The sequence below is a fragment of the Balaenoptera musculus genome, chromosome 11 (assembly GCF_009873245.2).
Source record: "Balaenoptera musculus isolate JJ_BM4_2016_0621 chromosome 11, mBalMus1.pri.v3, whole genome shotgun sequence".
NCBI lineage: Eukaryota > Metazoa > Chordata > Mammalia > Artiodactyla > Balaenopteridae > Balaenoptera > Balaenoptera musculus.
In genome coordinates this window covers 43,376,530-44,529,962 of record NC_045795.1, presented here as the reverse complement: position 1 = coordinate 44,529,962, position 1,153,433 = coordinate 43,376,530, and the positions used below count along the sequence as shown (strand labels likewise).

At 39.4% G+C, this 1,153,433-nt stretch overlaps 8 protein-coding genes, 2 non-coding genes and 1 pseudogene across 15 annotated transcripts; 5 read left to right on the top strand and 6 right to left on the bottom strand.

Moving 5' to 3' along the window:
- The first annotated feature begins 27,865 nt into the window (after positions 1-27,865).
- RAB23 (RAB23, member RAS oncogene family) lies at positions 27,866-50,650 on the top strand. 3 transcript variants are annotated; one of them, XM_036870492.1, is made up of 8 exons: positions 27,866-28,111; positions 28,692-28,786; positions 33,630-33,849; positions 36,449-36,534; positions 42,456-42,612; positions 44,392-44,474; positions 45,278-45,370; positions 47,309-50,650. In XM_036870492.1, exons 2-8 carry the CDS (start codon positions 28,762-28,764, stop codon positions 47,446-47,448), a joined length of 804 nt encoding a protein of 267 aa, XP_036726387.1. In that variant the 5' UTR covers positions 27,866-28,111; positions 28,692-28,761; the 3' UTR covers positions 47,449-50,650. The 3 variants fall into 3 exon arrangements, with proteins under 3 accessions (XP_036726387.1, XP_036726388.1, XP_036726389.1); XM_036870493.1 differs by lacking the exon at positions 28,692-28,786; XM_036870494.1 differs by lacking the exons at positions 27,866-28,111; positions 28,692-28,786 and adding an exon at positions 28,613-28,691.
- A 306-nt stretch (positions 50,651-50,956) lies between these two features.
- Positions 50,957-66,079, bottom strand: BAG2 (BAG cochaperone 2). The gene is made up of 4 exons (XM_036870158.1): positions 65,992-66,079; positions 63,215-63,668; positions 53,860-53,969; positions 50,957-52,403 (listed from the first exon to the last, which is right to left on the bottom strand). The coding sequence occupies exons 1-4, from the start codon at positions 66,077-66,079 to the stop codon at positions 51,991-51,993; spliced, it is 1,065 nt and encodes a 354-aa protein (XP_036726053.1). The 3' UTR covers positions 50,957-51,990.
- On the bottom strand, positions 65,452-151,767 carry ZNF451 (zinc finger protein 451). 2 transcript variants are annotated; one of them, XM_036867733.1, is made up of 15 exons: positions 151,461-151,761; positions 151,022-151,105; positions 144,476-144,556; positions 124,771-124,896; positions 114,593-114,704; positions 110,979-111,129; positions 109,695-109,821; positions 102,897-103,050; positions 102,258-102,405; positions 97,980-99,586; positions 96,014-96,157; positions 91,329-91,459; positions 90,242-90,428; positions 81,853-81,921; positions 65,452-67,543 (listed from the first exon to the last, which is right to left on the bottom strand). In XM_036867733.1, exons 1-15 carry the CDS (start codon positions 151,479-151,481, stop codon positions 67,497-67,499), a joined length of 3,189 nt encoding a protein of 1,062 aa, XP_036723628.1. In that variant the 5' UTR covers positions 151,482-151,761; the 3' UTR covers positions 65,452-67,496. The 2 variants fall into 2 exon arrangements, with proteins under 2 accessions (XP_036723628.1, XP_036723629.1); XM_036867734.1 differs by lacking the exons at positions 65,452-67,543; positions 81,853-81,921; positions 90,242-90,428; ... (7 more) ...; positions 114,593-114,704; positions 124,771-124,896 and adding an exon at positions 132,766-143,015 and having other exon boundaries at positions 151,461-151,767.
- LOC118904627 lies at positions 76,101-76,207 on the bottom strand. The gene has a single exon (XR_005022075.1). It is a non-coding gene; the product is annotated as a U6 spliceosomal RNA (small nuclear RNA).
- A 28,846-nt stretch (positions 151,768-180,613) lies between the features above and the next one.
- KIAA1586 (KIAA1586 ortholog) lies at positions 180,614-189,222 on the bottom strand. The gene is given in 7 exon segments (XM_036867735.1): positions 180,614-181,575; positions 181,577-181,607; positions 181,609-181,924; positions 181,927-183,700; positions 185,034-185,114; positions 188,496-188,579; positions 189,101-189,222. Coding segments are annotated over 7 exon segments (2,358 nt in total). The 5' UTR covers positions 189,122-189,222; the 3' UTR covers positions 180,614-181,524.
- Positions 189,223-195,404: 6,182 nt separating this feature from the next.
- BEND6 (BEN domain containing 6) lies at positions 195,405-245,796 on the bottom strand. Of its 3 annotated transcripts, XM_036867743.1 has the most exons (7): positions 245,720-245,796; positions 227,501-227,646; positions 221,563-221,740; positions 208,278-208,498; positions 206,557-206,749; positions 205,241-205,377; positions 195,405-196,596 (listed from the first exon to the last, which is right to left on the bottom strand). In XM_036867743.1, exons 2-6 carry the CDS (start codon positions 227,618-227,620, stop codon positions 205,250-205,252), a joined length of 840 nt encoding a protein of 279 aa, XP_036723638.1. In that variant the 5' UTR covers positions 227,621-227,646; positions 245,720-245,796; the 3' UTR covers positions 195,405-196,596; positions 205,241-205,249. The 3 variants fall into 3 exon arrangements, with proteins under 3 accessions (XP_036723638.1, XP_036723640.1, XP_036723639.1); XM_036867744.1 differs by lacking the exons at positions 195,405-196,596; positions 205,241-205,377; positions 206,557-206,749 and adding an exon at positions 209,060-209,123 and having other exon boundaries at positions 208,410-208,498; XM_036867745.1 differs by lacking the exons at positions 195,405-196,596; positions 205,241-205,377; positions 208,278-208,498 and having other exon boundaries at positions 206,657-206,749.
- On the bottom strand, positions 242,458-242,588 carry LOC118904595. The gene has a single exon (XR_005022047.1). It is a non-coding gene; the product is annotated as a small nucleolar RNA SNORA18 (small nucleolar RNA).
- A 639-nt stretch (positions 245,797-246,435) lies between the features above and the next one.
- Positions 246,436-737,773, top strand: LOC118903071 (dystonin-like). Its single transcript, XM_036867747.1, is given in 105 exon segments — positions 246,436-246,749; positions 247,317-247,351; positions 295,284-295,484; positions 346,444-346,651; positions 460,611-460,672; positions 496,125-496,214; positions 498,467-498,544; positions 500,230-500,322; positions 525,203-525,369; positions 547,693-547,805; positions 547,901-548,007; positions 555,507-555,626; positions 557,717-557,812; positions 558,306-558,433; positions 561,495-561,588; positions 561,880-562,034; positions 563,081-563,543; positions 563,624-563,752; positions 563,906-563,983; positions 564,063-564,224; positions 564,314-564,418; positions 567,053-567,148; positions 567,988-568,113; positions 568,717-568,869; positions 569,059-569,213; positions 569,420-569,546; positions 570,017-570,200; positions 571,133-571,290; positions 572,198-572,376; positions 573,630-573,768; positions 574,587-574,780; positions 575,938-576,100; positions 576,942-577,025; positions 577,730-577,837; positions 578,357-578,455; positions 588,480-588,608; positions 590,839-590,927; positions 591,937-592,072; positions 593,171-598,627; positions 598,748-598,897; positions 599,038-599,253; positions 599,427-599,576; positions 600,962-601,195; positions 602,413-602,565; positions 604,647-604,880; positions 605,557-605,823; positions 608,889-609,437; positions 611,487-611,663; positions 616,483-616,606; positions 621,994-622,202; positions 623,428-623,745; positions 624,522-624,688; positions 626,318-626,474; positions 627,364-627,490; positions 629,539-629,601; positions 630,195-630,436; positions 631,316-631,445; positions 634,149-634,348; positions 635,772-636,267; positions 638,131-639,602; positions 655,298-655,459; positions 656,965-657,135; positions 659,528-659,694; positions 662,131-662,290; positions 662,491-662,817; positions 663,596-663,680; positions 664,791-665,032; positions 665,943-666,149; positions 676,765-676,884; positions 677,054-677,161; positions 678,854-679,072; positions 682,486-682,572; positions 682,575-682,631; positions 682,633-682,722; positions 683,992-684,223; positions 685,030-685,256; positions 686,695-686,817; positions 686,950-687,051; positions 689,103-689,204; positions 691,556-691,729; positions 692,038-692,193; positions 698,278-698,475; positions 698,822-698,950; positions 701,560-701,730; positions 702,571-702,726; positions 702,930-703,136; positions 706,528-706,647; positions 709,300-709,469; positions 710,777-710,936; positions 713,292-713,486; positions 713,999-714,127; positions 718,651-718,794; positions 719,457-719,645; positions 721,298-721,424; positions 723,401-723,564; positions 724,564-724,726; positions 726,063-726,217; positions 726,389-726,463; positions 727,365-727,382; positions 730,182-730,299; positions 731,207-731,278; positions 732,204-732,403; positions 732,813-732,923; positions 735,828-735,951; positions 736,754-737,773. Coding segments are annotated over 105 exon segments (23,352 nt in total). The 5' UTR covers positions 246,436-246,568; the 3' UTR covers positions 737,017-737,773.
- On the top strand, positions 581,236-588,360 carry LOC118903069 (plectin-like). Its single transcript, XM_036867742.1, has 3 exons — positions 581,236-581,927; positions 582,013-584,667; positions 585,233-588,360. Exons 1-3 carry the CDS (start codon positions 581,874-581,876, stop codon positions 587,132-587,134), a joined length of 4,611 nt encoding a protein of 1,536 aa, XP_036723637.1. The 5' UTR covers positions 581,236-581,873; the 3' UTR covers positions 587,135-588,360.
- Positions 737,774-933,223: 195,450 nt separating the features above from the next.
- LOC118904244 lies at positions 933,224-933,650 on the top strand (annotated as a pseudogene).
- Positions 933,651-962,441: 28,791 nt separating this feature from the next.
- On the top strand, positions 962,442-1,145,881 carry COL21A1 (collagen type XXI alpha 1 chain). The gene is given in 31 exon segments (XM_036870157.1): positions 962,442-962,765; positions 1,011,957-1,012,082; positions 1,017,189-1,017,740; positions 1,032,504-1,032,672; positions 1,032,764-1,032,980; positions 1,035,998-1,036,171; positions 1,037,253-1,037,330; positions 1,039,093-1,039,101; positions 1,039,402-1,039,485; positions 1,046,608-1,046,670; positions 1,060,103-1,060,156; positions 1,060,248-1,060,301; positions 1,070,865-1,070,918; positions 1,071,415-1,071,468; positions 1,072,047-1,072,100; positions 1,072,225-1,072,278; positions 1,090,098-1,090,151; positions 1,125,364-1,125,408; positions 1,127,605-1,127,658; positions 1,129,272-1,129,325; positions 1,132,199-1,132,252; positions 1,133,877-1,133,948; positions 1,135,630-1,135,665; positions 1,138,402-1,138,446; positions 1,140,881-1,140,958; positions 1,141,498-1,141,644; positions 1,141,734-1,141,788; positions 1,142,305-1,142,355; positions 1,142,358-1,142,504; positions 1,143,315-1,143,392; positions 1,144,720-1,145,881. Coding segments are annotated over 30 exon segments (2,916 nt in total). The 5' UTR covers positions 962,442-962,765; positions 1,011,957-1,011,994; the 3' UTR covers positions 1,144,908-1,145,881.
- Positions 1,145,882-1,153,433: the final 7,552 nt, after the last annotated feature.

The following is a 1,153,433-nucleotide window of genomic DNA, read 5'->3' as shown; positions in this document are numbered from 1 at the left end:
CCCAGTACAACATGATCTAGTTCAGGATGACAGACAGTTTAGCTTCCTTACATGTGAACCAATGGCACTAATTCAGCTCGTGTGTCAATAGATGGACTCTAAATATTACTTTGTCACAGTTTAAAATTTGATACTTTTAAACATCTAGACAAATAAGATATAGTTTTGATCAAAGACAATATTTTCCTCCAAGGTTTTAAGCATGACTGATTTAAAATAATGTTACTATTTACAGTGTTTGGTATATGGAAGGCACTCAATAACTATATGATAAACGAATAGACTCTTCAGGTCAGGAAATCAATGTAACTAGCCCAAGGATGGCAAACTGTGGGTATGTTCTAAAAATGGTCATGGTCAAAATCTCAGATACATAGTGAGAAGGTGAGCTTTGGGGACCCTGAATGCTAGGCTGAGACATTTGGATGTTATGGAGAGATTTGTTTATAATCAGATATCTCCTTTAAGAAAGATAATTCTGAAACTTTCCATTTCAGGGCTGTGATTTTCACCCTTTCAAATGCCATTGAAATAACCAGTGTAATATAAAAATAGGAATAATTCTGTTTCAGGGACAGAAAAAGAGGAGGTATAGGACAGAGCAAGTTCTAAAAGACAAAGTGCAAACAGGATCAGATTGGGGGGGAAATTGAGCAGTCTGTAATTTAATAAATGGAAAAGAAGAAACCTGCTTGGGAAATGAGTAAATGGTGTCCATTACTGAACCCAAATCCCCACGCGATGAGCGGAAGTAGCAGAGCTCAGGGCTGGCAGAGGAGGCCCCGCCAGGAGAACAGCGCTCCCCACGCCTGCCCCTGTGCAATGAGCAGGAAGGAGACTGATGCTGTGGACTCCACCATGGGCACTGGGGCCTGTTGCCAGGTGGGCACGGGAAGGCAGGGTGGGACCAGCGCCAAAGAATAAGACTTGCAGAAGCAACCAGTTGGCACATCAGTGAATTTCTCAGATAGCTTCCGCAATACCTCAAACAGGCTATTTATACTCGAAATCTTGCCAAATCACCACAGAAAAAATAAAATTTTACCCCTTCATTTTTGGGGACCAAAAGAATTGCCCAAGGACTCAGATAATCTCCAACACAAGCCATCTCAAATCCCAATACTGGACCAATAAAGATACTCTTTGTTTGGATGAATAAACAGAAAAGTTAACAAATTTCAAAAAGTTTATTGACAAACACACACACCCACGCACATGCACACACACAAAGACTTGAACATATAAAGTGTTGCTATAACAGGAATATGAATAGGAAGACCCAATATGACAAAGAAGAGAGTTTGCCCCAAATTCATCTCGAGTGTTTGTTCATGCAATCCCAACTAAAACCCGAAAGGGATTGTATGGAGCATTTTACCAGAATTTCCTCTGCTCTGAGGAATTCATTCCTCAGGAAAGGAATTATGAGCAGGCACTACACATCTTCCTTTGATCTGATTCCACATATACTGAGAGAAATTCCTCGACATTTGTGGCGTGTAGGCGGTATTTTTCTTCATATTCCAGTACTAATGCAAGTTGTTTTGATTATCAATTGCTATGTAACACACAACCCCAAAATTTAGTAATTTAAAACAACAATCATTTATTTGCTTGTGATTTTGCAATCTGGGCCGGCTCCATGGGCAGCTCCTCTCTGCTCCACATGGCACTGGCGAGGCTGGTGGGACTGAGGCTGGGGGTTCATTTCTTTTTTTTTTTTTTTTTTTTTTTTTTTTTAATATTTATTTATTTATTTATTTATTTATGGCTGTGTTAGGTCTTCGTTTCTGTGCGAGGGCTTTCTCTAGTTGCAGCAAGTGGGGGCTACTCTTCATCACGGTGCGCGGGCCTCTCACTATCGCGGCCTCTTTTGTTGTGGAGCACAGGCTCCAGACGCGCAGGCTCAGTAGTTGTGGCTCACGGGTCTAGTTGCTCCGCGGCATGTGGGATCTTCCCAGACCAGGGCTCGAACCCGTGTCCCCTCCATTGGCAGGCAGATTCTCAACCACTGCGCCACCAGGGAAGCCCCTGGGGGTTCATTTCTAAGGCAGCTCCAGGCTGTCATGTGGGAGCTCAGCAGGGCCTGCGGAGGCCTTTATTCTTGGCCACGTGGCCTTCCCACTGGATTGCTGACATTTCTCACAGTATGGCTACTGGGTTTCAGAGAAAAGAAGCAGAGGTTCACTAATGCCTGGGCTCAGAGATCCCAGAATGTCACTTCTCTGCATTCACCTGGACAAAGCAGCTCCAGGCCCAGGTCAAACTCAAGAGGAGATGTAAGATCTCCCACCTGATGGAAGGACCTGCATACACGGACAGGGACGGGCGGAATCACATGGGGGCCATCTTTATAGAGTATTTACTACTTAGGTTGCTCCTCAATTTTATATTTCATTGACCATTTTGATCAGTTTCCATAAAAGATATCCAAATGTCAGCACTTAAGCCATCTCTCTTCTTAGAAGTAGTCTCAACGAATTATTAATGAAATTACAACTCATATTAACTAAAGTGGTGTTTCCCAGAAAAGAAGCACAACATTGCTATTCTAATTTTTTATTGAGGTATAATTTACATTCAGTGACATAAACGGTCTTAAGTGTAATAATTCAGTGAGTTTTGGTGCATGCATACAGCTGTGTAACACATACCCGTATCAAGGTATAGAATATGTCCCTCACCTCAGAACATTCCCTTGTGCCTTTTCCTTGTCAAGGCATGTTCCCAGAGGGAACCAATGTTTTGATTTTTTTCATCTTAAATTAGATTCGCCTACTCCAGAACTTCATATAAATGAAATTATAAACACCTACTCTTATGTGCTAGACTTCTTTTGTTCAGCATAAAATTTTTTAGATTCATTCATGTTGCTTTGTATATTTTGTTCCTTTTAATTATGAGTAGTATTTCATTTTATGAATATAATATAGTTTAATAACTATTCATCTGTTAGTGGTTGTTTGGATCGTTTCCAGCTTTGGATTAGCACAAACAAAGCTGCTTTGAACATTCTTATATAACTCATACACATAAGATTTTATTTCTCTTGGGTTAGGGTTAGGAATTCACATGGAAGTGAACTGCTGAGTCATAGAGAGGATATCTCATTAATTGTACAAGAAATTGTCAAACACTTTTCCAAAGTGGTTGGACTAGAGTCCCAGTTGCTTTGCATCTATGCAAGTATTTGGTGTTGTCAGTCATTAATTGTGGGCATTCTAGAGGTGTGAAGGTATCTCATTGTTGTATTAATTTGCATTTCTCTGATGACTAATGATGTTGAGCACATTTTCATGCACTTATTGCCTATTCATATACCTTTCCTTGTGAAGTGGCCATTAAAGTATTTTGCGCATTTCTACTTGTGTTGTTTGCCTTTCTATAAATGAGTTTTACATGTTTTTAATATAAGTTATTTTTCTGATATAAGTCCTTCATCAGATGTGATTATTACAAAACATTTTCTCCCACTCTGTGACTTGTCTATTCATTTTCTTAACCTTGTCTTTTGATGAGTAGAAGTTTTAAATTTTTACTATGTCCAACTTATCAGTATTTTCTTTTACAGTAAGTACTTTCTGGGTTCTAAGAAATATTTGCTTACCCTAAGGACATGAAGCTATTCTTCTTTGCTTTCTTCTAGAAGCCTTAGACTTTTAGCTTTTACACCTAGGTTAATAGTCCATCACCGATGACTTTTTGACTACAGTGTGAGGTAGGGACTGAAATTTTTTAAAAATATAGATATCCGGTTATTCCAGCACCATTTTCTCTTTCTCCAGAGAATTTTTTTGGAGTTTATGTTAAAAATCAATCGAACAGGGTCTTCCCTGGTGGCACAGTGGTTAGGAATCCGCCTGCCAATGCAGGGGACACGGGTTCAAGCCCTGGTCAGGGAAGATCCCACATGCCATGGAGCAACTAAGCCCATGTGCCACAACTACTGAGCCTGCACTCTAGAGCTCATAAGCCACAACTACTGAGCCCATGTGCCACAACTACTGAAGCCCATGTGCCTAGGGCCCATGCTCCACAACAGAGAAGCCACCGCAATGAGAAGCCCACGCACCACAATGAAGAGTAACCCCCACTCGCCACAACCAGAGAAAGCCTGTGTGCAGCAACGAAGACACAATGCAGCCAAAAATAAATAAATTAAATAAATAATTTTTTTTTGAAGTTTTTTTTTAAAGTAGAAAAAAAATCAATTGACTATATTCGTGTGGGTCTATTTTTGGATTCTATTCTGTTTCAATGGTCTATGTATCTTGTTTATTGTACTTTTATTGAAAGTCTTAAAATCAGAGAGTCTCAGTTCTTAAATTTTGTGTTTTTTCAAAATTGTTTTGGCTATCTTAGTTTCTTTGCATAATTTTTAGATCAGCATGAAATTTTCAGCCCAAAAGTCTGCTGGATTTTGCTTGGAACTGCCCTGAATCTATAAATCAATTGGAGAGAAATGACAACTAAACAGTATTGAGTTCCAATCATGTACATAATATATCTCTCCAGTTATTTAAGTCTTCTTTAATTTATCTCAGCAATAAGTATCACATATTTTAATTTAAAACGTTTGTTTATAATTTGCTCTAATTACTGTAATTTGTAATCTGTGTAAAAGCCATAATGGAAAATTTCAAGATGGTATGACATATTTTTGCCCACAATCTAATAAAGGAGCAAAGTAGCTTCATTGCTGTTTTAGAAGTAGAAAAATTTGAATAAAATTTTTAATTGAAGAGATGAAATATGCACACATTTAATAATAGCACAAAGATAGAATTTGATAAGAGTTATAAAAGAGTTACACACTGTACAATACAAAAGCCAAGGAGAAAGCCAATTCAGCCTTTGATTTCTCTTAACTAGTTAAAAATAATAAAAACATACTTAAGTGAATCTGTCACTTAAATATATGAAAAACTGAATTCTGAAAGACCTAAGAATTGGAAAAATAAAAAAGCTTTTTATACAACTTCTACATCCAAGTTGGCATTCAGCATGGATAACAATCTATTTTTTTAATTTAATATTTTCCTTTATAGAGACTGCTCATCTTTACTTCATTAGACATTTCAGCATTTAATAATCAACATAACCAAGCTAAGTCCTTCAAATTTGATGTTTTACTTTAATTAAAAGTAGCTGGTCAATGATCAAGTGGGATTTATCCCAGGGATGCAAGCGTTCTTCAATATACACAATTAACAAATTGAAGAATAAAAACCACATGATCATCTCAAAAGATGAAGAAAAACTTTTGACAAAATTCAACACCCATTTATGATAAAAAACTCTCCAGAAAGTGGGCATAGAAGGAACATACCTCAACATAATAAAGGCCATATATGACAAACCCACAGCAAACATCATTCTCAATGGTGAAAAACTGAAATCATTTCCTCTAAGATCAGGAGCAAGACAAGGATGTCCACTCTCACCACTATTATTCAACATAGTTTTGGAAGTCCTAGCCATGGCAATCAGAGAAGAAAAAGAAATAAAAGGAATACAAATTGGAAAAGAAGAAGAAAAATTGTCACTGTTTGCAGATGACATGACACTATACATAGAGAATCCTAAAGATGCCACCAGAAAACTACTAGAGCTAATCAATGAATTTGGTAAAGTTGCAGGATAAAAAATTAATGCAGAGAAATCTCTCGCATTCTTATACACTAACAACAAAAGATCAGAAAGAGAAATGAAGGAAACAATCCCATTCACCATTGCAACAAAAAGAATAAAATACCTAGCAATAAACCTACCTAAAAAGGTAAAAGACCTGTACTCAGAAAACTATAAGACACTGATGAAAGAAATCAAAGATGACACAGACAGATGGAGAGATATACCATGTTCTTGGATTGGAAGAATCAATATTGTGAAAATGTCTATAATACCCAAAACAATCTACAGATTCAATGCAATCCTTATCAAATTATCAGTGGCATCTTTTACAGAGCTAGAACAAAAAATCTTAAAATTTGTATGGAGACACAAAAGACCCCGAATAGCCAAAGTAGTCCTGAGGGAAAAACACAGAGCTGGAGGAATCAGACTCCCTGACTTCAGATGATACTACAAAGCTACAGTAATCAAGACAATATGGTACTGGCACAAAAACAGAAATATAGATCTGTGGAACAGGATAGACAGTCCAGAGATATACCCATGCACCTATGGTCAACTAATCTATGACAAAGGAGGCAAGGATATAGAATGGAGAAAAGACAGTCTCTTCAGTAAGTAGTGCTGGGAAAACTGGAAAAACAACTACATGTAAAAGAATGAAATTAGAACACTCCCTAACACCATACACAAAAATAAACTCAAAATGGATTAAAGGCTTAAATGTAAGACCGGACACTATAAAATGCTTAGAGGAAAACATAGGAGGAACACTCTGACATAAACCACAGCAAGGTCTTTTTTTTATCCACCTCCTAGAGTAATGGAAATAAAACCAAAAATAAACAAATGGGACCTAATGAAACTTAAAAGCTTTTGCACAGCAAAGGAAACTATAAACAAGATGAAAAGACAACCCTCAGAATGAGAGAAAACACTTGGAAATGAATCAACGGAAAAAGGATTAATCTCCAAATTATATAAACAGCTCATGCAGCTCAATATTAAAAAAACAAACAGCCCAGTCAAAAATGGGTAGAAGACTTAAATAGACATTTTTCCAAAGAAGACATTACAGATGGCGAATAGGCACATGAAAAGCTACTCAACGTCACTAATTATTAGAGAAGTGCAAATCAAAACTACAATGAGGCATCACCTCACACCAGTTAGAATGGGCATCATCAGAAAATCTACAAACAACAAATGCTGGAGAGGGTGTGGAGAAAAGGGAACACTCTTGCACTGTTTGTGGGAAGGTAAACTGATACAGCCACTATGGAGAACAGTATGGAGGTTCCTTAAAAAACTAAAAATAGAATTACCATATCACCCAGCAATCCCACTACTGGGTATATACCCAGAGAAAACCATAATTCAAAAAGACACACGCACCCCCATGTTCATTGCAGCACTATTTACAATAGCCAGGTCATTGAAGCAACCTGAATGCCCATCGACAGATGATTGGATAAAGAAGATGTGGCACATATATGCAATGGAATATTACTCAGCCATAAAAAGGAACAAAATTGGGTCATTTGTAGAGACGTGGATGGACCTAGAGACTATCATACAGAGTGAAGTAAGTCAGAAAGAGAAAAACAAATATCGTATATTAACACACATATGTGGAATCTGGAAAAATGGTACAGATGAACCGGTTTGCAAGGCAGAAATAGAGACAGAGATGTAGCGAACAAACATATGGACACCAAAGGGGGAAAGTGGTGGGGGGGGTGGGATGAACTGGGAGGTGGGGATTGACATATATACACTTACATGTATAAAATTGATAACTAATAAGAACGTGCTGTATAAAAAAATAAAAATAAATAAAATTCAAAAAAAAGAAAATAAATTTTAAAAAAAACAGTATCTTTCTCTGTAATAACCTATATGGGAAAAGAATCTGAAAAAGAATAGACATGTGTAAAAACTAAACTAACTAAACAGCAAACTAAATCACTTTGCTAAATCACCTGAAACTAACACAACATTGTAAATCAACTATACTCCAATGTAAACTAAAAAATTAAAACAAAACAAAACAAAGTAGCTGGTCAGTAAGTAGACATTTCTTCAAAGAAGACATAGAGAGGCCAACAGACATATGAAAAGATGCTCATCATCACTAATTATTAGAGAAATGCAAATCAAAACTCCAATGAGGTACCACCTCACACCAGTCAGAATGGCCATCATTAAAAAAACAAATCTCTGCTGTTTCCTTGGGTACAGACTTGAGTCAAATAAAAGGTGGACTTAATTGCACTGAAAATGTCCAACAATCCCATGGAAGTGAAAAGCAGGGTGGGGGTGGAGGAGAAAAAGAATGATTTGGGGAGGATTCCCTTCAAGATGTTTTACTAAAAAGAAGTTTCTCTCAAATTTTAATCAGCAGATTTATTCTCTGAGACCCACTAGGATTTTTTCTTTTCCCCTTTAATAAAAATTGTGGTAAAATACACTTAACATAAAATTTACCATTTTTCCCATTTTTAAGTGTACAGTTCAGGGGCATTAAGTACATTCACTTTGTTGCACAACCACCACCACTATCCATCCCCAGAACTTTTTTCATCTTACAAAACTGAAACTGTACTCATTGAACACTAACTCCCTATTCTCACCTCCCCTCTGTCAATGGCAACCACCATTCTACTTTGTGTCTCTATGAATTTGATTGCTTTAGGTACCTTATATAAGTGGAATCATACAGCATTTGTCCTATTATGACTCAGCATAATGTCTTCAAGGTTCATACATGGTGTAGCATGTGTAAGAATTTCCTTCCTTTTTAAGACTGAATAATAGTCCATTGTATGTCTGTATCACATTTTCCTCATCATTTCATCTATAGATGGACACTTGGGTCACTGCCACTTTTTGGCTTTTGTGAATAATGTTGCTGTGGACATGGTTGTGCAAAGATCTGTCTGAGTTCTTGCTTTCAATTCCTTTCACCACACACCCAGAAGTGGAATTTCTGGATCATATGATAAATTCTATTTTTAATTTTTTTTTTACGAACTGCCATAATGTTTTCCATAGTGGCTGCCCCATTTTACATTCCTACCATCAAGCAGTGCATAAGGGTTATAATTTCTCAACATCCTTGCCAACACTTGTTATTTTCTGGTTTTTGTTTGTTTTGTAATAGCCATCCTAATGAGTGTGAAGTGGTATCTCACTGTGGTTTTGATTTGCATTTCACTAATGATTAGTGATATTGAGCCTCTTTTCATGTAATTATTAGACATTTGTGTATCTTCTTTGGAGAAATGTCTATTCAAGTCTTTTGTCCATTTCTTAATCGGGGTTTTTTTTTTAAAGGGTGTCACTACATTACTCAAGTTTAAGAGACAATACTAAACAAATCCTAGAGATAAGGTAGCTATCTGACATTAAATTTCTTGCAAAATAATCACTATGCTTACATTTACAAAGCTATATCGAAATTATAGGTAAAACAATTTCTAAATTTTTAAATTAAATTAATTTTTTAAATTACTGCAAGTGAAGTATAATTCACATACGTAAAAGTGTCCATAAGGGTACAGTTTGGTGGATTTTCATGAATGGGACACACCTGTGTAACTAGCACCAAGATCAACAAATAGAGCCCATTGGAACCCCCCTCCCATTCACTATCCACCCCCCAACAAAGGTAACCACTAACCTAACTTTTAGCAGATTATTTTTCCTGTTTTTATGCTTTACAGAAATGGACTTACTCATATGTCCTTTTGAGACAGGCTGGGACCTGGGACCCTTTGCTGGGACCTGGGACCCTTTGCTGCAGTGCTTGCACATGGACACACCTCTCCTCGAGCAACAAAATACAAAGAAACTGTATGGGACTAAAAATAACTGCGTGCATGTGCAGTTGGGGCAAATTCTGGACCCAAAACATACAAGGAGACCAAAAAACCCAACTGCCACTTTTGAAGAGCCTGGAGCAAAAACAGGACGTCAGAAGCAAAAACAGGGTACCGCGCATGCCCCCTGCACACACCACCAACCAAGGAGTAGGCAAACCACCTAAGCCCCACCTCTGGCCCAACACCTGGATACACCCCTCCCCTTACCCCATATAAGGAACCAGCTCACCCCCTCTTGGGGAGTGAGCAAGGAAACCTATTACTTATTTTCACTCCTCCCTGCTGCAGCAGGGGTCCCAATAAAGCCTTGCCTGAATTTCTTGTCTGGCCTCTAGTCAATTTCTATTGATTGGGGAAGGCCAAGAACCCTGGTCGGTAACATATTTGTGGCACCCAACGTGGGGCACTTGTTCCCTTCTGGGGAGAGGATCTGGGCACCTCTGGGACCACTGAACTCAGCTTCCCCACGGGTGACAAGCGGCCACTTGAACCTCTTGCTTCAAAGTCACCGCATTTGGTAAGTCTGCCTTCCTGGCCCCTGAGGGCCCCAGTACCTTCATTCAGGCAACACTTTCCCCCTCCCCTTTGTCCTTTTTCCCTTACCACTTTCCCTTTCCCCTTTGTCCCTTTCCCTCTCCTGAAATCTCTCTACTTCTTTTTCTGTCCTCTCCTCTCTGTGTCCTCTCCTACTTCCGTCCCCTCCTTCCAAGAGAGTGGACGTCAGGCAGCTACAGCCTCATTCCTCTCAGCTTGTGAGACCTGCTTCCTCTGGCCAGCAATGGCTCACCTTGATGGGTGACAAGCAGAGGTGGGAGAGACTCGCTTCACACTGTGCAGACCTTGGTCCAGCAGGCTCTCCCTGACTGGAGATTTATGAGAGTGATAGGGGTTCAAACCTCATATCATGTAGTGGCTAGAAGTCTGATCATCCCAGTATTCTCACCTTTATTTTCCTGACACCAAGAGAAGTCCCGTACGGAACAGGCTGAAGAGGCAGATTTCTACATACTGGTGTACGTGTGGGTAAGAGTCCCACCTGTGGGTTGGGGACCCACAGATGAAGTACAAATTGTATGCATGGGTGAGAGTCCCAACTGTGGGTTGCAGTCCCACAGACAACGTACAACTGGCTGGTTTCCGGGCTTGATCACCCTGGTGGGCAGTAGACAGGGTGCTCCCTCCTTCACTGGCCCTTTCTGGAAGCATGCAGGTTGGTGCCTGAATAGACACCCACAGGGGGCGGGTTGAAACAGCAATCTCTCTCTCTCTTTCTGTCTCTTTCTCTTTTTCAGTCTTTTCTGTCCCTCCTCCCTTTACTTCTCCCTTGGTCCTCACCCCTGCACTCCTGTCCCCTTTATCCTGAAAAGTTCTTGTATGTGTCTTCAAGTTTTGTGATTGGTATTTTTGTTTGTGATGCAGTTTTGTCTGTCCAGCTGCTCCTGCAAGTCTTTGCCGACATTGTGGGTACGGTGTAGCACTTAAGCCTTGAAATACAAACAGCTGGGCTTCCCTGGTGGTGCAGTGGTTAAGAATCTGCCTGCCAATGCAGGGGACACAGGTTCAAGCCCTGGTCCAAGAAGATCCCACATGCCACAGAGCAACTAAGCCTGTGGGCCACAACTACTGAGCCTGTGCTCTAGAGCCCATGAGCCACAACTACTGAGCCCATGTGCCACAGCTACTGAAGCCCATGTGCCTAGAGCCTGTGCTCCACAACAAGAGAAGCCACCACAATAAGAAGCCTGTGCACTGCAATAAAGACCCAACACAGCCAAAAATAAAAATTAATTAATTAATTAATTAAAAATAAATAAATAAATACAAACAGCCCACATTGCCTGAGATTCCAGCCCTGGGTTACCTGGTGGGATTTTAGAGAACAAAAAGAAAAGAAAGGAGCTTGCATTTTTCTCTCCTCTCCCTTTGCAACGTAACTACTCTGCCTGGGCTCTCAGGAACTACTTGTTTCATCTGTAGTCCTCCAGACTGAGGCAAAAAAAAAGGGCCATTTTAAATTCAAGCAGGAAAACTATGAGATCTCTGGCTCTGTAGAAATTGGCTTGTCTAGCGTAAGCTTGTGGGTTTAGTTAATACAGACCTGTCTTCAGAGTTATCAACACTAAGTATAATACTTTTATTGTACCTAGGGTTACTGGAAGTCCATAAGTGCACGTGTTTCTGTTATAAAATCTGTCAACAGGGAAGACAACCTAATATGATTAAATTTTTAAGTAGATGTAACCGGGATAAGAGCTTTTTGGTAAAGTCTATAGGAATGGTTGTGTTTTGGAAATATCCATCTAAAACAGTCTCTCCAAATTTTGGTAAATTTGAAACTAAATTAAGTTAAATGATAGGAATTCACTGAATATCCAGGCCATTTCAAATAAGGTAAAATATTGGGAACATTAATTGCTAAACAGGTCTAAATTTATCTACTTTTGTCTTCTTGTGAGAGAGAAACTAAAGATGTTTGGTACCACCTTGAGATGTTCTTTACCAATCTATGGAACACTAATGTAAATGACAGTTCATGGTTGCTTAAGGAAAAGTGTTTGTTTTCAGAAAAGAAGGTATGAGGAATGGAAATATATTTGGTTAAAGAAAAAAGGGTGATTTTATCCTAAAGCTTGTTATTTCTGAATGGGGAAAGAATAAGGGACAAGTATGGCTACAGAAATTTATAGACAGTTTGCAGAAGAGGAACACTGAGAAAAGAATTTTGTATGTGGTCAGGGTCTTCTAAGGTTGGATTAACTTTGATTAGGTAAATGGATTTTATTAAGAATAGACTAATGCAGGACTGGATTTGGTTTGTCTCTCTCATAAGAGAACAAAGTTTTCCTGGAATACTCCTTTTGATATCAGATTGTGTGAGTTTCTGTGCCTTCAAGTGATCTGTATTTACTTTTGATTTTTTTCCCACCTTAGCTCAAGGAATAAGTATTGTTTCACAGCAACCTATGATCCTATCTGACCGGGTGTTTTAAAACTTTTTAAAATTTTTGATAGACTTCCCAAATACATCATGGTTATTCTGGCCCACTGTTGCACCCTGGATGAAAAGGAGCATATATTGAGAAAGGCCAGGGAACACACAGAGGGCCTACTGGTCACCAATCCACACCACCAAATTTATCAGGTGGGTGGGGATGCAATCCCAGAACACAACCCATGCTGGGACTATGAAGATCATGGGATTCAAGATGGCGGATGAGTAGGAGGACGTGGAGTTCATCTCTCTCCACGGTTGCATCAGGAATACATCTATAGGTGCAACAATTCTCACAGAACACCAGCTGAAAACTAGCAGAAGACCATGGACACCAGAAAGGACTATAAAGATCCCTGCATAACTGGGTAGGACAGAGAAAAGAAGGGAGAAGGAGGAGGAGAGGAAGCAGGGCAGGACCTGCACCCCAGGGCAGGGGAGCTGAGATTCCTGAATTTGGGGAAACCCCCTCTCTGATGGTGAAATAGACTGGGACAGAAGGGAAGCAGTTGAGGCTATTGGATGAGGGTGAAGCAGCCAATCTGTGGCAGATGGGACAGAGTGAGAAATACACAGATGGCCCATACCGCAGCCCTACGTGCCCTGGACTGGGACGTGTGTTTCACAGGTGTGCAAGGGGGCTGGGAGCTGGAGCGTGGGGATTGGAAAACAGGCCCGGAGTGAGAACTGCTGTTGGCTGTGGGGAGACGGACTGAGGGGACAGGAGGGAGGAAATCCATAGCAGGGAATGCCTATGGAGGAAGACCGGACTGCCATGGAAGCAGGGTGCTACTGCTGAGTCACACGCAGGGGGAGGAGCCACTATTGTAGCCTCTCTCTCCCCACATGCCAGCGCCAGCCTATGGACAATACAAAAAAGCCCCCTCAGAGCTGGACTTTGAGCACCTGCTACAGGGCACCAGAAAAAGCATGGTCAGGGCCGGCCCTCATGTGCCTTATGCTGGGCACCACAAAAGGCCCTTGCTAGGGCCATATCTCTTGCACCCATGGCCACCGGCTTCCCTGCACATTTGGCACTGCTGGGGATCCCACCGTCCAAGCAGTCATACCACCTCTGCACCCTGTCCTCACAGGGCCAGACCCAAGAGCTCCAAGGCAGCCTCAGGACCAGACTCCTGTGGGTGGACCATATGCAGAGGTGGCGATAAAACCTAAAGCTGAACCCCAGGGACGGGGTGACTAAGGAAGAAGATCAAAAATCTTTCCATCGGCTGTACAAGCTGCAGATTAAATCCCATGACCAGCTAGGTAGACCCTGCGTCTATGGAATATCTGAGCAGACAATGGAGTGTTCCCACAAATGAAAATGGTCTAGGTCTAGCTGCTTTGGGGGCAAGCAAAGGAATTGGGCCAGATCAGAGTCTGAGTGGTCCCCCAGGGCCCAGAGCAGGTCCAGACACCAGCCCAGAGACAGAGAAGGGTCTCTTGGGGAGGCGAAGGTGGGCTGTGGCTCACAGTGTGTGCAAAGACACTTACAGAGGAGACCCCAGGGAAACATAATTATTACTATTAATTTTATTATGTTTTGATTCATTCTGTTGTTGGTTCTGGCTTTTGTTTGCTTGTTTCTTTTTCTTTCTTTCTTTTATTTGTTTGTTTGTTTGTTATTTTAGTATATTTTATTTAGTCTTTTGGGATCTCCATGTTTTATAACATATTTCTTATTTTTTATATTTATTTTTAAAATATATTTCTAGTTTTACTTTGCATTTCTGTTGTTGTGTTCTTTTCCCTTATTTTTTCTTCTTTATCTTTAATATATATTTTTTAATATCTCCATTTCTACTTTTCTTTTCTGTTGTCCTGTGTTTTTTCCCATTTTATTTTCTTTTTTTTTTTTAATCATTTTTATCAGTTTGTTCTGTTTCCTTACTTTATTCTTCATTGGCACACTGCTTTGGTTTTATTTTTAGGTTAGGTGTTTTTGTTAGTTTTAATCCAAATTGTTTGATTTCGTTTTTGAGTTCTTCTATTTGTCTGGTTGTTCTCTTGCTTTTTGTTTTATTTGGTTCTGTTTTTGGTTCTTCTATGTGTGCATTTCCTTGTTTCTGTTTTTGTTTGCTTGATTTTGTTTTTACCACTTCTCTGGGATTTTGTTTGCCTTTTTTTTTCTTTAATATATTTTCTATTTTAATTTTTTTATATTTCTATTTCTACATTGCTTTTCTGTTGTTCTGTCTTTTTTCCCCTTTCTCTTCTTCTTCTTTTTCAATCATTTTTTTCTGTTTGCTTCATTCTTCACTTGGCACTCTGCTTTCGTTTTGTTCTTTGGTTTTGTGTTTTTAATTGTTTGATTTCATTCTTGAGTTCTTTTGCTTGTCTGGCTGTTCTCTTGCTTTTTGATTTATTTGGTTCTGTTTTTGTTTCTTTTGTGGGTGTGCATGTTTCCTTGTTTCTGTTTTTGTTTGTTTGATTTTACTTTTTACCATTTGTCTGGGTTCTCTTAGTCTTTTTTTTTAAATCCCCTTTATTGCTGGGATGAGCGAAATTGTCGGCTCTTGGTTCCTCGACCAGAAGTCGGGCCTGAGGCTCTGGGGTAGGAGCACTGAGTCCAGGATGCTGGACCACTAGAGACTTCCTGGCCCCAGGGAAGATTAATCGCTGAGAGCTCTCACAGAGGCCTATATCTGAATCCAAGACCTGGCTCCACCCAACTGCCAGCAGCTCCCAGCACTGGATACCTCACACCAAACAACAAACAAGACAGGAACACAAACCCACCCATAAGCACACAGACTACCTAAAGTCATACTAAGCTCACAGACACCCCAAAACACACCACCTGATACGGCCCTGCTCATCAGAGGGAAAAAACTCAGCTCCACCCACAAGAACGCAGGCACCAGTTCCTCCCATCAGGAAGCCTACACAAGCCACTGAACAAACCTCACCACCGGGGGCAGAGAAAAGAAGCAAGAGGAACTACGACCCTGCAGCCTGGGGAAAGGAGACCTCAAATACTGTAAATTAGACAAAATGAGAATACAGAGAACTATCTTGCAGGTGAAGGAGCAAGATTAAAACCCACAAGAACAAATAAATGAAGAGGAAATAGGCAAACTACCTGAAAAAGAATTCAGAGTAATGATAGTAAAGATGATCCAAAATCTCAGAAATAGAATAAATACAAGAAACATTTAACAAGGACCTAGAAGAACTAAAGAGCAAACAAACAGTAATGAACAACAGAATAACTGAAATTAAAAATACTCTAGAAGGAATCAACAGTAGAATAAATGAGGCAGAAGAACGGATAAGAGCTGGAAGAGAGAATGGTGGAAATAACTGCCACAGAGCAAAGTAAAGAAAAAAGAATGAAAAGAATGGAGGACAGTCTCAGAGACCACTGGGACAACAATAAGCACACCAAAATTCAAATTATAGGCATCCCAGAAGAAGAAGAAAAAAAGAAATGGGTGAGAAAATATTTGAAGAGATTATAGTCAAAAACTTTCCCAACATGGGAAGGGAAATGGTCAATCAAGTCCAGGAAGCACAGAGAGTCCCATACAGGGTAAACCCAAGGAGAAACACAGCAAGACACATATTAATCAAACTAACAAAAATTAAACACAAAGAAAAAATATTAAAAGCAGCAAGGGAAAAAGCAACAAATAATATACAAAGGAATCCCCATAAGGTTAACAGCTGATCTTTCAGCAGAAACTCTACAGGCCAGAAGGGAGTGGCAGGATATATTTAAAGTGACAAAAGGGGAAAACCTACAACCAAGATTCCTCTACCCAGCAAGAATCTCATTCAGATTCGACAGAGAAATCAAAAGCTTTACAGACAAGCAAAAGTTAAGAGAATTCAGCACCACCAAACCAGTTTTACAACAAATGCTAAAGGAACTTCTCTAGGTGGGAAACACAAGAGAAAGAAAAGACCTACAAAAACAAACCCAAAACAATTAAGAAAATGATAATAGGAACATAACATATCTATAATAACTTTGAATGTAAATGGATTAAATGACCGAACCAAAAGACATAGGCTGGCTGAATGGATACAAAAACAGGACCTGTATATATGCTGTCTACAAGAGACCCACTTCAGACCTAGGGACACATACAGACTGAAAGTGAGGGGATGGAAAAAGATATTCCATGAAAATGGAAGTCAGAAGAAAGCTGGAGTAGCAGTACTCATATCAGACAAAAGAGACTTTAAAATAAAGACTATTACAAGAGACAAGGAAGAACACTATGTAATGATCAAAGGGCCAATCTAAGAAGAAGATATAACAATTGTAAATATCTATGCACCCAACATAGGAGCACCTCAATACATAAGGCAAATGCTAACAGCCATAAAAAGGGAAATAGACAGTAACACAATAATAGTAAGGGACTTTAACACCCCACTTACACCAATGGACAAATCATCCAAACAGAAAATAAATAAGGAAACACAAGCTTTAAATGACACATTAGAACAGATGGACCTAATTGATATTTATAGGACATTCCATCCAAAAAAAATAGAATACACTTTCTTCTCAAGTGCATACAGAACATTCTCCAGGATAGATCACATCTCGGGTCACAAATCAAGCCTCAGTAAATTTAAGAAAATTGAAATCATATCACCCATCTTTTCTGACCACAATTCCATGAGACTAGTGTCAATTACAGGAAACAAATTGTAAAAAATATAGACACGTGGAGGCTAAACAATACTCTACTAAACAACCAACAGATCACTGAGGAAATCAAAGAGGAAATCAAAAAATACCTAGAAACAAATGACAATGAAAACCTGACGACCCAAAACCTATGGGATGCAGCCAAAGGAGTTCTAAGAGGGAAGTTTATAGCAATATAATCCTATCTCAAGAAACAAGAAAAATCTCAAATAAACAACTTAACCTTACACCTAAAGCAATTAGAGAAAGAAGAACAAAAAAACCCCAAAGTTAGCAGAAGGAAAGAAATCATAAAGATCAGCTCAGAAATAAATGAAAAAGATACGAAGGAAACAATAGCAAAGATCAATAAAACTAACAGCTGGTTCTTTAAGAGGATAAAAAAAATTGATAAACCATTAGCCAGAGTCACCAGGCAAAAAAGGGAGAAGATTCAAATCAAAAGAATTAGAAATGAAAAAGGAGAAGTAACAACTGATACCACAGAAATACAAAGGATCAAGAGAGATTACTACAAGCAATTATATGCTAATAAAATGGACAACCAAGAAGAAATGGACAAATTCTTAGAAAAGTACAACCTTCCAAGACTGAACCTGGAAGAAATAGAAAATGTGAACAGACAAATCACAAGCACTGATATTGAAACTGTGATTAAAAATCTTCCAACAAACAAAAGCCCAGGGCCAGATGGCTTCACAGGAGAATTCTATCAGACATTTAGAGAAGAGCTAACACCTATCCTTCTCAAACTCTTCCAAACTATAGCAGAGGGAGGAATACGCCAAAACTCATTCTATGAGGCCACCATCACCCTGATACCAAAACCAGACAAAGATGTCACAAAAAAAGAAAATAACAGGCCAATGTCACTGATGAACATAGATGCAAAAATCCTCAACAAAATACTAGCAAACAGAATTCAACAGCAAATTAAACGGATCGTACATTATGATCAAGTGGGGCTTATCCCAGGAATGCAAGGATTCTTTAATATATGCAAATCAATCACTGTGACACACCATATTAACAAATTTAAGGATAAAATCCATATGATCATCTCAACAGATGAAGAAAACTTTTGACAAAATTCAACACCCATTTATGATAAAAACTCTCCAGAAAGTGGGCATGGAGGGAACCTACCTCAACATAATAAAAGCCATATATGACAAACGCACAGCCAACATCATTCTCAATGGTGAAAAACTGAAAACATTTCCTCTAAGATCAGGAACAAGACAAGGGTACCCACTCTCACCACTATTATTTAACATAGATTTGGAAGTTTTAGCCATGGCAATCAGAAATGAAAAAGAAATAAAGGGAATACAAATTGGAAAAAAAGAAGTAAAACTGTCACTGTTTGCAGATGACATGATACTATACATAGAAAATCCTAAAGATGCCACCAGAAAGCTACTAGAGTTAATCAATGAATTTGGTAAAGTAGCAGGATAGAAAATTAATGCACAGAAATCTCTTGCATTCCTATACGCTAACAATGAAAAATCAGAAAGAGAAATTAAGAAAACACTCCCATTTACCATTGCAACAAAAAGAATAAAATACCTAGGAATAAACCTACCTAAGGAGGCAAAGACCTGTATGCAGAAAAGTATAAGAAACTGATGAAAGAAATCAAAGATGACACAAACAGATGGAAAGATATGCCATGTTCTTGGATTGGAAGAATAAACATTGTGAAAATGACTGTATTTCCCAAAACAATTGACAGATTCAATGCAATCCCTATCAAATTACCAATGGCATTTTTCACAGAACTAGAACAAAAATTTTTACAATTTGTATGGAAACACAAAAGACTCTGAATAGCCAAAGCAATCTTGAGAAAGAAAAACAGAGCTGGAGGAATCAGGCTCCCTGACTTCAAACTATACTACAAAGCTACAGTAATCAAGACAGTATGGTACTGGCACAAAAATAGAAATATAGATCAATGGAACAGGATAGAAAGCCCAGAGATAAACCCATGAACATATGGTCATCTTATCTTTGACAAAGGAGGCAAGAATATACAATGGAGAAAAGACAGCCTTTTCAATAAATGATGCTGGGAAAACTGGACAGCTACATGTAAAGGAATGAAATTAGAACACTTCCTGACACCATACACAAAAATAAACTCAAAATAGATTAAAGACCTAAATGTCAGGCCAGACACTATAAAACTCTTAGAGGAAAACATAGGCAGAACACTATATGACATAAATCACAGCAAGATCTTTTTTGACCCACCTCCTAGAGTGATGGAAATAAAAATAAATAAATAAACAAATAGGACCTAATGAAACTTAAATGCTTTTGCACAACAAAGGAAAACGTAAACAAGACAAAAAGACAACCCTCAGAATGGGAGAAAATATTTGCAAATGAAGCAACTGACAAAGGATTAATCTCCAAAATATACAAGCAGTTCATGCAGCTTAACATAAAAAAAAAAAAAAACCAATCCAAAAATGGGCAGAAGACCTAAACAGACATTTCTCCAAAGAAGACATACAGATTGCCAACAAACACATGAAAAGATGCTCAACATCACTAATCATTAGAGAAATGCAAATCAAAACCACAATGTGGTATCATCTCACACCGGTCAGAATGGCCATCATCAAAAAATCTACAAACAATAAATGCTGGAGAGGGTGTGGAAAAAAGGGAACCCTCCTGCAGTGTTGGTGGGAATGTAAATTGATACAGTCACTATGGAGAACAGTATGGAGGTTCCTTAAAAAACTAAAAATAGGGACTTCCCTGGTTGTGCAGTCGTTAGGAATCTGCTTGCCAATGCAGGGGACACAGGTTCGAGCCCTGGTCCAGGAAGATCCCACATGCCGCAGAGCAACTAAGCCCATGTGCCACAACTACTTAGCCTGCCCTCTAGAGCCTGAGAGCCACAGCTACTGAGCCCGCGTGCTGCAGCTACTGAGCCCGCGTGTTGCAACTACTGAAGCCCACGCATCTAGAGCCTGTGCTCCACAACAAGAGAAGCCACCGCAATGAGAAACCCGCACACCACAACAAAGAGTAGCCCCCGCTCACCGCAACTAGAGAAAGCCCATGCGCAGCAACAAAGACCCAACACAACCAAAACTAACTAAATAAATAAATGTTTATATTTTTTTAAAAAAAACTAAAAATAGAACTACCATAAGACCCAGCAATCCCACTACTGGCATATATATACCCTGAGAAAACCATAATTCAAAAAGATACATGTACCACAATGTTCATTGCAGTACTATTTACAATAGCCAGGATATGGAAGTAACCTAAATGTCCACTGACAGATGAATGGATAAAGACGACATGGCACATATACACAATGGAATATTATTCAGCCATAAAATGGAATGGAATTGAGTTATTTGTAATGAGGTGGATGGACCTAGAGTCTGTCATACAGGGTGAAGTAAGTCAGAAAGAGAAAAACATACTATATGCTAACGCACATATATGGAATCTAAAAAAACGGTACTGATGAACATAGTGGCAAGGCAGGAATAAAGACACAGACGTAGAGAATGGCCTTGAGGACACAGGGGTGGAAGGGGAAGCTGGGAAGAAGTGAGAGAGTAGCACTGACATATATACACCACCAAATGTAAAATGGATGGTTAGTGGGAAGCTGCTGCAGAGCACAGGGAGATCAGCTCGATGCTTTGTGATGACCTAGAGGGGTGGGATAGGGAGCGTGGGAGGGAGACACAAGAGGGAGGGGATATGGGGATATATGTATACATATAGCCGATTCACTTTGTTATACAGCAGAAATTAACACAACATTATAATGCAATTATACTCCAATAAAGATATTTTTAAAAAAGAAAAATGACGATCACGTAGGCCAGACTAGGATGAGACATTATATTACTTGTCTATCAGGAGAAATGAAAAGGTATATGGTGAAGCCTGTAAATTATGATAAGGTCCGAGAGGTTACACAGGAAAAAGATGAAAACCCGGCAGTCTTTCTGAGCCAGGTGACAGAGGCATTCAGGAAGTACACCAATACAGACCCTGAGTCTGCAGAAGGGAGGACACTATTAGCCATGCATTTTATCACCCAGGCTACTCCTGATATCCAAAGAAAATTACAAAAGCTTGAGGCTGGGCCCCAAACCCCATTATCAACCTTGGTAGAGGAGGCCCTCAAGGTCTATAACAACAGAGACTTAACGGAGGAGGCCAATAAGAATAAGAGGCTAATAAAGAAAACGCAGCTTTTGGCTGCTCTGATTCACCCACCACCTCACGTGGACCCTGGAGGGCCAAGGAGGCTGGACAGACCACCAAGAAGCTGCCTGGGCCGGAACCAGTGTGCCTTTTGTCGGTAAGGGGGGCACTGGAAGGGGGAATGTCCTGAGCGCCCTCCTGTGGGATGCCCAAAGGGCAAACCCGACCCACTCCAGTTCCTTGAGAATCTCTCAGATGAGAGATTCCCACACACCGACTGATGGGCCTGAGCACCTTCCCAGCTCCAGATCCCACTTGATCCATCCTCATTACTCCAGCAGAGCCTCGGGTCACCCTCAATGTGGCAGGTAGGAGAACTGAATTTCTTGTAGACACTGGAGCCGCCTGCTCTGTTCTGACTTGGGCAGCCGTCCCCCTCTCCAACTGTGACTGTGCTGTGACAGGAGTTGATAGACATCCAAAGGTAAGGCGATTTACATCTCCCCTTGCCTGCAGAATCGGGTCCATTATTATTACTCACTCCTTTTTGTATATGTCAGAATGCCCTGTCCCCCTCCTCGGAAGAGATTTGCTAAATAAGTTAGGAGCTAGTATATTCTTAGGACAGGGTGAAGTCCAAGGAGGTAAAGAATCTGAACAGAGAATGCATCTATTAGTAGCCCCAGATGACCCACCTGTTGGGCATCAAAATATTCCCCAAGACATCCCACAAGAAATTAGAGAACAGGTAGATCCTGCAGTTTGGGATACTTTGGTACCAGGAAGGGCAAAATGTGTTCCCCCAATAAAAAGAAGGTTAAGGCCTGGGGATGAATACCCCTGGAAGAGACAATATCCTTTAAAGCCTGAAGGTGAATCCAACCACTGCTGAGGCGAATCCAACCGCTGCTCAGCAAATTCCTAAAACACGGACTCATTAGGCCCTGCCAATCCCCTTGCAACACCCCGATCCTCCCTGTTCAGAAACCTAACGGGGAGTATTGGTTTGTGTAAGACTTACGAGCAGTGAATGAGGCCATCATGCCTATTCACCCACTAGTGCCAAACCCATCTACACTCCTCACCCAAGTGCCAGGAAGCACTCAGTATTTCTGTGTTTTGGACCTCAAAGATGCACTTTTCTGTATTCCTCTACATCTAGACTCTCAATACCTTTTTGAGAGGCTGGGCCCCAGCCCAGCCTTTTGAGAGGCTGGGACCCAGCCTTTGAATGGAGGGACGCTGACACCCTGGAAGCTACCCAATATACATGGACAGTGCTTCCCCAGGGTTTTGGGACAGCCCCCATCTTTTTGGCAATGCATTAGCAAGGGAACTGAGGGAACAGAGCCTTGAGAAGGGAACTTTGCTACAATATGTTGATGATTTATTGACAAGTAGTGAGACCAAACAAGATTCAGATCAAAATACCATTAGGGTCCTAAATTTTCTGGCAAAAAGGGGTTATAAAGTCTCTCCAACCAAGGCTCAAAACTCACAGCAATGGGTTCAATATTGAGGATTTGTTTTGACCCCAGGGGCACAAGCCCTGGCCATAGATCAAAAAATAGCAACTAGTGCATTACCATCTCCAACCACAAAGAGACAACTCCAAGGCTTTCTCAGGATGGCTGGGTTCTGTCGTATTTGGATTCCAAATTATGGCCTTATTGCCAAACCCCTGTATGAGGCTCCAGAGGGAGAGAAAAAGGAACCCGTTTAATGGACTAGGGACCACAGCGGGCCTTTGAGACTCTAAAGACAGAGTTGAGCAGAGCACCAGCACTAGGGCTTCCAAATTTTGACAAGCCTATACATTCACGAGAGGTCAGGGATAGCTCTAGGGGCCCTGACCCAAAAGCTGGGACCAGATCAGAGACCAGTGGCTTACTTTTCAAAACAACTGGACTCAGTGGCCCTGTGATGGCCAAGCTGCCTTTGGGCAGTAGCAGCCACAGCCCTGTTGGTTAATGAGACTTCCAAGCTCACCCTGGGACAACTCTTAGATGTGTTAACCCCTCATCAGGTACAATCTGTGCTGGAAGTCAAAGGACATCATTGGTTGACTGGAGGAAGGTTAACAAGTTATCAGGCCCTTCTAACGGACACCCCCGACATCCCCTTAAAGGTGTGCCAAACACTGAACCCAGCAACTCTGCTTCCAAGTGGTTGAGAGTGGAGACCTACTGCATCAGTGTATAGAGACCATAGAACAAACTTACTCCAGCAGGCCTGATCTTCTAGATGAGCCTCTTGACAGCCCTGAGGTCGAATGGTTTACAGATGGGAGCAGTTTTGTGGAAATGGGAACCCAAAAGGCAGGGTGTGCCATAGTTAGTCTAGATCAGGGGTGCCCAATCCCCCAGCCACAGACAAGTAGCCGTCCGTGGCCCGCTAGGTACCGGGTTGCACAGCAAGAGGTGAGCGGCGGGCGAGCGAGCGAAGCTTCATCTGTATTTACAGTTGCTCCCCATCGTCACATTACCACCTGAGCTCCGCCTCCTGTCAGATCAGAGACCGCATTAGATTCTCATAGGAGCGTGAAACCTACTGTGAACTGCGCATGCGAGGGATCTAGGTTGCGCGCTCCTTATGAGAATCTAATGCCTGATGATCTGAGGTGGAGCTGAGGCCGTGATGCTAGCGCTGGGGAGCAGCTGCAAATACAGATCATCATTAGCAGAGAGGTTGGACTGCACAGAGACCATAATAAATCAGTTGCTTGCAGACTCATATCAAAACCCTATCAGTGAGTGGCAAGTGAAAACAAGCTCAGGGCTCCCACTGATTCTGCGTTATGGTGAGGTGTATAATTATTTCATTATATATTACAATGTAATAATAATAGAAATAAAGTGCACAATAAATGTAATGCACTTGAGTCATCCCAATCCCACCCCCCTCCCCTGCCCCAGTCTATGGAAAAATTGTGTTCCACGAAACTGGTGCCTGGTGCCAAAAAGGTTGGGGACCGCTGGTCTAGATGAAGTCATAGAAGCCAAGGCTCTGCCACCCCAGACATCAGCCCAGAAGGCTGAACTAACTGCATTAATGAGTGCTTTGCAATTAGGGAAGGATAAGAAATTAAATATTTTTACTAACTCTAAATATGGGTTCCACGTGCTACATGCTCATGCTGCCATTTGGAAAAAAAGAGGAATGTTAACTGCTAAAAATTCCCCCATAAGACATAAAGATTTGATTCTGGCTCTTTTAGAAGCAGTGCAGCTTCCAACACAGGTAGCAGTAATCCTCTGCAAGGGCCATCAGAAGGATGGCTCTTTTGTGAGCTAAGGGAACAGCAAAGCTGATCAAATTGCAAAACAGGCAGCTTGGCTGCAGGAACCCAAACAAGTTATGGCTCTAGTGATTGGCCCCCCTGAACTCTCTAGCCTTCCCCAGTATCCCCCACAGGAACATGAAAATGCTGAGAAGTGGGGCTATGAGAAGGGAAGCACAGGCTGGTATAAAAAGGGATAAGGTTCTAATCCCTGAGGCCCAACAATGGAAACTCACTAAGAGCTTACATGATGCCACCCACTATGGGAGGGATGCACTATGGGACTTGGTGCAAAAGGCTTTTTCAGGGAAGGGGCTTAAAAGAACAGTAAAACAAGTAACACTTGCCTGTGATTTATGAGCCCATAATAACCCACAGACCCATCCAATTCCCCCTTCGTTACTCAGGCCAATCCAACGCCAAGGGACATATCCAGGGGTAGACTGGCAGTTAGATTTCACCCAAATGCCCCCATGATCAGGATATAAATATCTTCTGGTGTTTGTTGATATTTTCACAGGATGGGTTGAAGCCTTCCCCACCTGATCTGAAAAGGCTATGGACGTCTGTAAGTCCCTTTTAAAGGAAGTAATTCCTTGGTTTGAACTTCCAAAGTCCCTCCAGAGTGATAACGGGCCCTCTTTTATAGCCAAAATCACACAGAGACTCACAACGGCCCTAGGGATAGACTACAAGCTACACACCTCTTGGCACCCCCGGTCCTCAGGGAAGGTAGAGAAAATGAACCATACTTTAAAGAAAACCTAGCAAAGCTCTGCCAAAAAACTCATGCACCCTGGACCAACTTGCTTCCTATTGCCCTCCTCAGGGTCCATGTAGCCCCCAGGAGTGGTCTGAGGCTTAGCCCATTTGAAATGACCGATGGGAGGCCTTTTCTTACTACTGACATTCTACTAGATGAGGAAGTGAACCAGGCCCTGAGATACATTATTAATGCAGGACAAGTTCAGAAGGCAATTCAGGACTAGGCCCACAAGGCACTGCCGACTCCCACTAAAATTACAGAGGAAGGAGCAGTTCCTTCACAAATAAACCCTGGGGACCAAGTTCTTCTTAAAACCTGGAAAGAGGGGTCCCCCCAAGACCAACTAATGCCAAAATGGAAGGGCCTCTATAAAGTAATTTTAGCCACCCCCACTGCTGTCAAACTTCAAGGGATATCTAGTTAGGTACATTTGTCCAGACTAAAGCTTTTACCTCCAGAAACCCCGCAGGTCACAACAGAAGAACAATACACCTGTGAGCCAGTGGACAATCCGAGATACCTATTCAAAAGACAGGCACCATCAACAGATAAGTAAAAATGATGTAGTGGGTTGGCTCCTATTTGAACCCTTAACAGGACTTGGGACCTCTCTTCTTTCCTTGGCTGATGTGGTTCTTGACAATTTTCTGGCCCTTGATTACCTTCTGGCAGAACAAGGCAGAGTGGCTTCATAATTTTGGCAGGGACGATATTGCCTCCCTTGTCTGGTCAACAGTTAAGGAAGCCCAAAGTTAACCCTGGTTCCTTCCCTTACTAGGCCCTTTAATGGCTATCATTGTTCTTCTCCTTTTTAGCCCTTGTTTGTTTAACCTTTTGGTTAAGTTTGTGCCTTTCAGGCTCCAAGGGTTTGAAGTAAGCCTCATGATGGCTCAAGGAATTCAGCCCATTCCAGCGGAAAGTGGCCCAGGTCCCTACAGGTCGTTGAAACAGTCAGTGAGAGACATCTAGGGCAGGCTAGGGTCTGCGGCCCCTGTCCAGCAGGAAGAAGTTTAAGAAGAAGAGACCTTCGGCCCCTTACCCTTAAGAATAAGGGTGTAGAGTCTCTAGGGGGGAATGAGACAGGCTGGGACCAGGGTCCCTTTGCTGCAGTGCTTGCACATGGACACACTTCTCCTAGAGCAATAAAATACAAAGAAACTGTATGGGACTAAAAATAACTGCGTGTATGCGACGTTGGGGCAAATTCTGGACCCAAAAAATACAAAGAGACCAAAAAACCCAACTGCCACTTTTGAAGAGCCTGGAGCAAAAGCAGGGTACTGCGCATGCCCCCTGCACACAACACCACCTAAGGGGTGGGCAGACCACCTAAGCCACCCCTCCGGCCCAACCCTTGGATACACCCCTACCCTCACCCCGTACAAGGAACAAGCTTGCTCCCCGCCACCCACCCCCCCGCCCCGGGCGAGCAAGCCAGCAAGCAAGGGAACATGTTGCTTGTTCTCTCCCCCATGCTACAGCAGGGGTCTCAATAAAGCCTTGCCTGAATTTCTTATCTGGCCTCTAGTCAATTTCTATTGATTAGGGAAGGCCAAGAACCCTGGTCAGTAACACTTTCGTGTCTGACTTTTTACGCTCAACTTTATGTTTCTGCAGTTCATCCATGTTGTCGCCTGTAGTTGCAGGTCACTCTTCTCATTGCTGAGTAGTATTCCAGTATATGAGCACTGTGAATGTATTAATTTATTCTATTGTTGATGGTCTTTTGCGATATTTCCATTTGGGATTATTAAAACAAATGCTCCTGTGAACATTCTGATAATTGTTGGTGCCCCCGTAAGCACACGCTTCTCTTGGCTGAACACATAGACATGGAACTACTAGGTCATAGGGTATGCTTCTTTACTAGCACGCCAAATTGTTTTTTAAAGTTATTCTAGTTTACATTCCAGCAGCAGGACGGAAGAATTCAGCTACTCCACAACCTCGCCAACACTTGGTATTTTCCTTTTTTTTTTTATTCTATTTTACAGTATTAAAACAACTTTAGCAAAGTTTAGGTTGCTTTGGGGGCCAACTTTTGGATTTCTGTTTGGTTCTCTGAATTATTAAGCATCGCAGACTTGCACTTGGTCCAGTCACAGAGTACGGACCGAGTGCGTTTTCGACTTTGCTCCAGTTTTGCTCACTCCGCCACTTGGATGTCCTCCGGTCAAGACTATAAGGTGTGCATCCAGGGCGGGCACGTCCTGTGAGGACTCTGAAAGCTGACCACTGGGTAAGCGAAGAGTTTGTGGCCCTTCCTCGGCAGCGTCCTCTCCCGCCACCTCCTGGAACCCCACCAGCCCCAGCTGCCTCACAGGGAACGCCGCGCCCCTCAGCCTCAGCCAGCTCGGGGGCGGGGCAGTGGGGCGAGGCCGGCGGCGCGCGCGTGCGCACTGAAAGTCCGGCGCATGCTCAGAGTGCCCGGCGTCCGCAGCTGAGGGGAGGCGAGTCTCCCGCGCCCTACCCTCCGCGGCGGGGCCGCTGCGATCTGCTGGTTCCGATTCCTTCTGCCAATAAAGTTCCTGAAAAAAAATCACAGTCATTCTTAAAAGAGCAAAAGAGGGCGCGAGCCGGCCGGAGGCCCTGCCGGGGGGCTGGCGCACCGGGCGGCGGAGACAGCGGTTACACCGCGACCAGGACGAGCGGTCGCGCCGGGCGGCGGGCGGCGGGCGGCGCGGGGACGGTGAGTAGCGGCTCGCGCCCGGGGCGGCTGGCCGCACTCATCGCCCTCGACCGGGTCTGGCTGCGGAGGACCCGCCCGTCCCCGCGGCCCGGGATGTGCCCACCGGGGGCCGGACAGGGTCTCGGCGGGGGCATCCAGGCCGGGCGCCCCTCCCCGGCCCGGCCGCCGCGCGCGCACTTCGAGTGCGGGGCCCGGGTCCCCGCGGCAGGCGGTGGGCGCAACCCCCGGCGCCCCCTCCCCTCCCCGCACCCCCGCCTCCCTGGGGTGGCCCTCGGGCGGGGAGATGCAGCGGGGCGGTGGGGACGGGGCATTAGGTGTGGGTTGGGGCTGGCGGGGAAAGGGCCCAAGCCCCACCCTGGCTTCCAGACCCCGTCCTAGGCGGCGGGCCCCTTCTCTGCCTGCGGCCCCACCCAGCCCCGGTGTTGCTCGGGTTCCGCTCGAATATGAATGAGCCTGACTACCGCGGTTTCCTTGACACTGGCTACCGCAGAGTCACTTCACTCGGGGATCCCAGTGGCAGTACAGTCAGAAAAGGGCTGTCTACTTCTCCAGGTTTTATGTAACTCCTTACATCTTCTAGGTAACTTCATTGAACTTGAGAAGTTTTTCAGTGTTTTTATAATCATACCTGTGCTGAAGTACAGGCTGTGATGAAAAAAGCCACGCTTTTGATCAGTGAGTTAACTCATCCTTTACTTTTCTAATGTATTGGACGGCTGTTGGTTGGCAAAATCTTTAACATTAAACTTGGAAAAAGAACACATGTAAAGTGTTACCGTCAAGCTTTTAAAGTATTGTACTCAGAATTATGCTTACTTTCTAAGAATTTAATTGTTTTGGTATTGTTTAAGGCTGTAGAGTAGTGGCTGATAATCACAGGAGTCAGACTGCCTGTGTTAAAATCTGATTCCACTTACTTTTCTTTACATTTTATTATTTTAAAAATTATTATATGGTAAAATTGACTTTGTTGGGGGGTGTGCAGTTCTGTGAATTTTAGATATATGTAACCACCATAACAGTTAGAATTTAGAACAGTTCTGTCACCTCCAAAACATTCATGCTATCCTCTCCCTTACCCCAACCCCTAGCAATTACTGATCTTTTCCAGAATGTCATAGAAATGGGATCATGCAACATGTAGCCTTCTTTCACTCAGCATAATGCCTTTGAGATTCCTTCGAGTTGTCGGATGTATCAACAGTTTATTCTTTTTTATTGCTGAGTAGTATTCTATTAGATGGATGTGCTCCCAGTGAAGGACATTTGGATCGCTTCCAGTTTTTGGTGATTATGACTATAGCTACTATAAACATTGCTATACAGGTTTTTGTGTGAACATAGGTTTTCATTTCTCTAGGGTACTGCTAAGATTGGGATTACATGATCATATAAAGTATGTTTAACTTTGTAAGACACCGTCACACTGATTTCCAGAGTGGGTCTATCATTTTGCATTCTCACCAGCAACATGTGAGAGTTGCAGTTGCTCCACCTCCTCTCTTAGCACTTTGTATTGTCGGATTTTTTAATTTAGCCATTCTAATAGGCATGTAGTGGTATCTCGTGGTCTTAATGTGTCTTTAACTAATGGCTAAAGATGTTGAATATCTTTTCATGTACTTAATTGGCATATATAATCTTGGGTGAGTATCTGGCCAAGACTTTTGCCTATTTTTAAATTCAGTAGTTTCTTTGTTATGTTGAGTTTTGAGGGTTCTCTATATGTTCTGGATACAAGTTGTTAGATATGTGTTTTGCAAAAGTTTCTTGCAGTCTATAGCTTCTTTTCATTGTTTTAACAGTGTCTTTCACAGAGCTAATGTTTTTAATTTTGATGAAATCTAATTTATCCATATTTCCTTTTGTACATCTTTTGGTAGCATGTCTAAGAACTTTGCCTAATCCCAGGTCAAGAAGATTTTCATCTTCTAGATATTATAGTTTTATATTTAGATCTATAATCTATTTAAAATTATTTATATAAGGTGTAAGATTTAGGGGAAGGTTTACTTTTTTGCATATGAATGTCCAGTTGTTCCATCACCATTTGTTGAAAAGACTGTCTTTTCTCCATTTAATAGTTTTGCACCTTTGTCAAAAATCAATTGGCTGTATTTGTGTGGCTCTGTTTTGGCCCTCTGTTGTGTTCCATTGATTTCTGTATCTTTCTCTTTGCCAGTATCAAACTTTCTTGATGGATGTAGTTTTATAGTGTCTTAAAATTGGGTAGCATGATCTTCTCCAACTTTATTCTTTTTCAAAATTGTTTTAGCTATGCTAGTTCATTTGCCTTTCCATAAGAAGTTTAGAATCAGCTTGTCTCTAACTACGAAATATTCTGCTGGTACTTTGGAATTATATCAAACCGTAGATCAATTTGGGGAGAATTGCTATTTTTACTTTGTTGAATCTTTCAATCTATGAACATGATATATCTTTCCATTTATTTCTTTGTTTCATTAGTGTTTTGTAGTTTTCAGTATACAGATCCTGTACATGTTTTGTTAGATTTATGCCAAAGTATTTCATTTTGGGAGGAAACTATTGTAAATATCATTTAAAAAATTTTTGGCTTCAAATTGTACATTGTTAGGATATTAGAAATACAGTTGAGTGTTGTGTGTTGCTCTTGTATCCTGTGTCCTTGCTAAACTCACTTATTAGTTGCAGGATTGTTTGTTTGAGTCCTTGGAGTTTTCTAGATAGACAATCATGTCATCTGTGAATAGAGATAGTTTTTTCCCTAATCTATAAGCGTTTTATGTATTTTAGTTGCCCGTTTCTCTGGCTAGGCCTAATGATAAACAGGAGTAATGAGAGTGGACATCCTTACCTTGTTCTCAGTCTAAGGGGGAATTCAATCTGTCTTTCAGAATTAAGTGTGATGTTAGCTGTAGATTTTTTTTTTTTAATAGATGCCCTTTATCAGGTTGAAGAAGTCCTCTTCTGTTTCTAGTTTGCTGAGAGTTTTTTTCACAAATGGATGTTGATGTGGTTTTTCTTCTTTACCCTGTTAATATGGTGGATTACACTGATTGATTTTTGAGTATTGAACCAGCCTTGCATTCCCAAATAAAGCCCATTTGGTCCCGGTTATTCTTTTTATATATTGCTGGATGCGATTTACTAATATTTTGTTGAGGATTTTTGCATTTGTGTTCATGAGGGGTTATTTGTCTAGTTTTCTTTTTTGTATTGTCTTGGTGTGGTGCTGGTATCAAGATAATGCTGGCTTTATAAAATAAGTTAGGGAGTGTTTTCTCCTCTTCTGTATTCTGGGGGAGAGTATGTATCATTCTTGAAAAGTTTGTTAGAATTCTCCAGTGAAATCACCTGAGCCTGGAGAGTTCTTTTTGAGTTTTTAAAGTTATAAATTCAATTTTCCTAATGGTTATATCAATTTCATTGATTTCTGCTCTTTATTATTCCCATCCTTTTGCTTGCTTTGGGTTTATTTTGCGATTCTTTTTCTAGTTTTTTGAGGTGGGGGCTTAGATTATTGATTTGAGACTTTTCTTCTTTTCTAAGGTAAGCATTTAGTGCCGTAAATTTTCCCTCTCAGCAGTATGTTAGCTGTGTCCCATAAATTTTGACATATTATATTTTCATTTTAATTCAATTCACTTATTTTTAAAATTTCTCTTGAGCGTCTTCTTTGGCCCATGGGTTGTTGAGAAATCTGTGTTTTTAATTTCCAAATGTTTGGAGATTTTCCTGTTATCTTTCCATTACTGATTTCTAGTTTGATTTCATTGTGGTCCCTTTATTTTGCTTTTGTTGAGGGTTGTTTGATGGCCTAGAATATGTTCTATCTTGGTATATGTTCAGTGGGTGCTTGAAGTATATTCTGCTGTTGTTGCATGGACAGCTCTATAAATGTTGATTGGATTCTGATAGTTTTCTGTTTTTAGAATTTCGTTTTGTTTTATTGTGTTTTATAGTGTTTTTGAGTATCTCTTTGTGTAACTTGTTTAGCTGCATAGGTAATTATCACAGTCTGTTGGTGTCAACATTTTACCAGTTCAAGTGAAGTAAAGAAACCTTACCTCCCTTTTGTCCTCTTCCATGTATAATTTTTTTTTTTTTTTTTGGCTGTGCCAGGTCTTAGTTGCAGCATGTGGGATCTTTGTTGCAGCATGCAGGATCTTTTTTTAGTTGCAGCATGCGGGCTCGTGGCATGCAGGATCTAGTTCCCTGACCAGGGATAGAACCCGGGCCCCCTGCATTGGGAGCACAGAGTCTTAACCACTAGACCACCAGGGAAGTCCCCTCTTCCACATATAATTACTTGTCTTAAATGTTTTTTCTACATATATTGAAAACCGTATTGAACAGTATTATAATTTTTCTTTCAACTGTCAAATGTAACGTAGAACATTTAAGAGAAGTCTGCTATATTTACCCATATTTTTGCTTCTGTCATCTTCTTTCTCTTGTTCCAATACTTTTTGTTGTTTTAATCATTTAATTATGTCTGAAGTGGAGACCTAAAACCTGTACTTTAACAAGTGCTCCTAGATGCTTCTTATAATCGTGCAAGTTTGTGAAGCATTAGGGACAATTACTGAGACTCCATTAGGGGCAAAGAAAGGAATGTTCTTCACATTTCAGACATGTTTTGTGTAGTGGTTGTATAAATGGATTTTTGGTTAAGGTAGCTGGAATATAATAGCTAAGTAGGCAGGAACTTAACTAGTAATTTTAAGAAGAAATATGAAGTTGGCTTTCTGTTCTTTTCAGTCTAAAATGCAGACAGTACACATTCTGTTACTTTCATTATATGAGTAACTGTAACTAGTCTGAAACTAATGAAAACAATGCATGGTATAAGATGATGTGTAGAGGATCCATTGTAATCTAAACACTAAAGCACTGTAACTAAGAGCCCGATGCTATCACGTGGTTGCATTATACAAAACCCTTCCTTAGGGTGCTGTTCTAGGGACATTAATTATTACCTGTGAGGATGAAGAGCAGTTTCCTTAGATTTTGTATTTGTTGCCCATTTGGTGGTAACTATCCATGGAGGATTTATTATGGTATAGGAAACTACCATTTTTTTGAACGCTTAACTTTCACTGTGCTAAGTGCTTTGTATCTATCACTGATCAACAATCCTGTGAGGTAAATATCCTCAGGAAACTGAAGCTTCAAGAGGTTAAGCAATAACTTCACTAAGAGCACAGAACCAGTAGTAAATAGCAACTAGTAAGTCAGGTCTCGACTCTTAACGCCCATACTCTAGCCTCAGTGAAAGGCGGAACTATGTAATCTAGGCATTTATTGGTACCTGGAAGTCATACATTCTGCTGTTGTTAAGGATGCAAAAGTGAATGGTATTATTGCCTCTCTTTTCAAAGAATTTACATTATCTGAACAGGGTGGGGAGAGGGCCTTCATCACGGAAAAAAATTCTTGCAATTCATTATGATTATTTCTTGATAAAACAATTATAGCTTATTTTATTTTATATAGTTTTTATGTCATGAAAAAATAATTTCATTTTAAACCACAGATTTGAGAGAGAAGATCGGATCACCTGGAATTAAATTTGGCACAGAAACCTTTTCAACTCCAAAAATGTTGGAGGAAGATATGGAAGTGGCCATAAAGATGGTGGTTGTAGGGAATGGCGCAGTTGGAAAATCAAGTATGATTCAGCGGTATTGCAAAGGCATTTTTACAAAAGACTACAAGAAAACCATCGGAGTTGATTTTTTGGAGCGACAGATACAGTATGTACTTGGCCCTTTTATCCTCTCAGTTTTGATTTGTGACCTGTGTCCAAGAGTTTGCTCAGAATAATAGTAACTGAGTACAATACAATCCAAGGCTAGGCGTCTAGTGGCAGCGGGTTTTCAGTTATTCACTCCTTTGTGTGTCTTTGCCTTCTTTTTTCCCCCCTCCCCCATCTCTTCCCTTCCTGTCTCATTTTTTATTCTTTTTTTCCTACACTTCTCCCTTCTCTCTTTTTCTATCTTACATCTGTTTTATATTTATTGGTGGCACCCTGGGTACTTCTTAAACACAAACTGACGCTTGATTCTACTGAGATTTCTGTCCACTATTGTATGTGGAAGGAAAGTTACCTGTCTCGCAGAATAATTTTCATCTCTTATATTATGGGATCTGTTTGTGTAAAATGTCTCTTCTCTTTTTAAAACTGGGCATATAGAAGTTAGAGAATTAATAATTTGTTTTTACTTTAAAGAAATAAGAGAAAGATTTGAGAGGATTAAATACTCCTGGGAAAAGGAAATCCAATTGAATTCTAAAACACTTCAAAGTAACACTTTTTGTCATTAGTCCTGAGAACTTTTAAGGATGTTTTAAATTGTAGGAGACAAGCTCAAATGTATCACAAAGAAATAAGAAACATTAAACAAGTCTGATTTAACTATCCCAGACACTAGCATCAAAGATAATTGTGTTCATTGTTTTAAAGATTGTTGAATTTATAACCTGTATTCTGTTACCCTCTTTTTAAAAATACTTCTCTATTTGCTTCCTTTCTTAGATATTTTAAGGGGATTCATTTTAAATCTTGATGATGTTTATTTTTTGCACTTGCTATCTGGACCAAATTAATATTTTAAGTATACAGTTGACCCTTATTATTCATAGATTCCATATTTATAGTTTAAGTGTGCAGTTACTTCTCATTATTTGTGGATTTCATATTTGCAAATTCACTGCTTGCTAAAATTTATTTGTAACCCCAGACTCAGTACTCCCAGTACTCTGGTGGTCATTTGTGGACATGCACAGAGCAGCAAAAAATTTGAGTCATTTATACAGACACGTCCGGCTGAGGTTGAACAAGGCGACCCTCTGCGTTTTTGTTTCATCTCTCATACCGTACATGAGTGGCCTTTTCATGTTCTGTTTTTGTGCCACATTTTTGTGCTTTTTGTTGGTAGTTTCGCTGTTTAAAATGGCCCCAAGCCTAGAGCTGAAGTGCCCTCTGGTGAGCCGTGACGTGCCTTATGGAGAAAACACATGTATTAGATAAGCTTCGTTCAGGCACCAGTTATAGTACTGTTGGCCATGGGTTCAATGTTAGTGAATCAACAGTGTATATTAAATAAGGTGTGTTTAAACAGAACAATGCAAAAAACCAGGTTATATATTGATCAGTTGATGAAATTGTAACCAGGGGCTCACAAGCACCTCGCCCACCTGCTATTTTCCCTCAGAGGAATGGTTCAGGATTTGCTAATTCATTGTTGGCAGTGACTCTGTAGAACAGAACCACTGGCTGCGAATAAGGCAACAGGTGTGACAGAACAGAGTTAATTTGGGGGTTAAAGGACAACCAAGTGGTAAGCTGCTTCTTTACTTTCTTACTATTCTACCCCCATTAGAATAAGGTAGCAGGAGGAGGGCAAGCACTGACCTAAGGGAACCCTTTCCCAGGACAGCTGACCCTGGGTGTCCAGGATCCCACAGGCACTCAGTCCCTTGTATAAAATGGCATAGTATTTGCATTTAACCTACACACGTGCTCCCATAGACTTTCAGTCATCTCCAGATTACTTATACTATCTAATATAATGTAAATACTGTGTAAATAGTTGCCAGGCACACAGTAAATTCAAGTTCTGCTTTTTGGAACTTTCTAGAATTTTTTTCCCAAATATTTTCTATCTTCAGTTGGTTGAATCCTCAGGCGTGGACCCCTCGGATGCTAGTCTTAGAGCCACCACTATCTGTGACTGTGGTTGAAGGAAAAAACATGACAGATGAATCCAAATCGTGTAAAATTACAGCTTTAGGGGAGTGTCTTTCACCCTTTACTCGCACTGTTGGTAATGGTATCAGCATTTAAAAGCACTCAGACTTTTTCAGAGTGAAACCAGAAATGTAGTTGTTTTTTAAAAATAAATAAATAAATTTATTTATTTATTTATTTGTTTGTTTATTTTTAGCTGCGTTGGTTCTTTGTTGCTGTACACGGGTTTTCTCTAGTTGTGGCGAGCAGGGGCTACTCTTTGTTGCGGTGCGCGGGCTTCTCATTGCGGTCACTTCTCCTGTTGCGGAGCACGGACTCTAGGTGCACGGGCTTCAGTAGTTGTGGCACATGGGCTCAGTAGTTGTGGCTCACAGGCTCTAGAGCGCAGTCTCAGTAGTTGTGGCACACGGGCTTAGTTGTTCTGCGGCATGTGGGATCTTCCCGGATCAGGACTCGAACCCGTGTCCCCTGCATAGGCAAGTGGATTCTTAATCACTGCACCACCAGGGAAGCCCAACAATGTAATTTTAATACCTCCAGATTTGAAAAATAAAATACAGACATTTCCTTTGCATATGAAATACATTCATCTCTTGTTTCAGAGTTAATGATGAAGACGTCAGGCTCATGTTATGGGATACAGCAGGTCAAGAGGAGTTTGATGCAATAACAAAGGCCTACTATCGAGGTAAATCATGGGTGTCTTTAGTTTGTTTTGACATGTTCTTTTAGCTGAACAAAGAACTTTGCTTTTCTTGTTTCCCATAGAAGGATTTCTCTTTAAGAATATTTAAATTAATTCCAAAGTATTTTTTAAAACCCCAGGCTATTATTCTTCTAAAGATCTTGTTGGGTGGTAAATAATACTCTGTGCTATAGACTGTTTATCTCTGCCTTAGAATTACATGACTCATATAGGCATTCCCAGACCTAATAAGTCAGAAGTTGTGAAAAGTTACCTCTGACTACAGGGAAATGACTACATAGTCTGAGTGGAAACTAACATAAGAAAAAGTAAAGCCCTGGCAGACAAGATGGCATTTTGTTATGATATTTAATGTGGGTAAAGCCTTCTCTAGGCTATACGAGTTCAGGGAAGTATGACATACATGTGAAAGGGAAGAGCTACAATGATAGGATCTAAGACTTAAATAAACTGGGGGAAATGCCTCTTTTTACCTACCTAGCTTTCTTCTCTAAATTCTCAGCATAAAATATATGTTCTTTTTGTGTGGAAAAAAATAGGTTGGGTTATTTCTTTTTAAGCTTTTGACAATGTGATGTGGCAGTATTACTTTTTAACTAATATGGTTCTTTTTGGAGAAAATATTATCATTATGTCTCTCTAACTTAAAAGGACAAAACTGTGTGAGTCTACAATTATCTCAAAATAAAGTTTAACTTAAAAAAAGACAAAACTGGTCAAATGTCAAAATGATTTGATTCGTATATGAATAAAAAGGAGAAAACGTTGGAACTGTACAGTTAAGTAGCTCATTTGGGTCCCTAATTTAAAGAAAAAAACCAGGTAGCTAAACCTATTTTAATACCCACTGCCATAAGACTTTGTTCAACATTATTGTCTTCTAATTTTTTTAACTTGACTCATCCAGTTTGTTGCAGACTTCTTGTTTTAACTTGTTAGATGTCCATGAATCATACCGTTTCTCTTTCATATGTTTACAAAAAACATTCTTTGCCAGAAACTAAAAAGAGAGCCCATAATTGTTAGTATTTACATCTTAATTTATATGGGTGATGTTCAAATTTCTTTTCACTTTGTTTCATTTGGACTAAAAGGCTTTAAACAGCATTGAGTTCCCTGTGTTTAACATTTTAACTTAAAGCAATCTTAAGTGTATAAATAGATCTGTTAAAAGTTTTTCTTAAAATGTAACGTTTTTTAGCCAACTATGTTAAAATGGCAAAGAGGGTGGATACTTAGGTCTTCAGCTTCAGCTTTTCCCCTCACATCCCTATTTGAATTAAGGAACAAACAGTGGCAATGTTACATGAATTTGAGAAATGGCATATTGGACTTAATATGCTTTTTTTTTTTGAGGTTCTATCAGAGTGCTTTTGGTTGCTGACAGCAGAAAAGCAATTTCAAACCGACTTATTTAGCGTCTGTTGACTTGTTACTGGGAGTAGCTTTCATTTGTGGTTTGTTGGGACTCTAACCTTGCTGATTCTCCTGGCTGCCTGCCTCCCCGTGTGGGGTTCGTCCTCATGCCGATTTTCCTCTTGTCTGCAAGTTTGCTACCATCGGCAGTGCTTTTTGTTCACATTCTTGGGGACCGAGGGTTACTTCCCACAACAGTGGACCAGAAGTCCAGAGCTTTTATCTGATTAGACCACCTTTGACCAGATTACAGTGAGTAGTCAGAGGAAGGTGATTGCCCTAATGGGCTTGGCGCACTTGGGGCTCCCCCAAGGCAGAGGGAAGTTTAGCTGCCTAAACCATAGGCTACCGTACAGAGGGGGAGAGGTGTTCTTGGGGACGGGGCACTGGATGGCGGCTAGGCACCAGGTAATATCTGCTAGTAGTATAGATTCAGATGACAATATAATTAAATAAAGAGTAGGAAGAAAAGGTAAGGTGGGCAGAATGAGTTGAGATAGAGATTTAGTGATAGAAACACTATGCCTTATAAAATTATGACCTACTGACTTATGTCCTAAAAATGTGTTATTCAAGATGCATAAAAAATATATTTAAAAAAGAAAAAATTTATTGTAATTCATTTAAAAGACCTATTATAGCAAGACCATTGCTCCAAGGCATCATTATGTTCTTAGAATGCTGGCTTCATTGTACAGTGAGACATGTGGAAACATGATCTCCTTATTAGTAGGTTAGAACAGAGCACAGATCATATTAGGAAGCCTTTGGGAGCCCAGATGACTCCTGTTAAACCCTTAAGAAAGTCCATCCTAGGCAGCAGAAACCGTACTTAGTACAGAAAGTTACATACAACATGAAGTAGATTTTTATTACAGTTTTTTACTGTGACTTGGTTCTCAGAAAAAAAATGCTTCTAAGTATATGTAAATTAGGTTATAGACTTGAGACCTATTATTTGAGATCATGCACATAAGTAGAAGGAAACCCTTATTTTCTTAAAAAATAATTTTTTTTCACAAATATAAATGAATATAAATTGTTGGAAATGAAATAGCTCTGGACAAGAAGCTAGTTATAAGTTATAATTATAAATGCAAGAATTAAGGAACAACAGAATTAGACTATGCAAGTCTGTGGTTTGTTTTGAAATTATGTGAGCATGGAATCTGTGACAGATTGGTTCATTGAATAATTTATGTGCTTTAGACTGTATAGAATGTCAAAAAGAATAAGGAACAGCATTTTAAATCCTGAGTAGTATCTATAATAGTATTTTTAAAGCCTTTGCCAGTGTACGCTAGAGCAGTGTTTCTTAAACTTGGCTGTGCACAGGAATCCCCTGGGGAGCTCATTAAAATGCAAACTGAATTCTGTAGATCTGTGGGTGGCTCTGAGAGTCTGCATTTCTACAGCCTCCCAGGTGACACTGATGCTGCTGTCAGCCACACTCAGGACCAGCCTACAGACGATCTTGTAGGATCTGTCAGTGATTTGAGGATAGAATTACTCTCTGCACATTATGTGTCTTAGAGAGTATTTTCTGAATTGCATTAAAATATAGTGACTTTTTGGGAATGATCTTATTAAGGAGGAATAAATACTTGCTATTGGTGATCTTATCATTGACACCAAAAATTTATTCAGAGCTCTGTATTTCTGATGCATGGACAAGTGAGGTAGTTTATTAACTGTTAGAAGTGATCCATTTATGGGTGACTTACTGTTATCTATGATAATGAAGAAACTTTTCCAATGGTGCAATTTTTAGGGTAGGTAGTATTGAAGGAAGATTGAATAGTAGGAAAATAAAGGTCTTTGTAAAATATATGGGTAGAAAACACTAGCTGCCTTTCAATATTAACAACAGAGAAATTAAAACAACTTTCCCAAAGATGGCTGGTACTAACACAGAGCTAGAGGTCCAAGGAAGAAAAAGAAGGGAGAGCAGTGTGGGGTCATTTTAATTTATTTTATTATTTTTTTAGGGTCATTTTACACCTCCCCCACACGCACACACACGCAGCTGGGTGGGTGTGGGATGTAGAAGTGAGAGGCCAGGGAAAGAAGGGAGAACCGTGCATAAAGAGTGCAGTAATGAGCCAGTTACTACTGCCGGTGGGGAGACGCGCCTCAGGGTGACCCCACCCCAGGGAAGCTGAGGTTTTTATCCCCCCTCACCCCTCCCCAGGCATCCAGTCCCCTTAGGGGGTGTGCTAGACCACCCCTGGCAGAAGAGCAGAGCGCCCCCTGCAGCCCGTGCTGGAGGGTCGGGGCAGGGAACACACAGGGCACCTCTGGGGAGGGGGCACCATGCTCACCTCCCTGGTGGCTTAACTGAATCCAGGTCCCTCCTCCTCCTCCTCAGAGGGCACTACGGCCCATCCCACCCAGTGTGGTCTCTCCACCCAGTCCCCCACTAAATAATTTTGGGTTTTGTGGACAGACTTTTTCTTTTATCCTTTGATCCTTGATTTTTCAAACAAAATTGTACTTCTCTTAGTTAATCATTCTTACTGCCCATATGTCTGGCACCATCTGCTTAGTTTTTTTTGTTGTTTGTTAGTTGTTTTTGTTTTGTTTTTTTTAACGTCTTCTCTAATAAGTGTTTTTTTTGTGTGTCTGAGACCTTGTATACTTGGAAATACCTTATTGGACCCTCAAATTTAAATGACACTTGACTGATATAAAATTCTAGGTTTAAAGCTAACAATTTTATAACAAAAAAGTTTTTTTTTTTTTTTAAGATTTTTGTTTGTTTTGATGTGGACCATGTTTTAAAGCCTTTATTGAATTTGTTACAATAGTGCTTCTGTTTTATGTTTTTGGTTTTTTGGCCCCGAGGTATGTGGGATTACTTAGCTCCCCGACCAGGGATCGAATCCACACCCCCTGCATTGGAAGGCGGAGTCTTAACCACTGGACCGCCAGGGAGGTCCCCAAAAAACAGTTTCTTAAAGTATGATTAAGTAATGTTTTATTTGTAGTTTAAGTAAATGTTAGAGTTCAAGTAAATATAAATTTGTTGTCCAATATGCTAGTGTGATCTCTTCAGTTTTACTTCTCCTTCAATTCTGAGCAAGTCTCAGGCTGTGTCTGTCAATCTGCCTGTCCCCCACCCCTCAGTTTTGCATAATTAATTTATTCTTTGGTCCAAAGCCTGCTCTAGAGGAGAGAAGCCTCTGCTTTTACAGTCATAGTGAACTGCTGGTTTTTTCCTTCAGTAATTGTTCTTTGGGTTTCTGCCATATTCCCTCAGGTGATAAACAAACCGTTTTTGGCCCTAGAGTGTCTTAGGTAGCCCAGGTATGTGTGTCTTGAGTCTTACTAGGAAGCTCTTACACCTGGGGTATCTGTAAGGAAGGAGTAGCAGTGAGGAACCCTCTTGACTCCAGGATGATTTTCTCTTCTCACCTGTTTTTGTCACTCTGCTGCCTGATTCAACAGCAAATCATTGGTAAAAACCCTCTTACAGAAGGTTGATGCTTATTTTTAAAATGAGATATTATCAACCTAATGTGAGAGTTGAGAGTTAAAATATTGTCAGTGAGTATGGTATGGGAATTATGCAGTTAAAGAGAATGAAAAACTAAATTAAACTCTTTTCCTCTCTACTATATATAAATATTTTACTCTTGGCACTGGTTCCTAAATTACATTCTTTAGCATTGCTGGTATTCTGCTACTAAAATAAAATAATATAGATTTTTTTTAAAAAGTAAATAGAATGAGAAAATTATGATTTTTTTTCTCATAGACTTTTCTTAAATCTGTGCCAAAAGAAATTAAGAAGCAGGTGACAGATATTAACGAGAAGAACTCAGCAACTCTGTCATTCATGCCTAGTTTACTGTTCTCTCTGGCTTTTACAGTGTTATTAAATATATCAGTATTTTGTGGTGTTCCACAAGGAATGTGTATAATTTTGAGGGTACTTTGGCACTTGCACAAATTTGAGAACCACTGTTCTTGGTAAAAATTGGTTCTTTGAATTAGAAAATAGAGTTTATATGTTAAAAAATAGGGCTTCCCTGGTGGCACAGTGGTTAAGAATCCACCTGCCAATGCAGGAGACACGGGTTCGAGTCCTGGTCTGGGAAGATCCCACATGCCACGGAGCAACTAAGCCCCTGTGCCACAACTACTGAGCCTGAGCTCTAGAGGCCGCCAGCCACGGCTACTGAGCCCGCGTGCCACAACTACTAAGCCTAGAGCCCATGCTCTGCAACAAGAGAAGCCACTGAAATGAGAAGTCCGTGCACCACAATGAAGAGTAGCCCCTGCACACTGCAACTAGGGAAAAGCCCGCGCAACAACGAACACTCAACACATCCAAAAATAAAATAAACTTAAAAAAAAAAAGTGCTACAAAGATGAGTTCAACATTTATTTACATAAAAATTGTTTTGAATACGTAAAAGTTTCCTTCACCCTGCATAGGATTGTTTCATTAATGTAAATAACATTTTTATTTTGTGAACTTACAGGAGCCCAGGCTTGTGTGCTTGTATTTTCCACCACAGACAGGGAATCTTTTGAAGCGATTTCCAGTTGGAGAGAGAAGGTGGTGGCTGAAGTTGGAGATATACCAACTGTACTTGTACAAAACAAGATCGATCTCCTTGATGACTCTTGTATAAAGAAGTAAGGTGGCTGCTGTTGAGGGGGTGGCTGTAATTCTGTAAAGCTAAAACCTATTTTAGTTTTTGCATACACTTAAAAAATTTAGGAAAGTTTTTAAAAAGACTGCCTTATACTTAAAAATTTCTGTGAGCTATTGTGTGATTGGTTTGGGTTAAAAAACGTTCACACTGAATCAGAAGTAAAGAAAATTAAAGGAGTACATTTTGAAAGCCCTTTTAGAATTCCAGGTCCTTGCAGCTCAAATCCAACTCCTCATGTGAAGTCAAATCTAGACAGAGTAAGAATGTTAAGAGAAACATCCCGGAACTTCCCTGATGGCACAGTGGTTAAGAATCCACCTGCCAGTGCAGGGGACATGCATTCAATCCCTGGTCCGGGAAGATCCCACATGCTGCGGAACAGCTAAGCCCGTGCGCCACAACTACTGAGCCTGCGCTCTAGGGCCCACGAGCCACAACTACTGAAGCCCGCATGTCTAGAGCCCATGCTCTGCAGCAAAGAGAAGCCACCTCAATGAGAAGCCCGCGCACCGCAACGAAGAGTAGCCCCCGCTCACCTCAACTAGAGAAAGCTCTCATGCAGCAACAAAGACCCAACGCAGCCAAAAATAAATAAATGAGTAAATTTAAAAAGGAAGACATCCCTAGATGTTTTAATATCTAGCATAAGTATGTTGATGAGTTTAAATAGGTAAGCAGTTCAGATTCATATTGTTTTATATACCCAGAACCATTATGCTCATATTTGTGAACAGGGTTTGGCATCCAGATAATTTCTCTGTATAAGTATTTGTTTACTGCATTATTAACGTTTTGCTGGCTTTGAAAATACTTACTTGGTTTTTACCTTATTTTTTTATAAGTTCTTGTATTAGTTGTCTGTTGCCGTATAACAGATTAGCCCAAAACTTAGTAGTTTAAAACAACAGACATTTATTATGTCACAGTTTTTGTGGGTCAGGAATTTGGGAGTGGCTTAGCTGGGTGGCTTGGTTCTGGGTTTTCATGAGGTTGCTGTCAATATGTTGCCGGGGCCTGTGGTCACAGGAAGGCTTTTGACTGGGGCTGGGGGGGGTCTGCTTCCGGGCTGGCACCCTCTCTTGGCCATGGGCAGGTGGCCTCTCCTTCAGGCTGTGAGTGTCCTCAGCGTGTGGCAGCCGCTTCCCCAGGCACGTGATCCCAGAGGGGGCAAGGCGGAAACCTCAGTGCCTCTTATAGGAGTCTCAAAGTCACACGCCATCACTTACGTATGTCATTGATGACAGAGACCAACTTGATTACAGTTGGGGGGGGGGGAGGCGTGTGGTAGAATCATTGGGAAATATTTTAGAGAATTGGGAGTCATAATGAAACTAAAATTAGGAGTCCACTGTTCTAGACACATCAATATACTAACTTTGGCTTTGGCAGCAAAATAGTTTTGTAGCCAATAAGAGTAAAATAGGTAATGCAGTATAAGACTTTCAGAGTGTAATTAAATTCAAGTGTTTTTAATAACCAAAGAGAGAAAATTAAAGTATTATATAAAGAAAAGTGACATTTAGTCATTTTAAGGCTAGAGTAAGTGACTTTACAGAAAAGTGTCTTGCAGTTACAGTGAGATGGCTGGTGTTTACCCCACCAAGAGCAGTGACGACTGAAAACCCTGCTCAAGCACTGAGTGTAGCTCTCAACGGTTCTGGAAGGGCTGACCGCCGTCCTCAGGCTGTATGCAGTAAATGTAATAAAACAAGCTCTCGGAAAGTACCTTTACATGCATTTTTTTCAAATTGATGTGTAGTGAGGAAGCTGAGGCACTGGCAAAAAAGTTGAAGCTGAGATTCTACAGGACTTCAGTGAAGGAGGATCTGAACGTGACGGAAGGTAAAGTGCCTTCTTAACAGTTAACAGCAGGAAGTTTGTTTATTCTTCTTATGCCTTTTCTTTTTGTTGTTTAGAAATCGTATTTGTAACGAGAATAGAATTTTCTCTTTGCCATGTATCATTAAGTAAAGTTTAAAGGCTGATGCTGCTCTGAGTTTGAGTCCTTGATTATTTACTAATGTCTTTGAACAGCTGTTACTCTACAGCAAAACTCCGGTGGGCTTTTGTTTTGTTTTTTATCTTTAAAAATACAACTGGCTATGTGTGTGCGTGTATGTGTGTGTGTTTTTCAAGCGTACCTTCTGAAATTGCTGCGTTAGAACCCCACAGCGGTGGACATCCCACTGGGTAGCTACAGTGACCCTAACTTGTTTAATAGTGTTTCCTAGTTTAAGAAAGTGAGATTAGAGAAAGAGGTGGTTATTCTTCTCATTCCAGAATTGCTGCTCATTTTACTAGATTGCAGCTCAGCTGTTGCTCCAGTGTCCCCTGAATAGTGCTTTACAGCTAAAGAAAGAGTCTTTTTAAGACTGAGTCAGTTTAGTGTTGCTGAATATTAGTCTACAAGTAATATTTTATTTCTTGACTAATAAAATGCCGCTATATATTTATTAGTATTACCATTGTAATTAGGTATTACTCAGATAATTTTTAGAAGTTGAATTTTTTCAACTAGATTGTATACTTCTAATTTTAAATTTGTTTTGTAAGTATAAATATTATAGTAAGTGATGTGAAAGAACAGGTTTTACGTGCATAATTACACTGACCTGGCAAGGTTTTTGGTTCTGTTTTCATTCCAGTTTTTAAATATTTGGCTGAAAAATATCTTCAAAAGCTTAAACAACAAATAGCTGAGGATCCTGAATCAATGCATTCAAGTAGTAACAAAATTGGTAAGTACCCAGGAAGTTTTAGCCCCATGTTTACCTGGTAAATTTATTTTCCATTCATTATTATCATATTTACTGGGTTTTTTTTAAAATACAGTATGCTTATTTCTTTAAGAAATGTGACTGGAAAGCGTGAGATGAGTGATTATTAAATTTAGTAGTATCTGCTCTCATTAAAAGGTATATTGAGTTAAAAGATTTTTTAACTGATGAATTTTCTAAAGGTCTGTCCTTTTTGAACACTTGTTTCTCTGACACTTGCACCATCTCCACACCTTTCCCCTTTCCTGCCACCTTGCTGAGCACCCATCCTGATTTTTAACGTGAGATGCCAGCAGAGTTTAGTATTTCCTGGAGAACAGGAAGCACCTGTCCGTGTCTTACTTTTGGCCATGGCTTCTGGGAGGATGGGCACCGGTCCTTTGTCCTAAGGACCTCCTGCCTGCACCCCACTCCTCACTACACACACAAACACACACACACACACACACAGCATTTTCATGGCCTGTTTTAACTTTTCTTACTTTGCCCTTTTTATTGCATATGTTCCTACTGTCAGACACCTCACATGCTCTGAGAAACGACAGGGCAGTTGTGATAAGCCGCTGTCTGGTCTGGTCTCCTGGGCCCACCCTGTCTCCTTCCAGTCTGCTGATTAAAGCCCTTTGATAGATTCCGGTTGTGGAACACATTCAATGCAGGCTCTCTTCATCCCAGCATTTAAAGACAGTTTGGTCCATCCTTCCTGTGTGGCCTCATGCCCCACTTTTGTAATGTACCCTGTTTACGGTTCCACCACAGGGCCCGCTGTTTCTTGAGCCTGCCTAGGGCTGTCTTACTTATCCCTTTGCTCATTTTGGCTCTTCCATTAAGAATGGCCTCCCCTTCCCACCTTCCGTTGAGAACTGTGCATCCCTCAAGGTCTATGGAGAAGGCTCTCGGCTATCTGTCTGGCTGAAGCACAGCCTTCACTTCTCTTAAATGAACAGAGACCTGAGTGCAGGGCATTGCCAGGGGTCCAGTCCCTCCATGTAGTTTGTCCTTTCTTATGAATTAGATGTGGTTGACCCTTCCTATACCATCTGTGGGATCTTGTCTCTTTTGTGACACTGAACATAGAGTGTCCTGTAGCATCACTGCCTGTTTGTAGTGCCTCACCTCACTCATCAGATTGTAAGCTTCTTGGGGGCAGGAATCAGTCTTAGTAGTCTTTGTGTCGCTCATAGTGTCTCTGGCCCAGAGTCTTGTGTATCGTGGACGATAAATAGCCCATAAACTGGAGATTACATTTTAGAACCAACATTGTTCAAAATGAAAACTCTAACAGTTGAAAGTTTTTCTTTAGTTCATCCCTTTTGTCTGCTCACCACTTTGAGTATCTGCAGACCATTTTGCTGTTGTTTTAGCCTGGATAGGAACATCTGACATCACTACTGGCTCTTACATACGCAGTATCTTTATCAACATGACATATCACAAATTCTGTTGTTAACTACAGGCAGGTACTGTTGAGGAAGTTCTATGATGTAAAATTAGTAAATGAAGTTATTCAAATTATCATATTTACAGATTCCAAATTTCAAAAATAGATTGTTAGTGAAAAGAGTGTGTAGAGAAGCACACAAAGGGAGGAAGGAAGACCATATGTGCACTTCAGCCTACATGTGTGTACAACATCACTGCAGGGATGCGTGGGAACTCTAAACACGTGTGCCTTAGGCGAGGGGCTGGGGTGAGTGAGAGACTTCACTGTGACCCCTTTGGTTCCCTTTGAACTTTGAACCCTGTGTATTGGCTATTAAATGAAATGAAAACAAAAGCTTAAAATTGTAAATACTTGCATATGTTGCTGATTTACTAAGAAGCTGGGTGCACAGTCTGCAGTAGGTGACCCTGAGGCCCGTTAGTGTTAACCTCTGTGTTTTCCCTCAACTTATCCAGGTGTCTTTAGCACGTCTGCTGGGAGTCACTTGGGTCAGAATTCAAGTACCCTTAATGGTGGAGATGTCATCAACCTCAGGCCCAACAGACAGAGGACCAAGAAAAACCGAAATCCTTTTAGCAGCTGTAGCATACCCTAAAATGCTTCAGGGAGGAAGAAATGAATTATATTGTGCAGTAAGATACATCCAGCTGTCACGGTATGTTACACAGTTTTTTCGCAGACTTTGCACCTAATGGCTCTCTGAAAGCTGACAGACTTAAACAGATAGCACTGTTCTGCAGTGCTTTTCAGAATGGAGCAAGATCTCTGGTGGAAAAATTACTGCCCTCTGGACTTATTTTAATTTTTTTACATTAGACGAAGCTTCTCCTGTTTTTGAAGGAATGCTATAAGAAACATCAAAAACAGGTTTTGCTGAATTTGAAATGCTGGAAAACGTAAATGAAATGCCTAAATATACTGGTACAGATTTTAATATTATGGGTCAAGGAAAGGTAGCCAACCGTTCTTTCTCTGAAATTGGTCATCTGGCTTTTCTAGGAAGTAGTATTGAATCTGAATACTGAAAAGAATAATATTGAAAGGCGAACCCTAATCTTGCCAGACTGCATTAGTGTGTACTTTGGCAATGTTACTTGTGCAATATCTGTAGATGTGGAATGTGGAGGTACGTGCGCACGCAGATCCCTGGTTCTGGAGTAAACAGAAGGTGTGTGCAGTGTTTAAGGAAACAGACTCTAACTCATTCATTCATGAAACCATTTACACATTTATGTGTATGTTATAAGTTTCTATTTTCAAATGAGAAATTCTAGACAGATATTTTGCAAAATGAGCTCAGATTTAAAAATTGCTTTTGTGCCAAAAATACCATACCTAATTTTCAGTGCTTTACCAGAATTTATACTGTTGATAATCTCTTTTAAAAGCAGTTTTCCTCTCTGACAGGGTAGATGAAAGAGTGTCTTAGTGCTAGAGCCCCTCCCAGGTGGCACTGGTTGCGTGCGGAATCTTTTCGTGTCCCTGCACATGCGTGGTGGGCTCGAGCTGGCGGCTGCAGGACCCCCACCCTGTGCAGCGTGGCCGCCCTGTACCCAGTGCCTTTTGCTGTTGACAACACGATTCTGAACTTTTAGGATTATGCTAACAATTTTTTTAAATACACAAGAGGTGATCTTTTGTCTTAAACCACATTACGGATTTTATAATGTCCTGCAACTCTAAAGCATCTTTTTGTTTACACATTTTTGTATGGTATTTTGAGATTATCATTTAAAAATTTCTGTAAACTTCAGTTTGTATAGCACTTTCTCAAGAGCTCTGTCAGCACCAAATACAAAATAATTTCTTTTAATAAGTGATTTTAACATGTAATCATGTGGCAGAGCATACATTTTGTGACTTGGGACAGTAGCTTTCCAACTCAGATAATTAATTGCATGAACTCTGGTAAAACTGATTATCGTTCATCAATGACTTGTTTTTAACCCCTTGCAATACCTGGTTTTTACAGGATTTAAATATATGTAAAAATAACTTTTCTTGGAAAATGTGTCACAAAGTCATTTTTCATTATTTCTACTAAATGCATAATGTTTTATATATTCCTTTTGTATGTTTTCTCTCTCTCTCGTTCTTTTTTTTTTAAGTCTTCCATCTGCACCACCCTCATCCCCTGTCCAGATTAATGTTGAAAACATAATAGAATTTTGTAGGGCATGTCTTTTAAGTGGTCAGGAGTGAAGATTTGCTTTTCATAATATTGAAATAATCTGGCATTATCTATTTCAAAGTAATATGTTTATTTTTATGTCACCAGTTGTCACCACTCCCATTGCTGGCAGTGGGATAGGTGTTGGGGAAAAACTCTGTTCCTAACAATGGGTACCCGCTAGTGATTCCCTTTTCTACTCTCTGGAAATACAGTCCCTTTAATTTTTGCACAAAATATATTTTGCATCAAATAGTCTTTAGTAGCAGAAAAACCACGTTATATAAAATGTTGTAGTTCTATTTCACATGAATTAAATGTGTGTGGGTGAAAGTTTGTTATTTTTCTATATTAAAAAAAATCTGATGATGGTTGCAGTTCCCCTGATATTTGTAATATAATTTTATGTACTTAGTTTTGTCCTTTTTTTTTAAAACAAGAACTGAAGAGAGATCTTTGTTACACATTTGAATTTTTAATTTGCAATTCTGTATTTTACCTAACCATAATTAGTCATTTTAAATAATTAAGTAGGCCTGAAAATCAGCCACAAGTGATATGTTAAATACTTTCTCAATTCTAAAAACCTTCAAAATTGACATTATATTCTTTCACCTTGAGGCCTTTAATTCTTTTAAATAACTTAACTACTAATTTCTAATGAACCGTGGATGCTGAAGAAATACTAAGACCCCGGGACGTTGTGCATTTGTGCAGTAATAGCTTTCCTATGTCGTGGCTCATTTTTGGCTGTGGCGTGGCTGCCGTGTCTCAGAGTCCTCAGGATTCCTTTTCCTCTTTCAGTCTGCCTCTCAAATTGATAGCGCACAGAATAGGCTACATAGGCGATATAATTAAATAAAACCAGGCTAAATGGTTTCCTTTTTATCTGCCCAGAGTTGACAGCACTCATGTACTTCTTCAAAATAAAGTAAAACTAACACTATCAGAAGAGCCCCTCCCCATTGTGGCCGCAGTCCTGTGCTGTCTGGGTGCCTCAGACGCTGGCAGCGCAGTGCTTGGGAAGAACTCACTGATGGGCTCCACCGTGTCCAGGGCTCCAGGGCTGGGGTCTCCTCTGGAGATCCTGGGATGGGGAAGTGGCCTCAGGACCTGACATCCCAACTTAAAGGGAACTACTTTAATGTAAAATATTGTTAATTTTTCCCCTCCTTTTTAAAACCTTTGAAATAGTTACTGGTAACTTGCTAAAGTGCTCTCGTTACTGTATCACTGGGGTATCTGTTTCTCTGAAAACAAAATGAACTGACAGGTGAAAATCTGTCCCACACTGCAGTCATCTAATGAACAGAGAAAGTCTGGGCTGACGTGGAGTGAACAGGAGGGGGAGGATTTCCAGATGCTGACAGTCTTTGGGAACGTGAGAAAAACTTGGTTGTCTGCTGAATTTTCAAAAAGCTGATAAAGAAAAAGATGGCACAAAAAGAAAATCTTCTATCTCACAGTGAACCTAATGATAGCAAATTAGTCTGACAAATCAAGAGGCTTTTGCCAGTTATCAGTGAGAATTAATGTTTCCCATGAAAGAATAGATTTAAATAAGGTGAACTTGGGCTGGCATCAAAACTATCATGAATGTCCTCAGATTGTAATTGCTTTTTATGAAGAGACATATAAAAATATAAAACCAATCTGCAGCTTGACTTGTTTTTTTTCTTGCAGTGTGAAAGAATACCTATCTTTTAATGAAAATTGAATCTGATATATTCATACTGAAGTAGTATTTGGGGAAGCTGAAGTTTTTGTGTATCAGTAGCACTAGCTATTTTGAACAAATAAAAGTGTTCTATAGTTGCTGCATTTATCACAGATAAAAGAATAATCAATCAATACACTGGTCAACCTTGTTAGTGAACAAAATGCAATCTAAATTAAGGTATTTCATATTTAATATTAGAAAAAAATGCTCAATGCTGAAAAGCTCTCAGTGAAACAGCTACTTTTTAATTATTTAAGACGGTATAAATTGATATAACTCTTATACAAAAAAACTTTGGAAACATATCAGGCCATGAAAATGTATATACCCTTTGACCCAGTAAAACCCATTGCTGGGAATTATTTATACAAAGAAAATCAAAAACAAAGGAAAGAAGGAAAAAGCTCTACGTACACAAGTATGTTGCAGTAATAAGCAACAAACTGGAAACAACCTAAATGTCCAGTAAGGGGAATGGGTAAATTGTACAACTACATGGAATAGAGGTTCTTAAGTTGAGAATTAAAAGCAGACTTTAAAACAGTATTTAATTTTTCCTTTTAAAGGCAAGTTACAACATTGTATTTCTGTAATGATTAAAAATTTAAAGAAATGATGCATTTGGAAAAAGATGAAGTGGATATACCGTATACAGTTCAGAGTGGTAAAATTAGAGGTGAAGTTTCTCACATTTTATGTCATGTTTTCACGTGTTATCAAGAAATAACATTCGGATTATGAGATGCATAAATGTTTAAGTTCAAAATAATTTGATATAGATGTCTAAAAAACCTGCTGAATGAAAGAGAAGACACAGGGAAGGTTCCCTTCCATAATTCCAAACTCACTGCTTGGCTCACAGCAGATGCGTGGTCAGTGTGTGCCCGTGTGTCTTTGCAGACAAAGCCCAGGAGAGAACCGTGATGCTTTTACCCCTAGCCGAGCACTTATTTCCCCCACATACTAAGTGTTCATCCACAGAATAGTAAAATATAGATATATATATATATGAGGTGCTAGATCCTAGTACAAGACAAGAATTCAATCTAAAAACTTCTTGAAAGGTAATCAAAATATTTCTAGTTTTAATTGTTATTCACAAACTAACAACACAGATATTTTCCTCATCGGAAACAACTATCAGTATCAAATGAGTTGTTATGTCTAACAAACAGAACTAGTTATCACTTAAGATAGTACGTTATCATTTTTATGTGATTATTTATAAGGGCTCTTCGGTTGGAACACTAGTTGAATCTGCTTTCAGTGTTTTGTAGCAGGGTTTTGGAAGCAGCCCCTTTAGAATGCTCCAGCAGCTTGATGGCCTTGTCAGAGTTTTCAATGTTCCTAAGCAGGGTCTCTAGTCTTCTCTTAATTTTCTTCTGATCCTCGAGAGCACAGCCAATCACGATGGACTGGAACTTCTGATCCACCGGCCCCGCAGGCACCTCGGAGGAACACGCGCTGTACAGCGACATCAGGTGACTCTTGGCGTTTCCCAGATCATCCAGAAACTTACTGACCACCTCGTCAATGACCCTGGTGGCGTGCTTGAGGGACTCCTGCTGCTGGGGGTTCCTAATTGTTTCTACTGAAACTTCCACAGTCAGGGTTCGTCCCATCAGACGGTTTGCAGTCAGATTTAATTCTTCTCTTTCTCCTAATCATGAAAAGTTTGAAATATCAGTCAATATGAGACATACACGCATCTATGTCAAGAACACTAAGGCATTTTTGTGTGGCTGAATCTATTCTGTGAGCACCTATGAATTTCTTAAAGAAAAAAGTTAAAACTACAGCAGTAAGATTAATTTATAAAGAGTATCAGATTGGACACCAGATGACTCTGCGGTTGTCATGTCTGCAGAAGCTGGGGCAGGTGTGCGTCTGTAACTGGGGCTTTGTGCTGGTTAGAGCAGGAGATTGGATGTCCTGGATCTACATGAGGATGTGCATTAGAGGAGGGAGATAACTTTCCCTTTACCTTTCTGAGCTTTTGGCTGAGACCCTCCTGTAATAAGACAGATTAACAAGAAAAAAACCCAGAAGCTTATTGACATGTATACCCCATGTATACATGGGAGATCCCCAGGGAAACTGAGTAACTCCCTGAGATGGCCCAGCCTCCACCCAAAATACCCTCAGCTAGAGAAGGTGAGGAGGGAGGGAGGCAAGTTCTGGAGGTTCCCAGAAAAGGCACAATAGACAAAGGTAAGGTTCTTATGTAGATTCAGTAGGTGCCTTCTCCACTGGTGAAGGTTTCTTGTAATTTAGTCATCCTCCTCTTCCTGGTAGAGAGGGAGACACCCTTACAAATGATTTCCTTTACAAAATGTAAATGTAAATTTCCCTTACAAAACGGTGACTTCTTTTGTTTTCAGAGCTCCTCCTCCTGTGTCTGCAGTTTCTCAAAAATAGTCAGTTCGGAATAATCCTTAGGCCAGAGAGGCATATTTTGGGGCCTCACATTCTGTGTGTGTATCAGAATACAATGCCCCGATTCTGGCTGAAAAAAAGCCATGACACTGGAGGAAAAGCTGGCCTCAAAATGAGGCACTGACTTCATCCCCTCCAGACTAATTCAGGCCAGTAATTCAGTCTGAGTCTTGGCCAGCATGAAGAGGGTGCTGGGTTATCATTTCACTATTTATATGGAAATCAGCAACCTGTCCTGCTCTGTAACCTCCTTCCCAATTCACTGCTCTATGGCCAGGACAGTGAAGAGACAGACTAGATCTTGACCCCTCTGAGGATGTGTGAGTGTGGGTCTGGGCCTGGATGCACACTTGACCGCACCAGCTGCTCGGCCCACAGGCCGGTCCTGTGCGGCCCCAGGGGAGCCCGGTTAGCAGGAGCACCGCCCGCTGGTGCAGAGCATCAGGCCACCCGGCCCTCCTGTGGAACCGGGTTTAGTGGGTCCATGATCTGTGTTCTCTGCCTTTCTCCCCTTCCCCTCTTTACGTTACACCTCCATTCATCTCCTTTTGTCTTCTCTGCTGCCGACCTTGTGCCCGTTTCCTCTGCTGTCACATCCTGCCTGGCCCGTCTCTGCTGGGCTGGAGGAGCGGCTCTGCGGCACCCCCGCCGCCCCCCTCGGCCCCGGGAGGGGCCCTCACCGTCGCTGATCTGCCGCATGTCCTGGCTGTTCTGGATGCTGTGGATCATCTCCAGGAGGACCTCCTTCTCCTGCTCCACAGCCGTGGCCGCTTCCCGAAGAGCCTCCACCCTGCGGAGTGCGGGGGACAGGACAGTTACTGGAGGGAAGCTGCATCTTCCTCATCTCTCCACTGCTCAGTCCAGCTCAAGTGTAACGACGATTAGGAAGGAACACTTTCCGAAAACGTATTCCTTTTTATTTTTTATTCTGTAATTTTTTTCTTTTTAATCCACTTGCTCTGTGGCTTCCAGTTTCCTCCCCACTCACAGGGCAATCATTCTATTTAGTGTCTATCTATTTGTATTCATTTTTACAAAAAAAATCTGTACTCATGTACTTGTCTATTTTCAATTTATTTATATCTCACTGTTTCTTTCTTCACTCAGCAGCATACTTTATTATGAATCACCAGGTTCCCGTGTCCCTCACCTGATCTGCCCTCCCTGGCCTAGCGGAGACATGCTCTGTCCCCCAGCTTCCGCTCACAACGCGTCCACGAGTACCCTTCCCCTTATGGCCCTGATAAGAGGATCCATCCCAGCGTGGAACGGCTGAGACACAGGGTGTGTGGACTGTCATCTGACTCCACCCTGGATTGTTCTCCAGAATGGCTGGACCAGGAGTCCCTGTGTCCCAACAGCCCTACGAGCACTCAGCATCTCCCAACTTTCTAACCATCTCTTGCCAGGCTAACAAGTGATATGTCAGTACTTAATCTGCACTTCTTTCATTGCTAATAATTTTGGACATCTCTTTGTATCCTTGTGAGCTTGTTCACGACCTTTGCCTATTTTTTCTTTTTTAAACTGGGGTTACTGTCCTCTTGGTGATTTGGTGACAGACACTGTGACCATCTTCTCCCATCCTATCCTATATGATCTGTGTCTGGGAGGTCCTTCACTGAACAGAGAGCCTTATTTTGAAGTGAAAAGTAAAAAGATCCATCTTTTCTTGGTTTTGTTTTACCTTGACTCATGCTGTGAAGTTTTGTTTCAGGGTCCTCCCATCCCTAGGTCAGGACATACTTTCCTACATCTCCTTCTATTAACTTGATTGTTTCACTTTTCTCATACTTATGTCGTAATTCATCTAGAATCCACCTCTGTATATGGTTAGGTAAGGATTTAACCATTTTCCCCAACATTATGCACCCCAAATCCATCTTTCCCTCAATGATTTGTAGATTGCCTCTGAAATCTCTATTCCATCCAGTAGTATTTTGACTGTTCTTACACCAACACCCATTTCTTAAAAATAGCACCAGCTTTGTTTGTGATATGCCTTAGTATCTGGTAGACCAGTCCTCTAATCTTTTTTTTTTTATTTTTGGCTGCGTTGGGTCTTCATTGCTGAGCGTGGGCTTTCTCTAGTTGTGGTGAGCGGGGGCTACTCTTGGTTGCAGTGCGCAGGCTTCTCACTGCGGTGGCTTCTCTTGTTGCGGAGCACAGGCTGTAGGCGCGCGGGCTTCAGTAGTTGTGGCACATGGGCTCAGTAGTTGTGGCTCGTGGGCTCTAGAGCGCAGGCTCAGTAGTTGTGGCGCACGGGCTTAGTTGCTCCGTGGCACATGGGATCTTCCCGGGCTAGGGCTCGAACCCATGTCCCCTGCATTGGCAGGCAGATTCTTAACCACTGCACCACCAGGGAAGTCCCCAGTCCTCTAACCTTTAAAAATAACATAGCTATTTCGACTTTTATCCCTCCATAAACTCTAAAGTAAGTTTATTGGGTTTCTCAAAAAACTGGAATAAATTAGACACCTTTAGAACATTGTCAGTTCCTCCAAGGGTGTCTCCTTCATCCAGACCCTCCTCTACATTCTTTATTAGAGTTTTGAAGTATTCTTGATGGTAGTCTTACAGACTCTTTTAAGTGTTTTGAATATTTTGGATATTGTTACTATTGTGAATAATATATTTACATATATACTACATTTTATAGTTGGCTATTGTTAATTAGAGAAATGCTGTTTTTGGTAGGTTCATGTCATAACTGGCAACCTTCATTTACACTTATTCATTTTTAATGGTTTTTTAATTTCTATTAGTTCTTCTGGATTGATGATCATTTCATCTACAAAAAATGAAAATTCTCATCTCTTCCTTTTCAATCCTATCAGCTCCTATTTTTCTTTCTTTATAGCACTGACTAAAGTCCTCCTGTGCTATATTAAACAGTGGCGCTAAGAGAGGGCATCTTTGTCTTTTCCCGAATTTAAAGAGAACGCTTCTGTAGGTTTTTGGTGTAAAGCCCTGATAACCCCGCAACTATACACACATGCACTTACTACACACGCACGAACACAACCAGTGACTAAAGAACGAGGCTGTGTAATTATGAGAGTGAAAGAAAACAAAATCCTGTGTGTTTAAAGTGCTGTTTCCAGGGCACTTTCTTGGGTTTTTTTTTGTTTTTTTTTTTTAAATGTAGCATCCAGTCTTGAATTTTTTTTTTTTTAAAACATTTATTTATTTATTTATTTTTTGGCTGTGTTGGGTCTTCATTGCTGCCCGGGTTTTCTGTAGTTGCAGCGAGCGGGGGCTACTCTTCGTTGCAGTGTGGGCTTCTCATTGCGGTGGCTTCTCTTGTTGTGGAGCACGGGCTCTAGGTGCGTGGGCTTCAGTAGTTGTGGCACGTGGGCTCAGTAGTTGTGGCTCACGGGCTCTAGAGCGCAGGCTCAGCAATTGTGGCACACAGGCTTAGTTGCTTCGCGGCATGTGGGATCTTCCCGGATTAGGGCTCGAACCCATGTCCCCTGCATTGGCAGGTGGATTCTTAACCACTGCGCCACCAGGGAAGCCCCTCTTGTTTTATTACACCACAACTAGATAAGTTGCCAACTGTTGCAAAATAAATAGTGACAGACCTACCTCCAGTACTCAGATGCTCTTGGAAACACAGATCACAAGGAGATCTAATCCCTTCTCTCTTCCTGGGCATGTGTTCTAGCATGTGTTCCTGCCACAGGAGGAGGCCCTCACCCCAACCACACACGCGCCTTTTCCCCTACAGGCACCCACCTGTTATCCCCCAAAATAGCACCGACACACTGTACAGTCACAGGGTCTCGATTCTCAAGATACTAAATACATTGTTGGACTCTGTGTTTATAAGAGCCAGTAGAAGCAAAGAGCTCGTAAGAATCTTATGTGACAAATTTGGCTGGAAAACACAATCAAAACCAATATTCTATAAAATAGTAAACACACAGCATCAGGCTGCCTTCCAGCCCCATTCATTATGTGCTTACACATTTCACACAAGCAGACTCTCAGGGCCCGGGACACATGAAAGTGGTCAGGTTGTCACTAACAAGAAACATTTGTGCAAAAACACAAACGTGACTCTAGTATTTAAATGGCACAGATGAGTCATTTGATTGGTAAATGAGATGATGCTGAAAGAAGAGATTAATTTTCCAGCACTCCTGAGTTTATATTCAAATGTAAGATGATAAAGAGAGAATTGTTACTCTAAAGAAGAACACTCCATTTATGATAATAAGTTATACTAGTAAGTTCATGAAGTTGTTAACAAGAAAATGGTTTGAAAGGAGACCCTCTAGAAAAAAATATAATAAATCTGTCATATAAAGAAGATATTTTTTCATTAAATGAGACCAAATATAGAGGCAATTAGATGGAACTTTTATTTTTTGTCCCACAAGGCTAGAAACTGCCAGGGCATTTTCCCTGTGAAAAACAGATTTCATCTTTTATAGAACTTCTTATATATGATTTTATGTAAACCTTTTTCATTTCATAGCAAAGGTAAAATTTCATCCTTCAGGATGTAAAGATTCCCAGGGGTTTTTTGGCATCTTGGCCCTTTCATCTTCTGTCCCCCGCTTCCTGAACATTCCTTATCCCTGGCCCACGTCTACTGAGTGATCCTTTTTCAAAACCCAATCCTTCTGGCAGGAACTGTCTCCTTAGCAACTTCCTCCTTCCCCTCCCTTGAGGTCATCAATACTGTACATCTGTCTAGTGTATGGACATCACATGCTTAGTTTTTTCTTTTAAAAAGCTGAACCTACTTCTCTACTTAGTTTGCTTAAGTCATATTTATCAGCTATTGGTCTCCTTAAATTCAATTCATATACACATCTTTTTGTCTACATTAGTTCTAGAAAACTGTTAGCCATTAAACCTTCAAATATTTTCCACCTGCCCTTCTGTGATTTCTCCTGGAACTCTGTTCAGAGGCGTGTTGGACCATCTCACTTTATCCTTCACATTCTTAACACATCGCTTGACAACACTCCTTGGCAGAGGGGGGCAGCTCTGTTTTTACCAGCAGATCCTGCAAGAGCTACATGTCCAAATTGGGAAAGAACTGATCCTCACGGTAAGGCTGGCCCGGGCTGTGCTCCTGGAAAACTCTCTGCATGAAATCACAGCTAAGCTTTAACAGAACCTGTGCTCAGAATGTTCCTGCGAGGACAAATGTGGAGCGCACGCATCCTTGGCTGGTCCCCGGGGCCCGGAGATGGCAGCCTGGGACCAAGGGACATGGTGCTGGGAGGTGGTCTCCCAGGCCAGCCACCCCGGCACGTGCTCTGTGCCATGTGCAGGGACTGCAAGGGCCTCAGTCCTGCCACTCAAGCCAGAGCTGCTGCCACTTACTAGCTGAGTGACCTCGAGTAGTTACTTACATTCTCTTTGCCTCAGTTTCCTCATTTACAAAATGGGGATAATGAGACGGTGGGTGTGACTGAATGAAGTAAAGCAGGTAGAGTTTAACACAGTGACTGACAGCGTTGACTAAACAAGCTATGAGTTAATAGAGATGCAGTACCCATGGATATGGATGGCCAACTCCTACACCATTTTATAGAAAAGATTTGAGCATCTGTGGCTTCTGGTACCCCACGGACCCTGGAACCAATCCCTGCAGACACTGAGGGACCACTGCATGCAGTCCATGCCCAGAACTGGTGCCTTGAATGCTAGCTTCCTGGTCGTTATTACATGCTTACCATTATGAACTCAGGCTTGTAAATAACAAGAAATTGTGCTTTCATCAAAAGGGGAAATGGCAAATGGACTTATTTCAAAGAAATTACTTCTAAAACAGGTTCTTAAAATCATAGTCCTGTTTCTTATTCAAAATTCTTGTATCAAAAGAATACTACAGGGACTTCCCTGGTGGCACAGTGGTCTCCAATGCAGAAGACACGGGTTCGAGCCCTGGTCCGGGAAGATCCCACATGCCGCGGAACAATTAAGCCCGGGCGCCACAACTACTGAGCCTGCGCGCCAGAGCCCGCAAGCCACAACTATTGAGCCCGCGCGCCTAGAGCCTGTGCTCCGCAACTAGAGAAGCCACCGCAACAAGAAGCCCGCGCACAGCAACAAAGAGTAGACCCTGCTCGCTGCAACCAGAGAAATCCCACGCATGGCAACGAAGACCCAACATGGAGAGGAGAGGGGAGGGGACGGGAGGGGAGGAGAGGGGAGGGGAGGGCAGGGGAGGGCAGGGGAGGGCAGGAGAGGGGAGGGGAAGAAGAAAGAATACTACAAAGATCACTTATATTTTAGGCAAGGTTAAGATTTTGAAGGGCTCCCTAATCATCACCAAAATGATAAATTACATTCACTACTGAGACACTCTGGTGTAAAAAAGGGTCTAGGCTTTAGTGTCAGGAGCTACTCATGAGCAGGATGGCCTCAGACCGGCCACTCAGTCCCTCTGGACTGGATTCGCTCGCTTCTAAAGGAGGGAACATACGTCCTCCTCCTGCCTCAGAGGGTTTTGGAAGATTCACATGACAATGTCTACAAGCAGTGATCTTTTAAAATACAGGCTCTTATACAATATTAACTATGGCGCCATCTTGTCTTGTGGCTCCTGGGACGTTGGTGCAGTGAAACTGTCAGCTAAATGACCACATCCGCCCTTGCCCCATCCTTCATTCCTTGGCTGCCATGGAAGCCATGGTGACTGGCTGATGGCGGGGGAGGGAGCCACAATAGGACGAGTTTGGGGACATCTGTGAACAGCTAGTCTCCCAGTCCTCTCATTCCCCTCGGCTGTTCTCCACACCCCACGTCCCAAGCATCTTCACCACCACCCAGAGCCTTCAGGGGCCACTCAACACACTGCACAGAGCAGGTGTTCAATAGTCCCTGAGATCAGGGACTCAGGGACACCAATCTAAGTGGAATTTTCACCTCTTTCAGTAAAATCATATACTATTCCTACATTTTTGAAATATGACATACTTTAAGAAAATTCAGGCATAAAGTATTAAGCTCTACAGCCAGTCTTCCTGGGTTCCAGCTGTGTGACCTTGGACGGGTCATTTAACTTCTCAAGCCTCAATTTCCTGCCTGAAGAACAGAGGTGACGGTAATTTCCACAAAGGCACAGGGCCTGCAGGGTCAGCGCTCATTAACTAAATAACTGTTAGTGGGTATCATTTATGAATTATGATCACTGTTAAATTAGTTAACAATCATAAGCAAAGTGTTTAGAGCCACTGACGAATGGAAAAATCAGACACCATTTGAACTGGTCATGAAAACCGGGAGAAAGGCATCACCTTTTAGGAGGAAGCAAAAAAGGAGGTGAGCCGGCGTCTAAAAAGAAAGGCTAGTGTCGTGCTAACATATAGAAACAAATGGAGTTTCTTTAATGATTTGTCAGATGCTGCCAAACACCTGAAAGCACTTTAAACACCATGGACACCAGTTCACAAGGCAGGTCATAAAGCACTGAGCATAATTCTATTTTCAGTTTCATATGGAAAAAGTTCTGCCACAATTGACAAAACTAGTACAGTGGGGGAACAGTAAACACCAGCTTCTAGGTACAGCCTGTAATTTTCACCCTACTTAGTACCCTGCCATCCTCAATATGAAATTAAACTATTAGATAAGATGACACATGAATGTCACATTTTCTTTTTAAACTTGATCTTATAGGCATGATTCTATCAATAGTTTCTTTTTTTTAAATTTTATTTATTTATTTATTTATTTTTTTTTTTTGGCTGCGTTGGGTCTTTGTTGCTGTGCACAGGCTTTCTCTAGTTGTGGCGAGCGGGGGCTACTCTTCTTTGCGGTGCGCGGGCTTCTCATTGCGGTGGCTTCTCCTGTTGCAGAGCATGGGCTCTAGGTGCATGGGCTTCAGTAGTTGTGGCACACAGGCTTAGCTGCTCCGCGGCATGTGGGATCTTCCTGGACCAGGGCTCGAACCCGTGTCCCCTGCATTGGCAGGTGGATTCTTAACCACTGCGCCACCAGGGAAGGCCCGGCATCACTTTTTTTTTTAATAAGGAAGAAACAAAGCTCACAAAGTCTAAATTACTAGAAAAGGCCCTAAATGAACAATTAGACACATATTAATCTTCTTAGCTCAAGGGTTAATTCAGCAAGTTACTATTTAATCACTTGCACATGGTAATCAGAATTCACTTTACATTAATGAAGCATTAGAATAATATTCAAAACCAGAGGCCTCCTTTTAAAGATGAGTACCTGACTGCTTCTGTACCTACCCTACGTGAGGCACCAGGTTTGAGGACAGTGCATCAGCTTGAAGAAAGGAGGGGCAGCGTCCCACCTGTTCCTTTAAGAAAACATCCTTTCTTTCTAACTAGGGGAGAGAGACCCCTGAAATGGTTGAGAACATGCCCTCAAAGTTCTGAAGACTGGAGGAGACGCTGAGGCACTTGTTTCGCTGCTACATAAAAAGAAATCATAATCTTCCCAGGGACACTCAGGAGCTCTAGTTTTGCTCCATCTGGTCCAGCTTGTTCCATCTGCCTCATTCCAAGCAGGACCCCTCTGTTACTCTCCATGAAATCATGGTGGTGGAGAGCTTATTTTCTGAGAAGACATCGTTTCTTCCCATGATGATAATAATAATAATAATAAACACATATATAATAATAAATGACAATTTAAACATATGTATTAATAAATGATAATAAATTATTCACTTGGTTATTAATGTACTTTATTGGCAAACAGACCCCTTGTTTTGGTATATTAATCCAGGGAGATAAAGACATATATGCAATGCTTCTTAAATTTTTGTCTTACGTACTCCCTTGCTCACCCAGAACCTGGTGAAAACTATGCGAAAAAAATTCCTTGTGGTTTCAGGGAGTTTGTTGGCGCCTCAATATGATTTTTCCTGTAACTACACGTGCACACAACTTACACAGTAACTTTAGTGACATAAACAGTTACAGGAAGTACATACAAGTTTTCATTCACTGTTAAAGGAAAAAAAAGTATTTCCCAATTTCTTAGAATTATTTAGGAATTCCATACAAGCCAGCCACTACATTTGCACTAAGGAGTGCCCGGTGGTGCCCGGTTCTACAGGAATTGACAGCACAGCCTGAAAGAATTCAGGAGAAGAGCAGGAATGAGACACTCAGAGCTCTGGGAAAACCGGCAAAACAGGCACTCGGAGAGATTTTCAGAAAAAATCTTAGGAACACATTCTTGCAATCTTCCCAAACTCAGAAAAACACTCAAACCATTAAGGGAGACATCTGCTCCTCCTGGTCAGCAGTAACCTGTCACCCAAATGCCACGCCCTCTGAGTGCGCGGGTCCTTCTCTAAAGTCAATTCCCGGGACCTTCAGCGGCCGGGACCGCCCCCCCCCCTTCCCCTAGTAGAACAACTCAGACTCTCACCTTGCACGTGTTTTTATCGCAATGGACACACTGATTACTTAATAACACCGTCATTAGTTAAGAAGGGAAAACTGACTCGTGTTACTCGGGCCAGAGACCAGCATTTGGAAGGTGTGAGCGGCGACCTGGAGAAGGAGCCCCCCACCCCACCCCCGCCACACACACCACACCCGGGCTGAAAGTGGCAGGGTGAGGGGACACGTGTCCTGCTCCTCTCCCGTCCTGGGATCAGATGGATTTTTTATATTTTGCAAAGAGATACAGTCATTCACAACGGGGACCATTGAACTGCCGCCTGTCCTAAAAATACACTATGGGAAAAGACTGGGCCGGAACACCTGGCCCCCAACGGAACGTTCCAGGAGCTCTGCGGACCCGCAGTGTCACAGCCCCATGTCGAGTAACGTACCCGTAACTTCCCTTCTCGGTTCTCACGCTCCCGGCGCTCGGGTCTGGAGCCGCGAAGGAGCGTGGCCGCCGGAGCGTGCGGGGCCGCTGACCCAGAACACGGCCGCTCCTGTGAAGGGACCCGCCGACCCAGCGCGGCCCTCCGCGGGGCCTGGGGCTGCCCAGCTCCCCTGCCAGCCGCTCCACGCTGCCCGCGCGCTCCCTGCTCTCGGTCCCCGCGCGCCCTCCGCAGGCTCGGAGGGCCGGCCCGCGCACCTGAGCTCCAGCTGGTCCAGGCTCTCCAGCAGGCGGCTGGAGCGGTCGGCCATGGACGAGGAGCGGCAGAAACGGCCCTCGTTGGCCTTGGCGCTGATCCTCGCTGAGCCATCGGCGTCCGCGGGCGGCCCGAGAGCACTTGCCTTCCCCGCGCTCCACCCGCCTCCTCTGACGCGCCGCCCGCGAACCGGGGAACCGGGAACCAGGCGCGGGTGCACGAGAGCCGGCCGCTGCTCTGTCCGGGCGCGGGCGGCCTTGAGGGTGGCGCGGCGCGGAGGCCTTGCTGGGCGCGGGACGCGTCTCCGCCCCGAACACCGCCCGAGGCGGAGCCCGCGCCCCCGGCCCCCGCCCCGCAGGGGCTCCAAGGGGAGCGGGCTTGGGCTGTGCTGGGGTGGAAAGGGCCCTTCATGCAACCGCGGCTCCTGGGCACTTGCCGAGATGAGAACAAGGGAGCCTGGAGGCCACAACTGAAGCTGATAGATGTAGGGACCAAGCTGAACCTCTTTTTTTACACCCGCTCTCCATGAAGGCATTTTAAATGACTTTCTTTTCTATTAAAATGTTACTGGTTGGGACTTCCCTGGTGGTCCAGTGGGTAAGACTCTGTGATCCCAGTGCAGGGGGCCCGGGTTTGACACCTGGTGGGGTAACTAGATCCCCATGCATGCCGCAACTAAGAGTCCGCATGCTGCAAGAAAGATCCCGCCTGCTGCAACTAAGACCGGGGGCAAGCCAAAATAAATAAATAAATTAAACCAAAAGAAAAGATGATTAAGAAAGGAATTTTGGTAAAGCACCCACACATGTTTAAAAAAAAGTTATTGGTTGGAATTTGAGTGAAATAATTATTATTTAAGGCCGTTTCACACCCCACTTATTTAAATCTCCAGTTATGAAAAGACGCACTAGACCACTTGGTCAGACACTATAAGGTCAGTGAGTGGAATGGGGCCGGGAGTACAAAGATGTATCGACGTAAATACTTGCGCTTTGCTCCCATCTCATTATAGCTCTCTGCCTCCAAGGATGAGAATGTACAGGACACCTGAAATGGAGATAATAACAGTTTAAAGCTGCATCACAACCTTTAATCTGAGGTCAAAGCCATTGAAATACTTGAACAGAGATGAGGCCTTTAAGGCTGGATCCCAATTCCTCTGAACTCTAAATACTAATAAACTTTTGCTGTAGGAGATTATCTGACCTCATTAAATGTTTTGCCCTATCATGACACCTGGAATCTTTAGACATTTTGTGAATGGTCTGAAAGTCTATCACGTAGCTTTGGAAACGTGTTGGACTCTCTTTCTCTCACACCCTGGACCCAGTGGGCTCCACCTTCAGAGAACACCCAGGCCCACTCCCACTTGCCTGTCCCCACTCCCCTACTCAGGTCTCGGCCAGCATCACTTCTCTCCTGCATCACCGCAATACCCTCCCACCTGGTCTTCCTGCTTCTGCTCTCAGGTCTATGCTCAGCACAGCAGCTACAGTCATCCTTCTAAATAAGGCACATCACACCACTTCTCAGAAACCTTCAGCGGCCCCTCATTTGTGAAATGGGTAAAAGCCAAGGTCTTCAGAAGAGGCCTCAAAGGATTCCGTCTCCTATTGCTCTCTGAGCTCATCCCGCTCACTCGCCTATACTAGCCTTCTTGCTTTTCCATGGATGTAGCAAGCTCACTTCCAGACTTTTCACCTCCACCTACAGCTCCTCCCCATACACATTTGCTTGGCTCACTCTCTCGCCTTCAGGTCTCTGCTCAAGTTCACCAGAAAGACCCTGACCTCCCTATTACAAATAGCAAGCACTCCCGCCTCGCCCCACCCCCATACTATCTTTCCCTTCCCTGTTTTCCTTCCCCATCTTGTCATCTCTCCCCCAGCTGTGCTCCAGAGAGGTGTAGGCTTTGTTTCACTCACTGGTGTATCTCAAGTGCTTAGAACAGCCACATGGTAAGTACTCAATAAATACTTTGTGAGTGAATGAATAAATGAATTGTTTCAAAGAAATTTAAAAGAAAATGATGGGAAAAAAAGCTCTTTAAATTGAGGCCCAGCCGATTGAGTCTCCCAGCTGCACTTGCCCAACGGTGTCCAGAGCAGTCCCTGTACCTTGTTCTTGGGAGAGGCCAGAGTGGAGGGCCAGGTCGTCAGGGGGACAAGGAGTAGGAGAAAGGGCTGGTCTGGTAGGATACCAAGCATCCAAAAAGAAAAAAAAAGCTTCTTAACCGAGATATTTTTATTTAAGACAATCAATGATACCACCAACCAGATACTATCAGTACATTATCTACATATCCTTTTTAAAATAAACATTATGTTATCCATCATTGCTTCGACAAAAGTTGTTATTCAGGTATAAAAATAAGGAATCACAACAAAAACTTTTTAAAAGAAAAAAAACCACAATAAAATAAAAAATGAATAAAAACAAACAGGCAAGCATCATTGTCAATGTTAGAAACATTTACTCTTGATAATATTCCCCATAACTTTCTGTAACATCCAGACTACCTCTCCTCCTCGTGTCTAAATTAAGTTCAAATTATGAAGTAATTTAAAAGTGATTTTTAATTGCTTAATAAGTAGAAATAGAATCAGTGACAATTATTAATTAAAACATTAGACAACCCAGTTACCTTATTTAAAGGATCATGATGAATTATCCCTTTCCCGTCATATGAAAAGCCTCGGTTACTCTTGACCATAGACACCACACAAGCGTCCTAATAGAACACAGGCTGCATCCCACCTGTGTGTGGCACCTCCCCTACATCTGCTGGACCGCTCTTCTTTCTGACACCCTTTCTGCTCCTCACTACTGAGCAAGCTCCGGCAGATGTCTTTACGGTCCGGCTCCATGACTACCACCCAACGCCTTAACTACTCTAACAAACAAATTAAAAATACTTTGGAAAAATGACTAGTACATTCTCAAGCTATGATGTGTACTTAAAAAAAAAAATGCAAGCAGGTAGGACAGAACTGACAGCTTAAGAAATAAAAACACAAATTGGTTTCCAATGTGGATTGAAAAGACTATATGATAATAATAAAAAAAAAACAGTAATACTATTTCACACTAAACTATCTAGTTGCAGAGAAAGACCAAAGTTCTAGCCATGATATATTTTTTTTTCTGTCTTAAAGAAAAATTTATATTTACAGAAAATTTTAAGTTTGGTAAGTAATTACTACTCGAAATTTTTAGGGATGACGTTTCTGGGTCAAATAACATGAAGCATATACACAAAGATTGTACTACAAGCCCCTTCTTAGTCTCCTAATTAGGTAACGTTTTTTATTATTCACAATGTGGCCTCAACATTTAAAAATTAAGTATTTAATACCAACTGTAGGAAACTGACATTTTAATGAATAACTAAAATGAAGATACCTCCATATGAAATAAAAATTTTAAAGGGTTAAGGAAGATTACTCCTGAGTAGACTTTCAACGTTATTTTCTGAAGAATACTATGTTTACACAAATATATATATAAAAGGACTAATATTATTAAAAATATGCCTAATTCTATGCAAATATTTTTTACATCATTCCCTTTAAACAGTAGATAATACAAGTCACATAAAAGTCTAAGCAGGTAAAAGGAATGGCAAAAGTTTCTTTCTACTACTTTCAAAGAAAATTTTTTTTTTATTCCAGCAATATGCAGCTCTAATTAAAGCAGGGATATACATATGAGTGAAACCCACAAAGAACACTGCTGATAAAATTTTTCATCTCTTTCCATGATCAGTTTCCATTACTCTCTCCCAATAATCATAAACAAAGATCTCAAAGGTATTATATATTAGTGCCGCATGAGAAGTAGAATTTACAGAAAAAGTGAGCTATGACAGCTTTATTTACATTCATTTTCACTCCTAAAAAAATAAACTAGAATCATCTGTACAGTACAAATAAAATTAAAGAACCAATTCTATTTGGGAAACATATAAACAATAGTCAAGGGCTTTTCTAATTTTTAATTCTTGTAATGTAAATATATGAATTCAAAGTTAACTGGGAAACATGACACCTATATTAGAATACATGATTTGTATTTGCATTAACATGTATTTTATTCCTCTATACATATTTGCAAAATAGCACAAAAATACAAAGCAATATCAGATTTTGAACATATGAAAGCAAAAAAAAGTTTTCAAATACATTTGTACTAGTAGATTTCTGATCTCCTTTAGAAAACAAACTCAAGAATTCATTATCCTGAGTCTCTTCAAGGCCACTTGATGTTGTGTGGTAATATCTTTAATTACATTTCCTCAAGACTTCTTCTAATCGCTTCTTCTAATTCCACATCTGCATTAAAAAACATAGAATTTTGATATTTAGGGCAGAAAACTAATAAAGATGTGCTTTATGTAAGTCTCATCAACTACATCTGTATTTTCAGGAAGGAAAGGAAATACAAATTGGAAAAACTGAGGGTAACTTGGCAGTTTCTTCATCATAAAATAAGACTATTTTGAAATATGAGAATCTGGATATAATCTCAAACTGAATTATAATATATCTGAGCTTAATTATGCTAAGAAACTTGTAAGTAATTTCCATTTAGGGATGTAGAAAGTCAACAAACTTCTAGAATCACTAACAGGTAATCACCAGACTCAACGTGGAAAATGAGTACGTATTTCCAAAAAGATTTGAGGTAATGCATATAAGACTTAAAGCAGAAATAGAAAGCCAAAACCATGAAATGGCAAAATCTCAAAGGCTATTAAAATTTTAGTTTTAAGCTTTCTAGTATCTAAGGCAAAGAGTCAAACTCACGGCTATATAATGTCCTCTGAGAAGCATATACACATATGCACTCACTGAACAAGTATTTATTGAATGCCCACTGTATACCAGGCACAGAATACAACGGTGAACAAGACTGACATTCTTGTGTTCACAGGTCTTTTTCTCCATTTCCCAAGAATGATGTTAAGGTCCAAGAGGGTGGAACTAGGTGTCAGTTCCTTGGCCTTCAGTAGCTTCTCACACCAGATTTATCTCATCCTGTCCAGTCCACGGTCTCCCAGAGCCTACTTGGTCCACAGACACAGGTAATTCTTCTAAGATATAGCCGCATCTTCCTCTGAGCTGGGGCACTAGTGTTATATAGTTGGCAATTTAAAACGCTACAAGCTACTCTACACTGTATTAAGTTAAAGCTAGATTCTGGGTCAGTGATTTGCCCTAAGATGAATTCAAAGGGATGAAGAAGTACGCAGAAAAGCCAAGATGCTCTTAGCGAAGAAGAAAAAGGTGACAAGATTTATTTTTATGAAAACTTATTACAAAGTTACAGTAATTAAGAGTGTGGTACCAGTGTAAGGACAGATGAACACATCAAAGGAACAGCATAGACAGCTCAGAAACAGACTCATGCATATATGGAAACTTGATTGATGACAAAGGTGGTACTGCAGAAAGGTGGGGAAAGATGATATTCTTAACAAATGGTCAATTGGTAGGCCATATGGAAAAAAAAATAAAATTTACCTCTACCTTATGGAATATACAAAAACACATTTCAGATTTACTGTATATTTACTATATAATCGTGAAAGGCAAAACAACAAAGCTTCTAGAAGATAACACATGGGAATATCTTCATGACCTTAGTGTAGGGAAAGATTAATTAAATAGGATTCAAAAAACATTATGAAAAAGAATCGTACTTTGGAATGTATTAAAATTACTTTTATCCATCAAAAGCACCATTAAGTGAGTAAAAAGACAAGACATAGTGTGAGAGAAAATATTTGCAATACATGGATCTTGCTTGTACCCAGAAAGAACTAAAAGATTTTCAACCTAGAAAAATCAATAAAAAGATCATCCAGGGCTTCCCTGGTGGCGCAGTGGTTAAGAATCCGCCTGCCAATGCAGGGGACATGGGTTCGAGCCCTGGTCCGGGAAGATCCCACATGCCGCGGAGCAACTAAGCCCATGAGCCACAACTACTGAGCCTGCGCTCTAGAGCCTGTGCTCAGCAACAAGAGAAGCCACCACAATGAGAAGCCCATGCACTGCAACAAAGAGTAGCCCCCGCTCGCCACAACTAGAGAAAGCCTGCGCACAGCAACGAAGACACAACACAGCCAAAAAATAAATAAATTAAAAAAAAAAAAAAAAGATCATCCAAAAGAAAACTGTCAAGAAATCTGGAAAGGCACTGGCAAAAGATGTGAAAATGGTCAATAAACATTACTCTTCAGAAAAATGTAAACTCAAACCACAAAGAAATGACCATCACTAGCTAAAATTAAAAAGGCCAATAATTGAATGATTAGTGAAGATGTATCAGTAGATCAACAGGAACTCACATTCAGTACTGGAAAGAAATTGGAACAACCACTTTGGAAAAAAAACTTGGCATAACCTACTAAAGCTGAATGTCAGCAAGTCCCCGCCTCAGTATACACTCCCAGAAGTGTGGGAATTACTTGTAACAGCCAACCAAATGTCTATAAATAATACATGAGTTGTGATATATGTGTAAAGTTATTATAGAGGTATTGGAAATGAACCAAAGTTATATGCTAACAATCAGATGAATCTGTAAAACAATGTTGACTTGAAGGCATGCAGACCCAAAAGAATATAGACTATGCCTGTGCTGTCCAGTATGATGGCCACTGACTATATGTGGCTATTTGTATTTTAATTAATTAAAATTAAATGAGGGGGATGCTTCTAGGGTACTAGTTGTTATGGGTTGAATTGTGCCCCCCCCAAAAAAGATATGTCCTTACCCCTGGTACCTATGAATGTGACCTAATTTGGAAATAGGGTCTTTGTGGGTGTAAATAAGTTAAGATGAGGTCGCTAGGGTGAGCCCTAATTCAATATGACTGGTGTCCTTATTGGAAGAAAATGCTATGTGAAGATAGACACATAGGTAGAAGATGGCTCCATGATGATGGAGGCAGATTAGAGGGATGGATGCATCTAAAAGCCAAGGAATGCCTACAATTGCCATTAACAATCAGAAGCTGTGTGTGGGACAACGACCCTACCAACAGCTTGACCTTAGATGTCTAAACTTTAGAACTGTCAGACAATTTCTGTTGTTTTAAACCACCTAGTTTGTAGTACTTAGTTGAGGAGCCCTAGGAAATCAATACACTGGCAATATTCTGTTTTTTTTTAACCTGAAAGATGGTCACCTGCTTTGTGAGATGTTTGTACAATTTTTGTGTGCATTACATACACATTTACACACACAGAGAACCAAAATTCTGGAGAATACCAGCATATAAGTTGGGGGAAAGGATCAGAGTTGAAGTGTTCCAGAGTCCTTTTACATTGCATAGAGGTAGACAACATATACCTGTACTTTAGTCTTTAAGTTATATATAAAAAATGTGGTAAAATGCCAAGGTGACCACAAAAAGAATAGAAACACGAATTTTGGGGCCAACCCATACATAGCTTATAAAACAATTTGAAAAAACAAAAAGAGGAAGCTAAGAATGAAATAGCAAGAGTAAATACAAAAATATTAATATCTGCAATGAACTTATATGAATTAAACTTGCCAGTTAAAAGACTGGATAAAAACAAAACCAATTTCTAAATGGTTCCACTTCTAATAATAGTGGAGTAGCTTATATTGGATTAACTCTTCAATAGATAACAATTATAAAGTATTTTAAGGCACTGAAGAGCAACAAAAATCAGGTACGAACAAGACAAAAGTTGATCACTGAAAGAAGTGAATTGCATGGGGTTAAATTTGCAGCTTTATGGTTTTGTTTTGGTTTATTTTTTGCCTTACGGCATGCCTCAATCCTTGTGAAACAAAATGGCAGAACTTCACCCAGAAAGCCAACCTCTTTGTGGCTTGAGGAGTCAAAGACAGAGTCTGAGTCTGACAGAGAAGCTGGAAAGTGGAGTTGGCGGCAGGAGGGGGGCGGGGACGGGGGAAGCGGGGGTAGGACGAGAGAAAGAAGAGCTCCCAGCAGAAGTGAGAAAGTAACAGAAGAGGATCCTACAAATCCTTGGTTGACTTGTGTGTGCTTACACAGAACAGGAGCCAAGATTCTCAGTGAAAAGCAACAGTTGGAAAGCTAAAAGAAGCAAGCAACTGTAGCTGTCGCCTGCTGTGGAGGAGGCAGAGTTTGGAGTTTGAGTCTAGCAAGTTAACTACCTACAAGGGGAAAAAAACAACAACGTTCCTCAGGTAAAGTTAACAGAATTCAGAGAATCTATAACTTACATCCACAAACATCCAGTATACATCAAAAATCACTTGACTTGTGGGACTTCCCTGGTGATGCAGTGGTTAAGACACTGTGCTCCCAATGCAGGGGGCCCAGGTTCGAGCCCTGGTCCGGGAACTAGATCCCACATGCATGCCGCAACTGGAGCCGGCGAGCCGCAACTAAGGAGCCCGCCTGTGCAACTAAGACCTGACACAACCAATTAAATAAATAAATATTTTTTAAAAAAAGAGCTTTCCCATGTATTAGCTTATTCAAAAAAAAAATCACTTGACTTGCAAAGAAACAAGAAATGTGACCCACAGTCATGAGGAAGAGCAGTCAAAAGAAACTAACCCCCAGGATAATCAAGCCATTGGAATTAGCAGAAAAGGGATTTTAGAAGAGTTATAAATATTTTCAAGGATTTAAGGTTGAGTGGATAGGAAATCTCAACAAAGAAATGAAAACTATTCCAAAAAAAAAAACTAAGTGGAAATTCTAGAACTGAGAAATACAGTATTTGAAATGGAAAATTTACTAGGTCAGCTTAACACTGGAGGTGTTAGAAGGTTGAACAATAAACTTGAAGTCTGAACAATAGAAATTATCAAATATGAAGAACAGAGAGAAAAAAAACTGGAAGAAAATGAACAAACCTGTGGATAAATTTAAGCTAACATATGTATAACTGGAGTTCCAAAAGAAAAGAAGAGAGACAGAGAGTGGGGCAAAAAATTATGAAGAAATAATTGGGAGAACCTATAAACTTACAGATACAAGAAGCTAAGAAAACTCCAAGTAGGCTACAAAGACAACCACATCTAGGGCCATTATCAAAAACTGCTAAAATCCAAGGACAAAGAGGAAATATTAAGAGCAACAAGAGAAAAAAAAATGACACTTTACATATTAGGGAACAATAATACAAATTATAGTCACTTGTCATGACAAACAATGGAGGCCACATGATAAGACAATGGAATAACATCTTTAAAGTGCTGAAGGGAAAAAATACTAGTCAACCAGAATTCTAAAGCCAGAGAAAATATCCTTCAAAATTAAAGGGAAAATAAAGATATTTTCATATAGATGAAAACAGAATATTCAACACTAGCAAAACTGCATTGTATAAAATAGAAAGGAAGTTATTTAGGCTGAAGAAAAATGACATCGGATGGAAACTGTAATCTACTGGAAAGAATGAAGGTCATTTGAAATGGTGACTATGTAAATATAAAAGAATATATATTTCTTCTTCTCTTTCTTTAAAACTCACAGCACTGTTTAAAGCAAAAAATAACATTTTCTTGTAGAATTTATAACAAAAGCAAAAAAATATATATTGCAACCTTTAGAGCAACCATAAAAATTAAAGAGCTAAAACATCAATAGGTATATTAAAATAGTAAACATTAAATAAATATAATGGAGTAAAATATAGATAATATAATAATCCAAAAGAAGGCAAGAAAGGGGGAACTAAGAGGTAAAAGAGGGAACAAAAAGAAAATAAAATGGCAGAGAGGAATCCAATCATGTGAGAAATTACATTAAATGTTAATGGACTAAACAACTATTAAAAAGTAGAGGTTGTTAGAGTAAATCAAAAAGTAAGATTGAACTTTATGGTGTCTATAAGAGATGTAGTTTCAAAATAAAGACATAAATAGATTGAAAGTAAAAGGATGGAAAAATATATTCCGTGAAAACATTAAGCATAAGAAAGCTTGAGTAGCTATATTAATATCAGAAAAAAAGATTTCATGATAAAAGGTATTACCAGAGATAAAGAACATTTCATAATATCATAATGATAAACAGGTCATTTCATTAGGAAGACACATCAGAAATGTATATGCAACTAAAAACAGAACTCGAAAATACAAAAATATAAAATGATGGAACTAAAGAGAAAAAATAAATCTACAATCATTGATGAAGAAGTTGACTGTTCCTACTGTAGTAACTGAGAGATCAACTAGATAAAAAAAAAATCAAAGTAGATCTGATATTATCAACCACCTTGACCTAATTGACATGTATAAAATACTTTACTTAGTAAACACAGAAATACATTCTTTTCAAGTGCGTATGGAATGTTCACCAAGACAGCCCAGATGCTGGGCCATAAAAGTCTCAATAAATTTCAAAAGATTTAAATTTCACAGAGTATACTCTCTTACCACAACAAAATTAAATTAGGAATGAAAAATAAGACATTCAAATATTTGGAAATTAAACAATATACTTCTAAAGAGCCATGAGATCAAAGGAGAAAATATAAGGAAAATCAGAAAATATTTTAAACTGATAGCAAAAATACAATATGAAAAGGTGTGGAACATGGCAATAAGTAGAGAATTAACAAACTACAGTCTGTGGGCCAAATCCAGTCCACTAGCAATTTTTGTAAATAAAGTTTTATTGGATACATCCACACTCATTTATGTATTGTTTAGGACTGTTTTCATGCTGTAATAGCAGAGTTGAGTAATTGTAACAGACACCACAAAGCCTAAAATGTTTACTATCTGGTATTTTACAGGAAAAGCTTGTTCACCCTGGTCTAGAGGGAAATAAACACCTTTAAATGTTTACATTAGAAAACAAGAAAAAATTTAAGTCAACAATCTAAGTGTCACATTAAGAAGCTATAAAAGATGAGAAAATTAAACCCAAAGTAGAAGAAAGGAAATAATAAAGAGCAGAAATCAGTGAAATGGAAAGCAGACCAAAAAGAGAGAAATTACCAACTAAAAAAAGTTCATTCCTTGAAAAGACCAAATAAACTGATAAACTTCTAGTTAGTGATCAAAAAAGAGAGAAAACAAAAATTACCAATATCAGGAAAAAATGAGAAGATATCTATCACCAGAGATCCTACAGAAATAAAAAAATATGTAATAAAGGAATATTATTATGAACAACTTTACACTGGTACATTTGACAATCTAGGTAAAATGGACAAATTTCTTGAAAAACACTATTCTCGAACACTAACACAAAATGAAACAAAATCTACCTATAAATATATTAAAGAAAGTAAAGTTATTATTTTTTAAAATTTTTATTTATTTAATATCTTTATTTGGAGTATAATTGCTTTACAATGTTGTGTTAGTTTCTGCTGTACAACAAAGTGAATCAGCTACATGTATACCTATATCCCCATATCCCCTCCCTCTTGCGCCTCCCTCCCCCCCCTCCCTATCCACCTCTCTAGGTCATCACAAAGCATCAAGCTGATCTCCCTGTGCTATGCAGCAGCTTCCCACTAGCCATCCATTTTACATTTGGTACTGTATATATGTCAATGCTACTCTCACTTCATCCCAGCTTCCCCTTCCCACCCTGTGTCCTCAAGTCCATTCTCTATGTTTGTGTCTTGATTTCTGCCTTGCCACTAGGTTCATCAGTACTGTTTTCTTAGATTCCATATATGTGTGTTAGCATACAGTATTTGTTTTTCTCTTTCTGGCTTACTTCACTCTGTATGACAGACTCTAGGTCCATCTACCTCATTACAAATAACTTCATTCCTTTTAAGCACTGAGTAATATTCCATTGTGTATATGTGCCACATCCTCTTTATCCATTCATCTGTTGATGGACACTTAGGTTGCTTCCATGTCCTGGCTACTGTAAATAGTACTGCAATGAACACTGTGGTACATGTATCTTTTTGAATTATGGTTTTCTCAGGGTATATGTCCAGTAGTGGGATTGCTGGGTCATATGGTAGTTCTATTTTTAGTTTTTTAAGGAAACTCCATACTGTTCTCCATAGTGGCTGTATCCATTCACATTCCCACCAACAGTGCAGGAGGGTTCCCTTTTCTCCACACCTTCTCCAGCATTTGTTGTTTGTAGATTTTTTTGATGATGGCCATTCTGACTGGTGTGAGCTGATACCTCATTGCATTTTTAAAAAATAAATTTATTTTATTTTGGCTGCATTGGGTCTTTGTTGCTGCATGCAGGCTTCCTCTAGTTGCAGCGAGTGGGGGCTACTCTTCATTGCGGTGCACGGGCTTCTCATCACGGTGGCTTCTCTTTTGTGGAGCACGGGCTCTAGACACACGGGCTTCAGTAGGTGTGGCTTGCGGGCTCTAGAGCGCAGGCTCAGTAGTTGTGGCGCACAGGCTTAGTTGCTCTGCAACATGTAGGATCTTCCCGGACCAGGGCTCAAACCCATGTCCCCTGCATTGGGAGGCAGATTCTTAACCATTGCACCACCAGGGAAGTCCCTCATTGTGGTTTTAATTTGAATTTCTCTAATGATTAGTGGTGCTGAGCATCTTTTCACGTGTTTGTTGGCAATCTGTATGTCTTCTTTGGAGAAATGTCTGTTTAGGTCTTCCGCCCATTTTTGGATTGGGATGTTTGATTTTTTGATATTGAGCTTCATGAGTTGCTTGTATATTTTGGAGATTAATTCTTTGTTGGTTGCTTCGTTTGCAAATATTTTCTCCCATTCTGAGGGTTGTATTTTCATCTTATTTATGGTTTCCTTTGTTGTGCAAAAGCTGTTAAGTTTCATTAGGTCCCATTTGTTTATTTTTGATTTTACTTCCATTACTCTAGGAGGTGGGCCAAAAAAGATCTTGCTGTGATTTATGTCATAGAGTGTTCTGCCTATGTGTTCCTCTAAGAGTTTTAAAAATATGGAACGCTTCACGAATTTGCATGTTACCCTTGCACAGGGGCCATGCTAATCTTCTCTGTATTGTTCCAATTTTAGTATATGTGCTGCCGAAGTGAGCACAGTAAATTTATTATTAAAAGACTCCCCAGAAAGAAAACTCCAGGCCCAAATAGTTTTACCAGTGAATTCTCTGAAACATTTAAAGAAGAAATAAAAGTGGTCTTAGAGTGAATATATTCAACAAAATGGTGGAGTAGGCAGCTCCAAACACCCATCCTTCCACAGAAACACTGAAACACAAGCAGAAACTGTCAGAAACGACTTGTCAGAAGTCTGGAAAATATTCAAAGGTTCACAGCAACCAAGCAAACACTGAATCAAGGAAAAAGACAAATAAAAGCAGTAGGAAAGCCTCATGGTATTTTCACTTGCCCTTTCCTCACCACCCTCCCTGTGCCCTCCGCAGCAGTCTCGAAGATGGCAGCCCATTACTCCTAGTGTGGGACCCTGGTCCCTGGTTCCAAACAGAGCAGAGCAGAACTCACAAATTATTGTGTTTGTTCTAATCTATCTGGGGGGGCTACCTGAAGGACCGAAACAAGGCATTCATCTCTATTTTACGAAAGCTCAGAACCCACTCAGGGCAGAAAAAGCAGGCTGCATTGCTCAGAAACACTGTAAGACAAACAAAAAGTCCAACAGCCTGGGGTAAAAGATTATGGTTGAGACATACAATAGAACACTAATATCTGAGAGGAAAAGCCATGAAGAGAATTTCCTTGGAAAATCAGGGCATTCAAAGCACTATGTGTATTGGGGAATTTAGAAACCAGGCACAGACCCAGGACAGGATGCAATCTCAGAAAATACCTAGAAGACACCAAACCTTCACCACTGGCTGATCTGTAGGCTCAGTGCAAGCCTGGCACTGTTGAAGGGGCCTAGCACACAGCCAATCTGCAAACCAGAGAGAGGTGTTTTTTGTTTTTGTTTTGTTTTTTTTAGCTTCTGGTATTCAAGAAAATCTCTGTTAAAACACTCATTGAACAAAAGCTTAAAGGAACAGAGACTTCAATGACCAGATGTGAAAAGGAATACAGTTATTGCAAAAATGGTTTGGAAAAGTAACTAAACAAAATGGACAACTGCAGCCTTTTGACAATCACGAAACGCAAACTCTGGGGAAGAGATAGAATCTGATTTCCAGAGGTACTACATTATAATATTTGCACATCCAATTTTCAATAACAACAAAAACACAGATAATACAAAGAAACAGGAAAGTATGGCCCATTCAAGTGAAAAAATTGAGTCAAATTGTCCCTGAGGACACCAAGACATGAATTTACTAAACAAAGACTTTAATCCAACTGTCTTACATACGTTCTAGGAGCTAGAGTAAACCATGGACAAGGAAGTAAAGGAAACCAGTAAAACAATGTATGAATAAAATGAGAATATCATAAAGAGATTGGAATTATGAAAGGCCACCAATAGAAATTCTGGAGCTGAAAAGTACAACTAAAATGAAAATTCATTACAGGAGTTTAACAAATTAAGCAGACAGAAAAAAAGAATCAGCAAATTTTAAATGTCCCAAATTTGATGGAAAGATATGAACCTACACATCCAAGAAGCCCAACAAACTCCAACAGGAGAAACTCAAAGAGATCCACACTGAGACAAATTATAGTCAAACTGTCAAAAGCCAAAATCAACAGAAACAGCAAGAGAGAAGCAACTCATCACATGTAAAATTTTTAATAACACTAATAGCTTATTTCTCATCAGAAATCATGGAGACCAGAAAGCAGTGACATATATTTAAAGTGCTGAAATGGAAAAACAAAAACAAAAACAAAAAACAAAACTGTCAAGCAAGAATTCTATATCCAGAAAGAATGGAGAAGAAATCAAGACAAAGCTAAAGGAGTTTGTTACTAGCAGATCTGCCCTGCAAGAAATGCTAAGGGAATCCTTCAGGTTGAACTGAAAGGACATTAGACAGTGACTCAAATCTATATGAAGAAATAAAGAACATTTATGGCAAATATGTCCTTGTTTTTCTTTTATATGGCTAAGTCTATGTTTCTCTTATTCTCTTTTCTCTCTGCCTTAATTTCACTCTCTTTGAAAGAGAGGTAATATGACAAAATAAGAAAGAACCCAGTAATAGGAGTTAGAAGACCTAAATCGAACCATGCTCCAATCATTTTGAGACTGTGAATCTGCAGACAAATACTTAATGCTTGGAAGGACTACGTTTTTATGTAAAATAAGGAGAATATTCTGACTCTCATAAGTTGTTAAGAATTAAGAGCAGTTTTGAAAGTATTAGATTTTCATAAGCATTAATTTAAGTGGGGGCTTCCGTGGTGGCGCAGTGGTTGAGAATCTGCCTGCTAATGCAGGGGACACGGGTTCGAGCTCTGGTCTGGGACGATCCCACATGCCGTGGAGCAACTAGGCCCGTGAGCCACAATTACTGAGCCTGCGCGTCTGGAGCCTGTGCTCTGCAACGAGAGAGGCCGTGATAATGAGAGGCCTGCGCACCGCGATGAAGAGTGGCCCCCACTTGCCGCAAGTAGAGAAAGCCCTCGCACAGAAACGAAGACTCAACACAGCCAGAAATAAATAAATAAATAAATAAACCCAAATTTTAAAAAATAAATAAATAAATAATTGAAGGTAAAAACTGAACCACACTAGTCTCTTCTCCTTTGTTCTTTAAACATACTGGCCACAGTATAGAGTTTTACTGTTTATGTTATATTATAATATTAATAATTATATTGATGACTGCTATTAATTGAAGGAACTCTAAGGCAAATTGCTGACATTTACAGAAAGATTGTTTTGCATTGGCAACCATCCACATAATGCTGTCTTCTTTCTTTTCCAGGGATTTGAGTCAGAATACCTCTGTTAAGTGTGTATACTTCCAGAGCACACCTTAGATGCAGGTAACAGTGACAAATGATAATGATCAAAATCATAGGGAATTCTCTTGTTAGTGGTTAGGACTCTGCACTTTCACTGCCAAAGGCACAGGTTCAATCCCTGGTTGGGGAACTAAGATCCTGCAAGCTGTGTGGCCAAAAATAAATAAATAAATAAATCACAATAACAGCAGCAGCAACCAATACATACACTGCTTACCATGTGCTAGGCTACTCTAGTAAGGTAGGTATACTAGTATTCCTGAGGAAACTGACACATAGTGAAGTTAAGGGACTTGCACAATATTATATAACTTGTAAGCAGCAGAGCTGAGATAAAATAGGACCTTTATGATTGACTTGGGTAGTTACAATCTGATACTGGTCTACAGAGAACAACAAAGAATGACACAGAAGACCGGAGATAAATCGTGGTGGGGGGAGATGGGGCGACAAGAGAAACTGCCTTTCCTCAAGGCAAAAAAATCACAAGCAAATTGATCCTGCTTTTGCCACCCATCTGTCAGGCTTTTAAGTGTTGTGTTGGGAAGGGAAGGAATGAGAAGAGATTTGAGAAGTTATTTAAACTTTTTTGAGTTTTGCTATTAGGTCTAGGACTAGAACATCACTTGGCTTCCATGGTGCAGGGTCAACAAAATCACCCAATATTCTCCCAGCAAATGGCCCTCTGCCTTAATTTCCTTTATTCAGTTATAGGGAGATGGGTCCTGGTAGCTCTAATATGTTATAAGTTTATTCATTCAACAATCATTTAGTGCTAAACACTGTGCTAGGTGTTGTTGAAATAAAGATAAATGAAACATGATCCTACTCCCTGAGGAGCTCATAGTCTGGTGGGGATGAGAGATGCAAACAAAACAAAAGTTTAAATTGGAGGGAGTCTAGGAGTGGTTGTGGGTAGCTCTCTCTAAAAATGGAAGATCTAAGAGGCACTGATCAAACAAAATTGTCTACAAAATTGGTAATTCTATACAGTTCAACCTAAGAGACGATATTTGAGCTAGCTCTTGTTGGGTGAAAAGAAGGGGGAAAGGAAGGTATTAGAGGCAAGTACAGAGGAGGCCACACTCCCTAACTTACAAGTGGAACACTATGTGCTTCTCACACTCATTTACATAAAGCATCAGGAAATGAAAGAAAACACACACGTACCACCACTTTGATTTTTCTTGAAATTAGAGCATTATATCCTTACTTCCTAGAACAACTAGTTAAAAGTTTGAAGTATCTTTTCTTGAATCCATTAACGGTAATCCTTTTTCCAAACTAAGACATGATAAAGATGTAAAAACTCTCAAAATCTCCCAACCATAAAATGTATTACATAGATAAACAAAACACTCGAAATTCTGGTACATATTCATTTATACACATCTCAGATTCCTGGGTTAGCTAGGAGCCCACAGAACTGTGGAGGTTTCTCAAGTGTGGTTATTTAAAAGTTATAATTTTGTTTGGCATTTTCCATGGGATTAGTCATGGGTAGTAAATGAAGGTTGCAAAGTCTGAACTACTTAGATGCTCAATGGTGTTTATCTTTTCATGGCCTTGATAAACAACTTAGCTGGCAGTTTTTGTTTAAAACTCACAAATGTTCTTTCACCTGTTTAAACTCATCATTATGTGGCTGCTAAGCACTGAGCCAGACCTTGCAAGACCATGTTGGGAAAACAAGTTGGTCAGAAAACTTGCTTCCAATTAGGCTGTAGATTTACTGCCAACTTTGTTTAACCAGTGAATTTTGACTATAAGAGAGAAAGATCAGTCTTCTACTTCACTGAATGGATGAATCAGTTCCACTGCCACACTCAAATTTCCAACCCCAGATAGCACGAAGATCCAGTGTGCTCCTAGTCAGACTAATTGCACTCTAGGAGAGCACAAGGAGACGCGCAGAAGCAAACCAGGTGGCCATTCTGTGTGTGCTTGTTTTGCCACGTTTCCCTCCCTAATTACACATTTCCACTCTCAAATCTCCACCAACAAATACTACACTGGAACTATACTATAACTCCTACTGTCGTCCTTGAATGTCAAAGATGCCAATATAAAAGTTTCAACTACTTTAGTGAAGCTTCAAGTATTTTCCAAAATCTGTTGTTTCATTTCGCCCCAGGGTTATTAAAAAGCACAGTCTGTTATGGAAAAACCACAGTAAAAACTGGACTTATGTCACAACCAAATAGTGGTACAACAAGTAAATGATCTGATGTGAAGTAATATAAAAAGTTCTCTTTAACCTATGGAAGGAAATACCTTTTCCTTTAAGAGGAGGGAAACATAATTAATTTATTTTAAAAGTCCATTAATATTCAGATGTAAGTGCTTGCTTTCATAGTTCTACTGCATAACTTTAATATTCTTAATTTAATACTACTCAAAATAAATAAAAATTAGGACACCAAAATCTTCTCCTATCCCTGGGACAGCAACTTTTTCTGCAAAGGGTCAGAAAATACTTATTTTAGGCTTGGTTGCGGGGTGGGGGAGGATCTATACCATTTGTATCACAACTACTCACCCTTGCTCTTGCGGCATCAAAGCGACAGCACAGACAATACTTATACAACAGAGTGTGGCTGGGCTCCAATAAAACCTTATTTACAAAACCAGGCAGTCGACTGGCTGATTCCTGTTCTAGCCCCTAAATCATCTTACACGAGGAAATGCAAACTATCCTTTAAATGAGAGAACAAATTTTTTTTTTTTTTATACTCAGTGGTAGGAGGGAGTAGGAGGGATGAAGTGAAAGAGGGAGAAATTTTAAAAAAACATACAGATACAGTCAGCAAGGGATTAGGTTACCTTCTGTGGATCTGAATTCTTCTCCCATTGAAGTACTCTTCATACTCAGGTTATCATCACTGTCACATTCTGTAAGGAAGAATCAATAAATGCAAATGTACTTCTGAAAAAGTTATTGTGCCATAATTTACGTATTCTAAGACAATATGACTTTCAATGATTTCTCCCATACCCAAGCTTACTAATTATAATCCATTAGTATTACAGAACTTTCCCTAGAGGTTTGTGTGTTTTTTAATGCTTACCAAATAATATTATTTAAATTGAGAAAAAAATAAAAATGAATGAAATAGGCAATTTGATTTTGGCTCCATATTCAAACAATTATTTGAAAAAGTTCTTTTTGCATGTTGAGGAAATATAAAATCCTAGTATATTTAAAAAACTGTAAATTTTAAAAAGCTAGTATGTTTATTTGGATCTAGCAAATAAACTCCAAAGTTTCATTTGCATGAAATCATCTTTAAAAGATTTTTAATGATGACAGATAAAATTCCCCTGTATTTTGAAAATCATATGCATTAATCTCTATAGAGACCATAGATTTATATTAACAGTGTCTCTGCATGGCACAAACTCACTTGATGCCTTATATGCTTACTGAGAGACCTAAGGCTTTAAAATAATGATATGACTGACCGGGTATTACAAAAGTCACTTAAAATATGAACGTGGTACCATCAGGGACCCAGTATTTGGCTTTTCACTTTAACTACTTTTAAATCAATTTCTATCAGAGTGACTGAATCAGGGTTTAAATAACCCTGATTGTGTATTCAATACAAATCACATGGACATATTTGCTTCTGTGAAAATATATAAAAACTTAAAATATACATTTAAAAATTTATCAATGTATCATTGTTTATAAATAAAAACCACTATATTTCTCTTATATTCCTTTGCTGCAAAAATTTATTACGAGTCACCTTTTGCTATTCCAGCAAAAAAAACTATTGCTTTTTCTACAATATGTTATATACACCTACTACTTCAAATATTTCAAGCTGTGTTTTAGTGAAATAAAACATTACATTTACAATTTGAAGAACAAAAAATTTAGTCTTAAAACATTAGGAACAAAGAGAAAATACCCAAGGTTTCTTTTATTACAATTCAAAGTCAAGGCCAGTCAAAAGCAGCATGTGGTAACTGGCCTAAACAATTCATCATGGCAACCAAGACCCAAGGCAAAACTGCAGGTTTGAATCATAAGGTTTAGCTTGACATTAGGTTGTAAAAATTTTTAAAGGTTTCATTTGCCTCAATCAGCCCCATCTGTAGAACAGAGAAAATCATGAATTTTTTCCCCTATTTTTCAGTACCTTGCACAGAATTAACTGTATCATATAGATTTTTAGGATGGTGCCCAAAGCAACAACCTATATAGTCTCATCAACAGGCTGAGCGAGCAGGCAGACAGATGCTTAGAATTAGGTTCAACAACTATTTCATATAGGGCATGCCACTGCTTCAATCACCTACACTTTCACAGCATGGGAGAACTAGTATGTTCAATTTTTAAGATGGCTTAAAAATCTGTATAATTGGTACCAACCATACTTAATGCCTCCATCCCATTCATTCCAAAATGAAGACACAAACCAAACAGACACAACAAAGTCCCAGGGCCATAAACCAGACAGCCCAAGGACGGTGTTCAGATTCAACAAAAATCATGTCAAAGCACAGTAAAGTCTGTTTTCAATTTAAATTCACTAATTCATAACAGCCTATGCTGAAGTCCCTCCTTGCATTACCTAAGAAAAAATATTCTAGGAAAGTTCAAACTTTACATAAAACTGGAAGGAAGATGTTTACTGAAGAACTATAAACAACTGAATATACAAAACTGTGTTTTTAAAAACTGTGTTTACATAAAGCAAACAATGTTCTTGAACTAAACTACAAGATATAGGCAAGTTCTATTACATAAACAGATCTTTAAGAGCCCAGAGAATTTTTTTATATAAGCCATGGTGGTGACTAATGAAATAGTAGAAAATGGCAGCTCAGAAATTCAGTCATCAAGAATGTGGTTGGAGTAGGTGCAATAACACAACACTCTGGAAAGTAAAAGCAAACAAACAAACAAAATCTTAAAATGTATGGTCAAGACAGTAAAAACAAGTAGCATAGTTATTTTATTTTACAAAGAGCATACTACAAGCCAGGAGCAATGTCACATGGGGTAAATAAAAATGGTGCTAGCGTGGTCCCTTTAACTCAGCCTGCCCTCACGCTGAGACTGCATTTCTACAGTCTGAAGAAAAGAAAATGGGGCTTCTTGGTTTACTTACAAAAGATCCCAGGGAACTTACAATGATAAGTTGGCTATGCTTGACACATAATCAGCTACTTTTTAAAGTACCAGAACCCACATCAAATATTTTTACCTTCTACAAAAAAAAAAAAAAAAGCATCTTCCTAAATGTTATTTTCATCTACACACACCCTGCAATGTCGTTAGACTGCAACAGAGCGTCTCATCTTCATTCCTCAAGAACATGGTAAGAGCGAACAATGCACAATGGATCTCTACATAATAACATCAGGGCTTTGTGTCAGCAAAAGCCTCAGCCTTCACAGGTGATGGCTGTGTGGCCTCAGGCAGCTATTTTAACCTTCCTGGGCCTCTGCTCCCTCATCTATGAAAGGGGGCGATCTAATATATCCTAACTCACAGTGTTGAAAAGAGGATTAAACAACACGCAGAAGTTCTTTGAACATGTTTAAACATCTTCAAACACTACAAATACAAAAAGCAGCTAGCATGGTGGCTGGCACACAGTAGGTCCTCAATCAAGGTTAGTTCCTTTTACTTCTTTAAAACAACATTGAAGTGACAAGTGATATATCTGCATCTCTGAAACATGAGGCTTGAGTTAGAATGAACACATATTTGTGAATAAAATGTGAAAAGCATAAAAGAAGAAAAAGTCTACCTGGCTCCTCTGACTAGGATCACTAGAAAGGATCCATGTATCTTGGCAAATTTTTAAAAAGTGAAAATGAGTACAATATAAAATTGAACTGATGAAGGATAAGTGGCCCAAGGGTGTCAATTCAGGACAGATTAATATTTTTACACATCTCTACAGGGATTTACACATATATCATAGCTGTAATCAAAATGTTGGTGCTGGAACCTAATGCATAGAAGAGTGAGTTTAAAGGGCAACTGATTTAACCCAACCAAGTCAGAGATCTAACAAAGTAGCAGCAGTAGCACTACTTACCTGTCCTCTCCCTACCAAGCATAGATGTAAGACCTTATGACCAAATGAGTGACATTCATACACGGAGCCAGCAACTTCCCAATACCTCTATTTCTACTGAAATAAGTTATCTCCTGAAAAAACTTTCAATTAACTGAAAAACTGGCAAAAAAGAAAGTATAAGATACCACGTCATTATTGATTCTGACAACACTATTCAACAGATTCTTCCTGTTTACATAGGAGTAATAAAACCACTTTATGGTCCTAATAATGGAAAATTTCTGAAAAGTTAGAAAGAAATAAGAGGTTCAAGCTTATATCATTTGTCTATGCTATGGCAGAGATTTTAAAAACGTGAAAAATCATCACACTGCTTATAAAACATGAGAGAACTTCTCACTGTGTGTTACTTGTAAGAGAGTTTGTGGGGTGGCTGGTTGGTAACTAGGAGCCTTGAAAAGACAGATCCCCGAAGCTGTACGTGATATTGTATGTACAGTAAGTCCCCTACATACAAACAAGTTCCGTTCCGAGAGCACGTTCGTTAAGTCCAACAAAATTAGCCTAGGTACCCAACTAACACAATCAGCTATATAATACTGTACTGTAATAGGTTTATAATACTTTTCACACAAATAATACATAAACAACAAACACAAAAAATAAAGAAAGCATTTTTAATCTTACAATACAGTACCTTGAAAAGTACAGTAGTACCAGCTACATCACTGCTGCTTTTATGCTTGCTTCTGGACATCCTGGGCTTGAAATAAAGACACTGTACTACTGTACTCTATACAGTACTGTACAGTAAAGTACACAAAAACACAACCACTTGTAGAGGATGCACGCATGTGACAAGGTACGCCAGACACGTGAACTAACTTACGTGATTGGACATGCGAACGCACGTTTGTATCTTTGAAAGTTTGCCACTTGAAGGTTCATATGTAGGGGACTTACTGTACATGTCCATATGGGGGAAAGAGGTTTGGAAAGCTTTTTTCAGATTCCCAAAAAGGTCCATCAACGCCTACCCCCAAACCACACTGCCTTAAAATAACTGGTTGTCAGATCTGAAGATAGGACACTGGGTTAAGCTAGATGAAAGGAGTTACCCTGGCATTCTCGTGGTAACCAAAACTACACTACAGGCCCAACACGAACTGCAGTATTTGTGGACACTGAGAGATGTTTCTCAGTCCCAATACATATTAAATATCATTTCTTAACAAAGACTATTACTTTACTATTCACAAAGCCATTTATTAGGAAAGGTGAAGGAATAAAGTTACCCAAGAAAGTCACTGTTCTTTGATTTTTCTTATTATAAAGTTTATTGGCAGGCAATTTGATGCCTTTCAGTCTTCCATGAAGAAAAAAATTTGTCTTAAACTGAATCTGAACATACTGTGATTCAGCATAACATTTTTTTAAATTTTAGTTATAAAAGCATCTTTAAATCCAGACCTAAATAAAATATGTGACTTAAAGACTACACTTCTTTGGCCATTTAATTTTAATAATTTTCATTTTTTAAAATGTAGTGGCTATAGCACATGAAAAGATGCTCAATGTCACTAACCATTAGGGAAATGGAAATCAAAAACAAAATGAGATACCACTTTGCACCCATTAGGATGGCTACTATAAAAACAAACAAAAATCAGAAAATAACAATTGTTGGCAAGGATGCAGAGAAAATGGAACCCTTATGCACTACTGGTGAGAATGTAAAATGGTACAGTCCATGTGGAAAATTAGTATGGAGATTTCTCAAAAAATTAGAAATAGGACTTCCCTGGTGGCGCAGTGGTTAAGAATCCACCTGCCAATGCAGGGGACACGGGTTCGAGCCCTGGTCTGGGAAGATCCCACATGCCACGGAGCAACTAAGCCCGTGAGCCACAACTACTGAGCCTGCGCTCTAGAGCCCACAAGCCACAACTACTGAGCCTGCGTGCCACAACTACTGAAGCCTGCACGCCTAGAGCCCGTGCACTGCAGCAAGAAAAGCCACCACAGTGAGAAGCCCGTGCCCCGCAACAAAGAGTAGACCCCACTCGCCGCAATTAGAGAAAGCCCTTACGCAGCAACGAAGACCCACACAGCCATAAATGAATGAATGAATGAATGAATAAAGGAATGAATAAATTAGAAATAGAATTACCATATAATCCAGCAATTCCACTTCTGGGTATATACTCATAAGAACTGAAAGGAGGATCTCGAAGAGATGTCTGTACCCCCATGTTCACAACAGCATGATTCACAATAGCTGAAGCATGGACGCAACCCAAGTGTCCATCAATGGATAAATGGATAAGCAAAAGGGGGTATATACATACAACGGAGTATTATTCAGCCTTAAAAAGGAAGGACATTTTGACATAGGCTACGACATGGGTGAAACCTGAGGACATTTTGCTCAGTGAAATAAGCCATTCACAAAAATACAAGGGCTGCATGATTTCACTTACACGACATACTCAGAGTAGTCAAATTCACAGACAGGAAACAGAATGGTGGCTGCCAGGAGCTGGGGGAAGGGGAGTGCAGAGTTGTTGTTTAATGGGTATGGAGTTTCAGTTTTGAAAGATGAAAAGAGTTCTGGGGATGAATGGCGGTGATGGCTGCACAACAATGTAAATGCAGTTAATACCACTCAACTGGAGACTTCAAAATGGTTAAGATGGTAAATCTTATGTATATTTTACTACAATGAAAAAAATGTAAAGAAAAACTAAAAAAATATATAGTGGCTAGGAACCATATTTCCTTTTTACAGTAATAATAATTAATAATAGCTGCTATTTACTGAGCACCTATGCTCTTTCCTATGCTATGCTAGACACTATACATATCACTAATGCTTACAACCTTATAGATATGAAAAGTGAGACTCAGAAAAAGTTGAGTAACTTGCCTGAAATCGCACAGCTAAGAAGCAGCAAAGTCAGTATTTGAATCAAAGACCATGCTCTTCTTTATGCACTGCACGGTCTCTGTATTTCACAAAAATTCAGAATAAAGTATACATGTGTCCCCAAAGAGCAGTAAGTTCAAACAAGCACTGATTACAAATGAATGATTAAAAAAAAATACCTAGAGAATTCTATATTCTGACATAGAGAGAGGTTGACACTGATGAGTGAAAAAAGAAATTAAAGTAAATGAAAAAAAAAAAAAAAAAAAGAAAGGCTAGAGCATAAGAGACATTCAGCAAAGAATATCAGTATATAACAATAACCTATACTTTACCTCCAACCCTAGTATACCCATGCAGACCTACTCATATGCAGCTTTCATTCCAAATAAAGTTGAAAGAAAGGCAAATCCATTACAGGTCTCATGTTCTAAATTACAAAAGAAATGCTCCCCAGAGCAGCAGCATAGGAGGAAGAAAAGGGGGTTGGCCTAGGTAGCAAAGGTAAAAATTTAAATATTTTTCAAGATATTAAGTAGATGTTGTTAAGGATAGGAGAAGGGATGGTAAAAGAATGGGAGAAAAAGAGGTTAAAAAAAGCCACAGACACACAGGGCACTCCATTCAATACTCTGTAATGACCTATATGGGAACAGAATTTTAAAAAGAGTGAATAGGGACTTCCCCAGTGGTCCAATGGTAAAGAATCCGCCTTCCAATGTGGGGGACGCAGGTTCAATCCCTGGTCGGGGAACTAAGATTCCACATGTCACGGGGCAACTAAGCCCACGCACCACAACTACTGAGCTTGCGCACCTCAACGAGAGAGCCCACATGCCACAAACTACAGAGCCCACGCACCCAGGAGCCCATGGGCCACAACTAGAGAGAGAAAACCCGCACGCCACAACTAGAGAGAAGCCCACGCACCGCAACTAGAGAACTAGAGAGAAGCCTGTACGCTGCAATGAAGATCCCACACGTCACAACTAAGACCCCACACAGACAAATAAATAAATATTTTTAAAATAATAAATAAATAAATAAAAGAGTGGATATATGTATAACTGACTTACTTTGTTGTACAGCAGAAACTAACACAACATTGTAAATCAACTATACTCCAATAAAAAAAATTAATTAAAAAATTTAAGAAAAGGAAGAAAAGAAAAAAACCTGCCACAGACAGAAAAAGCAAGTGAATGAAAACAGAAACTACAGAATAGGAAGACAAAATTCAGTACTAAAGCATGACATAAATATGCAAAACAGCTGATTTTTCTTTAAAGAGCACAATTGTGCCAGTAGCTTAACGGTTCCTAACTTTGCAGAAGTGAATTGATCCAACACAATGAGTGGTTAGAGCAAAGTTCTTCAGAATAGATCTTCAATCAAAATGTGGCTCTATATATGCAGAAAGAAGAAAATAGCTAGGAGGAGAGCACACTTGGACAATTTAAAGGCATATAATAAAAGTTCCAAAAAGTAGTCAGTTTTTCATTGAGGTCATTCATCAATACCTTCAAACCATATTCATGGCTGCAAATTATTAGGATATTTAAAAATTACTCTTCTATTCTCTCCTACCCACATTTCAGAAATTACAAAAACCAAAACCAAAACAAAAACAAAAACCCATCTGGATCCCTAGAATTACATCCTTTCTTAAATACTGGTTAGTGAAATTGGACATCAGCATGCCCTTTCATTGAACAATCTCAGAAAGGCAGAGAAGAGTGTAGGACAGGGGGTGCCTAGCCCTTCAAGGCAATAAAGATCTCTCAGGGCATCATTTTGTCACTGTCAACCTCTTAAATTTTAATTTTTTTATTTTTTGGCATTGCCATATTAGCATTTATTGCTTTCTGGTTTCTCCTATAAGCACTTTGCTTTCTGAAAAACTGAAGATAAATTTAGAATTTTAGAAATGAAATGAAGATCTGAATTCTGAGCTTTGCAAAACTGTACTAGCATATTTCAAACCATAAGTATATATTTTAAATATATGAATATAAATTTTATCCATTAGATTAAAAAAGGGCTCTAAAATATTATGAATTCATTCTCCTTCTAATACACTCAAAGTGAAAGTGAGATAAGAGAAAAAATACGATAGAAGCATGAGCGCGTGGCAGTTTAGTGAGCAGGCAGCAGGGCACTAGTGGACAGCAGTTTATTGGTTTCTCTCAGCAGTGAAGTCTCTTCCTCTTGGGCAGTTTGCACTGCGGCTGCAGCTGCATACCTTTGGTGGTATCAGATATGCTATTTAACAAAGCACACATCATATCTCCCTCTAAGTGGTGAGGGTTGAGTATATGTGCTGGCCTCTGAGTCTTCTTAAATTGATTCTCTAGCTCCAGAAAACCTTGATCTCCTGAGAGGATGGTGAAAGGAATCTGCTTGGGCAGCTGTTCATCCAGACGGCCAGCCTAAGTTGGAAAAAATGGCACAAGTTGATAAAAATCAGCATCTGAGCTTCCAGTCAAGTTACAGCTATTTCAGAATGAACGCATACCTAGAAACGCGTATTTAGCTTGTTCCCTTGCTCCCACCAAAGTATGATATAAAGACCTTGTTCATAAATGAAATATACCATATTTAATCAAATATAAAATGCTGTCAATTATAAGATAAGCTCTTTTATATGCCACTAAGAAAGAAAGAAAGAAAAAGCCAAAAGGAGTATAACAGGAGGCCCCCACATAAAGGTGGAACACTAATAGGGCTACGCGCTCAACCTGAGGGTAAATAAAAAATGAATCTGCCATAGAGAAAAGGTACGCAAAGTAATTTGCATAACTCAATCTTAGCACTGGCTAGATGGAAAAAGAAACTATCTTGTGATTTAAAACATAAGCAGCAGTCAACAAGTTTGCAGAGTATCAGTGTGACACAGAAACCCTTAAGCAGAGAATTTCATTTAAACTGGGTCTCAGGTGGGTTGTTTCTCCAGGTGACTAGCAGAGACAGAAGCAAATGCAAATTCCATCTGGGCCAACAGTGACTGCTATGGTGCCCCCCCATTTCCGAGATGTTAAAATGTGAAAGTGTCTCATGCGTCAAGAAGTGTCATCTCCTGATAATTTATTCTAGAAATAGCTGAGGGTCTACTATGAGTAGCTGAGAGTCTGTTGGAACTGGGGATGAAGCAGTAAACACATGCTATGGGTTCCTGCCCTCAACAGTCATAAGTAGAGCCTGATGCAAAAGGTTTTAAACAAAAAGCACAGCACTGAAAAGGAATCTACAGTGTCATTATGATTCAAGAGGGAAAAAAATCCAAATGGGTCCTAGTTTCACATTCGATTTTGAATAAAACAATGACTCACATGCATACATATGGCAAAATCAGCAGCATCTTTTCTTTTACTACAGCGAGGATGAAGGAAGAAGCATCCAATCCTGTTCAGGTAATTATAGATCTTACAGTCGACAGGAGGCTTCCAGTTGGTGTTTCCTCCTATTATGTTTAGAAAAGGCATAAATGATGAGTCAAACAAGAGAAAAAGAACAGAACACTAGATACAACTGAAAACTCTATAAGGAAAAACAAATACTAGAAAAAAATGTTTCTAGAGGAAAAGTACCAGATTAGAAGGCAGAACAAGGCAGTTCTCGTGCAGGTATCACCAGGTTGTTGCTTAAATCTTGGGGAAGTAGACCGACTTCCCAATCTGGCCTATAATCCTGAAAACTCACAGGATGTTAAGAAGAATCAAAAGTAATGTGCGTGAAAAGTCTGTTTGACTGACTGTTTGTTCTACGTTGAATTATGCATTATTGGTTTTTTTACAAATATGTCAAGGCTGCTCAGTGAATAAAATGATGGGCAATCAGGAAAGTTGGACTTACTAAGAGGTTGTACTGACTACCTATCCAGGTCAACATGTTTCTATCTTAAATCCTAATCCTCTCTTTATATGCGGCTTCTGTCAAACATGGAATGCAATCTTGTTTCACTGCACTTTGCTTTACTGTGCTTTGCAGATACTGTGTTTTTTACAAATTGAAGGTTTGTGGCAACCTGCATTGAGGGAGCTCATCAACGTCATTTGTCCAACAGCATTTGTTAACTTGGTGTCACATTTTGTTAATATTCGCAATATTCAAACTTTTCCATCATTATTTTAGTTGTTATGGTGATCTTTGATGTACTAGTGTAATTGTTGGGAGTGCATGAACCATGCCCATACAAGATGGCAAACTTAACTGATAAATGTTGTGTGTGTCTGACTGCTACAACGGACTGGCCCTTCCCCTGTCTTTCTCCCCTCCCTTCTGGCCTCCCTTTTCCCGAGACACAATATTGAAATTAGGCCAATTAATAACCCTACAATGGCCTCTCTAAGTGTTCAAGTGAAAGGAAGAGTCTCACGCTTTTTAAAATCAAAAGCTAGCAATGATTAAGCTTAGTGAGGAAGGCATGTCAAAAGCCAAGACAGGGCTTCCCTGGTGGCGCAGTGGTTGGGGATCTGCCTGCAACGCGGGGGACGCGGGTTCGAGCCCTGGTCTGGGGAGGATCCCACATGCTGCGGAGCAGCTGGGCCGTGAGCCACAATTACTGAGCCTGCGCGTCTGGAGCCTGTACTCCGCAACAAGGCCGCGATAATGAGGCCTGCGCACCGCGATGAAGAACGACCCCCACTTGCCGCAACTAGAGAAAGCCCTCGCACAGAAACGAAGACCCAACACAGCCATAAATAAATAAATAAACCCAAAGTTTAAAAAAAAAAAAAAAAAAGCCAAGACAGGCTGAAAGCTAGGCCTCTTGCACCACAAAGTTACCCAAGCTGTGAATGCAAAGGAAAAGTTCTTGAAGGAAATTAAAAGTGCTACTGCAGTGAACAAATGAATGATAAGAAAGTGAAACAAACATTATTGCTGAATGGAGAAAGTCTGAGTCTCTGGATAGAAAATCAAACGACCACAACATTCCCTTAAGCCAAAGCCCAATCCACAGCCAGGCCCTAACTGCCTTCAATTCTATGAAGACTGAGAGAGGTGAGGAAGCTGCAGAAGCAAAGTCTGAAGCTAGCAGAGGTTGGTTCATGAGGTTTAAGGAAAGAAGCCATCTCCATGACATTAAAGTGCAAGATGAACCAGCAAGTGCTGATGTAGAAGCTGCAGCAAGTTGTCCAGAAAGTAATTCCTAAGATAATTCATGAAGGTGGCTGCACTAAACAACAGATTTTCAGTGTGGACAAAACAGCCTTCTATTGGAAGAAGATGCCATCTAGCAGTTTCACAGATAGAGAGAAGTCAATGCCTGGCTTCAATGTTTCAAAGGACACGCTGACTCTCTTGTTAGGGGCTAATGCAGCTGGTGACTTTAACTTGAAGCCAGTGCTCATTTACCATTCTGAAAATCCTAGGGCCCTTAAGAATTAAGCTAGGACTTACCTGGTGGTGCAGTGGTTAAGAATCCGCCTACCAATGCAGGGGACACAGGTTCAATCCCCGGTCCGGAAGATCCCACATGCTGCGGAGCAACTAAGCCCGTGAGCCACAACTACTGAGCCTGTGCTCTAGAGCCCGCGAACCACAACTACTGAGCCCGCATGCCACAACTACTGAAGCCCGTGTGCCTAGAGCCTCTGCTCTGCAACAAGAGAAGCCACTGTAATGAGAAGCCCATGCACTGCAACGAAGAGTAGCCCCTGCTCACCACAACTAGAGAAAGCCCGCACGCAGCAACAAAGACCCGATGCAGCCAAAAATAAATAAACAAATAAATAAATAAATTTATTTTTTAAAAAAAGAAAGAAAAAGAATTAAGCTAAATTGACCCTGCTTATGCGCTATAAATGGAACAACAAAGCCTGGATGACAGCACACCTGTTTATAATATGGTTTCTTGAATATTTTAAGCCTACTTTTCAGACCTACTGCTCAGAAGAATCCTTTCAAAATATTACTCATTGACAATGCACCTGGTCACCCAAGAGCTCTGATGCAGATGTACAATGAGATTCATTTTGTTTTTATGTCTCCTAATGCAATATTCATTCTGTAGCCCATGGATCAAGAAGCAATTTTGACTTTCAAGTCTTATTATTTAAGAAATAAATTTTGTAAGGCTACAGCTGCCATAGATAGTGATTCCTCTGATGGATCTGGGCAAAGTAAATTGAAAATCTTCTAGAAAGGATTCACCATTCTAAATACCATGAAGGACATTCATGATTGGAAGATGGGAAGAAGGCAAAAATATCAACATCCACAGGAGTTTGGAAGAAGTTGATTCCAACCCTCATGGATGACTTTGAGGGGTTCAAGAATTCAGTAGACAAAGGAACTGCAAATGTGGTGGAAACAGCAAGAGAACTAGAATTAGAACTGGAGCCTGAAGATGTGACTGAATTGCTGCAATCTCAGGATAAAACTTGAATGGATGAGGAGTTGCTTCTTAAGGATGAGCCAAAAGACAGTGGTTTCTTGAGAAGGAACGCACTCCTGGTGAAGATGCTGTGAAGATTGTTGAAATGACAACAAAGGGTTTAGAATATTACATAAGCTTAGCTGATAACACAGGAGCAGGGTTTGAGAAGACTGACTCCAATTCTGAAAGAAGTTCTACTGTGGGTAAAATGCTATCAAACACCATTGCATGCTACAGAGAAATCGTTCATGAAAGGAAGAGTCAACCGATGCAGCAAACTTCATTGTTGTCTTATTTTAAGAAACTGCTGCAGCCACCCCAGCCTTCAACAACCCCCAGACTGATCCGTCAGCAGCCATCAGCATGGAGGCAAGACCCTCCCCTAGCAGAAAGATTATGACTCACTGAAGGCTCAGGTGATGGTTAGCATTTTTTAGCAATAAGGGGTTTTTTTGTTTTTTTTCTTTGTGTTTTTTTTTTTGGCTGAGTTGGGTCTTCGTTGCTGCGTGCCGGCTTTCTCTGGCTGCGGTGAGCGGGGGCTACTCTTTGTTGCAGTGAGCGGGCTTCTCATTGCAGTGGCTTCTCCTGTTGCAGAGCATGAGCTCTAGGCGCAGGCTTCAGTAGTTGTGGCACTCGGGCTCAACAGTTGTGGCTCGCAGGCTCTAGAGTGCAGGCTCAGTAGTTGTGGCACATGGGCTTAATTGCTCCGCGGCATGTGGGATCTTCCTGGACCAGGGCTCGAACCTGTGTTCCCTGCATTGGCAGGCGGATTCTTAACCACTGTGCCACCAGGCAAGTCCCAAGGTATGTTTTAATTAAGACTTCTTTTAGACATAATGTTGTTGCTCACTTAATAGACCACGGTATAGTATAAACATAACTTTTATATGCACTGGAAAACCAAAAAATTTATGTGACTTGCAGTGGTCTAGAACTGAACCCGCAGTATCTCCTAGGGATGCCTGTACATCAGAGGCTCACTGTACTAAACTTCAGTTAATCAAAGAGGAGTCTCTCTCCCAGGTTTGGTCAATGGTTTGTAAAGAGATTTAGACTACGGCCATACCACCCTGAATGCACCCGATCTCATCTGATCTCGGAAGCTAAGCAGGGTTGGGCCTGGTTAGTACTTGGAAGGGAGATTTATGTGAAGATGCACATTTATGAACAGTAAGGATGAACTGAGGAGGCAGTTATGTTGAAAACACACTAGTCCTGTAGCCATGAGGCCCAAGTTTGAAAGCTAACTCTACTATTTATTATTTCTGTACTTTGTAAAAAATAAACTTCTCAGCCTACTTCCTTATATTTTAAAGGGAGAAAATTATAACAATCAGTAAGCATGCATTAGTACCAAGTACAGTATCTGGCGCATTGCAGGTATTGAATAAAGGCTCTTTCAATCTGTGTCTAAAGATCCACAAACTGTGGGTCACCAAATAGAGCGAATATTTACTGCAGAGAAATGTAAAGAGAAAAATATTCTAGCAGAGTAACTATAATGCAAAGTGACAAAATCCAATTATGTTCCTATCTTCTATTCAGGAAGGTTCAAAAGGAGTCCTTTTAAAGCAAATCATATTCTAAGGGGGAAAAAAAGGAGGTTGTCTCAAATGTGTTCCTTATTAACCATACCTTGAAAGCCCCAAATAAATGTTCCTTGGTTAAGATTCCCTGGTAGATGACCAAAAAAGTTGGACCAGTTATCAAAGTCTACAAAGACTATGTGAGTCATGGTTCGCAGGTAATCCAAGTCTGGGAGCTCAACAACCTCTTCATCTGAGAAGAGAGAAACATCAACATGAATTTGATAAGAATTAGCTACAAACTTTTTAATTTATCAACTTAATATTAATCTTGCATGTTATTTACTTCTATCTAAACCATGTCGTGAAATCCAAACCTGTATATGACACAATACATTTATATCAGATAAGAAATATTTTGAATATTTCAGAAATGATTATCCTTTCTACAAATATGTACCATTGATCCTGGCTTTCTTTAAAAGTCACTTATAAAAGGAAGTTTTTAAAAAATTAGTGTACTGGAAGACATGGAAGACCAAGTTTTAAGGCTAAATAACTAAAAACTTGCATCATCCATCAAAATAAACTTTCAGGTTACTTGCTAAGAACGTTCTCGCCACCAGGAGTTTGTTCTTTTCCTAATGTAAACTGCTTCACCAGCAGCCCTCTGGCTCTGTGCTCACACACCCGAGAGCAGACACGAGACAGCCCACAAGCTGCTCCTGTGACTCGTGCAAAACAGGGCCCGGTGCTCCTCCCGCCAAGGACACCTCTTCCTCAGTCAACTCAGGGCCTCTCACCTCCCACCATCTGCAACTCTTGTTCTCCCTCCTCTTCCCTTCTTTCATACCTTCCACCTTGACAGGGCCTTACAGTTTCGAGTGGTAGCAATGCAAGCCTTAAATGTTTATACTATTTTTAAAATGGATAGCTTCTACTCCACCTGCTAGAGACTCCCTCAGAAAGAGACGCCATCTTCCCATTTCCAAACCACCCATCTTCTTATCTTTCTTCTTAAAATACTAAGTAATAGATACGACAATGACCTCCTATCAGACACAGACCAACACAAATCCCCCAAAAGCAATCACAAGAGCAAAAGGAAAACAACAGAGCATAAAATAGTGTGACCACAGTTTCACTGTTTGACATCAAGTTGAATGGATCAATAGTATGTCATTTAATCATTTCTCACATAAAACATGCCGTGACTAAAGGCAATGCTGAGATCTACATGTGCTACAGAGCAAGCCTATAAAAACTCAGTAGTTCATAAACATATTTTATGAACCAAAATATTCACATATCTTCATTTTTTCCACTCGACATTGTATAACTTATGAAGAGTTAATCTTTAAAAGAATATACACTTAAAATTATACTCTAAAGAAAACAATTTACTTCTAAACAAAATGAAAACACTGCACTCTTCTAGACTTCCTTAATCTTATCATAGAAGAAGGGAAGACTAGAGTAAGCACAGACAAGCGGATCCATACCTCAGTTTTCTGCCTGGTTTCTTGCTACCACTTAACAACTCGACTTCTAATTGCTATTTTAACTCTAAGTAAAAGCTTTGCTTCCGAAGACGGTAACAAAAAAATACAAATTCTCAAGTGACCTTTAAAACTTCTCATACTTATAGAATAAGGTCAAAATAGAAATAAAAAGAATTCACCTGATTTATCTTTTTATTGAACTTAAATCTAAATGACAGTACGGTGCAGGATAACTTTCAAATCTGACTTTGAGAAAGACCATCTATTTCCCTCATCTTTCAAAATTCCCATGTCTTTTGGAAAAGAAAAGAAAATGTTATCTAAAGTACCTATTATTTAGCGTAACAGATATTCCTTGTGCCCTTAGGTTGAGAGAGTGGCTGCCTGAAGCAGCGGGAATACAGATCCCTCCCGGTAAAGTGCACGCCGCGGTAACTAACTGGCTAACGTATCAGCCCATCACGTCCGGGCTTCAACACTGGCTCCCTAGGAGCAAAGAGGGTGGCTACACATGCGCGTGCTTCTAAACGGAAACGGGAAACGTGTACGGATGTCAGGGTTGTAGAGCCGTACCTGCACTCTGACAGCTCACGTCAGTCTCGGCTCCTCTCTCCGGGTCTGAAGTTTGTGGACAGCTTGCTGCCTGTCTCAGCTTTCTCTCTGCACGGGAAGAACTGGCAGCAAACGTGTACGGGCTCGTCTGCTCAGGCCCGAAGCGGGCCACGCTGGGCTCCCGCAGGAAGCAGTGTTTCCCGTGAAAGTGCTGCTGCGCGCTCTCGGGGTCCTGGAAGGTTTTGGTGCAGGTGCCGCACTTGATCAGGCACCACGGCGCGCCCCCCGCGACCTCCTGCTCTGCGTGCGCCTGGCGCACGTGTGCCAGCATGTCATCCGTGGCCTGCGCCGTGGCCGAGCATGCGCCGCAGCGGAACCACAGGCGGCCCTGGCCCAGAAGGGTCTGCAGACAGCGAGCGTGGTCCTCCCTTCTGTTGACTTTGCAGAGGTAGCTCTCCCGGCAGCCGCACGTCATCAGGTTACCGGTCTCTATAACCGGAAAATCACTCTCGGTTTTAATGGAAGTTTCCGTTTTTTCTGACACAAATACATAGTCTATGCTGTGGTGCTCCTTATAATGACTCAAAAACGCTTCTTCCACATTAAAGATCAGATCACAAAGCCCACAGAAATACTTCATCTTTATTTCGTTGTCATGCTTATCTTGGCAATGCCGATACAGTGTTTCCATCTTGTGAAAAGTCTTTTTGCAATGGGCGCAGCTATACCTATGAAACTGGTGACTTGCTAAAGACATGCAGTGTTGTTTTACACATTCTTGGGAGTCAAACATATCTTCACAAATTCGGCATTGCCATTTACCGCTTGGAGGACTGGTTGCTGGGGAACGATCAAGAATAGTAATAGTTGAAGAAGGATTATCAGCAGTCAGATCATTCACCAAAGTTGTAGAGGATGACGGCAAAGTGTCACCTTCTACCTCATCTGTCTCATAAAAATACCTGTGTCCGTTATGAAACTCAGTCACATGGCCCATTATAGCCTCTTTCCTTGCCAACTCCTTTTTGCACGTCCGACACCAGAAAAGAAAGTTATTTAAATGTGCCCCTCCATGAACGCGGCTCATATGTAAACGGATGACTCCTGAATCTTCACACACCTTCCCACAGACCACACACTTATAACACATTGTGTTTGCTGAGAAAACGTGCTTTTCTACTGCTTCTTCACTTGGGAAGCGTTGCTGGCATTCACAAAACCAGGTTTTAACAAGTGACTTTTCCTTCTGAACACAAACCATACCCCCATGGCTTTTATCTCCTAAATTAATCTTCTTTTTTGGAACAGTGCTGCAATCTTGTGAGCTAGATTCCCGAACGGACATATTTCTTTTAAGTGATGAAAATTTTGACTGATCTTGCAACAGGTGCAAGTCAGAAGGGGGTTTGTTCCCTTCACTGCTGTGGCAATAAAGTAAGACTGATTCTTCCATTGAGTTAATGACTCGGACTTTGTGTCCTGAACTCTGCTTGTGATTCCGGGTACTGGTTTCATCCACAAAGACATGGTTGCAATGTGGACAATAACCTCTCAGTAGGAATTTCTCTGCCACCTGAGCAATGCTCTTCTCAGCTAGAGCTACAGGACCAGCGTTTCGACAACGAACTCTAAATTGGACAAAAAAATAAACTCATAAGTATTTTCTAAATATAGTATCTCTGCTTTTTATTGTAGGAATTATAAAGTAAACAATGTATACATAAGCACTAAAAATTGTTTTTCAATAAAGTTGCAGGGCTTCCCTGGTGGCACAGTGGTTAAGAATCCACCTGCCAATGCAGGGGACATGGGTTCAAGCCCTGGTCCAGGAAGATCCCACATGCCGCGGAGCAACTAAGCCTGTGCACCACAACTATTGAGCCTGCGCTCTAGAGCCTGCGTGCCACAACTACTGAAGCCCGCGTTCCTAGAGCCCGTGCTCCGCAACAAGAGAAGCCACTGCAATGAGAAGCCTGTGCACCTCAACAAAGAGTAGCCCCCACTCGCGGCAACTAGAGAAAGCCTGCGTGCAGCAACGAAGACCCAACAGAGCCAAAAATAAATAAAATAAATTTTAAAAAAATAAATAAAGTTGCAGATGATATAATAATATTCTATCTACCTGACCATTACCTATACTTTATCTGTTTCTAATCCATATACCAAAGGGTAAAACTAGAATCAAAAAATTTTTTAAAAATTCAGACAAATTTTAGACAAGTAAAAACTATATCAAATGCACTGATAGGAACATCATGAGACAAGCAAGTAATTAACTTCTCTGCGGTAATTAAACAGTACAGAGGAGCACTACAGTGAGACTCTCAACAACCCTGTACCTAGAACGAACTGATTTTACGTCAGGAAAATGCCATGCCCATGGTTGCTTTTATACTAAAGAAAGTGTCCAACATCATTGTTCATTAGGGAAATCCAGATTAAAACCACAGTGAGACTCTCAAAAGAACAACTAAAATGAAACAGACTGGCAACAGCAAACCTTGGCAAGGATATGGAGGAACTGGAACTCTCACACCTGGCTGGTAGGAATGTGCACCAGTGCAAACGCTTTGAGAAAATGTCTAGTAGTGTCTTATAAAATTAAATACACACCTACTCTTTGATCCCGCAATTCCACTCCTAGATATTCATCCAAGAGAAATGAAACCTATGTCTATAAAAAGGCTTGTATAAAATGTACACAGCAGCTTTATTCACACTAGCTAAAATCTGTCCATCAACATAAGAATGAATAAACAAATTGTGCTATATTCATACAATAGAATACTACTCACAAATAAAAAGGAACAATGTACTAAACAATATGGATGAATCTTACAGATATTATGACAAAAACAAAAGAGTGCATACTATATATGACTCCATTTACATAAAGTCCTAGAGGAGATAAAACCAACGTAAGGTGGAAAAAGAATCAGAATAGACTGCCTGGGGGTGAGAGGGTGGGAAGTGACCAGGAAGGGAACAATGGAACTTTCCATGGAGAGGTAACACAGGATGGTAAAAGTGTGGGTTAACAGATGTATCCAGTAGTCAAAATCATAAAGGTTAAGATTTGTATACTTCAATAAATCGAAATTGTATCTCAGAAACAAAGAACTGTAAAAAATAATTAAGGGCAGTAAGGAGCATACAGATATATAAATAAAAGAAGAATGGCAGTGTTGATTATTATTAAAACTGGTAAATGGAGGTTTATTATACTATTCAGCTGACTTTCACACAGTTGAAATTTTCCATAAAAAAAAATTAGGAATAAAAATAAAAGGCAGAACCAGGATATGAACTCATGAAATATAAGTCAGAACCAGGACTGTTAACATCAATAATTATACTGAGTATATACAGAGTGATTATACTCCACTGCTTCTGTTTTTTGAAAACATATTTTACTTGAAGGTTTGTGAAAACAATTGTTCTACTTAAACAAACGCAATTGTATCACTTAGTAGTGTGATACAATTTTAATGCATTTTAAAGAAATAATGGGGAAAAAAAGACCTAAGAGACAGAGCATCTAAATGCAAAGTACAGACTTTGAATTATGATTCCAACAAACCAAATGTAAAAAACTTCATGAAGTAATCAGGGAAATTTGATAACTGACTAGGTGTTTGATGATATTTAAAAAACTAGTTTTTTAAAGTGTGATAATGGTATTAGTTATTTTTCTTTAAAAAAAAGGAGTGCTTATCATTCATAGATATATATTGAAGTATTTACAGATAAAATGACAAGATTTGCTTCAAAATAAGAACTTGTGGGGATGAGAGTATAAATAAAACACGACTGGCATGTGTTGATAACTACTGAAGCCTGGTGAAAGGTACACTGGGGTTCATTATACGATTCTCCTTACTTTTGTATAGTGCTTGATAATTTCCATTGTAAAGACAAAAAAAGGATACTTGATTGTTTGACAAACTTGGCCTTTCACTGACATGTAATTTTTCACTTGGTTGTGATACTTTCCATGCTGGTTGACTCAAAGCCAAGGTTCTATCTTAACCCTCTCCTCCTCCAGGCACAGCCCTCAACAGCACATGCAGAACTTAGAACTGTTAGCTTGTTTTATGTTCACAGCAACATCAATATATCCACTTTTCTCACACCTCTCACTTCTTTCATTATGCTAAGTTTGGGTAATGTCCAGGCAAATATACACTCTCATTTTAGAAGGAGAGAAACACAGAATAGAAAAGTATTTGTTGAGTCCTCTGGCTGGTGAGGAGCTTATTGGGCGGGAATCTTACAGCCCAAGACTAGCCCCGTACAAACCTGAAATGGGCAGTGAGCTCCATGTGGGAACGCAGTGTCTGGTGGCAGGCCACACACTTAACTTGAAATGGAACATCTTTGCACAGAGAGATCAAAAGTTTCTTTGCAAAAGATGGAAATGATATTGGCTGTGCCATTCCCTTGTCATCTGAAAGACAAAATGAACTATGACTTGCAAAGATCTGAGTAGAGTGACCCGGCCTTCCTCCCCTTTGCCTTTCTCAACATCAGGTGAGGTAAGTAAAAGAAGATGGTTATTTATGTGATAAAAATCTAAGAGAAGTCGTTTTCTAGCCTCAATTAAGTGCAATGGATGCTGAACTCATGCTCAAGTTAAAATTTGAGTCTTAAATGCAGAGAAACACCCAACTTCCCAATGGATATACAAAAACATTATCCTGCATAAATGTTTTCTTCCCAAGTTTCTCTTCATTCCTCAAAGTAAACCTTACCCTTAGGTGCAAGTAAATAATGAGAATCTTTTATGAAAAATTAAAAATGAGATAAAAATCTTTTGTTTTCATGGTTCTCAAAACTAATGTGAAGATAAGTTACCTCAAGAATTATCTGAGAAGTATGGTAAATCAGCAAAGGTTAAAGTAGTTTAATAATTTTCAGCAAAAGAGAGTATTAACATACCACCCAGTTTAAAACTCTGATGGAAATGATTCTTTCCAGACATATGCTTCAAACACTCATCCTTGCTGCTAAAAAGAAGGAAGCAATTTGGACACGCAAAACACTGAATAATCTGAGGAAGAAGGTTGTTTTTATGTCCATCATCTGCAGCTTCCTAAAATATAAGGCAAAGCTTTATTATAGACAACTAAAATCAATATTCAATTTCTTAAATCAACTTTCAAATTTTCCTGTTTATTTGGAATATTTTGTATCAGTTTTTAACATGAAAACTTTTCTTCCCTGAGTGTGAACTGTGGATTTTTTTGTCATAAATGAAGTCCCATATATGAAATTTTAAATTATTTCCTTAAAAACAAATTATTACCATCTTTCTGTGACAATAAACATACAAGTACATTTGCTTTCTATACATTTTTCTTTTTATATATACATCTATATGCAATATTATATAAATGCATAAATGTTTTCATATCACATATACTTTTTCTTATGTTTTGCTTTGCTCACTCTACTCTGCAATATAACCTACGTTTACAAATATGTATTCTTCCATAAATTTCTCCATACAAAAATAAATACACAAGGGGAATTGCCATTGTTTTATCAAATATTGTCATCTTACAGATTCTTCTGCCTCTTAGTTTTCTTATTCCACAATAACTAATGGAAATCCCTAAAAATCAACTGGTGTCGCTCTACTTTATTCTTCTTAATGGCTACAAACTACTCCATGGTGTGGATCTACTGAGATTTAGTCAACTATTCATTTCCAGGCGTTTTTTTTTTTTTGCCACTGTAAACAATGGTTTTGTAAATATTGTTGACTATATATCCTCATTAAATAGTGCTTTTCTCTCATTATCAGGATTGGCCGCATTGGGTTAAAAGGTTTATTATTTGAATATTAAAAGATATTGTGTAACTGCTTCTCAAAAAGGCTCTACGAATTCCGATTCTCTAGCACTGAGTGAGTCTGGCACAATAGCGATTACAGATCTTATTTTCATGTTTGCAGTCTTACAGATGTGTGTTATGTTAATTTGCCTTTCCTGTCTACTAGTGAGTGTGAGCATTTATTCATACAATTCTGTGCACTGCTTATTCCATTCCAGCCTCATGTTTTGATTGTTTTTGTTTTTTCCCCTCTGGTCAACTTGTATCCATTCTCTGTTATCAAAACTAACTCTGTCTCATCCTCCATTTCTCAAATAGTCTTCATCAAACATCTATTAATTTAGTATATGGTCACCTTAAAATTCTGATACAAACAGGTATGTCTTTTCTAGAGTCCAGGTTTCCAAACTTGGCTAAGAGTCTCCTCTATTCCCAAATCGGAAATATTTTTAAGTGTACATTTATATGTGTATGTATAACTGTATGTGTGCTGTGTATAAATATAATGTAACTTCTTGTTAATGGTCTTTAGAGTAATAGCCTTAAAAGTTGTATTGTGTCTTCTTAAATTTACTATCATTAACATTAGGGATATCAAAATAGTTTGTGTAGTTGCTTATGAAATGCAACAGGAGGAGGGATAGGAAATTTACATTTATACTGAGCATATGTCAAGCACCACCTTATGGTTCAAATGTGCTTTTCCACTTAATCCTTACAATAACCCCGTGAAGTACTATTTTCATTATTTACAAATGAGAAAACTGAAGTTTACATAAGTCAACAAAATTATCACTCCCCTCCAAGTTGTACCCTCAGAAGAGACAAAGCTACCATCCACACCCAGCTTTATAGCTGTGGTGGTAAATCCTATGCTCTTTCCACTACTCCTCACCCCATTTTATTTTGGTGAGAGCCATGCAGAAGGTAACACCCACTATGACACTTTGCATTCCAATTAGAAGGTTCCAAATAAGAGCACTAAAAGCATTTACTACCAACCAATTTATACAAATGACCCCTACCTGAAGAACTCTAAGAAGCTTTAGTTCAACTGTGAGTTATAAGTGGATTCAAAATAAGCTTGTTTAAACTGTTTGCTCAATAGAACAAAAACTGTGATTCTACATAAAATTTTATTGGAATATACCTATTGCAAAAGTATAGCATATTTGCAAATAACTTCTACAAACTAGGGGAAGGAATGGGAAATAGGATGTCTGGGAAGTACTCAATTCCTTTTTACCATTATATTTCCAGTTATATTAAATCAAAACATACCATACAAATTTGTATACATAAAAAAAGTAGAACCACAATAAGATACCACTTCATTGGTACCCACTAGGATGGCTATTTTAAAAGACAGATAATAAGTGTTGGCAAGGATGTGAAGAAACTGGAACATTGTTGGTGGGAAAGTAAGCTGGTACACTGTGATGGATAACAATTTGGTAGTTCTTCAAAAACTTAAAGATGATAACCATATGGCCCAACAATTAACTCATTAGAGAAGTGAAAAAGTATGACCACACAAAGACTTGTACATTTGTTTATATTAGCATTATTCACAACAGTCAAAAAGTGAAAACAACCCAAGTGTCCACTAACTGAACTGATAAACAGAAAGTGGCATATGTCCATACAATGGAATATTACTTGGCAATAAAAAGGATGAAGTACTGACATATGTCACAACATGCATAAGCCTTGAAAACATCATGGTAAGTGAAAGAATCTTTTTGCAGAAGGCCACATATTGTAGGATTCCATTTAATGAAATGTCTGGAAAAGGCAAAAAACACAGAGACAGAAAGTAGTGTACTGGTTGCCTCGGGCTGAGGAGGGGGAAGAGTCACCTTCAATGACAGAATGGCCCTAGGAACAGAATGAGAGAGAGTTGTAATGCCCACCGACCCACAAGTAACACTGAGGCACCCTGGGGCTTACGATACATCCTCCACCATCCCCACCAGCACCAAAAAGGAGAAAAACAGGAAGTTACCCAGTGACAGACCCACTGGACAGTCTTTTTTTTTTTTGGCCATCCTGCGAGGCATGTGCGATCGGACTAGGGATCGAACCCATGCCCCCTGCAGTGGAAGCACGGAGTCTTAACCGCTGGACCACGAGGGAAGTCCCTGGATAGCTTGAATGTCAAAAAACACTAGACACTTGCTACTCAAAGTATGACTCAAAGACCAGCAGCACTGCCATCACCTAGAAGCTTGTTAGAAATCTTGAATCTAAGGCCCCACATCAGATCTACTGAGTCAGAACCTGCATTTTAACAAGACTCCCAAGTGATCTGTGTGCACTTTAAAGTTTGAGAGGCATGAGTCTAGACAGAAGAAACTGGAGATAAAAAGAAAAGGGAAGGGCAGCAAGGCAAACAATGCAAATTGTGGACAGTTTCACAATTTCATTGAAGAACATCATCTTTATGAAACAGAATTCACAGGTACGCAATCTTCTAGCGACCTCTTCTGGCTCATTTAAGATACGTAATGACTGGTTCCTTCCGAATCCTTGTGACAGACATTCCAAAGAATAAGCAATAGGACCTCTTATTAAAAACTATATGTCAGGCCATAAGTGCTTTATTATTGTATTATGTTTTCTCTCAACAATCTTGTATGTAAGTATAACAATTCCACTTTAGAGATGAAGAACCAAGCTCACAGATGTGCTGTAACTTGGTGAGAACACATAGCTAATAAAAGTAACAGTGGAATCCAGGTCTGTTTGACATGAAAGCCTTTGTTCTGTTTTACCATATTGCCTCCCAGAAGGCTGAATATCATAAATTTACTTCCCGGGGAGACGGCAAAAGGGAGGGCAAAACAGCATAGGATGAGTGATTCCCAGAAAAAAAAGGAAACAAATTAATGAAATTTGGGAAAACACAAATGAGAGTATTAATTAATTTTAAGGTTAAAATATCTATTCAGATTTATTGAAGAAAAAAGATAAATATGCTTACAGCATGGAATAGAAAAACATGCCCTGAAAGAACTCCAGTTCTGAAAAAGGTGGAATACTAGTGACCCACTGCAAACACTAAAAAACTATGGAATGTAGTTGCACCCTTTTCCCTTCTCTCCCCAAACCTGTGTCAGGGCACTAGACAGCCCTATCATTTCTTTCTTTAATGTGTCTTTTGGGTCCACTTTAAGGTCCTTATTTTAAATGTCATTACCTAAGTAAACCCTTTTCTCATCTCAAAGCTAAATTACTGCTGAAGTCACCTAAACTGGTCTCCTTGTCCACATCTTTGAATCTACCCTGAACACTGGTGCCATTCTAATACCACTCAATCTCTTTGGTGTCCCTAAAAAAGGAGAAGGAATTTGGTTCTAGAATTTAAAGTCCCTCTAGCTCTGAAGATATAAGAATTATTTTCATCATGTCACGTCCTGTGATACTGCCAGTATCTTGCCAATATCAAGTTTAAATTTTGTGCCTTTGTAGTCAAGTTACTATTGTACTTGTGTTGGGAGTCCCCAGGACCATCCCCAGGCTTGGTGGTTGGCTAGGACTCACAGGACTTGGTGCACAGTTGTACTCATGGCAATGATTTATTACAGCAAAAGGATACAAAAGGATACAAAGGGGGAAAAGCACACTAGGCAAGGTCCAGAAGAAACCAGGTGTAAGATTCCAAGGGTCCTCTCCCAGCGGAAACACACAGGACATACTTAACAATGAACTGCAGCAATGCACATGAACAATACCTTAGAGACTCAGTGCTCAGGGGGCAGGATCACACCTTCCCAGTACAGACCAAAATTCCAGACCCCCACAAGGAAATTAGGTGTTCAGCATAAACCACACTGTCTGCACCAACAGTTCATGCACAAAGGGCCACTCATCAGAGACTCGTAGGGACCCGCCAAATCTAAGTTCCCAGACAACAGCCCAGTGCCAACCTTGCAAGCAAGTCCATCTAAGGACAGAAGTCTCAGGCCTGCTATGTTACCTGTTCTCTGCATGCTACCTATTCCCATATTTGCTACTCTGTGTAGGCTCTTGGTCAAACCTTCCTGTGATTATACCACTTGTCCTTTCCATCTATCCAAATCCAAGCCTGGAGGACCGCTTCTCCTCTGCAGTGCTCTGTCAGCTTCTCCTGCTACTCCTCTCCCCTTCCTCTGAACTCCTATTTCACTTGATGATGTACCATCGCAGCTTATTCATTCTAGAGCATGTGGATTCCTCTCGTACTACGGTGACTCATCAGGGTTGAACAAGACACAGGCTCCCCAAAACTAATGACTAAGTATACAACGAACTCAGCGTCAAGAGGCGCATCTATCCTGGGAACACTCTCCAGCACCAGAACAGGGGTCAGTCAACCGCAGAACTCAACCAGAGACACCTGGGAGTGCAAGTCTTCATTTTTTGTATGAACCTCTACAGAATCCAAGTTACTACCCACGTGACTTTTCAAGTATAGGGCTAGAGATTAGCAAATTCTGAAAACATGGTTTAAAGAAAAACCCTAGTTCTCTCTGGACATTAGCATTTTACTATTTCAAAACCTAATATTTACTCAGCAAATACACCAAGTATGGATCTTCTCATAGGTTTTTAGCTACAAGGATATTTAATGTGTTATTGTTTTTAATAACAGAAAAATGTAAACAATTAATACATCTAGTAGGAAATTAAATGAACTATAATATATTCATACAGAATGCCATTCATTGATTTTAAATGTACATACTGATTCAACATATATTTAAACATTTATGTTTATAATACACTGCTTTTCTTAATTATGAAAAAATTTACATACTTTATCCTATGTAAAAATATTTATATATGGAGAAAAAGCAGAAATATATACATAAAAATGTTAACAATGCTTATCTCTATAAGTGAAATTAACAGCGATTTCTTAAAAGAAAGAAAAATACCATATGATATCACTTATATGTGGAATCTAAAATACAACACAAATGAATATATCTACAAAACAGAAACAGAATCACAGACACAGACAGTAGATTTGTGGTTGCCAAGGGGGAGGGGAAATGGAGGAGGGAAGGACTGGGAGTTTGGGGTTAGCAGAGGCAAACTATTACATAAGGATGGATAAACAACAAGGTCCTATTGTATAGCACAGGGAACTATATTCAGTATCCTATGATAAACCACAATGGAAAAGAATATAAAAAAGAATGTATATATATGTATAACTAAATCACTTTGCTGTACAGCAGAAATCGACACAACATTGTAAATCAACTATACTTCAATAAATTTTTTTTAAAAGTGATTTCTTATTTTCTTTTTGTTAGTATTTTAAAATTTTTCCACAGTGAACATATTGCACAATTAACATTTTGTAATGTTAACTAGTGAGATATCTAATATCAAGTGTGGGAAACACTTATTACAGAGTTCTTCATTACATTGAGTTTGCTAATATCATGAATCAATCTTATATCCCTTGAGATTTAACACTTAATGCAAGTGTTAAATACCAGCCTTTTAAATACCAGATCTATTTCTTAATACCAGCATTAATAAAGGAATCATTACTTACTACGTGGCTCCAACAATTCAACCAGCAGTGAACGGCATCACACTTAAGAAGAATGTTCTGGTTATCATGTGACTAACTCACAGAACATCTTGAACAAAGTAAGTTATTTTCATAGAGCAACTCCATAAAAATGATATTCTTTAAGACTCCTGGCTTTCAGCTATCAGGGTTACCTGCCCACAATAATTTAATGTTCCAAGTAATTTTATTCCCCATAGACAATCATAATTTTGATCTTTATGTGCATCATTGTTGAGTGCAACCTTAAGAGCAGCAAGAAAACACCTATATCCCATTCCACGGTTCTCTAGAAAAAGAATACCTACTCTTAGCTTAGGATATGCTCTTACCTTAGCAAAAAGGTGATCCCTATATTGTTGTTGAGTAACAAAATTTTTATAACATACTACACAAGCAAAAGAACTGATGAAAGGTCCATGTAGTGTAATTGTTGGATCACATGGAGAGTGATCAAACCTACTCAGCAAAAGAGAGGTAACATTAGAAAATCTGACATTCTAGGGGCAGAACGATGTTGCTTCATTTGTTAAGCTAGACACACACACACACACACATTCAGGACTTTACACTTTTTCTACTGAAATATTAATGTTTATATTCAAGAAATATCAAGTGGTTCCCATATGCCATGCAATCTCTTCAAACAGTGACCAACAGCTTTACATTTCATAAAAGTACCTAAGATCCAATAAAATGGATTTAAGCATGTCTTGCCAAACTGGTAAACTTCCAGTTTGAAAACTGTACAGCCATCATCTGTTCCTTCTTGCTTTATTTACCATAAAACTCACAAATAATTGTAAATGAACCACTGGAATAATAATCTCATGTCAAGATTTCTGGCACACACCTATTTCCTAAAAATGGCTTTTAATACTTTTAATGTCATTTTAACCATTTAACAAATTTGTGTCATTTAAAACTACCTCAAAGACTTTTTAAAAATACTTAAAATATAGTTATCTGTAGAATGCTGAAGCCCCTCCAGAAGGCTCTAAAAGTAAGGTAAGGTGTAAGTAGGGTGAGACATCTGGAAAAGAGAAGGCTTAGAGCTCCAAACTCTCAATTCCCATCTTTAAACTATGAGAAGGGGAGACTGAAGATAAGACTATTTAATGCCTTTAATATTGTCTTCCCTTGATATTTACTTTCTCAAGCTCTACTATTCAAAAATTCAGTAAATTAATAAGATGGATTTCATAAATAGAACATTTATTGTTAACTTTGGTACATTTGGTTTGCCTTTAGCATTTATTTTGTAATGCCATACTAGCTTTCTTTAGGCTAGCCCAAATATCTGTAAGTGCTTTGTGTCTCTTCAAATTTGCTAAATGTTGGATTTTCTAATGGACTGCATTTCTCTAAAACTGATCCAAATGCATATCAATGCAAAAAGTCTGGTCAGAATTTTATGAGACATATTAGGATTGAATATCACTAAAATAATCTGATTTCAAGCCTTCTAGGAAGCCTAAGAAATGTAAATTAGAAAAAATTACATCATAATAGCACAGAACAATGAGTTTGGAATATAAAGCTATAATCACAACGGTAGAGGTGCATCACGCTTTCATTTCATCTTCAACATCCACTATTCTAAATATCACACTTACCTTTTCAAATGTCCTAAGAGAAGGTGCCCATTATCGAACTGCTTGTTACAGTGCATTATGGGACATGAAATTGGTTTCCCAGACACTCGTATTTGGCCTCCTCTTCGGAACGAACTTTTTGTTCCAGAATTAATCGTGCCTGTTTTGAGTCCTGCATCATTGGAATATAAATTCTTAAGTTTCTATTTCAGATACTTGTCCTTTGGACTGGTAATCAGAATTATGAAAAAACAATGAAAAACATGTGCAGCATCAACTGGGTGATCCTACTTGTAATTAGGTGTTTACAAACTTTCTTATAAAAGATATAACAACCTACAAGTAAATAGCTATTTGGGACAAGGGAAGCCGTTAACATCCCCAAGTAACATTACCTGAGGAAAAAAACTGTTCCCTTAAGTTCAACAGCCAGGAAACATCAAAGATGGAATATATTAGAAAACCAGTTGCTCTACAGAACCCCTATTCCTGCCTCCCTTCTTTTCACTTATGGAAGTTGGCAAAGATTTTTTTCTTCTAATTCTTATTTTCTCTTTTAACTATCTTAAACACATCATAAGGTTTAGTTATATTACAGAGGATCTGGGTTCTATGAATATTATGTCAAACAATGTAACTGGGAGGGTGTGAAGGAGTGAAGAGGACAGAGAGACAAGGAGAATGCCTTAATTATCCCCTTTATCCTGGTCCATTCTTCATCCCTTTTCTTTCTTTATAATCTTGGTCTTAATAGTCACATAACTTTCTAGACTTAGCCAAATTTTCTTCCCAGGCAAACTCCCAATACATGTTACACAATGAAAAATTTAGAGTTATGTTGTATAAACAAAGAATTGTAAAAACTGCCAGGAGGATTCTAATATATACTCTAGATAGTTTGATTATTATCTTTTATTATTATTTCTTGTAAATTGTTTCACTCAAATACCTTGAATATTTCGTACAACAAAAAGCTGTGTATTTATCTTTATGGCAATTTCTACAAAGCCCCTAAGCATTTAACTAGAATAAATGTTATTCCTTTAACATCATCTAGTTAAGATCCCCAAATGGTTATATATGTTGAAGGTTTCAATGCTTTTCTGCTGTTCACGGGGCAAATGCCTCTATTAAATGCTGCCAAAATGCTTATAAATGTGTTCTACCAATAAACAACGACTAACATAGCATTAATCATATTAAAAGAGGCATTAACAACAATATACTTTTTTATCTTTAATTTTTTAATGCAGTCAGAATTATAATAATTTTTATTTACTGTCCATCCACATTCTAGGTGTTGCCTATTAAAACCTTTATTTAGCCAAACAGAGGTTCTGGACAAAAATCAAAGTGGAGAAAACAAGCCAGAAAGAAAATAAGCTTTATCTATGGAAAGGCAAAATACAGAGAGATTTAAACAGTTCTTTTCCTTAAATAGTACAGAGTGTTGTTTTTAAATTACTAAGTATTCAAATGTGTGGAAACTGGCCTAACTATAAAAGTCTATAAAAAATAAAAGATGGATTTCCAGTTTGAGTAATTATAAAGTACTCAAACTACCTCTAATCAAAGAACTGAATTATAATGGTTGGATACTTTGGAACAGATTGAACAAGTCCCTTAATGCTACTGAGAAGTAGAATCTCACTTTTTATAACTGACGAGAACAATGCCATCTCTATTCTCCCCAGCTCTCCTCTCCTCAAAGATCTCAGCATTCTGTGAAGCCCATGTGTGGAACGGCACCACACCAAGTATAGCCCAATGCTAAGGCAGCTGTGCTAGCAAAAGACCCCAGACTTCAGTGTTACAGAGTGGCAGGGACCAAGCAAAAAGATAAAACAGTCACATAAAAAGAGCATAACTAAAGACCTTAACTCAAGGCACAAGCTTATCAGCCACCAATGAACCAGGTGTCACCTGAAGTGATATACTGATACAATACCACATCTTGCAAAGAATCCTAAAGACACAGCTAAGTGACTCATTTGTTCCCAGAAATATATAAACAGATGCTCATGAATTCAACTTACAATGAATTAAAATATTCTGACAATCTGGAGGCCAGGGATTAGGCCTAAAGGGACATATTACTGGCCCAGCAATCATTCTAGACAAGACTTGAAAGTGATAGATTCATATGAGATGAACGATTTTTACAAGAGATCTTGTAGATTGAGCCTTGTAGTTCTAGCCCATTTTCCTATCAAAATCACGTAGGAATCTTCCCAAATCTACAGGTGCCCTAGAATTATCTCTAGGCCCAGACATGTGTATTTAAGACTCCCAGGTGATTCTGATGCAGCTAAGGACCATAATTTCTAAGTATTTCTTCTAAAGTAGGTCTGGAATGCCAAACAATTCTTTTCTTTAGTTGAATGACAGTCACATTTGGTACCCGAGTTCTAGGCTTCTTTTCTGTGTTCATATGCAAATGCTTACAGCCCACTCTTATATAATATTCAACCAACACTTATTGGACATCTCTATGCTGAGCCTTCTTTTTAGGCACTGACACTAAAAAGGATTAATAAGCCTTAGTCTCTGTCCCCACGGAGCATATAAATCTGGTAAAAGACACAGACACGTAAACTTATCAATGCAACATAACAGGGTAGAAACTATTAGAGAGAAATGAATAAAGCACTGGGGGATCAAAGACAGCTGAACAACCAAACTTATGCAGACTAAATAAACCTAGCAACCTCTAGTATTGAATGTTATCTGTAGGGCTAACCCCACAGGCAACTAAGAAGAAAAAAAGAGGAAAGGGTATTTAAAAAGGAGGATGGGGCAAGGTGGGAGTTTGCCAGGCACAAACACATTGGGAGGTAAGAACAAAATACAGTTTCAGGGAGTGGCCAAGTGTTAAAATATCTACAAATTATTGGAATTATTTTAAAAGTGGCAATTTGATTCTATTCAAAGAAAAGCCCTCTGAAAACTATAGAATAAGATACCTAGGTTCAAAGTTGAGCACTGCATACATAGATATTTCTAAGACTTTTTGTAATTAAACTTTCTGCTGGATTAAATCCACAGCTAAGGATTCTGTGGATATCCCAAGCTTGTAAGGGCTCAGTGGGTCTTCTACAAGACAAGCTAGAAAACTTACCATGGTGGCTCTAAAAAATTCTACCAATTATCTGGTAGGAGGAAAACGCTGCACAGTGACTCTTCCAGGAATTTCAGGTCTGCAAAGAGTTAGTCATGAAGAAGCTACCCACTGCTTTAGATGAGCCTCCCACATGGACACTTCCTTAACAAAATATCTACACAGGCTGCACTGACAAATAAATAAATAAATGCTAATCCTTTCCATCTCAGCTTAAATTCCACTTCCTTAGAGAAGCCTGACCTCAAGTAACCTGTTACACGCCCTCCCATAGAGGGTAATAACTAGGAGACATATGAATGAACAGATGATCAGCTCAAGGATTACTTACACGCAAAACATACTTTTGCCAAAGTAGGAAGACAATTGGTAAAGTAGGCCTTCCGTTAAGTATTACTGAACTAAATTTCAACACTTTATATACTTATTAGCAACGGAATAAAACAGACACAATGCTTTAAGGCTTTAGGGAAGCTTGGTAACCTTAGTTCCACTCTGATCTCTAAAGAATACCTACCTGGCATTTTTAACCATTGGTCCACACACAGTCTCGCTGCTTCTGTATCAGAATGTCCTCGAATAAATTCCAATTCTTGTAACCCATGAGCCTGTTGAAAATCTATTTTTTCCTAAAGATATTAAGAAAAAACTCAATTAACCTATGGTTACTAATCCAGTTTCCTTAAGAAAATGATTTTGTCACAACAGCGATCAGAAAATATTGATTATCCTTTATCCCTGTAACTCCACACCTAGAACTCTATCTTAAAGAGGTAAGTCAAACCAAAGGTTCATGCTCTAAGATGTTGATCCCAATGTCATCTACATTTGCACAAAGTTTGCAACAAATTAATCTCCAACAATAGGGTACCATTTAAGTAAATTATGGTGTGTACATTTCATGAAAGTCATTAGAAGCACAAAACTTTTTCATTGAAGCAGAAATATACTTTTGGTATCAAGTGGGTCACTAAATAGTATTAAACAAATAAGGCCAAATATAAACAAAGATTATTTCAAGCTATATGTAACTCTATCTGCAGAGAGGGAAAAAGGCAGAAAATAAATATGATAAATGTCAATGGCTATCTCTGGAATGGAAATATGAATGATTATTTTCATCTTTAACCTTTTATACATTTTCCTTCAAATTTTCCATATATAGTCTGAAGTATACAGAAGCCTATTAAATATTTGTTCAGTGAATAGTATAAGAGCAGACACACATTAGTACTTAAAACGTGCCAGTATAAAGCATCTATTGCATCTAGATCAAAGGTTGGCAAACTTTTTCCATAAAAGACCACAGTGTAAATATTTTAGGCTTTGCAGCCCATATAGTCTCTTTTCCAACTACTCAACTCTGCTGTTGCGGCATGAAAGCAGCCATAGATAATATGTAAACAAATGGGCATGGCTATGTTCCAATAAAATTTTATTTATAAAAACAGGCAGTGGGCCAGTGCCAACCACTAAACTAGATGCTTTAGGCTGTTACAGTCTCTAAATCTTTCTAGTTACGTTATTGATAAATCTATTTGCATACTCTAATCATGCTGTATTTAACAAGTAACACTTATTAACCACTAACCACGTGCCAGGCACTATTCTAAAAGCATCTTAGATCTAATTCTCACAATAACTCTATGAGATTGGTACTATTATTGTTCCCATTTTATGATGGGAAAACTGAGGCACATGAAGGTCAAATAAATTGCACAAGGATAAATAACAATGCCAGGATTTAAACTCTCATTCTCCAATGTGATTCTAGAATCCATTCACTTAACCAGTACAGTAAGTCCCCTACACACGAACCTTCAAGATGAGAGCTTTCAAAGATACAAATGTGTGTTTGCATGTCCAGTCAAGTAAGTTAGTTCATGTGTCTGGTGTACATTGTCACATGTGTGCATACTCTACAACTGGTTGTGATTCTGTGTACTTCACTGTACAGTATTGTATAGAGTATGGTAGTACAATATCTGTATTTCAAGGCCAGGATCTCCTCCAGTCAGTAACTCTTCTTGCCTGTTCACTCGATGCCAGCCCCTGTATGCCAGCTGTTGTACTGTACTACTGTACTTTTCAAGGTACTGTACTGTAAGATTTTAAATGTTTTCTTTACATTTTGTGTTTGTTTGTTTCTTACGTATTATTTGTGTGAAAAGTATTATAAACCTATTACAGTACAGTACTATATAGCCGATTGTGTTAGTTGGGTACCTAGGCTAACTTTGTTGGACTTAACGAACAAATTGGACTTATAAACGCGCTCTCAGAATGGAACTCATTCATAAGTAGGGGACTTACTGTACAACATACTGTGTCTCAAAAAGGTTGTTAAAAAGAAGTCACAAATCCACAAATGCTGGATTTGCAAGAAATAGACCAGAATATTGAATGACCTACTTATCACTATAACAGGATCTTCTATCAGCAAGGGTAAGTAGGGGGACAGGGAGATTCAAGATTTTACTCTGAAAAAAATCTTCTACACAACTTTGTTCTAAGTATGGCCATAGAATACTAATTTTCCAAAGATGTTAATATGCATTATATACATTTTTTAAAATTCTCTGTAATCAAATTAAGTATAGAACCACTGGTTTCAATACAGAGTTCAAAAGGTCCCTTCTGTGTAGGACTTTCAAAACCTTGAAGTGTTCCATCTATCAGAGTTCCTTACAAAAATCTTAAAAAAAAAAACACCTTAAATTAAATAAATATAATTGAGATTAAATATTGCTATATGCCAGCCAATAGCCTACTTATTTTAAACTACTGCCAGTAATTAAAAATAAGCAGGCTTTTTAAAAAGAAAGTTCTCTGGCATTTCTTACAATAGGATTTGAACTCTGCGGCCATACATAGTCAGTGCTCAAAAAACATTTGCTGGCTAAAATCACCCCCAAATTAGTCACCCTTTTCCTGTCACCCAGCTATTTCCACACACGTTAGGGGTACATCCCTTCATGCAAGTCATCTTAACTCCTGGAATATCAACAACAAGCAAAGCTGGTAACTGATCAACTAGTCAAGCACAACACATTATCTCTGAAAGTGATTTATCCAGTGAAGATTTTAAGAAATTTTCTTTAAAACCTTTCCATCACAAAAGATGGACAATCCACTTTAACAGTGAGACACCAACAATTCACAAAGGCCTAGAAGAGCTGGAAGACATTTTCTACTGTATTTTTAGTCACAGTTAACACCTACTAAAATTCTGCAAGAATTAGTTTTACTTTAGTTTCATTATCTTCCTTTCTGGGTAGTTTTGTTTTCTTTTTGTTTTCTGTCATCTAGTTTTAAAAAACAAGTTATATATAAGGAGAATCAAACAAGAAAAAAAAGTCATGAATGGATAGCAAAAAATGAGCTAAAGTATCTGTGTGAGTCAGTTTCTTTCTTAGAAAAGAATGAAATGTAGATAAATTTATTCTTTACAATTGGATAAACAAGAATTTCAAAGTTTAAAAAAACTTTCTCAAATGCTAAGGTAAAGTCTTTAATACAATGAATGAACATTTACATGGGTAAAAGCTGAAACTACCCTTGAGAAAAACCCTACTTGTCATAGTGACTAACAGATTCTGAACTCATCTCAAATGCTTTATTACCTATGTGGTGTTAACACATCTGTAACATCTGATCTGGGAAAAGAAGTGAGCATACTGAGGAAATGGGCAGAAAAGGGGGACAACTTGCAAACCACTCCTCTCTCAAAGAGACTTTGCCCATGACCCATAAATAACACACTTAACATAGTCTGGGGAAAGGATCTTCCTTAAAATTAAATAGTGTTTTTGTTGTCATTTGTTTCTATGTATTTTTTTATTTCTTCTTCGATTTCTACAGTGATCTCTTGGTTATTTAGTAGTGCACTGTTTGGCCTCTATGTATTTGTGTTTTTTACAGTTTATTTTTCTGTAATTAATTTCCAATCTCATAGCGTTGTGGTCAGAAAAGATGCTTGATACAATTTCAACTTTTTTAAATTTTCCAAGGCTTGATTTGTGACCTAAGATGTGATCTATCCTGGAGAATGTTCTGTGCGCACTTGAGAAGAAAGTGTATTCCACCACTTTCAGGTGGAATGTCCTATAAATAACAATTAAATTACAGTTAAATCTATCTTGTCTATTGTGTCATTTAAAGCTTGTGTTTCCTTATTTACTTTCTGTTTGGATGATCTGTCCACTGGTGTAAGTGGGGTGTTAAAGTCCCCTACTATTACTGTGTTACTGTCGATTTCCCCTTTTATGGTTGTTAGCATTTGCCTTATGTATTGAGGTGCTCCTATGTTGGGTGCATAAATATTGATAATTGTTATATCTTCTTCTTGGACTGATCCCTTGATCATTATGTAGTGTCCTTCCTTATCTCTTGTAACAGTCTTTATTTTAAAGTCTACTTTATCTGATACGAGTATTGCTACTCCAGCTTTCTTTTGATTTCCATTTGCATGGAATATCTTTTTCCACCCCTTCACTTTCAGTCTGTATATGTCCCTAGGTCTGAAGTGGGTCTCTTGTAGACAGCATATATATGGGTCTTGTTTTTGTATACATTCAGCTAGTCTGTGTCTTTTGGTTGGGGCACTTAATCCATTTACATTCAAGGTTATTATTGATACGTAGGTTCCTCTTACCATTTTCTTAATTGTTTTGGGTTTGTTTTTGTGGGTCTTTTTCTTCTCTTGTGCTTCCCGCCTAGAGAAGTTCCTTTAGCACCTGTTGTAAAGCTGGTTTGGTGGTGCTGAATTCTCTTCCTTTTGCTTGTCTGTAAAGCTTTTGATTTCTCTGTTGGATCTGAATGAGATCCTTGCTGGGTAAAGTAATCTTGGTTGTAGGTCTTTTTCTTTCATCACTTTAAGTATATCCTGCCACTCCCTTCAGGCCTGCAGAGTTTCTGCTGAAAAATCAACTGATATCCTTATGGGGATTCCTTTGTATGTTATTTTTTGCTTTTCCATAGCTGCTTTTAATATTTTTTCTTTGAATTTAATTTTTGTTAGATTGATTAATATGTGTCTTGGTGTGTTTCTCCTAGGGTTTACCCTGTATGGGACTCTGCGCTTCCTGGACTTGGGTGACTATTTCCTTTCCCATATTAGGGAATTTTTTCACTATAATCTCTTTGAATATTTTCTCAGACCCTTTCGTTTTCTCTTCTTCTTCTGGGACCTGTATAATTCGAATATTGGTGTGTTTAGTGTTGTCCCAGAGGTCTCTGAGATTGTCTTCAATTCTTTTCATTCTTTTTGTTTTATTCTGCTTCTTGGCAGTTATTTCCACCATTCTACCTTCCAGCTCATTATTCGTTCTTCTGCCTCAGTTATTCTGTTATTGATTCCTTCTAGTGTATTTTTCATTTCAGTTATTGTGTTGTTCATCTATGTTTCTTTGTTCTTTAGTTCTTCTAGATCTTTGTTAAACATTTCTTGCATTTTCTCAATCCATACCTCCATTCTACTTCCAAGATTCCAGATAATCTTTACTATCATTACACTGAGTTCTTTTTCAGGTAGGTTGCCTATTTCCTCTTCAGTTATTTGGTCTTGTAGGTATTTACTTGCTCTTTAATGTGTGACACATGTTTTTTGTTGTCTCTTTTTTTTTTTTTTTTTTGATGGGTGGGACTGTGTTCCTGTCTTACTAGTTGTTTGGCCTGAGGCTTCCAGCACTGGAGTTTGAAAGCTGTTGGGTAGAGCTGGGTCTTGGTGCTGAGATGAGGACAGCTGGGAGACCTCACTCTGATGAATATTCCCTGGGGTCTGAGGTTCTCTGTTAGCCCAGTAGTTCAGATTCGGAGGCCCAAAACCTATGGGACGCAGCAAAAGCAGTTCTACAAGGGCAATTTATAGCAATTCAAGCTCACCTCAAGAAAGAAGAAAAATCTTGAGATTTACACCTAAAGCAACTAGAGAAAGAAGAATGAAGAAAACCCAAAGTCAGTAGAAGGAAAGAAATCATAAAGATCAGAGCAGAAATAAATGAAATAGAAATGAAGAAAACAGTAGCAAAGAATAACAAAACCAAAAGCTGGTTCTTTGAGAAGATAAAACAAAATTGATAAACCTTTAGCCAGACTCATCAAAAAAAAAAAAAAAAGAGAGGGGGGAGGACACAAATCAATAAAATTAGAAACAAAAAAGGATAAATCACAACTGACACTGCGGAAATACAAAGGATTATAAGAGACTAGTACAAACAACTATATGCCAATAAAATGGACAACCATGAAAAATGGACAAATTCTTGGAAAGGTACAATTTTCCAAGACTGAACCAGGAAGAATTAGAAAATATAAACAGACCTATCACAAGGAATGAAATTGAAACTGTAATTAAAATTTTTCCAACAAACAAAGGTCCAGGACCAGATGGCTTCACAGGCAAATTCCATAAAATATTTAGGGAAGAGCTAACACCGATCCTTCTCAAACTCTTCCAAAAAACTGCAGAGGGAGGAACACTCCCAAATTCGTTCTACAAGGCCACCATCACCCTGATACCAAAACCAGACAAAGATGTCACAAAAAAGGAAAATTACAGACCAATATCACTGATGAACATAGATGCAAAAATCCTCAACAAAATACTACAAACAGACTCCAACAGCACATTAAAAGGATCATATAACATGATCAAGTGGGATTTATCCCAGGAATGCAAGGATTCATCAATATATGCAAATCAATCAATGTGATACACCATATTAACAAATTAAGGAATAAAAACCATATGATCATCTCAATAGATGCAGAAAAAGCTTCTGACAAAATTCAACACCCATTTATGATAAAAACTCTCCACAAAATGGGCATAGAGGGAACCTACCCGTTGGGGTAGGTAATAAAGGCCATATATGACAAACCCACAGCAAACATCATTCTCAATGGTGAAAAACTGAAAGCATTTCCACTAAGATCAGGAACAAGACAAGGATGTCCTCTCTCACCACTATTATTCAACATAGTTTTGTAATTCCTAGCCATGGCAATAAGAGAAGGAAAAGAAATAAAAGGAATACAAATTGGAAAAAAAGAAGTAAAACTGTCACTGTTTACAAATGACATGATTCTATACATAGAAAATCCTAAAGACGCCACCAGAAAACTACTAGAACTAATCAATGAATTTGGTAAGGTTGCAGGATATAAAATTAATGCACAGAAATCTCTTGCATTCATATACGCTAACAAAAATTCAGAAAGAGAAATTAAGGAAACAATCCCATTTACCATAGCAACAAAAAGAATAAAATACCTAAGAATAAACCTACCTACAGAGGCAAAAGACCTATACTCAGAAAACTATAAAACACTGATGAAAGAAATCAAAGATGACATAAACAGACGGAGAAATATACCATGTTCTTGGATTGGAAGAATCAATATTGTGAAAATGACTATACTACCCAAAGCAATCTACAGATTCAATGCAATCCCTATCAAACTACCAATGGCATTCTTCACAGAATTAGAACAAAATATTTTACAATTCATATGGAAACACAAAAGACCCCAAATAGCCAAAGCAATCTTGAGAAAGAAAAACAGAGCTAGAGGAATCAGGCTCCCTGACTTCAAACTATACTACAAAGCTACAGTAATCAAGACATTATGGTACTGGCAAAAAAACAGAAATACAGATCAATGGAACAGGATAGAAAGCCCAGAGATAAACCCATGCACAATATGGTCACCTAATTTATGACAAAGGAGGCAAGAACAATACAATGGCGAAAAGACAGCCTCTTCAATAAGTGGGGCTGGGAAAACTGGACAGCTACATGTAAAAGAATGAAATTAGAACAATACCGAACACTATATACAAAAATAAACTCAAAACGGACTAAAGACCTAAATGTAAGACCAGACACTATAAAACTCTTAGAGAAAAACATAGGAAAAACACTCTTTGACATAAACCACAGCAAGATCTTTTTTGACCCACCTCCTAGAGTAATGAAAATAAAAACAAAAATAAACAAATGGGACCTAATGAAACTTGAAAGCTTTTGCACAGCAAAGGAAACCAAAAACAAGACGAAAAGACAACCCTCAGAATGGGAGAAAATATTCGCAAATGAAGCAACGGACAAAGGATTAATCTCCAAATTATATAAACAGCTCACGCAACTCAATATTAAAAAAGCAAACAACCCAATCAAAAAATGCGCAGAAGACCTAAATAGACATTTCACCAAAGAAGACATACAGATGGCAAAGAGGCACATGAAAAGATGCTCAACATCACTAATTATTACAGAAATGCAAATCAAAACTACAATGAGGTATCACCTCATACCGGTCAGAACGGCCATCATCAAAAAATCTACAAACAATAAATGTTGGAGAGGGTGTGGAGAAAAGCGAACCCTTTTGCACTGTTGGTGGGAATGTAAATTGATACAGCCACTATGGAGAAGAGCATGGAGGTTCCATAAAAAAACTAAAAATAGAATTACCATATGACCCAGCAATCCCACTACTGGGCATATACCCTGAGAAAACCATAATTCAAAAAGACACATGTTACCCCAATGTTCATTGCAGCACTATTTACAATCGTCAGAACATGGAAACAACCTAAATGTCCAACGACAGATGAATGGATAAAGAAGTTGCGGTACGCATATACAATGGAATATTACTCAGCCATAAAAAGGAACAAAATTGGGTCATTTTTAGAGATGTGGATGGACCTAGAGTCTGTCATACAGAGTGAAGTAAGCCAGAAAGAGAAAAACAAATACCGTATATTAACGCATATTATGTGGAATCTAAAAATGGTACAGAGGAACCTATTTGTAGGGCAGGAGTAGAGATGTAGAGAACGGACTTGTGGACATAGTGGGGGGAACAGGAGGGTGGGATGAATTGGGAGATTAGGTTTGACATAAATATACTACCATGTGTAAAATAGATAGCTAGTGGGAACCTGCTGTATAGCACAGGGAGCTCCTCTTGGTGCTCTGTGATGACCTAAATGGGTGGGATGGGTGGGTGGGAGGGAGGTCCGAGAGGGAGGGGAAATAGGTACACATAGAGCTGATTCACTTCATTGTACAGCAGAAACTAACACAACATCGTAAAGCAATTTTGCTCCCCCCCCAAAAAAAAAACGATTTGATCATAATGAAATTAACACAACACTGTAAATCAACTACACTCCAGTAAAAATAAAAAAAAAAAAAATTGAATAGTGTCTCTGCCAGGAAAGAAAGAATTCTTTTTTAAAAAAGTATCACTGATTTGGGCTTCCCTGGTGGTGCAGTGGTTAAGAATCCACCTGCCAATGCAGGGGACACGGGTTCAAGCCCTGGTCCAGGAGGATCCCACATGCCACGGAGCAACTAAGCCCATGCTCCACAACTACTGAGCCTGCGCTCTAGAGCCCACAAGCCACAACTACTGACCTGTGCGCCACAACTACTGAAGCCTGTGCGCCTAGAACCTGTGCTCCGCAACAAGAGAAGCCACCGCAATGAGAAGCCCATGCACCGCAACAAAGAGTAGACCCCACTCGCCACAACTAGAGAAAGCCCGTGTGCAGCAACGAAGACCCAACGTAACCAAAAATAAAATAAATTTATAGAAAAAAAAGTATCACTAATGTATTAAGCATTTTAAACATACAATTAGAATACTATGCTCTAATTTAATTGGTATTACATTATAAAGTTAAAGTCCCCAAACAAAGGTACTTCTAAATTTAAAGAAGACTAATGTATTCTACATTAGATCAGGAGATACTGAAACAGAGGCAACAGAAATATATAAATTCCTTTATAATAAGCAATGGAAGAAGGAATCAAAAACATACAAGGTAAAATTATGCCATGATTTCTATTTCCATTTTTAAACTCCCAGTAGGATTTTTTTTTACCCAACTTGCCAACATTCTACTCCTAACAGACATTTGGCAATATTGGGGGAGTTCTTTAAGGTAATTTCATTTGGTGCCTTCTAAAGCAAGTCAAGGGACTTCCCTGGCCGTCCAGTGGTTAAGACTTCGCCTACCAATGCAGGGGGTGCGGGTTCAATCCCTGATTGAGGAGCTAAGATCCTACATGCCTTGAAGCCAAAAAACCAAAACATAAAACAGAAGCAATATTATAACAAATTCAGTAAAGACTTTAAAAATGGTCCACATCAAAAAAAAAAAATCTTAAAAAAATAAATAAATAAAGCAAGTCAAGGTTTTAAGAGGTTTATATCATACAAGAGTCTAAATTAGGCTTCATTTTCCACATAGTAGCTCTTCTACCACACTAATTCAATAATCTGAAGGGAGAGGCTGAAGTGAAAGTGGTCTGGCTCTACTTAGTAGAAAAGAACCTTTCAACAGCTTCTATCTACAGAAGCCCTGATAAACTGTGATAAAGTAACTAGAAACCCTTAACTGCTCACCAGCTTAAGGAATCCCATGATTTTTAATTCCCAAAAATAAAGTCTACTTAATTCTACTTTTTCTTTTTTTGTCTGTATACATATATGAGCAAAATCCAACAAACAAAAACAGTTGTAAAAGGCTGTCATGAATTACTACTAACTCAGTGAGCTATGTAGACTTCATGCTGAACTTGGATCCAATTATACATTTTTTGATTATACAAGCATCTCTTTAACTTTCTTATAAACAACCTATAATCTGGTAAAATATCAATTAAAACAGCCACATACCCTGAATGCTCTATTCTTCTCTTCTTTCTGCTGTTTCTCCACTTCGACATGGCGGGCTAGACGAGCCAGAGTCAAGGCGACTTTATCCTTCTGATGGTCAATATGGTCCTTACGCTTAACGTTGCCCTACAATTGAAAAAACAAGTTTCATTCCTTTTAGTTAACAAAATTAGCTTTGGAATAACATATATCCACTTACCAAAGAGTTACTGTACTAAAGAAGTATGGACACCAAGGGGGGAAAGTGGCTCGGGGGGGGGGGGGCGGTGATGAATTGGGAGATTGGGATTGACATGTATACATTAATATGCATAAAATGGATAACTAATAAGAACCTGCTATATAAAAAAATAAATAAAATAAAATTCAAAAATTCAAAAAAAAAGAACTATTTACTTTTTTTAATTTAATTTTTATTTTACATTGGAGTATAGTTGATCTACAATGTTGTGTTAGTTTCAGGTGTACAACAAAGTGGTTCATTTATATTGATATCCATTCTTTTTCAGATTATCTTCCCCCACAGGTTATTACAGAATATTGAGTACAGTTCCCTGTGCTATACAGTGGGTCCTTGTTGATTAAGGAACTAATTACTTTTATCATTATCAAATTTCTAAGAACCTGTCTTGTTTGTTTTATATTTTAAAATTGTGGTATTTTGTAGGACAGCCAGTCACCCACCAGCATCTTCGTTTTTCGAAAAGTTACATAACCTATTAATCATCCTTATTTACTTTACAATCATCTGGATATTGAAAAGTTTGGCATTGCTTTGCTCTGAGCCTATAAGGTAATGCCAAGCCATTGGTCCACCCCCTAAAAGTCTAATAGTACCAACCCCCTTGGTTCCAGCTTTTCAGCAATTCCTGGACAGTATTTATGTAAGAAAAATTATTGATTAAAAAGGATAGCTCTAACTTCTGTTTTCTGGCTCAATATGTAAGGAATGAGCTTAGAAGTCGCCACTCCATCCTAACAAATAAAAAGCTTGAAACAAACTGTAAAATCAACAGCCTCTCTTAGATCCACCATAGAAGTGAGGTCACAGTGTAAGTGACTGATGGAAAAACGGGAGAGACAGAGGGGCAGATACAGAGAATCACAACTGAGTGGAGCAGAAACCCACGGGTGGAAACCTCAGCGGGACCAGTGCTGGGGAGGAAAACCTGAACTGTAGCTAACCAAGTGCTGGAAGCTCAGTGTGGACAAGTATTAACAAGACTTAAACTCCAGGGGGACCCAGTCAAGGGGGGAGGGGACCTTACTCTTTTTGTGAGTTTACCTTCAGAAGCTCTACCAGGTTCTCATAGTGACGACTGGAGAAAAATCCCACCATGTTTCCAGCAGGGGGAGAAGAAAAGTAAGCATTTTGAAATATGTCAGAGTGTTCTGTCCTTAACGATGCCTGGTCTCAAGAGAAACTACTTCACGAGAGCCTGACCGACCTGGGAGATGGGAAATAGGCCATTTCAGGCCACTGCAGCCACCCTCCCAGGTGAGGGGAAGGCCTGAGAAGCACTGCTGGGGTTCCCAGTCCAGGCACACAGGCTCTCCAAGGCTGAGACCAGTCACACAGAGCACCACCACTTCCCCAGCCTTACCACTCATCACTAAATGCCTGTTTACTGAAGTTCCCTTGACCCACAACAGCATGTCCAACTTTCAACGAGAAAATTACAAGGATACCAAAGGGCAAAAAACACAGTTTGAAGAGTCAGAGCGAGCAAAGAATGGTAGACCTGGCAGAGATGTTGGAATTATCAGACCACGAATTTAAAACCACCACGATTACTATGCTGAGGGCTCTGATGGAAAAAATAGACAACTTGTAAGAACAGACGTGTAATGTAAGAGAGATGGAAGTCCTAAGAGAGAACCAGAAAGAAATCAGAGATCAAAAACACCACAACAGAAATGAACAGTGCCTTTCATGGCTCACCAGCAGACTGCACACCACTAAGGAAAGAATCTGCGTGCCTGAGAATATGTCAACAGAAACTTCCAAGACTGGAAGACAAAGAGAAAAAAGACCGGAAAAAAAAAAAAAAAAAACCCCAGAATATCCAAAAACTGTTACAAAAGATGTATGCATAATGGGAATACCAGGGGAAGAAAGAGAGAAAGGAACAGAGGAACGATTTGACGCAATAACGACCAATAATTTCTCCAAATTAATGTCAGACACCAAACCACAAATCAAGGAAGAAATAAAACCCTCTTTCTTTGCAGATGAAATGCTCTTCCTAAGAAAAACAACATGCAAATAAACCAAACAGTAGTTAGGAGTGAAGTAACCTGTGTTATGAGATATTATAACAGCTTTATTCATAAACTTTATTTGTAACAGCTTTATTCATAAGCAACAAAGCACCTTTAGTAGGTTAATGGATAAATAAACTGTATACATCCAGATGATGGAATATTATTCAGTGCTAAAAAGAAATGAGCTACCAAGCCATGAAAAGACATGGAGGAATACCTAAATACATATTACTAAATGAAAGTAGCCAAACTGAAAAGGCTATTTACTGTATGGTTCCAACTATATGGCATCCTGGAAAAGGCAAAATTATGGTGACAGTAAAAAAAGATCAGTGGTTGCCAGGGGTGAGGGGAGAGGGAGGGATGAATTGGCAGGGTACAGAGGATTTTTAGGGTAGGAAATCTATTCTATATGATGCTATAAAGGTAGATACCTTATTACATTTGTCCAAACCCATAGAATATACAGCACCAAGAGTGAACCCTAATGCAAACTACAGACTTTGGGTAATAACGTGTCACCACAGGCTCACTGATTATTCCAAATGTACCACTATGTTGGGGGAAGTTGATAATGGGGGAAGCTTTATTGACAGGTGGGGAGGTATATGGGAGATCTCTTCCTCTTTTTTTTTTTTGCTGTGAACCTAAAACTTTTCTAAAACATAAACTCTATTAAAAATGTTTTTCTAGGGATTTCCCTGGTGGTCTAGTGGGTAAGACTCCACGCTTCCAATGCAGGGGGCCAGGGTTCGATCCCTGGTCGGGGAACTAGATCCCATGTGCGGCAACTAAGAGTTTGCATGCCATAACGAAGATCCCGCATGTCACAACTAAGACCTGGCACAGCATGCATAAATAAATAAATAAATTTTTTAAGAATGTTTTTCTACTAGAAAGATTGTGTTACTAACCAAAATATCCCTTTTTAGGCAAATCAATCATATATGTACAACCTAAATTTTATCTAAATTGGGATAGAGTTGCATCAACCAAATCAAACAGCAGGTGTGATTTTCCAAGTACACAGAAGTTCCACTGAAGTGAGCATATATAACAAGGCCGAGGTGGTATTTTTAGTACAAGGCTACATCACTGCAGTAAAGAATGTTCACAGGATCACTTTGGGTAGAAGTAGTCCCAAACTAGCTTTCTGACCACTTGGCCAGCCTATACCACTGCACCAGGTAGTAGGTGGCATCTTACCAACTTCAAAAATGTCCTTTTACAAGTCATAGGACAATGCAGCTTATTAAAAATGATAGTCATAAAAATTTATCTGAGCTCTGATCCTTTGAGATAAGTTTATCTCTTTGTCTTAAAAGCAAATGTAATTTACTCTTCGGGAAGATAAAAAATTAATCTCTTTAAAATGTGGGTACTACCTTGAGAAGGAAATGTAGATTCTAAAAGAATTTTTAATTTAAGGAAGTTAACAGTATTTAAACATGGACCTAGAGTGTGTTAGTTTTCCTGACAGAGATAACATTTTATTTAAGTTTTAAACACTAGCAAAAGTCATGCTTGGAAGGCCAGGTAAACCAAGGTCATGTTAACACATGAGATAGACAAGGTGCAAATTAGGATTTACTGATAAAATATGTTTTTGTGTCACAACAATGTGAATATTCTGGAGACAGGAAGAAGGCCATGTTTTGGGTTAATTAAAGTTAATTAAGGTAATTAAGGTAATCCTAATCCAGGAAGAGTTACCTTGAATTGATGGTTCCACCATCATTTTACTTTTTCCCAAACCACGACAAAATAACCATTCTGAATTACTTCCCAAGTTATACTCATTCAGGAAAACTTTACATAATATTTATTCTTCTTAAAGTTTACATTAAAGCACAAGTAATGATCCTCTGATTTACACTGTAAATTATAAACTCTGGATGCAAAGCTAAATGAAAACTAATGCCAAAAATACAGCAATTATATATCCTACAGGAAAAATTTTTAGTAATCCACTAGTCAAAATATAAGTATGCTCCTAAAACTTTACTCCCTTCAAGCTATACACATATGCTAGGAAGATAAATTATTTAGCCCTTTAATCAACATTTAAACTTTTGTTTGGATCTCTTCAACTTCATTCTAAAATTAAGCTCTAGCCCTAGAACTTTACCTTTTAAAGGTCAAGTAAGTATAACCTGTTGGTATTATTAAGTTGTTAAAATTATTTTTCTTATATTTAGCTATCAGTAGCCTGTTGTCTTTTATTTAACTATATGGTTATGTCAATAACAGGATTACTTATGTTATTTCCAATTAATTCTGCTGATCTGTTTATTAACTTTCATGACTTTGAAGGGCCCAGAAGACCTTATGGCCCTGATGCTGAAAACAACAGGCATTCAGAATTGTGTTTGGTCTCCTTCTCCTTCCCCTCTAAGGTGGGTTAGTTTCCAGGAAAAAAAAGAAAAAAAGAACTCTGGCTACCTACATTGAAAGCAGAAAAGCAGATCTGAGAGACAATCTGTTGGGAGTAGATGAAAAGAAATGGTAGCTAGAGAAAGGAAGAACTTCAACTTTGAAATCTTTGCCATTTAAAAATGACAAAATGGAAGTACTTTAAACAAGAATGTGTTAAAGGGGAAAGAAATTAAGCATGTGCAGCAGGGTGATATTCATTTGATATTTTTCCATCACAAACTTGGGTTTGGGGATCAAGGTTGCTGGTTAAAGCCAGGCATGAGTAATAGGTTATCTATGAACACTCACTCTCTCCAGAAAGCCAAGTCCCTGGGATTTCCATTGTTAGTGATCCAAAATGAGGGCTGGCCTCAGATCTCACTGAATTACATTCTTCTGTGGTTCTGGAAGAACATATCGGCATTGGAAAAACTGAGGGATCATTGATATTAAAATGCATGTTAGCTATTTAACCCATTAGGTCACAGAAGGCCTTATTTTGCACAGAAGTTTAACTGGTAATTCAAAGAATCAATACGTTCAGAAATAAATTTTAACTGATCAGAACACGGGGGAAAAACTTACTGCAGGCCTCCTTGTTACTGACCCAACTGCAGAACCAAAGCTACAGTACTGTCAGAATATGGGCAGAAAGTGAACTGATTTCAGGCTAGATGAAAATGTCTTAAATGTTTCCTGTAGAACTAAGATGAAAAGGGGCCAATATATCTTTCAGTTTGGGAATTTCCACCATTCCGTTAGTGTCACAATGCTGAATTGTAATTTAATGTGAAATCACAAAATTCCAGGACTCTTCTTAGGCTAGATTTGCCAATCTCACCGAAAGCGTATAGTCTAAAGAAGCTTTTAGGCCCTTGGAGTTTTTCTAAGAAAGGTCAGGCTTTCAGATATGTAACTTCTCAAACTAGAAATGGAATTGGCTCCCAGTGGTAATAATGGGCTCTCAGTTTCATTTAGAATGTTAGCAGCTACAGATCTTCAGTCATCCTTCTTGAAGCACTCGTTGTGATTACCCTGGATTAACTTCTATATTAAATACTACTAAAGAGTAATATTAAAGAGTCCACAATGAGAGCAAATGACCAGCAAGAAAGTGTATCCGCTCAGTTATTTGGGGGGAGAAGCATAGGAAAGTCCTAAGAAATATATTGGGAAGGGGAGAGTCTCTATTTGCCTCTCTCTGCCTCTCTCTCTCTCTATATATATATTATTTTGGCTGTGCCACATGACATGCAGGATCTTAGTTCCCTGACCAGGGATCGAACCCACACCCCCTGCAGTGGTAGCGTGGAGTCTTAACCACTGGACTACCAAAGAAGTCCCTATTTGCCAATATTTTAGATCACTTCTCTGAGTCAGTTTTTCTTCCATACCCACCCCCTCCCATTAGGGAAGTTTGTGGGGTCCTAACAATTAAGGAGAAAGCTGTAAAGCCAGAAAAGGTTGAAAAGCAGATTCTAGTTCAGTCCCTATGAAATTTTTTTTAACTAAAATGATGGTTTTAAAAAATGGGAACCAGAGGTAAGATTCCAATGACATAGTCCAACATACCAAAATCCGTGGGTGATCAGGAGTTGGAAGGTTACAAAATGAGGGCCACACTGGGTACAGGAAGGAAAGCTGTTCCAGAACCTCAGAAGCCAGGTTAATATGGCCTCTCCCTGCAACCCTGTCTATGCTCACCCCTGGACACTATGAAATTCTTACATACAAAGGAAATTTGAGTTGTGTCCTAGAAATGGCAGCAGATTAAGGATACTGGTTATATCTGAGTGCACATATCCATGAAAGCTAAGCATATTTAGGAGAAAATAAGCAAGAATTCTTCTGTTTTAGAGGACAATGTTTATCTTTTAATGGAGCTTGGCAGTTACAGCAAAAATTCCAAGTCCAGAAATAGATAACTTGGGCGGGAAGGGTAGAGGGCTTTCTTCTGATATCTAATCTGTAATAGTGGGATTCAGTGGGTCTCTATAATTGGGGAGGGGGCAGTGGAGGAAGAAAAGCCTGATATAGGATTCCCTTATTTTGTCAAGTAAGGGTATTTTTTAAAAAGGAACTAATATCAATGGTCAGCACTGTGTCTTTTCATTTCATAAGAATGAAGACACAAACTTGAGCTAATACTTCAAAATTTCCCTCAGTAGTCTCATTATTGAATAAACTTAACCTTGTGAAAACTAGTTGCACTGTCCTGATTTTTCTCTTTTTGCTACAGACGAATAACCACTTCAAACTTGAAATCAGTTCAAGTGAACGTGAAACCAGTTCTGACCATGAACTCACAATCTTGCTCATAAAAGATCATCAGGAATAATGTCCAATGAGAATTCCACTACTTAGGCAAAAATTTTACCAAAGCAATTAATACCTTCATATACTAATCAAGTTTAATGAGCTAACAAAGATTTCCTGGAAACTATTAAAATTTCTAACATTGCTATGAAACTGTGATCTGCTATGTGAACCATAAAATAAATGCATACCAAATCTTTAAATAAGCAAATTAATGACACAGCACAAAATCCCACTTGTCAATGAAGCTGTAACGTATATAGTTCAATGCCTTTTTTCCATATCATTTGTATTTGTTTTTAAGTGAAAATGACCCCATTTTTTGTAAAAATATTTAGAAGAAACCAAATCTAGAAGGCTATAGATCAAAATGTTAACAGTAGTTATTTCTGTCTAGAGGGTTTTTCCTTTTTTAATCTTTATTTTCTAATATTTCTGCATTAGAATATGCTATAAAATTGCTAAGAAAATTTTAATTACTAATGAACAAGACTGTATAAAGACAAAAAGTCTCGAGAATCTCAATCTTTTGTTTGGAAATATAATGAATTTGGCTTAAATCACTACTTTTTGCCTTTCAAAAATATGTTTAACATCTATCCTTCATAAAAGCAGATGGAAATTTTGTCTCTAAAAGGAACATAATCTTGTATTTAACTTTTTCCCTCCAGGTTTCTTTTTGTATCTAGAAGTGCAATGACTGGATTACATTATTGCCCAAACATAACAGAAACAGATATTAATCAAGAATTAGGGCAAGCCATTTTCAGTTCAACAGGCTGAACAGAATTCCTGAAACAACTGCTTTACTTCATACAAACTCCAGTTTCAAAGCCTGCTTCTCATTGCCCATCCCTTCAAAGCTTGGGTCTGTAGTTTGGTCTTATGAGGTTTACACTCCTAGAATAAGTTTTGTTTACCAGAATCCCCTTGTACCCAACTTATAACTGAAACCACACCCCAAATAACATTTTGAAAAGCAACAATTTTTCTCAAGAATTTTATATTCCAATACAGATAGAACAGAAGAGATAAACACAGCAAAGCTGTACAATATTTATTTACCATCTCCAGCAGCAAAGGTTTAAAACCAGGAAACAACCCTTTTGTACAAAGCAATCTCCTTCCCACCCCCAAACTGGTTATTGTTTACAAATACAAAGTACATGGAACATATGCCTTATATGAACAAATTTTAAAACATACATATAGATATACACCATTCTGTAAAGTACTACTCAGTGAAGAAGGCTCGTACCACCAAACCTCTTCAATAAGATTCTTCCTACGATGTCTTTTGGGTTAATTACCAATATCTGTATTTGTAAAACTCCCCTCCTAGGCAGAATGACTTTCTCTTTAGACACAGGACCCCCCCAACCCCCCAAAAAACAACCTTGGAACTTAGGAGACTTTTTTAGTATCTCCTACTATGAAGCTGTGACAAAACAAAAGGGAGTTACAATGTTTCAACCCTGAGTGCCACTGCCCTACCTCTGGCACAGTAAGAAAAGAAAGAATTGTGGAGAGAGATGAGAAAAGGTGAAAGTGGCAACCAGAGCAAGGAAGGAAACTCAAAGCAGAGAAAAAACAAAAAGGAAGTTGACAAAACATGCTCTAGGTGCTGCTGGAGATGCCAGTGGCACAAGGTTCACAGGCCCTGTGCAACACATCTCCAATCTCCAAAGAAGCAACATTTTAAAGAAATGCCTTCATTTTCTCCAAGTCCACGCTCAAATTATCTGTAAGCCAATGCACAGGGAAACAAGCCGCACTGAGCTGCAGTGAGGACCATGGCCCTCAGATGGTCCTGCAGTGTGCACCTGCCCACCGTGATGGGATGCCCCTCCCTCTTTAGCAGCAGCATCCTGTTCATCACCAAAGCTGTTCTCCCACAGGGCCCCAGTTTGTTGTCACTGCTGGAGCCGTCCCTGGGGCTAGAGGTGCACTGATGGAGAGCCTTCCTCTGGCTCAGTTCAAGGAAGAAAAGGAACTGCCTAGATGTCCATAGTGGACAAAGAAGCTTCTAGACAGACTACTTCTACGACCTTACAAGTAATGGCTACATATCTTAGTACGCTTGGAATAGGTAGGAACCAATACATTCTCACGTACATTTATCCTTTCTTCAACCTGATCTCCTCCAATTGCGCCCACAGCAGCTGTTCCTTACAATGCTGAAAAGCCAGATACACGATGTTTCCCACACTCATGCACACAGATTCCTTCACCTGAATGTCTGGCTCCTGTTTCTCCACCAGCCCAGGTAAATCTTCTCCAATCACGTTCCAAACCACAGCTCGAGCACCTGGTAAGAAAAGTTTTCCTGGACCACTTCAGATGGCCCTCTCTTTTGTTCCAACCTCATCACAGGCGTTCCTCTAAATAGGACAATTACACTGTGTTGGTATTTCTTTCTCAAGAGAATATACCATCTCTTATTAACTCCCAGTATCCACAGACCTTCCTCAGGGCCTGCTTGCACATAGCAGGTACTGATTGTTTCCATCACAGACACAAAATGACAAAATACCATCCATCAAAAATTGTATACACACACCTATACATTCTAGCTCTTCATTCTACATTTTTAGTTTTTTTCTTACTGTTTATTATGAGCATTTCTTAGCTTGCACTTAAGAGACTATTTTATTTTAAATACATCTTTCAATGACTTAATCCACTGTTGGGCTTGTATTATATGTAGCTTAATGGTTCAGCCTTAAAAAAAACTGTAAACAAGGGGAACATGATGTGATGACATGAAATTAACTATTATATACTATTAAATACATCTTAAAGTATATCTGTATGTATATCCAATACCATCCCACAGTTATAAGAAATCTACAAATGTGGGTAGAAACAGCAAAACCACTAAAGAAAGGAAATTTGTATCAGGCTTTGAAGTTCCAGGCATTATTACCTCATTTGAGAGTACGAAAACTTAGTCTCAGAGAATAAGTGACTTGCTAATACTCAGATCAAGTTCTTTGGAATTCAAATACCACGTGCTTAGCATTCCACCTTCCTTTCATTAAGCCAGTATCCTCAAGACACCAGTTAAAAAAAAAATTTAAGTGTATATCTGAAACAAAAAGCGTATAACAAACAAAAGAGGCACAACAAAGAAAAACACAAGCATCAAGAACCATGACTGAAATGATCAGCGCTGAAAATGAATGGGACACAAATAAGGAATCTATGAAAGAGAAGCCAACGACAACGCATCCAGAAATCATCTCAGTCCAGCACAGTGAAACCTCAATGTAAGAATGAAGGTTCGGGTTTCTGATTGGACAAGTGAAATAACCAGGAATCAGTCAATAAAGACATCAAGTAATAAGGGATAAGAGTACAGCCATAAACACAAAATCCAGGGAAGAAGGGTAGTTATTTGACAAATTATCTTCTCAGAGAGGTTAAGATTTGAGTGGCGCCTTGAAAGACAAAAGAAGGCCACTGAGTACAACATTGAATTGAAACCTGGAGGAACAGAGTGTATATTCAAAGCTCACCACTTGAGCAAATCGTTTAATATAAGTTCCATTTCCTCATCTGCAAAATAAGGGTGCATTTCTGCCTCAAGAGTCCCTTGCAACCAACAGACAGCCTGGTACATATACGCTCTATCAATGGAGGTTCTCTCCTCTAATCCTTCCCAGGTAGGAAGATGCCAATTAGACCCAATACTATCAAAGAGCATCCAACATCTGTCAAAATATATTTCTGTCAAAAGCAAAAGAAAACAGGAGCTGTTATAAGCCATTAGGCAAAGACCAACACGCATTCAACTCTGTGCTAAGAATCTAAATGAAACTAATTACAATTATTCTCCCTAAGGCAGAAAGGAATGGGCTGCACACCTAAACGCAGAAAGCTTAATGTAATTAAATGTTTTTTAAAATGGAACTGAAAATTTTAAACTATGTTTAGTGACTTGGAAAATGTCTTTTTCCCCTATCATACACATCACTGTTGCCTCACTAAATAAAAGCAGTATAGATAAAAGGACCACTAACATAATTATTTTAGCACATCACTACACTGTAAGTCAAGGCAGTGTGAAACACAGTCATAACATAAAACCAGGAGTTAACAAGAGGTCTAACTGTAGCCCTTAAAATTGAATGCTGTGATAGAGCCACTTTTATGGGTAATGAAAGAAAACAGAAAGCACAGAATAGCTCATGGGGAAAAAAAGGCATATGAAAGTTAGTTTTACAAAGGGACTACTAACAGAACCCACAAGATAACACTTGAACCATTTAAGGTCAAAGAATTTCTTTTAATATTACCAGATATAAAGGATCTGCTTTCACTTCTACCAAGGAATACACTACTCAGGACTATTAGAAAACGCAATATAACTTGAGAGATCTCCAAAGTCCTAAAAGAAACTACAGACAACCTGAGAACTCTTACTGAATTGACAAGGCATCAGAAAATCCAATAGACCATTTGAAATAGACAGTTACCTCAACAAAACCACTAAAGTTTTTACAACCTAGAAAAAAAACTGATTAATGTCAAAGATACAGTGTATGTCAGGGCTGTACTATAAATTAATGATGATGAACTTAAAATTTTTATTAGAGAGAAAAAATGCAATTGACCACAAACTACATGTAATAATGCATTTGCACAAAGACTACACAGAAATGAGAAAATACTACTACCAGTAAACAAGAAGGCATTAAAAACTGATGAAAGTTCAATAGCCAAATAGTGTGAGACTGGACTGGCTATTTTTTTTTAAAAAGGACATTTTTAAGAGAAAACTAGAAAATCTCTTACAATAATGCTGAAGGCATTGTATTTAAACATAAAAAGCCACATCAAAATCCTGGCTAGTACAGACTGGTAGAATAAAAAATATAATCTCCATCAAAGAGATTAAGGAAGATCAGACATCCTTTTAGAAAGAGGTTTTACATAAAGGGGAAGAAAAGACCCAATACAAAGAATGAAATAACTGAGATGCTAACATCAAAAGGACATGGTTGGCCTGTGATCACTTCCAGATATATCCACGGGAAGCAAACCTAATTTTGAGTAGTATCTCAATGGTACCAAACACTACTATAAAAAAGGTTTCATTCTCATGAAGTCAAGCAAATGAAAAGACAAAGTAGTACAAAGATATCATCCCACTAATCAATACAAGAAAAAAAGATTTAATAAAACAATATTCTCATCATTCATCCAGGAAGAGACATTCCATAACATATTTTAATGGCTTACAAAACTTGTTATATCTGGATAAATAACTGAAAGATTTGCATTCAACACAGTGATCGTCATCAGCTTACTGACAACTTCCACCTGTTTATTTTCTTAAGTGAAAAATGAAGACCTGATTGGTGTAAACACTAATGAAAAACTATATAGAATAGGTCCAGCCAACTAAATGACAGGAAGGAGATGCATACAGATCTGACAGTCAATTACTGGACTAGCCACTAACACTACGTAAGAATGGTAAATTTCAAAAGCCAATGGAACCTGAACAGTGCAAGTCTGGGCAAAACATGCCTCACATTAAAAAAAAAAAAAGTTTTCAGTTATTGCAGTCTTTAAACTATTTCTACAAAGATCTAATCCATAATTTCTAAACTTTACCAGAATCCCAATTAAGTATGTCCTCAATAATACTGAATGTGGCATTTAACTCTGTTCATCCATGTCATTTAACTCTGTATCCAAGTTTACAGCTAGAAGGGATTCTGGATTGCGTCGATTCCAACCTCCTTGTTTACGGTACCTGAGAGGTTATCCTGGATGGAGCAGGCCCTTAAGGACATTATCAATCAGGTCACTTAGGTATCATTCAGTAAATTATTAGTATAATAGTAATGTAATATACTAAACAGTACCCAAGTAGCCTGAGTTTATGCTCCCCTCAAAATGTCATTTTGAGGGCTAGGTAAATAAATGGAATTATACTGATAAAGAAGCTGCCACGCAGTAAATAATAATAATAATAATGTTTAAATGCAATTACACTGATAAGCTGTCACACAGTCTTAAAAAAAAAAAAAAGATAAAGTGTCAACAAATGTACTCATTTTCCTAATGTCCTTGTTACTTATTACCGAGTAAACACACCCACTTATCAAATTGAAGTTGTGTTACCATGGCTAAGAACAAGGTTCGACATGAGACAAATGGTTCAATCAGAAACCTAGAACCTAGATATAGAAAACAAAGCTGCCTCAACGCCCAGAAAACTGAGCCAATCACTAAAAACTAAAATAACTACTGTGAAGTTATTTAAATAAAGGGGGAGGGACATACTCTACAACCTTCTGAAATGAATCAATAGTGCTGTAATGAAAACAAAGTAACATTCAGAAGGAGAGTACATTTAGATAGTGCAATTGTACAGAAGACGAATAAACTACAAGATAAAAAAATCACTGTACAGAATTTACATAAATATCACCAGCAACATATGCAAGACATTAAAATGTTAAGTTTTAAACAACAGTGTGAAATTTAAAAAGGCACTTCATATAACAATGAATAGAAACAGCATTTCTGTGTACACACAGTAACCATGAGAAATCATATCATTTCCACATACATTTTATGTCTAGTCAAACAATAACATTTTAAAGAAAAAGGATCATTAGACGCATCCCTTTCAAGAACACCAAATCACTCAACTTGCGATGATTGCTAGGCCTCCTAGAAGACCTAGAGCTGTTCAAACATCAGAGGCTGGCCTGATGGAGAATCTTGTTGAAGGCTCTGCAAATGGCAGACATGATGTGAAAACCTGTTATCTAATTATGAATTCCATACACTAACTGTGGTTGTCTATTAGGGCTGTTTCCCTACACCAAATCCCTGTTTTTAGTTTTATAACACCATCATCATTCAAGTATGCCAGAGAAAGACTTTAAACTAATTTTAAAAAACAGGTTAAGAATATTGTTTCTTCTGCAGTCAAGCACCCAATCTACAGCTAAACCTGCTCCCACACTTCGGTGTTCTGCCCCATTCCCACACAACTGCCGAACCCCTTCAGAAGCTAGCCACCTGACCACCAATTCCATGATATCTCAATACCTTTTTATTTTTAGGAAAGATCTCTGGAGATGCTTGGGCGTATCAATCAGCGAGTGGCAAAGCAATGCTACTTGTTGCTATGGAGCAACATAACACAAAATGAAGACAGCAGCAGTGCTGCTCTACAAACATTTAGGAAAGTAGGAGGTATACAACAACGTGAAGACAGTTAACACTACTCCACTATACACTTAAAAATGGTTATGATGGTAAATTTTATGTTATGTCTTTTCTTAAGCACAATTAAAACTTAAAAAATTAAAAAGAGCAGGTTAGGTGGAAATGCCAGAGCAGTTTCAGAGAATCAGGTCTTCAAGTAACATAATTTTGGTTTGAATTTTGGAAAATAAGAGTATCTCAAAAATCATCAAGTTGGTGACCCAGTATGTAATTCAGGGAAAGGATGGGAAGAAATGGAAAAGTGGGAGCAGTGCGAAGTAGCCTCAGATAACTGGGAACATCTATATGCAGCCGTACAGAAAAGTGTCAAGGTCTCTCTCTCCAGCAAGTTCCCCATGGCTAGTCCTTTCACAGAAGAAAACTACGGTGCTACAGCAAGGGCACATGAGACTGCTGAACTGGCAGAGCACACATCGTGAACTATAAAAATCTTCGTATGATTTCTTAAGCCCTTGTTTCTTTTTAGACAGTTATCAGTGCTCTTCTAGGGTTCAATTTGAAAGAATTTTTAGAGCACTGGCACGGACCTAAAACAGAAGTAAAACTTTGTGAAAAGTATAGAAAAATTACAGGTAAATGTTAACTCTAGATATGACTTGACCAAATGTGCCAAGAGGAGACTCTATCAAGACTGCAGCTTAAGCTTCATCTACAAATAGGACAAACAGAATCAATACAGTACCCTGAAACTATCTGACAAAATAAAATAACTTCTTCCAAGTAGGGATATTTGCATCTTCGACCTCTACAGCACAAACAGGGAGAGGAAGAAAGTAAACAAAAAGGGTGCTGAATATGGTTATGATGAGGAGGGGGAATGGGCTTCCAATAAAATATTAAAAAGTGGGGCACCAGGGAAAACATCAGTCACCACTGTGCAGGAACCATGGCAAGAAACAGAACAAATATAAACCCGAAAACAGTGTCATAGTCCACTAAGAGTAGACCCAAAATACTACGGTCAAGCAGATGAAAAAAAAAAATGCAGATGTTCGACAAACTAAGAAATTACAAAATTATGAGTCTATTGATAAAATTTTTTTCTATTTGGCCAAGCAAATAATTCTAGATGATGTATTCAGACCCCTCCAATTTGGCATTTTCTCCAACACTGAAGTCACGATGTGAAGACAAGGGTCTAACGGCTGGGCACTGCACAGCCACTGCCTCGAGATAGATACTGTAGGACATGTAACTGAGGTATCTGCTGCCAGTTCCAGTCTGATGGAGAAATCATAATGCGAAGAACTGAGAACAAAAAGATAAGTCGTCTCTCATGGTAAGAGTCTGACTAGATTAAGGGACCAATAAACCAAGAACACGCCACTGAAGTCTTGAGAAATCGTTAATGGACATCCAGAAAGAGAAGTGCATGAGATGTTCTCTCTACTACATCCACAGTTATGCTCTGAATCTGAAGGATTTCTCAGTAAAATCTAGACTGATGGCATCACTCTTTATTACAATCGGAGGACCAGATTGTCAGGCATGTTTGGAATTCTTGCTCTTTCAAGAGTTCAGATTTGCATGCCTGGATGGTGTAACATCCTTGATTTCCAGGGTACTAATGTGTGTTATCTTTTTTGTATTTAGAGCGTGATGAATTACGGAGCTTAAAAGTTTAGAAGGTAGTCAAGGTCATCTTGGTGAAAGGCCCAGATTATCCTGTGAGAACACCATGACCAGGTCTCACAGCTTGTGATATATGAGAGCTTGGCAGACTTAGGAGTGACAACTGCAGAGAATTCTCTCTGTGTAGCTCTGGGTGGTGAAGACAGTTACTGTGAAAGTTTCTACAGAGATGTCACAGGTAGGAAAGTCTTCTTCCAGCTGGTGTCCACAGTAGACCTGGGACACCTAGCCACCCCACTGGAAGCGAACTGGATTTTGCAAATTTTGATTTGAATTTTAGTTCTTGATACACAGCTTCAAGGCTGATTCTGAAGTCTCACAGAGCTTGACAGTAGTATGGACACTTGGTGAGCTGATCACCCCGACATAAAGAGATTATAACAGATTTGTCGTTTTGTGAAGATCTGACAAACGGAAGCCTAAACAAGGAAGCACTGATGACCTAAAAACGAAGGATCTGCCTCTGGTGTTAGAGATCTAGTAGTAGGTTATTTCCAGATCCAAAATCTCCTAGTCCTCAGTTTACCAGTGAGATTTTCCTGAGGGGGAAGAAATATTTATATTTTTCCTTAATCATAAGAGGATTCAGATTCCTGAGTACCCTCCTCTAGACTTATTTTGGACTAGAAATAACGGGTAAATCTTTGTCCAACCCTACTGAACGTCTCTACCACTCTCTTGGCCAAGAAAACATGAGTTTCTTTTTTACTTCATTCCAAAAGTCTAGAATTCAAATGTCAGCTGTGATCATTCCAGACATGCGTTCAGATTCTGAGGTGCCCTCCTACCTGTAGATCCTGTGTGGATGGGAGGAGCAAGCAGCACAGTTAGCATCTTGGACAGGTGCACTGCTGAACGTGAATGGGTTACTAATTCTTGTACCCATGGCGTTCTGGAGATTCTCCCTTTTTCCTGTATCTATAGGGGTGGTTTCGGGGTTTGTACCAATCCCCTCTGGAGTATCCTCTACTGTGATAATGTGCTTTCTGGTCATGACTATAGAAGTATCGATGTTGGTTATAGTATTTGCTGTGGTCTTTATAGTCATTTTCTTTTATACTGTTTTCTTCTGCAACTACAGCATTCACATCTTGTCCAAAGAGGGAAGTACCGTCAAAGGGCAAGTGTGAGATCTTCTCTTGGGTTTTCTTAGTGAGAGATGTGAGTCGAAGCCAAGCCTGCCTTCTGTAGTCTATTGCCATTGCCATAACTCTGACCACAGAGTCCATTATATCCCTAGTAGTACAAAGCTGCCAAAGGCCCGCATCCATACCATCAGATATTATACATCTTGCTTTTCCACGATCAAACTCTGGGTCATGGACCAGATCCTCCATGTCTTCCCAGAGTTTACGCTGATACTGAGTCATATAGGCCATGTAGCTAGCAGCTCGGGCTGCAATGGAAGCAGCATGGTAGAATCTACAACCCATGACCTCCATCTCTTTCGAGGTAGAATCCAGAGGTGATGTTGTGCTTCCTCTCTTGCTGTGCTCTAATGCTTCTACGATGGGGCCCCCGGCCGGTGGATTTGGTTGGAAAGGAGAGGTATCCTTGGCCACAGGATATACCCTGTGTCCCATGAAGGAGGAAGGATGGCAATCAGCAGGGTCTTTAAAAACCTCAGTGGTGGCGATTCTCAGAAGAGGATGCAGTGGAGGGACCAAACGTTTCTTAGAAGTCACACAATCAGGTTTCCCTTCGCATGGTTCTGCTTCGGACTGTAATGTGACTCTCTTGATAATACCTCTTTGTTCCATTCTTTTCAAAAGCCCTGTGAAACTAGACTGACTAGGGTCAGCTGGCTGCCCTTTGTCATCAGCTGAGGGGGATTTGCAGTCAGCTTCTTCTTCTACTGTGGATAAATGTTCTTCCTTGGAGGTAGAGATGTCCCAAGGAACCGAGGAATTCTCACTTGGCCTAGAATGATGAAATCGAAAACAGCTCCTGGACTGCAGATCACGTATCACTCGGGACATCTCAGCCACTTGTGTCTGGAGATAGAGGATGGCATCCTGTCCGTGCTGTGAGGCAGAAGACTCTACAGGTAAATCCTCCTTGACCTCTGAAGAGGCCAAAGATTCTTGGGGGACCAGAAGTGGAGATGAAGGCAGAATCTGGCAATTTTGTGATGGCTTAAGCGTCTCTGTCTCAGAGATCTTAATAACTGAATTACTTTGATCACTTTTCTGGTTCTCCAATGGGTTCTCAACAGAAGAAGGTTGAGAAACTATCCTGTGTGGACTGCTGGTACAGCTCCCAGAGGAGGAGCTGCTGTCTCCACTGGGAAGAGGAACACTGCAGCTAGAGCACATTTCTGGGCGATGACTCTCAGAGGATGGCACCTTAGACTCAGGCATTCTCTGGGTTATCCACATGAACAAGAAAACCAAGGAAGAAAAAAAATATGCTTTTAATATGTTAACTTTCAAGTGCAGAGATGCATGTCCAGTAAGTAGAACTCAATTTTTAAAATTATTATAATTAACAATGAAACATACAATCCACTTCAGGTCAGCAAGGGGACCACAGAAGTCAAATCCACAAATTTCACTACCCCAAAGGCCCAAAACCAACTACTGGCATTAACCTGGCACTGTGTCTATGTAAAAGAGTAAAAACAAGCCCAGGTCAAGGGGTGCCATCCTAGCCTGCTGCTTGTTCCCATGCTAGAATAAGAAGAGGCAGCAAGACTATTGGTGAAAACGATTTTTTAAAAAAATCCCATTCAACATATGTAAGGCAACAAGTAGAAGTTAATAACGGCAAAGAGAACTTGGGAAAAGTTCCACTGAGAAGAAAAAACATTTCTAGAAGTCCTGCACTGCAGAGCCACTTTTAAATCCCTTTAAAAATTCTCTCTCATTCACTCTCTATGAACAACAAAATTTTCCAGTTGCACAGTTCTATTCTATGGTTTGTAGTTTTCAAGGAGCTTTGTTACCTCATTTCATCCTCACAACAACCCTGTGAGGTAGGTATTATTCTTATGTGGTAAAGAAACTAAGGTTAAAAGGCTACTTATCCAAATTCACAGACTTAATAAGAAGTAAAGCTGAGACTAAAACCTAGGTATTTTGATTGCAAGTTCAAGTCCCAATACCTTATACCATACAGCAAGTAGCTTTCTGGCCGCCTTGAACACACAGCCAGTTCTCTAATGAATCAAGAAAACAGCCCATTAACAGAAATTTGGGCTAAGACAAATGAAACACAAGATTGCTACAAAGTGCTCAGCTACTTTGGTTCTCAGAGTAAGGGAAGCATAAGTTTAAAGGTCAAACCCACAACCAATAAATCACAGGTCAGAGAGAAAACCCCAAATACGAGGGGGAGAGAGGAGGTTAAAAGGATGACGCCTGAATAATCCACAACCCTTCCCCATATTCCATTTCTAAAGGATCTTCACATATCCCTTCTTCCAAGATACAACAAATTTTCTGTGGCCACATGGTTCTGGAAGAAAAGGATCCAGTTCTACAGGGCACCTGAGGAGAGACAGGAAAGGAGAAGGAAGCCAAAAATCTTGCAGTTTTATTCCATTTCCCTTTTATCAGATACGGCCTCCAAGGCTTAGAACTTTCCTGTGTCACGTAATCCTTTCACATCCTCACTGAAAGTAGAGGAACAAAGCTGGAAGCAGGAGATCTCCTGGGCAGAGGACTCCCTGGACTACCTCTCAGGGCCATTCTAACAGAAACAGGCCATTCTCTAAAGCACAATAGCACCTAAACACAGCCATCGTTGATTTGATGACTCTCTTTAGAGAATGCTTCTTAAATGCCAGAAGTGAAGAAATGCAAGTCAAATGTAATATACTTACCCCACTCTGAGAGGTGCTAGGCTCTTCATCATCACTGCTGACCAGATCAATGTATTCCAGAACAGGTCTTAATGGTCCTTCCTAGGAAAAAATGAACAAATTAACAAGTCATGGAGAGTTATTCAAACTAAATTAGCATTTAAAACAATCCTTTTTGTCGATGTTGGGATTGACTGGCAAGAACTCTTCTGAAGAGGAAGCCTTATGAGTGGTAGAAAATAATCAGAACAAATGCAGATGAAAATATTCATAGCACAAGACTAAGAAATGATGACAAGACCTAAAAGAGCCTAAGCCAAGGCAGGGTATTAGGACTGTGTTGATTCCTTGGGGAGAGGATTATTAACACAGGAATAGTGCTACAAGGTCACAGATACTGTAAGCCAATGCTTTTCAGATGGGATGGGTATCTCTGACTAGGAGCTAGGCTGTACTTCCGACTCCTACAGAGTCACACATCAAACCTGGTTCTCCTTCATCTTTTCTTTCCATCCATACTGACTCCACCGCAGACCAAGCCTTGAATGCTAAGCTTAAAAGCCTAGATTTTATTCTATAGGCAAAAGGGAATCAATAAATACTAAGATGGGAATAAGATCATGAGAGTTTACCTTAAGACGATTAATCACATAGAGAAGTATGGAGAGCAGGGAAAGCAGGATAATTAACCAGTGCACACACATAATAATGCAAAATTAAAATAGTGGTGATGGCAAAAATAACAGTGATGCTGTGGTGCATATACAAAAGGATATACAGGTAAGATGAAAACAAAAACCAAAAAATGATTGACTATAAAAACAAAACCCCAACAACCACAAGGAGTCAAAGTGGTCTCTAAGGTTTCAAGCTTAGGAGACTAAAGGATAGACATAAATTTGGAATACAAAGACAGAAAGCTGGCATTCCTTTGGCCATAATGGGATGATGTACGAGGGGTACACAGAGGCACCTGGCAGACAGCTGGAAATGCAAGCCTGTAATCTGGGTATAGGAACGTAACTGGAAATGGAGACTGGAAAGCTGCTCCCCTACAAGACTAGTAACTCTAGAACTAAACTGAAACTATGATATTGCCAAGGAAGAAAGCAAAGAGGAGAAAGAAGGGATTCAAGGAGGCTCTTGAGGAAATGATGGAATTTTAGGATTTAGGAAGAAGAGCTAAGTAGGTAATCAGAGCTCTGAGAAAAATCAGAAATGCACAAATTCAAAGAACATAAAGATAGAGAAAACCTCAATGAAAAGGTGTCAATGCTAAATGTGGCCAAAAACACTGAGCACCGAAAAAAAAAAAAAAACCAAAAATGCCACTGAATTTAGCAACAAAGGAGATTTTAAAATGTCTTTGACAGAGCAACTTTCAAGAAAGTAGTGAGCATACAAGCCAGGCTCTAAAAAATTAAGCTGAAAATGAGGCAGTAAAGGCCAAGAGTAAAGATTACTCTTTTTAAAATTCTACTATGTTTAAAACAAGAGAAAGGAACATAGGGAGAGAGCATGGCTGAGGGAAAGATTTCTCAGGATTGGGAAAGATGGCTGTTGGGAAGCCAAAGTGATATATTCAGTGGAAAAATTAAGAGAAAAAGACCCCAGGTCAAGAGACAGAAGCTAAGATCTAGTTAAAGATCCTCTTCCTGAGACGAGGCATCCAGTCTCAAAGTTCTCCCCTAGGCTGCAACTTCTCTCCAAGCAGGAAACTGCTTTCCCTGCAGGTGGTGATTTAGCCACTAAGATAAAACCAGAGAGCAAAACTTCTGGGCAGGGCTCATGCAATAAAGTAATTAGGATTTCTGCCTGAGCTGTAAAAATGGACATTTAAAAAAGAAGATTAGAGGGACAGATATTCTGCAATGTGTGGTCAACAGAGATGAATCACCTACTTTAAGACCCAAACCTACCATTTGTAATAAGGTTGTCAAAATCATACATTCAATCCAATAAGGCAGTAGAGGAGATAAAAATATAATAGCTTGCTCTCCTCAAGAAATGTACGTTAGGAACTTTTATTACACGCCCACTGAAGCAGCACACCAAGAAAGTCCCTGAGGTACCAGAAACACAGAGGCTGGGGCAGAGCTTCCATGAAGGGTTGGCAGGTAGAGAAAAAAGGGAGATGAAAGGATAACTGGGCACAAAGCACAAAGCAGAATGGGCAGGAAAATGGTCACAAAGAAGATGAAAAAGTAGTTGCAGAAACAGGAGAAAGAAGGGCAGGAGTAAGGACAGATGAGAAAAGTAGCATAAATATCCTGCTGGGGTCAACCACTACACTGATACCCAGCCACCTTTGAACTACTGAACAATGACAACTTATGATTCACACTAATTAAGAGAGCAGAATAAAATGAATCAGGATAGGAAGTCCATACATGAGAAAAAGCAGGGGTCATTGAGAGTATTTGTTCACTCAACAAATATTATGGAGTTATAAGTGACAGAATGGTAGGAGAAGACAGCATGTGCTTGAGACCTAAAAAGGCAAAGAGGCTGAGTGGAAAAACAACAGAAGATAAGTATTCCAAAGGAAAATACTTTAGCTAATTTTCACAGTGGATATGGACAAACTTCCACCATAACGAACCTAAGGAATCAAAACCCTTTGGTACTCCGTTGATTTTACTCTAATTGGGAACATGTGTCACTGAGCCCTGTACAGTCAAAGGTACTAAACCTTTCATGTATGTTATTTCATTCAGTCCCCACATTACTTCACTATTGCGCCATTTAACAAAGGAGAAAACTAAGTGAGGCCCATCTGGTTCTCTAATCACATCATTGGCTGTGTGGTCTCTAATCACATAATTCTGAGGCAGTTCCAAGTATACACACTATGTTTAAATCAATGCTTACTTCCTAAGTTTCGGAGATAAGATACTTTCTCTTCCTTCAATTTGAGGAAAAAAGTCTACCTGCTATTGTCCCCAACTCTGAATAACTCACAACATTGGCCAAAAAATAAGTTATTAATTCTCCTCAAACAGTAATAATTATAATACAAATATCAAGAAAAGGCAATTTCTTACTATGTTTATAATGGCTGCTTATATTCTTAAAAAGTATAAATGCACGTGGTCCTCCAATTACAAGGTATTTTATTTAAATTTGCTTCATCCATCAACTAGTGAACCATTGTTCTCATCCCCTCTGTACCAGTAACAAAATCAAAGGATTCTACTCCAAGGCCACACAATTTAGGGGCAGGAGCACAGGCAGAAGCAAAACAGTTTAGAAACACAGTTTAATTAATATACTAAGTTTTAAAAAATATTTTTAATGAAATAAAAAGCTTTCATTCTTGTTATTAGAAAACTGATTTCTCATACAAAGCCAAAACACCAAATACCTACTAATTGGAAAGTGATGTCAATACACTAAAATACAGTCTACAGAAAAACTAGTTTACCCCAGTCTAAAACAAAGAACATGGATTTGAGCACAGATGCAAAAATCTAATCTAAAACTAAATAATTCATGGGGTTTTTTTCCCACATAGAGAAGTCAGAGACATAGTTTATTTCTGCAGTCCCACCCAATTCAAACATTTCAAATGATTCCCAAATGCCTGCTCGAAATTCAAATTTAGTCCACAATTCAAAATCTATACTATCCGGCCCATCCTTCCTTCTCCCACTTAAAAAAAAGTACCCTCCAGAACTAAGCATAATCCTCTCTGCTCTCCCATTTTGATGACTTTCCTTGTTTCTTCTCAAAATACTCTTTTAAACACATACAAACACTAAATATGTTACCTATGAAAAATAAACTGAAAATCGTATGTTTTTTTTTTTTTACAGCACCTTGTACTTTTTATAAAAGAACTTTCTACTTTCTACTAGAACTATTTACAAAGTCCTCATCCCTACCTCATCTCTCACACTGAAATACTGACACTTATGGGTAGGAGGTACTTCCAACTAATCTCTGTAGCTCTAAGGTACTTAATTCAGGACTTTGCTCCAGCATTATTTTTATTTATTGAGCTAATACAACCCCAAGACACCCAGCAAAAAGACACCCTCATTATTTGTCCATGACCCCCCAGAAGTAATTTATGAAAATATACAAATATTCCACATGTTCAATGATTCCACATTATACCAATCATCTTGGTTGAAGCCTAAATCTCATGTGCTGTTATCAAGATTATGACAGGCTGTTTCAGCAGTTTTTATACCTTTATTATCTAGAGTAGCACTGTGAAAGATCATGTCATTAGCCCTGAGTTAAAACAGTTTTCTGGGAGTAAATTAACTAACATATCTGCAGTTTCAAAGAATGCAGAGAATAAAGATGGTGGCTGAATAAGGGATCATATTACTAAATTAAACAGAAAATTAGAGCAAAAGACCTAAATGAAAAGTTTGTATAGTAACATTCTGTCTCTTCAGTTAAGCACTGTTTACACATGTGTATTGGCTTTGCAAAAATCAGAGGGCACACTTATGAACTGTGCAATTCTCTGTATGTGTATTGCAATAAAATTTAAATGAAAGGGCTCATTTTCGCACCTCCACATCTATATCCTTCCTTTCCTTCAACATGCTTAGTTTCAAACTCTGTATTTTCTAAACCACACAAAAACTACTGTGCCACCATGCAGATTAAAGATGGGAAAGTTAGACTAAGAATGAACTAAGAAATCCAAACCAGTGTAAATCAAGAAGTAATATCACAATGTTCTTTTTGTATCTGAAGAAATCTTAAGCACAGACTATTTATTATTTTTATTGAACAAGCACTACCTGAGGAGTCAAGTGTAAGATTGGGTTAGAGAGATATAAGATTCTGTCTCTAACGTATTTTAAAACAGAATTAAGGTATCGTTAATTCATTGAAGTATTTTCACCATAAAGGCATAAAGAATGTTTTTAATAGGTTTCTTCTAGTACTGTAATTGCATTTAATACATATAATTCACTTCTCCATTTGGAACTATCAAACCTTTGAACTTATATCTGGAAACAGAGATACATATAAGATGTATCAAGATGGACACAAATTCACTGATTGTGTATTTTTTACTCTGGATGCAAAGATATAACAGATTCTCTACATTTAAAATATTTAACTTAAAAGAATATTCTTAAACTTCAGTCTAATACATGCTTATATTAAGTACTGACAAGCTACACCACAATTCTTCACTCCACAGAATACCTATATATATGTATTTTTTAATCTTATTTTTGTAGATGCCATCTGTGATTCTCAAAGTAAGCCCCATAGTTCATAAAGAAGTGTGTCCCTCTTACTTTAATTTCCACAAAATACCAAGGTAAATATTCTCCATTCACAAATATACCCATATTCAGGGAGAACCTGAAATATTTGTCCTGAAGAGCCAAACATACTTCAATTCACAGTGAAGGAACAGGCAGGATACAATTTCTTCTACCACCGCCCCCAAACCTTTAAAGTTTAAAATGAAAAGGATACAGCACCATATGCATGGGCAAAGGCAAAAAACCCAAGAAATGATCTTGTGAAAGACTCCTAAACAAACCCACTGAAACACAATACAACAGTGCATCACCACAATGGCCTAATGTTGGGGTACACAGAAGACACTGTTTAATAACCAGTTTTTCAAAATTGTCCAAGAACCAACAAACACAAATACACATCAGACAGGGAATTAAAGAAAGATTATACACCTTTAATAGCAAACCTCAACTACAGTATTCAAAAAGAATCATTTACAGTAGAAGGATTCTCTAGCTAAGTGAGATACTACTTTAAGCAGAGCCTTTATAAAACTTCAGCAGTGTGGGGTGGAAATTATCCTCAAATGTATCATAGCGCCCCCTTCAGTTTTTGCAACCAATGTTTTACAAAGTGTGTTCACAGTTTCATACACCCCTGCATTTGCACCAACATGAAGATTCCTGGGCCCCACCTCCCATTTCTGATTCCATAGGTCTGGAGTGAGGTCCGGGAATCCACACACTTCTACTTACTAATGCTTGAAAACTACTGTCCAAAGGGAATAAAAACAGAAAGATACAGGATGCTCCTGGTGATACGGGCCCTTCATTGTGAACCTCGCCTGCTGGACTGTGCTGTAACAGGATGAGCTCAGAGCTTAGTGAAGTCTTCAAGCCACCCGCCTTCACGTTATGGAGACACCCAGGCTCAGAAGTTGAGTTCCTGCAGCCCTTCTGGTTTTCTACCTCATTCCTCATCACTAGCCGCCCCTTCTCCCTAACATGTGTGCTATCTTTTAGAAGTTACTCTTAGTCTCATTTCAAAACAGTCTTAGGAGACCACAACCCTGCGCACATGAACGGCTCTAAGTGCAGGGGGAGGGGCGAGATTCAGGGTACAACACGCACCGCAGGCCACAGGCTTTGTGATGCCTACTGGGGCTGCTCAGTCACCTCTTCGGGCAAATTCCCTACTCCTATGCCCTGCTCCACAGTGTACAGTCCCTATCACACATTCACACACGTTAGCTGCATGATGAACGAACAGGTGAGGGGTAATCACATCACGGCTTATCACGCATTGTCTCTGACTCGGAAAAACCCGAATATCGTCGCTACTTACACTAACAAACTGAATGTCATCTTCATTTTCCTCCGGTGTTGACTCGGACGCCTCAGGCCCAGCTGGAGGGACACATTCTATTATCTATAAAAATAAGCCAAAACACGGTTATCTAGACAACCCCGCACTTATAGAAAATTTTTCCAAAGGGAACCGAAAAACGAAAGCTCTCGCGGAGACCTAACGGAGCCCCAGCCTCCGCGAGCCCGAGCTCGCGTCCGTGGACCGCAGGGGCCCCTCCGCATCCCATCTCCCCGAGGAGCAGGGAGCACACTCCTCCAAGAGGCAGTCGGCCTCGGAACCCACGCCGCGCCGAGCAGAGGTCCCCGAGCCGGGCCGGGCGGCCATTGTTGCTGAACGGCCCTCGTCCCCCAGGCCCCCAGGCCCGGCCCAGCACCCCCCGGACCCCGGACCACGCCGTGGCCAGCCCGCTACTCACCTCCGACCCTGGGTCTCCCATCTCCCCGACGGCCCGCCTGCCGGCACCCGCGCTGCCGCCGTCCCCGCCGCCGCCTCAGCCTCCCCGCCGGCCCCGCCTGCCAGCCAGCCACGCGCCGCCGTGACCCGCCCCCGCGTGCGCGCAGAGCCGAGGACGCCGCCGAGCCGCCGACACGGCGGGCGGAAAGGGCTGCAAAACCGCTTTCCAGGGAGGAGCGGCCCGCTAGGCCCGCGGTGCCTGGCCTCCCTGTCGCAGTCCCGGCCTCCCTCCACCGCCGCGCCGGCCGCTGGGAACTGTAGTTCCAACAGCACCGAGACCACCCTAGGAGTTAGCGGAAAAGAACGGAAGAGGACCCGGAGGCATGGCGCATGCGCAACTCGAGGCTGACGTCACTGCCGCTCGCCGGGCGGTGGGCTGGCTGGGTTCTGTTTTACAGTAAAGGGCGGGGATGAGGATGGGGAGGAGGGCGTAGGCATGGGTTTCGTGAGGTTGTGGAAGTGACAGGCGGGTGATGGAGACTAATTTATCAGTTCTCCTTTTTTCCCCGAAGGGTTGGAGATGTGGATACTTAGCTGAATTCTAAGATCAGGGCAGAAATCTGAGGCGGCCTTACACTGCTCACCTGTTCTCCATCCTCAGTCTCCACTCAGAGCCTGTATTAATACACCTGAGGAGGGAAACTGAGGCCCTGAGCTCCCATCTCCAGGTTGACCTGAAGAGAGCTGGCGAGGCTAGAGAATCCTGGGCCCAGTAGGATAGGGAGCCGAGGCCCAGACAACTTTATCACTGGGCCTTAGGCCAGTGATGTTACAACGTACTTTTTAAAGATGTTCTCAGATAGTATCTTAGTAAAATAGAATAGTTGACTGTTTTCCAGTGTTCACGCTCAAAAACCCTATAAAATAGTTCACTCATGGTCAAATATGTGTTCTCATTTTTTTCACTTAACTGCCTTACCAAAAAGCCCCATTTTTTTTTTTTACACACCCACAATTGTTAGTAAAGGTTTTGAAAAGACTTTAAGTTGGAAAATTCTTGTAAATCTTAGATGCCTTTTTTGCCTGTCTGCATACATGCCCAACATGTGATTACCTATATTGGTAGTAATTATTGCTTAGTAGTCCATACTTCCTTCCAGGGCTTTATGACTTCAGTTGCTTTTCAGTTTGAGAATTGTAGAGGCAAATTGAGAATGAGAGACCTGCCTGTTGTGTTCCTTAAAAGCTGTATGTAAAGTAAATATTTCTAAAACTTTTAAATGTCTAGGCAAAACTTGTATTTAGGATTCTCCCAACGTGCTGGTGAGAGTTCAGTGGAACATTTACTTTAACCATTTGCAGGTAGGAGTTAATGTGTAAAACTTGGAAAACAAGAGCCCAAATATGCTCATAGCTCTGCATTCCTTGTCATTGCAAGGATTTATCCTGAGGACATAATTTAATCTGTAGGAAAATCTTTATGCAAAATGTTATTTATCACAAATTTGTTGTAATAGCAGAAATGGGAAAACATCTAAATGTCTAATGATTGGGAACAGAAATGGTTAAACTTTGGCATGCCAACATAAGACTGTAGAGTGTTTTTTGCCTCCATTGAAATGTTTAACTAAAATTTCTAAAAGTGGGACTTCCCTGGTGGTCCAGTGGGTAGGACTCTGTGCTCCCAATACAGGGGGCCAGGGTGCAATCCCGGCCAGGGAATTAGATTCTGCATGCATGCCACAACTAAGAAGTCCTGCATGCTGCAACGAAGACCTGACGCAGCCAAGGTAGATAGATAGATAGATAGATAGATAGATACTGGTGTTAAGATTGAACCCGTACCATGATTCTCTGAGGAAGGTATAAAAAAAAAATTTCTAAAAGCATATTTTTTTTTAAATGCAAGGTATATATAATATGATCAGAACCACATCAAACCACCAAGCAAACCACGCCTGAAATAGGAACCCGACTTAAGTACTAACAGTAATTTTCTCTGGGGAGCTGGACTATGTGTTAATAAGAAAATCTTTTGAAACCCATTAATATTTAAGCAACATGCCTGTAGTTCCCATAAGGCCAGTTTTATTTAGCTAGGTGTAGCAGAGGAGAACAAACTATAGGCAAAGCTTGGGAGTCCCTTAATCTTAGGAAATTAAGAAGAGATTGGGTGGGGTGCTTTTAAGGCCAGTCGGTGTGGTAGGGAACTGGTTAGAATTGGAAAAGGCAGAGTTCTCTGCTGATTGGTTCAGGGTTCAAAATGGAAACTTTTAACCATGGGAAAATGTTTTTTATGTTTCACTGTGGATCCATTATTTTGCTTTATGACTTCAGATCTTGACGGGAACCCATCAATGGGTTTGGTAACCCCTCAAATTCAGTTCTCTTAGACTTTGTTGGACACAACATTATAATAATTTCCAAATCTACATGTTGATATTCTTCCTTCAACTCAATGAAACAAATAAGTACAGGCTTCAAATTTAGTTTTGATTTCATCTGTTTTCTATTGACTTTCTAGCTGGTTTTGTTGAGTGATTATTTATAGAACCATCTGAACATTGGCTGCATCCAGGATTTAAGATTCCAAGTCCTGGTTCTTGACTAAGGGAATGACACCAAGAGGAAATTAAATGCATCAGTAAGTCTCAAACCCTCTTTAAGAATCATTGTTCAGGGAATTCCTGGTGGTCCAGTGGTTAGGACTCAGCGCTTTCAATGTTGGGGCCCCGGTTTCAATCCCTGGTCGGGGAACTAAGATCCCACAAGGCACCTGGCCAAAACAAACAAAAAAGAATCATTGTCCAATATTCATAAATCTCAAAAAAGGGAAAGTATAGCTACCATGAGCCTGTCATTTATTTAAGGAGCATTCAACTTGGGGAAAAGAATTAATGTATACACAGCATCAAATATTATGCTTTAGAAAAGGAACAAATACTTCCAATGCATTTGTATTATTAAGAACCATATTTGGTTTGGAGTAAATGCTCTGATTTTAAGACCTGGCAACTGGAATGGTCTCTTTAATAAGTTATGATAAAGTAAGAAATAGATTTATAGGCATTTATTCCAAAATAGAATATTCTTTAGGGAAGAAAAATGGCTCTTAAGATACTTTGGAACCAGTCATCACAGTCATTTCCTGGGAGTTATGAGAGCAGAACAAAGAGCATTTCGGTCTGAAAGAGTACAAAAGACTATCCACTAGGTCTGTAGTGCAATTTCTTTGTTCCTCTCAGGTCTGGAATTCTGTACAAGTGTTGCACACAAGGAAAAGAAGCGCAGGAAAAAAGGGGTGGCTCATTTCTATGGTTGGGTCATATGTACAAGCCACTTTTCTCATCAGAGGAAGCTGTGATAATTACTTCTTTTGAAAAGGAATTCTCCCCTTCAAGCAATCATGTATTTGCCTTTATGAGTAAACTGGGAACAGTAGTTTGGGGTAACATTACTACATATTGTGAGTAGTATTTGCAAAACTTCCCACCTTCTTTCTAGAAATATTTGGAGGATCATCTTTCAGCATTTGCTTCATAGCAGTACTACTCCTCCATATAAGGCCACTGAACAAAACTTCTGATGGTTCAACTTGTAGTGGGTCACAAGGGTTTTGAAAACACCATGGACAACCAAAATATTAGAAATGGTTTGTATCTGGTAAAGGAATTGGTCTGTGGCACAGTTTAACTGTAGGTGTATTTGTAACAATCTTGCTGGCTGGTATTAAGATGTCATAAGTATTAAGATCTATTTAACCTCTTTTATGATAATCTACATGTTAGAATAGTTGTTAAAATCTATTTACTAAAGAGTGACTATGGAGGAATTTAAGGCAAGTATAATATTCTTTCTTCCCGCAAACTGAAGAAGGGTGAAAAATCCTAAGCACGAGCAAAACTTCTCTGTATGATTTCACACTTACAGAAAAATTGCAAGAATAGTATCTGTTTTATCATATTCTGTATTTCTATCTACATAGAGATATACACATACTTTTTTTCTGAATCACTGGAGAATAGGTTGCATATATCATGCCTCCTTATCCCTTAATAGTTCAGTGTGTACTTCCTAAGAATCAGGATTTTCTTTGACATGTGTATTTGTTTTAGTCCTCTTGGGCTGCTTTACTAATTTAGCATACAGTAGGTGGCTTACACAATTTATTTCTCACAGCCTGCAGCCTGGAGGCTGGGAAGTCCCTGATCAAGGTGCCAGCACAATCAGTTCTTGGTTAGGGCCCTCTTCCTGTCTGGTTTGCAGACAGTCTTCTTTTACTTTCACAGGGTGGAAAGCAGAGAGAGAAGCAAGCTCTCTTGTGTCTTTCTTGTAAGGACACTAATCCCATTGTGAGGGCTCCACCCTCATGACCTCATTATCTCCCCCAAACTCCATCTCCAAATACCATTCTAATGGGGATGAATTTTGAGGGGACATAAACATGTAGGCCATGACAGTATTATTATCAAAATTTGGAAATTTAACATGGAATGATGCTTTTTTTCCTAATCTGCAGTCCTTTATCACATTTTATCAATTGTCCACTCCAGGATCACATAGTGCATTGAGTTATGTCTCTTTATTCTTCTTTAATTTGGAGTTTTTCAACTTTGTCTTTCATGATATTGATGTTTTTGAATTCCCAAGGCCAAATATTTTATAAAATGTTCCCCAATTTTGGTTTGTCAAATGTTTCCTCATGATTTGATTCATGTTATGCATTACCAGCCAAAATAATCTAAGTGATGTTGAAGTGTTTTAGGTGATCACATCCAGAGACCCATGATGGCTATTTGACCCTCATTGGGGATATTAATTTTAATCACTTGGTCAAGGTATCATCCCATATCACCAATATGTAATTTCCCCCTTATAAATAATAGGTCATCTGGGGGGATATACTTTTAGACCAAACACTATGCCTCATGAAATGTATTGCCTATATATAGCATATTCTGATGATTTTTGCCTTTCCCAAACTTTACTATGATGTCCACAAAATGATAATATTCCAACTCTACTGTTCTCTCAACTTTTTTCAAGAAAAAGATTTTAATTTTTTTAAAAAAATTTTATTGTAGTTGATTTACAATGTTGTTAGTTTTTGCTATACAGCAAAGTGAATCCGTTTTACATATACATATATCCACTCTTTTTTAGATTCTTTTCTCATATAGGTCATTACAGAGTACTGAGAGTTCCCTGTGCTATACAGTAGGTCCTTATTAGTTATCTATTTTCTATATAGTAGTGTGTATATGTTAATCCCAAACTCCTAATTTATCCCCCCCGCCCCGCTTTCCTCCCAGTAACCATTAGTTTGTCTTCTGTATGTTTTGACTCTTTTTCTGACTCTATTTTCTGACTCTATTTCTGTTTTGTAAGTTCATTTGTACCATTTTTTTAGATTCCACATGATATATTTGTCCTTCTCTTTCTGACTTCTGTCCTTTTCTTACTTCACTTAGTGTGAAGTGAAGTAAGGTCATCTCTAGGTCCATCCATGTTGCTGCAAATGGCATTATTTTGTTCTTTTTATGGAATATTACTCAGCCATAAAAAAAGAACAAAATAATGCCACCTCTCAACTTTTTTCAGCTGGCATTCTTCTGTGAGAGTCTTGCCTTCTCTTTTAAAATAATGTTTTATAAATTTATTTTCGGCTGTGTTGGGTCTTCGTTGCTGTGCACGGGCTTTCTCTAGTTGCAGTGCGCAGGCTTCTCATTGTGGCTTCTCATTGCGGAGCACGGGCTCTAGGCATGCAGGCTTCAATAGTTGTGGCACATGGGCTCGGTAGTTGTGGCTTGCGGGCTCTAGAGCTCAGGCTCAGTAGTTGTGGTGCACAGGCTTAGTTGCTCCACGTGGCATGTGGGATCTTCCTGGACCAGGGCTCAAACTCGTGTCCCTTGCATTGGCAGGTGGATTCTTAACCACTGCACCACCAGGAAAGCCCTAAAATAATTTTTAATGTATGAATTCATTTCTTTTTAACCTTTCATTGAATGGTTTTTTGATGTTTGTACAGAGTGCAGATACAGTCACATCAAGAGACTTCGTAGCATGTTACCTGGTAATCACTGTGGATATTAGGGGTTCAGAATATCAGAGATCATTGATTCACAACTTCCTGTGCATCTACTTTTTCTACCTTGTGACCTATAACACTTGTTTTAGATGTAGCTTGGCCATACCATATATCTATGTTCTGATTAGTATTTTTTTAATTTTACATTCACATGCAGTTGTAAGAAGTAATTCAGAGTACTTGTGACATGACAATGTGCAGAGCTATGCTGATGTGGACAAATGATGTCACCTGTCATTCCAGTAAACACATGTTGCTGGATTCAAGCCCTCAGCCACTGCAGTGCACACTGAGGGGAATTCAAGGTGGAGAAAAAAAGGGTACTGGCCCTAGATCGGTAAGATGTATATTGAAGGAATAATTTCAATGAGCCAAGATTCTTGCATCTTCCCATACATAAAAAAGCACTGCAATCATTAACTTGAGATGTCTTTTTTTTTTGTGATTAGCAGTTATCTTGTGATGTTTGCCTACATTTTTTCTTTTCAGGAAAAACTCCTACATATCCTGGCTCTCCTCTCGCCTCTTTGGAATAGTTCCTCAGAGCTATCTGAGCAGCTGTTTCCCCAGGCTACAGTCTTCAGTAAGGTCCCCAAATAAAACATGTAACTTGAAACTTTTAGGTTGTGTGTTTCGTGTTTTTTCTGTCAATAATTTTGGCAACCAATGAAGAGACCCAGAGCAGACTTCTCTCTTTTGCCTAAACTCTATGAGGATCCAGAGCCTGGGTACCAGCAGAGGCCTCTTGTGCCCATCCGCCTCCTCTGAGGGTCCAGATGAATTTGAGTGAGTCTCTCCTGTGTCTCTGACCTCCCATTGTAGGCTGATGATCCTGTTTTGTTTGGTGGTGTTAAACTCCTCACTGGAGTAGCAGGTTTCCTTGAACCTAGGTACCTGGGTTATCCTCAGTTGAAAGACACAGGGAAGATTTTATTATGTTCATACAGAATTTATACTTACAAGTACTTGCTTAATTGGGAATTAAATGAAATTCTTGCCCTAATAATGGCCAAAGATAGTGGGTGAATTAATTTAATTTTAATTAATGAATGAATTAATTTTAAAAAAAATTAGGAGTGGTTATCTTTATTTTTTATTTATTTATTTATTTAGCTGCATTGGGTCTTTGTTGCTCGTGCGTGCTTTCTCTAGTTGTGGCAAGCAGGGGCTACTCTTCGCTGTGGTGCGCGGGCTTCTCATTGTGGTGGCTTCTCTTGTTGCTGAGCACAGGCACTAGGCACGTGGGCTTCAGTAGTTGTGGCACACGGGCTCAGCAGTTGTGGCTCGCGGGCCCTAGAGTGCAAGCTCAGTCGTTGTGGCACACAGGCTTAGTTGCTCCGCAGCATTTGGGATCTTTCCAGACCAGGGCTCAAACCTGTATCTCCTGCATTGGCAGGCGGATTCTTAACCACTGAGCCACAAGGGAAGTCCGGGAGTGGTTATCTTTAAAAAACAACAACAACAACAAAAAAACAGTCAACAGAAACTGCCTGTGAGAACAGATTTCTAAGAAAAAGATGCCAAATCATCCATTATATACACATTCACAGAACTACAGGAAACATGATTAAGAAGCAAATAAAGGTATGATGACAATGTTACATCAAATAGAAAATATCAATAAAAGATAAAAATTATACAAAAAGATGGAACTTGTAAAGTACAACAAGTGAAAATTTTAAAAAATCACTTCATAAACTGGACTTCACCAAAACTAAAAACTTTTGTGCTTCAAAGGACACCATCAAGAAAGTGACAAGATAACCCAAGAAATGGGAGAAAATATTTGCAAATCATATATGTGATAAGAGACTTGTATCCAGAATGTAAAGCTATACAAAGATATATAAAGATGTACAATGATCAATAAGTACGTGAAAATATGCTCAAATCATTAGTCATCAGGTAAGTGCAAATCAAAACCAGAATGAGATACTACTTCACACCCACTTGGATAACTAAGATTCAAAAGTCAGATAACAAGAGTTGACAAGGATGTGGAGAAACAGTAACCCTCATGGTACTGCTAGGGGAATGTAAAATTTTGCAGCCACTTTGGAAAGTAGTGTAGCAATTCCTCAAATGATTAAACATAAGAGTTAACATATGATCCAGCAATTCCCCTCTTAGATATATACCCAGGAGAAGTGAAAACATATGTTCATACAAAAACACTTCCAAGAATGTTTATAGCAGCATTATTCATAATAGCTAATAGGTGAAAGCAACCCAAACATTCATCACTTGATGAATGAATAAATAAAATGTAGTATATGCACATGCAATGGAATATTATTCACCCACAAAAAGAATGAAGTGCCGATACATACTACAAGATGGATGAACCCTTAAAATGTTATGGTAAGTGAAAGAAGGCAGTCACAAAATACCACCTCACTGCACTTCCCAGCCCATGATGCATGCCTGCTGGTGTGTGTGGCAACTGGGGGCTGAAACTCAGGCTTCAGTGGACAGACCCAGGGAGAGGACTCAGTTTGGCTGTGTGAAGACAGTCCGAAGGGCCTAGAGTGTGGTCCAGGCTGCAACTGGGGGGTGTGTGCAGGACAGAGCCCGGGTCCATCATGCGAAGGGAGGGGCAGGCCCCACCATAGCAGTGTGTTCACAGGGGAATGCAGGCAATCGGCTCAGACTTCAGCCCTGTCTCCATGTGTGGGCAACCTTCCAGAGCTTGTGCATTCCCAGAGCTCGGAGGGGTGGAGCTCATGAAGAAGAGGGAACATTCCCAAAGTCATTCTATGTAACCACCATCACCTTGGTACCCAAACCAGACAAAGACACTACCAAAAAACAAAAAAATTACAGGCCAGTATCTTTGACAAATATAGTTAGAAAAATCCTCAAAACAATATTAGCAAACCGAATCCAGCAACACATAAAAATGATCATACACCATGATCAGGTTGGATTCATTCCAGAGTCACAAGGATGGTTCAACATTATGCAAATCAATCGTGATATGCCAAATCAAAAAAAGAAACGACAAAAACCACATGATCATCTCAATAGATTAGAAAAAGTATTGATAAAATTCAGCATCTACTCACGATAAAAACTCTCACCAAAGTGGCTCTATAGGGAACATACCTCAACATAATAAAAGCTATCTATGACAAACCAAGAGCCAACATAATACTCAACAGTGAAAAGCTGGAAACCTTCCTGCTAATATCTGGAAAAAGACAAGGATACCCACTTTCACCACTTTTATTCAACATAGCATTGGAAGTCCTAGCCACAGCAATCAGGCAAGAAAAAGAGATAAAAGGTATCCAAATTGGAAGGAAAGAGGTAAAACTGTCAGTATATGCAGATGACATGATACTCTCTACAGAAAACTGTAAAGACTCAACACAAAAACCTATTAGAACTGATAAACAAATTCACCAAGGTATTACGATACAAGATTAACATACAAAAAGCTGTTGTACTTCTTTACACTACCAATGAAACAACAGAAAGAAAAAGTAAAAAAAATCCAACCCTTTTAAAAATCACATCAAAAAGAAATAAAACACCTAGGAATAAAACTGACCAAAGAGGTTAAAGACAGATGCTGAGAACAATGAAACACTGATAAAGGGAATTGAAGATGATTCAAAGAAACGGAAAGATAACTCATGAGCTTGGATTGGAAGAATTAACATTGTTAAAATGGCCATACTACCCAAAGCAACCCACAGATTTAATGTGATCCTCATCAAATTACCCATGACATTTTTCACAGAACTAGAACAAATAATCCAAAAATTGATATGGAACCACAAAAGACCCAGAATTGCCAAACCAATCCTGAGGAAAGAGAACAAAGCTGGAGGCATTACCCTTCTAGACTTCAGACAATACTACAAAGCTAGAGCAATCAAGACAGCATGGTACGGGCACAAAAACAAACATATGGATCAATGGAACAGAATAGAGAGCCCAGAAATCAACCCACACACCTATGGTCAATTAATCTTTGACAAAGGAGGCAAGAATATGCAATAGAGAAAAGACAGTGTCTTCAGCAATTGGCGCTGGGAAAGCTGGACAGCTGCATGTAAATCAATGAAGTTAGAACACTCCTTCACACCATACACAAAAATAAGCTCAAGGGGCTTCCCTGGTGGCGCAGTGGTTGAGAATCTGCCTGCCAATGCAGGGGACACGGGTTCGAGCCCTGGTCTGGGAGGATCCCACATGCCGCGGAGCAACTGGGCCCGTGAGCCACAATTACTGAGCCTGCGCGTCTGGAGCCTGTGCTCCGCAACAAGAGAGGCCGCGATAATGAGAGGCCCGCACACTGCGATGAGGAGTGGCCCCCCACTTGCCGCAACTGGAGAAAGCCCTCGCACAGAAACGAAGACCCAACACAGCCATAAATTAATTAATTAATTAATTTTTAAAAATCCACAAAATTACAAAATGTCCCCTTAAGAGGGTATATTTCCCCTATTTAAAAAAAAAAAAAAGCTCAAAATAGTTTAAAGACTTGGGACTTCCCTGGTGGTCCAGCGGCTAAGACTCCATGCTCTCAATGCAGGGGGCCCAGGTTCGATCCCTGCTCAGGGAACTAGATCCCATATGCCGCAACTGAGAGTTCACATGCCATAATTAAAGATCCCACATGCCACAACTAAATCCTGCATACTGCAACAAAGATCCCGCACGTGACAACAAAGATCCTGCGTGCCGCAACTAAGATCCGACACAGCCAAATAAATACATAGATGTTAAAAAAATAGTTTAGAATCTTGGGGTGGAGTCAAGATGGCAGACTAGGAGGACGTGGAATTCACGTCTCTGCACAACTAGTGCACCTACCAGGCACTGGTGGGGGACCACGGACACCTAAGGGAACAGGAAGACGCCCAAGCGACTGGGTAGGATGTTGGGGGGAGGAAGGGGGAGGAGAAGTAGAGGCAGGATGGGACCAGTGGCCCTGAGGAGCAGCTGGGGGAGGGGAGGGGTTCCCACGCCCAGAGGGCGAACAGGGGAGACCCTGGAGAGGGCAGAGAATCAGAAGAGAATGCGGCCAGCATTTACCCTGCCCACTTGGGCCCTGGGGAGCCTGCTGAGGTCCTGGGCCTGATCCTCTGTCCACCGAGACCTCCTCCAGCCACGTGGGTCCTGCAGGAGTGGGAGGGAGAAAGGGGGGAGGAAAAGTAAAGGCCGGCTGAATTGGACCAGCACCCATGAGGGGAAGCTGGGGGAGGGGAAGGGTACCATGCCTGGAGTGGCCCACCCACAATTAGGGATCAATGGGGACAGGGGAGACCCTCAGGAAAGCAGAGAATCGGAAGGGAGTGCAGCTAGAGTTTTCCCTGGCCGCTTGGGCCCTGGGGAGACTGTTGAAGTCCCAGGCCTAATCTGGGACCAATTACAAGTACTGAAATTGAATCTGTGATTTAAAAACTCCCAACAAACAACACTCCAGGACAAGATGGCTTCACAGGCGAATTCTATCAAACATTTAGAGAAGAGTTAACACTGATCCTTCTCAAACTCTTCCAAAAAACTGCAGAGGGAGAAACACTCCCAAACTCATTCTACAAGGCCACCATCACCATGATACCAAAACCAGATAAAGATATCACAAAAAAAGAAAATTACAGACCAATATCACTGATGAACATAGATGCAAAAATCCTCAACAAAATACTAGCAAACAGAATCCAATCCAGGACCATACACCATGATCAAGTGGGACTTATTCCAGGAATGCAAGGATTCTTCAATATATGCAAATCAATCAATGTGATATACCATATTAACAAATTAAAGAATAAAAACCACATAATCATCTCAATAGATGCAGAAAAAGCTTTTGACAAAATTCAACACCCATTTATGATAAAAACTCTCCAGAAAGTGGGCAAAGAGGGAACTGATTTCAACATAATAAAGGCCATATACAACAAACATCATTCTCAATGGTGAAAAACTGCAAGTATTTCCTCTAAGATCAGGAACAAGACAAGGATTAAAGACCTAAATGTTAAGACCAGACACTATAAAATTCTTAGAGAAAAACATAGGAAAAACACTCTTTGACATAAACCACAGCAAGATCTTTTTTGACCCACCTCCTAGGGTAATGAAAATAAAAACAAAAATAAACAAATGGAACCTAATTAAACTTAAAAGCTTTTGCACAGCAAAGGAAACCAAAAACAAGACGAAAAGACAACCCTCAGAATGGGAGAAAATATTTGCAAATGAAGCAACGGACAAAGGATTAATCTCCAAATTATATAAACAGCTCATGCAGCTCAATATTAAAAAGCAAACAACCCAATCAGAAAATGGGCAGAAGACCTAAATAGACATTTCACCAAAGAAGACATACAGATGGCAAAAAGGCACATGAAAAGATGCTCGACATCACTAATTATTACAGAAATGCAAATCAAAACTACAATGAGGTATCACCTCATACTGGTCAGAATGCCCATCATCAAAAAATCTACAAACAATAAATGCTGGAGAGGGTGTGGAGAAAAGAGAACCCTCTTGCACTGTTGGTGGGAATGTAAACTGATACAGCCACTGTGGAAAGCAGTATGGAGGTTCCTTAAAAAATGAAAAATAGAACCACCGTATGACCCAGCAATCCCTCTACTGGGCATATACCCTGAGAAAACCATAATTCAAAACGAGACAGGTACCCCAATGTTCATTGCAGCACTATTTACAACAGCCAGGACATGGAAACAACCTAAATGTCCAACGATAGATGAATGGATAGAGATGATGTGGTACGTATATATAATGGAATATTACTCAGAGATAAAAAGTAACGAAATTGGGTCATATTTAGAGATGTGGATGGACCTAAAGTCTGTCATACAGAATGAAGTCAAAAAGAAAAAAACAAATATCGTATATTAACACATATATATATGTGGAATCTAGAAAAATGGTACAGATGAGCCTATTTTCAGGGTAGGAACAGAAGCGCAGACGTTGAGAACGGACGTGTGGACGCAGCCGGGGAAGGGGAGGGTGCGAAGAATTGGGAGATTAGGTTTGACATAAATACACTACCATGTGTAAAATAGATAGCTAGTGGGAACCTGCTGTATAGCACAGGGAGCTCAGCTCGGTGTTCTGTGATGACCTAGATGGGTGGGATGGGGCAGGGGGAGGGAGGTCAAAGATGGAGGGAATATATTTATACATGTAGCTGATTCACTTGACTGTACACCAAAACTAACAAAACACTGTAAAGCAATTATACGCCAATAAAAAAATTATTTGATAAAAAAAAATGTTAATCCCATCCCCCCAAAAAATAGTTTAAAGACATAAATATAAGACACGATACCATAAAGCTTCTAGATGAGAACACAGGCAAAACATTGTCTGACATAAAATGTAGCAATGTTTTCTTAGGTCAGTCTTCCAAGGCAGAAGAAATAAAAGCAAAAATAAACAAATGGCACCGAATCAAACTTATAAGCTTTTGCACAGCAAAGGAAACCATAAGCAAAACGAAAAGACAACCTATATACTGGGAGAAAATATTCACAAACAATGCAACTGACAAGGGCTTAATTTCCAAAATACACCAACAGCTCATACAACTCAATATCAAAAAACCAAACAACCCAATCAAAAACTGAGAAGACCTAAATAGTCATTTCTCCAAAGAAGACATAAACGTGGCAAACAGACACATGAAAAGAAGCTCAACATCGCTAATTATTAGAGAAACGCAAATCAAAACTACAATGAGGTACCACCTCACACCAGTCGGGATGGCCATCATCATTTACAAATAAATGCTGGAGACTTCAATAAAAAAAAAAAAAGAACTCCAATAAATGCTGGAGAGGTGTGTGGAAAAAAGGGAACACTCCTACACTATTGGTGGGAATATCAATTGGTGCAGCCACTATGGAGAACAGCATGGAAGTTCCTTAAAAAACTAAAAGTAGAGTTAGCATATGATTCAGCATCCCACTCCTGGGCATATATCCAGGGAAAATTCTAATTTGGAAAGATACATGCACCCCTACATTCATAGCAGCACTATTCACAACAGCCAAGACGTGGAAGCAACCTAAATGTCCATCAACAGAGGAATGGATAAAGAAGATGTGGTGTATATATACAATGGAATATTACTCAGTCATAAAAGAGAATGAGATAATGCCATTTGCAGAAACATGGATGGACCTAGAGATTATTATACTAAGTGAAGTAAATAAGAGAAAGACAAATATATGATATCACTCATTTGTGGAATCTAAAAAAAAAAAAAAAAGGTACAAATGAACTTATTTACAAAACAGAAACACATTCACTGACATAGAAAACAAACTTATGGTTACCAAAGGGGAAGGGGTGAAGGGATAAATTAGGAGTTTGTGATTAACAGATACACATACATTATATAATATATATTATTATATAGTAATATATAAAATAGATAAACAACAAGGTCCTACTGTATAGCACAGGGAGCTATATTCAATATCTTGTAATAACCTATAATGGAAAAAAATCTAAAAAAGTAAATATAACTGAATCACTTTGCTGTATATCTGAAACTAACATGACATTATAAATCAACTATACTTCAATAAAGCAAAACAAATAACAGAAAAAAATGTTTAGAGCAACAACCTACAAAATATAAAAACATAAAAAACGTAGGATTTAAATTCGTGTGTAAGACCTATATGAAAAAAAATGCAAATATTTACTAAAAAAAAGAAAAGCTATCATTTAAGCTGACCTTGTTCCTGAATTGGAAGAATCAGTTTTGCAGAGATATAACTTCTTTCTCAATTTGAAAACTGCTTAAATGTAATTCCAATCAAAATGATCATAAAACTAATCTGGGGGCTTCCCTGGTGGCACAGTGGTTAAGAATCCCCCGGCCAATGCAGGGGACACGGGTTCGAGCCCTTGTCCGGGAAGATACCACGTGCTGCAGAGCAACTAAGCCCTTGCGCCACAACTACTGAGCCTGTGTGCCACAACTACTGAAGCCCATGTGCCTAGTGCCCGTGCTCCACAACAAGAGAAGCCACCGCAATGAGAAGCCCGCACCACAAGAGTAGCCCCCACTCATCGCAACTAGAGAAAGCCCGCACACAGCAACAAAGACCCAACGCAGCCAACAATAAATTAAAAAAAAAAAAAAACACCTCATCTGGACTAATAAACTTATAAAAATCGTCAAAATATTCTTAAAAAACAAAGAATTTTGAGTTATAATTATCAGGTGTTATAATCTCTAGTAATTAAGACATTAAAATGGCAAATTAAAGCATGAATTTATTTCATTACTCTCCCAATTTTTTTTCAAGATGAATATAAAAAAATAAATAAGTCCACAAAGACAGCAACAGAGGAGATTTTTCTTTTGTCTTCATCATCTAGGGAAGTAATCTGGGATTTTGAGAGGTCATTTTACATGTATAACTACCATTTATAGAATGATTACTCCATGCCAGGTGCTGTATTATGCATCTTACACATATAACTTCATTTGATCCATACAACCTTACAGTGTGTTATCTGGTATTATCTGCATCAGCCATTTGAAAAAATTTTGTGAGAAATTAAATAGAGTAGTAACTGATTTCACAGGGCAGAGGAAGCAAACCAGTTTGCCCCAGAAAACCCAGGAGGGGCTCATAACTGATCTGCTATAATGGATGATGTAGATAAGGTTCCATATAACAAAGAGAGGTTGAAAGACTGCATACAGGAGCCATAAATCCCTCCTCCTACACATCTCCACATCTCTACTCACAAGACAGTCTCTGCATTAAGTTAAAAGGAGACATCCAGGGCCCAGGACACCAGGTGCAGTTGTGGGCATGATCGTGAGAGCTGAAAAGAGAATTCACTGAAAGTCTGTTTTGGGAACACCGTCACTTCCAGCCCCTTTTTGCTGTCACATGTGCAAAGTATTAACAGCCGGAAGAACCACAGGATCTTCTGGAGAGCAACGCAGCACCAAACAAAGGACTCAGTCTCAAGACTGATGCGTAGGATAACTGCCCAAACAGACGGCTTTCTACCCAGCGATTCAAGAGTGAAGTTCCCTGTAACATTTAAATATGAAAGAACATCCAAGGATCAAATGGAAAGGCCCTGGGGAGAAAAAGAGATCTTGGTTCCGTGAAACAGATACTGCCCAGAAAATAATATTTAAAAAGAATGTTTTTCTAGAGGGATAAATAAAGGGTATCCAGAAATAAACATAGTATTTTAATGAAAAAGAAATAATCAGGGAACAAGAAATAGGTCTTGGAAATTAGAATTTTGACAGTTGAAATTAAAAATTCAATAGATGGCTGGAATTTACATAGGCAAGGAAATGTCCCAGAAACAGAAAAAGCAGCTTGGGAGACTCACAAAAAATTGCAGAAAAAGATATAAGACAAAGAGATTCAGTCCATGGTAACTGGATTTCCAGGATAATTGGACTTCCAGAAAGAGATAAACTGAAGGGTGGGAGAACATTATAATTTGTATAAAAAGTAATAAAATAAATTTTCCCAGATTTGAGAGATCCATCATGTATCCAGTACAATAAATTTAAAAAGCTAAACAACAGGCACATGTTCTTCCAATTCCAGTATATCAGAGACAAAGATTACAAGAGCCCCAAGGAGTATGAGGACACAGGTTCTGAGTAAAAGAAGGAGAATCAGAGTTGCACTGGGCATCCAAATAGCAACAGTAGACGTAACTCTGGTATAAACGCTGGTAACCTTGCTACCTCTCTACTCCTCCTCTGAGAAAGCAAACAAAACAATGAGGAAAAATAACAAGTAACCAAATATTCTTTTTCAATGCCCCACTTTCTCAGCAAACAGGTGACAGAAAAAATCTGCAAAACTCTAAAGAAACACGGACTTGCCTGGTGGCAACAGTGGTTAAGAATCCGCCTGCCAATGTAGGGGACACAGGTTCGAGCCCTGGTCCGGGAAGATCCCACATGCCATGGAGCAACTAAGCCCGTGCACCACAACTACTGAGCCTGCGCTCTAGAGCCCGTGAGACACAACTGCTGAGCCCGCGTGCCTAGAGCCCGTGCTCTGCAACAAGAGAAGCCACTGCAATAAGAAGCCCGTGCACCGCAACAAAGAGTAGCCCCCGCTCACCGCAACTAGAGGAAGCCTGCGTGCAGCAACGAGGACCCAACACAGCCAAAAATAAATATAAATAAATAAAATTAAATCTTAAAAAACTCTAAAGAAATGCAATTAAAATTAAACAGAAAATGCAAAGGAAATGTCAAGGGGCCTCATGAGTGGCAGATCTCAGAAAGTACCAGGCAAGTATACTTCCTGAAAGGCAGAAACTCCTCCAGAAATGCAAAATCTAGAATCTGTAAATCTAACAACTGAGGGAGGAGGTGAGCTGAGCTTCAGCAGAAGTCAGATGCAGAGAGAACAGGCACAGAGAGCATCTGGAGGGCTCCCGGCAGCAGATCTCAGAAAGGTCCAGCAAAAACATACCTCCTGAGGTGCAGGGCTCATCTGGAAGAGCAGGGGCTTTGTCCTCTGTCTGCTGTGCTGGTGAAGGACCTGGGGATGCAGGGCCAGTGACATGTCCTCTCCAACTGAGCCTGGGTCAGATGACAGAGCAAGCAGGGCTACACAAAACATTCCTCAGAAGAGCCATAGCAGCCAGAGTCAGTGGTCTCTGTGAAGCAAAGAGGGCCCCTCCCACCATCCACAAACCCAGATGCAAATAGCTGAGCTGGGAAAAACCAAGTCATTAAGAAACAAGTGTTCATGAAACGCTATGGCACAGCATCGGTAAGTGATTTTATAAGAAAAAATGTGGGAAAGAGCTGCAAAATTGTCAAATGCTAGAAAGACATTCACAGAAAAACACTGCCATAGAACAGATGAAAACACTGAGCGCACATTCCAGCACAGGGTAGAACTCTCTGTTGAGACTGTCATCTCCACGGAGGATGCAGAACACAGGGCAGGAACTCAGATGTTAATAAATTTTTCTTTGGCACTTTTGTTGCACTAACTATAGACTTAGGAAGTCCTTTTCCTTTAGAGAACATAAAAATATTCACCCCTGCTTACTTTTCTGTAATGGCTTCACTTTTAGCTCTTTACTCCATCTTTAATTTTTTCCTGGTATTTGGTTTGAGGCAGGAATATACTTAAATTTTTTCAGTATACCTATTTTATTTTGGGATGGGGAAATGCATATTTCCAAGAAACGACATTGCATGCTCATGGGCCTGCTAGAAAGTCTCTGGTTTGATGTGTCACTTGTACTGAGGGTGGAATCTACTTGCAGCTTCTTCACGAGCTTGTGCTCCGATCAGGACAGCCCAGCGATGTCATGGGTGTCTCCCAGCCTGTCACTGCACCTGTCCTTGTGCTCACTGCCAGGGAGGCTGCAGAGTCTCCAACAAGATCCAACGTTAAGACTTACAACTGAAGGTGCTTTTGTTTCAGGTACCTATAAAACCTATAAAAAGCAAATTTAAAAAAACAGGGCAAATTTATGGCAGTTTTATAATACTTTTAATAGTTACATGTTATTTTTATATCTACTACATTTTTTTGCTCAAAAATGCAAATTATTAATAACTATTATTCATGAGGAGAATTGGGAACTGTATAATTTATTCAGAGGAATTCCACCATAGAAACTAAAGTATTTTAGATATATTTTTATCTCAAGTGACATACAAAAAAAGTATTACAGAAGTTTTAAAACACAAAGTAAAATGAACCCCCAGTACACCCATACATAACCATCATCTTTAAAAAATTATCAACTATTCTGTCATTCTTCAAGTCACATTTATTGATTGCTTGTTAAGTTTCTGGAAAATGTCCAAGCCTCCCTTACCTCATTTAAAGCTAACAAATCCAACAAAAGAGGTTGTGGCAGAATTAGTGTGAAGCTAACAGTTTACTTGCATTGGATATCTTCCAACAAAGGGGCCCTAGAAATATGTTCACATGGTTATGTTTCTGTAAAATTTGCAAAAATTACACATTTTAACCATAATCCATTAAGAGCACAGCACTGTCTCTTTCCACTTCAACTGCTCCTCCTTTGTGCCTTCTCCTCCTGCTCCTCCACAAAGTGGCAGTGAGCACTTCTAAGATTTTATTAAGGGTTGACTGGGATATACTTTTGTGTTTTGTAATCTCTTCCATGTGTAATTAATTACATTATTGGTGGCCATCTCAGTTTGGGATGTCTTCTAGAAATACTCTGAATGTGGTCAATTTAAAGAATATTTAAGAGCACTCACTCCATAGAAAATTTAAAATGCACCAAAGTTTTACAGCTCAGATTTCAAAGAAACTCAATAGAAGTTTCCTCAAATTTGACAACAATCAAAAAAAATTACACCGTATTACTAACAAACGGTTGAGAATTTGAAAGAAACCTCTGTAAACTGTCAAAAATAAAAACCAAATTTCCATCAACTATGTTAAAAGATACTCAAAATGAGCTTCCTATTACTCTTATTACTATAGAAAAGTATATTAAAAACTTGTCAAATGAAAAGACAATATGTATGCTTTTCTTGGTCTAAATAATATTTCAAATTGCATCTAACACTGTATTCATAGTTTTGTGGGGGGGTTTCTTAAACAGAGCTTGCCAAATTCAATAAGCAATAAGCCCCACAAAACCTGGAACCATTTATGAGGTTATTATATTATCCTTGTTGAAAGATCAGTTCTTCAAGTTCATGTAGATATTAAAAGGCAGAACATGATTTAAAACCACAGTTTCAAAATACTGGATAGTAAATACAAAGAACGATATGGTAAGTGTTGGTTATCTGTTCATGACAAACTCTGTGATTACGGCAATTCATTTAACCTCTTGAAACTTGTTTCGCTGAGTACAGAAAAGAGATCCTACTAGATCATCTTTAAGTCATCCCTTCAAAACTAGACCAATGGCAGCTACCTTGAACTCAGTACTGGGTGGAGGACATAGTCTATCATGGGGCATGGGTTGCTAGGCTCTTGGACACGTTAAAATTTGTAGAAATTTGGTGATTTTTTTGTTTATGTTACTTTCCTAATAATGACTGTAGGAAAACAGCCTCTCCCACTCCCCCACCAAAAAGAATATACAGGGGTAAAGAAGTGTAATTACACTTAGGGTTCTGTTGAGTTAACCAGCCTAGAAGAGAAAAAAATACAGCCATATACTACTGGGCAGTGCTGTATTTGACTGACTCATGAAGCATGTCTAGATGAGGGTTTTTTTATTTTTTAATTGAATTTTTTTTTGAGATAATTTAGATTCACATGCAGTTGTAAGGATTTCAATACCCAGAGACACCATGTATCTTCTTCTCAGTTTTCCCTTGGTGAATCTTGCAAAACTATAGTACAATATCACAACCAGGATACTGAGTGACACAGTCAAGATACAGAATATTTCCATCACCACAGACCCCTATACCACTGTCCTTTTATAGTCACCCTCACTTCCCTGACATCCTCAACACCTCCTTAACCTCCTTAACTCCTTAATCTTAAGAATTTTGTCATTTCAAGAATGTTATACAAATAGAATCATACAATATGTAATCCTCTGAGATTGACTTTTGTCACTCAGGATAATTAAGTTGTTTTAAATAACAAAAGTCTGTTCCTCCTTACTGCTGAGTAGTACTCTATGCTCTGGAGGCACCACAGCACTTTTGTGCATGTGGATGTTTGGTGGTTTCAGCACCATTTGTTGAAAAGACTACCCTTTCTCCGTTGAATTGCTTTTGCTCCTGTCAAAGGTCAGCTGATTGTATGCTTGTGGATCCATTTCTGGGTCCTGTGTTCTGTTTCATTATCTATTTGTCCACTCTGTCACTACCAACTGTCACTTTTTGGTGAGTCATGAAGCTGGATAGTCACTCCTCCAACTTTGCTCTTTTTCTTCAATACGGTGTTGGCTATTCTGGGTCTTTGCTTTGCCATATAAACTTTAGAATCAGTGGGTTGATATCCACAAAGTAACTTGCTAGAATTCTCATCTGATTACACTGAATCTACAAATCAAATTGAAAGAACTGATATCTTAACAATATTGAGTCTTGCTATCCATGAACCCAGAATATCTCTCTACTTACTTAGATCTTCTTGGATTTCTTTCTTCAGAATTTTAGTTTTCCTCATATATTTCTGTACACGATTTTTCCTTACATATATATTTCCTAACACATATATTCCCTTACACGTATTTTGTTAGATTTATACCTAAATATTTCTTGTAGAAAACACACAGTTGGTTCTTACATTTTTAAATCTACTCAACAATCTCTTTTAATTAGTGTATTTTGACTGTTCACATTTAAAGTGACTATTGGGGGAATTCACTGGTGGCCCAGTGGTTAGGACTCTGTACTCCCACTGCAGGGGGCCCAGGTTCAATCCCTGGTTGGGGAACTAGGATCCCACAAGCCGTGTGGTGTGGCCAAAAATAAAAATAAAAAAATAAAATGACTACTGGTATAGATAGATTAACATATACTACATTTGTAACTTTTCTACGTGTTACCTTGTTCTTTTTTCTTTCTTCTTTTTTTGTTTTTTGGTTTTTTAAAAAAATATTTATTTCATTTATTTTTTTGGCTGCGTTGGGTCTTCGTTGCAGCACGCGGGCTTCTCTCTAGTTGAAGTGTGCAGGCTTTCTCTCTCTAGTTGTGGTGCGGGCTCCAAAGCATGTGGGCTCTGTAGTTTGCGGCTCACGGGCTCTCTTGTTGAGGCGGGCGAGCTCAGTAGTTGTGACGTGTGGGCTTAGTTGCCCCACAGCACGAGGGATCTTAGTTCCCCAACCAGATATCAAAACCGCATCCCAGTCACTGGAAGGCGGATTCTTTATCACTGGACCACCAGGGAAGTCCCTTTTTGTTTTTGCTTTTGTTTTTGTTTTCCAATATTTTCTCCCTTCTCTGGTTTTAATTGAGCATTTTATATGATCCTATTTTATCTTCTCTCTTAGCATATCAATTATACTTTAAAAAATTTTTTTTAAAGTTTAGTGGTTTCTCTAGTGTTTGCAACATATATTTACAACAAATCTAAGTCCACTTTCAAACAACACAATACTGCTTCATGCTTACCCTTATTTTTTACTTACTATATTTTCTTCCTTCCTGATGTTCCAAGATTCCTCCTTTAATGGTTTGTTTACAGAAGTTCCCTTAAACATTCATTTTAGCATTAGTCTGTTGATGACAAATTTCCTTAGTTTTCCTTCATCTGAGAATGTTTTGATTTCTCCTTCATTCCTGAAAGATATTTTCACCAGATAATCTATGTTGACAGTTCTGTCAGTATTTGAAAAATGTTGTGCCTCTTTCTGGCCTCTTCCGTCATTCAAATTATTTTTCTCTATATGTAAGGTGCCTTTCTTCCTCAATGCTGTCAAGACTTCTGTCTTTAGTTTTCCAAAGTCTGACTCTGATACATACTGGTACGGATTTCTTAAATTCACTCAGCTTCTTGAATTGAGATTTGTCTTTGCTCAATGGGGGAAGTTTTCAGACAATATATCTTCAAATACTTTTCTAGCCCTGCCCTCCTCCTTTCCTTCTGGCTCTCTGATGACATGAATATTAGCTTCTTTGTTATAGTCCCACAGGTACCTGTGGCTGGATTCTTTTTTTCCCCAGTCTATTTCCTCTCTTGTTCAGATTGTGTAATTTCTATTGTTTTACCTTCAACTTCACTGATTCCTTCCTCTGTCCCATCCATTCCTCTCTTGAGTCAATCCATTGAGTTTTTTATTTTGGTTATTGTATTTTTCATTACTAAAATTTCCATTTGGTTCTTTATATCTTCTATTTCTTTGCTGAGACGTCCTCTTTTTTGTGCAGAGACATTCTATGTTTTCATTTGTTTCGAAAACATGTCTTAATTGCTTGCTGAAGCTTTAAAATCTGTGTCAGATAATTCTAGCATCTATGGCAACTCAGTGTTGGTATCTATTGTCTTTTTCACTCAAGATATTCCTGGTTCTAGGAATGACATGTGACTTTTTATTGAAACAGACATAGACATATTGGTATTATGAGACTCTAGATCATAAACTTTCTGCTTCAGTTGGTTTCCACTGACACCACTTTAGGAGCAGAAAGGGGGATGTTGTTTGTTGCCTGGTTACTACCAGGTAGTAAATAAGTCCAAGCTCCCTAGTTAGCTTCTGTTAATACCTGAAGTTGGGGGAAGAGGCTCCTTAATGCTGAGCAAAGGTAAACGTTATGACTCCCCATTAGGCCTCCTCTGACATCAACCCAGTGGGATGGGATTCAGGTCAGCGGTACTTCATTTTAAGCTGGCAAAGATGGAAGTCCAGGCTCCCCACTTGGCCTTTGGTGGTTTGGGTGAAGCTGCAGTGTTCTCTGTGGTATTTGGCTGAAGCAGAGAGGTTATTGTGTAAAATAATGTTTTCTGTCTTGCTAACCTGCCCCTCCCTGATCTTTTGAAGAGAAGACAGGCTTTTTGCAGGGCTTTCTTGTCTGCATCCATTGGCATTTCCAGGTTGCTAGCTTCTTCAGTTCCAAGTCTGGGATATGAGGCAAATAGAAAACTCAGGGAACTCACCATTCTGTCATTCTGTGAGTTCTAACATTCATAGCTGGTCTGCCTTCTCTCCATCTTTCAGTCTTCTTATGTTTATAAATAATGTTCAGGGTTTCTAGTACATAGCAGGAGGAATCCCAAAGTACATTCCCCATCCATTTACCCTCAACTTTTGATTTTATATCTATCTCCTCTAAACAGACATTATTGGGTCTTGCTATTTACTCATTTTGGTCCATCTCTGCCTTATTAATTGGTGTGTTTAGACCATTATTATTATCTTAATAAATTTATTTTATTTATTTATTTTTGGCTGCGTTGGGTCTTCATTGCCATGCGTGGGCCTTCTCTAGTTGTGGCCGGGGGCTACTCTTCGTTGTGGTGTGAGGGCTTTCCATTGCAGTGGCTTCTCATGTTTCGGAGCACAGGCTCTAGGCGTGCAGGCCTCAGTAGTTGTGGCACGTGGGCTCAGCAGCTGTGGCTCACAGGCTCTAGAACGCAAGCTCAGCAGTTGTGGCGCACAGGCTTAGTTGCTCTGCAGCATGTGGGATCCTCCCAGACCAGGGCTCAAACCCGTGTCCCCTGCATTGGCAGGCAGATTCCCAACCACTGCACCACCAGGGAAGCCCAGACCATTATTATTTAATGTAATTATTGCTATGGCTATATTTAAACCTATAATTGTATGTTTTGTTTGTACTAACTGTTTTGTTCTTCTGTACCTTTTCCTGCCTTTTAGAAAAGTATTTAAACATTTTTAAAACTTCCATTTTATTTATACTTTTTAGTTATACAATCTTTTCTTTCTATGTAATTAATATTGTACCACTTCATGTAATACATAGAAACTTTGCAACCATACACTTCACTATACCTAACCCCTACTATTTTATGCTCTAGTTCAGCGGTCCCCAACTTTTTTGGCACCAGGGACTGGTTTTGTGGAAAACAATTTTTCCACGGCAGGGGGGGTTGTGTGTGCGTGTATGGGGGGGGTTCAGGCAGTAATGCAAGCGATGGGGAGTGGCAAATGAAGCTTTGCTCGCTCGCCCGCCACTCACGTCCTGCTGTGCGGCCCAGTTCCTAACAGGCTACAGACCAGTATCAGTCCGTGGCCCGGGGGTTGGGGATCCCTGCTCTAATTGTCATGTGTCTAGTACAAATGACAAAATAATGTTACAACTTTTGCTTTCTTTTAAAGAAATTAACAAGAAAAAAATGGTATTTTATATTTGCCTATTTAACCATTTCTCATGCTCTTTGGTCAAATCTGCACCACTTCTCAAAACTTGAGGATTACCAAAGTGCACCATTTTCCTCTAATGTGGATGAATATAAATTTCATATTAAGACTGTTCCTCACCTTCCTCATTAACTCATGACAAGTAAAGAAATATCCCTTGGCACCAACGTGCTTGTAAATTAAAACACAAACTTAAGCAATAAAACCAGGTAGCAGTACTGATTATAAGGTAAGTTGGTTATAAGATGTTTTTGTTTTTCACACTATCAACTGCAATTTTAAGAAAACGTTAAATATAAAAATCTTGTTGAAAATTCTCTGTCCAAACCCTGAACATCTCTACAATATTAAAAAAACAGGAAATATTTTCAACTCATTTTTAAGAGTACCTCAATTTCTCTTCAAAGTAAACATGAAAGGTTATATAAGGCATAACTATATACCTGAAATTTAAAACAGAAGAGTATCTTATTTCCCTTAGAAGTTCACTGGGAAATAGGAATATTTGGAGATGTAAACGATTCATAAAAATGAACTGATATGTAGGAAATGCCCAATACTACACAAGCATTTACTGAGCTTCTACTATGTGCTAGACATTGCTAATAACCAGGGTTAGACTCTTTTCAAGAAACTCACTACCTAGTAACGGAGAAAGACAAAAAAAATGAACTCTTATTATAAGGAAACCAGAAAGGTTGAACTTTACTATCTTGAAGAAAGTGGGGAACTAGTGAAGGATTTTCAGTAGGGGAGAAAAATGGTAAACCTCATAGACTGGCTAAACTACCATCCACTCCCCTTCTCCTGCTTGCCTACCTTTATTACAGAAGCTAGGAATGGTAAAAATTCACATTCCAAGCCTCTACTGCAATGAGGGATGGCCACATTGATACAGTTCTTGCCAGAGAAATGCAAATCTACTTGAAAAGGCTTCTGGCAAAGCTTTTGATTTTTTGATATCCAGGGCTTGTTCCACCCCTTGCCTTCTTGCCTTAAATCCAGCATGTGTAAAACTGTGCCAGTCATGCTATAACCCTAAGGGAAAGGCCAAAAGCATCCCAGGTCACACAGCAATGATACCATTGAGCTACTCAAGCAAAGCCTGAAGCCATCTCCAGATTTCTTGTTATTCAAAATGATAAGTCCATTCAAGTGATTTAAGTTGGGTTTTCTGTTATGAGTCTGAATGTCTTCTTGACCAATAAAAGTTATAAGAATAAATGAGTATTTCACAATGGCCATTTCTGAGTTACTGTGGAGGATGAATTAGGAAGGGACAAGAATGAAGGTAGTGAGACTTGTTATGAAGTTATTATTGTACTCTAAGCAAGAGAAACAAGGGCAGTGATGATAGTGAGGAAAATATAGATTCAGAGATACTTAAAAGGTGAGAGAGAAAAGGCAAGATAAAGAAAAGGTTTCAAATATCTTCTAAGTTTCGAGTTTGAGAAACTAGGTGGATAGTCATGCCATTCTCCAAAACAGATATGGTGAGGCATAAGTTCAGCTTTGGACATATTCAGCTTGGATACCTATGGGACAACACGTGAAAATGAAAAGGCAGTTGACTATGGATCTTGAAGTCAAGAGTGAGGTCTGGATTAGAGAAACCCAGATTTGAGAGTACCGTCAGATACAGAGTACTGTCCAATAGAATTATAATGTAATTCTAATTACATATGTAATTCTAAAGTTAAAATAAACAGATGGATTTAATTTTAATATTTTATTTAACTCAGTTTTTCCAAAATATTATTTCAACATGTTATCAATATAAAGTTATTAATGTGAATGATTTACATGCTAAGTCTTTAAAATCTGATGTGTATTTTATACTTAAAGCTCATCTCAATTCATCTGAATGCCTTTTTCATCACAAATACTTGATCTATACATAAATTTCATAAAAATTACAGTTGAAAAAAGTAGATTCACATACCCATTCTGTTCCAAACACATTTAAGTTTGCCAGTACCTGAAAGAAAATTTTTCCTTTACTTTTTAAATCCACACTGGAAAAATCCTGTTCATCTGTTTTAAAAAAATTGATTTGCCTTCAGAGCAAAAGCACATCAGTTCGAAAACTACATTTGTCCAAGTTAAGTAAATTCAATAAATCTTGTGTCAGCTCACTATTGCTAAAACTGAACTCAGAGTTACTGGGTAAATTGAAAAGCAACTCTAAACTTATCAATAAGTAACATTTTTCAAATTTTTCTTGTAGTTTTTGTAGTAAATTTACCTGTCAAAAACAGTTAAAATCTTATGCATACCAATTCATATTAGAAAAATGTGTAAAGTTATTCTTTTATTTTTAAAAGTTTCAATTTCAAAATAAATTCTAGAGGCTTCCCTAGTAGCACAGTTAAGAATCCGCCTGCCAATGCAGGGAACACGGGTTTGAGCCCTGGTCCGGGAAGATCCCATGTGCCGCAGAGCAACAAAGCCCACGTGCCTAGAGCCCATGCTCCGCAACAAGAGAAGCCACCGCAATGAGAGGGCCACGCACCGCAACGAAGAGTAGCCCCTGCTCACCGCAACTAGAGAAAGCCTGCACGCAGCAATGTAGATCCAATGCAGCCAAAGATAAATAAATAAATAAATATTAAAAAATTTTTTTCTTTAATAAATAAATAAATTCTAGTACTTGTCTAGGTAGCACAAGTAGGCTTTTTCCCTTACTTGGAGCTTCAAATTTAGATCATTCATATTCTGTGTAATACTGAGCAGAAAACAAACCACCCAATTTTCTCTTTGATTATTAATTAAATATTTGGCTAGCATTTCTGTTGTTGCAAGAACATCCTGAACTGGTGTTAACGGTACAGTAAGTTTTGTAGAACTTTTCCACAAGTCAACCAACTGGCAGAGTACACAAATCACTAAATTCATTGTCTTTTAATTTGTTCAGCAATCCTGTAAGCTGATGTTGGCTCATAGCACTTAACACCTAACAACTGTACCCATGACACTATCACAGAGACCATTTCGGAAAACTGAGCACAAGTACTCTCAAACTGTATCATACAGTGGAATGAAGAAATAGGGGAAACACCAAGCTCATTTAAAAATTCCAATGAAATCTGACTTTTGACCTAACCTAGCTGGAATGCCATTTATTGTGACAAGAAGTAATTTTTTCTCATCTAGATGAAACTCTTTTGATAATTTAAAGATTAAAATATAGCTATACAGACCATGAATTGAAATTATTTCTTTGTAAATTTTTAAGTCCTATGAGACAAAATGCACTCCAAGTATTACTTGGACAGCACATTTTCTATTACATAACTCATCTAAAGAAAAGCACTTGTGGGCTTCCCTGGTGGCGCAGTGGTTGAGAATCTGCCTGCCAATGCAGGGGACACGGGTTCGAGCCCTGGTCTGGGAAGATCCCACATGCCACGGAGCAACTGGGCCCGTGAGCCACAATTACTGAGCCTGCGCATCTGGAGCCTGTGCTCCGCAACAAGAGAGGCCGCGATAGTGAGAGGCCCGCGCACCGTGATGAAGAGTGGCCCCCGCTCGCCGCAACTAGAGAAAGCCCTCACACAGAAACGAAGACCCAACACAGCCATAAATAAATAAATAAATAAATAAATAAAATTAAAAAAAAAAAAAAAAAAAAAAGATCACCACTTTAAAAAAAAAAAAAAAAAAGAAAAGCACTTGTAATTTTGCAGATTTTGAATCAATTAATCTTTAATATTGTTAAAAATTCCTGTATTCTACAAGCAACATTTGGTGACAACTAAAGACTCTGTACTTTTTTTATAAGATTTTTTAAGCTTTAACTCATAAATTTCTAACAATTTCTATAACTGAAATAATGAACTTTACTATCCATCTATCTAAAACTCGTTCTTTTTCATGCAAAAATCCAAGCTGTTTTATATCTGGCCAAACTTAACTCAATCCTCTTAAAAATTGTTCAGAAAAATTCTGTTGGACATTTCATTGTGATTTCAGGCGACTAAATTTCAATTCTTTTTTGACTTTCGAAAGGTAACTTCATTTGCTCATTCATCATGCATTTGCTGGAACTGTCTCAATATTGTTACTTTACTGTCTTATTTTTTGTTAAATTATAGCTTGTTTTTCTCTGCCACAACAAACTGCAATTGTCATTCACTGTGAAATCTGCAACATACCTTCTTCCAGTCTTTGTTTACTGTCCCAGTTGTAGGACTAGCTTCTGCAGTTCTACTTGTTTCTTTTTCAGTATGCCTTCATTTTAAAATTTAAAGTTCGTTCATATTCATGTCTAAACTAGAAAAATAATAAGTAAAACAAGTATATCAATTACCAATTATTTACAGAAGTAATCACTGTAATTCCTGTTGTCAGCATAAAATATTCAGATAAATACACTACGTTACATTGATTCATAGGAAAAAATAATTTACACTGAATCCAACACCAACTCAATCAGTGATGTTTATATGTAATACCAGACATAGCACATGGTGTCTGACAAGCACACTCCAACAATCACACCTTAAGCAAGATAACAAAGTTAAATGTATTTTTAAAAAAATAAGCCGAGTTCAACAAAAATATTTCACACTGCTTTTTTATGTTTAATTAAAATTAATTTAAAAATTTACTTTCTTAGTCCTACTGAACTCATTTCAAACGCTTAATAGCCACATGTTGCTAGTGGTTACCATATTAGATAGTGCAGATATGGAAATGAGAAAGACAAAAGTCACAAGGCTTGCAGTTTTTATTCCATTTCTCTTTTATTTGATATAACTTCCAGGGCTTAGAAGTTATCTGGGTTATATTACACTTTCGTATCCTCACAAAAAATAAAACAAAGCAAAAATGGAATTGTTGGATGTTCTGTATAGGATTCCCTGAAATATGTATTTGGCCCACTCTAGTAGACATGGACCAACCTCTAAAAACCCATTGCTCCTAAAAACAATCAATTTTATCTCTTTGGAGAATGTCTTTTAAACAGCAACGTGCTGAATAAAGTTTAACAAATGGCTTTTGAAATAAAAATGTATGTATATAAAAGATGTGCAGCATACAATTTATAAATGATAAAATCATACACAATACTCTTTTCTCTTTGGCCGCGCCACGCGGCTTGCAGGATCTTAGTTCCTGGACCAGGAATTGAACCCAGGCCACGGCAGTGAAAGCGCCAAGACCTAACCAGGGAATTCCCACACAATACTCTTTATTGTACGTTCCATATAGCCAACTGATTCTCATAGGCTTTTGTTGACTTTTTGCCGAACTCTTGTATCTGTAGCTAACCTGATTGCAATTTGACCAGGATTTTACAAAGGGAGTTGCATCCCAATCAGCTAACTCTTTTCCCAACAAACTTATTGTCATTAAATCTGATATATGACCTACTGTTAAACTATTTCTCACCCTTGTACAAATTATGTTCATTACATTGAAACCTCTTTCAGCTTCAGCACTATTGACTGCAATGGTGCTAACTATCTTTTTAGCTTTTTGTACGGTTGTAGGAATTGAAACATTGTTTGACTTTACATTATTATTTACAAATTCCCGAAAATCATTCAAATCAATTTCGAATTTTAAAATTTCACACAAATGAAATAATTTTTTTCACCAGTTATCCATGGTGAAGTTATTTCTTCATAAGGCCATGTAGAAGGTTCTAGCAAATTAAAATAATTAAAAATACTTTCATCATGTTTCCTGTCAGATAAAAGACGTAAGTTCATGTGTTGAATTATATTTTCTAGTAACATGTTCCTAGGAAGGGCATTAAATTTATTATTTTTTTTAAATGGAATATCTTTAAACTTATCTGACTTAATCAAACCTTCAATTTGAGATTCATGCTTTCCAGAACCAATTTTAAAATTTTCCAAGGATTTTATGGTGCGTTTGATCAATTTTTGTGCTTTCTGAATGTTAGTTGAGCTTGACTGTAATGCAGTTGAAAGTAGTGAAAATTCTTCAAGAATGTCAATCATTAAAGCAAGGTCTTGCAAGAAATTAATGTTAGATAATCTCTTTGCCAAACCAGAATGAGAATGAGAAAAATGCATATATAATACAGGATGTGCACACCATACAGCAGTAGCAGCTTGTAAACTACATGCCGCCCATCTTGGTCCCATTATTCGGCCAATTTTAACAATTTCAATTTCAAGATCTTTAGCTACATTTTCTAAAAGCTTGTTTTGACTTTTATTAGATTGATGATAATTAGAATAAATTTTGTTGAGAAATATTTTTAAATGATTCACCTGTTTTATTTCAGATATTGAATCATCAAGGGACAAGTGCAATCGATGGTTTAAACAGTTCCAAATAATGATTTCAGGAAAATTTTCTAGCAACTTTGTAGCTACTCCAGACTTTCTTCCCAGCACTGTATTAGCACCATCAGAACAAAATGCAATTAAATTTGCTTTCAAATATTCATTCGTGAAACCACAATCATTTAAAGTACTCAATAATGTATTGAAAATACACTCTGCTGTGGTTGACGCCAGTTCTTTTAAAGCAACAAATAACATAATAGGTGCAGGAGTCGACTGAACTGTGCACTGGAGATAAATCATGAGGGTCCTTTTCTTTGAAACTGTGGATGCCTCATCAATTATAATACAGATTTTGGCATTTTCTTCTATAATATTCTTAAATATCGTCATCTTCATTTCTTTTGCAATATGCTCTGCTATTCTTGTTGCACTGTATCGTGTATTTAAACAATTGACCTCTCCATTTTTCTCTTGTAATTCTATTGCCCCTTCAATATCAGATAAAGGTCTATTATGTTTTATTAAACTATAAACAGTATTAAAAACTTTCACAGTGGCATCAATATTTTTATTATTTTGTTTATGCACTAAATTAGAAACAGAGTCATTAATTGATTCCTTTAACAAATCCTGAATTTTACCATGGGCTTTAGAAACATCATGTTCCCTAATTTTTTTTCGCAGAGAAGCTTGTCTAGTAGTTTTATTACTACCGTTAGGGGTTACTAAATATACAATCCACTCCTCGGACACATGGACATGCTTTTCTGCTTTCAATCCCAAATGCCGAACTTTTGAGCAATCCTTACATCCTAATTTACCTTCTTTTATTTCAAGCCATTTGTACTGTTCTGTAAACATAAGTGCTTGTTTTTCATTCCAACAATCTGGAAGCACAAGATTATCCATTTCTTCCTTTGATGAACATGATGGCTTTTCTTCAATGATTGGTTGTTCAACATATTTGAAATTTGATTCCTTAGACTTAGACAATACACAATAGTTTTTCTTCCTATTGCTACTTTCTGTGTCTGTTTTCACTTTCTTCGCATTTAAAAAATGCAATAAATCACCCTGTCGTTTTGGCATTTTAGGGAACAAAATCTGAAAAATAATTTTACACATGTAAGTAAAAGTCATGATAACACTTTTAGGGTTAATGTAAAAACTTCTGTTAATGATTTCTTTATATAATTTTAGAAATAAATTTTAAACTAGAATACTTACCTTGATTTTCAGTTTATACCTATAACTTCAATATGACTTGCTATTTCTTGAAAAATGCACTATCAGTTTTTAAAATTCTATAGCCAATAATAATGTCACAAAATCTGACTGAACTTTTGATGATCACCCAATCCAACAGAAAAGTTGCTCATATGATTTACAAGTATAGTTCTACTGTGAAGAGTGGTTGATACTTTCATTTACATTATTAAGAAGAATGTAAAAAAAGATGTATATCAGAACTCCACTCATTCATCAATGATAACATCAACATCTTTGTTGAATCAATGAAGAGTTTTCAAATACTGCAAGATTTCCTCAATTTTTTGTATAGCATAGAGTCTAGTAGTTAGAGACATATGTTTTTAGGCTTAATCTGCATTAACATTTCATCCATCACTTCCTTCCGTTTAGACAATCAACAAATAATAAATCACACCCTGCTCTGTACAATAGTTTGCCAATTACCTCACTGTAAACACTTCCATCTTCCTTCAGGAGCACATTGTTATACCATATTTCTACCACACAGTACAACAAATGTAAATAACCTCAAGTATGTAGATATTAGGGTATGAAGAGTTTTGAGCATCTATTACCTTAAACATAATGATAATCTATTTACTTTTAAACTTTTATATACTTGAATTTTTAAACTGATGTATAGCTGATTTACAATGTTATGTTAGTTTCTGGCATACAGCAAAGTGATTCAGTTATATATATTCTTTTTCACATTCTTTTCCATTATAGGTTATTACAAAATACAGTAGGACCTTGTTGTTTATCCACTTTATATACAGTAGTTTGTATTTGCAAATTCCTAACTCCTAATTCATCCCTCCCCTATCTTTCCCCTTCAGTAACCATAAATTTGTTTTCTATGTCTGTGAGTCTGTTTCTGTTCTGTAAATAAGTTCATTTGTATCATATTTTAGATTCCACATATTAAGTGATATCATATGGTGTTTGTCTTTCTCCTTCTGACTTACTTCACTTAGTATGTTAATCTCTAGGTCTACCCATGTTGCTGCAAATGGCATTATTTCATTCTTTCTTATGGCTGAGTTATACTTGAATTTTTAATAACGGCTATGTTTAACAATCAGCTCAAATTTAACAAACAATTCTTGCAAGCCAGTTCAATCCACCTCCAGCACATACTGCACTTAATGACACAACTGAAGAAACACAAATATAATATACTTACATCACTATGATAGGTGCTACGCTCTTTATCATCACCACAGACCAGATCAATGTATTCAAGAACAGGTCTTGATGGTCCTTCCTAAAAAGGAAGTCAGCAAATTTACAAGTCATTAACAATCATTCAAACCAAATGTGCCTTTACAATCACTAGGGTTTTTTTGGTTGGAATTAGCAAGAATTCCTGTGAAGAGGTGGCCTTACCAGTGGTGCAAAATAATCAGAAACAGAACCAGCAGAGGTAAAGATTCAGAGAAGACCAATATGCAATGACAACAAAACCCAAAAAGAGCCTAAATCTATATAGAGGAAAAAAGCCATGTACTCCTTTGGAAATGGGAAATAGACCAGGGATAATGTTAAAAAAACACAGATATCATGGTACAGTATTTTTTAACTGGGATGGTTATCAATAATCTTTTACATATCTAAGCTCAAAAGCATGGAGTTCTTTGATATCTCTGCTTCATCCTCCATATCCTTACACAACCAAGTATCAAATCTCTTCAACCTTTTCTTTACACACATACTACCTTCAACATAGACCAGGCCTTAAATACCCAAGTTGAAAACCTAGATTTTATTTTACAGGCAAAGGAATCAACTAGTAGTGTCGAGACGGGAACCACATTAAAGCTGTGCTTCAAGAAGATTAGGAGACAGGACCTCCCTAAGACTCCATGCTCCCAATGCAGGGGGCCCAGGTTCGATCCCTGGTCAGAGAACTAGATCCCACATGCCATAACTAAAGATCCCATGTGCCTCAACTAAAGATCCTGTGTGCCACAACTAAAAAAAGATCCTGCAGGCCACAACAAAGATCCCACATGCTGCAAAGAAGATCCCACATGCCTCAACTAAGACCCAGCACAGCCAAATAAATAAATATTTTAAAAATTAAAAAATAAACTTGAACTGGTAATTATTTAAAAAAAAAAAAAAGAAGAAGATTAGGAGAGTATGAAATGTGGGATGATCAGTTAACAAGAAAACCAATGCAGACAAATGGTAATTTAATACTAAAGCAGAGTGAGGGCAAGGAGAATAATGAGCAAGTGCCCTCTTCTGTATGTACACTGCACTTCAGGAAAATTTGCACCAAAGATAAGAGCTCTTTCTGTACTCCCCAACTTTCATTATTCCTTTCTTTCAGCTATCGTGTTTAGTTTGGGGCTTATGTATACGGCAGCATACAAAGAGGATGCTGTGCCATAATGCAGACTGAGGCTGGAAAATAAGATTTATACAATAAAACTAAGAAATCCAAACCAGAATACGTCAAGTAGTAACATACTTCTTGATAAAAGATATAAAAAGAACACAAAAATGTTTTTGTATCTGAGAACCCTCAAGCAGAGCATTGTACCCAGTAGCATTTCATCTTTTTTGGATGGTACTATAAAAAACATAGTAATAAACACATCCTGATGGAACCCAGCATAGGATGGGGTGAGAGGAAAGTAATTCTGATCTGAATGTAGTTTAAAGTAGAATTAAATGATTATTTTTATGTGGCACCATTTAAATGCAACAGGAATATTTTTACTAGATTCTTCTCGTACTGCAATTCCACTCAGTGCATATAATTCATTTCTTATGGAGCTGTCAAATCTTCAATCCTCTAATTGTAAACAAGGCTATTTCTAAAAGGTTCTATCAAGCTGGATGTACACTACTCTGGATGCAAAGATACAAAAAATTCTCTATATTTAAAATAAAATTTAAATTAAGATTTCTAAACCTCACCTGAACACAAGCTGATATATTAACTCAGTCAGAATTTACAACGTGATTATGCATTTAATCCTGAGAGTATGACACAAAATTACACCTATTTATTTCTCCAACCTTAATTTTGTAGAATCCTACTGTTTTTCAAAATAAGGCACACAAATCATAAACACTTGTGTCACGCCTAGCTAGAGCTGCACAAAACACCATCAAGGTCATCGTATCCTATTCATTGTCTTTATACCACGGTCAGGAAGAACCTAAATTATTTTTCCTAATGACCCCTGCAATCCTCTTTCCAAATGTTTTTCAGTACAAAAACAGATATCATGGCTCTTCAATTTCCACAGCTACATCGCTTACTCCTCACCATATGGGGAGGCAAAGTCAGCATACAATCCTTCTTGGTATCCCCAAATTAATAAAAGTTCCAAGTGTCAAGAAAAGAGTACCACATGCACTATTGTGGGGAAGAATGTCAAGGAAATTATCTTGATCTTGTAAAGAATTTCTATATGACCTTACTAGAACATGAAAATAATGTTACCACAATCTTTAGGGAGGGAATTTTGTTTGATTTAAAAACAAGTCATTTGCAAGAGGGAGGAGATATGGGGATATATGTGTATGTATAGCTGATTCACTTTGTTATAAAGCAGAAACTAAAACACCATTGTAAAGCAATTATACTCCAATAAAGATGTTAAAAAAAAAGAAAACTGAAAAAAAATAAATATAAAAACAAAAACAAGTCATTTACATGGTTGCCTTAAACCCACAGCAACTAAGAAACACACAAACATTAAACAGGCAAACCTTTAAAAAAGATTATACACCTTCAATAGCAAACCTCAACTAACTACAATATTCAAAAAGAGTAGTTCACAGTAGAAATATTCTCTAGCTAACTAAGATCCTACTTTAAGCAGAGCCTTTGTAAAACTTCAACAGTGTGGGGTGGAAATTATCCTCAAATGTATAATAGCGCCCCCTTCAGTTTTTGCAACCAATGTTTTACAAAGTGTGTTCACAGTTTCATACACCCCTGCATTTGCACCAACATGAAGATTCCTGGGCCCCACCTCCCATTTCTGATTCCATAGGTCTGGAGTGAGGTCCGGGAATCCACACACTTCTACTTACTAATGCTTGAAAACTACTGTCCAAAGGGAATAAAAACAGAAAGATACAGGATGCTCCTGGTGATACGGGCCCTTCATTGTGAACCTCGCCTGCTGGACTGTGCTGTAACAGGATGAGCTCAGAGCTTAGTGAAGTCTTCAAGCCACCCGCCTTCACGTTATGGAGACACCCAGGCTCAGAAGTTGAGTTCCTGCAGCCCTTTTGGTTTTCTACCTCATTCCTCATCACTAGCCGCCCCTTCTCCCTAACCTGTGTGCTATCTTTTAGAAGTTACTCTTAGTCTCATTTCAAAACAGTCTTAGGAGACCACAACCCTGCGCACATGAACGGCTCTAAGTGCAGGGGGAGGGGCGAGATTCAGGGTACAACACGCACCGCAGGCCACAGGCTTTGTGATGCCTACTGGGGCTGCTCAGTCACCTCTTCGGGCAAATTCCCTACTCCTATGCCCTGCTCCACAGTGTACAGTCCCTATCACACATTCACACACGTTTGCTGCATGATGAACGAACAGGTGAGGGGTAATCACATCACGGCTTATCACGCATTGTCTCTGACTCGGAAAAACCCGAATATCGTCGCTACTTACACTAGCAAACTGAATGCCATCTTCATTTTCCTCCGGTGTTGACTCGGACGCCTCAGGCCCAGCTGGAGGGACACATTCCATTATCTATAAAAATAAGCCAAAACACGGTTATCTGGACAACCCCGCACTTACAGAAAGAGATTTTTCTGAAGGTAACTAAGAAGAAAAGCTCTCGCGGAGACCTAACGGAGCCCCAGCCTCCGCGAGCCCGAGCTCTCGTCCGTGGACCGCAGGGGCCCCTCCGCATCCCTTCTCCCAGAGGAGTAGGGAGCACGCTCCTCCAAGAGGCAGTCGGCCTCGGAACCCACGCCGCGCCCGCGCCGAGCAGCGGTCCCCGAGCCGGGCCGGGCGGCCATTGTTGCTGCGGGGCCCTCTCCCCAAGGCCCACTAGGTCCCCAGGCCCCATACTCTAGGCCCCCAGACCCCCAGGCCCCCAGTCCGCCAGGCCCCAGACCCCAAGCCCCCCAGGCCCAAGCCCCCAGACCCCCAGGCCTCCTAGGCCCCAGACCCCCTAAGCTCCCCAGGCCCCCTAAGCCCCCCAGACCCCAGGTCCGGCCCAGCATCCCCCGGACTCTGCACAAGGCCGGGCTCAGCCCGCTACTCACCTCCGACCCTGGGTCTCCCATTTTCCCGCCGCCGCCGCCGCCACCGGCGGCGGAAAGGGCTGCAAAGCGCTTCCCGTGAGCAGCGGCCCAGTAGGCCCGTGACCCCTGGCCTCCCTCGCAGAGCCCCAGACACCCTCGCCCGCCGCGCGGGCCGCTGGGAACTGTAGTTCCGGCCGCACCGAGACCGCTCCGCGCGTGGAGGGGCGCGGGACGACTAAGCTACTGCGCATGCGCTCCTCGAGAAACTTGTGCCGCTCAAGTGGAATCATTAGGTGACCTTTCTCTCCCAACTTCTCTCTCTGTTTTCTGTTTTAGAACAAAATTGTGGTTTAGATAATAGATCAATGGTGTTAAAATGCTTTCTAGTGAAATAGTGACCAACCGTTTTCTTTAAAAAACACACAAACGATTGTTAATAGATAAAATGTGTGAAAACAGGTATTATCTGAGGACATGTAAAGCTTTTCCTCCGTTCCCCGTCAGCCTAAGATAACCTGTAGTCCGACGAACCTGTATTCCCACAGAATCACCTGTATGATTCTGACCCTGGCCTGCAGTGAGCGAGGCCATACAGCGGAAGAACCTCAGGAGACAAAGGAATGGAGTTATGAGATTTTAAGGAAGGGTTGTAGGTAGGTGAAATGTCAGTGAAACTCTTCTGATAGGGTCAAAAGCAATTATAGGGCCGCGTGTAAAGAGTTCAACATTAGTTCTGGACTGCAAAGGTCTTGGTAACTTGGGAACTGCAAGTTAAGATAGTTACTAAATGATGTATCCAGAAACCCCTGTGCCAGGTGTGGGATATGAGGCTGGTTCTCTATATAAAAGAGACCAGCCAAGAGAGGGGTATTTCATTCTTACTGATACATTTTCAAAGAACAAAGTGTCTCATACTCTGATTTTAGAGAACAAAGTTTCTCATCGAGCAAATAAGAAAACAGTAGTTATCAAAGTCACTTTGACTTTGTGCCGTATTTCTTTAGTAGAGATATTGTCCCTTGTTAATGTTTAAGCTGACTTTATGTGTGTGTGATATTTAAGCCCAGCAGACATTTAATTTCTCGTCGGAGGTCCGTTTTAGCCCATCTAAATGAGCACATGACATTATGTTTATAGGTGGTATTAGATGCAACTGTTATATTCTTTGCATTTTCACAAAGTGCACTAAAACTACAGGTGCATTTGTTCCAACTAAATTTGGGGCTTGTAGAGGAAAATTGAGAACAGGAGAGACCTACCATGATGATCTCCCCAAAAGCCACAGGTAAATTAACCATTTCTAAATCCCTTAAATGTCTAGGAGAGGTTTGCATTTAAAAGATTTTCCTAATCCGCTGGTAAGAGTTCAGTAGAAACGCACTGTGATAGGTTGCCATTGGAAGTTTTTCAGTTAAGCTCTTGGAAAACAGCAGCAAATATGTGCCTAGAGCCCAAATGTGCTCATGCCCTTCATTTCGGTAATTGTTGAGGGGGTGGTCTTTTCCATTTAAGATATTCTAATAGGTATGTAGTGATATTGCATTGTGATATTTTTAAAAAATATGTATTTATTTATTTGGTTGCACCAGGTCTTAGTTGCAGCAGGTGGGTTCCTTAGTTGCAGCTCCAGGGCTCCTTAGTTGTGGCATGCATGTGGGATCATGCATGTGGCATGCATGTGGGATCATGCATGTGGCATGCATGTGGGATCCCTGACCAGGGATCAAACCCAGGTCCCCTGCATTCGGAGCACGGAGTCTTATTCACTGCGCCACCAGGGAAGTGCCCTGCATTGTTGCATTGTGATCTTAATTTGCATTAACCTGATGACTAATAACGTAATAATGTTGAGCATCTTTTTATGTGTTCCTTTGCCATCGGTATGTCTTCACTGGTAGTGTCTGTTAAGACCTTCTGTCTGTTATTTAAATGAGTTATTTATTTTCTTATCGAATTTTGAAAATTGTTTATTCTGGGTACAAGTCCTTAACAGATATGTGATTTGCAAATATTTTCTCCCAGTCTGTGGCTTTTCTTTCCATTTTCTTAAAATTGTCTTTCAAAGGGAAGTTCTTACACTTGATGAAGTCTAATTTATCAATTTTTTTTTGTGTGTGTGGTGTATCTAAGCAAGATTACAAATATTCTCCTTTGTTTTCTTCTGAAATTTTTAGAATTAGGTTTTAATTTTAGGTCTGTGGTCCATTTAGAATTCATTTTTGTATATGTTGTGAGGTATGCATATGTATATACCATTGTTCCAGGACCAGCTGTTGAAAAGAATAGTTTTCATTTGAATTGCCTTTGCACCTTTGTCAAATACCAGTTGTCCATATTCATGTGGGTCTGTTTCTGAACTTTCAATTATATTCACCTTCTATTAATGAATTTATCTATCTTGACACCAGTACCACACCGTCTTGATTACTGTAGTTTTGCAGTAAGTCTTGAAATCAAGTAGTGTTAGTCTTTCAGCTTTATCTTCTTGTTTATCTAATTGTTGTAGGTGTTTAACTTATCTCAGCAATGTTTTGTAGTTTTCACTGTCAGATGTTATCTTGTATCATGTATTTTGTATCTTGTTATCTTATATATCTTGTCAGATTAATTGCTAAGTATTTCATATTTTTTGTGGTATTGTAATTGGTATGATTTTTCAGATTTCAATTTCTGATTGTTCATTGTTATTACAGAAATAAAACAGATTTTTCTCTAGCTTTATTGAAATATAATTGACAGATAAAAATTGTATACATTTAGGTGTGCAACATGATGTTTTGATATTATTACACATTGTGAAAAGATTACCACAAACTAATTAAGATATTTGTCACCTCACATAGTTACCATTTTGTGTGTGTGCGTGGTGAGAACACTTAAGATCTACTCTCTTAGCAAATTTCAAGTATACAATACATTATTGTTAACTGTAGTCACCATGCTATCTATATTAGGTCTCCAGAACTTACTATCATATAACTGGAAGTTTGTACCCTCGGACCAACATCTCCTCATTTCCCCCACCCCCACAGCCCATGGTAGCCACCATTCTTCTCTCATTCTGCTTTCAATGAGTTCATCTTTTTTAGATTCCACACATGAGATCATGTGGTATTTATCCTTATGTATTTGGCTTATTTCACTTATCATAATGTCCTCCAGGTTCATCCACATTGCTGTAAATGGCAGGATTTCCTTCTTTTCTAAGGTGGAAGAGTATTCCACTGTGTATGTGTACCATATTGTCTTTATCCAGTCATCTGTCAACAGACATTTAGGTTGTTTCCATGTCTTGGTTATCATAATAATGGGGCAATGAACACTGGAGTGCATAATCTGTTTGAGATACAGATTTTATTTCCTTCGCATATATACCCAGAAGATATATGCTAGATCGTACAGTAGTTCTATTTTTAATTTTTTGAGGAATCTCCGTACTATTTTCCATAGTGACTGTACCAATTTACATTCCCACCAACAGTGCACAAGGGTTCCCTTTTCTCCGCATACTTGCCAACCCCTATTATTTCTTGTCTTCTTTATAATAGCCATCTTAACAGGGGTGAGGTGATATCTCACTGTGGTTTTGCTTTGCATTTCCCTGATGATTAATGACATTAAGCACCTTTTCATATAACTGTTGGCCATTTGTATGTCTTCTTTGGAAAAATAAGGTCAGGTCCTTTGCTCATTTTTAGATTGAGCTGTTTGGTTTTTTGCTATTGAGTTGTATGAGTTTCTTATATATTTGGATATTAATCTCTCTTAAAAGAGATTTGGTTTATGGTTTACAAATATTTTCTTCCATTCTGTAGGTTGCCTTTTTGTTTTGTTGATAGTTTCCTTTGCTGTGGCAGAAACTTTTTAGTTTGATGTAGTTCACTTGTTTATTTTTGCTTTTGTTGTCTGTGCTTTTGGTGTCATATCCAAAAATATCATTGCCAAGACCAATGTCAATGAACTTTTCCCCTACATTTTCTTCTATTAGTTTTTCAGTTTCAGGATTTACATTTAAGTCTTTAATTTAGTTTGAATTAATTTTTGTGTATACAGTAAGATAAGGGTCCAATTTTATTTTTTTTGCATGTGAATATCCAGTTTTCCCAACACCATATATTGAAGAGACTATTCTTTCCCCATTGTGTGCTCTTGATGCCCATGTCAAAGATTAATTGTTGATATATGGGTGGTTTTATTTCTAGGCTTTCAATACTGTTCTGTTGGTCTATGTGTCTGTTTTTATGTCAGTACTATATTGTTTTGATTACTATAGCTTTGTAATATAACTTTAAATCAGGAATTGTGATGTCTTCAGCTTTTGTTCTTCTTTCTCAAGATTTCTTTGGCTATTCAGTGGCTTTTGTGGTTCCATAGGAATTTTAGGATTGTTTGTTCTATTTCATGAAAATGCCATTGGGATTTTGATAGAGATTATAATTGAATCTGTAGATCACTTAAGGACATTTTAACAGTATTATTCTTACAATCTATGAACAGACCAGTGGAGGTGTCCCATTTGTGGGGGTCTACATGTGAGGTGTCCCAAGGGGCTGGTGGGCAGGCCTCCTGGTGGAGTCTGTCAGTCAGTAGGATCCTCAGCCCTTTGTTGAGTCTGAGTCCTGGTTGCTGTAATTCCCATCTCTCTTCCCTGCACCCAGCCTCTCCCCTATCCAGCCATGTCAAATACTTCAGAATTCTGGGTAGGCAAGAAAGAAGTGGGCCTCTTAGGCAGCGTTCAGCATGGCTTGGGTGGGCCAGCTCATTCACTACCTCTCACTTACCCCCATGGGAGAAATCATGGGCCAAGGGGGTTTCTCTTGGCACTAAGCTGTGCCACCTTGGGGGAGTGGTGATGTGGGTAAAGTGAAACTGTTCTTACCATCTTCAGTCCATCTATTCTTGGATTTTTTTGTTCAATGTTGTGCTGGAACCTCTCTGCTGGACCCCTGGGCTCCCACAAAGATAGTCTCATCCATGGATGAAGATGATGGTAGAAAACTCCTATTCTGCCATCTTGCTGACCCGACAGCTGAAATACAATGATTTCTGTAAATTGATCTTGTATCTTGCAACTTTGCTGAACTCATTTTTTAGTTCTTTTTTTTTACACTTCTTTTACTTTTTAGTTCTAATACCTTTTTGGAGATTCCCTTAGATCATCTGCATAGATAAACTTGTTGTCTATGAATAAAGACAGTTTTTCTGCTTCTTTTCCAATCTGAATACCTTTTATTTATTTATTTTTAAAGACCTTGCACATTCCACTGACTCTTTTTTTGGTTGCACCAAGTCTTAGTTGCGGCAGGCAGGCTCCTTAGTTGTGGCTCGCAGGCTCCTTCTTTGCGGCTCATGGGCTCCTTAATTGAGGCTCACGGGCTCCTTAGTTGTGGCATGCATGTGGGATCTAGTTCCCTGACCAAGGATCAAACCCAGGCCCCCTGCATTGGGAGTGTGGAGTCATCCACTGCACCACCAAGGAAGTCCCCTGAATAACTTTTATTTCTTTCTTTGGTTTATTGAACTAGTTAGAAACTCCAAAATAATCTTGACTATATGTGGTGAGAATGAACATTCTTGACTTGTTTCTGACTTTAGAGGGAATGCATTCAGTCTTCCTTCATGAAGTATAATGTTAGCTGTAGGTTTTAACTGCTTTGTTAATTTTCAGATTTGGGAATTCCTGGGACACGTTGACTTTTTGACCCTATATTTGACTATGACCAGGGAACAGGAGCACTGATATTTGTTATTGATCCCCAGGATGATTAGCCCTGGCCAGGCTCCACCTCACAGTGACCAGAGCCCACAGAATGAACATGGACATACACTTCCAGTAGATGGTCTATCAGGTGACCACAAAATTGAAACCCAGAGAGCAGACAATGACGTTGCAGATACTGAATTAGAAAAAATTCACCTCAGCTCTTATTTGACAAGTATATATGATCATTCAATATATGAAGCTTTTTATTTTTATATTTTTAGGTTTTTAAAAATATTTTTTAAAAGTCTACAAATAATAAATGCTGGAGAGGGTGTGGAGAAAAGGGAACCCTCCTACACTGTTGGTGGGGATGTAAATGGGTGCAGCCACTATGGAGAACAGTATGGAGGTTCCTTAAAAAACTAAAACTACAGTTGCCATAGGATCCAGCAATTCCACTCCTGGGCGTATACCCAGACAAAACTCTAATTTGAAGAGATACAAGCACCCCTGTACTATGTAAAGAAGCCATCAGCCTAGAAAATGATTTTCTCCCTGGATTTTATACATTAATAAGAAAAAAGCAAATGCTTTTTATGTTTTCAATGGGATTTATTTATATTTAAGTAAAAGTAGCAAATGTTAACATAAGTTATTTCCTTAAGAATATTTATTTTGTACAACCACATTGTTATCAAGCAACATTTATGGAATGTTCCTGGGTCCACAGTACTGGACTTTTTAACCATCATATTCATCCTCCTTTCCAAGTTTGAACATGGCCTTGTGCACTGAAGAAGCATGGCTTGACATTGTACAGTTGTCACGTGTGACAACCTGATATCAAACGAGAAGCCTGTCGATAAAGAATGTTTTATCTTTTATTCATTTACAAAATGGTATTTGTATATGTGTGTGATTACTAAACCCATATGATTTTGTTTTCTATTATTTTCTCTTCTGATACTACGAAAACAAATCCGTTAAAACTAAGCAATGTAGCAGTTTGATGTTTTGTATTACACATGCATATTTAATATACTTTGGGCAATAAAAAGTTAGAAGCGTGTAAACAAACAAACATGAAAAAAGATTTTTTAAAAAGTTGATGCATTGTTTTAACAATCACGAAAACTTGGGTTTATTTCTTTTTCAGGAGCACAGTGGAATAGTTTAATATTAAAATAAAAAGGTCTTGCTGTTCTCATTTTTTCAGATTCTTATTTTACACAATTTTATGTAACAGAATAACCCTGTAATCTTATTGCCAAAACTCTATTACTTCGTTAGATATGATTATCAGATTTTAGGTTGATTTTGCTGTCATGTTTGTGAACATTGATTATTTCACTGTTTACTTTTCCAAACATGTGCTTATACTAAAGATCCAAAAGCTAAAATGGAGAGTCATTGGTAATAATAAACGTACAGGGATTGATTAGGACAATGATGAATCTTAGGGGTTAAAGTTTTCGTTGCTAGGATAAGAGCTCTGATTGTCCTGTTAGGTTAGCTGTACAAAGGACTACTTTGGGGCGGGAAAGTGCATATTTCCAAGAAACCATATTGCATGCTCATGGGCCTGCTAGAAATTCTCTGGTTTGATGCGTCACTGATACTGAGGGTGAAATCTACATGCAGCTTCTTCACAAGCTTGTGCTCCATCAGGGCGGCCCAACGATGTCACAGGTGTCTCCCAGCCTGTCACTGCACCTGTCCCTGTGCTCACTGCCAGGGAGGCTGCAGAGTCTCCAGCAAAATCCAATGTTAGATTTTCAACTGAAGGTGCTTTTGTTTCAGGTAACTATAATACCTATAAAAAGCAAGTAAAAAAAAAAACAAAAACAGAGCAAATTTATGTTAGAGTTCTTATAGTATTTTAAACAGTTTTTAGGTAATAATAATATGTTATAATAACAGTATGAGTTATTTATCTTTGTGTCAACTACAAACTTTTGCTTAAAAATACAAAATTGCTAATAAGAACAATTATTGTTGAGGTGACTTAGGAATTATTTTATGATCTATTCAGAAAAATTCCAGCACAGATAACAACTAAAATATTTAACATATATTTTTATCTCACAAGACTTTTAAAAAACTCAAACACACAAAGGAAAATTAATGATCCCCACATACCCATCTTAAAATATTATCAACAATTCTGTTTGTCACTCTTTGGTAACACTTATTGATTGTTTAAGTATCAGGAAATTTCCCAAATCTGCCTTGCCTCTGTCATATATATATCTTCTTTATCCATTCATCTATCAATGGACACTTGGGTTGCTTCCATATATTGGTTATTGTAAATAATGCTGCAATTAACATAAGGGGTGCATATATCCTTTCAAATTAGTGTTTTTGTTTTCTTTGGAAAAATATCCAGAAGTTGAATTGCTGGAGTATATGGTCGTTCTATTTTTAATTATTTGAGGACCCTCCTTACTGTTTTGCATAGTAGTTGCACCAATTTACTTTCCTATTGACAGTGTACAACGGTTCCCTTTTCTCCACAATTTGTTATTTGTTGTCTTTTTGATAACAGCTATTCTGATAGGTGTGAGGTGATCGCTCATTGTGCTTTCAATTTGCGTTTCCCTGATGATTAGTGATGTTGAGCATCTTTTCATGTGCCTGTTGGCCATCTGTATGTCTTCTTTGGAAAAATGTGTGTTCAGGTCCTCTACCCATTTTTTTTTTAACATCTTTATTGGCGTATAATTGCTTTACAATGGTGTGTTAGTTGCTGCTTTATGACAAAGTGAATCAGCTATACATATACATATATCCCCATATCTCCTCCCTCTTGCATCTCCCTCCCATCCTCCCTATCCCACCCCTCTAGGTGGTCACAAAGCACTGAGCTGATCTCCCTGTGCTATGCGGCTGCTTCCCACTAGCTACCTGTTTTACATTTGGTAGTGTGTATATGTCCATGCCACTCTCTCACTTCGCCCCAGCTTCCCCTTCCCCTTTTCGTGTCCTCAGTTCCCTTCTCTACGTCTGCATCTTTATTCCCATCCTGCCCCTAGGTTCATCAGAACCTTTTTTTTTTTTTAGATTCCATATATATGTGTTAGCATATGGTATTTGTTTTCCTCTTCTGACTTACTTCACTCTGTATGACAGACTCTGGGTCCATCCACCTCATTAAAAATAACTCAATTTCGTTTCTTTTTATGGCTGAGTAATATTCCATTGTATATATGTGCCACATCTTTATCCATTCATCTGTTGATGGACAGTTAGGTTGCTTCCATGTCCTGGCTATTGTAAGTAGAGCTGCAATGAACATTGTGGTACATGACTCTTTTTGAATTATGGTTTTCTCAGGGTATATGCCCAGCAGTGGGATTGCTGGGTCATATGGTAGTTCTATTTTTAGTTTTTTAAGGAACCTCCATACTGTTCTCCATAGTGGCTGTATCAATTTACATTCCCACCAAAGTGCAAGAGGCTTCCCTTTTCCCCACACCCTCTCCAGCATTTACTGTTTGCAGATTTTTTGATGATGGCCATTCTGACTGGTGTGAGGTGATACCTCATTACAGTTTTGATTTGCATTTCTCTAATGATTAGTGATGTTGAGCATTCTTTCATGTGTTTGTTGGCAATCTATATGTCTTCTTTGGAGAAATGTCTATTTAGGTCTTCTGCATTTTTGGATTGGGTTGTTTGTTTTTTTGATACTGAGCTGCATGAGCTGCTTATAAATTTTGGAGATTAATCCTTTGTCAGTTGCTTCATTTGCAAATATTTTCTCCCATTCTGAGGGTTGTCTTTTCGTCTTGTTTATGGTTTCCTTTGCTGTGCAAAAGCTTTTAAATTTCATTAGGTCCCATTTGTTTATTTTTGTTTTTATTTCCATTTCTCTAGGAGGTGCGTCAAAAAGGATCTTGCTGTGATTTATGTCATAGAGTGTTCTGCCTATGTTTTCCTCTAAGAGTTTTATAATGTCTGGCCTTAACATTTAGGTCTTTAATCCATTTTGAGTTTATTTTTGTGTATGGTGTTAGGGAGTGTTCTAATTTCATTCTTTTACATGTAGCTGTCCAGTTTTCCCAGCACCACTTATTGAAGAGGCTGTCTTTTCTCCATTGTATATTCTTGCCTCCTTTATCAAAAATAAGGTGACCATATGTGCGTGGGTTTATCTCTGGGCTTTCTATCCTGTTCCATTGATCTATGTTTCTGTTTTTGTGCCAGTAGCATAGTGTCTTGATTACTGTAGCTTTGTAGTATATTCTGAAGTCCGGGAGCCTGATTCCTCCAGCTTCGTTTTTCTTTCTCAAGATTGCTTTGGCTATTTAGGGTCTTTTGTGTTTCCATACAAATTGTGAAATTTTTTGTTCTAGTTCTGTGAGAAATGCCATTGGTAGTTTGATAGGGATTGCATTGAATCTGTAGGTTGCTTTGGGTAGTATAGTCATTTTCACAGTGTTGATTCTTCCAATCCAAGAACATGGTATATCTTTCCATCTGTTTGTATCATCTTTAATTTCTTTCATCAGTGTCTTATAGTTTTCTGCATACAGGTCTTTTGTCTCCTTAGGTAGGTTTATTCCTAGGTATTTTATTTTTGTTGCAATGGTAAATGGGAGTGTTTCCTTGATTTCTGTTTCACATTTTTCATCATTAGTATATAGGAATGCAGGAGATTTCTGTGCATTAATTTTGTATCCTGCTACTTTACCAAATTCATTGATTAGCTCAAGTAGTTTTCTGGTAGCATCTTTAGGATTCTCTATGTATAGTATCATGCTCTACCCACTTTTTAATTGGGTTGTGTGTTCTTTACTGTTTGATTATATGAGTTCTCTGTATATTTTGGATATTAACTCCTTATTGGGTATGTCATTTACAAATATTCTTCTCCCATTCATTAGGCTGCCTTTTTGTTGATAGTTTCCTTCATTCTTCTTCTTTTTTCTTTTTCTGTTCTTTTCTTTGCTCTTCTTTTGCCTCTCTTCCCATGTGATTTGCTGACTCTCTTTAGAGTTACATTTGGATTCCTTTCTCTTTTTTGTGTGTGTATCTATTATAGATTTTTGCTTTTAGTTACCATGAGGTTTATATATTTTATATATACATGTGGTTATTTTAAGTTGATAGTCTCCGAAGTTCAAACACATTCTAACAGCCCTGCATTTTTACTTCCTCCCCAGCATGTGTCATGTTTCTGACATCATATTTACATCTTTTTGTTTTGTGTACCCCTTAACTACTTATTGTGGATATAGATGATTTTGTCTTTTAACTTTCCTACTAGCTTTGTAAGTGGTGGATATACTACCTTTACTGTATGTTTGCCCTTACCAGTGAGATTTTTTCCTTTTGTAATTTTATATTTCTAGTTGTGGTCTTTCTTTTCCACTTAGAGAAGTCCCTTTAACATTTCTTGTAAATGTTAGTGCAGTTTAGTGGCACTAAACTCTTTTAGATTTTGCTTGTCTGGGAAACTCTTTATCTCTCCTTCAAATCTCAACGAAAGCCTTGCTGAGTGGCCTATTCTTGATTCAGGTTTCTCTTTTCATCACTTTGACTATATCATGCCACTCCCTTCTGGCCTGCAAAGTTTCTGCTGAAAAGTTGGCTGACAGTGTTATGGAAGTTCCCTTGTGTACAACTAATTGGTTTTCCCTAGCTGCTTTTAAGATTCTCTCCTTATCTTTAACTTCTGTCATTTCAGTTATAATGTGTCCTGGTGCGGACCTGTTTGGGGTCATCTTGTTTGGGACTGTCCATGCTACCTGGACATGGAAGTCTGTTTCCTTTCCTAGGTTAGGGAAATTTTCAGTTATTATTGCTTCAAAAAAGTTCTCTCCCTCTTTCTCTCTCTCTTCTCCTTCTGGGACCCCAACAATGTGAACTTTAGTATGTTTAATGTTGTCTCAGAAGTCTTTTAAACTGTCCTCATTTTTTTTTATTCCTTATCTTTTTCCTCTTCAGCTTGGGTGATTTCCTCCTCTCTGTCTTTCAGTTTGCTGATCTGTTCCCCTGTATCATCTAATCTACTGTTGATTCCTTCTAGTGTATTTTTCATTTAAGTTATTTTATTCTTCAGCTCTGTTTGGTTCTTCTTTATATTTTCTAAGTCTTTGTTAAACTTCTCACTGTGTTCATCCATTCTTCTCCCAAGTTTGTTGAGCATCTTTATGATGATTACCTTGAACTCTTTATCAGGTAGATTGCTTATCTCCACTTCACTGAGTTCTTCTTTGGGGGTTTTATCTTGTTTCTTCCTTTGTCACCTCATTTTGCCTAATTCTCTTTGTTATTTGTATGTTATTTGTATGGTATGTAACCTAATGGTAGCTTGGTTACATTTCATGATCTTGGAGAAGTGGCCCTTTGTAGGAGTCATCCTGTGGGGCCCAGCAGCGCACTCCCCTCTGGTCACCAGAACTATATGCTATAGGAATGCCCCCATGTGGGCTGAGTGGGCCCTCTATTGTGGTGGGGCTGACTACTGTGGGTGCCCTGGTACACAGGACTGGCCTCTGGTCCAGTTGGCTGCCAAGCCCTACCTCCTACAGAAGCTACCAGCTGTTGGTGGGTGGGGCCACATCCTGGCACAGCTGGCTGCAAGGCCTGGGGAGTCCTGGGGCTGGTGCTGGCCCACTGTTGGGTGAGGCAGGGTCCTGGCAATTCTGGCTGCAGGCCCGGGGTGTCCCAGGTCAGCTGGCTGCAAGGCCCAGTGAGTCCTGGGGCTTGTGCCAGCACACTGGTGTGTGGTGCGGGGACCTGGCATGCAGGCTGTGGGGCTTGGGGCTCCCAGTGCTGGTTCTGGCCTGCTAGTGGGTGGGGCCAGGTCCCTGTTCAGCTTGAGGGGGTCCGAGGACTAGGGGTGACTGGCTGGTGGGCAGGTAAGCCCCAGCGCTAATAAGCTAGAGGGAGGACTCCAAAATGGTGCTTACCAGTACCAGTGTCCTTATGGTAGAACGAGCTCCCAAAAGTGGCTGCTGCCAGTGTCTGTATCTCCAGGGGAGTTCCAGTTGCCTCCTGCCTACCCTGGAGGCTGTCCAAGGTCAGCAAGTGAGTCTGACCCAGGCTTCTTTCAGATTGTTGCCTCTGAGCTGGGACTTGGAGCGTCTGAGATTCTGTACATGCCCTTCAAGAACGGAGTCTCTAATTCCTACAGCCCTCTGGCTCTCCTGAACGCAAGCCCCACCTTCAGAGCTAGATGTTCTGGGAGCTTATCTTCCTGGTGCAGGACCCTAGGGTTGGGAAGCTTGAAATGGGTCTTGGACCCCTCACTCCTTGGGAAGAACCTCTGCAATTGTGATTATCCTCCTCTTTGTGGGTCACCTACCCGGGGATGTGGGTCTTGACTGTACCACAACTCTGCCACTCCTACCCTTCTTGTTCTGGTTCCTTCTTTATATCTTTAGTTGTAGAAGGTCTTTTCTGCTAGTCTTCAGGTTGTTCTCATAGACAGTTGCTCTGTAAACAGTTGTAGTTTTGGTGTGCCCCGTGGGAGAAGGTGAGCTCAGGGTCTTCCTACCCTGCCATCTTGGTGACCAGGAAATCATTTAGATCAGGATTTCTCAACTTTGGCAGAACTGACATTTGAACTGGGTAATTATTTGTTGTAGGGGCTGTCCTACATATTGTAGGATGTATAGCAGCGTTCCGGGCTCCTGTCCACTAGATGCCAGTAGTATCGCCCAGTTGTGACAACCCAAAATATCTGTGTTTCCAAATACCCCCTCTTTCAGGGGCAGGGGACAAAATCCCTCCCACCTTGTTTGAGCACTGCTGTATTAGATCACCTTTAAGTTATATGCATATGTAATATTATGGTAGAGATTATGTAAACTGGGGCAGCTTTGGACATTTCAGGAGAAGGCTGTTAGACCACTTAGTGGGATGTTATAGAGGTGATCTTCTAATATTCTGTAATTCTTATAAATAAAATTTTCTTTAGCTCTCGTAAGAAAAAAAGCAAAAAATGGAGAAAGGTCAGAGAGATTGGCAACATCAAGCTCTAAGCAGAGTGCGAGCTGCTAGCAAGTTGAGGGCAGTCTCAGGAGTGAGAACAAATAGATGACAAAGGAGGCAGGATGGGATTTAGCTCTTGCTTTCACAGAAATGAATCTTAGCAGGGAAATGGTTGTCCTTTCAAATGCAAGCCAGTGGCAACTTCGAGCTCAGTCCTTAGTGGAGGGCACAGTCTACCAGGGCCCCTGGTGGGGTTGCTGGGCTTCCTGGTTGTATTGGAATTTGTAGAAATCTACATGGTTTCACAGTACCTTGCTTATAAGCCTTGCTTATAGTAATGGGAGGACAATTGTTTTTCCAAAGAATACTTTTGAGGGCAGGGGGAGGAAGGGTATGGTTTGCCTGAATAAATGTGTTCACTTTAGGCTCCTATTAGTTAAATGAGCAAGAAGAGAAAAGTATAGCAGCATTCCACCAGGTGGTGCTATATCTGACTCATTCACCAAGCATGGCTGAATTAGGTTTTCTGTGACCCTGTCTCTCCCAGTGTATTTTCTCAGTCCTTTTGAAATAATTTGGATTGAGCTATACTTCAAATGAAAGATATCTGCTGGTTGAAAAAAAATTTCCATTCTAGTGTTAATCTCTACTTCTGACTCAAAATATATGCATTTCTATTCCAAGGATCTATCTTGACAACCAAGCTCAGGCGCAGAAGGCGCTAGAACATATTATATTCATAACAAAAGATTTCTCCCTTTTTTCAATTTTAATTAATGCTATCGCCAGGTGATTTGATAATACTGCGACTGGCAAGTACAAGCAAAACTGATATAAAAACTTTTTAACTTTAGTTTCTTCAATACTCTGCTGACTGTTATCAGAGATGAGTTTCATACCTACCCTCATCAGCCTGGGATATAAAAAAGGCAGAGGTTAGGATATTAAAATGCTTTGCAGAGCTCTGAAATACAATAATGTGCTCCAGAAGACAGCCCTATGACCTGGAGGTCTGGTTACATGGCATTTTAACAGGGAACTTGGCCATGATACACCAGGACAACTGGATAGCCTGACATCAAAATGAGAAGTTCTATATATTCAATATCCTGTGATGAACCATAATGGAAAAGAATATGAAAAAGAATTTTTATATATGTATAATTGAATCACTTTGCTGTATAGTAGAAATTAACACAACATTGTAAATCAACTATACTTCAATTAAAAAAACAAAACAAAATGAGAAGTTCTAAGGGCTCACTTAAGCAATTATCTCTTAACTGGGAAGTTGTGAGATTCACCATCTACTGAAATTTTTAATCCCTTGGGGAGAAAAAGGATACAAATATGTTTATCTTTTATAAATCTTAAGGTCAGCCTACCAGTATGTATGAGCCAAGAGAAAGAATTCCCCTGCAGCTCTTATAAGTAGGTTTTTTGGTTATTTTGTTTTGTTCTTTTAAGGAAGAGAGACTATTATTGACCCTCAGCAGAGGTAGCCTTAATTGAATAGTAACATACTAAGGGACCCTCAAGGAAGATGGGGCGGTAGTTAAAACAGTGGGGTGGTGGTGGGGGTCCACATCCCATTTAAAACATGGTCAGAAGAAAAAGACAAGTGACATGGTCTCAGGCGAAGAGCAGGCAAAATGGAAATCAAAGATAGAAGTAAAGAAAATAGAAGGAAAACCTGCCCTCATGTGTTTATCATATACATCTGTTTATCAATAAAAATATTAACAGTGCAACAATGCATATTTGTCATATATTTTCCATCAAAATAATGGAGAGGAAGGGTGAGGACAGGTGGAATGGCCAGGACTTTGAGTTGCTAAAGCAAACACAAAGTTCCTCATCACAGGCTTGCCTAGGGCAGGGCCTGACCATAAAGTGTATTTCCTTTAGAACTCGCTGAAAGCAAATATTTCTTCCTTTTAGTATTTTAATACAAACATATTGGTAAAAATCCTTATCAAACAAATACAAACTATAACAACTGACTTACTTAAAGATTTAAAGACATTGAGAAGTAGGATGGGGATGGTAGAGTGCACTAATGTACTTCAGAGATCTCCTAAAGGTCTGTATCTCCCTTATTCTAGAGAAGCACTTCCTAAATTGCCATGTGTCCCTCCTTTGGCTGCTTTCTACCCCCACCCATAAGTTAACATGTGTTGTGTGAAGAAAAAGAAAAGTTCCTGAATGAAACACATTTGGAAAACACTATACACTATATACCCTTCTTAGAGATTTCTGGTGCACTTGGGCATATTTAAAGGGCATCAAAATATTTGAGAGGCTCTGGGAAAGGAGAATCCGTGTAACTGACTCAGCATTTCCCAAGTTTAAATCCCCATCCCCGTCCCTACCTTCACCCCCAGGAATACTCATTAGCATCTCACAGGCCTCTAGTCTCCTCTAGTAGAGTGTTTGGGAAATGCTATTCCATAGATACAAGTATTGTGTCTTCTTGCTACATTGAAAGGATTGTGAAGATTTACAAGACTTACCGAAAGGATCTACTTAATACCCTGAGAGTTCAGATTTTTGCTCAAATTTGGCTTCTTGGTACAATTGTTTAGCTTTTGCCCTATCATTCTCCTAATTGAAACATCATCTGTGTTGGGAAATAATTGTTTTGTGATTCCTGTAAAAACAACAACAAAACACAGAAAAACACTTTGTCAGAAGGACGTAGACTCACAGATGCAGAGAACAAACCGGTGGCTGCCAGTGGGGAGAGGGATGGGGGGGTGATATTGGGTACGGGGGGTAAGAGGTACAAACTACTATGTATAAAATAAGTTATAAGGATATATTGTACAACTGGGAATATAGCCAATATTTTATAAGTATAAATGGAACATAAACATTAAAAATTGTGAAACTATATTGTACACCTGTAACTTATATAATACTGTACATCAACTATACTTGAATAAAAGTAAATTAATTAATTTTAAAAACCACTTTATCAGGCCTTTGCATCTTAAGGTATGAACTGAAATAAAACACCAAGCAATTCACATTATAATTTTGCCTCTGTTTTGAAAAAGCAGCCCAACACACATGAGATATTTAAATAGATGAATCTGTAGGCAGATTTTTCAAAGCAAAGCAAGAGATAACAAAAGTCTGTATCATAAACTGAGAGCATACATATACGTCTTCCTATGGTACCATTCAGCTTTAACCTTGCTGCTTGCTCTGAACGCTAAGCGCCCTTGATCCAAAATGCTGGGAATTTATTTTTACCCATTCCCAACATCAGTTGAAGCAAGCAGATTCTGACTGACTCTTTTCCAAGTAAGAAATGATGCACTATTAAAATATAGAGAGCTGCGATTCAGTGAGTCCTTAAATTTGTTGGATATATGCAAAAAAATTACTTGATAATGTAAATTATTATATTTAAGGAGATTAATTAACTTAAAAACCATAAGTAGGATGGTTAAATTAACCTCTTTTTTTCTAAATAAAAGATAAGGGATATTTCTAACCAAGATAAGAAAAAGAAAATAAGACATAAACTGTTACTAAAATTTTGTTGGAAAGGATTTTGAAAATTTACTTTTCTAAAGCTATGAATTTTATGAATCCAAACTTTTCAATGATATAAAATTCATTTTTATTTTAATAACCATTTTTAATGTAAAGTTTTTCTATAAAATTCCCCATATATCATAAGAGGTTTAGGCTATCCTCAGATTTTTCTCTCATAGAAAAGTAAACTTGAAGAAAAAAAAGATAATGAAAGAACAACTTAAAGTTGAATGGTAAAATAATTTCAGATTCATGTGACAATATAATACAAACACATTATCACCTATGATTTCTTGAACTTCATTCTGATTCATAGCTGGTTTCACTGCCTTGTCCCTTGAAGTAGAGGATTTTGCCCCCGTCAGGCTGTGTGTGGCCATGTATTCATTTGTGTAAAGCACTTGCATTAAATCATTAATAAACTTCTGAGGCTTGCTCTTGTTGCAACGGGCAATCTGCCATTTTTCAATCTTGAACTAAAAAATTAAAAATAATAATTGAAATAACCGAAAAAGGAAAGGAAAGGAATATCGGAAGAAATGTATTACTCATTGAATTAATACAGACCAGAAAACAAAACCAAGTCTTTAAGGTGATATATGATACTTTTAATATATATTGTACATTTCAGGGGTTAGAGTTAGATGTTAACTTTGAGATAATTCCCAACATTTATGAGGTATTTGTTCTAGAGTGTATACAAATTCTTGTCATGTAATCTGGATTTGGTGCTTTAAGGATTGATCCATCCTTAACATTTCCTTCTAAGCGTGGTAGCATAATGGCCCACTGACAATATCCACATCGTTATCCCTGTAACCTTTGAATATGTTACCTTATATGGGAAAATCAATTTTGTATGTGTCATTAAAGTACCTTGAGATGGGGAGAGTATGCTGAGTTATCCAGGTGGCTCCAGTCCAATCACGTGAGCCTTTTTTTTTTGTTTTTACACTTAAAATTTGTGTACTTTATTGCAGTTATGAATATGTATACTTACATACACATATAACTTTATGTTTATAAATATACACACACACAGTATCTGGTACATAGTAAGCACACCGTAAATGTTAATAATAATAATGAAAATGGCTAACATTTATTGAGCGCTCACATGAGCCCTTAACTGCAGAAGAGGGAGGCAGAAAGAAGACACATAAGAAGGAGGAGAGAATAGAAGAGTGAGAGGGCTTTGCCTGCCCTGACTGGCTTTGAAGATGGTGGAAGTGGACCATGAACCAGGGAAGGGGTCTGCCTCTAGAAGCGGGAATGGCCTTCAGTTTATAGTCGACAAGAAAACAGAAAACAGGGAACTCGGCTCTAGAACTGTAAGAAACTGAGTTCTACAACAACCCCCATGGACAGGAAACAGATTCTTCTCCAGAGCCTCCAAAAAGGAGAGTACCTGCCAACACCTTGATTTTACCGCATTTCTGACCTACAGAACTCTGAGGTGGTAAGCTTGTATTATTATAAATCACTAAGTTTGTGGGAATCTGTTACACAGCAAAGGAAACCAGTACACTAAGATCCAAATATTCTGAATGTTAGGTAGTGAGCATTTAATTATTGCTCTTAAAGGCATAATTTCCCAGGCTGATTCTAACAAAACTTGTATTTTTAGCTTCTATTTCTTGATTAAGAGAAGTCGGGAAAGTAGAAGAATTGTGTTCTGCCAGCATGTACAGCCTAAAATTCACCTTGTCTCAATGATACAGTTTTAAAACCTTTAATGCATAGTTGTCCTTCTGTCACTGGTTTAAGAATTTCCTAGTTTAATAACTTCATCATTGTCCACCATTTGACTTTAATTTTCTGAACTGGATATTCATTTCACAAATATTAGATTTATTGTAAAAAACTGTTTTATGTAGTCAGAATATTATGATTGACCTAAAGTTACATAAAGTGATCTGATAAGACAGTGATTATGTTGTACAGTAATTTTAATTTTGTATGTAAACGTATCCCAGAGAAAGATGGGATGGTCTTCCAGCTGACCTGTTTCTCATCCGTGTGATGCTCTTCCTCAGCTTTCAAGGAAACTGGTGAACTGGAATTAGAATTAGAATTACTACACGTGGAGGCAAATGAATCTGGTGAGGAGTTATTTGTTGCTCTCCAGAGGGTGGACGCAGACGTGGACAGGGTTCCTCCACCCTTGAGCAGGGCCTCCGCCATACCAACCAATTCTTCAAACTGGGTGACGGCCTGTGGTAAAACTAAAATGGCAAGAAAAAGTAGCACTTTACGAATACTTGTCATAGCAGCATAGATACATATTTTCTATGATGTGTATATGCATAGAAGTATGTAGAACAAACTGTTAACACTTGCTATCTTTGGAAAATAAACATGGTAAGAAGAGTGGTTGGAACATATTTACTTTTTATTATTAAATAATTTAATAATTCTTAATAATAATTTTAAAAATTTGGTTATTGTAGTCAAATGTATATGCATTACTTTGCAGCTAACATAATGTTTTTAAGACTTGATTCTTTTTCTAATTGCTAATGATATTATTTGAAGGTGTTTAAGGAGACATTACTGATTCTATCACCTTCCATCAGGCCAGTTTAAGTGACAAGATAAAATAAACTGTTTCTCAGATTGAAATAAATTTTCTATGGCCTTAGTGCGTGATTTGCCAGGGAGTCAAAGGCCATCAAATTAGTAAAAATTCATGGCCACAGTTCAAATCTATGTGTTCACATATTAAAGATGGATTTTGGTAATCAACTGAATGTTCTCTTTGTTCCTTTTTTTAAATGGAAACCTACACATTCAAAGCTTTCATGCCTCCATGTTAAATGGTCTTCTCTGTTGTTATATCTAGTTTGTTTCCTAAGGACAAATAACATTTTGTTGGAGTTGGAAGACACCTTGAACCCTGTCTAATTCAACTTCTCACTCTATGGTTGGGGGTAATGCCTGCTGGAGAGGTGAAAAGACTCTGAAACTTTTTTGTACTTTTCTAAGCATATTATTGAGCTATATAATCTTTGGAATAATAGCTGATTGGAGACCTGAAAATCAGACATACTGATGACATGTCCAAATCAATACATTTAGTACTATGTTAATAGAAAAATTTTTTAATCTGCTATAGAAGAAAATCTTATTTTATATTTTTTTAATTAATATTTGCTAAGCACCTCTCATGTGCCAGACAGTTGTTCAATCAGCATTATTTATTGAGCACTTAATGATATTAGACATTTATCTAGCTTCTACTCTGTGCCAGGCACTATTCTGGGAACTTTACTGATGTTCATTTGTTTACTCCTCATTGCAACTCTCTGAGATAGGTATTATCATTACCCGCAATTTACAAATGAGGACAGTTAGGCAACGAGAGGTTAAATAACCCATCAGGGTCAACTCAGTGAAAAGAAGAGCCAACATTCAAATTTGGACTCTGCCAATTCCATGCTATAAACTTCTATGTCATGCCAACTCTCAACATTTGCCCACCACTCTGTTAGGTGCCAGGGATGAGACTGGGAGCAAAACCAGATGTGATCCTAGACTCTTGGAACTGGGAGGGGGTGGGGAGTATTGTTTACCTAACCATGCTGTGTGTAAGAATTTGGCCCGCTCAAAGAAGGTCTGGCCACCTGTCCTAACCGCCACCCACCACCCCCCAGTTCCTGGGAAGTAACCTCTCAACCCTTGAATTTCCCGAGCGATAGCAGGAGTGTCTTTGTTATTCATGGTGAGCCCCTTAGAACACACCTGATTTATGTTTATGCTAAGAAGTTTCTCAGGGTGGGGACAGTCACACCCAATAGTCTTAGGGTAGAAGCTGGCCATAGCCAGAAAGCCAGAAAGACCATGTGGGCAATCAATCAGTGAATCAATCATGCTCACGTAATGAACCCTCAGTAAAAACTTTGGACACCCAAGCTCAGAGAGCTTCCTGGGTGGACAATTCTCTGTGCATTTTGTTGTAACATATAAAGACTAGTAGATAATGTATCCTGAGGACAGAAGTTCCTCACTTGGAAACTAACCAGACTCTGCCCTATGTGTCTCTTCCAACTTTGCCTGGTTCTAATTTGTATTCTTTCCCTGTAATAAATGTAACCATGGATATAATAGGTTTTGGTGAATTAAGTTTCTCTGGCAAATTACTGGACCTGAAGGTGGTTTTGGAAAACCTCTAAACTTGCAGTCAGGATCAGAAGTCTTAGAAGACTTGAAAGTCTAGAGGACTGTGCCCTTAACCTTGCGGTTTGGCTAAATCAAGGTGCATGCAAAGAAATGAAAAATCACAGTTGTTAAGGTCACAAAGGAGAGGCAAACAGCCTAGAGAGGGAAGGGCCACAGAGGGCTTCTCTTAGGAGGTCAAGATTGATCTGAAACCTGAAGGCTGAGCAGGAATTAAATAGCCGGAGGGAATGAGGAGGTCATCAGAAGCATAGGAAACACAAGTTCTGTATTTGAGGAACTGAAAGAAGGCCAAAGCTGGAATGTAAAGAGAAAAAGGGAATTCTGCATTAAAGTGGGGTTTAGAGAATATTCACTGTTTTTTCTAATAATGAAAGTTATACATGTTCATTGGAATATATCCTTCTTGCCATTTCTATCTTTGTATCCCATCTTTGTATATCTCTATCTATATTCATGTATTTTCGTTTACATAATTAGGACAATGCTATATGCATAGCATTGTATCATGGTTCTTTTTTCCAATTAAGACAATAAATTGAATATTTTACCTATTTTATTAAATCTTGGAAAATATGATCTTTTGAGGTCTAATTTGCTTAGAATCAAAGTCAAGATCTTATGTGAAGTCTGAGCAGAATTTAAGTAGGTAGAGGGGGATGAGTTTGACAAAAGGATATACCCAATTAGCTCACACTAATATGTTCGAGATATAGAACATTTCTGCTCACCCAGAAATTTGCCTCATGTTCCTTCCAGATCAATCCCTGGACTCACCTCAGGGGCAACCATTAATGTGACTTCTTTAGTCAGAGACACGTTTTACCTATTCTAGAATTCCATATAAATGGATACAAACAGTAATTCTCCTTTTTTTGGTCTGGCTTTTTTGTTGTTGTTGTTCTGCATAATGTTTTGAGATTCATTCATGTTGTTGTGTCAGTTAGTCATTCTTTTTTTCAGGAGGATGAATATTATTTTTATTTTTTATTGAAGTGTAGTTGGTTTACAATGTTTCAGGTGTATAGCAAATTGATTCAGGTATATATATATTCTTTTTTGTTGCTGAGTGATATTTCATTACATGGATACTCCACAATTAAAGTATCCATTCACCTGTTGATGGGTTATTTTCCACTTGAACACATGACTTTAAGGATTCCCTAATATCTCAAGGTATTGATGTCCTCTAATTTATTCAAATGCTACTTTTTTTCTTTTTGGAATTTAGGTTGCTTCCTATTTTTCTTGATTACAGACAAAACTCTTATGAACCACCTACCACACACATCTTTATATGCATCTCTGATCATGTCAATGCTATAAATTCCTGAAAGCGTAACAATAGGCTCAGAGGTATAAATGTTTCCAAGACTCAGTTAATATCACTGAATGGCTCTCCAAAAAGAGTCTTCCAACTTAAAGGCCCACTAGCAAGGTAAGAAGTCAGCCATGTCACTGCACCATCAACAAGAGGTGTTCATTATTAACAACAATATTCACTATTTTGATAGGTTAAAATTTTAGTACAATTATTTAAATTGTAATTATTGCAATTATTTGATTATTGTGAAGTTGAATACATATTTATTTGTTTATTGATTATTTGAACTTATTCTATGAGATATCTATTAGACCAAAGAATGTTAGTACTTTTTCTATTTTATGATAGCTTAGATGGTTTTTGTAAAGTGCTTATAGGAATGCCTAGTGCATTATAAACACAATGTATTAGCTATTATTATTAATTCCCTTATATCTTAAGCACTTTAACCTTTAATTTGTCATAAGTTGCAATTATTTTTCTTAGAGTATTTTAATTTTAGTATGTTTTAAATGTACACACGTACAAAATAGATAACTAATAAGAACCTGCTGTATAAAATAAATAAATAAAATAAAATTTTTAAAAAAGCACACACATATTTTTAGTTGTTATTTAATTAAAAGTAGCAGTCTTATGGAAGCAACCTAAGTGTTCATCGACAGATGAATGGATAAAGAAGATGTGGCACATATATACAATGGAATATTACTCAGCCATAAAAAGAAACAAAATTGAGTTATTTGTAGTGAGGTGGATGGACCTAAAGTCTGTCATACAGAGTGAAGTAAGTCAGAAAGAGAAAAACAAATACCATATGCTAACACATATACATGGAATCTAAAAAAAAAAAATGGTCATGAAGAACCTAGGGGCAGGATGGGAATAAAGACACAGACCTACTAGAGAATGGGCTTGAGGACACGCGGAGGGGGAAGGGTAAGCTGGGACGAAGTGAGAGAGTGGCATGGACATATATACACTACCAAATGTAAAACTGATAACTAGTGGGAAGCAGCCGCATAGCACAGGGAGATCAGCTCCGTGCTTTGTGACTACCTAGAGGGGTGGGATAGGGAGGGTGGGAGGGAGGGAGATGCAAGAGGGAAGAGATACGGGGATATATGTATATGTATAGCTGATTCACTTTTTGTTATAAAGCGGAAACTAACACACCATTGTAAAGCAATTATACTCCAATAAAGATGTTAAAAAAAAAGAAAGTAGCAGTCTTTTCCTTAGTTCATTTCCTTAGTTCATTCATTTACTTTATGCTTAGAAAGTCATTCAGATCAGTTAAATATTCACTCATATATTTCATACAGTTTAAACATCTTTTCACAAGTAAGTTTTTTTTCTCCCTGGATATAATTTTTTCTAACTTTTAATGGAAAAATATAAACACACACACAAAATAGTAAACTCCCATGTACCCCACGCCCTAGTTTCCAACTCATGGCCAATCTTGTTCCACCTGTATCCCCACCCACTTTCTCCCCACCTCCAAAATTACTTCAAGCAAATCACAGGCATCATTTCATTTTATCTGTAAATATTTCTGTATATATCTCCAAAGGTAAGAAATTTAAATATATATATATATATATAATATATATGGTTATATATATATATATATAACGATAACACCATTGTCACAGCCAGAAATACTTAGCAATAGTTCTTGAATATCATTTTTAAAAAAAACCAAACTAGCAAGTGTTCACATTTCTCTGATTGTCTCGTTGTTTTTGTTCTTGTTTTTAGCTTGTTTGAATCAGAATCCAAATAAACTCCATACATTACAATTAGTTGCTGTCTCTTTTATAAACTATCGGTTTTCTTTTCATCTCCTAGTTTTTTCCTTGCAATTTATTAGTTGAAGAAACTGAGTCCTTTGTCCTGCAGGGTTTCCCACAGTCTGGATTTTGCTGATTGCACCCCTAAGGGGGTGTTTAACATATTCTTCCCTGTAGTTAGATCTAAAGGCTTGATCAATGTTTTAACTTCCAGCAGGTGGCATTGAATGCATGGTTACCTTTTGTTGCAATATTAGCGGTCACTGATGATCACTGCCTAGATTCATCAGGGGTTGCAAAATGGTGATATCCTAATTCTTCTTCATTTAGCTAGAATTCTTCTACCAAGGGAAACTTTCTCTCATCAACTCTTTGGCTACCCTGAGGTTCATTTCATATAATAATGGCAGGATAAATGCTTGATTTTTCAGTCTGTATTTGCCAGTTTTCAAAATAATGAGTTGGTTCTTTCAGATGACCGTTAAGTTTTTTCTCTTTTGAATGAAGTCATGCATGTAAATATACATGATAACCAGTTGCCATGATCATTATTATTGATGCTCCAATAATAATGATCTTTAGCCAGTGGGAACCTCTTCCAGTTGACACATCCACATGGTCTTTGCTGACCTCCTTGCTTTCTGGTAGGACAAGATTTTCATCTATATTTCCTGTTTGAGGCTCCTGACAAATCTTGTCCATTTCCTGTGCAAGTTCTGGAATCAGCCGTTTCTCCAGGGAATCCCAGCTCCCTTTAGTGGGAAACGGTATTTCAAGGCCACACCCAAGTGCTGGGAGTGCTCTTTGCTATTGGGTTCTTGTTTCTAGGCCTCTTTGGTGAACAGTATTAGAATATACATATTATTAACTTTTAAAGATAAAAATTCATCCTGTGTCGAAACCAGTACTCATTCAAATTCAGAACATGCTGTTATAAACTGTACAGTTATGTTTCTAGTACGCCACATGGTGTGAAATGAGAACCTAACTTAAACCTACACTCCCCGCCACATTGGAATATCAGTTTTCCCAGCACCATTTGTTGAATAATTCATCCTTGTCCTAAATGGCTTGCAGGACTCGCTATGTAAATTGTCAGGCCCATTGCAAATGGAAAATGCAGGACTCCTTGTTCAAAGCTTCTTCAGAATTTTAATATGGTGACAGTATTTTTAACCAGTACGTGGGGTCTTCCTAGGAGCAGGGCCCGGTGTGACTGCACTGGTCATCCTACAGTGATAAGCAGACACTATATGGCACTCACCTTACCAGGTTCTGCTCTAAATACTTTACATGTCACCCAGGGAAGTACTTTTATCATTTCCATTCAGCTCACACTCAGTTACACAGCTAGTAGGTGGCAGAGCCAGGATTTGAACCCAAGTGGCTTGGCCCCTGTAAACCCATGCTCTTGACCTCTGTGCCACAGTGGCTCCAGGACATTTCTTCCCTGTACGGGAGGTATTATCCAGGGATGTATGTTCTGTTCCATCGTCCTGCTGGCTCTTATCCTAGTAAGTTGCTTTTAATTATCAGAACTTTATATGATTTCATGTTGACAGTTATGCCCTCAGATTCTTTTTCAGAATGTTCTTAATTGATTTTGCTTATTTATTCTTTCAGGTTAACTTTAATATAATTATTGTCAAATTACCACAAAAATAGAAACCAAAACAAAACAATTATGGGCATTTGATTGGGATTCTAGTCAAACTGTGAGTTATTTTGAGATGAATTGGCATCTTCTCATCTATGAATTTGACGTCTCTCTATTTAGATTTGTGTATTTCTTCATTGACTTTTTAATTTTTCATCATAGATCCTACACATTTCTTGTTAGGGTAACTAGTAGATATTTTATAGTTGTTTGTAATTAATGTGTAGATTCTTTTTTATTATTTTTTTTAGGAATAAAACCAGCAATTTCTGATCTATAAGGAAATTACTGATTTATTTTAAAAAATGGTAGCTGTTAGATTCGGGGCACCTATTATGTACCAGGCATTTATTATTTTTTAAATACAATAAGGCTTATAATGAAAAATAGCAGTCCTCTGCCCTACCGCTCACCACCCTGGATTACCTACTACTCCTAGAGGGAGAACTTCTGATCCACTTACCTGTTTCTCTGGTAGTTACCTTCATAGTCTTAAATAATAATAAGCATATACAACTATTCTTTTATTCTTTCAGATTCATATAATTATTTATTGACTTTCAACTACATAACATGACAAGGCAGCCCTCTTTCAACTCCTCCCCCAGCCACACAGAAACACACACACGTGGTACCCACATGTGCAAATATATACACACTCTTCTTCACTCCATCATCCCAGGATAGTGGTAACACAACTGCTAGTTTAATAAATACTGTGCTTACATTATTATAGTGATGTAATTCTCAATTCCTTTCCTTTAAAACATGACTCTTTTCCTAGAATTAAAATGATCTCATTTTTAAAAGCTTGCTTATTATTATTTAACTGTTTCTCTGACTTAAACATCTCAAAACTCCCTACCAGAGGTGTAAAATCTCCTTGCATTATGTTTGGTAGATGACATCATGTCATCTATCAATTTCATGTTTTTCTCAGTGATCTCTCTCCTGCAACCCCCGTACCTGTCCACCTCTAGACCAGCTGCTTCCAGGCTACTGTGGACCTGTCACCCTGGAGTGTCCCCTCACTATTATTCTGTGGCTACGTCCTGTCCCTCTCCTGTACTGGACCACCTGTTTTCTGATTGACTTTCTAGATTCACTGTCTCATTTTGAAGGAGCACACCCTCCCTTAGCTTTTGAAAAAGAAAGCACAGGAAGTACATTGAGCCTTCATAAGTATGAAAATATTATTACTCTGCCCTCACACTTGGTTGATGGTTTCACTGGGTATAGAAGTCTAGGCTTAAATCATTTCCCTTTAGAATTTTAAAGGCATTGCTCAATTATCTTAGAGCTTCCAGTGTTGCTGGTGAAAAGTCCAATGTCATCTGACTCCCACTCCTTAGCGGGTAACATGCTTGTTCTCTCTGAAAGCTTCTAGATTTTCCCTTCCTGGTGTTCTGAAATTTCACACTGTTACGGCTTAGATAAGCCTTTTTGCTTTCGGTGGTATCTTTTTGATGTGCACACAATAAACTTTTACTAATTACTACTTCAGTGATTCACTGGTTTTACTTTGGCTATTTCTGAAACTTTGATGGCTTTCTACTATATTTAAATGAACCTGGGCAAAACTTAATTGATTTTTCCTTCTTTACTGAAATCTCATTAGTTAATAGAGTGGAGTTTTTGGCTGAGGCACTGTTTTCCCTGGGTATACATTAATTCTTTACAAATAGTGATAATTTAATACCCTTTTGTACAATAGACATACCACTTTTTTCCTTTTATATTTTATTGTGCTGGTCAGTTGTGGTCCACAAGATATGTTTCAAAGGTTTAACACATGCACGTAGAGCACACACACGTCTGTCATTCTGAATGTCTAGAATGGTATATATATTCTGCTATTTTTCCTAGTTAGCAGGCTTTATAGACAGATAAACAGCTCTGATTCTTAGTTCAAAGAGGAATATTGCTGAGCAAAAGTTAACTAACCACTCTGCACTCTTCTCTCAGACCCCTTTCTTATTTGGATTATACATTAAATTTCAACTTTCTGACATCTTCCTAGTTCCCAACTGTAGCTTCACAAGGAGGCCTACTATGACCATGTTATTTTAAACTGTAAAACACCCCCTCTCCCTCAAATCCCCATCCTCCTTTACCTCTCCTATTTTTTCCATAGCATTTATCACTAGCTAACATATTGTATAATTTACTTAATTTTACTTAATTGTTATTTTTCATGATTTTGACAGCTTGCCTCACTGGAATGTGAGCTCTGTGAGAGCGGCGATCTTTGTTTTGTTCACTGGGTTTTCCTAGGTACTTAGAGCAGTGCCTGACATATAGAGGACCTTGTAAATATTGACTGAAAGAAGAAATGCATGCATGAATACTGCAGTGGCAGTTGGCAGTTCCTGACTCTTCCTGTTGCTTGAAGTCTAACCAATAGCCAACTTTACATTGGTTTCTAAGGGTACATTCTAGTGTGTGTGCATGCAGGGGGGCAGACAATATTAAAGACAGAATAGAGTATGCAGACTTTTAAGTGCCAAAGAGGAAACGAAACGGGAAGGGATAAAAAGACGTTGCAGGGGGAGAGAGGTTGAAAGTTTAGATGGAGGGAGGAGGTCAGGGCAAAGATGAATTTAGAGTGAAGATTTGAAGTACGTAGGGTGCAAACTCTGTGGATATCTGGGGAAAGAACATCCCAGGCCAAGGGAACAGCCAGTACAGAGATGCTGACGTCAGGTCACGTGTGATGTCTTTGGAGGGAAAGCAAGTGGTCCAGTGTGGCTGGATCACAGAGAAGGATGGGGAGAGAGTAGAAAACAAGGCCAGAAAGGTATGCGGAGGGGAGGTGGCCGGATCATGTAAGGACTCAAAGATCATAAAACCGACTTCAGTTTTACCCCATGTGAGGTAGACGTGCACTGGAACGGCCTGCAGAGAGGAGTGACGTGAGCTGGCCTACATTTAGCAGGATGTTCTTGCTGCTGTGTTGAGAGTGGACTGCACAGGAGCATGAGCAGAAGTGGCAAAACCAGTGAGGAAGCCACCATGATAACCTGGGTGAGAGATGCTGGTGGTTTGGACCAGAGTGGCTGTAGTGGGGGTGGTACAAAGAACTGTATTCCAGAGATATTTTGAAGGTGAAGCCAAGTAGGATTTCCCAATGGACTGAGTGTAGGGTGTAAAAGAAATAAATACAAAACAGCATCGTGGTTTTTGAGTTGAGAAACTGGAACAGTGAAGTTAGCATTAACCGAGGCGAGGAAGAAAGGAGCAGGTGGCAGGGGAAGGGTGGGAATGTGGTCGGAAGGGAGGGTGTTTGTCTGAGATGCCTGCCAGTCTTGTCAATACACAGTTAGCCCATGAGTCTGGAACTAAAGGGAGAAGTCCAGGCTGGAGATAAGTCATAGTTATTGATGGATTTAACACCATAGAATTAGATATGATCCCCTATGGAGTGAAAGCAGATAGAAAAGAAAGAAGTCCAAGGACTGAGCCTGGGGCATCATCAAATATTTAGAGGGTAAGATGATGAAGTGAGGCAGCCATATAAACTGAGATGGAAAGCTCTGCAGTGGAGGAGGAATGTGGTGCCCTAGAAGCCAAGGAAGGAGAGGTAGCCAAGGTGTCAGATGTAACAGGGCACTTAATGTGACCCTTGAGAAATGACCTTCGGGATTAGCAATCTGAAATGTTATGGTCTGAATTGTGTCCCCCCAAAAAGAGATGTTGAAGTCTAACCCCCAGGACCTTAGAATGTGACCTTATTTGGAAATAGGGTCTTTATAGATGTAATCAAGTTAAAATGAGGTCATTAGAGTGGGCCTTAATCCAAAATGACTGACGTCCTTATAAAAAGAGGGAAGTCTGGACACAGAGACAGACAAGCACACAGTGAAGTCATCACATGAAGTCTGGTCTTAATGCTGCCTCAGGCCAAGGATCAACCAGAAGCTAGGAGAGAGGCCTTCCCCAGCGCCATCAGAGGAAGCGTGGCCCTGCTGACACCTTGATTTTGGAATTCTGCTGTTTAAGCCACCCAGTTTGTGATACTTTATCACTGCAGCCCTAGGAAACTAATACGTGGAGGTCATTGGCGATCATGAGAAGAGACGTTACAATGGAATGACAAGGACCTAATTGAAATGGGATCCAAAGGGAATAAAAGGGGGAACACTGAAAACAGTGTATAGAGTCAACATGTAAGGAGTTTTCCTACAAAGGGAAGGAGAGAAACAGGGTGGAAGGCAGAGAAGCAAATGGCCTGAGAAAGGTGGTTTTTTTTGGTTTGTTTTTTTTAATGGGAGAAATAATTGTATGTCTGATGCTAATGGGATGATTCATTAGAGAGAGCAGGGAGGATCTCTGGAGCGCTGTCCTTGATTAGCAGAAAGAGGATGCACAGATGGACATACTGCCTTTGGCTGGACAAGAGGACAGGTCACTCATGGGTGACAGGAGAGGAAGTGGAGGTTAATACAAGCACAGATGCAGGGAGCTGACAGTCTTTTCACATCCTCCAAGTTCTCCGTGAAGCAAAGGCATCAGCTGAGAGCGAGGATATGGAAGGTGTGGGAAGCTGGCAGAGAGACTAGAAAATGAAACAGCAACTCCAGAGTGAGGGACAGAGAGAAACTGTTCATAGTGATGATTCTTTTCATATACTATTTTTTTAATTTTATTTTTTGTCTGTGCCGCGCGGCATGTGGGATCTTAGTTCCCCGACCAGGGATGGAACCCGCATCCCGTTAACTGGAAGCATGGAGTCTTAACCACTGGACTGTCAGAGAAGTCCCCTTCATATACTATTGAAACTGATTTGCTCCTCTTGCATTTAGAATTTTCTCATCTAAATTTATGAAAAAAATTGGTCTAATTTTCTTTTGGGGGGTCCATGTGTCAAGTTCTGGTGTTAATAAAAACAGAGACAGAAACAATAACGATGATTACTGAGCACCTATCATGTATCAGGCCCTGGTAAAGCATTTCTTCCAATTATCTAATTTAATCATCTTGGCAAGAAGGACATGAGAGATTGGCTCCATTGTGTAGATGAGGAAAGTGAAGCTGGGGCTGAGGGCAGGACAGTGACAGGGCCAAGGCTTACAGCTAGTAAGCAGGGTTGGGATTCAAACCAAAGTCGGTGACTTCAAGATCAATACTTGAACCAGCAATGTATGCTAACTTTATCAGCTAGCTTTTCATCTTACTCTAAGTTCTGGAACAGATGATATAAAAATAAGAACAATCTGTTCTTCGAAAATTGCAAAAACCTCACCAGGAAAAACCATCAGTTATAAAGATGCAATATTTAAAGCATAAAAAATAAGGAGAGGATGGCTTGTTGGTGGAATAAACATCTTATTTCCATTCATGTGTGCCTGTTTCTACTTAAAACTAGGAAGCCTTCAATTTGATCAATATTTGTAGGAACGCATCTGAGCCATTACTCTGTCAATCTAGCTCACCACAATGTTCTGTCTCCTACCATTTCTGCCTCCCCAAATATTGTGGAATTGTTTTCTTTATTTCCACAGCCATCGCCCTAGGCAAGGCTGCCATCCTGTTTGTCCAATGACTGTAATACCTTTCAAAAGTGGTTCTCCCCCACTCTCCTTTCTGTGCCCCTTGTACTCATTTTGTACACAGAAACCAGAAGGATTTATTTTTAAAATACTCTGTGTATTTACTGTTTTATAACAGAATGCTGCCCCACATAGAATATATTGCCAAATATTCAGCTGTACAAAATAGTGCATGATGCCTAACTACAAATGGAAAACATAATTTTTAAAAAATAAACACTTAAACACAATATAGGATTCTGCAAAAAGACATTATCCCAGGTTGTTTTTAATTTTCTTGGGCCTGTCTTTCCCCTTTATGTCTTCAATGGAATGTGATTATTTTCCAAACCACTCCTCCCAACCCCAAACCTGAAATTTAATATATGGAATCTTTAATTCCAGTGAGTCTATAAGAGATCACAACAGGCCCCATTTTCTAGTGCTTTCCTTAGCAGAGGAGAATGAGATAAGTACATCATGAACACCTTGACATAGCTGTTGCCTTACTGATCTTTTCTCTCTAAGCCTATATTAAACACTCAATAAATATTTGTTGGACAGTATTAAATGAATATGACATTTGGTATTTTGTAGGAATAATCTAAAATTTTTTAATCAATAAACTAGAGGCTTCAATAGAGTGCATCCATATTAAATTATGTAATCATAGATTTTCTTAAAATGTTGTTTTTGATTTTTTTTCTCTAAGGTACTGATTTTTTCATTCTTGACAGCTGATTTCAATACTTTCTCTCATCAAGTATTTTTCCTTTCATCTAAAAATGTCAATTTTCTCTAAGTTTACCTTGAAGCATGACCAAAGACTGTCGAAGACGGCTATTTTCTTTCCGGATGTTTGTTAGTTTTTGTTTCAGGCCTCTTATTTTTGTGCACAATTCCTCCTTCGACAATTCTGCTAGAGGCTCTTCATCCTCACTGGAGCTCTCACCGGGCAGAAAGGCATTTCCCGAATATGGGTCTCTCTAAAATACAAGGCAGGCACAACAAAAGCATCAAGGCAGCTCTCGTGGTTTATCCTGTGTTCCGGATGCTGCTGGGACTTAATTAGACCTACAGGCTCCTGCTCTTCCAGGAGGGGAGCTGAGCCCTTGCGAGTGATCTAGCCTCAGCTTGGTCCTCCACTATCCAGGGGAACTCAGAATAAAAGAGGACATCAAAGTTTCACGCACACGTCTCTTTCAAAACAGTAATCAGGATTCTGACTTACAGCCTAACTTCAGTGAGAAACACAAAGTAGAAAAATAGTATAACAGAGTAGAATCAACCAGACCACCATTCAGATCTTTGTAACTCATCTACATCCTCCATTTCTCTCCCGACACCTCATCCACAGCCTCTCTGTTGAGAGTATGCCATGAGGCTAATTTGGGGGTTTATTCCATCAGAGAAGGGAGAAAGATTTACCCAGAACAAAGCACTGATGTCTACCTTTTAGTTTAAAAAATATTTTTTAAGGACAGCAAGACAATAGTCTGAAAACGTATGCATTTGAGTTGTAAAACCCAGGCTTTGTTGAGGCAGAAAAGAATTTTCTCAAATTACTAAGCTGGCTTTTATATTTATATTAATCCAAATCTGGAAAATTGGAGCACAGAATGAAATTTATAAAGATCCAAATCTAGAAGTCTGGAGTATGATGTTTATAAAAATAAACTTTAGAGTAGAAGAGATAAAGGCACATGTACGCCAGAACACAACATTGTGAATCAACTATACTCCAATAAAAATTTTGAAAATAGAGATCAAGAAAGTTCCTGCTGAATAGGAAGGGAAGAGACCTCCTGGGGCCAGGCTGAGGAGCAGGAGGAATTCGGAACAGGAAGGACAGAAAGTCAGATTCCAGTGTCTGCTCTTCCTGCCCCGACCTTTGTGGGGAAGAGAGGTAGATCACAGGGGTCAGGGTAGATGATAGAAACATCCAGATGAATGAGGGGCAGTCCCAGGGCAGCAGGGCCGGCTCCGTGCTTCTCAGCACATCATAAATGCCCTAAAGGGGCCCCATGTCCAACAACATCAGGGCAACACGGCGCCTTCTGGGCCACAGATCAGAAATGGACAAAATTGGTGTCTGGACAAATGGACCAGAGACAGTGTCCAGACTCCCCAGAGCTCATGCAAAGCAGCTGGAGAATCTGGAGGATCCCTGTGTCCCGGTCAGGAACTGGGTAAGTGCTGGGGGAACTGGTGAACAGAGAGGCTACAGGGTGCCAGAACCTTACAGAAGATGACAGTGGGTCCCAGCACAGCAAACGTCAGCAGATGGTGCCAACAGAACCCCCTGGGAGCTGGCGGGAATGCTGTGCCTCAGCAGTAACAGTACTGGACGCTAAGGAAACAGGCAGAAAACTTAGAGCCTGGGCAGAAGACCAGCTGTCTCTCCCCAGACGCTGGATGATATGTAAGACTCCTCAAAACTTGAAACACTTCCCAGGAAAAAACAGGAAGTGGAGGAGAGTGAGAAGCTAGTCTCCATTGAGACTTAAACCCTGAAGTGACTGAAATTATACCAATACTTCAAAGGGATTTTAAACACCAGAACACTCTAACTGGGCTTCCCTGGTGGCACAGTGGTTAAGAATCCTCCTGCCAATGCAGGATGCACGGGTTCGAGCCCTGGTCTGGGAAGATCCCACATGACGCAGAGCAGCTAAGTCCCTGTGCCACAACTACTGAGCCTGTGCTCTAGAGCCCACGAGTGACAACTACTAAAGCCCGTGCGCCTAGCCTGTGCACCCCAACAAGAGAAGCCATCGCAATGAGAAGCCCACGCGCCGCTACGAAGAGTAGCCCCCTCTTCCAGCAACCAGAGAAAGCCCGTGCGCAGCAACGAAGACCCAACGCAGCCAAAAATAAAATTTAAATTAAAAAAAAAACAACAAAGAACACTCTGTAATTCACTGTCAATGGACAAATTCAAGCTTCCCCCCCCCCTTTTCTTATCTAGCAGGGATGGAGAATTGAAAGCCAGATGAGATCAGTTACAGAAAATACAATTCTCTTTTTGTATGATCAGTAATGTATACATTTCAACCTCACTCCTTATTTTACAAGTATACAAATCTATGTATGTATACGTATTTCATTATTCCACGTGTGTGTGACATATATAATATATATAATGGTAATGAAAATTACTATTGTCCTATGTTGGCAAGTAGCTAAAGTACTCATGCTAGATATATAAATCTTTAATAAAAAAACTGATGGATTTGGCTAAATAGAAATGAAATATTTATTTTAAAAAACTGAAGGATGCCTATTGAGATCATAGTTCTATGCAGAGTAATTGGGAAAAAATAGAATATATGGTCTAGTTCTTGCAGCAATTTCCCACAAGAGAGAAATGAAATCAAGCATAAACAAATCCATTTATAAGAATCATTGGAAGACAAAGTTAATAGACAATAGATTGGGATAAGATATTTGCAAAATCTAAAACCACATGAAACTAATTTCTACAGTAGATATGGTATATGCTCCAATCAATAAGAATAGAACAGGAACCCACCAGAATAGACTAAGAAACCCAACAGAAACTATAAAAACTCAATAGAGAAATGGACAGTGGCAGAGACTGCTGGCTATCACCAGGTATTTGTTTTCCCATTCTTCTACAGTAATAAGTTTTTAGCTCAGCAGGTAGGTGTCAGCTAGATTACATTTCCCAGACTCCCGGACAGCTCAGTGTGGCTATGTGACTAAGCTTCCACCAATCAAATAGGAGTAGAAACAATGTGTACCACTACTGGGTCATGAACTTAGGAGGAATGGGCTGGCCTTCTCCTGCCTGAATTCTATTTTTGTTGGCAGAGAGAAAGGCATGCAGGTGGGAACTGGAGCAGTCACCTTGACCCAGACACAGAGGCTGTGTGTTCAGGAAGGTAAATGAACAAGATAAGAGGGATCCTCAACATTTTGGCACTGCTACAGCAACCAGGACTGCTCTTGCTATTATGTGAAAGGGAAATAAACTTCCATCTTCATACACCACTGTGATATTTGGGTCTTTGTTACAGCCTTTGCAACATGCATCTTAACTAATGCAGATTTTGGTACCTAGAAGCCGGATACCCAAAACTTGCCATATGTTTGAATTACTTAGAAGTCAGGTTATGGTCAAAAAGAGCAAAGGTATAACATGCTGGAAGGTCGTTGACTCTTGTTAGACCTTGGTGATGACACATTTGGTAAAACTGTCACCTGCAATGCCTTGGAAGGCAGACCATGTGCTTATTGGGCCTGGAAAAAGAATGTCTGTGTGTATCAGTGACTTCTTGTCAGTGCTAGCTAGTTTGCAGAAATGGAAGGCTTTCTCCTTCCATCTGCATTTAGAATGTAGCATGCAATTTAAACTGAGTCCAGTAATGTTAAATCTTCAGGGTTTGAAAAAAATGAATGACGTCTACATCTAAATTGCAAGAGATAAGAAAAAAAGCCTGTGAACTCAAGGCTTTCTCAAGAGCTTCTCTTTAAGTGTTTTCTGCCAGACACTGAAATCCATCCCAAGGGTAAGCCTCAGCTTCAGTGCATTATCTTCAAGCTTTTTGTTTCATATGGCAATTAAGTCACTGCCAAAAGTTGGAGAGAAAAGAGGCTGAGCAGCTTTAATAAAAGAGGAGAGTTTTCAGGCTTATTTATGACCAAATAAGATCTCTGGCTGTAGTTACTTGCAATGAAACCAAACAGAAAGAAATAATTTGGAAAGCTATTAAGTTTTTGAGAAACACAAATTGCAAAAGAAACCATATTACTGGCCTGCTAGAGCAGGTGACTATTTTGCCCTCAAGGAACCACTGGACACCGACCCCCCCAAAACCTGCACCAGCAAATTGAAACTAGATATCATTTTCTGCCATCAATTGCCAAATATATGAAATAAGGACATAAATGCTGTGTTGGCAGGGAAACACAACATGGAACCCCTTATGCACTGCTGCTGGGCATGTGGACTGATGTGGACATTCTGGAAAGCAATGTCATTGTCATATGAAAGCCATTACTCACCCTTCTAAGTGTTTATTCCAGAGACATTCTCACGCTGTTTCTTAAATGGACATGTATGCGGACATTTATTTTGTCATTGTTTGTAGTACCAAGATTCTGGAGGAAATCTAGGTTTTCATCATTGGAGGAAAGGATAAGTAAAATGATGCTATGCTTTGTTAGACACAACGTATCATATATAATAGCAATATAGATGTTAAAAACAGTGCTGATAGAAAAATCAAACAGATTGAGCTATATATTATGATACCAATGTACTACTAAATGATGTGTGAAATGATGGAGCCATAAGGTTGTACAGTGCAGCGTGATTTGTAAAAAGAAAAAGATTGGAAACAAGCCATATCCATGCTAGGGGACAGTGGGTGATGATGTACAAAAGAGAAAGTTCTTTATATACTAATGGAAAGATTGTCAGAATATATTAAGTAAAAAAGTGAAGTACAAAGCAGCCTATCTAGTAAGTTACTTTCTGTGCAAAAGAGGGGGTAAGAATATCTGTATTCATATTTGCTTTATTTGAACAAAGAAACACTGGGAGGATAAACAAGAAAGCCATAAATGTGGCTACATGTGGTAGGGGGCCAGGAGGCAGGAACAGGGTGGGTGGGGACAGCTGTGTGGGAGACTTTTCACACACACGCTATGTAGATATACAGATATATAATTTTTAGGCTTTTGATTTTTTTATTACTCAAAGAAGCTTCATTTTAAATTTAGCTTTCTGACTCTGTGCTTGTGCCTTCAACACTTTCACAAGGGAAGTGCCCCTCCATAGGAAAGCACATGTGACCGGTCACAGACATGCTTAGCAGACATGGACCCACCATGGGCCCTGCTGACATGTTGTTTTGTTTCAGGAAACCTCATAAGTACCTTAGGTCTCACAGCAACAACTTCTCAAAGTTGGCCCGGGCACATTCCACACGCAGATTTTGGTGCTTTCCCAACCTTCTGGGTTTAAGAGTAAACAATTCTATTGCCAGGGGTTCGGGACAGCCTCGTTTGGTCAGAGGCCGTGTTGTGGGGCAGCCTAGGATGTGTGGCATGCCAGATGCTGGACTGTTCTCAGTGCCTCCAGACACTATCCCCAGAGAGTAAAATATATTCTAAACCATGAGAATGTACAGTATGTATTTTAAAAATTAAACGAAAATACATGCACATAAGCACTCCATGCATTACAAAGACACACAAATAAAAAATAAAGGATAAACAGGTGGATAGTTTGTCCAAAGTGTAGGAGGAGAATGGGAGTGGGGAATTCAGATCAAAAAGGAATAAATGAATAAATACAAATAAGAAAGGGGCCCTGACCAAACCTGTGATGAGGATGGGCTACAAACTGGAGTCAAAAAAAAAAAGCAGTAAATTTTAGAAGAGGTGTTCCAATTTCTCCAGTGGTTTTGGGAGGAAAAAAATATTTTCTGACAGTTTGCTGATCTTTAATTTCCCAGGATATCAAGGAAAGTTTGAACAATGTATAATTGGCCACACTCCAATAGAAGCTGGGAAAATGGCTTGTGAATATGTTTCTAATGCAACTTGTTTAACATTAAAAAGAGAACATGAAATTTTATTCCTTCAGTTGAATAAAGAATTAAAGGGAAGAATCTATTAATACGAGAGGGGGAAATGCACTAATAAACTGTGAAAGGAATTATGGAATTATGGCAGAGCAAGGGAAGAAAGTACCACCACAACAGCAGCACACCAACCTGCCCTTTATCCAGGTCACTGTTCGCATTCTCTGAGTCCATCGTCTCCGTCCTTTTCCTCTTTCCTTTTCTAAGAGCTTGGGTATTGGTAATTTCCTCTGTTTGCAAGATCTTCTGCATTTTCTCAGTTAGTTACCAAAGGTTTTCTGAAATTGTAGGAGGAGGGAATGCCTATGAGATGGTGCTACTCTGGATGTAGTCCAAAAGTTAATGTTTTTCCTTAAAATGAAAAACAAACAAAAGGATCCATAATATGTTTACAACTGTATGTTTCATAAAGGGACTAGCCACTCAAGTAAATTATTTTACTCAATACTTCCTGTCATTCTTTCTCCCACTGGCTAATTTAGGACACACTTTCACTTGGTTCAAAATCATGAGGATATCATGTTTCCAGAACTTGAGATACAAGAAGTTGTCATTTATAAAATCAAATAGTATAAATTTTTTCCATCCTTTCAAGTTTTTTCTTGTCAATCAGTTATGAGGAGTCTAAAAAACAAAGTAGAAACCTTACAAAATTATGCAAATGATTTGAGGGCTGAAGTTATATAACTTTAGGAAAAAGACATTAATAATAGCAGATCTAGGGACTTCCCTGGTGGTCCAGTGGTAAAGAATCCGCCTTCCAATGTAGGGGATGCGGGTTCGATCCCTGGTCAGGGAACTAAGATCCCACTTGCCGTGGGGCAACTAAGCCCGCGCACCACAGCTACTGAGCTCACGCACCTCAACTAGAGAGCCTGCGTGCCACAAACTACAGAGCCCACATGCTCTGGAGCCTGCACGGCACAACTACAGAGCCCACGCGCCCTGGAGCCTGTGCACCACAACTAGAGAAGAGAAAACCTGCTCGCCACAACTAGAGAGAAGCCTGCGTGCCTCAATGGAGATCCCGCAGGCCTCATTGAAGATCCTGCGTGCCACAACTAAGAGCCGACGCAGCCAAAGATAAATAAAATAAATAAATGAAAATAATAAATAAATCTTTAAAAAAAATAATAGCAGATCTCATCAGGATCAAAAATATTCCAAGGGAGATCAATAAGAATGGCCTAGAAATTTGTTCTGTTTTTTTTCTGAAAACTCTAAAGTTTTGAGATGGAAGATTTTCTTTGGTGTAAACTTAAGAGTAGTACCATAAAGAATGCAAAAAAATCTCAAAGGCAACAATGCATTTCATAAAAATTTTAAGGTAGAATCATTTTTTCAAAACCTGATAAAACAGATGATAGTTTTTAAGCTTAATAGTTTTGAAATGATCAAATGTAGCTTTTGCTGTGTATGGATGATTCAACACTTCTGGTCATAGCAACTTTTTTTTTTTTTTTTTAAATATTTATTTATCTGCCTGTGCTGGGTCTTAGTTGCGGCACGCAGGATCTTCCTTGCTGCGTGCGGAATCTTCATTGTGGCATGTGGGATCTAGTTCCCTGACCAGGGATTGAACCCAGGCCCGCTGCATTGGGAGCATGGAGTCTTAGCCACTGGACCACGAGGGAAGTCCCTGTAACATCCTTATTACTTGCATATGTTGGTTTGTTTTCATGAAAAGATATTTAATTATAAATAATAAAACTTTACAGAAGAGACTAGCTTAAAGGGACTTCGACAAATATGTGGATTGTTGAGTAGAAGGTAACTATACTATTTACCAAATTACACCAAGCAATCCTTTTAGAAAAAATGGTTCTTTTACCTATTTTAAGAGAAATTCATTATTCTCTACTCCAAGCATAAAATTATATTTAGTATTTCCAAGGTTGCTTCTTGTGACTTTTTGAAAACTTACTTTAGGTTTTCAAATACATGAATAGTGCTTCAGCTAACACATGGGACTGGACTGTAATATCTAACTCACAAATATCAGAGATCTTACTTAGTATCAAGCTTTATTAATAATTTCAAAGATACAAGCAATCAAAAGGCACAGGCAGAATGGGGAGATCTAGGACATCCTGGCTTTGTAGGTTCTTCCTTCTAGAATAAGAGGTGAGGCCTCTAACTGAGGTTTGGGGGTCACCTCACACAGTGGGTGTGTTTAAGTCGTGACACTTCTCCATTTTATACCTCAGAGTTGTACAGCTTGCATGACCTTCTCTAGGGAGTTATAAATCCATAGATCCTAGGTATGTTAGCCAGAGGCAATTTTAAATCAGGGGTACACAGTTAAGAGCATTCCATAGACAAAAAATCCACTTGTAGCAAATATCATTCATCTGTTTACTCAGAGCAAGGTCAACACACATTTTCTGTGAAGCGTCAGATAGTACTTATTTTAGGCTTTGCAGGCCAAGGGGCAAAATCAAGGATATTATGTGGGTACTTATAAGCAAGAAGAAAATAAATCTTCACAAAATTTTTATTCATAAAATTGAAACTATACTAATAATAATTGAGTATAACTTTTTGTCAGACAGGCCTACAAATGAGACTGGAATTTAAAAATATATCTTGTTTAATTAGGGTTCAAAGTGTTCCCTACCATCAAAATTAATGGCAAAGGCTCACTTGCCAATGCTGACCCATTATGAGATTTTATGAATTTTGTGACCTTGGGTTAGGCAATGATTTCATAGATATGACAACAAAAACGTTATTTTCACAAATGATACCATCAAGAAAGTAAAGACAACTTACACAATGGAAGGAAATATATGAAAATAGATCTCACAAGGGACGTGAATACAAGATATATAAAGAACTCTTACAACACAGTAATAAAAAGACAAATGCCCCAGTTTTTTAAATGGACAAAGGATTTAAACAGACATCACTTCAAAGAAGATATATAAATAGCAAATAAGCACATGAAAAGAGGCACAGTATCATTAATCACTACATAAATGCTCATAAAAACTACAGTGAGAGGCCTCTTCATATCCACTGAGATGACTATAATCAAAAAAGACAGAAAACAAAAAGTTTTCGTAAAGATATGGAGAAATTGGAACCCTTATATCTTGCTGGTGGGATTGTAAAATAGTGCAGGCATTTTGGAAAAGTCTGGCAGCTCTAAAAGTTAAATATTACGTCATCATATGACACATCAATTTCATTCCTACGTATATACCCAAGAGAAATGAAAGCATACATCCATACAAAAACTTGTACACAAACCTTCATAGCAGTATTAGCCATAATAGCTAAAAAGTGGAAAAATACAAATGTCTATCAACTCATGAATAGATAAATAAAATGTGGTGCATCCCTACAGTGAAATATGATTCAGCAATAAGAAGAAATGAAGTTCTGATACATGCCACAACATAAATGAGCCTTGGAAACTTTATGCTAAGTGTAAGACATCAGTCCCCAAAGATCACACATTGTATGATTCCATTTATGTGAAATGTCAAGAATCATCAAATTTATAGAGAGAAAACAGATTAGTGGTTTCTTAGGAGTGAGAGATTGGGGGATGGGGGGAGGAATGCCTGCTAATGGGTTTCTTTTAATGGGGACAAAAATGTTCTTTAAAAATTGGATTGTGGTGTTTGTTGCACAAACCCTGTGAATAAACAAACAAACAAACAAAAAAACATTGAAATATGTACTTCAAATGGGTGAATTGCATGTGAATGATATTTCAATACAACTATTTAAAAAATACATAATAGGTTCAAATATTTTCTGCAAAGTACCTTCTGATGAATAATAAAATGAATAACTGTAGGCTTTAAGGACCTTACATTTTCACAAGTTTTGTAAAATTTTCCAACAAACCTTTTTCCTGCTCCACACACATTTTTAACCACCATCAATTGTATCACATCCTAGCAGATTCCACCTCAGGTTGTACTGAATTAGTGTTTTCTCAACCTCTTTGGAAATATTCTCTCCCACAGTTGTTTCACAAAGACTATTTATAATGGCTAATTTGTGAGTCACTCTAAATTAATCAGCAATTACTCCTCAAATAAATAAGAACTGAGCAATATCAGTAACATCTGTTGATTAGTCAAGAGCCAAGAAAAACTCAGAGTCATTTGCCATGTGTTTTAATTATGTTGCTCCTGATGTCCTCATTCCTTTGAATAACTGTTTTTGCTGAAAGGCAAATAGTCTTAAGTAAGTTTATTTTTTTCTGGGCACATGCCTTAAGCTACTGCAATAAAACATGATTTAATTAACTCACTATCGGTAAATGGCTTTCCTTGCTTGGCTAACAAACAAACCACACAGAAACTTATTTTGGTTACAGACTCATTTTCATTTCTCATTTTTGTGAAGAAACTCTGCTGTGATATTTCATTTAAAATTTTCTAATTGTTGTGACTTGCTGTCCTGTGAGTTGGATGAATGCTGAGTTTGGTAATGTGACATATATATGTTTTTTTTTAAGCACAACTATAGTGTCAGTGTATAATACACACAATGCTTTGCCATCTAGTTTGGTAACAAAATAATCCACATGTCACTCTGCTTTAAAAGCACTAAGTCAAGTTTTCTCTTTTTTTTCTTGCTTTGGCATGACTGGCATATACTGGTAGTAAAAAAATAAAATGCAATGTCATACAATGGTATGACGATATGCACGACACTAAAACAATGTCAAATTATTACAACGGCATCACTGTGGTTTGTGCTGCACTGAGCAGGCTACCCCATGTGGTCTCTGTCACAACTACTCAGCTCTGCCCTTGCAGCATGAAAGCACACAGGCAATCTGTAAACACAGCAGTGTGGATGTGCTCCAATAAAACTTTACCTGTGGACACTGAAACTTGAATTTTATACAGTTTTCGCATATCATGATATGCTATTCTTATATTGGTTTTTTTCAACTATTTAAAACTGTAAAAAACATTCTTAGCTTACAGGCTGTACAGAAATAGGAGGCAGGCAGAGGGGCAGCAGGTTGCTGAACCCAGACCTAGGGGCTCAGTTATCACATTGAAAAGAAGTTCATTTGTGTCACATGCTTCCTTTTCTGTCATCCTCATTTCTCTTCCTGGCAAACAGAACAACTGCTTTAACTTCTTTCTCCCCAGTGCCTTACTTCACTGCACATTATTACTAAACATTTAGAGCAGTACTTGAGAGACACAATATATAGCCAGTTAGATCCTACAGCAAATTGTTATTATTTGATAAAACTGGATTTTGCCAGATTTAACTGGTAAAATCTGGATTTTGCCAGATTTAACCAGTCATCATCACTAAATAATAAGTATTATTTAGTGATGGTAACAGATGTCAGAGTCCTGGTTCACAGGGGTTGCTGATAAGCCCAGGGTGGGAGAGGGGGGGACTAGGAAGTTACTGATTAATGGGTATAGAGTTCAGTTTTGCAAGCCAGATGATGGTGATGGTTGAACAACAGTGTGAATGTACTTTAGGCCCTTGAACTCTACACTTAAAATGGTTAAGATTTAAATTTGATGTTATGTGTTTTTACCACAACAAAAAAATTGGAAAAAAATTAGTTTGCAAAAATACAGATTTTGTAATATCCTAACTGTACTAAAATTTTCTCCTGCTGATATGATTTCATTAAAGAGCAGATCCTCAAGTTTCTTCACAAACACACAATTCATTCAATACCAACCAGAATGGACATATCAGACCTCTTTTAGAAGCTCTACTTTTCAGTAGATTTCAGGCCACTGTTCTTACATTCACAGACAGGTGGGTCAAGGTTTGTACTACCTGCCAATTAGCAAATTCAGAATGGGTATTATGCATATGGCTATATATTAAACACTACTAGTTCCTATAGTTGGTAAAAAAAATTTACGATGGAGTTATCTGCCACTATTTATTTTTAAAAATAAATTTATTTATTTATTTTTGGCTGTGTTGGGTCTTCGCTGCTGCGCGGGCTTTCTCTAGTTGAGACGATCTCATTCCGGTGGCTTCTCTTGTTACAGAGCACGGGCTCTAGGTGCTTGGGCTTCAGTAGCTGTGGCACGCAGGCTCAGTAGTTGTGGCTTGTGGGCTCTAGAGCACAGGCTCAGTAGTTGAGGCGCACGGGCTTAGTTGCTCCACAGCATGTGGTTTCTTCCCAGACCAGGGCTTGAACCCGTGTCCCCTGCATTGGCAGGCGGATTCTTAACCACTGTGTCACCAGGGAAGTCCCTGCCCCTCTTTATATTTTATTTATTTATTTATTTTTTTGCTAACAGAAACCATTTGATTAATTCCCAGGTAGTTGTAAGGGGCAAGATTAAATATAACCACAGCCATGAGACTCTCCCAAGATATGTGGTTGGATGAATAACATGTCAATGGCTTTCAGTTTTTTTCCAATCTTTTGTAGCTCATGGCAAAATATACATTCTACATTTTGATCCAGAAAACACACATACACACATACACCCACACACACAAAACTAAAACAAAATTTCAGGAAACACACTCATTTTTACTGCATGTGATGCATTCTCTCAGTTTCTATTCTATCTACTGTATTTTATTTCATTTTAATAAGTGCTGACTGATCACAGCATGTTAAGTTGATTTCGCAACTCACTAATGGGTTATAACCCATACCTTGAAAAATGTTCTAAGCAGCCTCCAAGTTATGAAAAAGATGTATGAGAAATAAGACACAGAGAACGGAGAACTTTGTAACTAATGAAAGCAAATTAAATTAATAAAAATATAAATTATTAATGCATTTAGGTTTACTTTTAATATGTCAATAATGCAATTAATGCAGGAGTTCAAAAATACAAAAGCCGCCTCTGAAATTCTAAGAAACAAAAGGCACCATATTTTTAAAAAATAAATTTATTTATTTTATTTTTGGCTGCATCGGGTCTTCATTGCTGTGCGCGGGCTTTCTCTAGCTGCGGCGAGCGGGGGCTACTCTTCGTTGTGGTGCGCGGGCTTCTCATTGTGGTGGCTTCTCTTGTTGCGGAGCACGGGCTCTAGGCACGCAGGCTTCAGTAGTTTTGGTGCACTGGCTTAGTTGCTCCGCGGCATGTGGGATCTTCCCAGACCAGGGCTCGAACCCATGTCTCCTGCATTGGCAGGTGGATTCTTAACCACTGTGACACCTGGGGAAGCCCAACGGACCACAGTTAAGGAAACTAAATGAACATCAAAATATCATTCAGGTATCTCACCTCCCTTTGTATTTAAATAAAAATTCTCTGTTATGAATTAAATAAAAATCATGAAAGGCAAGTACGGCACTACAATAAAACTTAAGTACCCTTTCAAATTGCCAAAAGTTTTGGATTGTTTTCTATACATATCGGTTTTGGAATGTACAGGCATAGAAGGTCCTCTTCAGTACTCAAGTCAGAGTATGAACTGAAGACTCCCCTCTAAATGAGTTCCAAAGTGCCAGGAAAATAGTACCAACATATTTCTAAATATCCAGTGGCTGGTTTAATGTTCTCTGTAAAATGGGCTACTAGCTTCAGCTCAGCCTTTGGCAAGGCATGGAGGAGGGACATGTCCATATTATTATTTTTTAATTATATATACACTAGAAGAAGGCAAACCAGGATTGGAATGGCTCTGAGTCAACTATACTTCAATTTTTTTAAAACTTGAAGATCTAAAAAAAAAAAAAAAAAACACCAAAGATCAGAATGGCTCTGAAGGGTTAGGTGTCCTCTCCTGCAGCAAGCACAGCGCTCTACTGAGCAAAGCAAGTGCTTCCTCATCAAAGTGTTCTTGACTTCTGGACAGAAATTACGGGGTTTTACTAATATCTATTAGGGAGCATTTCAACTCACTCTTTTTCCTCTTGCCATTTCCAAATGCCATCTAACGTGTTTTCAATTTCCAAGTTGTTCCAGAAATATCCCAACTAAAAAGATGATCAATATACTTTAGGATGATTCGGCAATGCTGCCAAACTATGATTGCATGACTTAGACTGATTGGAGACTGTGTGTGAACCTCAGAAACACTAAGTGTGTTTGAGGGACTCTAGACCTGAATCATTTTCAACTTCCCATGATGAGAAAGGAAAGAAAAACAGTCTCATCAGGCCAGAGTTTGTGGATGCACTTTTACTAAAGCTAATTTAACCAATGAGCTGTGATGTCATGCACTGTCATGCATGTAACCATTATCTAGGAAAGGAATTCATTTAGCTCCCCATCCTGCCCTACCTGACATCCTTAGACCTTTCCAATCCTGTCTCCTTCATTTAATAACAATAAAAATATTGTTAATATTTACTGAGTACTTACTATACCATTCAAAGCGTTTAACCTGTACTACCTCATTTAATTCTCACCGTCACGCTCCAGGGTAGGTCCAAGGATTATTCACACTTAACAGATGAGGAAACTGGGGCCCCAGTGGACCCTGACAACCAATCCCAGTTGCTAACCCATAAGAAGGACTCGAGCCAGAAGTTAGAAACTAATCATCAAGTCAGCTTTTCAGCAAATTCTATCATCTCCAGTAACTAGCTTTTGCTTTCTTTGCTTGATGAAGCTCTTACAAGGCCCTCCTTGCCAAGTTCTGCCTCATAGTCCCATTTCCCCAGAGACTGGAGTCTTGACAGGATCATCAGAGCTTCTCAGGACTGTCATCCTGCTCAGCCACCAGGGCTGGAGACCCTCTCTTTGCCCCTCTGATCTCTTCTCCCCCCAATCTTTAAGCTGCTCTCTAAGCCTGGAGGTTGACACGCTTGGGCTCCCTTGCCCTCGTCCCAGCTGGGTTCAGCCAACAGCATGTCCAAGCAGGAGATCAGAGGGAAGGAGAACAGGGAGTTAGGAGGATGTATCCTCCTGCTTCCCTTCCTGGGGGGTTGCCTTGTCTATGTGACCCTCTCCTTTCAGGTTGCGATAACCACTTCCTTCCCTCTCCCTGTAAGCCTACAGCTGGTGACATTTCCATTATGACGAGCCCTGAGGTACAGCACTGTTCCTCCTGGTTTGTCTACACCCAGCTGCTATGGTCAGAATGGGTCCTCCCAAAATCCATATGTTGAAATCCTAACCCTCATAGGTGATGGTATCAGGTGATGGGGCCTTTGCGAGGTGATTAGGTCATGATGGGGGGAGCTGTCATGAATGGGATTAGTGTCCTTATTAAACAGTCTCCAGAGGGATCCTCAGCCCCTTCTGCCAGGTGAGGACACAGTGAGAAGTCGGCAGTCTGCAGCGCGGAAGAGGGGCTTCGCCAGAACCCAACCATGCTGGCACTTGATTTAGGACTGCCAGCCTCCAGAATTGTGAGAAATACATTTCTATTGTTTATAAGCTACCCATTCTCTGGTATTTTGTTATAGCAGTTTGAGCAGAGAAAGACATGAACTTTCTCTTCTGTACCAGAGTCTTTCTGCTGCTCCTGACCTGGCAGGAAAGCCAGATGCCAAATGGCTCAGTCTCTGTCTCATCTGTAATGAGACAGTGAGACCAGCTCATTTTCATCTCGATGTGTTCAGGAACAAGATGCCTACAGCAGAGAGATAATAGTGCAGAAATCAGAGGCTGGGAGCATTGGAAGATAATCTTCACCTGCTCCACAATGTCACCTGTCCCCTCAAATGTCTACGAAAAGCCTGTAGCCACATAGAGAACAGACTTGCAGTTGCCAAGGGGGAGGGGAGTTGGGGGAGGGACGGATTCAGAGGATGGGGTTAGCAGATGCAAACTAGTATATATAAGAATGGATAAACAACAAGGTCCTACTGTAGAGCACAGGGAACTATATTCAATATCCTGTGATAAAATATAATGGAAAAGAATATGAAAAAGAATATACATATGTATAACTGAGTCACTTTGCTGTATAGCAGAACTTAACACAACATTGTAAATCAACTATACTTCAATTAAAAAATAAAAAAGCCTGTAGCTGTGTGTGTGTGTGTGGGACCACCTGCAAGTCTGCACAAAAAAGTATATGCAAAACTCAGAGGGACTCCGGATAAGTTTTCCTATGGTTCTAGGGCCTCCAAAATCTTTTCTAAGGAATATCAATTTTTGTGAGTATTTATCTCCTTGGCTATTCTTATGTTATTACCTGTCCCCACCCTTGATATTTATGTGCCGTTTCCCCATTTATCAGAAACACAAGTGCAGAGTTACACCTAAAGAAGAGTAAGAAAAATGAAGAGTTCTATTTTAGGATGACTGTTAAGTCATGTAAACCATCTTCCACTTCACATTTTTTTGATTAAAGTAGAACATTCTATCCATCTTGAAAGTTGAGTGCAAGATGAGATCATTAAGATTTTTGTTTTAAGGGACCATATTCTAGAACATTAATAAGTTTCAGACCAATTTTTAAAATTCACAAAATGTAATGATTTTGATGCAGGAATCAATGCCTATGCATAAAAATCAGGAGTGATGCAACTTTCAAATATTAATTTATCTTACCAGTTATAACATGAAAGGACAAGCTAATTTCTCTTTGAAATATCTGCCATGTTAATATCGTATACTAATGAAATTAAGTGTATACCATTTACCAATGTGTCTATTAATTTTGTACTTTAATAGTCTTTAAAGTTTAGGTCTAACATAATTAATCTGCTGAGTCACATATTTCAGATAATTTACTTAATCAATCATCTTAACTGCTTTGCCCCCTCATCTACTACCAATATTAGATACTAATATTATTTCAATACAATATTATTACTACCAATTTCTTGCTCTAATATTCTTTTGTACCCTGTTGAAGCAACATTACATTCCCTGATGAGGAAACCCAGAACATGGTCCTGTGCCCTGTGAGTGAGGAGAAGTAAACAGGGACCATAGCAGCCGACTCCTGGGGTGCTGGTGCCCCTTAATCCAGGCACCAAGACCCAGACTCCATCAGCTCACCTGGGGCAGACTGCCAGGAGGTGGGGGACACTAACTGTGACCCTGCAGTGTCTGCTCAAGGTGGGTTCCTGCTTCACTGCAGATGGCCCCAAAATGAAACTGTGCAAAGAATAGACCCAGAGGGATCTGAGACACTCAGGAAATTGTGGTTCAAAGGCTGTCTCTGGGTGGAATGCGTGAATATTGTACAAAACCCTTCACAGCCTACAGGGTCAGCAGGGAACCTGGAGGACATAGAGCCACCAGACTGAGAGAGTAGGACAGCCTGGAAAGTGGACTTGCCCACTGGAGTGAGGAAGTCCCATGATGAAATAGCCAGCCTTGTAATGTGACGGAATGTGATCACAGTGACAGGACATGGGGACCTAGTGCCCTGGGAATATGGGGGGCGGGGTTCACAGGCACGGCAAGCGTGGGAAGGCAGAGACAGTGGGTGGATGGAGCTCAGCCACTAGGATGGGTGGGCGGTCTTCCACACCACAGGCAGGGTTATCCTGGTAGGATCCAGGGCCCCGGCTCCCAGGTCTCCGGGGAAGGCTGGATGTTGAAAAGCCTCACAGCCGAGGCTAAGGCAGGATGTAGGAGGAATGGCTGCTACGTTCACCAGGATATCCAGGAGTAGTTTCTGGGAGCCTGATACGAAGTCCTTGCCTCTCTTTTAGCCTTAAGACTACGGAGATCCTTGCAGACTCAGCTGAAGACTGAATTCTAGGACCAGTGTTTTTTGCTCAGAATGGGCTTATGCATTCAAACATCTAGATGGTTGTGGAGTGGCCCTAGATAGTTAATATAAGCTTCCCTTCTCAGGGCTGAAACTGACATCCCAATGAAAGTTACTGAGTGAACTCTCTTGCCCCTCTCCCAATCTGTTTAAAGTTGCGGGAAGACAAGGAAACTCAGAGAACACTGTCTCCACTTAGCCGTAGGGTGGGCGGTGTTCGCCTGCACTGGGGAAATGTCCCTGAACTTGCATAGGTTAGAGCTGAGTGCTTCCTCAGCTCGTCCTAGGCTGATGGTGCTCCAGACCCTTCTCCCAGTCTCAGGGGAGGCACTTAGGTGATGTGATGCCGATGGATGAGAGAATGATTTGATGCTGCAGAAGCCTTGGTATCTGTGTGGATTTGTATGGTTTTGAGGATTCTCTTTTTCTTTTTGGTAATAACTCCTTAAGAACCTGGTGAAAACTATGGACCATATCCCTCCAAAGAGACTCACAGTTTTACATATAATTTCAGGTCCCTAGAATCCTGTTCGTGAACTCCAGGTTAAAAGCTCCTACAGCAGAGATAAGACCAGCAAGAACAGGCTTTAGGTTTTTGGCTTTCTTCTGTGAAATGTAAACTTTACTGTATTCTAATTCAGTGAGTTTGCTATTTGTTTCCCTGTTTTACTCCATAAAGTATTTTGGAACCACAAAGACATTTTAAGACATATTTTTCTTTCTGTTCCTAAATCCGTGAGATGTCATTACACTGGGATAATTTCAATACTCTCTGGAACTGTGTGTTTTTGAAACATCTTTTACTAATTTTCGGTTACTCATCCCATTTTCCTTGATACGCTTGCTATCTCTGTTCTCTTAGTGACATTCTTTCAGGCCATCAGCATGCTGATGCATTAGCATACAAAGCTACCACCACAAAATATTTAACACAAAAGTCCTACAAAAAATTATTGTAAGAAATGGAGATAATTTAGCTATTAAATATTGCTGTTGTTTTATTAAGACAATCTGGAATTTAATTCATAAACATCAGTTAACCAAGAATTTCTTCATCTCATAACATATTTACTATGTAACTTATAAACCTCTTACCTTACTTTTTTCCCTTTTTTCACTTAAGAATATTGAAATGCTTGTAATGAACATGGCAACTCTTATCTTGGATCTAGAAGGCAATGCCTTCTGCTTTCAAACTTGCTTTGTAAGTTGCCCATTCTTAGAAATGGTGGAAATATTTCACACTATCTGAATAATAATGAACAAGGCTGCAAAGTGATTTATAACTCTGAGAGCTTTATAATTTGATTTATGAACAGCTCTCAGATTTTCCATTGGCAGTTCATACAACTATGAGTAAACTTTCTGGCCAAATGACTCAGTATTTTGCTGTATGACTAATCCCGCACTCATTGTGGAAACTGTGGAAATGAATTCTATTTGCTTGTGGATAATAAATGATTACTTTCCAAAAACTGTCTGCAAAGCATTATAGAGTAGATGAATTCAATTATACTGATGTTTTTAAACTCTCAAACTCAGCAGACTTTTTTGAGAAGTCTGTAATGTTCACAAAAAAGAACAACCCCTCCCTCCAAGCATTATCATGGATTTTGCCACCCATAGGACAACAAATCCTAATTAGGCTCTAAAATTTCTAAAACATTAAAAGAACAATTTGGGATGATGTCATCTGAAATATTTTCTCTTACAATGATGACTTTAAGTTATTTTCCAAGTTTTTATTATTGTAAAATAAAGTCCTTTCCTGGGAAATATTTGCAGCAAATATTTGATATTATTGCAAATAACAATTGTTTTTCCTTCAAAAATGCAAAATTTAAAAAGACAACAGTGATGCGTCTATATGATGGCTCCCCTGATTCTGGTGGCTGGAAATTGCCTCCAAGATTATGTTAGTTGCTGTAGGTGCTCCCAAATGATGTAGCTCCTTGAACTTTCAATACAAGAACATGTATATGGTTGGCGTAGGCCCTGGTCTCAGACTGCCATGAAAACTACTTGGGAATAAACAGGCATACAACATGTTTCCTCAGATTCCTCCCAATTCCTTTCATGCCATTGATTTCTGAGAGTTAAACACTTCACTTAGGATCAAGAAGTTTGCCAGTCCAAAATCAGTATGATTTATTTCAAATCATTTATTGCTAGAGCCATTCTTACCCAAACTTTTTGTTTTCAAGGGGGTAACATTCCAATGGAATGTCTCTGTGTGATTACCAGTTGGGGCATCTACTCACTTCTATCGAGGTTTGTAATAAACGCTTACAACCAACCAGGGCTACATTCCAAGGCATTCCTTCTCTTTCCCTAAAAATCCTTCTTCTAGTCTGAGCGTTAGTAGCCAGGGTTGGTGGGGAGGAGCCCAGGGGCAGGGGGCCATCACAACCAGTCAGGGTCAGTTTTAATTCTGCAGAGTCAAAGGCAGTCTGAGAGCAGAAAGAACTGGTCTGGGGGACCCAGGGAGCATGAGGACAAGTATCTAAACCACAGATGCATTGGAGAGGTCATCTTCTCCCCTCCCTTCAACTCTCAGTTTCTCTCCCACTGCTGGCTCCATCTCCCAAGTTGTACCCCTGTCCTGACAAAAGCCCATGTGTTGCCCTTTACTCAGGCTTTACTTGCATTTCTACCCATGCATTCTAGAGTTAAATTTCTCCAAAGACTGTAGACAGCGCTCTTGCCTCTTCCCCACGTCCTCGTCCCTCTCCAATCCACTCCCGTCTGGGTTCAGCCTCTCCCACTGCGATGAGCCAGTTCCCCGGAAGGTGTGCAGAGGCCTCATCACCGGTCCTCAGCCCTCGGGCTCCTTACCACAGATGTGCATCTGTCCTGGGAACCCCTGAACTGGAAGCACTTCCCACGTGTCATCTGCTCTCCTTCTCCAGTCCACAAGGGGAAGATATCTCCAAAGCTCTGATTCCAGTTTTTTTTGTTTTGTTTTTTTACTTTCTGCACAAAGTGTAAAGGTTTTTTCTTTTTATTAAATTATGTGTAACATAGGCAAAATTATTTCAGTCAATAAATTTTTAAGGAATTTCACATGTTCTGATTTTTTTCCACTGCCAATCACCTTTGTTCCTCCGAAGTCAGAACCTTCAAGATGAGGTAGTCCTTGCAAAAAGAAGTTTTGCTCAATCCACAATTGTCATGTCAGTCCGTCCACAATCCTTTTAGTTGGACTTCTTTGATCTCCAATGGAATATGGACAAACTTCAAAATTCCCCACCTGTAATCTTTGGGATCCAATTTCCTCAAGCAGTTTTCTTTAGGACCATGTTTAGGGTCAGGAGATGGATCTGCCGGGTTCTGAATTTTAGATACCCTTTAAAAATGCATTAAGTTCAAATCATATTCACTCCTAAGCTGTCACACCCTAGAACAGTAGAGATCATTGGGATGTGCCAATACCTAAGATAAAAAAAGTTTGACTGTTTGGCTTTTCACAGTTCACTTGGCAGCTCTGTCTTGTAGTTCTTCCCCACAAATCTAACACGTAGCTCTATGAGTAAAGGAAACCACATAGTTACTCTACGAGGCGTTTCCAGCAATGTAGGTTTACAGAAAAAGCCCCATTGGGATAGACCTCAACTGATACCAGTTCTTTCTACACTTTCTCTTCCATAGTCATTTCATCCACATCTGTGACTTCAACTATAATTGATGCGAGTGATTCCCATCTGTCTCTGGTTCTCAGTCTCCAGTCGTGTTTTCATGGTTAATTTCACACGGATGACCTTCTGACACCTCTGCCCCTCAGTGGCTCTGAAACTCAGTTTGTCACCTCTGCCTTCACAACTCTTCCTTCACCCGAGCCCAAAACTTGAGTCCTCTGCAATCCCTGCCTTTCCCTCAATTGGTCGCCACACAGCTTAGATGGATCCTTCTCTCCTTTTCTATATCTCTCCCTGACCCAAACATCAGGAATTTGTGCCATAACTTCCTACCTCTAGGGAGGCACTGCAGAAGATGTTTCTGTCACGTTATTAAAGCCCCTTACTCTTATCTTTGGGAGCAGAATGACTCAGTGATGAGGGGCCTTGGGGAGGGCCTGGGGCCACCAGTGGGCATGGCTGGTATATGAAAGGTCCCTTCTCACACACGGTCCTGCCTCTTGCTCACTCGTGCTGCAGGCCTCGTGGATTGGAGAGTGTCAGGCTCTTTTTAGCTTCTGGTCTTCAGGTGAGAAGTAGTACAGGTAGGGTTCTTTCCTGCTTTACTGTTGGGAAGGACTGTAATTCTTTAGCTGTGACTGGGCGGGGGTGCAGTTAGTGGAAAAGGAATAAGATGCCCCATTTTGGCTTTGAGCCTAAGCTACGCTCTTCAATCTGACTTCACCCTGAATAAGGTTAACATTTTAATTTCCTTTTGGTTCCTTGTGTGTGTTCTCAATTTGGTTGAGCATCTAAAGGGAAAAAGGGCTGCAGGGTGGGCCATCTTCTACATACCAGATACCAAACTCTCTTAACTAATTTCCCCAACTCATTTGTCTTCTCTTGGGTGACAGTGCTAGCTCACTATCATAAAAAGTCAAAAAATTATATATACTTTCCTATCTTCATTTTTCCATTCTTTGGGATGAAAGATTTGGCCATGGACTTTCCTCCTCCACCCCTACGTCCAAACTTTAAATTTGTGAATTTGATATAATGTCAATTATTCTTTTTTAATGAAAATCTATCAGAAAGAAAAGGTATGAATTTTACTAAATTAACTTCCAAAAAGGATTGATTGGTTGATTTAATATTTATTGAATTCCACAACGCATTAGCATCACACAAACACACAGAAAGAAGCAATTAATAACATGCCATTATTTGGAGAAGGGAGTGATAAATTAGCAACAAACAAAGCAGAAAACAATGGAACCTAAATACTAAGTTCTCGCAACGATTTGGTTTGCTTATTATCATTATTAGTATCCTTGAGATAACTGATGCAAAGAACAGAAATGAACGCATCTAAAAAGAAATATCTATAATCCTACTGCAGGGCAGTTAAGTATTTGCCTGCCAAAAAAGATAAATGATGTTCTTGTGTGCACTTCAAACTTACAAACGGTTGCAGCAAGACTCAGAGTGATAACAATTGTGCTAAAGTCGTACCTCAGAAAATCATAATTGCTATTTAGTTGCTTTCTGTTGTTCTAAATGCACAGTTTGGGGCAAATTGGTTATTATGCTGTATTTGCGGTCTTACACATGTTTCAAGGATATTTAGGGCCATTTCAGCTCACTCACAAATTTTCCTCAATGGGAAGTATAAAGTAACGATGACCTTCCTCATTAGTTATTTCTCCCAATGTTTGCAAAAGGTTAATTCAGTTTTGTTGTTGTTTTAAATTACTCCACCAGGCCACTGTGAGGCAGTGCGGTACAGAATTCTTCGTTTCCTGTTGTGCCCCACAGGGCAGGCTCCCAGGCTTCTCCTCAATAACCCCTGCACAGTGGATGGGAATGTGGTCTCCCACTGCAGTGGCTGCGGTATCAGGAAACCTTTGAGCTACCTGCACAAATGCAGTGCTACCTGTCAGCCCCAGAGCCAGGGACCTTGTAAGCCCATCCTGCAGGCACTCTGATTCACCATTCTCACTTTATACAGCATCTGCAAGCAAGGTCCACCTTCAAACCAGAACAACTGAATGAGATAATGCTTATTTTGTCGTAGGAAACAAGATGTACATAAAGAAAACTCAATCCATTGTTTCCCATGGTGATGAATCTGGCATTTAAGACACGCATTAGTCAATGCCTTTTTGAGTGTCCTTTAATGCTTACACGTGGTAATACGTTAAAGGCCTTAAGAACATCAATGGTTAAGCCTTTATACAGAGCTGAATAGTGTACTTTGTATAGTTAGAAAACCACACTGATCTTGAGATCCTATAAGCAAATAACAAAATTAAGTATTGTCATCGATTTTTAAACTGCTTTCCGGAATTTTACAAAATACTTTATTAGGACACAATTTCTTCAGTCTCCGAAATATTCCAGAGTCCACCCTAGTAGTTAGTAGCAACTCCACAAATGCAGTAATGGGTTACCTTGTCACTATAATTGCAGTTTCTCTACGCGAGCAAACAAAACAAGCAAAACCCAGCCCCGCTCGGGAAAAGCCAGCACTGGCTCGGGAGCAGCAGAAGGCGACAGAGCACCGGCCGGCTGAGGTCACTGTCGCAATTGGTCCCGGCCAGGTGGCTCGGCGGCCGCAGGGACAGAGGCCACTGCAGCGCCCCCGCCGCGCCTCCCGCGTCCGCACTGCGCCAGTGGCCCCGGGAAAATCTCCAACTGCAGGATTCCTTTTGCTGATTACGAAGAAAGGGGAGGGGGCAAGAGGGGGAAAGGGAGTGTGTGCGTTTTGAGTGTGATAGATCACTACTTCCTCACTCGCCCTACAAAATCTCTCCTCAAAATATTTACAAGCCAATCTCCAACTTCCTCCATCTGCTGGTTCCTAAATCTGAAAGTGCCTCTCCCTCCAATTGCACTAAAGGAGGCAAGGTTTTAGGGTCAACATGGATACAAGAGGATGCAAAGTGCCCCCTTCTCGGCTGAGTGGCAGAGTTCAAGTCTGCAGACCCGAGCGCTCCGCCGGGGAGCGCGCCCAGTTCAGGGGGGACGGACGGGACGGGACCCCCGTTCCGGGGGACCCCGATTCCCAGGAAAGGCCCTGCCCGGGGCTCACGCTTCGGCGTGCAGGAACCCCCCGCAAGCAATAGCTCACCCAGCTGCATCCTCCGAAGCCCCAGCCTCGGGGTGGGGCGCGGGGAGGTGGGAGGCGGGGGCAGCACCGCCTGCAGGCTCTAGTCGGCGCCTCGCGGTCTCCCCCTGGCTCCGGGGCGCCCCCTGTCGCCGGGCTCCCCAGCGATCTGGGCACGGGAGGCTGGAGAGGTGGCAGCCCGGGCGTCCGGGAACGGAGGGGCGCCCGGCCCGTGCCCCCCGGACGGTGCGGACCGGCGGGCGGCCCCGCGGGAGGGCGCTGGGCGCTCAGGCCCGGGCGCAGCCCGCGGCCGCCGCCGGAGCCGCAGCAGCCATGTCCGCGCGCCCGCGCTGCCGCAGCCCGGCCGTGATGTCATCCGCTGAGTCCCCGCCGCGGCGCCCCACGCCCGTCCCCCGCGGGCCGCCGCGTCCCTGCCCCGCCCCACGTGCTCCCGGCTTCGGGGATGCAGAGGCCGGCGGTGGCTGTGGGACGATGCGCAGAGCCCGGGTGGCCGCGTTGGCGGCGGTGCTGCCCCTCCCCGCCCGCCGCGTCTCTGGCTGGGCTGCGCCCTGGGGCTGCGCACGGGTGGGGGCGGGGGCGCCCGGGGAGGGCGGGGTGGGCTACCCGCGGCCAAGTCCCTGCCAGGTCGCCGTCTGCTGAGTCATGGCCAGCGCTGCCCGCAGCCCGGGCTCACTCGCGTAGCGCGGCGGACGCGAGTGCGCAGCCATTGGGCCGGGCGCGGGGCCGCAAGCGTCGGGCATGACGCGCTGAGCCGCGCTCGCCCGTGCCCGCAGCTCAGCGTGCGCCCCGCGCGGGTGCCTGTGCCGCCGCCCTCCAGCCCCGCCGGCAGCCGCCCCCGCTTCGCCCCGCACCATGATTGCCGCCGCTTTCCTCGTCTTGCTGAGACCCTACAGCATCCAATGTGCCCTTTTCCTCTTGTTGCTTCTGCTAGGCACCATCGCCACCATCATCTTCTTCTGCTGCTGGCACCGCAGGCTCCAGAAGGGGAGGCATCCGATGAAATCGGTCTTTTCGGGTCGTTCAAGGAGCCGAGGTAAGACACCCCGCGACGGGCTTACTCGGGCCGGGAGGAACCTTTAAGCCGATTTGGAGAGGGAAGCGCGGCTCGCTCTCTTCCGCGCTGCCGCCTCTACCCCATCCGCGCCCGCTCCCCCAGCCCAGTGCGTTTCCGTGTTTAGCGTCCCTGTCCCCCTCCTCGGGTCTGCCGGATTGGGGTGACCGCGGCGAGGCAGAGCGCTGGGAGGTGGGGGGAACGTACCAGATGCTTGGTGTCAGTGTGCTTAAGCCCTGGGGATGGCTGGAGCGGAGTCCGGGCTGCGGCAGCCTCGTCCACCCCCACCCTCCGGCCGGCGCTGGAGCGTGGGGCATGGAGAGTTCGGGGCTCCCCAACTCCCCCAGAACTTTCCCTGAAACTTCTCGCGGAGAAATCACCTAGAGACCGATGGCCTAGTAACCAACCCTCCCTGCAGGCTGTCCCCACTGTGTTAGAGGCGTCCGGAACGCGCCTCCCCGACCCTCGTCCCCCGGGTAAGTCGTCGGTGACTCGGCAGGTGAAGAACAAGGAGTTAATTGAAGTCTCGTTTTTCTTTTTTTTCCCCAGATGCTGTTTTGAGATCTCACCACTTTCGTTCCGAGGTAATTTATTTAGCGCGCACGCTCAAGGTCAGAAGAAGTTCTCTTTGCTGGGTACCAATATTAACCATATGGGTGTTCAGAAGCCAGTAGGGCGTTGAATGGCGAGCATGCTACCCCCAAGCCGAAAGGGACGTGTTTCCTTTTAAGTGGCTCCCCAGCATGAGTGCCCAGTGAACGGTTTTGGCAGATCTCTTGTGTCCTGGAGCCGCTGTGCTGGAAGGGGTGAGACAGCCCTTAAAAGCGGCCAGACCTTAGGAACTGAGCCTCCGGGTGGATCTCAGCTTCCTTGAGAATCTGTAAGTCGCCGGAAGCTTTCTGGGTGCAGTCAGCTGGCCGCGGCTGTTCACTTGGGTATCTAACCTCGCTGGGAGCTTTTAGGGAGCTGGTGCAGAGCAATTTGATCCATGTGCATTTCCCTTTAGACTTTCAAGTTTATATTCCTGTTCACCCAGAAAGAGCTCCATGTTTTACTGGGGACGTCTGATGAGTTTTGCAGAGCGATGGTGGTAGTGATCTGGCTTTACTAACAAAACGTGGACCATCCCTTCATAAACAGGCGACCTGGCCTCGCAGCAATTCAGTGGAACTGTTGTAGGACTAGTTCCGCTGGAGATAGACCAAAACGAGAAACACAAGCTCTCCCTGACCCAGCATTTCTTGATGAATTTCTAGGCCAACCCCCCACTTAATGCGAGATGATTTTCCCTCTTTCCCGCGAGTTTCACACAGCCAGGAGGTTGCTGGTAGCAATGCTTGATGCCATTTGCTCATTTTAGGAAAGACTTCATAGTTAGAAACGCTCCATTGACTTACCATTTACCTGAGAAGTTCTTTCACATTTCATTTCAATAGTTAATCCAATGTTTCATTGCACCCTAGATGTTTGATTGGACTCTGGTTGCTTGAAAGCTTTTACTGCATTACTATAACATCGTTATAATGCGGCACAATGAATAATTTTACATGGAGCCCCAGTGGGTGAGAACTCTTTACTCAATTTAGGACTGTAAAGAGAATAAAATAACCAGTCAGATAATCAGAGGTTCCTTTGCTGCCTTTACACTAACTAGCTGTGTGGTGCTGGGAAACTCTCTCAACTTCTCAGCCCTTCAACTATAAAATAGGGCCAATAGTACCTTATAGGGCTGTAGGGGGAGGGCGGGGTTTACCAGTAATCATGTTAACAAAACCCCACTTAGTTCATAGTAGCTATTCAGTACTTGATAGGTATCATTACATTTTGTAAAATTGAATTAAAAATGTGTAAAAATAAAAGATCTGTCCACAAATCTTAGTCTTTATTAGATTAATTAATTCAAAGTTATGTGAAACAACATAAGCTGTGCCTGTTATGAACCAACACTTTTTGAACACCTGATTAATTTAATAGAGTAACCCATTTAGAGGTGACAAAAAATAAATCACAGTCAGGGTGCGACCACCAAAATTTAGGATTTTCATTTTACAAGGAGACCACCAGTCCAGTACATGTAAATGATAGAACCAGAATAAGAATCCTGTTATGGGTTGTTAGATTAGTCATCAAGTGTTTCAGCTAAAGCATAAGCAGAAAAAATGAGATAGGTCTACATTTGTTTAGGTATCTGTCAGTTAAGCATTTGTCCTGAGCTTGCATTTGGTTAGGAAAGCTGGGAGTGATTGTTTAATGCCATAGCTCATTTCACAAGATTCCTGGTACAGGTTGACATCCTGTGTGTGCTTTGTATTTGCCTTGTCTGCTGGGCTGTGAACATCTTGACAGCATGGACCAAGTCTCTCTTGTTTAGGGCTATATCCCCACTGCCTGGTGTATAATGGGCTCTTAATAAATATTTATCAAATGAGTGAAAAATTCTCTATGAGTGCCAGTTCTCGTAACTGGGCAAATACAACTCAGAATTGGGCCAAAAAGAAAAATGCACATTCTCAGGACATTGCTCAGAATTCAGCATTTGCTGAATCCCAACTCTTATCTTTCTAGACTTTAAAACATTGCCCTGGAGTTTGTGTTAAAAAATGTAAATCACTAATTATAACAAAATGTATTTGGTTAGAATTTTTTTTCTCAGGAAGTTCAAAGCAGTATTAGCTTCATTTGTTGATAAGCCCCCCATGTTCCTTTTCATACCAAGTCCCTGTGTTAAACTACTCAAAGAATGTCATTTTATAAGTGAAAATCGTGAGACTGTTCCATGAGAATGTCATATTTCATCATTGTTTCATGTTCGCCACAAATAAGACATTTTCCCTACGGAAAACAGAGGGGATTTTTTTTCCTTCTCCGTTTCTACCAAAATGCCATTTCCAGCAGGATTTTCTCCTTGAGAAATACCTCTGAAGTTTTTGGATTCTAGCGTGTTAGAAAATTAGAACTTTTGTCACATAATGGCTATTCTTCTTGTTGCTTTTTAGCAGTAGCTGCTGCAAAATAAGTATCAAAGAAAATGTTTTGATTTTCCTACAAGTTATAGTCCTGTCGAGTATTCTATTCCTCATCCCAATCTCAGTCAGTAGATAATTCACTCTCAGTATTTCCATAGCTGTCAAATGAGGAAAATGGGTTTAGGATCTGCGGACTTATTTTGAAATGTGAAAGAGCTTTGCGAAAGCCCTGGAACACATGAGGAAGTTCAGTAAGCTCTTGGCTGCTTTACTTGGCAGAGGATATTGCTTCTGCTTTCCACACGTCTAGGAAAGTCCAATTGGAGAGGAAATTTCAGGATGTTTCTTCCCAGGTAGGGAGAGAAATACTTCTCCAGGGGGGAAACCATGGCATCAGGACTCAGTGTGCTTTGGGGAAGTTCTGCAGCAGGAAAAAAAGCCACATATCTCATGTGAGGGGCTGCAGCTTTTTCCCCCTCACTAAGTGGATAATAAACACCTTTCTTCAACTCAGTTTCTTCCTCATGAAGCTAGAAATAAATGATTCAGAGATTTATGAGATGTTTGGGAACCATAACCACCAACAGCCCCTTTTTATTTTCATATACTTGCAAACTCATCTCTACTGGCTTAAGAGTTCTCTAAATTTTAATAATAGCATATGAGAATGTAAAATTATTAATCCACTCAGCAAGGGCTCAATCCCCAATTCTCTGACAGATAAAAGGCCCAGTTAGATAGCTGGAAATATGTGCTTTGTATATGAAAATAAAATACTTGTACCATATATATAGTAATAAACAATATATATAGTGATGAGAAGTGATTTCACATCGAGATGGGACGCAGTCTGGAAACCAAGTGTCCATTCTGGGTCTCTAAGAAGGATACTTTTCCTGGGGACTTAATAATGTTTGATGCTGTGACTTTACACAATGCTTAACTGTTACCCTAGATGCCTGTGGTGAAGATCAGACAGTGACAGTCCTGATTTTAAGGAAATCTCGGAAAGTGATATGGGTAATTGAGGTACCATTAGATTACAAGAAAGAACCTTGTGAGCCCTTCAGTAGAGTGCAGACAGTTACATATAATGCCCTTGGAGAATACCCAGCATGAACAGTGGTACATGATCCCTATTCATCAGCTCGGTGGAATAAGGGCAGCCTTGTTAGATATCAGCAGAGGCAGGAGGGTGTTTTGTGTCCATCAGGATTGAGTAAATATCTTCACTTCCTGTTTCAGGGAAAGGAACCAAAAGAGTTAACTCGAGTTAACTCAAGCGAGATAAGGACTCAGTAAGACAAGAACCCCCAGCTACATTTTGTCTGCTGCGTAGTGTTTAACTGTGTCACTCACAGCTCAAAGAATCATATGCCCAAAATTCTCAATGAAAGAGAGAGGCTAAGTGGAGTGAATTTTTAATGGCCATTTCTTACAAAGCTGAATAGGCAAATCCTTTAGGTTTTTCCAGTGATTTTCCACGTTATCGTAGATGAAAGGATGGTCCACACTGACCCTCTTGGCCTCATCATATTTCCAGAGAATCCCTGCACCAAACCATGGAAAAATGGTCAGTGGAATACCCATACTTCACAGCTTGTTGTGGAATTTGCATCTTTTATTAAGGGTTACTCAGTTTAGTGGATTAGACAAATTGATAGTTTATTATTTAGCTCTCTTTTACAATTAGGTTATCTTTATAAATAAATTCTTTGCCTAGAGTTAAATTCTAGGTCTTAAGTTAGTTTATGCTAATTAAATCAGTCTTAAGTTGAATTCCACACATGATACAGGGTTCATTTTGTTTCATGCAATTATTTTAAAAACAAACATTTATTTTTTCATCCTTTATGAGGTATGATATTAGAGGGTAGGAATAACAAAGTGTCTGAGGTGTAGTCCCTGCCTTGACGATGACTTCCAGGTCACTCCCAGTATCAGTGCTGAAATTTTATAGTTACTGGTTTCTTCTATTCCAGTAACTGAACTGACATCCAACTATGAATCACAAATCTGATGGGAGCATCAGAGGCCAAGCTGTGCAAGTAAAGCCAGTACATTTGTGAAAAAGACAAATTCACCCCATTCACCAAAGTCACTACCACCATATAATTTACCCTTACTTCAGCTACGTGGCAACAAAGCAGAATGCTAAAAGCAAAAGAAGAAGAAGAAGAAAGAAAAAAGCCCACTTTTCTTCCCCCATGCATCCAAACCTTTTAAATCCAGTCTAGATGAAAGTGGAAACAAAAGCTTTTTCGGAGAAGTCTGAAATCTTTGTCTAACCTCAAGGGTTAGGAATGACTCTTTTTGAGATTGCAGTTACAACATAGAAACAGGCTAATAACAAGTATTGGTTTAATGAAAGGATTACAGGAATAAGAGTTCAAAGTCCTGGCTTTGGGTTCCAGCTCTGCCACTAACAAACTGTGCCGTCTTGGTCTAGTCTTTTAGGGTCTCTGAGATTCAGACTTGCTGTTTTCACTGGTAACATGAAGATGATCTCTGAATCTCCTTCATAGTAAACAGGCCCTGTTTCTGCTATGTGCAAAAAAGCATCCTGGTAAAAAAAGTATCATGTAAAACGTGATTCCTTCTAGGAACTGAAGGCAGGTAAAGATAAAGATATAATTAGCATAAACACAAAGTAACAAATTATGTATAGAAAAGGAATGGTTGGAATACTTCTGATGACATGATTGCTTCTGGCTGGGGTGATCAGAGAAGCCTTCCAGGAGGAGGTGATATTTCTGCTACAGCATGCAGGCTGAGTAGTACCTGGCTAGACAGACAGGGGCTCAGAGCAAATCCCCAGGCCAGCAGAACCGCTTAAGAATAGGCAACAATTAAGGAAACACACCTGTTTTCAGAGCTCAGAACACGCCAATATGATTAGAAGAAAGGGGTCTTGAGATCACTTCAGGATGGAAGTATAAGTAGGTGCCAGTTATAATAAAAAATAATTTTTGTGTACCACTTGACAGCTGACAAAGGCTTTGACAAAACATTCTTTTATTTGAATGCCTTAGGAGGGCACCTGCTGTGAGCCCTCTCGAGAGAAGGAAAGACTTTTGATTTCTTTTCTAGTAACTACGGCCAAACAGCCTGATCACTCTTTTTTTCTCTGTCACGGAGAGTGGAGAGTTGTGGCCTCAGCTGCAGAGGCCTGGGACCATGATTGGCTGGGGGCCTTTCTGGTCACGCCGAAGCTGCACTCTTGCAGGGCATTGCATGTTTCAGGTCTAGTGCTCAAGCATCACTGGGTTATATTTGACCGCAGACACCATATGTCCAGGGGTTTGTGACAACCTGCTCCTGTTGTCATTACAACTCCTAATGCAAAGCATAATAAATTTGCAGGCAATTTATTATGTACAAGGCTATGTAATATATTACAGTTTTTAAAAGTATTTGAAATGTGTCTCTGCTTTTAAACTTCTTCCTTGAAGAAAATCCCTCTCCCATAATAATCTGAATGTCTATTTCCTCCTCAAATCCTCAAGCCTAGCCCTTCGCCCTCAGCCAGTGGCTTCTGTCTTCTAACTCACAGAGAACAACTTCTTGCCCCTACAAACTAAGTGGCATCTTAATCTTCCCTCCCAGCCCAAGGAAAACTTCATCTGTCCTCCCTGTGGGTATTTTATGCTTACGCCATGAATTCTTTATCTTCCTGTCTCTTGGGGGCTGTTCTGTGAGTCGTCCCCTCCTTTCTCTTCTGATGCCCACTCTCTCCTGGCCACTGTTTCTAACACATAAACATCATAGGTGCGTCCTTTTGAAAACAACGTAAACCTCCCTATACCACCAACTCTTCTCTTGTTAAGAAAAGTTCTCTGAAAAAGGTTCTTTATCTGCCACCTCCTATTCCTCGCCTCTCATTTACTCCTCAACTTAGTAAAATCTGGCTTCTGCTCTATGACTTGAAACCACTCACCCTTAGCTCAGCGTTGAGTTCTAAATTGTTACATCACATATTTCCGTCTTAGGTTTAATCGACTTATCTTGCATTGGACTTTGTTGGCCACTGATCCCTTCTTGAAACTCTCCCCCACCCCCCACCTTTTTTTTCTGGCCACGGCTGCCTCTATTCCTGCACTGGACCCTCTTCCTACTTAGATGTTGACATTCCCAACGTATTCCCTTGCTCATAATTTTTTAAACAGCTTTATTGAGATATAATTCACATACTATACAGTTCACCCATTTAAAATGTACCATTCAGTGATTTTTAGTGTATTTACAACGTTGTGCAGCCATCACACAATTTAATTGAAAACATTTTCGTTACCCCCCAAAGAAACCCCATACCTGTTGGCAGTCACTCCCCATTCACCTCCCACCTCCACACCCCAACCCTAGGCAACCGCTAATCTAGTTTTGTCTTAGTAGATTTGCTGGGCCTTGTTTTTGCTCACCCTATTCAAACTTTACTTGTAGGATCTCACCATATTTCCTGTTTTAGTTCGTCCTCACAGAATGGTTACTCTGAAATCTGTATGTCAAATTCAGGCTACACTCTTGACCTCGAGATACAGAGAGTCAGCCCTTTTCCCTCCTTCTTACATGGATGCACCGCAGGTCTTAAACTGAACATCTGCCCCTGTTGTGGAGAGTGGTACAACCCTTACCTGTACCTCTGCAGCTGCCCAAACTAGAAGTCTAGAAGCTATGACAGACCCTTCCTTATCCATTCTGTCCTCTTTTACATATCTCTGGAGTCTGCCTTTCTTACCATCCTCCTGATGGTTACCTTGCTTCAGTCCCTGTAACAAGCCTCCAGACAAGTCTCCCTGACTCCCCACCCCCAGTCCATACACACTAATCTGATAAGGATCATTCTAAAATACAGATTAAGCCTTAAAACTTTTATTAGTCAGGGAGACATTCAGATTTAAGTGATCCCACCATAAGATGGGTTATTAATAATCAAGGATTTCTGTTCTCTCATGGCAAGAAGTCTAGACATGATGTAGGCTTTGCTGCAACAGCCCCACTGTGTCACTGCTGGGGTGATTGGGATAATCCTGGCCTTTCCCTCATGGTTGCAGGATGGCTGCACCATTCCAGACATTGTGCCCAAATTCAAGGTAGGAAGGAGGGGAAAAGGGAGAGCCAGTCAAAGAAGGATATTCATCAGGAAATCAAACTCTTTGCCGGATGGAGGGCTTTCCAGTTAGATTCCTCCTTGCATTTCACTGGTCAGAACTGTGTCACAAAGCCGTCCCTCACTGCAAAGGAAGCTTGGGATATGAGCTTTCATTTTTCCTGGCTTTTGTGGTAGAGGTAGGCAGGGAGAAAGGGTTGGGTAAGCCATATTCCTTCCCTACTTAAAATCCTTCAGTGGCTTTCCACTTTCTTCCAGGTAGTAAAGTTTGACCTTCTTAATGTGACATCAGAGGGATCCCTATGCTGATGTCCTGGTGATGGTTACTCTCCAAGCAGACCATGACTTTTTGGATTATTGTTTTTGACCATGTTATTTCCAGCTAAGAAAGCCCTTCTTTGTTTTCCTTTTCTTTCTTTGGCCACTCACCCCTAACTAAAGCAGAAATACTCAGGCACGAAAGGCTAACTCTTGCTCTTCCTTCAAAACCCAGTTCATAGGTCATCTCCAGGAAACTTTCTTAGCTCCCTCCTCATAATAATGATAATAATTGAGTTTTTTTATTTGTCTCTCCTACAAGATTGTACCTTGAAAGTAGTCTAACTAAATCCCTGGTTCTTAGCTCAGTGTCTGGTACAAAATAAAGCTCAGTAAATGTTTGCTGAAGGAATGAATATATTTGATGTTTTCTAAAGTCAGTTTAATTCTCAATTCTCATGGATTCTAACTTTCCAAATATTCCTGTATCCTTCTTTTACTTAAAGGGAAAGAGACAGATTCTTTTCATTTTTTATTTCAGACATACTCACAGTTGCGCCTTAGTTAACATCCTGTGTTTACTTTGAAAATACGCAGATTCAGGCACTTTTTAAAATGAGTTGAAAATATTTCCTGACATTTTAATTTATTATTGAAGAGATTTTTATACCTCTTCAATAATATATAGGCAAATAGTATTAACAGAGATAAAGAAGGATGTTCCATAATGATAAAAAGACTATTCAGGAAAACATAATTATAGATGTGTATGTACAGAGCCTTAAAATGCATGGAGTAAACATTGTCAAAATTAAAGCGAGAAATAGACAATTTTGGAGTCATAGTTGATGATTTTAACATCCTTCTTTCAGTAATTGGTAGAATATCCATATAGAAAATCAGTAAAAATATAAGTGATCTTAATAACCCTATCAACTATCTTGACCTAATTGATATTTATAGAACGCCATACCCACTTGACTGTTCCCAAAGACAGACTATATTCTAGGCCATAAATCAATTCACAATAAAATTAATTTAAATTTGAAAAGGTTGAAATCATATAGAGTATGATCATACTCTGATCATAACATAATCAGACTAGGAATCAATAACAATAATATCTCTAGGAAAACCTCACATATTTGGAAATTAAATAACATGCTTCAGAAAATTCATGCATCAAAAAAGAAACCATAAGGAAAATTAAAAAATATTTTGAACTGAACGATAATGAAAACATAGTATCTCAAAATTGTGGGTTGCAGCCAAAGCAGAGCTCAGAGGAAAACATATAGCTTTAACTGCTTATATTAAAAAGAAAGGTCTAAAATCTAACAAACTTTCAACTTTAAGAAGCTAGGGGATAAAAAAGGAAAAGTAAATGCAAAATAAGCAGAAGGAAGGAGATAATAAAAATAAGAGTAGACATTGATGAAATAGAGAAAAGACATACAATAGAGAAAATTAACAAAGCCAAGGTTGGTTTTTTAAAATTATTTTTTAATTGAAGTATAATTAATCTACAATGTTGTGTTAGTTTCAGGTGTACAGCAAATTGATACAGTTATATATACATGTATATTCTTTTTCAGATTCTTTCCCATTATAGGTTATTACAAGATATTGAATATAGGTCCCTGTGCTATACAGTAGGTCCTTGTTGTTTATCTGTTTCATATATAATAGTGTGTATATATTAAAGTTGGTTTTTTTGAAAAGGTCAACAAAGTTTACAAATATCAGGCTAGACTGATCGAGGCAAAAAACCACAAATCACTGGTATGACACATGCAAGAGAGGTTATAACTACAGAACCCACAGACATTAAAAGGAAAAGAGAATATTCTGTACAACTTTATGCTAAGAAATTTGACAACTTAGATGAAATGGACAAGTATGTACCTATAGGTCTCTAATTATCCACTCATCCGACCTGTGCATATTTCATCATGTATTAGAACTGCTCTAACTCCCAGGTCTTGAGTTCTGAAATATCTCTCTTTGACCACATACCTGCCTGTCTATGCATCTCATCGTGAGCTCTTAATGAGTTTCTTGCTTCCCTAGGTTTCAGCCTGTCAGCACTTTCTGATTTAACTTCACTTCCCTTTCTTCTCAGTAGAGACCCTTAATCAACTCTACAGAGAAACTTTCACTGTTATTCTCACTTTGCTCATGCGGTTAGTACCTCTACCAAAATGACTTTGACAATTACTAGATCTGAGTCAATCTCTTTGACTGCTTTTCTATTCTTGTGCCTAGGAGGCCTGTCCTTACTGGACAACTTCACAAAACCTAGCCATTTCTTTCATTATGTAATCCAGCAGTCATGTCTGTCCTTGAGTGTATCAGCTAGCTTCTGCTTTGTAACAGCAAACAACAACAGTTCAAATGTGAACTATTTAGCTCACAATTCTGGGGATTGGCCATTTGGGCTGTGCCCAGCTGGGCAGTTCTGGTCTGAGTCAGGCTTGGCTTATCACAGCCAGCCCTCAGTCATGCGTTGTTGGTCATGCGTGAGTCGGCCTTCTGGCTGACTCACAGTTTGCCTCTACATGGTCTGTCCTCTTCCATCAAGCCAACCCAGGTTGGTTCACATGCAGTTAGATTCAGGTTCCAGTAGCAGCAAGAGTGGAAGTGCACTAGGCCTGTTGAGGTCTAGGCTCTCAACTCATAGATGGCCTCTGCTCACACGTTGTTTTGGGGAGTGGGGGAAATAGAGTCCTGATGGGAGAAGCTAAATAGTGTTGTGGCCACTTTTGCAATTTTGTAGCTAATCTTTTGATTTATGTTTAAATTGCTGCTGTCTACTATCTCTAAAGCACTCATTTTAAGCTTTTTCTATCGTTTTCCCTGGGCAGTCTTTTCTAATACCTTCGCCTACATCTGTATAAAAATTACGTCCACCTGAAATTTTTAAGCCTAACCATTTCAACAATTTTGGGGGCTTTACTTTCCAGTTTTAGAATATTTTCCATCACCCCAGAAAGATTTCTCATGCCTCTTTGCCACTGATCCCTGTTCCTACCCCTAATCTGCAAAACCATGAATCTGCTTTTGGTATCTGTGGATTTGCCTTTTCTGGACATTGTATATAAGTGGAATCATATAATAGGTAGTCTTTTGCATCTGGCTTCTTTCATGCATGTTAATGTTTTCTAGGTTCATCCATGTTGTAGCATGTATCAATAGTTTGTTCATTTTTATTGCTAAATAGTACTTTATTCTATGAGTATACCACACTTCATTTATCCATTCACCAGTTGGTGGACATTGGATTTTCCCCCAATTTTTAGCTATTATAAATAATGCTGCTGTGAATATTTGCTTGAAATCTTTGTGTGGACATTTCTGTTTATATTGGGCAGATACCTAGGAGTAGAATTCCTAGCTTGTATGGTAAATATGTGTTTAATTTTTTGAGGAAATTGTCAAACTGTTTTCCAAAGTGGCTGTTCAATTTAACATTCTCAACAGCAGTGTATGAGGATTCCAGTTTCTCCGCATCCTTGACAATACTTGTTATTGTCTTTTTGATCATAGCTCTTCTAGTGGGTCTGAAGTGGTATCACTTTAGTTTTCATTTGCATTTCCCTAATGACTAATGATTTTTAACATTTTTTTTGTGTGCTTGTTAGCAGTTCAGAGATCTTCCTTAGTGAAATGTTCGAATCTTTGCCCATTTTTATTTTATTTTATTTTTTACTTTATTGAAATACTGAGTTTAGTTCACATGTATATTTTTGTCTCCCAACCATTTTAATTTGTCTGATCACCATTACTACTATGTCCTATCACAACATTCTGTACATTCTTAAAACTGAGCAAATGGTAGAGTTCCATCTTTAAAAATGAAACGGGCATTTTGGACACTACATTCGTTACAGAAACGAAATAAAATGGAAAGTTCTAGCAAACTAAATTATCTTCTTAAAGAAATTTCCTCCACTGCAGGAAATCTTGAATAGTCTCCTGGCCAGTCAGCTGGAGCAATTCTTCACATAATTGATGATTTTAATTTAAAATTTAAGTATTCGAATTCTTTATATATACCTATTAAGATTTTCTATTTTTTCTTGAGTCAGTTTGATAATTTGTGTCTTTCTAGAAATTTGTTCATTTTATCTAAATTGTCTAATTTGTTGGCCTAATAGTATTCTCTTTTGCTCCTTTTAATTTCTGTAGGGTTGGTAGTACTTTTGTTGGTTCCTTTTGTGTTCATCCAGCCAGAAAGTTGGGGTTTGCTCTCCTGTTCCGTTGCATACTTCTGTGACTATGCTTGTGTCCAGGGCCAAGTGGCAGAAAGAGAGAGAAAGAATACAATGCGAGTTTGTCCTAGTTTCTTGGGATCAGAAAGGAAGGTTTCCTTCCTGAGAGTTTTATTTTCTCCTCCTTTGGGATTTCTAATGTTACTGCTCATGGGATTGCTTGAAAGCTGAGGCTTAAGAGAACTCAGAGAAGAAAAAGATGGGGGATTTCTGCACTCTGAGTCTTAAGAATTCTCTTCTTCACTCCTCAAGCCAGAATGAGGGGACTTTTCCTGGAGCTGTCTCTGCCTCAGCTCAGTACCCAACTCTGGGTTTCAGGCTGCGCTGCTGGCTTGCATTCAGTCTGGGGGATACTGGAGAGCAAACATGACAAACTCATCACTGGTTTGGTGGTACTTCGAATTCTGGCCTTTTTACTTCAAGCCTCTCACTACTCTTTGCTTTTCAGGATCCTCAGAAGCTACTCAGTGCATTCTGTCCAGGTGTACAGCCATGCTCAGTGGGAGGCATGTGCTTGTTCTAATTTTTTGTAACCAGAACCAGTCTGATTTTTAAAAATTTATTTATTTATTTATTTATTTATGGCTGCGCCGGGTCTTACGGCACACAGGATCTTTGTTGAGGCATGTGGGATCTTTTTTAGTTGTGGCATGTGGGCTCATAGTTGCGGCATGCGGGCTTATAGTTGCAACACGTGGGATGTAGTTCCCCGACCAGGGATCGAACCTGGGCCCCCTGCATTGGGAGTGCGGAGTCTTACCCACTGGACCACCAGGGAAGTCCCAGAACCAGTCTGTTTTTAATTAGTCTATCCACCCTCCACCTTAAGCCAGTTGCTTTCCTTCTTTTATTATTTAGTTTTTGGAAAATCTCATAGCATTTTGCCATCTAGTTAAGATGATGTTGGCAGAGATGTGTATTGCTACATATAACTCATGCAGTACTGAAGAGTCCCCCTATTTCATTATTATGCAGAATTTTTAGGAATCTAAGTTCAATACATTGTCATTTGAAAACAATTTCTTTTCTTTTTGTTCAGTCTCATCATTCTCCAGATTTTCTGGATTTCCCACTAATTCTTGAAAACCAAATAGATTGCGATACCTGCAGATTTTATTTACAAAGAGAATAGAACTCTCACATTAAGAAGTAATTTAGCAGGGACTTCCCTGGTGGCGCAGTGGTTAAGAATCCACCTGCCAATGCAGGGGACACGGGTTCGAGCCCTGGTCCGGGAAGATCCCGCATGCCACGGAGCAACTAAGCCCATGCACCACAACTACTGAGCCTGTGCTCTTGAGCCCGTGTGCCACAACTACTGAAGCCTGTGCGCCTAGTGCCTGTGCTCTGCCACAAGAGAAGCCACTGCAATGAGAACCCCATGCACGGCAACGAAGAGCAGCCCCCACTCCCCGCAACTAGAGAAAGCCCACGTGCAGCCAGGAAGACCCAATGCAGCCAAAAATAAATAAATAAAATAAATTTATTAAAAAAAAAAAAAGAAGTAATTTAGCAATAGAATGTTAAGTTTCAATAACTAACTGACCAGCTCTGGAAAATCAAATCCCTGACCTGACCCACTCTGTAGTGGCTGCAGCGAGGAGGCAGCAGGCCTCTGTGAGCATTTCCAGCAGATCTAGATTGTAACTCTCTTGTTTTGAAAGCTGCTGTAGGGCGTCCCGAAGGAATTACAGATATATTTGGGGAGATTTGGTGAGATTGTCCAACTTTTTTATTTTTAAGTGAGTAGTCACAAATAGAAACTTAAAATTTTAAAAAATAAAATAATAATAATGAGGTCTAACTAATTTCTACTGTTCTGAAGTCTTTCTACAGGATCTTAACTCTTGGTGGGCATTCTGAGAATCTGATGAAAGCTCTGGTCTACATCTCCAGAAAAATTAGAGCTACATAGACGTATACTTTCTCACATACTTTCAGGTGCCTTCAGGGGCCCTCTTCATGCTCATCTGTGGATCCTAGGGCAGAGGTAGACCCCAGTTAAGAACTCCTGCAGTGAACTGACCAGATATCCTGCCTAGTTAGGGTCCCCCTGGGCAGTGCCTTGGCAGGGCGGATTGAGCTCAGGTATGAGATGTGGTAGAAAACCTCCTGTAAATTACCTGTGATACTTGGAGAAATAGTAATTCACAAAGTTGTCCCCAGACTACAACTTGAAATGCCAGCTCAGATCTTTTTCCTGCAGCCAGGAGGTAGGAGGTACCCTTCAGGCTGATGCAATTGCTCCAAGTTTGTTTGTTTGTTTGTTTGAACTGAAGAAGTGCGTGTTCAGGAATATATGGAGCTACAGAAGCTCCCTGGGGAGATGTTTCTCAGTCCCCCCTTCATCATGCTGCAGTGATAGGGCTGCGTGAGAGGTATAGTGGGGAGGGTCCTGACCACACAGAGAGGTGGTAGGGAAGGTCCTGACTTAGGCTTTGAAGACCTGCAGTCAAGCCTGTTCCTTAGCTCACCTTGTGGGTAAGTCACTTATTATTGCTGAGATTCCCTTTCTCTTTTGGTAAACTAGAAATAGCAATGCCTGTTCTATCTTTTTTTTTTTTTTTTTTGCAATTTTATTTGTTTATTTATTTTTGGCCATGCCTCGTAGCATGTGGGATCTTAGTTCCCCAACTAGGGATCGAACCCCTACCCCCTGCATTGGAAGCGTGGAGTCTTAACCACTGGACCACCAGGGAAGTCCCTCTATCTTTTAACAGGACCTGTGAGAATCAGTGACAGTAATATATGTGATTTTTAAAATACCTAAGCCTCTCAAATGGAAAGATAAAGGGATGCATAGCATAATAGCTATGACAGAATGGCACCTTCATTCACCACGCATTTATTCACCACATTAGATGATAGTAAATACCTATCATCTAATACCACAGGGCATATTTAATTTCCCTGTGCTCCTGGTTGGGAAAATGGCCCTTCTATCTCTCAAATACTTTTTAGAATCTCTTCATTGTATATAGAAGAGAGACTAAAAGGAAGTTTGGTGATACAGAATGAGGAAGTCAAATGATTTGTATGACATTTAGGTTGAAAAGATCAGTAATTGAGTAGTTTATATTAGTTTTTAAAATGATAGTCAAAGGGAACAGGATGATTTTAGGCTCTTCTGAAAATAGTGAGATCTCATCCTGCTCCACATCCTGTGCTGGAGATGACCTAGTTATGGGGAATGATAATAGCTCCCATTTTCTGAGAGTGTGCTTATCTTTATAGATGTTCTATCTCATTTAATCAGCCCTTGCCCAGTGAGTCGCAAAGCTGAAATCCCAGCCCTGGCTCTTTTACCTGCAGAGCCCATGCTCATGGCTACTGAGAAACAGGAAAGTGGGGCTGAATTACAATGAGCTGAACTGGCATTTGCCCTTCCTAAGGTTCATAGGGATCAGTGTTAATTCACAGCCTTTAACCTTGAAAACTGAGAATAACCTTTGAGCTTGCTCTTCAGGACTTAGAGATAGTGGTAATTGCCATCTGAAAGCAGGGTGGGGACTCAGATAGAAGCAAGTTTTTTTTAAATTAATTAAAATTAATTAATTAATTAAATTTTGGCTGTGTTGGGTCTTCATTGCTGCGCGTGGGCTTCTCATTGCGGTGGCTTCTCTTGTTGTGGAGCACGGGCTCTAGGTGCGCGGGCTTCAGTAGTTGCAGTACACGGGCTCAGTAGTTGTGGCTCCCGGGCTCTAGAGCGCAGGCTCAGTAGTTGTGGTGCACGAGCTTAGTTGCTCTGTGGCATGTGGGATCTTCCCGGACCAGGGCTCGAACCCGTGTCCCCTGCATTGGAACGTGGATTCTTAACCACTGCGCCACCAGGGAAGTCCTGGAAGCAAGTTTTAACTTAAAGAGGTAAGGTTCTCTGAGCTCCACTTTTTAATTTTTGAAATCCTCAAAGAAATGAATTTCCATTATTTAATCTATTTTCTGAGAGCTTTTTTTCCAACATATTGGAATTTACATTTCTGAGTTATAAGATATAGAGCAATAAAATTATAACAACATGCAAATACAGTGCATTTTCTCCATTATTGTTAGAAAGAAAAATGTGCTGGTGTTTCCACAGATGCAGTCAGTGTATTTGTTAGGCTGAATTCCCCCTCATTCTGGGTCTGCTGGTTACATTACCGACGTGGCAGAACAGAAGAAAGCAAAGGCTGAATTTTAAGTAACATTCCTAGTTGTTTAGACTCTCTTAAAAATATTCGGAATACCTAGCTATATGTCTGAGTCATCTGCTATACTGGGTGGGAGGTAAAATTGGGAAATTTTGGCTGGCTACTGCTATGTTACAATTTCTCTAGAAACCTCAAGAAAATAATGGACTCAAGCATGCCTCGAGCTTTTCTTGGAGAAACTATGGCAACGGGCCTTTTAATTAAAGCTGAAGTAGTGTGTGTAGCTTAGGAAAACAGAGATGCTGCCAACTGATAGGGAGAGTGTACAGGAATAATCCAGACAACTAAAAAAAAATTCATCTTAAATCTGTTTGGTAATTCTTTGTTCTCTATATTGTTCAAAGAAATGGTAGGAAACTTTTTTACTGGATATCAGTATTTGACTTTGGAAATGTTATATATATATATATTTAAGAGAATGTAGTTTCCTGATCATGTTTTTTAAGATGAATTTATATTTCCTGAGTACACATTAACTGACAGATGGAAGGCCAGCCCGGAGGGCAGCCAGCCTAGGGTGGTCACAGAATGGATGCTATTTCCATTTCGATAACGGAGGTTGTTTACATGCCCCGGTGGAATGCACTGGTGGGTTGAATCTCAGCAAATTAGTAAACTGTTCCCCTCTTGAGCTGAACCGTTGACAGCCCACATGCTAGAATTTATAAACTCAGAGCATACCAAACAGTAATTTAAAAAAACAGAAACTAAATGGAAAAGCAAGAGTTGCCATTTTTCTCAGATCAAAATCTGTGTTGTGCTAACATGCCCCCCTGCCCCAGTGATGGAGAGATTTGATCACCCTCTTTGCCAGAAAGAATTTGACTTTATGCCTATTGTTTTGGTGCTTCCACTCACTTTTAAGAATGTACCTGGGGCTTCCCTGGTGGCGCAGTGGTTAAGAATCCGCCTGCCAATGCAGGGCACGGGTTCGAGCCCTGGTCCGGGAAGATCCCACATGCCACGGAGCAACTAAGCCCGTGTGCCACAACTACGGGGCCTGCGCTCTAGAGCCTGTGAGTCACAACTACTGAGCCCGCGTGCCACAACTACTGAAGCCCGCGTGCCTAGAGCCCATGCTCCACAACAAGAGAAGCCACCACAATGAGAAGCCCGTGCACTGCAACGAAGAGTAGCCCCTGCTTACTGCAACTAGAGAAAGCCCGCGTGCAGCAACGAAGACCCAACACAGCCAAAAAATAAAAATAAATAAAATAAATAAATTAAAAAAAAAAAAAAAGAATGTACCTGTTTGGAAGATAAATTGTGTAGTCACCTGATAAGGGCAGTAGCTGGAGAGGTGAGGAGCATCTGATGAAATACAATGTCGTGGTGACAAACTTAAAGCTGGGGACAGGGAAGGAACCGGCTCTTACAACAGTCTGTTATCTGGTCTCCTTGCTTCTGGTTCCTGTCCGCCTCTTGCTCTACTGTTGGCAGAATTAGTTACCTGTAGTCAGATCTGACTTCCCACACTGTCTGCCTGCGAGATTAGTAACTTTTCTGCAGCCTCAGCTCCAACCACCTCCAACGGGTGCGTACCCTAAACTCAGACAAGGCTCAGCTGCCCCATGTTCACTGTCCTGTGTTTTCATACTGTTGCCAGTGCTGGAATTCTACTCTTTTTGTGTGTGTGTGTGGTAATTCCTACTCCTACTTCAAAAGGAGGATTAAACATCGCCTCTTTCCTCCGTTTATCTCACAATCCTCCTTTAATCCTCCTGAACATCTCCCTCCGGGACCAGATGAGGACACCAGGTGTGGGGACTGACACATCTGTCTTCCCAAGGCAGGTACTGTGTACTTTTCATCTTGTTTCTCCATAGCCTTGTGTGGCATTTGGCGTGTGATGGGTCCTTACTCACTGTGTGTTGAATATTTGATGTTCGGTAAATGTTTGATGAAACGATGAATGGGATTAAGTGGGTGAAATAGTTGGAGTCGCTAGGGCATATGTGAGAAAACACAAAGTATTTGAAGTTTGGTTCTGTTTTCCCTCCTCTTCCTCATCCTCCTGCTCCTCTGGGTACCACTGCTCTCAGGCTGTTTTTTGGTTTCCCAGAGCACTTTCCTCCGGGTCTAATAGGCTTGCCCTACCCCAAGTGCCCCTGATCTCCTACAACACCCTTTCCTCCCCAGACTTCTACCTTCAACTTCAGTCAGACTGCCATTTCCGTACTGAAGAATGCAGCTAGGCATAATTAGAGGATAATCACGTCAACCTAATTCATTCCACGTTATAAAAGACTGACAGGGAGGCCCCAGGAAGTGTCTGAAATTTGGATTTAACAATACACGGGATTGCTTGTCTGTTCAGATTTCTGACTGAGTATATTACCTTCCCTTTCATGCAGTATATTAATGCCCTCTCTACACAGGTTTTTATGCCAGGATTTTGGATTATGTTATTCAGTCATGACAAAGGAATATTTTGAGAGCTGCCTTGCCTGTGACCCATTTCAGTAAAATTACTGCCTTTGTTCAGCAGCATTTGTGTAATAACTTGAATACTTTTTTGCATCTTTTTTTTTTACATAAATGACTGAACATTGGAAAAATGACTGCTGATGCTGGTGTTGGGATATTAAATCTCATACAGCTAATGCAGTTCGGACAGAGACGTACAAAATCATCAGGTGAGGCAAGAGAGTCAATTCTTAGCCTCAAATGTCTGCTCATGGAATTGAAGGCCATCTATAGTCTTTTATTACATAGGAAAAAAAAGCCAAAGCAAGGGACCTTTCTGGAATTCTGGAACTCTGTCCTTGAAGGTTGTGTGTAAAGGGGGAGCTATTACTAAGGATTTTTTATCTTATATTTTAGTTTCTGGGCCTCCAACCTAAATATCTCTTATGTGACTTCCACACATTTCATTTCTTCTGTGCTTTCACAAACACATTTTGTACAGAGGAGGGGCTTCCCGTAAAAGGTAAGGAAGATGTGCCCGGGTTTCCTTTAAGCTGCCCCCTCTTGGATGTTATTAACTCTTGGTTTAAACCCTTCTAACAGCTGGAATCTCGCCAGTACATTTGCTACAACTAATTTAGTAGATCCCAAGGTCAGGGCCCTGTAAGCCAGGCTGTGGCATATGCCCTGGGTTGGGTACTGGCACCCACAAGAGGAGGCCAGAGGCTCTGCAAACCATCACCACTTTCCTTACCTGTTTTCCTTACCCATCTGGGAACCACCAGAGCCTAGAGGACAGCTTACTCTGGACCATTGGCTCTGAAGGGCTCAGTCTAACCAGAAGAGTGAACCCAGCTGACCAAGAGAGGCCTTCCATCAGAAACCTTGGAATAAAATCAAGTTGAATAAGACCTGCCCCTACCTTTGAGGAGCTCTCTTTTTCTTCTTCTTCTTCTTTTTTTTTTTTAAATCTCACAGTGGTGTGTAAGCCCATGAGAAATTTGTCATTCATTGAAGTTAGTGTGAATGCTTCCTTTCTTCTCTTCTTTGGCTGTACCTGCATTTCCCCAAGTTTCTGTGTCTTGGGTGCAGAGTCAAAGTGTAAACTGGGATTATTGTGTGTGTGTTTGTTTTTTCTGGCTCTACGTGTAAGATTTTCATAATGGGATTGGGGGAGTGGAGAAAGGTAACAGGAAAAACTTTTTGTGTGCTGGTGTCTCTTCCCTGTGGGATTAAAGATTTAGTTTGGTAGCATTTGCTGTTACTGTTTATTTTAATATTATTTTAATTTTTGCATAGGTATTCAAATATTCAATAGTCAAAAATTAGAACATATAAAAATATATCAGTGAGAATTCTTTATCCCATTCTTGTTCCTCACTTTTTAGGAAATTTAGATAACCACTCTTCTTAGTTTCTTGTGAATCTTCTCATTATTTATTTTTCTATATACGAGGAAGTAGAAATTCATTTTATTTTTCTCTTATATGAACAGTAACTGTGTATGCTATTTGCATCTTGTTTTACTCAGTGCACCTAGCTGAACTTTCCATTAGGAGTATTCTATTTCTTTTTATGGCAACATAGTATTCCATTAGATGCAAGCATATAAGGCAATTAACCATCCTCCTGTTACTGACACTTGGAAATTTTCTAATCATTCATTGTTATAAACAATGCTTAAATGTAAAACCTTAGTCATTTCACATGCGTGCAAATATTATCTGTAGGATGAACTCTCAGAAGGAGAATTATGGGGTCAAAAATTATATATTTCCATTTTGATAAATGTTACCATATGGCCCTCCATAATGGTCTGTTTTAATTATTGAGGCTTCATAACATGTTGTAGTCCTCTCTTATTAAAATACACTTTTGCTTTGCTATTCTTTTGAATGATTTCTTTCTTGCAGGTTGTCTAATTCTAAGGAAAAAAATAGTATTTTTATTTGAGACCACATTAAATGGGAATTTTGCTAAAGGAGAGTGGAATCTTTATCATTTTGAGTTTTCCTGCCTAAAAACTGGTATCCTTTTCTATTAGTTCAATTCTTCTTTTGTGGAGGAGTGTTTTTCATGTAGTTCTTTCACAGTTTTGGTTAAGATTATTTCTAGTATTTTATCTTTTTGGTTGTGGTTAAAAGTGAGTCTTTCTTTTCCATTATATCTTCTGTTTGTAGTTCTGTACTAACTGTTGCTTTCATTATCTTAATCTTGTAATCTTCTAACATACGTCATTATTTCATGGTTTGTAGTACTTCTCCGTGGAGTCCCTTTGGGTTTTCCAGGTATAAAACACATCGTCTGAGACTAGAGATTATTGTACATCCTCCTTTCCAACTTTCACATTTCTTATTCATTTCACTTGTATGTTTGCATTGGCTAGGACATCCCACAAGATGTTAAGTAATAGTAATAAGAGTAGGTATCCTTTTCCTGTTCCTGACTTTATGAGAATGTTCCTGGGGTTTCCCTGTGAAGCTTTTGGGTTGAGATAAATACATTTTATCATGCTTCAGAAGTATCCCTCTGTGCTGGTTTACCCTTGGCCTCCTGGCTTCACCTCGCCCTTGTATACTGTACTCCGGTGTGGAGCTGGGGCTCTGTAGACCACATTTTCCAGATGCCTGTGAGAGCTTCTTCCTGATGGGATCTGTCACTAGGAGGGAGGAACACTTCCTGTCTCCTCTGCTCCAGGCAGAGGTGCCCAGTAGAGGCTCTCAGCACAGCCTCCAGCTTTTTCTCTAGACTTTGAGAACCAGCCTCACCTCTGCTCATAGGTACAGCAGACAGGCTGTGTCCCTCCCCGGAGGTGTGAGCCCTCCTCTGAGCCCCTGAGGGGCTGACAGCACCTGAGCAGTGGGCTCTTCTCACAGGTCCGAGCTCCAGCTTTGTGGGGCCTCTCCTCTGAGCCCCGACATTCTTGTAACCGGATTGCTTCCCCTCCATCCAGCTCAATGGGTGTTAGCGGCTTCCTGCATTTGTGATCGCTAGGTTAACGTTCTACTGTTCCAGTCCTCTAGCACCTGTTTCACCAATTCCCTTTATTTAATCCCCTCTTTTGAAATACTTTCTGCTTTCCTGAAAGCACCCAGTCTGACGGCTCATCTGTTCCTGTTTTATTGAATGTTTTTATCAAGATTGTTTCCTGAAATTTTTTCCCCAATGCTTTCTCTGTGCCAATGGAGGTGATTGCGTGTGTGGTTTTTTCTTTAGACCCGTGAAATATAATAATGGATTTTCTGATGCTGGACTTTTCTTGAATTACTGTAATAAATCTCCCTTCATCATGTTGTATTTGTCTCATGGGCTCCTGATTCTACTAGCTGATATTTTCCGTAAGATTTTTGCATTAACATTTGTATATGAGACTGGTCTGAAGTTTTCTCTTTTTGGGTGGTCTGTGTCAGGTTTTCATTTCAATGCTGTTATTTGCTTTGTGAACATTTGGGGTTTCCCATGTTTTTTCTAAGCTCTGGAACCATTCAAATAACGTTCAACATTAACCATTCCTGGTTTCTGTTATTTTGTCTCATTTTATTTCTTAAAGTTTGGTGGCATTCCTTTATGAGACTCTCTGGGATGGGTGCTTGTTTGGTATCATATAATGGGAGCTCTATGGTGTCTGATGCTGCATTAGCTGAGCTAGTTGAGAAAAGGTTTTGTGGATGCCAGAGCTGGTCCAAACCAAGCTGTGAAACCCGCAGTGTGTCTTTGGTGCCCTTTTAATCCCATGATCATTGTACCCGTGTCTCTAAGTAATTCTCCCTCTTACCTGCTCCTCTTTTCTGTCCTATTCTGATGTCAGTCCCTGCTGAAGTTTCCTGCTACTAACTGGTACAGTTTTGGGGATATGACCCAAATGCTTACATTTTTTTAATTTTTAAATTTATTTTATTGAAGTATAGTTGATTTGCAATGTGTTAGTTTCTGGTGTAGAGCAAAGCGACTCAGATATATATATATATATATATTTTTTTTTTTTATATATTCTTTTTCATATTCTTTTCTGTTATGGTTTATCACAGGATATTGAATATAGTTCCCTGTGCTATACAGTAGGACCTTGTTGTTTATCCATCCTGTATATAATAGTTTGCATCTGCTAACCCCAAACTCCCAATACTTCCCTCCCCGCCACCCCATCCTTGGCAACCACAAGTCTGTTCTCTATGTCTGTGAGTCTGTTTCTGTTTTGTAGGTAAGTTCATTTGTGTCATATTTTAGATTCCACATATAAGTGATATCATGTGGTATTTGTCTTTCTCTTTCTGACTTCACTTAGTGTGATAATCTCTAGGGCCATCCAGGTTGCTGTAAATGGCATTATTTCATTCTTTTTTATGGCTGAGTAATGTTCCATGGTATATATATGCCACATCTTCTTTACCCATTCATCTGTTGATGGGCATTTAGGTTGTAGCCATGTCTTGGCTATTGTAAATAGTGCTGCTATGAACATAAGAGTGCATATATCTTTTTGAATTATAGTTTTTTCTGGGTATATGCCCAGGAGTGGGATTTCTGGATCATATGGTAGCTCTATATTTAGTTTTTTAAACTGTACTGTTCTCCATAGTGGCTGCACCAATTTACATTCCCACCAGCAGTGTAGGAGGGGTCCCTGTTCTCCACGCCCTCTCCAGCATTTATTATTTGTAGACTTTTAAAAAAAATTATTATTTATTTTCTTTATTCTTTTTGGCTGCGTCAGGTCTTAGTTGCAGCACGTGGGATCTTCGTTGAGGCATGTGGGATCTTTTGTTGTGGCGCTCGGGCTTCTATCTAGTTGTGGCCCTCAGGCTTTTCTCTAGTTGCGGCGTGCGGGTTTTCTTTCTCTGGTTGTGGCATGTGGGCTCCAGGGCTCATGGTCTCTGTAGTTGTGGCTCGTGGGCTCCAGAGAGTGTGGGCTCTGTAGCTGTGTTGTGTAGGCTCCAGAGCATGTGGGCTCTGTAGTTTGTGGCACGTGGGCTCTCTCATTGAGACTCATGAGCTCTATAGTTGTGGCATGCGGGCTTAGTTGTCCTGCAGCATGTGGGATCTTAGTTCCCAACCAGGGATCGAACCTGCGTCCCCTGCATTGGAAGGCAGATTCATTACCACTGGACCACCAGGGAAGTCCTTATTTGTAGACTTTGTGATGATGGACATTCTGACTGGTGTGAGGTGGTACCTCATTGTAGTTTTGATTTGCATTTCTCTAATAATTAGTGATGTTGAGCATCTTTACATGTGCCTGTTGGCCATCTGTATGTCTTCTTTGGAGAAATGTCTATTTAGATCTTCTGCTCAGTTTTTGATTGGGTTGTTTGTCTTTTTGTTATTGAGTTGTATAAGCTTTTTGTGTATTTTGGTAACAAAGTCCTTGTTGGTTGAGAAATGCTTGCATTTTAATAGCAGAATCATGAATGTGGTCATGACAGATTCTTGGGTCCTAGTACTTCATTTTCTGTGTCCCCTCTGTCTTCTCTTTTAGGTTCTCCAAAAGTCTGAGGTGAGGCATAAGTGTACCAGGTTGGGGAGAGTGCATCTTCCCATGGACTCAGTTAATAAGCTTTCCACTCAGGAATGTTGGGGGGTCCCCACCCTTCTTTAAAAAACCCATCAGGGTCACCACGTAGCTATCTTGGAGTAAGTAAAGGAAAAAATGGAATAACACCTTGTCAAGTTTCTGATCTCAACTCTAGCCTCCTAGCTCATCAATTATTTTCACCCTTTCTCTGGCCAGCAGGCCTTTCCTTGCCCTTGACTCGTTCTTGAAGCCGTGACCCTGGCTTCTCACCCAGTGCTTCCCTCCCCCATGAACTGACCATCTCCTCAATTGCTGTGCAGTGTCTCCTGAGCACGCTTCATGTTACCTTCATTGCATCCCTTGCTTTACGTCTGCATTCCCCTCTGGACTGGCCACTCCTGGGCTGTGTTCTGTGTCTCTTCACTTTTGTTTCCAGGGCTTACAGTGATGCACATAGGAGGCCTCAAATATCTTAGTTGAATTATTGAATAAATGAAACCCAAGTAAATGTGGACACAAAGAAAGACGGATAGCAAATGGATAAATGGACCCTGAAGGGGCTTCAGTACCATGTGCCAGAAACTAAAAGGATTTTAAAAAATAGTTCACTTCCAACTGTATGAAAGCAAACATGGTGTTTTCATTCAGAGGGAATTTAATTTATATTTGATATGTTTACATTGCGGATGCTTTCCTGACAACACGTTTTAAATCTGCTTACTCAGAAGATGTACATCAGAATAAGTCAGAAAGACAGTTTTCAAAATCTAAAAGCCTCTGGCAGCTTTATAATAATTCACCATTTGTATCAGGAAATTTGTGTTTTTCCTTCCTGCTTCAGGAAATGATGATAGGAGAGGTAAGGGATGCAAAGGGAGTAATACGGGGGCTAAGTATAGATCTTTGGAGAGATGGGCTGACCTGAGAGTGGAGGATTAAATTGAGGGGTTTGCGGGAAATCAAAGCTCTTTCCATGATGCCTCCACCTGCAAAGTGTAAATATAAATAGAACATGGGATTAGGTTTTGCTTGAATGTGTTCCCATCCTGAGCTGCTGGAAAAATTTTATCTTATTTTATTTCATTTTTTTTTAATTAATTAATTTATTTTTGGTTGTGTTGGGTCTTCGTTGCTGCATGCAGGCCTTCTCTAGTTGCGGCGAGCGAGGGCTATTCTTCCTTGCGGTGTGCGGGCTTCTCATTGCAGTGGCTTCTCATTGTGGAGCATGGGCTCTAGGCTCGGGCTTCAGTAGTTGTGGCACGCGGGTTCAGTAATTGTGGCTCGCGGGCTCTAGAGCGCAGGCTCATTAGTTGTGGTGCACGGGCTTAGTTGCTCCATGGCACATGGGATCTTCCTGGACCAGGGCTCGAACCCGTGTCCCCTGCGTTGGTAGGGAGATTCTTAACCACTGCACCACCAGGGAAGTCCTGGAAAATTTTTAATTGGCAAGTGCTGTTTGGATGACAAAGGGAGGAATTTGAAATTCCTTGGACCCACTTTAGCCACAGAAATTATTCCAGACCATCGGAACACTGTTATCCTTATCTTACCGCTCCACTAATGCTACCTGCCCAGAGTACATCCCAGTGTATTTGTGTGTTCTTTATTCTCACTCTCTAGGTAGATATTTTATGTGCCAGTTTTTCTTATCAATGTACTAAATTATGTTTAGTCATGCTGAATAGTGTAGGGACAGTTTTGGAAGAGATTTGCACATGTGTCTATGCTTATTATTGAATTGCATAAGTGGTCAAAATTAATCTTTATAAAGAGTTTAGCATCACTCCAAAATGAAGGAAAATTATTTGATAGTGACAGTATGAATTTGCTGATTTTAAAACTTGGCTTCAGAAGTGTTTTTCTTTTTCACTTTATCCACTGTGATAGAAGAAGGTTAATTCTTTTAAAATATTTTATTTATTTATTTATGTATTTATTTTTGGTTGCATCGGGTCTTAGATGTGGCACACAGGATATTCGTTGAGGCATGTGGGATCTTTCGTTGCAGCGCGCAGACTTCTCTCTAGTTGTGGCCTGCGGGTTTTCTCTTCTCTAGTTGTGGCGCTTGGGCTCCAGGGTGTGTGGGCTCTGTAGTTGTGGCGCGCGGGCTTAGTCACCCTGTGGCATGTGGGATCTTAGTTTCCTGACCAGGGATTGAACCCCTGTCCCCTGCATTGGAAGGCAGATTCTTTACCACTGGACCACCAGGGAAGTCCCGAAGAAGGTTAATTCTTACCTGTAAATCAATATGAGTGCTTCATTCTACCCACCAGAGCTCGTTTCTGTCTTCTCTTGGTAGGGGATGAGGGCTGTGGGTGCAGGATGGAGCCTGTAGGGGTTTGATCTTGTGGATTCTTCAGACAAAGTGTCCTCCCCTCCTCCCCAGGGAGATGCTCCTCCTTTCCAAGGGCACACAGTGTGGACACCCCTGCTGCCTCCTGTCCTTGACATCGATGCACACTGGATCCCAGTAAGATCCAGTAAGGCTTTAGCTGAATGCTCCAAAACTCAGGGGGTGGGAGGAGAGAGGATCAAGGCTCTGTCAAGGGCCAGGCCAGGCCTTGCTGCCCAGACCTTTGGATCTCTTTTACCCTTTAACTCTCGTTGTTTTTTGGTCTCTCTACATCCTAAGCACAGGTGTTTTCTCTTCTTGTCTTTGTCCTAGACTTTGCATCCCCCCTCCCTCCCTCACCCCTAGCATCAGGCATCCCGTGAAGGTCGGTGCTTTCTTCTTTTCTCATTCTCTGAGAAGGGCAGGGTGAGCTCTGGCTCATGACTGCTGGCTTTGACAGCCTCTGCAGGGTCTAGATGAGAAAGTCACACTCTTCCTGCTTAATGCTGCTTTGACTGTATATTTTTGTGACCAGGTGGCCCCACATTACTATGCTAAGAAAGCTTTTTAAATTAGCCAACCGTAAGGGTACCCAAATGAATTATCCTTAATCCCTATGAAAAAAAGTACATACAAATACGATGTCAACCAATTCAATCAAAGTTTGGCATGAGGTGGAATGTTGTGGTCCCCCTTCTCCTTCCTCGTAAGATTAAGGGAATCATTTGTTTTTTAAGCAAGCATTTGAATTTTGGGCTTTTCTTTAAACTCAGCTGGCCACGTATAGAACTCGGTAACCCCCACAATGCCCACAGAAGTGTGATGCGCACTCTTCTGTCAGAGGTGTTCTAACCACACAGGTGAGAGAATCGGCCCATTCCCATCGCGTAAGAGCAGAGCCTCTCATTTTAGCCTCCCTTGATTTGATTTTTTTTTTACTGCAACGAGAAGTTATTTCGGAACATTTTAGGGCACAGAAGACATGGTGAAGTGAGAGACCGTTTCTCTACTGTGGAGGTAGCCCATACTTCTGATGATTACATTAAAATAAGTGAGATACGTGTTCGAAAACAAAAAAAGATCACTTTTCTAGTTTGGACATTTTCGGTGATAAAAAAAAGTCTGGCTTTCTAGATATGTTTAATTTATTGCCTTTGTCACATTTCCTCCACCAAAAAGAATATTAGTAGAAACCTAAGATGATCAAAGCTGAGAAGAAACAATATAAATTGTGTCAGCAAGACACTGTCCTCTCAGATCTTCTTGTTTAAGCATATTAAGAATGTTCTCAGGTCGTCCTTGAACACAGGAAAACCGGAACTCTTTGTGTGTGTGTATATATAAATATATATCCGTATCAGTATAAAAAAAAGGTAGAATTAGTCTCCATCCAGTGGTGGTCTGGAGCGGGCTTCTATCAGAGGGGGAGCCACTTGTATGCATCTCTTTCCCATTGTGTGTTCAGCGTTCAGTGACATCATGGCTGCGATGGGAATATTTACACCATGGAAATTGGCAAACACTCCATCATAGACTCTCCCCCACCGCAACCAGTGAGCCCGTTTACCAGCAGCCACTGTCTCCATCTAATCTAGGGAAAAAATCAGATATTCCCAAATAAGCACCTGCTAGTTACAAGACTGGTTATTGGAAAACAGAACTGTAACAATAAGCCAGTTAATATTTCAGTGAAATGCTAATTGAATTTTGTATATTTATTTCTATCCCTTTATCTTACCCAACTCAATGATTTCTGACAGTTTTTTAATTGATTGCTTAGATTTTTCTGCTACTCAGACACATTCGTAAATGATAACTTTGACTTTTTTTTTTTTTTTTTGCTAATGCTCACACTACTTATTTTTTCTGCCCTATTTCATTAGCTATTGTCTCCTAAAATTTTCAAAATAATTGTGATAGTGAGTACCCTTGGCTTGGGTTTCCTTTGAGATAATGCCTTTACTATTTCACATTTATCATAATGTTTGCTGTTGATTCCTGATAGGTAATCCTTTTAAAATTTAGGAAGTTCCCTTCTATTTCCATTTCACTGAGTTTTTCATCAACAGTTGCTCTTGAATTTATTTGCAATTTTGGTGTGCCTATTGATATCATTATTTTTTCTTTAACTTATAACTGTAATAAATTATGATGATGGGTTCCCTGTTGTTGAATCAGCCTTTAATCATTGGAATAAACTATTTCATCTTGTAATGTTATTGTTTTCACTCACTGCTCTAGTTTTGGTAAGATTTCATTCAGGATCTTTTTATTTAGCTCCCTGTGTTAGATTGGTGTAGTTGTTTCTTTTCTTGAATTTATCAAGTTTTGTTTTTACACTGTGTTAGCATCTTGAAATTAAGAAAAAATTTCATATTTTTCTATTCCTTCGAGTAATTTGAATGATAAAGTAATCATCTGTTTTAAGGTTAGATAGAACTTGAAGGTGCCCCTTTTAGCATAAAGTATATGAGAGTGTGAACTGAGTCAGTGCTGTTGGGATGTGTTTCCTGCCTCTAAGTTGACAGTCATTCTCCCGTTCTCCTCCGATTCTGTGGAATAAAGAATTTTTCGTAGCCATTCTTCTCGCTGTGGTTCATCAAGCTGTTGGTTAGTCCTTCCATCAAGGATATCCACCAGATTGCAGTTAGTTTCACATCTCTGTTCTCTGTTTCTTCAGTTGTTTCTTTCAAGGTGTCTTGAGTCTTTGTGACACTTCTATTTTGTTATTCAGTGTATCCTATTTTGTTTATCTTGGCACACAGGTCTAGAATTTTCACTGGCACACTTCTTGGTCAGTAATTGTGGGTCAAAACTTTTAACCAGAACACAAAATACAGACAGACCAGAGTGGGGTAGTTGTTATATGTTGTAGTAGCATATGCTTAATATGCTACAAAACCCTCTGTGACTTATGGCAAAGTGCCCTGGTGCTTATCAGCTTGAAGTATATGTACTGCCTGGGTGCTACGCTGGCATATAGCATACGGGAAACACAGAAATTTTAACTGTTAATGGCAGTAGGAATTTAGAGTATATATATATATATTTTTTATATTTATTTTTAATTTATTTATTTTTGGCTGAGTTGGGTCTTCGTTGCTGTGTGAGGGCTTTCTCTAGTTGTGGCAAGCGGGGGCTACTCTTCGTTGCAGTACGTGGGCTTCTCATTGCGGTCGCTTCTCTTGTTGCAGAGCACAGACTCTAGGCATGCGGGCTTCAGTAGTTGTGGCACATGGGCTCAGTAGTTGTGGCTCACGGACTCTAGAGTGCAAGCTCAGTAGTTGCGTTGCTCTGCAGCATGTGGGATCTTCCCAGACCAGGGCTCTAACTCATGTCCCCTGCATTGGCAGGTGGATTCTTAACCACTGCACCACCAGGGAAGCCCTAGAGTATATTTTAAAAGGGATATATATGTATATATATTAGGGGTCCCCAACCCCTGGGCTGTGGACGGGTTCCAGTCCGGGGCCTGTTAGGAACTGGGCCTCACAGCAGGAGGTGAGCAGTGGGAGAGTGAGCGAAGCTTCATCTGCCGCTCCCCATTGCTCGCATTACCTCCTGAACCATCGCTGCCCTCCCCTGCACCCCGTCTGTGGAAAAATTGTCTTCCACGAAACCAGTCCCTGTGCCAATGTAAATTTTCATTTTTCCTGATGTCAGTTTGTTTTCCTATAAATGAATCTGATGGAATTGATTTTTATGTTTTTAACAAATGATGCCAAAACTCACTGAAAATATTCATTTGGGTGGTTTTAAGCAGATTGAAGAACTCTCTTGAAAAATTTAAAAATCTGTAAAATTAGAGCTTTTCTAGGTAATAAACTTACATTTTTTAGGGGAACAAAGTCCTTTGTTAGTAGAATTGTGTCCAAATATCCATTTTCAAAACATTCTATTCTACAAACTTAAAACAGCAGTTACTTTCTCATTTGTTATTCAAACATCACCTTTATTTGTCTGATCTGTTTGAAAATATCTGCTATTCATGGTTTCCTGTCATCACTTAGAGTTAGAAATTTTGGAATTCTTGTCTTTCTATAAAATGAAACAGCGTAATTTGCTTTTAAATTTGATGACTCTTTTAAGTGCCTTTAAAGATAATCAATACAAGTCTATGGTACACAATTTTTACACTCATTTTTATAGTAAGAACTGTGATTTTTCCTCAAAGTTCATCCTTCCCTTATTTTTGTAATATAAATGAAGGCTGTGGTTATAACTGGGCATATGGTGAACTAGCGACAGCCTCCATTTCTCAGCCTGTCCTGCAGTTTTGTCCAGTTGGATGTTAGCAGAAGTGATGCACGCACGTTACAGGTTGAGTCCTTGAGAGAGAGAGTTGCTTGTCTCCTTTGGTACCTTCCTTTCCTCTATTTGGAAAGGAATTGTGGTGGTGGGTGACCAAGTTCAACCATGTGGACAAGGCATGCCTTTGGGGAAGGCAGAGCAGCAATGGAGTAGGATCCTGGTCCTTGGCTGATCTCATGGGTTAGAGGCACCTTGGCAGCCACAAGACTTAGCCGCGAGGAAGATGAATTTCTATCTTGTTTATATCACCGTATTTTTGGATTTATTTGTTACAGTAATGGGCTTGTATTTTACTATATTTTTCAGCTCATTATAATGTAGTATAAAGAGTATATTCCTATTGTTTTTACAAAAATTTTTATGTTTCTATATTTTTATAAAAATAACTACGTTGATTAAAGTGGAACAGAGCAGATTGTTCAGATGTATATCCAAGTATATGTAGAGGTTTAGTAAATGATAAAAATGGCATTTTGAATCAAAAGGGATGGATTGATAGTTGCTGAGGCTGGGTGGTGGGTACTTAGAGTTCTTTATACTCTTGTTACCAACCTGGGTCGTTGGACTCTTTAATCAATAGAAATTGATAAGAGGCCAGATGAGAAATTCAGGCAAGGCCTTATTGGAGTTCGAGCAGCAGCAGGAGGGAGGGAAAACAAGTAACAGGTGCCCTTGCTCACTCCCTGAGGTGGAGCAAGCTGGTCCCTTAAATAGGGTTTGGGTGGGGGCAGTTGGATGGGTGGGGCCAGAGGGGTGGCTTAGGTGGGCCGCCCACCCCCTTGGTGGCACCCCCCCTTGGTGGCACAGGGATCATGTGGAGTACCCTGCTTTTGCTCCCAGCACCTCAGAAGTGACAGTTGATTCTTGGCCGTTTTGTTTCTTATTGTTCATAATTTGCCCCAAATGGGCATGGGTGTAGTTATTTTTAGTCCCTTATAGTTTCTTTGTATCTGTTGCCTGAGGAGACGTTTGTCCAGGTGCATGTGCAAGTGTTCAGGTAGAGGGTCCCAGGTCCCAGCTTACCTGACTTCTACTTTCTTTTATATATTTTGAAATTTTCTATAATAAAGAATAAACCTTTAAAAAATTAAAAATAAATAAAGTAAACTCTGGAGAAAGAATAGATAATTCAATGGATGATATTACCCATTGGAAGTAAAATTAGTCTATACTTCACACTATAGTCAAAAATTAATTTCAGATGGATTAAAAATATGCATGTAATTAATTCCAGATGGATTGTAAATGTGCACTTAAAGGAGGTAAGGAATCGAAGAAGATATAGGAGAACATTTTGTAATCTTGCAAGCTGGGAGAAACCTCCTAGGAAAAAACAAAATTTAGAAGTCATAAAGGAGGGGGGGATGGATAAATTAGGAGTTTTGGATTAAAATATACACATTACTATATATAAAATAGATAACCAACAAGGACCTACTGTATAGCACAGGGAACTCTATTCAAGGAACTATACTCAATATCTTGTAATGACCTATAATGGAAGAGAATGTAAAAAAAGAATATATATTCATATGTATATGTATAACTGAATCACTTTGCTGTTAGTTCCTGAAACTAACACAACATTGTAGATCAACTATTATTTCAATAAAAATTTAAAAGAAAGAAATCATAAAGGAAAAGATGGGCAGGTTTGAGTAAAAGAATTGTAGACTTCTGTACTGTAAGATTAAAAGGCAGGTTGTAACCTAGGCAAACATACTTGCTGCATATATAGCAAATAATTGTATTCGTATTATATAAAAAGCTTCCACAAAAGCAATATGGCACATACATACAATTTGTAGAAAAATGAGTAAAGGATGTGAATGGACAATTCAAAGAAGAAAACAAAAAAAAAGGCTGATAAAAATATGAAAAGATTTCCATATTTTTTTACTAATAAAAAATACAAATTAAGACTTGTTTTTTACCCATCAGACTGGCAAGAAATAAAAAGATTGATACTCTCCAGTGTTGATGGCGATAGGAGGAAACAGGGCTTTCAGAGCATTGCTAGAAATGTGGTTGGTTCAGCATTTTTAGAGACACATTTGGTGGTATCTTTACAATGTAATTTTTCTGTGGCCTGGTAATTCCATTTCAAAGTAAAGATTTAGTTAAAGATATATATACATCTTGTTTATTGCACTGTTTATAAAAGAAAAAACCTGAAATATCCCAAATTTTAAACAATAGGAGTATAGTTAACTAAAGTATGGCATACCAGTATACTGGAAAATTATTCAGCTGTTAAAAATAATGTAAATCTGAAATGCTATCTCTATCATTGTTAGATAAAAAGAGCAAAGTGCAACCGAATATGTATAGCAAGATCCTATTTTTGTTAAAAATTATTGTTTATTTGTCTGTAAATATCTGTGTAAGCATAGGAAAAACATCAGGATGCTATTTACTAACTTCCCAGGTATTACTCTGGAGAGATGTGTTTCGAGGTACAAAACAGGGACATCCATTGATTTATATACTTTGAAAAGAGTGTGGTATACTCGTTTGGGAGGGTTTAACTTTCTAATTTGTTCTTGTCTGCAAGTTTTAGACAACTAGATCTTTAAAAAAGAAAATCAAACCCCAAACTTAATGAGAATGGACTTTGTGCCATGTACAGGTAGGAACAATGAAGGACAAAGGAAAAAGAAGCATGTTTCTGACTTCATATCCACAAATACATTTTAAATGAGTCAAACTGTGATAAATGCTGTTTAAAAAAAAAAAGCCACATTGAAATAAACACCACTTTAATCAGTCTACTGGGAAAGTCAACAGGATCATATGATCTAGGTTAAAAAGTTCCTAGCCCTTGCCCAAATAACTGCAAGAGAGAGTAACCAAATCTCTTTAAAGCTTTTAGCTACTATTCAATAACATCATCTCAGGAAAAAGTCAGTACAAGGTGACTTCTAATGCAGAGATTTTGCTGATGTCCGTGTGATATAGGTCAAAGACAGAGCAGAAATGCACCATAAGTGATGCCGCAGCTACCCCCAGACTGGACTAGCTCACGTTTTTCATTGTCTGATTAGCTGTTTTGTTTGGCCCTTGGTCCTTTTAGCTCTCTGCTCCTTCTCTCTCTCTCTCTTTACTTATCAGTTATCAGAAGATATTAGGTTGTGAAAACAATTTTTTTCTTCTTGCTGATGAGTCGGTCTTCAGGGTAAGCAGACTTTGAGAGTAAATGTGCTGCCAGAAAAGCATTAAAGACTTGGAACACAGACCAAGTACACATTCAGTTAGTTTCTTTGGGGGCAAAGGTTCAGCCTTCAGACTGTGAGTGGGAGCGCCCTGCCCATCCCCCGTGGGGACTGGTGATACTTCGGAGACATTTCTGATCGTCGCTGTGTGTGCTGGAAGCTTGTACCCATCGAGTCTCTGGCTTGCTTCCCAGGCATGTGCCTGGGGCTTGGTGCTGAGCTTGGCAAACATCCATCCCCTACTCCTGGCCCAGGGCTCAGTAAATGCCTCCTCCACTTCCCTGTGCTAGTGCTGTAGCTCACCTTTGGGACTTGAAATTCCTGCTCTGAGCAGTGGGCACTGATCAATCAGAACAGGTGCCGACCGAAGGGCTGATGCCTTTTAGTTGCTAGACCCTGGGGGAAGTTCGGGAGCTCAGAGTGGGAAGGAGATGGAGCTCAGAGTGGGAAGGAGGTGGACAACAGAGAGGACACCCAGGAGTCTTGGGGCTTCTACCCCTTAGGGCCACCCAGGTCCCGCTCTGCCTGAGCTAATCAGCCGGTGCCCTAATACTCCTGCACACCCGACTGGAGCCTCCCACGGCTGTGCCCACGCACAGGATCTTTGCCTGTATAGACTTGTGACCCTTGGCAGGCCTGGTTGCTACACCATCTGTCTCGTGCCTGAGTTGTCCTGAGTCATATCAGCCTCAATTTAGGAATTTCTTACAAAACAATATCATATTGGGATTAAGTTGGACCTTAAGACTGAGCTGCTAATTGAGAATAGCTTGTTGGGGACGCTGTTGATATAACTGTACTTTTAAGGTTAATTTAACCACCGTTCCTTCTTTGTGTAGTGTTAGTTATTCAATTTGCATACACATTTAGGTCTTTTATTTTGTCTTGGTCGTACGTAGTCCGCTGCCCTCGCCTGTGTCTTGAGTGGTTTCTGCTGCACTGTCTGATAAATGGACTTTAGTCTCTTCAAGACTCTGATTTTGTAATAGGTATTGAAGATGCTTACGGATGCCCTTGAAAAGACTGAGTGACCACTTGTTAGGACTTTGCTGTGACTTGTTGCAAATGAGCACAAGTTGGACTTTTCCCCCCTTTCCTATTTTCCTTCTTTCCTTTCACATCTTCGTTTTCTCCTGCACATTCAGTGAGCACACAGCGTCACGTCTCCTCTGCCTTTCCTCCCCGTGCCCTTTTTGTTGTTCCTTTGGGCTGCCTCTGGGCTGCCTTCTTTCTTAGGACTGATGTTTATGACCTCTGCTTTGTGTGACTGGTTTACCACTTCAGTCATCTTGCTGTTTGGGTGCTATTTGGCATCTTAGCAACTGGGAAGTTGTAAACACTCCACAAAACATGCTTCCTGTTTTATATTATCTAGCTTTTTATCTTGAAAAGGATGGTGTCTCTGGCACATTCCTATTTTGTAGACACAGTGGCTGGTTACTGTCTGTGAGTGGGTAGCTCAGAAAAGGCTGCCTGCAAGCCGACCGTGCTCATATCTAAAGAATCATCTGTGAGACTCCCTCAGTGTGTAATTACAAAGGCTGGGTTATGATTTGCTGCTTGCTTTGCTATTTATAGAGACTGCCACTGCACATGACTGTCTGCGCCCGGAGCTCCGGCTGCAGGAGAGCAGATGGCAATGACTCTCCTGTTTTGCCCTCCTTAGCCTTGCTCTAGACCTCTGTCTACCCCCCACCTCACTTCCCAGATGCCTGCTCGTTCTCCATCCTGATGCTACTTGTGTTTGATGTACATACTGCCCAATGTTTTGCTGTTGCTGTCATTTTTTGTACTGATGGATTTGCTGTCCCCAGAATCTCTTTACTGCTGATTCTTTGCTGTCATTGGGTGTTAAATATGGCGCATCAGTTATTGACCGTGCTGCTTAGGAAATCAGACTTCATGTTCGTTGCAGGTCAATTTCCCAGGGAAATAGACTTTGAGATGAAAATTGTGTGCAGGAGATTGACGGGTGAGGGTGCCCTCAGGAAGAACTCTTAAAGGGAACAGGGAAGCAGGATCCGGCAGAGGAGGAAGTTGAATTGTGATGCATATGCAACAGGGCCTCAGCTGATCCCACAGAGTGTTCTGGAGCTGAGGAGCCCTTCAGAGTTGTTTCTAACTGAGGCAACGACTCGCCATTTCCCCTGACCAGCGTTCGCCCTGGAAGAGGGGGTGATGGTGGCCAGGAAGCTAGCGCTCAGGCTGAGGGTAATTCCCACATAGGGTTTCAGCTAAAAGCCAGGGGCTGCCAGCAGTCTTAGCATCTGGCTCATGAAGCTGGAGTTTGGGTGGTGCCCCACAGCATCCACTAAAATGCCCTTTCTCTAGTTTTGAGTAAGTAGATGCAATTTCTACCCTACTTGGAACTTGATTTTAATGTGAACGTAATGTAGGTTCCATGTTCTGAGTCTTTTAAAAGCCAAGCATACTTAGATTCTTTTTATGGTTCATTTTGGTAAAAAAAAAAAAAAATGATGATGAATTCCATCAACAAGGCCAGTTTCAACAGAATAAGCCTTGCCTTACTGGACAGCCACTGCCCATAAAATTCACTGTCGCTCTGTGCTGATGGCTTTATCTCGAAAAACCAAAGCAGGAGGTGGGAATGGTGAAGGCGGGAAAGCTGTCGTATCAAAAGCTGTAGGGTTGATAAATCTGTGCAAACCTTTGGCTTGGTGGTTACAGTCCAAATATAAAAAAATCGTCGGGGAAGAGGCATAATCCTTGTAAGAAAATAATGCAAGTGCATCCTTTGATAATATCATCTATGTGTTTGATGAAACAGGGTAACAGATGTTGTTAAATCTGCCTGTGAAACCACAAACAGACGGAGTAGACCAGGCTGCCAGAGGGATATTAGACTGACCTGTATATTTCACAGACCAGGTTGTTGGGGCAGAGCACAGATTAGCCGACCCAAAACGCCGAGGCAGAGTTACTTCTCAGTCTATGAAAGAGGCAGAGTGCTCCAGGCCCTACAGGATACTGCAGAGCAGTGGATGGCAAAGATTTTCTGTAATGGACCCCCTGTTAGAGATTTTTGACTTTGCAGGGCATGTGAACTCTGTTGCAGCTACTCAACTGTGCTCCTTTCTAGCGCAGAAGTAGCCATGGGCAATGAATGGGAGTGGGCATGGCTATATGCCAATATAACTTTGCAAAAATAGATAGTGGGTCAGACCTGTCCTGAGGGCTATAGTTTGCTGACCCCTTATGGAGAGGGCAGGTCTGGTTGCCTGAAGGCTCAATCGTAGAGCAGATACTTGCTAAGACTTAGGCAAACTTCTAAGTGTATATTTTTCTTTAATCTGTAAAATGGCATTAAAATATTTACCTCCTAGGAATACTACAAGAAATAATGAAATAATGCATGCTCAGTGTTTGGCACATGGGAAATGCTTGATAACTAGAAATTATTATTATTTACGCAACTCTAAAGAGTTAGAGTTGGGTGAAGTTAACCAGCTGAACAGTGTTGGGAAAGTGTTCGATAAATGGGGCTCAAATTATGTTTGACTGTGTAACAAGATGTGTGTAGGGAACTCTTTTTGTCTTACTTTGTCTGAGGCCCCAAGAGTTGTAGTTAGTGAGGCTCACACTGCCAGAGAGAAGAGGACTAGCAAAGGAGGTGGGTGGCTGGGGAATTGGTTTTGCGACCAGCTCTATGGCAGAGTCTGCTGCACTCACTGATACCAGTGTTCTCTTTGTTCTGGGCACGTGGCCTAACCATGTTTTTCAGCTTCCCTTGCAGTTCAGTGATTGCCCACATAAATAGGTTCTGGTTAATGAACTGCGAGAAGTAATGGGTGCTGTTTGTAGGCCTGGCCGATGGACACCATCTGCACACAATCCTGGCTCTTTCTCCATAAACTGGCAATGTGGAGAGGACATTGGGCACCTCACGAGCCACAAGGTGGAAGGTGCCTGGTGCCCTGAATGACTGTGTGAAGCAGAGCGGCTGTCCCACTGGATGATCCTGTGTGACTGTTCCCTGTATCTTTTTTTTTTTTTCCTGAAAAAGAATATATATTGGGTTGGCCAAAAAGTTCGTTCAGGCTTTTACATAAGATGGTTAAGGAAAACCTGAACAAACTTTTTGGCCAACCCAATGTATGTATAAGTATAATTGAATCATTTTGCTGTACACCTGAAACTAACACAACATTGTAAATCAACTATACTTCAATTAAAAAGTATACGAGTATTGCTACTCCAGCCTTCTCTTGATTTCCATTTGCATGGAATATCTTTTTCCATCCCCTCACCTTCAGTCTGTATGTGTCCCTAGGTCTGAAGTGGGTCTCTTGTAGACAGCATATATATGGGTCTTGTTTTTGTATCCATTCAGCCAGTCTGTGTCTTTTGGTTGGAGCATTTAATCCATTTACATTTAAGGTAATTATTGATATGTATGTTCCTATGACCATTTTCTTAATGGTTTTGGGTTTGTTTTTGTAGGTCCTTTTCTTCTCTTGTGTTTTCCACTTAGAGAAGTTCCTTTAGCATTTGTTGTAGAGCTGGTTTGGTGGTGCTGAATTCTCTTAGCTTTTGCTTGTCTGTAAAGCTTTTGATTTCTCCATTGAATCTGAATGAGATCCTTGCCGGCTAGAGTAATCTTGGTTGTAGGTTCTTTCCTTTCATCACTTTAAATATGTCATGCCACTCCCTTCTGTCTTGTAGAGTTTCTGTTGAGAAATCAGCTGTTAACCTTATGGGAGTTCCCTTGTATGTTATTTGTTGTTTTTCCCTTGCTGCTTTCAATAATTTTTCTTTGTCTTTAACTTTTGCCAATTTGATTACTATGTGTCTCAGCATGTTTCTCCTTGGGTTTATCCTGTATGGGACTCTCTGCACTTCCTGGACTTGGGTGGCTATTTCCTTTCCCATGTTAGGGAAGTTTTCGACTATAATCTCTTCAAATATTTTCTCAGGTCCTTTCTCTCTCTCTTCTCCTTCTGGGACCCCTGTAATGCGAATGTTGTTACATTTAATGTTGTCCCAGAGGTCTCTTAGGCTGTCTTCATTTCTTTTCATTCTTTTTTCTTTAGTCTGTTCTGCAGCAGTGAATTCCACCATTCTCTCTTCCAGGTCACTTATCCGTTCTTCTGCCTCAGTTATTCTGCTATTGTTCCTTCTAGGGTATTTTTCATTTCAGTTATTGTATTGTTCATCTCTGTTTGTTTGTTCTTTAATTCTTCTAGGTCTTTGTTAAACATTTCTTGCATCTTCTCGATCTTTGCCTCCATTCCTATTCCGAGGTCCTGGATCATCTTCACTATCATTATTCTGAATTCTTTTTCTGGAAGGTTGCTTATCTATCTCCACTTCATTTAGTTGTTTTTCTGGGGTTTTATCTTGTTCCTTCATCTGGTACATAGCCTTCTGCCTTTTCATCTTGTCTATCTTTCTGTGAATGTGGTTTTTGTTCCACAGGCTGCAGGATTGTAGTTTTCCTTGTTTCTGCTGTCTGCCCGTCTGGTGGATGAGGCTGTCTAAGAGGCTTGAGCAAGTTTCCTGATGGGAAGGACTGGTTGTGAGTAGAGCTTGCTGTTGCTCTGGTGGGCAGAGCTCAGTAAAACTTTAATCCACTTGTCTGCTGATGGGTGGGGCTGAGTTCCCTCCCTGTTGGCTGTTTGCCCTGAGGCGACCCAACACTGGAGCCTACCTGGGCTCTTTGGTGGGGCTAATGGTGGACTCCAGGAGGACTCACACCAAGGAGTACTTCCCAGAACTTCTGCTGCCAGTGTCCTTGTCCTCATGGTGAGACACACTGCTCCTCTCTAGTTGTGGCATGTGGGTTTTCTCCCTCTAGTTGTGGCGCACAGGCTCCAGGGCGCATGAGCTCTGTAGTTTGCGGCACGTGGGCTCTTTCATTGAGGTGCACAAGCTCAGTAGTTGTGGTGTGTGGGCTTAGTTACCCCACGGCATGTGGGATCTTAGTTCCCTGACCAGGAATCAAACCCGTGTCCCCTGCATTGGAAGGCAGATTCTTTACCACTGGACCACCAGGGAAATCCCAGCAATCTGTGTTTTAATCAGCTTTCCTGGAGGATCTGACACTTGATAAAGTTTGAGAAACACTGATTAGGTCATGGAAATTCCTATGGCAAATGCACACTTCAGTGTACAATGGTTCAACGGCTCAAACAAAATAGAAGTATATTTGTTGCTCATTTAGAGGTGCAGGTGGTTGAGCAGGTTGGCAGAGTGGCTTCCTCCAGGCAGTTATTCAGGGACCTAGGGTGATGAAAGCACTGCCATCTTTAATACGTGACTTTCAAGCTTTCTCTGAAGGTCATCCCAGCCCAAAGAGAAGAGCATGGGGAAATGGCTGTAGGATTTGTTTGTGGGCTGGGTCCAGAAGTGGCATACGTGTCCGTATTCCATTGGCTAGAACTCAGTCACATGGCCCTGCCTACCTGCAAGGGAGGCTGGGAAATGTAGTCTAGCTTGTGCCCAAGGAAAAGAGGCAAACACAGATTTTGGTGAGCAGCTAGGAGTCTCTTTATGGACATTTCTGTGGTTCTATGTATTCTGGACCTCTTTTATGTCACAAACCCCTTTGACAGTCAGGTTTAGCTCATGGACTCATTCTCAGAATGTTTTTAAATGCATAAAATAATAAACAGAGTTACAGAGAAAACCATTTAAATTGAAATATAATTATAAATTGTTAAAAAAAATTTTCACCTAGAATTGCCAAATCAACCTTGAGGAAAAAGAACAAAGCTGGAGGCATAACCCTTCTAGGCTTCAGACAATACTACAAAGCTACAGTAATCAAAACAGTGTGCTATTGGCATAAAAACAGACATATAGATCAATGGAACAGAATAGAGAGCCCAGAAGTAAACCCACACACCTACTGTCAATTAATCTTCGACAAAGGAGGAAAGAATATACAATGGAGAAAAGACAGTCTCTTCAGCAAGTGGTGTTGGGAAAACTGTACAGCCTCATGTAAATCAATGAAGTTAGAACACACCCTCACACCATACACAAAAATAAGCCCAAAATGGCTTAAAGGTGTAAACATAAGATATGGCACCATAAAACTCCTAGAAGAGAACGTAGGCAAAACATTATCTGACATAAATTGTACCAATGTTTTTTTAGGTCAGTCTCCCAAAGCATTGGAAATAAAAGCAAAAATAAACAAATGGGACCTAATCAAACTTATAAGCTTTTGCACAGCAAAGGAAACCATAAACAAAATGAAAAGACAACCTGTGGACCGGGAGAAAATATTTGCAAATGATGTGACTGACTGACAAGAGCTTAATTTCCAAAATATACAAGCAGCTCATACAACTTAATAACAAAAAACCAAACAACAAAATCAAAAAAATGGGCAGAAGAGTCCAAAGAAAACATACACGTTGCCAACAGGCACATGAAAAGATTCTCAACATCGCTAATTATTAGAGAAATGCAAATCAAAACTATAATGAGGTATCACCTTGCACTGTTCAGAACGGCCATCATCAAAAAGTCTACCAATGATAAAATGCTGGAGAAGGTGTGGAGGAAAGGGAACCCTCCTGCACTGTTGGTGGGAAAGTAAATTGGTGCAGCCACTATGGAAAACAGTATGGAGGTTCCTCAAAAAACTAAAAATAGAGTTACCATGTGATCCAGCAATCCTTCTCCTAGGCATGTATCTGGAAAAGACAAAAGCTCTAATTTGAAAAGATACATGCACCCAGTGTTCATTGCAGCACTATTTACAGTAGCCAAGACATGGAAACAATCTAAATGTCCATTAACAGATGAATGGATAAAGAAGATGTGATATATATATACAACGGAAAATTACTCAGCCTTAAAAAAGAGTGAAATAATGCCATTTGCAGCAACATGGATGGATCTAGGGATTATCTTTAACTAAGTGAAGTAAGTCAGAGAAAGACAAATATCTGATATCACTCGTTTGTGGAATCTAAAAAATAGTACAAATGAACTTATTCATGAAATAGAAACAGACTCACAGACATAAAAAACAAATTTATGGTTTCCAAAGGTGAAGAGGGGGAGGGATAAATTAAGAGTATGGGATGAACAGATACACACTACTCTGTATAAAATAGATAACCAACAAGGACCTAGGGTACCCCACAGGGTACTATACTCAACATCTTATAATAACCTATAATGGAAAAGAATCTGAAAAAGAATATGTATGACTGAATCACCTTGCTGTACACCTGAAACTAACACAACAGTGTAAATCAACCTTACTTCAATTAAAATTACAATTTCAATTAAAAGAATTTTTTGACAGAGCAATACATGTATTTATTAATGCATTAAATAACAAGATCTAGTAACAGATTTAATAACTACTTTGATTTTGAAGTAGCAATGAATGTAAATGGTATTTCAAGATATCTTCAGCCACTATAATTTAATATTTAAATATCTGTGATTTCTTTTAGTGGCAAAAGTCAGATATTGCTAATAATACCAGGTTTATGGCCTGCATTTATAATTGAGGGATATGCTAAGTTTGTTTGTTTTTTAAAATTTATTTACTTTGTTTATTTTTGGCTGCATTGGGTCTTTGTTGCTGCGTGCAGGTTTTCTCTAGTTGTGGCGAGCGGGGGCTAGTCTTTGTTGCGGTGCATGGGCTTCTCATTGCGGTGGCTTCTCTGTTGCAGAGCATGGGCTCTAGGCACGTGGACTTCACTAGTTGTGGCACGTGGGCTCAGTAGTCGTGGCTCACGGGCTCTAGAGTACAGGCTCAGTAGTTGTGGCGCATGGGCTTAGTTGCTCCGCGGCATGTGGGATCTTCCCGGACCAGGGCTCGAACCCGTGTCCCCTGTATTGGTAGGCAGATTCTTAACCACTGAGCCACTAGGGAAACCCTATGCTAAGTTTTAATTAGCGTTTAGTGAAAATAAAGACATATTTTTCCCCATCCAAGTTCATTGATTGCCTGCTCCATCTCCCTTGAATTTTATCCATGGATTCAAGAACTTCTACTCTACTTTATTTCTAGCCTTGGATGAGGAGAATCGTAGGGTTTTTATGGGGCATTACATGCTTTATAAACATCAGCTTTTTGAGCTTCATAATATTTGAATATAGTAAATCTATGTCTTTACCTATAAACCTTAGCTTTTCAGGTACAGCAATAACACAAAAACAATTCTATATAAATACTCATTGCATTAAGTTTCCATTTGTTCAGATGCTTCATCAGTAAACTGGATGGTGCTTTGATCTTATATAACAATAATTCTTACTTGAAAATGTTAACTTTTTCAATTTCTGCCTGACTTATCTAAAACGTTTGTAGACATTTCTTGTTTTAATCAGTCAACATATGTTCTGAGTATATGTAGAAGATTAGCTCTGAATGCATTACTGCCTTATAACCTCCCTACCTAAGAGCAAAGTGGAGAGGGCACGGGTTTGGAGTTAGAAAGACGAGCTTTTCTATTTGTGAGTTTTGGCCTTAGGTAGGTTACTTACTCCTGGTAAGCTTCAGTTTGGTTGTCTATGAAGTGGATATAATAGGCTTAGCACCTAAATGGTGCTTAGTAAATTATTGCTATTAATATCTTCTCCCTTTTTTGACAGTCTAAACAAACAGCCTGGTTAAGTCTGAGTATTCAATGTGTGAGGAAAATAGCTAGCCACGTGAAACCTAACAGAAAGAGTATGCATCAGGGGTTTTGTTTGCAGGCAATGGAATTTGACTCTGATTTAAACCAAAAGAAAATTTATTACAAATGTATGGTAGAATTTACAATCAAAACTGAATTGTTATAGCAGAAGTAGGCAGCTTCAGAAGGTCTTTGGGGCATCCACTAGACTGATGAATTCCTTCTGCTATTTTCAGTCTTTACATCCCTCTGCTTAATATTCAGTGTCCAAGCAGAGAGACTGCAATGGGTTGATCCTTGACTGTGAGCCTCCCTGGGAACTATACCAGGTTATTGAGAGGGAAGATCTAGAGTGGGCTGTGGAGCACCCAGACTTAGCTGTGTATCAGGACTGTGCATCTGAGAAGTTACTGCCCAAAGGGTGCTGATAAAACAGGGTGGCCTAAAGACATGAAAGCAACCTAAATGTCCATTGACAGATGAATGAATAAAGATGTGGTAAATGTGTAGAATGGAATACTACTCAGTCATAAAAAAGAATGAAATAATGCCATTTGCAGCTACGTGGATGGACCTAGAGATTTTCATACTAAGAGAAGTAAGTCAAAAAGAGAAAGAAAAATATCATATGATATCACTTATTTGTGGAATCTAAAAGATGGTATAAATGAATTTATTTACAAAACAGAAATAGACTCACAGACAGAGAAAATAAACTTACGGTTACCAAAGGGAAAAGGGAGGGAGGGATAAATTAGGAGTTTGGGATTAACAGATAACATACTACTATATATAAAATAGATCATCTACAAGGACAAGTATACGAGTATAGCACAGGGAACTATATTCAATATTTTGTAATAACCTATATGGGAAAAGAATCTGGAAAAGATATATATATCTATATATCTATATATAGATATATAGATATATATCTGAATCACTTTGCTGTACACCAGAAATTAACACAACATTGTAAGTCAACTATACTTCAATAAATAAATAAATAAATAAATTTAAAAACAGGGTGGCCTAAAAATGGCAGAAGTCCACTACCAAGAGACTGCCAAGTTCCCATCACCTACTGGTTGAAGGGCATCCGGGTAAGATCAAATGGCTAGAGGGAGAAATGGTCTTTATACTGACTCCATCAAATCCCATTAACACCTGTGAGAGCTTATAGCACCACCTACTGTTTTAAAAGAAAATTTCCTTCTGTTAAAAGTCATGGCTTACTTTTTATAGTATTTAGGACAAGCAAGTGTAATAAACCCCAAACCAATAATTCTCTACAGTGGTTTAGGGAGATTAAAAAAATGCCTGCTCGGCAATGACTGTGTGCTGTTTGCAGTGTTTGTGATCATAGCTCTGAACTGCTGGCAGGTGAGTTGCTGCTGTAGCATCCAGGAAGTGAAACCGTAATAATAAGGCGGTAATGCATTGACTGCTTAGTGTAATCTGTGTACTGTTCTAAGAGGCTGATGTGGACTATCTCATCTAAATACCATGTAACTACTAGAGGGGGAATACTGTAATGCATTTGGCAGAGGAAGAATCTGAGGCTCAGAGAAGTAACTTGGCCAAGATCGTACACCTAGTAAGTGGGAGAGCTGGGGTTCTAGCCCAGACAGTTGGACTCTCAGGACAACAAGTGCCTCAGTTGGACTCTCAGGACAACAAGTGCCTCAGTTGGACTTTCAGGACAACAAGTGCCTGGGACTCTCTGGAGCAAGGAACTCTCTCCTGATGACCAGGGTGGTTGGTACCTCATGTGTCTATCAGCAGGGCACACCTGCAGTGTGATTCATTTTCCTTTTTACATCTGATTAATAACAAACTTTTGTCTTTAAGAATATCTTTTATTCACACAAGCAATATACCTAATAATCATAGCCAACCCTTATATATTGCTGTGTGCCAGGCCCTTTTCTAAGTACTTTACATTTATTAATTCATTTATGCTTCTCAACATCCCTATGAATGAAGTACTGTTTTTAATCTCCATTTTACAGATGAGGACATAACTCTCTCAGTAACTCTTCAAGGTCACACAACTAGGAAGTGACAGAGGCTGTGTGTGAACCCAGATAGCTTGGCTGCTTGCTGTCTGTGTACTGCCCTGTAGTGCTTGTAAGAAGTTATTTTAAAATAGTCCACGTATATTTGGATATAAGATAAATCACAGAGGTGTGTATGATGGTGCTCTAATCTTAGAAAAATGTGAAGGTGGAATGAAAGTGACAGAAGTTGAGGAAAGACTGATTTAAACAGTTTCTAATATTCATTGTAAGCAATGCTTGAATATCTTCTTGGGCCTACTTGCCAGAGTATCTCCAGAGTAGATACAGGGGTGTGGATTTACTGGGTTATTGTTCTCCAGAATGACTGTACCAACATGTTTTACTTTTTTTTTTTTTTTGGTCACTTTAAGTGAGTTTTATGTAGTTTTCCTAAGAGTTTCTAGAATTTGTAGGCCCTCGAGAACTATTGGTAATAATAGAAGTTAAGTTAAGTAAAATTTGGTTGTTTATTACTCCTAAGAGCATAAGAGAAGGAGAGTCTGCATCTTTACCTAAGAAATATACTTAGCTCACCCCACTGGGACAGAAGCTAGTGTATCATCAGAACACTCAGTTCATTCCACCAGCGCACGTTTCTGGAAATCAGTGCCACCTAGTGGTGACTCAACCCCTCAGTAGCTATCAGAGTATGGAGTATATGTGCGTGAGTGTGTGGGAGGAGGGGAGCGTAGGGGGAGGACATCCAGGAACCTGCATATTTAAAAAGCAGCCCGACTTAGCCATCGGCCCAGTTTCCCCTTCTCCATCCTTTTCACGGCACCTGCTGCACAGCCCTGGGGTTATATGGGAGTCTGGGCATGTTCTGGGCCTGTTTGGGGTTGAGGAACACCTTCCCCCCAGGCCTGCACACAGAGGAGACATGGAAACAAGCTCATGTGTTTGGGGTAAGAAGAAAGTGCCCAAACTGTGACCTCAGTTTTGCCAAATCCATTTGCATTTCCTCCCTTGTTGATTTCTGTTGATCTCCGCCCTCCTTTGACTTTGTGGGTCACCTGGAACTTCTGTCTTTTTCTCCTTCATCCTCAGCCTGGTGTCTAGGGCCCCATCATCAGACGGCAGGCTCTCCCCTCGTCCCTTTGTGAGCTCCCCTGCATGTGGGTGTGCACATCATCAAGCAGTGTTTCTTATTGCTACATAAACATTCCATGCATCCATCCATCCATCCATCCATCACTTTACTTCTTCATTCTTGCCTTATGTTGTTCCCTTGCCTGGAACATAAATTCTATCCCTTCTCCACATTCCACTGGTCCGCTGAGCTCAGCTTCATTGATTGATTCCTCCTGTAGGGTCTGTCTGCACCTCGCGCCCTCCACTGCCCCTCACCCCGCATCGCCCATCCCAGTCTGCTCGTGTACTCTGCAGCAGACTTCTGCTCTGCAGCAAATCGTCAGCTACTCCAGGACAGAGGTTATTTTATGTAATTCTCTGGTATTTTCCAAAACCGTGTGCACGTTCCCAGATGCACAGCTGAACTTGTTTCCTTGCCCAGCGAGTTGTCCTTATACTCACCGTACTGTAAAAAGGAAGGAAAGTTAACATTTCATTGAGCACATGGTATCTGCCAGATACTATGCTTAGAATTTTACGTCTAAGCATAGTATCTGCTTACGTTTGCTTTTACGTCTGTTACGTTATTTAAAACCTAAAAACCCTGTGAGGAGAATGTTATCCATTTCTTAGGCTGGAAAAATTAGATCATCAATGTTTAATAAATGTGTAGCTGTAATGAACAGGTCAGCATTTAGGCCCAAGCCCACCTGACACCCCAAACCCATACCGTTTGCTGCACTGTCCTGCCGCCATTTGGTGTTAGACCCTCCCTTTAAGGTGTTTCATGATGATGCCTTGCATTCCTGCCTTTCTTCCTGCACAGTCCACTTCCAGGGAAGCAGAGCATCCCTTTCCCTGGGGTAATACTGGGTCCTTTCCCTGTACCATCCTCACGCCCACCTGGAGCCCCCCTTCTTCACACTTAGTCTGACTTATATCCACATAAGTAAAGCAGTATGCCCGCCTACTTTTTTTTAAACTAGCATTTCTGGATTAAAACATCTCTTAAGGTAGAATAACTCTGGGCCCCGGAACACGAGATGCTTTGCAGGACACACAAGCCTTGCTACACTCTGAGCTCACTTTGGGTGGTCAAAGAGCTCACAGAGCTGGTGTCTTTGGACGTCTCTGTACAACTAGCCCCAGAGAACTGCCCAACTGACTCAGGACCAATCTGCATCTGTTTGCTTGTGTTTCCTGCCCCAGGGATTCCGAGCCAGCCCTCGGCACCTTAGGAGACGGGCCGCAGCGGCTGCAGCTGCCCGGCTGGAAGAAGCCAAGCCTGCCGTAGAGGTTCACCACCAGAGCGAGCAGGAGATCTCAGTGAGGAAACGAAGAATCAAGAAAAGCAGCCGCGTCCAGCCAGAATTCTACCACTCCGTCCAAGGCGCTTCCACCAGGAGACCTGTAAGTAGGGAATTGTCTTTTCAAAGAATATTAAATACGTTGTCACATGGGGTGGTCCTTCTCTTAGTCTTCAAAAATGATCAGATTGACTTTAAGTAATTCGGTTATTCTCTTATTGTCCCAGTAAGTTGTCGGGAACTCACGCGAGTGCCAGCGAGGAATGTGGTTTCCCAGGAAGTGCTGGTCAGCGGTGGGCGGGGGGATTGAAAACTGGTGAATCCTGACCACTTGAGAGTGGGGTCTAGAGCCCGGACGGGGCCATGGAGTTACCCAGCCGAGGCCTGCAGTGGTGAGAGCTGAGCTGGTGGAGGGGGGGTGACAACAAAGCAACATCGGGATGGGGAGGTGTGGAGGGAGGGGCCAACCCCCTCGTCAGCAGCTGCCCTCCGGGTGATGCTGAGGGAGCTGGCCCCTCCGGGTGACTTTTATGTTGCTCCCAGGCGGCACTGCTGTCCTCTTCTAGCAAGTGCCCTGGGTCTCTGTCGGCCGAGCTGCCTTACCTGGACAGTTACCAGGGAAGTTACCTGAACAGTTACCTGGGAAGCTTGGTGCCCACCTGGTCTTCACCCCTGCTCATCTCCTGAGCACGCTGTTCCGTGTGCTCTGATCTTCTGTCTTGGTTGGGGCTGTTACACAGGGACGTGTTGCTGGGGCTGTGACAGTTAAGGATTTGGGGCTTAGACACTGACATTTTAAAAACTTTCAAGGAGTATTTCATGACTGCAGTAATCTTGCATTGCTTCAGCATTAAAAAAAGTTTCCCTATGAGTCCCTCCTGTGCTGTGGAGAGCCCATGATTGTCGTGACTCATGCCAGCTGAGGGGAGCCAGCAAGATTTGACATGATAATATGTCTCTGTAAATTATATAAACAGACCTGCCCTTCTGTGGGGTAACTGTGTAGCAGACACATGTGGAGTTTGCTACCAGGCCAGCGACAATGGCAAGAAGCTGAATTCCTTTACAGAAAAGGTCCTGTTTAGCCAATGGTAAAATAAGCACATACTTAGAGATGAGAGCCTTCCTTTCATGATTGAATAAAACAAAGGCTAAGTAGAATTTGGTATCTACGTGGAGCAACAGGAAATTGTAGGAAAATTTATTCATTCAACAAACGTAAGCTTTTTCATACAGGAAATAAGAGATGCACAGGTATGTATTAATAACTAATGGTTATTGAGGGCTTACTTGTGTAACTGGAATTATTCATCTTCTGAATGATGAAACTGAGGCCCAGAGAGGTAAATAACTTGCCAAAGGTGACCCAGTTGTTTGGGGGCAGAGTCTAGGGTTTGGGTCTAGGCGGCGGCCTCCAGGGCCCCCGCACTTCCTCTGCAACCTTCTGCCTTCCTGCTGCCCAGCACCTCACAGCTGAGTCCATGGACAGACACGCACACGAGTAAACGGAGTGCAGGCCTGTGTTAGGGAAGTGCTGCCGTGGCCTGTGCACCCGGCACTAGGGAACGTGGCGCAAGGCCAGAAATACTTGCAGAGAAGCAGACGCCTGAGGCGCGTCCTGGAAGAGGAGGGGTTGATCCGGTGGGAAATGGAGGGAGGCGTCTCTGACGAGGAGAACGTGTACAAGAGCACAGAGGCGTGACGGCGTGGCAGGCTCGGGGGTCAGCCCGAGGTGGTGCTGGTAGATGAGACCAGGGTCATTAAGGGATATATTATGCTGAATCGTTGGGTTTATCTTCTGACGGGGCTCTGTTGAAGGTAGGGAATAGGCACATTGGTTCTCCTGCTCAGAATCTAGCTAATTCTTTCTTCTAATCTCCCCATGTGGCTGGAGAAGTACGTGATCATCATCAAAGTTTAGGAACCCTCCACCCCCCCTTGTTCCCTCCTGAGCACTGTACCTAACTGCCTTGGTCACAAGACATTGTCCCCATGCCTGGTGACTCTGCCCTGGAACACCTGTCCTCGCTCTCTGTTTGCCTGGAGAATTCCAGTTCACCTCTGAACACTGACTCGTGATCAGACGGCTTGTTCAGGAAAGTCTTTTCTGATCCTTCCCATCAGAGTGAGGTGCGTTCTGCTTTGGTCCTCGGCCCTTTGTACAGATCTCCAGCAGCACAGTTACTCAAGTGAAAAAGGCAGGCTCAGTAGTGAGATGGACACGGGTTCGACTCCTGCTCTATGTATCCGGCAGGAAACAGCTGGCACCATAAGAGTTTAATGGAAGGAATGTTTCCAGAAGCATGGGCAGGGCTGAGATGCTCCAGCAGCCTTCAGGTGGAACCTACCTACCCACCTACCTACCTACCTACCTTCCGCCCCTCGCCTGCAGGGGTGGCAGACGGCAGGGGCCTTGCTGGGTCCTGGTCAGAGGGCTGGAGCCAAGGAAGCAGCCTTCCCCAGGAGCTGTGGCCGAGGCGTGCAGCCCGGCCAGAACCCAGTGAGTCAGGAAGGGGGCAGGGGGAGCAGATGTGCTGCCTTCTCAGCTCCTGGTTTTCCATCAACCCGACCCAACAGGACACCAGAGGGTTGGGGAGTGTGGGTGATGCGGGTTACAGAGATCAGCACCCTGAGGACAGGGCAGAGTCACCAGGGATGGGCAGAGTCTGAGGGGACAGACAGGGACCCTGGCAAGTAAAAAACATACGTGGTCATCTTTGCCGAGCTGTTCAACTCCTCGAGACTCAGCTTTCTTACTGTGAAGTGATAATAACAACGGCGACCTCACTGAGGCTTGAGGATGAACTGACGGGTGGAATTAGGTGGCCTGCTTGGCATAAACACTCAGTATATGGTAATTCCTTCCTCTCCTTCCCCCCCAAACCTTGACTTCCTTGGGGGCCATATCGTCTGGCCTAGCATATTTCCTGGCATATGACATCTGATGCATTTTATTGAACAAATGAATGAATGATATTTATACATGACGTGTAGGTTAGGCACTATAGGAATTCAGAGAGTGGAGAGGTTTTTTCTTTTACCCCCCAAATAAGGTGGTTGGGGGTAACTACTTCACGGAAGAGACGGGATTGAGTTGGGCTTAATTATGGGTAGGAATTGGAGAGCCAGCAGACGTCAGCTCTGGGAAGTAGAGTAAGCAGAAGTGCTGAGAACTGTTTGGTTGGATGTGGGGGATTATGAGAAACGTACAAGATAAAGCCGGAAAGAGAGATGGGGCTGGAATACCACTGTGTTTAAACTTCATTTTCTGTGCTTCATGGAGACACTGGAAGAGATGAGTAGCATCATCACAGCAGGATTTTAGGAATTAAACCTGAGCAGGGTGGGTCAGAGGGGAGCAGGACAGGGCCGGGTCAGTAGCTACTACAGAGGTCTGGGTGTCTGGTGATTAGGACCTGGATTGGGACATTGCCTGTAGCTCTCTGCCGGCATCTGGTGGTCACTGCTGAGGAAGGCCTTTGCCCTCAGGAAGGCCTTTGCCCTCTCTCCTTCGGGAGGATCATTTGGAAGGGAGCAGGATTAGAGGACAGGAAATAGCAGTGGAGGCTGCCTTGTTGCTAGGGGCAATAAAAACATTCCAGGAGCTTCTTTGGGGCGGGTAAAGCTCACTTCCTCCATCTGTGTGCTTCTCCTAGGGGTCGTTGTTTTGTAGACTGGGAATCGTCAGAGTTGGTAGCAGGAGGCTGTTGGCTTCGTATGTCATGTGATTCCTGCTCAGCCTCTGCTGACATTTCCCTGTTTTCATGCTGTAGGTGGACTTGAGCGCCAGCCTTGGGTCCTCTTCTGGGTTTGGTTAGGTGCAGCCAGTAGGGCCGGCACACGAGCCGGGAGCCTGTGCCTTTTCCAGCTTACACAGTGGGAGGGAGGCGGGGGGGACGAGTCAGTGTCAACTCTGATGGTGGCCTGGAGCTGAAATAAAAATAAATCAGCTGTGGTGACTCAGGATTATTTGAATGACTTTATGTGAAGCACTCCAGGCGTTTCTAGCGGCAGTCTGAGTAAGAAACAGGCCCACGAGTCAAGACTGACACAGGACGTAGCAGTGAAGGAGATGACTTAGAAGCTGTGACAGTGCACTTTCAGCCAGGAAGCGGGCCCCAAGCCGCATGGAATGCATTATACTTTAGCATCTCCGGCTGCTCCAACCTATTTACTTTTTCTGAATTCATCGTTTATATTCCAACGTGGCTACAAGAATTAGTAACGGAGATCACTAATATAAACATAATTAGTAATATATGTGTTTTCTTTCCCCCTCTTTTGAAAAATGAGATGTTTCTAAGAGTGAGTAAGCCAAACATTTATCCTGATTTTCTCTCTTAGGTCTTGGGACTTATCCTATATATTGAGACATGTCACTGGAACATTTAGGAATTTTTACCACCTTGGAGCAGAAGAGATAATTAGATCCACATCTCCCTTGGTTCTTTAGTATTTTGACATTGCAATTGGGTCTGAATCCTAGAGCTTGAAACATCACCATCACCACCATCACCGGAGCGCTCACGTCACTGCACGCTCGCTACCTCGGCAGCCCACAGGCAGCAGGTGTCGCTGTGCTTCCCCGTTTTCTCCCCTTTCATCTTCCCAGCAGTTCTCTGGGGCAGGTGCTCACTCTTCGGAGGAGGAAACCTGTCAAGGTCACACAGCTGGTGGATGATGGAACGAAGATATAAACCCAAGTGTTCCGACCGGAGCAGTTGGAATAGATTCAAATGATCATGTGTCTAGGGCTAGAGGTTTATCCTAATGAACCCTCCTAAAGTACTTTCATCAGTTTGAGTCTCAGGTTTCCTAGCTGCATAGAAGTTTTTTAACTTTTGCATCAATCAAAACCTATTTTTAAATGGTACTGGAAAGCATAGGTAAGCCCCAAACCTCACTCTTGCCATGCTTTTCATTCAGCCTCTCCTCCAGGGGCAGAGGACCTGGGAGGCAGCAAGAGTCTTTCTACCTAGTGCCCTCACTTGAGCCTGTTAATGTAGAACAAAAAGGGGAAATCAAAACTTTAGAGCACCTGAAAATAACCAGGCACCCTGACTCTGTCCCTGTTACGTTTCACTGATTCAAGTTTTGTGCACATTTCAACCCCATCGCCTGCATTTCCTGGACTTAGAGTCTCTGACACTAGCGCATAGAGGTGAAGGACTATCTGATTAAAAACTGCCAGTGCCCCCAGGTACCGGCCAAGTGGTAGCCCTCTCCCCATGCTGGCAAAACCGAGGCCCACGAGCTTCAGTCCTTCACTCGGGGGCTCCTGCCCCAAGTAACTGGATTATCAAGCCTGATAAATTTTTAAAAAAATTTTATTGAAGTGTAGTTGATTTAATGTTGTTTTAATTTCTGCTGTACAGCAAAGTGATTCAGTTACACACATATATATATATTCTTTTTCATATTCTTTTCCACTCTGGTTTATCACAGGATATTGCATATAGTTCCCTGGGCTATACAGTAGGACCTTGTTGTTTATCCATCCTTATATAATAGTTTGCATTTGCTAATCCCAAACTCCCAATCCTTCCCTCTCCCACCACCCTCCCCCTTGGCAACCACAAGTCTGTTCTCTATGTCTGTGAGTCTGTTTCTGTTTTGTAGATAGGTTCATTTGTGTCATATTTTAGATTCCACATAGAAGTGATATCATATATTTGTCTTTCTCTGATTTATGTCACTTATGATAATCTCTAGGTCCATCCATGTTGCTGCAAATGGCATTATTTCATTCTTTTTTATGGCTAATATTCCATTGCATCTATGTACCACATCTTCTTTATCCATTTATCTGTCAGTGGACACTTAGGTTGTTTCCATGTCTTGAGCCTGGTACTTCTGACTCAGGTTGGAGGACAGGCAGGCTTAACGCAGATGATTGGTGGTCCTGCTTTCTGAAAGGTGAACACTGGGGAAGAAGCTGGTGTGGCCTGAGGGGTGGAAATCAAATTTCCAGTTTGGATATGTTAAGTCTGAAATATCTACTAGATTTCCTAGGGTCCGGATTTCATGGGGTTGTTAGTACACGGATATTATCAAATCCAGGAGATTGATCAGGATAACCCAGGAAGTGAATACTGATAGAGAAGGGCGTTGGGGGCTCAGTTGGGGTCCTCCAGAGCCAAGAGGTTAGGAAGAGGACGGAGGTTCCCTTTAACTTCTGACGCCTTCCTTCAGAAAGACGGACGCAGAGAGCAGATTGGTGGTCACCAGAGGTAGGGGATGGGGGTAGGGGAAAACACAATTTAAAAAAGTACACACAGCTGAATACATCTGTTGTTTTCAGTGACACAGAAAAACAAACCCTTGAATACATCAAAAAAAAAAAAGAATGAAAGAAAAAAGGAAAAAAAATTACAGGTGCCTTAGGCAGAGGTGGGTCCAGGGCTCTTGACTTTCACTGAAGGGTGTTTGTCTTGGCCAGGAAAAGGCAGCATCTCAGGTAGAAATTTTAAAGAGCAGCAGGAAAGGATTTCCCATGCAAATGGATTACTCCTTCCCAGACTTGCCCTTTCTCCTACTAGACCACTTCCTTGACCTCACCTTCCTTTTCCTTCTGTTGTTGGATTTTGTTTTCGAGTCTTGGGGAAATTTTCTGTTTTTCTCTTTGCAGCTTAGGTCATTGTAAGGCTGCAAGATACTTTGGAACATTGCATAGTTTTTGGTTTTTTAAAAATATTTATTTATTTATTTATTTGGCTGTGCCAGATCTTAGTTGTGGCACGCGGGATCATTAGTTGCGGCATGTGGGATCTAGTTCCCCGACCAGGGATCAAACCCAGGCCCCCTGCGTTGGGAGTGCGGAGTCTTACCCACTGGACCACCATGGAAGTCCCTTTTGCATAGTTTTTCTTTGTTTTAAATTAATATTAACAGGTTTCAGGTCATCTTTGTAGTCGGGAGCCTGCTGCTGTGTAGAAAAGACTAGCCAGACATCCTTGATCTTGTTGAGAATGTAGGATGTTTCTCTGTCCCTTTCCTGCTTAGGTTGTTAAGTGGTCTTCCCTTTCCCTTTCCTTTTCCAGTGTGTAACCCCATGTGGCTTTATTTGCATAACCTCGGGACACTTCCCTTTCTGGCGAAGGCTTGCTTACAGCTCACACCTTCCTTTGGGTTAATTAATTGGCGAATACAAAGCTCCTAAAGGAAATGTTTGTTTCCTTTTCCCTTTGGAGTTCTAGAGAATGAACTGAATGAATAAAGTCAAATTTCTTTTGCTAACTGCTTCAGAAGGATTTTGTGGAATAATGTCCATTCAGCTTACTGAGTCTTTGCTCATTGCTACACCTCCCTTACAGGACCTTACCAAAGGTTTCATTTATTATAAAATTGCTATCAGTAGGTATAAGAATAATTGGTGCACAGGAGCATGCAGGGTACGTGGTCTATATTAAATGAATGGTGCTAATGTAGATAGTGTTTAGTTTCTCAAACAACTCATGAAACCAAAATGAACTTGGTGAAGGGGTTCATGTACTCTGCTTGGAGAAAAATAAACACATTCTTCTAACTGATGATTCTTTTCGAAGCCAGCATTTGACTGCAGCAAGGCCTGTTGCCATTCTTTTTGTCTTTCTTGTACTCAGCATCACCTGTTGTCTTGAAAACCTTAAATTCTTTAAGCTCCAAGCAAACAAAACTTACAGGAAAAAAATTTTGTCAATTAATTAATTGATTTTTTGTCTTTTTATTTTTGGCTGCGTTGGGTCTTCATTGCTGCGCACGGGCTCCCTCTAGCTGCGGCGAGTGGGGGCCGCCCCTTGCCGCGGCCTGCAGGCCCCTCACCGCGGTGACCTCTCCTGCTGTGGAGCATGGGCTCCAGGCACGCTTTAGTCCTTTTTTTTTTTCCCCGAAAATTTTTAGATAGCCACTTGTCTCTTCAAAGTTTCCATGGAGGGGTTGGATAAAAGAGCTGAAAAGATAACTCCTTTAGAGATGGTCTAGTTTATTACTTTACTTCTAACCAGAACAGTCTTTATTTCTAACCTAACCAGAATGTTAAATTGTTCCGAGAAGATGGGTATAAATTTCTTTATTTTAAAGGACACAGTTAGCGCTTCCCTTGAAATTCTGTTTGATGTTTAACAGCCGTGTTTGCCTGGGGTGACTCCTTGACCTTTGCCTAAATCCTGTGGGTTACAACTTAAAACCATTTCCTATTGTACCATCTGTGAAGAGGTACTGTGGAAGATCTAGAGCTTGTCTCACTCCCTTTCGTCCTGTGCTTTCAATGATGAGGTCTCCCCTTGTTTGATGGCTTGTATTCAGAGCCAGTTCATTGTACTTGAGAATCAAAGAGCTGCTTCTTTTCTGGGCTCATGGTTCCATCTCTCTGGACCTTTTCTCCTAGACCTAATTCTCAGTTTTCCCAAATATCACTGTTGTGCTCCTCTCAGCCCCCTCCTGGTGAGTGGCAAGAATCCATCGGATTTCTCTCAATAGTGCCTCTTTTTTTTTTTTTTTTTTTCCCAATTGTGAGGTGATGAGTGTGGTTCAAAAAAATCAAACTGTGGAAACTGAACAATTGAACATATCCAAACAGAATTTAGTTTGTGCCTTGGGAGAAAAGTGGTCAGTTCTGGAAATGACAGTGATGTTTCAGGAGAACTACGGCTTTGCAGTAACACTTGTGAATGAAAAATGCTGCCTGCCCTATTAGTAAGCAAAAGATGTTGCAGCCATCAAGCCATCACCTTACAGCCACCCCACGGTGAGACCTGGGGGAACTCAGGATGGAAACAAAGAATGCCTGCCATCTAGCAGTCAGGCACTGCAGTCTCCCCTCATTGTGCACCCCTCAAAGGGACTCAGGATGAGAAAGCACAGGATACTGGCCCCAGATAGCTGAGGTACACGTCAAAGGAAGATTTCAATGAGCCCAGACATAGGCTCTTCCCATACATAGAAAAGTGCTAAATTCCTTAACTTGAGATGTCTGGTTTTCTTTATTAACAATAATCTTTTGATGTTCTGACTACCTGGTCTTTGTTACAAAAACTCCTGTATATCCTGGCTCCCCCCCCTTGCCTCTTTGGAGCCATCCCTCAGAGCTAGCTGAGAGGCTGTGTCGCTGGATTAAGTCCTCAGTTTTGTCTGCCGAATATAACATAACTCTCAACTTTTAGGTTGTGCATTTTTTTCACACTTCATATTTTGAAAAGTGTGTTCATATTCATGATCTCATTTAATCTGCACAAGCAATTTGTACCTTGAGTGGGGCTTATATTGTTAACCCAATCTGACAAAAGTGAGTTTCAGAGAGTAAGGACTGGCCCAGGTCATCAGTCTAGATGGAAGCAGACGTCCCTTGTCCCTGCCGTCCGTTAGGAAGAGCTTCAGCTCCGAGAGCACTTGGGGAATTGGGTGAGAAATTTCAGGGACAAGAATATAGATTCCAGTAGACTGGAGGAATTATGCATGTTTTCATCCTGACTCATTCCTGAGGAGTAGCTGTATGCCTTTGAGAGCATGCTCACAGCCTGCATTATCTGTACCGCCACCCCAGGGTACCAATGTATTGGCAAGTCCGCTTTGGTCTAATACTACCAAGTCCATGCCTCAGCCTCCACACTTTCTGCTCAGTTATCACATGGTAAAGTAGCTAATTAACTCTGATGCTGGGGAATATCCTTGACCTGTCAGCACTGACCCCCCCACTACGTGCAGCTCAGCATCTCTGTGGTGGATGAAGATCAGATACCTAAATTAATCTGATGTTAAGATGAGGTTTAAATACTCTTGTGTACTGTTCCTGGGAATGTGGAATGGTGCAGCTGCTCTGGAAAACAGTATGGCAGTTCCTCAAAAATTAAAAATAGAAATTGTAAGGTACAGCAATTCCACTTCTGGATATATACCCAAAAGAATTGAAAGCAGGGTCTGGGGAAGAGATGTTTGTACACCCATGTTCATAGTAGCATTATTTGTATTAGCCAAAAGGTAGAAGCACCCCAAAAGATGCATTGATGGTTATAAACAAAATGTGATGTATCCATACAATGGAATATATATATATATATTTAAAATTTATTTTATTTATTTATTTATTTTTGGCTGTGTTGGGTCTTCGTTTCTGTGCGAGGGCTTTCTCTAGTTGCGGCGAGCGGGGGCCACTCTTCATCGCGGTGCGCGGGCCTCTCACTGTCGCGGCCTCTCTCGTTGCGGAGCACAGGCTCCAGACGCGCAGGCTCAGTAGTTGTGGCTCACGGGCCCAGTTGCTCCGCGGCATGTGGGATCTTCCCAGACCAGGGCTCGAACCCGTGTACCCTGCATTGGCAGGCAGATTCTCAACCACTGCGCCACCAGGGAAGCCCCATACAGTGGAATATTATTCAGCCTTAATAAGGAAGGAAATCATGACACCTGTTGCAACATGGATGGATCTTGAAGACATTATGCTGAGTGAAATAAGATAGTCACAAAAGGACAAATACTCTGTGAGGTTCCTCGAGTAGCAAAATCGTAGAAACAGAAATTGTTAGCGCAAGTTCCTGTGCCCGACGCACAGTGAGTCCAAACAAGCCGAAACATCGGAGTTTGGAGCAGAGAAAGGTTTATTGCAAGGCCATACAAGGAGATGAGGTGGCTTACCCAGAAAAGCCTTGAGCTCCCCGAAGGGCTGTGGCAAAGCATTTTTAAGGGCCAGGAGAGGAGGGGTCTCAGGGTATGCGATCAGCTTGTGCACAGTTCTCTGATTGGCTGATGGTGAGGCAGCAGGGTGGTGTCACAGGGGTTAACATCATCAGTCCTTAGGCTCCAGGAGGCCTGGGACTATGTGCTCATGGTCATCAAGCAGTTCTTCCACTTGGTAGTGGTGGTGGGGTTTCACATCTGCAAAACCACTCAGGATATTTGTGTTAAATACTATTATCTAGGTACTTCAGAGAGGAGCTAAAGCAGAGGTTACGGGGGAAGGCCTGTCCCAGGAAGGCCCCATAGGGTCCTGCTCTGTTACAAAAGTAGAATGTGGTGGTTGCCAGGGGCAGGGGAGGAAGGAGTGGGGAGTTGTCTGATGAGTATGGCCTTTTAGTTTTGCAAGATTAAAAGAGTTTGGGGGAAATTCCCTGGCGGTCCAGTGGTTAGGCCCGCTTTCACTGCCGTGACCCTGGGTTCAATCCCTGGTTGGGGAACTAAGATCCCGCAAGCTGCGTGGCATGGCCAATAAATAAATAAAGAAATAAATAATAAAAGAGTTCGGAGATTGGGTGCTCAACAAGGTGAATGTGCTTAATAGTACCGAACTGTATGCTTTAAAAAGGTTAAGATGGTAGATTTTACTTTTTGTGTATTTTACGGCAATTAAAAAGAAATTGAGTTTAAACAGCAGCTGCAGGCAAGGAGGCAGAAGAATCACAGTAAAGGTTCACAGGATAAGGGCCCAAATGATAAGAACATCAGAGAAGACACATTTAGCTTATTTTAAATAAAAAGCTCGTGGAGTGTGAGAAGCACAAGGTAATTACCAGTAGCAAATGCTAAGGAAGGACTCACTTGTTAATTGGAGGACGTGTCCTTATATACCTGGTGCAGGCATGACTGTGGATTGAATGTCACATGGCAAGACATGCTGTTTCATATGCATGAAATGACAGTTAATATCATTATTCTTAGAAAAGAGAAACTCCTTAGAATGTAAAGTCTTAGTTGAGGTTTTAAGGGCTATTGTATAATACATTTGCATGAGTTAAAATATTATACTCCGGAATAAGCAAGATTGATCTAAAACAATGTAAACTTGCATTTTAAGTCAAAAGATTGTGTTATTTTGTGATCGGTTTGTGTTCTTGTGTCAGAAAGACTTCAGAAATAAAGTAGATATGCTGATGGTGTTCAGAGCCAGGATTTTCAGTTGGGAGAGAGGAGATGCAGGTGTGAAATCAGGAAAGTTAAGTAAATCCCTAATTGAATTGGAAATATCAGTTTGAACACACAGTGAGGTTTTTTCATTAAAAAAAAAATTTCCTGGCTCTGCCCACTGAACAGGACTAGAAACAGTGACCAATCCAGTAGAAATGCCCATACAGTATTACGGTATCCTAATGTCATTCCTTTTTAAAAATTAATTCATTTTTTAAATTGAAGTATAGTTGATTTACAGTATTATGTGAGTTTCAGGTGTATTGCATAGTGATTCAGTATTTTTGCAGATTATACTCCATTGTAGGTTATTACAGGATAATGACTATAATTCCCTGTGTCATTTTTTTTTTATTGGTGGATTTTATTTATTTAAGATTTTTTTTTCTTTTTTTTTTTTTTGGCTGCACCACGTAGCATGCGGGATCTTAATTCCCCAACCAGGGATCGAACCTGCGCCCCCTGCACTGGAAGCGTGGAGTCCTAACCACTGGACTGCCAGGGAATTCTCTTTCTTATGGAAACAAACCCAGGCTGTGTCTTGGGTCAGGTTCCTTAGGCACAGCCTGAGAGGGGTGCTGCGGCATAAGTGATGTATTGAGGGGGAGGGTCAGGAGAGGAACAAGGGAAGCAGGGCGGGTGGGGGCAAAGTCAGATGCTGGCTTGGCAGGGGCTGGCTCTGCCTGGTCCTGCATTGGCTCCAGGGAACCAATGCGCAGAGTTCATCTCAACTGGAAGCCAGCCTTTTGTCCCCCACCTGAGTTAGTCACAGGCTCTGGGCTCCTGGAGAGGGAGGGTGTGAGGAAGCTTGGGGTAGCCCAGGGGAGTGCTGTGAAGAAGGGGCAGCTGTGAGCCATTAGGGTCAACAGCTGGATAGAGGGATGGAGGGATGGGTGGCCGGGGCACTTGGCAGCCATCACAGGCTCCTTGGAGAAACGGCTGATTCCAGGTCTAGAACGAGAAAGGGAGGATGAGCCCGACACACCTTTTATTTTATTTTATTTTTTTTGCCTTTTATCGTCAACTCTTTAATGTTTTAAATTTCAAACTTACAAGTTCAAGAGTAATAACTATGAACACTATAATCTTCATCTAGATCATCAGTAAGCATTTTGCCATTTGATTTCTCTGTACACATAAACACACACACACATTTTTGGGAACAGTTTGAGGAAGTTGCACACATTATAACTCTTCATCCCTAAATACTTAAAATATGTATCGCCTAAGAACAAGGACTTTCTCTTATATGTTACATTTCAGTTATCAAATTCAGGAAATTTAACATTGATTCAATACTATTGTCTAACGTGTCCCCGTGTTCAAATTTTCCAGTTATTCCAGTATTGGCCTTTGTTTTTTCCATCCAGGATCCCATTCTACATTTAATGGTCAATAAACTGACGTCTTTACTTAGTCTCCTTTAATATACACACTAGCTACCAAGTTTGGAACCATAGGAGAGTATGTAATATGTGGTTTATTAATATTACATTAAGATACATGTAAGGTAATAGTACCTGTTTCCAGACTTCATAAAGCCAGGCACATCTTGTCAAACCAGAAGACAAGGAAGCATCCAAGATTACTGTGGTCTTGTCAGAAGAACCAGGAGTTAAACTTGGAGAGGCTCCTACTGCCTAGTCAATAAGAACAATGATCACAGTGGACTGAATATCACATCAGTATATTTAAAATCCATGATGTATGACATTTCAAAAAAAACCAAACGCTCATTGTTGACCTTTGGAGAATGCTAAGTGAACTAACTCACTTCTCTGGAAAATAATAAAGAGGAAGAATCAAGCATTGTTGTGTCTTTGCTGTAAGAGTTATTCTACATGGTAATCAAATGATTGTGGAGGGAAGGAGTGATGGAATTCGATGTCACCACTTTGCAAATCCAAGTGAATAATGACCTAGATGGTGATCGTCAGTGACTCTGACACTGCAGGAGAGACGTCAGGTGTCTGCTGATGAAAGGGCCGGGTAACACTTAGGATCAAACTGCTAGTACTAATTACAGACTTACCCAGAACATAGGGTGGAGCTATGTGTTAGGTGATATACTGAAGACAGAGTTAGCAAAATGCAGACTCTGGGGGACTTTGGGGCAAACACTCCAATTTCTTCAATGAATAAATTGTAAGAAATAAAAAGCAGGAGGAGTAATCTATAGATTAAAAGAGATTGAAGGGACCTACCAACCAAATGTAATGTGTAAGCCTTGTTTCAATGAGCAAACCAAATGTAAAAAGAATTCTTGAGAAAATTGGGGACTGATTGGATATTTGATGGTATTAAGAAATTTATATTAATGTTTACATTGGTAATGGTTTTGTGATTTTGTTAAAAAGTCATTATCTTTTAGAGATATGTACTACAGTATTTAGCAATGAAATAATAAGATCCCTGGAGTTTGCTTCAAAATAATCCAGTGAGGGGCGACCGAGAGAAATGTGGGTTGGGGTCTCATTCAAACAACACTGACCAGGAGATGGTAATTGTTGAAGCTGGGTGTGTGTAAATGGTAGTTCTTCTTATTTTTCTATTGTTGTATAAACTTGAAATTTTTTTAATGAATTTTTTTAAAATTAATTAATTAATTAATTAATTAATTTTGGCTGTGTTGGGTCTTCGTTTCTGTGCGAGGGCCTTCTCCAGTTGCGGCGAGCGGGGGCCACTCTTCATCGCGGTGCGCGGGCCTCTCATTGTCGCGGCCTCTCTAGTCTTACAGTCTTTTCATAGTAAGTGGAATTCTTCCATTCCAGTATTACTTTACTACAGCAGATTGCACTTATGTCTTCTCACAGAGCTCATGAAATTTTGATGAGGGCTGAAATGTGAGCAATTGAGTCGCCTAATCGATTTGAGTTAATCTTTAGTATTGACATCACATTCCATTATGTGACTCTGCTCAGGAGATGGTTTTCCGGAGGTAGATTATTGCTTTCATTTTGCTGCTCATACTTGTACTTCTTTGTTGCTAAATAGGGCCATGAGCTGATCACATTTCCAGTTCTGTTCCAAGCTTACTTAAGACAGCTTGAAACTCTCATTAACTCTGTGAATTTTATTTAGCCCTATTAGAAATGGGCATGGATAATTGAGAATGGATTATAATTTTTAGCTGCTTTGCCAAATGCAAAAAACCCCCTCAAAACAAACAAAAAAAACGCCTCTGTTTACTTTTGCTAAACTGGACAGCTAAGTGTGGATCTTTAAGAAGCAATGGAGTTCTTACAGGATGTATGCTTTCATGCTATTAATTTTTACAACTTGCTACTGCAGAAAAATAATTCTTTTTAAATAGGCAGCATAAGTGTTGAAAGTGAGCTCCTTTTTTTTTTTTTTTTAAACTTTGTTCTCATAGAAATTTTTTTTTAATTAATTAATTAATTAATTTTTGGCTGCGTTGGGTCTTCGTTTCTGTGCGAGGGCTTTCTCTAGTTCCGGCGAGCGGGGGCCACTCTTCATCGCGGTGCACGGGCCTCTCACTGTCGCGGCCTCTCCCGTTGCGGAGCACGGGCTCCAGACGCGCAGGCTCAGTAGCTGTGGCTCACGGGCTTAGTTGCTCCGAGGCATGTGGGATCCTCCCAGACCAGGGCTCGAACCCGTGTCCCCTGCATTGGCAGGCAGATTCTCAACCACTGCGCCCCCAGGGAAGCCCCAGCTCCCTTTTTTTTTTAGCTGTCAGAGTAACCTTTCTCTTGAACCGTGATTATAATCAGTTGTGACAATTCACTATCAGCCTTTCCTCCTCCTGTGTTCCAAGAAGGTTAAACATTTCTGAGCATCAACCGTTGTCCCAACAGTTCAGAAGGACAAAAATTATCTATTCAACCTGAACATATACTTTTGAGTGGGGTTCCATTGAGCTCTTGGGAATTTTAAAGAAGAGATGTCAGAAAAATCATTCATTGTTGGCACCTTTTCCATCCTTTTGTTTGATGCTTTTTGTTTTTTGGTCTCTGTGAAACAGAAGATTAGCCTCCCATTTATTTAATAAAGTGTGAACTAGACTTGATTTTTTCCACTGATGACAAATTAAATTTCACCAATAAAAAAAAATCACATGGTTTAGGTATATGATTGCTGATTGCTTTTGAGTTGTGTTATTATCTGTTCTCAGGAGTAAAAAATTGAGTATGTCTGGAGAGTTTTAGAATACTGTGGTCCATGGCCTGATCTTAAAAACCTGGATGCTTCCTTTTTTTAATATAAAAATAAAATGGGTCTGAAGGTGGAGGCAGAGTGGGAAGATGAGTCATTTGGATGTCAGGCATTGTCTGATTCTTCTGGGAGTTACTTGGTGTTTGCTTTAAATTCTTAGTTATTTTCACTGGTTCTTTTTGTTTCCCTAGGTATATATAATTTGAGTAAGAGAGTATTTTATATTGCTAGGCATTGTATAAGTATCTTATTAGCTGATATTTTAAAATCTCTCTTTCCCTAATTGTGGAGCCAAGTAAGTTGAAAAACAGGACAGTACTGCTTTCTTAGAAACATGCGAAAGTTGTCTTTACAAAGCCATTGCTTCATTGTAGTCTTGTCTCTGCTCTGACTTTAATAATGAGAAGAATGGGAACTATATACAATATCTTGTGATAAACCATAATGGAAAAGAATATGAAAAAGAATATATATATATATATATATATATATATATATATACACATATATATGTATAACTGAGTCACTTTGCTACACAGCAGAAATTAACACAACATTGTAAATCAACTATACTTCAATAAAATTTTAAAAAAATCTAATGAGAAGAATGATGTCCCCTCAGAAGAAGAAGACTGGACTTTGTGTTCTAAGCCTCAGGCCTAGGGAATTGTGGGGTTTCAATAAATGTTTAATAATGAACCTCTGATCGCCTTCTTTTCTGAATAGTTATTGCTTAGTCATCATGAGTAAGAGAAAGGTGAGAAATCAGGGCAAGGAGGCGTGGAGAAAAGGAAAATCATAGGCTCAGTTATCGTGGCAAATAGCCAAGTTAGATTGTAGTTTATATATCCAAATGTACCTTTCTTGATACTCTTTTGAAAGTCATCTATTCATCCTGGGAACCAAAGTTTGAACATTTGTATATAATATGCTACAACAGCACCTGGTTTATCAGCAGGCTGGGCCTAGTTTAATTTTGCTTGAGCTAAGACAAGCTTTTGAGCAGTGTAAGCAGTCTGATGGAGAGGCTGAGAGTGTGTGTTCTGGAGCCACGTGGCTGTGTGAGTTTCACTTCTGGCTTTAGCACTTCGTAGCTCAGGGCTGTGGGCACTGTGACTTCGTTTACCTCCACTGGGCCTCGATTCCTCAACTATAGAAGGGCGGCCATAACTTCAGCATGTTACTGTCAGCGTCATCTTTTCATTGTGCTCAAAAGAGTACTTGGCACATTACAGTGCTGAATCTGTTTACTGCTTTTCCTCATTGACATCCTGGCTTGGGATAGGGTTCCAAATGGATTGGATCCTGGAGACGTGGACGGTAGGTGACATAATGCCCCGAACTCCAGGACTTTTGAGTCTCGTGGACGTGGACAAACAGCTTTTACAACGTAGTAGGATAGGGGTGTTCTAGGAGAGTATTAGACACTTAGCTCTAAGAAGGTCAGCAAAGGCCTCTTGGGAGAAGGGGTTGGTGAGCTGAGTAGGGAGGGACTAATTGAAGAAAGAGGGACGAGCCTTCCAAGCAGAAGGAGCTGCGTGCTTGAAGGAGCAGGAGAAGGAGAGAGCTCTGTCCCTTCGGGGAGCTGGGAGCAGTTCCTAGTGAAGCTGGGTGGGTCTGGTCACAAAGTGCCCTGCTTGTCCTGCCACAGAGTTCGGGCCTTTATCCTTTGGCTCCAGGGTCCCTGAAGGGGAGTTAGGAAGGTGGGATGATGTGTTGTGATGGGAATTACAGTTTAGAAAGATTGGTGCCAGTGTGGCGATTGGATTGGAAGGGACAGGGTTAAAGTCAGGGAGACAGGTGCTTTGGTCTGAGTAAGAAATGATTAGGGGGCTTCCCTGGTGGCGCAGTGGTTGAGAGTCTGCCTGCCAATGCAGGGGACACGGGTTTGAGCCCTGGTCTGGGAAGATCCCACATGCCGCAGGGCGACTAGGCCCGTGAGCCACAATTGCTGAGCCTGCGCGTCTGGAGCCTGTGCTCCGCAACAACGGAGGCTGCGATAGTGAGAGGCCCGCGCACCGCGATGAAGAGTGGCCCCCACTCGCCGCAACTAGAGAAAGCCCTCGCACAGAAACGAAGACCCAACACAGCCATAAATAAATAAATAAATAAATAATTAAAAGAAAAAAAAGAAATGATTAGGGCCTGAATTAAGATAGTAATAGTGTAGGTGAAAAGAGAGGAATGAATTTGAGAGCTATTAAGGAGTAGAATAAATAAAACTTGGTAACAAATAATATGAGGGGTGAGGAAAAAAGAGAAATTATATATCTATAATATATATGATGATCATATATATATAACTCATATATACATATTTCTTCTTTTTTTATCTTTATCTCTCTCTATATATATTTGGTTTCTAGCTTTAGCAAATGAATAGATTCTAGAGTTTCTCACTAAAATGGGATTAAGCAAGATGAGAGGTATAGGGTGGTGTCCGGCGGAGAGCTATGTTGGATTTTCTGTGTGTTGATCTTGAAGTGCCTGCCGGAGACCTGAGCAGTGATGTCTAGGAAGCATTTGGGTATTAGAATATGGAATTCCCGGGAAAAGAGAAAGTTGGCAAGAGAGATTACATAGTCACTTGTTGTTAAAGCTGAGAGTGAATAGATTAATCAGGGCTGTAGAGTGAGAAAAGGAGGTGAGATCCCAGATACTATGCTGAGATTCCATGTAATAATATATGAGGGTATACACGAGGGTTCAATGGTGGAAGAGAAAGTCATCAGGATGAAACAAACAGAAGAAGCAACCAGAGAAGAAAACCAAGGAGAATGGTATCATGGGGACCAAGAGAAGAGTGAATTCCAGGAAAAAAGTGGTAATGATAGAAAATATTAAAATACTAAAATTTAATTTATATTTTTAATTAACAGTAACATTATTGTTAAGAAGGGTGAAGAATGAATTTGTGCTCTGAATTTAAGCCACAAAGAGGACTTGTGTGTTTTGCGAGGAGGAAATTTTAGTTGTATTTCAGTGGGTTAGAATACACAGGACTTTTGATTTCAAGACAGCAAGTGAAAACCATCTGATTCTTCCTGCAAAATCACTCCAAACAACAATGACAGCAGGACACTGAGACAAAGTCAGTGTTTGACGAGCCTGAGAGACACTTGTAATCTTGAACCACAACAGGTGAAGATAAAAGAGAATGGAGAAGGTGAACGACTTCGCCAAGAAGAGGACTTGTTCACAGGGAATCCAACCATCAGCCCTCCCAGCACCCCAGACCCGTCAGGAGTAGGAATCATCAGGCTTTGTTGCAGGTGGAAGTGAGGTGGGGCCTGCAGATAGGAATTGTCGAAAAGTCTCCACAAGGAACATTGTCACCAGGCACCTTCATGACTCAGTCAGACACCTTCTTCCTCATTCCCGCAGGGGACGAGAAGTGTATTTTCTGAATAAATTGAGTCAGAGAGGCTGTGGACTCGAAAACATGCACTGAGGAAGGCGGGAGTGAATTGTGGGCATGAGTAAATCTGATAGGGCTTCTGCCCCTTTACCCCCATCCAACTCCCACACCCCAGACGCTGGCCTCCAGGCTTATCCTTCCTAGGAGGGGACTGGAAGACACAGAGATGAGTGGGTCTCTTATGAAAAGGCCAACTGCCACCTAGTCTCCTGGTCATGAATCCCCTGGTTGACAAAAACTTCAGTCCTGAGTGTGAATGGACAGCTAAGCATCACCAGAAATTGGAGAAAGCCTCCAACATAAAGGAGAGGGAAGGGACTTCCCCGGTGGCGCAGTGGTTAAGAATCCACCTGCCAATGCAGGGGATGCGGGTTCGAATGATCCCATATGCCATGGAGCAACTAAACCCATGCGCCACAACTACTGATCCTGTGCTCTAGAACCCGTGAGCCACAACTACTGAGGCTGCGTGCCACAACTACTGAAACCTGCGCGCCTAGAGCCTGTGCTCTGCAACAAGGGAAGCCACCGCAATGAGAAGCCTGCACACCGCAACGAAGAGTAGCCCCCGCTTGCCACAACTAGAGAAAGACCGCGCACAGCAACAAAGACCCAATGCAGCCAAAAAAAAAAATTAAAAAAATTAAAATTAAAATTAAAAAAAAAAAAAAAGGAGAGAAGAACAACAAAAATCCCGACTTTATTAAAAGAGGAAAAAAAGAGGAACTCAGAGGAAAGAGTGATGATATGGGGAGCTGAAGGAAATTCCTAACCATTCTTAATGTCCTGAAAAGGGTAAGAGAAGATATTGCATCTATTAAAGTATAATTTTCAAAAAATTAAAACATGACCTTTATACAAATATAAAATGAGCATGCATTAAAGATTTTATTCAACTCATTAATTAATGGGGGAGCCAGTCAGATAGTAAGATCAATTCAAAGGAGAATCTGAGGGACATATATAATCAGTGAAGAGTGCCGAAATGAATCTGGTAATAGATGCAAAACAGGTTAATATCCTATAGGGGGATAATGTGTAATATTGATGTTATCATTTTTACAGGGTGGAAATTAAGTCCATTAGATAGATACTGGACAAAACTCATTTGCATTGCTTTGGACAAGAATCCTTTGCTTTACTTCAGTCCTTTACTTTACGCTTACAGGGATGTAAAGTAAAATAGCCTGGTCTAGTGCTTCTCAAAATGTGGTTTCTAGTCCAGCAGCCTCAGAATCACTTGGGAGCTTGTTCTTTGTTCTTGTCTACGCATTAAGAAATTCTGGGAGTGGAGTCCAGCAGTCTGTGTTTTGGCAAGCCCTCCAGGTGATACTGATGCATGACGAAGTGGGACAACCACTGGTTTACTCAACAGGAAGTCAATCAGAGGTGCCCATTCCAGAAAAAGGAACCCTCCTACACTGTTGGTGGGAATGTAAATTGGTGCAGCCGCTATGGAGAACAGTATGGAGGTTCCTCAAAAAACTAAAAATAGAGTTGCCATATGATCCAGCAGTCCCACTCCTGGACATTTATCTGGACAAAACTATAAGTCAAAAAGGTACATACAGTCCTATGTTCATAGCAGCACTATTTACAGTAGCCAAGACGTGGAAGCAACCTAAATGTTCATCAGCAGATGAATGGATAAAGAAGATGTGGTACATATATACAGTGGAATTCTACTCAGCCATAAGAATGAAATAATGCCATTTGCAGCAACATGGATGCAACTAGAGATTATCATACTAAGTGAAGTAAGTCAGACAGAGAAAGACAAATCCATATGGTATCACTTATATGTGGAATCTAAAATATGACACAAATGAACCTATCTATGAAACAGAAACATACAGACACAGAGAACAGACTTATGGTTGCCAAGGGGGAAGGGGGTGGGGGAGGGATAGATTGGGAGTTTGGGATTAGCAGATGCAAACTATTATATATAGGATAGATAAACAACAAGCTCTTACTGTGTAGCACAGGGAACTCTATTCAGTATCCTGTGATAAACGATAATGGAAAAGAATATGAAAAGAATGTGTGTGTACGTGTGCAGAAAAGATCCTCAGGGGTCAGGGAAGGGAGGGGGCACCAACCCATAATGTGTCCTGCCAACCTCCCAGACTCCTGTGCTGGAATCCATCTTGGCTAAAAGATGCACGTGCACATCGGATAGGGCCCTGAGTCAGACCAGATATGAGCAATGAGCAAGGTGACTGGCCAGGGGAAACCTGGAAAGCTGCCCCCATATAAGCAATTTAAGCCACCCCAAAAGCACAACTCTCTCTGAGCCCACCCATGTGTCCTTTTCACATGTACTCGGCTTCTAATAAATGCTTTACCCACTTTTAAAAAAAAAAAGAATGTGTGTGTGTGTGTGTGTGTGTGTGTGTGTGTGTACATAACTGAATCACTTTGCTGTACAGCAGAAACTAACACATTGTAAATCAACTATATGCCAATAAAAAAAAAACAAAAGAAATCATTAAAAAAGGTGCCCATCCCTACAGAATTAGATAATCCCCAGAGTGTTCATTGGACAGTGCTCCACACTCCATTGAAAGAACAGCTAATAGTCTTTTTTGCTTATTTCCAAGTCTTGGGCACATTTTCCTGACACATCCATGAAGGAAAAACAATATGGAATTAAAAATAATAAGGAGTCATCAAAAAAGAAAAAAAAAAAGAGCTTCTGGAAATTAAAAATGATAGTATCCCCTCCCCAGGTGATAGTTGAGGAAATCTTCCAGAAAGTAGAAAAACAGACAATAGGAGAGAAGAGATAAGAACATTATAGAATGGCCCCAGGAGAGCCCACATGTGAAAAAAAGGAAGAGAGAAGAGAAAAATAGTGAGGAGAAAATTATCAGAGAAAGAAAACAACAGCAAAAGTTCCCAGAACTGTAGGATATGCAACTTTAGATTAAATAGATTTACTGACTGAGGGAGGAGGGGGAGGGACAATTAAGGGTATGGGAGTAACAGATACAAACTACTATACGTAAAATAGATAAGCAACAAGGATTTACTGTATAACACAGGGAATTATACCCAATATCTTGTAATAACCTATAATGGAATATAATCTGCAAAAAAACTGAATCCCTATGCTGTATACCTGAAACTAACACAATATTGTAAATCAATTATACTTCAGTTTAAAAAAAAGAAAGACTACTGAGTGCCTAAAACAATGAATGAAACAAAGACCTATGCCAAGGCACATTAATATAATTACTGGATGCTAGGGGTAATAAAAAGATCCTAGAAACTTAGCAAAAAAGACAGAGGATGAGGAAGGATGGATAAAGCAGGGCACAGTAAGGGAGGAAGGGGGAGGGAAGAGGACATCAGATACAAAGAATGACTTGAAATCGGTGCACTTATTGTGTATAAACTATTCCTCAGCAGAGTTGATTTAGAAGAGGACACCAAGGATGAGAGAATAGTTTCCTTGGACTTCAGAACAATACTGGAAGCTTTAAGATGATGGAGCATTGCCCTTGAAATTCTGAGGGAAAATGATTTCCAACCCAGAATGTTATATCCAAGCTGTCAATAAAGTGTGAGGATAAACATCTTCATTCAGGCTTGTAAGGATTCACCAAATTCCTGTCAAGTGAACCCTTTCTCACAAGATTAATGGATGATGTGTTCTCTCAAATGGTAAAATAATACAAGAAAGAGAAAGACACGGGATCCAAGGAATATTGCATTGCTGATACTCACCCATACCGTTGTGTATCACTGTGGAGTTGAGGTCGAGGTAGATGGGCCCCTGGGCTGAGCAGCTGGAGTTCGTCAAGCAGAATAAATTGGAGCTTTGTTTTCCCTGGACACTCCAAGGACAAAGCTAGTGGCAGGAGCTGAGCTCTGAGGGGGAGTAAAGAGATAAAACGACCACATCTATCACTACTGAAGTCAAGGAAGCCTCCCCAACTGCACATGCACAAGAAGGCTCCTCGGGGGTTAAAAAGGGAGGGGGCATCATCCCATAATATGTGTTGTCAATTTCCCATAGGCCTCTGCGCTGGAATCCATCTTGGCAAAAAGATGCACACACATATCTGAGAGGGCCCTAGGACAGGTCAGGTGTGGGAAAGAAGCGAGATAATTGGCCAGAGGAGAACAAAGAACCAGAAGAACTGCCCCATATAAATGATTTAACCACCTCTTTATTGCACTCCTCATTCAGGAGGATGCCCGCACTCTTCTTTGGGTGTGTGTCTCTGCCTTGCTTCTGTTTTAAGTGAACTGTTTCTCTGTGTGCTCTCCCACATGTTGTGCTGTGTCTCTAATAATAAAGTTTGTACCTGTTTTTGCAGTTTTTGCCTCCTTGAAACATTCTTGCTTTCAAATGGGTGCAAGAGCCAGGGCCACTTTGCTTCTAACCTTTAGCCCCTGGTAGACTAGCAACTAGGATTCCTAGTTTTCACCCAGGCTACCCAGGTTCAGTTCCTGGGCAGGGAACTAAGATCCTGCTTCAGGACTGTTCATTGCTGTCTCTCTGAGAACAGTGTCTTCATTTCTACTTTTGTGCGAAGGTCCCACAGTTTGTTCACACTGTCTTGTGTATGGGTGTTGGTTTCCAGGCCTTTACTCATCTGAGCACTACTTTGAGTTTTCTGTACGTGCCTCTTAACTCTGCATGTGCAAGAGTTTTTCTTGGGTTTGTGCTTAAGGGAATTGCTGGATCCTAGAGGAAACATGGAAATAATGCCAAGTTTCTTGGAGCACTTGCCCCACTTAATACTTCATCAGCCACATATCGGCAAGCACGAGGAGCCACGTTCTTTCCAGCACATCATTATGTAAGATTTCAAAAGTTTTTGCCAGTTGGATACAGGTACTATGTTATCTCATTGTGGGTTTGATTTGCTTTATTCTGGTCACTAATGATACCATTTTTTAGTAGGTTCATTAGCCATATGTGTTTCCTCTCCTGCAATATGTCTGTCCATTTCACTTGTCCTTTTCCTCGTTTGGTGTTTGTGCTTCTCTTATTGGTGTGTAGGAGTTCTTTATTTCTGTTCACTGGGTTTGAATTTCAATTATAGTTTTCATTGCTTGGTTATTTTTGATAATCTCATTTTCTTAACTCCTACTTTTGATACACTTTTCTTTCTTTAAAAATATAAAATACATTTATTTTATATTTAATATCTGGTAATTAATCTACAGATGCTTGTGTCAATTGTTTCTATAGTCCCACCAGTTGTGTCCTTATCTGTTCTGCAACTTTGTAAAAAATGAGGTGTAATTGATATCCAATATCTTAGTTTCAGGTGTATGACATAATGACTTATATTTGTGTATATTGCAGAATGATCACCACATTAATCTAGTTGACAGCTGTCACCATGCATAGTTAAAGAATTTTTTCTCTCTCAAGATGTATTCTTAGCAACTTTCAGATCTGCACTACAGTATCATTAACTATAGTCCCCATGCTCTACATGACACCCCTGTGGCTTATTTCTTCATTTTTTCTTTCTTTTTATTGGAGTATAATTGCTTTACAATGTTGTGTTAGTATCTGCTGTACAATGAAGTGAATCAGCTATATGTATACATATATTCTCTCTCTCTTGGACCTCTCTCCCACCCCTATCATCCCACCCATCTAGATCATCACAGAGCACCGAGCTGAGCTTCCTGTGCTTTATAACAGGTTCCCACTAGCTGTCTACTTTACACATGGTAGTATATGTATGTCGATCCTAATATCCCAATTAGTCCCACCCTCCCCTCCCCCCCATGTCCACATGTCCATTCTCTACATCTGTGTCTCTATTCCTGCCCTGCAAATATGTTCATCTGTACCATTTTTCTAGATTCCACATATATGCATTAATATACTATATTTGTATGACAGACTCTAGGTCCATCCACATCTCTACAAATGACCCAGTTTCGTTCCTTTTTATGGCTGAGTAATATTCCATCTTTATCCAAATGTCATTGGACATTTAGGTTGTTTCCATGTCCTGGCTATTGTAAATAGTGCTGCAGTGAACATTGGGGTACCTATGTCCTTTTGAATTATGGTTTTCTCAGGGTATATGCCCAGTAGTGGGATTGCTGGGTCGTGTGGTAGTTCTATTTTTAGTGTTTTAAGGAACCTCCATACTGTTCTCCACAGTGGCTGTATCAATTTACATTCCCACCAACAGTGCAAGAGTGTTCCCTTTTCTCCACATCCTCTCCAGCATTTATTGTTTGTAGATTGTTTTTAATGATGGCCATTCTGACTGATGTGAGGTGATACCTTATTGTAGTTTTGATTTGCATTTCTCTAATAATTAGTGATGTTGAGCATCTTTTCATGTGCCTCTTGGCCATCTGTATGTCTTCTTTGGAGAGATGTCTATTTAAGCTTTTGCACAGCAAAGGAAACCATAAACAAGATGAAAAGACAACCCTCAGAATGGGAGAAAATATTTGCAAATGAAGCAATGGACAAAGGATTAATCTCCAAAATATACAAACAGCTCATGGAGCTCAATATCAAAAAAACAAACAACCCAATCAAAAAATGGGCAGAAGACCTAAATAGGCTTATTTCTTTTGTAACAGGAAGTTTGTACCTCTGGATACCCTCACTCACTTTGCCCACCCCCACCTTTGTTTTGCAACTTTTTATCACAAGCTTTCCTTGGCTGCAACTTTGTGGTCATTTTTGAGGCTTGGATTGAAGGTACATTTTTCCAGAGAGGATTTTATTTAATTTCTGCCAAGCTTTATTAACCCCAAGAAATGTAAAAATAAATTCCCAGCATCAAAGCCCTTCATCCTGCGGAGGTGTGTAATTCGCCACAAAACACACCTGAGAACCAGCCTGTGCTTTCCTACTCTGTCCAGTCTCAGACGTGAGACAGGCCACTGTCTGGCTATCTCAGGGTGCTTTGTTTTGTTTTCCTAATGCGTGCTTTCCCTGGCTTTATTTGCGAGTGTTCCAGCCAGATTTCCTTGCTTTTGTCTCCTGCCCCTGTCCAGGGGCTTGGCCATCAGAGGGAGGCTTTAGGTCACAGGAATTAGTGAATCATCTCTGTGATTGTGCTTTTGCTTCATCTCTCTGGTTTTGAGTGTTGACCTAACTTTCCTGCCACCTCACTGATGCATTAAAATAACCATAATATTATGGTTATTTTATCCATAATTTTTAGGTATTGTGTAGTGGGAAGGCTTGTTAGGATGTCATATTTGCAATAAATCTGAGAAACCCTTGTCTTATTTTTGTGTGACTAGAGAGATTCCCCTAAATGGGTCTCTTAGATCAGAGCTACATGTCCCCAAAGTTCTACCCTCCATCCCTACAGCTGGGTTGTGCCATCCTTGTATGTCCAAGTATACCCTGCCCCCCATCCAGGAACCAGGGCATGACTTTTTTTTTTTTAATTAATTAATTAATTAATTTATGGCTGTGTTGGGTCTTCGTTTCTGTGCGAGGGCTTCCTCTAGCTGCGGCAAGCGGGGGCCACTCTTCATCACAGTGCGCGGGCCTCTCACTATCGCGGCCTCTCTTGTTGCGGAGCACAGGCTCCAGACGCGCAGGCTCAGTAGTTGTGGCTCACGGGCCCAGTTGCTCCGCGGCATGTGGGATCTTCCCAAACCAGGGCTCGAACCCGTGTCCCCTGCATTGGCAGGCAGATTCTCTACCACTGCGCCACCAGGGAAGCCCCCAGGGCATGACTTTTAATTCTCATTTCCAGAATGAAAATACTATATTCTAATATACTAATATATTACTATATTCTCAGTATAATTTCATTTCTCTTCCAGCTGGGCAGTATGTTGAGGCACTTGCTTCTTCTCTCTTCATCTTAAAGCAGATGACACAGTACCTTCATTTCCCGCAGCTGAATTCATGCTTACAGAGGGTATTGAGAAGGACTTCTGGACTTACTTATTTTCAAGCCTCAAATCTCAGTACAGATTTGTCATTTCAGTTGGGCCAGATCGACTTCCTAACGGCACAGTGTTTGTTATATTTTAGAGTTGAACATAAAAATCTCAAGTGGAGAAAATATTGATGTAATATTTTTATGACCAAAAAAATGTAGATAAATCATGAAATAGCAATTGTGGTTGTCAAGCTATTTTATTTATTAATTTTTATTCATTGTTTTTGGTAATGAACAACTTTGTGAAAAAAATGTTGTAGTCCAAAAGGCACTCGTTTTCAGAGGGGAGGATGATTTATGGGATTAGGAGAGGATATTTTTCGTTTTCTTTCTTACGTGTGATACTCAGTACCTGATAGCTCTAATTCATTAGCTTTAAAATTTGGTTCAGGATAAATATACACTTAGGCTCTATTTGAGGACAAAACATTAAAAATATTGGAATTTGGGCAGCAAATAAACTTTAGAGATGATGCACTCGTGGACAATTTAGGGACCTCAAAAATCATCCAGCCTGGGTTGCCCCTTTGAGGAAATGAGGCCCAGAAAAGTGACCTGAGATGCCAGACATCATATATCCTGTGACTTTCAGACTCACAACTGGAAACAGAACCCCTCTGTGAACTCACTCTCTTGTGTGTTGGATTGTTTCTCGGTTTATATTACCAGTTTAGCTAAACATTTCAAATTCTTTATATCTATAAATTTTAAAAAATGTATATTATGTTTTGTAAAAAAACTGACCCCCCCACTCCACGTTTGAAATTAATTTAGAAAACCCAGACATCTTACGTTAAAAAAAGTCTACAGTAATCTTTGGTATTTATGAGAGTATTAAGCAGACAGCACAGATGCCTTAAGTTTATTCCAAGAATACATGTAATCACCATGACTCCGGGCAAATTCATCTTGTTATTAGAGCCTACGAATCAGGAAGTCTGAGATGTAGACGTTTCAGGATCCTGGGGAAGTGAAAAGTGGCTCCTGAAGTGAGAGTGCTGCTTTTTATGAACAAAGGACTATCATTATTTCCCGTTTTTAGATCCTCTTAAAAACTGTTTTGGGACATCATTAGCTCCAGAGATAACCATAAATAAGTGAAACCGTCCAAGAAAAAGAGGCTGCAAGACCACGAGACCTTTCACGTCGACAGAATTTTTATTGGTGCTGGTTAATGATAACAGTAGCTGGCATTTCTCAAGCACTTCCTGGGAGCCGGGCACTGGGCTCACTTAATCCCAACCGCAACCCTAGGAAGTCGATTCTCTTTGTAGATTAGGAAACCAAAGCTCAGAGCAGGTCAGTGGCTGGTCCACAGTCGTGTGGCAGGTGAATGGTGAGGCGGGCGGGGGCCCAGTGCCCTGCATCCCCCAGGGCTGTGTCTGACCTCGGGTCTCTGACCCTCCTCCGTGAGCTTGCTGAGAGCGGTTTCACTTCTGCCGTGTGGTTAGAAAGTTTACTGTGGGTTGTGACACTAGGTGATGCTTTGAACCTCTTTTTCCAAGACAAGCTTCAGGGCAAGTCTGACAGGCAATGATTGTGGGGAGCAGGGAGAAGGGACTGATAATTAGTGAAGGAAATCAGTATTTACTGAGCACTTACTGTGTGCTGGGCGGGACAGATGCTTTTGGAAATTCCACTCATTATTTTTCCATTCCACAAATACTGTCTGAGCGCCTGCTATGGGTTTGTCACTGGGCCAAGAACTGGTGACCAAACCAGGAAGAAAACAAAGCCCCTGTACTCCCGGAGCACATTTTCCAGCGGGGGAGACAGACAGCACACAGATTACCATGGACGTGTACAACGTGTCGGGTAACAGGTGCTGTGGGGAAATTGAAGGAGGTTGAGGGGTGTGGAGTGATGGGGGGCGTAATGTTATCGTATCAGATTGTTCGGGAAGAACTTTCTTTAAAAAGATGACATTTGAGTAGAAAGCTAAAGACAGACTATGAGACCTTGTGGGCCAGGGCACAGGCTTTGGGGTTCACCCTGAGCTCAGTGGGACATCTCTGGAGGGTTTGAGGACAGGCCTGGCGTACTCTGGTGCTTTTAAAGACTCAGTCTAGCTTCTGTGTGGGGAATATACTGTTGAGGGACTTGGGGTAAGAACAGCATGGCTCTCATTTCTTCATTGCCTACTATGCGCTTTACATCTGTCACTTCTGATCTTTTCAGTAAATCCCGTTGAATTAAGTTATTAACTAAGATAGGAGTGAAGAGCTCCCAGTGGCTTAGAAGTTTGCTTAAGGCTGCACAGCTGTGACTGTAGGACTCTCTATGCAATGGACAGTTTTGGTGTAGCTCTTTAAAATGACAGCTGTCATTTGGAGTGTCCACCTGTGGGCTAGATTTGGTCCTCAGTACCTTGGGTATATTCCTTTTTTGTAACAACTCTGAGAGGTATGTGTTATTCCCAACTGTAGACGAGGAGTCCAGGGTTCACAGAAGATGTGACTTAAGACTTCCTACAAGGCCACGTAACTAGTTAAGTGGCCGAACTGGGACTCGAAGCCCTGATCTGTAGGCCTTCTACTTCATAATGGTAAGGCAGAGAATTTACAAATGTGAACAATTTTTACTCTTTTCACCTTCTACTTTTCCCTGTGGCTTTGATTGCTTTCAGGTGATCCACACCATTCTTTTTGGGGGAAATTGCCTATGGTACTAATAGCTTAGGGAGCCTTTATGTGGTTTATAACCCCTCCTGTAAGTATGTGCCGTTTACAAGCCTATCACAAGGAGAGGAACACTGAAGAATGAGCCCCTAATAGAAGGATTTCAGACATTGTGGCACCAGGTTTGGTAGCAGATCTTCTGACTCCATCAGATTGCGAGAGAGATTGTGTTCTCCCTGGACAGTCAGAAGGCAGGAGAGAAGACGAGGCCATCTGTCTGTGTGGCTCAACAGAGTGGGAGCGAGAGTCTGAACTCTGAGCCAGGGAAGCAGAGGAGAGGACGGTCACATCTGAATTAAAAGCATGTACCTCAGGCAGTGTTTCTCTTAAGCTGTGATCTGAATTAGGACCAGGCTGCAGTTCTGTTAGGACAGAGACTTCTTCGGCTCCTTGAATCTCTGTGAGTCAGCACTGGCTCTAGGGGAAACGGTGAGGCAGACAGAGTTTATCTTGCTTTACATCTAAGAGCTTCCGTGTTCCCTCTTCCTTTTATCAAAATATCCTTCAGGATGTACTCTGATGACCTTATTCACACTAAAGGGTAAATGACTGATATCACTTACTGTTTCCTGTCTATGAGAAGCTGGATTAGAAATAACAAGCTTTAAACTAAAAGAATGAATCTTTATTTTAACAGTCTTTAGAGTTACCATATGATCATGCAATCCCACTCCTGGGCATATATTCGGAGAAAACTATAATTTGAAAAGGCACATGCACCCCAATGTTCATTGCAGCACTATTCACAGTAGCCAAGACATGGAAACAGCCTAAATGTCCATTGACAGATGAATGGATAAAGAAGATGTGGTATATATACAGTGGAATATTACTCAGCCATAAAAAAGAATGAAGTAACGCCATTTGCAGCTACATGGATGGACCTAGAGATTATCATACTAAGTGAAGTAAGCCAGACAGAGAAAGACAAATATCCCATGATATCCCTTATTTGTGGAATCTAAAAAAATGATATGAATGAATTTATTTACAAAACAGAAACAGAATTACAGACAGAGAAAACAAACTTATGGTTACCAAAGAGGAAAGGGGGGGGAGGAATAAATTAGGAGTTTGGGGTTAGCAGATACACACTACTATATATAAAATAGATAATCAACAATAGCATGGGGAACTATACTCAGTAACTTATAAAAATCTATAAGGGAAAAGAATCTGAAAAAGAATATGTATGTATAACTGAATCACTTTGCTGTATACCTGAATCTAACACAACATTGTAAATCAACTACATTTCAATTAAAAAAAAAAAGCATGAATCTTTATTACTGGAATTTTAGGCATCAGTATGCAGGTGATGTGAAGGGAGGTGAAAAAAATCTTCAGGTCCTCAAAATGATATACTTTTTGTAATATAACTGTCTATGATCATTGCTATTCTAAGTACTTTCTACCTGGCTTTCATTTTATCTTTCACTGTAGGATGAAATGCTGTAAAAATGTAATGAGGATCATGTGCAAGTCAGGCATTGTATAAGATGCTCTACACACATTATCTCATTTTAATACTGTCTAACATCCAAGGAGGTGGGTTTGGATTCACTGCGTTTAGAAATATGGGCAAGTAAGAGAGACTAAGTGACTTTCTTATGGTAGTTTGGGTGGTGAGCATAGGGCTGGAGGAAACACCTCTTACCTCAGCCTGGTGTGGGTCCTGCCTGGTCTTCCTTCCCGGGAAATGTGAATTATATGAGGTGTGAGTCAGGTTAGTGTTCTCTAGAGAAACAGAACCCACGGGACACACACACACACACACACACACACACACAGATTTATTCTGAAGAACTGTCTCACCTGATTGTGGGGCTGGAAAATCCAACATGTGTAGGACAGGTTGGCAGCCTAGAAATTCAGATAAGAGTTGATACTGCAGCCTTGAGTCTGAATTCCGCAGGACATCAGGCTGGCAACTCAGGTAGGGTTTCTGTGTTGCATTCCTGAGGAAAATTCCTTCTTTTTCAAGAAACCTTAGTCTTTGCTCTTAAGGCCTTCAACTGCTTGGATGAGGCCCACCCACACTATGGAGGGGCTTTGCTTGAAATCACCTTTAAAAAATACCTTTACAGCAACATCTAGACTGGTGTTTTGCCAAAAACTGTGTGCCGTGGCCTAGCCAAGTTGACACAGAAAATTAACCAGCACATTAATAAACAGTGGTTTTCATTGAATAGATGTTTTTTCAAGTTACCTGGATTCTTTACCTGCTAACCTTCCAGCTGGTTCTTGTTGTGCTGTGGATACAGACACAGGACCAGTTTAGGAGGAAATGCAGTGGGGCCACCAGGGAACAGCTCTTGATTTCTTCCATGGCGTGTATGTGTTTCTGATAGGAGTCATCGTATTGTTTTCTGGACACAGATGTTAACTTAAAAAACTTCTTGATCTTATGTTATTGTTGGAGGGAGCTCTCAGACTGGCTGGGAAAGCACCAGTTGAGAAGGAGAGCAGAGAAAAACCCTCAAGCAATGTTTCAGAGTCAGAAGTGCAGCTGGGAAGGGGAGGAAGGTGGGGTTGGAATTCACAGAAATCCCAAGTGTACAGTATGACTCATGGTGGGGGGACACAGGATTTGATAAGAGCACCGTGTGGTCGGCTCTGTGAAAGAGGGAATGAATTTGCTTTATAAGTGCAGGGGAAAGAGTTTGCCTGTTTTCTTGTTGCAGACAATAGATATCAGAAAAATTATGGGTATTGTTACTATTTTTAAAATTTTATTGAAGTCTAGTTGATTTACAATGTTGTGTTAATTTCTGCTGTACAGCAAAATGATTCAGTTATACATATACGTATATATAAATATATATATATATATATATATATATATATACATTCTTTTTCATATTCTTTTCCATTATGGTTTATCACAAGATATTGAATATAGTTCCCTGTGCTATACAGTAGGGCCTTGTTGTTGATCCATCCTATATATACTAGTTTGCATCTACCAACCCCAAACTCCCACTCCATCCCTCCCCCACCCCTCTTCCAATATTGTTATTTCTGTGTTTTTAAGTCATGTAATATCATGATTCATAAAATGTTACAAGAAATATGTGCGAACGGCACATCCGTTAGCTTCTCCAGTACCATCTCCGTGTGAAAGGGGACAGTGAGCCCGAGGGCAGCACACACCTGCCCTTCGTGTGCGGGAGGAGGGGACGAATGCGGGATGCTTTGGTGCACGCGATGCCATCTCAGCAAAGCCTTGCAGCATCCCTAAGGACCGGGGGGCGGGGGGGGGGGCGGCGGCCAGGGCCTGAGTGGGAGGGAAATGCAGGTCTCTTGGAGGGTGGGGACCAGCCAGCCTTCTGCTCAAGCCCGTCTGGGTCCGCATGCACTTGGTGGCTCCTTGGAGGGCTGGCCATCTCGTGCCTCCTTGTATGACAGGCCTGCGGGACCCTCTCATTTCTCCTCGGCCCGCCTCTGGCTCCCCACTGGTGACACTGAGGCCTGACTCCTGACTTTCCTGCTTCTTCCAAGTGACTGCCTTAACCTCTTCCCCATCCGCCACAGCCCAGCCTGCTCTCTCCTTCCCTTTTTCCCTGTCTCTAAATACTTTTAGTTTTTTAACATCTTTATTGGAGTATAATTGCTTTACAATGGTGTGTTAGTTGCTGCTTTACAACAAAGTGAATCAGCTATACATATACACATATCTCCATATCTTCTCCCTCTTGCGTCTCCCTCCCACCCTCCCTATCCCACCCCTCTAGGTGGTCACAAAGCACTGAGCTGATCTCCCTGTGCTATGCGGCTGCTTCCCACTAGCTATCTATTTTACATTTGGCAGTGTATATATGTCCATGCCACTCTCTCACTTCGTCCCAGCTTACCCTTCCACCTCCCTGTGTCCTCAAATCCATTCTCTACATCTGCGTCTTTATTTGTGTCCTGCCCCTAGGTTCTTCATAACCACTTTTTTTTTTTTTTAGATTCCATATATATGTTAGCATACGGTATTTGTCTTTCTCTTTCTGACTTCACTCTGTATGACAGACTCTAGGTCCATCCACCTCACTACAAATAGTTCAAATTCGTTTTTTTTTATAACTGAGTAATATTCCATTGTATATATGTGCCACATCTTCTTTATCCATTCATCCGTCAGTGGACACTTGGGTGTCCACAAGCTCAGGGGCCTTAACCCTGGTGTTGACCACACTGAGACTGCAGCCCAGCTGCTGCCAAAGCCTCCATAGCCTACAGTGGTCTACTATGCTTCCATGTCCTGGTTATTGTAAATAGAGCTGCAGTGAACATTATGGTACATGACTCTTTCTGAATTATGGTTTTCTCAGGGTATATGCCCAGTAGTGGGATTGCTGGGTCGTATGGTAGTTCTATTTTTAGTTTTTTAAGGAAGCTCCATACTGTTCTCCATAGTGACTGTATCAATTTACATTCCCACCAACAGTGCAAGAGGGGTCCCTTTTCTCCACACCCTCTCCAGCATTTATTGTTTATAGATTTTTTTTAATGATGGCCATTCTGACTGGTGTGAGGTGATACCTCATTGTAGTTTTGATTTACATTTCTCTAATGATTAGTGATGTTGAGCATTCTTTCATGTGTTTGTTGGCAATCTGTATATCTTCTTTGGAGGAATGTCTATTTAGGTCTTCTGCCCATTTTTGGATTGGGTTGTTTGTTGTTTTGATACTGAGCTGCATGAGCTGCTTGTAAATTTTGGAGATTAATCCTTTGTCAGTTGCTTCATTTGCAAATATTTTCTCCCATTCTGAGGGTTGTCTTTTCGACTTGTTTATGGTTTCCTTTGCTGTGCAAAAGCTTTTAAGTTTCATTAGGTCCCATTTGTTTATTTTTGTTTTTATTTCCATTTCTCTAGGAGGTGGATCAAAAAGGATCTTGCAGTGATTTATGTCATAGAATGTTCTGCCTATGTTTTCCTCTAAGAGTTTTATAGTGTCTGGCCTTAACATTTAGGTCTTTAATCCATTTTGAGTTTATTTTTGTGTATGGTGTAAGGGAGTGTTCTAATATCATTCTTTTACATGTAGCTGTCCAGCTTTCCCAGCACCACTTATTGAAGAGGCTGTCTTTTCTCCATTGTATATTCTTGCCTCCTTTATCAAAAATAAGGTGACCATATGTGCGTGGGTTTATCTCTGGGCTTTCTATCCTGTTCCATTGATCAATATTTCTGTGTTTGAGCCAGTACCATAGTGTCTTGATTACTGTAGCTTTGTAGTATAGTCTGAAGTCCGGGAGCCTGATTCCTCCAGCTTCGTTTTTCTTTCTCAAGATTGCTTTGGCTATTTGGGGTCTTTTGTGTTTCCATACAAATTGTGAAATTTTTTGTTCTAGTTCTGTGAGAAATGCCATTGGTAGTTTATAGGGATTGTATTGAATCTGTGTATTGCTTTGGGTAGTATAGTCATTTTCACGGTGTTGATTCTTCCAATCCAAGGACATGGTATATCTCTCCATCTGTTTGTATCATCTTTAATTTCTTTCATCAGTGTCTTATGGTTTTTCTGCATACAGGTCTTTTGTCTCCTTAGGTAGTTTATTCCTAGGTATTTTATTCTTTTTGTTGCAATGGTAAACGGGAGTGTTTCCTTAATTTCTCCTTCAGATTTTTCATCATTAGTGTATAGGAATACAAGAGATTTCTGTGCATTAATTTTGTATCCTGCTACTTTACCAAATTCATTGATTAGCTGTAGTAGTTTTCTGGTAGTGTCTTTGGGATTCTCTATGTATAGTGTCATGTCATCTGCAAACAGTGACAGCTTTACTTTTTCTTTTCTGATTTGGATTCCTTTTATTTCTTTTTCTTCTCTGATTGCTGTGGCTAACACTTCCAAAACTATGTTGACTAATGGTGGTGAGAGTGGGCAACCTTGTCTTGTTCCTGATCTTAGTGGAAATGGTTTCAGGTTTTCACCATTGAGAACGATGTTGGCTGTGGTTTTGTCATATATGGCCTTTATTGTGTTGAGGTAAGTTCCCTCTATGCCTACTTTCTGGAGGGTTTTTATCATAAATGGGTGTTGAATTTTGTCGAAAGCTTTTTCTGCATCTATTGAGATGATCATATGGTTTTAATCCTTCAGTTTGTTAATATGGTGTATCACATTGATGGATTTGCATTTATTGAAGAATCCTTGCATTCCTGGGATAAACCCCACTTGATCATACTTGATGTATGATCCTTTTAATGTGCTGTTGGATTCTGTTTGCTAGTATTTTGTTGAGGAGTTTTGCATCTGTGTTCATCAGTGATATTGGCCTGTAGTTTTCTTTCTTTGTGACATCTTTGTCTGATTTTGGTATCAGGGTGATGGTGGCCTCGTAGAATGAGTTTGGGAGTGTTCCTCCCTCTGCTATATTTTGGAAGAGTTTGAGAAAGATAGGTGTTAGCTCTTCTCTAAATGTTTGATAGAATTCGCCTGTGAAGCCATCTGGTCCTGGGCTTTTGTTTATTGGAAGATTTTTAATCACAGTCTCAATTGCAGTGCTTATGATTGGTCTGTTTATATTTTCTACTTCTTCCTGGTTCAATGTCGGAAGTTTGTGCTTTTCTAAGAATTTGTCCATTTCTTCCAGGTTGTCCATTGTATTGGCATATAGTTGCTTGTAGTAATCTCTCATGATCTTTTGTATTTCTGCAGTGTCAGTTGTTACTTCTCCTTTTTCATTTCTAATTCTATTGATTTGAATCTTCTCCCTTTTTTTCTTGATGAATCTGGCTAATGGTTTATCAGTTTTGTTTATCTTCTCAAAAAACCAGCTTTTAGTTTTATTGATCTTTGCTATTGTTTCCTTCATTTCTTTTTCATTTATTTCTGCTCTGATCTTTATGATTTCTTTCCTTCTGCTAACTTTGGGGTTTTTTGGTTCTTCTTTCTCTAATTGCTTTAGGTGTAAGGTTAGGTTGTTTATTTGAGATGTTTCTTGTTTCTTGAGGTAGGATTTTTTTGCTATAAACGTCCCTCTTAGAACTGCTTTTGCTGCATCCCATAGGTTTTAGGTCATCGTGTTTTCATTGTTATTTGTTTCATTGTCTTTTGTTTCAATGTCATTTGTATCATTTTTTGATTTCCTCTTTGATTTCTTCAGTGATCTCTTGGTTATTAAGTAGTGTATTGTTTAGCCTCCATGTGTTTGTATTTTTTACAGATTTTTTCCTGTAATTGATATCTAGTCTCATAGCATTGTGGTCAGAAAAGGTACTTGATATGATTTCAGTTTTCTTAAATTTACCAAGGCTTGATTTGTGACCCAAGATATTATCTATCCTGGAGAATGTTCCATGAGCACTTGAGAAGAAAGTGTATTCTGTTGTGTTTGGATGGAACTTCCTATAAATATCAATTAAGTCCATCTTGTTTAATGTATCATTTAAAGCTTGTGTTTCCTTATTTATTTTCATTTTGGATGATCTGTCCATTGGTGAAAGTGGGGTGTTAATGTCCCCTACTATGATTGTGTTACTCTTGATTTCCCCTTTTATGGCTGTTAGCACTTGCCTTATGTCTTGAGGTGCTCCTATGTTGGGTGTATAAATATTTAGAATTGTTATATCTTCCTCTTGGATTGATCCCTTGATCATTATGTAGTGTCCTTCTTTGTCTCTTGTAACATTCTGTATTTTAAAGTCTGTTTTTTCTGATATGAGAATTGCTACTCCAGCTTTCTTTTGATTTCCATTTGCATGGAATATCTTTTTCCATCCCCTCACTTTCAGTTCTAAATACTTCTCAAACCATCCTCTCCTCTCCATCCCCAAGAACAGTGGTTTAGCTCAGGTGTCACCATTTACTGGATGTAAGGCCCTCATCTGCCACCTACTTCCCCAGCCTCACCTGTGGCCACTTCTACTGGATCTTCCTAAGCACCCCATGCTCTCCCCATGTCTAGTTCTGGGGTACTGGCTGGAGAACTCATGGGTCTCAACCACCTTCTCCCCTCTTCCCACTGTCTCCTTATTAGTTACCTTAATACCGTTTTGGAATAAGGTGGCAACAGCAAGCAGATAAGTTCCCGTCTTCTCTGGTTCTAGAGTCATTCAAACAGCCTTAAAATGAAAACTGGTGCTGGAAAGGAGGAGATGGAGCAGGAGGTGATTTTGTTAGTGGGCTGTGTGTGTGTGTGTGTGTGTGAGAGAGAGAGAGACAGACAGACCCTCAAGGCATTTCTAGCCCTCCTTGGCAGGGCTTCCTCCTGTCTCTCCTCCCTTGGGACCCGCTGCCGAGGCCAGGCTGCTGAGCCAGTGGGTCCATTTGGCAGACAGTTGTGGAGTCCACTCCTGAGACTGGGATTCTGAAGTCAGGAAACAGGCAGTGCCCACAGAGTGAGTTTGAAGCTTAGTCTACAAGATAGACCCCTTTCTTTTTTTTCATCTCAGCTTAGTTTCTGACTCTCAGTCTCCCCTCTTGCCACACCTGGTGGTCCTCACTTCTTCCACCTCCACTTTAGAGTTGTGTTAAGGTTTTGGGGTCTTAGAAAGATGCCAGAGTGGCAGCAGATAGGAGGGAACATGTGTGTCTCCAGGTTAAGGTGCTCCCCCCTCCCCCGCCACCCATAACTTCTCCCCAGGCCCAGGAGGCCACTCCAGTTCACTCTCAGGACAGCAGTCTTTTGAAAGGTTGACCAGTAGTCTGTCCCCTGGACACACCAGGCACCGCCTGTCTCTGGGACGTCTTCTGGGATTCAGGAAACTCCCATCTCCAGGATCCACAGATGCTCCCTCTAGCCTAAGGGCACAGATTTTAGGCTGGGAAAGTCTTCTGCTCCAGAGCACTCTGCCTTTTTCTTTTTTTGGAAATAAGAACTTTATTACTAAGGAGAACTTTATTTTTTTTTGCCTTAGGCATTATTTTTTTTAATTGAAATATAGTTGATTTACAATGTTGTGTTAATTTCTGCTGTACAGCAAAATGACTCAGTTATAGATATGTGTATTCTTTTCCATTATGGTTTATCACAGGATATTGAATATAGTTCCCTGTGCTATACATTAGGACCTTGTTGTTTATCTGTTCTATACGTAATAGCTTGCATCTACTAACCCCAAAATCCCAGTCCACCCCTCCACCCCCTCCTCCTTGGCAACCACAAGTCTGTTCTCTATGTCTGTGAGTCTGTTTCTGTTTCATAGATAAGTTCATTTGTGTCATATTTTAGATTCCACATATAAGTGATATCATGTGGTATTGTCTTTCTCTTTCTGACTTACTTCACTTAGTATAATAATCCCTAGTTCCATCCATGTTGCTGCAAATGGTATTATTTCATTCTTTTTTATGACTGAGTAATATTCCATTGTGTATATATACCACATCTTCTTTATCTGTTATGTTGATGGGTATTTAGGTTGTTTCCATGTCTTGGCTCTCGTGAATAGCGCTGCTATCTGCTTTTTTCTATAACCTTAGCCTCAACAGGTTTAGGTTTGTGGAAAATAAAAGCCAGGTATGCATGCAGGCTGTTTCTGCTTCCTGCCCAGACACCTAGAGTTCCCTAGGAATAAAGTGAGGAAGATTTTCAGATTACCTTCTGACAGAGAGATCTGTTACAAAGACCAGAGGACCCGTGGGCGGCCCTTATTGTAGATGTAGGGTCTTTGGACTACATGGTTGTTCTGCCTGGATCTGAAGTGTTCTGGGGTTGGGATCTTTGGGAAAACTCAAATATCAGTGAAGGGCATTTGGAATGCACGTGGCACTGTGATTGGACTGGGTTGCCACCCTCCAGGGTGAAGCATCCTGGTTGGGCAGAGTTTCCCATTGAGCCAGCTCTGTGGCAGTGGCTCTCCTTGTGTCAGGCCCTGCTCCCTGGTCCCACTCGGGTGTGGCTCACGGCACAGGGTTATTTTCACTGAAAGCACATGGAGCCATGGAGCCAGCCCTGTCTTCCTCAGGTGGTGGAAGCCGGGTACTTAAAGTTTCATGGACTTGGCTTCGGTTCAATAATAAAAGCTTTTTTTTTTAATGAAAAAGTAATTCTTCCACTTCATTGCAGTAGTAACTGAAGTGAGAGAATGGCTTTGTACAAGCTGTTATCTGGAGTCTCATTAATGAAGACACGTAATGAACATGAAGGTGTAAAGACATAGCCTTGCTTATGTTTCAACAGGGAAGAATTGAATAGGATTGCTTTTTTCATAGATCATGTTTGTCTAAGTTTTTGTTGTTGTTTCCAACAATGGAGGCAATGAATTTAAAAGAAAAAAAATTTGAATTTAAAAGGAAAAAAAAGGGAATTCCCCGGCTGCCCAGTGGTTAGGACTCCGCGCTTTCACTGCCGAGGGCCCGGGTTCAATCCCTGGTTGGGGAACTAAGATCCCAAAAGTTGTATGGCGTGGCCTAAAAAAAAAGAAAAAAAAGAGGAATGCATTGGAAAGATACAAGGGCATCCCAAAGGGCTGAAGGCTCAGTAACCAAGGTTGGGAAGGACAGATGTGGGGATGACATGGGTCTGCCTCCTGAGAGCGGCTGTTAATGTGACCTAGTTCCAGTCACTTCCAGTCTCCGTGTCTGTTTGTTGTTTCCAGTTTCCTGGAGTGACAGTTGTATAGGCTTAACTGGACTTAGTGCTCTGCCCCTGGATCACACAGCCTTCTCCCCACTCCCCACCATCTTCTTATTAGTTACCTTAATACTACCCATTGTGGAATAAGGTATGATAGGGTAAGGATGTGAATAGGTTACATCACGTGATGCTCAGGTTTGCTGAATGGTCTCTATGTGTTGGGTGCTTTTCAAGTATTGCTTATTCTGCCAACCCCCCAGCCCTGTGTCTTCTGTACTGTTGCATCTCCTATTTCTCGGATGAACAAACCAAAGCCCAGAAAGGCCAAGCAGTTTTCCAAGGTTGTAAAGTTTTTCCCCGACATTCAATACTTGGCAGGTCATGCACATATCTTTAACTTTATGGCTAACAGTGTGGATGGTAGTTGGGGTTTGGTCTCTGCAAACATCCTGTGCTAATACCTTAGGGTTACGCGGGCGTGATCATAGCCCACGTCTTCTTACTAGTGGAAGTCAGAGCCGTGTCCTGGCTGTCTGAAGAGCTTGGCATCCAAGCTTCCCCCTGACCTAGATCAGGGTGGGAGGAACATGTGGGGAGCAGGCTTGTGCATGGGGAGGGGCAGGAACAAAACCAGAGAGCTCAGCAGTAGTTGGGGGCGGGGTGGTCCAGCTAGATTCACGGAGCTCATGGGCCAGCACTTCCAGAGTCATACAGTGGGTCCTGTTTCCAGGGTTACTGGGGATGGAGCAGAATGAGATCAGCACAGGGGCGTCAGTAGGAATGGCATCACCCATTTCTGTTTGACACTAATTTAACTGAGATCTTTGGTAGCCTTCTTCTTTTGGTTTTGTTTTGTAGCCTCCTCTTCAGTTCTCTTCTCCTTTATTTTTAAACTGCCAGCCCCTTTTTATTGATTACCATTATCCCTACATTCCCCCCCACCCCCCGTCATTTCGTAATCTCTGAATGCAACAATGTCACCCCTGCCTTAATTTATGGCAGGGGCCCAAAGTCAGATGCCTGCAGGGACAGGTGTCATAAATGGATAAAGAGGCTGGTAAGCTCTGTATCAGCCTGGAAAGCATGCATTCCTTCTAAAAAGGGGAAACTACCTCTAGGATCTGTATTTTTATGTAAAATTCCCAATTTTTAAATGTTTGCCAATCGTTAGTTTTTAAAAGTGGGCAGGCCAAAGACATGGAAACAACCTAAATGTCCGTGGACAGATGAATGGATAAGAAGCTGTGGTGCATATATACAATGGAATATTAGTCATAAAAAGGAATGAGATAATGCCATTTGCAGCAACGTGGATGCAACTAGAGATTATCATACTAAGTGAAGTAAGTCAGAAAGAGAAAGACAAATACCATATGATATCACTTATATATGGAATCCAAGATATGACACAAATGAACTTATTTATGAAAGAGACTCACAGACATAGAGAACAGACTTGTGGTTGCCAAGGATTGGGAGTTTGGGATTAGCAGATTCAGACTATTATATATGGAATGAATAAACAACAAGGTCCTACTGTATAACACGAGGAACTATATTCAATATCCTGTGATAAACCAAAATGGAAAATAATATGAAAAAGAATGCATATGTATGTATAACTGAGTCAGTGTGCTGTACAGCAGAAGTTAACACAACTTTGTAAATCAACTATACTTCAATAAAATAAATTCTAAAAAAATAAAATAAGGGACTTCCCTGGCGGTCCAGTGGTTAAGACCTTGCACTTCCACTGCAGGGGGCACAGGTTCAATCCCTGGTTCGGGAACTAAGATCCCGCATGCTGTGCTGCACAGCCAGTAAATATAAAATAAGATAAATTAAAATAAAATAAAATGGCAGGCCAATACAACACATCTCTCAGCATTGCCAGTTTTGGATGATACTGTTGGAGGAAGGCAGGTGGCGGGGAACACCTGCATCTCCATCCTGGCTTCCAAAGGGACCAGAGATGCTCCAGTCTGTTCCTGAATCAGCCCCTCTCTCCTAATTGACTTTAGGCTATAAACCATATTTTTATGTAGGTATTTATGTTATTCCACTGGAAGACTTATTTTTTCAGCCTAATACTTGAAGATAAAATGATAATATTCAATTATAAGCTTACTCTCCCAATTGGATGTTAAACTCCTCCAAGGCAGAAGCTTATGGGTGCTTAAGATATATTTTTAATTGATTGATGTAAATAAACATCTGTTTGAAATATAACATTAAGTATTCTCTAGGTAAAGAGATGTTTTCAGTATTTGTTGGTCTTCTTAATGTGTTTCTGTGTTGTGGGACGATTTTCAGAGTTATGTTTTGCTTTTCTTTTAGGCAGATTATTTAAAATGTCCTTCCTTAGTTTGGAAAGACTACTTGCAGGTGCTCAAATGCAAACTATTATTTTCTTTTTCATATTCTTTTCCATTATGATTTATCACAGGCTATTGAATATATAATAGTTCTCTGTGCTATACAATAAGACCTTGTTGTTTATCCATTCTATATATAATGGTTTGCATCTGCTGATCCCAAACTCCCAGTCCTTCCCTCCCCTATCCCCCTTCCCCCTTGGCAACCACAAGTCTGTTCTCTATGTTTGTGAGTCTCTTTCTGCTTCATAGATAAGTTCATCTGTGTCATATTTTAGATTCCGCAAACTAGTTCTCGATGTCTCTATTTCTATAATTTTAATATGATTTCATTAAGGTGGACTTGCAAAAAAATTGGTGGTACTTTTGAAATATTTTTACAATTTTCATACAGTTTCATGTTTTGATACTTAACATGGTCTTTCTTTTATTTGTCCTCTGTTTGGAAGAGGGTTTGTGGAAGTGTGAGGGCACCCAGGACCAGAGAATCTTGGTGTTGGAAGAACAGGGAGTCAGTGTGATGTTCTCCTCAGTGAAGGCTTGGTCCCTTGGGTAGGAGGGAGCTCCCTGCCCCCCACAGCTGTCCTTTCCTCTTCTGAGAAGTTGTATCTTTTTTGATGGTTTTTCCTCATTGTGAACTGACACCTGTCTCCTGGTCATTTCCATGCTTTGAACTGAATTGAACACAGAGCAAGTCTAACCCTTTTGGGCTCTCCACATCCATGGTAAGATCGTTGAGGGCTGTCAGCATGTTCTGTATTCCTCTGAGGGCCTGGGACCACATTCTAGGGCACTTGGGGGTCCAAAGGACCCAGATGGAAATCCAGGCTCCACCTTGGACTGACAGAATGGCTGTGGACAAGTGACTTAACCTCCCTTTAGGAGAGGTTTCCTTATTGGGTTATGGTGAGTATTAAATAAGATAGTGAGTGAAAATACCCAGTACAGCCCCTGACTGCAGTCACTCAATAAGTGATGCAGGGAGTTAGAACTTGCTGGTTAAACTGAAAGGAAGGAAGTCTTGCAGAATGCCTTAGAGCTGAGCCAAGACAGCCTAGAATCCAAGGCCAGGCTCCTCGGGAAATGAGTCTTTGGTGCTTACCTTGTAGAGCGTCCCACACAGCTGCCGGAGAGTGATGAGGAGCACTTCCTCCTGCCTGTATCCCATCAGTGAGGCTTGTTGCCCCGGAAACCTAACACCAAGGAACACTCTAACCAATGCACAGTCTTACACCCTAGAGAGTATAAGAGAGAGAGCGTTTGTGTCCTGAATCCCAGCGCTCTTCTTTCAGAGGCTGATGAACTGGGCTTCTCCATCCAGAAGGAAACCTTGGTTTTCATTCACTCTCTCCCCCAAAACTCCTCCCTGATTCAGACACAAGAACCTTCCAGCTTCCCCTCCCTTCGACCACTCCCCCCACCGTCTTCTGTAGCTTCACCAGGCTCCCCTTCCTCTTTGCGGTATGGCTCCTGCAAATCTCCCCTAAAAGGAGAGAGTGAAAGCCAGCCTAGGCCCCGCCAAACCAGAGTCCTCCCTTTACTATTTAAAGGTGGCTTCCAGTTAAGAGGCTGATTAGGAGTTATTTATTTGATGAGCAAGTACCTGAATTGTTCAACTAGTTTTGAAAAAAATGTAAAACTAAAACAAGCACGCAGCCCCTGAAGTTTTCCATAGGTCATTTTGTCTTCAAGGGTTTAAACACATTTTCTTACATTTTCCTTAACTCTTTTCTTCTACACCATATCTTTGTGGTAGGGATGGTTTTCCTTGGGATTTCTAAAATCAGATAATGTGCTCTTGCTTTTGGACTTATTTCCAAATAAAAAACTAGTATAGAATAATAGCCTTGGGCCAGAGTGCATATTTTTACGCAATATGTAAGAAGTTAGTATTTGTACTTACCGAATCAACGGAATTTCAAACAAAATTAGATCTTCACTTACTCTAAGTTTTGGTGGTTTCTTTGGGTTTATATAAAATGTAAAAAATTATGTGATATTATACTAACTTTGTGTTCACTGGATTGTGTAGTAAGTGGATAACACAGAGGTGCTTTTTTAATATTCTTCCATCTAAAACTGTGACCTGGACAGAAGCAGGCAGATCACCTTGCTCTGGGGTCCCCTTGAAGTCGGCCCCTTGCTTCCTCCAAGTTTCTATGAGGAGGTGCTATGGGAAATTACTTAGCTGGGTGCTGTCACCATGGATGTAGACCCGGGTGATGTGATCTCGTGAGAACAGGCCTAGACTAAGCAACACTTAAAAGAAAAAAAAACAAAAAAGACCTTGCTCTGTGTTTCCCCAACCCTTCGTTTTGAAAATATTCAGATTTACAGGAAAGTTGGGAGAGTAGTACAGTGAAGACTTACTGTTAACCTATTGCCACATGCCAATAGAAACACAATTCTCTGTTTTTATTGAAACAACTGAGAACAAGTGCAGGCAGCACGAGTTTAGAGAAGGATGTGTTCCTACATAACCGAAATACCATTAGCACACCTTAGAAAATTCACAGTAATTTCCCAATATCAGCTGATAAACAATCCATGATCCAGGTTGAGGTTCTCCCCGTGGTCCCTAACATGTCTTTTCAGCTTAAAAAGAAATACAGGCTCCCATCAAGGTTCATAACTTTGTTGTTATGCTTCTGTTGTCTTTTTAAATTTAGAAGAGTCCCTGCTTTGGGGGTGTGTATGTTTCGTGACATTGACCTTTTTCCTTTTTGGAAGAGCCCAGGATAATTATCTTGTAGAATGCCCCCCAATCTGGATTTGTCTAATTGATTCTTCATAGGCTTTTTATTTTTACTTTTTGGTTAAATTTTTGGAACTATGCTTACAGAAATGTGCATAAATCGCAGGTGTGCGGTTTTGTGAAATACCACATTCCAGCCTCTGGGATTCTGGAAGCCTTATCTGGAAGCCTTATCTCTGCACTTGTTTCTTGCTGCTTGGGGCAGAGGCAACTTCCTGGCGCTTTCCTCTGGTTCATAGTACTGAGGCTGGGCAGCTTCCAGGGTAGGCAGCTCCATTGTACTAGTCTCAGATCCCCCACCGGGGTTTCAGTTAGAGGAGTTATTGTTTAGTTCCCCTTCTAAAAATGTCGCATTATGTAATTATCCTGGCTTTAGGAGATTTGGGTTGTTTTTATACCACGTGAATGAATTGGCAATTAGGAAAGTCATTTTAAAGCTTTCGGTGATCTAATTCAATTGTTCAAACTGCCTTAATAAGTAGGTTGTAATAAGACACAATGCTTGGGTTTTAGTTTCTCACAACCTAGTGTTTTTTTTTGTTTTTGTTTTTTTTTGGTGTAGAGATCCAATATCAGGCCAGAGGTATTTCACAGTCCTTTATTTAAAAAAAAAAAAAAAAAAAAAAGGCCAAATGTTAAAAACATGATGACCTGGGCCAACTTTGTCTTTACTATCCTAATTACCTTTCTCCTCTTCTGAATACTCCACATTCTTTCCCCCCCACTTTTTTTTTTTTTTCCATTTTCAACACACATGCCAAATGGGGTTGACAGTTCATGGTTATAAATTGGGGGCTTAACCTGGGGCAGTGAATTCCATAAAATCACATGCAAAGTTTGTGTGTATTTGCTGATGGGCTTTGATCTGAAGAGAGGCTTCCTCAGATTTCATCAACTTTTCAGAGGTGTCTGTGAGCCTCAAAGAGTTAAAAACATTGGCTTAAATAATTATTTCCTCCTACAACCTTTGATATTTTCTCTGACCCTTGACGTAGTATCTTCTTAGTAATCTTTTTGTGTACTATTTGTTTTGGATTAAAAAATTATAAGGAATACAATTAAATTCATTCATAGTATTAGTCATCACCCAGAAATAACTGCTGTTTACACATTGGTAGATAGTTACCTATCTACCTATCATGTATCTACCTATTCATCTATAAATCATCTTACTGTCTGTCTATCTACACACACACACACACACACACACACACACACACATACACATACACACACACAGATATTTTTCAAAGGAATCATTCTATATGAACCCTTCCCACTTTGCTAAATGTAGATCAATAACATTTTTGTTTAATTGTTGCAGGGTAGTCCATTGTATGGATATACTGTCACTTATTTAACCAATCTTCTATCATGGACATAGATATTTATATTTTAACAGGAATCAAACCTTAAGCAACAGGAGTAGAGAAAGAGACAGGAGGAACTCGGGGTTTTGCTGGTCCCAAGAGCCCTCTTCCTTTGTCTTACCTTCCAAGCCCCACATCAAAGGTTAGGCTCTGGACTTTGGGTCAGAGAATATGTTTGCTTTTTCCATAAGAAAGGAGAACTGTACTCTCACACTCATTCCTCTAACCCCCAAAGGTGGAGACGTGAATTGGCAAGTCATTTGAAATCAATAAAGAACAGTTTTAGAGGGTCAATTGACTTCAAAGCAGCTTCATTTTAATCCATTCTCAGAGAAAAGAATCTGAAAAAGAATCCTCTAACAACATTGTAAATCAATTATACTTCAATAAAAAAAGAATTAACAACAACAAAAAAGAAACCAAAAAAATCGGCTATCTGATCAGCCAGTTTGCCTGTTACTAGGAAAGAACAGGTTAGTGACAGAATTTTCAGCATCCCGCCTGGAATGCTTGTTTTATAAAGTCTACTTTATTCATTGATATGAATGCCACTGACATAACAGTGAATGAAAATTTATTGATTCCAAATATAATTTCCCAAAATTTGAAGACAGAAACCACAGACAACCTTTCATTCACTAAAGTAAGCGCATTTACTGAGTCACACACTTGTAGCCTAAAAGACTAAATTCAGTAGCCCTTAAAAGGTGGCCAATTTAGTCTCTACCTCATTGGCTGCTAAAGAGCCAACTGCAAACAAACACTACTGAGAAAAAAAAGAAACTTCAAATTAAATAAAGCAACCAAATAAGGCTAAAAAAAAAAAGAAATTTCTATACCGAAGAGTGCATATGTCTAAAAATTCAAAAGTGAATTAAAAGGTAATTCTCAGAATACAAAACATGTAAATGATAAAAAAAATCGATTCTTAATTTCCAAGGTTCAAATGGGCCTAATTTTGTATAGTTTACCTTATATTTAAAAAGTCTTCATGAAAATTATTGTGGGGAAAAATTGAATACTTTAATGGTTAAAACGCTCAAGTCACGTAGCCAGGGGAGAGACTTTGCCGTGTATAAGTCAGCGTGCTTTTCCTCTGTCTGCGTGTGTCCGTATTTCCCTGTGCCATGTTGTTGAAAGAGGTGTTGCTGATTGTCTTGTCTTCCTTTCTCTCTTATCCATTTACCAAGGACACATCCAGATTAGAGGCTGCACCAGTCAACACCCTTGGGTCCAGGGTAGTAACTGTTCCCATCTGGCTATGTGTGATGAGTGGTGTTTATGTCATGGCATAAATCACATTTTGCTGTTCCATCAGCTGAGATGCTAACCATTAAAACAATTTACTCTGTCTACAAAAATCAGTAACCAGGGATTTTTGTATGGGGGCAGTCCTTTAACAGTTATTCCCCAAGTCTGTCTGTAAAGATAAACAATCAAATTACTATCCTCACTGAAAGAGTCTAGGAAACAACAAGAAATAAAAGCTCACAGATAAAAGATGACCTTTCATAAGGACAGGTAGGAAGCCATTTTAAGGAAGACAGAAGGCAACCAAGGAAACCCAATACCCTTTTGAAAAAGTCTTTAAGAATGTTATCCTTTTTCACTGATCCAGCCAGCAACACAGCCTCAGAGAGCTCAAGATGAATTTTCAGAAAAGCATGGAAAATAAAGTAGATTGATAGCATCCTGTGACTGACTTAATGCTCCTCACAACTCTCTGTGGACTCCAGCGAATACAGAAAGTCAATTTTATTTATTTATTTGCGTAGTACATGATTGCCACTGGGAAAACACACAAAATCTAAATAAGTTAATAATTAACCAAGGTGATGACATTTCATGCAAAGTAAAATGGAAGACTGCTTTTGGGGGGAAAGAATAAAGCTAAAGATAAATCTTAGACACTTTACAGGAAATAGTATGTGTACTTTTAAAATGATGGTGTTGGGTTCCTTAAAAAACTAAAAATAGAACTACCATATGACCCAGCAATCCCACTACTGGGCATATACCCTGAGAAAACCATAATTCAAAAGGACACATGTCCCCCAGTGTTCACTGCAGCACTATTTACAATAGCCAGGACATGGAAACAACCTAAATGTCCAACGATAGATGAATGGATAAAGAAGATGTGATACATATATACAATGGGATATTACTCAGGCATAAAAAGGAACGAAATTGGGTCATTTGTAGAGATGTGGATGGACCTAGAGTCTGCCATACAGAGTGAAGTAAGCCAGGAAGAGAAAAACAAATATCGTATATTAACACATATATGTGGAATGTAGAAAAATAGTACAGATGAACCTATTTGTAGGGCAGGAATAGAGACGTAGACGTAGAGAATGGACATGTGGACATGGGGTGGAAGAGAAGGGTGGGATGAATTGGGAGATTAGGTTTGACATAAATGCACTACCATGTGTAAAATAGATAGCTAGTGGGAACCTGCTGTATAGCACAGGGAGCTCAGCTCGGTGCTCTGTGACAACCTAGATGGGTGGGATGGGGGGGTGGTGGGAGGGAGGTCCAAGAGGGAGGGGATATAGGTATACATATAGCTGATTCACTTCATTGTACAGCAGAAACTAACACAACATTGTAGAGCAATTTTACTCCAAAAAAAAAAAAAAAAAAAACGACAAAAGAAAAATGATGGTGTTGGCCACTAGAAGTGAATAAGGCCTGAATAGATGGAGGCGAGGTCCTGATTCACTTCTGGTTTATTCCACACGCCTTGGGATGTTGTCACACAGCCTGTTTTTGCTGCGTCACCACTGCTTTTGTGAGCAGCCCAGGGTTTCTACTCTGATGGGAGCACGCCTCACTGATTCCTGCCTGCCACTGGCTTCGTAGGAATCTGAGGCTGCAAGTTCCATTTCAGGAATTCGAGTTACACCAGTTTTGCATCTTAAGCCTCAGCAAAGTTCTAAATGGGGAAGTGAAGATTTCCCTTGGATGCTTATCTTGTTTAGAACCCTATTCACAGCACAGATAGTCAGCATCCTCGTTTCCATGGTAAGCTGGTGGCTCCCTAAATCATCACAAACTTAACTCAACCAAGGAGGAAGGGATAATGTCTGGTGCCTTTTCCCTGTGGGGAAGACAGAGCCCTTTAATGCGAGATACGCCCTGCAGACCGGCTCCTGTTCCTGGAAGGGAGACTGAGGTCAGGCCAAGCACGTGGGTCAAAGCCTCACATTTCTCATTTCACTGTGTAATGACCGGGGCGGAGGGGAGTTGCTGTATCATTCTCATTTCCGTCACTGGCAGCTGTTACTTTGCTAGTAGTTTAAATGATCTCAAGAACTCTAAGCTGAGTTCAGATGTTTGTTTATTGGCGCTGCCTTCGGCTTCTGAAAACAGTCTTTTGTGTCCTCCCGGTCTTCAGACAAGGCTCTTCTCAGAATCAGCCCTTCCTCCCTCCTTGCTCTCTTCTGGGAGCCAGCTTCAAGCTCAGGAAGAAAATTAACTAAAGAGGACGAGGGGCTCAAACCTGGTTAGAGGGGAGACTCCGACTGGAAACGGAAAGGAATTGGGACTCAGCATCCTGCATTTGTGCTTTGTTTTTGCAACTTGGAGTGAGTTGCGTTAATGAATTAAGCAGCAGGCTAGTAATGGAAAATATCGGTCCTGGCCTGGTGGGGGAGCCAAATACTATAGGTTTGTAACAGGAAGGCTGTGGATTCTGGCTTCATTGTTGGGCCAGTCATTTGTGAGCTGGTGGCCGGACCGCAGGCCACACACTTGGGTGCAAATCTTCCATGAACTGGAGCTGCCCGGGGCTTGCGGCTGGTGTCGGAGCCGTGGCCCAGGGAAGATGGTGAGCCCTGGGTGTCGGTTCTGGTGTGGGTCCCCCGTCCGCGCTGAAGATGATGCAGGATGCCGGACTCCGTTTGGGGGCAGGGAGGGGGCTGCTGAGATGGACGAGCCGACGTGAGTGTTTTGCTGTTGATGCTTTTTTCTGTGTCATCCCCTGTAGAGTTCCGGGAACGCGTCCTACCGCTGCTCGATGTCTTCCTCTGCGGATTTTTCCGATGAAGATGATTTCAGCCAGAAATCTGGCTCTGCATCTCCAGCTCCTGGAGATACCTTACCCTGGAATTTGCCTAAACATGAGAGATCGAAAAGAAAGATCCACGGGGGCTCGGTGCTGGACCCCGCGGAGAGGGCAGTGCTTAGGATAGCAGGTAAGAGCAAGTGGGGGCGGGGGCAGGGGATAGAGGGAGGTGCGAGGAGAGTTGCAGAAATTCACCCATGGAATCCCCGGGGGCCCTGTCTGGCTGGGAGCTGATGCTCTGGGCAGAGATCTGCGCTCAAGGTGGAGGAGGAGGATGACTTTCTGTCCCGATTTATCAGAAGAGCGATTGGCCCTGCCTGTTGGTGACTAAGCTGTTTGGCCCTGTCTTCTAGTTGGAGGAATCGATACCTTTGAAACCAAGGGGATATTTACAGGCATCTGCATTGAAGTTTCCTATTTATGTGCAGTCGCCCCCGTGCCAATCTGAAAGTATTAACTCAGTGATTCCCGGTGTGTTTGCTGGAAGCTTCGTTTCCATGTTTGCATAGAAGCTCTGAGCGACCACATTTAACAGGGGCGGCGGGGGTGGGTGGGGTAGATTCCTGGGTTCTGGTACCCAGAATTGCGGAGAGTGTTTTAGCAACCTGGATGCGGTTTTGTGTGTGTGTGTGTGTGTGTGTGTGTGTGTGTGTGTGTTTTAAGTGTAGCATCTCTGTCAGCGTTGTGTTTGTAGCAGCTTCTGCTCCTGGTGCTTTTGAGGGTTTAGCCATCATGCATCCCTGATTAATTAATACCTGGGAGGGGCCAGTGTTTCTGTTCTGTTACCCGGTGTTCCCTTGCACTGCCTTTAGGTCCCAGAAGTGATGGCTTGTTTTACTTGGCTGAAAGCTGAGCCTACTGTGGAAATCTATCCCCTTCCTTTGCCTGCAGTGCCTGTGTGGTTTGTGTGTATGTGAGCTGTGCTTTCTGGGGTGGTTGTTCCTCAATTTTTTTTCTCAGAAATGGTAATGGGTAGGTTGAGGTGTGTCTTCGGGAGCTCTCTTGCAAAGGCCAAAGGCCAGGTGTTTATTGGAGTTGGTTTCTGCAGCAGATCGGGCCTCTCCCCCCTCCCCCACTCTCTCCCCCAGGCCCCTTCCCACTCAGTTTCTTTTGCCTCCCACCATCATGCAAAGTTGGTACTTGTCCTCCTTCGGGGGTGGGGGTGTGCTGGAGGGGACTAGCTCAGGTCCCAGCCATCATGGCGGCTGAGAGTCCCCCTAGTGTACCCCAGTGGGATTTTCTGATTACGGGAAAAACAAACAGGGCCCAGCCAGCCATTCTCTAGTCCAGGTTTCTGGGGCAACAGCTTTGAGCTTCTTCTGGCTTCTGTTGTGAGATGCTGGCTGGTCTCACCCAGGCCTTCGAAGAGGAGGGTGGAGGGGGAGAATGGGGTGGAGGGAGGATGGAGAGAGCTTGGGAGCCAAGTGAGAGTGGGCAGGGGTGGCCTGGGAGAGGGCGCAGAGCTGGGCGAGTACCAGAAAGTGTTTGGTCACCGAGGCCTGATTCCTTGCCCTGTCAAGATACCCCCAAGGGAGTGGAGGAGACAGTGCCAGAACCAGGGTACCAGATATTTGGCTCAGCAGAAAGGGAAGATGGGTGAAAGGCGGGGGCGTGAGAAATTGCTGGGGCTTCGTAGAAAGCCTGGGATGCCTGTCCTTTGCGTTTTTACGGAAGGTACAAGGTCCTTCTGGCTTGAGAGTTTTGATAGAGGTGGCAGAGACGGGTATTTTGCTTTTGGTAGTGAAGGAAGGTTTATGAGAGAAGGAAGGGCATATGTTTGTCAGGGGGAATGAGGTTATATAAACTAACAGACAGGAAGTCAGTAGAGGCTGGTGGTAGTAGAGGTCGGTGTACACTGCTGGTAGGGAAGGAATGGAGGACCTGGGGGTTCTGCTGGGTGCAGTGGACAAGCGGGTGCTGGGGTCAGTAGACTGTAGGCTCTGGGAGGGCAGGGGCCATGTCTTACTCATTGTAAAAGGTTTACTATGAAGTTACTGGTAGTTGGTGCACTGGAGACCTCTGAGCTACATACTTTTAAGATTATATCAATTCTTCAAAAATATAACAAAACAAAATAAAACAACAAACAGAATATGCAGCCCTAGTATGGACATGTACTACTTACTGTGTTTAAAATAAATATTGGTAAATTGGCTATTGCTACACAAATCATAATCATTTCAGCACTGGCCCCAGCATAGGCTCAGGGGCCAGTCTGCAAATATCTGTTTCATTGTCATGTGGCTGAACTGTGAAATCCAGATAGATTTTGTGTTAAATTTGCCACAGATCATCCAGCGTGAGGATAAGGGAACAGGGCATCTGAGGGCATTTGGTGCAGTGGGTAGTTGGAAAACATACCATTCAGATTTCAACTTCTCATTTTATTAGGCATTTTCACACTTGGCCTGAAACTCGGCCCGTCGGTGAAGTTCATCCCTAGTAGGAGACAGGGCAAGGGTCAGAAATGGTGTGAGGATGTCCATCCATCATGTTCGTTACTTAGTAATAAAGGAATTGAAAGTCTCATATTTTTATTTGTTTTTAAGGTCATAAAAATAAAATAGAATGAAAATGTCTACAGTCAAAAAGACCATACGGTCAGGGGGAATCCCTTAAGTCATTCACATTTAATACATATTTATTAAGCCTCTGGAATAAAATGAAGATAAGCACACAGTTCTGCCTTGAAAGAAGTTCTAGTCTAACATGACCATGGATGTGCTGTGAGACAGTTACAATACGGGTGAGAGATTAGCTGTAATGGCTGTGAGTACCTGTATTAAAAGAACCCAGTGGAGAATCTAATGACCTTGGATGGAGAGGGAGGCATGGGAGGTTCCTGAGAGGTTCCTGAGGGGATCACCTTTTGAGGGGATCACCTTCTGAGGGGAGATTTAACGAGCTTGATGGACTAGAGTGAAAGGGAAGGCCACTTCCGAGGGATGGAGCTACAGGAACACAGCAGGGAGATGGGTTCAAATGGAAACTGCAAGTCATCTGTGTAGCTAAAGCCTGGGATTTGTAGGGAAGAGCAGAAACTGTAAGGGTGCTTTCGGACAATTCCAAGGAGATAGGACTATTTATGCTGTAACTGGTGGGGAATCACCTGAAGATTTTTAAGCAGTGCAATGACATAATCAGATGTACATTTCCGAAAGTCTTCTTGGTGACGGTGTCACATGTCTGATACTTATATTTTTAAAAGTGCTTTTGCATTTATTGTAGTGTCTTCATTTTAAAATCTATAATATACGCCCTTCTGATCTCTCAGGGTCAAGGTGAGAATGACATGGTAACATGGAAAGAAAGGGGCTTTGTACCCACTGTAAATGCCTTTAACATCATCGTAAGACAGATCTACTGTTCTTACTTGCAGGATACTGTAAGTTGGGGTTTTCAGTCTTGAAGTGTCTGTAAAGGTACATGGTTTGTTAGTGACAGTGTTATTTTAAAGTATGGATATTTGACCCATGTGAATTCTTTGAAGTTAGAATGGAAGGACCTTGGCAGAGTCGGACTTTGGACTTTAATTCTTCCTCTATCATGAACCAGTTGTGTTTTCTTGGACAACTTACTGAACATTTCTCAGCTTCATTTCCTCTATCAAAAGATCATGGCTGTGGTGATTAAAGTAGTAAATGCAAAACATTTTGCAGATTCCCTGGCACATGGAAAATGCTCTATAAGTGACAGCTGACTGATGGCTGGATGCTCTCATAAGCACCTAATATGTTATTTCATTTAGGTTTCCCAACAATTTTATGAAGTAGGTACTATTATTTCCCCCATTTTTCAGTCCAGAAATCTGCTGAGAGAGGAGATACTCTTCCCAAGGTCATAGGAAGTGGTTGAGCTAGGATCTGAATTCAGGCCATCTTGACTCCAGAGGCCAAGCTCTTAACTGCTCTGCTTTTGCTCCTTCCCTATGGAATACACTATTATTATTAGCAGATTGATCCTTTATTATCTTTTCAAGAATGCATGGGGTAAAGGCTGTTCTTACCAACAACCCCAAATGCTGCTTGTTCATTTTGACTGGTTCCTCCAACAGACAGTTAAAATCACTGCAGTGTGGAGTGATTGTATTCACAAAACTGGGTGCTACTGGGTGTCAATTTCTGATGAAGGATCAGACTATGCCCTTAATGACCTTACTCACTGTGAGGGAGACAAGAGAGTTTTGAGAGATCTCCATTTGTATATATGTGGTCTGTATATGGGATGACTCTTAGGGATCGAATTACTAACCCTTTCATTTCCAGAAGGTGTCCCATATGATCCCTGTTTGTTACTTCATGAACTAATGTGTACATAAATACATGCCAAGTTGCAAGAAAACTCTAGTGATCCTAAAGGTTTAGTGGATCAAACTCAGATCAGAGGTCAGGACAGAAAAGAGAAGTGTGGTCTTGCTCTGTTTGGAGTAACAAAAATAGGCCAATTACTGATGAGAAGTAAAGCTTTCCAATTCTAACTCAAGTAAGTTTTATCAAGAGTATACAGTTTTCCAAGAGTACTCATTCCCATCTAACAATTCATGGAAAATGATCCAGATTCACATCATTGAAAAAAAAGAATCATCAAGGACAAAAATCAGTACTTATGAAAGAAAAAATAGCAAGGGGAGATGTGGGCACAGGTGAAGTTGTCATAAATCAGAGTCAACAATGAGCTGGTTCATCTAATAATAATAACAACAGCTAACACTTATAAAGTTATCATAAAGTTGAGCTATCACAACTTTATGATATGATGATATATGATGAACTTTATGATATGATTATCCTGATGAAGACAGGATAAGTAACTTGGCCACGTCACATAGTTAGTCAGGAGCCAGGATTCCTTCCAAGGCTGGCTGACTTCTGTCAGTCCTCTTAAACACACCTGCTTACATGTCTGGGTACCAACCGATTTCTCCAGTGGACTCTTAAACTCACCACTTTAGTATACGATAGATGCCAAAGCGAAGGGAATTGTACCCATTTTACTCACATTCAGTGGAGACCAGTGCTGTGTGGGGTGAATAACGGTAGGGAGAAGGAGGGAGGTGGCAAAGTGAGACGGGTGCTGTGAATCGACTCAGGCTGTGGCCGCGGCAGATGCGCGGGCCGGCTCTGGGGGGCGGAAGGGAGGGACCGCCGGCTGGTCCCCGGGCCGCGGGGCGGCGGGCGCGCAGGCGCAGGCGTCTCCAGGCTGTCAGGACCCCCGCCCGCCCCCAGATGCGCCTGGGGCGCGGACCCCCGGCTCTGCCCCGCGCGCTGTCCCAGCGACCTCGTCCTTCTGTGACACCGGCCGGATCGAAGAGTGTTTCCCACTCTTCTCCCGGGAGCCTCGCGGGGGCTGCGCGCGCGGGTGGCGCGATCCGCGGCTTTGTTTCCCAGGCACCTGTTGTGGGTCCCAAATAGAAACCTCGCCCTTGGGACCCGGGCCGGCCAGCCAGCGTCCGGGGTGGGCGGGCTTGGCCGCGCGGTGGACCCGGTGGGCGGGCCGGAGAGGGGCCCGGGCGCCGCGGGGCTGCCTGCGGGAGGGGCCGGGCGGCGCGGGCCGGAGCCGAGCCAGCCGGGGCGCTGACCGCCGCCTCGCCCCCTCCTTTCCGCCCGCCCTCCTCTCTCCCCCGCTGTGCCCTCCCTTCCTCTCCCCGGGGCGCGGGCGAGTGTCTGCGGCGCGGCGGCCAGGAAATGCCGCAGATGCGCCGCGCAGCATCCCGGGCGGAGGCAGCGCGCGCGTCCTCCCGGCTCCGAGCAGGCGCCCAGCGCAGAGCCAGGGTGGCGGCCGCCTCGGCCTCCGAGGGTCCCGGCGCCCGCAGCCCTCCGCCTGTCCCCGCCGGGTCCCGCTCTCCTCAGCGCGGCGTGGCGCTGCCGGTCGCCGCCCCCGGGCTCGCCGAGATTGGCCGCTGCTGAAACCTGAGAGGACGGTGGCTCCTGGGCGCCGGGCGGCCCCGCACCCGCGGTCCGCCAGGGGGCTTGGGCGTCTCCCCGGCTGGCTCTGGCTCTGCTCCCCCGGCTCTGCGTCCCTAGCTCTGCGCCCCGGCGCCCTCCCCCAGCCTACCCTCCTTCCGCGTTTCCATTACCAAGGCTGCATCTTGCTGACTGCGATCCTGTCCGGGGTTCGAGCGGGAGAGGGGAATTGGCCAGTCGTCGCTTAGGTAGACTTGGGCATGGCGGGGTACCTATCCCCAGCCGCTTACCTGTACGTGGAGGAGCAGGAGTACCTCCAGGCTTACGAGGATGTCCTGGAGAGGTACAAAGGTATGTGGTTCCCCGCGCCCGGGCCGCGGGGCTTGGCAGGGACCAGAGGGGTAACCGTCGCCTTTGCTTAACCCGAGCCACCACTGCTTGGGCACAAGTAAACAGGTGTCTGGACCAGTCTTGGGAATGGACCAGGTCTTTTTGGGATGGAATTCCGTATCCCAGCGCAGGGAGGGTGGTGGGGTGGGCGACGGCCTGTAGACGCCCTAGGGCGAGCAGTACAGTGCGGGGGAGGGGTTTGGTTTCCAAGAAGCACGTTGCGTTTTCTCTCCCTTGCAAAAGCTTTTAAGCACTACGCATAATCATAATTCTTCCTGGGAGGGTGGAGACCGATTAATTCTCCATAGGATTACTAAGGCATTGCTGCTCTTGCTTGGTATGGGGTATTGGTTAACCCTATCAAAAAGGTCCTTGGCTTCTTAAATAAATGGACTGTTTCACCACTGAGAGCATCACCAAATCATTTTTCTTAAAATGATCTTACATGAAAAAAGTTTATGGTTTGTGACTATATATCTATTCTTACGTATGATAAAGATTATTTGATAGTGTGATGCATGAAAGACTTTCGTCAGTGAGTCTGTGGTAAATTTAAACGTAAAGGAGTATATTTTGAGATATTTTTCTGCCTATCCTTTATGTTGGGGAAATTCTATGATAAATAGTATTGATATTTTAGTATCATGTTTATTTTGACTTTATAGTTAAATGTGACGTTAGATAAAGAGCATCTTCTCATCTTAAAGGGTGTTTTTGTCTCTGGAAATTATTTTTCAGTGTGTCCAGACAGTCTCCTAACTGTGGCTTCTAAGCGCTCCACACCCAGGGGTAGCTTCCAGAGCCTTAATATAGTCATGGTGAATAGTGGCCTATTTCATCGGTTGCATTCAAGTGGTTTTGCATCTTTTGAATATTTGCTGTGGTCTTAAGAAACTCAATTTCTGTAAATTGAATGGGGATTATATGGTTAAAAATGCATGTATCACTAGTTTTCTATTTGTGAAAAATAGAAATATAGAATCCTGAACTGAATAATTAAATTCCACATCCCCCCAGAGCTCAAAATCTACCCATGAATATATTTCATCTCCTTCTAGAACATGTTTTATTATTGACATTCCTTTAATCCATGTAGAATTCTGTAAACAGCACAATCACAATTCCTTTGTGCCACGACTCTATTGTGTATGACACTACCACTGAGCAAGTGCAATGATATTTTAGGCTAAAGCACATTTGTAGCATCTGTGTGTGTGTTCGTGTGCAATACACTCATGTTTACATCTGTCCTCCCATTTAAAAATAAGGTTCTTAATCAGTTGTTCCAGAACCTTAAAAATGAGAAATATTGCAGTATACTAATAAACCTCATGGAAGGTGTACACCTGTGCTCTTTAAGGTCAGAAAGAAAAAAGTCTGAAAGTTTGAAAGTATGTACCTTTTTTACTTTTGAAAAAAATGGTAGCTGTATGAATTTTTGTCCCATCAAGTTTTACCTCTGTGACACGTGGGTGATTGCAGGTGACTCGGAAAACAGACATAACTGAGGTGCTGATTTGACTTGCCTTGAGGAAGTGGATGTTATTTAAAAGATGGTTTTTATTTGCCTTTGGAACTAAAGGGAAATTGAAGACCTGGAGGCCACTGCAGTCTTCACTGCACTTCATTTTAATTATAACCTAATGATCAGTATTGCACTTACATGTACACTTTTTCAAACATATAGTCCCGAATTTCACCGAAAAAGTGAAGGTCGTTTCCTTCGTTTTCTTTGTGGTTTTAAAATGCTTAGGTCATCAATTTGTCCCCGGCTTTATAGATGTTCTGTGTTTCATCTGGTCTTGGAAAGGAGAGTAAGAGTATTGGCCAGTGTATTATGTGGAAAGCTAGAGACCTGGAAAACTCATTGTTTCCCGATGTGTTTTGAAGCCGGTTATGATTTCCCATCAGTATCCAATTCGATGACTTCATTACAGAGCTTATTATCCCGATGACTTGCTGTGGGGCTGATCTAATCAGAAAAGAATTGTAGGCTTTGAATAGGGAGTGTCAGTTCACTCAACTTTCAAAGTACAGTTGTTGCATTTTCTGAAATCATGCATTGTTCAAAACATTTTCCATTCCCATTTGAACGTAAGAGAGCTTATTTTGATTTTCATTTCTGCCCGAGTTCCTTGGTTCCAGGATGACTTTGCATTTGGCTGGAGTGTTATCAGGTTGCCAAGTGATCATATGCCCCAGCTGTTGAATGTGTAAGCGGTGGGGTCAGCTGTAACATTCAGAATCTGTGACAGAAACGTAGAATTACAATAATCTATAATGTTAGCAGTTATGACTGTTAGGTTTAGAAGTTGAGAGTTTAGTCCTCAGATAGCTTTGGAAGGACTTCAGACCTAGCCTTCTGGAGCAAAACAAGAATAGCAGCAAGTGAGCGAGCCCTAATTATTTATGGTGTGGTCTATTCTTGGGTCTTGCTTTGGTCCTTTACTTCTGAGTGAAAATAGGCAACTGTTTGCTGAATTAGAATAACACAGAAAGAGCTATTTGCTGCAGAGAAGGGTGCAGTGTCCTGATTCATATTCCAATCCCTTTGCTTATAAAATATATTCATCGCCAGGATATTCAGGGCATCTGATTAAAAAAAAATCTCATTACTTCAGCAGATTACCACAGTCAGGGTGAATAAAGGCATTTATTTTGGAATAAAACTTATTTCTTTATTATTGTTTATGCTAGAAATTGCCCATGTCAGTGGCTTTCTTTAATATCTATAGTGAATTATGCAGTTTATTTACCATGTAAATAGAAAACATTTTTAGTAGGTTAGCACAAAAGATGCAGAACATCCCTCTTGTCTTTCCTGTCAGTATAAGGAAACTAACCTACATACTGTTGTTATAATTATTATATATTATCATATTATCAGTATTAACTAGATGTCACTAATCTATGAAATTCTGCTGTTTGAGTCTATCATTGGAAGATTTTCTTTCCTCAACACATTGTTACTTTAAAAAATTGATACTAAGTGTGAAAATGAGATCACTAATGTGAACCCAATAAATTTTATTCTATACGTTTTAGACTTAACGGACAAGGAAGGTAAATTATTTTGGTCCAAGAAAATGTATATTTTTCCATTGACCTTGAAATTAATCAGTTATCCCCAGACAGCTATAAAAAGGGTTTCATTATTATTCTCTATGAAAGCTGAGTGGCAGATTTCTTACTTATCTATATCTATATCTATCTATCTATCTATATATCACTAAAAAACCCTCTTCGATTAAGAAAAAGGCAAAATTTTCTGTTTCTCATGAAAATGTTGAGGAATTGCTAAAGCAATTGCTAAAGTCCCTTCTCTCATTAGAGCCGTGTGATTCTGCTTATGCCCATGGTGACGAAATGAACTGAGAACTACTCACAGCCAGTAGTTTTCATTTTCAGTTCAGTTTTAAGTCCTTACGTAGATATGTTCATGGTCAAAATCCTGTCTTTTACTGTGTAAATTAACTCTGGTGCAGGTTGAATTGAAGCTGGAGTGTAAAGGTTTCTTTACTTTGCTTCCTTCATACAGTGTGGCTTCAGTGGTTTTCAGCTGGCTTTAGGATTCTGCAAAATCTTGATTTCAGATTTCATCTCCTCCTGGGGCTTCATAGTCAGTTGTGTAATAAGTGACCTTTAACAGGGCTATATCATAGTAGTGTTGCATTGTAGCTAGTTATGACAGTATTAGTCTGAACTTTTTCTTTTCTTTTAAAAAATGAAATAGGCTTAACTGGTAAGGACTGTTAGTTTAGATTGTGTTTGGCTGTTTGTAGCAGAAACAGATGATAGTGTTTTCTTTTTCTCAGGGACTGAGAGGCCTCAGGTAGGGCTGGGAGGGCTGTAGGGCACCTCTATTTGCCAGTAAGACCCAGACTCCTATGTTTCTTCTCGGCCACTTGTAGTACATCATGTGGTTGTTCTCATTACAAGATGGCTGCTGCTCTTCCAGCATTTGCGTCTCAATTCCAGATGGGAAGAAGGGGAAGTACAAGGACAAAGGACAAAAGATGCAGACAAGTTGATTAAGACTCCTTTTAAAGATCTTTTTTAGATGCCCACTTAGCAGTTTTTGCTTGTATGTCACTGGCCAGAACTGTTACATGGGCCACTGCTGTATGCAAGGCAGACTAGGAAAATAGACATTTTAGCTGGCCCCACTTAGTGCCCTGAACAAAAGTGAAATTCTGTTGGTAAAGAATAAGGAGAGGGGCTTCCCTGGTGGCGCAGTGGTTGAGAATCTGCCTGCTAATGCAGGGGACAGAGGTTTGAGCCCTGGTCTGGGAAGATCCCACATGCCACGGAGCAACTAGGCCCATGAGCCACAACTACTGAGCCTGTGCGTCTGGAGCCTGTGCTCCGCAACGAGAGGCCACGATAGTGAGAGGCCCGCGCACCGCGATGAAGAGTGGCCCCCGCTTGCCGCAGCTAGAGGAAGCCCTCGCACAGAAACGAAGACCCAACACAGCCAAAAAAAATAAAAAATAAAATAAATAAAAATTTAAAAAAAAAAGAGTAAGGAGCGAATGGATATTGTGTTTGCAACCTGCAATGTGTGTCCTGAAATTGGAAACCTAAACTCTGGATGCATTAACAACCATAACACAATGTATGCGATTTTGCTCTAGTTGGAGAGAATATGAGAGCTCCCTTGACGTCTCTGAGGATTTTCCAGATGACACAGTTGAGTGTTTTATGATGTTGCAACATGGATTTGAAAAGTAATTTCCACCAAATAATTAGGATTTAAATCGGCCAAAGATCTTGTTCATTGCCTTACACTATAAGGAACACATATCAGTTCAGGAATTTAATGGGTTATTAGCTACTGTTAGGAAATTTAACTTTGAACCCAAAACATCACCCTCATGCTCCTTTAGTTTTTTTGTTGTTGTTGTTCTGATTTAGCCTTATATGGTTATCTCAACATTTATTTAGTGAGTGACTTTAAAAAAAGCTTTATGCTTTTAAGAACTTTTTATTTGAACAATTTGGAGATGCTTGTTTTTCTGGTGTAATGACGGTTTCAGGTACTAAATGATATGTAAGGAAAGGTGGTGAGAGCAATTTGTCTTAATGTTAATCTGCAGCCAGGCAGAGAAGTGTTTGTGTTTCTGCCTCTGGGTCCCGTGTGCCCAGCAGCCTGGCTCTGTGGGGAGCTGGGGGGTTTGACCAAAGCATCTCGAGACTGAGGTCCTAAGAACATCAGAAACTACAGAGGTAACACAGGATGGAATTTCTAGGCTGTCATGTGTTCCTTTCCATTTTAGCTCCACAACTGAGTATACAAATGAATAAAACGCACTGAGATTATTTGCCTCTATAAGCCTGATGATTGAGAAGATTTGTAGTTTGCAATGTTTAGTATTTCATATTAATTTAAAAGAAACTCAGGTGCTTCTGTTACATGGGGCCCCTCTCTTTACAGTGGCTTTTGAAGAAAGTCTTCTGTGTTCATTTTTCAGCTCTTACTAATTTAGAGCACGCATCTGCCTTCTACCAAAGAGGAATTTCAGGCAGCTATCTGCTGAAGTATATCATTATTTTATAAGCAATCAAATAAGGCTTTTATATATATATTTATTTTTGGTTTGTCTCTTTTTTTATTGGAGTATGGTTGATTTACAATATTGTGTTAGTTTCAGTTGTACACCAAAGTGATTCAGTTTTTTAAATATATAAAACTCCGTATATATATCTCCATTCTTTTTCAGGTTCTTTTCCCTTATAGGTTATTACAAACTATTGAGTGTAGTTCCCTGTGCTATATAGTAGGTCCTTATTGTTTATCTGTTTTATATATAGTAGTGTGTATGTGTTAATCTCAAACTTCTTATTTATCCCTTCCCACTCCCGCCTTTCCCCTTTGGTAACCATAAGTTTGTTTTCTATGTCTGTGAATGTGTTTCTGTTTTGTAAATAAGTTCATTTGTATCATTTTTTTTTTTAGATTCCACATATAAGACATAGAATGTGGTATTTGTCTTACTCTTTCTGACTTACTTCACTTAGTATGATAATTTCTAGGTCCATCCTTGTTGCTGCAAATGGCATTATTTCATTTTTTTTATGGCTGAGTAATATTCCATTGTATGGTCTATCCCTTTAATGCAATTTTATTTGCTATAGTTTTCCACCCTACTTTCTTTTCTCTCAGAAGAGGGAGCAAATAGTTCTGCTGGGGTTGGGTGTTGGGGAAAGCTTTGTCCTTTTGAGTCAAATGGGATTTTACCCTGAGAGAGGCTGAAGGCAGCAGGGCGGGAATTCTCAGGAGGAGGGGCTGGCAAGGGTATTCCATTTCATTAGCAGAACCCGTTTGGAAAGTTTGGCTAAAGTGTGCAGTAAGCTTTAGTAGGTTTTAGGGATGGGATCGGATGGAGGTTATGGGAAGATGGATACGGGTGAATATGGAGGGTTATGTTGGACCAGATTGAAAAGAGCCTGGGATGCCACAGCCAGCCCAGAGTTTGGGGTTTCTTCTCTAGGCAGGCAGGGGAACTCTAATGATCCTTGGCAGGATGTTACCAATGAGATCAGTTTTAGGCAGATGACTCTGGTAATGGTGTGGATGGTTGAATGGGAAGGGAGACTCAGGAAGCAGAGAGACAGGGCAGGAGGCCACCGTGAAATTGGGGTGGTTTGAATGGAAGGCTGGATCGAGAGGAACTTATTTCAGAAGCTGACAGCACGGCTGATGGTTGGTTCTGTGTGTGGGGACAGCATGGGGTGCAATGACTTCGTTTTTGAAGTTGTAGTCGAAGATACTTGGAGTGTGTTCTTTTTCATTTGTAAAAAATCATTTTTAGTATGTGTTCATTAGAAAATATGGTTTTGAGTTTTAAAAATTCATTTAAAGCTGCTATTAAATAGACATTTAGCTTAAGCTATAGATAGATGAATCTAGTAAATTCAGTAAATGCATAAATATTTCTCAAAAAAAAAAAGAAATATGGTTTTGAAACAGCAGTTTTTTCTCTTTTTTTATTTTTTCCCTTTTTTTAAATTGAGGTGTAGTTGACATAGCATTAGAAACAAATTCTTAATATTAATCATTGCTAGACCTTCCTTTTTAGAGAAATGGAGTCAGTGCTGTTTGCTTGACCTTGGAAATACAGCCATAGAGTGACCTAGAAAACTGGAATGTTCTGTTTAATGTAGGTTCCTGAAGAAATATCTTACCAGTGTTGTTGGCAATCCTCTCAGCATGATTTATAGTATCTTAGAGCAGTGAATCTGTTTTCTAAAAGCAAATAAAATGATTGGTTTCAGATCCTTTTTAAAAGTATTAATGATTAAAAATCAATCTTTTAATATATTTCAACAACTTCTTTTGTTTGGTTTTATTTCAGAACAACCTCTTAATTTATTTGTTGTTTTTTTTCTACATAAACTTCAGCAAATTTTTTTTTTTTTTTTTATAAAGTAGGCTATTTAATTTTATTTATTTATTTTTGGCTGTGCTGGGTCTTCGGTTCGTGCGAGGGCTTTCTCTAGTTGCGGCAAGTGGGGGCCACTCTTCGTCGCGGTGCGGGGACCGCTCTTCATCGCGGTGCGCGGGCCTTTCACTATCGCGGCCCCTCCCGTTGCGGGGCACAGGCTCCAGACGCGCAGGCTCAGTAATTGTGGCTCACGGGCCCAGCCGCTCCGCGGCATGTGGGATCTTCCCAGACCAGGGCTCGAACCCGTGTCCCCTGCATTAGCAGGCAGATTCTCAACCACTGCGCCACCAGGGAAGCCCCTCAGCAAATTTTTAGAGTCAGTTTTGTTTGGTCTATAAGAAGGTCAATGGGTATATGATCATTTAATATAAGTTCTAAGCCATTCTTGAATTTATGTGTTAAGTTTTTAATTTTTAACTTAAAATAGTCAAAATAATAGCTACCACTTATATTCCTACCTACTTATATGACAGGCACAGTGCAGGGTCTTGCAAATGAGTTATCTATTATTTATAAATCTCGTAACTCTTTATCTTGACTACCACTACTGCTGTTTTGCCAATATGGACATTGAGGCTTAGAGAAGTTAATTTTCCTGAAATCATATAGCTAAAAGTGGTAGCAATGACATTTGAACATCAAGTGTATATTCGATATAAACTACGTATTTTGAGTTTTGCTACATTGACCAGGAAATGTTGCAGAAATAGTGTTTATAAGCATATTTTTTATTAGAATTATGATTTTGATTAACACTAAAACTTTCTGAGGTGTGTTAAATGGATACATGAAATAAAAATTAATAGTTTAAAAATCCATAGAGATTGAGTTCAATTCAAATATTAAATAGACTTTGGAGCTTGAACTGTTATATCTTAGCTGGACTATAAATTCTAATGAGTAGATATCCATGAAAAGAAAAGAAAATTTTAATATGAGCTTTTCCAGTGTATATTTAGGTTGAGGAGATTTTTGAAAATAATTAAATTTTGTAAATGTCACTGATGAATGTGGCTGCTTTGATACATGCCTGAGATGTTTCCTGGAAAGAATCGTCAAAGGGAGTTGACAAAGTCCCGATTTTTCTCTAGTGGGTGAAAATATTTCCCAGTGAATCCTGGTATTAGAGACATTATACAAAGATACCATTGTCTCAGTGAATTAAAAACATGCCCCTGTATTCAGTGTTACAGCTCTCTGTGCTGGCTTTGCCAGTGTGACAATTTGTATTCTTGATGTTGGGCATGAAATGATACTACTTGGTGGCTTACTTTATCCTTCCTGCAGTGAGAAGCACATCTCCTTCACTCTCTACCTCACTGGGTTAATAAAGGTGGGATAAAATAGGGCATATGACGTCTTTTGAGCAGTAGAGATTACATAGTCAGTCAGTGAATGAGGAAGACCTAAGAACGCAAGTCTTCTGTCTGCTCCTAGGGCAGTAGCCTTAAAAAAAATAGACTGTTTTTTAGAGCAGTTTTAGTTTTATGGAAAAATTGAGCAGAAAAGTACAGTTCTTCAGTACTCCCCTCCTTCCCCACAATTTCCCCTTTTGATATTTTGCATTGGTGTGGTACATTCGTTTTAATTGATGAACCAATATTAATACATTATTATTAACTAAAATCCAATTTGCATTAGTAACGTTGCATAGTTCTTTCTGGGCTCTCTATCCTGTTCCATTGATTTATGTGTCCGTTTTTGTGCCCGTATCATACTGTTTTGATTACTGTAGCTTTGTATATGGTCTGAAGTCAGGGAGCCTGATTCCTCCAGCTCTGTTCTTCCTTCTGAAGATTGTTTTGGCTATTCAGGGTCTTTTGTGTTTCCATACAAATTTTAAAATTATTTGTTCTAGTTCTGTGAAAAATGTCATCAATATTTTGATAGGGATTGCATCGAATCTGTAGATTGCCTTGGGTAGTATGGTCATTTTAACAATATTAATTCTTCCAACCCAAAAACATTGTATATCTCTCCAACTGTTTGTGTCATCTTTGATTTCTTTCACCATTGTCTTATAGTTTTCTGAGTACAGGTCTTTTACCTCCTTAGGTAGGTTTATTCCTAGGTATTTTATTCTTTTTGATGCAATGGTAAGTGGGATTGTTGCCTTAATTTCTTTCTGATAGTTCATTGTTAGTGTATAGACATGCAAGAGATTTCTGTATATTAATTTTGCATCCTGCAGCTTTACTGAATTCATTGATGAGCTCTAGTAGTTTTCTGGTGGTGCCTTTAGGATTTTCTATGTATAGTATCATGTCATCTGCAGACAGTGACAGTTTTACTTCTTTTTTCCCAATTTGGATTCCTTTTATTTCTTTTTCTTGTCTGATTGCTGTGGCTAGGACTTCCAAAACTATGTTGAATATGTACAGTTCTTTGGGAATTGACAGATGCATGTCATGTGTCCACCACTGCAGTATCATATAGAATAGTTCAACAGCCCACAGATCCTTTGTTCTACCTGTTCATCCTCCCCATGCCCATGCCTCTGGCAACCACTGATCTTTTTTTGTCTCCATGTAGTTTTATCTTTTCCAGAATTTCCTGTAGTTGGAATTGTACAGGATGTAGCCTCTTCAGACTGGTTTCTTCCACTTAGTAACATGCATTTAAGTTTCCTCCATGACTCTTCATGGCTTGATAGCTCAGTTCTTTTTATTGTTGAATAATATTCCATTGTATAGATTTACCACAGTTTGTTTATTCATTCACCTTTTGAAGGACATCTTGGTTGCTATCAGCGTTTGTCAGTTTTGTGTAAAGATGCTTAAACGTTTGTGTGTAGGTTTTTGTGTGGACCTAAGTTTCCAACTCCTTTGGGTAAATACCTGGGAGTGTGACTGCTGGATCATAGGTAAGACTGTGTTTATCTTGTAAGAAACTGCCAAACTGTCTTCCACAGTGGCTGTACCACTCTTCATTTCCCCCAGCAGTGAATGAGAGTTCCTGTTGCTCCACATCCTCACCACCATTTGGTGTTGTCAGTGTTTTGGATTTTAGCCATTCTGATAGGTGTGTAGTAGCATTGAATTGGTTTAATTTGCATTTCCCTAATGACATATGATGTGGAGCATTTTTTCATATGTGTATTTGCATTTGTATATCTCCTTTGGTGAGTTGTCTGTTCAGATCTTTTGCCCACTTTTTAATTGGGTTGTTTCTTTTCTTCCTGTTGAGTTTTAAGAGTCCTTTGTATCTTTTAGATGTCAGTCCTTTATTACATATGTTTGGCAAATGATTAGTAATCTTTTCATTTTTTTAAAATTTTACTTAAATGCCAATTTTATTAATTAAGTTTGAGTTTTGAAATTTTAATTCTATTTCAAAAATGTTTTATTTTTAATTTTTATTTTATATTAGAGTATAGCTGATTTACAATGTTGTGTTAGTTTCAGGAGTAAAGCAAAGTGATTGAGTTATACATATTCATATATCCATTCTTTTTCAGATTCTTTTCCCATATAGGTACTACAGAATATTGGGTAGAGTTCCCTGTGCTATACAGTAGGTCCTTGTCAATTATCTATCTTATATATAGTAGTGTGTATATGTTAGTAGTCTTTTTATATTCTTACCTCCTCTTGACTTTTGAACCATTGCATATTATAGATATTATTTAAATAAATAAGGCCCTGGGTATTTCCTTTTATATGGGCATGTTATTTATAAGTAATGTTTTGTTTTGGGTACGTACACCCTGTGGACCTCGTAATGTAGACTTGCATGGGGTGGCTCAGAGTTCAGCAATCTGACAGTTTGCTTTGGTGTATCTACATGTGCTGCTGCTACAGTTCAGGTATCCAGCTCGCTGGCAGCTATGATGCTTTATAACACTTGAGTCTAAAATTAGTTGAACTGTTCTATTTTAAGGATAGGCTGACATTAGTAGTCCAGGTCCTGCAAAATATGGAAAGTTGAACTCTTAGGATATTGAATTACTTCTTTTAAAATGTAATCAGAAGTAGGGCTACATAGATACTAGTTTGCATAATATTTTAGAGAATTTTTGTGATGGTGATTTGATTATAGCCTGGGTGTCATGCCATATATATATATATACATATATAAAATGTCTAATAACACACAGTTTTATGTTACCACTTAGAATTAAGCAGCAGGTAAATGATCATATTTGAGTTTTAAAACCGTGAGTTATGAGGTACAGCAAGATTACTTGATTTTCTGTTTTTGGTTGTTCATTTTGTGATCTTTGTGATAACTTTATCTGCATAACAGAAACTAGACAATATTGAAAATACTTGGTAGATAAAAAGCCAAGTGGTTGAAATTCAGAGTTTGATTTTGCATATAGAATAAATTTTATAATCTTTTTAAGGGAGGGCTTATGGTTATGAAGGCATTTCTAGTATTACTTGAATGTGTCTTTCAAGCAATCTCAGAAGCTAGAACAACTTAGTTACTACAGATATCTTAGTCTTTATACTTTTCTTTGAAGAACAGAAGAAGGATTGAAGAATTCTAAATTACAGAAAGCAAAATGCAAGGGTGCTTTATATTTCTTGTGGAAAAACAGATGTACTTAATCTCCATGCTTTCCCATTTAGAAAACTATATAGAAATTAAAATTTGTGCTTCAGTAGAATTAAAATAAAATAAACAGAATAAAATACTTTTGTAATTCGTCTTTCATTGAAAACATTCAAGCAGTATTGTTCCCAACCTCATCTTTCCCATATTTCTCATCAAGGATTAATTGATTACATGCTCAGTTGCACAAATTACTGTGTCACTTAAACCCTCCCCAAGCCTCACGTCACATGTTCTAATCAGCTTTCCTTAGGAAAGCTGGACAGAGAGGAAGCACTGGGGCCAAGAAATTGATCTTCACCAAATTGAAATATGTGGTTTAATTCTAAATGGTTATTGATCACATACATAAAAAATGTTCAGAGGAACTGGGGCCTGTGGAAGGAAGAGGAACCCAGGCTACAGGGCTGTAGCCTCCGGAAGAGCAGAGATGGGTGAGGATGCAGGGCCAGCTCCACGTAGTGTAATTTAGAGCCTCAAAGAGGACCCAGCCGAGCATCCAGAAGTCTAAGGAGTGGGGCTGGCATCTGAAGGGAGGCAGATACCAGTGGGAGGAGGCTCTGTGTTGTGGGTGAGGATGGGCAGTGTCGGTGGAGGGTTTTCTGCACCTACCTTTTCATCTGCACAGTCTGACCTTGCACTTCCTGCTTTGCATTGTGGGAAGAGTATTATCATAATGATTTAATCAATACTTTAAACCAGACAGATTTTGTTTGTAGGTAATCAGCGTTAAGCTGTAAATTTTATCCTCTGCTTTTAAGAACTCTGAATATATTGTCAAATATATTATCAATACCATGAATATATTATCAAATCTGAGGCTTCAGTCGTGAGAAATAACTTTTAGGCATGGCTCAACAAATGTAAAGACTGATTGAGACAACTTGTTTTTTGAGGAAGACCTGTATTGCTATGAACTTCCCTCTAAGAACTGCTTTTGCTGCATCCCATAGATTTTGTATGGTTCTGTTTTCATTGTTGATTGAGACAAGCTTAACACGGTGTAGGAAATTCTGAGTTAGATCGATGATCATAATTATAACACCTTGCATATGGATCGTATTTTTATATACATGTTTTAATTTCATTCTTAAGCCTCCTCTCTGAGATAGGTAACATAAGCATCAGTTCCCTTATTTTGTAGCCAAGGAAACCAGGTTCCCATGATTATATTGACGGGTGGCCGATGGGCATTCTGACAGCCAGTCCACAGAGCCCTCTACTTTTGGTAATTGTGGCCCATCTTTATATGCATTCACAGTTTATTATTAACGTATAGATTATAAGTAATGTATGTGATGAGAGGTGAATAGTCTCAGTTTAAGTAAACAGCTATTGAATATGTCCTGGAATTATTGGTAGACGTCTATATTTAGGAAGGAGATAAGTACGGGTTCCTTTTTTGTGTAACTTTGTTTTGGGCTATCCTTAATCTATAAACTTCAGTGAAAAATTCTCTTGCTGGCTACTGGGGATTTAGGTACCTGAGGGAAAAACTCCGTTATCTTTTACTTCCATTGTTAATTGAAGCAGCTCTTAAAATTATAGGGTTTTATGTTTAGACAGAAAAACTATCCCATTGACTAAAGGTATAATTTCTGTATTAGTGGAAAAGGAGGAACTATGTAATTTTTGGGTGGAATGTGAGAAGAAAAATCTATGACACAAACTAGCTAGCATGTTTGGAAAATAAAGAAATATACAAAGTAGGAACAAAAAATAATCTGTAGTTCCATTATCCAGTATACTAATTAATGTTCTGATATATTTCCTCTCCTTTTCCATTTCTCTTTTCTCCTTAATATGTAACATTTAAAAATTTGAACCATGTATGTAAAACTGTATCCTGCTTATCTACTTAATATATCATGGTATTTTCTAATGCTATTAAATATTGTTTCAAAATATTTTTAATGACTGATGCATGTATTCTGTTATGTATAGTGATAAACAATGTCATGACATCATTTAAGTAATTTTGTATTCTGATGGATTTGGTTAATATTACTACATTGGTATCATTGGATCTAATTACAAGCTTCAGAAATAGAAGTTTGCAAGATCAGAAAGAAATCATATGGATTATATAAGCCACTTAACAATTAACTGTTTATAAGATACTGCCTAATTCATGACTGAGTAGATTCTTGAGTTATAGATCCAATTAAAAAATTCTAATCAGTCTGAATTCTAGAAATTCCACAATAAAGGAAGCAGTGACTAATAATGTAGAGATCTGGTTTCCATTCCTGGATCTTGATATTAACTAGCTAGTGTTGGATGGGCTTATAAATTAAAGGAATGATTGCCTCCTCATCCTATAATACTTTCCTTAATGAATTAATTAATCATTTATTCATTTAGAAAACATTCATTGAGTGTTTCTTGTGTGATAGTAAGTATGCTAGATCCTTAGGGTGATCGACATAAGGAAATCAGTGGTCTTTTATTTTTCTTGTTGAGTTGTGGACGTATCACTTTATTCTGATGTGATGATCTATCTGGTTCTCCTTGACATCACTCTCTGACATACTTTCCATTTACTGTTTTTGGCATCCACGTCATTTTTTATTTGAGATGATCACCACATTCATAGTTTTAATTTATTTATGGAACTATTATTGATTCCTTTTGAAAACCTTTTGAAAATGCCTTCAGGACTTTTGATATAGGCTGTAATCGTTGATTGCATTTACCTTTCATTACTTGTGCTGGTCTTCAAGATTATACTGTTTGTTAATGGTACTGAATTTAGCAGTATTTGGGGGGACTAGGTTTATTGGTAACATTGATTGAAGTAGAACTTTGGAAGAAATTCATAATTTAAAACCTTTTTCCACTTTCTTGACATGAATTAATGATGTGTAAACTCGGTGCCTTCGAGTGTGTGCAAATGACCTTTTTGTGTAGGTTTTAAAACTGTTCTCTGTCTTAATTGCTGTGTGCTGTACTTGCATGTCTAGCTCTGCATTTCTTTAGTGTTTGGTTAAATGATGGCCTTATACAACTTGAGAAAGGCCTAAATGTCGTCCCCTCTGAGACTTTTCCTTCCATCTCTAGTTAAATGGAAGATTTCTCTTGTACTTTTAATTCTTCGCTTTGGGAATGAACGTGAACAGAAAATTCCTGGTTGCCCATTCTTTGAGTCTGAGGTGAAGCTCCCCCCTCAGGACTGGGGACTGTGGCCTTCAGTTTTGAATGCCTTCAATCTGGGGGGTTGCTTAAGCTGTTTGGATTTGTTTTTCTCTTCCCTCATTAACCGCTCCTCCGACCAGTGAACAGAACTGTACAGTAAGTCCCCTGCATACGAACCTTCAAGTTGCGAACTTTCAAAGATGCAAACGTGTGTTCGTATGTCCAATCACGTAAGCTAATTCACGTGTCTGGCGTACATTATCACGTGCATGCATCCTCTACAGGTTGTTGTGCTTTTGTGTACTTTACTGTACAGTAGTGTATAGAGTACAGTATCTTTATTTCAAGCCCAGGATGTCCAGAAGCAAGTGTAAAAGTAGCAGTGATGTAGCTGGTATTACTGTACTTTTCAAGGTACTGTACTGTAAGATTAAAAATGTTTTCTTTATTTTTTGTTTGTTTTTTATGTATTATTTATGTGAATAGTATTATAAACCTATTACAGTACAGTACTGTATAGCCAATTGTATTAGTTGGGTACCTAGGCTAACTTTGTTGGACTTACAAACAAATTGGACTTAAGAATGCGCTCTCAGAGTGGAACTTGTTCCTATGTAGGGGACTTACTGTAGTTCTGCATCTAACCCTGATTCTGCTCTCCTGCTGGCACATCTTTGAGAATTACCATTGCTTGTGGTTGATACAGAGAAAAGATAGAAACGGTGAGTGTGCTGATATTCCTTCCTTTCATTTTATACTGGAGAAAGCTGAAGTCCAAGGAAGGTGGGGGTCAGCAGAGGGAAAAGCAAGATCTGCATTGGGGTCTCCTGATCTCTGCGTCTCCACACCACTCTGTCTCCTTTTCTGCTCGCTGGTAGATAGAAGAGGTGCTTTCACTGGCTATGTCTAAGCCACTTATTGAAAAAGCCATGGCTTATGAGAGAATTAGTAAGGAAATTAATGTAGAAGAAACGAGTGGAAAAAATGAAGCAACAGGGAGTCAGAAGTAGTGTGGTAGTGTCATTCTAGACATGCAATGAAAGGGATGCTGAGTTTTCAGTGTTGCATTTGATGTTTATGGACTTCGGGGACCAGTGGGATGTCAGTGAAGATAAATTGCATGCAGCAGGTTCATCACTGTTCTGGAGCTTTAAGAAAGAGATTAGGCATAATATAAATTGGATTCATAACATGCAGTTAAAATATTCCTCCATTTTGAAAGGTTCAGTGACAGTTTGGCTGCAGCTTTAGGTCAGCGTGTGGATACCTGGCTGTTTCCTAGTTAACTACAAGATTCAGGCTGCAGGCAGGCAGATCTGGGCCACCGACGACTCCCATTCTTGCCCCTTCCCCATGGCCTGCCTTCTGAGGATGTGTGGGCATCTGGGGCAATCACTTCTGCTGTGGATCCGGACTGACAGAGGAGGAGGTGATGCTTTATGACTTCAGTTCTAGTCTGCGTCCAGGGTGGGAGCGGCAGTGGAAGGGTTGGGAAGTTTGGGTTTGCTCACACCCCAGAGGGGCATGTGGTATGTGTGGGGGGTTGGGGGTGTGTGTGTAGAAGGGAAGGGAACGGAAAGAGGAGAGGGAGCTTACCTCTTGGTGTCTCTGGGAAGTTGGAGGTGTAGGTTTTAGGTGAACCGTGGCCTGACTCCATTGCCCATCTTTGGTTCTGTGTACTTAACATTTACCTCCCCCCATACCCTCTATGCTCAGGTGTGCTTCTACTGGCTGGTCCAGGCTCCTCAGCCCCCCTGTGACAGCAGCAGGCAAGTATGTGGTTGGGAGGATGTGATTTGGAAAGTGTGTTTCCAATAGGAACATGCCTAAAAACATTGTATGTATTTATTAAACTTTATTTTTTATAGATCCAGTGTTATATATTTTAATTATTCTAGATATGACTCCAAAATGTCAATGTATGTTGTACAGCAATAATGTTGTTTTACCATTTTTAAAATTAAAAATAGAGCTTTGTACTACCGGGGTTATCTAATCTTTATTTAAACAGCATTTTTAAGAGAAAATGTGTTCTAAGTTGGTTGTTTGGAATTTACAAGTAAATTTCTATAGTAGAATTTTCACTGGCAAATTTTTGACCCAGGGCAGGTCTAGGGAGAAGTTAAAAGGATTTTAGAAAAAAGTTAGAAACAGTATTTTTTTAAAGTTAGTAACCACTTGTATTCTTATTATCATCTTCCAAAAGCATTTAGTATAACATCCAGGACTGGCAAGGAGTGGGGGCAACAGTACTCCATGCATTGCTTCTGACATGTGCTTCATTACCATCTTTGGGGAAAGGAGGTTGCTGCTGAAGTCACACCTACTGTGACCCCAAATTTCAGCATCTCCCCTATAGGTAGAATTCAAGATATTTATTGTGGCATTGTTTATGATAGCAAAATACTAGAAACAACCTGAATGACTAGGGGATAGTTGAATAAATTTAGGTACTTCTGTACCTTGAAGTGTTAAGGAACTAGTAAAAAATATGAGTTAGATGTCTAATTATTGACCCATAACATTTTACCGATGTATTATTACTATTTTTTTAAAAAAATATTTATTTATTTATTTGGCTGTGCTGGGTCTTAGTTGCAGCACACGCGATCTTCGTTGCGGCGTGCGAGCCCTTTAGTTGCAGCATGCAGGATCTTAGTCGCGGCATGTGGGATCTAGTTCCCTAACCAGGGATTGAACCTGGGCCCCCTTCACTGGGAGCATGGAGTCTTAACCACTGGACCACCAGGGAAGTCCCCCGATGTATTATTAAGAAAAATTAAAAGGCAAAGGACTAATGTGTATGGCATCTTTATAAAAAAAAAGGAAAAAGAAAAAATTTTATACTGAAACATAGGGAGAGAGATGAAGGTTAGAAACCGAACTGTTAATAGTGGTTAACTCCAGGGGGTAAGATTTTTTTTTTCAATCTCGGTATTTGACATTTTAAAAAAGTAGCTATTACTTCTGTAATAAATATAAATACCACCACAAATAAAGTAGAACGTTTAAAAGAAGAAAATTATTAAATATTTGCGTGTATGTGATGAAACAGTGCTGGTTTTTGAGAATAGCTTCCTCCATGTGAATCAGACAGGTATAATTTATAAGCAACATTGTGGGTATTAAGTGACATTGGCTTAATAGACCATCTGGCACTTTCATGAACAATTTACAGACTTATGGTTTGTGTGGTCCTTATGGCTGAGGTGGTTCATTATGACCTCAGCTATCATTCTTAGCATCTGATTTGATCAGACACTTGCAGGCAAGGTCCAGTGGGGAGAGAAGTTGCTGACTCAAATAGTCAGGCAGATGGAACCATGGTCTCTAAGGAGTGCTGTCCTTAGCCACAGTTCTGTTTGTTTTCTTATATGGCTTCATTTTTTACTCATTTATTTAACAAACTATCTGAAAATGTATTGAGTGCCCATGACATACACAAAGATGAAAAAAAATGGTGTTGCTTTTTGTTTTAGGAGATCTCAGTCTGTTGGGGAAAACCAGCAAGATGAATTATGGAACAATTACAATGCTGTACATGCAGTATGAATAAAGTATCCAATGAGTGACTTTCTTACACCCTTTACCTGGTGAGGCCAGCATGCCCTGTATTTCTTAGCTTCTTTCATAAGGTTTTATTTCTCTGACAAGTAGGAATACAGAAATTTCAGGAGAGCCCTGTTATAGTACAACATTTTCTTTTTCTGTGGATTGGAATATAACATAACCCCAGGGTAGAAGGGAATACCTAATACTAAGAGATGATATGGATATACAGCAGGGAGACTGAGGAAAATGAATTACATATTTGTTTATAGGATCATCACATAAGGGAATATTGAATAGTTTTGACAAGTTGGGAAACTATAGCAAATATTTTTTAAGTCTTTTAAGTATTTCTAGTGCTTATCATGGTACTTGGCATATTGTAAATGCTTAATAATTATTTCGTTTTTTAACTGATTGAATGAATGAATTTCTTTTGAGGGTTTGGGCTTTAAGATTTTCTGAATTCAGTTTCTTAATAAAGCTAAATAGAATTACTCTGTCTTAAGGTTCATTAATACTTTCTTTTCAGTTTCTAATTTGTTGTTAATGCTCTCCAGTATATTTTTCATCTCTAGAAGGTCAGTTTGGGTTTTTTTTCACTTATTTTGTGTCTTCTATGTCTCTCCTTAATATGCTTATGCTTTTCTCTATCTTTTTGGACACGTGGAGTATATTAATAATAGCTGTTTTAATATCCCGGTCTACTGCTTCTACTTTTTGTGTCATTTTCTGGGTCTGTTCCTTTGATTACTGTTTTTCCACATTATGGTCACATTTTCCAGCTTCATTGCATGTCTGGTAATTTTTTGTGTAGATGCCCGACATTGTTAATTTTACTTAGTTGGGTGCTGAATTTTTTTAATCTTCTTTTAAGTGTTTTTGAGTTTTGTTTGTGATACAGTTAAGTATTCAGAATAGACTGACCCTTTTAAGGTTTGCTTTTTAAGCTTTGTTAGGCAGGACCAGATCAGCTTTAGCCTAGGGCTCGTTTTCCCCACGACTGAGGCAGCACCCTTTTGCATTCTGCCTGCTCTTTTCTGGTGGCTCTTCACCTGGCTCTGGTAGTTTCCTTACACATATGTACACACCTCAGGTAAATGCAACCCCTTGTGTATCTCCAGACTTGGCCTTTGTGCAGCTCTTTCCTGTTCTCTGCACTGAAATTTCTGATGGTCTTGACCTCCTCAGGTGAGCTGTCTCCTCCTCTGAGGGAGACCACCTTCTCCCTTCCCGACCCCAGTCCCCCCAATGCCTGCACTGTAGCCTGGAAACTCACTCTACGCAGTTTGCTCGGGGGCGTGATAAAGGCTCACCTTGTTTGTTTCCCTTTTCTCAGAAATCACTGTTGGCTGTTCTGTCTATTGTGTAATGTCCAAAAACTGTGGTTCCATAAATTTTGTCTCTCTTTTTAGAGACAAATATAGTTGTGTCAAGTGGGAGAATGAATCCAGTTCCTATTCCTCCATCATGCCCAGAGGTGGAAGGTCCTCCTTTTCTCTGTTTTTATTTTTTAAAAATTTATTTATTTTATTTATTTGTTTTTGACTGCATTGGGTCTTCGTTGCTGCGTGCAGGCTTTCTCTAGTTGTGGCAAGTGGGGGCTACTCTTCATTGCAGTGCATGGCTTCTCATTGTGGTGGCTTCTCTTGTTGCAGAGTACGGGCTCTAGGTGCAAGGGCTTCAGTAGTTGTGGCACACGGGCTCAGCAGTTGTGGCGCATGGGCTTAGTTGCTCTGTGGCATGTGGAATCTTCCTGGACCAGGGCTCAAACCCATGTCCCCTGCATTGGCAGGTGGATTCTTAACCACTGCGCCACCAGGAAGCCCTCCTTTCCTCTTTAAAGAAGGCTCATGTGCATATAACTTGTGCATAAATTTTCTTTTGTTACAACTAGATGGATTATAGAAATGTAGACTTAAAACCCTCAAAGTCCTGCATATACAGTTCATCTACATGTTTATTACGTTCTTTCTGTTTGGTGGGTGCTCTGGACTCGGCTGGTGAAAGTTCGGGAAGGAAAAAACATGGTCCCAGTTCATGTGTTGCCTTCGTGTTAGTATGACCCTGAGATGAGAACATCATTGTACAGCCGGAGAATGAAGACATGACACATAGATTTCAGTATTTTCACATTAACATAAATGTTTCTATTTATGTGATATTTAAACTTGAGTCAGTTTAATAAAAGGATGTTACCATAGTCGGGTGGGGAGGAGGGAAGGATTCTTTTTTTAGCGACAGCACATTTACTCTGAAAAATAGAGCAGAATCATAGAGCTGAGATTGCATCGTTTAGCGTTTGCATTTTATGAGAAGAATTGGGCTCAGAGATATTAAGCTCTTTGAACTAGTTAGAACTAGAGTTAGAACTGGAGCCCAGGAATTCTAATTTGTAGTATTTCCCACTTAATCATGCTGTCTTTGTACTTTGAAGCACCCAGATGCATGTGCTGTTCTCTTCTTCCTGGGCCCAACCACGTAGTGTGAGTCTTAGGGCCCAGCAGCCTGTTTTCTTGCAGGCTTTGTTATGTGCTGTGTAAATTCTGCCGTACTTTTGGCTTGAATTGGAATATTTAGTTGGTCCCTCTGAACACATTATTCTGTATTGCATTAGGTCCTAACAGAGACAGGCACTGAGCAGTTGGGAGACAGTTGAGTGCTTGACCATTATTTTGAAAGTTTATATTTGTGTTTCAGCCGGAGTGACTGTGGGCCCGTTTGATATTGACTTGACTTGCGAAGTAATGTCAGAAGGTCAAAACAATTTTCAGAGTTGTATTGATTGTATCTGATGACAGTTTGGCACTTGACTTTTACCTCCTTAAGGTGGCCTTCATATTGAACCATGGCAAATTAGTCCTGTTATTTTTAAAGAATACTGACTCCGTCTGCCTTGGCAGTGCAGAAAAGGCAAGGCTGGCATAGTTATACACAAGGGTACGTGGTTCTTTGGGGACACAGTTTTGAAAAGGAACCTGAACTTGGCAGTCAAGTTTGTATACACATTACCATGTAGGGAGAAGGAGACTAGAGATAACTAACATTTTGATGTGCCACCCTTTCTTTTTTTCCTGTGAAAAGGAAAGAAATTAAAGATGATTTATTATAATAAATCTGTAATAACAGGCAGTAGTGTGCTGGTAAATTCTTGACAACCGATTCTTCCAGGATAAAGTCTTGATTTATAGCATTTGTGCTTTTCCATGGTGTAAGTATTTTCACCATGATTGATTTCAGGGTACCAGCTTGACATCACTGAATGCTGAGTTGGAAAGAGAGGTATAGTATCTCACCATGACCTGGTGCTTCCACCATGCAGGTGCCATAGATGTAAATAGTAAAATGTAGTGACATCATTAGTAAGTAACAAGTTGTGAATATTTATTATCTTGGTTTTTAATGTAACTTGTTTAATTGTAGCTTTAGGTAATTTAATTTTTTAATGATGGCTGTGGTTAACAATTGGCTAACAAAATTCTGGAAATTCAGCAGTTCACTCAAGCTAGCCTACTGCTGAAAATAGGTAACATTTATTGAGCACATACTATCTGCCAGGCATAGTCTAAGTGTTTTGCATGAATTATGTCATCTTCAGATTAACCCTATGAAGTAGGTGCTTAGATAATTTCCATTATGCGGTTGATAAAGTTGAGGCACACAGAAGCATAGTAATTGCCCAGGTCACAGTTTGGGGGTAGCTGAGCTGGGGTTCAGAACCAGGCCACCTGTTCCTAGAGCCTGTCCTCTTAACCGTCTTGCAGTACTACCTCTTGAGGTTAAAGATATTCTTGAACATGAGGCCGTCGTAGCTATGATAAATTTTAAGTAAAACTACTCATTCTTCAGAGTTATTTTATGACTTGTTTCAATAATTGTTTAGATTTGATTTGAATTTTCATTTATGATAAAGTGTTACTGTCTTTAATATATGAAGTGTTTATTTAAATCAGCAAGAAAAGCAGCACTCTCTCCAGTAGAAAAACAGCCCAGGGATTTCAATAGTCAATTCACGAGAACTGGCCATGGCCTGTGGGCAGTGAAAGCAGGGACAGTGTCCATTCTCCTCACTGTGATGTCAGTCCCAGCCTTGCAGAGTGCCTGACCCAGATCAGGGCTCCATAAAGACCATTTCATTCCTGTTAATTTTTTACATGTCTTAATGAAGCATATATAAAGATTTCTTGACCTTTTCCTTATATAAGGCTATTTTCTAATGTTGCCTTAATTAAAGAAAGGAAAATTTTCAGGAAAGTGTTTCTTACTGTATTGTTAGAGACATTTTATTATTAAAAAACCCTACGTTCAAACAAGGATGAGGAGGCCTAATCAGTTTTTTTCTTAATTATAATTAAGAATCAATATATGCTGTTTTATGTAATTTCAGTATGTAAAATTTGATATTCCTAAATTTGAGACCTAGTGGAATTATGAGAAATTGCTATGAAATTTCTAGAGCCTTTAGGTTACAGGTAGTGAAGTTTTAATGCATCGAGCTGCTTATCTACAAACCTTTTTGAGGAATGCACAGTACACCTTGGACCGTTCAGAGACTGATGTTTCACAGTGTGTCTTTTCTCAGCTTTCCATCTCTTCCTTCTCTCTGGAAGATGTAATTTTGGCCACCTCTGAGCTCACAGGGACTTCTGAAGGATGTTGTGAATTACCTCGAGATATGGTGAAACATATCAGAATAATGTTTTTGGTGCTGACAGCTGAATTTTGGAGATTAGGAATTAGAGCTTTTTGAGTTGGTTTGAAAGAAGCATTTTGGTGATGTTAATAGACTTGTCATCTCTTGGTGTGGGCAATCAGGGACTTCCAGTAGTATTTCCTTCTGAAGATGGAAAAGGCAGTAAGGGGAAGAAGAAGGAAAAGGGACAACGTTGATTGAATGATGGTGACCCGGGGTCAGATCCAGCCCAAGTGTGTACATGCATTACGATTAAAGTGAAAGCTGTCTTTTTCAGCACCCAGGGGAGATGGCATGGAGTGGGTTCCTTTAGAAAGTATACAATTTACTGAGAGGTAATCATATTCTCTCTGTGGGGCTTACATATCAGAGCACTTGAAACTCTTGGGGTCTGGACCCTTCTCTGTATTCCAGAAACCTCCCAAATAAGGTTGGTCAGATTATCAAGTTCTTTTGTTTTTAGCTGAAGTTATATTCATTTATTCTGAGTTCTATGTTGATGAACGTATCTGACTGAGTATGCAATATGTCTAATTGAAAAGAAAAATGATTACTTATTAAGTGTAATTCATTTGGGAGGTGGTGAAGGGTGGAACACAGATAGAGTAAAAGGGGTGTTAAATCCTGCAGAGGTTAATGGCTGTTCTCCTTTGGTCTGTCCTAGTCACTCCTCCTGCCATAGACCAGCCCATCACAGGTAAAAACACTGTGCTTTACTCCGGTACCTGTTTCCTTTGCTGAGTCCTCAGGAGGCAGGAACCTTTCCTTCCTACCCTTACTTTTCCTCCCTCCCGCCCTTCCTTTCATGATAGATAGCACTGGTTCTGTTAAAAAACAAAAAGGGCAATTTGCTCCAGAAGGAACTGGTGTTAGTTTCCTACTGCTGCTGTAACAAATTACCACCAACTTAGCGGCTTATATAACACACATTTATTATCAAGCAGCCTTGGCGGTCAGCAGTCCAAAGTGGGTCTTGTTAAAATCTAGGTGTCAGCAGAGCTGTCTCTTCTGAGTGTTGGAGGGGAGAATCTGTTTCCTTGCCTTTTCTGGCTTCTAGAAGCTGCCCTCATTCCTTGGCTCATGGCCAAACCACTTCCACCTCAGTGTCTTTGTCACATCTTCCCTCCCTCTGTGAGGACCTCTGGGATGACGCTGGGTCCTCCCAGGTAATTGGAGGCTGGTCTCCCTGTCTCATGACCTTTAGCTTAATGACATTTGCAAATTCTCTTTTCCATGGATGGTAATGTATTTACAGGTTCTGCAGATTAGGGTGTGGATATCTTAGTTTTCTGCCTGCCACAGAAATTTTTAGAACTTTCTGATAAAATACCAGATAGCACAACTTCTTCTATATTAGTTGATCATAATGGAGACCAGAGGTGGTGTCCACTAACCTTTAGAAAAATCATCATGATTTCTTTTAACACATAAATATGATTTAATAAAAAAAAGTATGACAGGGGCTTCCCTAGTGGTGCAGTGGTTAAGAATCTGCCTGCCAATGCAGGGGACATGGGTTCGAGCCCTGGTCCCGGAAGATCCCACATGCCACGGAGCAACTAAGCCCGTGCACCACAACTACTGAGCCTGCGCTCTAGAGCCTGCGAGCTACAACTGCTGAGCCCACGCACCACAACTACTGAAGCCCGCTCGCCCAGAGCCCGTGCTCTGCAACAAGAGAAGCCCCCGCTCGCCGCAACTGGAGAAAGCCCACACGCAGCAACAAAGACCCAATGCAGCCACAAATAAATTAAAAAAAAAAAAAAATTAAAAATGTTTGACAAATTTGGCTAATTTGCATTGTGCTGTTTTGAGTTAAAATGGGGGAAAATATTCAAAGGAAAGATGGAGTTTGGAAATATTGGTATTTGGAGTTTAGTGATAAAATACTAAGGCTATTGAAAAAAAAATGAAACATCTGTCCTACAGTATCGCATCAGAAGTCTTATTCTCACAAATTGCTTTTCAAATATCCAAATATGTATATATTAAGAACATCTTTCATCTTCATCTGAAAAGGAAAATAAACCGTTTCTTCTTCTACTTAGAATATATTTCTGGAAATACGACATTTGAAATTAAGGGAGACAGAGACTAACAGACGGGGAACTTCGAGGCTTGTCGAGTGTTTCCTGCTCACCGACCTGTGCGAGCCCTCACACGGGTGGGGGCCTCCTTTGGCCCTTTATTTTATAGGTGAGACTCGTTGATAAACTGCCAGGAGGCCAGCGAGCAACCAGCGTGGTTGTTACTAGAGGCTGTTGCCACACGTCGATGTGCAGGCCTGTCACGATGCTTGTGGGACACAGGTGAGGGCTGTCACACGTGACCCAGCTCTTGGGGGCTCTGCCAGCTCACTGTGCTTGCCCTGTGTAACGTGGAGGCGAGGCAGCCTCCTCTCCTCGTGAAGCAGGGTGTGTCTAAGGGGCTGTAGGGACGCGGGCCTCACTGTCCTCCTGCAGGAGTAGTGAGCTTCTTTCCGCATTCATTTGGCTTTATGGGATGCTAAAAAATACCAGGTAAGCTGTTTCCCAGGGTTCATAAATTTCCATCCGTTCATTAACACCTCATTCCCTGTGACTCTGTTAGAGAACTGAATTCATTAAAAGGTGATTAAAAAACTGGAGCGAAGTCAGCAGGCAGTTTTAGGGAGAAAGGAGTGGACCTGTGACATGGATGAGACCTTTCAGGGTGTTAATTTCTCTCCCCTAAAGTTACCCCTGTGATCAAAACTCAGGGATGCCCTGTACAGACGTTTTATTATTGGAACCATAAATTCTCATGGAAAGCAGAGGAAGAAAGAAAAATGAAGTAAACTACTCAGTCCTCATTTTGTTCAGGGTTGGGGCAGGAGGCCTTAACCTTCGGTGATTTTACTACCCAGCACCTAAATCACATGGAGGAATCATTGTGTCCTGAATGTCTGTATCTGTTTAGATGCTAGCAAATATTTGTTAATAGGTTAAAATACATTTTATAAAATGACTTTGCAGTGCTTTTTATTTTAATATAATTGATACTATTATTTGAGTCATTGACTAAAATATTTTTTTAATTTATTTTTTATTAGTTTTTGGATTTAATTTTTATTTTACATTGGGGTAGAGTTGATTTACAATGTTGTTGTAGTTTCAGGTGTACAGCAGAGTGGTTCAGGTATACATATACATATATCCATTATATCCATTCTTTTTCAGATTCTTTTCCCATATAGGTTATTACAGAGTATTGAGTAGAGTTCCCTAAAGAGTGGGAAATCGGATGTTTACAATATTTTATAGTTTACTTTCAGGGTTCGCTGTTCCAGTTCAACCTCATTTGCACTCCCCTTGTCCTCAGCAGTGGCCTCAAGCCCTCCAGTTAGGAGAGGTGGAGGTGCCTGGTGTGGGGCTTCAGGGGATCTGCCATTCCTCTTTGTGGGGATCGTCTTTAAAGGGCATGTGCACAGACCTTTCACCCAGTTCTAAAAGTGGAACACTCCCACTGTGCTGTCAGAATTGCCTGAATCGGTCACACTCCTTTTTGGAAAGATGTGGCAAACGCATGTCAGCTGTAGACAGTGCTTCATTGATTCGGCCAGTCAAGACATCATATACTAAAGCTGTCTTGTCCTGTAGCAATAGGATAGGTACAAATGCCCACAGTTTTAAATTTGAATTTTTATACCTTGTTTCGATGATAAGTATGGATAAAATAAAAATACGACTTACTACATAGCACATTATAGAGGGCTGTGTGCGCTGGTCCTATATATGGATTGTTTTCTGTTCCTAGTCTTGTTCCCTCCCCACCTTTCCTCCCTAGGCTGACATTTCTGTAAAAGATACGACTTGCCAGGCACTGTTCTAGATGCTTTACACATGTTATTTTGCACAACGGCCCCACCAGGTAAGTTTCATCCTTCCCATTTTTCACATGAGGAAATGGGCATGCAGAGAGGGTGAGGGACCGGCCCAGCGTCCCCTGAGGTCACACCGGGATGTAGCGAGTGGCAGAGTGGTGATTCCTGCCCTCGTATCTCCCCCCCTACACTGCTGTCTGTACCGCAGTCCCACTTCTGTTTTATAATGTCTTGCTGTAATTTTGTAAGTAACTTCAAATCATTTTTGGAACATGGTGGGGGTACCAGTAAACAAATAGATGAAACCCTGCAACGTATATGTTGCCCCTATTTTTGTTCAGTGATATTTTGATTGAGCAACTCAGCTTCTTAAGATAGCATGAGACTCTCTCACTTTGTCACAGCTTACACTACCAAACGTAAAATAGATAGCTAGTGGGAAGCAGCTGCATAGCACAGGGAGATCAGCTCAGTGCTTTGTGACCACCTAGAGGGGTGGGATAGGGAGGGTGGGAGGGAGGGAGACGCAAGAGGGAAGAGATATGGGAACATATGTATATGTATAACTGATTCACTTTGTTATAAAGCAGAAACTAACACACCATTGTAAAGCAATTATACTCCAATAAAGATGTTAAAAAAAAAAAAAGCATGAGATACCTTGACCAAAATATACCTCTAGAATCAGCCTTGGAGTCCTCTTAGATTCTGGCTGATACCAGATTGGTTTCCCGTTGTTCAGGGTTTGCTTTGGGTAGTTGTGTTGTGTGGTCAGTTAGGGTTTCTTTCTTACAGAACACAGCCGTGAGTGTTGTTGACAAGTGCTGTTGTGAGCGGGGCTGAAGGGGAAGCGGCAGTAAAGTGTTTCTCTGGTCTGTCATGGACTGAATAGGTCAGATCCTGCTTGGAAGGACTGTCAGTGGCAGGTGCCGCTTCTGTCACCAGGATGTTCTCTACTCATTTTTAATGCAGTGACAGCCCCAAATAGAAGCATTCTGTCATTCTCTCAATCCGTCCATTTGTGGAAGGATTTTGATCAAAGAGTGCTTTTTGCTTCTTGTTTATTTAGTGAGACACAGTGTCGTATTTCGCATAGAAATACCCTGTGTAACAGTAAAAATAAAATTTAAAGTGAAATAGCTCATTTTCTTTGCTCATTTTTCACAGACATGAATTTTATACTTCAAAAATGAAGTCATGTAGAAGCACATTTTCCCTATATCCACTTATATTTACATAATAAATGTAATAATAAATCATAACGAGTAATTTAGTTTGTATGTTGATATCATCACAATTATATTCATGTTCTTAATTATCTTCTCTTTGGGAACCAGCTTGAGTTAGTGAAAGAGAAAGCATGTTGAGACTCAACAATTTTAAAAAACGAGTGATGAAAGATAGTGATTTCATTTATGTTATTTGAGAAGATTGGCTGTTGGGGGATAAAAGAGCTGGAATATTTTTAGTGTTTGTAGTTTGTTTAGGCAAATACATATTTAAGTAGCATAAGAATTAAATATATTAAAATAGGATTTAAAAATATTTGCTTCATAAGTGAACAGCTCAAATGAAGCGAGTATAGTTGCATCAAGAGATGTTTAAATGTATGTTATTCTGAGGTTTGAAGATACTCAGACCATGTTGTAACTGTTTCTATTCAGTGTTTCACAGAAGAATTTGAGGTCTTTGATGATGTCCCACATTTAAAACAATAGTCAACTTTATTTAGCATAAATGGTTTAGAAGATTAGGAGTTATTTTTTTGGCAAATAGATTTTGGTTTAGATTTGCCCTTTGAAAAATTTTGCCCCTTATCAGCCTTATATCAGGATTTTTTCTCCTTTTGTGGAATATAGTTTATGTTTTTGGGTTACATTTTCTTCTGTTTTTAGACTTTTTTTCTGAAAAAAATTTTAGACTTATTAGTAAATTCTCATCTTAATTAGAATTAGTTATGATCTTTTTCAAAGCAGGTAAAAACATTTGAGTTTCTTTTACTTATTTTTTATTATTTTATATTTAATTGAAGTATAGTTGATTTAGAGTATTATATGAGGAATTTATTTGTAAAAGTGTAATTTTAGTTTCAAATAAGCAATTAAAAAGAAAAGCTTAATTTAAAATTAAGTAACTGACTCACAGATGTAGAGAACAGATTTGTGGTTGCCAAGGGGAAGGGGGGTTGGGATGGATGGATTGGGAGTTTGGGATTAGTAGATGCAAGCTATTATATATAGAATGGATAAATAACAAGGTCCTACTGTATAGCACGGGGAACTATAATGTCCTGTGATAAACCATAATGGAAAAGAATATAAAAAAGATATATATATATATCTGAGTCACGTTGCTGTACAGCAGAAGTTAACACAACATTGTGAATCAACTATATTTCAGTTAAAAAAATAAATAAAATTAAGTAACTGTTTAAAAGATATGCCTCGCACATTGTATATCTGCTGAGGACTTTTGTTAGACTTGTATCCATTACCATAATCATTAAGAAGTGCTGTATTTGTTGTTTTCTTATCAAGGAGCTTGTCTTCCTAATCACATTATCTATTAGAGAAGTAAGTGCTTTTGCCTGTTTGCAACACAACCTTGAACTTGATGTATCAGATTCTGACAATGAAGGCACCCTCTGACAGGTCACTGAGTTTACCTGGTAAAGGGGAGAATGAAGTTGACAGTTTCATTACCAGCTTGTAGACTTCCCCCGCCTTTTTTCTTTAAAGAACATTCAGTATCTAATTAACAGATGGGTTTGTTTCCAAGTTTCTTGTTAAACTCACTTTCTGGACCTCTGCACGGTTCCTTATTGCTGTTTAGGAAACCAGGGCAGCCTGTTGATGGCGCTACAGCCTCCTGCATTTCTATGGGAGAAGCAGACCCTTAGTTCCATTCTTAGTCAGACACCTGGATGCATGGCCCTGCCTTGCAGCCCAGCCAACCGGCCTGGGTCCTTCTGGAGCAGGTGGAGAAGGGCTGGCTCCTCTCTGAACCCTCCCCATGTCTACCACCTGAGATGCCCCCCCGGGGCCCAGTGCTTCTTGCCTCCTTGGGGCTGGGAATGTGTCCCCCACCCCACCTTCTCCCTGGCAGCTGCAGGGGAGGCAGGGCTTCCTGCTGGGGAGGGTCCCTTGTAAATTGGAGGTTGTCCAGCCGGACGAGGGCTGCCTCTTATTCTGTTTAATTAGACACACCGTGTGCAGGAGGAATAAACCATGTGGAGTCAGCTCTTGTTGGTTGCTGTCTGTATATTTTCCAAAATATACAAACAGCTCATACAACTCAACAACAAAAAAACAAACAACCCAATTGAAAAACGGGCAGAAGACCTAAATAGACATTTCACCAAAGAAGAAACACAAATGGCCAATAGGCATCAACATTGCTAATTATTAGAGAAATGCAGATCATAACTACAGTGAGGTATCACCTTAACACCAGTCAGAATGGCCATCATTAAAAAGTCTACAAATAACAAATGCTGAAGAGGGTGTGGAGAAAAGGGAACCCTCTTACACTGTTAGTGGGAATATAAATTGGTGCACCCTCTATGGAAAACAGTATGGAGGTTTCTCAAAAAACTAAAAATAGAGCTACCGTACAATCCAGCAATCTCATTCATGAGCATATATTCAGACAAAACTATAATTCAAAAAGATACATGCACCCTATGTTCATAGCAGCACTATTCACCATAGCCAAAACTTGGAAACAACCTAAATGTCCATCGACAGAGGAATGAATAAAGAAGATGTGGTATATATATATATATATATATATATATATATATATACACAATGGAATATTACTCAGCTATAAAAAAGAATGAAAAAAAAACCCCATAAAGGGGACTTCTCTGGTGGTGCAGTGGTTAAGACTCTGCGCTTCCACTGCAGGGGGCATGGGTTCTATCCCTGGTCAGGGAATTAAGATCCTGCATGGCTTGTGGTGCAGCCAAAAAACAAACCAACAAACAAAAAACCCCCGAAATAATGCCATTTGCAGCAACATGGATGCAACTAGAGATTGTCATACTAAGTGCAGTAAGTCAGAAAGAGAAAGACAAATACCATATGATACCACTTATACATGGAATCTAATGAACTTATCTACGAAACAGAAACAGAGACATGGAGAACAGACTTGTGGTTGCCAAGGGGGGGGGGTGGCTGGGGGAGAGAGTGGAGTTTGGGATTACTAGATGCAAATTATTATATAGAGAATGGATAAGCAACAAGGTTCTAACATATAGCACAGGGAACTATATTCAGTATCCTATGATAAACCATAGTGGCAAAGAATATAAAAAAAAGAATATGTATAACTGAATCACTTTGCTGTACAGCAGAAATTAATACAACGTTGTAAATCAACTATACCTCAGTTAAAAAAAAACAACCAAAAACCCACTTGGAGTCAGGATACCTGGAATTATCCAGTTGCTTCTGTTTCCCTACTGTGAGACCTTGGACACATCATTTACCTTTTTTTTTTTTTGGTGGTCGTAGTTAGTGTGTCTGGTGAGTAGATCGTATTAGGTTACCTCTAATGTTCCTTCCTGCTTTAACATTGCAATGATCACATAGTTCAGAAGGGGATTTACAGATGATTCGGTTCTTAAAAGGTCGGACAACAGGATTTTTTTAACATAGAATACACAAACTTTTACCCATCATTGAACAAGAAACTCCTTAGAATTAGGATGTTTAGGATGGAGTATATAATGAATAACTAACATTATAATCTCAGTGTATTACTAATGAAATGCCACGATGTCTGGTGGGGCTGATCTCATATTGTACAGAAATATTGATATTAATATATCAATAATATCTAAAATATGCTCTTTTAGCTGTTTACTGAAAGTACAGGTTGTCATTCTTTTATTTTTTGTAACCTAACATATTAAGTGCTCCTGGGAGGCAAACATGTAAGAAAGTGAAGTAATATTTATCTATAAACATGTTTAAAATTCCTAAAAGTTTGCAAAATTGAAGTGGTTCATGGAATTTCTTATGTGAAAGTGAAGCAGAGAAAAGATTTTTAAAAGTTAGACTCTTGTGATTGAAAAACTATTTAAAATATGATCTCTTTCCTGGTGTTCCTTAATTCAAGGTGGTAAACATCACTGACGCTTTATGTTGGCAGAGGACGAGTTATCCGTGGAACATTCACTGTGATTTTACCAGCTGTCCATGTGGAAGTTGGGAGATTAAACTAAATGTTTGCTGACATCCACCAACAATCAATTTGTATTTAAATCATTTGCATTTTTTCCTTTCAAGTGGAGCTGTGAGGGATGGTATACTGGAGGCTGTAGTTTGTTGGGTTTCTAATGTTTTACTGCATAGTACATTAATTGTAAGGTGGCAATATTTAAAAATTTAATTTATGCTACCACCCAGATGGCTAGGCTGGGAAACAGGGTTGTTTAATGTAGTCCTGAAAGGTTTGTATACCCCTTTTCAGACAGCACCCTGACTCTGGAGAAGATGCTAGAACCCTCTAGAAGTTAGCTTCGCTCAGGAGAGGCAGTGCAGGGCTGTGCCCTGGGGCCGCCCCATTCCGTGCATGCTTGTGACTGGGGAGACTGCCTTGAAAGGGAGAGATGGAAGGAATTTGGGGTGGGGTGGTGTCCTGGAGCCTGGAGGGAGGGCAGAAAACAGGAGAGCAAAACATGGGGGCAAAAGAGGGATTCGTGTCTCCCAAGAGAGGGATTTGGGAGGAGTGACCAACAGTGGATAGAGGTGGTCATCACACCATTCTGCGTCCCAGCTGTTGCTTTGGCCCCCAGATGGCCTTGTAGGGCGGTAGGTGTTGGAGAGGGCCATGCAGCACCAAGGGACCCACATCACACAGTCTGGCATCTGCCGCCGTGTTGGGCCTCATGTAACACATTTGCCAACCAACCATTATTCAGAAATTATTGAGATCTTCATCACTGACTAATAACCACAGACTACTAGCAGGTGGTAGAAAATGTCGTCCAGTGTCTATTATTAGATTGTGCTTCATCTGCTAATTATAGAAATATCAGTGGTTCATTGTTTTTAATCTCTCAATTAAAGCTGACTAAGGTAGACTGTTTCTTACTGGTTATGGGAAATCATTTTAATATATAATTTGAATAGCAGTTAGTAAATAGAATGATATTTCAGGCTAAGTAGCCACATCTGTAGTTTTCTTTATTAAAAAATGTTGGTTAGACTCAATTGCATATAATTTCATTATTTAATTTAGGAAATTATCACAAAATATTATCCTTTATTTCTTTATAATTATGGAAAGCGTATTTTAAGGGTTTTTTCCTCCACTGTCTTGGATTTTGTTAATTTGTGATTACGTTTTTTTTTTGTTTTCATCTCAAACCATTCATTTCTCTTTGTCCTTTTTTTAAAATAAATTTATTTATATATTTTATTTTATTTTATTTATTTTTGGCTGCATTGGGTCTTCGTCGCCGTGAGTGGGCTTTCTCTAGTTGCAGCGAGCGGGGGCCACTCTTCATTGCTGTCTTTGTCCTTTTTGTTCCCAGACTTGCTGGAGCATTTAGTAGCAAGTGTTAATTGTTCCAGCAGACCTAAGCAAACTTTTTGTATCTTTGAAAAAAAAAAAAAAATCAGTGTGGGAAAGTTCAGTTGATTTCTTAAACAAAGTACAGATTTTCAAAAGTACTGTTTCTTATACTTAAAAAATAGATAGAGGGAGAGAAACTTTACTAGGTTTGGGTGGGTGGCCTAGGAGTCATTGGGCTGTTACTCGGATGAAGGCATCATAGCCCAGGGTCTAGGTTTAGTTTTATGGGAGTAGAAACTGAGTCTTATTAATGCTCCCCACCCAGGGAGAATGACTTTTTCTGGGTGAATGAACTCTCAGGACACTGATGTATAAACCAGAATGTCAGTTTATTAATATACAGTGAAAATAATGCAGCTGTCAGGTGGATTGGACTTTCGTGCTGGATTCTCCCCATCAGAAAAGCTATAGAGGAGCCGTGCTGTACATGGAAGTGGGAATTACATAGATCATTTTGAAGAGCAAAATTTTTTATTTTGATGACGTCCAGTCAATCAGTGTTTTCTTTTGTGGTTCATCGTTTGATGTCATATTTAAGAAGTCTTTGCCTAACCCAAGATCATAAAGATTCTCACCCATATTTTCTTCTAAAAGTTTTATAATTTTGTCTCTTCAATTTAGGACTATGGTCCATTTTGAATTAATTTTTAAAAAATTTATTTTATTGAAGTATAGTTGATTTACAATCTTGTGTTAATTTCTGCTGTACAGCAAAGTGATTCAGTTATACATATATACACATTCTTTTCATTTTGAATTAATTTTTGTATATGGTGCTGGGTACATATGCTAGTTGTTCCAGCACCATTTGTTGAAACGACTATCTTTCCTCCACTGGGTGACCTTGGCACCTTTGTTGAGGATGTATTGACCACGGATGGTTGGGTCTTTCTGGTCTGTTCTTTTCCAGTGATCCGTGTGCCTAATTTTATGCCACTCCCACACCATTTCGATGGTTCTAGGTTTAAGTGTTGAAATTAGGTAGCACAAGTCGTACGATTTTGTTCTTTTACAAAATTGTTTTGGCTTTTCTATTCCTTTCTATTTCCATATACATTTTTTGATCAGCTTGTTCATTTCCATAAAGAAGTTTGCTGTGATTTTGATTGTGATTGTATTGAGTCTCTAGGTCACTTGGGGAAAGTTGAATGTTACCAGTGTGAGCCTCCTGATCCAGGAACGCAGTATTTATTTAGATCTCCTTTAATTTTTCTCAGCAATCTTTACAGGTATAGTATTTTAACGGGTAGCAGAGCATAGACTGTGAAGTGTTCAGATCATGGCTCTGCAGTGACCATGTGATGACCTTGGGCAAGTGACTGAGCTCCTGTGAGCCTTGGTTTCCTCATCTGTGAAATAGGGATAGTGCCTCGTGGTTTCGTGGAAGGGCTAGATGAAGTAATGTACGTAAAGGGCAGAGTCCAGTGCACAGTAAAAGTTAGTTGTCACCATCGCTGTCCCTGTTGTCCTTAATGCCCAGGCTGTCCTTGCTCAGCCCCCAGCCGGTTTGGGGCAGCTGCTCAGGCCCCCTTCCTGGTTGCATGGCTGGTGACCACTGCACCTGCCTGCTCTTCGGGCTCTCTGTGGGCTTTCTGACCTTCTCCAGTGGGTCCTGTGGCATCTCTTTCTTTGTACTGTGTTCATACCATTGATTAGACTTCAGCTTTGCTTCGCGTTCAGTCCAGTGTTTTCCCGATTTTCCAGTCTTGGTCTCTGCTTTTGCTTGGAAGATTTTGTCCTAAGTGTTCTTCTGTCCCCAGTGTGCGATGAACCCTCCTATCATGTGTTTGTTGGATGAGTTTCGCTTGTGGAGTCTGGGGGCTGCCTCACTCCCCATCACCTGAGTCTCCATTTGAATGTTTTGTAGATTGTGTAATAATTTACATTGTTTAGGGTAGCATATTTTGAATGTTTATGCAGGATATGTATTTGTAAATTTTGCCTCATTTATGGGAAAGTGGGGAAAAGCAGGATGAGATTTTTATGTATTTTTCTTCTAAAATGTTTTAAAGATGTGAATGCTGTTGTAGAAAATAATTTGATGTTGTCTCAATCAGCTTGTAGTTTTTATGTTCCAGTTGTCCGGATCCAGGAAGCCTGCTGTTTGGGAGTTAGACCCTGCCCTCTTACCCCATCCCCTGGGGGTTTGCTGGTGGCACTGTCCCTCCCAGGGATGATCCCAGGGCAAGGATCATGTCTGCTTGTGTGCACATACTCAGGAAGAGTGTTCTGCATTCAGCACTAGATATGCTACTCTTTTCTGAATCGTCAGATATTATTATGTGTATTCAGTATTGATTTTATTTATTTATTTATTTAATTGAACTATAGTTGATTTACAGTGTCGGGTTAGTTTTAGGCATACAGCAAAGTGATTCGGTTATACACACACTTATGTATATATGTGTGTGTGTGTGTATGTGTGTGTATTCCTTTTCAGATTCTTTTTCATTATAGGTTATTATAAGATATTGAATATAGTTTCCTGTGCCATACAGTAGGTCCTTGTTCTTTATCTATTTTGTATATAGTATTGTGTATATGTTAATCCCAACCTCCTAATTTATCCCTCCCCCCCTTCCCCTTTGGTAACCATAAGTCTGTTCTTTATGTCTCTGAGTCTGTTTCCGTTTTGTAAATAAGTTCATTTGTATCGTATTTTCTGATTCCACATATAAATGATATCATATACTTGTCTTTCTCTGTCTGACTTTTCAGTATTGATTTTAGAACAAAATATGCCGCTCCCTAACCATGTAATTCTGGGCGAGGCATGTGTCTCATCTGTGCTTGCTTCCTTATTTCTAAATGGGGATAAATGGGAACTCGTACGCATCTATTTTGAGGATTACATTGAGTGAAACTCTCAGAACAGTGCTGGACCAGGGCAGATTCTCAGTAAATGTTGGCAGCCTATTTTATTCCAGTTCTTTGAAGAGGGACATCCTATATTTGCTTTGTTCAGTAAAAATCATTTAGCCAAATTGATGGTTTAACTAATTGTTTCATTGTTTAACCATTCTGCTTACATAGGAAACGCTGAGGGTTTTTTCCATTTAAAATGTGAATGTCCTTGTTTTTACCTATGAGCTCCTGTAGTAGCTCAGAGATAGTCTTTTGACTCCATGGTGCTATTATTTTTCAAATACTAGGTCATGTCAAGTTCAGTTTTATTTTTTAAAATAACATGGAAATTTAACATTCAAATATTGAACCTGATTTTCCAAAGATCCTGTGTTTCACCTTGTTTCTATATAAACTCACCGAGTCACGAGGAAAAGTATTCGATTTGCTCACAGCCACAAAGGAAATCACAACTCTTGGCTCCTCGTTTGTTTCTCCTGTCCCAGATGATTTCAGTTTCCTTAGAAACTGCATGATACACATGATTTATGAATCGTGGATCAAGTTAGCTTAAGAACTCTCTCAATTATTTGGAACTTGTTTTAAAGACTTCAAAAATAATCTGAGTGATTTTAATGAATAAGTGCTCACTTATGAGTACGTATACATTTATTTAAAGAACTAAAATTAAAATATAAAATGAAAAAATATGGAAATGATCTTTATTAATGAAAACCCTACACATTTTGTACTCTAGAAGGAAATTTGATGAAAAGTAATTCAGAATTGAAAGGGGTCGATATTTCTACCTTTTTGCACAGTGAATTCAAAATCAGGTAAGCAATTTCAGCTTGAAATGATAGATATGGCTTACTTAGTCTTACAACCACCCAGACATGATGACAAAAGGTTCATTCAGGACCATGGTGCTTGAAAGAAAGTGAACAATGTAAAATACTGCTGGGAAAAATATTCCACAAAGAAAAAGTAAAAAGGGGAATATAGAGCATTAAGGTAGAAACCAAAATTCAATTTTCATATGCAGAAATACGGTAGCAAAATTTGCTGATTCTACTTTTATGAATCGGTCATGGGGAAAAAGTGTTCTTACTTGTAAGGCATTACTGATTATTATTATCACCAGATTAAAAGACTTGCTCTAAGAAGATCTGTGGAGGATCAGAGTTTGGTTTAATACAGGTACGTCCATCTCCCCTGTGAACATGTATGTAATGGACCTACTTCCGTGTGGTCATTGGGGTCCTGCCTCTTTTGTGATATGGTCCTGGAGAAATGAACTATGGCAATAGAATTTCAGGTAAATCTATGTCTTACCTTTGCAAACTTTAATTGTCGAAAGAGACTGAGATATATTTATTTAAAAGCCCCAGGAAATGGAGAAGTTTTTAGAATAAGCAGTATAATATTTCATGTTTCTTCCTTCTCTTTAAACTAGTATATCGGTGAAACTTCAGTAGTTCCAAAACATTGGTCTCTGTGTTACTAGGGTCGTAACTACCTTAAAGCTGTGTTAATTTTTTTTTTCTTTTTACATTAAAAAAACCTTCTTTAATGACACCTTTTCTCAGAACTGGATTTCAAAGTCATTGCCATAACTTGTTCAAGATCAGAAATTGTCTAAATCCTGCAGATTGCCGGATTACAGATGATCTGTCTGATTACCATCTGTTCAGTCCTTAAGGTCAAAGCTAGTTGTAGTTAGAGCCCCTGGCCTGTTTTGGTACTTAAGTTTTCAGTGTATATACATGAGTGTAGCCTGTATCTTGATAGCTGGTTTCACAAATGAAACCTGTAGTTTAAATGATACGTTGAAATTCCTGCGGTAAAGAAGACGACTAGGGCTTCCCTGGTGGCGCAGTGGTTGAGAATCTGCCTGCTAATGCAGGGGACACGGGTTCGAGCCCTGGTCTGGGAAGATCCCACATGCCACGGAGCAACTGGGCCCGTGAGCCACAATTACCGAGCCTGCGCGTCTGGAGCCTGTTCTCCACAACAAGAGAGGCCGCGGTAGTGTAAGGCCCGCGCACTGCGATGAGGAGTGGCCCCCGCTTGCCGCAACTAGAGAAAGCCCTCGCACAGAAATGAAGACCCAACACAGCCATAAATAAATAAATAAATAAATAACTGATTGAAGGACTTCAAAAAAAAAAAAAAGACATCTTTAAAAAAATTTAAGAAAAAAAAAAAAAAGAAGACGACTAAATTGTAATAATTTGGAAGACTGACTTTGGTCACGTGTTCAGAGAGTCAGTGAGATGGGGTCTTGGCCTTTGACCTCTGTTCTTTGTGTTTATGTGATGGGAAAACTGTCTCCCTTTCCAGCGCCCTGATTCCCGCTTTAGGAAAGTTACAAAGAAATTGTACCTGTGCTGCCAGACTCCCCATGAACCACACAAATCCCTGTGTATTGCATCCTGGGGAATTGTCTTGAATCTTTAACAGAGGAGGGTGATGTCTTGGAATACTCTAAAGGTCTGGGTCTCCACACTGTTAGTCAGTGTTTGATCTCTTGCTCTGTTAGGATGGGTGTCAACTTGCTGGCCAATTTGGCCTGCTTGTAAGATTCGTATCAGGGGATGGAACAGCATTTCCTCCTAGCTTTCTCATTGAAAAGGGTCCTGTCTCTGGCAGTCAGGGAAACGTTTGGTCGATGTTCGAGAATTTTATCAAAAGAAAATAGCATGGGTGAACTTCCATAGAAGATGCTTATACTCAGAGTATTTAATTTAAGACGATCCTGTAAATTCTTCCCTATTATATTTTGCAGTCTCTTGAACAAATAGAAGATGCTTGTACTCAGATTATTTGATCCTATAAATTCTTTCCTATTATCTTTTTCAGTCTCCTGAACACTTAAGAGACTGAAGGTGTATTTAAGCAATAGTGTCACTATTATAGAGATTAAGGAGGGGAAAGTAAAAAACAGTTCCTCTGGAAAATAAAGGAAGGTATCAACTAAAATTGTAGCATACATTTTAAAAAGTATTTCCAAAGGAATAGGCTAGTTTCAAACAGTTAATGTCATTACCCATGTTCTAGAGTTAATGGTAGATAGGCTATAGTGTTAGAAGAGTACCAGAGTTTTATAATCTTAGCTCTGCCAGTTTACCTCTCTAAATTTACTTTCCTCACCTGAAAAATATGGTCCATAACCACTTACAGGATTTTTGTGAGAAGGAAATGGGATGATATAATACGTAGCAAACACCCCCAAATGGCCACTATTATTGCATAGATTTTCACGTCTGCTACAATAGAGTATTTTGGATCATTTGTCAGTATTGTACTTATACTGTGTGATATTTCTATGTTCTGGGCCTTCTTAAGTATAATGATTTGCTTCTTTTCAAATTGAATTTTGACCTTTTCAAAAGTCTGGAATTCACAGAAGACAAGGAATTTTCCAGCACTTCATGAATGGTGATGTTGATATTGGATTGGCTGGGAGCCAGGTGGCAAACACCATTGAAAAGGAGACATAAGTTTTTCCCTTTACAAGAGGCTGCATGGTGCCCCTTGCCTGCCCTTGCCCATGGATATCAATGGGTGTTATGTGTGTAGAGCAAGGGAAAGGTCTTGCTGCTAAACGTAGGGCCATGTACTCTATGAGATAAATTAGTATGTTCCCATGAGCTCATGTTTGTCCTAAAAGGTGTCTTTGTCTTGAGGTCCTTAGAGTCTAGCTAGTAGTAAAGAATCAATATTTGGTACGATTTTCAGTGGTTAAATGTTACTAGGATATACTGAGTTTGTCAAAAAACTAGTGGTATTAAAGCCCAAACAAAAATATTTATTAAAATTTTACATGTTAACACTTTGTTTAAGTGACCTTTGCTAAGAAGTTAATTCTTGTTACCAAATTTGAAAGATTGGTTTAATTAACACAACACTGCAAATCAACTATACTTCAGTAAAATTTAAAAAAATAAAAATTAAAGATTGAATTAAATCTTTTCCCCAAGAGTTTTAAGATAAGTGTAATTGAACCCATAAAGTTAAGAAAAATTTTTCTCATTGTCCATGGAATCAGAAAATGTAATTCTAATTATTTATAGAATTCTAAAATTTAAATATGTTCTCATTGTCATTTAATTCATGTCATAATTCATTCTACTTATAATGCTCAGTTTTCAAACCCATTTTCCGACTATTCCTTAAATATGAAAGATAAGTAGATTGATGAAAAAACAATCAAGAAGTAGAAATGGGAAAAAAAAAAAGGAGAAATGGGAATGGATATTAAGAAATTAGAAATCAGCTTTAGTTTCTCCCTTAAGATTTATTATGTGACATGTGTTAGCAAGATTAGAGCGTTTGGTAAGTTTTACATTGTTGTTTCTCCAGACTGATTATAACTTTTTTCCCTAGAGTTTCTCAAAAATTTCATTATATACAAGTCCTTTATGAACATGTCAAGAGTCTTTGATATCTCCATGTTATTATAAAAATGAAGTTGCATGATCTAGGGAAAAAGGAGGGTTTTAATTCTTTTCTGAACATTTTATAAGATATTTCTTTTTTTTATATAAATTTATTTATTTATTTTTGGCTTCTTTGGGTCTTTGTTGCTGCGTGCGGGCTTTCTCTAGTCGCAGCGAGCAGGGGCTACTCTTCATTGTGGTGCGTGGGCTTCTCACTGTGGTGGCTTCTCATTGCGGAGCACAGGCTCTAGGCGCGCAGGCTTCAGTAGTTGTGGCATGCAGGCTCAGTAGTTGTGGTGCATGGGCTCAGGTGCTCCATGGCATGTGGGATCTTCCGGAGCAGGGCTCGAACCTGTGTGCCCTGAATTGGCAGGCGGATTCTTAACCACTGCACCACCAGGGAAGTCCCAAAAGAAGATATTTCTGATCCTTGTCTAGCTTGTGAATAATATATATTAAGCAAATACGTACTTTGGGTAGGGAAAACAGTTTATAGGGCTCTTCATATCATTATCTTATTAGATATTCTCAAATAATGGTATTTGCTCATTTTACAGCAAAGGACTCAGAGAGGTTAAAATGATTTGTTTTGGTTTAACAGTTGGCATTGCTTAAACAAGTTTCTCCTGAGTGTAAGCGAAAAACAGCCCTTGAGACTGGGAAGGTGTGTAAATGCATCGTTAAGTGCAGCATTGTACTCTGGACGGGTTCCTGGAACAAAAAGAGGACATTAATGGGAAAAGTACTGAAATCCAAATAAAGTCTGGAGTTTCGTTTTTTAAAAAAAGTATAAGGAGTTAAAAAACTGGGGGTGGGGAAACACAAGGCAAAAAGTGTGAAGGCAACTGAAGAGATGAAAATATCACATGTGTGCAAGTAGATACAAGACATGTTTACTGTACTGTTGCTTTTAATAGGGAAACTTTGGAAATAACCTAAGTGCCTGTCAACATTATAATGAATAAATAGAGGGTCGTGTAATTGGGCAGTGAGTGCTACATATCAGTTAGGAAAATGAGCTAGAATTGTGTCAACAGAGGTAACTCTAAACTTAATGTAAGTAAATAAAGTTACCAAAACAAGCCTTCTTTCTGAATATTTTTAATACACTTTCTTTATGCTATATGTACATCATTACAAAATTCAACAGTACAGAGCATTTATAATGAAAATGAATAGTTTCAGCTCCATTTCTTCCCTTTTTCTTTCCCTAAAAGCCATTTGGAATCATGTCTTGGTTTTTCTGGTGGTTCCTTCCAGGTCTCTAAATAGGATGTTTATAAAGCTATTTTAACAACTATACTAACTGTAGACATTTTCTGTTAATTCCTGTTATGATAGATGAAGAATTACCCTGCTTATAGAATGTTTTTTTGTAATTTAGGGTATTTTTAAATTTAATTTTTATTTTTTTAACATCTTTATTGGAGTATAATTGCTTTACAATGGTGTGTTAGTTTCTGCTGTATAACAAAGTGAATCAGCTATACATATACACATATCCCCATATCTCCTCCCTCTTGTGTCTCCCTCCCACCCTCCCTATCCCACCCCTCTAGGTGGTCACAAAGCACCAAGCTGATCTCCCTGTGCTATGTGGCTGCTTCCCACTAGCTATCTATTTTACATTGGTAGTGTATATATGTCCATGCCACTCTCTCACTTCGTCCCAGCTTACCCTTCCCCCTCCCTGTGTACTCAAGTCCATTCTCTATGTCTACGTCATTATTCCTGGCCTGCCCCTAGGTTCATCAGAACCACTTTTTTTGTTTAGATTCCATATGTATGTGTTAGCATACGGTATTTGTTTTTCTCTTTCTGACTTACTTCACTCTGTATCACAGTCTCTATGTCCATCCACGTCACTACAAGTAACTCAATTTCGTTTCTTTTTATGGCTGAGTAATATTCCATTGTATATATGTGCCACATTTTCTTTATCCATTCATCTGTCGGTGGACACTTAGGTTGCTTCCATGTCCTGGCTATTGTAAATAGAGCTGCAGTGAACATTGCGGTACATGACTCTTTGAATTATGGTTTTCTCAGGGTATATGCCCAGTAGTGGGATTGCTGGGTCGTATGGTAGTTCTATTTTTAGTTTTTTAAGGAACCTCCATTCTGTTCTCCATAGTGGCTGTGTCAATTTACATTCTCACCAACAGAGCAAGAGGGTTCTCTTTTCTCCACACCCTCTCCAGCATTTATTGTTTGTAGATTTTTTGATGATGGCCATTCTGACTGGTGTGAGGTGATACCTCATTGTAGTTTTGATTTGCATTTCTCTAATGATTAGTGATGTTGAGCATTCTTTCATGTGTTTGTTGGCAATCTGTAAATCTTCTTTGGAGAAATGTCTATTTAGGTCTTCTGCCCATTTTTGGATTGGGTTGTTTGTTTTTTGATATTGAGCTGCATGAGCTGCTTATAAATTTTGGAGATTAATCCTTTGTCAGTTGCTTCATTTGCAAATATTTTCTCCCATTCTGGGGTCGTCTTTTCGTCTTGTTTATGGTTTCCTTTGCTATGCAAAAGCTTTTAAGTTTCATTAGGTCCCATTTGTTTAGTTTTGTTTTTATTTCCATTTCTCTAGGAGGTGGGTCAAAAAGGATCTTGCTGTGATTTATGTCATAGAGTGGTCTGCCTATGTTTTCCTCTGAAGAGTTTTATAATGTCTGGCCTTACATTTAGATCTTTAATCCATTTTGAGTTTATTTTTGTGTATGGTGTTAGGGAGTGTTCTAATTTCATTCTTTTACATGTAGCTGTCCAGTTTTCCCAGCACCACTTATTGAAGAGGCTGTCTTTTCTCCACTGTATATTCTTGCCTCCCTTATCAAAAATAAGGTGACCATATGTGTGTGGGTTTATCTCTGGGCTTTCTATCCTGTTCCTTTGATCTATACTTCTGTTTTTGTGCCAGTACCATAGTGTCTTGATTACTGTAGCTTTGTAGTATAGTCTGAAGTCAGGGAGCCTGATTCCTCCAGCTTCGTTTTTCTTTCTCAAGATTGCTTCAGCTATTCGGGGCTTTTGTGTTTCCTACACATTGTGAAATTTTTTGTTCTAGTTCTCTGAAAAATGCCATTGGTAGTTTGATAGGGATTGCATTGAATCTGTAGATTGCTTTGGGTAGTATAGTCATTTTCACAATGTTGCTTCTTCCAGTCCAAGAACATGGTATATCTCTCCATCTGTTTGTATCATCTTTAATTTCTTTCATCAGTGTCTTATAGTTTTCTGCATACAGGTCTTTCGTCTCCTTAGGTAGGTTTATTCATAGGTATTTTTTTCTTTTTGTTGCAATGGTAAATGGGAGTGTTTCCTTAACTTCTCTTTCAGATTTTTCATCATTAGTGTATAGGAATGCAAGAGTTTTCTGTGCATTAATTTTGTATCCTGCTACTCTACCAAATTCATTGATTAGCTCTAGTAGTTTTCTGGTGGCATCTTTAGGATTCCCTATGTATAGTATCATGTCATCTGCAAACAGTGACAGCTTTACTTCTTCTTTTCCAATTTGGATTCCTTTTATTTCTTTTTCTTCTCTGATTGCTGTGGCTAAAACTTCCACAACTATGTTGAATAATAGTGATGAGAGTGGGCAACCTTGTCTTGTTCCTGATCTTACTGGAAATGGTTTCAGTTTTTCACCATTGAGAATGATGTTTGCTGCGTGTTTGTCATATATGGACTTTATTATGTTGAGGTAGATTCCCTTTGTGCCCAGTTTCTGGAGAGTTTTTATCATAAATGGGTGTTGAATTTTGTCGAAAGCTTTTTCTACATCTGTTGAGATGATCATATGGTTTTTCTCCTTCAGTTTGTCCATATGGTTTATCACATTGATTGATTTGCATTTATTGAAGAATCCTTGCATTTCTGCGATAAACCCCACTTGATCATGGTGTATGATCCTTTTAATGTGCTGTTGGATTCTGTTTGCTAGTATTTTGTTGAGGAGTTTTGCATCTATGTTCATCAGTGATATTGGCCTGTAGTTTACTTTTTTTGTGACATCTTTGTCTGGTTTTGGTATCATGGTGATGGTGGCCTCGTAGAATGAGCTGGGGAGTGTTCCTCCCTCTGCTATATTTTGGAAGTGTTTGAGAAGGATAGGTGTTAGGTCTTCTCTAAATGTTTGAGAATTCGCCTGTGAAGCCATCTGGTCCTGGGCTTTGGTTTGTTGGAAGACTTTTAGTCGCAGTTTCAATTTCAGTGTTTGTGATTGGTCTGTTCATATTTCTTCCTGGTTCAGTCTGGGAAGGTTGTGCTTTTCTAAGAATTTGTCCATTTCTTCCAGGTTGTCCATTTTATTGGCATAGAGTTGCTTGTAGTAATCTCTTATGATCCTCTGTATTTCTGCAGTGTCATTTGTTACTTCTCCTTTTTCATTTCTAATTCTATTGATTTGAGCCTTCTCCCTTTTTTTCTTGATGAGTCTGGCTAATGGTTTATCAATTTTGTTTATCTTCTCAAAGAACCAGCATTTAGTTTTATTGATCTTTGCTATTGTTTCCTTCATTTCTTTTTCATTTATCTGATCTTTATGATTTCTTTCCTTCTGCTAACTTTGGGGTTTTTTAGTTCTTCTTTCTCTAATTGTTTTAGGTTTAAGGTTAGGTTATTTATTTAAGATGTTTCTTGTTTCTTGAGGTAAGATTGTATTGCTATAAACTTCCCTCTTAGAACTGCTTTTGCTGCATCCCCTAGGTTTTGGGTCATCGTGTTTTCATTGTCATTTGTTTCTAAGTATATTTTGATTTCCTCTTTGATTTCTTCATTGATCTCTTGGTTATTTAGGAGTGTATTGTTTAGCCTCCATGTGTTTGTATTTTTTACAGACTTTTTTCCTGTAATTGGTATCTAGTCTCATAGCATTGTGGTTGGAAAAGATACTTAGTATGATTTCAATTTTCGTAAGTTTACCAAGCCTTGATTTGTGACCCAAGATATGATCTATCTTGCAGAATGTTCTATGAGCACTTGAGAAGAAAGTGTATTCTGTTGTTTTTGGATGGAATGTCCTATAAATATCAATTAATTCCATCTTGTTTAATGTGTCATTTAAAGCTTGTATTTCCTTATTTATTTTCATTTTGGATGATCTGTCCATGTGTGAAAGTGGGGTGTTAAAGTCCCCTAGTATAATCGTTTTACTGTCAATTTCCCCTTTTATGGCTGTTAGCATTTGCCTTATGTCTTGAGGTGCTCCTGTGTTGGGTGCATAAATATTTAGAATTGTTATATCTTCCTGTTGGATTGATCCCTTGATCATTATGTGGTGTCCTTCTTTGTCTCTTGTAACATTCTTTATTTTAAAGTGTATTTTGTCTGATATGAGAATTGCTACTCCAGCTTTCTTTTGATTTTCATTTGCATGGAATATCTTTTTCCATCCCCTCACTTTCAGTCTGTATGCTTACCTAGGTCTGAAGTGGGTCTCGGTCTCTTGTAGACAGCATATATACGGGTCTTGTTTTTGTATCCATTCAGCCAGTCTTTGTCTTTTGGTTGGAGCATGTAATCCATTTACATTTAAGGTAATTATCGATAGGTATGTTCCTGTTACCTTTTTCTTAACTGTTTTGGGTTTGTTATTGTAGGTGTTTTCCTTCTCTTGTGTTTCCTTCCTAGAGAAGTTCCTTTAGCATTTGTTGTAAAGCTGTTTTGGTGGTGCTGAATTCCCTTAGCTTTTGCTTGTCTGTAAGGGTTTTAATTTCTCCATCGAATCTGAATGAGATCATTGCTGGGTAGAGTAATCTTGGTTGTAGGTTTTTCCCTTTCATCACTTTAAATATGTCCTGCCACACCCTTCTGGCTTGCAGAGTTTCTGCTGAAAGATCAGCTGTTAACTGTATGGGGATTCCCTTGTATGTTATTTGTTGCTTTTCCCTTGCTGCCTTTAATATTTTTTCTTTGTATTTAATTTTTGATAGTTTGATTTGTATGTGTCTTGGCGTGTTTTTCCTTGGATTTATCCTGTATGTGACTCTCTGTACTTTCTGGACTTTATTGACTATTTCCTTTCCCATATTAGGGAAGTTTACAACTATAATCTCTTCAAATATTTTCTCAGTCTCTTTCTTTTTCTCTTCTTCTTCTGGGACCCCTATAATTCGAATGTTGGTGCCTTTAGTGTTGTCCCAGAGGTCTGTGACACTGTCCTCAATTCTTTTCATTATTTTTTCTTTATTTTGCTCTGTGATAGTTATTTCCACTATTTTATCTTCCAGGTCCGTTATCCGTTCTTTTGCCTCAGTTATTCTGCTATTGATTCCTTCTAGAGAATTTTAAATTTCATTTATTGTGTTGTTCATCAATGTTTGTTTGCTCTTTAGTTCTTCTAGGTCCTTGTTAAACGTTTCTTGTATTTTCTCCATTCTGTTTCCAAGATTTTGGATCCTCTTTACTATCATTATTCTGAATTCTTTTTCACGTAGACTGCCTATTTCCTCTTCATTTGTTAGGTCTGGTGCATTTTTATTTTGCTTCTTCATCTGCTGTGTATTTCTCTGTCTTCTCATTTTGCTTAACTTACTGCGTATGGGGTCTCCTTTTCGCAGGCTGCAGGTTCGTAGTTCCCGTTGTTGCTGTCTGCCCCCAGGGGGTAAGGTTGGTTTAGTGGGTTGTGTAGGCTTCCTGGTGGAGGGGACTGGTGCCTGTGTTCTGGTGGATGAGACTGGATCTTGTCTTTCTGGTGGGCAGGACCGTGTCCGGTGGTGTGTTTTGGGGTGTCTGTGACCTTATTAAGATTTTTAGGCAGGCTCTGTGCTAATGGGTGGGGTTGTGTTCCTTTCTTGCTAGTTGTCTGGCATGGGGTGTCTAGCACTGTAGCTTGCTGGTCATTGAGTGGAGCTGGGTCTTAGCATTGAGATGGAGGTCTCTGGGAGAGCTTTTGCTGTTTGATATTACATGGGGCTGGGAGATCTCTGGTGGACCAATGTCCTGAACTCAGCTCTCCCACCTAAGAGGCTCAGGCCTGACACCTGTCCATAGCACCAAGACCCTGTCAGCCACATGGCTCCAAACTCTGGAGTTCCACACTCCAGAGGCCCTCCTTTCGACGTCTGTAATTTAGTTTTAATTTTTATCAAAATTGTTCATGTTTATATTTTAAAAGTCTACACTGCTTATTATAGAAATCAGTCCCTTCTTTAACCGCTCACCCCACCACCCCAGCCATTTTTACTGTTTAAATCATGTCATTACATAACAGGTTTGTGGATGGACTTTTTGAGTTTCTGTTTCATGTGTTGTCTGTTGGGCTCTTTCTGTGGAAGGTGAGTGTCTGTTCCCCTCCCCACCCCCGACCATCAGATGCATCCCACCCCATCCTCTGTCCTTCTGGTGTGATCACGTCATTCATTTGTCCAGATCAGTATATTCTGTGTTCACAGCATTGTGATGTAGTAAATGCTGTTCACAGCTGAGGCACGGAATAATTGTGATGACTTTCCCTTCCGTGGACAACTTTTTGTGTTGCCTGGAGTTAATAATTATCTTGTTCTTTGCTTAGTTTTCTATGTACTTATCACACGTATTGTCTCCCAGTTAGAATTTTCTCTCAGTACATTCAGATACATAATTTTATCTGTTTGGATACTGTTCTCTGTTCTGGATCAGTTGCCCTCTATCCTGGGGTGCTCAGCCATCATTCAGGGACCGTTAGTCTGTCCCCTGGTTGGATCCCTGTTTGCAGGGTCCCATGCCTTCCTCTTTCTTGCTTTGCAGCCAGGCTTTGGTGGGCTCCCTTCTCAAGTAGCACCCTGAGGAAAGCAGCAGGGAGGATAAATTTTGTGAGACCTCAGTGGGCTGGAAACGTTTATTGTGTGTTACACTTAATTGCTAATCTCTAGGTTGAAAATAAGTTTTCCTTCACAATTTTGAAAGTCTGATCTGTTGTCTTTGGGCTTTCACTATTGCTGTTAAGAAATCTCAAAATCTTTCTCCCTCCTTGTTTCTCTCCTTTTTTTTTTTCTGGGCAATTTTAGGACAGTGATTCTCAACCCTGGCTCCTCGTAAAATTGTCTGCAAGCTTTGACCAAATCCTAGTATGAGAGATTTTGAAATAATTGATCTGGAGTGGAGCCCAAACATGAGTATTTTTGGAAAGTTCCCTGGTAGTTCTGATATGTAGCCAGGGTTGAGAACCTCTGTTTCAAGGTCTTTGTCTTGAATACACTGACTTTTCACAATACACCGTGATGGGGGTCTCTTCATCCATCGTGCTAGGTGCTTGGTTGTCCCATTAATCTGGAAATTTATGTCCTTCAAATTTGGGAAGGTTTTGATTTTCTTCCTTTAAGTTCTCCTGTTCTATTCCTCTGCTTCTATCTTTTGTTTTCTTTAACTTTTTCCTTTTTGTTTTTGTTTTTAAATGATTTCCTCAGTTTGATCTTACAACCCTTACACTGAGTTTTTCTTCTTTATTATATTTTTATTTTCCAAGTGTTTACTTTTCATGCTCTGAATATTCTATTTTTATGGACTCCTATTCTTACCCACTCACCCACTTATTTACTGAGATGTATGGTAATTGATATATACCATTGTATCCGTTTAAGGTGTACAAGTTGATGATTTGATACATGTATATATTGTGAAAAGGTTACCACAATAAGATTAGTTAACACATCTGTCACCTTACATAGGTACCTTTTTTTGTGTGTGGTGACAACACTTAAGATTTACTGTCTTAGCCGGAGGGATGGATTGGGAGTTTGGGGTTAGTAGATGCAAACTATTATATATAGAATGGATAAACAACAAATCCTACTGTATGGCACAGGAAACTATGTTCAATATCTTATGATAAACCGTAATGGAAAAGAATGCGGAAAAGAATGTATATATATGTATGACTGAACCACTTTGCTGTACAGCAGAGATTAACACAACAGTGTAAATCAAGTGTACTTCAATAAAGTAAATTTTAAAAAAATGTTTACTCTCTTACCACCTTTCAGGTATATTATGCAGTATTGTTAACTATAGCCACTATGCTGTACATTAGATCCCCAGAACTTATTCATCTTATAACTGAAAGTTTGTACCTTTTGACCAATACCTCTCCATTTCCCCCACCCCTGGCAACCATCTGTCTACTCTCTGTTTCTGTGAGTTTGTTTTTTTTTAGATTCCACATGGAAGTAAGATCATAATATTTTTTCTCTGTCTGACTTATTTTACTTAGCATAATGCCTTCAAGGTTCATCCATGTTGTGGCATATGGTAGGACTCCCTTCTTTTTAGGGCTGAATAATATTTCATTGTATACATCACATTTTCTTTATTCATTCATGGACACTTAGGTTGTTTCCATATCTTGGCTGCTGTGAATAGTGCTGCAACAAACATGGGGGTGCAGATAGCTCTTCAAAATAGTGATTTCATTTTCTTCAGATATATACCCAGAAGTGGGATTGCTGGGTTACATTTTATTTTTTTGAGGAACCTCCATACTCTTTTCCATAGTGGCTGCACCAATGTATATTCCAACCGACAGTGCACAAGGGTTCCCCTTTCTCCACATCTACACCAACACTTGTTTTTTGTCTTTTTGATAACAGCCATTCTGACAGGTGTGGTGATACCTCATTGTGGTTTGATTGGCATTTCCCTGAGGATTAACAATGTTGAGTATCTTTTCATGTGCCTGTTGGCGTAGATGGCCTCCTATTCTTATTTTATGGATGCAATGCCTTCCCTCCTCTCCAAAGATGTTAATAACTTTCTGTTAAGTTTTCACCTCCCTTCCTGGCTCTTTTTCCTCGAAGTCCATTTTTAAACATCCATCATTTGTTTCAGTGCCCTCCTTTCCTGTCAGAGGCTTTCCTCAGTGCTCTTCCTTGGCTGCCTGCTTGCTCATGTTTAAAAGGTGATCGTGAAGCTCTGTCTGTGTCAATTTTAGCCTTTCCTCTGGGGTGATCTGGCTGGGCCATTGCATCAGGGTGGGGGTGGGGGAGTCCCTGCTATCAGTGTCTTAGGGTCTTTTCTCTTGGGCTGCTCAGATTCTTCAGAGAATACGGTTTTCAGCTCCAGCTGAGGGAGCCCAGTGGGTGGAAAGTGGTGGGAGGATGTCCAGTTTTTTTTAAAATTTTTATTTTATATTGGAGTATGGTTGATTTACAGTGTTGTGTTAGTTTCACGTGCACAACAAAGTGATTCATTTATACATATACATAGGTCTATTCTTTTTCAGACTCTTTTCCCATTTAGGTTGTTACAGAGTATTAAGTAGAGTTCCCTGTGCTATACAGTAGGTCCTTGTTGACGATCTGTTTTATATATAGTAGCGTATATATGTTAATCGCAACCTCCTAATTTATCTCTCTCCCCCAGCCTTTCCCCTTTTGTAACCATAAGTTTGTTTTTTAAGTCTGTGAGTCTGTTTCTGTTTTGTAAATAAATTCATTTGATCATTTTTTTTAGATTCTACATATAAGTGATATCGTAGGATATTTGTCTTTCTCTGTCTGACTTACTTCACTTAGTATGATCATCTTTAGATCCAAGAGGATGTCCAGTTTTTGTGTGACCTCCTTTGTCATCTGTGTCTCTCATGAAATGAGACCCTGTCTCTCTAACCCTCTCTCCAGGGGATGAGCCTGCAGCCTTTTTGTCAGTTGGGCCATCATGGAGGGAGGGGTATCTGCTTCTGAGGCTGTCCCTTCTGTTTCAAGGCCCGCCCCCTTCCTTCCAGAGCTACCTGGTCCATTAATTTCTGGTGGGGACCCAGCAGGTTTTATGAACCAGGCTGCTTCTGCTGTTGGCTGAGGATTCAGCTCTTTGTCTTTCGGGTTGGGCATCACCAGTTCTTTTGCTTTCTGGCTCCCAAATCTTGTTCTTTTTTTTTTTTTTTTGAATTTTATTGAAGTATAGTTGATTTACAATGTTTTGTTAGTTCCTTCTGTACAACAAAGTTACTCAGTTATACATATTCTTTTTCATATTCTTTTCCATTATGGTTTGTCACAGGATATTGAATATAGTTCCCAAATCTTGTTCTTAACAATTCTTTTTCCTTTCTCCTTGTTTGTAGGGGGATATCCTAAAAGTAAATCCCCTTACTGTCAATGGTAGTGGCTTTCAGGAGAGGAGAGGAGAGCTGGGAGTTCAACCTGCCCTATTTAATCAGAACTGAATAATGTGATTATGACAAGCGAAAGATAAAGAGATGGTAAAAGGCTTCAGATTGTCGTAATGATTCGACTTTGCACATCAGCTCTGACCTCCAGTCAGGTTACTTCGTGTATAAGTGTCTGCAGAGACCTGGCAGGAGCTTATGTTTGGTGTTCTTTCGTGGTGGATCTAGCTGCCGTTCGTTGGACAGAAGAGTTAAATTTGGAAAAGTTATTTAAACTCTTCTGCTGCAGTGCAGGTTGACAGCCGGTATTAAAATAAAATGTTTAGTTTAGAAACCCTAAAAATGCAGTGTCGGTTTCCACCAAAAGAGCTTACATTTTCTCCTTAAATTACTTGTTGACTTGTGGCATTTTAAACATTTTTTTTTTCTCAGTATCAGATCTACCTCACCCAGATGTCAAAAAGAAAATTTAGAAATTACAACTCATATCGATTCTTTTATTGTACATTTAAAATAGAAACTGTGTAATGTAATGTTTCATTTTAAGACCTTTTTCTTCCTTTAGGGAATTGATAACAGCATCTCAAGGCACTTTTAATAAGAATATGTTTTGTGTGTAAGTTTTTGTCATTACTGACATATCAGGGACAATGTGTACATTCTTCACTGCATATTCTTTTAAATTGAGAAAACCAGTGTGAAATTAGGCTATATTTGCTGAACTAAGAAAAAGCCAGATTTTTAATGTTTAATGTTTATACTAACCAGAAACTTCCTTCATTTGGTAAATATTTTTCTCCTCTTTGGTGTTCTTGCCTATCTCAGAACCTCTTTTGGTTATTAGAATTCTCTGTGGGTAGTTTGTTTTCCCTCTATTTTATTTGGCAAAACTTAAAATCTGTAGGAAAGTTGAAAGAAGAGTTAAATGAACTCTGTGTATACCCTACACTTAGGTTCACTGATTATTAACATTTTGGTGACTTTGTGCTCTGTCTCTATATTTTTAATTTTTACTGAACCATTAAACATTGTTTATACATCATGCCACCTTGTCCCTAAATAATTATGTACGTCCTCAGAATATGGACTTTCTCTTATATAATCAGCATACCATCTTGATCCCTAAGAAAATGTCTGTAATAGCATCTAACATATAACACACATTCTTCCCTCATTTTTCCCAACCTTTAGCTCTCCACCCTCCCCTGGCCCCCAGGACCCCAAGATCCAGACAAGGATTACATATTGCACTTGGTTGGTATATATCTTTAGTCTCATTTTATTCTAGAAAAGACCCCCTCCTCACCAGTTGTCTAAAAGAATGTTCCACATCTGTATTTTTATTATGATCCTTGCTTGATTCAGCTATTGTAAAAATGATGAACATTTCTTTCTCATTGATTAGCTGGTACTCTTCTGTAAAGAAGAGCTTTCTTCTCCCCACCCCCTCTTTTCTTTTTTAAACATCGCTGTTGACTCATGGATTCCTTTTTTTACTCAGTGTGTTAGAATCCATTACCATTGCTCTTCTTTTTGACGCTTAAATTGTCCCGGGTTTGGCTAGTGGGAGCCCCTTGCAGCTGGCTTCTGTGTCTTTTTACCACATTCTTGTTAATCTTGAAGCATCCCTTTGATTTCTGGCACAAGATGTTTACAGCTCACCTTGTGCTTTCCATGTCCCAGATCTGCAATCAGTTATCTCTCTAAGGAGTCCTGGTTTATTTCAGTGGCGATTTGTTTTTAGAAGTTGAGATCTGGGTGCTAGATGCGTTTATTGTTACCTGGTTACCACTGCTTCTAGCTCCTTTCAATGGAAAATAGGTAGGAAATAGATACCTGTTTTCAAATCGTAAGTTTATTAATGATGGTCACTGTTTGAATCTGGTACCATGGGGTTCTTCTTTGGTTCCTAACAGCATTTATATATTTACCTAATTGCTCTCTCACAGAGTAGTGCTTCTGTTTCTACATCTTATCCTTAACAGTCTTATTTGGTTTCAAGGTACAGAGACTCGCCCAGGCTACCTACTGGAAAAGGATGAAAGGATAAAGGATTTAGTGTAGGGATACATGGTGGCCCGGATCTAAGGCAGCTTTTGGCATCAGCTGCTTCTGTCCACCTGCTCTCTTGGCCTTGGTTGGTATTTCTTTTTCGTTCTAGGCATCTCTGCTTCTCTTCTCCCACCTTCAGCCTTCCCAAGTGTGGAGGAATTTATCAGGTTGATTATTTACCCACTCATCAGTAGCATCTGTTGGATGGTACCTTTGGTATTGTTGGCCAAGGGCAGGGCGGTGGGATTTCTTTTGTTGAAAGCATCTGGCTACTTTCTCCTGTTCGGGCAGTGTAATCACTGGACACTTTCAGGTTTTGAGAACTAGTACAAACTGGCTTTTATTTTTCTTAGAATGGCTGTATATTCCTTCACCCAGAAGTGTGGTTAATGGTGTATTTTAAGCTCATGAGTAATTTAGAAAATAAGGTAGTAAAACGTGTTTAGTTTCCAGCTTGCCAACTAGCAAACTGTAGTCTCTTTCTGAACAAATGAAAGTCAATACACAGGGCAGATATATTTAGCTACTGATGACATCTTAGAGGGAGCCCCAAAGGAGGAAAAGGGTGTGTTTTCTCCCTAGATTTCTGAATGAGAAGAGAAAGTAAGTGCCCAAAGTGTGTGAACTTGATGTTCTAAGAAGAATAATTTTTAAAAAATCTATTATAGGTGTTAGTGACTGAGAATTAATAAGACAATTTGTGAAATGTAGCATAAAATAGTGAAGTGAACATAAGCTTTCAACTTAACAGACTTAAGTTCCAAATTTGGCTTGGCTTATTCACACTTTGTGACATTGGGTAGTTGACTAATGCCATCTGAGCCTCAGTTTTCCCTTTTGTAAAATGGGCATCCTAACACCTACTATCTACCATAGTAGGTAGTAACTGTAAGTGAGAAATCATAGAGGATTAGACCAAAAAAATTTTTTTAACCTTACTTTCTTATAAGTCAGAAATCCCAGCTCTGGAGAAATAATGGATCCCCAGTGAAAGCAAGTAAAAGCATGGCCAGGAAGGGTAGCAGAAGGACCGTCTCTAAGAGGTGTGATCTGGACACCCAAGGAGCAACAGTGAGAGAAGTTGGGGGCAGCCCTGGCTAGAGGTGGACTTGGTGGGCTGCATGGTAGAGGCTGGAGCCTGACACCTTGTCGGGGCAGGTGAGGTGAGTTCCCATTCCCACCAGTGACTCTTGAGTGACTCCATGCTCAGTATGGGAGCTCCAGGAGCTGAGAGGTGGGAGGGGTAGACTGTCTCATCCTTCCCTCCCCCCACCCAGGGAGATAATGTTTGTTAGTTTTTCTTGCCTAGTGTGTGATTTATTTCTAAAATGTGTTGAATGTGCTCACAAGTGGCACATTCTGGTCTAGCCAGTAAGTGGAAGTGGTAGCCATGTCAAGTGGAATTATCCTCTGTCCTTCATGGGGTAATTGGTGTTCTTTGTGCCAAGGACTTCTCCCATAGAGTTTCACTGTGTTGATGAATATTTGTAAATAAGTACAATATTTTATATGGCAGCACCATTCACAATAGCCAAGAGGTGGAAGCAACCCAAGTGTCCATCGACAGCTGAATAAACAAAATGTGGTCTACACAGGCAATGTGATATTATTCATCCTTAAGAAGGAAGGAAATTCTGACACCTGCGACAACATGGATGGACCTTGAGGACATTGTGCTGGGTGAAATATGCCAGACACAAAAAGACAAATACTGTATGAGTCCACTTATATGTGGTACCTGGAGTAGTCAAATTCATAGAAACAGAATTACCAGGAATGGTGGATAGAGTGGGGGCAGAAATGGAGGAGTTGTTTAATGAGTATAGAGTTTAAATTTTATGAGATGGAAAGTTCTGGAGGTTGGCTGCACAGCAATGTGAATATATTTAACGCTAATGAACCATACCCTTAAAAATGGTTAAGATGGTAAATTTTATGTTATACATTTTTTAATAAAATAAAAAGCACAGGAGTTTAAAGATACTGTTTGTACTGATATATAATTAAAGATATGTGTATATGTAAACATGCACTAACATGTATCTATATATGTATGGTTATAATACACAAATATTTAAAAACTAGTGTAGACTTATATGTATTTCATATTGTGCTATTTCAAACAGTATTTCTAGAAGATAAAAGGCTAAAAGATACACAGACTAAAAATGATACAATCTTTCCACAGGTTAATGTACATATTCATGTTGACTGAAATTTTACTTTTAAGAATTTATTATAAGGGAGAAGTCGGTATGCGTAAAGTTTTAATAAGGGTATTAGTTACAGCACTATTTATAATAATAATGAAAAGTTGGAAACAATTCTAATTGCTAATTGGAGAATTGGTTAGATTATGGTGTATCCATCATTTCATTGGAATAGACGGTTGTGGAGATATATCTTGACACTGAAGAATATCTTGGTTCTGTTAATACTTGAAAAAAATGTAGGTTTCATGTATAAATGACAGAACTCAAGATTCTTAACTCTACATACTGTGCCGTAGCCACTGTAACAGAGGGATTCTCTTGATTATGCAAATTATTCTAGCCCTTTTTTCAAAAGCTGGACACCAACTAATAGTGTATTTTATGCAATTCAGTATTTCATAAGCTTTTGCTCCTCAAAATATTTGAGGAGGAAGAACTTAATAGCATCTTTCTTTATGACTATCATAATTAAATTAAGTGTTGTTCAGGTCTGATTTTTAAAAGAGTGTATATTTCATGAGAATTGCCTTTCTTTCCTAATATTCATTTATCAAGTTAACATTATTCACTTGTACAGAGAAATTTATTAAACAATTCCATGTTAGAATCTCTTCATAGCCATGCTTCTTTTTCTTTCTTTTTTTTTTTTTTTAACAATGTCTGGCATTTATTTGGTCATTGATAATCTACAAATAAGATGATCAAGAAATACCCATGATTAATTAGTGTGCTTCTCTGTAAGCTTTGAGTTTCATTCTGAAGAGATAGAAGTCTAATTTTATCTTTTGTGGTGTATGTTACAGTGTTTTATATTTTTCCATGCTAACTCTGGTGAGAATTGCAGCCTGTCTTAAATAATGAAATACTTAAGCCCATAAAATACCTAAGCTATTTTGTATCATTTTGTGCAGTGTCTATGAATGCAAAGCATTTAGTCTAGTTTGTTTTCGAGAAGCCTGCCCTTCCAAGCCAAGTCTTGATTTAAGTGACCTTGGTTAAATTTCTGTATCTCTCTGAGCATCAGTTTACTCATCTGAAATTTAACTTTTGTGAATAAAGTATTATTCATCTGAGGTGCATTTATCTTAGGCAGTTCACTGTACAAGCCCAGTTGCCGGGTCCATTGGGCCATCTGTGCTCTGAGAGTTTGAACATCCTCATGCCTCACTTATAAAATGGGAGGAGTCGGGCTTCCCTGTTGGCGCAGTGGTTGAGAATCTGCCTGCCAATGCAGGGCACGCGGGTTCGAGCCCTGGTCTGGGAAGATCCCACATGCCACGGAGCAACTAGGCCCGTGAGCCACAATTACTGAGCCTGCGCATCTGGAGCCTGTGCTCCGCAGCAAGAGAGGCTGCGATAGTGAGAGGCCCGCGCACCGCGATGAGAGTGGCCCCGCTTGCTACAACTAGAAGAAAGCCCTCGCACAGAAACAAAGACCCAACACAGCCATAAATAAATAAATAAATAAATTTAAAAAATAAAAATAAAAAAAAAACAAAATGGGAGGAGTCATTGTATGCATTTCATAGAGTTATTGTGAAGTGGATGTGAGTTACTGCATGTAGATTTCTTGGAAGAGTGCCTGGTAACTCAATCATGCAATAAATGCTACTGTTAGTATCTTAGTTCAGAATCTGTGATGGTACTTTACAATTTAAAACTTGTAATGTTTCAATAAATAAGAACTTACCAATTAGTGGATATTTTTTTTTTTTACTATGCAACAAATCATGGTTTCAGGGAAATTGCACTGTGCCTAGTGATCAATTTAGATTTTGCTTCTCCAGGGAGCTGATGTCCTATTGCAGTAGACTAAGATCACAAGGAGCAGAAGATGCCTAAAAATCAGGATTCTGTCTGACCTTGGAGTTGAGAACTTAGGCTGTTTTCTCCTGAATATTCTGATGGCCATCAAGTCCTCCTGAACCCATTTTCTCAGCCTTTGCTTTCTGATCCTCTAATGCGGGAATTTTAAGAAGGCAGCACGTGGCTCACATTCAGGCGATGGGGGATGTTCTGCCCCATCACTGATGGACCTTTGGTTTCCGTGCTTAGGACAGTAGGACAGTTTGCTCTTCTTAGGTACATCTTGGGTTAAAAATGTACTAGGACTGGGATGCTAGGAGCATGATATCAAGGGAAGGAATAATCCAGATCTTCAAGGCTTGGTGATAAACACAGAAGTCAGCAAGTAGGTCTTTGGCTCTTGTCTTTGGACTGATCGGGAACTCCAACACTGGAACGTGGTCAGACAAAGGTTAGCGTTAAATGCTGAAGAATTCAGGGTTGTTACCTGCTAGTAGAACAAACACATGTTTATCAAATGCAAGGGATCACTAAGAAATGGGTGAACCTGAAAGTTGTAAGGATTGTATTTTATCACAATCCACATCTTGGAGGAGGGATGGATCACACCCTGGAAGCAGCTCTTGTTGCTTTCTTTTCTTTTTACAAGATTTAAGACCCAGAGGCACTTACTTTAACTCATGTGTGACAGGCACTGAGGTGAGTGGTGAGGATGAGCAGATGACTCCCCAGAGACTGAAGGATAATGGCACAGAATGAACATGTAGGTGTAGATGAAGAGGTTCATAGCAGCTGGGTGTCCTTCAAGTATAAGGAAACCAGGTTAAGAGCAAAATAACAAATAAGGAAGACTCCGTCAGTAGGCCTCCAGATCTGTAATCCTTTTGTTATATTCCTGCCTCAGTTCTGTACAATGAGACCCTGGACAATTTGGTTTTCTTTTTGTTCTAATTCATGGTATTGCTTAGAGGAGGCAGAGATGAAGGAAAGACTCCCAATTCCTTGGAATCCAAGGACTTCTTAGACTGTCTCAGTCTCTGTGATTTTACATCCATGGAATAAATTGGCCGTGGTGAAATAGGCATAAGGAATGTGGATATTTAAATTGTTAGACTTTCGTTTGCATTTTTATTTTTTATTTTAAAATTTTTACTTTGTATTGAAGTATAGTTGATTTACAGTGCTGTGTTAGTTTCAGGTGTATAGCAGAGTGATTCACTTATACATATATTCTATTCTTTTTCAAATTCTTTTCCCATTTAGGTGATTACAGAATACTGAGTAGATTTCCCTGTGCTATACAGTGGGTCCTTGTTTGCATTTTAAAATATTCTTTGTAATACCTAACACGATGCAGCAAAATAAATGCTGATTGTTTCCCTGTTCCCTGGTGGGGGAGATGCTTCTTCCCCATTCCAGATGTGTGCTGCACATGGTGGAGATGCCATCATGTAGCCCTCCCTGTCCGTTTCAGGGGAGTAGAGGTAGCCCAGCCTGTCTGGTGAGTTTGGGATGAAAACGCAGGCATGTGCCCCCTTCCCCCACTTTCCCCTCTGTCCCCCCTGCTGCCAGTGCTACAGGGACACGCGGTCCCACCCCCAGGGCACCTAGTGCCTGCAGCTGGGAGGTCAGTCTGTTCAACCAGGGGATGGGGTTCAGTGTTTGGAAACCACCTCTTTGTCTGCAGTAAGCAGTGTTCTCCAGTTTAGGCTTTATGGAGAGTAAAGGTAACACTTCGGTCTCCCGTTTGCCTTCTCATTTCTCTCCTCTCATCCATCTAGCGATGTTATTTCTCTTAGTGCTCATCAGGTTTACTTCATTTCTGAATTGGTTTAGAGTTTGGACAGGAAACAGTGTTTCTCCTATTTGCTGGCTCTCCTGAAGACATAGATCCTTGCTTTCCTTATGCCTTGCATTTCTGAGTTGAATTCCATGCCATTTATGATTTATGTAGAGAAACCACGATTCATTCAAGTAAAGTATTAGGAGCCATTGCCATGGAAAGAACAATCAGCGGTGAAGGTGCATGTTCATCTCTGCATTAAGATGAGCAAGATTCGTTCTTAATTTCTAGTGAATTAATCTGTAGAACGTAAAGGTCCCTGTGAGTGCCTGTTAGTATCTGCCCAGATGTTCCACTACCGTAATTATTAACATTTCAAATGAACGGTCATGGTGTCTGTATCCTTGAAACTTACTTTCCTCTAGGTCTTGATTTGACTGTGATCTTTGGAGAGACAATTTGTTTTTGTAATACTATTCAGGATAAAATCTCTGGATGTGATAAAGGGGGTTTAGTGAGCAAGAAAAGTTTTTAAAAGATTTTAAAAATAAAAATGAATAACAGGTTAGTTTTTAGTATAAAGGTTTAGTATAAAGCTTAAGTTCAGAGTCCTCTTTTTCACTCAGAAAATTAAAAAAATTAATCACTAGGAGCTCCTTCAGGGTGGTTCCTTTGTGCCTTTGACATATCCCCTATGCTTTGTTTCTTGATTACTTCCTTCCTTTTCTGACATTACCGAATGTTATAGGCTCATTTTGTATCTTCCTTGCCCCAGCCTTGGAATCAACCATTTCTCCCAGGAGGCTTGGTTCCTTTTTTCAGAGATGGTTTGAGAAACCAATATCTCAGCACTGGGCCTTTGAAATGTTTTGTCATCTGATTTTAAGAGTACTGCTAGTATTTTGGAATCGTATCTTATAAAACGTTAGACTGGTTTTCAGTTAATAGCTGACATAGTTACTGGTGGGACTTCCCTGGTGGTCCAGTGGCTAAGACTCCGAGCTCCCAATGCAGGGGGTCCAGGTTCGATCCCTGGTCAGGGAAGTAGATCCTGCATGCTGCAACTAAGAGTTCACATGCTGCAACTAGGACCCGGTGCAGCCAAATAAATAAATAAATAAATATTTTTAAAAAATAGGTGAAATAGTTACTGGCACCCGTTATATGCATAATTATGATGGTTATAGTTTCGTTTAGAGGTAAGAAGGAGACATTTAAGGTTAAGCTTCAAATTATGTGAGCTGTGGGATGCTGGCTGTGCCTGCGGCTGTGACCAGAGGCTCCGTCCTTGCTGAGCAGGGTTGGGGGAGGCTTCTTCATTGCGGTGAACCTTTGACTAGTCCCAGCCCCGCTCAGCTGTAACCTTTGTTTTTTTTTTTTTAATTGAAATATAGTTGATTTACAATGCTATGTTACTTTTGCTGTACAGCAAAGTGATTCAGTTATACATATATATACATTCTTTTTATATTTTTTTCCATTATGGTTTATCACAGGATATTGAATGTAGTTCCCTGTGCTATACAGTAGGACCTTGTTGTTTATCCATCCAATGTAAAATAGCTTACATCTGCTAATCCTAAAACTCCCAGTCCAACCCCCACCCCCCCCCCAGCAACCACCAGTCTGTTCTCCATGTCTGTGATTCTGTTTCTGTTTTGTAGATAGGTTCATTTGTGTCATATTTTAGATTCCACATATAAGTGATATCATATGGTATTTATTTTTCTGTTTCTGACTGACTTCACTTAGTATGATAATCTCTAGTTGCATCCATGTTGCTGCAGATGGCACTATTTCATTCTTTTTTACGGCTCAGTAATATTCCATTGTATATGTACATCTTCTTTATCCATTCCTTTGTCGATGGACATTTAGGTTGTTTCCATGTCTTGGCTATTGTAAATAGTGCTGCTATGAACACAGGGGTGCATGTATCTTTTTGATTTAGCTTTGTCTGGATACATCCCCAGGAGTGGGATTGCTGGATCATATGGTAGTTCTATTTTTAGATTTTTAAGGAAACTCCATAGTGGCTGCACCAATTTACATTCCCACCAACAGTGTAGGAGGGTTCCCTTTTCTCCACACCCTCACCAGCATTTGTTATTTGTAGAGTTTTTAATGATGGCCATTCTGACCGGTGTGAGGTGGTACCTCATTGTAGTTTTGATTCAGCTATAACCTCTTCTTTCTGTCCTTGAAAGAGCTCTGTTGTTGCTTCACCTGTTACCCTCAGCACTGATCACACTGTTTGCATCTGGCTTTCCCAAGAATCTGTGAGCTCCTTGAGGGCAGGGATTGTGTCTCACCTTTATATAATCTTTGGCACAGAGTATAGTAAATGAGCACTTCTGGGTGTTACGGATTGTGAATGAACTGAATTCAGAGGATCATATATACAGTATTACAGAATCGTTCCTGAACAATATGCAGGTTTGAAAAGCTGAGTGAATATACCAGGTTCACATGAAAGTTCAAGATGGTAGTAAGAGTCACTGACCTGACCCGGGGTTAATGATTACATGAATGTCCTCACAGTTCTCTGCTGCAGGACTTGAGAAGGTGGCTGAGAGTTTGGAGACTTTGCCAGAGGAAGTGGCATTTGGTTTGGTTTTATTTTTTTCCTCATTAATGACTTTAATATGATAATATTTAGATAAATTATTTCACTTGTTTCTTTTTTTAAGTTTTTTTATAATTAATTTTTATTGGAGTATAGTTGATTTACAGTGTTGTGTTAGTTTCTACTGTACAGCAAAGTGAATCAGTTATACATATACATATATCCACTCTTTTTTAGATTCTGTTCCCATATAGGTCATTACAGAGTATTGAGTAGAGTTCCCTGTGCTGTACAGTAGATTCTTATTATCCATTTTATATATAGTAGTGTGTATATGTCAATCCCAATCTCCAAATGTGTTAGTTTCAGGTGTACAGCAAAGTGATTCAGTTACACATATACATATATTCATTCTTTTTTAGGTTCTTTTCTCTTATAGGTTATCAGAGAATATTGAGTAGAGTTCCCTGTGCTATACAGTAGGTCATTGTTGGTTATCTATCTTATATATATATGTAGTGGTGTGTGCATGTTCATTCTAAGCTCCTGATTTATCCCTCCCCACCATGTTTCCCCTTTGGTAACCATAGGTTTGCTTTCTATGTCTGTAAGTCTGTTTCTGTTTTGTAAATAAGTTCATTTGTATCATTTTTAAAAATTAGATTCCACATATGAGTGATATCATATGATATTTGTCTTTCTGTGTCTGATTTACTTCACTTAGTATGATAATCTGGTTGGTTTTAAACATGGATGGGGTGTGGATGGGGCAATAGTCTGGAACGGCATGAGTGGGAAACACAAGGCTGTTCCAGAGGGAGTTGGACAGGCCTGTCTGCTGTAATAGAACATTCCAAAGGGGGCTGGAAGGCTGGAAGGGTAAGTTGGGGTCATGGGGAAGAGGTGTGTCAAAGCCGGGTGGAGTGGCTTGGTCTCAATTAAGTAGCTCTTGGGTAACCGTTGAAGATTTTGAGCAGGGGAATATGGATCAGAGAGAAATTCTAGAAAGAATTCATCTAGAGTAGAGGTTGGAAATTGGTAGCTCACAGGCTGAATCCAGACGGTATGTATGTTTTATCCCATATACTGTTGTAAAATTTTAAACCAATATTTAAAATTTGGGAAACCTAAAAAAAAATTCAGAGTCTAGGCTCCTCTTGAAAAAACAAGCCATCTGGTAACACTGGGCCCACATGCTCCAAGGCGACAGTTGGCAGAAGCTAAGCAGAAGATGCCCCTTAAGAAGGTCAAACATCCTGACTGTCACCCTGGCTCCCCACATCCCTGTTACCTTGAACTTAGCCCACATCACCTAGGTAGGTCATCGACACTGCCTGCGTGTCTCCTGTGTGTATTTGAATGTGGGGTCCTTGGTTCAGAGGTGTGTAGACGGCAGCCTTTTGTGTGTAGGGTGTAGACTTTTGTAGATCTGTAATGGTGAGATACAAGGGGCCAAGGTCTGGGTGGTGGGAGAGGAAGTGAAAAAAGTGTATGTATGGATGGTTATGTAGGACACATGGTGAAAGAAAAGTTAACTGATGACCGATTACTTATAAGGGCCAGGAGGCTGAGAAAAGAATGCAAATATAACTGTATCAGTTTTCTGTTCTGTATAACGAATTTTTTTTTATTGAGGTATAGTTAATTTACAGTGTGTGTTAGCTTCAGTGTACAGCAAGGTGATTCAATTATACATATATATATATTCTTTTTCATATTCTTTTCCATTATAGGTTATTACAAGATTTTGAATGTAGTTCCCTGTGCTATACAGTAGGACCTTGTTGTTTATCTATTTTATATATAGTATTGTGTATATGTTAATCCCAAACTCCTAATTTATTCCTCCCCACCACCTTCCCCTTTGGTAACCGTAAATTTGTTTTCTACGTCCCTGAGTCTGTTTCTCTTTTGTAAATAAGTTCACTTGTATCATTTTTTTAGATTCCACAGATAAGCAATATCATATGATATTTGTCTTTCTCTGTCTGAATTCACATAGTATGATAATTTCTAGATCCATCCACGTTGCTGCAATGTTCTGTATAACAAATTACTCAACAACCTAGAAGCTTTACACAATCAATATTTATCATCTCACCAGGCATCTATGGGCGAGTCAGCTGGGAGTCTGTGGCCCCGGGTCTCCAGCTCAGCAGGGGCCCCAGGGAATCCACCTTCAGGCCCCCATGTGCTTGTCCAGGCCTCAGTCCTCGCTTGCTGTTCCTGGAAGCCACATGTGCTCACAGCAGGGCAGCGGGCTTTCCGGGGAGCCAGAGACCCAAGAGGAGGGGGAGAGAGTGGGCCCCCGGGAGATGGGGGCTCTGTCGTTTGTAACCTAACCTCGAAGTGATGTGTCATTTCTGCCATGTGCTGGTAGTCACACATGGGAATAGACTACAGGCAGTGTGAACTGCAGAAGGTGGGGAGAACCAGGGTGACCCTGGGGGGATTATTGGGGGGCACTGGCCACCACAGTGACTCTGACAGACCACGTACCCTTGGCTGCTGCCTTCTGAGGGCTCTGTCCCCTGTATGTGATGCCACTTTAGTCACCCTGGAACAAAATTACTTGTGATTCTAATTGTCCTGTTCTGCTAACTGACCCCGACTCTCATTGTTTACTTTTGATATACTCATAAATCTAAAATAAAAATAATTAGGAGTTTTAAAGATCATGTCGTTCATTCCCTTATTTTTATAGTTTTTTAGAATTGAGAGGCTGCGAGATAATGAGTTGATCAGAGTCACGTGACTGCAAATCTAGTAACAGATAGCAGACCTTTGCCTTGCAGGAGAATGTGATTTGGCCACAGCCTCACACCCTCCAGTACAGGGAGCATTATTACATACAAATGTCACTTTAAGAAACTTCTCATGATTCAGCTAATAAATAACTTACGTCTTTTGTAAATCTTATTTTCCCTGCAGTGAAAGAATACAGATGTTATATTGAAAATTTACCTTGTGTCTCTTAATGTATACATTTGACATTTGGTTTTACCAAATGATAAAATGCTTATAGAGCAGAAGTTGGCTAAATGTCTAAAATTATACCTACTTTAAAATTTGAGATTTGGATGGGTCAGCGTTCTTTGCCTTGCCCAATACTGATGTTTAAAATAGCCCGACCCCACAGGATAAGGTGTAACTTTTCCCTGCTTCCGTTGTGATTTCTCTTTCAGAGTGCACTTTATTAGTCATGCTGGTGTTCTTTTATTTTCTCACTGGAATACTAGCACTTTACGTATAAGTCAATGTCCCATGATCTTACAGGCCGGAGCACTAGCCTAGTGACTCTGATGTAATTATTGCAGTGGGAATTTTCTCCAGGTTTAAAGTTTTTAAGCTGAGGTTAAAAAGTCATGCCTTCCCTAAACTTGTAGGTAAAATTTTGTGTTCGTTTACCATGTACTATGTGCATTTGGAAGAAAGCCCACAGGTTTCATCAGATTCTTCAAGGGACCTACGATCCCCAAACTGCTAATGACTCTCAGTGTTTAATGCAGTTTTGTCCCCTAGGTGTGATTAATTTTGCTGTTATGTATGTGTAGTTTGTGCACAGATATTTCTAATTTTCGGATCGGAAAATGGAGTCTCAGCATTTTGCCCATAAATACTCAAAACCAAAACATGACTTGAATATTTTGACCCAGGGTTTTTGCACTTCTTTGATGATTACTTATATATTTAGAATGGTTAGAAATAATAATTTTTAAAATTTAATGTTTTATATATGTCTTAATACTCTGCATTCAGTTCAGGAAATTCTAGTGTCTCCTTAAATGACACCACATTCTTTAACTATTACATTACAGGCACGGCCAGAATGTCAGTTGAACAACTGCTCTTTGCAGGCAATTTTAGTCACATAACCAGTGTGAGGATTAGTGTTAGTCTAAATTGGGGGCCCCGTGGAAGAGAATTTCTGAGCTTCTAAAGTAATACCCAGTTTTCTTAGGTAATGTTTATCATTCTCTTCCCTTTTAAAGAGACTTTATTATCTAACAGGAATGCTGTTAAGACGTCTCCTGGTAATTGTATGGTCAGAACCATTTTAAAAGATAAGTTATTCTGGGATGTGGTAACTCTAAGGTTGTGTGTATATTGTCCAGAAGAGATACTTTTGTAAATAGAGCTCTCCTTTCTCCAGCTCCTACCTTACTTCCTCAGTAATTTAGTTTCCTGGCTGGTTATTTCTTTGTTTGCATGTTTAAAGGCAGCAAGGTTTTACCCAGAGTCCCATTTTAAGGGTGCAGCCCAAACTAGTCTGGGGAACATTTTAGTTCATCTTTTCAAACCCTTATTACCTTGCAGGACTGAGTAAATCAAGCATGGCAGAGTTATGTCCTATCAGTAGTGGACCCAGCTCTGGGAAGATGTAGGGAATAAAATAGGGCATCTCACACTCTGGGTTTTAATTTATTAACAGGCCTTAAAGTTAGGGGCAATTATGATCTTTTTTGATTAAATTAGGCTGGTTTCCAGCTTAACCACTAAGTTATGTTTATTTTATTTTTTAAATTTTATTGGAGTGTAGTTGATACAATGTTGTTAGTTTCAGGTGTGCAGCACAGTGGTTCAGTTACACATATATCAATACATATATCCATTCTTTTTCAGATTCTTTCCCCATATAGGTCATTACAGAATATTGAGTTCCCTGTGCTATACGGTAGGTCCTTTTTGGTTATCTATTTTATATATAGTAGTTATGTTTATTTTATCACTACCCCTGACAGCTTGAAGGTAAAATATAGTACAAGAATTATATCATACTTTACGGTACAACACCAGGACCAGGAGGCCCTGGAGTCTAACAGTCCAGGTGTGGAAATCCTGGCTGTGCCACTTATAAGCTGGGACTTTTTGTTATTTATTTAACTTTCCTGTACTTCAGTTTGTTTACCAAATTTATGGCTTCTTGGTTACTATGGTGTCACTAAACTCCTTTATCTGCTCTTAAGGAGTCTGGTATGGGGCAGACATTGATGAAATCATCACATACCTGTAAAATTATCACTGGAGTAGGTGCTGTGAAGGGCAGATTCGTGCAGCGATGAGAGAATGTGATGGAGTTTGATGGAGGGAAGTCATTGAAGGAATATTGAAAAGTAACACTTAGCTTGAATTTTTGGAATAATTGTATTGCTTTCCTTACTCGTGGTTTTTGATTTTTTTTTACAGTTTTTTAAAAAATTAATTAATTTATTTTTGGCTGCATTGGGTCTTTGTTGCTGCGCGCAGGCTTTCTTTAGTTGAGGTGAGCAGGGGCTACTCTTCGTTGTGGTGCGCAGGCTTCTCATTGTGGTGACCTCTCTTGTTGTGGAGCATGGGCTCCAGTAGCTGTGGCTCGTGGGCCCTAGAGCGCAGGCTCAGTAGTTGTGGCGCACGGACTTAGTTGCTTCGCAGCATGTGGGATCCTCCTGGACCAGGGCTCAAACCCGTGTGTCCTGTATTGGCAGGCAGACTTTTAACACCGCACCACCATATTTTATTTTTACTTTTAGTATCCTTCTTCTGTGTGTGTCATCTGAGCTCCATTTTGGGAGTGGGCAGGATATGGATAATAAAGTAATATGAGAATAAGCATTTTGAGGGCAGGAATAATTTTTTAAATTGATAGACTTTTAGAGCAGTTTTAAGTTTACAGAAGAGCTGGGCGTAAGGTATAGAGAGTTCCCATGTACCCCGTCCACCCTCACAGTTTTCCGTGTTGTTAACATTTTGTGTTAGTTGTGATACATTGATTATAATTGATGAACCAATAGGGATATATTATTATTAACCAAAATCCACAGTTTACATTAGGGTGTTGTAAAGCTCTGTGAATAGAGATGCGTAATGTCTTACACCTACCATTACAGTATCATAGAGATGCATTTCACTGCCCTAAAAATCCTCTGTCCTCCACCTGTTTATCCCTCTCTTCCTCCCTGCCCTCACTGATCTTTTTTGTCTTTATAGGTTTGCCTTTTCCAGGATGTTCTGTAGTTGGAACTGTGTAGCCTTTTGTCTTCATTCACTTAGCAATTTACAATTAATTATCTTCTTGTGGCTTGATAGCTCATTTTTTTCCTTTTTAGCATTTAAAATGAAAAAGAATAAATTTTTACCCTGTTCACTCATTTTTTTCTTACTGCAGAATAATATTCCATTAGATGGATGTTTGTTCATTCACCTATTGAAGGACATCTTGGTTGCTTTCATTCATGTGCACATTGTGTGTGGACATGAGTTTTCAGTTCATTTGAGTAAATACCTATGAGCATGATAAATGGTTTGTATGGTAAGACTATGTTTAGCTTGGGAAGAAATTGCTGACCTGTCTTCCAAAGTGGCTGTACTATTTGCATTTCTATCAACAATGAATGAGAGTTTCTGATGCTCCACATTCTTGTCAGCATTTGTTGTTGTCTAGTGTTCTAAGATTTTGGCCGTTCTAGTAGGTGTGTAGTGATATTTCATTGTTGTTTTAATTTGCAGTTCCCTGATGACATATGATGTGGAGCACCTTTTCAGTGCTTATTTGCCATTTGTAAATCTCCTTTGGTGAGGTGTCTGTTCAAATCTTTTGCTGCTTTTCAGTTAGATTGTTTGTTTTCTTGTTGAGTTTTAAGAGTTCTTTGTCTGTTTTGTATAATAGGCCTTTTTTAGATATGTATTTTGCAAAATATTTGCAAAATATTTTCTTTCAGTATGTGGCTTGTCTTTTTGTTCTCTTAACAGTGTCTTCTGCTGAGCAGAAGTTTTAAATTTTAATGAAGTCCAACTTACGGCTTTTCTCTCTCACGGATTGTGATATTGTATTTATAAAGCCATCACCCAATCCAAGGTCACCTAGATTTTCTTCTGTGTTATCATCTATAAGTTTTACAGTATTACATTAGGTCTGTGATCCATTTCGAGTTAATTTTTGTGAAAGGTCTGAGCCTAGATTCACTTCCTTTGCATGTGGATGTCTAGTTCTTCCAGCACCATTTGTTGAAAAGATTCTCCGTTCTCTGTTGAACTGCCTTTGCTTCTTTATCAAAGATCGGTTGACTGTATTTGTGTCGTTCTATTTCTGGGCTCCCTGTTCTGTTCCATTGACCTGTTTGCTCTCTCGCCGACACCACGCCATCTTGATGACTGTAGCTTTACAGTAAGTCTTGAAGTCGGGGAGTGTCACTCCTCCAACTTTGTTCTTCTTCAGTACTGTGTTGGCTGTTCTGGGTTGGGATAGTTTTTTTATACCTCAAGAATAAGCACTTGATAAATATTATTTGTCGAGAATCTTTTTTCCAATAGAGCAGCTTTAGTGATCTTTTAAAACTTAAGTCCGATCTGTTATTCTGCCAAAAATCCCTCCAGTAGTTTCCCATTTCAGTGAGGGTCAAATTGAAGGTCCTTGAAATGACTTGCTGGTCCTCCAGTTCCCGGCTCTCCTGTTCCCTCTCCAACCTCATCTCTTCCTTCTGGACACCGTGGCCTCCTTGGTCTTGCTTGAACACACCAGGCACGCCTTGTCTTAGGGCTTTAGCAGGGCTGTTGCCTCCGACTTGAATGTCTTTCCCCAGATGTCTGCATGGCTAAGTCCTTCATCTCTTTCAAGTCTTATTCATATGCAGCCTTCCCAACAATGATCTTTCTGATGATTTTATTTGAAATTCCAGCTTGCCCCTTCCTCTCCTTCAACCGCTACACTCTCAACCAATCTTTTTTTTTTTTTTTATTGGAGTAAAATTGCTTTACAATGTTGTGTTAGTTTCTGCTGTACAATGAAGTGAATCAGCTATATGTATACCTATATCCCCTCCCTCTTGGACCTCCCTCCCCTCCTTACCACCCCCCCCTGCCCCATCTAGGTCGTCACAGAGCACTGACCTAAGCTCCCTGTGCTGTATAGCAGGTTCCCACTAGCTATCTATTTTACACATGGTAGTGTATTTATGTCAAACCTAATCTCCCAAACCGTCCCACACTCCCCTTCCCCCCCATGTCCGCATGTCCATTCTCTACGTCTGTGTCTCTGTTCCTGCCCTACAAATAGGTTCATCTGTACCATTTTTCTGTGTTCCACATTTATGAGTTAATATACAATATTTGTTTTTCTCCTTCTGGCTTACTTCACTCTCTATGACAGATTCCAGGTCCATCCACATCTCTATGAATGACCCAATTTCGTTCTTTTTTATGGCTGAGTAATATTCCATTGTATATATGTGCCACATCTTCTTTATCCATTCATCGGTAAGTGGACACTTAGGTTGCTTCCATGTTCTGGCTATTGTAAATAGTGCTGCAGTGAACATTGGGGTACATGTGTCCTTTTGAATTATGGTTTTCTCAGGGTATATGCCCAGTAGTGGGATTGCTGGGTCGTATGATAGTTCTATTTTTAGTTTTTTAAGGAACCTCCATACTGTTCTCCATAGTGGCTGTATCAATTTACATTCCCACCAACAGTGCAAGAGTGTTCCCTTTTCTCCACACCCTCTCCAGCATTTATTGTTTGTAGAGTTTTTGATGATGGCCATTCTGACTGGTGTGAGGTGATACCTCATTGTAGTTTTGATTTGTGTTTCTCTAATAATTAGTGATGTTGAGCATCTTTTCATGTACCTCTTGGCCATCTGTATGTCTTCTTTGGTGAAATGTCTATTTAGGTCTTCTGCGCATTTTTAAATTTGGTTGTTTTTTTGATATTGAGCTCCATGAGCTGTTTGTATATTTTGGAGATTAATCCTTTGTCCATTGCTTCATTTGCAAATATTTTCTCCCATTCTGAGGGTTGTCTTTTCGTCTTGTTTATGGTTTCCTTTGCTGTGCAAAAGTTTTTTAAGTTTCATTAGGTCCCGTTTGTTTATTTTTGTTTTTATTTTCATTACTCTAGGAGGTGGGTCAACAAAGATCTTGCTGTGGTTTATGTCAAAGAGTGTTTTCCCTATGTTTTCCTCTAAGAGTTTTATAGGTCAGTCAGTCTTAACCTGCTCTTTTCTTCATAGCCATCATCACTTAAAAAGCCCTATGTACTTACTTACTTGTTATATTTATTATTATTGTTTATCGTCTCTCTCTTTCTGCTAGAGTTTAATTCCAAATGACAGGGCTCTATGATTTGTTGGTTATGTGTCTTCAGCAGATAAAACATAGTAGGTTTTCAATAAATATTAGTTTTCAAAAATGAATGAGTGAATGATTTGGTGACTGATAGGCATAAGTTGTTTGAGTGGATGCTGGGTGTCAGTTCATTTGATCTTACCTGATCCTTAAACCGAGGACCTTATAAGATGAAGTCAAAATCTAAACCAAACTAAGATAATGTTTGCGAGAATTTATTGATTTCCGACAAGGTACAGCTGCTTGTGGTGGTAATAATAAATTTTCCTGACTGTGTAATTTATGAGTAGCTTAAGAGCACCAGCCAAGCCAAAGTAGAAGAAAAACCACTGACTCCTTAGATTTTTAAAACACAAGTCGTCCACTTGTGTTTCTCAGCTAAGAGAACTGGGATTTCCCTGAATGAGCAAGACCATGAAAGGTACTGCAACAAAGGCAGAGAAAGGCCTGTGTGTCTGAAATGGGGGACTTCAGGCTTTAGAAGGTCCACGATGCTATATTCCTGAACAACACGACAACCAGGATTTCAAAGCCAGATCTGTTTACCCACCTGTGTATCCCATTACCTCGGCTGGTTGGTGCTTGGCATATAATAGGCACTCAGTAAGTGTTGAAAGAATGAATATTGGAAGAGGCAATGCATTGTCAATGAATCACAGTGACATTGAGAATCTGGGCATGACATGAAACATGGTGACAATTATTCTCATGTTCTTTTTGTTTCATAAGAAAATGCTTTTCATACTTCATCATAGAAATTGTTTTAAGTAAGTTGTCTTTGCTTTGCTAAGCAACTAATAATAAAAAACATTCTCAAGAAATTCTAACTATTCTAGAGGAAAGTCTTTATACCCTTTCTATAGAAAATGTCCTCTCCATAGAAAATAAGACAAAATTATTGTTAGCTGAAGATTTTTAAAACTCTGTGCAGCCAAATTATGTAGGAAAAAGTATTATAGAGCTGTTTCTGGTAGTGAACTAATTTAAAATGTTAATTTTTTCTGTATTTTGTGGTATTTGCCTTTGTTGTGATTTATTTCTCTATTAAAGAGTTATTTTTCTACCTTAAAAAATGTAAGTTGCCTTTAAGTCTCAGGCAAGTATGTATTCACAAAATGTGCAGCAGTTCTTCAGTTAGTGAATCTCTGAAAACAACGTTCAGCTTCTGCAGTCAGCGTGGATGGTGGGTTTTTGGTGCTGTGAAGTTGTAGTGTATGTGGTGTGTGTGCCCAGCTGAACAGGACAAATAGCTTGGCTCAGGTTTTCTCTGCCCTCAAGCAGTTCACGAAAAAACAGCAAATCCCAAACCAAATTTGCTAAGTCAGTTCTGAGAGGAAATGTTGTTCAGGTGTTTTAAAAAAAATTTTATTGAAGTATAATTGATGTACAATGTTGTGTTTAATTTCTGCTGTATAGCAAAGTGACAGTTATACATATATATACACACACACATTCTTCTTCATATTATTTTCCATATGGTTTATCATAGGACATTGAATATAGTTCCGTGTGCTGTACAGTAGGACCTTGTTGTTTATCTGCTAATCCCAAACTCCTAGTCCTTCTCTCTGCCACCTCCCTTCCCCCTTGGCAACCACAGGTCTGTTCTCTTTGTCTATTCAGGTGTTCTTTGAATGTTCTGTTTAGGTGTTTTTTTGAGGGAAGAGATGCCTTTTTTCCTGCTGAGGAAGGTCGATGAGGAGGCTGTTATAGCTTCACTTCTGGAAAGTTTCCTCCTGCTGGTTGTCGGGGATCAAGAATTGAAGTCTCACTCAGACCCTTGGAGTCTTCTTCCAGACACTGGTAGTTTCTTTCACTTGGGTCTGTCTAGTGGCGCCTCTAAACCCCTGCCAGGTCTCAGAATTCATCTTTCTCCATCACTGCATTTCCACTCTTGAAGCTGGTCAGTTTCTGCTGCCTCTCATCACTTCTGCCCCTAGACTCAGCCCTCAAGCCCTCAAGAGTCATTGCATAAATGACTTCTGTGCGTCCATTTATTCCATAGCCTTCCCCTTTATGGTGGCTTGGCATGCATCTGTTTCCTGTATTATTTCTACCAGATGGTTGGTTGGGATTCATTCCCTTTGTTGGAAGTTCCAGCCCTTGCCTGACTTCTTCCTGCAGTGACTTCTTCTTTTTTTTTTTTTTAACATCTTTATTGGAGTATCATTGCTTTACAATGGTGTGTTAGTTGCTAGTTGCTGCTGTATAACAAAGTGAATCAGCTGTATGTATACATATATCCCCATATACCCTCCCTCCTGTGTCTCCCTCCCACCCTCCCTATCCTACCCCTCTAGGTGGTCACAAAGCATGGAGCTGATCTCCCTGTGCTATGCGGCTGCTTCCCACTAGCTATCTATTTTACATTTGGTAGTGTATATATGTCCATGCCACTCTCTCACTTCGTCCCAGCTTACCCTTCCCCCTCCCCGTGTCCTCAAGTCCATTCTCTACATCTGCGTCTTTATTCCTGTCCTGCCCCTAGATTCATCAGAACCATTTTTTTTTAGATCCATATATATGTGTTAGCATACGGTGTTTGTTTTTCTCTTTCTGACTTACTTCACTCTGTATGACAGACTCTAGGTCCATTCACCTCACTACAAATAACTCAACTTCGTTTCTTTTTATGGCTGAGTAATATTCCATTGTATACACGTACCACATCTTCTTTATCCATTCATCGGTAGATGGACACTTAGGTTGCTTCCATGTTCTGGCTATTGTAAATAGTGCTGCAGTGAACATTGTGGTACATGGCTCTTTTTGAATTATGGTTTTCTCAGGGTATATGCCCAGTAGTGGGATTGCTGGGTCATATGGTAGTTCAATTTTTAGTTTTTTAAGGAACCTCCATACTGTTCTCCATAGTGGCTGTATCAATTTACATTCCCACCAACAGTGCAAGAGGGTTCCCTTTTCTCCACACCCTCTCCAGCATTTATTGTTTGTAGATTTTTTGATGATGGCCATTCTGACTGGTGTGAGGTGATAGCTCATTGTAGTTTTGATTTGCATTTCTCTAATGATTAGTGATGTTGAGCATCCTTTCATGTGTTTGTTGGCAATCTGTAAGTCTTCTTTGGAGAAATGTCTATTTAGTCTTCTGCCCATTTTTGGATTGGGTTGTTTGTTTTTTGATACTGAGCTGCATGAGCTGCTTGTATATTTTGGAGATTAATCCTTTGTCAGTTGCTTTGTTTGCAAATATTTTCTCCCATTCTGAGGGTTGTCTTTTCGTCTTGTTTATGGTTTCCTTTGCTGTGCAAAAGCTTTTAAGTTTCATTAGGTCCCATTTGTTTATTTTTGTTTTTATTTCCATTTCTCTAGGAGGTGGGTCAAAAAGGATCTTACTATGATTTATGTCATAGAGCGTTCTGCCTATGTTTTCCTCTAAGAGTTTTATGGTGTCTGGCCTTAACATTTAAGTCTTTATTCATCCATTTTGAGTTTACTTTTGTGTATGGTGTTAGGGAGTGTTCTAATTTCATTCTTTTACATGTAGCTGTCCAGTTTTCCCAGCACCACTTATTGAAGAAGCTGTCTTTTCTCCACTGTATATTCTTGTCTCCTTTGTCAAAGATAAGGTGATCATATGTGTGTGGGTTTATCTCTGGGCTTTCTGTCCTGTTCCATTGATCTATATTTCTGTTTTTGTGCCAGTATCATACTGTCTTGATTACTGTAGCTTTGTAGTATAGTCTGAAGTCAGGGAGCCTGATTGCTCCAGCTTCGTTTTTCTTTCTGAAGATTGCTTTGGCTATTCAGGGTCTTTTGTGTTTCCATACAAATTTTCAGTGACTTCTTACCATAGTTCTAGGATGGTAATTTGAAGATAACACTTGCAAGTACTAAGCGATGGCATTTCGGTGTTCATATCTGTTGTGAAACGAAAACGGTTCTTGAAAAACAAAATTAGGGGGGAAATGGCATCTGCAGAGATGTGAAGTGGCAAAGGTGGTAGAGGCTTGGCTTTGGAAAATCTCACTGAAAATGGGTGTTTCCTGCCTGCCCTTCACAAGCATGATGAGCATTTTTGTAAGGCAGTAAGATACTGGAATGTACAGATCAGGGGGTCTCTGAGATCGTGGACCACAGCCCAGTCAATCTACAGATGATGAACCCGGGCCCAGTGACTGAGCTGAAACTGCCCATCCAGCGAGCCAGTGGCTGGTGATCACGCACAGACTTTCTGAGTCTGAATTTGGTGTCTTTTGCTTCTTCCCTTGCCTGCCTGTTTCCTGACATTCTTCCTTCCTTCCTCATTCCTGTCCTAATTTTCTTCCTTTTTTTTTTTAACCAAATATTTGAATATCTTCTCTCTGCTGGGCAGTGTGCTTGCTGGGAATATAAAGACGAATGAAACAAGATCCTTCCTCTCAAATTGTGTTGTGAGCTGTGAGGCGGCTGGGCTTGTTTGTAGAGACCCGAGCCTGCAGTTGGGGATCCCAGGCCACTGGTGCTGAGGGAGCGAGAGAGGCCAAGAATGTGATGGCACCGAAGTTGGAGAAGAGTGGTAGTGACCAAAGGAGGTGGCCGAGCAGAAGAGCAAACGTTTTTTGCTGTTGAAGTGGTTTGACCAAAAAAAAAAAAAAAAACGTCTTGGAAGATCTGCTTGTTGCTTTGCTTGTTGGTCACTTGCATTTTTCATTGTAGCCACTAGGGGGCGCAGGACAATTGGGCCTTGACTTTCAGACAGGCTCCTGTCCAGGTAGGAGTGGTCAGACCAGGACTGTGTCCCTGTGTCTCTTCACAGGGCATCTGGGACTGCGTGTGTGTATGCATGTATGTGAGTGTGTGTGTGTGCGCGCGCATGCTGGGAAAGGCTTTGCCTTTAAGGAACAGGTGGGTAGACTGGCGGGCGACTTATTGAACTGTCACTACTGTTAGGTTGCATTATTATTAATATGTGTATTTAGTGCTCAGTTACATTAGAAGAGAATATCCATAATAATAACAAAAACATTCCCAAATCTTAGGTAATTGCGTACTTACTGTAAGTACATTCTTGAATGGTAAACAATGTAGGTGTTATAGCACTAGAGTTCCTTGTTTCTTTTTTTTTTTAAGTAAACTTATTTTTTTAAATTAATTAATTAATTAATTAATTAATTTATGGCTGTGTTGGGTCTTCGTTTCTGCGCGAGGGCTCCCTCCAGTTGCGGCAAGTGGGGGCCACTCTTCATCGCGGTGTGCGAGCCTCTCATTACCGCGGCCTCTCCCGCTGCGGAGCACAGGCTCCAGACGCGCAGGCTCAGTAGTTGTGGCTCACGGGCCCAGCTGCTCCGCGGCGTGCGGAATCCTCCCAGACCAGGGCTCGAACCCGTGTCCCCTGCATTGGCAGGCAGACTGTCAACCACCGGGCCACCAGGGAAGCCCGAGTTCCTTGTTTCTTGAAGTAAATGGTAGTTTACAAGGTGAATCCTTTAGCTTTCCCTCTTTCTCTTTTTCTATCAATTAAATTGCTCTTAGAGAAAATCTAGGACATGTTGACTTGATCCAGGCAGAGAGAGGAGGCACTTTGACATAATTAGGCAAATGATCAGAGAGATGAGGCCTGAATTAATGCTTATGTGAATATGCCTAGAATATGTAAGGAGAAAATTAGAACACATGGCCACAGATGCTGAATTCCGAAGGATAAACAAGGAGGAACTACTTTCTGTAAAGGTATTATTTTCTCATCAATTTGTTTTACCCGTGTAATGGGACATAGTAGGTGTTAAAGGAAGTGCTTGTTGAGTGAGTACAATAATCAAGAAAAAATCACTTTCGTTTTGTTTTTACTGTGTCTTGTTCAGCAAACATTTATTGAGTGAATGACGCTGAAAGAGGGGAGTACAAAGGAGGTAAGGCAGGATTCCTGTATTCGAAGAGGTATGCTCAAGAGAGATAGCCATGCACAGATAGTATTAAGGGATGCAGTACGAGCTGTGAGCCAGAGGTAACCGTGTTTACGGTTTGCAGATTGCAGCTTGGGGTCTAGAGCCTTGAGGAGCTGTGTCTTTGCTGGGGGCGGAGGAGGCAAGCAGACCACACAAGATGGCTTCTAAAGCCGCTTCTCACTTTCAAGTTATGTGAGTCTGTTTTAAAATTTCTACACCATTGCCTAGGGTTGACATCTGTGCCCTGAGTAGGCAGAAGACTGGGTAACGAATAGAAATTGCTTTTGGGGTTTCAGATGCTCGGCTGTAAGGTGCCTTAAGTAGTCGTCAATGAGTACTGAAAGCAAAAGCTGTATTCAGTTCATAAGTCAAGTTTCTGTATACAGTTATTTGGTAAAAAGTGATTGTGATATAAGATCTTATTTCTTGATTTGAAGTGTCAGTGAGTGGAAGCCTGATTAATCCTTTTCTGAGTTGTCAGAAGGAATTTAAGTGCCATTGGTGAGAGTTCAAGCTTGTTTTTTCACAGGTTTTAACCTGCGGTGAAGATGCCAGGACCCTAGCCCAGACCTGTATGAATCTTTGAAGGTGAAGCGTAGGCATCTGTATTTTTAAGAAGTTGCACAAATGACTTTCCCAGCTTTACTGAGATATAATTGACATATACCATTGTGTGGACTGAAGGTGTACTACGTGCTGATTTGATACACTTGTATATTGCATGGTTAAAGGCATTTGGTACCAGGGTGATTTTGACTATAAGCAAGTATTGTATTTGCCCCCGGCTCTTGCCTGTAGGACAGCAGTGAGATTGAATTCCCTAGACCACAGTGCATACTTCCATGGCATCTTGTGAGCAGTATCTGACAGCTACATTCGATCTATGGGTACAGCTGGAATTCCCATTTAGTAATTAGCCAGAGAGAAGCCATTAAAAGAGTATATTGTCATTAAAGGCCACGTCGACTTCTGATCTCCCCGTTTCCAAGAAAAGCTTGGGATTTATGGAAATGGAGTATTTTTCTTTAATAAGTTTTTGCTTCTTCTGTTACATCATTTTAGGCATTTTATGTCATTTTAGTGGGTAGCTAATATTATGATGGAGAAAGATCTTAACATTTGGAGCATGCAGATGAAGCGGTATGTGGGAATTTTTTGTATGACTTTTGTGACTTTTTGGTAAGTCTGAAATTTTTTCAGAATTGAAAGTTAAAAAATAAAAATTGCAAACGTAGTATCTGTAAGTAGATTTGTAATATACAATGATTGCACATCGTCATGTATTATGATGGGTTTTACTTGAATTTTGGGAATGAGAGTCTGTCACTTTTCCTATATAAGAAATTAAGACAGAACTGGCTTTTCTCTATGTACTAAACTCATCAGTTAAGTCCTTTTTTTGTACTCTTGTTTGGAAGTGTCATCTTTCTATAGTCAGAATCTCATTTTAAGCATGAATTAGTCTATATCTTTGTTTCTGTAAGGAGCATGTGTATAGAGAACTAACTACCCCCTACTTCTTTATTTTGGTAGTAGGTTTACTGAGATACAATTCGCATACTATACAATTCACCCGTTTAAAGTGTACAATTCAATGGTTTTTAGAATATTCACAGAATTGTGCAACCATCACTATAATCAAATTTAAAATATTTTTATCACCCCCAAGAGAAACCCTGCACCCTAGGAGAGTTGATCCTTCAATGAAAGAATATTGCTATGATGGGAACACCAGGGATACAGGAAGGGCATGATTGACAGATGACATCTGAATGACGCTCGCTGTGTGTAGGAGAACCATCCTTTGATTTTATCAGTCGTGTTGGAATCATTACGATTCTTTGATTCTTTTTTCCTTAAAAAGGTAGTTATAGTTTGTGCTATATTGGTGTTTATTTACCTGGTAGGTAGATTTTGGGTTAATCTATATCTGAATTCTGTTTCTGTAGGATATGTTTACATTTTCATTTAAAGGTTCTGAATGAATATTCCTGACCTGTCTGTCAGCACAGCTTCTGGCTTCCTCCTTGTCTTTTCCTCCTCTGACTCCTTCAGTGACTCAAAGCCAGAGGTGGTAGCTTTCTGGTGGAGCAATTCGGATACACAGCCATAAATTGCTTTATTGCTTAATAAAGGTTTTTAAAAAACCCTTATTTAAATACCAAACAATTTTGTAATGTAAGTCATTGTAATACCATTTAAGAAAGCAAATGGAGACATTTCAAAGCTGTGGTGCATACCTTTTTGACATATAGGGCCTGTTGTCTTCCTAAAAGGAGGGTTAGTTCTTCCTTTGACGGTCTCCTGCTGTGCAGAATAAAAGGTGTTAGCTTATCCCTTATCCTGTCCTGCCCTGCGCTGGCTTATGAAGTGGTTTTGTAGACTTTTGTCATTTTTCAGCCATCAGTACATCAACAGTGCCCACAGAGGCCCTGGAAATTCTCCTTTGTCTCTTCAGTGCTGGCTTATCATGGCAGAGATGGCCTTTCAGTATCTGGAAGTAAAGGAATCCCCCATCATTCTTGGACTCTGCAAATTGCGTAGGTTGTAAATCGTTGCTCTCAGTCATCAGCTTTCAGTTTGGAAAGCAACACAAATTTGTCACAACAAGCAGAGTTGTTTCCCTCTCTCCCCATCCTGCTTTTCCTGTGATAACTACTATAAATGTGTTATTTACATTCTCCCCTTAGTTTCTCATAAAATGTATGAAACCATACATTCACACTTTTTTATTTTACGTGCACACACACACACACACACACAGTGAGTTTCTTTTGAGAAACACGATCATACTCTTTTTGCAGAGTATTTTTTTTAACTTACCATTTAAAGGAGGAAGGAAAAGCCAACACATTATTTTCTAAAAGGCAAAAAATCTTTTAGCTTCTTTCAAGTTTCGTCAAATTTTCCCTTAGCAATTAGCATCTGGTTTACCAGAAAGATTTACTAACTATAAACCAAAGAATATATACCAGAACCAAAAAGCTAAAATGTCAGAGAAATTTAGACCAGTGTACCCACCCATTTAACTTACTGTGGTTGGAACGGAGCATTTTCTTCCCTGTTACACTTTTCTTGTGTTTTCTCTAACTCAAAACATGGCTCATCAAAACCTAGAACTTTGGGAATATAAAGCTCTCCCCCTGATTTCCTCCTCCTATTTGTCTGTCAGTTACCTAGTCCTAGAAGAGTCTACGGAACCAACTTATTATTCTGAAAACTTGAAATAAAGGGAAAGAATCAAGCATTTACTTGTATGAACTGTACCTATACCTCAGGGCAAAAAATCTAATGAAAGTAAGATATCTTTATAGAGGTAATTTAGCTTTCAAGTGAAGAATGAGTACAACATCTAATGCTGTCTCGGCTGCTAACTTACAAAAAAGAGATAACCAGGTTTTATGTGCTTGAATCTCACCAGTGGTCTCCATCCAACTTCTAATTTACAGGAAACATTAAGAATATTCTAAATGGCACCATGGGGATGCAGTCACCAAAAGTCAAATTTGGGAAACCATGGGACAAATGCTCCCGTCACTTCAACAGATAAGCTGCAAAGAGATAAAGATGGAGAGAGAGGAGGGGACCCCATAGATTGAAAGAAACTGAGGAGACGTATCTGGCAGCTGCAGTGTATGGACTCACTAAGACCCTGAGTCAAAGGAAGAAACGGGAAAGAAACTTACAGATGCTTGGGGAAGTTTGGACACTTTGTTTCATGACATTAATGATGTGTTTACTGTTAAGAGATAAATGCTGAACTATTCCTGATGAAATAACATGCTGTCTGAGATTTACTCAGACACTTTTTGGTGGGAAAGACTGGGTGGGATATTGATGGACCAGAGTGGTCTGTGCATTGATCATGGTTGGAGCTGGTGATGGAGATCTGTGCATCCATACGTGGCAGCTGATCGTAGTTTTCTCAGTATTTTTGTTCAAATTTTTTTGTAAAGTTCTTTAAAAAAGATCTTTCCTTTTGAAAGGAAATGACTATAAATGCATAGTCATCTTGCAGGTGAGGTCTCCTTTAAACTAGGTAATAAACCTCCTTTAAATTATGTTCTACAAACCACAAACACAACTCTTTAAAAAATTTATTTTTGTTTTATTTTTTATTTACAAAATTTTTTAATTTTATATTGTACTATAGTTGATTTACAATGTTGTGTTAGTTTCAGGTGTACAGCAAAGTGATTCAGTTATACATATACATATATCTGTTCTTTTTCAAATTCTTTTCCCATTTAGATTATTACAGAACTTTGAGCAGAGTTCCCTGTGCTATACAGTAGGTCCCTGTTATCTGTCTATTTTATATATAGTAGTGTGTATATGTTAATCCCAAACTCCCGATTTATCCCTCCCCTCCACAAACACAACTCTTAATTTCAATTGCTAAATACAGGTGGACACCTGGGAGAAAGATGAACTCCAAAGCCTCGTGGAAAAGCAGTGCTGGCCCTGCTTGACCACTGTGCTGTCACTGGTCTGTTCCAGCAGAAATCACCACATGGACCCTTCGAGGACCATGTCAGTCTGCGGATGACACAGCGTTCTGCCTGCCGCTCTGTGATGGGCAGATAAAGGCAGTGGAGAGGATGCAACATGTTGGCTTTTTTTTGAGAAAAATATAGTGTGTGCCATCCAGCAGCAGCTCACGAGATGGTCTAATTCTAGCGCCCTTCTGTCAAAGAGAATCTGTGCTTTCCTGTTTAAGTAAATATTGCCTCTGTTCTCCATTGGTTAAAACGCCAGCACAGTTGGATACAACCTTTTGGAAGTGAGGTGGGCTTTCTGTGATCTGGGAAGGAAACCGTGGAGAGGTTGGCGGGTGTGCCCGGTCATTTAGTGAGTCAGCGGTCCATGAATTGAAGAGGGTCTAATGCAGGGGTCCCCAGGCCCCGGGCCGCACAGCAGGAGGTGAGCGGTGGGCAAGCGAGCGAAGCTTCATCTGCTGCTGCTCTCCATAGCCCGCATTACCTCCTGAACCACCCCCCACCTGCCCCGCACCATCCCCTGTCCGTGGAAAAACTGTCTTCCGTGAAACCGGTCCCTGGTGCCAAAAAGGTTGGGGACCACTGGTCTAACGTACAGCGTGCCAGGCGTGGTATGTAGTCCTGGCATCTCTGGCTGTTGGTTCCATCTTACAGACGTGGGCGAACCAGGGCTCAGGGAGGGTTGGTTGAGTCACTTCCCTCAGGTTGCACAGCTGGGAAGTTGTGGAACTTGATTTTAACTCGACCTGTTTCCGAAGCCCTTATTTTTCTGAATTCTCCATTCATAGATTTTGATATTAAAGTATTCTCCTCTAGGGACATATTTCAGAGTGGTATGTAGTTTTGAATGTATTTTGAGATGATCAGACTTTCACAATTTTCTGTGAAGCTAGTATGCTCTCAGAGGTTGGTTTCTTTTTTGTTTTGTGGGGACGTAAAGGAACCCATGTTCCTTTTACATGCTTTGCTTTGTATGGGTTTGGGGAGGTAGAAATCCTATTGTCTGTTGATTTTTTAAAAAAGAATAATGACATATCCAGTGTGTACTAAATGATTAGAATGTGATGTGATTCTGTGAAGCTATTGGATTTGTAAGGATTTGCTTTGCTTAGTTGTACGTAGATGACAAGAGAGGCAGGGGCGTGGGTGATTTCCTTGGCTTAGGGTGGGGTCTTTGAGGGGCTTCAGAGCCATTCAGCACATTCTATCTGGAACTCTTTGTTTTCAGGCTGCAGTTTCTCGGCTACGTCAGCATCCTTATTGTCTGGGCTCAGAAACCCCTCAGTGCCCCAAACGAGGAAGGGAAATTGGCAGCATGCAAGTGACAGAAGAATTGTACTGTATTGGGGGTTTCTGGTATTCATGAACATTTTTTAGATGAAGAAAATATGCCAACCGCTGATAATATAATATACATTATAGCTACAAAGTGATTCTAGTAGTTACAACATTAGTTTCTTGAGATAGACATTGTTGTTACTTGTGTTTGATGATTTATTTTTAAATATTGGGGTACATAAGTATTTCCTAAAATCTTGCCTCAGAGACCCACGATAACAGTGGCTTAAAAACGATCACTTTTGTTTGCACTTAGGTGGGTGTCCAGGCTGGTGTGCTGCTCAGGGTCACGGACTATGGTGGTTTTAAAACACCTGTGCAGTTTCTTTGCTGCTTTTCCCATTGAAGGGTTGGTTCTCGTCTCCTCCCCTTCAATCTGCGGGTCACCTGCTCACTTGTAACCAGTAGACAGTGGGGTCAGTGATGCTACATGACCTGTGAAGTTAGGTAGGAAAGGTGATGCCGCTTCTGCCTTGTTCCCTGGAGCCCTGAGGCCACCATTCTGTCAGGCCACATGCAGAGGCCACCTGTCAGTTGTCTGCCTGGGTGCCCCCAGTTGAGGTCTCAGCTAATAGTGAGCATCAACCACTAGACATATGAGTGAAGATGCTTCCACGTGATTCCAGCCTCCAGCCGTCAAGCCGTTCTAGCTGTTGAGTTTGACCAGCTGAGGTCCAGACATCCCAGAGCAGAGACAAGACGTCCCCCTTGTGCCTGGTTTGAATTTCTGGCCCACGGAGTCTGTGAGCATAATAAAATGGTTGTTCTACAGAGTTCAGTGTTGGAGTGGTTTGTTACCAGCACCAGTGACTAGGACAGGGACCCAGGTGTCTTCTGTCACCTTGCTTTGCCTTCCTAGGTTGTTACCCTTGCATGGTTCTGAAATGTTTGGCCACCACAGCTGCTTCCCAGTCATCTGGACCAAGGATGTACAGAAAAGGCACTGCCTTTCTCCTGAAGGACACGCCCCAGAAGCAGCATAATCACTTCTGCTCACATCTTGTGGGCCAGAACTTAGCCACAGCATGGCCACATCTAACTCAGGGAAGCCTGGGAGGGGTGTATTTGTCCTTGGTGATCATGTACCTAGCTAAAAATTAGGGGAGCTCTTTCTTTCCTTGAGAGAGAAGGGTACATGTAGAGTTGTGTTGGCTTGATTATACTAAATTCTTTTTTTAAAAACTGAAGTATAGTTGATTTACAATGTTGTATTAATTTCTGCTGTACAGCAAAGTGATTCAGTTATACATATATATACATTTTAAAAAGTATTTTTTCCATTATGGTTTATCATAGGATATTAAATATAGTTCCCTGTGCTATACAGTAGGACCTTATTGTTTATCCATTCTGTATATTATAATAGTTTGTATCTGCTAACCCCACACTCCGAATCTATCCACCCCTCCCCTCCCCCCGGCAACCACAAGTCTGTTCTGTATGTCTGTGCGTCTGTTTCTCTTTCGTAAATAAGTTCATTTGTGTCGTATTTTAGATTCCACCTATAAGTGATATCATACGGTATTTGTCTTTCTCTTCCTGACTTACTTCACTTATATACTAAATTCTTTACTTTGTACTTTGTAAATGGTGTCTGTTTCTTTCCTAGGAGATTTTCCATTTCAAAGAGCTCTCAGTAGCAGATTTGCTGGAAAACTCTGTATTTTGGTTAGGATTAGAATCAGCTAATAATGATGGTATTTTACAAATGAAGACAAAATAACAGCGACTTAACAGGAATGAAGTTTACTTCTCTTTTATGTAGAATCCAGGGCTGGCTCAGCACAAATACTGGAAACACCACCACGGTCAGTAACCCAGGCTCCTTGAACCTTGCTCCTGCAGGAGCCTTAGGGAGCTGCCTTGTGATCCAGGATGGCTGCTTGAACTTCATCCATCAGGTCAGCTTTCCAGCCAGCAGGAAGGAAGAAAGAGGGAAGAAGGGAGAGAGGGGAACCAGGTATCTTTCAAAGAAAATTCCTAGAAGTTGCCATATGACACTACTACTTTCATTCCATTGACCAGAAATTCATCATTTGGCCATGCCTGCTGAAGGAAGCCTGGAAAGCGTGGTTTCTATTTCAGGCAACAGTGCGACCCATCAAAATCAGAGTTTCTATTACTAAGGAATCAGGCTCTGCTACACTCTGTCAATTTGGGAAGAACTATCATCCATGTGATATGCTGCAACATGGACAGAAAATGGTTAGAAAATGCAGAGTAAGATTTTGTTGATCTACGTTTGTGTTCACATGAGGCTCTCAGCCGTTCCTCCCCCATCCTTTTAAACACTTGGGTTTGTAGGGACATCTGATGTTTACTGGCCGACTACACACGGCCGTGTACAGACTGTCACTGTTTTAGCTTCGACCCTCAAAGCCTTTCCTGTAAAAGAACAATCCCGTTTCTAGTATGTACATAATAGGGCTGTCTGTCACTGTCTTTCAGTGGTCCAAAGTTGCTTTGTTTGAGGTGCTGCTTTTCTAAAAGTGGACTCTTTTTTTTCTTTTTTTTTTGCTCCCTGGAAAGATTTTTCCCCTTTGTTTTAGAATTGAAATAGTCTGAATGACTATTTTAGCCATTTCTGGCTCAAGACTGAACTAGCTGTGAGACACTGATTCTTCCCCGGACCACATACAGTGGCTACAGAACTTTTGTCTTAAGACCTCTCCTGAGAAAATACCATGACTCTTTGTTGTTCTTTGCAAAAAGCAACTTTTCTGCATATGTAGCAGGGTGGAAAGATTTGATTCACAATTAAACTTGGAAATGCAAAGAAAATATTTTCTTTCAAAAGGGAACCCTCCTACACTGTTGGTGGGAATGTAAGTTAGTGCAGCCACTATGGAAAACAGTATAGAGGTTCCTCTGAAAACTAAAAATAGAATTACCATATGATCCAGCAATCCACTCCTGGGCATATATCCAGACAAAACTCTTAATTCAAAAAGATACATGTGCCCCTATATTCATAGCAACACTATTCACAATAGCCAAGACATGGAAACCACCTAAATGTCCATCTACAGATGAATAGATAAAGAAGGTGTGGTATATATATATATACACATACATACACACAATGGAATATTACTCAGCCATAAAAGAAGAACAAAATAATGCCATTTGCAGCAACATGGATGGACCTAGAGATTATCAAACTGAGTGAATTAAGTCAGAAAGAGAAAGACAAATACCATATGATATCACTAACATGTGGAACCTAAAATATGACACAAATGAAGTTATCTATGAAACAGAAACAGAATCACAGACATAGAGAACAGACTTGTGGTTGCCAAGGGTGAGGGGGGTGGGGGAGGGATGGATTGGGAATTTGGGATTAGCAGATGCAAACTGTTACATATAGCATAGATAAACAACCAGGTCCTACTGTATAGCACATGGAAGTATATTCAATATCCTGTGATAAATCATAATGGAAAAGAGTATGAAAAAACCTGAAAATATTTTCTTTCATTTTCTAGCTGCTCTGGTTGTCTCAGTGAGTCTCACCCCCTGACTAGTAGAGAAAATGTGCAAAGTTGAACCTGTTTTTAAGCTTAGTTTGGTGTGCTCACGTTAGCAGCCTCTGCGGTCCTGTGTCTCCTGGTTAAGAATGCTTGGTCTGGCGGGTGGCACCCCCCCACCTTTTCTTCTGGGCACCTGTGGGGCGGGAGGTGGCTTCTGCAACCTCGCCTTCCTGGGGAAGCAGTGTGCCTGCACCACCAGGGTCTTTATCCTGCCCTTTTAGTGCCTCTCCCTCCCAGTGATGCCTCTTCCCTACCTGATGCCTGGTGCTCTGTTGGCCACTGATTCCAAGTCAGTAACCATGAACTTGGGGCCCATTCTTGTGGCTCAGGCCACATCCTTCATTTACTTGACTTCACCTGGGATCCCTTGGGGGCTGCAACCCCTGGGAGGTCTGGCTGGGATGCTCTCTTGTTCTCGTCCCACGTGAACTGCTCTGTAGCCCAGTGACAGAGCCCCTTCTCCCTGCCAGGTGACCTCTGGCCAGCGCCCCAGCCAGGCTCACAGGTCCTGCTGTGTTCAGTCTGCACCAAGTAGAACCAAGGGTCCCAAATAGGGAGGAAGGCCAGGAGCTGCCTTCTGCCTCCAATCACTCCTCACCCCCTCCTCCCACGGCCTGGACAGGGGAAGTTGGTCTGGCCCCCGACTTACTCGCCTGTCTCCCACAACCTGTCCATTTCATAGCCCACACCGTGCTCCTTTTAGCTGGCCCTGTGGCTTTGCTGTCAGACTGGAAGGGTATCTTTTCTACCCTGGAGGAGACTTCTATGAACTCCTGATGCAACGGAGGCAGGGAGGGGAAAGGAATAAAGCAATTTGTAAAATTCTCTAGATAATAGCATGGCTAGCAGAGTTATGTAGTTTTGCTGAATAATCCCAGCTTGTAAGTTGGAAGTGATTATCCATCTTTTGTTAGCATTTCTATAATTTCTTTTTTTTTAGGGTGATGAACACTTTAGAGGCAAAGGAGAACATATGAATATTTTTCAAAATATGTTATGACACTTGATTTTAAGATGTGTGGAAATTTCACTGTTCTTTTTTAAAAAAATTTTATTGCAGTATAGTTGATTTACAATGTGTTAATTTCTGCTGTACAGCAAAGTGGCTCAGTTATACATACATATATTCTTTTTCACATTCTTTTCCATTGTGCTTTATCACAGGATATTGAATATAGTTCCCTGTGCTATACAGTAGGACCTTGTTGTTTATCCACTCTATACATAATAGTTTGCATCTGCTAATATCATGCTCCCGACTTCCCTGGCGGTCCAGTGGTTAGGACTTGGCGCTTTCACTGCCTTGGCCCCGAGTTCAATCTCTGGTCAGGGAACTGAGATCCCGCAAGCCGAATGGCATGGTCCCCCCAAAAAAATGTCCAAATCAAGCTCCGAATCCTTCCCTCTCCCACCTACCCCGCCCCCCCTTGGCAAACACAAGTCTGTTCTTTATGTCTGTGAGTCTGTTTCTGTTTTATAGATATGTCTATTTGTGTCTTATTTTAGATTCCACATATAAGTGATATCATATGGTATTTGTCTTTCTCTTTCTGACTTACTTTGCATAGTATGATAATCTCTAGGTCCATCCATGTTGCCTCAAATGGGATTATTTTATTCTTTTTTATGGTTGAGTTGTATTCTACAGTATATATGTACCACACCTTCTTTATCCATTCATCTATAGATGGACATTTAGGTTGCTTCCATGTCTTGGCTACTATAAATAGTGCTGCTACATAGGGGTTGAATTATAGTTTTTTCCGGTATATGCCCAGAAGTGGGATTGCTGGATCACATGGTAGCTCTATTTTTAGTTTTTTTGAGGAACCTCCACATTGTTCTCCATAGTGGCTGCACCAGTTTACATTCCCACTAACAGTGTAGGAGGATTCCCTTTTCTCCACACCCTCATTTCAGTGTTCTTAAACTTGGCATCCTCTAAGTCAGTCTCTTTGCTGGTAGTTTTAGCAAGAATATGGGGTTTGGTGATCCAGAAACGGGGTTCAAGGCCCGGTGGCCAGGTGGGTGGAGTTGGATAAATCGCTCTCATCTATTAGGGCCTCATTTCTTTGCCAGGAAGTGTGGGGTGCAGTGTGGCCTCACTCATGCTCCTTCCCAGCTCATGTCTGCTTGTCCCGGGGCGACTTCTGCTGGTCCTCCTACCCAGAGGGTTGCTGCTCTGGTGCCCACGCGTCTTCACAAGTGCTCAGGATGACGCTGGCCACCCCGCCCTGGTTCCCCTTCCTACTTGTGGTCAGTAGGCTTCTCATTCTGTGTCAAGTATCTTGTTTTTTGTTTTATTTCCTCTGTAGATATGAAATGCCTTGATGGCAAGAGCTATATTTTACATACTTATGTCATGCGCCACAATATTCCTATATCATAAGCTCCTTTAAGCCAGTCCTTTCCACTTCTTATATATTTCATGCTTTTTGGGGTATTTTCTGTAGTTCTGGGGCACACTTTGCTGCTGAAAAAAAATAGGCATTGGTTGGTATTACCAGAAATTAGTGAACTAGAAAGAACAATCCGATCATATTTACTTTATAATCCTATTTTCTATCTGATACCTTTTGGATTATGAAAAGTACCCAATCTCTGAATAAGTTGTAGCTCGCTGAAATTATTCAGAACTTATAAAATAAAGAACAAACGTCTCAATTTAAATACTTTTTCCATATGCAGTTTTGACTGAGAAGTATTTTTAGGTTTAAGAAATTTATCTTAGGACTCCGAAGTCATTTCTTTTATCACACTAAAATATTTATGCCTCTGAGGTATTTTTTGACAGTTGGTTTGTGTGACTCCAGATCTAAAATATGAGACGTTTTGATTTTGGTGGCCGTGTTTACATAGCTCCTGGATCTTCTCAAGGACTGTATCCTCAGTTACTGTAATTAAGCCATCTCAGATTTCACATATAAATAAAGCTAATAAATTTTCATGAGGCTGAGGGGAGGATAGAGGAGATGGCCTAGGTTCAGAGTCAGTTGAGCACATTACTCTTCAGGCCCTGTGGTGGATGATGTGCTAAAGTAAAGTAAGTCTGGATCTCTCAGCAAAGAGCACAGACTCCAGACATAATGAGTCCTGCAGGACCCCATCTGCAGAAATAGAATTTAAAAACTGTATGGATATAGAGAACGAACTAGTGGTGGAAGAGGGAAGGGGGGAGGGGCCAGAGAGGTGTAGGGGATGAAGAGGTACAAACAACTATGTGTAAAATAAATAAGCTACAAGGATATATTGTATAGCACAGGGAATATTGCCAATATTTTACAATAACTATAACTGGAGTATAACCTTTAAAGATTGTGAATCACTATTTTGTACACCTGTAACTTGTATAATACTGTACATCAACTATACCTCAAGAAAAAAAACTATCAATAAAAAGAAAGAAAAAAAATTTATGAAGTCAGACAAAAATCTGCCTTTATTATGAACGTCAGGGTATTTTGTTTATACTTTTTAAAAGGTCAGCATCTACAAATAAGCTTTATATTTCTTCTGGTGAGTTAATTTCTTTGAAAAAGTTTCACTTTATAAAAGTTATAGTATTTTCACTTAGAGGGCATGTATCACGATTTAATACTTTCATTTATTTTTCACTCCTATTGCTAAAAGGTGCAGAAAGTTTTATTTCTTTTGTAATTGAAAATTTCATTGTCAGTAGAAGTGGATTTCTGAAATGGTTCGTTTAAACAAAAAGTTCTGTTTTAAGAAGCATTACTGTGTTCTTTGATGCATTTTGGAGCTGTGGGCATTTAAGTGGCTTTGCTGTTGCACTGTTCCTGGATAATCAGACTTGTTTTTCATGGCAGCAGTAACCTGTGATCAGGGTCGAGTTGAATATGTAGCCCTGATTCATGTCCTATTACTACTCCAAACCTCACTCTGTTCACTTGCGCTCACTCTTTTTGTATCTCCCTAAAAATCTTCTCCAGAGAAAATTGGTTAACTTAATTCAAAAATAGGTTCAAAACTTGGTTACTAGAGGTAAATCTGCGGTTTCTGAAGCAGTGTGAGATTAGCAGAGGCTCTCCAGGGTGCTTCTGATTAGATTCCAGCCCTGTTTGATGTGAGCGCATTTAAATCCATCCCACAGCACTAGGAGGGGCTCCCATTTTATGCTAAGTGTTCTCTTAGATGTGTGGCTTTCATGATTTCTTTTTAGCCTCTTTACAGGTCTTTGAAATGGGTGGCATTTTCTCCGTTTTACAGATGAAGAAAATAAATCTTAGGGAGTTTTACTAACTTGCCTTAGCCCACAGAGTTAGTAGCAAGAGAGGGGATTTGAGGCCAGGTCTTTCTGCCTTCAAAATAGGTGTGCTTTGAAACCACCTCTCCGAGGTTGTAAGGAAAACTGAAGTTCTGTTCACTGCTCTTGATGCCTTCCTCATAGAGTCCCAGCTCCTTGGCTTGGCATGTCTTTATAGGCCTCTGTCCTGCTCAGTCGTCCAGGAGTCTTTTACACACATCCTGTACTTTATCCACGCCTAACATCACACCTTTAATTCTCTCAGGATTCTGCCTTCTCCCTGATCTATCTTCTGTGCGAACCCTATTGGTTCCAACCGTAACACTCTCTGCCTCCTTGCCCCCTACATTAAAAACACATACAAATATAAATCAAAGAGATGAACCAAAACAGAAGAAACTCAACCTTAATTGTAGTAGCGCAAGTTGCTACGATACTGTTGGAAAGTGCCCAGCCTCCATCAGCAGGTGAGCGAATAACCAAACTGGCAGGTCCATACGGTGAAATACCTGTCAGCCATCACAGGGAACAAATCACGGATACACGCAGCAACACGGATGAATCTTAAAAAGCTAGAATCAAGGGCTTCCCTGGTGGCACAGTGGTTAAGAATCCACCTGCCAATGCAGGGGACATGGGTTTGAGCCCTGGTCCGGGAAGATCCCACATGTGGAGCAACTAAGCCCGTGCGCCACAACTACTGAGCCTGCGCTCTAGAGCCCGTGAGCCACAACTACTGAGCCCATGAGCCGCAACTACTGAAGCCTGTGTGCCTAGAGCCCATGCTCCACAACAAGACAAGCCACTGCAATGAGGAACCCATGCACCGCAACGAAGAGTAGCCCCCCGCTCGCCGCAACTAGAGAAAGCCTGCACGCAGCAACAAAGACCCAACACAGCCCAAACTAAATAAATAAATAAAATAAATAAATTATATATATATATATATAAAAAAAACTAGAATCAAATAGGTTCTATTTATGTGAAATTTTAGAACATGAGAAACCACGGTGATAAAAATCATGTTGCCTGTGGGAGGGGTGTGGGGATAGACTGCAGAGGGGCACAAGGGGGTGGAAATGTTTTCTGTCTTGTTTTGGGTGCTGGGCATAGGATGCAAACAACTGTCAAAACTCTCTGAACTGAACACTTAGTATTTACCTGTTTTATTTTGTTAGTTAAACCTCGATTTAAAAAATAAAATGAAATCAGGCTAAGGTCCTTTTGCATAATTCTGTCATAGCACTTGTCAGGCAGTTTTGTGAATTCTTGGTTCCGGGTCTCTTTCCCGCTGGACCGTGGTAGGCGTGGGACTCTTCCCATTTTGTAGCACCAGTGCCTAGCACTTGCCTGACACCTCGTGGTATTGGGGAAGAAGAAATATTCCTCTGCTCTTCTATGTTCTGGCTGGTCTAAGAATTAAGTTGATAGGAAACAGATTAACAGGAGAAAATCAAACAAAAGTTTAATAACGTGTACATGGGAGAGACCCAAGAGGAAACTTGCCTGCATGGCTGAAGTCCTCCCCTTAAATACCATCTTCAGCTAAAGACAGAAGAGGATGTTGGGGGTAGTGGTTTGGGGCTTCAAAGGGGAGGAAGGCAATTCCCATGAAGATGGAAAGGCAAAGGTTTGATAAATGTTTGCTGGGCCAGGCAGAGGCAATGGGACACAGAGTGGACTCTGACCTCTAGGCCCCTGTTCCCCTGACCACACGTAACTCATATTCTTTGCAGATAACTCTGGAGATTCCTCTGTTCTGGGAACAGTCTGTCTATCTAAATTCTTCAGACAGTTAGGGGGAAGGTCAAAGTTTCTTCCTGAGTCTTGTTGGGCCTTGATTGTTTTCAGCTGGAAAGAATCCACAGGCCAAAGAGACATGTTGGGTTGGCAAATTGTGTTCCTCTACTCTGGGTTCTCAAGAGATGCTTGTTGAATGCATGGAACGCTACCTTCTGAAGAAGCCTGGCTCATTAAAAGAAAAGAGTAGGTTTGGAGATAGTGGGGGCCCCTGGAAGAGGTTTAATATGATCTTTAGGTGCCTGGAAATCTAAGCTTCATGGGAGATGTAGTTCAAGCCATTATGAATTTAAGTAGTTACAGAGATTTGCATACAAAAACGTGGAGACTGAGTTTGTATATTTTTAGTGGTTTGCTTTAAGTGTTTTAGTGTCTAGATGTCAGGTGATGCCTGAAGTTTAAACTAACATCATTTCTCTAGCCATCTCTCCATTTTTTTAAGGAATAGGTTTGGGCTGGAGCAGATCGCTGAGTCACACCTCTGGCCTTAGGGACCTTGAAAGAACTTCATTATTGAAATAAATTTGAGTTTACAAATTTCATTTCAGCAGCCAGGCAGAGGTACTGAATGCTCAGTTGATTTCTGGCTAATGAGCCACGTGGTGGTTCTCTGCTTTCTGGGGGAACCCAGTAGCTTTAAATGGAAAAATTCCCCAGCACTTTAAATTCTGCCTGAGTCTGACATTTCAGTGTCAGCCACATGTGTTTAAGGTGACACCAGGAGGAGCCAGGAAGGGAAGGTATAAGATATTTCTTAAAAGTATTGTGCAGATTGAGGGGTTCTCAAAGCAACACTCTCACAAGAATGCCTGCTACACAACTCTTCCTTCCAGCTGTAAAAAATAATGTATATTCCTTGAAGAAAAATGGGAAGAAAATACTGATGTTGTAATTGATATATTCCATGTTCTGGAAATGGTGCATTGTTTATTTAATGAAAGCACAATCATTTTGTGGCCATGCCATAACTGAGTTGCTCACTTTTCTGTCCTTGGATGTTGAGATTATTTCACATTTTTCTGTTAATAGGTAATAATTAATAATACCTTTATACATTTTGAGTATTTATCAAGCAAGAATTATATTTAGTGGTTTTTTTGGTCATTAGCAGCTTTTTATTGTTAACCTCAATTTACAAATGAGGCAAAGAATTAGTAATTATCTAAAAATTATATGGCCAGAAATTTGTAGAGCCACACATAATAAACAAGGGAGCATGACATAGAAGAAAGAATGTATTCTTTTTTTTAAATTTATTTTTTATTGAAGTGTAGTTGATTTACAATGTTATGTTAGTTTCAGGTATATTTAGTGTTGAGATGAATATTTCCTTATGTAAAACGTAGTCTGAATTTTGGATTTTCTATAGACTGTATTCTAGAGGCAGGGTGGCATCAGGGATTAAGAGTATTATGGATTGTGGGGTTTGATCCCAGATTCTCTACTAATCCAATTAGTAGGAAATATAAGTATATAAATTTTAGATTAAAAATCTTATATATTAGAAAGAACTATTTCTTCTGTATTGATTTTCTCATATTCTCACTTGAAATATTGAACATATTCAGGGAGAAACAGGAACAGGAGAGAAGCATGTCCCTTACCTTTCTTGCCTTACCGTATTCCTTTTTGACCTTGACCAAATAATGTCCCGTGCCTTAGTTTCCTCCACTGTGAAGGTGGAGGAGTAATAATAGACCTCCACGGTGAAGATATCAAATGCTTGGGGCAGGGCCTGGCACAGGAAGTGCTGTATAAATATCAGTCATTTTCCATCTATGTCAGAATGCAAGAATATTATGAACATTCTAAAGGCTCCTTTATCACTGTTGCCAAATTCCCAAAGATCATACCAGTGGGGTCTCTCATCAGCACCACCTCAGGGTGCCTGTTTTCCCACACAGAATCAGCTCTTAGCAAAACTTCCTCATGAGTATCCATTGCCATTGGCACGTGATCATTCAGTTTCTCCTCTTTTCCCTTGGAGCCCTGACTTTCGTTGTATAATATATCATTAATAAAAGTGTGCACTGACTAGCTTCTTATATTTTCTTCTTCTTTTTAGGGACTAGAATAGACACGTTGCTTTCTCATTAAAGATGGTTGGAGGGGTCATGGAAGTGGAAAGTTTGTGACCACTATTCTAATAGTAGATAATAAAGGTGCGTAGAGTATTTAAAAATGCTGGGAAGGATCTCTGAGGATCCACTTCTTCAAAATTTGCCTTTGGTTTTCAAGGAAAAAAAACCGGTGCACAAAGCAAGAGTTCTGCAGAAAGCGGAGGCATGGAAATGATCAACCCAAGGTGATACTCTAGTGGGTAACTTGGCGAGAAGCTCTTTGCTTCTCTGACTTCAGTCGGAGCTATTTTATGTCCGTCTGTGTCATCTGTGATGTTCTAGGTGAGCTCTGGTTGGGAGAATGCAGCCCTGGCTAACTCAGGTTTGAAGGTCTTCTCTGCGCAAGAGGAAGTAAGGCTGAGGGAGAACTCTCCTGGCACCCCAGACATTTAGTCATCTGCCTGCCTCTCCTTTTGCTCATCAGTGCTCCTGGGAGGGGTGCGGTGGTGGTGATGGGGCTATTGGTGGGGTGGTGGTGATGGGGTGGTGGCAGAGCCTTTCTGGGATGGGTTGGGTCACCTGGTGTGTGGTTCCTAAAGCCTACCAGGGCATGCTTGGTGATCCTGTAACTAAGGCTTGTGTCCCCACAAGCTGTAAACTACATTTAAATAAAGGGAGGGAGGGAGGCACAAGAGGGAGGGGATATGGTGTATATGTATAGCTGATTCACTTTGTTATACAGCAGAAACACACCATTGTAAAGCAATTATACTCCAGTAAAGATGTTAAAAAAAAAAATTAAAAAACAGCCCAAAAAAAAAAATGAGGGTGTAATTGGACTAACATTAATTCTGTTTTAACCAGCAGCTCTGCTCTGTTTTAAGTTGAGTTATTGCCATAACTTATGCAGACAAGAGAATAAGGAAGCTTTTCTTTTTAATTGTATCTTCAAGTGCTTCAGAGGCCTGGAAAAGGTTTGTCCATTTCTACAGACCTTAAAACCCTGACTTTTCTTTCCATTTAGATGAACAAATAAATAAAAAATCAGTATGGAAAGAAAAAAAGAAAAAAAACAAAAAAACCTTGGGCAGGAGGCAATCTCAGTGTGAAACAAGCCTAGGTTGAAGGTTTCCCCAGTGCCTCAGGGTCTTGTCTTTAGTAATCTCCACCTTCTTATCCCCGCTGCTGACTCACTCTGGGTCTGGCCGGGCTGTTACAGGAGGGAAAGTGTTGTACGTGTGAGTCACCCTATATTTTCATGGACTTGGGAAGTTAGTGTAACACAGAGAACTGCAGAGACTTGCTGTTCCGCACAGTGACTCAGAACGGCAGCGGTCAGCTCGAAGACAGCACTTACCTTCTTCCAACAGTGTAGCTGTAACAGGAAGGTTCTTTATGCTCAGGTGGGAGAAAGATAAAAAGCAGATACTAGGAGTTTTATGTTCAATTCTTGGCCAGTCGTGAGAACAGATACCAGTAAATTCTTCTTCAGAGCAGAACCCATTAGCAGCTGGTACTGTTGATCCGATCCTGTTGACCCGATCCTGTTGGTCCGCAGCCGCTGTCCTGACAGCGGAGCATGTGATCTGATCATTGATGGGGATGGGGCGGCAGATACACAAAAGGGTGTTTGTGGGAAGGATTTATGGGGTCTATTGTTCTACATCATCTATGCCTCAGCTTACTTATCACATTCTACCCCTGTGCTATTTCTGGATTCCTGACAACCAGGACAAAACCAGACTGCATTTTGTTCCATGGCAGTTAAACTTCGACCGAGGATGCCCTCCAAGCAGGGTAATTTCTGAGTATTTTCTCAGTTACTGGTTCTTCTTTCAGAGACTCTCTAAAGACTCATCCTTTCGTGTCCCAGCCTGGGCAACCATCCTCTGAAGAGGTGTCACCAGCTGCCCCTCCTGTTCTTCTCCCGGCCTCTGACTCCTCCCCTTTTCCCTCCTCCTCCCCTCCCCGCCCCTCCCCCTTCTCCCTGTCCCTCCCCTCTCTTCTCCCTCCCCCCTCCTCCTCCTCCCTCCCCCCTTCTCCATCCCCCTCCCCCTCTTCTCCCTCCCTTCTGCCCCCAGCAGCCTAAGAACAAGCCTACCCACAGCTGAGGTGTTACTCTCCATCTTCGGATCTGAGTTGGGGGTGCTCCGGCTGTCTGTCTGTTCCCTGTATCTTCTGTAGAGTCTACCGGAGTACTGAATACCTAAATGAATAAAATAACTTGAAACACTTTTTTCCTCACAGTTATTATTATTTTTTTTTTAAAGAATTGTGTTGCATTCTTTTTTTTTTTTAATTAATTAATTAATTTATTTATGGCTGTGTTGGGTCTTCGTTTCTGTGCCAGGGCTTTCTCTAGTTGGGGCAAGCGGGGGCCACTCTTCATCGCGGTGCGTGGGCCTCTCACTATCGCGGCCTCTCTTGTTGTGGAGCACAGGCTCCAGACGCACAGGCTCAGTAGTTGTGGCTCACGGGCCCAGTTGCTCCGCGGCATGTGGGATCTTCCCAGACCAGGGCTCGAACCCGTGTCCCCTGCATTGGCAGGCAGACTCTCAACCACTGCGCCACCAGGGAAGCCCCCCTAGAGTTTTTGATGCTGTCATTTCTTGTAGAAGAGAAAGAATTCTGTTTAAGCTAAGAAGAATTGAGCCTTGAGAATGAAAGAAGAGAACCTCTCTCCATCAAAGTGTTAAAGTGTGTCTTTGCATCACGCAAAAGCCCGAGGTCTGCTGTGGCCAGAAGTAAAGACAGCAGATCTGGAACAGGACTTCTTATTGGGAGAGCAGCTATAGGCTTGAAGTATTGATATATGGGACTTTGGAGTTGTGACTAAGCTAAAGAATTACTGGGAAATAACATTGGTATACTTTCATTCATGATGTTTTGCAACCTTTTATAAAATGATGGATAGATCAATGGCATAATTTTGGTGGAATTGTCCTGAAAAGAATCTTGCTTTTAACAAAATGGGGTAGGGGTGGGCGTGGCTATGCCTCAGAGATGTTCAGTTTCTTCCTCTACGTCCGTGGTCCCACAGAAGCAGGGCACACAGACCAATAGGTGAACCGGAAATGGACATCAGCTCTACCTCTGTGCTCATGGGAACATGATGCTTCTGTGGGAATATTTGGGAAGAGTTTTCAACCAAAACAGGAGCAGGGACTCCCATCTCTTATCCATTGCACCTCCAACCTCCTGTCCCAGTGATGTTGGCCAAGACCACTGTGGGTGAAGGTCCTGTCAAGTGGGCAGGGCTGTTGTTACTGGGATGAGGCCAAGGGGCCCCAGGTGATGAGGGGTGAGGCTCACGGGGGGCCTGAAGGGTGGTGATGGCAGCAGGTCTGACCCCCTCTCACCCAGCTCCCTGGTCACAGCTGGACATTGTCTTTCAGTTTTCAGGAGCTAGTTTTCTCACTGATCCCAACTATTTCTTCCAGCCAGTTTTCCTTCTTCTGTAACGAAAGAAATCTTACAGCTTTTCCCTTGTTGTTTTCACTGTATTGTATTACAGAGCTATTTCCCGGCAATAGCGGGGAAATTGCCTAGATCCCCTTTTTCCTTTTCCTCCCATCTTTTTTTCCCACAAAACTCCACCACTTCATCTTTTCTTTTCCCTCCTTCCTTTCCCTTCCCCCCTTTCTCCTTCCATCCTTCTGTTCCTTCCTTCCTTTCTTCTTTTTCTCTCTCTCCTTTTTTAGATAGAGCCTTTTGCCAAGTGTTTCCCAGTCTTCTTCTAAAATTCACACCTGACCTTTATTAATAAATGCAGAAGTCTCATCCTTATCCTAAATTCTGACCTCCTCGGAAACCATCCTGAGTACCCTTCCTCCACTCTCTAGAATCACTGATGTGCAGAGTGTGAATTACATCTTTTGTGTATCCCACTACTGAAGATTTGGCCAAGCCTCAGGTTTTCCTTTTTGTTAACTTATTTTTTAAAAGTTAGTATTTTGTTTTCCGAGTATGAAATTATAATATTGAACATGCTTTTGCAAACTGCATCTTCTCCCCACCCCTGCACTTAGTAGCTCTGTGATCCCAGGCAAATGTTTAAGCTTCAAGTGCCTTGGGTCCTTCTGTGAGTGGCATGATCCTATTATGGTTGTGTGAGGATGCCATGCCGTCTGTGTTACATGCGTGTAGGTGAAAACAGTACCTGGCGCATAGCAAGTGCTCCGTGAGTGTTTGCTATTATTATTACCCTCTTTCAGGGAGATAGGTAGGCTTAGGCTTTTTGGTAGTGGAGGTCAAGGCTCTGAAACAGACAATTGGAAAGGGAGAGAAAGTGAAGGATACTTTAAACTTTTGCAGAAGTTGATATAATTGTCATTTACAGTCTATTTAGAGTAGAGTTAGAAATCATACTTGAATGTTTGAAAGCACATTCAAAGCCACTGTTAACCTGGCATTGTCTCTTCCCTCGGCATGATCAAATTGGCTGATTCCCTGTTGCCAAAAATAAGTAGTGATCATTTCCTATTTGTTGTTTGTGGAGTTACTGTTTGTACAGTTTCTGTTCGGGCAGGTCTGTTTGTCTAAAGTCTCAGGCAAACAGAGTTGTGGGCTTCCCTGGTGGCGCAGTGGTTGAGAATCTGCCTGCCAATGCAGGGGACACGGGTTCGAGCCCTGGTCTGGGAAGATCCCACATGCCACGGAGCAGCTAGGCCCGTGAGCCACAATTACTGAGCCTGCGCGTCTGGAGCCTGTGCTCCGCAACAAGAGAGGCCGCGATAGTGAGAGGCCCGCGCACCGCGATGAAGAGTGGCCCCCGCTTGCCACAACTAGAGAAAGCCCTGGCACAGAGACAAAGACCCAACACAGCCAAAAATAAATAAATAAATAAAACAAAGTAAACAATGAGTTTTAAAAAAATACATTTAAAAAAAAAAAACAAAAAACAGAGTTGTGCTGGGGACACGTGGTCTGGTGCTTCTTTAGAGCAAGGATTCTCATTTCCTGACATTTTTCTTCGTGCTTGAAAGTGAAGTCCTTATAAGCTGGAGACTCCTTGTTTTTCCTGCATTATTAGATTGGGGGCTCTGTTATTTGATGACATAGAAGAGAAGTGGGTTTTAGAATCAGATTTCATATCCCGCTTAGGCTGTGAAATCTCAGGCTTGTTTCTTAATCTCCCCAAACCTTGTTTGTTACATCTTTAAAATGAAGATGTACCATCCAGCCCAAAGAATCGTTGTGAGATTCATGTGGAAATGTGTGAAGGTGCAGAAAGAAATACCTGATAGTGGTGTTTCCCCTGAAGGAGGTGTGTCTAGCCTATAAAGTTGGGCTTCCTAAACCACCTTCATAGCACACAAATCAGGGATGAGTGGAACTGGTTGAGCTGGTGGTTGTTTTGTTTTTTTATCCCAGGGGAATCCTGCCTGGGGTGTTTAGAGGAGGGAATGTGATGAGCTGGTGCAGCAGTGAAATCTAACATCCGATTGGTTTGCCTCATGGCAAAAAAGTTAGGCAATCAAAACTCTCTTTTTCAGGGACTTCATTCGAACAGCTTTCAGCGTCAAAGGAGAAAGAGATGATTTAGTTTCTTTTTAGTTAAGTGTTGTCTGCGTCCCCTGCAAAACAGTGGCGGAGGCTGGACTTGCTCATGTTTGTTTAAAAGGGGGAGTGGACTGGTTGTCAGCTTGTGAGTGGGAGTGTCTAGTCAGTGTTTTCCTTTCTACCTAGAAACTTACCAGGACTCTGACACATGAGCTCTGATATGGAGAGTTTAGGGAGCTGCTGGACCGATTTCCCGCGGAAGGATGGGGCAGGTCCTGAAAGATGATGGCGACTGGCACGCGAGGCTGGTGGGGCTGATGTGCTGCATGGGTCAGTAGCCTACCCGCCATCTCACTTTCGTGCTGCAGGATTGGAGAGGGAAGTTGCAGGACCTCAGTGGGTTCGCACAGCGGGGCTTTAGCAGACTGTGGGGCACCTTCTGGAAATCTGGACAGGCTCCCGTGACAACTCCTGAGGCTCCCTGGACAGGACTTCCCCCTGTTGTTGGGCATAGGATATGCGTTGAAATAATCTTAATAGTTATTTGGTGTGTGATATGAAGCGGGTTTAGCTTTGATTGGATTTTACTGAAGACCAGTCAGTGTAAGTTGTAATAATTGGTGCTCTTTTTGTACTTTTTTATTTGTTTTTTTTCAAATTCTGTTATTGTTTGCATTCTGTGTCCTTATAGAATGTTCAACCATGTTGTACTTTACGAGTTGATCGTAAATGTATTATTTTCATTTAAAACGTACTCTCTAAATGAAATAATTTTCCAATAGAGGGATGTTATAAAACTTCATTCAGAAAAATAGATGGATAGCCTGTAAAACCAGTAGGATCAGTTAAAAACTCAGGAGTGATTTTTCCTTTTTGTTGTCTTAGCAGCGTTGCCCTAAATATAAATCTCAGTGTTAGACAACCCTCACTGAAGTGAAATAAAGAACCATTACAAGACTTGGAAAATTAGATGGTGTCATCAGGAATACTCCCTTTTGAAATAATGTGTATGGAAAGTGGTAAATCACAGTCTCCCCAGACTTAAAGTATTCCCGGATTGTAAGTTGGTTTCCTGAAGAAAGTTGAGCCCCTAATGTCCACATTAACTTTTTCCTCATTCTTGTAGCATCGTGGGAACCTTCACGTGTTAAAGAACCTCCCTTGGCATACTTGAAGGGGAATCATCTAGGTTTATTCAAGTTTAAAAGAAAAGATTAGGTTGTTACTGTTAGAAAACAGTATCAGAATCTATGAATCACGTGTTATTTAGTTCACTTTAGTCTTTGTACCTTAGCCAGTACTTTAGCTGTGGATCATAATCCCCAGGTATTACCTCAGTATTAACCTGCTAAACGTTTAGCTCCCACCTTACATTTTCAGCAGTGCTTTTGAAAAGCTGCTAGCAACAGCCACAACAAAACCTCGGTGATCAAAAAAGCCATTTTATGGTTGTATAATTTAAGTGAGTTTCTCATTATTTGATCCTTCGATTGAATCAGCTTTCTTGATCTACCACGTGGCTAAAAAATTAACCATTAAGAGATTAGTTTTTAAGAAGGTGTGTTCTATTCTTCATGTTCCTTAAAATATAGGACCGGTTTTTATTAATTTAGAAAGAAGTAAATATATATATATATATTTTTAAAAGGACAAATCAGAATTTAATAATCATCAAATATTAGATAATTAGATTGCTTCTAATTTTTCCATCATAAATTATGCAATTAACATATCAATGCATATGGCTTTTCACAACCCAAAGAGATATATTTTATTTTTTTAAATTTATTTTTTAATTGAAGTATAGTTGATTTACAGTGTGTTAATTTCTGCTGTACAGCAGAGTGATTCAGTTATACATATATATACATTCTTTTTTTAAAATAAATATATTTTATTAACCATTATGTACCAAGAGGAGTTTGTATAATACACATCATATGTTAAATTTAATGGGACAGAGTAAATTTGTTAGAGTTCATATTATTATGCGATGATTCAATAAATTAATAAAATTTTGGTAGATAGTTATAGGAATGCTTTTCATCTCATATTTTGTAACAATATGGAAGCTGTCTATTCTTGAACAAGGATTTTTAATTAATAATACATTTTGTTTTTTACTTGACGATTTAACATTAGGGTCCTAGGTTATTAATTGGATGGTATTAATGTGCATATTGCCTAGGAAGTACTCTTTTTTTTCCCTCACTCTGTTTTCTTTGCTGGAGGTTAGAAAAGCACTGCCGAAATGTGATAGGAGCCCTAGACTTTGTTGAGGAGGTTCCCTTGTTTGCACTCTGTTGTCCAAAGTCCACAGCCGTCAGGAGGGCCTGGCTCCCAAGCACCGTCTGTGATTGGGGTGTGCTCAGTACTTCCTTTTGAAAGGAAAGGTGGCAGGATCTTGGGGTAGTGGAAGCAATTATGGGGGGAATCACGACACTTGAGTTCTAACTAAGCCTCTTTCAATCTGAAATTATGAGATCAGGGTTTCTTTTTTAAAATTAATTTATTTTTATCGAATTATAGTTGATTTACAGTGTTGGGTAATCACAACACAGTTTTTTATATGTAGAGCTGAATCACTGTGCTGCACACCTGAAAGAAACTGAATCACTGTGCTGTACACCTGAAACTAACACAACATTGTAAATGTATTGGGTTGGCCAAAAGTTCGTTCGGGTTTTTCCATAACATCCTATGGAAAACCTGAACGAACTTTTTGGCCAACCCAATATTATATCTATTCTTTTTCAGATCCTGTCCCACATAGGTTATTACAGAATATTGAGTAGAGATACAGTAGGTTCTTGTTGTTTATCTATTTTATATATAGTAGTGTGTATATGTTACTCCCAAATTCCTAATTTATCTCGACCCCCCAACCTTTCCCCTTTGGTAACCATAAGTTTGTTTTCTGTGTCTGTGAGTTTATGTCTGTTTTGTAGATAAGTTCATTTGTATCATTCTTTTATATTCCACATATAAGCTATATATGATATTTGTCCTTCTCTGTCTGACTTACTGTACTTAGTATGATAATCTCTAGGTCCATCCGTGTGGCTGCAAATGGCATTATTTCATTCTTTTTTATGGCTGAGTAGTAGTCATTGTATATGTGTATCACATCTTCTTTATCCATTCATCTGTCAATAGACGTTTAGGTTGCTTCCATGTTGGCTACTGTAAACAGTGGTGCTATGAACATAGGGGTGCATGTATCTTTTTCAGTTATAGTGTTCTCTGGATATATGTCCGGGAGTGGGATTGCTGGATCATATGGTAGCTCTATTTTTAGTTTTTTAAGGAACCTCCATACTGTTCTGCATAGTGGCTGCACCAGTTTAAATTCCCTAATTATTAGGGAAATGCAAATCAAAACTACAGTGAGGTATCATCTCACACCAGTCAGAACGGCCATCATCAAAAAGTCTACAAATCATAAATGCTGGAGAGGGTGTGGAGGGTTTCTTTTTGATGGAGAAGTCTGCACCAGGGCTGGCTTCTGTCTTGCTAATTAATCTCCTTGCCCTCCTTCCAGCCCCAGTTGCCTTCCCGGGACAGGGGTGGCCTTTCTCTCCTTTGTACTCCTTGTGTGGTGAGTGCCACATCCTTTGCTCAGCTGGCGTGCTTGTCATGCTGCCTTCCTGTCAGGTGCCCTCTCTAGGTGACAGCTCCAGAGAACAAGGGCCAGTGCTCTATCTGTCCAGTCTGGGGGGCCCAGCACTACATAGCACTGGGCTCATCCAAGGATCTGATGGATGCTGGGATGAGTGAGGGAGGGAAGCTGGGACTAGTAGATTGCTTCTCTTTCTTTGTTCTTACCTTATGTACTAATTATTTAGGTTCATTCTGACCTCTTTAGGAATAGCAAGGCTGAAAGACATTTATGACATCATTATTACTTTAAGAGATACAGTAATATATACACTGTGTCTAAGTATATAAGGAATTATACCTTGTTTTCCTGAGTAGGATTGTCCTTTGGGAAACATAATTAATTCACATCATGGGCATTTGTTTGTTGAGTGCATAGAAGCATCATGGCATCTACTGTGGGTAGACAAAGATGAGGTCGAGATCATGCCCCAGAGGGGCCAACCGGGGAATTCATAAATATTTTGTGGATGATAATGTTGGTTAAAAATTATTGATAAAATTGGTCTTGGCGGAGTAGTTATATGCAAAGTGCCTGGGGATTTTATGTTGGGGATCAGGCAAGTTTAATAATTTCAGCATAAATTCTGAGCATTTATATTCAGATTTAGCAAACTTCTGTCTTCTTGGTCAGCTTCTCCAATTTTTGATACCCAAAGTGAGGTCAAGAATGAGACTAGAGGTTTGGGCGTTGAAAAGGAATGTGTTATTGGCGGTACCAAATGCAAGGCCCAGTTTAGGTGCCTTTTGGGTTCTCCCTGATGGTGATGGGAAGTGGGAAGGGTTTCAAGGGGATACTTTGGAGAAGAAATGCTTGTGAAATACAAGGGAAATTACAGGGTCCCTCCCCTGCCCTTTCATGTTGGCATTAAAGGGTAGGAGAGCTCTAAGTAATATGCCATCACTGGGTAGCTTTGCAAAGAATCGAATCTGAACAAACCTTTGGATTGCTTTACTAAAATTTATTTATCCATTTTTTAAAATCATTGAACATTTATGTTTTTTCCTAAACTTTTATTTTGAAATAATAACACTGATTTATATTCTCATAGATACATTTTGTGCACAACCATGATGATAGTTTTAAGATAAATTTTAGAAGTGGAGTTACTGGGAAAGGGTATTAAATATAATAATACCCTTTATTATTATAAAGGGTATAAAATATAATTAAATATATTTTTAAGGCTTTTGATACTTATTGGCAAATTGTCGTAGAGCAGCACTGTCCAGTAGAAATTTTTGTGACAGTGGGAATGTTCTGTATCCGTACCCTGTCCAGCGTTAGTCAGTGCACACTTGAATTGTGACTGGTGTTACCAAGGAACTGAATTGTTAATTTTATTTTATTTTGATTAATTTTGGTTTGAAGTTAAATAGCCACATCTGTGACTAAGGGCTGCAGTATTGACAGTGCAGGTCTAGGAGATTTCAAACAAATTACATTTCCACTAGCCATATATATATATATATATATATATGCATATGCATATCCACAGATATATATAAATGTATCTGTTCCCTGTGCCCTCGTCAACATGAGTTTTTTTTTCATAAAATCTTGAAAACTTGATAGGTGAAAAAGCTTATTTTTATTCTATATTATTATTTGTTAGTGAGGTTGAGTACCTGTGGGCATTTACTTTTTTTCATTTTTAAAATTAATTTCATTTCATAAATTTTTAATCATTTTCATTGTCTGCTTTTGCCCAGTTATACATGGATGTTCATCTTATTCTTCTTTATTTTTTTTGTATTAATGTTAGTAATCTGTGTCTCATTTTACAGATATTTTTCCCAGTTGACATATTTAAGTATTTTTGTTTATGTTTAAATTAGTGTAAAGCACGTAAATACTTTTCATGAATAGGACAAGCATTTTCTTTTTTTCTTCTTTTTTAAAAATTTTATTGGAGCATAGTTGATTTACAATATTGTGTTAGTTTCAGGTGTACAGCAAAGTGATTCAGTTATACATATACATATATTCATTTTTTCTCACATTCTTTTCCCACATAGGTTATTACAGAATATTGAGTAGAGTTGCCTTTGCTATACAGTAGGTCCTTGCTGGTTATCTGTCTTATATATAGTAGTGTGTGTGTATTAATCCCAAGCTCCTGATTTATCACCCCCCCACCCATGTTTCCCCTTTGGTAACCATAAGTTTGTTTTCAAGATCTGTAAGTCTGTTTCTATTTTGTAAATAAGTTCATTTGTATATTTAAAAAAAATTAGATTCCACATAAGAGTGATATCATATGATATTTGTCTTTCTCTGTCTGACTTACTTCACTTAGTATGGTAATCTCTAGGTCCATCCATGTTGCTGCAAGTGGCATTATTTCATTCTTTTTTATGGCCGAGTAGTACTGCATTGTATATATGTACCATGTTTTCTTTATGCATTCTTCTGTTGATGGACATTTAGGTTGTTTCCATGTCTTGGCTATTGTAAATAGTGCTGCAATGAACATTGGGGTGCATGTGTCTTTTCGAATTATGCTTTTCTTCGGACATATGCCCAGGAGTGGGATTGCTGGATCATAGCATTTTCAAAGAAACTTTCGTTCCATTTAAAGTAGTTTATGGGGCTCAGGGATGAAGAATGAGAAGAGAAAGAGATGAAGAGAGCGAGGCCTGTTTGCCCCCAGGGAAAGGATGGAGATGTTGGCCAGGGGTGGGAAAAGAAAGAGGACCACCGGGAGAAAGAAGAGCCAGCCCCAGATGTAGAGAAGACGGAGGAGGACACAGGAGAGTGGGGTTTGCTGCCTGGGAGCAGGACGGGGAGGAGGTGTGGCTTCCAGCATCCTCTCTAGATGTTGGAGATTAGGATTGTCTTTGAAATAATAACTTGATGAACCGGAACGTTCCAGTGCTCTTCCTCCTACATCATAAGACCTCCGCTCACCCTTCTCTGCACCGTGTCTAACCAGGACAGTATCACTCTCTATGGCAAGGATCTAGTGGGGCGTTTTGTTGTTACCAGATCGTTCAACACGGGGAATCTAGGAGAGAAGCAGCATGGTTCGTGATTAAACCAGTGTCCGCTTCCAGCCAGAGGATCTGAATTCAGTCCTGCCTTTTATCACAGCTTTAAGCCTTTTTCTGAATAATCGTCGACAAGTCCTTTGACCTCTCGACATCCTGGTTTCCTCTTATGTGAGATGGGAGTGACATTGCCTCCTTTCCCTCTTGTGGCCGTGAAGACCAGCTGGGCTGTAGTCTGTGGTCAGGTGCTTTGGGAAGTTCATGCAGGGGCTCAGTGGAGGCTGGTGCTGGCGGTGGAGGTGAGAGGACTTCCTGGTGGTGGCGGCAGTGGGGATGATGCAGCAGAGCGTGTGGAGGGCAGTGCTGGCAAACGCCACACTGGGAAGAGGCCAATCTTTCTCACAGGTAGTCTCAAGGTGCCAAAACTTACCAAGAAAATTCAAGTGCACCAAACAGTACTTTTTGAACACCTTACTCTTCTTTATTTGCATAGTGATAATGAAAGTGTCCTATTCATAGATTTTTATCAACCTTTTATATCTTTTTTTCCACCTTCCAGATGAACGGGACAAAGTTCAGAAGAAAACATTCACAAAATGGATAAATCAGCATCTCATGAAGGTCAGTGTCTATTTCTTTTGCATCTTGGAATTGTTTTGCAGGTTTTAATTTATTGTGCAGTACTTGATTGTATGGCTGTGAAGCACAGCTTTTCAGTATCAAGTGGGAAGTTTCAGTTCTAGAGCATTTCACATGCATTTCAGGCATCTGTTATTATTTGGTATATGGCCTGTGGGTCATGATGGGGGTGGTAGATGAGTGCCCAGTGATTGCAGTGTCTTCTGTGACATGAGTAAAACCTCTTATTATTGGACTCTAAAAAATCTCAGCAGGTTAAGAAATATGTAAATATTTACATGTTAGGGCATCGAAAAACTGCAATTCTCAGAAATGTTTTTTCCTCTCAAGATTCCAAGCAATTTCTGGCATCAGATTTATGCAGATGGCAGAGAGTTAGGTGGGACTAAGGATGGTTTATTTAAAAAAAAAAAAAAAGGAACTACCCTGGTGATCCAGTGGTTGAGACTTCGCCTTCTATTGCAGTGGGCGGTGGGTTCAATTCTTGGTCAGGGAGCTAAGATCCCACATGCCTTGCGGCCAAAAAACCAAAACATAAAACAGAAGCAATATTGTAACAAATTCAATAAAAGACTTTAAAAATGGTCCACATCAAAAAAAAAATCTTTAAAAAAAAAGATAAAAAGGACGGATTATAGACAGAAGTCTAGACAAATCAGTTTCTCTCTTGTATTTAGTATGACCAGAGATTGGTGCTTATGTGTATGTTTCTCTGTGAAGCAGTTAATAGTCGTGGTTCTTAAATTAATATTTATTTGTGTACCGTGGGTCACTTTGAGAATCTGATGTGAGCTCTTCCAAAAAATACACATGTGCACAACATTTGCATACAATTTCATGGAGTTATTGGGTCCCAATTCCAGTAGAATTATTGGATCGGTGGGACCCAATAACTCCATAAATCTCAGCTAAAGAGCCCATGGAATTTCACAATTAACTCTTAGTCACTTTTTTCCCCTTTTATGGACAATCCTGAAGTCAGAGAGAAGGTAATATTTTAAATCTGTTTTTTGGGACTTGGAAAGTTTTCTCACATAGAAACATTATGTTAATGTGGTTATATTCCTAAGCTATCCTACCGATCCTATTCAAACCATCATGTAGCCTAGGGGGATGGTGCCAGTACTGTAATAGCATTTAATAACCTTCTCTAAAAGCGATTCTTATTTCAGGGAGCATGTCAGATTACCTAAGAGAAGGTTTAGTCCCCTCTCTCTCATCACCCATGGACAGAATCCTTTTCCCAAATCTGTTACGTCCTTCTGGGGGGCCATGTCATTCACCCCCCAACTGAGACTCACTTCTGTAAGGATTTCCGTTACTACTGGGATTTCTGTTACTAATCCTCTGATGTGTCGGCTGGAGATAAAAGGTGGAGACCCTCTGCTTTATGATGCTCTCGTGAGGCAGTGTCTTGTGAATTCTGAGGAAGGTATCACACCAGCAGTTTACCTGCCCTCCCCCAGTCTTCTGTGTCATCCTTTGTGTCCCGTGCACACCGTGTGAGCAGGACTCTGCTACAGACTAGGGCAGAGGTGGGCTGATGTGAGGGTTGCATTGCGGAACGTTGGAGGTGAAGGCTCTGACACAGGCTAGGGTAGAGGTGGGCTGATGTGAGGGTTGCATTGCGGAACGTTGGAGGTGAAGGCTCTGACACAGGCTAGGGCAGAGGTGGGCTGATGTGAGGGTTGCACTGTGGAACGTTGGAGCTGAAGTCTCTGACACAGGCTAGGGCAGAGGTGGGCTGATGTGAGGGTTGCATTGTGGAACGTTGGAGCTGAAGTCTCTGACACAGGATAGGGCAGAGGTGGGCTGATGTGAGCGTTGCATTGGGGAACGTTGGAGCTGAAGGCTGTGACACAGGCTAGGGCAGAGGTGGGCTGATGTGAGGGTTGCATTGGGGAACGTTGGAGCTGAAGTCTCTGACACAGGCTAGGGCAGAGGTGGGCTGATGTGAGGGTTGCACTGTGGAACGTTGGAGCTGAAGTCTCTGACACAGGCTAGGGCAGAGGTGGGCTGATGTGAGGGTTGCACTGTGGAACGTTGGAGCTGAAGTCTCTGACACAGGCTAGGGCAGAGGTGGGCTGATGTGAGGGTTGCATTGCGGAACGTTGGAGCTGAAGGCTCTGACACAGGCTGGGGCAGAGGTGGGCTGATGTGAGGGTTGCATTGCGGAACGTTGGAGCTGAAGTCTCTGACACAGGCTAGGGCAGAGGTGGGCTGATGTGAGGGTTGCACTGTGGAACGTTGGAGCTGAAGTCTCTGACACAGGCTGGGGCAGAGGTGGGCTGATGTGAGGGTTGCACTGTGGAACGTTGGAGCTGAAGTCTCTGACACAGGCTAGGGCAGAGGTGGGCTGATGTGAGGGTTGCATTGCAGAACGTTGGAGCTGAAGGCTCTGACACAGGCTAGGGCAGAGGTGGGCTGATGTGAGGGTTGCATTGGGGAACGTTGGAGCTGAAGTCTCTGACACAGGCTAGGGCAGAGGTGGGCTGATGTGAGGGTTGCATTGGGGAACGTTGGAGCTGAAGTCTCTGACACAGGCTGGGGTAGAGGTGGGCTGATGTGAGGGTTGCATTGGGGAACGTTGGAGCTGAAGGCTCTGACACAGGCTAGGGTAGAGGTGGGCTGATGTGAGGGTTGCATTGGGGAACGTTGGAGCTGAAGGCTCTGACACAGGCTAGGGCAGAGGTGGGCTGATGTGAGGGTTGCATTGCGGAACGTTGGAGCTGAAGGCTCTGACAGGACTTCCCCATCTCTGAGGTGAGTCCAGGGGGAGCGAGGTTTTGGATGAAGAGATGCCCCTTTGGTGGCTCCTGGCCTGGCAGTCTTTGTGGCTGTGGCCATCTGGATGTGGCACGTCGGGGACACAGAGGGCTTCCCCGTGTCTTCGGGAGTGTAAGTCACAGTGTTGGCAGTGGAGGGTAGAAACCCATGAGGATGACTCCTGTGGGAACGCAGCACTGGCACGAGACGGGTGTTCCTTGGGGACCTACTGGGTACTGGGCGTGTTGGGCCGGGCCACTCACCTTACGAGCAGCTTGTAAATTGGATGAATGCGTGTAAGGAAACTGCCTTTGCTCAAAATTCAAAACACTAGTTGAGCTTTTTGAGGACAAGTCTGCATTATCCACTCCTAGGGCGCATCATGGGGCCTGGCAAGAGTGTTCTCACCATGTGTAAGGCCCATGGCAAGTTTTAAATCACTTAATCCTCCAACAACCCTCCAAGGTGGTTTAATTTAGTGGTTAGGCCCACAAAGCCGGCACAGTCAGACAGCAAGGGTTCAAATCCTGATTTACTTGGAGTATGTGACCTCTTTTTTTGATAAAATGACACATCTAGAAGATTTAAGGCTTACTTCTGCTGCAACCCAGTAAGAGTTAGGAAAATAAGTATTTTATGCACAACAGCCATTAGATAGATGCCAGTCTAGCTAATTAGGCTTATAATCAAATTAGCTTATTTGTTTCTTGAAGTAGGGCAGAATTTAAAATTCACTCTTATTGAAAAATTGTGCACTGAAATTTCTGACCCAAAACTCACATATGTGAGAACATAGGTTTTTGGTTTTTTTTTTTTAACATTTATTCTTTTATGTCTGGAAACTAGAGCATTACCCTCAAGTGAAGAAAAATCATCAGATATCCCTAAACGTTTTGGGGCACCAGGCTGTTCAGGTTTGTGTTGTGAGATGACCAGAGAAAGGCCACATTTCGTGTCATCTTTTCCATGTTTCACCCACGTGATGATGAGAGGAATGTTGGATACTCTTGCTGTTGGGGGCCATTTGGTTGTAACCCAATTAGTAGGAAATATAAAGTAAGTAAATGGATTTTAGATTAAAAATCTCTATATTAGAGAGAAATATTTCTTCTGTATTGATCTTCTTATATTCTTCCCTTGAAATATTGAACATATTCAGGGAGAAACAGGGACAGGAGAGAAGCAGATCTCTTACCTTTCTTGACTTACCTTATTCCCTTGCAACGAATGAAAGTATGTTATTTGAAGAGTTTTTCATAAAATTAGATTATGTTATATAAATGTTAAGGGAAAGGGTGACCATGAGGAACGAGTCAGCAAAATGAAGGAATAATTGATGGGGAAAGAGAGAAAAAAAGTGGGAATAAAATCATTGAGATAATATTCGAGTAATTTTATGTGTGTACTCACTCTGTTTTGTCATTTTAACTGTAGACCTTCCCCTTAAACAATGGGGAGGGGAGGGGGAAAGGGGGTTAGAAGAGAAAAGAGAGAAGAAGGGGTGGAGGAGGAGGTTAAAGGGGGAAAAGAGGGGAAGGATGCCTACCTTGTGCCCTGGGCTGCCCCCAATAACCCGGGAGTTGTATGTGGGGACCAAGTCCTGGAGACTCTGCCCTGGGCTTATTAGCTGCCTGGGCTGCTGACGCAGGCCAGAGTGTGGTCCCCATCTTTTGAAATAATTCTTAAAAATTTTGCCCTTTGTAAGTGATTATTTTATGTGTTTATTGTGGTTTAATATTCTGTAATTATTTTACCCAAGTTGTGGCTCCAGGGAGATCTGTTGTTAGTAGGTCTGCTCCTTTGGGCAGTGAGGTAATTGAGAGCTTAGTTCCAGAACAGACCTTCTTCACTGGATTTTCCTTTTCATTTGATAAATAGTATATTTTGTCTTTGAAAGGAGACTCCTCCTACAAGGTTGTCAGTCTGTGACATGTAAGGCAAAGATGGAAGGTAGACAGCTCTGCACTTTATTATTGGTGTGACCGTAACCTTCTTCGCCCTCATCTGTAAATAGTGGATTAGTGTGAGGATTTGATGAGATCGTCCATCTAAGCATAAAGTATGGTGCTTGGCAGACTGTCAGCACTCAGTCAGTGAGAGCTGGTGGAAGAGTGGGCTGATATGGATGGCTGCAAACCAAATAGTAAAGCAGGGGTGGGGTGCCTCTCGTGCCCTGCTACCTGCCTTATCCAAATCTCTTCTTTACCTCAAGTACTTTCCCTCTTAGTACACCTGTTTTAGAAAAAGCTAGGGTTTGGGGGTCAGAATCTATGGGGGAGATAGATTGGCCGTCTTGCCTTGGAGTCCTGCTGGGTCACTTGAGCCACACCCTCTCTACACACCCCTCCCTTGTGGTCTGTGGGTTGATCCTGGGGGCCCAAAGGCCTGTTTTCCTCTTCTCCCATACACTGCCCTCGCAGAAAGGGTGTCTGTGAAGACTCAGCACACTCCTGGTCCTTGGTTGTACATTCACTTGGATTCGTGCTTGGAGGATAGCTTTCGAATTGTCCAGTTTGCTTCCCTGATTTAAGAGACGGGGCACCCGCCACAGCCCCTCCTGGTCTAGCTGCATCAGAAGCCACATAGCGAGAGCAGGACTTGGCTGGGGACCCAGGTCAGCCTTGGACTCCTTGGTGCACTGGGATGTTTTGCAGATGCCAGCGGGTTCCCCTTGGCTGTTAGACTGTTTACTTTTCTCCACCTTATACTTTCAGATATTTGCTAGTTAATCCCCATGAGTTAGGAAGTTAGGATTTATGCATCAGTAAACTAGCGTATACCCAGTGCCCAGGGGATACTTCTAGCAAGGTCAATTTTTAAAAGTTTATGTGACTGAGAAAAGTAAACATCGTGGAGCTTTTAGATGATTGCTTAAGTTACTATTATATCCATATGTGTAAACACTGTTTCCTTAAAATACTTGGTTAGGAGTTTTTAATATAGCTTTTTCTCCAGAAAAAAATTAATATAGACTTATATTTATCAGAGCTAAAATTACATTTGTTTAAACAGTTTGCTTAATTAAAACTCATGTTTGTTGGTGAGCAGACGTCTTTGGCTTTTTTCCAGATGTATCTAAATTTTAGTGCTCTGGTATTTCAGTTGTATGACTAAGCCTGTCCTTATTTAAACTGATTGTTCGGGCAAGAATGTTTTCCTTTTGATTCATCATTCTGCAAAATATATTTAAGGATGAAGCCCAGTTAACACATTCACATCTGCTGCCTCTACAAGATTCTTCACATGCTGAATATATTGGATTGTTTACCTTGCAAATTATGATCTCTAGGTAAATTATGGTTGTCAGAAACGATTATGTATTATTCTTTAGCATAATTTAAATTATAGTACTAAAACATGAGCTGGTTGTTATTGAAAATACCTGTGACTTCAGTTAGCTGAATTTTACCCAGAGAGTTGTTCTAAAATATAAAATTGTTGGCCTTCTTCTATTATTTACAGTATTTATTTATGCCCATTCTACCCATGGCACTTTATAAACTAGAGGGTCTTAGGTCACTATTTAATTTTTGTTATTCCTGATCACATGCAGTTCTGTCTTGCTGTCTAGAAATTTATGAGTATATATAAGAGATGGCACCCAGATCTAAGTACCAATGATGTAGCTTTTGCCTTGCTCTGAGGAAACAAGAAGAAAGGAAACCCTTTATTTTCTGAAGCACTTTAAAGATCAGAAGATTCCTTTTTAACTCATTGTTTGCCTGGGCCCAGAATTAGAACTTGAGCCGTGAATGAGAGGCTGCACTGAAGAGGAATAATTTAAGGGGATGAAAAATTTTTGCAAGATTGCAGTCTGGAGAATTCATATAATGTGCTTTACTTGTGTTGGATCCATCTAACTCACCGTTTATGGTGGAAATATATTCTTCAGCACTGGTTAGCTGTACTGTAAATGTATTAATTAACATTGTGTAATTGGATGTTTGGTCTGAGTTTTACTTTATTGATACATAAATGCATTTGGAGAGGAAGAGGCCCTGGATTCCATACTGAACCACACCCTCTTAGTAACCTGCTTGGTTACCACCTGGGAGATACCCAACTGATGATTACACTTTTACCTCTGTTCCATCTTGTCTTTGGAAAGCTTGATTTACTTACAGCATAGACATCCTTTGCACACATTGTCAAGGCGATGACTTCATGGCCCTGCTGAATCAATCACACTATTCTTTGTTTTGTGATTTGGTGGCTGGGAGGAAATGTAAATCCCCAAGCTGAGAACACAGTGATAACTTTTAGGGAATAGGAAGAAATCTCTATTTGCTCTGTGTTCTCGACCATTGCATACTTCTTCAGTAATTTTACCATCTGTGAGCACAGATGAGAGAGGAAAATTTTTGAAGCATCGGCTTTATAAAGGGCTAATGAAAAATACCTTTTCTGAAAGTATAATGCAGGTTGTGGTTCTTAAAATTGGCAAATAAGGTATTTTTTCAAGACCTTAGACCTATACACGTGATTCTTAAACTTTAGCTGCATCAGAGCCACTTGGAGGGCTTGTTAAAATAGATGGTTGGGCCCCAGCCCAAGGCTTCATATTCACTGGATCTGGGGTGGGGCCTGAAAATTTCCCATTCTAATAAGTTCCAAGAAGTTGGGTTTCTAACAAAAAGCTGATGCTGCTTAGCTGGGGCCACACTATAAGAGCACCTGTCAAAGATAAAATGATAAATATTGTAATGAACCATCAGTTTCATTTCATATAACCAACAAATATTCTGATAATGTTTAAAAAATAGTAGTAGCTATTGCACCTCTACTGTATGCTATGTTTATTAATTAATAATTAATAAATTAATAATAATTTATTAATTGATATTTACAATATTAATACTATTACTACTACTACTAATAGCTGCTAATATTATTTGAAAGCAAACCACATGCCAGGCTGTCACTTTCACGTCTTAATGTATTTCTCACAACAGTTCTTTTTTTTTTTTTTTAAATTTTATTTATTTATTTATTTATTTATGGCTGTGTTGTGTCTTCGTTTCTGTGTGAGGGCTTTCTCGAGCTGTGGCAAGCGGGGACCACTCTTCATCGCGGTGCGCTGGCCTCTCACTATTGCGGCCTCTCCCGCTTCGGAGCACAGGCTCCAGACACGCAAGCTCAGCAACTGTGGCTCACGGGCCCAGCCGCTCCGCGGCATGCGGGATCCTCCCAGACCAGGGCTCGAACCCGTGTCCCCTGCATTGGCAGGCAGACTCTCAACCACTGCGCCACCAGGGAAGCCCTCACAACAGTTCTTATGGACAGGACCTGACTATTTTTTTTTAGTTTATTTAATTGAAGTATAGTTGATTTATAATGTTATGTTAATTTTTGCTGTACAGAAAAGTGATTCAGTTTTATATACATACATATATATATATATACACACACACACACACACACACACACAACCATACATTCTTTTCATATTCTTTTCCATTAAGGTTTATCACAGGATATTGAATATAGTTCCCTGTGCTATACAGTAGGACCTTGTTGTTTATCCATTCTATATATACTAGTTTGCATCTGATAACCCCAACCTCCCACTCCATCCCTCTCCCACTCCTCTCCCTCTTGGCAACCGTGAGTCTGTTTCTGTTTCGTAAATAAATTTATTTGTGTCATATTTTAGATTCCACATAAAGTGATATCATATGATATTTGTCTTTGTCTGATTTACGTCAGTTAGTATGGTCATCTCTAGGTCCATCCATGTAGCTGCAAATAGCATTATTTTTTTATAGCTGAGTAGTATTCCCTTGTATATATGTACTACATCTTCTTTATCTATTCATCTGGATCCTGACTGTTCTTAATCCCCACATTACAGATGATGAAACTGATGCCCAGAGAGGTTCCATAATTTCCCCAGGTCATATAGCTAATAATTCTCAGGATGTGTATGGAAAATAAGGCTAAGAGAGAGTACACGTTTCCTCCACCTGAGGAGGAAGGGAGGATGACATCCCAGTCTGGCTGACTCTAGGTCTTGTTCTCTCTCTACTGCACTAAATTTTTAAGGATGAATTTAGTCATCAAAGCTAAAGGGGAAAGCTGAGCTTATGACGTGACGTTTAAGTTATTTCTGTTGTGGTGTAAGAGATAGGGTACGTAGTAGAGGAAGGGTTGAAAGCTTTTGGAGGAAATGTCTGGTTAAAGGCTCAAAGTGTAGAATTTAGAAGCAAATCAGGTTTTTGTAAATGTGAAAAAATATTTGACTTGGTAATCTTGACAACTTCAAGATTGTAAGAGATAACATAGAGGAGTGTGAAGTCACCTGCTAGTATGTAGGTGACTAATAGCTTGGGATTGAGAAACTCTGAATATCTTCTCATCATGAGGAATAACAATTTCTTTGTGGTAAAGTTCCTCATCAATTAAAAAAGGTCCAGAATAACACTCAGTTCACTTTCAGCAGGGCTGTGTTGAGCTTTGGTATAAGCAGGGCTGTATCTGAAATACAGTTTAGAAAGTACTGTTTTCATGCAGCTTCCTGTTTTGTTGGAGACATTAAATACATTTGTATTAAAACCATTACCAGTTATGCCAGGCAGCATAGGATGAAGTGCCAGAATGAGTAGGAGACAGTAAGGGCTTTACGAGGTCAGAGCCAGGAGACTTGGGCAGCCCTGAGTAGTCAGGGACTGTGACAGGGTAGGGACTTTGGCTTAAGCTGGGTGCAGAGGAGGGGGTGGGCTGGGGCTGTGTGCTGTGCGCCTGATGTACTGGACCACTACGGTTTGCTGGAAGGAGACCAGGTTGGATAGAAATGGTGAAGCCACACCTGAAACTAACACAACATTGTCAGTCGACTATATTTCAGTAAAAATTAAAAAAAAAAAAAAAAGAAAGAAATGGTGAAGCCAGGTAAGAAGCAGTTGTGATGGGTTAGCCAAGGATGTCATTGGAAGTTTTTGAGGACAAAAGCAACATAATGTAACTGGCATTTTAGGAAGAACTGTGAATTTCACAGATAGGCATTAAGGAGCTAGAAGTAACTATATTGTGAATTCTATGACGGCACTGACTGTGTTTGCTGAATGAGGGAACCTACAGGGAGGAGACTACAGGGGCCTCTCTCTTTTAGTTCTTTCCTTTGTTTTGTAGCAGGTACTCAGATGGAGTTGGAGAATGCCTGCTGATCAGATTATAGGTTGGAGGGATACTTAGTGTAATAAATAGATCAAGAAAGCTGGACCTCTAGTCTTATCAAAAAGACAGACCTTAACGGTGGAAAATGTGAAGTTCTGCTCAAAGATTGAAAAATTTCCCTGTAGGACACAGAAGGTCTGGTGGGGCAGCGATTCATGCAGTCAGAGCTGGGGGCTCCTGCTGGCTGCAGATGGACAGCAGTGATGCACCTGCACGCAGTCTCAGGCCGTCTTAGCAGAGCTGAACACGCTCTGGTCAGCCCACAGCCAGCGTGTTTTGTTCAGGTCATGACAGTGCGTTTTAACGGACAGTCAAAAGGAAAGTGACCACAGGAGGCAACCATGATGGTGAACGTCTGGAAACCATCTCTCGGATGAGGGATGACGGAGACAAGTGGGGAAGGTGGCTTTGAGAAGAGAGGATTACAGAGAAATGTGTTTTCAGATGTTGACAGGGTAGTCATATAAGAAAGAGCGCAGTTTGGGGTTTATTTGATCCAAAGATTGAAGATTTAAATTCAGTATAAAACCTCTCTCTAAACATCTGCAGTGCCCAGTAATAGGCATTCAGTAAAGTGTGTTTTGATCTAAGGGTATATTATTAGTTTCTGATGGCTGCTGTAACAAATTACACACACTCGGTGACTTAGAGCAATGAAACCTATGCTCTCACAGTTCTGGAGGGTAGAAGTCTGAAATCAGTTTTTCTGAGCTGAAATCAAGGTGTTAGCAAAGCCATGCTCCCCCCAGAAGCTCTCGGGGAGAATTCCATCCTTGTTTCTTTCAGGGTCTGGTGGCTCCAGCATTCCCTGACTTGTGGCCACACCATTCTAGTCTGCCTCCGCGGTCACAGCGCCTCCTCCTGGTCTATGTGTGTCAGGTTCCCAGTACCTCTCTCTTTTTAAATTTTTATTTTAAAAATTTTATTTATTTATTTATTTTATTTTATTTTATCTTATTTTTGGCTGCATTGGGTCTTTGTTGCTGCGCGGGCTTTCTCTAGTTGTGGTGAGCGGGGGCTACTCTTCGTTGCGGTGCGCGGGCTTCTCATTGTCGTGGCTTCTCTTGTTGCGGAGCACGGGCTCTAGGCGCGTGGGTTCAGTAGTTGTGACACATGGGCTCAGTAGTTGTGGCTCACGGGCTTAGTTGCTCTGCAGCATGTGGCATCTTCCCGGACCAGGGCTCGAACCCGTGTCCCCTGCATTGGCAGGCAGATTCTTAACCATTGCACCACCAAGGAAACCCTCCAGTGCCTCTCTTTTATAAGGATGCTTGGGATTGGATTTCGAGCTCACTGGGATAATCCAGGATAATCTTCCCATTACAAAATTCTTAACACATCTGCAAAGACTCTTTTCCAAATAAGACAACATTCGGTTTCCAGGGATTAGGACCTGATATCTTTGGGGCCACGATCATCCTATTACATATGAACTATTAAAACTGCCTGGTGTGAAGTCAACCATGGCTTCATGGGACAGGCACTCCCCAGCCGTTAGGAAATTTCCACCAAAATCCTGTGGAGATGTAGTTAGAGTCTATCAGAGATGGAACAGAAATGGTTCATGCATTGGTTGGAGGGTTGACTAGGTGGTGTCAAAGATGCTTTCCCAGACCAAGATGATATAATCGTATCATTTGTTTAGAGCAGTGGTCCCCCACCTTTTTGGCACCAGGGTCTGGTTTCACGGAAGACAGGTTTTCCATGGTCGGGGTGGAGGGGGGATGGTTCAGGCGGTAATGTGAGTGATGGGGAGCAAGGGGGAGTTGCAGATGAAGCTTCGCTCCCCTGCCCGCCGCTCACCTCCTGCTTTGTGGCCTGGTTCCTAACAGGCCGCAGACCGGTACCTGTTGGGGACCCCTGGTTTAGAGGACAAGATGTGCGAAATACTAATTAACAGAGATAGACCAGAGATTTATTTTTATATTTTTAAATTGTTGGAAATAATTTTATGCTTTAACAATTTGCAAAAGTAAAAATAGTACAAGGAATCCTGCCCTGGTATGCCCTTTACCCAGATTGACTCTTGTTGACATTTACCCTGTTTTCTGTATCATGACCCCGACACGGTGTGCGTGTGTGTGTGTGTGTGTGTACTTTTTTATCTGAACCATGTGGGGGTAAGTTCTATACCCCATGGCCCTTTCCCCCTCAATACTTCAGCATTTCCCAAGAGTAGGGATGTTTTTTCATAACCGCACATTTACCCACTTCATAAAGCTACGCTGCTTTACAGTCTGTTTTCTATGCCCCAGTTTTGTGGTTGGCCCTTTACACCATTTCCCCAGGGCAGCGTCCAGGTCATGGTCAGCGTTGTATTTAGTTGTCAGGTCTCTTTATTCTGCTTTAACTGGGAATAGTTTCACAGCCCTTTTACAGACTTTTATGACATGAGCATTTTTGAAGACTACAGAGCAGGGGTTTATTTATAGAGAATGGAGGATGAGTTAATAGTAAAATATATTTTGAACTTAAATTTATTTTATGACAAGAAGACAAACCTTTTTTTCCTGGGGAGAGTCATTTAAGTAGTTACAAGTGATTTTAGTGTTTTTTGATATAGTAGTGAATTACCTTTTCAAATTAAGAACACCAAAATTTGACTGATTTCATCAGATAACTTCAGTTCCATCTTGTGATCCATTATAATTTTTCTTCCTCTTGATTTCCTTATTGTTATTATTATTACTTGTGCTCCCAACACAAATGTTTAGGCTGTGCACGTCCTGGACGGGATGCATAACGTGGGTTGTCTGGTTGAATCCTTGTTTAACCAGTGACATTTGGGAAGCTCAGGGAACACCGTTACCTGCCCAGCGTGAAGGGGCTGGAATGTGGCAGAGCTGAGGGTCAGTCCTTGGTCCTTCTGGGGCCACAGAAAAACTCTGTCATCCTGCCCCATTTTGCCTCAGTAGAGTCACAGGGCTAAAGAATGATCAAGAAATGAAGACACAGAAGTAGGGGTAAAGCACTATACTGAGGTACGTTGCTGCTTTTCTCAGTTCTCATCTCTCCCAACATTACTTCAAGTCTTTGCCATGATGGTTCAGCCATAAATTTTTATTTGCATTCTTATCTAATCAATGTACTTTGCAAGAATTTAGAGATATAGATAAAAGTATAAGAAAAAGCCAAGCAGCATTCCTGAAGGTGACAGTTTAATCAGAGAAGGGCACTGACTAAGGCATTTTTCAAAGAAAAAATTACACTTTGATCAGCAGTGCTGACATCTCCTAAGTCATGTTATATAGGGCTTCACCTCAGCGCACGCGTTCTGTAGTGGGTGGATTTAAGCAGAAGACTTGGCTTGTTGTTTATACTGGGCTCCAAGCCGCATGAGGGCTGCCCTGTGTTTGTCTCACTAAACAGGGCCTCTCAGCCCCAGCACAGTGCCTGATACACTGTTTCCCTCAGATCCCTGAGGAATTTTTTGCTTCATGAGTGAATCTGAAACCAGATGAAACTTTCCCTCCCTAGTTTATAATACAGAACTATGACTACTGTGATGGGAAAGTAAAAAGTGTTGCTTTGTTGGGAGTGAGATAAAAGTTAGTCTGGAAGAAAAATAAATCTGTGATGACTTCCTTCTTTCAATGCTGAAGATACCTATTGCGCTACAGGGACAGAAACTGAGGCCCCAAGTCAAACAGGAGTATCGTCAGGACCACGTTTTGATCATCCTTTTGAGGCCTCTGCGTGTTCTTTCCATGGCACAATTCAGTTTCTCCATTCGTGTTGGTAGTAGGAAGTTCACTCATATTAATAGATGAGATTAATGTATTTATCTAAGGTTAAATACATATAAATAAATAAATACATATAATAAAAATACAATAAAAATAAATTAAATACAAATAAATAAGAATACACATAATAAAAATATAATATAAAAATAAATTAATTAAAGGCATATAAATAAATAAGTAAATAAATAAATTAGCTTTGCCATACTTACCTACCGTTATTTTCCTCAGTTCAGAATTTAGCAGAGTATTGGCTAGAGCTAGATTTTCCTCACTTGGGAATTCTCTAATAATATACTGATAATATTAGTAGATTCTCTGTAGCCTTACTGCAGGTAGGGAAGGAAGAAGAAATCTTTTCCTTCTACGCTTCTACGTTCTTGGTTGGGCTGTAGGACAAAAGACAGATTAATAAGAGAAAAGCATACAGATGTATTTCATAAGAGTTTTATGTGATCCAGGAACCTTCATGAGGAAATGAAGACCCGAAGAAACTGTTAAACCTGAGTGTTTTTAACAGTAGATTTGATGCAGAGTAGAGGGTCCTGGGAAAACGTGACAGGACAGAAGGGTGTGAGCTGAGAGTAATAAACTGGGGAAGCTTAGGAAGGCCTGTCTGTTCAGATTCCTGTCACCTGCAGAGATAAGGATGCTCCTTTCCTCCAGGTACAGGGAGGGCACCTCTCACATGAGGGTCTCATGACCTGCTCGGAGGAGAGGGGGGGTGGGGGGAATGACAGAGCCCTGCCAGCACCTGCTGTTTCCCAGCTCCTTCAGCTTAAAGAAGACATTCAGTCTGCCCAGGTGCCCTGTTTGGGGTGGTGTATCCTGAACCCTGTCATGCAGGTGTGGTTAGGTTTCTTTGAAGGTTATCTAAGATGCTCCTTTCCATAGAATCTAACAGAAAGCCCTGTTTCCAGGCCCTGGTCAGTGTTTGCTGTGCTGCAAACCTGAGGGAAGATTCAGAAACTGGTTTAAAAGGGGCTGATAAGGAAGACAAGTAGGAGGCAGAAACCAGTGATGAGAGAGTGCAGAGGGTCTGTGCTCTGCAGGGTGGGTGGGGGAGAACTTGACACAGAAAGTGGGCGGGGTGTCAGGGGCCGCGATGGGTCACATTGGTCTGGCCTAGGAAGTTGGAAACAGTTGCCTATATAATACAGTCATTTGATCTTAACGTGATATAGAAGAGATGTCTGTGTGTGAAAAAGGGAGCGAGGGATGGCTTCAGAGGGAAGCTGTTGAAGCTGGGAAGACTATTGTGTACGTCTAAAAGTGCTGAACTAAATGCCGATGGCCTGGGCTGTGGATTCACAGTGCTAACATATTCTGACGCTGATGTTGGCTTAAAGAATTTCTTTTTTTCCCTTCTTCCAGTCTTATTGAGATATAATTGACGTACAGCCCTGTATAACTTTAAGGTGTGCAGCATAATGATTTGACTTGCATACATCATGAAATAATGATCACAATAAGTTTAGCGAACATCCATTGTCTCATACAGATATAAAATAAAAGAAAAAGAAAAAAATTTTTTCTTGTGATGAAAAGTCTTAGGATTCACTCTTAACAATTTTCATATATAACATACAGCAGTGTTAATTACGTTAATCATGTTGTACTTTACATGCCTAGTACTTATTTGAGAGTTTTGTTTAATTGAGATGATTGACGTGTGGTTATAGGCTCAATTCAGTGCAGGTTTTTAACTGTTCTTTTATCTGTTAGGGATTCACATGTGTATTAAAGCTACACCACCCTAAGTGATCATGAAGGGTATGAAGCTGGTAACAACTGTGGAATCTAACAAACCTAAGTTTAAAGATGTGCAAATTTGGTCAAGTAATATGACATTTTTAAGGCTCTGTGTCCTTAGTTGTAAATTAGTTATTTACATTTACCTGACAGGTCAACTCAGTTACTTTATAATCTTGAAAGTACAAATATACAAACAAATATCTCTCTTATTGATGATTTCCCTGCGTCTTCACGTGCTCTTGTAACTTCACTTGAATAGTTCCCCTCAAATGACATGTTCTAAGGAGTTTTCATATCATTGGCTCAATTTATATCACATTAGTCTAGGTTAATGTTTAATCTTTCACTTATGATGTATTCATGTAAGACGTTCACTTTTTTAATTTAAATTTTTAAATTTTTTATTTTTAAAAATTTTATTGAAATATAGTTGATTTACAGTGTTGTGTTTCTGCTATACAGCAAAGTGATTCAGTTATACATATATATATTCTTTTTCATATTCTTTTCCATTATGGTTTATCCGAGGAGATTGTTTTTGGTTCCCTGTGCTGTACAGTAGGACCTAGTTGTTTACCCATCCTGTATATAATAGTTTGCATAAGATGTCCACTTATAACAACTTTTTTTTACCTATTTTATTTTCAGTTAAAAGAGGAATACGTTTCACAAATGAAAGTAGCAAAAGATCTACCTTTTTTTAGGATTTTCCAACGAGATGTGTATGATATGGTATACAGGAAATACAGAGCATTACTAAAGTACTGTTGCTTAATATTTATGCATGGTATTGAGATGCATTTGTGACAGAATCAATAACTGAAATAAATGTAAGAACATCTACCAACATAATATGGAAAAGAATATATTTTTATTTTAATTACTTCCTCACAATGCATTTTATTCATTCATTGCCAAAATTTTCAGATTCCATTGGAATGAAAACAAAATTGATCCAGGAGTATGCCAACCTTTAAACTGCGTGTCCATTATAGGGGTATGGGAAATGATATTTATTGGCAACGCATAGGTCTTTTAAAATTTTTTTTAAAAAATTAAAAAAAATTTTTTGACTGCGCTGTACGGCATGCGGGATCTTAGTTCCCTGACCATGGATAGTTCCATGCCCCCTGCAGTGGAAGCGCAGAGTCTTAACCACTGGACCACCAGGGAATTCCCCCCACATGCCTTATATTAGGAACTTTTAAAAATATTATTTTGTGGCTTTCTTACCTGCTTAAAGAATTTCTTATTAAAATTGTTCAAGTACTCTTGTTTGTGATTTAAAAAAAAATCTCACAGAAATATACTACTAGTTTTCAAATAAACTTTAGGGACGCCGTGGCATTCGTGATCAGATCGTTTTTTGATACTACAGGTTTACACAGTCCTTCACATATGTCAGTCATTTTTAGAGAACTACATTTTCCCATGTGGTTGAACTAGGGTACAGGGCTGCCCTAAATGCAACCTAGTGCTTGTCCTGATTTACGGATGTTAAGAGCTTAATTAAGTCCTGAGATCAAGGAGCCATAACACACTACAGTGGCCCCCCCACTCCCACAGAGGTGTAGATTTCAAACATTGCTCCGTTTCTCTGTTCATTTCTTACACTCCCCCCGCCGTTTCCCCAGGGGCCCAGTATGTGAGTGTGTCCTCCTGACTCTCCACGTTCCATCCTGGACTCCCAGGGCAGCTGGTCTCTGTGAGGGTCTGGGGGAAGCCCTGATGGAAAAGACTGATGGGCACCAGATTCACTGCAGTGCATAAATATGTCTCTGGTGGAATCTCAGACAGGCTGGAGGAAAAAAAGACACCTGGGGGCAGGGCGGGTAGGAAGGCAGCATAGAAATAAGCTAGTCATGCCTAGAGTGTGTGCTGGTGGGTAGTTTTTCTAAGCTAGTCCTACTTGTTGCAGCATCTTCCCTCACTGTGCTGTGGAGCCCAGAGGAGGTGGTGGGGTGTGGTGGTTGAAAGCACGGGGCCCTGGACTGAGCTGCTTGGGTTCACATGCTAGAGATGTGTGACCTTGAACCTTTTTTTTTTTTTTGGATTTATAAAAGCCTCTCCCTCTTTTTATCTTTAATTTCTATTTAAAAAATTTAAATTGAAGTATAGTTGATTTACAATATCGTGTGAGTTTCAGGTATACAGCACAGCGATTCGGTTATACATGTATGTGTGTGTGTGTGTGTGTATGTATATGTGTGTGTGTGTGTATAAAATTAACTTTGAACCTTTCGAAGTTTCTGTTTTCTCATCTGTAAAACAGAGAATAGTGTCCTTTAGAGACGTTTAAGATCATCAAAGAGCTTCAGGTTTGTACTCCTCTCTTCCATAACGGTGGCAGTGGTGGTCCTGATGTTTGCGTTTTTATGGGTTTGAGTCATATTATTGCCTATATATTGACAAGAGAAGACGGCCAGTATGTACAGGGGCAGTGTTTTTTTTCTATTACAGTGTTGGATGCCAGTTAGACGGTGAACTCTAAATAAGGGAGTGTGTCTTTCATGGTCTGGCCGAGGCCCATGCTAACACCTTTTCCCTTCCTGTGGGTATGGCAGTTGAGGTGAGATGCTGTGAGTGTTGGCAGCCCACTGGATTATTTGTGTGCTGTCACATCCCTGGTTGAGTTCAGCCTAGATAAAATAATCCACAGAGCAGTGCTTTAAAATCTCCAAAAAACAGTACTACTTAATAAATTCTTAAAGAATAGTGTAAAAATTTCATTTCTTAGATTTAAGTACAGTTATACCAAAAAGATATAATATAGGTGCCCTGACAGTTTCTAAAAGTAGAAATGTTTCCTGTAGATCTGTTGTCCAAGTTAATGAGTTTCAGGGTTACCCTTTTTTGAATCTCACAATATGTTATTGTTCCCAAATGTTTTAAACATCTAACTCTTATTATACATAAGCTTAAAAAACTTAAGAAGCCGTATTTGCAGACACTTTGATGTTACTGAGCATTGTATATAACAGAACAGTTTTTAAAAGTCAAGGTATAGTTGATGTACGATGTTATGTAAGTTATAGATGTACAAAATAGTGATTCACAATTTTTAAAGGTTATACTCCATTTATAGTTATCGTAAAATATTGGCTGTGTTCCCTGTGTTGTACAGTATATCCTTGTAGCTTATTGATTTTCTACATAACAGTTTGTACCTCTTAATCCCCTACCCCTATCTTGCCTTCTCCCCTTCCCTCTCCCCGCTGGTAACCACTAGTTTGTTCTCTACACCTGTGAGTTTATAATAGAGCAGTTTTAATGTTTCTTCTTGGTTGTTAAATTCCAAACTTTTGTCTTGTAAATTAATTTCTGATTAAGACTTTTCTTGCTGGATTTAAAAATTAATTTTCCAGAGTTGACAAGATCAAATAAAAACATTTTTTTTTTTTTTGCAAAGAGCAGCATTTTTCAAATCAGGTTCCCAGGGACACCAGTGTTGTGAGATGCCTTGTGGGGATAAAAAGGTTTCCTTTGCCAAAAGAGTTTGGAAAGCAGCCTTCCCAGATTGAAGAGATTTACGGTACATATTAGCATATTAAAGACTGAACTTCTGTGGTAAAGAACCCTGTTAAATCCAGTGTTTCACAAATTCACTTGGTCATGGAGTCTTTTTATCAAAGAATATCTATTAACATCCCTTTGAGAAATCCTGCAGGAGAGTTTTGGAAATGACTGCTTTTAAGCAAGTTTAATTAATTTTGTGTTAATTCGAATCCCAGATTTGGACAGGATCTAGTTAATTTGGTTGTCATTGCAGGAATGTTTTCTCACAGTCTTTCTTATGGGTCATTGGTTTTCTAATTTATAGATAACTTACACTTTTGGTCTACTTGAGTTGTAGCTGAGCTATGTCTTTCATTGCCCAGAATTTTCCTATTATAACTCTCACCCTCTTATCTTGGGACAGCCCCTCAGTATGGTATAAAACACATAGGTCAGCTCTTAAATATGTGAAGAAATTATTTTGTCCCTTTCTTAAAACTTTTCTGTCAGTCAATACTTCCATCTCCTTTATTTCATTTTTATATGATAGGATTTTTATGTCATACTTTTCTTTTTCTAGCATGTTCTGTTTGAGTTTTTACTTTTGCAATTGTTAAGACTCTTGAGTTGAAGGCAGAAAATGAGTTGAAGGAAAGTCTACCGGGTAATCACAGCTGTACAACAAGAGCGTGGGCCAAAGTTATCTACTCCGTAGGTCAACTCCTTTTACGTTATGTTATCTGTGACCTTCCACCTCCCTACCTTAGTACATGTTGACCTGTTTACCTGTTTACTTACCTTTACGGATTTTTTCTCCTTCGTCGAAGGATAACTCCTTTAGTCTTAACCATTTTCCAGTTTTTCTGCAAAGAACAAGTATTGCTTTTATTTTCAGAAAAGAGCAAGATAATGTTATTTTGTAAATCTTAGTCTTTTCCACTCTGAATTTGCTATGGGAAGGAAAGGCAATTGGATAATTCATCTCCTTTGCAGGAATGGCCTGATAATGACTAATGTGTTGCTATTCCTAAGGGTATTTGTGTTTCAAATATCTTGGTGGTAGTTCTGGTGGGAGAGGTCTGCAAATATGGCCTGAGGGCCAAACCAGGCCACAACCTGTCCTTTGGTACAGCCCATGAGCTAAGAATTATTTTTACATTTTTAAAGAATTGAAAACAAATCAAAAGAGGAATATTATTTGGGGACACATGAAAATTATATGAAATTCAAAATTCATTGTCCATAAATAATTATACTGAACCCAGCCAGAGCCATTCGTTTATGTATTATTGTACCACGTGACCCTTAAAGCCAAAAATATTTAACGTCTGGCTCGTCACAGAAAATATTTGTGGAGCTCTATCTCCGGGTGAGGTTTTGTATATATTTAGGGTAAGGTTTTGTGTGTATCACTTTCCTGCAAATCCATTTGTGATGATGGCTTTCTTTTCCTACATGTAAGGCCAGCTATGGTTCTGTGAATGTAGTTTTATACCATAGCTGCATTGACCTGAAACAAATTAGACTGCCAGATATTTTTCCAGCAGAGATGGTTTATTCAAGATCTTCAGACAATTGCAGTTCAGGGTCTGCAGCCTTGGGGAGCCACGTCCAAGTCCCCACATGGCAAGGGAGGGAGCTGCTTTTATAGAGTGGAAAGGAAGGTGGGAGTGCTGTAATTAACAAAGAGTCCGTGGCTTTTCATTGGCTGAGCCTTCGCCAGCAAGGAAGATAAGCCTTTTTCCTGTTGGGCTCTGCTGTCATCACAGGGCTTGAGAGCTCCCCCTGCTGGTGTCCTGACTCTATTTAGTTAGGTTTTTGTTTATTAATTTTTTTGCATCTCCTTTGCTGAATGTGCTTCCCTCTTTGATTTACTTAACAAAATGGTATTTGAAAAGGCCAGCTCAGTACATTGCTTTATTTCTTAGGCAAAATTTTCTTTCTGTGATAATCCTCTTTGAGTCAAGATGTAGTCATGAAAGATATACCCACTTCAAATAAGAGTTTAGTAAGTAAGCTGATGGAAAGCTGAGAAAATGTGTCCCTTGTCCCTCAAAATTAGATCTGTTTCCCAACTAGATCACTGGGTAGCCCTTTAAATTTGACTATTCCATTTACTTTTTGCTCTTCTAAGATAGATTCTCCTTTTTTGGTTTAGATGAAAGGTTTTGTAGTGGTTGACATTGCCAGCTTTTCCAGCTTTATTAGTATTATGATTAGTCCTTTTATTTAATTAAATATTAATTGATTATTTTTGGAACTTTTTTCAATAAATACAAATTATACATGCTTTTAAATGTATTTCTGTTGTGTGTACTTCCAGATTAGAACAGTCTGACATCCGGTCCTATATTCTGGGCACTGTTATTAATTCCTGTTGAATTGTGATGAGTGTAAACATGTCCCATGTGCAAACATTTCTGCCACTCAAGAACTCAAAGGGAGTGTGAGTTAAATATTTTTAAGAGCAGCTTTTAGGAGATATATTTTACATACCATAAAAATCACTTGTTAAAAGTGTATAAAATTGAATGATTTTTAGTAAATTTATGGAGTTGTGACATCATCACCAGTCTAATTTTAAAGCACTTCCATTGCCCCGAAAAGAAACATTGTACTCATTTGCTTTGTTCTTCCCACTCCCCTCAGCCCTAGGAAACCACTGATGTCTCAAGAGATTTGCCTTTTCTGGATATTTCACATAAATAGAATCATTATGATATGTGTTTTTTTGGCTCTGGCTTCTCCCACTTAGCATTGGATTTTTTTTTTTTTTTAAATTAATTAATTAATTAATTAATTTATTTATTTATTTATTTTTGGCTGTGTTGGGTCTTCGTTTCTGTGCGAGGGCTTTCTCTAGTTGCGGCGAGCGGGGGCCACTCTTCATCGCGGTGCGCGGGCCTCTCACTATCGCGGCCTCTGTTGTTGCGGAGCACAGGCTCCAGACGCACAGGCTCAGTAGTTGTGGCTCACGGGCCCAGTCGCTCCGCGGCATGTGGGATCTTCCCAGACCAGGGCTCGAACCTGTGTCCCCTGCGTTGGCAGGCGGATTCTCAACCACTGTGCCACCAAGGAAGCCCCAGCATTGGATTTTTGTTGTTGTTTTGCTGTTGTTTTTCGATGTTTGCCCATGTGGTAGCAGGTATTCATTCTTTTTTATTGTCAAGCAGTATTCCATTCTATGCATATATCACGTTTTGTTTTTCTGTTTAACAGTCGATTGACATTTGGGTTGTTTCCACTTTTTGGCTATTATGAACAATGCTGCTATAAACATAAACATACAAGTCTTTTTATGAACACATGTTTTCATTTATCTTGGATATTCATCTAGGAGTGGAATTGCTGGGTCATTTGGTAAATCTAGTTAACAGTTTAAAAAACTGCCAAACTGTTTTCCAAAGTGGTTGCACCATTTTGTATTTCCACTAGCAATGTGTGAGGGTTCTGGTTTCTCTAAATCCTTGCTAATACTTGTTCTTGTCTGTCTTTTTGATTTTAGCTATCGCGTTTCTCTAACAAGTAATGACATTGAGCCTCTTTTCATGTGCTTATTGGCCATTTGTATATCTTTGGTGAAGTATCTGTTCAGATCTTTGCCTGTTTTTTGGTTGGGTTATATGCCCTCTTATTACTGAGTTTTCTTTTATCACTTATGCTTTTGGTGTCATTTATAAGATATCTTTGCCTAAGCCAAGGTCGCAAAGATTTACTCGTATGTTTTCATCTAACAGTTGTATAGTTTTAGCTCTTATATTTAGGTCTCTGATCCACTTTGAGGAAAAGGTCCAAATGAATCCTTTTGCACATAGATATTAGTTTCCTAGCGTCAGTTGTTGAAAAGATTCAACACTGAATTGCCTTTGTTCTTTCATCAAAAACCAGTTGTCCATAAATGTGTGAGTCTATTTCTGGATTGGGTTCCATTGATGTATATATTTTTACCAAAAACATTTTTTAAAAGATTCTTTACTAAGTCTTGAAATTTGATTTATATGAACACCATTCTGTCATTGGTCATTTATCAGACCAATTTAGATGGGTCAGGGGGAACACTTAGAAGACTTGGTGTTCAGGAATGGCGGTCTCCCTCTGCGTGTTAGTCCTTCAGCAGCATTTATTTAGCTCCAACTGTGTGATAGGGCACGATGCCAGGTACTAACTCTCACAGATGCCGTGGTGGGCCTTGCAGGCAAAGACAAATCCCCTGCTGGGAAGTAGGTGGTGGAGTTCATAATTTTATTTCCTGAGTTTCTCTTTTTTTCCCATCACTGGGCAGGCACTCAGGGGCCCACAGCCGAGGGCAAGGCTAAGGTCACAGGCAAAGTACAGATGACTAATCTTTTATTTATTGAACAAAACTTCTTTGACAGTCTGCTGTGTGAAAGGTAATGTGCAAAGCATGAGGCATTTATAGTGAGGCCCTAAGACACAGCTCTGTCCTTTTAAGGGGCTTCTGCTTGTGTATATCATATACGTAAAACTATTCTTTAAGGAAAATGATGATCGGTGTCTTGGTATAAACCAAGGAATGTGGGAGGGCAGAAGAGGGAAGCCTTCATGGTTTGGGCAACATTAGAGCTTGACCTTGAAGGAAAAGTAAGATTCAATAGCTGGAGGAGGAGTGGGACAGAACAGCATTTTGGGTAGAAGGAATAACCATGAAACAAGCAGAGAAATACAACCGACAGTGGGGGCTTTGAGAATATGACCTCAACTATTCAGCCAACATTCCTTTCAAATTCTCTTAGCTTTTGGGACTGGACATGCAGCTGTCCCATTAAGGCATTGGGACCTACATGGCCTGCAGTGTACCCACAGCTGTGTCCTGGGTTCACCTTTGGAAATGTGGCCCCTGATTTGCTAGGTGGTACCTGGCTCCAGCCTAGTCTTGGTGAAATGTGTCTGTTTAAAAGAGAGGATGCTCAGAACAGGGGCTGGAGGGGAAATAGTGTCCACTTAGATTTTAGGCTTTAGTATGAGATATACACGGGCATCGCCTCTGATTCTGGTCGTGAACACCTGCGCGGAGTAGCTGTTGAGCATTTGTGGTCCATGAGTCTCTGTCGAGCAGATTTGCATCTGGAAATTTGGCAAAATTGTAATGTCATTTAGGAGATGATCACTTTTTAAAAATTGAAGTATAGTTGATTTACAGTGTTGTGTTAATTTCTGCTGTACAGAAAAGTGATTCAGTTATACATATATATACCTTCTTTTTTTAATATTCTTTTCCATTATGATTTATCATAGGACATTGAATATAGTTCCCTGTGCTATACAGTAGGACCTTGTTGTTTATCCATTCTATATATAAAAGCTTACATCTGCTAACCCCAGCCTCCCACTCCATCCCTGGGAGGTGATCACTTTGAAGAAATTGATGGCATCTTTGCAAGTTTGAATCTTCCCACAGAAGATATAATTCTGTAGCAGAGATTTGTTTCAACAACAGCATATATAACGTTTGTCAAAAATGTTTTTCATTAAGTAATTAATGGAATAATCCAGTATTTATGATTCCATCCAAACATATCTGTTTCCTAGGTATGTTTAGCAGTGGTTTTAGTTTGGAAAATATAAATCATGGTACTGGGGGCCTTGGAGTTTCATCTGGATTTAAGGAAACATTTTAACAGGCAAGAGGTTTTAGGCATTAGCATGGATGAGAGCAGAGGCAGAGGAATTGCATCGTCTGGGGGTGTCTTTAAAAATAGTTTCCGTGTTCATCTCCCCATGGCAGTTGTCTTGGTCATAATCCCGGGTTATTTCAAAGGTTTAATGAGGAGGATGCAACCAGTTGTTCTCAGTTGTTTACTTGTAAGGACTTGAGGACATGGGCTTATGTTTAATGAAGGGTGAATTAGTTGCATGTAAAGTATCAGAGAGCATCATGGTATTGTTAAGGCCTCAGAACTATAAAATGTGCTCCTGAGAGACCCCTGAGATTTTCCATTCCTTGAGACTTCAGAAGACGTGAAGCAACCACTTGTGTCATCCCCCTTTGGAAGTCTCTCGCCCAGTGTTCTGAAAGGGACACGGGAAGTGCCCGTGTTGGTGTGACGAGAAGGCAGCCCTGCTCGCCGGCTCCCCCGCCCTGGCGCCTTACCCACAGTACCTGCCCCACTCCCTCCACGAGGGTCCTGCTTCCTCCCCAGCCTGCAGCCTGACTCATCTCATAACCATTCCAGCAAGTGGCACACACATGGCTAGTCATCCTCCGTGAAGGAGATGAAGTTAGTCCTTGAGGGCTCAGTTGGTTCTTGGCTTTTCTGTGTGCCCTGTGATTGTGCTTCTTTTTGCTATAAACAGCTACGTTGTAAAAGGTATTTTATTCATTTAAAAAAAATTTTTAATTGAAGTATAGTTGATTTACAATATCATGTTAGTTTCAGGTGTACAGCACAGTGATTCAGTTTATATATATCTATATATATATATGTAGATATGTATATTCCTTTTCAGATTCTTTTCCCTTATAGGTTATTACAAAATATTGAGTACAGTTCCCTGTGCTATACAGTAGAACCTTGTTGGCTATCTATTTTATGTATAGTAGTATGTACATGTTAATCCCAACCTCCTAATTTATCCCTCCCCCACGCCGTTTTCCCCTTTGGTAACCGTAAGTTTGTTTTCTATGTCTGTGAGTCTCTTTCTGTTTTGTAAATAAGTTCATTTGTATCATTTTTTTAGATTCCATATATAAGCAATATTGTATGATATTTGTCCTTCTCTGTCTGGCTTACTTAGTATGATAATCTCTAGGATGCTGCAGGTGGCATTATTCCATCCTTTTATATACACACACACACACACAACACACAACACACACACACACACACACACCCCATATCTTCTTTATCCATCCGTCGATGGACATTTAGGTTGCTTCCATGTCTTGGCTATTGTGAATAGTGCTTCAGTGAACATTAGGGTGCGTGTATCTTTTCGAATGATGGTTTTCTCTGGATACATGCCCAGGAGTGGGATTGTAGGATCATATGGTAGCTCTATTTTTAGTTTTTTAAGGAACCTCCATAGTGGCTGTTACCAATTTACATTCCCAACAACTGTGTAGGAGGGTTCCTGTAAAAGGTATTTTACATGGTGCCAAAAGGAAAGAGGACAGTTCCTATTTGGGGCAAGTGTCCACTTCATTGTTGAATTACTGTGGAACAGGTCTGGCATTGACAGCCTGTAGGGCATTTGAAACAAGCCCCAAGGAGATGATTCAGCTCAAAAGTATTCAGTAAGCAGAGTTTTTGTCACTCCCCTCTGTCCCTCTCCTGGACTCTTCTCTCCCCACTCAGCAGCTGCTGAGGGTCCTCCTGCCCCCTCCTCAGCGTTCAGAGCTCTTACTCTGGACTCCCGGGTGCCCCGCGGTGCCTCCCTCCCCCTCCTCCAATCCCGAAAGTTATTCCATCTTCTTGCCAACCATGGTCGAGGCTTCTTTGAAATGGATAATAGACAGGTGTTAAGAAGAAAATCAGTCTGCTAAAGTGACTTGGCATTAAGGGGCAATGACTGGTATGTTTCTATATTCCAGGAGCTGTCTTTATTTTCATCTAGGAACTGGATATATTTACCTGAATGCATCTCCAGTTTCTAATAATTAATCTGAACCTAACTTAGGATGTTGGAGTCATTAAGTGGGGGTTTATTGAGGATGTACACATTTTTTGAACTAGTTGTAAATTTTGGTCATGTCTGTAACTTAAATGAAAGTTTAAGAACATAATTTTACATGATTTTTCTTGAAAAATATGCACAATTCTGTTTCAAAACTTTTCCAGTAAAAGCTAGAATTTGACAATACAGTGGAATCTGTTTAAAATGTTGGTGATAACGGAGCAGGACTTTGGTACTGTAGCTATGGGCTACCTGTGTCAAACAGGCTCATTTTACGTCCAGTTCTGTTTTTAGGACTTGGCACATATGAGCTCATGTAGTGCATCACTGGTTTAAAAGTATTCAGCAGAGTTGTCATCATTTGTCTTGTGACATCACTGTAGTCACACATTTACATTGCTTTCAAAATTTAGTTTCATTGACTAGCTTATTAACTATTCATTAGAAGTAAGTGATTCTGATTCCCATTTTCTCAGCTTTTTCTTCCTTTTGCCCAGATTGTGAGAAGGTGAATGGGAAAGAGGTGAGTATAAAAATGCCAGTAATTGGTTCCTTTCCTTTTCCTTATGTTATCATTGAAAACTGCTCTGGTAGATTAGGACTTGCTGTGATTTCTTGAAGTGATAAATAGTTTAAAGAAAGGTTTATGTAAGTAATGAGCTAGGAAGATATTTTATAAACTTTTAAAAGGAGAGGCCCACATCCTCCTGCTAAAACATCGCTGTATTTGATCCTCAGGACAGTCTTGGGCAGAAACATCCTTTAGTCTCATCTGAAAAAGCCCCCTCCTACCTTTTAAAGCCTACATGGAGTGGATGACGCTGATGTCTTTGTGAACCCATGCTCCTTTGTTTGACATTGTAGTATAGAGGTTGTTTAGACCACATCTTTTTTTTTTTTAATAAATTTATTTATTTATTTATTTATTTTTGGCTGTGTTGGGTCTTTGTTGGTGCACATAGGCTTTCTCTAGTTGCGGCGAGCAGGGGCTATTCTCGTTGTGGTGCGCGGGCTTCTCACTGCAGTGACTTCTCTTGTTGCGGAGCACGAGCTCTAGGCGCACTGGCTTCAGTAGCTGTGGCTCGTGGGCTCTATCTAGAGCGCAGGCTCAGTAGTTGTGGTGCACGGGCTTAGTTGCTCCGCGGCATGTGGGATCTTCCCGGACCAGGGCTAAAACCCATGTCCCCTGCATTGACAGGCGGATTCTTAACCACTGCGCCACCAGGGAGGTCCCTAGACCACCTCTTTAATGAAAATTAACTTCAAAAACAGTGGGCAGATACAAAATAATTAATATGCAGAGTAATTGATTTCTGAGTTTATTTTTCCCTTTCAATTACATTATTTATAAGTGTTCAGCACCAAGGCCTATACAGCCCTGCAGGCGATAAAAGATCCACAGGACAATGGGGAGACACATGCAAAAATAGATGTTTGTCTGTTTTCCTGTGGACCAAAGGGAAGACCTGCAAGGAAAGGTAGACCCAAATCAGACCAAACCAAACCAGAACCAGCCACCAAACCCCAAACAAATTGTTACAGAAAAGAGCTTCTTGATTTAAAATTTCTGAAAATCAGAATCGCCTTTTGTAAAGATTCCTACGACAATGGTGAAACTGTACAGAAGAGAGTATAAGAAGTACCAGGGTGAAACCGTGACTAAAATGCCCCCAGATCATTAAGTGTTTATCAGTAAGAAAGATGCTCTTATTTTATTTAACAACCTGTAGTTCTACCTTGTAGTGAAAGACTAGAGAAGACCTTGTTGTTTTTTGCTTGTTTTTTAACTGATTGTAGATTGTCAACCTGAAAGCTTAAAAGAGAAATCTTCTTTGTCCGAGAACTAATCAGGTCCAATATGGAGTAGACAGATTATTTGTACTACTTAGGGCCAACACTGAGTTGTTTAAAACTCTTCATTATTTTATTCATTAATACCCTATGATATATAACAAATATCTTTATTTTATGGCTAAAAAACAGTGAAGGAGATAAATTATGTATGGCCTTAATGCTGACCTAATATACTGCCTAGGAAAAAGCATGATCACCTGTTTATTACATCAGATAAGGATATTTCCCTTTTATATTTTTACCTGCACCAATTTAGAATTTATGGTAATTTAGGAAGAGTCTGAGCTGTGGTTTTATTTTTTCACCATTCTTAAAGAAATAGTACTGGAATAAGTTTGTAATAACTGTTCAGATAAGGCACCTAAGCGAATACATTGTTTTGAAGCATTTCTGTGTATTTTTAAAGCATCAATTTACTTATCAATAATTGATATGGTAACATATTAATAGAGTAGGACTTGTAAGGCGCTCTCCCAGGAGAATGTGGTTGCTTATTTTTCCTGAGTGTGTTTGTTTGAAGTCAAAAAATTACATTGGAAAACATTTTCCCTTATAGTTTTCCCTGAAGCTGACTGTCCCCTTTCTCTCCACCCAAGGCAGTGAGGTGCTCTCACTTGGGACAAGCCTTCTTTTATTATTTATGTGGCTTTCTAAAGATAGGGGTTGTTTTCCAGAATACTGTGTCCTTCAGATGTAGGACTGCTTTAAGAGAGGCCTGGCAGTCCTTTCTGGCATTTTGCTCCTTGCTGCTGGGTTGGGAGGCATGCATTTTACCAAGGTTCACTGATGGAGTGGCCTCTGTTTGCTTTTCTCCCCCACCGAGGTACCTTTCCTCCATCCTTGCCTACAGATTGGACCTTTGGCGGCTTTATCTGTGCTTCAGGTTTGCTCAAGATAGTTAGAAGGTTTATATTGGTCAGATACTGTGTCCTCATTCTGCGTGGAAGCCTTCAGTGGCTGTCTTTGCTTTGCTCAGGGAAGGTCTGTCCTTGTTCAAGTGGCAGGTCAAACCCCCTCCACGCCCCGGCCCCCTTCCACCCTCATCCCCTACCTCACATTTCCTTGGTTCACGGGCGCTTTCCTTCCCTGAAACTCACCCTACAGCTGCACGCACCCTCACCTGGCTCTTTGTTCTGGTTCTTTCTTCCACCTGGAACACTCCCATCTTTGTGGGGGTACTTCCCAGACTCCAGACCCCTCTGTAAATTTCTGTCATCCTAGCCTGTGGGCCTCAAGAGGTGGCATGCTCTTATTATTCAACTTTGTACCCTTAGAAGTCAATTGATACCCTGGCATATGATGGATGCTTACTAAATATTTGGTGACTTGAACCGAACTGCAACTCCACTGTGGCAGTAAGTTTAGATATGGGAAGTAAAATTTTTGTGGAATTTGTCTAGATTGACATCAGCCACTGCAGAGTCAGACTTTTGAAAAAGGTATCCTTGAACATTACATAAGCAGCTATATGATGATCTGATCTTCACAGTTGAATTCGATTTAGCCCACGTAAAATCAAACAATTACAAGTTAACAAAATAAAAATTTTGAGTGGTATTTTGAACAGTTAAGCCATTTAGATGATACAGACCTGGCATGATCTACTCTGTTCTCTATCAAAATTAAAACGGAAGTATTTAGTATGTCATCACCAGGACCTTGTTTGGAATCTCAGCCCACCCCCCTTCTACTTTTATTTCCCTTCCTTAGGAAACTCTTCTTAAGCAAAAGATGAGCGCCCTCTAGGGGTGAACTGTAGGTGCAATGCTGTACACATGTTTTCAAAAGCACTGCAAAATTCTGGGAGTATTGTATGAAATATAGAAGAGGATGCTTCATCCCTGTTATGTAATTCGAGTTATATAATTTAACCACAGAGTGTCTCAAAGTGCTTTCACATTGCTCATCACTTCCTTGAGCACTGTTTATTCAGACAGTTTTTTGTCCCACAGGGAGAGAATATCCAAAATGGGAAGAAAGAATGTTTTATTAAAAAGTGAAAGCGGAAGGTTGAGACTGTTGGCAGTTTGCAGTCATCTGTGAAGGAAAGTTACCAGGCCAAATGTCTATGACTCAGACTTTGGACAAAATAAAAGGCTTTTCTGTGTCAGCTTAACTATTTAATCCCTTCCTTTTTTCACCCCCAGTTGATCACATGATCAGATATTTCTCTACGACCCCAGTTATTTTCACGCAGTTCATCCATTACCACTCCTTCCCCATAACGTTAATTTTTCTCTTTTTTTCCATAATGTTGATATTTAATTTTTAATTAACATTCTCTTTTACCCTATTCTTTTGTGGTGAAGAAAATGAGCCATTACTTATAAAGCACTTAAACAGGGTCAGGTGCCTAGTAATAACTCATCATTTATATATTTTTGTTTATTTTTGTTAATGCTGGAGTGATAAAGATGAGAATAATGGTATCTTACATTTATGTAGTGTTTTTCATATACAATATTTCTCTAGACCCTCAGAATGATCCTCTGAGACAGGAAAAACAAGCAATATTCCATGATAACCAATGACTCAGGATGTTTTCAAGCATTATAGAAGCTAAATTAGTCTGTTTATGTATTTTTTTCTAAAATTCTTAAGAAATTAAGCCAGAAGTCTTAAGAGTAGCTTTCCATTTTACATATTTTCTCTTTTAAGTTGACACATTGATTTTTTTAAAACAATGACAATTTTATTTTCAGATCACAGAATTTTTGTTCTCTGGTTTGAACTCGAGGCCTTCTGTTTTCAAACTTATTTTGCAAGTGAGAAAATTGAGGTTCGGAGAGTTTGGGCAGTTGGTACTAGTTCATGAGACCTATGGCAGAAACATGGCTAAAATCCTAATTTTTTTCCCCTTTATAACATGTTTTCTCTTTTCCTAACGTGGTTTTACTTGGCATAATCTTCTTCTTCTCTAAACATGCCTAATTTAATTTTTCTTTATTGTTGCATAAATATGATGGTGGAAAAGGACACCTTGCTGTGGAAAGTTTCTCTGATGTAGATGGTTTGGTTCAATCTGGCAAGTTGTGAAATTGCTTTCCTGTGAAATATGTGTTCAGAATCATACCCATCTTTTTTTTTCTTTTATTGAAGTATAGTTGATTATAATGTGTTAATTACTGCTGTGTATCAAAGTGATTTGGTTATACATATAAATAATTCTTTTTTTATATTTTTTTCCATTATGATTTATCATAGGATATTGAATATAGTTCCCTGTGCTATACAGTAGGACCTTCTTGTTTATCCATCCTATATATAAAAGCTTACATCTGCTAATCCCAAACTCCCAGTCCATCCCCCCACCAACCCTCTCCCTCTTGGCAACCACTAGTCTGTTCTGTATGTCTGTGATTCTGTTTCTGTTTCATACATAGGCAACCACAAGTCTGTTCTCTATGTCTGTGATTCTGTTTCTGTTTCATTAGATAGGTTCATTTGTATCCTCTTTTAGATTCCACATATAAGTGATAGCATATGGTGTTTGTTGTTGCCTTTCTGACTTACTTCACTCAGTATGACAATCTCTAGTTGCATCCATGTTGCTACAAATGACATTATTTTGTTCTTTTTTATGGCTGAGTAATATTCTATTGTATATATGTACCACGTCTTCTTTATCCGTTCATTTGTCGATGGACGTTTAGGTTGTTTCCATGTCTTGGCTATTAATTACACCCCATCTTTAACTGTCCTGAAGTGAGAAAGACAGAGGAAGTGCATGTGGATTGAAGTGTGACTCAGGCAGGCCTCAGTGGATAAAGGGGACCAGAGCACATGGCATACTCAGCTCTGTGTGTTGGTTACTGCCCTGCGGGACCCCATCCTGACCGTGCACTTGTGTCCTACTGTACCTTCTGAAGATGTCAGACCTGCACTATGGAGCTGTCTGTTTTGAGGGATTCAGTAGCTGGCCAAGGGTCAGGAGCTGCATAATGTTGTTTATATAAATGTGATCTCTCATGTCCCTGCTCAGGCTTTTAGAGTTAGTCTGCTTTCTGGTTACACTGGAGATACATAGAGGAGTACATAGATTTAAATGCAGTGATGTGCATGAAATTCACAAGCTTAGCTCCTCTGCCTTGTTTTTTTAATTGAGGTATAATTGACAGATAACATTGTATTGGGTTCAGGTGTACATCATCATGATTTGATATTTGTATACATTGCAGTATGATCACCACAAAAATCTATAGTTACCATCCATCACCAGACAAAGTTACCTTTCAGGATTTATTCTCTTGGCAGCTTTCAAGTATGTGCTACAATATTATTGACTATAGACACCATGCTGTACATTACATCCCCATGACTTACTTATTTTATAACTGGAAGTTGGTATGTTTTGATCCCCTTTGCCAGTTTCACCCACTCCCCATACCCCTTCCCCTCTGGCAAACACCATTCTGTTCTCTGTATCTGTGATTTTTGTTTTGTTTCGTTTGCTCATTTGTTGTTTTTTTAGATTCCACTTATAAGTGAAATTTGTTCTTCTCTGTCTGACTTATTTCACTTTGTCTAATTCCCTCAAGGTCCATGTTGTTGCAAATGGCAAGATTTCATTTTACTGGCTGAGTAATATTCCGCTGTTTATATACCACATCTTCTTTATTCATTCATCCATCTATGGACATCCTCTGTCTTGTTTTTAAGTAGGCCCTTAGGCTTATAAATTCAAGCTCATGGCTTGGAATAAGACCACGTGAATTCTTACAGTGCTCTAGTATGTGAGTAGAAAATTAAGTATTAGTACTCATTTCATAAAGTTGCTTTTCTGCACGCATGTGTGTCATGTATGTCATAGATTTGTTCCTGAAAAGATCCTTGGAAATTGGTTCATCTCTGAAATGTAATTGAGTATTTCAGGGGATTGTCTTTTAATGGTATTTATTGAATGGAAGGTAAATATTGAGTTGGCCAAAAAGTTTTTTCTGTAGCATCTTATGGAAGAACCCAAACAAACTTTTTGGCCAACCCAATATTTAATGGAAGGAATAATCTCTTTGTAACTTATTTGGATATGTATAGATTTTCTGAATAAGGATTGCCTGAAATGTGTTATGATATGCTCTTGTTTTTAGAAAAATGAAGTATTTTTGAGCTTTCTATTACTGTTGTATCTTGTGACACCAAAGAGTCAGCTGATATTCCTTGGGAATTAGGAAATCAAAATAAAAATGTCAGCTTGTGAAAATGGGGACACTTGGTTAAAAGTAATTTGACTGTTTCAGTTTTCCTTGCCACTTTATAGGTACTATTGGCATTAGCAATTACTTAGAGCTATTGGGCCCGAGTTTAATGCCTATATTTTTTGTAGTAATGATGCATAGATGGATAATTGAATATTAAATTAATGGAATATTAAAAGGTTCTGTGACTTAGGCAGAAAGTCCCAAACTACTGTATGGGAGGTGGTAAATTTGATACAAAACTCTTAAGGGAAGTTTTTTCTTCACTAATCAAACGTATTTTCTGACAATAAAACATACTGCAAAACATGTAGATAGTCAGTTAAGATAATAAAATTTAGCTGCTTTTTTAGACCCAGAAGACTTACCCATCAAAGGCTTGCTTCTAGTTTCCATTAGGCCCTTTCTTGCTGGTTGCTCTGTAGTCAGAGAGTTTTGACTATACTTTGGATCTCTGTATTATTTTCTGCTGTATATTCACTTGACATTTTGCAAGCGCAAAGGAGTTTGACTCATGTGTATAAACCTCCAGAGTGTACCGCACAGACAGGGAGCATGTAGGGCTGTGCCCGAGTGATGCAAGGGGGATGCTGGTCTCTGCCTCTTTCTGGACCACTTCCTTGACTCCTTTCCTGAGAGCAGCGCAAAGTAACGCAGCCCAGAATCCCCCAAAGGTGAGAACGTGGAGATGAACCAGCCCACTGTGGGACAGCCATTCTCACAGCCTGCTCTGTCCTTGTCTGTCTGGCAGACACCTTACAGTGGGCCAAGCATTCATTCACAGGAAGTGTCCCTGTGTGGCTAACTAGCAGAGTTTGGGGGAAATCTTTGGTGGTTTGAGCTCTAAAATCAGAAACTTAAACGAGGCCTGTTAACTTGCAGCTAGTGTAAATGTGGTTATGAAAACCCTCCACTGGGAGGGATAAATTAGGAGGTTGGGATTAAGATATATACACTACTATATATAAAATAGATAATCAACAAGGACCTACTGCATATTACAGGGAACTCTGCTCAATACTCTGTAATAACCTATATGGGAAAAGAATCTGAAAAAGAATAGGTATATGTATATGTATAACTAAATCACTTTGCTGTACACCTGAAACTAACCCAACATTGTAAATCAAATTACTTCAATGTAAAGTAAAATATTAAAAAAGAAGGTATCAAAAAAAAAAAAAAAAAAAAAGAAAGAAAGAAAACTCTCCACCACAGCAAGATTTATGCTGTGCAGAAGAATTTTGGACAGAGGTCTTATGACCTCACATATATGAATTTTTAAAAGCCTTTTATTTTGAAATTATCATAGACTCACAGGAATTTTCAAAAATAGTATACAGAGTCTCATGTACCCTTTCCCCAGCCTACATCTGTGGATTTTTAAAGTGTGGAGTGTGTGCCTCTGGCATCCTGGATTTTGTGGCCCAGAGATTAGGAAGACCAACCAGGGGATAAAAACTCACCCCTCTTGCTGAGGTGGCTTTGGTTGCTGTATCAGGAATCATGATTCAGGTCAGGGCATTGCCTGTATTTTGGAAATTGTAACTCCATGTAGTTGTCCAGATTTTTATTTATTCTGTTGTGTTAAAAATTTAACAGTTTTACTTGTATGAATTATTAATCTGAAATTTACTTTTTTTAGTTTTTAAATTTTATTTTTTAAGTAGTGAGAGAATACTAATATTTTTAAAAACACTACATGAATGAACACATGTACATGAAGGAATGTTTTCTTCTTGTCCCCTTTCTTGTTTGAGTCTTAAGGATGATCTGGGTTCTAGGACCGAAAATTTTAAATTGCTTTTTTCTGTGTAGGTTCGAAAACACGTGAATGATCTCTATGAAGACTTGAGGGACGGACACAATTTGATCTCTCTTTTAGAGGTTCTTTCAGGAGACACCTTGGTAAGTTTTAAATTTTGTTATTTATTTTGAAGAACATGTAATCCTTTTTGCATATGACTAGTATGTTTTCAGCACAGACTGTTCAGAGGTTTGCAGCATTCGTCTTTTGAGCTGCTGTGAATTCTGCCTGGAAAAAGAGTTCTGGTTAGATTATGAAGCATTTTCAGACTTCAAATGATGTGCATTTGGGAGATGGAAGTACTTTGATGACCTTGCTTATATAATCAATTCTATAATAAAATACTACTTCTGTTCTTTTTTACCTTTGGGTTTTTTTTTTTTTCTTATCAGAAGTTGGATGCATAATATAACCCCCTATAAAAAGACTCACAAATAGCAAGCAAATAAGCATCACTTTCTGACAGATGGTCTAACCCCCTCCACAGGTGTCATCTCCTTTTTTGTGAACATTTCTCCCCCTTCTTGGTTACCTGGTCTCCTTCATTAAGTTCTGTTCATGCTCCTCTTTTCATTTCTGGTCTGTCTTGTGTCTTTGCTGTCCTATCTTCTGTCTGTTATATTCATTAGCCAAGGGAACGAGATTTTTTGAAGACCTTACGATTGGTGAGTGCCACAGAAGCATGCGAATATGAACAGCATGAGGATGTGGAGGATGAGGATAAGGGGGTAGGTGTCGGCCCCCGTAACTCCACTAACCTAGCCTTACATGCGGTGAGCGCTAACACGATAGAGTAACCCACGGGTTTGGGCTCCTTTTTAGAAAACTATAGAAAGGACCAAAACCCACAGGGAGATGGATGTGTGTGTACCAACAACTTGGACAAAGGACATATTTTCTCTTTAAATTTATTTCTGTATTTCTGTGCACTGCATGGTATTTGAACATATGTGCTTAAATTACAGGATGGCATTTGAGCTAAAGAAATTTATATACCTTTTGTATAAGTATGGAAATCTTACAACCAGCCCACTGATTTTAATGCAAATCTATTCCACTTCTGAAATTAATATTTCCAACATGTCTTTTGTTTTATTTGAAGGAATTTATGGACATTTATTTAATATTTAAGATTATGCTTTAAATCATTACTACTGGCAGTAGGCATTTGAGGGACATTCTTTACCTACCTTATATGTCTCGTTTTATTTAGGGGGGGAATATTTAAAATGCTAGAATCCTGACAGAGCTCACAGAGCTGTTTAATCCCGGTGACACTCAACTGACTCAGCCTACCTTTGCAAGACAGATGCGCTTCTTTTGTCATCATGTCCCTAGAGCCCCCTGATTTTATTGGAATTTGTGCTTTTGTGGATCCAGTGGGGAATTCATCACCATCATTTCTCCTGTTATATGGAACTTAATTTCCCATTCTGTGGTCTGCTGTCTGTTTTAATTCTGCTGCCTTTGGCTTCAGCAACCTATTCATGTTTGAGCAGCTCAGCTGTCAGTTTTCTTTTTTCTTTTTTTCCCTTTGGAAGATTTTATGTAGTAAATTTCAGCTCCATTCTTTGTATTTTTGTTGAACATTTTCTCAGGTCTGTTTCTTTATGTTTTCCTTCTGCTAACTTGTGACGTTTCTTAAGGGAAATGGCATCAAGGAAAAGAGTTAACGGTTTGTCAGTTTTCCTGAGACAGCAAATCATCATGTCCATCCCCAAGCAGTGTAAAACTGTTACTGAGTCCAACCGATTTTGTGCAAAACGAAAATAAAATAAAGAGGAAATATATTACATGGCCATAATTGCTTTTCTCTCTTCCTCTATCATGGCTAAGTAAACCTCCACTGTCTTTCTCCTTCTTGGTGATTTTTATACTAACTGCATGCTACTTTACCTCATTTTCATTAACATGCCATACATATATAATTATAAAAACCCTCTTGATTTAAAGTTTATTGAGAAGGCAAAATGGGGAATGGTATTTAATTCTTTTTGTGCACCTGTAGCTAAATAACTGTAGGCTAGAATTATAAGATAGTGAATATGAAAAGTGTATATGTTCCGTGGTATTTTCTCTTTTTCTTTTGTTTAAATATTTGGAATAAAGGATCTGTTTAAAATAAAAAATACTCAGAAAAATCCCAAGTTTAAATTCAATCTCAGATAATGCAAAAAATTAAAAATATCATTAAAAAATTTAATGGATCTACCCAAGCAGTAAATACTGTTTTGACATATTAAGATGAGCGTACAGTATATTTATATAGTGTATTCAGCATACGTGTATTTAGCATGATCAGTGGTATCAGAAAATACAATGTTTTTTATACCCTGCATTTTTCTGTTCTTAGCCCAGAGAGAAAGGTCGGATGCGTTTTCACAGACTACAGAATGTACAAATTGCACTTGACTATTTGAAAAGACGCCAGGTATGATGTTTTTCAAAGACTGTAATCATATAAACATACGTGACTGAATAAATATGCATAGGACCATGTCAGGGAATGAAAAGGTTAAAGTTGACTGTGAATTATAATCATTAAACATGTGCTTTCATGAGACAGATGTTTTAAAATGTTTTTAAACATTTGTTCCAAAGAAAAGGAGGTTAATAGTAGGTGTAAGCCCAGAGGAATCATAAGTGGCTACATTTCCATCTGAATAGGAGCTACTGATTTTCCTTCTGTTGGAACTGGAATGCTTTTGCCTAGGAATTTAATGACATTTTAGTAGCAACAGAATGTTAAGAATGTCTATGAACAGTTCTTAGTAGTGGGGAGACTATACTTCATTTTTTATTAAAATTACCTTATTTTTATAAAAGATAGTTTACATAATACTTTTTAAAAACTTTGCATATGTATTTTTAATACATAGTTGTGAGGAAGCAATAGTTTATTTTTTATAAGTAGATACAACTGGATAATTTAGAAGTAGTTAAAAATAAAACAGTTCTGAAAACAATCCCGGACTGGCTTGCGGTTTCAGAAGAAATGGTGGGAAAGAATGAACAACGTATTGGATTTGATCTTGATTTGGTAGCATTGTGTATTATAGTGATATAAGGCAAATAACTGGTAATTTTCAATTAGTAGAAAAAGGAGGAGACAAAGAAACTCAGGATAACTGAAAGTTACTGAAAACAGTGAGAAATCCGAGGTGGCAACAATTTCGCCTTTTAGTGGAGTAGGAAGAAGAGAAGAGAGGGCAAGGAGGAGCAGGAAACACTATCTGTTATTAGTCCTTCATTTAGTTTATTATGAGCATCAAAGTGCTTTTAGTTATTAAATTCTAGCAAATACTCAGTGCTTATATTTTAAATGTTATTGGTATTTGCCTTACTATTCTTAATTCTAGTGGAAGTTTACAGAAGGATTAATGGTTAATTATGTCTCCTTGTCGAAATATTTTTGGCAGTGATTTGTCCAGGAAGTAAAATGTTAGGTATCATTGTCTTGAATTCATGATAGATATTTAATTCTTTTACCAGGAAGTAGATGTTAAATATCATCCTTACATTTATTTACCTGAATGCATAATTGGACAGTTGATAAGCTTTAAGTCTGATTATTGTATTATTTTTAAAGTTTTGAACAGTCTTCCAAATGTCCAGTGAGTTATATAGTTACTTATCTTGGTAGCAATCTATGGTAGACAAATAGAATAATAACACTAGTTTTTTTTTTTTAAACACTCTTTATGACCAAAGTGTAAGAAAGTTGTTAAAATTATTTGATGGTTCAGAATAGTTTCCTACTTAATTGTAAAATAACGCTTATTTTCAAAAGACAAAATTATTTCTAATTTAAAAATCTTAAGTATTTAGGACTTCTCGCTTGAATTTGTTTTTGTTTTGACAAGTGTACTTTTAATACTTGCTGTAGAAGACAAAACCAAAATAATATTGATTTCTTTCCTTTGTGGTTCCTCTATAATTTGCAATCTAAAATGAGTGGGGATGGGGGTAAAACAGTAATTTAAGGATTACTGGTATTTAAATTATTCAGGCTTTTTTTTGTATCTGTAATTTAGAATCACTTTTATGTAGGTAAAAATAACTCATGTGCTGGTTTGAAAAATATTTTGTTTTATCTCTTCTTCACATACAAAACAGGTGAAATTAGTGAACATTAGAAATGATGACATAACAGATGGAAATCCCAAATTGACTTTGGGATTAATATGGACAATAATTTTGCACTTTCAGGTAAGCCTGATTTTCTTAACTGTCATTTCTTTTAGCCTCATTGCTCGTTTTCAAGTGGTTCATATGAAGGGTGAATTACACATTCACATCCAAAGGAGGAAGATAAATTTCAGGCTTTCTTTCTTTCTTTTTAAATTTAATTTTAAATTTTATATTGGAGTATGGTTGATTTACAATGTTATGTTCGTTTTGGGTGTGCAGCAAAGTGATTCAGTTATACATATACATATATCCATTCTTTTTCAGGTTCTTTTCTCATATAGATTATTACAGAATTTTGAGTAGAGTTCCCTGTGCTGTACAGTAGGTCCTTGTTGTTTATCTATTTTATATATAGTAGTGTGAATATGTTAATCCCAACCTCCTAATGTATCCCTCCCCCCACCTTCCCCTTTGGTAACCAAAAGTTTGTTTTCTAAGTCTGTGAGTCTGTTGTTGTTTTTAAATAAGTTCATTTGTATCATTTTTTTTAGATTCCACATATAAGTGATATCATATGATGTTTAGGTTTTGTTTCTTAAACAATATATTTGTATTGTTCCTCTCAGTAACATGCTGCTTATGAACTTGGCACCCCATTTCGTGTTGTTGAAAGCTTAAAATACTTGTAATCTCAGTGTTCAAAGACAGAGATTCCCTTTTTTTGAATGTAGCCACATTTCTTTGTTTATTGGCCAGCATTACCTGATTTAGATACATAAAATTTTATGATTCAATCCTTATTTAGAATGGGTTTCATTGATATTACAGTTTCTCAACTCTGCCAGCTGTTTTCTCCTAGTTTTATAGACACTAGGTGGCAGTATCGTTCTCATAAAGACATCTCTTGAACTAGAACCATCCATGTTTCCTGTAGAGCTGCACTTTCTCAAACTAGGTTTAAGGAGAGTAAAGGCAAATGTCTTAACTATGAGTTATTATCTAATTACCAATGCCAGTTAAAGGCTGATCTTGATCTTTGGTTTTTATAAAATGATGCATTTAAAAAAAAATCATCTTCATTTGATTTAAGGTGAGTCCCAGTTTTGGAACTGGCTTTGGGTTTGTCAATCCCTTGTGTGACCATGTGTGTGCAGCGCGCAGAGCCTGGCCTGTAGTGGGCACACAGCGGGTCTTACTGATTGATGGCTGTGTGGGTGGACCTTGCAGGAGGAAGAGGGAACTTGCCAACTTCAGAAAGGAGCTGGGGTTTTGGACCAAATTTTGGGAGGAAGAAGACGTATTTCTAATCTTTAAAAAATTTGACTGGGATACAGGGTTTGTAGGAGAATGGTGGAAAATAATGTAGTCAGGGCTCATTTGGGAACAGGATAAATCTGGCAGGGATGGACAGGTATAGGAAGTAGAGTCTTGTAGGTTCCAGGACCTGGACAGGCAACAGAGTTGCAGCAGTAGGAATTCGGAGGAGGAGACCCAGGTCCCAGGAGACCAGGTAACCAGGTGTCAGCCTGCCAGACGACAGGGCAGCTAATACAGGTGAGTGTCCACTCAGCTGAGCTATTGATGGCTGGGAGATCCAGTATCAGGAAGTGGAAGCAGGACCCTCATTACTAGAGGACCCCATCCTTAGGGGACCTGGGGTAGTGAGTACTTACCCAAGGCAGGGATTTGGTCATGGAGCCGGACCCCAGACCTTGTTACCAGCACAGGTGAAGTCTAGCTAGAACTGGCCAAAAAAGCAGATTTCACATGGTGTTTCTCAGCAGCTTTCTCAGGGATCCAGAACTTATAGGGTTGAAAATGCAAGAGCCCCATATAGGGAGGTTAGAGGCCTGTTGGATGGAACCAATCCCATCGTTACTGACCGCTGGTGATACAGGCTGAGTCTGGATTTTGAAGGTCAGAGTGGGAACCCCTGTGAGGCACACCCAGGCTCTGGAGGGAGGGAGAGCTGAGTGTCATTGTTGGCTCTTTTATCTGTGGCCGTGAAGGCATCAAGCAAGTGACCTAACCATTCTGCGGACTCCAGTAAAATAAACAGAAATGATCACAGGCCATAGTCAGGGGTATAAGCTGAGAGGCTGAGGTGGTGCCCTCCGAGTGGAGGCCAGTTATAGAGGCCAGGCAGGACTCAGATGGGGAAGAAAAGTTGAATCCAGGGGGTGGTGTTTTGAAGAAAGAAAGGAAGGGACTTGGTGACAGGGCGTGGAGGATGAAGGAGGGGGATTAAAGATGGCTCTGAACGGTTAAGCCTGGGAGATAAGAACCAGTAATGGAGGTGAGGGTAAAGGGAAAGGTAATGACCTTCTGCGTGGGTTTGACGTTCTGATGGGATACCCTGGGCTTCTGTGTGCTGAGCAGCTGGAAATGTGTGAGCAGAGCAGAACTGGGGAGTCAGAGGTACAGGTGATAAACCTGAGAGTTTCCAGAATACAAGTGGTCCTTGAATCTGTCAGAGAGAAGGGATCTTCAGAGGATCCAAGGGAAAAGCATGTGTGGAGAAGAGCAGAGTGCAAAGGACAGAAATTTGGGGAAGGCCCATGATTAGGGGTGCAGCAGGAAGATGTTCCATCTGGGGAAACAGAAAAGGAACAGTTGGAGACCTCTGGCTGGCAGCTGGCATCCATCTGGCAAAGCCTATCTCTAATATCAGTGAGCGTCTCCCTTTTTCTCTAACACCTTCCTGATCCTACAACACTCCTCTACATCCCTCTTTTTATTTATATTGAGATAGATTCATCACGGCCCTAGGTGATAGTCAGTTTTACCAACATTCTCCCAATAGATAGAACAGCATTCTTCATTTCTAATTGTAGTAACAAGAAAATGTAGTATTGACGAAACCAAGGGAAGATAATTGCAAGTAGAAAGGAACGGTGAGCAGTGTGAAATGCCACCAGAGAGCCTGAAAAAGTTAAGATTGAGTACGGGTGAGTAGTTTTGTGTAGGAAAAAGACATTGGGGACCTTGGAGAAGGTCCCCCCAAGTTCCTGGGAGCAGAAACCAGAAAGTAACAGACCAAAATGTGAGTAAATGGTTGGAAATTAAAGGCAGTATGGTTAGACCCTAAATTAAAAGAATTGTAAAGCAAAAGATCATTCAAAAAAGAATTGCATATTAAGAAAGCTCTTTGGGGTTCAGGTGTCTTTGGAGGACAGAAGAGGACTAGCCATAGAAGTACCAAACAAGTTTTGTTTCTTTTTTTTAACATTTATTTTTATTGAAGTATAGTTGATTTACAGTGTTGTGTTAATTTCTGCTATACAGCAGAGTGATTCAGTTATACACATATATACATTCTGTTTCATATTCTTTTCCATTGTGGTTTATCCCAAGATATTGAATATAGTTCCCTGTGCTATATAGTAAGACCTTGTTGTTTATTCATCCTCTATATAATAGTTTGCATCTGCTAATCCCAAACTCCCAAGAGTTTGCTTCTTAATATGATCCTGTGGCATATATTATGAAATCCAGTGTATTTTAGGACCTGAGTTACAAGATATTATGACTGTTAAATTATCACCAGTATTTAAAAGTTAGACCAAGATTTATTTAAAATGAAACATATAAATTTTTTGGTAAAATTAAAATGTTCCTTTTCATTTAAAGAAATACTTTTCTTAGTCCTATGATAATTTAAGATTAGAACGATTTTAGTGGTTATGCCAAGACAGAACCTTATTTATTGATTTAAAAATATTTGAGCATTGCAAATTGAATATCTGTTACAGTCGGGCTGTCTGAAGGTAAGCATTATCAATACAGTAATCCTGTATTATTTACCATACGCTAGATCCAGAGATACTACTTGTTACTGACCAGGGTTCTTGGCCTCCTTAATCAATAGAAATTGACTAGAGACCAGACAAGAAATTCAGGCAAGGCTTTATTGGGACCCCTGCTGCAGCAGGGGGAGCGAGAACAAGCAACAGGTTCCCTTGCTTGTTCTTGTTCCCTGAGTGGGAGGACGAGCTTGTTCCTTATACTGGGTGAGGGTAGGGGTGTGTCCAGGAGTCGGCCGGAGGGCTGGCTTAGGTGGTATTGAGTGCAGGGAGCACATGCCGTACCCTGCTCTTTGCTCTGGGCTCTTCAAAAGTGGCGGTTGGGTTTTTTGGGCTCTTTGTATCTTTTGCCCAGAATTTGCCCCAACTGCAAATGCACGCAGTTATTTTTAGTCGCATATAGTTTCGTTGTATTTTGTTGCTGGAGGAGAGGTGTGTCCAGGTGCAAGCACTGCAGCACTGCAACAAAGCCTGTCTCATTCAGATGATGAAGTATATCGTTCTATTGGGAGACTGCTTGTAAAACCGACTATAATCTGGGGTGATGAGTCTATCACAATACAAATAAAAATAGGGATGTAGAGGAGGGTGTGTTGTGGTAGGGTTAAGAAGGTCTTAGAGAATAAAGGAAACTATCACTGATAGGCTTTGCAAGATGAATGCCAGTTACCAGGCAGAGACTGAAGTGGGGCCATTTCTGGGGGAGGGAGCAGTGTGCAGTGGCCTGAAAATGGGCATTTGCTCTGTTTGGCAGGGCTGGAAGCAATTGCAAATCACTGGTTTCGCCTCTATCGTGTTAGTGCAAATACCAGCCATTATACTTTGAAATTCTCTTGAATAATGTTCCATTGCCAATGAAGACATTGAAAATCAAATTAAAAAGAAACAAACCAACAAACCTGAAGCTTTATTTTTGCCAGCTTGTCTTCTAGGATATTCAGTTTTTTTTTCTGATGGAGATTAATTTCCCCTTGAAATGATTAAGGAAAACCTCACCATGCAGGTCTGTTATTGACAAGTATCAGCCACATTGCTAACTCGACTATTTAATTGAATATTTTTATTTAGAAAAATGAGTTCCATCTTTTGATCAGTCTAAAGACAACCTAGAGAAAGGCAATTATCAATTTTCTTTCCTTTTTTTAAAATAAATTTATTTATTTTATTTATTTATTTTTGGCTGCGTTGGGTCTTCGTTGTTGCGTGCAGGCTTTCTCTAGTTGTGGTCTGCGGGGGCTACCCTTCATTGTGGTCTGCAGGCTTCTCATTGCGGTGGATTCTCTTGTTGCGGAGCATGGGCTCCAGGCGTGCGGGCTTCAGTAGTTGTGGCTCGTGGGCTCTAGTCACCTTATGCATAAGACTAGTCATGCGATACTAATTTCCTTTTTACCATATTGATGACTCAGTGTTAGAAATATGCACACTTTAGGTCATTGGGTTCCATGCTGATTTATTATGTATACACCATGGCCCTGGTAAAACTGTGTAATATTTAACTAGGGTACAATTATAAAAGTTACAAGTAAAGTTCAACTGCCTTAATTCATGTGTAAGTACACACAGATGTTTCTTTTGGCTAAGAGTTCCATGCTTTAAATCATAAAGTTTATCAATTTCCTCATATGAAAATCTTAATGATCATAAAAAGAGAAATGGCTTGGAAATTTGTCATATGAAAAATATGACAAACTATTCGAAGAGATTGATTTTAGAAACAATTTGAATAGAGTGTTTTAGGCATTTAGCATGTATTATCTCTCCTTCAGCTATTGAATCATCCTGTTCTTTTTTTATGGCTGCTGTTTTTGAATAAGAGTCAGTACAGTTTATAGAGGTTTTTGAGCCCTTTTGTGGGGGGCAAGTGCCAACATTAGTTTGTGTTTCTTAAGAAAAAAAAATTGTATGGTGGAGAATCTCTGAAACTAAATTTGAAAGGCACTTTGAAACTAAGTTTGACTGGGATTTGCTTTCTGTTTGTGCTCATGTTTGTTGAATCACCAGTCGTTCCAAAGGTTAATTCAGACTTTGGTAGTGTAACTGCATTTCAGAAAACTGAAAGTAAAGCAAGGGTCAGAATTTTTTCGTACAGTAAAGCTAAGGGTTTGCCTTGAAAGCTCATCAGCGCGTCATTTGACAGTGAGCAGTGATGTTTGTCTAAGAGGATTGGTGGCCAGAAGTAAGCCACGGGGTGTCTAATGAGACCCAGGGACCGGCTGGGCAGGATGCCACGGCATTTCTTGCGGGTGCCTTTCTCATAAGCAAAATGGCCTCATGCTGAAAAGGATGGTCATGAAGTCTGAGGAATTAGACTGCATGGAGATCTGAGTAAGCCCTGGCTTTTGAAATGAGTGACACTGAGCAACTGTGATTTCCTGCAAATCACATGGGGAATGTCTGTGGATGTGTCCGAGCGGAGAAAGAAGAACAATATTTAGATCCTGCCAAAACTCCTCTGAGCCTTGAAAAATATTCTGCTGGAAGAAGAAAATACTTTAGAAGAGAACCGACCAAGAAAACCGTAGGTGACACAGAGTCAGGAGAGCCAAACCGTGAAAATGAAGGGAAGAGGAGTAGCATCCTGCCCTCCAGGGAGCAGGCAGCCCCCTGGTCCAGGGGGCTGGTGCAGGAGGGAGGTGCCAGCCCCAGCCTCACTCTGGAAGCGGGTGTCCAGCATGAGACGGTGAGCAGGCGGTGTCACCCTGGGAGCCCCTCTCCTCCTCAACACCAGGAAACAGAAGTCAAAGTTAGTGAACCAGAGGAAAGGATTTCAGAAAAAGACAGCACTCCCTACTGTGCAAAGAGGAAGGACCATTTCGATGATGTCAACCCAAGAGAAATAACATTCCAGAGAAGAATTGATAGTTTTTCTTTCCGAAAGGCAGCCAGCTTAAATTCCATTCACTATGGTACAGAGAGAGTGCTTGAAAAAAGTGGGTTTTGTGAAGACCCATCAAAAAATGACTGCGGTGTTCAAGAAAAGCAAAACATGGAGAGATCTTGCCCTCATGCAACATGTCATTTCCAGTTTGAAAAAAAGAGATGTCTTTCCCTCTGTGATAACGTGTCCTTTCCTTCCAAGGACACAAGTGGAAAGAAGGTAAGTGCAGCACAGAGCCTGAGTTTAACGTGTAAATAAGGACTCCAGGTGCTCACACCTGGCTGAGGTTCTGTAATTTGTCCCTTGTAAACATTCTTTTCATGTTCATTTATGTGAAAGCTGTAGAGTTCTTGGTCCATTTCATTTGTAGCCTTAGGTTTGATTACTATGATTTTATTTTTGGTGGTACATTCTTTAATCCCACCTTTATTTCACACCCTATACATTTTTGTTATTGTTGGAAGACTTAGTGAACCACTGCTCTAAGATAATGCACGTCTTTTGAATTTCTGTAGTTCATGTGTCTTGACTTTTCCGATGGAATAGCCTTTGGAAACAAAAGTTAAATCAAAAAGCAGTTATGACAAGACAGATGTAGGGAGGAGACGCTACAATGATCAGTCAGTCCTGACCTGCTGATCTGTAAGTTTGATTGCTGATCCAAAACCCCAATTCTAGTTCTCTGTCCGTTTCCATACACAGGGACACTGATGTAATTGCTTTCAATTCCATGTGTGTATCTGTGTATGCTTGTGTCTGTCTGTGTGTGTGTGTGTTTTGGGGGTGACAGGCACAGATGAAACTGCCCAAATCTATTCTGTCTCCTTGTTACGTGAGTTACTCCCCGGCCAAGTCTAAAATCAGAACTCACTTGGGCAGCGGGTCATAGGAATCTGAATATGACTCAGACTGCCAGGAAGTTGTGATCTTTATTCCTAACATGGATATTTAGCTTTAGACAAGTTGCTTCTCTGGGGTTTTTACTTGTCTTTAAAATGTAAGTGAATATTGATTTACTTGCCTGAGAAGTGCATCACCCAAGCAACGTCCTATACGTGGTACCACTTGGCAGCTGATGGCTTTTTCACTTAAGCTGTTCCTAACTTTGCCTTTTAGGAAAAAATCTGGATGTAAGTGGTAATATGGAACATGAAACATTCATGGCAAGGTCGTTGTATTGCTGGGCAGAGATCCTTGGCCCAGTGGTCAGATGAGGTTTTAGTAGGGTCTGGGTGTGCAATCATCATTGGCCTTGGCCGCTGGTCCTCCTGAAGCTGGTTCCCCTGTTTGTATCTACCAGCACGCCTTGCCAATGTTATGTGTGCATTCTATTTACATTTTACAGTGGTTACATTTAAAAAGAAAGCATCCGGTTTAGGCCTTGTCTATGTAGGTCTGGCATGAAGGTCAGTGAAAAAGAAAGCCGCTTGGCTGCTGTGTGTTTATGAATGTAACCACTTGCTTTGCTCACATATGTTTTCCATCTGTTTTTTGCATAATTTGGCTTCAAGTAAGCCTCACATGTTTTCATTAGTGGAAACTCATAAAATCTGTTTCCTAGTGGTGCATAAGCCTTTTTTCCCACTTGTATTATACTCATGCCAAGGATTTTACCCCTTCTTTCTACTTTGTGTAGCTAATGATTTTTGAAACTTCAGTGGAAAATACATGTGAAAATAAGTCATAAACCTGTCAGTCAGATTTGTTAAATAATTGTGATATGGAGGTACTTAAAGCCTCATATCTTCTAGGGAAATGCTGAATGAGATAGTCCTTATTTTTTTTCCACTTTTAAAAAATTTTTTATTTTATATTGGAGTATGGTTGATTTACAATGTTGTATTAGTTTCAGGTGTACAGCAAAGTGATTCAGTTATATATTTATATATACCCATTGTTTTTCAGATTCTTTTCCCATTTAAGGTTTTTATAGAATATTGAGTAGAGTTCCCTGTGCTGTACAGTAGGTCCTTGTTGATTATCTATTTTATATATAGTAGTGTGTGTATGTTAATCCCCAACTCCTAATTTATCCATTCCTCCCACTTACCCCTTTGGTAACCATAAATTTGTTTTCTAAGTTTGTGAGTCTGTTTCTGTTTTATAAATAAGTTCATTTGTATCATTTTTTTTAGATTCCACATGTAAGTGGTATCATGTATTTGTCTTTCTCTCTCTGACTTACTTCAGTTAGTATGATAATCTCTAGGTCCATCCATGTTGCTGCACATGGCATTGTTTCATTCCTTTTAATGGCTGAGTAATATTCCATTGTATATATGTACTACATCTTCTTTATCCATTCCTCTGTTGATGGACATTTAGGTTGTTTCCATATCTTGGCTATTGTAAATAGTGCTGCTATGAACATTGGGTTGCATGTATGTTTTTGAATTATGGTTTTCTCCGAATATATGCCCAGCAGTGGGATTGCTGGATCATATGGTAGCTCTGTTTTTAGTTTTTTGAGGAACCTCCATTTCTGTTCTCCATAGTGGCTGCACCAACTTACATTCCCACCAACAGTGTAGGAGGGTTCCCTTTTCTCCACACCTCCTCCAGCATTTATTGTTTGTAGACTTTTTGATGAGGGATAGTCTTTATTTTATCTGAGGAGTTTGACATCTTAACTTCCCCGTGGTCCAGATAAAGACTGTTTGGTGGCAGAGTCAGACCAACAGCTCGGCTGCTCCTTGTAAATGCATTCTTCCCGGTACTTTGGAGGTGGACTCTGCCTAATTATCTTTGGTTAGAACTGTGCACGGCCCTCTTTATCTTGCGTTGGATTCTCCATTTTTCATTGCAGAATTGGATGCAAATGAGAGCTGTCAACCCCTTCACTAGTATTCCATCCCAGAAATGGCCTGTTAGCCAGCATTCCTTTGCAAGACATTGTCCCTTCAAAATCTTTTCCATATCTTCTCTATTTGAGCCATTTTTACTCATTCATTTGTGTGCAGGGTTGGGCTCAGTGACGTTTGGGTTAATCTCCAAAGTAGAATAATGTACAATTCTTTGAACTTATCTAAAGCTTAGACTTAGTTTAAGCCTCTGACTTGAACTTCCCAGGTCCTGTGATATTTGTCATTCTTAGTCTAGGTGACCAACCCACCTCCTCTTTAATCCTTGCCATCGTAAGCCAACCTCGGGTGGCCCTCCAGGCCCTGGGGTTCTGTGGAACAGGCTCAACTGCCCCTGCTTGGGCATCTACTGAATGTAAACCTCATAACCTGTGATAACTTCACTAGGGTAAAGAGGTGTAAGTAAACAAAGGAAGTATCTTAGATTTGCATATTGCTTTGGAAGTGGAAAAACACTTTCAGACACATTGTGTCTTTTGATCATTCTTAACAACTGTATTAAATAGGTGAAATAGACAGTTCCTCTTTGGAAGGAAGAAATGGAAGCTCAGGTTAAATAAGGTCCTTAAGGGAACACAGCAGATGGGAGTAGCTGAGCTTAAATGATGGCACAGCATCCTACTTGATGAGCTGTCAGAGTTCTGAAGGAGATGCTGTGAACTGGGAGCAGGGCTTGATGTTTATAAGAGCTCATGTTCATCTGGGGAGGATAAGCGTTGACAACAGAGGTGGCAGAGGCAGAGCACGTTTGGGGACAGGGAGTGATGAGCTCAGGGTCTGCACCTTCTGCAGGGCCCCTTCTTTGTCTGACTCACATGCTCCCCGGACTTGTGACGGGGAGTCCTGCCTTTCCCCTCGAGCTGTGCCCACGAAGCAGTCTTCTTTCTTGAGTTTCACAAATCCCACCTCTTCCCAGTCTTGTGATGTTGCTCTCAGCCAAGATGGTTGTTTTCTCTATTTATAGGTCATTGGTTCTCTAACAGACCACATGTAAGTGTCACCTAAGGAGCTTTTAAAAATATAGGTGCCTGGGGACTTCCCTGGTGGTCCAGTGGTAAAGAATCCACCTTCCAGTGCAGGGAATGAGGGTTCAATCCTGGTCGGGGAACTAAGAACCCACATGCTTGGTGGCAACTAAGCCCGTGTGCCACAACTACTGAGCTTGTGCGCCTCAACTAGAGAGCTCACCTGCAGCAAACTAGAGAGCCCACTTGCCCTGGAGCCCGCGCACCACAACTAGAGAGAGAAAACTCGCATGCCACAACTAAAGAGAAGCCCGTGCACCACAACTAGAGAGAAGCCCGTGCACCACAACTAGAGAAGTCTGTGCGCTTCAATGAAAGATCCTGCGTGCTGCAACTAAGACCTGATGCAGCCAAAAAAAAAAAAAAAAAAAGATAAAGAAAATAAATAAATAAAATAAATATTAAAAGAAAAATATAGGTGCCCGGATGTCAACTCTAGTGATTCTAATATAATGGATCACCGTGGGCCAGTGATTCTGATGGTCAAGACTGTGGCTAGGGTGCTCATTACTCTTCATATTCTCAAGTGGACCCCAGGGTCCCTGTGGTGCTAGAATCATCTCCAGATGAAGCCTTACCCTGGATTTAACTGAATCAGAATATCTTACGACGGAATGTGAGAACACTGCATATGTTTCAGGCGCCCTCTCACATGTTTCTTGAAAACATGCTAAATTCTGAGAACCAGCTTCACCCTTCATTTTCTCCTCATCGTGGGTTTTCTGACAAGCAGTGTGGATCACAGGCCTGGAGGCACGAGGTGTGAGTTCTCGCCAAGCTTTGCCTCCAGAGAGCTGTGTGCCTTGGACGCCTTCTTCATTTCTCCAGGTCTCGGCTTCATTTTCCAGAAAAGGAGGATGTGGGACTGGATGACGACATGACTGTTATTAGGAATGGTATTTGTGGAGTCCTACTGCATGCCAGACACCCCCCACCGTGCTGTTTAACCATCATGAACTGGTTCTGTTGTTTGCTGCATTTACAGAGGAGGACATGGAGCCTCAGGAGACATAGTGACTTGCTCAAGTCACTCACAGGACGTGGAAGGGCTTGGATCTCACCCAGAATTATCTCCAAGCTGAACTTTGAACTGATGTCATTTCTCTACCTTTCCCCACATACAGCTCTTTTCACTTTTAAATTCCTACAAATCCATGCATTTCATTGCATACCTTTTTGTTGAGTGTTTTCACCCCTTCCTCCATCCGTCTCTTCTTTGATTCCTCTACCAGACATTTATTAGGCACCTGTTATATACTGAACCAACACTAGGCACTTACATCCCATTGCTTGTTCGTTATAAATGATGGGGACCGTGGCTATAAACTTAGTCACCTGAAAGGCTTTGGGGATGAGGATCCTTAAAATAGTTGTTCCCCCTTTACCCGCAGGGGATACATTCCAAGGCTCCCAGTGGAGGCCTGAAACTGGATAGTACTGAACCCGCTGTGTATATACCGTGCTTTTTTCCTGTACTTACATACCTATGATAAAGTTTATACATTAGGCACATTAGGAGACTATCCAAGTTGCCAGCATCACTGCTTTTGCTCTTTGTTATTAAGTTAGTAAGTAAAATAAGGGTTCCTTGAACACAAGCAGTGGGATACCACAACAGTCAGTCTGATAACCAAGACATAGTGAGATGATTCCTGTTGGGGGTGGGACAGACCAGGATGGTGCAAGATCTCATCCTGCTCCTCAGAATGTCATGCCATTTAAAACTTAAGAGTTGTTTATTTTGGGAATTTTCCATTGAATATTTTTGGACTGTGGTTGACTTTGGTTATTGAAACCACGGAAAGCAAAACTGTGGATAAGGGGGACTGTTGTCACTTTAACGTCCCACCCTGTCATATCGCTGTGTTAGCTACTGAAAACTGAACTCTTTTCATGTTCCTGTTCATCCTTTGGTGAATTGCAGTAACAGGGCAGTGACATACAGGAGAGAAGCCAAGGAGGGAAGGGTGGGGAAGGGTATGGATAGTGTACAAATTACATTATCAGCATCTGAGTAATGATGGGTTAGATATTTTCATTCATTGACTTTCTAAATTATAAAAACAAAATAATTGAGAACTATCTCAAAATGTTAGAATAATACATTAATATTCAACCTCACTGAAATGTAATATTTATTCAGTACTTTTTTCTTTAACCAAGCCTTCTATGAATCTTAGGCTACAGAATCATGCTTAGAATTCAAGGACTAGGGTAAAATCTAAATATTTCTACTTTTCCACGGTAGCTTTGCTCTATAGATCTTGAAAGCAAAGGTCATTTGGTTTATAGTTGACTAATTAACATTTCTTTCTGAACCATTTCATCTTTTTTAATGAAAATGAGTTTATAGATTTTTAAATTTCTAGTCTTCATTTGGATTTCATGACCCAGCTTGTGAAAGTTTAGTTACAAAATCGTTGCACAGAATTGGATCTCTATCAGCAATAGAATGCCTCTATCTTTTCAGTTAAATGAAGGACATGCCAAGTTTAAAATCCTTTACTATACAAGAAAAATAGTCATATCTGTGTTAGTTTTCCCCCATAATTTGAATAAGAAATAAATGAGCATTTGCTAAAGGTAGCCATCAACGTAGAGCATTAGCACTTGAACTTTATCAACTTTTTACTTTTATCCTCAATTTAACTCTTCCTTTTAGGAAGGCAGTTTTTTAACCAGATAGCATTTTCAAACTATGTGCGCTGTCTTTACAGTTAAGAATATTTTGTGGAGCCTTTTCACACATTTTTGAAACTTGGAAGCAGACACTAAAAATGTGTTGATTACATTGGTTTCTGCCAAAATAGTTGAAACATCGTTGAAGAGATTATCTTTGGAAGCAAACATCTTGGCTTGGAAATATTTGCGTGTTTTGACACATTCAATGTGGAATTTGCTTTTGCCTGAATACAGTGTCAAGCAATGTGAGCAAAAAAATGTAAGGAATAATCCTCAGTCTGGTGCAGTCACTTCCATTCATGTGGGGCAGGCACCATTCTGAACCATGTGTGCGTGTCGGCATCTTGATGAGAGGAAACCAAGGCCCAGTAAGCGGTGGGGTCGGGGATGGAACACAGGTCACTACCCTCCACAGCTCTGCACCAACCTTGCTCCCAATGATAAACTTTCACTCTTGAAATAATTATGTTAAAAGAGGTGGAAGCATCTTGAGATCACCTTTTCCAACCTGCTGCTTTCATCCTTGTTAATACCTGAACTCTCTCGATTAGAGTATAAACTGTTGTTTATTTTAACAAAAATATATGAAGGAATTGAAATTCCCTGGATGATACTCGTGTCTAGCCAGTAGGGATTTGGGTTCTGCAGGGAGAACATTTGACAGCTACCATTCCCATATCCACTGTGTATCCCTTAAATCAGTTTTTCCTTCTGTAAAATGAGCTGGTTCATTGATAGATAAAACTCTTCCTGAAATGCTGTAGGGCGTCGCTATAGATTTGGTGTAGCAGAGGAAAGGGGACTTAGGAGCTCTTGAGTCAGAGGACTTAAAATTTTTTTTCAGCTTTAATTTTTTATTGAAATATAGTTGATTTACAATGTTGTGTTAATTTCTGCTGTACAGCAAAGTGATTCAGTTATACATACATTCCTTTTTAGATTCTTTTCCATTATGGTTTATCACAGGATATTGAATATAGTTCTCTGTGCTATACAGTAGGACCTTGTTGTTATCTATTCTATATATAAAAACTTACATCTGCTAATCCCAACCTCCCACTTCATCCTTCCCCCAACCCCCTCCCCCTTGGCAACCACCAGTCTGTTCTCCATGTCCGTGAGTCTGTTTCTGTTTTGCAGATAGGTTCATTTGTGTCCTATTTCAGATTCCATATATAAGTGATATCATATGTTATTTGTCTTTCTCTTTCTGACTTACTTCACTTAGTATGATAATCTCTAGTTGCATCCATGTTGCCGCAAATGGCATTATTTTGTTCTTTTTCATGGCTGAGTAGTATTCCATTGTACATATGTACCACATCTTCTTTATTCATTCGTTGACGGATATTTAGGTTGTTCCCATGTCTTGGCTACTGTGAACAGTGCTGCTGTGAACATGAGGTGCATATATCTTTTTGAATTATAATTTTGTCTGGATATATGCCCAGGAGTGGGATTGCTGGATCATATGGTAATTCTATTTTAGTTTTCTGAGGAACCTCCATACTCTTTTCCACAGTGGCTGCAACAAGTTACATTCCCACCAACAGTGTAGAAGGGTTCCCTTTTCTCCACACCCACTCCAGCATTTGTTATTTGTAGACTTTATTTATTTATTTTTGGCTGCGTTGGGTCTTCGTTGCTGCACACGGACTTTCTCTAGTTGTGGCGCGTGGGCTTCTCATTGCGGTGGCTTCTCTTGTTGTGGAGCATGGGCTCTAGGCTCACGGGCTTCAGTAGTTGTGGCTCACGGGCTCTAGAGCGCAGGTGCAATAGTTGTGGCGCATGGGCTAAGTTGCTCCGCGACTTGTGGGATCTTCCCAGACCAGGGCTTGAACCTGTGGTCCCTGCATTGGCAGGCAGATTCTTAACCACTGTGCCACCAGGGAAGTCCCTGTAGACTTTTTAATGATGGTCATTCTGACCGGTGTGAGGTGGTGCCTCATTGTAGTTTTGATTTGCATTTCTCTAATAATTAGCGATGTTAAGCATCTTTTCATGTGCCTATTGGTCATCTGTATGTCTTCTTTGGAGAAACCAGAAGACTTACATTTAATGCAAGTCATACTTTCCATGTCTGTGAACTAGGGTGGTTTCTTGTTCTGAGGATTCAATGAAGTAGTATGTGGGAAAAAGACTTAGGAGGTTGTAGGCGCTTTATAACTTCTGTCTCACCACTGTCTTCTGCTCCTGTTGAAAAGAGGACACATGTTGTGACCATCTGTTGTGAAGAGCACTTCTTTCTTTCCTTGGACATAAGGTATCCTTCTGCACCAGCAGAGCTGCCTCTCATCCCCCAGGGCCATTCTTCTTTTGACCATTTCTTCAGCAGATGTTTAGTGAATACCTATAACGTGTCAGACAGTGTGTTCTCTAATTCCACCATTAGCTTAAAATTCTGTCAGCCTCTTGGAACAGAAATAACCCCTGGGAGGGACCGAGTCGTAAAACTAATATGTTTATTTGCAGCTCAGTCCAGATGCTTTCAGAGGGCCTATTGCAGCAGCTCTGGAAGAAGAGGAAGGACGTGAATCTAGGGGCAGCCCTGCTGCTCTATGGCAAGGCTGGCAGTCAAGGGCGTGTGTCTAGTCTAGTGAGGGACCTCTGTGAACCCTGACGCTTGGTTCCTGTGAGAGATCCAGGGGTGGGTCCTCCTCTGAAAATGAGAAGTGTTCTCTGTAGCAGCTGCTTTGCCAGTGTAGAGGCTGGGAAGCTCCAGGGGAAGGGTCTTGACCTTAGGGTTGAGGGGAGCTGGGGGCTACCCCTAACCCTAACCCAGCCTGGGTGCAGACATCTCCCCAGCATTGAGAGTGAGCACCCACTGGGCCTCCTGAGGAAAGATCAGTCTGAGTTGTATGGGTAGATTTCTTTTCTAAATATGAAGGAGAGATTTCACTCTCCTCTTGCAAATTCTGAGTTGGAATTTAGGAGACATAGGTCCATCCCCTCGGCCCCTACCTGCTCGAGTGCTGAGACCCTGGGCCAGTCCCCTCACCTCCTTTGGCCTCAGCTTGTTCACCAGTGAAACCAGGGAGTCACCAGAGGGCTTTGTGACCTTCCAGTTTGAGTTCCCCGGATTCCTTAATCCTTTACTATTTTTATAGCCTGTCTAAGTTAAATTTCTCAGTTCTCTTAACCTCAGAGACGTTGCCTTTCTGGTGTCACATGTCGATTATTTAAATAGTAAATTTGATTAAACTTTTTAACCTTTTCAATAAATTATAGTTATTTAAAAATTTTTTTAAGTTGCATATTTGCCTTGTGTAGAATAAAATACAATAAAAATGTGAATAGTCTCCTAGGGAGTTTGTGAGTCAGCTTTGGAAGCTGGCTGTTGGTGTGCCCTCCCCTCCCTGCATGCCAGAACCATGACAACATCTGTAAAAATCAGGTGTGGCTGTCACCCAGTCGTCTAGTGGCATTGACTTTACTCAGAGGACTTCCAGGCTTGCAGCCTCAGCTGACCAGAACCGGGAGGCTGTGGCGATTCCCGCAGCAGGTAGCGGGCCAGTCCGCTGTCAGCTGGGAGTGAAATCAGAGTGAACTCTCAGATGGGGGGTGTTGGCTTGTTTTCTTTCATTGAAAAGGCATTTCAAGGCTATGTCCTGGGTCAAGTTTATGAAATTGTTTTACAGAAATGATTTCGATGACACTTAGGTAATGTGGGACTCTCACTTTTTTTTTTTTTTTTGTGATCCTCAAACCTCTTATTGACAGCAAAACTTCCAGCAGTTGAATGTGAGCTACGTGAGGGTGGCGGGTGGGTGCTTGCAAGGCAGGGTGGGAGATGGGCAGAGGGGCGTGGCGGTGGCTGTCACGGGCTGGGGGAGCATAAATAACACTGTGGGCAGGACTGGGGCAGCAGGAGGGGGAGCGTGGGGCGGCCACCTCAGAAAGACCCACCCGGGCCACAGAGACACCCAGGGACGTGGGGCCACGAGACACAGACATGGGGACACGTGGGGCCAGGAGGACACGAAAGGGGGTGATGGGCGGCTGGAGACACAGAGGCAGACACACCCAGAGAAATGGGGATTGGTGGGCAGGGCTCTGGAGAGTAATCTCCGGGGCTGGGCTCACCGCCGGGCACTCCTGGGCGGTGGTTGGGGTGTTTGGTGATTATTGCAGAGTGAGCTTAATTGGCAGCCATTTACTTTCTAAGATGACAAGGTTTACATGAGAGGCTAAAACCCATTCATACCAAATGAAAACGTGACACGTGTTTCTGATCTTTCCTCCCCACCTCCCCCCACCCTCCTCTTTCCTCCCTCCTCCTCCCTCCCTCCTCCCTCCCTCCTCCCTCCCTCCTCCCTCCTTCCCTCCCTCCTTCCCTCTTTCTTCCTTTCCCTCCTTCCTTCCCTCCCTGCATCCCTCCTTCCCTCCCTCCCCTTCCCTCCCCCCTCCCCTCCTTTCCTCCCCCTTCCCTCCCCCCTCCCCTCCTTTCCTCCCCCTTCCATCCCCCCTCCCCTCCTTTCCTCCCCCTTCCCTCCCCCCTCATTTCCTCCCCCCTCCCCTCCTTTCCTCCCCCTTCCCTCCCCCTCCCCTCCTTTCCTCCCCCTCCCTCCCCCCTTCTTTCCTCCCCCTTCCCTCCCTCCTTCCCTGTTTCCTCCTTTCCCTCCTTCCTTCCCTCCCTCCCTCCCTCCCTTCCTTCCTTCCTCCCCCCTCCCCCCTCCCCTCCTCTCCTCCCCCTCCCTCCCCCACTCCTCCCCTCTCTCCCCCCTCCTCTCCTCCCCCCCTCTCCTCCCCCCTCCCCTCCTTTCCTCCCCCTTCCCTCTCTGTCTCCCGCCCCTTACTCAGCAGATGGTAAGTGAGCACCTAGTCTGACCACGCTGGGCAGGGTATGGGGAGGATGTTCCAAGGGGAGAAGTAGCCTGAACAGAGGACCCGAGGAGAGAGGGAGTGTGTAGTCCACATGGTCTGACATTCGTATGGTTTGATCGTGGAATAGAAGGAGAATGGCTTGGGTCTGGGCAGACCAGCCGAGACTGACCTGGATTAATGTGTCTGCGGAGTGAGAGCAGGGCACACGTGGTGCAGTGCAGCTGGTTAGGAGGCTGTTACTAGTCCCAACACTGAGGCTTAGTTCCAGAGGAAGGGGAAGCTCTCCTGAGCCCGGTATTGTTCTAGGTCTATCATGACTATGTCTTAGAAGATGTTGGTATTGACCCTGGAGACTAGAGGCGATGGTCCTGAGTAAAGATAATATTTGCTTCAACTCATCGTTGGCCATGGGGAAACGGAAGAAATGGGGCTATAAGACCCTCTTCTCCCTTGAAGACCGTTTTGGGGCAGCTCATGCACCCCTGGAATCAGGCACTTCGGTCTCCCCGGGTTCGTGGGAAATTTGCAGATGGGCAGGTTTGGCAGAACTGCTGCCTCGGCAAAAGGTCAGGATGGGGAACTGGAGGCAAGACCGATGACCCTGTGCTGCCCCTCATTGCGTGATCCCCGCCTCTGCCCATCGCTTCCTCTGCGACGTTCCACAGCCAACTAATTTCCTTCTTTCCTGAGAAAACAGAATCATGAGCAAGAACTCCCTCCCTGTTTATCTGGTCGCCTCTCCTTACTTTCCGTGGAGTGGTTGGGGTAGAAACCAAGTCTCGACGGGTTGAGGAGTAAAGACAATAAAGATTATAAAACACAGAATGTTTTTTTTTCCAGTTGCTTTCCTGAGAAGAGAGTTGGTGCTAAGTACAGAGGAAACTGGGTTTATGAAGGTTATTTGTTTTTATTTATTTTAGGATGGAAGAGCCTTGGGCATCTTACATACTCAGAGCAAAGACCCAGGTGAAGGGAGGGTCACTGATAGTGAGACCCCCCCCCCCAGGAGGTGGAGGATTCACAGGAGGGAAGCAGGTCAGGAGGAAGCAAAGGTCAAGGGTGACAGGGTGGGACAGTGAGGGGGCTCTTACGTGTGTCACTGTTTTCTCTGTAAAGAAGATGAAAAAGTGATGCCAGACATGGAAAGAAGAGGGGGTGGGGTACGAGTTTCAGGCATTTCGTGAAGAGTTGGCAGAGATGCTGTGAGGGATAGAAAAACCAGCTGTTCAGGACACTGAGAAGAAAAGGCAAGTTTCCTGGAGCCCCCGGCTGAGATCAGAGCTGGGATTCGTGGAGGCAGTGGTCCACGTGGTGGTATGGTTTCCTCTAGTTCAGGTGTATACTCAGGGCAGGAGTGGAGACGACATACCGCTGCCTGGATCACGGTTGAGGTTCGGCTGGGTGGTTGCAAGGTGAGGACGGGGTGAGGGAGTTGAGGATGGTGGTTGACGTGATGGATCATGTGGTGCAAACCGAATGGAGAAGAAGGAGGTAAAGAGAGCAGAGGGGTCAGAGACGGGGCAGAATCGGGCCAGTGGAGGAATGTGAGATGTTGCTGAGCCTGGTGGTTGGTCCAGCTGGAGTTAAGGAATGAAAGTGCTGGAAGAATGGACATTGCTATCAGAAGGTACAGACCTGAAGTGGACTAGGTCGGGTTCAAGGTGACAAGATCCAGGCTGTGGCCACAGGTGTGTGTGACCGGCTGACATGGAGGGAAGACAAAGGCCTGTGAGGATGGGGCCCTGGATGCAGACGGGGACAGCCAGCCCGGTGTCAGACCGCTGGGGAGTGTGGGTCATCTTGAGGCCAGGAAGAAGGTGGTGGCACAAGAGTGACCTGCTGTGTGAAGGCAAGGTCTTTGTGCCCGTGGATAATGGTTTGAAAACTACTAGTTTTCACTGGGAACATTAGAAACACATGCCCTGCCCGTGGGCCCAGTGGTGTCCAGGACTTGAGTTAACGCAGTGCAGTGGGGGGGCCTGGGTTTCAGTAAAAAGGCAGAAGCGGGGCAGGGTAATGAAGCTGAGGCGGACTTGGTTTCCCGTGGAATAGATACTTCTGGAAAGTTGGGAGTGGAGGCAGTCTGGGTCTGGGAGATGAAGCAGAGATGAAACGTCTCTGGAGAGGCTCAGTGGGAGGAAGAACTTGCGCTTGGGGGGCAGCAGCAGTGACCCGGATGAGAGGCATGAGGGCTTCCAGTTTCGAAAAGGAACTTGGGTCTAAAGCATCTTGTTTGTGTTAGATGCGAGCTGACAGATCGCTGGTGAGAGGCTTGAAGCAGCAAATACTGCTCATGAAGTTGTGGTGGGAGAAGCTGACATTTGTAGAGTTTTCTATCTGCCAGGCCCTGTGCTGAGATAATGCAGATTATCTTGTCCTAACTTTAGAACTGCTCCAGGAGGAAGATGTTATTATGGCATCATTTAAGTTTTAAAAACGAGGAGAATCTTTTCTTTGTTTTAATTGAAGGATAGTTAATTTACCATGTGGTGTTGGTTGTAGGTGTACAGCAAAGTGATTCAAGTATACATATATTTATATATATTCTTTTTTAGATTCTTTTCCATTACGGGTTATTACAAGGTATTGAATAGAGTTCCCTGTGCTGTACAGTAGGTCCTTGTTGTTTATCTCTTTTATATATAGTAGTGTGTATCTGTTACTCCCAAACTCCTAATTTATCCCTCCCCCCCTCTCCCCTTTGGTAACCATAAGTTTGTTTTCTATGTCTGCGAGTCTCTTTCTGTTTTGTAAATAAGTTCCTTTGTATCATTTTTTTTAGATTCCATATATAAGCTATATCATATATTTGTCTTTCCCTGTCTGATTTACTTCACTTAGTATGATAATCTCTGGGTCCATCCATGCTGAGTAGCTCTGGGTCTTAATCCTCTTAGTGGTTGCAGTTGGGGTTTGAACGCAGGCAGCAGGAATTGAAACCGTCTCTGCTCTCTGTGTGCCTCCAGGATTCGAAGGGAGGAGCCTTGGTTACTTCCTAGAATCCCACCTGGCCTGCCCTTGATGGAAGAGTCAGGCTGTTTTGCTGAATGCGCAGATTTTACTTTAGGAGTCATGAGTGGCAACTGCAGACTTAACAACGTTTAGCATTTGGTTTATTTTGCTTTTTAATTTTGTTTACACCATATCATGAAAAGTTTGATAGACTCAGATAGGTAGTGGCTAGTGGTAACAGTATATCCAAAAACGCCTTGATTTCCCTATGGGGTAACTACTCAGTTAATTGGAAATCCCAGGAGAAGCTGAAAGACTTAATGTGATAGTGGTCTTTGATATGTTAAAGTTTGGTTCATAACATATTTGAAAATACCCTTTAAAACTATAGCTTTTGAATCAGTGTATGCATGTGTAATGGTCTGATACGGTGTGTGTGAGAGTAACATGCTGAAATATGATTTGGGAACCTTCGGGAACTTATTTAATAAAATATATTATTTTCTCCTGGTTGATGTTTAGCCATATTCAGACCTCTAAACTATTCTTCCTTAATATCTTTCCCTGGGTGTGCTGGGCAGCGCTGCAACTATTAAACTTACCCTCTGGTTGAAATGTTCTGGCAGCCCTTGTTATAACAGGCATTACCTTTGTGACTGGACTGGCGTGGAAAGTTCTTGACCCGGCCTCTACCCAGCTATCGCCCCTTTCTTCATATAGCTATAAATACCACCCACGTAGCTCCTGCGTTCTTAGGGTTCCCAGAAGCAGCTGATTTTATATATATATATATATATATATTTTAAAAATTTTATTGAAGTATAGTTGATTAACAATGTTGTGTTCATTTCTGCTGTACAGCAAAGTGACTCAGTTATACATATATACACTTTTATATATATTCTTTTCCATTATGGTTTATCATAGGATATTGGATATAGTTCCCTGTGCTGTTATACAGTAGGACCTTGTTGTTTATATCCATCGTATATATTCTAATTTGCATCTGCTAATCCCAGACTCCCAGGCCATCCTTCCCCCACCCTCCTCCCCCTTGGCAACCACAAGTCCAAAAGCAGCTGATTTTATAATCTGTAAAGGCTCTTGTGAAATTTTACATAGAGGTTCAACTTTTCATTTACAGTTTCCTAGATTCGTTTCTCTGAACCTTGTTTTCAGAGATTTCAATTGGTTTGAGGCAACAAATTTGAAAACTTTTATCTTTTACTCCTTTTCCTAAGAGAATTGGGAGAATAATAAAGCCAAGTATTTGCTTCTCCCTTTGTCCAAAAAAAAGAATAACCACAGCAATAAAATAGCCAACAAATTGAAAGTGTGCTTACTGTGTGCCAGGCATTACTCTGTGTCCATGTTGTTGAATTTGCACAACACAGTGTAATGACTCTTATCATCATTGTTTTACAAGTGAGAGAACGATCTTAAAGCAGATAAGTAACTTGAACATGTAGGTGGTAGAGATGGGATTTGAACTCCTGGGATGTGCTGGAAAGGCTCGCCAGCATGATTTTAGGGCAGAATGTCAGTTGGAAGTTGGGTGATGTTTCTGCTCTTTTTTTTCCCATGTTTTAAAAAAAAGATTACCAAAGGGGCGAGGCGGGGGGAAGGATAAATTAGGAATTCGGGATTAATAGATATACACTATTATATATAAAAGAGATAACCAACAAGGACCTGCCTTATAGCACAGGGAACTGTACTCACTATCTTATAATAATCTGTAAGGGAACAGAATCTGGAAAAGAATATATAAATATGTAACTGAATCACTTTGCCGTACACCTGAAACTAACACAGCCTTGTAAATCAACTATACTTCAATAAAATGAAAACAAAAACAAACAAACAAAAAGAAATCCTTCCCATATATCCTATGTAACATGTTCATGCGCACAGTTCTTTCCTGTGCTGTGGAGATGAGCACAGATTCCTAGGAAGGATGACTAAATTGAGATACTCCTGCACTTTCGAATACTGGCCCTGTGTGGGGAGCCTTGCTCCGGCTGTGTCTGGGTGTGAGCTCCCTGGCACGGCTGCCTCATCCAGTACCGGATGGAGAGAGGTGTGTGGGCCTACATCCCTTCCACGGGGTGCTGGCAGAGCTGGTAGGCCTAGGGTGGGCTTAACTGCCACGTGTTCCTGCCCCAGGTCCCTGGGTTGGCCTCTAGTCCTCTGGCTCCTGGGACAGCGGTAGGAATAAAGGGCTTTCTGTTTGCACATAGCATTGCCCAGTGTAAAAGACTTTCTTTGTTTTATTTTATTCTTTTAAATGTTATTGAAGTATAGTTGATTGACAATGTCATGTTAATTTCTGCTGTAGAGCAAAATGACTCAGTTATTATACATATATATTCTTTTTCATAATTTTTTATTATGGTTTATCACAGGATATTGAATATAGTTCCCTGTGCTATACAGTAGGACCTTGTTGTTTTTCCATTCTATGTATAATAGTTTGCATCTGCTAATTCCAAACTCCCAGTCCATCCCTCCCCCACCCCCCCTCCCCTTGGCAACCACAAGTCTGTCCTCTATGTCTGTGAGTCTGTTTCTGTTTCATAGGTAAGTTCATTTGTGCCATATTTTAGACTTCACATATAAGTGATATCATATGGTACTTGTCTTTCTTTGTCTGACTTAATTCGCTTAGTATGATAATCTCTAGGTCCATCCATATTGCTGCAAATGGCATTATTTCATTCTTTTTTACGGCTGAGTAATATTCCACTGTGTGTGTGTGTGTGTGTGTGTGTGTGTGTGTGTGTGTGTGTGTGTGTGTGTATGCGCCACATCTTCTTTATCCATTCATCTTTCTAGGCTAAGGGCTATCTTTGGTCTGGCTTTTCTACTTTCAGTTGCCTGACTGCCTGTTTGGACCTTTGCTTTCTGTGTTGTTTTTACAGTGTCTTAGCCTCTCAGAGTTTAGACTGAAAAGAGTCTTGAACAGTATCTGCTTCTGCCTCCTTCCTCCTCATAGATGAGGATGTTGACTCACGGATGTGAAATGACGTGTTCAAAGCTATGGGACTAGCGGCCAGGACTGGGGCCAGTGTCATGACTTCAGGGATTTTCTTCCTGGTGCAAGATGACTTGTCCCCCCCCCTCCGTTTTGCTTCCCATCTGACCCTGGCTGGCCGCCTGTCCTCTTTATCCCCTGGCTTTGCTCCTGCACTGGCTGAGGGAACAGTTTGCTGGTGTTACTCCCAGTTTGGAAATCACTGTGTGACCCCTGCCGAAGTCACTTGGTGCCTTAATGTCATTATCAGCAGGTTAAGTAGGACCCTTATCAAAGGGCGACTTGCAGACGTAAATCGTGTGAACTGGGGACCTGTTTTATTATCATTTAATGGAAGAGACTTTAAAAAATTAATGAAAACAAAGTATAGGGAAAATTATTTGATAAAAGTTTCCCATTGAGTAAGCTGAATGAGGATTCATGAGAAAATTAGAGAGACCTCAAGCCAAATTGTTATGTAATGTGGTTAATTGGAGAGGGTGCTGTTTTCCTTTTCTGTTCTTTACACAGAATACCTGTTGGATCAAGTTCCTCTCTGCAGGTAGTAACGTAGATTAATTTGTAGGTTCTGCCTTGATCCATTTGAACTTGGAAAGACATGTGCTTAAGTTGTTTGAACAGATCTGATTAGTAAAGTGGAATGGAGAATTTTCAACACTGGGATGTTTTGGAATGAAAAAAAAATGAGATGCTTGGGTTAAATCTGACTTTTCCATCTGTTAACCTCTTTGAATCTCAGTTTCCCTGTATGTAAAATGGGAAAAATATACTCCTCTTACAAGTGAGAGTTAGGAGGATTAAGTGAAACAGCACTTGTAAAGTGCTTGGCACATAGTAGGTTCTTAATCTGCGTTAGTTTCCTTCCTTCCTAATGGTTTAACATTTTCTGTTCCATTTAGATATCTGATATCCATGTTACTGGTGAGTCAGAAGACATGTCTGCAAAAGAGAGATTGTTACTGTGGACACAGCAGGCCACCGAGGGTTATGTGGGGATTCGGTGTGAAAATTTCACCACCTGCTGGAGAGACGGAAAACTATTTAATGCCATCATTCATAAATACAGGTATGGAATTCGTTGTTTTTTTTCCCCCTTTGACAAATCTGAGAAGTGTTTCTTTCATTTCCAAATTTTAAAATAACCTTTTATTATTAGACAAGCACTGAATGTGTATGGCAGAACATTAGAAATACGGACAAGTGAAAAAAAAATCACATTTCCGCTACCCAGAGATCGTCACTCAGATACACAGAGCTATGGTGTGTCTTTGGATTTTGTCAGTGACTTAGTGGAGAATAAGCTCTGATACGTAGAATCTGTAGGTGGAGGGCCAAGATTGTGTATGTAGAGAACTGATGATAGTGAGGTCAAGGTTCAGACTAAGCCTCACAAGTTTCCATATCATAGCCTCCTTATCTAGTTACTCTAGTGAGTAGCTGGGTTTAATGATGGCCAACTTTGGGGTGGTAAACAGTTTCCCGGTGAGAATTGTTAACCCCAAGATCTGAGTTAACACTGACATAGCACCTACTAAGTGCCAGGTGCTGTCCTAAGCAGTTAACATATGTTCATTCACTCAGACCACACAGCATCCCTAAGGGAATCTTGTCATCCCTGAGTTACAGACAGAAACTGAGACCAGAGTAAATACTTGCTTTAAGTCACAAAACCGAGTGTCGGGCTTGGGATTCAAACCCAGGTATTTGCCTGTTGAGTCCACACTCCTATTGCCTTATAAGAAATGAAATCCCTGGAAATTCTTGATTGAAAATGATGTATTGATCTCCATTATTTTTCTTAGTTTTGCAAGGATTATGTCATGTTGTTGAAGAACTGAACATCTTCCTAAATAGAGTAACCCACTAAACTGACAAACTTATTTGATTGCAATAAAAATAATAATTAGGCAGAATAGTTCATATTTTGATAACTTTCTGCATGTGAGGCATTCTGTTAAATGCTTTCCTTATGTTATCTCACTCATCTCCCAGAGTCCCATAAAACAGGAGCTGCTGTCACCCACTTTTATAGATGGGGAACTTCAGGTTAGCCAGGGTCACACTTCCACCAGGTTGCAGAGCTAGGTTCTCACCCAGTCTGCCTGGAACCCCATCTCTCCCTTTCTCTTTCTTCCTTTCTCTTTCTCTCCCCTTTCTCCCCACTCTTTTTTATTTTGGAGACTTTGACATCTATAGAACTGTACTGAGTCTCCCATGGGTCCACACCCAAGAGTCCCCTTTAAACGCTGTCATAGTCTGCTTCCTTTACAGGACAACATTTCAGTAGAGGTAGGTGTAGATTGCTGAGTTAAAAATAAAAACCTGTGCTTGCCCAGAGTAAAGTGCCAGCTCTCCTTGAGGAACACGGTGCCAAGAGGGTTTCATGGTCACAGACAGTGTGATGATCACACTGTGTCCTGTGTGACTTAGAACACAGGCCGTCGGAAGTCTCACCTGTTCTGTACCTAGGGTGGAAAGGTCTTCTTAGCCTTTGAATGACAGTATTTGGATTGTTACACCAAAGGATGTGTGTCACGATGCATTTTGAGGGTGTGCTCTGCTCTCTGAAGTTTTTTAGCTTAGAAGCAAAACATTTAGAAGGCAGCTGTTCTTCTAAAATAATAGACTTTTAAAAACAACTGGTCTCCAGGCATTGTCTCTTCAATACTTAGGAAGGATTATGAGTACCAATTGGTATATACCTGCTGTGCGTTTTTATACTTAAATAAGTCACTGCTGTGTCAAAGATCCTAACATTTCCTGTTTAATGTTACAGAGCTCACGTTGCTTTAGGAGAAGATTTGAATCTTGTGAAAGTGATTTGTTTTGAACTTTTATTTTGGCAGAGTGATCATTTTAGAACATTGCTTAGCTTTAACTTCTTTTTTTAATGGAAGTATAGTTGATTAACAATGTTGTGTTAGTTTTAGGTGTACAGAAAACTGGTTCAGCTGCATATGTATCTATTCTTTTTCAGATTCTTTTCCCTTATAGGTTATTATGAAATATTGTGTAGAGTTCTGTGTACTGTCTATTTTGTATATAGTAGTATGTTTAGCTTTAACTTTGAACTTGGATTTCCTAGTGTGCTTTGTTTTCCCTTGTTGGAGTTCATGGTAAAAATACTGAATATCAGGTTTAAATACTTCGAAGATTTCTTTGTTGCTGAAGTTTTGTTGTTACCCTATGCCTAGAATTACTGTGGTTTCTTTTACTAGAAGAAATCTTTCATCTGTAGAACTGTATTTTTTGTAAGTCCTTGGGCCTTTCTTTTTACTTAAAAAACAACTGAGTACTTTTTTTTCCTAGTATGTGTAAGAATTAAGCAGGTGGCATTGAGCTCCACATGCTTTTCTTTGTTGAGAGCCTTGATTTACTCTAGAAACAAAGGAGACAAAGTTATGAACAATTATGAAATCACTGTTAGCAGATTTTTGGCTATTGGGCAGTACTAATCACATTTAGAGAGTAGTGTTTTACTTAACAGTTGTTTTTACTTGATAATTATTCTCTTAAATTTTGTAATGTATTTATTTGGATTCGCTCTGGAAACGTACCCACTTCATTGGGCTTCTTGGATTTTTTCAGATAAAAAGTTTTATTATTTATATGAATTTTATTTGACTTCTGTAATAAAAATCATCTGAGGTGGCACATGGGTTTGGTTTCTACTCAGATGCCAAGTCTAACCATATAGGATACTTTGTTGAGAAGGCCCTTAAGAGGGAAGGAGGGCTTCACAAGAAACAACCTCGTGATTGGGGCCGTGGATGGAAAGAGGGTTATGGTACCCCGATGGAAAGAGGGTTATGGTACCCCGATGTGACAAGGTCACCTGCCATAGATAGAATGCTAGAGATTTCTCTAGAGGTGAGAAGGAAAATAGTGTTTATCATTTAAGAGTAAACCAGTATTATTTGTAATAACTGATTTAGTAAGGTTTTTGTGTACAGTTGTCCCCTTGTATCTGCTGGGGAGGTTGGCTTTAGGACCCCCGCAGATAACAAAATCTGTAGATGCTCAAGTCCCCTGCGTAGCATGGTGTAGTGTTTGCATATAACTTCACACATCCTCCGTATACTTTAAATCATCTCTAGGTTACTTCTAATACCTTATACAATGGAAATGCTGTGTACCTAGTTGCCAGCACACAGCAAATTCAAGTTTTGCTTTTTGGAACTTTCTGGAATTTTTTTTCAAATGTTTTTGATCCGTGGTTAGTTGAATTTGAGGATGCGGAAACCGTAGATACAGAGGGCCAACTGCACTTAGTATCTTCTAAGATTTAGAATTAAGATCTGAAATGGGAAGGTAATAGCATCCTTCAGATTCTGTATTGATGTGAATACTGTCAACAGTTGTGAGTCAAGCACATTAATTTGGATTAACTAGCATATTTCTATTAGTGTCCCCCCATAGATTATGACTTTTGAAAGTGGAGAGTGTGTTTGTTAACCCCAGTAAACAGCACTTTACTAACAGTTTACTTTTATTCTAAAAGTTCCATAGAAGCTTAATTTTCTAAAATTCTGTTTTTCGAAAGAACTATTATATGAAATAAAAATGAAGAGAAATTTTCATAAGACTGATTTATAGATGTTAGGCACTAAGAATGTTCCATGGAGGTGAAAAGAAAGTAACTGTCACATAGCAGGTACCCAGGAAATAGATGCAGGATGTTGACCAGGTATTAATTCCTGTCCTGCCTGTTTTTAATATACGGTAGCTTTTAAAATTATCACAGTCCTGTGAAATAGATGGCACTATTTCCATTGTTATCAATTTGTTATCAAATTGTTAAATTATTAAACTGAGGGTCAAAAGGTAACTCATATGCTCCGTATCACATACGCTTTTAAATAATGGAGGTGATTGCCCTGGATTCTCAAGTCCTCTTATACTTCCGTGTAAATACTTAGGTAATTTCCTGTAGGCAGACTACATATGAAGAAATGGAACTTTTGGCCAGAGAAGCTGTGGTTGTGCATCCTTGAAGACTAATGATATTCAGCAAAGATATGTGAAAATTCTTGATGGATTTAAGAAATTGTTACCTGAAAACTGGGTTTGCCTTTTGGAGGGTGTCCAGCCAAAAGGCACAACCAAACCAAAGATTGGGAAGGATTTATTTTACTTGCAGCAAGTAAGGAGAACACTGGAGATCTTTCCAGAAGCAGTGTCTCCCCAAACAGCAAAATTGGGGAAGTTTTAAGCTAACAGTACATGCATATTCATGAAGGGGCTTGGGTGGTGGACAGAGCCCAAGCTTTAGTTGATTGAAGCCACAAGGGTCAGAAAAGGTCACCATCGTCATCCCTTAGGTTCTAGTTTATCTGGTGGTTGAGCATTTCAGGCTCATCTTCACCATTGAAACAGAACTGGGAATCTTTACAACTGATGTATTATCTTTGCTATTGTTACTTCTCTTGCCTGATAACAGGCAATGTTTCTGCTTTCTTATGTTCCATTAAGATCATTAATTACTGAGATCTGTTCAAGGGTAAGCACTGTGGCCAGGCTTAGATCACAAAATGGCTTAGACCAAAAATGGCTCCTCTTATGTCAAGAAAGCCGTGCCTGGTTCTCTTTCTCCGGGGACCCCCTACCCTATCTGCTTACAAGATGACCAAATGAGTAGTATCATATATAACCGCCAGCTAAGATCTTGGTCCCTTGTAAGAAATTAATGAGGACAGCATTAATTGTTTAACTTAGAATCAGCCATCTCTGAAAATAGCATCACCAACAACTGTAATGTAGTGAGGAAAGTTGTAGATAATATAAGAGGACATTAAAATACTTAGTACCAGTAAGAGGAAAATCACAAATGGACTATTCTGCAGTTTTAGTGTGTCATGTCATCCTACAGAGGGTGGATAGCCTGGATAGTGCGATGGATAGTGATGCTGAAAACTCAGCCTCTGTGCACCGGTGCCAAACTGAACCTCAGAGACAGGGTTTTGGGTAGAGTAGGAAAGAATAGCTTCATTGCTCTGCCAGGTAGAGTAGGAAAGAATAGCTTTATTGCTCTGCCAGGTAAAGGAGGCCACAGCGGGCTTGTGCCCCTCAAAACTGCGTGTCCCATCCCAGGAGGATTTGGTGAGGAGTTTTATAGCAGTGGTACAAGGGTGGGGTTGCTGATAAGATTAGGGTGTGTGCAGGGCCTGCACTCCTTTAATCTGGTCTCAGGTGATCTCCTAATCTTGATGAGCTTCTCTGGTTCCTTTAATCTGGCCTCAGGGGGTCTTCTCTGGAATGAAGAATGCTGACATCTTCCATTTATTGGGGGTTTTAGTTCTGTAAAGAACTCAAAGATACTGATATGTGTATCCCTTGAGGCGGAACCAGGACCCTGCCCCAGGGCTGCTCCTCTCTTGTCTCTGCGTCCCCCTCCCTTGCCTGATTGGCAGCTGTTCGAATCTGCCCTTTGGGACTCAGGGAAGATCATGGAGGCTGAAGTCTGTTCCCTACAGACAAGAGACCGGGGAAAGAAAGGCTTCCGTGCCCAGGAGCCCCATAGGGTCCTGCTCGGTTTCAATAGTAAGGATGATAAAGTAATATGATTTAGTAGAAGAGATTACAAGGGATGGTTCTGTGGGCTCTATTTAAATAGGTCACTGATAAATACATTGTTTTTATATTACTTCTGTCTTAGGAAATTCTGTTCCTAATTCCTTCTAGGCACGTTCGTTATATTCAGTTTTCCATGCAAAGGGTTCAAATAATAAAAATACCATCTATCTATACTAGTTTCTGCTTGTTTTGTTTATATAGTTTAAATTTTCTTTAAAGCATATTAAAACCTTTTCACCAAAAACCACAACTGGTAAGACATCTTAGGTAAATAAGCCTCACTGTTGCTCCTTACCTTACTTTTCATTTGAAAGAATAACAAAGCAGACTTGGGTTTGATGGACTTAGATGAAAAGGATGTCACAAGTGCATTTGATGAGTAAGGAGCTTAAAAGCGAGAGAGGATGAAGTAGAATTAACTGAGAACCAATAGCCAGGGGATTCTAGGAGTATCCTCTAGATGCCAGTTGACTGATAAGTCACCAGGAGTTAAGACAGACACAGAGGAGTGAAATTCCTGACAGTAGCACACGTTTTTTAGAGGCAGATGTTAACAGCAGAGGGTTCAACTGAGACTTCTATGCTCTCAAGTATGCTCATACACACAGGAAACTGGACTTTTTCCTTTCTGAGAAATAAAGCTCTGATTTCCAGCTTGAATTCAGCCCCCAACTCGTCTGACTTTATCAGTCCCTGCCCTGGAACACTGATGAAAGCCAAGTTACAACTCAGCAGGGCCCAGCATCACTCAGCGTGAAAACATTTCTGTCCGACAGGCAGAGACAAGAATGGGCACCCACGGGCAAGAACAAAAGAGCACAGACTGTGCAGTGGGGCCAGGTGAGCCTCAGGTGGCCACACGTCACGATACTAATAAGTATGTCAGGACTGAAATGCTGGGGGTGTTTTGTAGAGAAATTATTTCAGCTCACTAGTTTCGGCTTGTCCTCTTCTTGTTCTTAATTTATCCCATTCATTTATTTAACTCTCCTTTTCAAGCCCCTGGCATTCTTTTCACAAGCATGTTTTAAATCTATTACCCAAGTAAGACAACATTTTTGGAACAGGTTGTGTTTTAGAAGCATGCCATTTAAATATTTTCTAATTAGGCAGCCAGGAATTTTTCACTTGTCTGAGTGTGCAGTTGGGTAGCAATGATTTTGTTCATTGTCTTCATTTGGAATTAGAATTTAATGGGACCATCGTATTGCATTCTATTAAATCTTTAAAGACACTGTAATTGGGAAGGTTAGGCGGTGAGGCCGTGGTCAGAGTCATCTTCTTTAATAGGACCTGGAGGCTGTGATTCAGCCTCATACCTGGATTCAGTCACACCTTACAAGCTATACTGGATTGGACTGGTTTAATACTGGGAGGAGGCCCTTTAAGGTTTTAAATGTTCCCATAGGAAGTTGGATTAGTGTCCACTAGGGATTTCTTTTCTCTCAGAACCTGGTCTGCCCTCAGGCTGCAGAACCCAGAGGTACGAGAGTGTGTGTGTGTGTGTGTGTGTACACAGGTAAGGTTTGTATGGCCATGGGCTAGACACAGACAGAGCCTTGATGGTTGTTCATTTTTTAAAAAGTCACAAACATTTCAGTTTGTGAGGCAAAATCAAATTGCTTATTTACCTTACCAAATAAACTTAAAACATGAACTCTGAGGGCATACGTGGGTGACTTGTAAACATTACTACATTTTAAAATCCGTAGGGAGCTCACATGCATGGCTGGTAATGCATCGGTATCCGTGTGAGTTAATGTTCATATCCGGTGACAATTTTTAGTATTCTTCTGTGTATTATTACATGCAGTTTTGGGACTAGAGTTTAGCATGTAAATATTTAGAAGAAATATCTGCTCATATTACCTTCTTTTTGTGTTTCTGGCCCTCTTGCCCCGATTAATTTACAGAAATTCTCTATCATACTAAGCCTTCCATTATTCTATGAAATAGCTCCTTGTAGATAGGAAGTAAGGCATAGCCCCAATTCTCCTAGTTGCATTTTTGAGTCAGAAACTTAAAAAGTGACCCAGGCATAATAGGAAGATGGCTCACCTGGCCAGCCTCGCCATGAAAGTTTGATAAATTTTGTAGCAGTTTCCACACTAGGCATTCCTTGCCACAGTCCTACTTTTTCTTATATCTGTGCTGGAAAAACAAAAGCAAAAGCAACCAATAACAACAACCAAAAAGCAAACATTAGCATCATAAAACATTCCAATAGAATAAGAGGCTATGCATTGAAATGTGATTTCTTTCTCCAGATTCTCAGACCCTTGCCCCAGAGGCAACTGTTAAGTTTCCTTCCTATTCTTCCAGAAATTTTCTGTGCATATACAAACACCTATTTTTCTTTTTGGCAGGGCGGTGGTGGTGGTGGTGGGGATCTGTTTTACTGAGGTCTAGTTTACATTACCACCTAATCTTTAATATGTTTATAATCTTTTCTAAAACACAAATGAGAGAATAGCATGTGTTATTTCACATTTTTCCTTTTTCCCCTTAATTTATTTTTTTGCACATCTTTTTATATCAGCAAAAATAGCTTTACCTTATTCTTTTGAATGTGCATAGTATTCTATTGTATGGATGTAACAGAATTTATTTAATGGTGCTTATTCATGGACATTATATTTTTTGCTATTAAAAAATACTGTACTGAACTTTGTATGTGTCCCTCTGCAGATGTATGAATGCATCTGTAGGATAAGGTCCTGGAAGTAGGATTTGTGGGTCATTTAAAATGTTAAGACTTATGTCTGAATTGTCTACCAAAAGAGTTGCATTGATCTATACCCCTTCTGTACTGTTTCCCCTACATGCTGCCTTTGATAAAGAAACGTTTCCTTACTTATTCATTGCATTCTAGCAGATCTAAACCCCTTTCATTTTTAATTCTTCTTTTTAAATTTACCCCTTTATTCATAAATTAATTTTCTTCAGCTTTTAAACTTTGTGCCAGAGCTGAAAGGGCAGGCCTGCGTGTCCCTCTGTTTGGTGTACAAACTGTTAGTCTAAACATGTATGTGTGTTAAGAGTTTAAGGGTAAAAATGACCAAATAAGTGGGCACATTTCTGAGTGCTGTGATCATTTAAGAAGTTAGAATACTAGCAGGGAGGGAGGCCGGTGTCTTGAGATAACAGGTGAGAACGTGCCTGTCACGCCAGCTTTAGGAAGCATGTAATAAATGTCAGTTTCCTTCCCTCCCTCCAGGCTGCTGCTGACCCACTAATAACAGGGCTGTGTCTAGGAGGCTCGGGAGAAGATGGGCTTTGATTAAAGACTCCCCTTACTGCGAACCTGACGCGTTCTCCCTTCATCAGCTTCCCCTCAGCATTCTCTGACCTTCTCCTACCCTGAGATTTCTCCTGCAGTGCAGGACCAGTGGCTGTGTGCTCTCCATCTCTTGTTCTCTGATAGGTCCCTCTGTTTTGTTGCAGCACCTCTTTTATTTTGGCTCATTGACAGATTCATATTCTCATGTTATTCTCTGAAAGAAGTAGTTTAATATTTTCTCCCAGAGTAAATAAGTTGATTCATCCCACACCCTCCCCTTTTTTTGTGTGGGGGAGGGTGGTATCTAGCCCGTAGATTTACTTACAATTTACTCTCGTAAGGTCACTTAAATATAGGAACTGAAGGAGTTACTCTGTCAAAATTAATACTATTCTCTGTGTTTAGTAAAGTCTGTGAGGCTGTTATGGGGTTAATTGTTCTTTGTGAAGAAGTGAGAGTCATAATTCATTAGGTATCTTCTAATGTCTCACGTTAGATTCTAATCTTAAAGTCCTAACAAAGCTTGCTGTGAATTATAGTGTTTCTTTTCTTTTTTTTTAAATTTCTTTTTTATACTGGACTGGAGCATAGTTGATTAACAATGTTGTGTTAGTCTCAGGTGTACAGCAAAGTGATTCAGTTACACATATACATGTTTCTGTTCTTTATAGTGTTTCTCTTTCTTTGCTTTCTGCCTTGTTGGTAGGAGAGAGTCACTTTGTAGGAAAAAAAGAAGAATTTTGGAAGTAAATTCATACATCTCCTTTTGAGAAAAGGGAAAGTTACTTTTATAGTTTGTTGCTACCTTGGAGCTCTTGGCTTAGTTTCTTCAACAATATGTACCCAAATATGAGCATAAAGGACTGTCTACACCCAGTTACACAACTGTGGGTGGGTCTCCTGCACGTTCGAAGTTATTTGCTGGGGGAGGGGAAGGACCATATTACAGGTCTTTTTTTTTCCCCTCTTGAGGGGAGGGGGCCGAGATGAGATGCTTTTTCCCACCAATAAGAACAGTAAGAATATGCTAAGCCTGAACACGATTTAGTCCAAACAGTCATCTTCAGGAATTTGTTATGGTGACTGTCCTGCCATCATAGACTAAGTGAGGCATCGTTAATGCATGTTTGTGTTGTGTGATGTATCTGAGAGCGGATGGAAGTGACACGGGTGGCTTCGTGCATCTGTGTGTGAGTTGGTGTGCTGTGTGCTGAGCACAGAGGTTGGGCTAAGACTGATGTCTAGGTGAATGGAGTGGGTTTCTCCCTCCCTCCCTCCCTCCCCGCTTCCTTCCTTCCTTCCTTCCTTCCCTCCCTCCCCCTTCCCTCCTTCCCTCCCCTTTCCTTCCTTCCTTCCCTCCTTCCCTCCCCCTTCCCTCCCTCCCTCCCTCCCCCTTCCCTCCTTCCCTCCTCCTTCCCTCCTTCCCTCCCCCTTCCTCCCTCTCTCCCTCCCTCCCTCCCCCCTTCCCCCTTCCTTCCTTCCTTCCTTCCTTCCTTCCTTCCTTCCTTCCTTCCTTCCTTCCCTGCATCCCTTTCACCTCCTTCCCTGCTGCTGAGTACACACCAGTTTCCCAGCAAAGCCTGACCTGTCTGAGCCCAGCTCTCTGCTTGCTCTGTGCCTGTACCCAGCAAATGAAGCACAGTGGAGAAAGTCCGACTTCAGGGTGGATTCCCAGCCTCATGGTTCTGCCCAGCTGTCTCTTCTATACATGTTAATTCACCCCTTCTCTCCCTCACACCCTCTGTCCTTCCTCACTCCTGCTTTCAGAGGATTTTGAGGCCAGAAAGTGGAAAGTCTTTCTTTTGGCTCCCAAAGGTACAAACCTACCTTCCTCTACATCCATCTCGCCATCTTTTCCCCAGTTTGATGGGCGTCCTCCCCTGCTCTGGACCCCATCCCAACTGTTGCCTCAGAAACCTTCTTTCTCCTTCTAGTAAACTTTTCTCTCTCAACAGATCTTTCTCACTGGATTTTAAGCCTGCTGAATCCTCTTCATTAATAAAACAATAAAAAAACCCTCTCTCAACCCCATGCTTTTTTCCATCTACTGCCATAGACCATTTCTTTCCTTAAAGGGAAGACTTCTCAAAAGAATTGTCCGCACCCTCTGTTTTCATTTCTTCACCCCATACTTATTCTTCAACCCACTTGAATCTGGCTTCTGGCCCCCAGATCCACCAAAACCACTTCTTCTAGGGTCATGAGTGACTTCAGGATAAATGTGGGTATCCAGGACACATTTTCCAGGCCTCATCTTATTTGTCAGTATTTGACCCTACTGACTGCAGGTATCTTTTCTTCACGAAATGCTCTTTTTCTTTTCTGGCCCCACCCTGCCCTGGTTTTCCTCCGTTTCCTGGACTGTTCCTGCTCAGGGCCCTTTCCACACTCGGACTGTCTCACATCACAGGCTGGTGGACATGGGAGTTCTTCAAGGTTGCCTGTCTGCCTTTCTCTTCTCTCTGTGTTGACTCTCGTCCGTACCTACACCCCTGGCTCTATGCATTTGACCTTCTGTCTCCCAGCCTGTCCATTTCTCCCCACTGCTGCCGTGTTCTTTCGCAAGTCACCCTGGCCTCTCCCTGGATTCTCTGGGAGTACTTTCACTCTTTTACATTTCTTTTTTTTTTTTTTTTTTGCTGGCTTCTCATTTAATCTGCAGGAATTTATATGGTGGATGTTTCTCCCTTTTATTATACATTTGGAAGCTCCCACCTTGGACTGTATCCACAGCACCTCAGCTGCAAACCCAGCTCTGAGGTCATCGAGTCCACGTGACCCCTTTGTCTACCTGCATCCCTTGCACTAAATAAGCACAAACCCAAATATTCCAACAGGTGCCAAAAATAAATGAGAGAAAAAGAAACCCAGCCTCCATTGGAAATGCTCAGCAATTTCCTTTGATTTACAAAATTAAGTAAAGGCCACATCCTTTGGAAAGTTTGTCACTACTTTTTTTTTTTTGACATATTCTGCCTTTCTTTTTTTTTTTTTTTTTTTTTTTATTCACACACACACACACTGTATTTTATTTTTACAAGACATAAATAGACTGACACCAAGCATTGTACATGGATGACCACAACAAAAGCAACAATGATTGCAATTACCAAACATGAAACACACTTATACTATGTCATAATATTGACATTCAGTCCAGTAATCCTCCACTGTAACCGCTCCTTTACTTTGCAGTGAAAATTGATTTGTATATTCTTTGCCTCTGAGTCCTTGTGGGATTTTTTTTTTTTTTTTAAATTCAGACAGAAAGTCACAAAAATTATACTCATCCTCATCAGTTCACTACATTTCTTCTCTGTCTGACCTCAGAGCTGAAAGCTTAATCTCTTAATCCTCCTTAATGCATTTTAATAGTTTTCCATAGTTCTTGGGAAAACGTTCAGAATCCCTTAAGAAGTTCATGAGATTCTGCGTCATCTTGGATCCTGCCGTTCATCCAGCCTCGTCTCTCCCCGTGTCCGCCTGCCGCTTGCTGGCTTGTGGCCAGGGCACTGGTCCCCTTGTACGCACGCTCCCTCTAACACAGCGCACGTGTGTGCTTTTGCCTCCTGCCTGGCACTCTTCCACCAGGTTTTCTCCTGGTTTCCCCCCAGCTCCCCCCAGCTCCCTTCAGAGCTCTGAGCTCTCCATACACAGAGTCCTATATTCTTTAAAAATTTTTTTTTAATTTTGTTGAAGTATGGTTGATTTATAATGTTTTGTTAATTTCTGCTGTACAGCAAAGTGATTCAGTTATGCATATATATATATATATTCTTTTCCATTTTGGTTTATCACAGGATATTGAATATAGTTCCCTGTGCTATACAGTAGGACCTTGTTGTTTATCCATCCTGTATATACTAGTTTGCATGGGAAAATGTGCAGAAGACCTAAATAGATATTTCTCCAAAGAAGACATACAGATGGCCAGTAGGCACATGAAGACATGTTCAAAATTGCTAGTTATTAGAGAAATGAAATCAGAGTCCTGTATTCTTAATGCCTTACTGCCAGGCACATAGTAGATGCTTATTAAATGTTGAGTGAATGGATGAACTCCTAGTTTGTTGCCTGGGAAGGATTATTTATAATTAGCATACCAAAGCACCACATTCTGCTTCTCTGATTACATTGTGTTACATTGTTTGTATGCCCATAGATAACTTCTTAATAACTTCTGTACATTGCTCTGTATACTTAGTTCCCCAAGTACTTTCATATGGACCTTCTCTTGAGACTTTGGGCAAATCAGTGGGGTTTTTCAAACCATATGGCAGCAGCAGCCCCCAACGCCCTCCCTCCACCCCATACACATTTTTTGTAGATGGGAAGTGTGACACAGGTGTCTGGATGTGTGTTCAAAGTCAAAGCAAGTTAGGACTAAATCACAGGACACCTGAATCACAGCCCTTTGACTTTTTTCCACCTCAGTATAGCCTTTTTCTCTCAAATATGTAAAAATTTGTCTTTAATAATTTTTGGAAACTTTAAAAAACTGTGGTAAAATATACAGTCAGCCCTCAGTATCCATAGGTAATAGGATCTGCAGATTCAACCAACCAGGGATCAAAAATACTACACGATCTGGGGCTGGTTGTATCCACTTATGCAGAACTGCCTATATGAGGTGGCTTGTAAAGGACTTGAGCATCCGTGGACTTGGGTGTCCTTGTGGGTCCTGGAACTGATCCACCGTGGATACTGAGGGACCATGGTACGTAACGTAAAATTGGCCATCTTAACTATTTTTAAGTGTACAGTTCACTGGTATTAAACACATTCACAATATTGTACAACCATCACCACCATCCGTCTCCAGAACTGTTTTCATCTTGCAAAACTGAAACTCTGTGCTCATTAAATAGTAACTCCCCCCCCTCCCCCTAGACCCTGGCAACCACCATTCTACTTTCTGTTTTTTTTCCAGCTAAGAAAGAAAATTATTGCTCAGTGTCCTTTCAGATGATCAGATATCTCAAGCCACAAGGTTTATTTCAGTGGTTTTGATTTTATTTTTAAAACAATCTGTTATGAATCATGGACATAGAGAACAGACTGGTGGTTGCCAAGGCGAAGGAGGTTGGGGGAGGGATGGGGTGAGAGGTTGGGGTTAGCAGATGTAAGCTTTTATATATAGGATGGATAAACAAAAAGGTCCTACTGTATAGCGCAAGGAACTATATTCAATATCCTATTCTGTAATGGAAAAGAATATATATATATAAAAGAATATATATGTATAACTGAGCCACTTTGCTGCACAGCAGAAGTTAACACAACATTGTAAATCAACTATACTTCAATAAAAAAATAAAAATTAAAAATTAAAAAATCTGTTACCAAATGGTATCTTTTCCTGACGTCATCATTTTATAGTGTCTTCCAGAGTTAGACCAGCATGAAATACCCCCCTCCGCCACCCCAGGCCTAAGTGTGTTCTTTGCCTCTAGATTTAAACAGTAAAAATCAACACTGGAAAAGAATGAAAAGGTTTGCTGTCTCCTGGTTGAGGGTTTAAGGCATGTTTGTGATTGTCCTGTTTGTCTTGTTATATCTGATATTATTGAGGATTTTTTTTCCAGTACAGAATGTTAATAATTTTGAAAGGGAAGATTAGAGACAAGGGGAATTCTAAGATGGTTTAGTTCCCAACTTCCCTGATAAGATTCACCTGGGGGAGGGGGAGAACCTTGTTAAAATAGAGATGACCAGGCCTTCCGCAGTCTGGATCAAACCATTCCAAGTGTGGGAAACGTTCGTATATTCGATGAATACTGTTTTGTTAACAAGCTGGAACTACATCTTAATTCTTACAGTTTATTTTTCTGAGCATGCCAGTGTGCACACATACACTTTGTGGTGTTTCTTTCTGGGAATTACCATCATTATCGTTTTCCCCAGTAGCAGAAGCATGAATTCATCTGTGTTTTCTTTATCCTGATTTTTCAGCTTCATATTGGATACGACTGTTTGACGAGTTCTCAGTGTATAGTGCCAGCAGAGTGCAGCATTTTGGCTCGGGCTTTGCATGGAGACAGACCTGGGTTCAAATACTGACTGCTCCTTGTCAGATTCTGCCCTTGTCCAAGTTATGTAACGTCCTTAAGCTTCAGTTTTTCCGTCTGTAAATTCAGGACAATAACACACCCTGGTGCTCAGGGTTGTCAAGAAGATAAAGTGAAACAGTGCCTTTAATGCCTGTAGTGCACTGCCTGCCACATAGTAGGTATCAATACATATGAATCCCTATTGTTGTTTTGTGACTGTTATTATTTTATGACATCCCAGCTGGGAACATGGCCAAAAGCTGAAGCTGAGTGCACATGAGAACATGAGAAGGGAGGATTCAGAACCCAGGAGCAGTAATTAGTGCTTTTGAAAATGTTATAATTGATCCCTTGCATGTTGTTTTCACCCCACGCCTATTTTCCAGATTGTTTTCAGTAGAGAAAAGCCCTTGGGAAACCTCAAAACCATGTGTATTTGTTTGGGTGATGGAGGAGCTGTGACATCGGATCCTGTTCCCTATGGATTTTGATGAGGATTTCAAATCCTGATTGGAAGCCTTAGATGGCGGCTTTGTCTGTAGAAATTAGTGAAGAGAAAAGGATCAAACCTAAAATGGAGACTATCTCCAGAAATTTGAATTAGTGGCACCTTTCAGTCCCCAAAGCTCATCTGTTCCTTTATTATCCATTCATTCCTCAAGCGTTCATGTGCTGGGCATTAGGCTGGATATTGAGGATAGAAATGTGGATAAAACACGGGTTCTGCCTTCAGGAAGCCCGCAGTCCACTGTGAGAGATGGACAAATGCATAGTTGAAACAAACTGTGGTAACTACAGAAATAAAGGTAGCACAGAGCACTGGGAACAGAGAAGAGCATTTCCTGGAGGAGATGGTGGTGGAACCAAGTCTTGCAGGAGAATTCAAGTTGACCAGGTCGTGTCATCTCATTGGGGTGAAGTGGACATTTCCTGAGCAAAGGAGAGACAAGAAAAACCTGATGTTTTTGTTTCGTATTAATGGACTCTGCTTCTCTCCCTCATGTTTGTAAAAGGGAAATTTCTCAAACATAGGTTGAGGGTTCAGATCCTGGGTAGCCAAGACTTAAGTCTATACTCACTCCATAAATGACTGCTGAGTGCCAACTGAGAGCCAATACAACCCAACAAACTCTATGAAATTTCTTTTTATATGTACCACATCTTTATCCATTCATCTGTCATGGACATTTAGGTTGTTTCCATATCTTGGCTACTGTAAATAGTGCTGCTATGAACATAGGGATGCATGTATCTTTTCTTTTTCCTTTTTTTTTTTAAGTGAAGTGTAGTTGATTTACAGTGTTGTGTTAATTTCTGCTCTATTGCATCTGCTAATGGCAAACTCCCACTCCTACAATCTCCCACCCCCCACCCCCTTGGCAACCACCAGTCTGTTCTCTATGTCTATGAGTCTGTTTCTGTTTTGTAGATAGGTACATTTGTGTCCTATTTTAGATTCCACATGTAAGTGATATCATATGGTATTTGTCTTTCTATTTCTGACTTACTTCACTTAGTGTGATAATCTCTAGTTGCATCCATGTTGCTGCAAATGGCATTATTTCATTCTTTTTTATGGCTGAGTAATATTCCATTGTGCGTGTGTGTGTGTGTGTGTGTGTGTGTGTGTGTGTATCTCACATCTTCTTTATGCATTCATCTGTCAATGGATATTTAGATTGTAACAAACTCTATGAATTTAAATCATTTTTTCCCATACTTTGGAAACAAATCCTGATTTGAACTTTGACTATTGATATTTCTTATATATATCCTTTCAGCAGTTGTCACATTTTTGGTTCAGGATTTGGTAATCTTGTGTCTGCACTACTGTATTCTTTTCTTAGCTAACTTTTATCAGTGCCCTCTCTAGTATGTTCCGATGGCAGTTTCTAAGGACTTTCTTTCCAGGTATTTTGACTTTGCTTCATGCTCCTTGTAGTTGGGCTCGTTGGTGTTTGACATGATAAAATATGGAAGCCTCATCTTCAGCCATTTGTGACACTAAGTCACATTTTGTCTCAGAATCATATCTAATTTTTATGTGAGCTAATATGTTAATAAAGTGATTGAGGACTGTAAAGTTACTTGGGGTGTCTATACCAAAAAATCTCATATAGAATTTTAATGTTCCACTAGTTTGGCTATCAGTGTGGGTGATGATATCTTTATATTTTGTATACACACACACACACACACACACACACACACACATATATATCTCTCCAAATGCCTCTATATACATAAATACCATACATATATGTGTATATATGCTTGTGGATGTATATATATCTATTTTGTCCAGGGAGAATGAACTTTTAAGATGGGTGTTGTATGCAAGATAAGCATTACTTTTATCCAAAATTATTTTGCATTATGACAGTTACTGTTTCGTTTGATACCTTTTCGTCCTGTATTTTTGGGAATAAATCAAAGGCACTAAGCATGCATAGAAGTGGTTTGCAATTTTTGGCCTTTCTTTCAACTTCATCTTATGGCCTTATCTTGGTTTTATATTTCTAATTTAAAATGTATGTGACCATCTCCTGTTTTTATTTCTTTGTAAGCTGTTTTTACTCATTTAATGGGGAAAAGGTGGGATATAAATATGTTTTAAAAATTGCTATCCATGATGATCGAGTCATTCAGAAAAGATTACATTATCATAGAATAATAATACAAGTAAGAGTCACAATGGCTTTTTTTTCCATAAAAAGACTAGTATATATTATTTTAGTGGCAGAGGATTACATTATACGATTTTCAGTGGTCTTCAGTGAACAGGGAAATTATGCTAGTTAACACTCAACTATCTAAACTAATACAGGAACTTCATTGCTCACAGCCTTTGCTTAGTCAAACCTCAGATGGGAATAAAATTTCCTGTAAAAGTGCCCCAAAAGGGAGATGTTACAGTGAAATGGAACCTTTAGAATGAAAATTAAAATCTTCTGTAGGTGGAAAATAGTTGAAGTTTTTAAGGGTTATATGATCCCAGTGAGGCGATGAAGGAAAAAGAAAGGTAGGTCACAGCACATGTGACTTCTGGAAGCTCCAGACAAACAGAGGAAAAGCAGAATGGGAGACTGAAAAGGGACACCAGGGGAGGGTAGAATTATGACAACTTGGAGGCGCTACTTTTTCATAGTAGTTTTAAAAAAACATTTTCCTTCATTAAGGTTTGTCTACTGCAGTCTTTCAGTGGAGGAAAACCATTGCAGCTTTTGTGCCATTAAAGGGTTAAATATCACGAAAAAAGAGGTGACTTACCCCAGATGGATGCATTACACAGCTGCTTTTGTGCTGAAACAACTATGCCATTAAAGGGTTAAATATCATGAAAAAAGAGGTGACTTACCCCAGATTGATGCATTACACAGCTGCTTTTGTGCTGAAACAACTGTGTCATTCTGAAGGAGGTTTTATGTTTTGTTCTCTCAGTGGAGAACTAAATTCTTCAATGACTTTATTCATTCTCGGGGATTACTCAGTGTTTACTTTCTTTGCTAATGGCAGGCTTTGCATGGTAACGTGCCCTTTCTTGTTGGGAGATTTGGCAAACTCAGAAACGTTGGTTTTTTATTTCTTTAAAATGTCAGAACTTTGTGGACGCAAAACAATTTTTTGAACTTCAGAGGTTTGTTTTTGTCTAGACTATCATCCACACCTGTTTAGTAATCTTGAAGTTGGAAGATTCTTCAAAATACTTCTGTGTGAATAAAAAGTGTTATTTTTAAGTATGTCATTTACCTCTGTTGTTGTCAGTAGATTCATAGTTCGTATAATCAATGTGGGTTCCCTTTTCAGTGATCATATTGGTGGCAATGTGAAAAGAATTAAAGAATTTCCAAATAATTCCTGGGAAATAGGTAGGTAGGTAGGTAGATTTCAAGGTTACAGACACTTCTGGACTTCCCTGGTGGTGCAGTGGTTAAGAATCTGCCTGCCAATGCAGGGGAGACAGGTTCGATCCCTGGTTCTGAAAGATCCCCCATGCCGCGGAGCAACTAAGCCCATGCGCCACAATTACTGAGCCTGTGCTCCAGAGCCCGTGAGCCGCAACTACTGAGCCCATGCGCCACAACTACTGAAGCCCGCGTGCCTAGAGCCCATGCTCCGCAACAAGAGAAGCCACTGCAGTGAGAAGCCCACGCACCACAATGAAGAGTAGCCCCCGCTCGCTGCAACTAGAGAAAGCCCACGTGCAGCAATGAAGACCCAACGCCGCAAAAAAAAAAAAAAAAAAAAAATCAAGGTTATGAACACTTCAAAGGGCTATAAAACTGTGAGTAGATTTCTTTGGAGGTCTGCTTTCTCATCAGATAAAAATAAGAGTACAGATTGCTGTTTCCCTCCCTAAGATTAATGATATATTTTCCTCATGTAAACAGTCTTCTCATAGTGTTCAGAATAATTGTATTTCATCCTCCCATACTACCTCTGAGCCCTCCCACTCTTTCTGCAGACCCTCAAAGGGTTATTTTGAGAAAAGCAGATTGCCCTTGGAGGTTGGAAAGAGAGCCTTTCCTTAGATGTTGAGAAACAGGTTCTTAGAGATTTTAGAGGTGGGTGCCACTCTTTTTGAAGACTTTACTGTTTTCACATTTGTTTCTGCATTCTTTTTATGGTTTGGTTTTGAGAGGAAAGTTTCTTGACTGGCTTCTGGCCTTGAGTTAAGTTTCCAGCTACTGTATTTTGTCACTTTGTATTCAAGGAGTATTCAGGAAGTCTTTTCTTGTCTTATATGTAGATAGAGCCAGCCTCAATTATCCCTGTGGTTTAGAACCTCATGAAAGTCTCACAAATTAGAAAGAGGTGAAATCTGGGGTGTGTATGTGTGTAATGTGTGCTTGTGAAGATACAAGCTAATGCTTATTTTAGTCTTTCATTTATGATTCAATTTACTAACCAACTTACTTACCAGTTTATTGGTAGATATTTATTGAGTGTCTACAATGTATATGCCACTCTTTATCTCAGCAGAAGGATAAAATACAAAGGTTCATTAAAACCACATGGTTCTTGCAGTCTTAGAGTTGACCAGTCGGGAGAAACAAGATGTGCCTGCACATTGAACAGTGAATTTAGAGGGCAAAATAGTATGTGATTATTCCGGGTGCCAAGTTAACTGGCACAGGCCCAAGACTATAAAGAGTTCAGAGAACAGAGGGGAAAAAATGAGGGCTGGAAAGATGAGTGAAGGCACCACAGAGGAGGTGGGGCTTGATCTCTGCTCCCAGGATGAGAAGAATTGTGGAATTTGTCAGTGACAGGAAAGGGTGTTCTGCGTCGGGGGGGGGGGGGGGTGCCCTGAGAATGACAATGCACTGGGCATAAGCTCTTTGTGTTTGGGGAGAAACCCTGAGAAGTTGCTAGTTGGATTAGATGGATGCTTTTGAGGTAGTGGGGTTTAAATAGGTTGAATGCGACACATATTGATATATTGGGTAGGCCAAAAGGTTTGTTGTTTTTTTCCATTAAGATGGCTCTAGTAGCGCTTAGTTGTCTTTAACTTCATTCGAAACAATTTTGTTAGCTTGTATTGTGACAGCTATCATATCAGCGTGCATTTAAAAAAAAAAAACTTGTCAAAATTGGTGAGTTTTTGTGTAGCCATTTTAATATTGAAGATGGAAGAAAAAAAGCAACATTTTTGGCATATTATGCTTTATTATTTCAAGAAAGGTAAAAACGCAACTGAAGCGCAAAAAAAGATTTGTGTAGTGTATGGAGAAGGTGCTGTGACTGATCGAATGTGTCAAAAGTGGTTTGTGAAGTTTCGTGCTGGAGATTTCTCACTGGACAATGCTCCACGGTCGGGTAGACCAGTTGAAGTTGATAGTGATCAAATCGAGACATTAATTGAGAACAATCAACCTTATACCACACGGCAGATAGCCAACATACTCAAAATATCCAAATCAAGCATTGAAAATTATTTGCACCAGCTTGGTTACGTTAATAGCTTTGATGTTTGGGTTCCACATAAGTTAAGTGAAAAAAACTTTCTTGACTGTATTTCCGCATGCGATTCTGTACTTAAACATAATGAAAATGTTCCGTTTTTAAAACAAATTGTGATGGGTGATGAAAAGTGGATACTGTACAATGATATGGAACGGAAGAGAAATGAACCACCACCAACCCCACCAAAGGCCGGTCTTCATGCAAAGAAGGTGATGTTGTGTATATGGTGGGACTGGAAGGGAGTCCTTTATTATGAGCTCCTTCCGGACAAACCAAACGATTAATTCCAACAAGTGCTGCTCCCAATTAGACCAGCTGAAAGCAGCACTCGACGAAAAGTGTCCAGAATTAGTCAACAGAAAATGCATAATCTTCCGTTAGGATAACGCAAGACCACATGTTTCTTTGATGACCTGGCAAAAACTGTTACAGCTTGGCTGGGAAGTTCTGATTCATGCACCGTATTCACCAGATATTGCATCTTCGGATTTCCATTTATTTCAGTCTTTACAAAATTCTCTTAATGGAAAAAATGTCATTTCCCTGGAAGACTGTAAAAGGCACCTGGAACAGTTCTTTGCTCAAAAAGATAAAAAGTTTTGGGAAGATGAATTATGAAGTTGCCTGAAAAATGGCAGAAGGTAGTGGAAAAAAACGGTGAATACATTGTTCAATAAAGTTCTTGTTGAAAATGAAAAATTTGTCTTTTATTTTTACTTAAAAAGTGAAGGAACTTTTTGGCCAACCCAATATATTCTGATCATGAGGAATTTGTAGACTTTGCTGAAAGTTTATACATTAAAATTGTTATATTTTCCTACATTTGCTTTTGGCACACAAAAGTTTCTGAGAGAAGCGAGTGTCGACTGAAAAATGTACAACCTAAAAGTTGAGAGTTATGTTTTGTTCGGTGGACAAAACTGAGGACTTAATCCCAGGACACAGCATCTCAGGTAGCTCTGAAGGACTGCTCTGAAGAGGCAAGTGGGGAGCCAGCAAGTGGGGAGCAACAAAGACCAGGGAGTTGGAACATCAAATGATTACTGTTAATGAAAGAAAAGCAGACATCTCAAGTTAAGGAATTTAGCACTTTTCTATGGGAAGATGCAAGAGTCTGGGCTTACCGAAATCATTCCTTTGATATACACCTCAGCTGTCTGGGGCCAGTATCCTGCTTTTCTCATTCTGAGTCTTCTCAGGGTGCATCATCAGGGGTGACTGCAGTGTCTAATGGTTTGATGGTGGGCATCCTGTTTCCTTCCTGAGTTCCCTTAGGACTCAAGGTCGGGGTGGCTGTAATGTGATGGCTTCAAGGCTGCAACATCCTTTGTTTACTGATATGGCAGGGGGCATTTTTAGTTCACATGAGCAATGTTAAAGACTGGATGAAAAACTCTGTATTTCAACACAGGCTTCGTAATAATATTTGCAGGAGTTGTTATGTCAATAGGTACACATGTAAATTTCATGTTGAATTGGCAAGTGAAAAACACCATTAATATGGTGCATTTTTTCCTAGGCCGGACCTGATAGACATGAATACTGTTGCTGTTCAAAGCAACCTTGCAAATTTAGAGCACGCTTTCTATGTAGCAGAAAAAATCGGTGTTATAAGACTTCTGGATCCTGAAGGTGAGTGATTATTTTGACCAGATGTCCACGGGCTGGAAAGTCTGATCCAAAGTAATTGATCAGCATTTTGAAATAATTCATGTTGCTGTTTTTAGATGTTGATGTCTCCTCACCTGATGAAAAATCAGTAATAACTTATGTATCATCTCTCTATGACGCATTTCCCAAAGTCCCTGAGGGTGGTGAAGGCATTGGTGCAAACGTGAGTATTGATTTTTCCATTCTGAAGCTGCTGACTCAGAATTGACTGAATTCTCTGATAGTGCTTTTTACAGTTTTTTTAATATGACTTTTTTTAATTGACATATAGTCGATTTACAATGTGTTAATTTCTGCTGTACAACACAGTGATTCAGTTATATATATATACACACACACAAACACACACATTCTTTTCTTTAATGTTATTTTCCATTATGGTTTATCATAGGATATTGAATATAGTTCTGCTGACTTCAACCTCCCACCCACGCCTTCCCTAACCCCCTCTCCCTTGGCAACCACAAGTCTGCTCTCTATGTCTGTGATTCTGTTTCTGTTTCATAGATAAGTTCATTTGTGTCATATTTTAGATACCACATATAAGTGATATCATATGGTATTTGTCTTTCTCTTTCTGACTTACTTCACTTAGTATGATAATATCTAGATCCATCCACATTGCTGCAAATGGCATTATTTCATTCTTTCTTACAGCTGAGTAATATTGCATTGTATGTATATGTGTCACATCTTCTTTATCCGTTCATCTGTCAATGGACATTTAGGTTGTTTCCATGTCTTGGCTATTGTAAAGAGTGCTGCTATGAACATTGGGGTGCATGTATCTTTTTGAATTAGAGTTTTGTCTGGATATACGCCCAGGCATGGGATTCCTGGGGTTTTTTCTAAATTTTTTTTTTATAGTTTTCTTTGCTGTGCAAAAGCTTTTAAGTTTCATTAGGTCCCATTTGTTTTTTTGTTTGTTTGTTTGTTCTCATTTCCATTACTCTAGGAAATGGGTCAAAAAAGATCTTGCTGTGATTTATGTCAAAGAGCGTTCTTCCTATGTTTTCCTCTGAGAGTTTTATAGTGTCCGGTCTTACATTTGGGTCTTTAATCCACTTTAAGTTTATTTTTGTGTATGGTATTAGGGAGTGTTCTAATTTCACTCTTTTACATGTAGCTGTCCAGTTTTCCCAGCACCACTTATTAAAGAAACTGCCTTTTCTCCATTGTATATCCTTGCCTCCTTTGTCATAGATTAGGTGACCATAGGTGTGTGGGTTTATCTCTGGGTTTTCTATCCTGTTCCATTGATCTATATTTTTGTTTTTGAGCCAATACCATATTGTCTTGATTACTGTAGCTTTGTAGTATAGTCTGAAGTCAGGGAGTCTGATTCCTCCTGCTCCGTTTTTTTCCCTCAAGATTGCTTTGGCTATTCGGGGTTTTTTATGTCTCCATACAAATTTTAAGATTTTTTTGTTCTAGTTCTGTAAAAAATGCCATTGGTAATTTGATAGGGATTGCACTGAATCTGTAGATTGCTTTAGGTAGTATGGTCATTTTCATAAAATTGATTCTTCCAATTCAAGAACATGATATATCTCTGCAACTCTTTGTGTCAACTTTGATTTCTTTCACCAGTGTCTTATAGTTTTCTGAGTGTAGGTCTTTTACCTCCTTACGTAGGTTTATTCCTAGGTATTTTATTCTTTTTGTTGCAGGGGTGAATGGGATCGTTTCCTTAATTTCTCTTTCTGATCTTTTGTTGTTAGTGTATAGGAATGCAAGAGATTTCTGTGCATTAATTTTGTATCCTGCCACTTTACCAAATGCATTGATTAGCTCTAGTAGTTTTCTGGTGGCATCTTTAGGATTATCTATGTGTAGTGTCATGTTATCTGCAAACAGTGACAGTTTTACTTCTTTTTTTCCAATTTGGATTCCTTTTATTTTTCTTCTCTGATTGTGTGGCTAGAACTTCCAAAACTATGTTGAATCATAGTGATGAGAGTGGACATCCTTGTCTTGTTCCTGATCTTAGAGGAAATGCTTTCAGCTTTTCACCATTGAGAATGATGTTTGCTGTGGGTTTGTCATATATGGCCTTTATTATGTTGAGGTAGGTTCCCTCTGTGCCCACTTTCTGGAGAGTTTTTATCATAAATGGGTGTTGAATTTTGTCAAAAGCTTTGTCTGCATCTACTGAGATGATCATATGGTTTTTATTCTTCAATTTGTTAATATGGTGTATCACACTGATTGATTTGCATATATTGAAGAATCCTTGCATCCCTGGGATAAATCCCACTTGATCATGGTGTATGATCCTTTTAATGTGTTGTTGGATTCTGTTGGCTAGTATTTTGTTGAGGATTTTTGCATCTATATTCATCAGTGATATTGGTCTATAATTTTCTTTTTTTGTAGTATCTTTGTCTGCTTTTGGTATCAGGGGGATAGTGGCCTCATAGAATGAGTTTGGCAGTGTTCCTTCCTCTGCAATTTTTTGGAAGAGTTTGAGAAGGATGGTGTTAGCTCTTCTCTAAATGTTTGATAGAATTCACCTGTGAAGCCATCTGGTCCTGGACTTTTTGTTTGTTGGAAGATTTTTAATCACAGCTTCAATTTCATGACTTGTGATTGGTCTGTTCATATTTTCTGTTTCTTCTTGGTTCAGTCTTGGAAGATTATACCTTTCTAAGAATTTGTCCATTTCTTCCAGGTTGTCCATTTTACTGGCATAGAGTTGCTTGTAGTAGTCTCTTATGATGCTTTGTATTTCTGCAGTGTCAGTGGTTACTTCTCCTTTTTCATTTCTAATTTTATTGATTTGAGTCCTCTCCCTCTTGAGTCTGGCTTAAGGTTTATCAGTTTTGTTTATCTTCTCAAAGAACCAGCTTTTAGTTTTATTGATCTTTGATATTGTTTTTTTTTGTTTGTTTCTATGTCATTTATTTCTGCTCTGATCTTTATGATTTCTTTGCTTCTACTAACTTTAGCTTTTGTTTGTTCTTCTTTCTCTAGTTCCTTTAGGTGTAAGGTTAGATTGTTTATTTGAGATTTTTCTTGTTTCTTGAGGTAGGATTGTATTGCTATAAACTTCCCTCTTAGAACTGCTTTTGCTGCATCCTATAGGTCTTGGATCGTCATGTTTTCATTGTCATTTGTCTCTAGGTATTTTTTGATTTCCTCTTTGATTTCTTCAGTGATCTCTTGGTTATTTAGTAACGTATTGTTTAGCCTCCATGTGTTTGTGTTTTTTATGTTATTTTCCCTGTAATTTATTTCTAATCTCATAGTGTTGTAGTTGGAAAAGATGCTTGATATGATTTCAATTTTCTTAAATTTACCAAGGCTTGATTTGTGACCCAAGATGTGATCTGTCCTGGAGAGTGTTCTGTGTGCATTTGAGAAGAAGGTGTAATCTGCTGTTTTCGGATGGAATGTCTTATAAATATCAATTAAATCTATCTGGTGTATTGTGTCATTTAAAGCTTGTGTTTCCTTCTTAATTTTCTGTCTGGATGATCTGTCCATTGGTGTAAGTGATGTGTTAAAGTCCCCCACTATTGTGTTACTGTTGATTTCCTCTTTTATAGCTGTTAGCATTTGCCTTATGTATTGAGATGCTCCTATGTTGGGGGTGCATATATATTTATAATTGTTATATTTTCTTCTAGGATTGATCCCTTGATCATTATGTAGTGTCCTTCCTTTTCTCTTTTAACATTCTTTATTTTAAAGTTTATTTTATCTGATATGAGTATTACTACTCCAGCTGTCTTTTGATTTCCATTTGCATGGAGTATCTTTTTCCATCCCCTCACTTTCAGTCTGTATGTGTCCCTAGGTCTGAAGTGGGTCTCTTGTAGACAGCATATATTTGGGTCTTGTTTTGGTATCCATTCAGCAAGCCTGTGTCTTTTGGTTGAAGCATTTAATCCATTTACATTTAAGGTAATTATCAATATGTATGTTCCTATGACCTTTTTTTTAATTTTTTTGGGTTTGTTTTTTTTTTTTTTTTTTTTAATTTTTTATAGCTACTTTATTTATTTATTTATTTATTTTTTTGTCTGTGTTGGGTCTTCGGTTCGTGCGAGGGCTTTCTCTAGTTACGGCAAGTGGGGGCCACTCTTCATCGCGGTGCGGGGACCGCTCTTCATCGCGGTGCGTGGGCCTTTCACTATCGCAGCCCCTCTCGTTGCGGGGCACAGGCTCCAGACGCGCAGGCTCAGTAGTTGTGGCTCACGGGCCCAGCTGCTCCGTGGCATGTGGGATCTTCCCAGACCAGGGCTCGAACCCGTGTCCCCTGCATTAGCAGGCAGATTCTCAACCACTGCGCCACCAGGGAAGCCCTTGGGTTTGTTTTTGTAGGTCCTTTTCTTCTCTTGTGTTTCCCACTTAGAGAAGTTCCTTTAGCATTTGTTGTAGAGCTGGTTTGGTGGTGCTGAATTCTCTTAGCTTTTGCTTGTCTGTAAAGCTTTTGATTTCTCCATCGAATCTGAATGAGATCCTTGCTGGGTAGAGTAATCTTGGTTTTAGATTCTTCCCTTTCATCACTTTAAATATATCGTGCCACTCCCTTCTGGCTTGTAGAGTTTCTGCTGAGAAATCAGCTGTAACCTTATGGGAGTTCCCTTGTATGTTGTCATTTTTCCCTTGTTGCTTTTAGTAATTTTTCTTTGCCTTTAATTTTTGTCAATTTGATTACTGCATATCTTGGCATGTTTCTCCTTGGGTTTAACCTGCCTGGGACTCTCTGCGCTTCCTGGACTTGGATGGCCATTTCGTTTCCCATGTTAGGGAAGTTTTCAACTATAATCTCTTCAGATATTTTCTCGGGTCCTTTCTCTCTCTCTTCTCCTTCTGGGACCCCTATAATGCGAATGTTGGTGTGTTTAATGCTGTTCCAGAGGTCCCTTAGGCTGTCTTCATTTCTTTTCATTCTCTTTTCTTTATTCTGTTCCATGGCAGTGAATTCCACCATTCTGTCTTCCAGGTCACTTATCCGTTCTTCTGCCTCAGTTATTTTGCTATTGATTCCTTCTAGTGTATTTTTCATTTCAGTTATTGTATTGTTCATCTCTGTTTGTTTTTTAATTCTTCTAGATGTTTGTTCTTTAATTCTTCTAGGTCTTTGTTAGACATTTTTTGCGTCTTCTCGATCTTTGCCTCCATTCTTTTTCTGAGGTCCTGGATCATCTTCACTATCATTATTCTGAATTCTTTTTCTGGAAGGTTGCCTATCTCCACTTCATTTAGTTGTTTTTCTGGGCTTTTATCTTGTTCCTTCATCTGGTACATGGTCCTCTGCCTTTTCATTTTGCCTGTCTTTCTGTGAATGTGGTTTTTGTTCCACTGGCAGCAGGATTGTAGTTCTTCTTGCTTCTGCTGTCTGCCCTCTGGTAGATGAGGCTCGATTGCTGGATCTTACGGTAATTTTATTTTTAGTTTTCTGAGGAACCTCCATACTGTTCTCCGTAGTGGCTGCACCAATTTACATTCCCACCAACAGTGTAGGAGGGTTCCCTTTTCTCCATACCTTCTCCAGCATTTGTTATTTGTAGACTTTTTAATGATGGCCATTCTAACCAGTGTGAAGTGGTACCTCGTTGTAGGTTTGATTTGCATTTCTCTAATAGTTAGCGTGGTTGAGCATATTTTCATGTGCCTATTGGCCATTTGTACTTCTTCTTTGGAGAAATGTCTATTTAGGTCTTCTGCCCTTTTTTCAATTGGATTATTTTTTTTGCTGTCAAGTTGTATGAGTTTACAGTTTTTAACTATCAAATATTTTTTAAAGGATTTGAGTTAATAGGTCACTTAATTTAGAGATTTTCTTTTTAAACTTACTGCTGTTTTACAGCTGCCCTACTTGGTATCCTTCTCTGCAGAGAAGGTATGCAGGGAATATCTCACTTTTGAAATCACTTTCAAGTTTTTTAACTTACGTGATCCCAGGAGATAAGGTAGCTCTGCGTTGGTTTCTCATTTAAAGGTGAGGCCCGGAAGAGGGTGATTTGATTTTGCCAAATTAACGGAGCTTCTTCGTAGCAGGGCACGGTCTCTGACAAGTAGCTTTGGGCTCTTTATTTAGTCCACTGCTTCCCAAAGTCTGTGCAGTTCATTTCAGTGGTGTGTTTTGTGCTCGTCCTGCTGACAAGTGCTGTGCGTTTCTGGAGGACAGGACACCCTGTACATGACGTGCATTTGGGGGGACCCCCCCTCACCCTCCTTTGTGTCCACTCCTCCTGCAGATTTCTCCTTTATTCTGTCTCACTTTGAAGGTTTGGGAGCTCCCCTTTTGGGTCTCTTATTTCGCCTCTGTGTGCTATTGCTTGAGACTTGTTTCCATTCTCTCCTCGTGTTCTTTCTCACAAAGGCTGGTCCCCAAGTGACTTGGTCCCATGCTCCTCCTCTGCTCCAGTGTCTGCCAGTGACTCAGGGTTGAGTGTTGCTCCAAAATGTTATTGTGGCCGTTCCTTGCTTGGTCTTCTCACTGCCTGTACCCAGTTCCTCACTCTTATCCCTTCACTAGAATGAGGATGAGAGCTTTCTTTTGGCTTTACTTTCTCCATTGTTTTTCTCTTCCCATGAACTCTGCACATTGTCACCACATTAGCTAGAAAAACTTCCGTGGCTCCATGTGGCTTGCAAGGTTCAACCCAGTCTAGACGTCCTGACATCCTCAATTCTGCCTTTTATCAGTTCTGCTTACCCATATCTGTCCCCACATGAACTGTTTGTGGTGTCTGGGGCATTTCTGTTTCAGAGTCCTGACTCCCTTGACCCCCATCCCGCATCTTTTCTTTGCTCCTCCTGCCAGCCACCAACAATTAGTGGTCATTGTACAACTGCTCAGGGATTCCCTCTCCCAGGAAACCTTCAGTGATCATTTTGAGGCACATTTATGCTCACCTGATTCATCCCTCAGTGCCTCACATATACTACCCGTTTCCGTTATTTCAGCACTTCTTAAATGCTGCTTTTTGTTTTGCGTAACTGTTTATATTATGACTCTCTCTTGCCTCCTCATCTAGACAGAAACTCTTTGATAAAAGAGATCATGTCTTGAAGTATTATATTTTTATTACAATGCTTTGAACATCATAAGCAGTCATTAAATACTTAATTGAATATAGCAGTTTACAATTTTCCAGTCTCTTCCATTTTAAAAAAAAGTTTGCCTAACAGTACTTGAATCATCCCACATGTACATTTCCTCTAGTTTTCACTCCTGTCTGGTTTCCTCTGTATGGTGTAGCTCTTTGAGTTTCAGATATAAGGTGGACTTAGAAAGGTTGGCAGAGAGGGCAACTAACCTGCCTTATGCAGGCTATAAGCCTTTAGAGTGCCTTTCTTGAGTGCCTGGAAAACACCCCAAATTGATCACAGTGTTCATTTTTTTCTGCTACATTTCAATGCAGCCTCTGAAACCTTTGTAACACAGTGCTTCAGGCAGCCTGGATCCCTGGATCAGAGCTGGCACTCCTTAGGCTAGTCTTAGTGGTCAGATGTTGATAGTGTGTTTTTAAGGCTGTTTAAGTGGAAAGGCTTAGGACTGGGTGGAAAGGAAGAAAACATGGAGCTGGTCCTCTCCATCAGGCTTAAAGCCCTGCAAATCCACAGAATGGCCTCTGGCCAGATTGTGTTAGACGTGAATGTTACAATCTGCAGATACAGACCTTCTCTGCCATCTTCTCGTTGTAGGATGTTGAAGTCAAATGGATTGAATACCAGAATATGGTCAACTACCTCGTCCAGTGGATCAGACACCATGTGACCACTATGTCCGAGAGAACATTTCCTAATAATCCTGTAGAACTCAAGGTCTGTGTCCCTATAGAAGTTAAGTAGGATTGAGTTTATTATTCAACTTTTAAATAATGCTGAAATGGTTCTATCATTTCAGAAATTGAAGAAAAATTGCCCTTGGCAAGGTACTAATCATCAGGCAAATTATTTATTTATTCGTCTCCTATTGTACAGAGAAAATGGAAGTCAACATTAATAATTAAAAGATAATAGTGACAACATCTTAAAGAAATTTATAGTCCCTTTGGTTTGAATTGTTGAGAGTTTTAAGGTTTAATTTGGGAAGATTTCTGGAAGTGACGTTGCCAGATTCTTTTTGGTGCCTGGGAGATGCCTGGAGCCAGCAGATGGCTGGGACGCGAGGGGGGGGCGGGAGCTTGTGCAATGCGACCGTGGCAGGGCCTGTGCCTGTGGTCACATCCTGTTAAAAAACAGCCTCAGAGGCTCCTGTGGTACGGCAAGAGGTACATACTGTCTTTCACCACGAATTCGGAAATACATACCTGACTCCCAGAGTAAATGAGTTCCTGGTTTAGTAGAACATTTACTACTACCTAAGAACCTGGGTCCATCTCTTTGAGCAGAGACATTATAGAAATATTAAAAGATAGTACAGATATAGAAACATATTGAAAATAAGTTGTCTCATTTTGTACATTGGGATTTGTCATAGCAAAGTAGTGTACTTTATTTCAAGAAATGGGTAATGCGAATATGAACAACAAAGTCTAATTCCTTGAATTGCAGACTTTGTTTTCCCGATCAGACTAGCATTGCAAAAAACGGTCCTAACCCAGGGTGGGCCCTGTTAACGTTAGTAATTGTGTCCATGCGTCTATGTGGAACATCTGTGGAATAGCTTTTATTTGCGTTGCCACGGGGAGCTTGTCCTTGGCACAAACTTCCTTGGCATGTGTCGATGTGATGCTGTTTAAGTTCTCTCTGAAGCTGTTTGTGTGATGTCTCCCTCTGTGGCTGGAACCTCTCCCGGCAGGAAAGCTTTCCTCCCCCTTCTATCAGCACGTCTACTGTGAACAGTGGGTAGCCCATGATGGCATTCCGTGCTTATTCACCTATGGACATCCTGAAACGGTGCATTTTGAGTTTAAACCAATTTTCAGATTTCAAGTTCCACTTATTTCCAGATGGATTCCTTTTGTCCAGACATTTGAGTAAATTCTTGCTGGCTTCTGATTAATGCAGATTCTTAAATTATTAAAGAAGTTCAAGTGACTACACAGATTACTGACTGGTGCCTGGGATAGGACGTGATACAGGAAAAAAATATATTGTGGGGAAATACCAAATAATTTTATTAGCCAGCAAAACATTAAATGGAATCCTTCAAAGAAATGTGTCTGCCTGAATGTTTGCAGGGACTTGTTTTAAAGCAGCATGAATTAGGATGAAATAATTAACATACACTTATTAAATGTGGAGACGCTTTATCAACATAATTTTTATAAGGTCCTTGTTAATAAATATAATAAACACCTTTAAGAGATTCCCAAGTTAATATCCATAAATTAGATAGTAATTTAATTATATGGTTCAAACTTTTATAATAATAGCAGCAACCAATAGCATCTGTCTTCGTTTACTTATAAGATCTCCTTAATTTGGCCAATGGGACATTGAAACGAAATTTTAGTCCTATCTATCTGATGAGAATTCTGTTTTCAAAGATAGACCATGAAATAGAGGAGAATGCTCCCCACCCCTTTTTATGGGAATTGCATCAGATGATTTTTCCAAAAACTAGAAGCTAAATTACAGCATTTGGGAAGTGGATCTTTTAAAGTATGTATCTTCTTGTTTGGATAATGAGAGATTGTCAGTAGAGCCATAGTAGATACTGCTGTGGTTTTCACTGTCCAGATGGCTGGGTAGCCTATGTTGAATCAGGACTCATAGCCATAATTGCACCCTCCTCAGATCCCATACAGCCTGGTTACCGACTGGCTGGGAATTGAGTGTCTGTTTTATAAAGGAATGCCACCGAGGGCACGTGACAGAGTAAATAGCGTTTGAAGTGGTGACATTATGTGATAATGAAAACAGGTCTTTGAAGTTTGGCCCTTCATTTATTTTCCCTTTCTTTTTAGGCACTTTATAATCAGTATTTACAGTTTAAAGAAACAGAAATTCCACCAAAGGAGACAGAAAAATCAAAAATTAAACGCCTGTATAAATTATTAGAGGTAAGCAGAAATTTCCTTTGTATTGTCAAATGTAATCTTTTAAAAAAATTTTATTGAAGTATACTTGATTTACAATGTTGTGTTAATTTCTGTTGTACAGCAAAGTGATTCAGTTGTACATATGTGTATATTCTTTTTCATATTCTTTTCCATTATGGTTTATCCCAGCATAATGAATATAGTTCCCTGTACTATTATACAGTAGGACCCTGTTGTTTATCCATCCTATATATAATAGTTCGTGTCTGCTAACCCCAAACTCCCAATCCATCCCTCCCTCACCCCCCTTCCCCCTTAGCAACCACAAATCTGTTCTCTATGTCTGTGAGTCTGTTTCTATTCCGTAAAGTTCATTTGTGTCATATTTTAGATTCCACATATAAGTGGTATCATATGGTATCCAATGTTATCTTTAATAATCTACCTTGATGTAAGAAACATAATTTTTTACGTCTTTGCTTCACATTAACTTTTTTGTTGTTGTTTTCTCTAGATTTGGATAGAATTTGGACGCATCAAACTCCTTCAGGGTTATCATCCCAATGACATAGAAAAGGAGTGGGGAAAGCTCATCATTGCCATGCTCGAGAGGGAGAAGGCTCTTCGTCCCGAAGTGGAAAGGTGAATGGGGATGTCCTCTGCCCTGGGTGTCCAGTGAGAGGGGTCAGCCTGTGTCGTGGAAAGAACTTAAGCTTTGGAGACCAACATTTACCTTTTTCATTCACTTGGCTCTGTGACCTTGAATAAGTCACTTAGCCTTTCTGATTCTCCATTTTCTTATCTAGAAACTCTTCCAAGAGGTTTGAGGAGGGATCAGTGAAGTAGTGTTTGAAGAGGGCCTAGGTTGGTGTGTGAAATCTCATCTCATACGGTGGTTACAGTTTTAAAGCCAATCAGGATGACCCGTGAGAATTTCTCCAACTGACTTTTAAGTCACCAGGGCCTGGATCCAGAAGTTCATCCATACATAACATAGGCTAACCATGAACTTATCTCACTTCTTGTTGTATTTTTGGCTACGGCCCTCTTTCTACGGGGCAGTGAACTCTCTATTTGAAGGGCAGTGAGGCCGCTTCTAGAGAACACTTAGTAAATGCTGGCTCAAGTTCCCTCTCTGCTTTTTTGCCCTGAAGACATCACTCACCTTCATCCTTTCTCTCCCGCTACACCCAGCTGCCGGGGAAGGTCCTGCTTGGTCTTTAGGACACATTTGTTGGATGGATGTGTCTCTGGGGTAGTCCTTACATCCCAGCCTGACTTGTGGTGTGTGGGGCTTGTGTGGCCTGAGTCCACGGGGCTGGCCTTACAGCCTGGGGACCGGTGTCCAGGCCAGGCATCGCCCTCAGGCCCGACTGGCTCCACGCCGCCTCGCTTCTGTAGTGCGGTCACGCTGTCTGCCTCTCAGGAGCTCTGACTTGCCCAGGTCCCAGCCTCCCCCATTTATGAGATCTCTGCACTGTCTGATCCTTTGGCTGGGAAGTCTGTTTCATCCCCTCTTTACTCCTCATCTTTCTCAGATCTCGGCTTCTGAAATGTAATTTCCTCCAGAAACTTTCCACAGTCTCCCAGGTTGGTTCAGATGTCTTGGTGATAATCCTCCTGTTTATATGGATTGCTCCTTCATAGCCCTCATCTCCATTGTAATTTTGTATTTGGGTCTGTGATTGATTAAGGGCTGCCCATTCTACAGTTGTGAGCTCTAGTAATGTGGAGACAAATTCCTGTTTTTGTAGTTCCTTGTGTCGCCAACACTTAATACCCTGCCTGCTATCAGTATCCTGATGCTCTCTGTGCCCCCTCGTAACTTCCACATGGAAGAAATATGAACTAATGTGTTGAAGATACAGGGGCAGGTCTAACTTGTCAGGCCTTTATTAAATCACTGATGACACTCTTGTTAAAGCAGCATATTCTGTCTACATAACTAGATCATTAGAACCAGAACAAGCTCGAAATACCCAGGATGGACCTTTTATGGAGGAGATAATTCTGGGTGGTTCAGATGGGATGCTCAGCTTCTCATCGGAAAGAATGGAAAAGGATGCCACAGAAAGAGTACGCAGTAGATTTTAGTCGACAGAATAGCAGCTGGATTTTAATATATGTTAATGAAAGAATGCTGTGGTTAAGAGTTTGAGGTCTAGGAGCCAGTCAATCCTGGATGAATTATTAGCTCAGTGTACAAGCCATGTAATCTTAGATTCAGTAACCTCTCTAAGCTTCAGTTTCTTCGTTTGTAAACAGGATGTAATAGTACCTACTGCATTTGGTGGTTCTGAGTATGTCTGTAAAATGATTAGTTAATTTCCTGGCATGTAACAATTACTTCAGAAATGTTAGGTGCTGGCTGCTATTACTATTTGTGCTTTTACTAAATATATCTGACATGGCACTCTCAAATTTCCTTTTCTTGCCTTCTGAAAAGAACAGTATCTACCTCTAGGTGGAGAAGCAACAGTTTGGCCTTGCAGTGTTAGGGATAGGAAAATATTTAGGAGCTTGGCTGATTCAATGCCTTCATTTTTCTTGATGCAACACGTTTTTTTTTGGGCATTAACTCTGTATTGCAAAATAATAGCTGTGCAGCATGGCAGTGTGTAAAAAGCAGATGCGAAAGAGCCAATGATCTTAGGCCTATAGAAAGGAAAAATAAGCACAGACAAATTAAATCTGCAAGCATTGCACTGATATTCTTCTTAGCACTTTGGCTTTTAAAAATGTAAAGTAACTTTAGTACGATTAGACCTAACATTCCTGGGAGCACATCCTGTAAAGAAAGGTAAATGGGCAATTTCCCATTTAATTTAACCTAATCAACAAACACCATGGTGGTTAAAAAGGAAAAGTACTTTGCTTCTCCTCAAACTCATTTGTTTATAGGTGCTTGTAAATATCAGTTTTTAACCCTATGTTGTTCAGTACAGACCTGGCCTTTTCCAAAAAGCTGTGATCAGGGTCTGATTGACTATTTGTGTTCTTTTAGCTGATGATTTGCCGGAATAACCTTTTCTAATCGTACCTGGGCTCCTGGGAGGCATCAGAGTTGTTTTTGAGGCAGTTGCAAGTGGATGACTCTTGGTGAAAATATTTGGCAAGTCTTCTCCAGTGACGCCCCAGTCAGCCTGCCTTGTCCATACTTGTAGGGCTTTAGTGCAAGCTACAAAAGGCAGACCTCAGCTAGTAAACCCATGGCTCTAGGCGAGATTCTTCTGAATAGCTATCAGTGTATTATTTGCTGTGTGTTGAATATGCACGTTGGAGCATATTTAAGGAGCCATTAAAAGCTGTACCATTCAGCCGCCACTCTTCACCGTTAGAAGTAGCGCTTTTTGTAGACCTTCTACTTTTGAGTCTACTTTTAATGGTGGAGGAAAGAACATCATTGCAAGGATAAGAATGCACAGCAGTAGTTACAGTTACCGTAGCAGTGATTCTGTGTTTAGTAACACGACTAGCACACGAACCAGTCTTGATTCAAATGAAAATTTCCTCTCAGTTCATTGTGGTCCAACGCTGATCAATTCCTGCATTAGCTTTGGCAATGAATCCTTTGATGGACACAGGTATGGAGTCATTGGTGTGGGATTGTGTTTTTTCTTTTGGTGGGCTGCATTTTTTCAGGGATGGCCAACTCTATGACTTTAGAGGGAGAGGCTTTATTTTATTTCATTCCTTCTTTTAGATTGGACATGTTGCAGCAGATTGCCAGCCGAGTTCAGAGGGGCAGTGTCATTTGTGAAGACAAACTGATGCTTGCCCGAAACGCTCTCCAGTCTGTAAGTTCATTTCAGGAGCTGTTGGGATTGCAGTAGATGGGTCAGTGTGTTCGGATGAACTAAAACTTTGCATAACATTGGGTAGATTGGTCTACTGAAACAAAGTTTGTTAAAGATTATGATTACTTTGCTTTCTTGAGGGAAAACATGTTTTTGAAGCAAAAGGCAAAACAGAGAAAATCCAAGTAGCTTCTGTTCTAATACTTCGAGTTTTATATTTGAGGCTAGTTTTGAAACTTGTTTAATTAATTAATTAATGTAGAATTAATATTGAGTTCTTTTAAAATACAGGATTCTAAAAGATTAGAATCCGGAGTGCAGTTTCAGAATGAAGCAGAAATTGCCGGGTATGTCCTTGAATGTGAGAACCTTTTACGCCAGCATGTAATTGATGTACAGATTCTTATTGATGGAAAATACTACCAGGCAGACCAGTTGGTACAGAGGTAAGAGTGCTTGTTAGTCAGCCCTGTCCTTCTGGGTGACTGTTTCATGGCACCTGCATTAAGAATGTAGAGTGTGACAATTTTATGAAATATTTCTTTAGTTCTTTTTTGTTGAAAATGTGTGTCACGTTAATTCTATCATATTTGGGTGTGTTTAGTAGGTTTTGTTCTTCAAAGATAAGTAATAGAAAAAAAATTTATGATACATATAATATTTAATGCTGTAGTAACTAACATACAGTTGAAATATTCAATTGTGATACTTGAAAAAGGGACAGTATGAGAAAATTATCTTTTAAGTCAGCATTTCAGTTTTCTGTTTATCTTATCATGAAAATGTTCCTATTAAAGTATTGGAAGAAATATATGTGCATAAACATCTGTATCTCTGAGAAGTAGGCTTGGGAGTAGGAATGGAACCTTTCAGGTTGAATACTATATATATTATATATGTAAATATCTAAATACATGCGATACATAAAGCAAAAATTATAAATGATGCTTTGACCCAGTAAGTCCACTTTTAGGAATCTATAGTAATTCCAAATATAGAAAATATCTAAATAAATATAGGAAAAAAAGCCTTTGTTCATGTCAGAAATATTTTATAGTAACAAAAATTTGGAATCTTACATGTCAAATAGTAGGAGAATGATCATATTATAGTGTAGTAATTGTGTTCTTTATAAATTATAGTTATAAAAATTGTGATAATATGCAGAGTACTTATAGTACAACATGCAGTGAAAAAAATTGATGCAAACTTTTATCAATATGATTACAATGACATTTTAAAATAGACTTTATTTATTTGAGCAGTTTACGTTTATAGAAAAATTGAGTGGAAAGTCCAGAGTTCCCATATCCCCCCTCAAAGCCCCTTCTCCTGTTAGTAACGTCTTGCACTAGTGTGATGCATTTGTTACAGCTGATGAGCCAATATTGATACATTATTGTTAATTAAAGTCCCTAGTTTACATTAGAGTTCATTCTTTGAGAAAAATGCCTCTTATATTATAGCTTATCCCTTTTGATTTTCTTTTCAGGGTTGCAAAAGTGCGCGATGACATCCTGGCCTTAAGGAATGAATGTTCCTCAGTGTACAGCAAAGGCCGTGTGCTGACAGCGGAGCAGACGAAGCTCATGATATCAGGAATCACTCAGAGTTTAAACTCAGGGTTTGCACAGACCTTAAACGCCAGTCTGAACTCAGGGCTGACCCAGGGTCTAACGCCTTCCCTGACCCCGTCCAGCGTGACCTCAGGCCTGTCGTCAGGGCTGACTTCCCGCCTGACCCCATCTGTCACTCCTGCATATACACCTGGCTTCCCATCAGGATTAGCTCCAAATTTCAGCTCAGGAGTGGAGACAAATTCCCTGCAAACTCTGAAGCTGATGCAGATCCGAAAGCCCCTTCTCAAGTCGTCTCTACTGGATCAGAATTTAACAGAAGAGGAAATCAACATGAAATTTGTTCAGGATCTTTTGAATTGGGTTGATGAGATACAGGTAAAAATATTTACTTTACCTGAATTTCAGGCTTTATTGCTACCAGTTTCTTTTTCAAACTTATATCTTTCTATTTAAAGGTGCAGCTGGACCGCACTGAATGGGGATCAGATTTGCCAAGTGTTGAAAGCCATTTAGAAAATCATAAAAATGTTCACCAAGCTATTGAAGAATTTGAATCTAGCCTCAAAGAAGCTAAGATCAGTGAGGTATGTGAATTTGAAATCTGTATGTATTTCATCCCAGCTTTTGTTTTGCTCTTTCTATAAAGACCCTGTTGTAACAGGGTAAACGATACGTTGCTTGTGAATCAGAATTCCTTAAGATTCCTAACCTTGCTGTCTTTTTATCCCATGTTATAGATCCAGATGACGGCACCTCTTAAACTAACTTATGCAGAAAAGTTGCACAGATTAGAAAATCAGTATGCAAAACTCTTGGTAAGTTTTTTTTAACTTTCTCTTCCTCTTACCTCTATGTGGCAAAGACACGATTCTTACAATGATTCTCCTTGTAAAGAACACATCCAGGAATCAGGAACGGCACCTTGATACACTCCACAATTTTGTAACTCGTGCAACTAATGAGCTTATTTGGTTGAATGAAAAAGAAGAGGAGGAAGTTGCTTATGACTGGAGTGAAAGAAATACCAACATAGCCCGGAAAAAAGATTACCACGCTGTGAGTATGACTTCTGTAACTGGATGTTAAAAATGCATTTCAGGTTTTATCATTTTCTAATATAGTTCTTGCTTGTTTCTTTAAATTAGGAATTAATGAGAGAACTTGATCAAAAGGAAGAAAATATTAAATCAGTTCAGGAGATAGCAGAGCAGCTGCTTCTGGAAAATCACCCAGCCCGATTAACCATTGAGGTAAGTCAGAAAGTGTAATAGTCACAGTGGAATACAGACATTTGATTATTACCCTTCAGTTTCTTCTATTGTTGATAAATTGAAAAATGCAAACTGTCAAACTTCTATTATAACCTGAATCAAAAAGAAAGTTTCTGACAGATCATACTGATTTGCCTTCAGTTCTGCTGAAGTGTGTCACCCACTCATCACTTCCAATAAAGGTACTTTGTCAACCCCTGTGGCCAAAGAGATGTAGTACAGTAACTTTGAAGGACCTTGACTTGACAGGCTTTGAGGTTGATATTTCTTCCTAACCATATGACACTGCACCAGGGGCGTAACCTTGCTCAGTCCCATTCACTTACCTAAAATGGGGGAAATTGCTTCTAACCCATAGAGTTGTGTGAGAAGAAGAAGAATGTACTCTTACTATTTAGTTCAGTTCTTGGTACACAGTAGGTTCTCAAGAAGTACTAGTTATTATTATTTAATTTACTAATTGTATTCATGATCTGGTTTTGTGAGGTGTGTCCTCAGGGAGTAACACACACATTTCAGACCCAGAAGGGGAGGGTTGACCTAGGGTTTATCAGGCTGCCCGTGGGGTGGCGTGTGTTTAAGTTTGGGGCCTGATATCTACTGGTTAGAGTTAGTGACTGTCTGAATGTGCAGTGGGTGATGTAAGAGGGCGAGAAGCATGTAACGTGGACAGATGTGGTGTATTTCCAGAGGAAGAAAAATGAAGCTATGCTTACAATGGGACACGCAATTGAAGAAAGGAATCTGAGAGTCTTTGTTCACTGAAATAAGTCTTCGTGACACAAAAGATTCATAAAATTCTAGGCCTCACTTGGTGGTCTTGGGAATATTATAGGTGACCTTCTTTCATATAAAAACGTGGTTTTCATCCCCAGGAAATGCTGCATAGGACTGTTAAAGATATAGAAGGTAGGGTGGCACTAGGGAAAGGAAATCAGAATCATGAAGGGTCTGGATATACTTTTATATGATGATCAACTAAAAGTGGGATAGATATTCTTTGGAATAGAGAGATGAAAGCTGTATGGAAATACGATTGTAGGTTGAGAACTCTGATGGGAATGGAAAATGTGGATGTGAACCTGATTACTTTTAGGTAGAGCTGTTAGTCTAATTAACTGAAAGTCTCTGGAACAATAGAATTAAGCCGTAGTCGTCCTTATGATTCCATGGGCCCATCCAATGTCTTGTGGGCAATGGATAATAGTTAATTATTAACTCTTTTATATTTTATGTGAAAAAGAAACTAATAATCTGACCATGCATGATGTGTCTTTTATAGCCAATTTACTCAAAGTAGCTTAATTGGAGGGAGCAGGTAATGTGATGAGGATGTGTTGCCAGATTTCCAGTGCTGCCTTATGCATTCCACCCAGAAAGCTGCCTGGACAGAGCTCAGCAGGAGTGTTTTTTCCAGGAGGAAGGACAGGCTTACATAAGATAGTCATTAGAGCATCAAGGGCGCCCTCTTCTGGAAGCCAGTGAACTGAACCTTAAATATGAAAGGGTGTTTCATGTTTTCTAGTAAGTAGGTGTCTTTTCTACAATATTTTTGCTCTCAGGAAAGAGACACCAAGTGGTAAATAAAAATTCAAGTAAAAACGTATGAAATAAAAATTCCTAGGATTATCTTTTCTTTTTTTAAATTTTTGGCCATGTTGGGTCTTCGTTGCTGCACGTGGGCTTTCTCTAGTTGCGGTGAGCGGGGGCTACTCTTCGTTGCGGTGCGCGGGCTTCTCATTGCGGTGGCTTCTCTTGTTGCCGAGCACGGGCTCCAGGCACGTGGGCTTCAGTAGTTGTGGCACGTGGGCTCTAGTGCGCAGGCTCAGTAGTTGTGGCACACAGGCTTAGTTGCTCCGCGGCATGTGGGATCTTCCCTGACCAGGGCTCGAACCTGTGTCCCCTGCATTGGCAGGCAGATTCTTAACCACTGTGCCACCAGGGAAGTCCCCTTAGTATTATCTTGAATATAATTCCAGAATTACACTAATAAGGGATTGCTTGTGCCCTTTTCCACTCTCCCCAAACAGTCCCGGTAAAAACAAACAAATAAATCACCCCCACCCCTGCCAAGAGCTTCCAGACTAGTTTTGGAAGCAAAGACAGAGAAAACTACAGACCATGTATTTTTGTGTCAAGAGGGGTATTTTATGATCCAGTAATATAAAAATTCAGAAAAAAGAAAGATGAAGGAAAATGTCATGAAGGAGGCATATCTGACGATGCCATATAGGCAAGTGTTGGCAGGTGGAGGGTTGGTTTTCTAAAAAGCTGGGATAGCTTGCATCCATTTCTAATATTAAAGAGGTTTTCATGGAAAAACAGTCAGAGCTGGCTTTTTCCATATATTTTAAGAAAAAAATGTCAAGAAGCTAAAAATTTGGAAGAAAGTGACTGGACTCATTGAAAAATTTATATTTAAACTTTTAGGGCTGGCTTTGTACAACTGGGAACTCGTAGTTTAGAGGGACATTTCACTACCCCGATTTTTCAAGTCTTACTCTGTTAAAGAATTCTCATCATCTATGTAGACACTAGAGTCTTTTATCCTTGAGAAGTAAGTTGTGTGTGTTACTGTCCACACGGCAACAGTGGCTATGTTTTACCTGTCAGGCCTACCGAGCGGCGATGCAGACGCAGTGGAGCTGGATCCTGCAGCTCTGCCAGTGTGTAGAGAAGCACATAAAGGAGAACAGCGCTTATTTCGAGGTATGGAGGCAGAATCACCACGTCGATCGATGGTATTGCAATTTTGGCTGAGTTACAGAAAACAGTTCCATAATGTACTGTTAAGATGCATGTATGTAGTGTTCAGGGGAAAGAAACCAAAATGTTTTCTTTGTAGGATATAGGGATATATGTTCTTCAGGATAAATGGAAGCATTCTAGTAAGGAAGAAATACTTTAAAAACTGCTTAAAATGTCAGAAAATCTTAATTTTGTCCATGCTTCTCTTATTAAGGAACTGTTTCATTACAGAGAGCTTTCTATTCTTCAGAAGTTTTAAAATAGTCTTGGAATTTCACCCCCGATTAACAGCTGTTTGGACCCTAAAGTGAAATAGAAGTTCAGTCAAAATAATATCGAGCCAAAACCACAGTATAGAGAGAAAATTTGTTATATATATATATGTATATATTATTTTTCATATTCTTTTCCATTTTGGTTTATCACAGGATATTGGATATAGTTTCCTGTGCTATACAGTAGGACCTTGTTGTTTATCCATCCTATATATACTGGTTTGCATCTTCTAATCCTAAACTCGCAATCCATCCATCCCTCCCCCACCTTCCCTCCCCCTTGGCAGCCACCAGTCTGATCTCTATAGACATAAACTTTGGATGGACAGTTAGAATTCATTCATCATCATCCAAGTTCAAGAATTGGTGTTTGGTTAAAGGAATGATTTTGGCTAAGTTGTCTTGTGATCTTATTCTGTTCCCATGTAGGAGGGGTCCACACAGGGCTCTGGTACTCGAACCTGACAACTCTGGGCTTTGCTGACATTGCATACACTTTAACTGCCAGTTTTCATCTTTCCTTAGTTTTTCAATGATGCCAAAGAAGCCACGGATTACTTGAGGAATCTAAAAGACGCCATTCAGCGGAAGTACAGCTGTGACAGGTCCAGCAGCATTCACAAGCTGGAGGACCTTGTTCAGGAATCAATGGTACGAACAGGAAAACCTGGAAGTTTCATCAGTGATGTATAGTGAGGACTAGATTAGTGCTTTATTATATTTTCTATGTGCAGAACTTCATGTTTTATTGGTACTCTTGATATTTCTGCCTCAATCAAGCATTTAAACATTCAGTTTTAGTGTTTTTTGGTAACAAATACAACAAAAGTGTTTGTCATGTGATTGCCTCAATATTTTAAAATGCTTTCACTGTGTTGTGTGTATCTGTGTTTAGTCCTTCATTCCATAAATACTTGTTAGCATTTTTGTATCCCAGACACTATTTTAGGTGCTGGGGATAGAACAGTGAACAAAACAGACAAGAATCCTGCTTATATGCTGGGGATGGGGCTCAATAAACATGATAAATTAGTAAAATATACGTAGTATGTTAGATAATGGTAAATGCGAAGGAGGAAAGAAACAACCAAACAAAACAAGGCAAGAGAGGTGCCAGCGGGGGTGGGGAGGGATTGAACGTTTAGACCAGGTGGTCAGGGAAGATTCTTCTGGTGAAGTTCGTTTAGGCAAAGCCCTAAAAGAACAGAGTGCACACGTTTTTTACTTTTAAAATCCATCTGATTTATTCCCTAGGAAGAGAAAGAAGAGCTTTTGCAGTATAAAAGCACAGTCGCAAGCCTGATGGGGAGAGCAAAAACAATCATTCAGCTGAAGCCAAGAAATCCTGACTGTCCACTCAAAACTTCTATTCCGATCAAAGCCATCTGTGACTACAGACAAATTGAGGTACTTTAACTCCTAGAAACAGACCAGGTTCTGACATTATTCATATAGTTAAAAAATGAGGTCATATTGCTCATTAGTGGTAAAGTTTTCCACCTCAAAAATACAAAAAAAAATCCCAAGATTGGATGTGGAAAAAGCTGAGTACCACAGTGACCTCATCTTGTTATTCTGTTCTTCTTTTAAAACCAGATAACCATCTTCAAAGATGATGAATGTATTTTGGCGAACAACTCTCATCGTGCTAAGTGGAAGGTCATCAGCCCCACCGGGAACGAAGCCATGGTCCCGTCTGTGTGCTTCAGTGTCCCTCCTCCAAATAAAGAGGCGGTCGACTTTGCAAACAGGTTTGTGCGCACTAGCTCCAGATGTAGGCCTGGCTGTGGAACTCTCTGAAAGTTAAAAGAACAGTCAGTGCTTTGACAAGGCTCATAGGATCAGGAGGACCTAGAACTAGGAAACCTAGTATATGTCACAAACACAAAGAAAAATTGTAGCATGTGTTCAGAGGGAGTGGAAAGGCTGAATCTGAGTTTTCTTACCTATATTTCAGAATCGAGCAGCAGTATCAGAACGTCCTGACCCTTTGGCATGAGTCTCACATAAACATGAAGAGTGTGGTCTCCTGGCACTATCTCATCAATGAAATTGACAGAATCCGAGCTAGCAATGTGGCTTCAGTAAGTATAAATTTACACATCCACCTAACCTGTCCAAAGATGTGGGGCCCCTTGTCATGAGGGGTGGGTTTTGTATTTTCTCTGGGGTAAGATGGAGTCGAGCAGATCCATGATAACAGTCATTCATTCAATGAATATCTGTCCTATACCTGCTGTATACGAGGCATTTTCTAAGAACTGGGGGATCTGGAAATCCCATACTTCATTCAGGGCTTACATTTTCATTGGGAGACACGGTATAGTGTTTGGGCATATAGAGATGGGTGTAGTTTGATTTCATTTATTAAATTTTGTAGTCTTGTTTTTTCTCATCTTTTAAAACCTAAGATTGTAAATGAAGAAAAGATTAATTTCCAGTGGTTTTCTATTTATGACTATTAACATAAACTCATGTCCCATGAGACCCACTTGAGATCTGTCCTTTTGAAATTTTACTCTTAGTACTATAATGGATCACTGGTCTTCTTTAGATAAAGACAATGTTACCTGGTGAACATCAGCAAGTCCTGAGTAATCTACAGTCTCGTTTTGAAGATTTTCTCGAAGATAGCCAGGAATCCCAAATATTTTCAGGTTCAGATATAACACAACTGGAAAAGGAGGTTAATGTGTGTAAGCAGTATTATCAAGAACTTCTTAAATCTGCAGAAAGAGGTAAAGCATGGAAATCCTTGCCTTTTTTCCCCCATGGGTGTTTAGTCCAGGCTATTTTCTGCTATCGGTGGGAATCTCAATCTTAGGTATATTTTGTCACTCCACCTGTAATAGGTAGAGATAATTATTGGAATATTAAATGCATGTTTGAGGTAGGAAGATTCAAGGAGGGACTCAGTTATTTCCAAATGATGAATTAATAAAAAGATGTCAACCAAGTCGTATGACAATGAATTCTTAGTGTATCTACTGTTAAACATTTTCACTATTTTGCAGTGTAATGTTCAGAATGATGATCTTTTAGTTTCAGAAAAGTTTCAATTATTTTTCCGTATAGCAAACTTGGATTTTTTAAAGACTTTTTCTTAGAGCAGTTTTAGATTCACAGCAAAACTGAGAGCAAAGGGCAGAGATTTCCTATAACCAAACCTGAATTTTATACAGGGGTTGAAGGAAAAGATTCTGTCTTGTTAACTTTTGTTAAATATAAATTTTATTCCAAACACTTGATATAACTTAGAGACCAAAAAAACTTAGTAGTAATACTCTATTTAAAAAATTTTTAAACATTAACATAATCTTTACCTTTCATTTTAAAGGATTTTAATTTAGTTTTTATTACTAATCTGCTACTAATATAATTCACATTTTTGTGAACACAAGACAGAGCAATATATTACTTTCCTTAGACATCATAAATCAGATATTGGTACTTTAAGTGGCATTGGGGAAGTTTTATTAAATCTTCGTAAATTGTAATGTCCACGATTTCAAGGTTTATATCCTTGGGGTGGGTTTGTGGTGATAACCGGTAACATTAGTTTGACTAGCTGTGTTTCAGTAGTAGTAAAACTGCCATATTAAATCATGAACGAGAACATCCAAAAGATAGAAAATGAGGTATTTTCTAAACATTGCATTTATTTTCACAGAGGAGCAAGAGGAATCAGCTTATAATCTCTACATCTCTGAAGTCCGAAACCTCAGGCTTCGGCTTGAGAGCTGTGAAGACCGTCTAATCAGACAGATCCGCACCCCCCTGGAGAGAGACGACCTTCACGAAAGCGTGTTCAGAATCTCAGAGCAGGAGGTGAGTCTGAGAAGCGCGTGGGGACAAGATTAGCACAGATTACCATCTTAATGACCTTTACTGTTGGCTCTGCGACCTCTCACACGCTCCCTTTGCCAGGGGTCACTTGGTGAGGTCTGCCTATGTATTTACCGCTGATGGCAGCTGAGGCTTCTGTAATTCAGTTCCGCCTCTCACTTGGGTAAACACAGGAACACGTACTTTCTCACCCATTTATGTGGAGGTTGCGAGGGCTTCTCACAGTTTCTCACCTGCTCGATGCACAAGCACTGAATTAGATGTTTGGGCCCGAGGAGGTGGACAGTGAGGGAATGATTGATTATGAAACTTGACTGCTTTGGCTTCATTTCTTTGATAAAGAAAAAGTAAAGAGTATGTAAATGTTTTGCAAGTAGAGATGATCATACTAAGTGACGTAAGTCAGAAAAAGACAAATACCGTATGTTATCACTTATATGTGGAATCTAAAATACAACACAAATGAACTTATCTATAAAACAGATCCAGACTCACAGACATAGAGAACAGACTTGTGGTTGCCAAAGGGGAGGGGGGTGGGTGAGGGAAGTACTGGGAGTTTGGGATTAGCAGATGCAAACTATTACATATAGAATGGATAAACAACAAGGTCCTACTGTATAGCACAGGAACTATATTCAATATCGTGTGATAAACCGTGATGGAAAAGAATATGAACAAAATGTATGTATGTGTTTAACTGAATCACTTTGCTGTACAGCAGAAATTAACACAACATTGTAAATCAACTACACTTCAATTAAGAAAAAAGAATACGTACATGTTTAAGTCAAGGGTCATAATGGGAAATGTGTATTTTTAAAGTGTTTGAAGAAAGAGACCCCATCTGGAGTGATAGCCTAATCCTTGTTTGTTCTCTGTTGTGTAGAAACTAAAGAAAGAGCTGGAGCGACTTAAAGGCGATTTGGCCACAATCACGAGTAAATGCGACGACTTTTTCAGTCAAGCAGCCGCCTCTTCCACGGCTCCCACCTTGCGATCCGAGCTCAGCGTGGTCGTCCAGAGCATGAACCACGTCTATTCCATGTCCTCCACCTACATAGAGAAGTATGGAACCACTGCCTTAATAGAAATCATCTAAACTGGCTTCATGAAAGTGCCACTTATATATATAGGCTGTTTAGCCAAAAATGTTCTTTTTTTTTTTTTTTTAAACTTATTTATTTATTTATTTATTTTTGGGTGTGTTGGGTCTTCGTTTCTGTGCGAGGGCTTTCTCTAGTTGCCGCGAGCGGGAGCCACTCTTCATCACAGTGCGCGGGCCTCTTACTGTCGCGGCCTCTCTTGTTGCGTAGCACAGGCTCCAGACGCGCAAGCTCAGTAGTTGTGGCTCATGGGCCCAGTTGCTCTGCGGCATGTGGGATCTTCCCAGACCAAGGCTCGAACCCGTGTCCCCTGCATTGACAGGCGGATTCTCAACCACTGCACCACCAGGGAAGCCCCAAAAATGTTCATTTTTAAGAATACAAAATTTTTTTCTTAATAACAAATATATTAAATATTTCTGTGGCCTTACGATGCATCTTCATGCTGAAAGGGAATGTGAGCTTCAGAGACTAGAGCATTAATGATCTTCCCACATGTTGCCTATAGTTTTGGTAGCTCAGCTGTTGTAACCTATAGGACTTTCCTCCCAGGCTTGGTCTAAATTAGGTTTGAAAGAAGCCCCTCTGCTGTTGGAATCTCCTGCTGAAGACCACTGTGGGGGCAGGGCATGGGTTCTGTTAGAAGACAGCGGGATGTTAATCCTTTCTTAAAAATTTTATTGAAGTATAGTTGATTTACGGTGTTGTGTTATTTACTGTTATTTCCTGCCGAGTCACTGCTACAGCAAAGTGATTCAGTTATACACATATATACATTCTTTTTCATATTCTTTTCCATTGTGGTTTATCCCAGGATATTGAATGTAGTTCCCTGTGCTCTACAGTAGGACCTTGTTGTTTATCCATTCACTATATAACAGCTTGCATCTGCTAACCCCAAACTCCCACTCCATCCCTCCCCTAACCCCCTCCCCCTTGGCAACCACAAGTCTGATCTCTATATTTGTGAGTCTGGTTCTGTTTCGTAGATAAGTTCATTTGTGTCATATTTTAGATTCCACATATAGGTGATATCATATGGCATTTATCTTTCTCTGTCTGACTTACTTAGTAGGATATTAATCTTGTAATAAAAGTGTCAGTGTCTCGGGATGAAGAACATGCTACATCATGCACCCTCATGGTGCTTTGGGACTGTATTGCGGGAAAATAAACGCTTACCAAAAGGGGGTGTTGTTTAATTCTCTTTTTCAGGTTGAAAATTGTCAACTTGGTGTTAAAAAACACTCACGCTGCAGAAGCCCTTGTAAAATTCTATGAAACTAAACTGTGTGAAGAGGAAGCAGTTACAGCTGACAAGAATAACATTGAGAATCTAATGAGCACTTTAAAGGTATGCATTTCACTGCTGGCTATTTTTTAAGATTATCCTTTAAAAGTATTTCTCTAGCACTTGGCCCAGGTCTTCAGACATCAAGCATTAAATATCTGAACTTGAATACATTTCTGTCCATTCCATGTCCTGTCTCTGTAGTACCATGGCTTACTGTAAATAAGTATGTTCATTCATTTTTAGTTTGAGGTAAGTTCTTTTCATTTGAAGTTTGGATCTTTTTGACGGTAGGTTTTTATAGTCCGTTCATGTTGGCAGCAAGAGGAGTTGAAGCTAAAAAGTAAATTATTGGTAATAGATTCTCTTGTGGAAAGAGGCAATTATTTTAAGAAATCAAGGAGGTGAGTAGAGTAGTTAATCTAAGAAGGAAAAAGGCTGATAGTTATACTCGTCTGTTTCTCTTCTTCCATTTATAAAGCCCTGAGTAAAGATATTGTAAAACAATTGTGAAAAGTTTTCTCAGTGATTTTTTTAATGCATGTGTTCATTTGAGATCAGTAGATATTTTAAAAACAAACAATGAAAAAGACTTACTGAAGTAGCAGACTTAATTATGAAATATATTTTATTTTATTGATATGCAAATTTTGTTAGACTGAACTCTATAAAACTTGGTTTTTTTAGGTCAAAGTACAGTCAAATATTGGCAATTGTATAAGGTTCAAGCTAATGTAATATTTTGTATATGAAAGATATTCTTTCCATTGTCTGATTTTATAGCAGTCATTTGTAAATGAATTGTAAAATTAGGTGAATAATGTGTTTACACAATGAGCGGTTGATACGTTTTCGTAACTTTATAAATTGATGTATTTTAGCAATGGAGATCTGAAGTGGATGAAAAGAGAGAGGTCTTCCATGCACTGGAGGATGAGCTACAGAGAGCAAAGACCATTAGTGATGAGATGTTTAAAACCTACAAAGAACGTGACCTTGACTTTGACTGGCACAAAGAAAAAGCAGATCAGTTGGTTGAGAGGTGGCAGAATGTTCATGCTCAGATTGACAACAGGTTAGTACCCTTTTCATTCATTTTTAGCTCAGATTTAATCTCTGTATTCTGGGTAAAGTCTAAATGTATTAGGCTTTTTACTTCCCTATGTAATTCATTCCATAGAGTTAATTTCCATATGTAGTTAATTGTGTTAATTGCAAGAGCTCTGTCCAATTACATTTCTTTTTTATAGGGTGGCCTTTAGTAAGATATTTAACTTCCAAGTAAGTTATTTTTCAGTTCTGTGTTATTACAACTGTTGATGTACTCTGGCATTTATATAGTTAATCTACTTGCCTTTTCTGAAGGAAAAAACAATGTAGTTCTCTAATTATTACCACTGATAATATCAAAATAACCATGACTTAGTAAGAGGAGGGTGGGTCATGCATTTCCTAGGGCCGGATGTAGCATCTATACTAGACAGGAAGTGTAAAGAAACTGAAATGTCCTAATGCTCATTTTAATCGAAGATACAAGAAAGTCAAAATCATTTGCCCACTGACTGAAATAAAAAAGTGAAAAGAAATGGGATGGTTTTGGGGGCTCATCTTAAAAGAAATGGAATAGTGTTCCTTCTCATTCATTTTTTATGTTTTTATTAATGCAACTAAAATGCTTTTATGATGTAGTGCCATTTGTGAGAAATAAATTATGTTTAAATATATAGTATCTAATCTTTAAAATACATGATCTGTAGGTTTAATGTAGTGGTTTTAAAATCATAGAAACTGGCGTGTTTAATCACAGCTCCTAGAAGGTACCCGCTGAGTCCATGTTGAACCATTCATTGCTACCATGTCATTTTTTCAGAAGTGAACTGCCATTGCTGCAAACTTTGGGTCTTCAAGACTTGCTGATTGATAATTATTATGGTTAACTTTCCAGTTTTCCTGCTTTTTAGCTTCAGTCTCTCGGGCTTGTCCCTAGAATAATCAGTACCAATAAATTGCGCAGGTCCTGGAGAAAAGGAATTTGTATTCAACCCAAGGCAGTGTAGGTGCCCTTGGAGATGGGCCTGGGATGCTGTGGCCTTGAATTCTCGACACACCCCTGTTGTTGTGCTTAGTGCATTTTAGGACAGTAATACTTTGTCCGTCCCTTTTTTTCTATACCTTCCACCTTCCTATTGGTTACTCTTGGAAACCGTGACTATTCCTGTGTTAACCTCTTAGGTTACGGGACTTGGAAGGCATTGGGAAGTCGCTGAAGTACTACAGAGATACCTATCACCCTTTAAATGACTGGATCCAGCAAGTTGAAACTACTCAGAGAAAGATTCAGGAAAACCAGCCTGAAAACAGTAAAACCCTAGCCACACAATTGAATCAACAGAAGGTGTGTAAACACAGTTCCTTGTGCTAGGGTTTTGTCTGCATTTGGTCACTCAGACCTTGACCTTCCTTTCTCTTGTTAGTATGATAAGTCAGCAACTATTTCAAGGAAGGCAGGGAATAAATCACAAATGTTAAAAATTTGCACTCAAACCTACATCCATCCCTTATTTTGATTTAAGAAAGTTGCATGTTGGGACAGTTCAAGTTTCTAATGATCATTTAATCGTAGGTATGGAAATCTCTTTGGTACTTTGCTGGTTGCAGTAGTTTCATGGAATCCTAAATTTTAAAAAAAATGGTTAGTCATAGAAAATTAAACAGCCACATGTGACCAAGAGTTAAATGCTTTGAGATTTTTGTTCCATCTTGAGGGGCCAGTAATTTCTAGCTCTCTTTAGATCAGGATTAGGTGGGGGCTAAGGGTTTCAAGTCTACTTGTGGATAGTTTCCATGGAGTTTAGTAATTTCTGCTTTGGAAGCCCCATGAGGGGGTGTCACACAGTGGCTTAATCTTGAAAGGTTGGACTTCACCCATGAAGCAGATGACATTAAGTGCAGTGGGGTAGAGGGAATTCCCTGGCAATCCAGTGGTTAGGACTTGGTGCTTTCACTGCCGAGGGCACAGGTTCCATCCCTGGTTGGGAAACTAAGATCCCACAAGCCATGTGGTGCAGCCAAATAAATAAATAAATAAATAAAGGCTACAATTAAAAAAAAAAGTGCAGTGGGGTAGAGAGCTGTAGTCTTAAGTGATGTAGATATTTCTTAGTGCCTGAGATCTCAAGTTGTTGGATAGCATAGGGTTCCTTGTCCTTTTTCTCCTAACCTGTGTGTGTTTATAGATGCTGGTGTCTGAAATAGAAATGAAACAGAGCAAAATGGATGAGTGTCAGAAATACGCAGAACAGTACTCCACTGCGGTGAAGGTGAGAAGACCAGTTCCTTGCCTCAGATTTCATGTTCAGGTATTCAGGGAGGTGCTTCTATGGTGCACTTTTAAAGCCTTTGCAGGTCATTCAATCTGTGTTAAAAAGCGAAACAGAGAATCTTCACTCTTTGTCACTTATCTGTTAATTCTTTATGAAAGTGTGAGTCACGTGACGACCCCTGGGTCTTTCATTCTCTCTCTGTGTCACACACGTGCACAGCCTGGCCACACCCCCATGTGCACCAGAATAAAATGTAGCTCTGTAATCCGCCTCTTACCACTTTGCTTCCCCCCTCCCCTCCTTGCTGGAGTGTTCCATGCAAGTATTGCTGGAATATTCCATGGAAGAACGTCTACCCTGTGCTCTAAGTCGCCCACCACACCTCAGCTTCACCCATCCGGATTTGCAGTCCCATTTCCTAACTAGAGGAGAGGGAGGCTGAAAATAACTGGCACACTGCCCCTAAATGTCTCCATGAACTCATAAAGAGACTTAGGAAGTTTCCTGGCCACCCTAAATGTTTCTCATTTTTATTACCACCTTGGAAACATGTCAGGATTGGATTGATTCTTGAAAATGTAGTTTTGCAATATTCTCTTGACTTATTCAGTGAAAGTAGATGCCCTTTCTCTGCATCAAATCACTATAGAATGAAGGTTTAGTGCTTTGCTTTAATTAATCTTACCATTTCCTTTATACAGGACTACGAATTACAAACGATGACCTACCGGGCTATGGTGGATTCACAACAAAAGTCTCCAGTGAAACGTCGGAGAATGCAGAGCTCGGCAGACCTCGTCATTCAAGAGGTGATACCCGTCCAGAGATGGGGAGGGTGTGAAAGAGAGAAGCAACACTTTAGCAATTTTACTTTTATACATTTGTATTGTGGTAAAATGTCCATAATAGAAAATTCACCATTTTAGCCATTTTTAAGCATACAATTCAGTGGCGTTCAGTACATTCGTAATGTTGTACAACCTTGAACACAATCCATTTCCAGAACATTCCATCATCCCAAACAGATGCTCTCTACCTATAACAATGCATCTTATTAAGGGTTTTAAAAAACCTTTGAAAATCTTCATTCCAGATGAATGAATTGCAGAGAATAATAAATGTGCATCATGATTAAATTTAGAAGAGGACTGTCAACACTGTGGTTTGCACAGCAGTAATCTCGTTCCTACTCGGTTATCATTGCTGGGGAGTCGTGAACTTCCCTGTCCCAAAGACTAGTTAATATTTTAATTATTACTCAGTGTTCTTTCAGTTCATTTAGGGCAACTGGAGATTCTGTTTTTATTTTTATTTTTCCTTACTTGCAGTTCATGGACCTGAGGACCCGGTATACGGCTCTGGTCACCCTCATGACACAATATATTAAATTTGCTGGGGACTCATTGAAGCGTCTGGAAGAGGAGGAGGTAACCATTAACCATGGGCAGGTTACTGAAAAGGAGCCACGAGACGGTTTCATGATAAACTCACATGGTTGAGAGCTGATGTATAAGTGATTAATTATAAAATTACAGTGAAAAACAGTAGAGGCCTAGGATTTTTTGGTTTGTTATTAAGATTCTCTCGAACTGAAAAACATTACGAAAAAAAAGGAACAACTGTTTTGGAAAAAAATTTTTTTATTTTTACTCTAGGGCTCTAGTATGAGAGCATTAATGTCGTTAAGTGGTTCTATTTAAATTATGGAATGTTGGCAGTTTAGCAGAATGTTTTTCAGTTTTCTCACAGTTGAGAAGTATTGTTCTTTGAAGTATAGTTACTACTGTTACGATATCTGCAGAAATATTACATAAACACACTTGTTTTATGCATTTTAAATTAATTTACATCTTCAAGGATTTAAAACATGAAAGCCATTAAGTTAGAAGTAGCAGGTGTTTATACAAAATGGTAGTACTTTTTAAGAATTGTGGGGGGTTTTATTTTGTTTTTGTTTTTAGCTTTGCCAAAAAGATATGGTGTATGTTAAAAAGACTAAGTACCATTCTAATTTGGAGAACTTCAGTGCCTTTGATTATGCATTTAAAATATATTCAGAAACAGAAAGAATAAGGAGTTGTTTATGGAAATATATTTTCATAAAAGGCTATTGTATCTAATTTTGAAAGTATTCTCTGCTCTATTATCTTGATATGCTTTCTGTTCCTAACCTCAGAACAGACAAAAATAGTAAACCAAATGCTGTAGTAAGTAAATTGTGGGGCATTAGCCATTTAAATTAGAACGTTGTTGAAATTCTGTAGGTGACTGTACTTAGTATAACTCCATTCATATAATGAGAGATCCAAAATGGGAGTAAATGTCTAACAGATGTTGCTTTCTTAGTTTCTAAAATTATGACCGCTTTTGTAAACTACTTTTGTCTGTTCAGAGTTAATAGTTTTCGGCAACTAAATCACTAACATGGCTACTTGCAAGTCTTTATAACTAACTTCCTTTGGGTTTAGAAAGGAGAACCAGAATATTTTCACATTCAGATAATTGGCATACACTTCTCATCTATGAAGGAAAGTCCATAATTTTTTTACATTCTTAGTTTTTAAGAGATATGATTCCATTTAAAATGGTATACAGATCTTTTAAATTGTGTATTTTGTAGTTAAATGTAATATAAATAATTTAAGCCCTTCCCTTTCTTACAGTGTATGTCTGCACATATATGAGCCAATTTGCTCAATGTATCTGATGAAGTAGAATAATAGAAGTTGATAGAACCAAAAGATATTTCAAAAAGCCTGAAATATATCCAAAATTATGCTTGTCATCCTTTGAAATATAAAAGATTATGTTGAATTTAAAGTCAAAACAATGTAGCTTATGGAAGACCATGCAAAGATTATTATAATTTAAAATAGATTTTAAAATTCCTTGTTAAAAATTCACCACTTAAGGATATTAATAATGGAATATCTTATAAAAGATACATAGCTCAGTTTTCAATTCCAAAGAGTAGTGTTTCTGAAACTGGGTCTGTAAAGACTCACATGAGAGATCTTGGTCAGAGAGCAGAATTTTCCATGATAAACATGAAATCAAAGAGGGATTCAAGTTAATTTCAAAGATAATACCAAATTAGTTACAGAAATATTAGTAGAGTGTCTGTAATAGATAGATGGATAAAGATATTTCTCTAGTCTTTGTTGATCGCAAAATATATTAAATGTTAATTGCTGAGATTAAAGGACAGCATGTCTCCTTGGGGAACATTTAGATAAAACTTGAAATTATTTTTATTTGAATAATTTTGAGATATACAAGAAAGCAAATCAGCAATAGGACTAAATTGTTTCTAGTAATTTTTCTAATAGTTGCTAAAAAAATTCAGAGTTATCCAGGCAACATGAGATTATTACCAGTCACTAAAATGACTCCAAAACACTGAGTTTAACAACAGACATTTTTTTCTGAGAGAATTTTCATTTTTTTAAACCTTAGAACATGACCAAGAAAAAAAGGGAGGGACTCAAAACTTCAGAGCAACAGCTAAGTTTTAAACAAAGTTTGATGAGGAATTGAGAAAGACCCTTTTAGAAATCACCTGCTCAAAATGTGTTGAACACCTAATGTCTAAGCAGATAAAATGCTTCAGTATCCCTGAGAGTTGACCCTGATAAGAAAATAAAGAAAATAGAACACTAAATATTGTGATGAGATTTGTTTTCATATGAATTCTTATTAAAAATCATATTTAGGTTAGCAAAGGAAACATCTAAAATTCTCATCAAAATTATTGGGGATCAAGAAATGAGAGGAAGAAAAATAAGATGCATGGTCTATAATACAAACTAAATTCTTGAGATTTACCAGGGCTTTTCAATGAAAATAAAATCTGCTGTTTAGAATAATTTCCCTCTTTCTGTTTAAATTATTTCTAACTATGATGATTTTGAGCTGATGATATGACACTAATAACCTTATGGTATTAATAAAGAGAAATTAAATTGTGATTATAAACTAGCCCTGATCATGGTCTGTAGTCAAGTGTATTTCTCCCAGCTGAGATTGATTCTGTAGTCAGTAGAGTAAACAAATTTTCTTAATTGGAGCTGAATCCCTAAGTACACTTTTACAAGCATTTATATTTAACAAATATCTTTATGTTTATGGAGTATCTGAAGGTTCTTGTCAAGGTGGATTCATATGAGCCATGTCATTAAGGACAACAAAATCAGTGAGTATATGAAGCACATCTTTTCTAAAGCCACCAGGGACTATAGGTGCCTTTGCATTAGCAATTCTGACTGTTGTAAGTATCATAGTAGGGCAAATATAAATTAGTGAGGCATTTGATTGTAGAAATTACAGATTTTTATATATTTCCTCCTTCCTTATGTTAAGTATTATTTCCTCAATTGGCTCTCTGTTCCAAAGTTCTGTATCTTGCTTCTTTCACTGTAAGACAGGAGAATGTAAATATCATTGCAAATTTCCATTGGGCTAGAAAATGAAAATGAAATTCTCTAATGTCATTCAGTTCCTATACATTGTATGTTCTTCTTAGCCCATAGGACTGAGTTGTGTGTGACAGCAGAAAGAGGACTGTTGTGAGAATTTTGGTTCCTACTTTGTCACTTGCCTATTGTGTGAGTTTTCAAAATTATTTAACCTCCCCCTAGACCTCAGTGTCCTCATCTGGGGTGAGGGTCTTACTGTAAGGTTCCTTCTTGCTGTAAAATTCTGAGCTAGCTAATTTTAAAAGCATAATTATTCCTAAGAGACCAAAAAAAAAAAAAAAAAAGAAAAGATTCCTTGATTTAGAAAACCTGACACGCAGGGTTTTTCGTCTTCTCCGACTACTGACTTCCTGAAGCTTCTTCTCTGCAGATGGTGGTGGTGTTGGTGGTGGGGTTTGTTCTGCCTTTGGTTTCACTGGTCTGTGTAAGTCCTTTCATGAGCATGGCTTCAGATTCTTGAAGACAGATTGGAGTCGAACGGGTTTGACCCTTCTGAACGTCTCTCATAGATGAAAAGGTGTCAGGAGGCTTCTGAGCACGGGGTGTATTCAGATCTGCTCCAGCGGCAGGAGGCGACGATGCTGGAGAATCGCAAACTCACGGGCAAGATAACAGAGCTGGAGAGGATGCTGGCTGAGCTTGAGAAGCAGAAGTCCCGGGTTGAGGAGGAGCTTCCAAAGGTCAGGGAGGCAGCGGAGAACGAGCTGAGGAAGCAGCAGAGGGATGCAGCGGACATCGCCCTGCAGAAGCTGCGGGCGGAGAGTGAGGCCCAGAGGTACCGCCGGGAGCTGGAGGCCGTCGAGGGGGAGAAGGAGGCGGCGCAGCGCGAGCTGGAGTGCGTGCGGAGGCTCACGGCTGAGGCCGAGGCCCAGAGGGAGGCCGTGGAGAGGAACCTGCGTGGCTTCCGGAAACAGCTGGAGGAGCACACCGCCACCAGGAGGGCCCTGGAGAGCCACCTGAAGAGGAAGGACTCCAGCCTCCACGAGGTGGAGCAACAGAAAGATAAGCTGATGGAGGAACTAAGGAGAAAGAAGGACCACGAAGAGGAGCTCCTGAAGCTGGTCGAGCAGATGGAGAAAGACCTCACGTTCCAGAAACAGGTGGCAGAGAAACAGCTGAAGGAAAAGCAGAAAATTGAATCGGAAGCCAGAAGAAAAATAACCGAGGTGCAGTATTCGTACAAAGAAAACACGCTGCCAGCTTGTACGAGCACCCAGGCTGAGGAACTGAAGCAGCAGGTGGATGAGCTGACAGTGGCCAATAGAAAGGCTGAGAAGGATAGGAGGGAGCTGAAGCATGAACTCAGCGCCCTGCAGCTCAGGAAAACTTCATCGGAGGAAAAGGCTCGCGTGCTCAAAGAAAAACTGGGTGAAACCAGCGATGCACTGAGATGCCTCAAGCTGGAGTTGGAAAGGAAGGACCAGGCGGAGGAGGGGTTCTCTCGGCAGCTCCGGGAGCTGGGCAGGCAGCTGAGCCAGACCACAGGGAAGGCAGAAGAGGTCAGGCAGGAGGCCAATTACCTTAAGAGTATAAAGCACAGCTATGAGCTAGAACTGGAATCTCTGCAGCAGGAGAAAGGGAAGCTGCAGAGGGAGGTGGACCAGATCACCAGGACACAGGCTGTCACCAAGAGGAGCATCCAGCATATAAATTCACAAGTTACTTCTTTGCAGGATGACAAGGACTTTTCTGGCGAAAGAGCACGATCCTGCCAGAGAAAGTCAGATCACCTGAAAGAACAATTTGAGAAAAGCCACGCGCAGTTGCTTCAAAATATTCAAGCCGAAAAGGAAACTAACGAGAAAATCCAAAAGCTTAAAGAGGAATTGGAGAGAAGTAATGACTGTGCAGACACACTAAAGCACAAAGTGGATGAGCTCACCAGGCAGAATAACGAAACCAAGTTAATGATGGAGAGAATTCAGGCAGAATCGGCAAACGTGGTCTTAGAGAAACAAGCCATCCAGCAAAGATGTGAAGCACTGAAAATCCAGGCGGATGGTTTTAAAGACCAGCTTTGTGCCACAAACAAACACTTGCACAAACAGACGAAAACGGAACAGGATTTCCAGAGGAGAATCAAATGCCTGGAAGAAGACCTGGCGCAAAGTCAACATTTAGTAAGTGAATTTAAGCAGAAGTGTGACCAGCAGGACCTCATCATCCAGAACACGGAGAAGGAGGTGCAAAGTTTGAGTGCCGAGCTAAGTGCATCCAAAGAGGAGAAACGCCTTGGGGAACAGACGGTGCAGATGCAGTGGGCACAGGTGCAGGACCTGAACGACAGACTGAAAAAGGTGCAAGACGAACTGCACTTAAAGATCCTAGAGGAGCAGGTGACCCACAGGAAGATGGTTCTGTTTCAGGAGGAATCTGAGAAATTCAAACGTTCTGCAGAGGAGTTTCGGAAAAAGATGGAAAAATTGATGGACTCCAAAGTTATCACGGAACATGATATTTCAGGCATCCAGCTCGACTTTGTGTCTCTCCAGCGGGAAAACTGCAGGGCGCAAGAGAACGCGAGGCTCTGTGAAACAAATATCCGAGAACTTGAGAGGCAGCTCCAGCAATATCGTGAGCAGATGCACCGAGGGCAGGATGGGGAGGCACATCACTACCAGAAATGTCGGAAGCTCACAGATGAGCTGGTCGCCCAGAAAAAGGAGGTGGAAAACCTGAAGCAAAAGATGGATCAGCAGATAAAAGAACAAGAGCATCAGTTAGTGGTGCTCCAGTGTGAAATCCAGAAAAAGAACCCAGCCTTCAAGACACATCTTGAGATGGCAGTGAAAGAGTATCAGCGCCCAGGGGACTTCTCCTCCTCTCCCTCCGGGGCCGGGTCCCCTCTACAGAGGTGGACTCAGGAACCACAGCCTTCGGAGGAAAGATGGCAACATCGAGGTGCTGAACAGATACAGAAGGAGGGCCAGGGCGGGCCGTCGGGGGCTCCGGTTGAGAAAGAGAAAAGTGAGCAGTGTTACTCTGAATACTTTTCTCAAACAAGCACCGAATTACAGATAACTTTTGATGAGATGAACCCTGTTGGAAGACCGTCAGAAATCGAGAAGCTAAGAAATCAAGGTCTGTACAATTCCAGACCCGCTGTCAGGTGTCAAGATGACAAGTGTGAAGTAGACCTGGTGATGCTTCTGGCGCCCTTAGAGGTATACCCTGGATTCTGGACCCTTGTCAGCTACCCTCTGTCAAGTTTCCGCTCTCGTTTCCTTTCTCTGCTAGGCTACATTTTTTAACCGTGTTGAATGTGATTGGCTCTTTGTAGTCTGACAGAAAATCATGCTATCATTTTCTAGTGATTTACTTGAATCTTTACTACAAACTACAGTCTTCAATTTTTAAATGTTTGAGATGAAAAACACAGAGATCCTGGCTATCCTGTCATATCTATGGGATTCTATTCTGAAAAATTTGACCCTAAAAAAAAAAAAAACCAGAAAAACCAAGCAGTTAACTTTACTTTCTAACACGTTCTGTGGACAGATTTTATCTCCTGTCTTTTTTAGACATAGCATTTTAATACCTTAATTGTCATCTAAAGTTTAAACTTCAGACTGTCAAAATAATATTTCTTGTTCCTGAACCCTCTTGGGCTTGAAAGTGTTTTTCTCTGATCTCATCTTTGTTATTCTAGGAATTATATTTGGATTAAGAGTGGGTAACATGACAATGTTCTTTAGATGACTTTTAACGTCTTATAAATTCCCGTTACAGATAGCTAAGAACAAGCAGTATGCTATGCACACAGAAGTCACGGCATTAAAGCAAGAAAAGAGCCCAGTGCCCGGTGCTGATGAATGGCTGCTTGAAGGGTGCAGGGCACTGGGTGGACCCAAAAGAGATTTTCTTAAGAAGGGCTCAGAACCAGAGACCTCTCAGAACCTTGGTGGTGGTCATGCATGCTCGGTCAGGGATGATGAGTTTCAATTCCAAGGGCTCCGGCACACTGTGACGGCCAGGCAGTTGGTCGAAGTTAAGCTTCTGGACATGAAAACAGTTGAGCAGCTGCGACTTGGCCTTAAGACTGTTGAAGAAGTTCAGAAAACTCTGAGCAAGTTTTTGACAAAAGCCACCTCCATCGCAGGGCTTTACCTAGAATCCACAACAGAAAAGATTTCATTTTCCTCAGCTGCCAAGAAACTCATCATTGATAAGATGATGACTTTAGCATTTTTAGAAGCTCAGGCGGCCACGGGTTTCATAATTGACCCCCTTTCAGGGCAGACCTATTCTGTTGAGGGTGCAATCCTTAAAGGTGTGGTTGACCCCGAATTCAAAATCAGGCTCCTTGAGGCAGAGAAGGCGGCCCTGGGGTATCCATGTTCTTCTAAGACACTGTCAGTGTTTCAAGCCATGGAAAATAGAATGCTTGACAGGCAAAGGGGCAAACACATGTTGGAGGTGCAGATTGCCAGTGGGGGCGTCATCGACCCCGTGAGGGGCATTCGGGTTCCTCCAGAAGTTGCCCTGCAGCAGGGGCTGCTAAATAACGCCATCCTGCAGTTTTTACATGAGCCATCCAGCAACACCAGAATCTTTCCCAATCCCAATAACACGCGAACACTGTATTACTCAGAGTTACTGCGCATGTGTGTCTTTGACGTAGACGGGCAGTGCTTTCTGTTTCCATTTGGGGAGAGGAACATTTCCAATCTCAATATAGCGAAAACTCACAGGATTGCTGTCGTCGATACTAAGACAGGAGCAGAACTGACTGCCTACGAGGCTTTCCAGAGAAACCTGATTGAGAAAAGTACCTACCTTGAGCTGTCGGGGCAGCAGTATCAGTGGAAGGAAGCCACGTTTTTTGAGTCCTATGGGCATCCCTGTCGTATGCTGACTGATACTAAGACAGGATTACAGTTCAGTATCAGCAAGGCCATAGAGCAGGGAACCATTGACAAAGCCTCCATCAAAAAGTATCAGGAAGGCTTCCTCACACTCACAGAACTCGCTGATTCCTTGCTGAGCAGATTAGTCCCCAAGAAGGACACGCACAGTCCAGTGGCGGGGTACTGGCTGACTTCCAGTGGGGAGAGGATCTCTGTGCTGAAGGCCACACGTCGGAATCTGGTTGATCGGATCACCGCCCTCCGATGCCTTGAAGCCCAAGTCAGTACCGGGGGCATCATTGACCCTCTGACCGGCAAGAGGTACCGGGTGGCCGAGGCCTTGCACAGAGGCCTGGTGGACGAGGGGTTTGCGCAGCAGCTGCGGCAGTGTGAGTTAGTCGTCACGGGGATCAGTCACCCTATCAGTAACAAAGTGATGTCAGTGGTGGAAGCTGTGAGTGCAAATATCATAAGTAAGGACATGGGAATCCGCTGTCTGGAATTTCAGTACTTGACAGGGGGGCTGATTGAGCCCCAGGCCCAGTCCCGCTTGTCGATTGAAGAAGCCCTCCAAGTAGGGATTATAGATGCCTTCATTGCTACAAAGCTCAAAGATCAAAAGTCCTATGTCAGAAATATCCTCTGTCCTCAAACGAAAAGAAAGTTGACATATAAAGAAGCCTTAGAAAAAGCTGATTTTGATTTCCACACAGGACTTAAACTCCTAGAAGTATCTGAACCCTTGATGACAGGGATTTCCAGCCTCTACTATTCTTCACAGTAGGACCTGTTTATAGAACCAGAGTCAGGGGTGATGCTGTCTAGTTCATCTGCTGTGTCCACAGCTTGATGGTATGAGATCCACGGCCTAGTAATTGTGTGACATGCTCGACGCACTGTTAATTTCTTGAGGGCTGGAAACACCTGACTGCTCAGAAGAGGGAATACTTTTAATTTTTAAAAATTTTTTATTTTTTTAGATTAAGTTTTATCGGAATGCAGACACATTGTTGTGTACATATTGTCTTTGGCTACTTTTGGGTACAAGGACAGAGCTGACTAGTTCTAACAGTAACCATATGGCTCACAAAGCCTAAAATATTTGCTCTCTGGTCCTTTCCAGAACAAAGTTTGCTGTCTCCTGATCTGGAAGAATTTGCATCACTCCTTTAGACTAAAAGTCAGGAGGCTTGGATTTTAGACTCCATTCTGCCCTAGAGAGAATACTTCTAAAATGGAAAATAACAAAAGATTTACTGCTCTTCATAATGGTTCCATTTAGCTTTGAGATTCGTTTTTTGACTCCTACCCAAACTAAAATAAAAGTATTTTACTTGGAATGTGGGATAAGCTTGAGGAACTCCAGCGAGTTTACAGCATCCTTTCTTCAGAACTCTGCATCACTGCCTGGATCCAGCCTGGTGTCAGGGTTCCCATTTATTAAATGATTCATTACACTCACTGAAAGAGCACTTAAACAAGAACCGTGGAATCACAGAGGAAAATGTAAACTTGTTCTCACATCCGTGAGGCTGTAGTGTTCCAGATTGCCTTGAAAAATGAACATTTTTAGTTTTTCTGTATGTCGTAATCTTCTTTACATATTATCTTTTACCACCCTCTCCCATTTCTAGTTACGACTTTGTAATTAAAAGCAGCATTATGAATGGGTTACGTGTTGGAGGAGAGGGAAGGTCTTTCTTCGTTCTATGTATTTTTTGTTTTGTGTAGACTTTATTCTTTCAGCTTTCCATTGTCTGATACTTTTCTGTCACTACAATTATGATTGTAATGCTAATGCAAAGGCAGCAAGTCAGATTTCTTCTAGTGCTTCATGAATAAAGTTGAGTTTTTAAATGTGTCATATTAATAGACTAGCTGGGAGGTTAGGCTGATCATTCAAGACTATTTCTCACAGCTTGCTTTGCTACCATAAACATTTTGGAAATACATCTGCTACGTGACGTGTTGAGTATGGTAAAAAATGAATAAAATGTCTCGGTAACCTGTGTGTGATGAAAAAATATTTTTAAATCCTTGTTTTCTGTGGAGAGATCACTTTAATGGCTCGGTAATTTACTGGAATATATCTTTTTTTTTTTTTTTTTTTAACCACTCACACCTCTCAGAAGTCACTGGAAGAAGAAAAGAAAGAGCACGTTGAAAAAGCCAAAGAATTACAAAAATGGGTATCAAATATCAGCAAGACATTGAAAGATGGAGAGAAGGCTGAAAAGTCTTCCTTCTTTAAGCAAAAGGTACTCACCGAGGTCCTGGTTTAATAATAATGATAATATCAATAATTATAGCGGGGAGAATTTACCGAGTTGATACAGTCCACCTAAAAAAAACCCTTCAATTCTTTAGTTTCCCCCGTTTCTATACGCAATTATAATGAGGATCAGAGACGTTAAGTAACTTGCCCAAAGAATCACAGTATGTGGCAGAAGAAGCTGTCTCGGCTTCCAAAACCTGGACTTCATCAATATTAGTCTCACTGTTAGTCAACCAATATGTGGGATTGCTTTTCCTCACAGTGAGATCTGCTTCCTGATCGTTTTGATGAGCATTGCAGGAGAGCAGAGTCACTCTGTTTTGTGCCCTGAGTACATTCATGCACTCTGTGTCATAAAGAGTTGCAAGCTCTTTCTTAAAATAGAAACAAAAAGTTTCAAGAACAACAAACTGCAGACCAAGATGTTAACATTTGAGGATCGAACTTAGTTGTGCTTTTCTGGGTCTTTTTCTATTTCCTAAAGAAGTGTTCTCCATCATCCACTGGAAATTCTAGATCCTTTCCCTTCCCTAAATGAAGTCTTGGTTCTGTAGGCTGTGTTCTGAACCCCACTACTTGACATAAGTTGAGTGGCTGCATTTCGAGAGATGTTACTGCTCCGAGGTGTCCTTTGGGCTGTCCCACCTGAAGCTCTTAGGGCACTGAGTTAAGCAGTTTTGCTGCTGCTACTGATAACGCTGGAATTGCTGCTATATTTTAAAAAATAAATTCCCACTAAGTAAGCAGTATTTTTCTCGATTATGTTTCCTGCACTGCCCTCCTGGTCCTGCCTGACCTGTGGAAACTACAGAGGCGATCATTAGCTTTCCCTTCCAGCTCTGCATCCATACACACTTGTCATCACTTGAAACAGACATTTTTGACATAATCCAATAGCAGAGAGCTTCAGCATCTTGTCTAATTTCGTCTATGGTATGAGGCAGGTGAACCTTATTTGAGGTTCCCCCAGGAGAGGTTTATAGACCTGAGTATTTACTTGAATTCTCATTCAGTTGAAATAAAGCCAGCTTAGCTCATAGTCTAGCAAACTACATTTTATAGAGCGTGGGGGAAATAAGTTGGAAAGGAAAATTACATGTAGTGTTTTAAACCCAAAACCTTCAAAACAATTTTATGCGACTATTTAAAACATCTTCTTCATTTTCCCCCTGTCAAATAGGAAAAGAGCTAAAATAGGGACACAAACTTAGCAAGGATTTCTTGAGAGAACAAGTTTCTTTTCAGGAACGTGGTTTATAAACGCTTGGTATTTCCTCATTCTTTAGTTTTAAATTCTCCAAAATTTTACCAACCAGTTTTAGTTTTAGACCTAGCAGACATAAAAGTAGACAGATACTTCTGCAATGCAGATCATGGCCTCAGTCATAAATCTTGAATAACACTCGATGGTCTCTCTGTTGAAGGAAATTTAAGGTAATTTGATGTCAGTAATAAATGTGTCTTTCAAAAAATCAGTGTGGCCTCATGATTACCTATAGCCATGAAAAACAGACTTTAGGTTGACTCTCAGTAGAATACGTCTGGGGAAAATACACCTTTTCATTGTCCCATCATTTCATTTCTGCTCACTTAAAAGAATGGCATTTACTTTCTGATATTAGGTCTTCAGAAATGATACAGAGAGGAATTAGGAGAAAGTAAACAGGTCAATTTTATTTCTCTGTCTGTCACAGGCGACTTTTGCAAGTGAAGTCCTAGTAATAGAAATTATTTAATCTTGACCTGCAGACCTAGAGAGGAATACTTCTAGAGAGGAATTTTTTTTCCAAAGGAGCATTGTATCCAGGAGCTTGGGGGAAAGAAGGGAAGGTTTTTGTTCATGTTCATGTATCTTTTTGAGGATGGCGATGTTCCAGTGCTGAACATCTGGCCACCTGGGGTGTCATTAAGGCATTCCCTATTCGTGGTTGGGCCGGGACAAATGCAAGAACCATATCATGTGGTACTATTATTTCCTCGTGGAAATGATGGCCTTAGGGTTAGAGGGCGGGACTTTCCTTCATCGTGCATTCTCAATAAAGCAGTCTTCTTTTCCAGGCCTGCAAACCAGTAATAACTGATGGGTTATTGACTCAGATCACCTGAAAATATTCCCATCATGTGGGTCTTGATGAAAACTTGGAGTTTTTTAAAATGACTGTTGTCTCGTCTTTGTGAAGGAAGAGCTTGAGTGTGTTTTTTTTACCTCGCAGATTTCCAGTGAGGAAATATCAGTCAAGAAGGAACAATTATCTGAAGCACTGCAAACTATGCAGCTCTTTCTGGCTAAACACGGAGACAAGTATGTTGGTTTTCATTAGGTCTTTTATTTGAAGTAGGGGAGTGGTCTTCAAAACTCTTAGCAAAGTAGAGGATGGTAAATTGCAATGTAGAGTTTAAAAATGGGACTCAATCACAAGTTTACTCAGTAATATAATAACCTAAGGCTATAAACTTAGCTATTTAATTGTCACTTTTCGTCACTCTTGGTCTTTACCAAAACCCTGAAATGTACTTATTATCCCCATATATTGCTGATGAGAAAACAGGCTCAGAGAGTTTAGGATCTGTAGCTAGTGAGTTATAAAGATTCCAAGCCAAGTCTTGATTCTGAGTAGTACTTACTCTCCAAGACCTACCTTTTGGAAAATGTGTGTAAATACGTTCTTCATTTTCTTAGCTGAGAACTGTGGCAACTTAATTTCTCGTGGTTTGGTCCTACTTTTTGCAACAAGGCACTTCATATATTTCAGCTAATGCCTCAGGCAGGGAAGGAATCTACCCTTTTCTTAAATATTTTTTGTCTGTCATCTTTAGAATTACTCTAGAATGATTTTATATTGTACCTTAGGTTAAATTTATAAGGAAATTGGGTTAATTTCCTTATAAATTTCCTCTTTATTCATCCTTCTGCTTGAACAAGTTTCATCTTGAGTCATGGTACCTTACTTGTCCCTTTTCCATGTTGGAACTAACAATGGGATCTTTCCCTCTGTCAGATAACAGCAGTTGTTATTTTAGAAATTAGTATATGCTAGAGAGGTACTGATATATTAGTTTACACTCTTTTCCTTTAGTCCTTTTCTAGGCAAGAGAAGGATTCCTGGATGTTTTTAGGGTCATAAGGGCCATCCTTAATTTTCATATACAACCATTCTAAGACCTGAGCAATCTGTATATGAGATTATATTATATTTTATGACCCTATGCTAATTTAGAAAAGTATTCTTTACAAAATCATCGAGGCTAGTGTGTCATCTTTATCACTTGAAGACTTACATTCGTCTTTTCATACTTTCTGGTTATTTTAGAATGACAGACGAAGAAAGAAATGAATTGGAAAAACAAGTGAAAACTCTCCAAGAAAGTTATAATTTATTCTTTAGTGAATCTCTGAAACAACTACAACAATCACAAACCTTAGGAGATATAAAGGTAGAGGAGAAGGTAATGTTATTTATTTAGAACATGAGGCTGTTTTAAGACTCTTAGTTTAACTGCATGATTGTAGAAATATATGTCAATGACAAAGAAATGACCTTGAGTTCTGGACATGGAAGAAACATGGGTGGGGTTTATTTAAGTACTAGGAGATTTCAGTGTTGTTCATTAAATGCAGTCTTACACTTGCTGTCATCAGTTTCTGTGACATCTTAATCTCTGCCTTGCATGGTAAAAGGAAAGAATCATTCATTTTTCTAACTCTTCTCTGTCAAAGCCATTCCTCTACTGTTATATAGATACATGTTATATAGATATGATAGATATTTTACTGTATAAATATGATGGTATAAAATAGTCTGTGAGTCACCTCTAAAGGTGACATTTGAGTATTAGGGGATTTGTCTGATTTTCAGAGATATCCATGAGATTTATTTGAGAAATACTGGGCCATACGTTTTAGCGAGGATGCTCTAGCATCTTCTTAAAATATAACAGAAATAGCTTAAAATTTGGCCTATCCTTAAACTTTTAAAACTTGACAACACATATTCAACACAAAATCCAGTATTCAAAAAGTTATCTTTATATTCAATTCCCTCACTCCCTGGAGTACTTTACATACTATTTGTCGTATTTTGAGGGTATGTAACGATTTTTCTGGCTCATGGGTTTTGGCTATCTGTGAAGAAGTCTGTATGCTGTAAACATCAATAGCATGGGGTTTGAAACTCTCTCTTGTGTCAGGACACTAATCTCACCCGATTGCAGAGAGCATGGTTTGCCTTCTAGGTGTGTGTCCTGTTTCCTCACCCTCATCGTTTCCTGTGTCCTCACTAACCTTCTTAATGTACACGATATGAAGTTTTCAGTTCACAGATGCATGTTGTTTTCAAAGCTTTATCACATCCTGTGCTCTCGAATAGATCACTGACATAGATCACTTGTGCATTTGAGCTGCTTAACACTCACAGCCTTGCCGCGTCTTGGTAAGTAGAGGATTTTTATGTCGAAGTGTCTTTTTTATAAGAAAATGCAAACTAAGTTTCATGACGCTCTGCCCACCCTCATGTCACTGACTGAGACTTCATGCTTTCCTTTCAGCTGGATAAAGTCATCGCAGGCACCATTGATCAGGGCACGGGAGAAGTCCTTTCTGTCTTTCAGGCCGTGTTAAGAGGCCTCATTGATTATGACACGGGGATCCGATTGCTTGAGACCCAGCTCATGATTTCTGGGCTTGTTTCACCAGAATTAAGAACATGCTTTGACCTCAAAGATGCCCAAAATCATGGCCTTATTGATGAGCAGGTTCTTAGCCAACTCCAAGAACTCAGTGAAACGAAGGAGATTATTTCTGCTGTGTCGTCCACCACAGTTCCAGTGCTGGATGCTCTGGCTGAAGGTGTGATCTCAGAACCCATGGCCATCAGAGTTCTTGAGATCCTGATTTCCACGGGCTCTCTCGTTATTCCGGCCACAGGAGAACAGCTGACGCTGCAGAAGGCTTTCCAGCAGCACCTGGTTTCCTCTGCCTTATTTTCTAAAATCCTGGAACGGCAGAATCTATGTAAAGATCTTATCGACCCCTCCACCTCTGAGAAGGTGTCTTTAATAGATATCATGCAAAGAAGTATTTTACAGGAAAACACAGGGGTGCGGCTTCTGCCTGTGAGGCCACAAGAAGGAGGCAGGATAACGTTAAAATGTGGGAGAAACTTAAGCATTTTAAGGGCAGCTCACGAAGGCCTCATAGACCGTGAGACCATGTTCAGGTTACTGGGTGCGCAGCTGCTTTCAGGAGGTCTGATCAATTCCAAGTCTGGTCAGAGACTGACTGTAGAAGAAGCCGTGGCAGAGGGGGTGATGGACAGAGACACTGCCAACAGTATCTTCACCTACCAGGTGGAAACAGGCGGAATCATCCAGTGCAACCCCGCCAAGCGTTTAACTGTTGACGAGGCGGTCCAGTGTGATCTGATAACGTCCAGCAGTGCCCTTCTGGTCCTCGAGGCTCAGCGAGGCTACGTGGGCCTCATCTGGCCTCACTCTGGGGAGATATTCCCTACATCTTCTTCCCTGCAGCAGGAGTTGATTACCAATGAATTGGCATCTAAGATCCTGAACGGCAGACAGAAAATCGCTGCTCTTTACATTCCAGAAACATCTCAAGTCATTGGTTTGGACGTTGCCGCGCAACTCGGAATCATAGATAATCACACAGCATCGATTTTAAAAAGTGTAACACTGCCCGATAAAATGCCAGATTTGGGAGATTTCGAAGCTTGTAAAAATTCCAGAAGATGGCTCTCTTTTTGTAAATTCCAACCATCCGTGGTCCATGATTACGGGCAAGAAGAAGATGTTTTTGATGGAGAAGAGCCAGTGGAGACTCAGAGCTCAGAACACACTAAAAAATTATTCCTGTCTTATTTGATGATAAATAGCTATATGGATGCAAACACAGGGCAGAGGCTTTTGCTGTATGATGGAGACTTGAATGACGCTGTTGGGATGCTCCTGGAAGGCTGTGGTGCAGAAATTGATGAGAACACGCCTGTAAAAGAATGTCTTGATGTCATAAGACTCCCTGGCGTATTTCTGAATAATGCTGCAAGTAAAGAAACGAGTGAAAGTACAGCTACACCAAGTAGTTTTGATAAATGTCATTGCAGAGAACCTAAACGTAAAGGAACCTCTGAAAATGCCATAGATGAAGAGTTTCAGGAACTGGGAACTAATGTTACCAGGAGTGAATTTTGCCAGTCAGAAAACGTGGCAGATAGACTAGCAACTGATTATAAAGTTAAGAATTCATCCAGCCTGTGTGTTCCTAGTTTGATATCACATTTAACAGAGCCTGAACTTGCTGAAGTTAGCGTGCTCAGACAAGACTCTGAAAACAGACTTGAAAACGGTGAAAATCAAAGCCAATTAGAAACAAAGGAACATGCAGATGAATGTAGTCATTCTAAAAACCTTCAAAACTTTGCAAGTGATTTGATAAGTCCTATAGTAAAATCAAAAACTAGTAGAATCTGTGATTTGAATGAAACGGTGAATGAAGATAATATTAGCAGGGATTCAACTCTCTTTGACTATTCCCCCAGGCTGAGTGCCTTGTTAAGTCATGATAAACTGAGGACCGGTCAGGGAAGTTTTCATGATGTACACGCTGCAGAGAACAATGGAAATAAATGTGAAGCCTCTACATTGCCATTCAATGACCAAACCATGTTATCAGGTCAAAGAATAAGAGAAAAATTTCAAGACCAGTTTCTGGGAATTGCAGCTATCAACATCAGTTTACAGGGAGAACACACTGTACAAAAATCTTTCAGTATTGGTTATAGTAATCCTCAGGTACAAGATCAGAATGATGAAAAAATGCTTGCTGCTTCTCATCAGGAACCCGAAGACGAGCAAAGTGAGTCCACGGTGGAAGGGTCCTCCTGTGCCCTGCCCCTGAGGGGTGGTGGTCATCACATCAACATGGCTCACATTCATACCCCATCATTTGAAGAAACTGTCAGCGCCAGTGCTGGTGACTATGAAACATCACTGCTGGATGATCAGCAGAGCAACACAGAAACAGACACAGACAGCGATGCTGACTTTTATGACATGCCCTTGTTTGAAGATGGTGACCATGATTCCCTGCTTCTGGAAGGTGGTGACCATGATTGTCTGCAGCCCGAGGACTATGACACGCTGCCAGAGGAAGATGACTGGGCCGCTCCTCCTGGAGAGGCTTTTTATGATGTTTCTAAAGAGGATGAACATTCTTTGGGGACCCAAGGGGGACTGGTTGATAGCTTAGGTGTGAGGGGAGAAGCACAGTCTCTGCAGGATTTTCTCATAGTTGCTGAGAAAGCAGAATTCGATGCTGGTGAAAGAATCCATTTAAATTCACTTGCCTCCTATGAGGTGAATGGACGGTTGATGGAAATCGTATCAGAAAGGGACAGCACAGATGACCTTGAAGGTGATGTGTCTGACTCATTGACTGACCATGAAATTGTAGGAAGAAAAGGGAGCTTCAGGACTCCATTAAATCCTGAGGATGCTGGCTGTTGGAGAGGGAGAGGAGAGTACGTAACTGGACAAGAATTTAAATCTGATCCTGATCATTTAGATTCTGTGCAAAATGAAGAAAGTTACGGGGACTCTGACTGTGACAGTAATGATCAGGGCGACGATGATGACGATGGTGGTGGTGATGCCAAAGAAGAAGGAGCAGGAGGTGAGGATGGAAAGCCCGTGTGCCAGGACGAGGCTGAGGATGTGGATGTCCCCGTGTGTGTCACCACTGCACCCAAACCGGGAAACAGCCATGTGAGTCAAAGTAGCAATAAAACGATTCTCCCGGATCAAAAGCACCATCGTAGTTCTTTGGAGAAACAGCAAAGGGTAAATGTTTTGCAGCCAGAATCAAGTAGTAAAAGTAGCTTGGTTCCTGAAAGAAGTGACCTTCCAGAATATACAACTGAGGTTGTTCGAAAAAGCAAAGATCTGTTGAATCATGAGATGGTCCTTAAGGATAAGTTGCTATTTGTCATGAAAGACACTGAATCGGAAAACACTTTAAGCCCTGTTGGTGTTTTACCTAATACTAGTGTCAGTTCAACTTCTAAACTAGCGGGTGATCTAAAGAACACAGGGGTTAAGTTGATTCAAGGGCCAGAATATATGGACTCTGTGAAAGGTGGAAATCCATATTATGAGAATGTGACACTTCAGGGTGACTCATCTTCTGATAAAGACATTTGTTCTGAGCCCAGTTTAATAGTAAAACCTGCGGAGGAAAGCCATTTGTCATCCAGAGTCTCTGTAACTGACAAAGATCCTCAAGGCAATGGAAAATATCTAATTAAAAGGAGAGCTGACAAAAACAATATACTAATAGAAGATGAAACATTGGTTCATAAAATGTGTGCAGGTAAAGGAGAAGTGCTTATAGAAGGTCCTGTAGAAGCTAATAAATGTCTCAGGCTTTTGCCCAGTAAAAGTTCAAGGGAGTGTCTTGATTTAGTTAATAGTCCGTTTCCATTCCCACAAATCACACACAGTGAAGAACATAATCAGGAAGGAAGCCTTAAAAAAGCAACAGTAGCTCTTAAAGATGAACCAAAGAATCGGCCAACAATAGTTAGCAGAAGTCCCGTTCAATTTGAGAATCATGAAGAAATATTCGATTCCTCAGTTTCCCAAGTGATCACTGATGACATGACTTCAGACATGACGTTGTCTGAAAGGAATACAAGGATTGAGAAAGATTCATTCACCGATGGACCTGAAAAAGAGCTTGATCTGTGTACTTATTTAAAACATTGTGCTAAAAATGTGAAAGCAAAAGACATGCTGAAACCAAATGAAGATACCCCAAGCTGTATTCTAGTAGCTTCCCCTCCCAGGAATGAGCACATGCAATTAGGAGTTAATAATGCAAAAGAGAAGGCAGCTCTTGCCCAAGAAGACTTACCTCCAAAGGAGATGGTCCAACAGAAGGATCTTCCTACTAAAGAAAGTGTCTCAGAAGGAGGATCAGAAATTCCTGAGTTCACACCAGAAAGAGATGAAAGCACACCTTCAATCTTCCCTCTTAGAGATGCGGAAGGCCTTGGGAAACATACGGATTTCGTGCAGTCAGAACTCTGTGCAGATGCAATGAGAAATAACTCCAGTAACACTTTAAACACTGACTGTTCATCCTTAGAAATTAACAGTGAGAAAGGAGTAATTGAGCAACAGGCACGAAGAGAACCAGCCTCATCTCCAGGAGTCCAGGAAAACGAGGTTCAGATTCCTGAGTTATCTCAGGTCTTGATTGAGGATGTCAAGGACATCTTAAAAGGTAGATTGAAAGAAGGTCATATGAATCCTCAAGAGCTTGGAGAACCTTCAGCCTGTGCAGATACTAACATTTCAATTCAAAACTTAATTAAAAGAGTTAACTCATCACCATTGGTAAATGAAGCATCTGGTGTGTCTGGCGACTCTAAAACCAGTGACTATGGCATTTCCCCCATGAATAACTCGCCAGAACTAAAAGCAGAGGGCAGAGAGGATCCGCTCTGTACTGCAAACCTCAAGTCTGAGCTGCTCCTCGATATACTTAAGCAAAATCAGTATAGCCAGAAAATTACAGGAGCATTTGAACTGATGAAAGAATTAACTCAGATGGAGTGTGATCTAGAGAAAAGAGGTAGGACATCTGAAGTTCTTCCTCTGCAACTTGAAAATGTTTTCTGCAAGCTGCTTGCTGATGGATATTCAGAGAAAGGAGGACAGGGTGGAGAATTGAATCAAAAATCATCTACAGCTTCTGAGATGATGGATGAAAAGCCACACATTCTTGATGATCTTAACAGCAAGAGAGAAAACCCCCATTCCCTTAATTTACAAAATATGAAAGAAAATGGACCAGAAAACTCTCCTTTCTGTGCATCAGCATTGCCAAGAGACGGGAGGCTGGAGGAGCTATGCGCTGAATCCCCAAACCGTTTGGAATGTATTTCAGGGTCAAAAGACATGGCTTCTGGAGACGACTTGATGGAACAAGTAAGTGGACTTTACATTTTATAAGGAAGTGGCTGCATTTGGGAATAATCCCATACATTTTATTTGCTTGAAAAATCTGCATGAAGCCTATTGAATTAACATGTCCACATTTGTGTTTAGTTTTCCAATGAGCTACAGCAGTGTTTACAGCACAGATCAAAGATGTGCGAGTATTTGGCTTTGCTTCAAGATATGAGGCCTCCCTTAGGTAACCAGAAGTCTCTGGATAACAATCTAGAAGCTTTGAAGAACCAACTTAAACAGCTAGAGGTAAGAATTGTCTGCTGCCAGTTATGGAGGGTAGTCAGCTGATGTTAATTTGGAAAATTAAAAAGAGCATTTTTATATTTTGAATATTAGTTATATTTGTGTTTCTCACTAGGTATATCTGGGATGTGTATTTTTTGCAGACATTTGAATTGGGATTGGCTCCAATTGGTGTGATTTTAAGAAAAGACATGACGCTGGCAGAGGAGTTTTTAAAGTCTCTGCCAGGTGACTTCCCCAGGGGACATCTCGAGGACCTGAGTGTAAGCCTCCAGAGTCTGCAGACGGCCTTCTCTTCCCTCCACGCCTTGTCTTTGGAAAGAATGAACCACATCACGCTGGCTATCAACTCCGAGATGGTAGGTACCAGACCGTCTCACGTTGAGTCAGAACTAGTGTTTGGGAGAAAATTGAGGGTTTGAAAATTTAGTCATAAGATGATAAACTGTTAAGCTCTTAACACAGGATCATTATTTGTAGGAATTTGAAATTTGGGGACAGACAGAAATGAACACGCAATTTTATTTTCTAGTCTAAACTAGCAGTTTCCCATGAAGAATTTCTGCACAAACTTCAGTTGTTCTCACGTTGGATATCAGAGACGAGCACATCTGTGAAGGATGTGGAGGTGGTGATGGTTCAAGATACTGGACATATAAAGCAAAGCTTGGAGTTTCTCAAGGCAAGTGTCAAAGTCAATAAGACCAAGTACATCAGAAAACCTGTGGATTTAATGTAACAAAGGTTTAGAAAAAATGTGACTTTGCTGAAGCTATAGAGGATTATTTCCTTTTTCTCTAAGAGGTGTTTGTTCACAGCTACACGGCTATAAAATAATCACAACCTTACAGATGTCATTCTGATGAGGTCCCTGCAGCCCTTATAAAACTCTTACTACCACTGCATGTTGAGGCTGGTATTTATGTATTTATGTATGTATCAGTCACATAAAGACATAATCATTTAAATCAGTCCTGTAGCTGCTTCATGGTATTGATCATTTTTGTCCTGCCTTTCTTCCCCAAGTTCTTAAGTGAACAGCTTCCCTCATGAATGGCGGGCAGTGACACTCCTGGCCTGCGAGTCAGAAAACTGAAATTCTGGCCTGTTGGATTTATGTTTTAAATTCCCATGGTCTCGTGTATGTGCTGCCACAATTACATGGATATTATAAATATTAGCAAGGAATATATTTTTTTAACATCTTTATTGGAGTATAATTGCTTTACATTGTTGTGTTAGTTTCTGCTGTATAACAAAGTGAATCAGCTATATGTATACATATATCCCCATATCTCCTCCCTCTTGTGTCTCCCTCCCACCCTCCCTATCCCACCCCTCTAGGTGGTCACAAAGCACCGAGCTAATCTCCCTGTGCCATGCGGCTGCTTCCCGCTAGCTATCTATTTTACATTTGGTAGTGTGTATATGTCCATGCCACTCTCTCACTCCATCCCAGCTTACCGTTCCCCTTCCCCATGTCCTCAAGTCCATTCTCTATGTCTACGTCTTTATTCCTGTCCTGCCCCTAGGTTCTTCAGAACCATTTTTTTTTTAGATTCCATATATATGTGTTAGCATAAGGTATTTGTTTTTCTCGTTCTGACTTACTTCACTCTGTAGGACAGACTCTAGGTCCATCCACCTCATTACAGATAACTCAATTTCATTTCTTTTTATGGCTGAGTAATATTCCATTGTATATATGTGCCACATCTTCTTTATCCATTCAGTATTTTAATGTCGTTTCCCTTCAATGTGCTAAACGTACACAAGTTAGATCTTTACCTTTTGGCGGAGTTACATTTCAAGTAACTCTGCCAGACAAGGTTAATATATTCTGAGAGGGATTATTTTTTAATGTATTAATGACCATAGTATTGAAATAATTTCATCACTACCATTCATTATGAATGAATGGCTTGACTCAGTGAATTGTGAAAAAATGTCAATAAAAGCTTGAATCCCTGATAGAAGAAGCATATTTTATAATAAATGTTATTGTTAATAGAAACTTTCTATTGTGGCTTAACTCGCTGTTGGTAACTCATACGACTTTGTTCACAGAATGTGTTAAAAGACCTCGGACACACCAAAACGCAGCTGGAGACCACTGCCTTTGATGTGCAGTTCTTCATCTCTGAACACGCACAAGATCTGTCTCCCACCCAAAGCAGACAACTGCTGAGGCTCTTAAATACAACTCAGAAGGGTTTCCTTGACGTGCAGGAATCAGTAACTACCCAGGTGGAACATTTAGAGGCTCAGTTACAGCTAGAACAAGATCTCTATCGTCAGAAGGTCTGCCTCTCTTTGCGGAGTGGGAATTCTTGGTATTTAGGTCTTCAGTGTGAAACCTGTAATGTAAACCCCAGGGGTTGTGGATAAGAGAAGACAGAAGAGATTTTCTGGAATGGCAATGAGTGAACAGGGTATAATATAGCGATCCTACAATATATAAAAGTACTGTGTGCTGTAAGAAGGCTATAATTAGTTGATTTTAATTTTCATGACCTCCCTCAAACTACTGTTTTCAGAGGAGAGTTTTGATTTTTTTTCCAGGAGGAAGAAATGTGGATGCATTGAGAAATTTCCAGGGATAAATTGATGAACATGTGGATAGATAAGGTTAAGGGTGTCTTTTCCCTTTGGGAGGTGGGCGGGCACGGCAGGGTAGGGCCAGGCTCTGGAGCCAGGCCACCTGAGTTTATACCCCATTTATACCACTCACTTGCTGTGGGACCCAGGACAAGTCACTGAACCAGTTTTCTCATTGGGAAATTGGAAATCGTAGCAGTGCTAACCCGGTAGTATTGTGGGCACTGATGAAAGAAAGAATTTAAAACCCTCAGGTCCTTGCCTGGCACATGTCAGGCTCCTAGTCAACATGATCTATGGCTATAGAATGAATAACTAGTATGTATATAAAAGGAAAACAAAAGATGCAAGTAATGGCTGATTTAATCTCTTAGGGTGATTTAACGAATTATATTGAGGTGGTCCATCCAATAGCAATAATGAGCAGAGGCGGGGATGGAATTAGCCACAGTGATTAAGGAGAGATATTGCGTGCAAGGCTCCTTTGATCACTTCTGGAAGCACAAGCATGGTCTCCAGCATGGTAACCTGTTTACACGTATCGAGTATTTTAACAGACAAATCACGACTAACTTCTGTTTTGATATCCTTTTGCAGAATTAATTGTGTGTGTCGCAGGTTTCAAGAGCTTCAGAAAGTGGGATGTTTCTTCCTGTCGGTCAGAAGCTCCATCTCTCACACATATGCGTGGCCAGTGTTCTGTTGAGCTGTGTCATCCAAATGGGATCTCCTTCCTTGTACATGAGACATGCTCTCACTTTCTGTGTCCCTTGCTCAGTGTGTACCCCACTGCTATCATGTTTACAGCATACTTAGGAGAGCTTATGTAGAGGAAACTTGCAAAATGTGTTCTCGTAAAGAGCTATGACAGTAGTGGGTTGGTGACCACATTCACGAGGCTTTGCTTTTGCCCCCTTCAGATGGTGGAGGAGCGTCAGCAGGAGTACAGAGAGAAACTCCAGGGCATCTGTGACCTCCTCACCCAAACCGAAAACCGCCTCATTGGTCACCAAGAAGCCTTCATGATTGGAGATGGCACGGCTGAGTTAAAGAAGTACCAGTCCAAGCAGGAGGTAGAACCTAGCTTTGCATTAGTGGGTTGAGTTGATGTTAAGACTGATTACTAGTATTTGGAAAGCAGTTCAGGTTATTGGAAAGTAGTCATCATTTTAGCTTTTCGGAGGCAAGGTGCACCCAAGACGCCCCCAGACCTGAGCTTGAAACTTTATACTAAGAGTCATATGTTCAGCTCCAACAAGCCAGGTAATTTTCCTGGCTTTATTTTTGGTGAGACATCGAGTGGAGGCGATATAAAGGAGATTTGATAGTGGAAATAGCTTGTGTGATGAGTTAGAATCTGGATCTGTTGAAGCCCAACTCACTTGCAAATCAGGAGACATAGCCATGAGTTTGGGTTCTTTTTCTTTCTTAGCCCCATCCTATTCCTTTCATTGTTCTCTGGAATTTGTTTTTTTTCGCTGAAGGAACAAACAATAATGACAGATAAAGAAAGTTTTATTTTGGTGTCAGGAGAAAGAACATTCTCATTGTAAGGAGATCATTCAGGTTCCCGTCCCAGACTCTACACGTTGTCAGCTTTGTAACTTAATCTCTCTGGGCCTCACTGCCTTTGCTCAAATTTCCACTATCATGTTATTGTCAGACTTAAATAAATATTTTATGTAAAATGACCAGCACAGTTAATGTCATATAGTAGTGACTCAGTAAAGAGTGTCTCTTTCTTTTTTAAAAAATATTTATTTATTTTAGAGTATAGTTGATTTACAATATTATATTAGTTTCAGATGTACAACACAGTGATTCAACATTTAATATTGGATTGGCCAAAAAGTTCGTTCGGGTTTTCCTGTAACATCTTATGGAAAAACCAGAATGAACTTTTTGGCCAACGCAATAGATGCTATACCATTTAAAATTATTCTAACATATTGGCTGCATTCTCTGTGCTGTACAATATATCCTTGTATTTTTTGTATTCTATACATAGCATTCATGGATTAGAAGAATTAATATTGTTAAAATGTCCATACCACTCAAAGAAATCTACAGATTCATTGTGATCCCTATCAAAATACACATGACATGTTTCACAGAACTAGAACAAATAATCCTAAAGTTTATATGGAACCACAAAAGACCCCAAATAGCCAAAGCAACTTTGAGAAAGAACAAAGCTAGAGTTATCATACTCCTGTCTTTCAAACTATCCTACAATGCTATAGTAATAAAACTGTATGGTACTGGCACAAAAACAGACACAGAGATCAATGGAACAGGATAAATAGCCCAGAGATGAACTCACACAGCTATGGTCACTTAATCTACAACACAGGAGGCAAAAATATGCAATGAGGAAAAGACAGTCTCTTCACTAAGTGGTGCTGGGAAAACTGGACAGTATCTCTTTCAATTCAAATACTTCCTAGAAAAATTTGGGGAGGCTTAAAATAAAACTATGGAGAAAAATAATATGAAGAGTTAAACATAGTACTCTATAGAGAATGAAAGTGTAAAGGAGGAAAAATTACATAGAGAACTCTAGACAAAGGAAAGCTGTAACTGTTGAGGAGAGATCTTACTCTGAGCTTCCTAGCAGCTAGGGCAAAGAAGCAAACATTTTATTTTATAGAGCTCTGGTATTTAGAAGTCATCATCATCTTAGTATAGAAATTACATTAGGAATAATTTAGCTCATAACCTTGAGAACTATTTGTTTTTATCCTGAGCAGTAGATATATGTTAAACTTAAATGTTTAGAAACAGAATAGATAATATTACCATGTATTTAAAAGCCTTTATAAATGTACTCACATAATATAAAAAAATCTGGTATGTGCAAATCTGTATAGATTACATTTGTAAATACTTGTTTTTAGTGTTTTACAAACCACATCCATTTGTTAAACTTGCAAATCTCATACCTTTCTTTAATGTTCTTTGAGGTTTCAAATTATATTAAATATTGTGATTTAAATAAACCAACTCAAATTAACAGAGTATTGAATATGCTTTTTCAACCTGTATGTGCTAGATTCTTCTCTGCCCCCACCCCGCCCTGTTTTAGAATTACAATTGTGGAAGAATTAAATAGGTAGTAATTTACTAAGATTTTATTTTTCTTTTGTTTTATAAGGAATTGCAGAAAGATATGCAAGAAAGTGCACAGGCATTGGCAGAAATAGTGAAGAACACAGAGAACTTCTTAAAAGAGAGTGGTGAAAAACTGTCACGAGAAGATAAGGCTCTGATTGAACAGAAACTTAATGAAGCTAAGATAAAGTATGAACAGCTTAACTTAAGGGCAGAACAGTCGAAAAAAGAGCTGGATAAAGTTGTGACGACAGCAATCAAGGAAGAAACGGAAAAGGTCCTTATTCAAATATGTGGTACCCTGTTCTTACGGCTTTGTTGAAAATGATGAGTGTAACAGCGCCTTGATTTATTACGTGGTATCAGGTGGTCATAAGTGATGATTAGCACCAGAGACTAGAATTCTGGGTTTTCATGTATGCAATTGACCAAATACTACAAAGTTTGAAGAATTGGCTTTGTTGAACTTTAAAAAAAAAAATTTTATTGAGGTATAGTTGATGTGCAATATTATATGTGTCAGGTGCACAACATAGTGATTCATAATTTTTAAAGGTTATACTCCATTTAGAGTTATTATAAAATATTGGCTATCTTCCCTGGGCTATACAATATATCTTAGTAGCTTATTTATTTTATACATAGTAGTTTGTAGGCTTTGTTAAACTTTTAAAAACAATTTAAGTGGGATTGTCAGGCTTTCTACTTGTGAAATGTGTGAGGTCCATTAATTACAGTTAAAACTTTGGAATGTGTTTTTAAGAACAGTGGAAACTTCAGGGTAACTGCCTGTCGCTGTAAGGCTTAATTTCAGTGTGTTCAGTTTTCATTATGGGTCTGGTTTAATTTCCCTACTCTGATTTTCAATGATCTAAGTATTTGCCTTTGGAAAGTCTTAACACTCTTGCCTCGGCCCACGTTCAAGGTTATCTGTTGTGACCTTTCTTGTCTAGGTTGCAGCTGTAAAGCAGCTGGAAGAGAGCAAAACCAAAATCGAAAACCTTTTGGACTGGTTGGCAAATGTTGACAGAGACTCAAGAAGGGCAGGGATGGAACAGAAACAGGTCATTGAACAGAACGGGACTCATTTTCAAGAGGGTGATGGCAAGTCGGTGATGGGAGAAGAGGATGAAGTTAATGGTAACCTGTTGGATATGGATGTTGACGGGCACGTAGGGACCACCAAGGAGAACCTGAACCAGCAGTACCAGAAGATGAAGGTGAGTGGTTTTAAACAGATGATCTTGTTAAAGTCTATTTTCAGGTCTGTAAAGACAGGAAGCACTTAGCAGGTGAGTTATCTTTTCAAACCTCAGGGACCCTTGAGAGTAAAGTCCTTGTTTTAGGGTCATCAGTATGTCTGTGTAAGTTATGGTGAGAATTCTAAGCAAGTGAAAAATAGTGGGAAATACACCATTGGATGTGGTGTTCTTCTCCATGAAGCAGAGTTGTAAGGAATTAATAGAAATAACAATAATAGCTAATGTTCGTAGAGCAGTGACAGTGGTCCAGGCACGCTTCAAAGCTCTTCCCATCGTGACTCATTACTCTGTTCATTTAGTTCTCCCCACCACTCTGTCAAATGAGAATATCATTATTATGGTGATGAAATTATTATCATTAATGTTATTCTTATTCTTATTTTACAGATGGGGAAACTGTAACTTACAGAATGAGGTGTCTTGCCTGAGGTTACACTTCTAGTAAGGGATGGAGTTGGGATTTTAAACTAGGCTGTGAGCTCAGTCCCTCTGCTAAATTCCAGCCCGGGCTTGCTGTGCCCTCCTGAGTTTACTCAAGTTCTCTCCAGACTTCAGGTCATCTTTTTGGTGAAGGCTGTGGCTGAGAAGAGGAGTGAAAATTCACTGCATGAAAAATCTAGGGCTAACATTAATACTGCTACAGGAGCCAAGGGAACATTTGAAAGCCATTTTTAAAGAGTCACATAGTTGATCATTTTATTTCAGCGTGTGGCTTTTGATGGGCAGATGCCTGGGCCTCGGGCACATTTGCAGTTCTGTTGTTTGCCTCCGAGTCTTTGTCTTTGGAGTCTTGGGAATAGAATGCTCTCTGTGAAGCTCTTCTAGAACAGGAAGTAGAAAGGAAACCAGAAGAGCTGGGATATTTATTACATCACAATTTCAAGGGGCTATTCCAGAACCTGACTGTAATTGTGTCTTAAAATGAAAAATCTAATGAATTCCTAAAGGAACCTGTGAGTCAGGTACAAAGGAGTCAGGAGAGGTTAGTAACTTGACCAAAGGAGTGAAAAATACCAGGGTGGACCCAGACATACAGGTGCCTTACCGGAAACACTTGTTTTTAGCCACAGCATGAACTTTGCCTTCTGAACTTTTCACTGCGAAGAGTATGAGAATCTGAAAGTGCTTCACAAATTCCTGCTCTCCTGGCAAAGTGGAGAGATGGCCCAGGCTCGGGAGACACGAGGGTTCTGGTACTAACTCTCTGTGCTACGTGTCCTGGGCCCAGTGCTTCTCCTCCTGCAGCCTGTCTCCCCTCATCTGTAAAAGGAAGGGATGGGTCAGGTGACTTATAGGTACTATATACATCTGTCCAACCTACCAGATGGAGATGGCGTATGACTATAATTCAGATGACGAAGAGAGAGAAAAGCCTGCGGGAGAGAAGTTATTTAGACAGAAGTATTTGTCCTGTGCCCACTGCGTGGCAGGTGCTGTCACAGACAAGGGGGCAAGGATTGATGGGTCTGTTCTCGGCTGGCGGCTGGGATCAGACTTCGCGGGAACAGCTGTCCCACAGCAGTGCTTCTTGGCCCTTTGCACTTGATGGCATAGAGCGATATTTTCTCAGCCCCTGAGTGCTCTGTTCCAGGTAGTGAGCAAAATAAATTCCCTGTCTTGGTGCTTGCCTGCTGGGGGGTGACGATGATAGCGCAGGCAGTAAACATCCAAATTCTGTGGGATGCTGGAAGGTGGTAGCTTTTTGCCAAGTTAGGTACGGGTGGGCGGATGGGGTGGGACCACCTTTCAGGGTTAATAGGCTTGTCCGAGTAGGTCCACAGGGGGGTATGAGATTCCTGCAAAGACTCAGAGGAGGTAGGGGTTGCAGGCAGGCGTCTGAGGGGAGAGCTGGAACTAGACAAGAGAACAGCTGGAGAAAGGGGTCCAGACGTGCCCGCAGGTGGGGGCGGGGTAGAGGTGGGAGGCCAAGTGTGTGGTGTGGGGAGGGGGAGGGCCAGGTCGGAGAGGGAAGTTCGGAGGTGATGGGATCAGGCTGTATGGCTCCACGTAAGCCATTACAAGAAATGTGGAAAATGGCCCAAAAGGATTACTACGCTTTTTTTTTTTTTTAATTGAAGTAGAGTTGATTTACAATGTTGTATTAGTTTCTGCTGTACAGCAAAGTGATTCAGTTATACCTATGTATACATTCTTTTCTGTATTCTTTTCCATTACGCTATTTACCACATTTTAATGGCATATTGGGATGGATGGAAGAAGCTGGTTATGGCTGGAGAGGAAGGGACTCTAGCCGCTGAGGCCCACACGGCTGAGGGCTGAGGGCGGGTAGCTGTGCACACCTGTGACCTTTCTGCCCCACACCTGTGACCTGCCAGACGCTCTGCTCTTGCCTCCAGGGTGGACTTTGGTCCCTGACATGTGCCAGGCTCCACGGGCAGTGTTCTCTGTGTGCGGTTTCCTGTGCTCCTTTCAGCAAACCTGTGATGGGTAGGGTTACTGTCCCATTTTCCACGTGCAGGAAACTGAGACCCAGTCAGCTGAGCAGCTCCAAGATGCTCCTTTATTATACGTGTCCCTCTAACTTCCTTTGGGCTTCTCCGAATGTATGTTGTTCTTGCTTACTGATTATCGTAGTGTTTTTATAGGTTTCAAATTATAGATTCTTTTTTTCCTATTAAATATCTTTTCAGGATCATTTCCTAAGAAAAAATATTGTACTTCCTTGATCAATAATTAGGTAAAGACATTGACAGTCCCTTTAGGGGGCTCGTAAGGAAGGGATGAGTAAAATGAGAGCAGATTGTAGGTGCTTGTTTTAAGGCTGGAACAGAAATTTATTCCATTTTTTCCAAACTTCTCAAAAACAGTACTTTCCAGAGAAGATGGGAAATTTTAAAATTAGATTTTAAAATTAGCTGCTCACAAAGCAGCGTTTGCTTTTAGGAAGTTCACCATTAAGAGGGAAACAGTGGGCACCCTAGGCAGGTTGATGGGAAGCAGGCCTGCGGGTCCTGGGTCTGTGGGTCCTGCATCCACGTGATGCCTGCTCTGCTCTCCCGCAGGCCCGGCACGCGGAGCTCGTGGCCCAGCACCAGGCCGTCCTTGTGGCCACCCAGGCGGCCCAGGCCTTGCTGGAGAAGCAGGGCCACCACCTCTGCCCGGAAGAAAAGGAGAAGCTGCAGAGGAACGTGAAGGAGCTGAAGGCGCATTATGAAAGCGCGCTGGCCGAGTCGGAGAAGAGGATGCGGCTGACCCACTCCCTGCAGGAGGAGCTGGAGAAGTTTGACGCCGACTACGGCGAGTTTGAGCAGTGGCTGCAGCAGTCGGAACAAGAGCTGGAGAACCTGGAAGCAGGTGCCGACGACCTCGGTGGTCTGGCAGCCAAACTGAAGAGGCAGAAGAGCTTCTCGGAAGATGTCATTTCGCACAAAGGAGACTTGAGGTACATCACGATCTCTGGGAACAGAGTGTTGGAAGCAGCCAAGTCTTGCAGCAGGAGAGAGGGAGGTGGCCGGGCTGAACGGGACCACCTGGACACCTCTGCCACCCACAGAGAAGTCCAGGGCAGGCTGGACCGCGCCACTGACCGCTTCAGGTCCCTCTACACGAAGGTAATTTCATTTTTTTTAAATTGAAGTGCAGTCGATTTACAATGTTGTGTTAATTTCTGCTGTACAGCCAAGTGTTTCAGTTATACATATACATATATATATTCTTTTTCATATTCTTTTCATTATGGTTTTTCTCAGGATATTGACTATAGTTCCCTGTGCTATACAGTAGGACTTTGTTGTTTATCCATCCTGTATATAGTAGTTTGCATCTGCTCATCCCAGTCTCTGAATCCTTCTCTCCCCACCCCACTCCACCTTGGCAACCACAGGTCTATTCTCTATGTCTGTGAGTCTGTTTCTATTTCCTAGATAATTTCATTTGTGTCATATTTTAGATTCCACATATAAGTGATATCGTATGGTATTTGTCTTTCTCTTTCTGACTTACTTTACTTACTGTGATAATCTCTAGGTCCATCCATGTTGCTGCAAATGATATTACTTTGTTCATTATTATGCCTGAGCAATATTCCATTGTATATATGTACCACATCTTCTTTATCCATTCATCTGTCAGTGGACATTTAGGTTGCTTCCAAGTCCTGGCTATTGTAAATAGTTCTGCTATGAACACAGGGGTGCACGTATCTTTTTGAATTATAGTTTTGTCTGGGTATATGACCGGGAGTGGGATTGCAGGATCATATGGTAGCTCTATTTTCAGTTTTTTAAGGACCCTCCATACTGTTCTCCATAGTGGCTGTATCAATTTACATTCCCACCAACAATGCAGGAGGGTTCCCTTTTCTCCACACCCTCTCCAGCATTTATTGTTTGTAGACTTTTTGATGATGGCCATTCTGACCAGTGTGAGGTGATAGCTCATTGTAGCTTTGATTTGCATTTCTCTGATAATTAGCGATGTTGAGCATCTTTTCATGTGCCTCTTGGCCATCTGTGTGTCTTTGGAGAAATGTCTATAGTTCTCCTTCCCATTTTTTGATTGGGTTGTTTGTTTTTTTGTTGAGTTGTATGAGCTGTTTGTATGTTTTGGAAATTAAGCCCTTGCCGGTTGCATCGTTTGCAAATTCCGTAGGTTGTCTTTTCATTTTATTTATAGTTTCCTTTTCTGTGCAGTAAGGTAGTTTCATTTTAAGGCATGAGGGATCTGTGCGTGTAGTTTTCGTTCTGTCCTCTTTAGTTTTGGAATTAGAAGCAAGAAATCTGAAAACTGAAGCAGGGAAAATAAAGTATTTTCATCCTACTTCCCTCAGTCTTATTAATCTACTTTACTTCTGAAAAATATGTTTAAAGATTAGGAACGTAAAGTTATTTATTAAGTTCATTTGGAGTGATTTCCAGGCAGCCCTAGCTGTAAAACTCTGTATTACCTGTTTTGCCCAGCAGGTGGCGGGTATATTTTGACTCTAAACAGAGTGGTTTGCTGTTTTGCAGCCTCTGAAGCTTGAGAACTGAAGCTTCCTCTCAGATAATTCCCTTCACAAGGAATTCGTTTTACACATATATTTGGTCTGTGTATTATTTTAATACTTAATGGCTAACAGACTGTTTCAATTTTATTATTCTCGTGGACCAGTAAGAGAGTTTTGTTTTAAAAAAAAGCGAAACTGAGAAAACATGTTTCTGTTTAGAATATAAGCTGACCAGGCTGCACAAATGTCTTGAAAAGCATCGTTGGCTGTTGGCCTTGGCTTCCTTCTGGTCTAGATTATTTGCACTCCTTGTGTTAATCAGTCTTGTGCAGCATATAGAAGTGATTTATGAAGCACCTTGAAAACCTTTCCATCTGATGCATACTATACACATGGTGTGTAAACTCCATGGAGACGAGCCCCTTCTGATGATTGACACCTAAACCCTTCATTCTGGATTAAGATCCAGCCCTCGTGCAGATGTTTTTGAATTGGTTAGTTTTTGACTTGTTAGAGGAAGCGTCTTCCTATAAAGGAGAAAATCTTCGCCCTACAGTTTTTACTCACTTTGGTTGAAATCTGGTGTTTTACAGGTGGCATAACCCATAGGTCCTGAGGATTATATATAAAGTAGTGGATTTTAATCCCCACCCTTCTCTCTTTCGATTTTCAGTGCAATGTCCTTGGGAATAACCTCAAAGATCTGGTGGATAAATACCAACACTATGAAGATGCTTCATGTGGGCTTCTCTCTGGGCTCCAGGCTTGCGAGGCCACGGCGAGCAAACACTTATCTGAGCCCATTGCTGTGGACCCTAAAAATCTGCAGAGGCAACTAGAAGAGATGAAGGTAAAAAAAAAAAGAGGGAAAAGAGAGATCCAGCCCCAAGGTAGTTCCATGGAATGCCCTCCGCTCTCCCCCACTTTTGTGATCATTCCCCCAAGGGCAGGGGAGGAAGGGATGGGAAGGTGTGTGTCTCCCTCTGGGGGGAGTTACAACTTGATGTCTGTTCGTTTCTCTTTCTTCTACTGTGGTTTAGCTGATCTGACATTGCTGTCATGGTTCGTATTCCCCACCTCCTCATCCCCAGACAAAGACCAGTCCTGCCTGGGCCACTTGTGATCTTTACACTTATTTTTTTAAAAAAACTTCTTATTTTATATTGGAGTGTAGCCGATTAGCAATGTTGTGATAGTTTCAGGTGCACAGCAAAGCAACTCAGCCATACATATACATATACATGTACCCATTCTCCCCCAGACTCCCCTCCCATCCTTGTTCATTGTCTTCTCCTGCATTACCACCAAGCTCCACAGGGCAGATGCTTGGTCTGTTTTGTTCAGTGCTGTATCCCTGGGCCCTCGTAGGTCCTCGATGAACATTTGTTCATGAATGGACTGGGGGATGGCGGGGGTGTCACTGTCACACTCTGTGTGGGTTCCTGTTGGGTTACCCCCGATTCACAGAGGTACACACTTCAGTTATCACCTTGCCCACTTCTCAGAGAGGCCGCCTGCCCTTTTGAACATTCAGACTTGATGGGGGAATTGTGTAAATGTCTCAGCCCCACCCACAGTGGCAGAGAGAGTCTAGCCATTTCTTACATTCCAAGCATATTTTAAAATCCTCATGTGAGGGGAGAGAATTTTTGAAAAATTTTATTCTTCTTCCATGTGACCAATAATTTTGAGTTTGAAAGTTTCATGTCTTAAATCTTTTCTGTGCTTCCTTTTAGCAGGTGGGTAGCAATAGCTCATTTCCGCCTAGATAGAAAGCAAACACTGTAATGCCAGTGAAACTACTGCCTTTCAGAATTTGGTTGCATCTGTTAGTTACAGAGTCAGAAATCATTATTGTGCGTTAACAAGGGAAACAGATACCATACTGACTTAGCTTAATGTTAGGTATTGCCTGAGACCAGTGTCTTCTGGCTGGAAGAAAGCTGTCTTACCCTGAGGTGAACTGTGGCAGGTTAAGGCCAAACAGAGAGAAGGGGGAGGAAGCGTGGGGTGAGAGGAGGGAGGAGGGGCTGGGGCTGAAAGGGTGGAGAGCTCTGTGTTTTCCTGGGCTGGAGTTTACCCAGGGCTACAGGCACCAGGGCCGTGTCCTGGGCCAGGTCAGCCCCGACGTTGATGCAACTTCCCCACTTCAGGGGTGCATTTTCAGTCTTGAGGCTTTTTTTTTTTTTTTTTGGTTTGTTTTTTTCTCTCTCTTTCCGACAAGCCCAAGAACAGATCTGTCTTAATGAAGCTTTTGGTCCCCACGGGATGACGGGTCCAAGGGCAGTATATGTTGGTAGAGGAGATGTTGTGACATAAAGGCCATTATTTTAATAGGAAATGCCAGGAGCGGCATAATTATTAAGGTTGCTTGTATTACATTTAATTAGGAAGTTAGGTATTTTTAGCATCGGAAACTGTGAAATAGACATAACACATTTTAAGTTAGGTCTGTATTAGCAAACTGATTGCATCCTGTGTAAAAGTAGTTTTAATGTAGCTAAAGCAAAAACAAACAAACAAACAAACAAAAAAATGAAATGAATGCTATGGCTTTTTAATGAAATGGAAACATGGATTAATTCTAGAACTGGAACACTACCTTGGTATGTGCTGAGGAAAAAGACTCCTCTAGTCCTCAGGCAGCCAAAGAAATAGAAAAAGAGTGCAGCGTCTCCAAGGAGAATTAATTCCAATTAAGCCACAGCATAATTTTAGAATTAAATGCGTGATTAAAGTTGTTCCTGGCATATGGACGTGTTTTCCTCAAAGATGATCTCAGCAGGTAGAGAGGATACATTTTTATGAGGATTAAGGAGTCTCCATTTCTTTCATTTTATTACCGACATCTTACAATCATTTTTCTTTTTAACAGTAATACAAACACATAAGACTACTACCAAACAATCAGTCTTTTGTACATTTACAATACTAACTTCTACTTATATTCTGTTGTATGATAAATGTAATTTGGGGCACCCAGTGGGTACCTTTGAAATATTTTTGGCCAATAACACATTGCTACTAGCGTTATTTTTAAAGTGGCTGTTGGCTGTGTTGTCAGCAGTCTGATACCCCTGGGCTAGAATGATGCTCTTCATAATCAGTGGACAAAACAAGATTTTAGCTTCATACGAGGCACAGAAAGGCAGGATCCTGGGACCCTTCTAGAGGCCTGGGTTTGGAGCCAGGCATGGGGCCAGGTAACATTGACAACATCGACCTTCCAGGCTTGCTCTGATCTCTGGGAGGGTGATGAGTGTCGGGAAACTTTTATGAGCTGGACGAGTGCCCACGGCTCTGTAAACTTCACCCTTTTCTGGTCCAGGCTGGAGACCAAGGTCATCATCTTGCAGTGTTCCCTGTCACAGATGCTCCTTTCATGTTTTGATTTCATTGAAATCCATTAAAAACAATATATGACACCCATTTGAATACTTTAATTTGCAGTTTTGTCCCAAAGTAGTGTTATAAACCACTACCATAGCTAAACTAAAACCTGATAATGTTAGGAACTAAAAACTACTGACTCTCTTGAACATAATTATGAAGAGAAAAGGCATGGGATGTTTTGAAGAGAAGAGGTGAAGAAGAAATGCTTTTCTTGTAATCCATTTCTAAGTTTTAGGATGGTAGGTAGGGCCATCTTTGGTACTGGATGTTTTATAAAACCATGATCACTTTTACATAAATTTATTCATTCAGAGACATTTATGTTCTAGGCCCACTGTTAGGTTTTTTGAAGACACAAAGGGGTTAAAACCCTATCTCTGTCCTTGGGGAACCCACATTCTAAAAAATAATTTTTGGAGGTGCCTTTAAATTTATTTCATTCCCTATATAACTGTGTGATGCAAATAAGTTGTACGTGTGGCTTAGGCTTCAGTCCATTATAGGTAAAGTTCCTATTTTGAGGAATTTCTTACACTTAACTGCAACTAAACTTGTGGGAGAATTTCCCAAACTGATCACTCTGATGCAGATTCTTTGGCCTCTTAGAACAACTGTAGGATCTGGTATTCAGATCACAGATCCCATGCTGGTCATAGATTGTTGAGCCTTTGGACATATGCACAGCTGCCTGTATATTATCACAGTTTCTTGGATATGAGAATTAATTGAGGAAAATTTTGCCATTGGCTTTAGACATTTGCTTTTTTTGTTGTTGTTGAAGGCTGAAATAGAGGGGGATCTTTTAAAACCTTACACTTGATATCTTCATTTATTTACTTATTCATTCAGTTGTTTATTCCAGAAACTTTCGTTAATGCCATGTACCCAGCACTGGGCTAGGCAGTGATAATAGAAAGCCGAATACTATCAATTCCTAGTTCTCAAGGAGGTTCCAGTTTGATAAAAGAGACAAGTCGGTGCAGTGTTATTCACAGGGCATGTGTGGGAGCTTCTGGGGGCAGTGCTCCAACTCGGGGTGAGGAGAGACAGGGAAGGCCTCCCAGCTGAATGTTACAGGTAAGAGCCAAGCTCAGGGTCGCCTCCCAAGGTCTGCGTGTAGAGATGCTAGGGCCTTGGGTCCAGCAAGAGCAAATCGCTGAGGGATAGCTGTGTCGTGGGATGCTTCTGGAACAGGAGGGGGAGAAAGATGAGATTGAAGACAGAATTAAGGAATAGATTCCCTTGGACAATTGATGGCAGGCTCCAGTATCCCCTTTATTCTGAAGAAAGAGGAAGCTATGAAAGATTTTAAGAGGGGAGTGATGCAGTCAGGTATGTGTCTTCCATAAAACATATCAGGGGCTGTATCAGGGGAGAGACTGGAGGCAGGGGCACAGTTAGGAGGCTTTTTCCAGTTCAGTGAGAGGTTGTCCTGTAGTGATTCAGAAATACAGAACCAGAGCCAGATTTGAAAAAAATATTAAGCAGGTGAAATTGTCAGGGCTTGCTGGTTGGTTTGCAGGTGGGAAGGAAGGAAGAGGCTCAAGTACCACCTGGGTGATGATGCAGCCTCAGGAGGATGCCCAAATCCACACCTTCCCCAGGACCTGCCCCAGGGCCACCCCATGGAGGAGGCCCCTCCTCCCTTCCCAGGTCCTCCTCCCTCAACCTTTTTCTTATTCATCTTTGGCACTTACCACTTCCTGCCTTAGACTAGAAGATCCCCATGGGTAAGCTTTGTGTCTGTTTGATTTTTGTATTTTCACAAAACGTAGCAAGCTTTTTTGGAATTTGTTAGATATTAAGTAACTTTTGTTGCATTAACGGAAATAAATATGACTCAGCATTGGGTCAGGATGTGCAAGTCCTTAACTATCTCCTTCCCTGGAGTCAGAAATGGTCTCAAAGGGGCTCTGCTGCTTGTGTGTTTTTTATTTGTCTTTGTTTTCTGGTGGTTGTGGGGGTATTGTATAGAGTCTGGGAGTGGGATTGAGGGGAACTCAGGCTGAGGGTGGAGGGTTTCAGGATCAGGAATCAGGCCGGTTATCATGAGCATATGCTGAGGGTTTATTCCAGGACTGAACTTGAATGTTCCCGACTGGCTGATGGTTTTGCTAATGTCACTTTATAACTGGACTTACTCTAAGAATTCTGGAGTAAGCTTCTACTGATGACAAGTCTGCTCTGTCTAATTTATCTTACTGTGAATCTTTTTCTCATATTGGAAATCTGTTATTTAGTCCTACTGAATATAATTGAGGCATTCAATCCTCCAGGCTCTACAGGGACAGATATCAAGTCAGCAGGTGGCTGTAGAGAAACTGAAAAAAACAGCTGAAGTGTTGTTAGACACCAGGGGATCTTTACTTCCCGCCAAGAACGACATCCAGAAAACACTGGGTGAGTGTGCATTTCCTCGTGTCTGGTCTTACATGTCCGTTCTAAATGAAAGTCTCATAGTAGATACGGAGACGTCGCTCGCTAGCATATTCTGCGTCACTCTGTCCTTTCACTGTGAAATGGCCCTTCTCAGTCAGGGCAGAGGCACGCCCTTCTTGGCAGGTGTATTAGGATCTTGGGAGTGGGGACTGGGCTTTGTGGTTTGCATACCTAAATTTTAATTTTTTATTTAGAAAATGTAGCAAAAACTTTTTAAAAATTTTAAATTTAATATTAGAGTATAGTTGATTTACAGTGTTGTGTTTAGTTTCAGGTGTACAGCAAAGTGATACAGTTACACATATACATATATCCATTCTTTTTCAGATTCTTTTCCCATATAGATTATTACAGAATACTGAGTAGAGCTCCCTGTGCTATACAGCAGGTCCTTGTTGATTTTATCTATTTTATGTATAGTAGTGTGTATTTGTTAATCCCAAACTCCTAACTTATCCCTCCCTGCTACGTTTCCCCTTTGGTAACCATAAGTTTGTTTTCGAAGTCTGTGAGTCTGTTTCCATTCTGTAAATAAGTTCATTTGTATCATTTTTTTTTAGATTCTACATATAAATGATATCACATGATATTTGTCTTTCTCTGCCTGATTTACTAAACTCAGTATGATAATCTCTAGGTCCATCCTTGTTGCTGCAAATGGCACTAGTTCATTCTTTTTTATGGCTGAGTATTATTGCATTGTATATATGTACCATATCTTCTTTATCCATTCATCTGTCAATGGGCATTTAGGTTGCTTCCATGACCTGGCTATTGTAAATAGTGTTGCAATGAACACTGGAGTGCATGTGTCTTTTTGAGTTACGGTTTTCTCTGGGTATATGCCCAGTAGTGGGATTGCTGAGTCATATGGTAATTCTATTTTTAGTTTTTTAAGGAACCTCCATACTGTTTTCCATAGTGGTTTTACCAATTTACATTCCCACCAACAGTGTAGAAGGGTTCCCTGTTCTCCACACCCTCTCCAGCATTTATTGTTTGTGGACTTTTTGATGGTGGCCATTCTGACCGGTGTGTGGTGAACACTTCGTTGTAGTTTTGATGTCCATTTCTCTAACAATTAGTGATGTTGAGCATCTTTTCATGTGCTTTTGGTTAATGTCTTCTTTGGAGAAATGTCTATTTAGATCTTCTGCCCAATTTTTGATTGGGTTGTTTGTTTTTTTGATACTGAGCTGCATGTGCTGTTCGCATATTTTGGAGATTATTCCCTTGTTGGTTGCTTCATTTGCAAATATTTTCTCCCATTCTGTGGGTTGTCTTTTCATTTTGTTTATGGTTTCCTTTGCTGTGCAAAACCTTTTAAGTTTAATTAGGTCCCATTTATTTATTGTTGTCTTTATTTTTATTACTCTAGGAGGTGGATCCAAAAAGATATTGCTGCGATTTATGTCAAAGACATAAATCGTTCATTCTTGCAGACATTCAGAAGACTATGTTTTATTCTAAGAGTTTTATAATACCCAGCCTTACATTTAGGGTTTTTTTAAATTTTTATTTTATATTAGAGTATAGTTGATTTACAAAAATCTCTTTATGTATGCAACAGTCACAGAAAGTAGAACCTAACAAGTTTCTGTTGTTTGATGGGATTGGACCGAGCTAGACTCTCAACCTAAGGCCAGAACAGACTCTTGGAGGGATCTTCTTGTCAAAAGCAGGAGCACGGGGTTAAGAGGTTAAGATGTTCCTGCTTCTCCTTTTCGTGGGGTCTTTGGCCTCACAGGGTTCTTCCGTGATCCTAGAAACCCTGTACAGTTACAGCGATGCTTTTGCGTCCTCTCACATTAGGTGGTGCCTTTCCTGAGGAAAGAGCTGTTGTATATTACCTTTGTATCGACTCACAGTATTTAGTTTAAACGCACAGTGGGTTATCAATTAACATTGTTTATTGTCTTATTATATTTTTTGTTTTGACTTTGCTACTTTTCCTATATTTAATGTGTGGTTTCAGGTTATTAAATATTTCTCAGTGTGAAATAAAAAACTTTAACATAGCAAATGATTAACATACCTTTCACCCCAAGAGAGCTGGCATTAAAATCTGAGTTGAAATTGTAGGTAAAGAGAAGGATGAAGCTTTGCTCTTTTAAAACCACTCTGTAGAAGTCAAACCTTTTTCTTTCTTAAAGACATTCAGAATCTTTTTTTAAAATTTATTTTCAGATGATTTATTTCCAGCAGTGTATGATATGCTCCTTCTAACCTGCAGGAAAAATATTTCATCTTATTTTGCCCAATGGGATTTTGTATTCAAAGAGGCAAAAACCCTGGAGGCAAAATATCAGTAATATGACATAAAGTCCTGCACTGTTTCAAGAAAATGTAAAAAATATATATATACACATATATATATATATATATATATATATATATATATATACATTTTCTGTTACAATATTTCATCATGGATTTAAACACTGATATAGTGCAATTTTTTTATCAATATATATTTTTAATAAATTTATTTTATTTTTGGCTGCATTGTGTCTTTGTTGCTGCGTATGGGCTTTCTCTAGTTGTGGCGAGCGGGGGCTCCTCTTCGTTGTGGTGCGCGGACTTCTCATTGCGGTGGCTTCTCTTGTTGCGGAGCACTGGCTCTAGGCACGTGGGCTTCAGAAGTTGTGGCACACGGGCTTCAGTAGTTGTGTCTTGCGGGCTGTAGAGCACAGGCTCAGTAGTTGTGACGCACGGGCTTAGCTGCTCCGTAGCATGTGGGATCTTCCCGGACCAGGGCTCGAACCCATGTCCCTCGCATGGGCAGGCGGATTCTTAACCCCTGAGCCACCAGGGAAGTCCCTATCAATATTTTTTAATTGAAGTATAGTTGATTTACAGTGTTGTGTTAATTACTGCTGTACAGCAAAGTGATTCAGTTGTACATATATATACGGTTTTTTTTAATATTCTTTTCCATCATGGTTTACCACAGGTTATTGAATATAGCTCCCTGTGCTATACAGTAGGACCTTGTTGTTTATCCATCCTACAGATAAGAGTTTACATCTGCTAACCCCAACATCCCACTGCATCCCTACCCCAGCCCCCTCCGCCTTGGCAACTACTAGTCTGTTCTCTAGAGACATTCAGAATCTTTTGATCATGCACCTTGTCACGTAATTTTCAGCATGTGTATATAGATGCTCAGAGATGCACACATATTTATAAATTACATACACCTATTGCTATCTTAGCATATTATGTACATTATAAGACCCCAAAATATAAAATGTTAAAGTAGAAGATAAAACCGCGAATGATCCTGTGTCCCAGACCACTGTCTTCACCTCCCACCTTGGCAACCACTGCTCTTGGGACAGGGGCTTGGGGGAGAAAAGACGATATTATATGTAATTCTGGTATTTGAAGAGGCATTTTGACACCTTCCCATTTTTAACTTTACACAATTTCACTTTCATTTGTTTAAAATCCATGTTACATTATTTTAAGACTAAAGCTTCTCTCTGGCATAGTTTTTTAGGAATATGTGAAAGTATATTTAAGATATAGAAGAGTTTCTCTAAGATCTATTTGACTTCTAAGAAAACCAACCACTTAAAAAAGTAACATTCTTAAAGTAAATTTTGTTTGTACCTTTTTCTAAAATATCTTTTAATTACTAAAATCAAGAATTTACTTCAGTGGCAATATTTTATTACTAAGGAGTCCAAAAGTAAACTAGTACAATGTGTTACTTTAAAAATAATTTTTTTATTGAAGTATAGTAGATTTACAATGTTGTGTGTGTTAATTTTATTAAAGTAGCTCACTTTGCTTGGGAAATCACTTACCATAGCTAAACAGATATGATGGTGCCCTATTGAAGCACAGAACCACCCATTTGAGAAACAACTCACCTGCCAATCGCAGCCTGCAGTTCAGATGATCTGCTCTGTGACTTTCAAATCAGGGTTGTACTTGAACCTGCTGCTTGTCTGCCCTCAGCATCTTGGTGCATATTAAACTCTGTCCCCTCCCTGTTACCCTTCTCAGGGGCTTCATTGTGTTTTCGTGAAAGGAGCATGATTGTCTCTTTCAATCATCCAAGCTTAACCTCTCAATTCAGTGAAAATTTGTCAAACTGTTTTCTCATGATATAATATTAGAACAAGCAAAAAGAAATAGTTTTTTTTATATGGATTATGTACCATGAGCTAAACATAAGCATGTAAGAGATTTCATTTTTATAGAGATGTCAATATTTTCTTCCATTGAAACATTTTACAGTGTATCAGAAATAATTAAAATTCTTTTCAGATTCTTGGACAGTAGGTGATAAATTGATGATTAAAAACATTGTTATCCAGAGAGGTGGAGTGGGGGGAGGGAGAGGTGAATACATTAAAAACCACTGTTCTTTGAACTTCTCATTGGTCTTGCAGTATAGATGTAGGTTGTTAAAATATAGAGCTTTATATATGAATGAAAACTAGCTAGAAAGGTTTTTTTAAAAAGCATCTTAAGTCTTTAGAATTGAAAGTAAAGTTAATCTTATCTGAGACAGGTCAGCCTGCTAACATTGTTTATTTTTCCCTTTGCCTGCTATTAAACTTATCAAATACATTCTATCTGTGTTATCTTAGACGCATCATCTCAACCTTCTGTATTTTATGTGAATTTTCATTGTGTGTTGTCTATTTTCTCAGTACATTTGCATCTGCTAACTTCTGTGCATTTGAGTACTTTGCTTAGGATGTGAAGGATGAGAAAAACTTAAATCTGTGTGTGTGTGTGTGTGTGTGTGTACATGAGAGAGAGAGAGCATGCACGAGCAAGAAAGATTGAAATAATTTTTATACGTAAAGGTTAATTCTTAATAAATCTTTATAAGAGTATATTGTTTATTGAGATTAGCTCTGTAAGACTGTCACCTTTTTTTTTTTTCCATGTAGTTATCAAGTGTGGCTAATTTGAAGTCAGGTTGAGAACCAATATTTATTCCAAAGATTGGCTGTTTGGATCACTTTCATTTCTCTGGACAATTCAAATGTTTATGCATCCAAAAATACTTTTTTCAAATGAAGATTATATATATATATATATATATATACACACACACACACACACACACACATACACACACACAATTATATTTACACATATATACTATTTAAAAATTTTTAGGTTTTTATTTTCCACTAGGATCTTTTCTTTCTTTTTTCAGGTTTTGGTGGTGCTCTGATGATGCATTATGAATTTATCATTTCACCCTTTTTTCCTCTTCCAATTCTAGTGTAGGAATTTTTATGACTCTCCTTAGTGTGTTTTGCATAGGAACGGCGCAAAGAGAACTTAGTGGTTAAAGTTTCCCGATCCTTTTGGACTAGGTGACATTGTCGGGAGATACGATGACCTGTCCAAGTCTGTCAGTGAACGAAACGAGAAGCTGCAGATAACCCTGACCCGCTCTCTGAGTGTGCAGGACGGCCTGGATGAGATGCTGGACTGGATGGCGGGTGTGGAGCGCTCGCTGGAAGAGCAGCGTCCCGTGCCCTTGAACTCCGCCGCTCTGCAGGACGTCATCAGTAAAAACATCGTAAGTGACTTCCAACAAACAGACCACTTTTAGATGAAAAAAAAACCCCAGTGTCTCAGGTTATTCAAAAAGTGTGGATGTTTTCATGCTCTGCCCATATCAAACCCTTTCACTGATTCTCCCTACACATTTTCATCCCTAAAATTCATATATCCTGGGTTTTTCCGTGTGCAGACATAAACCGATATATGAAGAACTTGAATGTTCTTGTTAGTGTAACATTATTTGCTCTTTTGTATGTGTATCTTTCTCAGCATATGAATCGTGGGCTATAAACATCATTCTAGATGGCAGGGACCAGAACCTTATAATTCTCTTTAAGAAAAAACACAGACTTATTCTTCCCAGGAACTTGAACTGTATATACTGTTGGGTTCTCTTGCTAAAACAGCACTGAATATTGGATAAATTAAAAATAATTGTATGAAAGTTACTAAGAGAGTAGAGCTTAAAAGCTTTCATCACAAGAAAAAAAATTGTAACTGTGTGTGGTGATGGACACTACCTAGACTTATTGTGGTGATCATTTGGCAATATTTACAATTATCGAATCATTATGTTGTACACCTGAAACTAATATACTGGTATAACATTATTATAACAGTTAGTTATACATATGTCAATTATATCTCAATTAAAAAATTGTAATATATCGAAAAAAAATATGGTAAGCTCCAAGGATGGGTAGATTTAAGAGAAATTTAAGGCATAAAGAGATGTCTCCTGAATATAAGAACATGGAAAGTAGCGCGTGCATAGAGACAAGTGTGCGAAGCGATTTTCCATGAAGGAGCACAGAGGGACTTCCCTCTGTGTACTTTTCATGAACATCACTCATGGTACAGGGCACCCCCGCACACCGGGTCCTGTTTATTCCTCACGGCTTCAGCCAGCTGCCTAGGAGGTTAATCAGATCAGCCTTGTTGTTGTCTAGCCTTTGAAAAATCAGGACCGTGGATAATCCCTGGGCTGCAGGAGATCCCGGGGTTGCTGAGTGGCGGCCGTCTCCTGCGTCGCCAGGGCAGCCAGCCAGCTGTTCTCCAGTCTCCTTGCGGGGACTGGGGATGGGATTCCTCCAGGGACCAATCAGCTTGTCTGTCACTCCCATTAGCTTCCTTAGTCACAGGTGGCTCAAACTTCTGTTGTTCTGAATAGTAATTTTTACAAGTCTGACATTATTTGTAAATATCATTAGGTTACGTGTGCGGTATTTGGTTCATTTCAGATGTTGGACCAGGACATCGCGGGGCGGCAGGGCAGCATAAATGCCATGAATGAGAAAGTGAAGAGGTTCACAGAGACCACAGACCCGTCCACCGCATCCTCGCTGCAGGCCAGGATGAAGGACTTAGCCCTTCGCTTTTCAGAAGCAAGTCGCAAACACAAAGAAAAACTTGCCCAAATGGAGGAACTCAAAACCAAAGTGGAGCTGTTTGAGAACCTCTCAGAAAAGCTCCAGACATTCTTAGAAACCAAAACCCAGGCTCTTACTGAGGCAGACGTGCCTGAGAAGGATGTTACTGAGTTGTCTCAGTTTATGCAGGTATGTTTCCCATGGAATTCACAAGGCTGATTAAATATATCAACAGCTAAGACAAGCACATACATTTATTGGCAGAGTTATGATTAACAAGCATCATTTTAATTGCTGATGGATTGGTTAGATCTATGCTTTCCTCCTTTAACAACTTCAAAGCTCATCTTCTCCTTGAAGCCTTTGCTCATTAATCAGAAGTGAACACCATCTCTCATTTTCTGTATATCATAGGTGATATACATATCTTATTCCAGAGCCCACAGAGGCAGAATGTAAAGTGCATATTTAAATTAAATTAAACTGTTCTCTTTCAAACAGCCTGCCTACATGTTTGTTTATACTTAGACCATAGGCAGGATCATTCTGTGAAATTCTGAGTGGAGCCATTCTGGTCCCATACCTACATCTTGATGGGATGCCCTTTGAAGATCTAGCAACACCTTATATTTTTTTAAATTTTTGTATTGAAGTATAGTTGATTTACAATGTTGTGTTAATTACTGCTGTCCAGCAAAGTGACTCAGTTACACATATATATATATATACATTCTTTTTTAAATATTCTTTTCCATTATGGTTTTTCATAGGATATTGAATATAGTTCTTTGTACTGTACAGTAGGACCTTGTTCCGTATCCATTCCATATATAAAAGCTTACATCTGCTAACCCCAACCTCCCACTCCATTCCTCCCCCAAGCCCCTCCCCCTTGGCAACCACCAGTCTGTTCTTTATGTTCGTAGCAACATCTTATATTGATGAAATATCTAAATGCTTTGTAGGAATCAACTTCTGAACTGCTAGAACGCAGGAAAGATCTAGAAGTTTTGCAGAATCTCTTGAAGGAGATCTCCAGCCATGGCTTGCCAGGGGATAAAGCTCTGGTTTTTGAAAAAACAAATAATTTGTCAAAGAAATTCAAGGAAATGGAGGATACTGTCAAAGAAAAGTAAGCACCACTTAAGAAATTGGATTTTATTCTACTTGATACTAATTGGAATGCATGATTTTTATTTAGTTATGTAGCTACCTGGAACAGTTTTTGGAAACTTGAGAATAAGCATAGGGCTACTTTATAAGTACTTTAATATGGATATTTTTTTTGCTGTTAAAATTAAGTATAGTTTTTGTTAAAGTATTTAGGAGGGAAATTCACTACTTCTTACATGAAAGTATTTATAGAAGGCACTGTGTAAGGAAAATGGTGGTGGTAGTGTTTTACTGAAAGTAGTCTAAACTCACTGTAGTCTGAAGCCTTTGGCTATTACATTTTTATTTGCAAAGGCAGAAATAACCTTGAAAGATAGCCCATGGTTCACTGCTTTCTGGGCTCAATTCAGAAACAATACATCATTCCAGTATAGTTCTGGATAGTTCTGGATGGCTTTTTGGTTTTTTTTTTTTGTAAAATAGTTTCCTTTTTGAAGAGTTGTAGATCAGACATGATTCCACGAACAAACAAGGTAAGAGACAAGAGAATGAACCTAAATTAAGGTAAAAAGCTGTACAGGGGTGTGAGCCTTGTGATTGAGTTTTATATTTCTGATCTCATGCGAGTTGAGAATATACATCTGGTTTTGCCAAAGTTCATACAGAAGCCCCCCAAAAGACAGAAAGTAGTCATTTCTCTTTCAGCTATTCTTCTTCATTTCTTTGGAATTGTCTACCTAAAACTTTTGAGTCCTGTCTGGACTACTCACAGAGCTATCATTTCCATCCTATTTAATTCACATGACACAGAAGAAATATTCTTGGTTTCCCTGGGTAAACTCTAGGTTGTTTCTTCTGTCAGATGGGTCCAATTATCAAACCATGTGGTCATCGGTGATTAGTTTACCAGCCATGTACTCTCTGCTAATAATCCACACACCTGCACACGTGCACATGCCATCTACATGGTATCCAGTTACCAAATCTAACTGTCCTCATAGCTGTACCTGTGCCAGGCGTGTGCCCTCCCTCTGTGGTGCTGAGTGTACAGAGAGATCCGTATAGTTCACTGTGGAGCTTTCTGAGTATCCGTGGGGGAGGTGCACATTAAGTTCTGCATCACTAGGTCTCACCTCGTTTTTGGAAACTCAAACCTGTCCTCTCTCTCTGTAAAGACCCAGTTTACCCATCCACTAAAGTGACTGTAGTGACACTAGGTGGAGCTGTGTTTCCCTCATGTTAGTGACTTGTGTTTCCCCTCTGGTTCTCAGCCTGCTGGCGTTTAGCACCATATAAAGCGGACAGATAAAAGCTCACTGACTCTAAATCATGTTAAAGCTGTTTATATATGGCTTTAGAGTGTACGTAGCATTATAGAGAGCCGTTACACATGGGTTACAAATATCTTAACTGTTCCTATCTTGATCTACAGACTTTACTGAGGAAATAGACAAGGAGTAATTTAGCTGATTTCACTTGCCACCTATGACACCTTTCCTCCTGTATCTGAGGATTGGAGTGTGCCTGGGGGAAGATTTTTTCTTAATGTTAAGCTTGAAATGGGAATAATAATTTATTTTTTTAGTAATTAGTCCTTTGGAGTGTCTCCCTTTGTGGCTTAAATTTGTCAATGATGTTTGTGATCTAGAAAAGAAGCTGTATCTTCTTGTCAAGAACAGATGGATGCCTTTCAAGTTCTGGTTAAATCATTAAAGTCGTGGATAAAAGAAACCACAGAAAGAGTTCCTGTTGTGCAGCCTTCTTTTGGTGCAGAGGATTTAGGGAAATCTTTGGAAGAAACTAAGGTGAATCCTTGTCCGTGTCTGATAAGAATTTCTCACTTGCCTGTGTTAGGAGTGAGAGGTTTCCTTTTACCTAATAGCACATAAGTTAGAACCTCATGTATGTACAGTGTATTTTGGTGATATTTGGAAATCATGACGGGTTTAACTGATCCTTTCGAAGAAGGACACAGACTTTCAGTTAATTTGCTTTTTTAAAGAGACGTATTTGTGAGTTGCTGACTGGTCCGAGTTTCTTTCCCCACCACATCTCTACTTAATTTATTTTTTATACCATTTTTCGTAATGTTAGTAAAATATCCTTCTCTTCAACTCAGCATTTTGCTCTAGTTTAGATATATCACTCTAACCAGTATTTGAAGATGGAAGCTATTTGAATCTCTAGTGTGTGAGTCTTCTGTCATCTGACTCAGTCATAAAACTTAGGACCAGTTATGGCAAGTTTTCCACTCCAAATTTGTGGAGTTGTGTGTCCTTTAAAATTCATTGAAGTTTTGATGATTAAAATTCACTATTAAATGGAATTCTGAATTTCCATTTTTTAAAATTGTTTCTACTACTTTTTTTTTTTTTAACTTGACTGTTACCTAGTACAGTTTTGCAGACTTACAGTTGACAGTTACTTTGGAACCCGTGGCAGCTGGGACTAGCCTGGCTTCCCCTGTGGCTGGGAGCAGAATTCAGGATGGACCCCACCCCACTCCTCACTATTAACAGTGTTAACAGTCACCTGGGCTGCTGGAACAAATAGAGATGCTGTCCTTTTCTTCCATCCCATAAGTCAGAACCCACAATCATCACTGTTTTAAGATATGTTTAAGACATTGAATTATAATGTGTAACTTGGAAAAGATTACAAAGACTGAAAAATAATGTGTTTTTATATCTCAAGAAATTACAAGAGAAGTGGAGCTTAAAAACACCCGAGATTCAGAAAGTCAACAACAGTGGGATCTCACTATGTAACCTAATAAGTGCCGTGATGACCCCTGCAAAGGCCATGGCAGCAGTTAAGTCAGGTAAGTGCTTTATTTACATTTGTGGTAAAACCCATAAGAATTGGGTCCACCCATGTTGATTTTATTTGTGTATGTTATTTTTAAAAATTAATGCGTAAAATAACCTCAGAAACACGAAGGGAAAGTGACAAGAAAGATGGCATCTCTAAACAACCTAAACGCTGCCACGGAAAAGTGTCTGTTCTGGTCAAATTTCAGATCTCTTAGGTTTTATCTTATTAAATACTACAATTTAAAATGTAACCAAATTCATCTGTAAGAATAAGGAACATTATATTGGGGAAGGGGAAAGATCAGATTCCAGTTTGTTTTTACCTAATTGATGGGGATGTAGAAATTCTATTTGAAATCTTTGATAAAGAAATGAGTCTGGTCTCCTGGGAAAGAGGAAGTAAGGAGGAAAGGAAACAGGTTCTTTTCTGTCGAGTGGACCTCTCTTAATTTCTTCCCATCTGCTTTATTCCTTACACTATTCCCAAAGAAAACAGTTCTATACTGTGTTAGCCAGCATGTCTGAATCACAATCTTACCAGGCTTCTCAACAGAAGGGGAGAGTCATGTATAAATAATGGTTCTAAAATTAAGTTGTGGATAGAGTTTTAAGTTTAAAACATATTTATATTGTTGTCACTATCAGGTTTAAAATAATCCAAGAGTAGACTGAAGGCAGATCTCATATCTTTATTCTGAGGGTTTCTGATGATTCTCTTTGGTTTATCTGCCCTGCTCAGCCCCCAGCTGTTCCCATTGTGAGGCTGATGTTGAGCTGGGCCCCTCTCCACCCACCGTTTGTTCTGCTCTATTAATCCCATTTCAGGCAATCCTGGTAGTATACGTGTGTGATGATCTCTCCTTTATCTCCTAATCAGATTTCCTGAAAAGTCAAGGCTTTTTTTGTTTTTTTTTAAAGGAAAGGAATTCTGTGGTGTTTTACATTAGTTCTTCATGCCCATTCTATATTAGTAATAAGTAAAAAGTATTTTTTTCCTACTCTTGACAACTCCCAAGCATGGTAAGAATTAATCTCGAGTATCTAAAGGGTATTTTCACTTCCATCTGAAATGCCACGGTGTGTGTGATTTTTTTTTTTAAAGGGACAAAACTTAGATTAAGATTCAGATATTTAAATGTTTTTGTTTAGGCTTGTTCTCGTGTGGTTAGTTTGGGGAAATGTTTTTGTGTTTTGGATAGAGAGCCAAGGCATACTAACATGAGAAGGTCTAACTGATTTTTTAATATTCTGATTATGAAAAAGGAACCGGTGCTAGGTGTTTAGGGAATTAAAGAGAAATAATTACTACAGCTCACCAAGTAGTTCCTATTTGCTAGGCAGTAGGGTAACTGTCTTTAATTCCCACAGTGGTCTCGTGAGATAGGTGTTATTCTCCCCAGCAGTTTGGTGGGATGGATTCACCTTAGGGAGTCATTAGTGGGGCTGGGGTTTAAGTTCAGGTGAGACATATGCCAGGGCCCAGGTGCCCCAGCCACTGTACCTCCTTCCTCTATGTTGATACAGTAATGGTTTCTTTTACTTTTAACTTTTCTTTCATGTCTTTTTACCTTATTCCGCCTCCATTAAACCCATGAAAACACTGTAACTACAGCAGACAATTTTCAGTTTCTTAACTTGAGACATTCTTTTGTCCGTCAGGCATTTATGCTTCAAGCAACACACATAGTGACCAGCTTCTGTGCTTCAGGGACTGTATCACTAAAATAACTTAAGCTTTAAAGCAACCTTATCCCCAAATTTTCTTATAAATTAACAGTTAATGATTAATGTATATAATCTAAAGTTATTGAAACTCTGCTCTTTAAGTTGATCATGTTATGACTTTAAGAATAAATGTTATGTAAAAGAGAGGATATAGCTTGATCTTTCAGACCTTCATTTGATTTTGAAATTGAATCAGTATTTTACATTTTCAAATAGTAATAACATTTTAAAAGAATTACTGTTTATGGCATTCGCTTTAATGCCACCTACTATTAATATATATAAAATACAATAGAAATCTATGATGACTTCAGTTTCAATATTTTTGCAGGTGGAGTAATATTAAATGGTGAAGGAACAGCCACAGATACTCAGGATATTTTGGCAAATAAAGGTAAATAGTAACTTTAAGTGCTTATTGATTAAATTACTTGGTATGGTTTTTTTTTTTGAGAGAGAGAGAAAATCTTTTTAGGGATGAGAAGTAGTTATATCGAAATTTCAAACTTGAATTAAAATGGTATGAGTATAGTCATGTTCTCCATAAATAACATGTTTATATAACATTCCATGCAATTTTGTTCATCTGAGCTTAATGAAATCCAGTAATTCAGCTTGGCATTTGGTTTATGTTTCCTTCTTTCGGGTTAATTTGAGATATTTTCTCACTTGGGATAACATTATTTGAGCTTTTTTTTTTAATTTGATGCCTGAGGAATTAATAAGCATCATTTCATGATCTGGGTTTTTTATTCCATTTAAAATAGCTATCTCATTTCACTTGTATTATGCAATGTACCTAAAGTATTTGTCATTAAGTAGCATTGTAAGATGATGTAACATTTTAGTTCTAAAAACTCTATGACTTTATCATAGTAGACTTAATATTGACAAGATAGAAGGAAATAGCACGTGAAACAAATTTTTATTTCTAGAGCTCTTAACACCCTGAAAATGTGTCAATATAATTGTTCTTCTTACGTTTAGGATTAACATCCATTAAAAAGGATATGAGTGACATAAGCCATGGCTATGAAGATCTTGGCCTCTTACTTAAAGACAAAATAGCCGAACTGAGTACCAAACTCTCCAGATTGCAAAAGGCTCAGGAAGAATCAAGTGCCATGATGCAGTGGTTACAGACGATGAACAAAACTGCCACGAAATGGCATCAGGCACCTACACCTACGGACACTGAGGCTGTGAAGAGTCAAGTTGAACAGAACAAGGTATCCTCTGTGGGTCCATTTACCGAAGACGTGAGAGAACAGATTAGCGCTCAGAACTGAGCACTGCGTGTCAGGAACCCCGTTCTGGTTTCTTGCTCTATAAACTTCAACAAATAGTTCACCAGCTTTGTTGAACGTGACTTTCTGTAGAGATTGATGCTAATAGTCACTTATTTTTACACGCAGATGTAATAAAGATGAGTGAGCTGTTGGGTGCAAGCAACTTTGCCACCTTCAAATTAGTTTAAGTCTTGGATTTTAACCAGTACTTATTGGAAAAGATGTATTTAAGGGCTAAATGTATTAGGAATCTGTTCTGTCCAGTATAAAATAGGGGAGCTCATGCTTTCCCTTTGTTTAATACACGGTATTTCTTTCTACAGCTGTCAGGGTTGGGAAAACGGTTTTGCACTCTGGCAATGCTGGCAAAAATGTCTCCAGATGACTAACTTATCTTTGAACTCTGTAACGTGTTGTCCAGAAAAGTGCTTATTTGCTAGTAGTCTCAAATCTTGCAGCCTTTATCAAGACTGATTTTCTGATTAATTACAATCTTACTGATGTCATTTTCCTTTTTTTCCAAAGGGATTTGAGAATACCTTGAAATTCTTCCTAGGTGATGGGATGAGGGTCATTATCTCTGTAGCTCTAGCATTCTTCCTTGGGATTCTGTTATCAGCTAGTCGAAGAATAGTTATGAAGAGGAAAAGAAAATATAATTCACTGCTGAATCCGGTCCTCACTCACTTCAGCCTTTAACAGTGGATTTTTTCCCCTCTTATGGCCATGTTGGAGAAAAAAGTGCTCTATTGAAATTGTGTTTTTGTCTTTTGATGTTGACATACTTTAATGAAGTTACTTTTTTTATTTCCTTGTTAGTCATTTGAGGCAGAACTGAAGCAAAATGTAAACAAAGTGCAGGAGTTGAAAGACAAGCTGACGGAGTTGCTGGAGGAGAACCCAGACACTCCGGAGGCCCCCAAGTGGAAGCAGATGTTGACGGAAATAGGTATGTTACCACTTACACCAGAGGCCGTGCACAGAAGCACAGTCATTTTTTAAAAATCATAATCTCTATCAGAAAACATCTATCCAACAATCTCACTGACTTTGGGATTTGCTTTCATGTTTCAGAATCGATCTTTGCATATTCTAAAGTGTCATTTCACATGGTGCTAGGCCTTGGCAGATCTTGTGTTTTTCTCACTAAACACAGTAACGAAATTTATGTTTATGAAGAAGGTAGATACCAGGTAATAGAATGTTGTGTATTGAGTCACATGTTTTTATTATGGTTTATTTTTTACTAGGTTTTGGGTGCTTCTAATTTTTTATGTTTTGTTATATTTTAGTGTGGAGAGTCCTTTTTGTTTGTTTGTCTGGAAAAGGTGGGTGCCTTTCTCCACCATGGAGTTTCTGATGGGACCCCGCCAGCCCCTGTTTCATGCTGCTGGTCCCTTTCCCAACCAGCCTGAGAAGGCTGCTCCCCCACAGGAGTCTGGGGGTTTGCTCTTTACCCAGAGTCCTCCTCCCATCTCCATCCTGTCCCTATATAAACTGTTCCTCGGAGATGCAGAATTTCCTTCACAAGCCCTGTTACCTTATCACCCCTTTTCCTTATGGTAATGATATGGGAGTGAGTGTAAGACAGTGATACTCTTTTTCCCTACTTCATAGTATTTGGAGAATTCAGTGAGTTAATGTGTGTGCATCTCAGACAAACAGTATCTGGCACATAGTGTGTTTACTATGACTATCACAAGAATCATTTTACTTTGAATTGTTCCATTATATTTAGCTAAATCTTGTCCTTCCTTTAGAGTCAGATATGCTGTGATAAATTTAGAAGTTTCTAAGTACGTTTTAGTTTAATAAGAGTCATCCTTATGCCTATAACTGCTTCACTTTGCTGTACACCTGAAACTGACACAACATTGTAAATCAACTATACTCCAGTAAAAGAAAGAGTCATCCTAAGAGATCTGAATGTTGAAAGGTGTGTTTAATCCAACAGTAGAGACTCCTGTTGCATTATAATTAATTGGGCCCTAATTCAGTGGCTCTCACCTAGAATATCAGAATTACTCGAAGGAATATTTTCAAGGCATCTTAGAATAGTGGAGGGAGCGAGGAATGCATATTTCAGAAAAGCTTCCTGATAAGATTTTGATATTTCTTCTTATCCATTTATGGTTTGAGTTGCATTATTTCGTTATCAGATTGTGATTGACTAGAACACACCGTATAGTGTGACGTTGTTTAGGTAAAGGTTTCAGGGGCTGAGCTCTATGAAAAGCAGATCTTCAGTGCATTACACTGGGTGAAAAAATTCTGTCAGATCAGCTCTTCACACCATCAGTGTTGAGTGACTCATGTGTTGAGGGATGGTCTGTAATTCTGGGCTTCAGGGAGCATGCCGTCCTCAGGGCGGGAGGAGCAGGCAGGGTGTCCTAGCGGAGGGTGAGACCCAGTGGATCATGAAAGCGGGATGGGGCGGGACAGAGGGGGAGGGATGAGCATGTGGGCTGTGGGGCCCTTGTGCGCCCAGCCTGTTGCGATGAGGACGTGTGATCAGTGGGCAGATGAGGGCTTCCTCTCGGAGGACAGACCTTCTCGGATGAGCAGACGAGGACCCTTTTGTGGGAGACCCTGGAGGTAAAACAGAGGTCATCAGATTTTGCCGTCTAGTTGGTGACGAGTAAATTATTGAGGGGTTTGAGCCCAGAAGTGACATATTCAGTGACGTTTAAGGGAAGTTATTTTAGAACCAAATTCATTGCAGCTGAGGATCACGAATTGCAGGTAAGCTGGTTAGAAGGCCCTTGGTCTAGGTGTGCAGTTCTGGAAAGGGTGCTCCTGGCAGCAAGAGCGGAGTATCCCCTGGGGACGTGTTAGAAACGCACATTCAGACCTCACTTCAGACCTGCTGATCAGTCCCTCCGGGGGTGGGCCCAGCACCTGTGTGACCAGACCCTCTAGGGGTCTCTGATGCAGCTCCAGCTTGAGAAGTACTGGTCTTGGCAAAACACGATGAGGACCAACATGGAGTTGGGTATTGGGAATGGAAGGACTGGGTTTAAGGGTTTGTGATTGAGAATATAGGAGAGTCATGAAAGAACATCCTGAATTATGGCATTTCATGACGTGCATGAGAATAACCTTCAAAAGAAGTCTAGAAGTCGCAAAAACCTACCCATTTTGATAGGAATATCGTGAGTTTTTTTCCCCAACATTGAATTTAAAGGGTTGGTGAGATTTCCTGTTGTAACTTCCGAGCAGCTGGCTGCTGATGTGTGATTTGCGTAGAAGAGCATGGCTGGGTGTAGATACACACATTTGGGAGTCACTTACCTCCATCTGGTCGTTGAAGGTGTGCTATTAAAGAAAAGGATACATGTTCATTGTTCTAGTGGGTCAGTTCTAGTTGAATAAACAGACTCTGTAGGACTTCTAGAAGGAATGAGGGTTCTCAGGAATATTCCATAATCTATAGCATCTTCCACAATCAGATTCAAATCTATTTTTCTTACACTTCAGTTGACACACAACCATTGGGACCATAAAATCTGTATTGTTAAATGCGATTAACTCACAGATTAGTCTTTAATTGACTATGTAAGGAGAGTCCTGTCCTACAATCTTCATAGATACAGTTGTATTAAATGTATAAAAAACAAGCATCTGTTTCATCCTCTATCTTTTTTTCTTCTAGATTCTAAGTGGCAAGAACTCAATCAGTTAACAGTTGATAGACGACAAAAACTGGAAGAATCCTCAAATAATCTAACCCAATTCCAGACGGTGGAGGCTCAGTTAAAACAGTGGCTTGCGGAAAAAGAACTGATGGTCAGTGTCCTTGGGCCCTTGTCGATTGACCCAAATATGCTGAACACACAAAGGCAGCAGGTGCAGGTGAGTCCTACCTGACTTAACAAGACAGATGTTTTCATTAGAAATACATTACCTTGGATGGTATGTGCTCTGCCTGTCTCGGAGGGTATTTGTAATGTGTCAGATGCCCACGAGGTACCGTCGTGAGGCTGGCGGGAAACCCCCAGAGAAGCAAAGCTCTGGAGCATCCCTGGAGCATCCCTGAGGGGTCCACCGAGCCCACGAGTATGGTCAGGTCCCTTGATCGTTTCAGTCATATTGTGGTTTGTAGAGACCCTGTTAAAGAGGACTTTCTTTGAAGTATTAATATGATTGCATAAGTAATAACATTTTTATGAGAAGCTAGTATATTGTTTAGAAATGACTCCTTTGAGGTTTTATTCATTTTGATTGTGGTAGTAGATAATGAAACTTATAAAGCTCATGCAAAACATCCCTGAGTGGGGGAGACAAAGTAAGAAGAGAAAGAAGGGAAGAAGAGGAGGAACCTTGAAACCCGCAGGGTTAGTTAGACTCATCTAATTATGAGCAGATAAATCCACAGGGGGAGAAACATATGTAAATTGTAAGTCAGACGTAATCGCAGGCGCTCCGCTGTGGTCTCCGTGAGCTTTCTTTCTGTGCAGGTGGTGGTTTCGGGGCATGGAAGCTGATCCGTACTCTGAAAATACACAACAGTCTGGGTAGTTGAGTCACATGCTGTCCTAGGCATGTATGTTCTTCATCTGAATAGAATGGAAACAAAAGATATAAAGAAACGTTTGAGGAGAAATAATTGTCCATAGTCTCCCAGAGATAGAAAAAATCTTCTACTAAAAGAAGGACATTTGGGGATCATTCGTTTTATAATGAAAGCCAGTGTGAGCCCGCACGCTCGGAGCGACATGATTTATTGGCTAAATCTTTACAAAAAAGACTGTAAACGTCGATCTTATGTTTAAAAAGAACCTTTGTAAATCAATGCACCATGAGTTCGTATATCCTAACATTGTTATCACTGTGTATTTCCTTTGGTGTAAAATGCTATAGAGCATTTAAAAAATCCTGTAAAAAGAAAAATGCAAATAGGAAAAAATCAAATTGGTGTTAGTGTGATGTAAACTTGTCTAAAAGCAGTGTTTCCCTTTGTGTGTGAAAATTTGTACATGAATTTTTGTTCCTTTCCCCCAGACTAGCAAAAATATTTATTCTCTTTTTTCTCCCTTGGGGGATATTATTTTAGACAAAATGTTAATCTCTGTGAAGCACCATTGCTCTTTGTATTAGTTTACGATAATTGCACTGCCTTTGAAATAAAAGCTAGGAAAGCAGTAACAAAAATCAAATAAAAACTAGATAATTAACTACCACTTCTGTCTGTTTAGAAACTTAAAAGTTGTGTTTTCTGTAATTAATTCTCCAGTCATTTGTGTGTTCATTTGCCCTCGTCACCTCTTTACCTTAGATTCTCCTGCAAGAATTTGATACCCGGAAACCTCAGTGTGAACAGCTAACAGTGGCTGGTCAGGGCATCCTGCACAGACCTGGGGAGCACCCATCCTTCCACGGGATTGTGAAGGAACAGCTGGCAGCTGTGACCCAAAAATGGGACAGCCTCACGGGACAATTGAGGGACAGATGTGACCGGATCGACCAGGCCATTGTTAAAAGCACCCAGTATCAAAGCCTGCTGAGAAGCCTTTCCGATAAGTTGGCCGACTTGGATAATAAACTCAGCAGCAGTGTGGCCGGGAGCACACACCCTGACGCGATGAACCAGCAGCTGGAAACAGCCCAGAAAATGAAGCAGGAAATAGAGCAGGAAACGAAGCAGATCAAAGTGGCCCAGGCTCTGGGAGAGGATCTGGCAGCCCTGGTTAAAGAAGAGTACTTGAAAGCTGAACTTAGTCGGCAACTGGAAGGCATCTTAAAATCATTTAAGGATCTTGAACAAAAAGCAGGTTTGTGTGTCTTCTTTGAATGCATGTATTTCCTGGATATAGGGATCGGTGAACACCCTATTTCCAAGCTGTTGGGGAAACCAGGCCCCTAAAGAGAACCTGCTCACAGTGAGAGGTGCATGCAAGGAGGGTAGATTTGGGTTCACATGCACACACAATGTTGCAGGGGCGGGGGGTTCTGCACAGATGATAGGGGGACCCCGTGCCGGCAAAGTCCACTTCACGTAGGCCCATGGAAACTTCAGGTACTCCAGATTGGTTTTTACAAACTTTCAGATGTAGAGAACAGACTTGTGGCTGCCAAGGGGCGGGGGAGGTAGAAGAGAGATGGAGGGGGAGTTTGGGATTCGCAGATGCAAACTATTAAAAACAATTTTTTTTTTATTGAGGTAGAGTTGATTTACAATCTTGTGTTAATTTCTTCTGTACAGCAAAGTGACTCAGTTATACATATATATACATTCTTTTTTAATATTCTTTTCCATTATGGTTTATCGTTGGATATTATATAGAATGGATAACCAACAGGGACCTACCGTATAGCACAGGGAACTCTATTCAGTCTCCTGTGATAAACCAAAATGGAAAAGAATATGAAAAAGAATGTGTATATATGTATAACTGAATCACTTTCCTGTACAACAGAAAATAACACAACATTGTAAATCAACTATACTTCAATTTAAAAAACAGTAAAAGAAACAAATTGGTTTTTAAAGGTGTCAATGTTTATGCTATGCGACAGTCTTGTTTCACCAGAAAAGGAGACGACTACAGTTATTAAAAAAGGCTTGGCGTCATTTCCTTGATAACAGCTGGTTCGTCTGGCTCCATCATGGAAGCTTTGCCAGAGAACCGTGTGAGAGAGAAGCATTATGCACGATTTCCTCTCTCGCCTGCTGTGGCCATCACTCTATGGCCGCTGAGCCCGGGATGGTCCAAGGCAGCAGCAGCAGTTCCTGGGCCTGAGAAGGGCCGGCCAGAGGAGAGCCCGTTGGTTGCTGTGTTTGTCATTTGCCAAGTAACACTAGGCACTCAGTTTATGTTTTTTTAATAATTGATTGGATTTGTTTACTGATCATAGCAACCGTTTCAGACTTACTCCTTGATTTTGACGTGATATGGATAGCAAACATTAGCTATGATGATTACAGTGATGGTGACTATTGTTGGGAACCCTTTTCCGTGACAGGCATTCAGCTCAGAGCTTTACTTGCACGCACTGTCACCTCATCCCCACGACAGCTTCTATCAATGTTGCCAGCTCATACTTGGGGAAATGAGACCCAGAGGTTTAATCATTCACCCTAGGCCCTCCAGCTCTTGAGAGGCTGAGTTGGGATCCAGACCCATGTCGTCCCCATGGGCTGCCTTACATTGCCTCTGTGATGGGTAAAAATTATACAGGTGGAGACTTCCCCGGCGGTCCAGTGGTTAAGATTTCCATGCTTCCACTGCAGGGGCCACGGGTTCAATCCCTAGTCGGGGAACTGAGACCCTGCATGTCGCAGGGCCAAAGGAAAAAAAAATCACACAGGTGGAGAAGTCACATTTAATAAGAGATGGGTTAATTATCAGCATCACCTAGAGCTTTGAACAGTTGTCACTTCCCCGCCCTGGGATGGAGGCGGCTCTAGTATCCAGCCTCCATTGTCTCTTTTCTTGCCGTAGTCCTCACCTCTTGCCCTGCCCCCACCACCTTTGTCCATAACGTAAGTGCTTTTGTCGTTCTCATAGTCAGTGCTAGTAGCCCTTGTGTTTAGATTATTCTGTGTATTTATTTGGCGGTTTTTCTCTTGGCTTTTTGCAGATTTATTCAACATTTTGATGTAAAATAAACATGTCTGTGGTTTTATTTTTTAGAGAACCATGTCCAGCATCTTCAGTCAGCCTGTGCCAGCTCTCATCAATTTCAGCAAATGTCTAGAGATTTCCAGGCTTGGCTGGACACCAAGAAGGAAGAACAGAACAAGTCTCCCCCGATATCAGCCAAAGTCGAGGTCTTGGAGTCATTAATGAAAGATCAGAAAGACTTCAGGAAAACTTTGACCGCCCAGTCTCACATTTATGAGAAAACCATGGCGGAAGGTGAAAACCTGTTACTAAAAACGCAAGGGTCTGAGAAGGTAGCGTTACAGTTACAACTGAACACGATTAAAACCAACTGGGATGGATTTCAGAAGCAGGTGAAAGAAAGAGAAGACAGGGTGAAAGATTCACTGGAAAAAGCTCTCAAGTATAAAGAACATGTGGAGATGCTCCGGCCATGGATAGACAGGTGTCAAAACAGCCTCAAGGAAATAAAGTGTAGCTTGGATCCTGCTGAGACAGAGAAATCTCTTGCCCAGTTAAAGTCTCTGCAGAAGGAGAGGGACCAGCACTTCGGGATGGTGGAGCAGCTAAACAGTGCAGCCAGCAGCCTGCTCAGTGTCTGTGAAATGGACAAAGAGGCGGTGGCAGAGGAGAAGGAATCCCTGCTCCAGAAGGTGGACATGGTCACCGAGCAAGTGCACTGGAAGAAATTCTCTCTGGAGAACATGGCCCAGAAGTTTAAAGAATTTCAAGAAGTTTCCAAAGAAGCTCAGAGGCAGCTCCAGTGTGCAAAGGAACAGCTAGATATGCACGACTCTCTGGGGCCCCAGGCTTACAGCAGTAAGTCCCTGACTGTGTTGCAGACTCAGCAGAAAGCCCTTCAGACCTTGAAGCCTCAGGTCGATCTGGCCCAGAGGCTCGCCCAGGACCTTGTGGCGGGGGCCTCCGACTCCAAGGGCACGTCCGAGATTCTACTCCAAGCAGAAGCCTTAGCCCAGGAGCACAGCGCCCTCAGCCAGCAGGTGGATGAAAAGTGCTCCTTCTTAGAAACCAAGCTTCAGGGCATCGGCCATTTCCAGAACACCATCCGAGAGATGTTTTCTCAGTTTGCGGAGTTTGATGACGAGTTGGACAGCATGGCCCCCGTGGGGAGAGATGTGGAAACACTGCAGAAGCAAAGGGAGGCTATTAAAGCCTTCTTGGAGAAACTGGAAGCGCTCATCGCAAGCAACACCAATGCCAATAAGACCTGCAAGATGATGCTGGCCACGGAGGAAGCCTCTCCTGACCTGGTCGGCATCAAACGGGACCTGGAGGCTTTAAGCAAACAGTGCAACAAGCTTCGGGACCGTGCACAAGCCAGAGAAGAGCAGGTGGAAGGGACCATCACGCGCCTCGAAGAGTTCTACAGCAAACTCAATGAATTTTCTACTCTACTCCAGAAGGCTGAAGAACATGAGGAATCGCTAGGCCCTGTTGGCATGGAAACAGAGATGATTAACCAACAGCTTGATGTGTTCAAGGTAGGGAGTGCTTCCTTTGTACTCTGCGTTTTGGTTATCCAAAGACATTACTGATCGGTTTAGAAGGAGATGGCCTATTTTGTAGCATCTTCAAGTAGGATTGTCATGCAGTGTTGGAGCTTAAATGAGCATCCGTGGGCGGAGGGGATATCCAGGTACGTGGGGTGAGTCCAAGCTTCCTGGGGCTTTGGGCCCTCATGGTATAAGGCCTGTGATGAATTAGGAGGTCAAAGGGTGCTTGGAAAGTTGGTGTCTGTTTCTGATGTCACTCACAGCTGCCCTCTGGAGTGACCACGTCCGTGTTTTAAACTCGACCACGGAGGCCCATCCGTCACATCAAAAGTGTGTTCTCTTCATGTTTGTGTCCCAGCATTTTCTTTTGTGGTGAATTATAGTCTTTTCCTGCTCTTTCCCTTTTTATAGTCTTCTCCTCCTTCTTAATTGAATTTCTTCCCCAAGTTCCTATTTTTTTTTTAATGTTTTATTTATTTATTTATTTTTATTTTTGGTTGTGTTGGGTCTTCATTTCTGTGCGAGGGCTTTCTCTAGTTGCGGCAAGCAGGGGCCACTATTCATCGCGGTGCGCGGGCCTCTCACTGTCGCTGCCTCCCTTGTTGCGGAGCACAGGCTCCAGACGCGCAGGCTCAGTAGTTGTGGCACACGGGCTTAGTTGCTCCGCGGCATGTGGGATCTTCCCAGACCAGGGCCCGAACCCGTGTCCCCTGCATTGGCAGGCAGACTCTCAACCACTGCGCCACCAGGGAAGCCCCCCGAGTTCCTATTTTAAAAGGCAGAGTAGAGTTCCCTGTTGTAATCCTGGCCCCAGACGATTGGGAGTCAATTATTTCTGATGGGACTCTGAGCGCCTTGGGGCTGAGAAATGTGTACCGCCCGGCAGCACCCGGTGATGCCTGACGATGGAGCAGGAGGAGAGGGTGGGCCAGGTCCAGGGTCAGCGATGTGGACCCGCTTAGGGTAGCAGGTGCAGAACTCGCAACTCGTTGGGGACAGAGAGAGGGTCACCTGCACAGCGAGGGTCCTAGCTGTCCAGCCTTTGCTGCACAGGGCTGACAGGAACCTGTGGGGTTTCAGGGGATCCTGTTCTATTCATGAGGTACGTTTTACTTCCCAGTAAAGGCTGGTGTGATGCTGAGTCCCACCACCAGCCCGTGAAGCATCAAATAGGATCAAATAGAAACAGAATTTGCAAAACAACAAATCATTTCCCAGGAGAAATGAATATAAATCAAATAGACCTCCGAATTCTGTGCCGTTGTACTTGACGAAGTCTTTCCTTTGTTTCTCTTTCATGATGTTATTTTTAGGTGACTGAATTTTGAAAAGTAACTTCAAAGTAGCTTCTTTTTCTTCTTTGTTACTATTATGGTTGTTTGCTGTTTATAGAGTGCCTTTGAAGCCCAGTTTCTTCAGGGCTTAAGAACCTGTGGTTCTGTACTTGGGTCTTGATTCTGGAAGGTGAAGGAAGCTGCCTCACTGTTGATTTAACTTCATTACTCTGTCACACTTTCACACTGTGGTTTGCAAAATAAAGATTTCATATAAGAGAACTGTCTGTTAGAAAAACACAGTTCTGTGGCAGTTGCTGCTTGGAAGACATGGGGTAGGGGGGGTGCTTAGGAGTGAGTCTCTGGAATTTTCTGTGGGACCTGACAAAGCTTGAATGCTTCCATGACAGTGATCAGGTGGTCTTTGTACTGATGAAAGTTGAGCATGCTTTTGTGAAACGTTATCACTTCTCTGGGTTTTCTGTGACTTTGTTTAGAAAAAGAGAGCAGGCCTTCATCTCTCTTCACTGCTTCAACTACTTATAGGAAAATGAGCAAAAGTAATAATATCGGTGCTGTTGCTTTGTCCACGCCCCCTCTTTGGGTCCCCAGGCATGAGGACAGTGAAAAACATGGCTCTGCTTGTGGAGAAGTCTTCGGAAAGGAAGCAAAAGCAAGGGATAGGAGGGGCTCGCTCACGCGTTGCTTTGAAATTATTTTGCAAACTGAAAAGCACTAAATAAGCATCGTTACCGTTCATGGTTACACAGATTGCTTTATTTGACTGTGAAGAAAAACAAAGTGATCATGTCTTCTAAAATAAGCCACTTGGCGTGCTGTGTCTATGTGTTTTCTCATTACTTTGGAAGGAGTTGACTGATTTTAATGAAATTCAGTAATAAAGAATATCATGACATACCTTCAGTGTCTTGAGACCCAGTGACTGAAATGAGTTTCCAAGCAGACAGTCATCTGCATTTGGTATATGCCAGTGCCATAGGTAAAAAACAATAAGAATATTATGGTAAATAAAGATGCTTACACAATCACTGATTCTGTTTTCTGTGTGTGTGTGTTTGCGAGTATATGTTCTAAAAACTAACAGTTACAACAGTTAACATTTATTATGGGCTTACTGTGTGTCAAGCATGACTCTAGACTGTCTTTAATCCTTTTGACAGTCCTGAGAACTGGGTACTATCATTATCCCCATCTTATTTGTAAGGAAGCAGAGACCCAGGGAGGAGAAGTGACTTTCCCAAGGTCACACAGGTAGCAAGTGTCAGATCCTGGATGTTTTGGTGGATATAACGCAGTGTTTTGGTCAACTTTATTCATCACGTTATACATCTTACATTTCTCTGGGAAATTTTCAAATCATCTTTGCTGTAGACTGATTTGGGTGGCCTGAGTCACCAGCCATTTTTGTTGGTTTGTTTGTTTCTCTGATTTTTTAAAATTGGAGTATAGTTGATTTACAATATTGTGTTTGTTTCAGGTGTACAGTACAGTGATTCAGTTATATATATATATGTATATATGTGTGTGTGTGTGTATATATATATATTCTTTTTCAGATTCTTTTCTCTTATAGTTTATTACATAATACTGAGTATAGTTCCCTGTGCTATACAGAGGTCCTTTTCGTTTATCTATTTTATATATATCAGTGTGTATGTGTTAATCCCAAATTCCTAATTTATCCCTCCCCCCCACTTTTCCCCTTTGGTAACCATAAATTTGTTTTCTATGTCTGTGAGTCTCTTTCTGTTTTGTAAATAAGTTCATTTGTATTTTTTTTTTTTAGATTCTGCATAAAAGCAATATCATATGATATTTGTCTTTCTCTGTCTGACTTCACTCAATATGACAATCTCTAGGTCCATCCAGGTTGCTGCAAATGGCATTATTTCCTTCTCTTCTATGGCTGAGTAATATTCCTTTGTATATATGTACCAAATCTTCTTTATCCATTCATCTGTCCATCAGCCATTGTTTATTTTAACCCAGAACACCAGGAACACTCACTTAAGAAACGTGTTCTGTAAAGCCAGCCACTGTGATAACAGGAGGTGAATGTGTGTGTGTTGTCTTAGAAACGGATCTCTAGATGTTGTGATGAGGATAATGATGAGGACAGTTATTTCCTTGTCTTAGTGATTATGTCTTTCTTGATCGAAGTTGTAAATTATCTCAATTCAGATCTTCACTTAGTTTTTGTTGGGGATTAAGCTTTGGTTGGACATTAGTTTTAACAATATTTTAGGAAGATTTAAAAAATTGCTTTAAGTGGAATAATTTGTATTGAGTAAAAAACTAGTATTTTGCTATTTTATAATTTCTAAAAATGAAACAGAAAAGCACCAAAGTACTGGGTCTATTTTCATTACAGACTTCAAAATATAAGGCAGTTTGACATGACTCTACCTGGTAGCTTTTGTTTAACCTAATGTCATGGGTAAAATCTTATAACAGTTTTTCATACTATAGAATAAGCTGCCTTCAGAGTCTTTCTGAAGCTTCATAGCTGTTACCCAGTTCCTCAGTAGGGGTACGTTATATTCACTGGGAGCATAATGGATTATTTAAACTAGGTTAAGACAGACCTCTTGGGTTCCATTCTTTTTTTTTTTTTTTTTTCACTTAAACTTAACCTAGGAAATAGCAGTTAATGTCCTTGACAGGATAAAATTAATTCATGTTTAATACCAACCCAAGCATAATGATTGAAAACAAATGCTGTTCTGAACCAAAAGTCCTAATTCACTGTCAGTGAAAGCTATTCCAAGTTTCTGAGAAGAGATTGGTACTACCCTTTATGTTACTTTAGCTAGGTTTTTAAACAATTTGGATTGTTTTCCTACTTCTAAATATTAGTCATTGGATTAAAATGTCTAAAGACTGAGGTATTTTCTATTACTGTTGATAACCCAAAGTACCGTTTTTCTACTTATACTTCCGTATTATTGCATTAAATTCTGTGTACACTGTCATAAATTCCTAGGCAGAAAGGAAAAAGTCTCCCCCATCCCCACCTCCTGTTAAAGATTCCTGCTCAAGATTATCTTCAAATCTAAACTACATTACCAGGTAATATTAAAGTTTCCACATTTCTATTTTATTTTTCAAAGACATACCAACTCTATACAAGGAATACGTGCCAGCCTTCCTATGATGTCATCAACAGCCAATTATCCCCACATTGAATTGATTTCATTTCAGTGAAGAACACAGAAACTTGATGTTTTAGCAAACATATACAGTCACATCCCAGCTAAATATATGACCCTCCCCAGCTCCATCTAGGCTGTGGTAAAAAGTCTTACCCACAACCTGCTTACTGGTTTTTCTGGCCACTCTGTCGCTGCTCCAGTTGTCATTCGGTTTGTTCCCACAAATGAACACATCACTGGTACAAGTCTCTCTGAACCAAAGACTTCTTAAAGCAGGGAATTTTTAAGCCGAGTTGAAACCAGAGACAGAGACCGGAACACATGTCATTGTGCTGTGATAAATGTTCTCTGGTCCAGGGGAAGGCGGTGTGGAACCCAGGCAATCCTCCTGTGCATTTTGGGTGAACTAGAATGCCAGGCGCCGTGAAGCTGGGGAAGCCGGGAGGTTTGAGTCCTAATTGTAAATGGTGTGGCTGAAAAAAATCACTTTCCAAGTATCCTCTTAAGATATTTATTAAATGATCCTACGACCACCTCTGTAATGTCACCATATTTTTAGAGATAAAATTAAACTGTCCAAAGAATGCTTTAATAATGATTTCTCAGTGGCCCGTATTGTTACATAGAGGTCAATGACAAATTGTTCTCCATTTTTGTCAAGAACAGGAGGAAATTCAGTAAAGCTGTCGCAGAAGAGGTTTTTCTTGGGGAAATATTCTTCCTTGACTGGATTTTTGTTAATGAGCCTGTGTTATCAGGGAGGTTTCATAATACCTTCCTGTGGTATTTTTAAAGGTGACAATGTTTTCACTATAGAAACTGTACTTTGATGCATGGGCTTTGTAGGAAGGTCACATTATTCAGTCAGCTATGTCAGAGCGGCTTTAAGATGTTAGGAAGAAAAAATATCACCTATGCTGGGCAACAGAGAAGGCCCAGCAAAGCAGAGGCTGCATGAGGCCACTAGGATGGCGCTGATGTGATGGCAAGGTTCGTAAGACTCCATGGTCCCACCACACACACCAGCAGAGCCGGTGGGGCCTCCTTCCTGCTCCGAAAGGCTGTCCTGGTGGGCAACATGGCACGAGGGCTCTTTCCATGTTTGCTTCTAACTAACGCCATGCTCTTGGTGTCATGTGGCCTCTTAACTCCTATGGCTTCATTTAAGATCCAGGAGTTAGACGTAGAAAACAAACTTACGGTTACCAAAGGGGAAGAAAGGAGGGAGGGAGGGATAAATTAGGAGTTTGGGATTAGCAGATACATACTACTTATACTATATAAAATGAACAGCGGGACTTACTATAGCACAGGGAACTATATTCAATATCTTGTAATAAATGGTATATATATACTATATATATTCAGTTATATGTATATAACTGAATCATTTTGCTGTGCACCCAAAACTAACACAACATTGTAAATCAACTATACTCCAGTTTTTAAAAAAAAAAAAAAAAGATCAAGGAGTTCAAGTAGGTTGTTCTGAACGCAGTTCCAGCCAGAGATTTTATACCAGGGGATTTTTTGGTGGTTTTGTTGTTAACTGGATAAATTTGTATCTTCATTTTAAAGTGGTTCTCCCCGCCACCCCCAGCTCGGACACACCCACAGGCACACACAAAGCGCCAGGCTGTAGCATCTCCTGTCATTATCATGGGCCTTCCTTAGATAAAAGGAGATCTACATAATTTATTTTACTCTCATGGAAAGTTGCTTAAAGGTGTGGGTGTGGGTGTGTGTGTGTGTGAAATGGGAGCAGAGAGGGAGGAATTTGCTTTGTTGTTATGAAATGATGCATTGGTTTCTTGATAAGAAAATTTGATGGGTTAATGTTTTTTAAATGTTTCTCTAGGTCTGTAATCATTCATTAAATAATAGCTTCGGGTAGGTAAATGCTGTGATGGTAACTTCCAGGAAGAAGAGGAGTGCATATTACAGATCCTACTTAACATTCAAGATAAATTCCCATCAAGATCAGTCACCCTATTAATTGTTTCTGAATTTGTTTGCTTTTGTCATGGGGTCTGAATATCCTATTTTCCTTCAAATATAAATTATTTTACACTGAAATAAATAGCTACTGCATGTTCATCTGATGACTATCCTTGAAAACCCTTGACCCATTTATGTGAAGTTGTTTATCAGTTTGAAAACTAAGAACACAGGTTGCTTTCCGTTTTCCTGAGCTAATGGCATATCTATTTTAGAAAGAATAATAGAAATTGTTGTTTCTAAGGCCTAGTTTTGTACTCACAGCAAAAAAACACATCTCTTGTTTGGCTTCTAATCCATATTTCAGGAGCAACTGGGACAGGAAGATACTTTGGTCAGTTTTTATGGATAATAGTGCATTTACTCACAAACATTGTCCACTTACTGCACTTGAATTTCCTAATATCTCTAGCCTTTCAGCTCTAAAAACGCCATGTTTCAGTTGGTAAAATTAGTCTTTTACCTTTTCTATGATGTGGATCATTGTACTTTGTGGTAAGATTTTTTTTTAATTTTAATTATTTATTTATTTATTTATTTATTTATGGCTGTGTTGGGTCTTCGTTTCTGTGCAAGGGCTTTCTCTAGTTGCGGCAAGTGGGGGCCACTCTTCATCGCGGTGCGTGGGCCTCTCACTATCGCGGCCTCTCTTGTTGCGGAGCACAGGCTCCAGACGCGCAGGCTCAGTAATTGTGGCTCACTGGCCTAGTTGCTCCGCAGCATGTGGGATCTTCCCAGACCAGGGCTCGAACCCACGTCCCCTGCATTGGCAGGCAGATTCTCAACCACTGCGCCACCAGGGAAGCCCTGTGGTAAGATTTTTCAGGAACTTTCTTTTTAAAAGATTTAATTTAATTTTAGAAATATAGAATGAGAAAATTATACTATTTTGCTTATAATTCAGTTAGTATTTGTGTACTTTTCTAAGATCATATGCCTTTAGAAGATTTTTTAACTGAATCACATCTAGTAGGCTGTGTAAAGTTATGTTTTGAGACCAGTTTAACACTATGATTTCTGTATGTATGAAATAATACTGTTGACTACTTTTCAGAAAAACCTTGCTCATTTTATTCATTGTGTATTTCTCTCTTACGAAAATGTGAGAGAGCTAGGTATCACGATTAGTATTTAACACAGTTCAGTACATCTCGATTTTACTAACTTTAGAGACCATAGCATTGAAAGTAGCTGCATAAACAGAATTTAGGAAGAAAAGGTCAGCCAGTCCAGTTCTGCTCTAAATGTGAGTTCTTTTATGTTGTCCAGATAGATCTTTGGAATCTGATTCCAAGTCACAAAGGTAAATATGCAAGTTGTTTTCATCAATACCAATGTAATATTAAGAGTACAAATTTCAATTTGAATCAGAATCTATTAGGATCGTCCTTTGTAGAGTTAGTTGAAATCAGCTTAATAAAATAGGAATTCAATTATTAAATAAATGGCACATCCTTAAACATAATCAACTAGAGGACACTTTCCCATAGCACTTCCTGCTTCCCAGCTGTACTCTGCTCACTTTCTCATCCATATTCTCCACTTTACTGTAAGCCATGAAGGGGCGGGGGTGCTGCATCTCTGGGCACCAGCACTTTGCCAGGGCTCTCCGTGCTGTTTGGCAATAGTGGACACTGTTTGATGAATGGTTGAGTTTATGAATGAATTGTCTATGTAGCTTTAAAAGTGTTCTATCCACCTGAAATGTGAGGTTGCTGTTCTTAGCTTTACAGAAGGTTAGAAGACTAGAATAGAATTGTGCTAATGATCCAGAGTTAGAGCCTAAGTTGGGCGGAATTAGGGCCATTTTTTCTTATGAAAAGTTCTGGGAGGATCTCTGTTTAGAGAAAGGCCCTGGTCCACATTCTGTGGAAACTTCATTCATGTAGCCATGAATAAGTAGCTTATATGGGAAGGTAGTGGCAACTGACAGTCAAACCCTTAGTTTTCTGCTGATTCCAGCCTAGTGCACGACCCACGTGTTAACTGTGGGCATGTTTTTCTTTGTTTTATGATCCACATGTTAGAACAGCCTGTGTGCTTAGTCAGGATCAAGTGCTTGTTGCAGTATTTCACTTCTTGACTCTGAAGAGTGGGCCTTGATATTATCATGTTGATGGGTTGTTTATTATGTATATATTCCCTTATAGTTGGCTACAGATATTTTTTCCAACTTCATGATGGCCATATACTGAGTTGTATCTAATAATTGTTGAATGGGTGCGTAACCTGTAGAGTTCCAGTGATGGATAGACTTGTTTTTTAAAGATTCAGTTCTTAGGTTTATAAAAATCATTTTTGGAATATCTTCTCATGAAAGGTACAAAAGGTCCATCCCACATCTTTTCTGTAAAATTATCAGAGAAAGTATAGGGTTGTTTTTAATAGAACTGTCTTCACTTGGGGCCAGCACAGTTTTACTTATGTTCAAATGATTATTTTGTGAGATTGAGGAAAGAAAATCTGCCCTCTATCTGCTACTCTGGCATGGTTGCTTATTTCATAAGATAAGGAATGGATAGATTTTACTTTATTTAAATGAATCTATGAAATTCCACCCCCCCCCCCCGCAAAGGCTAAGGTTTGGCTTGCTGAGTTAATTTTCAAACAGTATTTTTAAAGAGTGTTTATTCAGTAGATTAAAAAATGTGGATGTGATTTTGTTAATGAAATATCCAGAGTCATTTAACTGCCCTTGATCTTTGCCCGAGCCTTGCATCAAATTCAAGAGGAATGCATGGTTATTAGTAACGACTAATATTCATGTCCGCGGTGCCCAGGACTCTGGGCCCTTAGGAATAATTGACTCTGGAGAACAGTTCTACTTGAACTTGGGTTTTAAAAAGAATGACACAAGAGTCGACTTGAAAGTGATGCGCGCTCTGCATTCGCAGACACTAAACGTCTAAGAGTCCGCAGCTGCAGCGCACGGGAGTATGGTTTCAGCTGAAGGATGGGGACCTGTTAGCCCTTATCCCTGTTTCCTATTCCCAGGGGTGCAGTCCCGGCGGGGCTCCTGGTGTCGGTTCCGCCTCTGCTCGCCCCTCCCCCACCTCCCCAGTTACCAGATACGCGAACCCGCGCCGCCCTCCCCGCGCCTCCAGGACCGGGTCTGGTTCGCGCTGATGTCACCACCAGGCGGTTGCCTCGCAGCCGCCCGCCTCTGGGCACCTCCCCCTCAAAGGATTGAGGGCTCCCGGCCGGACGGGGCCGGAGTCCGGGGGATATGCCCACGGAGTCCGGTCTCGGGAGCGCGTAGCGGCGGAGTGGGAGCCCGGGCCCCGCGGCGGCGAGGGGCGCGCGGCAGATGCGCCCCCGGGAGCGCCCGGGCTCGGGACGCCCGCCCGCCGCCTCCAGCTGCGCCTTTCAAGGCCGGCGGGGTCCCAGCTTCCCGAGCCTTAGAGGAAGCCCGGAGCTCTTCTCTGCTGCAGTTGCCTCAGGTGGATCCGTCGTCTTAAGGAAGATCAGATAAGAGTCTTTGAAAATGGCTTTTTTTTTTTTTTTTTTTTTAAGGGGAGTTTATAGTACACCGTGCTTTCTGTTTACTTTAAACGGTCGCTGGATTGTACTGGCCTGGCCGCCCAAAAGCCTATTTTTTCCTCTTTGGATAATTCTGAATAGTCTCGAAGAAGCTTAATATGGGTAGAAAGACTGCCTTTCGAATCAAGATTATTTATAGCTACTCCCAAAAAGAGTAAAAGAAAATTTGAACTTTCTTACCACATTAGACTTAACTTATTTTTCTCTGAAGACTTGTTCTGTGCCTTCATTGGAACAGTCCATGGTCCCTGGGTTTGTCTTTTAAGTTCCTGAACCTTGGTTTATTTATAAAAGAGATGGAGTTTTGCAGGACGTCTTTAAGTGGATTACAGTTAACCAGAGCACTGATGAAATTAACATTCAGCCGGTTAAAATGCTGGCTCCTTCGGAAATTTTAATCTGGAAATCTCAGATGCAAAATTAGAATAAAAAGGGAAATGGACCGACAATGGAATGTTCTGAGTGTTTGAGCCACTGTTAAGTGTATTATTTGTTTTCTTTTTTCTGTGTTTTGGAGTATGTGAAAGGGAACTCTGGGGGCCTTTCTGGGTAGGAGGAGGAAGGAGACTTCTATCCTCTGCTCTTGATGCACTTTATTTTTGAGAATCATTCTCAAACCACCAGGTAAAGGGAGGGTTGCAAAGTAGACCGGTGCCCTGCTGCTGGCCTTAAACACCTCATCTATGACGACGTGTGTTATGTGAGATGCGTCCTTGGGCTGGAGACACTTTATAGTTCTGTTCAGAAGTGTGCTTTGCTGAAAGATGCGTTGCCTTATTTCCCACTTTCTGTGTCAAGAGCTGCAATATTTGTTTTAACTGTCTCCAAAATGGGCAAGCCGCTGAGCAGACCGGACTGTTTACGTCAGAATCCCCCCTGTGTAGGGAAGGGAGAGGAAGAGGAGGACCTCAACATCGAGGACTGTTACGTCCCGCAGCGCTCCATCTATGACACGGTTAGGCTGAATGAGCAGATCGACTCTGGTTCCAAGGGGAGCCTGTCTTCCAGGCATTTCACAGATCGGACTTTACCCTACAGTCACAGAACACTGGATGTCAGTTCTTTATGCTCCAATGGTGCCCTTGCTTCTTCCAGTGCGTTTGAGCTGAGAGGCCGTGAAACTCACAAACTTGATGAAAAGATGATCTTTGATGCCCTCAAACTAAATAGCGATATCATCCGAAGCACGGGATTACCCAAACCCAAATCCCACGCAGAAAAGAAAGAGCATAGACGGTCATGGCGAATGTTCGTCCCAGCCAATTTTATGGATTATGCAAACAAAAGTGAAAGCTCTTTTGTTGAACCTCCTGATCTGTCAGATGCTGTTACCAAGGCTGGCAAGTGCAGAGGGGGTAGTAATTCTCTCACGTCGGAGGAGGATGACTCTGGGTTATGCAGTCCTCCAGCCGAGAGGGAAGAAAAACAGGGCATTTTACCTGGAGACCCGTCCCGAATTAGAAGCTTGTCTTCTGCTGAAGATATTCACATAGCAGAGCAATATAGACCCTTTTTTTCTGTTAATTCCATCAGCGAACAGAAAATCCCCTTGCTTTCATGCAGAAGCGCCCACCTTGATGACAACTTCAAAACGATTTTACATGATGTTTCTCCACCAGAGGAAACAAAACGTGTCAACGGTCAAAGGGAAATCCTTGGTGAAAATTGCTGCCTGCAGAATGTCAAAGAGAGCATTCTTAAGGCTGACCCATTCATTTTGCCAAGAGAGGGAGAAAACAAGTGTATTTCTAACCCCGGAGAAGGAGGAAAAACATATGGACCAGGAGAATTACAAAGCACAGCACGAAGTAGGGAATTTATGGGAGGTTCTCCTGAGGATTTGGCTCTCCCTCACACAGATCTGGGGGGAAATGATGTAGATGGGGGTAGCGCAAGTTTAGTAGAAAACCTGACATTATTGACACAATACGATTTGGAAGAATCCAACGTAGCATCTCAAGAGGACATGGAGGCTCCCCTTTCGGCCCAGGAGATGGAGGCGATCCCTATGCAATGCTCCCCAAAATTCAGAGCAGTAAGAAAGAAAGCTGCTGCCCGAAAAACAAGGGCCCGGGCAGGAACCTTGGACCCTGTCTGTAATGGCTTTCACTCAGTTCAGGTAATTAACGGAGATGGGAAACTCTGTGATGCCCAAGGTCTGTGGTAGTGTTGTCAAGTGGCCACTGGTGTTTCCAATCATGGTCAATCCGGTCTTGTCTTTGGGAGGGGTTTGACTAGTACCCTACCAGATGACAGATATTGATAAGTTGATCATAACAACAAATTAATTAGGGACTGTTTTTGAGGAGCGTGATTATCCCCAGCTGTTTGGGGTCCTGCTCCTGGTTGTAGAGATGGTGGCTGATCCCTTTCATTTGAATGCCTCCACTGTGAATTTATGTTAGGCTTAGGCTTTTCCACAAATTGTGGTTTAAGACCCTGCCATTTAAGGGCAGTTATATTGGATTTATTAAGCTCCAATGGGCTCAGTCAGGAAGGTACAACACAGTATTGTTGTGGTCTGAGAAGTGCTCTCCTCAAATTGAGGACTTTTTACACGTGCTGAAAATGTTCTCTCAGTAGCTCTGCATGGGGGAGAGAGGTAATTGTGCTGTATTTTGCCCCTCACTTGTATAGCCCCTCACTTTTGGTAAGTGGTGAGTGAGGTAAGCAAGTAAAGCGTACTGCCTTGTAATAGGGAGAGGTTGGTTGTCAAGCCTGTAATTTTTTTCTTCCCACTTAGATTGAAGTTCAGCTATTTTGGTCCTTTTCCTAAGCTCTTCTGGTAAACTTTGCCTCAGAGGTAATTTTATTTTATTTTAAGCTTCTCTTGTGTTTGTGTACTCATGGGTTAGACTGGGGGGAGAGTCTCTCTTCCTAGGTATTTTGTTACTTGGAGATAAGGAATTTGGACACTATCAGTCTATGAAATAATTGCTCTAATCAGGGATGCCCTTTCCATGAGGTTGCATTAAATGGCATCCTAGTTTGAAAGCTTAGCAGAGTACTTTTTTTTTTTTTTACTGTAAAGTATTTTGCAGTTTATTTGTAGAAGGTAATTAAACTCTTAGGAGTATATAGATTCTTTAGTAGTTATCTTTTTTTAACCCTTAGTGTATTTTTGTTAGCACTTGAGAAAATTACCACAGACTCACCCAGAACTACGCTGATAGGCAACCCTGAAATTCATTTCTTTAAAACCAAGTCCAGGGGTTAAGGCAATTTACTGGAACGTTTTTATTAGGTTTTTGTTTTGTTTTGTTTTGTTTTGTCCTGAAAATTAGCTGTGAGGGAGAATAAAACTTTTCCCTGAATCCTTATGTACCAGACAAGTTCCTGGAATTAAAAATGTAGCAGTTTCCCTCCCCCCTCTTTTTTTTGGTAAATAGTAAAACATATCTACAGCTATTAGTTCCTAGAAATAGTAACTTGGAAAGTGGTATAGAAAAGAAGTAGGATCATAGCACCAAATTCTGTTTTCACTACCTTCCTGTAAGTTTCTATTGACTTATTAGGTAAATTAATGCCTTTTTAAAAAATCATGAAAGATGTATGGTAATTTTTTCCCAATGATTTGGGGAATTCTTATAATTCTTTGTTTATGTGTAGTTGACTTTTTATACTGAGTATTGTTATATAGAAAGAATTAGCCAGTGTGGAAACTGTCTGGATTTTCTGTGGAAGAAGTTTGGGCTTTTTGCTAAGAGGGGACTTTTAGAAGAGATGATCATTTATTTGTTTGCTGTTCTTTAGTTTACTCATTCATACTATAACACAGAAGTATCCTGTGTGCTGGGCTTGCTCCAGAGTCGGTGGAGTTTGTCTCTGGCAGCCTCTACATCTTTCAAAATTATTTTCCATACTGTGCCTGTAATTTTTTCTTAAGTCCTATTTTGATATTTGCTTTTATTGTTTTCATGTATTCTGTTTAACTGTTCATTCACTTGGACTGTTGATATACTTATATAGTGGCCTGTAGTATAATGACTCAGTGCCCCAAACATTGTCTTACCTTAATCTCTAGCTGAAGCTTCCCTTCCTTAGTTAAATTAATTTATTTGCCTTCCTAGCATCCTTCAAGCCCTATATTAAAAACATTTGTATTATCTGTGAAAGAGTTGATGTACCCCCCCCCCAGTATTATCTATTGAGGAGTTATCATCATATACCCCAAGGTAAAAATAAAATTTTCTATACTGATATTCATTTGGCAAATCATTAACAGGTCCATATTACAAGCTAGGTACTGTGGTAGGTCCAGGGTATAGAACGACTATAAGGAAAAGAGAAATTTGTGCTTTCGTGGGACTTGCATTTTACCGTAATACATTAATTAGATCTTTTGCCAGTTACAGGCAGCGGGGCCTGTAAGTTGGGTGGGATGGAGAGTCGGCAGGGAGAGTGCTGGAAGACTGCCGACAGTGCAGGCAGTGATCCAAGGGTGACCAGGGTTGCTGTGCCGGCCCTGTGTGATCAGATCCGTGGGGTGAGGCCTCGGTGCATCCTGCAAGCCCGTCAGCATCTTCACAGACGTTGAGGGGCTAGACGTGTAGGGCTCCACACTATTGCAGTGCCCATCTACCTCTTTTTTCTGTTCCTTACCCTGTATTTGCCCCTCTGGCTCACGTCATCTTCTTGTCAGTGACCCCCATTTCCAATTTGAGTCTCAAATGTCATTTGCCAGTTAGCAGCAGGCATCCTCGGAAGGGCCTATAAGGATTCTTGCCAGGAAGGCTCATCTTGGGCCCTTGTTATCATTTTGCTCCTTAGCATTTTCTATACCTTCTTTTTTTTTTTTTTTAATTGAAGTATAGTTGACTTACAATGTTAATTTCTCCTGTACAGCAAAGTGACTCAGTTATACATATACATACATTCTTTTTTCTATTCTCTTCTATCATGGTTTATCACAGGATATTGAATATAGTTCCCTGTGCTCTACAGTAAGGGAACTCGTTTATCCATCCTATACGTAATAGTTTGCATCTACTAACTCTAAACTCCCAGTGCATCCCTCCCCCCACCTTGGCAACCACAAGTCTGTTCTCTCTCTCTTTTTTAAATTAATTAATTAATTAATTTTTGGTTGCATTGGGTCTTCGTTGCTGCGCGCGGGCTTTCTCTAGTTGCGGCGAGGGGGAGCTACTCTTTGTTGCGGTTCACGAGCTTCTCATTGCGGTGGCTTCTCTTGTTGCGGAGCATGGGCTCTAGGCACATGGGCTTCAGTAGTTGTGGCTTGTGGGCTCTAGAGCGCAGGCTCAGTAGTTATGGCGCATGGACTTAGTTGCTCCACGGCATGTGGGATCTTCCCGGACCAGGGATCGAACCTGTGTCCCCTGCATTGGCAGGTGGATTCTTAACCACTGCGCCACCAGGGAAGTCCCACAAGTCTGTTCTCCATGTCTGTGAGTCTGTTTCTGCTTTGTAGATAAGTTCATTTGTGTCATATTTTAGATTCCACATGTAAGTGATATCATATGGTATTTATCGTTCTCTTTCTGACCTGAGTGGTTTTGATAACATTGTGAATTTATATTTGGTTTACTTTCTCATTATTATTCGTAAAGCAGCTATAACACATGACTAGGCAACAAAAATGATCTTTATTTCTAATAATCTATACCTGATGATTGGACAGATGTTTATATTTGGTGGCTGTTAGGTACTATAATTCATATAATTATTCTTTCCAATGCAGGTGTTCCAAAAAGAAGAGATTGAACCCTTGCAGGTTAAACAGCAGGATGTGAACTGGCTGGGTCAAGGCCTCGTTCAGAGTGCCGCTAAGGGCACCAGCACCCAGGCCTTGGAGCGGGACCTGGACAATGCCAGTGCGCGATGGAAGACCCTCAACAAGAAGGTGACGTTGCCGCCCCCTTCGTTGTCATTTCTGTGGATTGTTCTTCTCCAGCATTTGCTGTGACCACCAGTCGTATTTCTAGTAGCCAAGCTTCCCTAAACCTGCCTGTTCCTTGACATCCCCATGAACTGATAGCCCACCCTAGATGCCCCCGGGGCTTGCTGGGCAGCACAGATGCAGGAAGGACCTCCCCCACCCACCGCCCCCATGAGGATAGGGACCCGGCCGCACAGCTGTGACGGCAGGCGGCCAGGATCCTGGCCCTGGGCTGGTGGGAGCACACGCACCTCTAAGGGCACAGGGGCTATTTGGCTCCATAATCAGTGTCCCATGGGGATCTGGGCTCCCTGTTGCCAGATCGTTTACTTATTTTGCAAAGAACTTGGAACTCTCACTTTTTATGTGAAACCTAATTTTCAGATGTCAGCAACTCACTCCACACTGTGTAATAGGTCACACAGTACAGCTGTGTGTCTGTTTGCCCTGGACTAAGGGTTTGCATCTCGCTATAGATCATTAAGTCCAAATACCATTTTACTGATAAGATGTAGATCCCACCTTTTTCTAAATGCCCATGATGGAAAACACTGGAAAATAATGCTCTAATGTCTTAAGAAGGTGATGCTGACGCACAGTGGCAGCTCTTTATGTGACAGAAATGATCAGAAAAGGGTTTCGGGATGGCAGTGCTTGTCTAGTGGTGGTAGTGGTGGGGGATTGTTCTTGGAGTTTTCCTTGCGTTGAAATCTTAAGCAGTGGCTGGATCTCAGAATGACATTTATCCTTCTTTAGAGTTTGGTTCATACCGCAGCACTCCTCAAATACAAGTGGGATGCAGTGTCAGGTGTGAATACTTTCCATGGAGCTTAAAATATCTTGCCAACTACTTTTTCAGCCCAAAAAGAAAAGACCTTTGAGGGGGCAATAGGATATCTCTATGCAGGACACAGAGACTCCATTTACTGGGCGACAAAGGCCCTGGCTTGTCAAGAAAGGACTCTATAGAGCTTGGATCTAGCAGAATTTAATTGGATACTTCATAGTTATTTTGCCTAGCAGAACATAATTCTGATTCTCTCCACAATAATATTGTTGTTTAAATCTTAGTCTTTAAAAAAATATTCAACAGTAGGAAATAAAGAATGAATCCCAGGGATAATGATAAAAATGAATAAAGCACTGTTTCTTTCAGTAACCTTAAAATATTTGAACCATTCATTGCTAATCATAAATGTATTGGATACTTCCAAAATCTCAAAGGCTTCCCCTTTTGCACTGACTGGTTGAGATGGCAACCTTATCTCCTTGGCTTACTTGCTAAGTTTGAGTTTGTCTCCTTTCCATCTGTATCCTGCCCACTAGCAATGCTTTGGGTGAATTTTAAGTGAGAAGGAAAAGAAAATTTGTGACCAAATGGGAAGATGAGCATGGAAAGTGTTGGCTGGTGGGCAAATTTCATTTTTCCTGAACGCAGTAGATAACTGGGGATCCCTGGTGCTGTGCAGGTGGCCCAGCGAGCAGCCCAGCTGCAGGAGGCCCTGCTGCACTGCGGGAGGTTCCAGGACGCCCTGGAGTCCCTACTCAGCTGGATGGTGGACACCGAGGAGCTTGTGGCCAATCAGAAGCCCCCATCGGCTGAGTTCAAGGTGGTGAAGGCCCAGATACAAGAGCAGAAGGTAAGTTAGCGGAGCTTTCGTACTGTTTCGTGTTAAATCTTAACAATGAGAGTAAAAGTTTACCTTGGTGACTCTCTTTATTTGTGTTAATAGGATATCCTTGTTAACTGGTAATCAGTGCTCTAGACATTGTTTTTTTAGTCATTCAACAAATATTTGTGGACCATCTGCCACAGGTCAGCCATCGTTCCAGGTGCTGGAGATATATCATTAAATACAAACCATAGACGTTCCTCATCAAGTTTAAGGTTTAGTGGGAAGGGAGGAACAGGGAGAGAGAGACAGTAAACAAAGTAAACACGTAAATGGTGTTACATTAGCCATTGATAAATAACACTGGGATGGGAGATAAGAGTTATTAGCAAGAGACAGAGCGCGAGGGTGGGGGACAGTAAGTGCTGAGTGGAGGGGTGTGTGTGTACAATTTAAAATAATAGTGTAGTTGAGTTTGAAGACATCACTTACCGAAAAGGTGACTTCGAACAGAAATATCGTTGTTCTCCTGTGTATTAGGTTGATGCACATGCAATTGCCTATTTTATAGAGTCAGTATGGGCAGTTTGTTACGGTTCAGCCTGTACTGACATGGCAGAGAGTTGATTCACATATGCTGAGAACCATGCTGCTGTGTCTTTTGATTCTGCAAATACAGGACCCAGTTGGAAAGACACTTCTTAGAGGGATGGTGACTACTTGGGCCACACGTACAATTTTTGTGGTCATGAGGAAGCATTTAGTGACCTGTCCAGTATTGATTTGTCAGCCATGACTTGAAATGACACATGGGGGGGTGGCGCCTGGCACACAGCACGCTGATAAGGCTTCTCTTTAAAAAGACGGGACCTTTAAAAAGAAGAGACTGGATTAAGAGGCTTAATTGGGTTTTGACATCCAGTACTACTCTCTCTAAAAATTCTTCAAAGACTTTAGTGTCTTGGGAAATTAACTTATTAGAAATAGATTTACAGGTATGGATTAAAGAAATATAACAGGAAACACATTGCATTTGTTTGATTTTTGAAAAAATATGGTAATATATAATAATAGATAATAAAATAATATATATGTATAATTTATATAATGTAATAAATATATAATATAATCTGGTGTTAAATATAATAATATAATTGCTACCATTCACGATTTAATTTAAACATTTATTATTTGCCCAGAGTTAATGAACTATGCTCAGCCAACAAAACCTGTCTATTGATTTTGCTTTCTTAATTGCTAGAAGCTGTTCGTTAAAGTGTACCGAAAGTAATCCACTTAATTGTTCTCTTTACTGCCTAAACCATCTGTTGTACTTTGATATTTATGATGACTCTGACCTGTGTCAAGAGAGGGCATCTCTTCCCCTTCTCTTTGGCCCTGTTCCCCTCCCTTCCTGCTGTGGTGGCCTTGATCCCAAAGTGACAGTGAGAAAATACCCTTCCAGCTTGTTACTTCTGGGTGACTGTCTGTGCCTTTGGTCCTTAGGCATCCGTCAGGGTCAGGTTAAGGAAGCAGTGCGGTACTCAGCATTCTGTACACCTGTGCCTTCCTCACTGCTCTTCACACAGGGCCTGGGGTTTGCACTTATTCCTGAAATACTTGTTTTGATTCATTGGAGGAAGGGAATCCTGATTTCTGGCTACCTATGTCAAACACTCCCTTCCAGGCTTCTCAAAATGAAGCATTAAATTGAATTTTTTTCCACAGCTCAATCCTGAAATATTAGTCTTCTTTAGCCAGCTTTGGGGATTTCTGACATGTTTCCCCCTCGGTTCATTGTGGAAATGATATTTAAAGGCTCTTTTTAGTTTTCATCCTTGTAAAGAATTTTAGGAGCTATCTTACCCCCTAAAAGCAACCAAGAGCCTCTAGTTGTAGCCTCACTAGCTTGTGAACTTGGTCTGACTTTCAACTTCCCTTCTGCGGTGGATTGTTTAACAAGGGAAAAGGTTTTGAAAACAGTGATGATTTATAGTGACCTTTTCTATCTCAACGGGACAGATCACTGTTGATTGTTTAGGGCATTCCCATTTCATTATAATAATTGGGATTTTGCGCTATCAGTGCAGAGGGGTTATCCTAAGCGGCACATTCTACTCCATTACTTTATATTAACAAGTTAATAACGAATGGTTCAGTGGCCTTATCAATATTTGTTTTATTTAGTGTGAAAAGCTGCCACCACAATGTTTGACACAATAGTAATGAATCGTTAAACAAAATGAGTTTTTTTGAAAAAATCCTACTTCTCAGGTCCTTTTGTATGTGAATCCACACAAAGTTATTTTTGTTACATATCCAAAGTACTTTGTGTATGTTTTTCATATGTTGATAAAATTACCGTTTTGTTTCCTTTCTTTTTATTTATTTTTTTTTAAATTTACTATTTTGTCTTAAGCTTCTCCAGAGATTGTTGGATGACCGCAAATCTACTGTGGAGGTGATCAAACGGGAAGGAGAAAAAATTGCCGCCACAGCAGAACCTGCGGATAAAGTGAAGATTTTGAAACAACTGAGTCTCTTGGATAGCAGATGGGCGGCCTTGCTTAATAAGGCTGAAACAAGGTAAATGCTTCCAGTCTTTGGAAAGAGCAGCAATGGCTTTCATACTGATTTCTTGTATTTTGGTAATACTTTTCTTCAAATTGTTATTTTCCTGTGTTTATCATGTATGTGAACATGGAGGGCAAGGGCTATGGCACCTCTGTCCTTATTCCCCCGATGGGGATGTCCTGTAGTCTCCAAATCTATCCCAACTCTTAAGAAGAGTATTTCCCTTGGGAGGTCATTCGTTTATTCATTTATAATGTAGTTATCGCCTGCCTACCGTGCATCAGGCAGAGCTGGGCCTTCCGCAGGGGTGCGCTGGTCAGATCATCCCTGCCCTCAGACAAGGGACAGCCTAGCAGGGTTTCGTAGCCATTGAAGACTAATGACAAACGTGATGGTTCAAAGTGAAACCTGGGCACGGGGTGCTGTGGAAGCAGAGAACAGGAGGAACCTGGCCTGGGGCAGGAAAGTGACAGCTAAGCTCCGTTTTAAAGGAGGAGTGGGAGTTATCTGGGAAGTGAGGCAGGTGGAGGGCACTGTGACGTTTACCAGGGCTGGAAGCTGGAGCGTGGCTCCACCGGGGCTTCATTACACTTTGTTTTCTTTACTTTTTAATTTTTTTAATTGAAATATAGTTGATGAATTTCTGCTGTACAGCAAAGTGACTCAGTTATACATACGTATACATTCTTTTTTAAAATATTCTTTTCCATTATGGTTTATCATAGGATATTGAATATAGTTCTTTCTTCATTCTCTTCACTGGCACCACATTGACCAATGTCAAGTTGTAGCTACATTGAAGTGTACACTGGCTGGGTTGGAAATAGATGACCCACTGAAGAGATTGAGCATCTCCATACATTCCTACCTTCTTTGGAACTAAGATGGTGCAGAGAAGGGTTTGTCCAATCTTGAATTACGGAGTAGAAGGAGTTATCATTCTAGGACCATTGAATAAGGGACTCTGAAGGAGGCTGGAAGTTTCATGTTATTCTTTAATGTGTGTCAGTAGATTATTCCTTCTGTGTAATGCCCCAGAATTACTGCCATGGGAGAGACTCTCAGTACTTTTTTTTAATAAATGAAAGTCTAGATCTCTGCTTTACTCCCATTACTGTCCTTTTTTTCCTAAACCTTCCTCACAACGGTATTAAGTGGAGGGATGGTGGTGATGCTATGATTCACACACAGACTAATAGATTCTGTTACAATTTAAATCATAGTCAATTAAACCTAGTTGCAAAATAGTTCTTTCCAGTGATTCTAGGTGATTGGATATTAGAATTTTAAAAAAAGAGTCATAAATAGTGATAGTCCAGAAGTCAAAAATAATGTAGTAATTTTATTCATTTTTTTTAAAAAGATCAAATGTATTTCAACTGAAGGTTTTAAAAATATATGCATATGTAATTTGTGATATGAAGGTATAGAAATTATGTTCAGTAGCATGTACCAGTTGTCTATAATTCCCTTTGTCCCCATAGAAAGCTCATTTCTCAAATCATGTAATTCTCTAAGAATTAAACATGATAACAGGTTAAGACAGCAGCTCTTGGTCCCAGCAGAAATAATTCACAGGATTGGATACGGAATCAGGTCCTCTGTATACCAACCAGCACAATCACTTGCCGTAGATAAAAACCGAGGACAGTACAAGTAGGTTTTAGCTTATGTGGTACCTTTTTAAGGGAGGAAACAATGGGTTTTCTAAAAGCATTCAAGCTCTGTTACAAGTGAAAGTCTAAGGAATATTTCTCCTCTTTCATGATATTTTAGTCCATAAAATATTAACTCTTGCCTCGGGGAAATGTACCTGACAGTGTCCTTTTTAAAGGAGAACTCACTAGTAATTCCAGCACAGGGGATGCTATAGTTATTCTTCAAAATTTAAATCTAATTTTGACCATTTGATTAAAGCAATCTCAGTAACTGATGCTCCGATTGAAGTTAACTGTGATATAAAACACAGAATATATGTTCAGTAAGTATTACCTATTATTATCATTATTATGGCTACTATTTATAACATTAGTATGATTATACCTATTATTATTGTAAGTATTACAACCAGGTTACTTAAGACTTTCACAGGATTCAGGCACCTGAGGTTGATGTGTTGTTCAGCTTTACTTTTATTTAATAGGAGAACTATTTTTTAAAGTTTTTCATAGATATTTCTTTTTTTTTTTTTTTTTTGGCCACGTCACGTGGCTTGTGGGATCTTAGTTCCCCGACCAGGGATCGAACCCCGGCCCCTGGCAGTGGAAGCATGGAGAATAGGAGAACTATTTTAAAGTGTCCTCCCTGTGTGAGAGATTTTAATTTTAACGTTAGATGTTTTCTACAAAAACTGTTTGGAGTGGAACGCAGGAGCACGAGGGAAGATTTCTGTTGACAGTTTCCCACGTTTCCCATCCCTGAATGACCTTCCTCTTGGCACGTTTTCAGGAATCGTCAGTTGGAAGGTATCTCAGTGGTAGCACAGCAGTTTCACGAAACCTTAGAACCACTGAATGAGTGGCTGACAACCACAGAAAAGAGGCTGGCGAATAGTGAACCCATTGGAACCCAAGCGTCCAAGCTGGAGGAACAAATTGCACAGCACAAAGTAAGGTTCCCATCACAACGTTAGTGAGATCCAGTTTTCCATGCCCTTTGTGGTTTTAGGACATGCATTTGAGTTTTGTACTGTTGTGTGATGCATCAGTGCAACCTTAAGACCCATTTCATGTGTCATCTTTTTGTTCAATTTATGTTGTCATTTTTATTTGTCCATTCTTTTTGTTTCCTTTTTTAAACTTTATTTAGGCCTTAGAAGATGACATCAACCATCATAATAAACATTTACACCAGGCCGTTAGCATTGGCCAGTCCTTAAAGGTTTTGAGCTCCAGGGAGGATAAAGATATGGTGCAGAGTAAATTAGACTCCTCTCAAGTGTGGTACATTGAGATTCAAGAGAAAAGCCATGGCAGGTCTGAGCTTCTCCAGCAGGCTCTGTGTAATGCTAAGATTTTTGGGGAAGATGAAGTGGAGCTGATGAACTGGCTGAGTGAAGTGCATGACAAGCTGAGGAGACTCTCGGTCCAGGATTCCAGCCCTGAGGGGCTGTGGACACAGCAGGCTGAGCTGCGGGTATTTCGATTTATTTTATTTCATTTTTTTTATTTCAGTTGTCCTCATTTTCTCAGTCTTCCTTATTTCTGTATTATTTTATGTTCACTATGATTTAGGTGAGTTGCTGTACTCAAAGAAGACATTGCCTATGTATACAGTGACTTTTTTTTAATGGAAGTATAGTTGATTTACAATGTTGTGTTAGTTTCAGGTGTACAGCATAGGGATTCAGTATATATATATATACACACACACACACACACACACACACACACACACACACATACACATATATATATATGTTTATGTATATATATGTGTGTATATATATATATATATATATATACACTTTTTCAGATTCTTTTCCCATATAGGTTATTACAAAGTACTGAGCAGAGTTCCCTGTGCTGTACTGTAGGTCCTTGTTGTTTATCTATTTTATATATAGTAAGTAGTGTTGTATTCAATTACTTTTAGTGAAGTCACATGTAAGAAGAGATGTAATTTATCCAATAGCTGGATTGCTGACCTTTCATTTTGTTATTTCATCTTTGTATACAAAGACCCATAATTAACCAGTACTCCAGTGTCTCCACATCGCCCATTTTCTGAAGAGGGGAGTAAATTATGATAGGTGAACTGAGACATGGGCACAGTGGTGGAAAAAAGATGGGTAAACATGAGAACAGTGAGGAATATTTGAAAAGGTGTTTCCTCAAATAAGATTAACTGATAATGCCAATGCTTATTTAAATTTATTTTTTTCCCCCGCATAAAAATGGTACCTGTGTTTTAGGTTCTGCAAGAGGACATCCTACTCAGAAAACAAAATGTAGATCAGGCCTTACTAAACGGTTTAGAACTACTTAAACGAACAACAGGTGAGATACCTTTCAAATCAAATCCTCATGACATGAGCATTTTGTGTTGCTTTCAAAATATTTTAGAGATGGGGGAAAAACACAGAGCACGCTGGAATTTTGGGGCCACTCCAAGACTTCATCCTGGGGAATGCTTTGAAGGCCGACCGAGGGGGTTTTGGACTATGATTTCATTGTTTTTCTCATGATCTCACTGAGTTTTTAATCGAAGTTTTGTGTATTACTCATAACACCAAGCATTGGTCAGAGGATCCCATGGCAGAGTGACATTAGTTTTCCACTTGTGGAAGGCAGTTGTTCTAGATGAACGCATAGGTTGTAGACAGTTTTTTAAAATTTTAAGATAGGTGGCATTCAGTGACACATAGTGTGACTATAGCCAGGCTTCATTTCTCTGTGCTTGAACTCACCAAGAAGACAGATATTACCTTGTTTTAGTAATTCCTTTGGCTGTAGGAATGTCTCATTGTGTTTGTATACAATTCAGCACATGTGTGTGGTGGGGGACAGGTACCATTCATTATGAATGAGAAGAATTTGATACAGTATCGAGAGCCTTGCACTTGGACTCTGAAGCCCAGGACACAATTTCTCTGTGTCTCTGAAAATTAAATAGAGGCAGGTGAGGATCTATTGGAATAGTGCAGGTGAGTTTATTATTTTTAACACACACACACATGCATAGATTATACATATATAAATGTATATATGTGGCAGGCACTATTCTAAACATTTTGCAAATACAAACTCACTGAATTTTTATCACAACTTTATGAAGTAGGTTCTATTCGTAATGCTAAGTAACCAGGGGCACAGAGAGAGGTGAGGTATCTTGTGCAAGGTAATAAGTCACAAACTCAGTATGCAAACCCAGGCAGTTTTTAACCCCGATGCTTGAAAATGGAAAGACCATACAGATAGTTGCAAAGGTGGTGCTTTCCACATAGCCCTTTATAGTTTTTATATTTGCATTTTCAGAGCTGTTTACATTCGCCAGATATCCTCAGAAAAATTCAAACCTAGGAAGGGGCTTTTCTTGGGTCAGAACTTCTTTAGCTGAAGAACTCTTCTTCCCCTTTCATGAGATATGACATGCCTTTGAAATTCTAGGTGATGAAGTTTTAATAATTCAAGATAAATTGGAAGCCATTAAAGCGAGGTACCAAGACATCACTAAACTGAGCACGGACGTCGCCAAGACCCTGGAGCAGGCACTGCAGCTCGCGAGGCGGCTGCACTCCACGCACGAGGGGCTGTGCGCCTGGCTGGACAAGGTGGAGGTCGAGTTGCTTTCGTACGAAACGCAGGTTCTGAAGGGAGAAGCCTCCAGCCAAGCACACGCGAGGCAAAAAGTACGCTCCGATTTATACACTCTTTGGATCCGCTTGTTATCTCTCAGGGAGCCTTATTCACACAGGGGCGAAGTGATATTTATCACGTGTCATTACTAATATACTTAAGGATGCCTTGATGGGCGGGGACCCAACAGAAATTGGCAGCAGATCAGCTATTTAAACTTTTAGGAGCCCAGACATGAAAACAGCATATTGTCATTTGTTTCTCGAATCTTATAGAAACAGAATGATGAAAACAGAAAGAAAAAAAAAAGGAAAATGGTCACTGTTTCAGAGATACACGTAATTTGGTTAGAATAGTGATACCTTTATAAGATAGATGCCAAGCATGAGGTGGCTTTTCTAATTATATTGCAAGAGTGGTATTCTCTCATGCCGATCATCCTCCTTCTCAGAGTTTTCCGCCTCGGTTTTTATCATCCCTGAAGTACGATCACACCTGGGTGAAGGCAGTCCGGGAGGTCAGGTCCACTGAGCCTATAATGATTCAACTGGGATGATTTAAAGCCAGTGTGTCCTCGTTTTGAGGGTCACTTGATTCTGGTTTGGACTTTCCTCTTTAGTTTTCTGGTACCTGATTACTTCGAGGTTACCAGCAAGCTGGATTAACTTGCTGGGTTAACTTGCCGGGTTCGGGTTCCCAATTTTTAAACGTTTATATTACATTTCAAAGCTAAAGTCTTGCCATGTTGACAAAGGAAGTGTTCTTTGGAACTTCTCAGGCGAACACTTTCCTTTCTGCAAAATAGCTTTAAGTAACCAAGGGGTATAGAACGTAACTGGCACTAAGGGGATCCGTGCATCACGTTGGCCTGTGAAGGGCTTTAGCCCCAAGGACAGTTAGAGGAGAAGCCCATTCAGACTTGGCGTTTCCCACAGGTTTGTGTTTCCTTCCTTCTGTTTTCAGGAGCTAAAGAAGGAAACTAAGAGCAGCAAAGCCCTGCTGGACTCCCTTAATGAAGTGAGCTCTGCTCTCCTGGAGCTGGTGCCCTGGAGGGCGAGGGAAGGGCTGGAAAAAATGGTGGCCGAGGACAACGACCGCTACCGCTTGGTGAGCGACACCATCACACAGAAGGTGGAGGAGATTGACGCGGCCATCCTGAGGTCCCAGCAGGTAGGCGAGCACTTGGGTGTCTGGGCAGTGCGTTTCCTCCACTTGCTCCCAGGGCCTCCACCTGATCAGAGATGACTGTGAGTGGTGCTTCCATTCATTGGTTATGCTTCCACAACGGAAGGGTTTTGAAAAGCATTTAGCTGGGCTACTTGGACATGTGAGTGCCGGGCAAGGCTCATCTCTACATTGTTGGCAGCCATCTACCTCCTGGTCTCCCAGCCTCAGCAGGTCAGCCACTGGCAGGACTAGCGCCGTTCTCCTGCTGTCCAGACAAAATGCCTTTTGTGTACACGTGTGCATGCTGCTCATGTTAATTTTATGCCCTGGCTGCGTCTAATCTGTGTGTGAGTAAATATTTTGAGATATCGTGTAAGTCACTATTAACTGTTCCTTGATGTACATGGCAAAGAAAGGCTGAATTCTTTCTAAAAAGGAAACAGTTGTGTTGGTGATGTAGTTTTTTTTTCTGAAGATGACTGAAAGGGGAAAAAATGATCGTTGCTGACCTGTCTGCAACTCGTACGGTTTCTGGTTCCAGAGAGTTTTATAGGCCCCACCCCTTAGCCACAGCTCTCTCAGAAGACTGTGGGCAACGAGGAGAGGGTCCTGGATCTAGAAGCTTGTAATACATGTTTTGATTAACTTTTATTGAAATCTCTGAATATTTATATTAAGTCATCAGCCTCTTGTTGCAGACTTGCTCTGACAGAGTTAGTAGGGTTTTGCTGTGTACTGTGGAGCAGGGCTTGGGAAGGTGGATGACTCAGCCTTTGCACATCCAAGCCAAGAGCAAGAAACACAAATCAAGCAGGTCGTGTGGAGCATCCAAAATTCATTCTCTAAGGCTGCCGTAAAAGTGTAATTTATCTAGTTCTAAAACATGGCGCCTCACTCCTCATTTCAGTGCCGTGCTCTGGAATCACAAAAGCCAATGGAATACAACGATAGCAAAAGGCCTGCCTCAGACCTTTTTGCGAGGGAGGCCTTCATGCCTGAGGAATGCATTTGCGTGGCTGTGTTTTCAAAGTCTGGAGGAATTTGTATGCCTCATTATCATAGGAAAATAAGCGTGTTTATTTGTGAAGTTTATTCAACTATTTGAAAAGAGTTGGATTGTTTTTCACCAGAATTTCTTTCGACCTTTCATAGTTGGCACTGAAGACTTCTCTAAATAGCACGACAAATATTCTGTCCTCTTGGGAGTAGAATTTTCTTGAGAAGCTGACTGTGGTTGGCTAGTTCAGTGAAGGAAGACAGTGATAAGGGTGTAACCAAACCGAGGTTCGGCTGCTTGCTGTTCATAAGCCAATAACTCGAGAGGCAAGGGTCAGTAGAAAGGAAAGGTGCTTTAATCAGAAAAGCCAGCAGTCTGGGGAGCAGGTGGATTTGTGTCCAGAGACCAGTTCTGAAGATTCTGCTCAGCCGTGACAGTTTTTAAGGGGAAAAGAATCTCAGCGAATCATCGAGGCAGGAGGTTGGGTTCTGCATCCTCGTCCATTGAGTGCAGACTGGCTGACTCTCTCTTCACATGTTATCTTGCCCCCGTGATCTCCTGCAGGATTGCTAAGGGGGCTGTTGGGGGTAGAGAGCTAGTCATTTTTAACTGCTTAATTCTTCATTCTTACTTCTTAAAATCTAGCAAAAGAATCCACAGGTTAGACAGGGCATGGTGCGTATTCAGGAGAACATAAGTCAGGAGTTAGTTTCAATTGCTTAGTGATCTTATTCCTATAATTAGGTTCTTTTAAGGTTAGAGGGGAACAGAAATGGGCAAACAGGAAAGGGGCAAAGGAGCTGCTTTCAAGGGCAGGTGACAGGCTGAGCGCCTACTGGTTTGTAAGCTCTGCCAGGTGCCAGGGTCATTAACTGTAGCCCAGTTCTATTCAGAGTTTTGCAAATGTTTTCCACAGGTTGGTCTGTGTTTTCTCGAATCTAAAACATATACCCTATAGGAAAATAACAATTATTGGGGGGTTTTTTTCCGGATAAAATCATTCCTTACTGAAAGTTTCAAGACTTTGTGAAAGAATACAGAAAAACTCGTGGAAGCAAGAACGTGCAAACACTGTGGTCTGTATCCTTCAAGCCTTCCTTGTGAGAGAGGGGGAGATTGTTTAGTAAAAGTATCTCACTACCAGTAGGTCATAGCTAATATTAGTGCCATTGATATATTAATATCTTCTGGTTGCTTATATGTATTTATTCTGTACTTGTATGTGCATTCCTTTGAAATGCCTGCATGTCTGCCCAATGGAATACCTCCAATAATAAAGAAAACCAATAAAATTCACTTAAGCCAATTTAAAAAAAAAGGAAAGACGAGAATACCTTTCCAGTAAGGCTGAGATGTACCATTTAGAGCTGGGAGGAGCATATGCAGTGTGTGGGAAGGTAACCTGCCTGGGGTCCCACAGCTAGTGTGTGGTGGAGATGTAACCAGGACTTAATCCAGATCTCATTCTACCTCCCTAAAGGGCCTCTGTATAAATCAGGTAGAGAGGAAAAATCCTAAGGCAGGAGGTGATCCATTTTTTTCTAACCTCCTTCAGTAATCTGAAGGAAGGCGCCATTATTGCAGCAAAATAGAAGTATGAGGATATTTCCAACCGTAAGGCCTGTGAGACTTGGGCAAGTAAACTGAAAGGATCAGGAAATCTCTCTCTCTCTGTCTCTCTCTCTCTCTCTCTTTTGGCAAATTTAAGAACACATTGGTACCTGTCTTTCTGGTTTGGCAGAGATTTAGTTTTGCACTCAAAAGAATAGTTTCTAAACTTATAATTAACAAGTTTAGAAAGGACCTAATATATCACTGAAATTGTTTTATAACCTTGCCCATAGATGTTTGGAATTAGGACCAGAGTACAGTTTAATACGAAAATACTTGTTTTCTCTTTATCCAGTGATAATGCGTCCATGAAATATAAAAGGAATGGTGCAAAATAATCTTTAGACTTGGATATGAACCGCATATTTTGTATGATTTGTTTTATGTTGTATAAACAGATCATCCACCATTCTGTTTCTTCTCCACCTGAACTGTGGACATGATCTGACAGCAGTCCATCTTTTTCTGCATACCTTAGGCACATACATCTTGTTTTATTAAGAGCTACTCCTTCCAGATCCCTCCCCGACATACCCAACCACGAGTGATGGAGTGAGGATATGGGCCTTGCAAATGACTTGGTAGTTTTTAAATTTATAGATTTGATGCTTCGTCCCCAAATAACCGGAGTAAATTCAACTAGATTGAAAATAACTGAATGTGCTGTTTTTCCAAGCAGCTTTCTCTTAAGATGTTTCCATCTTTTGACATTAAGATTGTTTATGTACAGGCCTGCCTCCTTTATACTGGTATAACCTGCATTTTTGGAATTCAGCAGCCGTGTAGGGACATTGTGAACAGTCAGGCCACCATCACAGAGGGTGTTGATTGACATGGAAGATGTCAGGCAAACGTGGAAAAGGGCTGAGGTCTGAAGAGAGGAGGGAAGGGGGCGTCCAGATACCTTCTCGTTAGCGTGTGCTTCGTATCCGTCCGGTATACATTTAGTTTTCAAAAAACTTCTGATGTGACGTGGTTAGATTTTTCACATTAATTCTGTATCACATAGCAGTTTTGAAAAGATGTGTCATTGAATTTTGAGATCATAGGGCCAAGAGCCTTATGTAAAGTAGAGTGATGTTTATTATTATTTTGGAAATAATGGAACAGCCTCAATTATTGGCAGATGCCTGAGGACAGTGTACATTCATTGTGACCAGTTAATAAGCTCCTGAGTCTGACTCTGCAGATTTGCAGGCATCAATATTCTGAAGAGGATTTTTTTTTAATTGGGCCCATTCATAAGTTTTAAGAAAAATCTGAGTGGAATAAGGCAGCTTAGTAAATAGTGATTGTGAGCTTTAGAAAAAAGCAAAACAGCTGCCTCCTTCTCACAATGCCTGCCATTATCTGAGTTAGAAACGGGGGGTATTTTTGCATGTTAAACCTACACAAAGTAACCTATCCTTGTTGCTTTCTTTCTCTAATTGCACACTGAACCAAATGACCCATGTGGAAATGGGGAAAGGAGGTTTTGCTTGAAAGAGGTACAGACTTACAGCCTGAATTCAGATCACTGTGATTGTTTAAACCCCAGAGCATTTTGTTGTCCTTTGCCTCTTATAAATGTGCAATTATCAAGAAGGTGCTGAAGTGTGTATTTCACTGGGTCTGGGCATCCCAGGCACTCTCTGGCAGTTCTAATTGCCTGGCTTATTTTATTGGGCCTTCATAACCCCCCCAGTATAAAGGCACATGGGTGCAATTAAAATAAACAGTTCTTTGGGTCATTAGGGATCAGCCTGGGAGAAAAATAACACCTATTAATTTCTTTTAAAGAACTAGAAGGAAACCTCCCCCACGGAAGTGAGGTTTGTTTACGGTGGGAAAATATGGGCTGGGTTATGAATAATGTGAAGAAAAATGGAAGGAAATGCTAATCAAAAGAAAGCAAGCGCTAAGACCCTCGCCAGGGGAAGGGAGTAAGAGGATGTCCTGGAGGTTAAAGTTTGCTTATCACTCTGTCTTTCTTAAACCTCTGCTTCCACGCAAGAGAAACTTTCTAGATAAGTACAAAAGCAGTTTGTCAGACATGGGAGAAACGTTTAAATAGTAAGTGAAAACCCACCACTTATTGACTGTTGTGGTATTTGAGCCGATATTGGTGAAATCCCATGAATATTTTGAGTGACCGAGCCCAAATTGTGTACAAGCATGAGGGATGTAACAGGGCAACCGCAAGTGTAGGCTCTGGGGTCAGACCACCGTGGTTTGAATCTCAGACCCGACATTTACAAGCTGGGTAACCTCTGGTGAGTCAGTTAACCTCTCTCTGCCTTGGCTTCCTCAGCTGTAAATGGGATTAGTGGTAATACCCACATTATATCCTTTTATCCTGACAGCAACTGTATATTCTTGCATGTTCAAGCACTTAGAACAGTGTGTTCAGTAGAATGTTGGCAGTTACTGTTTTACCGAGTGTTTTTCAGGAATATTTAGAGATTAGCCAATTAAAATGTTTTTCACCAACTTGTAGGAAGTTTCTGAAATACTAGTTCAACGATACTAGGAATTACCGTAGCTGGGGTTGATGGTTGGACTCCAGGGATGATGCATATTAGAATATTTCCCAGAATGCAGTTAAGGATGCTAGCACTCTCTACAATTCATTTGAAGTCATTTTTTGCTACTTGTATGAGTAGTAAGCAAATTTATTAAAATTTGGTATAGGGTGCTTGCTGTCCACGTTACTCACATGTGAAATAAGCCGTTTCATGGTCTGTTAGAAATACTCACGTTAAGTAGTTGTTTGAAAGAGTCACAGACCTAAATAAAAACGCCTTGCTTGACTGTAAATTGCTTCATGTAGACCCTGGGACTACTCCTTTCATTGTTGGACAATAAATATTTTCTAATTTAATGAAAAAACCTTTCAAAGGACAGAGGGAAATTTCTGCTTGAAGTCTTGTTTTCTTTTAGCAGAGCAAATATTTGCCTTGGTTCAAGAAACAGTGTTTGAGTTTCAGCTTTCTCTTTTGGCAACTTGGATGGTGTCATCATACTGGTTTTCATTGGATGCTTTTTTTTTTTTTTTTTTTTCCAGAAAGTATCATCATACTGGTTTTCATTGGATGCTTTTTGTTTTTTTTTTCTTCCAGAAAGGGAGACTTATTATTAAACTCATATTAACACCAGCAATCTGCCTTTCTTTATGAGGACTGTCATATAAATCCTAAAAATAGCCTGAACACAAACAAGAGGGGTGGGGGCATCACTTTATTTTTTTCAGGGACCAGTAGAAGAAAAAAAATCATTCCTGTTAAATTTTATTCTTGATATCTTGCAGCATTTGCACTCTGGTAGAAAGGGCTGGACTATTTTTTCTCAGTTTTGTGCTGAGTGCATCACATAGTAGAGCTTTACCCTGGAGTTCCACCATGTGCGGCTTGAAAGCGAGTGATCAGACTCTTCCACTTGTTTGTTGTGACGATTTCTTTTTCCACATCTGAAGCTGCTGAATTAGTTGATGAAATTTTTTTTCTTTTTCACATTGATCAGCAATTGCTAATGAGTAGTTCCATTTGAAACTAAGCCATGTAACAATTATTGAACCAGATGAAGATAGAATTTTTCAAATGGCTTATCAAGATTCCTTCTGGAGTCCACATTGTTCTGACTTGTCCCCGTAGCAGCAAAAGTAATGAATTAGTGGGCAGAATATTGATTCACAACGCTACGTGCAAATCACGAGGCGGCTTCAGAAAACAATGCATGCCGTTATGGGAAACATAGGAAAGAGAAAGACTTCTGCTTGAATATATAAACGTGCGGAGTCATTTTAGAAGTACTACCCTTATGGGGCTGCTCGCCCACTCTGACGACTAAAGCTCTGCATTTCTGTCTGGAGCAACTTTGCCTGTCAGCGGTCCTCTCAGACGTGTGACACTTGGAGGAGGACCCTTGGGATATGTGTCCAGCCCTCACACATGACAGTGTGACGGCTGCCCGGACACCAGAGGAGTCTCAGAGCAGCCTGACTTTGCATGATTTTTGGTTAGATGTTGGTTTATATTCAGATTTTGTTCGGTAGCCCTTCTAGAGATTAAGTAAAGGTCTGTTACACCGTATCTTCCTTTTCATATCTTTATGCCATTGGTTTTTAAAGGTAAATGTAAAAGTATTATTTTAACCCCTGTTATACTTCTGCTTTGGCCCATATTTAGATGATTATCTAAATTTTTTTCTATCTAAACTTGTTGACTAAAAGAACTTGACCTACAGATAGCTTTAGTATTCATTTACTCATTCATTACTTAGTAAAGGTGAAAGCTAGTGGGTTCATGATAGGTAGAAAAAACTGTAAACAAATAATAATTCAGTAATATTAAGAATTTTTCACTTATATAATTGGTAATTTTTTACCTGAGAGATTGGAACCATCACAATGACTTAATCAGTGCTGTCTTTTGCGCCAGGCCGCACTGGCAGGTTATGCCCTTATAATTAAGAAAAGTTCACTGATAAGTTTGACAAAGATTATTAAAGAATAAATTATATAACCCATTCTGATGAGGGGATAGCCAAACTCTGCTCGTGGGAATATGAATCAGTACAGCCAGGGCAACTTGGTAGCATAGATCTAAAAGAGAAAATGCAGACAGGGCTTACAGATGAGAGGTTACCCACGCAGAGTTTTTTTTTTTTTTCAATTAACTTGTTTTAAGATAACTGTAGATTCACATGCAGTTGTAAAACAGAATACAGAGGTCCCGTTGTACCATTCACCCAGTTTCCCCAGTGGTAGCATCTCGCAAAATTATGGTACAACATCATGAGCAGGGAATTGACACGGCTGCCATCACGACAGGGAACGTTTCCGTCACAGGGACCCCTCATGCTGCCCTTTTATAGCCACACCCGTCCCCTCCCACCTCTGCCTCCTCCTCAATTTCTGGCCACAAATCTGGTCTCCATTTCTCTAACTTTATTATTTCAAGAATGTTTGAGTACTTTCCAGCCACAGCCACTTTTTCCTCTCCTTCTGGGACTCAGTGACTTGAATTTTCTTTTATTATAGTTCCTCAGGCCCTGGGCTCTGTTCATTTTTTTCAGTCTATTTTCTATTATTCAGGCTGGGTGATTTCTGTGATTCTGTTTTCTGCTTCACTCATTCTTTCCTCTGTCCTCTTCCTTGGTCTCATCCACTGAGCTTTTATTTCAGTTATTACATTTTTAAGTTCTAAAAATTTCCATTTGGTTCTTCGTATATTCTGTGTCTTTGCTGAGACCTGCTATTTTGTTGCTGAGGCCTTCTAATTTGCAAGCAGAGGCCACTCTTCATCGCGGTGCGTGGGCCTCTCACTATCGCGGCCTCTCTTGTTGCGGAGCACAGGCTCCAGACGCGCAGGCTCAGTAGTTGTGGCTCACGGGCCTAGTTGCTCCGCGGCATGTGGGATCCTCCCAGACCAGGGCTCGAACCCGCGTCCCCCGCACTGACAGGCAGATTCTCAACCACTGCGCCACCAGGGAAGCCCCGAGGCCTTCTAATTTTTCCCTCATTTCCACTGCGTTTGAAATTGCTCATGAACATTTTTATCATGGCTACTTTAAAACCTGCCAGATAATTCTCACATCGTCTTCTAGGTATTAGCCTCTGCTGATAATCCTCTTTAATTCGGTTTGAGTTCTTCTGGGTTCTCGGTGTTGTGTGTCTTGGGTCTTCATTAAGCCTTCTGTTTTAGCTGGCTTTCCTGACACCGCTCTGGCAGAGGCAACGGGGATGCTGCCAGGTGGAGGGAGATCCCAGGTCCCCCAGGCAGCCTCGTGGGACACCTAAGGGTGGGGCCGCTCACTGCTGGGTGGGAGTGGGAGTTCCAGCTCCCTGACACCATGGTGAAAATCCTGACTGTCCACAGGCTTTCCCTGATGCCACCCTGAGGAGAGGGGGAGGTCCAGGCTCCCCCTGTGGTCTCCACTGACCCGGGAGCAGGGGTCTGTGGTCGCCTGTGGGAGTGAAAGTTCCAGCTCCCGACTTCGCTGACATCACCCTGGCAGGGGTGTCGGGCCCAGGCTCAGGAGGGTGGAAATCTGGGCTCCCCGTTCAGCCTTGCTTGGCAGCAATGTGGGGAGGCCAAGGCTTTTTTCTGTGGTGTTTGGTTGGAGTAGAATGGTTATTGTCTATAAGTTTTCTGTCTTGCAAGGCTGCTCCTTTCCTGCTCCTTTGACTGGAGACAGGTTTTCCTGGGGCTTTTTCCGCACCTCTGGGTACTCCTGGGTGGCAGTTTCTCCAGCATCCAGTCCAGGGTATGGGAAGCCAAAGAAAACCCAGGGAACTCACCCCCGTGCTTTTCCTCGGGTCCAAGACTCATAGCAGCTCTGCTTTCTTCTCTCTCCTCCCGGAGGCTCCTTGTATGCGTAGTGTATAATGCCCAGGGCTCTGAGATGTACTTGTGAGATAGGGTAAAAGTAGGTCTACCCCATCCTCCTGTGAGTCTGCGGAGTGTTGCCTAGTGTCTTAAAAGTACGAACTGTTTTCCAGTTTAGTTCCTTACCTCCACCCTTGTCTCCCCTCCCTTAGTTATCCCCTGACCCCAATCTGGATTTCCAGGTGCTCTTGAAACATTAGAGGTTCTGGCAGTACTGGACTTGAAAATCACAACGTCCATCCCCCTTCGCTTTTCCCACTGAGGCTTTGTTAGTTACCATTTATGGTTGGTGCTGTGGTGTCACTTGCCCTCTGTACTCATTTATGGTAACTGGAAGGCATGGGGTTTATCTGATGCAAGGTATTGAAAATGTTTGTGCTCTTTGACTTAGAAGTCAACTTCTAGGAATCTACCCTAAGGAACTAATTAGAGATGCCAACAGAGATTTATATACAAGGATATTCATTACAGGCTTGTTTATATAATAGTGAAAAAATGCAGAGAACCTAAGTGAAAATATCCAGGTATGCTAGAATACAATGATGGTATTTTAAAAATCACATTTATATGACATGGGAAATGTTCATGATAAATGAAAAAGCAGGATATGAAACTGTTTATACAGTATTATCCCAGAGCTTTCTAGGTCTCAACTTCTGGAAGAAAATTCACTAAAATACCAACGGTATTAACTCCAGCTTTTAATTTTCTTCTGTATATTTTTCCATACTTCACAAATTTCTACCATGAATTATTGTTATGCTCAAGAAAAGAAAATCTCTTGAAATATTTAAGAATTCTCTTGAAAATGTTTTCTGCTGTTATTAGATGAGATGTAAAAGAATGATACATGAGACATTTGGGGGTATACTCGGCATACATAGAAAGGTATTTTCCATATACACACAGAGTAAATAAATGGGAATATGTCATTCTTTTTTGCTAGGGATTTTGTACTTTGATAACAGCATGCTACCTGCATATCATATTAATGTGATAAAGTGAAGGATGAAGTGATTTAAAGATGGTGTCCAGCTACTGACTTCTATAGCTTTTCAATTTGTATAGTATTTTTTTTCCAGATCTCTTTCCATGTCAGAAAGATGCAGAGTTCCTCATTTTCTTCAGTTATTGCAGTACAGGATCGTGAGCACACTATGATTTTTTTTGTTAATTAATTTTTATTGGAGTATAGTTGCTTTATGATGCTACGTTATCTTCTGCTGCACAGCGAAATGAATCAGCCATACATATACATATATCCCCTCCCTTTTGGATTTCCCTCGCATTTAGGACACCACAGTGCATTAAGTAGAGTTCCCTGTGCTGCACAATTTGTATAGTATTGCTAAAGAGAAAATCCTTACCACCACCAGAGAGAAGGCATCAGTGTTAGCTGTCCTCATGTCATGAATGCCGTGTTATGGATCCAGCACGTTTTAAGAGGTTGTGTTTACTTCCTCTGTGGAAAGTTCTCCTTTCTTTATAACATCAGTCACTATCATGGATTATTTCAGGTTGCCATGAAGAGACAAGCTCACATTTTCCATTTGTGTGATAAGGATATTTGAAAGAAATGTAGATAGGTATTTCTCTGGCACCAGTTACAGGAACTTGCTGACCTGATTATTTATCTTTTGTTTAGTTTGACCAAGCGGCTGATGCAGAGTTAGCCTGGATTAGTGAAACAGACAAAAAATTGACATCTCTGGGTGACATCAGGCTTGAGCAAGACCAGACCTCCGCTCAGCTGCAGGTTCAAAAGGTGAAGACACACATTTCCAGTTGCATCTACATGGTTTGTCAGTGTGCTCCAAGGAAATGCACTTGCATGATTGAATGTAACTTGGTCATTTTAACTGCTTTGCCTAATTGTTTTTGTTTTAGTCATACACTCTTTAAAAAAAAAAAAATCTTTGTTTTGGTAAATACAGACATTCACCATGGAGATTTTACGACACAAGGATATTATTGATGAGCTTGTTAAATCTGGACATAAAATCATGAGCACATGCAGTGAAGAGGAAAAGCAGCCGATGAAGGTATGATCTCGTCCATGTGACTGATGTGAGACTTGTGAGCAAACAGCATGTGTGGGGCTTTCACTCTGAAAAAAGCGCTTTTCCTTTATCCACAGCTGCTGTTTAAACAGCTAAATCATTAGTTTCAAATAAGGCATTTTTCAAGCTTATAGAATAACAGTGAAAGGAATACTCCTTAAGGGAATCACCCTGGGGATAATCCTTTTTAATAGACAGAAAAGCTGTTAAGGTTTGAGTCCTTGAGTAACTGGGACACATTAAGCATCCAATTAATGTTCTCTGTATTATCACTGTTATTATCAGTATAAATTGTTATTCTGTATGACAGCTGTTGTTTATAGGCTTCAGGAACATTGGGGCCGCTGGAGCTGAAACAAAACTCAAAATATGTGGTTCTCTCTAACTGAAATTCATTCTGTATAAAGTTACAGTAATCTGTATAGGAAAAAAAGGAGCGGAATCATTAAGGAAGTGTTCAGTTTATGTAGTTTTAACGATCCTTTACATTGATGGAAAACCAGCCATAAATAAAAATGTTTAGTTCAATTCATATTCAGACATCTGAGAAGCCTAAATAAATTAATGTATATTAATGCTTCTGTTAGGAAAATATCCCATGGCAAAAACAGTACATACAAATGTATATGCGTAAGATCACATTTAAAAGACGGTGCATTGATTTTAAGGTATACCATAGGCAAATAATAGAATGTGCACTGTATATTAATACTTAATCTTTTATTTAAATACTCTGCAGTGACACTTCACTTGTTTATAATTTAATCTTTATTATTTTTGCGAAGATTCTGGTGTGAAAAATACAGATGATCGTGAGAGAATTTTTGTGTTATTCTGTGGTTTATGGGATTGCTGTTGTGCTTTATCTTTTGCTTTTGGATTATGAAGTGAATTTGTACCATAATTGAGATCTCGGTGACCACCCCATAAAATCAGTGGATAGCATAATGTTCTATTTTGCTTCTCATCTATGTAATTAATTTTGCTGACCAGCAGTTCCTCTTAGAATTTCATTTGTGAAAGAGAGTCCTTATGTTTTAACAGAAAGTAATGTCAGTGTTGCCAGGCTCATGCCAGACCTTTCTCTCACCTAGAAGACCTAGAAGAATGGCTGGAGAATTTTACTTATTACGTTTGGAGAGCTAAGTGTCTTAGTCATACAAACTTGAGGCATTTTATTTATTTATTTTTTGTGGTTTTGTCACCTAATTTTTTTTTTTTTTTTTTGAAGTTCTCCATGTCATCAAATCCCCTGATTTTTGACAACTGCATAGAAATCCACTACAGGAATATATCATCCTTTATCAGCCTGATCTCCAGTTGTACTTTCAAGACATTTTTTACATTTTTGCTATTTTCTACATGTGTAAATGAAATTTTTTTTATTGTAGTAAGAGCACACCATTAGCATACAATGGAATATTATTCAGCCTTGAAAAAGAGGGACTTCCTTATGCAACAACATGGGAGGGCCTTTCTTTAATTTAAAATGAACTTTTATACATAGAAGCAATTAAAATCTAACTAGCCTCTGTTGATTTATTCATTTACTATGCATTGTTGAGTGCTTACTCTGCACCAGGTATATTGTGCTGGACAAGCGTTCTGGAGTATATATACGTGTTCCTTGGCCTGCCTGTCTGGTTAAACACATTTTATCATCTGATTTTCTAGAAAAAACTGGACAAGGTATTGAAGAACTATGATGCCATCTGCCAGACAAACTCAGAGAGGTATCTGCAGTTAGAACGGGCACAGTCCCTGGTTAACCAGTTCTGGGAAACATACGAAGAACTTTGGCCGTGGCTGATAGACATACAGAGGATCATCACTCAGCTTCCTGCCCCCGCCCTGGAGTACGAAACCCTGAGGCAACAGCAGGAAGAACATCGTGTAAGCTTGGTGCCAGAGAGAGTGCTGGAGACCCCATGGGAAGAGAATCACGATTTTTAGGGTGTTTCTAATGCAGACACCTTCTGTGATGAGGAATTTTTAGCGTTCTGGTCTGCACAGTTTGCTTACCTCCGAGTTGCTGCCCGGTTGTCCAGTTTTGCAGTGGGACGACTCATGTGGGCAGGCACACTGTGTTATGTCATCATGATGTCACAGCTTTTACCCAGTAGTATGCAGTGTAAACTGAGTACAGAAACAAAATCCTTGTTTTAAAATGTTAACGAAATAAGCTTTCGAAGTACTTTCAACTGATCATGTTGAATTGCTTTCAGTGTACAGTAATTTGACTAATATCTAGTGGTTAGAGCCATCCAGAATGTAAGCAAAAGGTAGAAATACATGGAAGCAACATCAAACAGACAAGGCCATTGAGCTTGGAGAGAATGTACGCTATAACAAATACGTCAAAATAGCATTGTTGTGAAATCGAATTCTGTGAAAAGGAAAAAATGCTGAAATTTAAAGACAAATTGTCCCCCCACTTTTTTTTTCTTTTCCTTTTGTACATGGAAATCTTTTGAAGTTCTCTGCTTCTATAAGTTTACATGAGTAAATGAGAGAGTATATTTCCATCTACAAATATGTCACGTTTTAAACACATAAAATGGCATTATGAAGCCCTCATTTCAGTAGTCTCCAAAATGTTAATGTAGCTTAAAATTTTGCAGGGGTTTGAGTGAGAGAATTCAAGACTGTCAGAAGAAAGTCTGGAATTCTTGTTATTTATGACCTTGTGAACCTAGTTGCTCTCCCAGATCTGTACAAGATGTACCCTGAGACTAATCATTGTGTGTGTGCGTGTGTAAAGTTTAACTCAGGATATGTTACATCATTGTTTGAAGTATGTAACATACTTATTAATCTTATTTGTTTACTTTTTTAGTGTATTGACATTGAAGACTATCTCTAAGTATTTGTTTAGAAGAGCTTTAGAGAACACTTTAATGCAAAATGGAAATTTTATGGCATTCTATCTAAATAATTCAGTGGGAGAAAGACTTATAAACTATGTATAATTAAATTTAATTTTAGTAGAAAGGTTATTTTTGGGAGAAATCCTGATGCCTACCCACTGAATGATTTTTAGTATAAAATGTTTCATGGATTTCTTCTACTCTGAAGTGAGATCTGAATAGCTGTTTTCTAGCATAACATCAAATAGGATGAAAAGGATCATTACTGAATGGAAAATTTCAAAATTGAGTTAATTTTCTTGTTTGGCGTCATCTTTCAGTTCTCAAAACAAATGTATGATTTTTATGTAGAAAGGGAGCTTCAAAACTTCGTAGCCAAGTCTTCAAATTGTTCAAGCTAAATTGTTCAGAATATTTGCAGCATTTCTTCTGCAACTTTACAGCATCCTCTTCACTGTTCTTGGGAACATCTTCTAGTTCATTCTAGCCAGGAATGAAAAATGACCCCGAGAGCCATGTTATAAATAAATGATAGATCTCTTTTAAGTTCACATTAAGTATCTCCAGCATGAGTGGACTCTTAGGATAGCTGCCAAGAATCATTTTGTTACCTATGAGGCAAAAGACATCTCCTGTTGGGCCCTTTTCTCCATGTGCACACATCCCCAAGTAGATATCCCGTGGCTGTTTTCTTGTCTGTCATGGAATGGTCTTAAGAAGGCTCATCTGGCTACTTCCCAGCAAAGGTGTCTCATGGTGATGCTACACAGGTGAGATCTACTTAGACTACAGGCCACTCAAGAACTCTCAGCAGAGATTCCTCACTTTACTGAGAGTCTCTTGGTCATCAAAGCGTGAGCTTGTTTTTCAAACATGCCTTCGAGAATATTGAAGCCAGAGCTCGTGTGACACGTTTCTTCTCCATGAGATTGCGTGGCGGCTGGTCTTACCGTCACCACCTCCATTCTGTAAAACAGCATGAAGATACCAAACAATGTAAAACACAAGTAGGAAATCACAGCCTGGACCACCCAGGGCCTGTGAGGAGCATGTTAGATTCAGTAGACGTTCCTCCTTTTTTTTTTTTTACAAGTTGAATTTGTGTTTATTTAGCTCTTTTCCAAAAGAGTTTTGAGACCGTCTTCAGAAAAACTTCAAAAATAGAGATAGTACATTGGGGATTGTTCATGATGTAATGAACCAGTTTTCTCAACCACTTGGGAAATAATTTCTATGACTGATTTTAGTGGCACTTTTAATAAAAATCCAGGTATGTGGCCGTCCTGGTGATTCTGCTTGATGAATGATGGAAGTTAAAATATTTACAGGGAAAGATCGCTTTCCTCTCCACTGTCTTTCCTGAATATAATTTCTCTCAGAGAGGCTTTTCTTAGGGGCTGGATAGCAAACAGTTTGGAGACACATCTTCTGGTGAGGACGAGAAACTGCTGGTTAGGGAACCTCGTGAATAATGGATTACAGTAGAGGGCACGTCAATGCTGCACGGAGGTCAGCCTCAGAGAAACCTGCGGGCAGTCACGGGAGACCCTGGATTCCGTGGAGTGTAAAGATTCCAGATTGATCCATTTCCCTAGAAGGAATGGGGCTCCACCTGGATTCCACACCCCCTCATTAGCATCAGTATCATTGTATCTCTTGATTAGATGATACTGTATTATGCAGAATATTCATAGGTCACATATTTTTCCTTAAATACACTTTATAGATAATGCTCAGTATACAGCTGTGTATTTGATGCATTGATTATCCTTGCAGCCATTAACATTTAAAAATAAATACAAATAGATTTGTTTATGTTTATATATCATACATATCATATATGTACATAGAACAGACTCACAGATATATAATGTAATATATATGGACATATTTTATATTGGTTTACATATAATGTAATGACAATCCCTTGTGGGCTTAAATCCCCCTAACTTAGCTTTATCTGTCATTGTTCTCTCTCAGCATTGTGTCTACCTTCTACTGTGCTTTTTTCCTCTTCCTTTCTTCCTCTCCCTCCCTCTCCCTTCCTTCCTTTTGAATAATTTTTGTATGTATCATGAGTGTGCAGAAAGGAATACAGAGAGTTATGGCTCGGTCTCTGTAGGTTGGGACGTAGTGAGTTCATAATCCTTTCATGTAGTATGACCCTTGGCTAATACTCTTGTCAGACTGTACTGCTCTTGGTAGGAAAGTCGTAATGAACTGGGATTCATTATTTCACTCATCCAGCATTTTTGCATGTGCCCTGAAAAGGACTTTGACGTGACCAGACTGTTGTTTAATCTTTGTGTCAGGGGATCTCTTCCTGGCAGAGGGTTGTATGTTCAGTGCCTTGTGAAGGGAGGGTGTTTGTCTGGAGTTTCTGGCCAGCTGGATGCGCTGGGGATGTTGACAGCTGTACCGTGGAGGTGTGCCTCTGAGAAACTGAGACGCTGTTTGCTTTGTTATAGCAACTGCGGAGTTGGATAAGCCGAACACAAGCCGCATATAGATAAGATGAACAAACTGGGGGGCCGCAGTTACTGGAATTGAGCCCGAGGGAAGGCTTTTCTATCCAAGAGAAGTACGGTGGCTGCTGACACTCTCTACAGTCAAATTAAAGAAGATGTCAAAAAGCGGGCTGTGGCGCTGGATGAAGCCATTTCTCAGTCCGCTCAGGTAACGCTTTGCACCAGCAGTGCGACGGTCTCTCCCCGACAGCAGAGTGTGGAAAGACATTTCCGGATCTGCTGATTCAATGCCAGCTTAAAATTGTTTCACACTGCATTAACTCTTGAGTATTGACGTTTTGGTCTCTGAGGTGATATTGCCGGGGTCCGATCCTTATATTTCTCTGCCTGCTATATATAAATAAAAACATAATTTTCAATGATTTAAGAAACATAGAGCTGTCAATCGTTGTCCAGATACCTAAATAAGTGTCCGTCCAGAGTAGAATGCAGTGTTTGCCATTGGAAGAGATGAAAAGAAGTGTTATTATCATCATTAATGAAACATTCCCAAGACGGCAATAAGAAGAAAGACTATGAATGCTAGCTGATAAGAAGGAAAACGTATGCAGTTGGGAATCGATTTTTTTTTCTCGTTTCGAAAATACCTTTTCAAGAAGTTGATTTGCAGTCACCTACAGATTTCCGTTTGAAGGTTTTGGTTTTTATCGTTAGATACACTGGCATGAGAGTGGTCCATTTTCTGTAATCCTGACTGATGATTCCTTTAATGTTGAGGATAGTGTGGAATCTATAAATGAACAAGTGTTCGTAACTTTGCTTCATTGTCTGTGGTGCCTTAGCTAGTGGAAATTTAAAATTCTTTCATGGATCTGACTATGTGTTTGGCCAGGAATTAAATATAAACTTCCATTACAACATCAGGAAGGTTTCTGGGTTTTTTTAACTTTTTAACATTTTTTAGTTCAGGAAACTCACAACTTAAGAAATCCTTCATCACACCTCATCAAACTGCCCATGAATTTTACATTTAATAATATAACTTTTTGAGGATGCCAAAATAATCAGTAAAAGTGAATAGAACTATCAGTGTTGATAGACAAACACCCAGATTATTGAACCTAATTTTCAAAGTTAATTTGAATTATGATAAGATGAAGCACTAGTAAAATGCTGCTGTCAAGTGGTCCAATTATATATTAACATAATACAGTTTCTTAATGAATTTACTCAGTTATTTGCAAGAAGCAGTCCCATCCCCATAAGCAGTGTGACACAGAGAGGTGCATATGAGTTGTGATTTTAGGAATGTCTTCACACACCAGCTGGATATAACTCTTTGGATGGATGTGTTAACAGAAAGGCCAAGGATTCATTCTTGACTGTGACATTAGATAGGTGTGTTATCATTTTAAATCCCACCCTTGGCGTCACAGGTCTTTTCCCCCCATAAATGGCCCTTCTCTTTCACTCCCAGTTCCACGACAAGATCGACCAGATCCTGGAGAGTCTGGAGCGCGTGGTGGAGCGTCTGCGGCAGCCGCCTTCCATCTCAGCAGAGGTGGAGAAGATCAAGGAGCAGGTCAGTGAGAATAAGAACGTGGCGGTGGACATGGAGAAGCTGCAGCCTCTGTACGAGACCCTCAGGCAGAGGGGAGAGGAGATGATCGCTCGGTCCCAGGGCACTGACAAAGACATATCTGCCAAAGGTAATCCTTTCAGGATGAGGGAACCACTGAACTTTACTCAAAACAATTGTGAATGTTCCTTGACAGTCCAGTTGCATATCAACACGCCAGATTTTAGAAAAGGTATTGCAGATGTGACATGTTTGGGGGTGGAGGGGCTGTGCACACCAGTCCCTTGTTAATGTCTTCCTGTGTTTGTGAAATCAGTTGAGTAACTACAACATGTGCCATGATACAAAAACCATATGTTCTCTGGGCCCTTTAAATCAGTTGGTTAAAGCATAATGCTAATAAGACCAAACCTAGGGGTATTTTTTCCTCTGACTACACTACTTTATGTCATGGGTACTCTGTCCCATAGCCGCAGAAATGGCAACCAGGACACTAGCCAAGCACCTTAAGTGTCTGAGCTGGGGTCAAAAGGAAGGGCCTGTGCAGAGGTCAGTGGAAATTCACGGTAAGAGGACACTAGAAGTAAGCCCAAAATATGTATCCTACTTTGTTGTGTTCCTGAGATTAAGCAGACATCTCTATTCTTGGTTTGGAGAGCGTAAAGAATATACTAAGGCCAGCCTTGGTGAACTCAGGTCTCCTCTGAGCGTTGTCTTTTGTCAGGAAACCTTGGTTCAGGAGGAGCAGCACACCCTCAGGTCCTGTATTTGCCTGGAAAGGCCACTGGGCCCAGTGATACCCACTAGACTGGGCTCAACCCAAATTTGGTCCAGGTTTAGATCCTTGGAAAATTGAATGATTGTTCCTGTGTGAATTAGAACGTTGTGCTTTATTGCTTACAGGGTGTGTCTTTTTGATATTGTTCTGCTCTGTAGCTGTTCAGGATAAGCTAGACCAAATGGTTTTCATTTGGGAGAACATACACACACTGGTGGAAGAAAGGGAAGCCAAGCTACTGGATGTGATGGAATTAGCAGAGAAGTTCTGGTGTGATCACATGTCACTGGTGGTTACCATTAAAGATACTCAAGACTTCATCCGGGATCTGGAGGATCCTGGGATCGATCCCTCGGTAGTAAAACAACAGCAAGAAGCAGCAGAGGTAAGCAGAGAATCTCATTTAAAGTTTAAAAAATAAGTTGTGGTAGCATGAATGTTGGATTCCTTTGGTATAAATATTTGGAATTACGCTATTAGAATTTATATTTGGTTCTGAAAGTGGAATGCGCAGAGATGTAGTAGGGGCCAGAGTCCACCCACAGGTTTCCCATGGAGAATGTTGATTTAGAAAGTTTCTCTCCACCCCCATTGTTTCTGCCTTACTTCGGGGCCTCGTCATCTCTCTTTCTTGTCTAAGAAAGTAATCTGAGCGGTACCCCTGCCTGTGGAGTCTCTCTTCCCGCCAGCCTCTATCCTTGTTGCCCGTTGTCCCTCTAGATCTCCTCTTGCTGTCCTGCTGGTTAAAAGCCCTCGAGGCGTCCACTGCCTACTGCCTAAAGTCCAAACTCCCTGGAACACGGTATCAACCTTTTCCATCCCAGCCTAGCCCAGGCCTGTGTTTCCAAAGCCATTTTTTTTTCCTACTGCTCCTTTACCAAGCTCCTTCTCTTATGGCTTTCTCTGAAGCTGCCGTGCTCTTTCTAGCATCTGAATCTTTGCACATTTTACTTCCTTACCCTAGAATATCTTTCCTGCCACTCTCCTTGGCAGATCCCACTCAAGCTTCAAGGTTCAGTTGGACTGCCACCCTCCACCCTCTTGTATACTCAGCTGAGTTAGTCCATCCCCATAACCTTCTCATCACGCAAAGGACTTAACGCAGAGCATGACTTATCGTTGACTGTACCTCTGTCTTTCCCAGTGGACTCAGAGCCCCTTGAGTGGAATAGTCATATCTAATTTTCTCTGTATCTCCGATGCCTGGTTTGGGGCACGTTCATCCTTGGTAAATAAATGCATCTTGAATGAATAAGTGTATTTAACCAAGAAAATGAAAGCAAGGTAGAACACTGCATTTCTGTCATAGTTTTTGTTTGTTTGTTTTTTTGGTACTTTACATGTCCTGGGGTAAAAATGAAAATCTAGAGTTAGATTATCCTAAATCTACTAAGCAAATTACATTAATTTGTGTGAAGTCTCTGAACTCATATGATACTTATGTCTATTTTAAATGTGTATTGCCAAACTAGTTGGTTTAAAAAACAAAAACAAAATGGCTTTCCATGCTTTTCAGTATTGTTGATTTTTTTTTTTTTTGAAAGACTTATTCTGGTATATGTTACATGGAATTATTTCCTAAATACTGTCTTTGTAATAAGCATTTGACATTTGTTCCTCGAAGGACACTGTTTTTTCTTTAAAATGGCTCTTGTGTTCCCTTGTTGAAAAAATTTAGTGCCAAAACTTAGAAAACAGAACGAAGAAAATAAAAATTGATTACAATCCTGCCTCCTAGAAATAACTACCATCAATGTCTGTGTGCATCTTTTTAGTTTCATTGTGGTTTGGCTTAAAAGTAAGGCTGCCATTTCTTATTCTAGGTCATAAGGGAGGAGATAGATGGATTGCAGGAAGAGCTGGATATGGTTATTAACCTGGGTTCTGAACTCATTGCCGCTTGCGGGGAACCCGACAAACCCATTGTTAAGAAGAGTATAGACGAGGTAAAACCTGCATATTTTCTACTCTTATCAGAATGGTTTTTTAAAAGGATTTTGCTAACTAAAGCATATTTGATAGAAGTAGTTGGAAACTTAGCATATGATACTGAAAGAGTTCTAATATTTACATTGCAGTTAAATTCAGCCTGGGATTCTCTAAATAAAGCTTGGAAAGACCGGGTGGACAGACTTGAGGAGGCAATGCAGGCTGCTGTTCAGTACCAGGATGGACTGCAGGTAAGGCTTGCAGGGTCTCCTGGAGGGAGGGATCAGGTGATAAGTGATGCTTACAAATTCACGCATCAGTATGTCCCCAGAGCTGCAAGTGTGATGCAGTTAACTCACCTGCTTCAATTCATGCTTTGCCTTTTTGAAGAGATTTCTGACACTGGAGATATGTACAGATTCATATATACCCCTAAACACATTCTTATACACACATTCAGTGTAATTTACTTTGAAAGGAAATATTTTAACTTTTTAAAGTGAAAGTCGCAGTATTTTTCATAAATGGCTCAACACCAGACAGTGGAATGGAGCTGAGCCTGAGTTCTGCTCTAGAGTTGAGTGGAATAAGATGAAAGGGGTAAACACTATCTAAAAATATCACCAAGCGTAGCACAAGTCAGATGTAAAGAAATTTGATTTGAAGCCAGTGTTCCCGGTGAACTAAAATAGATTTCTATTTTATTAGGTCATAATCTGTCATGCAAAAAGTGTTTTCTTCTTTCCCATGTATATAATTCCTTTTGATGGTTGTTTTTCACATCCCTCAAGGGTTCTCATTCACTTCATTAACTAGTTTTTAAGTTTATTTTTTTAATATTAAAAATTCTCCTGTCAGTTGAGGCCAACTCAGGGATATTTCTCTCCCTACCTTCCTTAACTTTATTCCATTTCCTAACAGACTGTCAGGGGTTGAACCCTTCATCCAACCATATGGAAAAGGCCTCTCTAAGTATTTCCATAACACCAAGAGAATATTATTTTTAAAGCTCAGATGAGAACATCTTTTCCCTTTTACTAGGCCACTTCATTTCTATATTTATAAAAATAAATATCCCAAGCCCAGCTTTATGCCAGCAGAGAAGTGTTTTAAACTTGGCAAATATATAAAAAAATTCACTACAAGTGACACCTTATTATAACCACCCCCCTCTTTTTTTTTAAGCGAAGTGATAATTTATTGGTTGGATAGCAGTGGCCAGTAACCAGTCAGGCTCTACGTCCGTCTGTGAGGCCAGATCGTGATTTTCACATTCGTTTGGTGGGTCACAGAGGTTGTATCCTCTCCCGGGGCTGGAGATGGCTCTGCCACCATTGCAGCCGTTAGCCCCAGGAGGTCAGGCTCACAGCTGGACACGAAGGCTTGTCTCATCACTGTTGCTAGAAAAACAAGGCCCATCACAGGTCCTGCTGGTCCTAGGTCAGTAGCATCACCTGTGTGGGGATGAAAGGCAGTGATGGATTAAAAGAGCTGTAGGTAAGTGTCCAAAGCTGCAGACACGCCAGAGGTTTCAAGGTTTGATTGTAAAGTGAAATGCATTTTATTTCCCAAGTTGCTGCTTAAGTTCTTAGGGTTTATCATGATCAGTTTAAACTACCAGATATTTCCCAAGGTTTTTTTCTCAGTACTGTATGGCCTGGCAACTTCATTAAATGGCAGAATAATTTTGTGTATTCAGAACCTGGAAAAAAAAAAATGTGAGTGGAGCCTTTTTAGATTGTTTGTGTTGCCTAAAACGAACAAGAAGATAGGAGATTTTGAAGTTTTGTCGCAGTTCAGAATAATGGTCTTGATCATTATACATGCAGGATTTTAATGCTAATCTCAGTTATACAGAAGAGTTTACTTGAGACAAATTGTTTCACGTGCCAAACAGTAAACTTCTTGATTATTTGAATGAACAGATGGGTTTGAATCTTTTTCTTTCAATATATTTATACAATCTGCCTTTTAGGCAGACAGAGTACAGAGAATTTTATTTTGTGTGGTGAATTTATAAAACGTTTTTTTTTCAAATAGACTTTTCTTGAAAGTTCTCAATATTCTAAGATTCTATTCAAGATAGAATTTCTTCTGCAAATTTGGATGCAAAATTGGAGGTTTCATCTATTTCATATTTGGGATAACTGTTCCAGTATATTGCCACTTTTATCTTATTTGTAAAACAGGCTCATTGCTTAATATCTTTATAGATTTATGATTATACTTTTCTATCGCACTTGAGGTGTTGTAGTAATTTCAAATATACTCTTATAATAACATGACCTAACGTGTTTTTCAGGCAATATTCGACTGGGTAGATATTGCAGGTGGCAAATTGGCTTCATTGTCTGCAATTGGAACAGATCTTGAAACTGTCAAGCAGCAGATTGGGGAGCTGAAGGTATGGGTAGGGGCTGAGAAATTGCATCAATTCAATTGCAATTGAATTGCATTTGTTCAATGCAATCAAACGTTGCATTTTTAAGTTCTTGATTCATGGGATGCTTTATGCAAATTTATTTTATATAATTGAAGTGTTACATTTTGATTATGGAACTGGTTTAATATAGTGCCCGCACATAATGGGTCATGTATAAGTGCTCATTAAATAAAGGATACAAAATACTAGTAGTTTTTCTTACTAAATCAATTCCTGTTCATTATAGAAAAATCAGAAAATGCAAATTAGCAAAACAAAATGTTATGTACCGAGAGTCAAGCACTCCTAAGATTTGATTTATAGCCTTTCATATATCCTCATACTGGGTGTAGGATGAGGTATGGGGGCGTGTGTGTGTGTGTGTGTGTGTGTGTGTGTGTGTGTGTGTGTGTGTCTGACATATTACATATGTATACTATACTGTAAGGATTTTTAGAACTTTATTATTCCATAGTGTGTTATTGTCACTGATACATATACAGCAACATTTCTGTTTTCTTCGTTGTGTTCAGAGTAATTCAATCAGTCCAACAGGCTAAAGAAGGATCCCGTGGGTGGATGGGATTGGATGGGCTCATAGTGTTTCCCAAAATGTTTGTTTTGTAAATGCTTGTTGTTTCCCATCTGCTTTCCTCTATAATTTTTTTCCTTTGTGGTTCTTGATCTCCAGCTGTGGAAATGGCTGAACCGTTTCCTCTGAATTCCTCTGTGCTGATGCTCATTTATCAAAGTGGGAGCAGCTATTTCCTCCCTAATTTTAAAGTCTCTATCTACAGAGACATCACAGCCCTTTCAATGAATTCTACTAGATTTTTACATAAAATTATTATCTGGCTTTAAAAGAGTAGCATTTTTATCTCTAAGTGTGATATAGAATATTTCATTTAGAAAAAAAATTGTTTCTTCTTGAGAATTTTACTGTTACCATCATTAGTTTGTGATTTTTTTTTTTTTTACTCTGTCTGCTAAACACATGATATCCTTTATGTACAATTACAGGTGTGAAGGAGGGTTTATCTGGGTTTTACATATATCTCAGTAGTTTTCATACAGCACACCGAATGAGGTGATTGCCCTGAAACCAGGTGTCTGAAGTTGAATCTCCCTTCATCCACTTACTAGCCAAATGGCCTCAGAAAAGTTATCTAACTGCTCTCACTTCTGTGTCCTTAGCTTAATTGGGGATAAAATGATTTTCTTTATAAGTTTATTGAGAACAACTTGACTATAGCAAGTGTTCACTATGCTTTTGTTATTATTTTTAATTATTATTTTAATTTGCTTGAAAAAATTAAGAGACTGCTTAGCCATTAATTGTTTATTATTTAATTATTTACTATTAGAGATTAAAATCAATACTTTATGAAAAGACAGTTTCCTATTACATGTAACCACTGGCTAACCTGTATTGGTTGGCAAAGCCAGGATTATTACCTACATGTCATTAAGCACCAAGTGAGAGTAATGTTATTCTGAGTCAGTGCAAAGGATAAATAAATACTAATAAACACAGCATAGCAGGGAATTCCCTGGCGGTCCATTGGTTAGGACTCAGCACTTTCACTGCCGGGGCCTGGGTTCCATCCCTGGTCAGGGAACTAAGATCTCGCAAGCCGCATAGCATGGCCACAAAGAAAAATAATATACATAAATAAATAAACACAGCATAGCTACAGAAAACACAGAGTGTTCAGTGACTGCAAGATGTGTGTGTGTTTTGAGCAGGAAATATTAATGTGAGTTTCTTAGAGATTTTTTTTTCTGGGTTTCATATATGTCAATATATATTTTGTTTTCTTCTTTCCTATAATTTCAGAACTCATTTATTGAGTATGTATAATTAGACACTGGAAGAAGTTCATCCTTGAAATTTGTTAGTTCTTTATTGTAGAGAACAGAAGTGAAATAGCAAAATTATAAATAAAAAATCGTTCCATCAGAAAACGTTGAATAAAGAGAAAAGATTTCTTTTTTTTAACTTAATTTTTATTTTATACTGGAATATAGTTGATTTACAATGTTGTGCTAGTTTCAGGTGTGAGAAAAGATTTCTTTTAATCATTTTTTATCTACAGTTTTTTCATCAGTAAACCCTGTGTTAGATTTTATTCGTCTTCACTCCACCCCAATAAAAAGTGTGGATTAGAACAAAGATCTAACCTGTAGAATTTTTGTTTGTTTAAAGTTACTGAAGAGAACCTGCTGTATAAAAATGTAAATAAAATAAAATTCAAAAATTCCAAAAAAATAAAAAAATCATTACTGATGTATAACAAATTTTCCATGTATGCCTCTTTTTTTTAAAAAAATAGCAATTTAAGTCAGAAGCGTATCAACAACAGATAGAAATGGAGAGACTGAACCATCAGGCAGAGCTCCTGCTAAAGAAAGTAACAGAAGAAAGTGATAAACACACTGTTCTGGACCCACTGACGGAGCTGAAATTGATATGGGACAGTCTGGATGAGAGGATCATCAACAGACAGGTAAATACCAATTTCAGGTTCATATAATAATGTAAAATAACTATTAAAAAGTAAAATTAGGGGATCCTGGACATAAACTTCAGAAGCCCCTAAATTCTCTTATTTCCTGCTTCTCACATGCTGTTTTTTTTAACCACAAAGTTTCAAACTTAAAATATATGAGGATATGATGATTGGGCTTCATTGGATTTGCTTAAAGACTTATGCAGCATGAAGCAATTGAACAGTTCACCCTTGTTTTATAAATGTGGGTCATCCATCCTATCAGACTCGTGGATTGATTGTCTTCCTGTCCTCTCTGTCTGCAGCACAAGCTGGAGGGCGCTCTGTTAGCACTGGGGCAGTTCCAGCACGCGCTGGACGAGTTGCTGGCGTGGCTCACGCACACCGAGGGCTTGCTCAGCGAACAGAAGCCTGTCGGAGGAGACCCCAAGGCCATTGAAATTGAACTCGCCAAGCATCATGTACGTAGCTGTTACTGCATCCTCTCCTTCTTCTCTCTGCACTTCTAGTGTCACCAGATGTTTCTGGTCTGCTGCTTTTTTAGGCATTTATGGTTTTAACCCACGTTGCTATTTGACATTGGCAACATAAGGTTGAACTACTTACAACGCACTCCTTAAAAGGTGATAATCAAAATGTTTTTCTCATCGGTCAAGGCAGTTATTGTCAAAAATAGCAAGAATGGGGAATTTCTGGCTAAATTTTAGGAGGGCTGCATGACCAACACTGGAGGTTTAAATTTCTGATTATACCTGTGCTTGGATGAAGGTAACATAGTTTTAAAAGCTGTTGGGGGCAGCCTGACAAGTCACAGTTGTCCTGCAGGCTCCGTGTGTGTTTCCTCTGGTCCCCCTTCCCTCCGTGCGTCTCTCCCTTGCTGCTTTTTGGCTTGTCATATATTTCTGTCTGTCTGTACATCTCTCATCATGTTGGGGTTTGTCCTTCTGTTTCTTTCTCTTACTTTTCACTGGCTTTTTGTGTCTTAGTCCTTTTCTTTCTGAGGTAGTTTTTTAAACTATTTATTATGTTTAGAAGAGTTTTTACATGTCATGTACTTGATTGAAAGCTTATAAGTGGAAAATTTTTATCTTGAGATATATGTAAAATAGTTTCATATTGTTGTCATCTTTGTGGCACTTGGTTGATGATTATTAACAGAAAATTCCCTGTCTTAAGTCAACGAGGCTTAGTGAATAGAATGTTATGCCCAGTAGAGTTTATCCTGACATTCAGCAGGCTTTCATAGAACTTTTAACATTCACATTATAGTGGTATCTTACTTAAAGTTAGGTCCTTAGTCCTAATCTTAAATAAGTTTTCCTTGATTATCATATAGAAACATTTGATTATTTTACATATTAACAGCATTTTAAAATAAGGGATTTATAGCACTTTAAGATCATGATATTTTTGATTATTCTTGCTTTAGTTCTTCTTCCTTCATGTGTTTCCCCACAGTAATTGTTCCCTAATTTAAATTTTTCTTCCTTTTTTACCTCTTTCTATCTGTATTTATAATCATTGCCCAGCCATATCTGATTAAGCAATTAGGACTTATTTTGCATCATTAATATTTAATATCTATTATTTAATATTTAATAATATTAAATATAATATTTAATATATCTATTATACTTAATATCTATATTATACCTTTGCTAAGAGCAGTAATGACCAGTCAGACTGACTCTGCATGTAACCAAAATGTTTATTCTCATAGTGTGAGTTTATAGCATTTACATTTTCATAAACTCAGCCATTGTCCTAAAAGTCACATACATCAGTGGCAGGAACTTTGTAGAAGATGGTAGAGGTGGGAACATGCGGCAGCCTGGTCCAGTTATTTTGGCGGAGATGAGTTAGGGACCTTTAGTTTCCTTTAGTCAGAGATCTTTTCTCATTCCATTTCTTTCTTTTTTAAAAAATTTTATTGAAGTATAGTTGATTTACAATGTTGTGTTAATTTCCGCTGTACAGCAAAGTGATTCAGTTATACATATATATTATTTTCCATTATATTTTATCACAGGATATTGAATATAGTTCCCTGTGGTATAGAGTAGGACCTTGTTGTTTATCCACCCTCCATATATACTAGTTGGCATCTGCTGACCCCAAACTCCCAATCCTTCACTCCCTGCTCTGCTTCCATTTCTGAAGGTCAAAGTTCAAGGACTCAGAATTGCCAGCACAATTGCTGGAGGAAGGGAGGGGAGATTCCCATCCCTGTCCCGCCTTCTTCTCTGGCTCCTAGGCCATGGCTTATGTAGCAGGGCTCCAACCATTTATAAGAACGAATTTTATAGAATTATCTCTTATGTTTTGACTGTGAAAATATTTAACTCTTACCTTTTGAAAGTGGTTCCTACGATAACATATCCAAGTACCTGCTTCTTATAAAGATCACTCCTTACTCAGTTGATTTTATAGCTTTTGAAAAACCCTCCCTCACCAGATGCCCCAGAACACAAGTGGATGGAGTCAGAGGAACAGTGATCATGGACGGTTCGTGCCCTCGGCTGAAATCCTTCTGGTCTGGGTTTCCCAGATGTGGGTTGTCCCTCCCAGGACGACAGATGACACTCCTCTTCTCTCCTGTTGCCAACCCGAGTCTTGAGTGTAGGGGGAAGGGTTATCACAGACTTTTACCAACAATTGAGGAAGGTTTCTTCTGGTTTCCAAAAGCATAGCAGTCTTCTTGAAAGGAAACTATTACTAAGTTGTATTTGTTCTTTGAGGTAATTCTTTTCAGTATAAGAAATTGATTTTTTTAGCCTGCAGTTGCTTTTTGCACTTACCACTCTTGCCCCATGTTAGTGCATTTAAGTGTTATTAATCTATTCTTACATTCCCACCGGATAATAGAATAAGAAGGCATTATTTACTGGGATCTGTCATAGGCATTTCATATCGTATTTTCTAGTAAGAGAACAGCTAAATCGTGGAATGCTGGACTCACGTATTCCCCAGTAAATGGTGAAATCTCTTTCCCTTTAATGTTAGGGCCTCCTGGGGTTCGTTCCTGTCACCCTAGCAGTTAATTCTAGCACCCTTAAAACCAGAGACGATAAAAGAGTATTCTGTGATCATTTGTTTCCTTTTTTTTTTTTTTTTACATCTTTATTGGAGTATAATTGCTTTACAATGGTGTGTTAGTTTCTGCTTTATAACAAAGTGAATCAGTTATACGTATACATATATCCCCATATCTCTTCTGTCTTGTCTCTCCCTCCCTCCCACCCTCCCTATCCCACCCCTCTAGGTAGTCACAAAGCACCGAGGTGATCTCCCTGTGCTATGCAGCTGCTTCCCACTAGCTAGCTATTTACATTTCGTAGTGTATATATGTCCATGCCACTCTCTCACTTTCTCACTTTGTCCCAGCTTACCCTTCCCCCTCCCCATATCCTCAAGTCCATTCTCTAGTAGGTCTGCGCCTTTATTCCCGTCTTGCCCCTAGGTTCTTCATGCCCCCTTTTTTTTTTTTTTTAGATTCCATATATGTGTGTTAGCGTACGGTATTTGTTTTTCTCTTTCTGACTTACTTCACTCTGTATGACAGATTCTAGGTCCATCCACCTCACTACAAATAACTCAATTTTGTTTCTTTTCATGACTGAGTAATATTCCATTGTATATGTGTGCCACATCTTCTTTATCCATTCATCTGTTGATGGACACTTAGGTTGCTTCCATGTCCTGGCCATTGTAAATAGAGCTGCAGTGAACATTGTGGTACATGACTCTTTTTGAATTATGGTTTTTTCAGAGTATATGCCCAGTAGTGGGATTGCTGGGTCATATGGTAGGTAGTTCTATTTTTAGTTTTTTAAGGAACCTCCATACTGTTTTCCATAGTGGCTGTATCAATTTACATTCCCACCAACAGTGCAAGAGGGTTCCCTTTTCTCCACACCCTCTCCAGCATTTATTGTTTGAAGATTTTTTGATGATGGCCATTCTGACCGGTGTGAGATGATATCTCATTGTAGTTTTGATTTGCATTTCTCTAGTGATTAATGATGTTGAGCATTCTTTCATGTGTTTGTTGGCAGTATGTATATCTTCTTTGGAGAGATGTCTATTTAGGTCTTCTGCCCATTTTTGGATTGGGTTATTTGTTTTTTTGATATTGAGCTGCATGAGCTGCTTATATATTTTGGAGGTTAATCCTTTGTCAGTTGTTTCATTTGCAAATATTTTCTCCCATTCTGAGGGTTGTCTTTTCGTCTTGTTTATGGTTTCCTTTGCTGTGCAAAAGCTTTTAAGTTTCATTAGGTCCCATTTGTTTATTTTTGTTTTCAATTTCCATTTCTGTAGGACGTGGGTCAAAAAGGATCTTGCTGTGGTTTATGTCATGGAGTGTTCTGCCTGTGTTTTCCTCTAAGAGTTTGATAGTGTCTGGCCTTACATTTAGGTCTTTAGTCCATTTTGAGATTATTTTTGTGTATGGTGTTAGGGAGTGTTCTAATTTCATTCTTTTACATGTAGCTGTCCAGGTTTCCCAGCACCATTTATTGAAGAGGCTGTCTTTTCTCCACTGTATATTCTTGCCTCCTTTATCAAAGATAAGGTGACCATATGTGCATGGGATTATCTTTGGGCTTTCTATCCTGTTCCATTGATCTATATTTATCTTTTTGTGCCAGTACCATACTGTCTTGATTACTGTAGCTTTGTAGTATAGTCTGAAGTCAGGGAGCCTGATTCCTCCAGCTCCGTTTTTCTTTCTCAAGATTGCTTTGGCTATTCGAGGTCTTTTGTGTTTCTGTACAAATTGTGAAATTTTTTATTCTTGTTCCTGTGAAAAATGCCAGTGGTAGTTTGATAGGGATTGCATTGAATCTGTAGCTTGCTTTGGGTAGTATAGTCATTTTCACAATGTTGATTCTTCCAATCCAAGAACATGGTATATCTCTCCATCTATTTGTATCATCTTTAATTTCTTTCATCAGTGTCTTATAATTTTCTGCATACAGGTCTTTTGTCTCCTTAGGTAGGTTTATTCCTAGATATTTTATTCTTTTCGTTGCAATGGTGAATGGGAGTGTTTTCTTAATTTCACTTTCAGATTTTTCATCATTAGTGTATAGGAATGCAAGAGATTTCTGTGCATTAATTTTGTATCCTGCTACTTTACCAAATTCATTGATTAGCTCTAGTAATTTTCTGGTAGCATCTTTAGGATTCTCTATGTATAGTATCATGTCATCTGCAAACAGTGACAGCTTTACTTCTTCTTTTCCTATTTGGATTCCTTTTATTTCTTTTTTTTCTCTGATTGGTGTGGCTAAAACTTCCAAAAGTATGTTGAGTAATAGTGGTAAGAGTGGGCAACCTTGTCTTGTTCCTGATCTTAGTGGAAATGGTTTCAGTTTTTCGCCATTGAGGACGATGTTGGCTGTGGGTTTGTCATATATGGCCTTTATTATGTTGAGGTAAGTTCCCTCTATGCCTACTTTCCTGAGGGTTTTTATTATAAATGGGTGTTGAATTTTGTCGAAAGCTTTTTCTGCATCTATTGAGATGATCATATGGTTTTTCTCCTTCAACTTGTTAATATGGTGTATCACGTTTATTGATTTGCATATATTGAAGAATCCTTGCATTCCTGGGATAAACCCCACTTGATCATGGTGTATGATCCTTTTAATGTGCTGTTGGATTCTGTTTGCTAGTATTTTGTTGAGGATTTTTGCATCTATGTTCATCAGTGATATTGGCCTGTAGTTTTCTTTCTTTGTGACATCTTTGTCTGGTTTTGGTATCAGGGTGATGGTGGCCTCGTAGAATGAGTTTGGGAGTGTTCCTCCTTCTGCTGTATTTTGGAAGAGTTCGAGAAGGATAGGTGTTAGCTCTTCTCTAAATGTTTGATAGAATTCGCCTGTGAAGCCATCTGGTCCTGGGCTTTTGTTTGTTGGAAGATTTTTAATCACAGTTTCAATTTCAGTGCTTGTGATTGGTCTGTTCATATTTTCTGTTTCTTCCTGGTTCAGTCTCAGAAAGTTGTGCATTTCTAAGAATTTGTCCATTTCTTCCAGGTTGTCCATTTTATTGGCATATAGTTGCTTGTAGTAATCTCTCATGTTTCCTTTTTAAGAGTGCTAATTGTAAAACATGGCAATGTATTAATTTTATATTTGAACATATAGCAATATATATCTTTGAAATTGTTTACTCAAGACATGAAAATTAAGTTCAATTAAAGTGAGCTTGAATCGAATGAATATTTTTAGAGCCTTTTAACTATAATCTCTATATACTTAATGTCATCAATTGCAAAACTCTTCTAATGGGAAGAACTAGCAATGTTCTCAACATAATCATTTCAGGGGATGTTGGTAGATTGAAGAGATACCCAATAAAGCTGCAAAGTTAAGGGAAAGGAAGTTCACCATTTTAAAAAGTTCGTTAGTATTAAAATTCTATGTATATGTTTTAGCTTCAGAACGTTTCATAACCAGGAAATAAAAGAATTGCATTAGAAGCGATGCTAGCATGTTACAAACTAGTGAACATATTAAGTGTTATCTGAATATTTTCAGGTGCTCCAAAATGATGTATTAGCCCATCAGTCCACCGTGGAAGCCGTGAATAGAGCAGGAAATGATCTAATCGAATCAAGTGCCGGAGAAGAAGCGAGCAACCTTCAGAACAAGCTAGAGGTTTTGAATCAACGCTGGCAAAATGTTTTGGAAAAAACAGAACAAAGGAAGCAGCAGCTGGATGGTGCCTTGCGCCAGGTGAATGAGAGAATAAATCCTGAAACTTTCTGGTGCCTTCAAGACCAAGATGGCATGGCATTCTTTTATTGGTTTTCACACCCCTGTTTAGTTTTTATACTTCAAGGAGAAGAGTAAAAATAAGTGGGCTAAAGGACAGAGCTGAGAAGAACACAGCTCTCTCCAGTTCTTAGCATGATAGTTTTATTGCTGGCCCTCCTGCTGAAGAAAAGCAAGTGGTCCAGAGGCCCCTGCCCTTGTTCAAAATGCATGGAGAGGCTTAGCAGGCTGGGATTGTTTAAGCTTCATTTTTGGCTTCAAAGTGACCATATCTGGGGCCCAAACTTGAACCTCTCTCTCACTCCAGGCTAAAGGGTTCCACGGCGAAATCGAGGATTTGCAACAGTGGCTGACAGACACGGAGCGCCATCTGTTAGCATCCAAGCCTCTGGGAGGTTTACCGGAAACAGCCAGGGAACAGCTTAATGCCCACATGGTAACTATATTATTTCCTACAGCTCTAGCCTCAGATTAAGAAACTGACCATTTTGTGTAGGCCCTGGTGATCAACAAACTGTGGGAGAAGGTTTAAAGGATATCCAGTTTTGCAGCAGAAATCTCTATATGTAAGTGCTAGAAACACTGTTGATTACATTTTTAAAGTCAGAACCTATTCTTTATTTTAAAGTTTAGTGTGTCAGTGTATGAAAAGAGGTTTTAGCAGTCTAGGCATTTTTTAGAAGCAAACCTTCCCCCATAAAATGATAAACTTGTATGGACAGTAATATAACATTGGGTAAATTATAAACTGTGGCTCCTTGAGTGGAAAGAAAAATCCCTAAAGGAATCAGAATGGACTTAAAAATTACTGCTGTGAGCATGAGATTCCCACCCAGTTTCATGGAAGGCTGGAAAATATGTTCTTCTTCTGTGAAAACAAAGTTACATATTTGCTCCTTTTAATGGTGATGGGGCCGTATCTTCAACCTCACACCCACCAGGTTTGGACAAGAGGGGGCTTCTGTTTAATTGTCTAAGCCGGAGCATCACATCATGCCTGCGGGCTGTTCCCGCCCAGAGTCTGTAGCGCTGTCAACTCTTAAAGATGAGGAGGAAAAATAATGAAACTTGAGACTCTGGCTTTCTTTCCTAGCAGTATGGGCTGAGAAATTAAATTTAGACTACATTTGACCTATTGACATTGCCTATTCATGTCCCATCATAATTTAGCTCTAACAGTTCTAAGAGAAAACAGTCTTTTTCCATTGTTGAATGCTTCTTAGGAAATAAAAGTAGAAGTACTTAGGGATTTGGCAAAAGAAATGGGCCATTGTACGTGAAAGTCTGTACTCTTTAGTCATGCCTAGTGTTGTTGTAAGATCTTACTAATAAAACTGCACTTGTTGGGAATAATTTTTAATTTGATGATTTGGAGAGGAAGTGACCATCTTGTAGGTGGAGTGAAGAAATACAACAGAAGTAACATCTTATTCGTTTCACAATTGCTATGAGCAGTTAAAATAAATCCTATTAATCCAGTAGAGAATATTCTAGAATCTCTCTTCCTTCTTTTAGAAAATCATTGTGTATGTGGTTTTCTTGTTGTTAATATGTTGTTTTCTTGGTGCCACAAGGGACCCATTTGTTCACTGAAAAAGTAATTGACTAAATAACTTGGGAGCACTTGTCTTTTCCATAAAATCTGGCTGTCTTCCAGATACCTCCTTACTTTCCTAGAAGTACTTGCATAGCTATTACCGTCCGTTAAGTATAAGTTTAATGAATTCTTGAACAAACATGAGTGAGGTGGTTCTCTAATAAACAAATATTTTTAAATGGTAATTTAGAAGAATATAAGTAAAAAGTTGGAAAGCACAGAGCTTATCTTTAGAATATTTTATTTTAGAAAAATATTACTTATCAGCATATTTGGTTTGGGTAGGATGTTTGCTGATATCATTTGCCAGATTATAGAATTCCATGATTTAAGAAATTCTGAAGAGTTACTGATACTTGTAATACTGTTTTAGTCATGTTCTTTGGATTTGGTTCTGTTAGACATGAAGGAAACTAGAAAACTTAGAGTGTTACTGTTTCCTGAGATTTAGCTGTATTTAGAAGCTTTGCTTTGATTAAAGCTTTCAGTGGGTGATATTGTAAATATATTTAGAGAGGGTTTTTTTAAGGTTTAAGAAATTACAAAGTTTCGAGGCAATAAAAATGTTCTAGAATTAGTAGTGATGGTTGCACAGCCTTATGAATATACTAAAAACACTGAATTCCAGACTTTAAAATGCTGATTTTTATGGATTGTATCTCAATTTTAAAAATTAAAAAGTTGGAAATGTTAGATAGTATGTAATTTTTCAGTGGGAGCTATGATTTGACTCACATTATAATTGAATCAATGGAATAGAACTGGTCTTACTTTTGACGTGAGTGTAACTGGTGTTTCATTTATCTTAAATTCTAAATTTGTTTAAGCAGTATTTTTATATTCTCTATAGAAGATACACACTGCATTCTAGTTGAAAGCTTTACAAATGTTATAAGTGAGAAGAATATTCATAGGACCACAAGTTTGGCCACTGTGATTCCAAAGTCTGCGTCATCAACTTAAATATCTTACTGTACTGGGTCTTGACCTTCCATCCACTGTATGTCTTCTGAGCATAGAATTAAATTATACCAAAAAACCAATATTACAGTCGTTGTATTGTGTTCCTAGGAGAGACTTAGAGAACCCATTTTACAGAGAAGGAAATCGAGGCTCAGGGAAGTTACGTTACTTGCCCAAGGTCACAGAGCTGATTGGTTACTGTACATTGAAACCTTTCTTGATAACATTTAACATTACTGCTTCACGTGTGGGGTGGATTGATAACAATAGCACCATTTCTAAGATTTCTTGGTAGGCAGAGTGTGGCTATAGGTTTAGGTGTTCTTTCAGTATAGTGGAAAGTTTGAATGTGTCAGGGTTATTCTGTGTGCTGGACGGAGTTGAGTATATAATAAGGGGCTTGGGATTGATGACACGGAAAAAGAGCTCTGAGATTTTGTTCTCTTAAAAATGATATAACTTGGGGGGGGGATATCTCCATTTAGGAAATCTGTGCTGCCTTTGATGTTAAAGAAGAAACATATAAGAGTCTGATGCAGAAAGGCCAGCAGATGCTTGCAAGATGCCCCAAATCTGCAGAGACAAATATTGACCAAGACATAAATAACTTGAAAGAAAAATGGGAATCGGTGGAAACCAAACTCAATGAAAGGAAAGTATGTGCCTTGATGGATATCGTAGCATGAATGTTTTCATTGTTTCATTTCATGGGTCTTACCTTAACTCCGAGTAGAATTGTCAGTGGAACATCTAATGATTCATGTTTAAATTTTCTTTGTATACGTTTGGACATTTCATGGGCTCAGCTGAAAATAGTATTCTGTCTTAACGCAGGAGAACACAGTTGAAGGAATCTATTCAGACATAGATAAAGGTATATCATAGATCAAGTGTTAACTAGGTATAGTTTAAATCTGTGAACCACTCGAATTCTGGGTGGTTAAGTAATTCTAATCACACTTATTAAGCAAAAGGCAGGCTGTATGTAAGGCAGGGGTGAGGAGGGAGGGAGACCAAGAAAGTGAGATGATTGTATATATAATAAGCACTTACATAACAAAAATCCATGAGGGGGCATTAAAAATCTTACTATTTAATGCTATAAAAATGATAGGCTAGGAATACTAGATTATACGCCCTTGCTAACAGAGCATAATGTATATATATTTCATAGTATTTTGACCCCCAGAATGAATTGTATGCATGTCAAATTTTCTTTTTCTAGATTCTGTTTAGTAATTCTGTGGTTAATTGTCCCCAAACCACAATTTTAGTGTATATTAAAGTTGTTTTAGCTGCAGTGAGATGCTTCTCACTAAACTTGAAGGGGCTTGGTTAGCCAGTATTCAAAAACTGTTTGGGGGATACAGACTATGCATAAATAAAGTATGGATGGGAAGGAAATCTGCCAGAGAGTGGTTAAACTTGTTGGGGCGGGCAGGGGGGAGGCGGGAAACCTTGAATACCATGAAATACTAAATAATCTGTCTTTGCAGGTTAAACTGGAAGAGGCCCTCACCTTGGCAATGGAATTCCACAGTTCCCTCCAGGACTTCATCAACTGGCTCACCCAGGCGGAGCAGACCCTAAACGTGGCTTCCCGGCCAAGCCTTATCTTGGACACCGTCTTGTTTCAAATTGATGAACACAAGGTAAGCTGCATCCCGGATGGACAGCAGTCCCTTCTCAGACCTTTTTAGACATCAGGCTGTTTTAATAGCAAAAGCATAAATTTGGTAGTTTGAACACTTTCTTTTGTCCTTTGAAACCAGCTTATGATCCCGGAAGTATTTTCAAGATAGATCCGTTTTTCCTTTGTTTCTGATTGTACCCACCTCCCTTTTTTTTGGGAAAGGTCTTTGCCAATGAAGTAAATTCTCACCGGGAGCAGATCATAGAGCTGGACAAAACTGGAACCCACTTGAAGTATTTCAGTCAGAAACAAGATGTCGTTCTCATTAAGAATCTGCTTATCAGTGTGCAGAGCCGCTGGGAGAAAGTGGTCCAGCGCTTAGTAGAAAGAGGAAGATCTTTGGACGATGCAAGGAAGAGGGCCAAGCAGGTAAACCTTTATAAAGATCCTCTGAACTTGGCAATGAATCAGGTCTATGTTATGTTATTAAATGCACGTTATGTTATTAAAGTGCTTTTATGGCAGGCTGTGTTTTGTGTAACAATCATGGCATGAAGCCAAGGTGTTTATTTCCTAAAAAGGCCATGGCCTCAGTTTGGACGATGACATCACTTTCTGACCTGGCAGCAACTCCAGGCCCTGGGGACCAGCCTTGGAAGGACTGATCATATCTTGATATCACAGATGGGCCGTTATCATTGGGGCCCAAAAAAAGGGCTCCACAGTTTTGTTGTTGGGTTGGTTGGTTTTCCTTGTCCTTTCAACCTCCACTCTCATACTTAGAGTGAGGCATTCTGCTTTATTATATTGCTACTTGTGTTTAGTTCCAAAACCAGACTTTCTCACGTGTAGCCCCCAGACAACTTTCTGAAGGCATACTCTGGGTCTGAGCTGGTTGTTTCTCTTCACTTCTCCAAATCCGTACACTTGTTGGCAGGGCTTCCTTTCTTTTCTAATATTTGGATACAGCTTCATCCCACCTTTAAATTAACTGTTTGAATCTTGGGGGTCTGCTTTTTTTTTTTTTTTTTTTTTAATAAATTTATTTATTTATTTATTTATTTTGGGCTGTGTTGGGTCTTCGTTTCTGTGCGAGGGCTTTCTCTAGTTGCGGCGAGCGGGGGCCACTCCTCATCGCGGTGCACGGGCCTCTCACTGTCGCGGCCTCTCTTGTTGCGGCCTCTCTTGTTGCGGAGCACAGGCTCCAGACGCGCAGGCTCAATAGTTGTGGCTCACGGGCCTAGTTGCTCCGCAGCATGTGGGATCCTCCCAGACCAGGGCTCGAACCCGTGTCTCCTGCATTGGCAGGCAGATTCTCAACCACTGCGGGGGGCTGCTTTTTTTAATCTAGGGAATCTCACATGGAACTTTCCTTCCTTCCTTCCTTCATTCATCTGTTATTCATATTCTGTTCTAGACTAAACACAGAGAAGTGCAGTTATGCATCTCTGTACTCCAGGGAAGAGGAAGATGCACCCACCTTGCTTGGCATATATCTTTGATTTTTACTAGGAACTTTGTGTAATAATATTGAGGGTGAATTTTATAATGACTCTTTCTGCCCCATTCCATTACATTTGTCCGGCATTGCTGTTGGGCACCGTCATTTGGGGAGCTAGGCTCGGCTGGGCGATGCAGACGATGACCTGGGAGTCCAGTGTTTCAGCATTTAAAGCTGTCCAGCATAAAATGTTTAAAGGCTGGAGAAATGACACATTGCGCTGTGATTGGATTACAGGCCACGTGTCCCTTTTTGAGGGGGAGGTATGGTATGTCCCATGTAAAAAATGAGTCCTTAGAATAGAATCGGTCTCGAATGTTTTTTTAAGACAGTCCTCATGCCAAGCCTGACGTTTTCTCACCGTGTGTGCAGCCCTGTCGTCTGTAGTGGAGGCATTCTGAGTTATGAGCGTCTGATTTACTCAAGTCTCATGGATGCCAGTAGCCAGTCAGCCACCCTCTTCCTCCTTTCTCTATCGAGTCAATTTTATTTTCTCAGTCTGTTGAATTGAATTGATAAGGATTCTCCACTGTTCTCGGTGCAAATGGATGGCATTTCTGCTATTTGTACGGCTTCTAAATAGTTTTGAGAGCAGGACCAGCCTCAGAACCTGTGCGTTTGTACCATTGTACTTACCATCCATTTGTTATAGGCTGTACTGTCTGTAGAAAGACAAGCTGACAGGGACTTCCCTGACGGTCCAGGGGTCAGGACTCCATGCTTCCACTGCAGGGGGCACGGGTTTGATCCCTGGTCGGGGAACTAAGATCCTGCATGCCAAAAAAAAAGACAAGCTGGCATCACTAGCTGTTTATTTATTTATTTGTTCTAATACCTCAGGTTTTGGCTCAGATCTTGGCTGTAGTTCTCTGACTTGGGCAATTTATGTGCCTATTCTGGCCTCCCTGTTTTCATGTCTAAGTTGATTAGATTTGTGGGAGGGACGTGTGGGGAGAGCAGGTCTCTAACAAGACGGTCTCCAGAGGGCCTTTGCAGCTTTGTGATTCTGTGCTCTCACTGTGCTTAGTATCAAATGTCTTTTTGTTATTTCACTATTAATGTTCTTTGATATAAAACAGATTTTATTTTGATTACTTAGGTTTTTGTCATGTATCTGTTCCCTTTAGTTCCTTGGAAGAAATAATTTATAAATAATTTCCCAGTTTGGTATCCAAAAATAGTACCTACTATTTCTTTATGATAAGCAGAAAAGAGACCACAGCTGAAATCAAGTATATATAGCACCAGAATAGTTCAAGGTTGTAGACGCGAAAGAGAATTCTGTTTTGTTAGAACTCGAGTATTGTGGGTGCTCTTAAGTATAAAACCAGTATGTGAGGCTCAGGCATTGATGTGAGGATTTGTATAGCAGCAAGAAAGATGTTGAACTGTCTTTGCATTAAATAGGAACGTAATGCCCTCTTTTTGTTAAAATGAATTTACAAACTTTATCCTTTCCCTTCTCCCTTTTTTGTACCTCTTTCTTAGCATAAGAATTAAACACCACCTTAGAAGTAAATCCAGATCTGTCAAGAGACAACAGTGGAAGCTTACATTATTATTTTTTTAATTTTATTGACGTATAGTTGATTTACAATGTTGTGTTTAATTTCTGCTATATAGCAAAGTGATTCAGTTATACATCTATCCTTTTTCATGTTTTTTTTCCATTATGGTTTATCACAGGATATTGAATATAGGTCCCTGTGCTATACAGTAGGACCTTGTTGTTTATCCATCCTATATATACTAGTTCGCATCTGTTAATCCCAAACTCCCACTCCATCCCTCCCCTACGCTCCCTCCCCCTTGGCAACCACAAGTCTGTTCTCTATGTCTGTGAGTCTGTTTCTGTTTTGTAGATAAGTTCATTTGTGTTGTATTTTAGATTCCAATCAGAACAACAGACAGAAAGCCAAATGAAAAAAAATGAAAAGCAATGTAAGAGACCTATGGGATAATATAAAGCATGCCAGTCTATGCTTACATTATTTATTAAACAAAAGAAAGGGTGGGACATTCTGCCTGATGCTCCCTAACTGCTTCTAGGCTCACTTCTATTTTTGTTAAAGCTGACATGTTTGAATGAGTTATAACAAAGTGACCACGGGGCGTGACCACAAAAGCTGAGCGGTCAACAAGACATTTTGTAATCTGCTGATGAAAATATTCTTTCTTGTTCTTCTTCAGGGAGAATTTTGAATGTATAATTGTTAACATTTCCATTAATATCAGTTTCTGTTTAGAAATGTACTAGATTTCAAATCTAGTGAATATGCCTGAAAATTTTCTGGACAAAGATGTGAATTTCTTTTACAGTTCCATGAAGCTTGGAGTAAGCTTATGGAATGGCTGGAAGAGTCAGAGAAGTCTTTGGATTCTGAACTGGAAATTGCCAACGACCCAGACAAAATCAAAGCACAACTGGCACAGCATAAGGTGGGTCTGCAGTTAAGAAAAGCACATTGTGTCGTTGTATATCTCAGGGTCACTTTTAAATTCCTACCTGATTGTGTATTTATTCATCACTGGAGAAAAAGGCTGTCCAACGTGGACCTGTATTAAATTTAAAACCAATTGCCCTTTACATTGGTCAAGTGATCATTCCATTATGATTCCAGGGTTAATTGTTAAAAGAAAACACACAGAATTAAAACTGGAAGTCTTCCACAGTCTAAAGCACATAAAGGATTTCTAGAGGCCGAACATTGGCACTTCGGTTTATCACAGCTGCCTTGTCTTGTAATTTCTTTCATAGACCAAATGCCATGCAGAACATAATTATGTACTAAAAGGAACGTAGATTTTGCCATATATATTCCTACATACAGTGCAGTGGGGAAAATTGGTTGCCACTTCCTAAATTGGTATTACTGTGTATGTGCGTGAAATTCCACCCCTCCCCTCAAAGACACATAGTCACTGGCTTCCTTGTGTAGACAAGAAGATATGGAAACACTGTGTTTTATGTTTTCTGCCTTTTATATTCCTACCTCATGCCATTCAAAGAAAATCCCTCCCCCCATCCTCCCCAACTCTCTTGAATTTGGGTCTTTCTATTATTCTGTTTGTAAAGTGATCATCGGCCCTCAGGGTGAGGATGTGGGTAAAAGAAGACCGTCCCTGCAAACCATTTTACAATCTTAGGCATCTACATATAAATCATTGGCTTAAAACATGATAGCTTTTAAAATGCTGGAAAAGATTGAGTGATATAAGTTTTGTCACCATCAGAAAATTCTAGCCCTCGTGTTCATCCAGGCTGGTTGCTTCCGTCCGTGGGCCTGACCAGCTGCAGGGGTCAGGATCCTAGGATGATGGGGGAACATGCTGAGGTCCTTTCTTTGGCTGGATGAGGGCTTACGAGTGGCTTGTCCTGATGGCCCCTCTGCCTGGGAGCTGCCGCATCGCACTGGCAGCCCAGAGACGGTGATCAGCACCCTTTCCCCTCCCCTCCTTCTCAAAATAGAATGCCTTGTTTGAACTTGAGCATAGACGTTGTGTTACGCAGTCTGATGAAAGCATACTGCATATTTAAGGTAGAGAATCCTGGAAATAAGAATGTGTGAAGAACCCTATTAGATTTCTTTTTCCTAGTGAGACCTGTCGCCAGTCACCATTTCTCTGAGATAACAGGGTACGTTAAGCCAGTCTTAAAAGAAGTCTTTTCTGTTCATTGTTTGGATACTTTTTGTCTTTAAAAAGTTTGACTCTATCCTGTATTCAGCTGTAACATTTGTGTAAGAAAATCTGTGTCAATACCATGATTCTGAAGCTAGCGTTCTGTTTCGAAAAACATGAAAAAAATAATAATTACAGAAAACAGACTACAGAAATAGTGACGTATTGTGATGGGATTTATTGCCAAAAAATTCCCAGATGTAGTTGCCTCCTATTATAAAAGATATAAATAGTGTGGTATTAGTGAAACACTTCAAGTGTGTAACATTTTTAAGGCAATACAATTTATTAGGTAATTGTAACCTTGAGGTTATTTGGGAAATTACATTTGCATAGCATTTTACTGCCTGGGGTGATTCTAATGTGCTACCAGGATTGAGAATCTCCATGTTTGTGTTTCCTTGATATTTTATGAGCTTTTAAGCTGCCCGTGAAGTTGACCTTTTTTCTTCTCATCACTGAGATTATGTATTCAATAGCAGTTGTCTTACTCTTTCTATTAAATATTTACGAACACCCACAAAATGCAAGGTGATAATAAGGGTCCTACAGAGATAATACCCCTGCTCTATGAAAGCTTATAACTGAGTTATATAGAAAGATTAGAATTCATCCCTCCCCCACATGCATATATACACACACAAACATGAAGGGTTCACTAACACTGTAAAAGCTGAAAAATACAGGTGTCCTATTAGCCATGTAGCTGTTTGGTAGTGGAAAGTTATCTATAGACCTTTGGAGACTTGGGTAGGGCGTTGTGGTTGTGAGGAGGAGGGACGTGGCCTCCCCAGGTATGCCTAGAATGAGTGGGTCCAAACACAGAACCAGAGCTATGGTTCTTTTCCCCTTATCCTGGCTCACAGATAAAATACATGTAACATTACAGTGAGAATCCAAAATGTGTGACAGAAAATCTTTTTGACAATAAAAAACAACTGTAGTAAGTTTATACATTACTGGGTCATTCTGTGTCCAGACTGGACCCATACTTACTCATAGAGTATTAGCTACATTTTCCTCTCTGGGCTCGTGGGTCTCTCAATAGTTTATTAGCAATTCCACTTTACCATAACTATTTATACTGTTTGTAGTTTATGTCTACAAGAGAGTCATGATTTGTTTTGCTTTGAAATTGTTTTGTTTGGTAATAGTAGGTGCTCTTAATAATAATAGGTTCTTGGTAATAGTAGGTGCTTGGCTTCTGCAAAAAGTTAACCCTTCCATTTGAAAGTTTAAAGGTTCTTCTCTACCCTGGTGTGTTCCCTGTTGAGTACGCACTACACCTTGTGACTTGATGATGGCTAATGTCTCCATTTATTTAAGAGGGATGCCTCTTTCACTGTCTCTTACCTATTTGTATATCAGTCCCAAGTAGAAATGCATGCTGTTCTCTTGTTGGATGTACAGGAGTTTCAGAAATCCCTCGGAGCCAAGCATTCTGTCTACGACACCACCAACAGGACTGGGCGTTCTCTGAAGGAGAAGACCTCCCTGGCTGACGACAACCTGAAGCTGGACGACATGCTGAGTGAGCTCAGAGACAAGTGGGACACGATCTGTGGGAAGTCGGTGGAGAGGTGAGATGCTCCTGACAGCCGCTCACTCACCTTGCTGGACCCCTGGCAGCTGTCCCGGTCCTGGCGCTCTGCAGGCAGGGTTTGGAACCTTGAATACACACCTCCTTTGCCTGGAGAATGTCTGCTCATCCTTGATGCCCCGCGCGCACAGTGCCTCCCCCAAGAGGCTTTGCTGTCCAGTATTATTTACGTTTAAGTGCTCGGTTCATTCAAAAATGACATCCTTCTCCAAGCCTCCCGCATCTCACATGCAACTACAGCGCCTGCCTTCGGACTGGTCCCCAGGTCTGCCATGGTCCTCCTCAGTCCCATTTCCACATCACCAGCAGGCCTGTCTTCTTAAAGTATAAGTGGGATCTTGTCATCCCCCCTCCCCCTCCCAACCCCGCTTCATACCCTTTAGGGACTAACTCCTGGTTGTGGATTAGGATACAGGCCCCGTCACTGTGGCGAGCAGGGTCCTACCAGCCTGACCCCACCCACCCCTTCCCAGTCTCCCTCCTCCTCATTACACTTCAACCATGAAGACCCAAAAATTTAAAAAAATTTTAAAGTAGCTAAGAAAGTTAAAATAGTAGTTGAAGAGTTCACGTATCTTATACATGTTTCCAAATTTTTCATTGATCCTTGGTCTCGTTACTTTTGTCAGTATCCAGATTGAATAGAATATCATATTCCATTCTAGGGAACTTCATAGTAAGTTTTTCAGTGTTAGTTTTTCAAAATCATTAAAATCTTCTCTCAAAAGGTTACATACTTTTTACAATGTCCTATAAATGATTTCACGACAATTTATATGGCATTCTTGAAAAGACAGAAAGTCACAGTGATGAACAGATCCATGAGTGGCAGGTGTCAGTCTGGAGGCAGACTGTGCCAGGAAGAGCCAGCCTGAGGGAGATATGGGGTTGCTAGACTGTTCTGGGTCTTGACTGTGGTGATGTTACACGAACATATACATGTTTTAAAATCCATAGAACTGTACACCCCAAAGGTCAAACTTACTGCATGATACTTTAAAACACAATTTAATTGAAAAGGCATATTTTTATGAAGAAACTAAAGGGCCCGTGAGGTGATGGTGAGGGAATTTTCCTGGAACAGGTGCCATGGATTTAAACAATGAAAAGAAAATTGGAGAGAAGTTTGTTATTTTCTAAGGAAAGCAGAGAAACAGAAGTGAGTCCCAATATACTGCTTTTCCTCTTGAGGTCTGCTTAGGCTTCGTGGATGTTTTTTAGATGTTTGGATATAGAGGGCAGCTTTTTTGTTGCTCAGATTGATTTTTTCCATTTTTTTTCCCCTAGGCAAAACAAATTGGAGGAAGCCCTCTTATTTTCTGGGCAATTCACAGACGCCCTGCAGGCCCTCATTGACTGGCTGTACAGGGTTGAGCCCCAGCTGGCTGAGGACCAGCCTGTCCATGGAGACATCGATCTAGTGATGAATCTGATCGATAATCACAAGGTATTGTTATCTGGGACATTTTATTTTATCTTGCTTGATTATTCTGAATGTAGAGGGAACTGTAACCACTTAATTTAGCTTTATAAAAATCTACAGAGTATCTATCATACTACATAATAGTCTTTAATATTGAAATATATGACATTTGAGGAGAACAAGGAAGCCAACTTTAAAAGTGATGCAGGAAAATTACTTCAGTATCAGTGAAATACTTTGGTTTTAAATTTCCCTATCCGAAACCTTGCTAGAACTTGAAAAGTGATTTCATTGTCTGGCACTTTAAAACGTGTTTCAAGAATGTTTTAGTATCTTTTGTTATTCATTTAAGTAATTATGTGATATAATTTAAAATCGTTCATTCGGTGACCTGGAACTAGGTCATTGCTGAAGTGCTAGATGTGTGACATGATCTGTGGGGGTCATGATCAGCTGCTTCTCTTTTTTTTCAAAAACGGTTTTAACCTTGCCCCTTGACCTGTAGCAGTTTATGAGACAACAGCGTATGCCATTAGGGATTCGGTTATTACTTCAAGAAAATTGGTTTCCTTGCCGTCTGTCAAACTGTTGTACAAATCAAAGGTGGTATTTGAGATGTCCCGCAGATGCTGAGTGTAAGGTCCTAAATTATGATCAAATACTGTTACAACTTAAAGAACCTTGAAAACAGCATGAGGCCCGGTACTAATGTAGGATGGTTGGCTTTATATATACAGTTTTCTTACAGCACTACACTTGAATTCATGTCATATTCCTCTCTATACCTTTTCAGTTCAGAAAACCTATTTCATTTTAAAATGTTCTCTTTATACCTCCCTGGTTATGCTATTTTGATCTTACCTGTTCTTTTTAAAATAATTGGTCCTTTTGCATATTTATTTCCCCTTTTCTCATTGCATTATCTCATTATACCCATAGAAGAGAGTTTGTTATGTTTGAACATTAACAGAAAATAAGAGAATAGATGAAGAACATTGATCTGGCCTACAAACATTTTAAAAACTTTAAATTATGTTGCTTTGCCTATATTGAAACAAATGTTTTGTGCATGATTAATACAAACTTTTCCATCCCCTGGCACTCCTTCAATGACTGATGAATAATGTAATGTTACTTTGTACATAAATGCCATTTTTAGAAGCTCACTGTCTAAATATTTACTCCCCTAGGCACTTGGCAGGTTTTTTATATACTAAAGGTCAACAAGAATGAATTAATCATTCAGCATTTGTAATACAATTGGAAGCCCCAATAAGAAGTTTAAGTATACAAAGTACATTGGAAAGCCTACTCAGAACCGTGGGACTAGTCCTATCACAAAAGGGAGAGTTAGACGCTGTACCTTGTATCTGTGTGTTTGTGCATGTGTGTTTGTTGTGTGTGTGTGTGTGTGTGTGTTTATCTCTCTGCGGGCACACCTCATTTAACACTATCAGAGTGAAATCAGCAGAGAACCCATCACACTGTTTCTGGATTATTTTCGACAGTCTCACTTTTATGAATGATCCGAGTATCAGGATAGAAACTCATGGATAGAGTCAAAAGGATAAAATGTGCTTGGTAATACTCATTTGTGGTGATTTCTTAGAAAAATAAGCTGATTTTAGTTTATATATGAAGTTGGTTATTTGAAAGATCTGGTTGCAGACAGACTCTTGGGTCAGAAATGGATTTAGTCCAGGACCAAAAGAAGCCACTTTAACCCTTGGCACATCGGAGTTCATCAAAATTGGGCGGGAGAGAAAAATAAAAAGCTTTTCCTCCAAGGTGACAGATTAAGGAGTCAAGCGTCTAAAATTTGACGTTACGGGTTAGTGCCCAGGATGCTGTGAAAGCTACAACAAAGGATTGTTAGAGGGAAAAAAAGAGGATGTGCCAGCCCTGCTGTTGTCTCCAAGGGCTGCTTAGTTACCGGTCAGTCTCTTCGGTGTGTTTGCTGATGGAGAGCAGTGTGGTGGCCAGCACACACAGGGCGCACACAGTAACGATTCCAGAGGGATTGGGACACCCTCACAAGGTATCACAGAAAAGAAGTTGATGCATTTTTGCATGGGATTGAAATAAAGAAGTGTGACCACCATTATTTAAATCCAACATGTCATTTAAAAAATAACATTCGCTCAGGAAAACATTACAAGATTGAGGAGCAAATTGATACAAGCCTAGACTTGACGGTGCCCTCACAGGAGCGGTGTGTCTTGTCTTGTTTTCTGCAGATTCTGCGGAAAACGTGGGTCATTAAACTGTAGGTCTTGGAGAGCCATACATGATGTTATGTGCACATACATATTTCATATAGTATGTCTTAGCTGTTTGGGCTTTGTAATTTAAAATTAATTTTTAAAAATTTGGTCTTAGGTCTTCCAGAAGGAGCTGGGGAAGAGGACCAGCAGCGTGCAGGCCCTGAAGCGCTCGGCCCGGGAGCTCATAGAGGGCAGCCAGGATGACTCCTCCTGGGTCAGGGTCCAGATGCAGGAGCTGAGCACACGCTGGGAGACGGTGTGTGCACTCTCCATATCCAAGCAGACCCGCCTAGAAGCAGCTCTGCGCCAGGTAAAGCCCTGCGGTTACAGCTGCTGGGTGTGCTGAGAGAGGTCCTGCACCCCCAACAGGAACTGCTGTCCTGAAGGACCACAGGGCCCCCGTGTCTCAGCCAGGATAGTCATGGGGAGGAAGTTCTTAGGGCATCACTGCCTGGGTCCCCTCCCCGCCCAGCTCCTCCCCAAAGAACTTAAATGACTCAACAGAGGGAGGCTTTCTAATCTTCCCATAAAAGTGCTGTTTGAGTCTTTTTTTCAGCTAGAATGTATAATGGGCTGCCATTCATCTCACATCAGATTGTTAAAATGGTGAATTATCCTTCATATAGGCCTTTTTGACGGATTAGATGTTTTCTTACATTTGTAAAATGCAGCACCATGTATCTTTATCTTTTTAATGGGAATAATGGATATAATGAATCAGTTTAAATTTAAGACTTTTTTTTTTTTTCCATTGAGAGGAAGACTCGACTCTACTAACAAGCATCTTTGGGAATCTTTTTTGGGGCGCATGTGAACCGTTAGGCAGAGGAGTTTCACTCGGTGGTCCATGCCCTCCTGGAGTGGCTGGCGGAAGCGGAGCAGACCCTTCGTTTCCATGGCGTTCTCCCAGACGATGAAGATGCTCTTCGGACTCTCATTGATCAGCATAAAGTGAGTTACATAAATGCTCAGTAAAAATAAGTGAGAAAGCCAAACAAAGTAGAGAAAATGGACTCATGATTGCAAATACCAACTGCATGCATATCTTCCTTCCTGAGAAGTAGTGAAAGATCTGGTATGTTTGAGAATTTATCTGTATCCTCCTTCCTTACATAGGTGTGTCCCCATGCAACTACGCACATGTATGTGTGGCTTTTTTTTTTTTTTTAATGTCTCCTTTATAGAAGGTGGTTATTTTAAAACTAGTCACTCTGAAGGAACCCTCCTAAACTGTTGGTGGGAATGTAAGTTGGTGCAGCCACTGTAGAGAACAGTGTGGAGGTTACTCAGAAAACTAAAAATAGAGCTGCCATATGATCCAGCAATCCCACTCCTGAGCATATATCCAGACAAAACTATAATATACTTCAATTAAAAAAATAAAATAAAACTAGTCATTCTGTTTTCCTATCTCCAGGAAGCACATTTTTCTAGGGAACTCTTTGGCTCCTGAGCAAAACTGGTCAATTTTGTTGCACTTAGATGTGCATTTCAAAGATGAAACTTCCTTACTGAGCAGTATGACATTTATAAAATTATAACCATTAGAATTGTCAATTAATAATTTTTACCTTTGTAAGCAAGACAAGCAAGTAGTTTAATAACTGGTCTTCAAATTTTATTTTTAAACCTCTGCCAATTCTGTTTTTAATCAAGAGCTGCTTTAAATTCTTTTGAGAAGTAACCCATTTATAAATTATAAATAAAAAATGGATTATGTAAGTAGATATACTATTAAATAATTAACCAAGTAAAAAGCTGCCCATTGAATTTTCAGGTCAAAATTGTTCCTGTGACAATGCATAGGACTAGCAAAACCCTTAAGAGAGTGGTCCAGAGAGTTCTTAACAGATAATTTTTTTAACCTTTGACTCTAAAAGTCAGAAGTTAGCAATGCTAATACTCAGGGTAGTATTTTTTCCGCCTGGGGTGTAGTGTTCTGAAAATTAAGTATCTTGAGGGTTTTTTTCTATTCTTTTTTTTGAAGTATAGTTGATTTACAATGTTGTGTTAATTTTTGCTGCACAGCAAAGTGATTCAGTTATACATATATATACATTGTTTTTTTTTAATATTCTTTTCCATTATGGTTTATCATAGGATATTGAATATAGTTCTCTGTGCAATACAGTAGTAGGACCTTGTTGTTTATCCATTCTGTATATAAAAGCTTACATCTGCTAACCCCAAACTCCCACTCCATCCCTCACCCAATGCACTCCCCCTTGGCAACCACAAGTCTGTTCTCTATGTCCGTGAGTCTGTTTCTGTTTTATAGATCACTTATATCACATATAAGTGATATCATGTGGTATTTGTCTTTCTCTTTATGACTTACTTCACTTAGTGTGATAATCTCTAGTTGTATCATGTTGCTGCACGTGGCATTATTTCATACTTTTTATGGCTGAGTAGTATTTCATTGTATATAGGTACCACCTCTTCTTTATCCATTCATCTGTCAATGGACATTTAGGTTGTTTCCATGTCTTGGCTATTGTGAACAGTCCTGCTATGAACACAGGGGTGTATGTATCTTTTTGAATTATAGTTTTGTCTGGATACATGCCCAGGAGTGGGATTGCTGGATCATATGGGTAGCTCTATTTTTAGTTTTCTGAGGAACCTCCACGCTATTCTCCATAGTGGCTGCACCAACTTACATTCCCACCAACAGTGTAGGAGGGTTCCCTTTTCTCTACACCCTCTCCAGCATTTGTAGACTTTTTAATGATGGCTACTCTAACCGGTGTGAGGTGGTATCTCGTAGTTTTGATTTGCATTTCTCTCATAATTAGTGATGTTGAGCATCTTTTCATGTGCCTCTTGACTTCAGTGTATTTAGTATTGATGTCAGCATTTCCTATAAACTGTAAAGGATCTTTTTAGTACCACTGAATAACCTGGTGTTTCAAGGTCAAGTTGGAAATACATAATTAATTCCAATGTAGCATGGATGACATCATCTGTGGTGACTTCTTATGTTAATTACGACGCTCTCTCAATGATGGGCTGCTTACGGTGCAGCAATGAAATATTGCCTTGTTGTTAATAAAAAGGATGCGAGCTTGTATAACATTATCTGGAGGAATGAAATGCTGCATACACTTTTTCAAGTTGAAGCTGGCCTGTAAGAGCAGGAAAATTACATCACATTTACTGTACATTTTTGATTCAGTTAAATATTTTGAAAATCTAGTTTATGTTACCACAGGCTGACCATCAGCTGCTTTGGGTTCCACTGACATACTAGGGTTTGGGTGTCAAGAGTGTCCCCTGAAGCCCAGGGTGCATATATGCCCTGTAGAACCGAGGCTACCTGTGGTATCACCACCCTCACAGCAGGGCCAGGAAACCCCCAGAAACATCAGGAGGCAGGCATCCCGGGAAGGGGTAGTGGTTTCAAGAACAGATCATCTTTAAACATTTTTAATTAGCATACAATTGCATGCAATTTTATAAAGTGCTTCTCTGTAATAATATCTTGCAGTAATATTGTTCGTTCTGTTTCATTTATTTTGCTTCCCTTAACACATTCTCACCAATAGAAGAAAAACAGAATATTTAATTTCTTAGACTAGAGCCCTCTCAGTATAATCCAACTTCTAAAATTGGCAGATTTTCCCTTGTGAGCACAAACCACTGAGGCAGCACTCAGACGGGCCTGGAGGAGCCTGGGGTGCTGTCGGGAGTTGGTATCCAGTCCACAGTGTTTCCGGTGGGAGCTGCGCTCCCAGTGTGGGAGTGATTAAAAGTACATGATTGGATCAGCTCTCCTCTGGAAAAGCACAGCTGTTCTTAACCTTCTGGTTTTCTCTTCCTAGTAAAGTTTGTTTTCTTTCACGTAAAAGGGGTCTCTTCTGGGGAAAATTAAAATATTTTTAAAGTAGGTCATGATATTTAAAAAGTAGGTCATGAAAGTCTGTGAGTCTGTTTCTGTTTTGTAAATGAGTTCATTTGCTTATGGTTACCAAAGTGGAAAGGTGGGGAGAGGGATAAGTTAGGAGTTTGGGAGTAACATATACATAGTACTATATATAATATAGGTAACCAACAAGGACCTACTGTAGTATATAGGACAGGGAACTCTACTCAGTGTTCTGTAATAACCTATATGGGAAAAGAACCTAATCTGAAAAAGAATGGATATATGTATATGTATAACTGAATCACTTTGCTGTACACCTGAAACTAACGCAACATTGTAAATCAACTATACTCCAATATGAAATAAAAATTAAATTAAAATAAATAAATAAATAAAAATAAAAAGTAGGTCATGTTAGCAGAGTAATTGAACCTGGACTCCCCAACAGTAAAAATGTGGAAATAAAGGTTAAAAAGCATTTATTCACTCACAAAGGTACAAAATTGAATAAGACACAGTCTTTTGATCTTGTGGACCTTAACAATCTAGTAGCTGTGCATATAAAGGAAATATTTTATTAGAGTGAAATGCCAGGGTAGGAGACGTATGGCAGCTGCTTCAGAGGTTAGAAACAAAAGGTCACTAGATGTGAACACCTATACTTTCTGACCCCCTGGTTACATGGCGTGGGTAACACAAGTGCCATCCATCCCCTGGCACCCTTGTCAGGTGTGGAAAGAATCCTTCTTGGTGTGGGGTCCAGGTAGATTGGAGGGGTCAGTGGATGTTTGAAATTCAGTGCAGGGTTTGGGAAGCATGTGCCCCAAATGCCCCACATTTTGGGGGGCAAAAGTCCTCATTTTTTAGCCCCGCTTTCAGAGTTCTGTGATCCATGAATCCGTGGGTACAGTTCTGATGGTAGAAAGTAAAGTATGTGAGATATTTATAAAAAGGTTGATTTGACAGCCTTCCAAAGCCTGTTGAGGTGTATTCATCCTTCCAGGGCTGAGAGTGGCTCTTTTTACTGGCCTTTAAGGGACATTTTTCCCAGAGGCTGGCCGCTGTCAGGCCCACTTGCTCCAGACTCACCCGACTCCTTCCCCACTGGATGCTGGGCCTTCTCTCCCACAACCCAGGCCTTTTCTAGTTCCCTGACAGTCTGCTGTCTTCCTTGGCACTTTCTGGATACACATTCCTATCATTCCTGACACGGTTAATGCTACTTTAAATACTAACCTCCCCGTCTTATTTGCTAGAACATTTTTTTTTTTGCAATCCATATTGCTTCTATCGCTGGCTTAGTATCTGTCCCAGTTCTTGCCTCTACGAATATAATTATAATATATTCAAATTTAGGAGAGTGTCTTTTTTGTTTAATGTATTTTGTAAAGCATGAGATAGTATCCTGTACTTGGATCTTGAGATAGTGTGAGAAGGTACTTTATCCGATTACTGTCCCTTCTCCTCCCTTAATTCCTCACTCGGTGGATGATTTCCAGCTGTGCATAAACCGATGTAAGTTCTTGCTTATTGGTTTAACTCTGACAGTCCAGTGAACGTTGCTGGCGTTTTAGTTTCAGCCCGTGCGTCTTTGTTTATGCTGTAGGAATTCATGAAGAGACTGGAAGAAAAGCGCGCTGCCCTCAACAAAGCCACCAGCATGGGAGACACCATCCTGGCCATCTGCCACCCAGACTCCATCACCACCATCAAGCACTGGATAACCATCATCCGGGCCAGATTCGAGGAGGTCCGTGCATCTCAGTCGATCTTTAGAGCAGCAGGAGCTTTGAGAGTCAGGGGAGGGGGCGTGGAAACTCGGGCAATTAATGACGCATTTATGGCTGTGGGAACATACGGGCTTATGTTCTTCACAAGACCATTCTTCTGTGTGTTACCTGTCTCTGCCACCCACTTTTCTTTAAAAAGTTACAGGCATTCTGCAGCTATGTCCCTGAAACTATTCGGTTCACTGTAGGACTTTCTGTCCACTTCCAGATCACGTCTGTTGAATAGGTTTTTCAGAGCCGTCTATGCCTGTGGAATGAATTGCGCACACGAGTGAATTCATTCTGTATTTAAGATCTTAGCTATTTTTATTTCCACTCTGTGCTACACGGAGTGAGCATATGCGATTCTTCAGGGAATGCATGTTTGAACTTCAATTAGCAGGCAAAGGGAAGCCTGGGTGATTGACGTACATCTCAACTTCTGAGGGTGACAACCATCACAAAGGGCTCCTGGGTCCTCCACAAGCTGGGTCTTGGTACCACTGATGGGATCTAGAAAGACCAGAAGAGTTGTGGGTCTAGCCTGGGATGATCCTAATTTACATTTAAATGTGGTGTATGTTACATCAGTTACATTATTCACTGAGATGGAAGAAATTCAGAGCAGTTGTTTCTCCATCAGGTACTGGCCTGGGCGAAGCAGCACCAGCAGAGACTAGCCAGTGCCCTGGCAGGACTCATCGCCAAGCAGGAATTGCTGGAAGCCCTGCTGGCCTGGTTGCAGTGGGCTGAAACCACACTGAGCGACAGGGATAAAGAGGTCATCCCGCAGGAGATTGAAGAGGTGAAAGCCCTCATTGCAGAGCACCAGGTAAATAGATGTCATCCTAACCTGCCTTCTCAGACACTGTCTTTGCTTCACACTGTACTTCTCAGAAGACTGCTCTGTGCTTCTTACCTTCACTTCCTCAGACACTCCTCAACTCCTCCACCAGGTTTCTGACTCCACTGCTGCCCTGGAGCTTCTCTCTTGAGAGTCACTTAGTTTTGCTGGTGTCTCCTGCCCTGTGTGACCTTCCCATGCTCCTCCCTTTCGGCCCCATCCATGGAGCTGTGCTCGCATCTCAGATGGGCTCCCCCCGACCGCTTCCTGCTCCCTGGAGGGCAGCTTTCCCTGCATTTTATCCTCTGTTCCACTCCTCCCGTCCCACGTCCTCTCGGCGACCTCAGCCTCCCTGTTCACTGGTCCACAATTGCATCTTCTACTGTCTGCTGCTCAGTGTCTCCCGAGAAGCCCGTCAGTCCTCCACACACATCATATCTCAATGGGAACACATCGTCTCGCTCAAAAAATCACATCTTCTGTACATCCCACCTGTTTCAGATTCTGAAATGATGGGCATCACACTGATCTGTTTGCTTGTTCATTTCTTTAATATGTGTTTATGAAGATCATGAAGTGTCAGCTTACTTGGCTAACAGTTAATACTGCTATTGTATTTTTTTTTAACGTCTTTATTGGAGTGTAATTGCTTTACAGTGGTGTGTTAGTTTCTGCTGTACAACAAAGTGAATCAGCTATACGTACACATACATCCCCACATCTCCTCCCTCTTGCGTCTCCCTCCCACCCTCCCTATCCCACCCCTCTAGGTGGACACAAAGCACCGAGCTGATCTCCCTGTGCTGTGCGGCTGCTTCCCACTATTGCTATCGTATTTTAATAAAAGTATAAGATATCGATGCCTGTGATGGCCCTGAAGTGTCTCTGTTATCCGAGGTATTAAAGTGATCAGTGTTCTCCAGTGTGACAGACATTCCAGAAATGTGTTTCTTCACTTCTCACTTTTTTCTGCCTTCTCCTTTTCCCATCACTTTTCACCAGTCTCTGCCTTTACCACAGATTCCAGATACAGGGACACCTGGTCAACCATGATAATAAGTCCAAGGAGATGAGATAAATGGCAACATAGTCAAACCCTTTAAATGTAAACTTGAACCTGAATGACTTTGACCCTCCTTGGTAGAGCAGATTTATTGATAGGGATATTTTAAATGTATCCACATTTATGTGGATGCTTTATGTCACTGTATATCAAAGCCATCTTAAGTATTTCAGATATGTAGGTGAGATGTGTCACAGGAAAGCCCGAGAGACACCCCAGCTAACCCGTTCCTTTGTAGATAAATGCTCACTTTAAGATTCTTCAGGGAGAGCTTGGAAGCTTGGTCCTGGCTGGTACACAGGCAGGTTGTGTTCCTCATACAGCTGCTCCCCCTGTGGTCTTCAAATAAAACAAATTGCTTTTGTAACACTGTAGTTACTTATCACCTATTAACATTTTGTAGTCTGTACATGCTGTATTATGATGGTTAGATTTTTTTTTACCCTAGATAAAACATGTTTTATTCTTTTTTCGGAAATCATAGTACGGTCCTTTTATCTTTTCGTTTTTAGTTCATTTCTAAAGATGGTTTTCTCTGATATACTTGTATTTAGTTGACATCATTTCTTTCTTTCAGACCTTCATGGAGGAAATGACCAGAAAACAACCTGACGTGGACAAAGTCACCAAGACCTACAAGAGGAGAGTGGCGGACCCCTCCTTACAGTCCCACATTCCGGTCTTGGATAAGGGGCGAGCAGGAAGTAAGCAGTGGCTAATTTCTTTAACGTGAGGATGGTTAAGCAAGGAAGTTAGTTTTCTTTTATTTTGAGTTATGGTTTGACATTTTGGAGCCATAGGTGATTCTATACGAGCTCTCAATCATAAAAGGTTTTCTTTCTTTTTTTTTTTTTTTTTTAAATTAATTTATTTATTTTTGGCTGTGTTGGGTCTTTGTTGCTGCGTGCGGGCTTTCTCTAGTTGTGGTGAGCGGGGGCTACTGTTCGTTGCAGTGTGCGGGCTTCTCATGGCGGTGGCCTCTCTTGTTGCGGAGCACAGGCTCTAGGCACGCGGGCTTCAGTAGTTGTGGCACACGGGCTCAGTAGTTGTGGCGCACGGGCTTAGTTGTTCCACGGCATGTGGGATCTTCCTGGACCAGGGCTTGAACCCATGTCCCCTGCATTGGCAGGCGGATTCTTAACCACTGTGCCACCAGGGAAGTCCCATAAAAGGTTTTCTTGAAAGGATATGTGGGCTGAGTATTATAGCAACTTGTTTAAAAATAAAGGAAAGGATAAATCCAGGTCTCTATATGTAACTTTATTTGCTCAAAGTGTATCTTTCAGATTAGCCAGAAGAAATCAGGAATAACTTTCAACAAGAACAGAAGTCATCACCCCCTTTGAATTGACTCATTCTGCTTCTGTTATATAAATAACCTTAAAGTGGAATGGAACAGGAATGACCATGACCTGGATAAAGCTCATGACCTAACTGTTCACTAGTGACCAGCAATCTGATAGATTTTCCTCATGTTCATTTGACTTGAGGCTCTACTTACTGACTTCTCAGGCTGTCTTGACCCAGCAAAGTGACATTAAATGCAATAATAGCTAGCTCAGATAAGATTTAGAAGCAGCACAATTTATACCAGGCAGTTTGTGTATTTCTGAATGATGCCTTACTGAAGAGAAGTGGTTTTGGATCTGTCATAGTCGTGTCTTGCACAAGGAGGCAGGGTAACAAAGTTGTTAGGAACTCTGGACACAGACTGCCTGGCCGTCCCCACCCCTCAGCATCTGGGAAACGCAACCTTGGACATGTTAACTTAAACCCACTCTGAGCCTCAATTTCCTCATCTGTGGAAGGAGAGAATTATAACCTCGTTAGACTATGGTGAGGACTTAATGAGCTCGTGTATGAAGTGCTTAGCATACTTCCTGGAATATTGTTAAATGCTCAACAAATATTAGCTATTGATATTTTTATGTAGCTCCATGGGAGTTAGGAATTCTGGGCAAATCTCAGCTTGGATGCTAACTTCCTATAAAAGCTTAGGCCAGTGATTTATTTTTCTAGGTCACATTGAACGATTTAGTTAGATGAGGAAACTGCAGTGAGATAATTGCTCTGTGAAGTTATAGAAACTAGTGAATAATAGAAAGAGGGAGGAAACTTTAGGAAGGCAGTAAATTAGGATATGAGGCGATGCACAGGAAACACACAATCTCCGTGGAAAATGGACCTGGGAGAAGGCTGGGACCGTAATCACACACTTCCGGACTTGATTGGGAATTTGTCGGGTATCTTGGTCTGACTCTGGCTAGCCGCGCAGTGCCTCCTGCCCTCCTCTCAGCTGGGTTTGCCCAAACTGATTCACATACACCGCAGTGCCCTGGCATTAGCAAAGAGGAGGATCGCAGGATGCTTCTTTGTCATTGAAGTGGCACGGATTTTAGGCTGGAAAACGTTTGAAGCATAAATGTATTGAGAGAACTTTCCAGTATTTCAGGGCTCCTGTCAAGAATATTTCTCTGCTCTCTCTGAACGGTGTGCGACCCTTGTTAAGTAAAACACATTTGACCCTGATATCGTGCATCACCTAAATTAGGGTGTTTCTACACGTCATAGCTAGTCATGACGTTGATTCAGTCTGAACAAGGAACAGTAAAGGTCAAGCCTTAACGTATTTCAAAACCCCGGAGACTTTGCCATCCTAACTCAAGTTATGTTGGAACAGGAAAACGCTTCCCAGCGTCAGGCTTCTATCCCTCTGGATCACAGACACAAATCGAAACCAAGAATCCCAGGGTCAACTTACTGGTGAGCAAGTGGCAGCAAGTCTGGCTGCTCGCCTTGGAAAGAAGGAGGAAGCTTAATGACGCCCTGGACAGACTGGAGGAGGTGAGAAACTCATACATTGGGTACCATATTGTCATCTGCCCTCATTCACCAGAACGCATTGCCAAGATCTTGATTTTTTTCAACGTTTCTGATAATAGATAAGAAAACTCTTGATGTCTGAGTGCTTATTTTACTTCTAAAATTAAAGCCACAGGTATGAATGTTTTTATGGGGGAAAACCCCCTGATATATGGGCCTTGGATTTAGGGAATCAAAGTCAAAAACAGGTATGTTGTAACATAATCAGGAGCTGACTCCTTCGGAAAAGATCTGGCTTGACGTATGTTTGCTGACAGCATCATCTGGCAACTGTAATCATTTATAATGCAGATCATTTAATCATATATACTCTGTGATCTGAGGTGTAGGGTGTCAGATTCTAGAATTGGTAAATTTTTAGAAGGTGAGGAGTTAGGAGTGGCTGGTGGCAGAGACGTGAGGGGTGAGATAGGTAAAATCGGTCTTGTTCAGCTGGGCCTGCTCCCTGGGGCACAGAGCTCCTGTCACGTTGGGCCACAGCACCTTTGTGAGTTCGGCGTTATCAGAAATTTTCAGTGTGACTTTTTGAGGAGTTTTGTTTCCTCTATTTGTAAAGAAAAAACAGTGACAGTAACAGAATAAACTTTAGAGAAAAAATGTTCAAGTCCCCTTTGCAAGATGGTACCTTTCCTGGAGGGAATGATCTGTGTGTTATCTAGAGGATCATTAAAAACGTTATTCATATTGTATAAGATAATAATTTTTATTATCTAGAGGATCATTAAAAATAACATTATTCATATTGTATAAGATAATTCTGGTTATCTAGAGGATCATTAAAGACATCATTCATATTGTATAAGATATAATTTTGGTTATCTAGTGGATCATTAAAAACATTATTCATATTATATAATTTTTGTTATCTAGAGGATCATTTGAAATAACGGTATTCATATTGTGTAAGATATAATTTGAGCACAGCAGTAACTCAGGCAAAATGCCTTTTGCCCTCTTCAGCTAAGGGAATTTGCCAACTTTGATTTCGATGTCTGGCGCAAAAAGTACATGCGGTGGATGAATCACAAGAAATCTCGAGTGATGGACTTCTTCAGGAGGATCGATAAAGATCAGGATGGGAAAATAACCCGACAAGAATTTATTGACGGGATTCTTTCCTCAAGTAAGTCCCAAGAGAGGTGGCCATAACAGATGTAATTTTTAAAGAAAATAAGCACAGTTTAAAATTGTGGAGCCAGTCAACCTGTGTTACTAATAAAAAGCATCACCTTTAAACTTGGCTGTGAGGTCATTGCCCTCAAAAAAAAAAAAAAAAAAAAAAAAGCTGTCCTTAGTTAAAATTTATGGCTTTGAAGTCAGGCACACTTACTAATTGTGTCCCCACAGATAAACTCCTTTTCTCCACTGGAGCTGTGTCCCTATTTAGTGTAATCAGGTTAATAATACTTAATTCTTAGATTGTGTTGCCTGGCATAAAATAGGAAATCAATAAATGAAAGTCAGTTTCTCTCTTTTTCATTTTAGTTCACATTCTGATCTAATATTGTCATTAGTAGGAAATTAGAAGGCTATAAAAATTCTTAAGGTATGTGCCCCCTTCTTGTTTGATAGGTTATTTTGATCACATGTATGTGATTTCTCTGGCAGATGTTACTAGAAGCACTCTTAAAGTAAATTTCATGTAAATTATTCCTTAAGTAAAGTGGTACTTAAACCATATGAAATTTGCTGATATTAAACAGTTTTTAGCCTAGAAAAACAGCCATTTCGTAAGATTCATCCTAATAGTAGCTAAAGGTAAATTTAGGCCACATATGCAGTGGTTGTGCTTGTGTGATGTAAATCAGGTTTTTGTTTTTTTTTTTTAAGGATTGTAATATACTTGCTCATCCTGATCATTTAACTGGCCACGCTACAATTAAAATGTGCGATCGAGAATGTCTTACGGCAGAATTAACAAGTTAATGCTACTCACTTTTTCTTTAAGATGTAAATCTTTTTGTAAAATTTTATTGTAAGTAGCAGCTCTTACCAACTTTCATTGCGACCAGAGTATGACATATACTGAGAATATCTTAATTATCACTCATACGTGGAATCTAAACCAAAAGTGAAACTCACAGAGATAGTAGAAAAATAATTGCCAGGGACTGGGAAGTGGAGGAAATAGGGAGAGACTGGTACCAGGGTACAGATTTTCAGCAATAAAATGAATAAGGTCTGAGTATCCAGTGTACAACATGGTGACTGTGGTTGATAACACCGTATTGTATAATTGGAATTAGCTGAGAGAGTAAAACTCATTCTCACCCAAAAAAAACCCAAAGAGTAAAAGATAAATATGTGAGGTGATGGATGTGTTAATTAACTAGATGGGGAGAATCCCTCCACAATGTGTATGTGTATCAAATTATTACGATTACACTGTAAATGTCTTACAGTTTTATTTGTCAGTTATTCCTCAATAGCACTACTTACCATTGTTTTGAAAATGTTAGAGTTCCCTACCAGTCGTCTGGAGATGAGTGCAGTTGCAGACATCTTTGACAGAGACGGCGATGGATACATCGACTACTATGAATTTGTAGCCGCCCTTCACCCAAATAAAGATGCATACAAACCTATCACTGATGCTGACAAAATTGAAGATGAGGTACTCATTACCTTTCCACCGGGTAGAACAAGCACTGTGTGTTCTGCCCAGATACCGTGTACAATTCATGCAGTTGTTTTATTTCCATGTTTAGTTGTTGCATACAGGTTTTAAGGATGCCACGATATAATATTAATGTGAAAGTGACTGTTTTATCATTGCTTCTGGCAGGTGACAAGGCAGGTAGCTAAGTGCAAATGTGCGAAACGATTCCAAGTTGAACAGATTGGAGATAACAAATACAGGGTAAGTTTTCAAAATAGCTGGGTACCATAATATCTTTCAAAGGATAAAAATTAAAAACTTGGTCTGCATTGTTTCCCAGGAATGCTAGTTATTTATTTTTACCTTCTATCAAATATAATGGTATATGAAATTCCAACTTTCGTCATTTTTAATGATATAAAGATAGCTTGCATTTTGTATATTAGGACATATCTCTGACATGTATGATACATCCATTCAAGGAGAAAAATATTCACAGAAAAAGACATCTCATATAATTTAGGTTGCTTCGAATTACTTTATATTTTATTGTGATTAGAGGTAAGTTGTCATATTTTCAGTAACAAAGCTTTTCCAAGCCAGGAAATGAAGTTAAAATGTTTACTCATTTTTGTAAATGTGAAAAAGAGGTAGTGTTTTCCACTGATGCAGAAATTTAAAAAAATTTAAATCTCAGTAACTCAGTTCACCTTCTTTAAAACAATTACTTGAAGACCCTTGTGACTTTGTCACTCTTTCTCTATCTTTTTTCTCTTTTTTTGGAACATCTCTTATTTGTAGTAGCTAGATAGGAAATGTGCAGAGTTTCCCTCCTACAGTATATTACTTATAAATGAAACATTATTCATTTTGCTTTTATATTTCTACATTGAAAAACATTCATCTCCATATTTGAATTTTTAACTTAAATTCGAAACCCAAAGACTTTCACAAAAATTTGCAAAGAAAAATTTCTGATTATTTGGTTTGAAGTTGGGAAAAATGGGTACCTGCACATCTCTAAACTAGATACTATATCCCGAAACCCAAAGTGTGAGCGTGTGTGTGTGTACGTGTGTGTGTGTGTGTGTGTGTTCTAGTCATATAGAAAGTTTCCTGTTGAACTAATTATGTCTTTCTTCCATTTTTCATTTTTTATCAGTTCTTCCTGGGAAATCAGGTATAAACCAGTGGAATGTATGCTCAAGTTCCCAATAATTTTTTTTAACTTTAATTCATAGTCATTAAAGCTTGCCCTGGCCAATCTTTCCCATGCTGTCCCCCTAGCTACTACATTGTTGGTTGGCGTGGTGTTTCTGTATACGCTATAAGTGTCCTTGATCCAGGACTCCTTTTTGCCTTGTGTCTCAAATGAGGAGATTACCTTTAAGCAAACCAGATAATCAACTGTAGCTGGGCTGGGTACAGTGTTACAAATGCAATTTTCAGTTCCTGTCTTTAATAATACTGCTCTCATCTATCTTATACAAGTATTCATTGCAACACAAAGTTGATTGTCCACACATCTCTGTGTGGCCTCGTTGGTGTTTGGCCATTGAAGCTGTATGCTCTGGTATAAGGTTGCTAGCGAAGGGCCAGCATCCAGCCAGTGACCTGGGAAAATAGCGCAGGGGAGAGGTCACCATGGCACTTGGCCATGGTGATGTGATCTCTCCAAAGCAGCTGTTGTCCCTGTGCCCTAATTCATTGATTTAGGGCTTTGCATCCTGAGTAGAAACTTTAACTCTGGAGGTTTTAAATGATGTCATTCCTTTTGAGGAAATGTTTCTCTTATAACTTACACGAAATCTTAGTCATACTTTATGCCATTTTGACCTCACATTTAAGTCAAGATAAATTGTCCAGGGCACTGCATCATGATCAGAATTTTAGAACTGGAGACAAGAGAAATCAGATTTTGATTTAAACAAGGAGAGTTTTTTACTCTGTGCTTTTGGAAAGAACCATGCTATTTATAGTACCTGACTATAAAAGCAGCAAATTGTTTCTACTTCCTATTAGCTATTATTCTGCCCCTCAGTTTCTAAGCCATATTACATCTTAAGTTTCAAATTACCTATTCTCCCCATTTATTGCAAGCAGATAATTTTTTCAAATAAAAATTTTCAGTTATTTTGAATAGATGTTTTGAAAACTTCCATTAGTTTCCATAAAAAGTTACTTTTTCATTCTTGTTATTTTCTGAGATAGTAATTGGGATAGCATCTTTTGTTTATGGAAAGGATGAAATATTTCAAAAGGTTTAAATTCACAGCACAAAGAACAACATTAGGGTCTTTTTCTTTTTTCTTTTTTTTTTTTTTTGGTCTCACAGTTTAGCTGTTGAGAAAATTACGGAAATTCTAAAGACAATGGTAGTTGTCAGAGAATGCCTTCTCAAAATAAAATTTAAAACCATTCATGTTTATTATAATGGAAATAATTGAAATACCTCTATAAAATATTTTTATATTCTTTATATGATGATATAAATAAATAAATATTTATATCCTTAAAACTTGTTTTGAACATAGTCTTGGAACAAAAGCGTATCGTCTAATTATCTGGTTCCTTAAGGGTAATTTTCTTTAAATCCCCTCCTTTCCCTTTGCTTATTAGCAGCACCAAATTTTTTCTAACAAAATAAATATGCATTTTGATTTTTAAATTTTAATTTACATTTCTAGAGCAGGTTCAACTACAGGAAAGTTGAAGTCTCAAGGCTTAAAAACCATTTTAGAAAAAGTGATGTGAAAAGGTTTGATGTAAACACCTGAGTCCCACTGGTGCATTTTACATGCTTTCCAGGTCCTTTCTGAGTTTCAGGGTCTGGAATGGTTGGCTTTGTCCTAGTGCTCTCTTCCTGAAACTCAGTGTTAAAATTTATGAAAAGCAGCAAATTGTTTCTACTTCACGTTTTCTGTTTATGCATCATGAGCCCAGACAAGTAGTCACAATTGTATGTTACCTGCCTTAAAAAGAAGCTATTTATGTCTACTTGACTGTTCATTTTGCTATGGTATCCACCGGGTTGGCAGCCATGAAATTCCGTCTGGTGGTTTTTATAAGTTGGACACGAGCTTATTAGAAATGATTTAAAAGTATACAATCATTTCTCATGGGCTTTCATAATAAATAAACCTTATGATCAGAAACTACCTGTAGTCTAGACGTTTATTCAAGACCTGCAGAATCTGTAGTGTATATGATTGGAGATCCACTGAAAGGGCAAGAAAAAGACAAGTGCTTCTCAGTGTCAGCAATTTTGGTATATAGAGCTTTAAAGAAAAGCCTTTTAGATTTGAAAGCTGTATCATTCCTAATGTGTCAGTGACTGTTCTAATATTACAGTAATCTAAAAATGGCACATGAATCCAGCCTTTAACAGATTAGCCTACCAGATCATTAGTGATGCAGAAGTTTTACTTAACTGTGAAATTTTTATTAGTCATGATCATTTACTACTTTATCTCTCTAAGTCAGAACTGTTTAGAGAAAACAGAATGAGTTTATAAAGATTTCTCCCATGGATTTCAGTGGAAAACAGTTTCAGGTGTAAGAGGAAGTTTTCACGAAGAAGAATCAGAGTTTATTAAATTTTCTTTAGAATCATCTTACCTCCTGGAAGCCCTGGGCGAGTGGGCCAGTGCTTATTTTCATGGCTGTGTTTAATCTCTAGAAACATTTTCCATTACTGCCTTACTAATGTTGTTTCCGTCATAAGAGAGAAAAATCATTTTTAGAAGAAAGCTTCATTATTACATGTGATAACCTTTGTTATCTTTTTCCACACTATTTCCTTTGGGCTAAATCAGCATGCAGCCGTCTAACGCAGATCATGATAAACCCCTTTCTCTGAGATTTTACTAATCGCTGCGAACTAAACAAGAAGTTAGAGTTGGTTGCTTACGCAGATCGCACCTCATCCTTTGAGATTTCCTCTTGACAATTAGAGGGTCTTCTTTCTTCCTCTTCCCAGTTTGGAGACTCCCAGCAACTCCGGCTTGTCCGAATCCTGCGAAGTACTGTGATGGTTCGTGTTGGTGGTGGATGGATGGCCCTGGATGAGTTCTTAGTGAAAAATGATCCTTGCAGGGGTAAGGAGATACTTACGTCAAGATAATAACACCACGAAAGTATATCGATCTTGTATTATTTTCCAGCATCAAAAACACAGTGGGGCTAATTTTGGTCATTTATTACAATAAGGAATGTTTCACATTGGTCTGTCAGCCTGAAGTTCCCAAAGAACTTGTGGCAATTGTGTAAACCGTGTTCCTCTCATCGTTTTTTTTTTTTTTTTTACTTCTCCTGGATAACTAGGAGACTGGGAGGCAGGAAACACTAGAATAGATTTTCCTTTATGAGGCATTCCCATCTGCAAGTTTCAAAATGAGCAATTCTACCAACCAGGCGAAGGATTTCCTCTGTCGTTAAGTAGCAAAGTAAGGGGAAAGAAAATTGAGCGATGAAGATTGAAGATACCGTACAGTAAAAGTTTAAAAGCGGAAGTTTTTGTGAAATTAGGGGGAGGCAAGGAAAGCAGTATTGAAAAATTTTTTTAAATAATGAACTGCTAATTTGACTCTGAATTTTGAAGTTACAGATTAGAGCCTTAACAATATGCACACATAATATAACCATAGCTCTCAGGTATCTGGGCGTGCGTTCCCAGCAGCCAGTCAGCAGGCCTTCCTTCTATATTTTGGAAATAATGCAGCTGAAGGTAATGCAGCTCCATTTACGAAACAAAGAATTGAGAATGCAGAGTGTTCTGTGGGGTAGCCTAGGAAAGTTAGCTCAACTGGGGCGAAGTCTTCCAAATACATTTTTCATCCTGAGTCAGACTTTTGAGTGTTTCCCTTCCCAGTGCCACTTTTCTCCTAAATGGTGCGCTAAAGGCCCGATCTGAGCAACCTTTGCATAATCAACTACTGTACTTTGTTTCTTCTCCTGCTAACAGTTTTCTTGAATGTGATTGGTATCCTGTGTCATTTCTTCTAGTTCATCATCATGGGAGTAAAATGTTACGTTCGGAATCAAACTCTTCAATTACTACTACTCAGCCTACTATAGGTTGGCGACCCCTCTCTTTGCCTCTCCCCTCTGACCTCTCCTCTTTCCTACTTTGACATTCTTGCTTTAATCGTTTTGTTTTAAAATAACACGCTTCATCCATTGCGTATGGCTTAACTCACATCCAACTGAGCTGGTGCTTCCAAATTGAAATTCTAGACTTTCAACACTCTTCGGGTGTTGCAAATGTAGGGGTTGTGTAAGTGATCAAACACAGGCTAACACCCTGCACACGGGGTTCTGGCGGCGCCTTCTCCGAGTGCACGTGTGTTGGTGTGAGTGTTGCATCACGGATGACCTCACGGATCCTGGGGTCTGCTGTTTTTTTATTTTGCATGCTGTAAGACCGAGTTTTTAAGGCATAAAATAAAAATACCAGCCGCTTCATTGAAAGTGCAAAACCTGAAAGTTTCTGTGTCGTCATGATTAACAACCCATCTCTCGTTCTGTGTAATTGTCCAATTAATCCCGATGGTGAAAGACTGGCAATTTCCTGACCTCAGTAGTACATGCAAAAGACACAGTCCCCGCCTCCCTGGCTTGTCCCCTCAGGGTGGGGATGGCATAGTGAAACCCTGCAGGCATCAGTAGTGGGTGGATTAACAATATTTGAGCATGAGCTTGTCATTTTCATGCTGACTCTCTAATAGTGGTGACTCTTGGCTGGTGTCTAGTGTTAGAATAAACACACTTTTATTTTTTTCTTTCCCCAACTGGCCTGTATCCGAAAGGAATGCATTGTAAAGGAATGCATTTGACTTTTTGTGATGCTGAGTTGGAGTTGGCATGGCAAAAAGGTGTTCTTGCAATCCTCTACGTGGTCTGTGGCGCCAGGTGGCAGTTTTCCCCTCCCCCCGCACTCGACTGAGCCCCTCTTTTTTTTTCCTTCCTTTCGTTTGTGTGCCTTGTGTGTTCCGTCATCCAGCTAAAGGAAGGACGAACGTGGAGCTAAGGGAGAAGTTCATCTTGGCGGATGGAGCCAGTCAGGGAATGGCTGCTTTCCGACCCCGGGGCCGGAGATCGAGGCCCTCATCCCGGGGAGCCTCGCCCAACCGGTCCACATCTGTGTCCAGCCCGGCTGGCCAGGCGGCCTCCCCGCAGGTCCCTGCCACCAGCACACCCAAGGTAGGACTCGTTTCCTCTTCCTCTGCGCTCACTGTCTAGAGTATGCTTTTGAATGTTTGGGGGGGGGTCCCTAGAATTTGTAGGACCAGCTTTCTCCAAATGTGTCCCTTCTCACAATATGGAAGATGAAGAATTAAAAAATGTGTGTGTGTGTGTGTGTGTGTGCTTTTGCCCTCTGGCCCATATAAAGACGATCTATTTAGGGGCTTTGGTTACCTTTCAGATTGGTTTTTCTTTTTAAAGCTTTATTCATGTTTTTGGTGCGTATGATTTGCCATCAGACCTTTTCCATTTGTTTTTAATGATGATCATTCTTACTGTGAAATGAATGGCTGTGAATCTCTCTTTCCATGGCTTTGTTTTTTTTATCTGCTGTCCTTTACGTTTGATTTGCCATTGTTCCATACAGATTCTCCATCCTTTAACACGCAATTATGGTAAACCCTGGTTGACAAACAGCAAGGTGTCAACTCCTTGTAAACCAGCTGAGTGCTCAGACTTCCCCATGTCATCTCCAGAGGTATTGTAAGGCCCCAGATTCCAGCCTAACAGCCGCCTTTAACTGAAACGATCACCTACTAACACTGCTTCACCTCACCCTTAATAAATGTACTTTTGATAATACGTCGTCTTTTTACAGACTTCTGTATAATAAGTCTCAACCCTAGGAACGTGAGAGTAAGGGGTGAACACAAAAGACAGTTTATAGCTCCTCGAAGGGCGTCAACCTAACCTAGTCACCTCTGCAGGCTCTCAGCCTTTTTTGTTTTTCTGTTCTCTTTCTCATACTTAATTTTGCTTTTCTCCCCTGGGAGAGTGACATACAGGAGATTATACCCAGACCTAAGTCAGGTTTCTTTTCAAGCGGATGGTATTCTTTTGCTTCTAGACATAATTTGGGCAAGACATTCTGTAACCCTTTTTAGGTGAGAGTGAGAGGCAGTATCATTTGCAAGAGAATCACTTAAATTAAAAGAATGTGGACTGAGTGTTCTCTCTGGGCAAGGTCCTTCTGACTGTCTGGTATGTTTATTTCTGCCCAAGAAAACTGGGTAGGTGAGACCCAAGTCTTTTAGTTATCAGTGCAAGGGGCTGGGGGCTCAGATAGGCAAAAAGTTATCTGTCATTCTCAAAAGGGTATGTATCTTTATTAGACTTAATGATTTTTTTCAGGACCCTCTCACTTTTTTAAATGACATGCTGTATGGGGATAAGATGTTTAGGTGATATAAAATTTGCCGAGATTAATTTATGTATCAGATCATTTATATTCAGTTGGAAGTCAACCATATGTCTTTTAAAGAAAGTACTCTGTAAAATGATAAACATAGGCACCAAATAAATCACATATTTGATTAGAATCACAATAAGGAGGGGAGAAAAATCCCTAAAGAACTGTTATTGAAACCAAGGAGATATTTCATATTAAAGGCAAGGACTCCTGGATGAAACTAATTTAGTACCTCTCAAAAGCCTTTTATGCTTCTCAAAACTCTTATCTGTTATGTAATCCTCACACTCATAATGAGAGGTAGGCAGAGAAACTGTCATTGCCCTCCTGACTCAGATTGACATGATGGAAATGGAAATTGCGGATGGTGGTATAGAGTTGGGGCAGAAACCCATTCCTCATCTCTTCCTCATCCCCCAGCCCCTCATTTCTCCCCCTTCCCTCAAGTGAGCGATGTTAGTATCATATGTTATGCCTGAGGCGTCAGTCGCTTCTGATGGATCTGTTGTAGCCAAAACTGAGAGCAGTTGAAGGAACCTAAAGTGACATGTTTGCTTTAAATATTTAGGGCTGTGCTACTCTGTTAGTTCAAATTTTTGAAAAATGGAAACTCCCCCAAATTTAAGTCTATTATTTTGGCTAATACAAAGCTAGGTTTCATTTCAAATAGCCTCATGAGACAAAACAACAGTATCCTTCTATGGAAGGGTCTTTAAGAGCACGGGGTAGGTTTGTGACTATAAAATCAGAATATCAAGGCGTCTGAAAAGAATGCTCTTGGTCCTTCATGGTAATGAACTGTCATCTTGAGTGATATATTTCATCACTTGTGAGTCCTCACTCTCTCCTGGGTTGTTGAGATTCTGAGTTAGTTAGGAATTTAACTGGAGCAGAGCTGTCAGAGTTCGGGCAAATTACTGCTCTCTTCAGGACCTCCTCTTTCACAGTTGTGAAAAAGTGAGTAGGTAAGTGTGTGGATTATTTGTGGTTAGACTTGTGAGAGTATTTTGAATGCTTAAGCATCTTCTTTTTTTTTTTTTTTTTTTGGCCGCCCTGAGTAGCATGCAGGGTCTTAGTTCCCCAACCCCAGGGATCAAACCCCTGCCCCCTACCATGGGAGTGCAGACTCTTAACCACTGGACCACCAGGGAAGTCCCAAGTGTTATATGTATACGAATTCTATATAAATTCTATACTTAAATGTATGTAGAGAATACATATGTAAATGAATTATGAATATCATTAATATTAATAAATTGCAACCCTGATGTACCCAAAGGTCTTACATATGCTTTATTATTAAACATTTAAAACTATTTAATAAAGGAAAATTAATTTTTCAAAAAGCATATGTAATTGTTTAGATCTGTTTCCTCCAAACAACTCCCTGACTGTGAGTTCATTGAGGAATATGATGTCTTTATACTTCCCAGATTTGTTTTTGTTTTTATTTTTTTTTAACTTTGGGAGAATTTCCAAAATGTTGTAGTGATCCAGAAAAAGTGAATGATTTTAGATTTAGAATAAAATGTCGTAGTTGTGATTACTTTAGACATTCTCTGCAAACTCCTGTAAGAATTTTAAGAGAATTATCCCCAAACATTGCCTAGGTATCTTGTAAGGACCGTAGACAGTGACGGAGCCAAGAGAGGAAGTGACATCTTACCAAGTTATAGAATGTCGCTTTTTTTTTTCTTTCTGGCAGTTATGTTTGTTTAAATGGTAGCTGTCTAGGCATTCCTTATTTTCTTCCTGTTCGATTTCTGTTTGTTTATTTCTGTCTAGTTCCCTAAAAACCTTGCAGGCAGCAGAGAATCCAAGCACGATTTTTTAGAGGCTAGTCTTCTCTCGGGACCGTGCAGTCACCATCGTCTTTTTGGCTCGACTCTCTCAACTCTGTGATAATTCACTGACAATCTGAAAGATACTAACGTACTCAGAGTTTGTCTTTGTTTCCTCAGGGAACCTCCACTTTTGTGTTTTCTCTCCAACATGAATTCATTTTCTTTAGAGGGGTCCCTCTGCATTTAGGGAGAGAATAAGAAATTAGTGGAGAAAAGCAAGTGAGAACCCCATGCCTCCTCACCTCCTGAGTGTCTAGTGGAGGGTTCCCACCCGTCTGTGAAGTGGTGTCGGTGGAGAATCATGGGACAGGAGCAATATCTGAAATGTCTTTTCCCTGATTCGACACAGGGAACGCCGATACAAGGAAGTAAACTTCGACTTCCGGGATATTTATCAGGGAAAGGCTTCCACTCCGGGGAGGACAGTGGCTTGATCACAACCGCAGCTTCCCGAGTGCGGACACAGTTTGCTGGTGAGTCTGCTGCATTTCTTCTCTCGTGGCTTTGCAGTGTGATCTGAATATGAAAATCCCATTTCTTCCTAATCGGGGAAGACGAATCAGTGCTGCTGTATTCTTCTGAAATGACAAGTGGTCCCAGTCCTCCATCAGAGGTAGGGGATCAGTGAGCCATGGGCATAAGGGACTCAAACATCCCTTCTGGAAAGTACCAGAGAAAGATGAGAGAGTGACTGTAGAATCGAAGAAAAACTGGCAGGATCTACCCCTTCCGGCCAAAAGTCTGGCCTCCTCTGCTGCTTGGAAATTGCACTGGGTTCTGTTTGGGGTGGTTGGAAAAACCCAGCTGCACTGGCCCTGACCCCGGGGGATCCTAAGCCACAGCAAGCCTGAAGCTTCTTTAAACTTTCAAGTCTTTTGTCTTCAATTCCTTTGTGCTTTGAATTACTTATCCTAGGCAAAACTCGCACGAAGCTTGTGCTGTGCATTTGTACTGCACACGTCCCTGGGTTACACCTGCCAAACTTTGGAAAACACAATCTCAAGTGATATTATCTAGTCCTTATGTCTGTGTATAGTAAATGGAATTCCATTTTAAGTGGGGTAGCCCCCAACCTGCTTTTTGTTTGTAAATTGAGCTTTTTGTATATTTCGTCTACTTAGAGTAGGAGCAAGGCCATGAAATCAACATGTATTTCTTGAGCACCTACTGGGTGTCCAGCAAACTGGCTGAGATTAAACGTGGCACTGAGTTTCAAGAATCGGGGGCAGCTGGATGCAGTAGGAAGGGTGACCCATCTCTGCCCTCTCTCCTCAGATCCCAAGAAGACCCACAGCCGACCAGGAAGCCGAGCTGGCAGCAAAGCTGGTAGCCGGGCCAGCAGCCGCCGAGGCAGCGATGCATCAGACTTTGACATCTCGGAAATCCAGTCCGTGTGCTCCGACGTGGAGACTGTCCCCCAGACACACAGGCCTACGCCCCGAGCAGATTCTCGGCCGTCCGCAGCCAAGCCTTCCAAAATCCCCACACCCCAGAGGAAATCACCTGCCAGCAAATTGGACAAGTCCTCCAAGAGATAGTGCAGTTGGTTCTACCACGGTCCTTCCTAAAGCCTTTACTATTTAAGTCTGAAAGATGTAACATATGATGTAGAGACTATTGTGAAATAATGCAGGAGGTGCGTTTAAAGTTCTGCAGATGGCCTTATTTGTGTATTTGTCTTTTTCTTTTATCTGTATAATTTGGGTCAGATAGTCTGGGGTTTTAGTCACATCCTCCGTGAGGGGGGAGAGAGTTTGATAGGCACTAACGTTTCTGCACTGAGCGTGTGGAGCACACCTGAGATCACTATACCTGCAGGTAAGTCCACGACTTCCCAACAGCCAGCCCTCCACTGGGAGCTAACATGAAGGATACCTCATGACACCTTCTTGCTTCTCTGGAAACTCTGAAAAGCCAAGACACCCACAGCGATCTATTCCGAGACTATCTAAGTGTAAACTGCAAGATGGGGGACAAAAAGACAAACACACCCGCCGCAGTTCTTAACCTTGTATCTGACAGAGAACTCACAGAAAGTTCCTTTCTGCACCTGCCCATGCTCTGAGATTCCCAGACTCTTGCGCATTTCTGTGCCATGGCTTCACCTGAGGCCAGAGGCGTCCTGGACGTGAGCCCTCTTATCCTGTAAGAATATCATCATAAAGTGCATTCATGTAAATGTGAGGTTTTCTTTTGCTTGAGTGGACAGTAGCACCTGTACCATTGAACTCATTTTGTATCAAAGCAAGTTTGCTTGCAGAAAAGCTATGAAATAAAACATGTCCCTTAACTACATTGCTATGGAATTAATTTTTTTCCCCAGGGAAAAAAGTCAGTGTATTTTTTTATGAGCAAATATCCATTTGGAGTGACCAAACGAGACTTAAAAATGGGTTTATTTTGATTTTCTCATCTGAAGTAATCATGTTCTGGTATTATATCTATATTTAATAAATATATACCTTTTAATTTATTATGTATACTCACATACTATAGGAAGATATTAGTATGCATTTAATAAAACATATTCACTTGAACATATGGCATACCTGATTATTTAAAGTGAACTTTTTCTGTTTGTTTTAAATAAAGCTTATATGGACGATCTCTCTTTACTAACAGTGGACAGGCTAAGTTTGGGGGACAAAAAACATGGATATAATACATAATAAATGATAAAATAACATTAACCATTCTATAAATATTTTTAATATGTACCAACCATGTGCCAGCCTCTGTTGGTGACACTGAGGCGCTCTTATATTCAAGGGGAAAAAGCTAATAAATAAATCACTAAAAAACATGAACTGAAACCAGGGGCTGTATGACAGGGTAATGTAGTTACATTCCCTCCTGTGTACATTTAAAAAATCAAATGATAAAATTTTCTTAAATATAAAAATGGCATCAAATATAATTAGAAGGATGGCAGATGGTTCCTTTGGGTATGACTGGTCACAATTTTCCCTGTGACTTTGTAAATTCGTTTCAGCACACGGCATTGGTGGCATTTGGGTTCAGGAGTCAGTTAAGATAGTCGCGTGTTTTCCCCGCGTGGTTTTTTTTATGGAGGCCAGCGTTGAACTGAAGGGCCTGGAGTCTCCGGAGACAGAAATTAGGTGCCGCTTTCAAATGACTCCTTTCTCAAAGCATGGGTCTCACGTGCATGCCCTTGATGGGAAGGGTGATTCTAACCTACGGGATCACTTGCTGTAATTCATGCATTTGATTGTAAACACATCGTCTGAGAAGGCAGTTGAAATTGCTGTTACTCCTTTGGTGCTTTTCATAGGATCACATTTCCACTTCAAAGACAAATTTAAGGGAATAATTTTATCTGGGCTCATTTGAATGCTGCCCCTGATAAAGAGCTAGGGAATTTGCTTTTTGTAGTAGGAAGTGGTGAAAGATACTTGAGAGTCCTAAGGAACTGTTTCCAGCTACCAGCAATTGCCCTCCTGGGGAGCGTTTCACACTTTGATGCCTGATATTTGTTTCCTCTTGAATGTTTTTTTCCCAGAGCCTCAGGCTGACTTCTGAGGTCCTCCTGTAAGTTTCCCTCCTCGTGGCTACACACGTTCCTGTTCCTTCTCTTTTCTTTTTGTCTTTCTCTTTTTTGTTTTCTTTCCTACTTTTTATTTTAAAAACATGACATTGGAATGAATCGCAATGCTAAAAATCTTAAAGATTGGTTCTGTTAGAAGATAAACTGAGGCATATTAAGAATTTTTAGGAGATCTACGAAACAGAAACAGACTCACAGACAGAACAGACCCTGTGGTTGCCAAGAGGGAGGGGAGGGTGGGGTTAACTTATGCAAACTATTATATATATGGTGGATAAACAAGGTTCTGTACAGCACAGGGAACTATATTTAATATCCTGTGATAAACCATAACGGAAAAGAATATGAAAAAGAATATATATATAAAACGGAATCACTTTGCTGTATAGCAGAAACTAACACAACATTGTAAATCAACTATACTTAAATTAAAATTTTTATTAAAGAATTTTAAGAGTTTACTTGAGCAAACACCAGTTCCAATCAGGCAGCACCAAACCAGAAGTGGTTAGGAGTCCACCAACAGGAGAAAAAGCAGAGGCAGAGCCAGGAAATTATTGAATGGCTGTCACTTAGAGCCCAGTTGACTGTTTGTGATTGGCTGTCCTTAGGTTTTGATTTTGTAACCTCGAGGCATTTACAGAACTATATTTTGGTTTTTGTTTTCCTAGACCCCTGAGGCATTAGAGTCACTTGGGTCTAAAGGCCTCCATGTTTAATTAATTGAACGGTTCTTAAGCGTGAAGGCAGCTGAATCATGGAGTCGATTTTTTTGTCTTAAAAATAAAAACTAATTCTCATGAAAAAATGGAGTGCAGAAGGGGATGGGCCTGGACAAATCCCAGATCTAGTTCCTTTTATGGCAAATAAGGGTGGAGGGGCTTGGAAGTGCCCTGTTGGCTGCTGGGGTTTGACCCGTAAAACAATGAAAAGGAAGAGAGGCAGGGAAAGGATCTTGTTTCCTTTTTGATCATTTTTTAAGCTTGCTTCACGTATTTGCAACAAGGGAAATGGGGATGAGGTACAGTCATTTACTCCTTTTTGGACAACGTGGTTTGAAATTCTTGTGCTTTTTTGTCAAACAAGTGATCTGATAGCACCAACCGTACGTTTGCAAGTGCCCAAGCTACTGTGTGTGTCTCATGAGGTGGCCACCTGGCTGGGAACTTACCTCTGGGGGCCCATGAAGAAGGCAAGGACAGTAAACTTGTCTCTTAGTACTTTAGTAACTAGGTTTCCTTGAGTCTTGTTAGGGGTTAACTTGAGGGTCACCAAAATCTACTTGGATGTGAATAGAGTCATAGATGAGTCGTATGACTTTGTAAAATATCTGACCTACCCTGCCCAACTGTACAACTTTGGTTGACTTCATATAATTTTGGTGCAATGGAGATGTTGGATATCTAGTTAGGATAAAGGACAGCAAACATACGGAGTCTTTCTGGCTTCTGCTTCCTATGTGCTAAATTAAGAACCCATGCAAGGCACCCTGACTTCAGACTATACTACAAAGCTACAGTAATCAAGACAGTATGGTACTGGCACAAAAACGTACATATAGATCAAAGGAACAGGATAGAGTGAAGTAAGTCAGAAAGAGAAAAAAAAATACTGTATGCTAACACATATATATGGAATCTAAAAAAAAAAAAGGGTTCTGAAGAACCTAGGGGCAGGACAGGAATAAAGACGCTGACGTAGAGAATGGACTTGAGGACACGGGGAGGGGGAAGGGTAAGCTGGGATGAAGTGAGAGAGTGGCATGGACATATACACACTACAAAACGTAAAATAGTTAGCTAGTGGGAAGCAGACACAGCACAGGGAGATCAGCTCCATGCTTTGTGTCCACCTAGAGAGATGGAATAGGGAGGGTGGGAGGGAGATGCAAGAGGGAGGAGATATAGGGATATATGTATATGTATAGCTGATTTACTTTGTTATAAAGCAGAAACTAACACACCATTGTAAAGCAATTATACTCCAATAAAGATGTATAAAAAAAAAGCATGCAAAGCAAAATGTGTTCAAAGGAATTTCGTATTCATTTACCCACACTTTTATTGTACCCCATTATTTGAAATTAAAGACTGCATAGGAGATGAGAATAAAAAGAGATTAAAAGTTTTCAGAAGTTATCCTCAGATAAAATATTCTTTTAAAAGTTCCTCACCCTAAAAGAGCGACTTTTGCCCCAGGGCAAAGACCAGGAATTTCAGTTGCCACAGCCTTATAGACTCTATCTTCTCTGCCAGTGGGTTCCCTACTTCTTTGACAGACAGCATATGTCCAGCAATAAGAATTTTCTGAGCAAACACTTCCAATGTGTTTATCAGATATTTTTTGCATATATTATCATTAGCTAATTTCTCAAGGTTCAATATAATCTTAGTGTCAGATTTACACTTAACAACATTGGTGTAGGAATATATACTTACTTATTTCAAATAGTCTTGACAAGTTTTTGGTCCAAATCTTGTCAAATCTGATGAGACCCTCCCTGGTTTAACTCATGATGTGGCTGGGGGGGCCTTGTTCTAGGAGCGTCTTCTCTGCTTTTTTCTTCTTTGTTTCTTGCATTGTAAGTGTCTTAAATCCATAGTTTATTTGCAGGGATCCGTTTAAGCCACATTTTGTAAAGATTGTTTTGTTAAAAAGAGATGATAAAATCTGTTCATTCACCCAGCTTGACACAGATAAAGTGCAGTCTACCACACATGCTGCGAGAACCACTGTGTCCTCCCGTCACCTGGGGACACAGACACAGAGGATGCTGTCGGTGCCACCATAGGGCACATGTTACTGTTGGTCTGTAGTATGTCCATGGAGGTTGATTTCCTCCCCCTCCTCTTAGGTGAAATGTAAATATAAACAGACATCTTGTTTTCGTGCCACATCCGAACTTAGAGATCACTGTTCTACACTATTTATTTCCTTCTTTCTCCTCTGCTCCCAGTTATGTGAGAACACACGCACCTGTGCCAGTGGTTATACGTGATTATCTCCCTGCTTAGGTGTTCTCTGAAAATTTGAATTTAGTTCTGGCCTTTGTTACCTCTCACTTGTGCTACTACAGGACCGCCTGTTTATCGTCTCAATTTCAATGTCTTCTCCAGATGTCAGGCTGGAGGAATTGGTCCCATGGGGAGGGACATGCCTTTTGATAATGAAGGACCAAAAGAAAGGGTGGTTAAGGTGGGAAAATAGATACCCCTTAAACTTACACAGTTCTGTACATCAGTTATATCACAGTAAAACTGGAAGGGAAAAAAAGATGGGAAAAGAGAAGTTAAGGGAGTTACATTACCTAACTGCACTGACTTATTTCTCTCAGCAAATTAGAAGCCAGGGTGTCCTGCCTGGAGTTAAGGAAAAGGTCATGGGTTGTGGTGTTTCAGTTGAGCCAAAAAGGTTTGAAATAGCTGAGACCAGGGGTCTGTAGTTACCCTGACCTACAGAGTGCAGCTGGGTGTAGGAAGAGAGGGGGCAGAAGGTTAATTGAAAGTTAAGAGCTGAAATCAAGAGGTTTACAGACAAGCAAGAACTGGAAGAATTCAGCACCACCAAACCAGCTTTACAAGAAATGCTAAAGGAACTTCTCCAGGCAGAAAAGAAAAGGCCACAACTAGAAACAAGGAAATTACAAAATGGGAAAGCTCACTGGTAAAGGCAAACATACAGTAAAGGTAGGAAATCATCCACACACAAATATATCAAAATCGGTAATTGTGAGAGTACAAATGCAGGATATTTGAAATGCATTTGAAATTAAGAGATGAGCAAGTTAGGGGGCTTCCCTGGTGTTGCAGTGGTTAAGAATCTGCCTGCCAATGCAGGGGACCCGGGTTCAAGCCCTGGTCTGGGAAGATTCCACATGCTGCGGAGCAACTAAACCCATGCACCACAACTACTGAAGCCCACATGCCTAGAGCCCATGCTGTGCAACAAGAGAAGACACAGCAATGAGAAGCCCATGCACCACAATGAAGAGTAGCCCCCGCTCACCACAACTAGAGAAAGCCCATGCGCAGCAATGAAGACCCAATGCAGTCAAAAATAAATAACTAAAATAAATAAATTTTTTAAAAAATAGATGAATAAATTAAAATAGTCATATACATATAGATTGCTATACCAAAACCTCATGGTAACTGCAAACCAAAAATCTATAACAGATATACACACAAAAAAGAAAAAGGAATCCAAACACAACACTAATGATAGTCATCAAATCACAAGAGAACAAAAGTGAAAAGGAAGAAAAAAGACCTAAAAAACAAATCCAAAACAATTAATATGGCAATAAGAACATATGTATCAATAATTGCCTTAAATGTAAATGGATTAAATGCTGCAAACAAAAGACAGACTGGCTAAATGGATACAAAAACAAGACCTTATATATTTTATCAAACATTTAGAGAAGAGTTAACACTTATCCTTCTGAAACTATTCCAAAAAATTGCAGAAGGAACACTTCCATACTCTTTCTAAAAGGCCACCATTACCCTGATACCAAAACCAGACAAAGATACCACAAAAAAAGAAAATTACAGGCCAATAACACTGATGAACATAGACGCAAAAATCCTCAATAAAATACTGGCAAGCCAAACCCAACAATACATTAAAAGGATCATACACCATGATCAAGTGGGATTTATCCCAGGGATGCAAAGATTTTTCAATATCCATACATCAATCAATGTGCTACACCACAATAACAAATTGAAGTATACAAACCGTATGATCATCTCAACAGATGCAGAAAAAGCTTTTGATAAAATTTGACATACACTTATGATAAAAACTCTCCAGAAAGTGGGCATAGAGAGAACATACTTGACATTATAAAGGCCATATACTACAAACCCACAGCTTACATTATACTCAACGGTGAAAAGGTGAAAGCATTTCATTTAAGATCAGGAACAGGACAAGACTGTCCACTCACACCACTTTTATTCAACATAGTTCTGGAAGTCCTAGTCACAGCAATCAGAGAAGAAAAAGAAATAAATGGAACCCAAATTGGAAAAGAAGTAAAACTGTCACTGTCTGCAGATGACATGATACTATTTGTAGAAAATCCTAAAGACACTACCAGAAAACTACTAGAACTCATCAATGAATTTGGCAAATTTGCAGGATACAAAATTAATACACAAATCTCTTGCAATTCTATACACTAAAAACAAAAGATCAGAAAGAGAAATTAAGGAAACAATCCCATTTACTATTTCATCAAAAAGAATAAAATACCTAGGAATAAACCTACCTAAGGAGGCAAAAAATCTTTACTCCTCACACTATAAAATGCTGATGAAAGAAATCGAATGTGATGCAAACAGATGGAAAGATATACTGTGTTCTTGGATTGGAAGAATCAATATTGTCAAAATGACTATACTATCCAAGGCAATCTATAGATTCAATGCAATCATCTCTATCAAATTACCAATGGCATTTTTCACAGAACTAGAATTAAAAAGTTTTAGATTTATATGGAAACCCAAAAGACCTCGTATAGCCAAAGCAATCTTGAGAAAGAAAAACAGAGCTGGAGGAATCAGGCTCCCTGACTTCAGGCTATACTGCAAAGCTACAGTAATCAAAACAGTATAGTACTGGCACAAAAACAGAAATATAGATTAATGGAAGAGGATAGAAAGCCCAGAAATGAACCAACATACCTATGGTCAATTAATCTACAACAAAGGAGGCAATAATATACAATGGAGCAAAGACAGTCTCTTCAAAAAGTGTGTGCTGGGAAAACTGGACAGCTACATGTAAAAGAATGAAATTAGAATATTCTCTAACATAATACACAAAAATAAACTCAAATTGGAGTAAAGATTTAAATGTAAACCTGATACTATAAAACTCCTAGAGAAAAACATAGGCAAACACTCTTTTTTTTTCTTTTTCTAATAAGGAAGGTGGGGAGTTCTCCTCCACCTTCTTTTTTTAAAATAAATTTATTTATTTATTTTTGGCTTCATTGGGTCTTCATTGTTGTGCATGGGCTTTCTCTAGTTGTGGTGAGCGGGGGCTACTCTTCATTGTGGTGCATGGGCTTCTCATTGTGGTGGTTTCTCTTTGTGGAGCATGGGCTCTAGGCACACGGGCTTCAGTAGTTGCAGCACGCAGGCTCAGTAGTTGCGGCGCACGGGCTTAGTTGCTCTGCGGCATGTGGGATCTTCCCAGACCAGGGCTCGAACCCATGTCCCCTGCATTGGCAGGCAGATTCTTAACCACTGTGCCACCAGTGAAGCCCAGCAAACACTCTTTGACACAAATCGCAGCAATATCTTTTTGGATCCATCCCTTAGAGTAATGGAAACAAAAACAAAGATAAACAAATGAGACCTAATTAAACTTAAAATCTTTTGCACAGCAAAGAAAACCATAAAAAGAAAAGAAAACCTACAGAATGGGAGAAAATATTTGCAAACGATGCAACCGACAAGGGATTAATTTCCAAAATACCTAAATAGCTCATATAACTCAATATCAAAAAAAAAAAAAAACCCAATAAAAAAATGGGTAGAATGTCTATATAGACATTTCTCCAAAGAAGACACACAGATGGCCAACAGGCACATGAGAAAATGCTCAACATCACTAATTATTACAGAAATGCAAATCAAAACTACAATGAGGTATCACCCCATACCAGTCAGAATGCCCATCATCAAAATGGCCACAAATAATAAATGCTGGAGAGGGTGTGGAGAAAAAGGAACCCTCCTATACTGTTAGTAGGAATGTAAATTGGTAGAGCTACTACAGATAACAGTATGGAGTATCCTTTAAAAACTAAATATAGAGCTACCATATGATCCTGCAATCCCACTCCAGGACATGTATCCAGAGAAAACCATAATTTGAAAGGATACATGCACCCCATTTTTCATTGCAGCACTATTTACAATAGCCAAGACATGGAAGCAATCTAAGTGTCCATCGACAGATGAATGGATAAGGAAGATGTGGTACATATATACAATGGAATACTACTCAGCCATAAAAAATAATGAAATAATGCCATTTGTAGAAACATGGTTGGACCTAGAGATTATCACACTAAGTGAAGTAAGCCATACAGAGTAAGATAAATCTCATATGATATCCCTTATATGTGGAATCTAAAAAATAAAAAAAATACAAATGAACTTATTTCCAAAACAGAAAGAGACTCAGAGAATAGACAACACAATTTGGCTACCAAAGGGGAAGAGGGAGGGGAGGAATAAAATAGGAGGTTGAGATTAACATATACACATGACTATATATAAAATAGATAACCAACTAGGACCTACTGTATAGCACAGAGAACTATACTCAATATTTTGTAATAACCTATGAGGGAGAAGAATCTAAAAAAGTATATATAGATATAGATATAGATCTGTATAGATATAAAACTGGTTCCCTGTACTCTACACGTGAAACATGATATTGCAAATCAATTATACTTCAATTAAAAAAAAAAAACTTTACCCAAAAGAAAACTCCAGTACCAGTTGTATTCTTTGGTGAATTCTAGCATTTAAGGAAAAAGAAAAAATACCAAATTTACAAAAATCCTTCTAGAAAATAGAAAAGGAAGAAACACTTCACGATTCATTCTATGAGGCATCACCTTGATACCAAAGTCAAAGGCATTATAAGAGCTCCTGAGAGCCTTCTGGGGAAGTGCAGCTCTGCCAATGTCCGCCCAGGGATACTGATTTCAGACTTCTAGGCTTCAGAACCGGGGGAGGAGCAAGATGGCGGAAGAGTAAGACGCGGAGATCACCTTCCTTCCCACAGATACAGTAGAAACACATCTACACGTGGAACTGCTCCTACAGAACACCTACTGAACGCTGGCAGAAGATGTCAGACCTCCCAAAAGGCAAGAAAATCCCCACGTACTTGGGTAGGGCAAAAGAAAAAAGAAATAACAGAGACAAAAGAATAGGGACGGGACCTGTGCCAGTGAGAGGGAGCCGTGAAGGAGGAAAGGTTTCCACACACTAGGAAGCCCCTTCGTGGGCAGAGACTGCGGGTGGCAGAGGGGGGAAGCTTCGGAGCCACGGAGAAGAGCGCAGCCACAGGGGTGCGGAGGGCAAAGCGGAGAGATTCCCGCACGGAGGATCGGCACCGAGCAGCACTCACCAGCCAGAGAGGCTTGTCTGCTCAGCCGCCGGGGCGGGCGGGGCTGGGAGCTGAGGCTCGGGCTTCGGTGCTAGCCGGGAGGGAGTCCGGGAAAAAGTCTGCAGCTGCTGAAGAGGCAAGAGACTTTTTCTTGCCTCTTTGTTTCGCGGTGCGCAAGGAGAGGGGATTCAGAGCGCCGCCTTAACGAACTCCAGAGACAGGCGCGAGCCGCGGCTATCAGCGCAGACCCCACAGCAACAGGGGCGCAGAGGGAAAAACGGAGAGATTCCCGCACGGAGACTTGGCGCCGAGCAGCACTCACCAGCCCGAGAGGCTTGTCTGCTCACCCGCCGGGGCGGGCGGGGGCTGGGAGCCGAGGCTCGGGCTTCGGTCGGATCGCAGGGAGAGGACTGGGGCTGGCGGCGTGACACAGCCTGAGGGGGGCTAGTGCGCCACAGCTAGCCGGGAGGGAGCCCGAGAAAAAGTCTGCAGCCGCCGAAGAGGCAAGAGACTTTTTCTTGCCTCTTTGTTTCGCGGCGCGCAAGGAGAGGGGATTCAGAGCGCCGCCTAAACGAACTCCAGAGACTGGCGCGAGCCACGGCTATCAGCGCGGACCCCAGAGGCGGGCGCGAGCCGCGGCTAACAGCACGGAACCCAGAGACAGGCGCGAGCCGTGGTTGTCAGCGCGGACCGCAGAGACGGGCAGGAGATGCTAAGGCTGCTGCTGCCGCCACCAAGAAGCCTGTGTGCGAATGCAGGTCACTCTCCACACCGCCCCTCCTGGGAGCCAGTGCAGCTCGCCGCTGCCGGGCTCCCGTGGTCCGGGGACAACTTCCCCGGGAGAACGCACGGCGCGCCTCAGGCTGCTGCAACGTCACGCCGGCCTCTGCCGCCGCAGGCTCATCCCACATCCGTACCCCTCCCTCCCCCCGGCCTGAGTGAGCCAGAGCCTCCGAAGCAGCTGCTCCTTTAACCCCGTTCTGTCTGGGCGGGGAACGGACGTCCTCAGGCGACCTACATGCAGAGGTGGGTCCAAATCCAAAGCTGAACCCCGGGAGCTGTACGAACAAAGAAGAGAAAGGGAAATCTCTCCCAGCAGCCTCAGAAGCAGCGGATTAAAGCTCCACAAACAACTTGATGTGCCTGCATCTGTTGAATACATGAATAGACAACGAATCATCCCAAATTCAAGAGGTGGACTTTGGGAACAGGATATATTAATTTTTCCCCTTTTCCTTTTTTTGTGAGTATGCTTCTCAGTGAGATTTTGTCTGTATAGCTTTGCTTTCACCATTAGTCCTAGGGTTAGGTCCGTCCGTTTTTTTGTTTTTGTTTTTTTTAACTTAAAAAAATTTTTTTTTCCTAATAAATATTTTCTTAATAATTTTTTCCTTATTTTCTATTTTTAGAAATTAAAAAAATTTTTTTAATAACTTTTTTCATATTTTTTATTTTAAAAAATTAAAAAAATTTTTTTCTTAATAAATTTCTTCTTAATAATTTTTTTTCTTATTTTTTATTATAAAAAATTAATAAATCTATCTTTAAAAATTAAAAAAAATTTTTCTGAATACATTTACTCTTAATAATGGTTTTTTCTTATTTTTTCTTATTATAGCTTTATTTTATTTTATTTTATCCTCTTTCTTTCTTTCTTTCTATTTTTTTCTCCCTTATACTCTGAGCTGTGTGGATGAAAGGCTCTTGGTGCTCCAGCCAGGCATCAGGGCTGTGCCTCTGAGGTGGGAGAGCCAACTTCAGGACACTGGTCCACAAGAGACCTCCCAGCTCCACGTAATACCAAACGGTGAAAATCTCTCAGAGATCTCCACCTCAACATCAAAACCCAGCTTCACTCAACGACCAGCAAGCTACAGTGCTGGACACCCTATGCCAAACAACTAGCAAGACAGGAACATAGCCCCATCCATTAGCAGAGAGGCTGCCTAAAATCATAATAAGGCCACAGACACCCCAAAACACACCACCAGACGTGGACATGCCCACCAGAAAGACAAGATCCAACCTCATCCACCAGAACACAGGCACTAGTCCCCTCCACCAGGAAGCCTACACAACCCACTGAACCAACCTTAGCCACTGGGGACAGATACCAAAAACAACGGGAACTACGAACCTGCAGCCTGTGTAAAGGAGACCCCAAACACAGTCAGATAAGCAAAATGAGAAGACAAAAAAACACACAGCAGGTGAAGGAGCAGGGTCAAAACACACCAGACCTAACAAATGAAGAGGAAATAGGCAATCTACCTGAAAAAGAATTCAGAATAATGATAGTAAAGATGATCCAAAATCTTGGAAATAGAATAGACAAAATGCAAGAAACATTTAACTAGGATGTAGAAGAACTAAAGAGGAACCAAGCAATGATGAAAAACACAATAAATGAAATTAAAAATACTCTAGACAGGATCAATAGCAGAATAACGGAGGCAGAAGAACGGATAAGTGACCTGGAAGACAAAATAGTGGAAATAACTACTGCAGAGCAGAATAAAGAAAAAAGAATGAAAAGAACTGAGGACAGTCTCAGAGACCTCTGGGACAACATTAAACGCACCAACATTCGAATTATAGGGGTCCCAGAAGAAGAAGAGAAAAAGAAAGGGACTGAGAAAATATTTGAAGAGATTATAGTTGAAAACTTCCCTAATATGGGAAAGGAAATAGTTAATCAAGTCCTGGAAGCACAGTGAGTCCCATACAGGATAAATCCAAGGAGAAACACGCCAAGACACATATTAATCAAACTATCAAAAATTAAATATAAAGAAAACATATTAAAAGCAGCAAGGGAAAAACAACAAATAACACACAAGGGAATCCCCATAAGGTTAACATCTGATCTTTCAGCAGAAACTCTGCAAGCCAGAAGGGAGTGGCAGGATATACTTAAAGTGATGAAGGAGAAAAACCTACAACCAAGGTTACTCTACCCAGCAAGGATCTCATTCAAATTTGATGGAGAAATTAAAACCTTTACAGACAAGCAAAAGCTGAGAGAGTTCAGCACCACCAAACCAGCTTTGCAACAAATGCTAAAGGAACTTCTCTAGGCAAGAAACACAAGAGAAGGAAAACACCTAACAACAAACCCAAAACATTTAAGAAAATGGGAATAGGAACATACATATCAATAATGACCTTAAATGTAAATGGATTCAATGCTCCCACCAAAAGACACAGGCTGGCTGAATGGATACAAAAACAAGACCCATATATATGCTGTCTACAAGAGACCCACTTCAGACCTAGAGACACATACAGACTGAAAGTGAGGGGATGGAAAAAGATATTCCATGCAAATGGAAATCAAAAGAAAGCTGGAGTAGCAATTCTCATATCAGACAAAATAGACTTTAAAATAAAGACTATTACAAGAGACAAAGAAGGACACTATATAATGATCAAGGATTCGATCCAAGAGGAAGGTATGACAATTGTAAATATTTATGCACCCAACATAGGAGCACCTCAATACATAAGGCAAATACTAACAGCCATAAAAGGGGAAATTGACAGTAACACAATCATAGTAGGGGACTTTAACACCCCACTTTCACCAATGGACAGATCATCCAAAATGAAAATAAATAAGGAAACACAAGCTTTAAATGATACATTAAACAAGATGGACTTGATTGATATTTATAGGACATTCCACCCAAAAACAACAGAATACACATTTTTCTCAAGTGCTCATGGAACATTCTCCAGGATAGATCATATCTTGGGTCACAAATCAAGCCTTGGTAAATTTAAGAAAATTGAAATCGTATCAAGTATCTTTTCCGACCACAACGCTATGAGACTAGATATCAATTACAGGAAAAAATCTGTAAAAAATACAAACACATGGAGGCTACACAATACACTACTTAATAACGAAGTGATCATTGAAGAAATCAAAGGGGAAATCAAAAAATACCTAGAAACAAATGACAATGGAGACACGACGACCCAAAACCTATGGGATGCAGCAAAAGCAGTGCTAAGAGGGAAGTTTATAGCAATACAAGCCTACATCAAGAAACAGGAAACATCTCGAATAAACAACCTAACCTTGCACCTAAAGCAATTAGAGAAAGAAGAGCAAAAAAAACCCAAAGCTAGCAGAAGGAAAGAAATCATAAAGATCAGATCAGAAATAAATGAAAAAGAAATGAAGGAAACAATAGCAAAAATCAATGAAACTAAAAGCTGGTTCTTCGAGAAGATAAACAAAATTGACAAACCATTAGCCAGACTCATCAAGAGAAAAAGGGAGAAGACTCAAATCAATAGAATTAGAAATGAAAAAGGAGAAGTAACCACTGACACTGCAGAAATACAAATGATCATGAGAGATTACTACAAGCAACTCTATGCCAATAAAATGGACAACTTGGAAGAAATGGACAGATTCTTAGAAATGCACAACCTACCGAGACTGAACCAGGAAGAAATAGAAAATATGAACAGACCAATCACAAGCACTGAAATTGAAACTGTGATTAAAAATCTTCCAACAAACAAAAGCCCAGGACCAGATGGCTTCACTGGCGAATTCTATCAAACATTTAGAGAAGAGCTAACACCTATCCTTCTCAAACTCTTCCAAAATATTGCAGAGGGAGGAACACTTCCCAACTCATTCTACGAGGCCACCATCACCCTGATACCAAAACCAGACAAAGATGTCACAAAGAAAGAAAACTACAGGCCAATATCACTGATGAACATAGATGCAAAAATCCTCAACAAAATACTAGCAAATAGAATCCAACAGCATATTAAAAGGATTATACACCATGATCAAGTGGGGTTTATCCCAGGAATGCAAGGATTCTTCAATATATGCAAATCAATCAACGTGATACACCATATTAACAAATTGAAGGAGAAAAACCATATGATCATCTCAATAGATGCAGAGAAAGCTTTCAACAAAATTCAACACCTATTTATGATAAAAGCCCTGCAGAAAGTAGGCATAGAGGGAACTTTCCTCAACATAATAAAGGCCATATATGACAAACCCACAGCCAACATCGTCCTCAATGGTGAAAAACTGAAACCATTTCCACTAAGATCAGGAACAAGACAAGGTTGCCCACTCTCACCACTATTATTCAACATAGTTTTGGAAGTGTTAGCCACAGCAATCAGAGAAGAAAAAGAAATAACAGTAATCCAAATCGGAAAAGAAGAAGTAAAGCTGTCACTGTTTGCAGATGACATGATACTATACATAGAGAATCCTAAAACTGCCACTAGAAAACTACTAGAGCTAATCAATGAATTTGGTAAAGTAGCAGGATACGAAATTAATGCACAGAAATCTCTTGCATTCCTATATACTAATGATGAAAAATCTGAAAGTGAAATTAAGAAAACACTCCCGTTTACCATTGCAACAAAAAGAATAAAATATCTAGGAATAAACCTACCTAAGGAGACAAAAGACCTGTATGCAGAAAATTATAGGACACTGATGAAAGAAATTAAAGATGATACAAATAGATGGAGAGATATACCATGTTCTTGGATTGGAAGAATTAACATTGTGAAAATGACTCTACTACCCAAAGCAATCTACAGATTCAATTCAATCCCTATCAAACTACCACAGGCATTTTTCACAGAACTAGAACAAAAAATTTCACAATTTGTATGGAGACACAAAAGACCCCGTATAGCCAAAGCAATCTTGAGAACGAAAAATGGAGCTGGAGGAATCAGGCTCCCTGACTTCAGACTATATTACAAAGCTACAGTAATCAAGACAGTTTGGTACTGGCACAAAAACAGAAATATAGATCAATGGAACAGGATAGAAAGCCCAGAGATAAACCCACGCACATATGGTCACCTTATCTTTGATAAAGGAGGCAAGCATATACAGTGGAGAAAAGACAGTCTCTTCAATAAGTGGTGCTGGGAAAATTGGACAGGTACATGTAAAAGTATGAAACTAGAACACTCCCTGACACCATACACAAAAATAAACTCAAAATGGATTAAAGACCTAACTGTTAAGCCAGACACTATCAAACTCTTAGAGGAAAACATAGGCAGAACACTCTATGACATAAATCGCAGCAAGATCCTTTTTGACCCAGCTCCTAGAGAAATGGAAATAAAAACACAAATAAACAAATGGGACCTAATGAAACTTAAAAGCTTTTGCACAGCAAAGGAAACCATAAACAAGACGAAAAGACAACCCTCAGGGCTTCCCTGGTGGTGCAGTGGTTGAGAATCTGCCTGCTAATGCAGGGGACACGGGTTCAAGCCCTGGTCTGGGAAGATCCCACATGCCGTGGAGCAACTAGGCCCGTGAGCCACAATTACTGAGCCTGCGGGTCTGGAGCCTGTGCTCCGCAACAGGAGAGGCCACAATAGTGAGAGGCCCGCGCACCGTGATGAAGAGTGGCCCCCACTTGCTGCAACTAGAGAAAGCCCTCACACAGAAACGGAGACCTAACACAGCCATAAATACATAAATAAAAATTTAAAAAAAAAAAAAAAAAAAAAAAAAAAAAAAGACAACCCTCAGAATGGGAGAAAATATTTGCAAAGGAAGCAACTGACAAAGGATTAATCTCCAAGATTTACAAGCAGCTCATGCAGCTCAATAACAAAAAAACAAACAGCCCAATCCAAAAATGGGCAGAAGACCTAAACAGACATTTCTCCAAAGAAGATATACAGATGGCCAACAGACACATGAAAGAATGCTCAACATCCTTAATCATTAGAGAAATGCAAATCAAAACTACAATGAGGTATCATCTCACACCGGTCAGAATGGCCATCATCAAAAAATCTACAAACAATAAATGCTGGAGAGGGTGTGGAGAAAAGGGAACACTCTTGCACTGTTGGTGGGAATGTAAATTGATACAGCCACTATGGAGAACAGTATGGAGGTTCCTTAAAAAACTAAAAATAGAACTACCATACGACCCAGCAATCCCACTACTGGGCATATACCCTGAGAAAACCATAATTCAAAAAGAGTCATGTACCAAAATGTTCATTGCAGCTCTATTTACAATAGCCAGGACATGGAAGCAACCTAAGTGTCCATCATCGGATGAATGGATAAAGAAGATGTGGCATATATATACAATGGAATATTACTCAGCCATAAAGAGAAATGAAATGGAGGTATTTGTAATGAGGTGGATGGAGTTAGAGTCTGTCATACAGAGTGAAGTAAGTCAGAAAGAGAAAAACAAATAGAGTATGCTAACACATATATATGGAATCTAAGGAAAAAAAAAAAAAAAGGACATGAAGAACCTAGTGGCAAGATGGGAAGAAAGACACAGACCTACTAAAGAATGGACTTGAGGATATGGGGAGGGGGAGGGGTGAGATGTGACAGGGTGAGAGAGTGTCATGGACATATATACACTATCAAATGTAAAATAGATAGCTAGTGGGAAGCAGCCGCATAGCACAGGGAGATCAGCTCGGTGCTTTGTGACCACCTAGAGGGGTGGGACAGGGAGGGTGGGAGGGAGGGAGATGCAAGAGGGAAGAGATATGGGAACATATGTATATGTATAACTGATTCACTTTGTTTTAAAGCAGAAACTATCACACTATTGTAAAGCAATTATACTTCAATAAAGATGTTAAAAAAAATAAAATAAAATAAAAGGCATTATAAGAAAAGAAAACTTTCAGTATTGCTTATGAATGTAGACACAACAATCCATTAAAAATTAGCAAATTAAATACAGCAGTATATGATAAGAAAAATACATCATGACGGTTATGGACTGAATTGTGCCCCCCCACAAATTCATAGGTTGAAGCACTAACCCCCAATGTAACTGTAGTTGGAGATAAGGCCTTTAAAGAGATAACTAAGGTTAAATGATATCATAAAGATGGGGCCCTAGAGACACGAAAGATCTCTCTCTCTCTCTCTGCACATGCACAGAGGAGAGACCATGTGAGGATTCAGCAAGAAGGACCATCTGCAAGCCAGGAAGAGAGGTCTCACCAGAAACCAACCCTACTAGCATCTTGATCTTGGACTATAGCCTCCAAAATGTGAGGAAATAAATTTCTGTTCTTTAAACCATCCAGTCTGTGCTATTCTGTTATGCCAGTCCTAGAAGACTAATACAATGACCAAATAGAGTTTATCCCAGGAAAGTAAGGTTGGACTAACATTAGAAAACTAAGCACTTTTTTTTCCACTATATTAACCAACTAAAAAACAAGAAAAATTGTATGATAACCTCAACAGATGCAGAAAAACCATTTGACAATCTTCAAAAATCACTCATGAGAACAAATGTTTCAGCAATCCAGGAGTGGAAAATAACTTTCTCAACCTGATAAAGAACAGCTAACATTATACTTAATGGTGAAAGATTGATTGCTTTCCCTCTAAGGTCATAAATGAGGCAAAGATGTTCTCTCTCACCACTCCCATTCGACATCTTACTGGAAGCTAAGTCCAGTACAAAAGGGTAGTAAAAGAATAAAAGATGTATAGATTGGCAAAGAGGAATGAAATTATTTTAATTCTCAGGTGACAAGACTGTCCACATAGAATATCCTATAGAATTTACAAAAAAGCTACAGGTGACTTTAGCAAGGTCCCTGTATATAAAGTAAATATAGAGAAATCAGTTGTATTTCTACATACTAATAGTAGCTGTTGGAAGCCGAAAAACAATACAAATTATAATAGCAAAAAACACAAAGTACTTAGGGATACATTTAACAAAACAGACAAAAATTGTACACAAACTACAAAACATTGAGAAAAATGTAAAACAAAAAGCAGAGAGATGTTATATTTATGGATCAGAAGAGTTAATGTTGTTAAGATATCAATTATACTCTAATTAATCTGCAAATCTAATATAATCTCAAGCCAAATTCCAGCAAATTTCTTTTTGAGGAAATTGATAAGACTTTCTTAAAAAAAAAAAAAAGAGTTAGGAGCTGGAGTTTTTTCAGTCAGGCTCAACGGGAAGAGCAAGGGATTGAAGCAGTGGGAAGAAGCAGAGGGGGGAGGATGGAATTAGGTTTTAGGGTACCCAGAGAAAAGGGTTTGGGAGGAAGGCACACTGTAGATAGGAGTTTGGATCAGGTTGGTGGAAGGCTAGAGCATTAGGGCTGAGAGCACAGGAAAAGATGTATGACCAAGAGGGACTTATATTTTGGGGCATTGTCTAAGGGTTGCAAAAATGTGAATTTTGGTGGCCTCAGCATTTCATTAAAAATTAGTCTCAGCTGTTCCAAGTCTGTTGATTTTTATTGTGCTTGTAGTTGAATCTCCATGAAGAAAGCAATAATAGTCACCTCATAGGGTGGTGGAGTGTGGAAGGGCCTGCATTTCAGCTGGGATTGGTTGTGCTTCAAAGCTCCAATGAGGCTGAAGTGTGTGCTTGGCTTTTCAAGAAGACAGAAATCTCAGGAAAATGGTTCGTTGATATATGCCTATTAGATCTGGCTGTGGGCATGACTTAAAAATGGATTACCATAAAAACTACATTTCTGAAAGAAGGATTAAGTAGGTAGAAAAATGTACATTTTTATGTTTTTAATTCCTAGTGTAGAAAAGTTTGTTTCAAAAATAACCAGTCAGTGGACATGGGATCTGGTCACCAACTGAGTCACAAAATACCTGCTTGAGAACTGACCAGTGAATTCGGGGGAACAGAATCGGTTTGAAACAATGTCTTGAGATATAAAGCATAAACTTTACAATGCCATATCTGATCATGGATTAATTTAGAATTCTTTCTCCTGGGTAACGTTTTGCTTTTTTAGGTACTTGATTACGCCTAGATTGATTTTTTAAAGTCCGCTTTGGTTTATAAAACTCTTCACATGAATATATATCTTATATGAGGTTCCCAACAAGTCACTGAAATAGTAGATAAGTACTATTTGAATTTTACGGATAATTTAAACAAAGCTAGAGAGGCTGTTATTTCTCCAGGCTCACACAGCTAAAAATGACCCAGTAGATAAATATTTTCCTGCCAAGACCAGTAGTCATCCCACTACACCTCACCATTACACCAGGGCCTCTGCGCTCCTAAGATGGTGACTTCATAAGGAAGGGATGGTCATGAACTCTTGGGAACCACACCACATCTGCATTTTCCAGAGACGCAAGCTTCACCTTGAGATAGTCTTAGACTTTTCTTTGGAGTGTCGGAAATGTCTTGGGTTCCATAACTAGATTAATTTCCCATTGTTTCATGTCTCATCAAATTATCTCCTTCCAAAAACGTAGTGACCTTTTAAAATTGGTTCACTGAGTAAGACGGTCTGCTTCGAGGCAGCTAATATTTAACACTATTTTCTCTTTGACCACCAAAAGATATGTCATGAGTTCCCCTGTGAAGTGGCTTCATCAGTTAGCTATCAAAGAGTCCTGATTCCTCTTGCTGTCAGATAGGTATCCTGAATGACTTACGCAAATTAAACTTTTGAATATTCTACCTTTTGCTTAAGTTCATTGGTAATATATGTGGATAAATGTTGGAACTCTTCACTGACTATGTCATGGTGTAGTGTTTTCAAAAATTTATTTTAGATGTGGAGGCATATATAATGTGACCTAACCAAAAAAGTTTTAATAAAAGTATACAAGGAAGGATGTACATTTTTCCTGCTTCATTTTTGGTTAGTTTGACTACAGGGCTTTATAAGGTGGTCCAAGGCATTTATCTTGATTCTATCACTCAAATATATTTTAAATCATGTTAGTTCTTTTTTTTTTTTTTAAGATTTAATTTTATTTATTTTTGGCTGCATTGGGTCTTCATTGCCGCATGCAGGCTTTTTCTCTAGTTGCGGCGAGCGGGGGCTACTCTTCCTTGTGGTGTCTTCTCTTGTTGCGGAGCACGGGCTCTAGGCACACGGGCTTCAGTAGTTGTGGCTCATGGACTCAGTAGTTGTGGCTCACAGTCTCTAGAGCACAGGCTCAGTAGTTGTGGCGCATGGGCTTACTTGCTCCGCAGCATGTGGGATCTTCCCGGACCAGGGCTTGAGCCTGTCTCCCCTGCACTGGCAGGTGGATTCTTATCCACTGTGCCACCAGGGAAGTCCCGTTAGTACTTTCTTTAGTGTATATTCTTTTGTGTGTATCCTTTTGCTTACTCTTATTCTCACACACCTCTGAAAATGTATCTTTTAAGTATCAGTGTCAGAATAATTTGGTTTTTGTCAAACCATGTTTGAAATGTAGTTAATTCAGTGAAGAACTTTTATTTAGGACATTCCTTTGAATTATATTGACTGCATTTGGGGAGTAGGATATTTTATACATTCAATGATATATTTTATTACCAACTTCTGATTATAATTTTACACTTGTTAGTTATAGAAAGTGTAGTAAATACATAAAAGTACAAAGAAAAAATAAAATCACCTATCATCCCACTACTTGGAATAAATCACTGATAAATTTGAGGGGTGATCATTATTTTGAATTTCTGATGTCATACTGTATTTCCATTTTGGTACCTCCAATTACATATTTAAAATTAAAAAGGCCAAAGGCATTGTAAGTTATCCAGTTATTTTAGATTTCAAAACTGGAAATAGGGTGATACTTGTATTGCTTTTTATTGCTGGACAACAGTTGCCTGAGAAATCGGTGATTTCAAACAACTTATTTCACAGTTTGTGTGAACAAGAATTCAGGCAAACTCGTCTGGGTCCTCTGCTTCAAGGTCTCTTACAAGGCTGCAGTCAAAGTTCCAGTTGGGGCCACAGTCATCTGTGTCTCAGTTCATTTGAGGCAGGATTTATTTTCAAGTTCACTCCTTGGTTGGTTGGTTGTCAAGATTCCATTCCTCGTGGGTTGTTGGACTAAGGGCCTCAGTTCCTTGCTAGCTATTGGCTGGAAGCCACCCTCATTTCCTTGCCACATGGGCCCCTCCAGCATGGCAGCTTGCATCATCACAGTGGGCAAACCAAGGAGGCAACAGAGTCCAAAGTCACAGTCTTCCACAACCTAAGCTTAGAAATTATGTCCTATCACTTTAGCCATATTCTCTTAGTCAGGAGAAAATCACAAGGTCCAGCCTACATTCAAGGGCAGGGGCCTGAACCAAGAAGAAATAGAAAATATGAACAGACCAATCACAACTACTGAAATTGAAACTGATTTAAAAACTCCCAACAGACTAAAGTCCAGGACCAGATGGCTTCACAGCCGAGTTCCATCACATGTTTAGAGAAGAGTTAACACCTATCCTTCTGAAACTCTTCCAAAAAATTTCAGAGAAAGGAATATTCCCAAGTTCATTCTATGAGGCCACCATCACCCTGATACCAAAACCAGACAAAGATATAATGAAAAAAAGAAAATTACAGGCCAATATCACTGACGAACATAGACACAAAAGACTTCAACAAAATATTAGCAAACCAAATCCAACAATATATTAAAAGTAATATATGCCATGATCAAGTGGGATTTTTCCCAGGGATGGAGGGATTCTTCAATATATGGAAATCAATCAATATGATACACCACATTAAAAAACTGAAGAATAAAAACCATATGATCATCTGAATAGATCCAGAAAAAGCTTCTGACAAAATTCACCATCTATTTATGATAAAAAAAAAAAACAACTCTCCAGACAGAGAGTTTGATAAAGTTGCAGGATACAAAATTAATACACATAAATCTCTTGCATTCCTATACAGTAACAATGAAAGATCAGAAAGAGAAATTAAGGAAACAATAACATTTACCATCATAACAAAAAGAATAAAATACCTAGGAATAAACCTACCTAAGGAATCAGAAGACCTGTACTCTGAAAACTATAAGATACTGTTAAAAGAAATCAAAGATGATGCAAACAGATAGAGAGATATACCATGTTCTTGGATTGAAAGAATCAATAATGTGAAAATGACTGCACTACACAAAGCAATCTACAGATTTAATGCAATCCCTATCAAAATACCAATGACATTTTTCACACAATTAGAACAAAAAACTTTACAATTTGTATGGAAACACAAAAAACCCTGAATAGCCAAAGCATTCTTGAGAAAGAAAAACAGAGCTGGAGGAATCAGGATCCCGGACTTCAGACTATACTACAAAGCTACAGTAATCAAAACAGTATGGTACTTGCACAAAAAACAGAAATGTAGATCAATGGAACAGGATAGAAAGTCCAGAGATAAACCCACACACATATGATGACCTAATTTCTGACAATGGAGGCAAGAATATACAATGGAGAAAAGACAGTCTCTTCAAAACGTGGTGCTGGGAAAACTGGACAGCTACATGTAAAAGAATGAAATTAGAACACTCCCTAACACCATACACAAAAATAAACTCAAAATGGATTAAAAACCTAAATGTAAGGCTGGATACTTTTAAACTCTTAGAGGAAAGCATAGGCAGAACACTCTCTGACATAAATTTCAGCAAGATCATTTTTGATCCACCTCCTAGAGTAATGAAAATAAAAACAAAAATAAACAAATGGGACCTAATTAAACTTAAAATCTTTTGCACAGTGAAGGAAACCATAAGCTAAACAAAAAGACAAGCCTCAGGATGGGAGAAAATATTTGCAAACGAAGCAACCGACAAGGGATTAATCTCCAAAATATACAAAGAGCTCATAAAGCTCACTATCCAAAAAACAAAAAAAACAAAAAAAGACCCAGACATAAAATGGGCAGAAGATCTAAATAGACATTTCTCCAAAGAAGACATACAGATGGGAAAAAAGTATGTGAAAATATGTTCAACATCACTATTAGAGAAATGCAAATAAAAACTACAATGAGGTATCACCTCACACCGGTCAGAATGGCCATCAACAAAAAAAATCTATAAACAATAAATGCTGGAGAGGGTGTAGAGGAAAGGGAACCCTCCTACACTGTTGGTGGAAATATAAATTGGTACAGCCACTATGGAGAACAGTATGGAGGGTCCTTAAAAAACTAAAAATAGAGCTACCATATGATCCAGCAATCCCATTCCTAGGCATATGCCTGGAGAAAACCATGATTCAAAAAAGATACATGCACCACAATGTTCACTGCAGCACTATTCACAATAGCCAGGACATGGATGTAACCTAAATGTCCATCAACAGAGGAATGGATAAAGAAGAGGTGGTACATATATACAATGGAATAGTACTCAGCCATAAAATGAATGAAATAATGCCATTTGCAGCAACATGGATGGACCTAGAGATTGTCATACTGAGTGAAGTAAGTCAAAACAGAAAGACAAGTAGCATATGATATCATTTATATGTGGAATCTAAAAAAATTGTACAAATGAACTTATCTACAAAACAGAAATAGAGTCACAGATGTAGAAAACAAACTTATAGTTACCAATGGGGAATGGGGGAGGGACAAATTGGGAGATTGGCACTGACACATATATACCACTATATATAAAATAGATAACCAACAGGGACCTACTGTATAGCACAGTGAACTCTACTCAGTACTCTGTAATGACCTATATGGAAAAAGAATCTAAAAAACAGTGGATATTTGTACATGTATAATTGATTCACTTTGCTGTACACCTGAAACTAACACAACATTATAAATCAACTATACTCCAGTAAAATTTTAAAAATAAAAAAATAAAAATTATGGCTTTCTCATGGAAAAAAAAGTATGACACATCAAAAGTCAATGACTTGTTCAACACAATCTAGATTGGAAGAGGAATGTTTCTTCAAAACTCTACTAAAGAGTTACTCACAATAATACTGGGAAATGAGCTACACAAACATCCGAAACAGGTTAGAGTACAAAAGGGCATCAGTGACTCCCTAAAAGGACAACAGAGAGGCACAGGGCTGTTAATGAACAGCATTCTCCAAATACGGTGAGAGGGTGGATAGGGGAGGTAACGAGAACCACCTCACCCCGTCTTGGTTAAAGGTTGCCTTGCCTCATTCTTCTTCCCTGACTCCCCTCCCCTTGTAATACTGGACCCCCCAAGTTGCTGTTACACGGACACATTCGATCCTCTCCACTGGGGACACCCAATTCTCATGGCTGGGGTACATGGGCTTGTGGTCATTGGCACACAAGTGTGCCTCTGCTGACCTAGGAACTCCCAGGAATTAACTAACTGGTGGGGGTTAATCTCATTCACATTTTATTCCAAGGGATTCCACATATGCAGCACACACATTTTAAAGGCCCATACTCTTGTGAAGCAGGGGAAAAATGTTTGGCAGCAGATAAAACGTGCATCTAGGCCCTCCCCCCTTGTATCATGTCCGTGTGTGGTTTGACATTTGATTTGTGCCGGTGAGATCACATTCATATTCAGAGGAACTGCTTCATAGGGTTTCCTAGAAAACACCTTGTGAACAGGCAGTGTTTTGTGTACTTCGAACCAAAGTTCATCCAAGAAATTTTATATATAGTGAAGCAATGTTAGTTGGAGATTTTTGCAGCTGCCATGAGCCAGCTTGCCTATGAATTACTGTTAAACAGTCCATAAACAATTGAGATAGCACTGTTCATACCATATACATACATCGGCTTTCAGGGGCCAGAGTGGTATTTCGAGTTTTCATTACTTCTAGAGAAAAGTCAAAAGATACTGGTGCCATTTTGGAGAGATTGACTCCTCCCATCCCCCCACACACTGTTGACAGTCCTGAAAGGATGGCAGGAACCGAACATTCTTGCAGGATTCTCTGTACCAAAAACTATGTTTTCTCAATTCTCATCCAACCCTTTCAGGAAGGAGTTATCCCAAACTGCTGGTTAGGAATAACCAGCAAGATCACTAGCTAATAAGTAGAGGAATCCATGTTTACCAGCCCAGTTCTGGCTGAACCAAAGCCTATGTGGTCTTTCCATGGCAAGTACTATGTTGTGTGAGCCGTTATTTTTCAGACTTATTTTTTGTGTCCTGGCCCACATCTTATTCATCAGTTTCTTGTCTTATTTGTTCCTAATCTGAGTGCTTTAGCAACTTAAAAAACCTGAAAATATATTCTCCCCCATCCTGCTTCTCCCACCACCAACAACAAAAAAAGTGAAACAAAACACATATTTTAAAAAATAGAATTCACCTAGTTTATGCAAACATTCCTTCCCTGAGAGTGACATATGGGGAGAGATCAGAAAGACAAAGGCAGAAGGATTTAAGATGCCAACTGGGAAGCAACAAGAAATGTGGGTCTTTAACCCTGTGAAGTCAAGTCAAACTGCGGAACTGGTTTGTGCTCAGCTTTGCAGGAAAATCCTTGGTTTTAGAGGATATTATGTAAACACTGTTTAGCATTAGGCTGAATTATGGTTCTAAGTGGGTGGAGGAGTCCATCTTCTGTGCCAAGAATCAGTGATCTTGGTTTAGAGTTCCCTCCTATCTCTTTGACATGTGGTGCTTGGGTGTCTTAAGATCGAGGATGGCTTTTGGAGTGAAGTATCTTTTTCTTGCCCACCGCCAGATAGCTGCTTTCAACCTGGGTATATGGCTATAAATGCGAGAACTACAACATGATATCATGTGCACCTACCAACAGGTTTGTGGGAAAATACTAGGGAAGAACAATCACCTGATTCTAGTACACATTCTAGAACACATATTTGAAAATGCAAAATAAATCTTATTTATTTTTATATGGAACTCAGAATACTGCAAAGACCATTGATATTTGTCATTTACCTTCTGGTCATGCCTCCCTGTGAGGTAGAGGCACTAGAGTGATTAATCACCTGGTCACCACGTTGTCTGGTAATTGACATGAGTGATGGTGATCAAACAATTGCTGATAAGAGCCATACCCCACCCCCCACCCCACACACACTCCAATATAACTCTGCATAGTGGGGATCTCTTTTAGTTTTTAAACCTAAAAGTCCTTAGTCATTCTTGGGTTTCTATATCATGGAGTATTTAAAAAACAAATAGAAGGAGATGAAGCATTAGAGGAGTGTAAAAGCAATCTGGACATGCAAGATTGATGATCTACATGTAAAAGTGAAAATTTAATAAGTTCTATAAATGGGAATGAGAAAACCAAATGTAGGATATAAGATAGTTTTTTCCTCTTATTTATGCAATGGATAAATTTGAGTTGACAGCTCAGTGGTAGTTGGTTGATGATCTGTAAATGACCTTGAGCTACATTAATAGAAATGCAGTGCCCAGCACAGAGGAGTTGGAGGAAGTCCTGCTCCACTGCGGTACCTCATTATAAGATGTGGGCACCCTGACGCTCTGCAGGTGAGGGGCCAGCATGCAGTTCCGAGCCATATCAGAAACGGACATCATAGTACGAAAGAATGAGATTTTATGTTGTGTTTTAACAGAAATGCGTGCAAGTTAATTATTCCAAAGAAATCTATTTTTGCAAGAAAACTACACAGCTTGTATACTGCTTACTTTAATTACAACACGTTAGTGAAAGCACAGTGAACAAGTTACTTATCACAAGTTTGATGACAAAATTCTCTTAAACTTTTAAGTGGAATAACAAATCATTTTCTGACCACTAACTTTTATTCTTATAACAAACAAACATACTCTCAAGATTACAGTTACTGTAGTTGAGAAATAACTATTAAAACCTCTGAATATTACAGGAATACTCTTTATACTTTTAAGATGACAGACTTAGGGGCCTGACTTCATGAAGACTAGAGACAGAATATATGTAGAGTAATAAGCTGGTAAACATCCTCTAACCATTTCTCTGACATTCATCCCCATCCCCTAAGAAAGGGGTAAGAGCAATCTTAGTATTTTACCCTTGTGAAAACAGTCTTTTCTAGATTTCTGTTATTATTCAGAATTGTGGAATTGTGGCCCTTTTCACTGGGCTGAATAACATTCTGAAGGACCACCAGTACATAGAAGACAGATCTTTATTTTATCACGAGAAACAACTCTCTATCCATTTCAGCTGTCCAAAGGTGGCTGCTTTGGGAGAAGAATTGCCAGATAAAATACAGGACACCAGCTAAATTTGAATAATGATGAAAACTTTTAGTATAAATAAGTTCCAAACATTGCATTAGACATTCTTATACTAAATATCATTCACTGTTTATCTGAAATTCAAATTTAATCCTGTATTCTTATTTGCTATATCTAGCTACCTATTTGGAAATGGTTGTATTTCCAGGTGCTGTGATTAAAAACACTAATGATTACATGGAGATGTGGTATCAAGATTCCAAGAGTCAGAGAGTACAGTTGGGATTGTATGGAGAGTGGGGTCCAGATTTCATCTTCATGGGTGTCTCCTTTGAGTTCAGAGCTGGGCTAGGTGTTGTGGGGAGGGACCAAATGACTCTACAGTTCATGACTTTGAGGGAACAGTGGCTTTTTATGATCTTTCCATTTTCTTTGTTTCTTGTTCCTTTGGCAGGATCAACTCACTGCTCTCCAGCCCCTAGTAGGTCCAGAGGACAGTGGAGAGTGAAAAAGAGAATGACATTTTTCTCCTTATTAATATTTCTTGAACTGTGTTGGTGGTGGAGATCCTTGGGAACACATCTACATGGACGATTGTGTTCCTACCAGGAACTCTGGAATTTTCACAACCAAGATGCAGCGTGTCCAATAGATTTTTCTGTTTTGTTCCCAAAAGAATATGGCATAAGAAGAATTCTTTCTAGAGAAGGAGATTAGAATAAATAAATTCTGGCAGACTCTCCAAATCACATAAGAAGATAAGTTAAAAGTTGGCCCTATTTTGAGGTTGACGAATCCATTGCTTTGGAAACATTTCTTAATGTTTCTGAAGAAAACACTTTAGGATTCTTGCTTAATGGATGCCTTACAGTATATAGTATTAACGATCTGTCACATGAAATCCTGAAGTCGCTCCACGCTGATAATTGACAAACAATGAAAAGTTCAACTGAGGCCCTTTTCAAATTTGGTTCTCCCACACAGGCTGATCTGTTTACTGGAGACTGTTGTTAAGACTATAAAAACAATTGGTCTGGGTGCTGGGACAGAGTGCAGGCTGCCCAAGCCATGAAGATCCAGTTTGCATATGCTTGCTGATAGTGATGTTGCTGTAGATGTATTTTTAGGTTACAATGATGAGGAAAATGACAATGCCCCCAGAAAGTTGGGGCCACAGTCACAATGTCTTCAGGGAACCAATATACAAGAAAAATACTCAATTTTATGAAATGTTTTCATTATTTTAACCGGTAGAAACCTGCTTTCCCTTAAAATAAGACTCTGTTAATGTTCCCTGAAAACTGAAAAATCTGACAGTAAAAGAGAGAATTTAAAATATATATACTTTTAGGAGTTTAGCCAAAGATGGTGGAGTAGGAACTCGAGCTCACCTCCTCTCACAAGCACACCAAAATCACAATTAACTGTGGAACAACCATCAATAAAAAAGACTGGAACCTATCAAAAAAGATATTCTACATCCAAAGACATAAAGAAGAAACCACAATGAGATGGTAGGAGGGGCACACTCACAATATAATCAAATCCCATACCACCCAGGTGGGTGACCCACAAACTGGAGAATAATTATATCACAGAAATTCTCCCACAGGAGTGAGAGTTCTGAGCCCACATCAGGCTCCCCAGCCTGGGGGTCTGGCATTGGGAGGAGGAGCCCCCAGAGCATTCAGCTTTGAAGGCCAGTGGGGCTTGATTGCAGGAACTCCACAGGATTGGGGGAAAGAGAGACTCCACTCTTGGAGGACACACACAAAGTCTCATGCACACTGGGACCTAGGGAAAAAGCAGTGACTTCATAGGAGCCTGGGCCAGACCTACCTGATGGTCTTGGAGGACCTCCTAGGGAGGCAGAGGGTGGCTGTGGCTCACTGTGGGGGCAAGAACACTGGTGGTAGAGGTATTGGGGAGTATTCATTGGCATGAGCCATCCTGGAGACCAACATTTTGGCATCAAGACCTGGCCTCACCCAACAGCCTGTAGGGTCCAGTGCTGGGATCCCTCAGGCCAAACAACCAACAGGGTGAGAGCACAGACCCACCCATCAGCAGAAAGGCTGCCTAAACACTTCCTGAGCCCACAGCTGCTTCTAACCAGAGGCCTTGACATGGCCCTGCCCACCAGAGGGACAAGACGCAGCTCCACCCACCAGTGGGCAGACACCAGCTCCTCCCACCAGGAAGCCTGCACAAGCCTCTAGACCAGCCTCACCCACTAGGGGGCAGACACCAGAAGCAAGAAAACTACAATCCAGCAGCCTGCAGAACTGAGTCCACAAACACAGGTCAGAAACTACCCTGGGACCAGCTGGTCTCTGGCCCTTGGGTGAGGAGAGAGGAGTGTACTCCTGGGACACATAGGACATCCCCTACAGAGGGCCACTTCTCCAAGGCCAAGAAACACTACTAACTTTTCACATACATAAAAATACAAATAGACATTTAGACAAAATGAGACGGCAGAAGAATATGTTCCAGATGAAGGAAAAAGATATAACCCCAAAAGAACAACTAAGTGAAGGGGAGATTGGTAATCTACCCTAGAAAGATTCCAGAATAATGATCGTAAAGATGATCCAAGAACTCGGGAAAAGAATGGATGCACAGAGTGAGAAGTTACAAAAAGTTTTAACAAAGTACTAGAAAATATAAAGAACAACCAAACAGAGTTGAAGAATTCAGTAACTGAAATGAAAAATACACTAGAAGGAATCAATAGCAGAATAAGTGAGGAAAAAGAAAGGATAAGTGAGCTGAAAGACAGAGTGGTGGAAATCACTGCTGTGGAACAGAATAAAGAAAAAAGAAAGAAAAGAAACGAAGACAGTTTAAGGGATCTCTGGGAAAACATCAAATGCACCAACATGCACATTATAGGGGTCCCAGAAAGAGACAAAAGGCCTGAGAAAATATTGGAAGGAATAACAGCTGAAAACTTCCCTATCATGAGAAAGGAAACAGTCATCCAAGTCCAGGGCCCACTGAAGAGTCCCATACAGGATTAACCCAAGGAAGAACATGCCAAGACACAGAGTAATCAAACTGACAAAAATTAAAGATAAAAGAGAAAATATTAAAAGCAAGAAGGGAAAAGCAACAAATAATATATAAAGGAATCCCCAAAAGTTTATCTGCTGATTTTTCAGCAGAAACACTACAGGCTGGAAGGGAGAGGCATGACATATTTAAAGTGATGGAAGGGAAAAACCTACAACCAAGAATACTCTACTCAGCAAGGCTCTCGTTCAGATTTGACAGAGAAATCAAAAGCTTTGACAGACAAGCAAAACCTAAAAGAATTCAGCACCACCAAATCAGTTTTACAACATGCTAAGGGAAATTCTCTAGGCCAGAAAAGGCAACAACTAGAAACAAGAAAATTACAAAATGGAAAAGCTCACTGGTGCCAGCACATTGCCAACATGCAGAGGCAGGGCTGAAATCATTGCTGAGCCCCAGGGGCTGTGCAACTTAGGAAGTAGGGCTGAAGTCTCTCCTGGCAGCTGTGTGAGCTGCGAATTTATACCTCCACTGCAAGCTTTCCACCAGCTTTGTAAACTCAGCACCTGTGGGACATCTGAATGGACAAAGTGTGCTCCTGGGGCTGGGACAGGTCTGGCCTTAGCAGCTGTGGGCTTTGTAGATGCCTGCAGATGGGCTGAGCCAGGGTCTGGGCTGCCTCCATAGCTCCCACAGTGGGTCCAGCTGCATGAATACTGAAGTCCTGGGACCTGACTTCAGTGGATCTGTGCTAGTGGCCTTGTGAAAACAATGCCTGAGGGACACCAGGGCCAATTGCCAGCATTCCCACAGTTGAGGCAGGGCTGAGAGAAGTGCCAACAACAGTGTACTTTATGAGCCTGAGCAATGGGTGACAGGCGACACAACAGAGTGCACTCACCAGTGTGCAGCTCTGGTGAGGGATACTCAGTGGCTCCTCTCCCAGTGGGGGAGCTCCAATTCTGCCTACCTTGCACTGTAGCTCAGAAAAGCAGCTCAGAAACAGATCTGGGAACTTCTACTCCAAACTAGTCCCCAACAGGGGTGTGACAACCACAGAGCAAAGAGAAGGACACACTCAACATCCAGTGCAGGCTGTGGTCACCACAACACCAGTCACACCACCTATCAAGGGGATAATGGCCAGCATACAATGAGGAAACACGTGGCAGTCATCCACACTAAAAACAGCCCTCACACCAAAAATATTAAACCCACACAAGCTGCACAGGGACACTTCCACATAAAAGTAGCTCTCTAAGACCACAGTAGATAATTGTTTCTCCTAAACTCACAGAGTAAGAGAATAATGAGTAAAATGAAGAAGCAGAGGAGCCACCTCCAGTTAAAAGATCAAGAGAATTCCCCTGAAAGAACAAAGAATGATACAGACCTCTTCAGTCTAATAGACACTGAGTTAAAAAAGGAGATAATGAAAATACAAAAGGAATTAAGAAAGGCTATCAACAGAAATGCAGAGTACTGTAACAAGGAACTAGAAACCATAAAGAGGAGCTAAGAAAAATTAGAAAACTAATTCACTGAGACAAAAGCTGAGTAAAGGCAATGAATAGCAGAATGAATAATGCAGAAGAATGAATAAGTAATCTGGAAGATAGTATAATGGAAATCACTCAATCAGAACAGCAGATAGAAAGCCAAATGAAAAATAAAATGAAAGCAATATAAGAGACCTATGGGATAACATAAAGTGAGCCAACCTATGCATAATAGAATTCCAACAGAAAGAGAAAATGGGATCAAAAATGTATTTAAAGAAATTATGGCTGAAAACTTCCCAAACCTAAAGAAGGAAACAGATACCCAAGTACAGGAAGCACAGAGGGTCCCAAACAAGATGAACCCAAACAGACCTACACCAAGCCATAAGGCTATCAGCTGACTTCTCTACAGAAATACTGCAGGCCAGAAGGGAGTGGCAAGATATATTCAAAGTCCTGAAAGAGAAAAACCTGCTCTACCCAGCAAGATTACCATTTAGAATAGAAGGAGAGATAAAGAATAACTCAGATAAGAAAAAAATAAAAGAACACAGCAGTACTAAACCTATACTCAAAGAAAGGTCTTCTCTAAATAGAAAAGTAGCAAGAACCTATAGGAAAGAGAAAAATCACAATTGGAAAGTAAATCACTTAAATAAGCCAGTATACAGATTTAAAAACAATAAAAAATAAAATTTTGTGAAAGCAATGATAACTACAATGAACAGCAAAAGGATAAATATGAATATGTAAAAGGAGACATCAAAATCATAAAATGTAGAGGCAGAGAGTAAGAAAATGTAGATTTTTTTTTTTAGAATGTGTTTGAGCCTATATGAGTAGCAGTCTAAAGCAAGTAGATACAGTAATGGGTTAACATATTTGAAAAACAGGATAATCACAAATCAAAAACATACCAAAGAAGCCATAAAAACCAAAAAGAAGAGAACACAAGCATAATACAAAAGAAAATCAAGCCACAAAAGGAAAAACTAAGAGAAAAAGAAAGGAACAAAGTAGAAACACAGAATCAACTTGAAAACAAGGTTTAAAATGGCAACGAATACGTATCCATCGATCATTACCTTACACGTCAATGGACTAAATGTACCAATCAAAAGACATTAGAGTGGCAGATTGGATAAAAATATTCTGCCTACAAGAGACCCACTTTAGGTCAAAAGACACACATAGATTGAAAGTGAGGGGATAGGAAAAGATATTTCATGCATACAGAAATGAAAAGAGAACAGTGGTTGCAATACACATATCTGACAAAATGGACTTTAAAACAAAGGCCATAAAGAAAAATAAAGAAGGACACTATACAATGATAAAAGGATGAACATAAGAAGTGGATATTACATTCATCAACATATATGAACCCAATATAGGAGCACCCAAAAGCATAAATCAAATACTAACAGACATAAAGGGAGAAATTGGTGGGAGTACAATAATTGTAGGAGACTTTAATGCCCAACTCACATCAGTGGACAAATCTTCTGGACAGAAAATCAATAAGGCAACAGAGATCCTAAATGATACAATAGAATAGTGAGATATAATTGAAAATTTCAGGACATTACATCCCGCCAAACCAGAATACACATTCTTTTCAAGTGCACATGGAACATTCTCTAGGATTGACCACATACCAGGGCACAAAACAACCTTCAACAAATTTAAGAATATAGAAATGATTTCAAGTATCTTTTCTGACCACAACAGCATGAAACTAGAAATCAACCACAGAAAAAGAAATGAGAAAAAACCCATTACATGGAGACTAAACAACATGTTACTAAAAAAAAATGGGTCAGTGATGAATCAGAGGAAAATAAAAAGTACCTTGAGACAAATGAAAATGAAAACACAATCATACAAAATCTATGGGATGCAGCAAAAGCAGTTCTTAGAAGGAAGTTCATAGCGATACAGGCCTTCCTCAGAAAACAAGAAAAATCTCAAATAAACAACCTAACCTGTCACTTAGAAGAGTTAAACAGAGGAACAAACAAAATCTAAAATCAGCAGAAATAATAAAGATTGGAGAGGAAATAGATAAAAGAGATATTAAAAAAAACAACAACAGATAAGATCAAAAAAAACAAGAGCTGGTTCTTTGAAGGTGCAAAAAAATGGACAAACCTTTGCCCAGGCTCACCAAGAAGAGAAGAGAGGAACCCAAATAATATATGAAATGAAAAAGGAGAAATAACAACCTATACAGTAGAAATGCAAAATACCATAAGATAATACTATGAAGAATTATATGGCAACAAATTCAACAACCTAGAAGAAGTGGATAAGTTTCTAGAAAGATTACAGTCCACCAAAATTGAATCAAGAAGAAATAGAAAATTTGTACAGACTGATCATAAGAAGTGAAAAAAGAATCTGTAATAAATTTTTTTAAAAGCCCTACAAACAAAATTTCAGGACCAGATGGCTAAATGGGCGAATTCTACCAGTCAAAGAAGAATGTGTACCAATCCTTCTCAAAATCTTCCAAAAGATTTAAGAGGAGGGAACAATCCCAAAGAAATTCTATGAAGTCACTATCACCATGATACCAAAACCAAAAACATTACCAAAAAAGAAAATTACAGGCCAATATCTTTGATGAATATAGGTACAAAAATTCTCAGCAAAACTTTAGCAAACCAAATCCAACAACATATTAAAAAGATCATATACCATGACCAAATTGGACTCATCCCAGGGTCACAAGAATGGCTCATCATACACAAATCAAACAATGTGATACATCACATCAACAAAAGAAAAGAAAAAAACCACATGATCATCTAAATAGATGCAGAAAAAGCATTTGAAAATATTCAACATCCATTCATAATTTAAAATCTCTTACTAAAGTGAGATTGGTAACACCCTAAACAAAATTGATAAACCATTAGCCAGACTCATCAAGAAAAAAAGGGAGAAGACTCAAATCAATAGAATTAGAAATGAAAAAGGAGAAGTAACAACTGACACTGCAGAAATACAAAGGATCATGAGCGATTACTACAAGCAACTATATGCCAATAAAATGGACAACCTGGAAGACAAATTCTTAGAAAAGCATAACCTCCAAGACTGAAACAGGAAGAAATAGAAAATATAAACAGACCAATCACAAGCACTGACATTGAGACTGTGATGAAAAATCTTCCAACAAACAAAATCCCAGGACCAGATGGCTTCACAGGCAAACTCTATCAAACATTTAGAGAAGAGCTAACACCTATCCTTCTCAAACTCTTCCAAAATATAGCAGAGGGAAGAACACTCCCAAACTCATTGTACAAGACCACCATCACCCTGATACCAAAACCAGACAAAGATGTCACAAAAAAAGAAAACTACAGGCTAATAACACGGATGAACATAGATGCAAAAATCCTCAACAAAATACTAGCAAACAGAATCCAACACCACATTAAGAGGATCATACACCATGAACAAGTGTGGTTTATCCCATGAATGCAAAGATTCTTCAATATATGCAAATCAATCAACGTGATAAACCATATTAACAAGTTGAAGGAGAAAAACCATATGATCATCTCAATAGATGCAGAGAAAGCTTTTGACAAAATTCAACACCCATTTATGATAAAACCCTCCAGAAAGTAGGCATAGAGGGAACTTACCTAAACATAATAAAGGCCATATATGACAAACCCACAGCCAACATCGTCCTCAATGGTGAAAAACTGAAACTATTTCCACTAAGATCAGGAACAAGACAAGGTTGCCCACTCTCACCACCATTAGTCAACATAGTTTTGGAAGTTTTAGCCACAGCAATCAGAGAAGAAAAAGAAATAAAAGGAATCCAAATCAGAAAGAAGAAGCAAAGCTGTCACTGTTTGCAAATGACATGATACTATACACAGAGAATCCTAAAGACTCTACCAGAAAACTACTACAGCTAATCAATGAATCTGGTACAGTAGCAGGATACAAAATTAATGAACAGAAATCTCTTTCATTCCTATACACTAATGATGGAAAACCTGAAAGAGAAATTAAGGAAACACTCCCATTTACCATTGCAACAAAAAGAATAAAATACCTAGTAATGAACCTACCTAAGGAGAAAAAAGACCTGTATGCAGAAAATTATAAGACACTGATGAAAGAAATTAAAGATAATATAAACAGATGGAGAGATATACCATGTTCTTGGATTGGAAGATTCAACATTGTGAAAATGACTGTACTACCCAAAGCAATCTACAGATTCAATGCAATCCCTATCAAACTACTAATGGCATTTTTCACAGAAGTAGAACAAAAAATTTCACCATTTGTATGGAAACACAAAAGACCCCGAATAGTCAAAGCAATCTTGAGAAAGAAAAACAGAGCTGGAGGAATCAGGCTCCTGGACTTCAGATTACTACAAAGCTACAGTAATCAAGACAGTATGGTACTGGCACCAAAACAAAAATATAGATCAATGGAACAGGATAGAAAGCCCAGAGATAAACCCTTGCACATATGGTCACCTTATTTTTTATAAAGGAGGCAAGAATATACAATGGAGAAGAGACAGCCTCTTCAATAAGTGGTGCTGGGAAAACTGGACAGCTACATGTAAAAGAATGCAATTAGAACACTCCCTAACACTGTAAACAAAAATAAACTCAAAATGGATTAAAGACCTAAATGTAAGGCCAGACACTATAAAACTCTTAGAGGAAAACATAGGCAGAACACTCTATGACATAAATCACATAAATCACAGCAAGATACTTTTTGACCCACCTCCTAGAGAAATGGAAATAAAAACAAAAATAAACAAATGGGACCTAATGAAAGTTAAAAGCTTTTGCACAGCAAAGGGAAACATAAACAAGATGAAAAGACAACCCTCAGAATGGGAGAAAATATTTGCAACTGACAAAGGATTAATCTCCAAAATTTACAAGCAGCTCAATATCATAAAAACAAACAACCTAATCCAAAAATGGGCAGAAGACCTAAATAGACATTTCTCCAAAGAAGATATACAGATTGCCAATAAACGCATGAAAGAATGCTCAACATCACTAATCATTAGTGAAATGAAAATCAAAACTACAATGAGATATCACCTCACACCAGTCAGAATGGTCATCATCAAAAAATCTACAAACAATAAATGCTGGAGAGGGTGTGGAGAAAACAGAACACTCTTGCCCTGTTGGTGGGAATGTAAATTGATACAGCCACTATGGAGAACAGTATGGAGGTTCCTTAAAAAACTACAAATAGAACTACCATACAACCCAGCAATCCCACTACTGGGCATATACCCTGAGAAAACCATAATTCAAAAAGAGTCATGTACCACAATGTTCACTGCAGCTCTATTTATAATAGCCAGGACATGGAAGCAACTTAAGTGTCCATTGACAGATGAGTGGATACAGAAGATGTGGCACATATATACAATGGAATATTACTCAACCATAAAAAGAAACGAAATTGAGTTATTTGTCTTGAGGTGGATGGACCTAGAGTCTGTCATACAGAGTGAAGTAAGTCAGAAAGAGAAAAACAAATACCGTATGCTAACACATATATGGAATCTTAAAAAAAAAAAAAAGGTTCTGAAGAACCTAAGGGTAGGACAGGAATAAAGATGCAGACGTAGGGAATGGACTGGAGGACACAGGGAGGGGGAAGGGTAAGCTGGGACGAAGTGAGAGAGTGGCATGGACTTATAAATACTACCAAATGTAAAATAGATAGCTAGTGGGAAGCAGCTGCACAGCACAGGGAGATCAGTTCAGTGCTCTGTGACCATCTAGAGGGGTGGGATAGGGACGGTGGGAGGGAGACACAAGAGGGAGGAGATATGGGGATATATGTATATGTATAACTGATTCACTTTGTTATAAAGCATAAACTAACACACCATTGTAAAGCAATTATACTCAAGTAAAGATGTTAAAAAATAAATAAATAAAAAATAAAAGCTATTCATGACAAACCCACTGCCAATATAATACTCAGTGGTGAAAAGCTGAAAGTCTTCCCGCTAAAATATGGAACAGGACAAGAATGATCACTCTCGCCACTTCTATTCAACATAGTATTGGAAGTCCTAGTCACAGGAATCAGACAAGGAAAAGAAATAATATGTATCCAAACTGGAAGGGAAGAGGCAAAAATGTCATATGCAGATGACATGATACTATATATAGAAAACTTTAAAGACTCCACACAAAAACTACTAGAACTGATAAAAGAATTCAGCAGTGTAGCAGGATACAAGATTAACACACAGAAATTGTTTGCATTTTTTTACACTAACAATGAAATATCAGAAATGGAATATAAAAAAAATACCTTTAAAAATCATGTTCAAAAAACTACTTAGCAATAAACCTGACTAAGGAAGTGAAAGATTTATATGTTGAGAACTATAGAAACATTGATAAAGAAAATTGAAGACGATTTAAAGAAATGGAAAGATATCCCACACTCTGGGATTGGAAAAATGAATGTTGTTATTATGGCCATACTAGCCAAAGCAGTCTACAGATTTAATGCGATCCCTATCAAATTAACCATGACAGTGTTCACAGAACTAGAACAAATAATCCTAAAATTGAAATGGAACCACAAAAGACACAGAATTGCCAAAGCAATCCTGATGGAAAAGAACAAAGCTGGAGGCATAAGCCTCCCAGACTTCAGAGAATACCACAAAGTTGCAGTAATCAAAACAGCATGCTACTGGCACAAAAGCAGACATGTGGATCAATGGAACAGAATAGAGAGCCCAGAAATAAGCCCACACACCTAATCTTAATTAAAGATTAATTAAGTCAATTAATCTTTGACAAAGCAGGCAAGAATATTAACAGAGAAAAGACAGTGTCCTCAGCAAGTGGTGTTTGGAAACCCCACCCAGACAGCTGCATGTAAATCAAGGAAGTTATAACACTCCTTCACACCATACATAAAAATAAACCCAAAATATGAAACCGTAAAAGACATAGAGAACAACTTCTAGAAGAGAACATAGGCAAAACATTCTCCAACAGAACTCGTAGCAATATTTTCTTAGGTTAGTCTCCCAAGGCAATAGAAGTAAAAGCAAAACTAAACAAGTGGGACCAGTCAAACTTTCAAGCTTTTGTACAGCACAGGAAACCATAAACAAAACAAAAAGACAACTGACAGACTGGGAGGAAATATTTGCAAATGATGCAACTGACAAAGGCTTAATTTCCAAAATATACAAACAGCTCATACAACTCAACAACAAAAAAGAAAGCAACCCAATCGAAAAATACATAAGACCTAAATAGACATTTCTCCAATGAAGATATACAGATGGACAATAGGCACATGAAAAGATGCTCAACATCACTAATTATCAGAGAAATGCAAATCAAAACTACAATGAGGTGCCACCTCACACCACTCAGAATGGCCATCATTTAAATTATTAAAAATAACAAATGCTGGAGAGGGTGTGGAGAAAAGGGAACCCTCCTGCATTCTTGGTGGGAATGTAAGTTGGTGCAGCCACTATGGGAAAAAGTATGGAGGTTTCTCAACAAACTAAAAATACAGTTGCCATATGATCCAGCAATCCTACTCCTGTGCGTATGTCCAGACAAAACTATAATTCAAAAAGAAACATGCACCCCTATGTTCACAGCAGCACTATTCACAATAGCCAAGACATGGAAACAACCTAAATGTCCATCAACAGATGAATGGATAAAGAAGAGGTAGTGCACATATACAATGGAATACTACTTAACCATAAAAAGGAATGGAAAAATGTCATTTGCAGCAACATAGATTTGCCTAGAGATTTTCATACTAAGTGAAGTAGATCGGAAAGGGAAAGACAAACACCACATGATATCACTTATAGTTGGAATCTAAAATATGACACGAATGAACTTATCTATGAAACAGAAACAGACTCAGAGACATATTGGACAGACTTGTGGATGTTAAGGTTGAGGAGGGGTGAGGGAGGATGGACTGGGAGTTTGGGATTAATAGATGCAAACTAGTATATATAGAATGGATAAACAAGGTCCTACTGTATAGCACAGGGAATTATATACACTATCTTGTGATAAACTAAAATGGAAAAGAATACGAATAAGAATGTATATATATGCATAACTGTATCACTTTGCTGTACAGCAGAAATGAACAGAACACTGTAAATCAATACATAAAGAAAATAAATTTTAAGAACCTTCAAAATATAACCAAACTGAATCCCAAATCCCACGATACATAAAAAGGATTATACATCATGATCAAGTTGGATTCCTCCCAGGGTCCCAAAGCTGGTTCAACATACACAAAATCAATAAGGTACACCACCTCAACCAAAGAAGAGGCAAAAACCACATGATCATTTCAATAGAGACAGAAAAAGCAAGTGATAACATTCAACATCCATTCATGAGAAAAACTCTTATGTAGTGAATATAGAGGGAACATATTTGAACATAATCAAAGCTCTTTATGACAAAGCCACAGCCAATATAATATTCAGCAGTGAAAAGCTGAAATCCTTCCTGCTAAAATCCGGAACAAGACAAGGATGCCCACTCTCACCACTTCTATTCAATATAGTATTCAAAGTCCTCGACACAGCATCCAACATGGAAAAAAAATAAAGTGTACCCAAATTGGAAGAGAAGTGGTAAAACTGTCATTATATGCAGATGGCGTGATGCTGTATAGAGAAAACCCCAAAGACTCCACACAAAAACTATTAGAACTGACAAACGAATTTAGCGATGTAGCAGGATACAGGATTAACATACAGAAATCTGTCACATTTCTTTACACTAACAATGAAATATCAGAAAGGGAAAGTAAAAAAAAAAAAAAAAACCTTTTAAAATTGCATCAAATAAAAATAAAACAAAATATTTAGGAAGAAACCTGACCAAGGAGGTGAAAGACTTTTATGCTGAGAACTATAAAAACATTGATAAAGGAAATTAAAGATAATTTAAAGAAATGTAAAGATATCCATGCTCTAGGATTGGAAGAATTATCTATAATATTTTTAAAAATGGCCATACTTCCCAAAGCAGTCTACAGATTTAATGCAATCCCTATCAAATTACCCATGACATTTTCCACAGAACTAGAACAAATAATCCTAAAATTGATATGGAACCACAAAAAACCCAGAATTGCCAAGGTAATCCTGAGGAAAATAAACAAAGCTGGAGGCATAAGCCTTCAAGACTTCAGACAATACCACAAAGTTACAGTAATCAAGACAGCATGGTATTGGCTCAAAAACAAACATGTGGATCAATGGAACATAATAGAGAGCCCATAAATAAACCCACACACCTATGATCAATTAATATTTGACAAAGGAGGCAAGAGTATCAATGGAGAAAAGATATTCTCTTCAGCAAGTGGTGTGGGGAAACTCAGAGAGGTACATGTAAATAAAGGAAGTTACAATTCTCCTTCACACCATACACAAAAACTCAAAATGGCTTAAAGACTTAAATATAAGACATGACACCATACAACTCCTAGAAGAGAATATATGCAAAACATTCTCTGACAGAATTCATAGCGATGTTTTCTTAGGTCAGTCTCCCAAGCAATAGAAATAAAAGCAAAAATAAACATGTGGGATCTAATCAAACTTATAAGCTTTTGTACAGCAAAGGTAATCATAAACAAAATGAAAAGACAACCTATGCCCTGGGAGAAAATATTTCCAAACGATGTGACTGCCAAGGGCTTGACTTCCAAAATATGCAAACAGCTTATACAACTCAACAACAAAAAAACCAAACAACCCACTCAAAAAATGGGCAGGAGACGTAAATAGGTATTTTTCCAAAGAAGACATATAGATGGCCAGTAGGCACATGAAAAGATGCTCAACATCACTAATTATTAGAGAAATGCAAATCAAAACTGCAATGAGGTACCACCTCACACCAGTCTGAATGACCATCATTAAAAAGTCTACAAATATCAAATGCTGGAGAGAGTGTGGTGAAAAGGGGACCCTCCTACACTGTTGGTGCAGCCACTTGGAGAACAGTATGAAGGTTCCTCAGAAAACCAAAAATAGAATTACCATATGATCCAGCAATCCCACTCCGGGGCATATATCTGGAAAAAACTAATTCAAAAAATATATGTGTCCCTATGTTCATGGCAGCACTATTCACAATAGCCAAGACATAGAAACCTAAATGTCCACTGACAGATGAATGGATAAAGAAGAGGTGGTACACATATACAACAGAATACTACTCAGCCATAAAAAAGAACAAAATAATGCCATTTGCAGCAACATGGATGGACCTAGAGATTGTCATACTAAGTCAAGTATGTTAGAAACAGAAAGACAAACACCACATGATATCACATATATGTGGAATCTAAAATATGATACAAATGAACTTTTTTACCAAACAGAAACAGACTAATGGACATATGAAACAAAATTTATGGTTATCAAAGGGAAAGTGGGGGAGGGACAAACTAGGAGTTTAGAATTAGCAGATACAAACTACTATATATAAAATATATAGACTACAATTCCTACTGTATAGCACAGGGAACTACATTCAATATTCTGTAATAAACTCCAATGGAAAAGGAAGTAAGATAAAGAATATATATATTTATATATAACGAAATCAGTATTTTGTTCATCAGAAACAGCATTGTAAATCAACTATACTTCAGTTTAAAAAAGCACACTGCTGAGTCATGGTGTCCTCATTACTTTAACTCTTCATAGTATGTGTGAGACCCTCCTCCAGTTTCTGCATTACATGGCACAATAGTGAGGGAGAGATGAAGTTAATAAATTTGTGGTCTGCTGAAAACCTCCATTATTTAAACGCCCCTGAGCACTGAGAAATTTCTTCTCCTCAGGGCTGGATATTTTGTTACCTGCTCTTCCCAGGGGTCCACCTGGTTTCACCTGAACCTGGGTAGGTTCCCTTTTAGATGATCAATACTTCCACCCACTCTTGCACTCTGAAACTCACCTAATTATGCTGTAAATAACATGTCCTGTTCTTTGCAATCTTTCTTTCTCCAACCTGCCTACATCAGCTGTTCTCAATTTTGGCTGCACTTTGGAATCTGGAGAGATTTTTTAAAGACTGACACCTGGGTTCCACACCCAGAGGCTTTTACTCAGTTGGTACATTTGTAGCCTGGGCATTGGGATTCTAATGGTGGGTAGGGGGAGGCCCGGGCTGAGAACTACTCACCTAAATTTTTGGAACAATTCATTAATCTTATTAATGAATGGTATTAATACATCTTCTTAACCTCCCGTCTGTCAATAGTATCCTAGCGTGGGATCTCTGAGGGTTACCTCAGGTGGCTCTCAGAGGTCTGGTCCTCTGCTAATTATCTTCTACATCCCAGGTTTCTTCTATGATTTACTTACAAGTCCCTTTCTTAATTCCAACTGTAAAAGGAGTGTGACTCTTTTGATCTTTCATCTCTCTAGCCTGTCAGGAACAGAGTAGAGGAAAATATCTTTCCTACCTGACCTTGAACTATTTTTACAGGCAGGAATACACACTGGCAAATATTAGGTTAAGGCTTGTTGGAAAACCTCTGGAGCCTGATTTCTATGATTCTAAAATTCTAATAAAAGTTACCTATTTCTAAATATATCCAGCTGGCAGCTGCTACACTGAAGACACATATGCAGCTGGAAAGGCAAGAAACTTTGAGTCTAGCAGAAAAAATTGGGAGAATGTTGGGCTGCACCCCACAGGCCTGCAAACCTTATGGTTGCCCAACCTCAAGACCAAAGAAAGAGACAGGAGACCGCGTCAGGGACATCACTGGTTAGTACATGGAGGTGTCTTACCTGTCTGAAGCAAGGTCCTGGAGCGACACTCCATCGAGCACGGCAGCTGGTGGGCAGGGCATGGCAGCCATCTTCGCTACTTGGGGGAGGAGGAGGCTTCCACGTATTGGGGGAATTGATGTCAGGTGGGCTCATCAGTTACCACAGAAACCAGTGGCTGCGGCAGGGGGCAAGCATATAGGCAGTTACTAATTGAGCCCTATAATTAAGAGGATTGGATAGTCATGTGAGTGAAGCAGGGACTGGCTGAGCAGGGGGTGTACAGAGAGCAAGAGAACAGCCATCTTGAATGGCCTGACCACACAGAGGAAGACTGGCAATCTGAACACTTTGAAACTAAGTCAATTTCCCTCTTTGGAGACTTCAGAATTCTTTGTTCTTATGTAAATTCCCATGATTGGTTTCAGGTGTACCACCTCTAGAATCTGTGATTCAGTGCATTAAACATTTTTTTCTTAATATTAATTAGGGTGTTTGGACTGCTTACTGATAAGAGTAGGAAGAAGGCCTTTTCTCCAATGTCTTCCCCTCTGCACTTATAGGTGCTGATTTGTGGAAGTTGTCTTTGCTTTAAGTCCCAACAGCAGCCCCGATTCATGTTGTTTGGGCCATATAAGGACAGAAGGTGTCGTGATAGACATGCCTCTAGGTAACAAGCCATTAGGCCAGAGCTCTCCCAGAAGTCAGAGGTTAACGTGGTTCATCCAAAAACTGTAATTAGTCAAGATGCAATTAACCTGCTAACTGGAGCCATTCAACTCTATTTCCCTGGAAGGAGTAAAGGGTTGTCTAGTCTCTGCCATGTCTTTGAGGCCCTTGTCAGCTCAGGCTGCTATAACAAACTACCACAGACTGGGAGGCTTAAACAACAGACCCTTATGTCTCACAATTCTGAAGGCTGGGAGGTCCAAGATCAAGGTGCCAGTAGGTTTAGTTCTTGGTGAGGGCTCACCTCCTGGTCTATAGATGATTTTCTTCTCCTTGTGTCCTTACTTGGAGGAGGGCAGAGAAGCAAGCCCTCTCATGTCTCTTCTTCTAAGGGCACTAATCCCATTGTGAGGGCTCAACTGTCATGACCTAATCACCTCCAAAAGGCTTCACCTCCTAATACCATCACAATGGGATTAGGGTTTCAACATGTGAATTTGGGGAGGACACAATATGGTCTATAACAGTGCTTCCCTGTGCTCTGACTTCATCAGTTTCCAGGAACCCTACTGATGTTATTCATTGCTGTCCACCTGGCAGCCTTCCAGCCTACTCTGGAATCCACCATCACTGCAACTAATGGACAATCAACAACTTGGGTTAGACCTACCCAACCGCTTACCTCTGTGCCCCACACATTGAGTTCCTGCCTCCAGCTGAGCTTCTTCCCAGGTCACATTGCTGGGCATGGCGCTTCAGAACCTGTCCCATTTTAGTGACTCAGACCAGTGCCCAGCCCCACACTGGCCTCATCCTGCTGTAGGTGCACATGCCTGTGCCTGGCTTTGTGGTGATGAAGAGCATCACTGTGGAACAAGGCTTTAGGGTTTAAGTTCAAATTATGCTCTGCCACCTGCTGTCTGTGAGAACTTCCCAAGCCTCCTTTTCCTCAGGAGCAAAAATTGAGAAACAGAAGTTACCTCATAGGGTTGCTATGAGGTTTCAATGAGAGAGTTCATATAAAGCCATTGGCACAGTGCCTGGCACATCACGAGTGCTCAGTAAATGCAATAAATATTATCTGCATTATTTCATTTGCAAGAAACATAAACTGACTCAATCTAGCTGTAGAAACAAAGGGGCTTGTTGAAAGGGCTGCAGAAGAACTTCACAGAATCTAGTTTCTATCACAAGAAGGACAGACAGTTGTCCAGGAACTGGGAAGTCACAGACACCCACTCCATGGCTCTCTGATTCCATCTGTCTCTCTGTGTGTCATTTCTGCTTCTTGCTGCATGCGGATTCCTGGCTGCTGATTCTCTCTGAGCACCTCCTTTCTCAGCTTCCTCCCAGCCTGAGATAGAGATCAGTAGTTGTTCTGCAATATCCATTTTTCCTTTTTGCTTTTAACAACACATGTTCTCCCAGCAAGATTGTATTTTATGGACTCTGTTGCAGCCAGGTGTGGCCACGTGGCCAGGTTCTGGTTTGGTGTGGAAGCATCGTATGCAAGTTTGTGATTATAGAAAGGGGCATGCTCCTTCCTTCATCCTCCTGTCTGGAACAAGGATATGGTAGTGGTGCATATCTAAGGATGGATAGGTTACAAGATCAAAGGAGCCTGGGTGCCCAGCAATGAGGAGTTGTTATATCAAGTCTGGACTATTTCTGTTCAGACTATTACTTGAGAGAGAAAATTTCTGTTACCTGGAGAGAAAAACCAAGGTCTCCTATCTTGTTTAAGCCATTTTATTTTTGTCTTTATTACAGTGATTGAATCTGTGTCCTAATAGATGAATCATTTGCTCTCATTGGCTTCTGACTTCGGCATCCCTTGGCCCAAAAGAAATATTACTTTTTTAAAAAAAAATTTATTTATTTATTTATTTATTTATGGCTGTGTTGGGTCTTCGTTTCTGTGCGAGGGCTTTCTCTAGTTGCGGCAAGCGGGGGCCACTCCTCATCGCGGTGCGCGGGCCTTTCACTATCGCGGCCTCTCCCGTTGCGGAGCACAGGCTCCAGACGCGCAGGCTCAGCAGTTGTGGCTCACACATTGGTAATCATTGGCATGCCTAAAATGCTGAGATGCAACACAAATATCCAGAAAACAGGCTTTTGTTGATTTTTAAAAATACCTTCTAGGATAGGTCAGGGATCAGGAAAGAGTCAAACTAAACCCCCAGAACCCTCTACTTTTGCAGGACTGTATAATTATCACTGAATAAAGTAAATATCCTACATAAATAACTCAAATCAACAAAACACGCTCAACTATGTTTATTTATTGAATTGACAGAACTTAAAACGTATACCTATAGATTTTATGCATATTATAAATATTTGTACACTAAATTAACCTGAATTAACTAGAAAACTCAATATAGTCAGGTACTTTGTACCCTAGGAAATTTAGGTTATTCAGATTTTGCCATCTCTGGAGTTGTTTAGCTGTGACATTGTCAGAATGTTTTGATGATAATGTAATTACCTGGGTACAGTAGGCACATTTAGCTCCCATAATTTCATATTCAGGTTTACATGTCATATCGTACTTAAACTCCAGATAAATATCAAAGGAAAATGTGAGATTACTGGGGATACAGTCCCTGAGATGCTTTTTCTCTAGCAGTGAAGCCATTTCACTTCCACCAAGCCTATTCAGTAGCATTTCCAAACGTGTGTTCTTAAGACCACTGGGACCCATAGATACTCCAAGAAAAGAGGCGTTCCATTGTAAAATAAATTTGGAAAATACACTACAAGTTAGAGTTCCCTCTTGGAGACTCACAATGTTATGCGTAAATAAGGCTCTGAGACATTCTGCTGAAATGAAATATTTCACAACTGTTGAACACTGTTTAATCCTGTGTTTCCCCCACAGTCACATTTTGGAAAATGCTGTGTACATGTACCTATTAGCATCGGGAAGGACAAATTCAGTGATGAAGCTGTGGACAGAATTGTAAGAAACAGAGCTCTGAGTAGCGTGATCAGAGGTGATGTTGCTCAAGAAAGACAACATTTTCATGCTTTGAAGCTGTGAAGGGCTGTAGACAGGTCTAAATAGAACAAAAGTTGTGAAGAGGTGTATATTAATCTTTACCACCAGAGTTATGTCCATGCATAACAACACAGCCATTTGTATTATACTTGATCATTTATAAGGCAATTATGTATGTATATAAACTTTTACTTTATCTTCATATTAACTCCAAGATATAAAGTGTTACTCCATTATGAAAATGAGAAATATGAATGTCTGAGTGTTTAATGACTGGACCTAAAACATGAGGACACCCAGCAAGGAAAAGATGAAGGTGAGATACTCTGCAAAAGAAAAAAAAAAGGTGATCTTCAAATAAGTTTGGAGAGGCACAATACACAATAGACCACTGAACATTCTAAAATATCACCAGTAGAAAAACTCACCTTCGATTTCACCTGGCATTTGCCAAACCTCTTTGCCTGCAAGACCCTTTTTAAAAGTTACTTTTTCCCATATTAATTGCCTACCAACTTTCTGTGGAATGCAACTTGGAGAATGGCTGTTCATTTTCATGAACATTGCTTTCTTACTGGCCAAAGACAAGAATCATCATGGCCACAGACCTCACATAAATCATGGCTTGTTAGCCCACACTGCATAAAAATCTACGAGAATTCCTGGAACTGGATTAAAGTTTACCTTTGTGGTTTATATAAAAGACTTACCAGTCCTTGCTAAGTAATTAGCATCAACCCGATCTCCCTCCCAACTGCAATTTGCCCAAATTATTCGGGTGTGACTAAGCTCATAGAGATTTTCTGTTGTAAGTCCTTTCCAAGAACTGAGCCATGTTGGCAGCTACCATGGGTTGCTTCAAGTATTTGGAATCTTATATACCTTCTGAAAAATAAATGGGAAGCATGGGCCAAACCTTAAAAATGAATATTCCAAATGAAAACAAACTGATAACCATACCCAGATGTTAATTCAGTGAATGCGTCTCACGTGATGCCATTGTAACAGCAAATTCCAAGTTTTGGGGAGGCTTCAAGTCTTCCTGACTCCAGTTAAAAGTCATGTGCCCTTTGTTGGGGAGGTGCTGCTTCTTTTAGGTGCCATATTTAATTAGATCAGTCTCCAAGCAGACTATGAGAAGGATAATTCCACATTGAAAGATAATTCCAGGAATGGTACCCAACAGTGTACTGTGCAAATGCAAATACAACAAGGCATATAAGCCACAAACTAAACCCTGAAAGCATTTTTTTGGGGAGAAAAAGTTCACTTCTTTTGATTCAAACTTTCCTTTAATTCATATTCATTCTAAGTGACTAACTGAACAGAATAGCAGTAACTTGGAAGGAATGTTTACATGCCTGATCTTTTAAGTACTTTTTTCAAGCTTTACTGAGATATAATTGACATATAACACTAGGTGTATAACATGTTGATTTGACACACTTATACATTACGAAATGATGACCACAGTAGTGTTAGTTAACACCTCTATCACCTCACATAATCACCATTTTTTTTCCTGTGGTGAGAACCTTTAAGATCTGCTCTCTTAGCGACTTTCAAATGTATAATACAGTATTGTTAACTATAATCACCATGTTGTACATTAGATCCCTAGAACTTATTCACTGAATACAAATTTGTGTAAGTTCAAGTCGTACAATGTGATGATTTGATACACATATATATTGCAAAATGTTTTCCACAATAAGGTTGGTTAACACATCCATCACCTCACATAATTACCATTTTGTCGTTGTTACTATGGTGATAATATTAAAGTTCTACCATCATAGCAACTTTCAAGTACCCAATCTAGTGACCATGCTTTACCCTTAGGTCTCTGGAACTTATTCATTTTATAACAAAGGGTATAAGTTTACACTTTTTGACCAACATCTCTGCATTTCCCTAATCTCTCAGCCCCTGGAAACCACCATTCTGCTCTCTGTTTCTATGAGTTCAGTGATTTTATATTTCACATATAAGAGATCATACAGTATTTGTCTTTCTCTGTCTTACTTCACTTAGCATAATACCCTCTATGTCCATACATATTGTCACAAATGGAAGAATTTCCTTCTTTCTCATGGCTGTGCATCTTCTTTATCCACCATTCATCCTTTGACAGACACTTGTATTGTTTTCATATCTTGACTATTGTAAATAATACTGCAATGAATGTGGGAGTGCAGATATCTCTTCAAGATAGAGATTTCACTTCCTTTCAATTTATACCTAGAAGTAGGATTGCTGGGTCATATGGCACTTCTATTTTCAATTTTTGAGGAACTGCCATACTGATTTTCATAGTGGTTGCACCAATTTACATTTCCACAAACGGTACACAAGTGTTCCCTTTTCTCCACATCTTCACCAGCATTTGTTATCTCTTCTCTTTTGGACAGTAGCCATTCTAGCAGGTGTGAGGTGATATCTCATTGTGGTTTTGCTCTGCATTTCCCTGATGATTCGTTATGTTCAGCACCTTTTCATGTGCCTGTTGGCCATTTGTACGCCTTCTTTGGAAATATGTCTACTCAAGTCCTCTGCCTATTTTTTAATTGGATTGTCTGATTTTTTTTCTCTTGAGTTGTTTGAGTTTATTATATATTTTGGATATTAACCCCTTACCAGATACATGATTTACAAATATTTTCTCTCATTCTGTAGGTTGCCTTTTCATTTTATTGTTCCTTTTGCTATATGGAAGTTTTCTAGGTTGATGTAGTCTCACTTGATAAGTTTTGCTTTTGTTGCTTGTACTTTTGGTGTCATATCTAAAATATCATTGCCAAGATAAATGTCAAGGAGATTGTTTTCCCATTTTTTTCTTGGAGTTTTATAGTTTGAGGTCTTATGTTTAAGTCCTTAAAACATTTTGAGATACTTTTTGTGAGTGGTGTAAGATAGAGGTCCAATTTCACTTTTTTGCATGGGAATATCCAGTTTTTCCAGCACCATCTATTGAAAAGACTGTTCTTTCCCCCATTGTATATTCTTAGCTCCCTTGTCAATTATTAGTTGTGTATATGCAAGGGAACTGTGTGTGCCAGGGTTTATTTCTAGGCTCTCTATTCTGTTCTATTGGTCTATGTGTCTGTTTTTATGCCAGTGCCATACTGTTTTGATTACTATAGCTTTGTAGTATAGTTTGAAATTAGCAAGTGTGATGCCTCAGCTTTCTTCTTAGGATTGCTTTGGCTTTCAGGTTCTTTTGTAGTTCTGTATGAATTTTAGATTTTTTTTTTCTATTTATGTGAAAACTACCACTGGAATTTTGATAGGGATTGCACTGAATTTGTAGACCACTTTCAATAGTATGGACAATTTAACAATATTAATTCTTCCAATTCATGAACATGGGATATCTTTCTACTTATTTGTGTCTTCTTCAATTTCTTTCACCAATGTCTTATAGCTTAGTTCTTTGGTTAAATTTATTCCTAAGTATTTTATTGTTTTTGGTGCTATTGTAAATGGAATTGTTTTCTTTCTTTTTCAGAAACTTCAGTGTTAGTGTATAAAAATGCAACTGGAACTTCCCTGGTGGTGCAGTGGTTGAGAATCTGCCTGCCAATGCAGGGGACACGGGTTCGAGCCCTGGTCTGGGAAGATCCCACATGCCACGGAGCAACTAGGCCCGTGAGCCACAACTACTGAGCCTGCACGTCTGGAGCTTGTGCTCCACAACAAGAGAGGCCATGACAGTGAGAGGCCCTCGCACCATGATGAAGAGTGGCCCCCGCTTGCCGTGACTAGAGAAAGCCCTCACACAGAAACGAAGACCCAACACAGCCAAAAATAAATAAATAAATAAATAAATAAAAATACATTACAGTAATATTAAAAAAAAATGCAACTGATTTTCATATGTTGATTTTATACCCTGAAACTTTACTCAATTTGTTTACTGGTTTTAACAGTTTTTTGGTGGAGTTGTTAGGGTTTTGTATACATAAGATCATGTCATCAGCAGAGACAATTTTACTTCTTCCTTTCTGAATCTGATTTGGGTGCCCTGGAAGCTGCAGAGGTGGTGGCTGTCAGCATGCACTCCTGTGACTGCAGGATCTCCCCGTGGGTATGGACATAGCAGTGGAGGCTGGTGTCAGGAGTCAGGCCAGAGGTGCACAGCTAGAGAGGCTAGCTTCAAGCTCACGCATGGTGGTAGAGTCAGTCACAGGGTCTCTAAGCTTGCATTTTGCACTCCTGAAGCTGCAGAGGCCTGGGCATGCTGGCTGCTGGTGGGGATCCTGGGCTCTGGTGGGGGTAGGAGCTGTGGAGGGAGTGGGGAGAAATTCATTGGCTGGTGTCTGCTAAGGCAGGTACTTGGGGGGTGAAAACCCATTGAAATCTGCAGGGGGGCGCTGCAGCAACTGTGCTGGCCATTGCTTTCTTCAGTGGTGAAAGCTGCTGGGCTCCTCTGCAGAGTAGGTCACTGGGGATGACAGTTGCTCCTACTGTGTGGCTGATAATGGTAGCCCTGCTCTCTCCCTCATTCCTATTGTATCTATCTCAGCTTTGCTTGTCTCAGGGTGGGGTGAAACCCAAGACAGTTCCTTGAAAGGCTGGAGAAGCTACTCGATCTCCCTGCCTGTACTGTCCCCACAAGGGGAACTCTTTGCAGCTGGGGAGTTCCCTCTGGGCGCTGAGCAATGCTGGCCTGGGGGGCGGGGTGATGCAGGCAAAATGATGCTGTTCTTCCTCACTCTTCCTTCCCTTTATGTGAGGTTATTTTCAGGTGTTTTGTTCCTCTGTGTTTCTGAGGTTTCTTAAGTGGACCCTGAGCTCTCCTGGAGCTGCTTTTGCTTGTGGATAGCTGTCTCATTGTTGATCTTTGTGGGGGCACTGGAGGCTGAGGTTTACTACTTTGCCATCTTGGTGATGTCACCACTTAAATATTTTAAAATAAAAATTCATAGACCTATAATTTCTTCTGTTTTCTTAGCTTTGTCTCCCCTATATAACTGACAAAGATAGAATGGCACTTTATTATAAAAAGTCCCTCAACTTTTGTGAGCCTCAGTTTTTGCAAACCTAAAATGAGAGGATTGGACCAGAAGCATTTAAAGCCCCTTTGTTTTATAATTTTAGTGTAGTTCTTTGCCATGGTGGGTACTGGATAAATACTCATTGAATAATTCCAGTTATTCAATCACATATTCTGACCTCTACCAAGCACAATAGTTCTGCCATCTAGCAGACCCAGGCTAATGCCATGGCTTCACAATTTATTAGTTCTGTGAACTTGAGCAAATTATCCTCTCCAAGTCTCCGTGGATATATATGTTATACATTAACAAATGCCCACATCATTATGTTAGTAGAGGATGAGATGAGGCATCCTCCACAGCCCTCAGTGCAGTGCTCCATCCAGAGCAAGCATGCAACAAATAGTTACAGCTATTAATCATGTTAATAGGTACTTATGAGAAGTAATTGTCCCTAACGGCTCTGTGGGAATTCTCTGAAAGTTTTGCAAGAATAGTTCTCTTTATGGGTGCTTTTCTGCCTCACATGGCATCCATTACCCCGGGGAATGTGTTCACAGTCAGAAACTTCTGACATCTCCATGTTCGTGGTACCTAGAAAATCACTTGCCTCATTATGAATGCTCCCAAGTTCCTCATCTCCACCTTGCCTTCTGCATCTCCATGCACTGTCTCTGCCCCACTGTCACCTAGTCAACTCCTGTGCATCCCAGTCTTGACAGCTTTGCATCCTGCCCTTTCCTGACCACAGCACTTTCACTCTCCTGGCTCTGAGTCTGAATGCAAGCTACTTGACCATTATGATTTTGACTATATTATTTACTACCTAAGCACATAATAGGTATACACAAATATTTGTTAAATAAACAGATTAATAGTGTATCCACTGCTGTTCTTTATTTTAGGAAAGTTTGGTCCTAGATGTTTTAAAATACAAAGACAACCAGGTCTAAGATCTTAGAGAAATTCATGGATGTGGATTATCCAAAGATCACGAGGTTGACTCAGCGATTAATTTTTTAATTTAGTCTTTCCATTTTCCCACTCCTTTCTCCAGCCTCTATTGGATATGGCACAGTGATAGTTCTGTCTGACTAACACACAGCCTATCTGTTTTATCTTTCCATTAAAAAACCTGAGGTTGGATAAGCATTTGAGCTCCAAAGCTTGCTTTCTCTGTTGTAAAGTGATACAGAGGAAATCTAGAAGTCGTTAAGTAATCACTTAGGTGAAACTTATGTTGATTTGGTACCATTTGTACAATTTGTTAACAGTCAAGAAGACTGAATGTGCTTGTCTGCAGAAAGTAGCTGAAGTAAACTGCAAGACCAATTTGTTTTAAAACACAGAATCTTCCTTTGCTTTAAGAAGAAGAGATTTCACCTGTCTTTAGGTCAGGCTTTATTGGTTGTTAAGGCTGATGATTTCTGAGAAGGAGGACCATCTCTTTTAATATCTGTGTCTAATAAATCTCCATTCTTTGGAAATTACATCAAGAAGTCAATTTATCTGAAAGCTAGTTCCAAAGGAACATGTTTTGGCTTGGTTCATCTTTAATATAATAAATAACCTAAAAAGAATCTTACCTCTACTAATGTCTTGTTTTCAGATGCTTTTACCTGGATATATAACATGCAAATAGAGTTTATCAAAACCACTAATATGGTTAAGATAATGTTTATGCAGTGGTGAAACTTAATTTAAGCTAGAGGTCTGTGCAGCAGTCTGAATGGCATTGTGAACTTAGAAATAAGAGGAGGGGTCTTGTCAAGGAACAAGGTCACTCATTCACTCTTTGTTAAGCAGCTACTTTGTGTTAGATATGGCACTATGCTCATGATATACAATTCATTCTTTCACTTATAAATTTCCTCAAAAGTTATGCATTGAATATAGAGGTTCTACGCGCAATTCTAGATGCTGGGAATAAACAAGTCACATGTGGTCCCTGCCATCAAGAAACGTATGTGATGGAGGGAGATGGAAAATATAGATGTGTAAGAACCATATGTGTTACAGAGTAGATTGTCAAAGAGCAACATGAAGACAAAAGCTAATCTTTCAACAAAAATTATGTAAGTAGAAGTCACTTAAAGCAAAAACAATAGTAATGTCTTATGGGGGCCTTATAACATTTGTAAAAATAAAATATTAGAAAACAATAGCACAAAGGCAGGAGGAAGGTAAATGAGATTAAACTGTTTTGCATTATTCATGAAGTGGTGAAAATATTAATTTAAGGCAGATTGTACTTAGTTAAGAATGAGATGCATGTTATAATCTTTAATTTAATACAAAATGCTTAACTAAAAGCTAACAGAAGAGATAAACTGGAATACCAAAAAATACTCGATTAATTAAACAGGAGTTTAGAAAGCAGGAACAAAGGAACAACAACAAAATAAATGGTGGTTAACTGAAACAAAAAGCAATATAGTAGACTTATACTGAAATATGTTAGTAATTACATTAAACATTAGTGGACTAAATACTATGATTGAGAGACCAAGATTGCCAGACTAGATTTTAAAAATTATCACAAATATTTCCTGTTTGTAATTTACACATTAAATATAAAGACACAGGGTGAAAGTAAAAGGATGGTAAAGATATACTATGCTGACACTGACCAAGAGAAAGCTGGTATGGCTATGTCTATCAGAGAAAGTACACTTTAAGACAAGGCATATTACTAGAGATATAAAGAAGAGCATTTCATAATGATACAAGGGCCAATCCAACAGGAATGTATGTATCTAATAATATATACTTAAAATATATAAAACAAAATAAAAGAACTATACAAATCCACAATTATAGATGTAGATTTTAAAATACCTCTCTCAGTAACTGATAAAATAAGAAGACAAAAAGTCAGTATTCCAAAACTGTAGGAAACATATTCTTTTTAAATGCCCATGGTGGAACAGTCACCAAAATAGACCATATGCTGGAACAAAAAACAAGTTTAAACCAATTACAAAGGAAGAGGGGAAAGGGGGGTAGGGTGAGGGTGGGGGAGGAGGAGGAGGAAAGAGAAAGAAAAAGAAAGAAAACATTATTTACCAAAACTGCCCAATTAGAAATAGCCAGTCTAAATAATCCTATGTATATTAGAGTAGTTGAATCTGTAATTAAAAATATTCTGACAAACTCCAAGTCAAAACAGCTTTGCTGATGAATTCTTAAATATATTTTAGGATGAAATAATACCAATCTTAACTGTAATCTTTTAGAAAACATAGGAAGAGGGAACACTTCCCAACTTACTTTATGAAGATAGTGTAACAATGAGACCACAAGCTGACAAAGGAGATAAAAGAAAGGAAAACTACAGGCCAACATAGCTCAAAAACAGAGAGAAAAAAATCCTAAACAGAATATATATATATATATATATATATATATATATACCATGCTCATACATCAAAGGTTAAATATGGTTATTAGGCCATTTCTCCCCAACTGATATATAGATTCAATGCAATCCTAATCAAAATCCCAACAGAGGTTTTTTAGTTTTTGTTTTGGTAGAAATGTACAAGTTGAAGCTAAAATTTATATGGAAATGCAAAAGACTTAGAATCCCAAGGCTGTTTGAAGAACAGAATTGGAGGACTTGTACAGTACCGAATTTTAAAACTTACGAAACTATAAAACTATTGTAATGAATTCAGTAAGGTATTGACAGAGGATAATCAAATACACCAAAGGAACAGAATAGAGAGTCCAGAAACAGAATCTCATGTAGAAGGTCAACTGATTTTTAGCAAAGGTACCTCTGCAACCAGTGGGGAAATGACAGTCTTTTCAATAAATTGTAATGAAACAATTATATATATACATAACTTTGACTTGTAGTTCACTCCATACACAAAAAATATACTTGAAATGGATCACAGACTTAAGCATGGAAAGTAAAACAAGAAATCTCCCAGAAAAAAAAGCATAGAAAAATATCTTCATGAAGTTCAAAAATTCACAAAGTTAATTGATAGTGATAGAAGTTGGAAAGCAGTTACCTTTAAGGGGACTGTGGTTTGGGAAGGGGCAGGGGACCCTCTGGAGTGCTGGAGTGTTTGCTCCAGATCGTGATCTCATGGTTGTAAGCATCTATGCGTATGTACCACTCATCACCCTGTACACTTAGATTAGGGAACTTTACTCAATAAACAAGTAGAAATAAAAATTAGCAAATGCAACAAAAAATAAATCTCCATGGAAATGAGAAATTATTTTGATATGTGTTTTCCTCTTCCCACCGCCCACTCCCACACCCCCACCCAAGGTGGACCTTTGTCAGTTCCTTTTCTCTAGACTGACCGAAACATTTTTAAAAAGCATTTAAGGTACTAAGTCTAAGTTTCTGTGAGATTTCCCCTTGGTTCTAACTCTAAATAAACTCAAAAAATGTTCTCAGATAATCTAGTGACTTGGGAAAAACCCAAAATTATATCAACATTGATGAGAGAGCTCCTTGAATAAAATATTGACATCAAACCAAGGCAAAATTGCTTGGGAGTTAAGTCACTGAGACATATTCTGGGAGTCACACAGGCACTAGACTAAGCCCAGGGAAAGCCATAAAAATGAGCTGTGGCCTCTTCCTTGAAGGGGCTCACATTCTAAGAACAACAACCAAGGTTTATATAGCACTTCTTGTGAGCAAGGGATTATTCTAAGTGCTTTACCTGTATTGATTTACTTCATTTTCCCAAGAACCTAATATGGTGGGTCATCACCCCCCATTTTACAGATTACAGTACTGAAGTACTGAGGGGTGAAGTAATTGATCTAAGATCCCACAGCTAAAAAAGGGTAGGGCTGGGGTTTGAACCCAGGCAGGCTGGTGCTAATCCATGTTTGTTACTTCCTTTTGTCCTGTATCAGAGTGAGTGCTTCCTCTCCCTGAGGGTTGGGTAAGAGTATTTTGGAGGATAAGGACCCCTCCTTGAGCTCCTTCAAAGCCCAAGAGCAGCCCGTGCTGAGGGCCCTGTGCAGCCAGGAAAGGGTTGCCATCTCTCCCTTCTCTGGAGGACTGGTCTGCTGGTCTGCAGGGTTGGGCTCTGGGTCCATATTCAACCTCTAAAATGATGGATGTTCCTGAGCCAGGTGTCCTGTACACCTCAGGTTTAGAAGTCATGTTTTACCTCAGACGAAGCAGTTTCTCATGCTAGAACCTCAGCCCCATGGCACGCAGGATCACTGACTAACATCTTCCTGAGGGTATTTCTGGGGTAGGCTGGAAACTGAATCTTCCTCTTGCCAGCACACAGGCACCGCAGACGGCATTGACCAAATTCCCGGTGATTAGATTAATTTGCCAATACTACCGATTCAAGGCTTATTTTGAACTTGATTTTATTTTGCTGTGTATGCTTTGCTTATTTCCTTATCAGTGCTGTAGTTTTTATTTTTCTCAACATTACATAGGTCTTTTCCCTGAGGGGTCCGAGACGCACCCCCTAAATGTGAGCTTTTTGTTCATCTTTGATTTTTAAAAATTGAGTTATATTTGAGACACAACACTGTGTAACTTCAAAGTGTACAACATATTGATTTGATGCATTTATATTGCATCACCTAACACCCCTATCATGTCATACAGTTCTCATTTCTTCTAGTGTTGGGAACAATTATGGTCTAGTATCTTAACAAGTTTAATGTTTATAATGCAATTTTGTTGTCTGTAATCACTGTACTGTGTACTAGGTTTCCAGGATTTATTTATATACTAGATGCATCTTTGATTTTTGTCAAAGGGTGTTTTCTTTACATTTTTGGTACAGGGTTTCTCAACCTTGGCACTAATGACATTTGGGGCAGTGTAACTCTTTGTCATGGGGCCTGTCCTGGGCACAGCGGGATGCTTGGCAGTATCCCTAGACTCTACCCACCTGATGCAGTATCACCCCACCCCTAGTTATGACACCAAAAGTGTCAACGGGGGAGGGGAGATTCACCGTGGATTGAACCACTGTTTCAGTCATGGTTCACTGCAGAAAGAAAGCCATGTATAAAGTCCAGATAGCACATTTCTATACAACCCCCTCCCACATTGCAAATGGTGGGCACCTGCAAGCTCTTCTCATGGGTAGTTGTGGGCTGTTGAGAGCAAAAACTCATGTGCTTTTAGCCCTGGGCCTGGCACATAGTCTGTAGAGAATATTTGTTGGATGAGTGAAAAAAGTGACTGATGAATACAAAAAAATTCTTTATAATGCCATGAATTTGAGGCAACTGGATGTCAAATAAGCCCCAAACTATGACTGGCTTGGTTAATTTCACACTGAATTTGTTGCCTTGAATTCATTTTGTTGTGTATTCATTCATTCTTTGACTCAGAAAACACTTCCTGAGATCCTGCTATGTGTAGGCAGCCTGGTTTGTTGGTTCCTGGCCAGGCACTGGTGCTGGATTATCTAACCCTGCCGCTGCTACATGTGGGTTTTGTGACCCCAGGCAAATTTCCTGCCCTCTCTGTGCCATGGCATATAGCTTATGGAGTTATTATAAGGATTCAGCTACTGAATACATGTACACTGTTTAGACTATTCCCAGACACCCAATAAATAAGCCCTATATGTGTTTGCTGTTACTGTGCCTCATTGGGAAGGTAAAGAGGGAGGAGGTACAAAGATGTGCATCAGAACTTCTCTCATTTGAGGCAGAATATAATACGTGTTATAAGAGAGGATCACACTAAATGTGAGAGAGAAGCACGATCACACCAGTGGAGGATGGAGAAAGCAGGGGTGGCCTTGTGATGTGGAGATATTTGACTTGGGCCTCTGGGGATGGGTGGGTAAGACAGGAAGCCAGGCCAGGGGTGGTCCTCAGGAGGAACAACAGCAGAGCCAAGTCGTGGGCACATGGGGAGGGAATCCTGGTGGTCCTGTTGAGTCAACTCTGGGGAGATGATGGGAGATAAGTCTGATAATACAGGGTAGGCCTGATGGAGGGTTTTGCATGAGATTCAGTTTGTTCTTCACAACACCGCAGTGAAAAGTCTGAAACCCAGGCCCCACTTTTGTTACTTACAGCTTGGTCCCAGGCACATCATGAAACTTCTTCAAGATTCAGATTTCTAACCTTAAAATGGAAAAATAATGCCTACTTCACAGAATTGTTATGAGAATTAGTATAAGTAAAGTATATAGGGGGAGTGATCAAGAGGGCAGAGCAGTAGAACATGGAGCTCACCTCCTCCCAAAAATACATCAAAAATACACCTACACATGGAATGGTTCTCAGAGAACATCTACTGAACGCTAGCAGAAAACCTCAGACTTCTGAAAGGGCAAGAAAACCTCAATGTAACTGAGTAGGACAAAAGAAAAAAGAATCGGGATGGGACCTGAGACCCTGGGAGGGAGCTGTGAAAAAGGAAAGGTTCCTGCACCCTGGGGAGCCCCCTCACTGGTGGGGTGATCAGCTGGGATGGAGGGGGAGCTTCAGAGCCTTGGAGCAGAGTGCAGCAACTGGTTTGCTGCAGCCAGAACAGAGGGAGAACTGCACAGTCAGTGCCGCCCAGCACTCCCAAGCCTGAGACTTGTGTCTGCCAGTGTGGAGCGGGGCAGGGAGGAGCTGGGTGCTGAAGCTTGGGCTTTGGAGGTCGGACTAAGGGAAAGGACTGGTGTTGGCTGCATGGAGACAGCCTGAAGGGGCTGGACTGTGGGTGCTGCCACAACCGAAGGTGTACATGGAGGAAGCCCAGGCCCACCATAGAGGCGAGGCACCATTGTTGGGGGGCACACAAGGGGAGGGGTGGGAACCGCCAATGCAGCCTCTTTCCCTGCATGTGTGCACTCTCAGGGGACAGTATACCGCCTACATGAGCTCCACAGAGGTGGGCTCCAGTGGTGTGAGCCAGCCACCACCACCGCTGTGGGCTCTGAGGGCAGGCATGAGCCACCGCCATCATAGGCCCTGGGGGAGGGTGCCAGCTGCCACATCTGCACAACCCCTATCAAGGGGATAATGGCCAGCACACACTGAGGAAAGAGGCGGCAGGCATCCATACTAAAAACAGCCCTCGCACCAAAAACGTTAAACCCACACAAGCTACACAGCAATGCTCCCACATATAAATAGCCCTCCAATGCTACAGTAGGTAATTGTTTCTCCTAAACTCACAGACTAAGAGAAATATAAGCAAGATGAAGAAGCAGAAGAACCACTCCCAGTTAAAAGACCAAGAGAATTCCCCTGAAAGAACAAAAAATGAAACAGACTTCTTCAGTCTAATAGACACCAATTTCAAAAAGGAAATACTGAAAATACTGAAGGAATTAAAAAAGGCTATCAACAGAAATGCAGAGTACTGTAAAAAGGAACTAGAAACTATAAAAAGGAGCCAAGAAAAATTAGAAAACTCATTTGCTGAGATGAAAGCAGAGCTAAAGGCAATGAATAGCAGAATAAATAATGCAGAAGAACGAATAAGTGATCTGGAAGATACAATAATGGAAATCACCCAATCAGAAGAGCAGACAGAAAGACAAATGAAAAAAAAAGATGAAAGCAATAAGAGGCCTGTAGGATAATATGAAGTGTGCCAATCTATGCATAATAGGGATTCCAGAAGGAGAAGAAAGAGAAAGGGGGATTGAAAATGTATTTAAAGAAATTATGGCTGAGAAATTCCCAAACCTAAAGTAGGAAACAGATATCCAGGTGCAGGAAGCACAGAGAGTCCCAAACAAGATGAATCCAAACAGACCTACATCAAGACATAGTATAATTAAAATGGCAAAAGTTAAAGAGAGGATTTTCAAGGCAGCAAGAGAAAAAGAGTTAATAACAAGGGAACCCCCACCAGGCTATCAGCCAATTTCTCTACAGAAACATTGCAGCAAGGTAGCAGGACACAAGATTAACATACAGAAATTGGTTGCATTTCTTTACATTAACAATGAAATATCAGAAAGGAAACCTAAAAAAAAATACCTCATAAAATCACACATACACACACACACACACACAAAGAAAACCTCAGGAATAAACCTGACCAAGGAGGTGAAAGACATGTGCTGAGAACTATAAAATATTAATAAAGGAAACTGAAGATGATTCAAATAAATGGAAAGATATCCCATGCTCTTGGATTGGAAGAATGCATATTTTTGAAATGGCCATACTACCCAAAGCATTCTACAGATTCGATGTGATCCCTATCAAATTACCCATGACATTTTTCACAGAACTAGAACGAATCATCCTAAAATTGATATGCAACCATAAAAGACCCAGAATTGCCAAAGCAATCTGAGCAAAAAGAGCAAAGCAGGAAGCAGAACCCTCCCAGACGTCAGACAATACTACAAAGCTGCAGTAATCAAAACAGCATGGTATTAGCATAAAAACAGACACATGGATCAATGGAACAGAATAGAGAGCCCAGAAATAAACCCATACACCTACAGTCAATTAATCTTCAACAAAGGAGTCAAGAATATACAATGGGAAAAAGATAGTCTCTTCAGCAAGTGGTGCTGGGAAAGTTGGACAGCCGCATGTAAATCGTGAAGTTAGAACATGCACAAAAATAAACTCAAAATGGCTTAAAGACTTAAACATAAGACATGACACTGTAAAACTCCTAGAAGAGATCATAGGCATAACATTCTTTGACATAAATCTTACCAAAGTTTTCTTAGGTCAGTCTCCCAAGGCAATAGAAATAAAAGCAAAAATAAACAAATGGGACCTAATCAAACTTACAAGCTTTTGCACAGCAAAGGAAACCATAAGCAAAACAAAAAGACAACCTATGGAATGGGAGAAAATATTTGCAAACAGTGCAACTGACAAGGGCTTAATTTCCAAAATATACAAACAGCTCATACAACTCAACAACAAAAACCCAAACTACCCAATTGAAAAATGGTCAGAAGACCTTAATATAAACATTTCTCCAAAGAAGACACACAGATGGCCAATAGGCACATGAGAAAATGCTTAACATGGCTAATTATTAGAGAAATGCAAATTAAAACTACAATGAGGTACCTCCTCACACCAGTCAGAATGGCCATTACTAAAAAGTCTACAAATAACAAATGCTGGAGAGGTTGTGGAGAAAGGGAACCTTCTTACACTGTTGGTGGGAATGTAAGTTGGTGCAGCCACTGTGGAAAACATTATGGAGGTTCCTCAAAAAACTAAAAATAGAATTACCATATGATCTAGCAATCCTACTCCTGGGCATATATCCAGACAAAACTATAATTCAAAAAGACACATACACCCCTATGTTCATAGCAACACTATTCACAATAGCCAAGACATGGAAACAACCTAAATGTCCATCAACAGATGAATAGATAAAGAAGATGTGGTACGTACATACAATGGAATACTACTCGGCCATAAAAAAGAATGAAATAATGTCATTTGCGGCAACATGGATGGACCCAGAGATTATCATACTAAGTGAAGTAAGTCAGAAAGAGAAAGACAAATACCATATGATATCACTTATATGTGGAATCTAAAGTATGACACAAATGAACATATCTACAAAACAGAAACAGACGTAAAGAACAGACTTTTGGTTGCCAAGGGGGAAGGGGGCTGGGGGAGGGATGGAGTGGGAGTTTGGGATTAGCAGATGCAAATTATTATATATAGAATGGACAAACAACAAGGTCCTACCGTAGAGCACAGGGAACTATATTCAATATCCTGTTATAAACCAAAATGGAAAAGAATATAAGAAAGAATGTATAAAAAAAGAATATAAAGGGCCTAGCACAGGGTCTGTAAGCAGCACTAATTATTACTATTCTACAATAGGGCCTGGATTGGAAAAGACAAAAAAGAGACGACAGAGGCAGAAGCATTCAGGAGGAGACAATGCCGGCTGACTTACGTGGGTCTCTCCCAAGCCTTGTTGCTGACAGAGCTGGTGGTGATGGCTGGAACAGGAGGCCGGATGACACTTACTTGACAAAACAAAGTATGCTGAGTGAGTACCTCATGCTAGGCACCTCTGTACACAGGGGATTAAATAAGTATGGTCCCGGCCCTGCCCTCAAGGAACCCACATTTCAGTAGGGGAGACAGACCTGACAATTAGAAATAATGATTCTGTAGGCCATTCTGCCTCACTCTCTGTGAGTGCTATATAGACACAGGAAGGTGGGGTGAGCTCAGGAGAGGGCTGGGATGTGGGCAAAAATCTAGGTACCCTTGAGCTGACTTTTTTGGCTCAGCTGTCATATGGCTCAGTCACTGGGGGGAGGGAGAACATTGAAAAAAAGACCACCAACAAGAGATAATGAAAAGAAATCGAAATCTTTCCCATCTTCTGTCCCCAAAGACCAAGGTAAACGGGGGAGAGAGGGTGGAGGGGCGTGTGGTACTTTTATAAAGCACAGGAAGGTTTCTTTTTTTTTTTTTTAATTGGAGTCTAGGTGATTTACAATGTTGCGTTACTTTCTGCTGGAAAGCACAGTGAATCAGTTATACATATACATAGATCCACTCATTTTTAGATTATTTTCCCACATAGGTCATTACATAGTATTGAGTAGAGTTCCCTGTGCTATACAGTAGGTCCTTATTAGTTATCTGTTTTATATATAGTAGTGAGGAACATTTCTTTAAACTTCTTTTCCCTCCTCGTATCCACATCCAAGTTCTCTACTACTTCTCTTTCCTGACTCTGACCTCATCTCCAAAATGGGCCCCTTGAAACCCAGCTGATGCAGACTCTCTTCCCTCCTCTACTTCCCCAGCTCAGCCCTTGTCACATGGGCTGGTTTCACCTCCCATGAGTCTTTCATGTGCTTTTGTTCTCGCCACTGCTCAGATGTGATACCAGCAACGGCCCAGAGCTGATCAGGCCAGTCAGTATCATTGCTAGTTGGGAAGGTGGCCAAGGAGAGTGGAAGGATGACCTAGAATTCTCCTTAGAGGTAGAGACAGGGAAAGAGGCTACAAATACGTATTGACTAGTGATTTTTGATACTGTTTTAAAGAATGATTGAGTGACTCTTAAAAGAGAGAAATTTGTATTTTCCACATTAGCTACCTTTTTGGATGATATGTATTGACACAGCACAAGGGAGCTGCCTGCCTCTGATTGAACTGTAAGATGGTACCAGCACTTTCCTCTGTTATTACACTGATAATGACCTCTGCACAGAGATGGTCAGGAATCCACCTGCAGTGGAAAAAAGTTTGGGTTTATCAATGCGTTCAACAAAGGCAAACTTCACTCCATGGGGAATTGTGGGGCATCTCAGTAAGTGGAGATTAGAAAGGACTTCTTACAGGGTTTGGGCTGGTGGTAGGTGATTTTGGTGAGGGTTCAAGGAAGCAGGGTTTTATTCTGGATCGGATGCTGTCAGAAAGCAGAGGTAACTATGATTGGGTGGAATTCTCTCTAGAGAAGGCACAGAAACATACCTCCCAGGGCTTCAGTCACTCCCCGGCTAGCGCCATGGTGCACAAAGCCAGGGTCTGAAAACAGCAAAGAGTCTCTTAACTTGCTTATTTTTGGAGGTCCTTTAGATAACCCTCATTTCATCTCTAGTTCTGTAACTAGAAAGTTAAATGGAGTTATTTGCTTAGTCACAATGAGACTTGTCCCACAATGAAGCCTTTCTTATTTTTAATTTCTATGGAGTCTTTCCTACTTTTAATTTTTAAAAGTCATTCCAGAAAGTGATAGATGGTCTTCCTGGGCTTGGCCACAGTTTGCCTCCAGATGCAATTTCATGGCTTACTGGGTAGGTTTGTGGTCGGCAGGACAGTAAATGAATCGCTGTAGCAGGCTGTGACTGTTCTGTCACCTTGGGCACAGTCACCTAACTTAATGTTCCATGGAGAACATTTTCCTCTGTCATCTCAGCACATCTCCCTCTGAGTTAAATATTTGTGAAATTCCCCTTTTGCACTTACTCTGTTTATGATACCGATTCTTTAAACACCAGACTGCCAGCTTCATCTCCTCACCATATGGTCGTCCTGAAATGAAAATACACATGAGGCTTTCCACAAATAGCCTGTAATGGGTGGTGTACACTGCACAATTCTTGACCTCCTCTTGAACTCGACGACCAGCGTGACTGTATGCCTTTGCCAAGGTTGCCGCGCACAACTCTGTTATTCCATGGCTCGGGGCTGCTGGGGGACAGTGATTCTCGAGGAAGGTTCAGTGCATCTGTCACCTCGTGTCCCCAGAGGATCAGCCAGACATAGCTCTCTCGAGGGTTCAGAGCCTTCCCTGGGCTCATGGGTGGAGTCACAGACAGAGCTCAACGGAATCTCTTAAACTTACGTTTATGCGTTTATCATTTGAAGGACGCTAAATGCTTTTGTATCTTTTAAATAACAGGCTAAGAAGATTTCATAATTCTCTTATCATTAGGCTTTTGACCAATAAATCTACCCCACGTGATACCAGATGATTCTTTCTGGCCTTGGAATGAGATTCCTTTCTAAAACTGTAAGGATTGCAGTTGCAACCAGGTCCTTGATGAAGGCTGCGTGTCCGAGCGGCTTGGCACCCGTGCTTGGCTTTCTAGGGTCCTCTGGGTTTTGTAACTAAAGCCAGAGCTTATCTAGCATCCAGATTTCAGAGAAATAGAAACAGCCTCCAAGCAGCGGAAGGAGGAGAGGGGTGAGGCTTCAGTGCTCTGAGGGCTCTGACGGCCCCCCCCCAGAGTTAAGGCGAGAGACCGAACGGACCATGGTCGGATCACATACACAGACGGAACTTTGATCCTCAATCTGCCATTGAGGGCTGGACCAATGAGGACAATTCCAGAAGGCCAGCCGATGCTCTAATGGCCCCTCCAAGGTGAAGGGATACTATCAGCCCCAAGGAAGCAGTAGGACTTCTCAGTTTAGAGTCATTTCCAGCGGCAACCCCCAACCTTCCTTGTAGACAAGGAAGATATTCTCCCAATAGGCCTTATCGGGGCGGGGGAGGGGGGTGGTTGTAGCGCAGAGGGCGTCGGCAAATGTGCGCATGCTCCGTCCTCGGAGCGTCCGGTGAACACCGTAGTGCTGAGCGTCGAAAAGGATACCTTTAAACGAAACTACAACACCCCCTCACTAAAAGTTCCCTGTGTGATCTAGCAGGGTCAGTCTAAAGAAGTCGTCATGCTAACTAACCGTGCCTCTATCACACTGGGTAAATGTTTTAGTAATTAAAGTGAACCTGGGAGAATGGAACTTGTACAGAATCAGCAATTTTGACAAAAGTTTTGCTGTGTGGAGGCATCCAAGGGGTAAGAACAGTCCTAAAGTAGATTAATTCTTTTAGATTACTAATTTGAACTGACGCAGAGAAGGACAGGTTTTCCCCTGAGGGGAGGACGCTTATGTTTTCTCCTTTGCCAGCTGTGTCCATCCCCACAGACCTTCCATAGACAGGTTTCCAGTACCTGCGCAGGAAGAAGTTCAGAACGGTCAGGAGTTACGAAGCTGCGAGATTTCCTCCTTGTCTCCTTCCCAAGACACGTGTCTGGTGAGTTAAAAGTGAAAACCCCAGATAAGTCACAAAGCCTGCATGTTTGTCACTGGCGTTTCCCTTAGCCTGGTCTTGGCTCCCCAGAGGAGAACTTCACTCTCCCCAGGCCTGTCTGTCACCGTGACCTTGCCCTTCCCCCATAACAGGAGCATTCTATGTCCAGTATTCCAGGACCTTATTGTCCCATTTCTAAGGGAGCAAGTGGTTAGGCTTATGACTAACAGATGCTAGATTCCCTGCTCATTCTTGTTACTCAAGTGTGTTCTAGGTGATATGGAGACACACTGATGCTGGCTGGCTAATTCCAGAACGGGCTGGACAGGACGAGCCCCTAGAGGGGCTAGGTCCCTCTTCAATCACCAACCAGCTTTGCCCCTTGGGCAAGTTGCCTCTCTGGGCCTGGGTTTTCTCATCTTTAAACGTGGTGAAATAGTACTCATAGGTAACATTTATTGAATGCTTGCTCTTTGCCAGGCAGTTTTAAGCATATCATATCTATTAACTTACAGAAGCCTGACAACAGAGTTAACTTCACTTTGCTTTTCCAAGATGTGTGTATGTGTGTGTTTAATCTTGAAAATTTAAATAATTTTACTAACATCGAGGAATTGATGTATGTATTCAAGTGAAAACAAATGTACTATGCCCTGCACATAATGAATCTGCGTGTGATAAATGGGTGTAAGAAGTACTGTGATGTTCCTTGTTCTTCGCTGGATTTATAGTGAATGGAAATCTTACTTGAGAAATACTTCGAAGAAGCCTGATTTTTTTCCCTTCGTGAATTAATAAACTTTCCCCATACTGTTGAGTAGCAACCTGTCTCAATGTATTAGTTTTTGGGTCTTGCTCCTTCAAAAAGTTATTTAAACCTCCTTGCATACTTAATGCAGCACAGAGAAAAACTTAAGCTGTTTGCTAATGATGGGGCCATAACCAATTGGAAATATGTAAAACAGTTATATTGTGTTTATGAGGATGTAAGTGACAGGAGGACGGGGATTTTGTCCATTTGTTTTCCCACTGCTGTGCTCCCAGAGTTTAGAACAGTGTCTGGCACATTGTAGGCAATGAATATTTATTGAATGAATGAATGAATGAATGGGACAGCAGACAGGAATGCACACCCTGTCTTTGTAGAATTGCTTTAAGCAGAGCTGCAAGAAGCTTAAGTTTGTTGTTTTTTATCAAATGAATTAATGCAAATGAATGAACGAATGTTGTTTATCGAATGAATGCCCATTAAAGAATTTTGAAAATTGTGAAGCACTATAGAGATAGAGGGTGTCACTTTTATTTCCTGCTGGGTAAGTGGTTGGAAAAAAAAGGTTCTATAGGGAACAGTATCCGGCTAAGTTTGTTCTGAGTTTATTTAAGGAAAATAATCAGAGCACTGTATTCTATTTGAAAGTTGAAAAGGGTCCAGGAAGTAAAATGTGAGGAAAATCTGGCTTCTCTGATCGTTTGCTGAGTGTGTGGCAGATGTCTTTGTAATTCAGCATAATTGTTTTTCCACCCAAAGCCAATGCTAATCTTTTAACAGCTTCTTACCACATTAGACTCAGTCTTTCACTCTATCAGTTCCATCTGAAGAGTCAGTTTCATCTGTTTGAAAGAAAGCAGAATGACATTCACCCAGATGCTCCAGGAAGTGCAGGGAAGCTAGTTAGGTCACAGTCCTCTATTCCTAACTTGATGCGTTGAATGTTATCCCAGCAACTAGCTGAAACCCATGACGTCCCAACACCACCTCTGACTGTTGGGCCCCCTACTCCATGGTTTTTTAAAAAATTTATTTTATTGAAGTATAGTTGATTTACAATGTTGTGTTAATTTCTGCTGTACAGCAAAGTGATTCAGTTTTATATATATATATATATTTTTTTTTTTCATATTCTTTTCCATTATGTTTTATCAGCATACTGAATATAGTTCCCTGTGGTATACAGTAGGACCTTGTTGTTTATCCATTCTATACATAATAGTTTGTAAGCCTTGTTGCCAGTGTCAACAAGTTGATCCAGTTCTCTGTAGACACCCCCACCATGTTCAGTAGTCCACTTAAAGAAGCATAAACTGTAGATCTCAATGTTGATAATACACAACTGGTGATTAAGTTGTTTATTGCCCTTTTCCACTGGTGATTGTAAAATGTGATTTATTTAGAAATGAAATCTCTTAAGCAAACTCTGTGAAGTTCTCTTGGTTGGGGAGAACTCTATCCTTTTGTTATATTTGCTTTTTTTCTTTTTAAATTTATGCCTCCCTACTTTATCCTTAATTCTATCACTTCTGGATAGTTCTTTTTAAAAAAGTATTAATTGTCACTTTTTTTCTTTAAGCCCTCAACATGAATGGAAGTAATTAATCAAATGGTTATTGCCCACAAGCTCACTCTGCAGGAGTGCTACTTGACATCATTGGTAATTATTATAACTTAGTTTCCCAGCTTTTCCCAAAGATATATCTTGAGGTTTTTTTTCAAGAAATCTGGCCCTATTTCAGATGATGTTAAGGGAAATTTTATGAGTGTTGTGGCCTAGAGATGTTTTCCCCTTTGGTTTAGCTACTTATTATACCCTGGGGGTGGGATTGTGAAAATACTAGCAAAGAACAAAGACCCAAAGAGGAATATCCCCTGGGTAAAGGTCCTCTGGATTACCCTCTGAACATGTTAGGCTGCTGTCTGCTGCAAGGATCAGAAAACCCCAACCCAACTGGCTCGAAGAACAAGGGAATTCCTTAATTCACATCACAAGGTGTCCTGAGGGAGGGCAGGTTTCAGACACTGTTTGTTAGGTTCTGTCTGTGACCCTCTTTGCCCCACCATCCATTGAGGGTAACAAGAGCCTACAACAATCGTAGGCATCACCTCCAGACATTGCCCAGAGAAAATGTGGGTCTTTTTTTCTGTATGTCTTTTGAAGAGCACATCTTCCCATGCAAACTCCAGCAGACGTCTCTTGGTGAGTGAGTGGCCAAAATTGCATGATAAGACAATTCCTAAAGCAATCAATAGCAAGGGGACGGGACTGCCATGGAAGGTTGGTGAAGCCTTTGGCTTTTTGGCAGAAGCAGGTTATTCCGATAAAATTGGGGTTTAGTGTAGGCAACCGAGAGCTTCAGCTATGCCCTTGGAGGACCATCAAGGGAAGAGAAGAAATTTAAATAGAGTTCTTGACGTGTTCCAGGCGTATGTGTTTAGGTCTGAAAGAGACAAAACAGTCTCTTAAACATTTGAAGTCGAGGAGCATTAGGCAAGACACTAAAACACTGGGATTACAGAGCTGAAGTAAATGTATATCTTGGTCCTGCCATCCAGGAGAGAGTTCTAACTCTAAAAGATTCGGTAGCCTCAACTCATCTTTCAGTTAGCAAACCAGTAAATAAGACAAGTAGAGAAAGAGCTTTGGGGGAAGGGGGTGCTAATGACATTAGTGCAAATAGAGCTTCTGAGTGAATGGAAGATTTCATTTATTTTTCCAATTACCCTTCCCCACTATTTAAAAAGTATTATTAAATACCCTCTTGCAAATTATCCTGTTCTGGGTACTGAGATAGATCAGTTAAAAGATGACTGATGGAATTAAAAATGCACTTCTACTTTGCCTCTGATTATAGGGCATGTTGGCTGCGAGGTGGGCTGGCTGGGTTCTGACCCATAATTCTGAAGGTCATGGTGATTACAGGTATGGGGTGGCTTACAGCCCTCTCTTCTAAATGGCCGTTACAGAAGTACCTCTTAAGTGCTAAACCATTTGACATGTCTTTTATCATATCCTTATGACTCTGCATGTGACTAATATGTGCTTTTTCTGATTCTATTCTTACTTATTTTTTAATTCCTTTGGGAGTCTTTGTTTTTATTTAATGTGGAAAAACATGTAAGGGAAGCCTCTTAACTAATAGTGAAAAATAATTTCACAGTATATTCCTGCTTACAAGGGCTTTTATTGAAAAGAGCAAAGAAACTGAGAGGGCTTTGGTGAAATTCAATTGACTGCAGGCCCAAATACGGAAAACTAGTACTTTCTGAGGTAGCTTTTTACCTTTTTCAAAATATAATTGGGGAGGAGAGGGTAGTTTTGCAATTGACCAGTTCTAGAAAAGCTGAAAAAAAAAAAAAATTCTTCTCTGTTGTGTGAGTGTCTGGCAAAATCTTACTTAGTTTCTTTCTTTTAGGTAGGGATGCCTGCCAACGTGCAAAAAAGAGCACCTTAAATATTCTTCTGCATTTTATAAGTAATGTGATTTGACATCCCTTGATTTTGGCAGCAGGTTGTATGTGAATTGTAGATCACCAAAGAGAGCGATTGGTGGCTTACTCAACAGCCAGTTAATGTGTAACTGTGAAAACTCACTGGTTCAAAGCCACTCCGGACTAGAACTTCACCTAATGCTTCTTAATTTAGTGGGTTTTTTGTCTGTGTGTGTCTTCTTTAATATGTCTCACAACCCTAACATGGACCCTTGCAAATGACTCAAAATCTGGGAAAAATGCTAAGAGCAAACATTCATGTACCAGATTCCGTGGGGCCTTCATCATTTTTCATGTGAAAAGTATCTGGTTTTGGTTTCTTTCATCTTTTATGGCCAAATTGGGTCCAGAAGATGAAACCATGCACCAACACTTTCTGACTCAACAGCATTGGTAATGGAGAGGAAATGTGTAGAGATCAGATCTGTGCGATCAGAAGTCCAAGGTAGAGGTGAATTGTTTTCCTTCATTCTTGAAACAAAGAGAGGAACACTGTCCTCAGGTCTCAAAACCACTGAGGGCAGGAAATAACTTCAGAGGCTCAGAGTCTGGCTCTCTTTGAGATCTGCTTGGAAGGGTGACCTGCATGAGAAGGTGTAATGGCATACCCCATGCCCACGGTCCCCACCAAGGAAGGCCCCTTGGGGGAGCAGTGAAGCCCTTTCAGGTGTCTGCATATTTATTACATTTCCTTCAAAGGAAGGGTTCTTAAATTGTGATATGTGGATGTCCAGAGGATCCATAAATGGGCTTCAGGAAGTCTGTGGAACTCTCTGGAATTTTGAGTTCACTTTTTCTTGGTAGAGAGATCTTCATTTACATCAGATTCTGAAAGGAGTCCCTGTTCATTCTCAAAATAAAGACATATTCAAGACATTTTGAGCTTCTGTTTTAAGGTTTCTCTCTTCTTGTGTAAAGTTGAATATTGAATAGTGGCTAGAATTAAGTGAATTCTGAATATATATATGTATACACACATACATGTGTGTATATATTTATCTATTTATGTTTCTTTTAAAAATTTATATTTTAATCAAAGTTGTACCTATTTTCAAAGTCAAAGAGCTCCACAATGTTCATTATAAAAATAAAGCACTGCCTCTCACCCCCCATTTCTGCTTCACAGGGGCAACCACTTTCAACTTTCTTAGCTATTTCTTTTGGAGTTTACCTCCATATTTCTAAATAAAATGACTATACTGCGAGTCTTGGTTTTTGCAGTGTTAGCTGTTACCTATTGATGGTCCACTTACAGAAGAGGATATAGGTGTTATAGCTCTCCCCACCCCCAAATAGGCAGGGGTCTTGCAGGTTTTTGCACACACAAGTAAACACACACTCGCACAACCACCCACCCCCATTCCTCCAATATACTTACATAACAATATTTGGTTAGCTCAATATTCTTTGCTTCCATTATTATTCCCATGTAAATTTTATTCATACCTGGGTCACATAGTATACTGTGATCACATTTCTTATTTTGTACAAATTTGTTTCTCTTGGAGCTAATAATTTTTTTAGTGTTCTAGAAAAACATCCTCAAAATAATTTGTTAGTGTGTCTTTTTCTAATTTATCCCCAAAACTCGCTTCCAGGGACATGGATCTTCTCTCAAAACGTCCTTACCTATCAGGTCGTCCATCACAATTATCATTTATTGGAGAAAAGCTCCCAGAGCCTCTGTCCATGGCCAATCTCTGGGTCTGTTGCCCTTGGATCTGTTTTCGTCATCACCTTGGACTCCTCTCATCTCTCTTCTGATTGGACCACCTGCTGGACGGAGTTAGGCTTTCCATTATCTTGGTTTGCTCCCTTGGTTTATTATAACATATTTTTTGATAATGTTCCAAGAAAAGTTGCATGCATAATAAATGTTTTGAGAGTTTGCACGTTTGAAAATATCTTAATCCTGCCCTCACAATTGTTTGGTTTATTTTAGAATTCCAGGTTTAAAATGATTTTCCTTCAGAACTTTTGAAAATATATAAACAATAGTACTTTATTGATTAAAAAGTTTAGTAGATATACATTTGTTGTGTAAAATAAGTAGTTTCCAAAGTACATTTTTATAGGTAGATATTAGTAATATCTTGGTAAAATAATGTAATATAATGAACAAAATCATTTTTCTAAATCTAGGCAGCAAAACAATGACATAAAAACTATAGGTTCCCTCACCCTCATAAACATGATTAAATGTTAACTTCTGCTGAGTAGTAATTTTACTGGAGCATCACAAGGCTTAGTTTATAGTGGTCATTTACAAATAGATAAAACAATTTAGTATAATTAACAAATGTCAAAATAATTTTTAAAACTGACCTTCTATGTAATCTACTGAAGTCATAGAATACTTCCTCTTGGTAAGAACATGCATAATAACTCAAATATAACATATTGATAGAACTCCTAAAGGTAAATGCTAAAAAGTTCCTTAAAAGGAAACCATATCACATTTGACCATTCATAGTTACTCAAGGATAAATGTGCAGTATTAATGAGAAACTTGAGTATTTTTGAAGTAGTATACCTTCAAAACTAATATTTTTAACTTATCCTTTTTTTAGTTTTGGTTTGACCAAATATAAAACAAAACTCCCTCCCTCTCCTTATATTGAACTTCTTTTCAATCTCTATACCTCCCATTGATGAAAATGAAAATGAAAATAAACCAACACCCACTGCTGTCTTTACTCCCATTAGTTCCCTTATTATATCAATTTTGGGGGACTAACTTAAAAATATCAGTAGAAATGTTGGAAGAAAGCAAACACTTTGAATTTCAACTCCCATATTAGTGTACTGCAGTAAGGTACACTAAAAAGGAAAAAGGCTTCATTTTGCACACAGTAGGTGAACATGAGTACCTTTGACCTTTGGCACCTGAAATCTACTGGCGTTGATTTCAGATACATCTTATTCTTGGACAACATGTGGAAAAATTTGTATTACTCAGAATGAAGGAAATAACAGCGGATGACAATGGTTGAAACCATCCAAACATGACACAGTGATCACTACTAATCTCATTCCATCAGAAAACTATCCAAAAAGGGAACAAAGTCAGGAAGGCCTGGTAGGTACCAGGGCTCCATTTGGCCAAACCCACAAGAGCATCCTGGGTCTGGGATCTTGAAGACTAACCCCCAAATGAACCTAATGAATAATGCTGAGACTGATCTTTAAAATGGTTTTGCAACAGGCCTATTAAAGCTTTTAAAATTCTTTAAAAAGAGAGAACATTATATTCAAATTTAGTTAATGAAAATATAGTTTACTGACTCTCTCATTTTGTAGGTAAGAATCCTAATTTAAAATCCAATAATTGGAGCTTATAAGCTATTTTGACTTTTTTTCTGTAGCACAATGTAACCAATATTAACTTTCGAGGAATAAACATTTTAGAAGATTATAAACTAAAAATGGCTTAGAATGAGTTTACTGCAATTGCTTTAACTTTTAAAATTATTTGGCATCAGAATCCAGAGGACTTTTAAAATTACCCCCTGGAAGCCTCTTTCTTTTCTCCAAAGCTATTTAAGTATGATTTTTCTCATTATATTGTTTTCCACTGTTTTACTTGGTAAGCAGATAAGTGTATAAGTAAATTATCTGTGTTGAATGGTAACTGCAAGCTGGCTTTAAGTGTTGTGCTCAAACATACACAGTAAGACCCAAGAAAGAGACAAAGTGGGACTGCATGCTCAGTGATGGCCTCATCCCAGGCCCCATCAGCTAGTCTTTCTGTATCAGTAGATAGACGTCTTGCCACTCAAAAACAACTTAAAGTGAATTTTTTTTAATTAAAAAAAAATTTAAAAATTTTTAATTGAAGTAGAGTTGATTTATAATGTATTAGTTTCAGGTGTACAACAAAATGATTCAGTTATATATATAGATATAGATATAGATATAGATATCTATATATATTCTTTTTTGGATTTTTTTCCATTATAAGTTATTACAAAATAATGAATATAGATCAAGAAAAAGACATTGAAGAACTAAAGAAGCAGCTAGGTCTCCTCTCTCAGGACAAAGGGGTTAAGGATGACCTGAAAGATGGGGGTGTGCCCATCTAGCCTTAATAGGCTCTATAGATATGGAAGTGGACTTAAACTCTTTAAGCTAAATAGTAAACTGGAATGTAAATTTTCAATCCTTATTAGGGTATAGATGGTATAACTCTTAATTGTATTTAGTAAGCCTGTACAAGTCTTACTAAAGTGAGGTTGTGAAAGTTAAAATAAAAAAAGGTTCTTGTTGTTTATCTATTTTATGTACAGTAGTGTGTATATGTTAATCCCAAACTCCTAATTTATCCCTCCCCCACCCTGTTTCCCCCTTGGTAACCATAAATTTGCTTTCTATGTCTGTGAATCTATATCTGTTTTGTAAATAAGTTCATTTGTATCATTTTTTTAGATTCCACATATAAACAATGTCATATAGTATCTGTCTTTCTCTGTCTGACTTAATGAATTTTTTTTCTTGATATAAATCAATAGTTCTAATCAACGATTAGCTAGTTAGGTCTATTGACCTCAAAGAAGTTAATTATTAATGATACTGTCTGAGCAGTTATTGACAACCAATTCCAGCATTCATGGTTAAATAGGAAGAAGAATGAAAAGAATTTACAGCACAATTAAAAAACGTAACAATGATGATAATGTTAAAGTACTTTTTTAGAAAAAAAAGATGCTTTTATCTTTCATCTAAAAATGAAAGCAAAATTAAATTCCACAGGAACTGTTAAAAGGATGGGCATTCTTCCAACAACTGCATGAATAATAACATTCTTGCTCTGGCGGTTCCCTTACACAGGTGCTCAGGAGCACAGCCATCTCCGTTTCCACTCTGCATTTGCTTTTGCATCTGTGTCTGCATTCATGAAATTCACTTGCATTCATCTCTTGCATGCAACTAGCATTTCCAGCAAGGTGTGGTCTTTATTCAGATCCTCGCTTTTTTGTTGTTTCTCTTAAGCCTTTCATAGTGAAAGTCCTGGGTTAGCCCCTTGAGGTCTGCAGGTGGGCGATGAGTTCTGTGCTCAGCTCCTGTCATGTTGTCCTGGGGTCTTCATGCCCACAAAGCCCCACGGAGAGCAATGATTTCTAACCCCTCGCCATTCATGTCTATCTGCAGAAATTGGAATCCGAGACTGGAGAGAGCCTAGTCTGATCTTTAAACTCTTCATCTTCATCTGATTCTTCTCCTAAGAAGTGATAAACTTTGATGTTATGTTTTTCAATTTTATCAAGAATCTATTTCTTCAATGGCGGTCATTTTATCACTAAGGTTGTAAACTTTTGCAATTACAGATACAATAGTTCATGTGTATTATCTTCATAAATTTAGCTTCAAATAATTTAAGTTCATGTTCAAAAGATGAAAGTGTAAAAACAACAATGCATCGTGTTCTCTGTGATATGACTGTCTGTTCAATACATGTTCATCACACAGATAACATTTGAACTGCTCATCAATGTAAGAGATAATATTCAACCCTGCAGTTGGCTGTATCACCATATCTTGGTGTAACCACTGCTGTAAGTCACAGTTTGACCCCTTCTCTCTCTTTGATCTTAACTCTTTAAGCCTCGATTTGGAAAGTTTTTTCAATTGTATCTGTTCCATGTAAAATTATTTTGTGTTGGAGATCAGTCAAGGGTAGTCTATGAGCATGGATTTTTAATCATCAGTATGAACTAAAAAAGCACTTTCACTGGACTTGATTGTGAAGATTTGCAAATGCAAAATAACCCAAAATTTCTGGATTAGTAAGTAAACTGAGCAGCCTGCTTGAACATCTTTTAAAAAGTTTGGTGAGTCAGCAGAGAAGTCAAAGAGTGGATGCCAACTGACTGAGCCACAGACCCCACTGGCATCCGTGGTCATGCTTTCAAAAATATTAAAGTAACAGATTTATTGAGATATAACTCACACATCCATTTAAAGTACACAATCAAGTGGTTTTTAGTGTATTCACAGGGTTGTGCCGTCATGACCACTATCTAATTCCTGAATATTTTCATTACCCTCAAAAGAAACCTTGAATCATTCGCAGTAATTTGCCACTTCCCCCAGCCCTGAGCAAACACTAATCATCCTTACATTTGTATGAATTTGCCTATTCTGGACATTTCATGTAAATGGAATCATAAAATATGTTCTTCTTCTCTGACTGGCTTCTTTCACTTAGCGTATGTTGGCAAAGGTTCATTCATGTTGTAGTATCAATAATTCTTTCCTTTTTATGGCTAAATAATATTCCATTGTGAGGATATTGCTATTTTGTTTACACATTTATCATTTAATAAACATTTGAATTGTTTCCACTTTGGGGCTATTACAGATAATGCTTCTATGAACATTCAAGTACACGTTTTTATGTGGATATATGTTTTCAGTTCTTTTGGGTCTATGCCTAGGAGTGAAATTGCAGGTCATATGGAAACTCCATGTTTAACAGTTTGAGGACCCACCAAATTGTTTTCCAAAGGGGCTGTACCATTTTACAGTCCTGCCAATAATGTATGTGGGTTCCATTTTCTCCACAGCCTTGCTAGCACTTGTTATGGTCTTTTTCATTATAGCTAACCTAGTGGATGTGAAGTGGTATCTCAACGTGGTTTTGATTTGCATCCCCTAATGACTAATGATGTTGGGCGTCTTTTCATGTACTTATTTTCAAATTTGTACATCTTCTTTGGAGAAATGCCTATTTAAATTCTTTGCTGGTATTTTAATTGGGTTATATGTCTTTATATTGTTGAATTGTAGAAATTCTTTTTATATTTTGAGCACAAGTCTCTTATCAGTTATATGATTTGCAAATATTTTCTCCATTCTGCGAGTTGTTTCCTCAGAATTTTGAAGGCACTTCTTCATTGTCTTCTGGGGTCAAGTTTGCTATTGAGGAGCCCAGTGCCATTGTAATTCTTTTTTTTTCATGGATTGAATTTTTTTTGTAATTCTTGATTCTTTTTATGTGATCTGTTCTCTCTTCTCTCTCCTCCCCCCCTTCTCTCTCTCTTTCTCTCAGCTTTTAGGACTTTCATTTTGTCTCTAGTATATACTAATTTTTGGATAATGTACATTAATGATGGTAATAAAAAATCCATTGTGTTTGGAGATAAATATTTTTATTACAGTAATTTCCAAATATATGCAAAAGTAAAGATAATATTATAATGAATGTCTACATACAATCATGTTTAATCATATAGATTAAACAATTACAACATTTTGCCTGTCATGTTTTATCCATCCCCTTCTTTTAAATTTTTTTCTGGAATATTTTAAGTGTAATGCAAGACATCTATTATTTCACCCATAAATTCTTTAATATGCCTCTCTAAGAGATGAGTTTTCTTTTAACATATTTATGATGTTATTATTACCTGTATAAAACTAAATAATAATGCCTTAATATTATCCAATTTTCCATTCATATTTGCATTTCTTCTTATGATCAAAATTTTTACTTACAACCGGATAACATAGTTTATTCAATCATTCTCCTATTGATAAACATCTGGATTGTCATCAGTCTTTTATTACTACAAGTAACTCTATAATAAATATCCTTGTGCGTATGTCATTTGGCATATTTGCAAGTATCTCTTTTGGATACGGCCCTGGAGTGGGATTGCTTGGTCTAATGGTAAATGTATATATATTTTGTTGGATATAGACCAATATCTTTACATGAGTGTTGTGTAATTTTGTATTCCCTTGATGCAAAAATTATTCTGGAAACACATGTCCTTCAGTTCTGGGAAATTTATTGAATTCTTTCTTTGATCATCTTCTCCTTCTCTTCTCTTATCTCATTTTCTGGAATTCCCAGTATTGGGTATTTTCCTTTCTATCCAGCTCATTTTATTTTGTCATCTTTTCTCTCCTATTTCCTGTCTTTTTTTTTTCCTGGGAAAATTTTCTCCACTCGATCTTCAAATTTGTCTACTAGATTTTAATTCCACCAGTCATATTTTAATTTTCAAGAGCATTTTGGTTCCATTTTCTAGATTTTTCCTTTTGTTCTTATTTTGGTGATTCAACTGAATTTCAATCAACCATTTTCATTCAACAAATATTAATTGAGCATCAATTATTATGTCCTAGGTATTATTCTTGGCACTACAGAATTGGCAGTGAATAAACAAACAAAATCTCTGTCTTAAGGAGCTTACAATCGAAAAGGAGTTCACAATCAAAAACATTCAATGTGTCAATTAGGTAGTGATAAGTCTGCAGAGTCAAGGAAGGCTGAGAGTGACTGGCAAGAGGCGAAGTCAAGACAGGTTTCAAAGGCAAGGTGAAATTTGTGAACAGACTAGAAAGAAGTGAGGAAGTAAGATGTGATATTGGGGAAGAGTTTTTCAGGCAGAGGAAACTGAAAGTACAAATGTCTTTAGGTGGGGATATGGGAAATTTAAGGAAAGTCAAGGAGATCAGTGTGGCTGGATCGGGATGAGTAAGGGGGTGAGTGATCAGAGGTGAAGTCAGAGAGGAATCAGGGGTGTGAAATCATGGAGGATTTTGAGTACAGGGAAGGCATGGTCTGACTTTTACACTTGGGAAATATTGCTCTGAACAGACTTGTGGTTGCCAAGGGGGAGGAGAGGTAGGGGGAGGGAAGGACTGGGAGTTTGCGATTAGCTGTTCAACGTATTATATAAGGATGGATAAACAACAAGGTTTTTTTGTATAGCACAGGGAACTATATTCAATATCCTGTGATAAACCATAATGGAAAAGAAAATGAAAAAGAATGTATATATATGTGTAACTGAATCACTGTGCTGTACACCTGAAACTAACACAACATTGGAAATCAACTATAGTTCAATTAAAAAAAAAACCTAAGAAAACAAAAAACAAAAAACTATGGCTCTGACTGCCTGGTGGAGAAGGGACAATAGGAGAGCAATGGTGAAATAGAAGGAATGCTTGGGAGGCTGTTGCAGTAGTGCAGGTAAGAGGTGATGGTAACTTGGACCCCTAATAGAGCAAGAAGTGGCCAGATTCTGAATATACTTCAAAAGAAGAGCTGACAAGAGTTGCTGAGGAAATTGAGGGCTCAAGAATGGATCCAAGGTTTTAGGACCAAGCATAGGAAGGGAATTGTTGCCATTTACTGTGACGAGGACAATATAGGAAGAGCCAGGTTGAGAGGGAGATAAAAAACCCGGTTTCAATCATGTTAAGTTTGAAATACATATTAGAGATCCAAGTTCATTTATCACGAAGGCAGTTGGATAGATGAGTCTGGATTTCAAAGGAAAGGTCTGGACTAAAGATATAAATTAGGAGTGATCAATAGCCCATGCCACTTAGAGAGAAGGAAAGAAAAGAGCTCCAAGGACTGCATCCTGGACATTCCAACATTCAGAGATTAAGAAGGTGAGGAGGAACCAGCAAAGGAGACTGATGAGGAGTGGTTGGCAAGGTTAGGAGGAAACCTAAGATAGAGTCCTAGAAACCAAGAGAAGAATGTTCCTGGAGAAAGGGAGGGATTAACTGTGTCAATGCCGCAATTTGAGGGAGTAAAATGAGGACTTACTATTTCACGGACAACAGAAAAAGCTGTTCTGATTGAGTGACAAGGGCCAAAGTCTGACTGTAGTGGATTCAAGGGAGAATGAAGGAAAAGAATTGGACACAACTAGTATAGATGCTGTTTTGTGAGTTTGCTGAAAGGGTGGCAGAACGATGCAGTGACCGCTAGGGACAGATAGGAGTTCAAGCGTGTTTGTGCCTCCTCTTCCTCTCCCCCCACACCTGCCCTCATTTTTAGTTTGAGGGAAAATTGATGATGCAGAATAGAGAGACGGCAGTTGCAGCACATCTGTTCTTGAGTAGGTAGGGGTGTGGAATTCATAAATACGGAAGGAATTGGCCTTGGAGTGGAGCTAGGACCACTCATCCGTTTTTCATGAGAGTAAAGACAGAGTGGATGGGCACAGATGCAGGTAGACCAGGAGATTTGGTGGTAGTAGCATGTAGACACCTTCTTCTGACTATATCTCTTTATTTGATGAAATAAGAAGCAAGGACATCAATTGAGGATAAGGATGGGGATGGAGATGTTGAAGGTTTGAGGAGAAAGGAAAATGTGTGAAATTTTTATTTACTTATTTATTGGAGTATCGTTGATTTATAATATTGTGTTACTTTCTGGTGTGCAGCAAAGTGATTCAGTTATACATAAATATATACACATTCTTTTATATTTTCTTTTAAATTCTGGTTTATTACAAGATATTGAATATAGTTCCCTGTGCTATACAGTAGGACCTTGTTGTTTATCCATTCTATATATAATAGTTTGCATCTGCTAATCAATCCCAAACTCCCAATCCATTCATCCTCCACCACCCCACCCCTTGGAAACCACAAGTCTGTTCTGTGTGTCTGTGAATCTGTTTCTGTTTCATAGATAAGTTCATTTGTGTCGTCTTTTAGATTCCACATATAAGCGATATCATGTGATATTTGTCTTTCTCTATCTGACTTACTTCACTTAGGATGATAATCTCTAGGTCCATCCATGTTGCTGCAAATGGCATTGTTTCATTCTTTTTTATGGTTGAGTAATATTCCACTGTATATATGTGTCATATCTTCTTCTTTTTTATTTAACATCATTATTGGAGTATAATTGCTTTACAGTGGTGTGTTAGTTTCTGCTTTATAACAAAGTGAATCAGTTATAATATACATATATCCCCATATCTCTTCCCTCTTCTGTCTCCCACCCTCCCACCCTCCCTATCCCACCTCTCTAGGTGGCCACAAAGCACCGAGCTAATCTCCCTATGCTATGCAGCTGCTTCCCACTAGCTATCTATTTTACATTTGGTAGTGTATATATGTCCATGCCACTCTCTCACTTTGTCCCAGCTTACCCTGCCCCCTCCCCATAACTTCAAATCCATTCTCTAGTAAGTCTGCATCTTTATTCCCGTCTTGCCCCTAGATTCTTCATGACCTTTTTTTTTTTTTTAGATTGCATATATATGTGTTAGCATACGGTATTTGTTTTTCTCTTTCTGACTTACTTCACTCTGTATGACAGACTCTATTTCCATCCACCTCACTACAAATAACTCAATTTCGTTTCTTTTTATGACTGAGTAATATTCCATTGTATATATATGCCACATCTTCTTTATCCATTCATCTGTTGATGGACACTTAGGTTGCCTCCATGTCCTGGCTATTGTAAATAGAGCTGCAATGAACATTGTGGTACTGGACTCTTTTTGAATTATGGTTTTCTCAGGGTATATGCGCAGTAGTGGGATTGCTGGGTCATATGGTAGTTCTATTTTTAGTTGTTTGAGGACCCTCCATACTGTTCTCCATCATGGCTGTATCAATTTACATTCCCACCAACAGTGCAAGAGGGTTCCCTTTTCTCCACACCCTCTCCAGCATTTATTGTTTGTAGTTTTTTTTAAAATTAATTAATTAATTTATTTATTTTTGTCTGTGTTGGGTCTTCGTTTCTGTGTGAGGGCTTTCTCTAGTTGCGGCAAGCGGGGGCCACTCTTCATCGTGGAGCATTGGCCTCTCACTATCGTGGCCTCTCTTGTTGCAGAGCACAGGTTCCAGACGCGCAGGCTCAGCAGTTGTGACTCACAGGCCCAGTTGCTCCACAGCATGTGGGATCTTCCCAGACCAGGGCTCGAACCCATGTCCCCTGCATTGGCAGGCAGATTCTCAACCACTGCACCACCAGGGAAGCCCCATTTGTAGATTTTTTGATGATGGCCATTCTGACTGGTGTGAGGTGATATCTCATTGTAGTTTTGATTTGCATTTCCCTAATGATTAATGATGTTGAGCATTCTTTCATGTGTTTTTTGGCAGTCTGTATATCTTCTTTGGAGAAATGTCTATTTAGGTCTTCTGCCCATTTTTGGATTGGGTTGTTTGTTTTTTGGTATTGAACTGCATGAGCTGCTTGTAAATTTTGGAGATTAATCCTTTGTCAGTTGCTTCATTTGCAAATATTTTCTCCCATTCTGAGGGTTGTCTTTTCATCTTGTTTATGATTTCCTTTGCTTTGCAAAAGCTTTTAAGTTTCATTAGGTTCCATTTGTTTATTTTTGTTTTTATTTCCATTTCTCTAGGAGGTGGGTCAAAAAGGATCTTGCTGTGATTTATGTCATGGAGTGTTCTGCCTATGTTTTCCTCTGAGGGTTTAATAGTGTCTGGTCTTACATTTAGGTCTTTAATCCATTTTGAGTTTATTTTTGTGTATGGTGTTAGGGAGTGTTCTAATTTCATTCTTTTACATGTAGCTGTCCAGTTTTCCCAGCACCACATATTGAAGAGGCTGTCTTTTCTCCACTGTATATTCTTGCCTCCTTTATCAAAGATAAGGTGACCATATGTGCATGGGTTTATCTCTGGGCTTTCTATCCTGTTCCATTGATCTATATTTCTGTGTTTGTGCCAGTACCATACTGTCTTGATTACTGTAGCTTTGTAGTATAGTCTGAAGTCAGGGAGCCTGATTCCTCCAGCTCTGTTTTTCTTTCTCAAGATTGCTTTGGCTATTCAGGGGCTTTTGAGTTTCCATACAAATTGTGAAGTTTTTGTTCTAGTTCTGTGAAAAATGCCAGTGGTAGTTTGATAGGGATTGCATTGAATCTGTAGATTGCTTTGGGTAGTAGAGTCATTTTCACAATGTTGATTCTTCCAATCCAAGAACATGGTATATATCTCCATCTATTTGTATCATCTTTAATTTGTTTCATCAGTGTCTTATAATTTTCTACATACAGATCTTTTGTCTCCTTAGGTAGGTTTATTCCTAGATATATTATTCTTTTTGTTGCAATGGTAAATGGGAGTGTTTCCGCAATTTCACTTTCAGATATTTCATCATTAGTGTATAGGGATGCAAGAGATTTCTGTGCATTAATTTTGTATCCTGCTACTTTACCAAATTCATTGATTAGCTCTAGGAGTTTTCTGGTAGCATCTTTAGGATTCTCTATGTATAGTATCATGTCATCTGCAAACAGTGACAGCTTTACTTCTTCTTTTCTGATTTGGATTACTGTTATTTCTTTTTCTTCTCTGATTGCTGTAGCTAACACTTCCAAAACTGTTGAATAAGAGTGGTGAGAGTGGGCAACCTTGTCTTGTTCCTGATCTTAGTGGAAATGGTTTCAGTTTTTCACCATTGAGGACGATGTTGGCTGTGGGTTTGTCATATATGGCCTTTATTATGTTGAGGAAAGTTCCCTCTATGCCTACTTTCTGGAGGGTTTTTATCATAAATGGGTGTTGAATTTTGTCAAAAGCTTTCTCTGCATCTATTGACATGATCATATGGTTTTTCTCCTTCAATTTGTTAATATGATGTGTCACATTGATTGATTTGCGTATATTGAAGAATCCTTGCATTCCTGGGATAAACCCCACTTGATCATGGTGTATGATCCTTTTAATGTGCTGTTGGATTCTGTTTGTCAGTATTTTGTTGAGGATTTTTGCATCTATGTTCATCAGTGATATTGGCCTGTAGTTTTCTTTCTTTGTGACATCTTTGTCTGGTTTTGGTATCAGGGTGATGGTGGCCTCATAGAATGAGTTTGGGAGTGTTCCTCCCTCTGCTATATTTTGGAAGAGTTTGAGAAGGATAGGTGTTAGCTCTTCTCTAAATGTTTGATAAAATTCACCTGTGAAGCCATCTGGTCCTGGGCTTTTGTTTGTTGGAAGATTTTTAATCACAGTTTCAATTTCAGTGCTTGTGATTGGTCTGTTCATGTTTTCTATTTCTTCCTGGTTCAGTCTTGGAAGGTTGTGCATTTCTAAGAATTTGTCCATTTCTTCCAGGTTGTCCATGTTATTGGCATAGAGTTGCTTGTAGTAAGCTTTCATGATCCTTTGTATTTCTGCAGTGTCAGTTGTTACTTCTCCTTTTTCATTTCTAATTCTATTGATTTGAGTCTTCTCCCTTTTGTTTCTTGATGAGTCTGGCTAATGGTTTATTAATTTTTTTTATCTTCTCAAAGAACCAGCTTTTAGTTTTATTGATCTTTGCTATTGTTTCCTTCATTTCTTTTTCATTTATTTCTGCTCTGATCTTTATGATTTCTTTCCTTCTGCTAACTTTGGGGTTTTTTTCTTCTTCTTTCTCTATTTGCTTTAGGTGTAAGGTTAGGTTGTTTATTTGAGATTTTTCTTGTTTCTTAATGTAGGGTTATATTGCTATAAAGTTCCCTCTTAGAACTGCTTTTGCTTCATCCCATAGGTTTTGGGTCATCCTGTTTTCATTGTCATTTGTTTCTAGGTATTTTTGATTTCCTCTTTGATTTCTTCAGTGATCTCTTGGTTATTAAGTAGTGTATTGTTTAGCCTCCATGTGTTTGTGTTTTTTATAGACTTTTTCCTGTAATTGATATCTAGTCTCATAGCGTCGTGGTTGGAAAAGATACCTGATACGATTTCAATTTTCTTAAATTTACCAAGGCTTGATTTGTGACCCAAGATATGATCTATCCTGGAGAATGTTCCATGAGCACTTGAAAAGAAAGGGTATTCTGTTGTTTTTGGATGGAATGTCCTATAAATATCAATCAAGTCCATCTTGTTTAATGTATCATTTAAGGCTTGTGTTTCCTTATTTATTTTCATTTTGGATGATGTGTCCATTGGTGAAATTTGGGTGTTAAAGTCCCCTACTATTGTGTTACTGTTGATTGCCCCTTTTATGGCTGTTAGTATTTGCCTTATGTATTGAGGTGCTCCTATGTTGGGTGCATAAATATTTACAGTTGTTATATCTTCTTCTTGGATCGATCCCTTGATCATTATGTAGTGTCCTTCTTTGTCTTTTGTAATAGTCTTTGTTTTAAAGTCTATTTTGTCTGATATTAGAATTGCTACTCCAGCTTTCTTTTGATTTCCATTTGCATGGAATATCTTTTTCCATCCCCTCACTTTCAGTCTGTATGTGTCCCTAGGTCTGAAGTGGGTCTCCTGTAGACAGCATATATATGGGTCTTGTTTTTGTATCCATTCAGCTGGTCTATGTCTTTTGGTTGGAGCATTTAATCCGTTTACATTTAAGGTAATTATTGATATGTTTGTTCCTATTACCATTTTCTTAATTGTTTTGGGTTTGTTATTGTAAGTCTTTTCCTTCTCTTGTGTTTCCTGCCTAGAGAAGTTCCTTTAGCATTTGTTGTAGAGCTGGTTTGGTGGTGCTGAATTCTCTTAGCTTTTGCTTGTCTGTAAAGGTTTTAATTTCTCCGTCAAATCTGAATGAGATCCTTTCTGGGTAGAGTAATCTTGGTTGTAGGTTTTTCCCCTTCATCACTTTAAATATGTCCTGCCACTCCCTTCTGGCTTGGGGTGTTTCCGCTGAAGGATCAGCTGTTAACCTTATGGGGATTCCCTTGTATATTATTTGTTGTTTTTCCATTGCTGCTTTTAATACTTTTTCTTTGTATTTAATTTTTGATAGTTTGATTAATATGTGTCTTGGCATGTTTCTCCCTGGATTTATCCTGTATGGGACTCTCTGTGCTTCCTGGAGTTGATTAACTATTTCCTTTCCCATATTAGGGAAGTTTTCAACTATAATCTCTTCAAATATTTTTTCAGTCCCTTTCTTTTTCTCTTCCTCTTCTGGGACCCTTATAATTCGAATGTTGGTGCATTTAATATTGTCCCAGAGGTCTCTGAGACTGTCCTCAATTCTTTTCCTTTTTTTTTTCTTTATTCTGCTCTGCAGTAGTTATTTCCACTATTTTATCTTCCAGGTCACTTATCCGTTCTTCTGCCTCAGTTTTTCTGCTATTGATCCCTTCTAGAGAATTTTTAATTTCATTTATTGTGTTGTTCATCACTGTTTGTTTGCTCTTTAATTCTTCTAGGTCCTTGTTAAATGTTTCTTGTATTTTCTCCATTCTATTTCCAAGATTTTGGATCCTCTTTACTATCATTATTCTGAATGCTTTTTCAGGTAGACTGCCTATTTCCTCTTCATGTGTTAGGTCTGGTCGGTTTTTCCCTTGCTCCTTCATCTGCTGTGTGTTTCTCTGTCTTCTCATTTTGCTTACCTTGCTGTGTTTAGGGTCTCTTTTTCACAGGCCGCAGGTTCATAGTTCCCGTGGTTTTCTGTGTCTGCCCCCAGTGGCTAAGGTTGGTTCAGTGGGTTGTGTAGGCTTCCTGTTGGAGGGAACTAGTGCCTGAGTTCTGGTGGATGAGGCTGGATCTTGTCTTTCTGGTGGGCAGATCCATGTCTGGTGGTGTGTTTTGGGGTGTCTCTGGCCTTATTATGATTTTAGACAGCCTCTCTGCTAATGGGTGGGGTTGTTTTCCTGTCTTGCTAGTTGTTTGGCATAGGGTGTCCAGCACTGGAGCTTGCTGGTCATTGAATAGAGCTGGGTCTTGGCGCTGAGATGGAGATCTCTGGGAGGTTTTCGCCATTTGATATTTCATGGAGCTGGGAGGTCTCTTGTGCACCAATGTCCTGAACTTGTCTCTCCCACCTCAGAGGCACAGCGTGGACACATGGCTGGATCACCAAGAGCCTTTTGGAAGCTCTGGGGTCTTCTTGTACTCACAATTTTTATAATAAAAGACAGGGACTTCCCTGGCAGTCCAGTGCTTGGGAATTCGCGATTCCAGTGCAGGCAGTGTGGGTTCAATCCCTAGTCGGGGAACTAGGGTCCCCCATGCTGTGCGGTGCGGCATGGCTCAGTTCCTTGCCACATGGATGTCTCCTTAGGGCTGCTTGAGCGTCCTCATGACATGGCAGCTGGCTCACCCCAGGATGAGTGATCCGGCCTGCAGTCCCCAGGATCGTCATGGCTTTGGCTGCTGGGGCCCCTCCAGAGCCAGCAGCCTCAGTGAGGCCACCCTCCCCTTGGGCTCTGGGGCAGTTCAGTGACAGTGGAGGGACGAGACCCCAAGCCAGGAGTTCCAGCTCTGTGGAAACTTGGGCTCCATTCTCCATATCTTCTTTATCCATTAATCTGTCGATGGACATTTAGGTTGTTTCCATGTCTTGGCTATTGTAAACAGTGCTGCTATGAACAGAGGGGTGCATGTATCTTTTTGAATTAGAGTTTTATCTTGGTATATTCCCAGGAGAGGGATTGCTGGATCATACGGTAACTTTATTTTTAGTTTTTTGAGGAACCTCCTTACTCTTTTCCATAGTAGCTGCACCAATTTACATTCTTGCCAACAGTGTACAAGGGTTTGAAAAGGTGAAATATTAACCTAGGAAATTAGGGGTGGAAAAGGAAGAAAGAAGGGTGTTCATTCTGCTAATCAGCACTAAAGGCCCAAGTGGGATTACTGATCACAAATTTAAATAAGGTCAGTCAGCCTTGTTACCTCATTTTCTTCCAGCCATGGTCAACTGCATAGGCGCACATGTGGAGTGAGTGGAACTGGGGTTTGGCTGAGAGAGCTGGCAAAGTGAGAGGGCAGAGTATGGATGCAGAGTAATGATGAAGTGTTCTGGGGGCAGGGGAGCTCAGGAAATGGTTGCTTGGAGGAGGGAAACTTAAGGAACCAAACAGCCAGGGTGTTGGGTAGACCGTCTCCATACTGACATGCCAAATGTTACAGCTGGTTTAGTGCTGAAGAAAGGGACCACAAGCCAGGTGCTAAGATCTTCATGGAATGAAGGGAAGTGACCTTAAGATAGTCTAATAAAGGTGGTGGCTGATGGAGTGTGCACACTTGAGCTTCAGAGGAACTTCAGAGGGGTGTTATGGGGGAGCAGACAGAAATGGAAATGGTGAGGAGGCCCCGTGGTGCAGGGGATGTGGGAGGGAAAACGGATGCCACCTGCATCAGGCATGTGGAAAACTATAGCTTTAGGAGAAGCCAGGTCTCTTTGAGGGTCAGAAAGTGAAGAGAATTTTCAGAAAAGAAATTGAGGATGTAGGGGTTTTGCTGGTGATGGAGTTTGTATCTAATCCCATATTCCAGAGGTCAGAGTGGAGGTTCAGGGCTAGGAAACAAAGGGTGGGGGAAGCAGTTTAGGGAATTCAATGCCATTGGGCTGAGGTTCTTGTCCTGTTCTTCTCAGTGACCAAGGGACACAGGCTCAGGCCTAACGGTAGTGGAATGTCGGTGGAGGGGGGATAGTTTCTGCCATGAGCAAAGGAGCTCCATGGGACCCCCTAAGGTGCATGGAAAGTGGTGCCAATCATGCATGTGGGGTCTCTCCAGAAGGGGATGTTCTTACAGGCAGCACAGGATGCTCTGAGGGGCCTCTATTCACTCAAGCCAGTGGCTCTGCCAAGGCCAGGGAGAGGCAGCAACTGGAAGGGGCTCAGGCTCCTTCCACCTCTTGGGCAGCATCTCTTCCTATCTCTATGAGCATGTCAGTTACAGTGTGGCTTGTTGTTGTTTGTTTCTGTTCCCTACACTGTCTGTGTTCCTCAAGGTTCTTTTATTCTGTTTGTTTTGAACTCTGTTTGTAGGACCTGAGGCAAGAGTACCCATGGAGGCCCACATACTACATCTCTATCAACATAAAAAGCATAAATAGAGCTAACAAATTGCTAATAAAATATGTTCTAGACTTGTGGTTGCCAAGAGGGAGGGGGTGGAAGAAGGATGGATTAGGAGTTTGGGATTAGCAGATGCAAACTACTTTATATAGGATGGATAAACAACAAGGTCCTACTGTAGAGCACAGGGAACTATCTTCAACATCTTGTGATAAACCATAATGGAAAAGAATATTAAAAAGAATATGTATGTATATATATATAAACTGAACAATTAGCTATACAGCAGAAATGAACACAACATTGTAAATCAACTATACTTCAATAAAATAAATTTTAAAAATATTTTCTATTCTTCTACCTGACTACTATACCTTCATAATAACTTGGAAATCCAGGGTCAAATTTAGGGTGATAGTCATATTGCAATATATGACTGTATCTAATAAACACATACACCTTAAACATACACAGTGTCAATTCTATCTCATTAAAAAAATCAAATTTAGAATTCTTGAGGAAAGATACACCTTTCAGTACACACCTCTCCTGAGGCCCACATGTTTTCAGTGTCTCTCTTTCAACGCCTCCAGAGACGACACCTCCTGTCTTTTACCCGAGTGCTGTAAGGCTAGCCCCCAGGCTACTCTGGGTTGGAAGGCAGGTCTGGATGCCTACTTCTCTGCCTAACTTTTGTCAGATTCTTCTTTTTTGATTCCCCACCTAAACTCCACTCGAAGCCCTTAATTTTCACCCGTTCTGCCTTGATTTGACTTGCTTCTGGATCCCACACCCCTTGCTGGCCCGGTTTTCACCTTTCACAAGTCTTATCCATCTGCTTCCCAGCTTCCAAGATCTTTCTGCTGTCATCTCTTCTATGATTCTCTTTGTACTACCATGTTTATTCTTAAAATTATTTTTTCTTACTGTCATTTTAGTGGCCTTTTGGAAGATAGATGAGATAAATATGTTGCCTCAATTGTGACTGGAATTATTAACCCTTTTTTTCATTGGTGCTGACCCTCTTACTGGCATGATGACTATGGTGAGCTACTGCATTGGTATGTGTGATGACAGCATACCATTTGAAAAGAGAAATACTTGGAGGCTCCATATTTCAACACAGTGCAAGTTTTCAAATGTTTTTCACTGACCTAATTTCTTGACTGAATCATTTCGTTTATTGAAGCACAGTAGTTGAATAAGAGGGCTGAGAGTAAGATCTGGTTTGGAGGAATGCTTGATTCTCCAAACTGTCTACAGAGTTTAGTGGATATTGATTTTGTGTACCTCCCACAATATACCACCATTTTCTGGCAATCAGTTTGATCTTTCCATGGGAAATACCCCTCCCAACTCCCTGTCAAAGTATTTGGATGGGCTTGGATTCAGGAGATTTACATGACCAGACCTGTTCAATGGACAGGTTTCACACTCTGGCCACAGGAGTTGGTTCAGGGATAAGCACCTGATCCAAACCAGTCCAATGTAGCAAGAGATTGAGACTGAAGCCTGAAGATACTGCTTGTACCTATAGCCCTTAGGTCATCAGTGCCTGAAAATCTGCCCTTGGAGTTTCTGGTTATTTGAACAAATGAATTTTCACTTGGTTAAATTTGTTTGTTTTGGGTTTCTGCTTTGTGGAACCACAGGGGTTATAACCAAAATAGAATATATATACAAGACCTTGTGAGTGTGTGTGTGTGTGTGTGTGTGTGTGTGTGTGTGAGAGAGAGAGAGAATTCCAAGAAATCATTGATCCTTCTCACTTTCTTAAGTGTAAATATAATGTCATTGTGCTTGTAGAAATAAGTAAAGCTAAATTGTTCATGTGAATATTGACTTTTTAATGTGTGAATAAAACAAGAAAGCACAATGCTAGAGGTATGACTCTTTGATAAAGTTCTTTTCAGAGTCTTTGAGGATGATTTCATCTAACACTAATGGCTCACAGGGGGATTTCAGAGGATAGGAAAAAAATGAACCTTACATGATCCCACCAGATGTGGGATAAGGGAATAATTTTAGAATTTAAGTAATAAGAAGTGCCTCTGGTGTGTTTCTAATGTTTCAGTATATGCAAATTAGATTTTATATAATGCATCTCATACTGTGGCCAACAATGGAGCAAAATTGAACTTTAATTGAAAGCAGAGCTAGAGGAAAGCTGGACTGGAAAGCACAATCTTCAGTTCCAACAAAAGCCATTTACACCGCATATCAAGACTAGGCCATACTTTCAAACAAAATTAGAAATAGATCAATAGAAAGGAATTCATTCCAAAGAATGGAAGCAGATTGAGAGGCACAGTGTAAAATCTTGTATATTTGGTAATCATTCATAAGTAAGAGAAATTGTTATGCACAGTTAAAAAAATTGTCCACAGCAAAGCAGTTAATAGGCAAAGGAGTAAAATTATGCTGTATTGAGAAGCACAACTGATATGAAATACTGTCAGAACAGACATCATTTTGACATGGATCCTGTTATTTTTTAAATTACATTTTCTCCAGTTTTTGCATTAGATATCAGCTGGAATCATAATCCAAACAAACATAACACTGAAACCTAATTATAGGATTATAGAATGCTTCCCCTTCCCTCATACCTCACTGCTATTGATACATTGCTAAATGTCTATTTACAACAGTTGCTTTTACCCAGTACATCATTCTAGGCTATCAAGGAAAAATTACAAGACATACCAAAAGGCAAAAAACACAGTATAAAGAGACAGAACAAGCATCAGAACCAGACTCAGATAAAGGAGAGATGTTGGAATGATCACACTGGGGATTTAAAACAACTATGATTAATATACTAAGAGCTCTAATGGATAAAGTAGACAGCATATAAGAACAAAAGGGCAATGTAAGAAGAAAGATGGGAATTCTAAGAAAACCAAAAAGAAATGATTGAGATAAAAAACATTGTGACAGGAATGAAGAATGCCCTTAATGGGCTTTTAGTAGACTGGACATAGCTGAGGGAAGAATCTCTGAGCTTGAGGATGTCTCAATAGAATACCCCAAAACCAAAAAGCAAAGAGAACAAAGACTGGGGAAAAAAACAGAACAGAATATCCAAGAACCGTGGAACAACTACAAAAGGTTTAACATATGAGAGTGGGAGTACTAGAAGGAGAAGAGACAGGAACAGAAGAAATATTTGAAACAGTAATGACTGAGAATTTCCCCAAATTAATGTCAGACACCAAACTACAGATCTAAGAAGTTTAGAGAACACCAAGCAGGGTAAATGCAGAAACTAACAAACAAACCCCTCAAACTGCCCAAACCTACAACTAGGCATATATTTTCAAACTACAGAAAACTGAAGATTAAGGAAAACTCCTGAAAGAAGCCGGAGGGGGAAAACGTTTTATCTACAGAGCAGCAAAGGTAAGAATTACATCTGACTTCTCCTCAGAAACCATGCAAGCAAGAAGAGACTAGAATGAAATATTTAAGTTGTTGAGAGAAACCCGTCACCACCCAACCTAGAATTCAGTGCCCTGTGAAGTCATCCTTCAAAAGTGAAGGCGATATAAAGACTTTCACAGAAAAACAAAAATTGAGGGAATTTATTGCCAGTGGACTTGTCTTGCAAGAAACGTTAAAAGTTCTTTTAGAGAGAAGGAAAACATTATAGGTCAGAAACTTAGATCTATACAAAGAAAGAACATCAAAGAAGGAATAAGTGAAAGTAAACTATAAAACTTATTTTTCTTACTCTTAAATGATCTAACAGTTAACAGTTTTCTCCCAAATAATAACAATGAAACCAAAAGCTGGTGCTCTGAAAAGATCAATAAGATTGATAAGCCTCTAGCTTGGCTAACTAATAAATAAATAAGAAATACTAGGAACAATTCTATGCCCACAATTTTGATAACCTAAATACATCAATTCCTTGAACAACACAGTCTGCCAGAGCTCACACAAGAAGAAATAAACCATCTGAGTAGACCTATATATATTAAAGAAATTGACTCAATAATTAATAACCTTCTAAAATAGAAAGCACCAGTCTCAACTGGATTAACTGGTAAATTCTACCAAACATTTAGGGAAGAAATTATACCAATTCTCTAAAAATTTTTTTCAGTAGAAGCAGAAGGCATACTTCTTAATGCATTCTATGAGGGCAGCATTACCCTTCTATCAAAACCACACAAAAGCATTAGAAGAAAAGAAAATTAATATCTCTCATGAACATAGATGCAAATATCCTCAATAAAATATTAACAAATCAAATCCAACAATGTATACAAAGCACTATATACAAAAACCAAGTGAGATTTATCCCAAGTATGCAAGGCTAGTTCAACACTTAAAATTGATTTATGTAATCTCTCACAGCAACAGGCTAAAGAAGAAAAATCACATGATCATATCATTAGAATTAAAAAGAGCATGTGACAAAATCCAACACCTATTCATGATTAAAAACTCTCAGTAAACTAGGAACTTGAACTTCCTCAACTTGATTAAAAAATCTACAAGAAGTCTACAGCTCATGTTATAATTAAAGGAGAGAAACTCAAAGCTTTCAGCATCACACTGGAAGTGTTAGCTAATGCAATAAGAAAAGAAAAGGAAATAAAAGGTATACAGATTAGGAAGGAAGAAATGAAACTGTTTGTTTGCAGAGGACATGATTGACTATGGAGAAAATCTGAAAGAACAAAAAGACCTCCTGGAACTAATAAGTTACTATAGCAAGTCTGTTGGATACAAGGTTAATATACAAAAGTCAATTGCTTTCCTAGATATGAGCAATGAACAAATCACAATAATGTAAAAACACAATACCATTTATATTAGCACTCCAAAATGTAAAATACTTAAGTACAAATCTAACAAGATCTATATGAGTAAAACTACAAAACCCTGATGAAACAAATCAGAAAAACTAAATAAATGGATATAAATTCCATGTTCATGGAGAGGAAAACTCAATACTGTCAAGGTGTAAGTTCTTTCCAACTTGACCTATATATTCAATGCCTTCCCAATCAAAATTCCAGCAAGTTATAATGTGGAGATTAATAAACTGATTCTAAAGTTTATATGGACAGGCAAAAGACTCAGAATAGCCAACACTATATTGACGGACAAGAACAAAGTTGGAGGACTGACACTATCTGACTTCAAAACTTACTATAAAGCTAAAATATAATCAAGACAGTGTAGTATTTACAGAAGAATAGACAGATAGATTAATGGAACAGAATAGAAAGTGCAGAAGTAGACCCACATGAATACAGTCAACTTGTTTTTGGCAAAGGAATGAAGGCAATACACTGGAGAAAAAGTAGTCTTTTCAGCAAATGGAGCTGGGACAACTGGACATGACATGAGTGTAGACACAGATGATACACCCTCCACAAAAGCTAACTCAAAATGGGTCACAGACCTAAATGTATGATGCAAAACTGTAAAACAGTTAGAAGATAGCATAGAAAATCTGGATGACCTTGGATTTGACACAGACTTTTTAGATACAATACCAAAGGTATGGTCCATGAAAGAAATAATCAATAAGCTGAATTTCATTAAAAGTAAAAATTTCTGTTTTGTAAAAGATACTGTCAAGAGAATGAAAACACAAGGCACAGGCTAGGAAAAAAGACACATCTGATAAAGAACTCTTATCCAAAATATATGAAGAACTCTTAAAAGTCAACAATTAAAAAAAAAACCTGATTAAAACACGGGCCAAAGACCTCACCAAAGAAGATATATAAATGGCAAATAAGCATATCAAAAGATGCTTCATATCCTGTATCATTAGGGAAATGCAAATTAAAACAAAAAGGAGAGAGAACAACACACCTATAAGAAAGGTCAAAATCCAGAACACTGACAACACCAAATGCTGGTGAGGATGTGAAGCAACAGGGACTTTTATTCATTACTTGTGGAAATGCAAAGTGATACAGTCACTTTGGAAGACAGTTTCTCAAAAAACTAAACATTGGCTTATCATATGATCCAGCAGTCATGTTCCTTGGTATACAACCAAAGGAGGTGAGAATTTATGTTCACACAAACCTGCACACAGATGTTAAAACATCTTTGTTCATAAATGCCGAAACTTGGAAGCAACTAAAATGTTCTTCAATTAGGTAAATGAATAAATAAACTCTGGTACATTCAGGTAATGGAATATTAATTAGTGCTAAAAAGAAATGAGTTATCAGGCCAGGAAAAGACATGGAGGAAATTTTAATAAATACTACTAAGTGAAAGAAACCATTCTGAAAAGGCTACATACTCTTTGATTTCATCTATATGATATTCTGGAAAACGCAAACCCATGGGGACAGCAAAAGGATCAGTGGTTGCCAGTGGTTGGTGGGAGGGATGGAGAAAAGGCAGAGCACAGAGGAATTTTAAGGCAGTGAAACTATTCTGTCTGATACTATAATGGTGGATACATGTCATTACACTCTGTATATACTCTGTATGATATTATAATGATGGTTATATATTATTACACATTTGTGCAAACCCATAGAAGGTACGACACCAAAGGTGAACCCTAGTATAAACTATAGACTCTGAGTGATTATGATGCGTCAGTGTAGGTACATCAATATAACAAATGTACCAAGTGTTGATAATGGGGGAGGCTATGCTGTGGGAGCATATGGGAAATCTCTGTATCTTCTGCTTAATTTTGTAAAATTTCATAAAAACTGAAGTTTCTTTTAAAGTATCTAGGCCACTTTTGCAGTAGATAGTCAAAACCTTAAAAATACATATCCCTTTCATCCAGAACTTCTATGTTCCTGAAATTATCAAAAGAAAACAGAAAACTCTGTAATCATAGAGTTATCTATATAACAAAGTAAATGGTTTAAATATCTGACATTGAGTGATTGGAAATTGGTTAAATAAATTATGATAAATCCACAATGCAACTCTTAAAATCATGCTGTTAAATTATTCACTGATACAGGAAAATACTCATGTTTTGTTAGGTCCATTCCAACAAATGTTTACTGCCACAGAAGGTATGCATTTTCTTCAATAGGTATATTTCAAGAATGAGATGGGCTATACTGCACACAATAGAAACAGATGATTAGTGTTAAAAGATTTTCACAACCTTTCTCAGAAGTGATTCATACTTACCTATTTATTTATTCAACTATTCATTTAGTTGCTAAATTCCCTGGGGTTTTAAAACATGCTCAGAAACTCTTTGATGTTCCTCTGAGAAGATGGATTCCAGTTTGCCCTCTCTGTGTATATGGGCTTGTTCTAGTGACTCGATTCTAACAAGTGGAATGTGGTGGAAGTGATGCTGTGTGCTTTCAAGGCCAAGTTATAAAAGTGACACAGTGTCCCCCCAACCCCAGGCAGTATACAAGCTTTGGGAACCCTAAGTTGACATGTAAGAAGTCCAGCCCACCTGAAGCTACCATGCTGGAGACAACATGAGGGCAGAGCACATAGAAAACAAGAGGTGCCTGGGAACACCCAGTTGTTCAGTCTCAGGTCTTAGTCTTCCAGCCCAGGCACCTGGCGTGCAAACCAGGTGGCCTTCAGATAATGCCACCCCAGCCTTTGAGCTGCCCCAGCTGGCGCTAAGTGGAGCACAGACAAGCTGTCCCCATAAAGCCCTGCCCAAATTGCAGATTTGTGTGGTAAAATAAATATTGATGTTTTTAAAGCTACTAAGTTTGGAGGTGGTTTGTTATGCAGACTTAGATAACTGGAACAAACCCTCACCTGCCAGGCAGGTTACAAATGTATGAACAAATGTACAAAGGTATGATTAATCTTTCTCTCATGAACGACTTTAGAAGTACACAAAACAAAAACCGGTTGCCAGGATTATATTTGGGTGGTGGAATTATGCAGAATTTTTGGCTATTTCCTTGTACTTTTCTGTGATATACCGATTATCTGAAATTGGTAATATAGTTATTACTTCTATCATTAGAGACAGTCAACAAATGAATAGATGAATAAATAAATAGGGAAGGATGAATCACTTCTGAAAAGGCCGTGATAACCTTTTGACACTAATCACCTGTTTATAGGGTGACACAGCATAGCCCATCTTATCCTTGAAATGGGCTTATTAAAATGCACATCTTCAGTGATAGTCACAGTCTGAACTCTCTGGCTTCACAGAGCTGAATCTCAGCTTAGGAACCACGACCTGGGAGAAGAGAAACACAACTCCAGGTGGCCTCCTAGTAACTTGTATCCACAAGAACTGCCATTAAACCTATTTTCATCAATATTTGTGTGCACTGAAAAAAAATAGCTGTTCTGACTCTGGGGGTTCTGGGTATTTATGATCATGTTATTTATCCTTCATATAATGACTCATGGAACAGAAAAGTCCACAACGCTCAGATGGGTGTCTTATTTACACCAGCATAAGCTGGTCATTGGTCTAAAGTGCATTCCCCAATGTACCAATTCCAGGAGAAGATTGTGGGAAGAGAATAATTAGTCTTCTCTACACACAGTTCAGATGCTCCTCACACAGAGGAGAAAATATGAAAATAGTGTAGCTTCTTGTCTATTTGGGCTGTGATTGTGTAGAGCGTTTGGTTGGTGATGACATTTGCTTTCTATTTCCACATCAAATAAGGCAGTCAAACGTGTTGGGGAAGCTGCTTTTAGTAAAATGTAATTAACATTTTCATCCCCATGTCATGGTCACAAGAGGTCTAGAAGAATGGGGCAGTGCTTGTAGTAACCTGTGAAAGTGTGTTGCATATTATTACTATGTGAGGATGAGGACAAAAAGTAGACAAGAGTATGAAATTTATCTTTGCTTTCAGAACTCTGGAACACATCCATTTTAATAATGCTTGAGGCAAGGGTGAGCTGGTTTCCCAGCACAGCTATAAATAGCTTGTTATTTAGTCCAAGTTCAAGCTGCAAAGGTCTTCTTTGGGCATTCTCTGACCAGCTATGCCCATCCTCTCAACATTACAGCAATTTCCTCCCCTTTCATTTCCTTATATTGTGAAAATATTGGCTGTAGTGTGACACCAAGTGTTCTGGAGAATGACAGCATTCACTTTCACTTATTTAGTGACTCCTATGTGCCAGATACTAAGTGTCTTGTGCATATTAAATCTTTATTTAATCCTCCTGATAGGCTTGTGTGGTAGAAAACACCATTATCCCCATTTTATAGATGAAAAAACTAAAGCAAAGAGAAAACACGCCTAAGACCACCCAGCTAGTATGCAGCAGAGCTAGGATTATAAAGAATGAAATGATAAATATGCTATCATATTTTCAGCACTTATTATGTAGCAAGCTCTGTGCTAAACACTTAAGGTGTATTAAGAAAAATTATCCCAAACTTGGAAATAAGGCAAACTGATGACAGCATGTCTTTTCATGCTGGAATATTGTCTAGCAGGACTACCCAAAGATTATCTAATTCTCTAGACATACATCTTTGTTTGACCTCCCATTTACTATTGATTCAGGTCCAGGAGGAATTAGGTGCCAACTTGTAGCAGACTGATACATTTCAAATAATTTTTGGGTGGCAGAAATGCAAATAATTTCCATAGAAAAGATAACCCCAAATATTAAGTTTTATTACTCTATAGGATATACCAGTCTAAAAATAATTTAGCAATCTTATTCTAGCACTTTTTTTCATTTATTATGTGTATCAGTCTCTCACATATGCCTTTGAATCAGCTTTGTGACCCTACTGGTTTCCTCATTAGTGAGTTAAATAACTGTGTCTCCCATTCAGTATAGGTTTGAAAGATAGTCATGTCTTCAACATTTGGAGAATTATACAATTTAACTGCCACCAAATCCAGTGAAGTAGATGATGTGGTTTTCCCTGTTTTACAAAGAACCTGAGGATTGAAGAGGTTAAATAGCAGGTCCAAGGTTTTACCTTAATAAGGAAAGGAGCTGGGGCACAGATCTAGGGCTGCCTGATTCCACAGACTGGGTTTGGATCTATGTGCTCAGTTCCCTGTTTCTGAGATGTTGGTGGCAGGGCCTTGCTCTATTCATTTATATAAAAGAGCCTGCCATCATAGACACTTGGTAAATATTTGTACAAAAATAAATTCCAGAAATAATCTTAAGTCTTTTTGGAACAAAATAGGGTATAAATTTAAAAAACAAAGGGAAACCATCCAACTCCAGAGGTGATCTAAAGTTCCTGCTTTGAAACTCTCATTTCAGCTAATGGCTTAAAATGTTCTAATTGTCAGTTTTTTCTTTAAGGTTATTTGCAGTTGGGAAAGTTAATCATACTTAGGATAATGTTCTTACTAAGGTAAGGTTCTTACTGAGTTCTGACTAAGGGTGAGAACTATCTGGTCACTAAGTCCCAGCTTGCAGTCCTTTCTCTTGACTCCAGTGTAGTAACAATCTCTCCACTGGAAAATGAGGTATTTTCTCTTCTTTTTATTTTTCAATGTTTGGACTTGCCTGTTGTTCTCTCCTAAGTGCTTTTGAACCTGTAACTAGTTGCCTATTGTATTACTGTTCTCAGATTTTAAACAAATCCCTGGGTGACTCGTATACACACTCAGTAACTGGCTTGATTAAAACTCTGAAGACCTCGGCTCCAGTCCTTCATTTTCTGAAAAAATTACTGCTCAATTCTGTGTTTTAATTTTCTCATTTATTTAAAACAGGAATAATGGCATTTGCCTTGAATCCAGTGATGTTGACCAAACCTCCATGAAAGTTGGTAAGACAAGGTCCTGAAATCTCTCAGGAGGGATGTGCCTGGGGGTCAGGCTTAGGTCACCTTTGGAAGGCAGAATTGAATTACTGGATTTAGCAAAAGGAATTAGCAGGAAGTGATTAACTATTCTTATAGGAATCCACCAAAGGGATTCAACAGTGTATTTGGCTGGTAGAAGAAAAAAATCAGCAGACTTGAATCTAGATCAATAGAGACTATGCATCTGAAAAACAGGGAAAAATATGAAAAATGAACAGATTCTCAGAGAAATGTATTGCGTCAAAATATGTGTAATGGGAATACCAAAAGGAGAGGACAGAGAAGAGGCAGAAAAAATATTCAAAGAAATAATGACTGAAAAATTTCCAAATTTGATAAAAACAAAACATTAACTTACTCTTCAAAAAGCTCAATAAGCCCCAAGAAATTTAAACACAAATATATCCACACTCAGATGCATCATAGTTAAACAAAGAGAGAGAAAATCTTGAAAGCAGCAAGAAAAAAGTGACTCTACAAATAGAAGTGAATTCCATAAGGTTAACAGCTGACTTTTTGTCAGAAACAGTGGCATCTGGAAGAAAGTGGGATAATATATTCAATGTGCTGGAAAAAAATTTGTCAACCAAGAACCCTATATCTAGCAAAACATCTTTCTAAAATGAAGGCAAAATAAAGATTTCCAGACAAGCAAAAACAGAGAATTCACTGCTAGCATACTTGGTTTATAAGAAATACTAAAGGAAGTTCTTGATGCTGAAAATAAATTAAGCCAGGGAGTAGTTCAATTTCACATAGAAAAACAACATATATGGTAAATGTAATTATGTGGGTAGCTACAAAAGAAAGTATAATTATATATTTCTTTTTGAAACTGGTTTAAAAATTGCACAGAACAATATCTATGAAATTATACTGTTGGACCTATAACATATAGAGGTATAATTTATTTGACAATAACAGTACAGAGGAGTGGGGAGAGAGGAAATGAAACTATATCTGAGTAAGAAAGTGAAGTCAGCCGGTAACTCAAATTCACAGAAAGAAATGAAGAGAATGAGAACTGGTAAATAAGTCAGTTAATATAAAGACACTATGAATATATTTTTTCCCTTTTATCTTTAGACATAAGATTATATAAAATAATAACTATAGCACTGTATTCTTTGCATTTATAACATACATAGGTTTAATGTATCAGACAATAATAACACAACAAATTAGGGAATGGGACTGGAGCTATATTGGAGCAAAGTTTCTGTATATTATAGGAATTAAGTTAGTATAAATCTGAAGTAGATTCTAATAAGTTAAAATATTACTGACCCTAGAGCAAGCACTAATAAAATAACTCAAAAAAACCCCTTAAAAATCATTAAAGGAATTTAAATCATGTGCCAGAAAATGTCCACTTAATGCAAAAAGAACACAGTGAAGGAAAAATGGAGGAACAAAAATGACATGAGACACATAGAAACTATAAAGTAAAATGAGACATAAATCCAGCTACAGGCAGACCTTGTTTTATTGTGCTTTGCTCTATTGCACTTTACAGATGTTGCGGTTTTTTTTTTTTTTACAAATAGAAGATTTGAGGCAACCCTGCACTGAGCAAGCCTATTGGTGCCATTTTCCCAACAGCACTTGCTTATTTTGTGTCTCTGTGTCACATTTTGGTGATTATCACAATATTTCAAGCTTTTAAATTATTATTATATTTGTTATGGTGATCTGTGATCAGTGATTTTTGATGTTACTATTGTAATTGTTTTGGACACCATGAACCACACTCTTGTAAGACCATGATCTTAATCAATGTTGTGTGTGTTCTAACTGCTCCACTGACAGGCCATTTTCCTGTCTCTCTCCCTCTCCTTGGGCATCCCTATTGCCTGAGACACAAAAATATTGAAACAAGGCCAATTAATAGCCCTGCAATGGCTTCTAAGTGTTCAAATGGAAGGAAGAGTCACACGTCTCTCACTTTATATCAAAGGCTAGAAGTGATTAAGCTCAGTGAGGAAGCATGTCAAAAGCCGAGATAGGCAGAAAGCTAGTCCTCTTGTACCAATGAGTTAGCCAAGTTGTGAATGTAAGGGAAAAGTTCTTGAAGGAAATTAAAGGTGCTACTCCAGTGAACACACGATTAATAAGAAAGTAAAACAGCCTTATTGCTTTTATGAAGAAAGCTTTAGTGTCTGGATAGAAGATCAAACCAGCCACAACATTCCCTTAAGCCAAATCCTAATCCACAGCAAGGCCCTAACTCTCTTCAGTTCTAAGAAGATCGATAGAGGTGAGGAAGCTACAGAAGGAAAGTGTGAAGCTAGCAGAAGTTGGTTCATGAGGTTTAAGGAAAAAGCCATACCCATAACATAAAAGTGCAAAGTGAAGCAACAAGTGCTGATGTAGAAGCTGCAGCATGTTATCCAGAAGATCTAGCTAAGATAATTAATGAAGGTGACTACACTAAACAGCAGGTTTTCTATGTAGATGAAACAGCCTTCTATTGGAAAAAGATGCCATCTAGGTCTTTCATAGCTGGAGAGCAGGAGTCAATGCCTGCCTTCAAAGCTTCAGAGGACAGGCTGACTCTCTTGTTAGGAGCTAATGCAAGTGGTGACTTTAAGTTGAAGCCAGTGCTCATTTACCATTCTGAAAATCCTAGGGCCCGTAAGAATTATGCTAAATCTACTCTGCCTGTGCTCTATAAATGGAACAACAAAGCCTAGACGACAGCACATCTGTATACAGCATGGTTTACTGAATATTTTAAACCCACCGTTGAGACCTACTGCTTAGAAAAAAGATTTCTTTCAAAATATTACTGTTTATTGACAATGCACCTGGTTACCTAAGAGCTCTGATGGAGCTGTACAATGAGATTCATGTTGTTTTCAGGTCTGCTAATGCAACATTCATTCTGCAGCCCATGAATCAAGGAGTAATTTCAACTTTCAAAGCCTTATTGCTTAAGAAATACATTGTGTAAGGCTATAGCTGCCATAGATAGTGATTCCTCTGATGGATCTGAAACAAGTAAATTGAAAACATTCTGGAAAGGATTCACCATTCTAGATGACATGAAGAACATTTTTGATTCACAGGAAGAGGCCAAAATATCAAAAAATATTAACAGGAGTTTAGAAGATGCTGATTCCAATCTTCATGGGTGACTGTGAGGTGTTCAAGACTTCAGTGGAGGAAGTAACTGCAGATGTGGTGGAAACAGCAAGAGAACTAGAGTTAGAAGTGGAGCCTGAAGATGTGACTGAATTGCTGCAATCCCAGGATAGAATTTGAACAGATGAGTAGTTGCTTCTTACGGATGAGCAAAGAAAGGGGTTTTTAAAAAATGGACCTATTCCTAGTGAAGATGCTGTGAGAATTGTTGAAATGACAGCAAAGGATTTAGAATATTACATAAACTTGGTTGATAAAGCAGCAGCGGTTTTGAGAGGATTGACTCCAATATTGAAAGCAGTTCCATCGTGGGTAAAACAGCATTGCATGATACAGAGAAATCATTCGTGAAAGGAAGTCAATTGATGTGGCAGACTTCATCGTTGTCTTATTTTAAGAAATTGCCACAGTCACCCAACCTTCAGCAACCACCACCCTGACCAGTCAGCAGCCACCAACATCCAGGCAAGACGCTCCACCAGCAAAAATATTATGACTTACTGCAGGCTCTTGGATGATGGTTAGCAATTTTTAGCAATTAGGTGTCTTTAAATTAAGCTATGTACATTGCTGTTTTAGACACAATGCATTGCACACTTAATAGACTACAGTACTGTGTAAACATAACATTTTTACGCACTGGGAAACTAAAAAATTCCTGTGACTCTGTTTATTGTGATATTCACTTTATTGTGGTGGTCTGGAACTGAACCTGTGATATGTTTGAGGAATGCCTGTATGTCAATAATATGTGAAATATGAAGGGATAAAACAATCAAATCAAAAGGTAGTAATTATAAACCTGGTTAAAAAAAAGAAGATCCAACTATCTGCTGTCTAAAAGAGACATGCTTCAGATTCAAAGAAACAACTAGGTTGAAATAAAAGGATGGTGCATGTGTTTTGGACACCAAATACATGTTATTTCTCATACCAATTCTCCAATCCTCTCATACCAACTGGATGTCCAACAATTCAATCCTATTCTGACACTACCTGCCTGAAGTTAACATCTTTTCCCATAAGTTAAAGGGTTTAGTCCCCAAAGCGGCTCCCACTTCAAACACCAGCTGGAAGTGGGGTTCCCAGGCAACCTACATATCTGCCCAGCTGACAACAAATTTGGAGTTTCCACTGATCAGCACCCCCACCACCCCAGTTTCAATAATTTGCTAGAACAACTCATAAAACTCAAGAAAGTGCTCTACTTACTATTATAGTTTACTATAAAGAACATCAATGAACTGCCAGAAGAAGAGGTAGATAGAGTGGGGTCTGGAAGTGTCCCAAGCACAAGAGCCTCTTGGGTGTACCACCCTCCTTGCATGTGGATGTAGTCCCCAACTCAGAGGTTCTCCAAACCTCTGTCATTTAGGCGTTTTATGGGCATTTCATTATGTATGCATGATTGATTAAATCATGGGCATGCGTGATTGGACTCAGTCTCCAGCTCCACTCCTCTCATCAGGGGTTGGGGGTTAGGGCTGAAATTCCCAACCCTCTAATCATATGGCTGGTTTTCTGGCAACCAGCCCCCATCCTGAAGCTATTTAGGTACCACTCCCCCCTCCCCCCACCAACCTGAATTATTCCATTAGCATACAAAAGATGGTTAAGTTCCAAGTGTTTTAGGAGCTCTGTGCCAGGAACCAGGGACAAAGACCAAATATTTATTTTTTTATTACACCACAGTTGGAAAAAGATATTTCATGCAAGAAGCAACCATAAGAGAGCTGGCATATCTATACTAAGATGAGACAAAATAGACTTTAAGACAAAATGTGGCTAGAGACAAAGGACATTTTATTCTGCAAAGAGGAGTTGCTGGATGGGAAGAAAGGGAGAGTCAGAAGTTAGGATGCTTGCTTCCCCTATAGGATGGTTCAGGAACTTAGCCGGCCCCAGTATGAGCAGTGCCCATTAAGGTAAAAATGTTCCAGGTATATGATCTGGGGAAGGTGAGATCAGGAAGAAGACATTGCCTCTAATTCCTTTCCTCACCAACCTCACAGTTCAGCCTGTAACTTTCTTCCTGGCCTCCCTGTGAACCCTCAGTGGAGATGATTTCCTGATCATGCTGAGTCCCCAAAAAATGCACATTTTATATCTTATTAGGAATAAGATTGAGAGAATATAAACTACTTGGTCAGGTGGTAGTTCAATTTAATGGTTGAATGGAATTGTGTGCCTTGAAGATGACTAAGCCGAGAAAAAGAAATGAACAATCATGAATGAATGGGAGAAAAGCACTTGAGAAAATGAAAGATATTTTAATATAGCTTATGGAGGGCAAAATTCTTTCATTCTTTTGCTATCTTAATGACATAGTGATAATAAAACCAAAGGATGCATCGATCTTTCAAAAAAGATGCTTTATTGTGAGTGGGTGGGCTTTAGTGCATAATGTTATATAAAATATTATATCATGTGTTCACCATAGCACTATCAAATGGTATTTATTTAGCATTAACACAGATGATAAATTTATCACTTCTGTTTTTTTAAAGTAGGTGCAGTTCTTGCTTGTTGAGATTACACCATAAAAATTTATTTTATGAATTAGATTCATTCCTAAATTGTGAAAAGAAGATTGTATAATGAACAATTCCCTGGTGATTCATGCACAGCTTTGAAGAAGCATTCATTTTGGCTCCAATCAAGTCAGGTCTAAGGTGAGTTTGGAAGAATGACAACTTTGGCATTTTTCTGTAGGAATGGAGAAAACCAGAACCCAAATCAAAGAAATTGCACATTATAAAATCTGTGACTCCCAATGTAACCTTGGCCTTTCTTATCAGGGAATTATGCTACTTTAAAATAAAACTTTTATGTCTTTAATTGGGAATTGGAACATTGGCTTATTTCCATTGTGCAAACTTTAAAAACTAATTCCCATTAGAATCTCTATTCCTATTTTGATAGGGCAGTAGTCTTAATCAGGGTGACAAATCTTTGGCACTTGACTGGCGTAATATTATGTAAAACACGATGACTGATATTTAGAGGCTACATTGGTTTAAATTAATTACTTCAGTTAATTAGCAATTAATTTTAAATAAATTGAATTGTTTCCATTTTAATTGTGTTCTGTCTCAACTGTCCCTGCACTGAGAAAGCCTTATTCTCAGAAGCAGTTAATACATGAGGGCAACGTCGATTTTATGGAGCTCTGAGTAAATTTCACCTCATAGGCCTCCTTGATATTTGCAAGGCAGAGTCCCTCTGAAAAGGAATGTCAGTACCGGGTGCATCCAGGGTGCCTGGCCCTGCCCTCCCATTTTACAGATGAGGATGGTGGGGCCCTTTGAGTCTCTCTTTCCTTTAACCCCCATGTTAACTGGTCCCAAACTTCTGACAATTTTGCTTTCTGAATTTTTCTCTGGTTGGTTTCCTCTTCTCTTTCCCCACTCCCATGGTTTATCCATGGCTTCATCAGATTTAATCTGTAAATATGGTTTTCCTATTTTCTTTTCACTTCCTTTAATATCTCCTTCACGTTCTCCAAATTCAGTTATTTATAAAGCAAATCTTGAAAAGAGACTCAGCATCATCGTTAGTCATTAAGGAAATGCAAAATCAAAACCACAATAAGACACCACCTGACACCCACCGCATAATACACACACACCAACAAAAACAGAGAAGAACAAGTGCTGATGAGGATGTGGAGAGATTGCAGCCCTTATACGTTGTTGGTAGGAATGTCAAACGGTGAAGCTGTTGTGGAAAACAAGTTGGTGGATTCTTCAAATTTAAACAGAGTTACGATATAACCCAGTAATTCTGGTCCTGAGAATATACTCAAAAGAACTAAAAACAGGCACTCAAACAACACAAATATTCATAGCACCACTCTTTACATTAGCTAAAAGTGAAAACAATCCAAATGCTCATCAAAGGATGAACGGTTAGACAAAACGTGGCATATCCATACAATGGGATATTTATGACTCAACCATGAAAACCAGTGATGTACTGATACATGCAACAACATGCATGAACCTGAAAAACATGTTATGTGAAAGAAGCCACAAAAGGTAACCTATTGTATGATTCCATTTATATGCACTATTTAGAATAGGTAAATCTATAGACACAGAAATAAGATTAATGGTTGCCAGAAGCTGGGGCGGGGGGAATGACTGCTTCTTGGGTACAGAGTTTTCTTTTTAGGTGATTCAAATGTTTTGGAACTTGATATACATGGTGGTTGTACAACATTGTGAATGTACTAAATGCCAGTGAATTGTGCACTTTAAAATGGTAATTTTATGTTACAGGAATTTCACCTCAATAAAATTTTTTTTACGTGGATGAGGGAGGCAGAAAAGGTCAGAGTGATGCCAATGTGAGAAGGACTTGACTTGCCTTTGCTGGCTTTGAAGATGGAAGAAGGGGTCATGCGGTAAAGAAGCTGGAAAAGGCAAAGAAATGGATTCTCCTCTAGAAATTCCAGAAGGAACTCAGCCCTGCCACACCTTGACTTTAGCCCAGTAAGACCTGTGTCAGACTTGTGACCTGCAAGATAATACATCTGTGTTGTTTAAACTGCTAAAAAAAGGCCATGTTAAATTCCCTTCCTTGGCACCCTCACAGCATCCCGGATGTGTGGCTTTCCTTGCAGTTGGCTCTGGGCTGATTATGTGTAGCTTGAGGTCAAGGCATATCTTTAAACCCCAAGGCCTATACCACACTCTCCCCAAATTCCTGCAGAGATAGTGCTTATAAAAGTTTGTTGAATGTATCAATGGACAAAATTTAGTCCAGAGAGGTGAAGTGGCTTATAGGGAATTATTAAGAGCTGGGAGTGAGTCTTCTTTCCAGGCTGGTGCTGTTATGAGCTGCCTAATGCAATTCAGCAAGAAGAACTTTCCTGCAATTGTATCAGATATTTCTATTCAGGATGTGTTTTTTGTGGACCAGGACACTCTAGGAAAGTATTACTTTTTCTCTCTATTCTCCCTTTCCCCATTGTTCCACAAGTGTGGATTTTTTTTTGGCTTAGAGAAAGTTTTTGTAATTAGGCCAGAAGCAGAAGTTGCCAGTGAGATATCTCTCTTTCTGGCTTTTGTTTTTTCTAATACCTCAGATTTGACAGGTTTATGCTGAGCTCTTTTAAGGACAATCTGAGGAAGAGAGATTTTTTTCCCTTAGATCAAAGGAGAGAAATGGGGTGCATGTGGTGGTTGCACCTTAGGCCCTGTACCTACTTCTGGTGCAGAAGAAAAGAGCAAAGAGATTCTGTTTAAGGAAGCAGGTGGCCTCACCAATGAGGTCATCAGGGTGCCATGAGAAACTGACCACCATAAGGTCCTGACATTTTGGATCCTGGTGTGACCGCATGCTAGAAGGGTTTTGGAAGGATGGATGCCACACAGATTGGCAGAAAAGGGGCTAGGAACTGTATTTCATTTAATCTAAGGAAAAACATTTTAAAATGAGTATTTCTTGCTTCTTTGAATTTGTGGGCTAAGATCCATACTCACATGTGGATAAATGGAATAAAAGTATCAAGCTACTGGGTGGTGGTCTAAAAGATCCTCCTACTCTCTAATTAGAAGTCCTGTTCTGGGACTTCCCTGGTGGTCCAGTGGTTAAGACTTGGCGTTTCCACTGCAGGGGGCATGGGTTTGATCCCTGGTCAGGAAACTAAGATGCCCGCATGGTGAGCAGTCAAAAAACAAAACACACAAAAAACCTGCTTCAACGTCTGAAATGATCCCATTTTAGCTTGTTAAAAATTATGATGATCCTAAAATTACTGAAGGAGGCAATAGTGCAACTGGAAGGATGATTAAATAGGAAGTCAAACACTTGGGCTGTTCCCAGGAACAGGGACCAGATGATGAAGGCAGTAGTTGGCCTTCGAAGGTGACCCTTCGGGTGGGTACTTCTTCGGCCCATTTCCTCTGCCAGGCTCTGAAATAAGGTCAGCGTTGGCAGGCTTGTTGGGCCCTTCTCAAAATCTGTGTGAGGATCTTGGATGGGTATCAAGAGACCTATTCTGCCTCTGGATACCTGGGTTAGAAGTGCGGGGAATGAATGTGATAATGAAGCATGGAGTAGTTGATCAAACCATCCATCACCTACAAGAACAGGACTCCAAGGAACAGTAATGGGAGGAAGAGGAGCAGGAAGTTGCTGGAAAGGTTAGGACCATGAGTGCTATTTGAGGTGGGGCTGGGGGCCATGTGGGGAAATGTGTGGCCACACACAGGCTGTTCAGAACCAACATGGGAGCACCAGCCCCTTGAGTCAAGGAGGGGCTGTGCTGTAGTCAGCTTGGGCTGCCACAGCAAAACACTGCAGACTAGGGGCTTCAACAATAGACATTTAGGGGCTTCCCTGGTGGTGCAGTGGTTGAGAATCTGCCTGCCAATGCAGGGGACACGGGTTCGAGCCCTGGTCTGGGAAGATCCCACATGCCACGGAGCAAATGGGCCCGTGAGCCACAACTACTGAGCCTGCGCGTATGGAACCTGTGCTCCGCAACAAGAGGCCGTGACAGTGAGAGGCCCGTGCACCGCGATGAAGAGTGGCCCCCGCTTGCCGCAACTAAAGAAAGCCCTCGCACAGAAACGAAGACCCAACACACCCAAAAATAAATAAATAAATAAATAAAAATTTAAAAAAAAAACCAAAAAAAACCCAAAAAAACAATAGACATTTATGTCCTCACAGTTCTGGAAGCCCAAAGTCAGGGTCAAGGTGCCAGCATGCCAAGTACTGGTGAGAGCTCTCCTCCCAGCTGCAGATGGCCCATCTTGATGCATAATCACATGACCTTTTCTCCCTGTGCGAGTGGAAAAAACCAGAGAGTGAGAGCAAGCCAGCTTTTCCCCTTCTTATAAAGCCACCAATCCTGTTGGATTATGACCTTATTTAACTGTAGTTACCCCCTAAAAGCCCTAGCTCCAAATACAGTCACATTGGGGGTTAGGCTTTCAATATATGAATTTTGGGAGGACACAATTCAGTCTATAGCAGGCAGAAAGAGAAGGAGGATGGTGAAGGGGGAGCAGAGAACCTATTCTCCAACCCTTCCTCCAGTGACACCTGCTTCTTCAGAAGACTGTCTTCTTTAAGAACAACGGCAAATCCACTTGGTTTGTCTATAGAATTATGGGAATGTGGAGACAATACAGTGCTTTTGTTTCATATGAGAGACAAATATTTTGGAATAATCAATAGTGAATTAGAAGGGAGGACTTGAGCATTCCAGGGCACTGAAGTTCACAAATGTGGGATTAATCACCAACATACCGTGAATCCAGTGGTACAAAATCATACATGACAAAGCTCACAAGCCCTGAAGGCGTGGCCTGTTCATTGACCTACTGGTGGTAAACTTGACTGCTGGTCAAACCAGATGCTTTTGTCAGTCTCCTTTTTACAGTTCCATATCCAGGTCATCAGGAATAATTTGCAAGTAGGTCACAGATTCATATCTGTTGCTGAAGTCAAATTACTGGTCAAGAGGACTGTGGGCCAGGGGGAGTTTTGCCTAGTCCATTGTGTAAGGGTGTTGCTATCAGAGTGTGAAAATAGGCCACCAGCTGAGATTTGACAAGCTGAGGTGCTGGAACTGTGATTCCAATTTGGAGTCATTTGTCACTTGCAACTTCATTAAAATGCAACTTGTGGACTCTCTTAGCTGAAAATTGACAAAATACTCCTCACTTTGCCAGAAGGTAGGTCTTCATTCTTTTGGGGGAAGATGATTACCAAAAGCAACATTTGTAGCTTATGTTGAGTGAAGGTAAATGTGACACCACAAATATGATAATATTCCTACTGTAAATTATGTAGAAATGGAATTAAAAGCTTTTATTCATTTCTTGCATGTAATCGAGGTCATAGACTCATGCTGTCTCCAAATAAATATTTCAAAGGCAAAAGTGAAATAGTACCCTGGGAGTCTAATTGCTCCTCTTTGAAGTAACTGTCATATAATCTCTCTTTACCTCTCTATTAGGTGGGCTTTATTTGAGTGGATGCAGAGATGGCTTGTTTCTGTTTGGGCAGAGGTCTGCAGACCAGATGATGGGTAATACCTGGACTCAGGTGTTTATAACTCATTCATTTTTCCCCTTTTAATGAAATCACAATAACCAGAGGCCTATAGTAACTATAACTTCATAAATCAACCACATAAAAATAAAAACATCCTTGCCAAAAAAATAAGCAAGATGAAAAGACAAATGACAAGCTAGACACAATTATTGCAACTTATGTCACAAAGAGCTAATTTCTTGAATGGCTGCATCATTCAAGGTAGTTAATGTTCTAAAAAGTCACTGTGAACACTGTCTAGCAAATCCTGAGCCATTGTTACTGGGGAAACACAGGGGTCGTTTCCTGAGAGCTTTTGGTCACAACATTTTTGTCAACCAATCAATATATAAGCTAACCTGTTTTATGTGTGTTTCTGTTTAAAAACACCTTATTTAATATACTCACAGCCAACAGCACTATAACTCATGCCTGAATGAAGCTTGTCAAACACACATATTTTATCCATAGGGCACTTCACAGCCGTCTTGCTCTAAGGAACACTAGACGGACTTTTGCACTGCACTTGGGGGGCCATTTTAAATAGCCAAATTGCTAACTAAAAAACACAAAAATGTAAAAGTGTGGCATTAAGTAGACCATGAAAAGGACATTTTTTATAGTATGGGAGCTGAAACAAGAAGGCAGGGCACAGCCTTGCTTGACCTCAGCTGTGCACATTGGGTGACAGATTTTTCCCCTCTCTGTGCGTATCTGTGAATGAACACAAAAGCACGTTGAGTATTGATTTGGGGATTACAAAAAACTTTTAACAAGGGGGTGAATTCACCAATCTGGAATTCGTAAATAGTGAGATCTATTGTATATATGAAGAGTTTATAAAAATCAATAAGAAAAAGACCAGCTGCCCAATATAAAATGGGCAAAGGCAATGAAGAGACAGATCTCAGAGTAGGAAACACAAATGACTCCTAAGTGTATGAAAAGGTGCTCAATATCCCTCATATTAAGAGAAAGGCAAATTAAATTAAAATTACATTGAGATGCCATTTTAAAATCTGTCAGATTAGTGAAGATGGAAATTTTTGTTAAAATACTGTGTTAGAGAGGTTGTGAGGGCATAGGTGCTCTCATATTCTGCCTGTGGGGGTGTAAAATGATACGATATTAAATATGAGATCACTTGTTCCTTCACCTACCAATTCCATTTCCAAGAATTCATTCCATAGATGTATTTGTATCCGTGCAAAATGACACACATACAATGCTATTCACTGCAGCATTGTTTATAAAGGGAAAAGTCTTGATAACAATCAAAATCAATAACTCTCTGGTTAAAGGAATGGAACTTAGGTTGAAATGCTCCCTCTCTGCTGGTTTATGCCCTTCTGCATATAAAGATTCCCATGTTACTCTTATAAAGGAAAATTCTCTTCCCTTCCCCTTCTTCCTTTCTGGTTACTGTCATATCTTATTATTCTATCTTCTTTTCTCACCCAAGATGCCTGAACACAGGTCTCTGCATCCTGCTTCCCTCCTCCTTTCCCTCCTTACTGGGGGATTCCCAGGCCCCTGGGGTCCACAGTCCTGCTCTTTGGAAACTGCTCTGACAGAGGTAATCAATGTCTCCTCAGATGTTGCAGTCAATGGATGAGTTTCAACCATTATCTTAAAAGATTTCTTCTTAGCGTCACACTCTTAACCAGTCCATTCTTTCCTCTTAAAGTCCCCACTTCTGCTACGTGGGCGGCATGACTCCACTGTTTCCCTCCTACTTCTTGGCTACCCCTTGTCAGCCCCCATTTTTCCTTTTATCCATTAAACACTCGTGTTCTGGGGAATACACCAGCTCCCCACAGCTCTTCTCATCCTAGTTTTTTCCTTTGAAAATCAGTTCAAAGAATTTTGACAAATGTCTACACTCACGAATCCACCACTACAATCCGGAAGCAGAACCATCAAACGTTTCCATTGTTGTGTATTCCTCCATCTGATCCATGACTCCAGCAACCAGTGAAATTCACATTTAGTCACTACTAATGTTTGCAATTTCTAGAATTTTATATCAGTAGAATTATACACTATGCACTCCTTTGTTTCTGGCTACTTTCACCCAGTATAATGTTTTGATTTATATTGTTTTTGAGTATCAGTAGTTGGTTTCTTTTTATGGTGGAGAACTTCTTCATTGTATGGATATGCCACATTTTGTTTCTCCATTCATCTCTTGATGGCCATTTACGTTTTCTAAAGCCTGTAAGGATATTTTTTTTCAAATCTTGTTCTTAGTGCCATCTGCTAATTATTTCATTCATCTTTTGTCATTTACTATACTACTTGGATATGTAGTTACTTTATGTGCTACAAAAAAAACAAAAATATGATTAAAAGTATATAAAGGACATGTATAATTACTTAGGATTAAAATTTTTCTAGTTTTTAATGATTTCAGGAATGCCTCGTTTTATTGCACTTTGCTTTACTGGACTTCACAGATAATTGTGTTTTTTTACAAATTGAAGGTTTACGGCAACTTTGTGTTAGGCAAGTCAACCAGTGCCATATTTCCAATACCATTTGCTTAGTTTGTGTCTCTGTGTCACATTTTGGAAATTCTCACAATATTTCACACTTATTAATTATTATTATATTTGTTATGGTGATCTGTGATCAGTGATCTTTGTTGTTACTACTTCAACTCGCTGAAGGCTTAGGTGATGGTTAGTGCTTTATAGCAATAAAGTATTTTTTAAATAACCCATGTACATTGTTTTTTAGGTACAATGCTATTGCACACTTAATAGACTACAGTGTAGTGTAAACAGCTTTAATATGCACTAGGAAACCTAAAAATTCTTGTAACACACTTTATTGTGATATTTGCTTTATTGAGGTGGTCTGGAATCTAAACCATGATATCTCCAAGGTATGCTTGTATTTCCCAAAGGAAATTGCTTCAATTAAGAATGTGTAATCTTTTCCTCCAGAGGTCACTTTTATCTCTGGGTCATTTTGTCACTTTGATGGCAGCAACAATGAAGATTTCTGTAGAAATACATGCTGACATATAAGTAAACCAGAAACCTCTGACAAAGCTCTTTCTTGATTCGAAGAAATGGTACAAAACATTTATAGGAATTTCAGTTATAAAAGTTGATAAATGAAGTGTAGGGTTGTCTGTTACCCAATTGAAATATAAGCTATTGGAGACTTTCATTAGTTTTTTTTTGTGACAATCATCTCTTCTCACCCTGTTATTGTTTCCTAAACAACCTTGTCTACTTTCCTAGCTTTATTAACTACCGACATGTGAACAGTTCCTAAACCTCATCTCCAGTGGTGAATCCTCTACCCCATGCATATATTAATATTTTATGTCTCCACTTGGGTGCAATATAGGAACATGTCTGAACTGAATACAACGCCTCTAATATCCTCAGTCCCATTCTTGTTCTCTTCCTGTGTTTGAATTTATCCATTTGCACACACCCCCAACTCACCCTAAACCACATGTGGTCAATCATTAAGTCTTTCCAAGAATGTTCTGACTTTGCATCAGTCATGGTCCCAGCAGGAAACTGATGGCTTGCTCACATGGTGTAATTAAAGGGTGTAAAAACCACTGTGTAAAGGAGCAGTTTACAAAGTGTGGCCGTGGTTTGGGGAAACCAACAAGGATGGAGCCGTGCACAGCAGAGAGCGCCTTCCACCCTGGTCCTGGAGCGTACAGAGAGGGGGCAGTGAACAGGACCCCCAGAAAGTGGGGGGACAGAGGAGACTGCCCGATGGAGGTTGTGACGTCCTGGGGAGGGAAGCAGGGAAGCAAATTCTCAGACCTCACTTCGTTTTCTCTCTTCTCCTGGTGCCTCCTACAGGCAGAAACCACTGGAAGCAAGCAGACAGGGGTCAGTGGATGCAGTCAAATAGCTCAGGCTTCTAGGTCGGTGAGCAAAGTGGAGCGGCCTGGAGAGCAGGCCTGGAGGGCAGATCTGGAGAGCCAGACGGAAAACATCCAGCACAGACTCCTTCTGCAGGGACGCAGCAGACAGCTGTTACTATTTATATTAGGGTTTTACTGACCTTGATGCAATTAGTGCATGTTGCCTTTCTCATTCTTTCTATCCTATTCCCTTTGGTTCTGGCTTTCTCCCACTTTTCTTCTAAACTGGCTTTCTGCCTCCGGCTGGCACATACTTCCCAAGAGTTTTAGCATCCACTCAGCATGTGGCAGGGGTCCTGCTCTCTGGGGCACAGTGGCACTATGTGTTGGTTGAAGCTGTATATTTCCCTCAGCAAAGGTCGGTTTCCTGGCAAACTTCCACCAGGGGAGTTATCTTCCCATAAGACTCTTGAGAATATCCCTATATTGTAGGTGACCTGAAATGGATAGATAATCAGGAAAGGGGGAGGTAAGGATTTTGTTTAGAAGCTGTGATTTCCTAATAATGTCTCGCTGTGACTAAACATCTTTTCTACAAACTTTCATCGATTTGGAGACAAGAAAACATAATATATCTTATTTTGAGAAATTCCACACAAAAGAGCCCTTCTGCTTATCGTATTTCTTCGTTTCTTCACTTTAAGGTGTCCTATTTTGTTCTTCTGAGGAGGTGGAACTAGAAAACAAGACCTCTTCTTTCAATTCTTTGCAGTCTGGTATTTTTGAGTTTTAAAAGACTGGTAAATAATTCGGGAATATTCTATAGAAAAAGAGAGCGTTTATCACGCACAGCTATTTCCTTGGGAAAATGTCACCTCCTCCATCCACAAGGTCCTTGTCAGGCCATCCTTCATGAGCTCCATGGTCAACTTCCCCAGGCTGGGACAGTCATAAAGTCTCATTCCTCTCGTGACATGCTTGGGGGAGGGGTGGCATATGACCCCCCCTAAGGACCAATAAGATCCTTGCCTGGATTGATAGAAACTCTTAAAAGAAAGAAATTCCTTTTCATCTGAGGCTGTTCAGCTGGGTTGGTGTGACTCTGGAGCAGCTGTTTGCATTCAGGTTCTTATTTGCAAGCAGTAGAAACCCACTTGGATAATTTAAGCAGAAAAGACATTTAGGAAAATGTCACTGGGTATCAGAAAGAATCCCTAGGATGGCTGGAGAATCAGGTCCTATTGTCAACAACTGGGAATATGGCCCCCAATTATGCCCCAGGACAGGTTCGGTGAGGACACCATTGCCACTGTGGCTGAGCCTTGAGGTCTCCAGGCTGCAGAGCTGACACTGAGCACAGGACCCCGAGACCACCACGAATGTGAGCTCCTCAGGGAGAAGCCCACTCCATGTTCCTGCTCTTCTTTCTTCTCTCTTTCTTTGCTTTTTCTGTGTCTATTTCCAAATGTAGCATGGCTGTGTTTGGTCAGTGTCACCTGGGTTATATGCCTGAGCCCCAGCTGCAAAGGCGTTTGGGAAATGAAGCATCTGACATCGTCAGTTTCTGCAAAGGGAGGGCATGTGCCCCGCTGAGACTCAGGATGTGGGAAGGTCCCTAAAGTGAGAGGAGTTCCAGATGCTATGGAACAAAAGTCACGGGACAAGCGGTCTGCAAAACTCAGCCTAGGTAGGGAGGGAAGAAGAGCCAAGAAATGGAGAGACAGAAAAAACCCAGATGACATGATTGAAGCCTCTGAATCTAGATGTGCTTCAGCCTTTAAAAAAAAAAAACAAACCCTGACCTATTTATGTTAGCTGATGAATTCTTCTTTTGGCCTAAGTTACAAACTCCCTTTTGAGCTGAGCATCTGTCACTCGTCAACAAGAGCCTCCTGCCGTATATGGTGCTGCTTTCTTATTAGTGTCGAAATCATATTCTTGCCTTTTTATTGGGGAATTTTTCCTGAGTTTCCTCTGCCAGCACCTTCTGAGTACACTTGATTTCTTGGCCCATGGACAGGCCTGGGAGGAGGAGGAGGGAAATTACCCTGCCCGCCAACCAGCCTCCTTGTGGGGGGGGGGGTCTGCCTCATCTGGGGACATGCTCCCTCCCATTCAATCCCCTAGCTTTTCTCTCACTTTTCTTCAGTCTCCTGGAGCTGCCGCTGGAGGCTGTCAGCCAACTGCACTGGTGGGAGACTCTTCCTTGAAGGGAGACCCAGCAGCACCCGTCCCTGTGAGGGTGCATGGAACGGTGGGTGTCTTTCTTGCTGCCTCGTGAGGACACCTGACCCAACAGTGATGCTAACGCAGAGGACAGAAGACCCTTGGTGAGTTGGAAGAAGAGCATTAAAGACAGTGTTTGAGGTCCTGGATCCAGCCATGCTTGAAATCCATTCTTGGGCTCTTCTGTTGCATTAACCAATAAAGTCTTTCCTTTTCCTTAAAAAAAAAAAAAAAAAAGAATATTATTCTCAGCTGGCGAGCCTGAGAGAGCCATGCTCTGTGTCCAGTTGCAGGATCAAGATGTCCAGTTTGTCTCTAAAATGTGTGGGTTTGTTCAGGGGTCTGTCTGTAAGCACAGGACCAGGAGTCAGATCCTTCCCCTCCAGGAACTGGCATATCTGGGCCCTGTGGAACTAGTTTTTGAGTGTAGGATGCAACCCAAAGATTTATCTTCTGGAGGAGTGCGTGTCTTGGAGCTGTGCCCTCAGACTCCAGGGCAGACCTCTTGTTGCAGTTCCCCCTTCATCCTTTGGTCCCCCTACTTCTTGGGCTTGCCCTGGTCACAAGGGGCCTTGTAACAGGGAAGAGCTAAATCAGACTCCACGGATCTGTTTCTTTGACTTTAACCTTTGCTTTTTGTTGTTTTTGTTATTATAATCATACATAATGGCCTGCCTCAGGGAACCCTGCCCACCTGTTAGTGCCTGCAAGAAAAAAGAAACTAACACATCCTCTCACAGAGGCTGGTCATTCCAGGAGATGTTTTATTTTTGCAAAAGGTCATTCCTGGTAGCATCTTTAGGATTCTCTATGTATAGTATCATGTCATCTGCAAACAGTGACAGCTTTACTTCTTCTTTTCTGATTTGGATTCCTTTTATTTCTTTTTCTTCTCTGATTGCTGTGGCTAACACTTCCAAAACTATGTTGAATAAGAGTGGTGAGAGTGGGCAACCTTGTCTTGTTCCTGATCTTAGTGGAAATGGTTTCAGTTTTTCACCATTGAGGACGATGTTGGCTGTGGGTTTGTCATATATGGCCTTTATTATGTTGAGGAAAGTTCCCTCTATGCCTATTTTCTGCAGGGCTTTTATCATAAATGGGTGTTGAATTTTGTCAAAAGCTTTCTCTGCATCTATTGAGATGATCATATGGTTTTTCTCCTTCAGTTTGTTAATATGATGTATCACGTTGATTGATTTGCGTATATTGAAGAATCCTTGTATTCCTGGGATAAACCCCACTTGATCATGGTGTATGATCCTTTTAATGTGCTGTTGGATTCTGTTTGCTAGTATTTTGTTGAGAATTTTTGCATCTATGTTCATCAGTGATATTGGCCTGTAGTTTTCTTTCTTTGTGACATCTTTGTCTGGTTTTGGTATCAGAGTGATGGTGGCCTTGTAGAATGAGTTGGGGAGTCTTCCTCCCTCCCAGCAATCCCACTACTGGGCATATACCCTGAGAAAACCATAATTCAAAAAGAGTCATGTACCAAAATGTTCATTGCAGCTGTATTTACAATAGCCAGGACATGGAAGCAACCTAAGTGTCCATCATCGGATGAATGGATAAAGAAGATGTGGCACATTTATAAAATGGAATATTACTCAGCCATAAAAAGAAACGAAATGGAGTTATTTGTAGTGAGGTGGATGGAGTAAGAGTCTGTCATACAGAGTGAAGTAAGTCAGAAAGAGAAAAACAAATACAGTATGCTAACACATATATATGGAATCTAAGGGGAAAAAAAAGGTCATGAAGAACCTAGTGGCAAGATGGGAATAAAGATACAGACCTACTAGAGAATAGACTTGAGGATATGGGAAGGGGGAAGGGTAAGCTGTGACAAAGTGAGAGAGTGGCATGGATATATATACACTACCAAACGTAAAGTAGATAGCTAGTGGGAAGCAGCCGCATAGCACAGGGAGATCAGCTCGGTGCTTTGTGACCACCTAGAGGGGTGGGATAGGGAGGGTGGGAGGGAGGGAGATGCAAGAGGGAAGAGATATGGGAACATATGTTTATGTATAACTGATTCACTTTGTTATAAAGCAGAAACTAACACACCATTGTAAAGCAATTATACTCCAATAAAGATGTTTAAAAAAATATGATTATGTGTATTTTTATAACAAAAAGAAATGAAAACTAAAAATTTGCTATTGATCTTAAGAAAAAAAAAAGTCATTCCTTTTACTTTAGTTCCTCACCACCGCTCCCTCTCTGATTCTATAAAAGAAACTGGCATCCAGACCCAGATAAGATGGTTTTTCAGAGACACTAGTCTGCCATCTTCTCAGTCTGCTGGCTTTCTGAATAAAGTCGTATTCCTTGCCTCAACACCTCGTCTCCGATTCATTGGCCTGTCATGCAGCGAGGGCAGCAAGCTTGGACTCGATAACAGCGTCACCTCAGCTTCACAGAGCAGGAATGGGGGTGAGGGCTGTACACTCCTTCCTGTCTGTGTGATGCCTTCCCTTCTCTGATGGCACTGGGGGTGAGGCCTTGAGACCTTTGGTCCAGGAGAAGTGGGTGAGAGGTAAAGGAATTTAGGGAACGAAACGGGGGAGGTCTAATGTCTCCTTGGCCTTCCAGAATGTACACCTTCCTCCTGGATGCCTGAGACACTCTGTGGAGAGCCTGGCTCCCTCATCGCATCTACCTGGGAGGCTGGAGAGCAGATTCTGTACATATCCAGCATGTCTGGGGTTTCTGAGAACTGGCCCCTCAACCCCAACTGTCCCTTCCTAGGGAACTGTGATAAATTTCCGACTGCCAAGAGCTGGCGAACGGGCAGAAGAGGGAAGGACAGGTTAAACCTAAGCTGGGCTGGCCTCTCCTCACTAGCTGGACCCCGAGGCACCTGAGCCCTGGCACACATGTGAGCTGATGAGGCCTTTTGTCATCAGGAAGCAGCAGGTGGGCTATGATGCTCTGTGATGCAGCCGAGCCAAAGCCAAACGACTCTAAGACGTCCCTTAGCGCAGGGAACTCTGTAATAACCTAAATGGGAAAAGAACTTGAAAAAGAATAGATAGATGTATATGTATAACTGAATCACTTTGCTGTACACCTGAAACTAACACAACATTGTTAATCAACTATACTCCAATATAAAATAAAAATTAAAAAAATAAAATAAAATAAAAAGAAAAGACATCCCTTATCTTACCCCACCTTGGCGTCCGCATTTAGACTCTAAATCCTCTCTCTGCTTTTGGATTTGCAGTGAATCTACTGAGTAAATAGCAGATGCTAAGGACAGAGTGATGATATGTTTTTAACTTTTCAAACACGGGGATGGCATTTAACTTCTCTCAGAGCCTCCAGACTCTGGGCTGTCACACACTTGTTGGCCGCGTTTCCCTTTGAACCTGGAAATTTTTCAGCAGAGGTCGTAGTCAGCAGGTGGTGTGGAGCCCGGAGGAAGTGAAAGCAGGTTTTGACAATGACCTTTCCATTCTTTTTCTTTTTTAAATGTTTTTTTAATTGGGGTATAGTTGTTTTACAATGTTGTGTTAGTTTCTACTGTACAGCGAAGTGGAGTTCCCTGTGCTACACAGCAGGTTCTTATTAGTTATCTATTTTATACATATTAGTGTATATATGTCAATCCCAATCTCCCAATTCATCCTTCCAGCCCCACTTTCCCCCTGACCTTTCCATTCTCTAAGACTTTTCCTTTGCCCATAAAAAGTTGTAGATTAACCTGATAGCAATATGTAAATCAGCTGTCTCCTTCCTCTCATTTTCATCCATTGCTCTGCAAAACCCATCCTTCCTCTGGAAATGGAAGGAACTGAAGTAATTGTTCTCTGCCGAGGACAATGTAGGGATTTGGGCTCCTTGCCAAGTATGTTTCCTGCCAGGCCCACTCCTTCACTCGGTTTAATTATGAGCGATTGTTTGGGCTGTGATGTGAAGAAATATTAGAGAATGGAAAAAAAAAGAAGAGCAGAGTTCAGAATATCCTGCTGTAACTGATTCATGGTTTGGCAAGAACTCTTCACTAGATTTTAAGCTTCAGCCTTGTGATGGGATCCTAGGGAGCAACCTTGCCATATAAGCACATAAAGCCCAATTCTCTGGTTTATTTTGAAAAGGGCCAAGGGGAAGCATTTGAGAAATGCAGGAATAACATCAGCCAGCCACGGGGTGAAGTTCTGTGTTAGTCATGGGCAGTGCCCTCCTCCGAGGGACTGAGGTTATTTCAAACTGGACATTCGCACCACCTATATTTAGCTGGTGTGTCACATTTTACTGCTTAGTTTTCATATATTTGACAAATCTCCCATTTTGCAGGAAGGCTCTGATCAGTTTTCATGGTTTGTGCTCAGGGAGGGATGTGGAGCTGAGCCCCGGGAGGAAGGTGGGGACAGATGCTTTTATTCCAGATCTGGGGCTGAATCAGGCAACCCCGAAGCAGAAGCATCAAGTGACCACTGATGGGAGAGGGGATGTGGGTGAGACAGACTGAGGTCAGACCACGGGGCATTTACTGTTTCTGTTTGTTGATTAATAAAGTAAAAGACTGAGAATGAAACATGCCACCTGCCATATCAGTAAACAAAGGATGTTGCAGCCATCAAGCCATCACATTATAGCCGCCCCCACAGCGAGCCCTGAGGGAAATCAGGATGGAAACAGGATGCCCGACGTCAAACCATCAGACACTGCAGCTGCCCCCTCCCCAAGGGTGCACCTGAGGGGACTCAGGATGAGAAGGCATAGGACACTGGCCCCAGATAGCTGAGGTACATACCAAAGGAATGATTTCAGTGAGCCCAGACTCTTGCATCTTCCCATACATAGAAAAGCGCTAAGTTCCTTAACTTGAGATGTCTGGTTTCCTTTAATTAACAGTCATCTTTTGATGTTCCGACTACCTGGTTTTTGTTGCAAAAACTCCTGTATGTTCTGGCTTCTCCTACCTCTTCGGAGCCGTCCCTCAGAGATATTGGAGAGGCTGCCTCCCGGCCTTGAGGTCCTCGGAAAGTCCTCCAAATAAAATGTAATTCTCAACTTTTAGGTTGTGCGTTCTTTTTTGGTTAACAAGGCAAATACAGAAAAGCATAAAAAGAAATTTCAAATTGCCTTGTCCCCCACTGCCTGGAGATAACACCTGCAAACTTCAAGGCTTTCTCTGTGCATAGATCTGTGAATAATTACAAACATTTAACTAAACTGTTTTGTAATATATTTTTTTCAATTAAAATATATCATGAGCATCTCCTTTGCTATTAATTCAAAGGAGGCAAGCTTTAGTGAGTGGATATGACTGCATTTAACAGTTGTACAAGCACTCTGAGAGACAGGTTTTGTGTAAATGTATATTGTGTTTTTATTTATTTATTTTTAACTTTTAATTTTATATTGGAGTATAGTTGATTAACAGTGTTATGATAGTTTCAGGTTGTGGTTGTGTTAATTGTGTATTTGAAGATCACTGAGGTTGAGCAAATTTTTTCGTATTTATGGCCATTTATGTAATTCTTCTTTGGTGAACTACCTAGTCATATCTTTGTCCATATTTCTACTGGGGGAACTTGGATTCATCTTAATTGATTGGAAAGATCTCTCTCTGTTTAACATATTAACACATATTTTGCAGTTTTTTGCCTTCTTGTTTTGTTCAGTGTTTTTATTTTTAATTAGGAAGATTTACAACTGTATGTGGTCACATACATCAGGTTTTTTTTCCTTTACCTTTTCTTCTGCTTTTATGCCCAAAAAAGCTCTGGGCCCTGAGAGCGTGTACTTTTCACCCACTTTCTTCCAGTTTTTCCACAGACACAATTTTACATTCAACTCCCTCTTACATCTGGAATTCCTTTTGCTGTGTGATGTCAGGATGGCTTTGAATTGTCCTTGCATTTGTGGAATATTCTTTTCTGTCTTGAATTGATTTACATCTGTTCTCATACCATGACCACAGTGGTTGAACTCACAAATTTATAACGTGCTTTCATATCTGAGGGGAAGTATTCCCTCTGTTTTACTATTGTTTTGGAATTTGCTTGGCTGTTTATGCCAGTTGAGCTTCTTTTGATAAATTTTGTCAAATTTCCCTTGGAAAATTTTCCTCTTCAGGAACATAATGTTTCTCTCCATTCCTTATATTCTTCCTTGATATTTTTGTAGTTTTTCTCACCCACGTCTTAACACAGGTAGTCTGTGGGGGAAAAAACAAACAAAAAATTAATTTAGTGTTAAAAAAAACCAGCTTTGGGTACAATAGAATGCAATAGCTGATAATTTCTTATTCTACAGGCCACTTATGCACTGTTGAGGTATTCTGAGCCCTCGTAGAGAAAAATGATTTCTAATATCTGAATATGGCACAGCAGGAGTTTTAAAAGATTTTTCTTTTTACCAAATGTGTCAAACAAGATCAGATATTAAAAGCCCTCTATACTTCATTGTGTTTACTGGAAAATTTTAATAAGCTTTCACGTTATGATCTCACATATCCAATGAGAAAATGAAGATAATCCTTCTATTAACGGATTATCCCTTCTTTACAAAGCCATCAATGATTAAAATAATTTTTTAACTTAAATGAATGTTTCAATTGAATCAAAGGGTCTAGTTAATAAATATGACTGAAGCAACTGTTTCTTGATGTTCAGCTCAATAGATATTCTGGATTTATAATTAGTGCTTGCTTGCATTGACTTCTAAGCGATTTGTACTCAACCTGGTTTGTTTCCAAAGATGGAAGAAAATACTGTGTTGCCCATTCTACAGCAAGGAATGTACAAGATTTATACTAGAGGATGTTGACATGCTTCTACACAAATAGTTACAGGTAAGTGAAATGAATGGTAAACCAGCACATATTTGAAGACTATTGTGGAGGATGAGAATCAGGCACCGTTGAGAATTTGTCTTCCTCAGCACTGTTGAGATTAGGAACAGGAAATGCCCCAGGTGACACTTGCTGTTAGGCAATTAATGTTAGGAAGAGACCTTGAAGCTTTATTCCCAAGAAATATAAACAAACTTTCCCTGGCAGGTGAAGGCAGATCATTCTGAAACAAAGGGAGGTGCGAATGAATTTTGATGGGAGTGAGAAGAGAGTACGAGAGAGGACCTGGTTCCAAGTATGACCACTTGGACTCTTAATCATGTGACAAAGTGGTTGCTGCCCTGCATGTCCACTTCCGCATCTTAACCTAGAGTCCTTTCAGCCACAGAAAAATCAAACCATTTAGTCTTTAGCTTTTTCCACTGCCATGAGTAAAGCTGTACCAATGTGCATCTCATCATCCATCTAAAATCACTGTAAAAATGACATTTTATCTCTTTGTGATGAATCTACATACCTACGGGACATCCCTTTAAAGTCTATAGATGCAGAGATTTCAAATTTGATTTTTATCTAGTCCATGAATCATAAATTATAGTTAAATAAATAAGGGAATAATTGTAAAGGGTGAGTTTCTTCTAAAATAATTGATCTTAATGTTTAGAGTCATTTATAAAGTATGAAAATACAAATACTCTGCACATACCAGCCCACCCTCACCTTGTTGAGTCGTAGGAGAGTTTGTTGAGCAGTTCCTGATCAGAGTACTGAGATTAGTACAAATTCGAAATGCTTGATTTCACTGAATAGTGTTTTAGCTAAAGCAATTGTACTCAAATGCTCATGGGTATTATGATACACCGTTAAGAATTATTTCACTCCCAAGTAATAGAGAACTGGATGAATGGGCTTACATAGTGAGGACATTTATTATCTCATATCACAAGAGGTCCAGAGGCAGATGTCTCAGAGCAGGCTGGTTCCCTGGCTTCATGCCCTGGAGTCTTCCTCTCTGTTCTGGCCTCAGTGTGTTGGGAGGGGTTGGGCATCTCCCCTCACTGTCTCAAAGCATCATTTCCAGACACAAAATTATCCTGTGGAAGAATATGACTGTTTTCTCTTATTTCTGTTTTTTGAGAGGGTGGAAAATTTTTCCAGAAGTCCCCGGAAGACTTGCCCTCACATCTCATTGGCCAGATCCAGGCCATGTACCCACCCCTAAATGAATCACTGACCAGGGAAGTAATATGACCATTGTGGGTTTAGGCTAATCAGGGTTTACACTCTGAATTACATGGGGGATGAACAAGCAGACGAAATTGGGGTTATACTAGCAGGAAGGAAGGAAGAGGCTGTTGACTGGACAACCAGCATTAGAAAGTGATTTCCCATATACCACACATGCAGGATAATCAAGGAATAATGACATTTTCAATCAGTTTTAAATATTTTAATACTGACTGAAGTAAAAAGGGAAGGCTACTAAAATTACATGTTTCTGATGTGCCGTTAAAATTTGTATTTATTTGGGAGCTCACAGAGACCTTACATCTTGAAATTTTAAGTTCCTAATCTAGGTGTATCTTTGAGAAATTATATTTTTTTGCTAAGTAGATTAAGGTAGAGTGTATACAAGTGCATTTTTAACAATACAAAGAACACCCCCAGACCTTAGAAGTGCCATTAGTCCGTCGTGGTTGACCGTTCTCCTTCTAAACACAAATTGGCCCAGTGGGAATGAAACCTCTTACAAACTATTGCTTCCTCAATTGCTAAACTCACTGTGCTCTTTTTCTTGCCATGAAACAATTTTCCACTCATGGTACTGTGGAAACACTCATCTGGAAGAAACCTGCGTTTGTCCCTTTGAGAGGTGCTGGTCTCGAGTTCAACCTAATTGCTCCTGCCCCATGGCCTCAGGAGTAAAGAATTTTCCCTTTGTTTGCAACCTGATGGAGGGGCAGGGCTTCCAAGATGTATTGCTTTCAAGAGAAGAGAGAAATATGACTATACATGACATCTTCCTCTTGGTTTAGTTGCTTTTCTGGCACTGCTTGGTTCTACATTTGGATGTTGCTGCATTTTACAAAACATATTTCTTTTCAAATGGGAGCAGCCCATGCTCACTCCCGAGCCTCAGCTTCTGAGCATTGACATGATCTCAACCAGACACACGTCAGATTTTCCTGTTGTAAGACTTGGCCTTTAAAGCTAAAAGCCTGCCCCTGCACAGGCCCAGAAGTCTCCTCGATTTGCAGAGGGAGGTGTCATGGGAGAAATGAGCCTGCACAGGCTCAGCTGTGGAAGGCTGGGCTGTACTCAAGGTTTCATCTGTGAGTCAGACTGTCCCACCTTTTAGTCCTTTTGCATTTCCACATTTCCTCCCATTGCAGTTTTCCTATCTTTCATCCTTTTTAAAAAATCCCTTTCATTCTATCCAAATGTAATCTCAGAAAAGGAATCCAATAAACTCAATAACATACAAGGGTAAATGCTACAAGGTTAGAGACACATTTGCATTCATCCTTCCCTTGAATTTTCAATTGAGACAAACCTTTAAGTCAAAGGATACATTTCCAATTGTGACATTTTTGTCTTCAAAAAAAGACAGTAAGAAAGCTTTTCTTTCTTTCCTGTTTTCTTATTTGAGGGGTTGGAATTTTTCCTGGGTACCCTGAAATCTTACCATATACTGAGGTGTCTTCCTAGTATGAGAGAGGGGGCTGTGAGGAAGTGACAACAGACTGGGAAAGAAATGATTGTTAAGATGATGTAAAGGTTCAGAGTCCGATCCTCAGATCAATGAAATTGCTCTATGGCAACCCAGTTCACCACCCTCCCCACCTGTGAGGCTTTGACAAATGAGGACCATGAGAGCATTTTACTGCCACGTTGGGACTCATGGGCTTATAACTTTGGGTGATCCTTTGACTTTATTAGCAAACTAGACTATTGGGGATAAAGTTTAGATTAGGAATATCTTAGAAAATCCTAAACACTGTATTTATGTCCTACCTACAGCCAAAGTAGAGTGATGGCAGCTTACATTAAAGAAGATGTGGTACATATATACAATGGAATATTATTCAGCCATAAAGAAGTATGAAATAATGCCATTTGCAACAATGTGGATGGACTTAGAGATTATCATACTAAGTGAAGTAAGCCAGACAGAGAAAGGCAAATACCATATGATATCACTTATATGTGGAATCTAAAGTATGACACAAATGAACTTATTTATAAAATAGAAATAAACTCACAGACATTGAAAACAAACTTATGGTTACCAAAGGGGAAGGAGAGGGGAGTGATAAATTGGGAGTTTGAGATTAAAATATACACACTACTATATATAAAATAGATAACCAACAAGGACCTACTGTATAGCACAGGGAACTATACTCAATATCTTGTAATAACCTATAATGGAAGAGAATGTAAAAAAAGAATATATATATTTGTATATATATGTATAACTGAATCATTTTGCTGTACACCTGAAACTAACACAACATTGTAAATCAACTATATTTCAACAAAAATTTAAAAAACATCTCAAGCAATAAAATAGCAAAACCATTAAAACAAGAGAAAAAAAAAAGATTCAAGAAGAAGAAGTTAAAGGGTAAGAGTTGTTTTATACCAGAAAATTATTTATATTAAACTATTCTTTGGAGCATAAAACTTAGTGCTGACCTTAGAATCAAGAAGCAGATAAGGAGTATACAGTTCTCATGATCTTCCTAGATAATCCATCAAGAGAGAAAAAGAAAACCTAGCTCTCAACTCAGGAAGGAATCTATCATGTAGGATTTTATATGCGGAACACTGAACATACAGAAGAAAAGATGATTTATTCCTGGAGAGTCATTTTTGTTAAATGTGGATAGCTATTTGAAATATTAAGAGATTAGAGAAGTTTGGGGACAGAGAGTTTTATGGTGAGCTGTAATTGGTTTTTCCTGATAGATTTGACTCCTGATTGTTTAGGATTCCTGAGATTAAAGGAGGTAATTGAATCTATTTTAAGAACCTCAAAAAATGTTTTCTGGAATGTTACCCAGGAACAAGGTTCTGGAGAGATGCCCTGAGCACCCCGGCATCCTCTCTTGGGGAAAGGATTTTACACAACCCCATAGGGCTGTTCGAGTATTCAATTTGCCAGCGACTCAGAAACAAAAATGGAATCAAATACTTTCTTGAAACTTATATAGTCCCTCTCGTATAAGCCTGAAAAGGTGCCCAATAATAGCTATGGTAAACAATTAATTGTGCCCTGGGCATGAGAGAGCAGACCGCTTGAATTTCTGAATCTTTTTTTTCTGGGCTCTTTAAAGAGAGAGATAACGTCTAGCAAATTGGGTAGAATAAGTTCAGAGCTGCTTTTGCTGTGTAATCTTTACTCAGGGAAAAGCAAATTGTAGCCCCAAAGCCATCCAAGAGAAACTGAGAGGCACCCAGCTCAACTGTCTGAGAACTGGGCAAGGCTTGTGATAGGAAAGCAGTGCAGCACAAAGCCCTTTCACCTGCCACCCTGTGATGCAGATGGTTTGCTATGGATGGAGATAAGTTGGATTTATGGGAGGGGTCTCCCCAAAGGGTCTAGCACACAATCCCCTCTCCTGGTCAAACAGGAAAGTCATTCATCCGTAAACAACATCCAGGAGAAAATGGCCCTTGAAGATGGTATCTGGGCAAAAGCATTGTGTGCTGGTGAAAGAAACTCCTTGTTTCCATAGAGGTGGAAGAATCATTGAGGCTTCTAATTCTCGTCTGCCTCTTTTCTGAAAGGTCGCTGCCTAGATTTTCTCATTTACAGCACCTGACATGGCTACTTCTGCCAGGATTCATTAGTACCATCTCAATGGTTCCCTTTGCCAATTAGAAAGAATTTCACCTTAATGAGGGTCTGGGACACTAAAAGACTCAACATCGCCAACTGGAGTGACAACTGGGAGAGACACGCACATTGTCAAAGACGTAGATGTTTGTTTTTTCCAATCTAATGAAATCATACAGCCTCATTATGCTCATAATGCATTTATCTTGGCAGCCAACCGAGGGAATGCTTGTTGATTACATCAGCCATCAACTCAGATGTTCAATACAAGCTCCGAGTTAGGCCAGGTCAGTACAGTTCAAAAGATCTGCACTGGCCAGTAATTACCTTCCTTTTGATCTAATTACTGTTCTGATTTGTCAACTACTAGGATATAGGCATTGCTTTTAAATCAGAGGTTCTCAGATTTATGCTATAGTTCTCATCCTGGGAGGACATAGCCCCCCCTCCCAGGGTGTCTGGAAATGTGGTGGGGTGCATTTTGGATTGTCCCAATCAGATTTTAGTAGACAGGGATCAAAGGTGTTAACAACCCTGAAACATGTAGGACAGACCCATCCAAGGAAGGACTGCATCACCCAAAATGTCTCAGGTGAGAAATATTGCCTGACACCTACCTCTCAGACTTGGGTTGGGTCCTCTTAGGGTCCACTTACGTCCATGTGAAGCAAATCTCCTGAAATACACAACCAACTGGTAATGGCACAGGTGACCAACCTCAAAACATCTCTCACAGTGAACTATGGTACAACAGAAGTCACCTTGTATAAAGCCACAAAGACACATATTTAAGTCTCTAATATTTGCCAGTGGTGTGACTTCTGCCAAATGTCTTAATGGCTGCAAGCCTTGGTTTCTAGGTCAGTAAAATGAAGGTATAAAAACCTACCTCACATGGCTGTGAGCATTAAAATAGATGATGAGTGTGTGATCACATGATATCTACCATGTCTATATGGCCTGAGGCTTCTGCTTTCTGGGACACTGACTTAGAAAAAAGAGGCCCCATCCTGGTCCCCAGAAGGTCAAGAGTCTCACAAAGCACACATTCATTTATTAGTTTGGGAAGACAATCTGTCCCTCCACTCAGGGCTGCACATAACGGGGGTCGCCACTCATATCTCATGAAAGAATTCTCCAAGAAGTTACCACCAGGGCTAGTCTCCTCTGGCCTTTGGTCATGCCTGGCCCTGGTAGAGATTCAGGGCAGAGAAGTTTCAAAGGAGCAGGGAGAGAGGCAGAGCTGTAACAAGCCCTAAGGACTCAAGGGCAATGCAGGGCAGGTGCTTTCTGATAGGCACTGATCTGGCATCTTTGTCCAAACATACAGACACCCAGGGTCTTGCACGACCACAAGGGAAGGGCTGGGGCTGAGGGGTGGATCCACGCAGATCAAGTCTAAAAGCGGCAATGGAGGGCCGGCCCCCAACGGAAAGGAGAGAAAAGTGTCTCGTGGGGGGTGAATAGGAGGAGGAACGGTTCCTTCAAGGAAAGGCCCCCATGGGCTGCAGTAGAGTGGACTCCAAACCTGGCCACCTTTAAACACAGGGCCGTTGCTACTTTGAATAGATTTAGTAACAATCCCAATGTTTTAAACCATTCAGTCCTTTACAGATCTGTTACTTATGTTGGTCTATTTATACCAAAGGGGAAAGCTGGGGAGGAGGGATAAATTAGGAATTTGGGAGTAACATATACACACTACTGTATATAAAATAATCAACAAGGACCTACTATATAGCACAGGTAACTCTATTCAATATTTTGTAATAACCTATATGGGAAAAGAATCTGAAAAATAATATATATATATAAAATGTATATATATGTATATATGTATGTATAACTGAATCACTTTGCTGTACACCTGAAACTAACACAACATTGCAAGTCAACTACACTTCAGTGAAAAATAAGTAAATAATTGTAGAATTCTAAATGATTGGTTAGAATAACAAAATAACTTATTATTTTATTTAAAATTACAAAACAGTACTTATTTATTGTAGAAAATTTAGAAAACAGTTAAGCAAAAATAAGAACATTTAAAGCACTTAAAGTCCCACGGAGAGAGAACCATGATGAGCATTTCGGTGAATTTCCTTCAGGTGTTATTACTGACATAGAAATAATAAAAGAAAAAGACTAATGTCACACTTTAGATGCTTTCTTCTTTTTTCACTTGCAAGACCGAATCTTTCTAGTTGGGCTGGTCATCTTGTGAGTTCAGAGGGTGCTTCTGTGTGGTGTGAGATGGTGGACAGGTCAGGGGGCAGGGTGGGAGAGGGTTTCCAGGGGAAAGTGCTCATTGTGTGCTGTTGACCTGGAGACCTGATTCACATCCGCCCGGTGACCAGGAGGCGGCTGTTCTTGACGGGAGGCCAAATGGCCAGTGAGCCAAATGAAAAGGTTACATCTGCTTGAAAACAACACTCAGGGTCCTCCTGGATGAACCCTGGCCTCCAGCTTTGCTTCCTGGTTCGGGCTTCAGTAGAGCTGGGACTTTCGGAGGCTTCAAAAAGATATCAGTGGTCTTTGTGTTTATGTTGGGGCAAAGCACATACCACCCCCACCCCCCACCCCCGCCCCAAGCAGCTTCTTTTTCTCCCTGTAACAACCTTGTATGAACATTTTCCCCAAGCATTGGGAGATCTACATCATTTCAAATGGATGCCTGGTCATCCACTGAATGTATTAGAATAAGGGAAAAGAATTTCCTATTGTCGAGCATTTAGCTTGTTTCCAACTTTCGACTTGTTTTCAAATAGTGTTTGTCATGTTAAAACACAGTTTAATATGTTTAACATGTTTGTCGTGTTAAAAATAAAGTTAAGCAAATAATTGTGTAACCTGAAAACAGAATTTTGATTAATAAGCGCCCTGGTTATTCATGTATGAGACAGAGCACAAACTAGAAGAAACACCAGAGATGGACACACCCCTGGCTGTGCTTTTGAAGGACGTAGTTTAATCTCTTTTTGTTTACACTGTAGGAAATTGAGAGGTAGCAAAGCTAAACTACTTGTTCCAATCACATGACAAGCAAATGAAAACTACAGGTTTCTGATATTCTGTCTTGTATCCTTTATCTGGTTAACATTTAAATTCAATCGCGTTAGATGTAAAAATTAAATAAAAAAGAAAAGAAGAAGATGGGAGTTGCTGCTAATAATTCCAGCATTAGGGACTTCCCTGGTGGTGCAGTGGTTAAGAATACACCTGTCAATGCAGGGGACACGGGTTCGATCCCTGGTCTGGGAAGATCCCACATGCCACGGAGCAACTAAGCCTGTACACCACAACTACTAGCCTGCGCTCTAGAGGCCGCGAGCCACAACTACTGAAGCCCACGTGACACAACTACTGAAGCCCATGCACCTAGAACCTATGCTCCGCAACAAGAGAAGCCACTGCAAGGAGAAGCTGGCACACCGCAATGAAGAGTAGCCCCCACTCGCCCGCCACAACTAGAGAAAGCCCACGTGCAGCAACGAAGACCCAGCACAGCCAAAAATAAAAAATAAAAAAAAATTTTTAAAAATGTTTAAAAATAATTCCTGCATTCTATCTACCCGAGGCCTATAGAAATATGTTTTTTGTTATTCAAATATATTTCCATTTATTTCCAAGGAATGGTGCCCTGAAAATGTACCATGGGTATTTGTTCTCTTCAACCCACACCATTTTTTAATTAATTAATTAGTTAATTAATTAATTCTAACATCTTTATTGGAATATAATTGCTTTACAATGTTGTATTAGTTCCTGCTGTATAACAAAGTGAATCAGCTATATGTATACATATATCCCCATATCCTCTCCCTCTTGCATCTCCCTCCCACCCTCCCTATCCCACCCCTCTCGGTGGTCACACAGCACCGAGCTGATCTCCCTGTGGACCCACACCATTTTAATTTTGAACCTTTTCAATGCCTTTTATATTCGTGCAGCCAGCTTTTTGCCAAGACAGTTTCACCTGTCCCGTTTCCTGGTCCTGTCTCCTGTGATTTAATTTTGTTTCTGTGAACTCTGGCTGCCAGGTCACTTAGGTTAGTGTTCAGGTTCAGAGCACTTACTGTGTCAGGGATTTCTTTTTTAATTTAATAAAAGGGGCTTTTTCACGTCTTTCATCAGGTTTGCAATAATCTCAGGCACATCCCTAAAGGTACAGCCTCTGTTCTCCCTTACATTGTGGTTTGAATCCCACTGTTGTGACACCAAAGTAGTCCAGGCACCTCCCTGTGTGACCTGGAAGGATTCTGGGCCCGATGCACGAGGCATTCTCCCCCCTCCCTGCCCTCTGCGCCCATCACTGGTGTCTGTGAGGACCTCCAATTCCAGGAGGATGACCTAGAATCCTATCAAAAAATCAGAGCTGCAATACCCCTTTCTGTCATTCTTTTAAGGATAATTGATAGACATTCTTTTATTTGTGATGATTTATTTGCAGCAAAAATAAAATTATTATTCAGTGGTGTTCTGGGCACATCACATCTCGCTAGTTTTTTGTTGGTCAGTTTGCAGTGATGTTATACTCAGAGAGGACCACGGATTAGATTAAGGAAGAGTTCCGTTTCCCTCGATGTGGGACTCAGATGGGACTTCAGAGGCGCCGGCAGTTCTTTGTCTTGCGTCTCAGACTCACATAATGGAACGTAGATCTTAGAAAGGATCCCTCTGCCCAAATCACCCAGTTTAATTTAATAAGCTGCTTGATTAGGACTGGGAGACTTTATCTTCCATCCTACATTAACACGTCCATTCCAAGCAGTATGGAAAAATGGGACATGACTCAGGAAGAAAAATATGAGGATGTGCTCAGACATAGCTTTTAGAAAAATCAATGACACATGCTCTAATACATCATATTTTCAGGGTTTAAAAACATAACTTTATTAATTAATCTAATAAAAGGCTTACAAGACATAAACAGAAAAAGCAAACACCCTGATTCTATGAGCTCAGTTGGTGAACCAAGAGCAGAAGTATTATGAGGCTCTTTGCTGCCCTCTGGCGGTTGATCATCTCCATAACACAGACCTGGCTCTGGCTATTTGAACTAGCTTTCAGAAACTATTATCAGGGAAATTCTTCTACAGAGTAATTTTGATGTGGAATGAGCTCGTACATTCTATAATAACTTTTGGCAGAAAATTATACTTTGGAATTGATAATCAATTAAACTTCTTATTAAATTCTATGAAAGTTGTAATAAAAATTTTTTTGTATATTATAGGTAGAAACTTAATATTGAAAGATTATAAAATGTGGTTTGCTTTAGGTAAACATCTGTTAAATAGAATTCTTCTGACATTCATAAGGGAAAATACTCCATATTGCACTGTTTGTATAAAATACAGTTTCCACACATATTTCCATTTGGCCATAACAGGTATTTTCCATTGGCCATAACAGGTATGCAATTTAAAACATTATTAATAAATGTCACTTCTTTTCCCAGAATACTTGGAGATATTAGATATTTTCTTCCTTAATTTATATTCTTTGAGTATCTTTCCTGACATGGGGCCATGTTTGGGAGAATTTCATACTCTGATGGTGTTCCTTTCTTCCAAATTCCTTTAAATTCCAGTGAGACAACATCAAAAGTGCTAGAATCTTGGGCTTCCCTGGTGGCGCAGTGGTTAAGAATCTGCCTGCCAATGCAGGAGACATGGGTTCGAGCCCTAGTCTGGGAAGATCCCACATGCCGCAGAGCGGCTAGGCCTGTGAGCCACAACTACTGAGTCTGCGTGTCTGGAGCCTGTGCTCCGCAATGGGAGAGGCCACGACAGTGAGAGGCCCACGCACCGCGATGCAGAGTGGCCCCCGCCGGAACTGGAGAAAGCCCTCACACAGAAACGAAGACCCAACACAGCCAAAAATAAATAAATAAATAAATAAAATTAAAAAAAAAAATTAAAAAAAAAAATTAAAATAAAAGGTGCTAGAATCTTAATGACATACCAGGCTGAGTTGTGGGCATGTAAGCCAGTGGGTTAGAGCTGTTTTGCTTTCTAGTTCTCTTGTCTTGCCTCCTAATGCTGTTGGGCTCTCTACCACATAGACCTGATAACCTGGGAGAGAGGGTAAGGAAGGATGTGGTTCAAATCACACTTTGGGGTCATCATTATTCTAGGGTTCAAATTCACAAATGAAATCAATAACTTTAAAAGGACATTGATGTGTAAGTTATAATCTAGCATCATCTGTCCCACACTTGATTTGGGGGATTTTTTACATAATAAATTTACAGATGATCTTCGAATGTTGCCTCTTGATTCAACCAGATTTGACAACCATAAAGTCCTAACAACAACTTCTACAATTTGTTGAGAACCAACTAAGTTCTGAGGTACTCTCGTGGCCTCCTCTGTACTGTATTCCCTCAAATCAAAAACAAAGATGACATACACCATCATTTTGTGTATCACCAAGGAAGGAAAAAATGTGCAATTAAAGTATTACTAAACACATTATTATCACATAGAGTTTTTGTTGTGTAAATGTTGAAAGAGTTGTTTTGGACTTAACTAAGCGTTGGTTTACTTCATCACATATCGCTCTTGTGCTTATCTAAGAAGGAAAATACAAGCAAATTCAATGGGTTAAAGAATCCTAAAAGTTTTGTTTTCTTTGATTTTTGCGTTCAGAGTTTATTGAATCACTTCTCACTAAGAGCTGTCGAGGTTCCTGCTTCTCTAACCATTATAGTCTTCTGTACCTTTGAGAATGTAGGTGACACAGCATTTCTTCCAAGTTGCTTCCTTATGACCCCTGGGATTTCCTTCCCCGATGCTGACACCTTTTCTGCTAGGTTTGGTTTGGTGTTTTCTTAAGTGTCAGCAGAAGGTTTTCAAGCAACAACCAGGACCCACACTCCTTCCTTGAACAATTCTGCAATGGTCTTTTGACTGGAAGTTAAGTTGCCAGTCATGCGAGGAGGGTTAACAGCAAGTTTGTGAGTGGACAGACCATGACATCAGGATTGTGACTGCTCCCTTCCTGATGGTGACCTAAGATGCTGTAGATTGAGATGCATTCCCATTCTGGAGGTGCTCAGATGTGGGGGAAACATGCTTTTCCAAATCAGTGAAGTGTGGTATGGTACCCTTTAATCCTGATTATAACCCTGTGAGGTAGGGATAGTTTTCTCTGATTTACAGATGATTCTGTGAAGCTATAGCCCTGAAGGAAGATTCCAGAATACAGAGAACAGACTCTATAAGAGGGATGGTTGCCTTGAAGTAACTAGAAGAAACAAAAAGCGGTTGGACCAGTTCATGTCACCTGACATCAGGTACCCTGTTTTCAAAGAAACATGTTTATTATGAATGATGTGTTCAGAGGACCCAGAAAAAAATTTCACATGATACTGCAGAATTTGCAAAAGCTCTGATAAAATGTAAGTGGCCTTTGACTGTGATTTCCGAAAAGCAAATAAAGAGATGTTCTATAACATTTTTGCATCGTATCCTGAAACAAAATCATTGAAGCTGCAGTGACTGCTTCAGGATCATGAGACTGGGCTGTTGATGTTATATTTGTAAATGGGCAGCAAGGCTGCTCCCTGGAGAAATTTTAATCATCTTCAGCAAAGATACAAAAGCCTCTTCAGAAGTGTACAACAAATGCTGTGGAGAAAAGGGAACCCTCTTACACTGTTGGTGGGAATGTAAATTGGTACAGCCACTGTGGAAAACACTATGGAGGTTCCTCAAAAAATGAAAAATAGGGTTGCCATATGATCCAGCAATTCCACTCCTGGGCATATATCCAGACAATAATTTGAAAAGATACGTGCACCCCTATGTTCATAGCAGCACTAGTCACAATAGCCAAGACATGGAAAAAACCTAAATGTCCATGGCAGATGAATGGATAAAGAAGATGTGGTACATATATACAATGGAATAAATACTACTCAGCCATAAAAAAGAATGAAATAATGCCATTTGCAGCAACACGGATGAACCTAGAGATTATCATACTAAGTGAAGTAAGTCAAAAAGAGAAAGGCAAATACCATATGATATCACTCATATGTGGAATCTAAAATACGACACAAATGAACATATCCGTGAAACAGAAACAGACTCACAGACACAGAGAGCAGACGTGTGGTTGCCAAGGGGGAAGGGGGCTGGGGGAGGGATAGAGTGGGAGTTGTTTGGGACTAGCAGATGCAAATTATTATATATAGAATGGATAGACAACAAGGTCCTACTGTATAGCACAGGGAACTATATTCAATATCCTGTGATAAATCATAATGGAAAAGAATACGAAAAAGAATATATATATATATATACACGTATAAATGAATCACTTTGCTGTACAGCAGAAATGAACACAACATTAAAAATCAATTATACTTCAATAACATTTTTTAAAAAGGAAAATAAAAAGTGGTACACAACAGGATTTGGTGGCTAAGGAAACCATCCTATTGAAACAAGAATGTGTCAACAAATTTCCTGAAGTGGCTCCAAGGCACTGCTTGAGGAATGTAAGCTGCTAGCAAGCTCTCAACATTTGGCCTCAGAAGATACCTTTTATGAAGAAATTACGTTGTTACTCCACAGGGCAGTCGTTGTTTTAAGTGGGCCACACTCCATGCAGCTCAGCCCTTTCTCGTTATTGTGAAGACATTGTGTAGAAGTGATATCTTTTTATACCCTGTGGGACATTCGGTAGTGTCTATGGACAATTTTGACTTTCACATCTGGTGGTGGTGCCGGTGGTGCTGTTGGCATCTAGTGGGTGGAGAACAGGGGGACTGCTGACCATCCTACTGTAACCGAGCAGGACCCTATGGGGCCTTCCCAGGATAGACCGCTCTCCCCATGTCCTCTGACTGCCTCTGGTTTGTAGAAAAGCTGTAGTCTCCCAGGCCTCCTCTGAGTCACAAAAGACTGCTCAAGAATCAATGATTGAAAGGATGTGAACAGGTAGTGACAAATTAGCAGTTGGGCCAGGAGAACTGGTAAGCATTTAAACAGTAAGTCAGTCATATGACAGTCAGAGAATCTTTAGTTCCTCCTTGAATTACCTAGTATGGGATGCACATTTCCTGAGTTGTTCTACAGAGGCTAAAACCCCCACCAGATGGAACCTAACTACTTGATGATCATGAGCACATAGCCCCCAGACCTACTGGAGCTTGAGGATTGATGATGTTAACCCCTGTGACACGGCCCTGTGACCTCACCATCAACCAATCAGAGAATGGTGCATGAGCTGATCGCACACCCTGTGACTCCCCTCCCTCACCTGGCCTTTAAAAATGTTTATGTAAAACCCATCGGGGAGGGGGCGGGGCTTCCCTGGTGGCGCAGTGGTTAAGAATCCTCCTGCCAATGCAGGGGACACGGGTTTGAGCTCTGGCCCAGGAAGATACCACATGCCGTGGAGCAACTAAGCCCGTGTGCCACAACTACTGAGTCCGCGTGCAGCAACTACTGAAGCCCGAACGCCTAGAGCCTGTGCTCCACAACAAGGGAAGCCACCGCAATGAGAAGCCTGAGCACTGCAACGAAGAGTAGCCCCCGCTCGCTGCAACTAGAGAAAGCCTGCATGCAGCAACGAAGACCCAACACAGTCAAAAATAAAAATAAATAAAATAAATAAATTTATATTAAAAAAAAAAACAACCATGGGGGAGTTCGGATCCTTAGAGCATGAGTTGCCCCATTATCCTTGATGGGCCCTGCAACAAACCTTCTCTGCTCACTGTGTGTTGGGCACATGAACTTGTGTTGGACAACACTACAAGTCACAAGACAGCCTCACAACACAGAATTATCAGGCCCCAGATGTCAGTGGTGCCGAGGCTGAGATTCTCTGGTCTGGTCCCTAATTGTCCGTCAGCTCCCACAATTAGCATCCCTTCTGGAAAGCCCATCTGGGTGTCTCTCCTGTGGGCTGTTAGCACACTGTGCTCACTATCTTCACAGAGCTAACACAGTTCTAAAGTCAACTACATTTCCTTACCTCTCTTCACCTTATTCTTTAAGTTCCTTGAGGACAGGACTGTAATTTGGTCACTACTGTGTCCTCAGACACTGGTACTGTGCCTGAGTGTATTAAATTGTTACTAATCCACGACAGAAATCCAATTAGAGCTCTCTTAGGCAAAATGAAGAATCTCAGGAAATGAAAAACCCATCCTCAGTCAGGTCAGGGATATACCTGGAGTTCAGGATGTGGACTGAAAAAAAATGCACAATCTCAAAGTTGAGAATTATGTTTTATTTGGGGACTTTACTGAGGACTATAGCCCGGGATACAGCTTCTTGGATATCTGTGAGGGGTTGGTCCAAAGAGGTAAGGGAGGACCCAAGATATATAGGGTTTTTTGTTGGAAAAAAACCTCATATAGTCAAACATCAAAGATTACTGCTAATCACAAAAAAAAATCCCAAGATATCTCAAGTTAATGATTTTAGTGCCTTTCTATGTATGGGAAGATGCAAGAGTCTGGGCTCATTGAAATTATTCCTTAGATATGTATCGTAACTATCTAGGGCAAGTATCTTGTTTTTCTCCATCCCGAATCAAAGGAGTTGTGTCGGCTCATGTACAGAATGAGAGGGTCCCTCCTTCAGATTTCAGCCACATCCTCGAGTCCCCAGCTCCCCACTGACTGGTTATTCTGTCCAGAAAGATGAGATTTTCTCAGAGTTTTATCCTCCTGTGGGTTATGCAGTTACAAGTGACTGGGCCGGCCCTTAGGAGAGGCTGCAAGAGACAAGAGGAAGGGAAACAATAATGTGAATTTCTCCCACCCTCTTTTCACAATATTTTTTCCTGTATCTCTCTTAGCATCAGTCATTCTGCTACAGAAATATTTGTGAAAGTGAATATATTCACTTTCTTTTGCAGTGGCCTCCAGGAGCACAATAAAAGCCCCAGGGGAATTTAGCAGAGCTGCCAAAGTTGCATAGCACATTGGCTCTTTACATAGAACTGGGTGGCTGGTTATTTGTGTAGAATCTATGGCTCCGGCTAGGATGTCAGCTTCACTCCTGTGCTGTCACAGCTGTGTCTCTAACAGGTGGCACATGGCAGGGCGCAGGGTGGGTATTACATAAATATTTGTTGACTGTTCCAGTGACAGACTTCAGCACCATAACCATTTAAAGTTGAACTACAGAAAATTATTATTATTTTTTTTTATGTATTCTGTTTCGATGCAGTCTATTTATTATCAAAGATTGTGTAACATATGTTTCATGGCCAATCTCAGACTGTGTCATTCTTTTAAAAAATTTTTTTATTTTATATTGGAGTATGGTTGATTTACAATGTTGTGTTAGTTTCAGGTGTATAGCACAGTGATTCAGTTATATATATATATATATATCTTCTTTTTCAGAATTTTTTCCCATATAGTTGATTACAGAGTATTGAGTAGAGTTCCCTGTGCTATACAATAGGTCCTTATTAGTTATCTATTTTATATAGAGTAGTGTGTATATGTTAAACCCAATCTCCTAATTTATCCCTCTCTCCCTTCCTCTTTGGTAACCATAAGTTTGTTTTCTATGTCTGTGAGTCTGTTTCTGACTATAGAAAATTACATTTCCAAAGTTAAAAAATTTATGAATGAGCTAATATAGCATTAGGCAACTGTCTCTGTTATCCAAGACAGAAACGGGGACCTGGGATGGCTGGCTGGCTGGCTGGGCCCCCCAGATGTGAGAAGTCAACAGGAATGTTCCCTCCTTCCCCCTACCTGGCCCCATGCTGGCCTCTCTGGTCCAAAGCCCCAGGTTTGGGGCTTGTAGAAAGTAAACCCAGCTGGTGGGGACTGTTGGAATACAATTCTGGTCTATACACAGCCATGTTTACAAGCTCTTCTAGATTGCTAATTGAGTCATCTGGAGGAGAGCAATGAAACCTTAAAGTCCTTTGAGGAAGGTCCAGAAAACAAACTAAAGTGAAACATCAGCAGTGTTCTTGTTGGGTAATATTTCCCTGAAATGTATTTAGCTTGCCTTCTGTTTTTTCATTCAGTACACATTGCTCGTGCCTATTTTGTGAGAGGCAACATGTAGTGCACTGTGAGGGATAAAAAGAAGTACTTATTTAAAATGTTCATTGCAGCTCTATTTACAATAGCCAGGACATGGAAGCAACCTAAGTGTCCATCATCGGATGAATGGATAAAGAAGATGTGGCACATATATACAATAGAATATTACTCAGCCATAAAAAGAAATGAAATTGAGTTATTTGTAGTGAGGTGGATGGAGTTAGAGTCTGTCATACAGAGTGAAGTAAGTCAGAAAGAGAAAAACAAATACCGTATGCTGACACATATATATGGAATCTAAGGAAAAAAAAAAAAGGTCATGAAGAACCTAGGGGTAGACGGGAATAAAGACAGAGACCTACTAGAGAATGGACTTGAGGATATGGGGAGGGGGAGGGGTGAGATGTGACAGGGTGAGAGAGTGGCACGGACATATATACACTACCAAACGTAAAATAGATAGCTAGTGGGAAGCAGCCGCATAGCACAGGGAGATCAGCTCGGTGCTTTGTGACCACCTAGAGGGTTGGGATAGGGAGGGTGGGAGGGAGGGAGATGCAAGAGGGAAGAGATATGGGAACATATGTTTATGTATAACTGATTCACTTTGTTATAAAGCAGAAACTAACACACCATTGTAAAGCAATTATACTCCAATAAAGATGTTAAAAAAAAAAAAAAGCTATGGCCACTGCTCCACGGCCAGCTAGTGTTCTGCCAGCTAAGTGCTCTGAGAGGCTGACAGCCCTTTCTCCACCACTGTTTCCGCCTCTTCTCAGGGCCCTTCCACCCGCCCACGTCTCCTTCTCAGGCAGTCTTATCCCTGCTAAGTTGGTGGTGGGCCATGGGCCGCTGGGCGCGCTGTCCCTTGTCCCCCAATTTGGAGTGGATCAGAAGTGTGTCCTGGACCCAGCTGGACAGTTTGATTCCTTTTCCTGATGATTTTGAATTAGGACCAAGTTCTGAATTTGGCAAAGCTTACATACCAATGTGCGCTCAGATGGGAAACTGCCATTTTGAGCAGACTTTTGGGGCCAGTGGCTAATTAGTAAAGAAAGTGTATTATCTACACAGCAGAAAAAAAGGGAGAAGAGAAGGGAGAGGGGATCTGTGGAAGGAGTACAAGTCGGCCTCTGAGAGATGGAGAGAGAATTCTGCTTCGTTACTAATGGCCCCCACAGGCCAGTTATGCTTCTGTCCTTGGATTCCAGAAGATGCCTGATTCCTTATGATTAAAACTCCTGTTAGTGCCAACTTGAGTGGTTTTCTGGGTTGTTTGTTTTCTTTTAACAATGAAATTATTCTTGATTAAAATGAAAAAAGAAATGAAATACAAGCTAAATAGAAGTATAAACAGTAATGTAAAAGAAGAACCAGCCAATCATTGTGACTGGTTAATTCAGAAGATGGGCATATTAATTTTACATCTTCTCTAAATTATCGCTCTGCTCCCCCTCTCCACATTTCTAAGAATGAAAGTTAAAAAGCAGTGTCCTGAAATGTTCAATTATTTTATCTCTGATGGATGATTTTAAAAAATTTAATAATGTAGGAATATCTTTCGCCACTTTGGTGATAGCCCTTAGCAGCTCCGATGTCCTTGGTCAAAAACCACTTGCTGGCAAGAATGCAACTTGAGATAATTATGGCTTTGTGCACTGAGTTTATTTTCTGAAGGTTATTTTGATTTATGATGACTTGGCTCAGTCTATGTGGTTAACTTTTGGGGGGGGCGGGGGGTTGGTCTTCATGTATTACCCAAGCTCTGTCTTCAAAAAGCATGAAATTAAAGGAACCATAGTTCCTTTCCTTACCTCAATTCGTTTAACTTTCTCTGGGTGTTTAACATGAAGGTTCTCAACAAGAAAGCTCCTGTCTTACTAAACTGATAATTATCAAGGTAGTGGGTTATTGTCTAGGCTTATTTATTTATTTTTTTTAGTGCCCTAGCCAAGGATTAGAAATAGTCCTTTTAATTTGTCTTCTTCAGAATCTATTCTTTGATTCTTTCTCTGCTTTAGGGCATTTTTTCTCCTGAAGGAACCCTGCAAATGAAAAGTCTATTTGCCCTTCCTCTCTTAGTGATACAGGCATGTGTAGCATCTTTATCTTCTGAACTAACCAGTCTAAACTTTTATGTTGAATATTTCTCTCTTACCTTGCTCCATTTTCTGCAAATTCAATGAAAACACCAGTCCCTTTTGCCTTTCTGAAGTTATAGATACATTATGTCATAATACTAGTAGTAAATTCTGGTTCAAACAAGAAAAGTCCCCAAAAGAAGAAATTACAGAGTTGTAAAAGACCACCCCCTGTCATCCCACAACAGGGAAATATTCCTGTTATCTAATCCCAGGGTGTTCAGATGGCGGCTGGCCCGGCCTGTTTTGTCAGGGAGCCCACGCTTTTTTTCCTCCGCCTTCCTCACTTTTCCTTTTTCTTTCCTTTTTTTTTTGGTTTTCCTACTTTTTAAAAAATTTTTATTTTATATTGGAGTATAGTTCATTTACAATGTTGTGTTAGTTTCAGGTGTACAGCAAAGTGAATCAGTTATACATATACATATATCTATTCTTTTCCAGAATCTTTTCCTATGTAGGCTATTATACAGTATTGCGTATATGTTAATCCTAACCTTCCTCACCTTTCTGACTGCCCTTCTTGGCCCTCTTCAATAATCAACACTTTCTGTCTCCCAGCGAGTTGTTCTTTCTCACTGGCCTCTCTCACTGCCCTGGAATTCAACCCAGTTCAAACTTCCTAGGCTAAAAAATGATCTCTCCATTCTCATTTTACCAGAAATCTTACATTGGTTGGAAAAATTTCAGATGACTGCAATGTTTCCCAGGTGATTCTGATACTGATCAGGGATCTTGGCCTCCTTAATCAAAAGAAATTGATTAGAGGCCAGACAAGAAATTCAGGCAAGGCTTTATTGGGGCCCCTGCTGCCACAGGGGGGAACGAAAACAAGTAACAGGTTCCCTTGCTCGTTCCCTAAGAGGGGGTGAGCTGGTTCCTTATATGGGGTGAGGGTAGGGGTGTGTCCAGGGGTTGGGCTGGAGGCATGACTTGGGTGGTTTGCCCACCCCCTGGAGGTGTTGTGTGCAGGGGGCATTCACAATACCCTGCTTTTGCTCCCGGCTCTTCAGAAGTGGCAGTTTGGTTTTTTGGGTCTTTTTGTATCTTGTTGTCCATAATTTGCCCCAACAGCACATGCACGCAGTTATTTTTAGTCCCTTACAGCTTCTTTGTACTTTGTTGCTCGGAGAGACGTTTGTGAGGTGCAAGCATTGCAGCAAAGGGTCCCAGTTCCCAGGCTGTCTCAACTATGAGCAGCCCAAGTTGGGAGCACTTCTGTAAACTGTAGTGTTTGAAGGCTGGACAATAGGACTTAGGGAGAGAGTCCATCACACAGGAGAGGGAGATGTGGGGGAGCAGGGCAAAGAGGTCAGACAGGGGTGATTTGACTCCCTCCCTAGGGTGCAGCCCTGGCACAGGGGTGGGCAGGGGGCAGTGGGAACACCCAGAAAGGCTGGAGGATGCCTGGTGTGGGACTTAGTCATAGCTTTTCAGATGGTTCACAGGAGAATGCCAAGCCTCATAGGGGAGACTTGTACTCAAGGTGATGCTGAGCCTGGGGCCTCCCGGGTGCTATTTTAGAAATGTCCAGGAATGGGACTAAGTGGGTGGGCCAGAAGGAAGCCCCGCAGAGCCCCTCACCCTTCAGTTTGGTGCAGCAAAGGCAGCTGAGAGTTCCAGGGACACAGGGGGTTACAGAGGGGGCAATAAAACAAATTGAGTGGAGAGACCTGAAGCTGAGATTGGGAGGGACTCCCTCAGCTGAGGTTGAGTGCAAGGACCCCCTGCTGGGAGCTCTGCAGGATCACTGAGCACGACAGTAGATAGTATCATGGTCCCCAAGAGACCAAGAGGGACAGGGCTCTCTCTGGGCAGCAGACCAGCAAAACCTGGAGGGTGGATCTTGTCTGAAACCTCCTGCTACCCCGAGGATAGGAACGTCTCCCCTCCATCCAGCCGTGACTCTGAGAAGCCCTCCCTGGGAGTTGGAATTGGAGTTGAATTAATATTCACCCCAAATCCATTTAGACCAGCACACTCTATTTTAAGCCTGAAGATACTGAATTATTATTATTATTATTTTTTAAATTATTTATTTATTTATTTATGGCTGTGTTGGGTCTTCGTTTCTGTGAGAGGGCTTTCTCTGGTTGTGGCAAGCGGGGGCCACTCCTCATCGCGGTGCGCGGGCCTCCTACTATTGTGGCCTCTCTTGTTGCGGAGCACAGGCTCCAGATGCGCAGGCTCAGCAATTATGGCCCATGGGCCCAGCCGCTCCGCGGCATGTGGGATCTTCCCAGACCAGGGCTCGAATCCGTGTCCCCTGCACTGGCAGGCGGACTCCCAACCACTGCGCCACCATGGAAGCCCATACTGAATTATTTTTCATTGTCATATGTATGTTTTTCTTTTGCCATCAGTGAAAGCAGGAACAAGAGGGCCAGAAGAGAACAGTTATAGATAATAAAGAAAATTATGTTTCTTATATGTTTGGGCTGAGTTATGTAAATGTGTAAGATGATATTGGGTTGGCCGAAAAGTTCAATCTTACGGAAAAACCCATACGAACTTGTTGGCCAACCCAATACAAATAATAAAATGAACTCAGATACTGACCAAGTCGAGCTAGATCATTTCCCAGTACTATTTCACATAAAGTAGCTTTTAGCACAATGGAATAGTACTCAGTCATACAAAAGAAACTGCTGATGCATGTAACAACATGAATGAAACTCAAAAACAAGAAATGAAATAGTACATGCCCCCAAAGTACATGCTGTATCAATCCCTGAATATGAATTTGAGCCACAGTCAAAACAGTAAGTGGGGACAGAATCAGAACAGTGATGACCACTGGGGTGGGGGTGGTGATATTGACTGGAAACGCATGAGGGGGCTTTCTGTGGTGGCGGGTATGTTCCATGTGTTGGTCATGGTGGTGGACATATAGATGGATCATATGTAAATGCCACTGAGTTGTCCATGTAAGAGCTTTGTATTTGATTGTATATAAACTATAATTCAAATAGTACTAAATGAAGTAGGGGGTAGATAAAGAAAACAGATCTACTCATTTTTCTCCCAAAGACCTGTGCTAAATTATTGAAATCTAAAGCCAAGTGTTGAAAAGTAAATGGTGCCGGATAAAAATATATGTGGTGCTTGAATCTGCCCAGGATTGACTCAGTCAGTCAAAGAGAAGATGGGGGTTAGGCATGATCCATCAGGAAAATGTGTTTTCACCAAAAGCCCCTGTACCTCCTCTGACATCTTCTCTCTCCCTTGGAAAGTTTTAGATGCCATTATGTTACCACAGCATTTTTCCAAAACTCTCCTCCTGGAATTGATTTGTCTAAAGACACACTGGCTCCTTTAAAATCAAAACCAAGCTGTCAACAGATCCTAATGGCATTTTTTTGGAGGGAAGACTGGGGATATAAGTGGTCCTGGAAGATGCAGGGAACATGCCTGTGTATGTTCTGAATCCTTTGGAAATTTGCCTCTTTTCATTGTGGTGCCATGGGGACAGTATTGGATTCAACATCACAGAGATGTAAGTTCAGAACCTGAATCCGCTGTTTCCTTTCAGGGTGATCTTGGGAAAGTTGCTTGGTCTTTTAGAAACTTTGTTTCTTCATCTGTCAAAAGGAGGACAGATTGTGCTATGAAGATTAAATTGGGTCATATATAAGTGTTTGGCATATGACAAACTCTCCACAAATGAGTACTCATTATTATTGTTATTATAGGATTGCAAAAGACCACCTACCCAATAGCACCATCAGTCATGGACCTTAGTGCACACAGTTGGGTTCTTCTGCAATTTTCTTCCTTTCCCTACTCCCAACTCAAATGCTAGTCGCCTGACATGAGGCCTGCATATAGCATTTTATCTCCCTTGTTACTTTATAAGGTGCTTAAAGGAAAAGTCCCTTTTCTGTTCACCTGTGCACCCCACAGAAGGTCCAGCCCAGTGATTTATATAGGTAAACAACTAATGTTTGTTAACTTGAAAGATTCTTTAAAAATACTCATGTTTTAGCAGAAAAAATATTCTATTAATATATTTGCAATGTTTTACACAGTAACCTCTATTAGTTTATCATATCAACTTCTTATTAACACAAGAGAGCATCTCCCGAAGTTAGGAAGAAGATAACTCCAACAGAGACTTCATGGGAGGGGATGGTAGTGTCTGGGACTGATACTAACCCTGTGTCTTAGTCATCTATTGCTCTGTAAAAACCTCCCCCAAACTCAGTGGCTAAACACAGCAATAAATCATTTATTATCCTTCACAGACAGTGAGAGCTGAGAATTTGGGAGCAGCTTGGCTGCATGGTTCTGACTTGGGTTCCTCATGAAGTTACAGTTAGGTGTCACAGGTGGGCTGCAGTCATCTGAAAGCTGGACTGGGGCTGAGGTTCCACTTTCAAGGTGCTCATGGCCATCAAGTTGGTCCTGGCTGTCAGTGGGACGTCTTAGTTCCTCTCCATGTGGGCCTCTCCACAGGGCTGCTTGGGCGTTCTCACATCATGGCCACTGGCTTCCCAGAGGGAGCATTTCAAGAAACCCAGCAGAAGCTGCAATGCATTTATACTCTAGCCTTGGGAGCCATGCAACATCATTTCTGCCAGATTCTATTGGTCACAGTATGAAAGCCAGCTACCCAAGGGCTTGGATACCAGGAAGTTAGGATCACTGGAGCCAGCTTGGTGGTGGGTGCCAGATTCTGGCACAGGAGTTAGGTAGCTCCTATTCCATACACTTCCTGCAGGATGGTGGGACCTTTTACATTTGATACCACTTGTAGGACTGCTGTGTTGTACAACTACAGGGCCTTGGTTGGCATCCGAGCATGCGTGCCCTCTTGAGCTGTGTAACAAAGCAGCTCACTGGAGAGCCCTTGAAAGGCCAGCTTTGGAGGGGCTTCTGAACTGGAATAAAGGGGCTAAATATTAAAAAAGAAAAGGGCAATATTAGAAATACCCTCCAGTGGAGTAAGCTTCCTGAGGGAGGATGTTTTTTTTTGTTCTCAGCTGTATCCCCAGAGTCAGAACCAGTACCTGGCATATGGCCGATTTTCAAAATATATGTAGGATAAATGAATGAATGACTTTGGATTTGCTTAATAATTGATCTCTAGTACCACTTATTATAAAAAAAACTATAGGAATATTAGTCTGTTATATAAATATACATATGATAACACATTCTTAATCATTAATGTTCAGAAAAGCTTGTTTTATAGTTAGATGAATATTACTTACTTTTTACTTAAGTATCTGAAGAATTTAGTTTTATGAATTTTTTACATAACATTTTCTTGTGAAACATTTCTTTTCTTTTCCTTATTTGTATAGCACCATCATGAAAGAAAATAGAAAAAATTGTAATTTTGTTGGAAACATTAATTCTGGAAACAGAATTTTTGTTTTCATTGTAATAGTAAGTTTTAAGAAATTATTACTATTATATGATGGCAGGCATACTGTGGGAAAAGGTGCTTGGTGACATACACAAGAAAGAAAATTAACTCAGTTGCTTCATGCCAGAGACTATAGGAAAAATAATTTTTTAAATCTCTATAATATTGAGTAATGTATTTTGTTCGAATAACTTGAGCCACAAAATTAAAACGTAGGAAAACTTTGATGGCAAATTTGAACTCTGAAATTGGAGTTACTCTTCACAATGAAAACTGGCTGAAATCAACAGTCCAATGTGATTATCTCTCAACTTCTCTTTGGTTTACAATTAGTTATTATTGTGAAGGTGACTTTGCTCCTGAAGTGGACAGAAGCATCTGAGATGGGCCAAAGAAACCCCCACCTCCATCCCAGCAAAGCTCTAAAGAGCCGCGGGCAAAAGCAGGTAAACAACACTCCCCCAATGAGAAAGAACAGAATGTGGTTAAAGGTAGAGTTAAGTTTCAGCATATAAATTGTGATGGAAGTTGACAGTTATTGCTTCCATATGCAAGAAAAATGCATTTTTAAAAAGCTTGGTATTAATTATTATCGGGGGGTTCTGGAGGTTATTATAATAGACTAGGAAGGCAGGGGTAAGTCTCAGGTCTTCCCTGGCAGTGGTGACCCGCCACTCCTCAAGGCAGAAGGCACAATAGGACTCCTAGAATTGTGGATCTTCTCAAAGACCAGATACAGACATTTAACGACTTACCTGCCTTGTCTCTCTGGGCGGCCCCGATGGTGATTACTTTCAAAGGAAATCCTTCCTCTCAGCCTTGGGGATGCTTCACAGGTGGGTCCACTGGAGTGCAAACGTCACTTTCCTGGGGCTGTCTTGAGAAGACATCCCAGGCTCTGTCCCTGGACAGGCAAGGGAGTCCCTCCTGTGGCCATTTCTGCCTTAAAACTTCATTTGAATTGCCAGCTCTGGGTTGTCAGCAGTGGATCCCACAGTCCCGAGTTTCAAGAGAACCTCTTTCCTGCTGAGGAACTGATTAGGGTCCCAGGAAGGTTCTAACTGGAAACGTTCTCCAGGATTCCTAGTCCACACGGGTTGAGAGCTAAGAACAGTAACCCCAGGGGTGCAGACCTCTCAGTATGATGTGTTGGCAAAATTTTGCCCGTGGAAGAATGGAGATTCAGATGATGGTGCCACTGGTCTCATTAAATTGCAGGAGACTTGGCTTTACAAAATTTCTTTTTTTAAATTTAAATTTTTTAATTTACTTATTTATTACTATTCTTTAAAAAATTTTTATGTTTTATATTGAAGCATAGTTGATTTCCAGTTTGTTGTCTCAGTTTCAGTTGTACAGCAAAGTGATACAATTATACATATACATATATCCATCCTTTTTCAAATTCTTTTCCCTTTTAGGTTATTACAGAATACTGAGTAGAATTCCCTATGCTATATAGTAGGTCCTTGTTGATTATCTATTTTATGTATAGTAGTGTGTATGTGCTAATCCAAACTCCTAATTTATCACCCTCCCCCTACTTTTCCCCTTTGGTAACCATAAGTTTGTTTTCTAAGTCTGTGAGTCTGTTTCTGTTTTGTAAATAAGTTCATTTGTAACATTTTTTAAGATTCCACATTTAAGTGATATCATATGATATTTGTCTTTCTCTGTCTGACTTACTTCTGCAAAGTTTCTGTGTCTCCATTTCCTTTTCTGCTAAAAGGAGACAATAATGTTAATTCCAAATTTCTGTTTTCTACCCATAGTATTTAGTGGCCAAGCCACATTAGAGTGTTTTCCCATCTGTAAAATGGAAGTAGATGATACATATGCCAGATGGTAAAATTCTAATACATGTGAAATATTTTATAGAGGGTAAGGCAAGGTGCATGCACTGATTTTGTCTCATCAGGGCAAATCAGCTTAATCCTCTTCCCCCAGGATTCCTCTGCTTCCTCCCATGGAGCAGTTGACTAGAGGGTGCATGGCTGAGTTTCATCCCCAGGTCAATGGAATTAATAATACAGATGTTAGGATGAGCTGAAGTAAAATAACCAACACTGAGGTGGTCTAGATGGAGCTCAATTCTGCAGTAAAAATAATCCAGGATGTTTAAAGCAGTTTTTCTAACACAAACCATGTACATACATGTTTGGAATCAAACTTTTATTTTTCCTAAAGTTTGCTTGCTCCTGACTTACCCTCTCCTTCCTCAAGGTAAGGCAGAAAACAAGTTATTCTTTTTTTTAAAGTATTTATTTGCAAAAACTAGAACCTCAAATTAGAACACATGTGCAGAACTTCCAAACCAGAGTCCAACATAACTTTGTTTAACATTAAAAACAGTGTAACTCAGTCATATGTTATTTGGAACAGGGGAGGAAGAACGACCATTTTAAAAGTCAGGCACTGTTAATGACACTTAGGGGAAGAAATTAGCATTAGAGTGAATGTGAGACTGTGATTTTAAGTTGGTGAGAAGTAGATGGGACTTCTTAATTTTAATACCTACAAATGATCCCAAACCAAGGGGGTCTCTCCAAAATAAAGTTAGAAGTTGATAAAAGCAGCACATGAAGAAAAAGAAAACCATTTTATGTTTGTATTTCACTGAATTTAGACACATCAATAAGCTGGTTACACATGCAGCATCTCATTTTATCCTCAAAGACATTATCCTCATGTCCATTTCACAGACATTAAATCTGAGGCATGGAGAGAGGCATGGCAGGGAATGGGATGGTGGTTGAGAACAGGAATTAGGAGTCACATAGTTGAAGCATTTTGATACTCGTAATTCTCAGTATGGTGTAATTTCCACAGAAGCCTAAGTGATGTTTATGGGCAGGACTCCTTGAAGAAATCATTTATTTTCAGAGGAATATATTGTTAAAACCAAAATTCACCTGAGTCCATTTTAAAGATCTTACTGGCTTTGTTCAAAGCTTCATGAATCTGTCAGCCTCCAGTCCAACAGATGGAAAAGAGCTCTGAGGAGCTCTGTACAAAATAAAAGACTTTTATGGGCCGAAGGGAGGGGGAACAAGAAACTTACACTGGACAAAAGAGCAGAGAGGTTTTGGCAAGGTCACTTCCCTTTAGGGGATGGCAGGGTCTGTCAGGAGGATTATGTCACTGGAGCTGATCAAGTGATGTCTGATTGGTTGGTTTAAGATTCCATTTCTGGGGCTTCCCTGGTGGCGCAGTGGTTGAGAGTCTGCTTGCCAATGCAGGGGACACGGGTTCGAGCCCTGATCTGGGAGGATCCCACATGCCGCGGAGCAACTGGGCCCGTGAGCCACAACTACTGAGCCTGCGTGTCTGGAGCCTGTGCTCCGCAACAAGAGAGGCCGCAATAGTGAGAAGCCTGCGCACTGCGATGAAAAGTGGCCCCCACTTGCCGCAACTAGAGAAAGCCCTCTCACAGAAACGAAGACCCAACACAGCCAAAAATAAGATAAATAAAAATAAATTAAAAACTAATTCCTTTAAAAAAAAAAAAAAGATTCCATTTCTGGGAGAGCCAAAACTGTAATGAAGTCTCAGTTTGTAAGCATGGGGCTTAGCATACACGACTCTATTTTGGGCCTGTTGCCTTATTTTTAACAATATCGTTCCATCCTTCAGCCTTCCAGGGTAGAAACGAGGGCTGGAAGACCTTGTAACATCTCAGACCTTCAATCAGTGGTTGTAGCTGTAATTGCAATTGTTATTATTATTTTTTTAATTTCAATAAGTTTTACTCAAAAGTATGTGAACTATAACACATTAACTATTATACATACTCGTTTAGGATAAAATCGAATGAAATACATGCTTAAAGTACATGACATGTGAGACTGTTACGTGTACTATCAAATTTTCACGTAAATCTTAATGCTATATTATTTTTATTATTAATGTAGTAGAGCCCTCGAGAAACTCATTCTAAATAACAAAGAGGTTCACTGCCCAGGACATTTTGAAAACTGTGGACATCCAGTATTGCCATGCCCACTCATGGTTGCTATCTTGGTAGGTCAAAAAAAAAAAATTCAGGAAAAGTGAGTTTGTCCAGCACATTTGAAAGAGAAGGTGAAATAAGACAAATCTCTTGGAAAAGCTAAGATCGAGCTCAGAACAGTCCCACCAAACAATTAAGGAAGCAGAGGAGGACGCATGTAGATTTAAATGTGGAAAAAGGCATAGAAAGTATTGATATTTACTTGGTCCAAACAAAGCAACTGAGGCCATCTTGATTTTGCCAAAATAGCTGGATGAATAATGATCCATCCATTGTTTTGGACTAGACAGAACCAAATAACTGGGTTGACAGGCTTCTTTCTCCTATGTTGACCAAAATACTGGCAATGAGCAGACACAACCTCAATCACAGGGCGGGCTACCAAGGAAGATCACTTTACAGATACTTTTATTGGTTCTAGCTAACAATAATGGTGGTAACTTGAATCTGTAGAACTCCTTACAAAGTATCTTCACATGCGTGATCTCATTTGGTTGAGGCTGATCTCAATTTGCGTTTTTCAGTAATTCACTGTTACGTAGCCTTGAGGGAAAAATGGTCGCTGGGAAAAGTCATTAATCTTGGAAATGTAAACAATCCCTGAGGCTTCTTCAGGGCTCTGAGGAAAAAAAAACTTTAATAGAACATTTTCCTCTCATATTTATCCTCCTGCCATTTTAATTTCTTTTTTTAAAATTTTTTATGACTTTTGCATATTATTTATTTATTTATTATTTTTTGGCTGTGTGGCATGTGGGATCTTAGTTTTCCGACCAGAGATCAAACCCGCACCCCTTGCAGTGGAAGCGGGGAGTCTTAACCACTGGATCGCCAGGGAATTCCCTGACATTTTAATTTTTTTAAATCTCACAAAGTGAATAGAATCCACATAGATTAATTCAAGAAAACTGGAAACTTTTTGTATCTTTCTGCATAACTAGAGAATCTGACTGCCCGGGTTGGAACCCAGCCTTTACCCTTTTCTAGATGTGGGAGTTTGGGCGAGTTACTTAGCTTCCTTGAGCCTCAGTGTTCTTATCTTAAAATGGTATGAATTAAAATGAATTCATGGCAGGGAATTCCCTGGAGGTCCAGTGGTTAGGACACGGCACTTTCACTGACGAGGGCCCGGGTTCAATCCCTGGTTGGGGAAATAAGATCCTGCAAGCCTTGAGGCACAGGCAAAAACAGAAAAAGAAAAAAAAAAAAATTCATGGTGTATCCCAGTGGTTCTCAAACTTTGGCAGCATCAGAATCAGCTGGAGGGTGAGTCAGTCAGTAGAGGGGAGAACAGAAAATTTGCATTTCTAACATGTCCTCAGGTGAGACTGATGCACTTTGAGAACTAATTATGTAACTATAGCGCTTGGCACACTGCAAGCATCTGACAGACGTTAGCTGTCATCCTGTTGTCCTCCTCCTCCTTCTCATCATCATTGTCATCACTGGCACTATCATCAAATAGATAATGAAAGGAATCAATAGCAAGGCTGTCCCTAAACTCTCATGGTTAAGATAATACAATTATTATTTTATTATTAGGCCTCCAGAATGGAGGCATCTTCCAGCGTTCCTGAGCGATTACCATGGAACAGACTAGACCAGGTATCCTGGCAGGCTTCCCTGTGGGCAGCTCGCTTGGCTTATCCGTACAGCCATAGAAATAAACCAAGACCAACCAAATGAGAAAAGCAAAGCCTATTTATTCTGATCCCGTGAAAGCAAAGGAGTCAGCCACCATCACCTGCATTTTGGCAGAGACTCAAAGGCAGACAGAGGAGTGGGCAAGCTTCAGGGTGGAAAAAAAGAAAGGTTTCAGGTGTGCCCTGATTGGAGGCTGGGACATGGGAAAGCTGTAGGGGGACTCGCTAGAAGCAGGGCATCCTGTGATTGTTTAGGGTGTGTATTTGTTTTTCTCTGGTTGGTCCGAGGTTGGAAGCTTTCAGTTCTTAAACAAGTCCTGGCCATTTGGGGCTGATTGTTACAGAAGTTATTGTTTAGCTTCCTGCATTGTCCCTAGCGATAGCAGTCTGGCTTTTCCTGCAAGTCTGACTTAAAGCAGGCTGGCTTCCTGGGCTGTTGATTGTAGATAAGGGCTTGGCTTCCTGGGCAGACTGCTGCAGGTTGTGGGTCAAGTTCAATTTTATCTATGGACTGGTTATTATCCCTTTTATCTTCAGTAGAAGATGCAGAGACACTACAGGGAGAGGAAGTCCTGACTGCGCTGACTAGTGATCCAACCCATGGGGGGCTTGTAATCTTTATCACAACTCACAGAATAGCTCACTTCTGAATCAGTTACTGGCAAGCCTAATTGGCATTACTCTATCCAAGGAAATGACCCATTCCTTGCATACTAGGCTGAACCTACCAAAACCAGGGAACAGATTCTATCATTTACTAAATTATAAGCTGATGCCACACAACAAGCTTCTCATTGGCCATGCAGCCATTCTTTCATGGGCAACAACCCAACTCCATTGTAATTTACATTTAACTTATGATTGTCTTGCTCTGTACAGCTCCTTGAAGCCACCACACCAGGGTCTAGAAGTAATAATGCCATTGTAACTCAAAATTATTGTGTTTTCCTTGTGTGCCAGGCTAATGGGTACAAAAGTGCTTAACATATGGCATTTCACTTTATCTCCATAGCAATGACATAAGGTGGTCAATGGTTCTATCACTCATTTCCAATGAGTGTGAGGGTGGGTTTCTCCACACTAACAATTCTAGGAACGACAGCTGGGTGTCCTACAATTTAACTCAATTCTGATGCATCTGCTACGTTATATCCACAGATTAAGGGCTCAGTCCTATAAGACTGCTTTTCCACGCCCACTTCTATAGCCAGTTGAAAGCCCAGGTTGTTACCTGTGCTTCTGACAGACTGACTATACATCAGAGGTTCCCTGACCCCCTCTCTTGGGGGCAACTATTTTGCTAGAGCAACTCCCAGAACTCAGAGAAACATTTTAATTACTAGATTACTGGTTTATTATAACAGGTTATAACTCAGGGACAGGCAGATGGAAGAGATACAGAGGGAAAGGTGTGGGGAAAGGGCGCAGATATTCCATGCCATCTCCAAACATCACTCTCTTCCCAAATCTTCATGTATTCACCAACCAGAAGCTCTCCATATCCTGTCCTTTTGGGTTTTTATGGAGGCTTCTTTGCATAGGCATGATTGATTAAATCATTGGCCGTTGGTGATTGATTCAACCTTCTGCCCTTCTCTCCCCACTGGAGGTCAGGGGATGGGCTGAAAGTTCCAGCCCTCTAATCACATCGTTGGTTCTTCTGGCAACCAGCCCCCATCCTTAGGTGCCTCCCCAAAGTCACCTCATTCATATAACAAAAGACATTTATATCACTCTTATCACAAGGGTTTAGGAGCTCTGTGCAAGAAACAGGTATGAAGAGCAAAGATGTATTTCTTATTATTAATCACAATGTCACAGGTGGGTAGTATCTTTGTCATGCTAATGAATTTCTGATTTAGCCAGGCTGAGATTATTTAAATTCTTAAAGTTCACAGGTGATGGCAATGCTGCTGGGGGGAGTGGGGGGGAATGACAACTTTGAGACCCAGAGCAAATGGACAAGTATGTACATAATCAGAAATTGTGATTAATGCTGCAAACAACAGAGAAGATCCAAATTTGACTGGGCAGCCAGAGAAAGGCCTCTCTGAATAAGCGACTTTCTGTCTACTCCCTCTTTCTGCAGCCCTTTGAGAAATGATGACTCTTTGCTGAAACTGGGCTCTCAGAATATAGTGATGATTCTGTGGCACCTTTAAAAAATATTTCTGGAAGGCTAACTCACAGCAGGGAATCATGACACCAGGGAATTTAAAACTGGAGGCTACATCTGGATGTTCTCAGGACTCACAGACCCAAGTAGTTTCTCTTCTCCAGAGTTGTCTTTACATCCATCGTCCTAAATCTCTCTGTAGTGTTTGGCCCTGGGGACTAACCGTCTGGAAGCTCTCCACCATTGGATTTCATACACTTGGCTGGTTGTCTTTTATTTATTTTACTTTTTTCTCTCTCTTCTTTATGCCTTATTCCTTAACAGTGGATGCCCACTAAGATATGCTCTAAGTTCTCGGTTCCGGGTTACATGAACTAAACTCCTTTTCCATTTGTATGATTTTAAATAAAGTCTTTCAGATCTCCATTCCCAAATCTACATTTTACATCCCATCTGCCCCACACTCCAAGCACAGGGTGTCTTCATCACCTATACCTACCACGTGGAATCTGGAAGAGGGGAAGAGGCTGGACACCCAGGAAGCAAATCACACGATTGATAGAGGAAGATCCCTGATGAAAAGAGAAGAGTTGGGATTTAAAACGTGAGTGGAGAGATTATCATTGGACAAGATGAAGTTCAACTTTTTACCTAGATGAGGATGGAAGAAGAGAAAGCCAGGGAGAATTGAGGATACATTTGTAAGTGTGGGGAGGGGGTTGAAGCTGTGAGATCTCATACCTGAAAGCCTCCTTTTTCAGTGAATTATGACTCAAAGTCTTCTGACACTGAAGGTGAAGATGGCAGGGAATAAAGCTTGAAAAGAGAAGGAGAATTAGACCTTAACTGGCAAAGTCTACAAGAATTTCTGAGCACAAATAGTTATCTAGTAAATACCTACTGATTTATTCATACCATGACTATATTTTTATGATGATGTTTTGAGTTATAATTAATGTTTAGCTTATCACCTAAAGTTGCTCTGGGAAATAACATTTGATTTAATGTCAGTAAATTTTTTTAAAAAAGATTCCCCTTTGATTACAGGTTACCATTCAAGGTCCTTTATATTTTTGTTCCAATTTATCTCTCTAACATTATTTTTGACTACTCCTCACCGTGAGTCTTTTCTTTACCATAGGGTTTACCCTTTTTTTTCTCCCCAGTGCCTTTCTGTCTACATAGTTTATTTACATATTTTCCTGGGTGGAATTCATTAATTTATGAGCTAATTAATTTATATCAATTTCACTCATTCAAAAATGGCAATTTAGTACCTGTGATGTGCCAAACATTTGATAAGTAGGAAGGCTATAAATAATAATAGATAATTCCTGACCCCAGGGAGTTCACATTATATCCGGGAGATGGAAGTAAAACAAATAAATAGCATGCAATAAGTACCCTGAAGCACAGTGGTTGAGAGAGTGAGATTTTAATTGTACCTTAAAGAATGAGCAGGAACTTTCCTAGCAGAGAGAGAGGGCGGTTGGGGAGGGTTGTTGAGGAAAAGGCATGTTGGTCAAAGGTCAGTAACATGAAAACATCAGCTACGTGGAGAGCACTGTGGAGCTGTGGACGGTGCGGGGAGGGGAGCAAAAGAGGAGTCACCTGATACTGGGCTGGAGAGAGAGGAAAGGCACTGTTGTGGAGGCCCTTGTGGGAAAAGGAGTCAAATAGACACTATAAGGAAGACAAGAGCATGACGTCTGGGCTATGTAAGTCTGGCAGGAGTGTATAGGGTGATTTAGAAGAGGAGAGCCTGAAGGCCTGGCAGTTGAGTGGCTATTGTAATAGTTTATGTTAGGGATTGGCAAAGCTGCTCTGTGAAGGACCAGGCAGTAAATGTTCTTGACCCAGTGGGCCCCATGTGGGCTCTTTTACTACTCCACTCTGTTGTTGTGGGGTCAAGGCAGCTGTAGACAGTTCATAAATGAATGGGCAGGGCTGTGTTCAATTACAAATGGCGGGGTAAGGGTGGAGATGAGGTGTAGGATAGAGTGTCTTAAGTTAATTCTATGAGTTCTAACTTAAGAGACTAGCTGATTATGACACCATTTACTGAAATAGAAAACACCAAGATGCAAACTAGTTTACATAGGATGGATAAACAACAAGGTCCTACTGTATAGCTCAGGGAACTGTATACAATATCCTGTGATAAACCATAATGGAAAAGAATATGAATAAGAATATATATGTGTATAACTGAGTCACTTTGCTGTACAGCAGAAATTAACAGAACGCTGTAAATCAACTATACTTCAATTAAAAAAAAAAGAAAGAAAACACCAAGGAGAAGGAACAGGTTTTCGTGGGAAACCCATCACTTGTTTTTACCAAGTGGGAAAAGGGTGGGGTGGGAGGAATTGGGAGATTGGGTTTGACACATATACACTATTGATACTACGTATAAAATAGACAACTGAGGGGAACATACTGTATAGCACAGTGAACTCTACTTAATGCACTGTGGTGTCCTAAATGGGAGGGAAATACATTTAGGATTGAGAAGGTTGAAATAGGAGTATACTATTTTAAGATTCTTACATGATTTAAGTGGTATATCATTTGAAAGTAGATGATAATAAGTTAAAGGGGTACACTACAAACACTAGAGCAAAGGCTAAAGTAATTTTAAAAGCATTTAGCTAATAAACAACAAAAAGGAAATTGGAACCACAAGAAAATATTCAACTTTTTTTTTTTTTTTTAAACGTGATGATCCATTTATTTATTTATTTATCTATGGCTGTGTTGGGTCTTCGTTTCTGTGCGAGGGCTTTCTCTAGTCATGGCAAGTGGGGGCCACTCTTCATCGCGGTGCGTGGGCCTCTCACTATCGTGGTCTCTCTTGTTGCCAACTTTTTTTTTAAGGGCAGAAAAAGAGTAAGATAGGAACAAAGAATAGATGGGACAAAGAGGACATAATAATTCTAAAAGTTTATGTACCTAATAACAGAGCTTCAAAATACAACTGATAGAACTACAAGGAGAAACAGACAAATCCACAATTATAATTGGAAAATTTAATACCTACCTATTAATAATTCGTAGTACAAACAGACAGAAAGGATAGGAAAGATTTTAATAAGACTATCAACTAACTTGACCAAAATGACATGTAAAGAACACTCTATCCAACAATAGCAGGATATACATTATTTTCAAGTGCATACAGAACATTTGCCAATATAGATCGTATTCAGGGCCATAAAAGAAGTCTCAACAATTTTAAAAGCATTCAAAGTATGTTATCTAACCACAATGGAATTAAATTATAAATCAATAACATATTATCTCTCAAAAATCCCTAAATATTTAGAAATGAAACAACACACTTTTAAATAACCCATGGGTCAAAATAAAAATCAAAATTGTAATTAAGTAGCATTTTGAACTAAATGAAAATAAAAACATAGCATATCAAAATTCATGGGACACTGCCAAAGCAGTACTCAGTGGTGAAATTTATAGCACTAAATGCATATAGTAGAAAAGAAAGAAAGTCTGATATCTGTGACCTCAGCTTCTACCTTAAGAAACTAAAAAAGAAGAGCAAAGCAAACCCACATTAAGTAAAAATAGGGAAATAATAAATTTCAGAGCAGAAATCAGTGAAATAGAAAACTATAAAGCAATAAAGAAAAATGAATGAAAACCAAAACTAGATCTTTGAAAAGTTTAATAAAATTGATAAAGTTTTACCCAGACTGATAAAGAAAAAAAAGAAAGGAGACACATATGGCCAATGTTAAGAATAAGAGATGTGACCAGTCCCTCCCATCAAGCCTCTTAGATAGCCTTATCCACCAGAGGGCAGACAGCAGAAGGAAGAAGAACTACAATCCTGCAGCCTGTGGAAGAAAAACCACATTCACAGAAAGATAGACAAGATGAAAAGGCAGAGGGCTATATACCAGATGAAGGAACAAGATAAACCCCCAGAAAATCAACTAAATGAAGTGGAGATAGGCAACCTTCCAGAAAAAGAATTCAGAATAATGATAGTGAAGATGATCCAGGACCTCGGAATAAGAATGGAGGCAAAGATTGAGAAGACGCAAGAAATGTTTAACAAAGACCTAGAAGAATTAAAGAACAAACAAACAGAGATGAACAATACCATAACTGAAATGAAAACTACACTAGAAGGAATCAATAGCAGAATAACTGAGGCAGAAGAACGGATAAGTGACCTGGAAGACAGAATGGTGGAATTCACTGCTGTGGAACAGACTAAAGAAAAAAGAATGAAAAGAAATCAAGACAGTCTAAGAGACCTGTGGGACAACATTAAACGCAATAACATTCGTATTATAGGGGTCCCAGAAGGAGAAGAGAGAGAGAAAGGACCAGAGAAAATATTTGAAGAGATTATAGTCGAAAACTTCCCTAACATGGGAAAGGAAATAGCCACTCAAGTCCAGGAAGCGCAATGAGTCCCATACAGGATAAACCCAAGGAGAAACACGCTGAGACACATAGTAATCAAATTGGCAAAAATTAAAGGCAAAGAAAAATTATTGAAAGCAGCAAGGGAAAAATGACAAATAACATACAAGGGAACTCCCATAAGGTTAACAGCTGATTTCTCAGCAGAAACTCTGCAAGCCAGAAGGGAGTGGCATGATATACTTAAAGTGATGAAAGGGGAGAACCTACAACCAAGATTACCCTACCCAGCAAGGATCTCATTCAGATTCGATGGAGAAATCAAAAGCTTTACAGACAAACAAAAGCTAAGAGAATTCACCACCACCAAACCAGCTCTACAACAAATGCTAAAGGAACTTCTCTAAGTGGGAAAAACAAGAGAAGAAAAGGACCTACAAAAACAAACCCAAAACAATTAAGAAAATGGTCATAGGAACATACATATCGATAGTGACCTTAAACGTGAACGGATTAAATGCTCCAACCAAAAGACACAGGCTGGCTGAATGGATACAAAAACAAGACTCATATATATGCTGTCTACAAGAGACCCACTTCAGACCTAGGGACACATACAGACTGAAAGTGAGGGGATGGAAAAAGATATTCCATGCAAATGGAAACCAAAAGAAAGCTGGAGTAGCTATACTCATATCAGATAAAATAGACTTTAAAATAAAGAATGTTACAAGGGACAAGGAAAGACACTACGTAATGATGAAGGGATCAATCCAAGAAGAAGATATAACAATTATAAATATATATGCACCCAACATAGGAGCACCTCAATACACAAGACAACTGCTGACAGCTATAAAAGAGGAAATCGACAGTAACACAATAATAGTGGGGGACTTTAATACCTCACTTACACCAATGGACAGATCATCCAAAATGAAAATAAATAAGGAAACAGAAGCTTTAAATGACACAATAGACCAGATAGATTTATTGATATTTATAGGACATTCCATCCAAAAACAGCAGATTACACTTTCTTCTCAAGTGCGCAGGGAACATTCTCCAGGATAGATCACATCTTGGGTCACAAATCAAGCCTCAGTAAATTTAAGAAAATTGAAATCATATCAAACATCTTTTCTGACCACAATGCTATGAGATTAGAAATCAATTACAGGGAAAAAAACGTAAAAAACAGAAACATATGGAGGCTAAACAATACGTTACTAAATAACCAAGAGATCACTGAAAAAATCAAAGAGGAAATCAAAAAATACCTAGAGAAAAATGACAATGAAAACACGATGATCCAAAACCTATGGGATGCAGCAAAAGCAGTTCTAAGAGGGAATTTTATAGCTATACAAGCCCACCTCAAGAAACAAGAAAAATCTCAAGTAAACAATCTAACCTTACACCTAAAGGAACTAGAGAAAGAACAACAAACAAAACCCAAAGTTAGCAGAAGGAAAGAAATCATAAAGATCAGAGCAGAAGTAAATGAAATAGAAACAAAGAAAACAATAGCAAAGATCAATAAAACTAAAAGCTGGTTCTTTAAGAAGATAAAGATAATTGATAAACCATTAGCCAGACTCATCAAGAAAAAGAGGGAGAGGACTCAAATCAATAAAATTAGAAATGAAAAAGGAGAAGTTACAACAGACAACGCAGAAATACAAAGCATCCTAAGACTACTACAAGCAACTCTATGCCAATAAAATGGACAACCTGGAAGAAATGGACAAATTCTTAGAAAGGTATAACCTTCCAAGACTGAACCAGGAAGAAACAGAAAATATGAACAGACTAGTCACAAGTAATGAAATTGAAACTGTGATTAGAAATCTTCCAACAAACAAAAGTCCAGGACCAGATGGCTTCACAGGTGAATTCTATCAAACATTTAGAGAAGAGCTAACACCCATCCTTCTCAAACTCTTCCAAAAAATTGCAGAAGAAGGACCACTCCCAAACTCATTCTATGAGGCCACCATCACTCTGATACCAAAACCAGACAAAGATACTACAAAAAAAAAGAAAATTACAGGCCAATATCACTGATGAATATAGATGCAAAAATCCTCAACAAAATACTAGCAAACAGAATCCAACAACACATTAAAAGGATCATACACCACGACCAAGTGGGATTTATCCCAAGGATGCAAGGATCTTCAATATATGCAAATCAATCAATGTGATACACCATATTAACAAACTGAAGAATAAAAACCATATGATCATCTCAATAGTTGCAGAAAAAGCTTTTGACAAAATTCAACACCCATTTATGATAAAAACTCTCCAGAAAGTGGGCATAGAGGGAACCTACCTCAATATAATAAAGGTCATATATGACAAAACCACAGCAAACATCATTCTCAATGGTGAGAAACTGAAAGCATTTCCTCTATGATCAGGAACGAGACAAGGATGTCCACTCTCACCACTATTATTCAACATAGTTTTGGAAGTCTTAGCCATGGCAATCAGAGAAGAAAAAGAAATAAAAGGAATACAAATTGGAAAAGAAGAAGTAAAACTGTCACTGTTTACAGATGACATGATACTATACATAGAGAATCCTAAAAATGCCACCAGAAATCTACTAGAGCCAATCAATGAATTTGGTAAAGTTGCAGGATACAAAATTAATGCACAGAAATCTCTTGCATTCCTATACACTAATGATGAAAAATCTGAAAGAGAAATTACGGAAACACTCTCATTTACCATTGCAACAAAAAGAATAAAATACCTAGGAATAAACCTACCTAGGGAGACAAAAGACCTGTATGCAGAAAACTATAAGACACTGATGAAAGAAATTAAAGATGACACCAACAGATGGAGAGATATACCATGTTCTTGGATTGGAAGAATCAGTATTGTGAAAATGACTATACTACCCAAAGCAATCTACAGATTCAATGCAATCCTTTCAAATTACCAATGGCATTTTTTACAGAACTAGAACAAATCATCTTAAATTTGTATGGAGACACAAAAGACCCCGAATAGCCCAAGCAGTATTGAGGGAAAAAAACGGAGCTGGAGGAATCAGACTCCCTGAGTTCAGACTATACTACAAAGCTACAGTAATCAAGACAATATGGTACTGGTACAAAAACAGAAACTTAGATCAATGGAACAAGATAGAAAGCCCAGAGATAAACCCATGCACCTATGGTCAACTAATCTATGACAAAGGCAGCAAAGATATACAATGGAGAAAAGACAGTCTCTTCAATAAGTGGTGCTGGGAAAACTGGACAGCTACATATAAAAGACTGAAATTAGGACACTCCCTAACACCATACTCAAAAATAAACTCAAAATGGATTAAAGACCTAAATGTAAGATGAACACTATAAAACTCTTAGAGGAAAACATAGGAAGAACACTCTTTGACATAAATCACAGCAAGATCTTTTTTGATCCACCTCCTAGGGTAATGGAAATAAAAACAAAAAACAAATGGGACCTAATGAAACTTCAAAGTTTTTGCACAGCGGAGGAAACCATAAACAAGATGAAAAGACATTCCTCAGGATGGGAGAAAATATTTGCAAATGAATCAATGGACAAAGGATTAATCTCCAAAATATATAAACAGCTCATGCAGCTCAATATTAAAGAAACAAAAAACCAAATCCAAAAATGGGCAGAAGACCTAAATAGACATTTCTCCAAAGAAGACATACAGATGGCCAAGAAGCACATGAAAAGCTGCTCAACATCACTAATTATTAGAGAAATGCAAATCAAAACTACAATGAGGTATCACCTCACACCAGTTAGAATGGGCATCATAAGAAAATCTACAAACAACAAATGCTGGAGAGGGTGCGGAGAAAAGGGAACCCTCTTGCACTGTTGGTGGGAATGTAAATTGATACAGACACTATGGAGAACAGTATGGAGGTTCCTTAAAAAACTAAAAATAGAATTACCATATGATCCAGCAATCCCACTACTGTGCATATACCCAGAGAAAACCATAATTCAAAAAGGCACATGCACCCCAATGTTCATTGCAGCACTATTTACAATAACCAGGTCATGGAAGCAGCCTAAATGCCCATCGACAGACGAATGGATAAAGAAGATGTGGTACATATATACAATGGAATATTACTCAGCCATAAAAAGGAACGAAATTGAGTCATTTGTTGAGACATGGACGGATCTAGAGACTATCATACAGAGTGAAGTAAGTCACAAAGAGAAAAACAAATATCGTATATTAACTCATGTATGTGGAACCTAGAAAAGTGGTACTGATGAGCTGGTTTGCAGGGCAGAAGTTGAGACACAGATGTAGAGAACAGACGTGTGGACACCAAGGGGGGAAAACCGAGGTGGGGGGGGATGGTGGTGTGCTGAATTGGGCGATTGGGATTGACATGTATACACTGATGTGTATATAATTGATGACTAATAAGAACCTGCAGTATAAAAAGCAAACAAACAAACAACCAAAAGAACTAATACTAAACTTTCTTTGGGTTATTTGTATGGAAATATGTTAATATAAATGTTTCAGACATTACATGAAATTTCTAAAGAAAAAAAAAAGAAGAGATGTGACATCACTATAGATGCTACAGAGTACATATATCAAAATGATAATAAAGAGATATTATGACCAATTTTATGCCAATAAATTCAATACCTTGGATGAAATGGGCAGCTTCTCTGAAACATACTACTAAAGGTCACTCAAGAAGAAACAGATATCCTGAATAGCCTTATGTCTTCTAAAGTTTTGAATTTATAGTTAAAAACCTACTTACATTGAAAACTTCAGGTCTAGGTGGTTTCACAAATAAATTATAGAAAACTTTTAAGGAAGAAGTAATATCTAATTTTACCCAATTTTTTCGAGAATGCAGAAGAGTGTTAATACATCTCAATTCATCCATTCACCCAACTCACCCAGAATTACCCTGATACCAAAACCAGATGAAGATGTTACAAGAAAAGAAAACTACAAACTAATATTCCTTATAGACATAGAAGTAAACATTCTATAGAAAATTTTAGCAAATTAAACGCAACAATTTATAAAAAGGATAATGCATCATGGCTATGTGGTTCAACATTAGAAAACCAATGTAATTCACCAAATTAATAAACTAAAAAAGGAAAACCGTATTATCATCTCAGATGCAGGAAAAAGTATTTGAAAATATATAATTTCCATTCCTGATAAAAATTTTTGAAAACATAGGACTGGAATGAAATTCTCTGAATCTGATAAGGTGCATCTATAAAAAACAGTTAATATTTCTCTACTATTTCTCTACTATTAAGTAGAGAAAGGTTGAATGATTTACCCCTAAGATCAGTCATAAGCCAAGGGTGTTCACTTTCACTACTTTATTCAAAATTGGACTGTTCTTGCATTGTAAGTCATCTAGATTGGAACCACAATTCTGTTCTCTATGTCTGTGAGTCTGTTTCTGTTTTGTGGATTAGTTTACTTGGCATACACAAAAATTTTATTATATATTTTATTAAATATTTTTAAGGTAGTCCTTAAAGAAACTTGAAACTTGAAATGGCAGTAGATACACATCATTTAGTCATGGTAGTGATGGGTAATAGCTCTCATTGTTAGCCTGTACTATGTGCCTGATGCTATTATGAGCAATTTGTAGATAGATGTTGCTTTTCTCATTTTAAAGCTGAGATTAGAGAGGTTCCATCACTTGCTCTAGCTCACATGGCTGGGATCTGAACCCAGGCTTATTCTGGCCCTAAACCTAGGCTCTGAACTATATGACCCTTCTTTTTTGAAATTGTCTCCTTGAAGCCAGACTCTTGCTGCTGCTGGGGATTTCGATTAGGCAGGCCCAGTAATCAAGGTGGAGCAGCTGTCCTCCTAACAAACACATGCTGTGGGCTCAGTGAGCAGAGTTTGTTGGTTAGTATTTTTCTCCCTACGTACCATTTGATAGCATGCTTTTCCGTTGTATATTTGAAAATAGTAGGTGGGAAAACTTACTTGAATAGTAGAGATCAATATTTACAAAGTAACTCCTTTCTCTCAAGAATTTGAAAACTTTTTAAGGAAATAATTCTAAACTTTTTAGAGTTGTCATCAATGCTGCAAGATGATTTTGTAGATAGGATCGAAAGTGTTTCTGCTTTTGGTATGTTTGCAAACGTACAGCTTTCATCACACTGAAGGAAGTTTTGTTGTTCTGTGACTCATAGTAATGCTTCAATATGACTTGCCATTCATTCAACGATATTTCCTGGGCTGAAAAATTTGTAAAACGTGACAAGCAGAGTCTCTATGTGATTTTTTTTCAGTGCAAAAGACAGATCTATAATCAGCAAATTGTTGATGAATTGTAGCACCTGTGAGTTGTCTAGAGTAGATGAAGTACTTTATTGTGCTGTACCACTCTTGTGATCGGGAATGTCTTAAAACTAATGGCAAATGGAAAGACAATTACACACTGACTTTGGTCATACAAAATCTATTCTGTGTTGTACCTAGTGTTCAGTATGCGTATTGTCATATCAAATTTGAATTGGGTTAGATCAAAAAATACTTGAGTTTTTCATTGAAAAGAACTCAAATTTTAAAAAATAGTTGACCTTAAATGTATTTGCAGCTGTTACTGTGAAGACAAGTTTATATACTTGGTTTATATAACTATCAATTTTTTGGACTCATTTAATGAAAGATCTAGAAATAATTCATGAATTGTTCTGGGGGGAGGTAAATCGTGAACCCTTTAAAATACGAACATTAACATGTTTGTTCCTAAAGGCAGAACATGAGTTACACTTTGAATCAAAATGCCAAGTGTCTGCAGGTACTCAATTAATTATTTTCCATATTTGATGTTGAAATTGGGGGGTAGGAGAGAAAAAAGAGTTTTCACACGTAGAAGATAAAGAGGAGCATTTTGCGAAGTTTGATCCCGAGCAGAGCCTAGTCTGTGCTGAGAAAGGCATGAGGCTGTCTTTCCAGATAAGAAGTCATTAAAGCTCATGGCTTAGGCTGAGCAGTTTGTAGAGGATGGAGGATCTAATGAGGAAATGTTCTGGATTTTGGTGGAGGAAGGGGTTCTGCTGTCTGGAAAGCAATGAGTCTGCTTAATTTAGACAAAGCAGGACTTAAAGACATTACATGAAGTTAGGGCTGCTAGCAAAGATGACTCATACTACTTCTTCAGTCACTTTCTAAAAATCATGTGATGATTATGCGTCATAGAAAACGAATTATCAGTGTAATGATGTGACTAGAACCAGAAAGTAGGTTGGACAATTTTCTGTATTGTTAACAACCACTGTGTTGAGTTTCCAGGTGCCCTGTGGAAGTAACTTTGGGGATAGATTTAAGTGTGCTTGTCTAATCTCTATGAGCACTAAAACAGACCTTTGTTGCATACCATCACTTCTGATCACTTAGAAATGAATATGTGCTTTTAACTGAACAGATGATTTGAATCAATACTTATTTTATTAAGGGTTTTTCAGAATTTCTTCTCTAATTTAATCAAAGTAGTTACTTTGTTGTTCATAAATGTTTTGAAGGATTCTAAGAATTGTTTCAACTGATCATCATGTAAGATTATCAACCAGCAAGAAAAACAGGGCTGTCATTTTGACTTGTGATGCTATAATGTGATAATTGTGATGCAGTATCACTAAATTACAATTAGATTAGCTTTTAGAATCTTTCCTCTGGCAAGATTTGAGAGTCTAATTAAATTAGGAAGAAGGCAATTTTATGCAAGGGAGAAACAATGGGTATGCTAGAACTATTGATACATGGCAGCTGTTGCCGCTATGTTCTGACTTGGAGAATTGCGATTATTCTGTTGCTTCTAACTAAAGGCATTTTTATAATTTCCCAGGCTGTTTGAATTAGTATATGTGAATTACAAATTATATTTTTAATATAATAAATGTAAACTAACTGAAGAATCCAATTATTCAAAGTTACTGTCATTGGTTACTTCCAGAAAGATCAAAAGGGTTTCAAGACTTAATTATCTTTTCATGTCTTATATATGCACTTAATTAAAATGTGTGAAGAACTTCGATCATGAAAGACAACATATCTAATTAAATATGATATTAAAATAGAACCATGCGTTTCCCCAGATTGCTCGTGCTTTTTGTTACAGTTTTTCATCAGTTATCACAACTAATGTTCATTCGATGTCTGTTGGGAGAATGACACAGTCACATAGGGGGTCCAAATTATTGTAGCAATGTGTTAGAGGTGGGTGGGGCACAGTTCCATGGCTGTCCAGATGTGGTGGGGCGTTGGTTCTGTCTTGTTTTCCCTTTCCAGGTGTGGGGGTGGCCTCTGTTCCATGCCACTTTTCTGGCCAGGTGTCTTAGGACCCACTTGCACCTCCAGTTCAGGACCAGTGGATGGAGAGATTGCCCTCTTACAGGGTTGTTAAGCGATGCGTTGTCTTCACTTTGCCCCAGTCTATGACCCAGATGCTAACTGTTTGGGTTAAAGGAGAAAACCCTTAATTCATGATCATTTAATCTCCGAGGGTTTCCTCCTTTAACACAAACAGTCAGTGTTCAGTCCCTGCTGCTTTGAGGAAAGTGCCAGGCCTTTGGACTAAGGCAGGGAAAAAGGGATCATGGGCTGAGACGGGGAGCAGAATGAGGACAGGAGGTTTCCAGCCATCATGGCACAAGCCCAAATCATTGTCCAGTTGCCCTTCTCCTGCAGTAGAGCGAGCAGCCCAAGGATCAGCTTGGATTGTCTGTCAGGAATGACACTCACCTGTGCCTCAATGCATTGCTGAAGGTTCACCTGGCACCTTGGCTTAAATATACACAAAGGGTCAAACCTTTCATCTATAGCCGACTACATGATTGTACAGAGAATCCAATAAGGGGAAACTAAATGGAACACCTGGTAAATTTCAGGTTTTCTAAGAATCAGGGATAGAAACTGCTATGATGCAGCACCTGGGAACAGCAGTGTGGTGCTTTTCAAGAACTTTGCTGGGGCTGAGATCTACTTGCCAGCTCACAAGTTAGCCTGCCACAGTTTTGGTGATGGCGGCAGGCACAACTTCCGAGTCAGAGACAAAGGACTTTATTACTCACAGCACAGCACGCAGCAAGTTCGAGTTAGATCCCATTGCCCAAAGTTCCATGGGACCAATGTGTTGGGTCCAGATTGTGCCTATACATGTGGTAGGTCTCATTACAGGAGGGAAACCCTGAATTTAGGGAATCCAAACTTTTTCTAATAGGCAACGAGCATGCCTGCCCTTTGTTCTGGAGGCAGATGCCATCTCTAATTTCTAGGACTGATCAGTATACAAATACCCTTGAAATATCCTCCTGTCCTCATTCTGCTCCCCATCTCAGCCCATGATCCCTTTTTTCCTGCCTTAGTCCAAGGGCCTGGCACTTTCCTCAAAGCAGCAGGGACTGAACACTGACTGTTTGGGTTAAAGGAGGAAACCCTCAGATATTATATGATCATGAATTAAAGGTTTTCTCCTTTAACCCAAACAGTCAGCATAGTCTGGAGCAAAGGGCAGTCAATGCCTCTGCTCATAACATGCAGGCACACGAGAGACCCATGAGGAACTGAGTCCTATGTCACAATGATGACCTGTGTTTAACTAGAAGTTTTGCAGTTTCTATCAGTTCTGTACTCCTAGTGGATGAGCCATTTAATGTGCAGTCTATAAAATCTGGTTTTCTCATCTGTAAAATTTAGTCTTCTTTCAGCTAATATTTATTGAATGCTCCCTGCATCCGAGCACTATTCTAGCACTTGGAATAAAGCAATAAATAAAGCAGACAAAAATCCCTGCTCTTATGGAGGTTACATTTCACTGGGTGTATATTGATAATTCTAAAAACTCAAAAATATAGAGTGAGTCATAGATATTCACGTGCTGGAAAAAAAATAAAACAAAGCAGAGAAGATGGAGAGTCCTGGGTGGAGTGTTGGGCGAGAGTGCATTGCCTTTTAGAAAAGTTAACAAACTTTTAAGGGTTTTCTAAGGTGACAATTGAGTAGAAATCTGAAAGAAATGAAGGTACAAGCCATGTGGATATTAAAGGAAAGAGATTTCCAGGTAAAGAAAACAGAAAGTGTGAAACCCAGAGACAGGTTGGTGATTGGTGAGTTGTAGAAATCATAAGGCAGTAGGGAGGATGTTTGGCTGGAGTGGATGGAGTGAGGGGAAGAGAAGTACAAGAAAATGTTAGAGAGAGAGAAAAAGAGAGAGAGAGAGAGAGAAAGGGAGAGAGAGAGAGGGGGGGAGGGAGAAAAGGGGAGAGAGAGAGAGAGAGCGAGAGAGGATGAATGGATTGTACAACTGTTTTCGTTGAAGTATTTTTGGGGCAGAAGAACTAGAGGGATTGAGCTGGAGAGATAAGAGGGGCTGGTCAGAAAATGCAGTGTTTGGAATTGAGATTATGGAGAGATTCATATTTGTAATGGCAAACTTGCCACTGGTGTGGCCTTGGGAGTAGAGGGCTGAGAGAGGAGGAAGGACATTGTCCACTGAGGAGAGGAGGGAGGTCAAGGAATGAAGAGTCTGAAGTATTGGAAGAGTCATCCACATGGATTTTGAAATTTCTCCAGGTTATGACAGGAGTAACTGGTGTGTAAGGAACTAAAATCTTCTCACAATGAAGAGGAATTGCTGAGGGGTCTGTTGCTTACTGGTACAAAGAGGCATTGCTGTGGGACAGGGATCCAGGGTGTTTTGGGAGAATTAAAGATATGGAAGCTTAGGAAACATTTTGCCAGGCACATAGTAAGTGCTCAGTAAATCATTTTTGAACTTCCAGTTCTTAGATGTAAAGAGCTTGGAACTCATTACTCCATCCTTGCAACAAAAGAAAGCCGAACAATCAGAAATCAATGGCTTTTCTTGATCCATCAGATAATGGAGGTTGTGGGATGAACCACCACCCTGAGATCTGGAAAGAAATGAATTCAGACAGTCATGACTGGGATCTGCTTACCTGGAGCAGAAGCCACTAGAACTGTGAGGGTAGGAACCCTTAAATGATCATTTTGATGAGTTCCTGGAGGTGGAGTGAGGACTAGTATAAAAGTGAGAAACATCTGGGGGCTGCAGTCTTCATCTCCTAGATGACATTTCTGGAGAAGTAAATGGTCTCCATGAATAGACTGGGCTTGAAATTTGGACAGTCCGTAACCCAGTCTGTTGCTCAGAACTCTTCATGTTAAATCTCTCGGTATTTTTATAAAACTATAATTCAGAAAAAGAATAACTTGCTTGAAAATGCAAGCATGTAATAAAGGTATCATTTGACTCCATCGTAGTTCAAGGACATGCTCATGCAGTGGCAATAGGGGAACAGGTTAGGGACCATGTGCAAAACAAAAACTGGTTCTAGCAACATGACGATTCCCATGGGTGCGCTTTTAAGCTCTTTTTTCAGAGGGAAGGGAAAATGACTCAATTGACCTAACTCAGATAATTGACAAGATCCCTGCGTAAGAACAGAAGTGAGGAGGATGGGGAGGTAGGGAGGAAGAAGAGGGAGGAAGGGGAGAAAGGGATAGAGGGAGGGAGAGAAATCTCAAACGAAGGTAGGGATAGCTCTACGAGGACTAGGAACGGTAGTTGGGAAGTGGGAAAGATTCAAGACTCAACCCAGATCTAAAGATGGGCCTTTTAAATGGCCCCTCAGGAGAAGGAATCAGAGATCATCACTCTGCATTTTCTTCTCGTATCTATTCCTCCCATCAACTGGATGATTCTCTACATAATTCTGAAATAAAATTTCAGAATGAGAGCACCTCATTGGAGCAACAATTCACCCTTGGCCAGGTTTGTGTAGAGTTTTTGTATCAAGCTGTCTCCAGGCTGGTTGGCCTGGCTGTGGGTTATCTGTTCTCCTGGGATCCAACCAAGAAGCGGGTGCGGGGCGGGCGGGCTGAGGACGGAGAGCTGTCACAGGTGGAGGACATAGGCTCCCTGCACAGGGAATAGCTCAGGGCCCTTTGTGAAACAATTGCCCTTAAAAAGGAACAGAATGGGGACTTCCCTGGTGGCGCAGTGGTGGCGCAGTGGTTGAGAATCTGCCTGCCAATGCAGGGGACACGGGTTCGAGCCCTGGTCTGGGAAGATCCCACATGCCGCAGAGCGGCTAGGCCCGTGAGCCACAATTACTGAGCCTGCGCGTCTGGAGCCTGTGGTCCGCAACAAGAGAGGCCGCGATAATGAGAGGCCCGCGCACTGCGATGAAGAGTGGCCCCCACTTGCCACAACTAGAGAAAGCCCTCGCACAGAAACGAAGACCCAACACAGCCATAAATAAATAAATAAATAAATAAATAAAAATTGTATAACTTAAAAAAAAAAAAAAGGAACAGAATGGAGCTGTTCTGTATTGTATAATCAGACATCAGGAGGAAAAGAAAAGAAGTCAATTTTTCGAATTTATAATTCAGGCACTTGCCTTGTTTATAGGCAGTCAAAATGTCTACAACATTTATCATGCTAGCATTAAATAATTCCCAGCTGTACTGATTTTTTTTTTTAGTTATATAGTCTGTGTTTTCAGTGACACCCCATAATACAGCTAGTGCTCAGATATTCCGGTGATTACATCATGTATACAGGTGAGATGCCAAGTACCAAAAATCTCTATCACTGTACTGCCCTCTAGTGGTTTACTCTTGGGTTTACAGTTACTGACCTGCCCTGTTGTAGAACGCAACCTTCTGCCCTAATTCCAAGCTATAAAGGAAACTCTGTTTTGTCCCATTTAAAGACTGCACCAAAAGTCATAATATCACAATATCTATCTAGTTCTTACCCTAAGAAAATCACAAACTAGACCCATCAAACTCCAGTAGAAGATCCTGCATTGGAGACCATGGAAGCTGTGTGTTTTGAACCTTAAATGCTTGTCGATGTTGTTAGAATAAAATAACGTAAGGAATGGAACAAAGTTTAAGACCATTGAATCCAACCCAATCATTTTACAATGAGAAAGCAAGCTCCAAGATTTAAATATCTTGGTCTACTGCAGATAATTTACAATAGAATTTAGCTTAGAATCCAAGTTTCCTGCCTCCCAGGCAGGGAATCTTTCTTTTACAGAACCCACATCATACAATCACACTTATTCAATGGGAAGAGAGCCCAAGATGCAGGCTCAAGATGTTATCAAGAAAAAAGGTGTGATACATTAAAAAAGAAAATCCATCCGTTAGTTGTTTTAAGGGAGGGGAGGATATATGCTCTTTCTCTTTAAGGAAAATAATGCAGTTTATAAACATTACCTTCTTTATTGATTCCAGAGCACTTTCTGGACAAAGCAGGAGAGGAGGAGAAAATAGACTGAATAGGGTAGAGGCAAGAGGGGGAGGTTATATAAGAATTCCTCTCTACATGTTTCTGACCTCAGGTGCTCTTTCTTATTCAGTGAATAGATTACAAACATGAGTTGGCTGGTGCAACCATTCCCTTCTATCAGGGATCTGAATGGCTATGCTATGGACTGAATTTTATCCCCTTGTCCCAATTCATATGTTGAAGCTCTAACCCCCAGTTGACTGTATTTGGAGATAGGCCTTTAAGGAGCTAATTAAGGTTAAGTGAGGTTATAAGGATGGGTGGTCATAAGGGTGGGTTCTTAAGAGAAGAAGGAGAGAGAGAGAGAGAGATCTATTTCTCTGTCATGCAATGACACAGCTAGAAGGCACCATATGCAACCCTGGAAGAGTTCTCATTGGAACTTGACCATGTTGGCACCCTGTTATCATTATTTCATTAATTTTACAAATTTTGGAAACTAAGGCTCAGAAGTTAACTTACCATCCTTGTAAGGGGTGGAACCGCTAATCAAACCAAGGTTTGTGTGATTCTGAAGTCTGAGATCATTCCCTCTGTGCTGTGCTTTGGTCATGTTAGCTCTTTAGCAGCTGCCTCCAAGCTGCAACCTCCTCGCCCGCCCCACCTTGAGTAATCCTGAGAAACCAATGGAGATTCACTAAACTTGGTGTAGTAGTCATAACAATTAAAGACATGTGCTGTGGGGTTAGTCTTCCCAGTATTAATGGCTATGGATTCCACTCACTTACTCATTTCTCTGATGTTTTTGCCAGTATGGACCAAGCCTCCTTGAAAAGCCCTCTTCCTGTGGTGTCCATGATACCAATTTCTGTTGGCTGCCTTTCTTCCTGACTCTTCCTTCCTTGCCCCTTCAAGGGCGTTCTTTCCTCGACATGCACGTTAACAGCATTGATGTGGCCTAATGGTGTCTATCTATTGTTCTTTTCTTTTAACAATCTCATGTGTTATTGGGTTTTTACTACCACCCATATTCTTCCAGGTAGCTTTCTCTTTCTTCTTTTCTGTCTTGAAGTCTCTCCTGAGTTTCAGATCCATGTATCAAGTATATGCTGGATATTTCTATCTGAATCACTAATGGATACTTCGATACTAATTATACATCTGAACTTAGAAGTTTTCATTCATTAAATGTTCTTACTCAAACTCATCCTTCCCTAACCCAGAAATATCAACAACTTCCCAGTCACCCCAGCAAGAAAGCTGGGGACAAGTCCCAATTTTTTTCTTCTACCCACTCTTCTTTATCCAATCAATCATCAATTTCTATTTATCACCTAAGTAACCACAAACTCCGTCCCTTCTCCCCTTCCCTACTGCCATTACTCTAGTTCACAATCTCTGCATTGCTGGCTTGCATTAACCTTCTAACTCATCTCTCTGCTTCCATTACTTATGCACTTAAATCTTTCCTACCAGAGACAGACTGAATAATCTAAAATGCAAATATGACCAGTTGGAAAGGCAAATATGACCAGTTGGAAAGGAGAACATTCAGTCTCTAAAACAAAGTGCACAGGGTCCTTATAATATAGTCGCTGCCTTTCTTTCCAGCCTCATTTCCAGTCACTATTATATCATACACCATATTCCAGGTTTGCTAAATTTTTTATAGTTCTTTGTTTACATAAATTCTGTTAGTTCTTTATGCTCTTTTCTCTGTCCATAACTCGCTACCCCTCCAAACCCTCAGCTCTAACCCTCACTCAGCAAGAATGATGCCTATAATTACTTATTTTTTTCAATACTCTGTTGAGGTGTCATCCTCTCCAAGAAGCCTTCCTGATATCACATTAGGCTGGGTGCCCTTTCTTTGTGCTAACAGAATCCTGAACACATTCCTCTGCCCTTGGACCTATCACTTCATCTGTCTTCTCTATTCACTCCTCAAGGGGAGTGGAATCAGAATTCAGCCCAATGCTTAATGGGTCCTAATAAGCATTTGTTAAACTGAAGTATTTTAAGGGCAAGGTTTTTTTGTCAAATTTTTCAGTTTCAATATCTTCTGGGCCACCTTTTTATTTTTACAGATATATGCATATAGGTATCCCCCACTTTTTTAAAGTTCTTGTTACACCACTTCACTTTTATGAAAGCCCTATATTAGTACCTGTGTTCACCAGTCAGAGGAAATCTGAAGAGGACTTTTACTTTGGGAAAAAATGTGAAAGTCAAAAATAGCATTCAGCGTTTGTTTTGCAGCAGCCATTACAGAGGCAGTGTGCACCCCAAACAGTCAAAGTGGTACCACCAAGCTCCTTCCTGGGGACCCACATTCAGCATCTCAGCATCAAGCTCCCAGAGCTTTGAAATGTCTGTGAGCATCTGTGCTTGATCTCGATTTATTTTGTGTAACCTTAGCAAGATGTGTCCCAAGGTATCAAAAACACCCAAGAAAGCAGCTTAGTGTAAAACTAGAGACAATTAAGAGTTTGGATAGTGGTAAACAAAATCAAGACATTGTACATGCTTGAAACTGCCTGCATTTACCATTCATACTGTTTACACAAGAGAAGAACATTGAAAGCTGCCAAGGTTCCTATTGGTTTTGCTAGTATCAAAGTGGCCTCCTTTAATCAGCATCCAGTAATGGAAAAAATGGTGAGTCTATTGCTTGAGTGGGTTGACAGGTATCCAAAGCGTGGTGTCCTGTTATCTTATACTTAAGGAGAAATCAATCAGTCTTTTAAATTAACTGAAACAGAAAGCCCTGGACAATGGTGGGGAAAGTGTTGTGAGTGGAAAATGTAGTTAGGGTGGTTTGATTGGTTTTCGAGGAGAGGGAAGCTTCATGGCTTAAAGCTTCCTGGAGGGAGTGTTTCAGCTGATACTGAAGCTGCCAGGAAGTCCGCAGAAGAACTGAAGAAAATAATTACAGAAGGTAGTTACTCATTTAAACAAGTTTTTCAACTGTGATGGAACTGCAATTTACTGGAAAAAGTTGCCAAACAAGACATTTATTTTGATATAAGAAAAGCAGGCTCTGGACACAGGCATCCAAGAAAGGTATGAAGCTGAGTCCGGCCTCTGTACCCCGACACCGAATTAAATTTTGGAGACAGAGTTTTGGGTGAAGTAGAAAAGAATAGCTTTATTGCTTTGCCAGGCAAAGGGGGCCACAGCACGCTAATGTCCTCAAAAACTGTGTGTCCCAACCTGGAGGGGTAGTGAGGAGTTTTATAGTAAGGGTCCAAAGAGGAAGGTCGGCATGGTCAGCTCGTGGACACTCTTCTGATTGGTTGGTGGTGAGGTAATGGGGAGTCAGCACCATCAACCTTCTGCTTCCAATCAGTCTGCGGTCTGTGTGCTTGTGGGCAACATACAGTTAACTTCTCCCACCTGGTGGGGATTTCAGTATCTGCAAAACAGCTCAAAGATATTGTTATGTGTATCCCTTGAGGGGGAACCAGGACCCTGCCCCAAGGCTGCACTATTGTTTCTGGACTGCTCCTCCCTTGTCTCCCTGTCCCCTCCCTTCCCTGATTAGCAACTGTTTGAACCTGCTCCTTGGAACTCAGGGAAGGTCATGGAGGCTGAAGGAAGCCTATTTCCTGTAATCAAGAAAATGTGGGACACAGAAAGGCTTTTGTGTCCAGGAGCCCCACAGGGTTCTGCTCAGTTTCAGGTTTACCCTGATGTCTGTTATCAATGCCACTTATGATGCTGCCCTTAGGCACTTACTAGTGTGCCATTCAGAAAATCTGAGGGCATTTAAAGACATTGGTAAGAATACACTTTCTGTTGTGTTTTGTTCATATTCAAGCAGTTGGAATATCCAAGTGATTGTTTCTGAGTACAAGTGACCTTTGAACAACATGAGATTGAACTGCGGGGGTCCACTTTTAAGCAGGTTTTTTCAATAAATACTACAGTACTATACAATCCATAGTTGTTTGACTCCATGGATGCAGAACAATAGACATGAAGGGCATACTGCAAAGTTATACTTGGATTTTGACTGGGCAGGGCGGGTGTCCCCACCCCCATGGTCATTAAAGTGACCACTGTACCTGAGTGAACACACTTGCCCTTTTGTTGAAAAATACCATAGAGAAAATGACCTTGATAATAGATGTCTTCTGATTGTCAAAATTGTGCTGTTCCTCCACTTGGCATGACCAAGGATGGCAATAACATTTGTGTTGTGATCTTACTGCAGAATATGAGGTTGTTGCTGCAGCCAAGACCTAACAGCCATGATTAAGGCTCACTATTTGCAAACTGAAATGCATTTTTTTGTTAAGTGCCATTGAGAGATAGGGCAACGCTGAAGCACCTTTACGAGAGATCTGAAAAGAAGACAATATAAAATGGGCAATCACCAACCTTGGAGATGTTCTTGGTAGGCTAACAGTCTCCATGAGACATGACTTTTGGAGGAAACTATCCCAAGCAGTGAATGATTTTAAATGCTTCGAACCAGCAACATTAAATAGGACAATAGTGACTTTGGCTACTGAGACTAGGTTTGTGGACGTCAGTGATGATGATGTTGAAGAGGTTTTGGCATCCCATGACCATGGAATGACAGAGGAAGAGTGGATGAAGTTGCAAGAGGAAAGGATACAAACTGAAACCAAAAACAACAGTGAACAGCCTGAAAGTGAAGTCTTCCAGGGGCAGAACGAGAAGCACTGCATGTGATTTCGCCAGGATCGACAGTGACGCAAGGATTGCAGGAAAGTCTGACTCTAGTTTTGAAAGGGCATGCACATTCAGAGAGGTTTGCAAGATGTTTTTAGTGCGTGCAAAGGATTGCGTGCTAGAAAAATGTGTGGCACTAAACAGGGAAGCATTCTGTCCTGTGTCAAGCCTTCCACACCAGCCACTGCAGACAACGAACCTCGACCTTTGACATCAAGTCAAGAGACAAAGAAAGTGCAGATGTGAGTGACCTGCCTGCCCTGAGGGGTTCAGACAACAATGAGATGAGATGTTAATAGATGACCCTCTTCCTGTCTTTCCTACACTCCCCTCTCCTGTACCTCCCGCCACCCCAACCTCTGATGAGTAAGCCTCACACACTGCCATCAGCACCGCTCAGCCTCCCAGCCTGCTAGCTGTGCTCTGGATGCTGGTGAGTGAAACCACACTGCACGTACATTATTTCTACTTTGTACGGGCTGTGTCTTTATCATATCATTTCTGCTTTTACTATATGGTAGTGTTATTTTATGTTTTATGTGCTATTTGGTATGATTTGGTAGGTTATTTTGGGGGTCTGGGAATGCTCAAACACTTTTTCATATAAATTAATAGTAGTTGCTTCTTTATTTTATACCATTTCTACTTACAAAAGTTTTTAGGAACCCTCTACTTTTGGGAAACCAATATATATATATATACAGATATATATATCTGTATATGTATATATTAATTATAATTATTAATTATATAAGACAATTATATTAATTATAATGCAATTATTTTGTTATTATTCTATTATTAATATAATTATATTAATTATATAATTATAATACAATTATTAATTATATTAATATACATACATATATATGTAGATGGTCATATAATATACATTTATATATGTATAATGTATGTATTGATAGAGCTATAACCACATTAAATAACTGCTGTCTTCAAAAACACAGTGAAACTCTTATCCAGTTGAAGGAAAATTACTTTGTCAGAGTCCAGCACACTCATGAAAACATGGATTGTAATTTTTCTTTATCCTCATTATAAGGGGTCCCAGCAGCATTCTCCTCAGTGTTCTTTATCCTTTTCATTGTTTATCTGATAAGGAACCAGAGAAGACATTAAAATAAGGAGGGTGGCACTTCAGGGGCCCAAGTGACTCTCTGCCAAGGGGCTCTGATCTGCACCACTCCCATCATTGTATCAGGAACACATGTTTTCAAACAAATGTTCTAATGTAACAACTCATATCCTGGAAAGAGTTTCTACTCACTAATCCAAGAATTGTATTCTCTGGTTTATTCTTTTTACTTGCGATCTTTGTGCTTTTATTTTGGCCAGGAAAAGAGTCATTGTATTTTGTAGAACTGATGCTTGATGGGTTAGCGTTAGGAGTTTTGGAAGTTTTCTTTTTATGGAAATGGTATTTTAAAATAAATTGGCATTTCATTGTTAAACCCATGTCATGTCTTTCAAACACTGATAGCTGTTTATTATTCCTGGCTTTTGTGAGTTGAGTCTATTAATTTGCTACGTCTGTGCCAAGGTTCAAAACCCATGTTTTAAATGTCTACTCCTAAAGTGTGCTCATGGGCCAAACAAACAGCCTTCTGGTGAAAGGAAAAAAAATTAATGTCTATACTAATATGAATAGATGTTTATATGGTGTATGGTATATTTTAAATATTCTAAAACAATGTAAATATTAGTAATAGTCAATCCACAAATATATTAATGAATACATATTTCTTCATTTGTTCTGGACATACCCCTTAGCATTGGATGGTAAGGTTTGTGCCATAAGACTTACTTAACTAGTCAAACACGTTTTTCTGGCTGCAATTACATATTTGTAAATGGCCTCCAAGTACCTTTTATAAGAGTAAAAAGAAAGACCGTTCCAATACCAGAATACATACATTTAAATAAAATTACTGGTCAGTAATGGTTCTATTAAATAATAATGGGGCACAGTTTGCACTGTGGTGAATTGATTTCTACTCCATGAGCCTCCCTGCTTGTCAGACCTTCACATGCCTTTCTGACATCTTGGATCTTGGATGGATATTGGCATTATCTGGGGAGCATTAAAGATATTGATATTCAAACTCTTTTTCTAGAGAGTCTAACCCAGTTGATTTGGATGGGCATTAGTATTTTTAAAAACTCCCCAGTGCATTTTGATGTGTGGACAGAATTGATAATGAAAGGCTGATTGTGATTAACAAGTAATTGAAGGTTAAATGGAAGCTTCTGCATCTGCCCCACCCCCCTGTCCTCCACCCTGGCTGAGATGGTAAATCAAAAGCATGTCACATCCCAGGAGAATGGTAGAAATTAATGCCACTCTTAGGGATCTAAAGCCAGGTGGCCCAAGAGAATTTTCTGTAATGATGGGAATGTTCTATACCTACTGTGAATTAAGAATGCCACCTGCCATATCAGTAACCAAAGACGTTGTGGCCATCAAGCCATCACATTACACTCAACCCCCTCCCCACGGTCCCCCCCCCACCCCACCCCAGGAACTCAGGATGGAAGCAAAGAATACGTGCCATCTAACAGTCAACTGCTGCAGCCAACACCTGACGTTGCACCCTGAGGAGACTCAGAATGGGAAAACACAGGATACTGACCCCAGATAGCTGAGGTGCATATCGAAGGAATGACTTCAGTGAGCCCAGACTCTTGCATTTTAGAAACGCGCTAAATTCCTTAACTTGAGATGTCTTGTTTCTTTAATTAACAGTCATCTTTTGATGTTCTGACTACCTGGTCTTTGTTGCAAAAACTCCTGTATATCCTGGCTCCTCCCCTACCTCTTTGGAGCCGTCCCTTAGAGCTATCTGAGAGGCTGTGTCCTGGGCTTAAGTTCTCAGATTTGTTCACCAAATAAAACATAACTCTCAACTTTTAGGTTGTGCATTTTTTTTCAGTCGACACTCTCCTATCCAACAGAGCACCCATTAGCCACTTGTGGTTGTTGAGCTCTTGACATGTGGCTAGTGCAACTGAGAAAGTGAATTTAAAATTTTATTTTTAAAGTTTAAATTTAAATAGCCTCTTGTGGTTAGCAGCTGCTGTACTGGACAGTATGGTTTCTAATGGATGCAGAAGTGGTAAACTCTTCTGCATTTCCAAAAAATACTTCCTGATGTCTCTGGTTAGAAGTAATCTTGTTCCTATCTGTACTTTTCCTATTGCTGCTGTAACAAATTTCCACCAGCATAGTGGCTTAAAAGAATGCAAATTTAGGATTCTAAGTTCTTAGGTCTGGAGTTTCTGGAGGTCAGAAGTCCGAAATGGGTCTTACTAGGCTACAAGCAAAGTGTTGTCAGGGCCATGTGTTTTCTGGAGGCTCTAGGAGTGAATCTGCTTCCTTGTCTCTTCCATCTCCTTGAGGTTATCTGCATTCCTCAGCTTGTGGCCCCTTCATCCATCTTCGGAGGCAGCAGTGTAGGGTCTTCAGATCTCTCTCTGACTCTGACATTCCCACCTCCCTCTTTCACTTAGCATGACACTTCTGATTACACTGGACCCACTTGGACAATCCAGAAAATCTCCTCATCTCAAAATCCTTCATTTAATCACACCTTCACAGTGCCTTTTGCCATGTAAGGTAACATACTCGCAGGTTCCAGGGATTAGGCCGTGGATATTTTGGGGGAGCCATTGTTTAGCCTATTCCACCAGTGTTTCTTGCCCCACCTTGCCTGATATATAGTTTCTCGTGTGCTTTCTTATCCACTTCCTTGAAAGCAGCAGGTGAGTCTCAATGATTTCAATCGCTGGGTTAAAGCTGTGGCTTTCATACCATAGGTGCTCAAAATATGTTTGCTGGAATGAATTGATTAAAGAAATAGACATATACATATTACAATATATGATAGATAACTAATAAGAACCTACTGTATAGCACAGGAAACTCTTCTCAATACTCTGCAATGACCTATATGGGAAAAGAGTCTAAAAAAGAGTGGATATATGTATATGTATAACTGATACACTTTGCTGTGCAGTAGAAACTAATGCAACATTGTGAATCAACTATACTGTAATAAATTTTTTTAAAAAAAAGAATGGAATAGGGCAAATAAAAAAATAAAGAAAATAAAAGAACAGAGTATTTGATAGATGCTGACTGAGTGAATGAAGCAACAAGGTGGATCTGATGCAGCAAATTAATTTTGAGAATTTCATGCATTGAAATATTCACCAATCAATCGATCAATGGACCCACAGAACAGATTTTGGAGCAGTATTCATCACTTGCCAATCAAATACAGACTTAAGAATTCTGCCCTGGTCTGTTCATTTCGGCTAAATATGCAGGCATGAAAGCCACAGCCTGTTTGCCTGATTCTCTAGGAATTAAGTCAAGAACAAAGAGGGTGGAGGGATGTCTCCTGATACATTTCATAATATCACCAGAACGTTTAAAGATTAATACCTTATTTGACAAAGGAAATTAGTATATGAAAATCTATATGATTACTTTATTAAGGCTTTATGTCTACGGGAACAATTTAGGTTTTTTAAAAAGACAGTCCAGGATAGAAAATGTCCAGTTTGATTATTATATCCACAAAATTTAAACATATACAAAAGTAGAAGGATCATATAACAGACCCCATGCTTAGACAACATCACCCAGCTTAGACAACTGTCTCCCCATTGCCCATGTTGTCCTCATCTGTGCTCGTGTCACCTCCTCCACCCCAACCCTATTTTCAAGCAAATCCCAGAATTGTATCATGTTATCCATAAATTTATTCATTTATAAACACATTTGGGCAGATTTGTTAATGAATTTCCTCCTATTCATGCTGGCTTCCTGCACGTTTTGGCCACTCCATCATCTTGCTGACATTTATTGTCTTTTCTTTACCTTATGTGGAATTTTGTACTAAAAGACAAAACATAGCAACTAAACATAGAAAAGGCTAAGTTGGTCAGCCTTGTTTAATTTTCCTATTATTTTAATTCATATTTTAGAAAGTAGCTTACAAAGTGGAAATATATGAGATTGCACATGAGTTAAAACAATATTTGCATTTTTATTTAGGAGGACAAAGGAAAGGTCTTAACCACAGGGAAAATATGAGTGAAAAACCAAGCTCTGCTCACTTTCGTTTCAGGAACATATTAAATGTTAAGGTAAAACATGTATAATCCAGTTTGAGAAGACACATAGAGAGCTCCCAGGATTAGGGGATATTCTGAGGGAAAACTTCTCATAGGAAGAATTAAGTGAAGGCAAAACTAGAAGTGAGAAACAAGATTTTGTTGAAGATGAAAGTTTGGTCAGAAAATATAAAGCTGTATAGAATACAGTTTCATAAAATGTGAAAATACCAAATGTTTCTTTTGGGCACTACAGTATTCTCTTTTCATATATATCTGTATACAGTGATTGTAAGTGGCCTTCCTCAATACATTAAATATGTCAATAAAAGTGCATATCATCAGGGTTGGCTGGATTGGAGATGATGATAACAACATTGACAGTTGCCTCTGTCTTTCTGCCATTTCTTTCTGTCTTATTATCTTTAACTATCAACCAGAGCTAATTTATCCACTCAATGGACGTGAGTCACAGTACTTTATTCGTAAGGATACCAATTAAATACTTGGAGAATGAAGTAAAATCAATTTCTGCTTTTTCAAATCCAAATCTAGCATTCTAAAATTTATCAAGCTGAAATTCCCTGTTATGCCACTGTTCCAAAGCAGAAAGTGTCTATGCACCTGTTCCATTCATAGACTCATAATGATTTTTAGCTGAATAGAATATATGAGGTGATCTGATTCAGCTCCATGTTTGGACCCAGAAGTCTCTGGATTAAATGAATTGCTAAAGGTCACACAGTTAAAAAGTGTCAGTTCAGAGACAAGAAACCAACTTTCCTGTCTTCCAGTTGGTGTGCCCATCCCACGTATTACAAAAGATGAAGTGACAAATGAAGAAAATTATTTGATTCTGTTAACTATGGTGGTATACGAATCTGTGCTTTAATAAAATGACTTTGAAAAAAAGTTGTTTCAAGAAGTTATGTGAGTTTTAAGGTTCCCTTCAAGCTCTAACATGATGAATTTATCAGAAGAGGTCCTAGTTTGCATTTTTTTCAAAACAAACAACTTTTTATTGAAGTATAGTTTGTTTACAATGTTAGTTTCTGGTATATAGCAAAGTGATTCAGTTATATATATTCTTTTCAGAATCTTTTCCAAGAAAAGTTATTATGAGATATTGAATATAGCTCCCTGTGCCATACAGTAAGTCCTTGTTATTTATCTCTTTTATATATAGTAGTTTGTATCTGTTAATCCCAAACTCTTAATTTATCCCTTTCTCCCCTTCCCCTTTGGTAACCATAAGTTTGTTTTCTATGTCTGTGAATCTGTTTCTGTTTTGTAAATAAGTTCATTTGTACTGTTTTTTAGATTCCACATATAAATGATATCATATGGTATTTGTCTTTCTCTGTCTGACTTACTTCACTTAGTATGATAATCTGTAGGTCCATCCATGTTGCTGCAAATGGCATTATTTCATTCTTTTTTTATGGCTGAGTAATATTCCATTGTGTGTGTGTGTGTATCACATCTTCTTTATCCATTCATCTCCTAGTTTGCATTTTTTAAAAAATTGAACACTATATTTTTGCATAAACTAACATAATAAAACTTTGCCAAATATTTCCAAAAGATAAAATACAAATAGAGGAAAGAAGAGGAGGTCAGGAGTCTGCTCTGGTCTCTATTTTTTTGATATTAGCGAAGGTGATGATATGTTTATAGTTGTGCTAAGAACATCAATCTCCCCACATCCTCAGCTTTTGCTCTGAAGACTTCCTCACCTCCTGGGCTTAATTAAAACTTGGTTCTACCTTGACTTTACCACCTGCCCATCCACCACCTAGACTCAGAGCTGAGTGTGGAGAGGGTTCTCCTTACTCCCCATGACTGTGTTTAGATAATTTCTCCTCCACACCAGACCATACATCCAGCTTCCAATCGCACATGTAGGTTTTTTACAGGTATAGCAAAATCAGCTGTTCCCAATGCCCATCTCTCTCATCCCACTGTGGAATCTACCTTTGTCCTATGTTCACTGTCTCAGAGGACAATGCCCCAAGTTTGCAATTGCCCAAGACAAAACCTGGGAACCATACTCGGCCCCTCCCAACTCACCACATTCAGGCAAATTCAAATTCTGCTGATTCTACCAGATAAATATACCTCCAGTCTGTTTGCTGCTCTCCAAACCGATGACTCATATTGTGTCCAGTCACTGTCATTTCTTTCATGACCTGGGGCCACAGCATCCCTCGCCTTTACACTCAGACCTTCCTAGTCTATGTATCTGCTTGGTGACAATCACATGCAAGGTATTTTTTTCTTTTAGCATCCATACTGTTTTCATAATGGGAACTGAACATCAGGACAACCAAAAGATTTGCTCACAGTAACACAACTCTTGGGTGTTAGAACTAGAGATTCTGACTCCTTACTAGGGTTCCACTAACTTCCAGATGGCCCTTCTGCAGGTCTTGAGATGTGTGCATCTCCTAAAGATAAACAGTGCAAAACCGAGGCCTTACCACAGGATAAAATGATAGGAGGCTCTCAACTTCTAAACCCTAATATTCAGCTGCTCAAAGGACAAATTCTGAATCATAATAATGACATTTAGATGCCGTCAGTCTACAGTGCTGTGACATTTTGAGAACCATAACTTCATTGTGTATAGCTTGTTTGTACTTTCCAATATTTTATTTTATTATCATTAAAAATCATGCTTGTTTTTTAAGGACTTTAATTTTCAAATTGCCACCAATGAAGAACTGAGTTATTCTTTGGTCAAAGTTATAATAATCAGTTGCCCATGAAGTCAAATAAAAAGAACTTACAATCAATGAAGAACATAGTAAATATCTTCATTATTCTTGGCTACACTTTTCCCAGGTCAGAATTATTTCAGATATGATGGAACATTAACCAAAGTAAAAATATGTATGTCGCCCCACATACAGGGACCTGCCCATTTTTGCAAGGTCATTGGCTACTGCTTACATTCTAAGGTCAGTGAAAAGTAATCTCACGTTTCACCTGATTTAAGCTGGAGAGAGTAAACAAAACAATGGAATGTGTAGAGGGGCATTTTGAGATATGCAGGTTTTGGAGGGGACTTATTGAGCCAACTTCAAAGGGCAGAGAATTACAGAAACTAGTTTTTACTCATCCAGGGTTTTATTCATTCTGTATAACTCAAGTTCATTGTAACTTGATCTATATTCAGTATTTTTTGAAATCAAAGTATGTTGTCATTTTGGCCTATTTTTAATGTCCCCCTCCCTTTAAAATTTAGAAAATATCTGCGTCCATATTGGATCTCTGTGCAAGGTTAGGAAATGCAGTGAGAAACTGGGCTTCATTAAAATTAAAAACTTCTGCTTTGTAAAGAACACTTTTAAAAGAATGAAAAGGTAAGTCACTGACTGGGAGAAAATCTTTGCAAAGCACATATATGATAAAGAGCTGGTATCCAAAATGTATAGATATCCCTAAAATCTCAACAGTAAGAAAAACAATTTGATTTAAAAAAATGAGCAGAAGGTCTGAACAGACACTTCACCAAAGAAGATAAACATATGAGGAGATGATCAACACCATATGTCATTTAGGGAACTGTAAATTAAAACAACAATGAGTTGCCACTACATAACTATTAAAAATGGCCAAAATCCAAAAAACTGACAACACCAAATGCTGGTGAGGATGTGGAGCAACAGGAACTCTAATTCATTGATGGCAGTAAAGCAAAATGGTACAGCCTCTTTGGAAGGCAGTTTGGCAGTTTCTAACAAAACTAAACATACTCTTACCATATGATTCAGAAATCAAGTTCCTTCGTATTTACTCAAAGGAGTTGAAAACTTATGTCCACACAAAAACCTGTATGGGGCTTCCCTGGTGGCGCAGTGGTTGAGAATCTGCCTGCCAATGCAGGGCACACGGGTTCGAGCTCTGGTCTGGGAAGATCCCACATGGCGCGGAGCAACTAGGCCCGTGAGCCACAACTACTGAGTGTGTGCGTCTGGAGCCTGTGCTCCGCAACGGGAGAAGCCACGATAGTGAGAGGCCCGCGCACCGCGATGAAGAGTGGCCCCCACTTGCCACAACTAGAGAAAGCCCTCACACAGAAACGAAGACCCAACACGCCAAAAATAAAATAAATAAATTAATTAATAAAAAAAAACCTGTATGTAGGTATTTATAGCAGCTTTATTCATAATTGCCAAAACTTGGAAGCAACCAAGATGTTCTTCAGTAGGTAACTGTATAAATAAACTGTCATCTATCTGGACAATAGAATATTATTCAGTGATAAAATGAACTATCAAGCCACAAAGACATAGAGGGGCCTTAAATGCATATTGCTGTTAAAGAAGCCAATCTAAAAATACTACATGACTACAACTGTATGACATTCTGGAAAAGGACAAACTATGGAAACAGGAGAAGGATGAGTGGTTGCTAGGGGTTCAAGGGGAGGGAGGGAGGGATGAATAGGCAGAATACAGAGGATTTTAGGGCAGTGAAACTCATCTGTATGATACTGTAATGGTAGATACATAGTATTCATTATACATTATCAAAGCCGTAGACTGTACAACACAAACAATGAACCCTATGTAAACTTTGGACTTTAGTTAGTAATGATGTGTCAGTAATGTATCAATCGTAAGAAATGTATCACATTAATGCAACATGTTAATAATAGGGGGAACTGTATGAATGTGTGTGTGTGTGTGTGTGTGTGTATGTGTAGGAGGAGGAGGAGGAAGGGGGTAGATGGAAACTCTCTGTACTTTCTATTCAATTTTCTGTAAACCTAAAAAGGAAGAGTGTGAAATTACATTTCTTCAGAAGATACATTATGAATTTTTGAATATTATGTATTGTTTCCTTTGTAAAACAACTTTGCTGAGGTATAATTGGTATACAAAGAATGGCACATATTTAGTACATACAATTTTGTGAGTTTGGACCCATGCAAACGCTTGCGATACCATCACCACCGTCAAGATAATAGACATCCAACACTTCCCAATTTCCTTGTGTCCCATTTTTTTTCTTTGTGGTTAGAACACTTAACATGAGATCTGTCTAGCGCCTTCATAAATATTGAAGTGCACAGAACTGTATAATTAACAATTATAGGCATACCGTTGTACAACAGATCTCTAGAACTAATTCATCTAGCATAACTGAAACTTTATATCCATTGAACAAATCCTCATTTAATATCCAAAATATATAAGATGTTTAATACCTTCTTATAGAATGGGAGAAAATATTTGCAAACCATATATCTGATAGGCATTTTTTTCTAGACCCTTTAAAAGTTCTTGTTGTGTAGAGTTGATTGATTGAGTAAAAAATTTGACTGAAAGGGCAAAAAAGTTAAGCCCTCACACATTGCGTAAACTCACAAGATAGCAGAGACTTGCTACTTATTTCAATCTTGCCCTCTTGTATGATTCAATATCAAAATATAAATCGAACTGATAATTTTATTTAGCTTAGGAAAGCGAAGATAGAAGTTTGTAATGATTATGATTGGTAGAGTAACAAAATAATTTGGGGTCCAGTTTTGTTTCAACTAAATTGCTATTTCAAATCAATTTCCTGGTTTCATTTTAGTTGAGTTTGATTCACCACATGCAGTTTTACCATACGCACTTTTGCAGTGCACCGGGTAAATTCCAAAAGGAGCCAGCACATTTCAGCTGATATAGTTCAAGTTCAGTTGAAACTTAACACAGTAGAAGCCTTTTTCCTTTTCATCAAAGTTTTTCATGCCTGAATGTACTTTGTGTAATTAGTCAACTGTTTGGAAATTGTCATCTAACTTTCACTTATTTTAATGAAATTTAAAAATCCAAGAAATCTGCTTTTGTGTGTCTTCTCAGTCTTCTTAAATTTTTCTTAATGCTTCTTAGGTTTCTCTGATAATTTTCTTTTTTAAATCCAGAGCAGGATTTCTATGTTTGTTAGTAACTGAATTGGAGCTGCCTAAGGAAATGAGAATATCAGAAGAGTTTTATGTATAACCTCGTGTTTTATTTAATTAATTATCAAAAATTAATGATAAATTTATAAGATGGTATAACACTGGTTTTTCTTTTCCTTTTAATATAGGACACCTGCTTTCTTCATAATGAATGTATGGTTATTGTGAGTTACACTTTTTTTGTTGTTGTTCTCTGAAGAATATCATGTAATATTTTTATCAGCATATTTACCCATCAATTTACTCAAATAAAAGAATTCCAAAATGTCATACGTCATGTATATGTCATGTAGTTTAAAGAACTTGAAGATCTCACAATCCATGCCTGATAAAACTTGTGTGGAAAAATCACCCCATACACAAACAGAAATGATCTGATAAAATCAAGTTGTTTTCTCAAGCCTTTAGCACAAATGTGAACCTTTGAATCAAAATCATTGACACTTTTTATGTTACTCAATTTTTTTTACTTCAAGTGGAAAGAGAATTTTTAATGTTTGGAACTAAAAACTGAACATGTACACATATGTGGAACTGTTAGTGTATCTTTAAGCTATGAAGAATCTCCCCACATTTGAAAAAGGTCGTTTTCTTTTCATTCACACTTTCATTAATGTGTTCTCATTATAAAAACATCCTATAAGTTTCCACTCATATAAAATTAAATATGTATGCATATATAGTTATATTAACCCAGATGAGGGTTAATATTCCATTTTAAAGGAAGTTTTAATACACTTATTAGAAGGATTGGCAATTTTCAAGAACAATGACAGCAGAACGCAAATCAATCAGTGTGATACACCACATCAACAGAAGAAAAGACAAAAACCACATGATCATCTCAATAGATGCAGAAAAAGCATTTGATAAAATTCAAGATCCATTCATGATAAAAAGTCTTACCAGAGTTGGTACAGAGGGGACATATCTCAACATGATAAAAGCTGTTTATGACAAACCCACAGCCAACATAATACTCAACAGTGAAAAGCTGAAATGCTTAAGTTTTGAATGAATTCAAAATGCTAGACTTCACAATTCAAGTGTAAGCCTAGGAGTCAGCACATCCACTGGGGGGCAGAAGCGCACCAGGAACGCTCACAAGCAGACCAGCCCTGGAACACAGGGTGATGCCCCCAGAAGATGCTGACGCTCCCAGGGAGGACATTGCTGGCCTGTGACTGTCTCCAGCTATGCCCTCTGTGGGCTCACCCACCTGCTCTCCCTTGTGGCAAGAGGGCTCATCTGCAGGGTGCCTGGGAGAGGGAGGCCCTCAGCCTCCAGCCAACAGGGCTTTCTCGGAGAGAAGCTGAGATGCCTCAGGATTTGAGTTCTTGTACCACTAGCGCCCTGGCTAGTTAAAGGACCCTGAGTCTCCTTGAGGGTCCCTCTTTTGTTGATATTAGCTGCACAACTGACGTGTTTGAATTTTACTCAGTCATTTAAGGAAGGCAAAGAAACAAAGGGATGACAAGTTGCTTTTGTTTGTAATACTTTGAAATAGCAGGGGAAAACCAGACAAGGACATACGTTCCTTTTAAGAGAACACAAAGACTGCATTCATCTCTCTCTCTGATTGAAAATACTCTTTACATGTAAGACAAGAAACCACACTGAAATAGTGGTTTGTATCCTTGGCATTAGGGAGAGAATGGCGATTAGTTTAAAGTCGGAGTTGCTGCCAAGCTACAGACTAACTTGGGATAACTTGTCTAGAAGTCAGGATAGATAAAAGAAGTGACCGTCCCTAAAGCAGGACTCTTACTATGATGTGCATGGGGATCCCCTGGGGATCTTGCTGAAATGCAGATTCTGAATGAGTAGATGTGCCTGTGATTAAGCTATGTTTGAGAGCCAGGTATTCAGACAACCTCAGGAGAGAGAAAATAGTCCCATTGTGTGCTTGCTGGGTGAAGAAGCAGGCTTTGTTTTCCTTTTAGGTCCTGGAAGTTAACTGCAGTGTGAGGCTTGCTAGTGTACGTACAACCTACAAGGATTCTTTCAGAACCCTACTTTGTCCCATTGTGTATTGTTGGCAAGCACTCAGGTGTCACTCTCAAGAGCGACAGTTCAAAAAAAAGAAGCAGACTCACAGATCTAGAGAACAAACTAGTGGCCACCCGTGGGGAGAGGGAAGGGAGGAGGGGAAATGTAGGGGCAGAAGATGAAGAGGTACAAACTATTAGGTTTAAAATAGGCTACAAGGATATATATTGTCCAATATGGGGAAATACAGCCAATATTTTATGATAACTATAAATGGAGTATAATATTCAAAAATTGTGAATCACTCTATTGTGCACTAGTAACTTATACAATATTGTACATCGACTATACTTCAATTAAAAAAAAAGAATGACAGTTCAAAGTGGAGAGAAAGCTGATCTTTTTCTCTGAGCCTCCTTCTAGCTGCTAGCATGGTACTCAATGCATATCCTTAAGAACTGAGGAATTGGTTAACTTCAGAGAGAATGAATGAGGGCATGCTAATGAAGAACAATTTCCATTGGCTGGACCTCTACTATGTGCTGGGTGCTTTGTTAAGGACTCTACATATATCATTTTTAACCCTTTGAGGGAAAATTTGTTAACTCTGTTGTAAAGTTAGTGGGACCAAGACTTGGAGACCATAAATAACATGCCAATGTTCCATAGTTTATAAGAGTCAGAGTTTGTGTCACTTCAGAAAAGGATATCCTTGGATATCGTTAAGAATATTAAGGATTTCCATCCCGGCAATGATCTTGTGTCAATTGCAGTGGCACAGGCGCTGTGATGTCAACGTCAGAGCTGTAACAGGATTGCTGACGAGCAACCATAATGCCTTGCATCCCTGTACTGTATCATTGCCCCAGCGTTGTGTTTCCCCCAGGGTGTGGGAGCTTCCCCAGGCTCCCACCGCTCTTGCTTGCATGGTACACTGAATCCCCCATGCAGAGATTGAGTGGCCGTGGCGAGCATTTGCTTCCTCAGCTGTTCTCTTGGCTCTTCCACTGCCTCTTGTCCTCTGCTGGCCCCTGGCAAGTGAGTGTGGTGTGCAGACAAGCAGTGTGTCTTCAAAGGCAGCAAACACCAAGTCATTTGAAAGTTCATCTATCTCTAGAGCATGGTTGCAGCAACCATTGTGATGATTCCACCAAAATCGTAGCAGAGTTTCTTCTTTCCTGTTATTTAAACTCTACCAGATCTACCCTTACTTACACCCTAGGGCAGTGTTTTCCATACTAGAAGTGCTGTGAAAACCCTAGTGGGCCATGAAGTCAAATGACCAGCATTTCCTTTTTTGAAAAAAAAAAATGAAATGCACTGGAATAGAATTTGAGAATATCAGAGAGCATTCTGCGCAGTGTTATTTCATGGAACTTTTGCTCCATGAATATGTTTCTATGTGTGGTCTGCACTCATTTCCTGTTGCTCCTGCAACAAATTGCCAAACTCTTTAAGGCTTAAAATAACACAGATTTATTACCTTTTAGTTCTGTAGGTTAGAACTCTCACTGTGCTAAAATCAAGGTGTCTGCTGGCTTTTTCCTACTGGGGCTGCAGAGAGAGTCCAGATCCTGGCCTTTCCCAGCTCAGGAGGATGCCCGCTTTCCTTGGCTCATGCCCAGCCCCCAATTCAGAGCAGCAAAGGTGGATTGAGTCCCTTTCACAGCACATCACTCTGACTTTCTTGTCTGGTCTGCCTCCTTCTACTTTTAAGGCCTCTGTGATCACAATGGGCTCATGTAGCACATGGGTAACGCAGAGTGGGCTCCTTGTCTCAAAGTCAATTGATTAGAGCCTTATTTCCCCTTTGACCTTTAACTAACACATTCAAGGTCCTGAATATTAAGATGTAGACACTTTTTGGGGAGCCGTTATTCTACCTTCTACAGGACTACAATGTAAAAGAGTTTGAAAAATACAGCCTGATGATGAATTATTCTGCCTCAAACATAGCAGGTGGCTTTGAAGTGCTGTAGTGGTAGATCAGGTTCAGGTTCATGTCTCCCATGTCTTTGAGCCTCAATCTGAGGATTATTTTGGTTTCTACTAACCTGGCCGTGGCCAATCCACTCAGAAGCCTGACTGTCGGCAGTAACTCTCCCCTTTCTATCTATTCTTTTCCTAAGAACAATTAGGATGATACTGTCACATGGAACACGGAGGTCAAATCAGCATTGTCTTTGAACAAAAAGTCAAGGAGGAAATGAAACAAGGCTAATGTTTTCATAAAAGTAAATCCAAACTCTCGCTCCTGAGACCCTTCCATCTCTCTGTGAATATTCTTTTCATCTCCAGCCATGAGGTTTTGGACCCTTCTCACACTTGCACACACCTTTACGTCATGCACTCAAGGGTCATCAGCTTTGAGAATCCCTGTAACTCTATGAGATAAGCAGGGGTTATCAGCCATGGATTTCAGTTGGGAAAAAACAAGATATTAAGTTATTTGAATAAGGTAGACATACCAATGTAGAAAAGTGTGTAAACATTTTGAGTTAACTTGTATTCATTGAGTATTTATTATGGTCTCAGCTGGGTGCCGAGTGCTATGGGAATATACAAGTAGATGCCATGGTACCAGCCTCATGGAATTTATAATCTTGTTTGGCAGGTAAGATGTGCGTGTGTGTACTTGTGCCTGTGTGCACATGTGTGTGCATGGGTACATGGGCCTGTGAAGGTGTGTGTGTGTATGTGTGTGGATGAGTGTGTGCATGTGTGTGTTTGCGAGTATGTGTAAGCACATGTGTATGTGTTTGTGCGAGTGCACATGTTAATGCGTGCCCGTGTCAGTGTGTGTGCATGCATGTAACTGAACATCAGTGGTAGAAGCATACTCAGGCATGGACATGCAGCTTTGAATCAGACTGACTTCTCCTCAGTTTCTCTTTCAAGGATGTCCTCTTCTCTAACTTGCTTTGAACACTGCCTGTTTAAACTTTGCAGAAAATCATACCACAACCTAGTTAGAAGCTGAGACACTAGCAGGATTTCTGATTGGCCAGTTAATTAAAACTTATCAAGGGAGACTTTAAGTCCTTTGCTCTTTTTGACTTTTCTGTTTCCTCTTGGAAGAGTCAAAAAGGGAAAAATGTGGACTGCAGGAAGAAAAGAGTAAGCAAACTGTGCTTGGGATGCAAACTTTATTGCAAAGAGTGACTGCATGATGGTGAGAAGGTGGGATGCTAGGGGGGAGGGTGGGGGGTAATGCGGCCCCAGAGGAGGGATGAATGGCTGGGAAGAGCACTTGGATTTGCGGGATAGAGAAACGGGAGCCGCAGGAGGCTGCTGGCCGAGAGCATTTTCATCTAGATATTACATCATATGAGCTCTTTCTCCTCCGTCTTCACGGGAGCGGCTGCCGTGGTCCATGCTCTGGAGCTACACACCCTCCCGGTGACCGACCGGACATGGTCAGTCGTCTGGATCAAGGCTCAGGTAGCCTGGCTCGAGGGTATTGCTCCAGAAGATCAAGTCGTGCTCATGGCAGACGGGCCCCTAGAGGATGAGGCTGCCCCAAGCTGGGGTGGGGTGGAGACTCTGACACCCTGGAAGTAGCCGACTGCATGCTTGGAGGTTAGGTCCATGGTTCCCTGGCCCGGGCTGGCAAAGGAAGAGGTCAGACTCCCAGGGTGGCCAAACAGGAGAAAAGAAGAGCGTCCAGGCCAAGAGGCAAATGCAGCACAGCCAGTGCTTTGTCAATGTGGTGCCCACCTTTGGCAAGAAGAAAGGCCCCAATGCCAACTCTTAAGTCCTTTGTAATCCTGGCTTTCTCTAATAAAGCCACTTAGCCCCGTCAAAAAAATAAAATATTACATCACATGGATAATGGAGAAGACTTTTCACTAATTTAATAGAATCACTTTTTTAGCATGTTTTCTTCCTGGTGTCCTAACCAAAAAGGAATGAGAAGATTCTACTTCCTGTTTAATATATATGTAAGTACAATGCCTTCACAAATGACTACATATATATAATATATGTACTTACATTTAACCAAGAATAAAACCATTTGGAAACTAAAGTTTTTAAAAATATGAATTCCTTGTGTTGCCTGCAGAACAAACTCAGAGTTCTATCCTGAGGACATGAGATTTTAAGATCTTTTCCAGATCTAAAATATACCAAGTTTGGATAATGTTAAAAAGAGGCAAGAGCCTGACATCTTTACTGAGTGATACTATTTAACAAGAGGCTATTTAAGATCATGCCTAAAAGGTGAAGGAAAATCCTCGTGGTGATTTCAACGAATTAGAACACATTAAAAAAAATTTATTTTAGTCAAGTATAGGTGATTTACAATGTTGTGTTAATTTCTGCTGTATAGCAAAGTGATTCAATCATACATGTATATATACATTATTTTTCATATTCTTTTCCATTATGGTTTAACCACACGATATTGAATAGAGTTCCCTGTGCTCTACAGTAGGATTTGTTGTTTATCTATCCTGTATATAATAGTTTGCATCTGCTAACCCCAAACTCCCACTTCATCTCTCCTCCACCCCCGCCCTTGGCAACCACAAGTCTGTTCTCTATGTCTGTGTCTGTTTCTGTTTTGTAGATAAGTAGAACACATTTCTAATTGAGTTCTTATTCTGTGCCAGGCTTTATGTTAAGTGCTGGGTGGGCAGGAAGGAGGAGGAGGAAGAGGTTAGATGTAAATATGCAAATGCTTGGCATGTAAAAGGCACATAATAAATATCCACTAGACAAGACCCTGCAGTGGATTGACTCATTTTGTGGCAGAGAGGGAGGGGAGGCGCTAGGGAGACATACACAGAAATAAATGGAGATGGATAGAGACTAGATCAGTGGTTCTCAACATTTGCTTGCACATTGGAATCACCTGGGAACTTAAAAAAAACACTAATGATCAGATGCCACCCTGAGTGAGTCTGATTTAGCTGGTTTGAAGGCAAACAAAAGAGGAGGAGGGAAAACCATGCCCGAGGTCCCAGGGACTTGGAAAAGCAAGGCACAGTTGGAGAAGGATGAGTGATTTGGAGTAGGTAAAGTGCAGGGTGAGATGATCTTAGCCAGAAGATGGAACTTCGGGACAGAAGATGGACAGGCGGGTAGAGTTCAGCTCCTGAATGGCCTGGGTTGCCATTGTAATGAGATGGATTTTCTTCTGCAGCCATTGGAGAGCCAAGGAAGAATTGTAAGGAAGGGACATCAGGAGATTTGTACTTTGGAATGGTAGTGCTGGAATGGGTGGGGTTCATGGTTGGGGAGGGACAGACATCATTGCCAGGAGGCTATTGCATTGGTCCAGGTGAATAAAAGCTTTGGCACTGGGAATGGAGATGGAAAGCCACATTCCGTAAACACTTCTGGGACAGACTCACACTGTCCTGCTAACCAACTGACTGCGGTTGACAAGGAAAAAAAGAGGATCCCAAGATAACACTAAATCTTCCAGACTATGCTTTCAAATATAAAGATTCCTTTTTAACATCAACTAAGAAACTTCAGGCATCCACATCCTAGTAATTACAGTTTTAGTATCTGTTGATTGAGAAAATCAGAAGAATTGGCAAGTTTGCTCCAGCTGGGGAGGGGTGTGTGTGTGTGTGTGTGTGTGTGTGTGTGTGTCCTGCTCTGCCTTCCTGAGACTGGATCTTTTTTATTGGCATTTCTGAGTTACGGCACTCTCTTCAGCAAGGTTTCTTAACAACACGGTTCCTCCTACAGAAGGCTACTCACATTTGTGTGTGTTTTTCATACGGTTTTCTCTTGGAGAGCACTTACTCCTTATTTGTGGTCCTCTCACTTATCACCAACCATTATTCCTATTTTTCTGTCACTGGGCACCAAGTGACAGAAAGGATTTGTTTTTGGTCTATGTCTTTCTTTAAAAAAATAGTACATATTCATTGTAAACACTTATAAAAGGTAGAAGAGTTGAAGAAGAATTATTCATATCAGACCTCTCTCATACTCTTAGCATCTTAGTTTCAAGTATGCCTTTGGTTCATGCCTATATTTATTAGTAAAGTTTAGAGATGGCTTCCAAAAGGATTTTTATTCTCCCTATTTTTTCTCTTAACCTTGGATTATGATAATTTCTCCACATGATTATATTTGTTAGTGAGATATTATTCCAATAAATCGATTAATAATATTTTGACTAATGCACATTTGTTGAACTTTATTTTTTTTCACTTTTACAAATAATGCTACACTGAGAACCTCGCATGTAAATCTTGCAAATTCTGATTCCCTTAAGACAGCTACTTAAAAGGGGATTACGGGGTTAAAGTATATTTCTCTTTGAAGATCTTTTATATAGATTGCTAAATTCCTTTTCAAAGATTTTGAGTACATTTACTGAGTGTTAGAATATATTTTTCTTATCTCCATAATATATTTTTAAAAATACATCTTTATTGGAGTATAATTGCTTTACAAAGTTGCATTAGTTCCTGCTGTACAACAAAGTGAGTCAGCTATATGTATACATATATCCCCATATCCCCTCCCTCTTGCATCTCCCTCCCACCCTCCCTATCCCACCCCTCTTGGTGGTCACAAAGCACCGAGCTGATCTCCCTGTGCTATGCAGCTGCTTCCCACTAGCTATCTATTTTACATTTGATAGTGTATATATGTCAATGCTACTCTCTCACTTTGTCTCAGCTTACCCTTCCCCCTCCCTGTGTCCTCAAGTACATTCTCTATGTCTGCGTCTTTATTCCTGTCCTGCCCTTAGGTTCATCAGAAACAGTTTTTTTTTTTTTTTTTTTAGATTCCATATATATGTGTTAGCATATGGTATTTGTTTTTCTCTTTCTGACTTACTTCACTCTGTATGACAGATTCTAGGTCCATCCACCTCACTACAAATAGTTCAAATTTGTTTCTTTTTATGGCTGAGTAATATTCCATTGTATATATGTGCCACATCTTCTTTATCCATTCATCTGTCGATGGACAATTAGGTTGCTTCCATGTCCTGGCTGTTGTACATGTCTGTCTGTACCTGGCCTGGTACATGTCTCTTTTTGAATTATGGTTTTCTCAGGGTATATGCCCAGTAGTGGGATTGTTGGGTCATATGGTAGTTCTATTTTTAGCTTTTTAAGGAATCTCCATACTGTTCCCCATAGTGGCTGTATCAATTTACATTCCCACCAACAGTGCAAGAGAGTTCCCTTTTCTCCACACCCCCTCCAGCATTTATTGTTTGTAGATTTTTTGATGATGGCCATTCTGACTGGTATGAGGTGTGAGGTGATACCTCATTGCAGTTTTGATTTGCATTTCTCTAAAGATTAGTGATGTTGAGCATCCTTTCATGTGTTTGTTGGCAATCTGTATATCTTCTTTGGAGAAATGTCTATTTAGATATTCTGCCCATTTTTGGAGTGGATTGTTTGTTTTTTTGATATTGAACTGCTTGTATATTTTGGAGATTAATCCTTTGTCAGTTGCTTTGTTTGCAAATATTTTCTCCCATTCTGAGGGTTGTCTTTTCATCTTGTTTATGATTTCCTTCGCTGTGCAAAAGCTTTTAAGTTTCATTAGGTCCCATTTGTTTATTTGTGTTTTTATTTCCCTCACTCTAGGAGGTGGGTCAAAAATGATCTTGCTGTGATTTATGTCATAGAATGTTCTGCCTATATTTTCCTCTAAGAGTTTTATAGTGTCTGGCCTTACATTTAGGTCTTTAATCCATTTTGAGTTTATTTTTGTGTATAGTCTTTGGAAGTGTTCTAATTTCATTCTTTTACATGTTGCTGTCCAGTTTTCCCAGTATCACTATTTGAAGAGGGCTGTCTTTTCTCCATTCTATATTCTTGCCTCCTTTATCAAAGACAAAGTAACCATATGTGTGTGGGTTTATCTCTGGGCTTTCTATCCTGTTCCATTGATCTATATTTCTGTTTTTGTGCCAGTACCATACTGTCTTGATTACTGTAACTTTGTAGTATAATCTGAAGTCAGGCCGCCTGATTCCTCCAGCTCCGTTTTTCTTTCTCAAGATTGCTTTGGCTATTTGGGGTCTTTTGTGTTTCCATACAAATTGTGAAATTTTTTGTTCTAGTTCTATGTAAAATGTCATTGGTCGTTTGATAGGGATTGCATTGAATCTGTAGATTGCTTTGGGTAGTATAGTCATTTTCACAATGTTGATCCTTCCAATCCAAGAGCATGGTATATCTCTCCATCTGTTTGTATTGTCTTTAATTTCTTTCATCAGTGTTTATAGTGTTTTGAATACAGGTCTTTGTCTCCTTAGGTAGGTTTATTCCTAGGTGTTTTATTCTCTTCGTTGCAATGGTAAATGGGAGTGTTTCCTTAATTTCTCTTTTTGATTTTTTGTTGTTAGTATATAGGAATGCAAGAGATTTCTGTGCATTAACTTTGTATCCTGCTACTCTACCAAATTAGCTCTAGTAGTTTTCTGGTAGCATCTTTAGGATTATCTATGTATAGTATCTTGTCATCTGTAAACAGTGACAATTTTACTTCTTCTTTTCCAATTTGGATTCCTTTTGTTTCTTTTTCTTCTCTGATTGCTGTGGCTAAAACTCCCGAAACTATGTTGAATAATAGTGGTGAGAGTGGGCACCCTTGTGTTGTTCCTGATCTTAGAGGAAATGGTTTCAGTTTTTCACCATTGAGAATGATGTTGGCTGTGGGTTTGTAATATATAGCCTTTATTATGTTGAAGTACGTTCCCTCTAAGCCTACTTTCTGGAGAGTTTTTATCATAAATGGGTGTAGAATTTTGTCAAAAGCTTTTTCTGCATCTATTGAGATGATCATATGGTTTTTCTCCTTCAATTTGTTAATATGGTGTATCACATTGATTGATTTGCGTATATTGAAGATCCTTGCATCCCTGGGATAAACCCCACTTGATCATGGTGTATGATCCTTTTAATGTGCTGTTGGATTCTGTTTGCTAGTATTTTGTTGAGGATTTTTGCATCTATGTTCATCAGTGATATTGGCCTGTAGTTTTCTTTCTTTGTGACATCTTTGTCTGGTTTTGGTATCAGAGTGATGGTGGCCTCGTAGAATGAGTTTGGGAGTGTTCCTCCCTCTGCTATATTTTGGAAGAGTTTGAGAAGGATAGGTGTTAGCTCTTCTCTAAATGTTTGATAGAATTCGCTTGTGAAGCCATCTGGTCCTGGGCTTTTGTGTGTTGGAAGATTTTAAATCACAGTTTCAATTTCAGTGCTTGTGATTGGTCTGTTCATATTTCTATTTCTTCCTGGTTCAGTCTTGGAAGGTTGTGCTTTTCTAAGAATTTGTCCATTTCTTCCAGGTTGTCCACTTTATTGGCATATAGTTGCTTGTAGTAATCTCTCATGATCCTTTGTATTTCTGCAGTGCCAGTTGTTACTTCTCCTTTTTCATTTCTAATTCTGTTGATTTGAGTCTCCTCCCTTTTTTCCTGATGAGTCTGGCTAATGGTTTATCAATTTTGTTTATCTTCTCAAAGAACCAGCTTTTAGTTTTATTGATCTTTGCTATTGTTTCCTTTATTTCTTTTTCATTTATTTCTGATCTGATCTTTATGATTTCTTTCCTTCTGTTAACTTTGGAGGTTTTTTTGTTCTTCTTTCTGTAATTGCTTTAGGTTTAAGGTTACGTTGTTTATTTGAGATGTTTCTTGTTTCTTGAGGTAGGATTGTATTGCTATAAAATTCCCTCTTCGAACTGCTTTTGCTGCATCCCATAGGTTTGGGTTGTTGTGTTTTCATTGTCATTTGTTTCTAGGTATTTTTTGATTTCCTATTTGATTTCTTCAGTGATCTCTTGGTTGTTTAATAATGTATTGTTTAGCTTTCATGTGTTTGTAATTTTTTTACCGTTTTTTTCCTGTAATTGATATCTAGTCTCATAATGTTGTTGTCGGAAAAGGTGCTTGATATGATTTCAATTTTCTTAAATTTACCAAGGCTTGATTTGTGACCCAGGATGTGATCTACCCCAGAGAATATTCCGTGTGCACTTGAGAAGAAAGTGTATTATGCTGTTTTTGGATGGAATGTTCTATAAATATCAGTTATGTCCGTGTGGACGAATGTGTCATTTCATGCTTGTGTTTCCTTATTTATTTTCATTTTGGATGATTTCTTTCCATTGGTGTAAGTGGGATGTCAAATTCCCCTACTATTATTATGTTACTGTAAATTTCCCCTTTTATGGCTGTTAGCATTTGCCTTATGTGTTGAGGTGTTCCTATGTTGGGTGCATAAGTATTTAAAATTGTTATAACTTCTTCTTGGACTGATCCCTTAATCATTATGTAGTGTCCTTCCTTTTCTCTTGTAATAGTCTTTATTTTAAAGTCTATTTTGTCTGATATGGGTATTGCTACTCCAGCTTTCTTTTGATTTCCATTGCATGGAATATCTTTTTTGATCCCCTCACTTTCAGTTTGTATGTGTCCCTAGGTCTGAAGTGGGTCTCTTGTAGACCACATATGTACAGATCTTGTTTTTGCATTCATTCAACCAGTCTGTGTCTTTTGTTTGGAGCATTTAATCCATTCACATTTAAGGTAATTATCGAAATGTATATTCTTATTTCCATTTTCTTAATTGTTTTGGGTTTGTTTTTATAGGTCGTTTTCTTTTCTTGTGTTTCCCACTTAGAGAAGTTCTTCTAGCATTTTTTGTAGAGCTGGTTTGGTGGGGCAGATCCATAATGTTTTATAATGGTAATCAAAGTTTCTTCTGACCTACACTGAAAATGTTTTAAACAAGAAGGATTAATCCAAAAAAGTACACCTATGCTGAGAAAGCCATGGGAATAAACAACCATGGGAAAAAAACATGAATAGGCTATTATATAGCCTGGTAAATGGATACAGCAGATTCTTATTTTTTCATATTAATGAAGGGAATCACTGACAAATATTTTTTAAGAAGTAGAGTTTATTAACTCAGTGGCCCTTCAGTAGGTTTGCCTCATGGTTTTGGCTGGTAAGGAATCTTAATTACTGAGTAAGGAATGATCATTTTTGTTGGCGGAACATAATTGTTCATCCAGATAACTTGGGTCCAGGTAATATCCTTCTTTGAAAGATAATTCAAATCAACCTATACGTTTCTTGGGAAGCCTTGAAAATTTGTGAAGCTAACAAGTGTCTGGATCTAGTTTATTTAATCTAGACACAAACAATGCATCTGGCAGATGTCTTCATGCTGTGCCTGCTATTCTGACCACAGAGGAGCTTTCCCAACATGAGTTGTGCTGGACACACTTTGAACCATTTATATCATGTATCTGGCATCCATAATTCATCTCTCTGGCCACACATGTTTTGTAATGATAGGACAATAGAAATATGGCTCTAGTCTTTGTACCTTTGTTTGCAATCTTCTTTTCTCCCTGGGAATATTTGCTCTAAAGTCATTTTCTCTTATTATGGAAAAACCATGCATTTAGGAGAAAATGAAATCTTATTTTAAAATAAAATTTACCACCATTCCCCAACAGTCACTTATATCTTGTTCACCCTTTCCAGCTTAAAATTTCCCAATTGTTTTCATCTTTCCTTCAGGGTTCCAACAAACTCCTCATTGATACCTATAATACCAAAATTCTGATGGTAAGCAAAATTTCTGAGGTGTTTCTCTAATCTGGGAACACAGAGTTTTGTGTATGGCCTCAATCAGTAGTTCCTTATTCAATATGCCTGGAACTATAATTTGAAGGCACCAGAGCTTTTAGAATATCTACAAAATATTTAGAATGGAAACTTACCACTTAGAAAATAGCAATCCTAAAAACCCACTCTGGACACGTCATCTCCCAAAACAACAGCAATGTTATTCAACATATTGAAGAAGATTTTTCTAAGAGTTTCTAGAATTCAGTATTTCTCCTTTTTGAATCCCTAGATTATTTTTATCACATCTTTTTATGACACTTAAACTTTTCTTGGGGTATAGGAATTATTTCACTATAGGCTTTATCTCCCAAGGCCGGGCACCATCTGATTCACACCTCTGCTTAGCCTTCTGTAACTGAATGCAAGTTCCTATGCCCAAGGTACAGTGAGGCTGAACAAACTGAAACGTTGGAGTTTGGATCAGAGAAAGTTTTATTTCAGGTCCACGCAAGGAGATGAGTGGTTTTGCCCCCAAAACCCCATGCTCCCCGAAGGGTTTCAGCAAAGCACTTTTAAATGTAAGATGAGGGAGGCGTGTGGTTAGTTGTTGCAAAGTTCTTGGTGCAGGAATCCTTTGTTCTTGCATCTGTCCATGTAGATCAGGTCAGAGAAGACCAGTGTTATTCTCTGTTCTGCAACTTTTTATCTATATATGAATGGAAAAGTGTTAAACCTTTAAAGGTCATAGCCCTGAGAATGGGCTGGCCTGTATATTTCAGGCTATAGGCAACATTCTTTTACAAAAGGTACAGAGACAGCATGACTAAGCACAGGCAACAGAGCACAAAGGTTAAAGCAAAAGGAACAGATCTAATATGGAGTCAGATTTGTTCTTGCCTATTACATTTCCATGTAGTCTGTGCTCAATTAGTGCAAGGATTGGGGACTTCCTTAATAATACTGATCTATCATTTCTTATCTTTTCAACCTTAAACCAAGAGGCAGTCACTCAACTCACAGGTCCTGGAAGTGCTGCCCCAGGTTAGCAGCAGGAGGTTACCTGGGATAAAGAGGACATGGATAATTTAGTACAATGATGGCAAAACATTCACTGCCTATGATGAGGAAGAAATCAGCAGAATTGGACATTTTATTTTTACAAAACTCTGAAAGTATTCTTGAAGTCTAGATCTCACATAACATGAGTGCTTGTTTGGGTTGAAGAACCCATTGGTGGTGGTTGGGGATGAAGTTTCTTCCTTAATTTTTCTCATTACTACACTATTTAAAAAAATCTTTCTTAGTACTCTCCCATAGTTTTTACCATGTGTGCATTAAATGTGAAATGGCTTTGTATAAATGTAACTTTATAAGTATTATTTGATATTGTTGTTATCCATTTAAAGGTAACTATCTTCAAAGACATATAAAGGCTCCCATTTTCTTTCATTCTGTCAGAGCCACCATGACAGGCTGTGGTCCTGCGTCTGAAGTCTTCCCAGCTGCGGACACCTGGGCTGTGAAAGCTGCAGAGAATACAGAGGGCAGGGACACTGAGGTACGAGCATTGTAGGAGAGAGAGTATGGTGTGGTGGAAATATGCCTTATAGTCAGAGAGACTGGGGTAAGTTATTTCACCCCTCTGAGCCTCAGTTTTCTCCCTTGTTGAATGGTGATAACAAAATGTCTCTCATATGCAAGATCACGGGTGTTAAGTCCTGGCCTGGTCAAACAATGTGCAAGACACAAGGTTTACCATCCTCCTTTCTTAGATACCAGTGGCCTTTGACTGGGTTTCATTCAGCATATTACAGTCACCTCCTAAAATGCTGAGTCCTTCAAGGGTTGGGATTGTCTCTGATCTGCTTTCCATCTCCAGTGACCACTTTAGTTCATGGCAGAAATTTGGAGGCTCTGTAAGTGGCAGTTACACTGAGATGCATTCAATTGTGTAAAAGAATCCACAGTAATATCAGGCATTTGGAGAAGCTTTGGGAAACTTGGAAAGAAGAAAAGAACAATAAAAGCCTGGTCCTGTGCCATTGATTAAAACTTATCTGGATAGTTTGGGGCTTAGTCAATACCTGTTGAATGAGTGATATTAAAAAGAACATTTGTAAGTGAGCCCCATAAGAAAGGTAAGTGGAACGGAGATTAGGGGACCTAGCTGAGTGCTTGACGTGTGTTGGACACTGAATAAACAGTCACTGAATCCATGAAAAAGTGATTAAGTAAATAGAAGACATACAACTAACTCATGGATGGTAGTTAAGTAAGACATTATTTGGAAGGTAATGAGTGTAGGGCAAGGTGGTAACCATTTGTATGTCACCTGCATTGTGTGTGTGTGTGTGTATAACAGGGAGAGAGAGGTTGGGGGTGGGGAAGGAAGGGAAGAGGAGGGAAGGGACATCCAGATGAACCATTGAGGGGATTGAGTGACTTATCAGGCTGAGTTTCCTTTCATTGCTGTTAAACATGAATTCAGGTTATTGAAGGAGGTTGGTGGTCTCAGAGACAAAGGGAGAATTCTCACCTGACTCAGACAGTGAGATACAAAGCTATCTTGGTGGACAGAGGAAGAGACTGCCCCTTGTTCTTGCTAGCATCTCTTGTGAGCCCACCTGCTTGCAGACAGTATTGTTCACCAGTGTAAACTAAGAGATAGGAGAAAGAACCTTATTTGATTTTTAAAGCAATTAAATGAACAGAGCTTTCATTTTGCACCTGAGGTCTGTGAGTCATCTGTAAGTATTTCCAGTGTTTTTCCTGCACAAGCTTGTAGTTATCAAATCTTGCAACAGGCTCTGAATGGTTCTCTTGAGGGCTGTAGCAGAGAGGAGTGGCTGCTGCCTCCTGGCTAAGAGAAAGACACTCCTGGCCCTGCTGCTGCTCTAGGTGATTCCAACAACTGCCGGGGCCCAGGCAGAGTTGCCAGCAGCCAGCACTGCTGCCAACAAGCCCAGGGATCCCCCTCACCCTCCTTCTACTGCCACAAATTCCTGGCTCAGGGCTAAGAACTTGATTCTCCTGTCTAAGGACTGGGAGATGAGAGGATTCTATTAGTATGTCCAGGGAGGAGGTGATTAGAGAATCGGAGGTCTTCAGGTGTTTAGAGGGGCTATGGAGGTTCACTTGGTCCCCAGGCATTGGCATGATGGGGGGAGTCCCTGCCATTCCCCAGCCTCAATTTCTTCATCTGGATTCTTGTAAAATGTACAGTGCTTTTCATTGTTCTTGTGACATGTACAAAGTGGTGTGCATGCTCAGTGTATATATTTCATACTGTGCAGATTTGGAGGAAGGGGGCAAGGGCATGGGAAGAGGGGAGCCTCCTGGGCTGTGATCAGGAGTTTGGCCTGTTGTGGGGACAATGGGGTGCAGAGTTTATAGGCTCCTCTGCAGGCAGCACATCCTGAAAGGAAGGGACAAGGAGGGATAAACCTACAAGAATGGACTTCTTTCTTTCTCTCTCCAACACCCACTCCTGTCACACCTCCTGTTCCCTTTTGGCTTCTACACAGGCCCATGTCAGCTCAGATGCTTGTTGAGATCATGAAGTGTAACCCCCAGGCAGTTATTTCAGGGTTTTTCAAACATCACTCCATTGATTCTAGCCTATTCACATCAACGGAGATACGGACTTAATGCCCCGCGGGGGGGATGGTGGGGTCAGAATGCTAATGGAGAAGGAAGATGAAAGCTGCTGGGGCTCGTTTAATTTTGTGTTTGCCAAATGGAAAACATACAAAAGAAAACTGCAATCTAAGCCACACCAAATATCCATAATTGTGAAATAAAGTCCAGATTGTGGACAGAAATTTCCACTTTGAACAATATTATCCTTTCATGCTCCAACACATAAAAGATGCTCCAGAGGTCTTTCATTTCGACCAGAATTATTTAAAGACATGAGAATTCACTTAAAATCACTTAAGTAGGATCCCTGTTGCCTTTGTTTAATTAATACAATATCATTCCCTTGTCAGGTGTATAAATATTAGTCCGTGCCTTGTTCATCACCTTCACATCTTATCTGAATTCACAAACAATTATTGGCGTTGCTGTAGTCCATGTGCTTATCTGGAACTTATTTAGTATTCTCTAGTTTTAACAAGGATATTTAATGTCTGAAATGACTTACCCAAAAGGTGATAAAAAGTAGTAGGTGGATTTCTAAGATCAAGGAGTTTCAGGACATTTAAAAAATCTGCTACATGGTTGTAAAGTATTTACATGAATTGGCATATTTTTATAAATTATTGTGTCAATCTTAATAGAAATGACTAGTGCATATGATACACATGACACATACATAGTGGTGATAATAAAAACCCTCTTGATTAAACAAAATACCTGTTAAAGTTTTGCCAGTTGTGGTAACAAACAAGTCTCCAGATGTATAATGGGCCAGAGATCACAGAGGATAAATTCTCACTCATGTAAAGTCTGAAACAGGGAATCTTGATTGGCAGGGAGTTCTCTTCCAAATTTTGATTGGGAACCCAGGTTTCTTCCGTTTGGGAGTTCTCCCCTCTTCAGCAGTGGTTTCCCAGGTTGCTGGGCTCATCACCATCAAATCAGTGCAAAGGGAAATAGGAAGGATCATGCACAAGAGTTTTCTCTGGACCAGGAACAATCCATTGGCTAGAACTCAGGCTGTGTCCTTAGGACGAGGAGGATGCAGGTTTGATGAAAAGCTAGTTTTTTGCCACCTTAGCCCATTGTTTTTGCCACCTTAGCCCATTGTTAGCACTCAATCAGTTTTGACTTTTATTAGTATTATTATTTTGAATGTCAATGTAGGCTTTCATAACACCTTTATATTTCAGGAGATATGAAGGATAAAACATCTTGTGTGTATGAATGTGTGCCAAATTGAGAACCAAGATTGGTAATCTAGATCCCTATTTGTAGGAGAAGTTGAAGAGGACACACACGATCTGTTCCTTAGACTGAAGTCAAGCTTAAGTTAACTGGATTTTTAAAGTAACTATATACATTCAGGCCTTGGCTGTATATTATGGAAAGTATATAGACATGACTGCGTCGATAGGAGCTATTAAAGTCAACTTCACAAAGGAAAAGAATGGTGAAATTGTTTCCTTTTCTTGGACATAGTTTGATGGAGATAATCTTCATCAAATACATTCTTTAGGGAATAAAAATGATTCTTAAAATGAGTTAAATAAAACACTGTCCTTTATTATTCATTTCCTTTAGATACTATAAAAGAAAATGTTACATGTGGGTAGAAATTCCTCATATCTATCTATCTATCTTTCTATCTGTGTATGTATGTATGATCTATGTATGTATCTATGTATCTCTCCTCTGTGTATGTATGGATGCATGCACATATCATCTATGCATGCATGAATGTGTATATGTATGTATGTGTGCATGTATATATATATATATGCATGTGTGTATATATGTATCTATCATCTATGTATGTGTGTACTGTGTATCTATCTTCTAGGTATGTATGTATGTGTCTATGTATATATGCATGTATTTATGTATCTATCTGTCTAAATGAGCCTTACCCAAAAAGGTTCAGGTACTCAGGTACGTTTTCTTTCAAAGGAGAGCAGCCATTTTGGCATAACTGGAGATTTTGCACTGCAGCTGGAGTAGGAGTCAGCAAACATTTTCTGTAAAATGCCAGGTAGTAACTCTTTCAGGCATAGAAGGCCATCCAGTCTCTGTCAGTTATAACTACTCAATTGCGCTATTTTAGTGTGAAACCATCTGTAGATAATATGTAAATAAATCCTTGGGACCATGTTCAATAAAGCTTTATTTACAAACACAGGCAGCAGCCTGGATTTGGTCTGTGAGCCAAGTTTACGGACTTCCTGCTCCAGAAGGTCAGTACTTTCTAAAAAGTTTACATTTGCTAATTTTATGTTAGATGTTTATGACATTTTTGAAGTTGCTATCTCTCTACAGAGTTTGGAATTTTACTTCGCTTTGATTTTTCGTGGGAAGCATCACCATGATCTAAGATAACATTGACTAATTCACTATGTCTTTTGTCATCAGCATTAACGAAGCTGCAAATCATCATTGTGTTGGATGCTCTGTTAAACCACAGGCCTGGAAAGGCTACTGGTTACCCAGAGTCAAACTGCCCCATTAAAAGCACTGGGAGAAAGTCTTCAGTGACTGCTAGAGAAGATCCCTTTAAGCTTTTCTTATTAAATTTAGTCTTTAATGAAACTTTATTTTTTAAATTATTAAATTTAATTTTATTTAATATTATAGTTGATTTACAATGTTGTGTTAGTTTCAGGTATACAGAAAAGTGATTCAGTTATACATATACATATATCCATTCTTTTTCAGATTCTTTTCTCATTTAGGTTATTACAGGATATTGAGTAGAGTTCCCTGTGTCATACAGTAGGTCCTTGTTGATGATCTATTTTATATATAGTAGTGTGTATATGTTAATCCCAAACTCCTAATTTATCCCTCCCCCTTTAATGAAACTTTAGTTGTAATATTTGCTTAATTTTCTTCTCACTGGTAGATGGAATTTAATTTTCTTACTTCAAAAGACTTTCACTGTAAGACTCCAGGTAGCATCAGTCATTTTATTTCATGTTTTCAAACTATCTCTGAGGGGATTGTTTCTTAAAATGTTGTCATCTGCAAGTCGAGTGAAAAAATACAAAACAACCCTGTGCACCCGGCAGAAACCCAGAAAGAGACCTAATTAAATGATACAGGCGAAAATAGGCCTACTGCTCACTGAATTAAGATGGTGTTATCTGTCACATATGGGAACCATCAGATGTAGAGTCTTCTTTAAGTAAAGAGATTTGGAATTGTGATACTTCTAGCATTCATGTCTAGCATTTCACATGTTTTGAAACTAGACCTTAGTCTTACCCTGCAGTGGGGTGGGGGCCTCCTTGTCTGTCCTTGGGTCAGGCCCTTTTCTAGGTGGGGGTGGGGAGAAGGAAGGGAAAGGACGGTGTCTTTGTTGTATGTAGCCCTTGAGATGCTGGTTCCTTCTTTTTCTTGGACTAACACTAACCAGCCTCTGGTGACTCATGTGTGAAAAGCAAGCACACTCTGGCTCCTCAGGAAGAAGTTGCATGATTCTACGACCTCTTCCAACTCCGCATGTAGCATCTGCCCAGGGCAGGCCACCCCAGAGCCTCTGGTGCCTGGGGTTCCCATGAGGAGTTGTGGGACGTCCACTTGACCCATAGGGAACTACACATTCCTTATTTTTCCAAGCAGCCTGAAGACTGTTTCATTGCCAACCCTATCTTAGCCCTATCTTACTCCAGCTGTCTTCTCCTCCTGCTCAAATAAGCACAGTGGGGAAATTGACGAGACCTCTGTGGGAAGCAGACACCCACTGTGAAACGAGATGCCAGCCTCCTCTTCATAAGGCACCTCCAAACTCTTTCAGAGTCTCTCCCTCCCTGGTTGGTGAGAAGTACCTTCCCTTCCCCATGTGTAGAGAAAGGAAAAGATCCATCAAGAACCACTGATGACTCCTGGGCAACACGAAAGTCCTACTCGACATCCTGTTTCAGTGTTGGATGAGGTTCATGGTGGTGGTGAAGGATCGAAGTGGATAGATTAGAAATATTTGGGACATGATATTGACAGGACTTGGTGAGTAGATTAGTAGAGTAGATTAAGTATAGGGAGTAAAGGAGATGGGGATGAGACAAGGAGAACCCCAGAGTAAGGCAGGTTGGGGGTTCATTATCACAAATTCAGGTTTTGGTATGTTGAGTTCTACATGCTATCACAGGCACTGAGATGGAAATGTTACACTGGCAACTAGTTACTTGTGCTTCAGAGGCCAGGTCTTGAAGCAGATATGTGTCCATGAGTCTTGTGAATAAGATCTTCTAGGGAGAGAGTCTAGGGTGAAAAGAGATGGTTTAGAATTGACCTTGGAGGAGCTCTGACAATTAATAGTTGGTGGAAAGGGATAGCATTCCAAGGAGATGGAGAAGAAGCAGTCAGAGGGGTAGAAGGAAAACCAGGAGATGGTTTCCAAGGTGGTCAAGATGCTTAAGTCAGAAGGAAGTGCTGGGATCGGGAGTGAGTGGTGGACGGGTGACTTGTGTTTATCCTATTTATGTCGCTTCCACAGATGCAGGAGGACATTAACTAAGTGGAAATGCAAATGCAAATGGAAGCATTATGGAACTTGTGGATTTTTCGGGAATGTTCATGCTTCTAAATAAAAATTTATTTCAGCTGTTTGCTTCCCATGTGTGTTATAATCAATTCCAGAGAGATTTCATTTATCATAAAGACAATGCTTTATGTATCACAAGGGAAACATTATAAACCGTGGGATAGTCCCATTAAGGAAAATACTTTTATCCTTTATAGATTTTTAAAAATCTTTGGGTGTGTGAGTGAGTGTGTGTGTGTGTGTGTGATTCTCTTTATAAAGCTAATGTTATCATTTGATTTCTTATAGTGTCTCTTATGCTATGTGCTGGGTTAATGATCAAATATCAGGAAAATGTTTAAATAACTGCTTGAATTATATAAAGCTTATTATAAAGAGAATGGTAAGCAGCTGTTTTCCATTTCTCCTGATAGAAAACAAGAACACAGCTTCATCTCAAGCCATAGAAACTTGGGTAACAGAAAAAAAATGGACTTTTGCCTAGAACAAAATGAACAATGGCGGGTTCCTGGAGTACAGAATAACACATGGCTTAACGGGACCATGATTTGGGGACTTTCTGGGGCATGTTCTTGGTTTCCATGGCTGTGGACATTGCTACAAGTGGGACTTTCTTTTGAAATACACACAGTTCTTAACTTCTCTCTGCTTTAAGCATGCATCCATCCTGAAGTTGGCAAAGCTTCTACAGTTTGATAACCATGTACTTTTTAAGCCTTATTTCCCATTTCTCCCTTCGGTTCTCTATTTCAGGAAAACTGCAGTCTCCAAATATGGTCTTTGTGCCACTTTCAGACTTTTCTCTAAATCTTTGGAATATCTGACTCGGGTGTCACTTCTACCATGGAACCTTCCAGAACACCCAAATAAAATGTGATCTCTCCTTCTTATTGATTTCTTTAGTCTTTCTTGAAATACCATTTATTTGAAGCTTATTCATTCTTTCAATAAATGTTTATTGAGTGTCGACGGTGTCAGGCTCTATATTTGTGATTGGTGCTGGGATAAAGCAGTCCTTGCTTTTCTGGAGTTTACATTCCTGTGGCAGGCCAGTGGTTGACGACTCCATGCTTGGAGACCAGTTTTCCTGGTTTGCATCCTGTTACTCTCGAGCTCTGTCATCTTGTTGAAAGTTTTATATTTCTAGGCATCAGTGTCTTCATCGGAAAACTGGAAATAAATCACAACTACCTGAATTAACCAGACACATGTCTTCACCTTGCTTTCTAGCTGGAGCTGTCCTGGTGACATCTTGTCTCCTTCCCCTGGGCATGGAGCCAGGCTGTGGCCACAACGATAGACCTGGGTCCTGCATAGTGGCTGCTTCTGGTCTAATTGGAGCTGGGATGGACTTTTCAGAGATATAGCAATTAGTACTCTTCTGCCTCTCTTGAGTATCTCTTGATTTCCTGAAATCACCCAGCTTGTTACAAAGACGTGGCCAGCTCTGTATCAACGTCACTCTTATATGTCTCCCTTCTTCCCTGCCCCCCTTGCCCTCTTCTTACCCTCCTGCTTCCCTGGCATTGCCCACCTAATACAAGGCTAGCATATATATTTTGGGCTCAGGCTGTTTTCTAAGGGAAGCTTGGATGAGGATACCACTTCAATGGCTTATTGTGAGGATTTGAAGGGAAGTGCCCAGAACAGTACCTGGCATAGAGTAGATGATAAATGCTAGCTAGTATTCTTGTGGGAAAAGTAAATGAGAGAGGAAGGTCTAGGTTTAGGGAAGGAGGGTTCTCTGAGGATCTTCAGAAGAAAGGCTGTCTAAGCCAAGACCTAAAGATTGAGTGGATGGGATGCATACACCAGGTGGATAGGAGATTGGATGTGGAGATTGGGATTGACATATACACACTACTATATATAAAATAGGTAACTAATAAGAACCTACTGTATAGCACAGGGAACTCTTCTCAATACCCTGTAATGACCTATATGGGAAAAGAGTCTAAAAAAGAGCAGATATATGTATATGTATAACTGATTCACTTTGCTGTGCAGCAGAAACTAACATTTTAAATCAACTATACTCCAATAAAAATTTTTAAAAAAAGAAAGCCTGAGGGTAAGAAAGAGCCTAGGTTTGAACTGGATACATTAATAATTAAAATTCATGTCTGTTGTATTCAGTTATGGTTCCTTGTATATTTGCATTTTGCAGGACAGTAAAGTTGATCTTTCCCAGTCCTCTTGTATTTCTGGATAATGACATGTGAGGGTTGAACTGTGTCACTTCTAGCTGAGGCAGGGTCAAGTTCAAACTCTTCCTCTGCCTCAGGGATCAGAGACCACGTGCTCCAGAAGGATGGCATATGAGCAAGAAAGAATCCTTTGTTGAGTTAAGCCCTTCAGAATTTGGGGGCCGATTTGTTATTGCAGCATCACCAAGCTTATCCTGACCAATACAGCCATGAATCTTCCTGGTCAAAATGATAGCTCCTGGATCGGGGCCGTGCCTGGGGTGAGACAAGAGAGATGTTCATGGTACAAGATGAGAGGAGGCACTTACTCTCAGGTTTATGCAAGTAAGTGACATCATGACCCAGGCAGAGTGAGCGGGAGGGAGGTGAGGTCTGAGAGGTGTGGCTTCGAAGACCATTGGATCATCTTTGGATTTGTGGTGGAATTATAGTTTACTCCTTATTTTCTATAAAGTAAGGCAAAGAAATTTCAAAAACCAGAAGACTTCATATAGACGTTGAAAACTTGCTTTCATTATTTAAAGCATGGTTGTACTCCCAAAAGGGGCTTCTTTGGGAAGAAAATTAACCTCTGCTTCCACTTTCTAAAAAATCCTCACTGGAGATTCCATTTTGTCTGTCGTAATATAACAGCACCTCAAACTTCCATTGAGTTATTTTCACCTAAGACTTTCTTATGAGTTAAGTCCATAGTTACAGAAGAACCACTCTACCAGGTATAGAGTCATTTCTTGAGGGAGGATGAAAAATAATTTAGCTTAAGCCTAGATTCCTGAATAATATGCTTTCTGTTAAACCCTCTTCTTATTTGTTCCAACTCTCTTTTTCACTGTTGTTGAATTTGAAAGAACAAATTTCACTGTGTGTGTGGTGGGGTAGTAGTGGGTCACGCCTACACTCTGGGTTAGAATCCAAATGTTCATGTGAGAAAGTATGTCATGCAAAATGCCCAGAATGAATCCAGGATATTGCATTGTGGCTTGGAAACCAACAAATGCCAAACTGGCCAAGCATTTCTTTAAAGTTTAGTTATTATGGGCACATATTTGCCATCTGAAATAATTTGTTTTGTGAAAGCTATCCTAAGCAGCAGCAATAGTCTCTTCTGTGTCTTTTGTAGAAACTTGCTTTCGGGGAAAGTACGTATTTTTCTAAGAAGTTATTAACTGACTTAAGGGTCCATGTATAACTGTCCTTGGTGATTGGATAGTTGAAAAATACTGCCAAAAAAGAAACAATAAGGGGCATTCAGAGAAGACTGTATATTGGATGTGCTCAATTCTTAGAAAAATAAATGCAGAAACATCTAATCTCACCACAGTTGGATACATGTTTTTGCAGATGGAGTGTAATTTTCCAAAAATGTCAGCTGTGTACGTCTCATAAATACTAAAAACATATGCTAATTTTTGACAGCAGCCAAGGAAAGCCACGGGGCCTTAAATTTAAATACACAGTTGGTGAGTGAGCCCTCAGCAATGATGGAAATGTACAAGAGAGATGGCGCATGTGGTGCTGAGTGGGAGATTGTGGAAGGAAAAGCAGCAGGTGGAGAAGGAGGGAGCTAAAGGCACTCAGGGGCCTGGTATAAATGCAAATGGCAGCAGTGCTCAGGCAGCTGGGTGGATGCAGTGGACCCCAGGCCAGGATGTGTCTGATTCAGAGTCTGAGACCATCACAGTCCAACGCAGAATGACTTGAGGGATCCTAGAGAGTATTATCCCATCCCTTCTTTCCAAATCAGCTCTTCTATTGGCCAGGGCAGGATATCCCCAAGAGTGTTTCTTGGGAGTGCAACTTCTGCTAGATGTATCGGATGTTTATGTGTTCCCATCAAAACAAAGGGTGAGGGGTAGGGTGGGGGGAAGGGAGGCTGAAAATAAGTTTGGGATACAATGAGTTGAACAAAGTTATATGGGGATCTTTACTTTTGGACTTTGCAAAGCCATATATATATAAATTGTGAGTCTCTGAAATGGAATATTGTACGCAGCATCTCACAAAATGATCTAAACACAGATTATTTTTTTCCCATGCAATATCTCATAGGACAAGTGTTTGTGAAATAAGCTTGGGGAATGCTGGCTTGGATGCCTGAAATTTGCCTGTCAGCTAATTACTCAATTGAGTTAAGATATTAAGATTCCAAACCTCCTTTTAAAATAAATATAAAGCTATTTCCAGAGGTCCTGCAGAGTGAGCCGTTATCTGGTATACACAACACAGTACTGACAGCAAGGGAGTGGTTGCTTGTTAACTGAGTCAGTAACAGGTGAGCTGGAGGTGAGGGAATGGGGCATGTATGTGGGCTTTGAATGGCAAGCCTCTGAGGTCGGAGGGGTGCGTCTGAGATGCTGGGCTTGATGCAGGCGAGGTGAAGAAGTTGGAGATGTTACCATGCCAGGCTGGGGAGTGAGGGCTGCGTGCACTTGCTGGGGAGAGGCGGAAGGGTGTCTGTGGCTAGGAGAGAAATGAAAAAGTGAGGGAGACAGTCTTACTTTGGGGATACGATCTAAGTATTTAAAAGGTATATGCCCCTGAAAATAAATGAATTGTCAGCTTCTGTTGAAAAAAAACTGGTGTTGTTTAAAAGTTATTCCTAAAAAACAGCCTGAGGTTGTCAAGAATTTCAGCATGTCCAGAGTTTCTGAGTAATGTCTAAAGAATGAGAAGAAAAATGAATCTTCTTAGCCAAAAAAGTTCTCCTTAAAATATCATTTTTAATCATAAAATAACATGTACTTATTGTAGAAAAATCCAAAAATATAAAAAATAAGATGAAAAGAAAAATCATCCTTATCATCCATAATCTCTACATCCAGAAAAAACTACTATGAATCTTTTAGCATATTATATTCCAGTCTCCCCTCCTTCTCATCTCTTTACCTCTTTACTCTCCCCATTTCTCAAATTGTGTAGTTTTGACTGATATTGAATATTGAACATAAAATTTTTATAACTTAATTGAAGGGTTGGCAAATCTGGCCTGCCACCTGTTTTTGTAAAAGCCCTGAGCTAAGAATGGTTTTTACATTTTAAAATTGTTGAAAAGAATCAATAATATTTCCTGATATTTGAAAATTCTATGAATTTACATTTCATTACTAAGTTTTACGGGGACCCAGCCACACCCACTTCTTTGCTGTTTCTGTGCTGTTTTCCTGCCACAAGGACAGAGAAGTAGTTGGGACAGAGAAAGCAGGGTCTGCAAAGCCTAAAATATTTACTCTTTGGGCCTTTCGAGAAAAATCTTTGCTGACTTCTGGTTTAACCAATCCACAATTTGGGGGCTTCTGTTTGTTTCTTTGTTATTCTTTTGCCCATTATAAATAATATTTTAACTGATATCTTTGCACATAAGTTTTTGCCTACTTTTCTGATTATTCTTTTGGGTATTTTCCTAAAAACCTAATTACTGTGTCAAGAGGTATGAATATTTTAAGGTTCCTGATGTATACATGTCGAATTTCTTTCCAGAAAGCTCAAACTAAGTGTTACTCCCACCGGAAGCATACAAAAGCTGCACAGATTTTCCTTTTGGCAATATAATCTCTGTACTACCCTGCCTTAAACTATTTTCAATTTAATAATGAAACAGTATTAGTCAAGTCCAGCCTTGCTGGTCATGGATTTGCTGGGGAGTAAGTTTTACATGCTTTATAATTTTTCTTTCTCCTTTCAATGCAGCCCTGACTGCTCTTAACACTTTCTGTCGTGAGACCTCATACAACCTGCCTGCTTCTCAGTCACTGTAAACAGGAGTGTTTAATGGAGAAAGGGAAATAGAAGATTCATCAGAATTTGCATCTGAGTCTATGTAAATCTAGGTTAGGTCTCCTTTGCCTGTCTACATGAATGTACTTGTATTTTGTATGATTGATTTTAGAATCAGCCTTACAAATTCCACCTAAATCTGCTCACACCCATTTCTCCTTCAACTGACAAATATTCTTGCCTCCTGCCCAGGGAAACATTGTTAGTTTCACTCCCATGGGGAGCTAAAAAGTGTATAGCTGTGCCCATGCCAAGGGCCTAGTGACCCTCATTTTAATGTTATTTGGTTGGAGAATGGATCTTTAGGCTTCAAAGTCTTAAGTTTAATTTTTACCCATCCTTAATGTGAAACTAATTTATGTTCTAGAGCAGCGGTCCCCAACATTTTTGGCACTGGTTTCGTGGAAGACAGTTTTTCCATGGATGGGGGTGGGGGATGGTTCAGGTGGTAATGCGAGCGATGGGGAGCGATGGGGAGCGATGGGGAGTGATGGGGAGCGGCAGATGAAGCTTCGCTCACTCGCTCACCCACTGCTCACCTCCTGCTGTGTGGCCTGGTTCATAACAGGCCGCGGACTGGTACTGGTCCGCGGCCTGGGGGTTGGGGACCCCTGTTCTAGAGAGTACAGTTTTTTAAAATTTATTTTTTATTGAAGTATAGTTGATGTACAATGTTTCAGGAGTACAGCAAAGTGATTCAGATATATATATACACACATATATATATATGTATATATATGTTACATTATATATGTAAGTTACATGAATAAAAGATATATATATTCTTTTTCAGATTCTTTTCCATTATAGGTTATTACAAGATATTGAATATAGTTTCCTGTGCTATACAGTAGGACTTTGTTGCTTATCTATTTTGTACCTAGTATTGTATATCTGTTATTCCCAAATTCTTAATTTATCCCTCCCCCCTTTCCCCTTTGGTAACCATAAGTTTAGGTCGCAGGTCCAGCCTGTCTTAGAGGGACTGGGGCTAAAAAGTGTTATGAGACCATTTAATTAATTGCCTCTAATCATTCTATTTTATTATTATTTTTTTACAGCACATCATAGTATATCGCATTATATCATACATAATATGTACTACATAATATAATACATATACTACATTTTAAAAAAATTTTAATTTTTTATTGCAGTATAGTTCATTTACAATGTTGTGTTAGTTTCAGGTGTACAGCAAAGTGATTCAGTTATACATACATATATATATCTATTCTTTTTCAGATTCTTTTCCCATATAGGTTATTACAGAATACTGAGCAGAGTTCCCTGTGCTATACAGTAGGTCCTTGTTGATTACCCAGTTTATACACAGTAGTGTGTATATGTCAATCCCAAACTTCTAATTTATCCCTTCCCCCCACCACCTTTCCCCTTTGGTAACCATAAGTTTGTTTTCTAAGTCTGTGAGTCTGTTTCTGTTTTGTAAATAAGTTCATCTGTTATCTTTTTTTTTTTTTTAGATTCTGCATATAAGTGATATCAGTAATCATTTTAGCCTGGCTTTAAGCTAGTTGTCATCTAGAGAATCTCATTCCTTTACTCAGCAACTATTTAATGGGTTAGTCTCTACTGAAAATACTCTTGAGCCCCTTAACTTTTCCTTTTCAAAAAAATCAGAAAAAAATTCTAGGGAGACTAGAACTATCACCTTCCATCCATCCTTACATAGACTCCATCAGTGACTAGATGGGGACCTTGGACGAGGATCTTTCCCTCAGCTGAGCCAAGCAGATCTCCCAGGATTGTCACAGTTCAGCTTTGCAGGGAGCCTGTAGAGATGGTCCTATGCAGGCCTCCCGTCTCAGGGACCAGCTGAGGTGAGGGTGGGGCTGGACCTTTTGTAAACCTTATTTTTAGCAGGTGCATCGTGGTTTTCTCCAATTCAGGCTCCAAGACATTCTCAAACTTGAACTTTCAGAAGGGCTGAGGGGGAAGCCACATCTCTCCTGTACACAGATTCTAGCAGATGACTGACTCTGCCCCAGCAAAGTAATTTTGAGTAACGGTATCTCTGAAGCTGTGTGCAGCCAGCCAAGTCTTCATCTGGCCCTTACCGCCACAGGCAGCTTCCCAAGTATGCTTTTAGCCAGGGAGAAACCTCAGCGGCAGAGCGTGAGGAAGAGATTTCTCTCCCTGTTCCTTACAAGAGGACGTCATGCAGGCAGATTGCCTAATTTATGATGGCAAGTTCTAGAGAGAGCATCTAATAAAGAAGGCACATACATCCTCAAGAAAAGATTAGCTTCCCAGGGCTCTGGGGCAAAATCTGCACAAACACTAAGTACACACACACACTCTCCCTTCGAAGGACAATGATGGATCTAGAAGGTTAGGAAAGAAAGATTTTATACTGAGCACTGAAAAAGGAAGTGGTGAATCTAGAAGACAGTCTATTAAATTAGCTATGATTTACAGAATACGGGAAGTAGGAAAAAATGCAGGTTATAATGTATGGTTGTAACTATGATGTGATTGTCCCCACAGAGGACACAGAAGTTCAAGCTCTTTAGATCTGGAAAGACAGAGACATCATTTCATCCATCATCCTAATTTTTTCAATGGCATATGATGAAATATCTCTTAAATATGGTCAAAGTGACCTTTATAAAAAGCATTTGGGGGACTTCCCTGGTGGTCCAGTTGTTAAGACTTCACCTTCTAATGTAGGGGTGAGGGTTTGGTCCCTGGTTGGGGAGCTAAGATCCCACATGCCTCGGGGCCAAAAAAACCAAAACATAAAACAGAAGCAATATTGTAACAAATTCAATAAAGACTTAAAAAAAATGGTCCACATCAAAAAATCTTAAAAAAAAAAGCATTTGGAATGAAACAGAATTAAAATTTAAGAGACTGAGTGCTGAGTCATTTACCTGGGGAAAAAATGCAAGTTGGATAATAAATGACTGATGATGACAGAAAAAAATGTCTAGGGATTATTAGTATGAATTTTGAAGCTAACAGTATAGGATTGTTTTTCTTTTTGAAAGCAAGCAGCATACTGTGGGATGTCTTCTCCAAGTCATCACTGATAATTTCCTGTGTGAATTATTACTCGGGGACTTATGCAGCACTTGAAGAAATCTCAGAGGGGTGCTAAGAAAATGACTGGAGGAATAAAAATATGACCTTTAAGAAAAGTTAAGGAACTGGGATTGTTAGAGTTTTTAGTAAAATATATTAAATAACTTCAATATTTTCAAATATTTCCCATTCTTTCTGTCTCTCTGTCTCTCTCCCCCCCACACACAGACACACACACAGAGACATACCGACACACACACACCCATTGGAACTTGAAACAATTATTTTGTTATATATTGATATATTAACGTCAAAGTTAATGGAAATTGAACTCTTTATTACCTATCCCAGCCTGTTACTAACAATTTCTATTAAGAATTCAGGGACTTGTAGAATCCTATTGATCGGACTCTATTTCCAAGTTTTAATCGTCAAAGGAAAACCAGTCCTGAATATGCACTTTCACTTCAGATACAAAATTTCAATCATAGATGAATGAACCAACAAAGCATTTATTTTCCTTCTACTTTTGAAGATGGCTGTGTATAAATGACTCCAACACAGAGGCCAACCACGTCTCGACTTCCCTCTTCACTGGGAGAACCAGAATGAAGCATCTTTTGAAGAGTTTCTGTGGGAAAAGGCCTCACAAGAAATCATTGGTTAGAAATAGGTTAGTTTCTCACTTCTGTGTTATGGTTTAAATCTGAGGAAAGTTGAATTTGCCTGTCAGCCTTAAGATAAAAATATAAGAAATGTGACCCAAACCCTGGGGAACATGAATTCATTCAGTGTTCTCTTGGCCAGGAAGACTTGGGACTCTGAAATTGAGGAAGAAAGAAGCTATAAAATAGAAAGATTATCTCCAAACTCTCTTGGACGACACTTTTGTGTATACTTGTAATTTTCATTCTTGCATCTTTACCTGCCAATGTGAGGGTCTTATAGTTGGATCTAAGAACATGCCCTCAGAAATAAAACATGCAGATAATCCAACCCAATTAGAATATAAGTCAAATTTCCTTGGGTTTTTAAGGGGGCTTACAAAAATATCCATTATTGGTGCTTGGGCTTTTAAGGGGACTTATAAAAATATCCATATTGGTGCTAAGCTGTGATATTAAGCTTTGATAGTATTTAAAGTTATAAATGTAAGCTTAGACATTCTGTTTTCTTAAGGGTCTTTCAGCTCCAGAATTGCTTTGGGTGTTCAATTTAGGGCTCTTCCAGTTGACAGCAACAGAAACCCAAGCCAAATGAGCTTAATGAACACAAAACTGGTTAACCCAGAAGTAAGCCTAGTTTCAGGACCCTTGGTCCTGTTGCATTAGGTTCATTCCTTTGTGCAGTAAATATTTGTTTGTACTTCTCATGGGAATGCACTTTGCTATCCAGGTCTTCATATTGGAAAATTATTAAATTTTCATTGATATGACCCATGACGAAACATATTTCCATGACAACGGACTCTAACAGGAATGTCTGAATGAATGGATGAGGGAATGTGGGAAACGGTGAACATTCTGAGACATTCATGTCTTACCTGAATTCAGTAGAATTCAGTTATTGAAGCAAGGCATTTTTTTTTCTGATTTGTATTATATTTTATTTATTTATTAAAAAATTTTTAAATTGGAGTATAGTTGATTCACAATGTTGTGTTAGTTCCTGCTGTACAGCAAAGTGAATCAGTTATACACATAAATATATCCACTCTTTTTTAGATTCTTTTCCCATGTAGGCCATTACACAGTACTGAGTAGAGTTCCCTGTGCTATACAGTAGGTCCTTATTAGTTATTTATTTTATATAGAGTGTGTATATATCAATCCCAATCTCCCAATTTACCCCTACCCCTCTTACCCACTGGTAACCATAAGTTTGTTTTCTACATCTGTAGAATTTCTATTTCTGTTTTATAGATAAGTTCATTTTTACCCTTTTTTAGATTCCTCATAGCAATATCGTATGATATTTGTCTTTGTCTGACTTACTTCACTCAGTATGACAATTTCTGTTCCATCCATGTTGTTGCAAATGGCATTACTTCATTCTTTTTTATGGCTGAGTAATATTCCATTGTATATATGAATCACATCTTCTTTATCCATTCAACTGTCCATGGACATTTAAGTTGCTTCCATGTCCTGGTTATTGTAAATAGTGCTGCAATGAACATTGGGGTGTATGTATCTTTTCAAATTATGGTTTTCTCTGGATATATGCCCTGGAGCGGGATTGCTAGATCATATGGTAGCTCTATTTTTAGTTTTTTAAGGAACCTCCATACTGTGCTCCATAGTGGCTGTACCAATTTACATTCCCATCTAACAGCATAGGAGGGTTCCCTTTTCTCCACACCCTCTCTAACATTTATTTTTGTAGATTTGTTTGTAGATTTTTTTGATGATGGCCATTCTGACCTGTGTGAGGTGATACTTACAATGAGGTATTTGATTTGCATTTCTCTAATAATTAGTGATGTTGAGCATATTTTCATGTGCTTACATAGGCAGAACACTCTTTGACATAAATTACAGCAAGATCCATTTCAATCCACCTCCTAGTGTAATGAAAATAAAAACAAAAATAAACAAATGGGACCCAATTAAGCTTAAAAGTTTTTGTGCAGCAAAAGAAACCATAAACAAAACGAAAAGACAACCCTCAGAATGGGAGAAAATATTTGCAGATGAAGCAACCAACGAGGGATTAATATCCAAAATATACAAACAGCTCATATAGCTCAATATCAAAAAAACAAAAACCCAATTAGAAAATGGGTAGAAGATCTAAATAGACATTTCTCCAAAGAAGACATACAGATGGCTAAAAAGGAAGACATTTCTTTGTGAAGGTTCTCCCCTGGGGAGAAATTAATTCACACATTCATTCAGCCCAGATTTATTGAGCACCTACTATATTCCAGGTATGGGTCTAGCTGCAGAGGATAAAGCTGGGAGCAAGACCAAGTCCCTGTCCTCTTAGAGCTCACCTTGAGACAGATGCAAGACACAAGAATGACTTGTTAGTAAAATTTCAGATAGTGATCTATTGAAAATAAAGTGGGGTGAGGGGATAGGAATGGTTGTGAGTGGCTCCGTCTGGAGGGGGGCAGGAAGAACTCTCTGGAAGGGACATTTGAGACATGAATGAAGAGAAGCAGGCACCTGTAATAAGGTCTGGGACAGAGTTTTGGAGGCAGAAGAAATAGCAAGTAATACTAGAACTCACTGCTGTGGATAAGGAAGGGCAAAAAGTCCCATGGGTCGGGGGGAGCAGGGTGAGAAGTGGGGCGAGTGACGGGTGAGAGCCAGCCGCGGCCAGAGCACGTTGGCGGGGAGGGGAGGCGGGGCGGGTCTAAGTGCATGATAGTTAAAGAACTTTCTGGCTGCTCTGTGAGCGATGGACTAAAAGGGGCAGAGCGCAGAGCATCCCCTTATCGGTCACCTTATTCCAGACCTTCCCTGTCACTCTTAAGTCCTCGAAGGTAACTGCCTATTTGAACATGAACTTCCCCTCAGGTTTTCTGGTAGCTTAGGTCAAAGGCAGGTCCACCAGTCAGCTGCTGGGCCGACCAAGAAGTGACTGACCCTGGAGTCCAGAGGCCGGGCAGGGGGCCTCCTTGTATCCACGCAGGTGATGCTCTCAGGTCCTGCTTCCCTCCGCCCTCATTCTTTCCACCTCTGAGTGGCCTTGACCTCTCCTCCTTCCCCTGAGTGCCTCAGCCCGCCTCTCCCCAGTCCTAGCGGGAGGAGAACTGAGCTGACTTCTACCAGGGTTCCCTAGGAGCTTGCACTGAGGATCCAGATCCAAAACCCACCCTCTGGCCGCTGCCCTCGGAAAGGGGGCGGGTGGGGGCGCGAGCCTTATCTCGGGCTCCGCCTCCAGGGGCCGGGAGTGTCCCTCGCGCGCTGCACCGGCCGCTGCGGGCAGACAGGCTCCGGGCTCCGGGAGGGCTGCTGATCCGCTCTAGCCCAGGTCGTGTCCGGGCCGCGACCATTCACTCCCGGGACACCACGGGCCCACGCGGAGCGCGCAGCGGCTGCGACGGCACCCCTGACCAGGGACGCGCGCCAGGTAAGGTGGCATCTCCTCCTCCAGTGTCCTCGCCCGAATGACAAACAGGGGACTTCAGGCTGGCCCTCTCGCGGCTGCAGTTTCCAGTTTGCACTCCCGAGGGTGCAGTTTCTTCCCGCGCGCGCGGAGGCGGTGGGTGAACTACGAGGTAGAATCCGCGCCCAGGCTGGAGGCTGGGACGCAGGATTTATCTGGCAAGGTTACTGGGTGGTCATATAATCTTGGGAGCCTCTCTGGGTTCGGATTTCTGTTTGGAGTGTTTGGCCTCTGGGAATGAATAATGCGCGGTGATTTACGCCCCTAAGCTCAACCCCCTGGGCCTCGGTCGGTCTTTCTGGAAGGGGCTCTGGTGCCCACACGTGGGGCGCGAGCGCACGGGGCGGTGGGCTGTGCGCGGTGCCCCCGAGGCTCTTTGAGGCTGCTGCCCAGGAAGCTCACTCAGGGGAGCTTAAAAAAATCTGGTGCTGCGGCAGCACCCAGATCAATTAAATCAGAATCTCCAGGAGTGGGGCTCAAAACTTCGCAGGTGATTGCTAGGTGGAGTAGTTTGGGAACCAGTGAGTGAGAGCCGTGGTTCTCCAAGGAAGGGCTGGGAGGGTCTCTGGACAGCAGCGGCAGCGTCACCTGGGAACTTTTAGAAATGCAAAATCTGGGGCCGGCTACGGAGGCCTAGACCTCCTGAATCTGAAACTCTGGAGGTAGGGACCCAGCCCTTTGTGTTTTCGTGGACCCTCCAGGTGATGCTAGCACTTGCTCACTTTTGAGAACTCTGGGCTGGATCTCAGTGGAGGGAAGGGCAGACACCTTCGAATTCCCCTTCAGAGGGAGGAGGGAACAGATCCCTTTTCAGAAAATCTTGGGTATTCATCAGTAGGGTTTTGCCCATATTAAAAACAAAAAAATGCCGTGGACTTTGGAGGATCCTATAAAGGGCAGAGACTTAGCCATCATCTCGAGCAATTTTTTGTCGTAGAGAACTTTTTCTTTTTTTTTTTTTTAGAGTTGAAGCCAAAGAAGAAATGTACCTAAGAATCTCCTGGCTGTAATAACATGAATGTTTGGCCCCTGATTCGATGCTCCCCATCACCCCTGTCATCAGTGCATGCTACAAGGCTCATATAAAGTATTTTTTTAAAAAGCAATTGGAGGTTTCAGGGATTCATGCCAATTCTCCAGAGTGAAAGGGAATTCAGCATTGCAGGTCTCTGGACTCTCTGAGTGGCTCCTTTTTTTTCTTTTAACAGAGATGTGAGATTTCAAAATTTCGGCGAAGAAAAATTCCAGCTGTTCCTAAGTCATTAGTACAGAAATAGAATGACTTTGCAAATAGGCTTAAATGGATTCAAAAATCTGACGTTGGATAAAAAAGCTAGAATAGGCATGACTGTGGTCCTAGAACATGTGTGCTGGGTGAAGACTGCTCAGTGTACAGAGACTTCCTGCGCAGAGAACATTTATTTTCCGTGCCAACTTGTAATGAGGTAGAGAGACCTTTAAGAGACAGGTCCTAAGCTTGTGTCTAGAGGCTGGCGGGAAATATAGGTAGTGGTGAGGACTAGGAGCCTGGATCTGAGGCCCAAGCTGCAGGTTCAAGACCTACTCTTCTGCCTCTCTGCACTCTGGGGCAGTGGCATAACTCTGCGAGCCTCACTTTCCTCATCTGTAAAATGGGGACTGCAGTAGTACAATGCATACTTCATAATTCTCATGTTGTCAGAGTTAAAGGAAATAATGCTTCCAGCAAGTCAATGAAATATTTGTTAGCTCAAAATGTGCACACCCCCCCCCCACACAAACTAAAAACAAAACAAAAACCTAATCCCCAAACACTTTGGAATGAAAACTGTGTTGATAACATGGTCACATTTTTTTTTATTTTTATTTTTAATTTTTTAAATTTTTTTATTTTTTTATATTTATTTTTGGCTGTGTTGGGTCTTCGTTTCTGTGCGAGGGCTTTCTCTAGTTGCGGCGAGTGGGGGCCACTCTTCATCGCGGTGCGCGGGCCTCTCATTATCGCGGCCTCTCTTGTTGCGGAGCACAGGCTCCAGACGCACAGGCTCAGTAGTTGTGGCTCACGGGCCTAGCTGCTCCCCAGCATGTGGGATCTTCCCAGAGCAGGGCTCGAACCCGTGTCCCCTGCATTGGCAGGCGGATTCTCAACCACTGTGCCGCCAGGGAAGCCCAATGGTCACATTTTTTATCTACAAATATTTACATACCAACCTCACCCTTAGAATTTACAGTTTTTCCTTCTTACTAGAATGTGAACATATGGATGTCCTCCAATTATCTTCCTAATTTTATTACACGTTTTATATAGAACTTTCTAGAAAAAATTTTTTTAGTAGATTATCTTCAAGTCAACAGCCCAGTTATGTATCTACTCATTGTCTGTGGTAAAGGATTTTACCATCTGGTGGAATTTATAATCTAGTCACATTCAGATTTAAATAGTCTTAAAATCTGGCTCTCCAGAATATCATTCCTTATAAAAGAAAATTCAAATGGTAGGCATGGCATGCTGTATCCCCCAAGAGAACCAGTCTAGAAGTACTGTCTGGTGTTTCCTAGGTACTTGAGAGGGAGAAAGAAATGAATCCTTATTCAGTTACATCAAGGTTTGTTCAAGATAATATAAGAGAAAGCAAATTGAGGACACATCAAGGACTAAACTGGCAAAAAGGGTAGGCGAGGTAGTTAAGTGTCCTTTTCCTCCTTAAATGCAATAATTTCAAAACGCTTCAAAACCACATACAGAAAAAGCAATTTGATTGGAACTGATCTGGATGATCCTCTTAGGACCAAATATTTCTAGTAAAAAAAAATTTATGGGTATTAATTCCAAAAAAGATGCCAAATGATTCTGTACTTTGAAATGAGTCTTGATTCACCTTTAATTTCAGTTATAAATTGAATATTAGATTTCTAACTTAGGGTGCCTTTTTAGGACTCATCTCCCATCTTTAAATGTAAAAGGTTGTACCCTTGCAGTTTCCAATCTTCTGTGACTTCTAGAAAACTAAACATAATGCAAGTTTCACATATAAATATCTCAGTAACTCCTCCATTCAGGAAATCAGATCTTCATTAGAACACATTTAAAAGTACAATGTAATATTATTAAATTCAATATAATAAGAATGTAAGGTTATTAAATTAAATGTAAACAAATTAATGTAAGTAGGGTTTTCTCTTAGGCTCACTATGTATGAAATGAGGAGTGCCTCTGGGCATGAAAAGGGAAGATCAGAGGCACCTCACTTGATGGAAAAAATGAAGGCGTGTGGAAGCCAATTCAAAGGCTTAGTAATCAAATTATGTATCCTGGATAATTTAACTGAAGAGCTGAGCATCTGTGATGTCGCAATTCAGCGACAAGATGTGGCAGCCCAGTGAGTGGCCAATTAGGAATGATCACTACTGCAATGCCCCACAATGATTTCATGATTCTCCACTTGCAGGCACAAGTCCCGGGGCAGAGATAATCAAAAAGAAGTTAGCTAATTGCATTTGTTTTTCATAACTTGGCTCACTTGGAAAGGCCTTGATGGCCTTCATTTCAGTGCATTTATTTTGAGCGCCCCATTTGTTCCAAAGTTGATGGTTTTACCACTAAGGCCAATCTGGAAAGTCTTGTAAGTAAAAACAAATCACAGGAAAGGGCTATATGTTTTTATTTTGTGTTTATTATCTTTGGATTATATTTCTCAGCATGAGTAGTAATTCTTTAGTTTGATTCATTAGCATTCTTGTGGGAAACAAGTTGAAATATTTATTTCTGGCAAGTGATCCAGTCTCACGCAAAGAGAATTAGCCATGGAGGCTGAGTTCTCAAACTTTCTCCATCTCATGGTTAAGGACACTCATTCTCAATCCAAAATGCCAAGCCTTGAATCCTGACTCTGTCACTTACTAGTTGTTTGAACCCGGACAAGTTGCGTAACCTTTCTTTGCTTCTGTTTCCTCATTAGTAAAATTGGGGTAATGGTACCTATATCAGTGGGATTATCATGAGGAGTCAATGAGTTAATGTCTCTAACGTTCTACCAACAGTGCCTGGCTCACAGTCAAAGCTTAATAGGAATTTGCTGTTCTTTCACCTTGGACGTTAATAAATGGTTTAAGCTGAAGCTCTCTTTTCTCTTTTCACCTCTGAAAACTGGATCCTGAAAAGGCAGTCCTAGTTTAGGTTATGTTCATTTGATGCTTTTTCTGTTTTAGCTAGTGGGAGAATTTGTTTCTGAATAAGTGAAGTCCTTCAAGTTTCTCAGAAAATAATACAAGCTTTTGAACAACATTCTAAAGCTTCCCAAATGCTGCTGCTGCTGGCTTGAGACCACACTTTGAGAATCACTGCTTCACTCCACGAGTTCCCAAACTGGACTGCACACTGGAATTACCTGAGATCAGTGTGCTAGCATGTTGATCCTCAAACTGATTAAAAAGTTAACCAGTTGGGTTAATTTATTGCGAAAGTAGTAATCATGAAAAAGAAAAAGAGAGGCTGTGTAACAATACACATTAACTGTATACATGGAATTCCCGTATACTGATAGAATTTTTAGGGATATTAGAATTTGTTTAATCTGAATGAGGAAACAGGGTCTTGGAGACCTTATTCTTGGCTAAGGGCTCAGGAATAGTCAGTGGTGGCACCAGATGACAACAGGTTTCCTGTGTTCTACTCTGTACATTTTTCATTCAACTACCTTGTCTTCTGAAAACAGGTAATGTGACAGTAGCACATAATCCAAGATAGGGTGTCCTGGGAATGCTATGGACCTGCCTGTCTCCCTTGACCCAGTTTGATTTCAGGGTTATTAATTGAAAAGCTTTTCTAAATGAAAAACCACTGATACCAATATGGCCAACTTGTAAGAAAGTAAACCTATAGCTATCAATTGTGAGAAGGATGATTTTTTTCCCACTAGGTTTACCATTTCTAAGGATTCAATTGAGTTTTTCCTCTTTGCTGTTTCTTTAGCATTTTGGCTTTTACTAATGAAAAGCTCAGAGATATCTTTGAAAATTTCAGGAAACGTTGATAATTTCTCAAGTCCAAGTTTGGTGACCCTCTGGGAATCCTGCCAGTTGCTTGTGTTTGATTCATTGTTTAATTTTTGTTTTGACTTGTCGTGTTTTGATCTAACTCAATATAGCCATGATTGCAGTGTTATGTTACCCGTTAACTGTTTGTTTTTACAGTTATTGGTGTCAAGAAGAAAAGATTAAGGAGCAACAATATTTTCTTTTTAAATTCAAAGTGAAAAGAAGTTCTAGTGAAGTTTGAGCTTTATAGGAAGTTCTAAATATATTTTTCAGAAATTTAGTCTTTTAACTTTTTATTAGGTAACTTTTTATTAGGTAAATAAAAACAAACACTCAGAATATATGTCTTATATTTTTATGTTAACTTTCAAATCCACATGTGATTCAATGATTGAAACAACTTATTGAATTATATACATTTAGAAATGCTAAACCTTGCTGTATATGTATTTTTCTACTTTATTAGGAAGAGAGAGTTTGATTCCACCTCGAGGGCATGTCTAGGCACATACCAGTACCCAGAATTAGATAGAATATTAAAGATAAGGCAGGGAGGAACATTCTTTGTAAGTGTTCAGCCAATCATCACATAGCGCTGAAGTGCCTACCCAGTGCTTGGCTATCCCAGGGGGATTCAGAGAAGTTGCTATGTTCAGTTTAGTAAGTCTATTAATAGCCAATTGGCAGTTTTCTTTTTTAAATGGAAAAATCCCTTTAATATATAAAAATAACATTTTGTACATATTTTTAAGTGAAAAAATGTATAAGGCAAAAATGGTTTTGATTTAAATTTAGAAAAATCAGCAAGCATGGCATGATGTGTCACTTTGTTTCTTCTCAAACCATTTTTGATTCCCATTTAACATAATGTCCTGAAGCAATCTTTAGAAAGGGTTGAATATGAATTAAAAAAAAAATCTCTTGAAATACAGTTGATTTATAATGTGTTACTTTCAGTTGTACAGCACAGTGATTCAGTTATGTATATGTTCTTTTTTAGATTCTTTTCCATTATAGGTTATTACAAGATATTGAGTATAGTTCCCTGTGCTATACAGTAAATCCTTGTTGTTCATTTTATATATAGTAGTGTGTATCTGTTAATCCCAAACTCCTAATTTATCCCTCCCCCCCTTTCCCCTTTGGTAGTCATAAGTTTGTTTTCTATGTCTGTGGGCCTATTTCTGTTTTGTAAAATAAGTCCATTTGTATCATTTTTTTAAGAATTCACATGTAAGTGATATCATATGATATTTTTCTTTTGCTGTCTTACTTCACTTAGTATGATAATCTCTAGGGCCGACCATGTTGCTGCAAATGGCATTATTACATTCTTTTTTATGGCTGAGTAATACTCCATTGTGTATATATACCACATCTTCTTTATCCATTGATACATGCACCGCAATGTTCATAGCAGCACTATTTACAATAGCCAAGACATGGAAGCAACCTAAGTCTCCATCGGCAGATGAGTATGATTTGAATTTGTATCTTGGCAAGAAGTGGAGAGGTTATCCCAGAGAGAGGCACTGCAGAGAAGAGAAACACCCACGATCCTGAGAAGGCAGGCAACTCCGTTACCTCCCTGTAGTAACTCCCCCTTTCCCTCGGACAGTTTGCCTTTCCATCCTTTCACAGTTCCTTCGCTTTTCATTCCCTGTTCAAATCACTTGTTAAACAGCACCTCTGGTTTGAAATGAGAGAGAATGAAAGATGCACTGTGGGGTGCAGTGATGCCATGGTAACTGTCAGCTAGAATGGTCTAGGCATTTCCTACTTAGGTCCCTTTGGAATGAGGAGGGAGCAGAGGTGAAAAGAAAAGGTGGGATTCAGAGCTCTTGATGGGATGTGGAGGCACATGGAACGTTATTCAAACTCCTATATATTTAGTGGCAGCAAGCATGTCAGTGTGGAATGTGAGCAAGGAAGTACCCACAACCTAAGTTATGTGTCATTTCTGTTCTACCGTATGAGTAACAGTATGGTAGAATAGCATTTATATATGAAGTACTAAATAAATAGACACCCTCATTATTTCCAAGAAGGCTATGGACCAGGAAATGGGAAACCTGGTTTCTCATTCCAGCCCACCACCAACTTACTAAGTTGGTAGCTTATCAGAAAAGCCTGCAGTAAGAGAGAGCTGGGAAGGTGTGGTTGTAAAGTCTTATTTCATTTTGCTGTTCACATATTTTTCTTTTTCTTGGTGAAAAGCACCATTGGAGACCATCATGGAACATGTAAAGAATGGCAGATTAGAGCATCTGTGCCCAGAGTTTAAATCAATGTGGAGTAGCATCCTTTAGGAAATTAGTCTCCTGAGAAATATAGCATTCATTCCTAAAATTCCTATAACAATGTTCTTGAATGTTCACTGAAGATGGACGTTGCTGTGAATGAGAAATAATGAAATAACATCTTTTTATTTCAAGAAAATTGTATTTTCCTTTTCATGAGGCCTAAACAAAAATTTTTGGCCTCCATGTGGGAATTATGTAAAAAATATTCATTGGTCTTTTCAACACTTGAAAAAAAATTTCTGATTCTTAATTATGAGTTTTGTAAGGGGAATCATGTTTATATGAGTAATCAAATTATATTTTTGAGCTCAAAATTGCATGTTTCCCAAAATGTTAACAGTTGCGTTTGGGAGGTAGCATGATAGATATTTTCTTTCCTGCTTTTCTTTGTTTTCTCTATTTTTTAATACATATGTATTACATTTATAATGCAATGATAAATGCATAACTACATGCCTTGTAGAAGGAAACATATGAAATGGTAATTTTGAATTCCTATACAAATGAGAGAGAATGATGTTACAGTGTGATTCATTTATGTTCCTGTAATTCACAAAGTACATGTTGTGCCAGATGTACTTTGAAATACCAGACACACTAATAACAGATAGTAAAGTCTGGCTAAAATGACACAAGTAATTTTTCTTAAAATCAGAACATCACTTTATTACTCCTTGTGAATGCCAGAAGAATATTATGTACTCTAATACCTTAAAGCCATTGAAGATTATAGCTGAGATCGAGGTGGGCGTTATGTAGTCGTGGCCCTGACACTTAGCACCTGTGTGACCTTGTGCATGGTTTTTAACCTTTTAAAGCTTAATTTGCCCATCTGTCAAAAGAGGATCATAGGACCTTCTACATAATGTGGTCAGGAGGAGTAAATGGAATAATGCACATGAACCCTTTAGTATAGTGCCTGGCAGGTAAAAGTCCTCAAATTTGCTCAAATTAGTTATTATCATAAGTATTCTCCTTACTTCTAAGCTTGTTCACACGTGTGATTTGGATATCTACCTTGTGGAAAGTGGGTTGCTTCTTCAGATGAGGCTATCCTCTGGGTAGCCTGGGTCATGGAGGAGAGGCAAATCCAGATTTTTACCCTTCTCTACTTGTGCTGGGAGATGCAGGGGAGGGTATCTCCTGAAGCTAGCAATGTGCTAGGGGCGATGACAGAGGCTTTGGAGAGCAACTCCTATGACTCTAAGTGTTGATTCTGGAGTCTGGGAGTCTGGCACCCTTTGCCATATGGCACGGTCCCTGGTCACTGCAATTGTTGTGGGGGGTTGAGGGTGTCCTCAGGTCTGTCTTGCAGCTGCAGGTGGTTTTTCATGAGCTCCTGGATTTTAGCAGTTGTAGAGGTCTCTTTGGTCAGGACCCTGGATTGTCCGTCTTAGGCTCTGGGAAAATCAGAAGATCGCTTTGTCTCTGGGCAGAGGCAGCCCTGAGTTTCAGTACCCATTTGCCTCCTCAGCCAGGGGCCTTTGTGCAGCTGCAGCCCAGACTCTGGTGCATCTGTATAGGATATGCATTAATTCATCCGTCTGGCAAACAGTTTCTCCAGCTCTTTCTATAGATTAATCTAGATCCTAGGGATGCAACAAAAAATGACACATTCTGTTTGTAAATTTCCCCATGACTGCTTGGTATGTCAGGGTTGGTTGTTATACCACAGAGCTCCTAACCCTAGTCCAATGCTGCTCACAGTAGAGTGCTTAAAGAGGGGTGAAGTGGTTGACTTCATATGTTAATTGCTCCCACACCCACTAATCTGAAGGTTTATCATTAGGGTCCCTGGTTGGATCTATGTTTTCCTCAAAACTGCGATGAATTTTACATATATAATGTGCATCAGTAAGTTTCTACAAAGTGTTTAGACTAGGCACGTAGTCTACCAATCCAAACACTAAACTAAGCAAAAAACCATGATGAACTGAATTGAATTGACTGAGGTTTGACAGAAGGAAGTTATGGAGATACTGGGAAAATCAGACTCGATTATTTTTAGACTACACATGTCAGAGCCCTGGAAAAAAGTGTAAACATTTTTGAGCTCTGATTCTTCTCAATTAGTTAATTAAATGAATGTCTGGCCAGTTACCAATATAGGATATTGAGAGCCATTTGTGCATCTGTGTTTCCTTAACTGTGCCTCGAAATAATTTTAATTTTTAGCTGGATAGTGTAATTTCACATCGGACACTTTTTGGCCAGACCTATTACTTCATTAAATGCTAAGCTTGAGTAGGGCAATGAGTTTGTGCATTTTAAATGTTTCTACGTTGTCTCAGATAAGGCTGCCAAGTTGAATTCCACATCTTCCTTCTAGTAACCTACCATGTTTTAGATCTTTGGGCCTAAAGCAGTCTAAGTAAGACTAGTGAAGCAATTATGATTTCATATTTTCAAGCTTGATATGAATATTAATGACTTTAATTTAAAAATAAATGTGTGCATGCTTTCCCCTTTCTCCCCTCTTCCAGTTTTTCCCCAAAGATGAGCACATATCATAAAGGTAGCTGCAAGAAGAAATTTTTCCTTTTCCTTTCTTTCATTGTTTTCATATTGCCAATCCTTAGGCAAGGCCAATCTGCTTTACTCAAGACAGTGTCTTCAAGGAATCCGGTTGTTACAGGACTGCAATCTTCCCAAAATGCAGTGAAGAGGAGACATAGCCCTGCTTCTCCAGACTGTAAGACTTTGCTACTATTACTCTAGACTCTAGAGAATTTCAAATTTTGACTTTTTTTTTTCCTTCAAAATCTTTCTCCTGGGATTTCCACTTTCTCAGAGCCGCCTACTGATATGTGCTAAGGCAAAAGGGAAGACGGTGTATTTTATTTTCCGCAAAAGCAGCAAGAATGGGTTTCAGTTTCTATAACCATTGTCTTCATTAGGGAGTTGGGAAGTTTTAAATGCAAAATAAGGAATTTTGATATATCAGGAGGGCAGAGGGGAAACAAGAACTCCCAAGGAAGCTGTTACTGTGTCTTCCATCTCATCACCATCACAAGGAGCTGTTGATAACTGTAAAAACGTTGATTTTGTGCTATATGGGATAAAAGTGATGAGTCAGCAAGTTAAATTTCAATGGCTCCCTGGGTACCGAGTAGACTGAGGTTGGCCATGGTCCCAGGTTGCTTATGATACGGTTGGGAAATGGACTATTTCAAATATAATTTTGGGGAGCAAATAAGACTCTGTAACTGAGCTCCAAATGGTCTAATAGTGGAGGTAGGCACCTTGGAAGATATGGTCTGTTTTTGTGATGATTTGCTTCATGGAGGATGTGTGGCTTGAAGCTGCTCTTGAAATGTGGTTTAGTTTACACACACACCATAGTCAACATAAATCATAGGGCTGGAAATTATCTTACAAGTAACTGTTGTTTATAATACAAATGTTGTTTATACCAACGATGCTTGATGTGTTAACCTCTCCCTATAACAAAACTGATGAGCACATGATCTCCAGTCTGGTCGGCCTTCCCTGGACACACTGAGCTTTGATTCTTTCTGGCCATTGGTTGCTGAGTAGAAAGGGTGTAGCCCTGTTCTTTTCTCCCTGTAGCCCAAACTAATTTCTGGCAGCCAGCTCACACTAATAACTTCAGTTTATCATTAGCTAAGGACTTTTTGTCTCCTCAGCCCTCCTGCTGTTAGGCCAACAGATTCCTTTTAAGCATTCCACAATCCAGATTTTGGATCCCAGGATTTTTATGTGTTTCTTTTGAATTTTGTCTTATTGCCGTTGTCCCATTATTTATCCAGGTGAGATCTTATCCACAGGCTTTCATTCAGTCAGTTAGAGATCTTTCTCAGCTTTGCTTTGTCTAGAAATTTGATTTGCAGGTCATCATTTTCCTCGCTTGAATTGTGAATAACCAATAGACTGGACAGGGCGCATGCCAGAATTCTAAAACATCTCACTAGAAACCTCCTGCATCTGCTGTTACTCTCCATGGGGGAGCCATTTGATAAGTCTTATATCCAGATTACATTTATGTGCTTTTACTTTTGAAATACCATTAAGTATAGTATTCTACAGGTCATACTGTACAGCACAGGGAACTCTACTCAGTCTTCTATAATAATCTATATGGGAAAAGAATCTGAAAAGGAATGAATATATGCATATGTATAACTGAATCACTATGCTGTACACCTGAAACTAACACAACATTGTAAATCAAATATACTCCAATAAAATTAAAAAAAAATTAAAACAATGAAATGAAAAAAGTACAGGTCTGTTTGATGTGATTTATTCTTGGCACTTGACAAACATTGTGTAATGTTTAGGACTCATTCCTTTTGTAAGTTTTTGTAAGTAAGTGCTCACAGACAGGAGTGAGTCTTAGAATATCTAACAACCAGAAAAACCAGGGCATCAACCACCCAGCTCGGGCACAGGCGGTCAGAAAAGATGGCAGGGCAGCACTGCTTCCTGCCAGCTCACAACTGTTTTAAACCCTCAGCCTTGGGGGTTTACCAGAGGCATATGTGCTCTTGACCTTCAGAGGTATTTCTTTTCTCCTTTCTGTAAGTTCCTGATGTTTATTACTCAGGCCCTGAGCACTGGTTTATATTTCACAAATTAAGATATGTTGTGAAAGAGGCTTAGAACTGGGAATGGGTATGGCTTGTTTAAGGAGCTTGATGGGAAGGGAGGGCTTAGAGTGGGGAGAGTAGGAAATGAGATATTTTGGTACGTGGGGCCTGGAGCCCTTCCACAGAAAGCGGTCACTGAAGCAGTGAGGGTGTCTTTGTTTCTGGGCAAGGGGCAGTGGCCAATTGGCTGAGCACAGATCTGTTAATCACAGGCCAAAAAGAAAAAGTCCAGAAGAAGAAGACCAATCAAGACAAGGGCTATCTTTTAAGAGAAAACTGAAGAAAAATTGCCAAGGGCACTGTAAAAGCATTGATTATCTCAAAGAAGAATAACTCTTGTGGAGGGTATGATCTTAAACAGAGGGAGATAAAGGAGCAGGGTATGGGGCGTGGGTGAGGGAAGCCATTCATTTGGGAGATAAGGAGATCATTGATATTCAGGTGAGCATTTCCATTGGTGATGAGGATGTAAGCACAATTTTACTGAATTTTAGAAAAAAATGAATGATGAGCTTTTGAAGCTGTAAGATGTGTATAATAATTGCTTGCAATGTATTGTCAATGGAAAACAGTAAGGAAGAATCAAGAAGGGGCAGATTTAAGTAGAGAAACATAACCTTTCTGCCTTTCTAGTTACCATTACAGTTTCATTGTTACAAAATATTCCTTCATTAAAGAGAATACTTAATATGTCAGTGTGAATGCACGTTTCCCCGCTAAGTACCGCACTTGGAAAACACTTGTGGCTCTATTATTCAAGTGCTAATTAATTTGCGGAATATCCTCCAAGTAAAAGTACAAAGATTTGTGTTCCTCCAATTTTAGAAATATTCAGTCCTGGCCATCTCTGAATCTGTGAAGGGGAAGGGATTTTGAATATACAGAAGAAGGAGGGTAGGTATGAGGACGCACCGGAGGAGCTGTGGAAAGTTTTCTGTGGGCCATTGTGAATTCCAAATATGACCTTCCAGATGGTTCTAGGCTATCATTGTACCTCACTTTAATACCTGAGCTACAAAGGGGAAAGGGGGGTGGGGAGAGGGATAAATCAGAGGTTGGGATTAACAGATACACACTACTATAAAAATAGATCACCAACAAAGACCTACTGTACAGCACGGAGAACTATACTCAATATTTTGTAATAACCTATAATGGAAGAGAATCTGAAGTTATCTATACCTATATCTATATCTGTCTGTATATCTGAATCTCTGTGTTGTATACCTAAAACTAACATGATATTGTAAATCAACTATACTTTGATAACAAAATTAAAAAAAAACACCTAAGTTAGAGAGCTCTTCTTCCCTAACATTTGCCTTGTGTTTATTTTATGGAGTTGGTATTCCTATTAAAAGAAATACTGAGAGGGAAGACAAAGGTTTGTAACACATTATTCAGGTTATTGTCAACTCATTCACAGAGATGATACATTTAATAGGGGAGAGCAGAGTCTGGCATTAACTGTGGACTGGTTGGTGTGCATGTTGTGGTTCCAAGCTCCTCAAAAGTGTCTGCGTTGAGCTGGACAATATCACTCAGTTCCCATGTAACCAGCATCCATTTCTCTTTCTGTCTAATGGCCTGAGGGTCTGAGAGTCTGAGGTTCAGTTGGTTGGTGGATCTGTCAGTTGGGTTATCAATTTCACTGCCTCTTTATCTTTCTTTCTTTCTTTTCTTTTTTTTAGAAAAAGTATCTCTAGAAGTGTTTATTATTGTACTATTTGTATAAGATATAGAAAATATCCAAAATGTTCAGTACTAGAGAGAAGGTTGATATTTGCATTGATTATGCAACAGCATTAAAAATGATGTTTAACAGTAAACATGTCTTTAGATATAATAGGTAGAAAATAGTAAACAAATTTGTATACAGAAATGTTCATGTCAAAATATTCAGAGAAAAATGGATACAGTTTTAGAACTTATTTCTTAGGAAATGGATCTTTTATAAATATGAAATATTCCTTTCTTGGCCCTGTTTAATACTTTTTTGCCTTCAATTCTATTTTACGTTGTATACCTATTTAGTTTTAATTTTATTTATTTTTGGCTGTGTTGGGTCTTCGTTTCTGTGCTAGGGATTTCTCTAGTTGCGGCAAGTGGGGGCCACTCTTCATCTCGGTGGGCGGGCCTTTCACTATCGCGGCCTCTCTTGTTGCGGAGCACGGGCTCCAGACGCGCAGGCTCAGCAATTGTGGCTCACGGGCCTAGTTGCTCTGCTGCATGTGGGATCTTCCCAGACCAGGGCTTGAACCCGTGTCGCCTGCATTGGTAGGCAGATTCTCAACTACTGCGCCACGAGGGAAGCCCCTATTTAGTTTTATTAGCATTTGCCTAGTGAATTATTTTTCTGCCTCTTGATTATCAACATTTTCTGTCACTGAATTTTAGGTGGGTTTCTTGTAAGAAGTATATAGGTGGACTTAAAGAAAGTCCACAATCTGAAATATTTCTGAAATCGAAAGAGTCAAATGTAACTCATTGAATTTTGTTATGATTGCTAATATGTTTCAACTCTTTCTCTGTATCTTACTTTATATTTTCCATGTTTAACATGCTTTCTTATTCTTTATTATAACTGTTACTCTTAGTTTTTCCTTCTTTGTTTGGAATTAATTTTACTTCATTTTCTTCCTCTACCAGTTATTTCTGTAAGTTACATTCTTATTTATATAATAGTGATTACTATTACATTTCTTTATATCAATTAAAACTTGTATTTTCCTACTAATAGCTAGTTGGTATCTATCCCCCTCCCCCAAGATAACTTACTTGTTCTATTTACATGATTTTTATCACCTTCACTGCCCTCCAACCCCATTCCACAACCAGCTCCCAGTTTGAGGGCTTGTGTTTTATTTCCAGAATGTTATTAATATTTTTCCGGTAACGATTTTAGACTGAAGTTTATTTTGAAGGAATGGTTAGCGGAGGCCAGCAAATTTTGTTGATTTAAAAAAAATTTCTATCCCACATTTAGCTCTTTGTTTTATCTTCTTGTAATTTTTTTGAAGAGAGTGAATAGACAGTAGAGTTTTGAAGAGTTCAAATGTTCAAAATATTCAAAAATGAAAGTTTCTTTGGTTAAGTCCAAACCTATTTCCTTCAGGTACAGCAGAAACTAACACAACATTGAAAGCAACTGTATTCCAATAAACAAAACAAAAAACAAACAACAACAAAAACTATTTCCTTCAGAACTTTGAAGATTTTGATCCATTATTGTTTAGCTTCACTTTTGTGATAAGAAGGCTCTAGAAAGCTGAATTTTATTCCTTTTAGATATCCTCCCCATTCCTGCCCCCTACCACTCAGCCTTACAGAACCTCTTAGGATGTTTTGCTTTTTCCTTTGAATTATGATTTTTCACCAATATTTGTATAAAAGGTCTTTTTCCTCCCCATTCAAGCAATTTGGTGATTGTGAGACCCTCTCAATCTGAAGATTCAAATTTTATTTAGCTCCGAAAGCTTTTATTTTACCTTTTCTTCCATTATTTCTACTTATGTGTCATTGTATATTTTTTCCTTCTGAAAACTCTTTTTTAATATTTTGTAACATCTGTATCCTTTGCATTGTGGTCTGGTAGAATTCTTCAGCTTGGTTTTCCATCTAGCTACTTCCCTCTTCAATTATTTTCACATACATCTCTGAATATATTAATATTCATATTCAAATATTCTTACACATATCTCTAAATATATGAATGGCATTTAAGCTAGTCTGTCTTCTTCAGACTGTTATTAACTCTTTCTATGGGTGTTAGTTACTACATCTGCTGAGTTTGTGGGCTTCCTCCACAGTGCTGGTTTTTATTGCTCACATCTTTGTGTTTGCAGTTTTGTGTTTACTACCGTACTGGTTTTTTTTCTGTTTACTGTAGCTTACTGCTAATGATTGTGGGTTGGGCAACATACTGGTGCCATGTCATCTGGACATGGCTATTTCCTGTTCCTCCTGGGTTTGTTCGTGGCACACCTAACTGAGACTGGTTCTGCCCATCCAATCCAAGAGCCCAGACTCATGGCTTCCCAGGGATCCAAAGGAAGAGAGCTGCATAATGTCCAAGAGGCCACGTTCTTCCTCATCTGCACAAATCACTTCCTCAGTCTGAGAGGTATCCATCTCGGTCAGGGTGTTCTTCCTCCTCCTGCTCTGAGAATCCTTTTTCTTCCAGCTCTGAGCAACGCTGTTCCTCTGACCTCCCCAGCAATATAGGCAATGGGGTTCTGAAAGGGTCACTTCCAGTGTTACTCTGACAATATTTTAAAGTACCTGTAATTGTGGAAAGGAACAAAAGTCATTTTGGCACCTGGTTTATTACTTCCTCTCTGAAGTGAACATTCTGGACCAAGCAATATCTGGATAGCCATAATTGCTCCTTTGGGCTCTTGGGTGATATGGCTTTAGCGATATCATTTGCAATTTCTCGTGAACAGCATTTGGATGCTATAGAAAAAGAAGAAAATCTCCTTTTGAACAATGTCTGACATATTGTAATTCTGAGTCTGCACTTGGCACTTGCTAGAGAAATGTCAGTTTTCCAGCAGGAACAAAGTCCAGTGCAGCTGTTTCTGCTTTCACCATGGAATTTGGAAGTCTGTATAAGAGATTGTAACCAACCATTTTGGGAGTGAACAAAGAGGTATGAGATTTTCCCACCTCATGAGTTTCTTGCATTGTAGATGGCAAATTTGATAGTAATGATACTATCTTGAGTTCGGGTATTATGATACCTTTTAGGGCTCCTTTCTGCAAGAATTTTTTATAAGTATTTAATGACAATGTCACCTCCTATAATTCGTCACACATAACGTCACACACACACTCGTCTCACATAACAAGGATTTAAAGATATCTTTTTAAACATTGCACACTGTTCTCATTTGCCAAGTTGTGGACCAAAATATTTACAAAGTAGAACGTTTTCTAGTTCTCTTGGGTTGGTTTTTCCCTAGGAAGGTTTCATATTTACTCAGTTTGAGGTACAGTATTGTCACTTTCCAGAATACCAGGCATAGTTTTATTAAACTGTAAGAATAAAACACATTTCAATGCCCAATTGCACATCCTCCACCCACACCCCCCACTCTCTGCCATCGAAGAATATCCGGACTAGTTCTCTCTGCCATCCCAGTTGGCAGAAAATCAAAATTCGACTGTGGTATTTGTTTGCTAACGTGTGTGTGTGTGTGTGTGTTTGTGTGTGTGTGTGTGTTGAGGAGAACAATGTAAACTAGTTTAAGAAATGCCACATTTTAGGATTCAAAACCCTACTGCAAGCATTCAGCTGGATTTGTGTAATACTTGTTATTTATTTAAAAGGATGACCATTTTCAAGGGATTCTTTTTTGGTCTGATAACTTAGCAATAACGAAAAAAAACTTTCATGGAAAGAGAATGATCAGGGACATTGTGCATATCTTTGGAGCTCTTTGAATGTAATAGAAATAGGTATGCTAATTTTGATTACAAAATACTAACTTAGAGAAAATTCAGAGTATATTAGATCTAGTAGATTCAGTTTGGAATAATGGAAAGAAATAACCTTTTGGGGGGATTTGTTTTAAGAAGCTAATTGTTAACCTTGTATTTAATGGAATAAATAATTCGATAAATTATTTAAGAGAACAGAACCGTGGCCAATTTGAAATGGAAGAGATCCTCTAGCTCACTCCTCTCTTCCCCTCTAGTTTGATAGAGGAGATACTGAAGTCCAGCCAGCCTTGTTTTCTTGCCCAGATTCCTATGGTGTCTTTGTGGCCTTGCTGGGTCTGGGATGCAGATGGTCCAGCTGCCAGTACAATTCCTTTTCCCCCACACCTAGCTGAATAAGGCCAGGAAGGAACTGAGTATTGTTGACTCATCACTTTTAAACAAGTTATTGTTATTGAACTCAATATAATGCTTCTTTAATTGGCAAATGCAGATGTTCATCATTTTCCATGCCAGAGCTTCCTTTTATATGGTAAAAAATTGCACACTAGTGTATTTTTGAGGATGGGCTTTTCATTTTCCATTCTTTTAATGCAGCTAATCATGTTTTATTTGGTTCCCTTGAATGTCAGGATGGTAGATTGTTCACGTTGGCTCTTTTTTTTCTCAGGAAACATCTCTGGCATACCTAGTGAGGTAGTGGAGCCGTCTGGGAAGTAAAAGAAGATTGTACTGCATGAGATATTTATTTGTTATTCTTGGCTGTTTAGCAGTCATTTCACCCATAGAAACAAAAGGCTGGCTTTTGGACTGGCAGTGCTGTGAAGGGTACATAGGAAAAGAGCATGACAGTGTATTTGGGGAAAAGGGTAAGGAAACACTGAAATTTGTTGAAAATCTTGCATTCAAATAAGCACTTACAAACATTTCACATGGAAGATAGAAAGTAAGAATTAAGATGAACTCATTTTGGAAAGTAGAAATTTGAAACGAAATAGATAAATACTTCATTTCCCCCATAAACAAACACATAGAATGTGCATATTTCACATTTGTATTTTCTTAGTTGAAGATAAAAAGTAGAATATTGGAAATTGGGAATATTAAGTCTGTGACAAGGAGTGAGATACAGTAGTTATTTTGCAATTTTGAAATATGTGCTCTGCCCTTAAACATCAAAACATAAGTAAGCCTGATAAAAATCATATTGACAATAAGGTAATAGCAATACAAAGTAAAATAATTTTTATTACCATTCATCTTGGTCAAGGGTGCCATTTAAATTAATATAAAAATTGTATATATTCCTCACCAATATAATTAGGCTCTGTAGAATTAAGGAAAATCTTTTGAAGTTTGAAATTTTTTATTTTAGGAGAAATAAAAAGTCATGGAATTCTTAAACCTTGGAAGGTGCTAAACATATGTCACTTCATGATGGCATTTCATTTTTAAAAATTTTATTGAAGTATAGTTGATTTACAATGTTGTGTTAATTTCTGCTGTATAGAAAAGTGATTCAGTTATAAATATATATACATTCTTTTTTATATTCTTTTCCATTATGGTTTATCACAGGATATTGAATATAGTTCCCTGTGCTATAAGGTAGGACCTTGTTGTTTATCCCTCCTATATATAATAGTTTGCATCTGCTAATCCCAAACTTCCAATCCTTTCCTCCCCCACCCTTTATGGTATTTCTTAATTGATTTATTATTGAGAGAACATTATATTAAAGAAAGAGTAAAACTTGGACTCAGTTCTTTGAGATTGATACTATGGATGTAATACCATGTTTCCCTCAGTCTTCCATGGTAGTCATAGAACATTGGATTAAAGGAGCCCAGTGTGGATATTATTATGTTTCTATGTATTGGCTTAGTTGGGGCTCCATAGAACAATGGCTTTAAAACTTTTTTTTACAGGACCCATAGGAAGATATTTTATATTGTGGCACATCTGTATTATTTGATAGATGTATACCAAATGTTTCATGATAAATATCTACCTTTTCTACATGTATGATGTTCTGACATTTCCTCTTCCATTCATTCTATTAAAAAAACACCGGTAATGACCCACTAAATTGTTTTCACAATTGACTGATGGATCATGGTTTGCAGTTTGAATAACTGCTGTAAAAGTCTTCCATAATTTTCTTTTTTGGGGGGATGATGAATTTGTGATTATTATTAACTTTGTTTGCCAAATATATTTCGGGTACATGATCGGTTGACATCTCCTGACCCAATGTTAGTTCTGGTCAATGAGTTCAGTGGAAATCAACATATGTTTCTGGACTGGAACATTTAATTCCTGGTTCGAGACCCCCCAGAGCTCTTTACCTCTGTCATGGAAAATGGCCATGCTCCTTAGAAGGGGTCTGAAAATGAATAATGTGGAGTAGAGCCTGTAGCCAGCCCCCAGTGGACATAAAATATGAGCAAAATATAAACCTTTGTTGTTAAAAGGCACTACAGTTTTTGGATATATTTGCTATTCAGCGTAGCTTAACCTTTCCTGTTCAGTAGATGATAATTCAATTACGTGTTCTGCTGGTGGAAAAGAACCTCCGTTTGAAATATTAACTTTGCCTAAAAACATATAGAAGTTTAAAAATAAGTTAATTATTTCGGATTTTAAAACAATATGTGTTCTTTATAGAAAAATTGGGAAAACATAATAAAAAAGTTACATAATCATGATGCTACTACCTAGAAAACAATTTTGACATTTTTATGAAAGATATATATATATGCATATATTTACAAAATTAGCTTACTATGTAGTTTTGTATTTTGTTTTTTCTTACTGTTTTTTTTTTATGCCATTAAATATTCTTGGAATACACAAATATCATGCCTCTGTATATGTGTATATCCATCCTATAGATGAACCAGGGTTTATTAAGTTATTCTTATACTCTTAGACATTTTAGTTTGGTTTAATACAGAGTTTCAATGTACTAAAATCTCAGCTCTGGGCACCCAACAGCAAATGGTAAGCCAGAGTAGGACCCGCACCCGCTAATGCTGCTTTGTGTCAATTGCATCTTCTCATAATCCCACTCCTGGCACATAGTGGGTCCACATATTAGCTGTCAAGTGAACAGTTCCATATGTATGTACCTCATATGAAGTTTATACTTAATTTTCTAAAAATTAAGAAGCTTTTTATTTCCTCTCCTCCTTCTCCCAGCAAACAATTTGGTTCTGCTTCTGAGTTCTTTCACTTAGGAAGGACCAGAGGTGGGGTCATTCTCGTTTCTCCCCTCCACACCGATATGATCCAGCACATGGCCTATCACAACTCCTGAATTTCTCTCAACTCCAGTCCCACCCCACATCCTGCCTCAGGCCCTCCTGACCACAGAGGCCTTTCTGTTTTCTTGTACATCATTCTCTCTTTTGCTGGTGCAGTGAACTTCCTAAAATGTGAACCAGACTATGTCTACTGAAAATCTCTCTGTAGAATCCCAGAAAGAGCTTTAAAGACAAAATCCATTGCTCTTCACTTGATTTAAAAGGGCTTTCATGGATTGTTTCTTTCTTTCTTTTTTAAAAAAATTAATTAATTAATTAATTAATTTATTTTTGGCTGTGTTGGGTCTTCGTTTCTGTTCAAGGGCTTTCTCTAGTTGTGGCAAGCCGGGGCCACTCTTCATCGTGGTGCACGGGCCTCTCACCATCGCGGCCTCTCTTGTTGCGGAGCACAGGCTCCAGACGCGCAGGCTCAGTACTTGTGGCTCACGGGCCTAGTTGCTCCGCGGCATGTGGAATCTTCCCAGACCAGGGCTCGAACCCGTGTCCCCTGTATTGGCAGGCAGATTCTAGACCACTGCACCACCAGGGAAGCCCTATGGATTGTTTCTTGAGGACCCTCTCCATCACTGTTATTCATTGCCCTCACCGCCTGCTGTGGACTGCATTGTGTCTTCTCCAAATTCACATGTTAAAGCCCTTACCTGTATTTGGAGGTAGGGCCACTAAAAAGAGAGAATTTAGGTTATATGAGGACATAAGGGTGAGATCATAGGATTTGTACTCTTAAATGAAGAAACACCAGAGAGCTGGTACCCCACCACCCAACACACATACAGCCAGCAAGATGGCAGCCCACCTACAGAGGGGTCTCAACGGAACCCACCATGCTGGCCCCTCATCTCGGACCTCCAGCCTCCAGAACTGTGAGGAAATAAGTGTCTGTTGTTTAAGCCCCCCAGTCTCTGAAATTTTGTAATAGCAGCCAGAGCTGATGAAAACATTGCCCCTCATCCCCTACAAGTACTTCACTCCAGAAATCTTACTCTAGGAAAGCTGTTTCACTGAGCGCATCCTGCTCTTTAATTGTTTTCCAGGCATAATCAGGTACTATCTTCCTCTCCTCCTAAGGTTACCTACAAATCCCTGGTTCTCCCTCAAGTCACAGGTCAGACTTTACCTCCTTCTGGAAGGCTTTCCCATCTCCCCTCCCAGGTGGAGTTAGGTCTTCATTTCTCTGAGCTCCCCTGGTGCCTTACCTACACCTCCATTAACATCTCTCCTCTTCTATGGCAACTGCATAGTTGACGTCTTTCCACTGAACCCTACGTTTTTAAAAAATTTTATTGAAGTATAGTTGATTTACAATGTGTTAATTTCAGCTGTACAGCAAAGTGACTCAGTTATACATATATATGTACATTCTTTTTCATATTCTTTTCCATTATGGTTTATCGCAGGATATTGAATATAGTTCCCTATGCTAAACAGTAGAACCTTGTTGTTTATCCATTCTATGTATGAGAGTTTGCATCTGCTAATCCCAAACTCCCAGTGCATCTCTCCCTCCCCTCCCCTCCTCCCCCTTGGCATCCACAAGTCTGTTGTCTATGTCTGTCGTCTGTTTCTGTTTCATAGATATGTTCATTTGTGTCGTATTTTAGATTCCATATATAAGTGATATCGTATAGTATTTGTCTTTCTCTTTCTGATTTACTTTTCGCTTAGTATGACAGTCTCGAGGTCCGTCCATGTTGCTGCAAATGGCGTTATTTCATTCTTTTTTATGGCTGAGTAGTATTTTGTTGTATATATGTACCACATCTTCTTTATCCATTCATTTTTTGTTGGACATTTAGGTTGTTTCCATATCTTGGCTATTGTGAATAATGCTGCTATGAACATAAGGGTGCATGTATCTTTTTGAATTATAGTTTTGTCTGGCTATGTGCCCAGGAGTGGGATTGCTGGATCATATGGCAACTCTATTTTTAGTTTTTTGAGGAACCTCCATACTGTTTTCCATAGTGGCTGCACCAATATACATTCCCACCAACAATGTAGGAGGTGAACCCTACATTTTTAAAGGCCATTAATTGTGCTTTTCCATCTTTGTATCCCCAATGCTTAGGATGAATGCCCCATTGCCTGAAATGGGGTCGCCATAAATATTGTTGAATGAATAGATGAATAATAGTGGTAAGGGAGTTATTCATTTATTAACTTTTATCTTCTGAAGATTTTTTTTCCCTCTCTCTTACAATCCAAACAACCAAACTTCATGTGTTCTCCTTATCAAAACCAGCTGTCAAGACAGGATTTAAAATTCATTTACATTGAAGTATAAATAACTGATTAACAGTTTATGTCTCCCAAGGGAATTTCCATTTTAACAAGAGTAGAATTCTTAATCTACAAATATAAATCTTTCTTGGTGGAATTTCAAGCTTAACAAGCATATGGGATTGGCTTTAATTAGGGGTGGGGGTGGGGCTTAAGAAGTTCTCTCTGCTCAAAATTCAGACCTTAAATGTGAGACCAGACCTATCACCTGCTGGCTCACGGAGGAGCTGGCATGTCAGATTACGCAGCAAATTCACTTTTGTTTCTATTGCTCAGCATGGATAGGATGAACTGCACATCTGGTAAACGTTTGCACATGAAATGTGTATCTGCCAAGCATTGTGGTTTCCTGGTACATCCCAGTGGCTCTGAGTCAAGGTCACAAAACCAGCGTTGCAGAGTTTTGGTGATTTGGAACTGCATTCTGCTTTTAGTTATTGAGAAATTTGCTCCCTTAGTTTCTTTGAAGACCCTCCATGTCACCATTATAGGCTTGGAAAAGCCCTTGGGTGATTCAGAGCCCATTCAACTGTTTGAAGCCATCCCACAGGGATGAGAATCTTGTCTCCTTAAAAAAAAATCTCCCCAGAAAATGTTTCTCAGTTTTTCTCAATGACCCATTTTCATGTCTGATCTCTCATCAAATTTTCATTCTCTAAGAAAGAGGGGATATATGTATATGTATAACTGATTCACTTTGCTGTACAGCAGAATGTAACACAACATTGTAAATCAACTATACTCCAATAAAATTTTTTAAAAAGTTTCATTCTCAATACTAACTTAAATCTTGCCTAATTTAGCTTTGACACCTTGTTCTGTGCTTCGTGAATGTGAAGAGCATCTGATTTTCATATAAACTGCAATAGTAGAGATACCAAGCAGTACGTTATTCCATAAAAGCAAAGCAAACCAACGAACACCATCACAAAAACAATTCAAGCTAAATTAAGTTAGGAAAATGGGGTTTTCTGAATACAATGTGACTCAAAGCAGACCTGCTGGTTAGCAAGTCTGCTGGTTAGACTGGAAGGCTAACATTTTGGTGTTGTTTATATTCTCAACATCCCCAATGAATTCTGTCCTGAAAAGCCAGATAACATCAAAATAATTGAGGAACTGGTTTATTTTATATTGTTTTAATTCAGAAAGCAGTTAAAACATTTCCTAGTAGTTGTCTTTTCTCCTCCAGGATTATGAAGGAGAAGGACAAATACTTATCTCTTGAAAAGTGGAATCATTTAGTAGATGCATCCATGTAAATTCAAGGATGAGGGAAATTTAGTAGGAAGTTATCTTTCTCTAGTTTCTAGAAAGAAATAATATGACATTACTATTATTCCAGGTGAGGGAATAAAAGTGACTGATCTTGGTGTAGACTTGACTGAAGCTACCCAGTTGGGTATTCTGCTATGCTTGATCATTTCAGTATTTTTCTATTTGGTGAGTGAATTAACAATTGGTAACTTTTTGGATGTTGGGTTTGAAAAGTAAAAGTCAAGACATATGGATTCTTTAAACAATTCTGTTTAGTATTTGTATTGTATAAACAATTCTGTTTAGTATTTGTACTCTGTCTATTCTTGGGAAGAGTATTTAAAATATGACAGAAAAAAGCACAAAATAGCAGGCATAATACTGACGCTAACTTGTATAAGTATATACACCTTGAAAAATATAAGATGTTCTGTTAAATGATTAATGTATTTGAACATTAAAAGCCATGAATATATTTAAAGTTTTCAAAATTTTGCCTGTGATTCATATTAGTGATCCCTTCTTACCATCTGAAGTCCTTTTTTAAAAAAAGGTCTTTTTGTGCTCAGTCTTGACCAGATTCTTGTATAATGTAGTTGATTTTCTTTTCATTAAGTACCTGAAAACAATACCTCCTTTGGCCAGGAACAAGCTGAAAATTCTCCCAACTGGCAACTTGAGGCAGCCAAGTGCCAGGGCTCTGTGATCAGAGTAGGTTTTTGTTGCCCGCATTCTACCAATTACTGTAGGTTCTCTCTGTACTTGAGCAGAGAACTTAGCTACTTAAAGCTTTCCAGTTTCCTTACTTGATGAACCAATAGCAACTGCTGAAAGTGAAGCTCTGTAAAGGGTTTCAGAAACTTTGAGTCATTGTCTCACTCAACGGCAGGTGTTCTGAACCAATAGTGATCAGTTGACCCAGTGGTGAGATAGTTTCTCGTCAGCTCAGGGTTTCAAAATGATTTAAAGAAATGGTCATTTAGTACAGAGGAAGATGTTTGCTTGAATAGCAGCCTTATTGTAACTTGCATAACGTTAAAGGAAAATGGAATCTTTTAAGGGTTTTCTGGGGAGAAAATTTAAATTGTGGCTTCAAAGGAGTCAGTGGTGTTTAAACGAATTTAGTGGTTAGAATGATCATTTTTGGAGTTTTGAGGAAAAAAAATCCTGGAGGGTCAGGATTTTGTCTTTTTTTCTCTGTTTATTGGCTTCAGTAGTTGTGTTATGCTATAATTTACGTTGCATGGTGTCTTACTCAAGAGCCTGCTATCCTCCATCATTGTCAGTTCCGAGAGAGTTAGGAAAAGTGGTTGGCGTGATTTGGTTCACTAGTCGTGATGTTTAAAGCACTATTTTTTGTTAAATACATTTATTTAAATACTGGAGTTACATAGAATGGGATACTGTCTAACTATAACATTTCAGCATAGTTGTACAAATGAAATCTATCAATAATATGTCATTATTTTCATCAAATGGCTCATCCTGATGTGTTTTTTCCAGTAAAGGACTTGGTAAAATAGAGCAGTGTTAGGAAAACAACAGCCCATAGTGTCAACTGTTTTTATGCTTTGATTCGGTCAAATCTGCTGATTTTTAGAAACACAATCCTTTTTTTGAGTATTAAATATGATTTTTTTGTTTATGTCTACCATGTTCCAAAGAGATTGAGACTTGCTAAGTACCAGTCACTTATTGAAATAAAGTGTGTAGATATCAAAATGAAAAATATTAAAATAATCAGTATATTTTGTTTTAATTGTGCCTAAAAGTATAGACTGTAATGTATAACTTTGCTAAAGAAAATTGTAAATCTACATAATAAATAATGGAGTTCAGTTAGACACAGTAATTTGGCCTCTTTAACCAATAATTATTGTGTGTCTACTCTGCTTACATCAAAAATTGTGAAGAGTCTGAGATTTTACCCTACATGCAATCTAAGAAGTTAGTCTGCCATAGTTTCAGATTGGCAGACTGGAGACTCTTGGGTCAGAGATAAAGGACTTTATTATTTACAACACAGCAGACAGTATGAGCTTCATATTTGCATTGGTTCCTCTTGGTCCCCTGAGTCCCATGAGAACCATGTGGAGGGACCCAGGTAGATGCTGTTTACACAGTGGTTTATGCCACAGCTGAGGAACTCTGAACTTAAGAAATACTTTTAATAAAAAGGATGCTAGAAAACTTGCCTAACATTTGTACTGGAGGAAGAAATCATCTTTACTAAACCAGTCAGGAAACAAATCCCTCATCTCAGGAGGGAGATACTGTCTATCACCCAAGGCTATTTGGGATATTCCCAGCATCCTTGGAAATAGTCTGAACAAAAGCTGATTTGTATTATATTCTTTAAATATACTAAAGACTTAGATAATATAACAATTTTATTCTAGGCATGATATCTTAGAGCTTTGCGGATGTATGGATTGAGAAACATGAAAAATATAACCACCATTATCATGTGAGTGAAGTATAAAAAAAATTCTTATATGCAACATTATTATAATGTTTTACAATTAGTTGTCTGTGAAACCAGAATAAAATAGAAGAAAAATACTTTCAATTTTAAAAGGACTCTCTTGTTCATGGTCAAAAAATGAAAAGCAAATACAAGCGATGGAACTGTGTGTGGTAGGTTTCTTTATTTCCTTTTAAATTATTATTATTTTTTGAAATATTGTATCTACTGTTTTAAGAACATTTGATTCTGAAATACAAGCAAAACCCTAGAAACCCTGATAGTGAAAGAATAGAGCTTATGTCAAGTCTGAAACAGAAAGGCTAACCAACAGATTCTTTTTAATGTCTTAAACAATGTGTTGTTTTTACCTTATTGCTTTATTCTTTGGGCAAAGGATTATGAACATGGTGGTTGACTCCTAGTATGAAATCTAAGACTTACAAAGTTCAAATGCAGTTTCAATCATCAAGGTCTTCTAAGTGCCAATCCTTGAGGCAAGCCTGTATTGACTAAATTGGTGATTTTCAGTGGGGTTGATTTTGTCCCCTAGCCATGTCTAGGAACACCTGTAGTTGTCACATTTGGGAGGGGGTACTACTAGCATCCAGTGGGTAATAGTCCAGGGATGCTGCAAACATCTTAAATGCACAGGACAGACCCCGTGTTAAGGACTCATCTGGTCCCAAATGTCAATAGTTGAGAAACCCTGGACTAAATAAATAGTAGTGCATTTACTGCGTAAAGAGGAACCACAGCATATCAATTAACAAGAGGCAGACTTTTGCCTCAAATGCAGCATTGATGGGTGTGGTAGAAAGCAGGGGCCATATGGCCTCAGAGGGACTTTGCTCAAACTTTTAGTTCTCCCTTTGTGTGACTAGGTTTTTAAAAATCTCTCTGAGACACGCTGTGCTATTGTAAATAGAACCAATAGTATAGTTGCTACTTCAAGGGCTTGTAGGATTAAGTGAAGTAATGTATGTAGTTGCTTAGTCCATTGCCTGGTTCTTATAGGATCTCAGTGAAGTTAGCTATTATTCAGGAACTATCAGGAAGAACCTCGTAGCAATTAGAACTGTCTAAAGATTGATGTTTAGGAGGCAGCAAGTTTCCTGTTCTTGAATAAGTTCAAGCAGAGTGTGGACAACATCTTGTGTTCCTTCTGACTCTATAAAATGTTCCATTTTTCTTAGTTATACAAGACTATTACTAGCTAAAACAAAATGATTGATGGTTTTCCTTGAGTCTTTAAGAAATTTTAGGTAAGGTTGAGTAAGCATACACAGCACTGATATTGTTATCGAAAGCAAGTTTGTGTGCCTGACACACAGGGAGGCCTAACAATATTGAAATGTCGGAGTTTGGAGCAGAGAAAGGTTTACTGCAGGGCCATGCAAGGAGACAGGTGGATCGTACTCCCCAAAGCCCCAAACTCCCTGAAGGGTTTCAGCAAAGCACTTTTAAAGGCCAGGTGAGGGAGAGGCCTGGTTGGTTGTTGCAACCTTCCTGGTGTAGGAATCCTTTGTTCTTGCAGCTGTCCATGTAGGTCAGGTCACAATGTTCCTGCAAACCTCCAACCAGACAAAAGTTATTCTCTGTTCTGCAACTTTTTACCTTTATATGAATGGACCCTTAAAAGTCAGGCTAAAAATAGGCTATCCTGTATATTTCAGGCTATTGGCTATTGGTAACAGTCTTTTACAAAAGGTGCAGAGTCAGCATGACTAAGCACAAGCAGCAGAACAGATCTAATATGGAGTCAGACTTGTTCTTCCCTATTACAGCATTACTCAGTGATATTAAACTTGCTTTGTATTTTGATACTGAGATGATGACTCTCATTCCTTGCACACATGTTCCCTGAGTTCCCTCTGCCAACTAGTGTTAGTTATTTGCTTGGATTCCCCCAGGCTGTTTTCTGTGCTTCTACATCATCATATTTCTTTGTACATCTATTGTGTGCCCCTTGCCTAGTATTGATACAAGTCATGGCTGGCTATTTATCTTACCATCTAACATGACATTTATTGAACTCCCCTGTGTGCCAGGTGCCATGTAATGCACTGTACATGTGTTATATCATTAGTCAGACAGGCAATAAATGTTTGTTGAATGAATAAATTAAAAAATATTTTAACAGTAAACACAATATTAATTAAGTCTTTACTATGTATTATGTAGTATTATTAAAAATCAAAAAAAAAATGATACATATCAGCCCATACCCTAAAAGCTCCTAATTTTATCGGAGAAACAGGATGTATTCATAATAACTTCCTCTACACAGTTAAGTGCTTTGATTAAAATGTGATTACTGCATCTTCATAATACCTTAGTGCTTATCAGGCTTTCAGTAAATGTCAGGTATTAAATAAATCAGGTACTCGATAAATGTTTTCTCAAGAAAAGAATAATAAAGTGCCATTCAGTGGATAGATCAGCAAAATATTTATTGGAATAAAGGTCAGCTGCTCGACAAATCTTAACTGTGTATCATAATTGTGTAATGAAATGGAATTTATCCTGATGATATAACAAAGGATAGATATGCTTCAATAAAGCAATAGATGTTGTATTGAAATGTATTTTGCTAGTTACATTTTTGTAAACCAAATCAGATTTCTTTATCTTAAATGATTTAAGTTTGTAACAGCTTTCACCACTTTGGCTTGCAAACTCTGCCCATGTAAGTTGACTTTTCAAAGCAAAATTATAATGGGGACAACCTCCTTCCTCTAGAATGGTTTTTCTCCAAGAGTAAAGTGTCAGTTTGATGACCCTGCCATTAACCTAATCACTGATTTTAGTCAGTCACTTGGAGTACTTAAATACATACTTAAACCTAAACCAATTTAATTTTTTTCTTCCCGCTTTATGTGGACAGATATAAATACTAAACTTATGCCTGAGATAAAGACAGCACAGAAGGAGAATCCCTTTAGTGTTACTTCTGAAAATAATACAATTCCAAGATTTAAAAACAAGTATGAAATAGTAAATACCAGTTCAAAAGCCCCAAACAGATGTGTTCAATATTTTATACTATATGCAACATAAAGAAAGGAGACATAATACTCCAAGAATTAAAAGACATTTCAAGAAGCTATATAACAACCCTCACTTCATACAAGGAAAAACAATTATTTTATTTATTTATTTTTAAAATTAATTAATTAATTAATATCCTTGGCTGTTCTGGGTCTCAGTTGCTGCACGCGGGCTTTCTTTAGTTGCGGCGAGTGGGGGCTACTCCTCGTTGCTGTGTGCGGGCTTCTCATTACGGTGGTTTCTCTTGTTGGAGCATGAGCTCTAGGCTCATGGGCTCAGTAGTTGTGGCTTGCGGGCTCTAAAGCGCAGGCTCAGTAGTTGTGGTGCACAGCAGGCTTCCTGGACCAGGGCTTGAACCTGTGTCCCCCGCCCTGGCAGGCAGATTCTTAACCACTGTGCCACCAGGGAAGCCCAAAACAATGATTTTAAAATGGTGATATGTGATAGGAGCTACAGAGTACTATATATATCCAGTGTTTTCTCTGTGATTGAAATGGATGAGGGATGCATTCTATTTCCATCTAAGAGGGAGATGTTACCTTGTAGATCTATAGCAATGACAACCCATATGGTGATTTTAATGCACAGTTAATTTAAGGAAAAGCTTTTGATTTTAAGAGGTGTTGGGAAAGGTACTAAGAAAAAAATAATGATACGGTGAACAACTTTCATGAAGTTATTCTGATGTTTTACTTATAGTCTCTTTTTTTTACAAAGAAACTGCTTTTTTTTTTTTCTTACTTTTATGCCTGGAAACAATATTAGAGAAGAGTTAGACGTATAAAACTACTGAATATTCATCAAGTATGTTTTCTCTGTACTTTGAAAGCATGGTACCTTAGAAAAGTTTGGGTACCTTTCTAATATTTTGTACCAAGCTAGTGTTCTATAAATATTTTTAATGCACTCTTCTTTAAAGAAAAAGGTACTAAATTGTATTCAGATAGTTTTATAGTACAGATCAAGGACTGGGTATCTTATCATTTGGGGATACAGAATATTTAATACTTTGTATAGCATGTCACCATATGAGAAACTAAGATTATCACCTTTGGTCCTCATGGACTAGGATTGCCTCCTATCTCTGGATGCACCTGTGGCCTCTGGCTCTTAGAGGGGCCCTGTGACCAGGAGGATCAGGGATCTGATGCTTGGCAGAGCCTGGGCTAGAGTGTGATGTTTCTGCTCAGTCTTAAGGAATGGGTGGAGTTTTCTTGAGGTATCTTGAGATACTACAGGTGTATAAACCATAGTCTGACTCCTACAGGTTGCTTCTAGAACAAGAACATTGAACCTTTTCCCAGTTAAGGGGGGCAGTATGGTAGATGGGGGAGAACCCTATTTGGGAACACAGTTTCTGATGTTGGCTCTGTCACTGCATTTAATATTAGTTAGAATATTTAACCTCACTGAGTTCCAACTTCTTAAATCAATGAAATTGGGTATGAAAGACTTTCTAGTACCTTTCAGTCCTTTGGTTAATTTTTCTTAAGGGCCATTCCCTTTATTTTTCCCTTCCTAGGGAATTTCTTGTTCATTCAATGTATTTAATGCATACTCTTCTGAGTGCCTGAGAAAAGTCAATCCTTGGTTTTCACTGCTGTGGTGCCCACAGTTGGACTGGATTTCTATTCTAACCTTGTGATTAAGTTAACTGAGATAAAGTCTGGACTTCACTAGTAATTTGTCTTCAGATGACCCAGCCGTGGGACCCCACCAAATGGAGTCCAGATAGAGCATTCAGTGAAACTTATATAGTGTCCATTCATAGAAATCTCATTTTAATTAAAAAGCTAACATCATACTTCGATCACTTTTGAGACTATTCTCCAACACTAGTTCTTCTTATTTTGTAACTTAATATATTTTATAATTGGCACTCAAACTCTACACCTTAAAAAACGGACTGGCCATATTTTTATAAGAACTCACACATTTGAAGAATATGTGTACCACTGAATATGATATGTTTGATTAATATAGGAAATACTTGTAAGTTGCTTTGGAATATGTAATTAGGGCTCTTCTTCTAAATACACAAATTTATTTTCTCATGTTCTTAATTTTCGGAAAGAAATGACTGTAATTATCTTACAATTTTAAAAATAATATGAAACAGAAACAGACTCACAGAAACAGAGAACAGACTTGTGGTTTCCAAGGGGAGGGGGAGTAGGGGAGGGATGGATTGGGAGTTTGGGATTAGCAGATGCAAACTATTATATATAGGATGAATAAACAACAAGGTCCTACCTTATAGCACAGGGAACTATATTCAATATCCTATGATAAACCATAATGGAAAAGAATATGAAAAAGAATATATGTATGTATAACTGAATCACTTTGCTGTACAGCAGAAATTAACACAACATTGTAAATCAACTATACTTCAATAAAATTTTTAAAAATAAAAACTAAAAATATGAAGAATGTTGAGGCAAATGATCTCATACTTTAAAAGATTTTTTGTTTACAAATGCAAACAGATGTGGAAGAATGCAGCTTAGCTCTCATGTGTTAAGAAGTTTTGACAATGTCAAGAAAACATAGCTTCAAGACTCTGCAGGTGGTTAGGGATGGGACTTGAACTGGAATCTTCCTATAGTCAGAGGCAGTGATAATGCTGACCCAGCACTGGCTACATCCAACTGTCCACCCTCACATCTGTGTGAGGTTGACTGTAGTCAAGAGGCTCTGTGAGTATTCCAATGGGAATTATTGGGATAACAGAGCACAGAGTAGAAGGAGAGAGAATGGGATTCTCAGCATTTCTTTGAGTCATCCTAGTGTGGATTGGGTTTTAAGTCATCCTGGGCCAAAAAGGAAGTTTATGTGTATGTGAATAGGGAATGGATATCTTTTTGCTGTTTTTATATTTTGTTTATTACCTTTTGGCTCTAGTTGGTTTACAATTTCAAAGCTAAAATATAAATTTTATAAAAATAAATTCTTATCCAAAAATAATAATGTTGATCTTCTTTGTGGAGTTGGATGGTATCTGGGCTGGCTAGGTTGGTTGGTTGGAACATGGCCACTGGTGTGGGAAAATGTCCCATGTGCCAGTTGACTTTGTAGCCCTCCACAACTGCATTCTGTACACTCTGTCCTAGCCAATCGTTCCATGGATGTGTGACCCCAAAAGAAATCATCTCAGAAGGTGCAGATGGATTAGCATAGATCTATCACCATTTTGAAAACAAATAAAACTCAATACCAGTGGTGGATGAGCCATCAAAATATTAACTGATGGCCTCTAACATGTAAAGCATAGTGTGGTTTAGGGAATTAGTGGTTTTAAACCTTGCCCTCTAGGAACTCATGTTACCAAATGCAAGTTCATGTGCCCAGTGCACAGTGAGGCCAAAATGTCTGAGTTTGGAGCAGAGAAAGGTTTACTGTAGGGCCATGCAAGGAGACAGGTGGATCATGCCCCCAAAACCCCAAACTCCTCAAAGAGTTTCAACAAAGCATTTTTAAAGGCAAGGTGAGTGAGGGGTGTGGTTGTTCGTTGCAAACTTCCTGGTGTAGGAATCCTTTGTTCTTGCAGCTGTCCATGTAAGTCAGGTCACAATGTTCCTGCAAACCTCCAACGAGACAAATATTATTCTCTGTTCTGCAACTTTTTATCTCTGTATGAATGGACCCTTAAAGGTCAGAGCCCTGAGAATAGGCTATCCTGTATGTTTCAGGCTATTGGCAACATTCTTTTACAAAAGGTGCAGAGCTAGCATGACTAAGCACAAGCAACAGAACAGATCTAATGTGGAGTCAGATTCGTTCTTCCCTATTACAGTCTTGAGAATTGTATTGAACTTATAGATTAACTTGAGGGAAGATCTGTCACCTTTATATTAAGTCTTGCCATATGAATGCACTTATTTTTCCATATATTTAGAACATTTTGTCCTTCAATTATAATTTTGTTGTATTCACCTAGATGTGCCATTATTTTTACTGCTACTGTGAATAAAGTCTTCAAATACATTTTTGAATTTCTTGCTGCTAGAATAAGGGATGGTATTTGATTTTAAAAAGCTCAGTTTTGTATGCAACAACTTTGCTGAACTCTGTTCTTATTTTAAATTATTTTTATGAGATTTTTTAATTTAGGTAATTTCCCCTAATAATGTTGATAATTTTATTTCTTTCTCAAACCTTACACCTTATTTTTATCTTATTTTCTTAGATAGAATGTCTAAGTGCTAAACAGAGATGATTGCAGGCCTCCTTGTATTACTTCTGACTTTATTCAAAGAGAATTCTTCTAACATTTTACCATTAATTATTATGGTTCCTAATGGTTTTTGGCTTTGTCATATTAAAAAATCTTGTCTTTTTATTTTAAAATAAGGAATGGGTATTGTATATTTCAATATAATGAATGTATTGAAATTCCCAAATGTTTCTTCTGCATCTATTTCAGTAGTGTGGTGGATATGAAATGATAAACCCCAAGCCTACAACAGTGACAGTGGATGTAGAGGATAGAGTCTTGAGGTTTTTTTTGTTTGTTGTGAGAGAGGATGGACAGAAAATAGCTTTGGGAAGATACTCGTGGTTCTGATTTAGGATAGCTGGGTAAATAGTGGAGTCATTACTTGAATAGAGAGTAGAAAGACAATAGCCATTTTTCAGGAATAGATTTTAAGCTCACGTCAAGATTTGTTGAAACTTTGAAACTGAGATGCATGTCGCTGTATAAAAGTTGACGTTCACTAGACTTTTGGATATAATTATTTAAAAATGGACTCTTGAATGAAAGAGTGAAGTGTGCTCTGGAGATAAACATTTGTGATCCAGTGGTATCAAAGTGGATGTTAGAGCTGTAGGGGAGGATACATTTCTCCAGTGAGTTTGCAGAATAAGAAATGTAGAGACTCTGGCTAAACTCCAGGAACCTAAACACACAGTGGATAGTAGGAGGGACTTTCAGAGGAGTCTGGAAATAAGTCACTCCCAGGGTGAATGATGTCAGGAAGACTTAGGGAGAAAGTTAAAAAAAAAAAACCAAAAAAACACCTGTATAAGCCTAACACAGAGAGGTTAAGAAAGATGGCCAGAGAGAGTTGATTTACTTTGGCAATTAGGAAATCACTGGTGCCCTTGACAGGAGCAGTGTAGCAGTAGCACACTGGAGTCAGACATTGGATTGTAGTGGGTGAAGCTTTAGCAGGAGGTCGGGAAATGGAGGAAAACAGATGAAGACCTTGCTCATGACATTTGGCCATGAAGGGAAGGAGAGAAAGGAGCATGCACGCAAGACAGTCAAGGGAAGAGTGATCCTTTGAGAATTGTTAGTTTCCCAGCTTTGAAATTGTTGGGTGGATAAAACCTAGAAGGCTCAACTTTAGTTACGTGTGATTGTGAGCTGGTTACTGGATGCAGTGAAGAGCTGAGCTAGGTTGTGTGACTGGACAGGTTCCTTTCCCTTTCTCTTTCTTTCTTTCTTTCTTATTCTTTCTTTCTTTCTTTCTTTCTTTCTTTCTTCTCTTTCTTTATTTTTTATAGTTGATTAGCAATGTTGTGTTCATTTCAGATGTGCAGCAAAGTGGTTCAGTTATACATATACATGCATCTATTCTTTTTCAAATTCTTTTCCCATTTAGGTTATTACAGAGTATTGAGCAGAGTTCGCTGTGTTATACAGTAGGTCCTTGTTGGTTACCTATTTTATATATAGCAGTGTGTACATTCAGAGTTGATTGTTTGGGTACATATTTGCCTGGGCTTTGGCTCTTCTGACTTGTGTCTGAAAGCTAGAGTGATGCAAAAGAAATTCATAAGAAGCAAATTCAAAGGCTGGGGCCAATCCTTGTATGACAGTGAAGTCCTTAAATAAGAGTAAAGCCTTTAATGAAAGTAAAAAATAGGACAAAAATATTTTTTAAATCATTACTATAAAACATAAACATTTTGGTGACTTATTTGTGGCCAAATATGCCCGTGATCAAATGGATCTCTAATTTGAACAAAATAATCTACATGAAAAAAAGTAGCCTTGCTGTTTGGGATAGGATTGTGAGTCTATTTTGGTTATCATGATTCAGTGAAAGCTGTTAAACCCACAGACTCTGCTAGTCTGTAATAGAGGAAGTCTTTGTCCTTGTTCTTGCTCTAACATTAGAATCAGAGGAGAACCATATTCTAGATTCTGTTTATTCTGGCACAACTTAGTTCATTGGATTTGTTTCCAATTTAAATGATATCTTTGCCAGGTGAAGTTGGTAATGATTAAAGAAATTTAAAAATATGTCTTAAATCCAGTGAGGTGATTTCTATGTATTTAAATATTATTTGAAAATGATATTCATGATAAGATGGGGTAAATTTTTTTAAGTTGCCACATTTATTTTTATAGTTGAAATTAGCCAAAATTGCCAACTTAAGTTGGGCTGTAACAAACCATTTCAGGGTTTCTATGGAAACATGATTTCATCCCGTCTATGAAAACCCATTTTGTTTTTTCTCCTTTATCACGGAACTTGAATCACTGCAATGTTTTTCCTGTGAGTCCCGCTCCAAGAAAAAGAAAACAGGTTTCCAATTAGACAAAAATTTACTTTTTGCTCATTAGAGTTTAACTCTCAGGGACTTTCATCTAGGGTTATAAACAATGGCTATAACCTCAAATCTTTCCTATTTAGGTATGAATATGCATTTTTGTTATTTTTGTATTGTATTTTTAAATACTCTGGTCAACCTCTAGTTAAAATTGCTCCAAGTTATGTGAGAATTACTTCATACTTCTAATATCCTTATGTGGTATCTAGCTGATTTACAAATCTCCAGTGAAAGAGCTGTAACATTCTTCTTCATTTTTACTTTCTCCCCATGCCTACCCCAAAGCCTGACACAAGTTTATTCTCAATAAATTCTTATTGAGTCAATGATGCTACAAATATTTCAGTGCCTTCCGAGAACTTAGTGCTGTTGAGGGCTCTGCAGGATACAAAAGACATATGTAAAATAATTTCTTGTTTGTAATTAGGAATCTAGGGAGGGTAAAGAGTGAAATGTAAAGTGCTTGTGACTTGCAATTTAACCTCACATGAGTGAGAGTTTTACTATCTCATGTAATCTTTACAATAGTCCTAGAAGGGGTGTTTCTTGTTTCAGATGAAGAAACTGACTAAACAGGGTTTGAGAACATGCCCAAGCTAGTGATTGGTGGACCAGGGTTTGAATACCAGCCCTGCATTAAGTACACGTACTAGTTGTAGAGATGATTCTTCTACACAGAAAACCATTAGTGAAGTTGGAGATGTTACTGGTTGGGAGGAGATCAGACAAGGAACGATGAGGTGGATGAGAGTAATCATGAATAATTGTAAATGAAAGCACTATTTACTACATGGTGAACTTTAAACTGTATCTAATCAACACTGCATATTTGTATTTTATGCACTGGAATATAGTATCTTGGCTCTGATACTTGTTTCTTAAATGTCTATGATTTGTTTTTTTGTAAAGCAGCAATGCAATGGTATAATTATACTTTTGTTTAACCGCATGCTGCAACTAAGGAGTCTGCATGCTGCAACTTAAAGATCTTGCATGCCACAACGAAGATCTCGCATACTGCAACTAAGACCCAGTGCAGCCAAAATATAAATAAATAAATAAGCAAACAAATAAATAAATAAAAAACACAAAAGAATACATGTAAATTGATTTTGCTGATTATCACAGATTCATAGAATTTCAGACTGGTCAATCCTTTTCTTTTTATAGAAAAGAAACCAAGTCCCAGGGAGCAGTTCCAGCTGATTTTTTTCTTTCTCTCTTGCTTAAATTCTTATGATGGCAGAATCAGGCTAAATATCATCTTCCAACACCCAGTCTAATATTTTTAAGCCACATAATGCTTTCACTCATTGATTTGTAGCAGATAGGTATACATCATTAATGGATAAAGATAATTCTAATAATGTTTGAGTATATATCCTTTGTTTTCTCATGCTTCGATAAGCTACTGTAGAAATATCTAACTATGGAAACCATGCGTATAACATCTTTATACAACATATTCTTAGAGATCACTAAGAACTTTAAGTACTGTATTAAATTAGATGACAATGATGATTTGTGTTTATCCTTTGCCTATTTTTTTTGTGTGTGTGCCTCTTCCTTGGTGATATTTTGTTTCTTTGTCAATGACTTTAAATTTTAGTTTTTCCCTGTGTCTTCTCTTGGGTTCCATGCTAAGTGTCACGCATTTTTATTTTCCGTGATTAGTTGTTTTTCTTGAAAGGGAAAAATTGTAAGTTCAGAGAGGTAATTATAATCATATTCTAATTAACTGCTGTCTTTATCAACGTGTTATTTGTCTAACAAAACTAGAATTTCTTTTGTAAACCTAGAATACCTCAGAGTAGGATCAGTTATTGTATTTGTAGCAAAACTATAGTATAAAATCACTTAAGTGCTTCATATTCATTATAGAAATCTTACTATTTTGTAAGAGGCTCTGTTTCTGACTAGCAATTAATATTAAATAATATATCAGTGGTTAACTCTCAATAGCAGTCATAGAGCCATGATAATTCAAAATAGAAGAATAATGATCTAAACCTTTAAAAATGAACCTAAATACACAGTACATATCAATTATATGAGGCCCCAAGTTACTATAAAGCATTTCTAGGAAACCTTCTAATGTATCATAACTACAGTTTGAGAATAAGGAATGTTAATGAAATGCTTAGCACTAATTCTTTTAGAATTAAGAATGATTTAGGAGTAAATTATTCAGGTTAAACCAAGTCTCTTAAACTCTCCAGGAAATTTGAATTGGTGCCGTCCTTTTCTCCAGTGTTCACTTGACCATTTCACAATCTTTGAAACTCATCAAACTTGGTTAGAAAAATCAGTAAAATAACTACTCATATAGCATCATGCTTAGAATTGCTGATGTGGGCATAAACAGTCATTGAGTTTTGATAAAAGTATAGAGGTATTTCATTAATTAGGCAGCTTTAAATTAGTTTAATTTGAAACTAGTAACTGTGAGGGGGGGGGCAACTTAATGAAGAAAAATAAATTTGAATTTTCAGAGAATGACCCACTGAAATAACATTTGTTTTAAAAAAGGGAGGATAATTACACTAATTACTATGCATATCACATATACATTTAAGCTACAGCCCTCCCAATCCTTACCCCCAATTTGGTTAATTAGTTTAGAGTAGAAACACTGCAAACTAGATGAGGGTTTTTTTTTTTTTTTGAATGGAGGTAAATACTTCAATATATTGCTTTCTTCCCTGCCATGGCTGGTGTTTACATTACTATCACACATGCTCTGTTAGTACAGTGCTGCTATTAGCCTCACCTAGGAATTTCATGGCATATTTTTTAGTAAACTCTGGCCATTAAAAAGATTTAAAGTAAGAATAAGACAAAACAAATTGGGTTTACTATTCATCTTAGAAAACATTTAGAATAGACAATTTGTGTTCTGGATACAATTTTGTGTTGATTATATCTGTTACAAATATTTTCCCCACTGGGTGGTTTATATTGATACTTTTATTATATCTTTTTTTCTTCAAACACCTAAGAAGCTAAAGCAAAAAAACTACCATGCTACTATCACACCCAATGAATTTTTAAAAATGGTGCATATCATCTAATACCCAGTCCATGTTCAATTTTCTCTGTCTCAAAAATATGTACAGTTTGTTGTTTAAATCAGGATTCCAACAGAGTCCACAACTGCATTTAATTTAAGTCCCCTTACTTTTATTTTCTTGCCACTTATATATTAACTGCACAAGTTTTCACTTTCGCTGATTTCATCCTCTTGGTGTCATTTAATAGATGCCTGAATTTCTTATAACTGGGCGGATACAGAGAATTGAGTAGATTCAGGTGTTACTTTTTATTGACCAAAAATTATTCACAGATAGACATGTGCTCTTATTAGGTCATGTCTGGAGGAACATATGTCTTATTCTACTTTAATGATGCTAAGGAAGGTGAGTGGGTTCAGGTGTAGTCAAGTAATGCATCTGTCCTGATTTCCTCTCTAACCTTTCACCCAGTCATATCGGCACACTGGTGATCCTTGCCTACATCCATATTTCATTAGTGGTTGCAAAATATGATTTTCTAATTCTAATTATATTCTTCTGGCATTTATCATTAACTGTTTTATTACCCTGAAGTATTATCCATGTAGGAAAAGTAGGACAAATGCTTGATTCTTTTTCTTTATTTGTACCCTAGCAACCTCCAAAGGTGACCAATGTTTGTTTTTTGTTTTTTGTATTTATCATCATGAACTTATAGGTTTAGTAAATTGTTGTAAATCAGTCTATTGTAGTAACTATTATTTCTAATGATCAGACAGTTTTCTCTTTAGCTCATGGGAGCCCCTCAACTTAGCTCTTGGGTCCTTTTGATCTAATCCCAGTCGCTTTTGAGACATTCCTTGTTTTTAGAATGACAAGATTTCTCTGTCTCATGTCTTATGTCCCCCGGATCTGAATCTGCTATTCTCCCTAAACAGCCTCATTTCTTTTGATGGGAAATGGTATTTAGAAATCATAATTGGGTGCTAGAGTTGCTTATTTTCTTCATATCACTTGAACATTAATTGCTTATTTCCACCCATTTTCTTTCACCCCAGCTCCTCTTTTATCTATCCATTTATTTTCCATTTATTATCCTGTATTGCTATTTAGCTTTGTAAATGCTTACATTTTATTTTCTAAGCAGGTAAACAAGGCACAGCTAGGACCGGAACTCACATTGCATGACTTGTTATCCAGCATTCTTTTTTGTGTATCATAGAAGAATTGGAAGATTAGGAAGTTGGAGAACAATTTGACCTGAGTTCCAAGATCAAAATATTATTAGCTTTCCCTTTCTGAATGATGTCTTTGCTTTCCTGATACTTTATTGTAAAAATTAGAGCTGAGTTAAGAAAAAAAGATAATAAAAATTAGGTTAATATATGTTAATATAAAAGGAATTTAGGGATAGGAAAAAGAGCTATATTTATAAACACAGCATAAAATTACTAACAGAATCCAATGGCCTGATTTTAGTGGATTTGCTGGCATAGGCAAATAAAGTACACTGTACTCCATGTTCCTTGGCTATTTTTTACTGGTCTCATTTCGAATGATTACACAGACATGTATATTCTTTCATTGCTTGAATATTTAGAAGCTGCTATGGCTTCTAAAGAAGAGATGGGAGTTTAAACCTCTCCACCAAACTACAATAACTCCACCAAGTTACTGCCATTCACTTTTTCTTGTGCAGCTTTAATGGATGCTATGTGATATACTCTATAAATGGATCAAGAAAGCAGTCATCCACTCTGCAGTGTGAAAGCAAACTCTGCAAAATGTAAAATAATAGCTTCTTGGAATCCCTTAGCCTCCTGTCTATAAAATGGGGATTTATAATTACCTGTCTGGCTACCATATTAGATTTTTGTTTAGAGAAGTATGATAACAAATGTCAGTTGTTTAGTTGACCATGAACTGTTAACACAATAAAGGTGACATTGATTAATTACATATTTTGAGGGGCATATTTTGACCTATGAAATTCCAAAAATTACGTTTAGTTCTGTTGTTTCAATGATCACTCAAACGAACCAAACTTTACATACATACATATGTACATGAACCCATTCTTAATTCTTTCACTGGTTTGCCAGCATTTTGCCTTTCTCAATTCTACCTGTCCCAATTGATGCTTCCTCCTACCACCTTAATGTTAAAAATATAGAACACAATAGGTGTGTGTGTGTGTGTGCATGTGTGTGTGTGTGTAAAAATGTGAGGACCAGAATTTCAGTTTCCCCACCTTTTCCTATTTTACAGTTTAGTTCAAAGACAGAGCATATAAAGAAGCATGAGTATTAGTGTCTCAAGAGGGGACTATTTTTAGTCTTCAAATTTATTTGAAGGTTTTACAACCAAGCTCAGCAACCACATTTTGAGATGGCATTTTTCCTGACAGTCCCTTGTTTGCAAAGCTTTTATGCATTCCTGGTGGCTCCTCATGCGAATTCCCATGCCTTTCCAGCCAGTGGACCCAATGAAAGATGCATTCATTGCAAGGAGACAAGGAAGTTGCTTTCATTTGTACCCACTGTTCTCAGAAACTGACTTACAAGTATTTATTTTGATTTTAATAAAATATTAGTGACAGTGGCAGTGGAATATGATATGACAGATAAATTTAGGAAATGGAAGAGAGAAGAAAATTAAAAGAGGATAATTATCAATTGATCTCGTTTCTCTGAGAATCCACTAATTCTTAAATTTTAGAGAGCTCTTTGATTTTGAAAGTGGGATGCTCTGCTCAATGTGAAAACCTCATCATGGTGCACATATGCTTCACACCCTCCATGGATTCACTTTGCATTTAAGGGAAACAGTTCAAAATGTAACATACCTCGTGGGGTCCTGCTACCTCCGTGTAGCTCCTGCCCTTCCTCCTCTTCCTCCCTCACTCCTTCACTGACCTTCCTTCTGTTCCTAGAACAAGCAAACTTGCTCCATCCACAGAAGAAAGTTTGGTTCCCAGTTCCTGGCAAGGATGGCTCCTTCACATTCCTTCAAGTGTCAGCTCACAGGTCATCCTTTCAGATGCCTTCTCTGAACTCCAAATTGAAAGCAGCTCTTCCTCTGCTCCTGGCCCAAGTTTACATTATTGTTTTCATTACTTTATAGCACCCACCACTATCTGAAATGATCTCACTCAATCATATATTTAAAATCTGGCACATAAACTCCATGAAAGCAGATTCCTTATCTAGCTTATCTGGGTCACTTCTGAATTCCCAGCACCTAAAAGAGTATCTGTCACATAATAGGTACTTGATAAATATTTGTCATTGAATGAATAGAGTGGAAAGAATTCTGGAGTGAGAGAACCTGAGTGTAAGTTGTGAGCCTGTTTCTTAGAGGCAAGCCGTGTTCTCTAAGTCAGCCTTATTTTCCTCAAACACTTGCCGAGACTAAATGACATAGTGTTGTCTCACACACTGTACATTGTAAATTTTCCTTATCACAATAATCCTATGAGGCTGTAGAATATGGATTATTGTCTCTGTAGTTAAAAGGAAGATTACAGATCACCAGTTTCATCTCCTTTTTTTTTGAACACTATAAGAAAGATATGAAATTATAGTGGATTGGGGGCAGTGTTAAATCTATAACCTGGATTGCCTGGTGGATGGATAGTTAGCCTAGTATATATTCCACATTAGCAGGTGAGCTCAGTTTAAATTCCTACATTCCTACATTTTGTTAAAAGTAATTTCCTTCTTCATTATCCACAAAGAGCTCTTTATTTAGCATTAAAAAGTTAAATTTTTCCAAAACAGAATTTTCTATGTTGAAAGATGGCATATGTTCCTATATTCCTTAGAGGCCTTCATTCAAATGAACGATCTTAGGTGGTAAACCAAACCTACTGAATCAGAATGTGCATTTTAATGAATTTCTAACAGATTTGTATGCATATTAACATTTGAAAATTGGGGATGCTAAGGTTGCCTGACTACTCTCTGAGTAGCCAATCTTTAGAAAATTTTGATTGTAGAGATTCTCTGGGTTATGCTTTCCTCTTTGGGGTTGCTAACTTACTTCTCTACTGGAGGAATAGGAGTTTTTTTTTTTTCTTTTCTTATCATTTCTGCATTGCCTTATACCAGAATTTCTAGAACTTTGGTGGACATTAGCCTATGGGAGCCTTTTTACTTTATTTTATTTTAAATGTTTGGCCCTTTCCTTGCCCTGCAATCTGAAGCTAATGGGTAGGGCTAAGGCATCCATATGTTTAACAAGCTCCCCAGGTGATTAAAGTAAATGGTAAAACTTGATATGCCTCAGTTTATATGCATCGTGCATAAGCATATGTACAATTAAATAGCCGTACAATATATTTATGAAATATATGAGTTATGTTTCAATGGTGAGGTAACATGGTGGCAGTATTTATTTAATGCCCTTTTCGTATGGTCTACTTTAATGATTGTCAATCTAGAATATAATACAAGTAAACAATTCACTTTAGCCCGAGGATTCTGAAGGAATTAGATACTACATAGAAATAATGAGGATATTTTTGGTAGAGGAGCAGAATAACTTAATTTTGAGGCTTTTGGGGAGGAAATTAGTCAGTATTTATTAGTACACATTGTTGCCATAAAACAGTACATCCTGGTGGTGACTCACCAAAAATGCTTCTCACTGACATATTTTGACCTTTATAGCTCTTTGTCCAGAGGGCCAGCCTAATTTAAAAACTGGCAGTGATGATTTTGGACTCACTGTTTTTCACTGAGCTATAAATTATATACAACAATTTATATAGTTTTTAAGCCTTCAGCCTAATGGCCTTAGACAAATTTATGCACACAAATATCATCACTGCAAATGTAGACTATTTCTAACACCCAGTAAGTTTATTTGTGCCACATTCCAGTTGACTTCTCCCATCAAAGGCAAATGTTTCCTGATTTCTAACACTGCAGATTAGTTTTCTATCTTGGGACTCTGTATACCTGAAATCATGCTCTGTGTATTCTTTTGTGTTTGGCTCCTTTCATTAAATAGAATGTATTTTAAGTTATTCATGTTGTTGGGTATAAAGAAAGTTTATTATTTTTTTGTTGCTCTCTTCCATTATGTGAATATAACCACACAACTTGTTTATCCAATATTTTTCTGTGGATAGCATTTGAGTTATTTTTAGTTTGGAATTATTATGAATAAAACTACTATAAACACTGCTAAAGTCTCTTTGTTGGCACATGTTTTCATTTCTCTAGGTTATATACTTAGCAGAAGGGTTGCTGGTCATAGTTTAATTTTGTAAGAAACTGAACCTAACACTTCTCTGAAGGGGTTACATCATTTTTCACTCTTACCAAAAATATATGAGTTCCAATTTCTCCACATAGCCTCATAAACATTTGATACTGTCAGTCTTTTAATTTTAGCCATTTTAGTAGGTGTGAAATGATATCTTATTGTGGTTTTAGCACACACTTCTCTGATGACAAATGATGAGAACCATTTAATATGCTTATTGGCCATTTCTGTATTTTCTTAAGTAATAATTTAAAAAGTCTGTTGAAGACTTTTACTCATTTAAAAAATTGGATTGTTTTCTTTTTTATTGTTGATTTGTAGGAGTATTAAAAAATATATTATCTTTATGAGAGTCATTTTTTGTAAGTATTTTATTCTGAATATTGACTTGTTAATGGTATCTTTTAATTTTGGTGAAATCTAATGTGTATCTATTTTTAAAATTGATAGTGGTTTTTGTGTCCTAAGAAATTTTGCCTAATCCCAAGGTTGTGAAAATAGTCCCACGTTTTCTTCTAGAAGCCTTATAGTTTTAGCTTTTACACTTAGATATATGCTTCATCTAATTTTTGCATATGGAATGAGATGGGGTCAAGGTTCATTTTATTGTTTATTCCATTGATCCAGCACCATTTATTGAATTTCCTTTCCTATTCAATTACCTTGACACTTTTATTGCAAATCAACTGACCATGTAAGTGTGGGTCTATTTCTGAACTCTTATTGTGTTCCATTTAGTATATTTATCCCTACACCAAGACACACTTTCTTGATTCCTGTAGCTAGATGACTGTAAGTCAAAATCAGATAGTATAAAGTCTCTCACTTAGTTCTTCTCAATCATGATTGTTTTTTATTCAGATTGTTCTTCTTCATTGAAGATTGTTCTTGTAATTCAAAATAATTTGTATTTTATAAGAATTTTAGAATGAGTTTGTCAGTTTCTTTTAGAAATCTGCTGGGATTTTGATTGGGATTGTGTTGAATCCTTAGATAAATTTGAGAATAAAGATGGAACCAATATTGAGTCTTTTAATCCATGAATATAGATTTCTCCACTTGTTTGCTTTCTTTAATTTCTCTCAACAATGTATTATATATTTTAGTGTAGAGGTCTTTCACATTTTTCATTCACTTTATTTCTAAGTTTATGATGCTTTGATACTATTGAATATATTATATCCCCCCCCACCATTTTGTTGCTATTATATAGAAACACTTAAAAAAAAAAACTATTAACCTTGTGTCCTGTGACCTTGCTAAATTCACTTATTAGTTCTAATAGTGTTTTGGTAGATTTCAAATTTCTATGTAGATAATCATGTTGTCTGTAAATAATTACAGTTTTATTTCCTCCTTTATAGTCTTTATTTCTTATTTTGAATATGGCACTGGCTAGGACTTCCTGTACGTTTTTGAATAGAAGTGATGTGAGAATATATCCTTAACTTTTTACTGATTTGGGGGAAAAAACATTCAGTCTTTTACCACTCAGTGTGATCTAAGCTGTAGATTTTTCATAGCATTTTATTTTGGCCTCATAGTAAAAGTTGAGAAGAGTTCCCTCTTCTATTTTCATTTAATGTTATTTCATAAAAATGTTTGATTATTATTTTTTTCCTTAAATGTTTGTAGAAATTACTGGTGAAACTATCTGGCACTGGAATTTTCTTTGTGGGAAAATTTTTGGTTAAAAATTCTATTTCTTTAATAATTTCAGTTTAGACCAGTTTTAATAAATAGTGTATCTTAAGACTTTGTCCATTTCATCTGTCTACTTATTATCCTTTTAAGGTCTGTAGGCTCTGTAGTGGCATCTCCTGTTTCGATATTGACTTAGGTAATTTATATTTTCTGTCTTATTTCTTGATTATTCTTGCTAGGATTTATAAGCATATTTATTTGTTCAAAGAATTAACTCTTTAATTTTATTGTTTTTCAATTTTCTATCTCATTGATTATAATTTTCTTTCTTTTTTTCTTCTTCTTTTTCTTTTTACTCTTTAGTTTTAATTTGTTGTTCTTTCTCTATTTTCTTAAGGTGGAAGCTTAGATATTGATTTTTCATTTTTCTTCTTTTCTAGTATATGCTTTTAAAGCCAAACCTTCTCTCTTAGTAGTGCTTTAGCTGTATCATAAAATTTTGATTTTTTTAAACAATTATTGATCAGTTGAAATATTTTAAAATTTCCCCTCTGATATTTTTTAAAACCATGGATTATTTAGAAGTATATTGGTTAATTCCAAGTATTTTGGGACTTTCTTCCTTTTTTAATTAATACCATTTAGGTCAAAGAACATAATTTGCATGATTTCATTTCTTTGGAATTTGAGTCTTGTTTTTTCTACAGCACATGGTCTATTTTGATGACTTTCATATGCATTACAAAAGAATGTATAGTCTGCTGTTGTTAGGTGGAGCATTCTATGAATGTCAACTAGGTGAAGTTGGTTGATAAAGTTTTTCAAAACTCTGTACTGTTACTAAATTTTTTTAATCTACTTCAAAAATCATTGAAAAGTGGATGCTTAAAATCTCACATTATGATTTGAATTTGTCTATTTCTTTTGTTTAGCTTTTTTTTCCATTTTTTCTTCAGGAATTCTGAAGCTTTATTATTAGATATCTACATATTTAGGCTTTTTATATCTTTCTGATCCATTGCCCATTTTATTACCATGAAATTTCCATCTAAAATTCTTATTGTTGTTCCTCCGTATGTCATGTGTCTTTTTTTCTGTGGTTTGTTTCAAGAATTTACTCTTTTATTTTGACTTTCAACTGAGTATGATGTACCTAAGTATGACTTACTTTGTATTTTGCTTAGGGTGTGTTTGATCTGGTTGTTGGTAGCTGTTGTCAATTTGAAAAATTCTTGGCCATTATATTTAAAAATATTTCTTCATTCACTTTCTCCTTTCCATCGAGAAGCTAAATCAAGACCATTTGATACTGTCCCACAGATTTCAGATGCTCTGTTCCTTTTATTTCTCAACCCTCTTCCCCTGACTTTGGGTTTCATTTTGGATACTTTCTATTGACTTATCTTCAAGTTTACTGATCTTTCCCTCTGATGTATGCATGCTCACTGCATGATTTCTTTTTTGATATATATTTTCATTGCAAGCATTTCACTTGTATCTTTTTTTAATAGTTTCCATCCCTCTTTTGAAATTTCACATATTTTTGCAATTGTTGTCCATCTTATTCATTAGAGCCTTTAACATGTTCATCATAGCCTTTTTATAAACACTGCTTGATACTTCTGACATTTAGATAATCTCTGGATCTGCTTATATTGAGTGTTTTTCTCCTGATCAGACATAAAACTTTGTATCTTCTCATATTTTGGGAGACCCTTGGGAGATTTCTCTCAGCTTGTCAGTATGGTTTCCAGCTTTTTGTATTTGAGTTCTATTTTTCTCTCTTGTCCTTTCTGCTTTTTGAGATATGTCTGTCCACTGTAGTGAAGGACTGGAGCACCTTGGAGGGACTTTTCTCGGTTCTGTGGCTTCTCCCCTAACCTTCAGCAAGACAAGGATTTGTATTTGAGGAATTCCCTGGGGACTTGAACAGGGAGAGGGAAGGAGAGGATCTCTCTAGACTGTTTTATACTGCTTTCAATATTCTCTGTGTTACCTGTCTATTCCGTGTATCCAGTTAAGACTCCTGGGGAAGAATTGCCGGCTAGGGGCACCCTTGCTCTGTGGCTGGGACTCCTTGGGATTCTAATATGTCACTCCAGCTTTGACTGGTTGCTTCTGTACTGTAGCAAATTCTTCCTCCTCCTGAGCAGGGTTCCCTTTCTAGTAGGGACAAAAGCAGCCTTGAATCTTTTCTGTCCTATAAAGTATTAATAACTTTTGGAATTTAGCTCTTTTAGGTTTCTTTAAACCCTGTCTTTTCTGCTGGGTCTTAAAAGCCTATAGTTTTATAGTTTACCTGACATGTTCTCATTGTTGAGAGTGACAGTCTTTGGCAATGTTCCACATTCTAACCAGGAGTGAAGTCCTTGGACTAACTTAGAAAACATATTAGTCTCATAACCGAGTGTTGATGAATTAAATAAAATAGATCCTAATGTTTATAAATATAGCCCATTAAAAAATTAAATCCTATTATTCAGCTTTATCCTATAGATATTTTTTACCAGATACCCTTTGAGTGTTTCTTAAATGCAAATACACATTTAAAAGAAGGGTATGTGCTACCACTGAGATAATAAAAAGAATGTGATAGGGCTCTGCAGGCTATGCTAAAAGGTGGATTCTAGTAAATATTTTGAGCAAAGCTTAAAGTTTTAGGAAAGTTTTTGCTTTTCCAAGATGATTATGAATTAAAAACTTGTCACATTCATCCTCAGCTCCCATTCATTGTTGTCTTGTATTATATATTTGAAATGTGGCTATTTTGGGCACATAAGTTAATTTTAAGGTTAGCAAAAATTAACTGTGCTTTGACTGGGTGTTGCAATTTAACAATTCAAACTTATGATTGTTAGGTATTTGTCTTATTTTTCTAATATATTTAACTTTCTTTTTTTTTCTCTTTCTTTTTAGGAATCCTAAAACCAAAACATTGGAACAAAAACAGAAACATGGCTCACCATATTACATTTCTTTGGATAATTTTGGTCCTGCTTCTTCAGAATTCTGTATTAGCTGAAGATGGGGAAATAAGATCAAGTAAGAACTATCAGCATTGTCTTTTTGTTATCAACACATTGATTGTGGAAATCAAATTAGAGGAGCTCTAGCAATGGCTTTAAGGATCTTATTCTTAATTGTCTTTGATGCTGTGATTCCCTAAAATAAATGAATTGCTATGTTACACATTAACTGGGAGGAAAATCTATCAGAAGTCATTTTGAGAAAATTCTATGGTAATAGTGCATTTTATTGACCCAGGCTTTGGAATAAACACTCTGGTATTGAGTCCATGTTCAGCCATTTATATAAGCTTCATAATATGGAGATAAAGTACCTCCTTCACAGGATGGCTATCAGGACCATCCTGTGAGTTTATCTCATAGAGATAATAAGATAATGCATATAAATGACTTAGCATGGTGACATTCAGTAAGTGGTGACTGTTATTCTGATTGCCTGTAGGAAAGCTTGCATGAGAGAAGTAGACCATCCTACTTTTAAAAAGACACTTTTAAAAAGACAGCCTACTTCTTTTTAAAAGTGTGCTTATATGCATATTTTAAAACTCATAAACATAAACCCCCTAACTATAAATGAATTATGGTTTCTCTAACAGTTAAATCAGATGATTTGACAATTTGATTCAATTTGGCTTAAAATTTTTTAAAAAAATAATATTTAATGTTTGCATAACCCTTTTATAGTTTAATCCACCCAAGCACTTTATGGGGTAGATACTCTTTGTTTTTTGAGTGGGAAAAGAGAAGCATAAAATGTATGGGCCTTGCATAGTGTCATACATCTGGTTGGAGCTGTAACTAGTATTTGAACACTTCTTTTCATCCTCAGTGCATTCCTTTTCTATGACACTGGTGATTCACCTCTCTGAGGAGGAGGTTTCTTGGAGTGGTATTTTGTCTGGGGTTTATAAATGGCAGTACTTGCTTTTGTGTGCATGCTCTTGGCTAACCTTGCAGTTATGAAATATATGCCCCATGGCTCTGGAAAGGGGTAGAAAGGGCCAAGAATAACCCTGTAAGAATTTGTAACCACGGATCGAGTGATACACAAACACTCGCAGGTCCAGGCAATAGTGAGCCTCATAGCATCGAGGAAGGGCAACCTCGAAGAGTCCTGCAAATACAACCTTCCTGTCCTTTTGTCTCTCCCACAAAACCCCAATAAAAGCATAACCCTGTCATCCCTGTTCAGCTTCCAAAAATAACAGGAAAACTTCATTCCCTTGGGTTAGAAAATATGCCTTTGGGCAGAATCCCATTTCTGCCTTCCCTACCCCGATGTCTGGCAGTGGTCACCATGACAGAGGTTGTTGGAATAGTGTCCCTCACACCCCCTGCACTGAGACACCATCTGACCTATAGCATCTTAAGATGGTGTTATAATCACAGTTATATTTGTGAGACAAACCCATGTTTTGGCAATTTTTTTTTTTTGGGAGGGGGGGAACTTCTTGACTGTGATACGTGTTCACCTGACAATAGTGTTTACTTCTGCTAGTTACTGTGATAAGTGAGTTGAGATAATGGTGAAATTGAGGCCTCTTCATGGGAGCTTTGTCATCCTCCCAAATATGTAAATGGACAAAGATAAGGAAAAGAATGGAAAGGAAGGAGAGGAAAGGAGGAAGTGAGGGAGGTGAAGAGAGGGAGAGGTTGGTTGATTGATTGACTTACTCCAAGGAGTTGCAAAAATACTAATTGTCACCAAACATTTTTTTCTCCGATACCGATCTTTGCAATTATAATATCTTATTTGCAATATATACAGAAAATAAACCATCCTTATTATAACTTTAAATTGGGCATCCAAACACTACTTAAGGGAGACCATTAACCTGGGTAAAACCACAGGATGTAAAATTTATTATCTCATTACCTTGACTCACCTCATCCTCTTCTAACTCATCATGTCCAAGGACATGGGATCCTTGTCCCATGTAGTATTTTGGCTGCTTTGAGTGCAGAAGTTAGAGAAGAAGGCAGCAAGTACAGCTGTTCCTTCCTGTTGGCCACTTCAAACTGATAGAGATAGAGTAGGATAATTAAATAGTCAGTTTAGAAATCCCACTAGGGGATTAAAGACAGAAAGGGAATTTTAAGGGAGTTTGGGAGACCATTGTAAGCTAATGACCACTCAAGAAAAATATCCAGTAACCTAGCAACAATCTACCCTACCTTGAAGGAAGACCAGGTGCATCCAAGTGCCAGGCACACTCAAGCCACAAACTCTGATAGTTAAAATACAAGACAATAGATGTGGGCTCTGAATCTTATTACATGAAGTCAGGGAGTTAATAGTCCTTGCAGAGTAGCATTTCTGCATGTAACCAAGACAGAAATAGAGGTGAAAAGGGAAAGAAACCAGGTGAAAGGGGATATTATACCCAAACCTGAGATGAATTACCATATTTTAGTATATGTCACCACCCTTTTGCTAATATACATATGATTTAAATAGTGCCATGGCAGTTAGACCTGGTTAGACCGTATAGGGCCAAAGGAGGAACTAGTGATATGAGTCTTGACATCTGCCCAAGAAAGAGGAAGAAGGTGGTCTTCTCCCCTCCCCACTTTTTCTTTGATTATAAAAACGTAGCCCTCTTTTTTCCTGGGGCTCTTTGTTCCTGGGGTTGCACTCCCTTGCCTGCCCGCTTATCTCTCACAAGCATCCTATGCTAATAAACTCACTCTTTGCCTTCCACTTTGCCTCACGCTGAATTTCTTCTGTGAGGAGACAGAAGAACCTGAGCTTCAGTAAGTCCTGACCCCAGGTGAGTGGTTTTAATCCAAAGACAGTGGTTTCGAGTCCCCTCCTAGTCAGGGATCACGGGTTCAAGTCCCACTCTGAGATGTGGGTGGGTTCAAGTCCTACCAGAGAAGGAGTGCAGTTTCAAAACCATTGGAATTACCCAAACAAACCAGTTTGTCTTTGGGGCTGTGTCTGTCTCTCACCTCTGGACCTTTGCACTTGCTGCTCCCTCTGATTAGAATGTCGTCCTCTTGACCTGGTTAAAACTCTGCTTTCTGATCTCAGCCTTCCAACAAAACTGCCCCTGGCTTGACATAGTTAGGTTGCCACCCTCTCCTCAATGTTCTCATAGTTATTTGTACTTTCTCTAACCAGCCAGTTGTCCATCTTAACTAGGCTGGGAGCTTTTTGAGATATCTCAAGTATGTTTGAAGCCAGTACCTAGCATGATATCAAGGACAGAACAGGTATTCAATATATACATACTGAAAGAATGAGATAGGGTTAGAAGCACGTTGTGTACTGTGGAAAAGAGAGTTAAGGAAATCTTTTTTTTAATTGAAGTATAGTTGATTTACAATGTTGTGATAGTTTCTGCTGTACAGCAAAATGATTCAGCTATAAATATGTATACATTCTTTTTTATATTCTTTTCCATTATAGTTTATCATAGGATATTGAATATAGTTCTCTGTGTGATACAGTAGGACCATGTTGTTTATCCATTCTATACATAATAGTTTGTATTTACTAATCACAAACTCCCAGCCCATCCCTCCCCCACCCCCCTTTCCCCTTTGCAACCACAGGTCTGTTCTCTATGTCTGTGAGTCTGTTTCTGTTTCATAGATAAGCTCATTTGTGCCATATTTTAGATTCCACATATAACTGATATCATATGGTATTTGTCTTTCTCCTTCTGACTTACTTCACTTAGTGTGATAATCTCTAGGTCCATGCATGTTGCTGCAAATGGCATTATTTTATTCTTTTTAATGGCTGAGTAATATTCCATTGTATGTATGAACCACATCTTCTTTATCCATTCATCTGTTGATGGACATTTAGGTTTTTTTCCATGTCTTGGCTATTGTGAATAGTACTGCTATGAACATAAGGGTGCATGTATCTTTTTGAATTATAGTTTTGTCCAGATATATGCCCAGTGGGATTGCTAGATCATATGGCAACACTATTTTAAGTTTTTTGAGGAACCTCCTTACTGTTTTCCATAGTGGCTACAAAGAAGATATTTTTTTCTTTTCACACGTGCTTAAAACTTGCCTGGGTATAACTTACACCACAGATAGTCTTTTTTTTTTTTCCTGGTAGAACTCTAAGATGTGCTGATCACATGTTTCCTGGTATCTTGAAACAAGAATCTTTACAGAGAAAGGAATAGCTTTATGCCCTTGAACATAGATTCACTTCACACGAGCTATTGTTTTGGCTACATTTGTGACTGAAGATGAGCAATCAGACCTTTAAACATTCATCTTGCATGTAGTGCAAGAGTGACTGCTTTCGTAATCTTGGTTCATTTACATTTTCTCAACTATATCAAGAACGTGGATCTTTGCTGGTTACTTCAGTCCTGAAGATGGCAGAAAGTTTGTTTTTAATTTCTTCCCCCCATTCATTGGTTTATATAAATTTTTGTAAATATTTCAGGTTAGCATTAAACTAAACATATTTCACTGATAACTTAAAACAATGATGTTAGTCTATAGCTGAAAATCATTCATTTATTAAAATTTTTTGTGTTTTCATTTATTCAGTGGAGAAATACAATAAAATGTTGCTTTATAGTAATACCTGCCCCTACAAAGAGGTATCTAGATATCATATTCATATACAGCATCCATTTTTTATTCCCTATTTTTATTTATTTTTTATTTGGCCACATGGTGCAGCATGTGGGACCTTAGTTCCCAGACCAGGGGTCAAACCCGTACCCCCTGCAGTGGAAGTGCAGAGTCTTAACCACTGGACCACCAGGGAAGTCCCTATTCCCTATTTTTAAAGCTGAATCATTAATATTTAAATTAAGACAAGCTAATTAAAAAATATCAACAAAAATCATAGCCCTCATTTATAAAGTATTTTCATAAGCTAGGCAGTGTATCATAGTTAATCTTTACAAAGCTCTTATGAACTGGTTACTATTATCTTTTTTTAAAAAATTGAGCATTATTGAGGTATAATTGACATATAAAATTATAAGATAGTTGAACTATACATTGTGGCAACTTTATGTATATACATGTGAAAGGATTCCCCCTGTCTGGTTAATTAAAAATTCATGCATTTAAAGCCTCTAATTTTTGTTTTTTATGTAACACATATACTCTGATGGTTTTCTTTTTCACTTAGGTTGTCGTACTGCTCCAACAGATTTAGTTTTCATCTTGGATGGCTCTTACAGTGTGGGCCCAGAAAACTTTGAAATAGTGAAAAAGTGGCTTGTCAATATCACAAAAAACTTTGACATAGGACCGAAGTTTATTCAGGTTGGAGTGGTTCAGTATAGTGACTACCCCATCCTGGAGATTCCCCTTGGGAGCCATGAATCAGGAGAGAATTTGATGGCAGCCGTGGAGTCCATACACTACTTGGGAGGAAACACAAAGACTGGAAAGGCCATCCAGTTTGCCCTTGATTACCTTTTTGCCAAGTCTTCACGATTGCTGACTAAGATAGCAGTAGTCCTTACAGATGGTAAATCCCAAGATGAAGTCAAGGATGTGGCAGAAGCAGCAAGAGACAGTAAAATAACATTATTTGCCATCGGTGTTGGTTCAGAAACAGAAGAGGCAGAACTTAGAGCTATTGCCAACAAGCCTTCATCTACTTATGTGTTTTATGTGGAAGACTATATTGCAATATCCAAAATAAGGGAGGTGATGAAGCAGAAACTTTGTGAAGGTAAGCCTTAATATAATGTGGAAACAAGTAATAATGATGCTTTCTTACATTTTGGTATAACCTGTTCATTTGGGAACTGGGGAAGATGGTTATATTTAATGTCAAATTATTTAAGTTAGAAATGAGGTGAGCATACATTTTTGTGTTATATTTTTCTGGATAAATTTTGTTTTTAGAAACAATTGTTTTCTTATAAAATCTACAGTTGGAAAATATAATATTTTGTGTTTTCCTTTCAATTACAATATGTTTATTGTGGAGATGGTAGAAAATAAAACACCTAAATAATAAAAATATATGTAAACCACACATGATCACATCGCTCCTGTTGACAAGTTTTTGTCTTTTTCATCCTAATCTTTTCCTTTTTTGATTTCAGTGTGTCTGAGAGTTTATTCATGTGCCTAAATAAAGATAATATTGTATATATAATTTCATACTCTATTTTCATATTATTTATACTCTTATTGTGTATATAATTTTAATACTCTATTAATATGAGTGGACAATCTTTTAAGATAATCTATTTAATAATTTCTCCATTTTTGTATGTTTGGTTTATTTCTAAGTTTTTCTAATACAAATAACAGTGAATATTCCTCTATCTAATTCTGAATGGGAATCTCTCATCATTTCTTCAGAAAACAAAGATCAAATTACTAACATTTTTAAAACTTTGGAAGAATGTTAAAAATTCCACTTGAGAAAAACTTAAACTCCCACCAGCAGTGAGGGAACATTTGAAAATACAGTACTTACCAGTCTATTAATTATGTTTATATCATTTCATAAAATCTGACTTCATGTGTATGATAGGTTCCCATGGGAAAGTTCCAGTTTTTGGTAAACATTAATCCTGTTAGTGTATAGACTTGCTTGTGTTCACATTATTTTTGGGGAAGAATAATTTATTCATATCTTTTATTTTTAATATTATAGGCATTTAATATACTGTATACCTAAAAATAATGTTCATGTAGATGGAAATGCTTTTGTCCCAGTTTACCTACAAAATAATACACAAATAGTTTGGTTCACATTTGATAGAAAAATTTCTAAATGATTGTGGCTTAGAAAAAAAATCAATTCCTTCATTTTCTTCATATTTGGGGGGTATGGTAGAGAAAAACATTTTAAAGCTTTTTGGATTATTTCTTTTAAAAAACATGGAAATATTAAACAACTACTTCAAAACAAAGAGAAAAAAAAGCATAGAAGATTATTAAGCATTTCTTTAATAAAACTTTAAAAAAGGTACTAACAAGTAAGTACAAATGGTCATTACAGTTATTCATTTTATGAATCTCTAACAGGAAGACTGTGTTGACTTTTGTTGTGTTGAACAGGTCAAAGGGATTTATATTTTTAATATGTTGTTAGAATTCTTTGGTTTTGAAGCTAGGTATATTTCATTATTAAAATAGACTTTTCATGGTGAAATTTCACTTACCATTCATCTTTTTTCTTTTTTTATAAATTTATTTATTTATTTATGGCTGCGTTGAGTCTTTGTTGCTGCGCACGGGCTTTCTCAGGTTGCGGTGAGCAGGGGCTACTCTTCGTTGCGTTGTGGTAGCTTCTCTTGTTGAGGAGCATGGGCTCCAGGCGTGCGGGCTTCAGTAGTTGTGGCTCATGGGCTCAGTAGTTGTGGCTTGCAGGCTCTAGAGCACAGGCTCAGTAGTGTGGCGCACGGGCTTAGTTGCTCCGTGGCATGTGGGATCTTCTGGGGCCAGGGCTCGAACCTGTGTCCCCTGCATTGGCAGGCGGATTCTTAAACACTGAGCCACCAGGGAAGTCCCACTTACCATTCATCTTAATCCTAAAATATAAATTTGATTAAATATGTTTAGTATTTGCTTCAGAGACTTTTCCTGTAGATCTGTATTTTGGTAAATGCATTCTCTCTATATAAAAATTTTAAAATACACATGAAAGAGTTGCTGTGTGAAAACGGGTATAAATTCTTTCAGCTAAAATGTATGATCTGTAAAAAAAAAAAAAATCAAATTCGAAATCTTGCCAAATATTTCTTCATCTACACTCAGAAAAAGAATGTAAGTAATGTCTGTGTCTATTCAGTTCGCATATTCACTGTACAATAGACATCTTTTAAAATGTACTTTTTGAAATTGTACTTGTGGAAGATATGGGCTTTTTTGCACTTGACTTTTTGTACTGTATTAGATTATGATTAATGCACTAAATTAATGCATTGCTGTATTGCAGCTGCTTCAAATCATGTAATTTGTGTTTGATTATTTAACAAATTCATTTTTTTTTTTTTGGACAAATAGTTAACTTCTACTTTGAGGTGTTTAGCATATAGGATTACTATTTCCTAATATCGTTCCCTTTTATACTGTACTGTGGTTGATCCATGATGTACAAAATATTATCCACCTCTTTGTTCCCACATGGATTATTCCATCTTCATGGACCTACTGTTTCCTCGGAGGTGTATTCTGCAATACACTCCTTATTTCAGGACCACTTAAGAGTGATGCGCAATGATTTCTTTGTTTATCTGAGAGTCTTTCTTCTAATTTGGGCTTAGTTTGTTCTTTCTTAGTTCTTTGACTTGTAAAGTTAGGCTGTTTATTTGAGATCTTTATTATTTTTTAATGTAGATTTTTATTGCTATGAATTTCCTTTTTAGTGCTGCTTTTGCAGCATCCCATAAGTTTTGGTATGTTGTGTTTTAGTTTTTATTTATCTCAAGATAATTTCTAATATCCCCTTTGACATAATGATTGTTCAAGAGCATATTGTTTAATTTCCACATATTTGTGAATTTTCCAGTTTTCTTCCTGACATTAATTTCTAGTTTCATTCCATTTTGGTTGGAACATATACCTGGTACGATTTCAATCTTCTTAAATTTGTTAAGACTTGTTTTTTTTTTTTACCTAACATGTTATCTATCCTGGAGAAGTTTCATTTGTGCTTGAGAAGAATATGTATTCTGCTGCTGTGGTGGTGGGGAGTGGCGGTGGGTCGCTGTTCTATATGTCTGTTAGATCCATTTGGTCCATAGTGTTGTTCAAATTCTCTGTTTCCAGATCTGTTTCCTGACAGATCTTCTGTCTGGATGTTCTATCCATTATTAAAAGTGGAGCATTGAAGTCCCTTACTATTATTGTGTTGTTGTCTATTTATCCTTTCAGTTTTGTCAACGTTTGCCTCATATATTTGGATGCTGTAATGTAGAGTGCATATGTATTTATAATTGTTATGTTTTGCTGGTGAATTGACCATTTTTCATTGTTTAATGTCCTTCTTTGTCTCTTTTGACAGTTTTTGACTAATATAAGTGTCACCACCTTTGCTCTCTTTTGGTTAGCATTTGTATGGAGTATCTTATTCCATCCCTTTGCTTTTATCCTGTGTGTGTCCTTAATTCTAAAGTAAATTTCTTGCAGATAGTGTAGATCTTGTCGTTTTTTTTAAATCCATTTAGCTACTCTATGCCTTTTATTGGGGATTTTAATCAATTCACATCTGAAGTAATTTCTGATAAGGAAGGATTTAATACTGTCATTTATTGTTTTCTGACAGCTTTTTTTTGTCACTCTTTTCTCTCTTGCTGTCTTCTGTGTTTCATTGATTTTTTTTGGAGTGACATGTTTTGTTTCCTTTTAAATATACTTTTGCATATCTTCTATAGGTATTTTCTTTGTGGTTACTATGGGGGTTACATAAAACATCATATAGTTATATCAATCTATTTTAAGTTGATAACTTCAAATGCTCTGTATTTTTGCTTATTCCTGTCCTCTTTACACTTTCTAATTGATGCCACAAATCACATCCTTTTATATTGTGTATCCATTAATACAATTTCACAGTTGTAGTTTATACTTTAGTCTTTTAAATTCTGTATCAGAATTAAAAGTGATTTAAATACCACTGTTACAGTATTACAGTATTCTTGAGTTTGTCTCTATATTTACTTTTATCAGCAAGTTTTATACTTTCCAGTGCTTCTGTGTTGCTGTTTAATATTCTTTCCTTTCAATTTGAAGGACTTCCTTAGTATTTCTTATAAGGCAGGTCTAGTGGTAATAAACTTCCTCAGCTTTTTTAAATCTGGGAAAGTGTTTATTTCTCTTTCTATTTTGAAGGACAGTTTTGCCAGATATAGTATCTTTGGGTGGCAGTTTTTTTTCTTTGAGCACTTTGAATATATTATCCTGTTCCCTTGTGACCTGTGAGATTTCTACTCAGAAATCTGGTGATTGTGTCATGGGGTGCCCTGTACATAGTGAGTTGCTTTTGTCTTGCTGCTTTCAAAGTTCTCTCTTTGTCTTTGGTTTTCGACAATTTGATTATAATGTGTCTTGATGTGGATATCTTTGAGTTCTTTAATCTGCATGTCCATTTCCTTTCCTAGATTTGAAAAGTTTTTGGCTATTATTTCTTTAAACAAGCTTGCTTCTTTCTTTCTTCTTCTTCTGCAGCTCCCATAATCTATATATTGGTCTACTTGATGGTGGGCATAAGACATTTAGGCTTTCTTCAATCTTTGTCATTCTTTAAAATTTTGCCTGGATAATTTCAAAGGACCTGTCTTCAAGTCTGCTGATTCTTTCTTCTACTTGATCAAGGCTGATTTTGAACCCCTCTAGTCAATTTTCCAGTTCAATTATTATTTTCTGCTCCAAAAATTTGTTTGGTTCTCCTTTACATTTTCTGTCTTTTTTCTCACTTTGTTGATGCATCATTTTCTTGAGCTCATAGAACATCCTATGATGTCTATTTTGAATTCTTTGTCAGATAATATACCTCCCTTTCTTTAGGGTCAGTATCTGGAGAGTTATTTTGTTCCTTTGATTGGGTCATGTGTCTCATAGTTTGTTTCAAGATTCACACATTTGAAAAAACCGTTATGTCTCCCAGTCTTTACCAACTGGCTTTGCACAGGGGAAATCCCTCAGCAATCACTCTGGCTAGAGATTCTGAAACCTTTTTTGGAGAGATGTGATTTCTCTGTAATTGTGTGAGCAATTCATTAATTAGAGAGACTGGTTTCTTTTTCAGGAGCTCATAATCTTTCACTCCTTTTGGTGTCTGTCCCTTTGGTGTCTGTCTGTAATACTTCAAGTTCTCTAGTTCTCTAACCACAAGTTTCCCACTCCTTTGTTCTCAGTGACCACCATGTGTCCAGGTATGCTGGTTCCCTGTCACCACCCTTAGTCAGGCAAGACCAGTATCATTCCTTCAGGCAGCCCTTTGAAAATCTAGAATGCTGAATACATGCTCCACTCTTTTCTCTTTCTGAGGGAGAAGTCTCAGGTTGTGTGTCTTCTCTTGATCATGCTGAGCCATGCCAGCCACAACAAGCCACCCTCCCACTCTTATTTGTTCTCAGCAGTCCAGTATCCAAATGATTCTGGTTCCTTCAGTGCTGCAAATGAGGCAAGACAAGCTGAAAGCTGGAGCACTGGATGCATGCTCCCCTTTTCTTTTTCCCTCCTGTGGGAGTCATTACAAGCTAGGGCATCTCTCCTGGCACTTATTTGTGTCAGCTTGGAGAGGGACTGATGTGGGTAAGGTGAAATTATTCTTAATTACCTGTTTCATTGAGGCTGTTCTTGGCTTTGTGCTCACCTGGGGAACTTCAGCTTCCTAACCAGAATCTCACAAAGGTATTTTGGTCCAATCTGTGTTTCAGTGGGGGAATGTGGGTTGGGACTTTCTATTCTGCCATCTTGCTGACTTCACTTCTCTGTTCTTTTATGAGTCAACCAGGCATGGGCTTGGTGCAACAGAATGAGGAGGGAAAAGAAAGTAATTTCCCCTTGTTCTCTGGAAGATACCTTCCTTAGGTGTCTTCAAGGGCTTCCAACAGCTTGTGGCTTGAATGATGGGGTTTCAAGGCCCATATTTTGATTCAGGTGAGCTGAACGTGCCTGTGCACAGGTGTGGGTAGTTAAAAGAGCAGGCCCTAGAAAACTGCCTGTGTATTCTTACTGTTCCATTTTCCACTATCTTGACTTTTGGATGAAGCAGGAAACTTATCTATTTCTTAAAAGAGTATAGGTGTTGACCCAAGAGGGACCAGAGGTCAGAATTAGCAATTAGCTGTGCAAATGTAGCCATATCTTGAGAGACAGAGAGATAGAAAGATGAAGAGATAGAGATAGATAGAGAGAGAGAGAGAGAGAGAGAGAGAGAGAGAGGGAGAGAGAGAGGGATACCACTTGCCCAAGTGGAACTTTGGTGTCTTTCATTCCAAAAAACTTAGGGACATTTTTCCCTCCAGTGCTTTCCACCATGATGCACTTTAACTTGGAATGATGTTCAGGACTTCTGAATTTCTTTTTCTCTCACCGAAAATTACTCATATTTTCTATGACTCTTTGCTTGGTGATTGCTGGATAATTTGATTATCTAATTTAAGTCTTATAATACTTTGTAATAATGGCCTGGTATATTACTCTACCCTACTCAGTTTAACTTGCATTTCAGTAGAAGACATAAAAGGTAAAGGTACACATATCAGGTGCCATGGCCAGGACAACTGAGTTGTTTTTGGAGGTAGTGAGTATTTTAGCTTACATGATTTCATAACATGTATGTGATTAATTTGTCTGCCCTCACATGAAACTCATATTCTTCCCTTCTGCCTCTCCACTATTGGTACACATATGCTTGAATTCACAACCACAGAGATGGGACATTGAAAAATGACAGGTGGGAGGTGGGGTGAAGTTTGGCAGATGGGATATGATGGAGTATAATATTTCATTAAACCTCATAGAATATTCAATAGCTTTGTATTCTATCTGTAGATTAAAAGAATTTAAATCTAATCTGAATTGGTGAAAACCTACATTGTCAAGGGCTTGTAGTATATCCCAAAATATGAATTTTCCATTCATTTAATTAGAGAGGCTAGAGCTATGTTTCAAATAAAGGAATATGATATGTTTATATTTTATGTGAAAAGCAATGTTTGGGTATTAAATTGGAAAAAGTAGGATGACTATGGCATGATTCAGAAAATATACAAATTATAGCATACAGACTTTTCTCTCAGTGTTTATGATTGGATCTAGATGCAGCTGTATAAGTTAATTATTTCTAGGAAAGGAACAAACAAGAAAACATTCACAATAATTTTCTTAGGAATATGTAAAGCTTGTATAAAATGCTCATTCTCCCATCCTTTCTCTCTCTCTAAAATATGATGTATAATAGCTATCACCTAATTACCTATTTTATGCTCACAAGAGCTTCATCCTTTTTAAGTGACAGGTGGCATGCCAGTAGGAGTGAAAATTGGTACAACCACTTTGTGAAAGTCTTTGACATTATCTATTAGGGCAAATGTACTGCTATCTTATGAAACAGTAATTCTATCCTAGATATTTAACTATGAGAAATAAGTTCATATGTTCACCAAAAGACTATTCAAGAATGTTTATAGCAGCTTTATTTAAAATAACCCCAAACTGGAAACAACTCAAATGATTGCCCACAGAAAAATGGATATAAGTACATCATAGTATAATTCATATAGTAGAATACTACAGAGCAATACCATCAACAAAAACCACATCACTCTTATGTGCAAAACCATGGATAAATCCACAGGCATTATGTTGAGCAAGAGAAGTCAAATTTAAAAAAAAGATACTGCATTGTTCATTTATATTAAGTTCAAGAACAGACAAAACTAAATTAATCAATGGGGACAGAAATCATAACAGTGGTGGCTCCTGGTGGTGGTGGTTATCCTCTGTGAAGGATCATGAGGTTGCTTTCAAGGTGTTAGACAGATTCTGTGTCTTGTCTGGGGCTAGCTATGTGAGTGTAGGCATGTGTGGCAATTGAACTATTGTATACTTGAGATTAAGTCATTTTACTGAATGTAGGTTGTATCTTAATAAAAAAGTTTAAAAAAATTCAGTAAGCACAATGTCTACTAAAGTAAAGCACTTGAATGTTTTTTCTTTAAACCTGGGGCCATATGAATATGGTGGCCCAGCCCAATCTCTGGAGTCAGAATGAGATCCGGGTTTGGTTCCTGACTTTGTCAACGTCACTTTCTTGAAGTGAAATCTTAGGCTAAGTGGCTGACTCCAACCTTGGTGATAGAGACCTTATTTTATCTCATTTTATTTTTTTGCAGTATAAATAATAGTAACATTTATTATCTCATACAGTTCCTGTGGATCAGGGACATGGGTGAAGCTGGGCTGAATGGTCCTGATTCAGGTTCTCCCAAGGAATTGCAGTCAAGATGTCAGCTGAGGTGGCAGGCCGCTGAAGGCATGACTGGGGCTAGAGGGTCTGCTTTTAAGGTGACTCACTCACAAGATTGGCGAGTCAGTGCTGGCTATTGGCAGGAGGCTTCAGTTCCTGGTCACATGGACGTCTCCAAGGAGCTGCTGGAGCATCCTTGCAACATGGCAGCTGGCTTCCCCCGAAGTGAGTGGTCCAAGAGAGCAAGGGGGAGCTGCAGCGTCTTTCATGGTCTAGACTTGGAAGCCACACCCCTTCATTTCTACAATATCCTATTGCTTATGAGGGCCAGCCCTGTCAGTGAGAGAGACCGCATCTCATGAACGTTAATATCAGTATGCTAGATGTTAGAGCAGCAGAGGGACATGTTAAGATGCATGGATGTTTGTTTAAAAAAATAGAGTTTGTATGTTAAAATGATGCATAAATGTAATATCTGACAAAAATTCTTCCCATTCAAATTAAAAATGGAACAGAAAAGGAGTAAAGAATGAGTTTCAGGAATTGGACACAGACTATTGTCTGGAAAAGTGTAAAGGCAAGACACACTACCTTTCTCCATCTATAGTATGTAGTCAGAGTAAAGAATAACTTAGAAACATTTCAGACTTCCCTGGTGGCACAGTGGTTAAGAATCCACCTGCCAGTGCATAGGACATGGGTTCGAGCCCTAGTCTGTGAAGATCCCACATGCCACAGAGCAACTAAGCCCGTGTGCCACACTACTGAGCCCGCGTGCCGCAACTACTGAAGCCCATGTGCCTAGAGCCCATGCTCCACAATAAGAGAAGCCACTGCAATGAGAAGCCCGCACACCACAATGAAGAGTAGCCCTCGCTCACCGCAACTAGAGAAAGCCCACGAGCAGCAACAAAGACCCAATGCAGCCAAAAAAAAAAAAAAAAAAAAAAAAAAAAGCATTTCATTACATAATCAATGGTTTTACAATGAAAAATGGCAAAACCAGATGAGTTATTCTGTAATTTTGTAAGCCTTTAAAATTGTATTCTCCTTAGCTATTTTTTAAGACAAGGATGGGTTTCCATTTCTTATATTTTTTTCTTAGTGTTGGAAAATAATATATTCTATGTTAGTGAGGCTACTTACTGGTGAAAAAGATTTTGACTTTTCTGGTTTGTGCATAAGTTGTACTTAAGGCTAATTGGAGTTTATTGATCCCATTGACTCACCACTGAAAGGAGTGTTATAAAAATCTGCACTTACTATGTCCTACTGTCAGCCATGCGTTTGGCAGACACCTTCCTCTGATGAAGGATTCTAAATCAACCTATATTTCAAGACAGTGGGATTACTTGCTGGTAAAAGAGAATGAGATCATTCAGTCATGTGATGAGAAAAGAAACTTTGTGAAGTTGGGCTTTAGTAAGAGAATTTCTGCTTGGATAATTTATTTCAGATTTGCTATTGTTATTTTAGTGTATTTCCAATATGATGGGATGGAATCTAAGTTATCACAATCTTGGTGAATGTGCCTCCTTCTTTATGAATTTGTACATGATGTTAAAGTCCATGGTGATATAATAGACCTTCAGGAAGGCAAATGTTTTAAATTGCCACTGCACGCCATTGAGGGTTGTGTATCTTTGGCACCTATACTCATGTTTGCCTTACCATTAAAACGAAGTTCAATCCAGGAAAGTTTAAAGAAGCTAGCTTGCACAGACCTAAACTGTACCAGGGGCACCGTAGACAACTATGTTTTATTGGATTATCGGGTCTGGATCACTAAAATTACTTTTGGTCTCTGACCACAAATCTCCTTATAAAATTCCCAGTTGTCAGTAAAATATGTGACTTCTGCAGAGGGCTGACTTACAAACAATCTTGCAATTGGATTAAGTAGGCACTTACAAACTAGGCTAGGTGTGATCTGGAATAATGTGTTCATTATTAATTAATATGATAGTCCCCCTATCATATTAACTTACAAGTAGAAAGCTGTAGCTAGACACATGTGATTTCCCTGGTTAGACTCAAGAGATACACAGTTTTTGTGTTCTTGTCCATGGCAGGATTTTAAATAAAACACATTTTTATGATCCTAATAAGACTGAATTACTTATACTATTAAGCCCTGGGATTTAACACAAAGGAAATTATTACTGGACCCCAGTGTTTAAAATAAGTGGACTAATGTGTGCTCCACCCCAGAAAGTGTTCCTTTTCTGAATACTCTCTGAACATATTAGAGTCAAATAAAATTATAACTGTGTAGTCTGTGTAGGAAACCATTTGTGAACTTAGGGCTTTGAGGTTTTTTTTGGTTCTTGCTTCTGAAGGCACTCCTTTAAACTAACTTGCTTTATCTAGATTGTTCTACTTACCTGTTATATGTGTTATAGCAAGTCCCAACTGACTCTCTCTTAGCATTTGATTTTCCTGGTACTTAAAATGACAGCTTCCAAGTTCCAGTTTTTAATTCCAGTTTCCATTCCCCTCTTTGTATGTGTTTGTATAGTTATACATAGATTTCTTTTTTTCTACACAATAGGGAAGTTAATTATTGACCTCTGTTTCCCTAGAAGTTTGTGGAAGAATTGTTGGTTGGTAATCAAAGTAGCTTTTTCTTTTTTTTTAACTTTTTAAAAAAAATATTTTATTTATTTATTTATTTTTATATTTATTTTTGGCTGTGTTGGGTCTTCGTTTCTGTGCGAGGGCTTCCTCTAGTTGCGACAAGCGGGGGCCACTCTTCATCGCAGTGCGCGGGCCTCTTCACTATCGCCTCTTCACTATCGCAGCCTCTCTTGTTGCGGCTCCAGACGCGCAGGCTCAGTAACTGTGGCTCACGGGCCCAGTTGCCCCGCGGCATGTGGGATCTTCCCAGACCAGGGCTCAAATCCATGTCCCCTGCATTAGCAGGCAGATTCTCAACCACTGCGTCACCAGGGAAGCCCCAAAGTAGCTTTTTATATATGGAAACTTTCTTTTATCTGTTTCCTATAGCTAGGTATATGCAAACATACAAACTGTATTTGAGCATTTTATCTACATTTTACTTTTCAGTTTCCATGTGTAAGGGTATTTTATTATTCTTGTAGGTGAGCAAATTTGGAAGAAAAATTATTTCTTAAAAAAAATATGGGTGTACCAGGGGCTGAGAGGAGAGAGGAATGGGGAGTTAGGGTCTAATGGGTACAAAGTTTCTATTTCTGAATAATAAAACTTTTCTGGAAATAGTGGTGATGGTTATACAACATTTGAATGTAGTTAATGGCAATGAATTGTACACTTAAAAATAGTCAAAATGGTAAATTTTATTTTACGTATATTTTACAATTTAAAAAAATTGAAAGCCAAAAAAAAAGAAAATATAATTATCTAAATACATTTCTCCTAATGAGATGTGCTAGGTGGTAATGAAAATGTGGCTGTATCATGATTGTTAATTTACATTCCTGATTTCATGAACCATGCCACACTGTTTCCTATACAATTCTGGGGATTAGAATACCGTGCAAAAATTTGATTAAAGAAAAAGGATGAACACAATACTTGCTTTATCCCTCCCACTTGCATGCTATTTTGAAGTTACAGAGCATTTTTACATACATCATCACATTTGATCCCCAAAAAACCCTGTGAAGGAGATCATTATTCTCACTTCACAGATGAGAAGCCAGAGGTTCATGAGAGGTTAAGAGAGAGGCTGAGGTCTAAACCTCAGGCTCTGGTCTTCAGTTGGAGCTCTTTAACATCTTATAACTTCTCTTTTGTAAAGCAAATCAGAGGAGCAATTCAAATCTGAATATTCGTATGATGTAATGTTTAACACATTTTCTTTTCAGCTGAACTTCTTTCTTTTGCAGTTTTAAGTCAAGTGCATTTGAAGTGAGGCTTCCTATTGTTCTATATTACCCTGCCCCCTGCTAGAAACAAACCCTGCATCATAATGACAGGAAAAATTTAATTTAGTTTATTGATTTGTGATTTCAACTCAGTCATACAGTATTATTGGGACACTTATTCCCTGCTTCTTATGTTTTCACGTGGAGGGACTTCAGCCAGACTGACTTTTTTTAAATAAGTCATCTTGATTTTATATTAAAAAGTTTTAAAATTATAACAAATCTCAGTTTTAAGTAGAGGTGAAAAGGTTTGCTAAATAAAACACTAGTTCAGTAATGTAGTAAAGGAATAATATTTGTCAGAATAAGGATTATTTCAAAATGCAAAGATGGTTTAATAGCGAAGTCTGATTTGACACTCTTCTGCTCAAAATTCACCTGAATTGGCTTTTTTCTTGACTCAGGCAATTTCTTTTTGGTTCTCATTCTTCAAAATTAAAACCAATGCTGCAATGAGTATGTAGATTGACTTTTCTGATCTCTCCCCACCTTCTTTCACTCTTCACCACTGATGAGAAGATGCATTTTCGGATAAGGGAGTTTGATAAAAGAAGCTGGTCCTAGCTGGCAAAGTGCCTTAGACGTTCTTCCCTTTGGATCAGCAGGTCTGTGGAGCTGGTGTTCCGTTTCCTCTTTAGATCATATGTGAACTTAACAGGCAGTCCTGCTCCTGAGGTGGGTGGGGATTGAATCAGCCCTGCTGGGCTGCCAGGCAGGGGTGGTTAATTACAGTGTACAGTCTCATCAGACTCACTGGATGACACCTCTAACCAGCATCTTCTGTTTGCCTGGTTCCTGTATCTTCCCATCAGTTAGCTCTAAGCTTCCCAGAGGAAGAAGAATGTGATTGAATAGGTCCCTTCAAAATTCAGCATCCTCAGACCTGAAGATGAAAATACCCCTCCTTTCCCAGGAACACATCTACTTTTATTTATATCAAACCTTTATTTTATTTCCAGTATTAATGTTCCAAATGTCCATCAATAAGTATGCAGATAAATTGTGATGTATTCATACAATAGACTTACAATCAGCAGCAAAAAAGAATGAACTACTGAAACACACAACCAGAGTGGATCTAAAATAATCATGCTGAATGAAAGAAGCCAGACAAGAAGGAGTACATACAATATGCGTCCATTTTTATAGAACTATACAAAATTCAAACTTATTTGTAGTGACAGAAGGCATATCAGTGGTGCCTGAGAATGGGGATGGGAGTGGGGTAGTGAATGGTGACAGACAGAGATTGCAATGAACATGAGGAAACTTTTGGGGGTGATGCATATGTTTGTTATCTTGTCGGTGGTGATGGTTTTACAGGTGTATACATATGTCAAAACTAATCAGATGGTAAACTTTAGTTTACTGAGTATCAATTTACCTCAGTAAAGCTACTTAAAAAACAAACAAACAAACAAAAACTCAGCATCCTCAGACCTGAAGAGGAAAATGCCCCTCCCTTCCCAGGAATACAGCTAATTTTATTTATATCAAACATTTATTTAATTTCTAATATTCTATGGTACAAGTTATGACAGTATTATTGGGCTAATAAAATTCATCTCCTTACTTTTTACTGTTTTATAAATATGATACTTTTCCCTTTTCTTAATGTTTTGTAAGAGAGTGATTATCTTAAAGTACATTTAGTGGAGTTTGTTGTTTTATTCTCTTAGCTGCTCTATAAAATATAAGCAGTCAGGCTCAATGTGTATGTTATACGATGGCTTTGGAAGAATCTGAAAATATTGCAACATTCTTACAGTATAACAGTTTAATAGCATTGCAACCAAATAAAATTTTCCACATAATTTGAGACACTGATTTCCCAGAGAATTGAAAAGAATATCACATTTTTATAATTTATATAAATGACTGTATAACTAATAAGAACCTGCTGTACAAAAAAATAAAATTAAATTTAAAACAATGACTGTATAATGCAAACCTTAATGATTCTTCTTAAGGAAAAAGTCTTTATTCATTTATAAATGTGATTAATATAATATATAATCTGATTAATCATAGATGAGATAATAGGCCCATTTGAAGAATTTCCATGAACAGAAAAGACCTACAGTTAAGTTTTTTCCACAGTGAGAGAACCAAGATATTTGAACTGTAGGATTATAAACTGCTAGAACTGGAAAGGATATTGGGAACAACACACATTTTTTACCCCTCAAATCCTGGGAATGCAAGAAAGCAATCAGAATTCATCTCCTAGATCCAAGAAATTTAAGAGCATTATCCAAGTGTGCGTGACTACCAGCAAATCTTGGATGAGAATCACGAATCCTGCTCCAGCCCTCTCCTACTGGCCAGGTGTTAGGTTGCCTCATATTCAAAATAGTGAAGTGTAAATTTCAGCATAGTGTTGCCCTTAAAACAATCCATGAACAAATGTGCCTTTTACATTTCTGTTTTCTTTCATCCCCCTTTTGGGAGAAAGAAGGCAATTGAGACTTCATTCTCAAATACCAAATACACTCCCGCATGTTTTCTCAGAAATACATTTACATACATTTGTGTGCATATAGAAATTTTATAATTCTATGTTCTTTAATATTCCTCCCTTGATTTTCTTTTTGTTGAAGTAACGCATGATTAATCAACTTCTACCCCTTTTGCTTTTGCTTTATAGAATCTGTCTGTCCAACACGAATTCCAGTGGCAGCTCGTGATGAGAAGGGGTTTGATATTCTTTTAGGCTTGGGTGTAAAGAAAAAGGCTAAGAAAAGAATTCAGCTTTCACCAACAAAGATAAAAGGATATGAAGTGACATCAAAAGTTGATTTATCAGAACTCACAAGGTAAACGTTATGTGTTGATACAGCGTTTTCTTGATGTTTCTGTAGACATGTTGAGAATTCTTTAAGCTCATACATGTTCTTCTTTTTCCAGCAACGTTTTCCCAGAAGGTCTTCCTCCATCATATGTATTTGTCTCCACTCAGAGATTTAAGGTCAAGAAAGTGTGGGATTTATGGAGAATTTTAACCATTGATGGAAGGCCACAAATAGCAGTTACCTTAAATGGAGTGGATAAAACTTTATTATTTACAACAACCAGCATCATTAATGGCTCACAACTGGTCAACTTTGCTGACCCTCGAGTTAAGGTAAAGATACTTGGGTATGATTATGGTATTCATGGGGAATGACCATCAGTCTTGTGTGTTTTGGGAGAGGAGAGTCATAATTTGAACCTGACAAAAAATATTGATTTCATATTTTAATTTTGCCTCACTGACTAAAAGGAACAAAGGAAGAATATTTGTTTCTTTTTTAATTGAAGTAGAGTTGATTTACAATGTGGTGTTAATTTCTGCTGTACAGAAAACTGATTCAGTTATACATATATATACGTATTCTTTTTCATATTCTTTTCCATTGTGGTTTATCACAGGATATTGAATACAGTTCCCTGTGCTATACAGTAGGACCTTGTTGTTTATCCATTCTATACATAATAGTTTGTATTTACTAATCCCAAACACACAGCCCATCCCTCTCCCACCCCCCTTTCCCGTTGGCAACCACAGTTCTGTTCTGTGTCTGTGAGTCTGTTTCTGTTTCATAGATAAGTTCATTTGTGTCATATTTTAGATTCCACATATGAGTGATATCGAATGATATTTGTCCTTTTCTGTCTTATTTAGTTCACTTAGTATGATAATCTCTATCTCTAGGTCCATCCATGTTGCTGCAAATGGCATTATTTTGTTCTTTTTTATGGCTGAGTAATATTCTATTGTATATATGTACCATATCTTCTTTATCATTCATCTGTCGATGGATATTTAGGTTGCATCCATGTCTTGGCTATTGTAAATAGTGCTGCTAGGAACATAGGGTTGCATGTATCTTTTTGAATTATAGTTTTGTCCAGATATATGTCCAGGAGTGGGATTGCTGGATCATATATGGCAACTCTATTTTTAGTGAAAATTTGTTTTTTAATTCATATGAGATTAAGGGGTGCAGGAACTAACATTTTTGAGTGCCTGCTTCTAGGTGCCAGGAACATTTAATTATAATAATCACCCAGGGAAGAAGCTATTGCTCTCATTTCAAAGACAAAAAACCAAAGTTCAAGGATGTTAAATTCTCTTTCCAAGTAACATGGCTAGTAAGTGGTGACATCAGGAATTTAATTGAGATCTGGTCACTTTCAAAGTCTGTGTTGGTCTATTTTGTACTGCCATGTCCTACAGAATATTGAGATAAATTCATATTTGCCAGAACATTAAATACAGGTAGGAAATATGTACAGAATTCACATTTATTTGGAGGACAGTTTATATTCCCAAAAGGAGCATATATTTAATAAAATTCATAAACTAAAAGTGTATTTTTCAAGTCAAATGTGTTCAGAATATAGATGCCATGATAAAAACAGTTACATTTTGATTATTACTGTAATTATGATAGTCAAACCATACATTATATAATTTAGGAAATATACAAGGCTGTACATGAAATTATGCATTTATTCAATTTCTTCATTTGGTAAGCAGAATAAATTAAAAAAAATTGTTGTCTACCCTTTTCATTAAAAGCAATGTGCTAGAAACGACACATTGTGTGTAAGAAATGACAAATGAATAAGGCATGTTTCTAATCTTCAAGGAATTTATTTATAATGGGATATTCAGTGCTTCTGGTATCTAATAGAAGTACGAAAAGTTAGTGGACTGTGTAAGGAAAAGTGGATTCTAATACAAAATGTAGGCCAGTCTTCATAAATGAGACGGTTTTTGGAATGGACTTTGAAGGATGTACAGGATTTTGATGGAGAGAGAGAAGGACACGGAAGTCAATGGTTCATTATTGAGTAGTCATGTGTAGTGAAATGCAGGTTTTTATTTAGAGAATAGAACGTGGTGCCCCCTGTGTTTGGAGTATAAGATACATGAAAGCAAAAGCTAGAAAGGTATAAGGTCAGTTTGCATGGACGTGGGAACCATACAAAGGGTTTTGCATTTCAATCAGTGGATGACGGGATTCCATCAAAAGGTCTTGATCACAGGCGTGTCATGGTGAAAGTAGCTCTCTCCTCTCCTTCTTTCCCTTCTTCTTTCGTAAAGAATACTTTTGACTCTTTCCTGGAATTGGGCTAAGTCCTAGGAATACAGAAATTAATAATATTAATTCTAGTAGAGGTAAGAAGGTTGGCTTGGAGAGGGAAGTGGTAGGGATTGAGATGTGTTTGAACATTATTCAAATAAAGCAGGACATCTATGAGCCTAAATTATGGCAATGAGAATGGCAATGGAGAAGTGAATTTGAGTCGTGTTTCAGACACATCCTTGATAGAATTTTGCATCTATTTGTTATGGCAACTGAGGGAAGGGGAAAGAGGTAAAGGCACTTGTATGGTTTAGAAGCTGAGGATACTATTATCCCAGGGAAATCGGGAGAGGAAGAAAGTTTGGGGGATAGTTCAAGTTCATTTTGTTACATACTCTGTCAGACAGATTGTGAAACTCCTGGCAAAATTATTCTAGCCAATGTTAGAATTATAGGTACCATATGTGAGAAAGAGGTCCAGGCTGTCAATGTGGATATGGGAGATATTCCATAAAAGTTATAACTGAACTGTCGGAATGAATGAGATCATCAAGGGGAGAATGGAAAAGGTCAAGGACAGGCCTGTGGGGAATGCCCTCATTAAAAGGCAGATTGAGGAAGATGAGCCCTCAAAGAGATAGAGAATGGACAGTTGGAGAAGAAGGAATGAAGGTGACCAAGATGGTTTGAATCACGGAAGCTGAGTGAGACCATCAATGCGGACGGACTAGTTACAGGGTCCACAGTTGCCATGAAGTAAATAAAATGAGGGAATGAAAGAAGCCACTTGGATTGGGACATTAGGAACTTATCTGTGACCTTGAGGGAGTTGTTTCAGTAAATACTTTGCTACAGCCACTTTGGGATGTGAAATGGAAATGCAGCTAGGGATTAAAATAATTGCTGGTTGGCCTTTGAGACCCAGCTTGGGTCAGGGTGAGTTAGAATATGGTACGATCAATCTGTGTGGTGTGGATTTACACTTGATGACAACAGAATAGAAACAAAGAAACGAAAAGATTGTTTGGAGCTCTATTTATGAATCTGCTGTATTTTCTTCCTACAGACATTATTTGACGAAGGCTGGCATCAAATTCGTCTCTTAGTAACCGAACAAGATGTAACTCTGTATATTGATGATCAACAAATTGAAAGCAAGCCCTTACATCCAGTTTTAGGGATGTTCATCAGTGGGCAAACCCAAATTGGAAAATACTCTGGGAAAGAAGAAACCGTTCAGGTGGATAAAAATGATCTGCTTTTCATATTATATAAAATGGAGCTTTGGTGATAGTATTTACTCCATTTAACTGTATTTAACTTAATTCCTTTAAGAGACTTAATGAAAATGTGGTCAGTTCATTAGTGAAATTGTGTGTTTGTGTGTGTGTATGAAAATGAAAAATCAAACTTAATATAATAATTCTTAGAAATTTGTTCCCTAGGGTGCAGGGTAGAATTCTATGTTCTTATGAACCATCAATTTCATATTTCCCAGGAGAAGCATAGAATATATCATGAATTTGGGAAAGGATTAGAGCTGTGAGTGGGGGTTATAAAAATTACTTTGCAGCTGTGAGGATAAAATTAGATTAATGCATGTCAGTGTTCTTCATAAACAAAGACTTTTTTGGTATCTCTTTAAACTAGAGTATCTGTGTGCGGGTTGAGAAGTGTGTATGTAAAAGATAGCCATTTCTTGAAAAATCCTTTATCTGAAAAGGTATGTCTTTCTTACTCTGTTTCTATTAAGGGAAGACCGTGTCATATTCAAATGTAGGATTACACATATGGTCTCTATGTATTAATGTCACACGTCAAATTGTAGTAAATATTTAAATAGTGACAGGTGCTGGGCTTACTCATCACACAATACTCCATGCCAAGAACTAAATCTCTGAAACTAAAGATGGTTTCTTGAGCTGACTCTATGCAGTCAGGGATGTGAAGAGATGTAGGGTAAACACAGAAAGCCTGGGAAAGCTTTTAAGTTGTCTAGGAAATGCTGTCTAGATGAGCTCTTAATAGAAGGATACTACAAAAGCTCCACTGGGTTTCCCAAAGAAGTCAGAGGTTTGTTTTTGGTGCTAGGGAAGTTTTTCTTAGGAGTTTTGTTGCGTCACGTCTTTATACTGTATGTTAAGTATTTACATTTTGTATGTTTATTGCTTATTGTATTTTTATTGTTAATGAAGCTAAGTGTTTCGATCTATATCTTACATGATTGCTAACTACACTGGCTGCTTCTGTGTATCTGAGTTGCTTTTATAAAACAATTTGCTTGGGCCTCAACTTTAACTTGATTGGTTTTATGTTTCTAGTTTGATGTCCAGAAGTTACGAATCTACTGTGACCCAGAGCAGAACAACCGGGAGACAGCATGTGAGATTCCTGGATTTGTGAGTAGATGGGTTATCTTCTCCTAAGTGTTGCTTCAGTACTTTCAAAGCAAGAAATAAAACGCAAATAATATACGAGCTTTAATTTAACATATAGAGTTAATTTGTTTTTTCATTGTCAATGCAAATAAAATGACACTGATTAAAACATATTTTGAGGTTCATAATTGAAATAAAATTATAATATATGCTTGTACAAGTGTAAATGGAAGACCACGGGAAATATTTTCTCATCTCAGATTGATTGTTCCACTATGCAAGTGAAGCAGGGATAGATCTGCTCTACAAAAACATAGAATTCGTTGTCTGAATGTCCAGTATATAAAATACATTTCTATACTTTATTAAATGTGTGGGTGAAATACCTCATGTGACACAATTCTGAAGAGTGGAAAATTATTCATTTTCCTGTTTACTAGCACGTTTTCTCAAACCATAATGAATATAAATTTTTCTTTTAGTTGTTGTTGCCACCCAAGCAGGATTTTCTTATAATTCTAGGATATAAGCAAATTTCTATTTATTTAGCTATCTTCATTAATGCGTTAGGAAGAAAAAGATTATAAGCTAAAATGTTATAGAGTCTGATCATATACATGTGTGAGTGTGTGTGTGTGTGTGTGTGTGTGTGTGAGATCAATCCCTTTTCCCCTGGGCAAGAAACAGTATATTGTTGCTAGTGAAAATAAGGTAAAATGTTGTAAAACTTTTTGACAATGTGGATTTCCAGTCATATTTGAGCCTTACGTGGTTCTTTTCATTTGTATAGTCATGCTGTCATCATTTTCTTATTTCCTATCAAACTGAATAAATTATGGATCCATATTCTGAAAATTTGAGGATGTAGAGCAGCACATTTGAAGGATCTGTAATAAAATCAAAGATGGAAGCTTCTAGAAATGATTCATTCTGGATTTTCTACTTAAGTAATTGTTTAAACACTGTAACATTTATTTTATATACTTATAATTTGGAAAATAAATCTCTTTTAACACTATAATGTTTATTTTAGGTACTTATAACTTGGAATATAAATCTCTCCTAAAAGCATTAAAAGTTATTTCATTTTGGGAGTCCATTGTACATACCTGATTTATTGCTATTTCTCCATTGATGTTATGCCATGACTATGACCCCCCATATAATAGAAGCACAGAGTGAGAGTCTAGATTCTGTGTTCTCACATCCACTTTTCTGTGTTTTTATGGCTCCTTCCTCACTCTCAGGTATGACTTCTTCAGGCTTGTTTACCCTTTTCATCTTCATTCCCACCTTCTCATTTTCTGATCTAATCTGTTATTGTTTGGAAAGATTATTAACCTATTTTAAAATTGTGTGTCATTCAGTAAGAAATAGATTGCTTAGTAAGAAGCTTTTCTAAAGTAAATTGCATAAAATTGAATGCATGCAGTTTGTGACTTGCTTAGATGTGTTTTGGCTTTTTCTCTGGTTAAGTGATTCCCAGAAAGTTCAAGAGAGCGTATAAACCCCACCTTGAGGTATTTTTGTTCCTGTGTGGCCGTTATACCAAGCACGCTCTCCATCATTGCTAATTTCCTTCCTTTATCCTATCATAAATGTAGGAATAGCATAAATAGGTAATTTTTTAGGATCGTTGCAAGCAAATGTTTTAGCTCTTGCTGGTTTTGATACTTCATTTATCTCTACCCTGGACAAGGAAATATCTGTAAATTAGGAAGATAATTTAGAAATTTAATTAGAAACATGTCTTAAAACACATTTGTTGTTGTTTTTCTTTCAGAACGGTGAGGTAGGCTTGGATACTATTATTCTCCTTAAGGTAATATTTGCATTGTAGGACTGTTTAGCTTCCTTCCAACAACTGTAAGTATGTTAGATAAATAGAACCCATTTTTATGTAGTTTGAATGTATCTAGTATTCATAGCTTTTTTGTGATTCTGAATTTCTTATTGGATTGGGCTAAATAAAATTGGACAGTAAATATAAGATATCTTTACCATTTCACACACACATACAGACATACACAGGCGCATGTGCACATATGTATGTGTCTTGCCGTGTGCCTTTATCTCCATTTTTGTCTTTTAGTGCCTCAATGGTCCCAGTGATGTAGGTTCAACGGCAGCTCCCTGTATTTGTCCTCCAGGAAAACCAGGACTACAAGGCCCCAAAGTGAGTAATACCTAACATGCTACTTTTGATAAAACACACAAATAAGAGCTGAGTAGACACTGAATTCCTAATCACCATTGACTCTGTTGTGAAATTTCTGCCTAATACCTTAGAATAGTTTAAAATGTGAGTTTTAGTGATTTTTTAAAAAAGTGATTCTAATCTGTAATTGCCTTTGAACCTAAAACTGATACCACGTAAAGTGAGGGAGTGTTATTAGTTTGTTTGCTTGTTTGTCTGTTTGTTTTTTCCCCTAATACCACTACTGTATCCCAAGAATGATACCTCCTTACAACCTGGTAAAAAATGAAGAAAGGTCATTTGTTTAAATATGTTCTAAATTCTTAAATGTCTAAATGCTTATTCTGTCAAAATGATTTTCAGATAGAAAAATGAAGTAAACAATTTTAAATTGGTTTGAATGTTGTGTTTGATGTCCAATTCTACAAAGAGAGGCAAGTGTGTATATGTGTGTACATGTATATTGATTTATTTTACTTAATCATGTAATAATTACTTTTAGTCATATTCATACATGCATATCTCCCAGTTACATTTACATATTTATTTGTGTGTGTATCTGTATATATATTATTTGTGTGTATATGTGTTATTTGTGTGTGTATATATAAGAAAACTTACATATTCATCTGTGTACACATTTGTATATGATTGTCACCATGATGTGCATACTATTTTATAACTAGTCACTTTTTAACATAACAAATACTCTGAATATGTTTCTGTGTTATTAAATATGAATGACTAATATTTTTAAAGTAAGTTGATACTAATCGTGGCATCACTTAGACACAGCCTAAGATACTGAGATGTTAAGTGGTTTGTCCACTATAGATAAATCTTGTTTATTTAATATTATTTAAAAATATCATCTAGATAAAAATAATGTCTAACTTGAAAGCAAGTATGACTTCCTAGCCAGAAAGAATGTTTCGTGTATTGATCATCTATTACTTGAAGTGACCATAATAAATTTTGTTAAATATGAGTTATAATGTTCATTTAGATGGAATTTTCTGAGAGTTTTAATCATCACAACTAAAAATTTATAGTTTTTAGACTGATAATCTGAGAGTCGGATTCTTCCTGACTTTTGTGCATGTTTCCCCATCTATTTTCAGGTGATAGTTCATGACCTACTTCAAACCTAGCTGTTAAAATCAAGAAAGAAATGCAATTTAAGAAATAAAAGAATGGGATTTCCCTGGCGGTCCAGTGGTTGAGACTTCGCCTTCCAGTATGGGGGTGTAGGTTTGATCCCTGGTCAGGGAGCTAAGATCCCACATGCCTTGGGGCCAAAAAACCAAAAACATAAAACAGAAGCACTATTGTAACAAATTCAATAAAGACTTCAAAAAAAAAAAAATGGTCCACATCAAAAAACAAATCTTAAAAAAAAAAAAAGAAATAAAAGAATACATTCAATACTTCATTCAAAGTAAATCTGTCTGGCTTGGAACTTGACTTCATTCCATTATAATCAATTTACTACTGTGAACAAATTTTAGATTGCCTTTAGGAAAGTTAATCCAAGTGTTCTTCTGTTAAAGTAATCGTGTTATTTAGGATGCCTGATACAAAGGAAAAATACCTATAAGATGTTTCTGGGAGAATTTACTTTGCAAGGCAGCATGGTGTGACCTACCAGCAGACTATCTTTTGAAACATAGTTATACAGCTTATTCAACTTGGGTTGTTATACATAGAAATGATTTGATCTACAAGAGATCAGAGTCCCATGACATCTGACTTCTCTAAGCCCAGAGGAACTTCCAGCCCCTCAGGCCACCCCCAGGGGCTCTAAGGGGCTGTCCACTTCTGGGTGGGGGGGCACCTGATGCCTTTCATGTTTCCTGATTCATCATTAGTGGTCCATTAGGCATCTTGAAGTGACACCAATTTTTATGCCTGTATGTTTCCATAGCAAATTTTTAGCACACCCTTTGTCTTATCTGGGAAAGCCTCTGATTTTCAGTATTTCCAAGTTTCATGTGTTCCTCATTTTCATTCTCTTTTCTTAGTCATCATCTAGCCCCACTGCCACCTACTACTTTAAGTGAAATTGCAGTTTTCCACAGATCTTCCAGTTGGCGTGCCTTCTGAATCTGCTTTCCATTTTCTTCAGAAAATCTGGCAGGAGGACAGGACACACACACACTCTTCCATCCTTTTAGGGCTCTTTCCCCTGGAGGTGGTTCCTTATTCACATCAGGGACCTGCAAGTGAAAAACAGAATCCCTAACAACACCCTGAATTGTTCTTCCTTTAGAGAATTTCTGGCCTGGGAAATTGATAGAGTTTTAATTAGTTCAACGGAATCAGAACTAAAACAGATGAATCGATTTTACTATACATCTAACTGAGACGTATTGGCTGTTTTTGTGAGATGCTCTCTGGAAAGTTTTACAGATTTCCATCAAGCAGACTTACCTGTGCAAGAGAATCTAGTCTTCCCATTAGCCAGAAATCGGGTTCTTGGAGCTGAGAGTTTGGTTATAAAACTGAAACAGAGGAAAAATTTGTGTGTGGATAGGTGGGTAAGTGCTTATTCTAAGATAAAGTCGGTGATCTGCTTCAAGTTCTCTCAATTTCCAACAAATATGACATGCCTATTGCAAAACCAGGTTAAATTAACTATGGTATCCCATACTTGGACTTTTCATGGCATTATAACTCTTCAGTATTCATAGAAAAATATATTTGTCACGGGGCTGTGAGCCCCTGTATGAGGCTGGCTTATTTATTCTGTGTCCTTAATGTCAAAGGGAGTGATTAAATTAATGACTCTCTGGGAATGATTTTTATATGCAAACACTTCACAATGAAGGTTAATACAAACTAAATTCTCCTTTGGAATTCCACTGTCTAGCACAGTGCTTAATAATAATGTATTTTTTATTTAACATTGAAAAAAAAAGATTCACCCCTCCTCCTGATTAACCTATGTGGAATGCCTTTGTTCTATGTGAAAGATCCAGGCAATTCTCAATTTACAAACAGCTCCCATCCAAAAGACCTATCCATGCAAGTGGCAGCTTCTTCTCCCACTTCATAGCTGGAGGAACATTTATGGGGACAAACTCCCCACATTTGATCTAATCTTAAATGTTAGATCTATGAGTGCAGAAGTGGAAAGAAAGCATTTTTTTCCCCTTTTTTAGGAAGGAGCAATTTCTTAATAACTTATTTTCTCTGAAATAACATTCTTTCTACAACTGTATTGATGCCCTTTGTTTCACCCTGATAATTCTTCTGATTAGAGACTCCTTTGGCTTATCAAAGTAGCTTCTGTCTAAAATACAAAAGCATTTGGGAAATTTCAGGAGCCACTGGGCATTCACATTTTTATGTTAATTTTCCCAAACCAAGTGGATTCCTTCTAGCTGAAGAGAATGTTTGAGTTTTGAGGGAGGGAAGAGGTTGGTTTTCGAGAAAGGAATAGGTCTTAGGCCAGATACTTTTGTGGAGGCCAGTAGTTAGTCTGAAGGCACAAGGGTTTTGAGAAGAGAGCTTGGAAACATGGGATTTGGACCTAGGAGGCATTTGTTTTAGATGAGCAACTTAAAATATTAGCTTACTTTTGCAAGCATTACTGTTTCTCACTTTAATTATTCATATTTGCACACTTGCAAGGCCATGTGCAGGGATGTTTTAACTTAGTCCATGATGTTTCCATTCCTGTCAGCAACTCAGAAATCCTGTGGCACAAAATCAATTCATCATAAGTAAGAACTGCTTTTCAGCTGAATACTTATTTTTTAAAATTGCAAATGTTTGAACTAAATTAGAAGAAAGCAGATTGAGAATTTAGTCACAGTTATATAATTATAGGTCATATGTCTAATTTGATGTATTTGGAAAATTTTTTCCATGTTAAATTTGCTAGCTCTCCCTGGGTAGGGTTCTGATCAGTGTATGCATTTTGATTTGGGCAGAGAGAGCAGTATTTAGGAGCATGGAGTCTGGAGCTGAACTGGCTGAGTTCTCACCTCTACTGCTGCTTTGTGACCTTGGGCAAGTTACCTAACCTTCCTGGGTCTCAGTTTTCTTATATGTAAAATGGGAACAGTAAAATTACCTGCCTCGTGGGGTTATTGTGAGGATTAAGTAATTTAATACATGTAAATTTCTTAGAGCAGTGCTTAGCATATAATAAACAGTCAGTAAAAGTTGGGTGTCAGATTTTATTACAGTAATAAAATTGAATTTTTATTCTAATTGGGCTTCTCTTCGAAAATCAGTTAGGGTTTTACTTTATTCTTCCAATTTTATGGAAACAACGGCAAACCTACCCGAGTTTTTGCAAATAAACCAGTAAGACAATAGTCAAAATAACCAGTAAAACCTACCAGAAATAATAGAACCTGCAAAAGAGATTATTTTCCCTCTTGGGGCTGTTGACCTGTTCCTTAAGAAGTCACATTGGATTTATCTTGTGGGTGATTTTTTTCTCTTGGAAACTTAGTTTTGATTCATTTAAAATATTATTGGTAAGTATATTTTGTACTTTTATGCAGCATAAAAACACAAATCCGGTTTCTTCTCATGCCAAAACTTTATTTCAGCCTCATCATCGTAGAAGTTAAAGCCTCTCAGATCCTTTTGATGTCCTAGATTTTGCTGATAATTAATATTCTGCAAGTAAAGAGGTCATTAACAGGAGGTTGGATCTGATTGGAAATAGTCAGCAAATAGTTATTGTACTTCTACTTGGTACCCAGCATTGTCCAAAAAAGGCGAAAATATTGACCATGTTTTCAAGGAGTCTCAATCCAAATGATAAATGAAGACCCATCAAGGGAAAATTTTGAGAAAACTCTTGTTATGAATAAATGATCAGTGATATGGGAGCTGCTGTAGCATTTCAGTAGAAAAAGACATCAGGAGAAAATGCAATAACAAGGAAGGTGCAGTGATTGGAAATTTTGTTATATTAACTCAAATGGAAAAGGAAGAGTCTTCCCAGGAGAAAAAAAAGATCGAATCTGTTGAAAGGCAGTGAGGCCAATCTGAACATGTTTAAAGAGAGATGGCAGGGAGGCCAGAAATTAGTGTGGAACCTCTCAAAATAAGAAGAAAAAAATCTAACACCCTAGAGAACAGGAATGCTGCTCCCTTAATGTCTGGCTGACACTGGGTGCCTTTGGATTAGAATTACAAATTGTACCTCTTCAGCAAGAAATTACATGTTCCTGTGTTATTTTTCTCCCTGGATTTACAGCTATTCTTTTTCTATCTCTTTTAAAAATGGCATTTCCCTTCTTCTCAGCCCTTCCACAAGCTAAACCTCTTGGGCAATCGTAGGTGAAAAACCCATCCTTTCTTCATTGATTCCTTGATAGAGTTCACACAGTTCTTTCCATTTTTCCTGTTATGTTTCAGGAACAAACCTCCCTCGCCAGTAGCCTGAAGTAGAATTTCAGATCAGCATATTTGGCTCTGTGCAAATACCCTTAGCACTGGTGTTCAGTTAATGTATAATCACTGTGGTATGTGTGAATGATTTCTTGATGTAGATATGAAGCACTGTTGAATTGAAATCAGTTGTCTGTCTGTAGTAGTTTACCAATACTGATGGCCGAGACATGATGTTTTTTGGGGAAATACCCCATGTGGACCTCATGGACTCTATAATATATGGATATGATATTATTATTATTTTTATTATTACTACTACTATTATTATTATTTTGGCTACACCCCGCAGCTTGTGGGATCTTAGTTCCCCGACCAGGGATCGAACCTGCACCCTCGGCAGTGAAAGCACAGAATCCTAACCACTGGACCACCAGGGAATTCCCTCATATTATTTTTTGAAGTATTTCTTAGAATTAAATGATAAAACACCCTCACTTCACAAAAAATGTTGCTTTCATTGCCTTTTTTCATGGGTGGTGACCATCTGACTGATCAGTACTGACCGTTGGGCCTGGGCTCGTTGCCAGGCTGTATGGAATAATGTTCCTTGAAGGTCTCTGGTTTGTGAGGGCAAAGGTCCTTTTTTAGGTGTGAAATGTACTCAGGGACTCTGGGGGTTGTGCAGAGTTCTTTGGCTTGGGCCTTGCTTTCATGAAAATATTCAAATCTAGAAGTTTATCATTATGTTAAAATGAGATTATAAATGTAGGCAGAGACACACTGACTGGACTGAAAGAAATAACTGTTGTGCAGCTGTAAACTTGAGTCCCACATGGAAGATCACATAGCCTATGGGCTGTTTTTTTAAAAAAATACTTTTTTTAAGGTAGAAATTCTTGTTTTTTATTGAAGTATAGCTGATTTATAATTTTGTGTTAATTACTGCTGTACAGCAAACTGATTCAATTAAACATATATATATACACACACACACATATATATACACATTCTTACTCATATTCTTTTCCATTATGGTTTATTACAGGATATTGAATATAGTTCCCTGTGCTATACAGTAGGACCTTGTTGTTTATGCATTCTATATCTAATAGTTTGCATCTGCTAATTCCAAACTCCCAATCCATCCCTCCCCCACCCGCCTTCCCCTTGGCAACCACAAGTCTGTCCTCTATCTATATCTGTGAGTCTGTTTCTGTTTCATAGATAAGTTCATTGGTGTCATATTTTAGATTCCACCTATAAGCGATATCATATTAAAAAATAATTATCAATTGAATTATTATATCATAGGTCATGGATATCTGTAGTGTAACATCTAGAATAGAATTAAATCTATAGATTTCTGAGTGAAATACTACTGTTGTTGAAACCATAGTTGTTCTGACATTGCACAGTTTGTTCAGAATTCTAAAAATGTCTCTTGCTATAAATACTGATGTTTTATATCAGTGAAAAGTACTTCCCTTGTTATACCTGTTGTGCTCACAGAATTAAATCCCTGAAAGTTTTACATAATAAAAAGCCTTTAATTTTTAAGGTAGATATGATATCATTTTTCTAACCCTATTTTGGGATTTCCATCTTTGTTTGTTTATTTTTTGTTTGTTTGTTTTTCAATATACAAAAAGCTGCAAATAATGGAATTGGCTTTGAACCTTGATGGGCTCTGGATGAATCAGTGTGGTTGGTTGTTTTGGACTGAGAACTTTTTTTCCTCTCTAGGGTGACCCTGGACAGCCTGGGAACCCTGGATACCCTGGACAACCTGGTCAAGATGGTAAGCCTGTGAGTACTGAAAGCTTAGTCATCTCCAGTACTGGGATTATAGGGTCAATGTAACATTGCACTGGGAGAAATTCAACAGGCAGGGAAGACTTTACTCAAGACTATTGTAATAGGGGAGAGAGGCTCAACTCCACGCAGCTGAAACAGGGGGAGGGAGGGCTCCTGAGGGCTGGGTGAGCTGGGAGAAAAGTACTGGAGGACTTTGAGGGGAGATTGATCAATGGGATGAGCAAATGGAGTTATTCCTGAGCATGACAAATGTCTTCCTCAAGGTTAGGCCATCTGTGTTTGCTACTTGGCACCTGTCCAAGTTAGGGTCATCTCCTCTGTTTCCTTAATGGGTGTTGTGGTGCTGTTTCCTTAATGGTTCCATTTCAACGGGATGGCTCTCAGGTCCTGGAGAAAGACCTGGGTTGTAAAACTGGCAAGAAGCTTTTTAAAAGATTTACATCTCAAAGGGGCAGATAAAGAATTTACGATTGATTTTCAGTTTTCTAAAGTAAATGCTGTAGGAAAAGGGAGATTAGGGGTGTAGACTTGGGATGAAGGCCGCTAAAGTTTAGTCAAGCTGAGGGCCACGTTAAGGCTAGCTTGGTCAATGGAAGTAGTGTTCTAGTCTCCTTTTAGGTATCTTCACAACTGCATACATCTTTGCTACATTAAAAAATTGCCCAGTGAGTTCTCAATATCAATGAATATACGGGCTCAGAAATCCTTTTATTTTTTTCCCTTTGTGTCTTAAAGTTTTCAAGTTAAAAATCTTTCCAAAGGTGATGTTATTTTCCTAAGAATATATGCACTGGAGTATACTTATAATCTGACTTAAACAAATATCCTCTAAGGTTCAAGAGAATTTTAGGGATATTTATGAATTAAGGAAACAAAGCAAAACCACTTTAAAGCAACGTAGGCAAATTTTTACAGGTAAGTCAGCTTGTTTATCACAGTAAATAAACATGAGGTAATAGCTTTTGAATGTTAAATAATTGTCGCCAAAAAAAGGTATCTCCTGGGAGACTTTATCACAACATGTTAGCTCTTTCCATGAAGCACGGGAAGATTTATATACTGTGTGTCAATAATTTTCAAGGCACGAAAGAACCACAGGCCTCATGTTAAACCACCAACACCCCAACCATCAGGATAGAAGGGAGCTTGTTCAGTCCCTGAGAGAGGTTTGCTGACAACTTTAATACAAAAAATACAGCCAACTTTCGAAGTGACAGTGTGTTGGCGCCTTTCACACCCGTGTTGCATGGGAAAGGGGTTAAATATACAGGTGAGCCTCTCTGAGAGAGATGTCAAAGAAAGGAGTCTGAAGAGGTGACAAAGTGGTGGCCAGCTTGGAGCTGAGGAGCTGCCAGGAGATGGGGATGGTGCTGTTGAGCCGACTCAGTGGGATTCACTCCAAGTGTGATGGATCCATGAGGGGGCCTGCAGAAAGGAAGTGACGTGGTCTGACTTACTATTTAGAAAGATAAATATGAATATTCTGTGGACAGCAGATTATATGTGTCAACTGAAAAAATGCACAACCTAAAAGTTGAGAATTATGTTTTATTTGGCGGACTTTCTGAGGACTTCAAGCCTGGAAGGCAGCCTCTCAGAGAGCTCTAAGGGACTGCTCTGAAGAGGTGAGGGAGGGGCCAGGATATATAGGGGTTTTTGCAACAAAGATCAGGGAGTCCAAACATCAAAAGATTACCGTTAATTAAAGAAAACCAGACATCTCAAGTTAAGGGATTTAGTGCTTTTCTATGTATGGGAAAATGCAAGAGTCCAGGCTCATTGAAATCATTCCTTTGATATGCCCCTCAGCTATCTGGGGTCAGTGTCCTGTGTTTTCCCACCCTGAGTCTCCTCAGGGTACATCATTGGGGGTGGCTGCAGTGGCTGAGGGCTTGATGGTGGGCATCCTGTTTCTATCCTGAGTTCCTTCAGGGATTACAGTCTGGGTGGTTGTAATGTGACGGCTTGATGGATGCAACATCCTTTGTTTACTGATAGGGCAGGTGGCATTTTTCATTCACATGGGGCAAGAGTGGGAGCAGGAGACCATGGAGGAGGTTATTTCAACATTCTGAGTGAGAAGTAAGGGTGGCCTGGATTAGGGCGATGTGCTGGAAGAGGGGAGAAGTGGTCAGAGTCTGGAGTATTTTTTAATGTGAAGCTGAGAAGAATCACTGTCAAGTTAGATGTGAGGCATGAGAGAAAGTGCCAAGGAAGCCTCAGAGGATCTTAGCTTGGGCAGCCAAGTGAATTGTGGTGCCATTTCCTGAGCTGGGCGACACTGGCAGAGATGTAAGTTTTTTGGGGAGACATCGAGAATGCATTTGTGGACCTGCTGAAGGTGTCTCCTAGGATATTAGAAACAGGAATCTTGAGTCAGGAATGTGTTGGAGAATGAAAACACACAGTTAGGACTCTGTAGCATGTGGATGTATGTAAGCCTGCCAGAGCCGATGAGATCATTCAGGGAGTAAGTACAGATAACAGGAGAAGAGAAGGGGGCAGGGAGTTGAGCTTAGAGCTCTGTTACAGAGAAAAATAGGAGGAGGATCCAGCTGAGGAATTTGGGAAAGAATAGTCAGTGAAGTAGGAGGACCACAGGGAGGGTGTGGAATCCCAGAAGCCAAGTGCAGAATGCATTTGAAGAAGGGAGCCATTCATTGTGTCACTGCTGCCATGAGGTTGATAAAAATGAGCTCTGTGCCTAGATCATTGGATTTCCTTGATAGAGGTCATTAGGGACCTTGATAAATGGGGTTTCAGGGAAAAGCAGGATTAAACAATGGGTTCAAGAGAGACAGTGGGAGATAAAATGGTAACAGTGAACATAGATACTTCTGAGGGGTGTAACGGGGAACAGAGAACTGGAGCAGTAGCATGGGGAGAGTGTGGGATAAAGGGGTTTTTGAAACAATAGGAGATGTTAGAACATGTTTTTATGATGATGAAAATGAGGCAGAAGGGGAAAATTCGGTGATTTGGGAGATAAGGGATATTTACAGGAAGAAAATCCTTGGGTAGGTAAGAGGGCATTGGTTCCAGTCACAAGAGGAAAACTGTGGCCTGGATAAGAGTCTAGGCAGTTAAAGCTTCAAATGGGGGTTAGAGGGCCAAGCCAAAAAGTACAGAAATTGTTAGGTGCAAGGATAAGAAGTTTATCATCAGACTGATTCTATTTGAGTTGAATGAAATGAATAGATTCCAAACCTAGCATCTCCCCCTTTTGCCTTTATCCTCAACTCCCATTATGTGCCAACACTTGCCTTGTCGTTTCTCTTATAACCCATCCCTTTCTTGCGATAACTGCAGGTGTCATGTGACCTTGGTGAATTCCCTCACTGCAACCCCTTCATCCCGCTGAAGATACTGCCCGAGGGCCTGGGGGAATTCTGCCCTGATCATACTGAGGGGGATGGGTTTTATGAAGATGAGCCCTCTGCCTGGAGACCCCTTCCATGAGACATGCTCTCTCTGTTGCTGGCAGCTGCAGTGCTGTCTCAACTCCAAAGCAGAGACACTTCACATTTCGACTTGTCACCTGCTGGCCTCTGGTGATGACATGGAGCTCCCCTGACAGCACTGCCAAATTATTTAGGCTTTTGTCTTTCTAGTGGCGCAAAGTCCTAGGCAATATTGAGAGCTGAGTGCCTTCCACAGGCTATCAGCTCTAGTTTGCCCTTTTTGCCATGAATGAAGTACTGGAAATTAGTTATAATTAGCTTGATACAATAATCATGGATATTATACTCTGTGACTCTCATTTAAGCTATAGTAGGCTCATTGTCTCATCTCATTCAGTACATGTATATTTGTGTTTTTGTGTGTGTGTATGTATAGATATAGCTCTGTAGTATCTGACATTAGATGTTAGATGCTATTAGGTAATATCTGATGTTAGAGAAAGAAGAAACCTACTGTAGTAGACAGAATAATGTCCACATCCTAACTCCAAGCCCTGTGAATATGTATGGTACCTTACATGGCAAAAGGTACTTTGAGATGAAGACATTTTCTTGGTTAATCTGAGTGGCCCAGTGTCATCACAAGGGTTCTTATAAGAGGGAGGCAGGAGTATCAGTCAGAGAAGGAGGTGTGGTGGGTGATGGAAGCAGAGATCAGAGGGAGGCAGTAGTATCAGTCAGAGAAGGAGATGTGGTGGGTGATGGAAGCAGAGATGAGAGGGAAGCAGCTGCGAGCCAAGGAATGCAGGCAGCTTCTAGAAGCTGGGAAAGGGAAGGGACAGATTCTCCCCTGGAGCCTCTGGAAGGAATTCAACCTCCCAGTGACACCAAGAATTTAGCTCCCTAAGACCCATTATGAACTTCTGACCTCCGGAAACATAAGTATGTGCTGTGTTAAGCCACTCTGTTTGAGGTAATTTGTTACATCAGCAGTGGGCAACTGATACACTACCCCAATCCTGTTTACCTAAAGGGATGACTTTTTTCTTAAATATCTCCCCTTTCCCCTGTCTTTTTCCCTCTGCAGGAGATAAGAGGTTAGGTGACCAGGCAGGAAGAGAAAGTGAGCCTGGGAGCCAGAACAGCTGAGGGTCATTAGTGTGTGTCCAGGGCCAGTGCAGCGGGAGTGGGGCAGTGTGGGTGGGGCCTCTGGCTGGTGATTGAAGCCATCTGGCCAAGGAAACTTGGATGGAACAATTCTAAGGGAATTCTGCTTTGTTTGGATTTGGCTCTGTGCAACCCCCCTCAATCAGTAATTTGAATCTTTTTCACATAACCAAGCCAAGTCAACTGAAGCTTTAAATAGGAAATTATTCCACTCTGGAGAAATACTAATTTTCATAAGGAAAATGCCTTCAACCAAAATTAAAGAACTATTTTCAAATCCTTCCACTGCTTTCTAATTTCTCTATCAGTTAAATAACTTCTCTCAGCACAGTGTCTGAGCATATTACTATTTTACTATTTTATCATTATCAAAAAAGAGGCAGAGGAAATATTTATATATCCTGTTAGGTACTTCAGAGTAGTACAGCTATTAAAGGCACTGCACTGCTATGACATTGATTTTTTTTTTTAAAGAAGGCCATTTATGGAAACATAATAGGACTATTTTATGATTTTGTAGAAGTTTGTATTTTTATGGTGCTCATTTCCATCTGTTTTCTGTCGTCATTAATTACTCTTCATGAAGGAAAGTACTTCCCTGAACCCAAAGCCCCAGCTAGTTGTTGGAGAGATCTGGGGCTGTTTTGCCCTCTTCTTTGCTTTTGAAAGTTGGTTTGCTTTTATGGGCCTCAGTTTTTTCATCTGGAAAATAAGAAGGTTCTCTCCAATGCTGATTTTCTAAGATTTCATTAAAGTCATATTTGTTAAGAGAGAAAGGTGGGCTAGACCAAGCTTCAGCATTTTGGAGATGATTTTCCTTATTGGCCTTAAGAACTGATTCAGGAAGACTGACCATGCTGAAGACTGAAGACTGACTCATGTCTACTTCCAATAGACAAGAGTGCACTGGTCAACAGGTCAACCTCAGTGATGCAGTGCCCCCCCTCCATCCCCACACCCATCAGCGTGCCCCTGGATGGTCCAGAGATGCCAGAAGGGGCCCGCTTTCTCTGTGGGATTAAACCTTGTAGAAGTGGTAGTCAGCACAGGTGGGGAATTTCAAAGTTACAGGGCCTTCTCAAACCACACATAGAGGGGTGGGGCAGGTACTCGAGATGAAGGTGTAAGGTAGGTGGGAGGAAGGAGGGGCCTCCTAGAGCCTTCAGGCCCTTGTGACCACTTGACTTTGGTTTCAATTGGAGTGAACTCAGGAGCCATGGGAGGGTCTTGAATAAAGCTGTGATGTGACATAACTTATTTGTAAAAGAAATGACTCTGACTTCTGAGTTGAAAATAGATGTTAGGGCGATGAGGGCAAAAACAGGGAGATGAGGACAGGAGGCTCTTGAAATAATCCAGGAATGAGATGAAGGTGACTGGCGTCAGGATGGTAGGAGCGAGGGGAAGGGAATTGCCTACACTCTGGGGATATTTTGAAGTTAGAGCCCCCAGGATTTACTGATGTATCAGATGTGAGTTTGCAAGAGAGCAGTCAAGGGTGACTCCAGTGAGATGTGGTAGAGAAAATCGGGGAAGGGGAGGAGTTTGCCTTTGGATAGATCAGAATTTTATGTTAGATGTTCAAGTAGAAATTGTAAGTGGGTGATTGAGGATAGAAGTCTGGCATTCAGAGGGAGTTCTCTTTGTGAACTGTCCTTTCTTGTATTTTGCATCTCAATTAATGCACTTCTTATACATTAAGATAATGAATCTTTTGCTATAGATGTTGTCAATAGTTCTTCTCTTAATTTGGTTTTAATTTTTAGAAAAGTAAAATTTCCCCACAATTAAATATTTTCTCTTGCTGTTTCTTCCAGTGTTCTTTTTTTGAGCATTCGATACTCTATGTTCATTGATTTAATATGATTTTCAAGAATTTTTGATTCTTGATTTCATTTTGGGAATTTATTTTGGCATTTGGGGTGACATGACGATCCAAAAAGCTCTGGTCAACTTGGAGAATGGCCATTCTAACAAACTGAAATTCAACCAGAATATTTGTCTGTGAGACAGTATTTAAATTTAACCTTGTCGAAAGAGGAATTAACATATGTAATGTGTGGCCTCAAAGGCTAATGCAATTTTTGGTCTTCTTAGTAATATGTGATGTATGTATTATGGAAGACTACAGTCCTGCTTTTGCAGTGTTGGATTTGGTTTGGGATACTACACTTTAGGAGTATGTAGGATCTGGAATTCATTCAGAAGAAGAGAGTAAACTCAGAAGACAGCCGGGTGGGGAGGGGGGGCGCAGTTACTGAGCTTCAGGTGTTATCCCAGCAAAGATGCTCTTCTCAAATTCTAAAATCCTCCAGAATGGTGGTAGAGAGAAGGAGGAAAGGGAGGAGAACTAGGCTTGCAGAGTAAGTTTGACGGGGGGTGGATAATTAGTAATAGAACAATAGGACCCAGCAGACAAGCTTCTTATGCTTTCCTCTTTTCAGACTCTGAATTGAATATGGTATCAACTGTGGACTCAATCTTTTAAGAGCTGTGGGGGTTTGGGGGCCAAGTGCCATGAAGATGAAGGACCTGGAAAATGGGATACATTAGGATGCAGGCCAAAGAAATGGCTATGATGTAGCTTGGAATAAAGAATAACAGGAAGTGGCCTCATTATGAAGTATATGAAACATCCTTCTAGAGAGAACAGTTTCCACCTGAACTCACTTCCCTTCAGTCTTGGTTCCTTACCAAAACTGCTTATGGTCTCCCTGTCTCCCGCTGCCATTAAACAACCCCGCCCCCCCCCCCCCCCCCCCCCCCCCCCGCCACACACACCTTCTGAACGTCTCACTGATAGATTAAAATGTGGACCATTTGCGTCAAATGAAGTATCCACTGCTTGGGCAGTTTATCTTCCTTTTTTCTAATAAAACGTTATTTAAAACTCATCTCTTCTATAAAGTTTTCCTAGACGAAGCTTAGTGGATTAGCTACTTCATTTTCCTTCAACACATCCCTTATGTAAATCTCATATATGGATCTTTCCATGTTTATGTCATGCGTCTCTTAAATAGATTACATTATATTTTATATAGGTAGTATATACAATAATAATAATATGTGCATAATCATTACATGTATATGAATGCTATCTGTATATTTAATTAAATTATTCAAGGAATTGTTTGGTGGCACATCTAGCACTTGTGATTTTAAAGGTCAATTCATGCCGACATTGTGTCTTCTTTTTCTTTTTTTTTAATTCTATTCTTGTCTGCTTACATTCTTTTTATTTATGTATGTATGTATGTATGTATGGCTTTGTTGGGTCTTCGTTTCTGTGTGAGGGCTTTCTCTAGTTGTGGCAAGCGGGGGCCACTCTTCATCGCGGTGCGGGGGCCACTCTTCATCGCGGTGCACGGGCCTCTCAATATCGCGGCCTCTCGTTGCCGAGCACAGGCTCCAGACGCGCAGGCTCAGTAATTGTGGCTCATGGGCCGAGTTGCTCCGCGGCATGTGGGATCTTCCCAGACCAGGGCTCGAACCCGCGTCCCCTGCATTGGCAGGCAGATTCTCAACCACTGTGCCACCAGGGAAGCCCCATTGTGTCTTCTTTTGATTGTAATCTATATGAATGCAGGGCTGTTTCTACTATTATTTTTAGAGCCCTAGGTACTGGTGACTGGTTGGACTCAATATTTATATATTTGCTTATTTATCTATTATTTCATTCATCCACTCACATACTAGATATTTGTTGGGTGTTCTTCTAGGCTAAGGGAATATAGCAGTGAAGAAAACAGAAAATATATCCTGCTGTTTTGAATATCACATTCCACTGGGGAGAGACAGGTAATAAATTCATAATTATAAAATAATAAATACGTAAATAATATCAGATGGTGGGAAGTACTATGAAAAAGATAGGACAGCAAGAGAGGGAATGAGGTTTAGCTATTGGTCATCGTCCTTTGAACATAAAGCATAACTATAGAGATTTAGGGTGGGAAATAAGAATTACTAAGAAGGTATCAGTTACCTTAAAAAGCTGAGCATTCTCCTTTTGAAATAAGCTTAGTATAACTTTAAGTGTAACCTCACTCAGGGAATGAGGCAGTTTAGCTAAGTTTAATTGCATCTGTGAATCTGAGAACAGAACCGTATCTGCAGAGATTACTTGTCAAAGGCAGGCAGTGTTTTCCTTTCATGTGCAAAGCTCAAGTCTGATTGTGTGACCCCCTGATTGAGTGGCTTGGATAGAGATCAAAGTCCTTCATCAGACCCACAATGCTGTGTGCATAGCCTCCATCCTCCCATTTTGGTCCTGTTTTGCAGGCTGCTTCCTCATGCTCTCTCTCTTCTTTCTTCTCCATGGATGTGTCTCATCCCGTCACACTGCAGGACACGTTGAAGGGCTCCCTCTGCTGCACTGTGCTTCCTTGACTGTTCCTTTGAGCCTGTGTCTTCTGGAAGCTTCCCCTAACTGCTACCCTTTGACCCTTATGGCATCACAGTTCTTCCTTAGATCTCAGCGCAGGTGAAATCTTACAGATATTCATGTGATCTATTACTCAAGTAATTTGAGCAATCAGTTAAAGCCTATAAACTCCTTGACTCATAGTTGGGTTAGGTGACAAACAAACTAGTTTCTATAGTAGATATACCTGGAAAGACAGATTTATGAATATTCTTAGAATTTAGTTGTGTAGACTTATAAACTCTGCCAATGCCTAGAGGAATCCACAGTGCACATTAAAAGTATACACTTAATTTTGGTTACCTAATTACCCTGGCTGGGTACATAAGAGCCTCTGTTGGAACTCTGGGAAACATTGAAGAAAATTATGTAATAGTATAAAATTTAAATCACCTTCTTATATTTTAAAAAGGAGAGTGACATCCAAAGAGATTTCTCTAGATTTCATTCTCGTTTTTAAGTTTAGAATATTTAAAGGAAACCAACGACTCTATCCTCACTACTGAAACAAATCTGTACATTTAGATTGGCAGAATATTTTATGGTATGGTTAGAACTGGGCTCAGAAGAGATTGTGACCCTTGCACATTTGATGATTTTATTTTCTTAATTTCCTTTTCAAAGCTATACATCTTTCCTGGAGCATCGGAACTCTGAATCATGGAAGAAAGTAAATTGATTCTGTATTCTTCAACCCTACAATTTGGCAGCGAGAATATTTTTTTCCTAAAAATGACTCATTTACAAAAAGACTTTGTGTGAACATGGAAAAGACTTACATACTCTCAGAAATCTTGCAGTTGGGGGTAGGGTGGGTATTTGGGCCTGCTAATAATTGCAAAATGGCAAAATTAATGTTGAACAGTATTAGTTGGTCACTGATCCTGTGAAAGCTACAGTTCTACAAGAAAAGACAGACACTTGTATATTCAGAAAAAGAAAAACTCAGTAAGCTATATAAAAAGCTTATCATTTTTCCTGTTTCAGGGCATTTTTCTTGTTTTAATGTACCCTGCTATGAGTCAACCAATGTTTTATTTTTTGCTCCTCTCGGAAAGTGTTCTGTGTTGTAATATTCCTCCCCATTAACCTTTATTTTCCTGATTTTTAGTCCAAAATTTGTTGTTCTGAATTTCATCCAATTTCTTCTGGTGATTTGCCCTGGGATTTCCCAGCTTGAATGTGGTTTTGGTTTTTCTTTATTTTGTTGCTAATCACGCTTCCTCTAGCTTCTAAAATAATCATTGAATATCTTGATACAACTAAGTTTTCAAGAATGCATCTCATTGTACGTTAAGAAAACAACAACAAGCTGGTTCTTATAGTGTGGGAAGCATTGATTATTCCTGTATTGCAGTTCTTCTAAAGACAAAATAAACAGGGCCATTAAAAAATACACAGAGACCTTGTTCACACGTTCAGCATTAGATCTGTATGCATGCTGAAGAAAGGTTGTCATGATGTGATGCCCAGCCATGCCATTCTTCATGCTCTAACGGTGGCCATTAAGACTACAAAATAACATTCTGCAGAAGTGTTCTCATGGCTTTGCACAATAGTCACTGAGTCTGAAGACAAGAAAGAAGCTCACCTTTACTGAGTTCCTTACGCCTGCCAGACTTTTTCACCTGTGAGTCCATTTGTTTCTTTTCAGAAGCAAAGTGGGTATTATTATCCTAGTTTATGGTGAGAAACTGAGGCTTAGCTAGGCAAAATGACTTAGCCCAAGTCCCACAGAAAGTCAAGGGAGGAGGAAAAATTCAGCCCCAGGTCTTTTCCAATTTCAAAATTCATTGCCTTTCCACTTCACTGTGTTGCCTCCCAGGATTTGGGGATGTGATGAGTCTGCCTGAGGTCACATTATAAGTCAGAGGTGAGCTGGGGACATTGTTTGGGGCATCTCCACATTGCTTTAATCCATTAAAATATGATGTGTCCTCTCTAACAAATGCAACACGTTCACTTATTTCTTCTTCGAAGGGGAGAGATGGCATGGCAGCTTTTGATCCTCTACAAAAGATTAACTTTCTGAAAAAAAATTAATAAAGCAGATATGACATTTGGCTTAACTTTTGAAAAAACTGTGAAAGCAAATAATTCATTAAATGTGAACTTTTCTGATGACCAACCATTTTGATACATAGTAACTTTCTTTTGAGTAATTTTATGAACATTCCTTTCCTCTGGGTCTTCAGAATTCTAACCAATTTAAAACTAGTCTGGCAAACGGACTCCCTTGAATCCAATGAATTGTTCTAGAATCCTAAGATTGGATGTGCCATGATGCATTTTCTGATAAGAGGGTATTTCCATCTGCTCTGTCAACTTACTTGTTATGCAACTTTTGGCAAGTTCTCAGTTTCCTCATCTGAAAATTGGGATAATGTAGAACCTACATTAAAGGGTGGCTATGAGGATTAAGTGAATTAACATATATGAAATATGTAGTCTGGAACATGATAAATACTATATAAATCATTGTTACTATTATTTATTCCAGTTACAATAGCATGTTGCAAGTCATGTCAGACTATCCAGAGAGTGCACATGGGTTTTGAAGGACCTAAAGAACATCCTAGGAGGTGGCATTTATAGGTAACCTGGTTCTGTGTAGGCATCTGCTAGCAGTGACAGCTGAAATACAATTCTAGGCCCATCTGATTCCAGAGTGAAGGAGATTCAGTGATAACTAGACTGGCAGAGATACCAGGCTGAACAAACTGTGTAGCTTGATTTTCTTCTTTCTCCTCACTGATCCTGAGAACGTGAGCCACACGGTATTACTAACAGTTTCAATTTGCAACCGGAAGCAGCTCAAGCAAACGTGGTTCCTTGGGGAGAGTTTTTTCACACTTGCGTGCAGCATGGATGACTTGGAAGTGAATTCTTCCAACGTTTGATTAACAAAATATGTAGCAGATGCTCTGTTCAATGCTCTCTATACCTCTATAGAGATATAGAAATAAATGATACCTGGTCCCTAATCTCAAGGGAACATAATCCAGTGACACAGAGACAGTGCCAGCCCAGAGAGCAGATGATGAGTTTGAAAATTGCAGGTTGTTTTGTATGGAGTATGAAGAGGTTGGTTATGAGACTCGTTCACAGTGAAGTAAAATGTTTTAGGATGGGACCAATGGACTCGAGAAATATTTGAGTTTGAGGAATATAGGAGAAAACATAATTCTGTGAACAACTGAATGGGGAAAGGCTGATGGTTGGTTATGGAATTTATATAGTCATCCTCATTCTGGGAGTAGCTGAGAGCATTTTACAAAATGAGAAATGCAAGTACATATAAAAGGAGAAAAACAATAATCTAAGACTGATCTTTCTGGGACAACCATTAGTATTGCTATTATTGTTAGTACAGCTAGCAAAGAATAGTAAGAGGAATATTTGAAAATGGGACTGGAAAAGCAGGGCATTCTGATGTTTCTGATGTTTAACTGAAATTACAGCTAAAAATGTACTGACAAGTGAGTGGGTGAATACAAAGATCCATGCAGACACCCATGAATAGCCACATGGAAACGAAGGTTTTAGATTCAAGAATGAAGATGTTATTGGAAACATTAATGAGATTTGTGTAAATAACTCTTGACAACAGAATACTGTACCCAAACAGTAAGATCCGAGGAAGATGGGATGTGAATAAGAGAGGTAAATGTTTGCCGGTGCCAAGTGGTCCAAGTCAACCCGACATTGACCCTGGTAAACCTAGATAAATGTTGAGGGACTGCAAGTTTGTTTTGGAGTTTAGTTGCCGTGTGCTGAGTGAAGATTGAATACTTTGCCTCTGTCTGAAAAAGTTGTGCTGTTTTACCAAAGCTCCAGATTCTGGTGGGATGCGTAGGAAGAAGTGGAGATGAAAGTGACCTCAGCAGATGGTTCAGCCTTGGAAGGTGTGGGGACATGTCACAGCCATGTTCGGGGGGTAAACTTTCTAAAATGGGCAAACCAAAGGCTGTTATAGACTTACCTTGAAGAATAATATTCATTCAGGTGTAGTTTATTCCAGAGCTTAACTCGGATTGCCATAAGGTAGTTTAAAAATGTATTACATTTGTTTAATCCTCCAATCCTAGATGTTTTTCTTTTGAATACATTGAATATGTTTCTAATGTGCAGAACATTTATCCAGGAACTGTGAACATTGGCTCTCTATTTCCCTCCCAGAGCCTGCCTTTTAATCAAAGCATTTCTGGATAATTTTATTGAGCTAGAGATATTTCAGACCTTTTTTCCTAAAGACTGAAGGATGTGAATTCCTTATTAAGCATTTTGCCACTTTGTTATTTTGGTTTCTTAAACAGTCACGAAGTGAAGTCGTAAGGTGTGAGAAATGTGAGAAGGAATGAATTCTGAAATGGAGGGCTGCTCTGTGTAAATATGATGAAATATTAATTACTTCTTGTTTCCTCTTCTTCAGGGATATCAGGGAATGGCAGGATCACCAGGTGTTCCAGGATCCCCAGGAGTACAAGTATGTGATCTGTATATACATATTTTAGAAATACCATTTCTAGTGAACCAAAACACCTAACTAACAGAATTTTATTTTGTGGTTAATTTAGGGAGCACGAGGACTGCCAGGTTATAAAGGAGAATTGGGGAGAGATGGAGAAAAGGTAAATACATACAAGCAAAGGTGTGTTCAGTTGTTTTAGTCACTCAAAGACAAAGGATGCAATCTGTGATGACTCCCATTCAATAGTGTTCGTCTTGGTGAATTCCAAGATGTCAGCTCAGAAATGTGTCAGTGGTCGTTGGCTGATCAAGCTCACAGGAGGCTTTTACCACCAGATCAAAGTGGTTATCACTAGATGACCACTGTCAGATGGTACAGGTATTGGTATTGTCCTGGTACCATGTTCCTTCTCTGTGATTAAGCTCTATAGGGAGCTACCTTCTTAGAGGGAAGAGCATTATGTGAATGGAGTGTGTTCCCGTGTTAGCCGCAGACAGCCATGTGTCCATCTCCACAGCAGAAATCTATCTTAGCCTTACTGGACTTCTTTCTCTTGTAGGGATTCAGTGGGTACAGACAACATTTGTCTGATTTCCTTTTTTACAGCTCTGAGATTTGCCATGTTCTTTAAATATGTTCAATATTTTAGTACCTCCCCAGGGATCTAGTCCTGCATCCAGGTAGCTGGTCCACGTCCAAGATGCCCATTGGAATTTGCTCGAATCCCCATGATGATTTGTTAGCTTAATTCCTAAAGCACAGTCTTATTTCTACGTTCTTTGAAGACCTTCTGTTTGCTCTTGATAAAAACCTGTACTAATTTTCTAGCTCCAATCCTTGCAAAATGATTGCCTTTTAAAAATAGTGTGCACAGCATTCACACCTGAGAAACACTGATCTTGACTCCATCTATTTTATGTTTTTATGGTTGCTTATGCTGGTTATAGAAAATTGTAGCTGCTCAAGTATCATCTCTGGATGGACCCCTGGCAGATCTCATGATGGGTCTGCTGCTTTCAAACTGTTTGATCTTGGCACATGACTTGATGTCTTTGAATCTTATTTTCTACGTTGACTCTGGGGATTTCTTTATAGCTTTGTTGTAAGGATTAAATGCGATAATATATGAAAAATACTTAGTGTGGTCCCTGGCACAGGGTTTTCCTTAAATAAATGCCTGTTGTTTTGTTCTGTTTTACTTATCAAGGAGCGAGGTTGTGGTTGGTATGTCACATGGGGTGGGCTGGCATGTGTCATGGGCAAGAAATGTTAGAGCAAACAGAAGGGTTAGTGTCTGGAAAAGAAACAGAGAAGATGGAATAGGTCAGGGCAGCTCTGTAATGTGGGGAGAGCCAGGGAAGGCAGAACAACAGCAATAATTGATAGAACTCTGGAAGAAGTGGTACAAAATCCTCTTGTCTCCTCAGTGGCCCTGGGCCTCTATGAATCTTTTTAGCCACTGGCAATCTCTGCCTATTTAAAATGATGGAGGTGCATCTTAAGAGGTGCTGGAGAGCAGGCCAGGCCCACAGGAATGGAGAAGTCTTATATTTTTATGCTCTGGGGGTATCATGAGAGACCTCCAACCTCCTCTAGGAGAATGGGGGATTCCACTAGGAAGGTGTGGATACCTGTTCCTAGGAGACCACATGTCAGGCACCTCACCCACATTCTAGTCTACAAGATTGTTGCTGTTGCTTTAACATTCTCACAAGTAGCCTGATTTGGGGATGTGAGGAATATATAAAAGTATGCTTGTATGAATAAGTGTATTTAGGAATGGATGGATGGATACATTTATTTGTTTTTGTGTTGACTTGGGTTTTAGAGACCCAAAATAAAAAGGAGGCTTTTTATTCGTTTATCTTAAAAGAATTGGAGTAAAATACTTTATTTAAAAGTAAAGAACAATAATCTATGAAATAGAAGCAGACTCATAGACATAGAGAACAGACTTGTGGTTGCCAAGGGAGAGAGGGATGGATTGGGAGTTTGGGATTAGCAGATGCAAACTATTACATATAGGATGGATAAACAACAAGGTCCTACTGAATAGCACAGGGAACTATATTCAATATCCTGTGATAAACCAAACTGAAAAGAATATGAAAAAGAATTATGTATATATATATATAAAATCACTTTGACATACACCAGAAACTAACACAACATTGTAAATCAACTATACTTCAATAAAACAAAAATTTTTTTAAAAAGAACAATACTTCTATTCGTCACATCTTAAGGTAACTGCTCTATCGTTTTGGGTCATTGCACTGTGTTTAAAATAGAAGTGGGTGACTTTTACAAAGCCACACATTCTATTAAAGAAGATAAGATGAATAAGACGTATGTTTATGTAAAGTTCTTTGTTTTCAGTCCAGTAGTGATTTCATTCAGTGTTGTTCTCTGAAGTTCATTGTTTGGGTGTCAGCTCTGATTGACATGGTCATTGTGGTCCTAAAATCACCACGTGCTGCCTCTAAATTCCCTCCTTATATTCCTTCTGGATGCAGGGATTTCTTTATTTAGAGCTACAATAATTTAGTGAGTTAGTTAAAGGCGTTTCCTTGGGTGTTCCTCTAGAATACAATTTGTTAACTTTCAGAAATGGGAAGGTTGAAAACATACCCTGGAGATGGCCTTGACTTGTGATCGCTCAGGGCATTTTTTCCAGGCATCACCCATGGCCTTTAGGGGATTGTTCCACACGGTAATGTTCTCTGTTAAGATATTTTCCCAGAATAATTTCCATTTTGTGGATTTCCACTGAAACTCCCATAGGAGTTTCCACTTAAGATAATTAAAATTATATGCACTTTCTTGCTGACTGTAACATTTGTTCCTCACATATCAGGAAATAGAATGTGTATAGATTTTGCATAGGGTTTTTTCCCCTGAATTTACAAAATTGAAAGGACCCTTTATCCACCAAATTGTCTTCAACTGGTAACTCATTTTATAACATGCTTTAAAGATATTCCTTGCACTCTAAGAAATACTTTAAGTACTTCAAAGAACTTCCTCAGCTTTAAGGAAACCTAATATATTTAAATCGTGTGGAGAAATATATTTTGTTAAAACTTACATTAAGGTGGGTTGGTTGGGTTTTATGGGTTTTCTAATTGAGTATTTCTAATTGGTTATATAGGTTTTGTAATTGAGTATGAAACGTTCTATGGCAATGCAATTCTGGAGACACAGGAAGTATTAATAATTTTTTTAATCTAGCCAGATTTGTACCAACTCATCACTTGGTTTCTCTGGGTTTAAGAAATAAAATATATTAATTCTATCTAAGATACATTTTGTTTAGTTTCTTCATTACAGTGTTAAACATTTGAATTGTCCTTTCAAGATCTCACTGTCCCGTTGCTCTCAGCATCCAGAACAGAGTATCATGTAATGAGCGAGCCTTTCTTACATGAATAAACCCCATTATCTGCACTTTGAAAGGCAAAAGCTGAAGTGATGTTATAGTGATATCTATTACATAGTTGGTCATAATCAAGGAACTCCAATATATATGTTGAGAGAACAGTAATAAAGGACCAAGCTGAAAAGAGTTATTAGAGAATAATATGTAAAAAATTTAACATGCTAGTGCCTTTATTTCTTGCAGAGTTCCTGAAGACAAAAAAAAAGTTTAAAAAATTAAAACAAAGCCAGTAATGACATAAGAGGGAGAGACAGAACTAACTTAGGGAAGTGGCCATCTTTCTCTTATTTCTCAAATAGGGAGAGTAATCTACCCGTGTAGCTTTCTGATAGCACCATGACCCAAACACGGGGTTATGTGTGTGTGTTTTGCAAGATGGAGAGGCTTAATGCAGTGACAGGTTCCAGGCCGTGCCCTGATTTCAGACTGCTTCACCTTCCTAGTCATACTTCTTAATCTCTTTAAACCTGGTTTCCCAAATCTAGAAAGTGGGACTATAAGTATTTCTTCATAGCCTTGCTGTAAAGACTAAATAAAATCATGCATGTACCTAGCCAAAATTAAACACTGTTAGTGATGATGACGATGATGATGATGGCGATTTGTAAATGTTTCCGAAAATATCTTTAGTTTATCCCTTATTGTTTCTCGCAGTGTTGAAGTGCCCCTTATGAAGCAATCAGACAGGAATTCCCTAAACCTCTTCCCACCCCACTTACCCTCTTTGCTGTGTGTGTACCTATATTCCACCCTCTCTTCTGTTAATATGGATGAACTGTCCATGTATAATGTCCAGCCCTCCTCTGTGCTCTGGGTCTCATCCTTCTCCATTACTTTGTGTTATTCATTAGCCCCTCTCTTCTGTGTCACTAGTTTTTTCTTTCCATTTTAAAAAATTTATTTTATTCCTGTCCTAAAGACGCAGATGTAGAGAATGGACTTGAGGACACGGGGAGGGGGAAGGGTAAGCTGGGATGAAGTGAGAGAGTGGCATGGACATATATACACTACCAATGTAGAATAGATAGCTAGTGGGAAGCAGCCGCATAGCACAGGGAGATCAACTCGGTGCTTTGTGACCACCTAGAGGGGTGGGATAGGGAGAATTGGAGGGAGACACAAGAGGGAGGAGATACGGAGATATATGTATACATATAGCTGATTCACTTTGTTATACAGCAGAAACTAACACACCATGGTAAAGCAATTATACTCTAATAAAGATGTTAAAATTTTTATTTTATTGAAATATAGTTGATTTACACTGTGTTAATTTTTGCTGTACAGCAAAGTGACTCAGTTATACACACACACACACACACACACACACACACACATATATATACACACATAGTCTTTCTCATATTCTTTTCCATTATGATTTATCACAAGATATTCAATATAGTTCCCTATGCTCTACAGTAGGACCTTGTTGTTTATCCATTCTCTGCTTAATAGTTTGCATCTGCTAATCCCAAACTCCCAACCCCTTCCTGCCCCACCGCCCTTGGCAACCACAAGTCTGCACTCTATGTCTGTGAGTCTGTTTCTGTTTCATAGATAAGTTCATTTGTGTCATATTTTAGATTCCACATATAAGTGATATCATATGATATCTGTCTTTCTCTTTCTTACTTCACTTAGTATGATCATCTCTAGTGTTGCTGAAATGGCATTATTTCATTCTTTTTTATGGCTAAGTAGTATTCCATTGTATATGTACCACATCTTCCTCTCCTCCCTTAATAGAGTTTTTTATTGTAATATTATTAAATATAGATGTATATGAGTTTAAATGTATGTCAAATATATTTACATATTTGTGATAAGCATAGCAATAATTGATATATTGGTATAATTAATGGTATAATTCACATAATAAATAATAAAATATTATTAAATACATATCTATACACTCTTTTTTTCTAATAAAATATTTTGTTTCATCAGAATCTGGAGAAATTGTGAAATTGTTACAAGCAGGGATTTTTCAGAAAACTTTCCCTCCTTCTTATGGAAGGAGTGGTACCACATTTTCCTTCTTTCCTACCTCCTTTCCTCAGAGGCTTTTCTTCCAAAGCAGCAGGGCCTCCCAAAACGTTCTCTAAAGTCAGGCTTGGTTGAGCATCCCTCTGTCTGTCCATGTGGTGCTGACCTGTGTGTGCTCAGGTTTTCACTACTTCTGTGGACGTTTTTGCAAAGTTTTGATTGTTTCCTGATCTTTCAGCCTCTTTTCTTTTAGGGCCCTATAATGGATTCAGCATCTCAGTTTATGGTGATGAACCATTCATTCTATGTCCTGCCTCATTTCTTGGCTGCTCTGCTGCTTTCTGTCCTGTTTCCTTTTTCTCCACTGGCATCATTGGGAAACTTACAACTTTTATTGAATTTTTACAGGATGCTTCATCTTGGTTCTAAACTCTTATTTCTCATCTTCATTTTGGGTGTGCTCTGTTTTATGGTCATTGATAAACTGTGGCAGGGATCGCATATTAGGAGCTTAGGAATCTACTTTTTTCCTAGACCTGAGTAGTCCAATGGTGATGCCCAAACCCAAGGGGAAGGCCCATTGCACGTTAGAGAGGGAACATTTTAGTAGATTTAAACACTTCTCAGGAAATCATTATTTGTCCTGGTCCTGTGTGACACTTAGTGGTTTTTAACTGAGAAGAGAAGGAACAGGAAGATGTGTAAGGCTTTTGACATGTTGGGTGCTGAAGGTGTTTCCTGTTGTGTGTACATTTTTCTGTTTTATTTTTAGACATGTCTTGTGTGGATATTATCCACATGCATTGCCTATCACATGCTGTCCTTGCAAAAAGTCCTATGAGGTTAGTAGAGTAAGTCATGCTCTGCCTGTTTTACATTAATTGTAAAGTAAATGAACCCTATTGTACAGTTTTGAAACTGAGAAATGAGGAACTTCAATCGTCTGCCTGAAGTTACTCAAGGATCAGGGGTTGAAATAAAATGTCTGGATCTCAGTCTGGCTTACTTTTCTTTTCTTTTCACCATATTTTTCTGCTTTGGCCAGAATTATTTTTAACAATGTGATTTCTTCCTCTTTTGCTCTATGCCTGCACCATGAGAAGGCCCAATGCCTGTGAGCAGCTGAGGAGGGGGAGGAGAGGGGGGAAGAAGGCGGGGGAGGAGGGGAGGGAGGAGGAGGTTGGCTAGATGAGTGATAGTTTGCACTGATTGTGCCATGACAGTGGATTCATGGTCTTACTTTTGCATGTGTACCTGTGAGATGTTTCCTCCTTGTCTCAAAAATAAAGGCTTTAAGAAAGAAAAAAAAACTCTCTCAAGGGAGGAGGGATAGTTCCCTGTATATTGTAGATCATCAAACTTTTAAACTGCAAAATCTTTGCAGTGAAAGTCTTTGGGGCATGTAGTCCCATATATATGTATGAATTATATGCTATGCTACTGAATAAAGGATTATGTGCATTGAAAACACAGACACACTGAGAAATTTTGAAAGAATGAGATTTTTAAAATATTAGTTTTCATATTCTCTTGCTACTCAAATAAATAATCTTGACGTAACTTTGGAGACTGAGACTCTAGATCAACCTGTGAGATTGGCAGGCTTTTCAAAGGCTTGTTATCAGTCAGGAAGCTTCGAGGCAACCTGGGGAAAATGGAACCAACTTACTGCAAATCTTGGATTCTCTTTGATTCTAATCTCTTGTAAACTCAGTGGGAATCAAGAGTGTGACTCCTCAAAATAATTTTTTTATTGGAATTTTCTTGGAGGACTCAAGAGTGTTTACTATATTTTAGAAAATGAAAGTATTTGCATATTCAGTAAATTATCATTAATCCCAAGCAAGACATCAGCTAGGATAGAGTAGGTTATGTTGCAATAACACACAAATGCCAAATGCCAATGCCTTAAAACAAAAAAGGTTTATTGCTCATCAAATTGCACAATTATTAGCAGACTCAGGCTAACAAAAGTTTCACCCTCTAGATTATAACTAATTACAGTAGCAGGTCCCTAGAGAGTCAAAGAGTGGCTCATAAACCACTTCCATTCATCTTTAATTAGCTAGAGCAAATTTTGTAAACCACACCAACTTCAAGAGTCAGGAAAGTGTGATTTCCCCCCCCCCCCCATATGCTTAGAAGTAGAGAGAATCTGAATATTGATAAATAATAATCATGTCTACTAAGACGAAATAAGAATGCATCAAGAACGGATTATTTTCAAAGAGATTGGTGTCTAATAAAGCACACAACACATACAAAGTAACTATTTTAAGAGAGTAAATGTTAAGTGCCAAAGATGAGAGTTGAATAAAACTCTAGGAGTTGAGAGGAAAGTTGAAAATTCAAAAAGGCTTCGTGAAAGAAACTGTAAACCGAAGGTTAATCATAGATACAGACTTATAGGGGCTGTTCTTACCTAATTTAAGAAACCTCTAACTTAGGGAGACTGTGGTTCCTTACTGTACTTTGTGTGTGTGTGTGTGTGTGTGCGTGTGTGTGTGTGTATTATCAACAAGACTGTATGAACATCTTTGTATATATTTCTCAATAACTTTTTCTGAGTGTATCCATAGGAAAATTTCCCGGAAGTGGAACTGATTAGAGAATCAAAGGGTTAAGTTCATAATTAAATTTTGAGACAAATTGCCTATTTACCTTCCAGAAAATGTGTACTCCCCCAACAAGTGTGTGAAATATCTTTCTTCACACCCTTATCAGCACTGAATTTCATTAAATTTCTGATTTTCATCAATATATGTTAAAAATGGTATTGGTTTGATTTGCAATCCTTTATTAGTGAATAAGGTAAAGTACCTGTCATATGATTTTTGGTCATATTGTTACTTCTCTGTAATTTGCTTTGTATTTATATCCTTTATTTTTTCCTACTGGGCTGTTCATCTTTTTAAAAATTGATTTTTATATGCATGTCATAAATTGTGTGAAAATATTTTTTCTGGCTTATGTGTTTTGATTTGGGTTTTGGAATTTTAGACATACAGAAATTTTAACTATTTATATATATAAAGTTTTACTTCTTTTCTCCTATGTTTATATCTGTATAGAAAGATTCAGCATTCTAACGTTTTGAATATAATTACTCCTGCTTTGATTTTTGGAATTTTTATTATTTTATATTTTAATCTTAAAATTTTCAATATTTGGAGTAAAGTTAGATGAGTATTCATATTTTCCCCTTTCTTTTCCTAAAAGGATAGCCAGTTGCTAAACAGTATTTTTGAAATTTCACTTTTTTTCTCATTTATTTGTAAAACCATCATTATCACTGAATTTCCTTTCTCATTTGGGTCTGCTGTTTTTGGCTTTCCGTTCTGTTCCATTTACCTGTCTACACCTTCTCCACTGCCAAACAGTTTTAATTATTGTCTCTTCATAATATGATTTAATACTGGCAGGCCTAGTCCTTCCTCATTATTCTTTATGATCAAAATTTTCCTGGCTATTCTTACATGTTTATTTTTGCAGATAAAGCTCAGTATCTTTTCTTACCACTTATTGCTACCCATTACTTTTAAACCTTGGACACAACTTGACTGAGTATATTGTGTTTGGGTCACATTTTCTCATGTTTTGTATTTTGTAGGTATTGTCTTAGTATTCCCCAAGCATTTTGCTAAATTTCTCTGCCCTTCCCCCATTTCATTGCTGTATGTTAACATGGATGCTCTGCCTTTTATTTTACTTAAAAGTCTTGCTTATGCCCATGTGGGTAGCTTTGTCCAGATTATATATTTTTTTGGTTCCAATGTGGGTTAATGCTCCTGGTCTTTTCAGTTCATCTGAGATGAGTTTGTCTTATCTCCAGGAAAATAAAGTTTGAAGATGGTGTCTTCTATAAACTGTAGCCAGAGAAGGGAAGTCTTAGCTGGGACTTGGTTCATCCTTAAAGGGAATCCTGCTTTGCCCCTTTCTTCTGTACTTTTATTAAGTACTCATTGCCCAGCTAAGTTCCATCTTATCAAGAGTGTATCTTAGTCTACCTGGCCTTCAACTGCTCATCTCATTTCAGCCTGAGTTAGCGCAGGTGGTTCTCTCACCATTAATTTATTAGATAGTGCTGGAAACTGAAAATGGAGTAGTAATATTGCCTTTGAAGGGTTCTATGCCTTGAATAACTGTGTCACTCTTTAAAACATGGGGATAAATAACCTTCATTAAATTAAGATTTCTAAGAATTACATCCATCATAGATAACTGGTCACATCCTCTTCTCTCCCTACCAGACAAGCTAAGAAGATCATGAATTGTTTGTAGGCAATGATCTTAATTTGCCTAAATAAAAGTGAATTGAGGGGCTTCCCTGGTGGCGCAGTGGTTGAGAATCTGCCTGCCAATGCAGGGGACACAGGTTTGAGCCCTGGTCTGGGAAGATCCCACATGTCGCGGAGCAACTGGGCCCGTGAGCCACAATTACTCAGCCTGCGCGTCTGGAGCCTGTGCTCTGCAACGAGAGAGGCTGCGATAGTGAGAGGCCCATGCACCACGATGAAGAGTGGCCCCCGCTCGCCGCAACTAGAGAAAGCCCTCGCATAGAAACAAAGACTCAACACAGCCATAAATAAATAAATTAATTAATTAAAAAAAAAAAAGTGAATTGACCCAAATCTTGCTGTGCCAGCCATTGGGCTTCTCTTAACTGTGTCTTGACAATTAAGATTTTTGAAGCTAGGGCAATAGCACCCAGTATGTCCCACAGAAATAAGTCTTAAAACGATGTCCACTAAATATCAAGCTGTTGTGATTTTCTCCATCTCTCCTCCTTTGGAGAGATGGCCTTTCCTCTTCATAAACTCATCTGGATAGATACCTACTATGAACAATTTCCTAAGATCAGCAATTGGAAAAAAATTCCACAGAATCCTAGAGTGTTTTGAAACCTTTGGCTCAGGGTTTGTCCTCACTGAGCTGGGACCTCAAGAGGCTGGCTCTCTTCACAGAGTCTTGGCACTTGATCATTTCTATTAACTCCTAGGCCTTGCCACTGTAAGAGCCTAAATATTTTTAGAATAGGTGGCTACTCTCTAAGGTTGGAGTCAGCATTGCTGATGAGATTCCCCTGGCCCCAAATACTTTCCTTCTCTGATTATAAATGAAACCCTGATAAATGAGGATTGGTCTTTCATAGAGATAGGGTTTTAATGTAGATGTGCACTGAACAGTTTGCAGATTTATTTCCAATGAATTTTGACAAGAATGAGGTGGAAGAATATATGTTGATTTTTTTTTGGCTGAAAAGTGTTTTCTTTAATTAATTTGTTTTATTTTCAGGGTGACCGTGGACTTCCTGGTTTTCCTGGGCTTCATGGAATGCCAGGATCAAAGGTTGAAGAAATCTGTTCTTCTTAAAATTAAGCAATGCCATATTTTATTTCAAATTTAAAGTACTTTATGTTATAAATGGGTTATAAATAAATGTTGATATATAAATTAAAATATATTAAAGTAAATGACTGGGTTAAGATTAATAATCATAGTTTACATAAAGCTTTTACAAATTTCCTTTAAAATTTTCAGCCATAAATCTTATAGTATTTAAAAATTGGTGAGTAGTTTTCATTATATAGAAATTGTCTTAACTATAAACCTTTTACTATAAGGCCCTGTTATAGTAACAAATGCCCTGATTTTTCCTTGCTTTTGGTTATAAAGCCTGGGAAATAGGACTTTTGTAAACAAACTTTAAATAATTTATTTCTATTTTATTTTGATGTGGACATATTAAACTCTGTTGTTTATAATTGGAATTGTTTTTTCTTTAATATATAAGCGAAATATTAATATTTCTCTAAAATTCAGGATTTATATTTTTATCTTTTAGGGTGAAATGGGTCCCAAAGGAGATAAAGGATCACCTGGATTTTATGGCAAAAAGGGAAGTATAGATCCCAAAACAAAGTATCCATATTGAACTTTCAATACAATGGAAATAGAAAATTTGAATTTCAGTCCCAGCCCACTGTTGTAGCAATTAGCTTTGTTCACCTTTCTCAGGGGATTTATTCAGAACAATGGAAAAATAACTGTTGACTGTTATGCATGGTATTCTATAAGAATACTTTGTGTTATTGAGCCTTCTGAACTTTAAAAATATTTACAGAGAGATTCCTTGGAAGTGATAGCTGTTTAACAGTGTCCATTGAGAATCCTATTTTTTCACATTGAAGGAAATGTTTAGTCTCTTTATATTTAAGATGCTCATTGCTTTTTACTTTTGCCAAGTAGTGGTTTCTGTGTTTAGATGCTTGTAATTCTGCATCCATCTTATCCTCAATGTCATGTTGTGTCCTGGTAAAATAATGCTTTGCTGAAAGCTGCAGGGCCAACACAAGCTGTGGTTCCATGAATTCTGTCACTCCATAAGGAAGTTAGCTTACTTTCCTATTTAAGTTCAAGTTGGAATTTTAAAGCCTTATTGTAAGGATTGTTTTTAAGTGTTTATTTTTAATACAGGGTGCAAAAGGTGAAAAGGGGAATGATGGTTTTCCTGGCCTTCCTGGACGTGCTGTGAGTTTGACAGAAAAAGTTCTTAAGTATTTTACTTTAAATAAAATGTAACCTCTACTATCTTCTTTTAAAAAGAAAAATTAGTGCAAAAAACATATTAAAATACTTGCATTTATTTTTTCAGGGAGAACCAGGAAGACATGGAAAGGATGGATTAATGGGTAGCCCTGGTTACAAGGTATTTACAAAAAAAAAAAAGATTTCTGTAACTTGTGAGTGAATATGAGAAAAATGTACAGATATTAGACTTTTTTAATGTATCACATTGGTATAAAATGAATGAACTAAAAGTTGTTTTAGTGTAATTTTAAAATGATTCTAAATTTATTTTGAGTCTATCATGAATTCTTCTGTGTTGGAAATAAAATCCCAGGATATTAAAAGGTTGAGCTTCTTTGATGAGTCATTCAGATGGGTTTGTTTGGTGGATTAGAGGCAGAAGTACTTAGCTGTGTCTCCCAAGGGATTCAGTTTTTTTTCAGAGAGTAGGGACGGAACCCTTAACCCTAACAATTTCAACCTTAACCCTGACAACTTGTGTGGTATGAATATGGGAGAATTAGAGTAAGAAGAACAGCAAAAGTGCCAATCACTCACCAGTCCTGAAAAAACTCAAAGGCACATGCCCTTACGATGGTGGGTTAACATCATCTTATTCTTACATAAAAAACTTCTTTGGGTCAATTATCAAATAGAAACAGGCTTTCTATAGTGTGGCTTATTAAATAAAAAGACATCAGGTAGGTATATGTATTCAAGTCAGTGTATCTGGAATGAGCCAACAATCCACCTCATTGTCCTACTGTACATTGTTTTGGTTTTGTTTTTGTGTTTTTTGATCCCGAAGGAGAGAATTTGTGTAAATCCATCAACCACCGAGACCACTTGATCAAGCGTTGGATTTAGAGATGTCATCATTTTTCCTAATGGTCAGCACTTTGAAGGCCAAACTTGCTCAGAAATTCAGTCCAAATTTTCTTGGTCTATAGATATTTTCCCTTCCTTTGGAAACATTGTCCATTTTTTCACTTAAAGGTTATGAAAGTTCTCCAAATATCAATGATTCCTTAAAGATTATAGATAGTACTTCCTGAATGTAAAATATGGGGGTCCATTTTCAAGAGCTCAGTCATGTGTTGTTAATTATATTTCACTGGTTTTGTATTTTATTTCCCACTTGTTTGTTGATTAAGCAGATATTTATTGTTATTTATTAGGTGCTGGACAAATAGAAGAAAACAAAACTCTCATGGAGTTTATAATCTAGTTTCTCTAGGTTAGAGAACACAGATTCTTCTCCTTACCTGCAGATTAGGGATTCATCTAATTTAATTTTTCTTTGTCTTCTGTTATCAAAAGACCCTGTGCCCCAAGAAATGAGATTATACTTTTTGGGGGGTGGTAGAGTTTAGAGAATAGAAGCGAGTTGGAGTTCCACCTCTCAATGACTTTTTCTAACTAACTGTATGTTGTATGTCAAATTCTTTGACCTTCAGTTTTCTCCATTTCAAAAATGGAGTAAATGTTACCTACTTAGGATGGTGTGGTAGAGACAGAGTAAGATAAAGGAATAAGTGTTCAATAAGGAATTCATTTACTGCCAATTTTTTGATTTGAACATAGCCTTAAGGTGCCTTTTTGAGCTTTTTTAAAAAAAAACACTTTATTGAGGTATGATTGACATACAAAAACCTGTACATATTTAATGTAGGCAATTTGGTGAGTTTGTATGTAAGTATACGCAGTGAGCCATCACTGCAATCAATGCCATAAACATATCTGTCACCTCCAAAAATTTCCTTCCTCCCTCTTATTATTATTATTATATTAAAAAAAAATAAATTTATTTATTTATTTATTTTTGGCTGTGTTGGGTCTTTGTTGCTGTGTGTGGGCTTTCTCTAGTTGTGTCGAGTGGGGGCTACTCTTCGTTGCGGTGCACTGGCTTCTCAATGCGGTAGCTTCTCTTGTTGTGGAGCATGGGCTCTAGGTGTGCAGGCTTTAGTAGTTGCGGCACGTGGGCTCAGTAGCTGTGGCGCACGGGCTTAGTTGCTACGCTGCATGTGGGATCTTCCCGGACCAGGGCTCGAACCCGTGTCCCCTGTGTTGGCAGGCGGATTCTTAACCACTGTGCCACCAGGGAAGCCTTCTCCATGTCTTTTCATGACTTGATAGCTCATTTCTTAGTACTGAGTAATATTCTTGTCTGGATAGTCCACGGTTCATATTTCCTTTTTGGAATCTTTGGATAATGAATCATACCTAAATTTCTCTGACTGTATTAATATCTATTTTCTTCCTCCCACCCAGATTTTTGTTTTGGAATTTTTCAGTCCTACAGAAAATTGAACCTCATAAATATATGAATATTTATTTCTATAATTTTTTTTTGTTGAGCCAGTGGAAAGTAAATGAGACACCGTGCATTTCTCTCCTAAACACTTTAGCTTATATCTCCTAAGAATACTTTAATTCCATTATGATGCCCAAGAGATTTAATATCAATACAATACTATTTTCTAATATGAGCCCATATTCAAATTTTTCTAATTGCTTAAAAATTGTTCTAAATAGCTATTTTTTTCACCTGATACAATCAAGATTTGTGCCTTGCATTTGGTTGTGTATTAGTCAGGGTTGCTCCAGAGAAACAAAACCGATAGGATGTGTGTATGTGTGTGTGTATTTACATTATTTATAATGTATTTGTCAATATATAAATGTATATTTTTATACCATATATATCAAAATAAATATCTTTTCGTGTGTATATATATATATTTTATATAGAGAGAGAAGGGTAAGGGGGTGTTGGTGAGGGAAAGGGCGAGGGACAGGGAGGGATGGGGATTGATTAATTTATTCATTCATTCAAAGGAATTGTCTCATGCAATTCTGGGGACTCTGCTTTCTGTCACTATAGTTTTACCATTCTCGCAATGTCAGTTAAATATAATCATACTGTATTTAGTCGTATGGATATATGACAGTTGGTTTCTTCATCTATCAACTGATGAACATTTGAATTGTTTCCTATATTTGGCACTTATGAATAATGTTGATATGAATATTCTTATGCACATCTGAGTTGAACAAGTTTTCATTTCTCTTGGGTTGATACCTAGTAGAATTGCTGGATTGTATGGTGAGTGTATATTTAACTTCCTAAGAAAATTCCTAACTATTTTCCAAAGTGGTTTCATTCTTCTCTATTGCCATCAGCAATTCAAGAGAATTCCAGTTTTACCACATCCTGCCAACACTTAATATTTTGTATTTTAGCTATTTTAGTTGGTACATCATGGCATCTCATGTGGTTTTAGTTTGCATTTTTCTGATGACTGACAGTGTTGACATCTTCTTATGGGCTTGTTGGCCATTTGTATATCTTCTTTTGTGAAGTATCTATTCAAAATATTTGACCACTTAAAAAAACTTTGGGTGGTTTGTTTTCTTATTGATGAATTGTAAGAGTTCTTTGTATATTCTGGATATTGGTCCTTTATCAGATATGTATTTGTGAATATTATCTCCCGATCTTTGGATTGCCTTTCTTCCTTAATGGTGTCTTTTGATGGGAAGAAGTGTTTCTTCTGGATGAAGTCTAACTTCTTAAAATATTTTTCGGTTCATGCCTTCTGTGTTCTATTTAATCTTTACCTAACTTAGGGGCAGAGATTTGCTCGTATCTTTTCTTCTAAAAGAAAATATTATCAAAGTTTCTAAACGCACATATAGAACATCATATTTTCTAAAACTGTATCATCTTAGCTTACAAATTTAGCTCTATGATCCATTTTGATGATTTTAATTTCTATGTATGGTGTGAGGTAAAAGTTAAGGTTCTTTTTTTTCCCCATTTGGAGACCTGGTTTTTCCAACACAATTTATTGAAGAGAGTATCATTTCCCATTGAATTACATGAGCATTTTTGCCAAGTATCAATTAATCAATATACGTGTGAACCTATTTTTGGACTCTTGATTTTGTTCTACTCATCTATACCTCTATCGTTTTGTCAACAACACGCTGTCCTGATTATCATAACTTTAAATTAAGTCTGGGAATCAGTTAGTATAAGCATCTAAATTTGTTTTTCTTTTTAAAATTGTAATAGTCTAGGTCGATATAAATTTCATATAAGCTTTAGTATCAGCTTGAAATTTTCTTACAAAAAAAGCCTTCTGAAACTTGTTAAAGAAACATTTTAGTTTGGAATACTTTTAGATTTACTGAAAAGTTGTAGATAAATAAAGTTGTAAATAGTACAGAGACGTTTCCTTATACACCTTACCCAGTTTCTCCTGATGTTAACATCTTATATTAGTATGATGCATTTGTCAAAAGTAAGAAATCAGTATTGTCAAATTGTTGTTAATGGAACTCCATACTTTATTTGGATTTCATCAGTTTTTCCTCTAATGCCCTTTTGCAGTTCCAGGATCCAATCCAGGATATACCACATCGCATTTATTTTTGTCATGCCTCCTTAGTCTCCTCTAATCCGTGATGATTTATCAGTCTTTTCTTACTTTTTATGACTTAGTTTTGCAGAGCGTTAGTTAGGTTTTCTGTAGAATGTCACTCAATTTGGGTTTGTCTGATTAGACTGGAATTATTTTGGGAGTGGCAGAGAAGGATAACACAAAGGTCAGTGCCCTTCTCATCATATTAGAGAGTAAATACTATCCACATGTCTGATCATTGGTATGTTAACCTTGGTCCCTTGGTTATGGTATTATCCATGTTCAGTTTACCCATGATCAACGTGGGGGTCAGGGCCACTGACCCTCCCCACAGTTGAAAATCCTAGTATAATTTAAAGTTGGCCCTCTGTATATGTGGTTCCTCTGTATCCATGGATCCGAATTTGTGGATTCAACCAACCAGGGATCACGCGGTACTATACTATTTATTGTTGAAAAAAAACCGCATATAAGTGGATCCCTGTAGTTCAAACCTGTGTTGTTCAAGGCCCAAATATATTTGTCAGGTTTCTCCACTGTGAAGTTACTGCTTTTTCCTTTCCACATTCCATTTGGAAGCGAGTCCACAAATCCAGCCCCTATTCAAGATGGGGAAGTATCAACACAGCATATCATTCCGCTTATGTTGGTTTTCTTTAATTTATCTCAACAATGTTATGTGGTTTTCAGTGTACATGTCTTGTATGTCTTTTGTTAAATTAATACCCGAGTATTTTATTTTTTATACTCTTACGAATAGTTTATTTTTAATTTATTTTTGTTTGTTGCTTAGCATATGAAAATACAATTTGTTTTGGCATATTGATCATATACCCTGCAATACTGCTAAATCTGTTTATCAGTTCCTGCAACTTTCTTTGTAAATTCCTTATGCTTTTCTGCATAGATGATCATACTGTCTGCAAATCAAGAGAGTTTTCTTCTACTATACCAATTTATATTGATATGACTCTATTTTAATAGTTTTATTGCACTGACCCAGCCCTCCAATACAATATTGAGTAGAAGTGGTGAGAATGTACTTTCTTGCCTTGGTTTCTGACAAGGTGGAGAACCTTCAGTCTTTCACCAGTGTTACTTGCTGGTTTTACATAGAAACCCTACATCAAGTTGAAATTCCTTTTTATTACTACTCTCTTGAGCATTTTTTCTCTTTTTAATTATGACTAGGTGTTGAAATTCATCAAAAACCTTGTTTACATTTATTGAGTTGATTATATTGTTTTCCTCCCTTATTTCCTTAATATGATGTATAACATTGATTTTTGTATGTTATGTCAAACTTTCATTATTGGGATAAACCCCAATTGTTCATCTTATATTATTATTCTTACATATTGTTGGATTCAATTTGGAAATATTGTTTTAAAAGACTTTTGTGTCTATGTTCATGAGATATATGGTCAGTAGTTTTCTTGTCATATTTTCTATGGCTTTGATATCAAAATAATACTGTCTTCTATTTTCTGAAAGAGTTTTTATAGAATTGGTATCATTTCTTCCTTATTTGGTACAATTCATTAGTGAAGCCATTTGGACCCGGGCTTTGTGGGTGTGAGGAAGATTTTAATTACTAATTCAATTCCATTGCTAAATATTGGGCTATTTAGAGCTTCTCTTTCTTCTCAATTAAGTTTTGGTAATTTGTACCTTTCAAGGATATAGTCCATTTCATTCAGTTTTCAAATTTGTTGACATATTTTGTTTATAAGATTGCATTATTCTTGTCCTTTTGATGTAAGATTTGTAATGTCCTATCTTTCATTCCTGATATTATATATTTTATAATAATGACTTATTATTGGTAGTTACAGTTGAAATCAAACACCACAGGGTTTTTCCTTCATCTGGGCCTGGTGCTTTTTTGTTGAGTTTTTTCCTTGATAACTTCCTCTTATTTCTTACGTGAAAATTGCTTGGCTTAAGCAACGATAGTAAACTTCATTTTCTTAGAAAATTAACCATTCCATCCAGATTTTTCAAGTGACTTCTATCAAATTATGCAAATTCTTCTCATGATTTTTAAAAAGTTTTCTGTTTCAATGATTATTCTGTTGTTTCTTTGAATATTTATACTTTCCCTTTCTACTCTTTTTTGTGAGATTATGTAAGCTTTTGGTTTCTCTACTATGTTGGTTTTTATTTAAAGATCTAACATTGTAATTTAATTATTAACTTCATTGATATTTCCAGTTTTTTAAACTTGTTAATCTATATTCTTTCTATCTTTTTTTCTTATATTTTTTCTATATTTCATAATTGGGAATTAAATTTATTTATTTTCATTCTTTCACTATTTTTTGCTCTTAGTATTTAAATTATAAATTTTTTTCTGATCATTCTGCAATTAAACCCCCTTGATTTTAATGTGTAATGTTGTCATTAATATTGTTTTTTAGAATTTTTGCAATTTTGGTTTTATTTTTGTTTTTCCAAGAGTTATTTAAAAGTTAAAAAAAGGGTTTTTTTTAGGTTGAGAGGTGTTTAATTTTGATTCTGTTATCAATTTCTGGTCTTCTTACACTGCATCAGAGAATATTATTTGTATAATTTCTTCTTTATGGGATTTATTGAATTTTAGTCTTTGAACTATTATATGTTCAGTTTTCAGGAGTGTTCCCTGTGAATATGAGAAGGTGAATTCTATTTTGAGATGTGAAACTCAGTATCCATTCATTAGATCTATTTCACTGACTATCTTTTTGAGATCATCTATATACTTAATTTCTGGTTTGTTTGACATGCTTTGGACAGAGTGTGATTTGTTAGTGTCCCTCTTAATGCATTTCCATCAACTTCTCCTTCTATCTTCTGTTTCATGAAGGTGGTTTTTATGTTGTTTGTTGCATAGTTATTCGCAACTGTTAGAACTTCATTTTGAATTGTGGCTTTAGCATTATAAAATGTCATTTTTGTCTCCTTTAATAATTTTTAGCTTGAATTCTGCCTTGTCTTTACCAGGATTACATTCATCCTTTCTGATTATTTGTATTGTTTGCAGAAACTTTGCCCGTCCTGCAGTTGTGTAGCTTTAAGCTTTTTGAATCACTTTGTTCTAGTTGTTTCTCTTCTATCAAGCATAGAATTGGTCTTTCCTTTCTAAAGCAATCTGAAATATTTTTATTATTGACTGATAGGATTGGTCTTATCTCTGTCATAATGATTATGTTATAATTTTGTTATACTTACTATGTGCATTATGCTGTATTTACTATACTTCTTTCTTAATGTGATCTGTTATATTTTCCTTTTTGCTTTTATTTTCTTTGGGATTTAGGAAAATTTGTATATTTTTCTCAGTGGTCTTTTTTTTCTTCCAGTTTTATTGAGATAATTGACATACAGCACTGTCTAAGTTACATATTGTGAGATGTTTACCACAATAAGTTTGGTGAACATGCATCAACTCATATAGATACAAAAATATAGAAAAAATTTTTTTCTTGTGATGAGAACTCTTAAGATCTACTCTCAACAACTTTCAAATATACTATATAGCAGTGTTAACTACTAATGATCTTTATACCAATACCTTTAGCAGTCTATAAAAAATGCATTTTAGAGTTCCTTTATGCCCCCTTTGCCTGACTTAGGCATATATTATTTGTTTTGTTAACTTTAAATGATACCCTATCATCTATGTGGCAATTAATCAATTTATTCTATTTTCTTCTTTCCCTTTTCCTTTTCTTCTTAATTGTTTAATCATACTTTTACTTTGTCAGATCATATAATATTTATAAACTATTTTTCCACTCTTTCCCCACCTTTGTTTCAAATTTGCAATTAATATATTCAGTGTTCATCACCAGCCCCTTCACCAATATCCCATAGTCATCATTTGGGCTGGATGAAACTTCTCTGGTATGTTCCTTAGGAAGGGCTTGTGAATACAGTATTCTCTGAATTCTTGTATTTTAACATGTTTTTCTATATTCTTGTTACTTTAATAACAGCCTGACTGTCACTGTTTTGCCATTGCCATTATCCTTTTAAACACTTATCTGCTGATTTTCACTGCTTTTCTCTGAATTTCTTTGAAATGTTGCTTCATTGCTGTCCTGTATGTTGCTGAGACCAATGTAATTGTCTTTCCCTTGTAAGTGGCTTTGTCTTTTTGTATGAAAGCCCACAGTGTTAAAAAAATACTTTATGTTTAAAGTTTAATAGTATAAGTTGCGTCTCAGAATTAAGAATTTCAGTTATCCCAAATCCTGTCAATAAGTAGATTCAGGACTATTAATTCTGGACTATTCTCTTGGATTATAGTTTTAAATAGACATTCTATTACATTGTTTTTGTTTATATCTAAGAACTCCAATTATAGACATGTTAAGACTTCTTTGAATGTCTTCTAAGGGAGAAAGTGACAATAATACAATAATATTAGGGGACTTTAACACACCAATTGCATCAATGTAAGATCATTCAGACAGAAAATCAATAAGACAACACTGTTCTTAAGTGACACCATAAACCACTTATACTTAATAGATATCTATAGGACATTCCATCTAAAAACATCAGAATACACACTGTTTTCAAGTGCACATGGAATGTTCTCTAGGGTAGATCACATGCTAGGCCACAGAACAAATCTCAACGAATTTAAGAGGATAGAAATTGCATCAAGCAATTTTTCTGTCCACAATAGTATGAAATGAGAAATCAATTACAGAAAGAAAATGGGAGAAACACAAACACAGAGAGACTAAACTTTCTACTAAAAAACCAATGGATCAATGAATAAATCAAAGAGAAAATCAGAAAATATTTATCTTGAGACAAATGAAAATGGAAATAAAATTTTCCAAAAGATATGGGATGCAGCAAAAGCAGCTGAGGGGGAAGTTCATAGCTATATAGGCCTTCCTCAATAAACAAGAAAAATGTCAAATAAGCAACCTAATCTACCACCTAGAAGGATAAGAAAAAGAAGGACAAATAAAGCCCAAAGTCAGCAAAAAGAAGGAAATAAAAAAGATCAAGAGGAAACAAATAAAATAGAGACAAAAAAAAAAACGAAGAAGAAGAAAGAAAGAGAAAATCCCAGAAAACATCAATGGAAACAAGATAAAGAAAATTGATAAATCTTTAGCCAGCCTCACCAACAAGGAGAGGATCCAAATAAACAAAATAAGAAAGGAAAGGAGAAATAACAACTGATACTGCAGAGAGAGAAAAAATCATAATACAATACTATGAACAATTATACACCAATAAATTGGACAACGTAGAAGAAATGGATAAATTTCTAAAATGTACAGTGTCTCAAGACTGAGTCAGAAGAAGCAAATGATTTGAACAGACTGATCACTAGAAGTGAAATTGAATCTGTAATAAAAAAAAAAGAAACTTCCAGTAAACAAAAGCCTAGGACTGGATGACTTCCTTAGGGAATTTTAGCAAACATATACAGAAGAATTTATACCTATCCTTCTCAAACTATTCCAGAAAGTTGAAGAGGAGGTAACATTCCCAAATTCATTCTATGAGGCCACCATTACCCTAATGCTAAAATCAGACAAAGTCACTCCAAAAAAAAAAAAAAAAATTTACAGGCTAATATCTTTGATGAATGTAGATGCACATATCCTCAACAAAATATTAGTAAACTGTATTCAACAATACATAAAAAGGATCATACACTATGGTCAAGTTGGATGTATTCCAAGGTCACAGGAAGCTTCAACATATACATATCAATCAATATGATATATCACCTTAACAAAAGGAAAGACAAAAATCATATGATCATCTCAATAGATGCAGAAAAAGCATTTGACAAAATTCAACATCCATTCATAATAAAAAAACCCCTCATCAACATGAATATAGAGGGAATATATCTCAACATAATAAAGGACAATTATGACAAACCCACAGCCAAAATAATACTAACAGTGGAAAGCTGAAAGCCTTCCCACTAAAATCAGAAACAAGACAAGGATACCCACTCACACCACTTCTATTCAACATAGTATTGGAAGTCCTAGCCACAGCAATCAGAAAAAAAAAAAAAAAAAAGAAATAAAAGTCATCCAAATTGGAAGGGAAGAAGTAAAACTGTCACTATTTCCAGATGACATGATACTATATAGAGAAAACCCACAAGTCTCCACCGAAAAGCTATTAGAACTAATAAATTCAGTAAAGTTGCAGGATTCAGGATTGATACATAAGAATTCTGTTGCTTTTCTATGTACTAATAATGAACTAGCAGAAAGAGAAACCAAACAAAAATCCCATTTAAAGTTATACCAAAAAGAATAAAATACCTAGGAGTAAACTTATCCAAGGAGGTGAAAGAACTGTACTCCAAAAACTATAAAACATTGATGAAAGAAATTGAAGATAACACAAAGAAATGGAAAGACGTTCCATGTTCTTGGATTGGAAGTGTGAATATTATTAAAATACCCATACTACACAAAGCAATCTACAAATTTAATGCAATCCCTATCAAAATACCCATGAGATTTTTCACAGAAGCAGAACAAATAATCCTAAAATTTATATGGAACCACAAAGTTCCTTGAATTGCCAAGGTTACCTTGAGAAAAAAGAACAAAGCTGGAGGTATCACACTCCCTGACTTCAGACTACACTACAAAGCTACTGTAATCAACACTGCCACAAAAACAGACATACAGATCAATGGAACAGAACTGAGAGCCCATAAATAAACCCACACTCCTATGGTCAAAGGAATCAAGAATTTACAATGGAGAAAAGAGAGTCTCTTCAATAAATGGTGCTGGGATAACTAGACAGCTGCATGTAACAGAATATAATTAGACCACTCTCTAACACCATATACAAAATTAACTCAGAATGAATTAAAGACCTAAATGTAAGACCTGAAACCATAAAACTTCTAGAAGAGAACATAGGCAGAACTCTCTTTGACATAAATCATAGCAATATTTTTTGGACCTGTCTTCTAAGGCAAAAAAAACAAAAGCAAAAATAAACAAATGGGAACTAATTAAACTTAAAAGCTATTGCACAGCACAGGAAACCCTCAACAAAACAAAAAGACAACCTATTGAGTGAGAGAAAATATTTATAAATGATATGATGTACAAGGCATTAATATCTCAAATATATAAATAGCTCATACAACTCAATATCAAAAAAAAAACCCAGTTAAAAAATGGACAGAAGATCTGAATAGACATTTTTCCAAAGAAGACATACAGATGGACAGCAGACACATGAAAAATGCTCAACATCACTGTTAGACAAATGCAGATCAAAATCACAATGAGATATCACCTCATATCTGTCAGAATGGCTATCATCAAAAAGAACAGAAATAACAAATGTTGGAGAGGATGTGGAGAAAAAGGAACACTTGTACACTGTTGGTGGGAATGTAAATTGATGCAGCCACTTTGGAAAACAGTACGGAGGCTTCTCAAAAAACTAAAAATAAAACTACCGTGTGACCCAGCAGTTCTACTCCTGGGTATATATCTGAATAAATTAAAACACTAATTCAAAAAGATACATGCATGCCGGTGTTCATAGCAGCACTATTTACAATAGCTAAGATATAGAAGCAACCCAAGTGTCCATCAACAGATGAATGAATAAAGAAGATGTGGTGTATATACACAATGGAATATTACTCAGTCATAAAAAAGAATGAAATTCTGCCATTTGCAACAATGTAGGTGGACCTAGAGTGCATTATGCTTAGTGAAATAAGTCAGACAGAGGAAGACAAACACTATATGTTATCACTTTTATGTGGAATCCAAAAAAATAAAATAAAAGCATTTATATAACAAAACAGAAACAGACTCACAGACATAGAGAACAAACTAGTGGTTACCAGTGGGAAGAAGGAAGAGAGGAGGGGCAAGATAGGGGTAAGGGATTAATAGATGCAAAGTACTCTGTGTAGACAAGCAACAAGGATATATTGTACAGCACAGGAAAATATAGCTGTTATTTTGTAATAACTTTAAAGAGAGTATAAACTATAAAAATATTGAATCACTATGCTGTACACTTGAAACTAATATAATATTGTAAATCAACTATATTTCAATAAAAATAAATACATAGATGAGAAGGAAAAAGACATGAATATATAATTCTCAAAACCAAAAAGATGTAAAATGGCTCTTGAATGTATGAAGATGTTCAACTTCACTCATAATAAGAGAAATACAAATTGAAACCATGCCAAGATACAATTACCTACCCATTAGGTTGGCAAAAGTTCAAAAGCTTGATAGTACAGTCTGCTTGGCAAGGCTGTGAGTAAACAGGCATTTTCATACATTGCTGGAAGCAAAGCAAAATAGTACAACCCTTACAGGGATATGTGACAATAATTGTGCCAGGCAGAACTGAAAGTGGCCACCACCTCCTGGTGCTCCAGCTTTTTCATAAACCCCTACCTTTGAGTGTGCCCAGGACCTATGACTTGCTTCTAATCAACAGATGTCACTCCTATAATGATGTTACATTATGAAAAGCTCCACTTAGAGCCTGCTTGCTCTGGGGAATTTCCTTGCTGTCTTGATGAAGTAAGTAGCCATTGGTGGCAATGAAACAAATTCTGCCAACAAAGTGAGTGAATGTGGACGAAGATACTTCTGCAGTCAAGCCTCTAGATGAGAACACAGCCCAGCAGACCTCCCAATTAGCACCTTATAAGACCCTACACAGAGAACTCAGTAAAGCCATGCCCAGACTTCTGGCCCCAGAAATTATGAAATAATCAATATGTGTTGTTTCAAGCAGTTAAAAAATAATTCACTCTGCCTAAATTATAATGCCAAACCATAGCAGTACAAATTAAAAAATAACATTATTTGAAAATAGTGTATCCTGAAACAAATCGTAAGAGTAAAGAACCATTAAAACTCCCATTCTTTGGTGGCAGCAGACTAGCTAACTTTTCTGGATCTCTCCTTCTGTTTCTAGAGCTGTGCAAGGCACTTTCGCAAAGGCTCTTATTTTATTTTCCTAAAAAAGAAATCTATGAAGTTGGGAATATCAATGTCATTTTGACATTAAGATCAGATTAAGAGCAATTAAAGAATTTACCCCAAAGTGCACAGTCAGTTACATGGCAGAGCCTGAATTCCGGGCCTGGTTTGTGTGATTCCCTTTATGCATGATGCTTTCCAAACTTCTTGTCTGTTTATTTGGTCAGCCAGGAGAAGCTTCCCCAGTCTTACATCTTCAATATATTCTCTGGCATGCTAGAGATGTGTTTACATACTAAGAATAAACCATGCAGTAAGAGCAAAGTCAAATTAAAGTATTTAATAACAAAGTAAGGATCTTCTTCCAAATTAAATTATATTTTAATGGTCACACACCTTCCACCAGATTTTGAGGATTGCAATGGCCACAAACTAAATTAATCCCCATCCCCATTCTTTTATTTTTTTGTGGGTGAGTACCAAAGACCACCACATGAAAGGAAATACACAAGCAATGCAAGTTTCACATCTCTGTTTCGGGTTAAATTTGCTTTTTAAAAATAACTGGTTTCTTGTGGAATAAATCATCTTTGACATTAGCTGCAGAGATGGGATTGACGAATAATGTTAGCATGACATTTTCTCAATTATCTTATATCAAGAAGGAATTAATAATAGAATAGCAAAATGATAAATTAGAGGTAGAGACAAGCTATATGCCTTTTTTTCCACCAGCCAAACATACTGGTTTATACCAGGATCTCCAGGTCATAAAAGCAATCAAGTGATCAGATTAAATTCTGGTTACAGTATTGAATTTCATATACTAGTTGTCTATCACACTGGATAATTTTGTGGAAAATGACTAAGCAGAAATCATCCTTTCGTGTCCCAATGAAACATTATTAAAAGAATGAAGAGAACATTCCTAGGTAAAGATTACTGGCCATCATCTTGTTGTAATTACACTGCATAATCTTCCAACAGCATATGCAATAGCCCTATCCGCAAATGTTTTTCCCATTTCCTTTATCTTCTCAAAATCGAGTATTTAAGAATAAATCATCCATTCCTCCCTCCTTGATGTGCTCCAATGGTTGTAAAGCAGGGAACATAGTCTTACCTATAGTCGTATATTGTGTTCAGCACTATTTTAAGTATTCTGGGAGATTAAAAAACAAACAAACAAACCTCATATAGGATGTGTTTCTTGCCTTTAAAGAATGTGCAAGCCAGGAAAACAGTTCCTACATAGAGACACCTGCTGAACAATCTGGCCATTGTAAAACTCAGTACCAAGTGTAAAGCCATACAAAACCACTGTGGTTCCACAGAAAGGGGTGGGTGAGGGCAGAAAGGGTGTGGAGTCTCTTTCTTAAGATATGGGCTAGATCAGTGGTTCTCAAAGTGTCGTTGCAAGACCAGCAGTATCAGCACCTCCTGGCAACTTGTTAGAAATGAATATTCTTGGAATTCACCCCAGAATACTGAATTAGAAAGTCTGAAATGGGGTCCGCCATCTGCAGTTTACCAAACACTCCAGGTGATTCTGATGCAGCTAGAGTTGGAGAATCACTGCTGTATATTATAAAGAGTAGATGCTGTTTTATTCATACGATTCTGTATCATTCTGATTATCTGTCCTAACAAGAAGCAGAAAGAATAAGAAGAAATTAAATTCTCAAATAATTGTGGAACTCCATTATTGATATATGTTGCTGATGGTTACTTTTTTTAAAAAAAACCTCCTAATTAGAATAAAATATTAAGACTGGGTTAATGGTCACAAAAGTAAAAGGAGAGATCTTTACCAACCAAAGTAGCTATGTAATCCCAAATTAGTTGTTTCTGCTGTTGGACAAGTCTCCTCCCGCCTTTAATTTATATACAGATGATCTAAACTACAGATCTGCTTAAGTATGACAGTCACATATGACAGTACCTGGAGGTGAGAGAAGTTAAGCAACCTAATGACTTACAACTCTGCCATCGTTCTCAAATCATCAGAATTAGCTGTTCACATAAATTTCTGGGCCCCGCCATCCAGAGTTTCTGACTCAATAGGTCTGCAGCAAGGCCTGAAAGTTTGCATTTTGAAGTTCCCAAGTGAGGCGAAGCTGATCTGGCTGGGGTGGGGACCATCCTTGAGAACCACTGACACGGGTGATTCCACCTGATGTTATCAAATTGGTCCCGCTGTTCACCACTTACAAAGTCAATACTCATAAAATGTTGGTAGAGAGGAAAGTTGCCTTTAATCAGAATGCCAGCAATCTGGGGAGATGATGGACTCAGTGTCCTCCCAAAAACCACCTCTGAAGATTCTGCTCAGCCATAAAAGCTTTTAAAGGGAAACAGGAAGTAATCTCAGTTAATCATTGGGCTAGGGGGTCAGAGTGGTTGCCAGCCCCCACTGTATGCCAGCTTGAGTGCAGACTTGTCAACTCCTCGTGATCTTTCTTTAGATCCTATCTTGTTCACACAGTGTGTGAGATTACTGAATGGGAAGCTAGGGAAAAGTTCTGGTCATCTGTTAATTACTTATTCTTCATTTCTACTTCTTTGCTCTACGGAAAGAACCAACAAGTTAGGCAAAGTATTATGTGATCTAAAGATTTGAAAGGTGTGCTAGGGCCAGAGATGAGTAAAGCACAGGGGTGCCTGGTGTAAGGTTAGTGTCAAGACAAAGGGGTGCCCCTTGCAGAAAGCTCTTTCCTGCAAAGAGTTTTTTCCTGCCCAAAGCTGCTTACACTGACTATTGCTGTGAGTGTCGAGTTCAGGATTGTTATTGTATAATTTCCCTCTGGCATTAGGACCTGCCATAGCCCTTTTCTCTAATCGTTTAGGCTTTTTAACTTGTGGCTTTTGTGAATCTAACATCCCTCTCTGTTTCTCTGATATTTTCATAAGATTTTCTGTAGAACCGTTGGGTAGGCAGGACCTCCCTGCCCTCTAGTTTGGTTGATTTACAGGAAAACATTATTCTTTTCCCCTTCTATCCTCAACTGTCATCTAGTGTTTGTAAATAAAATTGGAACAGATGAAATATTTGGCTTTAGCTGGTATTTCACTGTGCCAATGAATTGCAAGAATTCATAAAAGTGGGGGAAGCAGTGTTTATATAATGTGATATGGCTGGATTTTTTTTTTCTAAGGGCTGATTTTGTTAGTCAAGTGTTATTGGTTCTTCCCTCTGTGGTTCATTTTGTACAATTTGGGGAGTTCATTAGAATATGAAACTATGGAAAATGGTGTTGGCATATGCTTCAGCACATGTATTCTGAGACTTTTTCCCCCTTAAACTTATTTTGACTCAGGTATTTGAGTTATTTACAAGAAAAATATTTTCATTTTTGTTTTACTTTCTCTCTTGCTCTCATGTAGGATGAAATGTTCTCTCTGGTACAATGCCAAGTGTGGCACAATTGTTTGCAGAGAACTTTGCTTGTTAAGATGTAATACTTTGCTGAGAAGACACACAGCATCAAGGCTCTTGATGACTGATAGGTTTCAAAAAGTCTAAATGTTTGAGGATGTGTGTGTGGTGTGTGTCTGTGTCTATTTCAAGGGACTCTCCCCAACTGCTCTTTATTTTCATCCAGGCATTTTAATAGCTGTATTGATCTGTGGATATTATACATTTTAGGATTAAATTCAGCTAATACTTATTGTTTTAGTAGGCATAGTGTCAGATACGTTTTTACATGCTAGCAATTGATTCATTTGGGAAAAACTTATAGCGTTCCAGAAAATGGGTGTAAAATAAGGTGCATAAATAATTTGAGAAGAGTAATTTAAAGATATATAACTGAAAACTATTATAATTTGAACAGCTACTTAAAATACACATTTTAGATGTTTATTTTAAATAGATACTGGATTACAGTGCCAAATAATTTCAAGTAATAACCTATAAATAGCTGCATTCTTAATGAAAGTTTTCTTTTGATTTTAAAATGCAACTCTTGAGAGGCAAGGTCACATTATGTCCGACAGGTGAAAAATTTTAAAGTAAAAATAAAAATAGATATGAAAAAGACTGATATAAATGTGATATAAGTCACATTTACTTTGAAGAGAAGCATAATCCTATTCTCATAAGAAGGAGTATACAAGTACCCCAGTTATTTTATAACAACTCAATTATCTGCTGTCATGTATAGATTTGATATTTATATAGTCACCTTATGAATTTCAGAATGAGTTATCTGATGTCAGGAAAAGTTGATATCAATAATCCAGACAACAAGGACCTACTGCATAGCACAGGGAACTATATTCAATATCTTGTAATAAACTATAATGGAAAAGAACCTGAAAAAAATATACATAAAACTGAATATATATGTATAACTGAATCACTTTGCTGTACACCTGAAACTAACACAACATTGTAAATCAACTATACTTCAATTTTTAAAAAAAGAAAGGAAAGAAAATAATACAGAAGTAATTTTTGTTTTTGTTTATATTTAATATGCTTTAGTATGTAATGTCACATATTATTATTTTAGTGAGCATATGTGCAAATGGAATTCTCTCTTTCTTTTTATCATTAAAAGGGAGAAGCAGGACCTCCAGGTGCTCCAGGGCAGGATGGATCACGGGGTGAGCCTGTGAGTACCTTCTCAATTCAGTTCTAAAGGATGACGTCCTTCTCTTGTCATGAAATCCTTTGACTATTTAAGTTCTCTTCCCAGATGCCCTATGCTTGTTCAGTGACTTCCAGACTAGGATTGTAGAAGCTCTTTGTGGAATACTGTAAAATATTAAAATATTCAATCCTCTTTTACAAACTGGGAAGAGTTTTGCTAGCAGGAAATTTATGTGATGAATCTAAATCACAAAGTTCTAAAAAAAGACAAGCACGGTGCTGAAGCAAGGAATCATGGCAGTAGGATAGTGGAGGTTATTTAGATACAATCTCTCCTCCTAAACCAGCAGATAGAAAACTGGGAGTTACTGAGTGAGACTTTATCCCCTCTCCCACCCCACCCCATCAGCTCAGAGAAGGCAAGAAAGGATCCCTTATTCCTTTTTCTCTGACTCCTCTGTCTTTCCTGCTGAATGGTGGAGAGGAAGCCAGGTTTGCTGTGCCAGGAGATGTACTCTGTTAGGAAAGTAATTAGTAGATTATGTGTCTAAAGTTTGCCCATGTTATCTGTATATAATTGTTCTGGGCTGCACTCTCTTCCAATTCAGAACATATAGCATTATGTTATTCTGTTATTTTGACAATTAATGAAAACTTGGTTGTTAGTAATATATCTCATGAAGATTGATCTTTACCATTTGTGAAAAAGCTTTGAAAACAGGAAAAAAAAAAAGAAAATTTATATATTTGGTGATGCAAAGAAATGAAGACTCTTGTGTTGTGTGTGCATGCTGGTTTTAAGTGTTTGTAATGAATGTTTTGGCCCCACTAAAAAGGATATATTTATTTGTTCTATAATGTGGCAGCCAAGAAAATTAGTGGTGCTTAAGTTGGAAGGATCAACACTCTTAGAAAAATGCTTTAAAGCTAATTAAACGCAGCTTATAGTAGCCAGATGGTGATTCATTCCTGCATGCAGATTGATAAATATGAACACTAACTCTTAGAATTCAAATTGAGGACAAAGGATGTATTTCATTGGGAAATGATTACATTGCTTTAAAGTACAATTACATGTACATGCCTGTGCTTTGTAATTTAAAGGCTGGTGTTGGTCAATCCTAAGAGTAATTTAGTCCTTAGGGTAATTTACATTCTAAGTGACAAATGATACCCAGTTGACTTCAATCCAGGTGACAAACTCAGTTCTAACACTTGCTGGATTTATTAGAATTTGTTTCAACTGTGTATCACTGCGTTTAAGGATTATAATCTTTTAGTCATTCATTCAACAAGCATTTACTGTCTGCTTTGTGCCAGACATTATATTAATTGAGGAGAAAATGTAGATGAATTTGTCACGGTCCTGCCCTCAGGAGTCAGATGAGCCAATAGATGCAAACATCGTATAAATGTTATAGAGGGAGGTGCGGGATGGGGGTGGGGGAGGCTTGCAAAGTTGTAGGAGATGTATATGATGCTAAATGAGTTTTGGGACATCATTGAAAAGGATGCATTCTTCTTGTTTAATAACCATTTATTGAGATATGATTCACATACTACTGTATAAAATTTACCTATTTAAAAAGTATAAGGATACATTCTTAAACAAGATGTTCTCTTAGCCAAATTGTGGAATATAAATAGGAGTTGTCTTCTTGTTTGCCCCCTAAGGCAGGAACCTGTAACATGTTCCAAAATATAGAAATGAAAGAAATCGTGATACTTTGGGAAAACTGAAATTAGTTCAAATTGCTTAGGATAGATGGAGGGGATGAGATAGAAATACTAGATGAGGTTGCAGGGGTAGGGAGAGGCCAAATCAAGAAAGGCCTTGTATGTCTGTGCTATTTGGACTTAAATCTGAGAGTAATTGGAGGCATTCAAAGGTTCTAAGTAGGGAAGTGAGGTGTTCAGATTTAGAAAGTTTTAGAGAGGTCACTTGACAGCAGAAAAGAGAATGGGTAAAGGGGGACAGAGGTGGAGGGCAGAGCCCAGCAGCAGGTCAGCTGAGCCCTGCCACCTCCAACTCCAGCTAAGGCAAGAATATTCAGAGTTGGGAGAGGGAGAGTGGGACTGATCTGAAATGAACTAAAAAAGCATCAGCAGAGCTCAGGGATCGATTGGATGTGGGTAACATGAAAAAGGATGACTCTCAAAGTCTTGCTGTGTGGATGGAGGCACAGGAAGACCAAGCAATAAACAAGAAATAGAGCAAGAAGAATTAATTTCGTCTGGGGAGGTGATCCTATGATATCTTCACATGGGACAATAGCAAAGGCATTCAAATAAGAGGCCTATACTTTGCATCCTTAGAGTAGACATGGAAACATGGGGACTAATATAGTTCCAATAAGAAATAGTGGGTCAGTTTCAAGACAGTTTTAGAAGAATTTCTGTGAATACTAGGTGTAGTAGGTTGAAAAGTGTTCCCCCACCAGGATATCAGATCCTAATAACTAAAACTGATAAATGTTATCATATTTGAACAAAGGGTATTTGCAGGTGTGATTAAATTAAGGGTCTTGGGGAGATTATCCTGGCTTGTCTGAAGGGAGGCTGATCTAATCAGTTGAAAGTCCTTAAGAGTAGAACTGAGGTTTCTCAGAGGAGGCAGTGAAATTGGAGTGATGTGGCCGCAAGTCAAGGAATGCTGGCAGAAGGCAGAAAAGGCAAGGGATGGATTCTCCCCTAGAGCTTCTGGGGGTAGTACAGATTTCCATCCTCCAGAACTGTGAGAGAATAACATTCTGTTGCTTTAAGCTACCAAGTTTCTGGTAAATTTTTTACAGAAGCCATGGTAGATGAGTACACTGGGCTTCTCATCTAGTCTAATCTTTAACAACCATTTATGTAATGAATCTATGTAAAAAGCCTGTGAGTCCTACTGATACATATCAAACTCTTTGTAGCACATGTGTTGATCAAAAATATTTGGGCTTAAAGCATGTAGATAAGCAGGTTTAAATGACAATTTGGTTAAAAGTGAGACTCCTCAATCACTAATATTTTCTGATTCATCAGTTTGTTAAACTGTCATATGTTTTGCAAAACTTCTTTTGTCCACTTCATATTTTTCTACATCTTTGCATTATTCTATTTAGTAACTTTTAGCCCATATGTCTTCTCTGTACTATTATTCATCATATTGCAAAATTGGAACAACTTAAATGTCTGATACTTAATGTATTATGTATGTAAACCGTCATGTAAAAATATAATACTCTATGAATATATATAAATAAGGAAGAATCTACATGGCAAACATGTGGTTTAATCATGTTTTGGTTACTTTGCTTATTTCCAGCCATGTTGCTTTTTGATGTCTGTTATGTGCCATTTTTTGCTTGTCTGTGTTTTATTTTCTCCTGTGAGCATGTTATTGTTTTTGTAATACATTATTTAAAAATTAAGACCTGGCTTTTGAGTGTTGTGCAGTGTTTCTTTGTTTTTCAAACATATTAAGCTTGGCAGACTGCATTTCCATTTTTGTGCCAAGGAATGGAGAACCATCAGATTGCTCCAAGGAATGCTCAGTTGTTGGAAATGTGTTCCTAACTTGCAAAATCATTCTGATTTTACCTTGTGCAGTTAGGTGGATGGGGAGACAGGGCAATACAGGAGCAGCAGCCACATTTCCTGGACCTACAGAGGTGGTGAGCACATCTTTCTTAGTTAAGGATGCCTTAAGTCATTTTATTTTGGACACTTTTGCTGTATCATTTTTCCAGGGATGCAGATGTGAGGATCACTGTACTGTATTTGAGGACATTGGCTCATAGAGGCTTTTGTTTCCTTTTCCTCATGCCTTTCAAATTCTTTCAAATTCTTTAGAAAGGCATGCCTTTCTAAACCACATCTTACGCTTGTCTTTATGGTGTGTGTTAGCTGCTGAGGCAGTTCAAGTCGTCATTTAGTTAAGAGACAAGTAGATCTTTTGTTTAATCACCTTTTCTATGGATCGATTATGTGACATGCCATGTTATGCATAGAGGTCAAAAGCATAAAATCCTCAGGGGAAGTTAATGTTGACTTGCTGTGGTGGTTTCCCACGTGGAATAATCCACTTTGTTATACTAGCTTTGTGGAGGTGTCTTTATTTACCCACTTCACTGTACTTTTTTATTTCGATTGAGGAGAAAGGTAGGAGGAAAAAGCCCCACTAGTTGTGATGCTGTTCTTATTTGATTTGCAATTGTATGGCAAGCTTTTTAAAGTCGGTACATGTTTGTAAGATTTTTTTTTTCCCACTCCTCTTTCAGGAACCAGGAGGGGCACATCCTCCGTATGTGTTGAGTGAAAGAACCTTAACCTGATATCTGCCATTAGGAATTTCATATGGCACTTAGTGTGAAGCCAGCCCATATTTAACAACCAAGAAAATTTGGAAAATTCAATTGTATTTATTTTTGTAATAATGCTAGTTCCAGGGTTATGTTTTAAAACCTGATTGAGAATAACTCTTAGAATGCATTTTGAATTAAACAACGTAAATGTCCAGTTTATCTACAGGAGTGACTACATTTGTAAGCAATATCTACAACTTTTTGGTCTCCCAAAGCTTGGCATTTGGCATTGTCATGACTGCAAAAATATTATATCTTTTTCCTTAACCTTACTAAGCAACTGTTGGCCCATTATCTGTACAAATTAATCAAGTCCCACTAGGTTTACTTATGGATCTGTTTCTTTTATACCATGAATGATTTTATTGATATAGTAAAACCAGACCACTATCAAATGACTTTAAAAAGCAACATCATGGATTTTAAATTTAGAAGCTCTGTGCCTATGGTACTGATCATTTTTTTACTGTTGTTCTGAAGAAATCTTTTTATCTGTGATCATTGTAAGACCATTAATAAGCATCAAAAGAATACTTATATGAATCTTCTTTATTCATTTATTTGTTATTTGAAAGAGGCTTTATTGAACCTTGAAATGACAAGAGGAATTAATTCAATCAAACGTATGAAATGATGCATGATTAATTCTCAGAACGGGTGACATATCCTCCAAGTCAATAGAATGTCATTGCTGCTTCCAGGGGCTCTGTGTTCCCGTTGGCATGGGGATTGATGACGCCCATCTCTGTTTTGAAGAGAGTGGGTGAGAGGAAAATTGGTACAAGATATTGAGTCTAGATTTCAAGCTTTTAGGACTTCGACTTTAAAATTATGTTCTGTAGTCATATGGGGGCCAGGGGTGGTTTTGCACACTTTCATTAAAAACCTTTGGTATAAGGTCCTTATACGATATTCTTGAATTAGTCCAAATACGTTCTCCATTTTCAAAACATGAAAATACAGAATTAACAAAACAGTGTTTTTCAAGACAAGGCATATTTTATTTTCATACTCGGTTCATGATCCATATAGATGGCTGTGTTAGCAGGTGAAATGAGAAAGTTTTGCACTCAATCTACTTTCATGAGTGTGGAAATTATGTTATTTTATATGATTTGATTAATGTACCCTTTGGTAACTAGACTGTTTCATTCTAAAGATCTCTTTCTTGGTTTTTATGTTTAAAAAATATTTTCAAAATGCTTCAGTGTGTACCACTCTGAACACTACACAAATGTTTGATGACTTGAAAGTTGACACCAGAAAATCACTGATGTTCTAGGTGTGTTTAAGTGATGTAAAAACACAGATGGGGAATTTCTGGGAAAGAGCACTTGAAAATTTTTGCTTATATCAAAATACATTTTTATTTCTGAGAATCAGGGAAGCATCTAATAATTAGGTAACTGATTGCCAATAGTTCTAGATACTTAGATAGCTATAAAATGATTTTTGTAACTTTGCATACTGAACTGAAGTGTTCCATTGTTTGAAGTAGAAATAGTTAAGTCATAGTTAGGTGTGTTACTCGGTTTTAATTTTGTTTCTTTAAAAGATTATGGCTTTGAAATGCTTTTGGCAAAGATACACACTTTGGGGGTTGTAGAAAAAAAAAACATGGTACGTTTTAACAACAGATTATATTAATCATGAGTAGACTAGTATTTATGAATACATTCCAGAAGTCCTGTAGTACTCTAATGGTTCACAATGAATTTAATCCAACAGAAATTATCAACACGAGATATTAGAATATAAATTTCTTTTAGTAACTAATTAGAACATAGGCACTAGACTTTTTCAATGAAAATATTTCTTGCAAATGAAGTATAAAGAGTAATTTGATGAACTAAAATTAAAATTAAACCAGGGGAAAGGAGTTGAATGATGATTTATTTGTTCTAAGAACTACGAATAATTTCTTTGTTGTGATAGAATTTTCTTCCTTTCTGCTGTCTACATAAAAAGAAGGCACTTACTTGGTGGATTTAGGTGAAATGTGAAGAACTTCTGGACAATGTATCTCAAAAACGGATTGAAACCGCCAGTAGAGAGCTTTAAAATTGTTGCAGATTCTTATTGAGATATGTAGTCAGGTGCTAATATTTGCTGAACAATCACAGAATGTACAACATTGTACCAGGTGGTTTTGGATGGGACATTTATTCTCCAGTTAGGGAAGTAGAAAATTCACTCAAGAAACGTACTGTACAGAGGTGTATATCAAATTCCTACAGTGGATTAAGACTCTTAAAAGCCATTAAAGACAAGTGAAGTTAATCATGAAAGTCAGACTACTAAGATTTTTGATGAAGGTTTAAAGACTGGTAGGAAAATGAACTGTAGTAGTTTTTAACCAGAGGCATATGTAAATTATATGAAAATTCAATTGGTAGAAAATTATAAATCAAACAAGAAAACCCCTTGATAACTATCCTAGCTTAACCCTCAACACAAATAATTTTCAAGGGAGTCTTAAAGGAAATAGAGAGTACTGTGATCCAGAGAACTTTAGCCAGAATCACCAGAGATGGCTATTAAAGTTCAGCTTCTTGGGACCATCCCCATCTTAATGAGTCAGAATCAGGGATTGAATCACAGGAAACTGCATTGTTTTGGGTTTTTTTTTTAAACATCTTTATTGCAGTATAATTGCTTTACAATGGTGTGTTAGTTTCTGCTTTATAACAAAGTGAATCAGTTATACATATACATATGTTCCCATATCTCTTCCCTCTTGCGTCTCCCTCCCTCCCACCCTCCCTATCCCACCCATCTAGGTGGTCACAAAGCACTGAGCTGATCTCCCTGTTCTATGCGGCTGCTTCCCACTAGCTATCTACTTTAAGTTTGGTAGTGTATATATGTCCATGCCACTCTCTCAATTTGTCACAGCTTACCCTTCCCCCTCCCCATATCCTCAAGTCCATTCTCTAGTAGGTCTGTGTCTTTATTCCCGTCTTGCCCCTAGGTTCTTCATGACCATTTTTTTTTCTTAGATTCCATATATATGTGTTAGCATACGGTATTTGTTTTTCTCTTTCTGACTTACTTCACTCTTTATGACAGATTATAGGTCCATCCACCTCATGACAAAAAACTCAATTTCGTTTCTTTTTATGGCTGAGTAATATTCCATTGTATATATGTGCCACATCTTCTTTATCCATTCATCTGTTGATGGACACTTAGGTTGCTTCCATGTCCTGGTTATTGTAAACAGAGCTGCAATGAACATTTTGGTACATGCCTCTTTTTGAATTATGGTTTTCTCAGGGTATATGCCCAGTAGTGGGATTGCTGGGTTGTATGGTAGTTCTATTTTTAGTTTTCTAAGGAACCTCCATACTGTTCTCCATCATGGCTGTATCAATTTACATTCCCACCAACAGTGCATTCTCCACACCCTCTCCAGCATTTATTGTTTGTAGATTTTTGATGATGGCCATTCTGACCGGTGTGAGATGATATCTCATTGTAGTTTTGATTTGCATTTCTCTAATGATTAATGATGTTGAGCATTCTTTCATTCATGTGTTTGTTGGCAATCTGTATATCTTCTTTGGAGAAATGTCTATTTAGGTCTTCTGCCCATTTTTGGATTGGGTTGTTTGTTTTTTTGATATTGAGCTGCATGAACTGCTTGTAAATTTTGGAGATTAATCCTTTGTCAGTTTCTTCATTTGCAAATATTTTCTCCCATTCTCAGGGTTGTCTTTTGGTCTTATTTATGGTTTCCTTTGCTGTGCAAAAGCTTTTAAGTTTCATTAGGTCCCATTTGTTTACTTTTGTTTTTATTTCCATTTCTCTAGGAGGTGGGTCAAAAAGGATCTTGCTGTGATTTATGTCATAGTGTGTTCTGCCTATGTTTTCCTCTAAGAGTTTGATGGTGTCTGGCCTTACATTTAGGTCTTTCATCCATTTTGAGTTTATTTTTGTGTATGATGTTAGGGAGTGTTCTAATTTCATTCTTTTACCTGTAGCTGTCCAGTTTTCCCACCACCACTTATTGAAGAGGCTGTCTTTTCTCCACTGTATACGCTTGCCTCCTTTATCAAAGATAAGGTGACCATATGTATGTGTGTTTATCTCTGGGCTTGCTATCCTGTTCCATTGATCTATATGTCTGTTTTTGTGCCAGTACCATACTGTCTTTATTACTGTATCTTTGTAGTATAGTCTGAAGTCAGGGAGCCTGATTCCTCCAGCTCCATTTTTCTTTCTCAAGATTGCTTTGGCTATTCGGGGTCTTTTGTGTTTCCATACAAATTGTGAAATTTTTTGTTCTAGTTCTGTGAAAAATGCCAGAGGTAGTTTGATAGGGATTATATTGAATCTGTAGATTGCTTTTGGGTAGTATAGTCATTTTCACAATGTTGATTCTTCCAATCCAAGAACATGGTATATCTCTCCATCTATTTGTATCATCCTTAATTTCTTTCATTAGTGTCTTATAATTTTCTGCATACAGGTCTTTGGCCTCCTTAGGTAGGTCTATTCCTAAATATTTTATTCTTTTTGTTGCAATGGTAAATGGGAGTGTTTCCGCAATTTCACTTTCAGATTTTTCATCATTAGTGTATAGAAATGCAAGAGATTTCTGTGCATTAATTTTGTATCCTGCTACTTTACCAGATTAATTGATTAGCTCTAGTAGTTTTCTGGTAGCATCTTTAGGATTCTCTATGTATAGTATCATGTCATCTGCAAACAGTGACAGCTTTACTTCTTTCCAATTTGGATTCCTTTTATTTCTTTTTCTTCTCTAATTGCTGTGGCTAAAACTTCCAAAACTATGTTGAATAATAGTGGTGAGAGTGGGCAACCTTGTCTTGTTCCTGATCTTAGTGGAAATGGTTTCAGTCTTTCACCATTGAGGATGATGTTGGCTGTGGGTATGTCGTATATGACCTTTATTATGTTGAGGAAAGTTCCCTCTATGCCTACTTTCTGGAGGGTTTTTATCATAAATTGGTGTTGAATTTTGTTGAAAGCTTTCTCTGCATCTATTGACATGATCATATGGATTTTCTCCTTCAATTTGTTAATATGGTGTATCACATTGATTGATTTGCGTATATTGAATAATCCTTGCATTCCTGGGATAAACCCCACTTGATCACGGTGTATGATCCTTTTAATGTGCTGTTGGATTCTGTTTCCTAGTATTTTGTTGAGGATTTTTGCATCTATGTTCATCAGCGATATTGGTCTGTAGTTTTCCTTCTTTGTGACATCTTTGTCTGGTTTTGGTATCAGGGTGATGGTGGCCTCATAGAATGAGTTTGGGAGTGTTCCTCCCTCTGCTATATTTTGGAAGAGTTTGAGAAGGATAGGTGTTAGCTCTTCTCTAAATGTTTGATAGAATTCGCCTGTGAAGCCATCTGGTCCTGGGCTTTTGTTTGTTGGAAGATTTTTAATCACAGTTTCAACTTCAGTGCTTCTGATTGGATTGTTCATATTTTCTATTTCTTCCTGGTTCAGTCTCAGAAGGTTGTGCATTTCTAAGAGTTTGTCCATTTCTTCCAGGTTGTCCATTTTATTGGCATAGAGTTACTTGTAATAATCTCTCATGATCCTTTGTATTTCTGCAGTGCCAGTTGTAACTTCTCCTTTTTCATTTCTAATTTTATTGATTTGAGTTCTCTCCCTTTTTCTCTTGATGAGTCTGGTTAATGGTTTATCAATTTTGTTTATCTTCTCAAAGAACCAGCTTTTAGTTTTATTGATCTTTGCTATCGTTTCCTTCATTTCTTTTTCATTTATTTCTGATCTGATCTTTATGATTTCTTTCCTTCTGCTAATTTTGGGGTTTTTTTGTTCTTCCTCCTCTAACTGCTTTAGGTGTAAGGTTAGGTTGTTTATTTGTGATGTTTCTTGTTTCTTAAGGTAGGATTGTATTGCTATAAACTTCGTTCTTAGAACTGCTTTTGCTGCATCCCATAGGTTTTGGGTCATCGTGTTTTCATTGTCATTTGTTTCTAGGTAATTTTTGATTTCCTCTGTGATTTCTTCAGTGATCTCTTGGTTATTAAGTTGTGTATTGTTTAGTCTCCATGTGTTTGTATTTTTTACAGATCTTTTCCTGTAATTGATATCTAGTCTCATAGCATTGTGGTCAGAAAAGATACTTGATACGATTTCAATTTTCTTAAATTTACCAAGGCTTGATTTGTGACCTAAGATATGATCTATCCTAGAGAATGTTCCATGAGCACTTGAGAAGAATGTGCGTTCTGTTGTTTTTGGATGGAATGTCCTATAAATATCAATTAAGTCCATCTTGTTTAATGTATCATTTAAAGCTTGTGTTTCCTTATTTATTTTCATTTTGGATGATCTGCCCACTGGTGAAAGTGGAGTGTTAAAGTCCCCTACTATGATCATGTTACTGTCGATTTCCCCTTTGATGGCTGTTAGTATTTGCCTTATATATTGAGGTGCCCCTATGTTGAGTGCATAAATATTTACAATTGTTATAGCTTCTTCTTGTATTGATCCCTTGATCATTTTGTAGTGTCCTTCTTTGTCTCTTGTAATAGTCTTTATTTTAAAGTCTATTTTGTCTGATATGAGAATTGCTACTCCAGCTTTCTTTTGATTTCCATTTGTATGGAATATCTTTTTCCATCCCCTCACTTTCAGTCTGTATGTGTCCCTAGGTCTGAAGTGGGTCTCTCGTAGACAGCATATATACGGGTCTTGTTTTTGTATCCATTCAGCCAGCCTGTGTCTTTTGGTGGGAGCATTGAATCCATTTACATTCAAGGTAATTATCGATATGTATGTTCCTATTCCCATTTTCTTAAATGTTTTGGGTTTGTTATTGTAGGTGTTTTCCTTCTCTTGTGTTTCTTGCCTAGAGAAGTTCCTTTAGTATTTGTTGTAAAGCTGGTTTGGTGGTGCTGAACTCTCTCAGCTTTTGCTTGTCTGTAAAGATTTTAATTTCTCCATCAAATCTGAATGAGATCCTTGCTGGGTAGAGTAATCTTGGTTGTAGGTTTTTCTCCTTCATCACTTTAAGTATATCCTGCCACTCCCTTCTGGCTTGCAGAGTTTCTGCTGGAATATCCGCTCTTAACCTTATGGGGATTCCCTTGTGTGTTATTTGTTGTTTTTCCCTTGCTGCTTATAATATTTTTTCTTTGTAGTTAATTTTTGATAGGTTGATTAATATGTGTCTTGGCATGTTTCTCCTTGGCATGTTTCTCGTACTTATCCTGTACGGGACTCTCTGTACTTCCTGGACTTGATTAACTATTTCCTTTCCCAAATTAGGGAAATTTTCAACTATAATCTCTTCAAATATTTTCTCAATCCCTTTCTTTTTCTCTTCTTCTTCTGGGACCCCTATAATTCGAATGTTTGTGCATTTAATGTTGTCCCAGAGGTCTCTGAGACTGTCCTCAATTCTTTTCATTCTTTTTTCTTTATTCTTCTCTGCAGTAGTTATTTCCACTATTTTATCTTCCAGCTCACTTATTCGTTCTTCTGCCTCAGTTATTCTGCTATTGATCCCTTCTAGAGAATTTTAAATTTCATTTATTGTGTTGTTCATCACTGTTTGCTCTTTAGTTCTTCTAGTTCCTTGTTAAACGTTTCTTGTATTTTCTCTATTCTATTTCCAATATTTTGGATCATCTTTACTATCATTATTCTGAATTCTTTCTCAGGTAGACTGCCTATTTCCTCTTCATTTGTTAGGTCTGGTGGGTTTTTGCCTTGCTTCTTCATCTGCTGTGTGTTTTTCTGACTTCTCATTTTTCTTAACTTACTGTGTTTGGGGTCTCCTTTTCTCAGGCTGCAGGCTCGTAGTTCCCGTTGTTTTTGGTGCCTGTCCCCAGTGGCTAAGGTTGGTTCAGTGGGTTGTGTAGGCTTCCTGGTGGAGGGGGCTAGTGCCTGTGTTCTGGTGGATGAGGCTGGATCTTGTCTTTCTGGTGGGCAGGTCCACGTCTGGTGGTGTGTTTTGGGGTGTCTCTGGCCTTATTATGATTTTAGGCAGCCTCTCTGTTAATGGATGGGGTTGTGTTCCTATCTTGCTAGTTGTTTGGCATAAGGTGTCTAGCACTGTAGCTTGCTGGTCCTTGAGTGAAGCTGGGACTTGGCGTTGAGATGGAGATCTCTGGGAGATTTTCGCTATTTGATATTACATGGAGCTGGGAGGTCTCTTGTGGACCAGTGTCCTGAACTTGGCTCTCCCACCTCAGAGGCACAGCCCTGACACCTGGCTGGAGCACCAAGAGCCTTTCATCCACACGGCTCAGAATAAAAGGGAGAAAAAAAAAAAGAAAGAGAGAAAGAAATAAAATAAAATAAAATAAAATAAAGTAAAATAATATAAAATAAAGTTATTAAAATAAAAAGTAATTATTAAGAAAAATTTTTTAAAAGTAGTTAAAACAAACAAACAAACAAACACAGACAGAACCCTAGGGCAAATGGTAAAAGCAAAGCTATAAAGACAAAATCACACACAGAAGCATACACATACACACTCACAAAAAGAGAAAAAGGGGGAAAAATATATATATCATTGCTCCCAAAATCCACCTCCTCAGTTTGGGATGATTCGTTGTCTATTCAGGTATTCCACAAATGCAGGGTACATCAAGTTGACTGTGCAGATTTAATCCGCTGCTCCTGAGGCTGCTGGGAGAAATTTCCCTTTCTCTTCTTTGTTCGCACAGCTCCCGGGTTCAGCTTTGGATTTGGACCCGCCTCTGCGTGTAGGTCACCTGAGGGCGTCTGTTCTTCACTCAGACAGGAGGGCATTAAAGGAGCAGCTGATTCAGGGGCTCTGCTCACTCAGGCCGGGGGAATGGAGGGGTACGGATGTGGGGTGAGCCTGCAGCAGCAGAGGCCGGCATGACATTGCACCAGCCTGAGGCACGCTGTGCATTCTCCCGGGGGAAGTTGTCCCTGGATCACGGGACCCTGGCAGTGGCAGGTGGCACAGGCTCCCGGGAGGGGCAGTGTGGATAGTGACCTGTGCTTGCACACAGGCTTCTTGGTGGCTGCAGCAGCAGCCTTAGCATCCCATGCCCATCTCTGGGATCCGTGCTGATAGCCGCAGCTTGCACCCATCTCTGGAGCTCCTTTAAGCGGCGCTCTGAATCCCGTCTCCTCGCACACCAGGAAACAAAGAGGCAAGAAAAAGTCTCTTGCCTGTTCGGCAGCTCCAGACCTTTTCCCAGACTCTCTCCCGGCTAGCTGTGGCGCACTAGCCCCTTCAGTCTGTGTTCACGCCGCCAACCCCAGTCCTCTCCCTGGGATCAGACCGAAGCCCGAGCCTCAGCTCCCAGCCCCCGCCCGCCCCGGCGGGTGAGCAGACAAGCCTCTTGGGCTGGTGAGTGCTGGTTGGCACTGCCCCTCTGTGCGGGAATCTCTCTGCTTTTCCTTCCGCACCCCGTTGCTGCGTTCTCCTCTGTGGCTCGGAAGATTCCCCCTTCTGCCACCCGCAGTCTCCACCAGCGAAGGGGCTTCCTAGTGTGTGGAAACATTTCCTCCTTCACAGCTCCTTCCCACTGGTGCAGGTTCTGTTCCTATTCTTTTGTCTCTGTTGTTTCTTTTTTCTTTTGCCCTACCCAGGTATGTGGGGAGTTTCTTGCCTTTTGGGAGGTCTGAGGTCTTCTGCCAGCATTCAGTAGGTGTTCTGTAGGAGCTGTTCCACATGTAGATGTATTTCTGATGTATTTGTGGAGAGGAAGGTGATCTCTGCACCTTACTCTTCCGCCATCTTGAAGCTCCTTCTCGGAAACTGCATTGTTAATGGCTTCCCTATGTGGGTCTGATGTAAAGTTTAATAACTAGTGAAATAGAGGCTATGTTACAGAATGATCAAAAAAGAGGAATATGAAGGTAGTAGAAAGACGAAAGTCACCTACTCGAGTAGGTTAATTAATGTCACTAAATTTAATTTTAGTGACATTGGTAGAGGAAAATGGAATCATGACATCTTATTACCCTTTTAGGCCATATGTGCTTTAATATCTTTCTCTGGCTAAATAAACTTTAATATTGCCATAAGTGAGACTATGAAATATATTTCCAAATAGATTCAGTTCTCTTGGTATGTTTAAAGTACCTTATTAATTTTTGACAAAATCACAATTCTGTCTTGTACAACAAAGATGCATCTATATGCAATTGAACAAGACTAAATTTGTTTATATGACGATAGATAAAGATAGGAATTCGGTCATTTAAATTTGTTTTATTATATCTTCAACTTTACATGAATTTTTAGGCTATCAATTTTCCTGGAAATTTACTTTAAGATTATGTAGTATTTAAAGATATAACAATCTTTAGATCTGATGTATTAACATTTTTATTTTGGGAAAGTTAACCACTCTTACTGTAGGGAAATAGGTACATGCTCCCTGGTAAGGCTAATCTTGTCAAATGCCAAATTCCTAGCCTTTTTTATTTTTTTTATGAAATAAATTGCTTCTTAAACACAGTGTTGTCCTTTCCTAAGAAATATTGATGCCTTTGTCTAACAGTGTATCCTTAGCAATGTGTGAAAAATTGTCCATGGAAATAACCTCCCGAGGCATGAAAACTAAACAAATGTGTTACTAGTCTCTGAGGTCACAAGTGTGAGTCATGTTAAGAGGCTTCCAGCATTGATCTTCCAGCTTTCAGTATACTTCTTGCTTGTTGTTTTAGATTTTTTGTTATTTTTCTTTTAAGCAAATGATAGCCACAACCATGAAAAAACTTGAAAGACTGATGTTTAACAATAATTTCTTGGATGACTTAAGTGTGAGGAAAAAAAATCTTAGAATTTTTTCTGAGAATTTTTTGAAAGATAAAAATTTTACAGGTTATTATTTATTGTACATTTTAATCATATTTTATTCTATAGTTATATTTATTCTTTTTATTCATTATATTATTTATTATACATTTTTATGTATTTAACTGGTCTTAAATGGGCAAAAAATAAAGAAGTTGTGTTGTAAGTTTGAAAATCTGCCTTCACCTACCCAAATCCTATTCCCATCACCAAAGACAATAACTGTTACTCATTCAAAGAGATTCTTTCTAAACTTTTTCTTTGCATATGCAATGAAAGAATATTAGAAGTAAATTTGAAAATATTTTTAAAAACTACATAAAGCACACGTTTTTAAAATAAAAAATTGTGTCCTTTGAAACTTTAACTTCACAATATTATGGACATTCTACCCTATCTGGTTATAAAAGAGAGTATAAAATCAATCTCATCTCATTTTGTTTAAGCATGGATGCAATTCATTCAACTTCTATTGATGTCACTTATGTTTTCCTTGCCTGAGGCCACAGTCAGCCCCCAAATTTTTCTTCTTTTAGGGTTAGGGTTAGGGTTTTATTGCATAAAAAAGTTTATGCAATATTTTTGGGAAGGAAGTATTCCTGTAAGTCGAATTTACAACTTCAAAATATAGCCTATGCTTTATTCCTGATTTTAAGCAGGAATGTCTAGTGTTTCATCAAGTATGATGTTTACAATTGGTTTCTGATTGATTCAGATTCAGGTTTACAAAGTTCTAATGTTAGATTAGTAAGAGTTTTCACTAAATAAGGTATGATAAATTTTACAAAATGCATTTTTAGTATCTTTTGAGAAGATTGTGTAGTGTTCTTCCTCTAAATTATTAATATAGTAACTTGCATGAACATAACATATTAATTGGATATATTTCTTGATGTTCAACACTCATTGCATCCTGAAACAAGCCCTATTTAATCATGCTTTACTTTTGTTCATATGCTGCTATATTTGATTTACTAACATTATAGTAAATCCATTTGCATTTGCATTAACAAATTAGTTTAGCTTGTAGATTTCTTTTTTAGGTATTATTCTTGACTGGTTTTGTTATTAGGGTTATGATGGCCTCATAATTTGGATTTCGATGAGCTCCATCTTTTTTAATGCCCTGGATAAATTTAAATAACATGGAAACTATCTGGTCCTAGGATATCAGATAATATTTCTGTGGTAGGGAATATAATGACTCCCCCTCCCCCCAAAAATATCCATATCATAATCCCTGGAACCCTGGAGCATGTGAATATGTTACCCTCTATGGTAAATGAACATTGCAGATATAATTAAGGTTAATGACCTTGAGAGGAGGATATTATCTTGGATTATCTATGGACCCAAACTATTCATGACTAATTAAACGTGGAAGAAGCTGAATGAGGAACGGGTCAAAAACATTCAACTTGAGAAGGACCTGACCGGCCATTGCTGGTGTTGAAGATGGAGGAAGGGGCCATGAACCAAGGAATGTGGATGCCTCCAGAAGCTGGGAATGGAGCTCTGCTTGCAGCCTTCAAGAAAATGGAGACTTTGGTCCCTTCAACTGCAAGGAATTAAATCCTGCCAGTAACCTGAATGGACAGGAAATAGATTCTTCCCTAGAGACTTCAGAAAGCTGTGCAGCCTTGCCAACTCCTTGAATTTAGCTCCGTGCTGGACTTGTGACCTACAGAACTGTAAGATAATAAATGTGTGTTGTGGTAATTTGTCATGGGTTAATAGAAAAGTAATATGAGTCCCTTAAATCTTTTTCCTTTAGTGAATCTATCATCTCATTATTTTTCAATAGGAAAAATGGGGATATGTATTACATAAACATAAAAAGATTCACGATGGGCTGAGTTACACAATGAAAAATACAGTGATTTAGATGTAACAGTATAGATAGACATAATTCAAAAATATGAGGTTATAGAAGATAGCAAATTAGATACAATTTTCAAATAATTAGTTATTTACTTTTTACCATATAAATTAACTAAGGTTAAAAATTCATCTGTTTGTTTTCTTCATCAAACTAGCTTCACCTTTGATTTGGTGATTTAAAATATTTTTATTTGGTGACTTCTATCACATGTGAAATTGCAAAAAACTTAAAACAATTTGCAGATTTCTCTGAAAAATGGTGTACAACTTCTACTTAGTCATTGAGTCAGCTAGAAACGTCTTTGAAGCATCCATTTTCAGTTTTCTCCTTAAGGAGAAATTCACCATGATTTGTTTTGAGTTATACAGTAACATTCCATGGACCCAAAAGTATAGTCTGCACTTTTCAGATTTTCAGAGGGTCAAAGCTCACTTTAGAACAACTCTGGTATGATTTTGGAGTTTTTTTTTCAAGTGGAATTGTTTTTCAGTTTTACATACATCTACATGCATATGTTCCTTTAACTCACTAAAGTACTTTACATGCTTGATCTCGGTTGACCGATGTAGAGGGGTAAGTTACTTTCCCAGATTTGGGGGTTCAGGGCAGTTATGTGACTTTACCACTATGTGGCAGTGCTGATTCTGTCCCTGGCACTCTCATTCCTCTTCCCCACATCCTCTGGGTTTTCAGGTATGTTATTTTAATTTGCTAAACATTTTTCTTTTTTTCTTGTCTCGAAAAATGATATTTTTACAACAGCAAAATTGGTTAGAATATCTTCTTGGCTTTAAAAAAAATAGGAGATTGGGATTAACATATACACACTACTATATATAAAATAAATAACTAACAAGGAGGGACCTACTGTATAGCACAGGGAACTCTACTCAATATTCTGTAATAACCTGTATGGGAAAATAATCTGAAAAATAATATATATATATATATATATATATATAATATATATATATATATACACATATATATACACACACACACACACACACACATATGTGTATCTTCACTTTGCTGTACACCTGAAATTAACACAACATTGTAAATCAACTACATTCCAATAAAAATTTAAAAAGAAAAAAAAATGTAGAGATGTCTTTAAGTGCAAAAGAGAAATGCAAGTAACATGAAACAACTTTACATGGGCTCCCAGGTAGTCTTCCTTCCTATGATAGCCCTGGTCTCATTCTGTAACTTACTATGTCAAACTGGTGGTATTTCTGTTGTCTATAAACACAAGTAGATCAAAAATATTTACCAAGGCATTTTCTATTAAAATTATTTATCTTTGGGTAATTTGGGTCCAGTCCCATGTGAGTCCTGGTCTGTAGGCTGGGGAGAATAAATTCACCCATTATTACTTAGGTTACTTTTTTCCCCTTAAAGATGAAAGGAGGTAGTAAAACTGTATTAAAGTATTAAAGGGAGTAGTAAAACTGGTAATTTCCTTATTAAGGGTTTATTGCAAGTACTTGTATATTGGTTTCTTTTTGGTCTGGCAGCTATGATTTTGAATTACTTCTCTTTAGAGTTATCTTACCACAAAATAGTCTTTTGTACATCATTCATGATGATCTGTCAGTTAGTGTGGAATTTTAAAAAATTGGAAAACATTGTGGGCTTACGTGTTTGAAGCTTTTAGCCATATTTCTTTCTGAAAAAATAGTAATGAAATATACTTACGATGTTTAAAAAGCAAAAGTTATTATAGTATTTTTTCCCTTTTAAAAAATGAAGTATAGTTGACATGGAATATTACATTAGTTTCAGGTGTACAATATCACTATACTATATTACTATTAGACATTTATGTACATTATGAGTTGATAACCACAATAAGTCTAATAACCATTCGTCACCATGCCAAGTTATTACAACATTATTGACTATATCCCCTGTGCTGTACAATACATCCCCACATCCCTGTGGTTTATTTATTTTATAACTCAAAGTTTGGGACCCTTAATCCCCTTCACCTATTTTGCTCAGCACCCCACCTCTCCCCTCTGCTGACCACCACTTTGTTCTTTGTTATCTATGAGACTTTTAATGTTTTGTTTAGTTTGTTCATTTGTATTGTTTTAAGATTCCTTGTATAAGTGAAATCATACGATATTTGTCTTTCTCTGTCTGACTTATTTCACTTTAGCATAATACTCTCCAGGTCCATCTATGTTGTTGCAAATGGCAAGATTCCATTCTTTGCTTGTAGCTGAGTAATATTCCATTGTGTACACATACCACAACTTCTTTATCCATTCATCTATTTATGGGCACTTAGGTTGCTTCCACATCTTGGCTGTTGTAAATAATGTTGCTGTGAACATAGGGATGCATATACCTTTCCAAATTAGTGTTTTTGTTTTCTTTGAATAAATACCCAGAAATAGAAGTGCTGGATCATATAGTAATCTATTTTTAATTTTTTGAGGAACCTCCATACTCTTCTCCATGGTGGGTGCACCAATTTACGTTCCCACCAACAGTGCACAAGGGTTCCCTTTTCTCCACATCCTTACCAACAGTTGTTATTTTTTGTCTTTTTTGTAATAGCCATTCTGACAGGTGTGAAATGATATCTCATTATGATTTTGATTTGCATTTCCCTGATGTTTAGTGATGTTGAGCATCTTTTTATGTGTCTGTTGGTCTTTCTTGGAAAAATGTCTATTCAGGTCCTCTTCCAATTTTTTAATTGCATTATTTACTTTTTTGATGTTGAGTTGTATGAGTCCTTTGTATATTTTGGGTATTAACCCCTTATCACATATATAATTTGCAAATATCTTCTCCCATTCAGTAGGTGACATTTTCATTTTGTTGATGGTTTCCTTCTGTGCAAAAGCTTTTTAGTTTGATATAGTCTCATTTGTTTATTTTTGCTTTTGTTGCACTTACTTGAGGAGACAGGTCCAAAAAATTGCCAGGACCAGTGTCAAAGAGCTTACTGCTTTTGTTTTCTTCTAGGAGTTTTATGGTTTCAGGTCTTACATTTAAGTCTTTAATCCGTTTCAAATTCATGGTGTAAAAAAGTGGTCCACTTTGATTATTTTTCATGTAGCTGTACAGTTTTCCCAATATCAATTATTGTAGAGGCTTTCTTTTCCCTACTATATTCTTTACTCTTTAGTTGTAAATTAATTGACCATGTAAGTGTGGGTTTCTTTCTGGGCTCTTTTGTGCCAGTACCACACTGTTATGATTACCATAGCTTTCCAGTACAGTTTGAAATCAGGGAGCATGATACCTCCAGCTTTGCTCTTCTTTCTTAAGATTGCTTCAGCTATTCGGGGTCTTTTGTGGTTCTATGTACATTTTAGGTTTATTTGTTCAGGTTCTATGAGAAAGGCCTTTTGATATTTTCTTAGAGATTGCATTGAATCTGTAGATTTCTTTGGATAGTATGGACATTTTAACAATATTAATTCTTCCAACCGTGAGCATGGTATATCTTTCCACTTATTTGTATCATCTTCAATTTCTTTCCCTAATGCCTTACAGTTTTCAGAGTACAGGTCTTTCACTTCCTTGGTTAAAATTATTCCTAGGTATTTTATTCTTTTTGATGCAATTGTAAATGGGATTGTTTTCTTAATTTCTGTTTCTGCTAGTTCTTTATTAGTATAAAGAAATTCAACAGATTTCTGTACAGTTGACCCTTAAATAATGAGGGAATTAGGAACACCAACACTCCACACAGTCAAAAATCTGCATATAGGGCTTTCCTGGTGGCGCAGTGGTTGAGAATCTAACTGCTAATGCAGGGGACACGGGTTCGAGCCCTGGTCTGGGAAGATCCCACATGCCGCGGAGCAACTAGGCCCGTGAGCCACAACTACTGAGCCTGCACGTCTGGAGCCTGTGCTCCGCAACAAGAGAGGCCACGATAGTGAGAGGCCCGTGCACCACGATGAAGAGTGGCCCCCGCTTGCCGCAGCTAGAGGAAGCCCTCGCACAGAAACAAAGACTCAACACAGCCAAAATAAATAAATAAATAAATAATAATTAAAGGTGCTAATAATTAAAAAAAAAATCTGCATATAACTTTTAGTTGGCCCTCTATATACTCAGTTCCTTCATATCTGTATCTGAGTTCCACATCCTTGGATTTGGCCAACTGCAGATCATGTAGTACTTACTATTGAAAAAAATCTTCATATAAGTGTACCTGTGCAGTTCAATCCAGTGTTCCTCAAGGTAACCGTATAGTAATTTTGTATCCTGCAACTTTACTGAATTCATTGATGAGTTCTAATTGTTTTTCAGTGGAGATTTAGGGTTTTCCATATATAGTATGTCATCTGCAAATAGTGACAGTTTTACTTCTCTTCCAATTTGTATACTTTTTTCTCTTTTTCTTATCTAATTGGACTTCCAGTACTATATTGAAAAAAAGTGGAGAGACTGGGGATCCTTGTCTTATTCCCGATCTTACAGGAAAAGCTTTCAGCTTTTCACTTTGAGTATGATGCTAGCTATGGGTTTGTCATATATGGCCTTTCTTATGTTAAGATATGTTCCTTCTATAACCACTTTGTAGACATAGGAACATTTGTTCATTTACATTTAAAGTAATTATTGATAGGTATACTTATTGCCATTTGGTTAATTGTTTTCTGGTTGTTTTTATAGTTCTTCTCTGTTTCTTTCTCTCTTGTCTCTTCCCTTTTGATTTGATGACTTTCTTTAGTGTTATGTTTGCATTTCTCTTTATTTTCTGTGTATCTCTTACAGGTTTTTGGTTTGTATTTACCATGAAGTTCATATATAAAAACCTATGTATATAGCAGTCTATTTTAAGTTGATGGTTGCTTAAGTTGGGGCACATTCCAAAAGCACTACATTTTTACTCCCCCAACCATGTTTTATGTTTTTGATGTCATATTTTACATCTTTTTATTTTGTGTATCACTTAACTATTTTAGATATTATGATTTCACTGCTTTTGTCTTTAAAATTCATACTAGCTTTATAGTCGGTTGATCTACTACCTTTACTATGTTTGCCTTTAACAGTGAGAATTTTTTTCTTTCATAATTTTCTTGTTTCTAGTGATGACCTTTTTTTTTCTATTTAAAGAAGTCCCTTTAGCATTTCTTGTAAGGTTGATTTAGTGGTGATGAACTCCGTTAGCTTTCACTTGTCTGGAAACTCTTTATCTCGCCTTCATTTCTGAATGATAACCTGGCAGGGTAGAGTATTCTTGGTAGTAAGTTTTTTTCCTTTCAGTACTTTGAATATGTTGTGCCAGACCTTTCTGACCTGTAAAGTTTCTGTTGTAAAAGCTGATAGTATTATGGAGATCCCCTTGTGTGTAACTATTTGCTTTTCTCTTGCTGCTTTTAAGATGCTCTCTTTAATTTTTGATATCTTAATTATAATGTGTCATTGGATTCATCTTGTTTGTGACTCTCTGTGCTTCCTGGACTTGGTGTCTCTTTCCTTTGCCAGATGAGGGAAATTTTCAGCCATTATTTTTTTGAATATATTCTCTATCCATTTCTCTCTCTCTTCCCCTTCTGGAACCCTTATAATGCAAATGCTAGTATGCTTGATGTTGTCCCAGAGACCCCTTAAACTATCCTCATGTGTGTGTGTGTGTGTGTGTGTGTGTTTCTTTTTGGCTGTTCCTATTGGGTGATTTCCACTACCTTGTATTCCAGATCACTGATTCTTCTGCATCCTCTAATCTGCTGTTGATTCCCTCTAGTATATTTTTCACTTCAGTTATTGTATTCTTCTGTTCTGATTGGTTCTTTTTTATATTTTCTGTCTCTTTATTGAAGTTGTCACTGAGTTCAACCATTCTTCTCCAGAGTTCAATGAGCAGCTTTAAGACTATTACTTTGAACACTTTATCTGGTAAATTGCTTATCTCCATTTCATTTAGTTCTTTTTCTGAGGTTATGTCTTCTTCTTTCATGTGGAAGGTATTCCTTCATCTCTTCATTTTACCTAAATCTCTATGTCTGTTTCTATGTATTAGGTATAACAGCTACATCTTCTTGTCTTGAAAGAGTGGTCTTATGTACAAGATGTCCCATGGGGCCCAGTGGTGCAGTCCCCTCTGTTCACCAGAGCCAGGTGCTCCTAGAGTATCCCCTGTGTGGGTCACATGTGCCCTCTTGTTGTGATTGAGCTGTGATTGCTGCAGGCACCCTGGTGTGCAGGGCTGGCCCCCAGGAGCAGGAGCTGCTTTGGAGGGGAGCTGGGGCAGTCTGCTGGGTATGATGGGGTGGGAGCTGCTTTAAAGGAGCTAACCTGGGCAGGTCCTCTGGGGAATGCTGGGCTGGGACGCATGGTGTTAGCTAGGTTGATGGAGAATGACAAAAGTCGTGCCCACCACCCCCAGGACAGCTAGGTAGAAGGAGAGTAAAAAAGAATGATGCCTCTCAGTGCTTCTGTCCCCAGAGCAAGTTCGACCAGATCCCTGTCCTTCCAGCACCTGCCATAAAATTAGTCAGTGAACCTCCTTCTCCTATAACCCAGATACTTTTAAAGCTGCTGTGTCTGTGCTAGGATTTGGAGTGAGTGTAACACCACTGTTTTTTTTTTTTTTTTAAACATCTTTATTGAAGTATAATTGCCTTACAATGGTGTGTTAGCTTCTGCTTTATAACAAAGTGAATCAGTTATACATATACAATATGTTCCCATTTCTCTTCCCTCTTGCATCTCCCTCCCTCCCACCCTCCCCATCCCACCCCTCTAGGTGGTCACAAAGCACCGAGCTGATCTTCCTGTGCTATGCAGCTGCTTCCCACTAGCTATCTATTTTACATTTGGTAGTGTATATATGTCCATGACACTCTCTTACCCTGTCACATCTCACCCCACCCCCTCCCCATATCCTCAAGTCCATTCTCTGGTAGGTCTGTGTCTTTATTCCCGTCTTGCCACTAGGTTCTTCATGGCCTTTTTTTTTTTTTTTTCCTTAGATTCCGTATATATGTGTTAGCATACTGTATTTGTTTTTCTCTTTCTGACTTACTTCACTCTGTATGACAGACTCTAACTCCATCCACCTCATTACAAATACCTCCATTTCATTTCTCTTTATGGCTGAGTAATATTCCATTGTATATATGTGCCACATCTTCTTTATCCATTCATCTGTCGATGGACATTTAGGTTGCTTCCATGTCCTGGCTATTGTAAATAGAGCTGCAATGAACATTTTGGTACATGACTCTTTTTGAACTATGGTTTTCTCAGGGTATATGCCCAGTAGTGGGATTGCTGGGTCGTATGGTAGTTCTATTTGTAGTTTTTTAAGGAACCTCCATACTGTTCTCCATAGTGGCTGTATCAATTTACATTCCCACCAACAGTGCAAGAGTGTTCCCTTTCCTCCACACCCTCTCCAGCATTTATTGTTTCTAGATTTTTTGATGATGGCCATTCTGACCGGTGTGAGATGATATCTCATTGTAGTTTTGATTTGCATTTCTCTAATGATTAATGATGTTGAGCATTCTTTCATGTGTCTGTAGGCCATCTGTATATCTTCTTTGGAGAAATGTCTATTTAGGTCTTCTGCCCATTTTTGGATTGGGTTGTTTGTTTTTTGGTTATTGAGCTGCATGAGCTGCTTGTAAATCTTGGAGATTAATCCTTTGTCAGTTGCTTCATTTGCAAATATTTTCTCCCATTCTGAGGGTTGTCTTTTGGTCTTGTTTATGGTTTCCTTTGCTGTGCAAAAGCTTTTAAGTTTCATTAGGTCCCATTTGTTTATTTGTGTTCTTATTTCCATTTCTCTGGGAGCTGGGTCAAAAAGAATCTTGCTGTGATGTATGTCATAGAGTGTTCTGCCTATGTTTTCCTCTAAGAGTTTGATAGTGTCTGCCCTTACACTTAGGTCTTTAATCCATTTGGAGTTTATTTTTGTGCATGGTGTCAGGGAGTGTTCTAATTTCATACTTTTACATGTAGCTGTCCAATTTTCCCAGCACCACTTATTGAAGAGGCTGTCTTTTCTCCACTGTATATGCTTGCCTCCTTTATCAAAGATAAGGTGACCATATGTGCGTGGGATTATCTTTGGGCTTTCTATCCTGTTCCATTGATCTATTTTTCTGTTTTTGTGCCAGTACCAAACTGTCTTGATTACTGAAGCTTTGTTATATAGTCTGAAGTCAGGGAGCCTGACTCCCCCAGCTCCATTTTTCGTTCTCAAGACTGCTTTGGCTATTCGGGGTCTTTTGTGTTTCCATACAAATTGTGAAATTTTTTGTTCTAGTTCTGTGGAAAATGCCAGTGGTAGTTTGATAGGGATTGCATTGAATCTGTAGATTGCTTTGGGTAGTAGAGTCATTTTCACAATGTTGATTCTTCCAATCCAGGAACATGGTATATCTCTCCATCTATTTGTATCATCTTTAATTTCTTTCATCAGTGTCTTATAATTTTCTGCATACAGGTCTTTTGTCTCCTTAGGTAGGTTTATTCCTAGATATTTTATTCTTTTTGTTGCAATGGTAAACGGGAGTGTTTTCTTAATTTCACTTTCAGATTTTTCGTCATTAGTGTATAGAAATGCAAGAGATTTCTGCGCATTCATTTTGTATCCTGCTACTTTACCAAATTCATTGATTAGCTCTAGGAGTTTTCTGGTAGCATCTTCAGGATTCTCTATGTAGAGTATCATGTCATCTGCAAATAGTGACAGCTTTACTTCTTCTTTTCCGATTTGGATTCCTTTTATTTCTTTGTCTTCTCTGATTGCTGTGGCTAACACTACCAAAACTATGTTGAATAATAGTGGTGAGAGTGGGCAACCTTGTCTTGTTCCTGATCTTAGTGGAAATGGTTTCAGTTTTTCACCATTGAGGACAATGTTGGCTGTGGGTTTGTCATATATGGCCTTTATTCTGTTGAGGAAAGTTCCCTCTATGCCTACTTTCTGCAGGGCTTTTATCATAAATGGGTGTTGAATTTTGTCGAAAGCTTTCTCTGCATCTATTGAGATGATCATATGGTTTTTTTCCTTCAATTTGTTAATATGGTGTATCACATTGATTGATTTGCGTATATTGAAGAATCCTTGCATTCCTGGGATAAACCCCACTTGATCATGGTGTATGATCCTTTTAATGTGCTGTTGGATTCTGTTTCCTAGTATTTTGTTGAGGATTTTTGCATCTATGTTCATCAGTGATATTTGCCTGTAATTTTCTTTCTTTGTGACATCTTTGTCTGGTTTTGGTATCAGGGTGATGGTGGCCTCGTAGAATGAGTTTGGGAGTGTTCCTCCCTCTGCAATATTTTGGAAGAGTTTGAGAAGGATAGGTGTTAGCTCTTCTCTAAATGTTTGCTAGAATTCGCCTGTGAAGCCATCTGGTCCTGGGCTTTTGTTTGTTGGAAGGTTTTTAATCACAGTTTCAATTTCAGTCCTTGTGATTGGTCTGTTCATATTTTCTATTTCTTCCTGGTTCAGTCTCGGCAGTTTGTGCATTTCTAAGAATCTGTCCATTTCTTCCAGGTTGTCCATTTTATTGGCATAGAGTTGCTTGTAGTAATCTCTCATGATCGTTTGTATTTCTGCAGTGTCAGTGGTTACTTCTCCTTTTTCATTTCTAATTCTATTGATTTGAGTCTTCTCCCTTTTTCTCTTGATGAGTCTGGCTAATGGTTTATCAATTTTGTTTATCTTCTCAAAGAACCAGCTTTTAGTTTCATTGATTTTTGCTATTGTTTCCTTCATTTCTTTCTGACCTAATCTTTATGATTTCTTTCCTTCTGCTGGCTTTGGGGGTTTTTTGTTCTTTTTTCTCTAATTGCTTTAGGTGCAAGGTTAGGTTGTTTATTCGAGATGTTTCCTGTTTCTTGAGGTAGGCTTGTATTGCTATAAACTTCCCTCTTAACACTGCTTTTGCTGCGTCCCATAGGTTTTGGGTCATCGTATCTCCATTGTCATTTGTTTCTAGGTATTTTTTGATTTCTTCAGTGATCACTTCGTTATTAAGTAGTGTATTGTGTAGCCTCCATGTGTTTGTATTCTGTACAGATCTTTTCCTGTAATTGATATCTAGTCTCATAGCATTGTGGTCGGAAAAGATACTTGATACGATTTCAATTTTCTTAAATTTACCAAGGCTTGATTTGTGACCCAAGATATGATCTATCCTGGAGAATGTTCCATGAGCACTTGAGAAAAATGTGTATTCTGTTGTTTTTGGGTAGAATGTCCTATAAATATCAATTAAGTCCATCTTGTTTAATGTATCATTTAAAGCTTGTGTTTCCTTATTTATTTTCATTTTGGATGATCTGTCCATTGGTGAAAGTGGGGTGTTAAAGTCCCCTACTATGATCATGTTACTGTCGATTTCCCCTTTGATGGCTGTTAGTATTTGCCTTATGTATTGAGGTGCTCCTATGTTGGGTGCATAAATATTTACAATTGTTATACCTTCCTCTTGGATTGATCCCTTGATCATTATATAGTGTCCTTCTTTGTCTCTTGTAATAGTCTTTATTTTAAAGTCTATTTTGTCTGATATGAGAATTGCTACTCCAGCTTTCTTTTGATTTCCATTTGCATGGAATATCTTTTTCCATCCCCTCACTTTCAGTCTGTGTGTGTCTCTAGGTCTGTAGTGGGTCTCTTGTAGACAGCATATATATGGGTCTTGTTTTTGTATCCATTCAGCCAGCCTGTGTCTTTTGGTGGGAGCATTGAATCCATTTACATTCAAGGTAATTATCGATATGTATGTTCCTATTCCCATTTTCTTAAATGTTTTGGGTTTGTTATTGTAGGTGTTTTCCTTCTCTTGTGTTTCTTGCCTAGAGAAGTTCCTTTAGCATTTGTTGTAAAGCTGGTTTGGTGGTGCTGAACTCTCTCAGCTTTTGCTTGTCTGTAAAGGTTTTAATTTCTCCATCAAATCTGAATGAGATCCTTGCTGGGTAGAGTAATCTTGGTTGTAGGTTTTTCTCCTTCATCACTTTAAGTATATCCTGCCACTCCCTTCTGGCTTGCAGAGTTTCTGCTGAAAGATCAGATGTTAACCTTATGGGGATTCCCTTGTGTGTTATTTGTTTTTTTTCCCTTGCTGCTTTTAATATGTTTTCCTTATATTTAATTTTTGACAGTTTGATTAATATGTGTCTTGGCGTGTTTCTCCTTGGGTTTATCCTGTATGGGACTCTCTGTGCTTCCAGGACTTGATTAACTATTTCCTTTCCCATATTAGGGAAGTTTTCAACTATAATCTCTTCAAATATTTTCTCAGTCCCTTTCTTTTTCTTTTCTTCTGGGACCCCTATAATTCGAATGTTGGTGCGTTTAATGTTGTCCCAGAGGTCTCTGAGACTGTCCTCAGTTCTTTTCATTCTTTTTTCTTTATCCTGCTCTGCAGTAGTTATTTCCACCATTTTATCTTCCAGGTCACTTATCCTTTCTTCTGCCTCAGTTATTCTGCTATTGATCCCATCTAGAGTACTTTTAATTTCATTTATTGTGTTTTTCATCGTTGCTTGGTTCCTCTCTAGTTCTTCTATGTCCTTGTTAAATGTTTCTTGCATTTTATCTATTCTATTTCCCAGATTTTGGATCATCCTTACTATCATTATTCTGAATTCTTTTTCAGGTAGACTACCTATTTCCTCTTCATTTGTTAAGTCTGGTGTGTTTTGACCCTGTTCCTTCATCTGCTGTGTGTTTTTCTGTCGTCTCATTTTGCTTATCTTACTGTGTTTGGGGTCTCCTTTTCACAGGCTGCAGGTTCGTAGTTCCCGTTGTTTTTGGTATCTGTCCCCAGTGGCTAAGGTTGGTTCAGTGGGTTGTGTAGGCTTCCTGGTGGAGGGAACTAGTGCCTGAGTTCTGGTGGGTGAGGCTGGATCTTGTCTTTCTGGTGGGCGCGTCCACGTCTGGTGGTGTATTTTGGGGGGTCTGTGGCCTTATTATGATTTTAGGCAGCCTCTCTGCTAATGGATGGGGCTGTGTTCCTGTCTTGCTAGTTGTTTGGCATAGGGTGTTCAGCACTGTAGCTTGCTGGTCATTGAGTGATGCTGGGTCTTGATGTTGAGATGGAGATCTCTGAGAGATTTTTGCCGTTTGGTATTACGTGGAGCTGGGAGGTCTCTTGTGGACCAGTGTCCTGAAGTTGGCTCTCCCACCTCAGAGGTACGGCCCTGATGCCTGGCTGGAGCACCAAGAGCCTTTCGTCCACACGGCTCAGAGTAAAAGGGAGAAAAAATAGAAAGAAAGAAAGAAAGAGGCTATAATATAGTGAAGTAAAATAAAGCTATTATAAAGCAAAGCTATACAGACAAAATCTCACCCAGAAGCATATACATATACACTCACAAAAAAAGGAAAAGGGGAAAAATTAATATATCCTGCTCCCAAAGTCCACCTCCTGAATTTGGGATGATTCGTTATCTATTCAGCTATTCAACAGATGCAGGCACATCAAGTTGTTTGTGGAGTTTTAATCCACTGCTTCTGATGCTACTGGGAGAGATTTCCCCTTCTCTTCTCTGTTCGCACAGCTCCCGGGGTTCAGCTTTGGATTTGGACCCGCCTCTGCATGTAGGTCGCCTGAGGGTGTCTGTTCCCCACCCAGACAGGACGGGGTTAAAGGAGCAGCTGCTTCGGGGGCTCTGGCTCACCCAGGCCGTGGGGAGGGAGGGGTACGGAGGAGGCGGGGCGAGCCTGTGGCGTCAGAGGCCGGCGTGACGTTGCACCAGCCTGAGGCTCGCAGTGCGTTTTCCCAGGGAAGTTGTCCCTGGATCACGGGACCCTGGCAGTGGCGGGCTGCACAGGCTCCCAGGAGGGGCAGTGTGGAGAGTGACCTGTGCTTGTACACAGGATTTTTGGAGGCGGCAGCAGCAGCCCCAGCGTCTCACGCCCGTCTCTGGGGTCCGCGCTGATAACCGCGGCTCGCGCCTGTCTCTGGATTCTGCGCTGTTAGCCACGGCTCGCGCCCGCCTCTGGGGTCCGCGCTGATAGCCGCGGCTCACGCCAGTCTCTGGAGTTCGTTTAGGCGGCGCTCTGAATCCCCTCTCCTTGCGCGCCGCGAAACAAAGAAGCAAGAAAAAGACTCTTGCCTCTTCGGCAGCTGCAGACTTTTTCCCGGTCTCCCTCCCAGCCAGCTGTGGTGCGCTAACCCCTTCAGGCTGTGTTCATGCCGCCAACCCCAGCCCTCTCCCTGGGATCCGACTGAAGCCCCAGCCTCAGCTCCCAGCCCCGCCCGCCCCGGCAGCTGAGCAGACAAGCCTCTCGGGCTGGTGAGTGCTGCTGGGCGCCGATCCTCTGTGCGGGAGTCTCTCCGCTTTTTCCTCTGCACCCCTGTTGCTGTGGGGTCCGCGCTGATAGCCACGGCTCGCGCCCGTCTCTGAAGTTCGTTTAGGCGGCGCTCTGAATCCCCTCTCCTCGCGCACCAGGAAACAAAGAGGGAAGAAAAAGTCTCTTGCCTCTTCGGCAGCTGCAGACTTTATCCCGGACTCCCTCCCGGCTAGCTGTGGTGCACTAACCCCTTCAGGCTGTGTTCATGCCGCCAACCCCAGCCCTCTCCCTGGGATCCGACTGAAGCCCGAGCCTCAGGTCTCAGCCCCGCCCGCCCCGGCGGGTGAGCAAACGAGCCTCTCGGGCTGGTGAGTGCTGCTCGGTGCCGAGCCTCCGTGCGGGAATCTCTCCGCTTTGCCCTCCGCACCCCTGTTGCTGCTCTCTCCTCCGTGGCTCCGAAGCTTCCCCCCTCTGCCACCCGCAGTCTCTGCCCGCGAAGGTCCTTCCTAGTGCATGGAAATCTTTCCTCCTTCACAGGTCCCTCCCACTGGTGCAGGTGCCGTCCCTATTCTTTTGTCTCTGTTATTTCTTTTTTCTTTTGCCCTACCCAAGTACAGGGGGAGTTTCTTGCCTTTTGGGAGGTCTGACGTTTTCTGCCAGCGTTCAGTGGGTGTTCTGTAGGAGCAGTTCCACGTGTAGATGTATTTCTACTGTATCTGTGGGAAGGAAGGTGATCTCCGCGTCTTACTCTTCCGCCATCTTCTCCCACCTCCCACCCCACTGGTTTTAAAAGCCAGACATTATGGGGTTCATCTTCCCAGCGCAGGGCCTCAGGCTGGGAAACCTGACATGGGGCTCACACCCCTCACTCCCCGGGGGCACCTCTCCAGCTGTGATACCCCTCCTGCTTGTGGGTCTTCACAATGGGGATGTGGGTTCTAACTAGACTGCTTCTCTGCCCCTCAATGTGTGGCCTTTTCTTTTTGTTCTTAGTTGTAGAAGGTCTGTCAAGCTAATCTTCAGGTTGTTCTCAGAGATGGTTCTTCCATATGTAGTTGTGGTTTTGGTGTGTCCACGAGAGGAGGTGAGCTCAGGATCTTTCTAATTTTCCATCTTGCTCCTGGAACCCCATAGTAGTATTTTTCTATAATCAAAGTCAGCCAAACATGAAGAGGCAAGGATAATGAATGAGGGGCAATGAAAACCTGTTTGTGCCTCCCAGTGGGAAGCCTAAGATTGCCAAAGTCATCTTGAATACAATGTAAACGTTGGGGAATGAAGTAGACAAAGGCAAGGTGGAAAAACGTGTTAAAAAAAAAAAAGATATCCTCAAAATGGAGGAGGACAAATTTTGAGACATGAAAAAGAATTGACTTCATCTATTTTGTGACTTTCAAAGGTCAGGAAGGAGCTGTGAAAAGTCATGAAAATTTGTTCATTTTAGTCCCGGCACTGAGCTAAGTGCTTGCGAGAGCTAATTCATATAATGTGACAACCCTAGAGCTAAGTTCTATTATTTTTTCCCCATGTATAAGATGGGGACACTGAGATTCCAATTTAAATAACTGGCCTGGAGTCGATCAGCACGAGATAATTGGCTAGCTGACTCCAGCCTCTAAACTTTTAACTGCCTCTACTATGCTCTTTATTAATAATGATTGTAATCTTTGTAGCTAATAAGAATGATACTTTCAACATATGTGTTTTGTATTCATTGCATCTTTAATAATGAACAAATCACTTCTTAATAGAAGAAAACATAATATGCTTCTAATATTTTGACAACTGTATGATATTAAATATCTCTACAACTGTGTAGAAAGGTTGAAATTTTTTTATTTAAAAATACCATTAGTTGATAAGATTTGTTTTAAGCACATTGAAATTATTGCATTACTTAACAGCAGATTTGATCCAAGATGCTCTAATTTCACGAGTAAATTATTCCATTGCATGTGGAAAAGTATAAAGTGATATCCTGTCTTTTCTAAATGCATCATAGACACATTTCCTTCATTATAAAGTGGTCTCTAGGAAATAGGGGCCAAACCCTTTATTCTAAATTATGCATTTCTATTTTTAATGACTTTTTTGTTACACAACAATGGTTTAATGGTTACAGAGAAGCTTCTAGAACATTTTTTCATGTCAGCATTCTTTGACCACAACATTACACAGATTTTCCATTTGACTTTCTGCTCTTCCTCAAACCCAAACTGAAATCACAGAAGTGGAGGAAATATGTCCCTTTATTCTCACCAAATGAAATTCTTGCTTCTGTCTTTACTTACACATGTTCACAGTTGCCTGAACCCAAAACCACACAGGCTGAAAATGAAATATAAAATAGTTTGCTTGGAAAAACATTTACCCTATGAAGTAATTGTTGTTAAATACTTTTGGATCAACAAACTGGTAACTTTCAAATGGTTTTGAATAATATTTCTACTAATGTAAAATTGGCAAAGTTTAGTCAATTTCAATGAATGTATTGGGAGCCCAGGAAAATATTGTCTAGGAGAATTTTATTAACTAATATAGCTATGAGTGATTTCAGTTCTTCTGGTGAACCTCTCTCTCAACAGTTTTTTATTCCATGCATGCTCATGGCATTATATTAGTTTTGCCAAGAATTGCTTTTATAAATCAGTTTTACATTTTGTTTTTTAATATTATATAGTTTTATGTATTTTTTGCTTGGTATTTATAAAGTAAGTTATTTAGTAGTTCTTGGTATAGTTGGACCTAGAGGATATTATGACTTTTTTTCATATCTATGACGTGTATTCATGTTTTACTAACTTATGAACACAGGCAGTAAGAAAAAGAATCTTTTCTTCCTAATCTGAGATTCCCCCCAAATACTCTCAATATCGGATATGTTGAAATAATGTAAGATTTGTGGCTATGTCCTAATGCAGACCATGCTCAGAATTAGAATTATTCAGATAAAAGGTGTTAAATCAAATTCAGGGAGTGACCTGGGTGGGGTGGAGGGGGTGGCTCTCAAGATCTGCTGGGAGGTGAGGCCAGGGCACTGCTTGGGCATAATTTTATTTTTCCCCAGAGTGAGAATATAGCCTTGCTGACAGTGGGATTGGCTGCAAAAACAGGAGTAACTAATTCCTACTAATATAGATTGTGTAAGAGCATAGAAACTTGAATAGGGTTGAAACCTTAAGTAACAAAGAGTTCTGTGCAGCACGAAATTCAGCTTCTCAGGTCTGACGGTATCGGGGCAATTGCAGGATCACTTTAGAGATTCTTGGGGCCAAGCAACATGGCACTGACACAGCTGCAGAACCATGTATGGCCACCTTGCATCTGATAAGATTCTACAGACAGATTTTATTTGAATTTTATTTAAATTCAGAACTTAATCATTATGGTGAGTTTGTATGAGTGTGTATTTGAATGGGAGTTGGTTCTGGGTGGTTTCATGCCAAATCATGGTCTATTGAAATGGAAGCCTTTATTTTGAACAATATTGACTTTGATTGTGTTGAGAGTATGCATTTTCTGCTTTAGAAAGGATACAATTCGTTTCACTCTGTTTTTTTTATACTCGTAATTCAATTATTTACTCTTGCTTTATGTTTAGAGTGCTGATATGGTATACTGTGCTCATGTTTTATAATGTTACTTTAAATTTTTATGTCGTTTTATGTTATTCTCTAGTTAGTATGTTTATAAAGCGACCAGTATGTTAGTCCCTTGTTGATGGGCGTTGCTCTCATACAACTTTTCTCTGCAAAGGAGGTAGTGCCATGGTGAACGAATTGAGCCAAATAGGATCAAACTGAATTCCAATTTATCATTTAAGTTTGGATCTTAAAACTAGAACTGTGTGCCATATCTTGCACCGTAATTGTGGCTACCACATGGGCCAGTATTGTATTAATAGTCAAAATTTGAAAATCAAAACAATGGCAGACTTTCCCTGTTGTTGAAGATACTTGATCTAGTTGCCCTGATTTACTGAGGACCACTGCTGTTCTTTGAAAGCCCTGAAGATGCAGAGGGCTTTCAAAGAAATACTGATGGTGCCCACTTTCCCGGTCCTTTGAAATCCCTTTTCTGCCAAAGTCAATACATATATATATATAAACAAATGTTATTCATTATTTCAATTGAAGTATCATCAAGAAAGGAGCTAAGAAAAATGAATAAGAAATAAAAATTAATTAGTACCATCACTGTTTGATCGGGGTGATAAATGATCATTTTGGAAAATGCAGTGAATGACAATAGAACTGCTTTCCCATTATTAAATGTGCTCACGTTATTCTCAAATTCAGACAATTAGCATTAATTTTCTCTGAATCTTGCTAGAGAACTCATACATTTGGGCTCAGCCATGTGAAAGAGTTCTCTATTTCTTTCTTTCTGTCTCTCTACAAACTGGTCTGCATATGCTCCACGATTTTATCAGCAAGGGAATCATTAGGAGAAAGATTGCCATATCTTATACAAGGGGTTAGGTTCCTGGGTGTTTCAAGGCTCAATTTGGAGGAAATTATTTAGTTTCATTAGTTTTCAGTTATGGTTGTGAGACTATGAGGGCCTTTGGAACTGTTGTACTGAATCTGAACTCCTATGATTTGACAGTCTTTTTGCATTAATCATTATAATAACATAAGAAAGTGTTCAAATGAAATATTCTTATTTTATCACTGATGTTGGTCTGAAAGAAGAGCCAAGATTAATATCTTCATAGCTTTTTTTTTAAAGCCTGTATTTAAAACTTTAAATATCAGTAGATGTTCATATAATATTAAATCTCATAAAATTTTTCTTTTCCAAAATTTGATTAATATAAATAGTGGTTTCATGTAGTCAAGAGATATGTTTGATGATTTGCATTATTTACAAGTTAAAACGCCAATTATGGCCTATTCTTCTTTAATGATACAGTCTAAATTTTTTAAATTAAAAATCTACTTTATTTCTTTTTAGGGAATCCCAGGATTTCCTGGAAACCAAGGATTAATGGGACAAAAAGTAAGTACTAATGAAAGTTGAAAGATTTGGGCCTGGAATCTGATTATGAAAAGGGCAAAGTGGTGATGTCTCTTCACATAGAATACATTTTACCACATTCATGGCAAGAGTTAATGGTTCAAACATGATATAATTTCAGAAGCTCTTATTTTGACCTTACAATTAGTTTTTGTTGTTGTTTTATACAGATAGTATAAATTTGAATTTACATACATGCTTTCTATTCTACTTAGTTACTTTCTATCTTGTGCTCTTAGACCATACTTTTGGGATAATTGTACTACTTCCTGAACTGTATTTTTAGAAATTCTTTTAGTACAAATACTTTGGTTATAAACTTTCAGTTTTTATTCAACTACCAGTATGTTTATTTTACTCTTGTTTTTGAGAGAGGATTTTGTAGAGTATACAGTTCAAGATTGATGATTATTTCCTCTTAATACACTGAAATTTTTCTACTGTCATCTCCTGGCTTCCATGGTTAACTGAAAAATCTGCTCTTGTTCTAATCATCATTCTTTTGTAAGTGATCTGTCCCTTCTTTGGGGATTCTTTTAAGGTATTTTATTTGTTTTTAGTGTTCTTAAAACTCACTGCGATGTATCTAGATATGGATTTCTCTTTATTCATCCGGGTGGGAATTTAGTTTGCTTCCTGGCTCTGTAGAATTATTTCCATTATCTCTGGAAGACATGAGCTGTTAATCTCCATGCTACTTCTCTTCATCCTCTGCTCTTCCCTCTTTCTGGAATTCTAGTTAGACATATTTTATTCCTTCTAATTTTGTCCTCTACATCTCTAAATTGCTTACTTCCATATCCTTGATTCTTAAATTCTGGTTAAATTGTTTGGATATATTTTCCAGTCTATTTATTCTCCCTTTACTATGTCTAATCTGCTGTTTAAACCATCAATTGATTTTTTTTAAAAATCTAAATGATCATATTTTTCATTTCTAGAATTTCAAATTTTGATAACATCTTTTTATTCTTTTTTAATGGAAGTATAGTTGATTTACACCATTGTGTTAGTTTCAAGGGACAGCAAAGTGATTCAGTTATATATATGTATATATATATATATATATATATATATATATATATATATATATATATATATATATATATATATATATATATATACACATACATCCCTGTGCTATAACATCTTTTTATTCTTGATAGTCTAGTCTCTTGTTCTATCTTCAGTCCTAGTAATCATTCATGATTCCATTTTTTCATTTGTAAAGATTTCACATATAGTTCTAAATTCTCTTTCTAGCCATTCTGACAGCTGCGATTCATTGTTATTCCTCTTGATTCTCAGTCTGTGGTTTTCTGCCTCTCCTGTCTTAATTGTTGATGCTGAGCTCATTGCTTCATCCTAGTTAGTGGGTGTCCTGTCAGCCTAACTGGGGCATGGAGAGCCTCCTGCTGGTAGCCACGGGTACCATTTCAGTGCTCTTTGAGGGTCCTGAGCCATTGTAGGTACTAAAGATTCCTGCCCTCTCCCCATGGCTGGCCCAGTGTTCAGTTTCCTAAAAGCTGAGCATGTCCCCTCAGACACCTCCAGCCCTCTTATTTCCTGCAGCTCAACTTCTAGCGAGGTTTCTGCACACTTCCAAATCCTCATAATCACAATCTTAACCGAGCATATATTTTATTAAAGTGAGGGATCTTTGAAGACTTCCCCTGCTTCTCAAAGAGGATGTTCTTTCCAGGGTTTTTGTTCTGGAACCAGAAAATCCCTTGGAGCATCAGGTCAGCCACAATCCCAAAATTTGAAGTCTAAATGCTATTAAACTGTCCTAATTTTTCTTAATCTGTACTTACTATCATAGCTCTTAAATTATGGTAAATAAGAAATTTTTCCACTTGATTTTTTTCCCTCTGTTGTCTCACTTCACCAACTGTGTGTGAACTGCTAGGTCTTCCTTTGAAAGAATAACAATGCCGCTCCTGATTTCCTAATGAAAATATTTTCCTTAGTAATTCCACAGACCCTAGGCCTACGTCTTTAAGGTGTTAGATTCCTGATTTTTTACCTTGCATTGCTTCGTCTTACAGTAGAGGAAGGAAAGGCAGACACATTGGGCTGATTGATATTGAGTTTTCATTTCATAATGCTTTGGTAGGAAATTTCTAAAGATGAATTGATACTCTGCAATTTTAAACTTGATCTGTATTTGATTTTTAGGGAGAAATTGGGCCTCCAGGACCACTAGGAAAAAAAGGAGCTCCGGGGATACCTGTATGTTAATGTCATTATTATTACTGGGGTGTTTGAAATATTGTCATTATGTACCAGGAGTTCTTATTCTGAAATTCACAAAACTGGTGGGAGGATTCAGCAATGAGATTTTTGGGATCCACAAATTCCATGCATTTGTATGAAAAAGATTATGTCCATTTTTCCAGAGGAGTCTAGATTTCTTCAGATTCTCAAAAAGTTGGCTACTCAAGTAAGGATTAAGAACCCTTACTGTAGATAAACCAGAAAACAAATATCCTAGCTAAAAGCAAATACTGAGTACCATGAGAAGATCTAAAACTCAATAAATATTCTTTGTTATTTTTTAGAAAATTTACAAATTTATTACACTAATGAGGGAGAACATATTCAGAACAGGTAGTATAGGAAGATCCTAAATTAGTGAACAAGTAATTTTGGAAGTTCTGGGAGTAAAGGGACATATGAGTATGACATTAGAAATTATGATAATCCTATGGTGTATAGGACTCCATAAAAAATTTCTAAAAGTAAATTGTTAGAAGCGATGTGTATTTTAATCTATGAATCAAATTGCCTGTAATAGCTTTTTTTAAGTAAAAAAAATGGACAGTTTATGACTTTTCATTTAATTATGTAAGTTAAAAAAGCAGATATTTTACCCAGTGAAAAGATTTGATAAAATCTTGGTGAAAGATTTGAATGGAATATTCTTCCTCTACCTCCATCATCAAGACCAAATTATTTTTTCATTGAAATATTAAACGAAACTTGATTATTTATCAGTATTTAAAAGTTAGCCTCCAGAAAATGAAGGCGTTGACTAGAACTTCATTGAACTTCAAGAATATCTGTATTTAATATTTCTAATATTTCAAACACTATGCTATGACTAGTATATTTTACATTTTATAGTTGTAATAAATCCTGAATTGATAGCAAACCATAGTAGTGATGACATGCTGTTTTCAATGTGACTATACTGAGATTCTGTTTTCTGATAATACTAATTGAATATTTTTTTGCTCATCACATTTCCTTTGCTGTGATTAAGAGAAAGCAAATGTTTTTTTATATATGTAATAGTATTTAAATGGAATCTAAATTAAATTAGTTCCTTGTTGCTAGAGTAGTTATCAGTGTCTTATTTTGAATCATATGGTTACTAAAATATGGCCATTTGTAACTTGAATAGACATTCTTACATTCAGAGAAATTATTAGATTTTAATTCTTTAAAATCATTATTCAAGAAAATAGGAAATGTAAGTACAATTGACCAAAATAACATCTATGCAGAAATCTAATTCTTGGCCATCATGAGAACGGAAGCAAGTAGAGTGTAGAAAAAAGAAACTTTTCTTTACATTTGTCTCTTACTAGCTCTCCAGTCATTTTTGCTATTTGTAAGTGATTTAAGCAACCAAGTTACAAGGGCTTTGCTAGTCTTCATGTTATCTTGCATAGTTAGATTCTTTATTATCCCTTATTTGGATGTATGTAGGGACGTTTCCCATATCTTGCATTATATTTTAGTGGATTGATTATTATGGTAATGTATAACTTGAAAACTGATTGAATATTTAAAAAATATTATTCTCTAAATTGCTCTTGCAATTTCCACTTAAAATGTAGGGTTTGATGGGAAGCGACGGCTCACCAGGTCAGCCTGGAGCCCCAGGATCTAAGGTAAAGAAAATTAACAAGATTGAGGGCTTTGTGCAAAATGACCATTTAGGTACTTCAGTCAAAGTTTTAACTACATTGATTTTATTTTGAATGTGGTTTGAATTCTGTGAACAAGCACTTGTAGGAATGAAGTCTTAGGCAAAAACTAAGCATATTAAACACGCTAACGTAAAGCAGGCCTGGTTTAAGCTGGAAAAGGTCCACGATCCTGCATGGCTCAGCCCTCTTCCCTTACTGGCAGCTCAGGGGACTGAGGAATACCCAGAGCTCTATGGGGCTCTGTACCCAGCCCACCATCTAGAACATCTGTAGTGACCACTGAGGGTAACTTTACCAACTTCCAAGTCCTTTTCTTGGTTTTTTATTTAGTGGAATGTATGTGGAATTTTTATTTGTAAATGCCTTGTAGTGAGTTTTATCCTCCCTCAGGACTGTGGATAAGATGGCACATTATCTTAACTTTCACATTTAAAAAGTAAGGCACGCTTGACAATATATTTATGTGTCAGTTGAGGTTATTCTTAAGGTAGAACTGGAACTCTGAGTGCCATGATTCGACCGTTTTCTAGGTGTACAGAGTCATGTGTAAGAGAATTTCTTTTTATTAGAGGATCAGATTTTTATTAGAGGATCAGACCGGGTACCTTCTGGCTCAACTCAAGAAACTATTCTCGACTACTTAATAAGTAGATTCTAGGATAGCCTTCCAAAAGGAAGTGATGGAATTGCTGTTTTGGAAGCATTCAACCTTTAACTAGACCAGGGAAATAGATCCTGGCATACAAAATGAGTAGATGGCCTAATCTACTCTACTTTTAATTCTAAAGTACCTAGAGAAAGAGATAGGATAAAATGTCATGGGGAGCCCAGTGATTAGGGAAAAGTAGCTGCCCTCTCACCAGAGGTGGACCCTGTGGGTGCTTGGAACACTGTGAGTCCTAGCAGTAGTAAGTGTACACTTGCCAAGTGGAGGTTCTCCATCATGTTGCAAGGTCATGTTGTAAGAAAAAATAGAGTAGTTGTATATTCCTTAAATAACTGGGGTACAATGGACTCTCCTATGATGTTCTGGATGCTCTAATTCTTAAGAACGCAGCCTAAGATTTTGTCAGCATTTTTAATTAGCCACTTAGCATTGTTGGCTCACACTGAGCTGGAGGTCAACTAAACCTGCTAGATTTTCCATAAAAGACATTAGAACAATGTACTTGTGGCATCCACCACTTGGGTAGGTCTGCTGTTGTGGCTGGGGAGTCAAGTGGCTGATTCTGACATCACAGTTTGTTTTTACATAAATTACTATAAAGTTTGATTTCCCTCATCTTGTCCTTCTACGATTATTTTGTTAAAAATAGATTCAAGATGTTAAAATTATACCTTTTAAATGTAATCTTTTCAGTGAAACATTTCAACTTGTTTTCATGCAGTATATTACCTCAGGTCTTAGAAAGTTTTTCTGCCAAGGGCCAGATAGGACATGTTTTAGTCTTTGAGGGCCATATAATTTCTGTTGCAGCCACTCAACTCTGCTATTGGAATGCAAAAGCAGCCACGGCATGGATGTGCCCATGTTTCATACAAGTTTATTTACAAAAGGAGGCATTGGGCTGACTTAGCCCACAGGCCGTAGTTTACTTGCCTCTATGTTACCTTATCCCTCTGATTTTGTCAACTAATGTATTTGTGAACTATGCCTTCAATATCAATTGATATAAGTTCAAGAGTAAGACAAAAAAGCTGTGTTAAGCAAGGCAGGGATGAGGCTGAAATTCTGTGGTAGATCTTTAGAAAACTTCCGATTTAGATTGTAATACCTCTTTTTAAAATAGCCATTGAACCATTTATAAGTCTATTTTACCCTATCATATTCCAGTTTTATAAAATATTATCTAAATGACATCAGGGTATATTAACATAATCAAGTCATGTAGCTTTTGGCAAGTCCTGTCACCTCTGAGTTTCAGCTTAGTCACTTGTAAAATTAGAAAATTTAAGGAACCATTGTTCTATGGTATAATCATGCTGTTATGTGCTAAATGCTCTAATTAAGTCCAAATAGTATGCTCACGTGGTTCTCAACGTGAGCTGAGAATGAAAGTGGTTCCCTTTACTGATCAGTGAGCCTGACCTGGCTCTGGGTGATCATCGCCCCCCACTTCTAAGTGTCACACCAACTTCTTTAATTATAGGTTTTTGCCAGACATTGATTGGGTTGTGATTTCAGGTGTCCAAGTATATTTGAAAGCCAGAACCACCACTGACAATCTCTCCTGATGATCCAGGAGGCAGGTTGTCTTTTATAACCAATCCTCTTTTCCTATCTTACATTCTTTGCTCTGACAACTTGGTCTTGCTTTCCAAATGTCTGTTAGCAAGGACTGCACTGGAATCCTGAAAAAGAATGCAAACTAAAAGTTTTCTGATTCATGCTTCTTCCAAAAGCCACTCAAAAGTGCATTTGAGGCTGATTTTCTTTTTTCAGTTGCATACTGAAAATGAGTCATACAGAGAAAGCAAAACAGAGAAAGATGAAGATTTCCAGCCTAGAGCATGCTATTAAGATACATGGGTCTGCCTTGTGCAGCACAAAGACCTAGCTAATTAGTGCCTGTTCCTAAAGATTGGAATCTCTCTTTTTACTTGGAGCTGCCAACATCAAACAGGCTGGCAGAAAGCTTTATAAATATGTGGACTCACTTCCCTGCTTAAAAGAGTTTTTCTTAGTAAGTAGGCTTAACATATAGATTCTATATTTCAAACAATTGGCAAGTTGAAAATGTAAAAGTTGTTTAACATGTATTCCCTTAAGTGTCTGTATCAGATATATGGTGACTAAATTCAAAAAAATTCAAATGGTTTTGATGCATTGACAGGGAAATAAAGGAGAACCTGGACTTCAAGGGCTGCCTGGGGCTTCTGGGCTCAAGGTAATTAATTTGTTTTGAAGCATTTGGAAATTTTTTCAAAGAAGTATGAGTTCCTCTCATTATTTGATGAGATTAACATTTGTATCCCTTAAGAAAAGATAGATGAAATGAAGGATTACCTTTTATCATAAAATTAGGGTACCTGAAAGCCAGTGGTTAATGTGGGCCAATTTCATTTCTGTTTTTTGGATATTTTATCATAGTTTGGGTAATAAAGGCATGAAATATGCTTTAGTTTGGTTTTTCTAGAATTGGTAAAATTTGGATGCTAGTATGAACATCTTCTCTGGTCCAGAGAATATCACCCTCTTATGTGGCTGAATGAGTGTGTGTCTCCCCTGGTGGTGCCATTTCTTTGTTTGCTGATTGATGGGACTTTATTTTCAGTCTGGGAGTCACAGTTGCCTTTACCAGTTTCCTCCAAACCAAATAGTTGATGTTTATTTCAATCAGATTTTCAATTCTCTTCTAGCCTTTAAAAATCTAGAGTAATATTCAACAGCTCACAGTGAGCAAAGAGAACAGAACTTAGTTTCCACAGCAGAGAGTTGTTTTTAGTTAATGTGACAGAGTTTGGGACTAATGGTAAAACAAATAAAGCAAAACCAAAACTCCATGAAGCATATTCAGGAGCATGTCTTATCTCTTACAATTTTAACCTAAATATTGTTGATACATCATCATTATATATTTCACACTTTAAGTCTTTCTTATTTAAGACTTTTTAAAAAAAGGAAATAATCTCTATGACATGATAGGGAGTAGAAAAATTGAGTTAAGATAACTTATGGACTATTCCTTGTTCTGAAAACAGCTCAAGAATTTATGTCTAAGAAAATAATATTCCACATACATAAAGTAAAAATCATAAACTTGCATATCTAACTACAAGGGTGTTCACCCCAATATTGTTTATAAAAATAAAAACTGTGAAAGTAAATGATTAACAATAGAAATTTTATTAAATATGGTAAATCAATATAGTTGAATACTATTCTGTAATTTAAAATTAAAAAAAATATATAATGGCATATAAAGAACTCACAATATTAATATATTTTGAAGTAAACGATAAAAAATTATGCATACATAGCACATTTTAGTATCTAAGTTGTGTATGTGTTTGTGAGAGGTAGAGGGAAAAATATATAACCAAATAAAAATAGTGGGTAATGAGATTTTTAATAATTTTATTACTTCTCTTTACTTACCAGTTTTGTAACAATAAAATAAGTTTTTTTAAAGGAGGATTATGAGAAAAAGCAATTTCAAGGAGGACGGGAAAGTATTAGTAAATACAAAGAGAGATACGTGTGTTTATTATTTTCACTGCTTTATTATTTATTGTTGACATTATAAATATAATAAAAATACCAAACGTTTATAAAATTTAAAAATATGATATGATCTCAGAATTTCTTAACTAGCAAAGATAGGAAAAAAATATAAGAAGTTTTATTGGGACTTCAGTGAACTTTACTATTCTTTACTATTTCTATAGTAATAACTCTAACAAAATTTTTAACTATCAGTTTTAAATTTGAGATGTATATAGAGATAAAAACAGTGGGGTTTTTCACAAGCAGTAAGCCTGTGATCTTCATGTGAATTCTGTGTTACTTAGGGAGAACCCGGAGCAGTGGGTCCGCCAGGAGAACCAGGATACCTGGGTTTACCTGGAATTCAAGGGAAAAAGGTATGATATTTAGGACATATAATTCAATGTTAATCAGCTATTACCATGTAAGTTTTCTTTTTGTGCACATAACATAGAAGGGCCAATTATGCATTCAATGATGAGCTGACCTATGTATTTGGTGTACATATAATGTGTTCGACCTCATGCTAAGAGCTGTGGCACCTTTCATGTCCCCACATAGGTACTGTCTCCTAGATGAGGACCTTCGAAGAGACAGATCAAAACATATAAATGTACAATTAAATAATATCTTGTAAATTCAGATTGTTCTGTGGTCAATCCAGATGTGTCAAGAACTTTTTAGGGAAAGTATTCCATGTGAGGCACTTTTACCAAAATATGAATATCACTCTTACCAAAACTGAGGCAAAAGTGTGAGACAATAAAAATTACAGCCAGAATGCTTGAACATGGTGTTCCTATCTGTGAAAAAATTATATTACATAATAGTTCACTTAAAATTAATTTAAGGAGTTTAAAGTACAAAGCATATATATTCATATAAAATGTTTTGGTGAGATAAAACAGCATCACTTTGGGTTCTCTCTCTCCTGTTAAGTAAAGGAACTCTGAGCTGTATCTGTACAAATATTATTGTTGGCTTGAAGGCTTTGAGCAAGAACTGACTGCCCACCTGTCAGAGAAGTCCATGCCCCTGCAGATATATACAGTTCAGGTTAAAAGTGGTTGTGTTTGCTTTTGTTCTGCAAAGGATACAAACTGTTATGTCTCCGTCTTTGTATCCCTTGCTCTTTCAGTTTTTCTACCATTTCATTTTTTCTATCCCTCATGTATTATCTGCTTAGCCCCTAGATTACTGTACCTAGTGTGATCCCTTTTGTTCTGATGAGTGGCAGGCAGTACTTGCTGACACAGGAATGACCCTCACAGTAGCAATTAAGTGTTAGACCATCAGTGAATATTAAGTAAATCTACTGTGAATATGTTTGGATTTAGAGAATTTCCTTGTTCAGAAACCTGCCAGTTAAAAGAAAATCTGTATTTTATTCGCCGTAAACACAAAACTCTACTCTTTGTGTTTGGATAGCATGGTAGAAAGGAAATTTGGAAAGAGCGTCCAAGTTCAACCTTGGGCAAATGCTTACCTTTCCTGATCTGTGGGTACATTATAAGAACAAAGACACTGAACTAGTTGGTTTCAAACATCTCTTCTAGCTGAGAAATTCCAGGAAACAATATTAGGGAATATGAATTTCCCCCCAAAAGTTAATTTTTGAAGCATATGTTTTCTAAAATATTTTTTCAACATTGTTTTATTTCGTTTTTTCCTATAAATTTGTGGCCATTATTAGCTTAATAGTAGAAGACTTTTCAGTTTGATTTCATAAAACAAGATTTGTCAAAATAAGTCCTCTCTTTGTTTAACTTCAGATTGTGATCAATATAGAAAAGTTTTCTTCTTCCTTATAAAATAGAAATTGTAGTAAATTTTCTTTTGAATGTAAGAGCACAAGAAAGTATTCATTTAGAACATCATCTTGACATAATGTGTTTTTACTCTCTTCTCAAATATCATGTTGGAGTCAACTTCTGTTTATAAGGCACTTGTCAAATTTGCATGAGACCATATATTTTTCTTGGCTGAAGAACAGCATGTTTATTTGAAAGGATACAAAATATATGACATTATGATACATATTAAATGGCCTTTTTGCAGGGGGACAAAGGCAATCAAGGCGAAAAGGGCATTCAGGTATGTTACTGGCTTTTTTATTTTTTTTAGCTTGGCAAAAAACTCAGGGCTTCATTCTTTTTAATTTTTCCATGGCTTTTCCAGCTCCTTCCTGTTTTACCGTCAATATCTGTTAAATCCCAGCTTTCTCATTTTACTAAACTTCTCAAAACACATCAAATCTAACTTTAACATTCTTCACTACATCACTATTGTAGGAAACTTGGGAACCAAGCAATTCAACAAAATAATATACGGATTTTATCACATGCTTGTAATATCTATTTATTTATATATTTTATGGTGTGTTGGTTTCCACAAATGATTTGACATGGCTTATGGCATAAATAAATTTGATAAGAAACTGTTAACACCATATATAAAACATATTCAAACTAATAAACAGAAGGAGAATTATACCAGAAAATTAGATCAGGCTGAGGAAATCTAGGGTGATTTAGAAGGACGTTTGGTTTTGGGTGTCTTAGCAACAAAGGCAAAGGGGAGAAACATGCTACAGCTTTGGGAGATGAGGACAGTTTCACCTCAGTCCGAGTGGCCCTCAGACGGTTTTTTCATTAATTGAACCCTGACCCATGAGTAGGACACCACTGGCTGAATCAGTGACACACGGAGCAGGAATAAACTATATCTGTTGGTCTTTCAGTCTTTTAAGTTCTAGAAATGTAAGACTTTTCCAACCATCAATTACAAATCAAGTGTCCAGACAGTACTTTAATGATGTTTTTAAGATTACAAAGCTCAGCTATAGGGACTTCCCTGATGGTCCAGTGGTTAAGAATCTGTGCTCCCAATGCAGGGAGCACAGGTTTCATCCCTGGTCAGGAACTAAGATCCCCACATGCTGTGCGGTGTGGCCAAAAAAAAAAAAGTTCAGCTATAGTGGCTGAGTCTTGCTACGTAAAACACTTTGCAAAATTCGCAGAACTTTGAAAGCTCTAGAATATCTGGTGGCATAAAAGGAAATTTCAAATTTAGGTAATAATAGCATCAAAATCTGCTAAGGTCACAGTCTGAACACTGTTTCAGACAATGAAACTTGAACTAAGCCCCTTGCCCCCATCCCACTGCCCTGGCCATTTCTTGTCATGGGTCCTGGGTGACTGTAATATCCTTCTAACTGGTCTCCTTGAGTCCAGTCTACCCCTTCCCCCCACACTTTTACCAGCATCAATAACTAAGTTACACAACTTCTTAGAAGTCCTTCAGTGGTGCTCCACACACATTTCAAGATAAAGTCTGGCCCATAAAGTGCCTCCTTGTTGGACTGAATCTTCTTCTTTAGTCTTATCTCTTTGCCAGTCTACCCACTATTATCCACTCCTGCCCTGCTGCTTTAGCAGGAAGAAATTACACACCTCTGTCCTGTGTCTGCTCTCCGTGCCACACCCCCCCTATCTTCTCCAGTTGGGTACCACTTACACATCCCTGAGGGCTGCACTCAAGGTGCAGTCATTTTTCCTACCCTCTTTATCAGATGCCCCACCCTATGTCCCAGTAGTATCCATTCCAGATATATAATTATACACTGTATCCTTATCAGACAGTATTTTCATCATTCTTTTTTAAAATAGAATTCCAATAGAATTTAGCTGTATATATTTTTATTGATATAATTAACATATAACATTGTATAAGTTTAAGGTATACAGGGCACAATGTTAATATATAATAATGTATAAGTTTAAGGTGTACAAGGTGTAAGTTTAAGGTGTACGAGTTTAAGGTGTACAAGTTTAAGGTGATATAATTAACATATACCATTGTGTAAGTTTAAGGTGTACAAGGGGCAATTTATATATTGCAATATGATTACTACTGTATGGTTAGATAACACCTTTATCATATCATGTTAGTTTGTTTTTGTGTTGAGAACAGTTAAGATTTAGTATCTTAGCCACTTTGAAGTTTAGAATTTAACTGCTTATTAAAGAGATTAATTGCTTAGCTTTTGCACCACACAGTAAGCAACTTGAAGGCAACATGGGGACACTGCAACAGTGTTCCTACAGCAAATAGGGCCCCTGGGAATTCATTGATGTAAGTAAGTAAATGAAAAAACCTCTATGCAGGAGTGATTTACAATTTCAGTTACTAGATTTTTAATTGATTATATATCTAGGTGTATGTTTTGCTAGAAACTGCTAATTATCCTGTTCAACATAGGGATGAAATAGTAGAGTTTCAGGGTCTGGCCCAATATCTTATACAAGGAGGATGTCCCAAAATATTAATTGAATGGACAAATGTGTTTATATCTTTATTAATTTTTTTCTCTATTTGTCCTAATTTAAAGATCTTCATTCAAATGTATTTTACAGTATATTTTTAATTTAAAAATGTCCTTCAAGTGATCTTCTTGGCCCTCACATGTGTAGTAATCAACACTGAACATAAATAATGTCATTGAAATTAAGAAAATGACCACAGCCACTGGATTTTTAAATGATTTTCATGCTGTGAACGTGGACTCAGCAGAACATCCTCAACTGTCTAACATTATTTACATGTTCCCCAAAGTCAGTAGTTTGTTCCTTGTCTTTATCCATTTTAACTGTAAGGTTAGGTTGACGTTCCTCTTACTTCTTTTTTTCTTCTCTTACATCATTTTACATATTTGCATCACTGCTCTTGTGACCTTTCTTCTAGACGACAGCACAGTACATAGTTTGTGTTGTATATGTGATTGCATCATATGTGTGCAAACTAATGAATAACGTTTATCCAATTTTAAAGGGTCAAAAGGGAGAGAATGGAAGACCAGGGATTCCAGGGCCACAGGTATTTTTTTTTATGGAAAATGAAATAATGAATCACATAACGAACAATACTGAGAGAAGGTTACTTACAAATAATAATAGGTGGGGAGAAGGGGAGTGTAGCCTGCATTCTAAGTGCCAAGGATGAGATTCTAGTGGTGATGGTGATCACACTTTACTCTTTGATTTATATTTTCATTTTCCCATGATGATACTCTCAGTGGCTGTGAAACTGATTTTCAATGCTTTTCTTCTGACCAAATAAATGACTAAAGGTAGACAGTTCCAACCCATTTCTTGGAGTAGTATTGGCCCAAGGCAGCCATACAAGGCAGCATCTCTGTACCTACTGTTGAGTTTTGATTTCTTCTTGAAATGTGAGTAGTTGAGGCCATACATAGTGAAGGAATGTCCTTGTTTCCCTCTAGTTTGTTCAAAGATATAATTTTACTACACTAGAGATGAATTAAAATGCCATCTTGAGGAACGGTGGTTGTGTAATAGACACATAATAAGATTGCCTTGCTTCTTCCTTGACTAAACTCTCCTCATGAAGCCATGTTTCAGTGAGATTGCCAAGTGGCATGTAGGTTCAGTCAGAGTCAAATTGGACAAATAAAAGCATCCAACTGATTAGGGAGTGTGGGTGGGAGAAAGATTCAGTGATTACACTGACTCTGGAGGTAGGGGGATAAAACTGTGAGGTGATGTCTCCAAGGACAGGGGTCTCTGGGTCCCTCACTTGGAGGAATGGGGGAGACCATTGGTGGCGGGGGGGAGTCTTTGAAAGCACATGGCCCCAAGGTTGTCTAAGATGGAGGGTGAGTGTTACATGTCAAGAAGTTGAGAACTTAGCAGTGAACTTCAGAGCAAGAGTCACTGAAAGGAGAAATGGACAGAGTTTGCCTGTGCACAGTTATGTGCAATACAAAAGGTCTTCATTTTCCTGTCCCTTCACTCCACTCACACCACTGGATGACAACCAGCTCTGTCCCTATTCCCCTCTGACCTGCTCTGTTTCCCTGAGTTAATCACACAGCATCTTTAAACAGCTCTACTCGTCGGAGGACCCTCACCCCTTCATCCATCACCCTCCACAACCTAGGCCTTTTACCCCAAATTGTTATTCACAGTAACTCTCTGACAGAAGGAGATTCTCTTTGGATTTTGAGTTCACAACTTGGCTAGCTCACTGGTTGACAGATGACACTCTCTGCAAGTTTCCCCTAACTTGCTTTTTTTAATCTCACTTCTCAAGGAAAAGAGGAAGTCTGCTCTCCCAAGGCAGGATTTGGGTTCCCTAGAAAGCTTCTGTCCTGGGTGTATTGGAAGCTGCGTTTTCCACCACCAGGAACTGAGTCTACAGGGAGAATGGCGGGGGGCGGGGTGGGGGAGAGCAGGACAGCCATTGCCTACTCAGCATCTGAATAGTTGTCCAATCTCTCAAAGTAAACAAAGTCCTAGTTAGCTGTCATCCTACCAAGGGCTGCACGTGTGTGATTTTTCTGGCGTTCACGTTGTGAATGGGGTCCAAGCGAATGTTTCCCTCATGAAATCATCTTAGTGGATTCTCCTATGACAGTGTTTCAGTTTTAGCTCTCATTTGGTTCTAGTCCAGAGAGCGTTACTATTTATCTTTCCTCTCTTAACTCTGGCTCCATTTGTAATATCTGTCTGGTAGAAACCCTGCATTTCTTCACGAAACTTCCATATTTAAGAATGGCCTTACAGAGAGTGTTTTACTTGCTGATCGAATTTTTTTTTTATACATCTTTATTGGAGTATAATTGCTTTACAATGGTGTGTTAGTTTCTGCTTTATAACAAAGTGAATCAGCTATATCCCTATATCTCCTCCCTCTTGTTTCCCCCTCCCACCCTCCCTATCCCACCCCTCTAGGTGGTCACAAAGCACAGAGCTGATCTCCCTGTGCTATGCGGCTACTTCCCACTAGCTATCTATTTTACATTTGGTAGTGTATATATGTCCATGCCACTCTCTCACTTCATCCCAGCTTACCCTTTCCCCTCCCTGTGTCCTCAAGTCCATTCTCTACGTCTGCATCTTTATTCCTGTCCTGCTTCTAGGTTCTTCAGAACCATTTTTTTTTTTTTTTTTTTAGATTCCATATATATGTGTTAGCATACGGTATTTGTTTTTCTCTTTCTGACTTACTTCACTCTGTATGACAGACTCTAGGTCCATCCACCTCACTACAAATATAGCAAAGGGAGGAACACTCCCAAACTCACTCTACGAGGCCACCATCACGGTGATACCAAAACCAGATAAAGATGTTACAAAGAAAGAAAACTACAGGCCAATATCACCGATGAACATAGATCCAAATGAAAATTAAAGTTGATTAAATGTGTGGTAAAGGGTGCATGCCACATTGCTAGTACTGTAGCTTGCACATTTATTTATTATTATTTTTTCCCTATTAATTTTCAAAGGGAATTCAAAGGCCATCATGGTACAAAAGGGAGAGGTATGTTTCTTCATGTATTATGCTGTCTGTTTCAGTCCTCATGGCTTGATTTTTAATACTGTATAAATCTAGCTATTGACATCACAAACAGAAAATATCTTCTCATGTTCTTAGTAGTTCCTAAATAGAGATTTTCAGAATATGTAGATTCACTGAATTAGGTATGAAATGTTACATATTTGCCAGTAATATTGATTCTTCTTCTAAATTAGGAGCTAAGTTTTTCTGCATGTTTTTCAATGAAGAATATTGTGTATTTCTACATCTATCTCTCTAGGATTTAAACTCCTTGGGGACAGGACTGTGTCACATTCATCATTGTATCTCTGGCACTATGCATATTGCTTAATCAATATATGTACTAGGTAGTAGTTATTTGTAGGGTTGGATGGATGGATAAATGACAGTTTAATATAATATGAAATTTCCTTCCTGATCAATTACAGTGTTTCCCAACAGTTTCCTATATAACTTAGATATATGTTTGTATATTTTCATATCCATATCCTTAAGACTTTTATGATGCATTAATACCTCCTGAAATATTTAAATAGAACTTTTGAAGATTTCTTTTGTTTTTAGAGAGGTGAAAAGGGAGAGCCTGGTGCCAGAGGTGCCACTGGACCCAAAGGAGAGTCTGGAGTGGATGGTCTGATGGGGCCTACGGGTCCCCAGGGGCAACCCGGGGAAGCAGGTCCTCAGGGACCCCCAGGACTGGATGGGAAGCCCGTATGTATTCTGCTTCTTTCACAGTTTTCATATTTCTGTTGCTTTTTACTTGGTATGTCAATGTTATAACCCTTAATAATTTGATGCAGGGGAGAGAATTTTCAGAACAGTTTATTCGACAAGTTTGCACTGATGTATTAAGAGGTAAGTCTCCAACATAGAGATTTTAATAACTTTCAAATTTCAAAAATAATACAAATTCTTTGTAGAAATTATAAGAGATATAAGTAAGATGAAGAAAATAACGGACATTTATCAACCATTTATCAACCTCTGGTTTTTTTTCCAGATAAGTATTTTTATAAAGGTAAAATGTTATATGTACCCTTTGTAATCTTTTTAATAAAGCAATTTATCATTATTTTACCATTGATTAAATTTTCTTCCCTGACATAATTCTGGTAAATTTATTCATAATGTGAGGTCTATAATTTAATTTACCAGTTTCTATTAGAGGGGCACTTCCTTTTTTCCCTTACTTGAAGTAATTGCCACAATAAAAGTATTGCATAGAGCAATGGATATTTCCATAGTTAAATTTCTAGAAATGAAATTATTGGCCAAGAGATATGCATCTATAAATTTAGAAAAAATATGAGTGATATTATTAATGCTCATTCACCATTTAAACATAAAGGATGGGGTTTCTTTGCTTTTAAGCCCAGCTACCTGTCTTACTTCAAAGTGGAAGAATTCAGAGTTGTGATCACTGCAGTCCAGCACGGCTCCCCCTGGTATTCCTGGGCCACCTGGTCCCATGGGCCCAGAAGGTCCTCGAGGATTCCCTGGTTTGCCAGGAAGAGATGGTGTTCCTGGATTAATGGGAGCTCCGGGACGCCCAGGTGCCAAAGGATTAAAAGGTACTTAGTTTGTATGTGTAAGCAAATAAACAACAGAAAAGGGTATTTTTTGTATTCACATCCTAAACTTATTTAACAGGCAAGAGTTCCTGTTTGTTTTCTTGAAGACAAAAAATTTTTCTATCCCTAAGTCTTTAAATAATTTGTCAGCTGAGTTAAAGAACAGTCATTCTATTTCATGAAAGAATATCCTAAAGTCAAGAGAGAGGTCAATGTTATGAAGCATGTGAACCTGTAAATCAGAAAATGTTGACAATGCACTTAGAAATTTTGCTTGAGTCTAATTAAGTCTTTAAATAGAACATGACAGACACCATTTCCTTTATTTTGACTTTGGTAACTTCTGTAACCATATTCAAAATTGTTTTCTATAAATTTCTATAAGAAAAATGATGCTTTGCAACCAAACTTCCTAATAGCCCACAACTTACTGCTCTTTGTTTTTGAATATTTATGTGAAATGTTGGTGATAATTCTTTCCCTTTTAATTTAATATTATAGGAACAATTTAGATGTTTCATCAAAGTAATAAAAGAAACAACTATGAGTAACAAAAAGAGCTAATAATTCCAAACCATTTTCCTTTCTTAATATTTAATCTTCATTAAGTTTTTCTAAACCACTGATCATTTTATAAATTTTTGGTTCAAAAATTCTGTGCCCTGTTAATAATAATAAATAGGTGGCAGGCTAATTTTTAAAGATTTATTTTTCTTTTAATGTATGTATTAACAGCTTTGAAAGAAACAATCTAGGAGGAAGTGATTTTATGGGAAAAGTAAGCTTACTCCCCTCTCTGACACTCTGCAGGCCTACCAGGACGAAATGGGGCAAAGGGGAGCCAAGGGTTTGGGTACCCTGGAGCACAAGGTCCTCCTGGTCCCCCAGGTATGAACTGATGATGCTCATAAGTGTTGCTGCACATTTTGCGTTAAGAAAATCATCATAAATCTCTGTCCAAAGATCTGAAACCAAGACTTTCGTTTCCTTTTTTGAGTGATTCACATTCAACACATTGAGTTCTAACTACTAGAAGTTTTATCCTATATTATATTCATTAATCATTCAGGATTCTCTCTCACTTATCATTTAGACTCCTTAGAATACTACTCCTTAGAATAGTTCTCGGATGGTTACAGTCGCCCAGGCTTACCTAGTGTATATCACTGTTTAATCTTTATGATTCTCAGGGAAGCAGAATAATGCTGAGATGGACTTGTAAGCCAGCCTCTGCTAGCTGCATTATTTAACTTCTCCATGTGTCAGTTTCCTCATTTGTAAAATAGTGATGAGATGTCTTTTGCATCATGACATTGGTGGAAGATTAAATGAATTAATACATGTCGTGCTTTCAGAACAGTGCATGAAAAAGTTATGTTTTCAATAAATGTGTACTATCATTATTATTTTAGATGTTATTACTGCTTGAGGCTTTTGGGTGGATCAAATGATTTAATACTTTGTATGTAAAGCATTTTGAACAATGCCTACAATTGTAGTTTAGTGCTGAATAAATGTTTATTAGTAGTAGTAGCAGGAAGTATTAGTGGTAGAAAGTGCCCCAGTCCACTCTGCTCCATCCCCAAACCTAAATATTTTGTTTTTGTTATTTTGGGTCATCAACTTTAAAAGACCAATATCTTGAGTTAGTTTTTCTTTTTTTGAACATGCTCATTGAACTAAGTTATGGTTCACAAATTAGTGTTATAATACCTCTGTGTATTGATTACTAGTATACTATGGTAATGACAATGTATTTCATTGTGGAAACTAAAATATATATATATATGTATATAGTGGAAATAGTCATTTTGACTACAAATATGGCACAAAAGTGAGTTTATTAGAGTTTTAGCTTACTGATATATTACCTACTAATTTATAATAATATTGGCAAAAGATAAGCTGAGAGGAAGAAATAGTTTGGACAATCCACAAATTGAAATATTAGAATGTTAGCTCTGTGTCTTCAGCAGCAGCATGATTGCATATTAACATAGCTTGGCCTAGTTTTACAAAAATTACTTTTGGATAGTTCTTTTCAAAATGGAAGGTGTATAGAATTAGCAAGAGGATACCTCCTCTTTTCACATTAGTGCAAATATGTAAAATTTTCAAGGGAGTCTTTTTACCAGTTTACATGTTTTGCAGATTCAGCTGTGTCAGCAACAAAACCAAACTCCTCTGTTCATATATTGTTAATGTCTCATCCTAGGTCCAGAGGGTCCCCCTGGAATAAGCAAAGAAGGTCCTCCAGGAGACCCAGGTCTCCCCGGCAAAGACGGAGACCACGGAAAACCTGGAATCCAAGGGCAGCCAGGACCCCCGGGCATCTGTGATCCATCACTGTGTTTTAGTGTCATTGTCAGAAGAGATCCCTTTAGAAAAGGACCAAACTATTAGTGTCTGATGCCTCATTCAGCAGCCTAGGCATGGTGCTCTTCTTTTGTGGTCTTTGCATCTCAGGAAGATAACAACAATAATCCCTTGAAAAGAAACTCATGTACCTCGGTGTTTTTATTATTGTTTTTTTCCTTAAGGAAAAATATAGAAAAGGTCACATATACTGATTTTAAAGGCTCCTCAGTTCTTCAGAGCCTTTAGATTAGTAGCATTAACTAAATCTCAAGGGTTTCTTGTAAGTCCATTCATTTTAATCAAAGTCAAATATAAAAAACCACCATTGCCTGTCAGCCAGTCAATTTCAGTCACTGTGAAAAATTTCACATTCAGCCTCCATGCAGCAGAGTATTTGAGTTCAACTTCCTGTCTGTGTGAATTTCATGTTTCATAGCTCATAGCTCACACTTCTACATCAGTCCACACGTGCATCTGGACATGGGAGATGAGATCAGGGCTGATACACAGTTTGGGAACAGACCGTATTGCCATATCAGCACTTACTCCAGTATCTGTGCTTACCAGATAGGGGTGATGGACTGTTGGTTGTTCAGTGTTTTGAATATCACCTCTGAACATTCTGGAAAAAAAGTTTCACTGGACCTGGTCGATATGTTCAAAGGAATTGTAAGTTCAGAAATACCAAAAAGACTTTCTTCTTCATACTTGCTTAGTAATTGGAATGTTTGTTGCATGCCTTCATTTTCCATTTCAGTTATTACATGTGTACATTCATATATGTTAACTTTTATTGTAGCAAAGCTAGTGGGAATCAATGCTCTAGTTGACAGGAAAGGTAACTCCACAAATCCTAGGATGTCTTGATATTTTTAGCAGACTTTAAGATATTATAAACAGTCTTTGTGTACTGTACTTAATGCTTTTGTAAGGAACATAATTTGAGATATTCCATCCTTTATCATGCTCTAAATTTTGTTACTTTGCTTATTATTCAAAGTACAATAAAGTTTTGTACAGGCCTGAATGCAGTGTCTTTTTTTTATACTTAATTTTAACTGATTCTTGAGTATATTATCCATTTGACATGGTCATTTATTCAATGGGTATAATTTATTAAATTATTTACCCTATTTTTAAATCACTGATTCATATGTAATAAGAACTTAGAAATTGGGTTGTGTGCTACTCACCTGGATGGGTACAGCGTCTGCTTCCTGGCCCAGGAATGGCTGGTAATCAGAGTTTAGCCTAACTGATGACGTGTCCTTCTGTGACTTTGATGAGAACCTTGGAGGTGACTGAAGCCCATACATTCAGCAGCTGAATTAGCTTAAGGCTTGTTTTGATGTTCTGTCTCCAGCAAAGCCCCAGATATCTGTTAGACCTGACCAACCTACTCCCCCTGATAGTTTACAGCATTCCTGGTAGACCTGGTGAAGGGGCAGAATAGGAACTTCCTTCTGCCCCTTGTTCATTCGACCAGCTTTGAGCACATGTGATGCCAAAAACTTGGTCTCTATGCACCAGTGCCAAATCGAATCTCAGAGACAGAGTTTTGGGTGAAGTAGAAAAAAATAGCTTTATTGCTTTGCCAGGCAAAAGGGGACACAACAGGCTCATGCCCTGAAAAACTATGTGTCCCAACTTGGGAGGATTTAGTGAGGAGTTTTATAGCAATGACTCAAAGATGGGGTTGCTGATAAGATTAGGGTGTGTGCAGGGCCTACACTCCTTTAATCTGGCCTCTTGAAGAGCTTCTCTGGTTCCTTTAATCTGGCCTCAGGGGGTCTTCTCTGGAATGAAGAATGCTGACATATCCCATTTATTGGGAGTTTTAGTTCTGTAAAGAGCTCAAAGACATTGTTATGTGTATCTCTTAAGGTGGAACTTGGACCCTGCCCCAAGGCTGCACTATCGTTTCTTGACTGCTCCTCCCTTGTCTCTGCATCCCCCTCCCTTCCCTGATTAGCAACTGTTTGAACCTGCCCTTTGGAACTCAGGGAAGGTCATGGAGGCTGGAGTCTATTCCCTACAAACAAGAGATGGGGAACAGAAAGGCTTCCATGCCCAGGAACCCCACAGGGTCCTGCTCTGTTTCACATGGCCATGTAATGCCTGGGACTGGGCCAGGGATACAATGGTGACATAGTCATGTGGTCTGGCCTGAGGACACTCATGTCTAATGAGGCACAGATAGGAAAACAGGTGATTGCTATACATTCTAAGAAAGGAGAAAGTGCTATAGAAATGTATAGGGTGATGCTATGGACTAAATTGTGTTCCTCCCAAATTCATATATTGAAGCCTTAACCCTCATGGGACCCTGTTTGGAGGTAGGGCTTTTAGACTCTGATTAAGGTTAAATAAGGTTGTAAGGATGGCGTACTAATCCTATATGATTGGTGGCTTTATAAAAGGAGGAAGAAGGAAATCCCTTTTTCTCCACATGCACACATATGACAAAAGACCATGTGAGCACACAGTGATAAGGTGATGATTTAAGAGCCAGGAATTATCATACTAAGTGAAGTAAGCCAGACAGAGAAAGACAAAAATGATACAAATGAACTTATTTCAAAAGAGAAATAGATTCACAGACATAGAAAACAAACTTATGGTTACCAAAGTGGAAAGGTGGGAGGAGGGATAAATTAGGAGTTTGGGAGTAACATATACACGTACGACCGTATATAAAATAGATAACAAACAAGGCCGTCCTGTATCGTACAGGGAACTATATTCAATATCCTGTAATAACCTATAATGGAAAAGAATCTGAAAAAGAATAGATTCATATGCATAGCTGAATCACTTTGCTGTACACCTGAAACTAACACAACCTTGCAAATCAACTATACTTCAATTTTTTTAAATTGCATTAAAAAAAAAAAAAGAGCCAGGAAGATCACCCACCCTGATGTTGCACTTCTGGCCTCTAGAACTAAAAGCAAATCCATTTCTCTTGTGTAGGCCACCCCATGTGTGGTGTTTTGTGTGGGAGCCCAAGTCGTAAAACAGATGAGCGTGGGGAAAGCTTCCCTAAAGCAATAGTTATAAACTGAGATTTGAAAGGCCAGGAGGCATTAGCAGCCCTCCAAGTCATGTCAAGGGAATAAAAATGAGCAAAGTCTAGGGGATTAGAAATGGCCTGGAGAACTGAGAACAAAACCTAGTGAAACCGAGTAGGACTCTGTGGGGCTTCTGGGCACGGAAGCCTTTCCGTGTTCCTTGTTTCTTGTTTGTAGGGAACAGCTTCCAGCCTCCACAACCTTCCCTGAGTCCCAAAGGGCAGATTCTAGCAGTTGCTAATCAGGGAAAGGAGGGAGATGCAGAGACAAGGGAAGAGCAGCCAAGAAACCACATGAGGCCAGATTAAAGGAACCAGAGAAGCTCATCAAGATTAGGAGATCACCTGGTCAGATTAAAGGAGTGCAGGGCCTGCACACACCCTAATCTTATCAGCAACCCCACCTTTGAATCATTGTTATAAAACTCCTCAACAAATCCTCCCAGGTTGGGACACATGGTTTTTCAGGGCATGAGCCTGTTGTGTCCCCCTTTGCCTGGCAAAGCAATAAAGCAATTCTTTTCTACTTCACCCAAAACTCTGTCTCCAAGATTCGATTAGCCACCAATGCACAGAGGAATCACTAGGGAATATAAATCGTATTTACTTTCAGTATCTGCTTTTAAAATTGGTACCTCAAGTTGAAATATTTCTGTAATTTATCATGGTATATATGTCCTAACATATTTTTGCCTTGTACAAATTCGAGACTAACTCATAAAACACTGATGTTTAAGAATGAATAGGTGAATGGTTTTGTCCTGCAAATACATTTTGACCATAATGGTGTACCAGCATCTTACATGCAAGGCCTTTTAGCGTAGTTACAAGGGCATGGCTTCCATAGTGAGGTTGCCTGTGTTCAAATTCCCACTGTTTTTTTCCAGTAGGAGCCTTCAGAAAGTGTATTTATCTTTTTGTGCCTAAGTCTCTTCATATATTAAATAAGGAATATTAATAGTACTCACCTAATAGTAAGGATTAGGATTATGAGGATTCAATGAGATAAAACAAAAAAATTAATCCATAGAATAAAGTCTGATCATCTACCAGAGCCACACAGAAAATGTGAGATTAGCAAATTTTGAGATGAAATATTTTAAAAACTTATTCAAAACATTTTATATTTGTACAACTAACACTGATAAAGTTAATTTGATTCATTCCCATTAAGAATGAAACTCTCAGTCTTAAGGGTAACAACAATTCTCAGTAAAGGCTCTCGACCAGATTTTGATTCATCCTGGTCTAAAACGTAAAGTGGGAACAATTTAGGGGGAAAAAAAATCAACAAACCCCTGAGGTTTATAGTCTTTAGTTATTTTATCTGTATTTTATTCTATTAGCTGTATTTATATCAACTGTATTTTATCCTTGGTTCTTAAAACTTTACCAGGTAATTATTTCATTTCCATCATGAAGAGATTTTCAATTGAGATGGAGCTGCAGATCATTCTTTTTATCCCCAGTAGAGGGCAGCAAAATACATATATACCCACATACACAGAAATAAGCTATGATAAATTCCTCTCATTATATTAATCATATAAACTATCACTGTGTATATTTAGCCTGAACATTTTCTCGGTTTTGTAAGCATAGTTAGATTTATATCCTTAAAACCTTAATTATTCCAAAGGAGAGAAAAATCACAAGTTTTTTATAAATTGAACACCTAAGCCAGAGTTCATGAAGCCATTTGTATTTTGATACCTTGCCTATCTGCTTTATCTTGGTATTATTTAGTTTATTGACTTAAAGTGCTCTGGCTAGGACCTTTGATTATAGCTTCAGAGTGGTAACTTTATTGTCAGGGAGCGGTTCTGAAGCTCGATCCTGGGATTCCTCAGTTGTAGATCCGGCCCCTTAGCTGCTATTCAGCTGTGTTGTGTCTGAGGCAGGCAGAAAACTGTCCTTATCGTTATACAGAGATTACAGTGAAGAGTCAAACCACACATCCTATGGTCTGGTACAGTACATGGTGTAAGCTGTCAACACAGCAAAGTACCCACTCTGTGGCTGAGACACTGAGAGCCTAATCTTCGAAGGCTCTGAGGCGTGATGGGGAGACAGAGGGAAATTCAAATGAACAGTCTGTCTGTAGTTTACAAAGACCAGGTATAAACCTGTACTTTAGTAAAATGGAGCTGCAAAGGTTTTAACAAAATTTTATCTTAAAAGCTACATAGAGAATATTATTTTGCCCTGCATAACACATTTGAAATAAGGAACGTTACTGTTCCTACTCACTAAATTATGTCTGGGTTCTGCCTTCCCCAAGGTAGGTTTCACAGAGAAATTTTGAGTAAATAGATTTAAAAAGGACAACTTGAAGTAGCTGACTGGAGTGTCATTCTGAATAAGCGAGAATGACAAGCAGCAACAAGGTTTTTCCATCGTGTCCCCAGTTCAGTTGCCATTTCAAAATAATATTAAATCAAATTTGAAAAGTATCTATAGATCTTATACATTGTAGTTTAAAGTGAAATTTTGAAATAAATCTTTTGACAAAAGAAAAAAAAAGTTAAAGAGTGGTCTGTGATATGTGACCTTGGATAAATCTGATAACTTCCCTGAATTTGTTTTTTTAATCTTTAAAACAAAGGGTTTAAGTTACTGTGTTTTTTAACCATGGCTGTACATTAGAATCACCAGGAGAGCTTTAAAAAATTCCCTTGCTGGGGTTCCACCAGATATTCTGGGATCACTGCCTTGCCTTGGAGGCTTCCAACCAGAGAACACAGCTCCATGGGAGTTATAGTCATTCTATATTTTTAGGTTTTGGAAAGCTGGTGTTGAGGGTGGCAAGAGATAAGAGTAGAGATATAGGGAATGGGAAAAGGGTTGGAGAAGGAGAAGGCAGATACCAAAGAATCTTTCAAGATTGTAATGAGGAAATAGCAGGTAGAGGTGTGCATTGCAGATAAATCACCCTGGCTGCAGTGAGAATAGCTGAAACCAGACCAGATTGGAAGTGGAAAAGCTAATTAAATACCATTGCAGTGGCCCTGGGGATAAAAGGATAAGACAGAGGCAGAGGGGATAGGGGAAAAGAACATCAACATATTGATGACAAAAACTTGGCCTCTGTGTGCCAGTGCCGAATTGAAATCAAAGAGTTTTGGGTGAAGTAGGAAAGAATAGCTTTATTGATTTGCCAGGCAAAGGGGGACACAACGGTCTGGTGCCCTCAGAAACTGTGTGTCCCAACCTGGGGGGGATTTGGTGAGGAGTTTAATAGCAATGGTTCAAGGGCGGGGTTGCTGATAAGGATCAGGGTATGTGCAGGGCCTGTATTCCTTAAATCTGGCCTCAGGAGGTCTCCTGATGAGCTGTGGTCCTTGAGGTTATCAAACTGTGACCTTCTTTCTGGAATCAAGTAGTTAACATTTTCCATTTGGTGGGGGCTTTAGTTCTGCAGAAGAGCTCAAAGATATTATTATGTGTATCCCTTAAGGTGGAACCAGAACCCTGCTCCAAGGCTGCACTATGGTTTCTTGACTGCTCCTCCCTTGTTTCTGCATCCCCTCCTTTCCCTGATTAGCAACTCTTTGAATCTGTCCTTTGGAACTCAGGGAAGGTCATGGAGGCTGAAGCCTATTCTCTGGGAACACGAAATGGGGGGCACAGAAAGGCTTCTGTGCCCAGGAGCCCCAGAGGGTCCTGCTTGGTTTCAGTATTAGTCCTACTAAAATCATGGAAAACTCCCAGAATCTACCCACCATGTCCTCGGTGACCCCAAGGAGGTGAGGGCTTATGAAACAGGCTTCCTAGGAATAACCTGCCATCACACAACTGTGAATGTGTAGAACAGAATTCCTGTTTTTCACCCTTGCTACTTTAATGCCAGCAAAACCATTGGTAACACCCCTGTTATCCTAGCCAACTAGGGAACTGCTCTCTTTTACACTAACTAAACAGGCTGCCTGCAGTCCAGATTGCGGCTTCTGTGGTCCCTTGTCAGCAGTGCCAATGGGCAATGCTGCACAGTTCCTGGAAGAGGTGATAACATTTTTTCCTGAATAAATGCATCTGACTTGACTAAGATTGTGTGGAATCAAACCTCATTGTTGTTGATAATTGCCACTATTTCTCCTATTTCATCTATTTACTCATTCAATTCATTCATTAAATAACTCCTTAGAAGTAGAGTACTTACTTTCTTCTGTGCTTCTGGTGAAACTGGTTTTTATTATTTGAGTGAAACTTGCTGTATCTAGATAACAAAAAATGTACTCGAACATATTTTTTTCCATTTTAAATTTTGTGAAAAGCAAAAAACACTGTGATGTCTTTGTTAACATACCCAAATCCCATATTGTTTTAAAGTCAATAGGAAAATGAGGCTTTGAAGAATTTTAAGCATTCAAGCTAATTAAATGCCTTGAAACTAGAGGCATTTGAAAATATTGAACACTAGATAGAAAATTAGTCAGCTTGGGGAAAAGGAGGGGGTGGTGGATAATAGGAAAAAAATACACATGCTGTTAAGGAAAATCATAATTTCCAGTTTCATTTTTTCTGAAGTTTAATGTTGGTGCTTTCTAAGGACGTGACCACATTATCTAATTGTCAGTGGAATAATGTGGCTTTCTGGGCCAAATTCTGAATTCCACAAGACCAACTGCTGATGAAATTAGAAGAGCTTATTGAATTTAGAGATTCTGGTCTTTAGGCATGGAAATTTAAAAAAAGTATTTAACCACATAACTTTTTATGCCTAGTATTATCTAATTTCTGTGTTGGAAATTGGCAAAGAAACATTATTTCCCAAATATATGTATTTATATGAAAATCTGCATAAATGCCTATGAAATGAAATTTGTGCATAATATTACTCAGGGGAAAGAAAATTCTGAGGGCAAAAATAATTGCAATGGTTTTGTATTTCTGAGTACACAAAAGATCTTCAAATAAAAATAAACAAATCAAATAACTATTTCACTCTCCCCTCATTTCACAATTTCAAAATTGCCTGAAATTGATCTGTATTCTATTTTTTTATCTCCTGCCTTTCTCGTTTCTCTCCTTTTCTTCCTAAAGTCTAAAATATAAACTAAAACTTGATTTTGTTTACTGTATGTATTTAATAAATATAATAGGCTAACTTTAAAAACAACTTGATTGAGGGATAATTTACATACAATAAAATACATCTGTTTTTAAGTCTATATTTTGACAGGTTTTGACAAATGTATGTGCCTGTGAAACCATCACCACAGTTAAGCTATAGAACATTTGCATCACCCCCAAAACATTTTCTTGAGCCTTTCTCTAGATAATTTACCCCTCTTCCAGCTGCATTAACCCCTGATCTGCTTTCTGACACTATTGATTGAGAATTTTCTTTTCTAGAGTTCCATATACACGGAATCATACACTACATATTCTTTTGTTTCTGGCTTCTTTCATTAAGCATAACATTTTTGAGATTCATCAATGATGCTATATCTACCAATAGTTTATTCCCTTTTTTGTTGCTGAATAGTATTCCTTTGTAT

Bases quoted from the DNA above. Each gene is read 5' to 3' on its own strand.
- RAB23 (XM_036870492.1), top strand. From the start codon at position 28,762: ATGAAAAAAGCCACGCTTTTGATCA. The intron at 28,787-33,629 runs GTGAGTTAACTC...TTTAAACCACAG, and splicing joins AAAAGCCACGCTTTTGATCA to ATTTGAGAGAGAAGATCGGA. The intron at 44,475-45,277 runs GTAAAGTGCCTT...TTTTCATTCCAG, and splicing joins GGATCTGAACGTGACGGAAG to TTTTTAAATATTTGGCTGAA.
- LOC118903069 (XM_036867742.1), top strand. From the start codon at position 581,874: ATGGTGGTGGTGTTGGTGGTGGGGTTTGTTCTGCCTTTGGTTTCACTG. The intron at 581,928-582,012 runs GTAAGTCCTTTC...CGTCTCTCATAG, and splicing joins CTTTGGTTTCACTGGTCTGT to ATGAAAAGGTGTCAGGAGGC. The intron at 584,668-585,232 runs GTATACCCTGGA...TTCCCGTTACAG, and splicing joins TGCTTCTGGCGCCCTTAGAG to ATAGCTAAGAACAAGCAGTA.
- ZNF451 (XM_036867733.1), bottom strand. From the start codon at position 151,481: ATGGGAGACCCAGGGTCGGAG. The intron at 124,897-144,475 runs GTAAGTATATTA...TTTCAATTGTAG, and splicing joins CTAGCACCTCTCAGAGTGGG to GGCAACGTTAAGCGTAAGGA. The intron at 111,130-114,592 runs GTAGGTATTCTT...CCAATGATGCAG, and splicing joins CCAATGGTTAAAAATGCCAG to GACTCAAAACAGGCACGATT.
- BEND6 (XM_036867743.1), bottom strand. From the start codon at position 227,620: ATGCAGAAGATCTTGCAAACAGAGGAAATTACCAATACCCAAGCTCTT. The intron at 208,499-221,562 runs GTAAACTTAGAG...TTGCCATTTTAG, and splicing joins GTCTTTGGTCATGCTTCAAG to TTTTACCACAGGCCGTCACC. The intron at 205,378-206,556 runs GTGATAATGTGT...TTGTTTTTACAG, and splicing joins TGAAGTTCAAGAAATCATAG to GAATCACAAAACAATTATTT.
- BAG2 (XM_036870158.1), bottom strand. From the start codon at position 66,079: ATGGAGCCGGACCGTAAAGACATCTGCCGGAGCTTGCTCAGTAGTGAG. The intron at 53,970-63,214 runs GTGCGCGGGCCG...CGCACTCCGCAG, and splicing joins CTGGACCAGCTGGAGCTCAG to GGTGGAGGCTCTTCGGGAAG. The intron at 52,404-53,859 runs GTGAGGGCCCCT...TTTCATGATTAG, and splicing joins CATGCGGCAGATCAGCGACG to GAGAAAGAGAAGAATTAAAT.